Consider the following 1,153,433-nt stretch of genomic DNA (forward strand, 5'->3'; position numbering starts at 1 on the left):
AATTATAGGCACCAAATACAAATTTAGCATAGTTTATCTTTAAACTAAAATTTTCTGTTTTGAAATCTTGGATTATTTTTTTTAAGTCACCCTCCTTGGATCCCATTTATTTCTGCATTTGTAAGTTCTCAAAATAGTTCCATCTTCAGTATTTCATATCTTGATCTTCACATTTTTTGATGCATTATATACTGTATAACCAAATTTCATTAGTAGGTGTGTGCACTATGTATAACAACTTAGCAGAATTTTTCCAGTTTAAGGAAAACTTTTTAAAAAACATCACTTTATTCTTCAGTGAGAGATAACATTTTAAGCACATTAATAAACTATTCTTAGAGACCATCTTTCTTCTTCTTTCAGTGCTGAGGTACTTTACATTTCTGACTTGACAATATCAATAAACAGTTCAAAAATAAAACTAATTCTGTACACATATTTACACCAAATCAAAATGATCAAAATAGTACTAAACACTTAAAACCAACATTTTCATGCACTGATTAAAAACAATCCTAGACAAACTAATTACATGGCATAATTTGCATTTTTTTTTTAGAGTTGATGCTTTTAAGTAACATTTCCTTAAATATTTAATTTATTTTTTTAAGTTATAATTCAAATGACATAAGAATAAAGAGACATCCTATTCATATTTTAATAGGATGTTAACACAGGCTGTATAGACACAAATAGGCGCCAGTCAGTTTATCACATTATTAATATATAGCTATTTTGGTTTTGGAAAATTAGGTAGGGTTAGACTTTGTTAAAAACATTGCAGAAACAATGCAACAGAGCATTTAAAATGCAGTTGTAAAAAAAAAAAAATTCTTACTATCACATGGTACATATCACTCACATTTTAAAAAGATTGTTAATTGTTTGTAATATACATAAAATTTAACAATCTGACTTTGGCACAATTGGCCAGCAACATCACTATTAAAATATCCCGTATAAAATTCTATCCTACATGACAGCATTCATTAACAACTTCCTAACAGTAGTAAACCTGAGTGAATAACAGTTACCAGCTAAAATCTAACAACAGTTCAAAGCACCTCTCACTTCTGAATGGAACTAACGTAGCTATTTACCTCTATGAGATGCATACAATTTCTAATACACTTTCTTGTAACCTATCAAGTGTATTTGAGATTTAGAACCTAATTAATTAGTTCATATACACAATATTATATCTATCTACAATTTTCTTTTCTTCTTAAGTTATTCAGAAGTTAGTAACACTATTACTACGATTTATCTTTCCTCCAACCATCCTATTTAATTTCTGTACAGTGGAATATTGTTTTGTAGGAAGACTTTGTAAGCATAATGCACCAGCTTCTGCAAGTTGTCTAATGGGACAAAAAAAAAAAAATACATAAGTACACATTCATGCTAATGTGAAATAGTAGGATAAAAAATTTAGTTGATACTTTTATTAACTAAAATTTTACAAAAATTATAATAGGAAAGAAAAAAGTGCATATGTTAAACCAGGCATTCCCAACCCTATGCCCTTGCATGAATTGTTGCGTGCACATCACGCAACAATTCATGGCATGTTGTATGATGCACGGGTTAATGACACATGACGATTATTAAACGCATACAATGTAAAGTAGACGTGCATTCGACGTTGCATTCATTTAACAAAGAATTCAAAAAATTTGCTTGAAAAAATAGATGGTGCCCGTCGCCCTACCGGTATTTTAGAATGTGCTCTAGGAAACAAAAAGGTTGGGAACCCTGTGTTAGACAATACAATGTCTTAACACATGCACCCTTCAAATTCATTTTCAGGAGGCTTCTTCAATGTGACTCCATAAACATGAACACGCATGTGGGAACAATGTAGTTTAGTTAACTGTAACAAATATCTCAGTTGTTTCTTAAACCATCTGCATAACAAAATAGAATTAGTTCATTTTAGACAAATTATGGATATTACAACTGTATTAGAAATAATTACTTTAATTTCCTGTCCATTTCGACTTTCATATTAAGGTATATATATTAAGGTGTGTATATATCTGGAGTATACACATATATACACACAGAGACAAGCTATATTACATTTCAACCATTAGCCAAAGAGACAATGATTTGATCAACGATTATTCTACTGGCCTGACCTCTAGCAAAATAATCATTAAATTAAAAAATAAATAAATAAATAACCACATCAAAGTTATATTCTGTTAATAACAAATTAAGAGAACAATTTCATATAGATAGTTTTATTACAGCAAAAGTGGTGTCCTAATTTAATATGAGTTGTTATATTGGACTACCTCCTATTTATAATTAACTCTTAGACAGAAAGGTTATATGAGTAAAATACGTGCCTTCCATATTCTTGGAATTTTTAGACCATCATTATTGTTAAGATTAGGGTGGTCAATAAGAATTTCACAGACCTCCTTAAATAGATGTTTATACCATGTTTTGGTATGATGTAAACAACAGGTGCCTTTCCAGTCAATTCATTCTCTCTTTGGCATACTGATTGAAATGTAATATAGCTTGTCTCTGCATGTATATATGTGTGTGCGCGCTCAAGATGATGGCCTGAATTTTTTTAATATGATGGTCGAAAGTTGGGAAATAGTAATTATTTCTAACACGGCTGTAGTCTCCATAATTTGTCTGAAATGAATGCTGATCACTGTGTAACACTAAAGGGAAGGAAAATTAGATTAATTAAAATTATAATAAAGGAATTAACTCATGTAAAATATTATATTAGTAGAATTTTTGCCTGAGTATCACGGACATCTTCAGTATATGTATAAAGCTAATTAAACAATAACTGACAATTCCAAAAGGCACCACCCTAAGTAGCTAATGCAAGATAACTAAAAAAGGTCAATAAAATAAATAAATTACATATATATATATATATATATATATATATATATATATATATATATATATATATATATACACACACACACAATTAAAAAAAGCTGGGAAAGATTAGCTGATTTATAAAGTACTATCTTCCACAAAGGGGGATAGATGTAGACCATCGGATCTGTTTAAGTTAGGAGAGTGAAGTAAAGTTTCACATGTTTCTTTATAAAGCCGTTCCATGAGGAACAGACTTTTGTGAAGGACTCTTGTCTTGTTCCAATGAACTCTCTATGTCTAATGTTGATGGCATGTTCTACAAGTCCAGACTGTTCAGGTTCCAAGTATTGAATACAAGACGAGTTCTAGCCAAATAAAAGCAGATCTTCCTGTTTGTCCGAAATAAAATAACCCACAAGAGCAAGGAATCTGGTAGACACCTGGATAACTGAGATGTGAAAGCTTGTCCTTTGGGAAGAAGTGAGAAAGGTGGAGATTATTCTGATTGGTCAAAAGGCAACAAAAATATTTAGTGGTTTTAAAACTTTTGTTATGCATTCACTAATGCCTTGCACATAAGGGATAGAAATATGCATTATTTCTTCTGTATTTGAAGAGGAAGATATATCAAACTAATTTTTTTGATTAGTTTGATAATCAAACTAATTAAAAAAATAATTTGATTAGTTTGATTATCAAACTAATCAAAGCTCTTTTGATGAAAGAATTCTTATATCCATTAGATATATAAAAGAGGAAATAATATATTGCAATTCTTTCTGCAATAGATCGTCTGAAGAACAAAAGGAGTGGGCCTGGTGAACCAGTGTCTTAATAGTTCCTGCCTTTTGACTGGGATGGTGATGAGATTCAGCATGGATATAATGGCCTATGAGTCTTCTCCCTATAGACTGAGAAATGTAGGTTGCCATCTGGTTGGCAAAGAATTGAAAGATCTAAAAAGGCTAATTGCTGATTTAATTCTACTTCTAAGGTGAACTGGATGAAGTGCATTTAATTTAGAGAGAAACTGTTGTAGTTCATCAGAAGAGCCATTCCAGATAGCAAAAATGTCATCTACATATCTGAACCAATGAGTAGGTCTAGGAGAAATGTTATCAAAAATATGTTGTTCAAAGTACTCCATAAAGAAGTTGGCAATAACAGGAGAAATAGAATTGCCCATTGCTGTTCCTTCGATTTGTTGATATAACTTGTTTTTAAAGGAAAAATAACCAGAATGTATTTTACAAAATCAAATATTTTTACGATGTCTGAAGAAAATTCTTGTTGCAGTAATTCAATGCTGTCAGATAAAGGAACATTCCTTGACCATAACCAGAATGAAAAATAACCAGAACATACATTCTGGTTATTTTTCCTTTAAAAATAAAGTTATATCAACAAATCGAAGGAACAGCAATGGGCAATCCTATTTCTTCTCTTTTCCTTGAAACACTTACAAAATTGTCTGAACCTTACCCAATCAGACTGCATGCCAATCTTTACATTTTGGGAAGTTATCACTATTAATTGTTCATAAGTTTATTTTTAATCTATGCATCTTTTAACAATTGTTCCTTTGAACTCTAATAGTGTGATTTATGTTTTGAATGTAGTTGACTGTGTTTCTCTGATAATGTCCATGTAAGTTATTTAAATGTCTAGTACACAAGTTCTCTTAAAACTGTTTATAATTTCACATAATTTAACAGCAGTCAGTAATTTATTAAATGGCAAGCCACAGAATAAAAGAAGTGTTTTTCTAGACCTCAGCTTAGCCAAGGAACTTCACCTACAATCTGCAACTGAGGACCTGATTTATATGGAGCATCTCTCTCTCCCATGCACACACACACATACACACCAGATGTCAGTCCAAAAATACAAAAGGTTGCAAAACCATCATCATAAATTTCCTGATATGTAATCTCATGCATGTTCAGGTTACTATGGCACCACATGATTTACATTATTAATTTCCTATCAACAAATTTCATCCAAATCAGTCTATACTTGTGAGCACTCCAATATTGTGCTATCTAACATTTTATGCTTCTAAAGCACTTCTGACAATCAATCCACCTAGATCTTGGTCTTCCTTTTGGATCTCTTTCTGTCATCTTGGCATCAAACACCTGTTTTGCTAAACACTTCTTCACCCAATTCTACTTAAGTGATGAGACCCTCTTAGATTAGCTCTGTTGACACATTCTTGAATGCTAATGTCAAGTTCCTTTCTAATGTCTTCATGTTAAATGTGATTCTGCCATTGATTCCATCAGTTCACTCCCCTAATTTTTCTCAGAACCCTCATATCTGTTGTCTGTAGTATTTCATCAAGTGCTTTATTTCTAACCCAACTCTCAGATCCATAACATAAAACTGGCTTGAACACTGTCTTGTATACTGCTAGTTTGGTGTTTTGCTAATTTCTCTCTTATTCCATATAAATTTATTCAGCTGGCTATCCACCATACCAACTTTGCCTATTTTCAGATTTAACTTGCCATCTTCACTAAAAACTGTGCCTAAATAGCAGAAATATTTTACTTGTTTTATACTCATTCAGAATGCATCTGAAGTTTTCTATGCTCCTGCCTATTTTCATAGTTTTGGTCTTTTTATTGCCGATTTTCACAGTTACAAAACATAACTTCAAAAGAGATGGAAATTTCAGTCCTATATTTTTTACAATTTCTGTTTACTTCAATAATCCCAGATATTTTAATATAATGTACTAACAGGTTGAAAGAGCAGTTTCTATAATTATTTGTAAGCCTCTATTTCCATCTGGAAATAATGGTGAGTATCTAACTATCGATCTGTTTATTTTTGATGAATTAATATAAATGTAGTATAAGACTATCTGGCTTGGTGTATAGCATCTCCACTCTACAGTGGGATGTATGTTTCTGAACATCTAGGTACCCCAGTGCATTATTATGCTTTGCTTACCAGAAATCTGTAGTGGCTTGAATTCCGTGTTTAGTTTCATGATTATAACTCTTAGCCGACTCACACTACCTATACATTTATAACCTTTAATAACTGAGATTGATATAAAAAAAAATAGCAGAAACAAATCTATTGCTGTCATGGAAACAAAATTCAAGTCCACGAAGCAAACAAGTAAAACTTATCATATACACCCACACACTTGCTCATAATCAGAATTTGACATGATTTCAAAAAAAGTTATCACAGCAAGCTACCAATAGTGAATTATCACAAACTCACTAGCAATCAGTATGTGAGAGAGGATATGAAAGAGTTGTTGGAAGAGGTGATGTGGTGCACTTTGAGTGATTGAAGTTCGATTTTCATTTTTAGGAATCTTTGTGTGGGGCTATTTCAGAGTTGGCTAATCTCAGTATTGATTGCAGTAGCAGTTTTTTCCGTCCTGAAAGTTAAGATTTTTTCGTCTTGCATATAGACAAATTTGTCAGAGAACAAATGCAACTAACAGACAAAAGTACTATTATTTGGCAGTAGATGATTTAAGCAGTGTAGACAGTTGATTACGGTAACAGTGCTATTTCACAATGAGTCCTTTGAGGTGTAACATAATGATATCATGGAAAGAAGCAGAGAATGAGTGAAATGAGACTGCATCACAATAACATTCACGAGAGATTGGCAGGTGTTAATCTTAATTAGAAACTGAAATACTGTACAAAAGAGTTCTGATTTCTTCTTTATCCATTCCAATTCATTACTGTCATACAAGCATTCTTTTTTAACATGTAATCTTTCTCTCTTTATTTTAGCTACTTTTATGTTTAGGTAGGCAGTTTATCTGGAAAAATAGAAAATTCTATTAACACAAAGATCAGACTGGTCAGATCCTTAGACACTGAACAAGGCAATTAAGAAGATCAGTACTTTGAAATGTGGGTCTGGAGAAGGATGCTTTGAGATCCTTGGAAGAGAAAACCAGCCTGAGCATCAGAGATCAACCGAATCTTGAAATGAATCCCTGTAAGATGGTGAAGAAAAGAATCTTCAGATATTTTTGACACATCTCAAGAAGGGAAGGAGAGAACATTGAAAAACTCTCAATGCAAGACAAGATGCCAGGCGCTAGAACAAGAGGAATCTGAATTTGATCTAGACAGATCAAATTCCTGCTCTTACTGGACTAAGGTTGGAGGATGCACTTCGAATGATAGAAGATAGATGGAGAAAATGACTACATTGGGTCACAAGTCCTCAGCCATGGGGAAAATTGACTAAGTAAGATGTAAGCAGCTGCAGTTAGTGACACTTGTGTATTTATTTTTATTAGCATTTTCAAATTGGCACCCTCTCCAAAGGGAAACCAGAAAATTCACCGAATTCAATTAATCAAATAAATCATAAACCGAAAGACAGTTAATTGAATGTAACTTAATCAAACAATTAATTGAGGAAAAAAAAAATCATGCAAATTTTATTGGAATAACTTGTGATGCAGTTGAAGCTCAGCATGTTTGCCCCTTTATATGTATCTACCCTATAATATAAAATGATAAGCCTTTTTCTGTAACGTTTTTTTGTCAAGTTATTTAAAACATTTTGAAACTCAGGGCTACCTTGAGTGTTGAATCTTCACAATTTGAGTCATCAGAATTCAAGGAGAACCGGCCTCCAGAACTCGGGGGGGGGGGGGGCAGAACCCCCCTTGTGTGTGTGTGTGTAAAGGGGATATCATGTGCTGATCCCCTTTATATTCACCAAAATATATACATATATATATTAATGTGTATAGTAATTTTTTTTGAGAGAGATTCTTTTCCATCAATTGTGTATTTTAAACAATCTTGGAAAAGAATATGTAAAAGATTTTTATATCAAGATGGATACTTTATTGCATGGAATCCTTACATTTCTAATTAAAGATACCTATTACTACTAATTATTATGATTAATAGTAGGTGCATTATTATTATTGTTGCTGTATGCCCACAGATGAGAGACCCTTCAACACTCCTGTGCATGTCAGAAGAAGGAGAATCCATTCCGATATTAGGATAATCAATGCGTTTTGTGGGATGCGTGTTTATTATTATATGTTGGAAAATTAGCTTTTCATTTATGAAAATTCTAGTTCTTAAATTGGTAACAATTTTGCTTTACAACAGTGGGAGACTTTAAGTATAAAGTGTGCGTGATTTTGCGTGTTGGTGACCAATTCGTACATCCTTTATTTCTTCTCCCCTTCAGCATGAACTGACTATTCTTGGCACATTGCCAGCCTCAGTTCTATGAAGTGTGGGCATACAATAGTAGTAGTAAAAATAATGGTTATTATTCCTCCTCATCAACCTAATGGGTGGTGGGATAGCAATGCAACATTACTAGGGAATAATTATAAAACATGGTTTCTTATAATAAGAGTACCTGATAATTATTCATGTTGTCATAGACAGGATTCAAACCAAAGTCTTTCAGCTGAAGGGCTTCATTTATACTGACTGAACTATGGAGGCTTTGTTATTATTACTATTATTATTGGCAGCGTTAGTATGTGACGCGCACACACATACACACCAGTTATATGGGATGAATTTTACTCAGACTTGTTATTTGAAATTTTTACAAAAATTTGTCAAACAGTTCCACTTTAACTATATTTGGGGCAACAAAGGGAGTGTTGGAATTATATATTACAATAACTAGCTGACTTAGTGGAATTCGAAGAATCTTTTATTATAACATTTTTGTAAAGATGTTTCAAAATGATATTAGTAATTCCGCTCTGGCTGGATGAAATTAAATGAAATTTTTTGGTTAAGATCTATATTGAAGTTTGTCAGTTTTGATGTCAATATGACCATTGCTGTTGTGAAAAAATTAGGTAAAACAAAATTTGTTGTCTACATATCACTCACTATGAACACAATGAAGCAGTATGTATACTTACAGAAAATTTGTTCTAAACTACAACAAAATAATTATTACATCTCAATAACTATTTACATATGTTGTGTGTATCTTGGGTAATGTTAGATATTGTTACCGAATACTTTTAAACAACAGTTTGCAAGAAAATTAATTTTTCAAGGAATTATGAGAGAATTCACCAAAAAATTATCGGCGATTTTTTTTTTGATCAATGGTATTTGTGCCAAATTGTCATGTGATGAATTATGGTTAGACAAATTGTTTTTATTCCATAACTTACTTTTTTGCGGGGTTTGAATCCTGCCATGGGCATGGATGTTTGCGATTGTCTGTTAAAATACTAGTAATGGTGGTGGGGAGTAGATGGCATTGGTGTAGATGATGCAGTTCGTTGTAGTTGGTGGGTTGAGTGATGGAAATGGAGAGTTGTAGAGTGGGTGCCCTCCCTTGATGAGTCTTTGGACTCCCTGGAGGTGTAGCGTAATAATAATCACTTCAAGAACACACTGTACTCATTACTCTGATCCATCCAAATGGCTCCCTCCCCCTTTTTTTTTTTTAAAAAAAAAAGGAGGGGGTGGAAATTTCAGCCATGGTCCTTTTAAAGGATTAACAGGAGTTCTTTGTTCATGCAGTTTGAATTATTATAGGCAGGTTAGCCATCTACAGAAATAAGAAGGAAAGAATCATCTCCATTTCTTCAACATGGAAAAATCAAAACTTATATCATCACTTAGTTCAGGCGAAGCTAGTTTCTCTAAAGAATTGTGTGAAGAATTCTATATCATTAATTATATCTAAATAAGAATGATTCAATATCCAACTCAAGGATGCAAACAGTTGTCACCTGTAATAGGAACATGTTTTTAGCAGTAGACATTAAACTCTTAAGGAGTTAAGTTAAATAGAATTTTGCATTTTCCAGTTATGTTAATCACATTGTGTAAGTTTTGGTCTGAATGATGCTGGTTAAAATTATTAAAATATTAGCATGGTAATTAAAAGTTACCTATTTAACATCTTCAGTGTCTTAATTTGTGAAAAATACATACATCTCCAAAATGCAAGAATTAATTTTTAATGTTTCAGAGCCTATAAACTACAAAATGATCATACATACTCATGTAAGTATGTACCCACTGCAAAATTTGCACATTTCCCCAACCATCTCTTTCATTGGGCAAGTCTTGTCACAGTCTTGGAGGTAAAACATTAAAGTTTCCTATGTGAATCCTATCCATAAAAGGTTTAAAACTTATTAGTACTGTGAGTGATCTAAGAATTATATACTCAAAAAATTTACATGATGTTCTAACAAGAATTCTAGCTACATGCTGAAGTGTTAGATAATCTAGAAACCTTGCTCTAGAGACCAAATATGATATTTTTTAAACCCCTTTAGGGTACAGTTGTCTTGTACTTGGTAATGAATAGCATTTACCTAAAAGAAACCTAGTTGCATTAGTGTCAAGGGTAAATAATCTAGAAATTCTGTTCCAGAGATCAGATATGAATTTACCAAATAAAAATTTTACATTTATATATTTAATTTTGAACTAATACTACCAATTCCAATGTTCTTTTAATGTAGTAAAATGCCATATTTACTCAAATATAACTCTCACTTTTGTCCCCAGAATTAAAGCTAAAAAATCGTGGTGCGTGATATATGCGCGGATTTTTGGAAACTCAAGTTTTTAGGGAAAAAAACTGAAAATGGGCATGACTTACCAAGAATCTCCTATTTTTTGTCGCAACTTCCAGCCTCGAGAGCAGTTTCCTCATATGCATCATGAAAGTCATCTTCTTTCCCATTATTTCAAGCAAAAATTACCAGTAATTTACAAGACTTCAGATATATAATGAACAATACTTCACAAATGACTAATGAGAAGTGAAAGCAGAGCGCAAAACAGACAGCAATGGTAGGCCAGTACGGATAGAGCAGCTATGAAGACGTGCATATGATTAGTGTGGTATTAACAAAAGATCATGCAACAAAGGCAAGCTGACAACTGTTGAGTTGAAATGCAAATTCTTTTCGACCGAATTCCATAATATCTGAAACTGCCATCACAACATTCACTATATATTTTTTTAGTTTTAACACGTTCATGAGAGAGAGTGGAGTTTTGTCTGTTTATAGTTCCAACAGAACTCATTACAGTTTGTATACTGCTTCTGTGTCGTGCAGGTGGGCTCAACTCACACAAAGTTTCAACCCTTCAGTTGAATTTTAATGCTACTTGTTTGCATGCTGCTTCCGCATCAAGCTGGTGGATAGACTCACACATTGTATGGCATGTTTCAATTTGCGGTAGAATTTTATTTCAAGTTAGCCTTTGTGATCTGTCTTAATGACATCGAAAATTTCAAATGAAATCAAACAAATACTTATTTCATGTAATTGAAAAATTGGACAATAGTTTTTAGTTAGATACTGTGTTTGCCGATGCAACATATGGTTTTGCTTGCATCTATACAGCACAGTTTCTGTGGGAAGGGACATGTGATTCATTAGTCAGTGTTGTTTTTATCCCAGTTGTTGTTTCTAAGTGCACTATTTGTTGAGAAATATATCACAGACTGCAAATGTCTCTGTACCTTATTCAGTGATACACTGAAACTACTTGTTTTTCTTGCATCTGCAGTATAGTGGCTGTTGGGTGAGCGAGTTACTATTGTCCTGACGTGAACGTGTTTAAACTGTTTTTCATGTGCAAGGTATATGCGAAACCTTTTCATTTCTTTTTTCATAAAGTAAAATCAGGGGTGTAAGTTATATGCAAGGGCAAGTTACATTTGAGTAAATACAGTATCAAGTATAATGAGTTTTAATGCCTCATTTGAAGCATCAATGGTATGGAACATTCCTTACCATTCATAAATTTTTAAAGACACTCAACAGGAAGCAAGTTTCAGCACACAAAGGCTGAAACCAGTAACTACTCCTCAAGATTGGCTAAATTTTAACGAATCTTGAGGCTAAAATTTAAAAAGGAAAGATCAAAATGTCATTAAGATAAGATTTTTAATCAAACAGGTGTTAATCAAGAATATAATATTCAAATACTTACCTTGATAACAGTTCATTCTTGAATTTTTCTGCATTTAGTTCTTTTCGTAGCTGTGCCTTAGTTTTATTTGCAAAAGGAACAAGTGCACTATGCTGCACTACTGCTGCAGCAGAAGGTCTGAGTTCTGGATTGGGATGGATCATTTGCTGCATAGAAAAAAATCACTATATAACTTACTGTATGTATGTATACACACACACTGACACACTATTATTCAAAATACATTCCTAAGCTGGATTTCATTTCAAGATACAAAAGAAGTAATGTCAAAGATAAGTACACTATTATATAATTTGTAATAGTTATAGAGTAATCAGTAGTTTTTCTTTCATTATGGAAAAAAAAAGTCCCATTCTTCATGTAAATTATCCTTTAAAAGTATATAAATAAAGTCGAGTTTCCATATTTGCAAATTTATGTTGGTTATCCCAAAATCACGCATCATTATAGAATAAAACATAATACCAAAGTTAGAAAAGTAAAACATGGACCATAAAAAGGAAAGATGAAAAACTAATTCACACAGAAATGAAATTTCTCAGAAAAACAGCTGGATATACCAAGTGGGACCATAAAACAAATGAAGAAATTTTACAATCCCTGAATATAAAACTTTATATTCAGGGATTGATATAAAACTTTATATTCCCCCCCCTCACAACAATATGGGGTGATAAAAACACTATATAACAGGGCAAAATTAATCTGCTCAGATGACAAGGCCCTGACTATAGAACTAAACCACATCCTCAACACTTTCTTAGCCAATGGCTATAACCCCAAAAAAATCCAAAAAATACTAAAACCTGAAAACCACAACCCCCCTCCCCCCCTCAACAATAAAGACTACACCAAGTCTATCACTATCCCCTACATCCAGGGCACCTCTGAAAAAATAACTAATATCCTCAAGAAATATGACCTTACTTCCTGTTACAGACCATATAAAAAGTTGGCATCCCTTATCCGCTCTACCAAAGACCAACCACTTCCCCTAGACCTACCTGGTGTATACCAGGTCCCTTGCAGCTGCAAATTGTCCTACTTTGGCCAAACAGGCAGAACAACAAATATCAGGATTTCAGAACACCAAGACTACATCCGGTTTCACCAGTACAGCCGCTCTGGGCTGGCAGACCATGCCTTAGATACCCACCATAAAATTCGTTGGAAGAAGACAAAAATAATCCATCGCAGCAAGTTTAAATACGAAAGATTATTCAAAGAATCTTCAGCAGCTCTAAAAAACGTTCCTAACCTCAACAAATTTGGGTGCATGAAACTGCCCCAAATTTGGGAGACTTTCATTATGAGAACTTCAGCCCAACGGCCAAGACTACCAAATTAGCCCGCAAGAGGGCACCATTAGGACTTTAGGAACAAAATTAGTGTCTTAATTTCTGCCTCATTTGCTTTGTTAGTTCCTGTAGTGCACATACCATATCTTTATGTTCCTGAAGATGACAATGTGACATTGTCGAAATATAGAAGTGATTCATTAAAGTTATCTTTAATTAATTTACTTTATATGCGTTGTTAATTCCGTAAATTAATTACCAACTACATAAGACAGTATAAACAAAATGGATAGAACATTTAAATTGAATGGACACCAACAGACTACCGAAAATATTATACAGATATAAAATAAGTGGAAAAAGAAGAATCAGGAGACCAAGAAAGATGGCATGAGACTGAAACAGGCCACCTGGCCTAAAATCTATGTTAAGAAGACCATATATGAAATATATGAAAATAAATTTGTAATCTTATATTTTAACTAATTTTAATTTTTTTTTCAGCCAAATAGTTTTAATCCATGAATACATAACTGTATACATAGAGGGATTCCAGTTTAATACATGTACAATACTGTTTCTTTATTTTTATTCAGTTCCTTATTGCTATTCATTGTTTGTACTGATGTCTTATGATAAGTAAGACATCGGTCTTACTTATCATAAGACATAAATTTATGCAAAAATATTTGCATAAATTTATTTTTACTGTGGTGTTGTGTGTTATTACATTGTTATGGGTACTTCCTCAGGTGTTATTATACAAGGAAATCACACATTTTCAGTTTTCTGTTACTTGTGCTGTGCTTGTATGAATATCTATGTTCTAAATGAACCACGGATATTCATATTTTATTTTATTTAGAGATATTCATATCTAAACAAAGTGCATCTAGTGATGAACAAAATCCTAAAAGGGCCAAGAAAGTGTGAATTCTAGATAAATGTTGAGAAAGCCTCACATATGCTGCCATAGGAAGCGTGTTTGTTATCAACGAAAGTACGATACGTAAGAAAATAAGGAAACAGATCAGAAGCATTGCAAATTGTGAATTCTTAATGCTAAATACGTGGCTTATGTAAATGATAAAATTATGTTAAATATGGAGAATGCACTGTACATTTGAATCAGAGACTAAGATAAGAAAAACTTGTTTGTGGACATGGGAATGATTTTTGCTCAGGCCTTCGTTCTTTACGAGATAGAAGCAGCAAACACCTGTGCCAGAAGCACTACAGAAAGTGCTGGTTCTAAAAATTCAAGAGGAATTATTCACCCCTTAATGTCAAAATTATGGACAAGTCTTCTCCAGCTGATCATGAGGCTGCTAAAGCCTACCTTGTGCAATTCAATAAGCCAAAATATATACCTCATTCAGTAGAAGAGGTATATATCTGAGCAAGTTTTCAATACCGATGAGACTGCATTATTATGGAAGAAAATATCTCACAGCTGTCAAACAGAAAGCCGAACCAAAAGTCTTGCATTCAACCAGCATTGCTTCATCAGTCTTTTACTGATGAATACCTTGGTGCATGCCTTTTTCTTAACCATGTAATAAATTTTGATACAGTATTTTTTGAAACATGGGTCTCGAATGTTACCCATTATTGTAAAACACAATTAAAATCTGATTTTAAAAGAATTTCATTTGTCCTGCACACAGATTTAAATAAATCCTACTAGGTTTCTGATGTGCAGATTAAAAAACAAAATTTGTCAGAGTCACATGAATTTTCATCAAATCAAAAATGAAATTTAGACTAATTTTTGAAGACTTAACACTGAATAAGTTGCATACTAAACCCATTAAAATGCAGCTACTGGTGATTTACGAATGTGGTCTGAAACGTTCTCGGCCCTAACAATGAAAAAACGAATTTATATAAGTTCAAAATTATTTTTATTTTTCGACATAATCTCCCTTAAGACTAATACATTTATTCCGGTGTCATCATCCCCGTCCCTGTAGTTGATCTGGGGAATGGGGTGGATGTTTGTTCCAACAATTCATAGTGCAGATTCCTTAATTTTCCCATTGCCAAAACACCTTTGTGCATTGTCCTGATGAAACATGATTTTTTTTTTCTTCTGCAAACTGGGTCTTTTCTCACGAATTCTTTCTACTAGTCTTGTTAAAAGATCGGAATAATATTCCCAGATTATTGTTTTATCCTTTTCAAGATAATTAATAAACAAAATGCCTTTAGCATCCCAAAACACCGATGCCATGACCTTTCCTGCTAATGGAACCAACTTGGTCTTATCCATAAGTTCAGATTGGTTTCCCAGTGCTACTACTTTGGTATCTTGGCTCATTTTCTCTGATATATAAATTTATTCAAATGACACCAACATCACTAAATTTAATATTAGTTTTTATGCCTCTTTCCTTCATGATAGATAACATCTACTCTTACCCAAGTTTACATCAAACCATCTGTATATAGGCATTTATTATTCTCTATGATATTTATTTACAGTGTATGTATAATGTTAGTTAGTATGTTGAAGAGCTTTTCTCTTAACAACTTATCACATGCATTTTTGAGATCTATAAAAATACAGATACTTGTCATACACCCCAATGATTTTTCAACTGTTGATGTTAAGACTAAAAATAAAAAATTAGTGTGATAAAACACCGATTTGTTATGACCTAACTCTAATATGCTTGCATAAATATTATCTGGAACATTCAAATTCAGCCTTCTAACCATGTTTTCCAAATTAAGCAATATAGTCACGCTTTGTGGTCAAATATCTACTCCAATTCTCATACTTCAGATTTCTATTTCTTCTATCTCCAATACTGAAATATACTCACAACTGCATTCCTCCCAGATATTATCTACCATTATTCTGTCACTGCTTATTTCATTTAAGAAATTTTGAAAATATGTCTGAAAAACAGGGTGCATCTTATATGCCGGTACTCAGTTTTTTTATTACTTTCAATTCTGGAAATTTTCTCTGTTCTGAGTTACGTGATTGCTTCCTTGCGGTGTGTGAGAGCATTCCAGTTACATAGAGTTCAGTGGATGCGCTGTCATTGAAGATCACAGCTTGTTCCTGTTCGTTTAAACTTTCCAATTGTTGTTAACAGTGATAAATTTCTGCTGTTAAATTTTCTCTAAATTTCTTAGCAAATTATGGCTGAAAAACGTTGGCATTGCTACAATATTGCATACAAGCTACATGTGATTGCATATGCTTAAAGAACATGGAAACAGGGCTGCAGAGAGGCATTTCGGGCCAGCCCCAACTGAGAAAATGATAAGAACTTTGCAGAATCAGGAAGAGGATCTAAAAAATCTTTTTTTCCTAAAAAAAGTGAACAAAAAAGGGGGGTGCGTCTTATACACCAGCAAATATGGTAATTCCATACATTCAGAATATCTCTAGTTTTCTATTGCCTTTATTATGTCTTATTTCTTCTATTTTATACTTTTCTAGATTTTATAATAGCTTGCAGACGTTTGCTGTCTTCATGATATTTATCTTTTATATTCTTCCCAAAGTTTTCCCATTTCTTTGTTTTAATACTTGTACACATAGTTTTCTTACATTTTTTTGTGTGTTTTCTCTAAGAGCACATATTCATTTGCTTGCCAGAAATTTGTTTTTTAAGAACTATAATAATCTTGAATCTGCTATCATGTTCTATTTTTATTGCCAGATAACTTTAATGATTTTTTTCTAGCTGAATCAAGTTTTATTTGGCTATTGCCAATGCATTGCTATTTTGCTCTTGTTTTCAAAACTTACTTTTTCTCCAGTGAAAGAGTTTGAGAACTGCTCACCTCTTCATACATATTTTTCTTTTCAGTTATTACATGGCACCTCAATAGTGTCAGAGGAGGTTCCAACATAAATTTTGTCTGGTTTTTCACTTGGTTGAACTATAAATTAAAGATGCCAAGAAATGATATTCTTGGTTTCATCCTTTATTCAAGTGTAAGCAAACAAAGTTTATGCATGAAGCAACTTGCATATGTGTAAGGATTTAAAGAGTGTTTCAGGTCGTGTGAGTAATATCGTTGTCAAAAGTGAGAATCTAGATAACAGCGATGTTCGAGGTATGAATGATGATATTTGCGAGGTAGTACCTGACAGCTGTAAGAGTGGCGTTGAAAGAGAGAATGCAGTTAAGCATACAGAACGATTGAATGAATCATCGAAGAATAAAAATGATGACACTAACGCAGAGTGAAATAGCACTATTACGCGGAGCGATACATAGAGTAAATCAGCAGCTGGAGCGTTGGCAAAAATCTTTAACAAGCGTACCGACTAATAATCTGCAAAAGTATGACAAAAGAAATAAGGGTATGAAAGTGAGTGTAAACAAAATGAAAGAGCGTGTGTTGTATGGGGATTCCTTAGTAAGAGATGTGTTAGTTAAAAGTTTAACAAAATCGTACCAACCCAGCGCGAACGTAAGCGAGTCAATTAGAATGCAAAAACAGCGGGTGAAGGAATTGATAGTGGTAATGGGTACAAATGATTTGAAAGGAAACAAAAAGGCTACGTGTGAGGATGTGAAGGAATTGCTTGTGGTAGCAAAAGAAAAGAGTGAGAGAGTTAGGATGGTGAGTCTGTTGCCGCAGTATGACAGTGAAGAGTATAGAAGGAGAGCCATAATTGCCAATGACTTTATGCGTGAATTATGTTTGATGAGTGGTGTGGAATGAGTTCGATGGGCGAAAGGAGTTATATAAAATGGATGGTTTACATTTGAATGGATTTGAGAATGAAAGGATTTGAAATGGAAGAGATACCAGAGACTGGTTTATTCAGGAGTTAAGTCCAAAAGACGGCTTGTGACTAGTGGTGTGCTGCAGGGTTCTGTTCTTGGACCACTACTTTTCAAATTGTTCATTAACGATATAGGAAAGGATCTGAGAGGAAGTGTTCACTTGTTTGCTGATGATGCAAAGTTGGGTAGAGCAATTGTGAGTGTACAGGATGATTTGGATAGTTTGGAGGACTGGGATAGGGAAAATGGATGTCGATTTAATGTGGCAAAGTGTAAGATTATGCATTTTGGAGTGAAAAGATTAGCAGCAGTGTATCACATTGGTGGAACCGTACTCCAGGAGATTGATGAGGCCAGGGATTTGGGGGTGTTGGTGGATAGGGAGTTTAGGGGGGGGGAACACATTGCAAAAGTGGCTAAATCAGCTCATCAAATCACTTGGTCTCTGAAAAATACTTTAACAAGCAGAGACAAACAAGTTATTGTTCTTCTATATCGAGTCCTGATAAGGATTCGATATAGAAGAATCTGGACTACCGTGCCCAGATATGGATGCCAGGGTTTCTTCTTGATGAGGAGAGGATCCAGAGATGAGTGATCAAGATAGTGGCAGGTCTGTGGAATGAACCTTATGAGAACAGATTGAAGATTTGTGGGTTGCAAAAATTGATTGATAGGCGGAAAAGGGGTGATATGATTGAGACATTCAAATTACCGAAGGGTTTCCATAAGATTAATACAGAAGATATTTTTGAGAATAGGACTGGTGGTGGGAGGACTAGGGGCCATACATGGAAGCTGGGCAAGAATGTGGTTAACAAGGGTGTTAGAGCTAGGTTTTTTACTTGTAGAGTGGTAAATGAATGGAATAAGCTGCCCGAGTCTGTTGTGGGTGCTATGACGGTGAATGAGTTCAAGGCAAGGTATGATAAATACTGTGTGAATGTTGAATAGTTGTTCTTGACATGATGTTAGGGCCTCCCTCGATGAGTTTGTTGACTCCTTGGAGTTGCCCGAAATAATAACAACTTCATGAGTGGGCTGCTTGTATATAGAGGCTAATGACTTCTCATTTAAATTGCTTCAGCATTCCATAATGCAAGGCATATATTCTTATGGACATGTATAATACTGTGCATTATGGGAAGTCTGGGTCTGGCTCCCACTGATGAGACCTCAATAAAGGTCAAAACTGGTCTGGGTAGTGGCCCTTCCCATAATGCATAGCATTATACATGTCTGTAAGGATATGCATCTTGCATTATGGGATACTAAGGCAATTGATGTGAAGTTACTTCATGCAAACTTTGTTTGCTTACACTTAGATAAAGGATGAAAACCAAGAACATTTCTTGACATCTTTAATTTATATATTTTGTCTGTAACACTAATACATGCATTCTCTTGTTTGTTTGTTTGTTTTTAAAGATAGAGGTGGTACAAGACTGGCCAGTTGAAAAAGCCCATAAAAAATAAAAAGGACTGCAATGGTGAAGGGAAATTAATCCAGGTCTTTTCCTTTGAAGAGCATGTATCAAGGTCCATTAATCTGATTTTTGATAGATTTGCTCCAAACTATACTAAGCTAGAAATATATACAAACACAGTTCATTATTGGTTATTTTTTTAGCACCAGCCATTTTCCTTTTTTTTAAGTTTCATAGGCCACCACTCTATGATGGCCTGAAAAAGGTAAAGAGGCAGTCAAAGAAAAGAAGAAAGCATCTTGAAAGTTCCTGGCAAGTAAGTTAGCATGTGTTATGAGAAAAATGTAAGAAAGCAAAGCAATGTGTAAAATTTTCTAAACAAGGCATGGAAAGACTGACATAAAATATCAGAAGACTATTGAAAAAGCTTAGAAGTGGAGGAAAGAACAGTGAACTAATTACCTTGAAAAATTACTGAATGAAACTGGAAAGGCTAAAACTGATAGAAAATATTCAAGAGGAATGCAATTAGGAGTGCATGCAGAAAGGCAGAGAGAGTAGATAATATTCAGCCTTGAAACACAGAGTTATAAAAAGTAAAGTTAGAAAAGCCATCAAAATACTGAAATGTGAAAGGCTACTGGAATAGATGATACCTGACCAGAAATGCTGAAGCATTTCTGGTCAGGTATCATCATATAACAGTGTCAACTGCAAATTCAGAAGACACGGTCATAATGTCAAATTCTGAAAAATTTGAGAATCACAAAGAAATTTGTTCCAAGTAAACATATACATGATAAAAATTATAGTTATTAGGATTGGAATTTTCTTTTTAAGACATACAAATGAGAAATCATGTCAATGTAATAAGAAGCTGTAACACACCAATAGTTAAATGAGGCATTTTTCATACAGGATTACAATAAAAAGAAGAAATAGCTAGACATCATCATCAAATTCCTGACATGTACCCTCAAGGGGTGTACAGGATATGATAGTACTACATAAAAAATTTACATCATTACTAACCTCCTATCTACAATTTTCCTCCAAATCAGTTTGTTACTTCTCAAGACATCAACATTTTCAGATCTTATATATCTATCGTCTAAGGCACTTTGTACCGTATCAATCCACCTATATCTTGGTCTTCCTCTGAGTTGTTTTCCTGCCAACATGACAGAGAAAACTTGTTTTGTTAATCTTTCCTCGCCCATTCTGTTTAAATGACCATACCATCTGAGATTAGCTCTGCTAATGCATTCCTGGATGCTGACAATGTCAATTCTTTCCTAATATTCTCGTGTTTAATATGATATTGCCATTGATGCCATCTATTCATGCCTCTAATCTTTCTCAGGACTCTCATAACTGCAATCAAGTGTTTTACTTCTGACCAAGCTCTCAGATCCATTAGTTAAAACTGGTTTGAACACCGTCTTGTATATAGCTAATTTAGTTTTCCGACTAATTTCTCTCTTATTCCTCATGAATTTATTCAATTGATTTCCTACCATACCATCTTTGTTGATTCTGTTGTCTATTTCCATATTTAATTTACTATCTTCACTAAAAATCGTACCTAAGTAGCTGGAATGTTTTACTTGTTCCATAGGTTCTCCATTCACAACGCAGTTGACATTTTCCAACGATTTTGCCTATTTTCATTGTCTTTGTCTTTTTATTGCTGACCTTCATACCATATCTATTACAACAGTTATTCAATTTAGTCAGGGAATCTTGCAGACTTGTAGTGGATTTATTTAGAAGTATAACATCGTCTGCATAAAGCAAAGCGCTGACATTAACTTCTCCAATTTTGATATCAGGTTTAATACCACTTTCCTTCATAATGTGATCCATATAGATAATGAATAACAGAGGGGATAATGTACATCCTTGTCTCACACCAGATTTAACATTAAACTATCTTCCTATGCTTCCTTCAATTCTAACTGCTGACTTACAAATAAAGACTAAGTATTGCTTGATATAATGACTCCATATAATTGTAATCTATTGAATAGCTTCTCTCTTGGTACCTAGTCATATGCCTTTTCCAGATTGACAAAACTTAAATACAGATCTTTGTTATATTCCCATGCTTTCTCAGCTATTTGTCATAAAGTGAAGATCTGATCCTGACAGCCTCTATTTGGCCTGAATCCAGCTTGTTCTTCCACAATTCTTCTCAACCGTTTCTCAAGTATACTGGCATAAATCTTGCCCAGAACACTCAGTAGAGAAATACCTCTGTAATTCTCACATTCAGTTGTATTTCCCTTTTTATATATATATATGGGTACTATGAGAGCTCTACTCCATCATCGGGAATTCATCCCTGTTTCCAGGTCTTCTGAACTATGCAGTGCAACCACTGTAAGACTTTTATACCACCAAACTTCAGCATTTCTGGAATATCATCTACTCCTGCTGCCTTTCCACATTTCAAGCCTTTGATGGCTTTTTCTACTTCAAGTATGGATATGTATTCCTGACTGCATGCCTGGTCAGTGTTTTTGATCACTGTGCTGTCATCACTGCTTGTTTCATTTAGCAATTTTTCGAAGTAATTACTCCATACTTCAAGGATATCTTTTTCTCCCATTTTCATGTCACCTTTATCATCTCTAACTCCTTTTACAGCACTCTTTCCTCCATTTCTAAGCTTCTTCAACAAACTCCAAAATATTTTGCCACCATCTTGATATTTATTTTCTATGTTCTTGCCAAAGTACTCCCATGACTTTTGTTTAGCCAGTTTTACACAGTATTTAGCTTTCTTACATTTGTCTCTATATTCTCTAAGAGCACAAGCTGACTTATTTGCCAGCAACTTTTAATATGCTTTCTTCTTTTCCTTCACTGCCTCTTTAACTTCCTTGTGTCCACCAGGGAGTTCTGAATTTTCTATCCTTGCAGACAACTCACCACATGCCTCTCTGGCTGAATCAGTCAGGGTTTTCTTCAAGGCTTGCCACTGAATCCACAAGGTTTGGTTCTTGTTCTCAAACTCTTTCATTTTTTCTTCAATAATCTTTGTGTATTTTAGTCTACAGTTCACATCTGAGAGCTGCTCAGCTTTTATTCGCTTTAAAACTTTCTTACATGTTATTCTTTTCAATATGAAATTCAATTTTTATCCTGCTCAAGACTAAATAGTGATCACTTTCAATTTCAAATCCTCTGTACACTCTGGTGTCCTGCACCAGGGAGAAAACATCATTATCAACAATAACATAGTCAATGAGATTTTTTTTATTCTTTGCCAATTCTCTCCATGTGAATTTGTGCACATTTTTATGTTGAAACATTGTGTTAGTAATAATTAGTCCATGTCCTGTGCAGAAATCCAACAGGTAGTTGCCTTTATTATTAGCTTTGTTCTTTTCTCCAAATTTTCCCAAAATATTTTTGTATGTCTGACAATCATTTCCTACTCTGCTATTTAGATCCCTAACAAGGACTAACTTTTCCTTTTTCATTGTATCAGTTGCTTTCTCTAAAGCATCAAATAAGTCTCATTGTCCAATTCCACATTCAAGAAGATTAGCCTCATATTTTGTGTTGAATACTATGGCTACTGCTTCTTTTCCTTGATTGTCATTGCCTGAATATAACATTTTGTATTTATTGCTCAGAAAGATCTCACCATTTTTTGTCTTTTTTTTTGTTTCAGTCACCCCTATTATGTCAATCTGGTACTTATCTAATTCCTCAGCTAGCTCCATTTCTTTGCCATTCAGGCTTCTTATGTTGATAGTACCAATCTTTAACTCTGGTGATGTTGAGTTCGGGTGTGTTTTCAGATTTGTTTCAGTAGCTGACTTTTTGCTGTTCACCCTGGTTAAAACAATGGGGGCCTTGTTTAACCGGGCGATGCCCCAGCCGACATGAAATTTCGTCATGTTGTATGATCATTTTGTATTTTGGTTTAACCAATAATACAATTTGGTTGGCTAAATCCCAAATTGCCCGCCCATCCTCGTTCATTCAGTATCCAGGTAGATACCAAACGGGGTACACCACAAGAAGGTGAGGATAGGACATTAGGTCAGAAGCCCTGGTCGGTTCTCCGCATTTCTTTAAAGGCTATGTGGAGGTCTCCTCTCAGTTATACAGCTTTGACCCTTAAGCACCCCCTAGACATACATACATTAATTCTTAATGTTTAACCTAAAAAAGTAATATAATAAACTGTTATATACAAAGAAGCCATCTTCTTTGTATATAACAGATAGCTTTTCTCTATCAAGAGAAATTCTACTGAGATAATGCATACAGAAATGATCTTACTTTCATATCTCAGTAGAATTTCTATTGATACTGCATCATTACTTAATTTTCTTTTCTTGTACCTTTTGGGTGTGTGTATCTTATTGTCAAACTCTTATCTCAGTCCTCACCTGCAGCCTGCACTATAAGCACATCAGTGCTTATAGGTCCTCTGACCTCTCATATACGAGACCAATATATATATAAACATATAAATAAAAAGCTACGAACTCATTCATTAGGTTTATATAAAATTACTTGGCCATGACAGGTTACTGAGCCTACCACATTAAAGTGAAGGTGTAATGACTTGTATTTTCTATACTTTTTTTCTATGTTGCTAACACTATCAATTATAGAGCTGTCATATTGCATTATATATTACACTGCTTGGGAAGAATGCAACAGACATCCCAATGGGCAAGGTGCATTATGCTATGTAAGGAGTCACATGTTTATAGCCAGTATAAACTGAAGAAATATAATGCAAAAAGTCAGTGCCACTGTGTACAGGTAAAATGGCTGCAAGAAAAGAAGTGATTGAGTTTGAAAGAGGCATTGTGATAGGATGATATGTCGCAGGCCTATGTATTCAGCAAAATGTTGAAAATTGGGCTATCCCAGTGTCCACAGTGGATGATATACCACACTCACTGAACATAACCATAGGACGCTATGAAGAAAAATACCATCAAACATCTTTGTAGATGCCTGGTGAATGTCTTACCAGAGTGCAATAACCCTAACTATGAAATTGAGAGGTGGTGGCATGGTCCTGGTTTGACCTAGGACATTGAACTCTATATGAACATTCTGGACAGTTCAATGCTTCCTACTTTGTGGTGTTTCTATGGAACTGACATCTCTATCAGCAAGATAATTCACCACATCATAAGTCTGCTGCTGTAACTGTGGTTTGCGAACATGAATGTCGCCACACTTGAATGGCTACCGCAGAGCCCTGATTTTAATCCTATTGATTGGATGAACTGGAACAATCATGTGAGGTCATGGGACATCTGCCCCACAACAGTCCAGGATCTCATTACATACCTACAAGAAGAATGGTCCAAAATTCCCATTGATTGTTATCGTAGTTTTTGGAAAGTATTCGCCGTAGGACTGCTGCAGTCATTACGATGAAAGGAGGTCCTACATCTCATTAAGTTGAGTGCCATGGTTGTTTGTTCCTCACACTATGATGTCTTTCAAAGCAGTGTATTTGTGTGTGTGTGTGTGTGTGTGTGTGTGTAATTTTTGAACCTGTTTATTAATGTTTATTACCAAATTTAAAACAAGTTTTTCCCCCTTATTGCATTAATTAAAAAAAAAATTAATGTTCATTTTTTTATAGTATCACAAACATTAATGAATTTAAATTCTTGTCATATAAGGCAGCATTTTATTATATTTTACTTGTTTGCATTTCTCGGTGCATATACAATAATTTGATGTAAATTAAAATTATATTATAATAACTAAACCGTTAATTTACCTAGGTGATATAATCCTTTAAGAAATACTGAAATCACGTAATTTTGTTGTGCCTTATAACAGGCATGATAGATACAATAAATTTCTCACAAATGATGTCACAAAATACTGCATAGAACTATTTGCAATTTTATTAAATCTAGAAAATATTTTGTTTTCTAGTTTTAAACTTTCTTTGAAAATATAATATATATAAACTAGATACTTCCTGGTTATTCAATGTTAAAAATATTTTAGTATTGCCAGCTACAACATATTCAAAACTCTTAAATGCATGGGAGAAAGTAAATCAAGGACCAAATTAATGTGCTCCAGGGAAGGGAGTAATGACACAATTAGTTTGAGAAACAAGAAGCTATCTGTTATTAATTGGGAATCAGAATCCCCCCCCCCCCAAAAAAAATTCACTATAGGTTCACTATAGCGAGCATCTACCACATTAGCTTTCTTTTAATACATATTTATTGCTGAAACATAAAAAAAAATATCATCTCCATGAAGTAGGAAACCTCTGTGGTTAATAACTATAGAAAACAACTCCTATTCTATAAAGAACAGCAAAAGAATCATAAAATATTTCCTTTCTCTAAGTGAAGATTTTCTTTATTGCGAAAATTCACCAGTGAAATGCAGAACAATAAATATCAGCAATGATTCAGAATATCTTTCTACGATGTTTGCATATTTTTTATTGATTTCTATAATGAACGTATGATCAATTATTCTAATCCTGTATAGTAAGAATTAAACAGTAATGATATACATAGAAGAATTAATCTGAGGTACCTATATCAAAAGAAAGGTAATGTGGGATGAAATGTTCAGCTTAATGAAATCATTTAATAAAGAGTTATTTCTTTTTTGCCTAATGATCTTATAAAACAATATTAGATTATATAACCCTATAGTTAATGGTGCATATATGAAAAATATATGCTTCTCAATTTTCTCTTTACAAGATAGGTTCCAAAAGTTTTCTGTCTGACATACAAAATTCACACCAATTTTAAAACACCATCTATGGGGGACCTTAGTGTACAAGTTTCAAATCTCTACCTGCGTATTTCAGTTGGAGACACTCATTTGACTGATACATGGCTGTAATGTTAAAATTTGAGTACTGTGCTATGATCAAGTTTTTCACCAAAGAAGGGCTTTCTCTGAGTGCTATCAAACAGCGATTGGATGGTGTTTATGGGGGAAGCTTCTCCTTCATATTCCATTGTGAAGGAATGGACTAAACAGTTTTGTCTAGAGAGAGAAAGAGCATCGAAGATGATCCTCGTGGTGGTTGGCCTGTGGAAGTACTGAGGGAAACATCTCCTGTTGAGGAGGAACTGCTCAATGACAGGGTGCTGAAACTCAAATCTCAGCAAGGTTGGAGCTTTCTATAACAACCGTCATTCACAAGAAGCTTAACATGAAGGTCAGTGAAATGTGGACCCCAACTTCTCTCAATTCAGATGGAGCATCATGTGATCTGTTTCCGCAAGTTTTTAGAGCTTTACCAAGGTAACCAGAGAGAAATTCTGGAATCCATTGTCAGCAGGGGATGAAACCATGGCCCTTTATTATGATCTCTTTCGAAACGAGAATACATGGAGTGGTGCAAACTAGGCGAAGCACCACAAAGAAAAGCCAAGGTCACTCAATCCACCAAGAAGCTCAAGCTCATAGACAGTCTTTTGGGATTTGGGATCTCTTGATTGACTTCAAGGAAAGGAATACCAGTGTGAATGCAGAATATTATGCTTCACTCCTGCACAAACTGTGCAATGCCATAAAGAAGAGACGAGGAATGCTGAGTCATGGTGTTTGCCTGCTTCTTGACAATTCTCCAATCCATATGCTATTGGTGAGAAGGCTGCAGTGAAGAACTGTGGCTTCCATAAGATTGAACACCCACCCTACAGCCCAGATCTAGCACACAGTAACTAATACCTTTTCTCGAAATTGAAGAAAGACCTTCAAGGAAGAAAATTTGCAGATGACAAAGAGTACGGATTATTTTTTCAAGGGCATAGAAATGTTAATTCAAAGATGTGAAAAGTGTGTTGAAGTAAATGGAGATTATGTCGAAAAGTGACACAGACCTTCTAAAAGTTAGTCAGGCCGGAAACTTGTGGAACCACCCTTGCCTGTCCAATGCTGATCTTATTTTTATATATATACACACACACACACACACACACACACACACAGGTTATGAGCCTCCAGAAGCAATGGAACAGAACTCCATTGAATCATCTAAATACTTAAACATAAACAATGGTCCTACAACAAAACAAAATGGCTGAAATAAGTCTGTAGTTATCAAAATAGCATATATATATATATTGCCATTGAAAAACAAAAATATCATCCACATTGCTTTCCATCCAGCAGAGTAAACAATGGTTCTAAAATGTGACAAGAGTCCATGGCTATCAAAATAGCATATACAGCAATCCCTCTATTAATGGGTCTCTGATTAGTGCTTCATTTTTTTTTCTATACCCAAATGCAATTAATGCACCTCTAAAATTTATAAAAAATAAATGTCACAGATTTAAAAAATTTTCTATCGTGAAGTGAGTTTTGAGGAGATTAACAATGATAACATCCAAGAGTTAATTAAATCTCATTTTGAAGAATCGAGCAATTCCGACCTGCTAAATTTAGATGCACAACGAGAAGATCCTGAAGAACATGAAGAAAATTTAACAACTTTAATGTGTTTTTGTGTTTTTGATTAATATGTCCATTTTAAACTATGCATTAGGCACATTAATTGAAGGATTGCTGTATATCAATGCAAAAAAAAAAAAAAAAAACATTTTATATTTCAAAATACATAAAAATAACAATAGTTCTTGTGTATTTCATAGTCCTATATTTATAACTGTAGCTAGTCATCTGCACCTAAGCATTTATACAAACAAACCAGCAGAATAATATGTGGAAGTTTTTATGTATTATATAAAAACTGGCGTCTTTATATAATATATATTTTATAAACTCACCCAGAATTAAATCTCGATTTAATTCTGGGTGAGTTTATCACCATTTCATCCAGAAATTCTGGATGAAGTGGTTTTTCACCCAAAAACCAGAGTTTCTGGATGAAAAAACCCCTACTTCCGTATGAGATCGGCTAAATCATCTTTAGTCGAAAGAGATCAGATAAAGGTTCCTCACATCACTGACGGGAATCGAACCCAGGTCTTTCCAACCAAAGGGCTTTGTCTATACTGACTGAGATATGGAGGCTCATAAACAGTTATCACCTAAAGATTAAACCCTCATCCGAGCCTATGGTGGGATTCAAATATTGGCTGGGGAGCTGGTGTGTGTGTGTAATATATATATATATATATATATAGCTTCTTCCAAGCCAATTTAAACTTGCCTTCTACCTGAGGTCTGTTTCTGTAAATAGGATTTCAGCATAGTATAATTTTTTAAATAACGACTTCACATGTAAGAAAAAACTAAATAGAATTATTAATCATATATATTTTGTGTAATATGTTGTGGAATCTTCATTCAGGAAGAAGGCAGAAGAAATGGTAATAACATTCAAATTCTGAATACAAAAACGAGTCATACACCACGCTTATAAGTCGCAGCTGTACAGTATGAGGAAACACTTTTAGAGTTCCACGATGCAGATATATATGTATAATTATTTAAAAAATTAACAGCAATCACTTTCCAAAACTTAGAGATAGGCATACAGTCTGTCTGATTAAGATTAGGATGGCAAGGTAGGATTTCACACAATTCAAAAAAAGCTGTAGAGTTTCTTAAAGTGGTATATTTGTGAAACTACAACAAAGGAAACCCATCATTTTAGACTCTTGAAGATGAAGATCTTTTACAGGGTGTCCCAAAATTCACGCAAGAAGTAATTTTGATAGAAAACAGGTTTTTAATTAAAAATTGTAATTTTTTATTGATTCATAAAGTATACAGTATAGGGTTATGCATGGAATAGCATATCGGGTAAATCGCCTCCACGGCTTTGCTGGCACATACGCACTCTTTTGTTGAAATTTTCCATAAATGTGGCTGAATTTCGTTGATACAGCACTCAATTTCCTCCTTCAAGGCATGGGTGGTCGTGGGCTTGTTGGCATAAACCTTAGACTTGAAAAAAACCCAAAGAAAAAAGTCCAACGGCATTAAGTCACATGATCTGGGCGGCCAATTCTGATCACTAAAATGGGAAATTACACGACCATGAAATGAATCATGCAGAAATTGAATTGTTTCTCAGGCTGTATGGCATGTGGCACCATGTTGCTGAAACCACATGTCATCCACATCCATATCTTGCAATTTAGGCACAAAAACCTGGATTATCATGTCGCGATAGTGAGCACCATTAACTGTTATTGCCTTACCAGCCACATTTTCGAAGAAGAATGGACCGATGATGCCTCCAGTCCAAAATCCGCACCAAACAGTGACACGTTGTGGATGCATTTGTTTCTCAACAATCACTCGTGGATTTTCTAAACCCCAAATGCGACAATTTTGTCGATTAACGAAGCCATTAAGATGAAAATGAGCCTTATCGCTGAAGATGATTTTGTTCAAAAAATAAGCATCCACTTGTTGTTGTTCCATAATCCATTCAACGAACTCGCTTCGCTGTGTGTGATCAGTAGGCTTCAGTTCTTGAGACAATTGAACTTTGTAAGCATAAAGATGAAAATCTTTCGTGAGAATACGCTGTAGAGAGCTTCTCAAAATGCCCAATTCAAGACCACAGTGCCGAATTGATGTTCCTGGACTCTCAGCAACACTCTCACGAACTGCTTCGATGTTTTCTGTTGAACGACGGCCAGAGTGTATAAAGATCACTAATTGATCCAGTTTCCTTGAATTTTTAAATTAATCTTTTCACAGTTGATGAAGTTAAATCACTATTCCGACCATATTTTGTACGAAAATTGCGAACTGTAGCTGCCAAACCATCATTATTTTTAAAATATTGCTCAACAATGAAAATGCGTTGTTCTTTCATGTAGCGCTCCATTTTTAATAACCCTGAACTGTCAGCTGTCTTTTTTTTTTCTCATTGGCAACACTTTACCGCACAAATGGCGCTAAATTTAAATCTTGCGTGAATTTTGGGACACCCTGTAGAAGCTCTACAGCTTTTATAAGTAGATTCCCTGATCTAGTTATTTTACTTGCCATAATAAATTATTTCGGCAGATCAGATTTCTAACACCATTTCTATCGAACTCGCTTCTGGATACATTTGGTGGATGACATCTTCGCAATCTGAAACAGAACTACTTCAATTTCCGGCATCAAGTTCGGCATTGAATGTAAGTCTAATGACAATCTTCCCTTTTTTGAATTCTTTAATACAGGGCTGTCCAAAACATGGCCTGCAGTGCGATTTTGTATGGCCTGCCTGTTGGTTTTGATTTTCACGAGCGAAGAAATAAAATAACAATTTGAACCGAATGCGTATTAGATATTTTAATTCTATCACTAATCGCTGTTGGTTATTTTATTTGGTGTTTTTACATCACTATATACCCATGTGTTTTTCAAATATTAGATGTGTCAAAGAAGCGGTCTTATACTATTTAGTTCTAAAGCACATGCTCCAGGCACTCACAGGGAACGTGAGCGCGTGATTAGTGTTGTTAGTTTGTTCAGCTATCGAGATTGTGTCGCTGCTGCTCACTAAATGACTAGATATGCATTGGATGCGTCCTCAGATTACCTAAGGTTGGACAGCCCTGCTTTAATACATTGCGACTCTGCTGGTAATATTGAATTTTCTGTTTACAGGAAGCCATCCTTTACAGGCAGATATATACATGTGTCTTCACATCATCATCCTTCACAAAAAATAGGTATTATCAAAAACCTTGTGTATCTATTACAAGAATTAAATAAAACTTGCAATAGATTTGTAATTAAAAAAAACGTGCATCACTGTTAAATGATTTTGTGGCAGTAATGAGAAAATATTAAGATAAGGAAGAAAAATAAATTAAATGAAAATAAACGAGCAAAATAAAGTATGGAGAACCTTAAGGATAAATGATCCAAAAAATTCTATATTAAAATAATAATAGGAGTGAAAAATGCAGTCACAATAATACAATTCAGCACCGGAAAGCAACTATAGTGTGTGTGTGTGTGTGTGTGTGTGTGTGTATATATATATATATATATATATATATATATATCGAATGCATTTTAAATCGTATTTAAATATATATAGCATAAATATTGAATGCATCTTAAAAGTTAAGTTTCCCTATTTAAATTAACGAGTATTTAAAAAAATGACAAACCTTTAATAAACTATTTAAATTCTGTGAATACTGGTGTAAATATGGTAAATGTCCTTCTCTGATATCATGCCATGCATTTCCATTCTTTGGTAGTTGTCCTCCACCTCCCTATTGTAGAAAATATTTCATTCTATTAGATTCTTTTAATAAAAACAGTATTTATAATCCTTGAAAAATAAGTTTAAGATGGCTAAAAAGGCATATTTTTCCTCAGTTATCAATTTCATAATGCTGATGATAACTAACTGGTTGAAAAGACCTGGATTTAAATCCTGTCTAGCTGTGGCTTCATCTGAAAATTTTTTAAGTGTTGCTAAGAATTTTCTGACTGAAGGTGGTGAATCCATCTCTATACAGTTTTTCCAATCAGAATCTCATATTTTTTCCTTCTGCAAAAACAGACAAATAACACATGCACAAATACACTGAATGACTATAGAAACAGAATGAACTTATTACCAAAATTAGGTTGGCTATAACATGCCACCAGACAACACAAAGGAAGATGAGATGAAATAAGTACAGCATTATGAAGTTGAAATGCAAAAATATGCCACTATCATTTAAAATGCATTTTACATGGATTGAGGGGCAATGTGAGAACTCACAAGATAAGCAGAAACTGCTTTATTTTTAGCAGAATGTAAAATTCCATTGGTAAAAGCAATCCTAGTTAGTACAGGATGCCTCATAATCTAAAAAAACTTGTGAAGAAGTATTATGAACTTACTACTTCAAAAATGGTGAGTCCCAAGGCAAAAACATCAACTTTTGACAGGTGATTATAATTTTCTTGAAGAATCTCCTTTGGTAAATAACGACAGTCTCCTTCCTCTACCTGAGGGTTACTCAGTGATGTTACATGACCAAAATCCCCTGAAATGTAATATAAATGTTATACGAAATGGTAATAAGAGATTTACTACCAAAAACAATCCATTTAAATTAGTATATATCTATGATAATCTACAGGGAATGGTTAAGTTATGGTATATTATTCCGATACTTAGACTACCATAGATTACACACATCCAATTCTCCATTTACATGATAGATTGGTTCCAGAAAAAAAAAAAAAAAATGTGTAAATGAAAACCATGTAAGAAAGCATGCAGTGCATATGAAAAAATAGAAGAATGGTTCGAGATGTGAAAACCTGATATGAACAATAAGTTATTTTCAAACAAAACATATGAAAATCATTGAATAAAACTAGTTAATTTTACTGGAATATTTTTTATTTTAAATACTTAAAGTATATGCATAAACATTTTTCCTAAAGAAAATAGCATGTCACTAATAAAACAGATATTCGAAAAGGCCCAAATACACCCACACATAGTTATTTGTAAAATTTTATTCGCCGTCACTTTCTGACAATAATCACATTCTTTTGTGTGAGACTAAAATTAAATCACTAAAACTAGTGATTTAATTTTAGTCCCATGCAAAAGAATGTGGCTATTGTCAGAAATACCATGTGGTGTGTGACAACTTCACCACATGGTAATAACTTTTTTCCCCTCAGTAATTTCCTTTATTTCAACATATAATTCATCTATGAAAGCTGCTTAATTCTTAAAACTTACATTCATACTCATTTTTATTTTGTTCAAAAATAAATGGTGAATGCTTTCTATTTCAAATCCTCTATATACTCTTGTGTGTCCTTGAACAGTATGAAAATATCACCAGAACTATTAACAAAACATAATCAACACTTACATAGTGTGTTCTCTTCATATGAATTCATGCATATCCTTAAATGTTAAAAATACCAAGCAATTTTAAACCTGGTTTTACTCCATTTCCCAAGTAAGCAAACAGACAATAAGTCAAGTTTGCGCCTACAAATGATGCAAGTCTAGCTGATCCTACAGGTAGTGCAAGACCAAGGCAACTCGTGGTAAAGGTGGCATAAGATCTGATCACTAATCTTCATATTTACCCTTAATGCCAAAACACATCTCCAAGAAGGGGATGCATGATGTTTTGTATTAAAGGCAAGGGGCCACTACCCAGACCGGTTTCGACCTTTATTGAGGTCTCATCAGTGGGAGCTAGGCTAGAAATACCAAGATTTAGTAATAGAGCTTATAAGTATTTTACCAGAACAAGTTGCCATAAGGTGTTTTAACCTTATTAAATAAAAATCTCTGGAGGAGATATAAATGTAGAAAGTATTTTACCTTGGGTATAATAAATGTTAAAAATACCAAGCAATTTTAAACCTGGTTTTACTTAAACTGGGTAGTGGCCCCTTGCCTTTAATACAAAACATCATGCATCCCCTTCTTGGAGATGTGTTTTGGCATTAAGGGTAAATATTAAGATTAGTGATCAGAGCTTATGCCACCTTTACCACGAGTTGACTTGGTCTTGCACTACCTGTAGGATCAGCTAGACTTGCATCATTTGCAGGCACAAACTTGACTTATTGTCTGTTTGCTTACTTGGGAAATGGAGTAAAACCAGGTTTAAAATTGCTTGGTATTTTTAACATTTATTATACCCAAGGTAAAATACTTTCTACATGCATATCCTTATTTTGAAAGGCCATTCCTTTTTCTCCAAATTTTTTCAGAACATTCATGTTAGTGATTCATTACCTAGAAGCTTTTACTTTATTTCATGTTCAACTGCTCTCTGGTAACACAAAGAATACCTCTACATTTTCCATTACTTGTAAATTGAGACCACGGGCACCAATAAGGTGCAACTTATCATATCATCCTATCTGAATTTATCGACCATTCAACAGGTTTATTTCGAACTACTCATTCCTTTCACTGATCACTATGTTATAATTATTATTTAGCCTTCTTTACAAGACTAATGACCCTTAAGCACCCCTAAAAAAGGGGTGCTTAAGGGTCAAAGCTGTATAACTGAGAGGAGACCTCCACATAGCCTTTAAAGGAATGCGGAGAACCGACCAGGGCTTCTGACCTAATGTCCAATCCTCACCTTCTCGTGGTGCACCCTGTTGGGTATCTACTTTGATACTGAACGAACGAGGATGGGCTGGCAATTTGGGATTTAGCCGACCAAATTGTATTCTTATTGGTTAAACCAAAATAAAAAATGATGGTACAACATGACAAAATTTCATGCCGGCTGGGGCGTCGCCCGGTTAAACAAGGCCCCCGTTGTTTTCGCCAGGGAACCAGGGCGAACAGCGAAAAGTCAGCTACTGGAACAAATCTGAAAACAAACCCCAACTCAACATCACCAGAGTTAAAGATCGGTACTATCAACGTAAGAAGCCTGAATGGCAAAGAAATGGAGCTAGCTTAGGAATTAGATAAGTACCAGATCGACATAATAGGGGTGACTGAAACAAAAAAGACCAAAACTGGTCAGATCTTTCTGAGCAATAAATACAAAATGTTATATTCAGGCAATAACAATCAAGGAAAAGAAGGAGTAGCCATAGTATTCAACACAAAATACGAGGCTAATCTTCTTGACTGGCAGTCAGTCTCAAGTAGAGTAATGTGGGCAAATATGAGAATGGGGAACTGGACAATGAGACTTATTTGTGCCTATGGTCCCACAGAAGGCTCTACTAAGGTAGAAGTGGAGGAATTTTTTGAGGCTTTAGAAAAAGCAACTGACACAATGAAAAAGGAAAAGTTGGTCCTTGTTGGGGATCTAAATAGTAGAGTAGGAAATGATTGTGAGACATACAAAAATATTTTGGGAAAATTTGGAGAAAAGAGCAAAGCTAATAATAATGGCAAATATCTGTTGGATTTCTGCTCAGGACATGGACTGGTTATTACTAACACCATGTTCCAACATAAAAATGTGCACAAATTCACATGGAGAGAAGAGGCTAGGAATAAGAAAAGTCTCATTGACTATGTTATTGTTGATAGTGATGTTGTCTCCCTGGTGCAGGACACCAGAGTGTACAGAGGATTTGAAATTGGAAGTGATCACTATTTAGTCTTGAGCAGGATAAAATTGAATTTCATATTGAAAAGAATAACATGTAAGAAAGTTTTAAAGCGAATAAAAGTTGAGCAGCTCTCATATGTGAACTGTAGACTAAAATACACAAAGATTATTGAAGAAAAAATGAAAGAGTTTGAGAACAGGAATAAAACCTTTGGAGATTCAGTGGCAAACTCTGAAGAAAACATTGATTGATTCTGCCAGAGAGGCGTGTGGTGAGGTTGTCTGTAAGGATAAAATAATCAGAACTCCCTGGTGGACAAAGGAAGTTAAAGAGGCAGTGAAGGAAAAGAAGAAAGCATATCAAAAGTTCCTGCAAATAAGTTAGCTTGTGCTCATAGAGAATACAGAGACAAATGTAAGAAAGCTAAACAGTGTGTAAAACTAGCTAAACAAAAATCATGGGAGGACTTTGGCAAGAATATAGAAAATAAATATCAAGAAGGTGGCAAAATATTCTGGAGGTTGTTGAAGAAGCTTAGGAATGGAGGAAAGAGTGCTGTAAAAGGAATTAGAGATGATAAAGGTGAAATGAAAACAGGAGAAAAAGATATCCTTGAAGTATGGAGTAATTACTTTGAAAAACTGCTAAATGAAACAAGCAGTGATGACAGCACAGTGATAAAAAACACTGACCAGGCATGCAGTCAGGAATACATATCCATACTTGAAGTAGAAAAAGCCATCAAAGGCTTGAAATGTGGAAAGGCAGCAGGAGTAGATGATATTCGACCAGAAATGCTGAAGTATGGTGGTATAAGAGTCTTACAGTGGCTGCACTGCATATTTCAGAAAGCCTGGACAGAGGGACGAATTCCCGATGATTGGAGTAGAGCTCTCATAGTACCCATATATAAAAAGGGAAATAAAACTGAATGTGAGAATTACAGAGGTATTTCCCTACTGAGTGTTCCTGGCAAGATCTATGCAAGTATACTTGAGAAACGGTTGAGAAGAATTGTGGAAGAAAAGCTTGGTGAAGAACAAGCTGGATTCAGGCCAAATAGAGGCTGTCAGGATCAGATCTTCACTTTACGACAAATAGTCGAGAAAGCATGGGAATATAACAAAGATCTGTATTTAAGTTTTGTCGATTTGGAAAAGGCATATGACAAGGTGCCAAGAGAGAAGCTATTCAATACGCTGCAGTTATATGGTGTCAATGGGGCATTATATCAAGCAATACTTAGTCTTTATTTGAGTTGTGAGTCAGCAGTTAGAATTGAAGGAAGTACAGGAAGATGGTTTAATGTTAAATCTGGTGTGAGACAAGGATGTACATTATCCCCTCTGTTATTCATTATCTATATGGATCACATTATGAAGGAATGTGGTATTAAACCTGATATCAAAATTGGAGATGTTAATGTCAGCTCTTTGCTTTATGCGGACGATGTTATACTTCTAAATAAATCCGCTACAAGTCTGCAAGATTCTCTGACTAAATTGAATAGCTGTTGTAATAGATATGGTATGAAGGTCAGCAATAAAAAGACAAAGACAATGAAAATAGGCAGAATCATTGAAAATGTCAACTGTGTTGTGAATGGAGAACCTGTGGAACAAGTAAAACATTTCAGCTACTTAGGCACAATTTTTACTGAAGATGGTAAACTAAATATAGAAATAGACAACAGAATCAGCAAAGCTGGTATGGTGGGAAGTCAATTGAATAAATTCATATGGAATAAGAAAGAAATTAGTCGGAACACTAAATTAGCTGTATACAAGACTGTGTTCAAACCAATTTTAACTTATGGATCTGAGAGCTGGGTCAGAAGTAAAACACTTGACCAAAGACTAGAGACCGCAGATATGAGAGTCCTGAGAAAGATTAGAGGCGTGAACAGATGGCATCAATGGCAATATCATATTAAAAATGAGGATATTAGGAAAGAACTTGACATTGTCAGCATCCAGGAATGCGTTAGCAGAGCTAATCTCAGATGGTATGGTCACTTAAATAGAATGGGAGAGGAAAGATTAGCAAAACAAGTGTTCTCTGCCAGGTTGGCAGGAAAACGACCCAGAGGAAGACCAAGATATAGGTGGATTGATACGGTACAAAGTGCCTTAGACGATAGAAATATAAGATCTGATAATGTTGGAGTCTTGACAAGTAACAGACTGATTTGGAGGAAAATTGTAGATAGGAAGTTAGTAATGATGTAATTTTTTCATGTAGTACTGTCATATCCTGTACACCCCTTGAGGGTACATGGCAGGAATTTGATGATGATGATGATGATACAATGCTAATTATGCTGATATAGGATTTCTGTAATTCTTCTCTTAGCTCCACCCTTTTGGATTGATTCTGACTTTTCACTACTGTCTCTGTTTTTCTGATGAAAAACAGTGTGGGGGGGGGGGTACAATAAAATTATTGCAAAACCATTATTATTTAGTATACCCTGCATGACAACACAGAATACAATTTAGTTGGTGGTGGGAACAGTTCACCATGAGAAAGTGCATGGACACCAATCAGAAGTCCTGGATAGGCCACGCAATATCACCCTCCTAGTTATCTCAAGTTTATTCTTAAATAATTCATTAGATATATGAAATTTTAAAACTTAAAGATGCTATAAATTTGTCATGTTGTACCATCATTTTGTATTTTAATAATAATAGCAAATACTTGTTGGATTTCTGCTCAGGTGTGGATATGTGAAAATCACCATGCACTGGTGATTACTAAGACCATGTTCCAACATAAAAATGTGCACAAATTCACATGGATAGAAAAGGCAAGGAATAAGAAAAGTCTCATTGACTATGTTATTGTTGATAGTGATGTTTTCTCCCTGGTGCAGGACACCAGAGTGTACAGAGGATTTGAAATTGGAAGCGATCACTATTTAGTCTTGAGCAGGATAAAATTGAATTTCATATTGAAAAGAATAACATGTAAGAAAGTTTTAAAGCGAATAAAAGTTGAGCAGCTCTCAGATGTGAACTGTAGACTAAAATACACAAAGATTATTAAAGAAAAAAAAATGAAAGAGTTTGAGAACAGGTACCAAACCTTTGAGATTCAGTGGCAAGCCTTGAAGAAAACCCTGACTGATTCAGCCAGAGAGGCATGTGGTGAGGTTGTCTGCAAGGATAGAAAAATCAGAACTCCATGGTGGACACAGGAAGTTAAAGAGGCAGTGAAGGAAAAGAAAAAAGCATATTAAAAGTTCCTGGCAAATAAGTCAGCTTGTGCTCTTAGAGATTAAACACTCAACAGTATGCCTGTTGAGTGTTTTTTTTACCACTGTGCTATCACTGCTTTGTCTCTGTAAGAAAGCTAAATACTGCATAAAACTGGCTAAACAAAAGTCATGGGAGTACTTTGACAAGAACATAGAAAATAAATATCAAGAAGGTGGCAAAATATTCTGGAGGTTGTTGAAGAAGCTTAGAAATGGAGGAAAGAGTGCTGTAAAAGTACTTAGAGATGATAAATGAGACATGAAAATGGGAGAAAAAGATATCCTTGAAGTATGGAGTAATTACTTCGAAAAATTGCTAAATGAAACAAGCAGTGATAGCACAGTGGTAAAAAAACACTCAACAGGCATATAGTCAGGAATACATATCCATACTTGAAGTAGAAAAAGCCATCAAGACATGAAATGTGGAAAGGCAGCAGGAGTAGATGATATTCAACCAGAAATGCTGAAGTATGGTGGTATAAAAGTCTTAGTGCAACCACTGTAAGACTTTTAACCTCTGAACATTATGGTCTCACAAACTTCTGAACTTTGTAAGACCATAGTTCAGAAATCCTGGACAGAGGGACGAATTCCCAATGATTGGAGTATAACTCTCATAGTACCCATATATAAAAAGGGAAATACAACTGAATGTGAGAATTAAAGAGGTATTTCCCTACTGAGTATTCCTGGTAAGATTTATGCAAGTATACTTGAGAAACGGTTGAGAAGAATTGCAGAAGAAAAGTTTGGTGAAGAAACAAGCTGGATTCAGGCCAAATAGAGGCTGTCAGGGTCAGATTATCACTTTACGACAAATAGTTGAAAAATCATGGGAACAAAGATCTGTATTTGTCGATCTGGAAAAGGCATATGACAAGGTGCCAAGAGAGAAGCTATTCAATATGCTACAGTTATATGGTGTCAATGGGGCATTATATCAAGCAATACTTAGTCTTTATTTGTAAATCAGCAGTTAGAATTGAAGGAAGCACAGGAAGATAGTTTAATGTTAAATCTGACAAGGATGTACATTATCCCCTCTGTTATTCATTATCTATATGCATCACATTATGAAGGAAAGTGGTATTAAACCTGATATCAAAATTGGAGAAGTTAATGTCAGCGCTTTGCTTTATGCAGACGATGTTATAACTTCTAAATAAATCCACTACAAGTCTGCAAGATTCCCTGACTAAATTGAATAACTGTTATAATAGATGTGGTCTGAAGGTCAGCAATAAAAAGACAAAGACAATGAAAATAGGCAAAATCGTTGAAAATGTCAACTGCGTTGTGAATGGAGAACCTATGGAACAAGTAAAACATTCCAGCTACTTAGGTACGATTTTTAGTGAAGAGAGTAAATTAAATATGGAAATAGACAACAGAATCAACAAAGCTGGTATGGTAGGAAATCAATTGAATAAATTCATGTGGAATAAGAGAGAAATTAGTCGGAAAACTAAATTAGCTATATACAAGACGGTGTTCAAACCAGTTTTAACTTATGGATCTGAGAGCTTGGTCAGAAGTAAAACACTTGACCAAAGACTAGTGACCGCAGATATGAGAGTCCTGAGAAAGATTAGAGGCATGAACAGATGGCATCAATAGCAATATCATATTAAAAACGAGGATATTAGGAAAGAACTTGACATCGTCAACATCCAGGAATGCGTTAGCAGAGCTAATCTCAGATGGTATGGTCATTTAAACAGAATGGGCGAGGAAAGATTAACAAAACAAGTTTTCTCTGCCATGTTGGCAGGAAAACAACCCGAGGAAGACCAAGATATAGGTGGATTGATACGGTACAAAGTGCCTTAGACGATAGATATATAAGATCTGAAAATGTTGATGTCTTGACAAGTAACAAACTGATTTGGAGGAAAATTGTGGATAGGAAGTTAGTAATGATGTAAATTTTTCATGTAGTACTATCATATCCTGTACACCCTTGAGGGTACATGGCAGGAATTTGATGATGATGAGATGCTATTAATAAAACATTTTAACTCATATTGAAATTAAGTAACTAGCTCTTATTATACAAGTCAAATCAGCAAATATTGCTTGAGAACTAAATTTCCAAATTTAGCTCTATATATATATATATATATATATATATATACCTTAATGTTTAAATTTCCAAGAATTTTCTTCTGCATTTGGGGGTTAAAAAGGCCCAACCAAACATAACTATCTGTTATATAAACTAGTATGTTTTCATTTTCATTATATGTATTACTGAGAGCCTGCACACAGGTGATTTAAGCAAAATAAAATGTATATGAAAAATCAAAAAATATTTAATATACAAGTAAAATCCTCACCAATTTTATACACAATATCATCCTCTTCAAACTCATCCTCTTCAAATCCATCATCTGACTCACTAATACGGTGTGCAATAAGAGGTTTTGTGTTATGTGTTATAAAAATATTTCCTACAAAAATAAAAAAGAAAATATCTTGGTTTATTCTTGTAAGACTAATATTTATAAATCTTAACTCTAGCAAAGTTATTTTATTCCTGAGAAGTCTGACTCAATGTGAAAATTAACGAAAATCACCAATCAATTAACGAAAATCACCATGAGATATTACATAGTTATATCTCATGGTGATTTATACAGCATTCTAAAGAGACTAATAATGGGTTGGGAGTGTGCAACACATTGCTTCTCCCAACCAAATGTCATCCCCACCTCCACACGATACAGCCTAGAGAAACAAAACAAGGCTCTGATGACTGAGAATTGGGAACCATAACATCTGGAATGTAGGAAATGTTTCTTAGTGCCAACCATACCAACAGACTAACCTCATTTTAGTTGATGACTACCAATTCAAGAGAAACCATATTACTCAACAAATTCTCCAAAGTAATTCAATCAGCTAGTTATTTTGGATAAATACTCAAAGCTGGATAACATTAAATTTAAGATGCCAAGAAATTATATTCTTGTTTAATCTTTTATCCAAATATAAGCAAATAAAGTTTGTATATTTGTTACACTTAGATAAAGGATTAAACAAGAATATAACTTCTTGGCATCTTTAATTTAACATAAGTGAAAAAACTTTCAAGAGCTGGATAACAGTTACCAAAAACAGATAAATGGAAATAACTCAGAGCATTGTTAGTAAATTCTCAGGGGAAAATAAGTAAAAAACTGAAAATACAGAAAACAAGAAGACTACTTGAAAATAACAGTCGTCATGTTTTCATTAAAAAAAAAAATTCTTAAAATGAGAGGGAGAATTCTTTGATTACAGGAACAGAAAACTCAGGACAATGCTCTCCTTTCTCATAGGTATTTAGTGCATTCTAGTAGTAAATAGGATACAATATTTTAGACATACAAATTGGAAAAAAAAAAGTACTGATAATCCTGTTGAGATAGCACAGTAATATTGCAAAACTTATGGTATAATGCAGATACTCAGGACATCACAATCTGCATGCATGACGGTCACAGTATGCAAACAAATTCAGTCTTCACATTGCTAGATTTATTAAAGTCCTGAACATATTCTAGGCAAATGGTTGACACCATATCACATCAGAACCGAAGAAAATCCAAGAGCAACCAATTTAGACAATTCGACTTAATGTTCATTACACCAAGGCAAAATACAAATGAAATTTAATGATGAAATATGGATAATTTGTCATGAAAAAATATATAATAATCATCATCATTACCTTCGGAATATCTATTCAAGAGTTGAGAGGTTCATTCAACAGGTTAAGGTAGTTATTAAGCCCTTTGCCTGGAATTAGTCTGTCAAATGCATGTTTGCATCACTTTTTCCTGTTTTGAAAGAAGAAAATCCAGGATTGCAAAGCTGCATATTATAATTATTATCAGCAACCTCCAGGAATCAAGGGAGGCCAATCATCACATATACCAACTATCGTATCTTCTTTTTAACACATTCTTCCTAGATGCCTTCACCACTTTTAGCAGGCAAACTATTCCATTAAAGGAAAATTTAGCTCTCACTGTTTTCTTAACTACACATAAACTCAACTTCCAAAGATGTCCTTTACCCCTTCTCCATCTTCCATATAAGGAAAAATTCTGCTACCTAGTATTCTAAAGCACTCTCAAAAGTTTATAGGCTTCTATCACATCACTCTCTCTTGTTCTGATGTTGACCACTGTCTACATTCCACATACTCTCAATTTGTCCTCATAGCCTATATTCTAATTCCAATATCATCTTTGTAACTCTACTTTGCACCTCCTGACAGCTTCTTCATCTCGGATCCCAGGAAACCAAACCTACATACGGTGCAGTCATATCAAAACCTGCATTGTAAAGAACAAAATAACTTTATCCTTGTGTGTGTCAATGTTTGTTTGAACATTTATCCTGAGTTTTGTAATTTACAATTTTTGCTATGTGACCTTTAATTTCAATTTCCTATCCTCCATGATCCCTAGTACAGAACAATTTCAATTGTCATTTTTTGGATAAAACCAGGATAACAATTATGAAAACAGAAAACGCTATGTTTGATTTTTGGAAAAGGGTTGCTAAAATATTTAATTCTTATCCCATCCAATAATATGAATGTGCTATAGTTTCACAACATTTGTGGTTATGAAACTACTATGTTAATTAAAAACTTTTTATTCAAAGTAGAATGCTGTTTACATCAAAAAGAGAAGAACGCACATCAAATACATATCAAAATTTCATGTGTCAAAGATAAATTCCAAGAGAATCTTTTTGGATTTTTTTTAAATACCATGAGAGAGAATGGTAAAGAGAGGTTCTCTTTTCACTTTTTCCATCATTGCAGTAATTAAAAGAATTTGGAGAACATTTAAGAATATCTTTTTTTTTTTTTTTTTTTTGCATATGCAAACAAGAAAACATGATTTCCAACGATAATAATAAAAGCTTTACTAACCTGGTTTGATATCCATATGCACTAAGTTCTGTGAGTGGATATACTTCAAACCTTCTGCTACATGTAACAGTATCCTCTTTATCTCAGATTCATTAAAAGTAGTACTAGACTTCCTCTTCTCATCCAGAAGGTCTGCTAAACTTCCTCCTATAAAATACAAACCTAATTTAAAATATCTTTAACTATTACAAATAAATCAGACAATTATTACTGACTATTTCCAATGAATAATTAATTCATTACATATTGCCAAATTCCCCTTGCATGTTAGGATCAATTGCCTGCCACAGCCCGACATCTTAGATTTTGTATTGCATATGCATTACAAGGTTTCTGCATAAACAGGCCATCGTGCCTTTTTAGCCAGACGAAAAACCTGATTTTCCAGAGAGAAAGCCCTGCCACTTTGTTATCAAAATCTTAGGAAATAGTCAGGACATCTTAGATGTGCATCCAATAAAGTGTTTATGGACAGTATATGTTCAGGCAATTTCTAGATCAACTTATAAGTGATCCATAAGCTTTTAGCTGAACAAATAACATAAAATAAATTGCTTAATTGTTTCACTTACCATTGCAGTACTCATTCTGAATTAACATATGATCATCTTCAGCCCATGCTGAATAATATCTAACAACATGAGGATGTTTCCCTAGAACTGCATGAGCATAGACTTCATTCAGTGCTGTCCGCCTATAAACAAGTGAAAATAACCAGATCAAATATATAATAAAATAAGAACTTTAATGCTTTTATATCACTCGCACAAAATAGAGATCGCAAAATCATTAGCAAATCAATGCCAAATATGGCAGTGATCAAGAGAAAAAGTAATCTACTGATATTCTTTTGAAGAATTAAAGATTGTAGTCTTCCAGCAAATATTTCATGAGGAAAACTCTTCCAGAGAACAGTGTTACAATTTTTTGTAGTGGCTCACCACCATTGTTATGTACCGCCATGTGCGCCATTTTATGTCGTTGCTCTTCCTACAATATTTTAACGTTACATCCCCTTATGAATTCAACCTCTCTACTTTAACTACAAGACTTACAAGATTTCCCTGATTAATATCTGTATCACTTCTTACGTGTTCATTCTATAAGGAAAGCAAATTCTATATCTCTGGCCAGTTCCTAAATTTACTCACATGCATACCCTGACTGTTAAAGGTTATTCCTTGCTATAAGAAACAAATCCTCTAATTTCTGTCTGGGGCCGTCTCCTCTTCAGATATTGACAAATTTATTTTTTAATGCTGTGCCAGCCAATATCTTAGAATAGAGGGGACTCTTATTCAGGGAGACTTTTCCAGACCTTTGGTGCACATAGGAGAATAAATTTAGTGCCTATACTCATAAATCAAATGCTCTACTATGGCTAAGTAAATTCTGGTTTGCAGTCGTAATCTCTATAACAACATGTTATACCTTTCTTTCAATTCCCCCCCCACTATGGTTCGAATTAATGAATGGTAGTTTTGGTTCATATCACAGACAAAACTCAGGTATAAAAGAAAATACATATTTATTGGAATCTAAAGACATAATATACACTTTCAACTACTTCAATGACATGTTAAATCAAACTGATTAATACTCTAACATACGAACAATAATTCTTTCTCTTGAGTTAGAGATTTTACACACATAATATACACATTATACTCCTCTAATCAATTATTCTACCTACTGTGTTAATCTTGCATATTAAACTAGACACTCTCTTCTATAAGCATTCCTAGCAATTTGTCTTATGAGCATTAGCCACTGCTAAATAATCACTTAAAGTCCTTAAATACTGTCCATACTCATTTAATACACTACAACGATCTTTTCCTTTTTCTGACTGGATAGTTATACAACAAAATCTGTACATTACCATTTCTTGGGGTAGGGTCTCCAGGTCTGTCGGAACTGTCCTTCTTTGATCGAACTACCTTTCTAATCTGCCATAAGCCTGCGTCCATGTGGTGGGTCCTTATGGTCCTCGGTTTCCCTCGTCTATCCTCGATCTGTTTCGGGCCATCCTCAATTCTAGCTGCCGGTTAATAATGTACGTATGCGATAGAATTCCGTCGGTACTTTCAGTGAAGGAGCGGAGACAGATGTGCCGACATCTCACGCTTTCGTACTGGCGGAAATTCCGACATCGAAGGGAAAGGCACACCCTCCGATATCGAACGATTGCCACGAAACACCATCAGGAACCACCGGTCCACGAGAGAAGTCAAATCATCATCCAGGAAAACAGGCGAAAAAAGCCTTGAGAAAGGGGTGCAAAACCTTTTTATTCTCCATTCACTTCCCCCCTTTTGCACCCTGTTCTTGCCACGATAGCGCCCTCTTACCTTTTTTTTACTGCGATCTTTTCCTGCCTGCTACTTTCATCGACCACGGCAACTTCGGCACATCGTGAGATCATAGCAGCGTCTTCCGGGAACCGAATGTGCGTTGCTTTCCTAGATTGGCAATGCCTCAGGCCCACCCATGACCTTTGGACTATTGTTTACATCTGATTTACCCATTCATTTATACATGATGCATTTCATATAATACTAATTTATACACGAAGCTCTTTACATAGTATTACAATTCTACTAAAAGGAGGTAATTCTATTTCCATTTACAGTTAGTACTTTAGTTCTTCTGCTCCAGTACAAGTTTTTTCTCTCAGCTGATTTTTTCGACTTGTTAAATCCTGAATGAATTATTTCTTTAATAAAGTTCTTCATTCAGGATGTAACAACAGATATAGAGAATGAAAAGAGTAGCAGGTTCAGTAGCACAGAAGTGAATATGCATGTTGGGCAGCTACTGCTTGTGTTATTGTTGGTTTAAGAAAAATGGAGGAATGATGAATGAAGCACTCATGGAAATATCTAAAAAAAAAAAAAAAAAAATTCAAAACTCACCAGTAATATATTAGCTAGGGAACGACTGACAAAGTGTCCATAAATTAGCTTAACTGTCCTCTTTTGGACAGTATCAAGAAGCTTTACACAGGGTTTTGCTGCATAATCCCATTGCAAGAAGTATACCAAAATTAAGTAAATAGGGGATTTGTATAGAGTTATGGGCTGGAGAGATGAAAAATAGTGTCTTGCATCCTAAGGAACACCTGCCTTAATAGGAAATTCCAGAGAGAGAGAGAGAGAGAGAGAAAAAAAACACCTTCCACCATATATACAAGCAATTCATATTGCCAGAAGATGGCAATTTGTTGAGAAGCCTTGATGTCAGACTAATTCCTTGGAAATACTGAATAGAACAGCAGGAACTACAAAACTTACCATGACATTTATACAGAGGTGGGTATGTAGGCACAGAGATCTGCTGTAGATTTCGACTGGTAAAATCCACATTGGCAGTAAGCAATTAGTTGACAGTTCTCCAGGTGTTGAAGTTGACAACAAGCTTTTTTTTTTTTTTTGCTTCCATGCTGTGGGATGAATGCCAACTGAGTATAATATAGCGCAGAGATGAAAAAGAACACGGGTTGCTTTAAGAGCACAACGGATGGAATTTAATCAGAACCAAAAGCCTTTTTGGTATCTAGGTTTGTTCAAAATTCTTCTGATGTCTTTCTGGCAGAAAGCTACAGGAAGTATGCAATGTAATGTTCAGGGTATAGTTGGAGATCTGCCTTCATCACCTGTGCAGGAGTTGGATGAGAAAAAATTATGCCAAGTCACCTTTCCATAGGTGTTGCAACATCATCTGTGGAAGATGGGAACATAGATGGAGAGAAATGTACCCAGCAGCCCTGCAAGGTTCAATGTGTTGACTGCTAAGTTTCCTACATTTAGCTGTTTTTCTACATAATGACTTTTGCAAATTTCCTGGGCTGCAATATAGGATAAATGAGGAGTTTTGGCCTCTAGTAACTCATGATATGCAGCCCCTCCCCCTCCAACTGGCTTGGCATACATCCTGGAAAACATGGATTGGGCTGGAATTCAGAAAGTAGAGAATGAAGGCAGTCAAGATCCAGAGGATGCTGGATTTTGAATCAACTCTTTTTTGACCTTCTGTGTACTAAAATTTCTTTGTTACATTATGCATCATTCATTTACTTCTGCCGCTTTCAAATTCTGAAATTCACTCTGATCCTAGAAACTTTCATATCAAGTTTTTGAAGGATGATAGGTTGCAATAGCTGAAGGGAAGATATTTCACTACAGATGATACAGTGAATGACATTATGATGAATTATCATAAGGAGTAGTCACCTCAACAGAGTAGCTGAAAGGATACCTGGTTCAGAAAAGACCACACTGTTGGATGATGGGAAATAATTGTCAGGTAAAGATAAACAATGTGCTTTAGATCATTGCTTATAGCAAATACTTCAAGTCAATGAGGTCAGAGTAATTTTCAGAACTGGAAAACAATGGAGGCTGAAGATGAGTGATACATAATGTAGCATAGAAATTTTAAAATACAGAAGATCAGAAAGAGGATTCAAGATTCAGCATCTAGCAAGGAATATTACATCACACAAAAGCACATACACTGCTCTTGTAAGCAGAAAGAATCACACAGAATAGTTTGCATGGGCTTAACTACTTTCAAGATGAAGTGTGATTGTTGCAACAGTAACTATCTAAAACAAAAGATCAGGTTTCATTATCTGTAGGTGTTGGTGCACATCACTCATGTTGGAGTTTATAGTCAGTTGGTGAAGTGGAAGTTTTTTTTTTTTTTTAAATTTAATTTCAAGGAAGTTTATTTGTTTTTAACTGCTGTTACACTGTATCTATTTCTGTTTATCATGTTAAGCACCTCAGAGGTGAAGAGAATAAAAAACAGAGAACGAATATACTCTTAGACATGTTGCCCAAACATAGAGCATCTGCTCTCCATGCCATAATATGGCCTTGAGTGCTCCTGCATACAGGACCTCCTCTCTAGAAATGCCCAAGCAGTGTAGATGGCAGCAGAGCTATGCATCAGATGATCAGGAAGTCATCTAAACTCATTACCACTAGATTTGTTCTCATATGCAATCTACAGGCAGCCTACAGAACTACTTTATTGCTGATAGCGATTATTGAAGATAGAGAAGGCTCTGGACCTCTGCAGTATGTCTAGCATACCCTCGAAGAGGGGGGAAAGAAGCTGGAACTCTTGCTCTGGTGACCAACACAGCATCAGCACCTTCAAGCTCTTCCAATAAGCAAGGTATAGTGGTGGCTTTTGACTAGGCAATAAGGGTCATCTACTATTAGCATTTCCACCAACTAGGAAGGTATCCTTTGACAACAGGAATGCTCAGTGATAGTTCCAATCCCTTTGGTAATAATGAGCCGCTCAACTCATAGGACAGAACTGACACAAGCAAGAGAGATTGTATATTTCATTACCAACCAATTAGTGGTCTCTAGCTTTTATCTGTAGATGTTTTTAATGTAGTTAGTAGAAGACATGTTTAATTTTAAAACTGCATGTTGTAAACACGAGATTACCACCTTATTAAATTATGAATCTGAGGCTAAACCTCATCTGCAAACCTGATATTAAAAAAAAAAATTACTATGGCATTTTAGCATTAACATGAAAAAATGCCATAGTAAAAGAAATTTGTATATAAAATGATCATTTTTTGCTGCAGGGTTAACTGAGTAAAGTGTTTTAACTCCCAGTAAAAATGTGGATTCATATCCCACTATGGCACAAAAGTGTTTGCAAATGTCTTTAGATAGAAGAATTTCATGGCCAACACGAGATCACCACCTTGTTTATTGGGAGAAAATAGCTTGAAAAAAAGTCCATGTTTAGTGTTAGAAAACAATTTTAACAGATTATCTAATCCTTAGCTTATCCACAGTACCAACATGCTAGGTTTACAACTTTCCATGGGTAAAATAAACATAAAAATAGCCTTTTGATTTGATTCCAATACATGAAATACATATACATATGAAAACTTACTCATCAGATGTTCCTTTTAATGGTTTTAATGACTTTTTCAATGCATAAACACAACCATCAAGCCTATTCAGACATTTGTAAACACTTCCAAATTCTCCAGAACCTATCTGACACAACTCTAGGAATTCTTCTTTATAGCGACTTATATTACTGTCACGTAGATGAATACGCTACAAAAAAACAAAAGCATTTTGTTTCATAATATCAAAACACACTTCATAAGTTTAATTTAAATATTGTAATTTAAGTCCTTAAATTAACATCCACAATACAGAACCCAAATAAATAAAACTTTTAAAAAAATCATGAAACAAAAAAGAATGATTTTCACCTGGATTTTAGTTTCTTAAAAAAAAGTTACTTGCCAACAAGCATCTTTAACTATAAATTAATTACCATGCTAGCAGATTAATACTTTCACACCCTTGTAAATAGTTACATTTGTTGTTCCAGCAGCTTCTTCTTTAGTTATGTTTTTTCATTTGATATAAACACACTGGACAAATAAATATGGAATGCAAACTTTATTCCATAATATGGAGTTATAACATTGCCTGTTCTAATTAAAGCTTGGATTTTTTTGGCATGCTGTCAATATGACTCATTATCACATGCATATCAAGTTTATTCCACTCCATGCTTAATAGATCCCCTTAATTATTATTATTATTTCGTGACACCTTCAAGGAGTCCAAAGACTCATCGAGGGAGGGCAGCTTCCCTACAGCTCTACATCTCCACCACAACGAACCTCTACCATCATTATCATCTACATCAACTGCCCACCACTAGTTAGTATTTTTTGTCTGTAAATTGCGTGCATTCTGAAGGGCCAATTCATCTGTATGCAGGATGAAAACATCCCAGTTTCCAGGAGAAAAAACTCTGCTACTTCTGTATGAGATCAGCTAACTCATCTTCAATTGAAAAAATCCATATAAAGAATCTTCCTGTCATGGGAAGAATCGAACTTAGGCCTTTTCCAATCGAAGGGCGCAATATACTGTCCTTCTTCCAATTATGCTACAGAGGCACTTTCTGCAATAATTTGCAGAATGTTGATGTTTCTTCTTTACAGCCCTTTCTACATGTCCCACATTTTTTCAATAACATTCAAATTGGATGAACTGGCTAGCCAGTTGAGATGTGGAACATCTTTCTCATGTTCTACAAACCAATCCAGCACAATTCTAGCTGGATGATAGCACGAGAGTTATTACCTTGAAACTCAGGATCCACTATGTGTCCTTGTTCCAAAAACTGAACAAATGGCAATACTTCTTTATTTAAAAGTGTCAGATAATCCATAGATTTCATGCGATTGGACACCTCAACGAATTGGCCAACAAGTGCAAACACTTTGTGGGGAATATGTAGAATAATGAGTAAGTTATGGTCCTATCTCAATTCCTCCATTGTGATTATCACAACTCTTCAGCACACCCTTGTATAATACAAGGTCGTTTACCCATATATGCAGAGAAAGGTCAGCTTTGTCTTTTTAGATGTTGTTATGAAAATATTATCTGGACAACTGAGAAGTGACAGTACAGATGAGCAGAACTCGCAAGGAAGTTAGAAAGCACGATTGCCATTTGTATACGTAGTCATTTATTTATTTTTTACACATGGTCCTTTCAAAGTCAGATTTGGATTTTTTGATAGTTGCTTTGCATTTGTTGTGTGCTTTAGTGTAGTCTAAGAATGAGGATGGAGTTCTTGTCTCAAACCACATGGTTTTATTTTCCTTGGACTACTTTGGCACACTACATTAAACCACGATTTAAATAGTTAACAGGAATTGTGAATGAAGCTGACAACAAAGGCTTTCAATTCTAGGAAGAATAAGTTCTATAACTTAACCAGAGACAGAGCAGGAAAGTGAAAAGATGTTTTGTTAGAAATAATTTCACCACGGAGATTATGAATCAAATTAAAGATAGACATTTTTTCCCCCTAAAAATTTGTTTCAAAACCATGCGCTGAAGGTTGAAATTTCAGTTAGAATTTTGATCAGTCAAAATTTGTTATTCTATGCTTCTATTCTCACTCATTTGTCATACATGATTTCACGTTAAATATTTAAGAAATTTAAAATATAGATAACTATAATTAAAGAAGGCAATGGATATGTTCTGTATAATGAAATGGAACTTACTGCATCTGGTTTCATTTAAAATTATGTATGGCAATTCAAGTCATGTATCCAATGGTCTTTCAAGTGCAATAGAATTAGTGATATTCTAGTGTTTAAGATTATTTTTATTAGTAACCCATGGATCAAAAGCAATAGACATTGCTAGAGTATTGCTTTCAAACTTGACGTCATTGCATATGTTAAGGAAAATGGCAATAGAGCAGCAACATGGTATTTTGGACCACTGCCAACTGAAAAAATTATAAAAACTCAGAGAAAACAAGAACAGCTCTTAAAAAGAGATTAAACATATTAACCATATTATCACAAATAGGAAATATGGATGAGATACTTATTACATTTGATGTGCCTTCAAACAAAACAGCAGATGTCAAAGGTGTGCTCAACGTATGATAACATGTTATAATTATCGTATATGTTGGCATATAAGACGACTCTCAAATACTACAGAAAATCCGTCGAAATCATGGGTCGTCTTATATGGCGAGTATAAAAAGGGAAGCTTAATTTCTTGGATGAACATTTAGGTAGTTACAATACATCGTTATATAAGAAAATAGACAGTGTTTATAAACAAATCAGATTAATTTTTTGTGACATAAATTTATTTAAAATATTACAATAGATGTAAGTGTTAAAAAATAAACAATAATTATTAAGTTCAATTTTCATGTTAATTTTCTTCATCTGTTGAAAATAGTTCTTCAGATTCATTGTTTAAATGATCGTCATATGGATCCCAGTTTGAATCCGGTGAATTGATTTCATTTCACCAGATTCATTTCAATTACCCCTTATTTTAAATCGAGCTATATACTTTCTTCGTTTTGTTGCTGTTTCCATGATTTTAAATGATAACAATTTTAATAATCCTAAAATTTAAAAAAAAAAATGCAAAAGTAATAATTAATTAAAATTGGAGTTAATCACTTTTAATTAAGGTAATTCGCATAAATACTAAATCTATGCTATGCAAAAAAATAACGGATATGCATAGATATAAAAATAATGGATATAACAACAATACCTAATGTTGCATTAATACAAGAAAGAAGAAACCGGGAGATCGTCTTATACAAGTGACATAAACTTAAAACCTAAAATTTAGGTCTCGTCTTATATGCCGACATATACGGTATTTTCAAAAATGTATAATTTTTTCCCAAAAAAATGAGTGTGTCTTATACGCCAGCATATATTCAAAATAGTTTACATGTCATCTCTTATTTTATTAATAATCTGGTGAATGCCTTAGAATTACTGAAGAAAAGATTTCAGAGATCATGAAATAACGTGATTTTGAAATTAATGCTGGCCAGAAAGAATAAACATTGGGAAGGAAGTAACAGTGATGAAACTACAGCTTTCATCCTCAATCTCTGTAAAAATACATTCATTCATTCTGAATATCAGAAAAATTGCCTCATCTGTAAATCTACAAGTCTCTTGTCATCTGATTAAGAAGTTAGCCACTTTCCTGTGCTCACCAACTTTATCCACTATCCCAGCAAGATAGTAATAGTATTCTTGTTCTTAAATTCTTTCATATTATGATCAGACAGGAACACCAGTGAGCATATGTTTAGAAGAATTAGGATGAGATAAGATATACAAGGAGTCAGGCAAATCTCACCTTGTTCTTAACATTAAATTTCATTTAAAAATCAGCAGAAGAAAAGTCTTACATAAAAGCCATTTTTGTAAGATATCAAGCTATCAGCCAAAACCAAAATAATGTAACCATTGGTTTTAGTTGGAACTGAAAATAACTATGAAGCATGGTTGAAAAATAAACAAATACTTACACATGTTTTACTAGTGAAAAATGGATTTTTCTTTAATAGTTTGAATTTTTACAAAAACAATGATGGAAAATTAAAAAAAAATATTGCATTGCTTACAAAGGCATAGCTTATCTGGAGCACATAATTTCTCAATTCTCAATTCAGATTTTGGATTAAAACTTCAAATAGTGAGTGAGGATCACCATTTTAATTTCAAAATATAAACTCTCATCAACAGTAATGCATGCTGGCCTAATTGATGTTTGAGGATTTGGTGTTTGAGATTGCCTTTAGTTTGTAGATGAATTTCAGCACAAAATGCAAGGCAACCTGCTTTTTGGAAGTCTGAAATAACTTGAAAAAGTTAAATTGCTATTTTTTTCTACTTTCATCTATTCCCAATCCTTGTTGGATCAACATTTTAATTTTTGACATGCATGTCAATGTTATCCACTCTGTTCTAGTTACAGTGGCAAGTACTGTATATTATGTTTGTAGATGTGTATGTCTACAGGAGGATGTCTTCTGGAGTCAGCTTTAAAGTCCTACCTTGAGTTATAATTAAACAAAAATCAAATGCAGATTTGAAGGGAATTCCAACTGATAATTGGAGCCTCTAGATAAAATTGAAATACATGATATGAAATAAAATTCTGTACATTCAAAACAATAGTTAAACATTACCTTCGTGGGAAGAACATCTTCCTCAGCTTCTTCCTCTTCTTCCAGAAGTTCTTCTAAATTACTGTTCAGGGGCCTGTTTTAAAATAATCATCAATTTATAGTAAATGTTTGCAGTTACTTAAATATAATTCTTAATAAAACAACAGATGAAAAACTATAAAAAATAACGGTATACATTGTACTCAAAAAAAGATATGCTAAACTTTATATTTTATTGTATTTACAAAGAACGTATTCTAACTGTAATAATAATTATTGTATAGGCAAGTCCATAGAGTCCAAAGATTCATCATGGAAGATCCAAACTATCCACACAAGCTATCATCTCTCCTTGAACCATTAACAGACAAAGCACTCTCAAATGACTTGGGAAAGCCATTCCACTCATTCACAACTCTCTAAGCAAAAATCTAGCCTTCATATCCCTACTAACCACACCTTCAACCTTAGCAAGGTGTCTCTAAAGTTTAACTCTCTATCTACCACCACCACCCCTAAATCTCTAGCTTCATCTATTTCCTGGAGTACAGTTCCGTCAATGTGGTACACAGCTTGTAATTTATTTATCCCAAAATTCATAACTTGACATTTCTCCACATTAAACTGACACTCATTATCTTTTGCCCATACTGCCAGCCTATTTAAATCATCCTGCAAGCTCTCCACATCCCCTTGATAAACTATTATTTTTCCCAATTTTGCATCATCAACAAACAACTGAATATTTCCTTTCAGGCTATTTCCTATATCATTCATGTACAATTTAAACAGTAGTGGTCCTAGCACTGAACCTTGCAGCACACTACTAGTAACTTGTTTTCACCTTGATTCTGCCCCTCCATATACCACTTTCTGATATCTGCCCCCCCCCTCCACATAACTAGTATCATATCCATTCCCATTTGTTCTAATAGCATAACAGAGTTCCCTGTGGTATTTTGTCAAATGCCTTTGCAAAATACAGCAGAATCATCATATAGCCATTTCCTTTATCCAACTCAGCTGTTACTCTATTATAAAAAGTTGTTGCCCCTCATACAGTATCATATTCTTATCCACCCATTCTTTCGATTTTTCCAGTACTTTTACCACCATGCCTGATATAGTGATTGGTCTATAATTTGCTACTGCAGTCTTAGAACATCCCTTATGCAAGAGAATTGTTTTGTCCTCTTTCCACTCTCTTGAAATCCTACCCGAGACTTAAAAACCTAGTTAGTGGCATTGCCAGTTTCCTTGCACATTCTCACAAACCCCGAGCTGATACCATCTAATTCCACAGCTGTATTTACATTGAGATTCTGCAATATCCTAAGTACCTCCATTTCATGAATCTCCATTCCCACGTCAGCCTCTGTCACATATGTTATAGAATCTCATCATCCTCACTTGGATGATATATTCTTGTAAAGTGGTCAGTCAGTAACTCAACTATTTTATCTGCCTCTGTCACCTCATCACCCTTTGGCCTGCTTGGTTCTCACTTAGACACCACATGAGAAACATGCTCTTCACTTACATTTTTATTAACCAAATATTGAGTAAATGAAGAACCAGAAATGGGTTAACCTCCTTACTGGTCGATGTGGATGAAATAGTGACACCAAACTGCACTTCTTATTCCTGTTATTCAATGGGTGTTAGAGCTTCGTATCCAGATTTAGCTGAACGTCTATAGATGTCGTGGCCAGTTGGGGGGGGGGGGGGTTAATATACATCGAAATAATCCAGAGTATACTGTATCTAGAAGAGAATGTTTGTGATCGGGAGATAATATTCAATACCTAGTGTGAGACCACTTTCTTGCTTATTGGAGACCTGATGTGGGTTTGAAAAAGTTCCATCTTTGGTTTCTAGAGCAGCATTTCAGATTATGTAAAAAAATATATATATAAAATTAATAAAAACAGCAACTCCCCCCCCCATAATGCTAATGTACTATACATTCACAACCTTTCACAGGTGGAAATCACATTAAAAAAAAAACCTGCCTCTAACTCAACCAAATAATCCAGCCTTTTGTTGTAACACACCTGTGACATTTGTTGTATTTTTCTTCAATATGAAGATGACAGCCTTCAGGCCATCTTCTGAAGTCTCTGTATATCCTTATCACATTTAACCTGAAAACTCGCATTCTCAGTCACACATAATTTCCATTTATCTGCCTCAAAACTTTCACTCATTCTCACATCCTAAAAGCATTCTCAAACACCAACGCTCACATTGAATTCAAAGGCTGTTGGTGTGGTTCAATATCTTCTCAGCCATGCTAGCATGCAGTTTTTAATTAATTTTTTTCATATTTGATGCCCATAGTGCTGTATGGTCACTCCCATACCTCACCGAGTTTTTGGACATGAAGCCTTCTGGTATAAGAAGTGGTAGGGTCGCAGATGTCCTTTCGACACAGAGTTAGTACATCAATGCCCATGGTGGGATTCGAACCTACAGTCTCTTGGCTGGAGAGCAGATATGCTAACCACTCAGCAATAACTCTTTCTCCTACCTCAGATGACTTAAAATCATAGATAGCCTTGGGCCAACTATATGTGATTGACTAACGGTGGAGATGGATTGCCCATCAGAAGTTAGTTAGGGTTTAAACGGCCTTGCCTACTCCATTTGAGGAATGAATGACATTAGCAAAAACTTTTTTTAAAAAAAAATATTGTATTATAAAAAAAGTCATCCTTAAACGATGTCATATTTAAAGGGGATTAGTTATTAGCAGATAGTGTAGAATAAGCTTTTCACCATTCAACTTAAAAGTAAATAATCCTGAATGCTGTTTCACAAACATTACATAGCTAGTTTGTTTCAGCATAAGTTTTTGGATATCGGCAACGGGCCGACAATAAGCGCGTATTTTATTAAACTTGAATACAAAACGCTGGAGTTTTCTATCATTGATTTTTATTGCTCATAACCTTTTTTTTTTTAAATCTTTATCGACAACTCACATTCCATATTTAAAATTTTATATTTTCCGAGGACCGATACAGACACCACTTCGAGAAACGCTGAATCAGAGTCCCGCCCCATTTGAATATACAAATGAAAATAATTCTGGCTTATTCCATTACTAGCAGCTAACTCCGGCCAGCAATTTGAAATTAGTTCCAAATCAAATTGAATGACTTGTAGAGCATCCTTGACAGATGTTTGATACTGTTTATACTCTCTGCTCAATTCCAGTTTTACAAGCTTAAAGCCGAGGCATGTTTGCATTTCACTGCTGTTTCCCTCTTTTTATACGCACCCCTCCCATCCCCAATCGGTTATAATCCAACGGAATCCCCATCAAGAATTCCGTTGGCCGAGACAAACTTCAGACGGAAGCAGCTGCAAAATCAACAAACAGCCACGTGTTGATTCCGCACATTAACAATACGTGCCACGCGACGCAGATGGTTGGACAAAGGCGAACTGAAAAGCCTATAAAGTATACCTGCACGTGCGGATGGTCATGCGACAATAGACTTTTCTTGTATGGGGACATCTGCAACATACGTAGATGTCCTTTTCTTAAGAATCACAACGCTGGCCATATATTAAATTAAAGGCCTCGCAAGACAGTTTTTGTAATTTTTTCCCCCCAAATCACAAATTCTTATTTTTAAACAGTGACATCCTGATACACAGAAAAAAAAAAAGCGGTTATACTTTTAAAACAGCTAAATTTGTTTTAATGTGCAAAGCTCCACATAGTTGCATGTATATATTTTTAAAAAAAATTGAGATGGGAAACTCATGAGCTGCAACAATTATGTTAGGTTTTTCTGCATTTTGCTAATACAGTTATCTCTAATGGAAATCAGACTTATGGGATTCTATATTTAAATAGAGTTCAATGTTCGTTAATTATTCACGTCGTAAAACTTTATTACTTCTTGCTGATAACCTTAAGTGGTTTGCCAGCTGTCCACATAAGCGAGAGCTGTCGTTGGCAGACTGCCAAAAAGAGTCAATTCATGTTGAAGGGGAGAAAGAAATAAGGCGATGTACGAATTGGTCACAAAAAAAAAACACGCGAAATCACGTGCTTTATATAAAATTTTCCAACTGTTGTACAAGCAAAATAGTTACCACTTTAAAAACTACAATGATCATAAAAGAGAAGTTAATTTTCCGACGTGTAATAATAAACACTCATCCCACAATACGGATTGATTACCCTATCGGAATGGATTCTATTTATACAACCCACACTTTTTTTTGACGCTTGTAAAAATTTCAACTACTGACCGCCAGTAGATAAAATGATATCCTTGTTTACAATTTCTTCAATTCTTTTGGACAATTCCTGCAGACTTTTTTTTTAAAATCATTTCGCTATCGAAAAAATATTGAAGTAATAGTAAACAAAGTAACTTAAATATAAAGAGCCAATAGGCTTCATTTCGGCGATATAAACATTATTTAAATTAAGGGGATATTAAATCCCACATTGTTTTAAAACCGAATAAGAAACTCAAAGATTAGAATCAGAGAGTTTCTTGCATTAGCTCACCCTAGTAATCGCCGATACCTTTATTGTTTACTATATTCGGCATGAAACTCTCTGATTCTAATCTTTGAGTTTCTTATTCGGTTTTAAAACAATGTGGGATTTAATATCCCCTTAATTTAAATAATGTAAACAAAGTAGATCTTTAAGGATTCGGAGAAAGGGGGGGGGAGGATGTCAATGTTCAGATATATATTTATGCGAGTTTTGATAAACAGATCACAAATTATTTGAAATATCTTATTAATATAACTATCGTCTAATATACATGAACAAAATGGATCTAGAGTCTGTTGTTTTCTGAGGATGTACTTGCAAAAAAAAATCTTTGAAATGCTTTTATCGTCATTACTAAACGATAAAATTTATCCAAGCAAACCATGGTGAGATAACTGTCGTTTGCAAGATTTCAAAATAATAATAACGCCACAAATATTTATTATTTCTGCTTTAGTCTCTCGGTAATTGTTAGCACTAATTTTAATAATAACGAGAAGAAAATCATAATTAGAAGCGCTTTCTTTTCTTATCGTTTTCATAAAACTACTCAACATGCATCAGCTTGCAATACAACAAGCTTATATTATAAAGACAGGAAGTTTGCGTGTATCTAATAGTGCGTGAAGTAGTAATGAAGTTGAATTTCACTCCAGTTTTCACGCGTGACAAAAAATGCAACTGGTGCTCGACTTAAGTAAACGGTATATGCGCACGGTTTTAGTTTGGATATAGCAGCTGTGACCTATCAAGCAACTAATGTTACATATTTACTGGTTCCAAACAACAATCCTTCCTACCATCTGACTCCGGAAGCTTCCGACAGCTGAATGCTGTCGTACTGTAGCTTATTTTTGCGCAACAAAAGACATTGTGGGCCACTTCCTGGACCAGCTGTCTGAGGTCCCCCCCCCCACCTGTTTGTCCTAATAGAGAGGCCGAAACAGCTGACGTCCAGCTGCTACCAACTCCAGGAATGTAAGCAACGGCTTGGACTTCTCCAAAATAAACCAATGTAGTAAAATTCGTAAGAAAACACCTATAATTTAATTACATATAATTAGGCACTTTTGACATCGAAACGGGAGGGAGAGAAATCACAATATTTATGACCACAATCTACAAAGAAACAAGATGCTAATTATCAAAGCAACGATGAAATAAGTTTAGAGGCAATATTCAGGCATAACATTATGGAAAAAACTTGCAAAAAAACAAATCGATATTCAAGACGAATCAATTTGATTTAAAAAAAAAGGTGAAGACTAACATTCATGCTTCAACATCAATGTCATTTTAATCATATTTCTGCAGGTATATATCTTGCATACAATGATACTTCGTAATAATTATGTGCTTATCTTTGTTAAATTTCAAAGTTTTTTTTAAAAAATATTCAGATTCACAATATGCTTCAATACCTGGCATTTATAATGTCAGCAGATGTAGGAAAAAGATTTTTTTTAAAACTAAACAAAGACATTGCTTATTCTTCTGGACCAAAATTTCAGGAAAACAACAGATACTGTGCAACCACAGATTAGACCTTTCGACACTTCTACGCATGTCAGAATAAGGTGAACCCATTCCGATAACAGGGTAATAAATGCACTGTGGGATGAGTGTTTATTCTTATACGTCAGAAAATTAGATTTCTTTTATGAAATTCTAGTTTTTAAGGTGGTAACTATTTTGCTTGTACAACAGTTAGAAAATTTACGTAATGAAGTACGTGATTTTGCGTGTTGGTAACGAATTCGTACATCGCTTTATTCATTTCTTTCAACATGAATTGACTCTTCTTGGCACATTGCCAGAGAGAGAGTTTTGTATCTGTGGTCGGATAGAGTATATGTACCTATTCAGTTTAAAATTGTATACCAATTTTAAACATTTTTAGATAGCATTCTGCAATAATATTGAATGACGTCACTTTTATTTTGTTATTCTTTATAAACTTGGTAACGAATTCGTACATCGCTTTATTCCTCCCTTTCAACATGAATTGGCTTTTCTTGGCACATTTCCAGCCGAGTCTTGTATCTTTGGTCGGACAGTATATGTACTTATGCCAAACATGGTACTTTTCAGATCTCCAGTAAGCAAAATACACATTAAGTGATGAAAAGCATTTTTATTATCATATGAAGTTTGTTTTCTTAAACAAACATACTGGTTTCAATATGTTTTGGAAGCAACTGTTGCACCATATTCGCAGCTGAGTTTGAGATAGTGTTTTGCTACCAGGAGACTGTTGGTTCATATCCCACTGTGGCAAACATTTGTTGAAAGTCTTTAGGAGGCAGATGATTTTCATAGCTAGTCTGGTTGGCCGAGTGGTCTGCGTATCCGCTCTCTAGCCAAAAGGCTGCGGGTTCGAATCCACACATGGGCATGGATGTTTGTGATTGTGAAAATAATAGTGGTAGTGGTCAACAGTAGATGGTGTTGGTATAAATGATGAAGGTAGTTGCGGTTTGTTGTAATTGGTGAATTGAGTGGTGGAGACAGTTGTCGAGTAGGTACCCTCCCTCGATGAGTCTTTGGACTCCCTGGAGGTGTCATGTAATAATAAATTTTTTAAAAAAATTAAATAAACTTGTGTGTGAACCTGGATGTCTAAGACAATGTTTCATTGCAATAGTTGCAGGGAGAAAATGTTTAGTTTTTCATCTTATCCTGATCTCAGTTCAATCACCTTCTAAACCCAGTCTTCTCTTATTTATATTTACAATTAGAAAATACTTCAATATCTTCTTTTTTCTCTGATCCATTTTAATAGCATTATCAACTAATCCTGATTTTTAGAGCCTCTGTAGCTCATTCGGTATAGATGAAGTGCTTTGGTCAGAAAGACCTGGGTTCGATTCCCATCAGTGATGTGAGGAATCTCTGATTTCTTTCAACTAAAGGTGAGTTAGCTGGTCTCATACAGTGGTTCTCCCTCAGAACAGGCAAACCGGCCTCGTGAACACAGACGTCTACAGTCAAAAATACATTTCCCTCCTAGTGGCAGGCTAGGCTACAAGCCAGCTGGGGGGTTGGGCTAACAAAATAGTAGCTATGTAACATGTGGACCCTGCATCGAAAGCGAGAAAAACATGCAGAGGTAGAAGAGATCAACTAACCCTGATTTTTCCAACATCCATGAAAAATATATAGTCCTTATAGTATTCAGGATTTTCTGAAAAAAAGCACTAAAAATTTGTAAGAAATTTTTAGTGCTTTAGAAATTCTTTTCAAAAAAGGAACAAAAACTAGTAAAATATATACAGGACCAGCAACATGACGGTAGTGATGATTGTTTTGTGAGAATCATTGTCAGATGATTATTAGCACAAAACTGATGGGTTGTCGCGTGGTTTAAGATTATGTATGGTTGGTTCAAGATTAATTTATTTTTAGTTACCAAGAAGGCAACATTAAATAGAGTCTTTTTTGTGTTTATAGCATCTAGATTGGTTCTTATTGCAAGAGATTCGGTTTCATTATCTTGGAAATCAATGATAGTAACTTTATCATTTCATGGGTATGTTTAGATTATATGATGTGCAATGATATTTCAAGCAGTGTGATTTTTGTTGATATTATTATGGTGTTTTTATTTGCATTTCGTTTTTGCAGTGGAAATCAGGTATTCTGATATGGAAATATTGCATGCTTGGTAATGTTCTATTAAGCAATACTTTAAAGAATGAATAGTCGATTCAAAGTAACAGGTACTGCATCCTGATTGATATTTCAGTTTATAAACTACACTGTGCCATAGTAATACATTGGTCAGAGATATTGTGGTTTAACACTTTAGTAAATTTTGTAGTCTGCTTCTCGTAGTGAAGACAATTCTGTAATTTGAATATTTGAAGATGTTTTTGATGATATAAATATTATGGATGTATGGGAATTTTAGAATGAGGTAGAATTTGGATAAGTTGTTCTGGGAAGAAGGCATATGATTTCTGGCACATAAATAGAATAATCTATTAGTTAAGGGTCTTTCTTTTAAGGTTACATGGTGATCATCATTCATATTTATGAATTTAGGGACACAAAACACACGTGTTGAAAAGATTATTTTACTGATTATTAATTAAATAATAACTTGACGTTTCAACCCCTATATTGAGGTCATCATCAGAAGGATGCATGTATATAGGAACCATGCTGTTGCACTCTATAAAGGTAAATTAAATCTACATTATTAACCAATCTTTTTCTTAGCCTGACCTCTAGTGATAAAAAAAAATAAAAATAAATAAAAACTACAATAAATTCTGCTAAAGTCCTCACGTATTAAGATTCTTCTGGAATTGTACAGTTCATATTGTTATATTATGATTATCTTCTGGATTTGTACAGTACAGGTTACTATTGAATGTTCAGGAAAAAAAATAACCTTCACCAAGTCTTCTTGTATTGAGATTTTTCTTTGTGGTTGCTATGAAAGAAAAACACAAAGAAAAATCTCAATACAAAAAGACTTGGTGAAGGTTATTTTTTTTCCTGAACATTCAATAGTAACCTGTACTGTACAAATCCAGAAGATAATCATAATATAACAATATGAACTGTACAATTCCAGAAGAATCTTAGTACGTGAGGACTTTAGCAGAGTTTATTGTAGTTTTTATTTATAATTTTTTTTATTTTTATTTATGTAATTTTTTTTATCACTAGAAGTCAGGCTAAGAAAAAGATTAGTTAACAATGTAGATTTAATTTATCTTTATAGAGTGCAACGGCATGTAGCTTGGTTCCTATACACATGTATCCTTCTGATGATGACCTCAATACAGGGGTCGAAACGCCAAGTTATTATTTTATTAATAATCAGTAAAATAATCTTTTCAACATGTGTGTTTTATATCTAAGAGTACTTAGTGTTGTTATAGAGTTTTACAGAAATACTACAAGCAGTACACTAAGTAAGAAATCAGTAGTGTCTTAAATTAATAGCCAAAGAAACTAAGCATGCCTGTGAATATTATGTATTCTTCCAGGTAGTTTTTGTTTTTTCAGATGATAAGCCCCATGTCAGGAAAACCAGATAGCTTCAGTTCAAAAGACTTCATTACAGGTATACACTGCATCTGAAATGGAACCCAAAAGTAGGCCTTTCCAACCAAGGGCATCATTGTCACTTAGTCTTTAAAGGGGATGGCCAACTCTACCACCAGTTTATTATCAAGAATTATACCAGCTGCTTTGTTTCATACTTAAGGAAATGAGCAACAAGCTGAAATTATATTATGTTGTTCTAGCTGAAAGCTTCAATCTTGTATTTACATTTTTTTTAAATTAAATTGAATTTGTACATAACTTGCACCACTGCACATCTCATACTTGGGATCATTTTCGATATTATTGCAATTTAGAGTGCAAAACGTGTTACCATATATATCTATAAAAATATTAACCAATGAGTTTAAAAAATTGTATAAAAAAAATTATTAAGAAAAAAATTGCATGATGCATTTTTTTAAAATACATTTAAAGCAATGTCATGACATGAAATTAAGTTGCAATAAAATATTTACAGAATTGTATGTGCAAACACCTGCCTCTATCACAGTAATTTTTTTATGAGGAAACTGCTTTGCTCTAAACCATGCTTTTTTTTCTTTCAAGAATGCATCCTTGGTGGTTAAAATGGATGGAATTCAGGATTATTCATGATGAAAAGCTAAAAACTCAATGGTAGACATCCCCCTGCTCATAGCTGTATTATCTTATTTTCCCCCCCATAAGTAAAATTTTTTCCCATATGCATAATGTATCTTATACAATATATAACTCTCATAGCTCCTCTTTTTTTCCTTATTTGTCTGCATCCCTAGTCTATGCTCACACCTAACTAGCTTTGGTTGCTTGGCTCTGCAGTTCTTTAATTCTCAATGGTTTGATTAAGTCCTTACAGAAAAACTACTTGCCAATATCCACAATGTAATAAACATCTCTTGGTTTTAGTACTTTTAAAGTGTTTCATATACCGTATTTGCCGGCGTATAAGATGCACTTTTTCTTCTTGAAAATAGGTCTGAAAAACACGGTGCGTCTTATACGCAGATACTCAATTTTTTATTACTTTCATTTCTGGAAAAGCATTCCAGTTACGTAGAGTTCAGCGGATGCGAACGCTGTCATTGACGATCACAGCTGTGTTCCTGTTTCATTCAAACTTTCCAATCGTTGTCACAGCTGTTGTGAACGGTGATAAATTTCTGCTGTTAAATTTTCTCTAAATTTCTTGGCAAATTATAGCTGAAAAATGTCGACATTGCTAAAATTTTGCATACAAGCTACGTGTGACTGCGTATGCTGAGAAAATGATAAGAACTTGGCAGAATCAGGAAGAGAATCTAAAAAAACGACTCACAGTAAACATAACCTACGAAGTGGAACTCAAAATGGCCAGAACCTGAGGCAGAACTGAATGCTTGGATTTTAGACCACAGAAAAGCGGGACTTTCAGTGTCTACAAAATCAATTTTTCATCAAGCGAAAGCCACTAACAGAGGGATCGCCAACTTTACTAGATCAACATCATGATGTTCAAGATTCATGAAGAGAAACCAGCTATGTATACAGACTAAAACAAAAAATATCACAAAAGATGTCAGCTGAATATGAAGAAAAAATTATCAAATTTCATCGATTCGTCATTAATGCAAGGAAACGAGAAAATTTTGAACTTGCACAAATAGGAAACATGGACAAGGTTCTGCTGACATTTGATGTGCCCTCAAAGAAAATTGTAGATTCCAAGGGCACAAAAAAGTGTTACTCTTAAAACTTTGCGGCACGAAAAAACTCACTACATGGTTGATTTATCCTGCTGTGCTCATGGGACAAAATTACCGCCACCATTGTTTTAAAAGGAAGCTACCCAAAGAAAAACTGCTTAAAGAAGTTGAGAGTTTATTTTTCACTTGGTTAGACTATAATAAGTTTAGTTGAATCCTTTATCCAAGTGTGAACAAACAAAGTTTGTGCCTGAAAGTATCTTCAGGACCGGGGTAAGGTATTACCCCAGTCCTGAGTTTGCTCACACTTGGATAAAGGATTAAACTAAACTTATTATAATGCTTAAAGAAGTGTTTGCATGTTCATGCAAAAGGCTGGATGGATGGAGGAGGAATGAAGTTATGGATAGATAAAATTTGGTCTAAGTGCCCTGATGAAGATGCCTGTCTTGCTAGTATGGGATCAATTTCGTTCTCACAGAACAGAAGATGTTAAAAATAAACTCAAGGAATTGAAAACTCAGTTTGCTGTAATTCTAGGAGGTCTAATTAGTCAGCTTCAACCTTTAATGTCTGTAATAATAAGCTATTTAAGGGATTTATGAAGGAGAAGGTGGAACAGCTGGATGCAGTCTTCAGATTTTGAGGTTACGTCATCAGGAAGAAGCCTAGAATTTCGCAGGTTTGTGAGTGGGTCAAAGCTTCATGGGATGCTGTGAAAATTGAGACAGTGGTTAAATCATTTAGGTGTGGCATTAGTAATGCACTGGATGGTACAGAGGACAATTTGTTGTATGAGGACTCAGATTCCTATTTAGACAAGGTTTCAAGTGTCTCTTCATTTAGCTCTGGAGATGAATTTCTGGGTTTTGACGAAGAAGATTAAAATGTGGGTACTCCTTCCTAGTTAGATTAGGTATTTGTTGAAAGTAGAGCTACTTATTACTTTATATTTGAAATACTGTAAATTCATTATAATATTCAGCGATAAAGTTTTTTCCTAAAAAATGTGTACAAAAAAGGGAGCGCATCTTATATGCCAGCAAATACAGTAATTCCTATAATTTAAAGCTGTTCACCAGACTAAAAGATTCTATCCAATATTCAAATCCACAGTTCTCTTCAATCTCTTCCCCCACCTCCTAAAAACAGAGTGGACAAAATTATTACCCAAAAAGTAGCAATGTAGCTTCAAATATATCATAATTATTGAAATAACTCTTTCAATTTGGTTCACATTCAAATTTAGTATTGTTCCCATTCACTGAAGGTTTTTTTCGGAAACTGTTTTTTTTGCATACAAGCTACGTGTGATTGCGTATGCTGAGAAATTCTAGGCTTCTTCATCAGGAAGAAGCCTAGAATTTCGCAGGTTTGTGAGTGGGTCAAAGCTTCATGGGATGCTGTGAAAATTGAGACAGTGGTTAAATCATTTAAGTGTGGCATTAGTAATGCACTGAATGGTACAGAGGACAATTTGTTGTATGAGGACTCAGATTCCTATTTAGACGAGGTTTCAAGTGTCTCTTCATTTAGCTCTGGAGATGAATTTCTGGGTTTTGATGAAGAAGATTAAAATGTGGGTACTCCTTCCTAGTTAGATTAGGTATTTGTTGAAAGTAGAGCTACTTATTACTTTATATTTGAAATACTGTAAATTCATTATAATATTCAGCGATAAAGTTTTTTCCTAAAAAATGTGAACAAAAAAGGGAGCGCATCTTATATGCCAGCAAATACAGTAATTCCTATAATTTAAAGCTGTTCACCAGACTAAAAGATTCTATCCAATATTCAAATCCACAGTTCTCTTCAATCTCTTCCCCCACCTCCTAAAAACAGAGTGGACAAAATTATTACCCAAAAAGTAGCAATGTAGCTTCAAATATATCATAATTATTGAATTAACTCTTTCAATTTGGTTCACATTCAAATTTAGTATTGTTCCCATTCACTGAAGGTTTTTTTCGGAAACTGCATCCAACACAAGTTATGTCTGTATGCTGGAAAACCCCTACACGTTTTCAGAGAACACATTTAAAGAAACATTGCATCTACACTACTTAATCTTCCATCTATACATTAGATCACTATTCACCATGTACTGCCCAAATGTATTTGGGCAGTACACCCAAGTTGGTATACAAGTAAGCAAGTGAAATGGGGATGGATAATATATTAATGAGTTGCTGGATAGGATAATCTCTGTAAGGGCCAAACAGTACATTGCAAAAGGAAATTAAGTAGTCAGATGCCACAGAAATTGTTCTCAGACAACTACAGCTAAACTTATTTTTTAATAACGAGAATATTATTACTATTATGATGCAACACCTCCAAGAATTCAATCTGGGATGGCAACTACTCCACTTCACACAACTCAATCTCTCTCACTTAATCCTCCAACTACACACAAAGACACTACTACCATCAACACTATCTACCACCCACGACCGATAGTATTTTATTCTGTAAATTGCATATATTTTCTTGGCCAATATACTTATATGTGGGATGAAAAATATTAGCTTCCGGGATTAAAAACCCTGCCACCTCTATATGAGATGGGCTAATTCACCTTCAACTTAAAGAGTCCGTATAAAGATTTCTCATTAAACCAAGAATCAAAGCTTGGTCTTTTCCAAATGAAGGGCACAAGGGATTTTCTTGGGGATGAGGAAATGGGATTTCAGCCAAGGTGATAGAACTATAGATTTTCCTTATGAAACTGGACTGAAGGTTCATAGGTTATAACATTTTCTTGATAAGCAGAAAAGAGGAAATTATAAAATTATTAGATTTTATAATATTCATGCAAATAGTCTTCAAGTCTGCAAGAGTGGTTAGCAAGGGTGTGAGGGATTAGACCAGAGGTCGCCAAACTTCTTTGACCGTCGACCCCTTCATGTGTTTCTTGACTTTTTATCGACCCCCTCTATTTTACTATTACGTAATTTTAATATTACCCAATATGTATGTTGATGAATTTTAGAACATTAATGCTCACTTGTATGTTGATGCGCAAAAATGAGACTGGGTTCGAATACGTGTAAGTATAAGTAAATAAGCAACCGTGCACGTGTTGCAATGTCGCGCGGGAACCACCACATCCGTTTATTGGTAAATACGTCATTTTGGCCTACTTGATTGGCCTCCATAACTATTTTGATGACCTTGCTCCATCTTACAGGTCCTATTCTTGTCACTGTTCCCACGATTCACTCTTAATTGCATTGTCATTCAGGATGGAGGTAATCCAAGTTAACCGAATTAAATATTACCCGTACAATGATGTCTTATATTTTTCTATCGACCCCTGAGCCCGAATCGAACCCTAACAAAGTTATATCGACCACTGGATTAGACTTTTCTTGAAGTGGAAATGAGGTGAAGGGTTCACAGAGATAGCCTTACATGATTTGTCAGTGAATGAATTTAAGAAGTATGACAGTTATTGTGTTAATGGTTGGACTCTCACAATGGAGCTTTTGAACTCATTGAGGTGCCTATATAATAATAGCAATATCTAAAAATAGCCATAGATCAGATTCTTAACAAACATAACAGCAGAGAATGTCACAAAGAGCTATTATGAGAATGGACAAAACTGAAGAAAAAATTTTGCACTATCTTAGATCAAGGACTCGCTACAGGAGGCCAATCCACAAATCTACCTCGAAATACACTGAGTGCTCTCTGGCTGTTTTGTTTACTTATTTGAAATATATTATATAACTCAACTTCAAATATAATAATAAAGGTACCATGGAATTGCTCTGAAGTACTAACTAATTTTTTTCATTTAGGGGAGAGGTGAAGTTGAAAATCCTTGATGAGTAACATATTAAGAATTATCCATTAAAAAAGATATATTTTACAAGAGTAGATCTCTGTGGTCCTTCAATGTTCTTGAAGTTGAGAAAAGTTATGATTAAGTTATGGAAATAATAAAATGCTCTTTTGGAGAGTCTTTACTTTTCACATTGTGAAATACAGACATTTAATTTTTTTCCCCCCTGCAGTTTGGACCAGTATGAATGTGAAAATTAAATTCCTTGGAACTTCCGCATTTATAGTGGTGAAAATTTATATCATAACATGACATCTCCATGGAGACCCAGGACTCACTACAGGAGGCCATTCCACTAATCTACCTCACAAATACATTGTGTTCTCTGGCTATTTTGTTTACTTATTTGAAATATATTTGTAATAACATTTATATTACATTGCATACAGTATCACATTTTGATATACCACATGTAATATAAAAAAATTTTCATCCTTTATGTTCAAATAAATCTTTAATACAGATACTGATATTAAACTCCAAAGAGACACTGTTTAAATGCTAAATCTATTGCAGCATTTTATTTATCTTTAAAAACTGTCTTCAGATGAATAAAAAGTTCGAATGAAAAAAAGAAAGTCATTAACATTGCATTTAATTAACTGAGGTGACCAAGATTATAACTATAAGTTATAATCTTGGTCAAATACTGATACAGTAAGTCTTCCAAACAACATATGTAGAAGGATGGCTAAATGAAGAAAAGGAGAACTTTATGAACTATTTGTAAGTCTTACCTGTAATAGGACATAGAAGTTAATCAATTAGCAAAGGGAAGTAGAACAGTGGGGGGGGGGGAAGAGATGGTACTTTAAATACAAGTACTGTCTTGAAAAAAAAAAGATACAGTATTATTCTGTATTGCAGGATGGTGACCAATTTACAAAATTACTGGATGATAAACGGTGAAACAAGAGGAATCTGTTAAAAAGCTAGAATTCATATTTAAAAAAAAAATAACGGCTAAAGCGAACCTCAAAAATAAAAAAATAGGGGTAAAGGTGTTATAATACTATATCCTAAAAAGAAATCTTCAGTGACTATTAAAAAAAGCAATAATATGGATAAGCTGCACCATAAAATTCTGATGCAGTGTTTATTCATATATTCTAAGAGATGTGTATTATGAAAATTAGATCACATGAAAGCATTGTCAACAAGAATTAAAGGGGGCGTAATTGTGCAAATTCTTAAATATGTATCTTCAAAAATAAGTCAAGTAACAATATTACAGAAGTTTCACAATAATCGGGAAAAACGTGACATATTGTATGAATGAACAATAAAGTAATGTCACATTTCGAATTTAAACTTCGTTAAGCATTGAAATGATTATAAATAGCCAACTTACTACTAAAAGTATAGCCAGTTTATCTAAATTATTATTATTTGACACTGCCAGGGAGGCCAAAGACTCATCGAGGGAGATGTGTGCCAACAGCATCGAACGATTGGTCCCTTCCAACTACTAACCGCGCTCAAACTTACTTAACTAACCATTAGTAGCAGAGGCTCTACCAATCGACCAACCTTTGCCGGCTTACTACTACCAATTACCATTCCATTATGACATTAAAACTTTAATGAAAGTGACAGTCAATAACAATAGTGGTTGTAATTAGTTGCATTACTAAAGGTTCAACTTTTTTTTTTAAGACAATTTATCAACAAGTGAAAGGTATACGCCAATCCTGAATCATTCCGTTCTAATAAATTTTCAGAGTTGATGATAATATAACTTGCTATTGCCAGAAAAGAAAAAAATGCTAATGAAAAAAAAAAAATGAACTGAACTTACTTATTCAAACTGTAAGCAGTTTTCTTCCTTCGCCGTTTGCTTCGGTACTGCATGTGCATACTAGCAGGCGTGAAAGGATTAATGTTTGCTAATAAAACATGAGTCTTGGACTCGTCGGACGAGTGCAAACTATTTTGATCCGATTTTTGAACAGTGTCAGTGAAAAGACGAGTTCTGTTACGACGTCTTAGCTCTGCTGTTGTCTGTTCGGATACCTTTAACAAGGTTTTCGGTGTTTGGGGTGATCCAAACAACCTTAACGCTCGCACACGTCTGTAAGGTGGTGTGTCACCTGTTGAATGGCTGTCATTCTGTTTATCAGATTCAATAGTATCGTCTTTATTTGAAGGATTGTTATCTGCTTCCAGTCCGAAACCATTTTGGCCTTGATAGTACGGATCTGGAGAACTGCTACTGTTCTGTAACGTTCCTGAATCTACAGACAAATCAAACTGTTCGTCTTCGAAATCAATTGTAGAATTACCACTGACACTTAACTGGCTTTCCGGAGAGTTCATATCTTCATCATCGCTATCAAATTTCAATCGCTGCACCACTCCGTCATCATTTAAATTGTTAAGATTACCATTAATTAGAACTCTTGATTTTATCAGAGACATGACTTAAAAACAGTATTAAAAACCAACGTAAATTCAAAATACAATCAACTACTCACTACAAACACGGACACACAAACTACTTTACAGTACAACCAGCATCGAAAATGGCGCCGTACAGCGTGACGCACGTGTAAACTGACCAATTGGAAATGCCACAGATGCTAGTGACTAATACTCTATCACGTGAGCATGTTACACTCTCCCGCCAAATTTTTTAGTCAGTAAAAGCGCCGTGACCATAGTAACAGTCGCAATGTCTCATGGGAATAGCCGTACGCTGGGTTATTGTAACCTTTTAAGAAATTAACAGTTTAAAATTCATTTTCATGGCATCTTTTATATTCCTTGAACCATTTATTTATTTCCTTTATTGCAACGAAAATGAATAAAAATAGAAAGAAATAAAACTTCCCGTTATTACTGAAAGCTAATAATTTACTGCTCTTTTTAGAGGCAGCTCATCACAATGCTTACGTTAGTATTGCGTTATCCGTCAGTCTCGAGGCATATAAATTGCGCTGATGGCTGGATCTGCTTTTGAAATTTGAAGTCTGACAATGAACATTTTAACGAAATTTTTCCGCGAATTCATGGTGGCATTTGGCACAGCATATGTATGATCACAACCATTAAACCGTTTTAGCCGCCAGTCCATCTGTCTTTCTTCCATAACAGAACCGTTTTGGCTGAATTGCTTCTACAAAATTTCAATCCAAACAATGACTTAAAAAATAGTATTGGAAATAAATAGAGAGGTTTAAGTACAAATTAGAAAAGACTGACATTAAATATAAGAAATAGTGAAATGTCGTTATTTATTGTGGCTAAATAAATCAGTTTAAAAAAAAAAAAAATTGAGACCGGAATCGTTTGTGATATACATTTTTTTACAAATAACAATTCTCATTGGTCTGTTTGCCAACTCTCATCAGTAGCAACCCCTGAAATTTCAGTTAACAAAAGTAAAACCATCACTACGCTTTTTTAAATTATAATACAATTAAATATCTGAAATAAATGTTTATTTATATTATCAGCATATTAAAATTTTCTTAATAAAAAAAATGTTGAAATATAAGAAATAATTCTCTATATCTCTACATATACTAAATAATTCTCATTCGCTACCACATCATGGCTTTGGCATCGCATCTGCTGCTCCCATTGAGCCTCCCAAAGTAGCAGTGGAGAAGGAAAATTAGAATAGTTTATCCAGTATTTCAATGAAACAAAATTTGGATTAAGTCCTCCCAGAACGAAGTGGATTGGCATCAAATCTCACATCATGCAGTGAAGTGGGATTTACGTAAATTACCTATTATGTTAATTCCCTATGATATGATTTCATATCATCATCATCATCATGCGGCCTAAATCCTTGATACGCATGGTGATGATGATTATATGAAATCAAGCCACCTGGTGAGAGGCCATTGAGCCTAATACGGTAAGGGAAAGGCGATGGTAAAATGAACTCTGTAGAATTAATAGGTACCAGCAAAACAACAGATTAAGTGCAGCAAAATCTCCAAAGAATGCTCTTCTGGGGTATTTGATTTGTGTGCAGTTCTAATGACTGATTTTTGTCATTTTTGATTTTAACTTGTTTTACGGATCGTGAATAATTTTAAGATAAGTTTTTACATTTTAGCTGCAGTCGCGACATATCATCGATGTCATCATCTTCTTCCAACAAGAGATAAAAAATATGAAATCAAACTGTACCTAAATGAATGATCGCGCTGATTTGCAAAAGAAAAATGCAGTTTTATATAGCCTTTTGTGTATCCAAGAGCTTATAATTATACGACTTGTTCTATTTCCTTTCTATCTAATTCTTTTGGCATCAGTCATTGAACTGAGATTTTTTTTCTCTCTCTCTTTCTCCAAAAAACAAAAATTTGCAGTGATACTTTTAGTCTTATTTGGACAAAAAAAAACTTATAGTAGCCAGAAGAATGAACCTCGATTTCTGGTCATCCAATTTTTCATCCAGCAAAACTGGTAAACCGGCCGTCGAACACATACACTTAACAGATATACCCCAAACTTTACTTACTTTTGCTGTTATTCTAACCAACCAACGATATGTTAACTAAAATGTTTATTTTATTTATTTATTAACGAGTTTAGATTTCTTATATATGAGGTTTCCTAAGTATCAATACTGAGATATTGTTCATTTTAACTGATGCCTTCCGATTATTTAGATACATCACAAATCTACAGTAACGATTTCTTAATGGATAGTTTTCAGAATTTAAATTCTGGTCGCTCTGTAAATGTAATTTTTTACAGATTCTTGGCCCTGCTTGTAGAATTTATTGGCATAACACCAAATACAGAATTGGAAAAAATAAAACTTCATGAATCCTCGGCATTCCATTTATACAGTTCAAGTCGGCAAATGCACATAGTTGTGTCCTTTTGTCATGCAGTTTTATATAAAGCATCTCATGTTTTATCTGATCCATTTTTCTCTTTGTCGCGTAACAGAAACATATACATATGTGTGTGTAATCCCCCCCCCACACACACACGGAAATAAAAGTTCGTGTGAAATTTTTAGAAAATGTTCGCGAGGCTTGTACATTTTAATTCATATAAATTGTTACCGCTAGATATGAAGCTTATACAGTTATAAAAACAAAAGTTTGCAATTGATTTTTCCCCATACAAAGTAATTGTAATGCCCTGCAGTTGGAAAACTGACATTACAAAAAATATCACAGTGAATTCAGAAGGCCGCTAAAGAATTTAGAAGTGCTCATAATTATCAATCAATAAAAAGCAATAAATAAAGGAATTAAACTTTTTTTTATTATTGTTATACAGTACTTTAGGAATGATTGTTTATTGACTAATATCTCCAAGTAAAATTATTTTCTAAAAAAAAAAAAAAACGCTAGTTTTACGAATACTAGGTCACATCAGTTTCCGAGGCTATTTTATGTAATAAATTACTGGAAATTTCCTCGATTATTTTAGGCCTTCCGACATATCAACCTACAAAAACTTGCATTCACCTGTTTCCGCTAGTTGCATCTGGTATCTGCTAGTCAATCTCCGAGATTTCTGTTATCAGTTGAAGAAATTACTCTCGCACCCGAAACCAGCAAGTAATTTCTTCTCACTGTCATTCAATCTGAGAAAGAAAATAAACTTGGGATTCTCGCATTTTCTTAACTGAAACATTGGGAAATCGATTTAAATAAAGTACAAAGATGCTATTTGAAATTTATTTAAAAAAATTCTATATTTTTATTTTTGACAAAGTTTTGCTTTTTAAAAAAAGCACTGTTCATTAAAATGTCATAGCATCTATTTTTTCATACAGGAAGTAATCTTACGAATCTTCACTTGCTTATTCAATTCTTTCCAGAAATATGATTTATTATTATTTTAGATAAATAATATCATTATTTACAGACATCGATTTTGAATTTTTAGTGAGAGAATTTCACAAAAAAAAAAAAAAACCCTCAAAGAATGCGTATATTTCATGACAGATTTTGTTATTGATCGAATAGAATAATGACCGGAAGTGGATGAGGAAATGTTCGTCTGGCAGTTTAAGCAATACAAAAGAAATAATATTGCCATGATACACATCTGTAATAGTATAACGGCGGTTTGTATGTTAATGAGTTTCTTAGTTATATGTTTAGCACTATTATCTTTTCAGGTTTTGAGACTCGGTCTTCGAGCTTTGAGTTGCATTTGTTAATTCGATTATAATTTTATTAAGAACCAAGAATATGAATACAATATTATAATATTCTACATATTATATTTGATAATATTATATATTGCAGTATATAACTGTTAAGGGTTCATAAAAAAACTACAATTCAGTTTATTCATTTTTTTTCTCTCGACATAGTGCAATATTCCGTTAATAATAATATTGTTAGTATTATTATTGACAATATATAATAATAATATACGAATATGCAATCGCCACTGCACCAAATGAGCACTTATTTAAAAATGAAAAATTAGCTTTTAAGAAGGTATGCTCATTGTTAATAATGGCTGCTTATATCGAAAGGACATTTGTGATAATGAAGTACTAATAAAGTTGTCACTATAGTAAAGGCGAAAATTTTCAGTAGAATGAATTTGAAGATAACTGCTATCATTTAACAAAAATATTATTTAAAACTAAAATAATTTGATGTTATTTGATTTCTCAGTAAAATTAATGTAAACATTTATGACATAAATGTAAAGTGACAAAAGCCATAAATGTAAATATTTATGACTGTTTTAATATTGAGATAATATCAGAGTCCTTATCTTATTAATCAGCATTTGTGAAGAAAAAACCGAAAGAAGATAATTAATTTAATTCTATAATAAGAAATCCAACAGGTTATTTCTTTTGTGTCTTTTTAATATAAAATTAATTTTACCTTTTCTACATGAAATTTTACGGTAGTCATGACGTGTACGGATTCTTTGCTCACCTTGTGTTTTCTTATCTCCGGGCTAGACTCGTCATCAATCATCAGTCATCCGTTTCAGACGTCGGGAACTGCACTAGACGTAGCTGTGTAGGGGCTCCTGGTGAGTCATCATGCCCTTAGTCAAGTTCTCTCTACTTGCTTGGAAGTTAATAGTTATAGAAAATGTACATTACGAACATTAAAATATCGTATTCAATTCAACTATTCATTGCAACAGATTACTATAATATAGTAGCAGCAACAATTTACATACTAAAATCAGACATTTATGCAGATAAATAAAATTTAAAAAAAGATTAAAAATCCTTTGCTGTCAAAATTCTAGTAATACCTATCAGGGGTTGATGCGATCTATCGACGCTTGACCTCATCTTGGTAGGTTAAAGCAGGAGGACTAGCACTGTTTAATGATACTCTATTCACAGCCATTTTGTCATCGGAAAACCATGAAATCCCTGATAACTTAATCTTGATTTAAAAAAAAAAAATCACAATTAACAGACATAATACACTTCTAGCCTTAATTCTTTTGGCCATAATTGCAGTTTGTACCTTTGGTGAGGTTAAAAATTTTTCTTTCTTTCTTTTTATCCCTCAATTCAAACGAATATTTATAAAATAAGTGAGACTTAAAGGCAGAATTTCAAAGTAATATCGTATATCTCACTGTTACAGAATGGCACCATACCTGTTGGGGAATGAAGCATGCACTGACCTTTTCTATGTACAGAACCTACTGCTGTCATTGTAATGTTTTAATGACAACGACAAGTTCTGTATACGCGTAAAAGTCCGCACACGTTTTCAGACCACTTCACGGTCCCCAATAAAGAAGGTGGTGGTATCCTTACGACGGACATGAACATCATCTACCACCTGTAAAAAGAAAGCTCGCTAGAGTTAAAGTCCGAACGTATACAATCTGTTAGTTGAAAGCAAAGATACTGTCTATTCAACCAGACCAGCATCCATTGAAATATAGGGTTCGCTGTAGTACCTCCCTGTTACACCATCCCTCAAACATATTGAATAGTTTTATTAGCAAGTTTGCCATTATCCTTGGATAGTTTTTCGGCGTTAGCTTTCCTAGTAATGCTACAATTCAGCGCTCTGGTTGACCAAGTGGGTAGCGTTTCTGCTCTCCAACAGGCTGTGAATTTAAATCACATTCGGGTATAATCTATCTACTTAAAACACATTCACAAACATTCATGTGACATTATGTACATTGTCTCGTGTGAGACCTACAAAGTATGAAAACAGGAAAAATCTTCTCGTGTTGAAGATCAAGATGATTGTTTAATTGAAGTATTCAAATATCAAATGTAAATCAAAATTTGAAGCATTTAAATTTAGATCTACATTTGACGATATTACGTGTTCGATCTGTAATATTTTATTTCCCATCTTTTAACGAATACTTTCCCTTAATTCACGAATCCGCTAATGCATAATAGCTGCCTGGCTACAGAACTTTAGGGAAAACTGCTGCTATCATTTTTTTTTGTGTGTGTGTGGGGGGGGGGGGATGCAAAAATGATAGTAAATTCATTTTAGCGCCTGACGATAATTATGTACATTTTTCCTTTAAACAATTTAAAAATATCATTATAACTTGGATTTCAACAGATTCTCAGGATTCATTACCTGAGACCGCTTTAGAGACCGGACTATTGGCTGCGTTCTCAGACTGATGGAATACTTTGCTGAAGGAATCCAATTCTTGGAAGAATGTAGACAAGATGTATAAGATCGACCAACTTACCTCCCTTGCATAAGTGAGGTTCTACGATTGCAGTAGGAAATTATAGACCAATCAGCATCTCAAGCATGGTGGTAAAAGTACTGCAGAAATTGGTAAAAAAAAAAAGAGAGAATTTAGGAATGGGTAGATAAAAATATTATACTGTATGAGTTAACATGGCTTTGTGAAGGGTCGGTCATGCCTTACTAATTTACTAACTTTTTATAATAGAGTAACAGCTGAGTTGTATAAAGGAAATGGCTATGCGGTGATTCTGCTGGGTTTTGCAAAGGCACTTGACAGAATACCACATGGAACACTGCTACGCAAATTAGAACAAATGGTGATGGATATGACACTGGTTAAGTGGATAAAAGGGTGGCTGCTGGACAGATATCAAAAAGTGGTATATGGAGGGGCACAATCGAGGCGAAAACAGTAAGCAGCGGTGTGCCACTTGTTCAGTGCTGGGACCACTACTGTTTAAATTGTATATAAATGATATAGGAAATAACCTGAAAGGAAATATTCAGTTATTTACTGATGATGCGAAATTAGAGTAATAGTTAATCAAGGCGATGTGGCGAGCTTTTTCAGGACGATTTAAACAGGCTGTCAGTATGGCGAAAGATAATGAGTATCAGTTCAATGCGGAGAAATGTAAAGTTATGTGTTTCGTGATAAATGGATCACAAGCTGTGTAACACATTGAGGGAACTGTACTTTAGGAAAGAGATGAAGTTAGAGATTTAAGGGTGGTGGTAGTAGACAGATTGTTAAAGTTTAGAGCAGCGCTTTCCAAACTGTATGCCTCGGCCCCCCTCGGGGGCCGTAGGTTTTGTTGAGGGGCCTTGAAATAATGAAAACAAATTTAAAATCTTTTAAGACTAAGTAGATTTTTTATCTTAAAAGAAACGTATTTAATTTTTATTATTTGTTATTTATTTTTTGTTATTTTTTTATATTTTAATGAACAAAAAAATCACACAATGGTGGGGGTTGGTTCACAAATTTTGCTTCCTGGTATTTCGGCGTCTAATGAATATTAGTAAATGTATGCTTGTTCATATAAGTTTCATTTCAAAGCAGAAATCTAAGAATTGTAGTTTCAAATATTTCACCTGATATTGGTGTAGCAGTATTGAAACACATCCATCACATTAAATTGTTATTAAACTTCTCTTATGTTTTTAATTCTTTCTTTATTACTAATCGTTTTACGTTTCGTGTGCTTGTCCTGCAAATGTACAATAACAATATATCCATCTATATAAAAATATGAGATAATGTGCCATGTCAAATGTGTATGCAAGATGCTAAAAATGTAATATTTGCATTTGAGTTTTGCAATATTCGCTGTGTATGTTTTGTATTGAATATAAATACAATAAATATTATATATGTCTATATATTAAGATTTTTTTCGAGGGGGGGGCCGTGAAATATTTTAATTTTTCCAAAGGGGGCCCTGACATCCAGAAGTTTGGGAAGCACTGGTTTAGAGGACATATTGCTAACGTTGCTAAGGTCTCTCTCTCTCTCATCTCATCTGCTTGATAACGGGTTGAGTCCACTAAGAAGAAAGGTTATTAGTGGACTCAACAGTGAGTTAGGTCTTTTTCTTCCTATATATCCATTCAGAGCTAAATATGGGAGTCTATGAGGGCCATTCTCTGAATATGACCAAACCATCTCAGCTGATGCTTAAAGACTGTGTCTATTATATTATCTGGGAAGTTTAAATCTATTCTTACTTGATTATTAGTCTTGTGTTGCATCCAGTGGGTGTTATTAATTTTTCTGAGGCATTTCATTTCAAATGCTTGAAATTTCTTGATTGGTTGTTGAGTTAATCGCCAGGCTTCTGAAGCATAAGTAGCCGTTGGGATAATAATTGTTTTATATAATTTTAATTTTAGACTTGTTGGGATTTTTTTATTTTTCCATATTTTGTTTAGCCTATTCATGTTGGTCCAACCCAGGTTTAGCCTGTGTTTTACTGTTTCCATATTGTTGAGGTTACTGGATATAAGACTGCCAAGATAAACATATTTATTAACCTGTTTATTAACATATTTATTAACAAGTTAATAAATATATTGGTAAGGTATCCCATAAGATTACTTGGGTATTGAAGAACATGTTAACAAGTAGAGATAAAGAAATTGTTATTCCTCTTTATAAGGCCTTGATACGTCCACATCTGGATTACTGTGCAAAGTCTGGTTTCTTAGGGATGAGGAAGCATTAGAGAAGATTCAGAGGCTAAGTGACTAAGATGATAAGTGGAATGTTCCCTATGAGGATAGATTGAGGGTGTGTAGATTGCAGAAATTGATTGATAAGAGAAAAGAGGAGATATGATAGAAACATTTAAGTTGCTTAAGGGATTTTATAGAATAGATGCAGGGGTAATGTTTCAGCATTTGGCTAGAGGGACCAGAACAAGGGATCATCCCTGGAAGTTGAATAAAGGTGTGGTTAGTAGGGATGTGAAGCCTAGATTTTTTGCCTTGAGAGTTGTGAATGAGTTAAATGGATTACTAGAGTCAGTTGTGAGTGCTTTGTCTGTTAATGGGTTCAAGGAGAGGTATGATAGATTGTATGGATAATTTAGGGCTCCCGCTGAGTCTTTAGACTCCATGAAGGTGCCCGTATAATAATGATAACAATAATAATAATTTAGTTTAATTATTATTGTTTTAAATAGTTTACAGTTGCCAGTACAAGGTACTTCTAGTTTTAACCGAAACATGGAGAATAAACTTAACATCGAAATCAATATTGTTTACTAAACAAAAAACTGAGCATAAACAATCAAAATCATGAAAGCAGTTTCGTAATGACCGTTGCATCACTAATTCCGGAACTACATAGAAAATTGCTACCTAGTAAAGATGGATGGAATCATTCCAGTTGAAAGATTTGTTCAGTTTCAATGAATCATCTACTCGCATTGACTTGTTTAAAATACTGTAGTTCATTCTTATTTTGTCGTTCAGTGATATCAATGCGTAGCTATAGCATCATCATTTTGTTTTTATTTATATCACTACAAACTTAGACCTAAATAATGCTTATTTTAGAAGCGAGTTTATTTTATTGCTGCTAGTTCACCATATATCCAGTTGGGTTATTTACAATAATCCAACTAGTAAAATATTTGGTGAAAACAACGACAACAAATCTTTTTAAAACAGCAGTAGGTTCCTTTTCTGGCTTCGGCGAAAATTGGAACAATGCCAGCATAATAAAATAAGCATCATCAGTTTAGTCGCTCAAGCAGAACCTGTTCTTGGATCTTTATCTACAAGAAAAGCAAAATAACGACATCACACATTTAGATTATAAACAAGGTTTTCTTTTTCCACAACGTCCATCTCACAACAACAAATAAATAAACAAAAGATGATCGCTCTATTTCTATATTGTTTTAAATTCTTCTGCAGAACTGTGAATCGTATAACCATAGTTTATAGGTCTTAACTACCTCGTAAGTCGTACCTTATATACTTATTAAGCTTATTTTTAATTAAATGGCATATGGAATTGTTATTTTTGCTCATGAAGTTTATGATTAAAATTTGCATTTGTTACGAAGGTACAAAGATGTTATCTATGTACCTCAACCAAGTCTAGATTTAACATGGTATATACTGAGAGTTGTATGTTCAAATGATTCCATGTACACATTCGACGTTGAAACTTGAAAGAAAACTTTCCGGGCAATGTTTAAAAAGTTTGACGGTGTGCTGTAGAAAAATAAGTTTGTGACGTCCAAACTCGCCATGAGATCTGTTGGATTCATTTTAATGTCCTGATTAATTTTGTTAATGAAATCTTTTTTTTTTTTTTTTTTTTGTAATTTTCTAACTTAATCTAAGGATGTACGCGCCACGATCTATGAAACTAGTCCTTAGACAGATTTCTATCTGATTATGTTATTCATGGTTTCTCATGTAATAAATAACAATGGATATTTTACAACGGAAATCTCAATTCGTTAATACAGCCACCTTTTGGATTTTAAATGTATTCCAATACAAAAATATCATTTTCCCCATTTAATTCCTCCCCTTCCATTTATTATTGAAATATAATTTTTTTGTGGCTCCCACTCACCAAAGATTGTAAACCTTGCATTTGTACAGTGGGTGGGCTAAGGATTTTTTTTTCTTATTAACCTTATATTTTTTTAATACTTGATTTATTATTCGAACATCAGTTTTCTCTTCCTGATTTATTATTCAAATATAGTTTTTTTCTTATCTGATTTATTACTCAAATATCATTTCCCCATATTTCGTTTATTATTTAAGAGTACTTTTTTTTTTCTATTTGCTTTTGAAAACTATTTTTCAAATATTTTTGGAATTTTAATTTCTAGTTGATTTATGGTTTTTTTTTCCTATTTGATTTATTGTTTAATTTTTTTTTCTATTTGATTTATTTATTTTTGTTTGATTTATTAGTCAAATCTTAAACGTTGGTTTGTAATTAAACTATAGTTTTGGAATTCACGAATAAATATACATGCGTATATGGTGACGCCAACTTGACTAATATCGCAGTATTTCCTTCCCCTCCTTATGCTCCCATAATGTGTTGACTGCTTAGTCAAATCGGCAATAAAAATAAATAATGGCAATGTCTCTTTTGCTTGTGAGAATAAAGTTCTGTCCGACAATCGGAAGTGACTACTTCAAGTTTATGTACATTATCCCTGCGAATGACCTTGAGTTAGCCGTCTTGAAGCCCGTATGTTATTTGTTGCCATATTTGGGATGGCTAATTGTAAACTGCACTGAACGTCACCGATTATAAGCGGTTATTTAATCTGTACATCGGCGTTGTCGGAAAATACATGAAATGATGACGTGTAGAAGACAACTTTTATTTTTAAAACTCTTTAATTAATTTAAGTGCTTTTTGTTATCAAGAATAATTAAGAAATAACTCTGCAAGGTGTATGTTGTTAAGACATTAAAAAATATCACTCATTTACGATCTTCTCATGTTGGTTCTCTAAAGCGGAAGCGGGATTCCCTAATATTTAACCTTTAGTCCAGGGGTGTTCAACCTGTCGATCGCGGAGCGATTTTTGGTTGTTCTCTTGTGTATTTCTCCTTACTTGCAAATTTAATTAAAACTGAAAACATATTTTATTTATCATTATTTTGTATTATTTTTAATTCGCTTTAAGTGTATTGCTATTGTTTATTTATTTTTCGTTAAAATTGTCAAATCAGTAATTTTCTTATAAGTCCGGGTAAATGAATTAATTTGGATCAGTGGAAGTCAAACAGCGAGCCGAGTGAATACGATTATAAGCAAAGTGTAAAAACTCGATTGTAGCTTCAATATTAAATATTCCAAAGCACATTACATCGATTTTTTACTTAGGTTAAGTCCCATGTGAATATTGTAAAAAAATAAACTTTGTTTGTCTCGATATATAGTTTGTATTAGATGTTTTTGTAAATAACTCTTTTGAAGCTAACTGTATATACTTGCTTTAATAAGAATATGTTAGAGTGTTAAAAACAAAGGCAATGTTTTTGTCGCCGAAGCTGTACACGGCGGCATTAGAAAGATTGTTATTGAAACTTGTATGTATGAGAAAGGCTTGCTAGCTCTCCGAAGTCAGTCAAACAACTTGTTTGACTGACTTTCAAACAAGTTGTTTGAAAGAGTTCAAACAACTTTCCGATGGCCGGCAAATTACAATCAAAAAGAAAGGAGCTTCTCGGTTCGAGACGTCGCTAGAGAGAGACCACTTCTATGCCGCAGACAAGGTTTCAAATTGCCGAAAGGAAGAGTTCCAATTGCGGAGAAAAGTTTCCAGGCCAGGTTAATGTCAGACATTCACCAGTGTGTTGCGTTTTCATTACAATTTGATGAATCAAACGACTTCACTGATATTGTTCAGTTAATGGTATTTATTCGCATGGTATTTCAAGATTATTCAAGTAAAGAACTTTTGAAAATTATTGGGAAGGACTAGGAGAAGACATTTTTTCAGCATTTGATGAATTTGTGAAACAACACATACTTCCGCTTTTTAAACTTGTGTCTATTACTACTGATGGTGCTTCTGCAATGATAGATAATAAATCAGGCTTCATTTCATTATGTAAAAACGATGACAAAAATCCAGATTTTTCAACAAGTACTGTGTAGTAAAGATTAAACACAAAAGATGTTTTGGATATTACATTTAAAATTGTAAATTCTGTTCGAGGGAAAGCCCTGTAACGGCAGTTATTTAAATTACATGCAGATGGTGATAGAGAACTTCTATTGTACAATAATAAGGTTCGCTGGCTCAGCAGAAGTCAATTTTTAGAAAGATCTTGTATTAATTAACGATATAAAATTTTTTCTTGATGAAAAAGGAGATATTTATCCACAATTGAGCGATAAAAGATGGTTGTTACAATTATCATTTTTAGTAGATTTCTATACGAAATTAAGCAATTTAAATTTAGAGTTACAAGGTAGAGATAAAAATTTAATTGACATGCTAAGTTCAATAAAAACTTTCCAACAATACTTACTTTTATTAAAGAAAAATATAAATGACCGCGAATTTAGACATTTCCCATATTTATTAAAATTTTTTGAACAAAATCAAGAAATGCTTCGCTATGATTTAAAAGAATTTATTCGTGTAATAGAATTAGTTGAGGAAGAAATAAATTCAAGATTTAAAGATTTTAATAAAACTGAAATGATTGAATCTTTTATCAATAATCCATTTCAAGAAAACTTGAACATCACAGAAATTTCAAATAAAATTAGTGGGCTGTTTGATATAAACCAAGCTGAAGTAGAACTTGAGATAATAAACATTCAGAAGAGTTTACATTTAAAATCAATAAACAATGAAGTTATTTGTAAGTATGCACATAAAAAATTCCCAATATTAAATGATATGGCGCAAAAAATTCTGTCGTGTTTCGGATCGACATACTTGTCAGAATCCGCTTTTTCAAATATGACTGTCATAAAAAATCAATTAAGAAACCAAATTACAAATGATCATTTTGGATGATTGTATGCAATTGGCCACTTCTTCATATCAACTTGACTATGAAAATATTGCGAAGTCCAAACAATGTGAAATTTCACATTAACTTTTTTTTTTTTTAATCAACCAGCATTTCCTGTAACTTGTGACGTTTTTTAAATCAATCTGTTGTTTTTTCTAACTTTGGTTTTCCAAAATAGAGAAATAAATATTTTATTCCAATATATTTGTTTTTTTTTTTTGTTGTATTAAAATAAATAAAAGTGATAAATAAATTTTTAAATACACAAATAAAGTTTTTAGTTGTGTATTTTTTTTAGTTGTTTATTTGTGCCTTAATGAGATATCAGGTTGGGGGAACGTGATCTATATAAGAGAGTAGATCGCCCAATAACTTTTTATAGAAAAGTAGCTCGCGTAGTAAAAAAGGTTGAACACCACTGCTTTAGTCTATCAATGGCGCAAAATCAGGGGCGAATGCTGGTCTTGAAATTCACGCTTGCTCTTGTTGTCATTCAGGGAATGAGAGGTGTGATTGAAGTCTGATTAGCGGAATAATGAATTACTGACCATTTAAAACTGTGTACAGGTAACCCTCGTGTAACGCGGATGTTAGGTTCCGCAGAAATGCCGCGTTATATAAATCGCGTTATGCGAGTCTCAGATCACATAGAAAAAGTAGGGTTATGTTCCGAAATCATTTTTTTTAATTATATAAACAACAATGACATATCCAACAAAAAAATATTTTTATTTAATTCATGTAAGTTAAGAAAACATATAAACTATGAAACAAATACATATAAAAATTACAAATTGTACTTAAACTTCATTGCACACAATGCATAAATGTTTTAGGCAAAATAAAATAGTGCATATTTTAATCTTTCATAGCACGAGGATTTGAGGATTGGTTAATAAACACTGGTTTTGTCATGTAATCACCCGATGCATTACTACAAAACAGTAGAGTAATTCTATCTTTGGAAACTTTGAATTCAGGCGCTGATCTTTCATTTTTCGAAATATAGGTGCGTTTTTGCATTTTTTTCCAATATAACCCAGATTCATGCGCATTGAACACTTGGTCTGCACTATAAATATTTATAAACTTTGAGAGTTTTTTGTTTAATAAGATTTCCATCCATAGGAATTTTCTTCTTTTGAGGTGCAATCTTCTATCGAAATCATTAGAGATTTCTCCATTTTTCCATTAGAATATCGCGTACACGAGCAACGCGCTTTGCACTTATCGTTGACCCAGCAGTAAACCCTTTCTCGGATTTTATGTTCATTTTGTTTGATTGTTCGAATTGTTGATTCATTTAAATTCAAAGTCCCTGCAAAAACTTCTGGTTTTTCTCCATTTTTCAACCGATCCAAGATTTTAAATATTTTTCTTCGAGAGAAATTAATTTTGTTTTCAATGTTGGTTTTTCCCTTTCGTTGCAGTTTGTGGCCATTACTATAAAAATAATTTTTTACACAAAAAAGCAAGCATTACATATTGTATGTAACTCACCAGAAAATAAAGTGCTCAGCTTGAGATGAACACACTTATGATTTTAATGCACTTTCCTGGCAGAAACGAGGACAATTTTCAACAATAAACGTTTTATACGGTAAACGATTGAGGTACATGCGTGCTAAAGGGCATTTCCCCAAATATAAATTCGCTACTTATAATTCATGCGGGATACAGGCAGACACAAATTTAACGAAGATGAAATTTGATTTTTAAGTCGCACGGTGAAAAACATCTGAAAAGATAAAGGGTTACTACAATTTGTAGACCGTGTTTTTATCGGAACCGTGTTGTATAGGTACCGCGTTCAACAAGGGTTACTACAATTTTAGACCGCGTTGTATAAGTATCGCATTATACGAAAGTTTCCTGTATTTAGAAATTTATGTACATTTAATCACACAAATACAACATTTATTTTACAAATGATATTCTATCTTTTTCAATTTAGCTACTTGAATGCAAATTCTACCCTACAGTTCTTCTTTATGAACTGGTCAATAACATCGTCATAAAAAGTTGGTTGTAACTTAATTTTCCCAAGCAACACGCACACTTGTAAAGGCTAGCTAAAGCTCATTAGCTAGAGCTACATTGACTGCTTATGGTCCGTGTTTAAGCAACAGGGTGAGATGACGTGGAGGGAGCTGAGATGGCTATGCGCGCGCATGAAATCACAGTGCTGAAGCGAGGACCTGGATGCTCCCACAACCGAGCAAGCCAAGGTAGTTTGACTAGCGTCGGCCTTCGATACACAACGCAAAGCTCAATTATTGCCGCGCAAGCTTAAGACGTCTTCTGTCTACAAAAATAAAAGCCTAAATGGAATGCTTATAAATGCATGGATTTATTAACAAATAAATGTTACTTCTTTCTCAATTAATGAGCTTGCGCAACAAGCATGGAGAATTCGCCACTGCGCAGAAGTTACTAACCCTCCGCAGATAAAATGTACATAAAAAAAACAAAAAAAACCTTGTAAATCACTGCTATTGTGGTTCAACGTCATCATTATTATTGGTCTGTTAGAAGACATCTAGGGTGACATGAAGGCTATGAATTGTCCAAATTCATATTTGGACAATTCATAACTAACTGTTATTCAGTGTGTTCCAGGTCGGTTTTACGTTTGTGAGGTAAGCCCCAGCGCCTAAAAGAAATACATTATCACATTCATGGTCCGAGACATTCCTTGCTGTAGAAAATGCAGAGTCCAATTGGGATAATTTTGATGGGGCTACTAATTTAAGATAATTTGCTATACAGAATATCATGTATTAAATAATATTAAAAATTAAATAATATACTCATTGATTATACTTTTACAAAAAAAAAAAAAAAACTAATTATAACCAAATATTTCTTTCTATTTTTGTTCAACAAAATCTTCGAAAATTTTATCGAATTTTAAATTTCTTGCTTCGGGAACAAATTAGACTCATTTCGAGATCGAGTAACTCAATGGTTAACTTATGTATAGTCACTCAATGCGTATTCCTTTTGCTTCATTTTCTCGCACCATTTATTCATTTTTTTAATTAAAAAAAATTTTGCTGATGCAGTTAAGGCACATATATTGTGCCTTAACTCAATGTACATATATTGTTAACTGCGTGTGTTATACTGATGGTTTTTTTTTTTTTTCCAGAAGAAACTCAACTTTTTGGAAGGGAAACCCTGCCAAATCAGGATATATTATGTAAATATTGTATTCTGAGAGTACTTTTCCTCTTTCGCCAGATGGAAAAACCAGAATTTTTATGAATCCAACCTTTTTTTTTATTATTATTTTATTTTCAGCGACATGTTGCGTGGAGAAATCACTCAGCCATGTAGGCCTTAAATGTTTCACATCTTCAGGTATGTGTGCTATTAGAGATGGTTGAAATTATTATAAAGACAGCCAAAGCCATTGGATCAGTATATGATGTCAGTTTGTTTTATGGAAACACATCATGGGCAATTTCCGGTCCTCCCAGCACTTTTAAAACGGACCGCTCATTTACTGTTTATCGCATTGGCAGAATGAACGAAAAACAATCAAATTACGGAAATCCCCATCCGCTGTATAATAGTATTGTCAATTTCCTATAAACTATTATTTATTCACAATTATCTTTGTTATTTAAACTACATCCTTTATGCAGAGTCATCTGTTTATATGGTTCATGTACAGGGAGTTTTGAGTACAATAATTTGATATGGATTGGTATTGTACGGAAGTGCTCTAATTTTCAAGGAAACCCCAAGTGCTAGGTTCATTGCCGAAAACACTCTCCCGTTTTAGTCCCCATATCTAGGTTATTACTTTTAGTACCTATTAAATCCAAGTTTCTGTTCGTCAATTTGTCTAGTTTCTTACCTTGAACAGTCTTCCAGAATGAAGTAGTCTCTCAAACCACACACATAATTCATGGACATTTTCTGAGAATTAGATGAAATAATAATAATAATAATAATAATAATAAACGTATTTAACGCTACCAGCTTCCTAGACTGGCTTTCTTAACCCCAATTTTTAGAATTAAGTAGTTGGTTATGCCTATCTTGGCTAACACAGCTTCATTTGAAAAGCCTTACTAAAGATTCTTCTTTTCCGTCCTAGACGGGTTTCGAACGAGGATATCTCCAACCCAAGAACTTCTGCGAAATCGACTGAGTTTTAGAGGTTTGCCAACCAGTTATCCTCTTCGATAATAGTGATTGCACCCCCCACCCCCCCACACAATCAGATTTTCGATATAATAATAATATTAACTTCTACCTCCAAATGAGATCGTGACACATTCCTTTTATTTCAGATAAATAAAATGACTTTTTCCTCCTCACTCCAGAAAAGTGAAGGTTTGAGTTTTCATGACACGTTTTTAACAATACTTCTCTCAATGACTCATGCTACCAAACGTCGGATTTAAGATCTGTATTATATCCTCAAAAAGATCAAACGATCTCTTTATTTTTACGCAATATAAGGACGAAATGTAATATTGTATGTGGTACTATGAAGCCAAAACTGTCAAATTATTTCTAATAAACAGATACAGTGATTGAGTGGGGAAGAGAAAGGGATTAAGATGGATCTCCAGCTTTGACTTCTGTTTTAGTTCACATTTTATTTTCTTTGTAATAACTTGCCTAAAGTGTTCCCCCACCCCCTCTTACTTCTCTCATTACAATGTGTAATAGTGTGAAAGGTCATTAGTTGGTTTCCGAGATAACGGAACTCCAGTACATAATCAAGTGTTTTGAAGTTCATTACTAAACGATCAGCAGCGTTTGGATGATATATCCATTTATGTCCAATAGTTGAAACCCTGAGCAGGAGAAAGGGTGGAGTAAACAAACATTTTCTTCTTATTAGCATGAAGACTCGATTATATCAAAATCATCGATTGTCAAAAGATTAAATAAGCAAATAAACAGTGATAGCAGATACATGGGGCAGTGATTAGGACCCCGGTTTTGACTGTCATATATCGTCGGGCTTCGAATAAGAGAGAGAGAGAGAGGGGGGGGGTCAAGGTTTAGGCAATGAAATATTATAAATTTTTTTCTGTTAATCGTTAATTAATAGGAATGAGACATTTATTGAGTCTTATGGAAACTGCAATCACATAAATTATGAAGCTATTTGTATGCAAATATACAAATGTTCGTTTAATTTTTTTTTTTAATTTTTTAGTTTATGGAATAGTTGTGAGTCTAAACAAAACAAAAAAATGTATGCAAAATAACCTTAAAGTGTGCATTTGACACCAAACGCTATCCTGTTTTAGGCAGAAGAGCTGACAAAATGTTTAGAAGACGGTAAAAATAAATAAATTTATTTAATAATAATCCTTGGCACGTTGCCTATTTTCCTGTTATCTGTTTTCCCCTCCCCCATCTAAAAATTAAAGAATATCAACGTCGTTAGTTGGACTCAAATACAGAACACTTGGCTGCATCATACTGTACATTGCTAAAAAGCGAAACTTGGGTTGTCATGGCAACTTGCGTCGCGTCCGTTTTACAAATAAGAAATGCTGGCAATTCCGAAGTTTAGTTTTCGGGAGGACTGAATAATTCTTACTTTTGTTAATATTTTGTTTTTACATTTTGCAAAATTGCATTTTGTTTTGACGATGTAATACTAACAATAAGTTGTGCTTGCACGGGTCATGTCTACACGCTCATGGAAGATTTGCGATTTAGTCTTTGATGTACCGTCACTTTCATATTATTTTGTTATGTAAATATGCCGCCAAGAGCAAAATAAGCAATAATGTCATTTTTACAATAATCGGTAGCATTTGGTCTGGAGGGCAGCGCAAATGTATGGCGCAGGTTCAATATTGATATAATTTTCTTCGGTTTTTCATTCATATAAATACCAAGTTCAGGCTGTAAATTGTAGATATAATTTCGTTTTGAAAGTAGTGTATTGCCATTAAAAAGGGTCCCACTAAAAAGAGAAAAATTAAAAATAACTCTTATATGTACAAATTGCTGAGTTAGATTTCAACTCGCACGTGATTTTATGCAAACTGAAAATAATGTCTAATGACAAATTCTACGCGAAAGTTTCTGGCTATTTTCCAAATGTTTCTAATTTCCAGTTGAATTTCCGGTTCTTGTGAAAACTGACTCACTACCAACCGGAAATTGCTGATCTTTTCAATTTCCCATTTTGTGATGATGGAATCGTGTTATCAAGAATATTTCTTTTCCTTCTCCTAAGCGTCTCTTACTTACTTTATGAGGTCACATATATCAGCACTACGTTATACCGATTTTCAGACAAATTACAGTTTCTAAAGTCAAGCTACGTATTGGTTGGATCATGAATATTTAAAATATCACAATTTTTAGCGCTGTTTCGAAAGATGGAAATTTAAATGCTGAATTTATTTAATATTATAAATTCATTATAATAATTATATTCTATAATTTTATCATTAATTTATATATGATATGTTATTATAAATTATAAACATTTATTATTATTATTATTATTATTATTATTATTATTATTATTATTATTATTATTATTATTATAAATAAAAGTTTGTTTTATTTTGCCACGATATTTAGATAGTTATGCCAGTCTAGTTAGAAAGAATAGAGGCAACCTATTCTCGAGAGTTGCTACATTGATAAAAAGCGAAACCTTAGGTTGTCATGGCAACATGGCGTCACGTCCGTTTTATATATACAGTATACTGTATGCATATGGTGATGGTGCAAGGTGCTGCATTACAATTTTTAGGCATTCACATTTAAAAGATAGTCGAATATCCGTCGAAATTGATGTCTTTCTTTCTAGCTTTCCAGTTGCTAGAAAAGAAATGAATGGTTGAAGGATATAATTGATTGAGAAATGAGTGTCTGATTCATGCTAAATTTTTCGAGCTTCTTTGTCAGGCAGTATGGCAGAAAAGTCCGCAGTCCACATTAGATGAAGAAACGTCACCATGGCAACATTCGTGTAACATGGACATTCCTAAGATTTTTTTTTTTTTTTTTTCAAGGGAAAGGCAAATATTTTGGTGAAAAGAATGATTGAGATGATTCTCATGGATCAAATCGATTTTTTAATATAATATGATAAAAAAAATTTTCTATTTATTAAAATAAAGGAGGGTGGATAATAAATAACAGTTGTTGTTTTTTAGAACTGCAAACACATTATGTTTATGAATACAGCATAATTCATAAACTCGAGTTTACGAATTATGAGAGAGTTTTGACATTAAAACTTGAGTTTTTTCTTGGTTATTAGGCAATATTCATCAACGTACCTGTTGAAGAAGTTATCAAGATCATAGAAAATCTCTATCCACATGACACAGCTCAGCTTTTTCGCCATTGCCTCAAATCAAATTAGTTCAAAGTAAATAATACAATTTATGAACAACTTGATGGCTTAGCCATGGGCAGTCCCTTATCACCTCTCTGCGCTGATCTGTTCATGGAAAAACTAGAAGCTGACATCCTTTCCAAAGTAAATTAAAAGCCGTTGGTTTAGTGCAGATACGTAGATGATGTGTTCATTATTTGGAAAGGCACAGAAAATACCTGATTTAATTTCTTCACAAAAATAAATACCTTCCTTGAAAAAATAAAGTTCACATTAGATCTGGAAAAGAATAATCAATTGACTTTTCTAGATACACTAATAAAGAAACAAGAGAATGGACAAATCCAGCTCACAATCTATCAAATACCAACAGACACTGGACGTTACCTGCATTTCAAATCGACTCACCATATTACACAGAAATTCAGCATAATTCATATGCTTAAAAATAGAGAAACCAATATTATTCAGAAGAAAAAGATCTCCTTGATGAACTCACTCTCATATCTCAAACACTAGTAAACAACGGTTACCCAAAAAAATATAATCAAAAATATTCATAGGAACTCCACAGCAACAACCTCCTGTCACGCAATATACATCGTCCATCGTCATCTCTTATGCAGTTTCAACAAAAATTGCCAAACTCGTGAAGTCTTTCAACGTGTTGCTCTCAAACCTGTCAAAACTATATGCCATGTTTTAGACCTCTTAAGGATATTAATGGCTTTTTCAAATACGCAGGTGTATACAACATCCCATGTTCCTGTGGATTAAATTACATAGGACAAATATCAAGAAGCCTGGAAATTCGAAAAAAAAGAACATATAGGGGGACGTGAACAACAACAGAACAGATACTTCAGGATTAACCCATCATTTCTCGATCTCTAACCACACCATCGATTAGGATAACAGTTCCATGCCTTATATAGAAGATTTTCGAGGTAGAAACTTCAAAGAAGCCACAGTTGCACTCCGTTCGGGATAAAATCTAAACAGAAATCAAGGAATGATTCTGAAAGACATCTGGAAAAGCCTAATAAGTTTTTTTTTAAATTTTTCGCTAAAAACTATAGAACGCGCTCGATAAACAATGACTGAGACACCACGCTCCATGCTTATGATGTTACGCATCAGTTTTAGTTTTAATTTATTTGACTATGTTACTCTATTCTTCTTTTTTTACTAGTAAACGTTATTATACCGTCATACTTGTCCTGAAGAAGCCAGACAAAATAGCTGGTGAAACTTGTTGACAATTTGTGTATATCATTTATTAATATCTGGTCAGCTAATAAACCAAGAAAAAACTCGAGTTTTAATGTTAAGTGACCAAATACAAAACAATAATAAACAGATGAATGAATAACTGGCCTATAGAAATTATAAAAAAAATAAAATCTATGCACCCACTTACTCCTAGATTGTATGGCCTTCCAAAAATACATAAAGAAAGTATACCATTACGTCCAATAGTTGATGGAATCTATTCTCCCACTTACCAACTGTCCAAGTATCTTGCGAAGATTTTACAACAACGCATTCACGTCTCGGATACTTATATTAAAAACTCAAAACATTTTATAGATAAAATAAAAACATTCCTATTTTTGAAGAGGATATACTAGCAAGCCTGGACATTACATCTCTGTTTACTAACATTCCAGTGGTTGAAGTCATCAACATCTTAGACAACTTGTTCCCAAGAAACATCACTACTTTGTTCAATCACTGTTTAACTTCTAACTATTTTATTTGGCAAAAAACGATCTACAAACAACTCACTGGATTAGCTATGGGTAGCCCCCTCTCACCTCCTTGTACTGACTTATTCATAGAAGATCTAGAGAAAAAAATCTTAACCCAGATCATTCCAAAACCGAAAATTTGGTACAGATATGTAGATGACATCTTTATCATTTGGGATCATACGAAAGAAGAACTAATGAATTACCTCAACCAAATCAATAGTTTCCACAATACCATCAAATTCACATTAGAAATGGAAAAAGATAAAAAACTGCCTTTCCTTGACATTTTAATAAAGAAACAATTCAATAATAGTATCAACCTTTATCAATCCAATAATAGTATCAACCTTTAGCTATGGGTAGCCCCCTCTCACCTCCTTGTGCTGACTTATTCGTAGAAGATCTAGAGAAAAAAATCTTAACCCAGATCATTCCAAAACCGAAAATTTGGTACAGATATGTAAATGACATCTTTATCATTTGGGATCATACGAAAGAAGAACTAATGAATTACCTCAACCAAATCAATAGTTTCCACAATATCATCAAATTCACATTAGAAATGGAAAGAGATAAAAAACTGCCTTTCCTTGACATTTTAATAAAGAAACAATCCAATAATAGTATCAACCTATCTGTATACAGAAAACCTACAAATACTGGACGTTACCTCCATTTCAACTCAGCTCATCACATAGCTCAGAAACTTAACATTATCCATAGTCTCAAGAAAAGGGCTATACAGTATACGACAGACAAGGATGACCTACTAACGGAATTAACCACAATATCCAGAGAACTTTCTTTAAATGGTTACCCAAAAAGACTCTACAACAAGATTCTGTTACTGATATACCACATCGACAACGTGATGACGTCCAATACATCAGTACAATTACGATTCCTTTTGTCAGCAACCTTTCCAAAAAATTAGCTAACCTTTTAAAACCACATAAGATCAGAGTGGCATTCAAACCAATCAACACTATTCGGAGATTTTTAAGATCACCGAAAGATCCTCACCCATTCTACAAGTACTCTGGAGTATATAATATACCTTGCTCATGTGGTATTAGTTACGTAGGTCAGACCTCTAGAAGCTTTGAAACGAGAAAGAAAGAACACATAGGATATGTCAGAAATAACAGTCAAGACATTTCAGGCCTTTCATGCCACTTTGCCTCTACTAACCATCACATTGAGTGGGATAAGAGCCTTATGCCATACATAGAAGATAACCTACCATTCAAGAACCTTTAAAGAAGCAGCTACAGTCGCCCGTAAAACTGAAAACCTAAACAAGAATCAAGGTCTAAATTTACCAGAAATTTGGAAAACTTTTATCAGATCATTAAACATCAAAGAAATGAACTTTCATAACAATTACATCATGAGCCATAACGAATAAATCACGTTAACGAGACACGCACATTGTCACGCACAATACCAATTTTTTGTATGAATTAGAACCATCAGTTATAACCTAGTCTGTAACCTTCATTTTAGCTAGTTTGTATTCCCTGAGGATGCAATAGAAAAAGATTGGCGAAACATGTAGGAGGATAAAATAAAGCTACTTGACAAAGATTAGATAAAAAAAGTGTAATAGTCTTAATAATAAACAGATTTTTGACATATCAGCTTTACTTCATTTAAACGCGTGCTGTAAATGTCTCTGTGTAATATGAAAATTCTCCCTCCCTTCCTGTTCTATGGACGCTAAGTTAAAAGAAAATTCTACGATAAGTTTTTCACTGTAACAGCTTATTCTCATGATAACTCTTGTTTTAATTATTGCTTTTTCTTTAATTAGAGTTTCTGAATGTTTCCAAATTCTGAAATATCTGATATGCAATCTTGGAATTCCTAAGGAATGCAGGACACTTGGCTAATGTATTTCGCTGCTGGTATTAAAAAACAAAAACCGTAATGTGGAGTACTCTTGGAATTTAAGATCAAAATAAAGCCGAAGTAAACTTCTTTCAGCATATGGATTTTAATTCAGTTATACATATATAAATTTATATATAATTTTATTATTTATAAATTTTCTCTAAAAATTATAAATTCAATATTCTTTACCAGTAAGTAGAGAAGTATCAAGGCATACAAAATCCTAACATCTTTGCGAAATTTCATGTTAATTTCATGTTAACAATACTTTGAACTTTGAACTTAATTGGTTGATGGACTGAGTCCTTGACTCTTCATCCCTTCATCTGGATTTTAGTTTGTGGGTGATGGGATTATTGTGGTATCATCTCATTGTGAGCATTGAGGCTGTATCAGCTTTCTCTTGCGATGGAGGATTTCGATTTTTTATGTTTGAAACCATCTGAGGGTTTGTAGTCCGCTGCTTGTCGAATTAGCTGATCTGGATGATTATCTGTGATTGTGAAGAATTTCTCTGCAATGCCTATCATGTAGGTCTTGATTATCTGAAGGATTGGCTTCTTGGTGTAACTGGATGTTTCTGATGAACCACGGAGCATTAAATGCCATTCTTAGGCATTTATTCTGGATTTTCTCTAGTCTGTTGATGTTGCTTTCAGCTGAGTGACCCCAGATTGGAGAGGCGTAAGTTAGTTGTGGTCTGATCACTGATTTGTAGAGGAGAATTTTGTTGCTTATGCTTAGGAAACTGTTCTTATTCAAAAGTGGATATAGCTGTGCCATGGTCTGACTTGCTTTAGTGGCGACACTATCTATATATGACTTGAAATTTAGGCGTCTATCAAGATGAACTCCCAGATATTTGGTAGAATTGTCCCAAGGGATGATTTTATCAAACATTTGTATGCTTGTATTCGGTTCTGCTTTACGTCTGGTGAAAAGTACTGTAGACCTTTTTCTTGGGTGGATTGCGATACGCCATTTGGTGAACCAATCCTCCAATTCATTGACTGCTCTCTGCATCTTGATTGTGGCCAGATGTTGATGGAGGGATCTGGCTATAATGATTGTGTCATCGGTATATAGAGCGGGATAGATGGGGACAATTTGGGGAGATCTGTCATGTATATGGAGAAGAGTAGGGGAGATAGCAGAGAACCTTGAGGAACTCCAACTGTGATTCTCCTCTCTGTGGATCTGATCCCGTTGAGTTTTGTTTTAAATTTTCTGTTATTCAGATATGATTTGATAAATAGAACTAGTGGTAATGGAATTCCAACTTCGTGTAGCTTAAAAATTAGTCCGTGATGCCACACTCTATCAAATGCCTGAGTGATATCCAGGAAAACTGCGCCAGAGTGTTGGTGCCATTCATACCCTTGGGTTATATATTCGACAACCCTGTAGCCTTGTGGAGTAATATTTCCTACAGCCGAATTGCTCGTCTTGAATGACATGGTTGATATCTGCTGCCTCTTGAACCCGTGTGAGAATAGCCCGTTCGGCTATCTTACCTACGCATGAAATAAGGCTGATCGGTCTGTAATTTTCAGGAAACTGTATTTTTTCCAGGTTTGGGAATTAGGAAAACGTCAGCAAGTTTCCATCCCTCTTCGAAATAATTTAGCCGAAGGATGGCATTAATGATGGCTACCAGATGCATTAATTTTCTAGGCTGTCAGCAAATGCTTCAGCTTTTTCCTCGTCGTTGTAGACAACACTATATTCACCTCGGATTGGAGGAAGTGTGAAACGCTTTGAACGGAGTGATCTCATCATTCTCCATATTGATCGATCCTCTTTGTTTAATTGGTGAATTTTGGTATTCCACAGTTGGTTATAGGGCATACCGAACCTGGTTTGCTGCTCTATTAACTGCTTGTTTATCCGCTGGGTCCATTGTTCTCTGATATTGTCTTCTTAATCTGTTTTTCTCTTGGATAAGACGTTTTATATCCCCTGGAAGTTTATTTGATGGTGCACATTTGGTTACATTTGTTACCTGTGTTATCGCTGTCAGCAGTTATTTTTTAAGAGTTTTCACTGCTTTTTCTATATCTTCGGTGGATGTTATATGCGGTATTGGACCAAGGTCTTCCTGGAAGGCTAAGGGAAGTTGTTTCCAATTTATAAATGTAGAGGTGTTTTCTGTTAAATCTTGTATGGTGCATAGTTGTAATATGATGGGGTTGTGATCAGAACTTAAGTCGTTGATTGCTTGTATTTGATAGCTGTGCGCTATGTTTTTTAATATAGCTATATCTAGTACATCAGGACGTCCGGTAGCTCCGTAATGTGTAGGTTCAATGGGTCCTATTACTGTTATATTTCTTGAAGTGGTGTAAGAATTGAGTATTCTTCAGTTAATATTGGAGTTTCTGCTATTCCAGACTGAATGTCTGGCATTAAAATCTCCGGCTATAATCACTGCTCTACCTGTATTTAGTATCACATCTAAGTCAGATTCAAGGAGTTTTTTATTTGGGGGGTTGTAGGCTGCATATATCCTGATGCTGTTTGTGTTTTCCATATGTATTTCTATTCCTGTAGTTTCCATGTGTTCTGTTTGGGGTTCGGCTATGTTTCTTTTCACAAAGATGGCAGTGCCTCCACCTCTGGCATAGCATCTGTCTGTACGGTAAGTGCTATAACTGTTAATTCTGATCTTGTCACTTGGACAAAGATGCGTCTCATTTATGAGGATGATGTCTGCTTGAGTTTCTGCTGCAAACTCCGCAGCTCCTGTAATTTGTTAGAAAACCGTTAGCATTCCATGAAAAAATTTGTAGCGATTTCGGTTTTTCTTTTAGCCTTATCCATTAAGGATTTCCACAAGGAGTGACTATGTGCGCCTTAAGATGATATCCTTGGCTTCTTGAGTTGGGTTGGTTTGTCGGAGTTCAGCAAGCATTTCACCTATGTGACTTGTTATATTCAGTAGGATAGGTTTGTTGGTTTGCTGTGACTGATTTGGTTTTGGATCTTTTTGGAAGATTAATTTTGTAACTTCAGCATACGATCTTTCATCCGTTGTAGAGACTATGGTTTGATGGGAGGACGAGCGTTCTTGTATAGGTTTACTGGTTTGGAGTTGTATCTTTTGGTTTTGGGGAAATGCTATACAGCCCCTATAGTTTGCAGGGTGTGGGTATCCGCAAGTTGCACACTTTGCTGGATATGTGCGGGGTTTTTGGCATTCGTTTGTTGCATGTTTGCTACCACATTTCACACAACGAAATTCAGCCTTGCAAAATCGTTGTGCGTGTCCAATCTTCTAGCATCTATGACATTGGGTTGTAGTTGATTTATGTTTCAATGACAAAAGTTTTATGACAAGATCACAGATGGTTTGGAGATTGCATATATGTTTTTGTTCTTTACTTATTTCGACTAGAATTAGGGGATAGGGTGTTTTATCAGCTCTCCACATTCGGCTGATTTTAATTGGGCTAAATCCCTTAAATTGGAGGTCTGCTGTGACTTCTTCTATCTGTATTGTTTCAGTTGCTCATCTTAATACCACTTTTAGATTCTTCTCACTGTTGAGTGCAAATGTGTGGTATGGAAGGTTGTTGCTGTCTAGGAATTTGGTTATTTTTCTGAAGTCTGACGACGTTTTTGGTTGTATACGTATCCCTTCTGTGTTTGTCGCTTTCGTGAAGGTGATATCTGAAAGTTTCAGTGCGGATGCAACGGACGTCAAGCGCTCCTTGGCCCTTAGGACGACTGGAGGTACCCTTTCTTTTAGGTTCGCTATCTGGTTCTATCTCCGCTGTTTTGGGTGTATCTGCAGTACAGGAGATTTTCCTTTTCTTTTTTACTATTTGGAATTCTGTGTTGGTTTCCAAAAACTGCTGAGTGCTATCTAGGGATGCAGCATCCTCTAGATTTGTGGAGCGTCATAATTCTGGTTCAGTCAATATATATATATATATATATATATATACACTCCTTCTACTTGAGGGTATGTAGCTCAATAGAAGTGGCGTTTGCACTCTACGGCGCTTGACCGCATGAAGAAAGGATTTGGTGGTTCAAATCTAGTCTCGGACTAGAGGAAATTTTTCTAAGCATTTTTTCGACCGGTTCCCGAGTTAGTCGATCTCTGGCACAGGCTAGCGGGTTTTTTATCCCGGAAAATCGGGTTTTTCGTCCCGTAAACTCAAGAAAATCGACCGTCGAACCCACACTATTTTCAGACATTAAAAATATTGTGTTAGGGTTAGGGACCACGAGGTGGCGGCACTAGCTTGCTGCCTTCTTTACTGCGTACCAATGAATCAGTGATAGCCTTGGGCCAATTTCTCTGACTGGTTACCAGTGGAGATTGAACTGCCCACTCAGTCTCCAAAAAGTTAGATAGGGTAAACGTCCCCGCTTACTCCCTATACGGGAACAAATAGGAGTTAGCTGATTTATTTATTATTATTTTTTTTACTCCTGCTACTTGATTGCGAATTCATAGTTTTATATCTTTCGTCACTTCTTCCACTATTAACCACAATTCACGACTATTCCATCTCCATCACAATTATTATGGCCGCCGTCCGCCATTACTCTCACAGAATCTCTGTTCATGTTAACAATACTACCATTACCATTTAACGTTACTGACAGGATGGGTGAAGCACTGGTGCTTTTCATATTCCCCTTTATCTGTAATGAGAGTTGTTTGGGAAAGGGAGATTTATGAGCAATTAAGCTCGTCCTCTGGGAGAAGTTGTGTTAACTATGATCAGTTGAGAGAAGAATAGCTTTCGGTCTTTTGTGTTTGTAGTAATCACCTTCATTGTAATTGACAGCTTGTACGATCAGTGGGTTTGAATGTGAACTTGACTTCATGGGAGGAGATGTATGGAGTGCCGGTTTCTCGGTGAATCTGTGAATTTCTGATGAACCATGGTGTATCTAGGATCATCCTAAGGCATTTATTTTGGATTCTCTGCAATTTTGAAATGTTTGATCTTGAAGTGTGACTCCATGCTGGTGAGGTGTAGGTAATGACTGGACATATTACCATCCGGTAAAGTAGCAATTTATTATGTAAGTTCAATTTGCTCTTGCGGTTTATCAATAGATAGAGCTGTGCTATTACTTTGGAAGATTTGGAGCCAATGAGATTGATGTGCTTGTTAAAAGGAGTTTCTTATCCATTAATATCCCAAGATATTTGGTCTCTGATTGCCATGGGATATTATGACCAGAGAGCAGGATGTCTTCTTTAATGCAGACCTTTCTCCTAGAAAACAGCATGGCTAAGCTTTTGATGGGGGAAGAGTTCACTTGAATCCTCCAGTTGGCTAACGAGTTTGCTAGCTCATTGATACTTCCTTGGAGTCTGGTGATTGTTAAGTGAGGGCTGAGCGACCTTGCTAGAATAGCGGTGTCGTCGGCATAAAGGGCCGTAGTGGTTGTTCTTGAATTGAGAGGAATATCTGCTACGTAAGTTGTGAAAAGTATTGGGGCCAGAAGAGAACTTTGAGGTACTCTAGCCAGAATTTTGCGCCTTGATGACACAATTCCATTGAGTTTTACTTGCATGCATCTTTCACTAATATATGTGTATATGAGTTTCACTAGTTTAATCGGGATATTGTTTTCAATTAATTTGAAGATAAGGCCTTGATGCCATACCTTATCAAAGGCCTTGGCAACATCTAAAAATACAGCAGCAGTGTGAAGGTGCCAGTTAAAACCATGGGTGATATGTTCTGTTAGTCGGTGAATTTGTTGCACCGTGTTGTGAGCCTTGCGAAATCCAAATTGCTCATTTGGGATTATTTTCTGTTGGTCCACTGCTGATTGTAGTCTCGATAGGATGACTTTTCTGTTACTTTGCCGAGGCAGGAAAGAAGACTGATGGGCCCCTAGCTTTGGGGAAGTTACGGTTATTACCAGGTTTTTCAGAGGTATAATGTCAGCGATTTTCCAATCTGCGGGAAAGTACTGGAATCTTAAAATGGAGTTGGTAATATTAACTAGATGAATTATGGCTTTCCGTGGGAGTAGTTTTATTATTCTATTGGTAATGCAGTCGGGGCCGGGAGCTCTTTTGTTCTTCAGATGGGAAATAATATTGATTATTTCTGTTGGAGATGTGGCGATGATGGTTTCTGAATCCTCCTTAGGCTGTCTTAATGCTTTTCTAACTTTACGATGAACTTTGTAAATGAGATTGATATTTAAGTTTACATAAGATGGGCTGCATTGATTTTCCAGATTGTCAATTAGGGCTTCTACTTTTTCTTCATCTGAGTGTGCAATTCCAAGATTGGATTTAAAAGGGGAAGGGGTTGTCTTTTGGTATGAAGCGATTTTACAAATTTCCACATGGAGTTATCTTCTGGGTTGATTTCCATGCGTTTGGATTCTCATTTGGAATTGCTGTGTGTCTGGAGGGCTTCTCGAACCTGTCTGTTCACGTTGTTTAAGGTTGTTTTGTCCTGCGGGACTCTGGTGTTGTGATATCGCTTTCTGGCTTTGTTTTTGGCCCTATTCAGGTCCATTATCTTTTCTGGGATCCAGTTGGAAGAGTGGAAGACTGTGGTTTGAGTGGCTTATAGACCAAGCTTATAGCTTGGTCTATGTCTTTTTTTTTTTTAAGAATGACAGGGTATGGACCGATGTGGACTAGGAGAACCTTAGAAAGCTTGTCCCATGGTAAGATAGAATGACGGGGAAAGAGAGCTGATCTTGAAGTCCTAGCTTGAGCAGGATGGGATTATGATCTCAGTTAAGCTCTTCTAATGTCTCCAGCTGTTATTGATATTTGATGTTTCTGAGGATAACTATGTCTAATACATTAGGACTTCCTGATGGGCTGTAGTGAGTGGACTCAGTGGGGGTCCAGCTACTATTGATGAGTTGAGTGACGTGTAGTTGAATAAGGTACGACCTTTGGAGTTAATTGGCGAACTGAAGCAAGCCGTATGTTTGGAGTTGAGGTCTCCTACAATAATTATGGAGTCTGCAGAGCTGAGGATGGAGTCTAAGTCTGCTGTCTGTCAATAGTGGAATGCTGAGAGGATTGTACGCTGAGTAGATTTTGAGTTTGCCTGCATTAATAGTGTGCACCTCTACACCTGTCACTTCAAGGTTTAGAGTTTGGGGACTGGTCAACGCATTGTGGCTCAAATAATTTTTAATAAAAATAGCTGTGCTGCCTCCACTAGAGTTGAGTCTGTCTGTCCCATATAGAATATAACCTCTTAGTCTTGGGTTGTTTGATGGTCTGAGGTGGGATTCACTGATCAAGATGTAGAGAGCGGTTAATATGGATTGGGTTTTTAGATAAAATCTCTTTCTGGAAGATGGTGAGGTGCTTGCATTGCTGAATTCGTGCAGCATTGTTGAATGAGAAGAGGTTAGAGCTGATGTGAGTTTGGAGCTTAGCTTGTTTGCTCTTGCGATGAAGGTGTCTGAGTTCTTACCGCTTCCGCATATGATTTGGACATGGATGAAGGTCGAGTGCCTTCCTGTGGTGCCGAATGTGAGATATTATGATCTGGAGGGTGACCTGCTTGGTTGTTTGTGTCACTGCTTGGAGGAACGTGGTTCGTTCTTGTTGATCCACGGTTTTGTGGATGGAAAAGGCATCCCTCGTAATTAGCGGGATGTGGTCCTCTGCAGTTGGCACAGCAGGCAGGTGTGAATTTGGGCTTGGTGCAGGATTTGGTTTGGTGACCCTCACCACATTTTAGGCATCTATAGGCAGCTCTGCACAGTTTTAGGGCGTGCCCGAAACTTTGGCATATGTGGCATTGCCCTGCTGATGCCTTCTTCCTTAGAGGTTGGTTGTAATTTTAAGCTTACAAATGTTAGTTACTTCATGGATTCTTTTTTGTGCATTGGAGATTTCGCCCAATACCAGTGGCATTGGTCTTTTATCTGACCTCAGCATCCTACTGACTTTGATTGGGGTCAATCCTTGACTGATGAGGTCAGCTGTGATCTCATCAGTTGTGATGACCTCAGCCACCCCTCTTAGAACCACTTTTAGGTTCTCGCTTGCTAGCGCAAATGTGTGAAGGGCAATTTAGAGTTATCCAGCATTTTCATCATCTTGCGATAATTTGTGACAGTGGTAGGATGAATCTTTACACCCTCGTCAGTATTTCTTGCCCAGGAGAAATTGATATTTTGTTCCCCTAGGGATCTTGAGACTGAGGTCCATTTACCTTTATCTCGAAGGATCACTGGAAGGACCTTTTCTTTTCTATGTTGGATGACTTGATTTTCGTGAGTTGTTATATCTTCTTCCATTTCATCTTCCGATTTTTTTCTACTTCTTTTATTAGATTGTTCTTCCTGCGAACAATCGAACTGTCGGGGAGTCTTTGTAAGTGGAACAGGTGTAAACTCCCCTTCGGTGGCCACATCATCGTCTTTGGTGTCATTTACTTGAGTGAAGAGATTCAAGCAACCAGGATATTCCGTTTCAAATTTCTTTAGAATGAATTTGAGAATGTCAAGTGACATATCTTTGTTTAAATGTTAAATGGCGTCCTTAATATCTTTTACATTCTCCATCCTTGTCTACAATGAAGGAATATTCCTGTCGACCTATGTGGGTCTATTGACAAAATCCCTTAGACTCACGCAAGAGTCTACCAGCTAAGCAATGCGTAATCACAAAAATAGTCAAAGCGAACAAAGCTTACCACTGAATATCATTCGGAAGTCCCAACAATACCATACTAATCAAAAACGCGAGACTAATAATCCTTATGACGACTGGCTTAAAGGGGAGAAGCAAGAATGCTTTTCATCTTACCTGCTATCTGTAGAGGACAGTGTAGGGATAAGTGTTATTGAGCTATTAAAGCTCTGATCATGGCAGGAGGGTAACAGCAATAGCCGAGCCTCAGTTAGATCTTCACTGGCTACAGCATTGCCATCCATTACCCTCCAAGGGTACTGGATTGAATGAAACAATCACCACATCTCACGGTCGATTGATCCCTCATCCTACATGAAATTCTATATATATAAAGCTGATATATTTGAGTTTCAAATTGGTGTGTAATAAAATTAGTTATTATAATCAAAATAATTAAATTCCTAAAAAAAAATTATACATTTTTATGTTTATTGATGATAGTTTTATATATGTTAAGCATTTTATGCTTACGGGGGGAGGGGGAATGAAATTAAAAGTCACTTACTGGTTTAAAGGTTTATTTATGTGGAATTCGAAACATGCTACTTATAAAAATATTCAAAAATCATGATTGCTTTTTGACAAAAAAATAATTAATGTAAGGTTTTTTTTTTTTAAATTCATAAAAGGCAAAACAAGCATGCGAAGAGGATTATTGTGTAGTTTTAAAACATACAGTATATGCTTTCAGTGTTCAGACTTAAGTTTCTGTAGTTGTAGTTTTCCAAATCGGGTTAGAACCTCCTATGGAATGAATAGAAAGGAAAGAGCTGTCCAAGGTCTGCTGAGGCAGTAGGCTGGAAACACGAGTTATTTTTCTAGAAGAAAGCTAGAAGAAAAAGCGACTCTTTATATATTTTTAATGTAAACATAATACATACAGAAATTTTACAAATAAATACAATTTGGCATAATATTTAAAAACATAATTTAATACACAATTTTTAAATATTGGTCCATTTGTGGAGTGAGTGGACAGTGGTCCACCAATATAGTTAAATCTTTAGAATTGTAATTCGCGATGAATTACTTAAAACTCAGAGGGAAGGTGGGGTGGAGAGAAGGGGGCATTTCCTCTTCAGAATAAGTTCTATCGTCAAGTATACTTCGCAACTTCCTGACAGCTGTTTTGTTATAACCGGCAATCAAGATGTATTCACAAAATTATACATCTGCTCATCCAAAGGAAAATAACTCATTCCATCTATGATATACGAAAACAATTGTCATAAATAGGTCACCGGAGATAATGTAACATTATTAAGTAATTATTTAAGGAGTTGTAGAGGTCAAATGTAGCACGCATGCGATATCAAGCGTAACAATGGGGGGGGGGTATTTGTTAATTTACTTTATTCATTTATATATTTGGTTTAATACTTTATTCTTTTAAATATGAAATAATTCTTATATAATAAGAAAACTGTTTCCATCGTGTTTCATTCCTGAATTCGAAAATTCCAGTTATTGCGATTTTGACTTCACACAATCAGTTACGAGCTTAGTAAGCGCATTACGTATCAGCAAAATCAAATAATTTCGTAATCAAATATTTCAGTATAATCCCGAATCTAAATTAATAATTTCAAGCATAATATCGAAACGAAATAATTAGTCTCAGGATTTTAGCTAAAACATAAGTATTCCCACCCATAGCAATAAGAGGGAGGTAGAGGGAATAGAGACGGATACTAATTACTTGGACCATGGCGCAGCCCTTAAAGCACAAGTGCACATAAGTGAAAAGACGTCGCTACAGTTCGGTACAACTTTCTCTCGAAGACCCTGTTCCGCAAAATAGTTCCATGTTACGATGCAAACCCGTCATACGATTTACAGGTGTTTAGATATGAAATGGGTAGAAATATGTGTTCGTGTGTGCAGCAGTTGACCAAAGCATTTAATGAAGCATATCTCATCGAACTATGTGCAGGGTATTGAAGGGGATCAGTACTGGCAGCAGGTCACATGCGTATACAGAAACCACTGATTTCTACGAAATTTCTAATTTAGTGGCCCGTATGAGAAAAATGTCTCGGATATCAATGCGGATTTCCGAGACATTTTTCTCATCATTGAACTCACACTTCGGACAAATATGTGATTATGAATTTTCAAGCAGACTTGAATATCTTTAATTCCTAAATCGAAGTGATATTCACTGAGGTGACTGTTTTATATTTATAGAAATATAATTACCATTCCTCTGATTATTAAAAATGAGTTTTTTTTTGTTGATGATTTTATCTTCGTACATAATTGCCGATGGATTTCCTGGAGTTTCTATTGATATAAAAACTCAATGCTTCGTGTGAATATTACTAGTCTCGTCATTGAAAATATGAAAAAAAAAAGGGGGGGGGGGATCCTATACATTCTCATTGTCGAACGCCTTGGAAAAATATATTAAGTTTTCGATGAATGTCGAAAATAAAATCTACAGTACAACCATATTACAGTGTGTGTGTGAAAATATGACGATCTGTCATAGAGGCCCTTTAGGAATTATCCTTGGTGGAAGATAACTCCCAAGGATCATATACTGCTGAAAGGATGTGTGGCGAGTGCATGAATTGAATTATGTCAATGGAAATCATTCCTTCTAAAACACAGATAAAACACTTCATATTTTAGTAAACGTTTAATATACTTTGACACGTACTAATCCCACCCTCCCAATCTTCCTACGTGTAAGATAACAATATATAGTTGAAATATAAACTGAATTCGACTGGTCTTTAAATGATGCCGTTACCAGAACAATTTACCAACATCCGACATTCCTCATTTTCGTTATTCTCTCCAACTCACATCTAAACGTCAGAATCAATCATCTCGTATTCAGCCTAAACCGAATTCGAAATGCTTACTTTTACTTGACGTCACAATAAGAAATAATATTTTGATATTTTTCAGAAGAATATTACATCCAATTGTTGCGCAATACCTACACAGATGTGAAATATTTTTGCGTACACTGTTAACCAAAACAAAATGGATTGAATAATTGTCGAGGGATTTTCTGGGGTTTGGTTTCTACTGATATGAGAACTCAATGCTTCGTGTGAATATTACTATTCTCGTCATTGAAAATATGAAAAAAAAAAAGAAAAAAATCCTATATATTCTGAACAATTTCTCAATTTTGAACGCCTTGGAAAAATATATTAAATTTTCGATGAATGTCGAAAAGAAAATCTACAATACAACCATATTACCGTGTGTGTGTGAAAATATGACAATCTATCATAGAGGCCCTTTAGGAATTATCCTTGGTAGAAGATAACTACCAAGGATTATACACTGCTGAAAGGATGGAAATCATTCCTTCTGAAACACTGATCAAACACTTCATATGTTAGTAAACGTATAATACTTTGACACGTATTAATCCCATCCTCCCAATCTTCCTACGTGTAAGATAACAATTCATAGTTGAAATATAAACTGAATTCGAGTGCACGCCACACTGGTCTTTAAACGATGCTGTTGCCAGAACAATTTACCAACATCCGACATTCCTCATTTTTCGTTATTCTCTCCAACTAAGATCTAAACGTCTGAATCAATCATCTCGTATTCAGCCTAAACCGAATCCGAAATGCTACCCACACCGCACCCGCCAGTTCCATTACCTCATAAGCCTTGCATTTAACCTTTCGGTCACCTCACCACTCCACATCCTTAGCTTAGGCCCCTTCCACCGCCATATTAGTCCGTTTGTTCCTCATCATTGAAACGACATTCTAAAACGAGTCCTGAATGAATTGTTAGCATCTTTGGTAGCAAATGCTTCGTCTAAGACAAATGAAAAACAGAAAACAAGCCTTTACATACAAGTGTAGTATTGTGACGTTTACTTGACGTCACAATAAGAAATAATATTTTGATATTTTTCAGAAGAATATTACATCCAATTGTTGCGCAATACATACACAGATGTGAAATATTTTTGCGTATTTATTGCATGGGAATTAACTCATGAGTAACTTCTAATGTAGAAATATTTGCAAGATTATTAATAAAATAATAGAAGTAAATGTTAACTGAATATTAGCTTAAATTTATAACATATTAAAACTATTTTTTTGATCAAATTTTTATTTAATCTTCAATAATAAAGGGATAAACGAAGAATTCCAAAATATCCTGGATTTCAGTTCCTTAATGCAATATTTGAAAGATAGAATTGGAAACGAAATTTTCAGTTATTTCATAATATATGATCAGTTCTAGAGACAAAATTAGTTCCACTTCAAGCATTTCATACTTGACAATGAACAGCATGGGTTTACTAAAGAAAGGTGAAGGTTGAGCAACTCGCTCACATTTTATAATAATGTTACCGAGTTAGACAAGGCGAATGGATACAACATAATACGTCTATATTGTACTAGGGCTTCGCTATGACAAAATACAGAATGGAAACTGCTGCATAAATTAGGGAATATGGGATTGGATTATAAAATAAAATATTAACTTGCATAAGAGAATAATTGTCTTACAGATATCAAAAGTGGCATATTGGAGTTGTGAGTCAAAAAGATTTAAGGTGTCTAATGGTGATTAAATGGACCAAGGAGTGATACACTGGTATTCAATCTTTACATTGATGTCATTGGGAAGGACTTGACAACTGCCTTTTCATAATCTGCTTATTATGAAAAGGTAGGCAGCGTAATCAAGAATGGGGCTGATATGCAGTACTTGCAGAATCATTTGAATAAACTTGACAGATTTGCGCGCTTGTGAAAATGGCTATGAGTTCAATGCTAGTAAATCATGCAAAGGTCACTTTGGTGTGATGAGATATCCAATGTCATATTATATTACTGGGATTATGCTAGAAGAAAGTGATCTTAGAGTTTTAATAGATAGGAAGTTTAAGGGCAGTATAGCAAAGATTTCAAATACAAATCAGAGGATAATTGCAATCCTGAAATGAATCTTGACATGTGAAGATAAGGAAGTCATTTCGCTTCCTTAAAATGCCTTGATAAGACCTCTCTTGGAATAATGTTGCTCAGATCTGATATCCCAGTTTCGGCAGTGGTTCTGGTGCAGTGGAGGGAGTGCAAAGGGGAGTGTCAAAATGATATCAGGATTATGGAATACAGATTATGAAGACAGTGAGAATTGGTGAACTGCAGACAGTAGCAAAATGATGCAGCCAAGAAGCTGGTGAGAGGTATATTTTTCTCTCGGTGATGCGTGATTGGAATGGATTGCCTTTCGGGGTGAGTGCAGATACTGTCCGACCACAGATGCGAGACCCCTCAACACTTCTGCGCATGGCAGAAGAAGGCGAATCCACTCCGATAATAGGATAATCAATGATGAGTGTTATTATTATGCGTCGGAAAATTAGCTTTTCTTTTATGAAAATTCTAGTTTATAAAGTGGTATATGCTTGTATAAAAGATGGGAAAATGTACGTATAAAGCACGTGATTGTGCGTGTTGGTGACGAATTCTACATCGCCTTATTGCTTTCTCCCCATGAAGATGAATTGATTTTTCTCAGCAATGTGCCAGCCAGAGTTCCCGCATCTATGGGTGGACAGTAGCGTGAATGAAATCAAGAAAAGTTATTAGAGGTGGTGTGGGTGATAGGTGGCCTACCTCGATGAGGCTCTGATTCCCTGCAGGTGTCTGTTAATAAATAAATAAATAATATTAATAATAATAATAATATGCTGATAAAATGATTTTCTAAAAATTTTCTTAGAACTTTGAAAATATGGCTTAAAACTGACAGAAATATTGTCGTCATATAAAATATTTTAAAATAAATTCCACTTTTTTTTCAAATTCATTTGGAAAAATATTTTGAATTGATATTGAGAATATTTTCTAGTGTCATCTAACCTTTACTTGAAACCGGAACTACAGCAAACAAACCAAAAAAAAATGGGGAGGGAGGGAGGGAAGGGGCGGTAATTTCTTTAGTTGTGCAAAAAAAAAAATGAACGCTATCACTCGACAAGTAAATGATAGGAAACGAACGTTTATATATAATTGTTGCAGATTCTATCAAAGCAGGATTCAAATTAATGAAAAGAACAGCAATTGGCTGAAGTTTACTATGCGAAATTGATTATCGCAGTATTTACTTTTATCACAGTTAGATGATCATGAATTCTGAAGCAGTCTTCAGTATTTTTAATTCCTCATTTGAAGTGATGTTCACTCAGAGGACTGTTTACAGTCCTCTGAGTGAACATCACTTCATCTTTTTTTTTTCCAACGTTTTACAACAAAATAATTCTCATTTCTCGATTTTTTGAATGAGGATTTTATCTTGTTACACTGTTAACCAAAACAAAATGGATTGAATAATTGTCGAGGGATTTCCTGGGGTTTGGTTTCTACTGATATGAGAACTCAATGCTTCGTGTGAATATTACTATTCTCGTCATTGAAAATATGAAAAAAAAGAAGAAAAAAATCCTATACATTCTGAACAATTTCTCAATTTTGAACGCCTTGGAAAAATATATTAAATTTTCGATGAATGTCGAAAAGAAAATCTACAATACAACCATATTACCGTGTGTGTGTGTGTGTGTGTGTGTGTGTGTGTGTGTGTGTGTGAAAATATGACGATCTATCATAGAGGGCCTTTAGGAATTATCCTTGGTAGAAGATAACTACCAAGGATTATACACTGCTGAAGTGATGGAAATCATTCCTTCTAAAACACAGATCAAACACTTCATATTTTAGTAAACGTATAATACTTTGACACGTATTAATCCCACCCTCCCAATCTTCCTACGTGTAAAATAACAATTCATAGTTGAAATATAAACTGAATTCGAGTGCACGCCACACTGCTCTTAAACGATGCTGTTACCAGAACAGTTTACCAACATCCGACATTCCTCATTTTTCGTTATTCTCTCCAACTAAGATCTAAACGTCTGAATCAATCATCTCGTATTCAGCCTAAACCGAATCCGAAATGCTACCCACACCGCACCCGCCAGTTCCATTACCTCATAAGCCTTGCATTTGACCTTTCGGTCACCTCACCACTCCACATCCTTAGCTTAGGCCCCTTCCACCGCCATATTAGTCCGTTTGTTTCTCATCATTGAAACGACATTCTAAAACGAGTCCTGAATGAATTGTTAGCATCTTTGGTAGCAAATGCTTCGTCTAAGACAAATGAAAAACAGAAAACAAGCCTTTATATACAAGTGTAGTATTGTGACGTTTACTTGACGTCACAATAAGAAATAATATTTTGATATTTTTCAGAAGAATATTACACCCAATTGTTGCGCAATACATACACAGATGTGAAATATTTTTGCGTATTTATTGCATGGGAATTAACTCATGAGTAACTTCTAATGTAGAAATATTTGCAAGATTATTAATAAAATAATAGAAGGAAATGTTAACTGAATATCAGCTTAAATTTATAACATATTAAAACTATTTTTTTGATCAAATTTTTATTTAATCTTCAATAATAAAGGGATAAACGAAGAATTGCAAATATCCTGGATCTCAGTTCCTTAATGCAATATTTGAAAGATAGAATTGGAAACGAAATTTTCAGTTATTTCATAATATATGATTAGTTCTAGAGACAAAATTAGTTCCACTTCAAGCATTTCATACTTGACAATGAACATCATGGGTTTACTAAAGAAAGGTGAAGGTTGAGCAACTCGCTCACATTTTATAATAATGTTACCGAGTTAGACAAGGCGAATGGATACAACATGATACGTCTATATTTTACTAGGGCTTCGCTATGACAAAATACAGAATGGAAACTGCTGCATAAATTAGGGAATATGGGATTGGATTATAAAATAAAATATTAACGTGCATAAGAGAATAATTGTCTTACAGATATTGGAGTTGTGAGTCAAAAAGATTTAAGGTGACTAATGGTGATCCAATGGACTAATGAGTGATACACTGGTATTCATTCGTTACATTGATGTCATTGGGAAGGATTTGACAACTGATGATTTCGAAAAGGTAGGCAGCGTAATCAAGAATGGGGCTGATATGCAGTACTTGCAGAATGATTTGAATAAACTTGAGAGATTTGCGCGCTTGTGAAAATGGCTATGAGTTCAATGCTAGTAAATCATGCAAAGGTCACTTTGGTGTGATGAGATATCCAATGTCATATTATATTACTGGGATTATGCTAGAAGAACGGTGAGCCGGCTACGGATCTTAGAGTTTTATTCGATAGGAAGTTCAAGTACAGTATAGCAAAGATTTCAAATACAAATCAGAGGATAATTGCAATCCTGAAATGAATCTTGACATGTGAAGATAAGGAAGTCATTTTGGTTATTTAAAAGGCCTTGATAAGACCTCTGTTGGAATAGTTTTGCGCAGATTTGATATCCTGGTTTCGGTAGTGATTCTGATGCAGTGGAGGGAGTGCAAAGGGGAGTGTCAAAATGATATCAGGATTATGGAATACAGAATATGAAGACTGAGAATTGGTGAACTGCAGACAGTAGCAAAATGATGCAGTCAAGAAGTTGGTGAGAGGTATATTTTTCTCTCGGTGATGCGTGATTGGAATGGATTGCCTTTGGGGGTTAGTGCAGATACTGTCCGAATACAGATGCGAGACCCCTCAACACTTCTGCACATGGCAGAAGAAGTGACTTTCACTCAGTCTCGTCATTGACAATATGGAAAAAAAAAGATAATAAAATATGTTTTTTTTCTCAAAAAATATTATGCATTTCGAAAAAAAAAACTACAATATGTTTTATAAGGAATTCCATTGGCAGTGCGTGAAAATACGACTGTGTGTCATGGAATCCCTTCAAGATTTATCCTTGGTAGAAGATAACTCCCAAGGATCATACACTGCTGAAAGGATGTGTGGCGAGTGCATGAATTGAATTATGACAATGGAAGTCATTCCTTCTAAAACACAGATGAAACTCTTCATATTTTAGTAAACGTTTAATATACTTTGACACGTACTAATCCTACCCTCTCAATCTTCCTACTTGTTAGATAACAATTCATAGTTGAAATATAAACTGAATTCGACTGGTCTTTAAACGATGCTTTTACCAGAACAATTTACCAACATCCGACATTCCTAACGTTTCGTTATTCTGTCTAAATCACTAAACGTCTGAATAATACATCTCGCATTCAGCTAGATCGAATTCGAAATGCTACCCATATCTCGCCGCTCCGATTCAATTCCACGCCGTTCTTTGTGGAATAAATTTTTTTTTTTTTGTTTTTTTGAAACAAAAAAAATGTTAGAGTAGATATATTAAAATTAGCTTCTGCTTAATTCTAATTAATGTCTAGATGGATCGGGGAAGCATTCATGCAGAATAGATGTGAAACGGAATTCTTGCTTCTCTTTACCCCACCCTCCCCTCACACTGACGAAAATATCCGCAACGCATTGCCAAGTCGACGTGGAGAATCCGTTGCACCGTGAGTTTATACTGGATGGAAATTTTACCGAAACTTTAATATCATGGGTCATGATATTAAAGGATAATTATAGCCGTAATTCATGGGTATCATTTCAACGATCTTTATATTAAAAAAAAAAATCTAAAGCAAAATTGTGCCACTCGAGAGAGTGAATTAACGAACCGCGTTTCTCCGAAAATTGGCAAACTTTCGGAGAAACTTTAAATGCACTTGATATTGTTCTTCCATAATGTAAGGTAATTAATATAAATGCAATACGCAACAAAATTTCATTTTCAATGCAGCCGCGAAATAAGAATGAATAAAGCAATGAATTATAAATTATTAAAAATACAATCAGTAAATGCAGCCTTTATTCCAAGTTCCACAGCCATTAAAACAGCTAAGTTTCTAGCTATTGATTATGTTTTACACTAGTGCGTATTTTTTTTATTTTTTTTTAAAGTTAGGCAGAAGCTTAATTTCATCTTCAACCTAAGTGTGAGACCGTCCACTTATTGGAGGCCTGAAGTGGCTTAAAAAAGTTACATGTTTAGTCTCTAATCTACTGCAAAACATCCTTAGCCCACCTACGGTACAAAAATGTACTCTAGGTTTACAAATAACTTAATGTGTGTGGGGGAGCAACATAAAAATAATAACTCTAAGATTTATAATTTATTGCTGTTACTATTATATATACACTATTATTAACGGGGAAAAGCAGAAATACTTATTGTTTTCAGAAAATTAAAAAAAAAAAAATTCATTCGTTTATGTCTTTGAGAACGGACTTTTGTTTCGATCTATGTATACGATAGATATATTATGTCGGAATGAACATCTTACCAAGAAAGGACACCTGCGTCGACATATCCTCACAATTATTGGACGAAAGTTGTCGTTGAGAACTAGCTGAAAGAGAAATATGAAGAAACCCTGAAAAATAAGATATTTCAATTTACACAGTGTCCCAAAGAGGTAAGTGGAATTTATCTACTATACAATTTTGAAAAAGAATATAATTTTAAATAAAAATTATTTTGTTCAGAAGTGAGAGAAGAATCATTGCCAGCAATTATATATATATATATATATATATATATATATATATAAAAGGCAGGTTTATATTTAAAATAACTTGGTATCTTTAACATATATTATACCCAAGGTAAAAAAAACTTTCTACATATATATATATATATTAAGGATACCAAGTAATTTTATAAACTTTTTTTTTTTTTTTTACTCCTTCTCCAAAGTAAGCAAAACAGTTAAGTTTGCGCCTGAACGTAGTTCAAGTCTAAAAGGTAGTGCAACACCAGGGCAACTCGTTGTAAAGGTGGATAAAGTTCTGATCATTATTCTTAGTATTTGCGCCTGAACGTGGTTAAAGTCTAAAAGGTAGTGCAACACCAGGGCAACTTGTTGTAAAGGTGGATAAAGGTCTGATCACTGTTCTTAGTATTTCCCATAATGTAAAACACATCGCACTAGAAGATGTATACTGTTATACATTATGTTATGGGTGGGGTCACAACCCAGACCGGTTTCAACCTTTTTTTTTGAGGTCTCCTCAGTGAGTAGCTAGACCCTAAAACACCAAGGTTTTTAGTAATACAGAGCCTTATCAACTTTACCTATACAAGTTCTTACAAGGTGCCTTTACTTTGAATAAGAAACTCTGGATAAGATAAAGATGTGAATTTTTTTTTTTTTTTTTTACTTGGGAATAATATATATATTAAGGATACCAAGTAATTTTATAAACTTTTTTTTTTTTTTTTTTTTTTTACTCCTTCTCCCAAGTAAGCAAAACAGTTAAGTTTGCACTACCTTTTAGACCTGAATGTAGTTCAAGTCTAAAAGGTAGTGCAACATCAGGGCAACTCGTTGTAAAGGTGGGTAAAAATCTTTTTCTTTCTCAACCACTTTCTGATGAACTTTATGCTTTCAATAGTCTTTAGTTACTTCAAATCCATACTTTTTACATAAATGCCAGTGGATTATCTTAGCTACGTTATCATGCCTTTTACGGTACTCAATTTGTGCGATTTTGCTGCATCCGCTTATAATGTGGTCTACCGTTTCTTCCTTTTCTTTGCACAATCTACATTTACTGTCTTCTTGAATTTTTTGTATTTTTGCCTTCATAACGTTGGTTTTAATGGCTTGTTCTTGTGCTGCAAAAATTACCGATTCTGTTTCTTTCTTTAGTGCTCCATTTCTCAACCAATGCCAGGTCAAGTTTCTGTTAGCGCTGTCCTCTATGCTGTGAAGGTATTTTCCATGCAATGCCTTATTTTTCCATCTTTCAGTTCTCACTTTTACTTGGTTGGTTTTGTATTCCAATTTTGTATCCATGGATTTTAATAAACCCTCTTTCCTTACCTCAATTAGGAAATTTTCCGTTGTTTGCTGCAGATAATCATTTAAATTTCGTTTTTCTTCTTCAATAACTTGCTTCACTTGTAATAATCCTCTACCTCCTCTTTTGCGTGCTAGATATAGCCTATCAATGTCACTGCGAGGATTGAGGGCATGGTGCATTGTCATTAATTTTCGAGTTTTTCGGTCTAAATCTCCCATCTCTGACTGGGTCCATTCAACAATGCCTGCTGAATATCTCAGAACAGGTATGGCCCAGGTATTAATTGCTTTTATCAAATTTCCAGCCTTAAGCATTGATTTAAGGAGTTTTCTTAATCTTCTTATGTATTCTGCTCTAGTTCTTTCTTTGATCTTATTGTGCAAAATTTGTGATTTAAGGGGATTAATGACAATATAAACAATAGAGGAGATAATGAATCTCCTTGAAAGATGCCCATTTTTATGTTTACCTCTCCAATTTCTTCTCTATTTAGAACCAACGTTGTTCTCCAGTTTTTCATGCTGGATTGCAAAAAATTTCGTACGTTTTCGCAAATACCGAATAGTTCTGTGCATTTTAAAATCCAACTATGAGGCACCGAATTATAATCTATCCAAGCCATATTAAGGTTGGTTTTTCTACGTTTGCAATTTTTAAGAATCATTTTATCAATCAGCAATTGGTCTTTTGTGCCTCTTGAATTTTTGCTGTTACCTTTTTGTTCAATTGACAAAAGAGAATTTGCTTATATTTTATCAGCTATTATGCCCGTGAGTAGCTTAAAAGTTGTTGGCAGACAGGTTATTGGTTGGAAGTTTTCTGTGTTTGGACCTTTTTTCTTTATCCTTTATGATCAAAAACGTTTTCCCTGCTGTGAGCCACTCTTCTTTGCTTTTTCCTTGTAAAACATCATAAAATTGGTTAGCAAGTCTTTCGTGTAAACCTGTTAGATATTTCAACCAGTAGCCATGTAATTCATCCTTGCCGGGTGTTGACCAATTTTTTTTTTAGCTTGCTTTTGAACCATTTCAGTTGTTATTTTCAGTTGGTCCATTTTTCGTTCTTCAGATTCGTTCGTGATTTGTTCAATCCACTTTGCCTTGTTATTGTGCCTCTTAGGGTTGTCCCATTGGTTTTTCCAAAACTTTAGTGTATTTTCTTTGTCTCTGGTATTTATATTTATATTTTCTTTAAGGTTATCATTCCTGCAGCAATCAATTTTATTTTCTTGTAAAACTGGTGCTGATTTGCGCGAAACATCGAATTTTGCTTGTACTGTTCAATGCATGCACTGTATCTTCTTATTTTAGCTGCTACTGCAACTATTTTTTGCTTCACTTCCTCTAATACTTCATCAATAGGTCGTGTTCCAGTATTATATCTCTTTATGAGGTTATTTCAGATTTTTGTGTTTTTCAGCTTTTTTTCCTTAAAGTTTTTCAAATTGCTCGCGTCTGCTCTGTGCTTAAGAATTTTGTTCTTCAGTCAATGCTTCCATTTTGGTTTCTGAGCCTTACTGCTTTTGGGTTCACTAATCTTATATCCTAATTCAGATGTTACTACGTAGGCTATTGAATACATAAGTTGATTCGTTTGACCAATAGTTCCAGTAGGAATATCCCTTGCAACTTTATTGGCCTCTTGTAGGAGTTCCTTGAGTTTTTGTTGAGGTACTTGTCTCAATACTGGGAGCCTAACTCGTGCCTGGTTGCTGTTTATTTGCTCGATAATTTTTCTTGCGAGTTCTTGTTCCTTATCTGATAGCTTCCTTTCAATTATTTGTATATTTTCAAAATTTTCAGCATTCTGCACGTTGGAATCGGGTTCTGCTCCATTCATATTCTTGGTCACTTCAGTGTCAGTACGGTCTCTTTTTACAGCTTGAGGTTTCAGTGCTTCCAGCTCAAGTTCACTAAATACCTTGCGTTTGATAATGAAGCTGCGTTGCTTCATCAGCCTTTCGAATGAAATTTCAGAATTTGAGTGTCGTTCAAACCAAAGTTGGAACATTCGTTTCTGAAATCCCCTAACTGATGTTGATGGGTTTCAACTGTAGAAGCACTGCATGATTTGTCGATTTTCAGCCATGCTCCACTTTTTCCTAGTAAATACTTTCGAGTTCTGTGGATCTTGCTCCTGTAGCCCTTTTGTCACTGGCTGTCCAGGAAGCCTAACATCCAGTGCGGTCCTTGGTAACCCGCGTGACGACCGATGCGGTATAGAGTTCTGATTTGTCTTCACCATTTTTAACTGGGGGTGGGCAGTTGCATGAGATAAAAAAATAGGTAAATAAGACAGAATCACCCCTAGCCCTCGAATACTCTAATAGCATTGGGGGGAAGAAGCAAGGTAAAAAGAAATACAGAGGGAAAGAAGAATAGGGACCAGTCTACAGATAATATATCAGGTGTATGTTACATGAAGTAAGGCGTGGTCCAGCTTATATATATATATATATATATGTCGAAGAACAATGATTAGGGTTAAAGTGGAAATATTTACCTGTAATCCATTGAGTACTATAAAAACGTAAGAAAATGCAGCATTTTCTCTGGATATTTTTATCACTCCAAATCCCCATGTCACTCCTAACAAGCACATTATGGAAAAAGAGCCTTTCATCCTTCTCCTGATGAAAAAATAAAATAAAATAAATAAATAAAAACACCGGGTTCGTTTTGATAGAATGTTCTTATATCTTTTATGATAAATTGACTAGCCAGTTTATTAAAAAAAGAAAGAAAAAAAAAGCCAATAACGTGTTAGATGCTGAATTACAGTTCGAATTCGATTTGATTTTGAAAAATAATAATAATAAAAATATATATATATATATATATATATATATATATATATATATAACTATACATATAAAAACTCAGTCTCAGATTGAAATACTCGGTACTTGGAGAGTATAGATGATCATGCCTTCGACATAACATTCCATAACGTTATATGAGGGACGATACAAAAGTAATACCTCTTTCCCCTCCCCCTTGTCAAAAATATAATTTATTTAAAAATCACTTTGATATGGAGTAATCCTCCATCTCTAGCGAGCATTATGTTATTTTTTGACAGTCCCCGTCATTCTCCATGCACTTTTCCCATCGGTGAGTGAAACGCCGTATGCTAACTCCATAAAAGTCTTTACGCCGATGTTGTAGCTCTTCACAAAACAGCTGTCATTCGCAAAATGGTTTCCTCGGAGTGCATCCTCATCCTTCAGAGCACCAAACAGATAGTAATTAGAGGATTCAGATCCGGGTTATAGTGCGTAAACTGATGTCAGGTTGGACATTATTACCGAGAAAGGGGACATCATGTTTCTGATGGGCTAAACTCCACGGATGCATTTTTTTTTTTCATGGTGCCTAGTTTCAAAAAAAAGTCCTACAAGCAAGACCCCTCCTCCCCCCATCTTTGCCCCGAACATGGTTGCCAATAGTAAACCAATGTTTCATCACCTAGGACCAGTGACGGCTCGTGGCTTGAAATCGTGGGGGTGCTGCAACTTTCGAAATATACATACACATACACACTAAGTACAGTGTATATGTGTTTGGATAAAATATCAAAATTATGATAAAAAAAAAAAAAAAAAATTAAACATGAAAAATATTGTTTATTATCGAGAAAATTATACAGTTTGGTATAATTCAAAATTACTTAAAAATAAAATATATTATTCTTGTTTTGTTTCATTAAAAAATATTGTTTATTATCAATTACTAATTATATGAAGAGCCAAAGGCTTCAATTCGGCAACGTGAAATTATTTAAGTTAAGGGATATTGCATCCCATATTGTTTCATAGCCGAATAAGAAACTCAAAGAGTTTCATGCCGAATACAGAAACTATATAAAGTTCGGCGAGTCCAAGCGTAAGCAAATACCTGGATAGTCCATATTGTAGTGCAACATGGGGCAACTCATAGTAAGGGTGGAGCAAGATCCGATCACTGTTCTTGGAATTTACTCATAATGTGAAACTCAGCTTCTAGGAGCTGTATTACTGTTCTACATTATGAGAGAAGGTCACTACCCAGACCGGTTTCAACCTTTATTGAGGTCTCATCACCGAATTGATCTTCTACTGTAGACAGTACGCAACGAGTCAAAATGTCCTTGTATCCTTCGCATTTTGATTTCCGTGCAGTGTTACGAGAGGGCCAAGTCCATTCCAAGAAAAACACCCCCACACTGTAACACTTCCTCCAAAAACTTGGTATTAAGTAGGTCTACCTACTCACTGATGAGACCTCAATAAAGGTTGAAACCGGTCTGGGTAGTGACCTTCTCATAATGTAGAACAGTAATACAGCTCCTAGGAGCTGGGTTTCACATTATGAGTAAATACCATGAACAGTGATCGGAGCTTGCACCACCCTTACTATGAGTGCCCCATGTGTTGCACTACCATATGAACTATCCAGGTATTTTCTTACGCTTGGACTCGCCGAACTTTATATATTTTCTATATTCGGCATGAAACTCTTTGCGTTTCTCATTCGGCTATGAAACAATATGGGATGTAATATCCCTTAACTTAAATAAATTGTTTATTATCGATAAAATTATAGTTTGGTATAATTCAAAGTTACTTAAAAATTATTATAACAAATGTTATGTCTTTAATTGTAATGTCCAAATATTTAAAGAGACAGAGTAAACGATAAGCACTACGAACACTCTACTATCGGCAAACTGCATATAAACAACAGTGGAACAACGCGACGTACGGTGCCGCATTACGCTAATAGCTCGAATCTCACTATGACGTGCATATGCCTGAGCGGTTAGCAATATGACATTGTGGAAAGCACAGTGCCGCTAGCGTCTTTCGCCCTCCTAAGTGCTAAGATGGATTTTTATTATTTTTTATACAAAATAAGAGAATTGTATAGGATTGTTGATGATAAAATTAAATATTACAAGCAAATATAAATAAATTAATAAATATATTTATATATCCAGAAAAATTGGGGGTGCTACAGTTCCGCAGTGCTTATGCATGAGCCGCCCCTGCCTAGGACTGGAAAGCCCCCCCCCCCCCCCACTTCTGTAGCGCTAGAAGAGAAGTTCAGTGCAGATGGCGTTACTGGCTTTTTTGTGTTCGTCGCTCAGCATTTTTGGGAAGTATTGTTCCCACCGTTTGTAGGTCTCTGCTTGGCGTCTTTCCAAGAATAGTCGATTCATGCATGAAGGACGTACGAATTGGTTGCCAACACGCGAAATCACGTGCTTTATAGGTAAAATTTTCCAACTGTTATACAAGCAACATAGTTAACTACAATAATCATAAAAGAGAAGGTTAATTTTCCGACCTGTAATAATAAACAGCTCATCCCATAATACGGACTGATTACCCTATTATCGGAATGGATTCTCCTTTTTCTGACATGCGCAGAAGTGTCGAAGGATCTCTAATCGGTGGGAGAACTTTTATACCGTGTGCAAATCCTGTTGTACTCAAGGTTGTTAACAATGGTTATCTCCACTAGTTTCCTGATACCGACTGCGCTGTGCAGTTAGCGAGTCGTAATGCGACGAACCTCCTTGACTAACATGAATGCGACTCTTGTTTTCCGTCGCTATTCTGCTGTTTCAAGGCTTGTCTCTGACCTCGGATTCCACACTCTTAAAATGGCTGACAGGGGGGGGATCTAACTCTGCTCTCATATCGATAGTATCACATCTGTGAAAAATTTATACTCCAGACGAGTATAAAATTTCAATGAACTCGCATCTTTTGCAATAAGGCGTTCAATCACCACTTTACTTCGTACATGCATCTATAACAGGCATCATTTTGAACTACTTGCTTGTTGCGCTCATGTGACTGATCGTAGCGCCACTCACCTGTGGTGGAATTAGAAACTACTACTGTCCAATCAGCGATGTGTAAATCTTTCTGCTGCGCTAGAATGGGAAATTTTTTTCTATTATTATTTTCCTCAAATTATTATAAAGTTCGTAATGCGAACGGTTTGGGCATTCATATTAATGAGTGCTTAGTTAGTAATAATATTGCTAATGAAGGAATGTGTTATTTTTCGGTATTACTGTGATCATGTCGAGAATAGTCTGTAATTCGATCATCATTTAACATCCGGATTTGTTTTTCCAAATAAATTATCACATTAATAGCAATGATATGTAATGGATTCTTTTATTTACTACTTTTATGCAATTATTTCTTAGTAACAAGTTTGGCCAAGGTTATTGCTGACCTGGTTGACCGAGTAGGCAGCATTTCTACTCTTTAAACACCAGACCACTCTAATGGCATTGATGTTTGCGAACATCTTTTAGTGGTAGACCACTTTCTTCGCTCGACGTAAGACAGACCAACAACCCATTTATTATTAAAGGTCCGAGATCATTCACAGTATTAATGTCAAGTAGACTTGCAACTTTTTTTTTTTTTTTTTTGGTGGGGGGAGATTTGTATAAAAAAAAAGAGAAAGAAATGCAGGTAGCAGGAAAGGATTTGCGAGAAGAGAAAGTATTCTTGCATAGTTTAGGCAATATGTATACACAAAAAAAATGTTAAAAATGCAAATCTTAAAACGACATACATTAGCTTTTCTGTCGTGCTTAGTTTCTCCTTTATTTTCACCTTAGATGCCGAATACAAAGTTCGTACAAATATGAGCATGTTGATCTGAAAAGAGCGAGAAAAAGGTATTTCAATTAAAGATTATGATAATTTGCAATTTAATTTAATTTAATTTAATTTAAAATTTGTATTATTGATTGTATAGATCAGAGATGTGATTCCAAATTCATCTTAAGTTATTAAATTTATTCTAAAATCTTACTTTATTTAAGTGAGGTTTTTTTAAAGTGTGTTTTTCCCCTCAACCTAATGGTTGGTGGTGGGGGAGTAGATTCTATCTCATCAGATAGAATACTATTAGACAATGGAAACGGGAAACCATTTTGTTCTATTTTACGGGACGAAAATCCGAATTTCTGGAAGACAAACCCACACCCCTGTATGAGACCGACTAACTCACCCTTTGATGAGTTGCTCAGTCTGCAACTGAGCTACGGAGGCTCTGTATACAGTATACACTTCTTGATTTTAATATTCCAACTTGAATTATTCAAGTTGGAATATTACTAGATTTAAACTTTTCCATATAAGCAATGGGGAAAAGTAATTAAAATGTTCTTCAATAGCTTCAACAACTTTAAACAATACGAGCCTGCAAATTAACATTAAACTTGGATAAACTAAAAGAAAGTCAATACATGAACGCATTAAGAAGATTATTAAAACAGATTTCCTTAGTTCATGACAAAATACATCATAAATGTTTATTTATGGCGTGAAATTTATTAAGTTATCTAAGAACTATCACACTTGAATTATTTAATTTCTTTTCGGTGCTTAAATGTGCATTGCAGTCAAAGAAGCGTTACGCAATATATGACGTCACTTCCTAATAATAACCTATAAGAAGTCGTTAAGTCTGTTGTTGAATATATAACGCACAATGCTGAAAAAAAAAATGCATTAGCAGAAACTTCAAAAAACATCTGCGGTGAAAATTAGTATTTTTATCGTAAGGATGCTTTAAACACAGGCTTAGTTGTATTACTGGTCACTATTAATGTCCTTAAAAGAATCTAGGCTGCAGGAAAAAACAAGCTCAATCGAAAACCTTACCTTTAACTCATTTTGAAATATTCATTTGGCTTCACAATAACTGCATGTTTCAGTTATTCTGTTTGCCATTTATACAGCTCTATTTATTAATGTTGGTATCTAATAATCTTCCTTGGAATTTTTTTTTTTTTTTATGATTTGTTTTCTTTTATTTGCCTTTCTCCTTCCTATCGTTTGGCTGTTTGTTAAATATAAGTCGTCCAGTCCTTACGAATGCAGAACTTAAAAATGATCCAATGCATAACGTATAACGCTACTGTCAAGATGGGTGAAACATTTTTGCTTCACCCATCCTGACATCCATTGTAAGCTTTAAGCTCGCCCTCTGGGGGGAGTTGTATTAGTTATGATCAGCTGGGAGTAGAATAGCCTCCAGTCTTTTGTATTTGTAGTACTCTGTTTCATTGTAATTGACAGCTTGTACGATCAGTGGGTTTGAATGCGAACTTGAAGAATTTTCTGCGAGATCACGAAGAAGGGAGGAGATGTACGGAATGCCGGTTTCTCGATGAATCTGTGAATTTCTGATAAACCATGGGGCATCTAGAATCATCCTCAGGCATTTATTTTGGATTCTTTGTAGTTTTGAGATGTTTGATCGTGAAGTGTGACTCCATGCTGGTGAGGCGCATGTAATAACTGGTCGTATAACTATCCGGTAAAGTAGTAATTTATTTTGTAAGTTCAGTTTACTTTTCCGGTTAACCATTGGGTAGAGTTGAGCTATTACTTTGGATGCCTTAGGGCCAATGAAATTGATGTGCTTGTTAAAAAGGAGTTTCTTGTCCAGTAGTACCCCAAGATATTTGGGGTACTACTGGACAATTGCCATTGGATCTTTTGACCAGAGAGCAAGATGTCTTCTTTAATGCAGACTTTTTTCTAGAGAATAACATGGCTGAGCTTTTGAGGGGGTTTGCTTGAATCCTCCAGTTGGTGAACCATTTTTCCAGTGCGCGCTGATACTTCCTTGGAGTCTCCTGATTGCTACGCGAGGACTGACAGCCCTTGCTAGAATAGCGGTATCGTCGACATAAAGGGCCGTAATGGTTGTTCTTGAATTTAGCTGGATGTCTGATACGTAAATTGTGAACAGTAGTGTGGCCAGAAGGGAACCTTGAGGTACTCCAGCTAGAATTTTGCGCCTTGATGAAACAATTCCGCTAAGCTTTACTTGCTTGTATCTTTCGCTAAGGTATGAGTTAATAAGTTTTACTAGCTTAATTGGGATGTTGTTTTCAATAAGTTTGAAGATAAGGCCTTGATGCCAGGCCTTGGCAACGTCCAAGAACACAGCAGCAGTGTGGAGGTATGGAAACCAAATTACTCATTTGGAATTATTTTATGTTTGTCCACTGCTAATTGCAGCTTGTTAGGATGACTTTTTCTGTCCCTTTGCCGAGGCAGGAAAGAAGAGTGATGGGCCTGTAGCTTTGGGGGAGTTGTGGGTTATTACCAGGCTTTTTCAGAGGGATGATGTCAGCAGTTTTCCAAGCTGTGGGAAAGTACTGGAATATCAATATGGAATTGGTTATATTAACTAAATGAATTATGGCCTTCCTTGTGAGTAATTTTATTATTCTATTGGTGATGCCATCGGGACCAGGAGCCTTTTTATTCTTCAATTGGGATATAATGTTGATTATTTCTGTTGGAGTAGTGGGAGTGATGAGCTCTGAATTATCCTTAGGCTGTCTTAAGGCTTTTCTAACTTGACGATAAACTTCATAAATGAGATTACTATTTAAGTTTTCGTAAGATGGGCTGCATTGATTTTACAGGTTGTCAAATTAGGGGTTCTATGCTTTCTTCATCTGAGACCAAACATGTGCAATTCCATGTTTGGTCTTCATAGGGGAGAAGGATTTGTCTTTCGGTATCAAGAGTTTTTAGTAATTTCCATATGGAGTTATCTTCTGGGTTGATTTCCGTAAGTTTAGATTCCCATTCGGAATTCCTGTGTTTCTGGAGAGCTTCTCGAAGCTGTCTGTTCAAGGTGTTTAAGGTTGTTTTGTCCTGCGGTGCTCTCTTGTTGTGGTATCGCTCTCTGGCTTTGTTTTTAGCCCTAATCAGGTCCATTATCTCTTCCGGAATCCGACTGGACGAGTGGAAGACAGTGGTTTGTGTGACTGATATTATTGCTATGTTAATTTGTCTTGTTAGTTTGCTTACAGCTAAGTCTATGCCTTTTATTTTATTTTATTTTATTTTTTTTGCGAATAACAGAAGATGGGCCGATGTGATCTGGGAGAACCTTAGAGAGTTTATCCCATGCTATAAAGGAGTGTTGAGGAGAGAACTGATCCTGGGTACCTAGCTTGAGCTGGATCTAAAGTAAGCTCTTCTAATGTCTCCAGCTGATATTGATATCTGACGTTCCTGAGGATAACTATGTCTAATACATCCGAACTTCCTTATGGGCTGCAGTGGGTGGGCTCGGTAGGTCCAGCTACTATTGAAGAGTTGAGTGGCATGTAGTTAAATAAAGTACGGCCTTTGGAGGTTGATTGACGAACTGAACCAAGCTGTATTCTTGGGCTGTTGAGGTCTCCTGCTATAATTATGGAATCCGTGGAGCCGAGGATGGAGCCTAAATCCGATGTCAATAGAGGAATGCTGCGAGGATTGTACGCTGCATAGATTTTAAGTCTACCTGCGTTGTTGGTGTACACTTCCACACCTGTCACTTCAAGGTTTAAAGTTTGAGCTTTGGTTAAAACACTGTGGCTTAAATAATTTTTAATAAAAATGGCTGTGCCACCACCGCCACTAGAGTTAAGTCTGTCTGTCCTATATAATATATATGCTCTTAATCTTGGGCTGTTAGATGTCCTGAGGTGGGATTCGCTGACCAAGATTATGTCCGGATTGTATCTGTTTGCGAATTCTTGCAGCTCAAGAATTTTTTTGTCAGGCCGTTAGCATTCCATGCTATAATCATGAGGGAGTTTGGTTTGAATTTTTTTATACATTGAAGAGAGCTGTCAATATGGATTGGGTTTCTAGATAAAATCTCTTTCTGGAAGATGGTGAGGTGCTTGCTTTGCTTAATTCATGCATCATTGTGGCAAGTGAAGCAGTCAGAACTGATGTTAACTTGGAGCTCGTTTGCTCTTGAGGTGAAGGAATCTGAGTTCGTGCAGCCTCTGCGTATGTTTTAGTCATGGATGAAGGTCGTGTGCCTTCCTGTGCTGCTGAATATGAGGTATTTCGATCAGGAGGGAGACCTGCTTGGTTGCTAATGGTGTCATTGCATGGGAGGAGCAGCGTTCATTCTTGCTGACCCATGATCTTTTGGGTGGAAAAGGTGCTCCCTGTCGCTCTGCAGTTAGCACAACAGGCAGGAGTAGATCTTGCCTTGGTGCAGGTGTTGTTTTGGTGTCCCTCTCCACATTTCAGACATCTGTAGGCAGCTCTGTACAGTTTTTGAGTATGCCCAAATATCTGACATCTATGGTATTGTCCTACTGATGCCTTCTTCCTTACAGTCTCGGTTGTAATTTTGAGCCTGCAAATATCTGTCACTTCATATATCATTTTCTGTGTATTCTGATTTCGACCAACACTAACAGCATTGGCCTCTTGTCAGATCTCAGCATTCTGCTGACTTTCATTGGGGTCAGTCCTTGGCTGATGAGGTCGGCAGTGATCTCATCAGTTGTGATACCCTCAGAAACCCCTCTAAGCACCACTTTAAGATTTTTTTTCGCTTGCTAGTGCGAAGGTATGGAAGGGCAATTTGGAGTTGTCCAGCATTTTCGTCATCTTACGATAATCTGAAACAGTAGCAGGATGAATCTTTACACCCTCATCAGTATTTCTTGCCCTGGAGAAGTTGATAATTTGTTCTCCTAGGGGCCTTGAAACTGAGATCCACTTCTCTTCATCTCGGAGGATAACTGGAGGGACCTTTTCTTTTCTATCTTGGATAACTTGGGTATCATGTGTTGCTATATCCTCTTCCATATCATCTTCAGATATTCTTCGTCTTTTGTTTGATTGTTCCTCTTGCGAACAATCGATGGTAGTCAGGGAGTCTTTGGTGGCGGAACAGGTGTGTGAAGTCCCATTCAGTGTCCACATCAACTTCTTCCATGTCATTAACCTGAGTGTAGAGATTCAGACAGCCAGGATATTCTGTCTCAAATTTCTTTAAGGTAAATTTAAGAACGTCGAGTGTCAGATCTTTGTTTAAATTTTGAATGGCGTCCTTAATGTCTTTTACGTTTTTCATTATTATTCACCGTATATTTTCAAAGAATATTCTGGTGTCTATAGATAATCCTGTAGACTTTGGAGGATCCACTGCCCGTAGACCCAGCAAAACAATATATGTTAAAGTTTATAATGCCCTAATAACAGGGGAAAGGAGTGTCAAGAATTCAGTTGGTCACAGATCCAAAACCTACCTCACTAAAGTACCACACATCCACCACTGATCCTCGTCGCGGGCCTACACGGCCATCAGACCTCGTGCATTTTTCATGCAGAGATGGGACGTGTTATCTAAAATAACACGCCCCATCTCTTCAAAAGTCACCTTATCATCCCATAGATCCAATGCAAACGCCAACATGAGAATTAAATAATAAATAAAAGTACAATGTTAAAAGGTGTATGAATAGAACAGATAAAAGCTGCAAATAATTTTAATAAAATAAATCGAAAAGAAACCTATACCATATTTTAATATATTTCCCATTTATATTAATATATTTAAATAAATTTATCTTCTTATACAAATATATTTCGCTATATTTACAGTTCATATATTCATTTATATTTTTGACGTCTATATCAGTTTACGTCCACGAATAAATTACAGTCATTGTAATAATAAAAAATAATAAAAGAACTACGCTTATGGAGAACGTAGGCGAGGTTCATTCGTACAATAAATATTCAGAAAGGTCGACTGTCGCAGGTGAGATAACATAAAGTATTCCAGACGGCATAATGTAATGGCACAAATAGGTGGCTCCCAGCTTGTAGGATGACTATTATTTGTTTGAATTCAGTTAATAGCAAGAAGAATTAATAGTTTCGGGAACTACGTGATATAGATTTCGCTGATGTCTACCAGTCAGAATTTTTTTTTTTTTTTTTTTTTAATGGCTCATAAGATGAAAACAAAAACAATGTATAGAGACAGAAGCGATTGGATGAGAGTATACTTTTTATTTTCCTTTTTTCGGTATGTTTGACTTGGTCGTAATATATGTAAAGTTTTTATACATTTAAATAATTAGCTTTTTTTTGGCAGTAATATGCAAACATTGTTACTGTTAAGATACTTTTTTATAGAAATATCAAGTTATTCGGCACTTCGTTTCCTTGACGTCACAGTGACGTAAATATTTCAAACCTTGTCAGCTCTTTCCTCATAGACGTCGGTTGTTTTTACTAATTGCATCATCAATGTCAAATGACGTAAATGATGTAACTGACCGTAGATTAAAAAATGCAGTACGAATTGTTCGCGTATCTGTTAATATATTATTTTTTTAGGATCAAAACGAGTTTTCTTTCTCATTTTAAATTCATTATTTTTCTATCAAATAATTATAACTTGTATGCAATCCTTTTTATTTTAATTTATAGTTTTTACAAACATTAGATAATTATCATTTCAACCAATCAAGGTATATTGCGACTATTTTATTATATATAATAGTTTCAGTTTTAAAATTTATTTTAATCAAGAATTCAAATTTAACGTTTAATTATTTAAACTATTAAATTTATAACTAATAAAACAATTAAGCCAATTGAAATATGCTATCTTAACAACTTTCCTTTCCAATCAATAAAATTGAGTATTTTTTTTATTGGAATGAATGATAATTTGCATTTTCTTGTAACGAAAATTAATTTATTGAAAAATGGAAAAATACTTACAATAATTATAGTTAGAGCAGGACCTACGAAGCCCCATATCACTCCGTCCTCGCGCGAAAGCCAACAACTAAACAAACAAACAAAAAAAAAATGGCATTTCAGTATTTTTTAAATAAATAAATGAGCTTTTGATGTAATGAACACACACAAATAGAATTTAACAAACTCCCTAATGAAGCTACCAGATATTAAAGAAACAAAACTTGGTTTATAGTTTTCATGTTTATTACGACAATAAATCCAATTATTTATTTTAAAATATTTACTGTCATAAAGTATTTCTTAACAAGTGCTGTAATTTGATTAAATAAGCTATTAATAATATGATAATAATTATTAATAGCTTATTTATTATTATTAAATAATATATTAATAATAATATCATATCATATCGCATAATCGTACAGTGGAATAGATAAACAAACACATACAAAATCTGGCAAAATGATTTGGATCTATAAATTAATTAAAATAAAAATAACTCATTATATATACTGGAATGAAGGGATATTAGAAGGGCGATTAAAATTAAATTTAAAAAATAAATTAATTAATTAACAGTTGTTGGAGAGTATGTCCGAAGAAGGAAAATGATGACTTTTTGCAAACAGTTACAAGGAATATATGAAAAATTAAATAAAACAGATAATATAATTATAGTTGGAGATTTTAACGCTAGATAGGAATGAAAAAAAATAATAGAAATTTTGGAGAACCTATAGTAAACAAAACTGGAAAGCGACTCATTGATTATATAATATATAATATATAATAATTTACGAATAATGAATACATTCTACAAACAAAAATATACAAGATGTGCAAGAAAACAAAAATCAATAACAGACTACTTTATAGCAAATAAAACAAAAAACAGTAAACCTCTTCCAAGATGTTAAAAATCAAGAGAGAACTAAAATAGATACAGATCATTATTTAGTGCAGACGACATTAAGGCTTCCACCAAATTGGTTTTAAAAAAATACAATAAATGAATAAATAAACGAACTATAGAAACAAAATCTAATTACAAATTAAGACTTTGTAATTAGATTTTGTAATTAGACTAAATAAAAAGTTGGATTTTAAAAGATGGTTAAGCAGTAAAAAAAAAAAAAAAAAAAAAAAAAAACGATTTAAGTATAAAAAATTTATACCAACAGAAGATTGATAACTATTTAGAAAACATACAAGAAAATGCAGACATCAAGAAAGAATGGAATAATATAAAATAGATTATTACATCAGCAACATATGAAAGTCTAGAATACACAAAAATATCATATATGGGACAATGAAATAAAAACAATAATTGAAAATAAAAAGTTGGATTTTAAAAGATGGTTAAGCAGTAAAAAAAAAAAAAAGATGAATATAAAAAAAAATGAGTAATAGCCTAAAGCAGTGGCGCACCCAGAGGGGGGGCCAAGGGGACAGGGCACCCCCAAAGAAAAGGAAAAAAACACTAGAAAAATTTCCAAAAATCTTTTCCTAATTAAAATAATTTTTTTTTTTAATTTATGTTGTGTGCTACTTATGAATTAGCGATCACTGCAGATGCTCAGTTATAGGTCATATGCGATGTGTAGTGTGTATTCGCAAAACGTCTACTCAACTCGGCCCCCCCCCCCCCCCCGAAAGGTTAAATTCTGAGTGCTCGGTCCCCTCCAAGATTAAATCCTGAGTGCGCCACTGGCCTAAAGAGAAACGGGAAATTTTTGTTTCGTGCCTAGAAAATGATATATACAAAATAAGACCCAATGTCTATAAAACACTAAAGCTCTTGAATGGAGATAAAAAAAAAAAACTACAAATATAAATTGTGAAGTAGATATTTAAAATAATTTCACTAAAAACTTACAAATGTTCTAAATGATTTAATAACAATGAAAGAATTGAAGGACAACATAAATAAAATAAAAAATGGTACATGATCAGCAGGAGAAGGTGGAATGAACTCCGGACTGAGTATACATTTGCTGGGAAAAAATTCTTTATCGATTAATAAAATTTTTAAATAAAATATATAGAAATGTTTCATTCCAGTAGAATGGAATACAAGTATAGTGTATATAAAAAGGGGGGGGGGTAAAAGAAAACCTGATAATTACAGAAGTATTAGTTTATTGAATATATCTACCAAATATATAGTGAAAAATACTATTAGAATGTCAAAATGGATTTAGAAAAGGGCGCTCTACAAGAAGTGCAGCTTTTTGTTCAAACTACTTATAGAGAAAATAATATAATTTAATATAGAAACTCATCTTTTGTTTAGAGATTATGAAAAAGCATTTGACAAAGTAAAAAGATATATACTGTTTGATATATTACAAAGAATAAATATACCTAATATTTTACTAGATGCAATATTGAATATATACAAAGATAATGAAATAAAAATAAATGGGAAAAAAGTCTGAAAAGAAACTATAAACCAAAGAGTAAGACAAGGATGTCTCTGTCTCTAACACTTTTTAATATTTTTATTAATGAAATATTAATACAGTGGAGCACTTTAAATAACCCAGTTACAGAAATTTCCCAGAATAACAAAATAAATACGCTATTATTTGCAGATGATCAGGTGATAATATCAGATAAAAAAGACAATTTACAAAGAGTAATATATAATTTAAACGTTATAGTAGAACAGTCTGGAATAAAAATATCCATAGATAAACTAAAACAATGGCATTTTGTGGACAAACTCTAGTTTGAAGTAAAATAATTATTAATAATAAAATAATAGAACAGATAAATACTCTCAATTATCTTGGATGTAAACTATCATATGAAGGAGAAAAAAAACATGAAATTAAAAACTTCAAAATTTTTTACAGATTATAGGCCTGATAAATAGAACACTCAATCCAAATATTTTACAAAAGAAACATCCATGAAAATATACGAGACAACACCTTAGCAGTGCCTACATTATTATATGGCAGTGAAATTTGGGCAATAAACAAACAAGATAAACAAAGAATAAAAACAAGCGAAATGAGATTCATGAGAAGAACTGCAAAATATACATTATTAGACAAAAAAAAAAGAACAAGATGTTTTAAAAGAATTAAAAATAAAATCAATAGAAGAAAAAAAAATAAACAGTTGCAAACGAAATTGGATAGAACATGTAAACCGAATGGCCAACAGCCGATATCCAAAACAAATAATAAAATATTAGGAAGAAAATGCCGGTAGACCTCAAAAGAGGATATTAGACTGAAAATGGAACAGATCAACATGATCTATATCCGTATTTCTTCTTCTTCTTCTTCTTCTTCTTATTATTATTAATAGGGCAGCGCAGCTAGATTCCGATTTTAAGTCTAAACATATGAAAAATAAAGTTCAGAAAAAAATCATACGTGAAAATTGTGATGGAATTAAAATTAAATATTTATTAATTAATACAGCTAACAAAATCGAAACAACCAAACATCAGAATGCGAATACCTTACCTCGAGAGAGAGAGAGAGAGAGAGAGAGAGAGAGAGAGAGAGGCGAAAAACATTTCAACTCCTCCAACGACGATCAAAATAAAATACAGATTAATGCCGTTAAGATTTGCGAAATATATTTTCCATAATGAAACGGAATCAGAACTTTTTAAATTTTCTTTTAATAAAAAATTATTTTAGTAACAAGGGGAAAATACAATAAAAACCTACTTGTTTCAATTCCTGACTCCTTTTAAAGGGTTTCTGTGCTATTTTGCATGGAATTCGTGGTTTAGTGTCGCATATCAGAATATAATAACAATAGCTTTAAATCTATCTGACCATATAAACATTGCTATACGCTCTACTGAGCATGCGTTGAATCATGAAAGGAATTACGATACAATTTTGATAGCTTCTCTGGAAGCACTAAATTTCTCTCGGTCCCAGAGAATGAACTGTACTGTGCCAAGAAAACTGAATGTCTACGAGATGCTATTCCGCCCAATATTAGGGAAAATATGCTAATCAGTTTACTATGTCCTTTCAGTAGAAGCCTGTTGTCGAGAATGCAAATGAGTGTGAAACGAATATCAAAGGAGCAATGTAGTCATTTGAGGTGGTGGTCCTTTGCATTATAACTGCTTCCTTACAATTTGAGAGGGTTGTTATGGTACATGTATCACCTAAGGTGTCAGATCTATAGAACGAAGGCATTTACAGGCGCCAATGGGAGAGTTTCCGTTCAGGGTAATGTTTATTATAAATTAATAATTAATTAAGAGATGAAAGCTTAGGATATAAATGCCTTACAAAAAAAAGTAAATAAACGTCAGTACAGTAACGGATTGTAGGCAGCGGATATAGGAGAGGAGGAACGATTGCCACGCCCTCTCTAGAATTCAAAGGAAAATAATATTGTGAATTTTAAGTTTAATAAAAAAATAAGCTTATATAAATTCTTTTTAAAAAATTATAATATACAGCTAAACTTGAAATAACTGTACTAATGGGGAATAAATGAATTATATGAATAGATTTAAAAATATTAATATTTTTTATGTCCAAATATTTGTAATTTTCCAAAAACTAAACCTGGATCCACTATCGATTATAAAACTGCGTGGCTTTGTATCGGGCGAATGAGATGACCTTGAGAAAGCAAGACGGTTAAAAACGTTGCGTAGCAGTTACATGCGGGGGTGACAGTGATATGCGAAGACGACACTCCTACATACTGGAGTAAAGAAATAACGACATCCGTCAATTAAAAAAATGCAGTTTTAGGATTGTAACTGGGCCAGTAGAATTGTTTTCAGATTCTCTGTTGAACAAGGCCCTAGCGGAGGAAGTCGGAACCGTGCTTGCGTATAGCGAATTAAGCGCCCTCTGTGGGCTGGTTTTAGTATCAACTATGATGAGAGAGTGGTTCTTCCCAGAGAAATTTCGAAATTGATGTAATTTATCTAATACCATCCTGCATATTAAACAATCATTTAACTTACAATTTATCAACTCCATAACCTCCAGGCTTTATAGCAGCCGTGATGATTGTAACGATTAATGGGAAACCTGCAAATGAAAAGAATTTTTCATTTAGCATAACTAATACGTTAAAATGAATAACATCACTTTCAATTATTATAATCAGATATGAGTGTAATAATTAATAATGAAATAAACACATCAGGAGCTGATGAAGTCGCTTAAATTTGGACTCAATTTAATGTCGTAAATAAAGGTTATTAAAATCCATTATTCCTTCATTGCCAAATAATTGAAACTTCAAAGTTCAAACTGACCAGAGAGTTTATTAGAATACAACCTTCAGCATATGTGTTGCCTTGGTACTGCGCAAATGAAAAGAAGCGAAGGAACTCTATTCAAAAGCCCGTAAGTTCACCTCCTCTTTGTTTATCAATTATAAACCGTGCAGTGACGGAGAGTTCATTAATGGAAAATACAAGTTGCTAACAGTTCAAAACATTTGCCAGGTCAGTGAAGATTTGATACAATTTGATATTGTAGCCATAAAGTTGAAACTTAAAAAAAAGTTTCAAAATTTAGTGCAATACCAAGGCAACTCTAACGCTAAGAGCTACATTCTCATAAGCTTCCTGCTAAATTTTGAAACTTTTTTTTAAGTTTCAACTTTATGGCTATGAAAGAATAATGGATTGATTTTACTATAATTTATATTTATAATTTAGATCTAATTATTAATTAGACATAATTAGGACTAGGTTTAAGTCTAATGCGAAATGTATATATTTATTATATAGATTTTGTATTAGACAGATTTTATATATTTATTTTATACGTTTATTTTTAGAATATGTGCGACAATGCATTCTTTTCAATTTCCTTTCTGATAGTCTACTATTATTATCATCATAACACAATCATCATCATTATCCTAGATGAGCCTTTGACTCCATGCGGTCTTAGAGTAATAGTAATAATAACTAAATATTTTCTATATTCTTGTTTCTAGAAGAGTAACTGGAAGTCCCGGTAAACTATTTTACTCATCCTCCCTCCTTCCCAACGCATACACATCACAACCGGTGACGATCATCGAGCTTAAAGTATCGCTTTTTAGTACTCACCCTACAACTGTCATAATTTTCCATCCAAAAAAAAAAAAAAAACTTTAATTTCCTTGCAGAAAACATCCATAATAAAAAATTCTAACACTTTTTTCAAAAATTAAATTACTGGCTACAGTTCTATTTCGAAGAGTCCGTGCCAAAATAAAATGTATGCTCAGCTTATGCTGAAAATAAAAGCATATCCAACTCATAAAATATGTTTAGTTTTTTTTTTTTTTTTTGTCTTGCGTCCTGCCACAAATATGTTAGCCCTTTTCCCTTTCACCTTGCAATATGTACGCAACAAGCAACCTAAGCAACAAACGTATCAAAAACGGAACAGTGCTATTTCGATAAAGTTGTGCGTGCCATTGTTGCAATTATCATGAGAGACGATAAAAAGTTCTCTGCTGATCAATAATAACTTGACCATTATAACAAACCTCTTCAGTGCTAGATTACATGAAAAAAACTCAATCATTCCCTTATTTGCCATAGATCCTATAATCATTAAAAAGTGCAATTTTCAAACACGTGTATCGAAAATTGAAGGCCATTGATTGCTCATGTCAACCAGTTTGCAAAGAATTGAATGTAAAATACAAAAGTTGAATTGACTATGAAAATTATTTTATGTTGTCTGGTCCTCAACTTTTATCGTTAATAAAATGGGAGAATAAATAAGGTCACATCTGGAATTTATTGATGGTCGTAGGATTGGAATGGCTCTCTTTGGCCGGAGTTCCAACTGCATTCTTTGTAGCGTACAACTTCAAAGTAATAAATCTATTAACAAAAGGAAAGGTTTATGACTTCTTTCTCGCTGCTGGATGTAATCGTTTTATCGGCTGATTAACTTTATTTTCTCGGCATACTTACCGGACTAATCTGCTAATGCTTATACATTTTCACATACATGTTTACTACTGCTGAATTTTGACTTCGTTTTTAGCCATTTTTAACTTTATGGCGCTGTCGACAGGGTCATTTAAGCACTCGGAAATATTGAAAGAGACTCCACGATTTGGTCCGTGTGCGACAAACATGCTCCACATATGTCGCTGTAATAAATCTGATTCCAATGAAACTTATATTTGAATCTTTTCCTATCTTCACATGCTGCGTAAAAAATCTAACTTAAAATTAAAAGACTCTCCCAGATACAACTGCTAACAACATAAATTTTAATTGGTAATTCACCACTTGTTACGTACATGCATATTCTTAACTGCGCACGCGTCCTGAAGCAAATATTGCACGAAAACTTAACATACTGTAATTTATTGAGCATGATTGGTGCAAAATTGGGACAATCCCGAGATAGTTTACACAGAATACCGTGCTATTACTATAGCACGTTGAAATTCGCGCCAAATAGTTCTGGTGTTTGTGAACAAATTGCTGCATCACAGCAGTGTGTAAACAATCTGTGACGCAGAGTGCGTTACTCTTTTCGTCATACATGGCTGCTCATCGTGTAAGTAAGTCAACATTTCACTTCCGTTGTATTATTGTTCATTCATATCGCAACCGCAACATGTATGAGATTACGGAAAATGTTCAAAAGCACTTATTTTAACGAGAGTGCTGTCATTAAAACTTAATAAGCTTACTATATTTAGGAAGCAAAACAGAAACACCCATGAGTACCTTCTGTGTGAACCGACAGTAAATTTTAGTTCATTAACAATTAAATTTAACGAAGTTGTTTTCAATCTTTTATTTGAATAAAATATATATTTCTTTCTTCGTGTATATATTATTAAATTAAACGGATTTAGTTCTGAAAAACATAAATAAATTTTTTAAATTTAATTTTTCTAAACGATTATTTCATTATATAAGCTATTTTTAAAGATAATTAAACTTTTATTATATTTACAGTGTTAGAAAATTTTGCCTCGGTGATGTTAAAAGTTATTATTTACAGCTGTTAACTGCTGTAATATATTACAAATGCACCTTTATTTTATTTAAAAAATATAACTGTAGACAAGTTAATGATAAACCATTATCATCCTCCGTTCACATATTAGACCCAATAATCTGTCACAGCCAAATAAGTCTCCAGTCATATACCGAGATCTAAGATAGGCTAATTCAATCCTCCTTGATTTCAAATTCTATTCAGGGCAAGTTTGTGTGTGTGTGTGTGTGTGTGTGTGTGTGTGTGTGTGTGTGTGTGTGTGTGTGTGTGTGTAGTCAAACTATTCAACAAGAGATACTGTATGTCTCTATATATAATAATATTTTTATGGGCGTCCTGCCCACAAACAGCGAGACTGTGAACCCTTCCGAAAAATGCGTTCAAAAGACATCCGTACTTCATAAAGGAAACATGAAAAATAGTCTTTTTCAAGGAATTTCAGGGTTTTTTCAAGCTTCCACGGCTTAAATCAAACAATTCTTACACTTACGAGGACTGCATTGTTTAAAACTTGAATTTTTAGGGTAATATAAAAATGTCTCTCTCTAATTTGCACCCGAGAGATTTGTACTTTTTATTTTCATCAGAGAGAGAGAAAAAAAAACGTTTGTCCCAGTACGTAGGTGCTCTCAAATAATGATACAATTTTTAACTCTTCATTTATTATACAATGTATTTCTTGGGATCAAGGAGCTTATAAAAATCGAAATAAGAAGACTCTCCATTTTTGTTTTTTGACAGTGTTGAATTCTGCAGTTCTGTTATTTCAATTTCGGTTCATAATTTTCTGCATGGTGTCTTCTCCCTGGTGCATGACACCAGAGTGTACAGTGGAATTGGAAATGATCACTGTTTAGTCTTGAGTAGGATGAAATTGAATTTCATATTGAAAAAAGAACATGTAAGAAAGTTTTGAAGCGAATAAAAGTTGAGCAGCTCTCAGATGTGAACTGGAGACTAAAATACACAAAGATTATTGAAGAAAAAATGAAAGAGTTTGAGAACAGGAACCAAACCTTGGTGATTCAGAATAATTACTTTGAAGAAAACGCTGATTTATTCTGCCAGAGAGGTATGCGGTGATGTTGTCTGTAAAGATAGAAAAATCAGAACTCCATGGTGGACACAGGAAATTAAAGAGGCAGTGAAAGAAAAGAAAAAACATATTAAAAGTTTCTGGCAAATAAGTCAGCTTGTACTCTTAGAAAATACAGAGACAAATGTAAGAAAGCTAAATACTGTAAAACTAGCTAAACAAAAGTCATGGGAGGACTTTGGCAAGAACATAGAAAATTAATATCAAGAAGGCGACAAGATATTCTGGAGGATGTTGAGGTTCAGAAATGGAGGAAAGAGTGATGATGTAAAAGGAATTAGAGATGATAAAGATGACATGAAAAATGGAGAAAAAGATATCCTTGAAGTATGGAATAATTACTTTGAAAAATTGCTAAATGAAACAATTAGTGATAGCACAGTGGTAAAAACACTGACCAGGAATGCACCCAGGAATACATAACACAGGAGCCATTACATATGACAGAACTAGAGCCAGCACACTATCTAATCACTTTCTGAATTCTGCTCAACCAATGATCTGGAACAAATCAGAAAACATTTTTAGGTTCTACGATGAGCTGATTAACAGAAACTGTCATCAATCCGGTCCATCTTAATACTAACCTTAGCTGTTCACTTGCTAACTGTTCAGTGTTCAGCTATCCAACTTTGGCGTACACAAGATCATGCCCGCGTGAACGTACTCTGCGTGAACGTTCTGGATGCTGTAGTATTGTTATACCATGGCATCCAGAGAATGCAAGTTTATATATATATACAGTAGACTCTCGACTATCCGGCCTAATGTGGCGGAAGGGCAGGCCGGATAACACAAAAGCCGGATAGGCCGGAGTTCTAGGCCTACCTTCTCCAACTGTATTTTTCCCAAGTCCTACCTCCGAAGCAATAGATTTTGCTGTTACCCCAGAGTCTAGTCGCTTTATAGCGCGTAGTTTCTCCGTCATAGTCACTACAACTTTTTTTCGTTTATATATATATATATATATATATATATATATATATATATATATATATATATATATATATATACAGGGTGTTCGGGATAAATTTGACAGTTTCGTAAGGAAAAAGAAAATCTTCTTTGTATCTATTAAATTTAATGAATTGACAAAAAAACATTACAGGCAGAGTTAATTACAATACTATCAACAAGATTTACTCAAAATAACCACCATTAGCATCGATCACAGCTTCAATTCTGCTTCGGAACCTCGAACAAGCTGATGCTACAGTCTCCCTGGGAAGGGTCGCAAAAACTGTTTTAATTTTATCCATTAACTGGGCTTTTGTATTACTGGAAGTGCGATTGGTGTCTTTTTCAACTGCGCCCCATACAAAATAATCCATGGGGTTAAGGTCTGGGGAGTTTGGAGGCCAAACATTTGGACTGGTGAAGTCGTAGAAATTTTCAGACAACCATTTTTGACTTTTCCCAGAGGTGTGGCAAGGGGCCGAATCCTGCTGCCATACATACGGCCTACCATTGGCTACCCTTGTTATCCAGGGCTTGACTACAGTTAGCAACTCCACGAACAAAGCCCGAATTCCAATGCCAGGGTTCTTCAACACCTGTTCCTGCAGATTTGCGAGGAATTCTGCTGTACGAACGCAATCAGATCGTCTGCTAGGGATCTTTCTTCTTGCTACATCCTCGTAGTCACCATTGCAAGTCTCTAGTTCATGCCTGATTGTTTTTACTGTATTCAGGGAGCATTGGGCAGCAGTCGTAATATCCTTATTTTGATGGCGGGCACGAATCATCATGATACAAGTTATTCTCTTCCATGATTCAGGTGGCTTCCAGCTATCCATCCTTTCTGACATCTTGTATATGAATGAAGAAGGGTCCAAACTTTTAAATGAAGAGAAGTGTGTGTTAATACATGTAACTTACGGAAAAATATAATTAATTATAAATATGTCAAATTTATCCCGAACACCCTGTATATATATATATATATGCGTCTCACATGTTCTTTCATACGCAACTCAATGGATTTCTCAATTTGACCCAAATAGGACACCAAAGACTCATGGATTCTTTATTATTATTATTATTATTTGACACTTCCAGGGAGTGACGACCCATCGAGGGAGAGTGTGCCAACAGCATCGAACGATTGATCCTTCCTCCCAACTAGTAATCGGGCTCAAACTTGCTTAACTTTTTGCGTGAGCCATTAATAGCAGAGGCTCTACCAATCGACCAACCTTTGCTGGCAAAGGCTGTTAGGTTGTTTTGTTTCGGTTTAGGTGCACCGAATAAGCGTCGGAGTTTGAAAAGAGGAGTAAAAGATGCGTAAGAAGAACTAATCCAAAGAGGTAAGGTGGCATTTAAACAGAATGGAAGAGGAAAGGTTAAAAACAAACAAACAGGTGTTTGATGCCAAGACGGCAGGCAAAAGACCTTAAGGAAGACCAAGCAAAATCTGCATCAATCGATGCAGTTAGAAGTGCTTTAACTCCTGACAAATAGCAGATTAAATTGGAGCAAAATTATGTAGTGCTATCACAGTGGGCTCTACACTCTTTAAGGGTATATCAGGAAGCTGATGCTAACGATTATCGGTGGGTGGTGTGAAGAACTCCATGGAAAAAAGACGGGAAGCTGGCTACCATATCCATATATATTCTGAGAATTAATTTTTCTCATGCCTGCTCACAGTGCCATCTATCGGCTCTCATTGAAACTTATGCTAATATTATACTGCCAGTTGTCTCATAATTATTCTATGATAATACAAAAGATAAAGATAATAATAATAATAATAATAATAATAATAATTAAGAATACAAAATATCCATTATGAACTGTTGATTGTTTCGTACTTTCTCAAAAAGTACGAAACCATTAACATTATGGTTTTTTTTTTTTTCAAATCTGAAGAATTTTTTAAATCCTTATTTTCATCAGTGACGTATTTGTTTTCAACTTATACACAAAGGACATTTACAGCATACTTTACTTAGTCATTTAATGTAAGCATATTGATATAATAATATGCAAACATCATCATCATCATCATTGTTAACATTACACACGCATCAACTCTGCAGATATCAATCCGGATCGTTAATTATCCACAATCCCAGAATCACACATTTGTATTAAGATTGTACTAACAAACTACCAATTCTCTGGAAGATATATTGAACATCATAACAAATTTTGTATTATTGTCCGCTAAATTATTCCAAGTAAAATATGTGGTACCAATCAATACTAAAACACATCTACAGAGTAGACCATAAGTCATGAAGGGGGTTTAAACATCCAATAACTTTTTTTTATTAATTATTTCATTCACTTTTTTGTTATAATGAAATACAAAATCTGATTTTTTTAAAATTAGTTATCAAAAACCACATCATGTAAATGCCTTCCCTTTTCGACTTCACAAAGACGGGCCCTTTCTACGGCATGTTGCATGATAGTTGATAATGTTTCTGGCTGCAACGCGCTAATTTCTGCACGAATATTGGGAAGAACTATCAGAAATGAAGCCGGTGTCGCGGCTTTGCAAGAAGATGACTTGAATCAACTGGCTAAATGGACAAGTGATCGGGGTTACCAGTTTAATGTTGTAAAGTGTAAAGGTTTAAAATTTGGGAAGCAAAGATGGAATGCAGAGTATGCAATTGATGGCAATATCTTGGAAGAAGTGGTGAAGATGAGGAATCTTGGAGTAATTGTGGATAAAGACTTAAAACTTCGAAGACACATTGCTAGAATCGTGAAGACAGGACAAAGGATTATGGCAATAATGGTTGTAAAAGTAAGGATGTTATGGTTCCACTACATTAGGCCACGTATGGACTGTTGTGCACAGATTTAGTCACCTGATTTTCAAAAGAATGAAAAGATATTAGAAAAGGTCCAGAGACGATTGACTAAGATGGTTCCGATCTCTGGAATGTTGAATATGAGGACAGATTGAGGAAATGTAAATTACAAAGACTAGTGCATAGGAGGAGGAGGATGAGGGATGATATGATTGTGACATATAAGTTATTATGGAGTTATTACCGGATTAATGTGGATGATGTTTTACGTAGAATGGAGAAGAATACAAAGAAAACAAGAGGTCATTCGTTGAAGCTATATAAGGAAAATGTGAGCAAAGAGGGGGGGGGTAGATTTTTTGAATAGAGAGTGGTGGGTGACTGGAATGCTTTGCCTGAGAGTGTTGTGAATGCTGAGATGGTGAATTAAGGCACGATATGATAAACTGTGTGTCATAGTGGGACCTCCCACAATGAGTCACTTGACTCCATGAAGGTCTGTGATAATAATAATAATAATAATAATAATAATAATAATGATAATAATAATGTTCTCCTTCAGCTATTGTTTGTGTGGGGATTTTTTACATACACCTTTTCCTTCAGGTAACCCCATAGGAAAAAGTCGGGAGCCGTCAGATCTGGAGAACGTAATGGCCAATTAATTATAGATCTTACAATTGATTTGTGGCTCTAGCGGTTGTGGACAGCGAAAAATCTCCAAAAAATGACTAAATATTTAAAACACTTCGTGACTTATGGGCTACCCTATGATATCTGTGAAAAAAATGCGAAAATACGGTCTAATCGTCCACACTGACACTGTAAACAGACACCTGTTAATATTAGAGAGATTGCACAGAAGAATTCTTTCCACAGTACATCGGAGACTGAATATACGCCGATGGTTCACGAACAATTCATCGCAGACAATTCATCGTGAGAAAATTGTCGCGGGGGAAAATTCATTGCAGGAAAAATCATCGCAGAAAAAATCATCGCTGAAAGCGTTATTCGCTAGAAAATTGAAGTCAGTTTGGTTTAACACGTGTTATGTAAGGTGTGTGATATTTGATAATATATTTTAACTGAGAGATACCGCGAACTCCGATGTCAGTATAGTATTGGTTTAGTTATTTTTTTTATTTGTTTCTTTTTTTTTTTTTCAATAATTTCTAGATTGTATCTGAAAATAAATAAACCATCATGTATTATATTTGTAGTGTTTTTTTTTGTTTTTGTTTTTTTATCGCATTTCAGCACATACTAGTAATGAATGTATCTCTCGGATACATGAGACCTAAACTGCAATTTTTTCGATCGCGACTTCCCCATTGGTACCTTCTTTAACCCTGGGTTAAAGAAGGTACTTATCCATAATTGAAATACCGTACGTACTCGCATATAACTCTCACCCCTGATTTTACTTTTCGAAAAAAAAAAAATTAAAACGTTTCGGATATACCTCGCACATGAAAAAAAGCTTAAACACGTGCACGTTGGGGCAATAGTAACTGCTCCCGTGGTAATCAACACCCCTTCCCCAATAGCCACTATATTGCAGAGGCAATAAAAACAATTACTTTTATTATGCCAGTAAATAAGGTATGAGCAATCTGTGTAATATATTTCTGAACAAATAGTGTAATTAGAGACAACTTGGATAAAAACGACACTAATGAATGAATCGCATGTACTCTCATACAGAAACTATGCTGTATAGACCATATGGCAAACAAGGTATCTAACTAAAAACTATTGTTATTAATTAGATGTGTGTGAGTTCGCAAAGCAACAATGAAATTCAACCGAACGTGTTAAAATTAGTAAAAGTGTTAAAACTAAGTAATATATATGTATATATATATATATAATGAATGTTATGGCAGTTTCACATATGGAATTCGGTTGAAGAGAGTTAGCATCTCAACTCAACTGGTGGCTTGCTTTTATCTTCCGATCGCGCGATCTTTTGTTAATACCGCACGAATTATTAATTCATGTCATTGTATAACCTGTATAATTTTGTATAACCTGTATTACCGGTGCATAAAAAATTCCGGAACCGGGAGAGCCCCGGCTGAATTTAACCACTGGTTCCCGGAGTATGAAAGCTGCTGTTTCCCTACTATGTTGAAGCCGCTACTGTGAATATATTCCTGCTTAGATATTTGAAAGTGAAGTTCTGCACTGGAAATTTCGAATTAAACAGTTTTATGTCACGTGTTCTCAGAAGTCCGATCCCCGATATTTTTTTTCTTTTGATGAGTGTTTAAAAGTTCGAAATTTAAGAACCAATTTATAAATTAATTACAATTATTGCACGATGCCTCCGTAATTTATTTTAAGCGAGAAGATGAAGCGTAAATTGAGCGATAATGGTCGTTTATTTATAAAAAACAAAAGAATATGAAGAAAATATTTTTTGGAAATGTGATCGCTTTCAAAAAATGCATTGCCATGCGCGTATTCATACAACTGACGACAACGTTATCAAACGAATTAACCAGCATAATCATGCTGGTAACATGGCGCCGGTTGAAGCAGCGAAGCTACTTAATGAGATTAAAGATCGAGCCCGTACAACTAGCGATGGAACTCATCGTATTATCACGGGAGAATACACAAAAATATCTCCTGTCGTCATCGGCCAAATGCCGAGCAATGCCTTCTTTCTCCCTCACTATCCTATCCCAGTTCTGCAACAATTAATATTCCATCTACAGAGCCTGTAGTAAGAAAGAATATAATTAACTTTATACGTACATTCTTTTAAAAAAATATTTTTTCACATATATCCGCGATGAATTTTCGTGCGATTAAATTTCCAGCGATGAATTTTTCCTCGTGATAAAAAGCGTCCATGATGAATTTTCCTCCGCGATGAATAGTCTTCGAGATGAATTTTCTCCTCGATGAATGTCGGCAATCAATTTTCCCGCGATGAACTGTCCGGACACGAAACCAACTTTGGAACAACAAGACACATCACCTAAGCACAGAAGACCAGTCAATATGGAAAGTTATTAGGTCGCTTCGCTTAAAGCACAATACACTCCCTCCAATCAAAGGTGAATACAGAATAGCCTATTAAGATGAAGAAAAAGCAGAAGCCTTTGCAGATAGCTTGAAAAATCAATGCAACCCCAACTATGCCCAAGTAGACTAAAACTTCATAAGAAAATCCACACTCAAGTGCGCAAAATAACTCAGAACACCAAATCCCAGTCCAACAACAAACCCATATCGCCAGCAAAAATATACCAAATTATAATTAAAAAACCACTCAATGCCAAGAAGAATCCGGACCCGGAAGGAATCACGAACAAGGCGCTCAAGCTGCTCCCATGCAAAGGCAGTATGCATCTAGTGGCCATCACCAATGACATCCTACTGCTAAATCACTACCCAGAACCGTGGAAACTCATAGACGTCTTCCTAATTCCAAAACCAGGGAAAGACACACAATTTCCACAGAACTATCGACCCATCAGCCTACTATCATGCGTACGCAAGATAGCCGAACGAGTAATACTTGCACGGAACAGAGGCAGCAGAAAACACCAAAACTCAACACATCTACAGAATCAAGACACAATACCCAAGAATACGAATGGTACCAGCACTCTTGCGCAATCTTCCTGGGTATAGCTCAGGCATTCGACAGAATATGGACTAGTGGTATTGGGATTCCGACTTGGTGTAGCTGTAAAGTCCTAATCATCAAGTCATATCTGAACAACAAGAAATTTAGGATAAAATGAAATGAAATTAGATCCACTGAAAGAAAAATCACGGTTGGAGTCACCCAAGGCTCCCTACTTTCTCTCTTCCCTACTCTTCTCGACATACACGGCAGATCTCTCCAAGTTGTCCCTATCCATCACCTCCCTCTATGCCGATGATACGATCATCATAGTCAAATCCCCCCCCCCCCCGATGGTCTCAACTGGCTATAAACAAATTGCAGACATCAATCAACGAACTAGAGAATTGTTACACAAATGGCGCATCTCAATCAATCCAGAAAAAAAAAAAAAGCTCCGCAGTACTATTCACCAGACGTAAAGCACAACCGAACACAACTATATAAATGTTTGTGCCAAATGCCTATGTATTTGCCACAAATCAGTCAAATACTTAGGAGTTCATCTGGATAAGCGCCTAAACTTCAAGATGCACATCGATAGTGTCTCTACTAAAGCCAAGCAGACCATAGCACAGCTATATTCACTCCTGAATAGGAACAGTCTCCTAAACATAAACAACAAAATTCTCCTCTACAAATCAGTGATAAGACCTCAACTAACCTAAGCCTCACCAGCTTGAGGACACATGACTAAAAGAAACATCCAAAGACTACAAACGATCCAGAACAAATGCCTAAGAATGGCGCTAGACGTTCCCTGGTTCATCAGAAACTTCCAGCGAGGAGCTAACTTGCCAGACATCAAGACCCACATGAGAGGCATTGCAGAAAATTTCTTCACAGTCACAGATAACCACCCAAATCAGCTAATTCGACAAGCAGCTGACTACAAACCCTCAGACCTCTTCAAACATAAGACCGAAAAGCCTTCATCGCAAAAGAAAGCTGAAACAACGCTTACAAAGAGCGGGTAAAGCCTCCCCCTACCCATAGACAAGAACTCATATAAAGGGATAAGGAGTCAAGCAGTCAAAGAAGTTAACATTTAACTATAAACAGTATGGGATCATGACGCGGTTATCCGATGAAAAAAATTGCTAACGTCTTCAATCATGCAGAAGTTAGAAAAGACGTTTACAGAAAATGTAAAGGAAATACTGTAGTTGTCCATTATTATTTCTTTATTAAACTTACTTTACAGTTATTACGTGTTGTAACTGTGCACTGTCTTTAGTGTTCATCACAAACGCGAACATGCAGACACACAAACTTTATAATAATCGAAATTTTATAATAATCGAAAGCAGCCAAGAGCCAAATCCATTCAATGCACATATATTTATTTATTTATTTTTAAGAAAAATAAAGATCCTTTCTTAGATTATAGTAGTTATTGTCCCCATAAGAGTCGCTGATTGCATCAGAAAAATCACAGAAATATACAGAGTGGTTCAAAATTCCACGCACAAACTTAGAGGGGAGGTAGAAAACCAACCATATTCACATAGGAAAGCATGACCGGAAACATCACCGGAGGGTACTAACGGGGACATAAAGATACAGAAATAACACAAGGCAGTAAGTAGTGTAAAAAAACGTTATTAGGCTTATTAACGTTATTAACTGAACAGTTCAATAGTAGTTGGATGCATAATGTGGTTTCACATCAGGTGCTCAAAGTTACGACCATTAGCAGTGATGCATATCTGACACCGACAACGCATTGATTGCTGTACATTTTCGAAAATACTTGGAGTTTCCCGGATATTAGCAGCGGCGATGGCGATTCTTGCCACGAGGTCCATGTCAGAGGCAACAGGCGTTTCGTACACCATGGCTTTAAGGGTCCCCCACAGAAAGAAATCAATGTTCGACAAATCAGGTGAGCGTGGGGGCCATGCAACGGGTCCACCACGCCCAATCCACCGAGCCCCAAAGGACCTGTCTAAATACTGACGCACAGAAATGCCAAAATGGACTGGAGCCCCGTTGTGTTAGAACCACATCTGCCAAAGAACAGTCATTGGAACATTGTTCAGTAAATCGGGCAGAACTTCTTCCAGAAAGGTCCAATACTTCTGGGAGTGCAGTCGGGGTGGTAACAGGTATGGGCTGACTAAACAGTCAGGTATCTTCGCTGACTGTTTAGTCGGCCCATACGCTGTGCGATCACATGCTGCACAACAACGCTTCGTCATCAATGTATGGGCAGGCGAAGCGTTGTTGTGCAGCATGTGATCGCACAGCGTGTGGATTCTCATGGGCTCACACATGAGCATTGTGGTGATTGAAGACCCCTTCGCGGGTAAATGAAGCTTCATCCGTGAACAAAACACAAGTTGGAAAATCCGGGTCTACGGCACTTTTCTGCAGAAACCACTGCGGGAATTCCACACGTCGAGGATAATCTTCGGCCCTTAGTAACTGAACCCGTTGCAGATGAAATGGATGTAAGGACTCTGAGTACAAAACGTGCAATACACTGGATCGAGATACTCCTATAGCAGAGGCAACGGCACGTGTGCTTTTCTCTGGATTATTGTCCATGCATGCAACACCTCCTATTCCATGGCGGGATTTCGCATCGATCGTGGCCGCCCACTATCATGCCTGCGATCCCTGAATGATCCATAGTCACACAAATTCTGATTCAAATGCACAAGCATTTGGTGATGCGTTACACGTCTGTTTGGGTACCTTTTGCGATACATTCGTACAGAGGCTCGTCCATTACCGTCAGCTAACTTGTAAATGGGGTGCATGTCTGCCAGCTCAGCGTTCGTAAAACGACGCATGTTCTTCGTACGACGTCGAAAGCTTGAATGAGGAAGTCCCAGTTACTCACCTAGAGCGCTGGAGAAGAGCGCCACCTATCACTTTCGGGTGGCGTTTCCGGTCATGCTTTTCTATGTGAATATGGTTGATTTTGATATTCTTTACCTTCCCTCAAAGTTTGTACGTGGAATTTTAAACCACCCTGTATATAAATGTTAAAAACAGAAAAGGTTTTTTTTTTTTTTATTGCAATTTTTCTATTACATGACATATTTTTAGAATTCTCCTCTCGGTAAAAAGAGGGAATTATTCCCCTGTTTTTATGAAGCCTTTACCTTTATCATTTTATCCAATAATTCCTTGTCGTACTTGTAAAATGAAATGTTAGAAATGCAGGAAAATATAAATAATTATCATTTTTTAAAAATTATTTATTAAATATTTTTACAATTTATTTCAATTTTTAAAGCGTTTATTAAAGGCTTCATATGATTATTATTAAAATTCATATTGTGCCAATAATAATAATTATTAGTAGAAAAAAAATAAATTATCCATTCCTTGCCAATTAATTTACAAAGGGACAGATTTTACAGATTATAAAGGAACAAGCCTTCGATTTGTGATACCCTAATATGGTCCATACTGAAGATGGGCTTTGTAGCTTTTGATGATGGTTTTGACGAGGCCAACTTGGAGTCATATTTTGACGTGTTGATTGTTTGGTCGATTAATATTTCTTTCTCATTCGCAGTTGGTGTCGGCATCAAACTTTTATAAGTTTGATGCCGACATAAAGATAAAAATTCAAAACGAGAATAAAGCATTCTAAAATATTTAACCCATTCCTTTTGATAATCGATCCCCAATTTTCATTATCCCAAAATCGGGAATTTTTTGTAATGATAATTCAGGGGTGAGATCGATGCCAAAAAAAAAAAAAAGATTGTAGCAAATGTTTGGAATGGATTAGTTGTGGCATTTATGAACTTCGCTGTTAAATGGCTGCTGATATTCACAAATGCTACATTTCTAACGAAGAAATGTCGACACTTTGGAATCAGGTTTTATTTGATCTAGAAGGATAACTTGTCTAGTTACACCGATAAATCTCTGAATGATTCCATTGAAGCAGTCCGGAATTGATCGAAATATCCACTGGACATCTAGTTTGGTAGAAAGAATGTTATGTCATACATTAAGAGGCTTTATGTAACATAAGATGTAACAATAATAAGTTACAAGGAAACTCAGAAATAAGGGAGATTAAGAAGATCATGTTTGATCTGAGCAAACATACATTATGTTGCCTTACGTTGGTTTAAATATGTATAAAAATCATATTAATAAATTAAAAGTGTGTACTTATAAACATTATTATATCTTCAATAACAACAACTATTCATTATTTTAATAAAATATCTCAGATTATATATGACTTTCTTTTATTTTCTATATGAAATATTAATTACTATGGAAGTTTTCTAATAAAAGTTAAATTCCAGTCTACTTTTGTATATTATGGAGGCAGGTTACGTTTGTATTTCCAAGTGATGAGTCTTGAAAAATCTGAACAGAGAGGTTTCATTACAAAAATATGGGCAAAACTATTATTTTTATATAAATCTTACTCACGAAAGCGGTAAATCTATAGAATATTAGTATCGTGAGTGAACTAAGAGTTATATAATTCTGTTCTCTTACTCTAGACACACACACACACACACACACACACACACAAAAAAAACTTAGAAATTGTGACAAAAGATAAATACTCATAAAAAATATAGAAATGTTTTGAAGTCATTTCCAGCCTGTAATGTAATAAACAGTATATTGGTCTCACACGGGAAGAAGAAGAAGAAATTCATCTATCTTTAAAGACACAAACAACCATTCTGCTGTGAAATTTAAACCCACGGCCAAGTCCTTTTTGAACAATTCCTATTACTTTGAGGAAAATTGAATACAAATTATCTTCGAAAGATACAAAATTCCTATGGGACTTTTGATAAGTGATTTAACAACACACAAAAAAAGGAAAGAAATGTTAAGGATTGGGAGGGATTAGTTAATCTCAGTATAGATGAGAAGGCTGTAAATTTAGCAAAGATGTAAGAAATATCGCAGATAGAAAGAAACATATTAGAGCACAAAAAAGCGAGCTAAAAACAGATGGGAAAAAATTTCATTCTCAAGGTGAAAATTAATGAAAAACGTCAATACTGATATAAAACGAAAATAGTTAGCTAATTCCACTACTAACTGTTTGCTAATATTTACTAAATAACACTATTTAATCATTTCATATAAAAATGGAGGATAGGTCAAATTTAATGAAAAAAATTCTACATAAGCTGATAGAGTACGTAGTAAAAAAGGTTTTTTTTTTTTTTTTTTTGCTTATAATACCCAGTATATTGTACTTACCGTAACCAAAGCTGTACATGTACCATATAGGTACATACCCAAAATTACTAAACACGAGAATTATCATCTGGTACAGGTGGAAACCTTCCAGCAACATCCAAGAGAAAGTAGCTAATAGCGAGTACTGAATCACGCCAGCCATGATGGGACACAGCTCCTGCAATGGAGTAGCAATATTAGCATGTGATGCGTACGGTTTCCGCTCCCTCCTCCCTCTCTTTTAACTGGGAAAAAAAAAAAAAAAAAAAAGAGGAGGGATTTAGGATTATTAAAATATTGACACACGGGATTTAACCAAGTTACTTCCTGGAGAAAACCCTACTTCCTGCTGCGCCAGCAATCAACTCATTGTTGATCTGTTGGCTGCAATATAAAGATCCAGAAAAAGTCCTAGCCAGTTAACAGAATCTATAAGTCATTCTGCACCCTACTGCGATGAAAATTACATTATGATATTTCAGGACACAACTAATTATAAATGAAACAAACTTTTGTATAATAAGTTTATAAATTTCTTATGGACATACAAATTAATTAGTTAGATACAAATAACCTCGTCAGTTAAAATTTATTTTTAAATTATATAGAAATCAGATCAGATATGACTAATACACCAAATTGGAAAATGAATGTTTAGTTATGAATTAAGAAGACAATGATGATGAATTCAAATTGTGATTCACCCGTGTGGTGGCCGCGGTAAGAATAGCTCCACTGCAACCCATGCATGTCGTAAGAGGCGACTAAAATGGACGCAGTTTCGAGAGTTTCGCTCTCTCAGGTTTCTTCCGAAATTCTGCTACCAGTGAGGGGTGGGGGGGGGGCTTAGATTTCTGGGGTTTTTCCCTGAGATAGCATTTTGAGTCTCTGGGGAGGGTGTTCTCCTGCGTGGTCTGTGAGGGGCCTTGTTAGTGGATGCTTTTCCCTGGAATATAAGCGGTTCTGCTCATTGGGGGGGGGGGGCGTTACTGAATGGAACCAACACTGAGTTGGACGGTCTCGGTCTTTCTGCTACTCGTGGGAAGTTGTCCCGGGGATCGTCTTAATTTTTAGAGGTGGCTTTACTTAAAAATCCCAATGTAGCCCATGCATGTCGTAAGAGGCGACTAAAACGAGACGCAGAGTTTAGAGAGTTTTGTTCTCTTTGGTTTCTTTCGGAATTTTGCTCCCGGTGAGGTGGGCTTAGATTTCGGGAGAGGTTGCCCTTAGAGAGCATTTTGAGTCTCTGGGGAGAGTGTTCTCCGACGTAGCCCGTCAGGGGCCTTGTCTGTGGATGCTTTTCCCTGGAATATGAGCGGGTCTGCTCAGTGGTGGGGGGCGTCACTGAATGGAACCAACGCTGATTTGGACGATCTTTCGGCCACTCGCAGGGAGTGGTCCGGGGGATCGTCTTAATTTTTAGAGAGGACTTTACTTACATACCAGCCCCAATGTAGCCGATGCATGTCGTACGGGGCGACTAAAATTGGTACCTGGGGAGGATAACGGATAGCAATGCTGCAGCCAATGAAGCTTTAACTGAGGCTCGGCTATTGTTGTTACCCTCCTGCCAAGATCAGAGTTTATAACTCAATAATACCCTATCCATACATTATCCTCTACAGATAACGGGGAAGATGAAAAGCATTCTTGCTTCGCCCGTCTAGCCAAAAAAAAAAGAAAAAAAACGTTTCATTGAATTCAAATTGTCAATGATTAACAATTGTTGATATGCGTGTAACAGAGAAGGGCGTACTGTGTAATTGAATCATGCTGAATGCATATTTTTATACATTCAGCACGATTTCATATGAATGCATATAAATGTTACTAGATAAAGATTTATTATTAATTTAATCGTGTGTAACTAACTTTTGGACTCTAACTTTTGAACTTCTAAATCTAAACCTGCTACTAGTCTAATTTAAACCAAAATCTTCTGATTCAGAAGATTTAAATAAAATCTTTCGATCAATCATGTTTAACTTTCCCCAGAAGTGTTTCAAAAATTCCGAGATACATTTAGCATCTTATTGGAGATAAAAATAGAATAAAGGATTTGTACGTATTGTCTAGAATAAAATTTTCAGATTATATAAAATAATAAATAAAAAGATAAAAATAAAATAAAATATAAAAATTATAAAAACATTTTTATCCCGCCAAGATACTATAATTGTTTCGATCCGCTTAATATCTGAAACGTATTCAAATTTATGCTTCTGAAATCACCTATTCTGCTTGCTAAGTTTATTTAGAATGATTTTTCTCTTCACTTTAATTCAGATATAAATAAAAATTAGAAGTTTACAGTATGAACTTCTAGATCATAGATCGACAACTTTTGTGCACATGCGTATCTGGCTTCAAACGACTAATTAAAGGTGTTAGGAGGCGAAAAAAAAGTTGACAATAGAGGATTTGCAAATGTATTACTTACTAGTATTTATTCGACATTATATAAAAGTTTCTGAAATATTCAAATTCGAGATCGTGACTTTTTCAGCTTTATTTTGTGCTTAAGTTGAGAGAAAAATGAAATAATAAGGTTATATTATACATTAAAACTCCGTCAAAGATGTGATATTAATATATCTTTGCGAAGTGAAAATTTTCGTGTTTAAATCAATTTTAAGTGGTATATGTTTTCCTCTGTGGCTAAATTATTAAAATAAATTAATAAATGGAATAAAGAAGTAATACGAAAATCAATTATTGAAACGAATGATTGTTTTAATCCAAGAAAAGTAAATGGTTTGGGAAGAACGTAAAATAAACAGTTAAAATCAATTTATTTAGCGCATTCTATCTTAAATAATAAACGTTTCAGCACAGAAATATTGACATCGAAGGCGGTTGTATACTTACTGGTATTTTACTCATTAAAAATCCTTCTTTATCGAATCCTATGACCACAAATAGGTTCACTCCCAGCAAACAAGCACTTAAATTGCACGTGATTGTACTACGCCGACAGTGCAGAGCTCTGAAATGATGCATGGAGAAATATAAGATCTTATGTGATTCAATTAAAAAAAAAACTTTTAATTGAATTTGGGGAACGAGTCCAGGAACGAGTACATTATGCATTAAGTTAAATTCATTTCATTCTTAGAAACACATTGAAACCACAAAGTAAGTTCTGACATCAAAGATTTACATTGTAGTGTCATGCCATATATCTAACTGTATCATGCGTGAATCCACAAGATTCTCAAATTATATACATCTATGTAGTAGACACTTCTTAAGTAGCTCATTGGAATTTAAATGCTCAGCAGAAGAAATTCCAATGAGCACCTTAAGAAGTGTCTATTATATGGATCAGATATCGAGTATTACATGGGCCAATCAGATATCGAGTAACTAACTCATCTCTTATTTTTTCAGTGGAGTGTGTATTCAAAATTAAACGAATAAACTTTTCTTATATTGTAAAAATCAAGTGGATATTAAATCCAACATTATTTCAAAGCCGAATACAAAAACTATAAAAGTTTCGTATGAAATTTGACCAGAGAGCTTACGGGAATACACTCGCGTGTTTACGAGTTGCCCTAGACGGACCTTATAATGCTGGATTAATATTCACTTGATTTTTATAATTTTGCATTGCTGAAATGAAGTCTTTTTTGGCTCTTTATTTTAGTAAATACTTTTCTTATATTGGTTTTGAAGTGTCTATTAATTAAATATTAAATTGAAAACAAACTCCGCGAATGCCTTTTTTTTATTCTCTTCTAGAGAATAAAATAAGATGACTTTTTTATTATCTCTGTAGAAGAGAGATTTTTCTTCTTTCGATTCTCTCGAATACCTTTTTATTCTCTAGAAGATAATATAAATGCATTTATTTCTAACTTTTGGGAAATAGCAGCAGATGATTGTCAGAATCGTCATAATTCCACCATTGAGTGCATTAGTACGTCTTGTTAAGCGAAAAGTGATGTTCCTAATCCTAACTAATATCACTTTCCCGAGGAAATTCTATTTTGCACAAGCGATTGCGTAACTCCTCAACTAGAGGGAAGGGGGGGGGGTTACAAAACTTTTCATATTCTATAACTGAAATCGAACCTGCAAGTGTTTCTTCTTCTTCTTCTTCTTCTTCAGACCTAGCTTTATGGCAGTTAATATGAGATTAGGCAAGCAATTTACATATCTATCTCATTTCATCTCGTCCTTCTTTTATTTGTTAGATTCCACGGCCACTTGGCCATGACAATCCATTGATTTTAATACTACGACAGAGAGGTTAATCCTATCTGCAAATTTGTATGTCTGTTGAGTTCACTTATTTTCTTCTGACCGGTTTGTTGGTTTTGCGAGATAAGAAACCCGAGCTTCCGGGAGGAAATCCATGTTATCTCCGTGTAAGACCGGCTAACTCACCTTCAATTGAAAAGCAACTAAAACATTAAACGATTAATATTTTATTTGAATATTAATTTAATTGTTAATTAAAATACGTTATATTTCTAAAATTTCACCTAGCTTTTAATTAAGCTAGGTGGAATTTTAGAAATATAATTTATTTTTTTCTTTCTTTCTTTCTTTTTTTTTTTTTAATATCAAAGTCACACGCGAAAGGGTTCAAAATCCATAGCACATTTGTGAGGTGCGTGGAAAAGAGGTTAAAGAATCGGTCCATGTGTTTTTTGAGTTGCTAAGATTTGCAGCCATTCGGGAAGAAATTTGGTAAAATCTTAACTATTATGTAGGACTTTTAATTTTCAGTAATGAATATTAGAAAGACCGAGAGAGAGAGAGAGAGAGAGGGGGGGAGGGGGGGGGGAGAGAGAGAGAGAGAGAGAGAGAGATGAAGATTCAACTAGTACCTAGAATAGTTGACCAAAACTGAACGTGATAGAATTTATCGGTATTCGCTTGGACTGATGAGCACCGGGGTCAAAATGGGTCAAACAGTAGTTCACCAATCATGTAGACATTTCTTCGCACATAACTATACGTAATTTTGTAAAACTGTAGATCGCAATAACGACATGAAATATTTCCATTTTTTCGTGTATTTATAATAACATTTATATAATATAAATAAAGGTCGACAGCATCATACTGGCAGTTGAATTTTTCTATAAATTGTAGAAAAACAGTGTATGTTTTGGAATCAGATGAAACTATTACTTCTGTATGGAGACACGCACGCACGCACGCACGCACGCACACACACACACACACACACACACACACACACACACACACACACACACACACACACACACACACACACACACACACACACAGCAGAAAGGAAATTTAGGTCTTTAAATTAATATTTAATTAAAATGCTATATTTATTTATATATGATAACTGACGTACGTCTCTATCTCTCCCTTTCTCTCTTTCACACACACACACAAGCACAGAAATACACTTCTATATGAAAAAAAAAATATATATATATATATGTTTAAGAATGCCTGTTCTTGGTCTTACCTTATAGTAAGTAGGCAGGTAATTGTGATAATTAAAGATGCAATGGAGAACGCGCAAAATATATAAGTCAAAATACTCATGACAAAGTCATCTTTCTCAGAAAACTAAAAAAAGAAAAAAATTCTCATTAAGTCATAAAGCTGCTTTCATTGATTTTTATATTATATTTACTCTTATTTCAAACTAGAATAGAGAATACAAGAGTTTAATTGTCCTATTTTAACCTTAATATACGGATACACATTTGTGTTGGTCTGAGGAGGGACTGTGATTGAATGATGGGATCGTAGCTGTTTGGTAGAAATAACAAAAATACTCAACGTGTGGCGTAGTGTTGTTAGCAGTTCCAAGATAGTCCTGGAGCGTGCAATGCTTTCATCTCTTCGAAGACTCTAGAAATCAATTAAGGAGAAATCTTTCAAGTATTAGGTTTTAGGTAGTAAGTAAAAGAAACATTTACATTTTACCGTATTATAAGGCTTGTTTTCTGAACACAGACAACCTTATACCGATTTTTTCGACCCCTGTTGCGTTATAAAGACATTGAATAACTGGTTCTTGTTTTACGAAGGAATAAAGGAAATAAAAACTCAAACAAGACCAATGTATTATTATTATTATTATTATTATAGTAATCGCACACTTGTTAATTAAAATTCATTGCACGCTATAAATGAAGTACTTATTTTTGTGAAACTATTTTATATCCCCTTCAGGAAAAAAAATCCTGTGTGCGCGTGCGTGCTATAGCTTGAGTACATTCGAGCCATAATGAATAAATAAAATAAATATTTGATATAAAGATGTGAAAGAAAGATGTGAAAAAATAACATAAGCGAGTATATGACTCGCTTATGTTATTTTTTCACATCTTTCTCTGCAATATCAGTGCTTAATTTGATTACAAAACGGATTATGATTTGCTGATTATAAACCTAAGTTGAAATTCTAGATCCATCATCCGAAAGTTAAAAAATATTTCTAACGGTTTGGTATTAGAAAGGCAATCATTCCGTATTTTTCTTTATTAAAATTTATGGAGTCTGATAACATTAAAGAAAGAGTGAAGGTGAAAACAATGCAATTATAATTAGTCAAAAATTTCAAACATTACAGTTCTAATTAGTATAAAACTTTATCAGTCTAATAAAGCGTAATCGACACAGAAATTGTCGATTTTGATTTGAAAGGAACCACAATGTCAATCAATAGCATTTTTCTATAGTGACGTCATTCTTGATGGTAGTGACCTCTGGATTTCACTTTAAACCAAAAACGAATATACGGATGAAGAGATTAACCTTACATTTTAATCAATAATTGAGGGATATTTCTAGAAATACATATCACAACAAAAAAATAAAATAAATAAAAATAAAAATCCGTTTCATTATGATATTTGAAGTAATTTTGCATTTGCCAATAAAACTGATGCAAAAAATTTCCTTAAAAAACTATTCAAATACCTGTTACCTTATATTCTGTTAAACTTCTATTTATGAACATTTATATCAATTAAAACGAGAAAGAAACTTACTCCAGTACCCGATACATCCATAAGAATAGCAAAGTTGGTAAGATGGTTACAAGAACAAATGGTGTGAGTTGTATTGGTGGAGTTCACTTTGCAACCTTCTTCTTCCCACCTGCAGTTAAAAGTATAAAATATCGAATGTTAAAAAACTAATTAAAGGCGAATTTACAAATTAAAAAAAAAGGAGCTTTGAAATAAAATTCGCTAATATTTCGGAAAACAAGTGGTTATATTTTAAAAAGCAAAATATTTATTTTATTTATTCATTATTTATTTATTTATTATTGCTAATAATAAATAAATAATTAAATAAGTTCGTAAAATTCATTTACGAACTTACATAAATAGAATTTTTAGAGACAAAAAAAACTTCAATCACTTCATCAGATGGAAACTTATTCTAATGAATTAACAAAAAATCTGGTTCAAAACATAATTTTTCAAACCTTGAATTTTTGATATCTTCATTAAAAATACCACGCAGACGCCATCTTATAGTATACCGTCACAAAATAAAAATTAATAAACTTTCCCGGAAACAAAATAAATGCACATTTGTGACAATTTTGGTATCTATGGAAACATAGAAGCATTATATAACAAACATTAATTGTTAATACTTGCCCAACTCCTATGTAATTTTGATAATGAATAAAAGAAATTTTATAACCTCAGACAGAATTCCCAGGTTTTCAAACTAATTCCTAAAAATCCTGGAAATTATAATGTTAAAAAAGAATTTATGACAGTTACTAAAACTTCTATTAAAATTAGAGATTTACTAAAAAAATTCCGAAAATGAAAATCTTCATGCAAAGCATCTCGCATTTTTAAATTTCTCGTATTTCTTTTATAAATTCATGATGCAAGTACGGTGAAAAAAATTGACTAGTCTTAATTTCAATTTCCAGATTCACTAAATACTTCAAGACAGAAATGATTTCTTTGAGAAGATAAATTTATTTATTTAGCAAATAATTTCAGCATTTGAGTTAGTTCGAAAGAAATTTCGTACTCAATAAAGTATTCCTTTCTTGAAGAAATTATTTCTGTCTTGGAGTATTAGTGAATAGTCTGCTAATCATGTATAGTGAATAGTCTGCTAATCATGTAAGTGTCACCTGACTCTTGTAACGCATATGAATTGGCAGTCGACAGTGAACAGAACTCTTTTCTTTTCGTACTAAATAGAAATCAAATACCAGAATTCAGTACGTAGCCCCTTATATTATTTTTTGTGAATTTATGGCTTTTTCCATACAATTTAACAGACAGCTTTTTATAGCAAGTTGCTCAAAACATATTAATATTTTCTTCTTTAATTACTATTAACTCCTGAATGTCTGTTCTGTTTGCGACGATCACCAAGAACCCAGACGTTACACAGACATTCCCTTTCTAATAATTCTTTTCAAAATATATAGGCGCATTTTTATGAATTCCTAACTTGTTTTTTTTTTAAGATAAGTTCCTCATGCACAACTTTCTGAAAAGAATGTTAATGAATTCATCCTTTTGACAAAAAAGAAAAAAAAAACATTTTAAGCCATAACTTTTGCAATAATTAATACTCAAAGTTTTCAACTAGTTTCATATCTCACTACATAAGTGAAACTCTGATTTCGTTAACAATAACTTTATGAATATTTCTTTGATTCAGTGAATTTCAAGTCTAAATGGCGACATCTACATTCGATTTCTGATATTAAGATTTTTTTTTTTGTCGTTTGTTGCTTACACAATATGAAGCTGTTTTTGATTTATTGGATTTTGTTTGTATTATTTATTCTAACTTAATTTTTAAACACACATTTTAAGTTAACCATGAATACCAGAAAGATTTTAATTATATTATAGATTTTGAAAATAATTAAAATTAAAATGGTTTTATAGAGCCAAAATAGTATGACGATTGAATTATAAAATAATTATTAATTCAATTGGTAATTAATTTAATCACAATGTATTTACAAATTAAAATTGAGCCTATTCATCTCATGTTTATGGATTTAAGGATTGACTTGATGTAAGTCTCTAAAATATTCCATACGTTAAGAAAATATGGTCCAAATACTGAAAAGGAAATGGAAATATAATAGAAAAAAATATTATCGAAATATTAAAATATGTTTTAAATATTTGTAATATTTTTTATATACCGTATTAATACACCTTTTTTTCTATTAGATACTCTTAATATAATAATATTCTAAAATATAACAAAACACCCTATTCCCTAATTCTAGTGGAAATAAGCAAAGACCAAAATCATATATACAATCTCCAAACCATCTGTGATCTAGTCATAAAAGTTGAGGCATTGAAACATAAATCAACTACAACCCAGTGCCATAGATGCCAGAAGATTGGGCATGCCCAACGATGCTGCAAGGCCGAGTTTCGTTGCGTTAAATGTGGTGGCAAACATGCATCGAATGAATGCCATAAACCTCGTACACTTCCAGCAAAGTGTGCAAACTGCGGAGGACCACACCCTGCAAACTATAGGGGCTGTATAGCATTTCCTCAAAACCAAAAATTACAACTCAAAACCAGTAAACCTCTTCAAGAACAAGCGTCTTCCCATCAAACCATAGTCTCCACAACGGATGGAAGATCGTATGCTGAAGTTACAAGATCGACCTTCCAAAAAGACCCAAAACCAAAAAAGTCAAAGCAAACCAACAAACCTATCCTACTGAACATAACAAGCCACTTAGGTGAAATGCTTGCTGAACTCCAACAAACCAACCCAACTCAAGAAGCCAAAGATATCATCTTAAGGCATACACAATCACTCTTTATGGAAATTCTTAATGGATAAATCTAAAAGAAAACCGAAATCACTACAAATTGTTTCATGGAATGCAAATGGTTTATCTATCAAATTACAGGAGCTGCAGGAGTTTGCAGCAGAAACTCAAGCAGACATCATCCTCATAAATGAAACACATCTTCGTCCAAGTGAAAAAATCAGAATCAATAGTTATAGCAGTTACCGAACAGACAGATGCTTTGCAAGAGGCGGAGGCACTGCCATCTTTGTGAAAAGTAACATAAAACATAATTGCAGAACCCCAAACGGAACACATGGAAACTACAGGAATAGAAATACATATGGAAAATACAAGCAGCATTACGATATATGCAGCCTACAACCCCCCAAATAAAAAACTCCTTGAATCTGACTTAGAGGTGATACTAAATACAGGCAGAGCAGTGATTATAGCCGGAGATCTTAATGCCAAACACTCAGTCTGGAATAGCAGAAACTCAAATATTAATGGAAGAATACTCAACTCTTACACCACTTCAAGAAATATAACAGTAATAGGACCCACTGAACCCACACATTATGGAGCTACCGGTCGTCCTGGTGTACTAGATATAGCTATATTAAAAAACATAGCGCACAGCTATCAGATACAAGCAATCAACGACTTAAGTTCTGATCATAACCCCATCATATTACAACTAGGCACCATACAAGATATAACAGAAAACACCACCGCATTTATAAATTGGAAACAACTTCCCTCAGCCTTCCAGGAAAACCTTGGTCCAATACCGCATATAACATCTGCTGAAGTTGTAGAAAAAGCAGTGAAGACTCTTGAAAAACAACTGCTGACAGCTATAACGCAGGTAACAAATATAACCAAATGTACACCATCAAATAAACTTCCACAGGATGTAAAACGTCTTATCCAAGAGAAAAACAGATTAAGAAGACAATATCAGAGAACAATGGACCCAGCGGATAAACAAGCAGTCAATAGAGCAACAAACCAGGTTCGATATGCCCTAAAGGACCATCGTAACCAACTCTGGAATAATAAAATTCTCCAATTAAACACAGAGGATCAATCAATATGGAAAATGATGAAATCACTCCGTTCAAAGCGTTTTACATTTCCTCCAATCCAAGGTGAATCTAATGTTGTCTACAACGACGAGGAAAAAGCTGAAGCATTTGCTGACAGTTTAGAAAAACAATGCAGCCCCAATTATATCAATACAGATATAAATTTCATAAGTAAAATTCACACCCAAGTGCGTAAAATAACTCAAAATGCCTCATTCCAATCCAATAACAAATCCGTATCACCAACAGAAGTATATGAGATTTTAAGAAAACTAAATAACAAAAAGGCTCCAGGTCCAGATGGAATAACAAATAAGGTACTCAAGTTACTTCCTCGCAAAGGGGTTACGCATCTAGTAGCCATCATTAATGCCATCTTCCGGCTAAATTATTTCCCACAACGATGGAAAATTGCCGACGTTTTCCTAATTCCCAAACCTGGGAAAAATACACAGTTTCCTGTAAATTACAGACCAATCAGCCTTCTTTCATGCATAGGTAAGATAGCCGAACGTGCTATTCTCACACGGCTTCAAGAGGCAACATATATCAACCATACAATTCAAGATGAACAATTCGGATTTAGGAAATATCACTCCACAACGCTACAAATTTACAGAGGTATCGAACATATAACCCAAGGGTATGAATGGCACCAACACACTGGCGCAGTTTTTCTAGACATCACTCAGGCATTTGATAGAGTATGGCATCATGGACTAATTTTTAAACTACACGAAGTTGGTATTCCATTGCCACTAGTGCTACTTATCAAATCATATTTAAACAACAGAAAATTTAAAATAAAACTCAACGGTATCAGATCCACGGAGAGGAGAATCACGGCCGGAGTACCTCAAGGCTCTCTACTATCTCCCCTACTCTTCTCCATATACATGGCAGATCTCCCCAAACTGTCTCCAGCTATCACCGCTCTGTATGCCGACGATACAATCATTATAGCCAGATCCCTCCGTCCACACCTGGCCACAATCAAGCTGCAGAGAGCAGTCAATGTATTGGAGGATTGGTACACCAAGTGGCGTATCGCAATTAATCCAAACAAAAGCTCTGCAGTACTTTTCACCAGACGTAAGGCAGAACCGAATACAAGCATACAAATGTTTGGTAAAATCATCCCTTGGCGCAATTCTACCAAATATCTGGGAATTCATCTTGATAGACGTCTAAACTTCAAGTCACATATGGATAGTGTTGCCACTAAGGCAAGACAGACCATAGCACAGCTATATCCACTTTTGAACAGGAACAGCTTCCTAAGCATAAGCAACAAAATCTTACTTTTCAAATCGGTAATCAGACCGCAACTAACTTATGCCTCTCCAACCTGGGGTCACACGACTAAAAGCAACATCAACAGACTTCAAATAATACAGAATAAATGCCTAAGAATGGCATTTAATGCCCCATGGTTCATCAGAAACATCCAGTTACATCAAGAAGCCAATCTTCCAGATATTAAGACCTACATGACAAACATTGCAGAGAAATTCTTCACAATCACGGATAATCACCCAAATCAGTTAGTTCGACAGGCAGCGGACTATAAGCCCTCAGATCGTGTCAAACATAAAAAACCGAAATCCTCCATCGCAAGAGAAAGCTGATACAGCCTCAATGCTCACAATGAGCGGGTAAATTACCCACAATAATCTCATCACCCACAACCTAAAATCCAGATGAAGGGATAAAGAGTCAAGGACTCAGTCCATCAACCAATTAAGTTCAAGTTCAAGTTCAACATAACCTATTATTTGGTATATAATAGTTATTATGATTGATACATAGTCAAAACAAGATATCATATAAATAAAAATTTGACTGGTGATTCAGAACAATTCAGATTCTACCCAAGAATCTAAGAATAGTCCGTCAAGTAGCGTCTTAAAATAGGGACTGTTACAAGTAATGCTGTTTTTTGTAGGTCACTTCATTGATTTTTAATTTCTGTAAATAGTTGGACAGCTTCTTTGAAGTTGCACCAAGTGCACCGATAACTATTGGGATGACTTTGGTGTGTTTAAGCCACAGTCGGCCAACTTCGATTGCCAGATCTCGATATTTAGTAATTTTTTCCAGTTCTTTGTTGTTAATGTTGTTATCACTTCTTCTTCTTCTTCTTCTTCTTCTACAACTTCTCCCACTTAAGTGGGGTCACTGTTTGTTATGAGTCTCCTCCACACCTTCCTGTCTTGGGCTGTCACCACATCCAAGTTCTTCATCTTCAAGTCCTCTTCTATCAGCTCCCTCCATCTCTTCTTTGGCCGCCCACGCTTCCGTCTGCCTTGCACATCCATCTGCATGACCCTTCTTCCCACATATTCGTCCTCCCTCCTCATCACATGACCAAACCATCTCAACCTTGCCTCCTGTATTTTCGCTCCTAAGTTCGTAACTTTCACTGTTCCCCTGACATAGTAATTTCTCAGATGATCCTTTCTGGTCACACCGCACATCCACCTAAGCATTCTCATCTCTGCTACTTCCATCCTGCTGATGTTATTTTTCCTCAGGGCCACAGTTTCTATAGCATATGTCATAGCTGGCCTCACTACTGTCCTATAAATTTTGCCTTTCAGATTGATCGGCACCCTCTTATTGCATAACACTCCAGCCATCTCCCTCCAGTTCCTCCAACCTGCTTGTATCCTGCCTCCCACTTCCTTCTCAGCTCCTCCATCTTCTTACACTGTTGAACCTAAGTATCTAAGGTCTCTCACCTTCCTGATGACATTTCCTTCCAGCTCTAGATCTGTCTCCTGGCCACCGCCCACTGCGCAAACACATATACTCTGTCTTACTTCTGCTCAGTCTCATACCTCTCTCTTCCAGTACTTTTCTCCATCTTTCCAGTTTAGTTTCCGCTTCTTCTCTTGAATCTACACACAGCAAGATGTCATCTGCATACAACATTGTCCAAGGTGCATCTTCTCTCACCTCCTCTGTTACCACCTCCATCACAATATTAAACAGAAACGGACTTAAAGCTGACCCTTGATGCAAGCCAACTGTTACTTGAAAACTTTCTGTCTGTCCCAATCACTGGGTACCGCAATATCGATAATCCAAACCTGTCGATGTTCGATAATTGTGATGTCAGGTCTATTGTGTTCCAAATGCCGATCAGTTTGTATTCTAAAGTCCCAGAGAATTTTTGCTGTTTCGTTTTCCAATACAGTCTCTATTTTATGCTGCCACCAGTTATCAGAAGTAGAAAAGCCATATTTTTTGCATTCGTGCCAATGAACTATTTTGCCCACTTGATCATGACGGTATTTATAGTCAGTTTGAGCTATTTTGCTGCAGGCACTGAATAGATGTTCTACAGTCATCTTTCTGATCGCATAATCTGCATTTGCTGATATTATTGATGTTGAAAAATTTTGCTTTGATTGCATTAGTTTGTAATGCCTCTCCTTGAGCTGCTAGAATAAATCCTTCTGTTTCTTTTTTAATGTATCCGTGTTGAAGCCATTGCCATGTCTTTTTCACGTCAATTTTGTCCTCAGTATCTCGAAGAAATTGGCCATGCAAGGGATTATTTTTCCAGCGCACATATCGGATACTTTGCTGTTCGGATTTGTAATCGGATTTGTTTCCTGTTGCTTTTAGAAGGCCCTCTTGTGTAATTGCTTGAAGCATTTGCTCAGGAGCTATTGTCGATGTAACCTTCTAAGCTAATTTCTTCTTCTTCCACGGTCTGCCTCACTTGCAGCAGACCCCGTCCACCTATTCTCCTCGGTAGGTACAACCGGTCAACATCACTTTGTGGATATAATGCATGATGCATAATCATTAGTTTTCTAGTTTTGCGGTCTAGTTTGTCCAGGTCTTCTTTTGTCCAATTTATTATGCTAGCTGTGTATCGGATCATTAGCATAGCCCAAAAATTGATTGCTCTAATCGTGTTTAATCCATTTAGTTTTGTTTTCAGAATATTTCTAACTCTTTTAATGTATTCTAATGTGGCCTGTTGTTTAACTTTCGAGTGGAGAATATCATTGGCTCCTAATATTCCTAGGTATTTATAATGTTCGTCAGCTGAAATTGCTTTTATATATTTCTCTTTATCAAAATTAAAATTGCTAGTGTCATTAATTTTTCCTCGTTTAATAGATGAAATTGCACATTTATCTAAACCAAATTCCATTTTGATGTCCTGACTGAAAATACGAACTGTGTTCAATAAAGAATCTATTTGCTGGGCCGATTTTCCATATAACTTCAAGTCATCCATATACAACAGATGGGAAATTTTAATATTACATTTAGGAATTTCATATCCAAGTTTTGTTTTCTTCAGAATCATAGACTTGGATATGAAATTCCTAAATGTAATATTATTATTATTATTATTATTATTATTATTATTATTATTATTATTATTATTATTATTATTATTACGTGACATCTTTAGGGAGCCCAAAGACTCATCGAGGGAGGACACGCACTCTACAACTCTCTGTCTCCACTACTCAATCCACCAACTACAGCTAACTGCATCATCTACACCAACGCCATCTACCGCCCACCAACACTAGTATTTTCACAGATAATCACAAACATCCATACCCACAGTGGGATTCGAACCCGCAGCCTTTTGGCTGGAGAGCGGATACTCTGTATGTAAATATATGAGAAAGACTAGATTGTGTTCCATTTCAATTATCATTCGTTCCGGAATATGCTGAACTTATCCATCGCTGAAATGTAACAAATAAAATGACGGAAAATTTCTTCCAAATTTTCCAATAAGCATGTTCGTAAAACTTTTGTGTTTCTTCATAATACAATATTCTTTAAGAAATTATAAAAAATTAAATGCTATTCTTAAATCATTTTGCTACTACTTAGTCACTTACTTTTTCTTTTATACCCTAACTTGAAAAATTATATTTCCTTTCAAATAATTGAAATATTTGCTAGTAATTATTTACCATACTTTATACCAGCTTTAAACATTTTGTCATGCTCCTTATGTTTATTATAATATTTCTTATAAAATCATTGAAACTGAATTATTTATCTAAATTTTTAGATTAAATTTGATGGCATTTCTTATTACGTTACTGAAACAGTATAGACACTTTATTAATATAAATGAATATAATTTTTATTATTAATAAAAATCCTTGAAATGATTTTCTAAAAATAGAGTAAAAATAACTTTACCACTTATTTTTACTTTCCCACGTAACCGCATATATTCAAGATTAACGTATGTAGTCAATATTATAATAAATTTAAAAAGCTCAAATTATTTCAAATTGGCGATATAAAACTATTAAATGAAATTATGTTATGAATCCATCATTGTTTCATAGCCAAATATTTAAAATTTCGAAGCTTTGAACATTTTAGGATTAAAAATTTGATTTTTCAAATTTTCAAAAAAAAAAGAAGAAAAAAGTTAACTTCTCTTGCCCTGGAACCCGTATGCTCGCCTTTTATCAGTTATTTTGAGTAAAATTCCACTGACAGCTATTTTCAACTATTGGTTTGAGTTTCACCACAGACTTTAAGAAGTTTAAACTTTCTCTTCTCAAAATTTTTATAATATTTCATTATTATTTTGGTAATAGTTTTCAAATATTGCTAATTTATGATTTTCTACTTTTTTTTTTAACAATTAACTTATGCACCCACTAAGAATTTACTTATACGAACTATAATTTGATAACATGAGAACGTCAATATCCCGACCCTACATCTCTCCACTACTACGCTCCTTAGCAGAAAAATTCTTTATGAAGACATCTATCCATCCAAACCAACTGATACAACAAGCCGGAAACTATGACGGTAATGACTACTGGAAACATAAAAGACCGAAAGCCATCCAATGACGAATAACCACTTCTGCCCACTCAGGGCGAGCTAAAATAGCTCACAAATCTCTCCCATCACTGCTCCCGAAACAGACAACAGGGAATATGAAAAGCGTTAAGCTTCACCCTCTGCGCCATATATGTCCTGCGTCCTGCGTCAATATCCCGAGAAAATTTTGAATTTTCTCCTTTTGCTTCTCTTATCTTATAGAAGCTTGTTTTTGTGAGTGAATTGGATGAACTTAAATGTGATTGCAACAACGAAAATCCATTTCTTCAGAATCATAGACTTGGATATGAAATTCCTAAATGTAATATTATATTATTATTATTATTATTACATTTAGCCCTCCCTCGATGAGCCCAAAGACTCATCGAGGGAGGGCACGTACTCTACAACTCCCTGTCTCCACTACTCAATCCACCAACTACAGCTAACTGCATCATCTACACCAACGCCATCTACCGCCCACCAACACTAGTATTTTCACAGATAATCACAAACATCCATACCATCTCTCTCTCTCTCTCTCTCTCTCTATATATATATATATATATATATATCAGCATATACATATATATATATATATATATGCTTACCTGAGATATATTACCTGATATATATATATATATATATATATATATATATATACGCATACATATACATATACATATACAGGGTGTTCGGGATAAATTTGACAGTTTCGTAAGGAAAAAGAAAATCTTCTTTGTATCTATTAAATTTAATGAATTGACAAAAAAACATTACAGGCAGAGTTAATTACAATACTATCAACAAGATTTACTCAAAATAACCACCATTAGCATCGATCACAGCTTCAATTCTGCTTCGGAACCTCGAACAAGCTGATGCTACAGTCTCCCTGGGAAGGGCCGCAAAAACTGTTTTAATTTTATCCATTAACTGGGCTTTTGTATTACTGGAAGTGCGATTGGTGTCTTTTTCAACTGCGCCCCATACAAAATAATCCATGGGGTTAAGGTCTGGGGAGTTTGGAGGCCAAACATTTGGACTGGTGAAGTCGTAGAAATTTTCAGACAACCATTTTTGACTTTTCCCAGAGGTGTGGCAAGGGGCGAATCCTGCTGCCATACATACGGCCTACCATTGGCTACCCTTGTTATCCAGGGCTTGACTACAGTTAGCAACTCCACGAACAAAGCCCGAATTCCAATGCCAGGGTTCTTCAACACCTGTTCCTGCAGATTTGCGAGGAATTCTGCTGTACGAACGCAATCAGATCGTCTGCTAGGGATCTTTCTTCTTGCTACATCCTCGTAGTCACCATTGCAAGTGTCTAGTTCATGCCTGATTGTTTTTACTGTATTCAGGGAGCATTGGGCAGCAGTCGTAATATCCTTATTTTGATGGCGGGCACGAATCATCATGATACAAGTTATTCTCTTCCATGATTCAGGTGGGTTCCAGCTATCCATCCTTTCTGACATCTTGTATGTGAATGAAGAAGGGTCCAAACTTTTAAATGAAGAGAAGTGTGTGTTAATACATGTAACTTACGGAAAAATATAATTAATTATAAAAATATCAACTTTATCCCGAAAACCCTGTATATATATATATAGATATATGCTTACCTGAGATATCTTACCTGATAATTGGTTATTTTACTTCTAATCTCAAGTATGCAAACAGTTAAGTTTACGCCTGAACGTAGTTCAAGTCTAAAGGTGGTGCAACACTAGGGCTACTCATTGTAAAGGTGGGTAAAGCTCTGATCACTATTCTTAGTATTTTCCATAATGTAAAGCACATCTCACTAAGAGATGTATACTGCAATATATTATGAGTGGGATCACTACCCAGACGGGTTTCAACTTTTTTTGAGGTCTCCTCAGTGAGTAGCTAGACCCTAAATACCAAGATTTTAGTAATACAGAGCCTTATCAACTTTACCTATACAAGTTGCTGCAAGGTGTTTTTATTTTGAATAAGAATCTCTGGAGGAGATATAGATGTAAATAAGTTTTTTTTTTTTACCTTGGGTAATGTATATTAGTGCCCTGCTGTTGCACCACCTTTAGACTTGAACTACGTTCAGGCGTAAACTTAACTGTTAGCTTACTTGGGATTACGAGTAAAAATAACCAAGCTTATAAAATTACTAATATATATATATATATATTAGTCCCTGGATAGGAAGCTAGCGCTCGACCTCCTCAATAAACTGTTGAAGAAATTTGAGGTCGAGTGGCCAGGGTACCTAAACCTATACTCAGCGACAGAGTACTTCACAGAAGGGGACGACTCAAAACCAGGGGAAGAAGGGAAGATGAACCTGATAATCTCTGCTCCCACACCAACAGATCATACAGAAACCCGCACTCGAAAAAAAGCGTAAAACATCGGAGACTCAGACAAACGAAGGGATGGAAAAAGACGCCCCCCAACACTAACCCCCCCGTCCCCAACAACAAAAAAGTCCCGCGAATTGTACTACGGGAAAAAGAAAGATGGTCGGCCCTCAAGCCCATTATGCAAAACCAACAAATTGCCTATTCATGGGCAAAAAACGTGGACGACGGATTCAAAATTCAGCCTGCCACAGTGGGTGACTACAGCCACCTCACAAAAACCATGGACGAGTTAGACATTAAATATCATAATTACTCCCTAAAGTCAGAGAAAAACCTAAGCGTTGTACTCAACGTTTAGGTTTTTCTCTGACTTTAGGGAGTAACAGAAAACATCTGCACAGATGAAATAACTGAAGATCTTCGCCTCCACGATCTCCCGCCTGTCAAGGTCAGCAGAATGTTGCGGGCTGACAAGAGTCCAATGTCCCTAGTGCTCGTAGAGATACCTAACACACACACAAGAACATATACAATATAACAACGATCTGTGGTCTGAAAATCACAACTGAACCTTAAAGAAAAAGAGACTCGTCTGGTCAGGGGTCAGTGTCACAGATGTCAGAAATACGGAAACGCACAGAAACTGCAGAGCAGACTACAAATGTCTCAAATGTGGACAAAACCACTCTACAGCAACCTGCTCAAAATCAAGGACCTCACCAGCCAAATGCACGAACTGTGGGGCCCTCACTCGGCAAACTACAGAGGATGCAGTCACTACCCTAAGAACAAAACAGACAACAAAAGGAAACAGATCTCCTCTCAGCCCTGCCCACAGGCACCAGAGTCGACGGCTCGCCAGTTGCCTGACACTCAACAAAAGACAACAAATCAGCAGCTCTCACAAATGGAAAACACCAACAGTCTGGAAAGCCACCGTCGAAGCAGGACACATACGCCGAAGTAGCCCGGCCATCCGAAGATATTCAGCAAGACCTACCTCTTCCAAACATGACAACAGTCATCACAGCTTCATTGGCAAACATGCTTCAAGACTTCAGTATGTCAAACCCTTCACTAAACTCCTCAAAAAAGATTCCCAAAAGAAACTCAGACCATCTTATGAATGCTTGTTAATGAACAAAACTAGATTACTTTCAGACTCACTACAAATAGTCGCCATTGGAACGCCAGTGGCCTAAGAAACAAGACCCTGGAGCTTCAAGAATTCTCTCACAGATACAACCCTGACATCATCCTAATCAACCAAACTCATCTAAGACCTGCAGACAAACCAAAAATCAGAGGCTACACACTGTATACAGAAACGACCGACTGGACTACAGACGTGGCAGAACAGCCATATTCATCAGGAACTGCATCAGGCACAATGGAATACCCAACCCTCCAACCTAGAACTCACCGGTGTCGAAGTCCGCAAAAACTCAACTGGAAGACTTAAAATCTACTCCCCCGCTAAGACCCTGCTATTTTCTGACATGGATGCTGTCCTGGGCGTAAATGAATCCATCATCGTCGCTGGGGACTTAAACTCCAAACATCCCTCCTGGAACAGCAGAACCACAAATAAAAAATGGCCGTATCCTCTTCAGCTACACAGGATTAAACAACGCCGTCGTAACAGGACCCACCGAACCAATCCATCACAGCTCAACTGGCACAGCCGACATCCTAGACATCGCTATCCTACACAACATCAAATACCAGTACAGCCTTCAAGCACTGAACGAATTATCATCAGATCACAATCCAATCCTACTTTACTTAGGGAACAAAACCAGTCACCTTCCCCCCCCCCAAACCTCCATTGTCTGGGAGAAACTTAGAAAAGTGCTACCAGAACACATTGGTCTAGTTCCCCCACATAAAAGCCAAGGAAAAAATAGACACGGCAATAAAGAACCTCATTAATCAAATCAATAAAGCCATAACAGCAGCTACAGTATCCATGATTACCCACAAACAAAAACGTCTCCCGGAAGAAATCATAGACTTAATTAGAGAAAAAAATAGACAAAGGAAAAGATACCACAAGACACGTGCTCCCCTGGATAAAACAGTCCTCAACAGACTAAACAAATCTGTCCGAGAAGCTCTCCAGAAGCACAGGAATCAATATTGGGAAAACAGGCTCACCTCCATCTCCACAACAGATCATTCCATACGGAAATTCCTAAACAACCTCAGGAACAAGCGCAAATCTCTCCCCCCCCCTCTCCAAGCAGAACAGCACCTTGCGTACACAGATGCTGACAAAGCCGAAGACATAGCAAGAAACCTAGAGAAACAATGCAGTCCTGCATATGATAACCTGAACATCAGCCACGTATATAAGATCCATCGTAAAGTCAGGCTCACAGTAAATCATTCCGATGACAATCCAGGAACTATAAAGCCTACCTCACCTACCGAAATAATCGGCATCATCAACCACCTCAAGAACAAAAAAGCCCCAGGTCCTGACGGCATCACTAACAAAGTCTTCAAGGCACTACCAAACAAAACCATAGCACATCTGGCAAACATTATAAACTCCATCCTCAAATGGCAGCACTTCCCCCAATCATGGAAAATAGCCGACATCATCCCAATTCACAAACCAGGAAAAGACCCATACCTACCAGAAAATTACCGTCCCATCAGCCTGCTATCCAACTTAGGAAAAATAGCTGAGAAAATCATCCTCATCAGACTCAAGATCATGTCAACCAACTAAATATCATTCCACAAGAACAATTTGGCTTCCGTCAAAATCACAGCACCACCCAACAGACCCATAGACTGGTAGAATACATCACCACAGGATTTAATTGGAATCAGCCCACCGGAGCTGTCTTCCTAGACATCTCAAAGGCCTTTGATAAGATGTGGCACCAAGGCCTCCTCTATAAACTTATCATCGCAAACCTTCCACTAAACATGAAACATCTGATTAAATCATACCTAACAAACAGGAAGATGCAAGTAAAAATAAATGAAACATCTCAACCCAACGGAAAATCCGGGCTGGAGTTCCTCAATAATCACTTCTAGCCCCGACCTGTTAAACATCTACATGGCTGACATCCCTCAAAATCCTCTCACATCCACCATCGCCCTTTACGCAGATGACACGGCTATACTAGCCAGATCCTGCCAACCACATCTCGTAATCAAAAAACTACAAGACACCATCCTGAATCTAGAAAAATGGTTTACAAACTGGCGACTACAATTGAAACTCCAGAAAAGCACATCGACACTCTTCACAAGAAGACGAGCATCCTCCAAAGGAGACATCACCCTGTTCAACCCAAAAATTCTCTGGAAAACTGAAATTAAATACCTCGGAATACTTCTCGATAAACGATTATGCTTCAACAGCCACATCAAGAGCACATGCACCAAAGGTTCAAAGGTTATCGCCCAGCTATACCCAGCTCAAGAAACAAAATTCTACTGTACAAGACAGTGATCGGTCCCACAGTTATATACGCCTCCCCAGACTATAGCCATACCTCCAAGACAAACATCCTCAAGCTACAAAGACTACAGAACAAATGCCTGCGAATGATTCTGGACGCCCCATGGTTCATCAGGAACGCCGAGATCCACCGGGACATAAATATCCCCTACATCTCTCTACTACTACGCTCCTTAGCAGAAAAATTCTTTATAAAGACATCTATCCATCGAAACCAACTGATACAACAAGCCGGAAACAATGAAGGTAATGACTACTGGAAACATAAAAGACCGAAAGCCATCCTAACACCCAACGACGAGTAACCACTTCTGCCCACTCAGGGCGAGCTAAAATAGCTCACAAATCTCTCCCATGACTGTTCCCGAAACAGACAACAGGAAATATGAAAAGCGTCAAGCTTCACCCTCTGCGCCATATATGTCCTGCGTCCTGCGTCAATATTCCGAAGTGGAGGACCTTCGTTAACTTCGGTTCGTCGTCGTCCGGTAGCATCCTCTAGCAAGAGGGTTGCAGCAGATGAGCAGCTCTTCTCCATTTCTCTCTGTCTATCGCTTCCATCATTCTTAAACCAGTCCATATCTTCGGTTACTAAATACTAAATAACTACTAAATAGGTTCGTTATAATCAGGGCAGTAAACATTTAATCATTAGCACTGGTAAAAGAAAAGACCTCTTAAGTTACACATGAAGACAATTCATGTGGAAACTGCATTCTTATATGCTATTTCTGTACAATTGTAAAATATATTTCTGATATGTTTGGCTATGAATGACATGTGTTTCATTTAATGGACATTGTTTGCTTTTGCTGCAGTATTGTTAGTTATGAAAAAGTGGACTGGATCAGTAAATTTCATTTGGTACCACGATTGTCACTATTCACGCGATGCACGTCAGTCATTATTCATTTTAGAATGGAATCCACAATTTGAAGAAACATTAAAAATGTGGCTAGGAAAAAAATTAAAGTGAATTTAGTAATATAGATTATAAAAAAAGACAAATTTCAACCTGTCACCGATCCACAACACTCTGAAATGCAAAGACGATATGAAATACATAATCTTTTAGATTTTTGTTTTAGAAATTTGGATATTTTGAATACTATTTTCCTGAGAGAAATATTTTTGGTTTGTTTCAAAATTGTAAAAAAAAAATGCATTTTAAGTTGTTCGCATTAAATGTTGAGTCTTTTTTGTTGTCTTGTCTTGTTGTTCTTCTATATATAAGTGCTTCTGTCCACTGTTTACATTACAAGGACAGCTTTTTGACAGAAGCTCACGGAGGTTGACCGGAAGTGATTTCATATTAGTGGTTACACATAGTTGAGTTCATGGCCGTCAGTGATTTTGAAGACGTCGATACGGCAGACAATTGCAGCTATCTTGTGTTCACAAATCATTACTGGAATGTTATTATCTGAAGCAGTATGACGATGGAGTACATTTTTCTCAATTGTGGGATTAAAAAACTGACTTTCTGGGAGAAAGAATATGTTTAAAAAACTACTTGTCTGTACCAGAGTCGATTAACTAATTCGGGAAATGCTGAAAACCGTCTAGTGGACGGATAGAACTAAACTTACAAGTCTTTCTTCTGGAAGTCTAGCGTTATTAAACTGAAAATATTGGCAGATGACTATACGACCACCTCAATCCATCAGCCTTTAAATATATGTTGTACAGCGCATGTTCCAGGTGTTGAATTTTCCTGCCCATTATCTATAAATACTTATAAATTGCAACATCTATTCAATAATTAAAAAAGGTAAAGAGTTGCCAGAATTACAGGCAGCAATTAATTACAGCTTAGATTTATAATGGAGAATATTTAGTTGCTACTTACACACTATTCGGTTACTTTTTTTCGAGAAAAATAAAGAAGTATCAGATTACCTTCCAGATTTCCAGAAGACGCACTTAGTAAAGGCATTTTTTAGCAGGGATTTTGTGTGTGTAAAAGCAACTGTTACTTGCATCCCTTCTGGCAAGACGGTCTGTTTCTTGTAGCTCACGCTGAAGCTTATCACAGCAGAATTCACGATTTCATCGGAATTGCTTGAATCCCTAGGAAAGCAAATATAGTTATATTACAACTAATAGTACTGATGTGTCGTTGTTTCCTCCCCCCCCTCTCTCTCTCTCTCTCTCTCACACACACACACACAAACACACACAAAGTTTCCTGACCCCATTTCCTGCGACTTTTCCTATTCCCCAAGATGAAATTCAACCTGAAAGGACATCGTTTTGACTCGATTGAGGAGATCTAGACAGAATCGAAGTGGTGCTCAACACAGTCACATTTGAGGACTTCCAGGGATTCATTACAATCATTAGAAAAATCGCTTGGATCTCTGTATACGTGTCCAAGGGGACCACCTCGAAGGAAATGGTGGAAACTAGAAGTTAGGAGTTTGGGTAAGTACTTTTGGGCAGCACCTTGTAGAAGTGTTGGAGGAGGAGAAGTAGGAAGAGAAGGAAGAAAATTACGTCTCCACTTTGTGATCAAATCGGAAATAGATTTTTGTGACCATTTTATATGAATCCCAGTCTGAAGTTTCTATTTTATCCTGTGGATAGACTAGCAGATTCGATTAGATAACCGAATGCTGTAGGGACCAAACATGAAACATTTTTTTTTTGTTTTGTTTTGTTTTATCGAGCCATTTTAGTCCTCCAGCAAATAAGTTGGTGGTCTCACTCACTAGACAAAGTAATTCATTTATCATATGAAGTGATAGAAATGTCATAAAATCTTCTTAAACCACTAAAAGTTCAAACAATTATATCTCTATTTTCTCTTAGTATAAAATTCAAACAACAAAAAAGCTAACATTGAAAAAAAAAAGAAAAAGAAAATGTTATGTTTTTGTCTCTTTCCTCCCCTTACATATCCATAGAGAAATCCAGGATAGAGGTCACTCGTATATCTGTTCAGGCAACAGATAATAGATGGCTGAATCTCGGCTACATTCTTGTATTTATTCTACAACTCATTTTCATCACTCGATCTTCGACGACTGGATGATGATATTTACCTCACATTTAAATGCTTTCACAAATATCAGTCCTCGATCTATATAGATCGAGGATGTAGATATAAATGTACCAGACATCTTGGTAATAAAGCCTAGATACTATTATTCGCTGGGCGATTATTATTATTATTATTATTATTATTTGGATGTAGTAAGATTTTTATATTTAGTTGTTAGAACAAATCCTAACTGAAGTTAAATTATACCTACGTATTAATAACAGCGTGTTTAAATTTGGGTAATCATCTTTCCTTTTCTAACGTTGAGATGTGTAGGCAGAAGGCGATGTGTTTTTAATCCTAACTAGTATTTATTTGCATGCTTCTTGCTTGTATATTCTAAGGTTTATTTTTCTCATCTTCTGAATTAAACATCAGAATTTCTTCCTGCAGAAACTACGCCTACTGGGCTGTGACAACTACCGACCATCTCTGAAATCGGCAATAAGAAACCGCATCTTTTTATTAACTAGAATCTAACTTTAAGATCTTCTTTCTGCAGATCAGAAGTTACCACAAGATTATAGAAGAATATCATGTCGAATATGAACAATTTACATTACCTTCGTATGAACGAATTTATAGATTATGCTATCTGATCTGTGAAATATTTTTAAACTTCTTTTACGGATAGATATCTCAATATAATGGCGGAAAAACGACCTATAAACATTCAAGATGTAGTAATATTGTCTGCGATCAGTCATAACGCCCAAGAAGAAAAATGTGAGCATGTGATGACGAATCATTTCATCTACAGGTAATTTCGAAAAGTACGCCTGTACCATTTTTAGTTATCGTCTCTGTTTTGATAATCTCCTGTCTTTCTTATTTGGCAGCGTAATCTTAATACCCTTGAAATATCAAGGAGTTCGATTCAGCTACTAAATAACTGACCTTTGAGTTTTAGCTGGATTCAGATATTGTCCAATACTCGAATACTTCACTCCGACACCTGTTTTTCTATTTCCACAAGAAGCAGGAATTGTTTTAAAGAGATTTTCCGGGAGCCTAAGGATGGCCGTGCTCTTAGAAACGTCGCTACTTGGGAACTGGAAGGGCTCTTTCATGTCATCGAACTCAAAAGTCTGAAGAGCTGCAATAGAAAGGCGAAGAGTTTAAAGTAATATAGTTAAAATAATTTAATTAAGAATAAATCGTTTTAAGTAACATAATATAAATAATATAATTGGCATATAACTGTATTGCAAGGAGACATTGAGAACAATCCACACACATGCACGAGCCAAAACATTATGACCATCTACCTAATAGTTTGCTGAATCTCCTTTTACCAAAATACTCCACTAGACCGCAGAGGATATCTAAAGGTGTTTTGGACCAACTAGACAAAATAACGTCCGGGAAGTCAGCGACTGAGAGAGCTGACGTCAACCAGCAGATGCTACTCCTCATGATCCCACAAATGTTCGATGGGGTTCAAATCAGGAGAATTAGGCATTAAGGGAGAAGCACATAGAATGCTTGGATATTCTTTCCGAACCTTGCTTGAATGATACGAGTCGACATCGGCGTTGTCTTGCTGGAAGAGTCTATTGAGCCAATGTTATCATGAAGAGCAATACCTGGTTCGAAACAATTCCCAAGTAAGATAAGCGGTCAAGATTGTGTGTGTGTGTGTGTGTGTGTGTGTGTGTGTGTGTGTGTGTGTGTGTGTGTGTGTGTGTGTGTGTGTGTGTGTGTGTGTGTGTGTGTGTGTGTGTGTGTGTGCAGTTGGATCCAGTGATGTCCATGAGAACAATCCCCATAGCCGTGCATTTGGCAGAAATAGGCTGGGTGGTCCTAATGTTTTGCATTCATGAGTGAATGGTTGATTTTCGTGTTTTGTAAGATGAAAACCCGAGTTCCTAACCATTCCAAAAGAAGCGCTACTCCCTTTATATGAGGGCAGCTAATTTACATTGAATTGAAAAAGCCTAAGTAATGATTTCTTTCATGATAAGAATCGGACCCAAGTATTTTCTCATTCTTCCAACTGTGTTTCGGAGGCAGTTTAATGCTATGTAGTATAATATAATATAATATTACTCTTTGGCACACAAAATGATCGAATATTTAAGATACCAAAAAAATTCGTAGAAAATTCTTGCCTTCGAGTTGTTTGAATTCAGAATTGAAAAAGGCCAAAAAGTTAATTTTTTGAAGCAGAGAAGAGAGGTGACTTTCAGATGTTATTACAACTATAAGTTGTAATAACATCTGAATGCCAATATTAAGAAAACCAGATTCCTGCATCTGTCGATATTTTAGTAAAATCATTATGAAGCATTTACATAATGGAAAACAAATCGAGCAGGACCAAAACTTATTAATTCACTCTTTCCTTCTTGGTGCTTGAACTTCGAGGATAACAATAAACGCATACGTGGTCCACTGGGGAACTTAGATTAAGTGAACTCCCCTACAGGCCATTTGTCTTCAGTGCATCTTTTCACTTTATTTCGTACACCGGGCGTTATCAAAGTTGTGGAGAATAGGGCATGCAGTAAGGCCGATACACGGTCAAATTTGTGGTTGCTCACCTAATCAATAGGTTCATTTATCACGAACTGTCACAGTATTCTGGATAATGAGATATCTTTAGGCGAACCGCTAATTTGTTAAAAGTCACCTCTCTTTATTTACCTCGAAAACAAGCCTTTCTCAAATTTTTTTCTTTAAAAGTTCATATCGTTTACTTCATGGAACTAATCTCGTAACTGTGCACATATCACACTGAATATGGATTTTCAGTAGCATATTGTTTCTTATAAAGCCTTAAAAGTCAAGTATGTGATTTTAATGTTCATAATATATTAAGCATTAATGTATACGGATAGTTTTGCTTTATTTATTGTTCATCACTCTTGAAATTAACTCCGAAAAAGCGTTATTATGAGGAATATTTTAAGCAAGTACACCAAACTACTTAAATAGTATAGTCCTTATAAGGACTGGCTTAAAGGGGCGAAGCAAGAATGCTTTTCATCTTCCCCGTTATCTGTAAAGGACAGTGTAGGGATAAGGTGTTGTTGAGCTATTAAAGCTCTGATCATGGCAGGAGGGTAACAGCAATAGCCAAGCCTCAGTTAGAACTTCATTGACTACAGCATTGCCATCCATTACCCTCCAAGGATATCAATCACCGCATCACACGGTCGATTAACCCACTCTTCCACTCCACTCAAATAGTATAGTCCTTATAAGGACTGGCTTAAAGGGGCGAAGCAAGAATGCTTTTCATCTTCCCCGTTATCTGTAGAGGACAGTGTAGGGATAAGGTGTTATTGAGCTATTAAAGCTCTGATCATGGCAGGAGGGTAACAGCAATAGCCGAGCCTCAGTTAGAACTTCATTGGCTACAGCATTGCCATCCATTACCCTCCAAGGGTAATGAATGAATCAATCACCGCATCTCACGGTCGATTGATTCCTTCAAATAGTATAGTTAGTCCTTTCCTTATAGTCCTTATAAGGACTGGCTTAAAGGGGCGAAGCAAGAATGCTTTTCATCTTCCCCGTTATCTGTAGAGGACAGTGTAGGGATAAGGTGTTATTGAGCTATTAAAGCTCTGATCATGGCAGGAGGGTAACAGCAATAGCCGAGCCTCAGTTAGAACTTCATTAGCTACAGCATTGTCATTCATTACTCTCCAAGGGTATTGGATTGAATGAATCAATCACCGCATCTCACGGTCGATTGATTCAATCTACCAATAGTATAGTTAATATATCGAAATTCTTTATATTGTTATGATTCAAAAAATAATAAGGTTAATACAAGATATTTCGAAGACTTTATTTTTTGTTATGTTATAAAGTAATTTCATATATGCAATATATAATCTTTTATATAATATAAAATAATAATAAGATTATTTTTATTATTTAACAGATTATAATAAGAAAACATTATAATCTGCTATGCTACTTTTAATACTTCATGTTATTATTAATAATAATACACTATAATTATTAATAAATAATTTTATATTAATAATAACAATATGCTGTTATGTTAGAAAATAATTTCATATATGTAATATATAATCAATAATAATAATAATGTTATTATTCCTAATAACATAAAATGTTATACCGTTTTTAATACTTTATGTCATAATATTTTTTAAAACATTTTACAATAAAATAAGTTTATTATCATCGTCATCAACAAAGACACAGTTCAGATTAAGCACAAAATGCTAGAACAGGTATTTTATATACACGAACATAAATAATGAATAACATTTATAATGCTATATTTACAGTAGCTAAAAATTATTTTTACAATTGAAATAATTTTTATAATGCGATATCCTTTTTAATAATATTGGTTTTAGATTTTACATATTGGTTGTATTGTTTTAATATAATAGTATACACTTATAATTAATAATAAAAATTTATACTAATAATGATTTGCTTGATAATTTTTATAATGTGATGTGATGCTTACTGAACTTCAAAACATGAACTCTTATGGTAGCTCGTATAGGTATGCAAGAGTATACGTATTCCTCTTCCATAGTACGTTGTTAAGTTAATATAATGTTGTTAAGGCCATTTTTAGGATCCTGTAATCTGCACGACTTTTTTTGTTTTCAAGTAGGAGTTTGTTTAACGTATCTGGAAGAGAAGTCCCCCGTGATTGTTGTATTTATATGTTAATATGTTATTTGTTACTGCTATTGGTCTTTTTTACATGGTTACGCAATACGTGATATTCGTTAGGTGGTATCACAGTACTGTTTTATCTCCGCTGTGTAATTATTATTATTATTATTATCAATAGACCTCCATGGTCCCACTCTCACATGCACAGCTCATTGTATATCGACTTAAATGCATTCACTGTCTCTGCACTCACCACACTCTCAGGCAAAGCATTCCAAACACCTACCACTCTCCATGAAAAAAATCTACTCCTCATACCCACCTTATACAGCTACCAGGGATAGCCTCTCGTTCTCCAGATATTCTCTGACAAATTTCATCCACTCTAATCTGGAAATTATCCCTTACCAACTTATACGTCTCGATCATGTCTCCCCTCTTCTTTCTATCCACTGGGCTCAGTAATTTGCATTCTCTCAATCTGTCCTCATATTCCACATTCCAGAGACCAGAAACCAACTTAGTCAATCATCTCTGGATCCTCTCCAACATCTCATCATCCTTTTGAAAACATGGCGACTAAATGTGTACAGTAATCCATAAGCAGCCTGATCAAAGTCTTGTATACTGGAATCAAAACATCCTTATTTTTACATGTCGGTGTTCTGCGCATCATTCCCATAATCCACTGTGTTGTCCTCACAATTTTGGCAAAATGTCCACGAAATTTCAAGTCTCTATCCATCATAATCCCCAAAATTTTCATCTCCTTCACCTCCTCTAAAATATTCCCACCGATCCTATACTCTGCAACCCATCTTTGCTTCCAAAAGTTTAAAATCTTACACTTTGCAACATTAAACTGACATCCTCACACTCTTTCTCGCCCATTCACACAATCTATTTAGGTCCTCTTGCAAAGCTACAACATCTACTCTACTCTAATTCTCATAACTCTCCCCAATTGTGCGTCATCGTCAGACAACTGTATATCACTATTTATGTCATTTACATACAAATTAAACAATAATGGCCCCAAAACAGGCCCTTGGGAGGGGGCACGCCACTAATGACTTTCCTTTTCTGGAATATCACTCCCCCATACAGAACCTGCTGATACCTATCAGACAGCTAATCTCGAATTCAACGCACGATTACTATTTAAGCCCATCTGTTCCAATTTAATTAATAGTTTGTCATATGGTAATGGTATACGTGTTTGCTGTTAGTATCCTAGTCTATCATAGTATCGTTAGTATCATGGTTGAACATGTTGGCATCATCTCTTTGTTCCCAAAAGATCAACTTTATCATCTTAAACTGTACTGATATTAATCTATTTAGTTCATAGTTTGAACAGAATGCGCACTTTGTCATTGCATATCTATAATGCCTTGTACATTAGCACTTTTATGTATGCAGGAGCTAAGTACATCAAGGTAATCCACAAGTACCGTATTGTTTCAACGTAAGTGATGGTGGTAGTTCTACTGATGTATGTGCTTTGTGTGTAGGGAAACGAGTGTGGGATTGTTATGCACTTATTATCAAACTGGCTGGCGCAGTGGATTTCTGAATATAATTAATTTTGTCTTATCACATTTTAGGTGACCCAGCTGGTTGACCAGGTCGATGTCATATTTCCTGTTCGCTTGGGTAATGCTTACATCGTTATGAATGGATGCCATGGCTGTATTATCTGCGTATTCGAAGTCTTGCCTTTGAGAGGTAGCTGATTAATATCATGCATATACTCGTAAATGTTGTTGAAGAGAATATGAGAGATAGATAGATAGATAGATAGATAGATAGAGAGAGAGAGAGAGAGAGAGAGAGAGAGAGTATGGCTCACTGTGGAACTCCAGAGATCACTGGTAACTCTTTACTGAGGGCAATTCGTGTAATTTATTTCTGTTTGTAATAGCGGATATTTCAGTTAGGATTAATAGTGTATGTCAATAACGTCAAATGATCCTTTAGATAAGCATGTAACATAACCTAATATTTTCAAATAGTTTCGGATGTTTGCATGTCGAACAGAGATTCTCTCCAGTGTATTCATTTGGATTATATTTTGGGATATACTGCCATCTTCTTTTTTGATGTAGTTAGAGTCCTCTGCATTCATTACATCAGACTATTTACAGGGGCGGCTCGTGTAGGCACTGCGGAACTGCAATGCCCCCAATTTTTTTTCGATATATAAATATATTTATTTATTTATTTATATTTGCTTGTAATATTTAATTTTATCATCAACAATCTTATACAATTCTCTTATTTTGTATAAAAAAGAATAAAAATCCATCTTGTGGCACTTAGGAGGGCGAAGGACGCTAGCAGCACTGTGTTTACCACAGTGTCATGTTGCTACGCGCACAAGTATATACATGTCATAGTGAGATGCGAGCTATTAGCGTAATGCGGCACAATCCGTCGCGCAGTACCACTGTTGTTTATATGCAGTTTGCGTTAGTAGTAGAGTGTTCGTAGTGCTTATCGTGTTTACTCCGTCTCTTTAAATATTTGGACATTACAATTAAAGACATGACATTTGTTATAGTTTTTATTTTAGAAAATTATTGAGGTTATGATAATGAATTTTATTTTTAACTAATTTTGAATTATACTAAACTGTATAATTTTATCGATAAGAAACAATATTGTTTCATGTTTACTTTTTTTAAATTTTTACCATAATTTTGATATTTTATCCAAACAGGTATACGCTGTACTTGCAGTGTGTATGTATATTTCGAAATTGCAGCACCCCCACGATTTCAAGCCGCCACTGCCTATTTAAGTCTTTTGAGTTTTGTAACTTTCTCGAGAACATGTTGCATCTCTGATCCATAGAAATTAGTAGAAAAAAAAAACTCGAACAAGAAGATTGACCAATCATTTCGTGTCAGACGCTTAGCAAGTGGTTTTTCCATTTTGCTGGCTTTTATGAGATTATCACTTGTGGATTTACTTATGAGACAAACCATGATAGGAACAGGCTGTGACAAACCACCGTTTTTTTTTTTTGTTTTTTTTTGGGGGGGTGGGGGAGGAAGGTACAGCAGATTTATAAATTGAATGTTGTTTGGCTGCAGAAGCGTGTCATTAACATAGCCTAACTTGGAATCTTTCATTCATTATTATTATGTACAATTTCCTCGAGCAGCAATGATTACGAAGTTCTGTTTAGATGTGTCTATCCTATTAATCCACTGCTACTTTATCTCACTGTAAGCCAATTATATCAAGATCCTCTTTGATATTGTCAGCGAGGTTTGTGTTGGTGTCATCTCAATCGAGGCATACCTCTTTTTTCCCAACTACCTTCTTGATCACCTAACACAATCTTACTGACCAAGCGAATGTTCACAGCCTAACCATCTTAGCCTTTTTTTCCTGTTAAGGCAATAGTGCTAAGAAGTGTTGACATTCCTCCGACGAATCTCATCATTATTCACCAAGTCAAACCATCTCACTTCCAAGATACTCCCTAACACCTTAATCTGAATCATAGTCTCTGATTATTACACTTACACAATGTTCATGTCTCGGCTCCATAACGCAGAACGGAGAGAGCTATGGTAAATGTTTGGTTTACACTGCTATTCTGCTACCTTTACAAAATTTTCATACGTTTTTGAACACTCCAGAATACATTTTTATTCGTCTGCCCACTTTATTTCTTACCTTATTACACCAATATCAGTTGCACGCTTAGTAAGACAACGGAAGCGAAAGCCTTTCTCTATAGCATCCTTTAAGAAAGACAGAGGACCCATGTCTATCACCCGTTTTCATTACCTTTGTTTTCTTCATATAATGAAACGTCGTTGATTCCCAGCATCATCATTTGCAGAAATAAAGGAAATCATTTCGTCTACATTATTTGTGAATACGGCCAAATCATCATTGGTGGGTGGGGGGCCTTATATTGGCTCTAATTTTTCGGAGGAAGGGGCAGCCTCGTGCGTCTGTGCATAAGTACGGCCATGATCATTAGCATAATACAGATCAGATATTGTAAGATTCTTAGGCCACTTATTCCTTCCCCAAATCAATTACAAGACTAAACAGAAAAGACGGCAAAACATGCCCTTGTTTTACTCTAGTTGTTATTTTAAACCGTTACCGCTATATCAACACTAACACAAACCTCACTGTTATCATATAAAGCTAACAGTTTGTAATGTATTCCATAAGTTCTTATAGCTTTCCATACATTTCACCTATCAATCTAATCAAAGTCCTTCTGAAAACATTTGGTCTATGCACCTTCTTCCCCTGTGAATCCACTTTGCCCATCTCGTTCATAAGTTACTTATGAAAGAGATCATTTATCCTGTTGACTATAATAATGCAGAGGACCTTACGTGGAATAGAAATAAGCAAATTCTTATATAATTCACACACATATACAAACACACTGAAATTTCTTTCCTTAAAATGGTTGCTGTTCACCTTTGATATTAAAAAAGAAGTTCAAGATTGCAATCGTAAAACAGACCGATTAGTTTTATATACACAGGCTTCTTGAAAAAACACCACACTTTTCTACATAATGATTTTGTAAGCAAGTCTTTCTTAACATCTGAGAATCTCGCAGTATCAGTAATTAAAAGAAACACACGTATTAACCACAGTTTTTTTTTTCTTCTTCATCCTAAGTATCTTAGGACATCATCAGTACAGTAGTTTAAAACAATAATAGGAATAACATACAGTTAGGGTGCATGATTACAATAGAATCTCATTAAACGTGCGACGTGTTACAAAAAAAATTAATTAATTATTTAACACAATTTTGTATGACAATTTCCCATACTTTAGGAATAGTAAGAACGTCGTTGCGGTTTAAGTTTGGTCTGTGTAGTAGGGCTTCAGAGCTTTCTTTGCATAAACGTTCATGTTTATATAAAGATCTATGTAAAAGTTTAGACTTTTCCCAATGGATCCTATGGTTTGGATTTTCAATGCCGTATTGAGAGAGGCCAGATTTCTGCGGTTTAAAAAGACGAATGTGGTCTTGATGTTCCGAGATGCGTGTCTGAACAGACCTACCTGTCTGTCCAAAGTAAGACAATTTGCATGAGCATGAAATTTCATAAACACCAGGCAACATCAAAGGTGAGAGTTTGTCCTTAGGAGAAGGTAGCAAGTTGTAAATTTGGTTGATACGTTTGTAAGTAGTGGCAAAATTGTATTTCTTCATAATTTTAGAAAGACGTTCGGAGATGCCTTTGACGTAAGGTATGGGAATCCTATGGACTTCTTCCTGTTTGGTTTGATGTGTGGAGAAGTGACTGATGATTTTTTGAGTTTTTTTCGGATTATATCCATTTAGGATGGCTGTATTTTTGATTACTTCTAATTCCTGGTTTAAAGATTCTTCAGAGGAGCAGAATTTGTGTGCTCTGGAAACTAGTGCTTTAATGATGCCAGATTTCTGAGATGGATGATGAGCGGAAGGATTGTGAATGTAGCGACCTGAGAATGTAGGCTTGCGAAAGACAGACGTGGCGATGGAACCGTCTTCTTTTCTTTGGATGTGTAAATCCAAAAAGGAGATACCCTATGGAGATTCTTTTTCTAACGTAAAGTTGATGTGATGATGAAGAAGGTTAATTTTATCTAGAAACAGTTGTAATTCATGTTTGGGATGATCCCAGACTGCAAATACGTCGTCGACATATCTTAACCAAATTTTTGGTTTGGGTTCAAAAGTGAATATTTTTTCTTCAAGGTGTTCTAGAAACAAGTTTGCTAGGTTTGGTGATAAAGGAGATCCCATTGCTGTTCCTTCTTCTTTCTTGTAAATTTGACCTTTCCAGGTGAAATAACCTGATGCAATAACAAACTTGAACAATTCAACTATATCAGACGGAAATGTTTGTTTGGTCTAAGTTTTTGTTTGGTCTAAGTCTAAGTTAGTAATTCTATTGTTTCTTTATGGGGAATGTTTGTGAAGAGAGAGACAATGTCGAAGCTGATTAACAAGTCAGTTTTTGATAGTTGAATGTCTTTAATTTTTATGTGAAACTCAGTAGAATTTTTGATTGAAGAGACTGAGTGGCCTATGTGAGGGCGGAGAAGGTTAGATAAGAATCCTGATAACTTGTAAGTTGGACTGCTGATACAGTCTATGACGGGTCTAAGTGGAACATTAGTTTTGTGCAGCTTAGGTAAGCCATAAATTCTAGGAGGTCTTGCATGGTATGTCTTAAGTTTTTTGATTGTTTCTTCATCTAATGAGGAAGTTTCATTAAGTAGCTTATTTAATTTTCTGAGTTGACGTTTTGTAGGATCATAATCCAATATGGCATAAGTATTACGATCTCGAAGAAGTAAATTCATTTTTCGGTCATATGAGTTTGTATCGAGAACCACAGTGGTATTTCCTTTATCAGCTTTGGTAATGATTATGTTTTTATTACGTTTTAAGGAAATAATAGCTTTCAATTCTAATGGTGGGATATTTAATTCTGAAGGTTTGGCATTGTAGATCACTTTAGCTACTTCAAATCGAAGTCTGTTGGCTTCACTGGGGAGATGGTTGACGTTTCTTTCTATATTATGTATGAAGTCTAAATATGGGAAACATTTGGTGAAATCGCAAATTTATGGCCTCTTGCTAGAACATTTAATTCATCTTTTGTTAGTGGACGGTTAGATAAATTGACTACCCATTTCTCCGTTGGTAATTTGTTAATGATCTTTTTTGATCGATTTAATAGATTAAGGTATTTAATATGTAGAGCACTATTGCTTTTATCAAAAGCTTTTTTTCCCGAATTCTTTGAGACAGTTATAATTAATTGTAGCAATTCTTGATTTAACGTATTTGACAAATCTGTTTCTAGTTCTGTAATATTTAAATTGTTTGTTGCTAATTCATGCTTAGAAACTCGTAACTGATTGAGTAGTAAGGAATGACTTGCTTTTTGATAGATTTTATGGGCACCTGGAGATTTGATGGCTTCCTTCAGTTTTGCAAAGGTTGGAATAAGATTATCGCGTCTGCACTTTTTTTAAAAAAGAGATTCTAGCTCGTAGCTTACCCTGTTTTAATTGCAGTGGTAAATATTTTTGCTGTGGTTAATACGTGTGTTTCTTTTAATTATGATCGCACCACAGATTTCGTTATTTAAAAAAAAAAAAAAAAACGCAGTATCAGTGTTGCTCGATGTTTCAGTGTTAACAGTGATAGACGCAGAGTGCATTTTATAAGCCTCAGTTGCAATATGCTCTTAACAAGGACAGATCCTATCTCCGGATTTCTGTATGTCTTAGTGTTCAGCACCGAACTTGTTCATTTCCTATTAATCGGGACATAAAAAAAATCATGGTATTGTGGATGATAAGATTCCAATGTTCTTGCGAATATCTTATAAAAAGCAATTACCAATCCCATCTTCTTTATACCCTCTTTTACCTTGCGGTGTCGAGGGTTTATTAATCATCGGACTTCAAATCGTTCACAGGATAAGGTGGTCAGCCCCACGCCCCGGTGTATCCATGTCCTGTAGTGATGAGTTCTCAAGGCTTACCTGCTTTGCGGGATGAAAAACCACAGGATAAACTGGGCGAAAAACTCTACTGTCCACACCCAAGACCGGCTAACTTGGCTATCGCTGAGGAAGATCCATCAGCTCTTCACGTCACCGACGGGAATCGAAGCTAGGATACTCCTTCTCCAGTGGTCGCGAAGCGCACAGCCACTAAGCTAACCGCGCGGACTTTTTAAGGATAATTATAGGACAATCAATCCTCTGCTGAGTATGTCTTATAGTTAAAAAGAGCTTTCTCCCCATATTTGAGTTCATAGCAGGAGCATAGTAGGTAATCACATTCTTAGCGTTAATTCTCTTTAATCCCATTTTAAATTGGGCAATTAGGAGCATTTTATTAACGCTTACTGACCTTGTCTTACATCCTGAGTATATGAATCAAGTGATAACCTTCTGAGTATCCCTTTTATCGTCCTCACTTCCTGCAGGCATTAAAAAATCTTCAGTTTGTACCTGTGAAATTCTTCAGTGAATTCAAGTAAAAAGTCTTGATTCAATGTCTGTATGTTCTGGTCGCTATGGAAAAAAGAGTTTTACTAAGTCAGTGGAAGAATGCTTTTTTTTTTTCTTTGTTTGTTTCCGGGCCCCACCAAAATCAGCACTCAACTTCTGACTCATCGCAGCGTAATCCACCGCCCGTTGTCAATGACACATCAGTTGAAGTTTGCAATGTTTCTAGGAGTAAAGTTAAGGTCCCTGCAATGACCTTTGCTCCTAATTAGTCAGAAGCTAATATTAGTCATCCTATGTATCAGTCTACCTGAATCTGGCAGCCTAAGCTGACGGAGGAATACAGCGGTTAAGGATTAACATTAGCGTGACCTAACTTTTAAAATTATTATTATTATTATTAAATTACTAATCAGTAATAATAATAATAATAATATACATTACGTATTATAATTAATAACGAAATTATAACTTTATACATGCTATAATAATAAATAAATAATAATTTTTATGCTTAGTATAATTACAGGGGATATTTACAATACACTAAGGTATTAAAAAGGCATGCTGATAATAATTACCTGAAACGAAGAACAATTAAAATATTTACCCATATTTTCCCTTTGAACTGTATGTTTCTTTTGATGGCCAGTGTTGCAGGACATTATCCAACCCATGTCTTCTACACTGTCAATCACTTTTGAGATACTGACCCTCTGATTTGTCTAGAATAAAAATAAAGCAAATACATAGGGTAGAATGCATAAACTTTAATTATGATGAGCCACTTAACAGTACTAGTTATATTACCACAGCATAAACCCTTTTAGCAAATTTATGCATAAAATATGAGCTCAGTGCATTTTTTTTTATGTCAGCTACGTTTGGCATCTCAAAACTTTCAGCCCAATTACTGTAGTAATTGGGTTTTGAGATGCCAAACGTAGTGTTTTAAAGTCAATAGAGTAAACAAGGTATTGACTCACGACAGGCAATAAAAGGCGACAACAAACTTTAAGTATCCACATTGAGTGCAGCATAATATTAGCAAACTGAAGTTATGTAAGGATTCTTTTTCTCCGTATGATCACATACTTCAACCGATTTCAAAACTAACTTCATTTGAAATATGTCTAAAAATTGCAACGTGATCAGACTAAACCGAATATCTCCATAGACGGTACCGTTCTATCATTTTTCGATCAACTTCGAAATATATCTATTCCTTTGCTGCCTGAAGTTGTCTGAGAAATTATTCACGCCAGCCTGCCTTAAACGAATGGAGGATTACTGGTGGATCGCTTTCTCTTCGGACACAAGTGTAGGTAACAATTCAACCGTTTTCGACTCACTTCTGAATAGTTTATGACCGAACTAAAATGGAGGGTAGAGTTAGGACAATAAAATTCCTCAGACAACTGTACAGGTCGCATCGATTGCAACAATTTGCTTCTCGATTATTTTCTATAGAAGTGATATTTCATTAAAAGTCGCATACATAAAATACCTATCTGATCAAAAATATCCGACGCCGCTTCATAGTAGTGTCTATGTCTATATACATCATAACCGCTTCTCATACAGGAAACATAGTCTTGCAGTCTTCATAGACAAACATTAACAGCAAAATGGGCCGTACTGAAGAGCTCAGTAAGACCCATGCAAAATTTCTTGCCCTGCTGCAGCTTCTCTGAGCATCTGTAAGTGATGATATTGTCATCATCATCATCATCATGCGTATCAAGGATTTAGGCCTAACATGGCCTGTTCCGGCCTTAGAATTCATCGTTGAATCGTTTAAGAGGACGTCCTGGTTCTCTTTTTCCTAATGGCTTGTACTTTAAGGCTTGTTTTGGTAATCTTTCTGTTTTCATTCTTTGAACGTGTTCCATCCATCTATGTTTATATTTTTTAATTTTTTCAATTACTGGTTCTTGGTTTAATTCTTTCATAATTTCTTCGATTCTTTTGTGATCAAATAGGGTATACTTTGCGGTTTTTCCCATAAACTTCATTTCTGCTGTTGTTAATCTTTGTCTTTTTGTTTTACTGTCCAGATTTCGCTTCCATACATTAAGACTGGTAGGGCTAATGTATTGTATACTTTTAGCCTGGTTTGTTTTTGAACTAGGTTTGGTTTAAATATAGAGTTAATTACACCTGCTATTTTTAAATATTTTGCAATTTTTACGTTTATATCTTTTTCATTCTCATATGTGATCATACATCCTCGGTAGTTAAATGAATTCACCTGTTCTAAGATCTTGTTATCTATTACTATTTTAGTTCTTGCTGGATCTTGTCCTTTAAAGGCCATTGTTTTTGATTTTTCTGTTGATATTATGATACCATAATCTTTGGCTATCTCATTTAGATCTAAAATAGCTTTCTGTAGTTTATCTTCAGAATTTGTAATTATTATTTGGTCGTCGGAAAAAAAGGAGAGTGTTTAAGTTCACTGTAGGAGAAAGTTTAATTCCTTGATGTAAATTTTTATTCAATTTTATTATTATTTCATTTAAGTAGATATTAAAAAGAGTTGCTGAGAGGGGACATCCCTGTCGGAACCCTTGGTTTATCTATCTCGTATATGATAGCTCGTGATTTAATCTTATTTGTATTTGATTATTTTCATTTATACTTGTGATAGCTTTTAGGATATTATTTGGTATTTGTCTTTCTTTTAATATGTTACATAATATATGTTTCTTTTAAGTTTGTCAAATGCTCTTTCAAAGTCAATAAATGCAATATGTGTTTCTAAATTGTATTATCTTCTTTTCTCTATTAATAATTTTAGGCAGAAGGCTGGGTCTATACATGATCGTCCTTTTCTAAATCCATTTTGTACCTCTAAAATAAAGTTTTCGGAATATTTCATTAGTTTGTTATTTAAGATTCTGCTGTATATTTTGTAACATGAATTTAGTATACTGATACCTCTATAGTTTTTAGGGTCATCTCTATTACCTTTTTTAAAGATAGGAATCACAATTGCTTTTTTCCATTCTATTGGGAGGATACCAGTTGAATAATTTTTATTTAAAAATAATAAGAGTCTTCCTTTGAATATTGTTCCTGCGTATTTATATAGTTCTGAACCTAGCTTATCTTCTCCAGGTGATTTTCCGTTTCTTGTTTCTTTCAGGCTGATTTCTAATTCTTCTTTAGTTATTCCCTTTTCATTTTCGTTAATTGTTTGCCAGTTGTCTTTTTTAAAATATCTGTCTGTCCACAATTCTGTGTAGTAATTTAGAAATTCTTCTAATTTCAATTCGGTGTTTAATTTTATGTTTTCTTTGGTATCTGCATTTAAGTGTTTCAAAACCTTATATACATTGGGTCTTATTTTATATAAATCATGTTCTAAATTAGAAACAAATTTGTTCCATGATTCTCTATGTCTTTTTCGGACTTTTGTTTTAGCTATGGCTCTTATTCTTTTATATTCTATTTCATCTTCTAATCTTTTACTGCTTAACCATTTATGAGAGGCTTCTTTTTTTTCTTTTTGATTATTTCTTTGATTGTATCATCCCAGATCTTCAGTTTTTTTTCTTTTATTGATATTGTAAAGTGGAAAATCTTTGGAACAACAACAGCACAATCGTGACCTGGTAGGTCACATAAAATCCCAGAGTGTTGAAGAATGCAGAGTGTTGAAGCTTGTGGCCCAACAAATCGCCAGTCCGTTGAAACACTCCTTGCTGAGATCCAATAGACACAATTGTGCCAGCTGTGAAGTTTAATGGAGGAGGCCTCATTGTTCTTGCTGATCTATGGTTCCAGTGACGGAGAATCTTAACTCTCCAGCCTATGATGACATTATGAACAATTCTGTGCTTCCAACTTCACAGCAACAGCTCGGTTAAGGTCCTTTCCACTATCAGCATGACAATGCCCTGTTCACAAAGCGAGGTCTGTGCAGGAATGGTTTGACGAGATAGATATTAAAGAGCTTGACGGGCGTGCACAAAGCGCTGATCTCAACTTCATCGAATACATGTGGATTGAATTCGAATTCGAGCCAAGCTGAATCGCCAGATATCAGTGACCAACTTCTGGAAAAATAGAAGGGAATTACCACAACAACGTACCAAAAGGTACTGGAAAGCCTTCTCTGAATTTCGAAGGTTTCGTTGGCAGCAAAAGGTAGCTAGCTTTATCCCATACTATTACTGTCTTTCATAGTAGAGCGAGAGTTTGGGTGAGCTGGTGTCCGGATATTTTTGATCTGTAAGTGAGCCAAATGCTAAGAAAGCAGGAAGTTGGCTGTAGTTTAGAGCGGCTACTTGCTGATGGTATTATTTTAATTGTCTCTCATCATTGTTAGGTTCAATGGACAATCATGACGAAATAACTTGGCTTATTAGAAACATAATATTGCTTATTATGTTTCTAATAAGCAATATTATTCTTCCTAATCTTCTATGGTTGTAAATTACGTGTGTTCTTCTGGCCGATTTGGCTGTTTTGCGAGATGAAGAAACTCGAGTTTCTGGGAGGGAAAAACCCTACCACAGCAGTGAAAGATCAGCTCCTCACATTCAGTTGAGAAGCTTTAATAAATCTAAACGGGATTCGAACTCATGATTTCCAACCAATGAGTTTCTTCTATATCGACTGTGCTTCCTGTCTATAATATCTCTAATTTTGTTTTGAAATTAGAAATATTATAGTAGCTGCAAAAATAATCCCACTAATAAAAATAACAATAACGGCTGAAATTACAGCTTCCAAATTACAGTCACCTCATGCTTCCTCAGCACTTGGCTTACCTTTTTTTACACACAACACCGGTTTTTAATGTAATAGGTATTTTTATATATCATCTCCCATAGACGAAAGGTTACCTGTAATAAATTGTCATGCGTGGAGAAACCCTAATATCGATAAAAAAACAGCTTTTTAAAATTTGAAATGCTGTAAAACAGCAGAACACTAAAAGTAAAGCAATTTTACCTGATCCATATTTTCCAGAACTTTCTTTTGTGAGGAAAGCACGTTGTCCATTGTGTTCATGATATTCTCAGAGAATTCTTCAATGATTTTGTCTTTTTCTGCATCGGGGCATTTCTCTAGCGTTTTCTTGAATATATTATTCACTTCATCCATTAGGAGAACAGAAGTCATTACATCTTTTTCGGTCATGTTTTGTTTGCTGATTTTCGACAATTTGTCTGACACCTTCACCGGATCAGGAGGCACTTCAGTCTTGTTGTTGACATCAAACTACAGGAGAGAAAAAAAATAGTAAAACAATGAAGAAAGATTTTAGGCAGTGACGATTTGAGGTTTTCAGGGAATGGGAAATTTTAGTTTTTCTTTAACCATGAATTGCATGAAAAATGAAAATCATTTAATACATCCATGTGCACATCTTGCTTGTGATCAAGAGACAATTTATTTTATATTTTTTATGTGAATAATGCTAACATTTATTTCATAGATTTAATATTTTAAACAAATAAAACTTTCGAAATAAGAAATGAAACATTTTGTATTCTCATTCGAAGAAGACAATCGTCATCGTCGTTTATCCATCACCCATTGGTTAGTACCGGTTAGTTAATTTGTATTTGCTCAGTTCTCGCGAGTCGTTATTACTGTAAATATTTTTCCTTTTTACAATGAATTAATTAGAACCACTCTTTCGACTTTATGACTTCCCAGCTGGAAGTAGTGAAAATTTTATTATGGTCAATTCTTACCAGTATGTTGAAAACTGAAGAATCTCCACAGGAATTAATGGGTTCCTCAGGAACAAATTGAAGTGTCGCTGCATCACACGTCCACAGCCTTATCCCGTCTGAAAGAAATGAATACCCAATCACCAATTTTTTCCTTTATTATGGAATGCAGAACTAGCATTCAATTTGATGCATTGTTCAAAATGTCTGAATTAATAGGTCTGAACATTTTAGGCATATTAATCTAAAAACAACCGGATAATAGCATCGGTCTAAATGTATACCGCAAACCGACCTCACACAGGCCGTTACCTGCATTTCGCCTCTTCGCACCATATTTCATAAAATGATTCTTTTCTCCATCCCTCTCCCAACAGCAAACCCAAGAAACTCATTACAGGCCTTCCGTTTCCATTCCTTTTGCTGGCACAGTTTCACAAAGAATTGCCAACCTGCTAAGTCCTCACGACACCCGAGTTGCTTTGTTCGAAAAATGTTATGGTCACCAAAAGACAAGATTGATTTCTACAAACACCGTGGAGTTTACAACATCCCGTGTTCTATTGGATTGAATTACATTGGACAAACTTCTAGAAGTTTCGAAATAAGAAAAAAGGAACATATCGGAGACGTTAACAACAACATAGTAGACAATTCTGGTTTAGCTTTCCATTTTTCCAACACAAACCACAATATCGAATGAGATAAAAGTACTACGCCGTACATAGAAGATGATTACACCCCCCACTCAATAAAAGAAGTGCAAAAAGTAGCCTAAACAGAACCAAGGGATGATCCTTGGTGACATCTGGAAATCACTCATAAGATCGCTCAGCACATCAGAGTTCAACTTCGCAGCCAATTATAGGACTCACCTGCTAAATAATGACTAACCAACTGCTAACATACTCGCTCCACGCGTTCGTGTAACGGTTATATGAATTTAATATTTTTCATCCTTCGGTCATGTATTAGTTGTAATTTAAGCTTTTTTGTTCTTTAAGCTGTTTTGTATAGAGTTATCTTGCCCAGACGAAGTCACTAGTTAGGTGGCGAAACTCAGTAGCGCACCCAGAAGAGGGGCCAAGGGCCCCCCCCCCAAAGAAAAAAAAATACTAGAAAATTTCCAAAACTTTTTTCCTAATTAAAATTCATTTTTTTTATTTATGTTGTGTGGTGTTTTCTATTTCTATACTAGTTATGAATTAGCGATCATTGCAGATAAGTCGTATGCGATGCGTAGTGTGTATTCAAATCGTCTACTCAACTCTCTCTCCCCCCTCCCCAAGGCTAACAACTAGTAGGCTAACATTCTGTATCAAAATCTCCGACCTATTAAACCCAGTTTATATCATCTTATAAACCAATTGTACTCACACGTTATTTATCAGTTCGATGTTTTAATAATTATTCTGCAGCTTTAAATATCTAATTGCATAATATGTATGGATTTTGTCTAAAAGCAAGATAGAATATCACAAAATAATAATTGGCAGACTGTGCACAAGAGACTTACTTTTCGGCATATTTTCACACTTTATGAATTTTGTTTCACCTTCAAGAGTGTCAGGCCATTGCACATCTCCAACTTTTCTTCCTTTGCAGTATCGTTTTACCGGCTGTGGAGAAGTACTCGTTGAATTTGATTCGGTTGTAGTTTCCAGTGTTGATGTTACTAATAGTTCTGTTGTAATGGTAGTACTGATTGTTGACACTCCAGTAAAAGTACTCGGAAAAGTGGGATCGCAATAAAGGGTTTCTTCAGTTAATGACGTCATTAGTTCTTTACTAGTATCCCTTAAAAAAGAAAATTATAATATAAAATAATTATAAAATAAAATTATAATTATGAAATAAAAAAGAAAAGAAAAACATTATTGGGATAGCTTTTCTTCAAATTCAAAAAAATATCAAGAGCATTACATAAGAATATTTTCACAGGAAGTTAAACCAAAAAAAAAAAAACATATCCAGAGGATCTCTAATCCTCAAATTAGTCGAGGATCACAGTGCTGAAAAACTGTGAACGTTTTATGAACTAAATAAACTTTATCCAGCCATACCCAGAAGAATATAAAGAAACATAATCTACCTTAAATCATGAGAAAATAATTAACTGAATTTTACGGAAAGGAAAGTTTAGAGGTGGGGAAGTAAAGAACTACAGAAAGAAACAATGTTAAGTATTTGAGAAGTTTCATTTAATTTACCTATCAGATAGAGTCGTAGATTGATCCGTAATATTCACACCTTCACAAACGACGCCATATTCCTTCTGTCTATCCTTTTCACAAATCACTTTCCAAATTCCTCCTTTTTCTACTGACAATTTAAGAAAATAACAACCACCATCTTCCAAGGCGCAGTTCGAATTAGCTAAATCTTTCTTCTTTTGTCTTGTGATCTTAGAGCTATTATTATATGACCAGAAAAACTGATATTCAACCGATTGTAAAGAATTTCCGGGACAGATCGCACCATCTATCCAAAAATCGCCATAAATACTTCCTGTAAAAGAAAAGAAGTTGAATGAAAAATAAAAATGACTCACCATTTGATTGAAAACACTTGATAAACGTTGCTCGGGCATTTTCGATTCTCCGTACCTCATTCTAAACCAACTAAGGTGCGGAGGCTCTTGCATTAATGATATACGAGGGTGTTCTGAAAAGTTCTCGGCCTAACAATGAAAAAACGAATTCATAATTTCAAAATATTTTTATTTTTCAATATAATCTCCCATAAGACTAATACATTTATTCCAACGATGCTCCAGCGCTGTTATCCTGTCCCAGTAGTGGTTCTCAGAAAGGTCTGCAAAATACCCCTCCACAGCTGCGATCACCTCTTGATTCGAAGAAAAACGCTGACCAGCGAGGAAGAGTTTCAGTTTTGGAAAGAGATAGAATCAGAGGGAGCCAAATCTGGGGAATAGGGTGGATGATTCTAACAATTCATAGTGCAGATCCCTTAATTTTCCCATTGCCAAAACACCTTTGTGGGCAGGTACATTGTCATGATGAAAGATGATTTTTTTTCTTCTGCAAATCGGGTCTTTTTTCACAAATTTCTTCGTCTAGTCTGGTTAAAAGATCGCAATAATATTTCCCGGAACCGACTCTGTCTCCTTTGGCGCTGAACACCGGCTTCTGTCCTCTGTTTTCGATTGTGTTTGGATTCTAGTGTGTAATGGTGAATCCCAATCTCATCTATAGAAATAAATCGACGCAGAAAATCAGTTTTATTCTTGTTAAAACGCTCCAAGCACTATTCAGAGATTTTCATGCGAGTGCGTTTTTGATCTGCTATGAGCAAGCGCGGCACCCATCTTGCGCAAAGCTTTTACATTTGTAATTCTTCATGCAAAATATATCCTACACGTTCTTTTAGCAATTTCACGCACTCTGACTCGCCAGTCATCCAATGCAATATCGTATACTTGATCAATGATTTCTGGTGTTGTTACACTTTTTTTTGCACGTCCTTCAAGTGGATCACCTTCAAGGCTGGTACGGCCACGTTTATACTCGACGGCCCATTTCTTAATTGTCGAAAACGAAAGGAAGAGTGCCCATAAACGTTTATGAACTTCCAATGAATTTCTTTTGGCTTCAACCCTTCTTTTACAAAGAATTTTATAACCGCACGATACTCAATTTTATCCATTTCAAGGGATGAAGACAACACTTTTGCTTCAGACAGCTGTTTAAAACAAACTACTACTTGGTAGAATGACTTGCAATTTCACACGGATGCTTATGACAGATGTACCAACTTAGAAACAAAAACTGTGCCGATAGTGTTGCCATCTATGGCCGAGGCCGAGAACTTTTCAGACAACCCTCGTATGTAATAAAATTATTAAGAATTTGATGGCTTCTTTTTTTACTAATTTATAATTTAAGTATACGTTTTCGAAAATTATGGGAATTCGTAAACTGCTATGACCGAAAGCTATAATTCGAAACAAGAGTGAAAGTTGAGTCCTCATCGAAAGCAGACATTATTTATATTGCATTGTTGCATAATCCTAAATTTAATGCTTAGATTATCATTAAAATTGAAACAAGAAATTAAGGTAAGTGAAGAATACTTACTTTTATTCAGCTCAGATATCAAATAGCAAAGTTTTGATAAGTCCCAAGATAGCAGATTACCTTTATATGGTTTTTCAATAAATCTCATACGACAATACCCTCTAGCTGTATTCCAGTCAGTTAGACCCGGAATCAGGCAGAACACAGAATTTTTGAAATGAAGATATTCAAACGGATATACATCACAATACATAGTGAGAGGAACATCTGAAATTAAAAAAAAAATAATAATAAATAAGTTATCGTTATCGTAAGCGAAATTCTGCGGAATTTTTAATAGTCTCAAATGATTGCGACTATCAAAAGTCTCAAATGCCTAAAATGACCTCCTAATTCAAAATTATCTTAAATTTTGAAATTTGTACAACATATAAATTAAACCATCTTGCTCAAAAAATATTTGAACAGTAATTCCATACGAGATTGATAGCAAAATTAACAAGAAATAAAATAAAGAAATTAGGAGAGAATTAGATATCAAACAATTAAAAAAAAAAGAAAATACACTGAGAAATATTGGAAGTAGGGTTTCGCATCTCAAAGGAAAGAAATGATGAGATTCGATTATGTACCCATTTATTAGTTTCTGTAATCTTTTCGAATGATTCCTTGATTTGAATGAATCAATCAAAAGTGACTAAATAATCATTACATCTGACTGGGTGTCATTTGAAATTGAAAAACAAGTAAAATCATGACAAAAAATTAACGAGTTTCTTCTTTTCTTAATGAATTTGATGAAACCACAAGCATGACGTCGAATGCCCGTTTATTAATGTATTGAAAATATATTTTAATAGCAAAAGGCAAGAAGAATTTATTTTTTTCGTAAGCCTTTTTGAAACAACTACTAGAGGACGTCCTGGAACATTTGCTTATTTTAAAAGTTAACAGGAATAGACTGAACGGGGGGGAGGGGGTAAGCCATGCCTGGTTCAAAATATGGTTTCGTTTCTCGTGTTAAGGAACCGCATTTATAGATCATTGGCGTTAACTGCTTTAATCATCGTAAAAATCACTTGCTTCCGACAAAATTGGGAAGTGTAGTCAAGAAAATTATTCAACCTGTCAAGTAAGTTAAACGCCTCAGATTTTAATGCGCGACTTATTAATGATTCGACAGTCAAAGACGTCTTCTAGGAGGAGCATTGAAGAATTTTGATGCAGTTCGTTCCCTTTTACCATTTTCATCGATGATATCTTTGTAAGAGTGGCTTTTCGGCATTGGTGAGCATAGCATCGAAGTCCCATAACAGATTCATAATTGAAGATGATCGTCGCTGTTCTTTCGCAAAGATCCAACCTGAATTCGAGAAGTAATTAATTCAAAACAAACTGTATCGTATGTGAAATCAATTTTTTTTTTTTGCATATTTTTTATACTTTATCTGTAGGAAGAAAGTATTTTTGTTATTGGTTTGAAACGATTTTTAATTTAGCATGATAAAATTCACAGCTTTTTTTTTTAAATAGTGGTCCTTGTGTTACCAAAAACGATTTGTAGATGTATTAACATAAAAACTTTGGGGACTGCTAGTTTAAACTGAACAGAGGAGATAAATGGAGCGATTTTGTATACGTTTTGTTTAGAGTGTTTTCATGCTTTCAATGTTAACGTTTTTTTTTTAAGCGTTTTAACTGAAGGTGTTTTTGTCTGGTTGTTACCTTAGAGGCAGAGTTTTACAATCTAAGAAACTCTGGTTTCTAATTAAAAATAAAAAATAAAACAGTCATTGAACTCGGTATTAATATATATACATGGAAGCAAGTTGTTTTTGACAATTTTTGTTGAAAATAATGCATACACACAGACAAAAGTTTTAAAAAAGATCTAATTTTTTAATATAAGAAACACCATGACTGAACGGGCAGAGAGAAAATTGGTCACCCAGTTGCAATATTATATATAAGCTGGTAGGTTGGTAAGTAGACCTATATGTCGAATCCGGTAAATTGAAGTGGAATATCGAGGGTGATTAAGCAAATTTCTCCGTACTTTTCAATTGTAGGTGTCCAGAAATGGACAATGGAGTGACTTTTAATTGTTTTCCATTATTTTAGATAGGACTGAAGTGAAGCCAAATAGGGTCGATAGTTTAATGGTATACTTTTATTCTCTTTTTGCATGTCTAAATGGAGACTTCATTCCATGATGTGCGGCAGATGCATACATCGTTTCTACGATGCACAAAACATCATAGAAACGATATAGGAAAGTATTAACAGGTGATATTTTTACCTTAGTGATTGTCGTTACTTGATATTATTTGCCATCTGAATTTGAGGAAGATCAAGCCATAGATGGGAAGAAGTTGCTCGTAATGGCGATGGAAGGAGACCAGAAGGCACGAATACCATTTTAAAAAGACATAAGTTTTCTGTATTTCGCCTTTTCGAAACTGGATTTGGATTTGTTGATTTTTTTAGCTTATTGTGAGCTTGAATTGGATTCAAGCTGAGAATAGCGCTGTAAATTTTGTCTCAAATTTCGTCTGATAAAATTTTTTGTTTGAAATGCCTTGGCACAGATGTTACAAAACCTAAAGGTTGGATAACGGGCAGAAAAAAAATGAATGGAATGGGGAACGAACGGTTTTCACTCCAATTTCTATAACTCAAGCGGGAATATATGAAATCTCTGTTGTGGAGACCGAACATAGCAACAGCTGATTCTGTCACTAATAAGCAAAGTGATGATGATATTGCATAGGCGGCAAAACCACCGTCTTAGAACGAAAAATATTTTTGCCGCTTGTACAGTGATGAGAAGTGTTAAAAATCAAGGAAAGAAAATGATAAATACAGTGAAACTTGTTCAAAGCGGAATCTCAAGGGACCGAATATATTTTCCACATTGGCCAGGTTTCCGCATTTTACAAAATTGCAAAAAAATTTAAAATCCATTAAAATTATATTACATGGTACATACCTGTTTATGAGTGAAAATAGGCAGCGCTGGCTCTTGTAAGTAGGTGATACTTGCAGACCTATGTTATTAAAATAATAGTAATAATAATAATAACACATTATCAAAGTACTGTATTAATGCTCTATTACACTGCATATTACACGTTTCCAACATACAACTCACTGAGATTTCTTCCACAGATCCAACAAAGAAACTCGTTTCCAATTTTTTGTGATCATGTCTTTTTGAATGCAGTCCTTAACTGTATACAATAGTTCAAGAAGGCTGGAGGAGTTTGAATCAATTGAAAACTGCATTACTTCACTGATGCAATGAAGAACCTGCTCATGTGTACGAATTTTCGTTGACATATCCTGTTCTCCGGCTGCTTCTTCTCCTCCTTCTTCCTCTTCCTCCTCCTCCTCCTCTACATCCTCGTTTTGTGTATTTCTTACCGCTAGTAGAGCTGTAGCAGATTCAAAGCTGTAATGTGTGGCTAGATGGTCATCACTCCGAACAAAGTTCTCTGTATCACAGGAAAGTTCTTTTCCTCGGCAGAGATTGGATATTGCAGCAATATTTTCATTCACCTCCTCCAAATTACTGTTTCTATTTTAATTTTCTTCACTGCCAACCTGATCCAATTCACAGCATCCAGAACCGATACTGATCTTGCTAATGCGTAAGCGCTATCGGCTTACGCATTAGCAAGATTTGAATGTGTAAATAACACCCATATCCATGGGTTGTAATACACTTTCTGGGAACTAGGCGATTTTCACATTTGAAAGTGTTACCTTTGGGTAGTAGGTAGCATTGTCAAGAAAAAGGATGACATTTCTATTTTCCTTCTTTATTTATGCATTAAACATGTTTAACCACTCTTCCATTGTAGCTGCAGTCATCCAAGCTTTTTTATTATTTCTCCAAATCACTGGTAAATTCCGCATTGTAAATGTTTTTACAATGCGGAATTGTAATTCCGCATTGTAAAAACATGTAAAAACTACCTTCAAATCAATTCTAGCAGTTTTTGTTTCCACTCACTCACCACACTTTCCTCCACATCTTTAGATTCCCCACAGACTTCGTTCTACACAATATTGTGCTTCTTCTTAAAACTATCCAACCATCCTGTAGACGCCTTAAACTGATCATTCCCGAGAGATTTGGCTACTGAGAGTTTATCCATTTCTTTAGCTTCAATGACGTTGACTTTTTCGTTTAGCGACAATGCCACGTACGATTTAGCCATGATACAAAAAAAAATGAACTGATTGGTTTGTTGAAATTCAGGTTACTGAAATGTTTGGACTTACAGGAAACTGACCAACATTAATTCTCAAACGAAACAGTAAAAGCCAACATCTAATAAATAATCAAGTGCCAACATCTAATAAATATACGTGGATTATACAAGTAATTTTTTAATAAATTCTTCAAACATTGCTTTCCGTTTCCGCGTTGGGAAGATTCTGCATTATACAAAATAAATAACAATAACTGTAATGCCTATTCTTCTGGCCAGGACTATATAATTTATTCACACTGAGCAAGTTTCCGCCTTGGACAAGTTTTACTGTAGTAGGTTTCATTTCACCAGTTGGACAATATAGTTGTGATTGAATACGATTTTGTGAGGATTTAAATTCCAGTCTGTTTGAAGAATTTATAACTGATAGACACGTAAATTTTTTCTGTATATTTTCAGTTATAAATTTTGAAATTTGTTTCATAGTATTCCAACCATCTTTTAAAATGGAAACTGTTTTTTTTTAATAAATAAATAAAGTGGGTGCGCCCACCCACCCACTTTAGTTATTTGCAACCCTATAGTACATTTTTTACCGTGGTGGGCAAATCAGAGCTGCCAAAAGATTTTAATCTAACATGCATAGTTAATAAAAGAAATTCAACTGAAAGCATGGAATTAGTTTCTGTATTTTTTACAAGGAGATAGGCGATATGAATACGCATATCCTCTCGTAAACAACACGCAATTTATAAATCATACATCTGCTTATGTGGAATAGTATGACAATAAATAATATGACAGCAACACATAAAGTAGTAGTAAAACCTTATTATGTTTTAATTACATAATTTCATGATCGTTTATAATTAATCAATTTTTATAAATTATTACTTTTTCACTCATGCACAAAATTAAATTCTTTTTATTAAATTTCGTAAAAGAAACACTCCGTGCGTTTCAAAACAGTAAATTTTAGACAGGAAATAAAATGTATTGCATACTTACCGAAAATATCCCAATAGGGACATTCTTGCCATCCAAACACAGAGGTCGTTACTATAAATATCCATTTAAATAAGAACAATTTTCTCATTTTCATGTCTCTTATAACTCTTCAAAATCGATAATGCAACCACATAATGTTTTTTTTACAAAAGCCAATGCGTTTTTTTTTTTTACTTATATTACCTTATAATTTCAGCATTGCGCATGTCAGTTATGAATTATAACTGTATGTCGTCTGCTTGTTTCATATCATCGCTTGCATTTAGAAGCTTATCGCGCCGCTGTTATCTGATCACAATATTTGATCTACAAGTAAGCCTCTTAACTCATTCTGCCATCAGAATTAACAGAGAAATTAGTTGAGCAAAGGTTTAGAATGCTTAGAAACGTATTTTTTTAGGCAAAGAATTTAGTACTGTTATTATTTTAAATAAATAATATTTTTTAACAAAGAATTTATTATTATTATTATTATAAATAAAATAGTAAAGATACTAAAATAATAAACATTAATATATAAAGTTATAAATATTGAAAAAAGGCTTAAGTGCTTTATTCGAAATTATAACTACTGAACTACTTCTACACCTTTTATAAATCTGTAAATGAAATATTATAATATTAAAATCCACTTTCACAATTCACTTAGGGTCTGAGAATGGGAATCGAATGAGAGGAATGAACACCTGATTCCCTGAAAAGTCCTTTTAGGGCTTCCAGGGTAACAAACGGCAATGCTATAGCCAATGAAGTTTTAACTGAGGCTCGGCTATTGCCGTTACCCAGCCATGACTAGAGCTTTTTAGCTCAATAACACCCCACCCATACAGATTTTCTTCATTCAGATGACGGGATAAAGAGTCAAGGACTCAGTCCATCGCCCAGTTCTTTTAAGAACAATTCACTTAGCTAATCGCTCGATTTTGCTTGCAATCCTTTTCATCTGCAATATCCTCTAAATCCCGCAGGTCTCAAGACCTGCGGGATTTCTAATTGCGATCATAAGCAATTCCCAAATCACCACCTACTAGATATAACAACGATAACATTAATGATCTTCTATAGCATCTAAACAAAGATCAAGCACTAAAGCTGTTAAAATCATTGCTTAAAAAATTCGATACGGAATGGCCAGGTTTCCTAAACCTGTATACACAACCAGAAGAATCCGAAGATATAGAGGACAAAGTAGAAGAGATCAACAACGCGACCATCTCCCTACCAGAGAACCACAGTCAGACAGTCTTCACAGAAGAACAAACGAATAAAAGAAGCAGAATCGAGGATGATCATATGGAAAACGAAACACCCTCACAAACAGTGCCGGAAAAAAGGGAAAAGGTCCCCACGGTAATTCTCCGTGAAAAGGAAAAATGGACCGCAGTTGCAAGAAACCTGAGAGAACATAAAATTGGATACTCCTGGGCCAGAAACACCGACGAAGGAGTAAAAATTCAACCAACAACAGTCACAGACTACAGAGGGATAACAAAAATGATGGATAACAACAAACTACAGTACCACACCTTCGCACTAAGCAGCGAAAGAAATTCAAAGGTTGTACTTCGAAGTGTCACCGAAGGCATTACCTCTGAGGAGATCGCGGCAGACCTTACCCAGCAGGGCCTAACACCAATCAAGGTCAGCCGGATATTCAGATCCGATAAACAACCGATGTCATTAGTATTGGTTGAGATCCAGAACGCACAAAGACGAATTTATGACATAACTACGGTCTGTGGACTTAAGATAACAACAGAACCACTCAGGAAAAGAGCACTAGCAGGGCAATGCCATCGTTGCCAAAAGTTTGGCCATGCCCAAAGACTGTGTAAAGCCGAGTTCATATGCCTGAAGTGTGGTGAGAAACATCAAACCATTACATGCACAAAACCAAGAACCACAACAGCCAAATGTGCCAACTGTGGAGGTCCCCACCCAGAAAACTACAAAGGATGCAACCACCACCCCAGAAATCACGGAACTATAAGACCCGTCCAACCTCCCCCAATCTGGACCACTCAAAGCATCTCTGCTGCACAGTCATCAAACCAACAAAACCCTATCCACAAAAGTCAGGAAAGGGCTCAACCTTCCACCAAGACCTATGCAGAAGCAGCCCGCTCAAAGGACACAATGCAAAGCAATGAAATAGGCTCCAACATCACAGCAATACTGACTGCCTCGCTAGCCACTATGCTGCAGGAATTCAGCAGAACAAATCCGACTCCATCCTCCACAAAGAGATTCCTGCAAGGAACCCATTCCATACTGACAGCACTCAACTATGAATAAAACAAAAGTAAAACCCAACTCGCTTCTAATTGCAGCCTGGAATGCCAATGGCCTCACCAACAAGACACTAGAACTACAGGAATTCACACAAAGACAAAACCTGGACATAATGCTGATCAATGAGACCCACCTAAGACCTGCCAACAACCCAAAAGTGAGAGGATACACAACATACCGAACGGATAGACTCAGCACCAGAGGTGGGAGGCACTGCCATCTACATCAAACCGTACTTCCACCACAATGCCATATCCAACCCACAGACTACAAACCTGGAGACCACAGGAATACAAGTCCACACAAACAATGCTGGAAGCCTCAAGATATTTGCTGCCTACAACTCATCAAGCAACCCTCTACCGAAAGCAGACCTGGATGCAGTCCTTGGCACCACAGACCCCACCATCATAGCAGGAGACTTGAACGCCAAACACACAGCATGGTTCAGCACCACCAACAACAGAAGTGGACGCATACTACACAGCTATTCATCACTTAACTCAGTTGTGGTAGAAGGACCCACTGAGCACACGCATTACAGCCCTCATGGCAGATCAGATTGTACTTGACATAGCTATCCTCAGAAACATCAGTTATCAATACAAACTAGAGACGATCAATGAACTATCATCTGACCACAACCCAATCCTGATCAAACTTGGCACGCAAGACCAACTGGCCCACCAGCACACCTTCATATCATGGGATAGGCTAGCTAAAATCCTACCGGAATACATTGGTCCTGTACCCATCATCCACAAAAAAGAAGAAATAGATGAAGCAGTAAGCAATCTAACAAACCAAATCAAAAAAGCATTAGAAGCAGTCACCAAAACCACAACCAAACACCCAACCAGTCGGCTCCCAGAAAACATCATGGACCTCATCAGAACAAAAAACAAAGCCCGGAAAAGATACCACAACACAAGAGCCCCCACAGGACAAGAAAACACTGAACAACTTGAACAACCAAGTCAGAAAAGCACTTCAGAACCACAGGAATCAGGATTGGGACAATAAACTATCATCACTCAACCCAGAAGATCACACAATATGGAAATTTCTGAAGATCCTGCGCACCAAACACAACCCCCTACCTCCCATGTAAACTGCTCATGGAACGGCGCACAGTGATAAAGAAAAAGCAGAAGCAATAGCAGAAAACCTAGAAAAACAATGCAGCCCATCATATGAAAATATAAACATCCCCCCACATATATAAAGTCCACCAGCAGGCTAAGCGTACCTTAAGACAGACCTCAGACAAACCAGACAGCATCACCCCCATTACTCCAATTGAAATAACCAATATCATAAAACATCTAAACAACAAAAAAGCTACAGGTCCAGATGGAATTACTAACAGAATCATCAAATTACTTCCTAGAAAGGCTATTATACACCTGGTTAACATAACCAATGCAATACTGAGGATAACACTTCCCCACTGCATGGAAAACGGCCGACATCATACCAATAAAAAAAGCCAGGAAACAATCCACAATTCCCGCAAAGCTACCCTCCAATAAGCCTGCTTTCCAACCTAGGAAATATTGCTGAAAAAATTATCCTTTCAAGACTACAAGAAAAATCAGACCAATTAGGAATAATTCCAAACGAACAATTTGGCTTCCGCCGTATGCACAGCACAGTGCAACAAATACACCGACTAGTGGAGCATATCACTCAAGGATACAACTGGAACCTTCACACAGCTGCAGTTTTTCTTGATATTGCCAAGGCCTTTGATAAGGTATGGCATCAAGGATTACTCTACAAACTCATTCAGGCCAACATTCCAACAAACCTTACCCGTCTAATAAAATCATACCTCACTGACAGATCCATGCAGATAAAAATAAATGGCACCATCTCAACTAGATGCCAAATCCTGGCAGGAGTACCACAGGGATCTCTATTGGCTCCTTTACTTTTCACATTCCACAGAACCTGAGGACTACCATCACAGCCCTATATGCTGACGACACAGCCATAATGACAAGATCTCTCCGCCCACACCTGGCGATCAGTCGTCTCCAGGATACCATCACAAAGCTAGAGAAATGGTTCTCCGACTGGAGGATACAAGTAAACCCCGTCAAAAGCTCAGCTATACTACTCACCAGACGCAAAGCCTCCATCCAAGACGATATGCAACTCCTCGGAAAAAAGATACAATGGCAGACAGATACCAAATACATTGGAGTACAGCTAGACAAAAAGCTAAATTTCAACAGCCATATCAAGCTCATAGGCACAAAGACATCTAGAACCATAGCCCAACTCTATCCCCTGATCAATCGCAACAGCAAATTGGATAAACGCAACAAACTGTTACTATATCAGATGGTAATACGACCAGTAATCACATATGCATCATGGAGTCACACATCCAAATCTAACATCCGCAAACTACAGAGGAAACAAAACAAATGCCTGCGGATGATCATGGTTCGTCAGAAACACGCAGATCCACAGAGAAACCGGAACCCCTGACATCCATTCTCTCCTTCATGACCATGCGGAAAAGTTCTTCAGCAAGGCACATTCTCATCCCAACCCACTAATCAGACAAGCTTCCAGTTATAGTGAACATGACTATCACAAACATAAAAGACCCAAGGCAATCCTGCTCTCAGCAGAACAGAGCTAACTCCATAGTTCACAAAGTGCGAGCATAAGACTCACAACCCCCCCCCCCCCCCATCAAGCTTCTCGACACAGATAAAGGGGAAAATAAAAAGCATTTTGCTTCACCCAGCAAGCCAGTAACGTTGTTGTTATTGTTGAAAATTCTATTCTAGGCATTTATGATATGATGAAAGGTAATAGATTTTTTTTATTCTTTTATTTGTGAGAAGCATGTGCATATCAAATACACATACATTAAATATTAAATAAACTAAATATATGTATATTAAATACGCATACATTAAATATTAAATAAACTAAATATATTTATATATACAATTAAATATATACATGCGTATATTTAAATATACATTAAATAAACTAAATATACATGTGTATATTTAATATTTAATATACACGTGTATATTAAAAACACATGCTTCTCACAAATAAAGGAATAATAAAAACACTGTTTTCTATTACTTTTCATCATAAATACCTAGAATAGAATTTTTAAATAAATTTTAATATTATAATATTCCGTTTATAAAAGGTGTCGAAGTTTTTATTATTCTTTTATTTGTGAGAAACATCTGTATATTAAATAAACCGGAGAATACCGATTGTAGCATTTAAGTTTAATATATGAAGCTAAGAAATATGATACATAATGAGCAAAAATACATGATATATATATATATATATATATTTCGTGCAGTAATCATTTTCGTATATTGGTTTTCATTTCTACTAATAAATTTGATCTCTCTTCCTCTCTCTTTCTACGCTCAGTTTTCACATCAGAAACAAAAACAACTTAAACCTTTTTATCTGACAGATGTTATATAATAGCACGCATAAGTGAGTTCATTGAATTCTTGGAATTTTATCAGTGTGTTGTACCTTCAAATGCATTAACAGTAGAAGATAAAGCATTAATTACATAATATTTTCGATTAGAAGCATCACATAATTTTTCCTTTCTAAATGTATAATCGCTTTTATATGCTCAGTTTTGAATACTTAAAACTAAACTATAAGATAATGCTAAAAATAGCCAGTGCATTATTTTTTGCCGAGTAGTTGGCGTATCTGCTTTCAACTTAAAAGGCTGGGGTTCGAATCCCGTCTTGGGCGGGGACGTTTGGGATTGTTTTTCACATTCATCCATACAAATACATTCTCCAAGGGGTTACCATCAGAAGGAGTGCTTCACCCAGTGGGGAAGATGTAGGCTGAATGTTATGTCAAGCATATAGTTTGTGCGGAAAATATTTCCACTATTAAGCTACTTCCAGAGGTTGTGAAGATACCTTACGCTAAGCCTTTTGTTTCATTATGCTGAGTTAAAATTCAATAAAGAATCCTTCCTTCATTGAATTATTTGCAGCTTGAACTTTCGACCATTTTCTTCAGTTGCAGATATCGCATCTACCAATTTGTAGCGTAGCTGTTTATCTCAAGTACTTTTGAAAAGGACCCATTTCATACGCTATTGATCTTGCTTAATAGGTTACGGCGTGTTTTATCACAAACCATTCGGATTTATTCTTTGCATTTGTTCATCCTTCTCCATAGAATTAATGTACGATTGTTACTGAATTGATTTATCATTTTTTCTTGCGTTACGTAATTTGTAAAGCAGCTTTCGTTGCTTATTACAAATACTAAAAGTGGCTGCTAATGATGATGATGATGATGATGACGATTAATAATAATAATGACAATAATAATAAAGATCTGAATGGTACAGATCTGAATTTAATTTATATAAATACCTGTTATTATTTATTTAGTTACTTATTATTCCCCCCCCCCACTGTTTTTATCATTATTGTTCCAGATGTTTGTTCTAACGTATGAACTATGGACCATTATTTATTAAATCAACACGTATATTATCGCGATTAAATTTCTGGCCATAAATATATTTAGTTTGGGAATCGATTGTAAATTGCCATGAGACAAATAATAAGATAAATCCATGGTGAAATTTATTGCCTTATAAAATATAATAATTACTGTAACTGCTCTTTGATTCCAAGGCAAGTTTTACTTTCTTCAGATGTTCAATTGGTTATATTTCTAGAATAGGAAATACGATATTTCTTCCAATTATTGCGAACTCTCATTATAACAGACTTCCAGTGGAATTAATCCCTCTTTTTTTTTTTTACCCCTGTATTTTTGTCTTTTATCCAAGCGTGTTAGCGATGTGATTAAGCAAAGTCAATTAGCTTCCTTTTGTTCGAGCTAACGAAGCCTTGCGATCTAATCAAAGGTCAATGCGGTAAGAGTGGCGTTCTTTTAATACCATCGTTCCCAAGGCAACCTAAAAATCTCTTTTTTTGACATACCACAGCTCATATAGTAATGAGTGCACAAAGCAGCTTTTTTAACCTCAAGTGGTTGGTCAACAAAATCCATCTGGTGCAAGATTATGCACGCACTGGCTTCGCACGTGCAATTCAATGACGCCAGATAAATTAATCATACAGCATGTTATAAAAAGATACCCGACAAAGCACAGATTTGATTATACATGATCAAATGATGGTCGAACAAATAAAGTGATTTATCAAGCTTTTATATATTTCTATTAAAGTTTATTTACAATTATTTAATATTTTGAAACTTAGACGAGTACTTCCAATTTGGAAGTCAAATCTAATAGAAATTCAGACCAGATATCCAAATAGGTACTGCTAGATGGTTATCATGTTTTATTCTTTTTATTATTATTATTTTCCCTTACTCAATTGCGACTAACCTAATTATGTTAATATAATGCGAATATATTTTTTAAAATTAAATTTTTAATTTTTAAGTGGAAAAGCAAACTGTTACTGAGAAGGTATTCCAATCATTGTAACCAGTGGTTGATCATATTTATAGAAGCATTTCAGACATACCCGAAACTCATTTCAGACAGAAAAGTAAATTTCCTTCCTTCTTTTAAAAATGGACGGAACATCGACATATGATCTCCGACCTACTTAATATCATCCTGTTAGAGAACAGCTTTCTAAATACAGTGACACCAAAGAGTTTCGAACTTCAACTTCATTTGAATTATTCTGATTTATGCAATTGATTAACGTTTTCAGATTATTTTGCTGCACAGTCAATCTTAAATCTTAGAATCGAATTATATATATATATATATATATATAATCTGAAACTCATAAATGTTTGCCTCGTTTTGGATCCTTATCTCATCTTTAGTGTCGTAGAAAACACGTGATAATGTTTTTCACTTTCGTTTTAAACATTTGTAATTCTACTAACGAAGAGGATTTTATCCTAATTTTCCATTCAGCTCATTCCACAAGCATTCTGTAGGGTTGAGTTCGCTTTTGATTAGTTATTATGTTATGGCCTCGCAAAAACTATGGCCAGGGTATTATATTTGTTTATTACTTGTATTCTCCGTCCAGTTGGTGGATGAGAAATCGAGACTCGGAGGAATACACTGCCACTTCCATACGAGACTGACTAACTCACATTCAGTTGAAAATCCTTATAATTGTTCTTCGTGTTCTAGATGGGATTCAAACCAAACTCTTACAAATTAAGGATACGGTCATCACCGATTACCTGAGCAAAATGCATAATATAGATGCTGCCCTCCCTCTTTTGCAGTTTGTTAAGAATCATATTAAAACACCTTATGGAAACTATGCATCAAACAATTTTAAAGAAACTTTCCTCAAAAGAAGTCTAACTTATAATACAATGTCGGGCAGAATTATTACCAAGAAGAACATGATTTATTTCTTAATCGAACATACAGAATCACAGCGTCTCTCTAACACACTGTGTCCACATACGTCACTGTTATGCAATAAGTCATGCTACCTTTTGTGTATGGGTCAGATAAAAAAAAAAGCAGGAAATCAATAACTTTCTCAGACTTTTCCCCTCATGTGCACCACTGGATAAATATTAAGGCGGTACTCGATTTCTCGCCCCTGGGACTCTCTTCCAATTCATCCGTGTGGAAACTGCTCATTTCACTGGATCGAAATAATGTCATGGGGATCCACCGTACTGGAAGAGGTATCCAAACGAATGCACCATTTGTAGCACTTTCCAAGACGATATCCCTGAATTCTGTGAAACATAATTACCCACCAATCACTAAATCCGAACTTAGGGCACACAACGCATGTGCAATTTAGGACCTTCATGCACTTTTCATCAAAGCCTATGGATTTTCGCGTCCTCAAATTGTAAAATTGTGCCGGTCTACTTAAAGATTAATGCAAAAGGAGACTTCTTATCGGGATATATCATCATAATCTCTCCAGAATAACATTTCCAGTATGAATGCGTTACGAATATTCAAGTTGAGCTGAATTTGAATTCAATTCAATTCAACTTGAATTGAATATTCGAGTTATAAAGTTCGAGTTCCCTGGTACTCGAATTTTATCTCCACAAAAAAAAAAAAAAAAAAAAAAAAAAAAAAAAAACTGGCCAGAGAACACATGCAATCAACTGGCAAAAATTCTGTGTAGTCCAAATTGCAGGATGGGTAGAGTACATTGGCCTTGCACGATAATGAAGTCCAGGACTTGCGATGAGTCCATTATCATGTAATAAAGACCAGAAAGTCAACCCCTGCTTATCTTGCTGTGCTATGAACGGCTCCATTACGACATATCGACGCATGCGTAATTCAGTACATAGGATTCCTAAAATTGGATGAATTTCGATACCTCCAATAGAAAAAATCCATGATCGTATTAGTTTACGGAATATATCACTTTGTTAGTGGTAGTGACTGCGCCGGACATATCATGAAAGGTTACGTTACAATACAGCAGACAACTGCCGCCATCTAATGTTCTTAATCCTAACTAATGCTTATTGTATATATTCCTGTGCATTGTACCGTCGATTTTCGGAGCTAAGGAATTAAAAGCCAGAGTTTCTTCTAAGAGAAAAAAAGTTAACTTAAAAACTTAACTATGTCAAACATAGACTAACTTGGGAGCTTGCTGGGAAATAAGACCTTGAAAAATTTTTTGCCTCTGAGTAGAATCGAACTTCCAAGTTTTTTTTTTTCCTTTTTAATTACAGTTAACTATTAAGTTGCTATTGCATGACCAATTAATAGATTAACTGTCAATGGCCCACTGTTAACAGAAACTTAAGCATGTATTTGTTATGAATGGTATAAATAAAACCATTTTGTTGAGTTATAATTAGAGAATTATTCAGGTTAAAAAACGGCTAGTGCTCTTCATAGCGTAACTAGCTTCCCTTTTCAACTCTGAAGGACAAGCTTGCTTCATCAGTCTACTTCTAAAGTTCAATTATGATAACAGACGTTGCTACACAAACACAGAAAAAAAAAACACGCAGATAAATACTAAAAATAGTGACACGATGTGTTATCAGCATTTTTGTTGTTGTTGTTGTTGTTGTTGTCTAGAGCCTTGTTCTTCAACCTGTGGTCCGGTGCCGGTCCATGGAAATTTCCTGGCGGTCCGCCAAAAATTCCTCCCCCCAATCATGTAGCGGCTACATGATTCGGGCGCTACGTTGTTGCAGGACGAGCGGGACGCTGCACGCGACAATGTAGCACCCGAAGTATAGGCGAAGTACGCGGCCGTCGAATGCCAGTATTGCGTCAGCTCGACTGCCGACAAGTCGCAAAAATTCTTATTTTATCGCGCTCGTCCGTATTGTTTTCTAATATTGTGTTGTGGTATTTCGGAAAACAAGTTATTTCTTTCGTAAAATTTGAAACCCTAAAAAGTGGAGACAAAAAAGTCAAACAGCAAAACCTTTTAACCTTCTTTAGTAGAGGCAAGGACGATATTCAGGAGAAAAGTAGTGATCGTACCAAAAGTATGCCAAGTACTAGTGCTTCAAGTTTAGAAGAAACAAAGAAAAAGAAATATGTTGATACTTCGGAATGTGCAATACAAACCAAAAAAAAAAAGAAACTTTGTTAGGCCTTTCGACAAGGACTATTTAAAGCTTGGTTTCATTGTTAGCCCCTGGCAGGGTGAGGCTCGGCTATTGCCGTTACCCAGCAATGACTAGAGCTTTTAGCTCAATAACATCCCATCCACACAGATTTCATTCAGATGACGGGATAAAGAGTCAAGGACTCAGTCCATCTCCCAGTTCTTTCAAGAACTTTTAAGAACTAGCCCCTGGCAGTGAACTATCGCCCCGGCCTTTGTGTGTAGTATGTTCCGAAATTCTGTCAAATGACGCTATGAAACCTTCCAAACTTGCTCATCATTTGCATTCGAAGCACAGAGATTTTACTGATAAGCCACTGACTTTTTTTCAAAGATTACGCGACCAGATGAAAAGTCAGAAAAGTGAAATGAAAATGATGACGACTACTGACAAGTCGCTGCTTCAAGCGTCTTATTTAGTTGCTCTTCGAATAGCTAAAACGAAAAAACCGTTTACTATTAGTGAGGAGTTAGTAAAGCCTTGCATCTTCGATGTTGTACGAGAAATTTTGGGTCCTCAAACCACTAAAAAACTGGAGGCTATATCGCTTTCGGACACCACCATTCAGAGGAAAATTATTGATATGGCCACCGATATTGAAGAGCAAGTTGTAGAGGAGATAAAGAAATCGAGATGTTTCGCGATTCAACTTGATGAATCAACTGACGTGAGTAACCATGCTGTCCTACTTTGCTTCGTGAGGTATAGTGAAGATGAAGATTTAAGGGAAGAACTTCTTTGTTGTCTTGACTTACCTGGACGGACCACTAGTTCAGAGATATTTAATGCTCTTGAGGGGTATTTTCAAGCGCAGGGCTTAGACTGGAGGAAATGCGTCGGAGTGTGTACGGTGCTCCGAGCATGACTGGACGTTGCTCAGGAGTAGTTGCGAAAATAAAGGAAGTCGCGCACCCAGAAGTTTTGTCCACTCACTGTGTAATCCACCGGGAGCACCTAGCTGCAAAAAAAAGCTTTCTACTGAACAAAACACTGTGATGAATGATGCGGTGAAGATCATTAATGAAATTTGTAGTCGAGCTATGAACTCCAGGCCGTTCACGATACTGTGTGAGAGTATGGACTCACACCACCAACATCTCCTTCTCCATGCAGAAGTGAGGTGGTTATCGAGAGGAAGGGTTCTTGCACGTCTTTTCGAACTGGAGGAAGAAGTAAAGCAGTTTCTGCGAGAGCGAAAATCTGACCTAGTAGAGCCTTTGTTGAACGAGGAATGGATGGCTAAGCTTGTGTATATGGCGGACATATTTGGCCTTCATAACGAACTTAATATTTCTCCTCAGGGGTCTTGTACAAATATTTTTACACTGAGAAATAAAATGGATGTGTTCAAAAAGAAGCTGGCTCTTTCGGATAATCGCATACAGAGGAATATATAGAAATGTTTCCACTTTTGGAAAAATTTTAATTGCTGCTATCAACAAGAAAGTCATAATCAACATAATAAATCAACATTTAAGGGCGTTAGTTTAAAACGTTAATAATTATTTTCCTAAAAATGAGGATCCTCGTAAAGGTAACCTCTGGATTAATCATCCCTTCTTGGAAGATATAAAATCATGCGCACTTGATCCTCGTGAAAAAGAAAAGCTGATCGAGTTGTCTTCTGGTGTTCAGACAAAAAAAATGCAATCATTGTCTCAATTTTGGATATCACTCGAAAAAGAATATCCATCTCTGAGTTATAAAGCTATCAAATTGTTGGTCGTCTTTTCGACTTCCTATTTGTGTGAAAAGACTTTTTCAGCCATGTCAGTAATAAAAACCAAACAGAGAAATCGAATGGACGTTGAGGAGAATCGACCGTGAGATGGGGTGATTAATACCCTTGGAGGGTAATGGATGGCAATGCTGTAGCCAATGAAGTTCTAACTGAAGCTCGGCTATTGCTGTTACCCTCCTGCCATGATCAGAGCTTTAATAGCTCAATAACACCTTATCTCTACATTGTCCTCTACAGATAACGGGGAATATGAAAAGCATCCTTGCTTCGCCCCTTTAAGCTAGTCCTTATAAGGACTATAAGGAATGGATGTTATTGTAGCGCTTCTTCTCTCAGAAACAACGCTCCAGCCACGTATATCAAATTTTCTAACCTCAGCAGCAGCAGATGTCGCACTAGCTAAAAACTGTAATTTTATAACATTGAATTTAATAAATAAAATACTATCTACATTGGTTTATGCTTCTGTCTTAGCCATCAGCCGGCCTGAGAAATAGTTCTCCTATTTTCCCCGGTCCGCAGGTGTAAAAAGGTTGAAGAACGCTGGTCTAGAGGATAGTTTCCAGATTATCTAACCTTTAGAACGCCACAGTACTAATGTACGATAGTTTTACAACATTTCGTGAACGAGATTCACATAAAAATAGTGTTCAATATTATAGTGATCAAAATTCAATTTTGTATTGTCCATATTTCAGTTGTTTCTGTGGAAGCAACTATAATGTGCGATGATTTCCATGGTTAAGATAACTCTAACGAGATGTGGTTGTTTGGGGGAAAGCGTAGGAATGTATCAAACGTTATGTGTTTTAAACCTCAATCCGTTTTTGGTTTATGCATTCTAGACATCTAATCTTGCTTTGTTAAAGTTACAGACAACAAATGGTTCGACTGGAACAAAAACTAAATCTCATCAATTGAATGTGGAACAGCTTCTTTTTTTTTTTAAACAGGAGTATAATTTTATATTGTTTTAAATAATTTTGCACAGTTTTGTTGCTAAAACGGTCTGACTTAATCCAAAATCGAGATGGATTCTCAAATTTTATTTTAAGAGCCACTCCTAAATGATTATAAACTGTTCTTGGTCTTCAGTGAGTCAGAAGCGTTTCTTGCATTTATTTCCATTTTTTTAATCACGATCTCCGCTTATGAAGATATTTAATGTTAGATAATCTGAGAATCTTACTCTAGCCACCAAACAGAACTTTTTCAAGCTACTTCGGTCCTCCCGTAAGTAGGATGGTGGTCTCACACTTAGCAGTGAAAATCATCTATTACTTGAAGCCACCCACAGAATTCCTGTGCTAGATTAGGACTCGAACTTACAGTATGTAGGTTAAAAAAAAAAAGAACTGAGCTGTTAATCAACTCGGTCAACTAAGCGTTATTTTGGTAAGAATTAGTTAAACTGTAATCTTGGTGACGCTGCGAATCTATTAGGTAAAACATGTCGGCGTTTATTAAACAAAGATTTGTTTTACACAAAGGAAGATCCGATTAATTATCTTCGTGTATCGTTACTTTCAATATATAATCGTAAATTGCAACATCACGCTATTTTTGCCAACATTTCCACTGTCACGATATAAATACTTTTCTTAATTAACGCAGACAAATTATTTAATAGATGACGAATGAGCAGATTTTAACTCATATCCACTCCACGTGTCGCGTGACAGTTAATTTAGTGTTAATTGCAAGCCTTTTTAGAGTCCGATGACTCCTCGCGGGAGATGGAACACTCACAGACCACAATATTTATCACACCTTGCTTGAAGACATTCAACGCTGGAGCACTCACCGCCCACTCCGACAATGCAATCCATCTACTCACTCACTAATCGTTATGCCAAGAATGTCAATTCACCTTCTTACTCACATGACCTTTGTACAGTTTCCAGAGATAACCTCCCTTTCTCCCATCATTCGTTTCCTTGTGCAACAGTTAACCTGTAGCTGTCTGATAGGTTTTACTCACCAACTTATATGTTTCAGTCATACCACATCTTCCATTCCTATCTATCAAGCTCTGCAGATCACACTCCATGAATCATTGTCCATATTCAACATTCCAGAGTCCTTAGACAGTCTTAGTTATTCGCCTCTGAGCCATCTCTCCCTTCCCCCATGTTTCCTTATCGCAACCACATCTAGGTGACTAGATCTGTGTGTGTGTCTACAGAAATCCAAAATGGCCTGATTAGTGTCTTATACAGTGGAACTATCATCTCCTTATCTGTACTCGTCAGGTTTCAAGTTGTAAGAATTATCCAGAAAACTTTAGCGATATCTTCTGATATTCATCCGCCATGGCCCCCAGATTCCTTGCCTCCTCCACCTCTTGATGCAAAGTTTCTCCACTATGGTAAACCTTATTCCATCTCCTCCGGAAAATGTGCATAATTTTACACTTAGCATTGAAATGACATTCCTATTCTTTCAGCCCAAACCACCGACCTCTTACAATAATATCACATCAGAACTTGCTGAATGACTCTTCCTAATTTAGCATCATCAGCACACAATTGAATATCTTCTCCAGAACCTTGCAGTATATCATTCATATATAAATTAATAAGTTAAATAATAGTTGTATAAATCAGGTGGATATTAAATCTAGCATTATCTCAAAGCTGAATGTAGAAACTATGAAAGTTTCGTAAAAACGTTGACTAGAGAGCTTACGGGAATACACTCGCCGGCATTCACGAGTTGCCGTAGCATCTTTTGCCTTGAAGCCTTTTGGCTCTTTATTTTAGTAAACAATAGTTGTCACAGAACAGAAAGCTGCAGTTATTCTCACTTATTACCTTTCTTTATCGGAATACTGCACCTCCATACACAACTAGCTCCTATCAGCCCAACCATCCCTGTAACTAAGCTAACAAATAACTATACACTTTCAACAGTTGTTTATCATGCAGCACTCAAATGCTTTAGCATTTGAGTACTGCATGAAGGGCACTGCCAGCTTTTTTTTTTTTTTTTTTTTTTTGCATCCTCCAGTAATATATGCTGATACTACCATCCGATCCCACAGTCCTATGAAGATTACTTAAAATTCTCAATATTTCCCATTCTTGAATTGTTATTCGTATGTTCTCCTGCCTGTTGCTATCCCAAACTCTTTTACCCCCCCCCACACACACATGAAATATACAAACGAAATACTCATTTCCACTATATATATATATTCAGCACACGTGACTAGTGGTTCTTCTGCAGCTAATTAAGTTCATCTTCCATATTCACCCTTCCTTCCACAAGCAACATAACTAGAATTTTCTAGGCTTTTGCTACGCTGCCTCAGCCAATCTTCTTTCATATGCTAATTTCTCCTTCCCTTCTACATTCGTCACCATCCGGGTCTGCATCTCATACTGCTGAGGATGGGAGGGGGGATATCCTGTTCTTTATATCTCCTCTATGACATCCTGTTTCTCAGAAGCTCCTGCAATTCCATCTCTAGTTTACTTACCCACGAAACCTTGGGAATACAATCTGACATTGCTATAAGTTACTGATTTCGGACCAAGTCCCACGCACTGCTGATTTTCCTCCCTTTCAACTGATCAACCACTGCATATAGCCAATCCTTGATTTTAAGTAATAAAAACTAATGCGTTTAAATATGCTAAATACATATAAGCCAAACTGATGATTACAATTCTTTACAATACAAATGTATAACGCAATTATATACACTGGACAGGACCCTTTTTTTTATTATTACACACCCATATCTGCTGCTCTCAGAGATGTATTATTACATTACAGGCCGACGGCGAGTTACACAAATCATGTTATTTGACAGATATACCAAATCAATAAAATGGCTTTATTTTGTTTGCTTATAATTACGTTCGCTACGTATATTTATGCCTATTTTAAGTACTTTTTTTATTTTTTTAGTTAATTTGCATTTTTTTGCAAATCTCATTCATAGAAAGGTTGTAAGACAACCTTTCTATGAATGAGACTTGCTTACTCACCTAATGATTCTTTATATTTTATATGAATATCTAGTCCTTTCAAACCTTAGGGCAAATAACGCATCTTCCTTGCGACTGCGCTACGAAAGTATAAGTCGAACGACATTCCAATACACCACCAGCTGTTTTTGCAAAGAGCATGGAACTCACAATCTGTCGGTCGGTCACGAATGGGAGTATAATCTGACCGGTTGTTTAATGGGTAGAGTAAAAAATAAGTACCCCCCCCCCCCCAGGTACAATTAGCATAAGAACAACATATAGGCTGGACACACAAATATTCCTATTTGAACTGGTTCTATGCAGATGGACGCTGCGGATTATGCATCAGTGTATCTTTGTCATGCTAGGCGATGCTGGCGTTTCTTCTTGGAAGATGTTGAGTAACCCTGTTACTGGTGTGGGGACATTTTAATGTCCCCACACCATACGCTAATTCCTCCTCGATCATTATTGCTTACAACGTCTCTCTTCTCATACTTATCAATTTTTTTTTTCTTCTCCGTCCTCCAGGAAAACAAACCCGTCAAAGAAATGCACACAGTTTTCAGACATACTGCGGTCGGTGTGAGTTGCCTTGTCATAAAACTGACATCTTATAGATATGGATGTTCATTTTTCATGATTTCGGATACATGAGGACGACCTTACTATACTTTATTTGCCTGCTCATTCAACGGATCTCAATCCAATTGTCGATCTGTAAAATGCGGTGGAACGAGTCATTTGTAGCGGAGATCTTGAGCCATGCACTTCAAGGCAACTGCGCTTCCGAACAATTCGACATGGGCAACATTCCTATTGACGGCTTTCAGCATCTTGTGGAGTCCATGTCTCAACGAGATGAGATTGCTTTGAAAGCCAAAATGGGTGTTTATTCAATTATTAGATAGGCTAATAGCAAATAATAAATTGCTAATATTTTCCTATATTCTCCACTACAAATAGATAGTAGAAGAACAGCTAAATAAGACATCTACTTGTACAAAATACTGAATATCCTCCTCCATCAAAACGTTCCCTGAATACTTGAGGGGGGGATATCGGGGGGAAACTGCTGTTGATACGCTTACAGAATGCGCGATCAAATGAACAAACTTTTTTTTTCTCTGTTCTGAACTAACATTTGAAGTCACTAATACGAAATATATGAATAAAAAAAGCACATGCTCGATCAAACAATTGTCAGAAGAACCGAGTTTACGTATTCCACGAGTGTATTAACGATTTTTTTTTTCACATATTCCAGAACACTCAATCAAATGTACGTGTTGGCAGAAATAATTCTGTCATTTCCTCAAACATTGTTCAAACTCATATTTGTATTAGCGCAGATTACACCACACAAAATTTGTTTGAGAATGCAAATTGTTATTTTATGAAGTGTTTTTATTTTTTTTTCCGACAATGAAAGCCCATAAAGGAAAAGGATGATAACATCATCCTTTGTGCAATGTGGCAAACCCCCCCCCTCCCCTTTCCCCCTCGGAAATCTTAACGCAAGTGTCGAGCCGTAAACTTTTTTTCCTCCCCCAAGTTCTTCACTAAAGTGAACTAGCTTTTCGTTCGATGCTTTCAAATGCATGCTAATGATTAATGTCTAGCTCGCTACACGCTTATTTCTGCCTTAAGGCGTCATTAGTATAAACTTCTCATTTCCTAACGTACACATTACTGATTTGCAATGTCAATTTAATCTGCTTTCCCTCTAAGCATCCTTTACAGTAATAATTTCGAAATTCACTCGCCTCATTTCGTCTTAATATTAATTGTGAGTAGCTTTCAATCATTTCGTTCTAATGTTATGGCTTATTTTAAGCTTATAAAAAGAATTTTTTATTGATTGGTCATATTTCGTTAAAAACAAAACGTAATCTGAAATATAATCTCTATTGTCGATGTTAATTTTCATGTTTTGAATTTTTATTAGATATTAATTTATTAATCCCAATACAAAAATATATAAATCACATTAATGTCGCTTCAAATATAAATGCTTACGATATATATATATATATATATATATATATATATATATATATATATATATATATCGTATATTTATTTATTTATTTAGGATTTTTATACTTTATTTCCGAAATAAATTTTATTTCGTCGAAGAAACGTGTCATTTTCTATAGATTAATATTCATATTTGTATTGTGAATTATTTGCATAATAATTGGGATTTGGACATCAACCAGAGAAAATGAAATCTAACTTATTGTCGAACACCTCAGGAAGTATGTTATAAGGGAGGGGGGGGGGATCATCCTTAATTTTTGAACTATCCTTTTGTTTGCATAGCTTTCCTATTTACATAAAATAGAAATATTGATATAAATATATGAAATTTCGCCTTTAATCCAAATGTTTTTTATAGGAATTAAAATACATGAGAATAGTTACATAAATTAATATCTAATTCTGGTTGAATTTAATCTTTGGATTTTAATGATTTTTTTTAAACACGTTTAAGTGCTGCATTTCTAATTCGAACAGTTCAATGTTTAAGAAAATATTTTCCCACTTCTTTGATGATGTGACGTTATTCTAGATATATCTCCCCCCCCCCCCCCCCCCACTCAAATATTATATTTTACAAGATGCCATCCTAAAATGTGACATTTAAGGATAACTCCATAACACTAGCTTACACTTACATTTCTTCATGAAGGTGTTTATATACAAAGTAATGTCTGTAAAGAAAAAGTGTCGGTCAGAGTCACCATGGAAACACGAGGCATTGTAAAGCAGATGCAAAATGTGCATTCTTTATTAACAACAAACTACTTTTAGCCATATATATAAGCACTTTCTACAAGTCAAAAAAAAAAACAAAAAACGAAAATAGGCAAAACATTGTTTGAATGCAATATAAGATACATACAACCAGCTGTACAAAGTCCTTGAAACACTAAAATGAGAGCGACGTTGGGCAAACAGGCTTAAGGCATTCCACACTCTACTTTTTTGTGATGCAGGGTCCAGCCTGCCCACTGAGCAATACACAAACGAAACGGAAACTGCGCCTTCCATGTTACCACGACAACTAGAAATTACAACAGAAGGAGGATGTAGACTAAGGACCAAATATACAAACAGCGACACACTATACACCCCCTGGTCGCAGAGGGGGGAAACGATCTTCCCCCTCTGCCTTCTTCACAAACGACGGATCAGAGCTGAGCATGTGTGGCCTCTTCCTGGGGCTCCTCTCAGGATCATTAAGAAAGACAAAAGAACGTCCAATCAATGTCCAGCCAGTGTGAAATCGTCTTTTTTTTCCCTCCTAGGTCTATTAGAGAAACAGTATGAGCCTAACTTGGAGACATGCAGAGATCCCGGTATTGCGTGGATGTGCAGTGAGAGGACATGAGTAAGCAAGCCGGGTTCCGGTTCCGGTCCTCGTGCTTTAATCAGGCACTCCGGTTCTGGCGTTCACACAAGCGTCTGGAAAACCACTTGACTGAGGTTTGGCAGTGAAGTGCGGCAGGAAGAACACGTGCTCGTCATTTTAAGTACCACTTAATGGAACGCTCCATGTTCATTCGATGTCCCGCCTGCTTGACCCCTAACCCCATGAGGTCATTGTTGTCCATATTCGCCAGTTTGGCCCCAGTAATGCCGGCTTCGGCAAAACATATTTTGTACTCCGATAGAAACAGACTTTCCAGCCAATCCGAGACGTCTTTTCCCGACCAATCATGAAGTGGCTTCTGACGAAATTCCTTTTGGGGTGTTGGGATTCTCGGGACCTCCTTGGATGTCCTTAGCAGAGGGAACGACATATCTGCTTTGTTTGTACCGATCGAAGAAGGCATCCGATTGGAGACGGGAAGGGTGCTGTAGCTGTTCAGCTGGTGTGCTAATTGATGGAGGTTCGTGGCGGCTTCGTAGCTTCGTGCCATTTGAGTCTTAGACGGTGACGAGACTTTGTTAGAAGCGTGGTGCGGAGAGCCACTATCTCTAGCGGGAACTGTCGTGCGGTAAGAATAGTCTAAGTAAGTGTAATTAGAGGCGTGAACTTCGGGAGACCCGGGGCGGACAGACGAATCACCAGACGAAGACGAAAGCCGAGATACGGGAAGGGGTTGTGGTTTCATCCTCGCAAAAGCAGGAGATTCGTCGCTGAATTCTGGGGGTGGGGCCAGCGGAGCTTCTTGGGAGTTCATCCTATGGGGCTGATTCCTCCCAGCCCCTGCTGCGTGAGGTGCGAATTCTGGAGGGGGTGGCACTAGTTCGGTCAACACATCGACCTCATTGACTGCCGCAAGTCCTAAAGAATCCACCTGAAGGCGAATCATCTGCAAACTTTGATCTACTCGCTGACAGAGCCGCAAACACTCGTCGTCCCTGGATTTGTCTGCTGCAACTACGGGAGCGTGAACTCTCACGGACTTGTCCACCGGTCGAGTTACCCCCGTGTGGGAAGAACTGTCCAACTCGTTCGCATCGATCTCTTTTCCTTTAGCAGTTGTTGGTGTTGTTGTAAAGATATTGTCTTTCCTGGTATCGGCAGGAGGAAGAACCGGAGGGAAGACTGCTCTTCGTGGGACACTCTGTCGGTTGAGGGTCATCACTACAGTTGGGGGATGAGGCGCTTCCTTCTCACCGTTTTCCGTTTCTTTCAAATCAGACGATATCCTTCTTCCAAGAGTGCTCTGTTTTTGGTAACTTTCGACCCGTCTCATGATGTTCGCTTTCGGAGGAGTGTCTGGAGGCTTTTTGACGACTGTTTCGGCAGCTACAACAGGAGCAGGTGGAGGAGGAACTATTCGGTCGCTTTGTGGTTCCGTATCTGATGAGACGCCGCTTGGACTGTCAGCCGTCTCTTCTTCATTGAACGTTTTAGGACAAGACTTGGATGTCTTCATGGTTTTTGGGGCACTTTTAGGATCAATTTTCGGGTCTGCTCCTTTTGTGGTCTGCGTTCCCATGAGGGCAATCCTGATGCCGTCACTTTTCCTGCGAGGAGAAAATGTCGTGGCTTTCGCTGCCATCTCACTCCGCTTTTCGAAATTATAGATGTTTTCCTTGACTGATCGAGACACTACTTCGATCCCCGGTGAAATTTCTTTCTGGACATCCTCCGACGTATCCAAACTATTCACTGCTGTTTCCACCTTAGTTTCGACTGCAAGCAGCAGGTCGTGTTTTGGTTTAGTAGGAACTGCAGGGGCCATCTTCACTACGGGAGTGGTGACTTCTTTGGACACATGCTCCTCTATCTTTTCCTTGTTGTTCACCTCCTTTAGAGGAAAAACTTCCGCGATTAACTTCTGAGGGGTGGCCACAGCTGGCTTCTCTTTGTTGCAAACGTCTTTAGAGATTGGAATCTGCTTCGGATGTTTCTGAGGTGCTCCGTTGTTTCTTTCACCACTGATGAGCACCTCCTTCACAGGCACTGGAATACCCTCTTTAGGGATTTTTGGAACTTGTCCCTCTGCGATGATTATTTCAGCCAGACGAACAGACGATTTCGCTCCTGGACTGACATCTTCGCCATCTAGCGGCACTTCTCTGGAGATGATTTCATCCACTTTTTGATTTCTTTCCCTGTCGATAGACAGTTTTCTTTCCAACTCCTTCACTTTAATTCTGTTATTCTTTTCCCTGATCATTTCTGGTATTTGAGGTGGAGGCGGAGGAGGAGGATGAGGCACCTCAGCCACTTTGACTGAACTTCCGTTGGTGGGTATGATTTCGCAGGCGTTGTCCACTCGCTCTACCAAAGTAGGTTTCACTTCATTCGGTGGAGAGACTTCCTTTTCGCTGTCTGAAGCATTGACGGCATTTTTGTCACCGAGTTTCTGCGACTGTTTTAATTTTTCTCGTGCTTCGTGAATGGCTTTTTTGGCTTCTGTGTGAGGACTTCCCGGATGGTCTTCGAGACACGTTTCTCCGATGCCTCCATTCTGTTGAGTTTCAGCAATGGGCGTTGTTGCCATGAATGTCACCAGTTTACCTCCTCCATCCAGCGTAAGCGATCGATCACCTTCTTCTTCGCTGCTCTCATAGTCAGGCTCGGGTATGAAGGGTTCGTGCGTGTGACCAGTTAGGGTGGGGTAGTGTTTCGGACTGCCTGGTTCGGAGTTTCCAGTGTGAAATTTGGCACCATAAGCATTTGCTATGGGAGATTTTCCTTTCAGGGGTTTCAGTGTTCCTCGGTCGGATATGTGGCCGCTGTCTGAGGACATAGAATCCCTCTGTCTGTGGGTAGTACGGAACGATGGATAAGCCATTCCGGAATCTCCGCTGTTTTCAGCATCTGAGGAGGTAGCACTACGAGCACCTGGTTTACTTCCGGGCATCCTGGGTGGCAATGAATGGCTCCTGATTGTCGACCCTCGCCCAAGATGTCTCGGAAGGGTGACATCACACTTCTGGAGTTTCTCTTTCGTATAGCCAACCCCTATGATTGACTCTGGAGAGGCGTACAGTTTGGCACTGTCTCCCGGTCGGAAACTTGACATCACCGTCGTAGCTTTGGCCTGCCTAGCTACAGTCAAATTGGCGTACTCGCCTAAAGCTCGCGACACATCCACTTTCACTACTTGTCCGACGGGTGGCGGTGGTGGTGGGTAAGAGGGTGGTGGACAACTGGCGCGCGGTGGTTGAGGAGGAAGTTTCTCCGGTAAAGTCAAAGGTATGGTTTCGGCATAAATGCCGGATCCGTTCTCCTTCAACACCAGCGGCCCTTTGTTCCGTTTTAGTTTGTCGTAAATATCCTCTTCGGACTTCCATGTATCTGCTAGAGTCTGTCCACGATCCTTGGGAGACGTCCCCAGACTTCTGCTGTAGCTGTGGGGTGGACACGCCCAAGAATGTCTGCAACGTCGGCCGTGAGGTACGTCGTCCTGGCTTCTGCTTCGACGAGGGTAATGGTGGTGGTGGTGATGGTGGTGATTGTGATCGCCATTCACAAGAACCTCGTTCACTTGAACGTCCATGTTGAGGTCTGGGGTGCTGTGAAAGGCTCTGTGCAAATGTCCTTCGTCTTCAGCACCTTTCCCGCGAGAGGCTCGCGATCGTTTCATCGCCGCTACACTACCGTAAACTTTATGCATTCCGCCTCCCGCAGACTGTGGCACTGCAGGACTGAACTTCCGGTTTTGAGAATCCTGACGTTGACGGCACAGAAAGTCTTCCAGTTCGGAAACGCTGATCCGACGGGAGCTGGGCCGAGAACGAATGGAAGCAATTTTTTGGGTGTTGTTTTCGGCAGGGGTCGTGGCTTGTTTGTTAGGAATGCTTTCGATCGAGCTGCTCTTCGTGGACCTTCCCTCGGAATCGTATTCATTCAGTGTGTGGTCCAGGACTTCTGAAAGAAGACAAAAATCAATTTAAGCTTCATAAAGAAAGAAGGAAGAATTGACAGATGAGTAGAACGTACATATATTTGCTGTTGTTGTATAAGCCAATGAACTGTTTAGAATTAACATGCTTGTAATTTTATTACAGCAATGAAATCTAACGACTGCCCTATCGAATCCATTAACAGACTCGACCCCCCCCATCCATCGTTTGATCTCTAGAACAGGATCATGTAAAAAATACATTAGGCAAAATTACATAAAAAGAGAAAAAAATATCCTCACTCCACTCTGTACTATAGGCTTAACTTTCGCGAGTGTGAGTCACTAATAAAAAATAAAATTCATTCAGTACAGTATGAGGTTATTATCCGCAAAATCACAAATTAAAACAAAACGAATCATTAACAAATTTTATTTAAATATTGAAAAAATTCCCATTATGCTGCATTTGGCAGACTGTTTATATCTTATACAGAAGTAAAGTTATTAAAAATTAAAAGTACACAAGGATATTATAGACACTCCGTATTTAAAAAATGGTTACTTGATAATTAATTTTTACTAATATTTGTAATGATTTACTAGCATTAAATGCATCCCACGTAAGCAATAAAAAATATGAAAATCATTAAATCTTAAATTAACTTTTATTCTAGTTTTTTAAATTTCATTATTTATTTAAACAAATGAGTACATATTGATAACTTTTTTTGCATACCAATTTCTGCCAAACCAGCCACCATGGACCGGGCTCGAGCTCTTCCCACAGATAACGTTGTCCTGGGATCCCGTTTAGGAGGAAGTGGAGCTGAAATATAAGAGGAAAAAAAAAATTTTAATAATGTATTTTTATAGCTGTGTAGCCAGAAATGTAATCTATTATTGTGCTTACAAATCTGCATAGCAACAATTTCATTTGAGTGCGCATGCGTTATAAATAACGTATACTGTTAATACTAAAAAATCTCGACTGCTTTATAATATAATCTTCATTTGAAGTAATTTTGATGAAAACTCGATATCGTTGAATATATATAAAAAGGAAAAAGAAAACATAAATGAAACATTAATATATTCTAAGACCTTTCTTTGATTTTGCCTGAAAATTTTTATAAATTGTCCGGATTAATATCCAGCGACGCTTTTGTTTTTTTGTAGTCCAAAATGTTCGTCATTTATAAATTTAGCGAGATTGTCTAAATTGCTTCAAGTACCTTTCTTTGTGGATAGTTTCCTTGGCAACGTAGCACACTGTCGATTTATTAGAGGAGGTTTATCTGTTGGCGTGCTTCCCGGGGGTTGCTGTACCGTCACAACAGTCATGGCAACTAGATCTCCTGACTGACGGATGATGGCTACAACGTGTTCGTGAGACGCTTGAGATACGTCTTGTCCGTTAATCTGAAACAGAAAAAGATCTTCAATTTTATCAGTGACATACAAAATGGGAAGTGTTAAGAAATCTTCAGAAACATCGCTAATGCATCTAACACGTGATGCATATAAATATCTGAACTTCCTGAAAAAGTTTTTTTTTCTTTGATATTTTGTTTAATCTAACATCACTGTTAATGTTATCATTTGTAAGGATGCAATTCCCTCGTCACGATGTCATAAGACCTTCACCACATACCTGCTTTCGCAGCCCATCTGTATTATGATATAGAATTTTATAAAACACTTTAAATTATTTAAAATATTTAATAAAAGTTATATGTATAATAATAGCCTGTGTAGCTCAGTGGATGTGGCGTTTGCACACCACGGCGCTTGGCCGCACGAAGGAAGACTTGGTTTCGAGTCTAGTCGGAGACTAGAGGAAATTTTTCTAAGCCTTTTTTCGACCGGTTCCCAAGTTAGTCGATCTCTGGCACGGGAAAGCGGGTTTTTCGTCCCGCAAACTCAAGAAAATCGACCGTAGAACCCACATTATTTCAGACATTAAATATATTGTGTTAGGGTTAGGGACCATGAGATGGCGGCACATTTGAGCCGTCTCTCTTCACTGCGTACCGCTTAATTAGTGATAGCCTTGGACCATCTATCTCTGATTGGGTACCAGTGGAGATTGAACTGCCCACTCAGTCTCCAAAAGTTAGATAGGGCTAAATGGCCTCGCCTACTTCCCGTATACGAGAATAAAAAGGTGTTAGCTGATTTGTATAATAATAAGTTGTATTATTATTTAGGCGAGAAATATAATAAACAGCGAAAGCAGTATACATGACATCGCCTTCTTCCTTTCAAATAGCAACAGACTTGGCAAGCTGTCAAAATATAGATTCCTTTATCCAAAACTACGTAATTTATAGATAACTCAAATTTGATTTTTTTCCCGAATTTCAGATTTGATTAAATTCACAAGAGAAAGACATAACAAGGAGGTATAAACTTCACACGACTTCTATACGAACAACTTTAAATTTTCTAGTAATTGGTCGGTCGAGTGGTCAAAGTACTTAGATCTGAAAGTGTTGGGGATGGAAGATTCAAAAACGCCGGATTTCATGATCTACGTAATTCCATAATGTTTTACGGGCTTCAAATCCGACGAATTCGTCCGCTGTGGCAACATCTAAACGGCAATGTTATGTTTGGAGAATCATTCTCAAAGAATACCGAAATGTTGTATGGCGCATTATTCTGATGAACAACTGCTATCTGTGAAGATATTTCAGTATGAAGAGGATGTACCTGATCAGCCGCAACAGACACGTACTTTGTACCATTCAGAGTATGGTGTACACGTACCAGGAGTGTAAAAGTTTCCCAGGAAAATATTCTCCATAGAATACACGCTGCGCTTCAGCGAATGTTTGATGTCCCATATACTGTGCCACTCTCCTTGTTTTTGTGGCGATTCCTTTCGCCTTAAGCTTCCACGTGGATAGGTGTGAAGACTAGGAAAGGATTAATCTCTTTTCCAGCTATAATCCAATGACGTCTCGCTCAATGGTAACTCTAGACGTATTCATCTATGATTAAGCGTAAGTTTAGGTACCTTGATTGAGCGTTTACTTCGGAGGCCCATACGGAGGAGGGTATATTGGATTGTCGTATGGGAAAAACCATTGGTACATTCTTTTTTTAAAGGCATCTCGCTTTTTTAGTGGTTGACATAATTCTCTTCTCCATTGTGCAGTCATTCTGGGAGTTCTTTTGCAATTCTCGCAAACTCAATCTCTCCATAACGGTCTCCTTACAAATGATCTCTTTGAAGTGCAGATATAGGAAGATCCTCCTCTCCGCAGCTTTTATGCTACTCTTCTTCCTCGCATTATAATATGTCGGCCTGGTTGGCCGAGTGGTTAGCGTATCCGCTTTCCAGCCAAAAGACTGCGGGTTCGAATCCCGCCATAGGCATGGATGTCTGTGAAAATATAAATGGTGGTGGTCGGCGGTAGATGGCGTTGGTGTAGATGAAGGTAGTTGTGTGAGATGAAGAGTTGTAGAGTAGGTGCCCTCGATGAGTCTTTGAACACCCTGGAGGTGTTATGCAATAATAATAAATCCATCTCTTCCCCATATGAAGGTGTAGCACCCATATGGGGAAGAGATGGATTTATTATGAAATAGCCGATTATTAAATAACCGAGAGTGGTTATAATACTCTGATTAAACTGTGTGTGTATAAAATATAAAAAACAACTGCTGATTACAAAATTTCAGGAAATTTGTATAAGTATGCATTTACAGTTTTAATAGTGACTTGGATAGATGTTACTTTCAACAGCTATGGGGGACACATTACAGTATTTTCCGACGAGAAACACGTTAGTCACCGGTAAAACGTATTTATGTTCCATACTTCGCCAATTACACGTATTTAAATTCATTGAAGCTCATACTCTACTGCTGAAGGGTAGAATACAATAAATTCATTAGCTAACAAAACTAGTATCAAATAATTTTAATCACCTTTACTAACAAAAAACCCGATCAGTTAAGTCACTGTTCGTCGAACAAACTCCAATTACAGCAAAGGATGCAATTCCATTTTGAATTCAGATTTATTATTATAAATACTCGTTATTATTATTATTTTTTAATGTCCAGAGATGTTAGCCGCTATTGCTAACGCCAGGTTAGGGCACTACAGGCAAACGTCAGTTTATTTGTCAACATGTTTGACAAGTCGCAGTTCATTGCTTTCCGGTAGGCAGAAATATTTCTTAACATTGAAAAATATTGTACAAAGATGAAATACGGTGCCATGTTTTTAAACCCTCCGAAAAGTTTATCTAGTAGGCAGACGATACGGCTTCTTATCCATAAAAATGCAAAAGAAATTATGAAAAGTGCTCCCCCCCCACTGCTTGTTATTCTTTACACTGTCTACATTTGCCATGTTGAATTGTAGAGAAAAATACAAAGGAAACAAAAGGATAACTATTTGGATTACCAACAGAACAGATTATGCAACTTCATTTTTATCAAACTAAGAATTTCTAATAAATAACGAAAAATAAACTTACAGATTGTAGCTTAATTTCCGATTGTAAGCACCAAAGTCATACAAATCATTTTCAGTCACTATTACAGTTCAATTTTTGTACCAAACAATCATCTCTCAATAAAAAAAGTAAATGTATACTCATACATTTCAGGCAAAGGCAGATAACACACGTTTTTTAAATGAAGTAACTTCACAAACTTTCAAAACTTAGTAAATCTAAGCCTGACGAAACATCTGCGATAATTCATCAGCGCCCTCTATTTACAATATATTACTCACGATAGACAAATGGTGTTATTCAGTGTGTGATGACAATTGTTAATCTGATATGCTGTACCTGGAAAAGGTGACACATTGTGGTAATTTTTATTCTTTGAAAACTTGTGAAATATTTCTGCAAATAGCGTTAGATTACTAAAATTTTACAGGGAAATCTAGTTTGACCATATTTAGGTTTCGCAAATGTATATCGATAATCATTTTCTGGCATTTAGATCAATGTCTGATATTTATCATGCGTGGTAGGTCATCAATGATGTTATCTATTGGTTCATTTGTTCGCAATCTGTTACGGACGATTTCCTCACGTAGGAAATGTAGCATGTCGAATTGTCTTGAATTCTGGTCCCCTAGAAATATTTAGGTCAACTTCGGACAAACTTCTTTATTTCGATGTTTTTTTTTTTGGGGGGGGGGATAAGACTATGCTTATCTGGGTTGTTTATTACTGTAATTTCATATTTGAGTATGACTAAAAGAAAATATTTTATCGCAAAGCTTTTCTCTGAGTGAAACTATTATTCATATCAGGTGTTATAATTTTATTTATTTACAGTGAGTGTAGTCCCCTTCGCAAATCTTGTCAGTTCGTAAACGGTGTTTTATCGTGGACTAAAAGCACTGAAATTTTGCATAGCTGTAAAAGAAAAATTAAAGAATGTTCATTTATTATTTTAACATTTCATTTCAAACAAATTCATGTCGGTAAAGAACATCACTTAAGATACAAGATGCAGAAATTTCAAAAATAATATTATTCTATTTTTTTTTTCACCTTTTTAAATATAAAGTACTATGTAAATGAAACAGAATTTTGTTGCATTTCTATCTTTAAAATTAGAATATTTTAATATTAAACATTGCCAAGACAATTTAGTTAGGGAAACAAAAGGACTATTAAGAAACTTGGAAGTAATAAAACTTGATTAAAACACAAAAGTCGTAATTTTAATTACAGTCTTATTCATTGCATTTTACATGCACCGCTTTATATTCTGCATGCATCTTTTGAGAACAGCGTAAGTAGTTGTGTATAATATGAAAGTCGATAATGCACACAAGACAGTTCGCATGTTTATATTGCAGTGTGGCATTCTCAGAGGTTTCATAAATAACGTTACACTTAACCAGTTTTATTTATTTATTTTACTAGATCGGTGAAGCAAGAATGCTTTTCATATTCCCCGGACGTACAAGAAAAGTATGGATGGGGTATTATTGAGCTATAAGCTCTGGTCATGGCGAGGTAAATGTAATAATAGCCGAGCCTCAGTTAAAACTTCATTGACTACAGCATTGCCATCTGTTACCCTCTGGAATCCTCGACCATATATCCTGAACCTTTTTATTATTTTTTATTTATTGGCTAGATGGGTGAAGCAAGAATGTTTTTCATGTTCCCCGTTATCTGTAGAAAAAAAAAATGTATGGATGGGGTGTTATTGAGATATGAACTCTGATCATGGTGGGGTGGCGGCAATAGCCGAGCCTCAGTTGAGGCTTCATTGGCTACAGCATTGCTATCCGTTACCTTCTGTCTCTCTCTTTCTCTTCTTCCCCTTATTATTATATTTTATTTTGGCCTTTTATATTTGTAGCTTTCGCTTCATTATATTCCGAAGCTTCCTTGATCAACAGGTTTGGGTGGTTGCTAGTCTTGGTAAAGAACTTCACTGCTAGATTCTAGAAGAGGGGAAGAGATGTAAGGAATGTTGACTTCTCTATGGATCTGGGTGTTTCTGATAAACCAAGGGGAATCCAGGCACTTATTCTGCAATCTCTGTAGTTTTAGAATATTTGTATTTGCGGTGTGGCTCTATGCAGGGGACGCATAAGTGATGACCGGCCGCCATCTAGTAAATTGTTAATTTTGTTTGTGTATCCAATTTGCTTTGTCTACCTTTTTTTATATTAGTCCTTATATTAAAGGGGCAAAGCAAGAATGCTTTTCATCTTCCCCGTTATCTGTAGAGGACAGTGTAGGGATAAGGTGTTATTGAGCTATTAAAGCTCTGATCATGGCAAGAGGGTAACAGCAATAGCCGAGCCTCAGTTAGAACTAAATTGGCTACAGCATTGCCATCCATTACCCTCCAAAAGTTTTTCTTCTCCGCTACTCTATATAGTCCTTATCCTTATAAGGACTGGCTTAAAGGGGCGAAGCAAGAATGCTTTTCATAATCCCCGTTATCTGTAGAGGACAGTGTAGGGATAAGGTGTTATTGAGCAATTAAAGCTCTGATCATGGCAGGAGGGTAACAGCAATAGCCGAGCCTCAGTTAGAACTTCATTGGCTACAGCATTGCCATCCATTACCCTCCAAGGGTATTGGATTGAATGAATCAATCACCGCATCTCACGGTCGATTGTTCCATCTAACACTACTCTATATACTCCATATTTGAGTTCTTAAAGTTCTTAAAAGAACTGGGCGATGGACTGAGTCCTTGACTCTTTATCCCGTCATCTGAATGAAGTAAATCTGTGTGGATGGAGTGTTGTTGAGCTAAAAAGCTCTAGTCATGGCTGGGTAACGGCAATAGCCAAGCCTCAGTTAAAACTTCATTGGCTACAGCATTGCCATTTGTTACCCTGGAAGTCCTAAAAAGGACTTTCTTTCTCTCCATATTTGAGTTTATTATACTCATTAATAATGAGTTTAATAGATGCATTTTATTATTTGGTGTGATAATGGCGTCTCGTTTATTAATAGTTTAAAGTGGTTTGAAAAGTTTTTATTTTAGTCTTTCAAGTAAAAGTTTTGGAATATATATAAAAATAAATAAATAATAGAAAAAATGAAAATGAATAAAGAACTAGCCCAACCACGATATTAATGTACTATAGATTTTTACAACCTTTTTTTACATAAGAAAAAAAGCTCTCTTTTCTGGACAACTTTTTTTGAAATTTGATCAGAAGAATTCATCCTCCACTAATGGGTTTAATATTCTTTATAGGTGGCAGATGAATTTAATTACCGGTGAGACCAGTTCTTCCCTTATTGGAGGCCTGAAGTGGATTGAAAAACATCCAAGTTTGGTCTCTAGATCAGGGTTCGGACTATGTAAGAAATAAACAAAATAGAAAAAAATATAAAATTAATCGAAAAAATATAAAAAAAAAAAAAGACATCTCAACCATTGTGCACGTGTACTACAGGTTTATATAAAATCTTTCATGAATGGGAACCACATAAAAATTTAAACTAAATGTGGAAATAATACAAAACTATTCTTGCATCTCGCCAATATTATCTTGTTAAGGTTTCTTACCTCAAGAAGAAAATCTCCTTTCTTGAGTCCTGCCAGTTCAGCAACTCCACCCTTATCTACATCATCAAGGTACTGCAAACTTGGCCAAAATTCTGTAGGTTGCCTTTCCATTAGCGGACTGGTAGCTGTGTGAATATTTTTTTTAAAAATAAGTGTTTAATACAGTAAACCTATACGCATGCATCAGATTCAGAAATAATGTAATAGAAATTCTGAAACATCACAAAAGCTTACTGTGATTTATCGCATATTTGAAAAACGTCATCACAACGGTTATTTTTGGTTCGCTGGAATGCAGTCGAACCAGTTAATATGAGAAAAATATGATAAAAGTAAATTATACATAGAAAAGCCCAAAATAGGGTAAGGTGAGCTTATGGTAATTTTTATTCCGCTGTTTACATCTGATAGGTTGATACATAGTTTAATTCTCTGAAGTCCTTAGGCTGATTGGATAGTAATGCTTGCATTAACATGCACTGTCTAATTATAACTGCTTCCTCATTTTTATAAATAATGAGACTGTATTCAACTGTACTGCGTGATACCTCTTGTAGTTTTATCATTGCCAATTACATTATTCAATATTTTAGGACCTCTTTTTAATGCGAATCCCTCTCATGAATGGTTATAACCAAAGATACATTTTGTACTGTGTACGGTGCATTAGAGAGTCTGGAATCCCTGCTTATTTCAAATAACAGAGCTACTTTCTCATAAAATCTTAGATGTTGTATTTATGAACGTAACATTTTCTTCTTGGATGTTGAGGGAAGACAATGATATTATCCATTGATAATTTCAGGATATAACCATTGAAGAACAAATCGTGTTGGATGTTTAACCTTGATCCGTATTCTTCTAATAAATAATTTAATTGGCCTCAATTTGTTAGGTAAATGAAATATTCAATTAATATTTCTACTGGTAATCTATCCGTGACATCGATGCTGTATGTTAAATCTCTTCATAGATAGCCGGCATTTGAAATTTAATAAATACTGAAGTTTTACTTGTTAGACCACCAAATTAGATTTCCCGCCCAGAGTAGTAGAAAATAGCGGCATAGGGTGCAGTGTCCTGAGGAGTTATTAGAATCATGGAGCATTTTTAGGGGTGTCAGTTCTGATTCCCTCCCTCCCCCCGTTGATTTACCACGCTACTGCGCCGGTAGAAGACTTGTAAACTCATAATAAATTTCGGTGCAACTATATGGTAAGAATACTGTCATCAGTGTAGTAAGTCGCTAACTATTTACTCTTGGAAGTTGATCTCAACCACATATCCATGTGGTACATTTTGTGTGTGTGCTTTCCTGTTCCTCAGCAGTCGTCGATTAACATAAAAATTAGTTAGGCGATATTCATAAAACAAATCTAAATCGTTATCCATTGACTGCAACATTATTGTACTAGAAAATCATAAACTGTTGTTATTTCTGGAAAGAAACAAGAAAAGACGCTAAACAAAACAATCCCTTGTGGCTTTGTTTTTAAATTTTGGAAATTGATGAGTAGCTACTCTTCACCTTTTAGCCATCACGTCGCCATCTGTTGATCCTAACTGGTATACTGTTGTATGAAATTCTTGGGCTAAAATCCATTTCTATGAGGAAATCCCTGGTTGCATATAATCAACTCCAATTCCCTTCCACAAACTCTGGAAGGATAATTCGGAACCAGCTCAAAGAAGGCATAAGAAAAAGTTCCCTCTAGTCAGTGACTATAAGATCCTATCGAAGAAAAATGATTAAAAAAAAAACAAAAAACTTGTCTCTGGTCAGAGCGCTCTTATCTTGATAAACCTAGGAGTAAGGCTAAAGCTGTGACATATAATACGCAGTTTTTCCACTAAACGCAAATAGTTATCCGCTACCTTATCAGCATGGTTATACGTAAGAGATATAAGTGCCACATAGTATAGATATATCCTATTCTTTGCATTGCTTGCTTGAATTGTTAGACAAATAAATTTTATAATTTTTCTCATAAAAAAAATCAGAAATACTCAAGTATGCTTTTAATTGACAATTGACATTAATGTCTTTAGGGGTGAAGTAAGATGCTTTTCATATTCCCCGCTATCTGTTGCGGCTACAGTGAGGGTAGAATTTATGAGCAGTTTGCTCGCCCAGGATGGGCATGAAGATACAGGAAGTTAAAATGGCTTTTGGTCTTTTATATTTGAATATATCCGTTGGCTCGTATGCTACAACTTGCTGAACTAGATCATTGGGGTGTATGGACGTCTTTAGGAAGAACTTAGTTGCTAAAGATTGTAAGAAAGAGAAGATGTAAGGAATATTTGTCGATGAAGTTGATTGTTTCTAACATACCATGGGGCATTCAGAATCATTCTCAAGCACTTATTCTGTACTCGTTGTAGTTTGAGAATGTTGGTATTAGAGGTGTGGCTCCAGGCTGGAGAAGCGTAGGGGATTATAGGACGAATCGTCATCTGGCATAAAAGCAATTTGATTCTGTTGCTTAGCTTGCTGTTTCTGTTAATTAGTGGATAGATCTGAGCTATGGCTTTAGATGCCTTTGTGCACATAGACTTGATGTGTTGGTTAAAAGTTAGTTTTTTGTCGAGCATCACACCCAAGTATTTTGTTTCTGTCTGCCAGGGAATTTTAGTATTGAATAGTAATACGTCTCCTGCAGGAGATTTTGGCCTTTTCGTGAAGAGAATGGCTGAACGTTTTTTGGGATTTACTTCCAATCTCCATTTGGAGAACCATCCCTCCAACTTTAGAAGGTTTCTTGAAGCTTTCTTGTAATGAAGTGGGGACGGAGAGATCTGGTGTATGCTTTTAAAGTCCTTATCCTTATAAAGACTGGCTTAAAGGGGCGAAGCAAGAATGCTTTTCATATTCCCCATTATGTGTAGAGGACAGTGTAAGGATAATGTGTTATTGAGCTATAAAGCTCTGATCATGGCTGGAGGGTAACAGCAATAGCCGAGCCTCAGTTATAACTTCATTGGCTACAGCATTGCCATCCATTACGCTTCCTGGGATCTGACTACCTATGAGATGTCATCCATGCAAAAATAATTATTAGCTATTAAAATAATATAAATTATCGGAAAATTATCAAAATATTAGTGACTCTTTTGAAAAATAACATTCGCACCCTTTTTTCTGTAATATATAAGTTTAATTTGAATATGTTCCCAATAAACTGCTTTTAAAGTATATTGAGAACATATTAATATTAAACTTATATATTACAGAAAAAAGTGTGCGAATGTTATTTTTCAAAATAGTCATTAATATTTAGATAATTTTCGATAAATTATATTATTTTAATAGTTAATAAATATTTTTTTAAAATTTATTATTATAACTAAAATAATAGCCGTTTTAAGAAACCTGCTGTATAACCTAAAACTGTATGAACATTATGTGACGTTAGCGATATCTAACTTTTGATTACAGTAATAAATAAATCAATTAATTAATAAATCACTTCAGAGTTATCATGGATATAGTGTTGCAAAGTAGAAAATTACCCTCTCTTTGGTAGAACACATTCCAACAAACAGTCTGAAGAAATATTCACAAAATGCTTATTTATCACATGCCTGTACCAATAACATGTAGCGCATCAAGAAAATTCTATTGCTACAGAAAAGTTATATATTTTCACTAATATGATTTAGTATAAATGTGTTTTCATAAACGCTTACCTTTAGCTCCCCGGAGGACGAAACCAAACCCCTTCTTCCCTTTATGCAGGATAACCGTCCTTGGTTCTCCATACCTGGGAGTGGGAAAGTTATATATTAATTTAATTCATTAAAATGGTATAGTTTAGAATAATATGTTATTTTAAGAGGAAAAAAAGTCATGAAATTTCAAAAATGTTTTATAAAAATATTTAAACCAACAATCTGTTATTTGATTGAAAAAATACGTGAGGCAAGTACTCAGAAAGTACGATGTTGTGTTTACAACTCTTTTGTAATTTAATAAATATTATTACGGTGTTTTATACCCAACTGTTTAAGATGAGTACCTATCATTGACTTACATTTGTTCTATTCTGTCACAAAGACATTCTGCACTTTGCAACAAAGCCTTTATGTGGAAAGATGGCAACGCTTTGATGGATTTGTTCCATTAAGTTTGGCATTATCAAGCTATAAAACCAATACTCTTGCTCTGTCAAGCAATAAGAGTATTTTGACTTAGAAATAGAACGGAGAGCTTTTCATTATAAATACCCTGCATAATCCTTTTGAAGTTACGACCAAAGAGCTCACCTAGAAAGGTTGTATCTTTGCGTCACCAGATTTGAAAGGACACCTCTGCAAAATCACTTTTGATCTACGAAAGTACCGTAACTTTTATTCTGTTACCGATTCAGCCTTTTGATATTTTAAATTCTAAGAATCTGAGAGAACTCGCATCTTTTATTAAGTACATCTGTAAATGGTTGGGATGTTAGGCTTTAAAATATTTTTCCAGGTTTTTTTTTTTTAACTGTAAAATAAAATTATAAAATACTTAAAGGAATCAGAAATGACATGGCGAATTTCGTATTTCTAGAAAGGCATCGATAAGGGTAATTTTCGTATATCTGTGTGCGTCCGCATCTTCTCATATTCATCTTACAAACTAAAATGCCTCTTAAAATCAAATTCCGAAAAGCAAGAGAATTTAAATGAATTATTTAAATTATCTTGGAGAATTTAAATAATTCATTTTCATCGACAACTGAAATCTGATAACCGTGATGCTCACCGCACAGCGATCCATTTTGTTACATACTTCATATGCTAGTAGAAGTAAAATGAAACTTGATTTATTGACCGTATAAATATTGATTGACTACTTTAGCGTAATTAAAGTAAATACACACGTCATTTCCAAAAAAAAAAAAAAAAAAAAAATCCGTTATTATAAGAGAGATAGTCTTTAAAATATTCTTTATAAAATATTTAAATAATATAAAATATTCTTTAAGTATATAAAAAAAAATAAAAGGCAAATCGATCCTAGTACACATGCAATTTACAGAAAAAAACACCATTTGTGGCGGTAGATGGCGTTGGATGTAGTTGTGGATTGTACTATACTGTGTAGATAGTGATGACGTGTATGGATGGAAGTTTAAAGTAGTATGACGATATTTAACTTTTGATTACAGTCTAATAAGAGAATAAAAGTGTAGACGATGAGTTGTGTAGAATAGAGTGCCGTTTCGCGATGAGCCCTTGGACTCCTTGAAGGTGCCATGGAAAATTGTAATAATAATGACAATAAAAATATAAATTAATCTTCAAGCATAAAATTGTGCATGCTTAAGAGAATGTAGAGCCTCCGTAGCTCACTCGGTATAGACGAAGCCCTCTGGTTCGAAAGACGTGGGTTCGATTCCTGTCCGTGAGATGAGGAACCTTTATCTGTCTCTTTCGACGAAAGGTAATGTCTTTAGATGCGTGTGTTCACAGGTGCCGGTTTGCCTGTTCTGAGGAATGAAAAACCCGAGTTTCCAGATGAAGAACCCTCTAACTTCGGTCTCATACGGAAGTAGAGGGCTGGAAACTCGGGTTTTTCGTCTCCCAGAACAGGCAAACCGGCCCCCTTGAACACGCATCTACAGACATGGAGACACCTAAGGATTCTGTGGGATTTTCGAAAGCGAAAATCCCACGGAATGTCTGCACGATGAATTATACATCCTTTTCCTGATTTACGTGTGAGCGTAAATCAGGAAAAGGATGTATAATTGTATGCTTGAAGAAGAAACATTTTTTTCCGATATTATTTCAACTTTTAGATTTTGTCATACATTTTGGCTGTTTTACATAAAGCATTACGGAAACTATTTACGTGCAATAAAATAAATAAATAAATAAATAGAGAGAGAAATTGTTTCACAATTTTGCACATGAATTGACTTAATTTAGTGGTTGGGAGTGGATTGCGTGGAACTACGAAGTAGCTGTTAATTGGGGCCAATGTGTTATGTTTTGTCACTGCATGCTCTTCTGGTCGGTTTGTCTGTTTTATGGGATGAAAAAACTCAAGATCCAAGGATGAAAATCCTGGTACTTCTGTATGAGATCGACTAACTCACCAAAAATAAATAATTTCTTCCCTTCTTAGACAATATTCGAACCCAGATGATTTTCAACCAAATGACTTGATTGTTACTTAAGTTTCTGTAGTCGTTATGTTAACTCTAAAAATGTTGATGTTACAATAACAAAATATTAGCATAAGAAAGTTAGATTTTGTTCAATCCGCGTTTAAATTTGTACTTTATTTCAAAATTATAAATTTGTAATTTATGATTTTAGTAAATATCAAAGATCAAGACAAATTCGTTGAAAATCGGATAAAAATGAATCGAACAAGATGCTTAAACATTTTGTGCGATGTAACTAAAAGTATTGAAGAAATTTATTGAAGAAAGGCGATGCAAGAGAGTGTGAAAATTACAAAACCAAAGCTTTGATTTCCCATGCAAATAGTCTTACTTAAGATCATTCAGAAAAGACTGGAACCATTCATGAAAAGAGAAATGCCAGATGAACAGTCAGGATTTCGAAAAGGCAGAGGAACAAGAGATCAAATTGCCAATGTGAGATGGATAATAGAAAGAGCACAGGAATATCACAAGAATGGCTACCTTTGTTTCCTTGACTATAGCAAGGCTTTTGACTCTGTGGATCATGTGAAGCTGTAGAATGTGATAAGAACAATGGGAGTCTCAGAGCATTTCATTATCCTTCTGAGAAATCTTTATTATGAACAAGAAGCTACTGTCCGAACAGATTTTGGAGAAACTGAATATTTCACAATAGGTAAAGGGGTGCGACAAGGATGTATTTTATCTCCGTACCTGTTTAACTTGTACAGCGAATACATTTTAAGCATGGTGGAGTCTTCAGTTGGAATTAAAATTGGTGGAAAAAAATTAATAATTTGAGGTATGCAGATGATACCACCTTCCTAGCAGAATGCAAAGAAGATTTGAAGGAACTTATTATGAAAGTTAAAGAAGAAAGTGCTAAATATGGTCTTAAACTTAACCACAAAAAGACAAAAGTTATGGCAACATGTGAACTTGATGATTTTGAAGTAGATGGGGAGAAAATGGAACCAGTTAACAATTTTGTGCTTCTAAGATCCCGAATTGATAAAGATGGTTATTGTACTGAACAAGTTAGAAGAAGATTATTACTAGGGAAAAAAGCAATGACAAATTTAAGCAGATCTTTAAAGATAAAGATATTAGCCTCACAACAAAAAATCAGAATCGTGAAAGCAATGGTAATCCCTGTGTTGCTGCATGAATGTGAAAATTGGACCCTGAGAAAGAGTGAAAGAAGGAGGATAGATGCATTTGAATTATGAGTTTGGAGACGCTTCCTAAGAATACCATGGACTGCAAAGCAAACCAATAAATCAGTGATAGACAGAATAAAGCCAGATTTCTCCCTTGAAGCTATGATCATCAAGCAAAAATTGTCATACTCCGGACATATTATACGAGCAATTGACAGTCTGGAGAAGATGATGATGCTTGCTAAAGTTGATGGAAGTAGAAAAAGAGAAAGACCAAGAATTAGACGGGTGGATGGAGAAGAAGCAACTGGCGTGCGCTTGGAGTTTCTGAAAGACATGGTCAGGGACAGATCGGAATGGAGAGTGTATGTTCGTGGAGTCGCCAGGAGTCGGAAATGACTCAATGGATCATAACACACACACACACACAACTAAAAGTAATTAAACATTTTATGTAACATATTTAAGAAAGTGAATTACTCGGTTAAGCATTATTCTTTGCAATAAGTTGTTAGTATCGAGATTATATCTGGTGTCAGTCTGATTATTTTACAGCTTATTAAATAGCTTGAAATGTTTACCTTTCTTAATTTCTTCACAAAGCGCAAAAGAACGTTATTATTTAAAAAAAATTAAGTATCACCTATTTCATCTAAATAATCTATTAGGTAAAACCATTAAATACAATTCTAAAATAATTTAAGTAAAAATCTCTAGTTCAAGGTCCCGTTCCACACAGCGAATACTTTCTAGTTGATAATATTTTTCATACATGTTATCGAAGAAAACGTTTGAAGTAATCTATTAAAGATGCATTTAAAACACGCACGACAACACTCGGATATACTTACAGTCTCCACCTTCGCGGAACAGTGTTCATCTTCTTAGCATTAATTTCTCGGCGCCCTTCTACCCTAGGTCGTCCTCCTGCAGGTAACGTTTCCGTGGCTCGCATTTGAACCTCCTGAACACATGAAGCAGGAAAAATTCCCTCTTCTCCATCTCGCCTTCGACCCTCCAAGAAACCATTGGTTCCGATTCCCGTAACTATAAACACAGAACATAAGAATTTCACACCGTAATTAGTAAAGGTAAGTTAAATTAAATTTTTATTCATTAGATAATTCATACCTAATTAATTGAAGTATTTATGTATTTATATATAGTTTTATTGAAGAGGAAATATATATTTCTAATATTTAAGACAAAGAAATACTTCTAGAGAGTCATACTAAACTTCCATTTAATCTTTCCTTAGCGCAATTGAGCAGATTTTCTATCCGTCCATTGCATGGGACCAGACGAACATGACTTCCATTTGGACAGGAAGTGAGTGTTCTGCTAATGACATTAAAAAAAGAAAGAAAAAAATCAAAATTTGGTTTCCCAATTGGCGATATGAATTGATTGCATGCTTCAGCATAGGTTGAGCATAAAGCTGGAATTCTTATTACCAGATTGGCATGATTGCATTAATTGGGGAAGGAAACCTTAAGCTAGAAGCAACCAAAACAGAGGTTTAGCATTTTCTGGTAAGCTGTCAGATCTCACAAAGGCTTAAATGTGAAGAAAGGAATCGTGCAGAGTGTAATATGGACCGAGATAGTAGATTGTGGTTATTGTAGATGCAATTTAGTTTTCTGTGAAGAGTAGCAGGTCTGGTCTAGGAAATCCGTATGCGATGGAGTACATCATTATTTATTTTAGTATGTTGTAAAGTGTTGTGTGAAAGTGATTTTGTTGTCGTTGGAATTTTGGCGTGGTTTTGTATATATTTTTGTGTTTCGTAGCTTTTGTTAGAGTAAGATTTTGAGTTTTTTAAATCGCAATGGAACTCGCATCGAAGTATGTACAATAACAATGAAGAATACCAAAGCGTAAGTTATCATTGTCATATATTGACGAATTGAAATGACTCGAGAATTTCTCCACAAATTTAAATATTAACTTTCATCAAAATCAGTTCATCCTCTCTCGAATAATTTTACGGTGCAATACATATAATATTACAATTTATAATATTACATTACAATTCCTTAAATAAACATTTTTGACAATTGACATTTATGTCTTTAGAGGTGAAGCAAGATGCTTTTCATATTCCCCGCTATCTATCGTGGTTACAGTGAGGGTAAAATTTACGAGCAGTTTGCTCGCCCTGAATGGGCATGGAGATTATGTATCGCTATAGGAGGCTAATATAGTTTTTGGGCTTCTATATTTAAATATGTCCGTTGGCTCGTATGCTGCAGCTTGTTGAACCAAATCGTTGGGATGTGTGGACGTCTTTAGAAAAAATTTGGCAGCTAAGGATTGTAGATAAGAGAGAATATAGGGAATATTTGTGTCTCTGTGGAGTTGGCTGTTTCTAACATACCACGGGGCGTTCAAAATCATTCTCAAGTACTTGTTCTGCGCTCGCTGTATCTTAATAATGTTAGTATTAGAGGTGTGGCTCCAGGCTGGAGAGGCATAGGTGATTATAGGACGAATCGACATCTGGTATAGCTGCAATTTGATTCTGTTGCTGAGTTTGCTATTTCTATTAATTAGCGGGTAGATCTGAGCTATGGCTTTAGATGCTTTTGCACATGCAGACTTGATATGTTGGTTGAAAGATAGCTTTTTGTCGAGAATCACACCCAGGTAATTTGTTTCTTTCTGCCAGGGAATTTTAGTATTGAATAGTAACACATCTCCAGCAGGAGACATTGGCCTTTTTGAGAAGAGAACCGCTGAGCTTTTCAGGGGATTGACTTCCAATCTCCACTTGGAGAACCAACCCTCCAGCTTTAGAAGATTTTCTTGAAGCTTTCTAGTAACGAAGTGGGGTCTGAGAGATCTGGTTAGTATTGCCGTATCGTCCGCATACAGTGCTAAAATGGAAGTCATCGGATTGTGTGGGATGTCTGACATGTATACAGAAAACAGCAATGGAGCCAGTAGAGATCCCTGCGGCACTCCAGCAAAGATATGGCGCTGGGACGATGTAGAACCGTTAATTTTAACTTGCATTGATCTATTCTGAAGATATGAACGGATTAGATGAACCATTTTTAGTGAGATACCGGCTGAGATAAGTTTGTGCAGGAGTCCAAAATGCCAGATTTTGTCAAATGCTTTAGATAGGTCTAGGAATACCGCACCTGTGCACTGGCGCCAGTTGTAGCTGGTGGTGATATATTCCATATTCCACAATTCTGTGGATTTGCTGGGTAGTACTATGGTGTTGTCGAAATCCAAACTGTTCTTTAGGGAGGATGTAAATAAACATTTTTTTACGAGTTGAGAATTTTATTGTTTATTGATGTATGCATAATAAGAGTTTGTATGTTTCATTTTCAATATCAAAAGAAAAAAGTTTTAAAATAAAAAATAATATTAAAATTATTTTTAATTATTTCATACCCGATTACTTTTTTAAATTTTAATTTAAGAATTATTTATTTTTTGATATAGGCATAAACATTATAGTAATTGCATATGCATACAATAGAAACACGAGAGTACAGTATTGGTTTTCTTTTTAACTTTGTTACTGTAAATGCTTCAACTTGACAAGGTCCGTTTCGTTTTGTTACTCTGAGTAACGATATTGAATGTATTCGCGTATTTAATTTATATGCATTTTTGCAAACTGTGTTGAAAACGAAGTCTTCTATAGATGATTTCATGTGCATAAACAGTGATCAGCCGAAAGTCAGCTCCCATTTCTTCGATAATCCTCCTACAGAGAATAAGTGTGCCGCTTTTTTTTTTAAACTGTTTTCACCATTTATTTATGCAGATAGATTTTTTGGTTGTTTGTTCTTCAGTGAGCATTTTTTAGCCGAGTTTAGTTTTTCCATCCAAGTATAATGCTTAAAATATTATGAAGAACTGTAAGCCTTTTTACTGGTTTTGAATTTCAATGTGGTTTTTATAAAATTATTATAATAAATAAATACAGCATTATTTTAAAGTTATAATTTCTTTACGACAATTGTGTTAAAAATAAAAGTATCCAGTAAAAGAAGGGCCTTTTTTCTTTTAGCAAATAAAGCTGATTTACTGACGTCTGAATAATATAATCAATGCCTTTTAAATATACTTAAATATACTAATGATTGATGGTTTACAAATCAATGGTTAGTGAATGAATCAGGGTATAACAGCTTAATAGAAGATGCCTCATGAGTCGATACATTGAGAAAATTAACATCGGTTATTTGAGGCCACTGATGAAAGAAAGACATAATTAAAAATGATTTGTTAACATATATCGAGGATGGAAAGCCATCACTGGTATGTTATCCGTGATGAATTATTATATTCATATAACCAATATAATAATATCGAATCCATCGAAGAAATAAAATGTACGATTTAATAAACGAACCAAACCATGACAGTATAAAATTGCAGTATCTGAATTTATTAGAAGAGAGAATGCAATTTGTTCGGCCAATTCCCAAAATTATCACTCCATGCTTGTACATAAATAAAGTAGCTAATGAACAACAACAACGGATCATACTGGATCATGCTAGAGATGCGTTAAATATTGGATTTTCCTTTCGTCTTCAGAATATTTTTCAGATATTTGGCTTCAGCAAGATCATTAGATAGATTCAGCCGGCTGAAGCAGAAATATTTCTGTCACATATTAGAATTTAAAAAATGAATGATGGACGCCTCTCCTAATCTTGAACAATTTTATGTATGGTCTTTTATATTAGCTTACATTCATCATCACCACAAAGACTTTCCATGCCTACTGGCACATAAGGTTGCAATGCTGGTTTTCCATCTTCCCCTGTTCTTTGCAGCCGCCCTTGCGTCTGCCCAACTCGCCCATCTTGCCTCCATCATTTAGGATTCCATCATTCTCCAAGTTAATTTTCGATGATCTCTGGAGCGTCTTCCTTCTGGAACCCTACTCAGTGCTTCTTGGGGTTTTATGTTTATCCCCATGCGAAGAACATGTCCGGTCCATTTACATTTTCTTAGGCGAATCTCTTCATTTATTGACTTGGAGAAGGTTTTTTTTTTAAAGTTACTCTTCTTAAACTTTTATTTTCTTTTGGAAAATATTCAATTTATTACTTTGTGCCTTGGTAAGTTTCCAAGTTTCAGAGCCATATAGCAGTATTGGTTGCACGGTAGATTTATAGATATTAATTTTCAATTTACCTGTAATATTTGATGTTTTCCATAATTTATTTAATGACATAAAACAATTTCGTGCTTTAGCAATTCTTTGTAAAATGTGTTCGTCGGTGCCGCCTTATTTATTTATTAGTGTTCCAATTAAATTAAACTTAATTTCTTTATGTGATTTTTAATTTATTCGCATGATCTTGTTTTCTTGTGAATAAAATCACATCCAAATTGAATAACCTACACCTAAAAACTGACGGTTTCTTCAGCGAACAAAGTCATCAGTTTTTAGGTGGAGGTTATTCAATTTGGATGAGACGCATACTATGTGATCAGCAAAAATCAAGTATTAAAATTATTATTAATTATGAACGATTAAAATCTCTTTTAAAATATTGAAAATGAGTACACATTTGGCCATAAATATTAAGAAAGAAAATTTGGCAGTTGATATTTGTGAAAATTCAAAATTTGCAAAATGTAATGTAAGAAAAAAATGACATAAAACATAAATCTAGGTAACACCGTGAAAAAGGAATTAGCATCTATGACTAATCATGTAAGAATGCAAACGCAGCAATGAATTTGTAAAATAAAATGAAACTGATCTAAAATATATGAATTCTACTCTAGTTGAAAATCAGTTGCTCGGTGCTTTGTATTCTGTAATAATATTCTTTAATCCTTCTAAGATGGTCCTCAGCGAAATGCAAACAGAATTTGTTTTTATCGCAAATTTTATTTTACCGGAAATAAATTTGTATCTGTATTTTTTATTACGTACGGTCGACTGCACGATTTACCGTGTGTAAGAGATACAAGGATATTCAGAGAATAAGTTAACATTCCAATCAATCGATAGCCGAAGTTCAAAGTCATTCGCTTCCCCAGCATATCTAAAGATCGTCGGAACTTACGTAGTCTTCCATCGAGTAAAATTAATAACAGAAATCACTTGATTGCAAGGATAAATTAATTACAGTGATTATGAAATTCTAAAGTCATTTTTTATTTCTTTTCTAACTAGTGAAATACTGAAGCTTTCTTTATTCGTAATGCAGGCTCTATGAACGAGAAGCCGTTTATTACAGATAGCTCTTTTGGGTACTCAATTTAAATGCTAATCATCCCACCCACTTTCCCTTCATCGTCTTAGCTTGAAATGTGTCATGAGATACGATTATGTCTCTCTATCGGCAGCTCATTCTTCATTTCATGCATATTCTTGTTACCATTAAAACAAAAATACTGGCAACGGTTAGTATATTGCTAGACATATCAACCCATCATTACAAATGATGAACAAACACGATCCAAATTCCATCGCGTAAGCCTCCGCTCCTATCAACCCTTTTAATTCAAATGAAGATCACTTAATTCGAATTTACATCACGCAACAAGCAATTTGCCAGGACGATGATACCGAATTCTAATAAGACTTTTCTTATTGAAGTCTTATTAATGGTTGTTCTCAGACCAAATATTTCATTTGATCCAAAGGAATGTCTATTTAGACTATCCAATGTTTCCCTTATAATAGGGAACTGATTAAGGTCAGATTAGATTCTGTCACTCTTAATCAGAAAAATCGAAATGCTCACCCAATATATAGCAGAGAAATGACCTTCAAAAAATGGACAAGGAGCTACAATTGTGACGAAACAATTCCTATGGGAGTAAAAATGAACAAAATAATTCTTGTGCAATATTTAACGTATTTCATTTCATTATTGTTGATTTTAACAAAGAAGTGTCAACGTCACTGAATTGTTTTAATATTTTCGTTATATGCTTATCGTACACACAAATTAGTTGCTGGCTGCCAATGATTAGGGTAGGAAGCGATGCACACTGAAGTAGCTTTTCTCTATTATTAATGTGCTGGTATAGTGTCGTCCGTGTGTAGCAATTTCGTGTGAATATTATTAATGTCTTATTCTTTCTCTTTGCTATTCCATTAATGTTAGTTGACGTCTTTTTTGACTGCAGAAAGTAGCTACCCAGTGTGCATATGTTTGACGTATAATTGATGAGACGAAGAAGAAGAAAGAGAATTAAAATGGAATAAAAATCAAAAAGAAATGTTTGAAAAAAAGTCCTTATAAGGACTGGCTTAAAGGGGCCAAGCAAGAATGCTTTTCATATTCCCCGTTATCTGTAGAGGACAGTGTAGTGATAAGGTGTTATTGAGCAATTAAAGCTCTGATCATGGCAGGAGGGTAACAGCAATAGCCGAGCCTCAGTTAGAACTTCATTGGCTACAGCATTACCATCCAAGGGGGATTGAATGAATCAATCACCGCATCTCACTGTCGATTGTTCCCAACCCTTCCGAAAGTCTACACCTTTTGAAAAAAGTTGAAAACTCTTATTCTATTCAATGATAATTATATTTTTCTAAATAAGGTGTCAACAGAGTAGCTTGATTGTTAAACTTAAAATGAAATATATTTTTGTTTTATTTTATTTAGAAACTTTTTTAAAAAAATTGTTTATTAATTATTATAATTATTATAATAATGTTAAGAACTAAATGCACAGTTTACCTTCTACAAGATCGCCATGCTTGAGCTGCAGGTGCCCGGATGTGTTCAGAGCGTATTCTTCCACACAGACACATACAGAATCAACAACCGGCGTGGACTTTGAAAATTCTGGCTGGTCAGAGTAGTAATCATAGCTCGTTCCACTGTTACTTGTGCAAACACCCGATGATTCGCTGGACTCTGTGATGGAAAGTCAGCAAAGAAATTTATATAAAAGTTGCTAGTCATGAAAAATTAATAAAAGCTATAGAAATATATCTCACGTTGCTATGAATGCTCAGCAAACCACATGTCTCCACTAACACTAGCAAGTCCGAAGCTTGTGTAGCCAATACCTTTTTGTATTTATTTGTCTTTAATTTAAATTATTTGTTTTTCTCCACTCTGTTTCTTGAAATTCAAGTTTTAACCGATGTTTTTAGCTACGTTGGACTGATGATAAAAAAAAAAAACTTTTATATTTTTTACTTTTTTTTTAAATTTCAGTAACTTTTATTTTTTAATATATTTATTTATTTTAAATATGCATAAAATAAAAGCTGTAAAACAGATAATATGCTTAGTTCAATATTATTAAAGAATTAATTTAATTTACAAATATATATACACACCATTTAAGCAAACGTTGAAAAATAGTTCATAAGTAAATTTCCTAAAAGAGGAAACTTATCCAAATCCCTGTTTTAGGGTGAAATATTATGATATGATATTTAGGGTGAAATATGATGATATAAGATATAATATATTCCTGTCTTCATATTTAGGGTGAAATATGATGATAGGGTGAAATATGATGATATAAGATATAATATATTCCTGTCTTCATATTTAGGGTGAAATATGATGATATGATATATTCCTTGTCTTCATACCTTGCCTATAAGGATACTAAGGAAAACAGAGACAAATACTATTAGCTAAATAGATATTGTATTTTCCAGAGTCGACTACCCAGTAATATAGGGTGTATTGACAGTATACACCCTATGTACACCCTATGTTCAAATTCAAAAAAGAAACCAAACTTTTCGAAAAAAGATGAAATTAGTGGGCGCCATCTGTTGTATCATTTTGGTGTCGAAAGCGGCAAGCTTTATTAGTGTTGTATGTCATTTGTTTCATTAGAAGCCGAGTTATAGTGCCAGGAGTGACAGTGTGTTTTGATGGGCGGTTGGAAAATGTTTCAAACAGAGAGCTGCGATTGACTTTTGTGTTAAACTTGGTAAAAGTTTTACCGAAACGCATCAAATGCTTCAGAAAAGCATGCAGTGATGACGAGTTATCCTGTACTCAAGTTACGAGTGGTTTAAGCGATTTCCAAGTGGTCGTGAGACGCTTGAGGACGATGAAAAGCCGGGCCGTCGAAAAACTGAGCTGTGCGAATTAACACCCAAAATGTGCATGATTTCATAAAGAAAACTCGAAATCGTTCGTCAAATTGATTGAAGATAAATTGGGGATTCCAAAATGAACTGTGCACAACATTTTGACCGAGAGTTTGGGCCTTCGTAAATTGAATTCGCGATTTGTTCCCCACAAGTTGACCGAATGTATCGAATTGAACAATGCAAGGACCTCATTAAAACCTCTGTAAGGACTCAGACTTCCTTGAAACGATCGTTACTGGTGACGAAACGTGGTGTTTTGAGTATGAACCCGAAACAAAGCGCCAGAGTGCTGAGTGGAGACCACCAGAAGAGGGACATCCGAAAAAAAAATCGCTTGGAGAAGTCGAAAGTAAAGAAAATGCTGATTTGTTTCTACGATTCCAAGGCATTATCTACAAAAAATTCGTTCCTCTTGGCCAAACGGTCAATGGTGAGTTTTATCTCGAAGTTTTGAAGCGATTGATAGCGAGAACTCGTCGCATACGGCATGAATATCGTGACACCCGATATGATGATTCGTCAAAACACACTGTCACTTTTGGCACTATAACTCGGTTTCTAATGAAACAAACATCATAAACAGTTAGCACAACACTAATGACTTTCGACAACAAAAAGATACAACAGGTGGAGCCACTAGTTTCGAAAAGTTCGGTTTCTTTTTGGACAAAGGGTGTAGCATGTGGGAAAATTAATGGATTTCGAAGGAGCTTTCCGTTCATGATCTTTGATCACTACATCGCTAAAATCAACTGTAAGCATTATGAGTGATTGAAATATGAGTTCCACCCAGTCAAAGAATGCATAGGAAAGCTCATACCGAGCGATTAAAGATTATTGGGAGAGATAGTATGGAACTCTGGGAGGTCCGATTTGTCACAATATAGGAAGCATTGTTCAAGGGACAATGCTTCCTATATATCAAGACTTCCTATATATCAAGAGTCTTGATCTCAGCTCAGCTCAGCACCTTCGAGAAAAGTGGAACGTCGGCTGCTCACCAGTAACGGCATATGAACTGGTAGCCATGTTGAAGGAAGAATGCCCACAATGGCTGACAATGCCACAAAGTGAACGGAGATTATTCCTCGAAAGATGGAAAGTGTGATCAGGATCAAAGGAAGATTTCTCATGTTATTGAGGTGTGTGCAGTTCAGGTTTCTCTGAAACATAGTGCTATCCTAATATTCATTCCAACAAATTTAAATATATGTTCACATTCTTTTCATCATGCACTGATTTCATAAACTAAATGAAAGACGTTAAGAACAAGCTAGCGATTGCATAGCGGAAGCCAGTATCGTAACTAGGCGGGTGCACAGGGTTCAGGACGAAGGGGGGGGGGGCTGAAATGGGATATCAAAAATAATTCAGTATTATATTTTCATTTTCAAATTTAAAATTTTGCCGCCATGGGGGCCGATTTCGTAACGTTTTGGTTAAAGTTAAAAATTAACCTATCTATTTTTATCGTATTTTTTTATTTTATTTTTTCCAAAAATAGGAGGGCCAAAAAAAAAAAAAAAAGCACAGGCGGAAGCATCCAGTACAAGAATTATATCTCTGGAATATATATATTTCTCAAACATATACCTCTGGTATATATATATATATATATATATATATATATATATATATATAAAAGAATTGTGTCGCTGGGTGATATATGCAAAAATTACATTAAATTTTTAAAATAGTTTCTTTCCTTTTTTTTTATTGTAGCAAGAACAGACTTTTATCCTGTAGGGCAGTGTTTCTCAAACTTCAGATATCTGCGTATCCCTTCTTAAATTTCATTATTATCAAGTACTCCCCCTTATCAAATAATAAATAAAGTATATTTCACTGTAAATGTCTATTTTATTTGAATTTATATGTAAGCGGATACGGAGTTTGAGTTGAAAAGCTAATTCTCTTCAACCGAATTCCATAATATCTGAAACACATTCACTATATAGATATATATATTTCTTAGTTTTAACACGTTCACGACGGAGTGGTGTCAAGCAAAACCATGTTGCACCGACAACGTAAGGTTTTGCTTGAGTCTATACAGCAGTTTATGTTGGAGGGGAAAGTGATTCATTAGTTAGTGCTGTTTTTATCTCACTGGTCTCTAATTGCACTATTTGTTGAGAAATACAATGATTCCATGCGTTACTGATGCATAGCCGAAAATTGTCACGTACCACCTGAAGACCTTTCGCCGACCCACCGGGGATACGCGTACCACACTTTGAGAAACACTGCTGTAGAGGATATACACCCCCCCCCACTGAAAAATCATTCCAAGGGACAGCAGGTTGTTCTGATAAACGATGTGAATATATTCCATTGGTTCTTGGTAATATAATTTCCTGTAAAGAATTGCCTGTTTAAATACAATAAAAATGATCATGCACATTTTATGAGTGCACTAATAATGGAATAAATACCATTTCCAGATTATTATTTGTCTTAAACAATGATAAGCAGTAATCAAACGATTTCGATTTAACTCGTGGTTGCGCTATGTGACAAACTAGGTGTGTTCTCAATCATTATTGCGTCTAAATTTGAAGTTTACTCACGTAGAACTTCGAACTGGTAGTTTAATTGCTTAATGAAAGATATATAGTAAACGATATTTATTTGTAAGCAACCTTAGAAGTTGAAATTTTCCTCCCGTAGCCATACATACACGCTGACTCCTCACTTGGCCAATAGTTGGGGTAAGCAATATATCTCACGAATCCAGCTTCAGTCAGGTTAGCGAAGTTTATTGGGAATTCAAGAATGATTCCAAATCGATTTAATCGCTACGATGTTGAATACCAAACCTTTCCCAATACATTATTATCAAAGATAGTTTCATATCTTGTTGTTTCATGGTATGTATAGATGCACTAATTTTCATATGGATAAACAAAGAAATCTTAATGGTTACAGACACAATATCCATCTTCGTGGGTATATAATACCCACGGAGATGGATCTTGTAGAAAGTACGGCCCGTAGGATTGCTGCAGTTATCGCAGCAAAAGGAGATCCTACATCTCATTAATGTGGGTATCATGGCTGTTGTTTCCCTCACGGTGATGTCCATTGATTTCTTTCTAAGAAGTGTGTAAGGATTACGTAGGTAATACAGAAAACCTTTCCTAGAAAAAACGTGGAATTGTGTTTCAAGCCACTTCAGACTCTCACACCAGATGATGACAATCATCTGGATAGGCTATCCATCCCACTTCATTTTCGAGGTTGGGTTGGCTTAGGAGTATTTTACTGAACAATGTTGCTTTCTCTTGCAAAATTGCTACATAGTTTTCATTTTACAATACACTTATTACCGTTTTTTGTTTTAATGATTAACTGTTTGAATAGATGAGATGCTGTTGATGACCTGTGCAAAAATGTTAAACGTAGTAATAAAAACGTAAAATCCCCATGAAGTTAAAAAAAATTATGTTTGAATGACTCAGATATTTCTTGTGATAGTAATAAACAATGAATGTAGGAGCCAACAACCAAGCGTTACTATTACTGAGCTTCTGTTATATCATAACATTGAGGTTACTGAATGAAACGCCATTTCCCTGTAGTTATCAGAGATAGTAAAATCAAATACCCATTTTCAAATGCTGGTGAGAACAACTTCAAGCATAAGTTTTTGTGAAACACACACACACACACACACAAAATACTACTTTGACAAACAGGAAATGGAGAAAACAAAAAATACATATTTACAATAAGACATAATGGATTCCTTTCTAGAACTGAACCTAGAAACATCACATAATAATGACCATCACTTCATAACAGATTAGTGTAGTTTGACAAACTTTATAAATGAATTCCATCGAAGATCTGTCCTTGATTTATTGATTGTCATTGCAAACACTAACAGATCCCAGGGTAAACTTGGTATGCATTTTTCTCCACATTGCTCAATTATAATTTATTAAATACATAGTAGGTAACCACGCACCAGAAAATCTCTATCCAGCTTACCAAGTAATAACTCTAATGAGTGATTTCTTCCATTATCCCAAAACTCAACAAACACTTGTGATTGCAGAGAAATGGAATTATGCAATATGTAAGTCTATAAAAGAAATCAGAGGATCTGTTTGGAATGATAGTACGGTGTCATTTCGGAAAACTCTGCACAGTAGGTATATATTCCTAAGTCGTCAGTTGATATGGAACCCAACATACTTGTAAATCTAAAATAAGGATCAGTAAGCTCCAGCATTCCTTAAGAAGTCTAGATTTCTCATCTCGCCTTTGGATGCTTGCGAATAGGTGTTTGGAGATGCGAGCAAGCACACAAGTGTTGCCAGGACACGAAGGGAGCTGCATGTCATGAATTTTCAGAGAGGAGCTGCAACCCACTCGTTTGTTAATAAGACGAATACTCGTTGTCAGTTGGCATGGATCAAGGTACATTGGACTAGACTAAAGAAGAAGGAAACTAACTCTGCGCGATCCAACAACACTGTACATTTTATCTTTTCTCTTTTATTTTATTTTATTTATTTTTTTGCCGGGGTAGGATTTTGCGCAAAGACAAATTGATCAGATGCATTTCTTTACTACTATTCTCTAAATCAGTGATGGCCGGTAGAACGCAATCTACCCGTCAATCATGGCTTTAAGTTCGGTAGATCGCTAAGAAATTCATGAATGAAAATCACATAACGATGACTGCGCAAATTTCATGTATTATACAAAAGGAATATTACTCAATAATACAAATGGCGATTAAAATGATATCGTTCAATACTTGTTATCAATTTGAAATCGACTTGGATAGGAATCATTGTAGATTCCTCATTGTAAACCATTACTCGAAAACAAAATGATTACAATGCGATCTCTTCCTAACACCAAAAGATTTTTATTTTATTTTATTTTTTTTGGAAATATGTTAGTCAAGAAGCGAACAAAACATATGAAAATGTACTGAACTTAAAATTTCCTGTTTGTGTTTTGAAAACATTACAATTATTTCTCATGTTAAATTAAAAATGGTGTATCAATAAATTAACAAAATATTAAATTAATTTATGATATTTCATAAACATATTTAGAAAATTATATAATATTTAAATAAATCATATTGATTGTTAAAGAAATTTTAATAATTTTTTATAATTTTCCATATATATATATAATGTCTTTTGAAAAATAACGAAATTGATCATTTAATTATCCTAAATTACTCAAAAGAAAACGGGAAATTCCATAATTATTCTAATACATAGCGTTTGACAAGAATAAATATTTTAATTTAAATACAAATACGGAGAATACCATTGAATTATGATTATAATCCTGTATACTTGGTCGGTAATCTTAAGTTCATGTGTATATCCCTTCTCTAACCAAGAGGCTGTGAATTTCGAATCGCACCAAGGTTATGGACGTTTGTGATTGTCTTTAGGTGGGAGATGAATTTCACCACCGGCTGTGAGATCCACCGTCCTGCTTATTATAGACCCTTAGGTAATTTGAGAAATTTCCGTGTTTGGTCTCTGGAGCAGGGTTTTGGGATTAAATTATGAAGTCGTATTAACGTTAATGTTAAGAAATATGAATATACAATATTTCTTTTCCAAATTAAACTAACTAAATTAACATTTGGACTGAAATAACGCTGCAACTGAAGTTTTATTTCGATGGAACTTCAGATGTTATATTCAAATTTTATATTATTTATTTCAAATATAATATTATATTAAGATTTCTTTAAAAAAATTAAAATACTTCTATGATAGAATGCGTAATTTTGGCTAAAAAAGAACACAATTTTTTATAATATACACATAATATATATATCAAATATAACTAGCATATATAACTATATAATATATATATATATATATATATAAAATATAACTAGCACAGGAAGCTGATCATTTCGATTAGATCGGAATCGAAAATCGACTGTGAGATGCGGTGATTAATACCCTTGGAGGGTAATGGATGGCAATGCTGTAGCCAATGAAGTTCTAACTGAGGCTCGTCTATTGCTGTTACCTTCCTGCCATGATCAGAGCTTTAATAGCTCAATAACACCTCATCCCTACACTGTCCTCTACAGATAACGGGGAAGATGAAACGCATTCTTGCTTGGCCCCTTTAAGCCAGTCCTTATAATAACTAGCACACATAAAAAATAAAACGTAACTAATTAGCGAGTGGATGTGATTAATACCCTTGGAAGGTAATGGATAGCAATGCTGTAGCCAATAAAGTTCTATCTGAGGCTCGGCTGTTGCTGTTACCCTCCTGCCATGATCAGAGCTTTAATAGCTCAATAACACCATATACCTACACTGTCCTTTACAGATAACGGAGATGATAAAAAGCATTCTTGCTCGCCCCTTTAAGCCAGTCCTTATAAGGACTATATAAATAGCACATTAATCCAGTTTTAATATTAAATATATAACTAGCACATTAATCAGTAATCCAGTTTTAATATGTAAAAAGCTTTCTTGCTTCGTCCCTTTAAGCCAGTCGTTATAAGGACTATAACTATCACATTAATCCAGTAATCCACGTTATAAACGTTTAAAATTTAAGTATAATATGATATAATTGTTCAAACGTTTATCTTATGAAGTTTTTTTCTTTTCAACGTTTTACAATAAAATAATTCTCATTTCTCGATTTTTTGACTGAGGATTTTATTTTGTTACATTGTTAACCAAAACAAAATGGATTGAATAATTGTCGACGGATTTCCTGGGGTTTCTACTGATACGAGAACTCAATGCTTTGCGTGAATATTACTAGTCTCGTCATTGAAAATATGAAAAAAAGAAGGGAAGAAAAAAATCCTATACATTCTCAACGTCGAAAGCCCACACCACCTCTCATACCTTTTTTGATTTCATTCACAATACTGTCCGCCCACAGATGTGGGAACCCTGGCTGGCACATTACTGAGAAGAATCAATTGATCTTCATGGGGAGAAAGCAATAAGGCGATGTACGAATTCGTCACCAACACGCGCTTTGCAATCACGTGCTTCACGTGTTGTACAAGCAAATAGTTACCACTTTAAAAACTAGAATTTTCATAAAAGAAAAGCTAATTTTCCGACGCATAATAATAACACTCATCATTAATTATCCTATTATCGGAATGGATTTGCCTTCTTTTGCCATGCGCAGAAGTGTTGAGGGGTCTCGCATCTGTGGTCGGACAGTATCTGCACTCACCCCGAAAGGCAATCCATTCCAATCACGCATCACCGAAAGAAAAATATACCTCTCACCAGCTTCTTGGCTGCATCATTTTGCTACTGTCTGCAGTCCACAAATTCTCACTGTCTTCATAATCTGTATTCCATAATCCTGATATCATTTTAACACTCTCCTTTGTACTCCCTCCACTGCATCAGAATCACTACCGAAACCTGGATATCAGATCTGAGCAAAAATATTCCAACAGAGGTCTTATCAAGGCCTTTTAAAGAAGCGAAATGACTTACTTATCTTCACATGTCAAGATTCATTTCAGGATTGCAATTATCCTCTGATTTGTATTTGAAATCTTTGCTATACTGCTCTTGAACTTTCTATCTATTAAAACTCTAAAATCCGTAGCCGGATCACTTTCTTCTAGCATAATCCCAATAATATAATATGACATTGGATATCTGATCACACCAAAGTGACCTTTGCATGATTTACTAGCATTGAACTCGTGGCCATTTTCACAAGCGCGCAAATCTGTCAAGTTTATTCAAATCATTCTGCAAGTACTGCATATCAGCCCCATTCTTGATTACGCTGCCTACCTTTTCATAATCAGCAGACAGCTGTATGTCATCAGTTGTCAAGTCCTTCCCAATGACATCAATGTAAAGATTGAATACCAGTGTATAACCCATTGGTCCATTAGTTATCTTAAATATTTTTCACTCACAACTCCAATATGCCACTTTTTTATATTTGTAAGACAATTATTCTCTTATGCACGTTAATATTTTATACTCCAATCCCATATTCCCTAATTTATGCAGCAGTTTTATTTTGTCATAGCGAAGCCCTAGCAAAATATAGGTGTATCATGTTGTATCCATTCCCCTTGTCTAACTCGGTAATATTATTATAAAATGTGAGCAAGTTGCTGAAATTAAACCTTTCTTTAGTAAACCCATGCTGTTCATTGTCAAGTATGAGATGCTTGAAGTAGAACTAATTTTGTCTCTAGAACTAGTCGTATATTAAGAAATAAATGAAAATTTCGTTTCTAATTTTATCTTTCAAATATTACATTAAGGAACTGAAATCCAGATAATTGCAATTCTTCGTTTATCCCTTTATTATTGAAGATTAAATAAAACTTTGATCAAAAAATAGTTTTAATATGTTATAAATTTAAGCTAATATTCTGTTAACATTTCCTTCTATTATTTTATTAATAATCTTGCAAATATGTCTACATTAGAAGTTACTCATGCGTTAATTCCCATGCATAAATACGCAAAAATATTTCGCATATATTTGTGTGTATTGCGCAACAATTGGATGTAATATTCTTCTGAAAAATATCAAAATATTATTTCCTATTGTGACGTCAAGCAAACGTCACAATACTACACTTGTATGTAAAGGCTTGTTTTCTGTTTTTCATTTGTCTTAGACGAAGCATTTGCTACCAAAAATGCTAACAATTCATTCAGGACTCGTTTTAGAATGTCGTTTCAATGATGAGGAACAAACGGACTAATATGGCGGTGGAAGGGGCCTAAGCTATGGATGTGGATGTGGATGTGGTGACCAAAAGGTATAATTGCGAGGCTTATGAGGTAATGGATCTGGCGGGTGTGGTGTGGGTAGCATTTCGGATTCGGTTTAGGCTGAATACGAGATGAATGATTCAGACGTTTAGATCTGAGTTGGAGAGAATAACGAAAAATGAGGAATGTCGGACGTTAGTAAATTGTTCTGGCGACAGCATCGTTTAAAGACCAGTGTGGCGTGCACTCGATTTCAGTTTATATTTCAACTATGAAATATAAACTGAACTTACACGTAGGAAGATTGGGAGGGTGGGATTAGTACGTGTCAAAGTATATTAAACGTTTACTAAAATATGAAGTGTTTGATCTATGTTTTAGAAGGAATGATTTTCATTGGCATAATTCAATTCATACACTCAGTACACATCCTTTCAGCAGTGTAAAATCCTTGGAAGTTATCTTCGGCCAAGATCATAGAGGCCCTTTAGGATAATTCCTAAAGGGCCTCTATGATTGATTGTCATATTTTCACACACACACTGTAATATGGTTGTATTTTGGATTTTATTTTCGACATTCATCAAAAAATTTAATATTAATATATTTTTCGAAGGCGTTCAACGTTGAGAATGTATAGGATTTTTTCTTCCCTTCTTTTTTTCCCTTTTTTATATTTTCAATGACGGGACTAGTAATAATATTAATACGAAGCATTGAGTTCTCATATCACAATAGAAACCCCAGGAAGCCCATCGGCAATTATGTAGGAAGATAAAATCATCAACAAAAAAAAAAAGAAGAAAACTCTTGTTTTATAATTAGAGAAACGGGGATTATTTTCCTATAAAACAGTCATCTCAGTGAATATCACTTCGAATTAGGAATTAAAGATATTGAAGACTGCTTAATCAGGTATTTATCCGAATTGTGAGTTCAATGATGAGAAAAATGTCTCTGAAATCCACATTGATTTCCGAGACATTTTTCTCACACGGGCCACTAAATTAGAAATTTCGTAGAAATCAGTGGTTTCTGTATACGCATGTGACCTGCTGCCAGTACTGATTCCCTTCAATACCCTGCACATAGTTCGATGAGATATGCTTCATTAAATGCTTTGGTCAACTGCTGCACACACTAACACATATTTCTACCCAATTCATATCTAAACACCTGTAAATCGTATGACGGCTTGCATCGTAACATGGAACTATTTTGCGGGAACAAAGTCGTCGAGAGATGAAGTGTATTGCTACCGAAGTGTAGCGACGTCATTTCACTAATGTGCACTTGTGATTTGAGGGCTGCGCCCTGGTCCAAATAATTAGTATCCGTCTCTATCTCCTCTACCTCCCTCTTATTGGCTTATGTTTTAGCAAAAATCCTGAGACTAATTATTTTGTTTCGATATTATGCTTGAAACTATTATTTTAGATTTGGGATTTCGCTGAAATATTTGATTACGAAATTATTTGATTTTGCTGCCTTATTCACTTACTAAGCTCGTAACTGATTGTGTGAAGTCAAAATCGCAATAACTGGAATTTTCGAATTCAGGAATGAAACACGATGGAAACAGTTTTCTTATAAGAATTATGTCATATTTAAAACAAGAATAAAGTATTAAACCAAATATATAAACGAATAAAGTAAATTACCCCCCCCCCATTGTTACGCGTGATATCGCATGCGTGCTAGATTTGACCTCTACAACTCCTTAAATAATTACTTAATAATGTTACATTATCTTCGGTGACCTATTTATGACAATTATAATAAATTTAGTTTAATCCTTTATCCAAGTGTAAGCAAACAAAGTTTGCGCCTGAAAATATCTTCAGGACTGAGGTAAGGTTGTGCAACACCAGGAAACTCCGAGCAAAGGTGGACCAAGTTCTCATCACTCCTTAAACTAAATTTATTATATTATAGTCTAACGAAGTGAAAAATAAACTTCAAACAACTTTTATGACAAATGTTTTCGTATATCATAGATGGAATGAGTTATTTTCCTTTGAATGAGCAGATGTATAATTTTGTGAATACATCTTGATTGCCGGTTATAACAAAACAGCTGTCAGGAAGTTACGAAGTACTTGTCGATAGAACTTATTCTGAAGAGGAAACGACCCCCTCTCCTCATTCCACCTTCCCTCTGAGTTTTAAGTAATTCATCGCGAATTTCTTAAAGTCGTATAATTCTAAAGATTTAACTATATTGGTGGGCCACGACTCACTCCACAAATGGACCAATATTTAAAAATCGTGTATTAAATTATGTTTTTAAATATTATGCCAAATTGTATTTATTTGTAAAATTTCTGTATGTATTATGTTTACATTAAAAATATATAAAGAGTCGCTTTTTCTTCTAGCTTTCTTCTAGAAAAATAACTCGTGTTTCCAGCCTACTGCCTCAACAGACCTTGGACAGCTCTTTTCTTTCTATTCATTCCATAGGAGGTTCTAACTCGATTTGGAAAACTACAACTGCAGAAACTTAAGAGTCTGAACACTAAAAGCATATACTGTATGTTTTAAAACCACACAATAATCCTCTTCGCATGTTTGTTTTGCCTTTTACAAATTAAAAAAAAATCTTACATTAATTATTTTTTTGTAAAAAAAAAACAACCATGATTTTTGAATATTTTTATAAGTAGAATGTTTCCGATTCCACAGAAATAAATCTCTTCAACCAGTAAAAGACTTAATTTCACTTTTTTTTTTCCCAGAAGCATAAAATGCTTAAAGTATATAAAACTATCATCAATGAACATAAGAATCTATAAGGTTTTTTGTTTTTTTAGGAATTTAATTATTTGAATATAATAACTAATTATATTACACACCAATATATCGGCTTTATATAGAATTTCATGTAGTAGTATTGTTAACATGGTTTGTGATGAAATTGGTTTTGGCGCATTATTGCAATTGAAATTGGGGTATGGTGATATGATATGGAGTTTTGATCTATTCACGATGATTATGCGACGTATTTGACTGGAACGATTTTGTCGATTGGATTCGTTCAGCGCAAGTTAAGGTTCTGGCTTTAATGCAAATTTCCCAGGACCTTTCCAGTTTCCTGCACTGTGCCCGTCAGTATTCTTCCGCCTCTAGTAGGAGATTTCGACTGTCGGTCTACACTTGGTGGAAAGAAGGGACAAGGCAGGTCCTGAATCACACAGCCCCATTAAATCACGGGTTGATTTAATTTAAATCATTGCTGCTACTTCGAGCGTTTTGCCAACGCTCGATTTTGCTGGCAGTCCTTTGCGACTGCGGGATTCTCTCTGCAGGTGGACCATTAATTGTGTCTACGGGAGTTTTACGCGGACTTAAGCTTAAACAGTGCTTTTTTTCACCTTAGTTTCTCAAAACGTACGAAGTTGAAGCTGACGTACTGGTAGAGTCACTGAACAGAAGGCTGGCCATAAACAGACTTAAAAAAATACTAAAAAAATTTGAAATAAATTTTTACTCTATGTCGGGGGACGACGAAGAAGATGACGACAATGCTCCAACAAAAGAGAAGCTGGACTTGATGATCTCCGCCCCCTCAGACTTCACAGAGGTCCGAGCGCATAAGAAGCGAAAAACCCACGGCCTATGAACCACCAAAAGAGGATCGAATGGAAGAAGATGGCCCAGTTTCGGACCCCTCTGCCTCCACTACAGAGAAGGTACCTCTGATCATACTCCAATCTAAAGAGCTCTTATATCACCGCCAAAAATGTCACCGACGGCATAAAGATACAGCCCACCACAGTGATGGATTACCGAAAACTGATAGGAGAAATGAATGCCAGAAGTATTCAGTGTCACACCTTCTCGCTCGGCTCAGAGAAAAATCTGAAGGTGGTGCTCCAAGGAGTGTCTGATGATGTATCCACAGAAGAAGTGGCTGCTGATCTACGCCCATCAGGACCTGCCACCCACCAAGGTACAAAGAATGATCAAAAAAAGACAAGACCTTGATGCCAGTAGTATTAGTTGATATCCATCAAGCTTACAAACAAATTTATGACCTGACATCAATTTGTAGACTTAAAATCAGCCCAGAACCCTTAAGGAAAAGTGCTTCTACAGTTGAGTTCCACAGATGTCAAAAATTTGGCCACGCCCAGAAAACGTGTAAGGCTGAGTTTAAATGTGTAAAATGTGGGGACAGCCACCCAAACAATATCTGTACAAAGCCGAAAACCACCCCGGCTAAATGTGCCAACAGCGGTGGCTCTCATCTAGCCAACTATAAGGGATGTATTCAACACCCGAAGGACAGACGGTCGGAGACAGCCAAACAGTCTTCCTCCTCTAGTTCACGAATACCAGAGGTTCCTGCACCACAGCCAGAGACCCATCGGCAACAATCAGAGGCTTTAAAGCAGAGATATTACCAATGGCAGACAAGAACTTATGCAGATGTGGCCGTTCCAACAAGTCAACACAAGAACAGAATCAGCCAGCAGCATCTACAAACCTGACTGCTGTTATTACTGCCTCTCTAGCAAGCATGCTACAAGATTTCAACCTGTCAAACCTTCAGCAACCTCCACTAAAAGATTCCTATGTGAAACACAAGCTATCCTCACAGCACTTATAGATGAATAGAAACAAACTAATTCCAGCCTCTCTCTCTTCAGATCGTTGCATGAAATGCAAATGGCCACAGAAACAAAGTTTTAGAGCTCCAAGACTTTACTCATAGATATCACCCAGATGTTATTCTAATACGCGAGACACATCTAAGACCCTCGGACAGCCCTAAAATAAGGGGGGGGGGGTCATCTCCTATACAGAACAGATACGCTAAATTATAGGGCGGCGACAATGCCATTTTCATTAAAAATTATATCAAACACCATTCTGTAAACAACCCTCCAACCACTAACCTTGAGGTCACAGACGTGGAAGTTCGGCTGGCAGACTAAAAATCTACTTAGTTTACAACCCACAGTTAAAAACTCTACTGCATTCTGATTTAAATGCCATCTTAGGCATTAGAGAGTCCATCATTATTGCTGGAGACTTAAATTCCAAGCACCCTGACTGGAATTGTAGAACCACCAACAAGGCTGCGCTGCATCCTTTCCAACTACACAGAATCAAACTATGTTGTTGTGGCAGGCCCCACCGAACCAACTCATCTGAGTCCGTTTGGCACTGCTGACATCCTAAAAATAACTATCCTACAAAATATTGAACTTCAGTACAGTCTAAAATCATTGAACGAGTTATCATTTGATCATAACCCAATTATACTACAGCTGGGAAAACAAGAATACCTGTCTCCTCCCTCTCACTCATTTATATCGTGGGGAAAATTGTCAAAAGTATTACGGGATTATATTGGATGTTCCTCATATAAGTTCAAAAGAAGATGTTGAAACAGCAGGCATAAGCCTCACCCAAAACATTAACTCCGCTATAATGGCAGCCATCTCCTACAAATCTGTCCCCAAGCCTGGTCGTCTGCCCGAAGACATTATGAACTTGATCAGAGATCTCTGATCAAGTTCATAATCATTGATCTCTGTACTCAAAGATTACAGAGATCAATTAGGGAAGAAAAGTTAGCTTTTATCTCACCTATATCTGGGGACTACTGAGGAATATCGGAAACAAAGGCAGATCCCTTTCTCCTATACTTTCTGACCAGGGTCTTGTTCACACAGACGTACATAGAAAAGGCAGAAGCCATAGCAAAAAATTTAGAAGAGCAGTGCAAACCTTCATAGGAAAACTTAGACTTCGATCACTTGTATAAAATTCACAGACAAGTCAGACACTCATTAAAACTCCCTGATACCGGTGCTGACCATATTGCATCCACATCACCTGCTGAAATATATGATATTATAAAAAATTAAAAGAACAAAAAAGCTCCTGGTCCAGATAGCATCACAAATAAAGTGATCAAGCTGTATCCCCGAAAATCTGTAGTACACTTAACCATAATCATAAATGCAACCTTGAGGTTTCACTATTTTCCTATCACTTCGAAACTAACTGGCTGATGTAATCCCTATACATAAGCCAGGCAAGGACCCGCATCTGCCTCAAAATTATCGTTCAATCAGTCTCATCTCCAACCTGGGTAAGGTTGCAGAGAGGGTCAATCTCTTACTTCAAGCTTCAGTAAACGAACTAAACATCCTTCCTAAAGAACAATTTGGTTTTTGGCAATACCATAGTACTACCCAGCAAATCCTCAGAATAGTTGAATATATTATCACCAGCTTCAACTGGCACCAATACACTGGAGCTGTTTTTCTTGATCTATCCAAAGCAGTTGACAAAATATGGCACTTTGGATTGCTGCATAAACTTATCTCAGCCGGTATCTCACTGAAAATGGTACACCTAGTTAGATCTTATCTACAGAATAGAAGCATGCAAGTCAATATCAATGGTACCACCTCATCCCAGCGGCGAATCTTGGCCAGAGTACCGCAGGGATCCCTACTGGCATCATTGCTGTTCTCTATATAAATGTCAGACATTCCGCATAACTCAATGTCACCCATCATGGCCCTATATGCGGATAATACCACTTTATTAGCCAGATCTCTTCGGCCAGACCTCATTCCTAAAAAGCTTCAAGAAAACCTTCCAAGGTTAGAGAAATGGTTCTCCAAATGGAGACTACAAAGAAATCCCCTAAAGAATGCAACCATTCTCTTCACGAAAAGATCGATATCTCCTGCAGGAGACGTCTTACTATTCAATACTAAAATTCCCTTGCAGACAGAAACAAAATACCTTGGTGTCGTGCTCGACAAAAAATTAACTGTTAACCACCACATCAAGACTAATTAACTGTTAACCACCAGATCTATCCCTAATTAACAGGAACAGCAAGATTAACATCAGAATCGCTTTTATTGTTTTTATACCAGCTGACGCACTGCAACGTGTACAAAACAAGTGCTTGCGAATGATTCTAAACGCCCCATGGTTCGTCAGAAACAATCAACTTCATCGAGATACAACTATTCCTTATATCTTCTCTTTCCTACAGTCTTTAGCAACAAAGTATTTCCTAAAAAAACGTCCGTACACCCCAACGATCTAGTTCAGTAAGCTGTAGCGTAAGAGGCAACTGATATATTTAAACATAAAAGACCAAAAGCCATTTTAACTTCCTGTATAGCGATGAACTCCATGCCCATTCAAGGCGAGCAAACTGCTCATAAAAATTTGACCTTCACTGTAACCGTATAGGTAGCTGGGAATATGAAAAGCATCTTGCTTCACCCCTAAAGCCATTAATGTCAATTGTCAGTCAATAATATAATATATATATATATTTATATTTAGAGCCTCCGTAGCTCAGTCAGTATAGACGAAGTCCTTTGGTCGAAAATACCTAGGGTCTATTCCCGTCCATGACGCGAAGAACCTTTATCTGGTCCCTTTGGACTAAAGGTGATTTAACAGTTCTCATATGGAGGTTCAGGGTTTTTCTCCCGGTAACTCGGGTGTTTCATCCTTCAAAACAGTCAAACCGGTCCCATGAACACACACACACACACACACACACACACACACACACACACACACACACACACACACACACACACACACACACACACACACACACACACACAGAGATGAGGCCACGGGATTAGGATATATATAGATAAAATTCATTTTTATCTGGTCGCGAAGCTTTGTCCTAGAGACCAAGTAGGAAACTTTTCTAAGCCACCTGGTGATGATATTGATCTATCATCTAAAGACAATCACAAACATTCATTCCTACGGAGGGATTTGAACCTTCATCTGTTGGTCGGAGAGCTGATACGCTAACCACTCGGCCAACAAGGCCAACTAATTGCGTTAAATGCAAATTGCACGTATTCTCTGATCGGTTTGTATGTTTTAGGGATGAAACCTCAGTTTCTAGGAGGTAAAACCCTCCACACACACAAGACCAACTAACTCACCATTAGTTGAAATAAAGCCCTTATTAACAAGGACTCACTTTTGCTTGTGATAATTACATTTAATTTCAAATTAAATGTCCATGCTTAAATTCGAAACCGACGATTAGTTTCAGACTGTCTTATTATTTTCTTGTGATTAGTAATAAATGACACATGTTAGGAACTAGGTTGAAAGAAAAGAGAAAAAAAGTAAATGAAAGTTGCTTGTTAGCTGATTCTGCGGTTTTATTGAATTACAATTTAAATTAGTTTATGTTTAGTTACTCTATTAAAGACTCTGCACTAATACTAAAGGTGGATTTGCATCTAATATTTGAATTTTAATCCCACTACTTTATAATTGGAAACTGTACAGTATATTTTGGGAAACTTTTATTTCACTCTGTTGTTGTTTTTTTTCTCGCGAAAATAAACATTTTCCCAAGAGATTTGGTAACAGGTTTATCTGTAGACTAGTCCTCTACTCTTCTTTCTTTTCTTCTTTCTCCTTACCCCTCCAATGCTATTAGAGTATTCAAGGGCTAGGGATGAATCTTTCCTGCCTTGCTATGTTATTTCGTCTATTGCAGCCACCGAAGGGGGAAAGCTAGCCCCAATAGGTGCCGGTCCCAAGCCCGGATAAATGGCGAGAGTTGACGTCAGGAAGGGCATCCGGTCATAAAACCTCACTGCTAGCCTAGATATGATTGAATGAGTCGAAAAGAAAGTGATACAAGGGCTAGGGCGTACCCCTTAAGCGACGCGCAGCCACATCGCCCTACAGCTGCGAGAAGTGGACGAGGACTACCGCATCAAGGGCGGGTGAAGTTAAAGAAGCGAGCCCAGCAAGTGGAGAGAATGTTGCGAGTGGGAACGTTGAATGTTGGAAGCATGACTGGAAGGGAAAGAGAGGTGGCAGACATGATGAGGAAGAGAAAGTTGGACATTTTATGCGTGCAGGAGACAAGGTGGAAGGGGGGGGAGGCGAAAGAACTAGGAGACGGGTGTAAATTGTTCTACTCTGGAGCGAATAAAGAGGGAAGAAATGGTGTCGGAATTGTGGTGTGTGGCCGAATGAAGGGCGAAGTACTGGAAGTGGGTAGGAGGAACGATAGGATCATGCGAATGAAACTGGGTCTTGAAGAAGAGCAACTGGTTGTCTTATGTGTATACGCCCCAAGTTAGCTGTACAGCAGAAGAGAAAGATGAATTCTGGAACGTGCTAGATAAAGAAATGAGAGAACTGGAAGAAAATGAGATGGTGATTATCGGAGGAGACTTGAACGGACGCATAGGGAGACAGAATAGGGACTGTGAAAGAGTGAATGGTGACCATGGAGTGGAAATGATGAACCAGGAAGGAGAGATGATTTTGGACTTCGCAGTAGCGTTTGATCTGGCAATTGTGAACTCCTTTTTCTGTAAGAGGGAAGAGCATTTGATAACATTTAGAGGTGGCAACAATAGTTCACAGATTGACTACATTTTGACTAGAAGAAAACATCTTAAGGCAGTAACAAATTGTAAAGTAATCCCAACAGATCAAGTGGCGCAGCAACACCGGCTGCTGTGTGCATACTTTAAAATAAAGTCGAAGATAAGAATCTTTGGAAGCCATGGGAGGAAGAAAATTAAGTAGTTTCGCCTAAAAGAAGAGAGTGTGAGGAACCGTTTTAGGGAGAAGGTGTTAGAGAGGATTTCGGATGGACTAGAAAGCGTACAAGACTGGTGGAGACATAATTCAAAAGTAATTCTAAGCTGTGCAATTCAGGTGCTTGGTGAAACATCCGGAAATATTAGAGAGCAGAAGGTGGGTTGGTGGTGGAATAATAATGTACAAGAAGCTGTGATGGCTAAGAGGAAGGCAAAGCAGAAGTGGGACGAGTCAAGCGTGGAAGAGGACAGAGAGGAATACAGATAGAAAAAGCGAGAAGCCAAGAGAGTTGTTGCACAGGCGAAGGACATGGCATATCAAGACCTTTATGATCTATTAAAAACAAAGGAAGGACAGAGAAAGATTTATCGATTCGTAAAATGTAGAAATAAGGCATCAAACGAAATCGTACATGTGAGGCAGATCAAAGACTGGGGGAAGGGTATTAAGGAGGGATGTGGATATAAGAAACAAATGGAGAATATACTTTGAAGGGCTTTTGAATGAAGAAAATGCAAGGACTCACAGAGAAGATGGGGAGCCTTATAAGGGGATGGTGCAGAACATTAGTAGAGTGCAAGTGAAGGAAGCCATAAAGAGGATGAAGAATGGAAAATCGGTGGGCCCTGACAGGATCCCAGTGGAGGCATGGAAGGCACCTGGAGGAAGAAGGAATTGACCTGCTGTGGGACCTGTTAATAAAAGTTTATCAACAGGAAAACATACCCGATGAATGGAGGGAAAGTACTCTTGTCCCCATCTATAAGAGTAAAGGGGATGCACAAGACTCTAAGAATTACAGAGAATAAAGTTGATATCCCACACAATGAAAATCCTAGAGAGGGTTGTTGATGGAAGAATGAGGAAGGAGGTGGAGATTGCAAAGGAGCAATTTGGCTTCATGTCTGGTCGATCTACGACAGATGCTATCATTGAGTTACGACAGATGATGGAAAAGTTTCGAGAGAAGCAACGGGAGCTACATCTTGTATTTATTGATCTGGAGAAAGCGTATGATAGAGTGCCAAGGCAAGATGTATGGAGATGTCTGAGGGAGAAGAAGGTACCGGAAAAATATGTCAGGTTGGTCCAGGAGATGTACAGAAATGTGAAGACAAGAGTTCGAACCTGCACGGGAGAGACAGACAGTTTTCCAGTGACAGTTGGCTTGCATCAAGTCCGTTCCTGTTTAATATTGTGATGGAGGTGGTGACGGAGGAAGTGAGAGAAGACGCGCCTTGGACTACATTGTATGCAGATGACATCGTGCTGTGTGCAGAATCAAGAGAAGAAGTGGCAGCCAAACTGGACAGTTGGAGGAAAGTACTGGAAGAGAGAGGTATGAGACTGAGTAGAAGTAAGACCGAGTATATGTGTTGCAAAGTGGATGGCAGCCAGGAGACAGATCTGGAGATGGAGGGAAATGTCATCAGGAAGGTCAGTGATTTTAGATACTTAGGTTCAACAATGAAAGAGGATGGTGAGGCTGAGAAGGAAGTGGGATGCAGGATGGAGGAACTGGAAAGAGATGGCTGGAGTGCTATGTGATAAGAGGGTGCCGATCAATCTGAAAGGCAAAATCTACAGGACAGTAGCGAGACCAGCTATGACGTATGCTATGGAAACTGTGGCCCTGAGGAAAAATAACATCAGCAGGATGGAGGTAGCGGAGATGAGAATGCTTAGGTGGATGTGCGGTGTGACCAGAAAGGATCATCTAAGAAATGACTACGTAAGGGGAACGGTGAAAGTTACGAACTTAGGAGCAAAGATACAGGAGGCAAGGTTGAGATGGTTTGGTCATGTGATGAGGAGGGAGGAAGAGTATGTGGGAAGAACGGTCATGCAGATGGATGTGCAGGGAAGTGGGGGAAGCGCGGACGGGAAAAGAAGAGATGGAGGGAGATGGTGGAGGAAGACTTGAGAATGAAGAAGGATGTGGCTACAGCCCAAGAGAGGAGGTTGTGGAGGAAACTCACCACAAACAGCGACCCTACTTAAGTGGGAAAAGCTGCAGAAGAAGAAGAAGATTCGGTAACAGGTTTCTATGAAATGACTCACGTAGAGCACTTCCATTTTTACAGAATACACAGAACAGCCTTTCTCAACAGAATGTCAAAGAAACATGACCTACGTTTTCAAAAGTTTTTGAGTAGAAAATATGAATTCTTAATTGATGGATTCTTAAATAGCCCAACGATAATTTAACAAATTCTTTTAGTATGAATACTTTACTTCTGTTAATTATCGTCCTATAATAAAAAATTAATTTGTTGCACATATTAAAATAATGAAGTTAGTATTAAACTAATTAAATCAGATATGTTTTACTGAGGAGAAACCTGATTGGCTCGTGGTAACTATAATGCAAGATCTATACAAGAATGGCCTCATGTTCGTCTGGACACTGACTACAAAAGCTTTTTTAAGCATATTTTCAGTCGATTAGTTAATTTGGACTTAATCGCTCTTTGTGGTCCCTTGATGTACGAAGAAACTCAGGATCGACTGGAACATGCCACTGAAGTGTACTGAACTACGGTGATTGAAAAGTGAAGATGACTGCCGAGTTTCAACAAATTTTGGACTAAACCGGCGCATGCTCTATTTAAAGAATGAAAAAGAAATTCGAGGATCTCTTTTATTTACACGCTGTACTGAGTTTGAACACGAATTTTTAATCAGAAGCACTAATGAAAAGCGAATAAACGGACTAGATCTAAAGGCAAAGTTAAATGATTATATATATATATATATTATTTTATTTAAATAAAAACATTTTATTATAGTTTTGTCAAGAAATTTTTTATATTTTGCATAAAATAATAATGTACATTTACTTATTTTCTTAATTTTAATTAAAAATCAAAATTTTTAAAAATGATTACAGAGTTTATTTGAAATCTGATAATACACTCTTTTAATTTATATATAAACTTATAATGAATATATTAAATAACCCATCGTCTGTTAATTCATCTTGAATTCATTTTTCAGTTTCAATTCCCATTGATATATATATATATATTTTTTTAATTTTTACAATTGTTTATATATTATATTATCGTTAATATTATAATATTATATATATTTTATTTAAATATTTAAATATCAATTTCCATACACTTGAGACGTAGGGACCTATACTATAGCAATACAGGCGAGAGTTAAAAGAAGAAATTTACTAATATTTTTCTTGAAGATTTCCTATTGTAGTTGATGGGGAACGTCACGAGAAAGGCTGTTCCAGAGGAGGAGGAAGAACAGCAGAAGATTCATTGTGTTTGCAGTTGTATTGAAAACGGATGATGGGTAGCTACTACTCTTGTTTTAACAGGCCAAACAGAAAGTGCGGGAATGATGGTTGCCAGTTCAGTGGAGCAGTTACTGAAAGTACTAGAAAAGACACCAAGTCGAAGAAGTGCGATGTGAGGTAGTGAGTGAGGGAAGGATCATCTATCAGATGAATTTTTCTTCTTTGGATAGCATCAAGAATTTTTAGGAAGATTTTAGGTGCACCATCCCGAACAAGTAGTTTGTATTCTAAGCATTGGTAGATTTAGGATATAGAGTTAGCAACCAGATAAGTGAAAAGTAGATCTTCAACAGAAAAGAATGCTTAGTTGTTTAACGGCTGTGGAAAACACTGATGGAATGCGTTAATGACATGAGAGAGAGCTGGAGGTAAATGTCAGCCCATGGAAAGCGATCTGATCCAGTCTGACTATTTGTGTAATAATACTGATGATAATGTTAGGTGAGCTGAGATCTCTTTTGAAAACAGGAAGGAAAGACGAGGTTTTGATAACAACAAAAGCGATCAGATTATGCTCACAATATTGAAAGTTGATATGGAGATCAGTGTTTATAAATTGTTGCACCTCTGAGCAAATGCATGATATTTGTCGAATGCATAGGACGAATGAAGTATACACTGTTTTCAGTAATGCTGTTGATAAGATCATTAGTGAGTGAGAGTGAGCCATTTATGTATCGAAGGAAGCGGATAAGTGATAGAACCCTGAGGTTCTATCACTTATCCATATCAACTATTATGTCATGCAGTGAACAATCAGACAGTAAACTGGCTACCTAGTTACACAGGGTAGACCTAAGGATGGAAATTTATTCAGCAGGTCTTTCTGCCATACAGGATAAAATAGTCTGGAAATGCCAGGAGCAACAGTACATGTTTTTCAAAAACTTGGGATGCTGCGCTGGCTGTGGGTGACGGGGAAATAGGGGCGAGGGTTAATCGTTGATGATTTTCTCCATTATTTTGGAGAGAATTGAAGTAATGGCGATCGGGTGTAGTTTGGCGTTTCCAGTTTTGATAGCATCTTTCCAGTTGTACTCAAAACCAGTGCTTTAGAAGACTCTAACACCTGTTATATATCGTTTCTATAATCCTTTACGCACTGAGATAAGTAACAGAGGAGCGGAAAGGATTGTAAAGAAGACATAGAACAGGTGCTAATATAACTGAAGCACAGTATTCGAGTACAACTAGGGAGACGCTAACGAGACCGGAAGATTTTTTGTATCAAAGTTGTTTATCTCCAGATGTTTTTTACACCGAAAGAGTGCAGGAGCCAAATTCTGCTAAGGAGGTGTGCTATGGCCGTTGTAGCTGCAATTTGGGTTTCAGTCAAGATGTTGTAAGTGATGTGTTAACGTTTATGCCACGGAAGCTGGTAAGGTGGACGTGGAAGTGATTATATATATATATATATATATAATATTCATCAAAGATTGATTTGCTTTTTCAGTCTTATGAAAAGGCTGGTTATATTCCACTAAATCGACCCCTACCCAAGGGCCCATGAGTTGTGGAAATACTTTCTGAAAATGAAAGCTGTGCCGAACAAAGCGGCCTTTTACAGCTGCCCAATTTTTTATCCATCTAACTCGAGTGCTTCCAGATGTTTTTTCAATGTTTTAGGGATGGCCCTTAAGCACCTATTATCATGGGAACAACTTTCGTGTTATTTTACCAGATTCGTTCAACTTCGATTTGCAAATCGCTATACTTTGCAATTTTTTCATTTTCTTTGTCGTAAATCCGACTATCTTCTGGTACTGATATTTCGATAAACTTAACACCTTTTTTCACTTTTTTCAACCACTGTGATATCGGGTGTATTACCTTCCAAGCTTTGGTCTGTCTGGATTCTGAAATCCCAGAGTATTTTAGCTTTTTCATTCTCAATCACTTTCTGGTGAACTTTATGCTTCCAATAGTCTTTAGATACTTCAAACCCATCCTTTTTACATAAATGCCAGTGGATTATCTTGGCTACCTTATCATGTCTTTTATGGAACTCAATTTGTGCGATTTTGCTGCATCCACTTATAATGTGGTCTACCGTTTCTTCCTTTTCTTTGCACAATCTACATTTACTGTCTTCTTGAATTTTTTGTATTTTTGCCTTCATAACGTTGGTTTTAATGGCTTGTTCTTGTGCTGCAAAAATTACCGATTCTGTTTCTTTCTTTAGTGCTCCATTTCTCAACCAATGCCAGGTCAAGTTGCTGTTAGCGCTGTCCTCTATGCTGTGAAGGTATTTTCCATGCAATGCCTTATTTTTCCATCTTTCAGTTCTCACTTTTACTTGGTTGGTTTTGTATTCCAATTTTGTCTCCATGGGTTTAAATAAACCCTCTTTCCTTACCTCAATTAGAAAATTTTCCGTTGTTTGCTGCAGATAATCATTTAAATTTTTCTTCTTCAATAACTTGCTTCGCTTGTAATAATCCTCTACCTCCTTTTTTGCGTGATATAGAGCCTATCAATGTCACTGAGAGGATTGAGGGCATGGTGTATTGTCATTAATTTTCGAGTTTTTCGGTCTAAATCTTCCATCTCTAGCTGCGTCCATTCAACAATTCCTGCTGAATATCTCAGAACAGGTATGGCCCAGGTATTAATTGCTTTTATCAAATTTCCAGCATTAAGCATTGACTTAAGGAATTTTCTTAATCGTCTTATGTATTCTGCTCTAGTTCTTTATTTGATCTTATTGTGCAAAATTTGTGATGCTTCTAAAATTCCCAAATATTTGTAGCTGTCTTCGAATTTTATTGACTTGATTATTTCACCATTGAGCAGCTCGATTTCGTTCAGATCTTCAAACTTTTCTCTTGTTATTCCAGCAATTGCACATTTGGCTAAGCCAAAATCCATTGATATATCTTGACTGAATATGTGCACAGTGTTAAGCAATGATCCGAGTTCATTCTCTGATTTTGCATACAACTTCAGATCGTCCATGTATAAAAGGTGAGATATCTTTGCACTCTTTTGCGCAGTTTGATAACCATGAGCAGTTTTATTAAAATTCTAGTTAAGGGGATCAATGACAAGATAAACAATAGAGGCGATAATGAGTCTCCTTGAAAGATGCGAAAGATGTCCATTTTTATGTTTACCTCTCCAATTTCTTCTCTATTTAGAAACAACGCTGTTTTCCAGTTTTTCATGCTGGATTCCAAATATGTTTGTACGTTTTCGCTAATACCGACTAGTTCTGTGCATTTTAAAATCCAACTATGAGGCACCGAATCAAACGCCTTTTTATAATCTATCCAAGCCATATGAAGGTTGGTTTTTCTACGTTTGCAATTTTTAAGAATTATTTTTATCAATCAGCAATTGGTTTTTTGTGCCTCTTGAATTTTTACTGTTACCTTTTTGTTCAATTGGGAAAACAGAATTTGCTTTAAGATAGCTGTATATTTTATTAGCTAGTATGCCTGTGAGTAGCTTAAAAGTTGTTGGCAGGCAGGTTATTGGTCGGAAGTTTTCTGGGTTTAGACCTTTTTCTTTATCCTTTATGATCAAAAACGTTTTCCCTGTTGTGAGCCACTCTTCTTTGTTTTTTTTTTTACTTCTAGAACATCATAAAATTGGTTAGGAAGTCTTTCGTGTAAGCCTGTTAGATATTTCAACCAGTAGCCATGTAATTCATTCTTCCCGGGTGTTGACCAAATTTTTATCTTTTTAGCTTGCTTTTGAATCATTTCAGTTGTTATTTTCAATTGGTCCATTTTTCGTTCTTAATTTGTTCAATCCACTTTGCTTTGTTATTGTGCCTCTTAGGGTTGTCGCATAGGTTTTTCCAAAACTTAAGTGTATTTTCTTTGTCTCTGGTATTTATATTTTCTTTAAGATTATCATTTCTGCAGCAATCAATTTTCTTGTAAAACTGGTGCTGATTTGCCCGAAACATCGAATTTTGCTTGTACTGTTCAATGCGTGCACTGTATCTTATTATTTTAGCTGCTACTGCAACTATTTTTTGCTTCACTTCCTCTAATACTTCATCAATAGGTCGTGTTCCAGTATTATATCTCTTTATGAGATTATTTCGGATTTTTGTGTTTTTCAGCTTCTTTTCCTTAAAGTTTTTGAAATTGCTCACGTCTGCTCTGAGCTTAAGAATTTTATTCTCCAGTCGATACTTCCATTTTGGTTCCTGAGCCTTACTGCTTTTGGGTTCACTAATCTTATATCCTAATTCAGATGTTACGACGTAGGCTATTGAATACATAAGTTGATTGGTATGACCAATAGTTCCAGTAGAAATATCCCTTGCAGCTTTATTGGCCTCTTGTAGGAGTTCCTTCAGTTTTTGTTGAGGTACTTGTCTCAATACTGGGTGCCTAACTCGTGCCTAGTTGCTGTTCATTTGTTCGATAATTTTTCTTGCGAGTTCTTGTTCCTTATCTGATAGCTTCATATATATAAGTAATCGAATCACACTGAAACATTTCGAATTAATTAATTAATCCGATATGCATTATGTGTCGACAGTTTGAATCATGTTCTGATTTATTTAACTTATTCATGATTTGATTACATTAATTTATTTCTTAAAACATTAAAACTTCAGTTTTAACGTTTTAAGTCCCAGAAGTGCGCATTTTTTTAAAACTATCATTAAGGATAGTTTCGTATTTCAATAATTTTACCAATAACTGTTCACTTTATTTGCTTTAAAACTCATCTTCAAATGCTCAATATTTAAAGTATTCTATTTGAAATGCTCATGCATAGCTAAACTTTTTTTTTTGCATTAAATAATATCCCAGATCAAGCCAAGAAACCCAACTTGAGATTATCAGTTATCTGCAGAAAAGAGTATATGTTTTTGAATAAAATATAAAATAGAATTAATACTGTAATATATAAAAATATGAAGTAATACAAATTATTGCTCTGAATTGAAATTAAAATGATTTTTTAAAAAACACCTTAATAAAGAATATTTATTTGTGTTCTTAAAAAAGGCTTTTGTGCAGTTTAAAAGCAATGGAATACGAAGTTTCTACCAATTTTTAGGAGAGATAAAAACTGTAAAAATTTGAAATACAGTCGAACCTCGTTTAACGCAACGCTTGGTTTTCACGTCTTTTCGTTTAGCGTCGAAGCTTCCATTGGCCTATTGGCCTATATACGATCTTCATCACCTACTCCGTTTACTTTTGCGCATCGCTCACGTGAGGTTTGAATGATAACCGGCTGACGCAGGCATGGAACACCGCTGTCCAGTCAGTTTTTCAAACATGTTTAGTTGTTTATTAGTCAATTTTTATGTGTAATATATGTTAATTGATATGCATAAAAACATTTAAGACTATAAATTTACAAAGCCTTAATTAATAGCTTGGGGCAATAAATTTTTACTTCTAGGTCTCTGAAACGGATTACCTAACCCCATTGAACACGTAATTCGTTTAACGTCACTTTTCCTAGAACGAGGGTCGACTGTATTTGAAGACTGCTTAGCGCTTGTTTCACACATAACTTGGACTTGATCATTTTTATTTTCCAAGACTCCGAAAATTGTGGCCTCACAGTAATCGGGATTTCTTGTTTGAAACCGGGTTATTAGTTTAAAGTGCATTGAACCTAGTTTAAAAAGCATTAAATTTCTATTCAAATTATTTTATTCAAGCTGCAAACTATTTCACCAAAGCACAAAATCATAATAACAAAACTTAAAAACTCAAACTCAAAAACAAAAAAAAAAATTGTACTGAAAACTAAAAAGCAAGCAAAAATGTTTGCATACTGTAAATGTTGTGTCATTGCTAAAACTATTTTTATTGCCAACTGCAGACTGCTGAGATTCATAGCGGTGAGATCATAAAATCAAACACATGCAGATAACAGGTAGTTGCATGCAGTAAATTGAAAGTTGTGGTCTGAGACTACTCATCTACTCATTATATGCTAAGACCGAGTCAGATACTCTAAGAAGAAGTGGTGTCCACAAATATCTACCTGTAACAACACTGCCGGACGTCGTGTCCTCACTATCCTCTTCGCTGGGGTGTGTCCCTGTGCACGAGGACCCCGTGGACACCTCTGAGCTGGAGGAGAAGGGCGGGAGGGAGTGGTTGGAGGGACATGGAGACGGGGGCTTCCCAGAGAGCACCACTTCGAGACGTGAATCACTGTGGTTATGGCTGAGGGTGCCAATGTTGGCTGCGCTGGCTCGACGTCGGGGATTGTACCGAGGAGCCTCGCGGAATGGCACTGTAACAAAGTGGAGGTGGTGTGTGGGTGTTACAGAAGGTAGATTTGCAAGCACGCGCAACCACCACATACATATGTCTAATAACTTTAAGATGGAATGAAATTTTTGATTATCACATCTGGGTTAGATATTCATATTGGGTTACTACTCACTCTCACCAATTACAGCAAATAAATTTTAAATAAAGAAAATATTTAGCCATCTGTCTTCCTAAGATTCCTGTTTTTGCGCATGCGTATTTTTTTAATTTATAATTATATATATTGTGAGATATCGCAGAGTCTGAATGGAAAACTGCCATCAGGTGGCGCATGGACAGAGTGACATCACTGGAATATTTCACGTCATACTAGCGAGATACTTCAAATGAGATGATATACTTTTTTTTTTTTGAATAAACTAAATATTGACAATTTTTTTTTTTTTGAAAAAATTCAACAGTGATAAAAAGCAGTAATATAATCATTTTCATGGCTGCTTTTATTTGGGAATGTCACATGCATGCTTCAATCAATACGTGATTTAGAAAATGTTACGCACAATCATGTGGATTACCTAGAAACTTGTTCAAGAATAAATGAATCTCAATCTGTTCCTTTTACGTCATACTTGAATGCTTTAAAGCAACATGTTCTTATTTCACAACCTATAATGCCAATGTCTAACTCGAGAGTGGCTGGAAAGAACAGCAGTAGGACAGTGATGGCATGCAAATGAGGGTTTCATGGTAATACAACGAGTTTTTGGATTTCGCAATCTGTGCACATTGTTCTTCTAAATGCATTCTTTGTGCTCTTCATGAGGAGCTCACAAAAGTTGTATCTGCATTCTATTCATATCAATATGAATACCTGATTAGTCTTAGAATTGTGGAAGTATTTTGAGGTAAAAAAACACCGCAATATAGACTTTTCTGATCTACGATCTAGACCAACACAAAGTATATCATCCCTTTGAAGTAACTGTAGAAACGAGAGCGTTAATTGATTTTAATTAAGCAGAAAAATATCTATTTAATTGTAATATTTCTGAAAGCAGTACAGTTTTTATGTTATATTATCTTTTTTACAGTATTCTCTCAGAGGTTCTTTATTACTGATCAGAAAGAACCTGTCGATTTTTTAGCCAATTTTAAAACTAAGTTTATTTTAAAAATTAAAAAAAATAGTTAAAAAAATTTTAAAAATATTTTAAAAATTATTTTAAAAATTAAAAAAAATGTTAAAACTAAGTTTATTTTAAAAATTAAAAAAAAATAGTTCGATTTTTAAAGATATATCATACTTTATTTTTTATTTTCAAAATAAGTTTTAAGATTGCAAGCAATATTTGTAATCGTTTTCTAATGTGCAAAACACAATTTAGAACGCAACTTGTATATGATTTAATAAATAAATTTTGTTTTAATTGTTCTCATATGATTAATTAAATATTTGCATCGTTTTATTTATAATACGATAGTACATATTATTTTGTCCGCGCGGTTAGCCTAGTGGCTTTGTGCTTCGCAACCGTGCCCTCGAAAGGAGTGTCCTGCGTTCGATTCTCGTCGCTGACGTGAGGAGCTAAGGATCTTTCTCAGACATAGCCAAGTTAGCCGGTTTTCGGCGTAAACTGCAGGGTTTTTCTCCCCATTTTATCTGGGATTTTTCCTCCCTCAAAGCAGGCAAACCGGTCTTAAGAACACAACGCTTCACAGACAATTTCACGACCCCCACCTTAGGAATCAATAGTTCCTAATAATGTGTATCGTAGTGAGTTATGAAACCCAAACATGGGAGGCCAAAGGTCATTTTTTTTTAACTTGATCGTAAAAAGAACAATTTTTTTAAAAATTTTATCGTCAAGAGAACAAAAATTTAAATAGACTCGTGGGCTAACAAGTAGATCAACGATTAAGTAGTAGAGTATTATCACACTAAGTGCAGTCATGTTTTCTTCCTCTTGTAATAACTGAATTCTTAGAAAAAAACGTACCAGAATGCTCTTATCGAAATTTTTAAAACATAGACATGAACTTACTATAGAAGTAAATAATGTAATGAAAATTAAAGTATTTAATACAAACTTTTTTTTATTAAATACTTGATTTTTTATTTTATTTTATTATTTTAATTAAAATATTAAGTAATATATAAAGTATTTATTATCAAACAAAATATTCCATGGTCATTACTTTTTTATGTAATTTGCGTGTATAGAAAGTTCAATAGTTCCTAATAATGTGTATCATTACGTCATTACGCAATATTTTATCGGTAATAGGCATTTTGTAAAGGATATCCCATTCGGCATCAGATAATTGGGATAAATTAGGCCTTCATTATTCCTCCAAATTTTTTTTTTAGAAATTTGAAGCAAAATTGAGTGCTAAATTAAAATGTGTTAAACTACTCATTTACTTTATAATTAATTCTGCTTTCAGAAACAATACAGTCTAACTTATTTATTTACTTAATATAATTAATTCTGCTTTCAGAAACAATACAGTCTATCTTATTTATTTATTTAATTTTTTTTTTTTGAAAAAGACATGATCCTTTCACTGTTTTTAGCGATCTCTGAGAAATCTCACAATCCAACTTAACCAGCTTAAAGTGTATTACTATGTGAGCAATAAAGAGGTGTATAATATTTGATATTTAACAAACTTTTACATGAGGGTAAAAGTATCTTACTCTTTGATAAATTTTTAAAAAGATTTTTATTTTCTTTAAGATTTGATAAAATAATAAAGATATTTCTGTGACAGATTAGTCACACGGTTGATTAAACTACTACTTACTACTACTTAAGAAATAGGATAGGATCAATTATATCTCCATTCAATATATAATGCTCGTAGTACAGTATTTTAATTTCTGTTTCTCAACTTTCTTTTTATTTATTCATCATTTCTTCATACATTTCTTCATACTCACTTTTTCTTTATTCATACTCACTTTTTCTTTATTCATACTCACTTTTTTAGTTTATAAAATGCTTTTACCCTCTGTATATAAATTTTAAATGCTTTAAAAATAAATCATTAGTGCTGAAGATAATAGCATACTTCGTCATTCTTATTGCCTTACAGTGTTGCATCTTAGTTCAAAGGTCAGTCACCTATATTTTGTCCAGTTTACTTACTTTTAGAGTTTGATGAAAACAACAAGTAATGAACGGATGCTTGCAAATCATCATAATATAATTAAAAATTGATTATATTACGATAATCTTTATACCTTTTAGTTATACACTAAATGTCTATAAAGTTCGGTATTTAAGTGTAAACACAATTCCGTATCATTTTTCATAATTTAGGTGGAATAGAAGATGTCCGATTTAAAACTGTAAATAATTTAAAAATCGATTCAAAAATTAAAATAATTCGATAGTTCAATCGGTTCCTATTCATAAAATTCAAAAATTCTTAATTAGTTAACTATTACTAAGCTATTTTAGATAATTCGTGATTACTCAGTTTTCTTAATTGTTGAGCTACTGACTGCAAAATTTTCCTTAAGACTTCCTCCTAAAGAATACCGCAAACAACCATGCTCTGGGATTCGAACCAGCAATTCTGTTAGTTGGAATGTGGATTTACCTATCTTTCTTAATTGTTGATAAAAACTATTATATTGATGAAATGATTGTGATGGTGTTTCTTATATATTACTGAGCTTGTATTTTATTTAATAAACACCATCACAACGCCACCGTCTTGAGATTCTTAACTTAGCAAATTTATTGTTGTCTGAAATAATGTAAATTCTAAGTCGATTTTTTTTAAGTACGTGGTTAAACTCGAGTTTCCTGAAGAAAAATCCTACTTGACTATGCCAGAGTAGGCTAACTCGGGAACCATCTGAAAAAAGCTTTAGAAAAATATTTTGTCGAATTTATAATCGTCTTTCTTCTAGCTTTGGAGTAGAAATTTTCTACAAGGTTACACAGTACTTATTTTATTTAACAAATATATGAATTTTTCTTAATTATCGTTTAAACAGTTATTTTCATTAACCAATATCTATTTTTAACATATTATATTATATTTTCATTAACCAATATCTACTTTTTTAATATATTATCTACTTTTTAATATATTATAAATATTATATATTATAAATTCCATTTTTCTCGTGCATTAAAATTCAAAATCTTAAATAGTTTTTTATTACAAGAAAGATATTCCTTACCCTTAAAAAAATTGACTTCGTCATGCTCATTTTCAATATTATGATATTTAATATTTATAGGTGTATGAAAATTTTTAAAAAATATTTAAAAATAATAAATTTATCTAAATTTTTTAAAAATATTTTAAGTAAAATATAAGTTATATTATTAGTTATGAGACAAATTGAATAAATTTTATTAATAAATCTATAATCGTTATATTCATTACGGTACATCTGTTTGCAACAACAACTAAAAAAGTCTTTTAATATATCTGGAGAGAGAGAGTTTCTCAATACATAGCACAAAATCAATCTCAAAATTTAGATTTTAGCTGTAATATCAAAAACACTACTAGAAAAAGCCGATAATTTACGCGGTATGCTCATTAGCATACTAAAACATGAATATATGAATCTTTGAGAACTAGATGCAACACTGTTTCGCAGATAAGGTGTTCCTTAATAGAATACAGCTATTATTATTATTATTATTATTATTATTATTAAGAACAGTTGCTAGTCGAATATTCCATATATGTCTCTAAACAAATTTGGGAGAGCCCACAGTTAGCTAAAGTGTTTGCATATGTATGATGTGGAATATCATGCATTAAATATAAATAACAGAAAAAAAGTAACATATAAAGAAAATAATAAAAGAAAAAAATAAATAAAATGTTGAAACTTAATAAAGAAGCAATCAATAAAAACAATTTATTAAAACATTTTCATCATTCAATAATTTATATTTTATTTAACATTAATTCATTAGTACATTGAAATATTTACATAAATTTTATAAAAGCTAGTAATAATAAATTAATATTGAAAAATTAAAATAATTAAAAAAGTCATAATGATATTATCTGGAACAGTATTATACGATAAATTTTAATGAAATCATAGAGCAAAAGAATTGACAAATTGATTTCAATGAATATGAGGATTTTGAATATAGGTGGATATAATAAATATACCGATCTAAGGGAGATAGAAGTGGGTTCATTGGTGATGTCAGAATTTGGATTAGATAAAGGAATCCATGTTTGTTTCTTATATATTATTATGCTAACTTAAACACGTGCATTTGAATCATTTGGAATAATTATCGACGTATTATCTAGTCGAAAAAATAAAAGAAAATCTCGCTAAGTTCAGTTGTATATAAAATACTATGAAGAATGGAAACGGGTTTTGTCACGTGATTAGCTATCTGTAAGCAATATTCATACTAGTTAATACTTCTACTTAAATTCATACTACTTAACGAGCTGTTTAATGATTTTCAAATTCAAAAGAAAGAATAAAAAATATAAAACAGACTGAAAAATATTTACATACATTGTTTCCAAAAGTATTAGTGTTAGTATTATTATTAATAAATTCATATGGGAATATATATTTTTCATCTGGTGTAGGCTTACCTATGTACCTCTTATATTGAGATACAGTAGTTTACTTGGCACAGTTTATGATATGTTTCTGCTGAAATACTCCGCTTTTTCTTAACTTAGAATACCGTTTAAATAGACTTTGAATATGCTTTTTATTGACCATTTCTTTTTCTCTCACATCTTTCTTACTTATTCCACAATTCTGGTGACGATTCGGGCTGTGGGTTAGCCAATCCACTGGACCGTTTTCACTGTTCAAACATGCATACGTTGCCTGCTCAAGAAGTAAGTATCTAGATCGAATGTACAGTATGTGTGGACTTTAATTCTGCGCTCGTTATTAGGACAGAGCGCAACACATCTGTGTAGTTATTTTATATCTGTGTAGGTTTAGGCAAGTCAATCCACAGGTCACTTGTATAGGCGCAGCTTCAATGAAGTGTGATGAGCCAATAAGCTGAATTTATTATGTTTCCTGGAGATTTTTTCATGATTTCTGAATAAACAAAGCAGCATGTTCGTAATAAATTTAATTCATTCAAAATTAGCAAAACACGATTTAGCGAAAGTAACATACGAAGATGCTGCTATAATGTAAACACACTACAACTGCTACGGTATATGCCACCCCTGAACTCAAGAAGTTAAAAATAAAAGTAAAATTAAAAACGGTAAAAAAACAAACAAACAGATAATCTGAGGACATCGTTCTATAGACCCAACATAACACTTTTTCAAGTCACTTCAGGCTTCTGTTATTTATGTAGAATTGTGGTCTCACGCTGGGAGATGGATTACCACTAAAAGACGTTCACAGAGAGATTTGTGTTTGTGGCCACATTGAGGCGACATAGTTTGGCATAGCGGAGCCACTATTCACTTGCTACAAGGTATTTGGGTAAACCTCTTCAAGCAGAAGAGACTAGAATAAAAGTATCTTAAAGCAAAGAAATGCTTTAAAAAGAATAAAATAACATTACACTGAGAGTATAAGATTTTTTGAGGCAATTCGAGGAGCATGAGAGTTGAAAAGAGACATTTCTTCACGCTAATGCGCCAGCTCACGCTTTCAATTGGTTAAACACCTTTTGGCTTAATAACAGAGTGTCAAATATAATAGATTCGCTGTTCTCCAAATTTGGATCCTTCGTGCGACTTTCCCTTCCCCCCCTCTTATTCCCTAAGTTGGTATCCTGAAACGGATTTCGTTAAATGTCTCTGCTAACAATGACGACAAGAATGACAGGCAGATATGGATTGCAGAAACGGCTTACTTTGAAGAAGACTAAACTCTGAATTATTTAATTAGGTGTCATATTCTTTATGAAATTATATCAAGTCGGTTGTTGTTGTTGTTGTTGTTGTTAGTATTATTATTGAATGGAGCTTGTATTTATAACAGGCGGCATCGTAATGGGTTGTCGAAATCGGCCAAAAGATTTGTTCAATTGAACTTATAATTCTCCTAACGTTGTTCCAAACGTGGTTTGAATGCAATCACTGGTATATGTTCGAAGTCCCATTTATATCTCAATATCAGTAGATCCAGTAGACCTCGTTTGCGTTATTATTGTTCATGTTTGAATGTGCTCATACTTTTGGAAACAACGTATGTGCTCGTTGTTATTTATTGTATTTATGGTAAAGAAATGAATTTCTATGTGAAGATCACTGAAAGAAAACCGCTTCATAGAAAAACATAAGAATGAAATGCTTGATCTAAAGAATTTTACCAAAAAATTTTGAACGAATAACTAATTTTGAAGAATAAACAACGATGATTGTTATTTATATCACCTTATATATAATTATGCTTTTTTATTTATGGAATTGACCAACAATAGTGATGATCTATTTCAAAATATTGTACAGTGCTTCAGGTTTATTTGCTGTACCTGGTTTAGCACATTGATTAGTGAAGAACTATTGTCGCAATAAAACTTATAACTAAGTTAATGTCAGCATGTTTTTATGTCATTTGAGGCCCAGGTACATTAAGTAAGGAAAGCTCCAACAAACCATTACTTTGGATTACTAATTTACTTATATCACTTTAACTGAATAAAATTACAAAAGCTTAATTTTAATTAATAATTATCCAGTGCCACTTCGAAGGAATACAGCTGAGATGTTGCAGAGATGAAGACTGCTATCTCCGCAGCATTAATGCGGTGAAGAGTTTATTTATTTAGCAGCAGTTTTTTGAATTTTTGTTGAGATTATAATTTGAAAAATCTACAAGAATTTTCTCTCTTAAATGGTTTGGTGATGTGCATTAAAAGTTCTAATTATCAACTATCTTTAGTGTTTTACCTGATTTTGTTCATGTAATAAACAACAAACATAAATCCACTAACGCATTTTATGTCCTAAAGGGAGTAGACGAGGTCATGTATTCCAAACTAATCAAATTTTGGAAACTAGGAGATAGCCAACAACAATAACAGTAACAACAACAAACGCCATGAACTCCATCATTAGCAATCACAGATAGCGGGCCCAGAACTTTCAGTGATTTTAAACGGTATCCGAGAAGAGAGTACAGCAAACAACTACCGCTGTAACGTGGTCACTAATCCTAACACTATATATTATTGTCTGAAAGAATGAGAGTTCTATGAGTAGATTTGCTTGAGTTGTGGGAAAACCTGAGTTTCCAGAAGGAATAAACTCCCACTTGTCCGTGCCAGATATCGACTAACTCGGGAAGAGAGCTTTACAAAAAGTTCCACCAGTCGAGAATTTTTTTTTTTTAATTCACATTAATGCTGAATGATTTTATTCGATTCTCATGAAGTATATTTTTATTGTTCATTTGAGCATAATTAAAGAAGAAAATCTGAAAATGCCAGTATGTCTTTTGAAAGCTCATGAATTATTGCCTGGACATTTTGTGTTCCCCTATGTTTAAACCACTTTTATGATGACGCTATCCAACATATTGAATAATGGCATCCCACTTTGAGGTCCATAATCAATATTTAGATTATTCAAAGTAATATATTATATTTCCAAACAAATACCACTTTTCTGGTCAATTCTATAAATATAATAAAACCTTTGAAACCACGAATTTTTTCCCGTTAAACGCGTTTTGATCTATAGATGAAACTGAGTCTAGAAGACTTGACGATTATTATTTTAATCGAAAAAAAATGTGAAGTAATTTACAGTTTTATTAACAAAAGAAAATTGCTGTATTTCGTATTTTAATTAGTTTTATTAATTGTCTATATAGAAATTATTACAGTATTTTTAAGAATATAAAAGTTGCCTAAAAGTGCAACAAACTCCTTAGTGGAAATAGGAAATGAGAGGACTGTTTATTTCTTTTGATTAATATAATGTTCTGAACATGTAAAATTTGTAGATGAATTGTATTAAATAAACCACGAAGGCCTATCAAAATTTTCGTAGACACTCAACTGCCTTTCTTCTCTACAACAAATCGCCTCTCTCTCTCTCTCTCTCTCTTAATAAATCAATATACCAAAAAAAGGTCTATTGATTTATTGATATACCTTCGAGGTTTTCGGGTTCATCAGCCAATATTCAGTGAATATTATACACTAAACATTTAATTTCTGTATTAAATGAAAAAGACGTTTTCGTTTTTATTTTGCATGAAAATAACTTTAATTACTTTTTTACTTATTTTTCGCATTGTGTTTTTTTTTATAATATAATTTTACCTTATTTCAGTTTTTAATAAATGAAAATTTAATTTAATTTTAATTAACAAATAAACTTTAATATAATGTCATATTCTGAATTCAGCATATTCTGAATACCCTATTCAGAATATGCTGAATAGGGTATTCACTCATGTGTAAAAATAAACGGTGTATTCATTATATTTCTTAATAAATTTAATATTAAATTAATAATTATAAAAATTTGATAAAATTTTATAATTTTATATAATAATATAATTTTTATTATATATAACTTACAGTTATTAATTATCATTGTTTTTAAAGAATTTTAATTTTTAAAATAAACAATCTGCGATATATGAGAGATATTTTGGTGTTATACTGCCACCTGGCGTACCGTTGAAATAATGCAATCTTACGGTCAAAATTAATAGGTATTTTTGACTAGAAATTTCCGTTATTTCTAAAAAAAAAAAAAAACAGTACTTAAGCATATATAGCTAAATTAAATCAATTTACGAAATCGCTTTAAGCATTTTATATCTGAATGAAATTGGATGTTGAAAATAACTTTTAGAGCGTTTATTTAAATGTCATTTTCTTTGCCAGACTGAACTGGGAAGAATATGATAAATGCGTAGTGTTATCATTAGTCATATATGGAGAGAATTTCTTGCTTTCCTAATAACATTTTTGCGTGTTGGGGGTTCTTTATCGCTACTCTGTTAATGTCTTCTCCCCACACCTGTTCCCTACCTTACATTGGTGCAAAAACATGAAAGTAATGTCACATACCTACGTCCTCTGGCCTATGATTCTTGATTATCTCGGCCAGCCTGAGGTTTCCGGCTATTACTGCCACCTGGTGTGGGTTTTGATTGGCATAGTTCAGAGCACCTTTATCAGCGCCACGGAAGAGAAGCACTCGGGCACAACTTTCTTGATCGTTCACAGCACACACATGAAGGGGGGTATTCCCACTGGCATTACGAGCGTTCATATCAGCACCATAGAATAATAGGTGTTCTAGATGTTGGACCAACCCGTACTTACACGCCTGTAAGATCAACAAGGTGTAATTGTCATTTCTAGCAAAAAAAAAAAAAAAAAGCTTTTAACTCATTTGAATGAAATGAACAACATTTCACTAGAACAGACTTAGACTTAAAATATTTCAAATGAAAATGTTTATTTCAGGAAAAAGGAAAATTTAACTAATGTTTTTATTTGACTTGTATGAATATATACTAAAGTAATTTCATTGTATGACTGAATAACCAAGAACGAAATAGGCGACTCTCCTCAGCTCATGCGTCGAAACATTCTGCATTAAAGTCCAGTATTCAAAAAATAAAATAAATAAATAAATAATAAAAAAAATTGCTACTAGCGTTTTTAACGTACGTACTACAATACAGATACGTACTTTCAAATGTTTTGAAGTTGAGGCCCACTTCACGCAATTTTTTTTTTTTTCGAATTTTGATTCTTTAGCGACCTTTGACAGACTATTATCAAAATAAAAAAAACAGCAAAATAATAAATTGGCAATCAGATTAAAGCAGAGTTTCGTAACAATTATTATAATCATCTATTACCACAACTAGCATAATTATAATTATGCTAGTTGTGGGTGATTGAGTGGACATTTGATTGACAACTTTGAATTATTTTCATTTCATGATGATGATCCAATTGTAGAAAAATTTCAGTTAAATTCCGTTCTCAAAATTAATGTCTGAAACACTGATATCAATTTCAATGAGTTGAATTCAGGAATCTGTGTGAAAATAATCATTTATATAAAAAAAAAACAATCACATTTTACTAATACGCGGGCCCATTTCTCGCTGATGGGATGCCGTTCGGGATTATTATAATCAGATTTTTCTCTCTCACTTTCATCCTGTACCACCACCATAACTTGGAACATCTTAGCTTCCCCTGGAAGAAATTAAGAGAAGGGATTCTAAACTTCAATATCAGAATAAAGTACGTCCGTCTTAGAGAAGAGGTATCTTAGACTACAATACTATAACCTGTAATAATCAAACAATCCTGCAGTTCAAAATTATAAACTAGTTATTATGGTAGAAGAAAAATCTGTACAACTACCATAAAGAAAGGGATCAGTGATATAACGTATTCATTCAGAAATAATAAATTCCCATAAACAGACAAAATTCATGTGAAGATATAAAGCATCGGGTAGCAAAAGAGAAGGCAAAATGTGTGAATTTCATTAACCAAATGCCAGTCAAATGGAAAAGCAATATAATCTGCCTGACACATAAGAAAATAATTATAAAAGTTTGCGAAAATTATACACAGGTATTTATTTCTATGTTATGTATAACATACAAAGTTTTTACATCTAGTTTAGTAATGAGATTTTTGGTGATTACCAACGAGCATATAATGGCATTAATAGCGAAAAATTATTTGAGATTATGATACATTTTGAAACACCAAAAAAGATAATAAGACTTACAAGAATAGTAATGGGATATTCAGAACGTCAAGTTTAATTTCCCAGTTTCTAATAACTCAAGGACTGAAACAAGAAAATAATCTAGATCCAATTCTTGTTAATATCTCTCCGGAATACATTATTGAAGTATTTTCAGTAGATATTAAATGTATTAAATTGAATGTAAATTAAATCTATTAAATAAATCATTGCAGGTTGTACATGCAGATAACCTTAGCATTATGTAGAGACCGAATAGAAAGTATAGAAGAATCAACTCTAGGACACCAAACATGGTTCTTTTTTTTTTTTCTTTTTTCAAGTCGATTTTAAGAACTTAAATAAGAAGATCATGTGATACCGGGATGAAAATTGCCTACCACAAAAACGCAAACACCCTTTTGCTCAGAGGGAGTTGAATCCGCAGCTTGTTGGAGAAAATTCTATCCATTCGACCAACCAGGCTGGCAACATATTTGAAAATACAATGGCTACAGTTGCTAACGTTATTTGTTGCAAATAAAATACTCGCAACACCGCGTAAAAAGAGTTTTAGCTTTGCTCTTCAGGAACAGATATATTCGCTGTTTATATTAATATAGAATGAAATCATTCAACATTATTATTTCTTTACATGTGCGAAACAGGTGTGAAGAAATAAAACCCCGACTTGAATAAAAAAAAGATATCTACGAAGAAGAAGGATAGTTTGACGTTCGTTACAGTGCAGCAACGTGAAATTACAATTTTTTTAATATGTTTAGAACTTGCTGCTGTTAAATATAATCATAATCAATTAAGTAAAAATTCTCAGTTCTTTTAATATGATGATTCCGAAGTTCTTATATTTAATCTATACTTTCTGTTTATTTATTTGTGTGTTGCTCTGTTAATTTTCGTTCAGAAAAAAAAAGAAAACATGGATAAGTGACCTCTATCAGTTCAAGTTTGCATTAATATTGGATTCAATTGTTATGGGTAAGGACAGAAAGCACTGCAGATAAAATGGGCTGAGGAGGGGGGGGGGGATACTCGTATCTGTTCTACCTCTTAGTGTTGTAGATCCCAAGATACTGCATTTATAATTAAAGCGAATTGCTCTCACATATTAGCTGAAATATGTTATTTAAGCCCCTTCTGCTGAACCTTTATTTTACTGAAGATCTTTCCTACATTTAGGCAAATCACAAGAAAGTAACTTTAATGACCTGTACTGTCTCGTTGCCCCTGCAAAAGCATTTCCTGGGACTACACACATGCATGTATGTGAACAAGTTCCTACACGATCAAAAAAAAATATTCATTAACATAAGAAAAATAAATAAATTGAAAACTTTTTAATAGACCGTATCTTTTAAAAGACCAACCATCTTACATTCGTGTATAGTTAAATTTGAGATTTGTTGTATCTGTTATTTTTAAGATCGTATCACAGCAACTAAGACTATGATGCAAGCATATCATCTTCGATACTCGCGTGTTTTATCCTACTCTTCTGTTTTGCCGGAGGAAACACATCTTAAATAACCAGGTTACGTAATTATCAGCTGACTAAGGAATTGGGTTGCCTTTTGAATTATAATTGACGCAGCTAAGGCTATCAGACCAGTGCGTTATACAAATTGAGTTGTGTTCTTCTACTACTTGTCCTTTTCTTGTTTTGGGAGATGAAAAATTCTTACTTTTTCATTTAGTTAGTTTATTTTATTATTTTTTGTCCACTTATGGTTGGTATAACATTTATTTAATTAATATTTATACCTAGATATAAATGTAATTACTATCAAATTCAAGGTAGGTTTTACATGTGTGAGAGTAACACTGAAGCATCTCGAGGAAATCCAACTCCGAGTCGCATTCTGAGACCAACTTGGGTGAAAAAAAAAGAACATAGGGTGAAGGACCACTGTGGCCCCAAGCCGATAATGTGTAATTCTACAATCTTCGTATAAGAATACTTGAGTATATCCATTCCTCTTGACTTCTTTCTTTCACTCATTTCCTCACCTTTTTTGTTATTGTGTTCTTTTTTCCATACTATGTCAAACTACATCGTCATACATAAATGTTACATACATTTCTTTGCTATATTTTGATTACGATCTCTTCATTCAGCCAAATGTAGCAAGTCCCACTACTAGTTTTTGTATGTATGTATGTCTGGTAGTAAGAATGCATTGACATCATTTCAGAGAGTCAACTCTTTAAAATAAATATCTGGTTCTATTCTGAGAGATGTGTATGATGATAAAGCATCTTTGTCTCTTCCAGACATCTTTACTAATAAAGTTATGTCCATTTTCTTATCTACATGATAACTTAGATCCAAAGTTTCCAGAATAACTTCTTATATAATAAATTGGTTTTGTATTGTTAATATAAAGGGGATTCCCGACTAAGAGATGCCTTTCTTTTTGAAGAAATTTTTACGAAAAATGTTCATGGAGAATTATTCTGAAATTAGCCTTATCGTCAACAAGATTGACCATCTCTACTTTAGAGTCAATTTCTGTGTTTCCCTTAAGTGGAAGAATAACATTCTATTTAGTTGTTTCATAATCTATCTCGCATCCTAAAGAAAGTTGGAAGACACTTGTCTAACTTCTTGCTATCAGTATTTCCTAGCTTAGGGAATATCTTACTAGGCACTGAAAATCTCAAGACAGTTGCCATTGTAAAAGAATAGTAAAAGCAAATGTGATCTTCCCTTTTCCACACGGAAAGAACATTTTATAGATTAATGGGTTTATACGTAATATTGTATAATTAAAAAAATTCTGTAATATTTATTTATCGAACATAATTAGCATATAATTAGAGTTTGCCCCATGTTTCTGTAATATTTATTGCAGCTGGTCTTTCTGATCCTAAGGTTAAATAATTAGTCTTGTCTTTCGCATTTCTAAATGCAATTTAAACAATAGTATTAAGTATTTATTTTTATAATAATTAACATTAACAAGAAAAGCAATCTAAATATTGCATTAAGATGATCAAATATACGTAGTTAAGATGGATGAAACAGCACATTCTAAAAAGTACAACATGAAATAGCGTATTGAAATAAATCCAGGATAATTTTTCAATTTATTAATTATTTCAATATGAGCAAAGAAATGGTGTATCCAAATGCTATTTCTGTATTACTTAATATAATTTGTAAAGTAATTAATGCAAACAGTAAAATAATTGATAGAATATTACTTTTTTCAAGAAAACAGAAATTAGATAAATAATGTTCATCTTTTAACATTTTGAATTCATTAAAATTGATTAATTGTCTTTGATTTACTACTATTACAGTAAACCTCGATTTAACGGACAAAATTTCCGTTCAGTTGTCACATGTGAATATTCTTCTTCTTCAAGTGTCATCTCCTAGAAGGAGGTTGGCAACCATGTCACGGAACCTTTTTCTTTCTTTCGCTGCTCTGGAACATTTTTGGTAATTCAAGCCAGTCGAGTCCTTAATGTCTTCGAACCATATTCTCCTGGGTCTACCTCTCCCTCTTTTCCCATCCAATTTCCCATTAATTTCTGAATGCCTTCTTGTCTGGTTAGATGTCCAAAATATTTAAGTTTTCGCTCTTTAATTATTTTCATTAATATTCTTTTCATTTTTGCTTTCTTTAAAACATCTTCGTTTTTCATTTTCTCTGTCCATGGGATTTTCAGCATTCTTCTGATGGTCCACATTTCGAAAGCTTCTAATTTTTTCTCTGCTTCTTTATTTAGAGTTTCACTGTTGTAGAGAAGGCTTGACCAGACATAGCATTTTATTAATCTTTTTCTTGTGTCTATATTAATGTCTCTGGATGTTAGAACAGTTTTCATATCCGCAAAGGCTTTTCCTGCTATCTCTATTCTTCTTTTTGTTTCTTTAAAGGAATTTCCTCTGTCTGTAAACATTTGTCCCAAATATATAAAAGACTGAACCTGTTCAATTTTCTTTTTGTTAACAGTTATGTTCAGTTTCTTATTTATTGATTCTTTTGATATAATCATGCACTTTGTTTTCTTTAGGTTAATAATTAGTCCCATGTCTATGTGAATATTAACACCCTGTTAATTTTAAAATGCTTTTAACCAAGATTTGCTTATAATTAAATTAACAGGTTATCTTTTGTTATTAATTTCCTGTTGTTTTTAACAAATTTTGGCGAATAGGCCATCATATGTTGGAAAAACACTGTAGTAATTTAGCCGACATAAATGAGTCACCGCTCATAAAACATGCTCGGCGAATGATTAGCACGTGATCACACCGATCGCCCTGTAATTGGTTCTTTTGTAGCGTGCCGTGACTTTCTGCGGCAGTTTTAACGCGTGTCGGCCGATGCATTCGGAAAATCTACTTTATTATATAACGGACTTTCGGATTTAACGGACACCCCCTCGCCCGAATTAGTCCATTATATCGAGGTTTTACTATATTATTATTATTATGAATCACGCCTACTTATCACACCGAAGACAGTGATAAAAAATTCAACGAGATCTCCTAAGAAGAAACCAAATTTTGAAGTACTGAAAAGTGAACAGAGAGGACCATGGTCAACAACGAGCGAAGAACAAAGGACGTCGCCATCTTTACAATCACGTCATAGCTGCCCGAGGGAAGAAAGGCGAGTCATGTAGTGCATCAAATGCCTGGAGGATTTATCGTCCGGCGGAAATAATATAACTTGTACGAAAGGTATATAAAGTGATTTCTTCCATTCTCTTGGCCACATAGTTGTGATCCAAATTTGCTGACATAGAGCTGTTAAAATTTTAACTGCCTCTTCTCCCAGGGCTTTGAGCAGCTCAATGGGTATTCCATCTCCTCCTCATGCTTTCTTACTGGATATCTGTTGCAGTGCCCACCTCACTTCACTCTCCACTGGTACTAGTTACTGTGTATAATTCTGCTCTTCAAATTTCTCAGTAATTTTGAAGTCCTTTCTGTAAAGGTCTTCTGTATACTCTTTCCATCTTTCTTTGATGTCTGCAGCTTCTGTGAGATATCCTTTGTGTTTACTTTTCAATATTGCCACCTTGGCACTAAACTTTCCTGTTAGTTCTCTGATCTTTTTGAAAAGATCTCTTGTTTTTCCTTTCTTGTTTTGGTCTTCTATTGGTTGGCATTCCTGGTTAAAATATTTTTCCTTGACTCTTCTGGAAATCTTTCCTTGTTTCTTTCTTTAAACGTGATCAACGTTTTGACTGACTGAGTGTTTAAAAGAAACAGTACCATTTATATAAATCTAAAAGCACACGTTCACTATAAAGGCGAGTATAATCAAACATGGAAGCAAAAATCCACTACTTGCTGCATCTCCATTGCACCAAGCAGTGATGCAAATCTTTCTTTGCAGGAACCCAAAGTTTCACTGAACCCATGTATATATACTATTAGTACATGAATAAAAGACGTATTCTCTTTCTTCTTTTACTGATATACGCGTATATATTCAAATCAACTTAGGGTCTATATAAATAATAATTGTAAATGCCTATCTATGTTATTTTCGTGTTTCGTGATATTCGTTGAATAGTTTGTAATTGGTCATATTCATAGATAAATATAACTAAAATATAAAAATTCACGCTGAAATAATGACAGTCAGACTCAGTATGTGAAGTAAATACAAAAAAAGCAGTTTTTATAAACACACACACACACATACATACAGATTCAACTTACCTGATGGACCTCCTGCCAACCATGTGGGTCCGCTGATCCGACGGTGGCGTGGTCATGCAGAAGGATTTCAGCTAGTTGAGAGTCGCTGCTGTACAGCACGGAATAATAGAGGGGGGTTAGACCTCGCATGTCCTTGTAGTTCGGGGAGGCACCAAGGTCAAGCAGCGTCTAGTAAGAAAGATAAAAAAAAGCGCATAAAATTTCCAGGTTCATCACTAAATTTTGCGACGTCATGTTGGCCGTGGATAGTGGGCGGATTAAAGTGAACTGCTAATGTTCAAGGAATGGTCCCGATGGCATATTAACGAGGTTCCTGTTCCATTTACTGTTCCCTCCCCACTACGTTATCCTTGGAATGCTACCTACGTCGTCTTTTGTTACATAACAGAACGAAGAGCAAATTATTGTTTTTTTTTTATTATATCATTATTCACTTGTGTTTGTTTTTGTGACCATATTAAAAGTTAATAACAGAAGATTCTTGTTGAAAAATGATAGCTTTAGGTTTCTCGAATTGGTCGAAGTTATAACTAGAGTCATTTTAGAAATTTAACTACAACTAATTTAATCTCTTCAGAGAATTAGCTGACGAGGACATTGTGATATATTTCACGTTTTTATAAAAGTAGGAAAATGCACATAATTGTTTAATGTTCTATGCAGATAAATAATAATATGGAAATAGAACATCTTTTTTTGCAACACCAACTCAATTTAGCTTACAATAAAAGGGGAAAACAGAATTTCTACCCAAAATCATTGCACCACGTTCTTTACCCCTCCAATTACAGAGATGGACAACGAGGACATCAAAATCATCTCATTTGACCTCTGGCAATTAACATTTATGTATTTAGGAGTGAAGCAAGATGCTTTTCATATTCCCCACTATCTGTTGTGGTTACAGTGAGGTTAAAATTTATGAGCAGTTCGCTTGTCCTGAATGGGCATGGAGATTATGCATCACTAAAGGAGGTTAATATAGCTTTTGGTCTTCTATGTCCGTTGCCTTATATGCTGCAGCTTGCTGAACCAAATCGTTGGGGGTGTATGGACGTCTTTAGGAAAAACGTGGATGCTAAGGATTGTAGAAAAGAGAAAATATAGGGAATATTTGCATCTCTATACATTTGATTGTTTCTAACATACCACGGGGCGTTCAGAATCATTCTCAAGCATTTATTCTGCACTCGCTGTATTTTGATAATGTTAGCATTAGAGGTGTGGCTCCAGGCCGGAGAGGCATAGATGATTATAGGACGAATCGTCATCTGGTATAGCTGCAATTTGATTCTGTTGCTGAGCTTTCTATTTCTATTAATTAACGGATAGATCTGAACTATGGCTTTAGATACTTTTGCGCACTTTGGTTGAAAGATAGCTTTTTGTCGAGAATTACAGCCAGGTAATTTGTTTCTGTCTGCCAGGGAATTTTAGTATTGAATAGTAACACATCTCCTGCAGGAGACATTGGCCTTTTTGAGAAAAGAATGGTTGAGCTTTTTGAGGGGTTTGACTTCCAATCTCCATTTTGAGAACCAATCCTCCCGCCTTAGAAGGTTTTCTTGAAACTTTCTAGTAATGAAATGGGGTCAGCGAAATCTGGTTAGTATTGCTGTATTGTCCGCATACAGGTCAAAATGGAAGACATCGGATTGTGCTGACCTCTAGTATCCTATAGCACAACAACTTCACATGGATTGATGTAAGTAATTAAATGGTGTATATGAACACAGTAAAAATGATTTCTATTAAAAATTAGAGATAGTGGAATTATATAGTCAAATAAGGTAAATAGGGTAAAAATAAGTAAGATGCTAATTAGTTGATTAAATTTTACCTAGAAAATCTCAGGTAAATAAGATATTCTAACTATCTTGTTACGACTAATCAGTGTATTGTATTCTTATAATCTAAAATTAAGTTTATGTGCCGTTAAAAAAGGAGTGAGAGGTTTGATTTTTCGCTCACAGAGCAGTGAGAGAGTTAGTTTTTGTATGACGGATAATTCTACAAGATCAAATAGGGACAATGCAGTTAATAAAGTAACATAACGATATATCTTTCTATAAAATAAACTAACTGTATAGGATTAAGTGGAAAAACAAACCGTAGTGGCGCAATGGAGACGGCAACGCTGAGAACTAACAACCTGATGGGAAGAAAGGCGAAGTTCAGCGGGGGGGGGGGTTAGCAAACAGTAGCAAGCAGGTAAATTTATTTAGTAAGTAAACGTATGTTGTTGTTGTTGCATGAAGCAAACTGAAATGGAGTCAGAATTGCAGCAACAAGTTCAACTTAGCCGCCGAGTAGAATTATGTATCTTAAGTCGCCTGTAAGTTATATTTGAATATTTTTGTCGAAAATTTTTCATTTATGCATTACGCACATTTAGCAAAAAAAAAAAAAAAAAAAAAAAAAAAAAAAACTTAATTTTAGATTCTAGTCTGGTTTAAGATTAGCGAATGATAAAATAATTGATAATAACCTGAAAGTTCCAAAGAATACGTTCCAAACCGTGCCACTAGGGGAAGAAGTGGCGCTCTCTAAGAGAATAATTGATTACATGGCCACAACCTGCTGGTTTTGCGTACTAGGAGAGAATAACCAGACTAAAATATTTTATCATAAACTGTAAGAATTAATTAAAAACATCACCGCACTGTTCAATATGAGCAGAAATTCGAGGTTGCGTATGGATTATTTTGATAAAAAGAATTTTAAAAAAAAAAAAAAAAAAACGAGATCAATGCAGCAACTGTAACAAAAGTAAAAATATATGACACACAAACTTTCTTTTGGTAGCCACACATTGCCGATTATAAACTTATCAAACAAAATATGAATTGTGATTGGGCGGTAAGAATGTCAAGGTTTTCCCTTAAGTTTCTACGTATCTTCAAAGAACATTGTGGTCCCGTTACGTCAAAATTACCGTAGTGATAAACAAAACTTATGTCCGTACCTACTTCCCGAAGGAAGATATTAAGAAAAGGTTACATACCTTCAGGGCTTCCAGGTTATTCTTTTCCACAGCACGATGGAGTGCAGTGCATCCATCCTTAGTTCGGAAGTCTACATGAGCCCCTCCATTCACCAGCGCCATGATAACTTTGGCAGGATGCCTGAGGGTGGCTGTTAGCGTCAATGGTGTTTCTGGAAGACACCGAATAAAATGTGTTAGAGGAAAACAGTTGTTCTGTTGACTTCTAAGAGACTAGAAAATATTAAAAAAAAAGCCAGTTCCTTAAACCCTGTTTAAAGAAGCGAAACCAAATAAAAAGGACTTGACAATGAATCCGCGGTCAAAGACACATAGACGTGCTTGTGTGTGTGTGTGTGTGTGTGTGAGAGAGAGAGAGAGAGAGAGAGAGAGAGAGAGGGAGATTACCTGAGATACAGAGAATCTTTTTAGAAAGCTTTATTCTGTTACTCCCCCCCCTTTGAGTAAACATAGTTAATAACGCATTCTTACTTTTGTGAATAACTAATCTTTTGACAACACTTAAAGTGCAACTCTTAAAATCCCGTCTCTGCAACAATTGTCATCTTCTTCTTCCTTTTCCTATCATGGATTTTAGTTTTAGGCCAGTTGGCCTGTTAGGATCTAATGTCATCGCTTTCTGGGTCTTCCAATTCTTCTTTTTCCATTTATTTTATATCTGTTTAGTATTTTTGTCAGTTTGCTATTGTCCATTCGATTTAGATGTTCTAACCATTTTTGTTTATATTTACTTATGTAATATTAAATTGGTTTTATATTCAGAGATTGAAAAATTTCTTCATTTGTTTTATTGTCCCACTTGGTATATCCAGCTGCTTTTCTGAGAAATTTAATTTCTGCTGTTTGAATCTGTTTTCAATTCTTCTTTTTTATGATCCATGTTTCACTTTCATGTAATAAAGTTGGTTTAGACAGGACATTATATAGTCTGATTATGGTATATTTTTGTACTAGGGATGGTTTAAGTATATTATTTATTGTCATGTGCTTAAATAATGGATATTTCATACCTTTTTCCTTTAAAAATAAAGAAAAAAGGAAAAAAAAGAGATTTGTTATCGTGCTGAAGAGACCAATCAACATAAGTGACGTCACTATAATTTGGAAATTATTACAAAAGTAAAAGAATTAATTTATGAAAGAAAATTCAATATTTTATATAGAATATAAAATAAAATTATATATTAAATTTATTTTGAAAAATACTTTTTAGAATTAGAAAACTTAAAACGAAATAAATTTAAATAATAGATTTTATAACGATACCTTTAATTTTTAACGAAACATGTATTTAATTCCTATTTTTGGAAATAAATATTTTTTTTTCCCCAAAAATGTTTTAAATTTCTCAGCAATCAGATTGTTGTATTCACAGCACCATGATGTTAATTTAAGAAAAGCGTATTCGTTGTTTGAGAGATTTACGTGATGTAGAGTATTTAGCATACGAAAAAAAGTCTGGAGAAAGGCATAAACCAGCCATAGACCAAAAACTATTGACTGGACCATTTTAACAGAGGCCAAAAAAAGTCATGAAATGTGAAATGTGACAAAACTTGGTGAGTGGGTGAATGTACACTGAATATTCATGATATCCATGAATTATCGCATCTCATTTTTCGAAGCAACAAAGGTCGATAATTTTTATTGATGGAAGAGCTCAAGATGACTGCGAAATAAAATTAAATGCGTACAGATATCCTAATAGAAGTCATTTTATTTCGTTATTATAGATATTTGGTAAAGAATGCACTTTCTGTAATTAGCTATAATACACACACACACACACACACCGCATACACGCACGCACGCACACCGCATACACGCACGCACGCACACCGCATACACGCACGCACACACACACCGCGCACACACACACACATAGTTTGCTGTAGCGTCTTCAATGCTTCGTGATGTGAAACTAGGTCAAACCAGATAAAGTGTAGATAGCAGCAAGATGTCATAAAAAGTAAACTTATCTGTTATTGAATTAGAGTATACAAACTGCTGTATGGCTATTTATGTTCGGAAGACAACTTTTAGCTATGGGAATGTTGCTCCGGTGAACACATTTCAGAATTCTGAGAATTCTTACGATAATACTTAAATGAAGTAGAGGAAATGCGTTTCCTTGGCAACAATTTCAACTATATTTTATCTCACACACAAAATTTAAATATATATTGCAAAACACAGAGTTATTATTCTGTACTATTATTATGTACTATTCATAAGTCCTTATAAGGACTGGCTTAAAGGGGCGAAGCAAGAATGCTTTTCATCTTCCCCGTTATCTGTAGAGGACAGTGTAGGGGTGTTACTGAGCTGTAAAAGCTCTGATCATGGCAAGAGGGTAACAGCAATAGCCGAGCCTCAGTTGGAACTTCATTGGCTACAGTATTGCCATCCATTACCCTCCAAGGGTATTGATATTAATCACCGCATCTCACGGTCGACTCTTCTCCCATTAACCAACATTCACAAGTTTAAGTGAAAAGAACTTACATACCTTCACTATACGAATGCCAGAAAGGTGTGCCTATATATATTATTATAACAAGATGAAAAGCCAAACGGCTATTTTTTCTGGCGAAGTTAATTTAATTAAGTTCGCCAGAAAGTTAATTTAATGTTAATTTTAATGTAAAGTTAATTTGCTTCGAGATGCCTTGGTGTTGTACTACCAGGCGGTCACTTACACTTGGAATCGCCGATAGTTCTTCGGCATGAAACTCTTAGATCGTAGTTTTCGATCTTAGAGTTTCGCATACTGGCTGTAAAATAATAAGGGATTTTTATCCTCCCCTTAATTTAATTAACTTCGCCAGAAAAAATAGTCGTTTGGCTTTTCAAGATGGTAGACTCTCTGCAGGAAAATGGAAAGAGTACAAAAGCAAAAGTGATATAAGTTGATTAATCACATATTACAGGCTAGCTTCGAAAATCTAATATACTTCGGCCAGTTATTTGTCAACATGTGTGAAATATAGTAATTATAATTGTCAGCCTGTCTAAGAAACAGTAAAAGAAAAAAAAAAGGATAATTCAATGGAGATGGGAGAATATTTTGTAAGTTCTGTTGCATAGTTTTTTAACAGCGTTTCCTAACTACGCTAAAATTGTTTACTGTTTCTGAATGGTATATTTTATATGATTTTTCTATAAAATATAAAAATATATAAAGTGCGTCTATCTTATTCAAATCATTAGTTGTATACTATTCTCTTATTACGAGTATATGGTAAAAGTACTGGATGTTAACTCTTAACTTTTTATACAATATGGTGGCAGCTGAGTTGGATAAAGTAAATGGCTACGCATAATAAGCTGGATTTTGCAAAGGTACTTTATCAAAAGTACCACATGGAACTCTCTCAAATACTTTTGCAAAATCTGTAAACTGCAACAAATGGGGATGGATACGAAAGTGGTGATATGGATAAAAGGGTGGCGATGGACAGATACCAAAAAGTAGTATATGGAGAGTAGCAGAATCCAGGAAAAGGCAGGTGACGAGTAGTGTACAGCAGAGCTCTGTACTTGGATTACTGCTGTTTATTATAAGAAATTATTTGAAGGGCGATAATTAGTTATTTGCTGATGATGCAAAGTGGGTAGGGTGATAGTTAATCAAGATGTAGCGAGCTTGCAAGATGATTTAAATAGGCTGACAGTATGGGAAAAACATAATGGACATCAATTTAATGTGGAAAAGTGTAAAGGTATGCATTTTGTGATTCAAAGATTACAAGCTATTACAACAATGAAGGAACTATACTCCAGGAAATTAATGAAGCCAGAGATTTGGTGGTAGTAGTAGTTGACGTATAGAAAACATATTGCTAACGTAGCCAGAGTAGCACACATGCTTACTTGGTTATTGAAGAATACACTAACAAGGAGAGATAAGAGAGTTATCATTCCTCTTTATAAAGTCTTGATACGACAACATCTCGATTACTTTGCTCAAGTGTTTCTTGGGGATAATAAAATAATGGAGGTTATCCAGTGGCGAGTGATTAAGATGATGAGTGGTCTGTGAGCGTTTGTAGATTCAAAAGTTGGTTGATAGCGAAAAAAGGAGGGGGATATGATAGAAATATTTAATTTATTTAATGGATTTTATAGGATTATTACAAAGGAAATATTTTAGAGAAGGCAGATTCCTGGAAGTAAGGCAAGAGTTTAGTTAGCAAAGGCGTAAGGACTATATTTTTCGCTTGAAGAGTTGTGAATAAACGGATTGGGTTGCCTGAGTCAGTTGTGAGTGCTTTGTCTGTGAATGGTTTCAAGGAGAGGTACAATAGATGTTGTGTCGAGAGTTTGGGTCTCCCACGTGATCAGTGCCGGCAGCAAGATAGCTCAAACTGATTATAAATACAGCCATAATCAAAATAACGGACAGAAATGTATTTTCTTGCTGATTTTCTGTTATTTGGCTATCACTGAGACATCTTTGTTTTATATCCTCAAACATATTCAGGTAAAGGTTTTATGACTTATTAATTTATTCTTTATTTTAAAATACGGTATGTCAATAAATCAACTCCACCCAACAGTCTCGCAACTAGAGTGTGAATCCTGTTAGACAACACGTTTGCTTTGCAATTAACTTGTAAGGGGTACATCTGACATCCAACTAGGTGTGGAAATGCACACTCTGCTGTTCACAGATTGCATTTGAATCATTTCCTTTCATAAATGAGGTTATTGACTTTATGTAAGGGTGAAGAGCATTCCAAAAACAACAGAAGGAGTGTCTTCTTTAACGGTAGAGGAAAATCAACATCGAAGGTACTTTAAATGGCATCACGCTTTTATACACTAAGCAGTGGCTTAGTGTATAAAACTTTTTTGAACTTTTGCAGTTAATTCTAAAATACAGTCTCGAAAACTCATTCGAAAATATTCTAATACTACTGCGAATTTTCCTCACAATTGCTGTAAGTGTTGCTAGTTGTGAGTGAAGTTTTTCTGAATGAAATGAATTAAGAATTACCTATATTATTATGAAATAGACTTCGCCAATGGCATCGACGATTTTGCTAACAGAAAAGCAAAAAAAATAACATTTTAGAATATTGAAATTAAAATTTTATTTCAAAAATAAACATAGCGTTTTAATTTATTTCCCTAAACGTCGTTTTGACTTTTTGTAGCATTTTTGGTGTGTATTGAGAGTTGCAGCAAACTCAGGGACTGCCTCAGGTGGCAAAAGCTCTAGCTACACCACTGATACTAAAGCATGAAACTTAAAGAATAAGTTCACGTGGCTTAAATTATTAACTAGAGAAATTAAGTCTCAATTATGGGAATTTCTCAGTCTTGCCTACACATTGACGTTACGATATCCATGTGCATAATGATAATTACATTGTTGTCAGAGAGAGAGAGAGAGAGAGAGAGACCGAATAGGAAAGAGGAGGGAGGTGTTATTGCTTAAAGGATTTAAACTATTAAATTTACGATATATTGAATTCCAATTCAATCAGTGCTGTACATAATAAGTATGAAATACGTACAGTTTCAGGAGTGTGTTACTGTAGTGTAGTAAGTAAGAGTAATATCATACGAGTACGTGAACTACTTAAAGAGATAAGAAAAAGTAAAATATTATTAATGGGCAATTTTAATGTGGATGATACTAAGTGACTGGGAGAACAAAGCAGCTGATTATATAACAATTTGTTTGTTATTTTACTCGTTATGATGCTATATTTATATCTATACTATCTATCCTCAAGAAATATGTAAAATCATAGCCGAAGAACGAGGTCTACAAATAAATAATATGAATATCAATCACATTAAATATGTGGACGATATTATTATTATCATTATTGCAGAATATAGAGTACAATTGGAAACAGATAATCCTATCCTATTCTATTGTGGTTTACGCTCACGCGAAGACCTACATATTTTACCGTGTAGGCATTCGGAACCGAAATCCTGTGGAATAGGTTGGTTACTCCTTATTTACTCCTTATTCTGGAAGTGTCTTATGTCTGTTCATGGGGTCGGTTTGCCTGTTCTGGGGGGGGGGATAAATGCGAGTTTCCAGGTGAAAAAACCCTCTACCCCGTATGAGGCCGACTAACTCACCTTTCGTCGAAAGAGACCAGTAAATATTCTTAACGTCACTGATGGGAACCGAACCTAGGTCTTCTTTCCGACCAAAGGGCTTCATCTATACTGACTGAGCTACGGACGCTCGGAAAGACATTCATTCAAAAAATTTGCATTCTTCATTTAAAATGGAAAGACAATAAACATTTTAAATGAAGAATGTAAAATTTTTTGAATGAAATTTAAAATAATGAAAATAGGAAGAGATGAGGAAATTTTTAATAAACTTAAAAAATCATATACTTGAACAAATAACATAATTTACATATCTTGACAGGCTCATTACTTATAACCTCGACAACATAGAAATAGTAAAATACAGACTTGACATAGTACAGTCTCATGTGAATAAATTAAACAAACTACGGAAAAATCACAGCATTTTTTCGTACTTTGTTTAGCTTGGAAGTTAGTACTGTATCATTTCGAACTGTCTGATTAAAATATGCCTCTTAAACAAGAGTTGAGATGGTTCTAACACGCGGACATTTGATATCTTCCATAAATGGGAGATACCAAATGGATAGTGTCCATATTATCATATGGGGATTAGTAGTTAAGTTTAATATGAATCTTAGGTAATTATTAAAATAACCTAATCGAGATACATCCATAGGCTGTGACTTCAGATCTCACCATGGCTATGACCATTGGGAATGTCTTTAAATAGCACATGTATTTCACTGCCCGGTGTGCGACTACCAGTCTGGATATTTAAAGGTCTGAAATAGTGTGGAAAGGTTCCACTATGGTCGCTACATGGGTTTCCAGATCATCTACGCCACACCAGGTACTCAGACCTTTAAATATGCATTACTGTAATAATGAATGAATTACTACTGCGAGATTATTTCGGGTATTTCCTACACACGCGGACTAAATTGACTTAATCAAGATGTCACCCCTTTTATAAAGTTGCTGACGAAAAACAAAAGACCTTTTTTGTATTCACGTGTTAAAATGCAGCAACTGAGCTAAATTAGACCTGTTTTTACTGGTATTTTTCATGTCATAACAACAATCAGTTTAAATTATTTAAGGAAAATAACACATTAACAGAAAGCATAAGACAATTCATGGATTTAAGAAAACTAACGCCTGTTAACTTCTATGGTAGATGGAGTGAGCCCTTGGCTCTTTATCCCCTTATCTCTATTTTACTTGTGGAAGCTGGGTGGGTACTATGCCCGCTCCTGGTGAGCTTTTCTAGAGGTTTTCATTTTAAGATGTCTTTTGGTCTTCTGTGTTTGAAGTGGTCTGTTGGGCTGTAGTTTGATGCCTGTCTTAGTAATTGGTTTCTCTGTTTTTTTGTTATTGTGAAGACATTTTCTGCGACGGTTTTCATGAGTGTCTTGATGCTTGGTAGATTAGTATCGCGATGAAAACTAACGCCTTAGTCCTTATAAGGACTGGCTTAAAGGGGCGAAGCAAGAATGCTTTTCATCTTCCCCGTTATCTGTAGAGGACAGTGTAGGGATAAGGTGGTATTGAGCAATTAACGCTCTGATCATGGCAGGAGGGTAACAGCAATGGCCAAGCCTCAGTTAGAACTTCATTGGCTACAGCATTGCCATCCATTGCCCTCCAAAGGTATTGGATTGAATGAATCAATCACCGCATCTCCTTAAACTCGATGAAAACTAACGCCTGTGATTTTTTTTTAATAATTTAAATATTTCGTATACAAATAAAATTTTGATGTGTATGTGCTTGTGTTTATACATATTTAATAGTTAAAAAAACTAGAAATTTTATATCATATGCAATTATTATGTACAGAAAAATTTATTTTTTAGTAAAAAAAAAAATAATAATATGCAAAAACGACAATACCGATTACGCCAACACGAGGGGGACACAGTATAAGCATGGAATCTTACCACCCGTTTCCGAACAATGGAAGTTGGGATCTAGTCCTCTTGTGCACATTTTGGTGATCTTTTCCACGTGGCCGTTGTTCACGTGATCCAACAGCCTACGTAGGTTGGCCTACAATAAAAGAGAAAGATACGGATTAATTTTGATTTCCTACCATTTGTCATCATCGTCACAACAGAGTGAGATAAAAAATTAAATGAAATGCTAAATATGAAATTATAATTTTTATCTTTTATTATTTTTATCTTAAAATTATTGTATAAATGCAACTGATTTTTAAATAAGCCAATGAAAGGAAGAGTGGTTTGCACTGTAGCAACAGTTAAACTGTAAGAAGAGATTCTCCATATAAAATGTTGTTCTAATTCATTTTAATCAGAAAATATATTTCTAGGAAAACTTCTATCAAGCTTAATCCACATATGTGCTAAGCTTCACGAAATCAACATCTGTTTTTAGTTTTGCGCCTTGAATAAATGGTTTAATTCACGTTATATCAACTAAGAATGTTAATCAAAATTATTTTCTGTCTGATATTTTAGATTCGCTTTTATCTGCGACAGATTTAAGAACTACGGTATATATTTTTTTAGTTTTACGTATAAGATGAATCCAGTAACCTCTTCTCGAAAGTTTTATTCTGATTCTATCCACGAAATGTTGTGAGCCTATATTATACTAAGTACCGCAGTTGAACAAAATGAACAATACAGTTGGATAAATCATTGAAAAAGTGAAATATAATAAGTGGAAGCAATATCGGTTTTTAACAAGTATAATTAATTATGGAAATAACTAATAACCGAACAGATAAAAGTAAGCATCCATACAAATAAAAAAAAAGTTCAGCTGCATATAATAGGGAAAATATGATGGGAGACAAGAAACATTCAGTGACAGAACGAAAAGTTGAAAAATAATTAAAGAAATTGATACACACATAATATAAGCACAAAAAGTGGTACACATGTAATCGTTTGAAGAAATTCAGAGTAATCCACACTTTTATCATCTTACACTGATTAGGCATATCATTTTTTCCATTCCTACTAAGATTTGTAGACAATCATGAAGGAAATCTCGGGTTTTTCATCCGGAGATTTCAGTGAGGAAAACAATACTCCTACATCAGTATGATGGTGACTAACTCATCTTCTGAAAAGCCCTTATAAGTTACCTGACATACTAGATGGGATTCGAACCAGGGACTTTTCAATAGAAAGGCAAATGTTGAATCTTATTGAAGGTTTTCCTGAGTAGAAATAAATCAATTACCCAGTGTAGTAGAGTGGGCACTTTTAGCGTGTAAGGGAATTGTCGTTATTGAAAAAGACTCCTTATGTATCCTAAACGGTGGATTAACCTGAGGATTGTGAAAGAAATATAAGATTCATCCAGAGTTTCTGTTTTTGTAGTGATGTAACATGATATCATCTGTACTGCAAACATTTAATAGAAAAATCAGCTATGCCCAGTACAGCCCCTCCTTTAATTACTGTATTAGCACTACTCATTTGGGTAAGGATTTCGATAAACTAACACAAAGAGCTGAGAAACAGAGGACATCCTGGTCTCACTTGTACTTGTAGATTCCAATTCATGATAGAATAGGATTGGGGATATCACTGATACTGTAGAATGGTAAAAATCACGATGTCCTCAATCAGAAGTATTACTGTGATCCAAAAATGTACCTAAAACCGTAACTTTTCTATAGTTAATATAGTTAACTCTATTAACTATATAATTTTAATATATATGTTATATCAAACATAGTATAAATAGTAATACTGTATATCTAAAATTGCTTAAATTGGGCAAATTAGCATTTGGTACATTCGTTTAATACACACCATAAAATATTCTATATACGTCTGCTTGAAGTATTTCCTCGTAGTTATTTTTTCTTTTTGGAAAATATGCACCTGCTTATTGAGATCTGTTGTGATGCGATCAAGGTCAAGGGTGTAGAACTATGCATGCTCAGTTTGGATGCATTACGATTTAAGATATGACTGTTAGTAAAATTGAGCATTAACAGTGAAAGAGGATAACAGGTCTCTGTTTAGGAACACAAAATCATTATATTATTGTATGTTTGTTTGCATTAGTGTTCATATGTCACACTATTACTGTAACTTTGTCACTTGAGTTTCTCTCCAATATAACCTTATTATTTCTGATATGTTTGCGGTGTGAATTTAAGCACATTTTATGTTTAAACATACCCTTATTATAAGCTGCTATTTTCTCCAATTTTTTAAAACACAATTGTATGTATGCTATACATTTTCTAATTTGCTGTTTTGATTTCTAACAAGAAACAGTTAAGTTGCATTCTCTAAGAATTCCTCTATTTCTTCACTATTAGAAATTCTATTAGATAATAGACACAAACAAGTCTCACTGTCCAATATTTCCACTCTGAAATCTGCATCATTTTAATAGAGAGTGTTTGTCATTGAAGAAAATTATCTTTGTGTTTAATGTTAAATGCTATACCTTTTCCTTCCGCTTTAAATTTTATTTATATTTTTAACTAATTTATTGCAATAAGTGAAGAGCCAAAGCGAGATATCACAGTCCACCATGTTGTGATCGAAACCTTGTAAAAATTCCGAAGACTCGTAAAAATTATACACTGCTAAGAATTTGACAATTACAACCTTTGGAATATAATAGAAACAGGCTGCAGAGTAGGTAATTTGCAGAGTAGGTAACGATCTAAATAATAGGATGCAGACATTATTTATATATGTCATCGAAATACGATTTACTGGATAAATTCTTTCAAGCAGGAAAATATATGATAGAAATATGCTTGAATTCAAACAAAACGAAATTTAAAACTTGAACTTTAAAATAGAGAATTTTGCATGTAAAGGATTTTAGAAACGGTATGTCCACAGGAGCCAGTACCACTAGAGAGTGAGGTGAGCAATGCAACAGCTATCCAGTAAGAAAGCACCAAGAGGGGAGGGATATCTATTGAGCTGCTCAAAGCCCTGGGAGAAGAGGCAGTTCAAATTTTAACAGCTCTATGTCAGCGAATTTGGATCACAACTACATGGCCTAGGGAATGGAAAAAAAATTAGTTTATATACCTTTATTGAGGAAAGGCGATGCAAGAGAGTGCAAAAGTTACAGAACTATAGCACTGATTTCTCATACAAGTAAAGTGTTACTTAAGATTATTCAGAAAAGACTGGAACCATTCATGAAGAGAGAAATGCCAAATGAACAGTCAGGATTTCGAAAAGACAGAGGAACAAGAGATCAGATCGCCAATGTGAGATGGTTAATAGAAAGAGCACAGGAATATCAAAAGCATGTCTACCTTTGTTTCTTGACTATAGTAAGGCTTTTGACTCTGTAGATCATGTGAAACTGTGGAATGTGATAAGAACAATGGGAGTAGCCGGAGCATTTCATTATCCTTCTGAGGAATCTTTATTATGAACAAGAAGCTACTGTCCGAATATATCTTGGAGAAACTGAATATTTCACAATAGGTAAAGGGGTGCGACAAGAATGTATTTTATCTCCGTACCTGTTTAACTTGTACAGCGAATACCTTTTAAGCATGGCAGGGCTGGAGGAGACTTCAGTTGGAATTAAAATTGGTGGAAGAAATATTCATACTTTGAGGTATGCAGATGATACCACCTTGCTAGCAGAATGCAAAGAAGATTTGGAAGAACTTATTATGAAAGTTACAGACGAAAGTGGTAAACATGGCCTTAAACTTTACCTCAAAAAGACAAAAGTTATGGCAACATGTGAACTTGATGATTTTGAAGTAGATGAGGAAAAAATGGATGAAGTTATCAATTTTCTGCTTCTAGGATCCCGAATTGATAAAGATGGGGGTTGTACTGAAGAAGTTAGGAGACGATTATTACTCGGAAAGAAAGCAGTGACAAATTTAAGCAAGATCTTTAAATATAAAGATATTAGCCTCGCAACTCAGAATCGTGAAAGGAATGATATTCTCTGGACCCTGAGAAAGAGTGAAAAAAGGAAGATAGATGCATTTGAATTATGGGTTTGGAGACGCTTACTAAGAATATCATGGACTGCAAAGCAAACCAATAAATCAGTGATAGACAGAATAATGCCAGATAACTCCCTCGAAGCTATGATCATCAAGCAAAAATTGTCATAATTTGGACTTATTATGCGAACAAATGAGAGTCTAGAGAAGATGATGAGGCTTGCTAAAGTTGATGGAAGTAAGAGAAAAGGAAGACCAAGAATTAGATGGGTGGATGGAGTTAAGTAAGCAACTACAATGCGCCTGGAAACTCTGAAAGATATGGCTAGGGACAGATCTGAATGGACAGTGTATGTTCATAGAATCACCAATAGTCGAAAACGACTCGATGGAACATAACAACAACAACAAATGTCTACTTCCGATCGGTGATTTTTGAAGTATCAATTAACCATGTTATTAGTATGTTAGAATAGATAATAATACCATTCAGATAAATTTAAAACATGCCCAAAGAAATGCAAATTCAGTTATAAAGAAAGATTTTTATCATTTTACGTGTACTTTGTAGCAGATATAACTAATGTAGTAAATAAATCGCTTCACACTCTATTTATACTCACGGTTTGGCTGGGACTAACAAAATATGATCAACACTTACCCTGGTGTGTAACTGTTTGAGCTGCTTCTCTTCCACATTCATCACCTTGTAGATACGTCTTTTGTACCTTAGCTACAAAAGGAAATAATAATAAAATTCTTATTTTTTTGTTTGGGAATTTAATTCAATAAGGAAATATCAGAATCCAACTAACTCAACTAATACACACACAGATATATATATAATACACACACACACACACACACACACACACACATATATATATAATACACACACACACACACACACACATATATATATACATATGTATATGTGTGTGTTATTACATTATGGCAGGAGGTCACTACCCAGACCGGTTTCAGCCTTTGTTGAGGCTTCATCAGTGAGTAGCTAGACCAAATTAATACCAAAAGGTATAGCGAAAAGAACTTATATACTCTGCTATACGAGTTGTCAAACAGGTGCACCCATTAAGTTACTTAAATATAAAGAGCCAATAGGCTTCATTTCGGCCTTTGTACCTTTCATTTTCGGCCATTATATCCTTTGGTATTAATTTGGTCTATCTACTCACTGATGAAGCCTCAAAAAAGGCTGAAACCGGTCTGGGTAGTGACCTCCTGCTATAATGTAATAACAGCATACATTTCCTAGGAAATGTGTTTTTACATTATGGAAAATACCAAGTATAGCGATCAGAACTTTACCACCTTTGCTGCGAGTTGCCCGGTATTGTACTACGTACTAGGACTACTTGCATTAGCTCACGCTAGTAATCGCCGATATTTTTATAGTTTACTATATTCGGCATGAAACTCTCTGATTCCAATCTTTGAGTTTCTTATTCGGTTTTAAAACAATGTGGGATTTAATATCCCCTTAATTTAAATAATGTTTATATCGCCGAAATGAAGTCTATTGGCTCTTTTTATTTAAGTAACCTAAAAAGGACTTTTCTTCCTCCTCTACTTCCTTGCTAATATCCTCCTGAACTCAACTAATAGTCCTTATCCTTATAAGGACTTGCTTAAAGGGGCGAAGCAAGAATGCTTTGGTCTTCCCCGTTATCTGTAGAGGACAGTGTAGGGATAAGGTTTTATTGAGCTATGAAAGCTCTGATCATGGCAGGAGGGTAACAGCAATAGCCGAGCCTCAGTTAGAACTTCATTAGCTACAGCATTGCCATCCATTACCCTCCAAGGGTATTGGATTGAATGAATCAATCACCGCCTATGTAAGTAAAGGTGAAATCTCAAAAATACGGACGATCTCTAGGCCACTCCATAGTGGGCGAAAGACCGTCCTAATCTCAGCGTTGGTTCCACTCAGTGACGGGCTCCCCGACCACTGAGCAGAACCGCTCAAATTCCGAGGAAAATAATTCACCGACAAAGCCCCTCAGCGGGCCGTGCCGGAGAACACTCTCCCCGGAGACTCAAAGTGCTCCCTTAAGGCAAAATCCTTAAGAGAGCGAACTCAAAAACTCATCGCCCAAGGGGGTAACAGCAACAGCCGAACCTCAGTTAAACTTCATTGGTACAGCATTGCATTGTTGCCATCCGTTACCCCCAAGGGCATTAATGAATCAATCACCGCATCTCACAGTCGATTGATTCATCTAATCCTCGCACTTACTTCAATCTTATAGTCCTTATAAGGACTGGCTTAAAGGGGCGAAGCAAGAATGCTTTTCATATAGTCCTTATAAGGACTGGCTTAAAGGGGCGAAGCAAGAATGCTTTTCATATTCCCCGTTATCTGTAGAGAACAGTGTAGGGATAAGGTGGTATTCAGCAATTAAAGCTCTGATCATGGCAGGAGGGTAACAAGCAATAGCCGAGCCTCAGTTAGAACTTCACTGGCTACAGCATTGCCATCCATTACCCTCCAAGGGTATTGGATTGAATGAATCAATCCGCACTTACTTCAATACATAATACATGTAATATATATTAATAAAATATAACAGTCATATAATGGCGTATCTAAGTAATTTGATATTTATAGAATATGCTACTTCATTACATGTATAAGTTTACCTTTTCATATTTAAATTATTAATTTCCGTTATATATATAATTTTAGAATTTATTTTTGTCATTTATCGATATTTTCATTGCTTGAATAATATCTACAAATCATTCCATTTCTTACTACTGATTTTTCATTCATGATGGCCCTCTATATTTAAACCAAACAAATTATTATAATTCTTATTTATTTTTAACATAATATTTCATTTTTCATTTACAGATCATCTTTAATGTTTATTTGTTTAAATATTTTGGGTTTTAATTATTATAATATTGATCTCAATATTAGACCTGGACATGGAGGTTTGAGAATGTGCTTAGGGGGGAGGGATGAATTTCACCTCCCGCTGTGAGCCCACTGCCTTATTTTTAGGGCTCCGTGTTTGGTCTGTAGAACAGGTTTCTGGATTAAATCTTAAAAATTAATTTTTAAAAAATTGAAAAATTAAAAAAAATATATATTTATTTTCGTTCAAATTATTGGCAATGATCATTATGTGTGGGAAACAAACATAAAATTTATGTCATAAAAATAATCAACATCTAAACACGTTCAATGTACACCCTCCTCCAAAAAGAAATCAGACTTTTCGAAAATAAAAGAAATTAGTGGCGCCACCTGTTGTGTCTTTTTGTTGTCGAAAGCGGCAACCTTCATTAGTGTTGAGTCAACTGTTTATGACATTTGTTTCATTAGAAACCGAGTTATAGTGCCAAGAGTGACAGTGTGTTTTGACGAACGGCCGGAAAATGAGTTTCAAACAGAGAGCTGCGATTGACTTTTGTGTTCAACTTGGTAAAAGTTTTACCGAAACGCATCAGATGCTTCAAAAAGCATACGGCGATGAATGCTTATCCCGTACTCAAGTTTACGAGTGGTTTAAGCGATTTCAAAGTGGTCGTGAGACGCTTGAGGACGACGAAAAGCCGGGCCGTCCAAAAATTGGACTGAGTGAAGTTAACATCCAAAAGGTGCGTGATTTCATCAAAGAAAACCCGAAATCGTCCTTGAGATTGATTGAAGATGAATTGGGGATTCCAAAATCAACTGTGAACAACATTTTGACCGAGAGTTTGGGCCTTTGTAAATTGAATTCGCGATTTGTTCCCCGCAAGTTGATCGAATCAAAAAATGTATCGAATTGAACACTGCAAGGACTTCATTAAAACCGCTGTAAGGACTCAAACTTCCTTGAAACGATGTGATGAAACGTGGTGTTTTGAGTATCAGCCCTTAACAAAGCGCCAGAGTGCTGAGTGGAGACCACCAGAAGAGGGGCATCCGAAAAAAAGTCGCCTGGAGAAGTCAAAAGTAAAGACAATGATGATTTGTTCTTACCATTCCAAGGGCATTCTTCTTCTTCTTCTTCTTCAACTTTTGGTTGTGTTTAATGCTGGACGAAGGTCTCCCCCATGATTTTCCAGATCACTCGGGTTTCTGCCTCTCCCATCCATCTCATTCCTGCAATTTGTTCCGGTTCATCCCTCCACCATCTTCTCGGTCTTGCTCTATGTCTTACTCCATCCATTGGTCTCCACTCTGTTGTTTTTCTAGTCCATCTCCCGTCACTGCATCTGGCAATATGGCCAGCCCATCTCCACTTAGCCTGTTTAATGTATTTTACAATATCCATGACACTTGTTTCCAAGGGCATTATCCACGAAGAATTCGTTCCGCCTGACCAAACGGTCAATGGTGAGTTTTATCTCGAAGTTTTGAAGCGATTGATAGCGAGAATTCGTCGCGTACTGGCATGAATATCGTGACGATCGACCGTTCGTAAAAACACACTGTCACTCTTGGCACTATAACTCGGCTTCTAATGAAGCAAATGTCATAAATAGTTAACATTACACTAACGAAGGTTGCCGCTTTCGACAACAGAAAAGATACAACAGGTGGCGCCACTAGTTTTTTCTATTTTCGAAAAGTTCGGTTTCTTTTTGGACACAGGTGTAAGTAGAAATTCATATATTTACGTGAACTATATAACGTAGTTTGTATTTAAAATAAAAGATACAGCAAAATTATTCACGGTACTAATTGGCCCATTGAGCAGTATGGAACCAATAAATTAAATAGGAAGGCTGTGTTCTTTAATTAACTGTAATTAATTTGTTCATGCTGACAGACATTCGATCCGTATGGAATCTCATTAAAATTTGTAGGAACGCTTTGATTTTTTTAAAATAAATACGTTGAGTTAAATGAAAGAGTAAAGTTGTGCCGTTAAATGTTTAGTCTATAATTAATTATTTATTGCATCACGAGAAGGACTTCCTGTTTGAAGCATCACAAAAGTAACTCATTCATTAGTGAATCCATGCGTAAGCGAAGGTTTTAATGAAGACTGACCTACATATAACATGTGCTTCCTCTAAATAATATCGGAACTCTTCTGCAGCCTATGCTGAGTATTGCAGAAGATTAAAAGATGAAAAATTGAGAATTTTAGGATGAGAATTATAAAAAAAAAAAAAGTTAAATGCTATAATTAATTTACGTTTATTCCTTTGAGATTTAATTAAATATTTTATTTAATAATTCACTTACGTAAATTTTGATGTTTCTTCTTATTATTATTTATTTATTTTTTAATATGACTTCCATCCACAAAAACTTATAACTATAGTACATTAGTATCGTGGGTAGGATAAAATTTTTGTAATTGTAATTGAAATAAAGCAAATAAAATAAAATAAAAAATGTGGTAATTATACAGAAATTTCTATATCGAGCGTTTCAGGTAAGATTTATGTCAGCATACTTGAAAAGAATGAAGAAAATTGTGAAAGAGAAACTCTAGGAAACACAAGATGGGTTCACGCCATGATAGAGGCTGTCAGGATCCCATTTTCACTTGAAGACAAGTAGCTGAGAAATCATTAGACTAAAAGAAAGACCTGGATTTAAGTTTTTAGATTTTCAGAACGCTACATTTATATAGCATTATACAGAGCAATACATCGTGTATTCAATTAAATAAAAAAAATGAAAGAGGTACAGGAAAATGATTTGATGCCAAATCAGGTTATAAGGGCGCACATTATCTTCACCGTTATTTATCATCAACATGGACTACATTATGAATGAAAATGCAATAACATGATATAAATATCGAAGATATCCAACTCAGCAAACAGTGCTCAAACCGGTTTTAACTTATGAATCTGAGAAATGGATTAGAAACAAAACAGATCTAAGATTAGCCAAAAACGTTCTGAAAAAAAGTATCAAAAGAATCATATTGATAATGAAGATAATAGAAAGGAAGTAGACATCCTTAGCAGAGCTAATCTAAGATGGTATGGTAACTTAAAAACAGAATGGAAAGAAGGAAGGTTAGTAAAACAGTTGTTTAATACTAGGGAAAAAGTTAAACAGGAATTCCAAGATCTAGATGGATCGATACAGTCGGTAATGCCCTATCTACTAATTTGGAAGAAAACTGATAGAACGGTAGTAATGATGTAAGCCTAATCATGCAGTAAAATGATGCTGTACATTCCTTGAAGGTACATATCAGTACCTTCAAGGAATATCACTCTCACTTGACCAATAGAATGGCGTGTTTTGACAACTACAACAAATTAGGAAATGTAACATTGCAAGTGTGTTGGTGATATTGTCATTGTTTTAATTATTTTTTGTTAAAATAAAATGAACTGCTATGCAGAAAAACCAACATCAAGCATCATACTTAAAAAAATTCTAAAGACAAAAAAAGTTAATGTTTTGTCGTTTAGAATTTCTTTTTTTTGTCCTGCCATTTGTTTAGACAAAATAAGAAACAAAGAACGTGTTAATATTTGTCTGAATAAAAGATAAGATGATTAGTATGAGTTATGTTTTCGCTGAGAGAAGTTAAATTCACCGACGTTATAGACTAACTCCTTTACGCGCATTACTAGCACAGAAAAATTAGTAACATTTTCCCCTCACGATCATAAACATTAAGTTCATGGAAACTGTTCGTTGTTTCTCGAGTTGTTTCATGTAGACATAATGCCGAAGCTAATAGATACTGTTCTGCTTTCAAACGCACCTAAAATTGCGTACATCTTTGCCGACCTGGTGAGTAGAGTGAACAGCATACCCCCCCCACACACACACACTTGGCAACTAATAGACTGCGAGTCCGAATCCCGCAGTGGGCATGGATACGTCTGAATGTTTTAGGTGAGAAATGAATTTCATCGCGCTTTTTGAAACCATTTCCCTACTCTGAAACAATTATTTGGTCTCTGCATCAGTTTCTCAATTGTGTAACAAATAAATAAAATATACAACTATATAATAAATTAAAAACAAAATTAAGCCCACTAAGGATGCTAATGTACCGCAGGTTTACGAACAGTGGTGTAACTTTAGTCATTACACCCCACCTCAAATAAAACCCACATTTTGGTTTGTGAAATAGTGAGGGAGGAAGTAACCACTTCATCAAATCAAAAGGAAACTTTAATAAATTTCTTAATAAAAATATGTAATATAAAATAAAATTATATATTTAAATAGATCAAAGCATTTACTAAATATTAACTAATGTAACACAATTTAAACATAAACCTTTTTTAAAAAAATAACATAAAATTTAAAATTTGGAAATGAGTACATGATTTTAAATCCCATTTGACAAGATATGACACTTTGGATTGCTGAACAAACTTATCTCAGCATCTCATTGAAAATGGTCCACCTAATTAAATCATATTTTCAGGATAGACGCATACAAGTCAAGATAAATAGGACAATCTCAACCCAGCGCCATATCTTGGCCGGAGTTCCGCAAGGATTCTTACTGGCTCCGATAATGTTCTCTCTCTCTCTCTCTCTCTCTCTCTATATATATATATATATATATATATATATATATATATATATATATATATATATATATATATATATATATATATATATATATATATATATCAAGAGACTACGTGTGAAAAGGCATCTAAAGCCATCGCCCAGCTCTATCTCCTAATTAACAGGAACAGCAAGCTAAACATCAAAATCAAGTGCTTCTATAGTCTTGATATTCGGCACAACCCAATGTCGTCCATCATGGCCACTCTATGCAGACAATGCAGCAATATTAGCCAGATCGCTTCGGCCACACCACAAGAAAACCTCCTAAAGCTAGAGCAATGGTTTTCCAAATGGATATTACAAGTAAATCCCCAAAAGAGCACAATCATACTCTTTACTAAAAGATCGATATCTCCTGCAAGGGACGGCTTCCTGTTTAATACCAAAATTCCTTGGCAGACAGAAACAAAATACCTTGGTGTAGTGCCGGACAAAAATTAACTTTTAACCAGCACATCAGGACTATGTGTGCAAAGGCATCTAAAGCCATCGCCCAGATCTATTCCCTAATTAACAGGAACAGAAAGCTAAACATCAGAATCAAATTGCTTTTATACCAGCTGATGATTCGTCCAATAATCATCCTCCTTATGCCTCTCCAGCCTGGAGCCATACCTCCAATACTAACATTCTCAAACTGCAACGTGTGCTAAACAAATATTTAAGAATGATTATAAACGCTCCATGGTTTGTCAGAGACAATCAACTTCATCGAGACACAAATATTCCTTATATCTACTCTTTTCTACGATCTATAGCAACAAAGTTCTTCCTAAAGACGTCTACTCACCCCAATGAACTGTTTCAGCAAGTTGTAAACTATGACGAAATGGATCCATTCAAACACAAAAGACCAAAACCATATTAATTTCCTGTACTGATGCATGATCTCCATGTCCCTTCAGGGCGAGCAATTGGCTCATAAATTTTTTCCTCACTGTATCCCCTATCAGATAGCGGGAAATATAAAAGCATTAGCTTCACCCTTGGAATCAGTACCGTTATCCGTTATTATTTTATATCCGTTGCATACTCAAAAATTTGCAGTAAATTTCTCTTCTCTCTTTGCTTGATGTAAGTCTGCGTGGAGTAGCCAATTGCTCGAATCATAGGTTCTTTAGAGGATTGAACAGAGTGCAAGAGAGGACACCTCGTTGCAGAGATGTGTAGCTTAAAATTTAATGTCAACATACGTAAGTATATGTTATTTGGTATTGGTAATATCAGATTAATTGAAGGAGTAGCGTTTCAGTAAGAGTTAATGAATATGGATTTTGGTATGTTCGTTTATTATTATTATTATTATTATTAAGAGAGACCTCCAGGAAGTCAGAGATTCATCGAGGGAGGCCATACACTACACGCTCCAGCTATCATACTTATTCTTGAATTCATTCACACTGTTTGCACTCACAGCATCCAATGGCAATTCATTCCAATCACGCACGACCCCATAAGAGAAAAATCTAGCCTTCATCCCTTTTTAATGGCATTCATTCTCAGTTTCTAATGATGCCCTGTTGTCCTTTCCTCACCCTTCATAAAATGAAAAATTCCATCAAATTAAATCCTGTATGACCCTTTCAGAAGTTTGTAAGTCTCAATCAATATCACTCCTCTTTCTCCTGTTTGCTAGTCTCTGCAACGCACAAATTCTCAATCTGTCTTCATAATCAGTATTCCACAATCCTGATATCATTTTTACCACTCGCTTTTGTACTCTCTCCAATATATCAGAATCACAACGGAAACCAGGAGATCAAACCTGAGCACAGTAGTCTAAGTAAGGTCCTATTAAGACCTTGTAACGAGGAAATTTGAGGAATCATTTGAGGTTTAATTTGAGGAATCATATTAATAAGAATACTAATCAACTTAGGCTTATTGTAGGTTTAATTTTTTTTTAAGGTTCAGTTCTAATGGGGGAGAAAGAGAGAGAGAGAGAGAGAGAGAGAGAGAGAGAGATGAAGTTAGGATACAAGTTTCTGATCTGAATGCTCAATTATGGCTCAAAACCTCCTATAAAAAGGCTACTTCCTATCATATACACTGTTTGGAAAGAAGTTAACAGACAGCCATGGTGTCCAATTTGGATGTAGTTGTATAAGATGCAGGAACGCCTTTTGCTGCAATCACTGAAGCAATCCTAGGAGCATGCTTTCCACAAGGGTACGATAGCGTTCAATGGGAATTTTGAACCATTCTTCCTGTAGACATGTAATTAGGTCCTGTAGACTGTTGTGTGGCGGACGTGAGTGTTTTGCATAGAAAGCACCATCAGAATGGTTCGAGAAGTGTAGAACGGCGTGAGAAAAGTTTCTTAAATGTCTGGATTACTTTTTTAACGTAGTCACGGACTATATTATGAAAAAAAAAAGATTACAAGTGTAAGGAAGAGAATGAAATGGAATATCACGTTATAGTTCGAATATCTGGTCGACGCAGATATAGCTTTAATATTAAAATCACTAATATATAAAATTCGAAAGAATTGTATATGACAGATGAAAAGTTGGACTTAAATATGAAACAAACAAAAGGTTCTTCCATTGAAGAGCAAATTGCAGAAAGAAATATCTAAACGGACAGAGCAAAAAAACTGTCACCAATAAAATAAATAGAAACAGATGGAAATGGATTGATATGAATTGAGAACAGACGGATATTCCAAGGATAGCTTTGACATGAACTGGAGTTCAAAATGGTACAAGGAAATGCCTGATAAAGTTTAAAAGGAAAAATGAGAGTCCAGCAGTTTCCAACCGAAGGGTATTGTCGCTATCACTCGGGTTAGAAACATCTGGGTTCGAATCCCGTCTACAATGCGAAGAACCATTATCAGGATTTTCTAACTGGTGGCGAGTTAGCCAGTCATATGGAGGTTGCAGGGTTTTATCCACCTGAAAATTCTTTTGTTTTTCATCTCACTAAACAGCCACACTGGCAAGAAGAATGCGCACGCACGCACGCACGCACGCACGCGCACACACACACACACACACACGCACACACACACACACACACACACACACACACACACACACACACACACACACACACACACACACACACACACACACACACACACACACACACACACACACACCTTATAACTGAATAAACATATATACAGTAGCAAGCCCATCTTCTTCTTTTCCCTTTCGTGTTAGCCTCAAAATTCGTGCGTGCGTGTGTGTGTGTGTGTGTGTGTGAGAGAGAGAGAGAGAGAGCTATTGTTTCAGCTATATATTTTTTCATTATATACTTGTATTAGTACAAGTTTAGTATAAAGTTTACATATTGTAAAAATAAAAAAATAAATACGTCAATATATACTGTGTAACAGTTGTCAAAATAAATATATTGTATAAGTAACTAGCGTTTAGTGTATTATAATATTATAATAATATCTGGTGATTGTAGAGAGAGAGAGAGAGAGAGAGAGAGGTTCGCATCGTGATATTAATAACTATGGTGATATTACCTGGATTGTTGTAAGGTTCAAGTTTTATATTCTGTGTTATGTCTTTTTAAAAATTGCAAAAATATAGTGTCAATAAGTAACCAGTGTTTTAGTGTAAAACTGGTGATGAGAGAGAGAGAGAGAGAATTATGAATCATGATATAAGTTATAACTGCAGAATGAGTAAGGACCGGAAGATAAAGACATTCATATTCGGTTTTATGGATGGATTAAACAGAAGAAGTAGACCATACAGAGAATGGATAGACGACATAAAGGACTGGTGTGGAACGGGTTTACAGAAACTGCGACAGTATGCACTGGACAAAGAAATATGGAAGAAAATAGTGAAGGAGGCATCAGACACCAACGGACAGTGAGCCCGTGGTTCGTGATGATGATATAACTTATAGAATAAAGCTGTGCTTCAACTGAATACTCATAATAATCAATCCATACAAAGGAGCTGAAAGAAAAGTTAAGGAAAAATCAATGCTTTATAAACCTCTACTTACTTCTAAGTATCCTGAGGGATCGGAAAAGGGGTAGTCTGCTAAGGGACGTTCTTCATCTAAAAACTTTCCTGCCTTGCCATTCACAGGTGGGCAGAAGAGACCATAGTTGAAGCCTTCTTTCAGCTCCTGAAAAATCAAAATATGGTTGAGAAAAAGAGAAATGAAATATAAAGGAAACTCAATATTAGCTCTGGAGAGAATGCGAGTCAACTGCTTATATGAATTACTACTTATTAACACACTTACTAACTCATGCAGCAACATTCTGTTTATAGGGAAAACTCATAATTTTTATGACCTGTTTTAATCGGTCAAATGAAGACATCTTTATGCGTATAGAAGACCCTTGATGATTGTTGAAGTACAGGAGAAATGCAAATAAATGTTTTATGTACATACGAGATAGGATTTGTGAATTATATGCATGAGTTGATTGATGGATTACCTACCCCAACATTCCGAACCAACCCTCTGTTTGAATAAAAGTCATAAAGCATAGCAACGGGTTCCAGACATTACCGTGTTTTGTTTAATGTGCTTTTACAAATGTGTTTGGTAATTTGCCACACATTAGTAAGAGCATCAGGGGTAACTGCTTATAATTATCTAACATTACAACTAATAGGAATTCTATGCAAAAGCTTTTATTGAACAATTATAGGTTTGGTTAGCTGGCACCAACCGTAATTTTCCCTCATTCTGCTTTCAAGAGCGACTTTGAATCTGTCGCTGCATAATACGAAATTGTAATGCGGAACCTCTCCCAAGTGCAGGGAAACTCGACTAACGCAAGTTCACTAACCTCATAATTGAGGTGGTCTACGCACCTAGTCGGCGATGAAGTCCATAGCATGCACAACTGCAGAAAAAAAAACAAGAGAAGAAAAGAATGGGGTTGGTTGGAATGTAACAAAAAAAAAAGAGAACATTTCTCAACAGTCTGCTATGGATTTTGAAGTTAACGATTTTTACCGAGGACGCTTCCGGTACAGACACGTTCGTTATTGGGAGAGGAAAGAAGATTGTCTGAGTCGAGTATCAAGATAAGCACTGTTATTTGATGTCATTGCTTAGTTCACTTAACTCACTTCAAAGTAGAGGAAGTGATAAACCAATAGAATTAGGAAGTTAGTCAATTTTAGTTATAGTCTTGAAGTGTAATATAAGATAAGATATCGTAAGAACAAACAAAGCTTACTGAAGACTAGTGAATCACAAGTTTTTCCACTTTTAAAATCTCAGGAAATTGTAGTCACCTGTACAATAGATAACTTGCGAATTCCTCTGCCTTGTTACAAATGTAAACACTATAACAATGCAAAATAAGTAAGCAATGAGAGCTCTTATCAAAACTTCCTCCTGCCATGATCAGAGCTATTAAAACTCTGATCATGGCAGGAGGGTAACATCAATGCCCGAGCCTCAGTTAGAGCTTCATTGGCTACAGCATTGTCATCCATTACCCTCCCAGGGTTTACTCCATTCCATCTCAATCTCATCCTCCTATTCTTATAAGGACTGGCTTAAAGGGGCGAAGCAAGAATGCTTTTCATCGTCCCCGTTACCTGTAGAGGACAGTGTAGGGATAAGGTGTTATTGAGCTATTAAAGCTCTGATCATGGCAGGAGGGTAACAGCAATAGCCGAGCCTCAGTTAGAACTTCATTGGCTACAGCATTACCATCCATTACCCTCCAAGAGTATTAATCACCGCATATCACGGTCGATTTCTTTTTCGATTCATCCTCTTATCAAAACTAAAACTAGTCCTTATAAGGACTGGCTTAAAGGGGCGATGCAAGAATGCTTTTCATCTTCCCCGTTATCTGTAGAGGACAGTGTAGGGATAAGGTGTTATTGAGCTATTAAAGCTCTGATCATGGCAGGAGGGTAACAGCAATAGCCGAGCTTCAGTTAGAACTTCACTGGCTACAGCATTGCCATCCATTACCCTCCAAGGGTATTGGATTGAATGAATCAGTCACCGCATCTCACGGTCGATTGATTTATCATATCGTACTAAAACTAAAATATAATTTGTCACTTTATAATTTTTCTTATTAAACATTTAATGGTGTCAAAATATTTCCTAAAGAAACATTGAAATTTTTTTGATCTAAAAACTATTTTAGATATTTTGCATATTATATAACATTTGAGAAAAGCTTTTATAATATTTATTTAAAGAAGTCGCAAAATTACAATGAAATATGTATTCAATAAAATTTTAGGTTCCATGGTCAGTCTATCTCTCTGTAAGATATCCTTAACAGTGACAATGTGCTATCTGCGCATGAGGTGAATCATCGATAGTCCATCCCAAATCCAGATTGTTGTGGTCTTGACTTGTCTTGTTGGAATAGTACTCGCTTTATTTTAAGTATTGGCGGATAGGATAGTGATAATGGTGTTAACAGCATTCCTCTGGAACCAGCTCAAAGATTATATTGGTATATAATCACAATTTTTTTCAAAAATTCACGACATAATCCCGCTGTGCGTTTTGTGGGAGAGAAATGCTAGTATTTCGTATTTCCTGGAAGCAGAAAACTCTAAATTTATAAATAAATGAATAATAGGGATGGATGAATTCTTTATGTATAGATTCTAGAGTATGTTGTTTAATTCAATTACATTATTAATTAATTAACATCTTTAATTAAATATAATTTAATTACAATTTTAATTATTTAATTAATGACCTTTATACTTATTTGGTATTCATAGCTTGTGCGATTACAGTGAAGTTTATTGGTATATAACATATAAGTAATATTGGGCAAACATAAATGAAAAGTCTTCTGCTCAACTAGTTAATGACAGAAAAATACACATCTGTCTCTTCCTAAAACACAAAAAGAAGATAAATTGCATGGACAGGTGATTTGCCACTGGTTGATCCATTGATTTTGTGTTCAGATTTTTTTTAACATTAGGAAATTTTCTTTTTCGGTCTTTATTTCTTTAGTTCTCTTGCACAGTAACCTCAAAGTGGAAAAATGGACGCGTCTATCTCGTTCGGGGGGGAGGGGAGGGATATCACTTGGTGACAGTCTTAACTCACTTAATTGGCTCACTTAGCTCCCAATAGTTGATTATGCCTGTAAATTCCTTATGTCCCGCGTTAAGTTTCAGGGAGTAAACATCCTGCTATGTCCGTATAAAAACTAGCTAAATTTCAGTTGCCAAGACCTAGAGTCCTATATGGGGATTTGAACTCAAGTGTTTCTACTCAAAACGTCATTCGTAAAGTAGAGGACTTATGAGCAATTTGGCGCAATGCTCATCTGATTCTGATTTCAGTTAGTGTGTGAAACATTCTGACAGTTTCTGTCGATCTTTACAAGGGGGGGGGGGTTGAAGATGACGTCATAGGGTTTCTTTCCCACGCGTAGAGTCTTTTTTTGATAGAGGATCTAATCAACGAGAGCTGGATGACCAGATTGGCTTCGACTTGATGCAATGTTTTAAAATTGATTGGGAATAGTGCTCCAAAAAAAAAAAAAAAAGTTGGCCTTTTGGCCATCGAGAGCGATGTCGTTTGCCTTGAATTTTTTGAACCAGTCAAAGACATTTTGGAGACTGCTTCGATTACAGCATGGCCAAGAGTCCCGTGACCATATTGCGACACATAATATTTAAAACAAATACCAAAGTTACTCTTTCTTGGTGAGTGCCTTACCTTGGGGAGGGAGGCCAAGATCTGCTGCTTCACGTCCCAGATCAGCTCTTCACGGTTGAACTGCATGCATTTCTGAAAAAGAAGTAAGTACATCATATTAGGAGCACTTATAACTGTTCATTGAAATATTAGCAATGCACGCTGTACAATGGGCGTATTCTGCCTTTTGGTTGGTTTGACGATATGTCACTGGTGTTAAGTGAACTAGAAGAAACTTGTGCAGATTACATTAAGGAAAATTTCATTATATTTTTGTAAAGCAATTATAATGACATAATTTATTTTCATACGATATGTTTTTGTAGTTCGTTGGAATACCAGCAGTATTGTCTGCTCATCTGTACTCATTCAACAATCGCATCATCTGTGTTTTATTTGATATTTGCCTTTGCATTGAATTTTGTCAAGTTTATGTTTTTAATCTACCTTAAACTTTACCTTTATTACACAACAACAAAACAACGATGTCAGAAAAAAACAAACAGAAACCTGTCTCTGAAGAGAATCAGTCAGTTCGAAACAGCTGTGAGGCCAGTAAAACCTTTATCAAATGCACTAATAAAATACGGACGCCTGGATCACGATCGTGTCTTTTAAGTAAGGCAACTAAAAGGTTATTAAAATACAACCGAAAGTCGTATTTTAATAAGTTTTTTATTAAATTTTAACTTTGTATCATAAACTTGTGAATCACAAAAGGGTGTTAAGAATTTTTTTTATAAATAGTTAAAATAATTAAATCTGAGAGAGATATTGTGATTACTTTTAACTATATGATATAGAGTGTTCATATATTTTTATTAATTAATAATTATTTTTATAATTAAATAATTAAAATTTAATGTAGAATATGAAAATTACTAGAATATGAAATTGAACATAATGAGACATTTAATTTGACCGATTGTCTTGATAAATTTGGACTGTAATTAGCCCTTTAATAACCAAGAATGATTACGAACTAGTTGCTATAGTTCTGTTATATTCTGTTTATAGCGCTTACAGTCCAAATTTATCGTTTGGACTGTAAGCGCTAATATCATATCGGACAAAGTTCAAGTAAAAATGCCTATTCAATTCAATTTCACCAAATTGAAGTAATTTTCATATTTTACATTAAATTTTAATTATTTTAAATAGAAAAATAATCATTAATTAATAAACATGTATGAACACTATACATAGTTAAAAATAATCATAGTATCGTTCTAAGATTTAATTACTTTAATAATTTCTAACAAAACTTATTAACACCCTTTTGAAATTTACAAATATATATATATATATATATATATATATTTTTTTTTTTTTTTTTTTTTTTTTTTTTTTTTTTGAAATGATCAAATATATATATATATATTTTTTTTGATCATTTCAAAATACAAAATACAACATAGGCATCAATGACTGTTCTAACAGCAGCTACACTATTTTCAAACTTAACTTTATAATACAAAGTTAAATTTGAAAATAGTGTAGTTGCTGTTAGAACAGTCATTGATGCCTATGTTGTATTTTGTATTTTGAAATGATCAAAAAAAAAAAATACATATATATTTGATCATTTCAAAAAAAAAAAAAAATATATATATATATATATATATATTTGATCATTTCAAAATATAAATATATATATATATATATTTGATAATTTCAAAAAAAAAAATATATATATATATATATATATTTTTTTTTTGAAATGATCAAATATATATATATATATTTTTTTTTTTTTTTTGAAATGATCAAATATATATATATATTTTTTTTTAATTATCAAATATATACAGGGTGTTCGGGATAAATTTGACATATTTATAATTAATTATATTTTTCCGTAAGTTACATGTATTAACACACACTTCTCTTCATTTAAAAGTTTGGACCCTTCTTCATTCATATACAAGATGTCAGAAAGGATGGATAGCTGGAACCCACCTGAATCATGGAAGAGAATAACTTGTATCATGATGATTCGTGCCCGCCATCAAAATAAGGATATTACGACTGCTGCCCAATGCTCCCTGAATACAGTAAAAACAATCAGGCATGAACTAGAGACTTGCAATGGTGACTACGAGGATGTAGCAAGAAGAAAGATCCCTAGCAGACGATCTGATTGCGTTCGTACAGCAGAATTCCTCGCAAATCTGCAGGAACAGGTGTTGAAGAACCGTGGCATTGGAATTCGGGCTTTGTTCGTGGAGTTGCTAACTGTAGTCAAGCCCTGGATAACAAGGGTAGCCAATGGTAGGCCGTATGTATGGCAGCAGGATTCGGCCCCTTGCCACACCTCTGGGAAAAGTCAAAAATGGTTGTCTGAAAATTTCTACGACTTCACCAGTCCAAATGTTTGGCCTCCAAACTCCCCAGACCTTAACCCCATGGATTATTTTGTATGGGGTGCAGTTGAAAAAGACACCAATCGCACTTCCAGTAATACAAAAACCCAGTTAATGGATAAAATTAAAACAGTTTTTGCGGCCCTTCCCAGGGAGACTGTAGCATCAGCTTGTTCGAGGTTCCGAAGCAGAATTGAAGCTGTGATCGATGCTAATGGTGGTTATTTTGAGTAAATCTGGTTGATAGTATTGTAATTAACTCTGCCTGTAATGTTTTTTTGTCAATTCATTAAATTTAATAGATACAAAGAAGATTTTCTTTTTCCTTACGAAACTGTCAAATTTATCCCGAACACCCTGTATATATATATATAGTTGCTGTTAGAACAGTCATCGATGCCTATGTTGTATTTTGTATTTTGAAATGATCATATATATATATATATATATATATATATATATATATATATATATATATATATATATATATATATATATATATATATATATATATATATATATATATATATATATATATATATATATATACAGTATATATATATACAAAGAAGTTATGTCCAAGCTAGCCATGATGTCATTTTCATCAACTGTAATATCCTTCATGTATGTAACAAATTCTGTAGTGTTCTTGATAAAGGATGGTGAATTCCCTGAAAAACTTTTGAGGTATTTGGCAAGATATTTTGAAAGATTGTAAGATTCTTTGTTCACTAATGTCCCAACAGATGAAGTCCTAACATTACTCAAGGACAAGTTATCCAAAAAAATGTTAGCCTTGCTTACATATTGCATCTTTGTGTATATATATATATATATATATATATATATATATATATATATATATATATATATATATATATATATATATATATATATATATATATATATATATATATATATATATATATATATATATACAAAGAAGTTATGTCCAAGCTAGCCATGATGTCATTTTCATCAACTGTAATATCCTTCATGTATGTAACAAATTCTGTAGTGTTCTTAATAAAGGATGGTGACTTCCCTGAAAAACTTTTGAGGTATTTGGCAAGATATTTTGAAAGATTGTAAGATTCTTTGTTCACTAATGTCCCAACAGATGAAGTCCTAACATTACTCAAGGACAAGTTATCCAAAAAAATGTTAGCCTTGCTTCCATATTGCATCAGGTCCGGTTACTTCAAATTTCAAGATAATATATACAAACAAAATCATGGACTGGCTATGGGTAATCCTTTATCTCCTGTTCTTGCAAATATTTACTTAAAAGATTTTTAAACCATGGCTATCTCTTCCTTTATTTTAACACCTAAAGTTTGGAAACGTTATGTGGATGATGTCTTCATTGTTTGGAGCCATGGACATGAATCCCTTATGGTTTTCCTCGAACATCTCAATAGCCGACATCAAAGTATTAAGTTTACTGCCGAGCTTGAAACGGATAATTCCTTGCCTTTTCTTGATGTCAAACTGACTCGCTCTTCTGGTAAACTAAAAATATCGATATATAGAAATCCCACACATACCAACAGATATCTGCACAGTCAGTCCCATCATTTCCCTCCTCATAAGCTTGGAATAATTTCCACCTTGGGACATAGAGCCCGTTCTCTTCTGGATGACCCAAATGAACTGCTTACAGAAATAAACCATCTGAAAATTTCTTTCGAAGTTAATGGATATTCCAAGAAAATCATTGACAAATTCCTTCTTAATCCTCCTAGACATCACTCAGAAGAAACAAATAGATTGAAAAGCAATATATCTATTACTTACATAAGTACTGTTTCACATAAATTAGAAAAAGTTCTAAAAAAATACAATATCAGAACCTTGTTCACTCCACTTCCAAAGATCCATTCCTTAATTAGCCACCCAAAACCTTGTCATCATCAACTCAAATACCCTGGCGTATATAAAATATTATGTGACTGCGATATTCCTTATTTCGGCAGACAGACAAATCTGTCGAAATGCGTATGGAAGAACACATGAGAGACATTACTTACAAGAGACAGCGAGCAAGTGCATTATCAAGTCATATCCTTTTCTCGGCTATTCCTAATGATGATAACCAAAGTCACAAAGTCTGCTGGGAAAAATCTACTAACATCTTCCGTTGCAGTGACGAAATAGAGAGAAAAATTGTGGAATCTAGAGAAATCATCTTCAATCCTGTTCATCTAAATAACAACTTAAGCTACAACCTCACAGATAGTCATTCAGCTGTAATCATGTACTGGCGTTCACGTGATGCAGCAAGCACGCACTCTCCCAACAATGCAACAAATGAAAGACCAGCATCAAATACAACTACAACGTTTTCATGCTAATTATGTATAAAGACTGTCTATGTTGTTCATAGTCTTTTAACCCTCAATGTTTAGTGTTTTTTCTTTTATAATGTCACCTGAAGAAGGCTGTTACAGGCCGAAATTAGTAGTGTGTTTATATTAAAACCCTTTTACTTAAATCTCGGTTCTAGTCATTCAATTTTTTCATAATATATATATATAACAAGCCCTTTAACAACCGATATATATATATATATATATATATATATATTTAATAACCTATATATATATAACAAGCCCGGTTTTTATAGACGAAAATTCCCAGTTGTTTGCAGGAGAAAAAAACCTCTACTGTCATATGAGACCTGCTAACTCATCTTTAATTGAAAATGTCTTAAATAAAGGATTTTCGCGCCATAAACGGGATTCGAACCCAAGTGTTTCGAACTAAAGGGCTCTGTCAAAACCAATTGAACTATGAAGACTGGATTTTCATTGTACGAAAAAGCAGAAGAATATCGCTATCACTGTCATTACCTTATTATTCGAAAGCATTCTTTCAACAAATATTCGGTTTTTTATTATTACTATTAAATTTAGAGACTTTTCATCATTCGTTGGAACATGGAAGGTTATTACTACGTCCTTGAGATTCCAGTGATTTCCGCCTTCTATCACTACCAGATAACATTCTTTGAAATCAATGAAAAGTTGATCTGGTAGGTTTGCTTTTATTCTTTTTTTTATCTTATTCTTGACTCTGTCCGAAAATTACTTCACTGGTTTTTTGGATGAATGCCAATAAGTTTGAATTTTCTTGAAAGTAGTCGTCAGATAATGCTGGATAATTTTTTTATAGCCAGTAATAGAAAAAAAACTGTTTTTTTTAATTAAAATTGTTAAAAATTTATTTTAGTTAAAAATTTAAATTCAGTTAAAAAAATTCCGATAAAAATTTGACTTACGAAACAACAAAAAATATACTTATATTCTGCCAACAACTGAATAGCAGACGTAGAGAAATAAGAGAAATTTAACTTACGAAACTGTTCCAGTCTCGCAAGTTAAATTTCTACTTTCTCTATCGTCTGCTATTCAAAGTTTCGTAATTAAATTTCTCCTATTTCGCTATCGTCTGCTATTCAATTGTTGGCAGATGATAAGTGTATTTTTGTTATTTTTAACCAATCTGAATTATAATAACCACATAAGTTCATATATGAAAAAAATTAGTGCATAAATGTTTCTTTATGAGTGCAATGAAAACAAACAAAACCTTCTTAAGAAATTTATAATAAAATAATAACGGAAAAATGAGTTTTGCTCTTTTAAATGAATTTTATTAGCTCAAGTTCGGAATATGCTCAAATTAGCATATTCCCAACTGAGAAATACGCAATTAGGAAGTCTCTATGATATTATGTTTCATGGGTAATGTTGCTTGCTTCATTTATATCTCCATAAATACAGAAGGATTAAAAAATGGGAAAAAAGACAATGAAAAAGGGATCAAAATACAATTAAAAAGGACTTCTCACAATAAACACATCCAACTCAAACTTCCGTTATAATTCTGAAAAAAAAGATTTATTTATTTTTAACTTATAAAATTAAGAAGAATAATATCTTCTTTTATGGTTCATTAACTTGGAAAATGTATACTTCTATTGAAATAAATACCCTACTCACACTTAAATACAAAGTAACAAAAAAAGAAAAATATATACCTGCAGCACAAGCTCTGGGATATTGATCTCTAAAGACACTGGCTGTTCGTCACTTGGTTGACTGCCACTGTCATCTGTTGTTTCCATGGCAACAGACTTCATGACCAACCTCTTCCTTCCTCTACAAAAGAAACAGTGAAGAGTGGATTGAGAAACTGTGTGCAACAAATATAAGTAAAAAATAAACATTAGGAACATATAACTGCTTATTACGTTTGGTGATGACAGGTCTTTTTTTTTTTTTTTGATAATAGTGTATTTTGAACCGAATTAAGGATTGCGTGAATTCAACCAGTTTGGTTATTCTAAACTAAGTACGGAAATTGTAATGTATACTGAGAACTATTTTTGGAGAAGTAAATAGTACCATTTTTATTGCCTTAACACTTTCGGAGGAATATTACCAGTGGGTATGAATTTTTATTGCCTGTAACTGTGCTCTGGCTATTTTTAACTGTAGTCTTTCATTACAAAAATATCTTCTTTTTCTTTTTTTTTTTTTTCATATTTTCATATAACGTAAGCAGCTAAGAGGGCAAAACTGGAGTTGGACAATTCAGTTGAATTTAAAATAATCTAATAGCTTGGTAATATATTACCAAGATTATGAAAATTTATTATTATGAAAATTTTCATATAACGTAAACAGCTAAGAGATCAAAATGGAGTTGGAGTTAGAGTTGAAATTAAAATAATAACTTGGTAATTTTATTTTATTTGGGAAAACTAAAACCATTCGTACGATTCCCAAACTAACATAAGGAACCTATCCTAACCTAACTCTAAATTGTAAATGTAGCTTAATAAAAAAAAAAAAAACCGTCAATATTTGGGCTTCCATATCGATAGTAATTTGAAGTGGAATTCCCACGCCACTTTCTTAACAAATAAGTTTAGATTCTTAATTAACAGAATATATTATGTTAAAAAAATTATAAATGCAGCATTCTTAAGATGTTTATACTATTCCTGGGTAAATTCTTCACTGCAATATAGCATTACCTGTTGGGGAGGAGACTATTATAACAGTCTGCTTCCATTAATAAAAATACAAAACAGAATAATTAGAGCCATAACTACTACCGACTTTGCACATTCAATCAATGATCTGTATATCGTTCATAATATTCTACCATTTCAGAAACTATATCTCTATGGTTGTCTGTTATAGGTAAAAAGAAACACTGAAAGTTTCTTGGTATATAATGTAGACTATGGATTGCGCTGCGGTCGAAACACGCTGGAAGTACCTAAGGCTAACAAAGAAATTTTTCATAAATCTTTCGAGTAGATTGCGACGAGCAGCTATAACAAACTTCCGAATGATATTAAATCTATAACCTCAGAATATGTATTCAGAAAAAGATTGAGAAACTACCTTATGGGATTAAAGAATGTTGACAATAATTTTAAACGTATAGTATAAGAGACCATTATAACTCATATATCATAACCAATTAATATTGATTTACAAATTGGTTCATTCAATTAGGAATTAAAATATCAATATTTACATTATTATAACTGGTAAGGGAGCCCTCTTCTCCACTTGACCAACCAGGTCAGTTAATTAATCAACCAACTGGCTCTGAGTTCGAATCCCAATGTCATAGATAATTGTGAATGCTTTTAGGTGAAAGATGAATTTGATTCTTCATGCAGATATGTTTCTAGAAAATATGCAGTCGTATGCATATAGTTAGGAATGAAAGATATGTTGAGGTTTAGGAAATAGGTGCCCTGCTTCCTAACTTCCTCCTCCTCTTCCATTTAAGAGTTCTTTTTTTTTTTTAGATTTCTATTGGCACGCTTTCCTCCTTCCATTTGAACAAAAAAGTGTTCTTGAGAATCTTATTTGTTATTTATAATGTGCCACAAACCCATTATTCATTCATTCACTATTATTTATTATTAGATAGTTGGATCGCCTTCGATTGTATGATTTTTAACTTAATTCATTGGCTAATTCATAGGCTGGGTTCTTTTCCACTTAAATCACTCCAACCACCCATCCACTCCCTTTAGTAATTTACATTTTGTAATCATGTAAACAGACATTTATTTGCTTTTCAATAGATGGCGCTCGATATTTTTAATATTGCTCATTTCATTTTTTGTATTATAGAGAATTAGCAATATGTAATATTTGTTTCGGTTTCAAAACGTGATTATATATTGAATTTTACGAAAAATAAGCAATAAAATTCTTTATTGTTTTTATATAAGTTCAGATGTGTCTTATGGAGAATCCTTGGGACACTTTTAAGATATCTGTGGATTACCTAGAAATTGAGAACTACTGGTCTATAGAATCTTAAGTTTTCGATATTCTGAATGCTATATTGAAAATAGCATTGAATATGTGGATTGATTGTTCACAAGTTTACATTGATTGATAAGCAGCCATTAAAATAATTTATTGATTACATATTAAATTAACCATGGTTTTTAAAACGTGTAGACTTCTTTATTGCTTTATGACTACATCTTGATGTAAAATATTAAATACCAAAAACATTATAGCAAGAAAAATAACAAAAAAAATTATGGTAATTTTAGCTATGGCTACATCTATAAAATCCACCATCTTCATGGCATAATCATTATAGTTATTCAATGTATATATGTCAATGTAAATATAATTGCATAAATACAATATTTCGCATTTTAAAATCGGTGTATAATATTACTTGTAAGAAATAAATAAACTGATAGATATTATTATTATTATTATTATTATTATTATTATTATTATTATTATTATTATATTTTCCTAATCATAATAATTTCAATAACATGAACAAAATGTACCCTACACTCATGTAATTTCTTTGAAAGATAATAAACTGTATTAAAAATTATTATAAGCTTTTAATTCATTATATTCAAATCTAATTTGAATTTGGAGAAGCCGCCGTAAATAACTGTTATTTCGTATTGATATTCTGTTCGCGTAGCATATAACTTAATATCTTAGTTTTTAATAATAAAAATGCATGTTATTTTTATGTATTATTACGTAATTTTATATTTTATTTTAAGTTTTAGATTTTATTACCGTTTTTTTTTTCAAAAATAAACTGCAATTTAAGACACATATTCAAATACACCAAAAAAATTTAATGTAACTTAAAATATCTAATCTCCGGAATTAGCAATATGTAGCATTACTGATTGCTGTTCCGTAATAATGATGTCTTTATTGATCTTATGCACATTCATTGCATTTTGTGAAAGAAACGAAATGCGAAATGGTTTCGTTTATTTATATATTTATATTTATTTATTTATGTTTTTATGCACGTTCATTGTATTTTGTGAAAAATGTGATATGGCTTCGTTTATTTATTTATATTATTTAATTTTGCTTACGCATGATAAGAACTAAAATGAGAAGTGAAAGTAATATTTAAAAAATTATATTGTATCGTTTTATAATGCTTCACTGCTATGTATATATTCAAAGAACTAAAAAATGAGAAGTGAAAGTAAAATATATTTTGTATTTCATTCTTGTGGGAATTGTATTTAAGAAAATAATAGGATTAAATATTAAGATAACGATTCATCATTTAAGGTTGTCTAAAATTTACATTTTAGACAACAAAACAATAGCTTATTATAGGTAGTTTCGAAATTATTTAAATCCACAGAAAGGGAAAGAGGGAACTGCGAAATAACGCTAGTCATGATTTCACTTTGTATATCATGTTTTTTCTTTAAAAGCATCATAAAATATTCTTTTTTTTCCCTATGCATTGCACATAGCACAGAACATGTAGTCAGAAACATGTACCTGCAGTCGTAAACATTCACCTAGGACGCGAACAACCCTTATATGTTTTTAAAGGAAACAGATAATTTTCATCTTCCGATGTGCGACCACCATCTTGCTTAATGGAAGCCTGAAATAGCTTGGAGAAATTCCATGTTGGGTCTATATAGGACAGATTATCTAATCCTTAGCCTATTTCTCGGTACTGAAATATGATATAGATTTAAAACCTTTCATGAGTAAGATTCAAATTAAAAAACAAATAGCATTCTTACTTCCCTTAAACACAATTCTAAACTAAAGCCATTAAGAAATTCGATAGCATCCTATCCAACCATAAGTGTTATAGGAACCCTATGCAATGAGACATCAAGTATGATCTATCATCGGTTTGAGTCTTTTTTTTAGAATTTTCTTTAAAACAAAATTTATCTTAAATGGCAAAAAGAAAGGTAAATTTTATACTGCATCAAAATACTATGTAATTATTATTAATTAATTAATTATTAATTAGTATTTTTTAAAAATATTTTCAAATCATTAGAAGTAAACAGATATATTTCAATGAATCTCTTTCTTTTATCAACGCAAACAACTAGCAATTATGTTTATAGAACTGAAAATACCAATATCAAACTGTGTCCCGCAAACAACCAGAAATATCTTTGAAGAACAAAATCTGGCCTTGTTATCAGCAATTAGCCACCTTTCTGTTGACATCAATAAACCAATACATTTGTTGTTGACAAAAATACAGGCTGTCAAATAAAGGATAATGAAAATAAACTACCTAGGTAGTGAGAAGTGAAGCCAAAATGGTTTTCGTAACTTTAGAATCATAGTGAACTTCAGTTCTGTGGTGTTTGTAATATCACATACTGAACAGCATATCAAAGTAATGGATTGGGATAAAGAAACGCGATTCTGTTGATTAAGATCCTGTTGCGTAATATATGTAATGAAATCCTAATAACTGCACAGTATGACATTTAGCTGATTATTCCATTGAAAAGTCATTTATTACTTCACATGGTTTATGCATAGTAGAAATTTTTACCTAAGACAAATATTCATAATCATCTATAATTATTAAATTAAGGAAATAAATATTTAAATTAAATTAAACATAATTAACTATCCATAATTATTTTATTTATATAGCACATTTTTACTAATATGGTTAATAAAAGTTCAAGGGAATTTATACATTTTATATTCTATCTATATCAATAGTTTGCCTTCTATGTATTCTATTTATATCTATATTTTGTCTTTTATATATATCTATATTTTGTCTTCTATATATTCAATCTATATTCAATCTATATATATTCAATATCTATATATATATATTTTTTTGTCTTCTATATATTCTATCTATATCTATATTTTGTCTTCTATATATCTATATCTATATTTTATCTTCTGTATACATTTTTATATTCTATCTATATCTATATTTTGTCTTCTATATACATTTTATATTCTATCTGTATCTATATTTTATCTTCTATATACATTTCTATATTCTATCTATATATATTTTGTCTTCTATATATATTTTATCTTTGTCTTCTATATATTCTATCTATATCTTCTATATATATATACATATATATGTATATATATATATATATATATATCTAGAAGATATATATATATATTTTTTGTCTTCTATCTTCTATATATTTTGTCTTCTATATCTTCTATTTGTCTTCAATATCTACTTTATTTATTTTACAACAATAAAAATTTATATTTTCTTTAAAAAACTTAAAATTTACTAAAGAATTTTTGTTTTTAAAGTTTTTAATTATATTTGTTTACAAGCTAATTTTTATCTTTACTTAATTTTTTATTTATATTATGCGTAAAAATTCTTATAAAATAGCACAAACATATTTAAATAAGTAAATATTTTATTACATTGTAAGACTGAAAAGAGAATCAATTTTCATTAGAAAAACTGAGAACTGTTTACAAAAATGATCACAAGTAAATCTATTGTAAATTACTCACAGCTAAAATGAATAATGAGGTTTCTTTAAAAGTTTTACGGTTCATGCAGATATTTATATTAGTATTCATTTATTAAAACATTCATTAAAAGTATATGGATATATTATTCTTTTAAATAAATTAATATCCTCAAGAATTAATCCTATATGCTAATATATGCCAATTGCATTTCAAACATGATAGGGATAAAATACTTCTTCACAATAATCTACAGTTAAAAAGCGAAGTTATTTTTTTATAATTCTGAATTTGATTATGCCTTCTTATATTTTCGGTCACTTGTTTTAATCAAAGAAAAAATTAACTAATTATTCTGTTCCAAAAAAAACATCAATGAAGTCTCCTTATAGCGGATTACTAGTGCTGCCATCTAGTGGCTTATTATATTTATTTATTTTTTCATTTTTATAGCGCTAAAGTCACTGTGCTCTTTATCGATTTGCATCCAACGTACATTGTAGTGATAGTCGAGTTGTATATAGTTCGTCCCTGTTCTTAGTATTATGGGATCAATATTACAACTTCGTATAAACAAGAATAGCGTGACGTGTAATTTATTACAGTTGCAATATCAAAATTAAAAATATAATAATAAATAAAAATTCTCTGATTGGCTAAGCAAACATTTTCATAGTGTCTTAAAGTCTCGAAGGTGTTCCTAAGGATTTACTATCCGAGCTCAGCCGTTCGCATAATGTCAAACTAGAGAATTCTCTCCCCGTGGAAAGGGGTGTGAAATATGAACGCGATGTCTGAAATTACATCCATATTTCCCTCCGAAGCCGTTGCATATCGATGTAGTCTGTTGGTACTACCCATATTAGCATGCAGATGGCGTGACTGTTGGCCTCGTGTGCAGGTGACTTACTTGAATCGTTTGCGGCTAGTCAAGGTACTGCCGACTCGATGACGTTGGCATACGGGCGCGTGATGTCGTTTTTCCTGACAACAACCCCACCAGTTGTTCAGATAACATCCGGTAGAGGATCAGGCTACACTTCCGCATTGTATGTAGATGCGTTAGCAAGAGCGTGGTACTGTGAGATACGCAAGCAGCACCTGATCTATACTACTAGCGATTAAACCAAGCAGCAATTTAAACAATGCGTCAATTCTATGGAGAGCGCTACTCTACTCTTCAATTTATAGACGTGATTTATTGTTTCAGCATATTTTCAAGCTATATGACACCGTACTTTCAGTAAAGTCTTAACTTTGATGTAAAAAATGTGTCACAAATCAGAAATGTAATACGTGTATATCACAAAGTCCATTTTTTCCTCATTATTTTCGATTCAAACAGGGCATAACCAGTCTTCAATAAACAAGACACTCCAAAAAGTTATTATAGTAAGTGCTATCATATAACGTTACGTGATGTGTAATATAAGAATTTGAGAAAACTCGTATTTCATCTAAAATATGTACAGACTGGTTATACTAGACGTATAACTTGTTTTGAATTACACATTTCTATAAGCTAATATTAGACATTTGTAATTACCTGTATTTATGAAAATGAAAAACCAAAATTAACAACTATTAAGATATAAAAAAATTATACAGATTTATATAAAATTAGAAACACACCTTATTTTTATTACAATAATATAGATATTTATAATAATAATAGACCTTAACTACGACATTGCGGTTGGAGAAGAGTCATTTTTAGGACTTCCAGGGTAACGAATGGCAATGCTGTAGCCAATAATAAAGTTTTAACTGAGGCTTGGCTATTGCCGTTACCCAATCCATGACTAGAGCCTTTAGCTCAATAACACCCCATCCACACAGATATTCTTCATTCGGATGACGGGATAAAGAGTCAAGGACTCAGTCCATCACCCAGTTCTTTTAAGTTTAAGAACTACGACATTGATTGCTGATCGACCGTGAGATGCGGTGATTAATGCCTCTAAGGGTATTAATCACCGCATCTCACGGTCGATCATGCTGTAGCCAATGAAGTTCTAACTGAGATTTGGCTATTGCTGTTATCCTCCTGCCATGATCAGAGCTTTGATAGCTCAATAACACCTTATCCCTACACTGTCCTCTACAGATAACCGGGAAGATGAAAAGCATTCTTGCTTCGCTCCTTTAAGCCAATCCTTATAAGGATAAGGAACTACGACATGCATGGGCAATAGTACCACTGTAGCCCTTGCATGTCGTACGAGGCGATTAAAATGTAGCCAATGAAGTTTTAACTGAGGCTCAGCTATTGCTGTTACCCTCCTGCCATGATCACAGCTTATAGATCTATATTACCCCATCCATACATTTTCTTCTACAGATAACGGGGAATATGAAAAGCATTCTTGCTTCACCTATCTAGACAACAACAACAACAACAACAAAAGTACGAATACGTTGGAGAGTTTAGTTTAATCTTAGAAATAAATTTGAAATTAGTCAAAACACATTTTCGTTCTTTCTACCACTTCTTTGAATAGTGATGAAATAAACATATGTACAACGAAATGCATCGAAAATCCAAGTCACTTACTAAAAGAAGGGAAGTTTTTCTCCTTTCACACAGTGTTTATTATCATAAGATTTAATGTTTGTATCCTGGTATTTTGAATGTTATGATTCATAGTTTAATTTTGTTTATATACATAATAACATGTCACGTATGCATAACCTTTAGTAATTTCCAGACGAGACATTAAAGATGTCTTCTAGTCATTGAAAACGCTTTTTTGGCTTTTGTAACAGGGTCCAGAATCAGTCGGTCTTTGTGGGGGGAAAATCAGTCAGTCTTTGCACCATCTTTTTGTCTAACGCTGTAGAAATGTACTAAACTACAGCATGATGAAGGGTTAAATCATCTACCTATCAATTTCCAAAAAAAAAAAAAGTTAGGACTCAAAGAGTGCAACCAACTCCCTCAGAATTTTATTTATTTATTTCGCTTGGACTACTACAATCAACAAAGTATTTTGAACCAGCAAACATTAGGCAGTGGTAGGTCTCAGAGGATGAAGAAATCCGTTGGACTACCACTCAAAGAGGAGGCTTCCAAGTCGAGTGGTGTTTTAAACAGTGATGGATACACAGAAATACGGTTATCATAGCAATCGATGTAAAACAGTAACACTCATAATCATTAACGGTCATATAGATTGGGCTGACCACTCTGAGAAATATCATAACCAACTAAAGATTAACATAGTCCGAGCCCATGGAATTATAAAAAAAAAGTTCCCATAACCTAATAATATCTTAAGTAAAGCTCTAACATTTTATTTTAGAAGGTTTAGCACTTGCTACAAATTTTTCTACGATGATTACAACTTTGCCGGCCTGGTTGGTCGAGTGGTTAGCGAATACACTAACATGTATCCGTTCTTCAGCTAACAGGTTGCTGGTTTGAATTCCACCGTGTTTATGATTGTCTTTAGATGGGAGATGAATTTCATCCAACGGTGTTAAACCACTGATTAGTGGAGGCCTGAAGTAGCTTGAAAAACTTCCATGTTTGGTCTCCACAGTAAGATTTCTGGATTATATAAAAATAAATAAAAATACCAAAAATTAATTAAAAAATAGAAAGGAAAAATATTTAGCCCACCCAAATGTACAAATGTATTAAAAGTTTACAGAAATCTTTTGTGGGTGGGAGCCACTTAAAAAATTGGCTTTTTTATTAATAAATATTTTAGCTGGATTTGTAATATTTTGTTTACTTTGTATATCACGAGAGCTTAATCGATGTTTATTAAGAGAATAAATAAATAAATCTCATCATATTTTTTTATTTCCCAAATGGGGTAAGCACAGCTATCTGAGCATTGACATTTGGGCTGAACTGTGTATGCATATTGAAAATGAAGGAATTTAGTGGATTATCGCATCGCTCAGGAAAATGAGCGAACAAAGAAAATGGAGGAGAAAATCCTCTATTGAGTAGACTGTCTTCTTCTTCCTTCTTTGCTATAGTATAGAACATTTTAGGGAAGCTTTTGCACTATCCCTAAATGTGAGAACAATATTCTAAAACAGGTTCGGAACTGTGTAAGTGAGAACTAGCACCGCGAGCAGAGAGTCCAAGTTTTTTTTTTGGAGGCGAATGCACTACGAAAGTGATGTTTATGGTAACAACAGTTCCAGGTGTAAGTCAGTTGAAGAAGAAAATCTCATCTTGCCTAGAGATTTGAATATTAAGAACAAACCTTTGTCTTAATAGCATCAAAGTTTACTTGTCTTCAACCTGCTGGAGAATGGTAAACAGATCATTGTTAACGACATTGGGTATGGGAGATCTTGACGCTTGGAACACTTGAAAACTAAAAAGTTTTTTTAATGAAGAAAAGGAAGGAATGTATTGTCATTAGCCAAGCTATGAATAAAACGTGTAGTCAGTTGAGATAAGGTAATTGATAAATAAGAGAACATGGGTAAGCGTACAAAGCCATGGAGAACTTTGACGTTGTTGAGAAAAATCCAGTGACAGAAAACCATCTACCATTTGACACGGTGGAAACGAGTGACACAATTGCGAGGATGAAAGAAGGACCATAAGATAATAGCTTGGTAAGTAGTTCGCTATTCCATAGCACATCATTTGGATTATTACCTGAAATAATGTGAATTCTCCAGTCGACTTTTTCCTGAGTTACAGGATTAGAAATTGAATTTTCCTGGAGTAAAGAAAATTATATGTACGGTCTAAAAACTAAACTTTACAACACACTAAAGCGAACTGCGTTTTAATCTTTGTGTTTTGTTAGATTATTTGTTAGATAAATATATGTCAAATAGTATTTTGTTGACTAATTTCAGATATATAAAGAGAACCGAAGTGTGTTGACTGTGGTCATCTTATCGGATATGCTGTTCTAGTTATTGTACAATTAAGACTGAACTAGTGTTCTAACATAACTGCGTATGGCATAGATATTTTATCTCCAATGATTTATGTTCTTTCATTGCGGTCCATATAAGTGTGGTATCTTATCTTTTCTTCTATAAAATCAGTTTTTGTCATTTTGTACTGCAGTGATTGTAATCTGTTCAGTTTATGGTCTATACAGAGCACATATTTTTTTTTATAGCACATTAAGATATTTTCACATATCGCTATGTATATTAGCGTTTTTAGGTACGAGTTAAATATTTTAACCTGCATGGTCTGCTAGCAGTTGTGTGGAGATTGTTTTGTAGATAGCTTTTATGACTCTTCCAATTTAGATCAGCATCGAGTGAAGCCTGAGATATCGTGTTGTATTAATTTGTGTGGCATTTGTAATTTTACTGGAGTTGATGTCATGTGTACAGGAGGACGGGTATTGATATTATTATTATTAATCAAGAGTGATCTGTGCTCGCACCAACAAGTTGTGGGCACAGACCAGAGAATTTTATTTATTTTGCCGATTCCAGGGTTACTCGATCTTTGAAGAAGTAATTTTTTTTCTTTCCCGAAGAAATCGGAATTTTTAATTCAATAACTCAACAAAATCGACCGTAGAACTCACATGATATTAACATAGAAATAATAGTTAAACTCAGGAACACGTGATGGCTGTCGTTTTATACGTAGTTTTAAATTCAAATATATATATATATATATATATATATATATAGGTTTTGTAGGTCTTTACGTAAAAAGGAAACTATTTTATAAAAGTGTTATCAATGACGTCATCCTTAAAAGTATTTATTCGTTTCTGAAATTCACAAAAAATCTGAGTTACTCGAGGTTAGAAACACTTTATAGAACGAAGTATACAATTTACGCATTCTTTTTTTATTGCATTGTCAGCCACTAGATTTAAGTATCAATTACACTAATACTTTATCAAAAAAAAAAAAAAACGCGATGGGGAGGGGGACTAAAAAACACTTAGAATATAATGGCTCGCTAACGAATGCTATGACAACAGAGTAAACCAACTACATCATGTACTGTATATGGTGTGTGTCGACCAACAGCGAATTTAGTAGTCATGGTAACGTAAGTTTCAGTACACAGGTAGGCTGAATGCTGTTTAAAATGCTTCGACACGAAGCGTCTTCCAAAAATAGAAAACTGTACACAAGTTATTCATGGTAATCAAAAAAAAAAAAGCGTTTAAGAGAAAAGGATTAAATATTTATCTTATGAAAAACGAACAATTTGCTAAAAGCGCTTTGCAATTTAAATGATAAAAATGAATTCTCGGTAATCAAATAGATCAGCTTTATTGAAAATCCTGTCAAATGACACAAACAGACGTCAGCATTTTACGTCATTCTCTAAATACTTAACAATCTTTCCAAAGCTGAGAATCTAACTTAACGCATACTTTCCAGGAAATTTAAGATGATGATTCTGAAGGTTAAGCTGTCTAGGGAAAATGGGCGAAAGTGTACTCACTCATCCAAACAATTAGCAATAATTTCTGCTGTTGGGACGAACGTGGTCTCTTGAGGTAGTCGGATTTCCAGCTAATCTCAACTAAACGAAGACTAGTAAAAGAACCACCCTTGTTCCCTTAGAATTGATATCGGAATTATTTCCCCCAATGTTTGTTTTCATGCCTATTGAACGACAGACAAGGAAAACTTCAATGGTGAAACTGTTGAGGTTATTGTTTATGAATGATGACCGTATCAGCTGTTGTCAGTCCATGTGTATTATGCCTGTTTATTGTGTCTAATCCCGTTTGGATTTCTCCAAATATTAGGAAATCATAACAAACATAAAAAGCGACGTTTAATTAATTTGGCTGAATAAAACTTTTAGAAGTGACGTAACCATAATAAGTTCATATATTTTTGGGTTTTTGAGAGGCCCTCGCCTCATAAATTACGCATTTATTTTATGTATATATTTAGAATTTATAAACACTCATTACAAGAAGCAAAAGCATATTGCTATGAGTAAGACTTTTTTCAAAGATACGATAAAACAGGAAATATTTACATTTATATTGTTTTATTTTACTTATTATTATTATTATTATTATTATTATTATTAGAATTATATTCTCTCTCTCTCTCTCTCTCTCTCTCTCTCTGTGTGTGTATTCCGCGAAAGGTTATAAACCTATCATACATTAAGAACCATCGGGGAACTAAGGCTTTGATGATTATATATGTATAAAACATTTTATATATACAATAATTACGATATATATAATCCCTTTAACATAAATTAAAATAAATAACTATGTATGTTTTCATAATATTCATCATATGCTATATTTGAATATCATTTGCTTTCACTTTTATAATTCCAGACATTACAATGTCTGGGAATTATAGTATAGACTACCAGACTACTCTGGTAGTCTATACTATAGAATTATAGTATAGACTACTCTGGTATAGACTACCAGAGAGAAGGAAATGGCAATGCAACTACATGATATTTATTGACCTTTTCAGAATATTTAACGCTTTTCAGAATTGGTTATTACTATTTAAAAAGCAATTTGAATAATAGTTGAAAAAAAAAAGAATCAAAGCTTTGCGACTTCATTTATACTAATATTATGTTCTCCATCATTTGCTATCAGATATTGTGAGAACAAGCATCTTTACCTTTTTGGAAATTAATTGCTGCATTAAAAGATGTCAACGAAATTACTTCCATCAGATTAAATTGAACTGAAGTTAAATGGTTATTTAATGAGGCAGTGAGTAACTGACTGTGTGGTAAGCAAAAAGAGGGATAATGGTTCTCAAATCTCTTTTAAGCGTATATTTGTGCTAACTGTATGGGGGGGGGGGGAACTGAGAAGTTCTGATAAACACCTAGAAGAAAAATGATATTAAATCAACTGGTATAACCACAAGGAAGAACATATCGTGGGGAATATGTAGAATAATGTGCAAGTTACATGGTTCTACCTCCATTCCTTCATGGTGATTATCAAAACTTTTCAGCAAACCCTTGTAGATTGTTTACTGGTCCTAATAATAAATTCCTATAACCAGTAAATCAGTCTGGATTGAATTTTGTCCGAGTTCTGGAATTGATGTTTTAACCTAAGTGACTTAGTATTTACTTGAAAATGTTTTACATGTTTACAAAGAAACTCAAAAGTTTCTTCCCTTGATTTTTTTTATTTTTTTGACTAGATGGGTGAAGCAAGAATGATGGGGTGTTATTGATCTATAGACTCTGATAGACTCTGATCATGGCAGGAGGGTAACAGCAATAGCCGAGCCTCAGTGAAAACTTTATTGGCTACAGCATTGCCATCCATTACCCTCCCTGGGTGCCCATTTTAGTCACCTCGTACAAAATGCATGGGCTACAGTGTTATTATTCTCATAATATCTTATCTTATAAAAAAAAGTGTTAGGTGTTAGAAATCTTTCACATAATTTTCAACATTTTTATGAAAAATAAATAAATAAACTAAAAAATAAAACTAATATAAGGTATTCGAATGCATTACTATCGAAAAAAGAAAATTTATTTGGTAACTTCATAGATATTTTCAATGAATGTTGTTACAAAATAGAATTCAATTTTTCTTTCTAGCCTAACATATTCTTTCAGCAGGATACTATATACAAATGTAGACACTTCGCAGCTGTTATCAAGCACTGACCATGGTTAACATAAAGTTCCATCTGAACCCCGCTGCGATCTCTGTAGCAGCAAGGATCGGCTCTCGAACGAATGTGAAATAGAAAGCTGAAAAAAGAAGTAGACCACGCGGATCATGTCTGTCTGTCGGCTAGACTCACCATACGTGAGGTTAGTTTCCATGACAACGCATTTCAGGGCTACTGAGAACCGACGAAGGAAAGCAGCATGTCGTAGCAAAAGCGATTGCAAAATTTTATACGGTGATTGTGTATGTCACATCCAAGATAATAATGTAGCTAAATCTTAAATATACAAGTTATTTTTAAATTTTATTAATATTTAAATATATAATAATACTTAAAATAATAAGATAATTTATATTATAAAAATTTAATAATAGTAAAAGAAATTTATTTTTAAAAAAATAAAATTCAATTATACTCCATCTAGAAAGACAGATAGGTCATTTATATATAAACAGATAATAAGAATTTTCTGTAATCCATGCATGTCGTAAGAGGCGACTAAAATGGGATGAGCTTCGAGAGTTTCGCTCTCTTAGATTTCTTCCGAAATTTTTCTCCCGGTGATGGGGGGGGGGGCGGCTTGATCTCGTGGGAGTTACCCTGGGAGAGCATTTTGAGTCTGGGAGATGTTCTCTGGCATGGCCCGTGAGGGGCCTTGTCATATTCCAGGGATACTTTCCCCTTAATTTTTAGAGACGGCTTTACTTACATATAAGCTCCACTGCAGCCCATGCATGTCGTACGATTCGACTAAAATGGATACCCAGGGAGGGTAATGGATGGCAATGCTGTAGCCAATGAAGTTTTAACTGAGGCTCGGCTATTGCTGTTACCCTCCTGCCATGATCATAGCTAAATAACACCCTATCCTTACATTGTCCTCTACACTTACAGATAACGGAGAATATGAAAAGCATTCTTGCTTCACCCATCTACCCCCCCAAAAAAAAATTCTGCAAGAATGATTTCATTCCTGGAACATTCATATTATTATGAATTATTTTCGGAAATGTCAATTAAACCAATCACGCACCATTGACTCTACTTTAGCATGTGTTTGCAAGTTTATTCGCACATTTATTATTTTCTGTGGGTGATATTTCAAGTGGAGTCACTTTATTTCTATAACTTATTCATCAAGTGTGAATAAAAATCATAATATCAACGAAGTGTGTCTGTTTATGTATATATACATCACACACACACACACACACACACACACACACACACACACACACACACACACACACACACACACACACACACACACACACACACACACACACACACACACACCACACACACACACACACACACACAAATACCGTCTTTTAATCTTCTTCTGAGCACCAAAGATATGGAAATTGTGAAGATCGGAATTGTAAGGAGAATAGTAGATATCACTCCATTCATTTGAGGAATCATTTTCTGATGATTTTTGATACACGTTACCTTAGCATGGAGTATTTCCATATAGGACTCGTGATTGAATTTTTCGAAATTGCAATGAAGTCGTAAACCAAATAGCAATCTGTGAAGAAACATGGAATCGCTACTATGGACCAGATTCAAATATGAAGAAAATGCTGATAAAGCAGTCTTGTCGAATATACAAATTCAGGATTCAAGTAGCGATTCCACCCCACTCCTTTAAGACCAGCAAATCTCTTTTTCTTTGATGTAAGGTTTTAACAGAGTTCTGTCTGTGGATGTATGATGGAGGTCCGAGGCAGACAAATACACCCACCCACCCCCCCACACACACACACATAGAGAGAGAGAGATTCAAAAGTACTTAGGGTTCATCATTTATTTACGGAGACTAAATGGCAACTTGTTAAAATTACCCCAAAACATCTAAGGTTACGAGGAATAGTATGACGCGTGTTATTTCTGTGAGTTTTTGGCTGGTTCGTTTGTTTTACAGGAGAAAAACAAAACAAACAGGAAACAACTAACATACATCATCTTATGGGATCGGCCAGTTCATCATTTAGTTGAAAGCTCTTATAAAGGTTCCTCGCATCCTATACAGAATTCGAATATGGGCAGAAGCTATACGGTAATTAAAAAAGTGTATTTATGGTGTATAAAAGCAGACGAGTCAGTAATTTAATTTATTAGCGAACATGTCATCTTTCGTAATTGATAGGTTTAAAATCTTTGTCAAGACTCGCAACAGTCATAATAAACACAATTCCAGAACCGAAACCAAAATGTTAAATTATTGATTTAAAATAATAATTACTGTAATCTAATTATGCTGAGAAAAAAGTCTTGGTGGTGTACATTATTACACGTTATGTTTTTTCCCACTGGGAATCTATTTAGTGTAATAACGTAGGTAATTATTTGTTGAAGTTTTGCAAACATAGACAAAATTGTTACATTTCTGGTCTGCATAAACATTTTGATGGGACTTTTCTTCCTTAAAGTGCGTTTATAACGACTTTTTATTTTCTTGAGAAAATAGTAAATATTTAATGATGAGCAATAGGCGATCCCAACCGATGCAGACTTTAATGTACAGACAAGACATTTTAAGACCAGCAGTAAAATCTGAGACGTCTTTTGAGCCATTCTACGATCGATCACTGACTATAATTACCTTAGTGGGTAGGACAAGGTTCGTCCTAGCACTTCTCTCATAAAACAACACGGTTTAAATGGTAACAAGAAACCCATCGTATTGAGACGTAAAAGCACTTTCTTCAAAGAAATTTGTGGTGGAGTTGGTCCTTTCATCTGAAGATTGCAATCCAGAAGTACTCGTTGAATGCAGTTAGTTATGGAGTAGTTTCTCTACTTGTACGCGATATAAAAGCAGAGAACAGAGTTTCAGAGACTCTCATTTTGTTCTTTCTTTTCTTTATGATGAAGATCTTGGTGTTTGTGATGTATTTCACAGAGAAGTGTATTTTATTTACGTAGTCATGCCAATGTTTCCAAATGTAGCACTAATGTATAGATAATCGTTTGGATCATTAAAAGATAACATAAGAGTATTTAATAATAATAAATTCAATCCTAAAATGATTTTAAATTTCATAGAAATAAAATCTAAGTTTCATATATTTTTTGTTTTATTAAAAAAATTCTTATACACCATCTTAAGGAAATAATAATTTGTTTACATAATGAATTAGTTCAAATTGATATTTTGATTCACTGGCACGCAAAAGTTCACAGTACAATTAAATATATCACATGTACGTATGAAAAAAATGATTCTCCGTGGTATTTCCTTAAATATAAAATGGTTGTCCCGTGGTATTTCCTTAAATATAAATACAAAAATGGTTGTCCCGTGAAATTTCCTTAAAGTCTATTATATTACATGAGGAGTTGCATTATATGTCTGCAATTTGCGTTTGTTTTTCTAGTCGGTTTGACTATTTTGCCGGATGGAAAATTAGAATTGTGGGAAGGGAAAAAACCTACAATATCCATACGAGAACCTTCAGATGGATAAAATCTTATCAGCGTTTTTTTGCATCATAGCGTGGATTTGAATTCAGGTCTTTACAATAAAATAAGCAGTAATCGCTTAGTAGGAATATACCAAATAATACTCGCAATAAACACGGCGTAATTTATTTAATATAATTTAAGACTTCCTTAAAACTTCTTGATGCTGTTCAGAAAAGAGCAGTCCGGCTGATAAATGACCCTTTCTCTTATAGATAATATCCTACAGATATTTCCATGGCCACTAGTCAGCAGAACCGGCATTCATTGTGCTTCACATTTCTTCCAGATCTACAGTAACTCGAGCTACATACCGAACCTGCTACTCCCAGTCATCTTTCATTCCTTCCACCTCAATTCTATGGAACAGTCTCCCTTATGAAGCGTTTCCAAAGGACTAGTTTTCAACAGTTCAAGAAGAATATCAACAGATTATTGTATTCCTGACCCCACCCTCACAAGGCATCTGCTTGCTATAGGCTCTTCTGTATTTTGTGTGTGGAATAAATATGTCTATCTACCTTTATCTCTCCCTTCCATCTATTCAGACGGGTTGGGTTTCCTCCTAATGAGGAGTGACGGAGAAATAATGCAGCCGGCGGCCCACTCCTCTGCTGCATCCCTAATAGAGGTATTCATGGCTGTAATCCGTGTGTGTTCACGGGGCCGGTTTGCTGCTTGCGGGACGAAAAAACCCCAGCTAAACTGGGGAAAAGCCATACTGCCAGCGCCCAAGACCGGCTAACTTGGCTATGGCTGAGGAAGATCCTTAAACTCCTCACGTCTCCGACGGGACGAACCTAGGGCACTCCTTCCCCAGTTGCCAAGCGCATAGCTACTAGGCTAACCGCACGGACGGGATAAATATATACAAAATACTATACGATATATAGAGTATGCCGATTAATGAGACAAGGTGATACAGTACATTATTTCCTGTTATGATGATCAAATAAAAGTATATTTTAGGTCAAATAAGTTCAAACTGACGCTATATTTCGTATACATTTACATGGACAGTCATCTACATGATCAAAATCCATTTAGCATAGCAAATAATGAAATAGTTTAATGAAAATAACTGATAGCAGTTATACAGATATTCTACCAATATATGTGCAATTATAGCTTCTAAGCTACGAAAATAGTGTTGTGAAAAATAATGAAACAGCTTACATTATTTCAATAAAAATATTCCTATATTTAAAAGTATGACGTTAACCATACATCGAAAAAAAATGCAAAAACAAACTTCTTGAATGTGATATAACAATATTTACTGAAAATTTATTAAAATATTATAATATTGCTAATCAAAATCTTAGTAGAATACAAATATATCGATATATCTAATAATTATGAATAATTAAAAAAAATCTTGCATCTGATATACTAAAATTTATAAAAGCGTTATTAAAGATTACTTGCTAATGAAATTATTAGTAGAATACAAATAAAGTTGAATATATTTAATAATTACCAATAATTTATTTCTTTTTTTTTTTTCTTCAAAGAAAGCACTCAAATTTATTCGGCATCTAACTAATTTATTTTAAGCTGATGTTATCCGGCGAAACATGCCCATCTATGGTCGCCTTTCTTTACAGATATTTAAAACTTATTTATTAGTATTGTTATTTAATTAAAAAAAAATTTCTCCAGCTTTATATATTCCGAATTTCAGGTAAAACTGATGTCAAGGCGAAACTGCCGAACACGTGCACAGAAAATTAATAAAATCACAGCATTTGTATCAGAAATTTCTAGGTTTGCATGTTTATTCGCACATCTATTATTTTCTGTGGGTGATATTTCAAGTGGAGTCACTTTGTTTCTATAACTTATTTATCAGGTGTGAATAAAAATCAATGAAGTGTGTGTGTGTGCGTGTGTGTATGTACAAATTGTATATGTGTGTGTGTGTGTGTGTGTGTATACAATATTGTGTGTGTATGTATATATATATATATATATATATATATATATATATATATATATATATATATATATATATATATATATATATATATATATATATATATATATATATATATATATATATATATATATGTGTGTTTGTGTATGTATGTATGTATATATATATATATATATATATATATATATAAGAAAATTGACGGAGAAATATTGTATATATATATATATATATATACAATATTTCTCAGTCAATTTTTTATCGTGTTAACATTACAAAAAAATAAGTTACATGAAACCACATAAAAATCATTTCTCCCAGATATAAAAAATAAAACAAAGCATACATTTAGATATTTGTTAGTAAATATAAGAAAACAAATTGAAATTGATATAATACATGATACAAAATAATCTGTTACTTTAAAGCAAATGTATTAAAAAAGAATTTTTAAACAGAAATGCCATACTTAAATAAAGAAAAAATAGGATTATTTTACATAATCAAAATTGGAGGGTAATGAATGGCAGTGCTGTAGCCAATGAAGTTCTAACTGAGGAGCAGCTATTGCTATTACCCTCCTGCCATTATTATAGCTTTAATTGCTCAATAACACCTTATCCCTACACTGTCCTCTACAGATATTGGGGAAGATGAAAAGCATTCTTGCTTCGCCCCTTTAAGTCAGTCCTTATAAGGACTATAAGGGAACCCTTGGGGGATCGACCGTGAGATGCGGTGATTAATACCCTTGGAGGGTAATGAATGGCAGTGCTGTAGCCAATGAAGCTCTAACTGAGGCTCGGCTATTGCTGTTACCCTCCTGCCATGATCAGAGCTTTAATAGCTCAATCACACCTTATCCCTACACTGTCCTCTACAGATAACGGGGAAGATGAAAAGCAATCTTGCTTCGACCCTTTAAGCCAGTCCTTATAAGGGGAACCCTTGGAGGGTAATGAATGGCAATGCTGTAGCCAATGAAGTTCTAACTGAGGCTTGGCTATTGCTGTTACCCTCCTAACATGATCAGAGCTTTAATAGCTCAATAACACCTTATCCCTACACTGTCCTCTACAGATAACGGGGAAGATGAAAAGCATTCTTGCTTCGCCCCTTTAAGCCAGTTCTTATAAGGACTATATGGACTTGGGAAGAATGCAAAGTTAATTGATGAAACAAATGCTTAAATGGAAACATGTAACTCTCAATAAAGTCTTGTATTTTGAGGGGGAATAGAGCAAAATTGTATTACCTTTAATGAAACAGATGAAAAGCAGAATTGTGAATCAAGCTGTCTCTAATATCCATGTGATAAATGAGCTTGAATAAGCTCGTCTATTATACGAATACCTATAATAAACTTTTCAGTACAACTGAGTATTACAAAGAGTAAATGTAAATTTTTACCTATTTGCACTCTTGATTTAGAACTATTAAATCTATTACGCATATCAAGCGTAATAGATTTAATAGTTCAATTTATATGTGCACATATAAAATTAAATCTTTTTGATAAAATTATACAGAACAAAGCGAAAATTTAATTGTGATGATACTTTTACCGTTCTCAGTAAACGTGTATTGATAAATTTACATTAAGTAAATGTGAAAAGGTGCGTGATGAACTAGTCGTTTTCTTATATCTAGATTAAATTTAGTGCAGACAAAATACATTTCAGCCAATGCCACCTAGCTAAATTAAAGTTATTACTTTATAAATATAATTTATGATTGATTTGTCGAGTTTACCACTTTAAAAGTGGTACTTCAACTAGAATGGGGAAAGCTCCCTGAAATATTTCTGATAACTTTTGTTGTTGTTAGTTATATTATCATTACATTATCAAACGCCTGAGATCCGAGGTCCATTCACCCCCCACACACACACACACAGTGCATCCTCCCTTTGCAAGGATCTGTTGCCATTGTTTGGATGGTTGATGAGCTAATTCTCAATATTGGTCTACTAGCCATAAGTCCAGTAGACCAACTTTTAATGCAAAACCATTATAAACTTTTCTCAAGTTATGGATCGAAATCGCGGAATCAATAGAATATTTATTATCATGACAATTCCTTTTGGATCAAAATTTAGTTTTTTTATTTTTTCAATCAAACTTTCCCACGTGTAATTTTTTCCAACCAAAGGGAACTCAAAGACTAATAAGTTCTAAGGCTTTGTCAGTTCATTTGGAAAGACTATTGGAGACACTAATAGAACGGAATTTTATAAATTATCTCCCCCCACAAAAAAAAAATAGATTAATTGTTTTACTCGAATACAAGGAAAGTTGGCCTTTGAAATAGTTATACAAGTAGTTTTTTTTCTTTTTGAATAAACATCCTTAATAAAACCCTAAGTAAATGTTAATGAATGAAAAGCATGTATAAACGTTTGGAATATGAGGTTGATTAAAATAATTCTAGAAGCAGTAAACAGTAATTAATTAAAAAAAATTCTATGTGCAGTTGCAACAAGTACTGTAGAAGCAAAACGAGATTTTAGTGTCATAATTATTTTTATAACACCCCACCCTCCACACGAAAAGTTGAAAAACTATAACCCATCAGTGCTGTGTGCTAGCCACAGTCATTGAATCGCCAGTCGATTGGGTATACATCTCTCATCCGCAGAACAGCGACCGCATTTGGCGATTGCCTCAGATTGGACTGCGATGGATTCCTATTGCGAACACTTCGTTTCATCTCATCTTACAGCATGTTTAGTTGCGTTGAAATCTGTAGATAAACTAGGACAATGAAGTCTTTTTCATAGTCTTGGATTCCCATGATTACCAGTTGGATAAGCTGAGAGAACTTAAAGGGATGGACCGTCGGCAACAAAGCTGTGACATTCAGCATCGCTTCACTGCTATAAAGGAGGATCTAACATGGGCAATGGGCTCTACACATAACTACTTGCTTGCCCGTTGATTCATAATGCAAATCCCCATGGATCATGGTAATTGTATGTAACAAACTTATCACGAAGTAGAATTTGTAGTAAAAAATTCCTTGAGATTTCCTACTTATAAATCTAGCAACGCTGAGTCTAATGGGAAAACCTTTACATCAATGAAAGGCAGAATCATTGGACGATAAAAGATAAACAGTTGAAAAACAGAAATAAAATAAAATCATACACTTAAAAAACTTCATACTCAAGAATATGAAATAAGAATTTGATTTGGAAATTCTTATTTCATTTAATTTAAAATTGGAGGAGAGATATCCCAGAAGAGGAAAATTACTAGTTGTGTATCCCAAAGGTCTGTTTTGGGGACGTTGCTGTTCAACTTGTATGTTAATGATATTGGAGGGAGGAGGGTCTGAATGGTGATATTCAGTTGTTTGCAGATAATGCAAAGATAGGGAGAACAATCAGAAACGAAGCCGATGTCATGGCTTTGCAAGAGGACTTGAATGCGAGGGCTAAATGGGAAAGTGACTGGAGTTGGCAATTCAATGTCGCAAAGTGTAAAGTTTTAAAATTTGGGAAGCAAAAATGGGATATAGAGTATACAGTTGTCGGCAAGATCTTGGAGAAAGTGGTGGAGAGAGAGAGAGAGAGAGAGAGAGAGAGAGAGAGAGAGAGAGAGATGAAGGAGCTGGGAGTGATTGTGGATATGGATCTATAATTTCGGGGACATATTGCTAGAATCGTGAAGATTGATTGAGGAAATGTAAATTGAAGTGGGTGATTGGAATATATTGCCTGAAAGTGTTGTGTATGAGGAAACAGTAAATATATTTAAAGCACGTTATGATAAACTGTGTGTGTGTGTGTGTGTGTGTGTGTGTGTGTGTGTGTGTGTGTGTGTGTGTGTGTGTGTGTGTTGGAATATATTGCCTGAAAGTGTTGTGTATGAGGAAACAGTAAATATATTTAAAGCACGTTATGATAAACTGTGTGTGTGTGTGTGTGTGTGTGATTAGGGGACCTCCCATGATGAGTCACTTGACTCCATGGAAGTCAGATAATAATAATAATAAATCCGTTTATTAAAACCTATTTGCCATATTTATAAATAAGCCGTGATGTTTATGTTCTGAAATTTGAAAATAAAATAAATGCATAATTTGCTGGTCGAGCAATTACAAAATTCAAACGAAACTTCCTAAATGAAACTAAGATATCTGATTTCTTTTAATAAAAACATTTAAAATTTAAACACAACTAAATAAATCTGAAAAGTCTAATACATCACTTAATACGAATATCTAATACTTAGAGGCAACCAGTATGAGATGGACTTTTATTCTACTAGAGGACGCTTCAGTCGTATCTTCGAAGAAATCTAATACTGAACGCATATTGACAATTCTAGAGCAATTTTTCCTACTCTACTCTACCTACAAACTTTGCATGAAGAATCTCTCGAGAAAGCGTATTCTGTTCTCGGTGTCAGCCAATATTTCCCTGGGGTTTACACGGTAAATATGTTCCTGAAATTAAAATCCCCGCTGTGCAATAAAAGAGAGTAGAACAATGCGCTCTTATCGCTCACGTAGTATTTTGAAACAGAAGGTGAAGGAATACAAAACGTAGTTGATCATTCATTTTGTTTCTTTTCATAGTAATGAAATGCAATGTTGAGTTCTTTCAGTAAAATTCTCTCTTTCTGTTGCAATACGTTTGCCTTTATGCAGTATTTCAAATACGATTGAAAATTTAGACGCAAACAGATTGCATTAAATAAAATAGTCTCTTGCATATTTTATCTTAAATAAAAGAAATATAGTATTGTTAAACGAAAGTAAGAATGATATAAAACAATTATATTGCAGCTTAAAGATAATATGATATGATTAGATCTTAATAATTATGTTACATTTGGATGCGTTTTTTTTATTTTTGTAAAACAGAAACTATTTATTTAACTATGAAACAAAATTATTATTTTATCATTGTATTGTCTATGTTATAGGATACTAATGTAGTAAAGTTAAATAGTATTTAGCTATCAAAAAATAAATTAAGTATACAAAAAAGAAGCACACTAATTTTAAAAGAAAAAATTGCCAAGTAATTTTTAAAATTTAAGAAATTTTATAAAGTATTTTAGTAATCAGATTAAACACCAATATTTTTATTGAATAAAACTCTATTTTCAACTTCGTTGGGAAAACCTAATACAAAATGATGAATCCAATATCCTTGGAGGGTAATGGATGGCAATGCTGTAGCCAATGAAGTTCTAACTGAGGCTCGGCTATTGCTGTTATCCTCCTGCCATGATCAGAGCTTTAATAGCTCAATAACACCTTATCCCTACACTGTCCTCTACAGATAATGGGGAAGATGAAAAGCATTCCTGCTTCGCCCCTTTAAGCCAGTCCTTATAAGGATAAGGACTAATACAAAATACAAAAGAAAAGGATTTACTGGTCGGTGGGTATAAAGGTAGCGGTTGCCAAGTGCTTATATATATGATCCGTGATTCTGACATTTGATATAAAATGTGATTCAAGGAAATTAACAAGTATATTTATTGGCAGTGAATAGTCCTACTGGTAAAGTCAACCGGATTGGTTCTCAAACAAGTTCAAATAATCAACTTAGTAGGTAAGTCAACCTTTTTTTCAAAACAACGGCAATAGGCTAGGCCTACTGCCATCAGCATCGCCATTGTTTCATTGCGTCAATTACTGCATTAGAAACTGTCTATTATTACAATACTGTGGAAAAGGAAAGTCATGTCCTGTTCCACAGAACAAAACATGGGTCCAACCATAGATGTACCGTATGAGGAACTTAATTTCAAACAGCTCCTGGCAATTTTCAAGCATATAGGAAATCTGCTTCACACAAAATGGCCAGGTAAGGTAGTAGTTCACGAAATACAAGAAGTTAATACAGACGACGCTCAACTTTTAGAACTACTTCAAGACAGCGCTACTGAAAAAGCAACAACGGCTGAAGATCATTCCCTTACTGACCACACTGATTATCAGGAGGTTCGCGCACGCAAAACTGGGACCTCCGAAAACCACCAAATGTGGATGTAATGGAAGAAGATGGCTCTGTCCCAGACTCTCCTACCTCCTCAAGGGAAACGATCCCCCCGATTATTCTGCGTGAAAAGAATAAATGGATGTCACTAAGGAATACAATGAACAACTTAAAGATCTCTTACCACAATGCAAAGAATGCCACAGATGGTGTTAAAATTCACCCCAAGACTGTCATGAACTATCGTCGATTAAGATCCGAATTAAATACCAGAGGAATTCAGAATCAATCATTCTCACTTGGTTCTAAAAAAAATATCAAGGTAGTGATCAGAGGTGTATCTGAGGATGTCTCCACAGACGAAATCACTACAGATCTGCAGCTGAATGATTTACCACCAATAAAGGTCAGCAGAATGATCAGGAGGGACAAGACTCCAATGCCACTAGTGTTGATTGAGATCAGTCAAACCTATAAACACATATATGACTTGACGACCATCTGTGGATTGAAAATCTCGGTAGAACCGTTAAGGAAGAGAGCTTCAACTGGGCAATGCCATAGATGTCAAAAGTTTGGGCATGCCCAGAAAATGTGTAGGGCCGAATTTAAATGCTTGAAGTGTGGGGTCGGTCACCCAACGAACACATGCTCTAAGCCAAAATCTACTCCGGCCAACTGTGGCGGTCCTCACACTGCCAACTACAGAGGATGTTTGCATAATCCACGTAATAGAAAATCTGAAGAAGGAACATTCTCTTCTTCTATTAGCTCACCTACATCAGCGACTACTTCTCAGCCTCCTAAAGTTCAGAATAAAGACTCAGAAGCCCATCTGCTGAAAACTGAGGCCCCCCCCAAAAAACAACTCAAAAACAGCAGTCTAGGACATATGCAGATGTAACCCGCCCTAAACAGACATCCCTAGAACAGTCAGCATCACTCCCAAATTTGACAGCTATCATTACCGCTTCCTTGGCAAATATGCTATTAGATTTTAGCAGATCTAATCCTTCACAAAGTTCTACTAATAGATTTTTAAGAGACACCCAAGTCATCATTTCAGCGCTCACTAATGAAGAGTAAAAAATTAAAACCAGACTCCCTAGAGATAATAGCCTGGAATGCAAACGGCTTGAGAAATAAGATCCTAGAACTTCGAAATTTTGTCCACAGACATCAGCCAGATGTCCTTTTACTAAATGAAACGCACCTAAGACCTGCAGACAATCCCAAAATTTATGGATATCAATCGTACAGAACTGACAGATCAACCCACAGAGGTGGAGGCACGGCAATTTCCATCAAGAATTTTATCTCTCATCACTCCACAAACATCCCTCCTACCTCCAATCTTGAGGTCACTGGAATCGAGATTCTCACGAGTTCTGTCGGCAAATTAAAAATTTTTGCAGCATACCATCTCCCTCAAAAATCATTATTATTTTCGGATTTGAATGCCTTATTTGATCCGAAGAGCCTACCTTTGTGGCAGGTGATTTAAATGCCAAGTATTCTACCTGGAATAGCCATTCCACCAACAAAAATGGACAGATACTACAGAACAATGCTGATTTCAACAACCTTCATATAATAGGTCCTGCTGATCCCACCCATCACAACACTTATGGTAGGGCTGATGTATTGGACATAGCCATACTGCAGCACATCAGACTCCAATACAATTTAATGACAATCAATGATCTATCATCAGATCATAACCCAATACGGTTAAAATTAGGAAATCTTGAAAAATTATCCCCAATCCACCCTCACTCATTTATTCCTTGGGAAAGGCTCTCCAAGGTGCTTCCAAAATATATTGGTCCTGTTCCCATCATTAAATCAAAAGAGGATATTGAAACAGCTGTCAAAAATCTAACAGAACAGATTACAGCAGCCTGTGCAGCAGTTACTACCCCTGCAACTACCCACAAATCCAACCACTTGCCTGAAGATATTATGAATCTGATTAGAGAAAAAAATAAGGCTTGAAAAAGATACCACAACGCCAGGGGGACACAAGACAAGCGGATCTTAAACAGATGCAATTCTGTAGTGAGAGATGCACTCGCAGCTCATAGAACTCAACTCTGGGAAGAAAAACTGACCTCCATCTCCACTGACAATCACTCTGTATGGAATCTTATCCGAAAGATTAAAAACAGAAATAAACCTCTTTCCCCTCTTCAAACAGATTCATGTCTCATCCACACTGATGCTGATAAAGCTGAGGCAATAGCAAATCATCTTGAAAAGCAATGCAAACCCGCATACAACCATCTTGATATTAGTCATATCTAGAAGATCCACCGTAACGTCAGATATTCGCTCAATTCAGCTCTCATACATTCCACTCAAATTGCACCCACCTCACCTGCTGAAATATATGCTATTATTCAGAAATTCAAGAATAAAAAGGCTCCTGGACCCGATGGCATCTCCAACAAAGTTATAAAACGTCTACCACGTAAAGCTATTGTTCATTTAGCAAATATAATCAACTCCACCCTTCACTACAAATATTTCCCTTCCTACTGGAAATTGGCGTATATAATACCAGCTCATAAACCTGGAAAAGATCCCACTTTGCCTGAAAATTACAGACCAATCAGTCTCATCTGTAATCTCGGAAAAATTGCCGAGAAGGTAATTCTTACTAGGCTTCAAGATTCAGTACTCCTATTAAATATCCTGCCTGAGGAGCAGTTTGGCTTCCGACAGTTGCATAGCACCACACAACAAATACACAGATTGGTGGAGCATATCATCACAGGTTTTAACTGGCGTCAATACACTGGGGCAGTTTTCCTAGACTTAGCCAGTGCATTTGACAAGGTTTGGCATTATGGTTTGCTATATAAACTAATATCATCCGGTGTACCAATAGGAATCATTCAACTCATCAAGGCATACCTCTACGATAGCCGCATGCAAGTGAGATTACGTGGAGCAGTCTCTACACAGAAACAGATCTTGGCTGGAGTTCCACAAGGGTCCTTACTAGCACCAATCCTATTCTCCTTATACTTGCATGATATACCACACAACCCATTATCTTCAATTAAAGCTCTTTACGCTGATGACACAGCGATATTGACCAGATCATTAAAGCCTCACCTAGCCATCAAGAAACTGCAAGAAAACCTACTGCAAATTGAACAATATTTTGCCAAATGGCGACTCCTGGTGAATCCTCTGAAGAGCGTAGCCGTCCTCTTCTCTAGAAGATCAGTGCTTCCTAAAGAAGATATTCTCCTATTTAACACAAAAATTCAGTGGAAAACAGAGATCAAATATCTTGGTGTAGTACTGGACAGAAAACTGACTTTCAACTCCCCTATCAAGACTCTCTGTGCAAACGCATCAAAAACCATAGCTCAGCTCTACCCGTTAATTAACAGAAACAGCAAGCTGAGCACCAGAATCAAACTTCTTATATACAAACTGATAGTTCGTCCAATACTCACCTACGCCTCACCGGCCTGGAGCCATACTTCAAACTGGAATATTATCAAATTACAACGCATTCAGAACAAGTGTCTTAGAATGATCCTGGGCGCTCCATGGTTCATCCGAACTGTCCAACTGCACCGGGACACGGAGATCCCCTATATTTATACTTTCATGCAGACTATAGCAACCAAATTCTTCTCAAAAGCAACTGTGCACCCTAACAGACTGATCCAACTGGATGCTGACTATGATACAATGGACTATTCTAAGCACAAAAGACATAAAGCCATCCTCAACCCCAACACTGAGGATTAATTTCCTAGCCCACTCAGAGCGAGCAATTAGCTCATAAACTCTCTCAACTCACAGTCTCTATTAAGATAGCCGGGAATATGAAAAGCTTTTGCTTCACCCGTTAAGCCAGTAATGTTAATAGTATAGTTAATACCTAATACAAAATTCAAGGACGTAGCCCAGGGTAACGAATGGCGATGCTGTAGCCAATGAAGTTTAACTCAGGTTCGGCTGTTGCTGTTACCCCCTGGGGCGCTGAGATTCGAGATTTTTGAATTCGCTCTCTTAAAGTTTTTGCCTTAAGGGAGCAATTTCAGTCTCCGGGGAAGTGTTCTCCGGCACGGCCCGCTGAGGGGCTTTGTCGGTGAATGCTTTTCTTCTGAATTTGAGCGGTTCTGCTCGGTGGTGGCGTGTGGATGGAAGGCCATCACTGAGTGGAGCCAATGCTGAGATGGACGGTCTTTCGCCCACGATTGAGTGGCCTAGGGATCGTTCGAATTTTTAGAGACGGCTTTACCTTTAAATATGGCAATGCTGTAGGTAATGAAGTTTTAACTGAGGCTCGGCTATTGCCGTTACCCAGCCATGACTAGAGCTTTTAGCTCAATAACACCCAATCCACACAGATATTCTTCAATCAGATAAAGAGTCAAGATCTCAGTCCATCTCCCCCCCCCCCCCCCAAAAAAAAAACTAATACAATTTAGGCTTTATACAAAAGTCTACTATTTAGAAATTTTTCCACTTTTTTTATGTTACATATTTTTTTCCCTCCAAAACATTTTCCGTTTAGATTTATATGTATTTATAAATCTAAACTACCCCCCCAAATTTTCTGAACCATATGATGTCGGAACCATCATGACCATTTGGTGTTTTCATTCTGGATTTGCTTTTTTATTGTCCGTTTTACTTTAAATAGTATAATTGAAAAGTTTGTTCGATGGTTTATTTTTCAATTACAGTTTTAGTTCGTATTGGACCCGAATACCATCTATTTAGTTTTCTTTAATGACTGAATACAACTTAAGAATTTAATGCAAATGATAAACAAATCTGGTTTTTATGATTATTTTATCATCTGAAAATTTATCAGGTTTGTATATAGTATTGTATAAGCTCTTAGCATAATTTAGTAACTGTTTTTGTATATGCTATACTTTATGTCTATTGATTCAATCACCGGTTTTTTCTTTATCCATAAATAACGCCTTAAAACTTCATTTCCGACATTTTACCATTATATATGTTTATATGTTTTACTTAAACATACAATCGGTGCATCTGCTTTTTCATCAATCCTGTCTGTTCTAATAACAAAGTATCAGGAATACTGATAAATCTTTTATTTAAAATCTTTGAAGCTTGCTAAATAATTTCGTTTTTAGAAGACATTGTAGTGGACTGAACTAAATTAGTTTTGTAAAAACGAAAATCTTATTTTAGCACAAAAGTGTATAAATTGGCAAAGTTCCAATCTCTCTCTCTCTCTCTGTCTAACACACACACACACACACACACACACACATGCATTCAGAGTCCAGTTGAGTGGAAAAACTTGGCAAGAGATACCACTCCACCACCCCAGATGTAATGAGTTAAGGCTCGTAAATATCAATTAAAGAGCAAACGTGTGGAAAGTGATCGCATATAGCCTTGCCAACCTTGGCTAACAGTAAAATAAGCAGATTTAAACCTTGGTTATAAGCAATGCAATTGAAAAGAGGCGTAGACAAGAAATAAATCCAAATTAGTTGGATGATTCACAGACTGCCGAGTGAAGAAAAATTTTTCATGCTGTTGACTTCAGATACGGGGATTACCATCAGCTAATAATTTCGCGATCAAATTATGTCCTATAAGTCGCTTCTCTTTTAGTTTTAGCAAACTAAAGAAAAACAATTTTTTTATGAACGAATATAAATATGGAATTTCTGCGAACTGTCATATCGCATTCCATTCTTGATAAAGGGTATGGTTATTGCTCATCTATCAAATATTTCCGAACAAAGAATGACGCCCTCTGGGATAATGTGACAAAAAAAGAAAAAAAAAGGAAAAAAAAGAATTTGAGTGGAAGGGTGTTGTTGTTAACACCGTATATTTCAATGGGCGTGATCTAATAAATTATGATTTAAAATATTTTCGTGTTTGTTTCATTCTTCATATATAATTCATGAGACGTAAATAAAATAAATTAGAATTAACCCTTTTTTATATGGAAATATTTATCCTAATATTTCGATTGATTGACGTTGTTTTCTTAAGGACTAATACTTAAAAGGAACGGATAAATTTAAATTAGAATAATGTAATACTGATTTGTGGGAATGCCGCAGCGGAATGTATTGTTTAGTTTAGTTGGGAATATACTTACACACCCCTTTGTTTTTTGTATCTGAATCTTAAATTAATTTTTTCATTTGGGTACTCATTCACAAAATTCAAAAAATAGAATGGTGTATTACAATGACTGATTAGGTTATCTACAAAAAGTTTTCTTTTAATTTTTTTTATAAAATGACTTCAAATTTACATTTACAAATTTTATAATAAAAATAAGTTAAGCGTTTTATACACATTTTTTTTTCTTTAACTTCTAGGTATATCAACTTTTAGTACAGGAGTAGGTAACAATAATAACCAAAAATGATTCGCATGTTACTTTGGGTGAAATGTTATCATTTCACCCAAAAACAAAGTATAAAATTTTAATGAGGTATGCTATTTTATGATCCTAATACGTTGATTTATGACTACTGTTAAGGGCGTACACAAATTATAGAAATAAAAGCAAATTATCCCGCACAGTACTCGCTCATAACACATAAACCATTATATATAGTGTGTTTAATCATGCGCTGGTTTCTCTATTGATAAGTCGCTATTCTCGTATTAAAATGCATGCCTCAGCTAATTTCATTATTATTTATTGTTCCATCACTACTCTCCATTTAGCCACTCCCACCATCTCTCTCTCTCTCTCTCTCTCTCTCTGCAGGCTACAAGATGACAACGTAAAAGTGAAAACTGGAAGCTGTGGCCATAATGATCTCAATGGTTCACTGACACATGACAAGCATTTTATAAAGCCTACACAAGTCTCTATGGCCAATGTTGGTCACGATGCATATTTTGTTACAGAGCATATTGATCCAAGACGGCCTACTTCTAGAGCATGCTGGGAAGGGAGTGGCAACAGCACGTGTCGTCTAAAGATCGATTTACTCCATATGTGCCTACCCACCAAATCTGAACAGGGTCGACCATTTGGAAGAGCTAACCGGATATGGCTTTGGTATTTCGCTTCTCGGTATACGTAATGTATAAACGGCAGGTATATTCCCAGTCGATCTACCAGAATGGAAAACAGATACAAATACAGAAACTCTGACTTGAATTCCAATGCAAACAACAGTTTTTCAGTTTGAGAAAGATGCTTCAGAATAGCCATGGAAGAATAAAGTAGAGTAATTGTCTATGTTGACGATACTTTATTCTAACAATGGTTCCTATATGAATGGTTCTTAGGTTCTTATATGAATGTAATTTATTTGTTTGACTATATAAACACATTGCTTCTATACATATCTACTTCTCAAAATGTGATCTACAGATAACATAATAAGTATACTTCCTTTGCACTGTGGCATCAACATCTACGAATAACATAGCACATACGCACTGTATATAACAGAGGTTCTTAAAATCCCTCCGGGAGTAGCAGCAAACATTGATAAACGTGACTAAATTAAATAATTATTGAAATTATTATACACTACACTTAATTCTATATTTGTTCATATATATTATAGTCAAGCATAATTAGTAGTGGTCAAATTAAAAAAAAAGTTAAAAGAAAGATACAAGCATAATAATTGAAGAGAGAACCCATTACTATGTGACCAGTGATTTTCAACCTTTTCCATCATATGGCACTCCTAGACTAAATATTAAAATTCTGCGGCACACTAAAATATATTCTTTTAAATTTTTTGATGATCTTACAAAAAATAGGCATAATTTTGATTGATTTACACACACAAGAACAGGGAAGACCAGACACTAATAAATAAATGCGCAAATTACGATATTATTTCTTTTCATAAATCGCACGGTACACCTGAAGACACCAATGTGCCTTATGTGTAAGTAAAGCCGGCTCTAAAATTTAGACCACTCAATAGTGGGCGAAAGACCGTCCATTTCAGTCACCACCGAACAGAACCGCTCATATATTCCGAAGAAAAGCATTCACCGACAAAGCCGATCAACGGGCCATGCCTGAAAACACTTTCCCCGGAGACTCAAATTGTTCCCTGTAGAAAACAAGTTGAAAATCGCTGCTATATAGACCTATAAAAATTACCATTAATATTTCTGGCTAGATGGGTGAAGCAAAGTTGCTTTTCATATTCCCTTTTGTCTTGTAAAATGTGTATAAAACGTTTAACTTATTTTTATTATAAAATTTGTTAAATGCAAAATTTAAGTCATTTTATAAGAAAAAATTAAAAGAAAACTTTTTTTGTAGATAACCTAATCAATCATTATAATACACCATTCTCTAGATGATGAATGTATATTGAATATATACATACACCATTCCTTATAGTCTTATAAGGACTGGTTTAAATGGGCGAAGCAAGAATGCTTTTCATCTTCCCCGTTATCTGTAGAGGACAGTGTAGGGATAAGGTGTTATTGAGCTATTAAAGCTCTGATCATGGCAGGAGGGTAACAGCAATAGCCGAGCCTCAGTGAGAACTTCATTGGCTACAGCATTGCCATCCATTACCCTCCAAGTATTGAAGGAATCAATCACCGACTATGTAAGTAAAGGTGACATCTCAAAAAATCGGACGATCTCTAGGCCACTCCATAGTGGGCGAAAGACCGTCCATATCTCAGCGTTGGTTCCACTCAGTGACGGGCTCCCCGACCACTGAGCAGAACCGCTCAAATTCCGAGGAAAATAATTCACCGACAAAGCCCCTCAGCGGGCCGTGTCGGAGAACACTTTCCCCGGAGACTCAAAGTGCTCCCTTAAGGCAAAAACCTTAAGAGAGCGAACTCAAAAACTCATCGCCCAAGGGGGTAACAGCAACAGCCGAACCTCAGTTAAACTTCATTGGTACAGCATTGCATTGTTGCCATCCGTTACCCCCAAGGGCATTAATGAATCAATCACCGACTATGTAAGTAAAGGTGACATCTCAAAAATACGGACGATCTCTAGGCCACTCCATAGTGGGCGAAAGACCGTCCTAATCTCAGCGTTGGTTCCACTCAGTGACGGGCTCCCCGACCACTGAGCAGAACCGCTCATATTCCGAGGAAAATAATTCACCGGCAAGAACCCCTCAGCGGGCCGTGCCGGAGAACACTTTCCCCGGAGACTCAAAGTGCTCCCTTAGGGTAAAACCTAAGAGAGCGAACTCATTTACCCAGGATAACAGCAACAGCCGACCTCAGTTAAACTTCATTGGTTCAGCATTGCCATCCGTTACCCTATATGGGCATCTCATATAAAATCAATCACCGACTATGTAAGTAAAGGTGAAATCTCAAAAATACGGACGATCTCTAGGCCACTCCATAGGGGGCGAAAGACCGTCCTAATCTCAGCGTTGGTTCCACTCAGTGACGGGCTCCCCGACCACTGAGCACAACCGCTCATATTCCGAGGAAAATAATTTAATTCACCGACAAAGCCCCTCAGCGGGCCGTGCCGGAGAACACTTCCCCCGGAGACTCAAAGTGCTCCCTTAAGAGAGCGAACTCAAAAACTCGTCGCCCAAGGGGGTAACAGCAACAGCCGAACCTCAGTTAAACTTCATTGGTACAGCATTGCATTGTTGCCATCCGTTACCCCCAAGGGCATTAATGAACCAATCGACCGCATCTCACGGTCGATTGATTCCTCCCTGAATCCACATACACCATTCCTCTCTAGACGGGGAATGTATATTGAATATATACTTTACAATAATAGGTGCGTAAATATAAATTACAGTATAATATTAAAATTATTTGCTATAAAATGATACAAATAGTTTATTTTAATATAACTATTACGCAAAATTAATTTCTAGTTTTTACCTATACAAATTTTATACTAATATAAACACAGCTACGAATAAATGTGGTTTGTCAATCTCTATTTCAATATACATATAGAGCCGCATGATCACAATCTGTATTTGGATTATTTCGTAAATGTTATCCGTGTAATTTAATTTTTATGTAAATGAGACAAATCTTTAGCAAGTAACAACAAGGCAACTTTCAGGAAAACCTGCATTAGAGTTTAATTACAATTAGGTTCGATTATTAAGATTTATTATAAGGAAATTGGCTAAATAAGAAGAGAAAACGTTTCAATTATTGCACCGTATCTCTTAACATGGAAGACTGGCTTATCATAACCAAGTAAAGATAAGTAATTCTCAGACTGGAAGTTAATCTTACCGTGAAAACGTTGAAAAGCTATTCTTAAGTAGTTTTTAGAGTAGATTCTAAAAATACTTTATTCTATTCTAAAAGTATTTTAATGCTCATGTCTATTCACCGAGTGTGTTCTTAGGTTAGTTTGTTTATGTCCGGAAATATCACCTATTCGAATTCGTCTAATTAGACTTCGCTCAAAACAGCTCTGACAAAAACTAGCAAAAACTAACATAAAAGAACAAAAAAAAGTTTTAAATGATAAACAATATGAATGACGCTATCAACGTATGCCACCCAAACAGTGGTGGTTTCTTAGTTTTACAAATGTCTTCTTAACTAAACGCCACATCGACAAAAACAAACAACATTTTTATAAAGATCTGTGATCGTTTAATGTCAAAGCCTGAGTAGGCATGCACACATCAGTGACGACCACGAGAAGGGTGAAAAATGACCCGTTGACATGAACAAGACAGAATAATAAATTCTAGAATTAACCAGACGTGTAGATCAATAGAGTTGGATCCCACTTGTAAGCATTAACTGCGAGTGATGTGTGGAAAAAAGAAAGCAGACTCTTCAAATAGCAAATTAACTGTTAAGAATAGATCAAAAGACATCGAAAGATAACAACCGAGTGTGAATATCATCAAATATTTGCTATCATAAAATTCAAATGGCTCTTTTCTTTTTAACATCCTTCCCAAAATGAGAATTGATAATACACAAGAGGGACGTTATTGATCCTTTACAGATAACCGTAGACGTTGGAGAATGTTTTCATCTGAGAAGCATCCAACGATGATGTATTACCTGTAGGAGTGCGAAGTTATCTCCCTAAAGAATATTTATATTATTTATGAGTTGTAGTCCCTAATATCAAATAGAAGGATTTTATGGCGCTTTTAGGTTTCCAAATATTCAACAGAGTTTTGAAGATAAATACACGTTGCTAGGCAACTGTTATTTGAAATCTGCACGGAAATAAAATTGATAAAAAAAAATACATCATTCTTGAATTTCAATACTGAAAGGCGAAAAATATTTTTTCTATAACAAGTGTGTGAGATAGATAGATAGAGAGAGAGAGAGAGAGAGAGAGAGAGAAAGAGAGAGAGGTTTATTTTAACCGATCACATAGCAGGTGAATTTTTCTACTTCGCAACTTGCCTAAATTTATGTTCCGTATAATAATGAAGAAAATTGTTCTTTGCGTTTTATAGCAGCCTTCCAGTAAAAGCACTTTCATTACATTATTAAGCTATTCGGTAGCTCAACTTGGAACATTGCCAATATCTTTCTTTCAGTGACGTCACAATGATATTCAAAGAGCATGGGGATTTACTTGATAGCAAACAACAAGTCTGTTTATTATCCGACTCGCTGTTGTGCTGTTTTCGAACCATCACAATTTTATTCCGTTCGTTTTATTTTTTCATTCGCACGTGTAACTTGTTGAATGAATTACAAATCTGATAATGAAAACAAGAACACATTTGTTTTTGCTTTATCCTACAATTATTAAATAGCCATGTGTACAAGTCGTTTTGAATTAAAGTTAATGCCAAATAGTGTTGTAGCATTATTTATCCTGAGAAGACTGATTTAAAATATGCGTTAATTATTTCACTAGAATTTTCAATTCGCATGTAATTTTTGATTTTTAATCAAAGATGAAAATTCACCTTTGATTAAAAATTAAAACAGATGTGTAAATGAATGAAAGAAAGATATGTACATTGGGAGAGACATAAATACTTGGAATAAAATGTTACACGTTTCGTGCGTGCATATACTTTTGGCAACACAGTGTATATACGAAATTTAGAAATTTCTGAAATTACATTCAAGCAGTAGTAGAATGAGCATCACTATTTATGAGAGCTGTGATTAATACAGTGAACAACAGTGTTTTTATATCACAACTATTTAATAAAAATAAATACATTTTAATTTACTCCACTCTACAGTGGATTTGAATTCGACTACTAGAGAGTAAATTTTGTGTTGGTATTAAATTAAGTCAATGTCCGCGTGGTTAGCCTAGTGGCTTTGCGCTTCGCAATCATATGCCTGGGGAAGGAGTGTCCCAGGTTCGATTCCCGTCGATGAGGTGAGGAACTAGAGGATCAGCCACAGCCAAGTTAGCCTGGCGTTTTTTCCTCCTGTTTAACTGGCGTTTTCCATCCGGCAAACCGGCCCCGTGAACATACGCTGCTACAGTCAAAAATATATCCCCCTCCCCCCCAGCGTCAGACCAGGCGACAAGTCGGTTGGGAGTAGTACTAACAAGAAGTCGCATCTAAGTAACACGCGGACCCTGCATAGGAAGCGGGAATAACGTGTAGTGAAAGAAAAAGAATTAAATCAATAAAATCGAAACAATCTATTTTATATGCTGCATTTTTCTTTCTTATTTTATATAAATAAACTACCTGCCAACTTAAACGAACGAATAATACAACTTTAACAGATAGATTTTAAACCATCTATTTTTCATTGGTTTCCTGGTGGCATATAAAAATGCTGTAATAAAAGAAACTCAATATCATTCTAAGAATTTACGTCGAATTTGACCTTTGCATTCAACAACTTTGTTAGTTCAGGGCCAGTGTGCATGTGAGAGTAGCCACTTTCCACACAGAACTATCAAGTATCGCTATCACTTAAACCATCGATTATTTTTTATGCGTCATCTCACTTCCGGGTATGTGTGTGTGTGTATATATATGTATGTAGTCATTAGAGATTACCGGCAACAACAGTAGTTTAAGGGAAAGGTACCATTAGTCAGTTTCTGCAATGTGGACTTTTTCGAATACGCTACGAAATATATAAAGAGTTAATGCGAAAAAAAGCACCTGCATTTTGTGGCTGTAATTAATCATATTCTTCTGGAACAGTGTATGTATATAAATAGATAACTGCCAAGATAAATGGATCACATAACGTAACAGATAGATTTTCAACCATTTCGAACGATGTAAGTTATATTGTTATGCTGCATATCTTCTAGCCAACAAAAGTTACACTATAGCAGAGGAAAGTAATACTGATTTACAATTGATATATCATAATGTAATCCAGTCTACAGTATTTGATGAAACGAAGTGACACTATTTAAAATATATACAGAGTACATTAAAAAATATATACAGAGTACATTAAAAAATATAACTTAATGTACTCTGTTGACAAAAGGGTTTGGACACCTTACGTGCCATGCAAATTTCGGATCCTATTACACGCAAATCTTCAGGGAATATCTGCGTAAGGAGGTAATAAAAGGTGGGATGTGCTGCATGTTTTGCACTGTACTCGATGTCAAGATGTTACGTTCAGCTGAACTGAGAGACTTCCAACCTGTGATGGTAGTTGGGTGTTACATCAGTGGTCTTTCTATCCGTGACATTGCTGCCCGTATTAGTGTACTGAAATCCACTGTTGCTTATGATGATGCTACCACAACAGGAAAAGATCCTGGGAGGCCACCGACACGCACTGACCGAGATTGACGAGCTCCGTCTAGGAATGTTCGAGCATCCCGCACGTCATCACCAGCGGATCTCGCAGTCAACCTGGAAAATGTTGCAGAGACATCTGTCAGTACTAGAACTGTCCGCAGAGAGTTGCATGCCTTAAGACCCTGGGAGGCCACCGACACTCACTGACCGAGATTGACGAGCTCTGTCTAGGAATGTTCGAGCATCCCGCACGTCATCACCGGCGGGTCTCGCAGTCAACCTGGAAAATGTTGCAGAGACATCTGTCAGTACTAGAACTGTCCGCAGAGAGTTGCATGCCTTAAGACCCTGGGAGGCCACCGACACTCACTGACCGAGATTGACGAGCTCTGTCTAGGAATGTTCGAGCATCCCGCACGTCATCACCGGCGGGTCTCGCAGTCAACCTGGAAAATGTTGCAGAGACATCTGTCAGTATTAGAACTGTCCGCAGAGAGTTGCATGCCTTAAGTTGCGACAGCAGAGCTGCTGCTGTGAACAAGTCCCCCCCGCCCCCCCAATGCCAAACGACGTTTGGAGTCTTTCATGTCGTTCCTGGACCATAGATGATTCTGTGGAGCGACTAATCACGTTCCAAATGTTTCACTCTAATGGTGGTGTTTGGATCTGGAGATTACCAGGAGAATGGGTCCGGAAGGACTGTATCATTCCAAATGTATAGTTTAGTGGAGGCTCGGTAATGGTATGGGGGTGTTTCGGTTGGATGCACTTCACTCCCCGAAAAAAAACCATGAACATCTGATAGCTACCCAGACAACTTCACGTTTCAGAACTGTGGAAGTACTTCGGCAGTGATCCTTGCATGTTTCGGTACGACGAGGGTCCATGCCATACTGCACTGCATGTCCGAGACTGGTTTTTACAAAGCAACGTTGAAGTATTGGACTGGCCGGCTCAGAATTCAGACCTCAACCCCATCGAATATCTTTGGAACGAACTAGAACGGCGAATTCGCTCCAGACCACAGTGGCGATCAGCAGCATCAGCAATGGGGGTAATTTTGCGTGACGAATGGAAGAATATTCTTGTTGCGACGTATAAGAAATTGGTGGAAAACAGGCCCCAAAGGGTAATTGCTGTCATTAAGGCCAAAGGTGGTTCCGTTGGGAAGTAGAACTGTAATTAAAACACATTTATGTGACCTCAACTAGGTGTCCAAATACTTTTGTCAACATAGTGTAATTAAGTAATCTGAAACATGCATATTGTATGAGTTAAGTCTCTCATCATTGATTTTTTAAGTATAACAGTGGTGATGAGATTCAGCAGCGAGAGAGAGAGAGAGCAAGGTAGTAAAAGAGGAGAAAAAGAGAAGGCCTCAATTGACCCACTGTGTACTTTCGAAACGGTCGTCTGACTTTTCCCTCATTAAAGGAAAAGTCCTCAAAAGGAAAAAAGTACACCCAAAGAACCTAAAACTAATCAACAAAATAAAAATAAAGAATTGCATTAAAATACTATGAAACTAGTACAACGAAGAACAAAAATCTGTAAAACACCAATAATCAATACTAAAAACAAAGAAACAACCCTCCGCAACCATCTGAGGACCACCTCAATGTTGGCCTTTGCAGCCCTAGTGGTTCAGGTTCCCCCCCCCACACACACACACAGCACCACCTTGGAATAAAATCAAATTAGACTAAATTAAAATGACAATACTGAGATTAAAAACAAATATCAGAAAAGTAATGGTATTAGAGATAGATGGAAACTTTATTTTTTCCCTGTATTATGTTACAAATAGTTGGTGACCTACACCATTTCGTTAGAAATCTTTCTTCACCCAAGATGTATCTTTTTTTGTTTCAAACAACAAGGTAGATAGGCGTAGAAATAGTTCCTAATTCGATTCGATCATAAATTCTGTTTGCCGCAATGAGTAGATGTTTTTTTTAACGTACCCTCCAAATGTGGTATTTTAAGACGTCTATAAAAAACATCAAGAGCCTCGGTAGCTCAGTCGATATAGAGGAAGTCCTTTGATCGGAAAGACTTGGGTTTGATTCCCGTCCCTGAAGTGAGGTACTTTTATCTGGTTTCTTTCGACTACACATGAGTTAGCTGGTCTCATATAAAGGTAAGGGGGTTTTCTTCACACAGAACAGGCAAACCAGCCCAGTGAACACACGCCGATTTAAATCTCATTTAAGGCCTCATTCTCATTTTATCCGGTCCCAAGCCCGGATAAAATGGGATGTTGTGGAAAGCAATTGTCAGCTACCCTATTAAAAAATCTCACCAGATGTGCACTTTGTGACAAGCATGCTTGCCTACATTTATTTTTTTGGAGATGAACACCTTGACTCTTTATCCCTTTATCTGATTGACGAGAACGTGTGGATTGGGTGTTATTTAGCTAATAAGCTCTGGTAATGGCTTGGTAACGGCAGTAGCTGAGCCTCAGTTCAAACTGTATATATATATATATATATATATATATATATATATATATATATATATATATATATATATATATATATATATACAAAAAATCTTTATAAGAACTGGCTTAAAGGGGCGAAGCAAGAATGCTTTCATCTTCCCCGTTATCTGTAGAGGACAGTGTATGGATAAGGTGTTATTGAGCTATTGTAGCTCTGATCATGGCAGGAGGGTAACAGCAATAGCCTAGCCTCAGTTAGAACTTCATTGGCTACAGCATTGCCATCCATTACCCTCCATCTCACGGTCGATTGATCAATTGATCCATCTATACAAAAAAAAAAAAAAAAAAAGAAAGAAAGAAATTCAAAAGAAATATTTAATTTCTTTTGAATATAAAAACGGTGTATTAACAATTTTAACTAAACTCTGGGATTATAAAAGATTTGATAGATTTATTCATTTAATAATTGAAAGAGTATTATATTAAAATTAATTATTTTAATTTGTGCTATTTAATGAAATCCAAATAATTAAAATGCAGATAAATTTCTGAAATATAGAGCTAATAATGTTATAGACAATACCGAAGTCATTTCATTCTTTTGTATGGACAAAAAAATCTACTACTACGCAAGCACAAAAAAAAAAGAACCTTGTTAAAAATATTATATTATCGGAAACTATATAAAGTTTAAATAAAACTATATGAGTTGTAAAATGTATTATGCTTGCATATTTCATTGATTATGTAACTTATGACAGAATTTTTTTTATAAAAGAAATTATTGCTATAGTGTTATACACCGCAAATTATAACATATCAGATGCGCTGAAGAATTTTTCTTTTTTCAGAATAAATTAGATTCGCAAGTTGGAAGTTGAAACATCTTCCATTAGAGATGTGTTATGTTATGTTATATATATATAGAGATGTGTTATGTTATGTTATATTATGTTATATTATATTATATATATATATATATATTATGTTATATTATATATATATATATATATATATATATATTCCATTAGAGATGTGTTATAGAATAATATAGAATGTGTTATAGAATATATACAATGTTATAGAATATATACAATGTTATAGAATATATCTTTGCAAGCTGGAAGATGAAACATCTTCCATTATTTCCGCTTTGAGATGTAGTGTTATAGAATATAGAGGGCTGTTGGGGATATAATATACTGAAAGGCAGACAAATGGAAAGGTGCTAGAAAGGATCAGTAGAACTTTATGGCTCCTTAAGGATATTGACAGAAGAAAACTGAAATGCTTTGGAAACACTGACAGGTTGGAAGGAGGACTTCTCAAAGCAGTAATAGGTACAGTTCCTGGAAAAACAGGAAAGTTCGATCGTCAATGAGATGGATGGTGTGTCTAGAGTGACTGATCTTCAGAGCGTTGAAGTCTTCAGAAAAGCATACAACAAGACCACATGGCGAGGCCTGGTGTGGCACATCACCGAGTGACCATAAGACATCTCTTGATGTCCAGTGAACAAATGGATGGAGATGAATCATTTGTGATATATTTGTGACCACTCTACGAAGTGCTCAATTAGAGAAATTCCAACTGCAAATAATATCGATAATAAATTATTATAAAATATAATAAATATTGATAATAATAAAATTAAATATTATCGAAAATCCAGATGTTCCACACGTGTAAGCGTACACTGCTTGGAAGCCTACCTTATAAGATGTAGGACCTACTTTCGCTGCGATGACTGTAGCAATTCTACGGGACATACTTTCCACAAGCGTAGGATAGTTATCAATGGGAATTTCGGACCATTCTTTCTGTAGGCATGCAATGAGGTTCTGGAACGGATGTCTCAACCTCGCCCGACGATCCAGTTCATCCCGCTAATGTTCAAAGGGTTGAGATCAGGTCTCTGTGGAGGCCAGTCAAGTATGTTGACGTTCATGTACGCAAACCACGCAGTTACAACAGCAGCCTTATGATATGGCGCATTGTGTGATAGAACCACACTATCACACTGCCACCTCCGAATTTCATAGATGGGGTTACGCACTGGTAGGAGACGTTCATCGGGCATCCGTCACACCCACGCCCGTTCCTCTGCTCGGTAGGAGGGGGGTACCGTGATTTGTCGCTCCATAACACGACTTTCCAAATTTCCACGTTCCTCTGTACACGCAGTTTGCACCACCGAAGACGACGCTGCATGTTGGTTCGGGTAATGTGGGGCTTTCATATTGCATACCTACTATGGAAACCCATGTTGTGAGCCTCGGTTCTGAATGTTTTTGTGCAGATTCATGTTCCAGTCGATGCCCGAAATTCCACATTCAACGTGTCTGCGACAAATGACGGTTTTTACCCATTATTCTTCGTAGCACCCTGCGGTCACGTTCGATGAGAGTGGTGGGTCATCTACTGAGGATAGCCTTTGTAGTTGACTTCCTGTGCTTCCGTCTCGATATATATCACTGATTTTTGAGCTGGGATGGTCTAATTTGTCAACAATTTGCCGAACATGGCATCCTATCACAACGCCTTTATCAAACTCCGCTAGTTCCTTTCTCGCAACCTTTTTACCTGGACGCAGTTGCATTGACTTGGGAGCATCGTATTCCAGCAATTTATACCTACTGCAAACACGTGACTCGTTATGTGGCACGATGCTCCTTACCCATGGGAGTGTCCGATGACTTCTTCCAAGCAGTGTTTAACATACGATGTTAGCTGAAAAACTATCTATAAATTCAGGAATAAATTGTGTCTCTCAGGAGGTAGGCTGCTTTAAAGCACCAACATAACAAGCCTTAATTAATGTTCGTGTAATTCGTTGTTGTTGTTATTTTCGAGGTACAGATCCCTAGCTTCTGCTAAAAGGTTTCCATTGTAGTGTAAGGAGGTCCAGAATGAAAACATGAAAAACAGAGATTGTTCATCGTTGATTTTTATTGTTAAACGTATGAAACAGAATGGAATGAGCCGGCACTTGAGGATAATTACTTTATTTAACTATTTTCGTTTCAGTGAAATTAAAAATTTGTGCCAAGAAACATGAAGAGGTTAATGTAATCTGATTGGAGAATCGTGCAAAGTATAGATGAACATTACTTTCTTCTTTGATGGTAGAAAAATGTTTGAATATTCTAAAACATCGTTGTTTGTAAAGTGCCTTCGACATAGAAACCAAATGTAGGTAGGATTAACCCTACTATTATATCATTAATTAGGTTTATACGAAACCAGGTAACTTATTTATGGAAACGCGTTTAGCCCTAACACCTCAATGTAAAATGAGATGAGAGACAAATAGTTAAAATCGACAGTTTATTTCTTTTCTTTCTTTTTTTTAAAAGTAAATGATGTTAGAAGGGATATTTCAAAGTAAACGTAACACATATTTCATCGGCCAAAACTGAAACAAAATGTTTAAGTTATTTAAGGTCTAATAAAAATCAAATATTTAAAATTGATTTATAATTCTGTGGCGATTTTTATTTCTTATTTTTAATGTGATTTTATAAAATGCCAAAAATATACGCACTTCTAATTTAGTTATTAGAATTTTCAACATTTTATCTGCAGAATATACGAATCTTGATGTAATTATATCAAACCAATTATTTACGTAGAAAATAAATAATGAAATAAACTATCTATCTATTCATATTTATATCAGCTTTTTATAGCAAAATACGTAATGCCGTCTACAAATCGTTTGGCTGCAGTAACCTATTTGCGACAACACATTCATAAACATCAATATAGTTTTTATGTTTGTTTATGTATTTATTTATTTATTATTTTTGATAGATAAATCTGCATTTCAACAAGCGTATAAGCTATATGAAAATATACAGTACGCAGGAAATATATCCCTGGAGGAAGTGTGCTCTACGCTGTTAGTATAATGAGCATAAAAAATGTGCAAGCCAGCCAGACACATATCATAACAAAAAAAAAAGCTTCTAAGAATGGTTTCCTCCTAAGAAACTATTACCATTCAGAAACCATTCGAATATTCTTTAAAAAAGATATTTTCTTTACTGTTGATTCCTTATGAATAACAGATGAGGAGATAGAAGAATTCTTCAACACGGAAAGACTTGAAAAGCAGACGAACGACGACCAAAGAATATGAAGTTGATGTCTTGCTCAAAAAAAAAAAAGTTTCAACAACCTGTAGCAGACCTTAGATTTACAATACTGTAAAACAGCTGCATGATTATGAGTGAGTCACAGTAGCGATTATTAAAACAAAACAACGGAGGTACACAATGACAGATGAACTATGCATGCTATTCACTCCGGAAGTCCGATATTAGTCATACAAATCCCACAGAAGCCCAGTACAATTTTAAACGTCATCAGAGAAGACAGAACTAGCATTATGCCTTTTGTTTAATATAGTATATATGGACACATTTGGATTGATCTTATCTGATTTAGTCGTAGTTTTTTTTTTAATTCGTTGATATTTCAATGATTGAATTACCCCCCCCCCCCCACTCCTCTTTCCGTGATATAATTAGAATTCCTACTTTAAAACTGACTGGTCCCGCACATAATTTCACGTTCAGAAAAAATACCATATTTTCATATATTCCGGAAAATGTGAATTCTTTTGCATATTCATAGTATAGTCTTAATTAGTTAATTAATAATATAAAAGAATTTCATAGATTAAAAATTTTAACAAAGAAATTTGGAGTTATCTCTACACACCATTTTTATATATAGAAATAAAATTTATTTATAAATTGTGTTGTGGTTGCCGGGATAAGAATAGCACTAATGTAGCTAATGCATGTCGTACGAGGCGACTAAAATTGGTATCCTTGGAGGGTAATGGATGGCAATGCTGTAGCCAATGAAGTTCTAACTGAGGCTCTGTTATTGGTGTTGCCCTCTTGCCATGATCAGAGCTTTATAGCTCAATAACACCTTGTCCTTACACTGTCTTCTACAGACATTGCTGTTGCCCACTTGCCATGAGCAGAGCTTTATAGCTCAATAACAACTTATCCTCTACAGACAACGGGGAATAGAAAAGCAATATTGCTTCGCCCCTTTAAGCCAATCCTTATAAGGACTATAAGAAAAAATGGTACATGCTTGTGTCTGATCTCACTTCATTTGCAATTTGTTGAAGCTCTAAAATAAAATATAAAATATGCTTGTGTCTGATCTCATTAGCTCTAAAATATATAAAATATGTCTGATCTCATTAGCTCTAAAATATATAAAATATGCTTGTGTCTAATCTCATTTAGCTCTAAAACATATAAAATATATATATAAAATATGCTTGTGTCTGATCTCATTAGCTCTAAAATATATAAAATATAAAATATAAAATATGCTTGTGTCTGATCTCATTAGCTCTAAAATATATAAAATATGCTTGTGTCTGATTCATTAGCTCTAAAATATATAAAATATGCTTGTGTCTGATCTCATTAGCTCTAAAATATATATATAAAATATGCTTGTGTCTTAAGTTCTTAAAGTTCTTAAAAGAACTGGGCGATGGACTGAGTCCTTGACTCTTTATCCCGTCATCTGAATGAAGTAAATCTGTATGGATAGAGTGTTATTGAGCTAAAAAGCTCTGGTCATGGCTGGGTAACGGCAATAGCCGAGCCTCAGTTAAAACTTCATTGGCTATAGCATTGCCATTTGTCACCCTGGAAGTCCTAAAAAGGACTTTTCTGGGAATCAGGTCCCAACCATGCTTGTGTCTGATTAGCTCTAAAATATATAAAATATATATATAAAATATGCTTGTGTCTGATCTCATTAGCTCTAAAATATATAAAATATAAAATATAAAATATGCTTGTGTCTGATCTCATTAGCTCTAAAATATATAAAATATGCTTGTGTCTGATTCATTAGCTCTAAAATATATAAAATATGCTTGTGTCTAATCTCATTTAGCTCTAAAACATATAAAATATATATATAAAATATGCTTGTGTCTGATCTCATTAGCTCTAAAATATATAAAATATGCTTGTGTCTGATCTTATTAGTTCTAAAATATATATATATATATGCTTGTGTCTGATCTCATTAGCTCTAAAATATATAAAATATGCTTGTGTCTGATCTCATTAACTCTAAAATATATATATCATTAGCTCTAAAATATATATAAAATATGCTTGTGTCTGATCTCATTAGCTCTAAAATATATCTTTCTCATTAACTCTAAAAAATATATATATATCATTAGCTCTAAAATATATGTCTGTCTCATTAACTCTAAAAAATATATATATATCATTAGCTCTAAAATATATAAAATATGCTTGTGTCTGATCTCATTAGCTCTAAAATATATAAAATATGCTTGTGTCTGATCTCATTAGCTCTAAAATATGTCTGATCTCATTAACTCTAAATTATATATATCATTAGCTCTAATATATATATAAAATATGCTTGTGTCTGATCTCATTATAAAATATGCTTGTGTCTGATCTCATTAGCAATTTGTTGAAGCTCTAAAATATAAAATATGCTTGTGTCTGATCTCATTAGCTCTAAAATATATAAAATATGCTTCTGTCTGATCTCATTAGCTCTAAAATATAAAATATGCTTGTGTCTGATCTCATTAGCAATTTGTTGAAGCTCTAAAATCATTAGCAATTTGTTGAAGCTCTAAAATAAAATATGTCTGATCTCATTAGCAATTTGTTGAAGCTAAAATAAAATATTTCTTAGTACATGTATTTGTTTCAAATTTAATCAACTGTTTTTATTAAAAATATGCTATTATAATTTGATGTAATTCTTTCCAAGTGAAGTAATGATAAATACAGAATTATCAAATTAAAAATATGCTATTATAATTTCATGTAATTCTTTCCAAGTAAAGTAATGATAAATACAGAATTATTAAATACGTTTCTTAATGTGTGTGTATATATAAGTTTCTTAATGTGTGTGTGTATATAATATTAAAAATATGCTATAATAATTTGATGTAATTCTTTCCAAGTAAAGTAATGATAAATACAGAATTATCAAATTAAAAATATGCTATTATAATTTGATGCAATTCTTTCCAAGTAAAGTAATGATAAATACAGAATTATTAAATAAGTTTCTTAATGTGTGTGTGTATATACCCATTACTCACAATTTTTATTACGGATAATACCGCTCCTCACAAAAATGACAAGCATATTTTCCTAGATTTTTATAAATAAATTATTTAAAAAATAACAAAAACGGAAGCGATATTTTTCCATTAATATATCTAATTCTAAACATAACATATATTTCTAGTAAAAAATATGACTGAACTATTGTCTAAATTGAAATCTAGTATTGATCATTTTGCAGCTGGATGCAAGATTATTAGAAGATTTAAAGACAAATACACTACCACCAATAACAAAAAATTAATTAGTAATGAACACTAATCACACGTCGTTTGTTCTGATATCGTCAGGAGCTTAGTGGGTGTGTCTGTAATACTGCACACGTGTATTCATGTGCATGGCATCTACCTTCTTGTCGAGAGTCATACGGGAATGTGTGAATACATTGTCAAGTCTGCAATTGTGAGTAATGGGTAGCACACACACACACACACACACACTAGATAGTGTAGCATCGTTAATCGTAGGAGTTTGAAGAATTTCCCCCCCCCCCTCCTCATATGTGGGTGGAGTTACGGAGATGTGACCTATCAAGTGTACCTTCATAGTTGGAATTCCGAATGAGTAACACTAATGTTATGTTTTATTCAAGAGGACAGCATTATTCAAATTACAAGTATGTTACAAAATATCGGATATGGACATGGGACGATGTCACTGGCCACTGTTGTCCCTGTGGTACTTAATATGTGTACAGTAGTATTGGGTAGTTGATGCTCGCTATGCTAGTGAGTGGGTTTTACAACAGTTATTGTCTACTTTTGTAATTCTACACGATAGTCCTATCTTTATATCTTGTCTCTATCCTCAGTTCATTACACTGACAATTAATTTGTAGGCAACAAAGTAAATGATGAACATTTGTTATGAGCAACGCAACAGAGCAGATCTCACCAACTGGAAATTAACACTAATGCCTCATCGCTGATTCGTGATAAAAGGCATTTTTCCACTGTCTCCTCATAGCTGCAGAATAATAAAAAGACATGATGTTCTTTACAGGTTTACTATAGAAGTAGAATTCTATAGAACTCTATCAAAATACACTATTAATTTTTTATGTGATTCCAGCCCACGAAAGATTATTTTTGCAAACATATAATGGAGTGTTCGGGATTTTTTCTGTTTTTATTAATTTTATAGATTTCGTGTATTTTTATTTATTTTTTACGTAGTTCAGAAACCCTGTTTTATAAAAGTGGTTTGAAAAATACTCCATGTTTGGAACCTTTTCAAGCTCCTTCAGGACTCCAATAAGCGAGGGGGGGTCTCACACCGGGTGATGAAAATTTGAGTCCCATAGCTGGATTCAAACCAGTAGCCTAATAGTTAGAGAGTTCTGTTGATCAACCAGGTAGGCAATTAACAGTTTTCTTTTACAGTATAATAAAAGTCTAAATGTTGTTTGTTATGAAAAACACAACATTATTTAATTTTTGTTAGTCCTATTTATAAAGGCACGTAGAGCATCTGAATATTAATATGGATAATGAAAAGATTCAATAGCTCCCTACTGCCCTGAGTGCTATATATGTGTTTTATGCCATTTCAATGATGTCCATTAAATATATGGTGGTGTTGTCACATTGGACTATGAAAATCGTCTACCATCTACTCCTTTTGTCATTTTCTTGGACAAATTTAATGAATTGTCCAAGCTGTAAAGACCTTACAAATATTCAACTCAATGCTTAAGCGAAAAAGAATCACATTACAATCATACGCATCTCATGTTATTATCAAAACACAGCCTGAGTGCTCTCTTACAAAAAAAAAAAAAAAGAAAGAAAAAAAAAGTTACTTTACTCTTCACTATCATCGTTGAGATTCTCATCACCAGAAGAACTCCGAGAGATTTTTTCACCTTAAGCTGACATACATTCAAGTCATTTCCTGCAAGATCACATCATTTTCATAGGCTATTCATCCACCAGAAACGTTTTCCAACCTTATATAATTCAAGATGTTACTTTTAACTTGTACAAGGTGTATAAATTTTTATACACCTTGTACAAGTTAAATTCAAACTTGGAATGTTGTTCTCACATTTGATACAGTTCACCAAATCCTTGATGCTGTCCGGAAGAGACAAATTCAGAATTCGAAGCGAAGGAACTAGCGCATATCCTTCTTCATCTTTTCTTCAAAATCTAGAAGAATGCAAGAGAGAGCTAGTCCATTCACGTTCCAGCTGCAAAACCTACTGAACTTAAAAAACGATATGATTTCGAAGTTCAGGTAGATACAGTCTCGTCTCAACTTCACACCTAACTAAAGGAATATTACAAAATAAACACGTGAGAATATCGTTCCAATGAATTTAAAGTTTTCAAAAAGATTTACCTATTTTAAAGAAAGTTGGGATAATGTCGAGATAGGAAGAACCCAAATACGTGTCACTAAATATAATGAGATGAAACCAGGGAAAATAGCGCATGCGTACAGACTTCAAAGCATACATAAAGTATAATTATTATTGTTTAAATATTTCACGCGGTGAGCATGACACGTGATCATGTTCACCGATGAGGGTAGTAACCTATCTTCATAAGTGCATATTTTAATATATAAAATTATTATAACAGTACTCCAGAAGAACGCATGGCTAATCGCAACAGAGTGAATGAAGAACAGTGTGTGTGTGTGTGTGTGTGTGTGTGTGTGTGTGTGTGTGTGTGTGTGAGAAGATTTTCAAACTCAATTTAGCCATAAATCTGAAAATGAATGGAAGCTTTTCGTTCCTGTATGATTAGTATGCTTCTTTTGCACAAATTAATAACCGTCATATGAAATTTTCATATCACTAGAGTAGCGTAGGCAATGAAGTAAATTGTTACAGTAGTGAAAATACTTCATCTCGCTTAATTTCATATAAGTTTTGGAATATTTTAATTTTTTCTCCAACTATTAGTTTGAACAACGCATTTTAGATACTTGATTTCTAGTGCCTGATAAGAAATTATTTAGAAGCTTCAGGGTTAACATTTCTGCAGATCATATTATGTGCCCTTAAAAAGGTATTGAAGAAAATAAATAAGATTAGAGTTGGAATGAATGAGTGCTTGCCTATGTTCTAACCACTAGGTATACCGTTACAGTCATCGCCAACAAGTGCTAAATAAAAAATGAGTCAAACGATTTTGGACTTTAATTTTAAAATCTTGCTTTATATCATTAAATTTGTGCAGAAGTTATTTGTACACGAACAATCTTTGACGTGAAATTATTTCCCCCACTTTCTTATAGAGGGAAGTATAGCACGTACTAATTTCAAAAGCAAAAAAAAAAACTTTCTCCATTCTCTTGAGATCTTCAGTCACGGTGGGTTATTTATTAGATGTTTATGTAAGTATTTTCCAAGATTCTCTAGCAAATACTCCCATTTTCACTTTTAATCTAATAATTCGAACTACTTCTGAGAGATTATTAATAAATTATTTAATCACTTTCATCCACATAAATGTCAAAATGTTCAAGAATCACTTTAAAACGCATATTATTATAAAATTTATTTCATGGTGAAGCACCGCATAATCTTTCATTTGTTTTCGTCAAGGGAATGTAATCTGATTTTTAATTTACGAAAATGTAATTTAATAAATGGAGTCTTTTAAAAGGAAAAGAATCATGGAGTTAAAAGATTGATATAGAAGATTCTGATTGAAGTAAATAGCATCGTTAAGAGATAGAGAAGGGGGGGTAAAATGGAATATATTTATATAAAGTACGTAAGTAGTTTATTTTTAAGTAGATAGAAATTTAATAGATAAAAGTGTTACATGTTGCTGGCCTTATCGCACTGAATTTTGTATTTTTTTTAAAATCAAAACCACGGTTAACAAATCTCTAAAAAGTGAATATGACGTTTGAAGGATGCCTTTTATGACTGTCCTATGTCTCTCTTTATGTAGGTCATTGTATTCTAGCTTTCTGTAACATTTCATGGACAACAGGACTCTTCATGTTGCTGATTTTACATTATAATCATTGAATTCTAAGCGCATAGTGTATACAGAGAAAAGAGTGCGAACCTGACTCGATGGAAATAGTTCTCCTTGACACAATAGAGCAATGCTAAAGAGACTGGTTTTGAAGTTCTAATAAAGTCTGTCGTAGAACAGGACCAGTGCTATTGGAGGGTGATCTCTACACACACACACACACACACACATCATTGCTCTGACACTACTGGGACAGCACAGAATCTATCCCTTAAAAGGAGAAATCGATACGTTGGGAAGAGTTTTAGATGGGAGAAACAAGATTGATGGAGATATTTGGGGGGGTTGTGTTTCGTAAAGGAGACACGGCGATCGTTACCAAACAGCATCACAAGGACGAAGCCATGATTAAAATAATGTTTCAATATCAAACAGAAAAACTTTCATATATTTTGAGTACTGATTTTAGCATTCTTAACACATTTTATTTGATTTCTAAACACCGCATTATTATTATTAAAAACAGTATATTTGATCTCTAACTACTAGGTCTTTATTATTCAAATTTGATCTCTAACTACTACGTCTTTATTATTCAAAACATTATTTGAACATATGTATGATAAACACATTTTTTTTTGTATCTTGTGATAATTAAATACACTTTCTTACTTTTTTCTTTTATTAAAATTTATGTAATAATATTTAAGGTGTTTAAAATTTTAACTCCAATTTAAACTGTAATTAAAGAAAAATATAATAAATTTCATAAATGCAGTAAGCTATTTATTATATTTTATAGGCGTTTTGTAAAATAAATGATATTTCTATTTAAAGCATATGAATTATACTGAGCATATACGTAGCAAAATATATTAATGTTCTTGCAGACAACCGTTACAATATCCCCTATGCATTAGTGTAATATAGCAAACTTAATAGCAAGAAGACATTTATATTTTTCATATCTATTCCTACTAGCGCTTCCTTAAAATTCAAAAAGAATTAATTATTCCTTTACTCAACTTAATTCACTGCGTTTAGAATAACAAAATAGTTTTATCTTAGTTTACAAAATCGGATGAACAGTTCACTTAAACAAGTTCTCCCGAAGGAATAGCTGATCGCACAGAAACTTGGGAAGAAAACATATTTATTATTTATTTGTAATCGCTTTACGAAGAGAAGAAATTCGAATCTGTGTGTAGTCAAGGAATAATGCACGACGTTTATTTATTCAGGATTAGAAATGCTTTAGTCATTTATAAAAAAAAATAAACAGCTTCACTATATTGTATACGACAACGCCCTCTACATGATCGAGTTCAGTACAGCGCAAGATAAAATTTATTTTTATTTTATTTGCACAACGTTTATTTATTCAGGATTAGGAATTCTTCAGTCATTATAAAAATAAACAACACAACAATATTGTATACAGCAACGCCATCTACATTATTGAGTTCACTGCAGCGAAAGAGTTTAAATTGATTTTATTATTATTTTTTATTTATTTTTTATTTATCTAATACGTACGACTGACCAAAGGGGAAAACATGAAGACACAGCAGGTGATTTTATGTCATGCAGAGAACTGTTCTTTACAGGATGAATCAGACAAAATTTATGCTGGTCTAGAAACATTAAAGAAACTAATGTTGAGGAGTTTTAAAATACTGCAGGTTCTTATCATGTGCTATCGAACAACTTCACTAACGTTCGCAAAGGACTTATCGGACCACACTATCGTAAGGTGTCTTAAAACTAAGGACGTGAATATATCGCAGCACTTAAAACTGACAGTTGTGGTACGGGTATGTAGAGTATGCACGTGATCACAGCTCGTAAAGTCTTTTGTCGTCAGGTTTAGGCATTCCCGCACAGCAGCGGTGACAGAAGTGACATATTACGGCATAAAGGGAAGAAACATCCGTGCGAGGATTTTGTTGATCACCGGAAGCTCCATATTCTCCGGTTTTCGAAGGCTCTTTTTTGTTGAAGTTCCTCAGGAACACGATTGCAGTTTTGATAAACAAAGAAGGTAGGTCCTTACGTATACATCTCGACATCCAGCGACGCAATCGATTGATTGGCTGGTGCACTCGGAGAAATTTTCGTTACGGCATACACAGAGAAATATATATAAGAGAGAGAGAGAGAAACAGCGTCCGCCAAACAGAGGGCGCCTACCTCCTTGTCGTTTTCATACGGTCGATGACCTCCAAGCGTTTGGATTCAGTCCAGTGAGAAAAATTAAAGGACACCGTAATGGACCTTGTTGTAGCAATGTGAAGAGATGCCAAGAAGGAAAAAAAAAGATGGCGATGCAAGAATACCTTACTTACTTGTGTCTAGCAGAAGAAAAGAATTAGGTTGTGAATTTAGTGAGCACTTGAAAGCGAACCGGAGCTAATCGACCGGTAGCTCTCCCAGCTCATCTTTATTTTTGTCTTCGCGTTTTCGTATCTGGTTGAAAGCTAAGTGCAATTGATCACAGATCATATATCTTAGCTTCAAAGACAACTATCTCAAATGAAAATAATCCATGTTGGCACCATTAATATTATTGCATTTTATTGTCTAACTCTACTGTTACCCGACTTCGTTCTTTTCTTTTGCGAAAAATGACAGCCATCCATTTTCTGTATGGAAAATATTCGCTCTGTTGCAAACGCTTCAAGACAAGGCATTTTCGCATTTTTTTATGTGCACACCACCTACTAAATAACTGAACATTTTCTTGAAATTGTCCACGATAAACAGAATCAAAAGATTACATTATCATATTCTATTCATTTAAATCAAGAATTTAGACATCTACATAAAGATATGAAAAGATCTTTTATTTGCTTAAGGTGTACATTTATTTATTCAATAAACAGATAATAGATAAGGAATTGATAAACCGGAAACCCTACTCTAGAGATCGAGCCACTTCCGGCCTCCATAACAGAGCGGTGACATTTAAATCTATCATTTGAAGATATTCCCAAACATTCATGCGAAGGCCGGATTCAGACTCACATCAAGTTGGCTGGAGAGTGCATACGCTATCCTATCGGCCAGCTAGACAGGCGACGTACGTAGCTATTTAATAAATAAATATGCAACCGGACTTAAAATTAGGCAGAACTGATCCAAAATTTGCACTTCCTATACCCAAGATGGTCAATGCCACGCTTATAATAAGTAATAACTTTTTCTGCTCCATCAACAGCCAGTAGGCTAGAATATCGACTTCATCTTAATTTTCATGAATTCTTCCTAGATTTACTGAGAATTTTGTAAATGCATTATAGATGATTTTCATCACTTGATTTGCGAAATCTCACTTACTAAGAGACTAATCTCGCTTACTAAGACCAGAAGTAGAAAAAGGTTGCCATCTAGAGCAGAATTTGCGGTTAACATAATCCTTGAAATGGAGTGAAATAACTAAAAACTTCGATGTTAACTTTTTTTTCAATAAAAGTCTCTACGTGGGACAAAACTAAAATCTCCTTAAATTCATTCACTGACAAAGCATTCAACTTCCTCTATCAATCCATTCCACTCATTCACCACTCGTACGTAAAAATTCTAGTCTTCATGCTTCTGTTCACTAACTCATGCACAACTTTCAGGAATAACCGTGTCATGCATTGAAATTCGTAACATTTCAATGCAATTGGTGAAGAGGATCGGATTTTTATAAAGATTTATCTACGACGAGACAAATCTTTATAAGATCTTTCTAGTTGAAGATTGGTTAGCTGGTCACATGTAGAGGTTCAAGAGATTTTTACCCCACTAGACTGACAAATTAGCCAGAGAACAAACATACAATTGACATAATAGACTATACAGATAGGAATAACCGCCCTATCTTATTATTAATTCTGCTTCTAAGAAGACTAATTAAATACTGGCCATGTGATTTAGCCATGGAGGACGAGAGGAAGGATGAGAATACATGTATATACAGCCCTGCGAACAATTACATATACCAATAAAGTAAAAATATTAAAATACTAATAATGATCTTATAGGTAGAAAAATAAAAGTTTCTTTTTTATTATTAATTAAAGTATTTATAGTATATAAAGTATTTATAGTATACATGATATATAATATAGTATTTATAGTATACATGATATATATAGTATTTATAGTATACATGATATATAATAAATTAAATGATATCAGTCCACTTTGAATGTGCTAAGTGTTTACATTAAACACAACATTTTTACATTTTTATATAAATTTTATTCACTCTGTAGCCATGGCAATGGATAATCTAGCTTAACTTACGAAAATTCCAATCAATCATCATTGAATAATCAAAATTTCTTTGGCTGATTACAATGTTGAAAAAGTTAAGAAATATACCCTAATTTTATATTTTGTGTTTTATTTACTAGAGAGTAAATGAAGTTAAAAATAAAGGAATGAATCTTATTAAATCGTTTTTCCATTCCATTTGATCAATACATTCCTGCGTGCTTTATTCTGTATTGCCAACTTGCCTTTACTTTGAAGCCATACGAAAAGCGCATTTATGTAAAGAGATAGGGCTGATATCTTTACATGGCATCCCTCCTAACAGTATCGTGAATGCAAGTTTCGCTAGAAAGGGACTTTGTCTTGCATTGATGCTTGCATAAAACAATCTACACATCCTCCCATATCCACTTATATAACTCTAAATATAGTAGGCACAGAACGTTTTGCATATTTCGAAATCCTAATGACTTCCTCGGTGTATTTGTGCGATAAAACTATTCGTTCACGAAATCTTCAGCTTCCAGACGACGATTATATATTTGAAATTTTTACTCATTGAAGAAAACCTAGAACTAGTGGACAAAACTCAGAAGCTTTTTAGTACGTCTGGTGAATATAAAATTCCTAATTCCAGACGGTTTTAGGATCCTTTAGAGCAAAAAGAAAAATCTGGATTTTCAACAAAAACAAAAAGGTGAAAGTGAGTCGGAACAGTTTTGAAATTCATAAAGTTGCAAATACCCAAACCACGTAAAATATCTTTGTCGTTTAGAATAAATTCTTGGGTCGTATTGTTTTCCAATACGGTTTGAGGATTTACTGTATCTCCAAATATTCTAAGCAGCTTTAAGACTGCCTTTTAAAAATGCAAATATTGCAGAAGAAAGAAGGATAATAATTCGCTGATGTACCTTTATGCAACCGCTAAATGCGTATATTAGGATTGTTCTTAAATTTTGACCAGACACTAATTTAATGAAAACATAAGATTAATAAAGTACTGTCATAAAGAGGGGTGTCGAGGTAGATTGAATCCCGACGGTTCGATGACCGGATCTATGATCAGCTACTTGTTTGTAGTTCATTCCAGAGGCTTCTCCACCGTCCTGGGGGACGACCATCTGGTAGTTTCCACAAGCCATATAGGAGATCTGGAGGCAAGGTGGTGTACTGAAGGTGAAGAGACATCTTGATGAATAGGAAATACATGCTATTTCTGATTTTCTTTATATCTTTGATGACCACCTCTCCTCTTCTGAAGCATGGAGGATTGTTGCGGGGAAAAAACAGGTCACCGTGGGAGAGGAGTAGATCATAAAATACCAGAAATGGTTTTCATGGTTATGTTAAGCTGTGTGTCTACAAGAGTGGTGTGTTGACTTATGCTCCAAACTGGCGAACAATACTCTGTAACAGGGAAGACTAGAGCCAGGGTTATTGTTCTAAGAGTCGAGGCAATGCAACCTTAAGTTATGCCTCTCAGCTTGTTTATGATAGCAGATATCTTTAACTTTGTTTTTTCCAAATGTAACTTTGTTTTTTCACAGTAACAAGGATTACTTTCATGGAATAAAGTCCTATTGCAGAAGTTTATTTTTAGTTTTCTATGAGCCTCGTGGTTATTTAGGTGAAAAGCAGAAACACCAGTTTTGCTGGGATTAGAGATAGTCCCCAGAGTTCAAAGTAATTTTCTTGCGAGCTCAGAAGGTACTGCCTTGGGTGGCAACAGCTATGTCATCAGTATAGATAAACTTTCGACCAGTTGTTGGACCCCTCCAACAATTAGTTATTAGGTTTTGGACTTATTAACAGTCTCTAAGGTTATATCGCTTGTGTAGAGGTTGAATAAAGCTGGGGAGACGACAGCTACTTGTGGCAATCGATCCTGTAAGATAAATGTTCTGCTTTTACGTGAATTCAGATGAACCTTTATTTTCCTATTGGAGAGCATTTGTTCCATTAATTTGAGTGATAAGCTGCTTTATACAGTAAACTTTTCTTCCATACGGTGTCATAAGTGATTTTAGGTCTATGAAGGACCTAATCGCAGCAGCTTCTCCTAGGCCTAAACCCAGTCTTTTCACCGGCAAGATGGCTTCTATTTGTAAAAAAATTCTAGAGAGGATTAATCCTTCCAAAAAGTTTGTAAGGAGTGCAGAGTAATGCTATAGGGCGGTAGTTATTAGGTTTTGGACTTATTAGCCTATTGGTCTCCAACTACAGGCTATGAATTCGAATTCCACATGGACATCAGTGGGAAATGAATTTTATCTCTCGAGTTATGAGCACTGCTTTACTTAATAGAGGACCTGAAGTGACTTGAAATACTTCTATATTTGGTCTCTAAAGCAATGTTTCCAAATTATTAAACATTGCTTAGTTACCTCTGGAGGATATCCGTCTTTCATGGGCGGAATCCACATGTGTGTGGAAGGGGTATAAAAAAAAAAACTTTAATTTATGGTTCAAATAACTGTCAGGATTTACATTTATGCAGCTCTTTAGTTATTTAGACATTAAAAAATTCCCCATTTAAAATGATAATGACTAAGATAGCAAACGTTGTTACAATAATATGCACGTATAAAGGCAAACAGAGGCCTGCCGTCGTTTATTGCATGTTAGAATGGAATCCAGAGAGGACCTCAGTGACTTTGAAAGAGGCGTGATTGTTGGAGCGAGGCTGGCAGGTGCTTATCTGACCAGAACTGCTGAAATTGCACATGTTAGTCTAGGAACAGTCTCTAAGGTTATATCAGCATGGCAATCGACAGGACAAATATCATCAGCGAAATGCAATAGTGGACGAAAGCGCTTATTGCAAGAGAGGGACGTTAGAGCATTAGTGTGCTATACCATGAAAAATAGGCGGGCTACTGCTGAGCAATTGTGTAAAAAATCAACACCGGTAGGAACCAATTTCAACAAAAACTCTGGGCCCGGAGCTACACATAATTGGATATCACGGTCGGGTTGCCTTGTGCAAGCCTTTGATCATTCCTGTCAACGCACGTCATCGCGTTCACTGGTGCAAAGATCACAGGCAATGGACTACACAATAGTGGAGGGATGTGATATGGTCCGATGAATCCACGTTCACACTTTTTGCTGCAAACGGACGAATATGTGTGTATCGTCAACGGAAGGAAGCTTACCAGCCAGAGTGCTTACCTTCAACTATGAAAGGTTTTGGGGGTTCTGTATTGGTCTTGGGCGCAGTCTCATGGAATGGTTTGGGTCCACTTGTTATATTGCAAGGCAAAATGGATGCTGCACGTTATCTTTCAATCATCTGTGATCTTCTTCATTCCATGTTGACACACTTTTCTTCTTCACAGCCAGCCACGTTTCAACAGAATAATGCTTCCATTCATAAGTGTGGTTACCCTGTGGTTTGCAGAACATGACGCGAGGTGTCCTGTCTGCCATGGCCATCCCAACCGCCAGATATAAATCCTATAGAACATGTATGGGAAATTTTGAAGCGAGCTGTCAGGCAGCGTTTCCCACCTGCAAAAAAACAAAGGCGAATTGTTCCAGTTTCTGTCGGACGAATAGTGTAAAATTCCTCCTGTTGAGTTCCAAGCACCGACAGAGTTTCTCCCTCGAAGAATACAGGCTGCACTAGACGCTCCCGGCGGAGCAACCCACATTAATCAAAACGTGTCACTATTTCCATTTTCTGTCCATTACTTGTATATCTTCCTGATAATAGATTTGAGGAAGTCAACAACTTCGACTATTTGAGATCCATTATTAATGGGAAGAATAGCTGCTCAGAAGATATCAAAAGATTAGGTATGGCTAAAACATAATAATAGTCAGAGATCTGATTGAAACACGTGATTGAAACACATCATATATTGGCTTAATAGCCTATCTGCTTCAGCCATAGTAATATAATAAAACAAAACAGCTGCTGGAGTTCATTCTTCATTTGCACTCTCACCGCCTTCTCAAAGAATGCACTTCATGTACTCGCTACACTTCACGAAAGACAAAAAAATTATCGCTTTCTTACAGAACTAGAATAGTCCCTTGTCCCTGTCTCTTCCGTTTATTGTACTCTTTGCTATTTTTTTCCAATAAATGTTTTTCAATGACGTTTAGATTCATTCCACTTCCTTCTATCCAAGTTTGGTGAGAATATTGATCACCACATTTTATTTCGGATGGTTCAGGCTATTCTCCTCCTTACTATTCCAGATATCCTCTGGATTGTGCTCATCAGTACCTTAATGTGTCTCCTAAATTCCAATCCCCTATCCACAATCACACTTCTATGATACTGTTCCACTTACACAATCCTTTGATATCTGTAGGAAAGTAAACTCCAAGTCCATTAACCTGATATCTAACCCACACATTGGATATCATCTTACCATGCGGCTATTTTTTCAAATGATTTCGCAAAATCGAGAAAGTATATTGGTTTTATTCATTATTAAATTCTACCGATTTCCCTCTCTCATAATATAATTTTAATATGAATTAATATTTTTTATAATTAAAACTATATAATTTTATATAATATGATATATCTTTAAAAATAATTTAGTATTTTTTAAATAACTAAAGTTTTTTAAAAAAATACTAAGAAAAGAATAATAAACCAAATACTATAATATATAAATGTTTTTAAATAATAAGAGTGGAAGAAATTGTTATGTTGTGATGAATTGGAATCAATCGACCGTGAGATGCGGTGATTGATTCATTCAATCCAATACCCTTGGAGGGTAATGGATGGCAATGCTGTAGTTAATGAAGTTCTAACTGAGGCTCGGCTATTGCTGTTACCCTCCTGCCATGATCAGAGCTTTAATAGCCCAATAACACCTTATCCCTACACTGTCCGCTACAGATAACGGGGAAGATGAAAAGCATTCTTGCTTCGCCCCTTTAAGCCAGTCCTTATAAGGACTATCGTTATGTTGTATTATTAGAACATCGTCCCTTCTAAATATTTTGTTATGTTATTTGAACATCGTCTTGCATACGGTGTGAATTCATCAAAAATATTCTTTAAAACTGCTTTAGCATTTCAAAAACCCTGAAAATCTAGGCTTTAACTCGGCAAGAAAGTCAGAATGTAATTTAATTATTGCAGTTCTTACAAATAAAGTCCAAATACGAAAAAATGAGGTCTGTAATTTAGATTGATATTGGCTGATATATCACACAACGGTTATCTTTAAATAAGGTAGCATTTTAGATAATTTTGAGTTCTTTCATTCACAAAATTACATAAAAGTACAGCTGCTCACTTCTCCTTCTTCAACAAATGCATAATTTAAAACATTCTGGTAAATATATGAAGGGATAAAAATAAAAGAAAGAAACTGCCTAACACATCCACGAATAATGCATCAGAACCAAACAAGATTATTCTTACAGATGAGATTTTCACTACTAATGCAGTATTAACAGTGAAAATATAATTAAAGATTGCAAGCTTCCTGCGAACTCGGTTATCTTATTGTTTTCTAAGTGTTGATTAAATTTTTAATAAAATAAATAAGGTTTTTTATAGAAAAGTTTTTTTATAAATACTACTTTAATTTCTGAATATATTTTTAAATATGTTTATTTATAAATTATAATTATAAATTGCTCTAATATACTAGCTATACACCCACTCTAAATATCCATCAATCACCACAAACAATTGATGTTAGAAACCTATGGAATTAGGAACCAATGGATCATTTACACACACACACACACACACACACACACACACACACACACACACACACACACACACACACACACACACACACACACACACACACACACACACACACACACACACACAAGAAAAACGAAAAAAGGAAAGAAATAATAATAATCGAACCATATGAGTAATCCTATATTTTACTCATCCTGTCGAGTGATTAAATAAAATGACAGTCCTAGTGGAAATGTAATAAGCGTTCTGTGTATAACAAACATGATAACGATACATCCTTGTTGACATAGATAACTATTAGTTCCACTCGTAGTTTTTAATAATGATGAAAAAAGTGAAGTGATCCTCAGCATTATAATGAAGGGGAATATAAAAGTGCATCCTTCCTACACCCACCTAGGTAAACGTAGTTTGTCCTTGTGTATCCAGAAGTATAATCTTGGAAGCTGCCAATTTCAACATCGAGTGCGCGCACGCACACACGCACACACACACACACACACACACACACACACACACACACACACACACACACACACACACACACACACACACACACACACACACACACACACACACACACACACACACACACACACACCAGAGACATAATAAAACTCCATCCTGCTCAGAATTTAATTAAGCAACGAACCAACAACAGAGCTGAATACTAGAAAACAGAAAACCAACAAAGTAGGGGAAAGATAGAAGAAGTCGGCGTCACAAATATTCTCTGCAACAGAGTATCGAGTGATCGTTACGAAGGCCAAAAACATTAAGTAGCTTATCTCTATACCTCTACAATATGGAAGATCTAAAGTAAGCACTAAAGAATACAATATTGATATAAAGTGGATTATTTTAAAAAAAATAAAAGCTTTAAATAATCCCTTGGTCGAAAAGCGATTGCTAACTACACTTCAGAATTTGCTTGATAAGGATTTTTTTAGCGAGAACAAAGGAGAGATAATAATACTATCGATTCATTATAGTATATAAATGCATTATTTAATAAATTAAATGCACATCCTTCCTAAAGAGGGTTGATTACATAAATAAAACTGGTTGAAATTGAATTAAATCAATTTTCATATAAGGAAATCTATATTCTATTTATGCATATTTATATCTATATTTTTTATTTTGATACGGATAATATTACTAATACTAAAAGATAGAATATAAGTATTATACAGTATTATAATATATACTGATTATGTAGAACGAATAATGAAGGAAAGTTACAATAATATGTTTAATAATAAATATACTTTTTTTTTCTTCCTTAGCTTGCTGACCCTCTAAGGTTCTTTGCTGCATCAACTTCCTCCATTCCTTTCTGTCTTGAGCTCTTTCACTCCAGTCCAAGATTCCCATATCAGATAAGCCTTTTTGGAGTATCTTACCAGCGGTGACACGGTCTTTCTCTAGGTGTCGCTTTCCACCAGGTCTGATCTTTAATGCTTGTTTAGCCATTCTCTCCTCATCCATTCTTTCCAACATATCCAAGCTATTTCAATCTGCAAGCTCTGATTCCTCAGATAGAAGTGAAGATATATATGATTCATGTAGTTCTTGATTATGTCTTCTTTTCTATTGACCTGTTGTCTTATCTCTTACTGGTCCAAAGACGTTTGTGAGGAATTTATTTTCAAAGATCTGCAAAGCTTTTGTATCTTGGTGCCATTTTTAAATTTCAAGTTAACGATGATAAATTTGTCATCTTCTCCTTCATTATGGTCACTATATATGTTTAAATATTGAGTTTTATCCAGATTGATTTTTAATCTTAGGTTTTCAGCAGAAGTTTTGAATTTCCTGAATATTATTCTAATATCTTAAGCATTTTCTCCAACAAATGATAGGCATATATAATTTGCATATCCTAATACCACTGTTCTGCTTGTGTTGTCGTTTACAATTTCTCGAATATATTTTTCTCGGTTGGAAGAATGAATCGAGTCTGCTCTCCAACTAGCAAGTTGTAGATTCGAATCCTTCCGTGGTATAGAGGTGTTATGCAGATAATTTTCATCTTTCGGTGTGAAATTGCATCTTGCTTATCTGAAGATCTACCCTGACTTGAAAAAGTTCCATGCTTGGTATAGAGAGCCTTAAGGATTCCCAGATTATTTAAACCCTTCATCCACGCATGCAGCTAAATACACAGTAAGTTTAAAACCTTGGTAAGTAGAATTCGCATAATAATAATAATAATAATAAAAATAATAATAATAATAATAATAATAATAATAATGCCGAATGAAAATTGAGTATTATATCAGTGTTCATTGATAAAAAAACAAAAAAAATATAATAATAATCCGAGAAATACAATCTGCGCAGCTTGTTAAAGTCTACAACCTGCGCAGATTAGCTTTAGCAACTATAATTCATTTTAGGATAAGGTTGCTAGTTTTAAGTGTATAGCTATGTGTATATTATAGAGTTCTTTGAATGTAAGAGAAAATTATCAGGAAAAAAAATTACACCCAAATTGTATAGACATGCTCACACGGTCAAGATGCAAAGTCAGATGACACCGGGATTCAGAAAAAAGTTTACGAAGATTAGTTGAAGGATTAGAAAATTATTTAAGAGTTAATAACGCGCCTTGATACTGATAAGGTCAGTTTTACTTACAGAACGTACGATAAATACGAGGCGGTGAACGAACAGTAAATGCGGATATATTATTTTGGGATAGAAATGTATCTGGGAAAAGTAAATATATACTGTCACTCCAAGACACCCCCCAACATCCATATTAAAATCGATACATATCCGGATCCAAAGCAGGATGTGAATTATTGAAATACGTGTGATTTCCTGAATGCCAGTTTCCTGCAGCGTTCTAACGTGTAACAGGAAGCTTATCTATTTTTCCCTCAGCTGGATGAGAATCATTTGGTTTGGAGGCTTGACATTTAATACTAGCAATAATTGATGAAGTGTTGATCTAAAGCAATTATTCATTATCATGGTAAACGCTTATTAATTCTGGATAAAATTCTCAAATGAATAATTAAATGAATATTTGTTCCAATTACTGCGATATCGTGAAAATATTAATGTAGACATTCATTTAAACTGTGTCTCGCACTACTTTAAAGACCGATATATGAATCTAATTAGTAATAATAACGTTAACAAATATATCAGTAGTTTTCTGGAGAAATTTAAAATAATCTTTACTGCAATTTATTTATTTGGCACTCTACTATCGAGTAATCAGATGGATAAACTCAAAATATTTCACAAATATTTTGAGTTTTTTTCTTAACGATCTACGACCTAAAGTACTCAATACAATCGTTTATTAACATTACTAATCAACAATAAAATTTCCCTCTCTATTTATTAAATATTATTACTATTATTACGGGCAACTCCAGGGAGTCATTAGACTCATCGAGGGAGGCCCTAAATCATATTCATCACAACTATTCGACATTCATACAGTATCTATCATACCTCGCCTTAAACTCATTCACTGTCACAGCATCCACCACAGACTCAGGGAGCGCATTCCACTCATTGACTACTCTAAAAGTAAAGAACCCAGCTCTAACACCTTTACTAACCACACTTTTTCCCAGTTTCCATGGATGTCCCCTAGTCCTCCCACAACCAGCCCTGTTCTCAAAAATATCTTCTGAATTAATTTTATAGAAACCCTTCAGTAATTTGAATGTCTCAATCATATCTCCCCTCCTCCGCCTATCAACCAATTTTTGCAACCCACAAATCCTCAACCTGTATAGTTCTTATAAGAACTGAGTCCTTGACTCTTTATCCCGTCATCTGAATGAAATAAATCTGTGTGGATGGAGTGTTATTGAGCTAAATAGCTCTGGTCATGGCTGGGTAACGGCAATAGCCGAGCCTCAGTTAAAACTTCATTGGCTACAGCATTGCCATTTATTACCCTGGAAGTCCTAAAAAGGACTTCTTCCCCTCCTCAACCTGTAATTAAAGAAATTTTTGAAAATATATTAAAGATATATTTTCAAAAATGGTGTTTAAGAATAAATTATAATTAACATATTCAAATTGTAATCATTAGAATAATTACAATAAAATGAAAGATTTAAATCTATTTAAAATTAATTCAAAAAGTCAAAAAATAAAATTAGTAATTTTATTTCATCTCCAAATGTTATTCCTGCTTACTAGTCCTAAACTATTATGCCCATGTTTCCATTTAGTTTGTTTTTAGAGCACTTAACAGAACTTGACCTAAAACTAACACAGTAGCACAGAACTGTTCATTGAATTTCTGTGTTAACGTCTTTTTCCTCTTAATAAAACAATTTTTTCTCGATTCATTACTTTCTTTTTTTCTAAAAAGAAATCTAGAGAGAGACAAAGAATTTGAAGCAGTCCTTATTATATGAAGTCCACGTCCAATTGATACATAGTCACCAATCTATTTGCTAAAATATAGTTCACATTTACATCCAGTGTCTATTTTAATTTCATTTATTATTATTATTATTTGATTTATTTTATTTATAATATGTGTGTGTGTGTGTGTGTGTGTGTGTGTGTGTGTGTGTGTGTGTGTGTGTGTGTGTGTGTGTGTGTGTGTGTGTGTGTGTGTGTGTGTGTGGAAATTTTTTTACCTTGGATTTATTATACGTTAAAGATACCAAAAACATTATACCTGATTTTAATCCTTTTCCCAAGGAAACAATAACAATGTTTTGCGAGTGAAATATATTCACGTCTGAGCTACTTGTATATGGAGGCTAATGACTTCATATCACTTGTCTTAGTATGTATCCCATAACGCAAAGCACACACTCTTTCGGACATGTGTAATACAATGCATAATGGGAAGGGACACTACCCAGACAGGTTTCGAGCTTAATTAAGGTCTCCTCAGTGAGAGCCAGACCCGGAAGAGATACGAAGGTCCTTATAAGGACTGGCTTAAAGGGGCAAAGCAAGAATGCTTTTCATCTTCCCCGTTATCTGTAGAGGACAGTGTAGGGATAAGGTGTTATTGAGCTATTAAAGCTCTGATCATGAGAGGAGGGTAATAGTAATAGCCGAGCCTCAGTTAGAACTTCATTGGCTACAGCATTGCCACCCATTACCCTCCATGGATGAATCCATGGATGAATACGGGATTGAATGAATCAATCCCGTATTCATCACCAGATACCATACCAAGGTTCTTAAAGTTCTTAAAAGAACTGGGAGATGGACTGAGTCCTTGATTTTTTATCCCGTCATCTGAATGAAGAAAATCTGTGTGGATGGGGTGTTATTGAGCTAAAAGCTCTAGTCATGGCTGGGTAATAACAGCAACAACCGAGCCTCAGTTAAAACTTCACTGGCTGCAGCATTGCTATCCGTTACGCTGGAAGTCCTAAAAAGGACTCCATAGCCCCCCATACCAAGGTTCGTAAAGTTCTTAAAAGAACTGGGCGATGGATTGAGTCCTTGATTCTTTATCCCGTCACCTGAATGAAGAAAATCTGTGTGGATGGGGTGTTATTGAACTAAAAAGCTCTAGTCATGGCTGGGTAACGGCAATAGCCGAGCGTCAGTTAAAATTTCATTGGCTACAGCATTGTTATTTGTTACCCTGGAAGTCCTAAAAATGACTTATGCCGCATCCCATACCAAGGATAAAATAATGCAGACCTCATATATATCTCATATACAAGTAGACAAAAGGTGCTTGACCTTATTAATAAAAATCTTTGGATGACAGAAAGATGTAGAAAAGTTGTAGAAAAAAACAAGTATACATTTTTTTGTATCTTTAACGTATAATAAACCCAGGGTAAAAAACTTTTCTCTCATCCAGAGATCTTTATTAATAAGGTCAAGCACTTTTTGTCTACTTTTCTATGAGATATATATGATTCCTGCATTACTTTGATATCTCTCCCGGGTCTGGCTCCCACTGACGAGAACCTCAATAAAGGTCAAACCGGTTGGCAGTTTGATTCCGGAGGAGCAGAGTTTTTGTTCTCTTAAGGTTTTTTGCCATAGGGAGCTTTTGAGCATCCGGGGATTTGGCTCCGTTTGGGTACCTGTATTAGGGCTTCCTTGGCTGATGTTTTCCCTGAAATATGAGCGATTCTGCTTGGTGGTAGAAGAGCCTGTCACTCAGCAGAGCCACAGCTGAGTTAAATGATCACTCAGGTCGCTCATTGTTGGGTGATCTGAGTGATCGCAAGAGTTTTTGGAGAGATAACTCCTCATTTAAACATGGAAACCGGTCTGAGTAGTGGCTCCTCCGATTATGCATTGTATTATACACGTCCGAAAAGCATTATGGGATACATACTAAGGCAAGTGATATGAAGTCATTAGCCTCCATATTCAAATAGCTCATACGTGAATATATTTCACGCGCAAAACATTGTTTTTGCTTCCTTGGGAAAAGGATTTTCCAGAGGAATTTTCCATTGCAAAAAACTGATTATGAAGTATAAAATAAAGCACAAAATGCGGTCGATGGCCACTTTGGTGTGGGACTACTCAAATGATCTGATGCGTAGAATACGATGTCATTTGGAACTGCTCACGATAACTGATCTGTTTTTATCTTTGGTTGAAACGGTCTAGTACATTTTTCTTAAAACCTAGACGAGATTCCTCACCCTGGTTGATCCAACCAAAGCACAGATATTGTCGCCCGAAATGGATCACCGAACTGCTTCAAAGAGTGAAAAGAGGAAAATTTGACCAAATCAAAGACATGGATGGAAGCATCAAAGAGAAGTGTAATTAATCAGTTATCTAAGAAACATGGAAAGACAAGCATTTAAAATAAATAATGTGCTGACATCGTTAACAAGAGGATAATTACAGGAGGCTTTCCTAACCCCTGTGACTCATCCTCTCAACCGTTTATTTGGAATGTGAACCACACCTCCTCGAAAACAAATACGTTCAAATCGAATGCCTGCATGGAATTGAAATCCCACTGCGAGCATGAATGTTTGTGCTTGTGTTTAGGTGGAAGATGAATTTCATTTCCCTGTGTATGTTCAACGCCCACTTATTAATAGAAGGCGTAAAGTAGCTCGAATTAAAAGTTTCATCTTTGGTCTCTAAAGTAGGGTTCCCGAACAATGTAAAAATATCAAACATACAAAAATTAAATACAGTAAAATAATTTTAAAAATTCCTTAGCCCGTCCATGCTACTGATGTAAGATAGGTTTACAACCTTCGTGGGTGAAAATCACGTCAAAATCGAGAACAAAAATTAGACCTTTCTCAGAAAAAAAAAATCATATCACAGGAGGAGATATTTCTTCAGCTCAATAGGCAAACCTGCTGTTTGCCTATTGAGAATACACACAATGTTGTTTGTGAATACACACACAGCTGATCGTCATAACAGCCAACATAGATAAGTCAACCTTCCTTCAAAACTTCCTACGGAGTTTCAACATGTAGGTCTATGCCTGAAGCGTAAAATAAAAATAAAAAAACTGTAACCACTGAAAGAATGGAGCTAAAAATTGAAACAAGGTTCTCTATGCTATCAAAAATGAAACGATTCATATCAAATTTCAAAGGAATAGTTATAGTCCATCAATGGATATAGTCAAACGTAATATTCGCGAGAAGTTGTTCTGCTCTAATATTTATTTACGTATTTGAAAATCCAGGAAAAGAATTGACTCATGCATGAAATGGAAATGACAAGGTTGAATTCTCTTTGACTTCATTATATTGATAAAAATAATAGTAGACGATTATATAGAAAATAGGGATTCTTTTATACAATAGAGCCGATGGTAAAGTTTGAAGGTGGTAAGCGAATCATGACAAAACTCATTATTGTATTTATAACGATGGCAGTCGTCATTGTAATTCACAGAACTGGAAAACATTTTAAAGATTCAACTAAAGCTGGTTTTTTCAAGGATAGCTATTGCTCTCTTTAGGTTTCAGCGCTAGTTACTATATGGATCTAGAATACAAAAATGAATTCTAGTTAAATAGAATAAATACATGAATGCGGCTATAAAGTAACGAGACTGATTTTATTGAAATGGTTATTACAAGAGAACTTCAGGAGTCAGGGAGTCATCAAGGAAAGGACACATATCACTCACACCACTTGTCATACCTTCTCTTGAATTATACAGTCTACATTCATTACCTCCAAAGGTAAGCCATTCCACTCACGCACTACTCTATAAGAAAAACCTATCTCTCATTCCTTTCTTGACTAATCTGAACATCACTTTTAGTTAGAGATTGAAATACAAATTACGCAATTAATAACTCTTTGTAGTTAGAATCATATTCATCTTACATATTTGAACAGCAGCGATGGTGTCTTTTTTTTGTGTGTGTTTAAAATTTAAGTGAAACATTTTAAGAACATCTATTTAGACAAGTTTCTCTTTGAGAAACTTGTCTAAATAGATATTCTTAAAATTTCCGAGAGCACATATCTCTAATGGAAAACTCATGTTTTTAACAATCCCTGTTATCAAGGCATTAACAGTGCATTAGAGAAAACCTGTTCTAAGCACCAATGCCACTAATTTTAATCGCTAAAAACATGTCATCCATTTGCTAGTTCTTTGAATTTGATAATGACCAACTAGTTACAACTACAGCAATGCAATCGCAATAATAAATTTTTTAATGTTAATTGTTCAAAATAACCTGCAGCAAAAAAAAATAAATAAACATTTAAAACATAGTTTCATATACATTTTCACAACTGTGGTATATATGAGATTCTCATATGAAAAGAATAAATATGTATAAACATTTCCCTTTAGTAATTATTATATATATCGAATATAATAAAAAATTAATTCATAGATTATATGCTATTATTTAATTATAAATTTAAAAATTTACTTATCATTTTATTACGAATTAAATATCCTAGCGAATCTTTTCTTTGCAGAGATAAATATTTTGATAATGGAGTAATGCTAAACTTCTATTTTAAGATATTTTAGAAATTAAAATAGAAAAGTGATTACTTATCTATTGTTCTCTTAAAAAGAAGATAACACGTTTAAGTTCTTAAAAGAACTGGGCGATGGACTGAGTCCTTGACTCTTTATCCCGTCATCTGAATGAAGACAATCTGTGTGGATGGAATGTTGTTGAGCTAAAAAGCTCTAGTCATGGCTGGGTAACGGCAATAGCCGAGCCTCAGTTAAAACTTCATTAGCTACAGCATTGCTATTTGTTACCTTGAAAGTCCTAAAAAGGACCATTGATTTGACATTATAACACGTTTATTGACAATTGACAATTGACATTTATGTCTTTAAGGGTGAAGCAAGATGCTTTTCATATTCCCCGCTATCTGTCGTGGTTACAGTGAGGGTAAAATTTACGAGCAGTTTGCTCGCCCTGAATGGGCATGGAGATTATGCATCGTTATAGGAGGCTAATATAGTTTTTGGTCTTCTATATTTGAATATGTCCGTTGGCTCATATGCTGCAGCTTGTTGAATCAAATCATTGGGGTGTGTGGACGTCTTTAGAAAAAACTTGGAAGCTAAGGATTGTAGATAAGAGAGAATATATGGAATATTTGTGTCTCTATGGAGCTGGCTGTTTCTAACATACCACGGGGCGTTCAGAATCATTCTCAAGCACTTGTTCTGCACACGCTGAATCTTGATAATGTTAGCGTTAGAGGTGTGGCTCCAGGCTGGAGAGGCATAGGTGATTATGGGACGAATCGTCATCTGGTAAAGTTGCAATTTGATTCTGTTGCTGAGCTTGCTATTTCTATTAATTAGCGGGTAAATCTGAGCTATGGCTTTAGATGCTTTTGCACATGCAGACTTGATATGTTGGTTGAAAGATAGCTTTTTGTCGAGAATTACACCCAGGTAATTTGTTTCTGTCTGCCAGGGAATTTTAGTATTGAATAGTAACACATCTCCTGCAGGAGACATTGGCCTTTTTGAGAAAAGAACCGCTGAGCTTTTCAGGGGGTTGACTTCCAATCTCCACCTAGAGAACCAACCCTCCAGCTTTAGAATGTTTTCTTGAAGCTTTCTAGTAACGAAGTGGGGTCTGAGGGATCTGGTTAGTATTGCCGTATCGTCCGCATACAGCGCTAAAATGGAAGTCATCGGATTGTGAGGGATGTCTGACATGTATACAGAAAACAGCAATGGAGCCAGTAGAGATCCCTGTGGCACTCCAGCAAAGATATGGCGCTGGGACGATATAGAACCGTTAATTTTAACTTGCATTGATCTATTCTGAAGATATGAACGGATTAGATGAACCATTTTTAGTGAGATGCCGGCTGAGATAAGTTTGTGCAGGAGTCCAAAATGCCAGATTTTATCAAATGCTTTAGATAGGTCTAGGAAAACAGCTCCTGTGTACTGGCGCCAGTTGTAGCTGGTGATGATATATTCCACAATTCTATGGATTTGCTGGGTAGTACTATGGTGTTGCCGAAAACCAAACTGTTCTTTAGGGAGGATGTTTAGGTCATTTATTGAGGTTTGGAGTCGTGAGAGGATGACCTTCTCTGCAATCTTACCCAGGTTGGAGATGAGACTGATTGGACGATAATTCTGCGGTAAGTGTGGGTCTTTGCCTGGCTTATGTATAGGAATCACATCAGCCAGTTTCCAGGTGGAAGGAAAATAGTGAAGTCTTAAGATTGCATTTATTATACTGGTCAGATGCACTATAGCTTTTCGAGGCAGCAGCTTGATCACCCTGTTTGAGATGCTGTCTGGTCCAGGAGCTTTATTGTTCTTAAGTTTTTTAATAATATCATATAATTCAACAGGTGATGCGGGTGCAATATGATCAGCACTGGTATCCGGGAGGTTTAGTGCATGTCTAACCTGTCTGTGGATTTTATACAGATGATTGAAATCAATGTTGTTATAAGATGGTTTGCACTGATCCTCAAGATTTTTAAGTATGGCTTCTGCCTTATCTGCATCTGTGTGGATTAGGCCCTGGTTTGAGATTATAGGGGGGAGGGATCTGTTTTTGTTTTTGATGTTTCTCAGTAGGCCCCAGATAGAGTGATCAATAGGTGAGATAGAGGCTAACTTTTTATCCCAAACTTCGTTTCTATGCGTTTTAAGTGCATCTCTTACTGCTCCATTCAATCTATTAAGCACTGTCTTATCCTGAGGAGCGCGAGTGTTACGAAATCTCTTCCTAGCTCTGTTCTTCTCTCTGATCAGGTCCATAATGTCCTCAGGCAAACGATCAGGCTTGGGAACAGGTTTCTGGAAGGTTGCAACCATTATAGCGGACTTAATCTGTTGGGTGAGGCTAGTCACTGCAGAATCCACATCTTCTGGTGTGCATATGTGTGGGACGGGTCCTATTTGATCCCGAAGTGCTTTAGACAATCTCTCCCACGATATGCCTGAATGAGGAGGAGACAGGCATTCTTGTTCTCCCAATTGCAGTAGAATTGGGTTGTGATCCGACGACAGCTCGTTTAGTGATGTAAGGCTGTACTGTAGTTTAATGTCTTGCAGGATGGCTATATCCAAGATGTCAGCAGTGCCAGATGTACTGAGATGAGTTGGTTCGGTAGGTCCAGCCACAACAGCATGGTTTAATCCTGTGTAGCTAGAAAGGATACGACCATTTTTGTTAGTGGATTTACTGTTCCAAGCAGGATGCTTTGCATTGAGGTCTCCAGCGATGATGATCGGTCCTTTTACTCCAAGGATGGCATCCAGATCTGAGGTCAATAATGTCTTTAATGGAGGGTTGTAAGCAGAAAAAATTTTGAGGTTCCCAATTGAGTTTGTGAGAACATTGATTCCTGTGATTTCGAGGTTGGTGGTAGTAGGGTTGGTTATTGAGTGATGATTGATATAGCTTTTGATAAGAGTGGCTGTACCTCCACCTCTATACCCAAGCCTGTCGTTTCTGTAAATCTGATACCCTCTGATTTTCAGGGTGTCAGCAGGCCTCAGGTGAGTTTCATTAATTAGCAGTATATCTGGGTTGTATCTATTATTAAATTCCTGGATTTCTAATAGTTTGTTTTTTATACCGTTGGCATTCCAACCGATAATCCTAAGAGAGTTTGGGACGATTTTTTTCCTATGCATCAGAGAGTGCAGATAATATGGATTGGGTTTGCTGTAGGAATCTTTTTGTGACACTTAAGGATGGATTTGAGTTGCTGAAATCCTGGAGCATGTTTGCAAGAGAAGAGGTGATAACAGCTGATAGATTTGAGTGTGGAGTATTCCGGTTCTGGGTTTGTACTATCTGTTTGGAGCGGGCCACATCAGCATATGTTCTTACTTGATGTTGAAGATTCGTTTTCTTAAGGGGCTCAGTTAATGATGGGCGAGCACCAGTTGTCATGTTCTCACTCTTGGAGAACTGAGTAGCCTGAGCTTCAGGAACTCTCGCATTAGATGACGAGGTGGATTGATGACTGGGATCATTCCATCTGTTTTTGGGATGATGCATACACCCTCTATAATTAGCAGGGTGGGGACCCCCACAATTAGCGCACTTAGCCGGGGTGGTTTTTGGCTTGGCGCAGGTGTTTGTGGGGTGATTCTCGCCACATTTTACGCATCTGAACTGAGCTTTGCATAGCTTCTGGGCATGGCCAAATTTTTGGCACCGGTGGCACTGCCCAGAAGATGATTTCTTTCTCAATGGTTCTGTGGTGATTTTGAGTCCACAGATTGATTTTAAATTATAAATGTCTTTGTAGATGTTATGAATTTCTACTAAGACTAAAGGCATAGGTGTCTTATTTGATCTAAACATTCTAGTGACCTTTATGGGGGGTAGTTCCTGTAGGTTAAGGTCAGTAACTATTTCATCTGTGTCAATATCCTCAGAGACTCCTCGTAAGACTACTTTCAGATTTTTTTCAGAGGCAAGTGAAAATGTGTGATATTGGGTTCCTCTAGTATCCAGTTCCTTTGTAAGGTTTCTATAGTCAGCCACCGTGGTGGGCTGAATTCGTATTCCCTCGTCTGCATTTTTAGCAGACGTGTAATGAATTTGTGAATTTGCCATGATGGTTCTGAGTGTTGTCCATCTCTGCTTTTCCCTTAGGATAATCGGTGGCACCTTTTCATTGTGGGAAACAGAGGGATCTGAAATGGGAACATCCTCTTCCATACCAACAACATTTGTTGATTCAGCAGCAAGAATTTTTCTCTTCTTACGTGCGTGAGTTTCTTCTTGATCAGAAGGATTAGAGGTAGAGACAACTAGATTGAGTTTTTCCTCCACTTGTGGGGAGTCTTCATTTTCCTCAACTTCAACTTCAGGTGAGGAATACAAATTTAAGTAGCCGGGCCAATCCCGTTCAAACTTTTTGAGGAGCTTTTTAATAAAACTGAGTGCTAGCTTTTTATCGAGTGACTCAATAATAGTGTCGGGGTCAATCATGCTAGTAGGCCATGTCAACTTGAACTTCTTTTGTAGTTTATCAATGAGTTCAAGAGCTGGCTCTCTTTCGAGCAGATCAGCAAATACGTCCAGGTCAGGCACGCTCATATCGATTTAGTTGCGTATGTGCGTTAATAAAATATCCCGCAGGTCTAAAGACCTGCCAGCAGAAGTTTTTGTAAAATATCCCGCAGCCGCAAAGGACTACCAGCAATATCAAGCATAGGCGCGTCAACTAGCAACAAGATGTTAAAATACAACAACGACACTAATGGCAGTAGGCCTAGCGTATCGCCTTTGCGAAGTCAGTTGACTTACCTTGTATGGGAAATAAAATGTAAAATGCCTGTTTATTGCGGCAAGCAAATAACTGATATTACTAATGAATATAAGCATAAATCTCTGAAAACTTATCAGTCAAATACACAATTCACCATCAATAACACACGACACAAAACACTAACACGCGAGCCGCCATTTTTCCACTCAAAAACCCTAACACGTTTATAAGCTTTAATAAATATTATATATCATTTATATAATGATTTAAAGAAGGTTTATAGAAAACATATTAATATTTAATTAGAAATAAAAACATACCCAATTATTTTATTTTTTTTAAACTTAAATTATGAATTAATTATTATTTTATAAAAAATTCATTTATTTTCTTATTTAATTTTACTAAACAGAATTTTAAGGTTATTCAGTTCAAATTATAAATATAACTTTTATTATTATGATTCATCTTATAAATCCCTTAATTAAATTTCTGTTTATATTCAATGAACATTGAAATTGAACTAATATTAACATACAAAAGAGACCCTCGTTATTTTTAATAACTCAATTGAAAACGTTTCTTTTCGAAATCCTAATTATTTTGCAAGCACGAAGTCTTTGAACCCGACTGGATTTTATCAAAAGACATATTTTGCATTGTCATGTCAGTGTACACAGCAGCAGCGAAGCGTATGTTATAAAATAAAGATTAACTTGTGCATATTCTGAAATATCCACAAGTTAATCTATTTAATTATTTCTCAAAGTCTGGACTGATTTACATTAATTTGGTAAATGATTCTAAATACTTTTTTTTATATAGCTTCGTAAACCAAAGACTGTGATAGCATAATAATAAAAAGATAAATTTCAGTGCATAAATAATTCAGTTACGTTATTGGCTATAAATTAATACTGTGAACTGTGGGTTTACGGAAAATGGGCGGGTGGTATCTCTGGTTCATCTTTTATTGTGTAAATGATAACTCGACTCTGTTGCAATTTCAGAAAAGAGGAAGTGATGCATCCCATCCCTTTTTACAGGAAGTAGGAAGTCATTGACTGGAAATAAAGATAGGAAATCGCAATGGCCTCTTAATCACCTTCTGCATCCTCTTGTTTACATTGACCTTGCTATTTGGTATGGAAAACCGATATGGGTCCTCTTCAGTATCTTCAAAATGTACCGCTTGAATATATAATTCATCCCTTGAGTTCATGGAACTATGTTAACATCCTAGAAGCATTCTAGCATCTAGGAAGTGTTGTATTATCTTGACAGCACTGCGGTAGCGTTTCAGACTTCCGTCAACGTCCGGAACTACGGTAATATCATATAAGTTATTTGACACCCTATAATGAACTGCTCTCCGAAAGCTATTTTTTAAATTCTGCAATAAGTTCCTGCAGTTCTTTGCTTCCATGTTTGTTATTGTGGTGATTTGCTTAGTGACCCGAGAACGTCAAGGTGTGATGTAGCTCTTACTGCAAATATTAAAATAGAACTAAACTGAGTTGTAGATTGTAGAAATGAGTTCCAGTGTTTGTATTAGTTTTAGTGAGAACATATTTCATAATATTGAGCTGACATTGGAAGTACGATGAATTTATAATTGCAAGAGCGACTTTAGTAAATGCTTAACTATCTTTATGCTATTGTTGTCGTTTAGAATCACTGCCAAAGCAGCTAAGGCTGTGAGGCCATCGTATTGATGTATGTCAATTGCATGCATATAACACAAAATTAGCAGATAATTCCAACTAATTTGCACATTAGAAATCAGAAGCATTGTCATACCAGCGGCCTACCCATTCAGAACATAGATAAAATAATGTAAACACCTTAAGGAAACGATGTGAAAATGATTGACCGGCCTACCCAGACTACTAATTTCAACCCAATGGAACACTTAGGGATTACTAGGAACATCAACTACTCCTAGGAACGCAAGCAGAACCAGTGCGAAACAGAATGCTGCAAAATTCTGAACATTTTCCACCTCTGTATGTACAGAGAGGCAAAAATAAATAAATAAATAAATAAAAGACAACACTAATGGTGTGCGCGCGCTACTCCGTTCCTTAAATTACAACGCTATCTCAATACTTATTTCAACCTACGTACGTCCAAGAAACAGGCATACCACATAAACAAATGGAAAGGAATACGAGAGTGCTGAAAGATGGGTGTACGATCTACCTTTCCTACAGCACTAGATTCTACTAAGAAGTATGGAAGAATATTTTAGCAAGGTTATTGCCATGACACACACTCTTAGGATGTTTCTCTGATTTGTTAAGTGTTGTAGAGATAGAGTTATTATAGTCTTTTGTTGAGATTAGGCCAAAACTCAGAACTCCCGATCATTATAGTTACATTTTGGACAATTTGTATTGCATAAGTGAAAAAAAATGCAAAACGTTAGTCTAACCAGCGCATAGAATTCTACTAGAGCACATTTGGGAAGAGTTATAATTCTGTTCGAAGGCAAGATCAACGCGTAATTTTTCTCCAGGAACCAGGCTATTTTATTGAAAAGATAGGCTCAATATATCTATGTTTTTCGTCGAACGTGTTCCAAGAGTTTGGTATGTGCATTCGGGGCAAAGATGAGCCAACAGGCTTTTAAAACCCAAGTTGTTAGCATAATTTTTATAGCCTAGTCTGTAACATATTTCACACCAAATAATAAAAGTACATTTAGAGTACTTGCAAAATATTTTTGCAACTTGCAATTATTTGCTGTAAGAGCAAATATTGGAGTCTCGATGTATTTAGTGGATCCAAGAAAGGCTGTTTTGTTAGTCTATAGCAAGGGTGGCCAGAGTTTTTGCAGCAAGAGCCCTAGTTACCTACCAGAAATTGTTAAGACCCACAAATTTACTTTTTGGAACATTTTAAGGGCAACATCAAAAGCTTCCTTAATATCAACGCCACAAATACTATCTTTTAATGCTATTAAATCTAATAATTCTTCTCGCGTCACTCTGTCCTCAAGAACGAAAGGAATAAAACTTGCTAATTGTGGTTGATCTGTAATGTCAGTTGATTCTTTTGTATCTTTTAATGTATCTTTTTAAATTTTCTGACAAGGTAATATAAATATAACTACATTGCCGAACAGCAATCTAGTTAATTGAAAAATTAAATTAAAAACAATAGAAAATTAAGAAAAATTATAAATATTTTTTATTTGTTAGTTGAACCGCAATAAAACTTAAGAAGAGCCACATGCAGCTAGCGAGCAGCAGTTTGGCCACCATGAGTCTATAGTACAATAGTATTAATGGCATGGACAGATTAATGAATACAGAATTTTTATTCCAATTTTTCCTGCAACAATCCAAACTGTGGCGAACACATGCGCATGTACTAGTAGATGAATCAAATATTCAGATACCTCATGACCTTAGAGAGAGAGAGAGAGAGAGAGAGAGAGAGAGAGAGAGAGAGAGAGAGAGAGAGAAAGAGAGCATGATGGAACTTATCCAGCTGCACCTATGCATAATACTTAAACATGCAACCTAGAAAATAAAACCTTGACAATCAATGATAGCCTATACATGCATAGGCTATTATAAAACAGCCTATACATGTATATTCTATCGTTACCGAAAGAAACAAAGTATTCTTATTTATTTAAAAAAAACACGGCTAGTTTCGTCTTACTCTTGAAGACTTAATCTGGTACAAATATACAAAAAAAAAAAAAGATTCAACGAAACACGACAGAATATTAGAAATACTGTAACTTGTTGAATAATAGTCTGATTGACTGTAGCTGAGGTTACATTCAGATAGTCAGGGCTGAGTATTATTTCCGCGGGTCTTTCTTCCAATTTCATGATGATATCAGTGTAAGATCTCCGATGCGCTCGAGGTCCTGGATCTCCAGTGTGTGGTGTCGCTTACGTGCTCCTTTATATGTCGTTCGATGGATTGTTCAGTTTGTAACATTGCAATTATACCAAAAGCTGTAATCACTTGAATACTTGAGGCTGTCTTGTTTTGATTTCATTGGACGAAATAAGAATTGTAGTTAGAGAGGTGAATATAATTCGGATTTTGTACTGCTTGAGAATTTTCGCTAACTGGATTGTATTGAAACTGATATACGGGAGACAAATAGCAGTGATATCCTCTTATTTCGCTGTTATTAATTTCTAACAAAATAGCCGTTCTTTTATCGTAGCCATTCTTTTGAAATATGGCCCAGTAATTTGAAATCCTTTGGTTGATATGCCTACATTTTGGGGTCCACAAAATGTAACTCTGCCATGAATTTAATGTTTGGATGTTGGTTGCTCAGATGATCTAAGAACTCCTGAAGTGCATTCTAACTATAGTATCACATAAAGAAAACATCATCAATGCATCTTTCCCAGAGTATTGATTGTAACAAGTGCTCATGGTTCTTTCTCCGAATGTTTCATAAATATTTGCAATCATCGGAGACAAAAGGTTTTCCCCGTTGCTAGGCCACACTTTGTTTGTAGATAGTATACAAAGTAATCCAAAGTTACCAATGATTCAAGATTATGACAACTTTTCTGAAGAATTTATCTTCCAGTAGTGTTCTTCGGTAGGAACCGTTAATGAACAGAGAAATGCCATGGAAGATTGCCTTGCTCTCATCTTTTTAAGGTGAATGTCATTTGTCCAAGAAACAAAACGTTCAGTGTTTTTCATATATGAAGTATTGTTAGTCCTTTAAATAATTTAGCTAAATGTTCAGATATGTTTACATAACCTATAGATAAGTAAGTCGATACTTTCGGAAAATGATTTCACTGAAATGTTTTTTTTTTCTGCGTGTGTGTATATATAATTTTGTTTTTCTTGTAAACTTTGTTTTGTTTTGAGTAGATTATGACTACGATTTTGGAGTTTTTATGTAAGATCGATCATGAAAGTTTCGTATAATTGTCCGTATTAAGTAATTGCATTATATTATAATAATCGTCCTCTGTGTCAAGGATAGTTGCAGACTTCCAACTATCTCCTGCAAGAATTTCAATATCAGTGTTGTTTTTTAAACTTCAAAGCCTATTCGTTTTTCAGGAGTAATGTTGTCTTTTGATGGACTTGCCTAGTTAATTATGAGGGCTAATTCAAGACAATGAATTATCCTCTTGGGGAGAAAGAGAAGGAGACAGCTCTTTATATTTTGGATAATAAATGTTATTTGGCTATTTTAAGTGAACATACAGCAAAATTAAATCCTTTACTGAGCATATGTTTTTTTTTTCTGTTGTCAGATGATTCCTTGGCTATTTTTTATTACGCTTCTATCCAAGGGTAGTTGAATCCTAATGACTTGTTGATGCTCTTCTTTTAAAGCATCGAATTTTCTAATTAATTTTTTCTTGTTCACAAGTACAATCTTGCTAATCTTGGGAGTTCAGCATAGTTTTTTATACGCTGCCACAGTTTCTTGCTCTGAGGAAGTAGATAAGGATGCCTTACGGTTATTAATTGATCTAGAGTCCCTTTAGCATCGTATAAGAGTTCATTCATTTAGCTCTTCTTAGCTTTATAATAGTCTTTTCTTATTTCCATGGTAACTACTTTCAGCCCGTTGAGTTTGAAAAAACTACCACGAACGTGTTACACAATACTTTACAATGGAATATAAAATACACAGAATATTTGAATATTCCTACAGACACTTTCCAGACAGTAAGGCAAAAATAAAAAAATAAAGGCAATGATAATGTCAAACAAAATTTTAAATAAAATGTATACCTTGTAGTGTTTAGCTTGAACTAGATGCACATTTAAACAAGTCGTCTTGGAGATTTAAAAAAATTATATTAAAACGAAAGAAGTCTTTGGGTTGCTAGAGTTAATTAGGACCATTAACGTATCTAAAAGAGGTTAGCATTCTGAGAAATAAGCCAACAGAGAATGAAAGAGAGCTACGATACAATTTGCTTTTGGAGGAATGTAATCCCCAAAGTCCCTACATTTCCGATGGCTTTGGTGGGCTGTAGATGTAGATATTTTCAGGAAAGATTGTACAATTTCATCAGAACTGTGTATGTGAAGTTCCAACGCTTAAAACAGATAATAGAAAAACTTATCGCCATTTCATACTCATGTATACAATGAATACCATGATGCTGCAGTATTCACCTGATTCGCCAATTTAACTAGTAAAGAAACTCTTCTATTGAATAAAAAGTTCCTAACTGAGACGAAGAAATTCTTCAAGAGATAATCTCGACATGCTTTAGGAACTCAAGACAAAAATCTACTTGAAGTGAAACTCTTGTGAAATGGGATGCTACTAATAATTAACAAACACCTTTTGTGTTAGGAAATGGTTGGGTACTTTTTGCAGCCAGTCTTGTTGTCATGGTACGTGCAAGAATTACTTCCATTTCATTAATAACGATGAACAAACCAAGATTTAATAATGGGTTCAGGCGGGTCCAACCAAGCTTACTGAAACACATCTGTGATTTTGTATAATTCCTTGTTGCTGTCGTATTTTTAATGAGGTAAGCGTATCATTCTAATTACGTTTTTTTATTTTCGTGATAGCAGATCTTCACATACGCCTTTCTATATTTCTAATCGTACATTTTTTGCTAATTTCCACCTGCACATCATTTAAAAGATAAACAGCTTCTAAGAGGCTAGGTCATGCATTTGTTTAAATAACATATGTTTATTTTTTTTTCTTACTCTTTAACATGACCATTCGTTTAAAAGGAAAAACAAAATCAAGAAGCCGCTCACGCTTAGCCTTCATTTATAAACTACCATCCAATAACTCTTGTTTGACTTGCCATCAGACTAAAGTAGGTCGCACACACAGACATACCGAAATGCCAATCTAGTTTTCATTTTAAACTGACAACCAATTCTCCTGGGCGTTCCCAATAATACACCTTTTTTTAAAGGACAGGTAACACAAATCAGCCAGATCAGGCATGATATCGAATTCTTCGAATTATGTACCATAACGCAGCTATTCTTGTGGTAGGCGTATATCCAGATATCGTAATCTCTCACGGGAATCTACGAGATTACGTTTTTTTTTCTAGTGCGACAGATATTTAAGTGAAAGGTTTTTCACATCCATAATGATATCTTTCTCTCAATACTTTCTGAACACGTCAAAAAAGTACAAACAATAATAAAAGATTACAGTAAGACCTCAGTGAAAAAGGAAGTACTCCAAGTATTGAATTGTGTTACCTTGTTTGCTGCCAAAAGCTAACAGTGCAGACTTGCACTTTTCATCCGACAAAATTGGCCTCTTTGTTACGTTCTTTGGAGGCAGGTTTTTCTCGGCAGTCGGTAAGATAGTATCTGTAGCTTCAAACAGAGAGAGAGAGCGAGAGATCTGGAACGCTTTCTTCCTAGTTTCTTATATTTTTCGGGGTCATTGTAACTTCGAACACTGACCTTAGGGTCTAAAGCAGTAGTTGAAAGGGGTGAGAAGAGCTTTCAGCTTCTTCTATTCCTTAGCTTTTATAACCTTCAATAACTGTTTTAATAATTAAAAGCAATAAGTTAATTCTAAGGAAGAATGGCGACTGTATATACTTCCAATTTAACTGCTAGAAATCTTACTTTTTTTAAAAAATAATAATTACTACAGTGATTGGGCAAGTACGCCTTCCTTGGCCTCTTATCTTTATTCTTTTTGTTATTAATTTTCCGTTTAATTAAGAATTAATGTATAAAATTCTTTGCGTGACCTCTTCAAAAGATTTCCAGAAACTCTGCATAACTTCTATAATTATTTCACGTTTTCTTTAATTAATTCCATTTATTTGCTTAAATAGATTGAATGGATATAATCTTGGACTATATATCCGAGATTGAATGGATATAATCTCGGCTTGAAAAACACTCCAAACATGGGATATTTTTCAAGCCGCTTCAGGATTCCAATAAGAGGACGGTCTCGCACCGAACAATGAAATTCGTTTACCATCTAGTTCTTAAAAGAACTGGGAGATGGACTGAGTCCTTGACTCTTTATCCCGTCATCTGAATGAGGAAAATCTGTGTACATGAGCTAAAAGCTCTAGTCATGGCTGGGTATCGTCAATAGCCGTGCTTCAGCTAAAACTTCATTGGCTACAACATCGCCATATGTTAAGCTAAAGCCGTCTCTAAAAATTCGGACGATCCCTAGGCCACTCAATCGTGGGCGAAAGACAGTCCATCTCAGCGTTCGCTCCACTCAGTGATGGCCTTCCACCCACCATCACCACCACCGAGCAGAACCGCTCATATTCCGAAGAAAAGCATTCACCAACAAAGCCCCTCACCGGACCATGCCGGAGAACACTTTCCCCGGAGACTCAAATTGCTCCCTTAAGGCAAAAACCTTAAGAGAGCGAACTCAAACTCTCGAATCTCTGCGTCCCAGGGGGTAACAGCAACAGCCGAACCCCGAACCTCAGTTAAACTTCATTGGCTACAGCATTGCCATATTTAAAGGTAAAGCCGTCTCTAAAAATTCGGATGATCCGTAGGCGAAAGACCTTCCATCTCAGCGTTGGCTCCACTCAGTGATGGCCTTCCACCCACACGCCACCGAGCAGAACCACTCATATTCCGAAGAAAAGCATTCACCGACAAAGCCCCTCAGCGGGCCGTGCCGGAGAACACCTTCCCCGGAGACTCAAATTGCTCCCTTAAGGCAAAAACCTTAAGAGAACGTACTCATAACTCTCGAATCTCAGCGCCCCACGGAGGGGTAACAGCCCGAAACTCAGTTAAACTTCATTGGTTACAGCATTGCCATTCATTGCCCTGGAAGTCCTAAATCTACCATTTATCTACCATTTACGATTTACGATCTACCTAATTACAAAAGCAAAAATATGTTCCACATATTTTCAGTTTCAAAGGGTGTTAATATTCACAAGTATCTATTTCTCTCTTTTCTTGTCAATGTAAATGTTATATCTTTTATTTCTCTATGAAACTTATATTCCAGTTTTATTTAGTCACATTGTTTTACACTGAGCACAGAAACTTACTAATGACCAATATTTAAATCGTCAGTCGGATTAGGATCTGAAAGCATAGAATTAAAAACTTGTAAGCGATCGTCAACGGTTGATCTTGTATATATATACAGGGTGTTCGGGATAAATTTGACAGTTTCGTAAGGAAAAAGAAAATCTTCTTTGTATCTATTAAATTTAATGAATTGACAAAAAAACATTACAGGCAGAGTTAATTACAATACTATCAACAAGATTTACTCAAAATAACCACCATTAGCATCGATCACAGCTTCAATTCTGCTTCGGAACCTCGAACAAGCTGATGCTACAGTCTCCCTGGGAAGGGCCGCAAAAACTGTTTTAATTTTATCCATTAACTGGGCTTTTGTATTACTGGAAGTGCGATTGGTGTCTTTTTCAACTGCGCCCCATACAAAATAATCCATGGGGTTAAGGTCTGGGGAGTTTGGAGGCCAAACATTTGGACTGGTGAAGTCGTAGAAATTTTCAGACAACCATTTTTGACTTTTCCCAGAGGTGTGGCAAGGGGCCGAATCCTGCTGCCATACATACGGCCTACCATTGGCTACCCTTGTTATACAGGGCTTGACTACAGTTAGCAACTCCACGAACAAAGCCCGAATTTCAATGCCAGGGTTCTTCAACACCTGTTCCTGCAGATTTGCGAGGAATTCTGCTGTACGAACGCAATCAGATCGTCTGCTAGGGATCTTTCTTCTTGCTACATCCTCGTAGTCACCATTGCAAGTCTCTAGTTCATGCCTGATTGTTTTTACTGTATTCAGGGAGCATTGGGCAGCAGTCGTAATATCCTTATTTTGATGGCGGGCACGAATCATCATGATACAAGTTATTCTCTTCCATGATTCAGGTGGGTTCCAGCTATCCATCCTTTCTGACATCTTGTATATGAATGAAGAAGGGTCCAAACTTTTAAATGAAGAGAAGTGTGTGTTAATACATGTAACTTACGGAAAAATATAATTAATTATAAATATGTCAAATTTATCCCGAACACCCTGTATATATATATATATATACTCATGAGAAATTAGTAGATCTTGGTTTCTTTATATATATAGATTTAGATTCTAATGAGAAATTTAGTATCATATACTGTATATATATATATATAGAAAGTATTTTACCTTGGGTATAATAAATGTTAAAGATACCAAGCTATTTTAAACCTGGTTTAAAATAGCTTGGTATTTTAAACACAGTGGTAAACAACAATATATATATATATATATATATATATATACTAATAAAATATCTATATATATATATATATATATATATATAGACACTAATGAGAAATTAGTATCTATAAAGTTTGTCAAGATCAATTTGAACTCTAAACACTGAATAATAAAGCACTCTTCCTTTCTCATTTTTCTTTCATTAATAAAGAAATCAACCGGATATCTCTTAGATTATGGACAATAGCAGTCCTTTAAAGCAGCGCTTCCCAAACTGTGGGCTTTGTTGAGGGGGACCGTGAAATAATGAAAAGAAATTTAAAATGTTTTAAGACTAAGTAGATTTTTTTTTTTTTTTAAGAAACGTATTTAACTTTTATTATTTCTTTTTTGTTATTTTTTTATATTTTAATGGAAAAATTCACACATTGGTGTTGGTTCACAAACTTTGCTTCCTGCGTATTTCGGCGCTTAATGAATATTAGTAAATATTGCTAATTCATATGTTTCATTTCAAAGCAGTGGTTAATTGTATTTACTTCGAGTGCTCTCCAGGGAAGCTCCAAATCTTCCTGTCCCTTTCATCACGCGTTCGTAATCAGGGACTGTTGATATTGACTTTATATACATATCAAAACTCGTTTTATATTATCACTGTCATCCGAGCTAGTTTACTGTTACCAATAAAAGTTTCGCATATACTTCACACATGAAAAAAGCTTAAACAGGTTCATGTGGGGAGATAGTAACTTCCTTGCAGCGGTAAACAACACCCTCCCTAACAGCCTGCAGAGGCAATAAAAACAAGTACTTTTATTATGCCAGTGGATAAGGTATGAGGAGTCTGTGTAATATATTTCTCAAGAAATAGTGCAATTAGAGACAACTGGGATAAAAACACACTAATTAATGAATCACATTAATATATATATATAATATATATATTAAAGTAACACAATATATATATATATATATATATATATATATATATAACGAATGTTATGGCAGTTTCACATATGGAATTCGGTTGAAGAGAGTTAGCATTTCAACTCAATTGTCAGCTATGCTTTTATCTTTCGGTTGCGCGATCTTTTGTTAATACCGCACCAGTCATATGCACGTTTTAATAACCTGCCTTTGCTGCCTATTTCGTTAGGCTTAATTACCGTAAAGGGAGAAAAGTCACAAAAGAGAAAAATGTTCCTGGTCCGGGGATCCCTTATTCAGGTAATATTCACTAATTTCATGTTATCAGTCTGTGGTGTGCCGGTATCGGTAAGTGGTGATATTATTTGATCTATTCTACGTTAAAAAAAATTAATCCTGAGATGGATAAGTGGCTGATAAAAAATATAAAAATAATCCCCACGAACAATCAGAAGAAGCAGAAACAGACTCAAAAACAGGACAATATTTCATATTTTACCAGAACAGCCCGCATCGTCTTCAGAATCAAACGGTAAGAGGCAAAAAATGTAATATATGCATTTGATTTTTGCAATATTCGCTGTGTATGTTTTGTATTGAATATAAATACAATAAATATTATTATAATATATCTCTCTATTACGAATTTTTTTTCGAGGGGGGGCCGTGAAATATTTTAATTTTTGCGAAGGGGGCCCTGACATCCAGAAATTTGGGAAGCACTGCTTTAAAGGACTGCCATAAGACTCCAATAAATTATCCGTATAAGGACTGGCTTAAAGGGGCAAAGCAAGAAAGCTTTTCATCTTCCCCGTTATCTGTAGAGATAAGGTGTTATTGAGCTATTAAAGCTCTGATCATGGCAGGAGGGTAATTCAATAATTTAGCAATAGCCGAGCCTCAGTTAGAACTTCATTGGCTACAGAATTGCCATCTTACCCTCCAAGGGTATTGGATTGAATGAATCGACCACCGCATCTCACGGTCGATTAATTCATTCACACCTAGCAATTAAAATCTCCAACAAATTTTTGTTGCCCATAGATATCTGTATTAAGATTATATTAGAAATTTAAAGGTGTGAAATGTTTTTTTGGGTGAGAAAAAGAAATAATAAAAAGTTTGCTTTTATATTATATATTTTAGATTGTGCTTTCTATTGTTACAGATTTACATATCATGTTTTGATTACTTTCTTTTTATCTCCAGAGACATAGCTTATGAATGAATCCCATGAGCTTGAATCGGCTACCAATTTTAGCTTGAATTAGTAAATATAAACTTACTGCGAGAATGAGTAGCATCAGTGTAAATGTAGAAAACAAGAAAATAAAAGGTGGAGGGTTCTTCTATCATTTCAGCAGTTCTTGGATGTAAATCACGGCATTTTAATTGGTTAAAATTCGTTAAGTTTCATAAAATCATCTGTCCAGTTCACCAATATGGCATACTCCAAGTACATTGTAATCGATTTGAACACTCCAACAGGGACCTTTTGCATGTCCTCTTCAGTTGCTGGCCACAAATAGATGAATTAAATTGTATTTAAATGCATTCATATAACCTGAATTCTCCTTAAGGTCATTCAAGATTTAAAAATAATTAAATGTTATAATTACTAATGTTATTTCTTCGTATGTTAGATTTTTTCTTAAATATTGCTTAATTGGTGATTGTTTTAATGCAATGAGCAAAAGTCCGACACTCAAATGGTTTTTTGTGTGTGTCCCCCTTTTCCTGAAGTCAATTTGTTTTTATCATTTATCTTATCTGACACCCTCCCATTAATGTCATTGGATCTCTTTATGATGTCATAATATTTCTTCGTTATTGTCAAACATCTGTAAGCGATCGTCAACAAAATTCTTCGTGTACTCTGTTCTGCGTTCAGATAGCCAATCATTTCTCTTTTTAATACTATTATATTTCATTATTTTGTAGCGTTTAAAATTGTTAGCTTTTAACTATATCTAATTAGAAAAAAATCTTTCTTCTTAAGATAATACTGAAACTTCACAAAGAAAATTCGATTTTTTTTTAAATTAACTAGGTAAATAAATAGATGAAAAGTAAAAATAATTGTTTAAGTTATTTTTACAAAGCTAAAACAACCCTTCATCCTTGAATGAGGACTTAATAATATCAGCCATACATTTTACAGATGTATTATATTATATTTTATATTCTTAAGTTGAATTGAGGAAAAATCTCAACATAACGATAAAAGTGAAATCAATGATGCTTTTTTCAAAAATTATTTATTTCTGCTTAAGAATATATATTAATGGTGTTACTATATTATTCAGTTATAACAACATAAAAGAAGAAAAGGAACTAATATTAATTATTATATTATCTATAATTATTTTTCCATTAGTAAATTTAATTGATTTTAAAAACATGCATTTTACATTTGTAAAACAATTACCAATGTCTGGGTAGTGAATTATTTATAAATAAAAATCACGCAGCTATTGGAATACAAACCAGCAGATGTCATTTGAATGGATTTCTTTTTATATTACAAGATTCATTCACTTCTTCCAATTACACAAATAGCGAAGGTTCCCTGTGGCTCTTTGAGACATATACTTTTGTTAGCCACCGTTTCACAGCTTGGGGGAAGGGAAAGGGGGATAAACCAAACTTTCCTTCACCGCAAAGGATCCTCATGTTATGGAGAAAGCTACATACTTCGTGCCTTAGAGCAATCACGCGTGGAGTAGGATGGCACACAGTTCTTAACTGGGTCAGGGACAGTAGCAGGACCATACCGAAGGTCCCTGACCTGCAGCATATTCTGTCACGAACACAGCAGGTGACAATGTTACGTCATAATCAGAGACGGAATTGTGTTCAATGAGGTGTAAACTACACACACGAGTCCAAATCTATTTGCATCCTCATTTGAAATATCACTTTCTGCCAAAAGGGAGTTCTATTTACTGTGATTTCAATTACGTAACAGGGACTCATAGTGTATGAAATTAACTTGGACTTGACTCTTAACTTCTTATGCATTTGAAACTGTTTTAAAACTTATACATTTATTAAATATAGTAAATAATAATTATATAACAATAATAAAGAATAACTGTACTATATTTTTCATAGAAGATATATAATACTTCAATAAGAACAACTTTAAATAAGTAGAAATTAAATCCCTGTTTTTCCAATACATTTGACCTTCTAATATGCTAACACTGATAAGATTGTGTTGATGTTATACAAAAAATTCTTGAGCGAATGAAACACTAAACATTTTCATATTTTCCACTAGGTGGCGTCTTTCATCTTACGATTTATCAAATAAAAGTAAGTACACCTAGCATTCTGTAAATAGGAGTAATCAACTTTTAAGCAGTGATTTACTGAAATAGGAAAATGAAGTAAAATTTTTAAATTATGTTGCATAAAAATATTTCTTTTCGTTTTAAAATTAAAATAACGATCCTTATTTTATACTACTTTTATTAATTATCTTTAATTTATTTTATTAGTTTTATTTATTTGACAAATGTCCTAAACTTGCTTATTTTATTTTTTTTCTGTATTCGACTTTAATGTTAAATAAAACATTTCATTTTATTTAATATTACTTGTCGATTTGTGAACTAAGTTATTCACATCAAAATATATCATGTGTCTAATGATTGATTGAACATAAAATCACGCTTTAATTTCCAGTAACGTTAAGTCAGAATTAATGCAATAAAATAAAATTTAACTTCATTTTATTTTAAGTAATTGTTTGATATTTTAAAGTAAATAAAATTAATCTTTTAAATATTTGTAAAATACTTTAAAATATTTCAATAAATTTTATTTTATCACAAAAATTCTCGCATACCTAAATTAAAATCGCATTAATTTTTATAATTAAGTGAATAATCCGATTTTTTTTATGCGTATTCTGTTAACTTGCAGGGTTAAGAGACTTGAAAACGTCCTTTTTAGGACTTCCAGGGTAACAAATGGCAATGCTGTAGCCAATGAAGTTTTAACTGAGGCTCGGCTATTGCCGTTACCTAGCCATGACTAGAGCTTTTTAGCTCAATAACACTCCATCCACACAGATAACACTCCATCCACACAGACAGACAGATTTTCTTCATTCAGATGACTGGGATAAAGAGTCAAGGACTCAGTCCAGTTCTTTTAAGAACTTTGCAGGGTTAAAAATTCGTGTTTGTTGAAGCAAATTCCATTTTTCTATGGAAAGCTGAACTAATTTTGGAATCGGTTAGATTTTAGTCGGTGATTAGAATTAAATCATCATAAGTAACACTGCTACTTAAAATCGCTGTGGATATTATATATGAGAATTTACTCAAAGTGACTAATACGTGAAGAATCATTCGGAATTTATTATATTTATAAACAAAGAAATACCGAACAACGTATGATAATGAAGTGAATGAATAAAATCACATACTTAAGCAAAATAAAAAAAAAATGGATTTGATTTCATAACGCACTTGGTAAACTATACCGAGAATTAAAAAAAAAGTTCAGCTAGTGATATAATATTAATTTTTATATATATTGAAATCTGGAAAAAAAAATCAGTATTATGCATTACTGTTCGTTGTCGAGACCCTCTTCCTATTTACAAGCCAGGCATCAACAATAGGGAAAAACCATTATTAGCACCATTCGTGACTCTCAGGGCACACCTAGTAGTTCAAGTGAAATCCCAGGTGAGTCATGTTGTTATTTTCAGACATGTAACAATAATTACGAATTACTTCAACGAGGAATAGCAATCGCCAAAAGATGTTTCAAAATCAGTATCGTTTACTTACATTGATATAAAACAGTAAATAGTTTATTATCTTTTCTTTTAGGTGAATATTCTATCAATTTTCTAGGATTGAGCAATTTTAAAATGCTACTGATAATTTCACCTATCGATTAATGTTGAGCCTCCGTAGTTGAGTTGGTTTAGACGAGCTCTTTGGTAGGAAAGACTAGAGTTCCAATCTCTTATATGATGTGAGGAACCTTTATCACGTGTTTTCAATGAAATGATGAGTTAGCCGGTCTCATAAGAAGATCGTGGGTTTGTTCTGCATTAAGCTCGGTTTTTTCGTCCCTGAAAGCAAATTAGATATAACCGATTTTTTTTTTTATTATATCACTTTATGTTTTAATTAAGCACACAAACTAGTTACGTATAAACTGTCAAATTTCGTTCAACAATGCGACCAGTAGTGGTGGTAGTAGCATTTTACTTTCTTTCCCTCCATTCTGGTCCCATTGTGTGGAAATTGTCACAACCGTTAAACAATGTAAGAAACAAAGTCATTCTAAATTTGGTCGAAAAGGTTGAGCAATGTGACTTGTAGAGGTGTCTGTAAAAAAAAGGAACTGTCGTGAATTCTTCCCCTTTATTTTAGTCCTATTCGGCTGAATTTCTCAGAGTCCTTTCGCAACATAAGAAACAATTAGATTCAAAATTTTGTCGAAATAAGTTGAACCACGTGACCTGAAAAATTGAAGAAGATTAGGAAAAACAAGGTGTGGGAACGGTATTTTTGTCTTCTAGGGTTTGTGAAGGCTACAAATTATTGGTCCACATCTACCAATTATTTATCCGATCACATGTCACATACGTTGATAGTAACGAATCACCTTATCCTTCCTTATAAGGACTGGCTTAAACGGGCGAAGCAATGCTTTTCATCTTCTCCGTTATCTGTAGCGGACAGTGTAGGGATAAGGTGTTATTGAACTATTAAAGCTCTGATCATGGCAGGAGGGTAACAGCAATAGCAGAGCCTCAGTTAGAACTTCATTGGCTATAGCATTGCCATCCATTACCCTCCAAGGGTATTAATCATTAATCAACGCATCTCACGATCAGCTCCAAATTCCAAACGAATTAGTTCTTATAAGAACTGGGCGATGGACTGAGTCCTTGACTCTTTATCCCGTCATCTGAATGAAGAAAATCTGTGTGTGGATGGGCTGTTATTGAGCTAAAAAGCTCTACTCATGGCTGAGTAACGGCAATAGCCGAGCCTCAGTTAAAACTTCATTGGCTACCTGGAAGTCCTAAAAAGGAAACTCCAAACGAATTAGTCCTTATAAGGACTGGCTTAAAGGGGCGAAGCAAAAATCTTTTCATATTCCCCGTTATATTTGTAGAGGACAGTGTAAGGATATCTGTAGAGGACAGTGTAGGGATAAGGTGTTATTGAGCTATTAAAGCTCTGATCATGGCAGGAGGGTAGCAAAAGCCGAGCCTCAGTTGGAGCTTCATTGGCTACAGGATTACCCTCCAAGGGTATTAATCACCGCTGGCTCATCGCATATCCCCCACACGAATTACGTTTTAATTATTCAATTTAATATCTTATATATACATAAAAATAAAGGTGTTTTAAATTATTCTAATTAATTTTAAATTAATATCAAGAAAGTTGCAATGAAAGCTAATTTTAGCTATTTTAGTAATATGTTATATAATATAGTATACTCTAAATTGTATTCCTTTTATATACTACAGTAGAAAAGAGGAGAACAAAACGTGTCTAGTGGTAATTCACTTAAGTTTGACATCTCAAATGGCAATGAGTCATTTTACATATTTTTAAGATGACGAATATGCATGCCTGTGCAATGTGGTTAATAAAAAAATTAAAAAAAAAACCAGCAATGCAAGCTACAATCTCAACATTCAATGTTGCAATAATTGTCCGGATGCTTTCATGGTGAATCATAACTAATTCTTTACAAAAACACAAAGAAGCTTATGTGAAGTTCTAGTCTGTCCCTTTGTCTGCGATAAAGTATCAGGACTTACTACAAAATGGACTTCGATTAAGTCTGGTGTGAGGAATAATTATTACGATTCGTTAAAAAAATAAGTTTTTAGCTACACTCAAGCGTCTATAAGTCCATAACTAACGTCAGTGGAAATTTTTGTGGAATACATATACGCTAACAAGTATAATTTTCCCCAATTTATTTCATCATATTTCTACAATGAGAAGTCCTCGTAATTATTGCATTATCCCATCTTCCTTGTTTTTTTACAGAGATTTCTAAGAGTACAGTGCTCATAATTTTCCTTATTAGACTTTCCTCATTTTTGATCACGTCCCATAGGTGACATTTATCTGTCTGAGAATCACAATCGCTAATTCATATTCATGGCTATAGTTGACAGATATAAATGTTAATTCGTAGAGCTTTGAAAGCATTTAGAGCAGTACAGTATATTTTGTATTGTTGCAATTTGAAAATAAAATATGTATTAATATTTATTAATATAAAATTTTATTGTATTTATTAAGAAAATACATATTAAAGAATGAAAATTTTTTAAATACTATATTTCCTGTATATATTATACTCTTGATAATACACCAAAAATAAAAATAAAGAAATAAACTATTTGTACCATTGGGTACTTGAAATGTTGATCAAGGATTTTGAGAATCCAATATCCTTGGAGGGTAATTTCTCCGGAAACGCCTCTAACTCTGTGATTTCTCGGCCTTTTGGCTTAGATCAAGTGTGTAGTTCATTTTTGTGAACTTTCCCCATAAGTGATTAGCAAATTGTAGTATAGTATATGTTAGCTCAGTTATTATCGGCAAAGCGTCTCATTGAGGCACTCGATAATAAACTACAGCAGCAGATACAGAATAAACCCCAGACTGGGGCAAGAACAACACACTCGGTGGTGGGAATAGCTTAGGCCCCCCCCCCTCACCAGCATGGCTTTGCCGCGTACGCGGACCCTTGGAATCGAAGTGGAAGCTGATCTACGACCTCGATGTTTGGCCAAAGCCCTCATCGAAAGCGTCGGCGCTGAGCAGATTTTTGGGTTTACTCCCTTTGGTGGTGGCCGCTTCCAAGTAGTAGTAAGGAGTGAGCAAACAAGAGACAAACTACTTGCAGGATTCGAATGTAATGGAAAAACAATAGTTCCATTTTTGGTAGGGAGCATTACCAAACTACTTAGAATCCCCAGATTCCCTTTAGAATATATTGAAACGGATGTAAAGATCATCCACGAAATATTCGGGAAATGGGGCGTTATACACAAGGTGGAAGTCCTAAATGACGCAGAAAACCCCAAATGGAAGTCGGGTGAAGTCCACATCTCCCTCGAGATGAAAACGCCCGTTCCCAACTTCATTATTATTGGATCCGCCAGAGTAATGATAAATTACCCTGGTGTAAAAAAACAATGTTTTAAATGTGGTGCTTTCACTCATCTTGGGGCGGACTGTCCTAGAGGGAAATGTAAAAACTGCTTCAAAGCAGGCCACAACCAAGAAAACTGTGAGTCAGCTTGCCTGAAATGTGGGGTCATTGACCACAAAGTGGACACATGCCCATCCCTTGCTGAGAGAATGGGTGGTGCAATCACGCCAGCAACTCCACCAAGCAATGAAAATGACACACCACGGGAAGCGTTTCCTCCTTTCAAGGCTGCTCCTGATATAACAGAAATCCATACCTCCACATCTAAGAAAAACCGAAAGGGGAAAAAAACTTCCGCAAGCAATAAAATCCAACAAGAAGAAACAGTCGCTATTGAAACCATCAATACCAATATAGATACTAATACAGATGATATAGATAGGGAAGAAGGAAAGATGGAGGTGAACACCAACACCTCCAAACGGCCATTAAGCCCACAGGAAGAAGAGTTGGTAACGCCAAAAACAGCAAAAGTATCTGAGACCGCCCACCCAGAAGTCCCTCACGCGAAAACAGGGGAGACTCTCAGCCATCTCATCAGAGGTATCCCAGGGATGGCGGAAAAATTCAAAGAAGCGATAAAAAAAATAGGAGAACCTGAACTCCTCCTTATAGGAGAACATGGATCTGACATCGTCAGTGCAAAATGGGGTGACATTTTCGTTGATGACATCAGCAAAATCACCCCTGAGCAAGTAGAGGTAGCCCAGGATTTAGACGAGGAGGCAGCTTCGGCGTTCTTCATAGCTCTCTGCAAACTAGACATGGCCAAGGGAAGTGAGGTGGCCAAAAGAATAATAACTGCCCACAACAAAAGAAAGACACAGTAACCACCTTGTGGATTTCTGTACTCAGCTTCACTGGTTTTTAGCTCCCGCAGGTGGGGGAGGACCTGAGAACCCGAGCGGCGAAGGCTTACAGCGAGGCGCTGCAGTTCCTTGTGAGCTGCATCACTCGGGCCAGATCCTTCCTCTACCTCTGAGTTTACCTTTCAATTTTTGCTTTTCTCTGTACTTTTTTTGTTTGTTTTGTTACATGTTTCCTTTTTAGGATTTTTCCTTTTTGTAAAGTGAAAAATCAACGACCGTTTTAGAAACGCCCCTGGGGGGCAAACAGCTAAAACAGGTCAACTGAGGCCTCTTTAACCTACTCTACCACTATGCACTCTATCTTTATTTCCTCTCCTACTATCTGCTGACTCTCAGCCTATCTTACTCTACAGGCCGATGATGAAGATTTGTTGAACTCACAAATTATTAATGGATGGCAATGCTGTAGCTAATGAAGTTCTAACTGAGGCTCGGCTATTGCTGTTACTCTCCTGCCATGATCAGAGCTTTAATTGCTTAATAACACCTTATCCATACACTGTCCTCTACAGATAACGGGGAAGATGAAAAGCATTCTTGCTTCGCCCCTTTAAGCCAGTCCTTATAAGGATGTTGATCAAATTGTAAACAAGTTTTCATGACAAGCAAAGGATTTCGTGTTATATCTAGATTGTTTATGTCAAGGTTTTAGTAGATACCACAAATAGAAGAAAGTTTGCTATTCAAAACAACGAAGTATGCAGTGACCTACATCAAAACACTATCTTACGGAGAGATGTAATCTTGAATACATTTCAGTTAATTAGGAACTAACACATTGTTTTCACTTAAGGTAGCCTTCTGGATTGTGGTGAACACAGTATTAATTATCTTCCGAACCACTCAAGTCTTTGCTGTTTTCGATGGCCTTAGTATGCGGTCGTTGGATCACTTTGACCCTTCGTGATTATGATGGATTATACGAGATTGAGTTGTTTAGTAAGCTTTGTGCATGCGTGCGTACATGTTCTTATGCGTGCACGTGTTATGTGTCTGTGAACAGTACACGCAAGTCTATATATACAGGGTATTGAAATACAAAGCAATTAGTCTACATTGATGACATTTCGAGGAAGTGGAGGGAGGGGAATTTTCATTCTTTGGTATTTACTGCATTGTTAGGATAACTCTACTTTATGTGCGGTAGAAAAATTTTGCGAAGGGGAAGAGAGATATTGAAAGCTGTATGATAGGAGACACAACATTTTTCTTAATCTGAAGAATTCAAAATTTTTCAGATTAAGTAATAAAGGTCACGCCTTTGTAATTTATTCACTTTTTTAATAATAAATTAACAGCTGAGCTGGATAATAGGAATGGATACATGATGATATTGCTGGAATTCGGAAAATCATTTGACAGGATACTGTTACGTCAACTGAGATCTGAGGGGAAAGTATTCATTTCTTTACTGATGATGTAAAACTGGGTTGAGCAATAGTTAATGCAGGACGATTTATATCGAATAATAGCATGGATACAAAACAACGGCTGTCAGTTATCATGTATCGCTTGCAAAGTGTAAGTTATGCATTTTAGAATAAAAAGATTATTAGCTGTGTACTACATTGACTAATCTGATTACAAGAAATTAATGAAATCCTACAGATTTGGGAGTGCTAGTGGACTCTGAGTTAAAGTTCAGAAGACATTGCAAAAGTAGCAATAGCTCATATAATTACCTTACCTTCTTAAGAACACACTGAAAAGCAAAGATAAGGAGGTTGTTTACACTCATGCACCAAAACATTATGATCATCTGGTAGCGTATTGGATCTCTTTTGGTAGAGATAATCTCTTGTACCTGTCTTGGCATTGACTCCACTACACCCCGGAAAGTGATCTGAGACATTCTCAACCAACTAGACAGCGAGACACTAGCATCGACTAGTGCAGCGTTTCCGAAATTTTTCCTATGACGGAACACTTCAAAAATTCTGAAATTTAACGGAACACCTTAGTTAGAGTCGCAGCATTTAAAACCATTCCAGGCTCATATTAATATTAATTTTGATAATGTTTCACGGAACATAATTTGGGACACCCTGGACTAGTGGATACTGCTCTCTACGTGATTCCACAAATATTCGATGGAATTCAAATCAGGAGAATTAAGTGACCAAGGAGCACACGGAATGCTTGAATATGCTCTTCGAACCATACACCAGGCAAGCCTTGTGTATGGTTCGAAGTGGGACGTGGTTTGACGTGGTTCGAATGGTTTAACGTGGGACGTTGTCTTTCTAGCAGAGTTCAGATCCATCGGGCTACATTGTCGCCATTTATGTCAATATCTGATTCAAAACAGTCCCCAAGTGTGGTAGCAGTATCCACAGGATACTGCATTCACATCACCGAGCAGTCTGGTTGGCCGGAAACAGGCTGAGTATTCATAATGTTTGACTCGAGACTGTATCTCTTTATAAGACCTTGACAAGATCCCATCTGGACTATTGTGCACAGATCTTATGCACTATTTCTAAGAACCCTATGCCCTATTGTGCATTGGGTTATTAGAAATGAGAAAGAAGTGGGGGGGGGGTGATTTAGAGCCGAGTAACTAATACTCTATATGATACATTGCCGGTCTGTTGGTTACAGAAATTGGTTTATAGACGGAAAAGGGGAAATAGTGAAAACACAAGTTACTTAACGGATTTTATAAGATTGATACAGAGGAAATTTTTTAGTACGTGACAAGCGTGGACAGAAATAGGATCAACTCTGGAAATTAAATAAAAGTATGTAGCAAGGAAGGGTGGACAAGATTTTTTGCTTGGAGAGTGGTGAATGAATGGAATGGGTTGCCAGAATCAGTTGTGAGTGTCCTATCGGCGAATGAATTCAAAATGAAATGTACAAATGATAGTTAGATCGACAGTCGGACAACATTAAAGTATGTAATTTTTGTATGAATATTGTCCATGAAGGTTATAAACGTATTATATATTTGTATCGCTCACCACATACAAATATACAGTTACATAGTCAGCCTATTGGTTAGAGAGCAGGTAAGCTATCCACTCGGATATGTTTGACAATGCAAACTATAATTCGAGATATCTTTACAATACTTTTAACAAACAATGATTCCAAGCGATTTTAAAATAGAGATAGAAGTGGTAATATGAGTACGCGATTCCATGTGAATAGAGATGTCTTCTTTTCGAATGATAAAATGTTCGGTTTTGTTTATATTTTAAAATAAGAACTTGTATTTCTAGTCATATTTATAAAATTCTCATTTTTTTGTGTGTAAATATTATTAGGTGCGTTTCGCAATATGTAAAAGAAGCTAAGAACATATTAGCTTCGTTTTTGACTGCACATATGAATTTAACTCCACTGTTACTGAAGGAATTTAATGACAAACTTATTTAGTGGTTTATTGTAAATTTTGTAATATCGATTTTGATTTAAGTAGGGTCAATTACACAAAGGGATTCAGAAAGAGAAATAAATAAACTCATAAACAAACTGAGATAAAATACAAAGAGCAGAACGCTTTAATTGCCACGGTAAAATAAATGACTCATACATGAATGCTATTGCAAAAGTCATTTTTTAAATTATTTTCTCACATTTTCATACTTATCACTTATAAACTGTGAAAAAACAGAATGATGTTTAGATAATTAAATTAAATATTGCAATATATACCGCAAAAAAGTGTATGCAATCTATCAAATATTGCTATCTATGTGCTAACATAGATCGCAATGTTTCTCAGATATTCCACACTATTATCACAAATTTCTGAAAGAAGTTATTTATTATAAGATTTCTGAGATATTTAGTCTGTATAATTCCAACATATCTTTAAGAGATATTTTAACATCCTTAATCCTTAAAAGGACTGACTTAAAGGGGCGAAGCAAGAATGCTTTTCATATTCCCCGTTATCTGTAGAGTATACGGATAAGATGTTATTGAGCTTTGATCATGGCAGGAGGGTAACAGCAATAGCCGATCCTCAGTTAGAACTTCATTGCCTACATACATTAATATCCAAGGGTATTTATTAATCACCGCATCTCACGGTCGATTCTAAATCTTGACCTAAACTTACTCTGTCCTTATAGTCCTTATAAGGTCTGGCTTAAAGGGGCGAAGAAAGAATGGTTTTCATCTTCCCCGTTATCTGTAGAGGACAGTATAGGGATAAGGTATTATTGAGCTATTAAAGCTCTGATCATGGCAAGAGGGTAACAGCAATAGCCGAGTCTCAGTTAGAACTTCATTGGCTACAGCATTGCCATCCATTACCCTCCAAGGGTATTAATCACCGCATATCACGGTCGATGTCTTCGTTTCCATAGTGAAGCTAATCTCTTCAGATTTCCACTCTGGTTTATTGTTATCTCTCTTAATGTCTTTAACAGTTCCTCATTTCGAGATCTTATGAATAACGTCGTCACTGTTTTCAACGTATTCTAAACGAAATCTGTCTATTTTAATTGTTATAAATAGGGTTCCAATCATGACCGGAGTTATTTTGACCCCGGAGCATTTAAAACCTTGCAGCAACTTGTCTCTCGTTTCTACACTCTTGACTACCATCTGAAATCTCCCCCACCATATGGAGCTAAACCATAAAGCTTGGCATACTATTGTTTTCTCTATCTTATAGTCTATAAATATGAATATATATCTTATAGTCTCTATAAATAGTCTATATATATATATACAGGGTGTTCGGGATAAATTTGACATATTTATAATTAATTATATTTTTCCGTAAGTTACATGTATTAACACACACTTCTCTTCATTTAAAAGTTTGGACCCTTCTTCATTCATATACAAGATGTCAGAAAGGATGGATAGCTGGAACCCACCTGAATCATGGAAGAGAATAACTTGTATCATGATGATTCGTGCCCGCCATCAAAATAAGGATATTACGACTGCTGCCCAATGCTCCCTGAATACAGTAAAAACAATCAGGCATGAACTAGAGACTTGCAATGGTGACTACGAGGATTAGCAAGAAGAAAGATCCCTAGCAGACGATCTGATTGCGTTCGTACAGCAGAATTCCTCGCAAATCTGCAGGAACAGGTGTTGAAGAACCCTGGCATTGGAATTCGGGCTTTGTTCGTGGAGTTGCTAACTGTAGTCAAGCCCTGGATAACAAGGGTAGCCAATGGTAGGCCGTATGTATGGCAGCAGGATTCGGCCCCTTGCCACACCTCTGGGAAAAGTCAAAAATGGTTGTCTGAAAATTTCTACGACTTCACCAGTCCAAATGTTTGGCCTCCAAACTCCCCAGACCTTAACCCCATGGATTATTTTGTATGGGGCGCAGTTGAAAAAGACACCAATCGCACTTCCAGTAATACAAAAGCCCAGTTAATGGATAAAATTAAAACAGTTTTTGCGGCCCTTCCCAGGGAGACTGTAGCATCAGCTTGTTCGAGGTTCCGAAGCAGAATTGAAGCTGTGATCGATGCTAATGGTGGTTATTTTGAGTAAATCTTGTTGATAGTATTGTAATTAACTCTGCCTGTAATGTTTTTTTGTCAATTCATTAAATTTAATAGATACAAAGAAGATTTTCTTTTTCCTTACGAAACTGCCAAATTTATCCCGAACACCCTGTATATATATATATATATATATATATATATATATAAATGTAATAAATATAAAAATATTCTTTTCTCTATTTTACATAAAGCTTGGCATACTATTATTTTCTCTGTATATTTCTCTATATCTATATTTCTCTCTCTCTATATATATATATACTGTATGTACATGTATACTGTATATATATATATATATATATATATTTCTCTATATATCTTATATTTCTCTCTCTCTCTCTCTCTATATATATATATATGTATTTTTTATTTTAACATTTATAAGATGTCTTTCAATTGTAGTTTTCGTATGGTAAATATAAAATGGTGTATTGCCATACTAATTATGAATAGTGGACTGACGTTATATTAGAGTGACATGAAGTGAATGTATTTAAATTGTTAATGATATCTAATATCAGTTTATCATATATTATTCCTATTACAGTCAGAAAAATACCTCTGGGATTACCGTAAACCATTTTATATGATTGTATTACGACATTTTATACGTCAGTACTTTAACGAGTGTACTTTTTCTCTGTAGCTATTTGAGAACTTCAGGATGCATTTCAGAACTCTTTCTTCTTGTTTTTGTTCTAAAGTTTCATCAAATTACTTTACACGAAATCAAATCTCAGTTTCCGTGTTTGTGCATGCGTGTATGTACGATTAAAGGCTAAGAATACACATCTGGTTTTCTGCTACGTAATGGCTAAGACCTTGGCAGCGAAAAGTGACTATCTACTACGCAATATAGCACGTGACATAACACGAATTGCACGCACGCATGAAAACGTGCAAAAGCACAGAAGCGTATCCACAAGTCGTTACAAATAAGGAAAACTTCTCACTGTAATTACTAGCACTTTCAAAAGTGGTAATTTCTGATATTCATCCACCGTGCAGAGAAAAAAAAAGAAAAGAAAAGACAATATTTCAAATTTCTGAACTATTTCTTTCTTTCTTTCTTTCTTTTTTTTTTTTACATTTCATCTGCTGCCTAAAAATGAAACTTGTTCCATCACAGAAAATAATCAAATATTCTGTTTCATTCACTTTGTTTACATCGACATAGTAAAAAATTAGCGAACAATAGATTTTAATGTTTAGATTTTAATTGTGAATTGTTTCAATCGATTTTAAACAGCCTTTAATTTTAGTTTTATTTCTATAATTCATTTTTAAGTAAGTAATATATAGTCATATCTTATTTCATAAAGTTTAAACACAATAATAAAAAACTTTAAGTTATTCTAAATATTAGAAGGAAAGAAATAATACACCAAAAATTTAAAGCAATAAGTTTAATATAATAATTTAAAACAGAAACGAGTAAGATAAGATTTTTGTAGAAAGATGAATATGTGATCTGCGATATACAATGCATATTTGGTACATATATATTGGAAGCAACAAAGAGGTTTTCTACTCATAATAATAATAATTTTCTACTCATAATAATAATAATATTATTATCAGTGAGATCGAGATTTAACAAACTCGTGTATTTTTTCCCGAATTCCATTTACCAACAGAACGTAAACCAAATGTACGTTTAATACTGTGGATGGGATAAAAGTTACATAATTCGGAAATTTGCTTTGGAGACCAAATGTGAGTAATTTATCAAGCGGTGTCTCCTAAGATAGTGATAATCTCGAGCTATGCAATGAAAATAATCTTCTACTTAAAAGACATTCACAAAAATCCATGCACAATGAGATTTGAATCTAAGGTCTGTTGGTTGGAAAGTAGATGTTTGATAGAACTACATAAAGATTTCTATTTTTACAGATGTTGTGCCAATCGATTCGGACTGCTCCAAACATCTATATAATCTGTGTGAAAACACATCATTAAGTGAGGTTAACGCTCAATAGTAATAAAACCAAACTCCTAGAAATAAAAAGAAAGGCTAAATTAATTAAAACAATCTGGAAGAAGTAGAAGGCTTTCAGTGCCTTAGTTTTCATACTGATATTCCAACTTACATGATCGCAAGTGCTAAGTTTAATTTCTACAACAATTATATGTGGAAATATAGCTTCACTAAAGAATGAATATTGTGTTAACAATCATTACAATATCCATAAAGTTTCTAATCTGTTTCATATTTACATAAATATGATTAATATCCATAGTAAATTAAAGGAACGTTTTCAATAAAAAGGTGGAGAAGAGATCCTTCGAATAGTGAAAAAAAAAGGAAATAATAATTTAAAGTTATGCTATTGATAAAAAATTATCAATAGCATAACTTTAAATGGATGGCGAGGTTTACTTGTATACATCAACACTACAACGTTAGGAAGATGTTACGAAAGAGTTCCAATATAAATAAATAACAGTGGAAGAAAGGACCTAGAAAACTTTAATGTGGCAATGAAAAGATATTATATGAAAGGATATTATGTATCCATTGTTATTTCAAACCAAATATTTGAAACGTAGACTTTTATGTATTTAAAAGTCGAACTGTTTTTAAATAGTGCAAAACTGAGGCAATTCCAATATCGAAGTTTGTATTGTCATAAGTTCTCAAATCAATACTGTTGGTTTCATAATACCTTTCGTTTAGTAAGAAAATAAATTATCATAGGAAATGCGATGAATTAATCACCGATAAATCAACAATTATATACGCATGGGTTACTAGAATTGTTTCAGTCATGATGCCGCTTTTCATTTTCGTTTGTGTAATTACAGAAATATTTTTGTGATATATAGGTATTAAGAAAATGTGATGTAGGAGTAAATCGGCATTGGCTGGACATTCCATTAAGACCACTAAGGCTATGAGGACAGTGTATTATGTTTGTTAATTGCGTGTGTTCTCTGGCCGATTTGTCTGTGTTGTGGGAAGAAAATTCTGTCGTGTTTCGTATGAAAAAGACTAAGTCACCTTCAACTGGAAAGCCCTTATAATGTTTCCTTGAGTATTGCATCACATTCAAACTCACTTTTTTCCCAACTGAAGAGCACATATTGCGTTGTTGTAGAGAAATAGAAAAAGCAAACAACTCACTCTCTACCTCTATATATCGCATACATTTTTAAAATGTTAACCTTAAATATAAAAGATGATACAACACCATAAGAATGAATAATAAAAGAGTGCATTGCATAAGATTTTTACGCAGTATGAAAAATTGAAGGATTCTTTGCTCGAGTAGACGACCAAAAAGAAATTCTCTAGATTGTGACGGATGCTGAGGATGTGCACGGCTTTATTATGCAAACTTGGAGATCCAAAAACACAGCTAAAAACTTGTTTCTGTACAATACTGTGTTAGATCCTCTCACAGAATTATAACAATGGAAAATGAAAAAAAAAACATCTTTTTTTTTATACCTTACAATTTTGAAGAAACAAGCAAATATTTTAAATAACTAGGGTGATGATTAAAAATGAATATTAGTTATCTACTAATAATGAACCAATTTTTCACACCAGAGTTGAGTTAGCAATGAAGCGAGATTAACGTTGATAATATTTCAAGAATCGTTGGTAATATGGGCTTTACGAACCGAGTTATTTTTATCCCAGCTGACAACTTTACGGGGCACATAATAAGTCTTTTCAATGCTTATTACTATCTGAACTGGATAAAAACAAAACACAACGTACAATGAACTTCAAGTAGCATTAAGCTAAGCTACTAACTTTCTGTTGTCCAAGTGAAGGAAGTTTCGGTAACAAATACGAAAGTAAATCATGACTTTACGGACCGTTTGAAAATTTCATGGGTTCGTGTCAAATATCTGTCACATTCACCCTACTATGGGTGTTGTTTGAAGGGATGCTGAATTTTTATGACAGTCGAATGTCAACGTGGAGGCTTTCCCATATCATTTCATGGCCTGGTGAGAGGGAGGGAAAGAAGAGGATGGAGAACGCTTATAGCAACGCTGCCTTCTCCGTTTATGTGAACTTAAGCGTCACGTGTAAACCCTTTGTAAAGATACTCACTAGCAAAGAGCACGCAGTGTCCTTCGCAAGCGCGCTATTTAAAATCCATCTGACTTTTTCTTGTTTCTTCTTTCTCACAAACTGTACCTCCGTGTGGGGGGGGGGATGTCTAAACATAGCATAAGTGAAAGTAGAATCACCCGAGTTGTTTCAAAGAACTTCCGACGCCCTTTAAAGCCGCGAATCCTCTCGCTGGTCGTAAAGTATCGTTGTTTTAGTGAGAAGGAATATATTGACAAGATGCCAGAAAAAAAAAAAAGTAATGTAAAATGGTTATGTACACTGGCGGTAAGGCAACTTGTATTCTGTTTAGGTAGCTTCCTCTCATGACATGCTTTGAGTTTATCGTAGTAGAAGTCTCTTTTTACAGGAGAACGGTCTTTACAGGGTAAAGACTGTTTTATTGAAATTACACTTGTTTTCAGGTCTTGCTGATGCAATAGCTATATGTGTGGTAAGAAACTGGTTTTCGTTCTTGTTTAACCACCCTGACGATAGATGTTCATAACTGTCTGAAAAAAAAACCCTAAGAAACGCCCACCATTGCTGTTTTAAATTATTGCCTCAGCACTTAAAAAATGCGCTATAAAGACGCTCCAATAGAAAAAAAAAACAAAACAACTTCTTCCTAACATGGATTTTAGGCCAAGTGGCCTATTCCAGCCTCATACCATCTCTTTCTTGGTCTTCTGATTCTTCTTTTTTTACTACTATGCCACCACATTGACACATTCATGAAAAAAAAATTGTTAATCTTAAAAGAAAAGCAGACGACCATTAAAACCTATTACGGCTTAATGATCGTCTGTTTCATTGTAATAATTAAAATTTCATGGCGAATTGTGCCCTCAGGAAAGGAAATAGATAAAAACAACCGATTTCATTTCAATTATCGTTTATTTCATTATTTCGATTACCAACTTATTATTTTGTGTTTCCTTAGTACTCCTTCCTCGTTCATCTGAATCTTCTCACTTAAAAAAAATCAGGTATACAACAATAGAAATAAGAAGCCCACCTCCCAGAAAAAGGGAAGTTTGTAGTTGTTTTTTAGTTAGAATGAGAGTTAGTCGCAATGAAACAGAATTTATGTTTCATTGCGACAAAAATGGTTTACTAAGAGAAATAAAATACTCGGAGGGAAATTTATTTTAAAAATCTTATATCCAAATATCGATAGATATTTCGTGCTGGTATTTCTGGTAACGATACGTTGCTCTGTCTTTTTTTTTTTTTTTTTTTGTATGCCATCGACTGGTGACCACCTATATTCCTAATGTGATTTACGAACGTCAAGAAAACGGTAATCTCAAAACGCAATTACGTTTAATTGCCTGAAGCTATGAAGTGAGGTCGGGAAGGGACATATCGTGACCATTGAGAACCCGGAGGGGGGAAAAAGCGTTTTGTAAGGATGATCATCACTTCGTCGAAATTGAAACCCCTCATATTTCTTCGAATGCACACTTCCAGAAAACAGCAAAGCTGGTCACCCATATAAATAACAGTATTTGGGGAGAGCGAACGATCAAGAAGTGATTATTATATGCCTTTCGCAGAAACTCGCTCCCCCCCCCCCCATCCCTATCTTTCGCTGAATAAATATTCGTTCGTGATGTAATAACAGTTTGCTAACGGTCGTTTGCCGTATGGAATTTAAAGTACATCCAAACTTGTAGTAGAACCAACAACGGAGATGATAGCAGCTGAATAGGAAACCATTCAAGAAAGGATACAATTCTAATGTTCGACTGCACTTTTTATTTCTGATATCAGGTTGAAATCAATAAATAATATCGCACTGATATTTTTCAAAAGTTAAAAATAAAAATAAACTATTTAATCTGAGCATATTCACTTTTGTAATGGAAGGGAAATATTTCATTGTTATTGGAACGGTTATTATGCCTTCCCCGAAGTAAGAGATTCATCTTTTGATCCTTATTTAGAATTACATCAGGCGAAGTCAATAAAAAATATATATGCTTTTCTTATATATTAAAATATATTTTAATTTAATAAATTTCTCTTAACTTTTTCTTTTAGATTCAAAATATTTTTAAAATTGGATACCACACCATTATATGGTTTTCATATATAAGAATGATAAAACGATTATTATCAGCTTTATTTTTTTGTTCCTGGCCCGGATTGAGGAGGATAATGGATGGCAATGCTGTAGCCAATGAAGTTCTAACTGAGGCTCGGCTATTGCTGTTACCCTCCTGCCATGATCAGAGCTTTAATAGCTCAACAATACCTTATCCCTACACTGACCTCTACAGATAACGGGGAAGATGAAAAGCATTCTTGCTTCGCCCCTTTAAGCCAGTCCTTATCCTTATAAGGACTTTATTTGTTCCGGCATCGGGTGGGTTTCTAGAAAGTTATAAACTGGTGTACTGGAAAAATCTCATTTAATGTAAATTTTATTTTAACGAGAATTTTAATCTAAAAGTAAAACTATAAACTCTAAGAAACTTATGATCTGTTGGATTTTAAGTACTAGATCGGCAGAGTGCGGTGTGTGTTCATGCGCACATGTGTAGTTGCATAACCAGATACCAGTTTTCTTATCTGATATCTGATAAGGAAAAGCTCGTCACCCTAATGTCAGTTTTCACAGCGTGACGCTCTACAGTCCTTTTCAGGACTTCCAGAGTAACGGATGGCAATGCTGTAGCCAATGAAGTTTTAACTGAGGCTCGGCTATTGCTGTTACCCAGCCATAACTAGAGCTTTTAGCTCAATAACACTCCATCCACACAGACACAGATTTTCTTCATTCAGATGACGGGATAAAGAGTCAAGGACTCGGTCCATCTCCCAGTTCTTTTAAGAACTAAGAACTTTAATTGTTCCCATTTCTACATTGGGGTCGCTTCTTCTGCTTGGATTTCTTTGTAACCTGCATCTTTGTCCAGATTTTTCTCCTTCAGATCAGATCTTCCTCTACATTATTTTTCCACCTCTTATTTACATCGTCATGATATGATACTTTGTCCATCATATTTTTCATTTCGCCTCATTACATGTCCATACCATCTTAATAGTGCTTCTTGTATTTTGTTTGTAATTGCAGTCACCTTTACAGTACCTCTGATGTGTTCATTACTCACCTGATCTTTCCTTGTTACTCCACGCAGCCATCGAAGCATCCTCATTTCTGTAGTATTAATCGTGCATCGTGCTTTCATTGGACTTCTTCATAGGCAGTGTCCCCAATCCGCATAACATTGTAGGTCTCACTACCGTTCTATATATATATATATATATATGGAATTTTCTATCACACAAAATTCCTAACATTTCTTTCCAGTTCTTCCATCCTGCCTGAATTCTGTTATTGACTTCCCTTTCCACTTCATCTTTACTATCCACTACTGAATCCATATATTTGAATTTATTTACTTTCTTGATGACCTCTCCATTCAGCACTACATCTTCCTCAGTATGAACATTTTGACACTGAGGAAGATGTGGTGATTCATGATCCATCTTATCAGCTTTTGTTCCACTTCCTCTCTTGTTTCCGCGCACAGCACAACATCGTCTGCATATAGAGGTGCTCTTCAAGGTGTTCTTTCTCTATCTGGCTTGCACTATCAAAGTATCTATTAATACATTAAAGAGAAAAGGAGTTCTGATCCCTGATCTGATCCTGTTACCTCAAAATCCTGTTATTCCCAGTTTCCTTTTACGATATTAATAGTTAATTTAATATCATATACTTAAATAATAAAATTTAACTTTCATAAAATTTATTTTAATTTTATATTGATATATTAAATATTTTATTATTTATGTATTGAATAAAATTCCAAATATAAATAGGAAAATTGTTATTCTGTGCGATATATATTTTAATTAAATAAATATATCTATATTATTTTACGTCATTTATTTTTAAAATTTATTTCATATATATTTACATATTTTTATTCTGTATATGATGTCGTAAATTTTTACAAACACTGTCAGCCAATTCAACGTTATTTTAATGACTTTACTAAAGGTATAATTGTTGGTATTATAGACTATTAGTAGTATGTAGTAGGGAACATGGAGATAAATATACATTACTACCATGTTTCTAGGCTACTTATGAGTTATTTCGCATTTATATGAATTTTTCAATCCAAGAACTCTGAATTAGATGACCCTGACCTGTATCGATCAAATTTTGATTTATCGAAGGGCGGATCCCCCATTCCTCTTTCGTGTATTTTTGGGTTCTTCTTCTTCTTCCCCTAAGGCGCTACTGTGGTGTGCACAGAAAGAGAAGATATTGAAGACAATATTTTAATTTTTTCCCCTGTTTTTTGTCTACTTTTATAAACTTATCTCCTCTTGCATAACATGACCACAAAAGCGAAATGCTTTTTAGTGTCTTCCAGAATTCTTTAAGATGCTGAAATCAACATAGACCTTAATCGATCCTACAAAGGGTACCTCAACTGGATCGATATCTCATCCACAAACGCAAGAGTCTGTTTGACCGTTTTCCTGCGTCATGTCTGGAATATAAAGAAGACAACCAAGTATCCAGCACTCCAAATAGAACTAATGTAATCATATGAATACCACTTCGAGGCAAATACTTGAAGTACTACCTTTGAGAAGGCTCAGTTGTAATGAAAGCAAAAGAAAAGCTCTAAAAAGCTACATGTATATTTTAAATAAATTAAAAAAAAATAATGTTCTCTGTTTCTAGAAAGTTACAAAACTGGTTTACTGGAAACAATCTCATTTAATGTAAATTTTAATGAGAATTTTAATCTAAAAGTAAAATATAAACTCTAAGAAGCTTATGATCTGTTGGGTTTTAAGTACTAGATCGGCAGAGTGCGGTGTGTGTTCATGCGCACATGTGTAGTTGCATAACCAGATACCAGTTTTCTTATCTGATAAGGAAAAGCTCGTCACCCTAATGTCAGTTTTCACAGCGTGACGCTCTACAGTTAATTCACCAAAGTCTTCATTGTAAAATGTTCGTTCATTGTTGATGTCTATGCAGCTGTGTGTATGTCTAGGCAGCCACGTGCTTTCATACTAAAGTGGTTATACAACTAGCAAGGATGTTGAGATCAAGAACACAATGGATAAATTGCAGCCGTTATTTTATGCATCCACTTTTCTTTTTATTTTCATTGTATGATAAATAAAACAAAATATGTATGGGCATGTGAAGTAGCCTTGACCTTTTTTTAGAACTTTTAAGTATAGTGATGGGTACAGTGAAATAAAAAAAGGCACAGAATGTATATGAGAAAAGAATTTCAGTAGAGATTATTGACTTGCATATCTATCTCGAGGTTTTGGAAGAATGCAGTTAACACAAATCGACCAAAAATAATGCATAGACAATTACCTCTAAATAATTTGGAATGCAATTTACACAAGTACCCATAACGCATAAACAATTATTATTAGTCCTTATAAGGACTGGCTTAAAGTAGCGAAGCAAGAATGCTTTTCATCTTCCCCGTTATTTGTAGAGGACAGTGTAGGGATAAGGTGCTATTGAGCTATTAAATTAAAGCTCTGATCATGGCAGGAGGGTAACAGCAATAGCCAAGCCTCAGTTAGAACTTCATTGGCTACAGCATTGCCATCCATTACCCTCCAAGAGTATTGATCACCGCATCTCTGCATAAACAATTCCTTATAGTCCTTATAAGGACTGGCTTAAAGGGGCGAAGCAAGAATGCTTTTCATCTTCCCCGTTATCTGTAGAGGACAGTGTATGGATAAGGTGTTATTGAGCATTTAAAGCTCTGATCATGGCAGGAGGGTAACAGCAATAGCCGAGCCTCAGTTAGAACTTCATTAGCCACAGCATTACCATCCATTACCCTCCAAGGGTATTGGATTGAATGTATTAATCACATATCAATCATGCACCACCGCATAAACAATTGTATCTAAATAATGTTATTTATATATAAACCTATCTTATACCCAAATATATAAAAAGCTTAAACGTTTCGAAATTTACAATATCATTTATGAAAATATGAGAACTCCAAAGCCGATATTTTCATTAACTCTCTGGTGAATGTCGAAATTTTTGATGTTTCTATATTTAGCTATAAAATACGAATGAATCCATGATATCCTCCATATGAAATTTAAAATATAATAATATAATAACAATAATAATATATAAAATATAATTAGATTATTAATGTATTTAAAAAAATTGATAAGAAAAATAAAATACAGTGTTAAGAAATAAAATAATATTTTAGATATTTTAATATTAATAATATATGAGGGCAATTTATCTAATTTACATGGAAATACATGGAAAAGAAAATAATAAAATAAAAGCTAATAAGTGAGTGTAATGGGAAAAATTTTAAATCGAAAGCAAATAATGAATTAAAAGGAAAATGATATTGTGAATATAAATAATCTAAACTTACTAAATATTGCACTTATATTAATTCTAAATATTTTTAATATAAGTAAATATTAATATCAATCATCTAAAACTTGCATATTTCTAACATAAGTGTGTACTTATAAATTTATATTTGACAACGGGAGTTTAGTTACTTTATATTTTAAGTTTATCGTTGGGAGATCAATAAAGTAGGAAAAAAAAGCAAAGTCAATAGTGAATTGTGGACGTATACTTTTGTATATATTATGACATTTATTTATAAATAAAGAAATGTTTGAGTGTTTTCAGACAGGCAGAAAAGCGAACGTGTGGACAGTGTTGTTGCTTTCATAGTATTACCACGTACAATGCAGCGGTCCCGTATACTCTTGACAGGTACACGAGTATGAATGATGACATTGTAGAATGTGGAATCTATAATATGTCATTCTCAGTAAATTTTCGCTGTTAGCTCACCTGTCGCTATAGCTACAATATATTCTGCTCGTGGGAAATCTTGCAGCTGTCTCTAAGGGTAGTGTACTCTTCCTTCATGAAGAACAGTATTAATGAAGTCTCCCGAGCTTCCGTAAGGCAAATGCTGAAATTGCTCACAAATGAGTCTGCTAAATTAATGTGCAGAGAATCTAGTTGAACCACTTATTCTGGGAATTTAATTATAGGTAAGTGAGTTCATGGAGGAAGCTGAGCCATAATTCTGTAGGAGTTCACGTGACCTAAGATATTAGATTTTCTTGCAGTAAAGCAAAATTGTGGTTCAGCCTTCTGCACCCATCGTATTTGTCACAGGTTTTGTTACTTAAAAAAATAAGTAAATGTATAAAAGTAGAGGTTGGATTACACAACATAACATGATGTTAACAACGTCACCATCATCTGATACTAATTCGACTTTTTTTTTTTTTTTGAGAAATGACTGACAGAATTCACCAAGGGATGCATTTGATATCATGTATCAAAGAGTCTGGAATTCTGGTACTTCATGGGATTTTTTCAATCACAAACTTCATTGAATTCATTTCATGATAATAGTACACTATTGATTTATTAACAATATTAGATAATAAGCCTTTTTATGCTTGTAAATAGCAATATTATCCAAAGTTATAGCTAAAATAATTATACACCATTTAATTTCTATATAAAATAAATATAAATAATTATTTTCATTGTTGTATCAGGAATAATTTCTTTTTAGAGAATTACTTAAGCAGTATGCAAAATGTATTTAATGTGAATCCAACTCAAGAAAGTTTTAAATTTATCGAATTATAGTTCCTTAGATGAGTAGAATGTGAAGACAACTACGGACCTTTTTAAAGTTACTTCGGGTTTTCAGTAAGCAGGATAGTGAGCTTACACAGACCAATGATTTCATCCAGATGGAAAGATCTTTACTTGATTAGCTAATAGACTATAGTATACTCCCTAATAAATTTTATATTAGGATATAATAAACTACATTTTGAAACGTATCCTCTCTACAAGTTTGTAGTTTTGTTTTTATTCTTATACAGAATATGTGAAATTAATAACTTGTGTTTTCTTTATTAGCAAACTGAACAGCTAGTGACAAAAATCGTATTATTAGCAGGTACCGTGTTTTTGTTTGTTTTTATTATACCATTATGCGATATTTGAAGGTCTGAAGCTGCAGACAAAGTCCCATATTTGGTCTCCAGAGCAGAGTTTCGGAGAACCAAGTAAAAATGAAATCGTGGGAATAAAACAAGGATATGTACTTAAGTTTAGTATTTTTCAAAAGGCATATGGCAAATTTCCAAAGGAAAAGCTTTTCAGAACGATACAGTTATATATATGATAAATGGAACATTATACAGAGCATTATATAAACTATATCTAAGTTGTAAATATGGTGTAATGTGGAATTAAGTGAAAGCATGGGTTATACTCTCACCATCTTATTCATCATGAAAATCAGCAATAAAATGAACAAAAACTATGAAAATAAGCAGGCTCGAAGAAAAATCCAATTGCATTCTCAAAGGAAAAACCTATAGAACAAGTTAAACATTTCATAAAATTATAAAAATAAAAATAGAAAAATATCCTCGATCACACACTGTACTAGTGTGTACTGTAGGTTTACAACCTTTCCTGGGCGGGACATTAAAAAGCTGAGTAAGCACCACCGAAAGAAGAAACAAGTAATGAGAGAGAGAGAGACTCCAATGAATGGATCTCACAGCACGAAACTGTTTCACCACGGATTATTTCTTATATATCGTATTGAACTAAACATGGTGTTATAACGTTTCGATGACCTTTGTACTCATCATTTCATTATCTCCTATATAGTTTTTAGATACCCTTGGGAGGGGAATGAGGGAAGATTCATTTCGGAAGATTAATTGAGATTATAGTAATAATAACTGCCTAAATAATACATATACAATTACTCACAATCCAAATAAAATAAAACTTCCCTGAGTATATATTTCACACACGAACCATGAGGGAGATTGTTACACAAGAAGTCATTATAAATGAAAACGACGTTTATGGTACAAATGATGTCAATGATATCGTTTGGAACAATTTCGAGTTTAGATATTATTTATTTATTTATTTACTGTTTATTTTAATTTTTTGAAAATACTGTGGAGACCAGATGATAATCTGAAGTTCATTTCATAAACGAACTTTACCTAATAATAATGATAATAATTACAATATGAGACGAATTCATAATTGATACAACGAACTGAAACACTCTTCAGTGTTTCATTTCGTTGTTATGGTACAGTTTTAAGTACGACCATTTATTTCATGATGTTTTTGTACTAACGAGTGCTCAGGGAAGTTTTGTTTTCTGTAGTGGAGATGGTATCTAAGTTCTTTGAGCATATTTGGCATTTTAATTATGTTTCTTTTGAATAACGACCGAAGCTATGAGGTCAGTTGTATGCGTGTTAATGCCGTTTTCTTTTAGCTAGTTTGCCTAAAATCTGCCAACTCATTTTAATTAAAAAGCCTCTATAAAGTTCTTTTTCTTTTAAATCAAAAATGGGCATTACATATATTTTTTTTTTCAATTTTATTTATTTTTTTGTCTAGACAGAATTAGAATCCGAATCTTGTCTGCTTTACCAGATGACTGTTTCGAACGGAAATTTTCAGATACTTGGAACAATGTCTCTAATTTGGAACGAACAAATCGCTGCAAAGATTCTTAATTTTTTTTTTGAAGATTGGTAATAGTCCATTTCGCAGCATGATTCACTTAAAGTCTCAGATATTTTAGTTGTGACGTATGGCATTTTTGTGCACGAACTTTTTTTTTTTTTTTTGAGAAGGCGTGGATTAGAATTCTTAAAATCATACAAGACATTGCGCTGTTGAGAGGAATGGAACTCTAGTAGACCTACTTTGAGAGTTGATTTTATGTTGACCTATTGTTTCCTGAAGGTTACTGACCAATACATCAAGCAGTAGATCTAAAATCAAAGATGTAATATCGGTAAATGCACTGTGTGTGTGTGTGTGTGTGTGTGTGTGTGTGTGTGTGTGTGTGTGTGTGTGTGTGTGTGTGTGTGTCATTCATGTAGTAACTTAGAGCATAAAATAATCATAACATGAAGCGATTGCAGCATGTTTTAGTTCTCTCAGATTTATCCCTAAAAAATTCGCTTTTTAAAATAAATTATTCAGAAAAAAAATTAATATATTGTAAGAAATATTACGAAGGACATCTTTGAGGGTAAAATTTTTCATTCGGAATGAACAAGTTCAATGCGAGTTCTGTGTGCAACTTGGCATACGTTCAACCTGCGAAGTTTGTTTTGTCTTTTATCTTTCACGAAGCCACTTTTTGATGTATACTATTTATCCTTTACGTAATCGCCTTGCAAAACATCTAAGGGTTAACGGTCGAAGCTACGAGATAGTTAGGAAATTGGTACTTTTCAAAATGCCTATTCGGGAAGTAATCATTCAGAGTTTGCGGACATTCTGTAGACTTACGTTTCTCGACTTTGCATACTATTGATGCATCTCTCATCAATGGATCTCAAAATACTGGAATTCTTTTGTAGAAATTCTGTACATAAATACAGAAAATTTTCAAATATTTCTATAATACAATATAATGTAATTTTATTCGAATGCCACCCACGATAAAATAGTATTATATGTTACCGAATCTGTCCACCTACCGTATGTTAAGTAATTAACCTAACATACGTATGTGAACAAATTGTTAACCAGTATTATTGTTCTGGAAACCTAATATGGAACTTTTTTTTCCAAGTCATATAGCTGAAACATGTTCACATGATGCTATGTCATGTTATGTTAAAGTGGGCCCAGTCTAGCTCAGTTGATTTCGACGACCTCCCTTTGGTTGGAATGATCTGGCTTCAAATCGAGTCTAAATTGCGAAAAACTTTATTAGTTAAGTTTCATAAGGAAGCAGCAGAATTTTTTTCCCCAAGAAAACTATGCTTTCCCTCCAGAAATTGGGAGTTTTCTTCCCATAACCAACTACAAGAACATTTACACAAAAACATATATTTATTCATACACCCACATTGTCTTAAAATTATGGTTAAAAAGCTAATATGGACAGGTCATGGATCTGAAGTACCGCTCATTATAATAATAATAATATGTGAACAAATAATATTATATTATCATGGGAACAGTTTATCATCTCTAACACAAGAATTGCAGTAATAAACAAACCGACAATTAAGCAACTCATCATTAGGAAAATATATATCATTAATAACTATCAGTTCACAAGAAGAAAAATCAGCAAATGGATTAATATCCAGCAAAAAAAAAACACAAAACAAAACTTCATGCATGCTATTGAAAAGAAAGACAAGATTAACTTTCTGTCACAGAAAATGCACACGTTAAATAAAATATGATGTATAAAATGATATTAATGAAACTGAAATTAACTATCAAATGTTTATTTTACTATATTGCAATATACAATAAGGTGCAACAATTTTTCTATATATATATATATATATATATATATATATATATATATATATATATATATATATATATATATATATATAAAGAGTAATTTTATAAGCTACGTTTTTAAGCATTTACACAAGATCCAAGCCCGTCTGGGTAGTGACCATTACCTTAATGCATAGCATCATACATCTCCGCTAGGAAATGTGCTTTGCATTAGGGAAAGTTCTAAGGAAGGTGATCAGAGCTTACTCCACCTTTACAGCGAGTTGCCTAGTATTGCACTACTTGCAGCCGCAAACTTGACTTACTTGTCTGTTTGCTTACTTGGGAAAAAAAGGTTTAAAAACCTAGCTTATAAAATTGCTTGGTATCTTTAACATAATATATACCCAAAGTAAAAAACTTTCTACATATATGTGTAGAAAGTTGGTATATATAACCAAGCTTATAAAATTACTTGGTAACCCTAATATATATATATATATTTTTTTTTTTTAATATTATAAGATCTAAATACGAGTCGAACCGTGTCTTAAATCAGCGCGGTATTATACAACGTTCTATCCCTACCAACTCATGAAAACATGGTCAATGAAAAAGGAAGTAAATAAAACTGACCTATAAATGTAAAATAAACAGAAACAAAGAAAAAAACTGAAGACCAAGAAAAGAACGACAAAGGACCATAACTTACCACTCTTATAAAACTAAAGAGAGAGAAAGAGAGAGAGAGAAATAAAAAAAAATGCATTTCTAGATGTTTCTATTGAATTCTAAGGGCTTTCTTATTTACTCAAATTCAAATTTTAATACGTAAATCACTCACGACCTTCATAAATTAATAGACTAGACTAAATAGTTTCGTATAGGCAGACTAAATAAATCTGGTCTCATCGATTAAAACTACAACAATCTATTATATAGCTCTGGTTTCTTAATATATCATTTTGTTTTTATTCATATTAAATAAATAAATAATCCTAAAAGGCATGAAGCTTCCTGAATGCAAAGGACGTTATTTATTCAATCCTCCACCCCCCGAATTTCTTGTCAAAGTGTCTTTTCTATGTGGACTAGCACAGTAGCACAGATCTAATCTCCTCATACCAAGACATTGATAGAGTTAGTTGAGAATATCACATTTTCTATATGCCGTAGCGGATAATGTACTCGGGGAAACGCACAATTCATCAAGGTCGACAAAAATCGATTCGACGAGTACACACACACACACATAGGAACAGGCCGATGCACTGTGGCATCCTAGGTCACGAACGATGCGCTGGCTCTGTGTGGTGTGTATTCGGCAAAGAACTGCGTCAATCCAGGAGATGCTCGAATATTGGAGAGCGGGGGGGGGGGACGAAAGGAAGCAATTTGTTCTTTTCAGAAAGAAATTAAATCTATTCATGTTATTTGACTAAACATCTCAAGTTCGACAGTGAATTATACTATCATCAAGTACTTAATGCTAGAGTGGATGTCAGGAAATGCGAACACATTTTCAAGAACAATTTTGAGCATGTCCGGATGAAGCAACGACTACGCATGCGCAAATTGTAGGTTCTATCCCTCTTAGTTTTCCTTTCTTAAGTAGCTTAACCAATTTGAATAAGCTACTTGCACTTTCCGGTTTTGCGGTTTCAAATCGTAACTAAGAAATTATAATCTAAACGGCAGTTATCTCAAATACCGACAGTATAAATTAAGTGAGACAAGTTTATGGTTGTGCAATATTTACTGTTATTCTAGAATGATTTAATTTGGCTAATATTGTCATATATAAATGTCAAACGGGTTTATCTCGTGGTCTATTTATTAGACTTCTACTATAGAATATTTCTATGTTAAATCTTAATACGACTGCGAAGGCAAGATTTCAAACACAGAAATATTCTATAGTGAAACATGACTTAATATTAGTAATTAAAGCTACAACCTACGGCCATACTTTTTCGTTCTACATTCATATCACTTATGCCCTAGTCAGCCTATTTCGTCATCACTTTGTCCGCTTACTAATTATCTCTCTTTCGGCATAATTTTAATATACTACATCACGCACAGAGCCTACTACAGTTCATATGTACCCTAGTAATGATCTGCGAGACATGCGGGAATAGAACTTCATGACACAATACAAACTAATTTACTGCAAATGAAAATATGATCGTATTGCCAAAGATTTTATGCGTATATATGTATAAATATTCAAAATTTGACTAGCTAGTTGTATGCTGAACTCACCAGTGTCCTCCTTTTGTAAACGAGACATCTGTAGGAGATTCTCACGAATGAGCTCTCTCTCTCTCTCTCTCTCTGTGTGTGTGTGTAGAGTTAAACATCACTTTTCCAACAGCAAGATTAGTCACGCCTCACGTTTTACGCGTGATACACTGAAGGTAATAGATAATTCCCACGTAATTAGCGCTAATGACAGTTAATTTTGATAGATGCCTAATTTAAATGCTTTCAATCCTTTATAGGGGGAAACAGTGGCATGTTATGGTTCTACAGAACTATAAGATGCAACTATTCAGCTATTATAGAGGAATAGAGTTGAAGGGTTAAATATGGCGTAACACTAAAGTCACATATCAACTTCCTAGGTAAATCGGTATCCATTTATAAACCATCTTATAAACTATTTTCTTTAAATGAATCAATGATTCTAGAAGGGTTTTTTTTTTTTAGATTTATTTTAAAAGGTCTCACACCAAATGTAAATTTGTTCACTAATCCAAATTTAGTATCCAAGATTATTTGGGTACAATTAAATACGACTAACGCTCCATTCAAATCATTAATAATAAGTTCATCGAAATGAGCACTGAACAGATAGTTTCGTATTATTTACCGAAAATAATTGCTGAAAATTATTTCCCAACAGAGTCAGCCATTTATTATACACAAAATTAGTTATAAGAACGTGGCCAAGTTAGAAGTGTGATTTTAGTTTCACAAAAGCGGTTCTGCTAATTAATTAATATTTCGTGATTTAAAAAGGGAGAAACATTTTATACCATTATAAAAGACATTGAAAATGATCAGAAATATGTGCTTTTTTGCATAAATCTACATATCTATATTAGGAGTAAGTAAAATTTTCTATCAAATGTTCATACTGATAATTATTCTTAAATTCTTAAATATTAAACATTAATTGTTATAAAATAATTATGAAATGATAAAATTATATAAAGTTAAGGAAGAAAAATAAGTTTTTTTAGGTAACAAACTAAAAACAAAGAAACTTATTATTATCGTAGATACCAACTGAGAATTAAGATTGTACAATATATATATATATATATATATATATATATATATATATATATATATATATATATATATATATATATATATATATATATATATATATATATATGCTTAACAATATATATATATATATTGTCTATGCTTAACAATATATATATATTGTTAAGCATAGGTGGGAGGTGATATATACAAACACCCTGGGAGGGTAATGGATGGCAATGCTGTAGCCAATGAAGTTCTAACTGAGGCTCAGCTATTGTTGTTACCCTCCTACCATGATCAGAGCTTTATATATATATATATATATATATATATATATATATATATATATATATATATATTGCTGTTACCCTCCTGTCATGATCAGAGCTTTATATAGCTCAATAACACCTTATACTGTCCTCTACAGATAACGGGGAAGATAAAAAGCATCCTTGCTTCGCCCCTTTAAGCCAGTCCTTATAAGGACTATAAAAAATTAAAAAAAAAACATATCGTTAAGCATTTGGCTATACTTCCAAGCATCAGTAATCTCGTTTGCTATATATAATTTTCATGATTGTTTAGTAATTTCTTTAATTATACATGATTGGTTTCTTTTTTTTATTTCCTACGCTCCTTAAAGAGAACTGTATCGATTTTGATTTCTAATTTCTATATATCATCCAGCTATTTATGCACTTTAGTTTCATTTCTATAACAAGAACGTAATAAATAGCATGGATTTAATTAAATTCAGATTAACCCTTTCTGCGTGACGTACAATTAATGATTTCACATGTACGTGCTATGAATATATGTGCGTGTGTTTGTGCACTGTCAAGATTGCCTCAGTGTTTAATGTATGAACAAGGAAGTATACTGGAAATAGCATGTGAGAATAGTTTTGAATAAGGAAAGCAAGTGATCTACTTCCCTCCATGTGTTATTTCGAAAATGAAAACGATCAGGAAGTAATGAGTGACATTTGATGGGAACAAGGAAAGTGAAAAGAGAAAGTGGAACAAAAAAAACTTAAACTAATAAGATAGTAATGATGAGAGCTCATTTGTATCCTGTTATACAAAGACATCTTGAATTGTTTAAAATAATGTGTTTTGAATTCTAATTAGGTAGACATTCGAAGCGCTTCTGTATATTTTTCCTATTTATATAAACACTTTCTCTCTAAAATTATACTTTAATTTTAATTAAACATGTCGTAGATAACCTAAATTAAAGTCATTTGTACAATTTAATATCTTACTCCCTCATAAAAAGTTTACCAGTAAAAGTACCACCATCACTATAGCGTGCAGGAAATATATTTCTACCCATTATTAATGATCACGACAAAACCGAGATAAGTGAAACAGAATACAGTAATCTAATATGCACATAAATCCATTCAATAATTTCATCTGGCCCTTTAGTACTCGAAATTTTTATTGATAAATAGGAGATAGAATAATCAGTACTATAATCATATTTCCTAATGAGAAAGTGTTGCATTAGTTTTGTTTCAAAATGCGAATTCAGTGCACGGACCAAGCGAGGGATCGTTCCTTGCTAGTATAATATTACTGTCAGCACTACAAGCTGACAGAAAATCAATAGCATATGTACAGCGAGGATTATCCACCTTCTTTATCTTGATACCTAACTAACACAGTATATTTGTCGATTATCATTTTTGCACCATTGAAATACTATTTAATTCATCACTTTGTATTACTCTACTAATCATCATCCCGTAAAAAACCAGAAACACACATAAACATAAACAACAAAGTAGCTATATTCACTTTTCTTGGAAACATACTTATTATAAGCTTATTTAAATTTTTTTCAGGTTTGATCATTTAAGTCAAGAATATGAAAAGAATATTCAGAATACTTAAAGGATATTTAAAAATTTAATAATACATTATAGTTGCAATTATATTTTAGTAGATTAAACTATTCCAATATTGGCATTTCGGAAATCATGGAATAAGAATTAATGTTCGTTTAAATGGAAAAGCCATTAGTAAGGTTATAAATGCACAATAGAAGAAATATTATATCAGCAAACAGCACAGTTTCATGAGATAAATAATATCTTTATAGCAAACGATAGAATTTATTTTCTAAACAAATTGATTAGGTTTAACTATGAGAAAGTGATACACCAATTTCTCTCTCTCTCTCTCTCTCTCTCTTTCGCTCACTCGCTGTTTCTCTCGCTCTGTGAATGATGCGACGGCTTCGCAGTGTTCAGCCATCGATATATCAAACAACGACCTACCTTGAAATCAAGCTTCAGAATCCTGTAGATTCCGCGGCTACTAATACACCGTAGCTCTATGTCAAAGGTCAGGTAGGAAACTCATCCTGCCCAAAAGGGCGGGCAGCTTATGATCCCTGACACTCTTCGCAGTCTTCGTCGCCATTCATGGTTCAGCCCAGGGTACCAACACCCGCCATCTCTTGCGGCGCATTGACATCACGGCAACACCGGGGCTGAGAGCGGAGCTTTACCGGACAACACCATCCAACCTTTCGCTGTCCGGAGGGGCTGTGTCACACACACTACATCACAGCGACACCACACGACCTCCTTTTTGGAGTTTTAATTGTAAAACCACAGTAAAACGGCCTCAGTAAGAGAGGGGATCAGATCTGGGCCTGAAAATACTAATCGAACGCGTCTAGGACTTATTCAACGAGCTTTTACGGGGTGAAGGAAACGTCACGGCACGCGCCGGCGCACGCACGAGTCTCGATTTCCAGTAAGTGGGAAGAGTCCATTGAAAGAAGAGGGGAACAGGGAGACTCCATATTGGAAGAAAGCTGATCGGGTTGGTGACCCTGCATCTGGTAGGATGAAACACGTCTAGGTTGGAGTGTCCACCAAAATATGGTACGTCATAAGGGGCCGACACCTTCAGGGATGGATCAAGTGATGTAAATAGCTATTCCGGTGAAAGATCGATACCTGTTCGGTGTTTTGTGCTATTACAGAGAGAGAGAGATCATGAAAAATCCACAGCTGTTGGACTATTGATTTTCGACATTATTTATTTTTTGCGATGATTAAACGAATAAATTCATTTCAGTAGAGAAATTAAAAAAAAAAAATAAAGTAAAGCGCATAACAATGGATGCAATTAAAGAGAACTAGACAGATGAAAAAGGTTATGTTTGAATACGGATGCGATTATTTTTCGAATAATCCGGAAGAAGTGTTTCATTCTACAATCACACAAATGCCTGTGTATGCACTTCTTATTTCTCGGAAGTAGCTATGACAATTTTTCATTTTCTTCTGGATGCTTTGTGGATTATATTCTTGGACTGGTCCACTCCCGACCTTCTTGAGCATCAGTAGGAGTCGCTGACACTACAGCAAAGACAGTCTCTATGGAAACGGTAGGGCGGTGTGATAATAATGCGAAATATTATTTTTTTAAAAAAAGGAAAGACGTTTCTCTTCTAGCAAAATCTAGTCTGTGTTGCGATTATAAATATTTTAAATCGTGCATTTCCTTAGAGTGGGATGGCATACTAAGATTATAGGCACCCGTTCTAAAGAAGACATTCTGGTTTGTATTAAATAATGTTACTAGAACTCTTGTGACTAGCCGAGTGCTTTTAAAGAAACAAATTCGACAGCAAAATGGTATTGAATGATCTGTTAAGAAATGAAAAGGCAGATATAATAATACAGGATTACATGTTCATATATACCGTAGTTATGTTTTGCTTCAGATCTCTCCATAAATTCCGACATTCTATTGTACACATTGCACGTTACATAGGTACTATACCATTACAGTCCTTATAAGGGCTTAAAGGGGCGAAGCAAGAATGCTTTTCATCTTCCCTGTTATCTGTAGAGGAGGATAGTGTAGGGATAAGTTGTTATTGACTATTAAAGCTCTAATCATGGCAGGAGGGGAATAGCAATAGCCGAGCCTCAGTTAGAACTTCATTGGCTACAGCATTGCCATCCATTACCCTCCAAGGATATATTAATCACCGTATCTCCCTCTCCTATACCATTACCTTCTTAAAAGAACTGGGAGATGGACTGAGTCCTTGACTCTTTATCCCGTCATCTGAATGAAGAAAATCTGTGTGGATGGAGTGTTATTGAGCTAAAAACTCTAGTCATGGCTGGGTAACGGCAATAGCCGAGCCTCAGAAAAAACTTCATTGGTTACAGCATTGTCATTTGTTACCCTGGAATTCCTAAAAAGGACTTGATCTAATTCTCTCCCTATACCATTACAAATCCTTATAGTCCTTATAAGGACTGGCATAAAGGGGCGAAGCAAGAATGCTTCGCCCCGTTATCTGTAGAGGACAGTGTAAGGATAAGGTGTTATTGAGCTATTAAAGCTCTGATCATGGCAGGAGGGTAACAGCAATAGCCAAGCCTCAGTTAGAACTTCATTGGCTTCAGCATTGCCATCCGTTACCTCCAAGGGTATGGTGGATTTTTTTCACTCCACCTATACCATTATATACCATTACAATTGACAATTGACATTTATTCTTTAAGGGTGAAGCAAAATGCTTTTCATATTCCCCGCTATCTGTCGTGGTTACAGTGAGGGTAAAATTTACGAGCAGTTTGCTCGCCCTGAATGGGCATGGAGATTATGTATCGCTATAGGAGGCTAATATAGTTTTTGGTCTTCTATATTTAAATATGTCCGTTGGCTCGTATGCTGTAGCTTGTTAAACCAAATCGTTGGGATGTGTGGACGTCTTTAGAAAAAATTTGGAAGCTAAGGATTGTAGATAAGAGAGAATATAGGGAATATTTGTGTCTCTGTGGAGTTGGCTGTTTCTAACATACCACGGGGCGTTCAAAATCATTAAGTTCTATATATATAAAAAATCCGTGTTTATTATTTCTTTCTAATTAAACTTTATACCTAAGGTAATTTTAAATATTTATTAATGATTTAATTAAAATATTATATTTCACATTAAATATTTATATTAAATATTATATAAAAATATTTCATATTATAAATTGTTTTAAATTAAAAAGCGATCAAGAGGTGAAGTGAATACATCATGCCTGCAAAAGGCGCGTATGACCAGAATTTATTTCATCTGAGAGATAAATACTACAAGGGAAAAATCTGCCGCCATCTCCTGAAACAAGCCAAATCAACTTAACTAAGAGATGCAGATAAGAGAGTGAAGATTTAATTTCTCCACCCGTATTGCAAAAACCTGTAAATTTAATGAAACAATTAAAGAAAAAAATTACACTAGTAAAAAAATAATAATAATTAACCTTTTATCTTTGTGCTAAAGAACTTTCTCTGTAGTACTATAAATTTATTTATATCATAAACATATTAAATACCATTGAGCGTTCAGTTTTTCCATCCGGAGAATCGACCGTGAGATGCGGTGATTAAAATACCCTTGGAGGGTAATGGGTGGCAATGCTGTAGCCAATGAAGTTCTATAACTGAGGGTCGGCTATTACTGTTACCCTCCTGCCATGATTAGAGCTTTAATAGCAATAACACTTATCCCTGCTCTGTTCTCTACAGATAAAGGGGAAGATGAAAAGTATTCTTGCTTCGCCCCTTTAAGCCAGTCCTTATTTCCATCCAAGGAGACACTGAGAGTCCTAAAACTCTTTATCTTCCTTAATCGAGATTAGTCCACATACATATACATATAAGGACTAATCTCCCTTACGGAAGATAGAGTTTTAAGAATCCCAGGGTAACGAATGGCAATGCTGTAGCCAATGAAATTTTAACTGAGGCTCGGCTATTGCCGTAAACCAGCCATGACTAGAGCTTTTAGCTCAATAACACCCCATCTACACAGATTTTCTTCTCTCAGATGATGGGATAAAGAGTCAATGACTCAGTCCATCGCCCAGTTCTTTTAAGAACTTTAAGAGTTTTTCCAAGGGGAGGAGAATAAGGATTAATACCCTTGGAGGGTAATGGATGGCAATGCTGTAGCCAATGAAGTTCTAACTGAGGCTCGGCGATTACTATTACCCTCCTGCCATGATCAGAGCCTTAATAGATCAATAACACCTTATCCCTACACTGTCCTCTACAGATAACGGGGAAGATGAAAAGCATTCTTGCTTCGCTCCTTTAAGCCAGTCCTTATAAGGACTAAGTTTTTCAAAGATGGTTTCGGAAGGAATCGACCATGAGATAGTGATTAATACCTTTGGTATTAATCGCTAAGTTCTAAGTTCTAAGCCAGTCCTTTTAAGGACTTTTAAGTTTTTCCAAAGTGAACGTTCAATAGCGTTCAATTTGTCTACAACACAATATGATGACATGATGAGTGGTAGTCATGGGTGAGCGTTTATTTTTTGAAGATGGGGAAACACACACACACACACACACAAACACATATATGTGTGTGTGTGTGTGTGTTGTGTTATCTGCTTATTGATTTTCAACAAGTGTTATTAGTTTGGGAAAATCAATTAAAACAGGTTGAATTTATGAACTGAAAAGTGGTTGCTAGTACTAAAGAAGATCGCGCGCCTGTGTAACTCAGGTGCATGAACAGTCTCGTAAAGTTTGTGCAGTAAACGAGATCCAGAGTAGAAATAATCTAAGTGCAGTTGACTTTAAACGCACATGAATTAAAGAAAGAACTTGTATCTGAGAAAGGCCTGAAGTATGTACATAGGAAATGGAATCTGACATCGAAAAGTATCAGGGTTGATTTTGCTTTTTGTCTATATACACAACAGATAGTGTTGTGGACTATGCCTTGACATGTCTGGACAAGTTTGTTTTTATATAGACAAGCGTTATTGTTATTGTAATTGTACGTCATATATCGTGATGTTTGGGTATCACAAATATCCTATGGACATTTTGTGTAAAGCAACCGAAATAACACATATATATATACACACTGTATTTGGTAAATAGAGACCATGATAATGCACCTGCACACTCGCCCAAACTGCTGTGTTTCAATTTTTAGATAAACATAGAATCCCATGAATGGAATACTACATACTGGAAGATGATTGATGCCTCCTGTGAAAAGAAAAAATGGGAAAATCCCTGATATTGTTCGATATTAATGTAACAATAGATCTGCTGCCTGGATGAACTACATTAATGTCAAAATATGCAGTTCTGAATTCCAACAGACCACTGTGAATACTTTCTCAGTCAGGGTAGTGTCATCAACCTCGAACACTAACCATGAAATATCGCAACTTTTATCATGAAATCCTTGTACTGAATTCTACATATCATCTATAAAATCAATTACACCACTTTCTTCGTATTTCTAATGGTATACTTTTACACACAGACAATATTCCCAGAAATTAAATGCATGATCTATTATTACGGTATATTGATCGAAGGTGGAAGAACTGAAGACGTTATATTGAGGGGAGTGCGGAGGGGGGGAAGATTTATGAAAACTGACAGACGAGTTATTCTAGGAAATTCCAATTAATGGTGAAGACTGCTATTAGTAACACAAATTTAAATGGGCTTTGCTGTCATTATATAAGGCGGATAACCGTTATTGTAATTACAGGGTTGGCCAATGCGAGGTCGTAGCAGAAGGATTATTGCTATGGTTTATTTTTCCATAGGCTATTTTAAGCTAAATAGCCTTTGACAAAATTAGCTTTATATAACTATCGCTAGAATCTTTAATGATTCCTATCCAATAAGATCGCTGGTATATTTCTTCTTCTTCTTCTTTTTTAACTTTTAATTTTGTAATGTCAAAAATTTATATAAAAAGCAATTTTTTGAAGAGAAAAAAAAAGAAAAAAAATCGTTTAGATAAAATCATTTGTAGTTTAATAAAATAACTTTATACACCATTCAGTAATTTATATAAAAACAAATAAAATGATTTCTATTACACTTTTTGTATTTATAGTATGTCTGACTACATTGCGTAATAAATACGTTATGTTATAGAGTTTTTTCCCTCTAAAAACTTGGGTTTTACCTCTCACGAGACAGGTAAACCGGTCAAACACACGCAGTTGATAGACATCACAGACTAGAGCTTGGAAAGAGGTGTGGCAATAGCTGTAAATCTCTAGCGATAAGTCTTACAACTCCATACGATCTGAAGCTCATCTTTTCCCCTTTTATTTAGGTGTGTTTCCCCAAGTTTTGTTTTCCTCGTATCTGTACACGCGAAGAATTCAATGCGAACACCACAAAATATAATGCGCATGCTCGCTTTTTATGTTTATTATTATTATCATTATTATTGTGTAATAAAGAAAATCTGTTTTACATAGGCTGTTCTCTCTCTCTCTCTCTCTCTGTAATGAAATTCAGCATAAATATTTTCCATAAAGCATGCTAGAGAGACCAATTGTAATTAAAAGTCAAAATAATCAAATCATTTCACTATTCTTGTAAATAAAGAATAATAATTTGAAGTATCACAGATCGCACATAATCTCTTCATCTTCTTCTGTTTACATTTTAAGCCTAGTGGCCTGTTACGGAGCTGTTCTTAGCCTTTCCAAACGTACCTGTCCCGAGGATAAGGTGGGTGTCCCTATGCCTCCCGGTGTGTCTTATGTCTGCAGATGCGTGTGTTCACGGGGCGCCAGTTTGCCTGTTCTGAGGGACGAAAAACCAGTTTCCGGTGGGGAAAATCCCCTACCTCCGTATTAGACCGGCTAACTCACCTTTCGTCGAAAGAGACCAGATAAAGGTCCCTCATGTCACTGACGGGAATCGAACCCAGGTCTTTCCGACCAAAAGGCTTCATCTAAACCGACTGAGCTACGGAGGCTTAGATCGCACATCCTGTTTTCCCAAAATGATGTATGATTAAAAACATTCTGATATTCTGATGCTAATACTAGACTGTATTTTAGAGAATATATTATCTAATAAATATATAATAAAAGAAATTAAAATTAAATTTCTTCAGAATTAAAAAAATAGTTCTTAAAGATTATATTTTTCTAAATTATTAGGTTGTATATTATATAGAACATTATACACCTATTACATTTATCAATATTTATGATATATTTATACTCTTTAGGATTTCATTGTTTTCATATTTGTGTTTACGTAATATACATTTTTTAATTTTAACAACAGCTTTTATGCTCTGGAATGTACGGACGTGCTTATTATGATTATTAATTATTGATTGTTTAACATGCATTGAAACAAAGTTTCAGTTTCGATCATTTACTTCCAAGAAGCTCGTTTAATAATGCAAGACTTGGATCTTCTTTATACGAGCTAACGTCAATGAGATTCCAGGAAATGACAACACCGAAATCAGTTTCCGGTAGCGAAAGATGCATTGTAAAATTTTAAATAGATGCATTATATAAACCGAGTAGCATTGAAGTTTATTCCACATTTTCTTAAATGGCCATATAAAATGAATTACTGTAACAGATTTCGATTGCTGTTATATCATGCATAGAGAACATTAATCAGAGAGAAACAAGAAACAGAATCGGAGGGATTATCAGACGAAGAACAAGCACGTTTCAGACAAAGAAGATCAATAATTGAACAAATCTTCACTATGGAGCAAACTGCTGAAATAGCATGGGAATACAAAAGACAGCATGCTGTTGCTTTATTGATTTCGTACAAGCATTCGACTCAGCATTTTTGCTGATTTCTCAGAGGTCAGAATAGACAGTATAGCAAGAGGTAAAAAAAGAAAATCATGGTCAGGACGAGCACAGCTGACTGAATGCATAGATGAAAAAATCAGCATGGGAAAGAGCAAAAATAGAAAGAATGAATATGTACCTTCAGTTATATTTTTAACAGATGATGTTGGCAATTTGATTACAATATGGTGGTTTGCTAGTACCTGTTTGCATCTTAATTCAATAATATCTTAAGTATCCATGCCGTTCTAGATAGCTTCTTGGAACTGTGATCAAACATATCCGCTAATAAGTGTGTATTAAACTGGAAACGGTTAAAATTCAATGAAAATTACTTCCTAGGTAGTTGTAAAAAAGGTAATTGTCGTAATAAGTTATATACATTATAGAAATCACATGGAAAGGGCTGGCAACTGTAATGGATATTGCTAGCATGCAATACTTGTTTGGACAGTACGATGACACAGTTAATGACCTCCGTATTGAGTAGTATAACAACAGTGAGTGAGTTCTAAATAAACGGTAATCGGAAGATTTTTTTTTTTTTTTTTGCATTTTTCAACATACGTTTTATTCATTATAGTTCCTTTGTGAGTTTAGGTAGGAAGGATTTCTTTGAGAGCTTTAAACTATTTGAAAATAACCGCATGGATTGGAGTTACATAATAGTTTTGATCACAAAGAGTAAAATCAACTCCAAAACATCCCTCGGAATTTCAAGAAAATAAAAAAAAAATGGTCAAAGTTTCTCCTTATAGTCCTTATAAGGACTGGCTTAAAGAGGCGAAACAAGAATGCTTTTCATCTTCCCCGTTTTCTGTAAAGGACAGTGTAGGGATAAGATGTTATTGAGCTATAAAAGCTCTGATCATGGCAAGAGGGTAACAGCAATAGCCGAGCCTCAGTTAGAACTTCATTGGCTACAGCATTGCCATCCATTACCCTCCAAGCAGGGTGACCACTCAGCAAAAATATTTCGTGCCAACTTATGCCAGAAAAAGGTACTAAATCTGAAAAAAAAAGTACTAGATTTTTTATTTGCTTTCGTTACACTCTGTTTTGAGTATTTTACGATATTGCTACCTTATTATCATAAATGAGCTCAATGTGAAACCTCTAAATTAACACATGTACGACAAAAATAAAAAGATAAAAGTCAAAACTCATCACTCATAGAAAGTACTAGATCTGTTGGTCAACGTACTAGAACACTAAAAATTTATAAAAAGTACTACATCTAGTACGAAAGTACTAGATGTGGTCACCCTGCCTCCAAGGGTATTAATCACTGACTGTTTAAGTAAAGGTGATATCTCAAAAAATCGGATGATCTCTAGGCCACTCCATAGTGGGTGAAAGACCGTCCATATCTCAGCGTTGGTTCCACTCAGTGACGGGCTCCCCCACCACCGAGCAGAACCGCTCAAATTCCGAAGAAAATCGTTCACCGACAAAGCCCCTCAGCGGACCGTGCCGGAGAACACTTTCCCCAGAGACTCAAATTGCTCCCTTAAGGCAAAAACATTAAGAGAGCGAACTCAAAACTCTCGAATCTCAGCGCCCAAGGGGGTAAGAGCAACAGCCGAACCTCAGTTAAGCTTCATTGGTACAGCATTGTCATCCATTACCCTCCCAGGGTATTAATTAATCACCGCATCTCAGGGTCGATTCATCATGCTCTGTCCACCAAAGTTTCCCCATTTTCAACATATTGTTTCAGTTGTTTGTATGACCTCCGTGAAAAGGTGTGTATATAAACGCTACATTCCACACCTCCTTTTATTAACTAAATAATATTTTACGATAGTTACCAGCAGGATGGCTACTGTAATTGTTCTAACGTTGAGAAGGTATGGAATTTGCTGAGTTATCAGCGAGATCGATATGACGTAACATATGGACAGAAAACACACAGATTTTTGAAAGCCGAGGATAGGATGGATGTCGTGTGTTTGTTCCATGAAAGACTAGCGGTAAATATCAATCTAAGAAGCAATTTTGATCTTTTCTGAGGATGTAGACATCATTGCCCATAAGGAGAGGCCAAGTGAGATATTTTGCGACAAAAGACAAAATTGTGTTTTGGTATAATCGAAATTGAGTAATTTATCCTCCTCGTAGGCCAACTTCCTATGGTGTAGACTACAATACCGGCTGGATACGAAAGACTTAGAGAGAGAGAGAGAGAGAGAGAGAGAGAGAGAGGTTAAGCAGCGGATATAGTTCCGAAGACCTTCTTAAATACATACAAAATATTCAGACGACATACGTTTCAGCAGCAAGGTACTTATATCCTTACTGATATTTTTTTTTGTCTAGATGGATGAATCAAGAATGCTTTTCATATTCCCCGTTATCTGTAGAAGAAAATGTATGGATGGGGTAAAATAGTGCTAAAAGCTCTGATCATGGTAGGAGGGTAATAGCAATAGCTGAGCCTCAATTAAAACTTCATTGGCTACAGCATTGCCATCCATTACTCTCCATGGGAACCCATTTTAGTCGCCTCGTACGACATGCATGGGCTACAGTGGGGCTGGTATTTAAGTAAAGTCCTCTCTAAAAATTGAGACGATCTCCCGGACCACTCCCTACGAGTGGCCGAACGACCGTTCAGCTCAGCGTTGGTTCTACTCAGTGACAGACCCCTCCACCACTGACCAGAACCGCTCATATTCCAGGAAAAGCATCCACTGACAAGGTCCCCTCACGGATCACGCCAGAGAAAACACCCTCTCCAGAGAATCAAAATGATCACTCAGGGCAAACCCCCCGAAAATTAAGTCCCCTCACCGGGAGCAAAATTTCGGGAGAAACCTAAGAGAGCGAAATTCTCCGTCCCATTTTAGTCGCCTCTTATGACATGCATGGGCTGATATGTAAGTAAAGCCTTTCTAAAAAATAAGACGATTCCCGGCCCACTCCTCATGAGTGGCCAAAAGAACGTCCAACTGAGCGTTGGTTCCACTCAGTGACGCCCCCCCCCACAGGCCACGTGAGGGACCTTGTCGGAGAATACACCCTCCCCAGAGACTCAAAATGCTCTCTCAGGGTACCCCCCCTCACGCGAAGCAAAAGTTCCGGAAGAAACCTGAGAGAGAGAGAAACTCGGCGTCCATTTTAGTCGCCTCTTACGACATGCATGAGTTGCAGTGAGGCTATTCTTACCCCAGCCACCACAGGGGGTTTCTTTATTGATATCCTTGTAGTCCTTATAAGGACTGGCTTAAAGGGGCGAAGCAAGAATGCTTTTCATCTTCCCCGTTATCTGTAGAGGACAATGTAGGGATAAGGTGTTATTGAGCTATTAAAGCTCAATAAAAATTAAAGATCATGGTAGTAGGGTAACAGCAATAGCCGAGCCTCAGTTAGAACTTCATTAGCTACAGCACTGCCATCCATTACCCTCCAAGGGTTCTTTACTGATGCATAACGGCATAACGGTACTGACTTGATGGGTGAAGCATAAATGCTTTTCATTATTCCCCTCCATCTGAAAAGGAAAGTTCTTTGGGTGGAGAATTATTGAGCTTTAAGCTCGCCCTGAAAGGGCAGTGAGGTTAACTCTGTTCAGCTGAGCATAGAATTGACTTGGGTCTCTTGTACTTGTAGAAATCTGCTTCATTATAGTCTGAAGCTTGTTTGATCAGTGGGTTCGGTCTTATTGAAGAACTTTTTAGCTAGGTCATGTAGAAGAGATGTGATGTAGGGAATGCTGACGTCTTATGAATTTGCGAGTTTCTGATGAACCACGGAGCATCCAAAATCATTCTCAGACATTTGTTTTGTATTCTCTGCAGCTTTCGAATATTTATTTTAGAAGTATGACTCCAAGCAGGAGATGCTTAAGTTATGACTGGGCGTATTACCATCTTGTATATGAGCAGTTTGTTCTGAGTATCGAATTTACTTTTTCTGTTGATCATAGGGTAGAGCTGCGCTATTGCTTTGGATGTCTTTGAACTTATGTGTTCTATATGGTTGGTGAATTGTAGTTTTTTATCGAGAATTACTCCAAGATATTTGACTGTATTCTGCCATGGGACTTTAACACCTAGTAAATGTATATCTTTCTTGATTTGAGGCTTTTTTCTAGTGAAGAGTATGGCTGAGCTCTTCTGTGGATTGGTTTGAATTCTCCAGTCCATGAACCATCTTTCCAGCGTGTGAACGCTGCTTTGAAGTCTCTTAATAGCTAGTTTGGGACTGAGAGATCTTGCTATTAATGCAGTGTCATCAGCATATAATGCAGTGATTGTTAAGCTTGGGTTTTGAGGGATATCAGCAATATAGATAGAAAACAGCAAGGGGGCCAGGAGTGAGCCCTGCGGCACTCCCGCCAGAACTTTGCGTCTGGTTGATACAGTTTCATTTATTTTGACTTGCATGTATCTGTCTTTGAGGTACGAGTGAATTATTTTAACTAGATTAATAGGTATATAGAATGTGATGAGTTTGTAGAGAAGACCTTGATGCCACACCTTATCAAAAGCCTTTGCGGCATCTAAAAAGACTGCAGCTGTATGAAGGTTCCGGTTGAAGCCTTCGGAAATGTATTCGATCAGCCTGTGAATCTGCTGAACGGTGGAGTGGTTTTTTCTAAATCCAAATTGCTCATTTGGGATTATATCTAGTTTATCCGTTTGTAATTGAAGTCTTGTGAGGATTACTTTTTCTGCGATCTTTCAAAGGTTAGACAGAAAACTGATAGGTCTATAATTTTCAGGGAGTTGAGCATTTTTTCCCATCCTTTTGATTGGTGTGACATCTGCTATTTTCAATGTTAAAGGGAAATACTGGAGTCTGAGGATGGCATTAATTATGTTGATAAGATGTACAATTGCTTTTCTAGGGAATAGTTTAATTATTTTGTTTGTAATTCCATCTGAGCCTGGAGCTTTATTGTTGTTCAGGTGGGTTATAATGTTTATAACTTCTGTTGGAGAAGTAGGTGTGAGAGGTTCTAGGTCATCTTTTTGTTGTGTTATGGCCTGCCTAACTCGGCGGTGAATCTTGTAGATGAGATTGATGTTCACATTTTCATATGAGGGGTTGCATTGACTTTCCAAGCTGTCAGCCAGAGCCTCCGCCTTTTTCCCATCAGTGTGAGCTATACCATTCGAGGGTTGAATTGGGGGAAAAGTTGCCTTTTGGTGCGGAAGGTTCTCAGAAATTTCCATATGGAGTTGTCCTCAGGGTTTAATTTTGTTAGCTTAGATTCCCATTCTTGGTTTCGATGCTTTTGGAGGACTTCACGTACATATCTGTTTAATTGATTCAAGTTTGCTTTATCTTGAGGGGCTCTTGTGATATGATACCTCTTTCTGCCCTTGTTTTTCAGTCTAATCAAATCCATAATATCCTCGGGGATCCGTCCATTAGGGTGAAAAATTGTAGTTTGGGTAATTGACTTTATTGCATTATTGATTTGACTGGTAAGGTTGTTTGCAGCCATTTCTATCTCCTCTTTAGTGTGAATAGTAGGGACTGGGCCAATGTGATCAGGTAGGATTCTGCATAGATTGTCCCAAGATATGAAAGAGTGGGAAGGGGAAAATTGTTCTTGTGTACCAAGTGAGAAGCAGAATAGGGTTACGATCTGATGAAAGTTTATTTATTGTTTCCAGCTGATATTGTTATCTGATGTTTTTGAGGATAACTATGTCAAGTACATCTGAACTTCCAGTTGAGCTGTGATGGGTGGGCTCTCTGGTTCCGGTTACAACAATAGCATTTTGCGTTGAGTAATTATTTAGAATTCGACCTTTATCGTATTGTGGAGCTATGCCAAGCTGTATGTTTGGCATTCAAATCACCAGCCATGATGATGGAGTCAGTGAAGCCGAGAATGGAGTCCAAGTCAGATACCAGCAATGGAATGCTGGGTGGATTATATACAGCACAGATTTTAATATTGCCAGCATTGTTGGTATTAACTTCAATTCCTGTTATCTCTAGGTTCTTGATTTGGGGATTGGTCAGAACATTGTGGCTTAGGTAGTTTTTAATGTATATAGCTGTTCCTCCTCCGCTTCCGGTTAGTCTATCTGTTTTGTACATAGTATAGTTCCGTAATTTGGGATTATTAGCTGGTATGAGATGTGTTTCGCTTACCAGTATTATGTCAGGATTATGCCTGTGAGAGAACTCTTGTAGTTCTAGAGTTTTATTGCTGAGTCAGTTGGCATTCCATGCCGTGATCAAGAGAGAGTTGGGATGGAATTTTCTTCTATTCATTGTTAAGGGCTGTCAGAATTGAGTGGGTGCCTTGTAGGAATCTTTTCGTGGAGGACGGCGAAGGATTCGTCATACTGAATTCTTGTAGCATGGTAACTAGTGAGGCAGTTAGTACTGATGTTAGATTTGAGCCTATATGGTCATGAGATGGAGTAGCCTATGTTTGTGCTGCCTCTGCATAAGTTTTAGGCATTTGTTTCCTTTCTTGAGTTGTTGGGCTAGAGATAGTTTGGGCTGGGGTGTGACTGGCACGGCTGTCTTAAGCATCGTTGAATTGTGTTGGAAGGGTAGTTTTTTGTAACCCTCGGTTATTTGGGTGTGTAATGCATCCCTTGTAGTTTGCAGGGTGAGGTACTCTACAATTGGCGCATTTAGCTGGAGTGGATCTTGGTTTTGTACACATGACTGTCTGGTGGCCCTCGCCACATTTTAAACATCTGTAATTTGCCTTGCAAAGTTTTTGGGCATGGCCAAACCTTTGGCACCTATGGCACTGCCCAGCTGTTGACCTCTTCCTTAGTGGTTCAGTAGAAATTCTGAGGCCACATATCGTTGTTAATTCATAGATCTCTTTTTGTGTCTTATCAATTTCTACATGTATCAGTGGCATTGGTCGTTTATCTGCCCTAAGCACCCTGCTTACTTTCGCTGGTGTTAGGTTCCGACTCATAAGGTCAGTGGTGACTTCTTCACAGGTGACACCCTCGGTCACTCCGCGAAGCACAACGTTGAGATTTTTCTCACTGGGTAAAGCAAAAGTATGATATGGGAGACTTTTGTTATCCATTAATCTTGTCAGCTGTCTGTAGTCAGTGACTGAGACTGGTTGGATTTTGACACAAGGACAAATGTGACAGTGGTCCATTTGTCCTTGTCCCTTAGTATTACTGGTGGAACCTTTTCGGTGTTCCTTGGGACTTCTATTGTACATGTGTCTTCATCCATCTGGTCTTCAATGATTCTTCTTCTTTTGTAAGAGTGCTCCCCTTGAGAGATGTTTTGACAGGGGGATTTTGGTGACAGAGCAGCAATGAGTTCCTCTTGTGAGATCTCATTCTCCTCCTCCTCTCCATCATTAGAGTGAATGTACTCTTTAATAAATCCTGGCCAGTCAGTTTCTAATTTGCTTATTATAAGTTTGAGCACCTCTAGAGACTGCTCCTTGTTAAGGAACTGGATGTGATCTTTGATGTTGTCCATCTCAAAGTGGCGATTCCTGTCAGCAGAGATGGGTTAAAAGCAGTATAATAATCCCTCAGGGCCGGGGGCCTGCCAACAAAGTATCCTGTAGACCTAGACGGACTACTAGCAATATATGATCCCGCATGGCTTGAAGCCTGCCAGCAAATGTCCTGTAGACTGAGTTAGTCTACTAGCAAAGTCTTCTTAGAACCTACTAGTTTGGGAAAAGGAGTATCAATATCTCGCTTGGCCACAGTTAGAAACCTACCTCCCTATAAAACCTTAATACCACCACTGGTCCTCATTGCGGGTGGGGCCTGCCGGCCATTTGACCTCTTGTACTTTTCGTGCAGAGGTGGAGACGGTAGGAATCACACTGTGTTAGTACCAGTGCAATGTGAGATTACTGAAAAACCTTGTATGCAATGTAATCAGGCTTAGTCTAAAGTAACATGTCCGTTCTCATCAAAAACATTCACACACACCCCATTCACCATTCATTCTCTTTACTGATGGTTATAGTGTTCAAAATATATAATAGCATTATAGTATTTAATGATTGGTGTCAGATAATATATTTGAATAATACCTTTCAAATTTTCATTTATTATATCTTGAATTACTATCGCACATTACTATAAGCTAATATATTTTTTTTTTAAAATAAGAGTTCAAATATATTTAAGTAAATCAATTTTATGTCAAAAATAAAATCTCTCAATTTCTTTGTAATTTCAATATACTAAAGCTGGAAAGCTCTTTTGAAATGGATGGCGTTTCTTAAATGGTTTAATAAATAAAATAAAATAATTACGAAACGAAACGATACAACATACAATTCCAAAAAAAAAAAAAATCTACAGGATGCGGATCGTTTATGTAACTTAACGTGAATATTTTTACCAATTTTGTATTAAGTACTTCTAGACCATTGGATAAATTATTTATAATAATAATAATAATAATAATAATAATAATAATAATAATAATAATAATAATAATAGCGACTGCACAGAAAATTAAAAGCTTTGAAGCAAGAATAAATCAACATGTGCAAAATATGCAATTTCGACAGAACCAACGTCAATTCTTTCAGTCTCTGCATAGAAATACAAATGCAAACAATCATTCACCAGAAAAAGAGGAAACACTCAAATATTGGAAGTGAATCTGGGATAATCCTATTGAACACAATAAAGATGCCTCATGGATTAAGGAAATAGAATCAGAAATGAAACAATAACAAATGCAAAATGTCATTATTACTAAAGAAATGGTCAGTTCTCAAGCTAGAAAATTAAAAAACTGGAGTGCACCTGGCAAAGACGAACTACATGGATTTTGGTTAAAGCATCTAATCAGTCTACATGATCGAATGGCAGAACAATTTCATTATTTTTGGCAGTCAGGCTCAGTGGAAGTCTGGATTATATCTGGGAGGACGCACTTTTATTTTCATGAAAGATAAGGATAAGGGTGCAGATCCAAGTAACTATCGTCCAATAACATGCCTACCAACTATGCTTAACGGTTCACTGCAATCATAGCAAATTCCATATACTACTACTTACCATATAATCAGATTTATCCGATTGTACAAAAAGGCAATTTTCAAAAATCCAGAGGAACAAAAGACCAGATCCTTATTAATAAAATGATTCTCAGAAATTCAAAAAGACGAAAAACTAACTTAAACATGGCATGGATAGACTATAAGAAAGCATTCGATTCCCTCCCAGACTCCTGGATCTTAAAATCACTAAAACTATTTGGAATTAGCAAAAACATATGTTCGTTTCTGGCTGCTGCTGTGAAATCATGGAAAACAACTTTAATAGTGAATAATGAACAATTCGGAGATATCAGCATTAAACGTGGAATTTTTCAAGATGATTCCTTGTCACCATTGCTCTTTAACATTTCTTTTATACCTTTATCTATGATTCTGAAATAAACAAAACTTGGATATGAAATTCCTAAATGTAATAATAAAATTTCCCATCTGTTATATATGGATGACTTGAAGTTATATGGAAAATCGGCTCAGCAAATGGACTCTTTACTGAACACAGTTCGTATTTTCAGTCAGGACATCAAAATGGAATTTGGTGCAGATAAATGCGCAATTTTATCTACTAAACGAGGAAAGATCAATAACACTAGCAATTTTAATTTTGATCAAGAGAAATATATAAAAACAATTTCAGCTGACGAACACTATAAATACCTAGGAATATTAGAAGTCAGTGATATTCCCCACTCGAAAATTAAACAACAGGCAGCAGCAGAATACACCCAAAGAGTTAGAAATATTCTTAAAACAAAACTAAATGAATTAAACACAATTAAAGCAATGACTTCTTGGGCTATACCAGTGATCCGATACACAGCTGGCATAATAGATTAGACAAAAGGAAACCTGGACAAATTGGACCGCAAAACTAGAAAACTAATGACTGTGCATCATGCATCACATCCATGAAGTGATGTTAACCGGTTATACCTACCAAGGTGAATAGGTGGACGGGGTCTGCTGCAAGTGAGATAGACTGTGGAAGAAGAAGAAATTAGCTGAAAAAGTTATATCGACAATACCTCTGAGAATGCTTCAAGCAGTTACAGAAGGGGGGGGTCTTCTGAAAACAAAAGGAAACAAATGCAATTACCAAAAGGAACAGTAAAATAACCGATATGTGCGCTGGAGAATAAACCTTGGCATAATTAGAAGAAACACACGTATAAACCACAGTGAAAATTATTTAATTGTAAATATTTCATCCTAAGTATCTTAGGACATCATCAGTACAGTATTTAAACAAAAATTAGGAATAACATACAGTTAGGGCGCATGATTACAATAGAATCTCATGAAAACGTGCATAACGTGCTAAAGTAGTACAAAAAAAAACCACGTTAATTATTTAACACAGTTTTGTATGATAATTTCCCATACTTTAGGAATAGTAAGAACGTCGTCGGTTTAGGTTTGGTCTGTGTAGTAGGGCTTCATAACTTTCTTTGTATAAACGTTCATGCTTAAATAAAGATCAATGTAAAAGTTTAGCCTTTTCCCAATGGATCCTATGGTTTGGATTTTCAATTCCGTGTTGAAAACCTTCGCATAGCCAATTTGTTTGAGATACTAAGGACAAAATTGACGTGAACAAGATGTGGCAATGGCTACAATATGGATACATTAAAAAAGAAACAGAATGATTTATTCTAGCAGCTCAAGAACAGGCATTACAACTAATGCAATCAAAGTAAAATTTTGAACATCAATAATATCAGCAAATGCAGATTATGCGATCAGAAAGATGAGACTGTAGAACATATAATCAGTGCCTGCAGCAAAATAGCTAAAACTGACTATAAATACTGCCATGATCAAGTGGCCAAAATAGTTCATTGGCATGTATGCCAAAATTATGCCTTTCCTACTTCTGATAACTGGTGGCAGCATAAAATAGAGACTTATTGGAAAACGAAACAGCAAAAATTCTCTGGGACTTTCGAACACAAACTGATCGGCATTTGGAACAAAATAGACCTGACATCACAATTATCGAAGATCGACAAGTTTGGATTATCGATATTGCAGCACCCGGTGATAACAACATTAACAACAAAGAACTGGAAAAAATTACTAAATATCGAGATCTGGCAATCGAAAGTTGGCCGTCTGTGGCTTAAACAAACACCAAAGTCATCGCAATAGTTATCGGTGCACTTGGTGCAAGTTCAAAGAAGCTATCCAACTATTTACAGCAATTAAGCATCAACGAAGAATATGCCCTTCAAAAAAACAAAAAAAGCATTACTTGGAACAGTCCATATGCTACGACGCTAACTGACGGACTATTCTTAGATTCTTGGGTAGAATCTGAATTGTTCTGTATCACCAGTCAAATTGTTGTTTAAATAATGTTATTTATTTTGTTTTGACAGTGTATCAATTATGTGAATAAATAATAATAATAAATTACGTTGATTTCGATATACATTTCTGCAAAAATCAATGAAATGGTCTTGTTGTTTTCATTTATTATTTTACAAATATATAACAAAAAAACTAGGGAGGACTGCATTATTCTTTTTTTTTTTTTAAGTTTGAGTCTGATTATATTTCTATTAGGTTACATAGAAAAATGACAATTAATGCAAAATAGTTGTCTATTTATATCTCATATTAACTTATATTTAGCATGCATATTTAATTAGAACAATAAATTTACATGTCGAAGGCTGATACAGTCGGCTTACAATAACTTCATGCACAATTTTTTTGCATGAAGATTTTATTGATTATCTCACTCCTGTTTCCTAAATATTGCTCGTTTAATGAAGTGTATTTATTTCCGTTCAGATGTCATATTTAGTGATTTGGTCTATATAAAATATTTATATTTAATAAATATTTACACTTCGTACAACTTGAAATATTTATATTTCATACTAGGCATTGCGTTTACGTTATATTTATATTTCATAGTATCGTTAGGGTAGAGATAATATTAATAATAATGTCAATACTATAACTGCTGTAGTTTTTTTTTTTACTTTTATTTATTATTATTTTTTAGATAAGCAGGCTACAGTTTCGAAACTAACTGGACACAATATGTATCTAATTGAATATGGTAGACAGAGAAAAATATCTGTCACGAATTTAATAACATCGACGTATACAGAACATCAGAACCATTCAAAGCCAAATTTGTGCCTATCAACATTGCAATTCCAATTTTTATGTTGCTGCTTATGAATTACTGGTTCATAATTACTCTAAACTACTTTATTATTTCTTATATACATTAAAAGAAAAAAAAAACGTTCACGCTAATTCCTACCAAAGCACATTTTAGGTCACCGTACTCATGAAAAGTAAAAGTTTGCCTAAAGCGATCTGATGGAATAGTTTTCAGTAGTACGGTGAGGCCTGAATTCTACATTAGGGTTTCGTGCGTTGATTTGGGTCATTGACTCATACGGGGTCAAGTTGTTTAGATGGAGCGAAGTACTCATGGGAAAAAGGACACAGAAACTCAAACCCAAGCATTCGCTTTAAGTTATTCCGTTATTTTGACTCTTACACCTTTGGGAGGGTGTGGAGGAATAGATACAGTTAGAGAAACGAGGTCATTGAAAGCGATCCTCTTTTAATTTTTCCTTCCATATTTTGCTACGGCACATAATGTACAGATGACGTAGCTTATAACATATCAACTTAAATTCAGTAAGAGAGTAAGAACTGGTACGTGTTTAATTACATGGGCCATTTGGTGTATTGAATACTTATTAAATAAAGAATGTATCACATAACATTACAAATATATCAATAAATATTAAGAAACGTGTATAAATAGTGCATGAAATTTCAGTGTCTTAGAAATTATCCGGATTTTACAGGGCTAAGTAATGAGAGACAACAGATGGACAGTCAGAGTTGCAAACTGGTAGATACCAAAAGGAAACCTGAAAGACCAGCCTTAAGATGGGAAGAAAGTCGGAAGAAAATGAAGAAGAAAGGTCCAAGATAGGAACAGCTGGACTCTTTACAACCTGCAGTCATGTAGAAATCCTAACTGAAATCACAGATCCATCAAGGTAAGTATTTTCATCATCTTTTTTAATAGAATGAATAAGTTTTACTCTCTTTTTTTGCTAACCAACATTTTTATTTATTATTCTGTATTTCGGTAACTGAAACAGAGCTATCCCCTTCAGTGAATATACAAAAATATTGAGTAGGTGATAATTAAATTACAAATAAATGTTTTCGGTAAAATAACAGTACTCTATACGAAGGTTGTAAAACCATACTTATCTAAAAAAAAAGTCTAAAATAAGTATCCAAATACTTTTATGTCCTCGCATTATCAACATATCTCCTTATGTTTGTGCTTTAATTATATTGTCTAATATCTCCTAATGAAGGTGTCCAGATCTTTATGTTTACGAGGATGGTTTACAATGAAAGACAATGTCATCTGTGTAGCAACACACAAATGATTAGTTCTACAATATAAACCATTACCACATCTCAAATAAAAAAGTAAAAAAAAAAACTATACACACAAGGTTTACGATTGCCCACTCAATATGAATCAATAAATGAATCTTATAATTCATTTATTGATTCATATTGAGGTCAATCGTATTTTTATTGCCTACAATATCCATTTTCTTCCACCGATTTATCCGTTTTATGTGGGTGGAGAGCAATCTGAATTTCGGTTATAAAGTTTCCACCTACGTATATGATTGGTTAACATACCAACCATAGAAAATCCGTTTATAATGGATTTTCAACGTCCTCAGGCTGTTTTGACGTAAGGAGATTGTTGTAACTATGTCACGGGAACGCAGAAAAGTAAAAAAATACTATATATTTCTAGAAAATAAATATTTTTCGGTCATTCTGAATTTATCTAAGCATCAGTGTTGTCAGTCACTTTGTGTGTGTGTGTGTGTGTGTGTGATCGATTACCATTAAGTTGTTTGCTAACACTGAACAGCTTGGTAACATAAAACTATGCTGTGTTCTATCCCATTCTTTGTTTTATAATACTTTTGAAATAATTATTTGAAATTCATTTACATTTTACGAAATAGTTTTTACTGTTACCGAAGAAAATATATGAAATAGCCTAAACAACGGATTATCGAAGGGATGCTTTTTATGTAACTTTAAGATAGAATTAGATTCTATCGTAATCTAATCTGGAAGGGTTCAATATGTCAGTATTTTATATAGCCGCTATAAAAATCCATGGAAAAAAGTTTAAAAAATTAAAAGTTAATGGTCTACCTTCTGTGTTTATTTATTTTTATTTTTTTAAAATTCCAGCGTTGAGTTAAGCGGACTCAAATAGTGTGCCACTATTTTCCTCAGGATGCTCCGGTTTTTTCCTTACAAACATAACACCGACCTTGAACACATTTGATAGTAATAGTAGCCACATTTATATTCAAATATAAATATGAATTTGTATATTTCATGGGAATTCAATATCATAGATGGACTTTTGTCGGCTGATGAAAGATCAGAAAATAACACCAATTCAGTTGAAGATAAACTGAATTTACATTAGCTCTAAAAATATAATTAGAAATTCTATTCTATTTTCTAAAAATTGAACTTAATTGCATAATTTTCTCTTACAAAATAAACAGATTTGCTCAGTTATTACTATACTGATAAATGAACTCAAGTTTTGCTTGAGGCAGTAAAATAACTTCGCTGGTGCATATTGCAAAGAGTTCCGATATGTGGTAATCTCATGTAAGCTTTATAGTGACTCCGATTGTCCTCTGGTGACATAAGTCAGATTAGATGCGGTGAAATAATATCCCCATTTGTATGCGTAATGCGTAGTGAACTAAGAAAATAGAAGAAAGAAAAAAAAAAGAAAGATACTTGACGTTTTTGGCAAGAGAGAGAGAGAGAGAGAGAGAGAGAGAGAGAGAGAGAGAGAGAAATACAAAATGAAACGCATCATACAGAAATACGATGAGTAAATACCAACACATCTTTTATTATTTACTATTATGTTATAAACAATTAACACAAATTCAATACAATGATTTGGTGTATACAAATCTTTTTGCAGACATTCATCTCGCTGTGTACCTCACCGACTCGAGTATAGATAGAATCCCGCATCACACGAACATACTCCAGAGTTCTTCCTGGGTTCGAATCCCGTCTTAAACACGACAACCCTTTATTAGAGCTTTTCGACTAAAGGTGAGTTAGCCGATCTCACAGGTGGAAGGATTCTGGTTTTTCATCCTGTAATACAGACAAAGCCAGCCAGAAGAACACGCGCAAATGATCGCCAAAGTACACTATAGGAAAGATTATAATATATACAGTTTATTTATTTTTTATTTTTTGTAAAACAGTAGCTACCGATATGAATTCGTTGCTATCAAGAAAAGTTGAAAATTAAAATCATACTGCATCTGTATGTTACGTATCACTGTTAATAAAAGTAAACCCACCGTTGCATGACGCTCCCCAAAAAGCATCTATATATAAGTGGGAGATGAATATAATAGCCCGATATCAGATCTACTCCTATTAATGGAAGGCCTGATTCATTAGCTTGAAATAGTTCCATGTTTGGTCACTAGATAAGGTTTCTGGACTTATGTAAAAAATAAAAAAAACTCTTACTCTAACAACGGTATGAAGTTTCGTCGGGGGGGGGACCACATAAACAAAGATATAACTATATCACTATACAATTGAAATTCTAAATATAGATCACTATATTATTAACTCGATATAAGACCACATTACAGTGACATTATTTTATTTTGCATTTTTGTAATTTGTCTACAGTTAATAAGAAACTGTAGGACATATATTTCTGTGATATTTTTGTTATTGCTGTCTCTCAGTAAAGGTTCTTTGAAATAAGCATACTTTAAAAGAGAGAATTAATATATGGGATTAAATATTAATATATTCATTTTCCAAAATGTTGGAGAAATTAAATTTTCCTTTAAGAAAGTCTTCGAATCCAATTCTGTTGCGATAGGTTTAAAAATATCAGGGCTTTGAGGAATGCTTATGTAAGTTGATTACATAAACATAAACACGCCTCTTTGTTTTAAGTTTCAGTGATGCATAAAGTGCTCCTTTCGTCACACCGTACGTATTCTGTGAAAACACGGCTTAACAATCACAAAAAAGAATAACATAGAAATTCAATAAAATTCCATGTCAAACCTAAAAAATATTCTTTTTATAATTATAATATATTTATAAAATAAAGGTAAATAAAAAAATGGTAAAATAATTTATTTTATTTTTAAGATATTTAAAAATTTTTAAGAATTCTGCTTTTAGTTTATAATCACATAAATGTACTATAAAAATAATTTATTTCTAAGGAAAAAATAAGAAGAAATTAGATTTTTACTGCTTTCTTTCTAGAAGCAAATGAAACAGCGAAACAGCATACAAGCATAATGTTACTAATCTTATGCACAGGTGAAACTAAAGTGATCTGTTAGGTGATCTTACATCATTATTCACTTAGGTGTCCGTCTCACATTTTCTCCGTAAGAGGCAGGAACCGTACCTTTTCGAGGTGAATCGTAGAAACAAAAGCCTTTCCTACGACGAGTCAGTTAAAAGATAGTCATTTATAAATGTCGGCACAGGCGTCGCTAGCTCATGATGAAGTCTAACTTTTGTCTGGAGGACTTAAAGAGGATAATTATAGTAGGAGGTGATCAACTTTGTGTCTCAGCAGTTGTGGTGGGATTTACGTAACATTACGACGCCAGTGAAAATCTTCAAATGCCTTTTAGACGCATGTACACGTGTAAAAAGTATCTATCAATGACAGTGTTGGTCTTATTTCAACATGAATTTTTTTTATTTGCTTTGTTGAGGGGGGGGGGGGGATGAGTAACTGATGCCCAAAAATTGGGTGCTTAAAATGCGGGAATATTTTAAACATCTTAAGGAAATGTTTTAAAATATTATTTCTTTATTCTACATTTATCTAAATTCACAAACATAAGTTTGATTTAGTGATGAGGTCGATTTGACTTTTAAGCTATTGCCGAATTTTTTCTGGGTTTATAGGAAGATTTTGTAATATGGTAACAAAAAGGATCCTCTGTTATGGCTAAGTTTTATCATTCATCATGTTGACGGAACACAAGAGAGGAGGAGGGAAAAAAAAAAAAGAAATAGCGCCAGTATCTACGGGCAGGAATTGTGAAGGGATGTGGGGAACTAATGGAAGATGGAGACAGGAAGAGCCTGCGGCCATTCACTTTATAAGGGGGTGGTGGTAGATAGCAGGTATCGATCTATGAACGTCTTTTTTTTTTAAAAAAAAAAAAAAAAACATTTTAAACACTTATCGTTCCCACTGATCTAATATTAAAAGTATCTAGCATTAACCCGACATATCAGGATAGGGGAGAGCATTAAATGCATTTAGATTTGTGGTTAATGTACAAATAATCAACCCTCTGGCCAAAAAAAAGAATGATTCCGTACGATAGCCACTATTGTTATAGGGATAATAGATTTATGTCCTTTCAAAACTGATTTTTATTATCTCCATTAAGAATTTTTAAAAAAATTCATGTTTCCATTTATTAAAGAAGAAAAAATAAACACAAATACCCCGTCATGTGTGCTGAACTGGCGTCTGTCTCAAATCAGTAAAGAACAGCTTTCGATTTGCTGAGTAAGTAGCACGTTGTAATACCGTAAGATATGCGTGGTTGAGCATGAAAAATACAATTGACTTCTCCAATTAACCTCAATGTTCGCGAACTTGGCCGAACATTACACGTCTGACTCCTTGAACCTGACTCAAAAGCAAAAGAAGTAGCAAGGCCTGTTTGTAACGGAAAGAAAGCGACATCGCTTCTCTGAAAATTATTTGATTGCACAATCCGTTTAATGAGGGAATATGGCGTTATTGTTACCTTTATCAGAAACGAACGACCGTTTGTATACTGTTATTTAAATTTGTTACGATCAATTAGTTGTAGATCTCCCAGAGGAGGGAAGAGACCCAAAATAGTTCCAGAAGGGCATGCAGAAATATGCAATATCCAAACACTGAATTTTCAAGCCACATCAGTGCTTCAATAAGCTAGGAAGTGGTCTAACATCGGACGTTAAAAGTCATCTCCGCCTGATACATTCAAAAATATTTATGCCATTGAATTCACAGCCTCGTGCATACGCTATCCGCTAAATGCAAATGTGATATTTAATAAATTAATAATCAGTCTGCAGTAGCCCATCGTGATCCAATTTTTTTACATTTATAATATAATATAATTAAATTATTTTTCAAAATAGTTGACAGTTTATCAGTTTGAATAAGTTATGAGCAGTGCTCTACTTAAATATGGAGTACGCATAACTCATTCAAAGTTCTTAAAAGAGCTGGGCGATGGACTGAGTCCTTGACTCTTTATCCCGTTATCTGAATGAAGAAAATCTGTGTGGATGGTTTGTTATTGAACTAAAAAGCTCTAGTCATGGTAACGGCAATAGCTGAGCCTCAGTTAAAACTTCATTGGCTACAGCATTGCCATATGTTATGTTACCAGGGAAGTCCTAAAAAAGGACTCCCCCCACCGTCGGACATTACCATGAATCATTCAAACACTATTCAATTAGTCTATTATAATAAGATATCATATAAAAATAATGGTAGTCTTTAATAAACTAAGTAATCCTGTATGAAAACAATGAGAATGTATTTTTAAAGAAACTGAACATTTTTATTTTTAAAACATATTTAAAAATGTTTGTTGATAGTTTTTAAGTATATAATATGTATGCAATAATACAGGAGTGGGATAAGTAATGAACAAAGCCCTTCACCCACTACGGTCCATAATACGATGAATACGCGTGGAGTTTATAATACACTGATACCACCCACCCAATGCCCTACGTACATTTCTCTTTGTAAAATTTTTATGCCGTTACTTTCTATCCAATCTCCACATACACAGTAACAGAGTCAAGATGCCCATTTCCGTCCTCGATTATACCATACAAACTTTTAAATGCCAGCTTTTGTCCACTTCACCATACTAATACTTAGCACTAACTACCACAGCAACATTGTAACTCTTATGTGCTCATTAAAAGGATAATAAGGAGAGGTCTTTCCTGATGACCAGTTTGCACGGATTGATAGTCAAATATTTTGTAATTTCCATGCAACTGACCATGAGTTGTAGTGTTATATTCATGCAGCACGAATTTAAAAAAAAAATAAATAAACATCCTTATATAAAAGATTAGTATTATGACGTCATCATAACGTCGCAATAGCTTCCTTATTTCCCACCACTTTTTATTCCATATAATGTTTCGATTTATTCGTGGTGTGAGAATTGTGTCGCAGGTGTGCCGGAATTAACCATATGGACAAATTAAACATTAGCTTTATTGTTATTGTTGTCGCTGCTGTTGTTTTCATGCAGCTAATTCAGGCACACCTTTGGCATGAATTCAAACTATAGAAGCCTAAGAAATACATAAGAATTATGAGTTTGGTTATTCGCGCCCACGCACTCTTTATTCAACACAACACACGTTGGATTTCTTTTAAATCTATAATTTAAAAAAAATATAGGTTTCATAAAATCAAAGTTTACAGGTATTTTATTTCTCAACTGAAAATCATATAAATATTAATAAAATAATAGAACAAAATGTTAGAAGAATATTAGATTAAGCTATAACATTTTATAATAAGTTTTTTTCCTCAAATTTTTATTTAATCTTCAATAATAATGGTATAAGCGAAGTATAAGACTAATTTTGAAGAAACGGGATGGTTCCTTCAAATTTGAAGTATCCCTGTATAAGGCCTCATAGAGCCGGGTTCAAATGCTGCGAAACTTTGCAGGAATACCAAAATGCATCACCAGGGGCGTTGTAAACACCAAATTCGTGGAAGTTGCATATTATTCAACGGGGAAAATGCCAGGAAGTTTTTATAAAGATGCACAGGATTTTCCCCTTCATTTTGGTCATTAATAATGTCCACAGTGATGGCACTAATCTTGCCCTAACGTGCCTTGCTCGTGAAGCTGCGCTACCAAAATAATTGCATAGAGTATTCCGCGAATTTCATCGCCTGACAAAATGTCCTATTTTATGCTTTTCTGGAGGCTTCAGCTCCCTGAAGATCAGTCACCCCCCCCACACACCATCCATCTCATTGACGGTATTCCCCTTCCAGAAAACCATATAACAGGACCACATTGCGAGGACTGGTGTGGCACATCACCACCGAGCATCGGAGTGGAGTGACCATAGGGAATCTGTGGATGTCCAATGAACAGAAGAGAGAGAGAGAGAGAGAGAGAGAGAGAGAGAGAGAGAGAGAGTGAACAAATGTCGACAAGGTCCACTATGTCCATGTGCTCTGCGACGAATGAGTCGTTTTGAAGAATCGTGAATATTCGGAGTCAAACCTGGCAGAGGTCGCAAACCAATCAGTTCACAACAAGTGAATGAAGTTGATACAGCACGTCTTGATACAGCAACTTGCTGTATCAACTTGATACAGCAAGTCTTGATACAGCACGTGCACTGCAGAAACCAACGAATAATCGTTGGTTTCTGCAGTGCACGTGCTGTATCAAGACACATAGATGTGACTTAAACAGCTGTCTGGAAAATTCCATGGACGAGTCTGCATTTCTATCCATTCAAGATAACCCTCTGACACAGGAGTTACGTCTTCAACATTTTGAAAGTCGACTGATATTCTTTACAACATTTCGTGGAGTTGGATTGCGTTGTCATGAATGATTTTGTGGGGAGGCTCACTTTCACCTGAGCTGAGCTGTGAATTACCCATAATTGCCGGGGGTATGGGCCACGCAAAACCCGCATGCAGTCCAAACAAATTGGTTTGCAATTACTTTCTGGTGCGGATTTGCAGTTTCGTTTATCATTGGACCATTCTTCTTTGAGGACATTCTCTAGTCGGGTGCTTTGATCTTCCCAGTTACTGCCGAGTGTTATCGCGATATGATAAACAATTTTGTTGTGCCCCAGCCAAAGCAGCACCTGTGCATGGATTCATTCATTTTCATGCAGGATGGGGCCCCCTCCACACATCAGTCGATCCGTAGAAGAGGTTCTTCGAGAACATCTCACAGAAACCAGAGTGATCATCCGTGCGTTTACAACTCCATGGCCGTAGAGTTCACATGCTCTGACCCCTATAACTTCTGACTCTGGGGATTTCTCAAAGACAAAATATATCGGTTTTTGTTAACTTGCCAGCGTTGAAAGACAACATAACGCAGCACGTGCGCAACATCAGTCCCGACCAGCTGCATTCTGCAGTTGAACAAACTGTGCAAAGGATTGTGGCATACCGGGAAGGGCAGTACATTGAACAGTACAGCCCGTGAATGCATAATGGAAGTGATTACATATGTGTTATTTATGCTTGTATCACTTTTCTCCATCTTATACACACTGAAAAATGACTACATCTACATCATACATCGTCCTTTGGTAAATTTTGGAACCACTTTTTTTTCTCTCCGATATCGCTTCCCCATGACGCACAATGTATTCTTGCAAAGATTCGCAGCAGTTAGATCCCTGGGTAGCGCTCCACAAGGCCTTAAGCTGGGCTACTTCAATTTTCATTACCCAGTAATATTAACCAGATTTCAAAATGTGGTTACAGGAAAATTCACCGAAAAGCGAATTCATCGAATGAACAATTCATCGAAAGACAATTCGTCGAAAATGCAATTCATCGAAAAACAATTCACCGAAAATTTTAAATTTTCGATAATGTTATGGTAAAAGTAATCTATTTAGAACAAAAACTGAACCATGAAGATAGCTTCTTGTACTGGCAACTTCTACTAATTCCTCAAGTCAGAGAGATTTTGTAATACAGTACATAATTTGGAGACGTTATTTCTTTGTCGCCCCGAATATAGCTGAACTGAAAACTGGAACGGTTCGACATTTTCTTATAAAAATTTCAAATAGCGAATCTGAGTAAAATTCATCCCATAATAATTGCTGTATTGAAGTCGCGTATTACTACTAGCAACAATAATAATAATGGAGCCTACCTAGTTCAGTCGGTATAAACGAAGCCGTTTAGTGGAAAGACCTGGGTAGTTGGAATCCCATTTACGCATAATTTTTATCAGTCCTGTTCTGCTAAAGGTAAGTTAGCAGGCAAAATATAGATACAGCTGGGCTTTTCTTCCGGAAACAGGCAAATCAGTCCAATGAACAGACATGAAACAGTTATCGGACAAGAAAGACTATAAGAACTATATTGTTCTATAATTTTTCCCTATGAAAGTAGCATTGTAATCTCCGTATTCAAGGTTCAGGTTTTGTTCTAAATGGATCAATTTTCTCATAACATGTTCGAAAATTTTAAATTTTCGGTGAACTGTTTTTTCGATGAATTGCATTTGCGACGAATTGTCGTTCGATGAATTGTCCATTCGATGAATTGCCTTTTCGATGAATTGTCTTTCGATGAATTGCCTTTTCGATGAACTCTCCGGATACCCAAAATGTGGTATATTGGGAAGGTGTTAGACTTCAAGATTTAAGGTGAACCACAGGATCAGTAATTGGTCCATTGTTATTCAGTCTTTACATTAATGACTGGAAAGGATTTGACAATTGACATACAGCTGTTTGCTGATGATGTAAAGATTGGTAGAGTAATCAAGAATGTGGCTGATACGCAGTACTTGCAGAATCATTTGAATAGGTTGGAATTGTGGCATGGGAAAATGGATGTCAGTTCAATGTCTGTAAATGTAAAGAAGTCATTCACTTCGGTGTGATGAGATATCCAAATTCGTATTATATTGGTGGGATTATGCTAGAAGAAAGTGATTAGGCTACGAATCTTGGAATTTTAGAAGGAAAGTTCCAGTTTATGGGGCCATGTAGAAAGCAGTAGAAATAAAACTTAGAGGATAATGCTGAAACGATCCTTGAGCTGTAAAGACAAGCAAGTCATTTTGCCTCTTTACAAGGTCCTGATAAGACCTCACTTGGACTATTTTACACAGATCTGGTCTCCGGGTTTCTGCAGTGAAAATATCCAACACCGAAGAAGTGAAAATGAGAGTGTTAAAATGATATCAGGATTGTGGAATACTGATTATGAAGAGAGATTGAGAATTTGTGGAGTGCAGACACCAGAAAACAGGAGAAAAAGGGAGTGAAATAATTGAAAACGCATCCATTGAAAAGTAATCTCTGTTGTCAAAGACATTTGATGTAAGAACAAGCCAAAGGATTACAATAATCGTGTAGTTTAAGAGAAGATCAAAATGCTACTAGTATTCTATAATTTATTACCTTTAATATGAGGAAGTAATATAAAAAAAGAGAAAAATCTAAGGAAAAGGTGGCTGGAGTATCAAAATACCGGATATTTGAAGAGAGAAAGATGGTCAGTAGTTCAGAGACTCATCATTTCAGTTCTTCTCGCTGACTCACAGGTCAAACGGGTAACACGACGAAGGCTAGAGCAGATATATTGAATGGTATTTTGTTTCCAACTGGGGGAATTATTCTGTCTTATAGTTCACCCATCTGTTAATAACTTCCGGAAGAATAATGTGTCTGATTATACATAAATATTTCAGGTATATTTCAATAAGGATAACTTTAATGAGGTGAAATCAGCCGCTCATGAGAGGAATCATAGCCCACTATGAAGCAACTTCCGCATGCGATCGGATATACGTGGGTAGACCAGATCGCATTCCGATAGACCTTTTACGTAATCTTAGAACAGTCAGAACCGGGTAGCCATTAAAACAGTCTTGATTCGAGAATGGAGACCTCCGACAGCTAAAAGGCTGTTCTGCTGATCGTTAACAGGCATGTTTAAAGCCAACGTGAAAGAAATACAAAATAAATACACAGTGTATGTGTATATAAGAGAATAAATACGAAATAATAGTATTTTAATTTAAAACAAAAGCAATAATAAAAGTATGCATTTTTGTGGATAATAAAATAATAATACAATAATAAAATGAGTCCGCATTTTTTTTATTCAAAAGTTTATTCTAAGAAGTTTGAAATGAATATATTTGAAATGAAATGAAAATGAACTTGTGTTTTGACAAACAATAATTTTTGGGTGAAATTTCACACAGAAGATTATAACGTATCGTAAATGTTTATGCAGAGTTGAAAATCGGGTATTGAGGATATTGTACACATCTAAACAGGAATTTTCGCATGCGACATTTTATTTATATCATATTCAAACACGTAAAGCCGAGTTATTTAACTTGATCGTGAACAAATCATTAACCTTAACGTTTAAACTTTAAAAAATAACAATAAAACAAATAAATAAACAAAAATAAGAAACTGCAAAATACCACAAACAACCATTAATATAGAGTACATTTATTATTATTGCGTACATTTTATTACTAATTTTTCACGGATTCATTGACCCTCTTTAGTTTTAAAAAATGAATTGCACCGTCTGAAATCTAGACCTTCAGCAAATGATGGAAGCTACTAATTTAATTTAAATGAGTATCTATTTGAATGTCTATAACTAAAATATTCATTAAAATTATATTCATTTAATAAGTTTTTCAATAAATGTGTTCAACCTTGAGAATTGTCAAGGTTGAACAAATATTAGGAAACTATGCTCTATATAAACACAGTTCAAAATAACGTGTATTTTAATGTTGGATTGCATTTCACAAACCAAATAAATACGCACTTTCTACATTTGTTTAGTCCAAATATGTCCGCACAAAATCATCAACTACAGATTAGCTGGACGAATTTTAATGAAATGTGGGTATTTGTGATCGCTACTAAAATTTTTCTTTGCATATCAGTTTTAAGTCAAAGTTTTAGTCGCAAAAATTATTTCAAATTAAGCAAAAACAACTACAAGTTATAATAGTATTAAGTGTATGCCTCTAACGTTAGTTGTCATGGTAACGACAGATGTCCGTGTAGAAGAATGTATATCTGAAAATAACTTGACATAAATACAGTATCTCAAAACATTTTCTTGCTAATTTAAATTTTTGTTCTAAAATTTAATTTCTTTGGATCATGAATCTCACTTAATAGCATTGTGGAAGTATATTGTCCAATAATGCCATGACTGGTTTTGAATAAAGCTTAAATAAGTAATACATCTCTGTTCGTTAGAGTTTTTTCTTCTTTTTTTCATGCAATTGTGGTGTTTGGTAGTCCGCCAGAATTTGGGCTCATCTTAAGTAGATTCATCCATTTTTATTTTTCTAATCCATATTTTGGCATTATTAATATGAATAGCGTAGATACAATAGATATAGATGCATTTCCTGACATTTTTTCTTCTACTTATTAAAACTAGGAACTCCATTCACGTTACTGCTCGTAAACATTAATTGGACCTTCGGTTGTAATAAAAAAAATCAGCAAATTTCATTTAGTTAATATTTGTTTTATAGAAAAGAATTTTGTAAATACTTGCACTCAATAAAGTTAGTATTTTTCGTAGAATATTTTAGGATTTTATAAGGTAACATTTATTATATTTGCTACATATTACATTTTACAGACATGAAAAAATCATGACGGCAAAAATGCTTAAAACTGATATTTAATATCAAAAAATTTGTTTACTTAATTAAAATAAATTAAATAAATAAATCTTTGATGACTCCCATAATTAATTTTTGTAGAAAACTTTGTTTAAAAGTAATTAATTAATTAATTAATTATACTACAAAAATTAATTATAGAGCCATCAAAGATTTATCCTGCAGTAATTTTTTTTACATTAATTTTAACTTTTGACTTTTAATGTTTTTTTTTTATTTCATATTTTTATAATCAAATTTTTATCTCACAAGATAGGTAGATCCGCTAATATAGCGTACTCAATTAACAGATATAATATAATACACTGTCTTCATAAGTCTTACTTCATAAGTCTGATTTGTTTCTGCTGTTATTCTAAACAACAACAGTGAAAATAGAAAGTTTCGAAACTAAACCCTTAGCATATTATATTAGCACTTTATATTTTATTTAAATTTTTGACTACATAATAGAAATATCTAGCACATAATGATATTCTCAATGGTCATACTTGAAACATTGTTATGATAACTTAAAGAATCTACTTGGTCTGGGGATCACATTCATTGGGAAATATATATATGAAGTTAACTCTTGAAGAACGCAGGTTTGAACTGCGTGGATCCATTTATATTGATTGGAAATTTTTGAGAGACTTCGATAATTTGAAAAAAAAAACTTGAAGACAAACCGCGTAGTATAGAAATATCGAAAAAAATAGGTATCTCACGAATTAAGAAAAAGTTAGGTATCTCGTGAATGCATAAAATATATGTAGACACTAGTCTATTTTATCATTTACTACCATAAAATAAACAGAAATCTATTATTTAAAAAAAAATTAAAATTTATCAAAAACTTACGCACACAAACACTTACAGACCGTACTTGGCCATTTGCAGGCGAGAGAAATGTAAAAAAGCATAAGGATGCAGTAATAAATAATAACTACATAAAACAACTGTTGTTAATTAGTTAAGTTAATTAGCGTAAAAATATAACGATTTATTTATTAGTGTATAGGCTGGACTACCGCGGAGCAATCGCATTGATTGCATTAGGCGACGACAAAGCAATCATACTGATGCGTCTTCGTTATCAGTGCATGAATCGTTCTACCTGTAAATAAATATGCATTCACATTATCTTTGGATTTTTTATGACTTGTGTTAGTAATATGTAAAACATCTACAGTGTTTTGTATTATATAAGACCATATTAATATACGTAGCTATTAGTAGTTTAGTTGTTAGGTACTGAGAGACAGACGATTCATCTTGTAAACAGAGATTACGTAATCATCCGGCATCGATGAATACAGTACAGTACAGTACTGTAAATGTATTTCACTTCCTTATGATTTTCTTAATAACTAACTGTAGCTTATTTTATTGTAAGAATGCAGTATATCATACATATAACACACGAAACAGTCCGCGCGGTTAGCCTATGCACTTCGCAACCATATGCCTAAGAAAGGAGTGTCCTGGGTTCGATTCTCGTCGCGACGTCAGGAGCTTAAGGATATTTTTCAGACATTGCCAAGTTAGCTGGTCTTGGGTGTGGACAGCAGGGTTTTTCTCCCCAGTTTATCTGGGGTTTTTCCTCCCACAAGCAGGCAAACCGGACCCGTGAACATACGAGATACAGCCATAAGAAATACCGGAAGGCATAGGGCTAGTCATCTTATCCTCTGGACGGGTACACTTAGAAGAGCTGAAGTCAGCTCTGTAACAGACCAGTAAGGCCTGATACATAGTAAGAAGAAGAACATACAAATATGTGTTGATCGACTGTTTATGTTATCGGTAAGGCTTCCGGTAGACAGTAGGCTATTATTAGTTAAGTTTTTGGGGAGTCAAAAGTTATATGCAGAGGGGGAGGGGGGTGGGCCCTCCTAACCCCCGCGTTATTCAAGAATCAACTATGTGTATATATATACATATATATATAAGGTTATAGATACCAAGAAATTTTATACTTGGTTTTAATTCTCTTCCCAAGTAAGCCAAACAAAGTTTTAGCGTGAAATATATTCACTTATGAGCTACTTGTATATAGAGGCTGATGACTTCATATCACTTGCCTTAGTATGTATGTATCCCATAATGCAAAGCATACCCCTTTCAGGCGTGTAAAATACAATGCATAATGGGAAGGGACACTACCCAGACAGGTTTCGACCTTTATTAAGGTCTCTTCAGCAGGAGCCAGACCCGGGAGAAATATCAAGGTTGAAGTAATGCAGAAGTCATATATATCTCATATACAAGTAGACAAAAGGTGCTTGACCTTCTTAATAAAAATCTCTGGATGAGAGAAAGCTCAGACGTGAATATATTTCACGTACAAAACTTTGTTTTGCTTACTTAGGTAAAGGATTACAACCAAGTATAAAATTTCTTGGTATCTTTAACGCATTTTACACCCAAGGTAAAAAACTTTCTCTCTCCCTCTCTCTGCTCAATGAGTCTCCGTAGTTCAGTCGGTATAGACGAAGCCCTTTGGTCGGAAAGACCTGGGTTCGGGAACATTTATGTGGTCTCTTTCGACTAAAGGCGAGTTAGCCGGTCTCATACAGAAGTAGAGAGTTATTTGTCTCTCGGAAACTCTAAAAAGGAGTTTCCGGGAGACAAACCAGGCAAACTGGCCAGTAGAACACACGCAATTTAGAGACAAGAATACTTGGAGACATTGGGGTAACCGCCTTACCTTAGTATTACAGTTACGAAATCCAAGGTTACTTGGAAGGCTATTGGCTCTTATGTGCCTGTTAAAGGAGGAGTGATTTTCAGGGTACCGTGACAATGATCTGTAACGAAGTCAAATCTGCACTTTTTCTCCAGCCAGTCGGAAATCTGTTCTGTCGCATTTTGTACGATAATTTTCATTCTACGAATAGCTCTTTCCTTCTTCTTAAAGGATGACAGTACTGTTAAATAATGGTTCTGAGGGTGGTGTTGGGAAAGTTAAATAAAAATATTTTTGCGGATAGCTAAAAATCATCATTCCTTTGCTCTTTTGTACTATTAAGGGTTCTGCTTTTGTACTATTAAGGATTTTTTAAAAATCAATCCCGTCCTGAAAGGTTGCAAAAACTCATTTTTTTTATTAAAATTAGCAATTTAATAAAAAATGTAAAAAATAAATTAATATTGATTAAAAAAAATTAAAATGTAAATCCATCTAAATGTGCGGTTCTAGTTCAGTCTAAAAGAGAGAGAGAGAGAGAGAGAGAGAGAGAGGGAGAGAGAGAAAAGGGAATTGTTTGCAAAGACTTTTCTAACAATATTTTTCCTTTTTTCTTTTTTGGCATCATTTCTCGTGGTGTTGCTTTCTTGAATTGAAAACAATCAGTTTAGATGCAGTCTCACGTGTGAGCACAATTTATAAGCAGAGGTGGATTTGGGAATTGTACGGAATAATTACTTGTTTTCGAAGAAGCAGTGCTTGGAAGAAGAGAAAACTAACAACTATCTAGATTAGAATGCCAAGAAGGACTCGGCATCAAGTCGAGTCCTTCTTGGCATTCTGGTCTAGTAAGCGACTTAACATTAAGCCACTAGCGGGTATCCATTCAGGTCAAGGAAATCACAGTTGTGTCGAGTAAAAGTACTCATTTTGTTGTTGGAAAAAAATGAAACACAACAGGATATTTTCTTCTTTTTATTGCACAAAAAGTACCGAAATTATCTTGATGAACCATTACATTGATATTTAAGCATGAGAAGATTTGTTGCTTTTTAAAATAATATAAATAAACGTATGTTTTAAGTTGACAAACGAAATAAAACAACTCACTAGATAGGCGAAGCAAGAATGCTCTTCATATCCCTCGTTATCTGAAGACGACACTGAAGGATAGGTGTTATTGAGCTATATAAATAAAGCTCTGATCATGGCAGGAGGGTTACAGCAATAGCCGAGCTTCAGTTAGAACTTCATTGGCTACAGCATTGCCATCCATTACCCTCCAAGGGTATTAATCAACACATGTAAAGGTAAAGCCGTCTCTAAAAATTCGGACGATCTCTAGGCCACTCAGTCGTGGGCGAAAGACCGTCCATCTCAGCGTTGGCTCCACTCAGTGATGGCCTTCCACCCACACACCACCACCGAGCAGAACCGCTCATATTCCGAAGAAAAGCATTCACCGACAAAGCCCCTCAGTGGGCCGTGCCGGAGAACACTTTCCCAGAAGACTCAAATTGCTCCCTTAAGGCAGAAACCTTACGTTAGCAATAGCTGAGCCTCAGTTAGAACCTCATTCGCTACAGCCACCGCATCTCACGGTCGATACCTCTCAGTTCTTGACAAACGAAATCCTTATAGTCCTTATAAGGACTGGCTTAAAGGGGCGAAGCAAGAATGCTTTTCATCTTTCCCGTTATCTGTAGAGGACAGTGTAGGGATAAGGTGTTATTGAGCTATTAAAGCATTAAAGCTCTGATCATGGCAGGAGAGTAACAGCAATAGCCGAGCCTCAGTTAGAACTTCCTTATATATATATATATATACCCGCTCATTGTGAGCATTGAGGCTGTATCAGCTTTCTCTTGCGATGGTGGATTTCGGTTTTTTATGTTTGAAACGATCTGAGGGCTTATAGTCCGCTGCCTGTCGAACTAGCTGAGACAAACGAAATAACAACAACAACAACAACAACGTACTGACGTTACTGGCTTGCTGGGTGAAGCATAAAATGCTTTTTATTTTCCCCTTTATCTGTGTCGAGAAGCTTGATGGGGGGAGGTTGTGAGTCTTATGCTCGCACTTTGTGAACTATGGAGTTAGCTCTGTTCTGCTGAAAGCAGGATTGCCTTGGGTCTTTTGTGTTTTTGATAGTCATGTTCACTATAACTGGAAGCTTGTCTGATTAGTGGATTGGGATGAGAATTTGCCTTACTGAAGAACTTTTCAACGTGGTCATGAAGGAGAGAACAGATGTCAGGGGTTCCAGTTTTCTCTGTGGAAAATTGTATTTTGTTTTGTATCCTCTGTAGTTTCCGGATGTTAGATTTGGATGCGTGACTCCATGCCGGGGATGCATATGTGATTACTGGTCGTATTACTATCTGATATAATAACAGCTTGTTGCGTTTATCCAATTTGCTGTTGCGATTGATCAGGGGATAGAGTTGGGCTATGGTTCTGGATGTCTTTGTGCCTATGAACTTGATATGGCTGTTGAAATTTAGCTTTTTGTCTAGCTGTACTCAAAGGTATTTGGTTTCTGTCTGCCATGGTATCTTTTTACCGAGGAGTTGAATATCATCTTGGATGAAGACTTTGCGTCTGGTGAATAATATACCTGAGCTTTTGACAGGGTTTACTTGTATCCTCCAGTCGGAGAACCATTTCGCTAGCTTTGTGATGATATCCTGGAGACGACTGATCGCCAGCTGTGGGCGGAGAGATCTTATCATTATGGCTGTGTCGTCAGCATATAGGGCTGTGATGGTAGTCCTCAGGTTCTGTGGAATGTCAGCTACGTAGATTGTGAAAAGTAAAGGAGCCAACAGAGATCCCTGTGGTACTCCTGCCAGGATTTGGCGCCTAGTTGAGATGGTGCCATTTATTTTTATCTGCATGGATCTGTCAGTGAGGTATTATTTTATTAGACAGGTAAGGTTTGTTGGAATGTTCGCCTGAATGAGTTTGTAGAGTAATCCTTGATGCCATACCTTATCAAAGGCCCTCGCAATATCCAGAAAAACTGCAGCTGTGTGAAGGTTCCAGTTGTATCCTTGAGTAATATGCTCCACTAGTCGGTGTATTTGTTGCACTGTGCTGTGCATACGGCCGAAGCCAAATTGTTCGTTTGGAATTATTCCTAATTGGTCTTATTTTTTTTGTAGTCGTGAAATGATAATTTTTTCAGCAATTTTTCCTAGGTTGGAAAGCAGGCTTATTGGACGGTCAGCTTTGGACAAACGAAATCCTTATAAGGACTGGCTTAAAGGGGCGAAGCAAGAAGGCTTTACATCTTTTCCGTTATTTGTAGAAGCCAGTGTAGGGATAAGGTATTATTGAGTAATTAAAGCTTTAATCATGGCAGGAGGGTAACAGCAATAGCCGAGCCTCAGTTAGAACCTCATTAGTTACAGCATTGCAATCCATTACCCCCCAAGGGTATTGGATTGAATGAATCAATCCTGGACAAACGAAATCTTATAGTTCTTATAAGAACTGGGCGATCGACTGAGTCCTTGACTCTTTATCCCGTCATCTAAATGAAGTAAATCTGTGTGGATGGAGTGTTATTGAGCTAAAAAGCCCTAGTCATGGCTGGGTAACTGCAATAGCCGAGCCTCAGTTAAAACTTCATTGGCTACAGCATTACCATTTGTTACCCTGGAAGACCTAAAAAGGACTTTCCCGACAAACGAAATCCTTATAAGGACTGGCTTAAAGGGGCGAAGCAAGAATGCTTTTCATCTTCCCCGTTATCTGTAGAGGACACTGTAGGGATAAGGTGTTACGAGCTATTATTAAAGCTCTGATCATGGCAGGAGGATAACAACAATAGCCGAGCCTCAGTTAGAACTTCGTTTGCTACAGCATTGCCATCCATTACTCTCCAAGGTAGTATGGTGGTCATCGTCCGACAAACGAAATCCTTATAGTCCTTATAAGGACTGGCTTAAAGGGGCTAAGCAAGAATGCTTTTCATCTTCCCCGTTATCTCTAGAGAACAGTGTAAGGATAAGGTGGTATTAAGCTATCAAAGCTCTGATCATGGCAGGAGGGTAACAGCAATAGCCGAGCCTCAGTTAGAACTTCATTAGCTACAACATTGCCATCCATTACCCTCCAAAGGTATCCAAGGGTATTGGATTGAATGAATCAATCACCGCATCTCACGGTCGACATCTCCATTCGACAAACGAAATGTAAATGAGGAATGTTAGCTATTTTCCAATTATTTAAGCAAATAAATTGTTTATTCTCAATTATGATATATACTTAATTTTCATGGCAAAATCTAACTAAAATTGATATTTTACGCATAGAATTTTACAAATGTTCTAAAGTAATATATAAGTAAACATTTTTTAGAAATATTTTAGTGTGTTACTAAGAGGAATACTTTCCATCGGCTATAATAATACACTCATTAGTGAGACATAAAGTAAAATTCTCAACGTTTCCTTTTAAAAAGGCTTATATAGATAGAATTGTGGAAGCGTTGTGGAGTTTTCTCTTAATATTGCAGCCACATTGAATACCGCACTCTTAACGTCTCTTCCGGAGACAATTAATTCCTAGAGGGATTATATGATTAATCCTCTTAGATAAAGAGAAAGAATTGTTTTCATTTTTCATAGTTAAGTAATAATTACAAACAGTTCCCTTTGTGGATTCAACGTTTATTGATTTTGCATGATTATTAAAATATTTTAAATGATAAATGGGAGGCTGAAATGTAATGTCCGTTGCTTATAAAATACTTAATGCTGTACCTCAAGTTCTACAAAAGTTATTAGAAATTTCTAGAATTTCTAAAAAAATGATTTATCCAATTTTATTATATTTTTTGTAGAAGGTTTTAACAATGAAGAATCATTTCTTGTTGGTTTGCTGTAAGAGATCATATGTGATCATCTCATAATCCTCCTTATCCTCCTCATCCTCCCCATCATCAGTGATTCTAACCACACTTAAGCGTCCACGACCTTCTAAGTATCTTTGAATTTCGTGACCGTAATTTGGTACGCCTATAAGTATTCATTTGTCTGTAAATTGCGTGTGTTGTACTGACTGGTTTGCTTGGTTACGGTAAGAAACATCCGATTTCTGGGAAGAAAACCCCCTGCTACCGATGTATGTGACCTGCTAACTCACCTCCAGTAAAAAATCCCTCAAAAAGGTTCTAGATGGGACTCGATTCCTGATTTTTCAACTAAAAGGCTTCATCTATATCGACTGAGCTATGAACGCTCTAACGAACACAGATAGATATCTCCACAGTATACGTTCCTAGTTAGCGAATAAAAAGCAAAGTGTGCAGAATTTCGTCAATACGTTCCTGCTACTGCTGATATCAGTATCAGAAATGTCGTTAAAGTGATAACAAAATAAAAAGTGAAAAACTCTTCAGAGTAGCCTACGTATGTTTTTTTTTATTATTATTATTGTATGAAATTCTTCGTTTTTAGGTGCGACTTAAAAACATGGTATGAGTGCAATCTGTTGTGAATTGGTACTATATTGGATCAAAGATTGATTATCGAATCTCTGCTATAGGGACTAAACGTGAAACTTTCTATAAGTAATTACATGCCTCTCGTAATGCCATATATTCATTTACTAAACGAAATTCTTACGCATCCACACCTATAGTCGGATTCGCAGTCATACCTATTTGAGGAAAATATTGTCCACTCGATCATCACGTGAAGTTTTCGTTCCGACTCATGTCCTAGTGACTTCTTATGTATTTAGATCTCTGGAGTGTCAAATATGTACGTATTGCATTGCCAGTAACGATAAATTAAGAAAAAAAAAAATCTTGTTTTATTCAAAATCAGGCATTACCTTATTGGATAATATGCCTCTACAAGACTACTAACTGAGATTCCTGACCCAAAGAAATTAAATTTACGCCATGAATTTAAACAAGAACGAAAATGTTTTGAGATATTTACCTTGACGATGTTTTAGGATATACGCATATTCTTCTACAAAGACGTCTTTCGTTACCATGACAACTGACTTTGGAGGTCATTTGTATCACATGATATACACTTATGTTATTATAACTTGTACTATATTTTTGTTCATTTGAAATAATTTTTGCTACTAAAACGTTGAGTTCAACGAAAATTAATAGCAAAATAAAAATTAAAAAAAGATAAGGATGCACCTTCTGATTCCTCAGAAGATGCATCCTTATCTAGGGAAGATAATTTAAGTAGTGGCAGCTCTGTATGGTCCCATAGTTCCTCTTGGGATCATCGTCCTGGTTACAGAGAAGAAGAAATTGAAGGCACAGATGGAGAGAGAATGCACACCATGCATTAACTTAGACTTCTCTTATAAATAATGAACTTACCAAATACGAAGATACTGTGGGGCCCATTTCCCCAAATAAGAATTTAGTGTCAAAGCTTTGGCACAATATAATGTGTCTGAAAAATCCTTTGTGCCATTAGCCATACAACATTCTTTTGCCATCTTGTATTCAGAGGAAATGCAGATAAATCTCATTTTGGAATACAAAATACCACTGAATTTCAATCGCCATTTTATACTCAAATTTCCTCTTCCAAAATTTCATCCTTCAAGTTATACACATTAGATAAACCAGTTAGAACCTCTTATGCAAATTTTAGTCATATTGAAGTGCCTGTCTCATTATCAAAAAGGGACAGAGATAAATTAGGAGCATGAAATTATCACTTATAAAAGGTAATGAATGAATCTTCTATTCCTAATCAAAATCCAAATGCATTACTATCATCTTTATCAATTTGATCAAGTAAGGTCATGTCATACCACTTTTGATGAAGGAGCGTTAAGGAACCAGACATCTATAAAGAATAGTTGCCTAATTAATAAGTGTATATCTTCAACCCAACAGAGAATAGAGCCAATGGGAAGTCAAAACACAGATACGTTGTCAGCCACACAAGTAGACTTCACTTGCAATGGAAAATCACGAGAAATCAGAAATGTTAATGGTAAGAGATTACAAATTAGGAAGTCCAACAGTGACACTGAATTAATTAAACATATAGAGCAAACCAACAATATATTAACACAAGATTCAATTTCTTCTTCAGGAAATAATAGTAATCCAAACGAAGTAATTGAAGGTGAAGATTTATTCAGTTATGCTGAAAGATTATCCACACTGAAAGAACGAAATACAAAAAGTGTAAAACCAGACTTGACTGTAAAAAGCTCCACTTCAGAAATTCATCTAATGACAAAATTTCTGAAATTCAAACAAGAGGATTATATTTAGATGCAAATCATGATCAGATAAATACAACCAATAGTAACTCTGTAGTACGAGAACCCTGGGCTGAATTTACCTTTAGCATATCATCAGATATTAGAGAAGATATGCTAAGCACTCAACAGATTTCTTCAGATAGGCGTCATTCAAACATATCATCTTTAGTGGACCAGTCAAGTGAGAGAGCTGAATGTAGTGATGCCTACAAACTATGCTTACTTACTACTGCTGAATATATATTTAATGTGCAAGATCTAAATCACACTAGTGAGTATAAATAACAAACGAAACGAAGTAAAAATTCACCTCAAGTAATTTAAAAATGTTGTTCTTGATTCAGATATTGGTTTTGGTTAGTTATTTATGGAACATTCATCCATGAATTATTACATCGTCGACAAAAGCAAATATACTGGTATGTCATTTGGATTTAATGGCTCTGATATACGAAGGTGGTTTGAAGCGTTCTCGGCCTCGACCATAGATGGCAACACTATCGGTAAGATTTTTGTAAGTTGGTACATCTGTCATAAGCATCGATGTGCAATTGCAAGCATTCTATCAAGTAATTTGTTTTATACAGCTGTCTGAAGCAAAAGTGTTGTCTGTATCCCTTGAAATGGATACAATTGAGTATCGTCCGGTTATAAAATTCTTTGTAAAAGAAGGTTTAACGCCAAAAGAAATTCATTGGAATTTTATGGCAACTCTAGTCCTTCGTTTTCGACAATTAAGAAATGGGCTGAAGAGGGTAAACGTGGCCGTATCAGCCTTGAAGATGACCCACGTAAATGACGTCCAAAAAAGTATAACATCACCAGAAATCATTGATCAAGTGCACATATGAAAATAGATGACCGGCGAGTCAAAGTACGTGAAATTGCAAAAGAAAGAGCTTTGCATAAGATGGGTGCCTCGCTTGTTCACAGCAGATCTAAAAAGCATTTGCATGAAAATCTCTGAACAGTGCTTGGAGCATTTTAACAAGAATAAAACTGATATTGTGCGTCGATTTATTACTATGGATGAGACTTCGATTCACTATTACATACTAGAATCCAAACAGCTGTCAAAACAGTGGACAGAAGCCGGTTGTTCTGCGCCAAAGAAGAAAACAAACTCGGTTCTATCAGCAAGAAAGGTCATGGCATCGGTGTTCTGGGATATTAAAGGCATTTTATTTATTAATTATCTTGAAAAGGGTAAAACGATAACCGGGGAGTATTATTCCGATCTTTTAAACTGACAAGACGAAAAACTCCCTGAGAAAGAAGAAAATCATCTTTCATTAGGACAATGCACCTGCCCACAACGGTGTTTTGGCAATGGGAAAATTAAGGGATCTGCACTATGAATTGTTGGAACACCACCCTATTCCCCAGATTTGGCTCCCTCTGACTTCTATCTCTTCCCAAAACTAAAACTCTTCCTCTCTGTTCAGCGTTTTTATTCGAATCAAGAGGTGATTGCAGCTGTAGAGAGGTATTTTGCAGATCTTACTGAGAACCACTACAGGGACGGGATAATGGCGCTCGACCGTAGCTGGAATAAATGTATTAATCTTAAGAGAGATTATGTTAAAAAATAAAAATAAGTTCGAAATTATAAATTCGCTTTTTCATTGTTAGACCGAGAATTTTCAGCCCCCCCCTCTTCGTATATAGCAGAGCTGTTTTTATGGACTTGAATTAGTGGACAAGTGATGGTAAACTCAATGTTGACTTTTTGGAATCAAATGATACTATAAATACATTATCTAAACAGAACAGGTGTGATTAATAAATTTAAAGATATGTCTGATGATAAAATCCCTTCAAAAGATGAAGAATGTGAAATTGAAGGTTCTACAAATAGTAACTTTCACTTTATTAGACCACCATTAGTTGGATAGTGTCTGAAGAACCAGGTTTGAATTCAGTTGCAGTGAATATGAGCCTTTATGCTACAAAACAAAGAGGCCTAGATAATGAAATTAAATCTAATGATTCAGTTTTCAGTAGTAGTTCATCACCTGAAAATAGAGATTCACTGTCGTATAGAGTTGAAGCAGTTTTGGGAGAAAACGTGAATCTGCCCAAAGCATCTCTGATGTTTAAAATTAGAAATTATGATCAGAAAAAGACAACATCAAAAGAAAAATTTTAGCAGCGATCGAAAATACCTACATTTCATTAAAATTCGTCTAACTAATTTGTAGATAATGTATTTGTGCAAACATATTTGGACTGAAAAGATATACGTGCTTACTTATTTGGTTTGAGAAACACAACCCAACCCAACCTTTACACGAAGATATACAAATTATTTGGAATCGTGTTTAATATAATATATAGCACGTCGATTCCAATTCTTTGGTCAATCTTGACAATTCCCATGAGAAGAGCTTAGCTACATTTTAAATCTCATTGAAAGGTTATTAAATTGATATAATTTTGTAAGGAAGATATCAGCTGTGTACACCGAAATCAATACTCAATTAATTAAATTTAATTTAGTAGCTTCCATTCTTTCCTGAGATCAGGACTAAATTTCAGACCTTGCTATTCATATACAATAAACAAGAACGATGAATTCGAGAAACACTAGCAATAACAACTCCCGTTAAAAGTGGAGATATCACAAAAAATGCATATTCCAGTATTCTTCGAAAATTATTTATAGTGCATGAAGGCGGTTTGATGTTTGTATAAACAATCAGTAATTATTATAAATAAAACTGAATGTTAATATAGTACGAAATCTGAGTTTTGTAATTTCTGTTACCTCTCATTTGCAAATACTATAGAATAATCACAATTTCGGTAGTAAAATATAAAAATAAAAGAGAACAAAACTGCGAGCATATCTATCCCAACATCCTTTGAATCTTGGGCTTAATGATCTGTCATAGTCAAGTTAAGTAACCTGGCTGTTTAGAAAGGCGGATAATCCCATCTAACCTATGTTTTAAATTTCGTGCATTCTTTACATGTTTAGCTGGATTAAAAAAACATTTCCTGCCCCTTGTCGTTCGCGTACTATATATGGAATCGAACTTATGTCTTTCCAACCAACGAACGTTGTCTTTACCGACAGAACTACGTTTTTTCTTAGAAAATATATGCGTTTCGAGATATGTGATTATATGAACTATAACACGTGTCTGAATATTATATACACTGCTTGAAAAAAAGTCAACGAACACGATAGTGTGAGGAACAAACAGTTATGGTGGCTATCACGTTAATAAGATGTCGGACCTCCTTTCGCTGCGATACTGCAGCAATCCAACAGGGCATACTTTCCAAAAGCATACAATAGCGTTCATTGGGAATTTTGGACCATTTTCCCTGTAGGCATGTAATGAGGTCCTGAACAGTTGTAAGGCGAAGTTACCTTGACCTTACCCTATGTTCCAGATCAACCCACAGATGTTCATTAAAGTTGAGATCAGGGCTGTGTGGAGGGCAGTCAAGTGTGGTCACGTTTATGTTCACAAACCAGACAGTTACATCAACAGCCTTATTACACGATATAATAGCTTGCTGAAAGAAACGATGGCCAGTCATGTTGAAATGCCACAAACTAGGAAGTATTGCATTTCATTACATTGCATTGTCCGAAATGTTCATTTACCAGTCGGAGTTCAATGTTCATGGCGCCGCAAATAGAGATCCGAATCTTCAAGCCAGGAAAATCAGGAGCTTACCATCGCACCGCCACCTAAAACTTACATAGTTGAAGTTACGCACTAGGGTAAGAGACCTTCAACGGGCATCCTGCTAACCCATATTTGTCCATCTGCTCAGTAGAGGGTATAGCATCATTCGTCCTTGAATAACACAACTTTCCAAGCATCCACGTCCAACTGAACACGCTCTTAGTATGTCAGTTCCGATAATGTGGGTCTCGCATATTGCGGTCCTACCATGAAAACTCGTTTTAAGCTTGGGCTCATTGTACAGATTCGTGTTTCAATCGATGCAATGCACTCCGCAATTAAGGTGTCAGCCGAAGAATGGCGATAGCTGTTTTTAGATATTATCCTTCGTCACACCTCACAATCAGGTTCGATGAGTGTGATGAGTCGTCCGTTGAAGGTAGCACTTGCGATTAAATCCTCACACTTCCACCTCAGCATGGTATTTCTGATTGTTGACCCAGGAGGGCCGATCTTGTCAACAATGTGTCAAGCAGAGAGTCCTGCAACACGACATCCAATCACAAAGCCTGTTTTAAACTCCGTTTATTCCCTTTTCGCAGCCATTTCATCCTGAAACGGCTGTACTGTCTTGAGAGCAGCATATTTCTCCAGTTTATACTGGCTATACACACTAGATTTGTTTCATGGCATAATGCATCTCGAAAATGGAAGGAACCGTATATAGCGTTGTATAGCAGTGTATCCAATTTTTGACCTTCTCTTACATTATACGATTTTCGTGTTCCTTTTCGTGCTTATATCAACAATGTGTCTCCAACAACAGCTTCAGTTTTCACTGGATGAGTTTCATGCTTATAGTACTAATAAATGCAAATTACAGCTGCAAAATCTGCCTCCTAAGGATCGTCATGTTCAATTGTTTCTTGAATTGCCATAGCTATTATAATTACAAAAATTGCTAAAATGTACTGTTCATGTATATTCGATTGAAAATATCGTTATGAATTTAAGTTTACAAAAACAAATACTAAAAATAAATCAATTGTTCGATAGGATATATGTTATCCTTTTCATAATTTAAAAAAAAAACATTTTAATGTAATAACAAAGGATCGGTACATTCAAAAGCTTAAGCATTCCGTATCGTTAAACCCCATGCATGAATACGCGAAAATATTTAATATATGTGTATGTATTGCGCAACAGTTTAATACAATATTCTACCGAAAATATCAAACGTCACAATACTATATTTGTATATAAAGGCATTTATTTCTGTTTTTCATTTGTCTTAGACGAAGCATTTGCTACTAAACATGAATGGTTGTATGGAAATTGTACGAAAGTTCAAACTTTCAATCCAACCATCTAACAAATCATTCGACACTTATTTTAGAATGTGTAATTCAATGATGAGGAATGAACGGACTAATATTGGGTGGACGGGCCCCTAGCTTAGGACGTGGATGGTAGATTAGCAGGGGTTATGAGGGAATGAATTAGTGAGGAAGAGGTTGAGGGGGGTCACCATCTGGAATGAGAGATGGAATTCAGACGTTTATTCACCCAGAAAGAATAACAGAACGACAAATGAGGATTGCAGGATGTTGGTAAATTGTTCTGGTAACAGCATCGTTTAAAGACCAGTGTGCCGTGCACTCGAATTCAGTTTATATTTCAACTATGAATTGTTATCTAACACGTAGGAAGTTTGGGAGGGTGGGATTAGTACGCGTCCTTTCGTTAATTTGAATCCTGCTGGGATAAAATCTGCAACAATTATATAAACGAGAGAAATCATACATAGAATGATTAAATGTTCTTAATTTGTTAAATTAATTCATCAGCATAAAAAAAAAACATATAACAATTCATTCATTAGTGTGTATAGGCTAGATACCGCAAAGCAATTGCATCGATTACAATTGGCTACCATAAAGCAATCGTATTGCTACTGCTGCTTCGTTATCAATGCACGAATCGTTCTACCTGTAAATAAATATGAGTTTCTTTTTCACATTAGCTTTTCATTTTTGATGCCTAATGTTAGTACTACATATGACATCTGTAGCGTTTTGTACCATATAATATATTAGTGATGTAGGTGCTGACATACAAAAGAATCATCTTTTGTATGTCAGCACAGTATGGATAAATACAGTATCGATAAATACAGTACAAATGTATTTTCACTTGTGATTTTCTTTAATAACATTTTCTTTTTCTAGCTTACTTTATTATAAGAATATAGTATATATATTACTACACACATACCATACAAAATATGTATTAATAAATCAGTCCTCTGTTTGTGTTATTGGTAAAGGCTTCCGATAAACAGTAATTTTATCGGAAGCCTTATATATATATATATATATATATATATATATATATATATATATATATATATTCTAATCCCAAGTATGCAAACTTAATTGTTTGCATACTTGGGATTAGGAGCTAAAATAACCAAGCATATAAAATTGCTTGGTTATCCTAATATATATATATATATATATATATATTGGGTTTACGGTGATTCTACTGGACCTTGCCAAGGCCTTTGACAGGATTCCACATGGAATTCTAATCAGTAAATTGCAGCATATGGGAATGGACATAGGGTTGGTGAGATGGATAGGAGGGTGGTTGACGGAGAGATATCAGAGAGTGGTTTACTCGGGAGTAGAGTCCACAAGACGGCCTGTGACTAGTGGTGTGCCACAAGGATCTGTTCTTGGACCAATTCTAATCCCAAGTATGCAAACTTAATTGTTTGCATACTTGGGATTAGGAGCTAAAATAACCAAGCATATAAAATTGCTTGGTTATCCTAATATATATATATATATATATATATATTGGGTTTACGGTGATTCTACTGGACCTTGCCAAGGCCTTTGACAGGATTCCACATGGAATTCTAATCAGTAAATTGCAGCATATGGGAATGGACATAGGGTTGGTGAGATGGATAGGAGGGTGGTTGACGGAGAGATATCAGAGAGTGGTTTACTCGGGAGTAGAGTCCACAAGACGGCCTGTGACTAGTGGTGTGCCACAAGGATCTGTTCTTGGACCACTGCTGTTTAATTTGTTCATAAATGATATAGGAAATGATCTGAGAGGAACAGTTCATTTGTTTGCGGATGATGCGAAGTTGGGTAGGGCAATAGTGAATGCAGATGACGTCAAAATTTTGCAGGATGATTTGGATAGATTGGAGGTCTGGGCTAAGCAGAATGGATGTCAGTTTAATGTGGCAAAATGTAAGGTAATGCATTTTGGGGTGAAAAGATTGGCGGCAGTATATTGCATTGGTGGAACCGTGCTCCAGGAAATTGATGAGGCACGAGATTTAGGAGTGTTGGTAGATAAGGAATTGAAATTTAGGGGACACATTGCAAAAGTGGCCAAAACAGCTCATCAAATCACTTGGTTGCTAAAGAATACGTTGACAAGCAGAGACAAGCAGGTTATTGTTCCTCTCTATCGAGCCTTGATAAGACCCCCATCTAGACTACAGTGCTCAGATTTGGTCACCTAGGTTTCTTCTTGATGGCGAGGAGGTGGAGAGGATCCAGAGGCGAGTGACCAACATGATAGCAGGTCTGTGGAATGAACCGTATGAGAACAGGTTGAGGATTTGTGGGTTGCAAAAATTGGTTGATAGGCGGAGGAGGAGAGATATGATTGAGACATTCAAATTACTGAAGGGTTTCTATAAAATTAATTCAGAAGATATTTTTGAGAACAGGGCTGGTTGTGGGAGGACTAGGGGACATCCATGGAAACTGGGAAAAAGTGTGGTTAGTAAAGGTGTTAGAGCTGGGTTCTTTACTTTTAGAGTAGTGAATGAGTGGAATGCGCTCCCTGAGTCTGTGGTGGATGCTGTGACAGTGAATGAGTTTAAGGCGAGGTATGATAGATACTGTATGAATGTCAAATAGTTGTGGTGAATATGATTTGGGGCCTCCCTCGATGAGTCTAATGACTCCCTGGAGTTGCCCGTAATAATAGTAATAGTAATATATATATATATATATATATATATATATATATATATATATATATATATATATATATATATATATATATATATATATATATATATATATATATATATATATATATATATATATAATTAATTTTTTAACTTGGGGATACTGTATATTAGGGTTACCAAGTAATTTTATAAGCTTGGTTATTTAACTCCTAATCCCAAGTAAGCAAACAATTAAGTTTGCGCCTGAAACATAGTGGAAGTCTAAAGATGCTACAACACCAGGGCAACTTATTGTAAAGGTGGGTGAAGTTCTGATCACTGTTCTTACTATTTTCCCATAATGTAAAACACATCTCACTAAAAGATGTATACTGCAATACAGATGTATTGCAGTATACATGTGGTGGGCTCACTACCCAGCCCGGTTTCGACCTTTTGTTGAGGTCTCCTCAGTGAGTAGCTAGACCCTAAATACCAAGATTTTAATAATACAGAGTCTTATCAATTTTACCTATATATATGTTAAAAATAATTATATACCGACTAAATAACCGAGAAAGGAATGAAAAACTTTAATAAACACGACTAGTGTTTCATAAGTGGAGATTTCTGTGGTTTAGAAGTTAACATGGTATATTCCGCTAATTGGACCACATTTTTTAAAATGAGCTATATAAAAGACAATGAATTAATAAAGGACCCAACAAGTTTCGTAAGTCGTATACATATATATATATATATATATATATATATATATATATTCCTTTTCAGTTTTATATATATATATATATATATATATATATATATATATATATAACAGAAAGTTACCTTTTACTCCTGAAGATATAAGTCAAACGTTTTTTTTACCTCTGAAGATATAACTCAAAAAGAACAGTTCATACTATACAGTTGTAGTCGTCTGACTGTTCATAAAATTAAAAATCAGAATGCAGATTCGAAGCAGTGCTGGGTGCTGCCACGTCATAATGTCCGAGATCTGACTGCGGTATATTTTTTATTAAAGCTGACAAAACCAAGTTTGGTCAACTTTAATAAAAACTTTAATAAACTTTCCTAGTTTATTAAAGTTTATTTCTTATTTTATTTTATTTCTATTTCTTAGTTTATTTCCTAGTTTATTTCTTAGTTTATTACTTGGGATTAGGAGTTAAATAACCAACCTTATAAAATTACTTGGTAACCCTAATATACAGTATCCCCAATTACGATTAATTTTCTTGCGTTTACTGTGTGATCTGCAATTTTAGGAAAAAAGATATTTCAAAGAATCTCAGGTAGTGATAAATAGGATATGCAAGAATGGCTAGCAGCAATGCCTCTTGCAGTGTCAAACAAGATGGAGAAGGTGTATCAAATTCTCAGGAGGAGTGATTTTCAGTGTTCTTCGAAAATTATTTATCGTGCCTGGAGGAGGAGATCTGATATTAGTATAGACCAGGGGTCTTCAACGAATGGCCCGCCGGCCATTTTGTAAAAATAATTACTCAACATTAAAACGCCATTAAATAAAAAATAATTTCAATGAAGCCTGCGGGCCACTAAGCTATACTGAGGTATTTAGAATTGTAAGATGCTTTCCTGATTCACAAGGAACGCTGTGCATTTGATAATTTAGATAAAATCCAATAAAAATAAATATTAAATAGACATGCTTCTTCAGCCATCTACCAGCCAAGCGGTACTTAAGTACTAGTACTAACGTCGCAGGTAGATGGCTGAAGCAGTAGTTCGTTCGATTGCACTGTCTAGTGACTTCCAGATACATCTCGAAGGTTCTCGATACTTCGTTAGGTTCATATAAATACAAGGGGATCTCATCCACAGTCAGTCAGTCAGTCAGTCCTGAACAGTGTGATATTCATGTATAACCACACGCAGGTTCGGCGATATTGTACGAACATACGTACGAATTAAAAATCTATGGCCAGTTTAACAATAAATCTTATATCTTAAAAGTTCTTAAAAGAACTGGGCGACGGACTGAGTCCTTGACTCTTTATCCCGTCATCTGATTGAAGAAAATCCGTGTGGGTGGGGTGTTATTCAGCTAAAAGCTCTAATCCTGGCTGGGTAACGGCAATAGCCATGCCTCAGTTAAAACTTCATTGGCTACCGCATTGTCATTTGTTACCCTGGAAGTCCTAAAAAGGACTTTTCTTACTTCTCCATTTTATATCTTAATAGTCCTTATAAAGACTGGCTTAAAAGAATGCTTTTCTTATTCCCCGTTATCTGTAGAGGACAGTGTAGGGATAAGGTGTTATTGAGCTATTAAAGCTCTGATCATGACAGGAGGGTAACAGCAATAGCCGAGCCTCAGAACTTCATTGGCTACAGCATTGCCATCCATTACCCTCCAAGGGAAATTTCAACTCCTAATGCATCTTATATCTTATCCTTATAGTCCTTATAAGGACTGGCTTAAAAGGGCGAAGCAAGAATGCTTTTCATCTTCCCCCGTTATCTGTAGAGGACAGTGTAGGGATAAGGTGTTATTGAGCTATTAAAGCTCTGATCATGACAGGAGGGTAACAGCAATAGCCGAGCCTCAGTTAGAACTTCATTGGCTACGGCATTGCCATCCATTACCCTCCAAGGGAAATTTCAACTCATAACGCATCTTATATCTTTAAATGAGAAAGGTTAGATATTTCCCAATTATATAAGCAAATAAATGGTTTACTCACAATTATGATATATAGTTAATTTTTGTGGTAAAATCTAACTAAAAATTGATATTTTACGCATAGAATTTTATAGATGTCCTAAAGTAATATATAACTAAACATTTCTTAGAAATATTTTATTGCTTTTGCTAAGAGGAATGCTTTCCATCGGCATAATAATACACTGATTAGTGAGACATGAAGTAAAATTCTCAACGTTTCCTTTTAAAAAGGCTTATTGATAGAATTATGGAAGCATTGAGGATTTTTCTCTTAATATTGCAGCCACATTGAATACCGCACTGTTAACGTCTCTTTCGGAGACAATTAAATCCTAGAGGGATTAGATGATCAATCCTCTTAGATAAAGAGAAAGAATTGTTTTCATTTTTCATAGTTAAGTAATAATTACAAATAGCTCCCTTTGTGGCTTCAACATTTATTGATTTTGCATGATTATTAAAATATTTTAAATGATAAATGGGAGGTTGAAATGTAATGTCCGTTGCTTATAAAATACTTAATGCTGTACCTCAAGTTCTACAAAAGTTATTAGAAATTTCTAGAATTTCTAAAAAAAATGATTTATCCAATTTTATTATATTTTTTGTAGAAGGTTTTAACAATGAAGAATCATTTCATGTTGGTTTTTTGTAACAGATCATATGTGATCATCTCATAATCCTCCTTATCCTCCTCATCCTCCCCATCATCAGTGATTCTAACCACACTTAAGCGCCCACGACCTTCTAAGTATCTTTGAATTTCGTGACCGTAATTTGGTACGCCTATAAGTATTCGTTTGTCTGTAAATTGCATGTGTTGTACTGACTGGTATGCTTGGTTACGGTAAGAAACATCCGATTTCTGGGAAGAAAACCCCCTGCTACCGTCCTGTATGTGACCTGCTAAAATCCCTGAAAAAGGTTCTAGATGGGACTCGATTCCTGATTTTTCCAACTAAAGGGCTTCATCTATATCGACTGAGCTATGAAGGCTCTAACGAACACAGATAGATATCTCCACAGTATACGTTCCTAGTTAGCGAATAAAAAGAAAAGTGTGCAGAATTTCGTCAATACGTTCCTGTCATTGATGATATCAGTATCAAATGTCGGTAAATTGATAACAAAATTAAAGTGAAAAGCTCTTCAGAGTAGCCTACGTATGTTAATTGTTTATTATTATTGTATGAAATTCTTCGTTTTTTAGGTGCAACTTAAAACATGGTATGAGTGCAATCTGTTGTGAATTGGTACTATATTGGATCAAAGATTAGATTATCCGGAATCCCTGCTATAGCGACTAAACGTGAAACTTTCTATAAGCAAGTACATGCCTCCCGTAATGCAGATATTCATTTACTAAACGAAATTCTCAAACATCCACACCTATATTCGGATTCGCACTCATACCTATTTGAGGAAAATACTGTCCAATCGATCATCACGTCAAGTTTTCGTTCCTACTCATGTCCTAATGACTTCTTATGTATTTAGATCTCTGGAGCGTCAAATATGTACGCATTGCATTGCTATTAACGATAAATTAAGAACAAAAAAAAGCTCATCAAAATTTTTAAGTGAAAAACTCATGATTAATCACGTTTCCAACGTCTCATATGCTTCGATCCTGAATTCAAATCTAAATTTAGATTTTATTCAAATCTAAATTTAGATTTGAATAAAACCTAAATATAGTATTTAGGTTTTATTCAAAATCAGGCATTGCCTTATTGGATAGTATGACTCTACAAGACTATTAACTGAGATTCCCGGCCCAAAGAAATTAAATTTACGCCATGAATTTAAACAAGCACGAAAATGTTTTGAGATATTTACCTTGACGATGTTTTAGGATATACGCATATTCTTCTACAAAGACATCTTTCGTTATCATGATAACTGACTTTGGAGCCATTTGTATATCATGATATACACTTATGTCAATTAATTCAATTTAGTAGCTTCCATCCTTTGCTGAGATCAGGACTAAATTTCAGATCTTGCCATCCATATACAGTAAAGAAGAACGATGAATTCGAGAAACACTGGCAATAAAAACTCCCGTCAAAAGTGGAGATATCACAAAAATACATAGTCCAATATTCGTCGAAAATTATTTATAGTGCCTGAAGGCGGTTTGATATTTGTATAAATATTTAGTAATTATTATAAATAAAACTGAATGCGAATATAGTATGAAATCTGAGTTTTGTGATTTCTGTTACCTCTTGTCTGCAAATACTGTAGCATAATCAAAATTTCGGTAGTAAAATATAAAAATAAAAGAGAACAAAACTGCGAGCATATCTATCTCAACATCCTTTAAATCTTGGGCTTAATGATCTGTCATAGTCAATTTAAGTAACCTGGCTGGTTAGAAGGGCGGATAATCCCATCTAACCTATGCTTTAAATTTCGTGCATTCTTTACATGTTTATCTGGATTAAAAAACCACGTTTTCTGCCGCTTGTCGTTCGCGTACTATACGGGAATCGAAATTAAGTCTTTCCAACCAAAGAACGTTGTCTTTACCGATGGAACTACGTTTTTTCTTAGAAAATACATGCGTTTCGAGATATGTGATTATATGAACTATATCACGTGTCTGAATATTACATACACTGCTTGAAAAACGTCAACGAACACCATAGTGTGAGGAACAAACAATTATGGTGGCGCTCACGTTAATAAGATATAGGACCTCCTTTCCAAAAGCATACAATAACGTTCAGTTGGAAATTTGGACCATTCTCCCTGTAGGCATGTAACGAGGTCCTGGACTGTTGTGGGGCGGAGCTACCTTGACCTTACCCTATGTTCCAGTTCAACCCACAGATGTTCATTAGAGTTGAGATCAGTGCTCTGTGGATTCCAGTCAAGTGTGATCATGTTTATGTTCACAAAACAGACAGTTACATCAACAGCCTTATTACACGATATAATAGCTTGCTGAAAGAAACGATGGTCAGTTCCGTAGAAATGCCACAAACTAGGAAGTATTGCATTGCATTACATTGCATAGTCAGAAATGTTCATTTACCAGTCGGAGTTCAATGTTCATGACACCACAAACAGAGAATCGAATCTTCAAACCAGAAAAATCAGGATCCTACCATCGCACCGCCACCTAAAACTTACATAGTTGAAGTTACGTACTAGGGTAAGAGACCTTCAACGGGCATCCTCCGAACTCATTTTTGTCCATCTGCTCAGTAGACGGTATAGCATCATTCGTCCTTCAATAACACAACTTTCCAAGCATTCACGTCCAACTGAACACGCTCTTAGTATGTCAGTTCCGATAATGTGGGTCTCGCATATTGCGGTCCTACCATGAAAATCGATTTTAAGCTTGTGTTCTTTGTACAGTTTCGTGTTTCAATCGATGCAATGAACTCCGCAATTAATGTGTCGGCCGAAGAATTGCAATGGCTGTTTTTAGATATTATACTTCGTCACACCTCAGTCACGTTCGATGAGTGTGGTGAGTCGTCTGTTGAAGGTAGCACTTGCGGATAAATCATCACGCTTCCACCTCAGCATGGTATTACTGATTGTTGACCTAGGAGGGCCGATCTTGTCAATTTACCGAGCAGAGAGTCTTGCACCACGACATCCTATCACAAAGCCTGTTTTAAACTCCGTCTATTTCCTTTTCGCAGCCATTTCATCCTGAAACGGCTGTACTGTCTTGGGAGCAGCATATTTCTCCAGTTTATACTGGCTATACACACTAGACTTGTTTCATGCCATGATGCATCTCGAAAATGGAAGGAACCGTATATAGCGTTGTATAGCAGTGTATCGAATTTTTGACCTTCTCTTACATTATACGATTCTCGTATTCCTTGTCGTGTCTTATATCAACAATGTGTCTCCAACAACAGCTTCAGTTTTCATTGGATGAGTTGCATGCTTATAGTACTAACAAATGCAAATTACAGCTGCAAAATCTGCCTCCTAAGGATCGTCATGTTCAATTGTTTCTTGAATTGCCATAGCTATTATACTTACTAAAATTGCTAAAATATACTGTTCATGTATATTCGATTGAAAATATCATTATGAATTTAAGTTTGCAAAGACAAATAATAAAAATAAATCAATCATTCGATAAGATATATGTTATCCTTTTCATAATTTAAAAAAAAAAACATTTTAATGTAATAACAAAGGATCAGTACATTCAGAAGCTAAATCATTCCGTATCGTTAAATCCCATGCTCGAATACGCAAAAATATTTAATATATGTGTATGTATTGCGCAACAGTTTAATGCAATATTCTACTGAAAAAATCAACATGTTATTTCTTATTGTGACGTCAGGTTAACGTCACAATACTATACTTGTATATAAAGGAATTTTTTTCTGTTTTTCATTTGTCTTAGACGAAGCATTTGCTACCAAACATGAATGGTTGTATGGAAATTGTTCGAAAGTACCAATTTCCAATCAAACCATGCAAACAATTCATTCGAGACTCCTTTTAGAATGTGGATTTCAACGATGAGGAAAGAACGGACTAGTATTGTGGAGGATGGGTCCCCTAGCTAAGGATGTGGATGGAGAATCGAAAGATTAGCAGGGGTTATATGAGGCAATTGGATTTGGTGAGGAGTGGTGAGGGATGAACATTATGGAATGTGAGATGGATGATTCAGACGTTTATTGACCCAGAAAGAATAACAGATCGACAAATGAGGAATGTCGGATGTTGGTAAATTGTTCTGGTAACAGCATCGTGTAAAGGCCAGTGTGACGTGCACTCGAATTCAGTTCATATTTCAACTATGAATTGTTATCTAACACGTAGGAAGATTGGGAGGGCGGGATTAGTACGCGTCGTGTACTGTATTTCAGAAAGATTGATTTCCATTGGCAGAAATCAATTCATAAACTCACCACACTTCCTTTCAGCGGTATATAATCCTTGGTAGTTATCTTCTATCAAGGATAATTCCCAAAGGATTTTTATGATACACAGTCTATTTTCACACACTGTGATATGGTTGTATTGTAGATTTTATTTTGAAATTCATTAAATTTTTTGGGAAAAAATGACATCTTTAAAATATGAATAGGACTATTTTCTTTTCTTTTTTTTTTCATATTCACAATGAGGAGACTGACGCATTGAGTTCTCATATCAATAGAAACCATAAGGCATCACAGATGGTCAAAAATACAGAAGACTGCTTCAGAATTCATGATCATCAAACTGTGATAAAAGTAAATAGTGCGATAATCAATTTCGTATAGTAAACTTCAGCCAATTGCTGTTCATTTTGTTAATTTGAAATCTATAGTGTTTTGTACGATATACGATATTATTGATGTAGGTGCTGACAGACATAAGATTCATCTTGTAAACAGACAGCTTAAACTTAGGATATCGATAAATACAGTACAAATGTATTTTCACTTGTGATTTTCTTTAATAACATTTTCTTTTTGCTAGCTTATAAGAATATAGTATATATTACATGCACACATACAATACAAAATACAAAATATGTATTAATAAATCAGTCGTCTATTTTTGTTATCGGTAAAGGCTTCCGATAAACAGTAAGCTATTAGTAGTTAAATGTCTAGGGTGTCGAAAGTGATACGCGGATTTTAGAACAACGCTGGGGATCGTCCCCCCCCCCAATCCCCGCAGTTTTGAAGGACTAACTGTATATATATATATATATATATATATATATATATATATATACAGTTAGTATATATATATACTAACTGTATATATATAGTTTCATAAGTGGAGGTTTCTGTGGTTTAGAAGTTAACATAGTATATTCCGGTAATTGGACCACATTTTTTTTAATAAGCTATTTAATAAGCTATATAAAACACAATGAATTGATAAAAGTTTTGTAAGTCGTTTAACTTACATCTTCAGAGGTAAAAGGTAACTGAAAGTTAAAACAGCAGAAAAGAGATTAACTGTGCATACTCTACAATCGTAACCGTCTGACTATTCATAAAATTAAAAATCAGAAGAATGCAGATTCAGAGCAGTGCTGGGTTTAAACATTGCTGGATGATGCCACGTTCTGTTCTTCGCGTTCATAATGTCCGAGGTCTGACTGAGGTATATTTTTTTATTAAAGCTGATCAAACCAAGTTTTAATAAAAAATATACTGTATAGTATGAACTGTTAATCTCTTTTTTGTTGTTTTAATTTTCAGTTACCTTTTACCCCTGAAGATGTAAGTCAAATGACTTACGAAACTTGTCGGGTCTTTTATTAATTCATTGTATTTTATATAGCTTATTAAAAAAATGTGGTTCGATTACAGGAATATACCATGTGAACGACTAGTTTCTTCGGAACATCTTTGTACCATCTTTATAGTTTCAGTATTTCATAAATGCGACTTATTTGCTTACGTTTACTGTGTGATCTGCAATTTTAGGAAAAAAAGATATTTCAAAGAATCTCACGTAGTGATAAACAGGATATGCAAGAATGGCTAGCAGCAATGCCTCTTGCAGTGTCAAACACGATGGAGAAGGTGTATCAAATTCTCAGGAGAGTGATTTTCAGTGTTCTTCGAAAATTATTTATCGTTCCTGGAGGAGGAGGTCTGATATTAGTATAGACCAGGGGTCTTCAACGAATGGCCCGCCGGCCATTTTGAAAAAATAACTACTTAACATTAAAACGCGATTAAATAAAAAATAATTTCAATGAAGCACGCCGGCCCCTAAGCTATACTGAGGTATTTAGAATTGTAAGATGCTTTCCTGATTCACAAAGAACGCTGTGCATTTGATAATTTACATAAAATCGTATAAAAATAAATATTAGATAGACGTGTTTCTTCAGCCATCTACCAGCCAAGCGGTACTTAAGTACTAGTAGTAACGTCGCAGGTAGATGGCTGAAGCAGTAGTTCGCTCGAGTGCGCTGTCCATTGCCTTTCAGATACATCGCAATGGTTCTCGATACTTTGTTATTTTCATATAAATACAAGAGGATCTCCTCCACAGTCAGTCGTGAACAGTGTGATATTCGTGTATAAGCGCACGCAGGTTCGTCGTGTCAGCCATAGCCTATTGTGGTTTTATATTGCCAGACTTTTGTCATTAGTGTGAGACATATTCAGTGGATAATAACCGTTACACGGGCATTTTGGATCATTTGTTGCGTTCATCTTCCATCGCTATGATGTCTACGAGTAAAACGCGCAAATCAAGTGATTCTTGTAGGGTTTTTAATGAAAAGTGGACCAATTTGTAGTTTTTTCTGCCGATCGACGATAAGCCAGTGTGTTTAGTTTGTCGTGAGTCAGTATCAATATCAAAAGAATACAATATAAAACGATACTATGAGACAAAGCAATGCATGCTTCCAATTTCTATCACCTTCAAGGGCAGCTTCGTGTGGACAAAGTAAACCGTCTCCAAATTGATGTGTAAAGTGCCAGCAGGGTGCGTTTAAAAGGTAGAGGGAAGAGAGCGAAGCGTGCTTCAAAGTAAGTTATGTAATAGCTGAAAAAATTGCTAAAAAATAAAAAGCCTTCTTGTATGGCGAGTTTGTGAAAGAGAATCTCATCGGTGCTGGGGAAATTCTGGGCCCAAATAATAAGAAAGTGTTTAAAAAACCGACTTTATCTAGGGGTAACTGTAGCACGACGTGTCGAAGAACTTGCCAATGAAATTGAAGGAACTTTAAAAAAACGGTCGTCCGAATTTACGTTATATTCACTTGCTTTAGATGAGAGCACAGATGAGAAGGATACAGCACAACTGGCTATTTTTGTCCGTGGCGTTGATCAACAATTCACTGTGACAGAACTGCTAGCGCTCGTACCTATGAAGGATATGACGAAAAGCACTGAAATTCTTGAAGCCGCCAAGAAAACGCTGCAGAGTTTCGACCTCAGCTTAACGAACTTCGAGGGTGTGGTAACTGATGGTGCTCCTGCTATGGTGGGAAAGAACGAAGGGTTTCTTACGCTGCCGAAAAGAACTGGAACTAGAAGGAAACAATTTCGTCCATTACCACTGTTTAATCCACCAGGAGAATTTGTGCGCGAAAACTATTGGATTTGAGAATGTCAAGAAAGTTATCGTGACTGTCGTCAACATTATTAGGGCAAGAGGATTGAATCGTCCTCAATTCCAAGTGTTTTTGACCCAAGAGTGCGAAGCGGATCACGGCGATGTGCTTTATTATAGTGATGTGCATTGGTTGAGCAGAGGGAAGGTTCTTAAAAGAGGCTTTGACTTAAGGAGCGAAATACAGTAGTTCCTGCAAACCAAGTGGAAGCCGATTGCGGAATTCAACGATCCGAAGTAGATGTCAGATTTTGCCTTTGTGACCGACATCCTAAATACGCGGCTACAATCCAAAGATCAACTGGTGCACACGCTGTTTGATCACATCAAAGCGTTTTGTGGCCAAGGTCAAACTTTGGGAGGCACGACTCGTAAAAAAAAACTTAACTCACTAGGAAGCATTATGCTGTCCAAAATGTTCAGATACATTTCGTAGTTCAATATTCGTGGCAGCATAAACGGAAATCCGAGGCCGAACCAGGAAAAAACAGGACCATGAATCATTATACCTGTAATTAACTATGACTTGTTTTACATTATCTTTTCATTATTGATATCCAGTGTTGTTAGTAATACGTATAACAGGGGTGTTCAACCTGTCGATCGCGGAGCGATTTTTGATCGATCTCTTGTGTATTCCTCCTTACTTACAAATTTAATTAAAACCGAAAACATATTTTATTTATCATTATTTTGTATTATTTTTAATTCGCTTTAAGTGTATTGCTATTGTTTATTTATTTTTCGTTAAAATTGTCCAATCAGTAATTTTCTTATAAGTCCGGGTAAATGAATTAATTTGGATCAGTGGAAGTCAAACAGCGAGCCGAGTGAATACGATTATAAGCAAAGTGTAAAAACTCGATTGGAGCTTCAGTATTAAATATTCCAAAGCACATTACATCGATTTTTTACTTAAGTTAAGTCCCATGTGAATATTGTAAAAAAATAAACTTTGTTTGTCTCGATATATAGTTTGTATTAGATGTTTTTGTAAATAACTCTTTTGAAGCTAACTGTATATACTGCTTTAATAAGAATATGTTAGAGTGTTAAAAACAAAGGCAATGTTTTTGGCGCCGAAGCTGTGCACGGCGGCATTAGAAAGATTGTTATTGAAACCTGTATGTATGAGAAAGGCTTGCAGGCTTTAAGTGTAAACATCTCCGAAGTCAGTCAGAAAGAGTTCAAACAACTTTCTGATGGCCGGCAACTTACAATCAAAAGAAAGGGAAGGAAAAAAGGCGTGCCGAACTTGAAACTTAAGATGAAAGACTCATACCGATTCTTTGGGGGTTTGCCAAACTTCATGCGAGGTCTCACAGGAGGCATAATAAAAAGGGACTGAATGTATAATCCTGTAGTTATCTTATAGCAAGGATAATTCCTAAAGAGTTTCTGTGATACACAAGTCGTATTTGCATGCAATGTAATATGGTAGTATTGTAGATTAATTTTTTTTTTCGAAAATCATATTTTTTGGGGAAAAAATGATAACATATTTTCCCAACGCATGTATATGATTAATTTTCTTTTTTACCATATCGTCAATGACGATACTAGTAATATGCACACGAAGCATTGAGTTCTCGATCAATAGAAAACACAGGAAATCCATCGATAATTATTGAACCCATTTTGTTTTGGTAAACAATTTGGCAAGATAAAATCCTGCGTCAAAAAATCGAGAATTGAGAATTATTTTCTTGTAAAACGTTGAAAAAATGTAAAAGACATACGTTTGAACAATCACGCCATTATTATACTTAATTTGAAATGCACGATCATTTATTTGATTCCGTAAACAGTCATCTGAGTGAAAATCACTTCAAATAGCGAATTAAAGATATTAAAGACTGCTTCAAAATTCATGTTCATGTTATTGTGATAAAAGTAAATAGTACGATAATAAATTTTACATAGTAAACTTCAGACAACTGAAATTCATCGTTAATTTGAATCCTGCCGTGACAGAATCTGCAACAATTATATAAACGTTCGTTTCCTATCATTTACTTGTCGAGTGATTTATTATTATTATTTTTTTTTTTTGCACAATAAAAGTATCGCCCCCTTTTCTGTTTTATTTGCTGAGGTTTAATTTCAACTAAAGGTGAGATGACACCAGAAAAGTTAGTAGTTTTTGAATATCAATTAAAAATATTTTTTCCAAATGAAACTGAAAAAAATACTTATTTTAAAATTTTACATAAAGAGAATATTTCGGTCAGTTTTAAGGCATATTTTCAGAGTTCGACGAACATTTTTAGAAAATCATTTTTATCAATAATAATTATTGATAAAAATGGTAACATAAATGAAACAAATAATAATAATTATTATTATGGTTATTAATATTTATTTATTTATTAACAGACACCTCTAGGCAATCAGAGACTCATCGATTTAGGCCACCTATTAGCCACACCAACTCTCATATACGTTTTTTTTTCTATTATTTCATTCACAGTACTGTCCGCCCACAGATGCGGGAACCCTGGCTGGTACATTGCCAAGAAGAGTCGATTCATGTTGAAGGGGAGAAAGAAATAAGTCGATGTACGAATTTGTAACCAACACTCGAAATCACGAGCATTAATACTTAAAATTTTCCATCTGTTGTGCCAAATAGTTACCACTTTAAAAACTAGAATTTTCATAAAAGAAAAGCTAATTTTCTGACCTATAATAATAAACACTCATGATTGATTATCCTATTATCGGAATGGATTCGCCTTCTTCTGCCATGCGCAGAAGTGTCGAGGTGTCTTGCATCTGCAGTCAACAGTACCTGCACTCACTTCCAAAGACAACCCATCAATCAATCATCGCCGAGAGAAAAAATCTACCTCTCACCCGCTGCTTGGCTGCAAAATTTTGCTTGTATCTGCAGCCCACAAATTTTCACTGGCTTCATAATCTGTATTCCATAATCCTGATATCACTGCGCAAAAATATTACAAGAGAGGTCTTATCAAAGCCTTTTAAAGAAGCGAAATGACTTCCTTATCTTTACATGTCAAGATTCGTTTCAGGATTGCAATTATCATCTGATTTATATTTGAAATCTTTACTATACTTGCCTTTGAACTTCAACTTCCTGTCTATTAAAACTCCAAGATCCTTATTAATCTAAGATTAATAAGATGCCGGATCACTTTCTTCTAACATATTTCCCGCTAATATAATATGACATTGGATATCTCATCAGAACAAAGTGCACCCTACATTTACTAACATTGAACTCATGGACATTTTCACAAGCGCGCAAATCTGTAAAGTTTATTCAAATCATTCTGCAAGTACTGCATATCAGCCACATTCTTGATTAAGCTGCCTACATTTTCATAATCAGCAGACAATTGTCAAGTCCTTCCCAATGATATCAATGCAAAGATTGAATAACTATGGATCACTCCTTGGTCCATTGGATCAGAACTAGTCACCTTAAATCTTTTTGACTCACACCTCTAATATACCACTTTTTTGATATCTGTAAGACAATTATCCTCTTATTCACGTTAATATTTTATAATCCAATCCGATATTTCCCAATTTAGGCAACAGTTTCTGTTCTGTATTCTTTCATAGCGAAGCCCTTGCAAAATATAGACGTATCCTGTGTATCTAACTCGGTAACATTATAATAAAATGTGAACAATTATATATTACAAAATAACTGAAAATTTCGCTTCTATTGAAATTCTATTTCGCTTCTATATCTTTCATTTGAAAGATAGAAAATTCTATCTTTCAAATGTTACAGTAAGGAACTGTGATCTAGGATATTTGCAATTCTTTGTTTATCTTTATTATTGAAGATTAAATAAAAATTTGATCAAAAAGTAATTTTAATATATAAATTTAAGCTAATATTCTGTTAACATTTTCTTCTATTATTTTTTAATATTTAAAACTTTAGAAACACTTTAGAAACACCGTTAAAATTTAGATTTTATGAAACCTATAATTATTTAATTACAGATGTTTTTGCTAAATCAAAAGTAATCCAGTGTTGTGTTGTGTTGGATAAACAGCGCATGCGCACTGACAATACACAATTCTTACATATCTCTCAGGCTTCTGTAGTTGGAACTTAGGTCAGTGCGACGGAAGTAGCTATATGGGCACAATAACATCATCCACGATAATAATAATAATAATAATAATAATAATAATAATAATAATAATAATAATAATAATAATAATAATAATAATAATGTTTAATTTTTTCCTTATGATTTATTCCTCATACAAGCAAACTGCGACTTGTGACTCGTAGTACATATATAATACATATATGACTACGTAAATTGGGTGGCTAAGAATTTAAAAAAATTTTTTTATCAATTTTATATATCGTTTGTATTTTTTAAAAATTTATTTTTACATAGTCCGGCAGTCTAGTTTTTATGTTTAGTCAGACTAAACATGAAACTTTTTTTTCAAGTCACTTCAGGCCCTCAATAAGTAGGCCGTAATCTGAACACAGGGCTATTTTTTTGAACCTTAAATTTTATTGCTTCTCTACACAAGACACTGAATTTCTCCATATTCAACGTAACCCCATCTCTTCAATCCCGGATTTTTGATATCAGTTTACACTGAGCATTTTGTTGCGCATAATTCGAAATTCCATGCACGTTTCACGGACCTGCAAACACATATTTATGTCAACAATATAAAAACACCCAAAACAACTCAACTAAATTCCTTACGAACTATAAGATGTCATTTTAAACACTAACATTCCTCACGTACTTCCCTTAATAGCACTTCTCCTTAACACACAAATGTATATACATTGTAAGACTGATAAACAGATTCGAAATGTCATTCCATCCATTCCACTCCATTTGATATATACCTCAACATTCATTCTTTTATCCCATCTAAATAATCCAAGATCATGTTTATTTAATATAATCTTGGATGGTTTAGATGGGGTAAAAGAATGTCATATCCTTGCTCTTCAGTCCACAGGCGTGGGTTCAAATACCAGAGAGCATTGATATCCGTTGTTGTCTTTTACGTGCTGAATGAATTTCTCTCCCACTGGGAGCCTACTATCTTACTTTGGAAGCCTATACTAACAAAAAGTTCCATATTTGTTCTGTAGAGCAAGGTTTCCTGATTATGGCATTCATGATACTAACACTAATGTAATATAGGCTTACAATCTGTCGTGGATGAGATTCACATAATAAAAAATCAAATGGTCTGCGACAATAGTAAGACTGTTTCATAAGAGTATTACTGTATAAATAATGCCATTCATTTATCAAAACCATTAAATCTATAAACTCTTTCTGTTATGTATTATAGACGTATTATTTCTGTATAAAAATCAAAATTGAGAGACTGAATAAATTGTAGAATAGCTCAATTACCAAATTTCATTAACTTCCACCATGACGGAGAGAAATGATTCCGTTTTATCATTTAGAACCGTTTTTTTTTTTTTTTGATCAAACAGATTTTTATCAAAATTGAGATCAGCGATATTTAAGTAACGCTAACTCTAAAAATTAGGACGATCCCTAAACTACTCCATAGTGGCCGAAAGACCGTCCAAATCAGCGTTGGCTCCACTCAGTAACGGGCTCCCCACCACCGAGCAGAACCGCTCATATTCCAGGGAAAAGCATCCACCGACAAAAACCCTCACCGGGCCGTGCCAGAGGATACCTTCCCCGGAGACTCAAAATATGCACTCCCAGGCAAACCTCCCGAAATCTAAGCCCCCCCCTTCACCGGAGCGAAATTCCGGAAGAAACCTGAGAGAGCGAACTCTCGAAACTCAGCGTCCATTTTAGTCGCATTTTACGACACGCATAGATTTACGTCGACGCTATTCTTATCCCGACGATGTTTAAGTAAAGCCAACTAAAAAAATTAGTTAGGACCATCCTTAGACCATTCCATAGTGGCCGAAAGACCGTCCAACTCAGCGTTGGCTCACTTAGTGTCGAGCTTCTCCACCACCGAGCAGAACCGCTCATATTCCGAAGATAAGTATTCACCGACAAAACCTCTCAGCGGGCCGTACTGGAGAACGCTTTCCCCGGAGAGAGACTCAAATTGCTCCCTTAAGGCAAAAACCTTAAGAAAGCGAACTCAAAACTATCGAATCTCTGTGCCCCAGAGGGTAACAGCAACAGCCGAACCTCAGTTAAATTTCATTGGTGCAGCATTGCCATCTATTACACTCCATATTTAAAGGTAAAGACGTCTCTAAAAATTCGGATGATCCCTAGACCACTCAATAGTGGGCGAAAGACCGTCCATCTCAGCGTTGGCTCCACTCAGTGATGGCCTTCCACCCACTACTGAGCAGAACCGCTCATATTCCGAAGAAAAGCATTCACCGACATAGCCCCTCAGCGGGCCGTGCCGGAGAACACTTTCTAAGAGACTCAAATTGCTCCCTTAAGGCAAAATCCCTAAGAGGGCATACTCATAACTCTCGAATCTCAGCGCCCAAGGGGGGGGGGGGGTAACAGCAACAGCCGAGCCTCAGTTAAACTTCATTGGTACAGCATTGCCATCCATTACTCTCCAAGGGTATTAATCACCGCATCTCAAGGTCGATACCTAGCTTTAAGTTCTTAAAAGAACTGGGCGATGGACTGAGTCCTTGACTCTTTATCCCGTCATCTGATTGAAGAAATTCTGTGTGGATGGGGTGTTATTCAACTAAAAGCTCTAGTCATGGCTGGGTAACAGCAATAGCCAAGCATCAGTTAAAACTTCATTGGCTACAGCATTGCCATTTGGATGAATGGCAATGCTGTTGTCGTCGATATCCTGGAAGTCCTCGATACCTAGCTTTGTTTGCCATATTTTTTCAAAAAAAAAAAAAATCAACTAGCGCCTTTTATTCCTTAATAGGAGTAGGCGAGGCCTTTATACCCGATCTAGCTTTTGGAGACTGAGTGGGCAGTTCAATCTCCATCGGTAGCCAATCAGAGATATCTGGCCCATATCAATCACTAATTATAGCAGCCACCAATGAAGAGGCTGGCAGACAAGTGCTGCCCTCTCTTGGTACCTAACCCTAACAAGATATGTCACTGTCTGAAATAATGTGGGTACTATGGTCGATTTTTCTTGAGTTTACGGGACGAAAAACCCGAGTTTCCGGGAGGAAAAACCCGCTTGCCTGTGCCAGAGATCGACTAACTTGGGAACCGGACGAAGATAGGCTTAGAAAAAGTTCCTCCAGTCAGCGACTAGACTAGAACCTAGGTCTAACTTCTAGCGGCCAAGCGCAGAGGACACAAGCGCCACTTCCACTGAGCTACACATTAACATTAACATTAACATTTCTGGCTAGATGGGTGAAGCAAAATTGCTTTTCATATTCCCCTTTGTCTTGTAATAGAAGAACTTTGAATGGAGTGTTTGTGAGCTATATGCTCGCCCATTGAGGGCAGCGAAGTTAGTTGTGTTCAGCTGAACTTAAAATAGATTTTGGTCTTTTAAATTTGTAGATTTCTTCTTCATTATATTCCGAGGCTTCCTTGATTAACGGGTTTGGATGGTTACTTGTCTTAGTAAAGAATTTCTCAGCTAGATTTATGAGAAAGGAAGAGATATTAACTTCTCTATGGATTTGGGTGTTTCTTATGAACCAGGGGGCATCCAGAATCATCCTCAGGCACTTATTCTGCAATCTCTGAAGTTTTAGAATGTTAGAATTTGCGGTGTGGCTCCAAGCTGGGGATGCGTAAGTGATAACCGGTCTAATTACCATCTTGTAAATTGTTAATTTTGTTTGCATGTCCAGTTTACTTTGCCTGTTGATCATAGGGTCTACCCTATGATCAACAGACAAAGCTGTGCTAAGACGTTGGATGTCTTTGAGGAAATGTAACTAATATGTTTGCTGAATAGGAGTTTACTATCAAGAATCACTCCAAGATATTTAACTTCAGTCTGCCATGGAAGTTTTGCTCCACAATAAATAAATATCCTCATGGTATTTACTGAGCTACACAGGCCTCCATCTTTTTTCTTATATATTTAATATGTAATAAATATTTTGGTGTTTTCATAATAACATAAACATCTTAATATTTATCTAATAATAAAATGTTAATTAAAAAAAAAGGAATGATGTTATTATATGCATTCATGTTTTATAGGAAAGCTGCATCACGGGAGATATTTTATAGACGCTGAAATCTTTAAATTGTCAGTAGTCTTCGTTTGCACTGTCTCAGTTAATTTAGTGGCATTAGCGGATGATATTGGTTCACCGGTATTTCTCTTGCCTTGCATGGCTATAAGAGTTATTACACGATTAGTCCGAATAACGTCACCTTTATCTGCTTTATTGAAAATTCGCTGGGTTACTTAAAGAGTTTTTGAGCTCCAGTAACCGTCTTATAAATTAGTTTCGAATTTATAAGCTGAATTTTAAATGACAATACAATAATATAGTTCTTTTGCAATCAGTTTTCTGTCGCAATGATAAATTACTTATTGGCTTTTTATTTAGAGAGAAGATAAAATTTCAACATTTATGTAATAAATTAATCTCAAATTCTAGGGTTTCCGCGTTTGGGTTGAAGTTGATAATGATGTCATTTTATAGTTTTGTTTTGTGAATAATGTTGTCTTCTTCTTCTTCTTGCAGATCGTTTAACTACTTGGTGTGTTTTCGGACCAGTGCCAATTTGCTTTTCTCTGATAATTCATAAAACAAAGTTCGTAAGCTTCTTCGGAAGGATGTCACCTCTGTAATGTATTTTTTTGAAATTTAAATCAAATACATACAAGTCTTGGTATTACTTCGTAGCCCACGTAATACAATAACTCGTTCTCACCAAGAATGGTCGCTAGAGAAGGTGCAAAAAAGTAGGACAAAAATATTTTGCATCGTGCTTTCTAATAATAATAATAATAATAATAATAATAATAATAATAATAATAATAATAATAATAATAATAATAATACACCAAAGACTCAGAAATATTCTGAAAACAAAACTTAATGGATTAAACACAATTAGAGCAATGAACTCTTGGTCTATACCAGTGATCCGATACAAATATGGCATAATTTATTTATTCGTGAAAAAAACACTCTAGCTCCGTATGAGACAGGCTAACTCACCTTCAGTCAAAAGAGACCAGATAAAGGTACCCCACGTCATAGACGGAAATCAAATCCAGGTCTTGTATGAGCTATGCTATGGAAACTCCAGCTAGCATAATAGATTGGACAAATTGAACCGCAAAACTAGAAAATTAATGACTATGCATCATGCATTACACAGGAAGGGATGTTGACCGGTTGTACCTACCAAGGAAAATAGGTGATGGGGGTCTGCTGCAAGTGAGATAGACTGTGGAAGAAGAAAGGTTTAAAAAATTACATTGACAATAGCACTGAGCAAATACTTCAAGCCATTCCACAAGAAGGTCTTCTAAAAGCAATAGGAAACAAATCCGATTGTAAAAAGAAACAGCAAAATAACCAATATTTAAGCTGGAAATATAAATCCTTGCATTGCCAATTTCCTCGAGGCACTGTGGAAAAAATTTCACGTTACCAAGAAGTGGAAATGGCTGCAATAGAGATATATTAAAAAAGATACAGAAGGATTGATTCTTGTTTCTCAAGGACGGACGTTACAAACTAATATAATCCAAGCAAAAATTTGAACATCAATAATAACAGCAAATGCAGATTATGCGATCGGAAAGGTGAGACTGTAGAACATCTAATCAGTGCTTGCAGTAAGCTAGCTCAAATTGACTATAAATACACATCATCAAGTGGCCAAAATAATTCATTGGCATGTATGCAAAAAATACGGCTTTCCTACTTCTGATAACTGGTGGCAGCATTTAAAATAAAAACAGTATTGGAAAACGAAACAGCAAAAATTCTCTGGGGCTTTACGTACAAACTGATCGGTATTTGGAACACAATAGCCCTGACATCACAATTATTGAACATGGACAATTTTGGATTATTGGCATCGCAATACCCACCGATAACAACATCTACAACAAAGAATAGGGAAAAAAATACTAAATATCGAGCTCTGGCAATCGAAGTTGGCCCGCTGTAGCTTAAACACAACAAAGTCATCCCAATTACTATCGGAGCATTTCATGCAATTTCAAAAAAAAAAAAAAAAAGCTGTCTTTTGCAACTATTTGCAAAAATTAAACATCAACGAAGTGACCACATATATCTACAAAGAAAAGAAACAAAGTTCCAGATCTGGGGAGCAAGAAGGTTTTTGGCGATTAGATCATGGCGGTATTTATAATCAGTTTGAGCTATTTTGCTGCAGGCACTGATTAGATGTTCTACAGTCTCATCTTTCTGATCGCATAATCTGCATTTGCTGTTATTATGGCCATGCAGAGGTTTATTTTTATAGCACAGATATGGGTTATCTTGCTTTCCCTTTTTGCAATCGGATTTGTTTCCTATTGCTTTTAGAAAGTCTTCCTGTGAAATGGCTTGAAGCAACAGTGACGCGGATTTTGGCCCCGCATTTCATTTCTGCGCAAAATAAAGCAAAATGGTGGTGGATAGCTACTGTCTATTGTATCATTTCTAGAGGCAGTTTGTGCAACATATCGTTTTGTTGAAGCAGTAGAATATCTGAACTGTTATTGGATATGATTATGTGCAGTTTGATCGGTGAGAACTAATTCATAAAACGCACTCATGCAAACGCACGCAATCTCTCTCTCTCTCTCTCTCTCTCTCACACACACACACACACACACACACACACACACACACACACACACACACACACACACACACACACACACACACACACACACACACACACACACACACACACACACACACACACACACACACACACACACACACACACACACACACACACACACACACACACACACACACACACACACACACACTTCATGAACTGACTCTTATTTCTCGATCAATTCTCTCAGCACTTCTTTTTCTTTTCTGAGAGTTTGTTTTTTTAAAAACATAAATCTCAGTGATAATCTTAATTAGAAATCCAAAGAAAAAAACAAAAACAAAAACGTTTAATTCACTTAAAAAAATCCATGTATACAATCTCAAGACGATTTAGAAGGAATGCTGAAGAACCCTCTTATAAGTGCACGCCTGACATTTTATGTAATATATGCTGCGTATTTATAACTGGGTGCCCAGCTGTATACGATGATAAGTTAGCAACTTGTGCTTACTTATTTAACTAGTTTTGCATCTCAAACTCGAACTAAGGATAAGTGAAGCTATATTCGGACTAGATGTTTTTCATAACTTTAAATACTAATATACAGCTATCTTTTTTCTTTTCTTTTCTTTTCTTTTTTTTGAAATTAATAAGTTTGATAAATATAGACAAAAGGAAACATCGAAATCATTGCAACACCTGTTGTTAGCGTTATTACCTATAAAACATTCCCTTTATTAATAAGTGTTGCATTTTTGCAAACTTATTAAATCGTCTAAAAAAGGATGGGAGAACTTATGAGACAAATATTCCTTTAAAATCCTGTCTTGTGACTTCAGGGATAAAAAGCACTCAATACAAAACATCAAGACTCCTCCTTTACTGCATAATTTGTACGTTCGTGGTTTGAATGTTTTGTATGTATGTTTGTATGTTTTGTATGTCATAACAATGTTTTTTGTTTATAATAAAACCTTCAGAAGAAATATTTTAGAAGAAACTGTCAGATTTTAATTAATTAATTAATTTTTTGACAATCTCAAATACACATTATCCCATTCCAGACCATAAGCATGGTATTTTTATTTATTTATTTTTCAAGACATTTGAGAACTGCAGTATGCTTGGCAGTGGTCACAAACTAGTAAAAAATCACCTAATCCAACATTTAAAAATATAAAAAAAAAGTTAAAAAGTTACTAAATAACCCAAACACCAACGACATTTCATTAAAATCTGTCTACTCAAAATAACATCATGTATAGATAATATGTAATAGATTGTAATGTATTTTTAGCACAACTAGACCGCACATTATTAAAGCGACAAGTGTCACAAAAAAAACGATATTTAAAAAAAATAGAACAATATAATTTGTTTGCTCTGCATTTCAACAGTTAAATTACGCGTATAGGGAGGAATCTACTTCCAGACTCCATTGTTAGTTACTCAAGCAGAATAAATACTACTAATATCCTTAACACCCCGAATATTGATATCTATAATAAAATACTAAGTTAAACAGATCTTCACTTCGTAAATGGTTTGTGAGACCAAAGAATTTCAATCTGAGCTCTTTAATTTTAGAAATATCACAATACTAGCTGTCATACAAATTCTTCTACCATTTATTTTATTTATTTTTATTTCATGGAGTTCCACAAACGAAAGATTGTAACCTACATATATTAGTATAATACATATAACATTCGTCCGTCGATTGGTGGATTAAGGATTTAGATAATCCGGTCCTAAAGATTAAACATGAAACATCAAGCCATTTCGGGCTTCCGGTAAGAGTGGTGGTGATCTTCCATCGGCGATGAAAATCAATTCCCATCTGAAGCCATTTATATTATCTTCGGATTCGAACTCACAGCCTGAGGATTGAACAGCACATTATCCATATGGCCATCTACATTCAGTGAAAGGCATCATACGTTATACTTAAATTGGATTTGAATTAGAATCAATAGCTAAATGCTTTTAAAGGCGAATGATCACCAACAATGTACTAAAACAGTCTATATTTTCAAAAACACGAAAATGGATAATTTTACACACTGCTTGAAGGTATTTTGCTCAAATGTTTGTTTTCAATTATTTTTATTCATTAACCATACAGGGTTAACAGCCATTAAAATTGATCCTGGCACTTTTTTTCCCCCAAAACTCTTTTAGCTTTCTCATTATGCTAGTACCTAAATGATCTTTTTCACGTATCCGTTTGTTTATCTGATTCGTTATTTAAATACCTTACTAATAAGTCAGACGAGAAGAGCAGTCGTTCATTATATCTCCTTCCCAGGTATCACATCGTTGAGAGGAAGTCGGATAACAATACTTGATGCGAGTCTCGAGTATTTTTTTAACAGCGGTATGCACTTCCGCCTTCAAGCGATTATATAAATCTAGCTAAACAAGGTATAACTTAGCAATGTTTGCAGACTAGTTAATTAACATTGATATTTCTTTTCTTTTCGATGACAGCTGCCACCAACAGCCGTTTATAGATGGGTCTATGACAATGGGTAGATGGAAAGATCTCTTATTATAATAGGATTAACGTTCAGGCAACGCTAAACGGATGTACTCTAATTAAAAGTGAATTGTGCCTTGCGCGATAGGTATATATTGACGTGCACTATTGATAAATGTCGCTTACAGTAATGTCACATGATCCATAATGCTCTAAGTTACCATATTCTCAATTTAATGAACTCAATTGAAAACATTTAATGCCGAATCCTAATATAGTATCTCAAACTCGAGAATCTTGATCACCGACCTTTCCACAACGAGTATGTTTGGTATGTCTTCTTACAAAAAAGGATATAACAAAATGCCTTTGTATATAGATGTATCGTAACAGTTTATCGTATATTATTTTAGCCAAGTTAGCTGTGTTTACTTTCAGTTTAATATTTAATATAAAACACATTACATTAAGGCACAAATTTTTTTTTGGCTAGATGGGTGAAGCAGAATGCTTTTCACATTCCCCGTTATCTGTAAAAGAAAATGTATGGATAGCGTGTTATTGAGTTATAAGCTATGCTCATGGCGGGGTAACAGCGATAGCCGAGCCTCAGTTAAAATTTTATTCGCTACAGAATTGCTATCTGTTAACCGCTGGATTCCTTTTTTTTTTTTTTTTTTTGCCTAATTTATCCTTATCTTATAAGGACTGGCTTGAAGGGGCAAAGCAAGAATGCTTTTCAAAATCCCCTTTATCTGTAGAGGACAGTGTAGGGATAAGGTGTTATTGAGCTATTAAAGCTCTGATCATGGCAGGAGGGTAACAGCAATAGCCGAGATTCAGTTAGAACTTCATTGGCGCTACAACATTGCCATCCATTACCCTCTCCCAAAGCCGAATAATAATAATAACTTCTTAAAGTTCTTAAAAGAACTGGCAGATGGACTGAGTCCTTGACTCTTTATCTCGTCATCTGAATGAAGAAGATCTGCATGGATGGGGTATTGTTAAGCTAAAAGCTCTAGTCATGGCTGGGTAACTGGCAATAACCGAGCCTCAGTTGAAACTTCATTGGCTACAGCATTTGCCATTCGTTACCCTTTGTCTTTTCTAATAATTTTCTAATAATAACTTCTTATCCTTATAGTCCTTATAAGGACTGGCTTAAAGGGGCGAAGCAAAAATGCTTTTCATATTCCCCGTTATCTGTAGAGGACAGTGTAGGGATAAGGTGTTATTGAGCAATTAAGGCTCTGATCATGGCAGGAGGGTAACAGCAATAGCCGAGCCTCAGTTAGAACTTCATTGGCTACAGAATTGCCATCCCTTACCCTCCAAGGGTATTGGATTGAATGAATCAATCACCGCATCTCACGGTGAGCAATCTAGCTCTCACTTCGCGCTAAGGCCTTTTTTTTTTGTTATTATTCTTTTTCCTAAAGGACACCCAAGAATTATAAGAAAAATTCACTAAAGAAAAATATAATACTCGTTTTTTTTATTAAATAGCCGAATAAAGAGACCGCAATTAGTATATCTGGTCGTTCTAAGTATAGACATACCGTTGAGGAAGATGGATAGTTTTCATGTTATTCAAAAACTATTATAACTTTTAAATGTTATTTAGTTATTTGTAGACTAGATTTGTTTTCTATATAAAGCGAAGATCTAAAACATAAATATCGCAATAAAATATACATTAAAGAAACTTTGGTTTGCGTAGTAAATTTGTCGGGTATTTTATGTTGGTCCTCTCTCTTTCTTCGCACGTCGCTGAATCTTCAACGGTGCTACGTTTTAGAAGTATGATTCTGCCTACCCTTTCACAAGTTACGTATATATAGGATGGGATAAGTTTTGGACAATTTTTAAAAGTATTATCGTCAATAAAATAGTTAAAAACTTGAATTGTCATTAAAAGATCCCAGGTAAAATGTTAGATCGATGATACAGTCAGGTAGGATAAAGGACTTGTTTAGAAATATTAGAAATATCTCTATTCGACTTTAATCAAGGACGCGAGGAACTTTTCCCTCTCGGCTTTATCATCCGAGGCTTAGTTAACTAGTCTCAGTAATGATTTTTATATTACCGAGAACAGTTAAGTTAAGAAGTTAAAAGTTCTGGGATAAAATGAGAAAATAATTATATCATCGTATCTTTACGTAGGATCTAATTTTGTTTTCGTATTTTGTCTTTTTTTTTAATTGTAAACGATAATCGACAAACGAATTAATGAACGAAGTTAGTATATGCAAAAGCTATTCAGAAATTTTTCGGATGATAATTTGTTTACTGGACTCTATTCGATGATATATTTTAAACATCAGGATGGTTGCCATAAGATAATGAAACATATAACTAAATATCAAGTGATAGTTTGCAAATAAGGCTCCTTATAAATACAATTTAGGCAATAAAATTATAGTCTTCAGTGTGATTCACCCATGTCACTGCTCTTGGCTCAATTATCTAAGTGAGGTAATTAGCGAACCCCACTCAGGAACGCCACAGAAAAGAAAAACCAGTACATTTATCTCATACAATAACATAAAAAACAAAATTAAATATTGGCAGATTGCCACCATGTTCTACCGCTCAAATGACTAGGTTCGGTCGTAGATTCAACGTCAGAAATAACGTTAAAAATTATTTTAGACAGACCGCTTAGTTTTATAAAATATTGTCGTAATGCTACTTTTTTTTAACCAAACCGACATATTTTGCTATCCTTTATAAGTGGCTTTTTAACATAATAATTAACCAATGAAGAAAAACGGATGTAAAAAGGTTAAAACAAAACTAAATTCAAAAACTGTTGAGTAATAAAACGTGAAAAAGACCACCAGTTCTCGTGTGTGTTGTGTAATATCAGCTGTCTTGCGGAGGTAATCGGTGATTGTTGGAATAATTGAGGTCCTAGGTGTCATGAGATCTAATTAGTGATTTCCAAAGGTCACGCAAAATCAAGCCTTGGTTTCTATTGTGGCTATCACAGGAGTGGGTGACTCCTTTGGATTCTGCGAAACGACGTGTGCAACCAATTTTCTTGTAGAGGACGCGTTGTTGCTGTAGATAGATAGGTCCACAGAATGGTTGTCAGAAGCAACGCGGACAGTTAGACCTTTAATCTTTGTTCTGTTATAGTTAAACCTTCCGGATGTTGTCTTCATTCATTCTTATTTATTTATTTTTATTACTTAATGGCTAGATAAAATATGCAGTCAGTAGTAGTAGTAAACCATGGGGTCATTAGCAGCCATTTATTTATAGATAAATTCAAAATAAACAATATTCAAAGCCCTTCAACTTCTATGCGATGAGGATTCATCGATGACATTTATATAGCTTGGAATATAACCAAAAGATTTCGATACTTTCTTAAAACATCATCAAATGATAGATTCCAATTGATTATTGAGTTGAAAAGTAGCCAGTAATTAGATTTATTAGATGTTATGATAAGAAGGGCAGAAAATTAAAAAAAAGAAAATTTTCCATTACGATACCAATGAAAAAGTCTTCTAACATAATAATAATAATAATAATAATAATAATAATAATAATAATAATAATAATAAATTGGCTGGCATGTTGTTTTCCTGAATCCAATGACCAATCACATGATATCCTTATCAGAAACTAATGCTTGATATTGTGCGAAGTTTTAAAATCAATAATTACATTCTGTGACACGTGGAACCACAGTTATTATAACAATTACCAAGCTAACACTGCGAGACAGCTGACAGTTGTATTATAACGTGAGCTAAGTGATAATCTCTTTCACGTTTTAGTATACTACGGTTGGAAGTGCTATTGTTTTTAATTTTTTTTATATCTTACTGTACTCAGTTAATTATCAGCTATTACCTTGAAAACACTACCAGCGTAACTTAGGTAACGAAACATGTCTAGATGAACGAACAATTATATTACAACAATAAAAGCCCTATCACCTTTATCATATGTAACATGTTAAAACAATTTTCATTGTGTATAAAATACGCGACAGAATTTAAACCTTAACGATGACCTACTTCCCAGTACCGTTTGGAGATTGATCATCTACTTAAACAATGATATGGAATTCAATTAATTCAATTACACGAACTATTAAAGGACTTGACATCCTTTAATTCTTGCATATATTGTCACGTGTGTGTCTAAAATTATTAACTGACTTAAACACCGAGAAAAAATACAAGATATTTAATAAGGTTTCACTACTAGTTTCATCGGAAATGTCGACTTCGTCAAGTGAATACAGTACCATGGAGAAAATAACATCTCAAAAATATATTTTACTTTAGACAAACAGAGTTTAGAACAAAAGATAGTTGTGTTTGAAATTGAGTCCGAGCGTTAGTTCTGGCCTGAATGATATCATGAGTGCGCCAAAACTGGATTACAGCTCTATGTGAATCGGGCAGGCTGTAACTGAGATTGCTGTTTAGATAGGCAGGGTCGACAGCTATTTCTTTGGATTCGAAGATGCGTCTTTCTAATTGATCGCAACATTTATGGATGTTTGAAGTTGAGTTCCAATCTATTTGATGTTGTCGTTCTTCAACATTAGTATTAGCAGAGAATAAAACGTGATTGGATAGGACACTAGCAAGGACTCTGTTGTAAGAAATGTCACGTTGGTGTTCTTCTAGTCGGAGAGAGAGAGAGAGAGAGAGATGGACTTTTCTGTCTGGCCATAATATGGTTTGCAGCAACTGCAAACGATTTTGCATACCTCCTAGGAACTGAAGAAGGTTGTGTTTTACTTTAGGTTAACTGAGGTAAGATCGGAGTTTTGGAAAGGTGGAGAAATATGTTTTAACATTAAATTTCTTTAGGATTTTCGCTAGTTTAGGAAAAAGAGAACTTATATACGGTAAGGAGATGTAGGCTGTTGGGTTTGAGTTATTTTAATTACTATGTTGATAACGTACATTAAGACGATTATCGATATTTTTAGGAGAGTTGCCGTTTAAGAAAGTCCTTTTGAGGTAACTAAGTTCTTGTTGAAGTCCATCTTCTTCTGACAACAAGGATCTTGCCCGGTGAGCTAGTGTGGAAATAATTCCTAATTTCTGAGGGGCGGGGGATAATGGTGAGACGAAGCATGTAGATATCTATCGGTGTGTGTTGGCTTTCTAAAGATAGAAATCTTGAGACCATCCAATCATAAAACTTACTAGAACAACGGATAGTCTCAAGATTTCTATCTTTAGAAAACCAACACACACCGATAGATACCTACATGCTCGTCTCTCCACTACCCCTCTCAGAAATTAGGAATTATTTCCACACTAGCTCATGGGGCGAGATCCTTGTTGTCAGAAGAAGAAGAAGAAGAACTTCAACTTAGTTACTTCAAAAGGATTTTCTTAATTAACGGTTACTCTACAAAGAAATAGCTCTAGACCCTGCCCATCTAAACAACAATCTCAGTTACAGCCTGTCCGATTCACATAGAGCTGTAATTCAGTTTTGGCGCACTCATGATATCATTCACGCCAGAACTAACGCTCGGACTCAATTTCAAACACAACTACTACTTATTCTAAACTCGGTGTATGACTAGGAGAGCATAGTATAATACGATTAGCTGGTCATTTTTCACTGACCAGCTAATCGTATTATAGATTGGCTGCTTTCCTTCTAGTCAGTTGTTCCGCATTAACTATGGCAAAGTCGATACGACTATCAGATCGTTTGGTAAAATACAGGTTTTTATACCTTAGCAACTAATTAATAGAAGTTCAGAATAGTTTAAAAACAGGTCACCAAACACACGGTAACATGAATTGTAATTTTTACAGCTCTTAGGGAAAAAAGTTTCAAAACTACAGTTTTCAAAGTGTATGCTATAAATTTCAGAAATGTAGAGATACAAAACAGCTGGATATTTCATTATGGGATTATAAAAAAGTCTGGGGAGTGATAAATGATTCTTTTCAAGTTATGTAAAAGTATACAAAAACAGCAAATGATTATTGTGCTTTTTTCTTACAAGAATAATAATAATAATCCACGTTTGGAAAGAGCTTTATATATGCGCAGTGTGGTAGGATTTGAACACAAGAACTATTGGCAGAAAAAAGATCCGTGATTACTCTGCCATCAGAGTTATTAGTTTAAACGTTTTATTCAGTGGAGCAACATGCAAACTTTTAGTCGAATAAATTTGCTAGATACTCTAGTAAAATACAAGCGACAACAACCGGAAGCTTACAACTTTTATTGACACCTTTTGGAGTAGCTTTGAAGTGTACACGCAAACACAACTTCTGTTGCTTACTTACTTAGTTCTTGAAAACATAATAAAAAGCTTCGTTGCCATGGAAACGATGCGTCAGAACCATCTTTGATATCAAACAAATAAAACAAAAAAAGATCGTAAATAAGAAATTGCTATTGAAGCTAGCTTACGTAGTAATATTATGTAGAATTGCTAACAAGCTTAGCACAGTGGATTACTGGAGGCCTGAAGTGGCTTGAAACAATTCTAAAGTTCTTTGATTTTTACGGTTCTAAAAGATTCATACAATAAAGGGCAAGTTTTTTTTTTGTGTGTATGTGTGTGTGTGGGGGGGGGGGAGACATCAACTTGAAGAAACTTCTAGAATTTTAAGACGCGTTAACTTTTTTTTTTTTTTTTTCAGTTTAAGGACGTTTGCCGGAACAAAACATCCCTTCTTGGCGATCCCTTACGGACAAGGCATAGGATTACTGAAATTAAATACAACAACAAGAAAAAAAAAAAAATCACGATCAGTTCTGTAAGCTTTTGTCAGACATTCTTTACATGAACTTCTTTTATTTTCCATAAGATTGGATTCCGCCACCGGAAATCATATTACCGCCGTGTCTATCCCAAATAAAAATGGCGGATGGTCAAGTTGAAAGTTGTGTTTAAGTGCCGACTTATAACCAGTTATTTAACAAGCATGAGAAAAAGTTAAATTCCAGTAAACGAAGCTGGAGGAGGTCGCGGCTCGTGCTTTCTTTAGTGCTCCGCTTCGTTTAACTTCCTTTTTTTTTTACTACTTCCCCCTCTCCAACCCCTTTTCTATTGTACGAATTGACAGAGGCTTAAACTCAATCATCACCGTGGGACGTCACGAACGTGCCTGCCACTCAGATCGTATCTGGCTGACGGTGCGTCTTTGCATGCCCACAGAGGACGGCAAGTGCTGAAAGAGTGGCGTGACTGTACGAGGCAATGCGCGCACGCACACACACACACACACACACACACACACACACACACACACACACACACACACACACACACTACGTTCTGTTATTCCATGCGGTGACCCATAGAACCATGCAGAAGATAATAAGAGAGAGAGAGAACGGTACTGCTTACGGCACAGATGCATCCTTTGTATGCGTAAAAAAGTGATGACGTATCTCTACAAAGCACTACAATCAATTCCAACATCACAAACCTTTCCAGACGGATGTTGGTAGGGGGTAATGAAAGCGCGAACAAATATTTCGTCCTTTTTAAAAGTGCAAAGAACGGAGGAAGATGGGAAAATGTTCTAATCTTTATTTTTGGAGAATGACTTCGTTATAAATTGAAAATAGGAGCTCACAAAATAAAGCCAGGTATTCCAATTACTTTCTTTGTAACTTCCACTTCTGATTTCTTGAAGTAGCAAGAGAGTTACCTGGAATCTTTAAGAGGGAACGACTCGCAGTGAATAAGAGTGACATCTGAAACTTATTCGTGATATGATGGAACCATTTTGTTGAATGGGATTTTTGAAAATACTGAGATGCTTAATTGAAAAGCAAGCTGTCGTTGCTCAGTTGATAATGATCGTTCATTTCGTTAGGAGAGAAGCATTTGAATCCGGTCTAAGATATGAAAACCTTTTTAAGGACTTTTCAGTTGAAGGTGAGTTAACCAGTCTCATACGGATGAGAGGGATTTTATTTTATTTATTTATTTCACTCTAGCAGGAAGGCAAACCTGCATTAAAATGTAGAGAAGAGATTAGTTAAGAAAGATGCCTAAAAACAATTCTATATGCCTTTCCCCTCTATCCTTTTTTTTTTTGGTTTTTGTTCTACTGAGAACATTCTTTGTGATTTTTTACATAGGAATTTTTTTCTAGAAGTAATTTTCATCCAATACTTCTTAACGTAGATTAAAAAAACGCAGTTTCTCATTAAATTTTGATATAAATCTTGCGAAATTCAAGCTCGTGAAAAGTGAATATTTGCATACAGGAGCTTACCAACCAATGACTGTCAATCCATCTGTTAATAGGTAACATTATATTAGCAGAACATGCGATAAAATTTAAAACTGTAAAGGTAATTTGAATTTTTAGTTGAATCCCACACTTAATCAATATTCAACTTAACCACTAGTTTACTGTTAGTCTATAATATTTCTGAATTTTCACTCAGATATGTCGAATATAAGCAACTCCCAACAGTTGATTTTATTGATGAGTGGGTTTAGAATCCATTAGTAGCAAAGCAAGGCAACTTATACGATGAAGACTCCAGAATAAATTCATGTAAATAGATACATGTAAAGATTTAATGACCATTCTTTGATTTACATATAATATTCTTCTATGAAATGAATGAGAAAAAACTTCTGGTTGTATATTCTCATTTAGTATTTTAAATCCTTCATTTTTTTCCCAATGCCACTATTTTTTTTTATTTCTTTCTGTTGATATTTCTTTTAAATACTATTGACTTTTTTATAAGTTGTTTAGATAATGTACTTTTCCCCCTAACTATTCCGGTTGTATGAAGATTAATACTAACGTATAAAACAGAATTTATCTGTTTTCTGATCCAAGTTTGAATTTCTTTCAAATACATAGAAACTAGTGAATTATATTCAGTATAATTTTAGATACATTTTGCAAAATACCGAAACTACTATTTGATTCCTTTTGTGTGTGTTTTTACGTTCTTACTCATGTTCTATCGTGGCTCTATTCTTCTTGGATAGACCGATTTTATTGCCTTTCAATATTTGGAATGGTTATAAGTTTTTATCAAGCCACTTCAATGTTGGTTTCGTTCTGACCATTTGACAGCAGAAACGAAGTCTGGAAAATATTTTGAAATAATACTAAGTACCGATGTTTAAGTAAAGGTGAACTCAAAAAATTTGGACGATCTCTAGGCCACTCCATAGTGAGCAAAAGACCGTCTATATCTCAGCGTTGGTTCCACTCAGTGACGGGCTCACCCACCACCGAGCAGAACCGCTCTTATTCCGAAGAAAAGCATTCACCGACAAAGCTCCTCACCGGAGTCTCAAATTGTTCCCTTAAGGCAAAAACCTTAAGATAGCGAACTCAAACTCTCGAATCTCTGCGCCCGAGGGGGTAACAGCAACAGCCGAACCCGAGTTAAACTTCACTGATACAGCATTGCCATCCATTACCCTCCAAGAGTATTAATCACCGCATACCATATTTAAAGGTAAAGCCGTCTCTAAAAATTCGGACGATCCCTAGGCGAAAAACCGTCCATCTCAGCGTTGGCTCCACTCAGTGATGGCCTTCCACCCACACGCCACCACTGAGAAGAGCTGCTCAAATTCCGAAGAAAAGCATTCACAGCTCCTCAGCGGGCCGTGCCGGAGAACACTTACTCCGGAGACTCAAATTGTTGCTCCTTAGGGCAAAAACCTTAAGAGAACGTACTCATAACTCTCGAATCTCAGCTCCCCAGGGGGTAACAGCAGCAGCCGAACCTCAGTTAAACTTCATTGGTACAGCATTGCCATCCATTACCCTCCAAAAGTATTAATCACCGCATACCAAATACCGATGTGGAATTATGGAATTAAGCAATAAACTTTGCTCAGTCAAATCAAATATAAATAAACTTCGCTTCCAACATTTGCAATAAACTCTGTTTCAGGTCATTTTAATTTGTGGTGTGCTGAATTAAAAAAGAGTTTATGCATCACACAAGCAATATAGATTTCTTTATTTTTTGTTTTTGTTATGGTATTTTATTTTGTAGTTATTTTTATATTTACTTTTTAGCAGCCAGACAGTGGTATTAAGACAATACAAATAATTTTCAATATTCGGATTAAGTTCAAGAACTTCGGAACAGAACCACCTACCTCCACATGAGACCAGCTAACTAACCATTTGATGTTGATGAACGTTCATCGCGTCATAAGACGGGATTCTAACCCAATTTTTTTCCAACCAAAGGGCTCGTCTATACCAACTTAGCTACGGAGCACTCGTTATATATTTCAGAACATGCAAATCCGTACCAATGTCGAATGAATTATTTGTGAAGTTTTTACTTGGAAAAGATTCAGATTGTCTCAGCTAGTTGAACAATCTGTACGGGAAATATCTCACGGCGTGTTTGAAGGCTTTTATTCTCAAAAATAAGGATTATTTACATTTAGATTATATCTCCATTTATAGTGTTTAAAATTCTATCAATATGTATTATTGAATATTTATTGCATAAAGTTATAGCTTGTGTACTGTATTGCGTTTTGGTTTTCTCCTTCCTACCTGCTATTTTTATGACGTTCCTTTGGTAAACATGGTATAGGTCTCGCAAATGCAAAACTCCAAATATTGAAATCGCACAAAGAAGATATTGTTTTATTTCATGAATATAATTTAACATATAACATGATATTTTTGTGTTATGATACATAGTAAAAATAATATAATAATCGAGAAAGAATTTTACTTTTAAACTTTAGTTATTTTAAACACCCTTTAGAAACTACAATACCTCACCATAAAGATGTGAGATGACGAAATTCGAGTTGTTGATGAATGCCTCTGTTCTTGAACAATTCGGTTCTTGAACAAACAAAAAAAAAAAAAAAAAAAAAAACGCCCCGGTTTCCGAACAGGCAAACGGCAATCACGTGCTTAGCTGTAAAGCGGCAGTCTTCGTTCAGTGTAGACGTAGACACCTGCTCGAATTTGCAGTGAGTTTTCTTGATTTTCTTTGTTTTTTTTTTTTTTTCATAAATTATTAATTAAGTCACCATGGGGCCGCAGAAGAATAGTGATAGCAGCAAAGCGAAAAGAAAAGTTGTTAGAACCACGATAGAAATGAAAAAAGAAATCATATCCAAACATGAAAATGGCGTTCGTGTCTCGAATCTTGCTATGCAGTTCGGTATGGCTAAATCAACGAGCTGTACAATACTCAAAAATAAATAAAATAAAATATAAAAATAAATGTTTTTATGGAAGGGGACTCACCTCCTTCCATTTAAGCTATCAACTCTCCCCCGTATGTATAGTTAAAGTGAAGTTAAATTTTCGTTTTTATTTTATCTATTTATTGTGTTTATTCTTTTTATGTAAGATTTTATGCATTTTCATTATGTTTGTATACGATCTTATGCATGAAGTACTGTTGGAAAGGTTTAAATAAACAATCATCTGAGATTAGGGAACGGATTAATCCATTTTACATTAATTATTCGGGAACGAATTAAGTTCGACAACTGAGGTTCCACTGTATTGTAATAAGAAGTTATAACCTTATTATCGGTGCATTACTTAGAAGCGTCTTATTTGATTTTACAGCAAAGGGATTGGTTGGTTATTTGATTAATTTATTGGCGCACAGCAAAGGTCATCTGCGACAAATCAAAAAGTAAGGGGATGATACTTTCATACCATAGTAAATTTGTACTTTCATGAGTAAAGTGTAAATATAATTGCAAAAAAAAAAAAAAAAAACGGAGGAAGAATGTATAATATTTCCACTGTATTGTAATATCGCATATTTTTCGACACGTTAGATAGTCAAATGTTAAATTAATATACGTACAAACCGATATAATTTAAATATATAAGAATGCATGGCCAATACTCCATTATATACTTAACTAAATGAAATATGAAGATCAGGGATCAAGCTTTAGGCAATTAGCTTCAAGAGTCATTTGCTTTGAACCGAAGTAAGATACATAGACTACTTGATTGCATGAAAATATATACATATATACATGAATTTTCTGTCTAGTCTTCTTTTAAAAACATAAAAATAAGCTTCTCACTTAGAATAAGGCGCTTTTTTCTCTCCCGTTAAAGATATTCACATTATCATTTCGTATTAAAGCTAAAATTCTGTTTGAAATACAAAGTTTGCTACTTACTGATCATGAGCATTCAAAATACGCAATTGCACGAATGCGCCTTTCCAGAAAAACAGGATTAAATAACCTTACATTTTGGAGGATGAAAACTAGGAACCATATAGTAAGAAAAGGGGTCAAATCAATGTTTTAGTTCATCGGTTCTCAACTGCTTTAGATAATACAACAAGTAATTACTAGAGCTCGAAACCGATCTAATTGGAACGTGGCACGTAATTCTATATAAATCTTTCAATCTCCGATCTTTTTTTTTTTTTTTTTATACCATATGAGAGTAACGTTCATTATTTTGAAGAAGAAAAAAAAAAAGGTTCCTGAATGCGATATATAATGATATCATATAACATTAAGCTTAAAATGGTATCATATCGTATTAAGATAACGTGATTTTATTATATTATATAGTATCATATTACACTAAACTTAAAGTTCCTAAAGGATGAATAATATGATTTTAGATTTTATTATATTGGTTTATAAAAAAACTTATTATTAGTAATTTTAAATTTTAAGAGATATTTCTAAATTAATAAATAATTAAACTATAAAAGAAATTACTAAAATAATTTTCGAAATTAATAAAAAGTATTTGTTGAAAGTTCAATATCTTAATGTATTATGACTAATTTGATCATATATATTGTTATTCAGATGAATGCTATGTCTCATAGACCGGCAATTTTTATTTCTTTTCTATTTCTTTTGTTTATTTTTATTTCTTTATTTATTTTGCAGGCTACAGTTTACATCTGTCTTCACTTCAAAGGTACATTAGTAAAAATGGTGATACTACCGTAAGCTGAACGCCAGATAGTTGACAGTCCCTAAACTCTCAGTAAGAAATCAGGACGCTTCATGGTCAAGAGTTGCATAATGCTACTACCCCATTCTCTGCCTAGTCGTGCCTATAGAGGGAGTCCGAGAAGTGGTGTGTAGGAGGCACTTGTCGAAGCCACTTTATGGCAAGGAGACTAGTTGCTCTCTGCAGCGTGGTATGGGTATCATGTTCAGTCTCTCTCTCCTCTTACGGCATGTTCCTACTATGTCCTTCCATCTAACCATAAATGAACTTAAATGAATCATCCAGACATTGACAGTAACACTTCATTGAAAACAGATCTCCCTCAACCCCCCCCCCTCCAAAAAAAAAAAAGACAGACTAATCACAATCTACAAATTACGTCAGAATCAGCACAATAAAGGCACACTTCCACATCCACTTTCCTAACATCCTTGACATAAATATCACTATCTTCCACTCAAAATACTATTTTACCCTACCCATATGCTAACTCTATACAAATCTGAAATCCGCCCATCCTTATAATACTGTTCTCACATTTGAGATAATTACCGTAAAAATTACCGTAAAATTACCGTAAAAATGTTGAATACTTCTTAAAGGAGAACAATGATGATCCCTCCATAAACTTTGTGTTTATAGGTTCTTCAACCTCTTCATGTATGTGGGATTACACATACATGTATGGGAAAAAACACACACACGCGATCTAATTTATCTACAAATATGCATATTTGTGTTTTTTTGTGCATATATGCATATTTATTGGGTATTATTTAGTTGTTTAATATTAAAATAGGGAAGAATAACTACTACTTTTTAGTACTTTTATTTGCTTAAGCTAACCGAAAAAGCTTCGTGACAATTATAGAAACAAAAAATGATTTCAACTTATTGTAAGGAAACATCATAGTGAGATTTCTGCAGTTGAAAATGTCCGTGATTTTTTTTTTTTATTTATTTTTATTGTGTATAATAGGTTTAGTCTATTAAATTATATGAACGGAATAGGAATCTACCAATTAATTTTTTTTTTTTTTTTAAGAAAAACTGAAGACTCGTTGGTAGACTATGATTATAGAGTCGTACAAAAAAAATCCCTAAGACGCGTTATATGCTCAATATTTAATAATTATATTGTTATACAACATTCATTACTTACATGCTCTTAAATGCGATGCAAGTATTTGTATTCACTTGAAGTTAGCAATAAAAACAGGTCAATTGGACCTCCATAACAGATACATACACTGTTTCTTCGCATTGGCCTCTCCTCTGTTGATCCGTTCGCGCTAATGACTGGAACACAAGAATTATTTGATACTAACTTATTTAAAGGTAATGTTTTTTTTTTTTTTTTTTTTTTTTTTTGGCATGATGCCAATGCTTTCCCCATACTTCTCGGCCGATGACTTCTTTTTTTTTTTTTTTGCTTTGTTTGAATTTTGCCACAAGTGAACATACTCTGTTTAATGGCGTAGTATCGTTTTATTTATGTGTTTCATTCCTTAAATTAAAGATTAAAGAAGTAAAACGGAATATTATTGGTTTATTATATTAACATAGATGAGAAACATACAATAAATCAAATATGTCACGTGACTTATGGCATACGCTTTGGTCAAATAATTCCACCATTTTCGCCTGTAAATAAGTTCATTAGCATTTTCGAAGAAATCGTTACCTGCTGAGAAATACAATTGTTTAAAATGGGCTGGTCTCAAAATGAAGCCATTGCGCGTGGGTGTGTTGATGACTGTCAGATGTGATGGAACAGTCTATAGCTGTGTTCGGGTTCACTTTATATCTGTCTATTACCCCCCCCCCCTATCCTTTATATTTCTTGAATTGGATAATTGAAATATTTATTTTTTTTTACTTATGGCTGAACAGAGCCATCTAGTGATCGATGCGCACATTTGAATGTAAACGAGTGTTTCCATGGAAACGTAATTTAATGACTCTGAGCTATAGATCGTCTGCTCTTCAAGCACTAATCAAGGTCATGAAGCTGTCTTGAACTCGGAGTCTCGCAAAGTTAAGTGACTTCCAATTAAGATGTGAACACGTGAATGTTTGAAAATTAATTTTATCTTTCTTTACAGGGTCTAGTCGACTTCAAGGTGAGCTAGTCGAAGATTACCAATGTAGCTATAACTGTTTACAGGGAAGAAATATGAGTTTACGTATATTTTTCCCTTAATTGCATGAACACTAAATATTTTGTATATTTGAACACTAAATAAACATTGAATATTAAGGGGTTACACACTCTCAAAACACATTTCGGATGGGATAGAGCAAATATTCTAACCTCTTTACTATATCTGCTTTTAAATGCAATTAGAATAAAATGATGCAAGTTTATTTATTTACTTTTCGTTATTAAATCATAGTGACGTGTGAAGTTATGAAAATTTCGATATGAACTTATTCGATATAAATATTATATTAAATTATATTAAATAAGATAATATTGGGATTGGGAAGGTTTCCAAGTCTGACAATTTAATTATCGACAAACGTGTATGCTACAAATGTTGGCTTACTATGGAATATAAATATATTATGTAAATATTATTAAAGTGTCTCTTAGTTTTAACGATTAAAATAATAAACATTTTAAAAAAGTATAATTAAATGTAAATTAAAATATAAATTAAAAATTAATATTTTTATTATAATATTTTATTTTAAATTAATATTTTTATTATAATATTTTAAAATAGCAATTTGGCTATAAATATCGATTTTGTTGTCTTTCATATCTTACAGTCATTTATATTCATTCACTTGTCACGTATGTGAACAACCAGAAAGGTTATGAAAAACATTTTGATTATTGTGACTAATATTATAGAATCATTGCGACTGAAATATTAGTAAATAATATTAGTGCGATAAAAATATTACTAAATTTGAATTTTACTATTTATGACTGAAGTGCTTCAAGATAAATGCCACTAATTTTTTTATCTTGTATAACATCCAGATAAGTAAAGATACCAAAAGGAGAAATGAATATTGATTATTATGATTTAACAGAAATAATTCTCATAAAAGTCTCATGTATTTCAGATAGCTATTTGTATAGTAATGAAGTAGGGCTAAGCTGAAAATCATTCCAAATTTTGACCTATTTAAAAAAATGCCATATTAAAAAGTACATGTATGGTATTCTTAAAAACAGATCCACCATAATAACGACGTCCATCTTTATCAATCTATAACGAATGTCATAATTCCCTGAAATGTGTATCAGAATTGAAAATAATTTATATTTTCAAGTCAGATATACGTTTCAGTGGAATGTGTCTGAAAATTTCTCCCGGAAGTAACATCTGGTAGAGACATTGACATTAAAGGTTTAGTAGAGGCAAATGCACGGAGGGAGTGGAGAGCACAGAGGTATACCTCAATTATATGGGGACAAAAATTTCCAATCTTACTATTAAACTGTAGGATAAGGTCTTCTCTGTGCGCACGATAGCACTTTACCTTACTGCACGAAACCCAACAGGAACTTAAAACCACCAATCATTGTGTCAGCTGTCCTTCGTATTATTGGGATATCTTTGCAAAGCGAACAGTGAAATCTATTCGGCTAAATCATAATCCTCTCCCTATAGTGTTCTAATTGCGTCTAGGTGGAGAACATTTCCAGTCCCCTTTGGGGAATAACGAATTCCTTCTCCCACTTTTGCACACACCCCCCCTCGCGTTATCCGAGTCATGCATTTCTGTCTCTTGCTGAGGTTCCCTATATACCGTGCAAACCCTCTAACTGTTGTCATGGAGACTAGAACCAAGTGGAGAAAGAAAATCAGCTATTCTCTCGTTTAATGACTTTGGAATACGCATGCGCCCACTCTCCGGTTTGCACAAAGTAGACCGCGTGAGCCCGAGGTCGTTAATACGAGCAGAGAGCACGACATGCATGCAATGAAGAGGAGAGTGGTGGATGCTGGTTATTTGGACAGTCTAAAACGGAAAGCAGTTGTTGCATGACGTCAAACTGTCTATGTGCTTGATAACACGGAAATGGGCCTTGTTGGAAACTTCGTCTACACGAAAGTTGCAGCTGTTTGGACTCTGATTTATTTATTATACAGGACACAAAGTGAAAGCAATTGTTGGGATCGCAGTGGTCAAAAAGAATTTTATTAAAGAAACTTTAGAAAACTGAACATATATATATATATCAGATTTTATAATATAATGATAATTAAGAGAAAAAAAATGATATGATACTACGCTTGTGATGTGAAAAATAATCTATTGAATCTTTATATCTGGTAGTTTTAAAATTTATACTAGAACGATACCAAAATGTTTCATATTGAGTGATTGAATTTATGGTTGTTTTGTAAAAATTATTCACTTCTAGCTTTCCAAACATCTCTGAAATAACTTTACTGCATAATTAGAACCAGACTTTTTTTTCCTTTTACGAAAAAGTGGTGAAAGAAACTCAAATCTTAGTCAATTCAATTTAAAATGAAATGTAAAATGCAATTAACAAACATATCATTATATAGAAATATTATATAAGCATTATTATGGTTTGTTCATATTTGATTTTAGGTAAACATCTAAAATTCAAAAACTTAGCAAGACGATTAAATACATATAGTTAATATTTATTTAATCGGTATTTAACAGGTATATAACCTATTTATATACAAACATTATGGTTTCATTAGTTAATTAAGAGTTCTCAGCTGTGCTAATTTTACATAACTGGCTTAAAATGAATTTGATAAATATTACCTTGATCCCATCGTATTTCACTGTGAAAAACAGAGCAGCTATTTTCCTCAATAATTCGTGACTATAGTGGTTCATCTTTTAGCGATCATATAGTTGGTCGTTCTGTTTGTTATCACTGATACTATATACATATAAATGTTTATATTATGTTTATGTATACAACATGCACCATGTACGTAATCTTTATAATAGTATTACGATAAGATTATTACTACAACTGGGGATTATTTAGAATTACATCACACCAACAAATATCAGTAGAAAGAACTGATAAGTCTGTGTAAAATAAAAGAGGAATTAATCAAGATTTCTGATTTCACCTCTCTCATTGAATCATACCACTCTTTTATTTTTTATTTATTTATTTATTTATTTTTTTTTTTTTTTGGTGATACACTTGATAAAAATGCAATTCGATATTACAATTTCGCAAACTTTCGGAAGAAAATCCATCTTTGCAATTCACATTTCCATGTAATGAAGATTCGGAACTTTGAGTAAACTTCATTGCGAAAAGAGTTTTTCCTTTACCCTAAACGTTTGTGTGACTAATGGCGCTATCCTGGATTTATATGACTTTATAATTCGCATATGGTCTTAATGTTCAGCGATTCAACTCTGCATACTTGATTGCCACATAGAGAAAAGCGATTAAACTTTTCTTTACGTGCTATTTTTTTTTTTTTTTTTTTTTTTTTTTTTTTTTTTTTTGAGATGGACTGAGTCCTTGATTCTTTATCCCTTCATCTGATTGAAGAAAATGTGTGTTATTGGGATATTATTGAGCTAAAAGCTCTAGTCATGGCTGGGTAACGACAATAGCCGAGGCTTAGTTAACTCTACATTGGCAACAGCATTGCCATCCGTTACCTGAGTTTTTACCGACCAGCCAGTATCTTTACGTGCTAGGTTTTTTTTTTTTTATTTTTAGGCTAGATTGGTGAAGCAAGAATGCTTTTCATATTTCCGGTTATCTGTAGAAGAAAATGTATGAATAGAGTGTTATTGAGCTATAAGCTCTGGTCATGGCAGGAATGTAACAGCAATAGCCGAGCCTCAGTTAAAACTTCATTGACTACAGCATTGCCATCTATTACACTCCCTGGTTACCCATTTTAGTCGCCTCTTACGACATGCAGTAGCGCTATTCTTATCCTGGCCACCACACGGGGATTACGTGCTAGCAGCAGAACGCAGAACGATACTGACTTGATGGGTGAAGCATAAATGCTTTTCATATTCCATCCATCTGAAAAGGAAAGTTCTTTGGGTGGAGAATTATTGAGCTTTAAGCTCGCCCTGAAAGTGCAGTGAGATTAATTGTGTTCAGCTGAGCATAGAATTGATTTGGGTCTCTTGTATTTGTAGAAATCTGCTTCATTATAGTCTGAAGCTTGCTTGATCAGTGGGTCCGGATGATGAATTGTCTTGATGAAGAACTTTTCATCTAAGTCGTGAAGGAGAGATGTAGGGAATGTTGACTTCTCTGTGAATTTGGGAGTTTCTGATAAACCACGGGTCATCCAAACTTATTCTCAGACATTTGTTCTGTATTCTCTGCAGCTTTTGAATATTTGTGTTCGAGGTATGACTCCATGCAGGAGATGCATAAGTGATGACTGGGCGTATTACCATCTTGTATACGAGTAGTTTGTTCTGAGTATCGAATTTACTTTTTCTGTTGATCATGGGGTAGAGCTGCGCTATTACTTTGTATGTCTTTAAACTTATGTATTCTATATGATTGGTGAATTGTAGTCTTTTATCGAGAATTACGCCGAGATATTTGACTGTATTCTGCCATGGGATTTTAACTCCTAGTAAATGTATATCTTCCTTGATTTCAGGCTTTTTTCTAGTGAGTAGTATGGCTGAACTCTTCTGTGGGTTGGCTTGGATTCACCAGTCCATCAACCATTTCTCTAGTGTGTGAATACTGTTTTGGAGTCTTTTGATAGCTAGTTTGGGGCTGAGAGATCTTGCTAATAATCCGGTATCATCTGCATATAATGCAGTGATTGCTGAGCTTGGGTTTTGAGGGATATCAGCAATATAGATAGAAAACAGCAAGGGGGCCGAGGGTGAGCCCTCAGTCAGCCATCCAGACGCCAGAACCTTGCGTCTGGTTGACACAGTTTCATTTATTTTGACTTGAATATATCTGTCTCTGAGGTATAAGTGAATTATTTTAACTAGATTAGTAGGCATATTGAATGTGATGAGCTTGTAGAGAAGACCTTATCAAAAGCCTTTGCAGCATCTAAAAAGACTACAGCTGTATGAAGGTTCTGGTTGAAGCCTTTGGAGATGAATTCGATCAGCCTGTGGATCTGCTGAACGGTGGAGTGGTTTTTTCTAAATCCTAATTGCTAATATACCTAGTTTATCCGTTTGTGATTGAAGCCTAGTAAGAATTACTTTTTTTGCGATCTTTCCAAGGTTAGACAGAAGACTGATAGGTCTGTAGCTTTCAGGGAGTTGGGTGTTTTTTCCAATCTTTTTGATTGGTGTGACATCTGCTATCTTCCATGTTAAGGGGAAATACTTGAGTCTGAGGATGGCATTAATTATATTGATAAGATGTACAATGGCTTTTCTGGGGAGTAGTTTGATTATTTTGTTTGTAATTCCATCTGAACCTGGAGCTTTATTGTTGTTCAGGTGGGTTATAATATTTATAACTTCTGTTGGAGAAGTGGGTGTGAGAGGTTCTAGGGCATCTTTTTGTTGTGTTATGGCCTGCCTGACTCAGCGGTGAATCGTGTTGATGAGATTGATGTTCAAATTTTCATAAGAGGGGTTGCATTGAGTTTCCAAGCTTTAAGCCAGAGCCTCTGCCTTTTCCTTTCAGTATGGGCTATTCCTTTCGTGGTCTGAGTTGGGGGTAAAAGTTGTCTTTTAGTACGGAAGGTTTTCAGAAACTTCCAAATGGAGTTGTATTCTGGGTTTAATTTCGTTAGTTTAGATTTACATTCTTGGTTTCGGTGTTTTTGCAGAGCTTCTCGGACATGTCTGTTTAATTTATTCAAACGTGTTTTATCTTGAGGGGCTCTTGTGTTATAATACCTCTTTCTGGTTTTGTTTTTCAGTCTGATTAAATCCATGATTTCCTTGGGAATCCGACTACTAGGGTGAAAGACTGTAGTTTGGGTAATTGACTTTATTGCATTTTTGATTTGACTCGTAAGGTTGTTTGGAGCCATTTCTATCTCCTCTTTAGTGTGAATAATAGGCACTTTGCCAATGTGATCAGGTAGGATTCTGCATAGTTTGTCCCAAGATATGAAAGAGTGGGGAGGGGAGAATTGTTCTTGTGTACCGAGTTGAAGCAGAATAGGGTTGTGATCGGACGAAAGTTCATTTATTGTTTCCAGCTGATATTGGTATCTAATGTTTTTGAGGACGACTATGTCAAGTTCATCTGAACTTCCAGCTGAGCTGTGATGGGTGGGCTCCGTGGGTCCGGTTACAACAATAGAATGTTGCGTTGAGTAATGGTTTAGCGTTCGACCTTTGTCGTTGATTGTGGAGCTATGCCAGGCTGTATGTTTGGCGTTAAAGTCACCAGCCATGATGATGGAGTCTGTGAAGTCGAGAATGGTGTCCAAGTCAGATACCACTAATGGAATGCTGGGTGAATTATATACAGCATAGATTTTGATACTGCCAGCATTGCTGGTATAAACTTCAATGCCTGTTATCTCTAGGTTCTTGGTTTGTGGATTGGTCAGAACATTGTGGCTTAGGTAGTTTTTAATGTATATAGATGTTCCTCCTCCGCTGCTGGTGAGTCTATCTGTTTTGTACATAATATAGTTCCGTAATTTGGGGTTATTAGCTGGCCTGAGATGGGTTTCATTTATCAGTATTATGTCAGGATTATGCCTGTGAGAGAACTCTTGTAGTTCTAGGATTTTGATATTAAGTCCATTGGCGTTCCATGCAGTGATCATGAGAGAGTTCGGCTGGATATTCATTATTGAGGGCTGTCAGAATTGAGTGGGTACCTTGTAGGAATCTTTTCGTGGAGGACGGCAAAGGATTTCTCATACTGAATTCTTGTAACATAGTAGCTAGTAGGCAGTTAGTACTGATGTTAGATTTGAGCTTATATGATCATGAGATGGAGCAGCCTTTATTTGTGCTGCCTCTGCATAAGTTTTAGTTATTTGTTTCCTTTCTTGAGTTGTCAAGCTAGAGATAATTTGGACCCGGGTGTGACTTGCACAGCTGTCTTGAGCATCGCTGAAATGTGTTGGAAGGGTAGTTTTTGCTGACCCTCGGATATTTGTGGCGCGGTAAGGTCCTCCACAATTGGCGCATTTAGCTGGAGTGGATCTTGGTTTTGTACACATGACGGTCTGGTGGCCATCGCCACATTTTAAACACCTGTAATTTGCCTTGCAAAGTTTTTGGGCATGGCCAAACCTTTGGCACTACCCAGCTGTCGACTTTTTCCTTAGTGATTCGGTAGAAATTCTGAGGCCACAGATCGTTGTCAGTTCACATATCTCTTTCTGTGTCTTATCAATTTCTACGAGTACCAGCGGTATTGGCCGTTTATCTTCCCTGAGCATCCTGCTCACTTTCACTGGTGTTTGGCTCCGACTCATAAGGTCATCAGTGATTTCCCCTAAGGTGACACCTTCGGTTACTCCGCGAAGTACTACTTTGAGATTCTTTTCACTGGGTAAAGCAAAAGTGTGATATGGAAGACTTTTGTTATCCATTAATCTTCTCAGCTGTCTGTAGTCAGTGACTGAGGCTGGCTGGATGTTGACTCCTTCATCTTGATTTTTTAGCCCAGGAATATGAGATTTTATGTTCCCTAAGGACTGATGTGACAGTGGTCCATTTGCCCTTGTCCCTTAGTATTACTGGTAGAACCTTTTCGGTGTTCCTCGGGACATCTGATGTTGGTATGTCTTCATCCATCTGGTCTTCTATAGCTCTTCTTCTTTTGTTAGAGTGCTCCCCTTGAGAGATGTTTTGACAAGGGGATTTTGGTGACAGAGTAGCAATGAGTTCATCTTGTGAGATGAACTCATTGCTGTGTTCATCTCACAAGATGAACTCATTTTGTTTTATTGTTTTATAAATCCTGGCCAGTCAGATTCTAACTTGCCTATTATGAGTTTGAGTACCTCTAGGGACTGCTCCTTATTAAGGATCTGGATCTATTCTTTGATGTTTTCAAAGAATAGATCCAGATTATATACTGGCAGTAGAAATTGGTTAATAGCAGTATAAATAATCCCGCAGGGCTAGGGGCCTGCCAGCAAAGTATCCTGTAGACCTAGATGGACTACTAGCAGTATATAATCCCGCAGGGCTTGAAGCCTTCCAGCAAGTGTCCTGTAAACTGAGTTGGTCTACTAGTAAATTAAGTCTTGTTGCAACCTACTAATTGGGGAAAAGGAGTATCAATATCTCACTTGGCCACAGTTTAGAAACCTACCTCCTATAAAACCTTAAAGTCACCACTAGTCCATATTGCGAGTGGGGCCTGCCGGCCATTTGACCTCTTGCACATTTCATGCAGAGGGGAAGACAGTAGGAATCACACTGTGTTAGCACCAGTGCAATGTGAGATCACTGAGAAGCCTTGTATGCAATGTAATCAGGCTCAGTCTAAAATAACACGTCATTCTCATCAAAATCGCCATTCAATCACGTGCTAGCAAGACGCAAGACGCAAGACGTTGCTGACTATAAGCGTGAAGCAAAATGCTTTTATAATCCCTGCTATAATCCCTCACTATAATCCCTGCTATAATCCCTTTTATAATCCCTCACACAGCAATCTGATAAGGTTGCTGTGTGAGGAAAAGTTTATGAGCTAAGTGCTCTGCCTGAGTGGGTGCGATTTAAAGATCTTCATTTGGAAGTAGGATGGCCTTGGGTCTCCTATATTTGGAGAAGTCTATTTCATCATAATTTGCTGCTTGTTGCACTAATTCATTTGGATGTGAAGAGGATGCTGAGAAGAACTTTACTGCCGAGGACTGCAGGAAAGAGTAGATGTAGGGGATATTTGTATCCCGGTGGAGTTGGACATTTCTGACATACCATGGTGCGTTTAAGATCATGTGGAGACATTTGTTTTGCACTCAACTGATAAAGGAGCAGTTTTATTTTGGTATCGAGCTTGCTGTTCCAATTGATAAGAGGGTAAAGCTGTGCAATGACTCGATGCTTTTGTACATGAGGCTTTTATATGTGGACTGAAGGTTAGTTTTCTGTCAAGCAGTACACCCAGATATTTGGCTTCTGTTTTCCAGGGAATCTTGGTATTAAATAGGAAGATGTCATCTTTGGAAGATATTGAGTTTTTAGTGAAGAGCATGGCGATACTTTTCTGAGGGTTTACTTACAATCTCCATTCCGAGAACCAGTGCTCTAATCTCTGCAGGTTTTTTTGCAGTTTCTTGGTGACAAGGTGCGGTTTAATAGATCTGGTTAGTATAGCTGTGTTGTCTGCGTATAAGGCAATGATGGATGACATTGGATTGTGCGGAATGTCCGCCATGTAAATCCTGAAAAGTATCGGTGCCAGTAGGGACCCTTGAGGCACTCCTGCCAAGATGCGTCGCTGGGTAGATAATATATCATTTAGTTTGACTTGCATTCGTCTGTCACTAAGAAATGACTTTATAATTTGCACTAGATCTAATGCAGTGGTCACCAAAGTAGTCGATATCGACCCCCAGGGGTCGATTCGGGCTCAGGAGTCGATCGGGGTCGATAGAAAAATACAAGAAGACATCATTGTACGGGTAATGTTTAATTCGGTTAACATGGATTACCTCCATCCTGAAAGACAACGCAATTAAGAGTGAATCGTGGGAACAGTGACATGAATAAAACGTTTAAGAATGAGCAAGGTCATGAAAATAGTTATGGAGGCCAATCATGTAGGTCAAAATGACGTATTTACCAAATAAACGGATGTCGGTGGTTCCTGCGCGGTGGAAGAGAGATTGCAACACATGTGTTGTTGGTTATTTACTTATACTTACACGTATTCGATCCCAGTTCTCATTTTTGTGCATCGACATACAAGTGAGCGTTAATGTTCTAAAATTCATCAACATACATATTATAATTCAATCATTATTCATTCACGAACTAAACTTCTCTATGTTGAAGAGTTCAGCAGGGGTGGTAGTTTTGTACATCCTATATATACCTATAGGAAGATTGTATTATTGTTATTTTGTTCTCTAAATTAAATTTTATATATTATTTATCTCTCCTATCAAATATGTAATGTTAAGAAGGACGTCGAAAACAAAAAAGTATCCCTTTGACGTTAAGCCAATATAATAATATATACTGTTGGATCCTACTTCCTCTAAATCTTTACCTTGGATCCGACATAATTACTATTACGATGTTCTTAACTAATTGATAAGTTATAAATTGATTTCTAATTCAAATATGGAGAAAATTTATATTTAAAGACTGTGCCACCCTATATCTGAATTAGTTCAAGAATTGAAGAAAAATCAACCTTCAACTATTTCTCCTTAAAATTATATACTGGCCGAGTATATTTGACTTACTTAATTTACCCGCTTTGGTTCGAATATTTTATGAATGGTGCAGTAAAAGAGATTCAGGCAAAATACAACTTTAGATAAACAAAAACAAATGTTTAATTTAGAATCACAAATTTTACACTTAAATTCAAATCAGTAATTAAGATATCACAAACATTTTAACTCCTCGAGTAAATTCAATCATTCAACTCATACAATGGTAAATCTGTTATCTCTATAATACAGTCTTCTCACAGTTCCTTAAGTTCCAAATACAACAAAAATTGCAGTAATACCTCTTCACAAACAAACACTTTTAAATTTACACTTTTGCTAACTTCCTCAATAGTTATTGTTAGTATAAGAAAATTCTAGGATGAAACTTTCACACTTTTCTGCCAAGGAATATTAATGGTTGGAATAATTTTACCGATAAGTTTCTTTCTTCATAAACTTACACACAAACATTTTTATATAACTGTAAACACTTTGAGCATATACGACACTCATTAAAATAAATCTTCTAGGCAATAACTGAATTAACCATCGGTCACAATACACATAAGCAAACGTTGCTGCATAAAGTACTACTGATCACTCATGAAATAAGGCAACACACATTAATTCCTTAACTTGAGGTTTTAGATGCACAGTTGTTCACTCTTCTGGCATTCAATTAATTCCTTAGATACTACAATTCTAAACACAGCTATCGGTATATTTCAACTTTACAGCTCTACTATTCTTTAGTAACTTCGTGCTTTGCTTCAAGGTTCTGTGTGTGTCCTTGAAAGGTCGGCCCTGAAATTAAATGTCAATTCAAGTATTGAAAGTCTATTTAGTAGTCACACAGCTGTTTTCCGTAGCTATAATTGTTATTCTACAACTTATTAGCTAACCGCCTCTCGACTAGTAGACTTTATTTAGCTGCTTGAGTGACTTGCCGACTCGCTATTATCGCACTATGATTCCTGAATGCTCCGATTCCAACCTAATGCCAATCTCTCTCTTATAAATCTCTAATGCCCCTCTTTTTTCCAGCGTTCCTCGCTTTTTATATTCGTTCTTCCCCCTTAAATTGTTCACGTGATTTCTTTCTAAAACTCTTTTCAAAAACCTTCTCACGTGGTGTTCCAAAAACGTTCTCGCTCACTTACATACATTTCCATGACAACCAAACAAAATATAATAAAATTGAGGTATTGCATAACGCTAAACTTCTACAAATAGGAATAAATAAAGAATATTTATATTTCAATTAATGGGCAGTTAAATTATCAAATACAAGTTCTTATAATATTAACATAGTAATAAATAAAATAGCTTTATAATATTTAATACAGTCTTTTCATTATTAATACATATATCCTTGATTAAATAATTAAATATTAAATAAGGTTAAAGGTAGTTATATGAATATTAAATTATAAACAAGTGAATTACATTAAATAATATTTACAAGTCTAGCCTATGTGATGGAAGATCATGTTGGATTCTGAAACAAATAATAATTACTCCAATCTCTATATAATCAGAATCCAACAATACTATATTACACATACAAGAAACATTAACTATAAAATAAACAATCTAAAAACTCATATAAGCGTCTTTTCTGCATGTCCTATTATAATTACGTAATACAGGGGTCGATAAAAAGTGAAGAAACTCTTGAAGGGGTCGACGATCAAAGAAGTTTGGCGACCCCTGATCTAATGGAATGCCAGCTAAAATCAAATTGTATAGTAGTCTAAAGTGCCATAATTTATCGAACGCCTTTTCTAAGTCAAGAAAAACTGCTCCAGTGTATTGGTGCCAATTATAACTTGTGATAATGAATTCGATTAGTCTATGAATTTGTTGGGTAGTACTGTGAAACTGGCGAAAATCAAACTATTCTGAAGGAAGAATGTTTAATTTTTTTACTGAAAGTTGAATTCTGGAAAGGATAGCTTTTTCTGCTATTTTGGCCAAATTAGAAATCAGACTTATGGGACGATAACTTTGAGGCTGCTGAGGATCCTTGCCAGGCTTGTATATAGGAACTGCATCTGCCAACTTCCATGCAGAGGGAAAGTACTTAAACCTGAACATAGCATTTATTATTACTGTAAGATATACGATGGCCTTTCAGGGTAGCAGTTTAATAACTTTGTTGGATATGCCGTCAGGCCCTGGAACTTTTTTATTCTTTAAGTTCTTTATGATGTCATAAATTTCAGCTGGGGGAGTAGGTGTGAATTGGCTGGTACAGGTATCAGGCCGTTTTAACACGTGTCTGACGTGGCGGTGGATTTTTTGATAAATATATATATATATAAAACCAAAGATTCTCATATATTTGATTAACACGTTCTACCGAGAAAAAAATCCACAACCGTCATCAACGAAATGCCATGCTGATTTTGTTTGAGTACCTTGACTTGTTCAAAACTAACTTTCGTTAGACTTCCTCCGTGACCAGGGCATGACTCCGCCAAGGCAGTAGATGACATACTCATTGATAAAGTACAGTTATCAAAGTTTAAGCCTCCGCTTCCACTTCTCAAACTATACTTTATACCTTTTGTAAATTACCACTTTGAATCTATTAAATTCCCATTGGTCTGTTTTCGTCCTTGCCTGCTCTGGCCACTATATGAGTCAAATGAAATGCCATGCTGATCCCCTAATAAAATGGTGAGTTCTGCGATTATTTCACGTGATAGCAGTCCTTATAAGGACTGGCTTAAAGGGGCGAAGCAATAATGCTTTTCATATTCCCCGTTATCTGTATAGGACAGTGTAGGGATAAGCTGTTATTGAGCAATTAAAGCTCTGATCATGGCAGGAGGGTAACAGCAATAGCCGATCCTCAGTTAGAACTTCATTGGCTACAGCATTGCCATCCATTACCCTCCAAGGGTATTGGATTGAATGAATCCCAACCTCACGTGATAGCAACATAACGACATAACTTTTATTATATTCGATATAATTTTTTAAAGGTGTCTTGCTAAAAGAAAAAAATAAACACCCGATAAAATAAAAAATTCTTTAAAAAATGCAATTATGAATTTTTTCTCGATTTACTAATTTTAAATACTATTAAATTTCATTAAAATTTATTGTAACATTGATAATATATACTGTTCCCTTCTTTGGAATTTTTTTTTCCCTTTCCAGTTCTTTACTCGGCTAGCTATAACTGAGCAATCATTAAAACGTCATTTTCCCGGACAATTATGTTAGCTTATTATCAACAGCTTTAATTGCATTTCATGCAAACAAAATTTTGCGAGGTAAGAAGTGACAGAATTCTTAAAATATGCAAGTAATATTTTAATACAATTTATCCTCTTTGAAATAGGAGACTTAATTGTTCATACCATGTTATTAGAAGCTAAGTCTTAGCAAATTCCGGGAACCGTTTATTCCATTTTAATCATCGAGCACAGTTAGCATCAACAGATGTCGTTTCACACGACAAGCTGTGGTGTCGCACCTGAATTCCATTTTACAGCTGTCACAAAGCCTACTAAAAGGTTGTCTTTGAAGCAGCGGTCCGGAACCTTGTAATTTCACCAAAATGGAAGTAGGCTTAGCGAAGGAAGTGATTAATTAGAAATCTATCCAGCGATCGGTGTTTGCACACGGGTGAGAACCATCAATATTTCCCCTGATGAGGGAGAAGGTGGGGGGGGGGTAGAGACTCTAAATAAGCACTTTATTAAAGATATCCCGTTCTCATTGAAGCAGATACCTGGTAGGGCAGGCCTTTCCATTAGCTTCGCTCTAGTGATGACTGTGACTAGGGGATACCTCCCTTTTTCCCCTACGACAGTACCTTCCCCCCCCTTGTGGTTGATGAAAGGACAAACGAAAGAAGACAGTGATTCATATTGGGCTTGGGGGGGATCGATTAATTCTACTTCCTCACCTGGTACTAAAATTACTTTTTGCGCGTGCTGTACACACAGCTAAACTGGGACACGTTACGCTTGTGTAAGCTTTTAACAGCCGGATGTGTTTCATTCCTTCCAATTCAGCAACAGCATCTGTTCTTGTTGGAGGTATCATACCGAAAGCAAGATTTTTACTAAATCCTATGAAATGTCATTATTTCGAGGTCATTATGACGAGGAATTGGAAAATTGTTCTATTAAGTTCGCCTTTTATTCACAGATAAAGAATACCAATAATAAAATAGTATAGAATCCAATAAATTATTTAGAATAATTAAATCATTCTAAAAGGTCTATGTCAATTTTGTTGACATAGAAAAAATACGTAACTCAAATAAGAAGGAATTCTTACCAAGATGACTATCTCTCTATAAGGCAGGGGGATACGCTTCTTTATATATGACAATGTGAAACCCAAGACATTAAAGAAGCAAACATGCAATAACTACAAAAAAAAGGAGGAACAGATTCATTTTAATTTCGAATATAATCAGGCTTAAGAAAATACTTAAAATATCATATTATATCGTGTGGTCTCTATCGACTAAGTAAGTTGGAATTTGTGGACCTAACGTCGCCCCGCTAAACAAGCAAACCTACCAAGCGAACACACGCAATTTACAGAAATATACTGGCCTTATAGCTTTTCTTGCTTGGATCGTAATTTCAACCAAGTTGCCTAATGTATATTAAGATAAGACAGCTGCTTCTATGTTCCTATCGCTGTAGCCTGATGTCTATCAAATGTTCTCCACTGTACGTTTGTCTGTTATGAGGAAAAGTAATAACAATTGGAAACAGGAAAACATCTCCACCTCTGTATGGGAACGAATAACCCACCTTAAGTTGAAGAAATCCATCTCACGGTTCCATGCTTACCAAGATTCCAGTCACGTCTTTCGAACCAAACATTTATAAATTCTTGAATAATTCAGAGTGAACCAGATTTCATAAAAGCTCCACTCTCTTTCACTGGAATCTACAATTTGCAATTTGTTGATTTCGTCAAATCAACAAATGCTCCAAGTGTCAACCCCCCCCCCCCCACACACACACATCTCTGATGGACATCCCATTCCCAACAGTGCTTCTGTCTCTTTAGCGACTTGTTTTTTCAAATTCACCTAGTTGGGCATAAAAAGTGGAACTCGTATGATGGCCTTGTTATTATCATGATGGCTTAGAATAATGATCACATCAAGAAAGTGGGTGCAAATAATTAAACTAGATAAATTTGAACTATTAATTGCAGAATTTTAAGATAAGTGTTATGGCTATTTTCAGTGAGAAAAACAGCAATTATCAGTGTGTGAAACTGAATATGAAAGTAGCAGTCAACAAAATAAAATGAAATAACAACGATAGGTATAAGACTATTATAAGTTTGATTTTAGTTGCCGACTAAACAAAAAAAAAGTAGAACTCTCACACTTGGAAACCCCATCAGTGCTCCAGCTTAGCAAAGACTGAAGGATAGATATTGGCTGCTTTTCTTCAACCCATTTGTCCCTTACGACGGACAGAGTTCCCCGATTAGAGGTCACGACGAATTAATGCGACCGGCATCTCACTCCTCTGCTGCATCCCGTAAGGGCAAGTATTCTTTTCTCCGTAGAACAGGCAAACCGGCTGGGTTCACGGCGCTGGTTTGCCTATACTGAGGGACGAAAAACCCGAGTTTCCGGGAGAAAAAAAAGCCATCTACCTCCATATGAGACTGGCTACCACACCATTGAATAGTGTGGTGCCCAATAAAGCTTCATTAGCTCAGGGTTTTGAAGGAGCCTTCATTTGGAAAGACCTCGGTTCGAACCCTGTCTAACATGAAGAACCTCACAAATGAATAAAATGATTACTTTTTATGCACGAGGGATGAGTAAATCTAAATTTACAGACTTTGATAGTGACGGCAGTAAGTCAAAAAATTGTTATTAAATCATGTTCCTAACGCTAACTAGTGGTATTGTTTGACACTGTGAGTTATAAGTTATACAATCTATTTTTCTCAGCCTCTGATAAATCAGTTTCTGTGAAAGAAACGCTCGATTAAATCAGTAGGTGACAGAAAAAAAAAAGTCCGAATATGTTCTTCAGTCGGCCATTGAAATAGAGTGTATAACTGTTTTTCTTCTGCCAATGCTTCATGGGAGTTACCACAAGAGGACACGTAAGATAAGCACTACTCTTCCTTTCAAACACGGGTTTTCAAAATCTTAGGGGAAACCAATTCTAAAAATTCATAACAGGCTTTTGAAGTTTGTTTTTTAATATTTACCACTTTGCATATATTTGCACTTTCAAAAAATGAGTAAAATGTGTTACAAATTTGTATTTTCTGATTTCAGATAAGCTGTTGTTAAAATTTACTTTTTTTATTCCTAATTAATTTTTATCTAAAGTAGGGATTCGTACATAGCCGTCTGAAGTATGTATCTGTTTTTCAGAAATAGATCGTCTTTTATCCTTAGTAAATGAAAATCAGAATCTATAATAACGAAACTACATTAAATCAAAATTTTAAACACGTCAGAGACCCCGTATTATGAGTGGCAACTTTGAACTTTGAACTTAATTGGTTGATGGACTGAGTCCTTGACTCTTTATCCCTGCACCTAGATTTTATATTGTGGGTGATAAGATTATTGTGGGTAATTTACCCGCTCATTGTGAGCATTGAGGCTGTATCAGCTTTCTCTTGCGATGGAGGATTTCGGTTTCTTATGTTTGAAACGATCTGAGGGCTTATAGTCCGCTGCCTGTCGAACTAGCTGATAGCTGATTTGGGTGATTATCCGTGATTGTGAAGAATTTCTCCGCAATGCTTGTCGTGTAGGTCTTAATATCTGGAAGATTGGCTTCTTGATGTAACTGGATGTTTCTGACGAACCATGGGGCATTAAATGCCATTCTTAAGCATTTATTCTGTATTATCTGAAGTCTGTTGATGTTGCTTTTAGTCGTGTGACTCCAGGTTGGAGAGGCGTAAGTTAGTTGCGGTCTGATTACCGATTTGAAAAGGAGGATTTTGTTGCTTAAGCTTAGGAAGCTGTTCCTATTCAAAAATGGATATAGCTGTGCTATGGTCTGACTTGCCTTAGTGGCGACACTCCATATATGACTTGAAGTTTAGACGTCTATCAAGATGAACTCCCAGATATTTGGTAGAATTGCGCCAAGGGATGATTTTACCAAACATTTCTATGCTTGTATTCGGTTCTGCTTTACGTCTGGTGAAAAGTACTGCAGAGCTTTTGTTTGTATTAATTGCGATACGCCACTTGGTGTACCAATCCTCCAATTCATTGACTGCTCTCTGCAGCTTGATTGTGGCCAGGTGTGGACGGAGGGATCTGGCTATAATGATTGTGTCATCGGCATACAGAGCGATGAAAGCATGGGGATAGTTTGGGAAGATCTGCCATGTATATGGAGAAGAGTAGGGGAGATAGCAGAGAGCCTTGAGTTACTCCGGCCGTGATTCTCCTCTCTGTGGATCTGATACCGTTGAGTTTTATTTTAAATTTTCTGTTGTTTAGATATGATTTGATAAGTAGAACTAGTGGTAATGGAATACCAACTTCGTGTAGTTTAAAAATTAGTCGTGATGCCACACTCTATCAAATGCCTGAGTGATATCCAGGAAAACTGCGCCAGAGTATTGGTGCCCTTGGGTTATATGTTCGATAACTCTATAAATTTGTAGCGTTGTGGAGTGATATTTCCTAAAGCCGAATTGTTCATCTTGAATGACATGATTGATATCTGTTGCCTCTTGAACCCTTCGTGTGAGAATAGCACGTTCGGCTATTTTACCTATGCATGAAAGAAGGCTGATTGGTCTGTAATTTTCAGGAAACTGCGTATTTTTTCCAGGTTTGGGAATTAGGAAAACGTCGGCAATTTTCCATCGCTCTGGGAAATAATTTAGCCGGAGGATGGCATTAATGATGGCTACCAGATGCATAACTCCTTTGCGGGGAAGTACCTTGAGTACCTTGTTTGTTATTCCATCTGGACCCGGAGCCTTTTTGTTATTTAGTTTTCTTAAAATCTCATATATTTCTGTTGGTGACACTGATTTGTTATTGGATTGGAGTGAGCATTTTGAGTTATTTTACGCACTTGGGTGTGAATTTTACTTATGAAATTTATATCTGTATTGAACGAGTGGCAACTGAAGTTCTTAAAGTTCTTAAAAGAACTGGGCGATGGACTGAGTCTTTGACTCTTTATCCCGTCATCTGAATGAAGAGAATCTGTGTGGATGGAGTGTTATTGAGCTAAAAAGCTCTAGTCATGGCTGGGTAACGGTAATAGCCGAGCCTCAGTTAAAACTTCATTGGCTACATCATTGCCATTTGTTACCCTGGAAGTCCTAAAAAGGACTTTTTTTTATTTCTCTACCCACGAGTGGCAACTGATAGTGAGATGCTAACTTAGGACTAATTTTATTTAAAAAAAAATATTGGATTATAGAAAACATTTCCGTTTTTTCTTAGTTAAAAAAATATTTTAATATTAAAATCAATTATATAAAACTATATATATAATAATTACATTTATATTTTATTTAGATAAATGCAATTAGCAGGCAAATATATATTCTAAGTTTTATTACGACCAATCCATAAGTATTTTTCAGTTCACACGTATTAATAACTTATCATCGGCAGTTAGAAATTACCGGTTTCATTATTATTAATTTATTAATCTATCCAAATAAATCGTTGATGTTTGGTAGTCAATTTAGTCTTGCACATTTGGTGTATGTTCCCACTTCGCATATATCATTAGTATATTTAATACTCAATTTAGTCTAACTCCTTTTCATTTTATTTTATTTTTTATTTTTAAATTCACTCTCTGCACCGACTGGAACTCGTCTCTGTTGGTGCATGAACAATAGACCGCTTGTTGACATCGTTCACTACATAATTACACATCTTTATTAATTAATACACTGACCACATCTGTGGTGATTTTTCATATTTAGTATTGCTTCAGCGGTGATTAATTATGCACTCATTTACTAGAAGCTATAATTTAGAGATATCCATCTTTCCCTAGACAATGAAACAACAAATATGCGAATAAGTAGAAAGAGACGACCTCATTCTCTTTGTAACAGCATAAATGAATTCTCTATAAAACATCATTTCAGAAATAATTTTGACTGAATTAGAACATTAAAGTTTTGCATTTTAATTTTCTGCTTCAGATTAGAAATGAAATTCCTCTATAAATTATTTTATTTCTTATTTTGGAATTATCTTCAGATCGGAAGTCATTTCATAAGAATGACTTCAGATGTTAAAGTTGGCTCTGCGATGTCAAAATGATTTATTTTTTAATTACATTTACACCTCCTTTCATAAACAGCATACAGAATAAAAACATGGGAACACATTTGAGAAAGAAATTAAGTTCGTGACAGAGACAAATGATTGGTATCCAAATACTCATACAATACACATTATTATTATTATTATATTATTATTATTAGTAGTAGTATGTGACACCTGGAAGGAGACCAGCTCCCTTAAGTACACCATGAAATCCACTGTCTGCACACAACGCCATCTACCGGCCATTAAAAGTATTTTTGTTTATTAACTGCGTATATTCTCTAGCCGATTTGTCTGTATCCTGGATGAAAACCTCGAGGTTTCAGGAGAGGAAAAAAATCCTCCGACCTACGTATGAGATAAAGATTTCTCTGGTCGTGACAAGAATCGACTGTGTTACAAAGGCCCTTGATTTTTTTGGTAGCAGGTAAACAAATCTTTTAATTCAAAACAAATATAAAATTTTGTAAGCAATTGGTGAAAGAAAATACAAATTATAATAACAAGTTCTGATTAATACAAAGTCTTTTTGAGAACTGATACGGAAATGATAGGTCATTATTAATACAAGCTTTTGAGTACTTAGTTCATTGAAATAAATACAACAACCTGTTTGAAACACTAGTCAATAATTTTTTTTACTTATATATCTCTATAAAAATAAGGAATATTTATTTCTTTTCAGGTTTTATTTATAGATTTATTCTTGCTTTCTTATTTTTTTTAAAAAAAGAATTTCTTAAAACATCAATTTTATCTTTAATCTGTATGTAGTTAAGAGTAGCCATGAGATTATTAACTGTATATCTGATATAATATAATATAATATATTATATTATAATATAATATAATGTCACGTGTACACCTATTTCGCAGGATACGTACTTTTATTAAGTTTCAAAGCATATACGGAAAGCTGAATTTTAATAAGGCTATCTAGAAAATCGAGATTTACGTAATCATACATTTTATTTTAAAATCAAAGAGAAATTAGTTTTTTCAACAATCAAGTACGTTTAATATAAAGATTACTTTAAAATATCTTAGTTAATATACACGTGCATAAAAAAAGTAATAAATTTTAGAGAAAGTGGCGTGTTAACTTGTAATGTTCGCACAGCGATTGTTCTTCCTGCTGACACATCACTTCAGTATTCATAATTCAAATTTGTTTAGGAGAGAAAAATAACTTTTTTTTTCCTTTCGAGAACTAAATGCCTCATAAAAGAGTAGCAAATCATGTTTGGAACGGATAACCAAATTACAAACAAAAGCGGACAGCATTTCCTATAAATTTTGTTAAAAAATGTATATAATGCGCTAATATTTTAAATAATATTACGAAGGGGGGCTGGAAAGTTCTGATAAACACCTAGAACAAAAATTATATGAAAGCAACTGATATAACCACAAGAAAAAACTTACTAGTAGCAGAGTTATGAATGTAACTTAGGTTCTTATATATTCGTATGTTCTTTCTTGTGGTTACGTCAGTTGCTTTAATATCATTTTTGTTCTAAGTGTTTATCAGAACTTTCCAGTTCCTCAAGAAGGTCTGAACTAATCAGTATAAAATTAAAATGAAAAGGCAAGAATGTCGCATTTTTAAAATAAAGTTCATAAAAATAAAATCAATTATCTAACGCCTCTTTATTATATTTCTCAAAGGGGGATAGAAAACGTTTTAGTTATAACCTAATTGTAATCCGAACTAGTATTAAGGTCTGAAATAGGGTGAATTCTACAACCAGTTTTTCTGAGTTTCGAGGCTTAAAATTAGAATTAAAAAAAAATATATATATATATATATATATATATATGTGTGTGTGTGTGTGTGTGTGTGTGTGTGTGTGTGTGTGTGTGTGTGTGTGTGTGTGTGTGTGTGAACTCGAAAACCGGCTGAATAAGTGTTTTAAAAGTTTCTCTAGTCAGTGACTAGAATCGAGTTTACACTGATTCGATTCCTTCTTCCATCAATGTAGAGTTACGAAAATTCTTACAAAATCACACAGACAACATCCATAAAGCAAAAGTATATTTTAATTAATTATACTTTTCTGGTACATAAATTTTGAGTTTTGCTATTTATATAATTTCAATGAGAAATATACACTTTATTGAAATAAGTATTGATAATCTCTGTTTTAGAAAAATTTTCGAAATGTATATTCCTGTCGTTACATGTGGCCTACAGTGCTATATAAGGTGAAGAGATATACTTCAAGTTCAATATACGTGAAGGAAAACTCACGGATACTGGAAGCGATGTTATCATAGAATACACATCGGTGTCCTGTATACGTGACTGGTCAAAGACCGCACAACTCTAAATTAACTGCACGTGAATTATCAGACAATGGATAATGTCAGGATGCCACTTGTTGCTAGCGTATCGAAGTATCCAGGAAGCCAGTATTTGGATCCGAGATGAGGTATTGGTCAGAAGTTACTACTTCCTACCAAAACAGCATCTACAGACATAAAAATGTTTTATGTCTGTAGATCTGTGTGTTCACGGGGAAGGTTTGCTTGTTTCTGAGGGATGAAATACCTGAGTTTCAAGGAGACAAACCCTCCACCTCCGCATGAGACTGACTAACTCATCTTTAGTCGAAAACATCTGATAGAGGTTGCTCACGTCATAGATGGAATCGAACCCAAGACTTTCCGACCAAAGAGCTTCATCTATACCGACTGAGCTACAGAGGCTCCAGGTACTGAAGGTAAGAAATGACATACTGGAAGATGCCTACAAGAAGATACAAAAATGCTCGCATCTGGAGATCAAAGAGTCAGTAGGGATTCAGGTTTATACTAGGGACACTGCACAACGTGCTTTACAGTTTTCGTGATGAGGTCGTAGAGTATGGAAGCGTGTGATATACAACAACAAGCCATGCTACACCTTTTCACAATTCGATGGATGAGTACAGATGTGGAGCATGCATGGAGAAACGCCTTAGGTACGATCATTTGAGACCTATAGCTCATTCGGTAACGCCAATGTTTTTAATCGAAAAAGCCCGTATTAGAATTCCATCTAGGACGCGAAGAACTTTATAAGGACTTTTCAACTGAAAGTGGGTTAGCCGGTTGTTCCTCTAGGAAATTCACCTTTTCAACTCAAAAACTAGACAAACTGACCAGAAGAACAACGCAATTTACAGAAATAATACATATTACAATCTCCACACCTTTAGTTGCTTGGACTGTTATCTCAAAATCCAATCCGAGTGTAATTCTAGCAACGAAATTCGATGGTGGAAGTGTAATAATCTGGAATTAAAATGTGGAAATGCCAGTCAAATATTGACTTTTAACTTACAGTGCTTAGAAAAATGAACATTGGCGAATATGCACCAGTTCCGAATAATATAATCGTGGCTGTTTTTTTGAGGAACAGATCCCCCCCCCCCCCTTTATCTTTTACAACAACAATACATGCCAACTGCTGATCAAGACTATTTTATAACTAGTCTTTGACGCACAGGGTATTAAAAGTACGAATTATTACATTTGTCTTTTCGCGAAACAGCAGTGGATAAACAAATGCACTTGACAGGCTATGGGCGAAAGAATTGGGTTATTTGGAAATACGACTAAACTAAGGCAATAAAGCCACAACTAGGAGACAATACGGTGTCTGTCAACTGGAGCTAAAAAGCCAGTATACGTTCTTTGCATCCTAAAAGATTCAAATATACCGCCCAAAGATCAGTCGTTACCGAGAGAGAGACTTTAAAATTTACAGAATTATGCAACAATCTGCGAAATTCTAACTGGGCTAGCGCAACAAATAATACTAGAAAGAAAGTCGATTAAAAGTTGCTGTCATGAAATTTAGGAAACTTATTCTGCTATTATCCGAGAGACCTGTTCATAGTTGAAGGTCAAGACTGTTCGAAGCTGTGGAAATTTACTTATGCATGTCGAGCAGGTACTTGAAATTATCTTTGGTGCAAGGTTTCGCTAAATGACTGAAACATGTACAGCAGATACCATCACTGCTTGGGAAAGGGGGAATAGAACAAACAAAACTAGCCATTAAAGTTGTAAAGACCAAGGTTATCCAGCACGTGGGTTTTACATTCACCCTTTAGCTACATACGAATGAATTCCAGAAAGAGAAGGAGGAAAGTTAACGAAAGAAAGAATATTTGCAATTATGGTTTATCAACTGGTACTATCGTAATCTTTCGTTAAGTTCACGAAGTTTGAAAGGTACAAAGTATCGCAAATAAATATAAATAATGTGAAAATAACAAAATCTGACCTTCGTTTTAAACCTATTGTTAATTCAAATCAGCGTTACCACATCAATTCACACTAGAGAGGAAATGGCGATAGGACACAAACCAATAACACGTTCCTTCATTTTCGCACTATTTTATATATATTTCAAGCTTCATTTATTTTAAAAGGTGTATGGAATATTATAGAAACATTTATTATTGACTTTTACAAATATTCCTTTATAAAACATTTTTTTAATTGAATTATAAAGAAATATTTATGTTTTAATTTCTAAACTTATTTTCGTTTAAAATATAAAAAAAAAAAAAAAAAAAATATATATATATATATATATATATATATATATATATATATATATATATATATATATATATATATATATATATATATATATATATATATATATATATATATATATATATATATATATATATATATATATATTTCATAATAGTATTGAACGTTTCGCAAAAATTACAGATATTCGATCTTGCGAGTAATATTAGTTTAACTCAGGAACTAATATCCAAATCTTTTATATCTCGAATTAGTTACAGAAAAGTTTCCTCTCAATAATACGCATCATACAGTACCCACTTTTATTAAATTGAAATAAAGAACTGACAATATAAACACCACTTCTAGGTTTACATGAGACATATGATATAGATTTTTGAAACAAGCATTACGGAATCGAACTTAACATATAGCAATCATAATAATATCCAAACATCCAAACAGCTTTCCTCAATAACTGATTCTTTATCAGATAACAAATTTTAATGTGTATGTATGTTTATATATTTGAATTGGGAAAGATCTTTTAATACTATTGTAATGACGCTAACTGCGAATTGTTGGAACAAAGAATGTATTCAGTGAAACAAACTACGAAGTCGTAAAATAATACAATATAGTTCTAATTTAGCAGATGTAGCAATTTTGTTTTAGAAAATTAGTGTCATTTAATTACTCTGCTGTTAACGGTAATTTATGATTCTTTTATTTATATAAGCTTGTCAGAAGACCAAATATTTGCATTCTGTAATAATGACAAGAGAAAAGAGGCATAAAAGAACAGAATGAACAGAGGAACATCATCAGCTTTTTTTTTTTTCATCCTGACTATTGAAATTATTGGAATACGATATTTTGAATTTCAATTTTATGCCTGTGTGTGTGTGTGTGTGTGTTATTCATGTCTTTTAAGATGTTTTGTAAGAATAATTAATTATTATAATGTATCATATTTTAATAGTAAAACATTTGCAGATTAAACGTTCATTTTAAAAGTAACTGATGACGCACTAATATACGGGTTCTTGCGTAGGACTTGTAAGTTTTAAGTGCAAACCAAGGCAACTTCCAGGCCGAAGATCATATTATTGTAAACTGTCTGGTAAATTTCGTAATTTTTTAAGTCTTTTTCTATATTTGGCTATAAAATATGGATGGATCTATAATATCCTCCATTTATAATCTTAAGTTATGCTAAATTTAAGGGAACTTTGATAACTGATTATGATTAATTATTCTTATGCATATTCAAAATTTTGCCAGTCACAGGTTCATTTTAAAAGTAACTGGCTTTAAGAATAAAAGTTTGCATTAAAAATGCAATAGCTGGATCCGTTATAGATAGAACTGATGGATAAGACGCTCGCAGTAAAGTCAACCCATGAAAATGCTTGGCATACCATTAGAGATGTTAGTGAAAGCTGTATTCTTGAAAGACCCATACGGCAATGTTTCCCCTTCAACTCCAGCGCCACCATGGGACTGATTAGTTCATTCACCTGGATAATTAGGGTCCCGGACACACAGTTCCGGCTAGCGTTCATAAATACAATGAAAGTCGTGCACTGCTTTATAGGACAACAGCATTTGATGTTGCTTCCGTTTTTTTATGCTTTATTTTTACTGGTTTTGTCACGAACTGGTGTTCATCATTTCACTGGCCTACTGTACTTTAAATAGCAGAGAATGCGGTTCTAGAAAGCGTGTAGCAGCATCCTAGTGGATGTTGGCACAAAGGAACCCCACAATCTTAGATGTAAGACGCCTGACATCGATTTGTTAATTAAAATATTCATATTGATCTTTTCTCTTAGTTTTTGTAGTAGTACTGACAACATAAATAAATAATATCATCTCTTTTGTAAAAGAATCGCTATCTTACTTCCTATCAGAATGAATTTATCCATTTATTTTCTGATATAGACGTGAAATGTTATGTATTCGACTCTGGCGCCATCTACTTGACAATAATTAGTTTCTTTCTCATAAACGAGGTTTATGATTTCTTCTCGGCTATTTTAAACTCAACGCCATATTCCCGTTTTGGTAGCAATACATTTTTTGATTATTCTCTCCATTCTCCGGCTGTCTGTTTTGGGATTGATGTAATAGGTGTACTGTTTATCTTTAACTTATTATAGGATCAAATAAGAATTCCTTACATGAAAATCACCGACTCATTAAGTAACACCATCCAATGATTCTGATATTGCAACTGCTAGCACTGAATGTAACTTCAACAGAATTCGTTCACTTGGTCATCCTGTCGCCAACCATTTCGTCGTTGATCTTTATGCTCTCCGCCTTCCTGTCGTCATGTCGTCGGGTTGTCGCACGCCGTACTTGCATTAAGGGGAAAAGATTCGATGGACCAAAGAGTGCAGAATATCTGTAGAACTGTGGGGAAGAAGATTAATGTCTCAGCACCAAGGGGGAGTTATCACGTTAGAGCAATCAGTTAGATCACGCACACACACTCACAGAATTCTTTTTCTGTGCTGTGTTGCGTGCGACTGACTGCTTGGTTATCAAACGAATTTCATACTTGATTGACGGTAGTCGTGTTTTTGTCTTGAGATGAGCTTGAACATAAGTTCTCAAGAACATGTCTTATTATACAATGAAGATTTCAATTATCTTTCCCCACCTCATTTTTTTCCCTTTTTTTTTTTTTAAATATTTCAGGTGCAGTGGTTTGTGCATCTCATATATTCATATTAAACAGTTTGTTATCCTCGCAACCAAGAATCTTTCCATCATAAATAATATTAGCAAATAGGAGATGTTGCATGCAGATCATATTTACGTTGCGGTGCCTGAAATTCATATAAATTCGTTTTCAATAAAAAGAATGAAAGCTCATCCTTTCATAATTGTGGAATGGTTTTTCCAGTGCGTTGTTTTCGATATATCTAATAATAAATTGCTACATTATGTAGAGAAAGTAGCACAAAGGTGTATTAATATTAAACATACGATATTTACTTAATTTGGCTCCAAGATATAATAATTTGTATATAATCAGTTAGCCAACTTCCGTTAGAGTAATCAGAGAGTTCCATCCATCGTTATTTTCCCGCATTGTGAAGTGGAAAAATATCTTGAAAAAAATTCTTTCTACTTGTGAGTTAATATTGTTTTCATGTTTCTACTTGTGAGTTAATGTTGAACAAATATTGTCTTCAGTCGACAATGATGATTTGGTGGAAATAATCTTGGGTATGAATTCTGTCTAGGAAGCGAAGAATCTTTGTCAGGGCTTTTCATTTGAGAGGGAGTTAGTCTGTGTCATATGGAGTTGGAGTTTTCCTTCTTTTAACTCGGGATTTTCGTTTCGTGAAACAGGAGAACTGGCCACAAAAACATACGCAATTCAACACGCAATACAGTGGCTTCGTAGCCAAGGTTGCTACGGCCATAATTCTAACAACAACATCTAGGCGCCTTCTCCAGATATTTACCTCTGACAAATGACAAAGTTGTCAATGTAGTCATACTGTGCTGAAATAAGTATTAGATGAGCAATGTATTTCAGAAAAAGCCATTTGTGTATGCGAATTCTCCTGTGGTCCTGAACCACCTTCCACATTTTCGGACACAACCTACATCAGTTTACAATGATGAGTCAGGTAATTTGGATCATTTTCCCTTTCAACTGACCACAAATTAGTTTTGAGATCGGTTCTTAAAACGACCGCACTGGCCCTCACCTGCTATTACAGTCTATCTTGAAGGCGTTTTATTGGGAATGTGCACAGATCTGTGAAGTTTTTTTCACATCAATTATCTCAAAACATGTAACAATAGCATATGCAATATCACAAAGTCCATTGCCTTATTTGGAAATGTCAAGGTTAGGATCCGTACTTGGAGAAATAGATCTACACATTTACACCGCCACCTTTAAAATTCACAGCTGTGATTATATACTGTACAAGACATTCAGTGTTAGATCACCGCTCCGTTAATTGGAGACCTGAAGTAGTTTCTAAAAGTTTCATGTTTGGCCTATAGACACAGCTTTTCTGATAGTGAAAAAAAAAAAAAAGGGGGAGATCATGTCAGCCCAATGTAGTATAAGTTTACAACCTTTCGTGGTTCAGAAAAACGTTAAAAGAGAGAGAGAGAGAGAGAAATTTTACAAGCGATTTTACAGCAACAGAACGAATATGTTCGAACATGAATAAATAATTTAGGTGTATAAGTTAGTCAAACTTATTAAGCGAGAAATAGTGATGAAAAGGTCAAAAGGTATGGGACATGTTATATCACAGGTTTTGATCTTTCACATAAAGATTAGAAAAAAAAAATCAAGAAAAAACGTTTCCTTTTGAATTAAAAATTAGGTATCATTTTTTCTCTTTCACCAGATTTTGAGGGTTTTTGGCTTGCAATAGATAAGTGCTTTGCAATCGCAGGTTAAGATTAAAAATATATTACTGAGGCCTCCTTCTCTATTTGCTATACTATACTATACTATACTGTACTATACTATACTATACTGTACTATACTATACTATACTATACTTACTTTACTTTACTATCAATGTCAACGTCATGCTTGTCAAGGACTTAGGCACTTAGAGTGGCCTGTTCCGGCCTTAGAAGTCATCGTTGAATCCGTTAAGAGGAAATCCTGTTTTTTTTTTTTTTTTTTTTTTCCTGATGGTTTGTAATTTAAGGCTTGTTTTGGTAGTCTTTTTGTTTTCATTCTTTCAACGTGTTTCATCCATTTAGGTTCATATTTTTTAATTTTTTTCTATTACTGATTCCTGGTTTAATTCTTTCGTAATTTCTTCATTTCTTTTTTGATCGATTAGTGTATATTACTTTACTATACTATATTATATTATATTTGCATTGCTATATTTTCAACTTCTATTTCTTCTATTTTTAATTATTAATATTCACTTTGGATGCATTTGGCAGGTAATTAAAATAGTTCTTTTGAGCTAATTAAGAGTTCGGTAAACATTTTTATGAAGAAATTACCAATAATATATGCTTCTAGATTCCATCAGCTATTTTATTATTGTTTTTATTATTATTTTTAATTTATGAACTGTTTAATCATTAAAGTTCTTGTTTTGGTCAAACGAATATTATCATATATGCATATATGATATTTATGCATATATGAATTTTTAATTAATGATTTTTTGAAAAATGTATATTATTACTTTGATGAAAGTCAGAATGACTCACAGGTGTACCTTTTGCGTACTCCCACAAAAAACTCACAGTTATGCGCACCTATATTAAAAAAACTGATGCAGTATTATTTATCTTTTATTCAAGATTCAGATACGAATGTATGACCTCCTTTTAGTTTTCCTAGGTGCGAACTAGGCTTAATCAAAAGTATTTATTTTTATCTTTTTATCATCCGAGTTTGTAAACGCAGTGGAATTTTCCAGTAGGGGGAGATTTGCGTCGCTAGGTGTTGAGTGAAAACAGTTACTAAATAAAAAACACGAGATCCATTATGTTTTTTATTCAACCAAACAGATCTTGCAAAAGTTGTAAGACGTCATTAATGACGACACAGATTGCAACAAACGGAAATGTATATGAATAAAATCTAACAGAATCTTATGTTTATCATTTTATGGAAGTAAAAAACAACAATTTTATTTTTCTCCTTGTAAGATAAAAATATGAATATGAATGTCTTGAAATATTAATATTATTATTAATATTAATATTCTTTTAATTTAATCTTTTAATTTTTTTAATGAAATATTAATATTCTTTTAATTTAGAACACACTCATCTCATGTGACATTAAGAGAATTTGCCATTTCTTGATGATTTATTTATCTCACCAGAGGGAGATAGTGTCAGTTGAATACCGGTAGCAAATCGGCTGAATTAAAAAATAAAAAAAATAAATAAAAAAAATATAAAATAAAAACTGTCATTTTTTTCCTGTGTAAATTCTCACGAATAGTAATTAATCAATAGAATAATAATTAAAAGAACAAGCGACTGCTTCGTTGTAATAAACCTGAATAAAAGGTACAGATTAGAAGAATTCTTCCAAAAGTGCCTTTCAAATTTCAATCCCCTACAGTCGAGTTGCCTTTTCCCCAACAAGTGGTAGACCAGCAAAAGGGAATTGTTTATGCACAATGTTTTCATGATAAATAATAATTGCTATTGTATTTCCTTTCTATAATAATTAATCTCTAAAATACTATTTTATATAAAATGTTATAGGAAAAAAAAAGTTACTATATAGTATTATTTTAATTTAAACTATTTATGCAGATGTTATCCTTCGTACACCTAATTAATTTTAGTAAAATAATATCTAAGTATCATATCAGCTATGGAAATTTCTGTTTTGCAAAGGTCACATGCAAAGTCATTCTTTGAATTAACACTCGTAATTTTAAATAGTTTCATGTGCCTCTTATTCAAAATACTAGCAGTATACTTTATGATAAAAAGTGAATGAATAAAGAGAAAAAGATAAATATTTTATTACATCTTGGAGGTATTAATCCTCACAATGTAAACACTGAGGATAAGAAACCAGGAAATAGTTCAAGTTAAAAAAAAACACGTGGATTCCATTAGTTAAACAATAACATGTGACTTGCTTAACCAGTCCTTGCAAGTTTTTTCTTTATTATTATTTTTTATGAACTACAAGGTGACTGAGGATTTAAGGATTAGGAAGACAGGTTTTGCTCGCAGTACTTTGCTCTTATTTGTGTCCATGAGGATACAAAATATGGCCTCATCTGCTAGACAAGCAAATGGTTTGTAATTATAGTGTGAGACGGTTGTTTAAATTATATTTAACTATTTGTTTACACCTCTTTCATCACATGATTAGCTATTGTATCCGCAGCGTGGTCTGTTCCCAGACAGAAGTCAATAATCGTACTGTTCAAAGTGACATATGCGAAGAGGTGTGTGTGTGTGTGTGTGTTGGCTTTAATTACACAGAGCAAGCAGTATTCCCTTTCGTCTATAATTGTTGTGGTTACTGTGTTGCAATTTTCTTTCGTAAAGTTCATTGAGGGTGGAGTATCGTATAGGAAATATCCGTAAAAATACTCTAAATGAGAACACCAGCGGCGGATTTCCTAACATATAGAACATTTTCTAATTAGAGGTCTCAAAGCAATTTTGAAGTTTAAAAGAGCTTCCTGGTTCACAGTGCAAAGATAGTTACGAAACTTGTGCAGTCTGTCTGACCAAAAGAATTAAAAAACAAAACAAAACAAAAAAAGTGACCATTCCACTTTTTTTTTTTTTTTTTTTTGGAACCACAAATCATTTCATTTCAAATCCGGAACAAATATAGTATAAATGACTATCAAAATAATTTTTTTTGGGGGGGGGGGGGATAATTATTGCGTTTTTTTTTTCGCGACGAACCAAAAACATAATGGTGCACTAGCGCCCCCTTATGGGAAAGGATCATTTTTAAAAGGTTTTTGAACCTTTTAACCATCTTCTTCATGTTAGATATATCACAATTAAAACAACAGTAAAAAATTATGTGAATGCATATTTTTCCCATAATTCAGCCTTTAATACTCCACACAAATTATTATTATTATTATTATTATTAGTAGTAGTAGTAGTAGTAGTAGTAGTAGTAGTATAGGTTTCTGTAGAACCTAACCCGTTCTTTGAAAATTATTTTAATAATTTTCAAAGAACGGGTTATTACTGCCATATCTGAAAATATAAAAGAAGTCGCAAGTGACAGTGTGGATGTAGTTGTATCAAAACTTGTGTTATGTTCTATAGTGAATGCATATTTTTGTGGTAATAACTATTTACGGTAATAACGATGTAAAAGAGACTTTGGATAAAATCAAAAAGTTCTAGGTCCCGTAAGTAGTAAATTATCCATTAACTGCATTTATTATTATTTTTTATTTGCGTCACAATTTTCAGTATTATTAGTAAACTGCATAAAATTAATCATAATAACATGGAGTTCGGTACTGACTTTTTCAGCATGCTCTTTTTAAAATACATTATTTTAAAGTAAAGGTTTTCCAATATCTGAAATTAAAGTTTTTGAATAATGTATTAAGGACCTGCTTCCTTGTGGCAACTTTCATGAAAAAAAGACTGTAAACATGTTACATATTCGTGATTTACCGGATATTCTTATTATGTTTTGTTTTTTACATTATTATGTATTGAGTATGGATTTCATAAATAGGATTTAAGTGTTTGGCACATGATAATAATTTTTTTAAAGCGTATGTATCGCATTGCTTAATACACTTGTACACTTAGTATCACCTCAGTGTGAATAAGAGATGTGAGGGCGTGAAAAAAAATAATAATAAAATATTTAAATAGCCAACTTGCTTAACTTGATATTGTAATATTTAGGGAGTTGAAAAGTCATATTGTGCATGTATAATATTTTATGTTTTATTATAGCATTTACCCCCCCCCCCCGCCAAAATCATTGTTATGTGGAATCGTTATTAAAAAGTAGCCATGTTGTCACTGAAGTTTAAGTGTCACCGTAATGCACTTGGAAGAACGAAGGGAGATTGCACTTTTCGATTGAAAAAAAAAAAAAAAAAAAAAAAACCTTAGTTCGATTCTTATCTTGATCAGGAATATTTACATAAGCTTTTCAAACAAAGAGTGGATTAGCCAAGCTCATGTGGCAGTTTATTTTCTCTCTCTCTCTCTCTCTCTCTCTCGGGATCTCGATTTTTCATCCCGAATACAGGAAAATTGACCAGAAAACACACAATTTACAGGTTAAAAATACTATCAGTGGGAGGTTTATGGGTAGTGTTTAAATGGTGAATAGTGGCGTCTTGTGTAAGATGAAGGTTTAAATGCTGTAGACGTTGAGTTCTGAGAAGTGGAATTATTATTATTGTTATTAATAAAGTTACGTTTTGAATCTCGCTAACAGGCATGCGTGATAATGTGAGTTTGGGAACAGCTCCTGGATTCGAGAAACTGCCAAGTTTAATTCTGTGATTTCTTAATATTGAAGGACATGATGTGTCAAGCATTCATATATCCCCCTGAGAATACTATTGTATTCTCAGGGGGATATATGAATGCTTGTAATGTAACTGGAGGCAAGAATGTAATTCTTGCCTCCAGTTACATTACAAGCATTACATGAATGTAATGAATTACATGAATGTAACTGGAGGCAAGAAGGAGCGAAATTAAATTATTTCCTCCTATTGGAAAATAATTAGATACTCAACTAAATGTTGCATTTCTTTGTCAGAGCGATTATCTTCAAGTCTATTTTAGGAATTTAAAGAAAGATGTCCTTCTTCAAACTTGCTTGCTAGAAAAAGATATATGCATGCACAATAGTAAAATGGGTTCTTCGACTTCTTTTATTGGAAATTAAGAAATTTGAAAGGTAAGAAATGAATGAGTAGGGAAAAAAGGAAGATAAAGTGGCCAGTAATTGAGATAATAATTGCAAAATAAGTTACGTTCCTCATATAGTGAAAATGAAACTATAGTACTTGATGTTATCCCTCAGAAACAAATTTGTGAGAAGACATTAATGTGCGAGTGCCACTCCTTCATTTTGGCAATAAAAATATTTATTATTATTATTATTATTATTATTATTATTATTATTATTATTATTATTATTATTATTATTATCACTCTCTCCCCATGAAACAATAAAAACCTAAACCACTATTGTGGTGGTTCCTTAACTTTGATGATCTGCTGAGTTTTAAGTGGTTGGTCTCACGAGTGTTGTAGTGAAAGTTCCTCCTTTACATCAACATGAGTAGAAATCGTCTGCTTGGCGAGGCTAATAATCTAATCTGTAATCATCTACTATTACTGCTACTACTACTATTATCACATAAATCATCTACACAATAAACTCCGAACAATAAGTGGCAAGCTCTACAGGTTAAAAGACATAGTTCCCACACGCCTAAAAACACTAATATACAAAGCACTATGCCAAAATATACTAAGATACGCTATAACAACGTATGCTTTCTGTGCACCCTACAAATTAAAAATAGATTAATGTCGCTACAGTACAAAATGATAAAACTGATCTTTTGGGAACAAAGAGAAAATAACGACCTTATATACATTGCAATGTCAGAACACAAAATACTGACTGCAAAATATTTATGTCACTATGCAGCTTTGCTAAAACATTATTTCGATGCCAACTACAGGACAGTCAGAAATACATACCGTATAACAAGACCTCGGACTACTAATTATATCACATATAAATACAATAATCACTACGGAAAGGCCACACGAAACTTCTACATCCCAGACATGATAAACATGAATATAAAAAACCTTACAAACTACAATATCCTGAAAAGAGATCTAAGGACATACTATGAACAAGAAACACGCACCCAAAATACCATACAAACTTAATGAAACACAATATATTCGCTCAGGCTTCCAGTTCAGTGACGCATCAAGACATTCCAAGTTATCGTGTGTGTGTGTGTGTGTGTGTGTGTGTGTGTGTGTGCGTGCGTGCGTGCGTGGGTGTGTGCGTGCGTGCGTGCGTGCGTGCGTGCGTGCGTGCGCGCGCGCGCGAATTTCTCGATCATAGATTTCGTAGCTTCCCAACACAGCAAACAAACCAATAACCAACTGGTGTCATCCTCAGATAACCTTAAAAATAAGCTTCGAGGATGAAAGCTGATAAATTACATCTCATCCAAGACAAAATAAATAAATTAATTAATTAACTAAAAAAAAAAGTATGTATCATAAGTAACCAAATGCATGTAAAGTACGCATCACATGAAAACCAATGTATGTAAAGTAAGTATCATATGTAATCAAATGTATGTAATGTACAGTAGTAACCGTAACAAATGTATGCAATGTAATAAAAAAAATTATTATTATTATTATTTTATTACTATCTTGCTCTGTTGATATTTTCTGGAAAGAAGACTGAATGCATAGGTATACTAGTTTACATTATTCTATAATAAACAAACTCAGAGGTACGATTTCCAAGGCAACTGTTGATATATAAGCTACTCCTTAAGAGGTAATGCAAAGACGATACGCTTGGGAAAGGCCTAAAGGCCAACGAGTCGTCTAATTGTGTCAGTAAAACGGTTAACAAATGCAATGGCAGACAGTTCACGTATATAAACTTCATACATTACTAAAAATACTAATTTTGTTTGATGTTCGTTTGCTATGATTTCTGCACATGCGTACAAATTTTATTCTTAGTTTTCGAAACAGATAAAAAGATAAACAAAATGAATTAAACTAATAAAATGTTTTTGAAGCTCTTTAAAGTAAAAGCAAACAGAAACACTTACTTGGTTGATAAAATAAATATTCCTGTATAACTGAGTTGATGCATGATTGTAATTCCTTAAAGAAACACCAAAACAGGAAATCTTATAGTAGCTATGTCTACTAGTCTCAGCGGCTGGTTAAGTGAACAACTACATAGCAAACTCATTAGATAATTGCGTAGTAGCTTACGCCAGCGATAGCACATGTACATACACTCCTTTCGGGTCATCCAAATGTATTCATCAAAGCACTTATGGAAGTGTTGTTAAGCGATGATAGATTTCCGAGATCAAAGTTCGCCAGTCAACCACAGTGATGGACGTTCCTTAAACGCGTGTACGTCGTATTCACGGTATCTAGCCATGCTTGGCCGCGCCCATTCACCTTGAATAGTTGGACATTTTCAGTTAACTGGACAACCTTGCGACTTTCTTCTTTCACGAACGTAGGTGCCGAATGTAGGACAAACGTCAATGGACGGAAGCGGGGGTTGGAGAAAAATAACCCATCTGAGTGTTATCTCATCACTAGATGAAAAGAAAGATGGAGAAAAAAAAATAATGGATGCGCTTGAAAGGAGAGGGAAAATGAGCTAAAAAAGGAACCAGTCGTGCTGATCTCGTTAGCCAATTGAAAATGGTTTTCGCCTTTCGTTTCCTTATCAAAGTCTTATCAAGTACTGTGTTAGTTATACATACAGTACTATTACTGATTAAATAGAACTGAATAGTATAACTGATAGCATCAACTACTTCCCAATCACTGGTTATCTTTCGATTATCTTATAGATATTCATTCTAGCAGATTCTTGTGTAAATTATTTATATATTCGACTACATCCAAAGTATTTTTGTCTATTCGTATTAATGACAAAACATTTTTCACGTAAAATTCTGTGTGGGATGTTTACCTATTAGTGTCTGCATAGCTCAGTCGGTATTGATGAAGCCCTTTAGTTGGAAAGACCTGGGTTATTCCCCTGTAGGAAGCCCACCATTATCTAGGCTTTTATCTAGACCAGATAACTCACCATCAATTGATGGTGAGTTATCTAGCCTCAGATAGATGGTATTTGTGGTGCCTAACACTTTGACTACTGTTGCTTGACTATGACTCTATGACTACTGATGCTTGATTTCAGGATATACCATAAATACTGCACCACTCTAATATGGTTAGATTGAATGTAATAAAATTTTGATGAGATTTAGGATACAAGTTACGCAAGAAGATACTTATAACTCGTTATAGGAAATCAAAATTAAAGAATTAAAAAATCTTTCCAGTTGTTCCCTGGTTTTCGATAAGATAGAATGGGAGTTCATATCTTTCATCACAGGCCTGTGGAGTCTAAACGTTGTGCTGAGGGTCAGCAGAGAGCGAGAGAGGAAGAATGGATAGTAGTAGGTAATAAAGAGGCCTCAGTCAACCTGCTTGGGCACACATAACCTATTAACAGGTCTGTGGCCAAGCAGCTCTCCGACATCATCTCCCTACATCCGTTCTTACAGCTTTCGATGGTCAGCCATCTCTTCAGATGTTAGACCGCCGAAAGAAGCAAAACAAATGAAAGAGAACACAAAAATAAACTAAGGACAGTAAAGAAAAGACAGGTGATTTTCAAATTCGGAACTAAAAAGAAAGGGAGGGAGAGCTTGGCCCGAGTGATGCACCGCCTCGCTGTAAGCCTTCGCCGTTCGGGTTCACAGGTCCACTCCATCCTGTGGGAAGTAAAAACCAATGAAACTATGCACAGGAACCCATGAGGTGGTTAGTGTGCCTTCCGATTGCTGTGGACTGCCAAGACTTCTTCAGCCAACTTACTTCGCCGGGACATATATATGGAACAAAGAGTTCTAAAAAAACCTATTTCCGCCTCTTTTTCTACCTCCAAAACTCCCATTACTTGCTCCGGTAGTGATCTCGCTTATATCCTCTATAAATAGGTTACCCCATTGCGCACTCACTACTTTGGGAGTATTTTTGCCCGTGAAGAGGAGTATTTCTTCTATTGCTTTTTTTGAATTTTTCCAATATCACGGGACTTTCCTTTAGGAGATAACTTAAGGTTTTATCTGCATTCGCATGGGGGGGGGGGGGTGTCTTGGTAGGTGATCTCTGTTTCTTCTGGTGTAGCTGTTTTTGGCTTTTTTGTTTCCTCGTCCACTGGGCTTATTGGTCTTTTTGATGTGTTGGTTGTCTCCATTTGTTCTGTTTCATCTTCTTGCTCTTCTTTATTTTCGACAGTAGCTTTGTCATTGTGGTTTTCCCTTTTCGTTTTTTGTAGTTTCTTTTGTGACTGCTTGATTTTTGGCTGTTTCTTCTACTTCTTTGTTCTACTTCTTTACGCCTAGCTAGGTGACCCTATTACAACAAAGTTTGCCACTTCTGTTTTCGTTTCTATTACTAGAGTGACCTCACCAGATTTCCACTCTGGAATATCTGGATCAGTGGCCACTTTGACTACTCCCCATTTGGATAAAATTGTCTTAATAATGTCGTTTCCCTCCTCTAGATATTCCAGAGGGAATCTATCTATCTTTAAGGTCTTTACAATGCTTCCTACTACAAATGGAAAAACTTTCGTTCCTTGGCATTCCACCCCTAGTAGTAGTTTCTCTCTTGTGGCGGCGTCTTTTACTACCACTTGGTATCTTCCTGACCCATAGGGGGTAAAGCCAAATATTTTGTATCTTGTCTGGGCGTACCGCGTCAATCAGAGTTTCACAAACGTCCGTTTCGGGATGCTGGCGTCTGCTACTATACCGAGAGTCCTGGTACGTGGCAAAGCAGGGGACATGATCGGGTGTGTGTGTGTGTGTAGGGGGGGGGGGAATTCCCTCCACTATTCCCACCACCGAGTTTTTGTTCTTACCCCAGTCCGGGGTTTAATAATATCTGTAGTTGACTGGTTGAATATCTCGAGCCCCGATAGGACCCATTCCGATATTAACGGTAAAGAACAGATACTACAATTTGCTCTTTGTCAAAGCACAAATACTACACTTTAATCTTAGCCAAAAGATTTTCGATAAGATAGGATATTATATTATATGATAAAATCCCAGTATTGTCCTTATAGTGACTGGCTTAAAGGGGCGAAGCAGAAATGCTTTTCATCTTCCCCGTTATCTGTAGAGGACAGTGTAGGTATAAGGTGTTATTGAGCTATTAGAGCTCTGATCATGGCAGGGGTAACAGCAATAGCCGAGCCTCAGTTAGAACTTCATTGGGTACAGCATTGCCATCCATTACTCTCTAAGGGTATTCATCAGTTCTTTATTCTCCCAATCCATTGTCCTTATAGTGACTGGCTTAAAGGGGCGAAGCAGGAATGCTTTTCATCTTCCCCGTTATCTGTAGAGGAAAGTGTAAGGATAAGTTGTTATTGAGCTATTAAAGCTCTGATCATGGCAGGAGGCCTCAGTTATAACTTAATTGGCTACAGCATTGCTATCCATTACCCTCCAAGGGTATTAATCACCCTTGACTCTCCTTCGAATATATTAATCACCCTTGACTCTCCTTGTAAACAAACATCTTTCATTTTCTATAGTTATAATATAAAAACGAATTTAGTGTATTTCTAAATAAATAAATTTTTGGAGTGATTTTTTTCATGAATATAAAAATTATTATTTTATTTTCATATTAAAAAGTTTACATAATTTATTTAAAAATAAAATTAATTTTTCCTGAATAACAAAATTGCAATAATTAATTATAGAATTATTTATGATTTCACAATAAATCTGAAATAGTACAGTAAATTCAGTTTTCTTAAAGAAACATTACTAATTTACTTTTATCCTTATTCGATATAGGAGTAATAAAGTACATATTAAATGACAGCTATAGCATAAATATAATGATTTTTTTGTTATCCTGTAACATTTAGCTCAGCAAGTGTGGCGCAGTTTGGCAAATATCACTTTTTAATAATCTTTCCGACAGCTCACTAAGTGACTTCTACATTTCTCATAAATAGAATTATGAATGGTTTATTTTTATATTTTGTTTGTTACCCCTAGAATAATAAACTAAAATTTTCAAAAAAAACATTAAAAATTAAATGTTAATTACCCAGTTGACGTGCAGGACTTATCTTCCGAAATAATCCATTGTTATCAAATCGTATGTAGTTAAATAACTTTGGACCTGAATTTAAATTTTATCTTAAATATGTATAACAAAAAGATAGATTTTTAATATAATATAATTATATATAGTAATAAAATAAATAAAATAAAATAAAAATTATTTTCTTTCTTTCTAATTTCTAGAGATTATTTACAACGTAGGAATACGCCTTTTATTATTTCATATATGAACTAAAGTATTGACGTTAGTTAAATTAAAGCAATGTTAAAGGTCAGATGCGGTGATTCCCTTGGAGGGTAATGGATGGCGAGAGAATGGTTGATATCCAGGGAGGGTAATGGATGGCAATGCAGTACCCATTGAAGTATAACTGAGGCTCGGCTGTTGCTGTTACCCCCTGGGGCGCAGAGATTCGAGAGTTTGAGTTCGCTCTCTTAAGGTTTTTGCCTTAAGGGAGCAATTTGAGTCTCCGGGGAAAGTGTTCTCCGGTGAGGGGCTTTGTCGGTGAATGCTTTTCTTCAGGATTTCTTCGGGATATGAGCGGTTCTGCTCAGTGGTGATGGTAGGTGGAGGGCATCACTGAGTGGAGCCAACGCCGAGATGGACGGTCTTTCGCCCACGATTGAGCGTCCTAGGGATCGTCCGAATTTTTAGAGACGGCTTTACCTTAACATATGGTAATGGATGGCAATGCTGTAGCCAATGAAGTTCTAACTGAGGCTCGGCTACTGCTGTTACCCTCCTGCCATGATCAGAGCTTTAATAGCTCAATAAATACCTTATCCCTACTGTCCTCTACAGATAACGGGGAAGTTAAAAAGCATTCTTGCTTCGCCCTTTAAGCCAGTCCTTATAAGGACTATAAAAGCAATGTTGTTTTTGTTTTCTACTTCTAGGAAAGTTGATTATAAAAGCCGTTGGATAAAAAAAAATTATTTTTGCAGTTGCTTACTAATTTTTCTATTCTATACCAATATCAAAAGAGATGTTTTGTTTTTCTTTTTTATAGTACATATTTGGTTTTATTTTTCTGTTTGTGTTAAAATAGGTACCTTCGTTTACTTTTTACTTTTCTTTTTGTAGAGCAGAAGAATAACAAAAAACAAATGGTGTATCATTACGTCAGATGGTGGATGGATATTCTTGAGAAAATAACAGAAAAAAAATTATAATTTACTGACATACTTAGTATACCTACTTTACATTTATAGAAATTTTACGCTTGTTGAGCTATTGTAATGCTATTTTTGATTTTTAATAATTTTGTGTATCTAAATGCTTCATAAATGTTTAAGTAAATTATTTAGTACATATTTATTCCATCGGTTTAGTACGCATTCTCCTTGTGAAAAAAAAAAAAAACTTTCTAGAATATCAGAGCAACATTGAATATGGTCACTACTTTATGTAAATTTTATTTTTATATTTTTAACATTGAAAAACATGTACTTAGTGGACAGTATTAATACTTGCTTAATTAGTTATTATCTCTCACCACTGATACCACACTGGGACACTGATGGTTTCCTTTCATTACGATTATAATTAGTAACGAAATTAGTCTACGTAAAAAAAAATAAAGATAAAAAAAACAAAAAAAAACAGGATGCATTGACTGAATCATTTACAACAACATTTGGAAGTCAGGCAATGGGATGTAGCATTAAAAAAAAAAAATCCTCACAACCTTACTTTGCACGCTCTACGGACCGTATTGCATTTATTGGTTTTAATAGTTGGGGGTCGCTGAAGATTGCCATTGCCATCTCCCGACATGTATTCCAATGACGGTAATTAATGTGTTCTGCACGAGTAAAGAGGAAGGGCCGAGAGAGAAACGTGAACACAAGAATGGTTTGAAGGCACGTGATCTGAGGTTCGTCTTTCGCTGTTATGTGTAGTTATAGGAACGTTGTGGAATCATCAACTTTTTTGTTCCCCTACAGGTAATCTGGCACTTTACATGTGGCTGATTATAATACAGACGTTATTAACCTGTAATTGTTCGTAGGGAGAATAACCTGATGGCCAAGATACTAAATATTTTATCAATCATTTACCTCATTTATTCTCATTATATCTGTCACCCTGGATTGGGCCCTCTAGCGGTCTCTTACCTTCTCCAATATGCCAAACATCTATTATATATTTATATACGATATATAAGAAATTTACCTTTCCGTGACTCTCCATCGGGATTTCTTATTACACGCATTCCTATAGTAATATGGCCGTGATCAATAGTGGACTGTTTTGCTTCTGACCTTGCTACTTGACACATATACAAGAGTGATTAAGTGTCAGAAATCGGATGTGTTTTCTGACCTTAAAGTTCCCGGTACAAAGTGGTTCTATGCAATCACTGTAGTAGAGTAGAAACCAGAGGGCGTAACCTGTACAAAATAAAACACAATAATAAAGATTTACCTTGAGATTTTTGGGAAAATGACATATCGTTATGTGTGATGGATTTTTTTTTTTTGGTTAGTTTTCACTTAGGAATTAGTGTGAAATTTTGAATACATTTCAATTAAAACTATTTAACAAATGATAAAAGAAATAGATAAATAAGTAAATGTATCGTTAAAGAACTTAATAAATAACAATATATATATATATCCTTCGCATTTGTATTTCTCTAAATTACATTTTGCAGCAATTAAGGAAACATCTATCTCCACCTACCCGTGCTACTGTAGGTTATTAATCCATTTCCAAATAAATACGTATACAATATATTATACAGCCAGGATGCTTGTATCATGTTTGACCAGAGACCAAACACGTACTTTCTAATCCACTTCAGACCTCCAATAATTAGGTTGTGGTCCCACATCCCTTCGTAGCTCAGTCACTGTAGACGAAGCCCATTGGTTGGAAAGACCTGGGTTCGATTCCCGTCTGTGACGTGAGGAACCTTGATCTGGTCTCTTTCGACTAAAGGTGAGTTAGCCGGTCTCGTACGGGGGGTAAGTTTTTTTTTTCGCCCCCAGAAGGAAGACGAAAAGGTCCCGTGAACACACATGGATTACAGTCATGAATATTTCCCGGCCATATGCCGGTCCCGCACCCGGATAAAATTGGGGGATTTTGGGAAAGCAATGGTGAACTACCCTGTAAAAATTTCACCTTGAATATTTTGTGGGCAATGCCTACGGTCGGATGTTCTATAATGTTCCTATTACAGACGGATATTCTTGGTCAATTTTTGCATACGTGTTGCAACCATTTCCAACTAGGCTAAAAAACAAGTTAGCCAATGATTCAGAAGAATTATTACAACAATTCGTTGCCTAGAAGATCACCTTTCTCTTTGATCGTTGTAATTTTCTATCTCCGTTTGTTTGTCCGTGTGCGTTGTTAAGTGTTCGCAGAACATGGGATCACCGACGGCACACGTTTCTGCAGTTGGGAAGTTTCAGGCGTGTGTTAAGGCATTAGCGGTTGCTTTCATGTTCTTATTCTTCTTATCGTAGATATTTGGTCCGGCAAACGAATAGAATCTAGTACTACCTCATACTTTGGCAATTGTCCAAACAGCTAACACATGTTTAGGAAGCAACGCCGGAAAAAAAAAAAAAAAAAACATGAAATAACAACAAAAAAAAAGTAACCTATGCTTTTGTTTTGGAGTGAATTAGACTGACTTTCATTTTTGGAATCTTATTTAAACGTTTCTGCGTGACTTAAAAACAGAACAAAAAATCGTTCCTTTTGATGGATTATTTGTTTGCTAGAAGCATTCATAGAAGCGCTTACAAAGTACTTATGTTTACAAAGTACTGAGACCACTGTTTGAGCTATGAATTGCGGAGAGGTCAAAGAGAGGCTGTTTGGATATTCCAAGAGACGCAAAGAATGAGTGAAGATTAACGAAAGCGTTCCACTATGGTTAATGAACTGAGACGTACGCTGTGTATATTTATACAGAAACAAGGTTAACAGCAGTTTCATATTTTAGCAGTCAGCTGAAGCAAAGAGGAAAGTTAATGTTAAGGTACCTCCTTCGTAAATATCAGTCACCCCTTCTAATATTTGTTAATCGCTTCTCCAAAGTTAAAGGATAGCTTAGCATTAGTTACAGAGAGAGGGAGAGAAACACACGTTTTCCTTCGCACTCTACAAATCTTCCAGAAACTTAAAAGCGCTCTACTGCAAGAGCGATGTTCTCGTTGCCTACTGACCTAATCAATTCGCTTACTGGCAGTGTGCCACGACGCTCTGAACTTACGTAATAGTTATGAATGATAACGCCCTTTTACTAAGCACGATGAACTTATTAGTATGCTTTTTTTGTTAAATTTTGTTTACATCCACTATTAAAATATTAATTTTAACCATGCTTTTATTTCTCTTATTGTAACGTAACCAATATGGGGAAAGGAAGTCTCCTAACTTTAGTTATAATTATCTATCAAAAATTCTGATTAGGGTTGTGATTTCATATCTAATAAACGTGTGTGACATCATCTTTCTGGTATCAAGAATTACACTTTTATGATCATAACATGTTCAGCATATATTTGCCATGACGTCACAAGCTATTAAGCAGTCACTTTCATCAGTACTTTGCTCCCAGGATTACACATGGGCGCTCAATGATTAGCCTTTTTTTTTTATGATGAGCCCGTTAAAAACTAATTAGCATTCCTTCCTTCCTTACTAATTAACCATCATATGTACTTCCGCCAAATAACAAATTAACATCCTGGTAAACATATCTGGAACAGACTATAGTTAGCTTAAATAATATAAACGCTTATGTATCGAAGGTTTTTTCCCTTCCTTGGGAACTCGGATTTTTACATCCTTTAAAACAGGTCAACCGGTCAGAAGAACACACGCCATTTACACGCATAATACAGTAGCCTCCTGACCTTAATTTCAAAACAACAACCCCTCATGATATCTATAAAGTATTTAATATTAAAGCTGACTGATACAAACAGACATTCTTCTTGCTATATAATAAAAAGCTAAATCGCTATGGACAAAAAAATCGAAATACCAACCCCATCTATGCGAAATGCGATCAACTATCATTTATATATAAACTTTAACTTTTTTTTTATCATTCTCTAAAAGGGCGAGAATTTTTTAGCCTTAACTTTTAGAAATCGGTAGCTTGAAGGATTTCACTTTTCGCTATTATGCATCCGAGTGAATACGATATCCTTACATTGAAAGATAACGAGAATATGTCAGCTCTGACCAACTCGTGATTCTAATACTAACCCGTTATTATTATATTAATAATGTAATTTCTATGGAGAGAGAGTTACTTTTTTTCATGTCTGGTGAGCAAAGTTGCTATGGGATCTTCCACACCATAATAAAAAAAAATTATCAGTGATAATGTGTTATTGTGATCCCTGTTATGTTGTAGATAAAAGTTCAATCTAATTAGTCCTATTATAGATAGAGTTGATTAGGTAGAACATCTTTCAACAGAGAGAAATGTTTGATTAATAACCCTCAAAAATACAGGGTTATATTTTTTGAGGGTCAAAAAAACAAGGTTTATGTCCTAGACGGTATTCGAACCCATATTTCCAATCAATGAACATCGTTGATAGCGACTAAGTTACGCTTGAATGGGGAGGGGGGAGGACTTGTCTCATACGGAGGTAGCAGGTTTTTTCCATCCTAAAACTCGTATTTTTTCGTCCCACAACCCAGTAAACCGGCCTACAGAACACACGCAATTTACATACAAAAATATATAGTACTATAGGTCGCGGACAGGCTCATCGGGAAAATATAAATGACACTTCCTAAGTAAAGAATTTAGCTGTTACGAATACCTTTAGAAAATTATTTGCGTAAATATGCCATTGAAGCGAGAATTAACGATAGTCTATTATGCTCAACAGCTTAGCTAATCATTTCATCCAGTGATTAAAATAAGGAGTACGCACGTTCAAAACAGCATTTTAAATTAATTAGATACATTAATTAGCACTTATTTTTAGGAAGAAATAACAATGTTTCTTGACTTCCTATACGTAGTAAACGTTTCGGTCAATATATGGTAATCTTTAAATTTCCTTTTAGGAGCTTTTGGCAAACATTGAATTAGAATATTGATCAGAGACTGTTAGTTGACGCACAAAATTTGCCGCAGGTTTATGATGATATTAATTTCCAAGTACTTGGAGATTTACTACATTCTTAAGCAATAATAGTCTTAGGGTGTTCGAAGGTAAATCAAAAAAGTAAATGTAATTTGTGCATTAAAATGTAATAGTATGTTATGAATTCTGAAGATAATCATACGAGGGATCTGGAAAGTTCTGATAAACACCTAGAACAAAATTGTTTTTTCATATAATTTTTTTTTTCATATAAAAATGATTTTTTGGAAATTTTTTTTCCAGAAAATATATTTTCTTTGAGGATATATAAGAAGACATAAAATGAATTAATTTTTATACTTGGTGTTTATCAGAACTTTCCAGACCCCCGTCGTACTTGCTAGGAAGTTAAATAAGCCTAAATATGTCTTCCCAGTTGCCAGTGTTCATTGCAACTCGCAGTCCGAACTTTGTTTCAAGTAATTATCACCTGATTCGTCCTCTAAAACATAAGCATGGATGTGATTTTCGATTACAAAATTAAAGACGTGATTCATCTATCATAGGAATAATCAATGGTAATCTTCTCAGATGGTATTAAGAAGTTTGTAAATCCAATTTAACATCTGGAATTGCAAGAAAACTACGTGGACAAAAAAGTTACTTTTTTTTTATTTATTTCTGATTATTTTTTAAAGTTTTAAATAGTAAATTCGGTTTATTGGAACTTATTTGATATCCATTGGACAATGAAATTCTTTTTTGTTACTTTACTTCGTTCGATCAATAAACTGCTCGTTTTGCTTATTAGTTCTATAACCACAAGTTCTCGGATGGCCGTTTATATGCAGTGATTATCAACTTTTTAAATACAAGAAATAAAAATAAATAAATCAGATGAACCAAAGGTTATAATGCAGTTATATGAAATTAACTTAATCCTTTAATGTACGCAAATGGCTTGTTAAGCCTAATATGATTGATCTTATATAACGAGGTCAAAATGTCTGAAGTGTCAAAGAGTCAGCGTCCTGATGAATTACTTCATTGTTTTCTTTAGATGATAATGGCTTTGCAGGAATTTGTTTAGTATTATTTCTTGAGAACGAAAAACAGTGCATGCGCAATAACTAGGATATTTTTGCTATTATGCTCATCTAATGAAGTTCTGATTGTTGTTTTGACTTGAAATGATAATTGCACATCTGGTGACTGTTTGAGTAGGCATGACGTTAAAATATTCCTTTTCTGGTTGAAAATACACCCACGCGAGAATTGTAAATTTTTCGAGACAAGGTGCCCCGCGAATTATAGAAAAGTTGATAAAATTCTAGGGGCAAACGTGGAATTTTGTGAGGACTAGGTTGGGCATAGAAATTCCCCACTTTACATGGATAGGTAACTGGAATGATAGATGCAAAAAAAAAAAAAAAAAAAAAAAAACTAGTAAAAGGGCTATAAATTTCTCCTTCAATCCTCTTTATGCTACACTCTTTCAGCAATTTCTTAAGTATTACGACTTGCCTTAGTTACCGAGCATACTTGACATTCCTCGCTATCTGTTAAAGCAAACACGTACTTTTAAAGGATCACGTTTCTTCTGAGCTGGGTCATTCTTAATACCAGTTTTGACAATTATTTCTTCGTAAGGGTGGAATTTTGCTAGCTACAGTGCTGGCACAACTGCCCATTTCAAGTTGACCTCTCCCATTCTTTCTTCACCTGGAAGTACGAGAGTTTTTTTTTTACGTTCTCCGAACAATACGAGAAGTAGTTCACCATTATCGTTTTTACGAACTTTACTCAGCGTAATTACTTCATTTCAATTATCTGCACACGTTGCAGATCTAGTTTCGTTCTAATAAATGCAGCCTAAAGCACACTTAATTAAGTAATACAATAGAATGGTTCTTTAAATGTCATTTCTTGCCGTTGTAGAGGTATATTTAGAGCTCTTAAATTAAAAGGAATAATGTGGGTTTTTTTTCCCAGTTTGTACTTTGTAGCTGTACTTGAGCTTTTTGGTGCACCTTCAGAAAAATAATTATTGGTCCAGCTGACCCTTTTCACGGGGTACTGAAGAGAGAATAGACTTAGCGGAACTACTTGGCAATACATTCACGTTGCATTTATCTGACCTTGCCTTTGATCTCAAGAACCTCCCCAAACACTGCCAAAGTACACTCCATTGTTGAAACAGCAACATCTGCACTCTGCGTGCACAAACTTGTTTGCATTTGAAGCAATTTTTTAACCTTTTATATGTATGCTAGCCAACTTTTTTTATAGCAGCAAGGCCAGTAAAAGAAAACCATTAAGAGATAAATTAATTTTATTTAAAGTTGAACAACTATAATTAAAATAATTTTATTGTTTTAGCTACAATTAAATTCAAAGAATTGTTAAAGAACAAAACTATTTTATTTAAACTTCAATTAATAGACTACATCTTTTCGTTCTTAAGATAAGATAATAAATATAAAGCAAAATCCTTATCCTTATAAAGACTGGCTTAAAGGGGCGAAGCAAGAATGCTTTTCATTTTCCCCGTTATCTGTAGAGGACAGTGTAGGGATAAGGTGTTATTGAGCTATTAAAGCTCTGATCATGGCAGGAGGGTAACAGCAATAGCCGAGCCTCAGTTAGAACTTCATTGGCTACAGCATTGCCATCCATTACCCTCCAAGGGTATTGGATTGAATGAATCAATCACCGACTGTTTATTTAAGTAAAGTAAAGGTTATATCTCAAAAATATCGGACGATCTCTATCTCTAGGCCACTCATTCGTGGGCGAAAGACCGTCCAAATCTCCGCGTTGGTTCTACTCAGTGAAACTCGACCACCGAGCAGAACCGCTCATTCCGAAGAAAATAATTCACCGGCAAGTACCCCTCAGCGGGCCGTGCCGGAGAACACTTTCCCCGGAGACTCAATTGTTCCCTTAGGGCAAAACCTAAGAGAGCGAACTCATTAACCCAGGATAACAGCAACAGCCAAACCTCAGTTAAACTTCATTCATTGGTTCAGCATTGTCATCCGTTACCCTATATGTGGGCATCTCATATAAAATAAAATCAATCACCGCATCTAACGGTCGATTGTTCATTATCATAAAGCAAAATCCTTATCCTTATAAGGATAATAAGGACTGGCTTAAAGGGGCGAAGCAAGAATGCTTTTCATCTTCCCCGTTATCTGTAGAGGATAGTGTAGGAATAAGGTGTTATTGAGCTATTAAAGCTCTGATCATGGCAAGAGGGTAACAGCAATAGCTGAGCCTCAGTTAGAACTTCATCGGCTACAGCATTGCCATCCATTACCCTCCAGGGTTATTGGATTGAATGAATCAGTCACCGCAACTCACGGTCGATTGATTCCCTAAAGCAAAATCATTTAAAGTGCCTTTCTTTTCAATAATGATAATAATTTCTTTTTGATGGATTTTATTTCTTTAGTTGCTTTGAAAAATCAGAGATTATCCTCAAAAAGAATATGTTGGATTTAAAAATAGAGAATGTTATGGATGCAGCTATATTTTATAGTCAGAAATAGAAAAAATTTCAAAATGCTTTCGAAAATGTATCGGAAAACTTATAATAATTTAACCTTCGGAGTTTCTTTAGTTAGCACTGTAAGATACAACTCTATCCAGGAATCCACGTTTGCCATTTAATTGTTTTCAACTTTTAAATTTTCAAAATTAAATTTTTTCTATATTTGGCTATAAAATATAATTGGATCCATAATATAATCCATTCTAATATATACCAAATTAAAGCATATCCATCTGAAAGTACCAAAATAAGCAATTTAGTCCTGAGTCGAAATCTAGATTAATCTCCTTTTCAAACAAAATGTAGAAATGCTATCAGAACTTTGCGAATTATAAAATAATAAATAAAATATTAATAATCATTCCCTGATTACTAACAGTCTTTCTCATTTTGAACCCTTTGTTATTTCTTCTAAACAGCGAATGCATTAGAAATCCAGAGGAGACTGACATTATTGCCTTCTAACCCCCATTATGACCCTCTGATTTAACCTGTAAGTTTCACTCGACTGCCCTTCCCGACATCTTCTCAGAACGAAGAGGTGCGTCCATGTTTGAAGCGCCCAGCTAGTTAAAAATTCCATAGTGCAGTCTGCTATGTGGGAGTGATTGCTGCTCTTACCTGCAATCATCTCCCACACACGAGAAGAATAAACAATTCTCGTTGAGAGTGCAATTTTGAAGTTTCTTCTTGCCCTCAACCTTTGGAATGTAACCAACGAAGTGGCTTACCCTTTGAGAAAGTCAACTAGAGTAAAACCTTGCTTTCAGTTAGTGCTAATTTTGTTTAAATTTAGTTTGTAAATAAAACAGAAGGTCTATTTTATTTCTGTAACAATAAAATCAGTTATATTCTTTCTGTTAGTTCCGTCGATAGCAACTTTCATAAGATTATAACCTTGTTATAGCAAGTAACACCATTCCAAGAATCTTAAAGAAATAAAAAAAAACCTATTTACACAAAAATGTTCCGAGCTTTGCCCATTCAAGGCGAGCAAACAAAAACTTCTCCTGTTGCGAATTTTGTTCAGAAAAAGCAAAAAAAAAAAAAAAAAAGACAGAACTTTTAATGACATTTTATTGCACATTTAAAATTTTATTTATGTTTATGGTTTTATTAATTTATTTAATTCCCCAATATCAAATAACTGTGACAGATAAACTCACGAAACATCTATATACGTCCCTCTAAAAACAATTCGAAAATTTAGTGTAAACTAAAACAAAATATTCGATTTTGTTTAGATCTCATTAAGCAAACTTACCAAAACCTGATAATATAATATAATACTATAATAATACAATTTTTAATAAATTATAATATACGTTTTATTTTTATTTAAAATGTCTTAATGTATTTTACTTATAAGATAAACTGAAAATTAACATTACACCATTCTATTTTTAAAATCTTTTTTTTTTTAATTTAAATAAACTATAGGTAAGCAAAAGTAAGTTATTCAGTTCATCAGTTTTAGATTTATCCTGCAAAAGAGTACAAATACAATATAGAATAAGGGAGGATTACGTATCATAAACGGATTCTTTTATTTAAAGAAATTTTGTTTAAAATATCGAAATCAAAAATGGATTTAGTTGTTAATTTTTGGTTGTGATCGTTATATCAAATTATTATAAAAATCTGAAAATCAACACTGGAGTGATAGGAGTAGTAATATTTAAATTTAAATTAGCAAATGTATTACAAAAAAAAAGCATTTTTACTTTCAGAAGTTTGAATTATAAATAAATTCCTCACATTAAACCTTACTTCTATGAGGTGACTTAGGAATTCGTTATTACGAAAGTTAAAAAAAAAATTGAAATAGTAGTTCAATATTTTACTGAATTTGGTGGAGGTCAGCTAGCGGCATGTTAAACCTCACCTCAGAGGAGAATACTTTTTTTTCCAGTGGTTGAAGCATGAAGTCGCAATCTACTTTTTCTATTCATTTTTCAGTTTAAAATATTTTCTATGTTCATCTCTTGTTTTTGTGCATTCCAGTGTATGCCATATGAATCCTAGTCGTTTCTTCCAGGTGTTTTTATTATGCAAATAAACAATTCATCCTACTGAACAGAGAACTAATCTTTTATGTCTATCAGTCCATACCGATCTCCAGTCGCCTCTAAAACTGGGTAACAAACCTCATTCCGCTTCGAACTCGCGTATGTAATTACGAAAAAGCAATAAATTCACAGACACCACATAAAATGGGAAGTTAATTATTCACGAACACTTTTGGAACCGAAGATAAGGTTGCGTGAGGATAGCATAAAATATGGTGTTCATATTAACCAGTTTTCAACATCTCATTGCCATCTCAGGACCCAGTGAGTAATTTATAACTTGGATAATTAGGGAAGGAGCGAACACGCAGGTGGACACTCAACAGAATAGAAAGAAAGTAAGGTGGTTTGCTGACCACTTATGACATTAGAATTCTGGACAAATTTATACTTTTACACCTTCTAAATACGTTTAAAAAACGAGTAAATTCTACCTGGAAAACTTCATGTTGATAGGTCGCTTATTTACCTACAGGGAAAACATTTCACGTTATTAGCAAGAAAAAAAAAAAACACCATCTTTATCTAGAATATTCATTTACGAGGAATAAGATCACGTGAGCACATTACAACCCATTTTTCCCTGTAATCATTTGACAAAAGTACCTATGTCTGTTATTCTAGCAACAGCATAGCCGGTTTCGTGCATTCGGAGGTACTTTCCTAGTCACGTTGCTTTGTTATGAGAAGTCAGTGAGTAAATGTATGGGATTTAAATTTTCATGTATACTGTGTTGAATAGGATATCAAACGCACGAGGATCATAAACAATTTGCCACATGATCTAATGATAATCATATCTTGTCATTTATCTTGTAAATTACGAAAATTTTACATTCCAATTTTCTGTTATTTAAAAATATTGCTCTCTAAGTTTGGAAGTGACCCGTGGATATCTGTTGCACGGAAATTAACAGATTTAGACGAGAGCTGAAGCTGAATTATCAATGCCAATTCTGATGAACCATACAAATTGTACAAACTTAACGTCTGTGTGAAAAAAAAAGAGTGTGGAGTGAATTAATGAGAGATAGTTTATTTATCAACTTTACTATTATCGTCTGTGCTGAGTCAAGCATTTTAGGAAATTCTTAGTGGTACTGTCCCAAATGGGCGAATGGCATTCGGATTGATGGACCGATTTATGCGAAGATAATAGCTGTTCAGAGACACAGTTACACCTTAAGGGAAAGGAGACAAATCCAGTTTATTGAAAAAAGTTTCGTGTTTCTACAATAATCTATCCTTTAACACAAGCTTTCAAATGAACGTTAACCATACATCATCCACTTCTTCTACGCGTTAATGGAAAATATTCATTTGTGACACTACGACTACAATACATTGTACATCGACAAAAATACATGGCCTAGAAGCCAATATAATTCCTTATTTCTGGCATGGACACAACAGAAAAAAAAAAAGAAAGAAAGTACAATAACCGCAAACATCACTGGTCGTATGGTAAATAAAGCAACAATTTTCACACAACGTCGAGCAAGGGTAGGTATACATCTCCGATCCATTTTGGTCTTCAATAGTATTGGTTACTCCTATATGAGTGACGGTCTCAAATGTTAGTTTTCTTTCTTTCTTTTTTTTTTGCCATTTTTGTCCTCCGTCATCAAACGGGAGTTCACAGAGACCTCGTTGCATTTCCGTCCATTACGCTGATGCTTCAGAAGAGTCTCGCCTACAGGTATGATAGAGTGAGGAAAACAATCACGGTTGAAACAACTTTACCCGGTAACGTGATCGATCCAACTTGCCGCCGGCGGAATCCGAGAGACGTTGTGTATATATATATATATATATATATATGTGTGTGTGTGTGTGTGTGTGTGTGTGTGTGTGCACTAGAAACCGCTTTTCTAGTTTTCTTCGTCTCTTATACCTTCGTGGGCCTTAAAATACTGCCTACTGCGCCCTCTAGTAACTTCAATGGATAATCATGAAAAATCCATCCTGTTGCTAAGAGACCACAAACAATGGAATTTTTAATTTCATTTTGCATTATGTTTAGTAGCAGAATAATAAATTCTTTAGTAGTAGAATGTTGTCATTTTCTCAAGCCTCTCACCTCTAAAAGACAAAATAAATTACACCTGAGCGGATAGCAAAACCTAATTCAAAGTTCAGTTTCGAAGAACTAAAAAAATGGGGAGAAAAGGCTAAAAAACATATTTATAATCTTTCTAGGTACAGAATACTATAACAGGAGCCGGGAATAAAATTCCACCACAACGACTTCATATTGCTATTGACATTACCTCACGATATGCGGTTTTCATAAAACAAAGGTAGGAATTATTTGGATGACAGGCCAATCCTGGTAAACCTCAGTTTACCTACATTGGTTAAGTTCGGTTAAGGAAGTAATTATATCAAGTTACTGAAAAAGCTCAAATCTATGTTTGTATACACAAAGCATTAGCGTATTATTATTATTTACAAATACACAGTAATGTGTATCTTGTATTAGGTAAACTTACAGCTCATGCTATTGCCACTCTGGATAACAACCACGATAATAATAATAATAATAATAATAATAATAATAATAATAATTATTATTATTATTATTATTATTATTATTATTTTTTTTTTTTTTTTTATATATATTTTTTATTGTTCTTTCAAATATTTACATATGTACAATGATCATCTATTCAGTATATTATTTTACAAGGTTCAGCACTTTGTGCTACATATAATGAGATTTAAATACTAATGATGATAACAGTTTTTTTTTAATAATAATCATAGTAATAATTTACAATTATATTGTTCAGAGTTACATAAGTTGTATAATATTACATGTTGTAGTTTACTTTTTTTTTTCAAGTTTGAAAAGGTGTGATTATACAACAGTATTTACACATATGCAATCAAAATATTATATTTCCTAATTCTCACAAACATACAGTGTAAACTCATGATTTACATTTTTTATTTTATTTTATTTTTTTATTACATTGCATACATTTGTTACAGTTATTACATACATTATATACATTTGATTACACATGATACATTTCTTACATTTGTTTAGATGTGATACTTACATTACGTACATTTGTTTACATATAATACATACATTACATGCATTTGGTTACATATGATACATCTTGGATGAGAAGTAATTTCTCTGCTTTCATCCTCGAAGCTTATATGTAAGGTTATCTAAGGATGACACCAGTTGGTTATTATTTATTGGTTTGTTTGCTGTGTTGGGGAGCTACGAAATCTATGATTGAGAAATTCGCACACGCGCGCGCACGCACGCACGCACACACACACACGCACGCACACGCACGCACGCACGCACGCACGCACGCACGCACGCACACACACACACACACACACACACACACACACACACACACACACACACACACACACACACACACACACACACACACACACACACACACACACACACACACACACACACACACACACACACACACACACACAGTAACTTGGAATGTATTGATGCGTCGCTGAACTGAAAGCCTGAACGAATATATTGTGTTTCATTAAGTTTGTATGGTATTTTGGGTGCGTGTTTCTTGTTCATAGTATGTCCTTAGAGCTCTTTTCAGGCTATTGTAGTTTGTAAGGTGTAAGGTTTCTCTATTCAAAAGGTAATTTGTTCATCATGTCTGGGATGTAGAGGATTCGTGTGGCTTTTCCGTAGTGATTATTGTATTTATATGTGATATAATTAGTTGTCTGAGATCTTGTTATGCGATATGTGTTTCTAACTGTACTATAGTTGGCATCGAAATAATGTTTTAGCAAAGCTGCATACTGACATAAATGTTTTGCTGTCAGTATTTTGTGTTCTGACATTGCAGTGTATATAAAGTCGTTATTGTCTCTTTTTTCCCAAAATATCAGTTTTATGATTTTGTACTGTAACGAGATTAATCTATTCAGTTTGTAGGGTGCACAGAGAACAGAAAGCATACGTTGTTATAGCGTATCTTAGCATATTTTGGCATAGTGCTTTGTATATTAGTGTTTTTAGGCGTGTGGGGACTATGTCTTTTAACCTGTAGAGTTTGCCACTTATTGTTCGGAGTTTGTTGTGTAGATGGTTTATGTGGCTCTTCCATTCATATCTGCATCGAAGTAAATTCCAAGATATCGTATTGTTTCAATCTGAGTGATTATATTGGTTTCCCTGTTCTGTGTGTTTTTTATGTTGAAGAGTGGATGTTGGATGGTTATATATTTATTATCAACTGGTCGAGTCAGTGGGTTTCTGAATATCATTAATTTTATCTTATCTTGAGTTTAGGTGTATGGAGCTTTTTGTGAGCCAGTCTGTGATTAGATTTATGTCATGTTGCATATTTGCTTGGGCTATGTTTGTGTTGTTATGGATGGATATTATTGCTGTATCGTCTGCGTATTGGAATATCTTACTTTTGAGAGGTAGCTGATTAATATCGTGCGTGTAAATGTTGAATAGAGTTTGGGAGAGTACAGCTTCCTGTGGCACTCCACAGGTTACTGGTAGCTCTCTTCTTCGGTTTGACCCGATACGTGTGATATGCTTTCTATTTTGGAGGTAGTTTGTAAACCACCTGTGAAGAGGCCCGTCTATTCCAACATGCCTCAGCTTTTCTAACAATGTTTGATGTGTAAGTATATCAAATGCTTTAGTTAGATTAATAAAGACTACCATGGCAATTTTGTTTTTGTCTAAGGCGGTATTAATTACGTATGAAAAGTCTTCCAAGAGAGATGCTGTTCCCTTATTTTTCTGAAAACCATATTGTGTTCTGGGGATAATATGAAAGGTCTCTGTATATGCTGTGAGTTTCTTCAGTACGATCCGCTCCATAATTTGATTGATAATTGGTAAAGTTGCTACCGGTCTGTAATTGCTGATTAAATTTCTTTTTTCATGTTTGTATATGGGTGTGAATGGGTGTGATTATGGCGGTCTTTAGCATACTTGGTATCTGTCCTGTTTTAGATATTTTGTTTATTAATTTTAGTAGGATAGGACTTAAACTAGTTGCATGTTGCTTTATATCTTTAGGTTTGATACCATCAATTCCTGGGCCTTTGTTTGGTTTGATTTGATGTATTGCAGAGAGAAGTTCTGCTTCTTTTATCGTTGGGAACCATAATGTCTGTTTTGATTGTGGTCCAAGTGGAGGATCATATTTTGTAATTGGGGGAATATTATTGTGCAGTTCTTGGATGGAGTCTGCAAAGTATTGGTTAAAGTCATTTGCTAGTTATTGGATAGGTTTTGCGTCTTTCATGAAGCTGTGTTTTATGGTTTCGGAGGCAGTGGTGTTGGGAACAGAATCTAGCATCTCATTAATCAGATGCCAGGTTTGTTTCATGTTGTTTCGTGCGGAGGTTAGTCTGTAGTAGCTTCTTTTTGCATTTCTGATTTGTGTTGTAAGGCGATTCCTTGTTATCTTATATTCAGTTTTTAAAGCTGGGTTATTTGGATATCGCTTTAATTCTTTCCATAGAGCGTCCTTTCTGCGTATTTCTAGGATTAAGTTTTGTGTTATCCAAGGATTTTGGGTTGTTTTTGAGCGAATTCTGACTTTCTTTGCAGCTTTCTTATATATTTCCTCCAGTGTGAGTTTAATGTTGTTGTATAAGATATCTGCGGAATCTGATGCCATGTATTACCAGTTGGTTTTTCTTATTTCGAGATTGACTACTTCTTCGTCTATTATTGTTTTGTGTTGCTTTTCTTCTGTGGAGCGTTGCATGGATATTGTCTTAGTGTGCAGGTTTAGAGCGGTGAAGTAATGATCTGCTACTTTGCATTTCATGACTGATGTAGTGTAACTGTTTGGTGGTGCTCAGATGTTTATATGATCTAGGCAAGAAGCAGTAATAGTATTTCCGAATATTTCTTCTCTAGTGCATGATGTTATTGTTGGTATTAGATTATACATGGATAACGTGTCTAGGTATTGTACAGTGTTGTTCTGGTTTTCGTTTGCAATATTTATGTTTATGTAGCCGATTATCATTAGGTATTCGGTTGAGCATATTTCTTGGCGTGAAAGCCAGCAATTGAGTTCGTGCAAGAATTTTATCATGTTTAGGTTTGGTGGACTGTAAATAGCATTTAGTATTATGGGATGCTGTCTATTTGTTGTATTAGTGATTTCGAGGCAAAGGGTTTCAGCATGCTCAAACTGATAGGCCGTTTCTTTTGCTATTAATTTTTGTTTGATAAATATTAATATTCCACCCCCTCTTTTTGTTTGGCGGCATGATCTATGTTGTTGGAAGCCTGGAATTTGGAAAGCAGTCGCTTCATCATTGGTTATGGATACTTCTGTTAGGACCAATATATCAATAATACAGGTGTAATTCCTCAGATAAGCCTGTAACAATAACCAATGTTTTACGATGCTTCTGATGTTAGTATGCAAAATTGAGAGTCCTCTAGCTTGTACTGTGTGTTGTTTCCATGCATCAAGCGAGTCGAAAGTACAACTGCTGTTGTATTCTGGTGTGATTATATCTATCTGATGGTTCACATTCATTTTTGTTGTGCTGAGGTCTTCTTTTTGAACTAAATTAGAGTCTTTTGTTTCACTCTGGCAACCTGTCTATATCTTCCGAGCTTTTTATTTGTATAGACTTTGAAGTCTGTGACTTTCTCAGGAATATTTTGCCGTCTTTAATCCATAAAAATTGATACTTTTTTCTGTTTTTTCTTTTCTTGCTTGGTACAAAAGATTCTGATTGAAAGGTGTTAAATACTCAGATAGAAAGATTGGCCTATTGTCTTGCGATCCATTTAAATCGTTGACTATTGGTTTTTTCAATCTGCTGGCTTTTATGAGATTGTCTTTTGTAGCCTTGCTTGTCAGACGAGCTATGACTGGTGCGGGTCGTGGCGAGCCTTGTTTTTTGTTCTTCCTGGGAATCCGATTTATGGTCTGAATATCATTATGCTGTAGGGGGATGTCAATTGCATGGCCTAACTTTATAACTACGTCTCTGAGATTTTCTGTGGATTCACTTTCTGGAAGACCGTTTATGACAAGGTCTTCTTTATGTTATTGTTGATTTAAAAGTCCGTATTGTAGTTTTAGGGAATTAAATTCTTGACGGAGTTCGGATGTGTCTTTTATCGATTTGTGTTGCCTGTCAGTTAGTACGTTAATGCTGGTTTTAATATCTTTTACCGTTTGTAAGACTTCTTCAACTGTTGTGTTATTAAACTTAACAGACTTCATATTCGTTAATTTTTTTTTGTTATTTTTTATTCTGTTTATCAAATAATTCTTGGACAAGATCTGCTAAGCTGGCTTTTATATTTTCTAAACCTTTTTCTAGTAATAAATTTACGGAATTCAAATTATAAGACCCACCGGTATTTTTTTGTCTGTTCAGTTCATCGTTCGATTCTGCTCCGGCGTAATCAGTTGTGCCATGGGTGGCGGCGTTTCTTGTTCTCTCTGCAGTATATGCATTTCCATTCCTCTCGCTTGGCATTGGATTTGCGTTGCCAAGTTGTTTCTGAAAGTCCGGAACATGTAAAGTGAAGATTCCTAAGGCATTTCCTACAGGTTATATGACTTCCGTCTGACGATAATTCCTTCAGGCACTTGTTGCACTTCGTGGCTCACCTTTCTTCCCTTGGACAACTGTAAAGATGGCGACGTCCTTTGTTCTATGCTCGTTAGTGACCACAGTGAACTGTGTTCAATTTTCAGCACACTCAGATTTTGGATTCCACTTGGCCGATTTCGATGAATTGTGTAGCACTGTCGTCAGCGAAAGCCAATTTGGTCCGTCATATAATAATAATAATAATAATAATTTTCCAAGTCGTTTTGTATGAACAAACTTACTTCAGGGATTAGTCATATGTTTTCAATAGTTGAGCCTCAATTAAAACTTCATTGGCTACAGCATTGACATCTGTTACTCTCTGGATCTTCTCCACCACTTTTCATTTGTAACATTTGTAATTCCATAATGATAGTATTTTATTTTATACGAAGGAGATGGAAATAAATAAAAGGTTTACGAATCAAATTACAATTTATACATAAAATCAATGGATTATATTACATTAAAACAGAAAAAGTTAATTTAATGCAGAATAATCTAATATATTGTTTTAACATTATTACTATATTTATATCATATGTTTAAAAATAACCATAAACTAGTTAAATAGGTTTACATCATCAAGTGATTAAGTATTATACACTGTATTCGTCTTGGAGCAAGTGTGCTCCATATTTCCATAAATATCATTTTTAACAGAATGAATACAGCATCTAGTTTCACTTTACATAATAAATTTTAATCTCTTTGAATTTAATAGCGAATATTTTATTTAATGCACACAATAACCAAATTAACGTGATTATGACTAACTGATGATTTCATCTTTTTAGTCCATTGTATATCCTTTATTACTGATCGTGAATAAAAAAAAAAAAAAGTTCCAAAACCAATTTATTACTAAACTAATCTCCCAGTTATGGTTTCGCTGTCACCATTTGGGATTGCATAGAGCCATGAGAAACATTATCTTCCTGGTGTAATGGACCACAGGAGTGGCGACATTGATCCTACGGAGAGTTTGGAAGAAAGTCCGGTTTCCATAGTAACGTACAGAAGTTAGGAGTGAATGTACTTCTCTGTCTAATGTCATTGCCACACACAAGGAAGCTATTGAGAGATACAAAACTAAATCTTGTAAACCGTTCCATTAATATTAAATGTAGAGAATTCGCAGTTTAAAAATAGATGATATAACTTTTCATTTTTTTTTATTTTTTTATTTTTGGTTCTCATATATATATATATATATATATTATGGAATAATATATTAGTTAATAAGTCCGCTGGAGGTAATTATAAATTACGTCTATCAAACACAGCGCCTCAGATGATTCTAAATCTTGCATTGACGCTGTCCGGAAGTCAATAAAAAATTTCAGAATGGGCGTCCTCTTTGAACAGTTAGTTAAAAGTGATTTAAATGCATTACTGAATGTTTCATGTTAGCTCCAGGAACTGTTCAAGACATATGGCTAATGGTTTTGATCCCCCCCCCCCACCGAGGTGACACATGATTGCGTTTGGAATTATATTAATGGTTCCAATGCATCGCAGCCAGTATTTGCACTCACATGTTATTTTTTTTGTATTTAAAATATCCTTCCTAATCGGTAGTAAAGATATCGTTCTTAATTTATACCATAACCTGAAGTGTTAAACAATATACAATAAGTTGATGCAATTGCCATGTGATAATATTATCGTGATTCAAACCATAACCATTTAAACAGGTGAATTTTTTTGAATTGGAAAATTGATTAATAATTATTAAAAACGAATTAAAAATTAATTATTGATTACATAATTATTAAAATAAGAAATGCACACAGTGTATCATGCGAGTTTCGACAGAACATAATCCTTTTAGTGCATATTTAGCCATTTTAGTACGTCCATAAGTAGATTCTTCTATGGTCATTAGTTTTTGAAATTTATGGGCATTTACTCATGGGGCAACACCCATGATTGGGTCGAATTTAGGAAAATAGTACTTAAATAGTATAAATAGTAGTATAAATAATATAAATAAATAGTATGAAAATAGCCTTCGATCTTGTTATTATGGGGAGAATCGTCACCTACACGAAGAAACTGCAGTTAAAAATTCTAGGAATTAATAGATAATTTCAAGAGTTTTCTTTTTTTAAATAAATTTAAAAGAATAATTTCGATTTTTTTTAAAAAAATTAAGTTATCTTTAATATAAATAAGTTTTAAGAGAAATTTCAATAGGTAACTGGTAAAAAAAAATATTTTATTTTAAAATTAAAAATACACGAAAATTAATATTGAGGAAAAATATTATAAATAAATGGTTTTTTTTTTAAGATATGTAGGGAATTGAAAAAAAGTCCTTTTTAGGACTTCCAGGGTAACAAATGGTAATGCTGTAGCCAATGAAGTTTTAACTGAGGCTCGGCTATTGCCGTTACCCAGCCATGACTAGAGCTTTTTAGTTCGATAACACCCCATACACACAGATTTTCTTCATTCAGATGAAGGGATAAAGAGTCAAGGACTCAGTCCATCGCCCAGTTCTTATAAGAACTATAAGAAGATATGTGGTTCGTGGGTGTGTTGGGATTAATACCCTCCAGGGGTATTAATCCCAACACACCCACGAACTTCGCCTCTTTAAACCAGTCCTTATAAGGACTATATGTGGTTCGTTAAAAAAGAACTGCTTATTGAAAAAAAGCCTTAATTAATTAATCTTAATTAATTAATTCGTGGGTGTGTTGGGATTAATACCCCTGGAGGGTAATGGATGGAAATGCTGTAGCCAATGAAGTTCTAATTGAGGCTCGGCTGTTGCTGTTACCCTCCTGCCATGATCAGAGCTTTAATAGCTCAATAACACCTTATCCCTACACTGTCTTCTACAGATAACGGGGAAGATGAAAAGCATTCTTGCTTCGCCTCTTTAAACCAGTCCTTATAAGGACTATATGTGGTTCGTTAAAAAAGAACTGCTTATTGAAAAAAAGCCTTCAACATTGTTCCGGTGTTTCAGTTTAAATAAGTTCAATCTTTTTGAGGGCTATTTAATTTAACCAGCCTAGAAAATACTTTATAAAAGGGAAAGGAAGTTAAATAGAATACAGCTCACATAAGATTTAATTATGATCGTTTTTATATTGACTACATACAACGGGTAACAAGACAATACTACAATGACGCCGCGCGCGCGCGCGTGTGTGTGTGTTAGAGAGAGAGAGAGAGAGAGAGAGAGGAGTCACCTATTAGTTAGACGGATTACTTTCTTATGTATACAGTGAAGAATTCTTAGGGATGTTTTGTCTACATCATCCCAAAAAAGTAAGGACAACATTCCAAGGTCAGCCTGACATGGATTTCATAAAGTGTTAGGAGTTGATGAGGAGAACGGTAGTACAACGAAAAAGAATATCAAGTTTTCTGGATGCTGTAGATATAATATGTTTATGCAAGGATAAGCTGGATGTGAGAGTCAACCTAAGAAGGAATCATTAATCTTAATGAAAAATCGAAACATCACCAAAAGGAAAAAGGAGTGAAACAGGATCTTTTTTAAGAGAGGGCTGGGTTTTCATAGCTATGAATACACTAATTTATTCCACCCTCCACTAGAGGATGGCGAATGCCCAAGATACTAGTGAAGGATCGCAAATCTTCAATCATTTGATAACTACAAAGTTTCTCGAATGAAGACAGAAATGAAGAATACCGTCATCAGCAAACTATGAATAGGCTTTGAAGTAAGAAAAAGAAGACCATTGTAAGCAGGAAGAGTGTGGGATACAGAACGCCGGTACTTCATTGTAATGAAATCTGATGAGAAGAAGCAGTCCATTACGGCTTCTAGTGAAAGACCAGAAGAGAGGAAATGGCAATCCAGTCATAAATTTGATCCCGACACAATCAGATGCCCTGGAAATATCAAAAAAGTCTAATTAGTTTTTCAAATATTTCCATTGCTTGTATCCTAAAGGTTGATAATGTTGGAGAGATCTGCTGTAGAACGAGAATGGCGTAAATCCACACCGGCGATCAACAATTAACCCATGGATCACCAAGTAGTGAAGAAGCTGGTTGCTGATGTCTCTCCATCACCCCCGGAAATAGGACGACAATTTGACTGACTGACTTTTTCTCCCTTTTTAGGGAAATGCTGGATGAAGGTTTGCTTCCACGATGTTAGATAGATGCCATCTGAATATGACAACACACAGACGACACAGGATGGGCTCCAACTCTGGAGTACAACCGGAAGGACATCATCCAAATCAGGAGACTCATTAGTATCGAGATTATTGTGGTATTTTCCGATTTCCCTGAAGATAGATCAAAGAAGGATACGTTTGTAGTATTGGAGGTCATGGTCGTCTACCCATGAGATGAAAGAAAAGAATGCTGCCAAGTGGTCTTCCTCATCTTTCGGTTATGTTGCCATGGTACCATCAAGATGTGAGAGCGGTGTAAACAAGGAAGGACAAAAGTTACTCCCTACAGCCTTACGAAGGTCTAGAATACTCGACTACATGTTGAGCATGAGGCAAGTTTATTGCATTTCGCCCTACGAAGTCTTTCCCCAGATTTGGTAATAATTTTTACCCTTATTTCGACTGTAACATAGGCCTGGTGAGAACCTGGAATACCAGAGCCGAGTCATTAAATATATGCTGTATTTTTATTGTGGACTTCAAAGGCATATTTTTAGATAACTAGAACCTAGATAGAGATTGGGACATTCAATGGAGTGAGGAATGAAGACAGTCATTCCAGTACGGATTATTTCAGTTATATAATCAAAGATGAAAGATTTAGACCAGCAGAGCGAAAACAGTAATCAGACCATGAGAAAGAGGCATAAAAATCTCAGAGGTCATTCCACTGGTCGCGTTGTAGTGCCATATGATTAGCTGGAATGAAAAATTGACGTGGATAAGAGTATGGTCGCAGTTGATAAGAAGAAAGCAGATATCAACCACCTATTTTCAAGGATAATTAGAATGTCTAGTTAGTAGTTAAATATTTGTGTTAGATCATGACTGAGAACAGATGCTTCTGCTTTCCTTCTGATTTGTTCAGAAGGAGAGCCAGATTGTGTTATAAACGTCTAGAAAGACGTTTATAACACAATCTGGGTAATTAGACCGTATACGATATCAACTTTTAGAAATAAGTAGTCAAAGACGTCAGCATAACTGTTCAAATCTGAAGAGCTGCATGGCCAACCAATGAAAGCCACAAAGTGAAGCAAGCAAATTTCAAGCTAGAGTAGGTCGTAAAGCAGGATCTCAGGAGTGATAGCAAGGAATGTGTGATTTGACCAAACGCGCACATTCTTCCCATTTTACGGACAGCATCATGCAAGATGTAAGTTAGGAAGGCCGAAATGGGCTACTATTGTATAGGAAGCCAATTGGGCTTCAGCTAGGAATAGCAGAAATGCGCGGTGCTGCAAGTGGTGGTATGTAAGTTATCAATGCTTATATTGATTACTTGGATGTTGTCTAAATACATGTGGAAATTTTTTATTGCTTTAAATTCTAGGGTTAGGTTTTGCTGGGTAAATTTCTGTTATTTTCTGCAAGTTCTAGTTGAATTCTTTAATTTATTTAATTAGTCTCCACATTAAATATATTATAATACAGTTTAATATCTAATTTAACTTATTTACAGTACAAAATTAATACATCATTATTATTAGACACCATAAGCAAATTCAGATAGCAATTCTAAAATAGAGTTTCTGATAAGACCCAATACCCTTGGAGGGTAATGGATAGCAATGCTGTAGCCAATGAAGTTCTAACTGAGGCTCGGCTATTGCTGTTAACCTCCTGACATGATCAGAGCTTTAATAGCTCAATAACACCCTATCCCTACACTGTCCTCTACAGATACAGATAACGGGGAAGATTAATAGCATTTTGCTTTGCCCCTTTAAGCCAGTCCTTATAAGGACTATATTATTGTGCCTGAGGATGATTCTGGATGCCCCTTGGTTCATAAGAAACAACCAGATCCATAGAGAAGTTAATATCCCTTATATCTCTTCCTTTCTCATAAATCTAGCTGAGAAGTTCTTTACTAAGACAAGTAACCATCCAAACCCGTTAATCAAGGAAGCCTCGGAATATAATGAAGAAGAAATCAACAAATATAAAAGACCAAAATCTATTTTAAGTTCAGCTGAACACAACTAACTTCACTGCCCTCAATGGGCGAGCATATAGCTCACAAACACTCCATTCAAAGTTCTTCCATTACAAGACAAAGGGGAATATGAAAAGCAATTTTGCTTCACCCATCTAGCCAGAAATGTTAATGTTAAGGTTAATATATTATTGTGAAAATAATAACTATTTTATTAAATAATGCTTATAAAATAATAATTTTATTTATATAATAACAAATTATACCTGTTACTTAATTTTAGAGAAAAAAAAACTAAAATACCTTTAAAATAAATAAATAAAAATATATAAATTAAAGATGAGGAGAAAAATAGCAAGGAAATATTATCCTCCAGTGTAGTGGCCGGGATAAGAATAGCGCCAATGCAACCTATGCGTGTCGTAAAAGGTGACTAAAATAGACGCTGAGTTTCGCTCTCTCAGGTTTCTTCCAGAATCCCCCCCCCCCGGTGAGGGGAGACTTTCCCTAGGAGAGCATTTTGAGCCTCTGGGAGGGTGTTCTCCGGCGTGGCCCGTGAGGGGCCTCGTCGGTGGATGCTTTTCCCTGGAATATGAGCGATTCTGCTCGGTGGTGGTAGGGCCCGTCACCGAGTTGGGCGATCTTTCGGCCACTAAGGAGTGGTCTAGGGATCGTTCTAATTTTTATACAGGGCTTTACTTAAGAATTGCCCCACTATAGCCCATGCATGTCGTAAGAGGCGACTAAAATGGACGCAGAGTTTCGCTCTCTTAGGTTTCTTCCGGAATTTTGCTCCCGGTGTGTGTGTGGGGGGGGGGGAGCTTAGATTTCGGGGTTTTTTCCCTGATAGAGCATTTTGAGTCTCTGGGGAGGATGTTCTTCGGCGTGACCCGTTAGGGGTTTTTGTCGGTGGATGCTTTTCCCCAGGAATATGAGCTGTTCTGCTCGGTGGTGTGGGGGAAGGCCTATCACTGAGGGAAATCAACGCTCAGTTGGACGGTCTCTTTCTTCTACTCGTAGGGAGTGGTCCGGGGGATCGTCTTAATTTTTAGAGGTGGCTTTACTTAAAAATCGCCACTGTAGCCCATGCATGTCGTTCGAGGCGACTGAAATGGGTACCCTGGGAGGGTAATGGATGGCAATGCTGTAGCCAATGAAGTTCTAACTGAGGCTCGGCTATTGCTGTTATCCTCCTGCCATGATCAGAGCTCATTGCTCAATAACACCCTATCCTTACATTGTTCTCTACAGATAACGGGGAATATGAAAAGCATTCTTGCTTCGCCCATCTAGCCAAAAAAAAAAAAAAAGTATTATCATATTATTAAAAGACTTATTGTGAATGATTGTAACACACAATTACCATATCTTTGCTTCTTATACAAAAATGGTTCACTTACGAATATAGCAAGAAATTAATTGGGATCATTGAAGTGTGAATATTAAATAAAGTTAAAACAGAATTAATAAATATATTATGCGAAATGATACTCTTTAGTTGTTTCTGTCAAACACGAATATATCTATCTATCTATCTATCTATCTATATATATATATATATATATTATTTCATACTACATTACCAGATGTTTCAAGTACTACATAAATTTAATCACTCAGCACATCACAATTATAGGTCAACGACAGACTTCTGTTCCTTTAATTATGAACAGCTCCGTTGTAATAAGCAGATGTTTCATGTTAACAAAGTGAAGGCGAAGGAGAGAAATGTGAACTAAGCAGTGACGGGCAACAAATGACTCCCATTAAGAAAACCAAACCAATTAACCGAACAGACAAATTAACTGCTGGTTAATTTAGCTGTCCTAAAAACTTAGATTGGATTGTCATCAGTGTGAGAAAGTACAGTGTATCTATAATTAAAGTTCGCCTACTCAAAAAGAACCGATAAAAATAACTAATGGCGACTAAGCATTCCACTATGATATGTACACTACTGTGCAGAGGAGCAGAATTGAAAATGAAACAATATGGAGTATCAAAAGACATTGTTAGGGGCGCTAGTGAAGATCGCACCCATTTTACTTCTGTCTTGGTACCAGAAATTAACATACCGTGTAAATTCCATAACATGCGAATGAAATTCTTTAACTTATATAATTTGTCCCAGATCTTTCTATCTAAAAGAAACACCACTATTTTAGTGCTGCGGAGGAACCATTAAAAAAATAAATAAATAAAATAAAATAAAATAAAAAACATTTATATGGCATATTTCGAAATTCATTAAAAATAAATCTAAATCCTATTATTGATTTGCTACATTGTTTTATAATATGATTGTGTGGATATTGAAGGTAAAAAAACATTCGAATTAAAATTTCAAAAATAAAATCGAAGTTATTACAGACGTTGCACAGTTGAAATTGACGTTAAAAAACTAAAAGGAAATTTTTAAAATGAAAATTTATTAATTTCATAATATCTCTCTTTCTCTTATCCAAAGATTATGATTTTTTTTTGTAAACAATATTAACAATAAAAATATGCACTACATTATTTCTTCAGTACATATCGACATCTTTTTATATTGTAGGGCAAATTTGAGCTAGTAGATGGCGACACTTTATGTTGATATCAAATCGCATGTGAAATAAGTTAATATAAATTATTTCAACAGGACATGCACAAATATGTAAGAATTTCTCATTTATTTTATACTACACTGCACTACTCGATTTAATTGTTTATTAAATATACATTTATATAAACAATTAAATCATGATTTAATTGTTTTCTTTACTTAAATTTTATTCTAAGTCAAATGTTTAATCCGTAAGATTTCGAATACACCAAATAATTTAAAATAAATTTTATTAATATAAACGAACCATGAACTATCCACCACTGAGATTATGGTTCTGCTCAGTGGTGGAGAGAGCCAATGCTGAGTTTTTTCAATTAAATTATTACAAAGATGTTATAATTACTGTATTTTGTTAAGGTATGTATGGTGTTATTTTTTCAATCGGCCGTGAGATGCGGTGATTAATACCTTTGGAGGGTAATGGATGACAATGCTGTAGCCAATGAAGTTTAACTGAGGCTCAACTGTTGCCGTTACCCCCCTAGGATGCAGAGATTCGAGAGTTTGAGTTCGCTCTCTTAAGGTTTTTGCCTTGAGGGAGCAATTTGAGTCTCCGGGAAAAGTGTTTTCCGGCACGGCACGGCCCGGTGAGGGGCTTTGTCGGTGAATGCTTTTCTTCAGGATATGAGCGGTTCTGCTGGGTGGGGGGGGGGGGATCACTGAGTGGAACCAACGCTGAGTGAAACGGTCTTTCGACCACTATGGAGTGGCCTAGAGATCGTCCGAATTTTTAGAGTTCGCCTTTACTTAAACATCGGTGTTATTTTTTCTGTTTTCATACGATTTTTTACTTTAATTGCATAAAACTTTTCTCATATAAAGATGTCTAATTGGTATCTTTCGGCTCTTGTTACTGTTCAGTTTATTTTTATTTTTTAAGAATACTGTGACTCATCAGTAGTTGGAAATACTGTTAGAAATACACTTCAGATAAACCATATGGAATGGCCTAAATTTCCGATATTCTTATTAATATAATTAACGGCTATTTTAGACTGTTTTTGTTTACTATTCTTATGTATTTATAAAGAAAAACAAGGTTTTACAATGCTTTTGTATGTATTTTTTATGTTAATCACATGCACGAAACCTATAGTATATTTGGTATCGTGGATATAAGGATTTTTTTTTATATATTTTTATCAGTTTTATATACCGTATATAGACTAAATTTTTTCAAACTCACTTGAGCCTCCAATAAACGGGGCGAATTGTCTCGCACCGGGCAATGAAATTCATCTCCCACTTAACCGGTAAAAAAAAAAAAAAAAAAACAGAAATGCATGATAGAAAAAAAAAATATTTCACTTAAAACTATCCATCGTGGAATGCTGTGCCTGATGTTGAGAACTCAACAGTTGGTATTACTAATAAACACAATCTGCACTAAGCCTTCAGGTTCCCGGATCATAATTATTATAGATGCTTTGCCTCCTGTCAATTATAACTAGGAACCAGAGAAATATACTAGAATATTCCTTATGTTCCTGATCGGCTCGCAGTGATCTGAAATATAGTTTTATGAATGTTGATGTGTTTTTTTTTTTCCTCACTCACTACTTGACGGAGAATAAATGACAGAAAAAAAAAAAAACGATTGATGACGAAATACCCCATCATCCAGTTTGAATTAGTGCATTGAAAAGCTAAAGAATACTCAACCATCGATATATCCATGCACTCGCTAATTTTATTGTCAAAAATAAGTCTTATCTTCATTGCATTTACACTACAATAAGATCAGAATGTTTCGTGGGGGATAATTTTTTTTAGAAAGGATTGTAATTATACAGGAATTCACAGATGGTGATTGTTAGGTTGTCATTTCAATAGATAACACACGCTTCAATAGCTATCAATAGAATATTCCAAGCAGGAAGAAAAAGTAAGCAGCAATTACACGAAGAACAAGTCACTAGAAGCTTTCTAGTCAGCTGAGAGAGAGAGAGAGAGAGAGAGAGAGAATGCACTTCTTTAACATGAGCGCATTTTCTTTGTTCATTTAAGATGCTGTCTTGAAGTTTGTAAATCCCCCCCCCACCCCTTCTTTTTTATTTCATGGAAGGAATGTTGTGTGAAACCAAAGGTAACGTAGTGTGTTGAGAAAGTCACGCTTTGTAAACTAAGATCAAAGGCCTTCATTGTGTTTTAAAGCCACTGTTGAACTTTCGGGGTGAGAAATATGATACCTGAAGAGGCATTTTATCTTAAGTGTAATAGCATAATATCAATTACCTTCCCGGATAGCCGGACCTCACGCCCTGTAATGCGATGTCGAAGGGAAAGATGTGCGATCCCTCGACAGCTAATCTATTTTAATCTTTCTATGATCCCTTTTTCTAGTCTACAATTCATCATTCTCTTGTCACGGAGGGAACACCTTCATTCTGAGACTACGGAATACAGAGGAAGAGATAGAGAGATAAATAGGCGAAATATTAGTGACTAACTATAAGGGGAGAGACAGAGAGAGAGAGAGAGAGAGAGAGAGAGATGCCTTCGTATTGTATACATACTATGCATACCGAGCAAATTATCTATCAAACGTAATGAAATATAAGCACAAAATAAAGGATACCGAGTGGGGATAGGGAATCATGTTTCGGGGTTTAAATCATGCATATCATGATCATTTTCATAAGATAATTAATTCAAAAATGGACATGAGTCGGCGATACATCTGATATCAAATTTCAGTCCTTGACTTATTCGAATTGATGGATCCCAAGGTAAATTCATGCTTTTGTAGTAGCTAACAATTTACTTATACTTTTATATTTCTTACTTACACATAGAGTAAGAAATATTGTTTTAACTTGATAAAATTTTTTTGAAAGTGTTGATTTTGTGAGTGCATTCCATATCTTCTACAACAAATTATTTAATGTTGCAGTTTTTCAGCGAATATTGTGAATGATAATCGAACACTCTAATCTTGTCTCTCCATTTTTCTAGAATTAAATAACTTTTTCTTAGAATTATTCTTGGCTGAAGTCAGCATTATCAATTGAATTTACATATATCACAACAAATATATCCCCATAGGACAGTTTAATCAATGAAATTGTTCTTTTTTTTTCTTTTTTTCATAAACTGGGGAGAAAAAGCCTGCAGTCCACGCCCAAGAGCGGCTAACTTCGCTATATCTGAGAAAGATGCTAAGCTACTCAGGTCAACACTGGAATCGAACCAAGGACACTCATTTCCGAGGCATATGTTGCGAAGCGCATAGCCACTCGGCTAACCGTGTGGATAATGAAATGTCAAAATTTCATTACATATTTTAATGAAGTGTTAAATGAAGCTAATCTGAGCATCTCATACCATTTACTTACACGAAATCTTATATCCTTTTGGTGAATAGTTTGTAGCAAAAAATCAGTTTGTGAGTACTATTTTTTTTTGGGGGGGGGGAGAAGATAGACCCAGTAATTGACTCTTTATCCCTTCATCTGATTTTAGCTGTACGAGAGGATTATTGTGGGTAAATTACCCGCTCATTGTGAGCATTGTAAGTTGTATTAGCTTTATCTTGCGATGGAGGATTTTGGTTTTTTTATGTTTGAAATGATCTGAGGGTTTGTAGTCTGTTGCCTTTGTTTCTGTAGTCTGTCGATGCCTTAGGTTGAATGCTTCTTCCGTGTTTGTTGCTTTTGTGAAGGTGATTCCTGTTGTTTTCAGAGCGGTGGCGATCGATGTCCAGTGTTCCTTGGCCCTTAGGATAACTGGGGGTATTCTTTCATTTGTTCCTTTGTCTGTTTCTGTTTCTCTTGTTTCGGGTATTTCTCTCGTGCTAGATATTTTTCTTTTCTTTTGTACTTTCTGGAAGTCTGCGTGCGATTCTGCTGTTTGGTAGGCGTTGTTATGTGTTGCTTGTTCTTCAGATTGTGGCAAGAGTCTTGTTGAGGGGTGTGTCGTCTTCGTTGTTTTGGTCGTCCATGATGTCGTCTATGACTGCTGCGGGGGGGGGGTGTCGTACAGTTTTACCTTCCTTGGCCAGTTATCGTTTAAGAGTTTTCCTAATCTTAGGACCTCTCAATACACTTCTTCGAACGTTAGGGGCTTTTCCATGGTATTGCTAAGTTATATAGAGAATTGGCTGCTACTTATCTTAGTAGGTTTTTCTGAGTTCTGGCACTCAGAAACGCTCCTGTAGTCCTTTTTGTGATAAGATTCCAATACATTGAGAATAATCCGTCACTAAAACTACTGTCTCCTCACTTCACTATCTTGCTAACATCACTAACCCGAGTCCTAATCGATGGTAATCATCACTGTAATAAAACTCACTCTGTCCTTATAAGGACTGGCTTTAAAGGGGCGAAGCAAGAATGCTTTTCATCTTCCTCGTTATCTGTAGAAAACAGTGTAGGGATAAGGTGTTATTGAGCTATTAAAGCTCTGATCATGGCAGGAGGGTAACAGCAACAGCACAGCCTCAGTTAGAACTTCATTGGCTACAGCATTGCCATCTATTACCCTCCAAGGGTATTAATCACCGCATCTCACGGTCGTTGTCTTCGTTTCCATAGTGAAGCTAATCTCTCCAGATTTCCACTCTGGTTTATCGTTATCTCTCTTAATGTCTTTAACAGTTCCTCATTTCGAGATCTTATGAATAACGTCGTCACTGTTTTCAACGTATTCTAAAGGAAATCTGTCTATTTTAATTGTTATAAGTAGGCTTCCAATCATGACCGAAGTTATTTTGACCCCGGAGCATTTAAAACCTTGCAGCAACTTGTCTCTCGTTTCTACACTCTTGACAATCTGAAATCTTCCCCACCATATAGAGTGAAACCATAAAGTTTGGCATACTATTCTTTTCTCTATCTTATAGTCTATAAATATATAAATATAAATATTGCTAGATCCTATTGCCTCAATTAAAGCTTGGCATACTATTCTTTTCTCTAACTTATCTTATATAAATATAATAAATATAAAAATATTATTTTCTCTATCTTACATATTGCTAGAGCCTATTGCCTCGCATAAAGCTTGGCATACTATTCTTTTCTCTATCTTATATAAATATAAAAATAAATCTTTTCTCTATCTTACATAAAGCTTGGCATCTATCTTATCTATCTATCTTATATCTTACATAAAGCTTGGCATACTATTCTTTTCTCTATATCTTACATAAAGCTTGGCATATAAGAACGGTGACCAAGGTGTTGCACGTGCGTTCACACCCCTCCTGCCTTCCCCCCACCTTTTATACGTTTATCCGCAAGGAAGGACTTAATTTTTTATATAGGTATATTCTCGAAGCCGAGAGCTATCTACTCATACTAGTCGTGTACGCGTAAGTGTAGTGATAAGTGATTTATGACAGTTTTCTTCTCCTGGTGTACGAGTTCTATATATCTTCAATTTCGACGCCATAATTCCTTCTCCGACACCTGCACCCCTCCTGAGGCTATAGCCGGCGAAGGATTACCCGCCATGGCAGCTGCACATTCCCAGTACTACCAAGGAATTAGCAATTCAAAGACCCCCCTACGACTTCGGACCCGGAAGGAAGAGCAAAGTTCACCGAAGCTATGTACATGGAAAACAGGTCAGTCAATTCAAAATCTTACGCTAATGTTGTATCTAATGGAAATATCCTATCGTCTCCCAAAACACTGATCTCACACACTAATGCCACATCAGGCAGAAGTAAACCGATTAACGCAAAAATAACTACCACTGTTACCAACGTCATTTCCCGAGAAAATGGAATTGTTATTTTCACCACCAAAGAAAACATCCCATTAGAAGATTATCTGACGGCGATCGCCAAAATTGTACCCTCAAAAAATATTACTGCCGCTTCCCGCATAGCTGGAACTGTGCAGGTATATTTTAGCCATATCTCATGGGTACAAACGGTACTGTTGGCGATTATCACTTCGAAGCAGCCCCAATAGTACTGGCCCCGACAAAAGTAACAGTATCAAATGTTCCTCTTGAAATTCCTCATCAACTCATCAGATCCATGTTATCAAGATACGGTTCTGTCACAGGAAAAATACGCGCATTGTCAGCAGCCACGAAGAAGCCCGAATTTGCCCATGTCAAAAGCTTTCGAAGGCAGGCATTAATGCACTTTCCAAACAACGACGCATCCCAAAATTAATCAACACGGACATAAATGGAATAACCTACACTTTCTACTTATCTTCCTCACCACAGTGCTTCTTCTGTCATGAAGATGGTCACATTAGGAAACAATGTCCCTATATTACCAACAGTTCATCAACAAACATCCCAGCCCAGAATAGCAAACCAGTTGATCAGAATAACATCGTACATGAAGAAACTGAAAGCATAGGAAAAAGTAAACCAAAAATTCTCTCCCCATCACGAACTTCAGAGGAAAGAAAATCCCGAACTCGAAAAGATAGCGCTCATGAACGCCTGTCAAGTAATGAGATCCAAGACTCTGATAACGAAGTCTCACAACACGAAAACACGGATCCTCCCAACAGAGATGACAAGGACGAACTAATTAAAAGCAATCCTCAGACCCAGCAACCAGAATCACCAACCCAGCCTCCCACTAATTCAAAACCTCACCGTATAGAAGAAACTACTCAAAATGGCCTTTCATCACCTGCAGCAAGCCAAAGAGAAACAGAGTTCTCAGACGATGAGGAAACTGTATTTCCACATGATGACCTAGAAGAAGAGGAAGCTGAGGACGAACTTCCCCACACTGAGGGTCCCCCTAACCATGAAGCAGCTGTCATCCTTCATACAGAAAGTGCGAGGCTCTTCTCACAAACTAACTATAGCCCTTAAATACACCACAAGAATCCCGGAACTAATATCTCAACTTCAGGACCTACACTCGAAACTGAAATGTAAAAAGAACAGAGAAGAAGTTAACAGGAGTAAGCGAATCTACTACCTAATTAATGAGCTACAAACACAGTACCAGGATCAATATTAGATTAAACTTACAATCAAACTTTCATAACTCATAATGTCTATAAGCCTTTTCTCTCTCAATGCAAGAGGATGTGCCTCTGCTCTACGCAACAGAATAGTCCTTGACCAGGTACAAAAATATCATATAGACCTAATACTTCTGCAAGAAACAAACATCAACTCCTCATCCAATTTATCCAGAAGATGGGCAGAGTGGCATCATGACTTACAGCACTCTGCAACAAAACAACATCATGGAGCAGGAGTTAGCTTAGGTGTACATCATAGATCTCCCTACAAACTAAAAGTGATTGCTGATATACCAGGATATGCCTTGTATGCTCACATAATAGCACCTAACCATAATACCCTGCATGTGCTCAACATCTATATACCACAGCAGGATGCTCAGGCATCACAAATACTGGATTTCGTTCAAAACGATCTTACTAGTATAGACCAAGAAAAAGACAGACTTCAGTGTGCTGAACATCGTAGCCAATTAATAAACAAACTTGAAACACTGGTAAACGATAATGAACTCATCGACGTCTTTCGGCATCAACATCCTAATAAGAAATCCTACACATGGAGGTCAGCAATCACAGCGACAGATAGGCCACTCTACCAAGCACGACTTGACAGATACTACATTTCCAAACACACGTTGCCTCTAGTTAGAAACATCTCACACATCCCTTCCTACATTTCAGATCACTGCTTCGTTAAGCTGCAACTTTCATTATCTTTGGAAGCATACAAATCAGGAAGTGCCTATTGGATCGTAAACAATACTCCCCTGAAAGATACAGCTTATATAATAAACACTCAGGCTTTAATAACCAATCTAACTCACTCGAAAGTGGATACAGAACCCACGAAAATATGGTGGTCCCACTTAAAATCACGAATAAAATCCTTTACGCAGATCTACAGTCACCAGAAAAATCAACAGAGGAACATTAGAATCAGACAACTTGAAGAACAGCTCAAGTATCTCCCAGAAGAAAGTCCTGAACATCATTCTGCCTTCCAAGCCATGCAAAGACAGGCAGAATTATCGGCAAAAGGTGCCCTACTTAGATCGCGGCATACACAAATAAATCTTTCAGATGCACCCACAAAATATTTTTTCTCTTTGGAAAAAAAATGCCAGGCAGCAAATTTCATCTCTGCTATCAGACTTCAAGATGACAGCATCACAGAAGATCCAAGTAAAATCACCTCTGAAATCTTGCAATACTACAAGAATGCATACAGCGCTGCAGGAACATTCCATCATGTCATTCACAAAATACTGAAAGAAACAAAAAAAAAATCTCTGCAACAGATCGGAATCAATTAGAAAACAAAATCACGCTAGATGAACTGAAAACCGCATGCACATCTTTGCCAAAGAACAACTATCCTGGCCTTGATGGTCTCACGTCAGAGTTTTTCCAAGTCTTCTGGAATCAATTCAGACCACTTCTCCTCAAAACACTGCAAGAAGCCTACATCAATGGCCTCCCACAATCCGTCACGACCTCAGTAGCACGATCGAAACCAAAGAAGGGGGACCACACGGATATCCGAAACTGGCGTCCAATCTCCCTAATTAATATCGATTGCAAAATCATTTCCAAAGTGATAGCAAACCGAATAAAGCCAACACTGCCTGAAGTTATTGGCCAACATCAAACGTACTCTGTCCCAGGAAGATCAATACATGATAACCATTATTTAATAAGAAATCTCATCCACATCGCAAACAGCCAACATGAAAACCTAGCACTCGTCAGCCTTGATCAGGAGAAGGCTTTTGACAGGGTAGAGCACGGGTACCTTTATGAAGTTCTAAAGGCATTTGGCTATGGTCCTCTCATCATTGAAACAGTGCAATTGCTTTACAGAGATGCACAGTTCTGTTTAAAAATCAACAACAAGCTCACTCGCACTTTGTCATACTCTCGAGGGATCAAGCAAGGATGTCTCCTCTCCGGTCAATTATACACACTGGCCATAGAACCCTTCTTAAAAAGAATACACGACACCATCATCTCCAAACGAACCAGCATAATAGAGCCACATAAAAAAAAATTACCTTATCAGCATATGCCGATGATGTCACTGTAATAGTACGAAATGAAGAAGAAATGACAGTAACCGAAGAAGCACACAGACTATATGCACAAGCCTCAGGGGCCAAATTAAATTCTGCCAAAACCACGGGCTTGTTGTCAGGCAGATGGAAGTCTAGAAATGACTCTCCGATCGAATGTACCTGGTCAAGCGAAGGACAAAGATACTTAGGTGTACACCTTGGCAACACCAAAATATATAACACACTGAACTGGACACAGCTGCACAATCGTTTTAAACAGGTGCTAGGTAAATGGAACAGCGTTCGTTCCATGTCTTCACTTAGAGGAAGAGTACTAATAGTTAACCAGATGGCTGCGAGTATCTTATGGCATACCCTCAAAGTACTCACACCTCCTGAAGAATTTCTCCACCACATTCAAAAGGAAATCAAACGTTTCTTCTGGAACAAAATTCACTGGACAACATACCCTCAACTCTGCAAGCCACTCAGCAAGGGAGGTTAAGGCCTGATTTCCCTTGAAAACAAGATTAGATCTTTCATGATAATCCTCCTCCTAAAAACACTTCAATGCAATCACACTTATGTTACCACCTTCGATTACATCACGAAATCATCCATCAGAGGACTTACACTTTACACAATCCTCCGAATGGCCAGTCCTGCACCACCTCCTCCTAAGTTACCCGTTTTTACAAAGACGCTCTACAGCAATGGAAAAACACAGGATTTCATCACACACTTATAGGATCAACAGAGTCAGCAGTACTTATAGAACCACTATTTTCGAACAGAAAAATAACAAGTCCCACAACTGATCAGCCTTTTCTTTTCCCTACATGGAACTGGGCAGGAATAAGAGTCATAGGAGACCTCCTAACCCACACCCTAAAGTGGAAAGCATTCACAAGCCTACCAATGAAGAACCCAAAAACTGAAAAGCAATATCAACAGCTACAAGTCTCCATTATAAAAGCCTATCCAGATATCGCTACACCTCAGGAAATCCGTATTCCTTCTAGAAACTGCTCGGGGCCAATATTTCATCTTGTACAATCTGAAGCCTCACTTCCAATTCTTCCCTCCAACTACAAGAAAATATACCACTTCCTCATGTCAGTGTCCCCATCCTCGCCCTTCTTATACTCAGCCCTAATACTCTCACTCATCTACAAGGCTGCATATACCACACAGTTTTCAGTGGGATCTGCCATATAAATCAAAATGTGCCAAACCAGATTCCGATATACAGTGGAGACTATGGCATAACATCTTGCCAACTCCTTCAAAGCGCTACAAATTTCAGCTAAGAGAAACGGATCTGTGTCTATTCTGTGACGTTTCAGGTACCTTGGAACACGCATATCTGACCTGTCCCGCAAACAAAGTGATAATCACATATGCCCTGAATACTGCCTCGAGCACCTGTAACTACGCACACAGCCAAGAAGACTACTGGAATTTAGTCCACACAGAAGAAAACAGACACAGAACATGCAATTTCCTCTTCATCTGCGCTAAGGCCGTCATCTACAGCTTCTACCTAAAACAGACAAGAAATAACCAACACCCACCCATCACTGAAACTGCACAAACCTCATGTACATCCTCCGTCGAAACTAAAAAGCAGGCTTCTATTGGAACTTGAGCACTTCAAAGAAACAAGAACTGTCGCGAAATTCATAGAGGAGTGGAATCCAACTGATACCCTCTTCTGGATTGACGACGACAATACGCTTCATCTGAAAGATAACTAAGACTGAAACTGAACTGTAAATTTTGAATTCATTTATTGCATTCTCTATTGTACACCCGAAAGGAAAATGTTTCTTTCTCTGTAATATATATACTTATAATATGTAAATAGTCCTTGTTACCTATCATGAATGTTTATTTTAACAAGTTAAATAATAAAAAAAAAAATATCTATCTATCTTATAGTCCGTTATATATATATATATATATATATACAGGGTGTTCGGGATAAATTTGATATATTTATAATTAATTATATTTTTCCGTAAGTTACATGTATTAACACACACTTCTCTTCATTTAAAAGTTTGGACCCTTCTTCATTCATATACAAGATGTCAGAAAGGATGGATAGCTGGAACCCACCTGAATCATGGAAGAGAATAACTTGTATCATGATGATTCGTGCCCGCCATCAAAATAAGGATATTACGACTGCTGCCCAATGCTCCCTGAATACAGTAAAAACAATCAGGCATGAACTAGAGACTTGCAATGGTGACTACGAGGATGTAGCAAGAAGAAAGATCCCTAGCAGATGATCTGATTGCGTTCGTACAGCAGAATTCCTCGCAAATCTGCAGGAACAGGTGTTGAAGAACCCTGGCATTGGAATTCGGGCTTTGTTCGTGGAGTTGCTAACTGTAGTCAAGCCCTGGATAACAAGGGTAGCCAATGGTAGGCCGTATGTATGGCAGCAGGATTCGGCCCCTTGCCACACCTCTGGGAAAAGTCAAAAATGGTTGTCTGAAAATTTCTACGACTTCACCAGTCCAAAGTTTGGCCTCCAAACTCCCCAGACCTTAACCCCATGGATTATTTTGTATGGGGCGCAGTTGAAAAAGACACCAATCGCACTTCCAGTAATACAAAAGCCCAGTTAATGGATAAAATTAAAACAGTTTTTGCGGCCCTTCCCAGGGAGACTGTAGCATCAGCTTGTTCGAGGTTCCGAAGCAGAATTGAAGCTGTGATCGATGCTAATGGTGGTTATTTTGAGTAAATCTTGTTGATAGTATTGTAATTAACTCTGCCTGTAATGTTTTTTTGTCAATTCATTAAATTTAATAGATACAAAGAAGATTTTCTTTTTCCTTACGAAACTGTCAAATTTATCCCGAACACCCTGTATATACTATATCTATCTTATATATATTATATCTATCTTATAGTCCGTTATATATCTTATATATATATATATATATATATATATATATATATATATATATATATATATATATATATATATATATATATATATATATATATATATATATATATATATATATATATATATATATATATATATATATATATATATATATATAATCATCTTTAGATGATTGAAGATGATTTCTCAAAAAGAGAAATCATCTTCACTCCTGTTCATCTAAATAACAACTTAAGCTACAACCTCCCAGATAGTCATTCAGCTGTAATCATGTACTGGCGTTCACGTAATGCAGCAAGCACGCACTCTCCCAACAATGCAACAAACGAAAGAACAGCTTCAAATACAACTACAACGTTTTCATGCTAATTATGTATAAAGACTGTCTATGTTGTTCATAGTCTTTTAACCCTCAATGTTTAGTGTTTTTTCTTTTATAATGTCACCTGAAGAAGGCTGTTACAGGCCGAAACTAGTAGTGTGTTTATATTAAAACCTTTTTAATTAAATCTCGGTTCTAGTCATTCAATTTTTTTCATAAAAAAAATATATATATATATATATTGTGAGTTCAACAAACTTCATCATTGACCTGTAGAGTAAGATAGGCTGAGAGTCAGCAGATAGTAGGAGAGGAAATAAAGATAGAGTGCATAGTGGTAGAGTAGGTAAAAGAGGCATCAGCTAACCTGTTTTAGCTGTTTGCTCCCCAGGGGCGCTTCGAAAACGGTCGTTGATTTTTCACTTTAAAAAAAAGGAAAAATCCTAAAAAGGAAACATGTAACAAAACAAACAGAGAATAAATCTGGAGAAGGAATGGGAAGGTAAACTTAGAGGTGGAGGAAGGATCTGGCCCGAGTGATGCAGCTCACAAGGAACTGCACCGCCTCGCTGTAAGCCTTCGCCGCTCGGGTTCTCAGGTCCTCCCCCACCTGTGGGAGCTAAAAACCAGTGAAGCTGAGTACAGAAATCCACAAGGTGGTTACTGTTCCTTTCTTTTGTTGTGGGCTGTTATGATTCTTTTGGCCACCTCACTTCCCTTGGCCATGTCTAGTTTGCAGAGAGCTATGAAGAACGCCGAAGCTGCCTCCTCGTCTATATCCAGGGCTACCTCTACTTGCTCAGGGGTGATTTTGCTGATGTCATCAACGAAGAGGTCACGCCATTTTGCACTGACGATGTCGGGTCCATATTTCCCAGTGAGGAGGAGTTCAGGTTCTCCTACTTTATCTATTGCCTCTTTAAACTTTTCTGCCACCCCGGGCCTCTAAGGAGATATTTTAGAATCTCCCTGCTTTTTCATGAGGGACGTCTGGGTGTTCGGTTTCAGATACTTTTGCTGTTTTGAGATTTGTCAGCTCATCTTCCTGCGGACTTAATGGCCGTTTGGTGTTCGTCTCCATCTCTACTTCAGCTTCTTCTACTGTATCTGAATTGGCGATGTCTATATTGGCAGTGGTAGCTTCGCTTCCGTCCGTGGGAGTTACCATGATGGTTTCTGCATTGTCAGTCTCTTCTGTTGGGATCGTATTGCTGGTCTCTGCAATTCTGGTAGGTTTCCCTCCCTTACGGAACCTTTTCGTTGTCTTAGACATAGCGACATGATCAGGAGTGGCCTCAAGAGGCGGAAACTCTTCCTGTGTTGTGACCTTTTCATTACTTGGTTTTGTTGCTGATGTGATTGCACCACCCATCCTCTCTGCGAGGGTTCTGGATGGGCAGGTGTCGACTTTGTGGTCAGTGACCCCACATTTCAAACAAGCTGCCTCACATTTTTCTTGGTTGTGGCCAATTTTTAGGCAGTTCTTGCATTTTATGCGAGGGCAGTCTGCCCCAAGATGATTGAAGGCACCACATCTAAAGCATTGCTTTTTGACGCCTGGGTAATTTACCATTACCCGGGCAGATCCTATGAGGACAAAGTTAGGAACTTCGGTCCTCATTTCAAGAGAGATAGTTACCTCCCCTGACTTCCACTCAGGATTGTCGGCGTCACTGTGAACCTGGATTTCCAGTACAACTCCCCACTTAGAGAATACGCTGTGAATTATATCGTTGTTCTCTGCATATTCTAGAGGAAATCGTGGTATCTTAAGGGTTCTCAGGATGCTCCCAACCATGAAGGGAGATACTTTTATTTTAACACAGTCAAACCCTTGGAGAAGCTTTTCTCTGGTCTCCATATTTTCGGTCACTACCTGGTATCTTCCTCCTCCATAAGGGGTAAATCCAAAAATATTCTCTGCGCCAACGCAGTCTATGATAGCTTTCGCCATTGCCCTTGCCGGTATTGTGGCGTCAACCTCAATTCTGAGGGTACGCACACGCGGCAGAATGGAGGGCATGATCAGATGGGGGAAGCCTAACTATTCCCACCACAAAGTGTTTGATATTTCCCCAGTCCGGGGTTTAGGAAGTTCTGTAAATTTCCGGTTAAATATCGTGAAACCCGATGGGACTCGTACCGATATTAACGGTTAAGAACAGAAACTATACACTTGATCTTAGCCAAATGGCAGAGAAACGATTATGGTAGCTGCGGTTCTTCTGAACTGTACCAAGAGGGAACAGCTAACAATCTAAATGAGAGATTATGGATTATTAGAATAAACCATACAACGGCTAACATGTTACCCTGGAAGTCCTAAAAAGGACTTTTGATCGATTTTCCTTATAAGGACTGGCTCAAAGGGGCGAAGCAATAATGCTTTTCATCTTCCCCGTTATCTGTAGAGGACAGTGTAGGGATAAGGTGTTATTAAGCTATTAAGGCTCTGATCGTGGCAGGAGGGTAACAGCAATAGCCGAGTCTCAGTTAGAACTTCATTGGCTACAGCATTGCCATCCATTACCCTCCAAGGGTTTTTTTGAACTTCATACCTCTCCCCAGCCCTGATCGATTTTCCGTTATCTCTCTATCTTATATTAGCAAAGTTTTGCGTAAATTTTAGAGGTGTATTTACATTTTCAACAAAAAAAGAAAAATATTTAAATAAATAGTTATATATAAATTAAATTTTAACTTCAAATTCTTTTTATTGAATTTTTCTTATGTGTAATTATTTTTAAGAGATATAATTTATTTTTAAATAATATTACCTTCCTCTGCATGTGTGATCAGCCTATATTCAATATTATTATAATTTTGACGAACTGTTAATAAAATTGAAAGTTTTTTTCACACTTGTCTTGCAATCTTCTCATTTGAGCTCTGATTGAATTAATATATTCATCTGACCTTAAGTAGTCTGAGAAACCACTAGATTCGAGAGATTTTACAGAAATCAACATAATTTATGAAGAGAGGCTGGAATTGTCAGCGAACATTACAAGGTAAAAACGCTCTACTCCAAATTTCACAGAACTCGGTTAAATACACATGGAATATAGTCATTTATTACCAGAGAAGTGTTTGCATAAAAGAAAACCCCACTCAAAAACTTTCTCCATTTCAGTTTGACAGTGCTTCTATTTCTCTAGGGAACTTAAGCAATGTAAAAACACGATTCAATTTAAATCGAGGTTAGTCGAAATGAGGTCAAACGAAGCGATTTTCAGAAGTCTCTGAGGAGGAAAGAATTTCTTTTATACATCTCTCTCTCTCTCTCTCTCTCTCTCTCTCTCTCTCTCTCTCTCTCTCTCTCTCTCTCTCTCTCTATCTATCTATCTATTCTATCTCTCCTGCCCAATTGTGCCAAAGTTGAGTATTTCGGAGACCTTAAAAAATTATATTTGAAATTTTGGTCGAAATCGATTTCAGGATGCGACTTTCTAAGGAAGAGAATGAAAAAGAGGATTAGCACGTTTCAATAGCATCTTTTGTAATCAAATGTAACCAAATACTTCAGAGCACAAATGCTGCTTTTGCTATTTTATACTACGGTAGTATTTGAGATTATATAGTATTTAAAGTATTTAAATACTATAAGTATATATAGTATTTAAAGTATATATAGTATTTAAAATTTAGTAAGCTGTACTATCTATAGGAACCCAGAACTAAATTTAAAACAGAAAAATGTTAGACTTTTCAACGAATCACTCAACACTGGAGTGTGGAAATTTTAGGAAAAATTGATCTGATCTAAGAGCAGATTCCCATTCACGTTCAAAAAGGTTGTAGTAGTAAACAACTGCAATATATTCCTATCCTATCCTATCCTAATTTACGCCCACGCCCAGACCTACACATTTTACGGTGTGGGCATTCAGAACCGAAATCCTACGAAACAGGTTGGTTACTCCTTATTCCTGGATGTGTCCTATGTTTGTAGAAGCGTGTGTTCAGGGGACCGGTTTGCCAGTTCTTGGGGACGAAAAACCCGAGTTTTTTTCTTATGAAAAACCCTACCTCCGTACTAGATCGGCTAACTCACCTTTCGTTGAAAGAGACCAGATAAAGGTTCCTCATATCACTGACGGGAATCGAATCCAGGTCTTTCTGTCCAAAGGGCTTCGTCTACCGACTGAGCTGCGGAAGCTCTGCAGTATATTACCATATATAGAAAAAAAAATCGCCAAAATCCGTTAATTTCAATTACAAAACGAAATATATATATGTATATGTATGCAAATAATATATGTATATGTATGCAAATAATAAATAATATATATGCAAATAATATATATATGTATATGTATGCAAATAATAAATAATATATATGCAAATAATATATATATGTATATGTATGCCAATAATAAATAATATAATATATATATATGTATATGTATGCAAATAATAAATAATATATGTCGATGTGTAAATGTATCTTCACATTTGCATGTGAGAACAGAACGTTCATTTTATAGTCCTTATAAGGACTGGCTTAAAGGGGCGAAGCAAGAATGCTTTTCATCTTCCCCGTTATCTGTAGAGGACAGTGTAGGAATAATAAGGTGTTATTGAGCAATTAAAGCTCTGATCATGGCAGGAGGTTAACAGCAATAGCCGAGCCTCAGTTAGAACTTCACTGGCTACAGCATTGCCATCCATTACCCTCCAAGGGTATTGGATTGAATGAATCAATCACCGCATCTCACGGTTGATTGATTATCTATCCACGTTCATTTTTGCTTTGTTCAGAAGATAATCATGTTTATATATTATTTCTTTTGTTTGGTGTATCTTAGGTCTTTCAATTTTTTCAATAATTTCAAAAGTAATAGCTTCTTAATAGCAAATTTCCAATAGATCATTTTAATATTTTCATATTTATTTATAGTTAAACTTTGAGCTAGCTACATTGCACTAGTGGATTCGGTATTCTGAGATAGAATCTGCTTCTGTAACTTAGAATTCTCCATTGCTTGAATCCATTGCAAAGGCGTAGTATTTTGATATTTTGAATTAATTCAACAACATAATAAAAATATTTCAAAATAATATATTAAATCATAAAAAATAATATAATAAAATGTATTAAAGTATATACTATGGATATAGTAAATTATATTCATAATCTGTAGTTTGATACCAATGATTTATTATTATTATTATTATTATTACGAATGCTCCTAGGACAGAGCCACGTGCAACGCTACGTGGAACGTGTTTTTCGAGTACCCTTCGAAAGAGAGGTCTGATTATGCATAAACAATAACGTTTGATCTTTTAACGTACAACTGGCTTCTTTGAAAATAAATAATCACCCACTAAAAAGTGTAAATACCCAATATTTTGTACAAAAATGTACAACTTTCATAAAACATTAAAAATACCTTACAGTGACTGACCGAAAACACAATGATTTAAATTCGATTGGTTAAATGGTAAATTTGCCTGTAAACTGGGCAAACAGAAGTCTACACTACGGACGTGAAGTGGTTATTGATAACCTATGCCATAACGTACATCTGATTTCTGGTGATAATTCAAATTCAAAAAAATCTGAAATAGAAAACCCTTTAGAACGTTAACAACATAAGCCTAAGCTGCACAAAAACAAAACAATAGGCTAAAGTAATTTTGCATTTTTATATTCATTCCTTTTTATTCATTCGGTTTATATTCCTTCTGTTTACACTTTTGTCAATTACGTCATAGACTTTGTTTAAGCTAAGAACACACCTTCTATTTATAATCATAGCTTTTTATAAATCACGTCACCGGAGGGAGTATGAAAGAATTCAATAGGCGCCTCTAGGTGTTGAAAGGCATGTGAATTTGTGCGGTGTCAACATTCTCACAGGATGTAATGACTCATATCGTAAAGTCATAAACTGGATGCCACACTGACAGCTATGACTTCGCACTGCATAATACAAATTTACCTTGAGGAAACTTTAACAGTAACTAGTAAGCTTTATAGCTTCTGTAAACATAATCCTTAGCTGAATTAAGATAAATGCTTATTAGGGTATAAAGACAGAAATCTACGTTCTTTAAAAAAAGTATAATCATAGTCGAATACGATTAAATCAATCAGAAAGTTTTCTGATTGATTTAATCAGAATTTGATCTCTTTGTGAAGAAAATAATGCCCTAATTTTAATTAAGAGGAAAACTAATCGCAAATGCATTATGTATTATATTATATTATAATCGCAAATGTATTATATTATATTATATTATATTATATTATATTATATTATGAGCTATTTAGCAAACCACTTTTAAACCTTCAAGGATTCTATTCTCTTCCTTATTAGTCCGAAGCAAGAATGCTTTTCATCTTCCCCGTTATCTGTAGAGGACAGTGTAGGGATATTAGTCCTTATAAGGACTTGCTTAAAGGGGCGAAGCAAGAATGCTTTTCATCTTCTCCGTTATCTGTAGAGGACAGTGTAGGGATAAGGTGTTATTGAGCAATTAAGCTCTGATCATGGCAGGAATGTAACAGAAATAGCCGAGCCTCAGTTAGAACTTCTTTGGCTACAGCATTGCCATCCATTACCCTCCAAGGGTATTAATCACCGCACCTCACGGTCGATTTCATATTTTTTTTTTCAAATCCCAATTCTCTTCCTTATCCTTATAAGGACTGGCTTAAAGGGGCAAAGCAAGAATGCTTTTCATATTCCCTGTTATCTGTAGAGGACAGTGTAGGGATAAGGAGTTATTGAGCTATTAAATTAAAGCTCTGATCATGGCAGGAGTGTAACAGCAATTTTCATATTCCCTGTTATCTGTAGAGGACAGTGTAGGGATAAGGTGTTATTGAGCTATTAAATTAAAGCTCTGATCATGGCAGGAGTGTAACAGCAATATATAGCCCATAGCCCAACCTCAGTTAGAAACTTCACTGGCTACAGTATTGCCATCCAATACCCCCCCCCCCAAGGGTATTGGATTGAATGAATCAATCGCCGCATCTCACGGTCGATTAATTCAATCCTTCAACTCTCTTCCCGCCATACAAATTTTAAATATTATTTTATCATACAAATGAAAATATGGTGTACGAATTTAGTTACATAAAAACTAAATTTTACTTATATTTTCTTCCCAAATTAACAAAACTATTATATAAATTTAAAGTAAACACTTCATTTTAGGATATTATTTTCTATTCTTGATATTTTGAATCATATACAAACCATAAGAAAATACGCATAGGCAATTGTAAATATTTTAAACTTCTGTTGATTGATTGTCACTTACCCTGAGAGCTAGATTATACTCTAGCTCTGGGTAAATAACATGCTAGCCTAAAAGTAGACTGTTATTTGATATGCTTTTGTCGTTGGCTGTTTCACTTAACTGATGTGTGTGTGTGTCCTTTAAAATGTAATTATGATATCAAATATGCTAGTGTTTCCCACTCTTGTTTTCTATCGTTAGGCAATGCGCATCATTTATTAGAACTGAATTTCAAATTAGACAAAGCAGGTAATTTCGAAGTGTGCTCACGTACACAGTGGTAAATTGATTTGAAATTTGAAACTGAAAATGATTGAAAGAACTTAATATTTTTTGCGAATGTGCTCAGGACTGAATTTGCTTACATAAATTACTTTATTCAGCGAAACTCTCTCTCTCCAGAATTTCAAGAGACACACACACACAGAGAGATTGTTGCTTAGAGAGAGAGAGAGAGAGAGAGAGAGAGAGAGAGAGAGAGAGAGAGAGAGAGAGAGAGAGAGAGAGAGAAACTGTGCTCTCAGAACTAAAATATAATTAATTGAAATGATTCATTTTTTTCTTTAAATGTTAAATATGTTTAACAGTCGGAAAAGTTATTGAAATGGAAAAAAAATACTCTGGATATGAATTCCTTTTATATAAAGCAGTGTTTTTCAATTACTTTTACTTTTCTAATCGCTCTATAATTTTTATATTAATATATTATTTTCATAAGAGTTTTATTTTACTGTGCTTTATTGCATGTTTCTATTATGAATCTAGAAAATCACAACATTGAAAAGCTAGCCTAACTTCTCGTTCGTATTGGATGACGTATATTCTAGGAATATATTGCCTATGATTCATACACAGCATGCCTTAAAGGAATATTGTATCATTTATTCACAATTTTAAACATTAACCGTGTTTCTTCATTTCTTATATGTGTGTCCATTACGTCTGGCAGCGTTACATTGAAACTCGGTAATTCTCAAATATTTTTTTTTGCACCAAAAACTAATTTTCGCTCCCCATTGAGATATAAAGTGACGTTAACTTGGCTTGATAGATACAGAATTGTTTAAGCCGGAGTATCTTTCGGCTTTGGATATACTATACAAAAAAACATATACTTTAATCCGCTATCTAGTCTGCATAGATTTGAGCTTTGCCATTCTGTTGTTGCAGAAGTAAATACTGCTTTTTAATACCATGTTTCATATACGTCATCCAAACCCTCCTGTTGATTCTATGGTTTCTGGAACTACTTTCTTACAAGTTTCTATCTGAGTAGCATTATTAAGTTCAGTAGTTATCAATGGATTAGGAACGTTTGATTTCATGTAGTTTCTGAGACGTGACAGATTTTTTTTTTTAATTTCATCATAACTGAGTCCTGTATCAAAGGAATTTTTTAACATTGCGAGAAAAAAAAAAGTAATTAAAAGATTAATGGAAGAATACTGCATTAATTACTTAGTATCCTAGGACTTCTCGAGTTCTAAACCCAGCAAAAATAAATAAAACATAGACAGAAAAACAAGTCATCCATTCGATATTAGGTTAGGTTAGGTTATTATAAATTTTTCATCATAATCCAGAATTTCATCTCGATCAAGCGAAATTGTAGAACGTCCTAAAACAAGACTTAACTTCTAGCATTATGACGAGTATGTGTATGGAATTACCGCGTGGCAGCTCGGAGTAATAGTTACTTACCGAGTGCCGCAATGATCAGATAATAATAATTATTATTACATTAACTCTCCTGGAGTGAAAAACTCATCGAGAGGGGGGGGAGGTTTATACCATTAACAATTACATACATTATATAAGAATTATACATCATATTACATTATGATATGAGATAAGCATATATATATTACTAAAGTCCACATACTTAAGGAAAATCCTCCTGCCTGTAATATATTTATCAAAAAATAACCGCTTTTTTTTTCTCAATCTTAAACCTAATCTTAAATTAATAAACGGAATAAAAGGTACAAGTTACATCAAAATAGCACTGAAAAATTTCATGAAAATCAAAGAATGAATTGAGAATTAATTAAAAGAATTGCAAAATGAGACTATAATAAAGTAGCTCAACACTTAGGCGTTCTCCATTTACTAAACCACACTATCCGTCCACTTCTTTTCTAACAATTAAAATCATCACACAATTGTTACATTTGGAAAGTTAAGTTCAAGATGGTGGATGAGTAATGTAGAGTAAAACTATTTATGTGATATGTGTTTATCTTCAAAACTTAATGTATTTAATCAATTATTTTAATAATGATTTATTAACACTCTGATAAAGTTATCATTTGATCTTTTAGCACAAGAAGTTAGTGATATTTTCCTGGTGGTCGATCACTCATAAACCCCAATTATAATATATATAATATATAATCCTATGGAGAAACTCCACGAACCTCTGTAATTCAATCGGTTTTGATGAAGCCATTTGAGTGGAAGGACTCTCGATTCGATTCTGTCTATGACTGGAAGAATCTTTATCAGTGAAACTGTCCGTTTCAAAAAGGAGAAAAAAATACCTCTGAAGAAGTTTTCAAGTATCCATACAGCACTACAACACCTTCCTGATTGGGGAAATGGCACCCAGACTCATCAAGTACGAGATGCCCTTCATCGGCCCTCGAAATACCACTGTTTTGCTTGTTGCAGGTCTGAAGTGGTAATATCCCCCCGTTTTTATGCAATGAGAGCAATACCATTCAAGAGCATGACCCTACCCCCCCCCCCTTTCTGACAGCAGTAAAGCAGTTCTATTCATTTCAGGTGGGAGAGCAATTCAAGAGGTAGTATGTCGAGGAAGACACTCTCAAGGCTACGTTATGGAGGAGATTTCGATGCTCTCCGTATGGATACGTCCATAAGAAAAGCGCCCGTCATTATAATGGACAATGGAAAACTAAGAATCGTAGTATTACAGGGTTTACGCCGAAAAAATTAAAAAAAAATTAATTTTTTCGGCGTAAACCCTGTAAAATAAAAATATATAATAAATATGAAGAAAAAATCCACAAGACTCATTCAAAATTATTCCCGCATCCACTTCACCAAGATTCGCGGCCTAAACACATATACAAATGATTACTTATTTTTGACAAAATCTCAAATATTACCGTAGTAGATACTGACTGTTCAAACACGCTGCGTGATTCCTTCCTCCTCAAGGACTTGTATAAGATGCGCGATCTTTTGTCATGCTTTAGAATGTCAAATCTAGAATCCCCTAATTTCAACCTTTTCTAGCTTAAAGTTTCCTTCCCCTAATTCTCGTGTGGGGCAGAATAATGATCAACGGTCCCACTCCTCTTCATATTTTTATATAGGGATACAGTAACTGCACAGAGTTACTGAGAACAGATTATCGAACCCTATGTGCGACTTTGTAGGAATGGAGTCAACCCAGATTTTCTTTTTGTGCATGAAATTTTCGCTGCTTAAGCTCAAGTGGTGGAGAAGTATTTTGAAGATATCCAATAGCTGCCATGGCTAGCACGATCAGTCCGACATCAATTGGATCGAACATGTGTGGGACGCCTTGGACGTCGCACTGTTCATGGACAGCCAATGCCTATGTAACTTGGTGAGATCAAGTCTGCTTTGGCGGAAGAATGGGATCATACGATGTACCGACGTTATGTGACCATACTTTCAATAATATTATGTCGACTTGTGTAATGTGATCATTTTGGTAATATGATTAATAGATTACATACACATCCTATGTAATCTCTCTTATTTTTTTTCTTAAAAAAACAAGCCTTATAAATTTAAGGAGCTATACATCTAGAGCAGACTTTTACAAACATCCATGCCCACGGTGGAATCCGAACCCACAGCATGTTGATCAGAGAGCGAGTATGCTGTTCACTAGACCAAATAGGCTGGAGTTATATCTGAGAGATAATACGTTCCTCGCTGAATCCTAATTTCATTGTAATTTTCTTGTACACTACATGTTTTCCAACTTCTACTTCTCAATTTACCCAGTTACACCCATTTTCTAAGTATTTGTTAATTTTTTCGTGCAGTGTAATTTTCTTTCAAGTATACTCTAGGGATTACCTTTATTCTTGGGAATCAAACTATAATCTTGGACAGGTTTTCTCTCCCATAAAATTTTTTCAGTCACTAGGAACTTCCTGCCCTTTGACAATACAACGGCCTCCAGTGGGACAACTTCCGGGACTTCTTCCTTTTGTTGGCCAGATTACTACTTCCACTCCCTCCATCTAAACACATGTTCGAGAGAAGTACATAAACAACTGATATACGAACGTTTTTGTTTTACATTCTGCAAGTGTCTTGAGACAATTTCGGATTCATTCTCGGCCTACATTGAGGTATGCATAAAATTCAAAACAGTCATCAGTAAATCAAAATCTTCTTTGAAAGGGTTTAATTCAAAAAAACAAATTCCTGTAGAAATGGTAGTCGTAGATTGTGGTTCTTTGCAAAGGCCACTGGACACATCTGCTGCTCATTTTTATTTCTCTCTCTCTATTTCTCACCTATTTTTATATGTTGTTACACTGTAACAACATATAAAAATAAGGCTGCCCTAGCACCATTCTACTCTTCCAATGCACTCATGTATGACCAAAGCAAATCACTTTGCATCATACTAGAAAAGTGCACTACATGTCTCCTGTAATCTTACACCACAGAAACAACAACACCAGAATCCGTAACTCATACTGCTTCTGTTGCTGGTAATATCTTCTCAGTTGTACTTACAAAATGTATGCCTCAGAACTAATACTCATTGTAAATTGTCTCTACACGTTTTATATTTAGTTTGCATCTACTTTACAGCATGAAAAGAAAAAAATGAAGATAAAATGCTGCCGTTAAATTACCGTCCCATTCTCTACAGGTCAGTCCTTTCTGAAATGATGAAGAAAGTCATCAACAATCATTCTCTTCTTACCTTGGAAATCCATCAGTTAATCAACGTCACTATGGGATCTGCCACTACGATCCACTGCACATAGATCTCCTAGCCTAGATTACGTTCCTCTGAACGCGCAGAAGGGAATGTTTGGAGAAACATACATGAACTAAGGAAATGTGCAGAACAGTTGTTCTGCAGTTTCACCCAAGTGGGAAAGGTGTTCTCAACTCGTTGAGCTGCATCAAGTTTTCGGACTGTGAATTCTATTTGGAATAATTATGCATCATTGCACAGTTTCTTTACACATGCAGCTCATGATGGAAATCGAGATAGTAAGAGAAAGAAAGAGCAACATTTCAAGGGCTAGCCGGTGAACTTGAAGAAACGTACTTCATAAACAATTTAGGAATAATGATGGATGGATTATCTGAGCTTTCTAGTCGCTCAGAATCTTTGCAAAAACAAACTGTGACGTAAACCAACTCTGCACAGAACAAGAGAAATATTTATAGGTGACGAAGAGAGAGAGGAGGTATATACTGGAGGGAAGTTCAGAAAGCTATAGAAGCAAATCAATTCAAAGGAGTTCCCTAGAAAATATTTGGGATAGGAACAACACAATGGAAATAAATAAAGGACAATTTTATAAGAGTATAATCACAAATTTAACAAGTCAGTGCATGACTAATAAAGACACAAAGTATTCAAAAATAATGAAAGTAGTTTTACCTGAGTATTGGCGGGATGGTATTGTCATGGACTATGGTGAACAAGAATTGAAAGATCTGTGTGATTTGTTTTCTCTGTGTGATCGTGAGGTCATTCAAACTTATAGGGATTTTAAGCACAGTGGAGATAAGCATGTGTCAGACGCCATGAAGGAACTACTGAAGTGTGTTGAAACAATACCCAGTGAGCAATGCAAATTGCGAGCGTGGAATCAGCATTATGGACAATACTGGGACACCAACAAGACATACGCTCATGTTTGAAAATGTCTCATCTTTGCTGACAGTAAATAGTAGTGTCCCACCTATTTCCCAGTGGGATCCTCTTCCATATGTTAAACCTTGTGGAAACTATTGTAGACCTCCTGCAACTGTTAACTACGAGTAAGCCCCGATATGTTTTATACACTTTCCAGTACATGTCACTAGTTATATTTCAAATTTAATTTAATTTATCAAATTTAATTAATTGATATGAGTAAACGCACGTGTTTATCTATCTTAAATTGAACTATCTTTTAATACGTTAGAAGTATTGTAATAATTTGTAATTTTGTATTTGTAGCTGTATTTGTATTTGAATTTGTATTTAATGTTTCTGGTGGTGTGGAAGAGAAGGCCTGAGGGCTTTAACTCCACCAGAATAGATAAATAAATACAATTAAAAATGTTCCAACAGTCTAGCAATAGCCTCACATTTATGATCCTTACTTTAAGGGCCCCGGAGCTTATTCGTTTAGAATTTAATCACTGCCTAGCCTGGATTATCCTCCTCTGAATACGCACAATTGGACAAGTTTGGAGAAACTTTGGACTTCTTCAGTACCATAAGGTCTGTTCTATCGCTTACCTTTTTTCTGCTATACATACAATTTTTATATTAATCAAATACATGAACGTTCTAAGGACCTTTAAACACATTAGTGCCGTGTGTGAGAATGCAGAAGAAGAAGAAGAGTATTTTATTGACTTTTTTTTTTTTTGAAGAGTTACAGGTGATGATGGTTTGGGAATATTTCTTGTAGAAGGCTGTTCGGGAAGACGGAAATAGATGGAATAAAAAAGAAGAGGCACGTTCGGTGTGTTTGCAGTTGCACGGAGTAATAGGCGGGTGCTGCTCTTGTATTAATAGGTGCAACAGAAAGTGGAAGAATGATGGTTGCCAGTTCAGTGGAGCAATGACTAGTGAAGTATCTGTAGAAAAGTGCCAAAAAACTGCATCTGTGAGATAGAGGTTGAAGTTAATGTGTGCACGTTACAGCTCATCTATTAGTAATTGCTGTCATCTGGACAGAATAAATTTTAAGGTGTACGTCTCCAAATGTGAGTAAGAAGAATGAATCTGGAATTTGTATAAAGTTAAGCTAGTTGAGTGTAAAACAGCTTCTTGAACGAAAGAGCAAGCCTGTTTCGGTTCAGCTGTTAGTATTTTTGGTGTTAAGCATGCTATTGATGTGATGCGTTTATGTCAGGAGACTGGAGGAGCCACCCTTATGATAAGTAGTGAACGACTAGAGAGGAAGCTCGCAACTACCCAGTTACAGCGGGTGACAGATGGTAAATTGTTTAAAAGGCCTCGAATGCTGGCTTGATCAAAAGGTCTGGAAATTGCAAGGGCGACAGCGCAAGTTTCTCAGAACCTTTTCATGGCACGTGTCCAGTGGTGCATGATGTAAATTAGGAGGATTTTTAAAGGTGAAATTCATACTGGTGGTAGTTGATTACTTCACAGGTCTCTTTTAATGGTGTAGAAGTTGGCTATTGATGATTTTGCCATTATTTTGGAGAGCAGTGAGGTGATCCCGATCGGTTGATAGTTTGATGGTAGACATCTTCACCCTCTTTTGGAAAATAGCCTGGTTTTACGCATTGGGAAAATTATCGGTTACTTATATTGGATTGTAGAGAGAGAGAGAGTACAGGCCAGCAGTTAGCTCTGGGGCACAATGTTTCAGAACAGTTGGAGAAATGCCCCCAGGACCAGGAGATTTTTCACAGTCTAAATTATTGGTAATTTTCTGATGTCTTTTTTTGTCAAAAAAAAAAAAAATAAGGGAGACATCCTATCATATTTCTTTTGTTGATGCTATTCATCTAGCCTCTATGGTATTGAGACCAGTTAGCTCAAAAGTGAGCTAGCTGGTCTGGTACGGAGATATGCAGGGACTTTCGTCCTTGAAACTCGAGTTTTTCATCCTCGAAACAGGCACAATTTGGAAGCATTCTATCACGTAGCCGTTAATATATCTCTTAATTGCCACAACTTCTTTTGTTTGTGCTATACAAATATTATTCAAGGAATTATACTACCAAACTTTTACTAACATCCATATCATAAGTGAGATTAAATTTCAGTCCCTGTGGTATAAAAACAGCATCTTTTATGAACTGAGGCTGAGCTAACGAGACATACATTTTGCAATTTCTTTTTCTTTTAGTTTATACTTCTTCTTCTTATTATTATTTTACTTATTATTAGCACTACTAGTAGTAATATTAGTAGTCGTCTCATATATCGTATATAAATATTCATTTACCACGGTATTTGTTAATCTCTACTCAGGTACGAAGTCTACACAAACACATCAAACATCCATCTAGCCAAATTAGAAACCGGAAAATTATTTCAACAGTGATTTGGAAGCCTCACATACAACATCCAATAAACCGACTCCTTTATACAAAATCCTGAGCATGAAAAATCTGAAACACTACATTATGTTACTAAGGAATTACTTAAACAACATCTATCTTAACAACAGAGACACGTATCGCATAACACGACCCACCACAACTCTTTACAGCCCTAGATCCTTCAACAACTTATACGGTTCTGCAGTGAGATCGCATCTGATACCCACGCTACTCAATAACCTACCAAGAAATTTAAAACACATAAAAAATTACAGAACATTAAAATACGAAATATGGAAGCTATAGCAACATAACTAATATAGCAATAACACCATATACTCGTGCATTTCACAAATCACAAAACTCTCAAATCACAAAAGTACCAAACAACTTAAATAGTGTATGCTAATCCCACTCTTTTCATAAAAGCTAGCCCTAGCTTAGAAGTAAGTGGGATTAGCACAGCTTAAGTAATCCTAATAATCACCTTTATCATAGTTATCATTAATATCACTATTATTTCACTAACACTGAACACTAAACTGAACTCTTCGAACAGATCGCAATGTATTAACCACATAACAGTAAATATCCTGAATTGATACATCTACGATTCTTGCTGTTTTGTTTACTGCAGCTCCTGCAAGCCACACTCCAATGATCATACCTTTCTTGAGGTCACTGAGGTCTGATATTTTGCCCACTAACTGCACAACAGCTAATTCAAATGGACTATGGCACTGCTGTGTGATAACCGATATCATACTGCACCATATCATACTGCACCCATATCATACTGCAACGTCATCCACATCGTGGATGACGTTGTCTCTGTGATTATTGTGCAGTTAGGTGTATCACGAGCTGTGGTATCGAAGATTATGACAACATATGAAAACGGACAAGGCGTTGTCCCCAATCCAAGGTTCGATCACATTTTCTGCCTGCAACATCACTGTCACAGTTGGGACATTTTTGCAGGAAGAATGCTCCCAAATTCCATTATCTTATGTACATAATTTGTATCAGTCTATTCCACGTCGAATGCATGGTTCTAACAGCCCTAAATGGACCAACAGCTTATTAATAAAAAATTCTCCAAAAATCTATAGGTGTTTCCATTATTTTGATAACCCCTGTATGCACAACGCATAAATTGTAATTGTACGTATGCATCACGAATATTGAATAATTATTTTTTTTAAAAAACTATTATTAATACTATTTATAATAATTACATGTATGAATTCTACTTACTGTAACAAAAACGAAGTACTTAGCAATGAAATCATGGTGTTAAAAAAAAGAATAACTATTCTCGAAGACAAATAAGATTATTATTGTTATTAAAAACTTGTTTAAACAAGCTATTATATTACCGATTTTTAAAAAATACATCGTGAAAAAGTGAAATTAACGTATTCAGCATTCCCTACTGCTAACAAAAAAGGAGCTCCAAATGTAAATTTTGAATTAAAATAAACAGCAAATTGAAATGGAAATGGTAAAATACGGAAATAACTGTTTTAATGTAAAACTCTAACTGTAATTGTTCTTGTTATGACTTCTATTAATTTTAACATTAATTATAATATTATATTGTCCTAATTATAATAATTGTAATAATATGCAACACTACAGTCACGTAATTTCTTTGAAAGATAATAAAATCTTGTTGAAAAAACGTAGTAGTAGTAGTATTAACCGGGCATCTCCCGGAGTTCAAGATTCATCTCGGGAGACCCACACTAACCAATTAACTATTGATGATGATGATCTCTTGTTCTTTCCCCTCTTTCAATATACTGAATAAATTTCCTGTATCTATTCCCTAAAACCGCTTTTGCAACTTATACATTGTTATCATCTCCTATCTTCCTGTCGACCAATTTTTGTAACTCGCAAATAAATCGTAAATCTTCCTCATTCGCCACATTCCACCTATTTGTCATCATCTTCGTAATCGATTCTTAATCCTCTCGACCACTTTTGTACATACAGCAAACCTAGTAGCCGAAATCTAAACACAGAAGTACAAATATAGAATATCAAAGTCTTATAAAGAAGGATGATAACGTCCTTGTTCCTATGAGTTGGTGTGTTTTTAGCGTCCAAGTGATCCCTTGTGTGCTGCTTTGCCACTTTTTGCAATATGCCTTCGGAACTTCAACTCCAACCAAACTCCAAATAACTAGTATAATCAATTTCTAGTGATGCAGCCAGCATCAATATGAATCAAAGATTTGAATCTTTTAAATTCAAAATGCAGAGCTTTACACTTTGCCACATTGAAAGAATAACCTCCACCCTTTCCCCACCATGTAAGTTTATTCTTTATGGAAGTTATTCTGCAAGATTCCTACACCAATTTTATTCAGTATTGCCCACCTCAACGTATCGTCATCAGCAAACAAATGAATATAACTCATCAAATCAAATAAGTAGATTAAACAGGTGGACCAAGTATAATGTCCAGCAGCACACCACTGGTAACTTTTCTATTCTTTGATTATACTCCATTATGCACTAATAGCTCGTTGATGTCTCTCAACTATCCCGTTATCTATTTCAAAAACTCTCCTTTTCCACCCCCCCCCCCCCTTTTTCATACTTTTATTAACATATTGCCACGCAGTATCGTGTCATTTTTTTTTTTTTTTTGCGAAGTCCAACAATAGTGTACGGGTTGCCTTCAGAAATAAAGCAAACTGCTATGGCAGAACATTCCTTTAACAAAGTTGTGCCGTTCTCCTACTCATTCATGAATTCTGGCTGTTAACAACTTTTCCCCAAACCTTAATGATTGCTCTTGAGATAGTGAAGATCTACAACTTGAGACCTCTACTTTGTATCTAGCATTATATAAGGAAACTATCTTGCCCTCCTTCCACACTCTTTGGACCATGTCAATGCTGAGACTTAAATTTAACAGATTGGTTAAAGGTTAAAAAAATTCTTTGCACATTCACGCATCACACGTACCTGCCACATTTAATCCTGATGAAGTATTCACATTGAGATTTTGCAATAATCTAAGCATCTCTAAATCATCTACCTCAAATCCCACATCGAAACAGATCGTATCGATCCTCCATTTTGATGATTTATATTCTCATATAGTCACTCAGTAATTCAACTATTGCTTCAGATTCTGTTACCTTCATACTATCATATTTCAATCTACCCTATAATATAAAATGATAAGCCCTTTTATGTAACGTTTATGTGTCACGTTTTTTGTCAAGTTATTTGAAACGTTATGAAACTCAGGGGCTATCCTGAGTGTCGAGTCATCAGAATTCAGGGAGAACCGACCTACCAGTCCGGAACTGGGGGGGGGGGGCGTCAAGGAGGCGGAGCCACCCTAGTAAGGATATCTTTTCATAATACTCACTAGTAATCAAAGAATTCTATGACCTTTGGCTTGCCCGTCTCATTTCCTCACATGATTTGATTTTGCGTCCTGTACCATGTAGGTATCACTATTCTTGCACGTGCTTTGTACCACTCATGAGTTTGCAATTTTTATTTTATCTTATATTCTCTCAAACAATCCTTTTTTTTTTTTCATTCGCAGTTCATACTTAATAATGCTGTTGATCGATTTATGTCTCACCTGATTTATTCTCCATGTCCCAGGAATGCATTATTTCAATGCTGCTTCTCTCAAATACGTTTTGATCGCTTTCATGCATTGCTAACATCATTATTTTGTGATTTTTTTAAGCCATGGCACTGTTTTCCTTCTACGCTTGACGTAATCACCAGTTGTGTGTAATTCCATATTTAATCTTTCTTATTTGAAAATTCAACCAGCTCAACCACCTTCGAGAACAATTCTGACACTTCACTCTCTTCATTTGTTATTATTATTATTATTATTATTATTATTATTATTATTATTATTAATTTTTAATTAATATATTTTATGCGCCACAAAAAATATTCATTCAACATTGGAGGAAATTTTCTTCCACCAGATGGCAGTTCTACGATTGCAGTCACTCCAGCCTTTAAATGTAATTGAGATAAATTAATGACAGATTAAATTCTCTCCTTCCGGCAAATTGGATCTCGCTCAACGTCAAGTTGCTAAAATACAACTTTGTACTGCATACTTTCCTGTAATAAAGAAGACAGGGGATTCCTAGCTTGATCGTGTAAGTACGGAGTTCCTTCTAGCTTGCACATTATTTCACGAATATATAGTCAGAAATTTCGTTCTGGGGGTGATTTATACGATTCACTTATTAACTGCGTTATTTTATCTACAACGAAGATCATATTTGATAAACTACGAAGCAATGATCGGTTGCCTTCGTTCTGATAAGGGATTTTCAAATCAAGGGACGACGAAACCTGACATTTTCAGACGTTGTAAGTGGGCGATTGTTAGACAGAAGTGCTCTTCACATACAACTACAATCAATCAAATGCAAGAAAGATTTCTTCGAGACTTCCTTTGACTTTTATTAGCTAATTCACACGATATTTACTTCACACACGTACAAGATTACGTATACATTTTATTATAAATATGTTAATATCGATTTAAAATCATTCTCGAACTTTTAATAAAAAATTGAATATTTTTATTCTAAATCTAACTTAAAATTATTCTAACACTTTAAAAAAAAAAAGAAATCCTATTCAATGTTTTTCATTTTCGTTTAATTTGAATTTTATATTAATAATGCCGTTGATATTGAGACGAAAATTCTATAAATAGAAAACTCTTGTAAGTCTTTAACTAAGTTTCCTACATTAGGGATTAAGTTGAGATCGGAGATCTGCGTAGAGGAAGAAACTTTTTACACATAAATTTTCTTGAAACCGTACTGCAAAAGACCCTGCATATGACGTGGTGCACTATCTTGTTACAAAGAGAAAAGGGTGCATTCCATAAAATTGTAACAGTGTAGAAAGCATTGTCATATCTAAAAATGTTGAATATCCTCGGACTTCACAGTCCGAGTCAATACCAGGAGAAACATTTCTAGGCTACGTTTTCGCCATCATGGTTGGAATGATGCGCTCAAGCTTAAGACTCTCTCTCTCTCTCTCTCTCTCTCTCTCTCTCTCTCTCAAGGTATCCGCTACGTCCATCCTCTTCCATCAGATTGAAAAAATGTGTAGAGTTATTCGTCACTCCATATCTCTGACTTCTGTTGCTCTGAAGACTATTCAGAAAGCTCTTTATGTCACTATGATTTTTGCTGCTAATCGCTACGGATAATGATGTTTACCTTATATGTAAACTGTCCTTCAGTAGAAAACCGAAAATGAGCAATTTTTTATGTAATATTCTGCTAGTAATCGGATCCCCCCCCGTAGACTTTTTAATTGGCTGTAATTGGCTATTGGGTTTCCATAGTCAAAGGACAAATGGTCAAAATTTTGAAAAGGGTAATTTATCTTTTAAAAAACTGCCCTTTCAGTACGTCTTTTATTCTCTTGACTTTCCTGTGGCTTGCCTCAGGTTGCATTCTCACATTTCTCTGATTTTGCATGACGCAGTCTTTTACCAATATCACGACAGGATAAGTCGTTGATACCGCATCCTATAATTCTACCTCTTTCGAAAGTGTCAGTTGTTAGTAATACACTAATATGATCGAATCTGAGGGTAATACCTGTTTATTAAATAGCAGAATATATACACTGCTTGGAAACAAGTCAATGAACACCATGGTCTGAGAATCAATCAGCCATGGCGCTCAACTTAATAAGATGCAGCAATCCTACAGGGTACGATAATGATCAATGGAAATTTTGGGCCATTCTTCCTATAGGAATGTAATGTGGTCCTGGACTGTTGTATGGTGGACGTCCCTTGACCTCACCGAACGCTCCAGTTCATCCCGCAGATGTTCAATAAGGTTGAAATCAGGAATCTGTGGAGTCCAGTCAAGTGTCATGTTCTCAAACCACGCAGATACAGCAGCAACCTTATGACTCGGTGCATTGTCTTGCTGAAAGAGACGATAGTGAATTCCGTAGAAATGCCACAAAATAGGAGGCGTTGCATTGTCAAGAATTTCAGATACCTCTCGTCGGTTCAATGTAGATGGCACAACAAACAGAGATTCGAGGCTCAACCAAGAAAAACAGGACTATGGAATCACACAACCACGTTCGAATTTTATAGTTGGAGTTACGCACTCTGGTAAGAGAAGTTCACCGGGCATCCGTCACACCCACATCCGTTCATCTGTTCGGTCGTGGATGTAGCGTAATTCGTCGCTCCACAACGGAACTTTCCAAGCTTCCACATCCCACCGAAGACGTCACTGCATGTTCGTTTGGGTAATGTGGAGCTTGCATATTGCAGTTCTGCCATGGAAACCCATTTTGTGAAGCTTGGTTATGAATGATTTTGTGCAGATTCGTGTTCCAATCTATGCCCAGACCTCCGCATTCAACGTGTCGGCTGATGAATGGCGGTTTTAACACATAATCTTTCGTAGTACCCTATGGTCACGTTCGGTAAGAATGGTAGATCATCCACTGTGAGTAGCAGTTTCAGTTGACTCCCTGCGCTTCATCTCAGTATGATGTCACTGATAGCTGACCTGGGAGGGCCCATTTTCTCAAACATTTCCCGAACAGATAGGCCTACAACATGACATCCTATCACAACGCCTGTGTTAAACTCCGTCAGTTCTCTTCTCGCAACCATTTCACTCGGACACAGTTGCACTGACTTGGGAGCATCACATTCCTACAATTTATACCGGATACAAACACTTGACTGGTTACATGTCACGGTGCACCTTGCCCATAGGAGGTGTCCGTTGACTTCTTTCCAAGCAGTGTACAACATATTCTGTCATCACAGAATATATATTTGTGATAGTAGAATACTTCATTCTAAAACAGGGGATTTTCATATATATTTGATATGTTTGTGCGTATATTTTTAAAAAATGGAATCAAATGTTATTTATTAAAATTATATATATTTATATATATATATATTATCTAAATTTAATTAAAAAATATTTGTGTGTATACACAAGTGTTTCCACTTTAATATATACATCATTTATAAATTTTACTCCTAATATTTTAGTAAATATTTATAATTGGAATATTTTTCACTCATCTGAAGATACTACTGTACTATACGACATATAGTTGCATTAGAAAATGTCGACTTGACAGTAGCTGCTGTTTTCTTGGAGAAGTGTCCGATCCATTTCGATTTCTGTCCTGTCTTCTTGTGATCTGTTTATCGCATTGCTAATCATCTTTCAGTTTTGGCTCGTTTTCCTCATTTTTACTTTTATTTCCCTTTTCATCTAGGGTATTCGCTATCATCAGATACATTTCATCAAAGAAAGTTATCCGCGCGGTTGGCTTTGCGCTTCGCAACCCTATGCCTGGGGAAGGAGTGTCCTAGGTTCGATTCCCGTCAACGACGTGAGGAGCTTAAGGATCTTCCTCAGCCATAGCCAAGTTAGCCGGTCTTGGGCGTGGACAGCAGGGTTTTTGCCGCCAGTTTATCTGGTGTTTTTCATCCCGCAAGCAGGCAAACCGGTCTGAGGACACACGGATTACAGTCAGGAATACTGACTCAACCATAGGTCTGATTCGTCAGCCTATGCCGGTTCCGGAGCCAGAATAAAATTGGGGGGGGGGGGACTAGGTGGTACCGTGAACTCCCGAAAAAAGGGGGAACGCTGTATAATCACACGGAATTTATTTATCAAAGACATTTTAGCTCTGAAAATCACCTTTAATTCGCCGGAGTCGTAATAATGTGGCGTTCGATTTTATATCACGATCTCTATTCAGAATTTCATCACGTGGCAGCTGTTTGTATCCCTTTTTTTTAGGATAAATAGCCTCTTGTTTCAAAAAATCGCTTTACTCCTTTTCACAGACATTAACTCTATCTTGCTTCTAAAAGACCTAAAATTTTTAATGTATCACGAGATTGGAACCTGGTTGTTTTTGACTAAGATATGTGTGTTTTTGATTAAGTGTGTCAGTAGTGGGTTTATCTGAAGCTCTCTTTGCAAAATTATTCTAAAGACAAAAATGATAAAACAAGAAAACTCTATCACATCTATCATTGAAACTACGAGGAGACATCAAAGCAGGTATACGAACTGAAGGCGAGTTAGTAATATTATAAGGGAGTGCAAGGTTTTTTACTTCAGAAAAAACAGTAAGAAAACATACACACTAAACATACGCAGTATAATGACTTCGTTGTCTTTGTTGCTTCTTCCGTAATTCCAACTAAATCGAGTCAATTCGTCTACATCAAGGATCATTTTCGTATTCTTAACTCGTTTTGTTCCTCTAGTTACGCTCTTCGTTGGTTGAACCGTACAAAACACACACACACACACACACACACACACAATTTAACAGAAGAGTATGACGTCATGACCTTATTTGTTTCTTTTTTTTTGGTCCACTTGAGATCACAGAAATGTGAGCTCAAGAACAGATCACTGTGGTTTTGCGGCAAGGCGGTTACGCAACTATCATTTTTATACAAAAAGATTGTGATTTTCAAGTTTTCTAGTATCATAAACGAGAAATCTAATTTAAATCCGACTTATTTTCAGATCCTGTTAAGGCAATGAGTCTCATTTTGTTATTTTTGGTAAAAATAAATAAATAAAATAAAATAAAATATTATTATTATTATCATTAGTATTATTATTTCAGAAGATTGCAAAATTTACAGTTAATTTGGATATTATTATAATACTAATGAAACTGTCTAAAATATTGGAATGTATTAACATAAAAGTAAAATGGATCATGTAGTTTAGTTCCATTAACTGGTATCACATATCCCTGGATAGTTTACTAACAGGATAATAATAATAATAAAAGTTAATAATAACCGTCGGTAGGAGTACCCTAGCATGGCATAGACCCATTGCCGAGTACTGGCGCAGCTCCGTATAAATTGTCCGTTTTTGGAGTGATCGCTAATTACTGACCGACCTGCATTTAAAGGAAAATGATGGTTCGTTTTTCCATGGTAGCATTTAAGATCATCGTTTGCGGTAACAATTTATATTATCGTTTCCATGGTAACCATAATTAATTTCCTTCCAGTTTTTTACTTAGAAGGCCCAGAGCTGAGTAGGTAAACATAGCAGAGCACTGCGTTTTTTATTGGCTTCTCATCTTAATCCGGTAGAGGATTACGAAGAGATTATCCTTCTATCTAGTACTACAACGCACTTAAAGAAGGCTACTGTTCTTGTTTGTCACTGTGGGATTCTTTTTATGTGGTGAAGACGTCACTTTGAACCCCCAAATGTTTTTTTTTTTCCTCCCACATTCTCAAACATACCTGTGTTCGCTTTTTTGATCCCTTATTCTTCTCCCCCCCTCTCTAATTGCCCCGTCACGCTGCAAACTGTTCTGCCCTTGGCACCCCGACACTGTGTCAACGACTTTCTCGGTCAATGTTACGCGGCAGCGTGCGTTAACCGCAAACGGCGCGAGTGAACGTGACTAGCATGTATGATTTGTACGGCAGCGTGGCATCCCCAGTCCGAACTGAAGTTGGCCCGAGCCACGGCTGGTTCGTCTGATTAGGAAGCGAATTAACCAAAGAGAACGATAATTGATGGCGCTAGGAGAAATATATCGCAAGCTGAGAACTGCGATTAAAAGGTCGAGTGGGAGGTTAAATTGTTCGGAATGAGGCAGTTCTTTAAATTACTTTTTACCTGTCAACAACACATCACATCCGTGATGTCAATTGATAATGGAAACAAGCCAATTTTGGTACTTTCTTTTTTTAACACTAGATGTCGCCACTGTAAGTTCTCTTTTCTTGAATGATAATTAGCTAATGCGTATATTTCTGCGGACTTTCACCTTTCGTTATATATAAAAAAAAGTCGATAAATAGTAGCGCCATCATGTTGTTTACGCGAAACATTCTAGCAGATAAAACTAATTTCTCTCTCCCTCTCTCTCACTTATTATCTTGCTGATTCAATCTCTCCGCCAATATTTTTCATCTAGTTCAGACTCTTCCTACTTTTGACACCTGCTTAGCATGTTTTCGGACTACTTAAAGTCGAAACCAGTTTAGTTTCTTTACGAAGCAAACCTCATTAGCATCCTCATCTGTTTTTGTGTTATTCAAAAAGCGTCCCGTGGTCCATTGCTTTATGTTGCTTGGCCTTCAACCTAACTAATGCGTATTCTAAGAGGAACACATGGAGTTACCGTCTTTGTAGGTCTTATTAACATGCGAATCGTTGCTTCACAAATCTTGTCATTCCAGGAAGTTACATTTAACAAAGAAACGTGCACTTCCAAATATTACGATGTGCTGAACATTGCACTTTTTATTGTTATTTTTGGAAGAACACAGTACCTCTTTTCAAGTCAAAAGTATTGAATGACCTCTGTCGGCTAACATTTCAGTAAGACAGAAAGAGAATTGCGCTGATTTAACATTATACTTACTAGCATTAGCATCTGCTGGTTTGATTACCATTTAATAAGCAAAGTGCTAATATAATGTATATATATAATATAATAATGTATATAATGTATATAATAATGTATAATGCATTTAATGTATTGCGAAATACATTAAATGTATATTTAATTGCGAAATACTTTCAGAAGTTTTTCTTTTACAGAATTTTATTTATAGTTAGAGATTTAAATTAAATCATACTGTTTTTATATACTATTCTAAAATTTAGATAAAGAACTATATAATTATAAAATAGATAAAAAAATAAGATATTCTTTTAAGTTCCTTAATAATTATTAAAATAAAATTCTATTTCTTTGTATTTTTCTTAATTTTATAAATAAAAGTGAGAGAAATATACAGCTGTGATATTTACAATAGTTCAACTAATAAAGAGCCTTTGTTAGTTGAACTATTCAAAATATGGAATAATTTCAATTTGATGGACATGCGCGATGCTGATTTACTATATTAATGCTGAATATTTTTTAATTTACTATTTCAAAGATTTTATAAGAAAATGAAGAAAATATTTAAATACTTTCAATTTTAATCAGAACTGCTTTTTTTTAAAGCTGAAATATTTAAAATTAAAAAAAAATATTACATATCTCCAGTATTTTATTTTATAAATAAACTTTAAATAAAAAATGAAAGTGAAGAATAGAATATTATAAACATAAGATAATTTTTTATAGAAATATATTTTGATGACAAAACACAGCTGTAAGCTATTTTCGCATTTTTATTCATAAAAATAAGATGTAATGTAATATTAAATTCATGTAACATTCATGTAATATTAAAATTCTCCAAGCATGCTTCCATTCATATCTGAACTACAGGCTCTGTAGTTCAGACTAAAATTTATTTAAATCTTAATTTCTTTGGGTGATAAAAATAATCAATAATGGTGTTTTTTTTTGTTCGTTTTTTTCGTTTGTCATTCAGTTTCTGCTTAATGCCATTATAATAGAACACGTGTAAAAAGCATAATATATATTTATTTCTAAATGACAAAATTCCTTTATAAACTCATTTCGGAATGTACAACTTAAAAAAAATAAAGAATTTAACCGAAATTGAAAAACTAAGATAAACTAACTGCTGAAACTATGTATGTGTAAAATTGAAATGTATATAAGAACCAGATATTTCCATTGCAACAATAGAGAAATTGAAAAAAATAAAAAATAAAAATTCTCTCAGTACATTAAGATTTAGTTGGCCTTTTGCATTATATTATATCTGTAACATAATTATCTTTTATTATTAAATGTGAGAGCTTTCCAGAGAATGAATTAAATACACGTGGGCTAGATGTGAAAACACATTTTGTCGTCGCTAATGATAACATCTACTACCTCTTCTGAATGTGACACCTATTCGATGACCACCAATCTCAGGGATCCAACGCACTCTTTTATACTGTTCCATGGGAATGGAAGAACAATTTTTCATTACCAAAAACGATTGCGCATTCTTTCTTTTGTTTAATGCATTCCTTTGTTTGCGACTATACTGCACGATCTGTCGACTAACTACTCAGGCTAGGGGCTCTCCGTGTATTGCACCCCCTACAAGCAGCTCTTTAACTGCTCCGTGAACTCTACTCGAATCGCAAGTGTACCGATCACACCGTACATTTCTTATACGTTACGAATGTTAATTGCTGTATCTATGTCATGACTACGCTGGGGGTATGACGGGCATCTTGACCTACCGCCGACTCTCTCGATCGAGGGAGCCTACCCGGTTTTTGATGTCATTACGAACGTGACGGTAGAGGGCAGTGTGTCGGTAGAACCAGTTTGGTCAGCCCTAACATACCTTTGCTTCAAATAACAGCTATGGGGGTTAGTGGTTTGTGAGGTCGATACATCAAGGAGGGAATGGTCGGACAATAAAAAAAAAAAAAAAAAAAAAAAAAAATTCCTAAGTTTTTATTGTCATCATGTGAATCTTACAACACTGAGAACCTGTAAGGAGAAGAAATAATAAATAACAGTCGTTTATTTCCCACAAAACAAGGAAAATTCTTGTTGGTCGTAATGAAGATTCCATTCGACTCCCTTTTTTAATGGTAGAACAACCAATGGCATTAATATTTATTTTCTTAGACTTAGAAATCACATTCGGAGATGGACTGATATTCGTTTATTAGTATAAACCTTTAGATGAGGTGTAAAGATAACTGTAAGAATTACTGAGTATGGAGACTCATAAAAGAGTTTTGTAGCTTTGCATAATTAATCCTATGATAGCTAATCTAATACTTTATAATTGCAAAACTGAACTTTCGCCTTTAAAGAATGCTTCTCTGCATAACAACTTACTGAAAATACTACCTGTGTTGCGCAATAATGCACTTTTTTTTTTATTTTAAATAGCTTTATCCATAGTTGTAAGGTTATTTGTACGATTTCTTGATTAACTGAGCAATCACAGATTTGCCGATTACGGTATCTAATTAAATGTTCACATCAGATTAAAATAAATCACCTGCAGTCAATGTAGCAAATGATTGTCTACCTGGCTAGGATTTCATATACAGAAAACACGAAATTTTAAACAATATTTTCTTTTTTAATATTTTAGTTTATCTTTAGAACTTTTAAATACTTTCTTATTTTTTATTTTTAAAGTTTTAATTGAAATTTTATTATTAGATTTTGTTAATGATATTCCCACACCAAAATTATTATATTAAATTTTCTTTATAAAAAGGCCGCCAGCGAGCTGTTAAAATTTTCATTGAAGAGGTGAGAGAGTGCTTTCCGAATCGGCCGTGAGATGGTGATTAATACCCTTGGAGGGTAATGGATGGCAATGCTGTAGCCAATGAAGTTTTAACTGGGGCTCGGCTCTTGCTATTACCCTCCTGCCATGATCAGAGCTTTAATAGCTCAATAACACCTTATCCCTACACTGTCCTCTACAGATAACGGGGAAGATGAAAGGCATTCTTGCTTTGCTCCTTTAAGCCAGTCTTTATAAGGACTATAAGGAAAATTTTCGATATTTCTTTGTAATAAGTATTTAACATTGAATATATTTAACATTGAATACGTGTACTTTAAACAATACAGGCTTACTAAGAGATGACTAATCTCCTTTGTCATAGAGTAGCATCACACGCTGTCAAAAACATCGTAATATCGGCATATTTTAACTTTAATATTTTAACTGAGGATCTTAAACCTTTAATTTTCTTTCTTTTTTTTTTAAGCCATAGCTCAAATGACTCTAGAGTAGTATACTGTAGCTTGCTAGGTTCCCACTGTTCTTGAAATCTTAGATCCTTTCACAACCCGATACAGTTAGAGGTCAAGGGCAAGACGCTCTTACTCCCTACTAGCAATAACTTGCCAAGGGTCACACAGACGTTACCCCTGAAGAGCACACTTTCTCCCTACCGCCACGAAAACCAGATTTATCTCTTTAACACGATTTTTTTTAGCAGCAAATTTCCTTCTGGCCTTATATCAATCAGAAGAGGGCCTCACAGTAGGCGGGTGAATCTACTTCACCTCCCCCGCTCCCTCTACGTTATTGTACCTCAGAGAAAAGAAAAAGAGAGAGACCCGAGACAAGTTTTTGACTTGCAAGCAACAGGAAACGCCCTGTTTATGAATCGTCAGTTTAATGTTCTCTCGATGGGAGCCACGAAGTTGAAGAACTGCGCGATACTTGAATAAATGTCTCTACAACAGGTGGGAGGAAGACAAAATGAGTCTGTTGTTATCAGGCAATGTGTCTTGTTCATAATTCAATAGGTACGCAAAAAGATAATTATATTTCCCCTTCCACAATTCTTGTAATCCATCTTTGTTCACAAAATAAATATTTCATTTTTTTGAAAACTTAAGAAAATATTTCCCTTTTTGACTTAAGAAAATGAATTCTTATTTTATCGCGTGTGAAACAACATAGATTAAGCTGATTTATATCTAGTGTTATGAGAAGATATACCTTACTTTTTTTAACCTACACGTTTCTCTGGTTTCGAGAGTACACTTGAAATATGACACACATCACTTGGATTATGTATTTTGTATTATGTTTTATGACACACTGTTTCCAAGGCCCACACACATTGTTAAAGTCTACGGTCAACAATGTACGCCAAAGATTAGAAATAGTTAGAGAGATTATGTTGTTTCGGGTAAAGATAACACGTAGAGTTATGAATGTGTGACATTTTACGAGATAGTAATATATCTGTAAGTCTAAATGGGTCAAGTGAATTGCGCATGTGCAGTTCACCAAATAAGAAAACACTGATTTACAGCATTGGTATGAACAGTAGGCAGGGCCAGCGGAAGCGGGCTTTCAGAGCATGCGATGCATGCTGGCGCCACCGCCGGACACGGTTCATAAGTTCATTTTTTAGAAACAACATTTTTATCATAAAAACAAAAAAATCTTAGAATGATCAATATTAAAATAAATAAGGCTGGATACACCGAATAAAAATTAAAAAAAATTGTATATTGCCGCCTCTTTGATCAGCCGGCTATTTACAATTTTGCAGCGAGAGCAGGCTAAATGCCTGCAGAATGTTGTGTCTACTGCAGTCAATCTAAAGTGAAACGGTGAACGGTTTTTATGCGCAGAAACGTTCGTACAAAATTTTCGTACAAAACATTTGTTGTTAGGTAACCAGTCATATATACACATGTCAGTAGGCTACTGACAATAGCGCAGTACGGACTATTATTTCGTCTCTGTGTCGTGTTTGGGTAATAATTTCTTGTGGATATAAAATAGAAATGGAATCAAAATTTTTTTTAAAAAAAGTTATCCGGTGCACAAAATCGTAAGCGTCATGCTGCGCAAGAACCAGATATTAAGAAACAAACTGGGGCTCTTAATAAATTTTTTAAAATATTAAAATATTCTGATGTAGATTGTAACCAACTCGATATATCAGAAATCAGAGTTGCGAACCGTGCACATCATCCAGTTTGCATGAAAGTACTATTGCAACTATTGAACCAGATAACAAGACGCATGATTTAAGTGAAAAACAGCTAGGAGAATATTTAGTTGTAGTTGACCACGAAACTAACACATTGTTACTCTCTGTAAATTTAGAAGATCCAGGTGAGTGGGGAAATATTGATGAAAAATTACGAGATGTTTTAATTGAAATGGGGCCTGTTCAAAAGAAAAAAATAATATATTCCAGAGATACATATGGTCGTAAATTTGGCGACACGTATTATAATAGAAAAATGGAAAACGGGAAGCTCTTGCCAAGAACATGGCTCATTTATTCCGAAACTTTAAATTCTGTTTTTTTGCTTTTGTTGCAAACATTTCAGACCTACTGAATCAAATAGTCTTCTATAAGGTAATAACGATTGGAGAATTGTAAGTACAACTTTGCATACACATGAGACTAGTTTAACTCACATGAAAAATTTCTTAAAATGGAAGGAACTTGATAAAAATTTAAAAAACAAAACTGCTATTGATTGCGAGACTCAAAGCATCTATGAAATGAAAAAGAAACATTGGACGAGTGTTTCAGAACGCTTAATTGGAATTATAAAATTCCTTGGTAGCCAAAATTTAGCTTTTCGCGGATTATCTGATAAAATATATGAAAGGAATAACGGCAATTTTTTAAAATTAGTCGAACTGTTTGCGAATGTTGAAAGGGCCCTACAACGAAACAATAGAGTACACTATTTGAGTAAAGACAGTCAAAATGAAATATTGGAAACTTTAAGTAACGCAATCAGGGATATAATTTTATTATCGATTCGAAAATCTAAATATTATTCCATAATTTTAGACTGCACACCTGATGCAAATAAAACAGAACAAAGGACCATTATTATTCGCTTTGTTTCCTGTGACAATGGAATTGTCAAGATCAGGGAAAACGTTTTAGGTTTTGCAGATATATCAGATGCTACAGGACGTGGTTTATGTGCAACAATAATGGAACAACTGGAAAAATGGAACATTTCTATTGTAGACATGCGCGGTCAAGGGTAGGACAATGGGCCAAATATGAAAGGGAAAAAATATGGGCTCCAAAAGTTGCTTTTGAACAAAAATCCTCGAGCTTTTTACGTACCATGTGCTGCTCATACTCTAAATTTAATCATTAACGATGCAGCCAAAGTGAATGCAGATACAATTAGTTTCTTTGCAATTATTCAAGAAATAAACAATTGCTTTTCATTCTTTAATTATTTGAAATTTCTTAAATAAATTTTGACAGAACAGCCACACGTTGGTTCGCTAAATGTAACAAAGTGTTGACTAGGCAGGATAATCTTTAAAAACCCAAATATTCAAAAAATTCTCAAAAGTTAAAGCAAATTTTAATAAAGCCACTTAACTTTAATCGTTGAATATAACGATGCAGGAATTATATAGCCTTCTCACCGACCTTCGCACTTTTCAAACGTAAAAGAAGTTTTAATGTTCGTAAAAATATTAATATCGAAACAGCCATCAGAAACGCGATGGGAAAGTAAAATTAATGCAATCCGCCATTTACGATATCAGTTAGGAGAAATTTACGATGCATGTTTTGAAATTTTAAATAATGAACATTTTAATAAAGAACCTCAGCATGAAGCACAAACATTATGTGCTGAAATAAAGGACTACTAATTTATTTGCTCTCTTATAACTGGGCCTGATTTACTTAACAGGATAAACCCTGTGAGTAAAATGCTTCAAGACAAAAATATGAACATTACACTTGCTTTAGAATCTATCGAAAACTTAAAAATATTCTTACAAGAGTATCGATCAGATACAAATTTTAAAGACGTTCTAAAAACAGCAAAAGAGCTGAATGAAAAGGTGGATGGAGAACAAGAATTTAAAACTGGTACAGAAGTTCGACGACAAAGGAAGACACGACAATTTGACTTCGAGCATCATGTCGAAACGCCACAATCGCCAGAAGGTAAATTTAGAGTGAATGTGTTTTATACACTTCTAGACGTTGCAATGTGTTCGTTAATAGAACGTTTTGAACAACTAAAAACATATTATGATAATTTCAATTTCTTGTATAGATTACTACAAATTAATAAACGAAGATTTACGAAAAAATTGTGGCGATTTAGAGATTCTCTTGAAGGAAGGCGACAATAAAGAAGTAAATGCAATAGAACTATATGACGAGTTATGTGCTTTCCGGGATATTTTTCGGAAGGATAATTTAAATATTCAAAACCCTTTCGATATTCTTAATTTTATTGTGTCCAATAATTTATCTTTCCCTAACTTTTCAATTGTTTTAAGAATACTATTAACCTTACCTGTTACTGTAGCGAGCGGTGAACGTTCCTTTTCCAAGTTGAAATTGATTAAAACCTACTTAAGAACAAGTATGTCACAAAAAAAGGCTTGTTAGTTTGGCGTTAATAGCTACTGAAAATGATATATGTGCGGAATTAGACGTTAAGACCATTATTTCTAATTTTATGAACATGAAATCAAGAACCCTAAAATTTTAATTTAAAAAATTTCAAGTATATTTATGTAATTTAATTTATTTTCTGTTATTCTATAAAGATTGTATTTTTTGAATACTTATATTAAACGTTCTAATTATTTCTGAATTCTTTGCTTATTTTCTCATCTATCTTGAGTTTCTTTCATTTTTCCTAAAAGATAATTTCACTTATAAAAGTTATTAAAATTTTTTTTTACAAGTTACTAAGAATTTAGTAACTTGTAAAATGCAAGAATATTTTAAACTTTAGTTCAAATAAATTTTAACTTTAATTAAAATTCATTTTAATTTTGTTAGCGATTCCAATCGGTGAGAAGGCTATAATCCCTGCATCATTATATTTAACGATTAAAGTGAAGCGGCTTTATTAAAATTTGCTTTAACTTTTGAGAATTTTTTGAATATTCGTGTTTTTAAAGATTATCCTGCCTAGTCAACACTTCGTTACATTTAGCGAACCAACGTGTGGCTGTTCTGTCAAAATTTATTGAAAAAATTTCAAATAATTAACATTTTTATTATCGTAAAAGAACCACACACGCCCGGATCGTTACAGGGGCGCGTAAATAGAAATTGCATGCGAGCTGCAAAGACCCTAGCGCCGGCACTGACAGTAGGAGTAAGATTTTAATCGCGTTCATTCACGGTTTATCTGGGAAAGAACGCGATTATTCAAGCCACGTGGAGAAAAACGTGTATTTTATTAATTATCACAAATAATCAGATATATTGTTACTTGTTTTTTTTTCTGTCTAACAATAATGACTGGAAAACAAAGGGCTTAAAGTGATTTATCAATACAATAAAGTAGATTTTTTTTCCATACGTTACGACACAAAATATTTTGAGTCATAGCTATTCCACTCATTCAAAATTGTCTTTTCAATCAGTGCAGTCTGTTCATTACGGAAACTTAAAAACAACATAAAATCACCCCTGAGTTAACTTATCTTACCTTTTTTATCGTTCAATATAATCACGAAATCAAATATTTGGTTTGGATATTACTGTCTCTTATCACCTTACACTGAAGAATTTCGTAGTAAAATAGTTAGGACACTGCTTGTGGTTATAGGATATATTTATTATTATCAAATGTATCTTAACATGTAGATCAGAGATTTTCACTCTACTGTTAATGTTTCGCTGACAGGTCAACCTAATTTAAAATATCACGAGATCACATCCAAAAATCAAAAATTTTGTTCAGGATTTTTTAAAGCACAATTCTATCTAAATCTAAACTACATTAAATAAATAAATCGCCTGAAATTAAAGAAGAAAAGAAATGAATTTTTATTAATTGTTAATTAATTATTATTCATATCTTTACGTTTGTGATTTAAAAGTACATAAATTTAAAAAAAAAAAAGGAAAGAAAGAAAGGTCAAGAAACTTCGGTACAGTAAGTATTATCTGTGTTCTCTGAATATGTACTATTTTTTTTTTTTTTTGAGTAATAATTTCTATAAAACAATGTCTTTATTTTATCTGTAATGACAAAACATCTCATAATAACTCTCTTCATTGAAGCCAATTAAATTTCTACATCATTCATATTCCTCAAATTATTCTAATTATTATTTTCAGTGGTCTCAATTATACCTTGGCCTTAAGTTTTGTCATTTGGTTTGGGCTTCCTTCCAGTTGACCATGAGTGAGTCAAGATAACAGTGCATACAACATTATACCCATCCCACACCCTGCTCCCTACGCAATTTCACTCCCCTATTGTATTTATTCTTGTCATCCCACACATTACGTAGCTCCGGTAACAGTTTTACGTCATTTAGTCACACCTGTGATTATTCCAGTAAAAATAACATACACTATGGCAGGTAAAAGTTACCAAAAATATTCTGGAATTGGTTGAACTATCAATTAAATCTCATAAAACATTTCTTAATAATAATAATTAAAATAATTAGATTATCAGCACTGAATTTTATGTGTACCAGTTTTGAAACCTGAAGTGGCCAACTGATGTTTATGTTTCAAAACAAAGGGCAGTCTCACGGACCGACGCTACCATTGTCCTGCGATTGGCAACAACGTGGGTTAGGATCCTGTCAAGGATCTTAACCCAGGTTCTTGCCAACTCATTGTTCGATATATTTCCTCGAACCGCAAACTCGTAGTAATTTTATTTCTCCATATTTGAAGTTCCTCTCAAGTGCGAAAAAAATAAGCTAAGTTAAGCAGAAAAAAAGAAATATGCCAAACTTCGTATCTTCTTGAATAGATACGAAGTTTTTTTTAATTTTTTTTTGTAATAATAATATTTATATTAAATATATATAGCAGATATTTAAAATTTATTGAATATTAAAGTAGAACTTTCGTATTTGCAATCCGCTAATAGGAATTCTGTAATAACAAAACCTACTGATATAAAGTGAATCAAACTTTGTAATGTATTCAATAAATAAGACTTTTATCCACATAAATTAAAATGAAAATGACATGGACCTACACAGATTACTCTGCCACCTGGTAGACTTAAGAAGAAACTATAATTGCCATGGAAACAAAGAAGTATATCCAAGAGTCACAACACTCTTTAAGTAAAAAGTTTGTTATAATAAAGAGATTATTATTTGATCATTTGATATGAATTTAATTATGAATATAATAATTCTTTGTTAATTTTTAATATTCATAGTTTTGCATTCCCTTTTCAGACTCTGCTAATATCAGTTGAGATACAAAAATATTTCTGTTGTCATTAATGATTTAACATTACATCTAAATTACAGTTGCGCATGTAACTCATGCGCCACCAGTGGCAGTTTCTTTCTTCTTTTTTTTTTTTTTTTTTGTCATTTCTCTTGCAGTTTGATTTTTAGAAATGTTTTAGCTTACTAATGATAACAATGACTTACGTAACAACCTCAAGCAATCTGATCTTTAAAATCTGTTAAACAATGGTCAAAGGATCAGATAATAACCGATCCGTTAAGATTAAATTTGAACTACAAAATTTAAAATAAAAAAAATAATAAAAACAACAGTAAGAGACTCGATAGAGCAACAGTGGTGACTAGTTAAGACCGCGCATGCGTACACTCAGTAATCTTTTACAATTGTGCCCTTTAAGATTAGTTTATGTTCTAATATTTAGATGCTTGGGACAAAAAGAAAGTATCTCTGAATAAAAAATATTTTTCTCATAACTGGACATATTACATCTGAAAAGATAAAAGAAATATGTCCAGTTATGTAAAAAATATGTTTTATTCAGAGACACTTTTTTGTACGCTGACCAAAACAGTAACTGATATGGTGTATTCCAAATAAACTGATAACGTGATAATAGAACCGATAAAGGAATCGCTATTAATGTTTTCATCACATAGATCCATCGTTACGCCTATGACCTTCCCAAAAGTAATGACCCACATACGAGTGACGCTATCTGCCTATCTAAGCAGGAAGACTACAGGTAGGCATTACTTTAAAAATGCATGTTTAAATATAGGCGTGGCCTAATGAAATGAAGCTAAATTAAAGTTTGAGTTAGGAAACTTTTAAAAAAAAGCGAAATGTATGTTTTAGAAAGCAATAAAAGTTACTGAAGACAGCAGCGGATAAAAAAAAAAAAAAAAGCACTTCGACTTTTTCTTCTTCAGTATTTTTTTTTTTTTTTTTTTTGTAATGATGAGATAGTGTTTCGTAGATACATTCCACTGTGAGTTAGTTTCCGGTATGTAGCAAGGAAGAAGTGTTTACATATGCAGTTTTTTGTTATCCTAATTTCTAGACTCATTACCAACACAAATATTGAAACGTTTTAGCTTACAGTTGTGTTAGGACAAAAGAGAAAGAAAAAAATTGATCCTTTATTACAGTAATCCTCAATGGGCAGCAATAAAATATTACAATTTTTACAGGACATTTCTCACGTGATAGGACTGTCAATTTACAGTACATGCAATATCGCAAACACCAAGAAAGACGTTGGACATAATTGTTTGATGAGGTGAGAAACATGTATGATATTTGCGATGTTAAAAAAAAAATAATAAATAAATAAAAGATTAAATTACAGTTAAAAAAAAGTAAGAAAAAAAATTGCTGAGATTGCAGTTATAAAAATACAGCGAAACTTGAGATTGAAAATAAAATATTTACCGTAGTCTACCAATTCAAAGACACCTGTTACGTCAGCAGACGTGCGAAACAGTTACGGAACAATTTTGATATTAAAAGATATTTATAAAAAGAGCTGATAATTCGTAAAAAGCGCATTTTTAGGTATTTTTGTGTTTTAGTTATGTAGGTGTCTCATACAGTATTGTTGCTATCTTTAACTAGGCTTTACTTTTACAATTCTCTGACGCTTACTTTATATTATTCTGTAATTTTTTAATGTACCTAACGATCTATCTGAGGAAAATGTATATAATGGATTAGCAACTCATATAATGATGTTATTATAATTTATGATTATTATTATTTGTCCAGGGTAGAGCGAATCACATTCCTGTATGAATTTAATATAATAAATAGGAAAATATATAATAGTTTATTGTTTCGCCAATAGATGGTGCTGAAATTTCCCCCTTAATAATTTTGTTTTTGTATTATAGAAAGAACATTCAAGAGAGTTTATGATTAGAGATATATCCTGAGAAGAACTAAGAAACAAATATAAATATAATAAATAAACATTTTAATTGTTTCTCATTTCAGTTTGCAATTTTGTCATTTTCTTCAAAAACTACTAAAGTAGGAACACAAAACGATCTGTTACAAACTCAAGAACATATATAATATATGGTACATATGGGTTATTAATTATATGGTATAGATAGAACTTGATGAATCAATCGGTGGAAAGCTTAAGAAATTATGAGCTAATAATGCTATTAGTATTATATTATTGCTACATTCAGGAAAACTATAGTAGGAAATCCCTTAATAAGAACTTTCAGGAATTACGTCACTGTAAATCAAACTGGTTACAGTTGCATTTATAAATCTCATAAATTTAAATTAATTATATTATATAAATCTCATAAATTTAAATTAATTATATTATGTTATGGTTTATTGAAGTATATGCACACATACTTAAATAAACGGGAAAATTACGGTTATTATAATATAATAACCGTAAAGACCCAAAATTCTTGAAATACATCTCTAACATTCATGATGTATGAAACCCATAAGTCGTCAAAACCCCTTCATGATTTATTTATATTTATACTTATACTAATGTTTTATAAAAAAGGTATATTATAAAATAAAAAATTTTGACAGCATTTAAAAAAAAATTTTTAATCATATTTTTCTTCTCTATTTTATTAAATTCCAATATAATTTTAAATAAAACTAATAAAAATAACGTTAATATAATATTTTTTATCAATTTTAATGGCACCGTTATATCAACAGCGTATTTAGCATTCATAACTAAAAAAATATTCTGCAAACTTCCTCGATTCCATAGAGACATGTATAATGTCACGATAAAAATTGCCATTATTATTAAACACTGGCATCCTGGGCTGGATCATGTTAAGCTTACCTGTTCAGTTTCAGCTCCCGGAAATTCTACAGTAATCTCAAAGCAATAAGGAAGGCTCAACTTTCACCACCTGTTGCATAAAGTAGCAAGGACACAACATCAATTAGAATCGGTCAGAGCACACGTGCATGCAGAACGCCGGCATCTCATGGTCTTAAGACATCGAGTTCACCAGATGTGCTACCCGACTAATGTTAATATCCACGTGCATGAACAGAGCCCACGACCGGTAAAGAAGGCCCAACACTTTCACTAGTATAAACCAGAATGCCGACAGGGAGATGCTAAAGTATTAGCGGCCGGCGGCCTATTCGAAAGTATTTTGCGCATGCGTTAAAACGGGTGGCAGTTTGGTTACTTTTTTTTTTCTTTCTTAAATCGCAGTTCATTTGAGATACGTGACAGTTTTCATTTCTACCGGTTCGCTTGTCACTCTCGCGCGTCTGGCTGCACGAGAAGTGATGACACGTGGTGATTAGAATTTCATAGCTATGCTAGTAATAATAGTAATGATAATGATCGTTTTATATCTCTGAATTAATGACATTCTGATAAATAATTGTTGTTTCGATAAAATGACCTTTCTTTCGGAAACAAATGATATCGATTATCAAATTCTGGAAGTATTTTCAAAGATAATTTACAATTATAGAATTCAGTATAAGGTGTCACTATACAAATATAAATTTTTTATTTTTCATATATTCTTATATATTATTTCTTAAAGTAATAATATTTCTAATTTTAGTATCGTATTTTAAATAAACTTAATTCTTTATTCACTTATTGAAATGATTGGCAGTATTATTTTAATACACAATCAAAACTTTATCTTTATGTGAATTATTCTCTTGTATTTTTCAATGTATCGGATATGTTGCACTACTTATTATCTAGTAGTCTTTCCTGTCTGTGTTAGAGAGTATGTGTTACAAATCGTCATAGTTTCTTATTTCTCTATTACTAAATATGTAATAAGCATATTTCTAGTTCCCATAATACTACCAACGGTAAGTGTTTAATTTTATGCGAATATAAAAAAACTGTGTTAAATTGTGAATGAATTCATAATTGTATCAGTGTACCAGAATTAATTTTTATGGCGAAAAAATTATAACAATAAAATTTTAAACAAGAGCTCGCATATCGTCTTTGAATAAGTTATCTAAAGCTGTTATAGGCACACATTATTTGAGCAAACTTACTTCCATTGACCTGTCTATGTTCCCACCTCTACCTTGAGCCTTTAAAACATGTGCTCCTCAAATAGCAATTTTGTTATTAGTAGTATATTCCAAGAATATACAGATACAATTTGTAACCGCTTACATGTTTGTATGGCGTCTCTCTCTAGACCAAACTGTACTGTTGACTTTATAGTGTGTAAGTTCATTATCTAGACAGACAAACTAAACGTTTTATAAGTTAGTCCTGACATCTGTAGTCTAATTATAAGGCTGAGGTTACAAAAACGTTCAGTCACCTTGTTCACTAAATGACAGCCTTATGCTAGGTTCGTTACTATAGCATTTCTTAAAAGAGTACCCTTGTGACAGCTCAAGTCTTGTAGGCGGGGTATATCTATTCTTTCGTGTTATTTTTCTTTAAACATTGAAAATAAAGTGTTAATCTCTGAAGAAATTTTGTATATTCACATATACAATATACGTTAAAGTTCTAATTCTAATAGTTCTAATAAGAACTGGGCGATGGACTGAGTCCTTGACTCTTTATCCCGTCATCTGATTAATGAAGAATATCTGTGTGGATGGGGTGTTATTGAGCTAAAAGCTCTAGTCATGGCTGGGTAACGGCAATAGCCGAGCCTCAGTTAAAGCTTCATTGGCTACAGCATTGCTATCCGCTACCTTGGAAGTCCTAAAAAGGACTCTTCTCCTTCTATATATATACGTTAAAAAAAAGTCCTTATAAGGACTGGCTTAAAGGGGCGAAGCAAGAATGCTTTTCATATTCCCCGTTATCTGTAGAGGACAGTGTATGGATAAGGTGTTAATGAGCTATTAAAGCTCTGATCATGGCAGGAGGGTAACAGCAATAGCCGAGCCTCAGTTAGAACTTCATTAGCTACAGCATTGCCATCCATTACCCTCCAAGGGTATTGGATTGAATGAATCAATCACCGACTATGTAAGTAAAGGTGAAATCTCAAAAATACGGACGATCTCTAGGCCACTCCATAGTGGGCGAAAGACCGTCCTAATCTCAGCGTTGGTTCCACTCAGTGACGGGCTCCCCGACCACTGAGCAGAACCGCTCAAATTCCGAGGAAAATAATTCACCGACAAAGCCCCTCAGCGGGCCGTGCCGGAGAACACCCTCCCCGGAGACTCAAAGTGCTCCCTTAAGGTAAAAACCTTAAGAGAGCGAACTCAAAAACTCATCGCCCAAGTGGGTAAGAGCAACAGCCGAACCTCAGTTAAACTTCATTGGTACAGCTTTGCGTTGCTATCCATCACCCCCAAGGGCATTAATGAATCAATCACCGCATCTCACGGTCGATTGATCCCTAATCAACCCATATATACGTTAAAAAGAATTTATATTTATATATATATAACAAATATACAAATAACTAAAAAGTATTATAACTTATTAATAAAAATATATAGATAAGAGAAAGATAATTAAATGTTTTAAAACAAATCTATTACATATTAAAGATACCAAGAAATTATATATTTGGTTTTAATTTTTTCTCCAAAAAATCAAAATAGGTAAAGAAATTTAATCAGAAAGTATAAACCTATAATTACACTACGAATTATAAACAAAATTATGAAGTGGATCGTTTATAACCAAGTCGCAACATATGCAGAAATATTTCATATCCTTCCAAACCAGCAATACGGTTTCAGGAAGAATAATAAAGCGAAATCCCTCTTGGAAGGTTTTATAGATGGGAAATTATTAGGAAGGTAAAACATGTTAGAATAGGTGGGCCTCTGCACGGTGGTTGAAGATTACCTTTTGTCAGTAATTTTTGGTATAATTTATTCCAGATAGGATACACATTTTAAGTTTCTACTTATAATACACCGATTATGTTATCATTCCTGTTATAAGTATATTTTAATGACATTTTATAGCTCTTTTAAGACACATTGAATAATTAATAGCAAAAGTATGAATATCACATAATCAGTTAACCTCATCTTTAATGAAAGGGAAGAGCCGAAGCCACTTTTAACATCCACCTATGAAATTACTTTGAAACAATGATAGCAACCAACTTTTGTTGTAATATTATACCTTTGAGTGGCTTATCGGGTTTTCAAATTAATCGCAGCGAACTGAAATTTTACAATGTGTTTATTTATTAGTGTAGTTTTGAACATAAAGTAATGAAATCTTAGTTTCATTATTCGGCCCTTTAAAGCATTCTGTCATTGTGTTCCATGTTATATAATTATTTGCTATTGAGAATATAATATTGAAACTAGAGAAAGTTGTGTTGATAATTTAAGAACCCCCCCCCCCACACACACACATTTTTGTTTTTTCTCCACAAATGGGTTTCGTAATAACTAATTGCGAGATTACTTCGGTATTTCCACGAGGTTAAATTATTTATTTAAACTCAATTCATTTAATAAAATTATCAGAACTCTTAAGCAGTTTCAGAAAAGACTATATGCTGATAATTTTTCTCTAAATGTAAACTTTAGAGAAAAATTATCCAGAGCAGCAAGTCGGATGTGAATTCTAATGTTGTTAATCTCTGTACAGTACTGGAGTTAAGATTTACTGTCGTAACTATTCTCAAGACCTAGGAAATTATGTGATCTTAATAAGATCACACAATAAGAATTGGTGTGATCATACAACGTAGAGGATCTGAGACTATTTTTACGTGAATTTCACCCATCAAAAGTTAAATTCGGTGTTAAATAACACAGAAACCTAGACTAGATTTCTGTGTTGACCTTTACAATGGAAATGGAAGAAATAATTCATTATCCTACATAGGCTACATGTTGATTTAACTGTAGAAAACAGTTAATGAAAAGAACATTGAAGTATTGGGCAAAAAAAGACCTTCCTTTCTAGCAATGTAATACAAAGAAACCTTTTACTCACGTACCAACTTACTTCATCGAAATGATAAGAATACACAGTCAAAGATAGTTATTCAACGAACATAGGGTTGAGCTAGTTGGAATCACAGTAGAGACAAATAAGATCACAAGTTAGCACACCGAATCTGTTAATAGTGTCTGTCCTCAGTCTGGTATATCTACTTTGCGGGAATGAAAACTACTACACCTTCACATAAGACTGATTAACTTACCCTCATTTGAGCAGTCTTTGTATATTTTTACATCGGGCGTACATCGAATCCGAATCTTTTAGACCTAAGAGCAAAAATCGCTCATCCACCCTTATACATTATAAGAATCTTTATTATTTATCTAAAGGCAAAGCGAGAAGGGTGGTTAAGTATTGAAATGAACAAAGTTATAAGAAATTTATGATTTAAGATAGTCTGTATAAACATTCCCAAATAAAACGATTGAGAAAATAAATAAGCAGAAGTGGAACTCTGAAGTTGTCAATGGTGATTGACAAGAAAATTCTCCTATGAGAAGAACAACTCGTGTCAGCAATGATTTTATGTATTCCAATTAAGGGGATATTAAATCCCACATTGTTTTAAAACCGAATAAGAAACTCAAAGATTGGAATCAGAGAGTTTCATGCCGAATATAGTATAATAAACTATAAAAGTATCGGAGGTTACTAGCGTGAGCTAATGCAAGTAGTCCTAGTACGTAGTACAATCTCAGGCAACTCGATGCAAAGGTGGGGAAAGTTCCAATCGCTAATCTTGGTATTTTCCATAATATAAAAACACATTTCCTAGGAAATGTATGCTGTTATTACATTATGGTGGAGGTCACTACCCAGACCGGTTTCAGCCTTTTTTGAGGCTTCATCAGTGACCAAATTTCTTATTCGATTTTAAAACAATGTGGGATTTAATATCTCTTTAATTTAAATAATGTTTATATCGCCGAAATGAAGCCTATTGGCTCTTTATATTTAAGTAAATTAATGGTTGCACCTGTTTGACAACTCGTATAGTAGAGTATATAAGTTCTTTTCGCTATACCCTTTGGTATCTGAAGGAAGGAAGCGGAAGATTGAATCAATCGACCGTGAGATGCGGTCGTATTGGTTCATTAATGCCCTTGGGGGTAACGGATGGCAACAATGCAATGAAGTTTAACTGAGGTTCGGCTGTTGCTGTTACCCTCTTGGGCGATGAGTTTTTGAGTTCGCTCTCTTATGGTTTTTGCCTTAAGGGAGCACTTTGAGTCTCCGGGGAAGGTGTTCTCCGGCACGGCCCGCTGAGGGGCTTTGTCGGTGAATTATTTTCCTCGGAATTTGAGCGGTTCTGCTCAGTGGTCGGGGAGCCCGTCACTGAGTGGAACCAACGCTGAGATTAGGACGGTCTTTCGCCCACTATGGAGTGGCCTAGAGATCGTCCGTATCCGTATTTTTGAGATTTCACCTTTACTTACATAGTCGGTGATTGATTTTATATGAGATGCCCCATATATAGGGTAACGGATGGCAATACTGAACCAATGAAGTTTAACTGAGGTTCGGCTGTTGCTGTTATCCTGGGTAAATGAGTTCGCTCTCTTAGGTTTTGCCCTAAGGGAGCACTTTGAGTCTCCGGGGAAAGTGTTCTCCGGCACGGCCCGCTGAGGGGTACTTGCCGGTGAATTATTTTTCTCGGAATATGAGCGGTTCTGCTCGGTACTCGAGTTTCACTGAGTAGAACCAACGCTGAGATTTGGACGGTCTTTCGCCCACGAATGAGTGGCCTAGAGATCGTCCGATATTTTTGAGATTTTTGAGATATCACCTTTACTTACACATACGGTGATTGATTTTATTTATATGAGATGCCCATATAGGGTAACGGATGGCAATGCTGAACCAATGAAGTTTAACTGAGGTTCGGCTGTTGCTGTTATCCTGGGTAAATGAGTTCGCTCTCTTAGGTTTTGACCTAAGGGAGCACTTTGAGTTACCGGGGAAAGTGTTCTCCGGCACGGCCCGCTGAGGGGTACGTGCCGGTGAATTATTTTCTTCGGAATGAGCGGTTCTGCTCGGTACTCGAGGTTCACTGAGTAGAACCAACGCTGAGATTTGGACGGTCTTTCTCCCACGAATGAGTGGCCTAGAGATCGTCCGATATTTTTGAGATATCACCTTTACTTACACATACGGTGATTGATTTTATATAAGATGCCCATATAGGGTAACGGATGGCAATGCTGAACCAATGAAGTTTAACTGAGGTTTGGCTGTTGCTGTTATCCTGGGTAAATGAGTTCGCTCTCTTAGGTTTTGCCCTAAGGGAGCACTTTGAGTCTCAGGGGAAAGTGTTCTCCTGCACGGCCCGCTGAGGGGTTCTTGCCGGTGAATTATTTTCCTCGGAATATGAGCGGTTCTGCTCGGTAGTCGAGTTTCACTGAGTAGAACCAACGCTGAGATTTGGACGGTCTTTCGCCCACGAATGAGTGGCCTAGAGATCGTCCGATATTTTTGAGATATCACCTTTACTTACACATACGGTGATTGGTTCATTAATGCCCTTGGGGGTAACGGATGGCAACAATGCAATGCTGTACCAATGAAGTTTAACTGAGGTTCGGCTGTTGCTGTTATCCCCTTGGGCGACGAGTTTTTGAGTTCGCTCTCTTAAGGTTTTTGTCTTAAGGGAGCACTTTGAGTCTCCGGGTAAGGTGTTCTCCAGCACGGCCCGCTGAGGGGCTTTGTCAGTGAATTATTTTCCTCGGAATTTGAGCGGTTCTGCTCAGTGGTCGGGGAGCGCGTCACTGAGTGGAACCAACGCTGAGATTAGGACGGTCTTTCGCCCACTATGGAGTGGCCTAGAGATCGTCCGTATTTTTGAGATTTCACCCTTACTTACATAGTCGGTGATTGATTCATTCAATCCAATACCCTTGGAGGGTAATGGATGGCAATGTTGTAGCCAATGAAGTTCTAACTGAGGCTCGGCTATTGCTGTTACCCTCCTGCCATGATCAGAGCTTTAATAGCTCAATAACACCTTATACCTACACTGTCCTCTACAGATAACGGGGAAGATAAAAAGCATTATTGCTTCGCCCCTTTAAGCCAGTCCTTATAAGGCCTTTGGTATCTAGGAAGAGGTTGTGAGGACTGATTCATTCAATCCAATATCCTTGGAGGGTAAGGGATGGTAATGCTGTTCTAACTGAGGCTAGGCTATAGCTGTTACCCTCCTGCCATGATTAGAGCATGATTAGAGCTTTAATAGCTCAGTAACACCTTATCCCTGCACAGTCCTCTATCTGTAGAGGACTGTGAGCGGGGAGGATGAAAAGTATTCTTGCATTACCCCTTTAAGCCAGTCCTTATAAGGATAAGGACCTTTGGTATCTCTCTATTTGGTCTAGCTACTCACTGATGAAGCCTCAAAAAAGGCTGAAACCGGTGAGATGCTAATAATATGAGTTCGTTCTCTTAAGGTTTTTGCCTTAAGGGAGCAATTTGAGTCTCCGGGGAAAGTGTTTTCCGGCACGGCCCGCTGAGCGGCATTGTCGGTGAATGCTTTTTTTCGTGATATGAGCGGTTCTTCTCGGTGGGTGGAAGGCCAACGCTGAGATGGACGGTCTTTCGCCCACAATTGAGTGGCCTAGGGATCGTCCGAATTTTTTGAGACGGCTTTACTTATTCATAAGGCTGAAACCGATCTGGGTAGTGACCTCCCACCATAATGTAATAACAGCATACATTTCCTAGGAAATGTGTTTTTACATTATGGAAAATAACAAGATTAGCGACCGGAACCTTCCCCACCTTTGCAACGAGTTGCCTGAGATTGTACTACGTACTAGGACTACTTGCATTAGCTCACGCTAGTAACCGCCGATACTTTTATAGTTTACTATATTCGGCATGAAACTCTCTGATTCCAATCTTTGAGTTTCTTATTCGGTTGTAAAACAATGTGGGATTTAATATCCCCTTAATTTGAATAATGTTTATATCGCCGAAATGAAGCCTATTGGCTCTTTATATTTAAGTTAAATGATTTTATGTAATTTATTTTAGCGAAGCTTTTCATGACACTTACACATCACAGTTTATCTATTAAAATGAATCCCTTGGAATAAATAATTATGCGTCGAAGTTGATGATAAGAAAACCTGTTGACCGTTTTTTTTTTTCATCTGTATATCAGTGGAGGCCAAGTGCGACTCTATGTTAATTAACATCTCTGCTATGTATGGTGTATATTAATGATGTAGGGCAGTTATAAAATAAATATATAGCTACAGGATATGAGAAATGATAAAGATTTTTTATTTTTATTTATTGGTTAGTTATTATCTAAAAAGTGTAAAACAAGGTTAAATGGACAGATCACAAATCTTGAAGATTCAGACGAACCTCCGAGTTCCTAACAGCTCAAAATTCAGCAATGACAGGCGAACATTTCTCATAACATAAACAGAATTATATTCTGAAAAAAGCAACTGCTAATGCTAAAAAAACCCAAATAATCTGGAAATCCTGGCAAAAATATTTTTATTTATTTTTTTGGGGGGGGGAATGGACTGAGTCCTTGACTCTTTACCCCTTCATCTGATTGAAGAAAATGTGTGTTATTGGGATATTATTGAGCTAAAAGCTCTAGTCATGGCTGGGTAACAGCAATAGCCGAGCCGTAGTTTTAAAAATTCATTGGTTACAGTAGGGCTGTCCAAAGCAATGCGATTTCGTGCGGCCAGCCTGTGGGTTTTGATTTTCACAAGCGAAAATATAAAATAACAACTTGAATCGAATGCGTATTAATTTCAATTCTATCACTAATCGATAATCTCAATGTTGATCATTTTATTTGGTGTTTTTACATCACTATATACCCACGTGTTTTTCAAATATTAGATGTGTCAAAGAAAAGTTCTTACACTGTTTTGTTCTAACGCGCGTGCTCCGGGCGCTCACGGGGACCGTGAGCGCGCGATTAGTGTGCAATTAGTGTTGTTCGTTTGTTCAACTATCGAGGTTGTATCGCTGCTGCTCACCAAATTACTAGGTGTAGTTTTGGTCTTGAGTCAGTGATTTTTTGGATTCTGAAAGAAATAGTAAAAAGTCATTGCACTAATCGGAATTGAACCCTTGTGCATATAAAAGAAACACTCTGAAATGAGAAATAATAGTTATAAAGAATATCTCATAACAAATGAGGATTGATAATAATTAAATTAATAAATAATCCCCTCTCTTTATAACAAATGGTAATGGAGATCAACTCTCTTTATAACAAAATGGCGTTTATAACAAAATCTCTTTATAACAGGAGGTCATAACTTTGTCATTTCACCTAAATGCTTTCCATATATAGATTTATACACAACGTTGAAAGAAACATCGGCCATATTTCCAGTATTGAAGCCAACAGACTTCGTTTCGAAATAGCCAAAGTAATCTATGATGCCAAACCTTCGGACTTAAATATCCCACCATCAGAATTGAAAGCTCTTACCTCCTTAAAACGTAATAAAAACATAATCATCACCAGAGCCGACAAGGGAAATACCACTCTTGTTCTAGATACCAATTCATATGACTGAAAAATGAATTTACTACTCCGAGATCGAAATACTTACGCCAAACTTGATTATGATCCTACAAAAAGACAGCTCAAGAAACTGAACAAGTTGCTTGATGAAACCACTTCCTTAGATGAAGAAACAATAAAAAAAAAACTCAGGACATAATATGCTAGGCCTCCTAGAATATATGGTTTACCTAAGCTTCATAAGAATAACGTTCCACTCAGACCCGTCGTGGATTCTATGAACAGCCCGACTTACAAGCTATCAAGATTTTTATCTAATCTTCTCCGTCCTCACATAGGCCAATCAGTCTCTTCTATTAAAAATTCCACAGAATTTCACGGAAAAATAAAAGACATTCAACTGATGGAAACTGGCATGCTAATTAGCTTCGACATTGTCTCCCTCTTCACTAATATTCCCCATAAGGAAACGGTAGACTTGTTAACTCAAAAATTTCCATCTGATATCGTTGAATTATTCAAATTTGTTATTACTTCCAATTTCTTCACTTGGAAAGAAAAACTTTACAAGCAAGAGGAAGGAACAGCAATGGGGTCTCTCTTATCACCTAACTTAGCAAACTTGTTTCTAGAATACCTTGAAGAAAACATTTTCATGTTTAAACCCAAACCAAAAATCTGGCTACGATATGTCGATGACGTCTTTGCAGTCTGGGGTCATTCTGAACAAGAACTACACCTGTTTCTAGATAAAATAACCTTTCTTCATCCTCGCATCAAATTTACGCTAGAAAAAGAATTTCCACAGGGTATCTCCTTTCTGGATTTACACATCCAAAGAAAAGAAGATGGTTCCATCTCCACTTCTGCCTATCGCAAGCCGACATTTTCAGGTCGCTATATCCACAACTCTTCTGCTCATCATCCATCTCAAAAATTTGGCATCGTTAAATCATTAGTAACCAGAGCACACAGATTCTGCTCCTCTGAAGAATCTCTAAATCAAGAATTGGAAATAATCACAAATATAGCCATACTAAATGGATACAATCTTAAAACAACTCAAAAAATCATCAGTTCACTTCCCCACACATCAACCTAGACAAGAACAAGCCCATAGGATTCACATACCTTATGTCAAAGACATCATTCAAAAATTATGAAGAAATACAAACTTGCTACTACCCACAAACCAATCAACCAGATCTATAACTTATTACCTTCTCCTAAAGACAAACTCTCACCTCTGATGCTACCTGGCGTGTACCATGCTCCTGTAAATTGTCTTACTATGTATAGACAGGTAGATCTGTTCATAAACGCATTTCGGAACATCAAGACCATATCCGTCTTATCAAACCGCAGAAATCTGGCCTCGCACAACACGGAGTTGAAAACCCAAACTATAGGATCCATTGGGAAAAGTCCAAACTTCTACATAGATCTTTATATAAACATGAACGTTTATATAAAAAAAGTGCTGAAGCCGTACTTAACAGACCAAATCTAAACTGTAATGATGTTCTTGCTGTTCCTAAAATATGGGAAATTGTCATACAAAATTGTGTCAAATAATTTTTATATATGTTATCTTATTTTAATGTAATCTTTTCCCCCTCCAGATATATTTCAATTTAATTCTATAACACGCTACTGCACGTATATTGGGATTCCATTTTAATCATTCGCCGTACTGTATGTTATTCCTAGTATTGTTTGAATTAATGTACTAACGATGTCCTAAGTTTTAATAAGTAAATATTTCATCCTAAGGATGAAATATTTACTTATTAAAATTGTAACTTATTACTGTGGTTATTATGTGTTTCTTTAGTCAACATTTTCTTTTGAACTTATACGAGGAACAGGTCCAATGTAATCCCGGAGTACTTTTGACAATTTTCCCCATGATATAAATGAGTGAGAGGGAGGAGACTTCTCTAGGGAGGAGTGTTCTTGTTTTCCCAGCTGTAGTAGAATTGGATTATGATCACATGACAATTCGTTCAGTGATTTTAGGCTGTACTGAAGTTTAATATCTTGCAGGATAGCTATATCCAGGATGTCAGCAGTGCCAGACCTACTGAGGTGAGTTGCTTCGGAGGGGCCTGTCAGACAGCAGAGTTTGATCCTATGTAATTGGAAAAGATGCAGCCATTCTTGTTGGTGGTTCTACAATTCCAGGCAGGGTGCCTGGAGTTTAAATCTCCGACAATGATGATGGACTCTCTAATGCCTAAGATGGCATTTAGATCAGAATGCAGTAGAGTTTTTAAGGGAGGGTTTTAAGTTGAGTAGATTTTCAATCTGCCAGCCGAGCCTAGTGAATACTTCCACACCTTTGACCTCAAGGTTAGTGGTTGGAGGGTTTTTTACAGAATGGTGTTTGGTATAATTTTTAATGAAAATGGCAGTGCCGCCGCCTTTATAGTTTAGCCTGTAGGTTCTGTATAGGAGATAACCCCTTATTTTAGGGCTGTCCGAGGGCCTTAGATGTGTCTCGCTCACCAGAACAACATCTGGCAGATATCTATGAGTAAAGTCCTGGAGCTCTAAAATGTTGTTTCTGTGGCCATTTGCATTCCATGAAACGATCTGAAGAGAGGCTAGAATTAGTTTGTTTCTATTCATCTATAAGTGCTGTGAGGATGGCTGGTGTTTCATGTAGGAATCTTTTAGTGGAGGTTGTTGAAGGGTTTGACAGGCTGAAGTCTTGTAACATATTTGCTAGAGAGGCAGAAATAACAGCGGTCAGGTTTTTAGGTGCTGTTGGCTGATTCTGTTCTGGTGTTGATTTGTTTGAACGGGCCATATCTGCATAACGTTTTGTTTGCCTTTGATATTCTCTATTTTTGAAGGCCTCTGATTGTGGCCGCTGAGCCCCCGGCTGTGGTGCGTGGGCCTTTGGTAATCGTCTATGGAGGAGGAAGACTGTTTAGCTGTCTCCAATCGTCTGTTCTTCGGGTGTTGAATACATCCCTTATAGTTGGCTGGATGAGTGCCACCACATTTGGCACATTTAGCGGAGGTGGTTTCTGGCTTTGTACAGATATTGGTTGGGTTGCTATCCTCACATTTCAGACATTTAAACTCAGCTTTACACAGTTTCTGGATGTGGCCAAACTTTTGTCACCTGTGGAATTGCCCAGAAGATGCCCTTTTCCGCAGTGGCTCTGGTGTGATGGTGAGCTTGCATATTGATTTTAAGTTGTAAATATTTTTGTGTATGTTGTGGATCTCTACAAGGACTAACGGCATGGGAGTCTTGTCAGATCTATACATTCTATTGACCTTTATAGGAGGCATATCTTGTAAGTTAAGGTCAGCATCTATCTCTTCTGGATTAATGTCTTCAGAGATACCACGGAGGGCCACTTTTATTTATTTATTTTTTCTGAACTGAGTGAGAAAGTATGATACTGAATACCTCTGACGTCTATTTTCTTTATAAAATTTTCTATAATCTGTCACCATGACGGGTTGTATCTTGATACTCTCGTTTACATTTTTGGTCTTTGTGTAATCAATTTGTAAACTGGACATGGTAGATCTTAGAGCCGACCAGGTGTTTTTTCTCAGTATGATCGGAGGCACCTTTTCTTTAGGAGAAGCAGTGGAGTCCGAAACTGAACCGTCTTGTTTCATTTCTTTATTGTTGGGTGGTTCTATGGTTGTTTTGCTCTTCTTGCGTGCGCGAACCTTTTCAAATTCTGAGGGAGTGCAGATCACCGATTCCAACTGTTCCTCCATTTTAGCGGCGTCATCGCCTGTGATGCTTGCGAGGGGAAACGTATCATAAAGTTTCATCTTTCCCGGCCAGTTGTTATTGAGCAGCTCACCTAGTCTGATGATTTCGCGATATACTTCCTCAAATATCGTCTCATCTATTTGTTTTTCTATGTCTATCAATGTGAAGTGTCAGAAGCTGGGAAAAAAAAAAACGCTTACTGTGATTTGTAGTTTGACCGGTACCTTTGCAAAACTCTGAATTTTTAAAGGATAAGAGCACCAATATAAAATGGTGAGATCTTCAGAACTCATCTGCTACAAGTATTGCTTACAAAAGTCCCAATTCAACTACCGACTCGTTTTCCACTACAGGCAAAATATTTATTGACGAACGATACAGAATTATTCATATTAACTTTTCTTATAAGGACTGGCTTAAAGGGGCGAAGCAAGAATGCTTTTCATCTTCCCCGTTATCTGTAGAGGATGTTATTGAGCTAAAAAACTCTGATCATGGCAGGAGGGTAACAGCAATAGCCGAGCCTCAGTTAGAACTTCATTGGCTACAGCATTGCCATCCATTACCATCCCAGGGTACCCATTTTAGTCGCCTCGTACGAACATGCATGAGCTACATTGCCATATATGTTAAGGTAAAGCCGTTTCTAAAAATTCGGACGACCCCTAGGCAACTCAATCGTGGGCGAAAGACCGTCCATCTCAGTGATGGCCTTCCACCTGGATCATGGACTTTAACAGAGATACCTATCGTGCTCTCACAAATATTAAAATATCCTCAAATAGGATGTACAGTCACACCTTGGCTATACCAGATCGTGTAGGATGTGCCCTCCAGAACAGTCGTAACTGTAATCCTTTATATCTAAGGACTACAGTTCAAACTGTGGTAACAAAATATTTTCTTTCCTTTAATTTAGAAGAATATCTGCAGTTTATTCTGGACTTGAACAAAATGTTTCGAAATAGTAGCGTAGATTTCATAAATTCCAAAGAGCAAAAGATACTTCTCTGTTACATTATTAACAAGTTCTACTGACAATAATTAACATTAAGTTTTGGTTCTTCTATTTGATGAAATAATTATTAAATAAAATAATAAAAATAATAAAATTATTGCAATCAAAATATGAGGAAAGATTTGTTATAATAGAGAGCCGTATTATATTACCAACTGGATCTTTGAAGTGTGATAAACATCAATATTGTTGTGTGTGTGTGTGTGTGTGTGTGTGTGTGTGTGTGCGTGCGTGCGCGAGCATCATCATTACATCAATTTACAAAATGAAAAGTAACACAGGAATACATTTTCAATGAAGCACCTCAATAACATATTCCCTTATGAGATGGAATATGTTATTGAGGTGCTTCGTTCCTTTTAGCTGAAAGAGGGATTGGATTGTCTCATACTTAGAAGAAAGGGTATCCTACAAATCAGAAAAATTGGCTAGAATAACATGCAATCGATTGACATAAACTGTTAGCCTTATGGCCTAAGTTCTTTGTTCGGAATTCTAAACTACCAATTTCAGCCCATTTTGAACGTATAGTGCAAAAGATTATAAATTATTTGAATTTGTAAAAATAGGGGTAAACACACACCCGAATTCTCCATGCTTGCTGCGCAAGCTCATTAATGGAGAAAGAAGTAATATTTATTTGTTAATAAATGCATGCATTATAAGCATTCCATTTAGGCTTTTGTTTTTGTAGATAGAAGACGTCTTAAGGCAATAATTGAGCTTTGCGTTGTGTATCGAAGGCCGATGCTCAGTTGTAGGAGCTTCCAGGTCCTCGCAGCAGCATGTGATTTCATGCGCACGCATGGCCATTTCACATCGTCTCACTCTGTTGCTTAAACACAAGGCCACACGCAGTCAAAGTAGCTTTAGCCAGTGAGCTTCAGCCAGCCTTTATAAGTGTGTGTGTTTCTTGGGAAAATTAAGTTAAAACCAACTTTTTATGACGATGTTATTGACCAGTTCATAAAGAAGAACCATAGGGTAGAATTTGTATTCAAGTAGCTAAATTGAAAAAAATAGAATATCATTTGTAAAATGAATGTTGTATTTGTATGATTAAATGTACATAAATTTCTAAATATATAGTTTTAAATGGTCAGTAATTCATTATTCCGCTAATTAGACTTTAATCACACCTCTAACTCCCTGAATGGTAACAAGAGCAAGCGTGAATTTCAAGATCAGCATTCGCCCCTGATACACACCCTTTAATTAAATAGGGAAAACAAAACAACAAACCGTAGAAATTTTATATTTCTACGGTTTTTGTTATACATATAGCTATTTTATATGTATTTTAAGCATTATTCTGTTGTTTTAATATTTTGTTATTTATAATATAATTTGAATAAAATTATATAATATTAAATCTACTATCTATAATTTATTTTAAATTAATATCACACGGTATTCAATTTATGAATTCATCTACACATGAACACTACAAATATTCGCTTGATGGGATCTTGGTAACTTTATGCATTAGTCCTGCGAGTGAAGAAAAAAGTTTCTATCATTCGGAATTGTATTCTAAATTTAGAAGAGATGGTTTTTTTTTTTGTTGTTGTTGTCACTTACGTCTTGGCACATAAACAAGGTGCCATATCATATTAGAAGGCGAACCTCAACTGTCACTTGAAAATTTTCGCAAATAATTCTGCTATGGAGAAAGGAAGATGTCCCCCATGTGTGCTATATGTTTATAAACCTTTTGTGGGCAGGATTTAAAAAAAAAAAAGGTGTTTTTTTCATGATCTTCTTTTTTGCTGTGCTTAACGAGAGATTTCGCCACTGATTTCAAAATATCAAAATGCGTAAATAACTAAAATCGAAAGAAATATTGTTTTGGTGGCGATTTACATGACACTAGAATCACCAGAAGAAAGACTTGGAGATTCTATTGCAGTAAGAACTTGTTTACAGATTATTATATATAAATGAGTCTATGTTTGGTTCAGGTAAGTTTTTTTTTTTTTTTTGAATAAACTGGAATTTGTATCTTGCATCTCGGATATCGAGGATATCCGAGATGATCGAGGATAATCGAGCTAATCGAGGATAAGCTAACCACTCCGGCCTGTTGGCCGAGTGGTTAGCTTATCCTCGCTTCAGCCAAAAGGCTGCTGGTTCGAATTCCGCCGTGGGCATGGATGTTTGTGATTGTCTGTGAAAATACTGGCGGTGGTGATGGGCGGCAGGTGGCGTTGGTGTAGATGATGATGGTAGTTGTGGTTCGTTGTAGTTGGTGGATGGAGTAGTGGAGATAGAGAGTTGTAGAATAGGTGTCCTCCCTCGATGAGTCTTTGGACTCCCTGGAGGTGTGACGTAATAATAATCTCAGCAAAATCAATCTTAGAGAACACACGGATACATACAAATAACTAGTGCTTAGGATTAAAAATATCGCGCTTCGACTATATGCAGAAATGCATCCAGTGGCGATGATGACAGATGCAAACCAGCTGCTTACCAATTTCCGAAAAAAACAGTCGGAGGAAAAAAGGGAACGCCTTTGGGAGAATGTAAAGACCTTAAAAGATTTATTCAAGTAAAAAAATTAAGTGGTTTTTAGTAACAAACTTGTAACATCTTGGATAAGCTTTCTTATAAATTGCCAACGGTGTTTACTAACATTTCTAGTATCTAGTTTTTTATTTTACTAACCACCTCCCCTTTCCCTCAATTAGGAACCAGACTGTGGACGTTTCATTGTCATTCTGAGACCACCAGTTTGGAAAAATATGTCTGCAATGGTTAACACGCATAACGATAATCATTGGACTGATTGCTGGGAAATGACTCTCTTAGCCAATGAATGTGTTTTTAGACGCTCATAAAGAAGTGAACTTCTCACCAACCATCTTCTTGTAACTCGATACACCCTGCGCGTGACGGAACGTATAAGTTCTTTATTACAATCGTTGACCTTTCTTATATACACCCATTGTAGGTACACGTGTATATTTATAAAAGGGCCAAGTCGAAAGACGAGTTTTTATTAAGAAGCGGGGCTGTGTTAGCTTTTCTAAAATCTGAGTAAATCATTCTGTCAGGCTAGGAAACAGCATGTCAGAATTACGTGGTGTTATTCTCTGTTCTGACGCTTGGGGGCGCGGCTACGTAGCCATAGGCGATCATCCATCTCTGTCATATAATAGAAGTAGTTGAAAAATAATCAGTTTTTCGTATTCAAAGAACCAAAGCTATAGGGTGTTTACTGTATACTCTAGAAAAGGCTTGTCTGGGAAGGTTATTACGTAACTGCTTGTTTATTTGTTTGTCGGTAAGGAAATTCGCGTGATAAAATGCGTGCGGATGTATGTGGACAGGTCACAGAGATATTTGATAGAAAAGAACTTGAGAATTATTATTATTTCCATTGCAATCACGAAACCAAAGTGTTTGGTTGGTGAGAGAGAATTACACTGTATTTATGTGCTGTCACCGAAGTAAGATGGATTTGAATATTTGAATTCGTGTGACTGCACAGAATTATATTTAATGATCCAGGGTGTGGTGTTCATGAGAGATCAGCCTTTGAATGTGGAGAAAAATGATGACCGTTTGAATCCTTTAAATGCGTTGTTTTTTATCATGCAATTTACTGTGTATGTGCTTGAGTCACTTTAATATTATGTTTCTCAATATTCTCAAGAGCGTCAGTAACTCAGTCAGTATAGACGAAGCCCTTTGGTCGGAAAGATCTGAGTTCGATTACCGTCAGTGACTTCAGAAACCTTTATGTGGTCTCTTTCGTCTAAAGGTGTGAGTTAGCCGGTCTCATACGGAGGTAGGGTTTTTTTTAACCCGGAAACTCGCGTTTTTCGTCCCCCAGAACAGGCAAACCGGCCCCTTAAACACATATGAATTATAGTCATGAATATACGTCCCAGTCATATGCCGGTCTTGAGCCTGGATAAAAATTCGAGGGAAGCAATGGTGAACTACCCTGTAAAAATCTCACCAGGAATACTTTGTGGGCAATGCCTACAGAGTCACCTACGGTCGGAAACCACTGAAAGGGAAAATAAAATGAGATATTCTCAAAAGAATCAATTTCGTATTTATTACAGTGCTTGCCAAATCAATTGTTTACTCATAAAATTCCTTCCATTAGAGGCTTCATCTCTGGACGCAATAAAGAACATATATTCTCTGAAAAACTACAATTTATCCATCTTATTAATCACACGAGTCCTTACTGTTCCTTCTAGGTATTCTTAGCTTCTGTAAATACTTAATTTCAACTTTGTATTTCTCCTCGACTTATGGTTGGTGGGGGACAGTAATGCTCCTTTGCAAGGGAATTATTTATAGAAAGGCGGTTTCTCATTGCCTTCCTTGTTTAATAGTATTCTACGTCTATAGATATCTGCATTCAGGGGACCGGTTGGTCTGTTTTGATGGACGAAAATCAGATTTTCCGAGAGGAAAATCCTTAGACGGAATTCAAAGCAAAATCTTTCCAACCAAAGGACTCCGTTGAAACCAGCGGAGCTATAAGAGGCTCCAATTTTAACTATATACAGCATTTACATTTGAGAGTGTGTTTTCCTAACTGATTTGTAGGAAGAAAAAACGATACCACCTCTTTATGAGACGGGCTAAATTCAACTTCAGTTGAAAGAGCCCTTATAAAGTTCTTCACGTTCCACACAGTATTAGAACTAAGGTGTTTCCGACCACAGGATATCGTATATATTATCTAAGCTAAAAAAGCTCTGCAATTATCTGTAGACAGAATAAAATGACATAAGATCGGTAAATTCCCAGGATGTTATAATCATCCGTAGAGAAAATAAAGTGAATTAGATCGAAATTTCAAAATGCTGCAACTTACATACGTCGTGATCATCTCGAGAGAAGGAGAGAGAGAGAGAGAGAGAGAGAGAGAGAGAATGAAGAGAAACAGAAACAGACCTTTATTCCTATGTGGGGAATAGACAACAGTCAAGCCAGTGTAATATAAAATAACGTCGGGTTAGTGCTAACAAACAGACCTCCGCTGCTGATTCATTCAGAATATCTAGTATGATTAACCAGGGCATCTTAACTGATGACGTGCTGTCGTATTCACGTTCTGCCAATATGACTGATTGATCATCTGTGAAGGACAACAAGTGATCGCTCCACAGAGTATGCTGATGCAAGATCGGTGAGTTGTGTGATTTCCTGCACTTGCCACGCAACAAAGTGCTTTATTTTCTACCTCTCGTCAGCAACGTTCATGGCGCATGGAAGCGAGGAATTTGTCATAGTAACTAAACAGTCTGAAATCTCACGCAGAGAGAGAGAGAGAGAGAGAGAGAGAGAGAGAGAGAGAGAGAGAGAGAGAGAGAGAGAGAGAGAGAGAGAGAGAGAGAGAGAGAGGCTTCCTCTGGAACGAGCTGAATTGATGGCTCTTTTATGTGTGACGTTTCAAGTGACGCATGACACCAGTTATTTAAATCAGCAACGCTTTCGGTAGAAAAATCTCTTTGATTATAGAGAAATTGCATGATCAAAATAGTGGCCGACACTGCCATCGATGGGTGGTCAAGAATGCTGTCCATTAGTCTCTAATTCAGTCATTAATTTGGGATGATTGACCAACTCATTCCAGATTATTGGATGTATTTTAATAATAAGAATGATAATGATATTTATATTCATATTAAAATGAAGAAAATTAAATAATAATGAAAAAAATTATAAGATTTACTTGTTATGAGATTCGAAAATCGCTTACTAGGTTAGGAAAAGTCATCCTTAATAAAGTTGTGAGACACGGCTGATTATCTGTATCTGTAGAGCTGCTTTGTTGTTTACGCAACACTGAAGAAGGCCATACAGTTGACAAGAGCAAAAGAGATGGCCTATTGACCATCCATTTCCATTAAAGCTATTAAAGCTATAGAAAACTGCAGAAATTAGAGATTTTTAAAATGATCAGACATACGTTTTTAGAATTGGTGTATTATTTGTTTATTCTTTATCTGATCTTATTTACTTTATTTGATTGATTTTGATTTATGTAATACAGTTTTTAATTAATAGTATAATATAATATAACATAATTACTATAATCTAATATAATAAGAGAATATAATATAATATAAGAAACTGTATAAGAAATTAATTACATAATAAATTTGGGATTAAAATAAAGCTTTCATAATTTCTGGCTAATTGTGCTATAATAAAATTTTTGTAGAATTAAATTTATGCATTAACTAATTAATTCTAATTCAATGAAACTACTAATTAAACGTAATTAGTAGTTTGTGCAGTTCAGAGAAAGCTGAACTGCACAAAGTATTTATAAAATAAGTAAATAATAAATAAAATTATTTATTTTAACTTAGTGTACAATGGCACTGATCCTGTGATACATAAAACGTGCAGTACAGAATTAATTAATAATGAAAAAAACTAATCTTTTTTTTTCTTCCATATGTTGATACCCAGGAAAGCAGGCTCCAATTGCTCCCTAGTCGATTTCTGAATTTCCCGCTCTGCCACTTCTAATAATTTGGGGACTAACGACAAGAAAAATATCAAAAATAGATATCCCAACTCTTATAATGTTTGAAAAAGAACGAATGTATTCTTTACAGTTCAAATACGACCTCGAAAAATTTGGTTTTGGTTTGACTTATGGTAATAGCAGATAAGGCTATGACCCAAGTGTATTTTTGTTTTAAAATTCCGTCTTCTCCTGCTGATTTGTTTCCTTCGCTTAAATATAAACCGGGCCATGTCCGTATGAGACGGGTTAAATCATCTTCCACTATAAAGTACTTATCAAAGTCCCCTGAATCGAAGATTTACTTCAAACTCAGGCTCTTTTAACTAAAAAACGCGGTAAAACCCTTTTAAATAAAACAAATTCTGATCTAAATGAGAATCATTAATATGACCAAACTTTATAGGACATGAAAGCAGGTACCTAAAGCTACCCCTGCTTTCTATTCTGAGCCAATTGTGAAATTGTATTAAAATTACAAAAATGGAGCTCAGAGTTTACTGCTGAACCAACCGATAAAATTAAAAGATATATAGTTAAATATATATAAAAGATATATAGTTAAACGTATATAAAATATATATAGTTAGCATATATAAATTATCATTAAGTTACGCTATCTTAATCACTCAAGAATCTTTTATTAATTAAAATTAAGCAATTCACTAAATTTTGATTTCATTGCACTTACACCTTATTGAAATCTAGATCACTATTTTGTTATAAAATGTTTGCCATTTTAGGAAATGAATTTGGCGGTGATTGATTCATTCAATCCAATACCCTTGGAGGGTAATGGATAGCAATGCTGTAGCTAAACTGAGGCTCGGCTATTGCTGTTACCCTCCTGCCATGATCAGAGCTTTAATTGCTCAATAACACCTTATCCCTACACTGTCCTCTACAGATAACGGGGAATATGAAAAGCATTATTGCTTCGCCCCTTTAAGCCAGTCCTTATAAGGACTATTAAAAAAAGAAATGAATTTGAATGGCTAATTACATGTAAGCACTGGTTGCTGATGACATTTTGCATTCATTCCAGTATGTAGGAAGGAAACCTCACGTGAAAGACAAGGAATATATCCAACGGCAACGTACTTACTTTTTTTCTTGATGTTGTAGTTTTATGTGTGCATGTGGGCGGTCTTATTACCGGGCAAGCTAAATCGTCATAATATGCGAACATTTAGATAGAGAGAGAAGGGTCATCGACCAAGGACGTTAGAGTAGTCAGACAAGCAATAGCTGCTAAGAGTCATGAATAAAGCGTTTAGTAGTTTATTCAGTTCGATTTTTTATACTTGTATATTTATATATATTTCACTTTTCATATATATATATATATATATATATATATATGAAAGGTAAAATGAAAAAATTTCGTGATTTCAAATGTGTGCATAAGCACACCATAAATTTAATTGAATAAATTTCTCTGATATTAAATATCCAAAATGATTAACTAAGATATCATTAATTGAACAATCTAGTCAGACATCTGTACCGATCTAGAAAATCCAAAAAAGTAAGCAAAATAACGACAAATTAAAATGATTGAATATTAAGGTTCTATTGTGTAAACTTATTTTTACACAAGTGGAAAAATAAGTTATTTTTCCACAAAAGTAGTTATTAGAAAAATAACTACTTTTCTATATATATTTTCTATATATATATATATATATTTTTTTTTCCTATATATATATATAGAAAAAAAAATATATAGAAAAGTAGCATGTGTTGTAAATCAATTTTCGTCTATACTGCAAGGAAGTAATGACTACAACACGTGTTTAATATCCGGTTCCCAGAACGGTGCATGTTTACATCCATATGGCACGTAAAACATGATACACAGACTCAATCTGAGAACTTGATGTTTCTTCAGATTTCTTTTTTTATTACATATGAGATTTGTCCCGCGAGCATACACAAAACAAAATCAAGAACAGAAGATTTGCACCGATGACCCAGTGAAGAAGCTTATTTTATCATTTTAGTACTTGATTATGAATTTAAATGGATTTTTAATGGTGTCTACAGTCAACCAGATTAGCAAAATGTGTAATAACTTTCGTAATTATTCAAATAATTAATTACGAAAATTACGGTTAATAATTCAAAACTGAATAACTACATAGTCTGCTTTACATTCTTATTAGATTCATCCATTTTGTTTCTTTTTATAAAAACTATTTAAACAGAGTGTTAAAACAAGAAAACACATAATCTATTTGCTTACATGGATTTCGGTACAATACTTTGTTTAGAAAAATAATCTTGGATAATAAAAAGTAATACTGCATTACGTAATGGTTTTAAAACGGATCAGTAGATATCCTCGTTTCAAAGGGAAATGTAATAATTTTATTTAGATATACAGTATTCTTATTAGATTATTAGATTTTTAATTTAAAATTATTATACTTTAAAAAATATTATTTTAGTTTTTGTTGTTCTTTTTCATTTATGAGCAATAAGGCCTAGCATTCTTATAAAAAATACTGGCTTTTAAACCTAATTTGAAAAACCTAAAACTTTCATCTACAACCCTTTTATGTAATTTCGCTTGGATATTTCAAATATTTCAACGTACGTTTCTTACTGAAAGTTTTATTTAAATAGTGTTTATTCAAAAGATATTTAAAAATTAAAGCTCTGTAATTACACCTAAGATCGATTACCTCAACAAGACTTGATATTAATAACTTCATGGGATGATAAAAAGTAATACTGCATTACGTAATGCAGTATTACGTATTTAAACACATTAGTTGATATTTTCCTCGCTTCCACTTATTATTCTTGAAATATAAAGGGTTTTGTCTCAATACTGGTATGGAAAAAGACCTAACAAGAATATCATTACGAGAAAATATATTATAACTATTGCTTTGAAACAGTTCGGTAGAAGAGTGACAGTTGCGCGGCTATACGCACCGACACACGGTAAAAATGCTCCTCAAATGATACTCTGAGAGGAGCATCATCATCAGGCCAGTGTATTAAGTGTACTATTGTGGTGCTCCTCTTCTCATATTCCTGCTTTCTATGGGACGAAAAATCCAAGTTTCCTGGAGGAGGAAAAACCGTTCGTCGTCATATGAGATTGGTTAACTCATCTTCAAACAATAATACAAAATAATAACAATAAATTTATGAAGAACTCTTCGCATCTAAACCCAGATCTTTTCAGCAATTGACATCATTTATCTTTAATAATTTTGTCATTATATGTAAAGGAACGCAGGGAAGTTTCGATTATTATTTGGTTAAAGCAAATGTATCAGAGAGGGAACGGTAGAAAGAATTACATGCATAGGACAACTGATTTAGCATAAATAAGTATGGTAGATTGCTAAGTATTATCTAAATTCCATAGAAAAGTATGAATATATCACAAAAAAAAAAACAAACGAAGTCCTTTATTTAGTAGAAAATTTAAGAACATAGGAGACGCACAACTAGATGAAGAGATAAAACATCTTACATAGTAAATGGAGAAAAAATATGCATGCAACAGATGGCTTAGCTCAAAAAATTAGGAGCGTAGCCTAATATAAAATAAAAAAGAAGGAAGTTAAGAAAAAATAATAACTGTTAAAATGAGGCCTGGGAAAGGATATATGCTGTCATTCACAGTATGTTAAGAGATCAGTTGTATCAGAGGATGTACTAAATGATCTATCATATTAAGAAACACATAAAGGAAACATAAACATGATAAATTGGCTGAACTCTATAAAAGACTTTAGCTAACGTTCGTTCTTCGTAAAATAGAGTGAAATATTTAAAAATATATATACTAATGCTTTCTTCCAAAAATTACTGGATTGAAGGAAGATTGAGAGAGAGAGAGAGAGAGAGAGAGAGAGAGAGAGAGAGAGAGAGAGAGAGAGAGAAGAAGAAGAATATGTGATCAGTTTCCGGATGTGAATATGGAATTTTAAAGTATTTGCTGAAACAAAAGGAAGATTTTAATTATAAAATTTATAAATGAAATATTGAAAGGAGGACAGATTTCGCATTAAATGAAACTTGGTTGTATAACATCAATTTGTATCACATTGTTAAAAATGTGATGCATAACGACTACTAAAATATAAGGAGCTTTGTATTAGAAATTCAATAACTAAGTTGAAAAGTTGGTAAAGCGATGCTTAAAGATGGAACTTAGAGTCAGGGGAACATTATGGATTTGAAGCACATAGACCACATTTATTTTAAAGCATATTTGGAAAAATGCAGCAAAACAGATAAGAATTCAGGAATGCTGTTGATTGAAATAGAAAACAAAATATGTAGAGGAGCATAAAAATGATTATTATGGAAAGATATAGAAGATCTTGGTGCCAGTTAACTACGAATTATAATAATTCAGTCCATCCGTAAAGATAATAATAGATGTAAATCTGGCTAGAAGACAGTACATCCCTTCATGGTGATTGCCTTCCCGGATAATGCACAGAGCGAAGTTGCGGATATCGCTCCAGAATTGTTCATCGAATACCACAGGAATTACCAGAGCCTTCGAATCCCACAGAACATATCTGGGATTACATAACTCGAGAGATCCTGTATTTGAATCCTCCATCCAAACACTCGAACATCTACGGAAAGCGTTCCTGTCGAGGGATAAGTTAAAGAATCCTCAAAACCATTTTAGGATTCTTCTGCAGTAAAAAAATTCATGAAAATCATCAACAATAAGACAGTCTATGAAGATAGGGAGGAGGAATATCGAAAAGATCAATTATGTGCCCAATAAAGAATCAATAAAATAAGTAAAATATTTCATCTATTAATCACAATTATGCTGGCATGGAGAGGAGCTAAATAAACAAATGAACTAGAGGAAATAATATCGAATAATAGAGGAAATTAGCCAAAATACTAAACTAACAGTGTAAAAGAATTTTTGAACCAATTTTGATTTATGGATTTGAGAGAGCTGAGTAGTATGGGTGTCACTAGTGACAAGTACAAGATAAGATAAGGAATCACGACATGATTAGTTGTTCAGATGATGACGTCATTGTGCGTGTGACATCATGTGATTGGAATTTTTCTGGGGAACATATGTGGCAGTGACGTCACATTTTTAGTTTGGTTCGCGTATGGAATTGTGGGTGATGGTTCGAGATATTCGTGTTGTGATTGGAGAGACTCTATACACCAAATAGGGGTAGGGTGAATGGGGGAAGCAAAGTCAGTGTCATGGATGTGTGTTGTTATCTTATGTTGTTAACAGATAAAGATAAGTGAAGTAATTTGTTAGTTGTAAATAAGTGACGTTATTGTTTTGAATAGAAAAGAAAGATATATTAGTGGATAAGGATTTGTGCTGTGATTGGTGGGACACTTTTAACCAAACAGGGATAGAGTGAATGGGGGAAGCAACATCAGTGTCGTGGATGTGTGTTGTTATGAGTTATAGATAATTAAATGGTTTGCATATGGCATGATGGATAATGGAGAGTGATAAGATAGAGTTTGAAATGTTTGGATTTTGGCTCAGGGGCCAAAATCTGTCAGAGACATCACGTGGTGTGTTTGGGTCACGTAGGGTTGTGGGTGATGTTTAGAGATAAGGAATCGTGACATTATGGATATTTCTGCAGAACATATGTCTCTGTGACATCACATGGTGTTTTGGTTTGCCTATGGAATTGTGGGCGATGTTTTGAGATAAGATATCTTGGAATTTCCCAGGGTGACACACACATCTGTCATTGTCATTAAGTTTTGTCTTTGGTTGTCCATCGGGGGCAGCACGACTTTCCCAATAAGCGTGGTATTTCTTTCCTGTTAAAAGACTATGGGAATTCTTAGATTAGAGTCGTGATGGCAGCAGCCTTTAGACCTTTTCTGAATAATTAATTATATGCTGGTGTCCCCATCAATCACACACACATTTTTTCTTGTTAATTGCTGAGTATGGAAACTTTTAGTTTATAGTCGAGATGTCAGTAACATTTAGATGTTTCTGAATAATTAATTATATGCTGGTGTCCCCTTCAACACACATTAGACATGAAAGTTGCTAATGTATCCATGGTGATACTCTAATATGTACCCTATGATTATTCTTATGGGAAAAAACTATTCAGTATTAGAATTGCGTTTACCAAAACACACAAGCAGTGGTTATTGAAATTACAAATATCACTTGTTATGTTTAAGTTTAAAAAAAGAGATTAACTTAAATTTCTTTCCAGAATGGGACATTTTGGAACTATTGAGGTTTTCTGAATATTTCAAGTTGTTGATTTTAAACACATATTCACAACACAAAATACACAAACACAAGATCTGAAATGTAGTTGACTATTTTTTCATTATAGGTTACTGGGGTGGCGTTTCGTTTTTCCTTCACTCATGGCTGTGTTTTTTTTTTTGTTTTTTTTTTCACGCTTCTGGAGTTTCTTTGCTTACTGACATCTTGGAAGGAAAGTAAACTCAGCGCTTGCCTTTCTGTTAATTTTACAATATTCGTGACTTTGATTTCATTTCATTTATTCTTTCTTCTATGACTCATTTATTTCTGGTCTTAGTTTTCGGTTCTCTTTCAGTCTATGGGAACTTTAGTTTAGTCATTTTGTAAATAACTTATCGCATCCTGTATTAGATGACTTGCAGTATTGTTCAAAAGGTATTATTTCCCATGGTTGCTTGTTCCCACACACTTACGCATGTGACTAAGTGATTTAGCATTAACATGATTATGAAGACACATATCCTAATCTTATTGATTATGGATTAAGGATTTTATACACTTATTGTTTTCAAGTCGATGGCATATTTGTTTACATTTTGTGTAGCTAGGAAACTGGAATTTGACCTCATGTGAACGATGAGTTCTTTGGTTATAGGAAGTCACATGTTCTCATTGTCAGATTTCCATTCCTTATGATTTTTTATAAATACACAATAATGGGGTTTGGAATTTCCTGTTGTCTTTTTCAAGTATTTGGAACATCTATATTCAGTCAGAAGTTCGTGGTTCCAAGATGAGTTATTCTGGAGAAAATGTAAGTTAATATTTTTAGCATGGCAATGTCGTTTGAAAATATTAACATTAGTTGAGGTTTTTTTAGTGACTACACTAGCGAATTTTGTCTTTGTTTTTAATATATAAGGTTATAAGGTGGTTTTGCGATGGAAATTAAAAACATGTTCATGAAAATATTTCAAACTGTTTTTGTGTTAAGTGAAATGCCCAATAGTTATTATATATTATATTTTAGCTTGTTAGTGATGGGAAAGATATTGAGGACTGATGCTTAGTAAAATTTTGCTAGTGAAACCATCATGTTGTGTCTAAATTGCAAAGTCACTTTATGATGATTATCATTTATTTATTTGTAAAAGATATTTCTGAAATCTAGAAAGTAATTTTTTTAAATAGCGATCATCTTTAATTCGTTTTGTTGATGGTGAATGGAAATATTTTTAATCATCACCCCATTTTTATAGAGGTTGATTTGATAGATTCATCTGTAAGTGAAAATGAAGAAGACAGAGGTCATGGGGTTAGTCCTCATGTTACTCTCGCTGGTGTGGCTGGAGGAAGACATGACCCCCCTCAAGTTTTACATTCAGATTCTGTATCTGAAACTACACTCTCTACTTCAACTTCTACTACTACTGACCCCTCACTCTACAGGGATTTTTATACTGTTTTGGTGGGCTGATCACTTAACCTCTATCAAATATCAAACTTGTCAAATGGAGTACCAAAGTAGATTTCGTGACCTCAACTCCACCCACCAGATTCGTTGTTTGGAATGTTTTGAGATATGCTTAATGAGATCATTCAGCGTTTATCGAGTTTAGGAACTTTTTCTCATGTTCGGTTGGGCGTTAGTGCATCCGGTTAAGAAAGTAATATTAATTTGCCATTCATGTTGCTTTCTGAATTAACTATTCAAGGGATAGTTGATGCATTTTATGCTGTTGCCCATTCAAAACATGAGTTTCTTTTGGCAAATGATCTTGTTATCGACGTCGTACTTATCAATATAAGTAACAATGGTGGTGGAAGAACAAATATAAAAAGACGAACGCTGCTTAGCAAGGGTGAATTTTGAAAATCAAAAGAGCTATTGCAGAAATTAACAACAAAGAAAATCTTTGCATGGTCCAAGCACTTGTTCTGGATGTTTCTGCACACACTGATGATGTCCAAACATACAGACAAGTGTGGTTAGATCATAGAAAGTTACAAACAAAGAGGGCTTTAACTCTCCACAAAATTGCAGGGTTTCCACTCATTTCTTGTGGTATAGAAGCAGGTCTCTTTCAAAAGCATTTGACTCTGGAATACCAAATCGCAATTTTTTTGGCAGCTACTGATTTTTCTGTGGTGTTTCAGGGACAAAATGCAAATAAACAGATCTGTCTTTTGTACCGTAACTGTCATTATTATGTGCGTAGTGTGCCAGCTCTGTTTGGGAATAACTATTATTGTCCCAGTTGCATAAAAATATTCAAAAAACCAATCGAATTGCAAATACATAGATGTACAAATGTGTGCATTTGCTGCAGCACAAACGCGAATCATAGTGTGCAGAACAGTCTTTTGTGTGTCATGCAATAGATTTTTCTATGGCAACGAATGCATGAATTTGCACATACAAAATAATATTTGTCCAAAAATCTGTCGTTGTGGGCAATGTTTGGTTACTTTATCTACAGATAAAAGCCACGTCTGTCCACCTGAAAATTATTGCCAGCGCTGCAAATCAGAACACCCAAAACAGATGGTTTTGTTCAAAAATCAGAGGTCTCAAATAAGCAGGTCTCTATGATCTATTTTGACACGGACACTATTGCTAAAAATAATCGTCATGTTCCAGTATTATGTATAGCTGATTTCATAGTCATGAACACGTGTTCTGGGGTGAAAACTATGTGGGTCAGTTTCTAGACGAGTTGTTTTCTGTCAAGAATATCATGAAACGGGATCGAGATGGTAGGACCCTTTGGACTGTCAAACCAAAATACGAAAATGTTCATGTGATTGCACACAATTTTTGTGGTTTTGATGGGTACTTTATTTTGGAATATCTTTTTGCTAAAAATTTCCAACCCCGTGTAGTGTTTGACGGATCGAAAATACTTGCTATCTATTATGACCCATTAAACATCATTTTTCTTGACAGTTTTTCCTACATTAGTGTCGCTCTTAGGAAACTTCCAGCCATGTTCGATCCCAGAAGTTAGTAAGGGTTTCTTTCCTCATAAGTATCACACATCCAATTCTCTGGATTATCACAGTCATCCCTGTAAAATCATATTTCCAGCCGGAATTTATGAACAAAGAAACTCGTACAGAGTTCAAGAGTTGGTACGAAAATCGGCTAGACACTGAATACTGTCTGAATGTGGAACTACTGGCTTATACGAAAGATGATGTGCGTGTTTTTCATGACAGTTGCAATGCTTTTCACACTCTCTTCATACAGCTCACCCAGAATTGATCCCTTTCTCCATGACATTACAATTGCAGGAGTATGTTTGAGAGTATTTCTCCAAAACTTTTTAAACCTAACACTTTGGCCATATTTCCTGCTCGAGGGTTACATAAGGGCCAATGTGCAAAGTCGAGAGGCTTTGGCTTGGCTCAAATGGCAAGAACAACAGAATATAACCATACAACATGCACGTTCTGTGGGGAGGGAAAGTCCACATCGGACCTTATTTTGTTGATGTGGAAGCTATTTATATGAATTCTACAGCTGCTTCCATCATAGTTCTCAAAAATGTTACAGACCAAGTACATTCCAACCATACAGAAACACAGACATGATTTCCTTTTTTGAGCAAACGAAGGATTGCAAAAACTATTTTCCTAGCAAAGGATTCAACATGATCTCAATTTGGTAATGCCAAGTTAATACAAAAATTTCAGAAAACACAGCTATGAAAAACTTTATTGCTGCTCTTAAAATTCCAGATCCCATTTTACCTTGTAGTGCTCTGCATGGTGATCGAACTGACTGCTACAAAATGTATCACAAAATTCAGTCCGAAGGAGAAGTTATTCGCTATTTGGATTTCAATAAACTTTATCCATGGGTGATGAAATACCAGGTATTTCCAATGGGGCATCACGAAGTTATTCTGGATAATTTCGACTATTCTCCTGGGGTATACTTTGGTATTTGCCATGCAAAAGTGGAAGCACCTGCCAAACTCTTTTTACCGGTTTTGCCCATCACAATGAATGAAAAATTAATCTTCCCCTTGTGTGGGATGTGTGGCTTCCGAAATGGCCCCATTGTGCTCTCATATGGACCGATATTTTACAGGATTTTGGTGCACTCCAGAATTAGATTTAGCACATGCTCACAGCTATTATGTTGTAGAATTTTACGAAGTGTGGCATTTTTCTAAAAAATTTAACTTCGAGGCATACACTTTCTCTTCTTAACAGGCTGACATGGGTGACAATGGCATTTTGATCTGGCAATCAGTCAAAATCATAGAGAACGTTTCCCTTTACGTATTCCTCACAAGAAGTGTCATTACCACAGTTTCTGTTCCATTTGCCTAGCAATGTGAACAGTGACATGTAACATCTGCTGTAATGCCTTTCTTTGAAGTTTGGAGTCAAAGGTTGTGAGGGATACTGAATACCATCTGCTGTCACCACAAGAAAATTCAGATTGAAATGATGAAAATAAAATGGATTTCTGTTGAAAGTGCCATTAAATCCATCACTAGCGACCAGTCCAATAATTAATCCAGATAGTATTTCACCTAGATACATATTGTCTCATGTGGCATCTGACATACCCTTGGCAATCGAAAAATAAGATACTTGCACTCGATTGATGGGATATACCATGTTTGACTTGTCTAACACAGACAGGTGATCCAGCTGAATCTTTGGGTTTATATTGACTTTGCAGACAAAAAGTGTAGCCTCTTCAGTTTGGCCACTTTAGCCTTAACATCAGCATTTGCAGTCAGTAAACAAAATTCGGGAGAACTGCCAACCATACGAACACGAACAGTAACGTTGTTGATCAAGTACCGGTCTTTATGCATGATGTCATCGTGTATTCGCCCAAGCATCTCGACACTTTTCGATTGGTTAATTCGAGCTTGTCGTCTACGGATCGCACATTCACTTTTGGTAAACATATCACTAACATTTGCCACATTATCTTTAACAAATAGTTCATTTGTCAGCTGACTGTTTTTAGCATCTCTGTCATAATTTAGCAGGTTTTCAATATAAGCGCTATAAGGATAAATGTCTGATGCCACATTCATAGTTTATCTTGGAGAAAAAATTCGATTTGACTGAACAGGGACTGGAAAAAATTGTTCACAATACCAACTGAAGAATCTTCAATAGGTTTACCATTATTGTTAGTGATGTGCACATGAATGCATAGGTATGATTTTTCCAAATCCAAGTATTCTTCAGATGTACCCGGTATGCAAAATTCCAGAGGGTCTCCACTGTCAGTACTGGATATTGGTTGGTATGTTATATAAGAACTTCTTTCCACATGTATGTTGACACGAGGATGGGAAAAAAGATCTAACTCTAACATCATATCCTCAGCAAAAGATGTCATCTCTTTTGTGCTTTAGTATTCGTTTTCTTCTTCTTGCTTCCTTGATCTCTCTGAAGTAATTGACTCTGAGCCTTTTCAGAAATGGTTTTCCCAGCTTCTGATGCTCTGTTTATAATGGCTCGACATACAGGTACTCCTTCCAATACATCTTCTATCATATGCTGACCTGCTTTTAAGGCTTGACGACTGACAAATTAAGCTGCAGGTTTTAAAAGTGGACTTAGAAAGGAGAAGGCACTTCTGAAAATGCTACCTAATCTGTACCCATGTTGTATTGGGGTCCCGTAAGTACATGGGCCCCCACCTGCTTGCAGTGTGTAATATCTGAGATAATCAGTCATCTTTCACTTGTCGGAAGTGTAATTTAACTATTGTCTTGCTGCCGCGAAAGTGAAATAATTTCTCACTATCAGAACGATTTTCAATGCTGATTGACTGAAATGTTTGTTTTCGTAACGGATAATCAGGGAGAGCAAAAACGAAGGAACACTTGGCTCTGCACTGAACAACTCTTAACAATGGTGCACATATATCACGAACTATCTGTTCTTGGATTAAATCAGTATATACAAAATATGCGGCTACATCCCTGTTTATATCAACTGGATATTTCCCAGTGATTGTGCCTTTCAATTTAATACCAATCTGATTAAAATCTAGTAGAAGATTTAATCCAGGGGCATCCTTGGGAAACAACAGGTCATATTCTTTTGGGACTCTCAGAGAAATGGTGTTGTTTGGATTCTTTTTTCCAGTAATCACAGAACTCACATCAAATACTGCTTGAAGAAGTTCAGAGAGTGAATTGTAACTGCCATGGGGAATCTTGTACACTTTGCAAAATCCTTCTTTAGACTTTTCGAAAACCTTATTTCCTGTAATGTTGTTGTTGTCAATAGTGTTGATTCCTCCTTCAACTCCACGTATCATATGAAACTCATATTAACCGGAATCGATGTTATTAAATTCTCCCGGAAGATGAATTTCGGCAAGAGCAACTTCCCATTTACCTTTAAGTCTGATCTCATATGGTAATTCCACTTGAAATTTCGTTTGCGTGTTAGTAGGAAACATTTTCACACTGGCGTTACTGGGAACGGTTAAGTAAAACATCTTCGCTAAGAACCAAAAAATTATACGATGAGGGATAACCGAGCCACTTAACAAAATACTGAAGCTTTCCTTTCTGCTTGTGCTGTTTAAGTACTTGTTCGATTCTTCCTGAAGCTCACTGGGTTATATCAGCCTTGTGCAGTTGAGGTTCATAGAAAGTTCCCTCCACTATTTCTCCGTCCCGACCGCGAACTCTATATACTACAGGGTTTCTTAATAACCTGGGCAATAGTGAAGTTCTAGTGTCCAGTTACCCCCAAACCCTTTTCTAAATTTGTGGGTATCATCACTTAAAACCACGCTATCACCTACTTGAAGTTTTGGTTTGTTAGCCTCCTCTTGGGTTCCGTACAAATATTTCCAAACACGATCCTCGTTGTGAAGGTTAACTTCCGAAGGAGCCAATCCGATAGCGCGGTGTGGTATGAGGTTATAAGTATGTAACAAGGGTCGGCAAAACTTTCGTATAACTTTTACTTTTAGTATACGTCATCCATTTGTAGATCTTTGTTTGCAATGTTCTGATAAATCTTTCTGCAATGGGTGCTTTCATTTCGCTCCTGGTCGTGTAGAAATGAATATTATGGTTCTTAAACAATGCACGAACTTTTTTGTTGCAAAACTCTTTTCCTTGATCAGTGTTTATGTAACATGGCACTTCCTCTTTAAAAATAGACTCGAAAGCATTAACAACAGCGTCTGCTGATTTGTTCTTCAGTGTTCGAACCCACGCAAATCGGGAAAAACAATCATTGCATACAAGAAGGAAACACACACCCCCATTCTCTTTTGCATGGGATGACATAAATGCGAAATCACATTGAAAAGTGTGTAAAAGTGTCGGGACTTTGATTTGATTGCTTTTAAACTTTCTCCTAAGTTTTATGAACTAAACATAAACATAGACATAAACTAAATTCTAATTTAGTTTATGTCCCACATGTGTTTCTAACCAACTTTTCACGGTTTCATGTGGCAAATTTGTATGTTTCTGTAAAGCTTTGATACTTCCAAAACTAACTACTGTATTAAGATTATAGTAATCTGTTAACTTTTCCATCACTAACAATAAATTTTTTTTCTTTGCAGGTGAAAATCAAGAATCATCGCGAAAACGTCAACTGTTGGATTTTATACTAGTGCTATTTTTGTTAATGACATGTGAAATTTATATACTAGTATGGGAAGCAGTATCAATATCAGTCAATCGCACATGTCTCATCAGAGAAATGTTACGACAAGAAAAACACCACAGACAGTGGTGATGTCTGTAAATTCCTATTTCTGCATATTACATTGTAAATAACATCTGTGTGAACAAATGGTGTCGTTGATGTGTTATGCTTGTTTACGTAAGATCACTTTTGAAATCACAGTGAATTCGCACACAATTTATTCGTTTATTGAACTTTAAGATCTTAAATTGCAGACAAATCAAAATATTCGGATGAGTTATGAATAAAATATGAATTAGAATATGAATATGAATAATAAGATATGGATGAGTTATGAAACAAAACTGTGTGTTTGAGGGGACCAGCATATAATTAATTATTCAGAAAAGGTCTAAAGGCTGCCGCCATCTCTCCTCGACTCTAAGAATTCCCATAGTCTTTTAATAGCAAAGAAATATCACACTTATTGGTAAAGTCGTGCCGCCACCGATAGATAGACGACCAAAGACAAAACTTAACGACAATGACGGGTGTGTGTCACCCTGGGAAATTCCAAGCTATCTTATCTCAAAACATCGCCCACAATTCCTTTGGCAAACCAAAACACCACGTGATGTCACAGAGACATATGTTCCCTAGAAATTTCCAAACATATAACGTCACGATTCCTTATCTCTAAACATCACCTACAATGCTATACGCAAACCAAACATACCACGTGATGTCCCTGACAGAAGAGGGGGGCCCAGCGAAATTCGAAACATTCCAAACTCCATCTTATCACTATCCATCACTCATAATTGCATATGCAAACCATTTAATTATCTATAACTCATAACAACACACATCCACGACACTGATGTCACTTTCCCCATTCTCCCTACCCCTGTTTGGTTTAAAGTGTCCCACTAATCACGACACGAATCCTTATCCAGTAACATATCTTCCTTTTCCATTCAAAACAATAATGTCACTTATTTACAACTAACAAAAGACGTCACTTATCTACATCTGATAACATCACACTTCCACGACACGGACGTCGCTTTCCCCATTCACCCTACCCCTATTTGGTTTAAACTGCCCCACCAATCACGACACGAATCCTTATCTCTAACCAACTCCCACAATTTCATACTCGAACCAAACAAACAACGTGACGTCACACACACAGATGTTCCCCCAAAAATTTCAAACATTCCAAACTCATGACGTCACACACAATGACATCACAATCTGAACAACCAATCACGTCACGATTCCTTGTCTTATCTTGATCTGGTCACTAGTGGCTGGTCTACTGAGCTGGGTTAGAAATAATTGAACAAAGGCTGGATAACACAGACGTTAGATTATTACTTAATTAAACAGATGACATCATAGCAAAATCATGAAAAAGCGAAAATAGGAAGAAATTTAACATTTGTGAATGCCTGATAACGTTTATCTAAACGATTGTTTAACACATTGATAGACCAAGGACTCCGGGGAAGCAAAACGTATTCTCCTAGACACCAAGTGATCCTTATCCTTATAAGGACTGGCTTAAAGGGGGAGAAGCAAGAATTCTTTTCATCTTCCCCGTTGTCTGTAGAGGACAGTGCAAGGATAAGGTGTTATTGAGCTATAAAGCTCTGGTCATGGCAAGAGAGTAACAGCAATAGCCGAGCCTCAGTTAGAACTTCATTGGCTATACCGTTGCCATCCATTACCCTCCAAGGGTATTAATCACCGCATCTCACGGTCGATTCCCCTGATTAACATGTCCTTATAAGGACTGGTTTAAAGGGGCGAAGCAAAAATGCTTTTCATCTTCCCCGTTATCTGTAGAGGACAGTGAAGGGATAAGGTGTTATTGAGCAATTAAAGCTCTGATCATGGCAGGAGGGTAACAGCAATAGCCGAGCCTCAGTTAGAATTTCATTGGCTACAGCATTGCCACCTATTACCCTCCAAGGTATTGGATTGAATGAATCAATCACCGCATCTTACGGTCGATTGATGGAGCTCCAAGCTTCCTGATTAACATTTTGATTAACATGATTAATAACAATTTTCTTTATATGTCCGTTACATTCATATATGTTTTAAAAAATAAAAAGGTGGTTGAACTAAATATTTTTTAAATTAAAAGGATTTTTATAAAATTAAATAATATTAGTGAAATTTAGATAATTTTAATAATTACATAATATATCATAAAATATATTAAATTTTTTTAAAAACATTTAAGAAGGAATACATTTGAACATTTAAGAAGAAATTTTCAACTGCTGAGTCTTTGGCATACTTATTTCTTTTAGATAATTGGAATACATTACAATTATAACAGTGTTTTCTTCTAAATTATATTTTTAATTCACATTCTTCTGCTTCTATAAGGGAGCGTAGTTTTTAATCGAAATATTCTTGCTAAAAGATTCAAAAATAGCTCTTTTATTTTTTTGAGAACTTTCATTTATTTTAGAAGGTCGTTTTTTTTTTTTTTTTTTTGATGACACTATACGTCTGAGCGTAATTACATTAGTTCAAAAACAACAATGCCATCCGAAACAGCTACAACACAATAGTAAAATATGACAGTAAACTTTAGCCTCTTTTAGTCTTTAAATTATTTTAGTTTCAATTTTTGCGAGCTCTTTTGTTTCCCGCCAATATCATGTTTCTATTTTTGAGCCATAATATATTCAGAAAATGTTCAAATAAAAGGAGAAAATTAGCGAACGAACATAGTTAAATTATCTGATTAAAATAGCAACTCTTCTGAAATTCAAGCTCCGACTACTCACCTAGGCTGTATTCATCCGCTCTCTCTTAACCAGCGTCCTCTTGGTTTGTTGTTGTTGTGTAAACAAACAGTTCAATTACAGTAGCACACAGGGACTAATATACGTCGTTTTTTGAGCTTTGTGGACTTTTTATTTGCTAAAATAGAGCCAGAGAACATGGGTGTGTCCTGTGAAAAGTTCCTAATACTACAATATAAACAATTAAAGGCCTTAGGGAGAGAGAAATTGTGAATTAATTGAATCTTAAAGTCATCTATATCACAATTAAATTTAAAAAGGAGAAAGACGTAAAATATTAACACATTTATATATTAAATGTTTGTCTGCAGTATTACATTACTAAATTATGTTACTTAGATTAAAAACGCCATCTTAAAATATGGAATATTAAGATTAAAAAAAAAGCATTATTTCAATTAACAAATAAAATACCGTATATTCCGGCATATAAGTCGACTTTTCAGCATTGAAAAAAAAAGTACTAAATTTTTTAGGTCGATTTTATACGCCGGGTCAAAAATTGATTGCTTTCCAAGAAAAAACTAGTACGTACCATACTTGTTACATTTATTAGCAGTATACAAAAAAGGGTAAATATTTCAACTTATATCAAATTTATTTACAGAAAAAATTATTTACATGTTATATTTACTTACAAAAGAAAACAGGTAGGTAACTACATAATTGAAATTTAATTTTCACAGTCTGAATGTATGAAAAGTTCATTGTACTCTGGTTCTGTAATTTCTTCCGGTATATCGTCATATAAATTGTATTCGTTTTCTCCATCAGATTTAGCATCAATTTCGTCATCATTGTAAACAAAATCATCTTCCGAGCCATCTAATTTTTTAGGTATAGCACATTTTTTAAAAGATTTATTACAATATCTGGTTTTATTTCATCCCATGCTTTCGCTATCCATTCACACACAGTTACCAAAGACGCATGTCGCATTTCTTGCAATAATGTTGCAACTCAATCCACATTATTTTCCAGAATAGGCCACTTATAAATTCCTTTCCGTAATACGCACTTATTTTTTGGCATTTTCATTATTAAAGTTTCATTTTTTCTCCAATCGCGAACTAGTTTTTCGTTCACTCCGAACTGACGTGCAGCAACACAGTATTTTCTTTTGCAAATGTAATCACTTTGCACTTAAAACTCGCGTCATATTTCATCCTTTTAAAAGGAGCCATTGCACTTAAGTTCACTATTGGTCAGCTGGACAATACGAAAAAGAAATTTTTCGAGTCACTTATACGACGAATATACTATAAAAACTCAAATAAACTCAAAAAATTCCAATATCGACTTATATGCCAGGTCGACTTGTATGCCGGAATATACAGTAGATGCTATAATTTTTAATACAAACGTTTGAAAATATTAACACTTCCTGAGTGCATTTTTGCCGTAGTGGGCGTAGAGCTACGAGAATATTATCGTCATTTTATGTTATTTATCATAACTAGTATTATTAACTTATGCAATGAGTGGTTGGTTTTTTGAGTTGCGGGGTTAAAACTCTTGTTTCTTCCTGGAAGAAACCTTGATAACTTGCATCAAAGAATGGATAACAAACCTATATCAAAGGACTAACTCACGTATATATCTTATATGTTTATCTAATATTGGTATGGTTATCACGAAGATAAAATAAATTAACTAGATATCATTAAAGAAATACACCATCTACTAATAATTGTCCGGACACTTTAGAAATTTACAATTAATACCAGCAGGCGAGTCGTAATATCGGGTAAGTCCACCTTTGGCTTTGATCACTTCCTGCACCCTTTGATGGAGACTTTCCACCAACATGGGGCAGACAGCAGGTGGAATTTGTTTCCACTCCTCCATTAAAGCAGCACTGAGTTCAGGCGGCAGATCGAATAAGTACTGCTCTGGACCTCAATCACCACTCCGATTCGTCCCACAGGTGTTCGATGGGGTTGAGGTCAGGACTCTGTGCAGGCCAGGGCAGTCGTTTAACACTCATCTCTTCATACTATTCCATAACAGCTGCAGCATTGTCATCTTCATTGTAACAAGGATGAATTTATCTACGTTTTGTCTATGTTGCGCCACTTTAAAACAGTCGTCGTCGAGGTCGACTGTTTTAAAAGTATACATGTAGTTCAAAGTTGCAAAATGAATTAAGAAAACCGACAAAACACGCTGATAATATATCACCAAAGAATTTAAAACTTCAAAGGAAAGGAAAATCGATCTCTGATTTGTACAGTACCACCAAATGATTTCAGAATAGCTTATTATGGACTAAAGAACTTAGTTCACTTTGAATGTTGTGCTGAAATAAAAGAGAACAATTAGCATTCTCTTTTATTTCAGCCAAATTTTGAAAAGTTATCTAAAATATTCAACCTTAGTCGGGTCATAATATATTAAATTTCATTCAGAAAATGTTACTTTGTATAACTTAATAAAAACTTTCCTTTATTTTCAATTTAAGATGTATTATTATCAGGGGCATAGGTACTGAGGAACTGAAGCACCCCCGATTTTCTCGATATATAAATATATTTATTAATTTATTTATATTTGCATGTAATATTTAATTTTATCATCAACAATCCTATAAATTTCTCTTATTTTGTATAAAAAATAATAAAAATCCATCTTGTAGCACTTAGGAGGGCGAAGCACTGTGTTTACCAGTGTCATATTGCTACGCGCGCATGCATATGCACATCATAGCGAGATGAGAGCTATTATCGTAATGTGGCACTGTCCATCGCGCAGTTCACTGTTGTTTATATGCAGTTTGCAGTTTACAATTAAAGGATTTAATTGTAATGTCCAAAACTTCTAAATCCATTATTTTAATTACAATTAAATGAATAGATTTTATTTTCAAGTAATTCTGAATTATATTAAACTGTATAATTTTATCGATAATAAACAATATTTTTTCAAGAAACAAAACAAGAAGAGTATATTTTGATTCAAAATAAATAACGGAAAAATTATTTTGTATCGATATGTCTACTCACGGTATACCTCTTTTAAAACTTAAGAGTATATTTTATTTTTAACTAATTTTGAATTACACCAAACTGTATAATTTTATCGATAATAAACAATATATTTTTTTTAAATTTTTACCATAAATTTGACATTTTATACGTATACACTGTACTTACAGTGTGTATGTATATTTCGAAAGTTGCAACACCCCCACGATTTCAAACCACGAGCCGCCACTGATTATTATATTTATTTATTCACCTTAAAATCATTGATCCTTATCAGTTTGTAAATTTTCTAAAGTGGCACCACCTAAAAGCAAAAATAAAGTATTAAGAAAAAAGTAAGTCAGATTTTTGTTATTTTAATAGAAAATATAAACATTCTTTTATATGTAACAAGCTATGTAAAATAGAACATTAATTTTCTAGAATCCTTAAGCAAAACAAATATAAATTTGAACGCTCCAGAACAAGAAAAGGTTGGACATCAATGCCATATAGCATTGACGTCATAGAATCCTCATGAACATGCCTTTGGCGCCCTCATACAATCATTAATAATAAAATAATAAAAATAAACCTCTACTAATGTATCTATTTAAATAAAAAACTTTCTTAAGAAAAAATATTTTATCTTAATGCCGTTTATAAGAAATATCAGCTATTAATAAAATGAACACCATTCAAAATCTTATATATGATTTTCCTTAATTCGTTTAAAGGAGGTACTAGTATGATATAGTATGGTATACCCGGTGGCCGGGATAAGAATAGCCCCAATGTAGCTTATGCATGTCGTACGAAGCGACTAAAATGGGTACCCAGGAGAGTAAGGGAGGGCAATGCTGTAGCCAATGAAGTTCTAACTGAGGCTCGGCTATTGCTGTTACCCTCCTGCCATGATCAGAGCTTTAATAGCTCAATAACACCTTATCCTTACACAGATAACGGAGAAGATAAAAAGCATTCTTGCTTCTCCCCTTTAATTCAATCCTTATAAGGACTAGTATGAAAGCTTTTGCGTTTTGATTTTTTTTTTCTTTCCATGTATTATTTCTTTTAGATTAAGAGCATGTTCCTTTGTACTCAGTTATGAAAGATGTTATTAATATAATATGATATAAATGAATATTATATTAATTAATGTAATATAAATTAATGAAAGTATTCCAGTAGCTGCCTTTCAGTTTTAGGCATTCTTCACTTGTGAAGCTGTGTAATATGGGATGATAACTATAACTCTACTCAGCTGTTTTTCTTTCTGCTTGAAAACAGCGTTTCTCTTCGAATGTATCAAGTAATACATCATGCGTGTCGCCTTTGTTTTTCTTCTAATAATCGTTCCACCGATCAATCAATCTTTGTGAAAATTTGACATCATGCTGACACGATATCAAATTTGTATCATCACCATCATCTTCCATCAGAAGCAAATTCATTAGTGTATTTTGCATTGCCTTCAATTCAAAACTTCACATTGTTGTTGGGCAAAATGGGACATAATCTCGTAAACACAAACGCAGTGTTATACAAATTTATATAACGAGAGAGGAAACAATTGGCACATCAAACATACGAGAGTTGTTTGAAAAGTTCTAGGCCTCGATCATAGATGGCAACACTATCGATAAGATTTTTTTTTTCTAAGTTGGTACATTTGTCATAACCATCCATGTGAAATTGCAGGTCATTCTATCAAGTAGTTTGTTTTATACAGCTGTCGGAAGCAAAAGTGTTGTCTGTATCCCTTGAAATGGATAAAATTGAGTATCGTTACAATGAATTTTACAAATTCTTTGTAAAAGAAGGCTTAACGCCAAAAGAAATTCATTCGAAGTTCATAAAAGTTTATGGGCACTCTTCTTCGTTTTCGACAATTAAGAAATGCGCTGCCGAGTTTAAACGTGACCGTACCTGCTTTGAAGGTGATCCACATGAAGGACGTCCATAAAGTGCAACAACACCAGAAATCATTGATCAATTGCACGGTATGGTATTGGATGACTGGCGAGTCAAAACGCGTGAAATTGCTGAGACTACAGGCATTTCCAAAGAATGTGTAGGGCATATTTTGCACGAAGAATTGCAAATGAAAAAGCTTCGTGCACAATGGGTGCCGCACTTGCTCACAGCAGATCAAAAACGCACTCGAATGAAAATCTCTGAACAGTACTTGGAGCGTTTTAACAAGAATAAAACTGATTATGTGCTTCGATTTATTACTGTTGATGAGAGTTGGATTCACCATTACACACCAGATCCAAACAGCAGTGAAAACAGTGGACAGAATGCGGTTGTTCAGCACCAAAGAAGACAAAGTCGGTTCCATCAGCAGGAAAGGTCATGGCAATGGTGTTTTGGGATGTTAAAGGCATTTTATTTATTAATTATCTTAAGGATTAAACAATACCTGGAAATATTATTCTGATCTTTTAACCAGACGACACGAAAAAATTAGTGAGAAAAGACCCGGTTTGCAGAAGAAAAAAAAATCATCTTTCATCAGGACAATGCACCTGCCCACAAAGGTTTTGGCAATGGGAAAATTAATGGATCTGCACTATGAATTATATATAGACCAAATAGTTTATCTCAGAGTTACTCATGTAGGCATTACAGCCGAAATTTCATTTATTTTGTAATCACAGACTTCTAAAGGGTAGCTAGGTTCGGTCCAAATAGGAAATGTCAGGATTCGATTTTTACTTTAACACAAAGAAATAGAAATCATGTGAATATAACAAGGATCTCCATTTATGTTTAGTGCACCTAGAAAAGGTTACTAAGTACCAAGAGAAAAGCAGTTCAAAATTACAGTCATATATGCAAACGGTGACTACGTATTGCTCTTTATGGGCAACACACAGTCAAGTGTAAGATAAGGGTGCACTCTATCGCCAATGTTATTCTTTATCTATATGGATCACATTATGATGTAAAGTGGAATTAAACCTGATACCAAATCAAAATTGAAGGTATCCAACTTAGCTCTTAATTTAATGCAGGTGATATGATATAATATAATGCTACCGAGCCAATCCACTACGAAGTCTTCTCTATTCTTCAACCTGACAAGAACATGTGTGATGCTTACTCAAAACTGATTAGCTAATCTCATTTCAATTTTCAACAAAATTATTATAAATTATTTTGAAAAATAAATGGTGTATGAACTAAATATTTGAAATTTGAAAATTTCATTGAAATTAAACAATTACTATTATAATTATATATAATTAAATATTATAGTTAAATAATATAATAATACAATATATTAATATACTTTATTAAAATATTTTAAAGTTAGGCATGTTTAAAATTTTTGTACTTATTTTTTAGATAATTGGAAAATCCACCCTTAATTTTAAAATTAGGTTGTAGCACTAACTTCACATAATACGTAAGACAAGAAATGAAAAATATAAGAAACTAGCAAGGTTGGAACATTTATTATTCATCGTAAAATGTTTTAAGAAAAGCTGGCGAATATAAAAATAATAATATACTTAATAAATCTTTGACGCTTTTTATTCTCAAAGGCAGTAAGCAACACATCGTCAGTCCTAATTTTTGGAAATCAGTAGGCAGCTAGTCTTCATCAATCTTACAGACGACAGCATGAGTGTGAAGTGCGCGATGAACAGCGAGTTTTCTTATTCTGGCCATTTAGTTGCATAAGCTCCCAGGTGTTCAACGGGCGATTCTGCTGAAATGTGACAATAAAACTTGGGAGTTTTTTATTTTTTTATAAACTTAGGTTTAAAGAACTTTGGGGAAGCTGCTAAAATGTGTTGAAAAAAATTCTTCTAGCTGACCTAATACTTTTTCTATTTCTGGACAATATTAATGGACATTAACACAATACTATGCAATCCCCCCCCTTCAAGATGAATTTACGATAAGTGATATTTAAATATCAATGTGAAGATTATGTTATAAATGAATTGAAAGCTGATTTACTAATACAGGAATGATGAAGAAAGAGTACTCATTGGAGGTGTCGCGTAATAATAATAATAATAATAATAATAATAATAATAATAATAATAATAATAATAATAATAATTATTATTATTATTATTATTATTATTATTATTATTATATAATCAATCAATTATTAATATTACGCGACAATATTAATAATAAACTTATGTAAGTTTATCGTATAGTCTCCATATCTTAGTCTTTACTAGCGATGTTCTTTGCTTGGAAAGAACTGAGTTTGAATTTCAACTAGGATATGAACAACTTTATAAGGGCGTTTGAAATGAAACTGTGTAAGTCTCATGCAGGTGGGAGGCAGCGTTTCTTCAAATTTACTCTGCTATCCCACAAAACAAACGGACAAAGAACACGTGCAATTTTAGACACATAGATTTTCAACAGAATGAGTTTTCCTATCATACTATTAATCAGGTTCCTATGAATGGTTCCTATAGGTAGGCTCAATGACTGGGACAAAAAGCTGAGCCTAACGCGTTGAAAATTATGAGTTGAGAGAAGAAGCATATCGCGAGATGGTATTTCATTTAGAGCCTCAGTCTGTAACCGATAGGAAGTAATGTGGTTTCGAGTCCTTTTTTTTAAGTGGAAGCAAATGATTGATTAGATTTCCGTATTAGTCAAAGTTTGATGCAGCAAGATTTTTATGCCTGCCTACTAAGAAAAAGCGGGGATATTTCATAATTATTTCACATAAAAATACTTATGGTTTAGGATCAAGAGATAGAGGTAGCTGACTGGTTGCCTTACTCTCTCCCCTTGACATCTTAAACTCATCGGCATCCGCGAATTCGACTATCGGTGATGAATAAGTGTGGAGCCCAGCTGCCCACTTATTTCCACTTTGTTATGCCTGAAAAAGTTCTGCTTACTTTGTTCGTGAAAAATATGTCTTTTATTTTTTAAACGTAATAAGTTTATAAGTAAACATATTGTATTTTTATCTTATAATCCTTAATAATTAGTAGTCTTCCTGCACTTATGAAGGTAAACGGAATCAGCAACACAAGACTGATAATCATTTCACGGATTTAGAGAATGCACTTGGAAGAATTATTAAACCATTTTACGTCTAAATAATCTGTATTTTCTTAAAACTTAAAAAATATAACAATGTGATTATAAATGCTTACAAATGTTACTGCCCGTTTTATGAAACCAGTCAGAAGCAGCGAAAGCTTATCACTATATGTCTTTTGTAAGTATGTTCAGAAGTGTAACATTCTTATGGCGATACTTTTTTTAATTACTGTAAAACAGAATATGTTTTAATATTAAGCACATCTGTTGGTGTGGTTGGCCGAATGGATAGCGCACTACCCAAATTTATAAGAAATATACGGTAGATTCGAATGCTTTTCGCTGTGAATGAAGTGGGGAAAATCAATTCACGCCTTTTATTCTCCTATAGGGAGTAGGAGAGTCTGTTTTTGCTGCTATCTAACTTTTGGAGAGAGAGTAAAGTTCAATCTCCACCGGTAACCAATCAGAGATAGCTTGCCCTTGACTATCACTAATTATACATGGCATCTGGTGAAGAAAAGTGGCGCCATCTCGTACTCCCTAATCCTACCACTATGTTTACTGTCCGAAAATAGTGTGGGTTGATTTTATTGAGTTTCCGAAAAACCTGAGTTACGAAAAACCTGAGTTTCCCTTAGAAAAAATATTCGCTAGCTCGTGCCAGAGATCGACTAATTCGAGAGGTCGAAAAAAAGGTTTTTGGTAAAGATTTTTTTTAGTCGGCAACTAGAATTGAACTTACGGCCGATAGACTTTCTCTACTGTACGACAGGTATGCACGTTTTTGGTTGTATTCACATTATACAGGGTTCGATAAAACATCTCAATAAGTTCATAGGACTACCATAAACTGATCAGCATGTATGTTTCGATGTTAAAAAGGTTTTGTTTAGAAAGTTATTTTTATCAAAAAAAGTAATAATTCAAATTAATAATTAATGTGAGATATCAAATAAATATTAAATAAAATAGAAGGGCAACTACTATATATACGAGTACATCATATATACGCTTACTCGATAAATAATAGTTTAATTATCATTTCATTGTCACAATACATTAATGATCATTTATATATGTTACTAGTGTAACTGTCTAGAAATAGTGTTAAGATCCCTTGCGCTAGGCCACTTCAAGAAAGGCAGTTCTAATTCAATTAAAAGTTAGGTAATCTCTGGCAAAGACAGTAGGGTTGTTTCTCCTGGAAATTCGTGTCTTTAATCCTGCAACTCAATGAAATCGATCGTAGAACACACGCTATTTCATGCAGTAATATATAGTGTTAAGTGAAAGGATATGGCGGCAGTCATCTTGGATGTCTATTAAATTATTAATGGTTTGGGCCATCTATCTCAGATTTCTCAAGAGTGAAGTTGTTTATCCACCAGTCATCAAACGTAAGTTAGGCCTAAGTAGTATACCGGGCACTTCTGACAAGATCAAGATAAGATAAGGAATCGAGACGTGATTGGTTGTCGAGATGATAGCGTCATTGTGTGTATGACGTCATTAGGCTGGAATGTTAGGAATTTTTCTGGGGACTATCTGTGTGTGACGTTACGTTGTTTGTTTTGTTCGTGTATGGAATTATGGGTGATGATTAGTGATAAGATTCGTGTTGTGATTGGTGAGACACTTTGAACAAGAGCAAGATCAAGATAAGATAAGGAATCGTGGCGTGAATGTTTGTTATTATCAGATGTTGATAAGCGACGTAATTTGTTTGTTGTAAATAAGTGACGTTATTGTTTTGAATGGAAAAGGGAGATATATTAGTGGATAAGGATTCGTGTTGTGATTGGTGGGACACTTCTGACAAGACCAAGATCAAGATAAGATAAGGAATCGTGACGTGTATGTGTGTTGTTTTCAGATGAAGATAAGTGACATAATTTGTTAGTTGTAAATAAGTGACGTAATTGTTATTTGTGAATAAGTGACGTTATTGTTTTGAAAGGAAAAGAAAGATATTAGTGGATAAGGATTCGTGTCGTGATTGGTGGGATACTATGAACAATGATGGACCCATAATACCATATGGTATTATGGGTGATGGATAGTGATAAGATAAATTTTGGAATGTTTAGAATTTCGCTGGGGGCCCCCTTCTGTCAGGGACATCACGTGCTGTGTTGGGTTCGTGTATAGCACTGTGGGTGTATTTAGAGATAAGCAATCGCGAGATTATGTGTTTGGAAATTTCTGGGGAACATATGTCTCTCTGTGATATCACATGGTCCTTTGGTTTGCCTATGAAATTGTGGGCGATGGTTTTGAGATAAGATATCTTGGAATTTTCCCAGGATGACACATACACACACACACATCCGTCATTGTCGTCATGTTTTGTCTTTGGTTGTCTACAGATGGCTGTACTAATTTTCCAATACATTTTGGGGTATTTTTTTTTCTGTTAAAGGGTGGGAATTCTTAAAGTAGAGTCGTGATGGCGGCAGTGCTTAGGCTTTTCTGAATAATTTAGTTATATGCTGGTGTCCCTCAAACACACACTTTTTTTTTTGCTCCGAAGTTTTCACTATCAGGTGGAGGTGACATCACCACCATTAAAAGATTATTGGCAAATGACAACCTCTTTTTTCGAATTTATGTTATCTTGTTTACAAATGTTTGGGTATTGGTGATTTTTTTAGTTTTGCCATGAAGAGAAAAAACCAAAGGGTAAGATATCTTGGAATTTTCCCAGGGTGACAAACATCCGTCATTGTCGTCAAGTTTTGAGTTTGGTTGTCTACAGATGGCTGTACTAATTTTCCAATACAGTTTGGGGTATTTCTTTCCTGTTAAAGTGTGGGAATTCTTAGAGTAGTCTAGTGGCGGCAGCGTTTAGGCTTTTCTGAATAATTTAATTATATGCTGGTGTCCCTCAATCACAAACATTAAACATGAAAAGTCACTAATGTATCTCATGGTAATACTCTAATGTATGTACCCTATGATAATTCTTATGAAAAAATAACTACTCAGTATTTGAATTGCGCTTACCAAACATACGATCACTGGCCATTGAAATTACAAATATTACATGGTATGTTTAAGTTAAACAAAAAAGATTTTTTGTTTAACTTACAGTCTTTCCAGAACGACTCTTCTTAATGCAAATAGATATTCCAAAATAGTTGAATTCCAAAATGGTTGAATTTTTATCCACAGTATAACACACATAAAAAACACAAGCTTGAAAGAACGAAATTTTTGTAATAACCTGAAAAGCTATTTGACTTTTGTTCCCTTAGATTTTCTGTTTTGGTACACTTGTTGGTACACTCGTTGCAAAAGCATGTGGTTAAAACAAAATTTTAAATATGATTATATCTCATTTAAAATCCCAAATCTAATTTTGGGTTAAATGATTTTGTATGTCGTTGGCTTCGGTTACTAATTTGGTAATATTTAATATTGTGCATGTGCTAAACGTTTTTCATATTATATTAATGTGCGCAACACCTGTTCCTTTATAACGATTAACCTCTAACGTGCGAAACGTTGGAGATTTCGTAATATTCATTTGAATAAATCTATTTACAGAATAGGCTCCAGTTTCTTAAGGTGATCTCGCAATGCCGATGTAATTCCTGTTTATAAGTTCAGAACATAAGAAAACGAGGTCAGTTGCAGTTATGCCCAAGAAACAGTGCAAAATGAATTATTTATTTAAAGTGTCTCGTCTAGCTGAGATAAACTGACAAATTAACCTCAACCAGACGAGACACTTTAAATATAAACTTACATTAATTGGTAAATTACAATTATTGAAACAAACGAACTGAAACAACTTCAAACCATTCGACCAATATTCAATGAATTAATAAATTTGACTACCCAGCTATTCATGCAAGGTGCATTAAAAGATCCTGTTTCGCCTTAATCCCTCGGCTTCGAAATCATGGGAAGTATAGAAAGAAAACACGTGAGAATTACATACACATAAAACCAACAAATTCAGATTTGAAGCTGCTTACATTGTATACAAATCAAACCCACCCATGAATGTTAAAATAATTGCCATACCCTGCCTTAAAGGAATATCAAACTAAAGAACACGGATTCTTCACAAATTTAATATGCGCGCCATCTATAAACTATTCCAGAAACTGTCTTCTTCTCTGCCTCCGACCAAGGCTTGATGTTTATCAAGTATCTTGTTCCTGTCGATAGGCGGGCGATTCTGCTGAATTTACAATCGAAGAATATAAAGAATATATCAAATTTCTGGAATCTTATTAGACTGACCTTATTTACCACGTGTCTCTGACGCGTCTGTTCCTTGAAATAGAGCCTATAACACCGTCCGTATTGTAGCTGATTCCTTTGCATGACTATTTTCAAAGTCAGGAAAATAATCATGATTTACTACTCGAAGATTTTTTTACATAATTTATGCAATCCTTGTACGGAATTCCCACAACTGTCATTGTTTTCATTTCAACTGTAACAGTGTGCAGTGTAGGGCTTAAAACGTGATTTTTAGATAACAATTCCTAGTTGCCCTTGCCAGAAATTAACTAAGTACGGAATGGGCTGTAAACATGCAGAAATTCTTTCACTTCGGTGACTAGAAGAATTGTATTATGATGTGCCGTCTTAGGTCTAATATTAAAGTACAGAACAAAAAATGTTGCGCGATTACCTTGCATTAATTAATATTTTATATTTCCCTTAATTAATTTCAAATTTTTATATTTTCTCTTCAAAAAATAATAAAATAATTACGAAAAAGTAAATAAGAAATTAACATAAGATAACTTTAAAAATTCTAAATTAATTATTAAAAATCGACAGCACACCTATAATTATTAAATATAATGGATTTAGTTAATGGATGCTGTCGATTTGAATATTATGTGGTACTCCGGTATGGGTGAATCAATCGACCGTGGTAACGGATGGCAATGCTGAACCAATGAAGTTTAACTGAGGTTCGGCTGTTGCTGTTATCCTGGGTAAATGAGTTCGCTCTCTTAGGTTTTGCCCTAAGGGAGCACTTTGAGTCTCCGGGGAAAGTGTTCTCTGGCACGGCCCGCTGAGGGGTATTTGCCGGTGAATTATTTTCCTCGGAATCGGAATATGAGCGGTTCTGCTCAGTGGTCGGGGAGCCCGTCACTGAGTGGAACCAACGCCGAGATTAGGACAGTCTTTCGCCCACAATGGAGTGGCCTAGAGATCGTCCATATTTTTGAGATATCACCTTTACTTACACATTCGGTGATTGATGATTGATTCATTCAATCCAATACCCTTGGAGGGTAATGGATGGCAATGCTGTAGCCAATGAAGTTTTAACTGAGGCTCGGCTATTGCTGTTACCCTCCTGCCATGATCAGAGCTTTAATAGCTCAATAACACCTTATCCCTACACTGTCCTCTACAGATAACGGGGAAGATGAAAAGCATTCTTGCTTCGCCCCTTTAAGCCAGTCCTTATAAGGATAAGGAATGTTATGTGTATTTATGTATGTCACGAAAAGGATCGACCGTGAGATGCGGTGAGTAAATACCCTTGGAGGGTAATGGATGGCAATGCTGTAGCCAATGAAGTTCTAACCGAGGCTTGGCTATTGCTGTTACCCTCCTGCCATGATCAGAGCTTTAATAAAAGATCAATAACACCTTATCCCTACACTGTCCTCTACAGATAACGGGGAAGATGAAAAGCATTCTTGCTTCGCCCCTTTAAGCCAGTCCTTATAAGGAATGTTATGTATCTTGTCTATGTCTATATCTTCTTTAATCACGTTACCAAAATATCCTAAGTCTGCGTGAAGCCAATATCTCTTGATTATTATTTACTATCCTTCCCACTTTAATTATATCTACAAAGCTAAACATTAAATTAACTATCCTTCCCACTTTAATTTTATCTACAAAGTTAGACATTAAACTTGTCATTTTATTATAAGTAAAATCGCTAAAATTTAGAACAATAATGGACACAATACTGACAGCTGTGCAACCCAACTAGTTATGAGAATCCCATCGAAGGCATACTCATTCAGTACCGTTTTCTACCTATCCTCTTTAGCTATCCTTCTAGCCACTTCAATGTCGCTCTCCCCACCCCTTAATGCTGCATTTCTTCAATTTATAAATAAAAACGTGTGAGGTGCAATATCAAATTTTTAGATTACAAAAAGCTGCATCACTTGATCATAGGTTAAATAGACTCAATCATTAATTTAACGTAACTATTTTATTATCCAGCCTGAACTTGTGAATAAATTAGACATTAGGGTATTAGGTAATAAATACTAGGAGTATGTTGTTTATTTTTCGCTGAATTTACTATAAAGTTTCTACAATACACCAATGAACTGAATGTATAAATTATGCAAAATGAATTTTTCTTGCTTTTCCGGTATGATAATGTAATGAAGAGTAAAAATGGTTTTCCAGTAGTCTTTCAAAGTGTTGAACTTTGGTTATAGAAATTAACTTAAAAAATTCTTCAGTAATTTAAATTATTCGTGGGTTTAATTGCATTCTTTTGTTCATAATGCCTGCTTATTGTTTTTACGAATTTTTTTAGTGGTCAGTAATATTAAATCATAACGAGTTGGAAATCGTAAAGTGGCGCCATCTCTTATTAACATTAGTAAGCATTTTAAAAGTATATCTATTATCTTTTCACATAGTTTTTAACATAACGAATTGATTTAAGAACTCCAATAGATGAAATTAAAAAAATATCTATTGCACATATTTACTATTAACATAATATAACTTTAAATTTCTTAAAATGTTAAAAGTTTTGAAATTAAACTATTTTTGAAAAATCAGAAAATGCTTTTTTATGCACCAGCAATATTGCACATATTTTTTGTAACATAAAAATTAATGTGAAGTGGTTATGATTAGCTTGCTATCATTTAAGATTTATATACCCATTTACGATAGGGATTTCCAACTCTCCCGTAATGACTGGGAGATCCCCTAGAAACGAATGACTTTCCCTGACCTGTGCTGGACAGTCATGGCCATCTCGAAATCAACTGGTCAGTACCATATGAATAAAAAAAATAATAAATAAAAAATAAAATTTTAAAAATGAACGACATTCTTGGAGTTTGAACATTTTCCAAGAACAAGCGCTATTGAATTTAAGTTTTGTGAATGACTTCAAAGTTTTATTCCAATCTTTCTGATTATTCTGTATAAAACAATTGAAAAAATTTTTAATTTTTAAAATTTAATAAATTTAAAAATAATTTCAAAATTTTTAAAAATAAAAAAATTAATAATTACATCAAAATAATTATTTCATATTTAATTAAGTATATTGTCACCGTTTCAGTATTTTGGAATTCATATGAAATGCTAGTGTTTGGATGATAATCTATCTATTTGGTTAACAAAGCTCCAATTCAAGTATGGCTTTGGCCTTTCTGATTTCTCTGATTATTCTTTTTGATTATTCTGTATAAAATACGATTGAAAACTTTTTTAATTTTTTAAATTTTAATAAATTTAGAAAATAATTTTGAAATTTTAAAAATATAAAAAATTCATAATTACACCAAAATAATTATTTCATATTTAATTAAGTATAGTGTCACCGTTTCAATAGCTTTGAGTCATCTCTCGTCAGTAATGATTATGGGTAGAATGATGAGACTTTCGCTGTGATCGGACGTATTTCTTTAGACTATGTCTAGTTGAATTTTATATAAGGTTTTTCGGGAAGCTCGCACTGCACTGGAACTAATACTGTTCGAGACCTACTATCTTCCCCTCTGTATGAAATATGCAGAGGTCTGATGGCCAGCAGGCCCCACCCGCAATGAGGACCAGTGGTGGATGAATGGTATTTTAGGGAGGTGGGTCTCTGCACCGTGTCCAAGCTCGAAACTCCTTTTCCTTCGTTTTTAAGATAGTCACCTATAATGAACTAACTTTTTGCTGGTAGACGCTTACTCTAAGCTGTCTACGAGATTAGCTATTGGACTCTCAAAGTCTACAGGATCACTTACAAACTACTCGGGAAACCCGAGCAACCGCTGTTTTCTCTTGGGTCAAGTTATGGACTCTCCATATGATGAGCTCGACTTCAAGCAGCTATTGGAAATCCTCAAACATGTAGGAGGCCTGCTGCAAAGGAAATGGCCAGGAAAGGTAGCAATCCACCAAATAGAAGAGGTTGAATCAGAGGACTGTCAAACCCCTGACCCTCTCCCCAGCACTTCTCAAGATAACACCAGAGAGATTATGTTGCCGGTTAACGACCAGCCGCTAGTGGACTCAGATAACTCTACAGACTATCAGGTTGTCAGCAGAAAGAAGTGCACGAAGGGGTCGCCAGCTGCAGATCCTGAAATAATACCTCAACCCTTGGAAAGAATAACTCCAATGGACTTAACAGCACAACCTGATGAAAGAATAGAGACTGACTCCAGGGAACAACCCAAAGAGAGGATTCCACCAGTAATTTTAAGAACAAAAGAAAAATGGTTTTTAATTACAGAGATGATGAAGAACGCAAACATCAAATTTACATCAGCCAAGAGATGAAGATGAATACAGATGAAGGAATCCGGATTCAACCAGAAGGAACTTCGGACTACCGCCAGCTGACCAGACTTATGGATGAACTGAAAGTCCCATATCACACGTTTCAGCTTAAAAGTGAAAAAAATCTAAAGGTGGTCATCAGAGGTCTGGCTGAGACCATACCAGCTGAAGAAATAGCTACTGACCTCAGATCACAAGGCCTGGAGCCGATTAAGATATCGTGCATGTACCGAGCAGACAGGCGCCCCATGCCTCTGGTCTTAGTCGAGATCAGTAAAGACCATAGAGAAATTTATGACCTTAAGATAGTCTGCAGCTTAGTCATCAAGACCGAACCTCTCGGAAGAAAAGCTTCAGCTGGTCAATATCATCGCTACCAAAAGTATGGGCATGCACAAAAGCTATGTAAAGCGGGTTACAAGTGCGTCAAGTGAGGTGACAACCAATCCTCGCACACTTGTGTCAAACCGCGAACCATGCCTGCTGTGTGCAAACTGTGGCAGCCCACACCCAGCCAACTACAAGGGATGTTCACTCCACCCATCCATCCTGCAGAAGACTAGAGAGGCACTACCCCCAACCACTCAGAAGCGAACTACACCAGAAATCAGAACGCGGACTGTTACTCCCGAAAAATCATACGCATCTGCCGTCTCTACAAGTAACAAACCGACAGCTTGCAACCAAACCTCCGCAGCAATCCTAGCTGCTACTCTATGGTTAACGAGCAAAACAAATCCCAATCAGGCCGACAAAAACAAGTTCCTCAAAAACACACGTCATCTTCTCCATGATTAATGGATAACACGGTTACCACAGCTAACTCAATACAGATTGCATATTGGAATGCTAACGGACTAAACAACAATCTCCTAGAACTAAAAGAATTTGCTGAAAAATATAAGATAGACATCCTTAATTCAACGAGACGCATCTTCGGCCTTGCGACAACCCCAAAATAAGGTATTACACACTACTTAGGACAGAACTCAATGCCAGAGGGGGCAGAACGGCTATATTTGTTAAAAAAAGCATAAGATACAATGAGATCAAGAAAACAACAACAACAAACCTGGAAGAAACTGGAATTGAAATACATACCAACAACACAGGTAGTCTAAAACTATACTCAGTCTAGAACCCCCCAGGCAAACCACTCCTAGCCTCAGACCTCTCCCAGCTCCTTGACACAAACGAAGCAATAATAGTGGCTGAGACCTAAACACAAAACATTCTGCGTGGAACAGTAGAAACACTAATAATAATGGGAAAAGCTTACACAAATTCGCTATGACAAGAAACATCACCATATCAGGTCCTGTTGAACCAACACACTACGGACCACTGGGTAAACCTGATGTGCTGGATATAGCCATTTTCAGGAACACCCCACACCAGTTACAGTTACAGGTTATTAATGATCTTAGCTCCGACTACAATGCAGTTCTGCTTAGCCTACTATCCTCGGACAATCCTACACAAATCTCAAGAAGCTCAACGCAACTCTCTGCAACATCACTGACCCTGTCCCAACCATCTCTTCTCCCAAATAAGTAGACACAGCGATCAATAAACTGGAAAGCACAATCCAAACTGGCCTTGCAACAGTCGCCACCGTTACCACACCAGCTCAAAGTAACCTGCTCCCAGAAGTGATTCTAAAGCTTATCCGCAACAAAAACAAGATCAGACGTCGATATCATACAACACTATCACCCCAGGATAAACAAGAGCTAAACAGGTCAACAAACCTAGTCCAATATGCAATTAAAGACCATACGAATCAACTATGGGAGAGAAAACTAAGCATCTTAAACACTGTAGATAACTCACTATGGCAAATGACTAAAGCCCTTCGCAGCGATCACCCCAACATACAACCAATCCATGGAGAAAGAGGCATAGTCTACCGAGACGATGAAAAAGCAGAAGCCTTTGCAGACACCCTGGAGCTGGAATTTCAACCAAACTACACTCTTGTGGACTTGCGCTTCATTGAAAAAATCCACAGGCAAGTACGCTAAGCACTTCATCATACCACCAGCCGTGACAACACAAGCTATACTACACCAAATGAAATATACCAAATCATCAAGAACCTCAATAACAGAAAAGCACCAGGTCCTGATCAGATTTCAAACAAAATTATAAAAGCACTCCCTCACAAAACAATAATGCATCTAGTGGCTATCATCAATGCGATGCTAAGACTCCACTACTTCCCCACTCGCTGGAAGCAGGCAGATATAATCCTCATCCACAAACCGGGGAAAGCACCTCAGTTCCCCCCAAGAATTACAGACCTATCAGCCTCTTGTCAGGCCTTGGGAAAATCGCTGAAAAAGTAATACTAAAACGCCTAAAAACGAAATGGACAGTCTAGACCTAATCCCAAAAGAACAATTTGGTTTTCGAACTGGTCACTGCACAACTCAAGAAATCCACAGACTTATAGAATACATAATTATCGGATTTAATTGGAAACAACATACAGGTGCAATCCTCCTGGATGTGGCGAAGGCCTTCGATAAAGTGTGGCACTAAGGCTTCATCCACAAATTAATAACTGCAAAATACTCACTAAACCTCATCCAAATCATAGACTCTTACCTGAAAGACCGAAAATTTCAAGTGAAATTCCTTGAGCTCAAATCCACTACAAGAAGGAAGTATCACAGCAGGTGTCCCGCAAGGCTCCCTATTATCGCCGATGCTCTTCAACATGTTTATCTCAGACGTCCCAAGCACAGCATCAACCACCATGGCTTTCTATGCAGATGACATGGCGATACTGACCAGATCGCTCAGACCATACCTAGCTACACAACGACTACAAAACGCAGCAACGGATCTTGAAAAATGGTTTCGGAAATGGAGAATTGATGTCAATGCAGACAAAAGCACGGCCATACTATTTACAAGGAAGAAAGATGGAGCAGTCACGATGTTCAATACTGATATCCCATGGCAAAATGAAGTAAAATACCTGGGAATCAAACTAGATAATCATCTCAGCTTCAACTCCCATATCGCTCATGCTTGCAACAAAGCTAACTCAGCAATAGCTCAACTGTACCCTCTACTCAACCGTAGAAGCAAAGGCAGTCCAGAAAACAAACTAAGAATATACAAAGCAATCATCAGACCCATACTAACTTACGGTTCACCAGCGTGGAGCCCCCCCCCCTAGCAACATCAAAAGATTACAAATAATCCAAACCAAATGCCCCCGAATGATCTTCGATGCCCCGTGGTTTGAAAGGAACACTCTCCTCCACCAAGATGGAAACCTACCAGACATACCTACGTTTCTCCTTCAGATAGCAACCAAGTACTTTGCTCAGGCATCCCTCCATCCCAACCTACTCATTCGTGAGTCATCAGATTACGATGAAAAAGACAGATGGAAACATAAACGCCCAAGGGCGGCCCTGATCACAGATTGAAATATTTCAACACAGCCCTAATTAGGGTGAGCCAAGTGCTCGAAACTGTCTTTCTTTAAACAATTAAAAAATACCGATTACGGGATACAAATCCAAGGGATTGATGTCCATCCAGCCATAGAAGCTAACAGTTAACAGTTAACTTTTGTTATTCATATGAAATGCTAGTGTTTGTCTCATAACTTGGTTAACAAAGCTCCAATTCAAGTATGGTTTTGCCATTCATATGGCTCCTATAACTTTTTGCTATTGTAAACGGAAGGAGATTCTCAATATTTTTTGAAGCTTCCTACACTACAATTATGATCAACTAGTACGTACTATAATTCTGTTCAACGGCAGACAATTTTAAAAAGGAAACTAATCTTAAAAACAAACCAAGTCGCTGAGAATTTTTTAATTAATCCTTTTTAGAGTGGATTACATAGTTCTCCCGGAGGACAGTAATACTTTGGATTTGGAAAATCATACGTTCCTTAATATGGTTAAAAACATTTTAAGTTACAGAGCTAATGTCTTTCGAATTGACATTTTAAAGAGTAATAATCCATTTCATTTTAGGTTCTTCCGGAACAAATAAGATTCTTATTTTCAATCTCTCTCTTTCTATAAGCGAAGCAATACCCTCAGATCATAGGCGGTCCTAGCCGTAGCAAATGTGGGATCTAATTGAGATACATTTTGGTGGGGTTCCTAATTCAAGATAATTAGATATTGTTAATATAAACTATTAAATTAAAAATTCAATAATATTTTATTAATTATGCTTTAACATGAAAAAAAAAAAGCAAGAAACGAATTCTACTGAAATTTTTCTTGGTTTTTGTTCAGCAAAATGTTTCAAGATGTTATCAAAGTTTAAATAATTGAAGATATTTCATATTAAAATCTAAGCTATGTAATTCCTCACATAAGATATCAATGGCTGGCTTTATAATAAAAACAAATATGCAAATCAAAAGTTTTAACTACATTTTTAAGGTATTATAGTAGAATACCTACTGTCTAAACCTGCAACTCAATTAGGAATCACACAGTAAAAGAATGAGATTGATGCAATAACATTATACACATTTCATTCTAGTTTTTTTTTAACTTAAAATAGTTTAAAAGTTTGTTAACTTAAAAAAAAAACAAGTATGATATTCAAGTATTCCAGGCTTCACTTACCCTGTACATTTTATTCCACGCTCAAAAACATCTATTTGAAGGAGATATGATTTCAGTTTCAATCTAGTAGGTGCAACGAACACTGGATATGAAAAATCCTCTCCACCGTGTCAGAATCAGTTTTACATTATTTTTTGCAGTTACACGCCTGCGACCGCATAGGAAACACATCGGTCTGTGATGTTATAACAATTCTCCGATTGAATGAATAAATGAGATTTTTGAGCCATGTAACTATTCTTAGATCTGAGGGATGGAAGACCCATATGCAATATCATGATTTACACCTCTTTTTTTATTTTTGTTATTGTAGTTGTCTCGCATTACGCAACCAATTTGTGCATACACTTTTTTTTTTTTTTGCAAAGAATATTTTACTTTCTATTTTGGCACTAGGAAAATCTTTAGTTAACATTATTCATCTTGTCATAGATTAACAACGTTAATCTCAAGCAGTAGGTCACGTCTTTTAATTGGCACGTTTTCTATTTTCTCTTATTTGAAAGGCATGCTCTATTTAGAGCGTCTCCTAAAGACACTAGGAAAAAATTCTATGTTAAATAAGTCTTACGTAAATAATAAATACGTAGTCATTGTTATTTATTTAATCTAAATGTGTATTCAACAGCTACTTTACTGTGTGACTATATTATCATATTTTCTGACCAAAAATCGGTTTGTTCATGAGTTATTTCAATTTTTTGTCGTAACTATACCTTATATAACATCGTGCATTGATACATTTCGAAAGATTGTAAAAAACTATTATAACACCTAATTTTATAAAAAAAAATAATAATTTTTATATAAAACATAAAATAAAGTTATATTATAAGTAAAATATTGGAAAATATTTTTCAATATTTGAGGTATTTTACATAATTTATAATTTTTATTAATACATCTGTTTTTAAATATAATATTTATACTATAGTTGTATTTCATTTTAACGTAGCACGAAGTTGGTAATTGCATTTTCCATTACGTTTTCCATTAAAGGTGAACTCAAAAAATCTAATCTATCTAATCTAAAAGTGTGGGTGGTTAGTGAATATTTTATTTTAGAAGATTGTGCAACATAATAATATAAAATAATATAATGTAATATAATAACATGTAATAGAAGATTGTGCAACATAATATAATAACATGAATATGATGTACGAACGCATATAATGTAGTGTACTCTTCAGTGAGTAATTGAGATGTTTAATTGGCCGGTAATTTTTTTTTAATTTTAATATTTATTGAATTCCTTTATTCAGTTATAAATGATAAATGAAACTCGGAACGGATAAATACAATAATTCAATATAAACACATAGATCAGAAATTCCGTTATTTCTACAGACTACTTCGCAAATGAGATATCCTGTTTGAAAGGAAACCTCTCTATCATTAAGGTCCTTCATTTTAATGAACAAATGCAAACTCACAGAGAGTTACATCAATGGAAATAATATTAATATTATCAGAATACTGTTGTTCGAATTTCTGAAACTCATATTTTTTACTTAATTTTTATAAATGTATTTTCCACTATGATTCATTAAACAGAAAAGTACATAGACATTGGAATGCAAATAAATAATTTAGGGACTAAAAGTAATTATTTATAAGCCGACGTTTCGTTAGGTTAAGCTAGCATTATCAGAGGCACTTTAACAATATACAATCAGTGAAGACATAAAACAAAATGATCTGGATAACAAGGAGAGTCACGTGCATGGACGGCTACAGTGGCTTTCTGGGTGATTCCTGCTGTTAATGATGACTGGTATATCATGTATGCTCACAAATCTATGCATGATCATAAGTAGGTTCTATTGCAGTTACACGGTTTCTATAGAACTTGTGCTGCTTCCAGAAACAATCTTCCCGATCCAATTCAAACTAAGATATGTGAAGTAGCATATAGTTAAATTAATTTTTAATTTTATTATAGGTTCAAGTCTAGTTTTTAAAATAATTTTTTTTGTTCTTATTTTGGTTATACGAGGTGGTCAAGAAAAGTTCTAGGCCTAACAACGAAGAAACGAATTTATAATTTCAAAATTATTTTTATTTTTCAACATAATCTGCCTTAAGACTAATACATTTATTCCAGCGATGCTGCAGCGCCATTATCCCGTACCCTGTAATGGTTCTCAGTAAGATCTACAAAATACCCCTCTATAGCTACAATCACCTCTTGATTCGTAGAAAAACGCTGACCAGCGACGAAGAGTTTTAGTTTTGGAAAGAGATAGAAGTCAGAGGGAGCCAGATCTGGGATAAGCTGGATGTCCCAACAATTCAGAGTGCAGATCCCTTAATTTTCCCATTGCCAAAACACCTTTGTGGACTGGTGCATTGTCCTGATAAAAGATGATTTTTTTTTCTTCTTCAAACCGGTCTTTTCTCACGAATTTTTTCGTCTAGTCTGGTTAAAAGATCGGAATAGTATTCCCCGGTTCGTTATTGTTTTACCCTTTTCAAGATAATTAATAAACAAAATGCCTTTAGCATCCTAAAACACCAATGCCATGACCTTTCATGCTGATGGAACCGACTTTGTCTTCTTTAGCGCTGATCAACCGCCTTCTGTCCACTGTTTTCACTGCTGTTTGGATTCTGGTGTGTAATGGTGAATCCAACTCTCATCCATAGCAATAAATCGACGCACAAAATCAGTTTTATTCTTGTTAAAACGCTCCAAGCACTGTTCAGAGATTTTCATGCAAGTGCGTTTTTGATCTGCTGTGAGAAAATGCTTTTTCATTTGCAATTCTTCGTGCAAAATATGCCCTACACATTCTTTTGAAATGCCTATAGTCTCAGCAATTTCACACACTTCGACTCGCCGGTCATCCAATATTATATCGTGCAACTGGTCAATGATTTCTGGTGTTGTTACACTTTTTGGACATCCTTCACGTGAATCATCTTCAAGGCTAGTATGGCCACGTTTAAACTCCGCAGCCCATCTCGTAATTGTCGAAAACGAAGGAGAAGAGTGTCCATAAACTTTTATGAACTTCGAATGAATTTCTTTTGGCGTTAAACCTTCTTTTAGTTTTAGAAAGAATTTTATAACCGCACGATACTCAATTTTATCCATTTCAAGGGATACAGACAACACTTTTGCTTCAGACAGCTGTATAAAACAAACTGCTTGATAGAATGACTTGCAATTTCACATGCATGCTTATGACAGATGTACCAACTTGGGAAAAAAAGATTTTGTCGATAGTGTTACCATCTATGATCGAGGCCGAGAACCTTTCAGACTACCATCGTAATTTATTTAATTGCTTAAAGGATTTGAATTAATAATTTTTTTCTGCTTTCATGCTATAACTGGAACTTATATTTATTATTATAAATAATATTTATTAGCAAAACGGTCTGAAAGGTTAATAACATCATTATTTCGAATTATAGCTGGATGGAATCTAATGAAATTTGATATTTAGGATCACTGTTGAATATTGTTTATATTATTATTATAGATTGGGGTACCATAAAACCAAATTAACGAAACAAGAGAGCGAGATTGTTCTTATGTATGTCAATGACGGTGGCACACAAGGTTCAATCGCTTACAAGTTTAATTCCAAGCATTCTGAATGGTCTCCAGTTGATCAGAGAACTTTTGATAAATTAATTTTTTCCTTTTGATATATTTATTACATTGCAAGAATGTAATAAAATATTCTCTATAAAATGACTTTGAAACCAAACCATAACTTAATACGATAATTTTTATCATTTTTTATTTATAAATGAAGAATTCCGTTGTAGGAATCATTTTGAATGCATCCTTGTAACTGTGACTAGTATGAGAGCACAAATGTTTGTAATCATCATTTTCATGTAAGCTAATATTCAGCATTTTGTTTTTCACAGATAATTTTTCGTTTTTCTTTCAAACTTAATCGCTTATTTTAAACTTCGTTTTCTTTATCCAAGCATGAATGAACAAGTTACTAAATCAATTTGCCAATTCCAATTAATTTCTTAAAGTTCTTAAAAGAACTGGGCGATGGAGTGAGTCCTTGACTCTTTATCCCGTCATCTGAATGAAGAAAATCTGTATGGATGGAGTGATATTGAGCTAAAAAGCTCTAGTCATGGCTGGGTAACGGCAATAGCCGGGCCTCAGTTAAAACTTCATTGGCTACAGCATTGCCATTTGTTACCCTGATTAGTAAGTAAAGGGTAAAATCTCAAAAAATCGGACGATCTCTAGGCCACTTCCATAGTGGGCGAAAGACCGTCCATATCTCAGCGTTGGTTCCACTCAGTGACGGGCTCCCCGACCACTGAGCAGAACCGCTCAAATTCCGAGGAAAATAATTCACCGACAAGAACCCCTCAGCTGACCGTGCCGGAGAACACGGAGACTCAAAGTGCTCCCTTAAGGCAAAAACCCTAAGGGAGCGAACTCAAAAACTTATTATCCAGGATAACAGCAACAGCCGAACCTCAGTTAACTTCCTCGGTTCAGCATTGCCATTTGTTACCCTGGTTAGTAAGTAAAGGGTAAAATCTCAAAAAATCGGACGATCTCTAGGCCACTCCATAGTGGGCGAAAGACCGTCCATATCTCAGCGTTGGTTCCACTCAGTGACGGGCTCCCCGACCACTGAGCAGAACCGCTCAAATTCCGAGGAAAATAATTCACCGGCAAGAACCCCTCAGCGGGCCGTGCCGGAGAACACCTTCCCCGGAGACTCAAAGTGCTCCCTTAAGGCAAAAACCTTAAGGGAGCGAACTCAAAAACTCACACCCAGGATAACAGCAACAGCCGAACCTCAGTTTACTTCCTCGGTTCAGCATTGCTATTTGTTACCCTGATTAGTAAGTAAAGGGTAAAATCTCAAAAAATCGGACGATCTCTAGGCCACCTCTTAGTGGGCGAAAGACCGTCCATATCTCAGCGTTGGTTCCACTCAGTGACGGGCTCCCCGACCACTGAGCAGAACCGCTCAAATTCCGAGGGAAATAATTCACCGACAAGAACCCCTCAGCGGGCCCTGCCGGAGAACACCTTCCCCGGAGACTCAAGGTGCTCCCTTAAGGCAAAACCCTAAGGGAGCGAACTCAAAAACTCAGGATAACAGCAACAGCCGAACCTCAGTTTACTTCCTCGGTTCAGCATTGCTAATTGTTACCCTGTAAGTCCTAAAAAGGACTTAAATGAATCCCATCTTCCAATTAATTTGGCCAATTCCGACAAAATGTATAATTTATATACAAACTTAAATTCGGTGTCTAGTTAAAACAACATAAAAAATGTCTAAAGAACAAGAAAGAAGATGAAAAGTTATGACTCTATCAAAATAATATTTTTTTATTTGGTATTCTTAAGGAAATGATTAAATATAATTCGAGATCAAGAGGGTTTCTGCAATATCTGAAAACATCAAATAATGATACATTTGTTTCCTAAGTGCATGGTCAAATCTCTCTGGAGAAAAGATATTTTTTTTCTTAAAAAGTTCAAGATGCAAGTGTGGTAATCGATAAAGTTTCTAAAACAGAGAAAAACTTCAAGATTTCTTTTACTCATTGGGGAACAAGTCTCGTGATGCTACTATCTTGAAAATATGATTTCATTTATTGCTGCATGAAACATCAGATGTTATCGTGGGAATTTCGTAGATTGAAAGAGGCTTAAAAATATGACAACATTTGCTGCTCAGAGCCAAGTTTACGAAGAAATATGGAGGAAACATGCCAATCTTTAACCGTGGCAAAAATTCTTTGATGGTGTATAGTAACTGAAGGAAGAAGTTGCAAGTTCCTCAAGGAATAAGAGTGATATTTTTCTTATATAACTGGAACATCTTTTAAATTATAAGTAACCTTTACCAACATTATATTTTTGATTTATTTGAACAACACTGCTACTCACAGATTTAAACTTAAAATAGCTAATTTTATTTTGAGTTCTTTTTAAAAATCATCGGTAACTGAGTCATCAGTATAGCATCTTTCATACGCGGTGATTAAATGTAATTTTTTCCCTTTTTCTGTCATTAAAGTCTGTGGAATATGAATCCCATTGAAGTATGGATGATCATGAAAGTCTTTAGATTATTATCGCTTTGTATGAGATTATCCTTTTACTTATTAGAGGCCTGAGGTGACCGAAAATACAATTTTAATTACTAGAACAACGTTGACCCTCTCCTTCTAATCTGTGTCCATCTGTAGCATGAATGTGCTGATCATTACTAAAAAAAAAAAACTGTTAAGATAGCAGGGTTTTTTCTTCCGGAAACTCCGGTTTTTCATCCCGTATTAAGACAAATCGGCCTTGAGAACATACATTCACAGACAAAAAAATACTAGTTGTGGCGGTGGGCAGTAGATGGCGTTGGTGTATATGATGATGGTAGTGGAGGTTCTGTATGGTTTAATCGTGGAGACAGAATTGTGGAAGTAGATGCCCTCCCTCGATGAGTCTTTGCACTCCTTGGAGGTGTCCCGTAATAATAATAATAATAATAATAATAATAATAATAATAATAATAATATAATCCATTGTCTCTTTCGTCTTATCAGAGTATAAAAATGATATACTGATAGGCTATAGAAAGAATTTATCTGTAGTGTGCAGTATTCGAAAGACGCAGTATCCAGTTTAGATTCGACTGAGATACCTGGGCGGAGACTTAATGGAATTAGAAGATTGGAAGCTGACTTCCTAGGATGTCTGTGCTGCAGAATACCTCTAATTTCCTAATTATGTAAGTGCTGGAAAATTGATTGTAATTTAGTAAAAGAAAAAATTAAGATAGCGAGAGCATGATTTTACGTTGCTTTTTAAAGCTAATTGTATTTAGGATTACAGGCGATTATAATAAACCTACTTTTTTATGAAGTTAAAGTAGACTGTTAAATTATATTTGTAAATTATTTTAATGAGAATAATAGTTTAAGATGTATCACAAAATCATCTGTATTTAATACTGTGTTACGTAAAGTGTGAATGTGTGCGTGCGTGGGTTTATACTGTACAAATGAAACTTGCACTTAAACAAAAGTAAGTAATTTTAGATAATTATATATTCTGAATACAAAATTGACCTCTTATTGTTCAATTACCTACATTTTGTTAAAGAAAACCCCTTTGGTTCAGAGGATAGAGCAGCACTAGGTTGTTATTTTGAATCATTTTATGTTTTTGTAATTCATGTCCAGTGTATGCAGTTTTTATCATTGTCCAATGGGACAGCTTCGATATGCTGTGTATACTATGAAGAGCGAAAGTAGGCAGTATATGGCCACCACTGTGATCACGGATGGCCTTGTAATGGTGAATTACAAGGGTTTTACTACCCTTAATTAAAAGAAACACACGTATTAACCACAGTGAAAATTATTTAATTGTAAATATTTCATCTTAAGAATCTTAGGACATCATCAGTACAGTAGTTTTAAACAATAATAGGAATAACATACAGTTAGGGCGCATGATTACAATAGAATCTCATAAAACGTGCATAACGTGCTACAGAAAAAAAAAATATTTAACACAATTTTGTATGACAATTTTCCATACTTTAGGAATAGTAAGAACGTCGTTGCGGTTTAAGTTTGGTCTGTGTAGTAGGGCTTCAGAACTTTCTTTGTATAAACGTTCATGTTTATATAAAGATCTATGTAAAAGTTTCGACTTTTCCCAATGGATCCTATGGCTTGGATTTTCAATACCGTATTGAGAGAGGCCAGATTTCTGCGGTTTAAAAATAAATGTGGTCTTGATGTTCCGAGATGCGTTTCTGAACAGACCTACCTGTCTGTCCAAAGTAAGACAATTTGCATGAGCATGGAATCTCATAAACGCCAGGCAACATCAAAGGTGAGAGTTTGTCCTTAGGAGAAGGTAGCAAGTTGTAAATTTGGTTGATAGGTTTGTAAGTAGTGGCAAAATTGTATTTCTTCATAATTTTAGAAAGACGTTCGGAGATGCCATTGACGTAAGGTATGGGAATCCTATGGATGTCTGGTTTGATGTGTGGAGAAGTGACTGATGATTTTTTGAGTTGTTTTAGGATTATATCCATTTAGGATGGCTGTAATGGATATAATCCTAAATGGATATAATCCTAAAACAACTCAAAAATTCATCAGTCACTTCTCCACACATCAAACCAGACAGGAAGAGAAGTCCATAGGATTCCCATAGCTTACGTTAAAGGCATCTCCGAACGTCTTTCTAAAATTATGAAGAAATACAATTTTGTCACTACTTACAAACGTATCAACCAAATTTGCAACTTGCTACCTTCTCCTAAGGACAAACTCTCACCTTTGATGTTGCCTGGTGTTTATGAAATTTCATGCTCATGCAAATTGTCTTACTTTGGACAGACAGGTAGGTCTGTTCAGAAACGCATCTCGGAACATCAAGACCACATTCGTCTTTTTAAACCGCAGAAATCTGGCCTCTCCCAACACGGTATTGAAAATCCAAACCATAGGATCCATTGGGAAAAGTCTAAACTTTTACCTAGATCTTTATATAAACATGAAACGTTTATACAAAGAAAGTTCTGAAGCCCTACTGCACAGACCAAACTTAAACCTCAACGACGTTCTTACTATTCCTAAAGTATGGGAAATTGTCACACAAAATTGTGTTAAATATTTTTTTTTCTGTAGTACGTTATGCAGGTTTTATGAGATTCTATTGTAATCATGCGCCCTAACTGTATGTTATTCCTATTATTGTTTAAAAGTAATGTACTGATGATGTCCTAAGATACTTAGGATTAAATATTTACAAGTAAATAATTTTCACTGTGGTTAATACGTGTGTCTCTTTTAATTATGATCGCACCACAGGTTTTGTTATTTAAAAAAGTTTTACTACCCTTGTAATTCCCTATTTACTTTCTCTCAACTGATATTGTACATTTAAAATGACTGTTTGTGTGTGTATTTCGATGTCGTTGCACAAAGGGTGGATTGCGCGATTTTGATAGCCAACTGAAGTTGCAATTACACAATGCCTCATAAGTGTATGCAGAACAAACTCATTTTGAGGTGAGTATGTAGTAATGTGATATTAAATATGAGAAACAAGCATATCCAAATTACAACTGCCAGAAACCAACAGTTGTAATTTGGATATAAAAATTAGAGTCCGGTCTGAAGCTGTACATTGTCAGTGCCATTTGTTATAACAATAGTCTGGAGAAGTCGAGTCAAATACCGCTAAATCCTAAGGAGTGTACTAATAAGTTATTATTAAAAAGGACAAAAACTCCACATTTGTTATCATATATTCATTATAGTAAGTTCAAACAAAACTGTCTTCTCAAAAGCTATTATCTTCGATACTAAGAAATGTTGCAGCCAATTAACGATAGCAAATATGGATTCTAACATTCTCTACCTATCTATTTGCAGGGGATAAATTACACGGATATTTGTCCATGAAAAGATTCTGGAGAACACAAATGATAGCTCTTGACATTTCCAAGATATTAGGTTGGTCTAGCTTAGAGGACGTTTCAATTCTATTAACTTTTGTAATGGGGGGTCGTCATCTCCTCACTGGTTAGCTCCGAAAATTCCAGTTCTTCATTCGCAAGAGAAGCAAACTGTGTCGAAAAACCCGTACACAATTAACAGACATTATCGTCATGAGGCCTCATAGCCTTAGTTTTTTTTCATTACTAATTCAAAAAAGACCCAACTTTTTTACTGGATACTCACTTTTTCTCATGGCGATGAAAGGAAGTCATCCACCATGACAAGTGCCATCGCAAATACTACATTTGTATCTCAGAGTCGTTTTCATTCATTTTTTTCTCTGTGTCTGTTGTCTTGTGCATCAACAACATTTTTCTTACCGACTTCAAACCAAACCCATTTTGCCCGCAACAGTGCGTTTTAATAATACTTGACCATATCTAGTAGAAAAGAAATGAGCTAAATGAGAGAATTTTTCTCACCAACTCACTTCCTTGTTTTTGTCCAATAGACAGTCGATTTTTACCATGTCTTTTTCTATAGGTATATCTTTATGGTCATTTTAACGGACCTGCATACCAAATAAAATTCCATTTTCATCAGATTATCTTCCATCCTACCTAAAATCTTTCGAGTAAGCCTCCTCTTTCAGTTATCTACCGAGGCATTAACTTCTTTCTCATCCGTCAAGTGAAAAGGTGAGTCCACCATGAACAAATCGTCAGCATCTGCTTGTCTCTAGTCATTTCTCTACTCTCTCAAGCTGAATAATTGTGACATTTTCTTCAACGCCTATACTTATATTATTTTTGTCTTCCCCTTTATCGTCTTCCTCCACATATATATATATATATATATTACGAAGCAATCAGAATTTATATATATATATATATATATATATATTTCGATAAACTTAACACCCTTGTTTTCACTTTTTTCAACCACTATGATATCGGGTGTATTACATTCCAAGCTTTTGTCAGTCTGGATTTTATATACAGGGTGTTCGGGATAAATTTGACATATTTATAATTAATTATATTTTTCCGTAAGTTACATGTATTAACACACACTTCTCTTCATTTAAAAGTTTGGACCCTTCTTCATTCACATACAAGATGTCAGAAAGGATGGATAGCTGGAACCCACCTGAATCATGGAAGAGAATAACTTGTGTCATGATGATTCGTGCCCGCCATCAAAATAAGGATATTACGACTGCTGCCCAATGCTCCCTGAATACTTTAAAAACAATCAGGCATGAACTAGAGACTTGCAATGGTGACTACGAGGATGTAGCAAGAAGAAAGATCCCTAGCAGACGATCTGATTGCGTTCGTACAGCAGAATTCCTCGCAAATCTGCAGGAACAGGTGTTGAAGAACCCTGGCATTGGAATTCGGGCTTTGTTCGTGGTGTTGCTAACTGTAGTCAAGCCCTGGATAACAAGGGTAGCCAATGGTAGGCCGTATGTATGGCAGCAGGATTCGGCCCCTTGCCACACCTCTGGGAAAAGTCAAAAATGGTTGTCTGAAAATTTCTACGACTTCACCAGTCCAAATGTTTGGCCTCCAAACTCCCCAGACCTTAACCCCATGGATTATTTTGTATGGGGCGCAGTTGAAAAAGACACCAATCGCACTTCCAGTAATACAAAAGCCCAGTTAATGGATAAAATTAAAACAGTTTTTGCGGCCCTTCCCAGGGAGACTGTAGCATCAGCTTGTTCGAGGTTCCGAAGCAGAATTGAAGCTGTGATCGATGCTAATGGTGGTCATTTTGAGTAAATCTTGTTGATAGTATTGTAATTAACTCTGCCTGTAATGTTTTTTTGTCAATTCATTAAATTTAATAGATACAAAGAAGATTTTCTTTTTCCTTACGAAACTGTCAAATTTATCCCGAACACCCTGTATATATATATATATATATATATATATATATATATATATATATATATATATATATATATATATATATATATATATATATATATATATATATATATATATATATACACCAAGCAATTTTAAACCTGGTTTTACTCCATTTGCATATATATATATATATGTCACATCTTATTATTAAAATTCTCTGGATTAGAGATGAGTTGATGGAAGTTTTTTCACTTGGCTATGCTACCAATTATATATTTGGTTTAATCCTTTAGCCAAGTGTAAACAAACAAAATTTGCACCTGAAGTAATGCCTCGTCCCTTAATGCATAGCATGATACATGTCCGCAAGAATATGTGCTTTGCATTATGGGATACTAAGGCAAGTGATGAGAACTTATACCACCTTTGCCACAAGTTTCCCCCAGTCCTGAAAATACTTTCGGTGCAAACTTTGTTTGCTTACACTTGGATAGAGGATTAAACCAAATATATAATTGGTAGCATAGCCAAGTGAAAAATCTTCCATCAGTCGTCTAGTTTTTCCTCCATCAGCCACAGATTTTAAGCTGTGCACATGAAATAAGCTAGAAGACAAAGGTTTTGTTGTTTAGAATTGTGTTAATGTTTCTTCATCCGTTAAATTCGTTTCCTAAAATATCTCCTTCTCCAAGGAGTTCACGAATTTACACGCGATGTATGTGAGTTATGTACGAGATGAGAATTTTATAGTTATTTTTATTTTAATTACTTTTAATGCAAAAATTTCAATATTTTCATAACTCTAGTCTTCCAGAAGGAAGGCTGTTATAGTTTTGATTCTAAAAGCAACTTAAGACTTTTTTCTGTAAGCTTCTTTTTTTTTTTTTTTTTTTCAGTTGGTTCCCGAGTTGGTCGATCATTGGAAGAAAGGAGTCCCACAAACTCACGTTTTAATCCATCAACTTAAAAATGACCATGAAACACATTATTTCAAATAATAATCTTCCCTAGAGTTTAGGAACACCATATAGAGGCAGTTACTGTTTGTTGTCTATTTTTATCATTATATACGACTACCAATATGATTAAGGACCATATTCACACTGCAGTTGTTGATTATATCTAGGTAATTCAACATGAACCACCATGAATGGTCAAATATTCCTAATTTATATTAATTGATATTAATCTGTGTACTAGGAAAGTTGAAAAGTGTGATCAGAGACGAAAAGATGGGCCCAAGCACTATTCAGGTGTAGGCAACTTAAGCTTTTCTGAATATTCGTAATATATTGTCTAAATATTTATTGATGTACATTGCATAAAATATATTTATTTTTTGCAATTAAAATTCGATAAATTGTTACACATTAATTACAGATGAATCATTAGCACTTTATTTTTAGCTGACTTTCAGCACTTTTTTTTATCCCGTTACTCTTTTATCTGCTTCATGTTTTGGCTTTGGTTGACTTTTCTTTCGATTCGCGCATGGCAGAAAGCTTCACCCGTCAAGGGAGAGCAGTAATCTTCAGTTCCAACACACTGTAAATGGTGCTGTGATCTCTCTCATGAACTCAACACAAAAGAAGTTCAAAATGGCGGCTGTTATGGATGTACCGTAGGTCTTTGTATCGAAGCAGTTCAAAATACTTTTCTTCAAACTTCTTAAATAAGCTAATCTGGGAAGGAAAGAAAGTAAAACTCATCGTTGCACCCTTGGAATGTCCCTTTGACACACGAAATAGTTTGAGTTCCTGGTAAAGTTAAGCAACCGTAAGCCGTCGAGAGGAAATTAAGATCAAACGTTTCTTTGAGTTATATATATATATATGTTGTTATATATATATGTTGTTATATATATGTTGTTGTATATATATGTGTGTGTGTGAACAAAACACACACACACACACACACACACACATATATATATATATATATATATATATATATATATATATATATATATATATATATATATATATATATATATATATGTGTGTTGTTCTTCTGCAAAACGTCCACTACACAACCAGCAATATGTGGTCTTGCATTATCGTGGTGCAATAAGAAGCCATTCTTCAGCAATTGACGCTTCCTTTTGACGTGCTTGATGATAATCGCTGCTGTGTTGATCATTGTCTCTGTGATGGACGTTGAAGGTCTTCCCTCACGTTCAAGATCTTCCACATTTTGCCTTCTTTCCTTAAAAGTTTTATGCCAGCGAAAAACACTTGCCCTCGACATTGGTTCATCGTGGAAAGCTTCGCGTATCATGTTAAAAGTGTCCGATGCCGATTTTTGGAAACGCACACAAAATTTAATCGCATAACGCTGTTCCAAGGACGCTTCCATTTCGAAGACTGGTCGCGCCTCGTAGGCGCGCCGATGAGCACTTTCGTTTAGTCACGTGACACTCTGGCACATCAGCCCGTATACGCCATCTATCAATCTCTTTTGTTAATACAGACAGCAACATTTCTTTATTCTACAGAAATTAATATTGTGATGATTGGTTTCGCCACAGTAAAATTAGTCTGATTACGTATTGAACAGTCCACGTATATATATATATATACGAGCGTGGTCTGAAAAGTTCTCGGCCTAGACCATACATGGCAACAATATCAGCAAGGTTTTTTTCCTAAGTCGGTACATCTGTCATAAGCATCCACGTGAAATTGCAAGTCATTGTATCAGGTAGTTTGTTTTATACAGCTGTCTGAAACAAAAGTGTTTTCTGTATCACATTGAAATGGATAAAATCGAGTAACGTGCGGTTCTAAAATTCTTTGTAAAAGAAGGTTTAACGCCAAAAGAAACTCATTCGAAGTTCATAAAAGTTTATGGGCACTCTTCTCCTTCGTTTCCGACAATTAAGAAATGGACTTTCGAGTTTACACATGACTGTGTCAGCCTTGAAGATGATCTACGTGAAGGACGTGCAAAAAAGTGTAACAACACCAGAAATCATTGATCAAGTGCACGATATGGTATTGGATGACCGGCTAGTCAAAGTGCGTGAAATTGCTGAGACTATAGGTATTTCAAACGAATGTGTCGGGTATATTTTGCTTGAAGAATTGCAAATGAAAAAGCTTTGCGCAAGATGGATGCCGCGCTTGCTCACAGCAGATCAAAAACGCACTCGCATGAAAATCTCTAAACAGTGCTTGGAGCGTTTTAACAATAATAAAACTGATTTAGTGCGTCGATTTATTTCTATGGGTGAGACTTGGATTCACTATTACACACCAGAATCCAGCCGGTTGTTCAGCGCCAAAGAAGACAAAGTCGGATCCATCAGCAGGAATGTCATGCAGTTTGTGTTTTGGGATGCTAAAGGCATTTTGTTTATTAATTATCTTGACAAGGGTAAAACAGTAACCAGAGAATATTATTCCGATCTTTTAACCAGACTAGACGAAAAATTCGTGAGAAAAGACCCGGTTTGCAGAAGAAAAAAATCATCTTTTATCAGGACGATGCACCTGCCCACAAAGGTATTTTGGCAATGGGAAAATTAAAAAATCTGCACTATGAATTGTTGGAACATCAACCATAAATCCCATATTTGACTCCCTCTGACTTCTGTCTTTTCCCAAAACTAAAACTCTTCCTTGCTGGTCAGTGTTTTTCTTCGAATCAAGAGGTGATTGCAGCTGTAGAGGGGTATTTTGCAGTTCTTACTGAGAACCGCTACAGGAAAGGGATAATGGCGCTGGAGCTCGCTGGAATGAATGTATTAGTCTTAAGGGAGATTGTAAGGGAGATTATGTTGAAAAATAAAAATAATTTTGAAATTATAAATTCGTTTTTTCATTGTTAGGCCCAGAACTTTTCAGACTACCCTCGTATATAATTCACGTAAGGCGTTGGCTCCCATTGAGTCTATAGCCTCGACTCAGGGCACTAATGGCATTTACTTTTTAGGGTAGTAGCAGAAAAGTTCACTTTGGTGTGTTCGCGTAGGCGTTGAGACTTGTTAGTAGCGCTTTTTAAGGACTGAGAAAATTTTCGAATGGGCCTGGTGTTTATTTCTCGAAATTTTTCGTAGCCGATGTTTTGAAGAGGAAATTTTTCGTAGCCTCTAATATAATCGTTTGATGTCAGCGCAGCATCGACGAGCTTCTTTTCTAGCACGTACAGATAAATTCAGTGTCGGCGAGTAAAGCATGAGTAGCGCCAATATGCTATCGTAAACCAACGGAGCTTGTAAATGAAGAGTGGCTTGTGTGAATGGATGGGTGTTTCGATTTTACACATGCAGGAAGGACGTTGCTATCCCTGCAGTGTTTTGAAAAGCCTAGCCTTATGAGTTGTCAGGCTTCGGATAACTTCAGTTTAAACTCTTATTATTTGATTAGCAAATCTTATCCTTCAAGCGGAATTTTGTTTTCTAACTGACCGCTGTGTTCATATACATTTTCTAAATATTTATTAAATTCTTCTGTAATTACTGGTGGATCATCTAAAATTGTTCCAGACGATCATTCATAATTCGTTTGTATCATCTTTGCCCTTTTTATATACCTATAAATGCTTTTCGTTTTAATCTTAGTATTGCTGGTTAGTTTTAATTCAAATTTTTGCTTTACAATCTTTAATTAACAGTGTTTTAGTTAATACTAGGTGCTGCATATATATATCGTACATATAAGCATTGAAATCCAGATCTTTCCATCAAAATAGCATCGTCAAAAACTACTAATTAATTGTTTCGAATTCTGTCTAGGGTGTGAAGAACGTTTATCTTGGATTTTCAATTGAAGGTGAGTTAGCCAGTCTCATACGTTGGGTGCCTGGAAAGTGGGGGGTTTTCGTTCCTTAATCAGACAAACCAGTTAGGTGAATATACGTATTTGACAGATACAAAAAGACATTAGAATCAATAATTTCATATTGGTTTCATAAGATGGTGCCGCATCTGCTAGTACGGGCCTCACCACTTTAAACCATCAACTAAATAACTAACTAATCAGATGAATAATTTTCCCGTAGCTGGTTCTTATAATATATTCTTTCAAAACTTGAGTATTTCTTCAGTTGACCCCAGTTTTTTCGAAAATTTACTCTTAGTAATAAACTTAAATATTATATTATGCAAGATGTTTCTCGCGCAATGCATTTTGATTTCGTGTCTTCTAAGTAAATAATGTTTCAGGAAAAGAATTAAATTCTCTTAATTTAATTCTTTTCCTAGTTTCCTTACAAATTTATTACCAGTCAATATCTCCCATGCTAAAATCTCCCATCAATAATACTTCATTATGCACCACCTGTCTTGAAATTCCTGAGCGGAAGAGGCATTCAATGTATCCTCGATGTGATCTTCTCTGACAATTCGGCTTCTTCTGACAACATTTTAATTGCGTAATATAAATAAAATGATTTATAACTTATTTGTTTAAATTTATTCATTTAATTTAATATTTAAATAAATTTATTTATTTTGAAATGATATAATTTAATATTTATTTATTTATATATTTAATAGTCATATTTTGACTTTCGTATACCAAATTCCGTTGATATGCTAAACCTCTGCTTCTACAATATGTACTTCTTTTAAACCAACTTTCGTTTTTCTCTTGCAGATCCCAAGGCTTAACAAGTACAGGTTAAACGTGCATCGAGATCCGCTTGACTTATTTTCCTTAGATTGTTCCTCTGAGCTTCCAATAAAAAAATGCAGTAATTTTTCATATGATTCTATGCAAATCTAATCCATTTGTTGTCTAAATGAATTAGAGTCCATAGAAGCAGGTATAAAACACTTCGCCGCTGGCACACTTGGTTCAATCATAAAAACTAGTCCTATATCACCATTGTATACATTCATGGGCCAAACATTATGGCCACCTACCTAGTAGCGTGTTGTGTTGGGGGGGGGGGGTCCTTTGGCCGAGATAACCGCTTACACCACCTTAAAGGGTGTACCATGTCACCATGTAGGATAATGCGTGGTCCGAAACAATCCCCAGATCACAATTAGCCGTCAAATTATGTTCAGTGGGAACGAAAAGACCTAGCGATGTCCATGAAACAAATTCCCATTCCGGAAACAGACTGGTGTACCGCAACCACCAGTCTGTTTCCGGTCAACCCTGCAGTCCGGTTGGTCTGAAACGGTTGTCATAATTCGGTTTATGAGTGTATACGTTTCTATCATAATAAAATCGTCATCAGCAGTATAAATTTGTGGATGATGTTTAGAACAAAAGATCGCTCAGTTTAGTGTGAACATTCAATGAAATAAAATAATAAATAGAAAGTGGAAATATTTTCTGTAATTGAAGAAAAAAATGGATACGTTTCTGAAGAAGTTTTGTTAACACTGATAGCGTACATAGAAGGCAAAAAAAAAAAAAAAAAAAAAAAAAAAAAAATTTGCCATGCATGAAAAAAGTCGAAGATACCCTGTGTTTGGAAAGTCTGGTTCGAATCCCGTCTAGAACAAGAAGAACCTTCATTATGACTTTTCAATGGGTGCGAACGAATACCCCATCTCAGGGTTATTCGTGTCGCAATGGAGGCAAACGGTCCAGAAAAACATACGCAATTCATAAATATAATTAGTGGCCCCATTGCCGCAAATGCCTCTTACAACAACTATCCATTGTTCATATTATTATTACACATTAAAAATATAATAAAATTATAAGATTCAAATTTTACATTGAAAGAAATAAAAAACTGTAAAATTCTCATTTTTTGGTAGAGAGCTAAGGGGATTTCCTGGAAACGTTGAGGACCCAACAGTCCCCCAATGACAATTTGAGAACGACATACAGAGAAACTTGTATGTTGTTTCATAAGTGCTCTATGAAAATTTCTGAAAATTAATTTATTGCATTGGATGCTATTTAATTTACTTTTTTATTTTATATTATTCATCTATTTTATCTATGGCCTGTGGTGAATTAATGATAGAAGATGCACCAGTAATGTTTTGATCCTTTAAATGCTTCATGTGGTCTGTCCAATTTTCTTTTTGCCTGGAAACAATTGGGAAGCACAACCATTCTCATTGCTGTCCCTCCTGATTCAAATGCAGAACAACTTCTTAAATTTAATTTATATTTATATATTTATAAGTTTATTATTAAGTGACTATCTTACGTTAATGCGTCCAAACACAAGAAATCCTCATTGAATCATTTTTATGTTTTTATTAATAAGCAAAATAAATTTTGAGAGCGTTCATGAAATTATCATTAATTTAAACCATTGCAATAAGAAATTTATTAAATTACTACTACTGTTATATATGTATTCGGTTACCTCATAAAAGTTTGGATAGCTATCCTACGTCATGCGCAGAATAGTCAGTTTTATAAACGAAAGATTCATCTACTATCGCTGTCCTGTTTATTTCGAGGAAATATAAAAATGGCCGATATAATGTCATCAGAATACAAAATATATTTATTAATTAAAGAGATGCAAGTATTTAAATTGCATACTGTTTAAAGCAGAAATATTTTTGAATCTAAGAATAGGACTTGGGTGATATCATTATTGATAAACAAGCTATAAATTTCATTATAAGCGGAAAACAAGTTGCCAATAATGGGTATATCGACAGAAGTTATTAGAAATAGTGACACTTTTCGGGAGATTTTTTATTTCACTCTGATACTGTATATATCGCGTTATATCAAATGAAAAATTTTATGAAACAATTTAAAATTTCTATCTTTAAACTTTAATAATTAATCACACTAAACACACCATTTTTTTTTTTTAAATCATAATGGTAGATTATTCATTGATTTCTATTTGTATGGTTATGGGGAATCAATCGACCGTGAGATGCGGTGATTGATTCATTCAATCCAATACCATTGGAGAGTAATGGATGGCAATGCTGTAGCCAATGAGGTTCTTACTGAGGCACGGCTATTGCTGTTACCCTACTGCCATGATCAGAGCTTTAATAGCTCAATAATACCTTACCATACACTGTCCTCTACAGATAGCGGGGAAGATGAAAAGCATTCTTGCTTCGCCCCTTTAAGCCAGTCCTTATAAGGACTTGTATGGTTATGAGGGTTGCAGAGTCCTTTTTAGGATTTCCAGGGTAACGAATGGCAATGCTGAACCAAGGAAGTTAACTGAGGTTCGGCTGTTGCTGTTATCCTGGGGGATGAGTTTTTGAGTTCGCTCTCTTAAGGTTTTTGCCTTAAGGGAGCACTTTGAGTCTCCGGGGAAGGTGTTCTCCGGCACGGCCCGCTGAGGGATTCTTACCGGTGAATTATGAATTATTTTCCTCGGAATTTGAGCGGTTCTGCTCAGTGGTCGGGGAGCCCGTCACTGAGTGGAACCAACGCTGAGATATGGACGGTCTTTCGCCCACTATGGAGTGGCCTAGAGATCGTCCGATTTTTTTGAGATTTTACCCTTTACTTACTAACCAGGGTAACGAATAGCAATGCTGTAGCCAATGAAGTTTTAACTGAAGCTCGGCTATTGCCGTTACCCAGCCATGACTAGAGCTTTTAGCTCAATAACTCCATCCACACAGATTTTCTTCATTCAGATGACGGGATAAAGAGTCAAGGACTCAGTCCATCTCCCAGTTCTTTTAAGAACTGTATGGTTATGGATGCGAAGTGTTAATCCATAATTGTCTGTTACTGCTTTCGGTTATGGATGCGAAGTGTTAATCTATATCTCTCTGTGACTGCTTATAAAGGCGAGTCTGAGAGTTTAAGCCATTAGGGTCTGGTACAAAATACAGTGGTGCCTTGGTTAACGACGGCCTCAGATAATGACATACTTGGTTAACGACGAGTGACTGTAAGAAAAAAAACTCTTGGTTAATGACTCTCGATTATGAAAACCTCTATCCGATCTAAAAAATCGGAATTTTCCGATCGCACTCATTTATAGACAATAAATCGGCGGGTGTGTGTGTGTATCAGTTCGCCATCAAAAGGCAATCAAATCTCATCTGTATAATAATCGTTGTATCTATAAGCTGCTAATCAGTGTATGTTACCGTAAGTGCTGAATCTAATATCGTCACCTTAGAAGCAAACAATATGCACTAAGTCAAAAACTGCAGGTTTCGAATTTAACTATTAACTTTCATTTCAAAAAGTTTTTTTTTTTTGAACTTTTACTTTTATTTTCACGTGACGATATGTTCTTTGTATCCCTTGTCTTGGTGTTGTACAATTTGTAATAATACCGTATTTTGCGTATCTTTTTTTTTTTTATAGAGTGAATTTTTTTTTACCTTGTGACAAAATGGGCCCGAAAAGAGCCCAATTGTCCTTTTGGTGAAGATTGGTAATTAAAAACTATTTTCATGAACAATTCGTTTAATTAATGTTAATTTTTTGTAGCAAATACATATACAATACTGTACTGTATAATAAATAAATGTTATTTACCATATTTTTATGACATTTTAAATGAGTTTTATTTGCATTTTTAATATGTACTATGGTTGTAGGGAGGAGCCGGAACATTAAACGATTTCAATAAATCTTATGGGGAATCGCGCCTTGGATAACGACGGATTTGGTTAACGTGGGTAATCCTGGAACGGATTACCGTCGTTAACCAAGGCACCACTGTATTGATTTGAAAGGAATCCGTGATAGAGAAAATATGGAAACTACTGGGTGTTATTTTTTATTATTATTTATTTATATTAACAGTTATATTTCTTTTCTTTGTTCTATTTCTTTCGTTTTCTTTATTGGCACACTAAACCGTTCCTTTTGAACATAGTAATTAATATTGTATGAAATTTATATGATCTATTTATTGTGTTGTTTCTTGTAGATAACGTAGAATTTACAATATTTATTTTCTTTATCATTTTACCATTTACATTGATTTATATTTTATGTGCCCATGGTATTCCAGATCTCACTTGCCTGGGGAAGGAACTTGGGTCCAAATATAGGCGATGACGTCAAGACTTAGGCGGCTTGATCAGTCTTATATAGAGACGGTTTTAATTACTGTGGTAATTAAATAACCATTTTCATAAATAATATAAATTTCCCTATTATGGAGACTGATTTGAAAAAAAAAAAAAACACCAAATCAGCTAACGCCTTTTTGTTCCCATATAGGGAGTAGGCGAGGCCGTTTTTCAGCCCTATCTAACTTTTGGAGACTGAGTGGGCAGTTCAATCTCCACTGGTAGCCAATCAGAGATAGCTGGTCGAAGGATATCACTAATTAATCGGCACGCAGTGAAGAAGCGGTTACTAAGTGCCGCCATCTGGTGTTCCCTAATCCTAACACAATATATTTAATGTCTGAAAATAGTGTGGATTCGACGGCCGATTTTATTGGGTTTACGGGACGAAAAACCCGCTAGCCCGTGCCAGAGATCGACTAACTCTGGACCGGTCGAGAAAAGGCTTAGAAAAAGTTCCTCTAGTCGGCGACCAGATTCGAACGCCTTTCGTCGTTCGGTCAAGCGCTGTAGAGTGCAAACGTCACTTCTACTGAGCTAAAACGACTGATTTGAATGTCAAGTAAAATAATCTTTGGTACAGCATTTATGCATTAAGTCATTCTAAGTACTGTACTTCAAAATATACTGCTATCAAAAGACTCATCAAGAAGTCCAAACACCAAATTCTATTTAACTAATTTAAAATAACATGATTTTTAGTATAACTCAAGAGTTACTTACTAAGCTAATTATTTTCAAAAACCTTTGCTTCGAAATTGTTCAATCATCCTTAAAGTCCTTAAAAGGACTGGCTTAAAGAGGCGAAGCAAGAATGCTTTTCATATTCCCCGTTATCTGTAAAGGACAGTGTAGGGATAAGGTGTTATTGGGCTATGAGCTCTGATCATGGCAGGAGGGTAACAGAAATAACCGAGCCTCAGTTAAAACTTCATTGGCTACAGAATTGCCATCCACTATCCTCCCATTGTTCAATCACTTGTAACTTGTAACTTCTGTGGCTTGATGGACTTCAATCCCATGGATTATTAGACCTTCATCGCTAGGAAATAGATTTGTGTTAAAGATTAACGAGCACTTGGCTCACCCTATTCAGGGAAGTGCGGAAGCGCCTGAACCGAAAAGCAGAGAAGCTTTCGGACGCTTAGAAAACTCCTGAATGAGTTACTTGGGATAAGTGTTACGGAGCATCGAGGAAATATCTGGGATATCAGCAACGATATGCAAGAGAGCATGTCACTTGTTGATCATGGAGAAGATGACTTGGGTATTCCTGAGGAATTTGTTGGTTTCGGCTTTGATGGGGTTCATTTTGCTAAAGGCTGTTAGCATCTCCCCTAGTGAGGCAGCAAGAATCAGTGCAGAGTTTTGGCTATAAGCTGCCGAAGGCTCCCGTTAAATTCGCGGAGAAACCGTAGAAGCGAAATTTTTATCGGCTGTAACAACCCGCGCTGTGAAATCTGGCGCAGGTTTCATGGCTTGATTCTGAGTGGGCGGGGCTAACGCCGCTCTTGTCTTCTGTAGGTTAGAAGGGTGAATTGAGCAGCCATTATAGTTGGCTGGATGTGGGCGGCCACAATTCGCACATTTAGCAGGTGTAAACCGCGGTTTTGTGCAAGTGTGCGAGGGATGGCTTCACCGCACTTTACATAACTTTTCTGCATGCCCAAATTTTTGGTAGTGATGACATTGACCGGCTGATGCTTTTCTTCTGAGTGGTTCGGTCTTGATGACTAAGCCGCAGACTATCTTAAGGTCGTAAATTTCTCTGTGGTCTTTACTGATCTCCACTAAGTCCAGAGGCATGGGGCGCTTGTCTGCACGAGATCTTAATTGGTTCAAGGCCTTGTGATCTGAGGTTAGTAGCTATTTCATCAGATGTAGTGGTTTCTGCCAGACCTTTGATGACTACTTTTAGGTTTTTTTTCACTCTTGAGTTGAAATGTGTGATATGGGACATTCAGTTCGTCCATAAGTCTGGTGATCCGGGGGTAGTCCAACGCCTCTCCTGGTTTAATTCGGATTCCGTCATCTGTATTCTTAGCTTGTCAATCATTTACTATCATTAAATAATTTAAACAAAATGATTTAAAATAATTTTTGGTGTACCGTATATATGATGTATTTAATTAAAATAATTTTTAAAAGTATAACTTTTTAATAAAAATTGGCAAAAGAATTTAACATTTCTTCTTATTTTAGAATAAATTTAATTATTCTTTTATATTTCTGTTTTAGACATATAGATCATTAGCAATACAGCGTATATCCGTATATCTTGGAATACAATTTGGAATATATAATCAGTATCGAAAATGTATCTGTTTTGTTAATAATAATGTTAGAATTAATAACTTCGATGTAAGGTATCTCTTCGGAAACTTTGAATATGTATTTATGTTTATAAAATTATATTATTACTTTATAGTTTTATTTATGCCTATTTATTTAAAATAATACACCTTTGATTTTAGACGAAGAAAAAATTGAATACACAAGTTTTACAGAGGTGAATATTCCATTTTTATTCCATAAACACACAGCTGGACAAATGGAAGGCTCTATGCAAATTACTATACAAGATGTTCATTCAACAATTTTTAAGTAGTGAAGAAAGTCAGAATCAGTACGATTGTCTTAACCCGACAGTGAGTGAAATAGTTCTAAAGAGGGTGGGGGGGATAAAACGGTGTCACTTGTCTGGAATGGGAAGTGGACGAGAATTGGCGACATGGAGTCGTGTTGATATGGAATCATCATGAAAAGACTGTATGAAGGGACTTCATGGAAGGTACTGTCTGTCTTCTGGAAGTAGAACATCGTTGACGGACGTAAACAGACGCTTACTCTGTCGGATGGAACACACGCACGACGTATCCACCGCCACCCAGTGGGGACGCCAAGGCTCTCCTGCAGTTCTTCCGTAAACTTGAACCCAAGACTTCTTTGGCCGACAAACAGACATCACTTCTTCTGAGAGAAAGAGAGTTGCGTAAAAGGAGAACCACATAAGAAGACAAATGCAGGCATTGAAAAATCTTAATTAAAATATTCATCAAATTAAAAAAATGGTGTAATAAATTACTATCAAAATTTTCAGAAATATTTAATAATTAACTAACATTTAAAGTAATTTTAAATGTATTATTAAAATATTATTAAATTATTAATAACTGTTTAATTAACAATATTATTAAAAGTATTAAAGCATAATATGCAATGAGAATTTTGCGTGTAAAGTTCGATTGGACAAGATGAAAAAGATTCTCTTTATAATATCGTTCTATGGTGACACAATGCATTATCTCAACAACCGAACCATGAGTTCATATTGATTATAGACATAATTTTGTTTTGCGACCACGTAGGCCATAGTGGCCCCTTACGTTCGTATTAGGCATGGCTTATTGCGATTCGAAACCGCGACTGCCTCGAGGATAAGGTGGTTAGCTCTATGCCTCCCTTACCACTAAAATAGTTATTAATCGAAATGTCTAGAAGTCGAAATGTTTGAAAAACTATTTCTGAATGACTAAAAAAACTTTTTTTATTTCGTCGTTAATATATAAAGATTTAAAATAAACCAACTGGTTTCACCACAAAATACGTGTGGATTTTCAAGATGAAAAAATATATAAATATGTGACTAACAAATGTAAAATAAAGGTTAACCAGCGTTTCGCTTGTTAACTTTTGGATGTCTGAAGTGACTTAAAAAAGTTCCATGTTTGGTTTCTGGAGGTGGTTTCCGAACTATGCAAAAAAAAAATAAATAAATAAATATATGAAATTACTAAAAACTAGAAACAAATTCTTAGCTCAGCCACCGTACAAATGTACTGTAAGTTTACAAAAAAAATGACTCTTTCTAAAATGCTACTTAAACTATTGCTCAAGGTCTAAATATAACCCTTGTAGCAAAACTTGTCTGTTTGAGTTATTTATTTTTGAAATCAATTTTTTTTAGTGGTGCTATCTTTTAAAGAATGTTTAATACACGACATTATTTTTAAATGAACTTTTTATTTCTAGATGACATCGGCCCTTCCCTCTTTTCTTGGTCGTAGTCCTAATAGCTTCGATTCTTCTCTTTCCAGTGCCTGCGTAGCATAATGCTCTTCGATTGGAGCTATTTAGCTAGGCTAGAATCCCTTCTAGAATACAAAGAACCTTCCGAATGCCAATAAAGGTAAGCTAATTGGTTTACATTGGAGATGGCAGGGTATTCTTCCTGTGTTTTCAACCCACAAAACAAACAAGATACTGGCATCATAGTCTTCGGTTGATTTGCCTTAAGACTACATGTTCTTTCTTTTCTAATTCTTATTATAATCAATATAAATATTATTAATCGTTAATTGCTAATTACATTAGCAATTATCCGAACGTCAGTTAATACTATTTAACTTCCCATTCACAATTATGAAGGGCATTCTTCTTGTCTTATAACCGAATAGTAACAACGCCTTTGTTTATTAGACCTAGCTCTCTTCTTCACTATCTTTTCATTATGCTGTCTAGTAGAGCCTGCGTCTACCTGGAAGAGTGAACAAAACTCATGCTCGGCCAAGTGAGCAGACACCTATCCTATATACGCGCTGAACCAACTTGCAAATATCTATTAAGTTTCCACTCTTTCTCCTTTTAGATAAAATAATCAGATTACAGTTTACCAACTGTTGCTTATGAATATCATGATACAACCCTTTGTACACTAGTGAATTTTCAATGGATACCTTCGATTCTCCAAATATCCATTAAGTATTGATCCGTAATCTAAAATCGATTTGGTTTAACGTTCTTCCGACCCCCCCCTCTCTCTCTCTTACAAGTGAAGGCTTCTTGATATTAACTGCAGCATCCTAAACTTTACTAATGTCTTACGTGATTCCTGACCTTAAATTACTATTAACCGAAAATCCAAATCCTTGAGTTAATTAACTCTATGTAATATTACCCGGTTATTGTTTTACCGTTTTCAAGATAATTAATAAACAAAAATGCCTTTAGCATCCCAAAACACCGATGCCATGACATTTTCTTCTTTGATGCTGAACAACTGTTTTGACTGCTATTTCGATTCTGGTTGTACTGGTGAATCCAAGTCTCATCCGTAGTAATTAATCGATGCACAAAATCAGTTTTATTCTTGTTAAAATGCTCCAATCACTGTTCAGAGATTTTCATGCGAATGCATTTTTGATCTGCTCTGAGCAAGCGTGACACCCATCTTGCGCAAAGCGTTTTCATTTGCAATTCTTTATGCAAAATATATCCTACACGTACTTTTGAAATGCCTATAATCTCATCAAATTCACGCACTTTGACTCGTCGGTCATCCAATACCATACCGTGCACTTGATCAATAATTTCTGATGTTGTTACTCTTTTTGGACGTCCTTCATGTGGATCACTTTCAAGGCAGGTCACGTTTAAACTCGGCAGCGCATTTCTTAATTGTCGAAAACGAAGAAGAAGAGTGTCCATAAACTTTTATGAACTTGGAATGTATTTCTTTTGGTGTTAAACCTTCTTTTACAAAGAATTTTATAACCGCACAATACTCAATTTTATCCATTTCAAGGGATACAGACAAAAAGTTTGCTTCGGACAGCTGTATAAAACAAACTCCTTGATAGAAAGACTTGTAATTTCACGTGGATGCTTATGACAGATGTACCAACTTAGAGAAAAAATCTTGCCGATAGTGTTTCCATTTATGGTCGAAGCCGAGAACGTTTCAGACCACCCACGTACTTGCATTTACGGACATTAAATTTTAAAGTGAACTTTCTTATTCACTTATTCAATATTTTAAGATCATTCTATGCAAAACTTACGTTAGCTGAATAATCGATGTCCCATCGTCAGCAAACTGAGAAATTTTACTGTTAATTTTTGCATCTAAATATTGATGAATATATTAAATAATAAGCTATCTCTAACTATAGTTTAGTATACTAAAAGCTTTCCCCTTCAAATATTTTTTGTTCTATTGTAAACTAGGTTTTTCTCTCACTGAGTAATCATGAATACTCATCATCATCATCAAATTCCTGCCATGTACCCTCACGGGGTGTACAGGATATGATAGTACTACATTAAAAGAAATTACATCATTATTATTTTCCTATCTACAATTTTCCTCCAAATCAGTCTGTTACTTGTCAACACTCCAACATTATCTTATATTTCTATTGTCTAAAGCACTTTGTACTGTATCAATCGACCTATATCTTGGTCTTCCTCTGGGTCGTTTTCCTGCCAACCTGGCAGAGAACACTTGTTTTGCTAATCTTTCCTTGCCCATTCTGTTTAAGTGACCATACCACCTGAGATTAGCTCTGCTAACGCATTCCTGGATGCTGACAATGTCAAGTTCTTTCCTAATATCCTCGTTTTTAATATGATACTGCCATTGATGCCATCTGTTCACGCCTATAATATTTCTCAGGACTCTCATATCTGTGGTCTCTAGTCTTTGGTCAAGTGTTTTACTTCTGACCCAGCTCTCAGACCCATAAGTTAAAACTGGTTTGAACACTGTCTTGTATACAGCTAATTTAGTGTTCCGACTTATTTCTCTCTTATTCCATATGAACTTATTCAATTGACTTCCTACCATACCAGCTTTGCTGATTCTGTTGTCTATTTCTATATTTAATTTACCATCTTCACTAAAAATCGTGCCTAAATAGCTGAAATGTTTTACTTGTTCCACAGGTTCTCCATTCACAACACAGTTGACATTTTCAATGATTCTGCCTATTTTCATTGTCTTTGTCTTTTTATTGCTGACCTTCATACCATATCTATTACAACAGCTATTCAATTTAGTCAGAGAATCTTGCAGACTTGTAACAGATTTATTTAGAAGTATAACATCATCCGCATAAAGCAAAGAGCTGACATTAACATCTCCAATTTTGACATCATGTTTAATACCACTTTCCTTCATAATGTGATCCATATAGATAATGAATAACAGAGGGGATAATGTACATCCTTGTCTCACACCAGATTTAACATTAAACCATCTTCCTGTACTTCCTTCAATTCTAACTGCTGACTTACAACTCAAATAAAGACTAACTATTGCTTGATATAATGCCCCATTGACACCATATAACTGCAGCGTATTGAATAGCTTCTCTCTTGGCACCTTGTCATATGCCTTTTCCAAATCGACAAAACTTAAATACAGATCTTATATTCCCATGATTTCTCAACTATTTGTCGTAAAGCGAAGATCTGATCCTGACAGCCTCTATTTGGCCTGAATCCAGCTTGTTCTTCACCAAGCTTTCCTTCCACAATTCTTCTCAACCGTTTCTCAAGTATACTTGTATAGATCTTGCCAGGAACACTCAGTAGGGAAATACCTCTGTAATTCTCACATTCAGTTTTATTTCCCTTTTTATATATGGGTACTATGAGAGCTCTACTCCAATCATCGTGAATTCGTCCCTCTGTCCAGGCTTTCTGAACTATGCAGTGCAGCCACTGTAAGACTCTTATACCACCATACTTCAGCATTTCTGGTCGAATATCATCTACTCCTGCTGCCCTTCCACATTTCAAGCCTTTGATGGCTTTTTCTACTTCAAGTATGGATATGTATTCCTGACTGCATGCCTGGTCAGTGTTTTTTACCACTGTGCTGTCATCACTGCTTGTTTCATTTAGCAGTTTTCCAAAGTAATTACTCCATACTTCAAGGATATCTTTTTCTCCCTTTTTCATGTCACCTTTATCATCTCTAATTCCTTTTATAGCACTCTTTCCTCCATTCTTAAGCTTCTCCAACAACCTCCAAAATATTTTGCCACCTTCTTGATATTTATTTTCTATATTCTTGCCAAAGTCCTCCCATGACTTTTGTTTAGCTAATTTTACACAGTGTTTAGCATTCTTGCATTTGTCTCTATATTCTCTAAGAGCACAAGCTGACTTATTTGAGAGGAACTTTTGGTGCTTTCTTCTTTTCCTTCACTGCCTCTTTAACTTCCTGTGTCCACCAGGGAGTTCTGATTTTTTTTATTCTTACAGACAACCTCACCGCATGCCTCTCTGGCAGAATCAATCAAAGTTTTCTTCAGAGTTTGCCACTGAATCTCCAAGGTTCGAGTCCTGTTCTCAAACTCTTTCATTTTTTCTTCAATAATCTTTGTGTATTTTAGTCTACAGCTCACATCTGAGAGCTGCTCAACTTTTATTCGCTTTAAAACTTTCTTACATGTTATTCTTTTCAATATGAAATTCAATTTTATCCTGCTCAAGACTAAATAGTGATCACTTCCAATTTCAAATCCTCTGTACACTCTGGTGTCCTGCACCAGGGAGAAAACATCACTATCAACAATAACATAGTCAATGAGACTTTTCTTATTCCTTGCCTCTTCTCTCCATGTGAATTTGTGCACATTTTTATGTTGGAACATGGTGTTAGTAATAACCAGTCCATGTCCTGAGCAGAAATCCTTCGGGTATTTGCCATTATTATTAGCTTTTCTCTTTTCTCCAAATTTTCCCAAAATATTTTTGTATGTCTCACAATCATTTCCTACTCTGCTATTTAGATCCCCAACAAGGACCAACTTTTCCTTTTTCATTGTGTCAGTTGCTTTTTCTAAAGCCTCAAAACATTCCTCCACTTCTACCTTAGTAGAACCTTCTGTGGGACCATAGGCACAAATAAGTCTCATTGTCCAGTTCCCCATTCTCATATTTGCCCACATTACTCTACTTGAGACTGACTGCCATTCAAGAAGATTAGCCTCGTATTTTGTGTTGAATACTATGGCTACTCCTTCTTTTCCTTGATTGTCATTGCCTGAATATAACATTTTGTATTTATTGCTCAGAAAGATCTCACCAGTTTTGGTCTTTTTTGTTTCAGTCACCCCTATTATGTCGATCTAGTACTTATCTAATTCCTCAGCTAGCTCCATTTCTTTGCCATTCAGGCTTCTTACGTTGATAGTACCGATCTTTAACTCTGGTGATGTTGAGTTGGGGTTTATTTTCAGATTTGTTCCAGTAGCTGACTTTTCGCTGTTTGCCCTGGTTCCCTGGCGAAAACAACGGGGGCCTTGTTTAACTGGGCGACGCCCCAGCTGGCATGAAATTTTGTCATGTTGTACCATCATTCTATATTTTGGTTTAACCAATAAGAATACAATTTGGTCGGCTAAATCCCAAATTGCCAGCCCATCCTCGTCCGTTCAGTATCCAAGTAGATACCCAACAGGGTGCACCACGAGAAGGTGACGATTGGACATTAGGTCAGAAGCCCTGGTCGGTTCTCCGCATTCCTTTAAAGGCTATGTGGAGGTCACCTCTCAGTTATACAGCTTTGACCCTTAAGCACCCCGAATACTCATGAATACTCAATAGAGAAAAACTCAATAAGTTTTTGTTTTTAAGATTTTGAATATTTATTATTATTTTTCCTGAAAATTCTCGTACCTGAACGTTTCAAAATAGTTGTACTGTTCACTTGGAATTAAATAGGAACGTTAAGCGTAGCAGCCGAAGCATCTAAGGCTAGATTAAGTCCAGTACATGCGTACGTCTTCTTCTTCTTCTTCCGGATTTTGTAGTTTTGCGAGATGGAAACATCCATTCAGGTTTTTCAAATAAATACAGAAGAGTATTAACTTAGTCGTGAAAAAAAGAGGGAGAATTGTGCGTATATACTCTAAAAGCCATGTTAGTCTTGAGTCCAAATCTTGTACAGGCTCTGAGCTATAGTTCAGATCACGTGATACAAATAGCTATTCCATAGAACGCACAAAATCAATGGCTGACATCATTTTTGCCGATCTTATCTTCTTCTTCATTTCCAAGGTTTATTAGTTACAAGTGTAGTTGTTTATAATTGAACGGTTAAAAACAAACAAAAGATGAGAAGTGGCAAGTACAATATGAAACCCTTTATGTTGTTAGTCCAATTACTAGTTTATTCCTCATCATCTGTAGTTGAAATAACAATCTTTATTTAACTTATCGAGAAGAGGATCCAAATTTATTACTAAGTTCCCTTAGAAGCTGTGATATGTTAAGGCTACTTTCCTCCATTATACTAGATCAGCGTTTCTCAACCTTTCTAAGCCCATGGGCCAGTAAAATGCCTAAAACAATTCTGCGGACCACTAAGTTACAGAGTCGTAGCTGGGGGACGAGTGGGGCGATACGCCCCGGGCGGCCCTTTTTTGGCGTTTAAGAAATCTTGCCATACTGTCTATAAAACAGCAACTGAGTGATGAAATAGACTTCTACAATGTCATCGACGATTTTGCGAACAGAAAAGCAAGAAAATTACATTTTAGAATGTTCGAATTAAAGTTTCACTTCAAAAATAAACATAGTGTTTTAAATTTATTTCCCTATACGTCGTTTTGACTTTTTGTAATTTTTTTAAAAACCTATGTAGGAATTACTAACATTTCGGAAAAACTGTGACATCTATAACATAACAAATCTAAAAGCATGTTTTGAATACATATGAAAACTTAAATAATTAAATTGGAAGTAAACGATTAAAAGTGTATCATCATTGAACAAAGTTTTAATTTTTATTAAACAAATAAATAATATGATATAATTATGTTACTACTTACTTTTAATGAGATGGTTTAGCTTCTAGGCCCTCGCAGAGTTGCCGAATATCTGGCCTAATATTTTGGTCGACTTCAGTCGAAGATCGAACACACACACACACACACACACACACACACACACACACACACACACACACACACACACACACACACACACACACACACACACACACACACACACACACACACACACACACACACACACACACACACACACTAAGACGATTTCTGTGGAGTTTCGCAGGTTTCATGGAATCGTTCGACAACACTTCATAACACAAAACACATTGAGGGTTCCCCCCCCCCCTTTGAACTGCTTGTTTCTTCTACTTTAATAGTATTTGATTTACTCGCCGTTACAACACGTGTATCACAATTACGGTTAGCATTACCTGTTTCATTTGCTCTTCTTTTTCAAGTCCTAGTCTAAGCCACTTTTCCATTATTAAAAAGCGTTTCCGAAAATATATATAAATAAATAAATATAGTTCGCCCACCATTTCTAGATCCCTTCTTGGCTTGATGCCAAGAATAGTCGATTCATGTTGAAGGGGAGAAAGAAATGAAGGATGTACGAATTGGTCGCCAACATGCGAAATCACGTGCTTTCTTGTCTGTCGCTGTACTAGTACTAGCTTGATTTTTGTTGTTCTCTTTTTGCATTATTTTTTTATTATTAATTTGTATGATGGATCCAGTACAGTCAACAAGTTCTATTGTTACACGTTTCAGTAGTTCTTGCAAAAGAATATTGAATAATGTGCTGACATTCTGCGAAAAAGAATCGTCAGAAGACCGTCTTCTTCCCCTTTCTCAAGTCATAAAACGTGCAAGTGCAATTGCGGGCGTATCGGGGTCGACTGTTAAAACAATTCGTAGGGAATCAAAAGGTGAAGGTAAGTCAAAATTTAAATCTCCTAAAAAAAGCGCCAGAGAAAGAAAACCATCGAAACCGTAGCTTTGAATGATTTTGATGTAGACGTTATAAGAAAAGCTATTCACGAATTTTACGTGGTCGAGAAAAGAGTGCCAACTGTTCCGAAATTGATTCCTGTGCTTAAAGAAAAAATTAAATTTCCTTGGAAAAGAGAAACTTTAAGGAAAATACTTCATGAAATCGGATTTTGTTTCAAAAAGTCCCAGAATAAAAGGAAACTTATCATCATGGAGCGAAGTGACATTGTTTTATGTAGAACGCAGTATTTGCACGCATTAACACTCTACGTACATTTTCCCAACTGTTATACAAGCAAAATAGTTACACTTTAAAAACAGCAAGGTTCGTAAAAGAAAAGCTAAATTTTCCGACCTGTAATAATAAACAAACTCAGTTTGTTTATTATTACATCCCAGAAGACAGACTGATTACCCTATTATCGGAATGGATTCTCCTTTTTCTGACATGCGCAGAAGTATCGAGGGACCTCAAATCGGTGGGCGAACTATACAGAGGTTAACTCACGACACATTTTGTCCAAGTATCACTTAGCACTTCTCAAGATATACTGAGCCTTGGTTGAAGGAGAGATAGTTTTATTGCTTCCACCTTTGAACATTCTGACGCTATTTGTTGGTTTTTTTAAAGTCTCCATTTGATTTCAATAATTTTTACTTAATTATTCAATTTTTAATTTGTTTTGTTTCGATAATTAAAAAATATATATTTATTTAATTAATTTAAGTCTGCCTTCGGACCAGCTCTCCCATCGTTGCGGACCATTCTAGATATCTAGTACAGGTCACTGTACTAGATAAATGTAATATAACTTATTATGTATTTTTTTAGATTAAAAAGAGCATTAACAGTAGCCAGCCTATGATGGGTTATTTCAATTTCGTTTAAATTTTAAGGCATTAAAATAAATATGAAGTTGTATAATTAAAACGTTAATGGTTTAAAATAAATATAAATGAAGCTAAACAAAGTTGTTTCTGAGCTTTCAAAAAAAAAAAAAAACATGCACATCAGCACTGGCCCAGATGCATGCAGAATCCATTTACCGTATTTTTCCGTGTATAAGACGCCCCATGTATAAGACGAACCCTACTTTTTCGAATCCAAAATTAAATCAATATTTTAAACATCTCTACTGTCAGTGAGAGGAGGTCCAAACTGTCTCTCTGAAGCTTTATTTCCATGTTCTTTTGCGTAGTCGATGGCTTTTAATTTAAATTCGAAGAATATGACAATCGTTTTTTATTTTTGGACATTTTTATGGACTAGTGCTAAAAATATTGTTAATGTATTAACTTATCCAGGAAACAAGTTGCAGACGTATAAATGCTTTCAGAGTTCTGATTGATTTATTCAGAATCAGAATAAATCAATCGTCAGTCGTTAATGACGTCAATCAACAGAGTTAACAAAGGCTAGTGATTGGAAGAAACCTGTTCACGGAGACAAGGTACCGGCAGTTTCGTCATGGCAACCGCGGGTCTCCCAACCGGTTACCCCCCCCCCCCGTGTATAACACGACCCCCAATTTTCGGTCTAAAAATTTTAGAAAAAAGTATCATCTTATACGGAAAAATACAGATAATTTGGGTGTGAGATGATATGAATAAAAGAACTGCAGTAATAAGAATTCCAACTTCTATAAGAAAAAATTGTATAATAATAAATATTGATTATTATTTTTAAAACACTCTCCAAACTATAAGAAAAATTCTAGATATTTTAAAAATATACATGGCGTCCCAAAATTCACGCAAGATTTAAATTTAGCGCCATTTGTGCGGTAAAGTGTTGCCAACGAGAAAAAAAAGACAGCGTGACAGCTGACAGTTCAGGGTTATTAAAAATGACCACACACACACACACACACACACACACACACACACACACACACACACACACACACACACACACACACACACACACACACACACACACACACACACACACACACACAGCGAAGAGAGTTCGTTGAATGGATTATGGAACAACAAGGGAATGCTTATTTTTCGGACAAAATCATCTTCCGCGATGAGGCTCATTTTCATCTTGATGGCTTCGTTAATCGACAAAATTGTCGCATTTGGGGTTCAGAAAAATCCACGAGTGATTGTTGAGAAACAAATGCATCCACAACGTGTCACAGTTTGGTGCGGATTTAGGGCTGGAGGCATCATCGGTCCATTCTTCTTCGAAAATGCGGCTGGTAAGGCAATAACAGTTAATGGGGCTCGCTATCGCGACATGATAATCCAGTTTTTTGTGCCTGAATTGCAAGATGTGGATGTGGACGACATGTGGTTTCAACAAGACGGTGCCACATGCCATACAGCCCGAGAAACAATTCAATTACTGCATGAGTCATTTCCTGGTCGTGTAATTTTCCGTTTTGGTGATCAGAATTGGCCGCCCAGATCATGTGACTTAATGCCGTTGGACTTTTTTCTTTGGGGTTTTTTGAAGTCTAAGGTTTATGCCAACAAGCCCACGACCACCCACGCCTTGAAGGAGGAAATTGAGCGCTGTATCAACGAAATTCAGCCATATTTATGCAAAACGGTCATGGAAAATTTCGACAAAAGAGTGCGTATGTGCCAGCAAAGCCGTGGAGGCCATTTACCAGATATGCTATTCCATGCATAACCCTATACTGTATACTTTATAAATCAATAAGAAATTACAATTTTTAATTAAAAACCTGTGTTTTCTATCAAAATTACTTCTTGCGTGAATTTTGGGACACCCTGTATTTATTCAACCTTTTAAGAAAATATTAAGCTATTGTTGTACTTACCAGCAAAACCTCTGCATGGTTTACCAGGAGAGCGACATCTCGTGGCAAAAACCCAAGTTTCTGGATGTATTTCGACCATTTGCAGATCGGCATTCATACCAATTTCGATCTGTTCAAAACTTTGATTGGAACTACAAACCTCTATCATGCTGACGTCATCTAGTAAGGAACGCTTTAGGGGAACGACGGGGAGGAATGCTGTAATCTACGCGTAGAAAAAGAGAGAGATGTTGAGAAAATAAATATTCGTCAGTTGTCATTCTTAGTGTAGACATAAATATCTTCATCTATAAGATGTTATTATGTGTATTACCAACAGAGTGCTGCCCACGCTTAACGCTCTCAATGAAGCAGTGGAAACTTGTCTGTTAATTGTGTGTTCTTCGGTCGGTTTGTCTGTTTTGAGGGATGTAAAAATCCTTATGAGAGGGTCTAGCTTCATCTCCCGTTGATATGTTCTTAAAAATGCTATTACTCCTTGATAGGATTCCAATCCTCCTCATAGTTGGTGGATTATTCATTCTGGATAATCTGCATGTAACACATGAGCACTTAGTTTAAGCGGTAAGTAACAGTTTTGGATAAAAATTTTGAACATACAACACAAATTTTGAATATAGTAGAATAGGAAAGCAAAATTACTGCTCTCTTGTCAAATTCCTACGCCTACTGAGAAACGACAGCGATTCTACTCGTTCCACTCATAACAAGAAAAATAATTTTAACAATGCGCTTGGATGATCTGAGAAGTCAGTTCTTACACAAAAGGGTTAGTTTCCACCAGATAAAAACAGAACGTTCTCTGCACTTTCTTTTATAACATTACTTCATTGCCTGGTTGGCCGAATGATTAGCGTATCCGCTCTCCAACCAAGAGGCTGCTGGTTCGAATCCCGCCAGGGCATGAATGTTTGTGATTGTCCTACTAACTTGGTTTGGAAAGGGCACATCTGCAACCCTACCACTTCTTCCAGCAGAAAGCATCACTCCCAAAACCCAGTGAGGTACGGCAGTGACCATACGGCGTTTACGGACGTCTTATCCACTTAACCAAAAATAAAGATTTTGGTTAAGTGGATAAGTGACTAGTGGTGTGCCACAAGGTTCATGGGACCATTGCTGTTTAATCTGTACATAAATGATATAGGAAACAACCCGAAAGGAAATATGCAGTTGTTTGCTGATGATGCGAAATTAGGTAGAGTAATACTTAGGATAGAGTGAAGGTGTGTGGATTGCAGAAGTTGGTTGATAGGAGAAAAATAGGGGATATGATAGAAACACTTAAGTTGCATAAAAGATTTTATAGGATAGATGCATGGGAAATATTTCAGCACTTGGCTACAGGGACCAGAATAAGGGATCATCCATGGAAGTTGAATAAAAGTGTGGTCAGTAGGGAGTGTGAGGACTAGATTTTTTGCTTGGAGAGTGGCGAATGAGTGTAATGGGTTACAAGAGTCAGTTGTGAGTGCTGCTAATTCTGTTAATGGGTTCAAGAAGTGGTATGATAAACTGCGTGGATAGACTGGGACTTCTTCGAACTTCATGGAGGTTCTCATATAATAATAATAATAATAATAATAATAATAATAATAATAATAATAATAATAATAATAATAATAAATTCTATAGAAGTTCACTTATACTAGCCGATATTATTCATGTCAACTGGCTCCACTACCTCTGTAACGAGGTCCTCATCCTAGAAGATGACGTTCATAAAAACCGTTTTAAAGGGCCTAAGACAAAGAGAATTAGAGGTGACTCAAAGGGTAGCCATGATCTCCTTAGCGTATAACTAATAGATTTCTACGAAAATCCTGTTTACTCTGATTGTGGTAGTCTTTTCATAGACATTTTTATAGTCGAAAATATGATCGTTAACCGACAGATTAGTGAGAAGAGATCGATTGTTTGGAACTTCATAAAACCCAAGTGCTGGTAGGATATTTGGATATCAGCTTCATACGGGAACAAAGAACGTTTACAAATATCTTGGAGTCAATGAAGCGAAAAGAATATCCAAATGTTCCAACTCTACTTTCAGAAATCAGAAAATAATTAAAATGAAATAGCAGTAACAAACAGAAATGCATTAGCGCAAACCGACATGTAATAACACACCCGATCCGAACAATAACTGACAGAAGATTGACACCGGCGGCTTAAAAAGGGTAAAAGGTAGGTTAATAAAAGCATAGTGCAGAGGTATTTTGGGATTGAGAACAATAGGGACGGAAGAACAGGGAAGTTCTCGGAATGTCATTATATTATTATTTTTATTAAACTGTTATTGTTTTCATTCTTATCGGTCTTTTGTGAAAAATATAAGCTTCTGAAATTCACTTCAATGATTTGTTTCATTCATTTTTTTTTCTCTCTCTCTCTCTCTCGCTGCTTTTCAACTCTGTCCCAAACTCTAGCGGCAAACAGGTTGAAAATCGCTGGTCTAATTTAATTTAACAGCACGAAAACTATAATAAAAAGAAATTATAACTATCATAACAGATATACATGATAGATATACGTTTTTTTATATCCTGTTTTCATTTGTTGTTGATTTAGGCTTGAAATTTTCACTGTACTTACTAATAATTGTTGGAAAACATGATGGCTTGGGAAAATATTCTGGTTGCAAAAGAAACATATCTTTTCTTGACTCAAGAACCTATCCGAGTGTATTTAAGACTCCTTCAAAGGAAAAAAAAATCTTTTTTAAATGTTTCTAGTGTCCAATGAGAGTATGCAGAATTCTGTAACATTTTGTGACCTGTACGTTTTAATTTTGTAAAATGGACATTTGCTTTCTTGTTTCAATTATATTTTTTTATTTTTGATTTATTTATTAATATCTCTTTCTTTCTTTTTTTTATGATACTTTAAATGGGTGTAAAGTAATTATTTTTAAATATTTCCATTTATTTATTTATTTATTATTATTTGTAAGTGCTTATATTGGTATATACAATTTAAAATTTTCGGTCACGTGTTTAAGTCAGCCAATCAGTGAACACGTCTTTCTTCATGTTACAGACTGAAATTCCATTATGGGTGTTATGATCGAGAACTTTTTCAAAACAACAACAAAAACAATAATAATAAATATTTATGCACAATCTACGGATTAACATTTACGAAAATGCATTTAGGAAAAAGTCTCGATGGCTAACTAATAAACATTGACATTTTTACTAACCTAGCAAAATTATGGAACACCAATTTTTTAATGTGTTTTCCAATGATGAGATTCTTCGATTTCTAGATGGGAATCGTCTAAGATGCTAAATAAGGTGTCGTCCAGGAAGGTTTTCCAACCTTGATCTTTTCAACCAAAGAACATCATCGTTAATTTGAGCTACACAGGCTCCGCATTAGCATTGTGATAACGCTCCTGCTTTTGTAATGTTAGACAGCCAGACAAAAGGCCGTTATGGATTTGATTCTAGTTGCCGACTAGAGTAACTTTTCTGTGTCATATATGAATATGAGGAATACCAACAAATGATTTACATTTAAGGCCCACTGTGCCGTTGGGAACTCAAACAGGGAAAAACAACCAATTCAAGATTACTGGTTTTTATTATCGCCACGAAGCGATGTAACTCTGAGTTTTGGTTCCCTTTGGCCACAAAACAAACTTTGATGTGCATTATAAAAACTTTTTTTTAAATTTTATTTATTATTTTATTATTTTTATTTATTTTATTATTTTTATTTATTTTATTATTTTTATTTATTATTTCTATTATTTTATTTATTTCATTTTTAATTATTTGTTACTTTTATTATTTTATTTTCCATATTTATTTATTTATTTATTATTTTATTTCCATATTTATTTATTTATTTATCTATTATTTTCATTATTTAATTTATTTTTTTAATATTTTGTTTTTTAATTGTTTATTATTTCTATTATTTCATTTCTTTCATTTTTAATTATTTGTTACTTTTATCATTTTATTTTTCCAGTTTTATTTATTATTTTATTTTATTTTTATCGTTTGGCCTCAGAACCTTCTTTGAACCCATCTTGGATCTGAGCAGTAGTTCACAATAATAATTCACAATAATGCATATGTAGGTTTGTAAGCAACCTACATATGCAATTAGTTTTGTATCATCGCTCTAATAATATAGTGGAAAGTACACGAGTGATAATTTTTTCGAGCTGCATGTGGCTCTTCAGAGATCAAATGGATTTTTTAACGAAAACCTTGAAGAATAACTTATAAAGTTAAAATATTAATAAATTTAAATTTAATAAAATTTAATTCAAATTAAATCACAAATGTATTAAAATGTATCAGAAGAGTACTTCGAAACTCCTGTTATAAGCCCGAACACACACGAAACATGTATGCAGTATAATTGAATAATGACAATTCATAGTTGAACAATAACTATAAAATATATAAAACACTGTTTAATTCCTTTCATTTCATAATAATTTCATTAAAAAGCCTAGTTTTATAATAATAATAATATATACCTGTTGTCGTTGATCTGTCTGCGACGGATGCCTCCTGTGTGATTCTCTGATGTGTGAAGCTGAAAACGTCATAAGACTGCGTTAATGATTTCATTTACAAAGCATGCTAATAATAAAATACATATATTTAATGAAATTTAGTATATTTAATATACTAATCCATCCGGATTAGTAATCCTAACGCATCCGGATTTTGGGAATTTGTGAGACAAGATGGCCAGGATCTGGAAAGTGTCAACAAGATAATACAACAATGTATTACTCTGGGAATGATGAGAACAAACATCGACATGGTGTAGCTGTAATAGTAGATGAAGAAATCAATAAATCAGTACTAAATTGGATTCCATTTTCTGAAAGGATAATGCTGTTACAACTTAAGGGAAACCCCGTTAACATAAATATCATCCAAGCTTATGCACCCACAGTTGACAAAAGTGAAGAAGATGTTGAAGAGTTTTATGAACACCTAAAAGAGATTAAAAACCTAACAAAGAAACATGATATAAACATAGTGATGGGTGACTTCAATGCAAAAGTAGGAAGAGGGGGTGATGGAGAAATTGTTGGCGAACATGGCTTAGGCACCAGAAATGACAGAGAAGATCGCCTAGTCCAGTTCTGTCAGGAAGAAGATCTAACAATAGCAAATACCTGGTTTAAACTTCCACCCAGAAGACTGTACACTTGGAAATCGCCTCAAGATAACCAACATAACATTGTCCGAAATCAAATTGATTATGTACTGATAAATAAAAGATTCCACAGTAGTATAAAGAGTGCAAAGACTTATCCTGGAGCAGATATCTCATCAGACCACAATCCCATAGTTGCAGAAGTACGTCTTAGATTAAAATCAGCTAAAAAAAATCATAAAAGCAGAAAAAGAAAATTGATGTAGAAAAACTGAAAGACCCGAACATAAATAAAAGTGCCAAGACACAGCTTAACCTGCGATTACAACAGATTAACTTAGAAGAAAATAAAAGTGTGGAATCTCTATGGAATAGCTTAAAGAATGCCATCGTAACAACAAGTATTGAAGAAGTAGGTTATGTGAATAATATAAAACAACAGGAATGGATGACAGATGAGATTCTTTCTCTTATTGATACAAGAAGAATGTACAAAAACAAAGACCTAGCCAGGTATACAGAAACACATAACATCATCAAGAAAAAATAAAAGAAGCCAAGGAAATTTGGATGAAAAATTTATGTACTGAAATTGAACTGCTTCAGAAGAAACATGATAATTTCAATCTGTATAAGAAAATCAAAGAAATTTCCAGAAAACAGGAAAAAGCAAATAGTGTCTCTAAGAGACGAAAATGGAAAAATAGTTCTAGAAGAGAATAAAGCACAGATTTGGATAAAATATGTAACAGAACTTTCAATGATACTAGACAGAAGCCTATAAATATAAAAGATAACATTCAAGGACCAGCAATCATGAAATGCGAAATAGAGAATGCTATACGAACAAGTAAAACAGGAAAAGCCAGTGGACCAGATGGTGTGCAAACAGAATTTTTAAAATTAATAGAACCAGATAACATCAAACTTCTTGAAAAACTATTTAATGAAATATATGAAAGTGATGAATTTCCATCAGATTGGCTCAAATCTACATTTATCACTATCCCAAAGAAACCCAATGCGAATTCCTGTGGTGACTTCCGACTTATTAGTCTAATTAGCCAAACATTAAAAATATTTTTGAAAGTAATTCAGAATCGCATTTATAGAAAAAGTGAAGAAACTCTAAGTGAAACACAATTCGGCTTTCGAAATGGTTTTGGTACTAGAGAGGCCCTTTTCTGTACCCAAATATTGATACAAAAATGCATAGAAAAACAGAAATCTGTCTTTATGTGTTTCATAGATTTTGAAAAAGCATTCGACAAAGTCAGACACACCAACTTAATAGAAATCCTTCAACAAATAAGGCTAGACGAACAAGACATAAGACTAATAACAAATCTGTATTGGAATCAGTCAGCTACCGTTCAATTAGACAACATTACCACCAGCGATATTAACATCAAAAGAGGAGTGAGACAAGGATGTGTGCTCTCACCACTCCTGTTCAACATATACGCAGAGGTAATCTTTTAAAAAGCATTGGAAGAATGTCCAGAGGGAATCACAATAAATGGAAAGATTGTTAACAACCTAAGATATGCAGATGACACCGTGCTAATTGCAGATAACATTATGGATCTCCAAAAACTCATTGACAGAGTATACATAGAAAGCCAAAGAATGGGAATAAATATAAACATCAACAAGACAAAATACATGATCATCAGCAAACATCCAGCCTCATCAATGAAACTGACACTCAATGGGAAAAATATTGATCAAGTGTCAAGATATAAATATCTTGGTTGTTGGCGTAATGAACGGTGGGATCCAGAAATAGATATAAAGACAAGGATTGAAGTTGCACGGCAGTCCTTCATGAAAATGAGAACACTATTCTGCAATAAAGACCTAAACATGGAAGTCAGATGCCGAATGCTGAAATGTTACGTGTGGTCTATTCTGCTCTATGGAGTTGAAACATGGACATTGAAGGTGACAACCATCAAGAAAATCGAAGCCTTTGAGATGTGGCTATACAGAAGAATGCTAAAGATATCATGGACAGAAAAAATTACCAATGAAGAGGTCTTAAAATCCATTGGCAAAGCTAAACATTTTGTACAAATAATCAAGAAACGAAAAACATCATATCTTGGCCACATCATGAGAAACAGCAAATACCAACTTCTACAAACTATTTTGGTAGGAAGAATTGATGGCAAAGGAACTAGAGGAAGAAAAAGAATATCATGGTTTGACAACATCAAGACGTGGACAGGAAAGAGCAGTGCACAACTGCTCAGATTAGCACAAGACCGCAGTTTGTTCGCCAAGATGGTCGCTGACCTTCGATAGAAGATAGCACAATAAGAAGAAGTATATTAAAATATTAAATTCATTTTTAATTCAATAAAATATTCTTTTTATTGTTGTTTTATTATCTAAAACAAACGACACCTTTCCGAAATTAATATATATTTTATATAAAATGATTTTGAACTTGTTATCTTCACTGGCTATCTTCACTTGTTATCTTCACTGGCTACAGCATTGCCATCCATTACCCTTGGAGGGTAATGGATGGCAATGCTGTAGCCAGTGAAGCTCCAACTGAGGCTCGGCTATTGCTGTTACCCTCCTGCCATGATCAGAGCTTTAATTGCTCAATAACACCTTATCCCTACACTGTCCTCTACAGATAACGGGGAAGATGAAAAGCATTCTTGCTTCGCCCCTCTAAGCCAGTCCTTATAAGGATAAGGATATATATATATTACGAGATAAAAAGTCCTTTTTAGGATTTCCAGGGTAACAAATGGCAATGATGTAGTCAATGAAGCTTTAACTGAGGCTCGGCTATTGCCGTTACCCAGTCATGACTGGGGCTTTTTAGCTCAATAACACTCCATCCACACAGATTTTCTTCATTCAGATGACGGGATAAAGAGTCAAGGACTCAGTCCGTCGCCCAGTTCTTATAAGAACTATAAGAATATATATATTACCCTATGATCAACAGACAAAGTAAACTGGACATGCAAACAAAATTAACAATTTACAAGATGGTAATTAGACCGGTTATCACTTACGCATCCCCAGCTTGGAGCCATACCGCAAATTCTAACATTCTAAAACTTCAGAGATTACAGAATAAGTGCCTGATGATGATTCTGGATGCCCTCTGGTTCATAAGAAACACCCAGATCCATAGAGAAGTTAATATCCCTTATATCTCTTCCTTTCTCATAAATCTAGCTGAGAAGTTCTTTACCAAGACAAGTAACCATCCAAACCCGTTAGACAAGTAACCATCCTTCATTAGCTACTTGCTGTAGCTAATGAAGTTCTAACTAAGGCTCGGCTATTGCTGTTACCCTCCTGCCATGATCAGAGCTTTAATAGCTCAATAACACCTTATCCCTACACTGTCCTCTACAGATAACGGGGAAGATGAAAAGCATTCTTGCTTCGCCCCTTTAAGCCAGTCCTTATAAGGACTAAGGATATATATTTATGTCCAATCAGTCTCATCTCCAATCTGGGTAAGGTTGCCGAGAAGGTCATCCTCTCACGACTCCAAACCTCAGTAAACGACCTAAACATCCTCCCTAAAGAATAGTTTGGTTTTCGACAACACTATAGTACTACCCAGCAAATCCACAGAATTGTGGAATATATCACCACCAGCTACAACTGGCGCCAGTGCACAGGAGCTGTATTCCTAGACCTATCCAAAGCATTTGACAAAATCTGGCATTTTGGACTCCTGCAAGTTAAAATAATTAATAAAATTAATCCCTGGAGTGCTGCAGGGATCTCTACTGGCTCCATTGCTGTTTTCTGTATACATGTCAGACATCCCACACAATCCGATGACTTCCATTTTAGCTCTGTATGCGGACGATACGGCAATACTAACCAGATCTCTCAGACCCCACGTCGTTACCAGAAAGGTTCAAGAAAACCTTCTAAAGCTGGAGGGTTAGTTCTCCAAGTGGAGATTGGATGTCAACCCCCTGAAAAGCTCAGCGGTTCTTTTCTCAAAAAGGCCAATGTCTCCTGCAGGAGATGTGTTACTATTCAATACTAAAATTCCCTGGCAGAAAGAAACAAATTACCTGGTGCGTGATTCTCGACAAAAAGCTATCTTTCAACCAACATATCAAGTCTGCATGCGCAAAAGCATCTAAAGCCATAGCTGAGATCTACCCGCTAATTAATAGAAATAGCAAACTCAGCAACAGATTCAAATTGCAACTATACCAGATGACAATTCGTTCTATAATCACCTATGCCTCTCCGACCTGGAGCCACACCTCTAATACTAACATTATCAAAATACAGCAAGTGCAGAACAAGTGCTTGAGAATGATTCTGAACGCCCCGTGGTATGTTAGAAACAGCCAACTCCACAGAGACACAAATATTCCCTATATTCTCTCTTATCTACAATCCTTAGCTTCCAAGTTTTTTCTAAAGACGTCCACACATCCCAACGATTTGGTACAACAAGCTGCAGCATACGAGCCAACGGACATATTCAAATATAGAAGCCCAAAAACTATATTAGCCTCCTATAACGATGCATAATCTCCATGCCCATTCAGAGCGAACAAACTGCTCGTAAATTTTACCCTCACTGTAACCACAACAGATAGTGGGGAATATGAAAAGCATTTTGCTTCACCCTTAAAGAATAAATGTCAATTGTCAATATATATTTATATATTTATATACAAATAATATAGGACGGATGAAACCCTGGGAGGGTAATGGATGGCAATGCTGTAGCCAATGAAGTTCTAACTGAGGCTCGGCTATTGTTGTTACCTCCTGCCATGATCAGAGCTTTAATAGCTCAATAATACCTTACCCCTGCACTGTCTTCTATAGATAACGGGGAAGATGAAAGCATTCTTGCTTATCCCCTTTTAGCCAGTCCTTATAAGGATATAAATAATATAATATGGCTTAGCGCATGAGGCGCTAAGGCATCATCTAATGCTATGACCTTCCCCTCTAATAAACAGGAACAGCAAGCTAAATACCAGAATCAAAGTATTCATCTACCAGCTGACGATCCGCCCCATTGTTACATATGCATCTCCAGCCTGGAGCCACACATCCAACACCAGCATCCTCAAGCTAAAGAGAGTGCAAAACAAGTGTTTTGCGCATGATCCGAGAAGCACCATGGTTTGCAAGAAACGTCCAAATGCATAGGGATACAAATATCCCTCCTTCCTGCAAACTACAGCGGCAAGATTCTTCTTGAAGATCTCTACAGCCCTCCCCGAACGAACTAGTTAAACATGCTGCAAGCTATAACAAAGCTGACCTCTTCAAATACAAGAGGCCAAAAGCCATTCTAAATACTAGCAACGACAAGTAATCTCCGTGCACCCCCCCCCCCCTCCCCAGAGCGAGCTTACAGCTCATATAAATTTTCCTCTTATTCTTCCCTATCAGACAACGGGGAATAAATAAATAAAAAAAAGCATTTTGCTTCACCCTTCTGGCCAATGATGTTATGGTTACAAATTTTACATCAATTTGACCGTATGCATGGGTGTGGGGGGGGGAAGCTTGGAGACAAATAATTAGATCAATAAATTTTTATATTATTGATTTAATTAAATTATTACATCAATAAACGTCTTTTAGCATTATTGATGTAATTATTTGTCTATGTAAACTATAAATACATTATTTTCATTTTACATCGATTTTGATGATCTTTAATTCTTGGTTTTTAGCACAATTTCATTTATAAAAAAATTGACCGGCATATTTTATTAAAAATCAACTAATTAATTAGTCATAAATTAAATTATTTCAGTTTAAAAGCAAAAAAATCATAAAACTAACAACTAAAAAATATTAAAAATATTTTATTAAAAATCAACTAATTAATTAGTCATAAATTAAATTATTTCAGTTTAAAAGCAAAAAAAAATCATAAAACTAACAACTAAAAAAATATTAAATTACATACACTTACCTTTTAAAACTGTATTTTTCTGTTTAAATTTGTTTCACTATAAAATTACAATTCACACTTCACTCAGTGACTTACTAGACACAGAGGGAAAACGAATCGGTCGCTGTTCATAACAGTAATGAACATTTTTTTCACAAATCAAAAAAAGATGAACCAAAAACAGGAACACGTGTTTTATTGCAGCAATAAAACACGTTCTATGGCTACCCCGCTGTGGGCCGAAACAGGCCAACCCATAATAAAATTTTAAGACAGACAAAGCATCCCAAGGTAGAGGGTGTAAGATTACATATCGCAATCCCTTTTACGATTATAATTTTTGGAATTTTTTACTTTATCCCTGGGGAAGTACACTGTCCCCCCTGTGGAAGCCCATGACCTGTGCGATTGCATTTTTATCGATGTATGAAAGTTTTGAGAGGGCATAGCACGTCACCGCTCATCTTAATTGGTCCAATGCAATTAATTGCAGAAAAACTTTGAATGCTTCTGCATAGAGTGGGGGAACAATCGGTTTGTTTGAGAATTTATTAGAAAACAACAATGAAGGTGAATGCTATATTTGAAATACTCAAAGATGAAAATATGTGAACCATCATTTATATGACATGTAAGAATAGGAAAGAATAAGTGTGAGTAGAAACACTTTCATTAATGGTAAACGAATTATTAATAATTATCATTTTTGATATGTGTGTCCTATAAGTTGTTGGGTAGAGTGAATAGCACGTTCCTATAAAGTCTAAACAAATAAGTGAATTTATGATGGCATAATTTAAAAAAAATATGAAGAGAGTATATCAGCAATAAATATGGTTTGATAGAGCAGCAAATCATCTCGTAAAATTTGGTGCATATGTTATGTGTATTTTTCTGGTTTGTATATATTTCGCTCCATTTTCCAAGAATTTTCTTTCCTTTATTAAGACTCAGTGTACATAACATCCGATCATTATCGGAATTATCCACACTTTCGGGAATCCTAAATTCATTAGTTTTTTTTTATTATTATTTATTTTTATTTTATTTTTTTAGTATCAGCGGTTCTTCTGTCTTATCAATCTCATATATGCTGGTATTTTGTTGTAGATCAACAACGTCTTATAATACCCAGAATATTTATTTTTATTCAGGAATAGATATTTTTTACTGTCTGTTGTTTCCAAAGACTAGAATACAAATGTCTCTATACTGTTAAAAACCTTTGCAACCTCAACGGATGCTATACTGCACAAACAAAAGAAAAAACAATTAGCATTTTTCTCCTAATATCCACTTTCAAATTTTCAGTTCCAGAAAACATGTATAACAACTGTTTATAATACAGCCATCCGATACAGAAAGCGCTCAACTCATGACAAGTGGCAACATTCAATTGGATTGGTTGACACAATAACTAATCACAGCAGCTAGGTGAGCTCAAAATGTTAGCTCACCCAGCCTCGCTTTCTCAGCGGTTTAAAATACTAAAACACTAAGAATTTGAACCGCTGCACTCTCTTTACATCTTTTCGAAGGGCCCAAAGGTGTATGCATTTTGAAAGCACACCCGGGCTATTAACGCGAATGTGACGCAATGTTTACGCATTGAAAAGTGCCCTCTTTATGAAGCACTCATGCTGCTGTTATCCTCGTGAAGAGGACAATGAAGCATTAGTATATTGTGTTCAATTTTAGGAATCGCACGAAGTCTGCAAATAATTGGGGGTGTCTTTAACGAGAATAAATGCAAAAATATAATATCGGTGATACTGATATTTCGTGAATGAGCACCGCACACCTAGCACACCCGGAATATTCGCCCCTGATATATATATATATATATTTGAATTGAACCCAGGGTAACTGATGGCAATGCTGTAGCCAATGAACTTTTAACTGAGATTCAGCTATTGCCGTTACCCAGCCATGACTAGAGCTTTTAGCTCAATCTGATTCTTCAATCAGATGAAGGGATAAGAGTCAATGATTCAGTCCATCTCCACCCAAAAAATAATAAATAAATAATTTTTCAGGCATGTTTTAGAGCAATCAAATATTAATTTCATGTTCTAAAATAATTTGTTTTAAGATGTTTTGTTACTTTTGGTATGCCCAGACGAAGCCAACAGTCAAATCGGCGATACTAGTGGGCTATATATTATCTCTGTAAAAAATCTCCGAGCAATTAAAACCGAGTTTTATATGTTTTATTGTATTAATTCATGTAATTAATCTTAGGCTCAAAATATTTTGAGCATAAGAATTTCGTGATCAATACAAACATAATCTTTGCATTATGTATTTCCAAAATTACCATGCTACATTACAATATGCCGCTACATTGACATTCTTTTCATTTTTAAATTAATTTCTTTTAATATCAGTAGTGTAAAATTCGAAGCAAGGAAACAAAACGTGGTAGATATCAGAATAAACAGAATCCTAAAGAGCAACATGCCCTCATTGGTCCGATACAAAACATTAACAAATATTATGCCAGAGTAATAAGAATAGCCTTTTACGATAAAATGCTGTTTTTAAGTAAATAAATAAATATATATAATATTATATTATATATTATATTATAATTATATACAACATATAATATATATATATATTTATATAATTTTATATATTATATAAATACTTTTTGGAAGTAACAGTCATTTTACAAAGAAACTGTTAATATAGATCATCATCATCATCATCGTCATCGTCATCGTGCGAATCAAGGATTTAGGCCTAGCATGGCCTGTTCCGGCCGCCTTAGAAGTCATCGTTGAATCGTTTAAGAGGACGTCCTGGTTTTCTTTTTCCTAATGGCTTGTATTTCAAGGCTTGTTTTGGTAATCTTTCTGTTTTCATTCTTTGAACGTGTTCCATCCATTTATGTTTATATTTTTTAATTTTTTCTATTACTGGTTCTTGGTTTAATTCTTTCATAATATCTTCGTTTCTTTTGTGATCAAATAGGGTATACTTTGCAGTTTTTCTCATAAACTTCATTTCTGCTGTTATTAATCTTTGTTTGTCTTTTTGTTTTATTGTCCAGATTTCGCTTCCATACATTAAGACCGGTAGGGCTAATGTATTGTATACTTTTAGCCTGGTTTGTTTTTGAACTAGGTTTGGTTTAAATATAGAGTTAATTACACCTTTATTTTTTTCAATTTTTTCAATTTTTACGTTTTTATCTTTTTCATTTTCATATGTGATCATATATCCTAGGTAGTTAAATGAATTCACCTGTTCTAAGATCTTGTTATCTAATACTATTTTAGTTCTTGTTGGTTCTTGTCCATAGTTTTTGATTTTTCTGTTGATATTATCTTACCATAATCTTTGGCTATCTCATTTAGATCTAAAATGGCTTTCTGTAAGTTATTTTCAGAATTTGTAATTATTATTTGGTCGTCGGCAAAATGGAGGGTGTTTCAGTTCACTGTAGGAGAAAGTTTAATTCCTTGATGTAAATGTTTATTCCATTTTATTATTATTTCATTTAAGTAGATATTAAAAAGAGTTGCTGAGAGGGGACATCCCTGTCGGACCTCTTGGTTTATCTCTCTCGTATATGATAGCTCGTGATTTAATCTTATTTGTATTTGATTATTTTCATATATATTGTGATAGCTTTTAGAATATTATTTGGTATTTGTCTTTCTTTTAATTTGTTAAATAATATGTTTCTTTTAACTTTGTCAAATGCTTTTTCAAAATCAATAAATGCAATATGTGTTTCTAAATTATATTCTCTTCTTTTCTCTATTATTAATTTTAGGCAAAAGGCTGGGTCTATACATGATCGTCCTTTTCTTAATCCATTCTGTACTTCTAAAATAAAGGTTTCGGAATATTTCTTTAGTTTTCTATTTAAGATTCTTCTATATATTTTGTAACAGGAATTTAGTATACGGATACCTCTATAGTTTTTAGGGTCATCTCTATTAGCATTTTTAAGGATAGGAATCACAATTGCTTTTTTCCATTCTATTGGGGGGATACCAATTGAGTAAATTTTATTTTAAAATAATAAGAGTCTTTCTTTGAATCTTGTTCCTACGTATTTATATAGTTCTGAACCTAGCTTATCTTCTCCAGGTGATTTTCCGTTTCTTGTTTCTTTCAGGCTGATTTCTAATTCTTCTTTAGTTATTCCCTTTTCATTTTCGTTAATTGTTTGCCAGTTGTCTTTTTTAAAATATCTGTCTGTCCACAATTCTGTGTAGTAATTTAGAAATTCTTCTAATTTCAATTCGGTGTTTAATTTTATGTTTTCTTTGGTATCTGCATTTAAGTGTTTCAAAATCTTATATACATTGGGTCTTATTTTATATAAATCATGTTCTAAATTAGATACATATTTGTTCCATGGTTCTCTATGTCTTTTTCTGACTCCTCTTTTAGCTATGGCTCTTATTCTTTTATATTCTATTTCATCTTCTAATCTTTTACTGCTTAACCATTTGTGATAGGCTTCTTTTTTCTTTTTGATTATTTATTTGATTGTATCATCCCAGATCTTCAGTTTTTTCTTTTTATTGAATTTTTTGGTCTTTCCTAAACTTTCATTTGCTGTTGCATTTAGTTATTATAGATAATATAATTTAATACATTTATGAATTTTTACATTTAACATACATTAATACATTTAGTTAATATAGATAACACTGTGAAAGTCGCTTGCAGTAATGTATTATATAAGAATGGTTGTTGAAGTCGATTGGAAGATTGGACAGATTTAATAAAATTCTACCGTAAAAATCAGATGCTGTATTATCTAAGAAGATATTTTTGAAAAGTCCTTCACAAAGGGACAAATGATATCCATTAAGATATCAGATATATCCATGGCAGGACAGCTATACTGAACACAGAGCAAATAGGTGTGGAATGTAAAAAAAAATAAAATAAATAAAATAATAATAATAACTTCTGTTTTAAATAGCTACTAAAAATAAAATTAGAAATTTAGAATTAACAATTTAATATAACATTTAGTTACATTTTTCCTTTTCAGTACGCCTTCCTTTTCACGCATTCAATTTATAGGTTTGGAATTCAGTTATCAAGGAACACTGTTCAAAAATGTAATTCATGAATCAGTATTTGCCAAGTGGCGAATTTTTTGATATTCGCTGAATTTTAAAGAGTGTTAATGCTTTAAATCAGTACAAATATAGTACGTGTTGTGTTTTTGTTTGTTTGTTCGTTCGTTGAACTGATATTCCAATTTTTGTTTAGTTTCCTATCACACGTGTTTAGACATAATATTATCCTACTAATTGTTTGTTTATAAAGCTGTCGATCGCATAGAGATCTAAAACATTGCTTTGTAAATTAGTAATAAATTATCAACGATGAAACGAAAAAAAAAAACTCATATATTCATAACACATTTAGTTTTTAAAGGAAAAAATAAAGATACAGATTCGATTATTGCGCATGCGTAGATTCAGTTAATAGACGGCTCAAGAGGAGGCACTTAGATCTTCCTGTTGTTGCGCACTATCAAAAATAGAGATTACTTATCATACATCGCATTTTAATGTATGAATGAGCAATCATTTCAATCGTTCAAACTAATCTCAGATATAACACGCGTTTCTGAAAAAATAATCATGAACATGTGATAATGTGATATATAAAATGAAGTGTCTATGACTAACCAGATTTTTAACTGGTTACAACAAATTCATTACTAATAGTTGATATATTCAGTTATTTATATAAAATTATAATTGATTATTAATATTATATTAAAATCATTTTGAACAAACCAACACCTTAATAAATGATATAATTAGTAATATAAATACACCCTTTATTATTTTTACGGCTATTTTGCCCAATAAACCCTTTTCCTTCCTCTAAAACACAGTTTCTAATTTCGGCCCCTTTCCCACCCTACAAAAAAGAGCTCCGCCCACACTTAAAATAATATATGTATATATTATACAAAAAACCCGGGTTTTTTCAAATTAATTTTCTCATACTGCCAACTCCCCCAATCCCCTTTCAACAAAATAACAGCAGAAGTAAGAAAGAAGACAGGCAACAACATCCAAGAAAAGGTATGTGCGAATTTTCTTCTATTATGCTACACATATAATTGTCTCTAAACTACATCTGCAATGCCCTAAGAATTCTTGAGTAAAAAAGCCAATGACATTAGAAAAGGGGCACTCCTAAATAAAAGCAGGCAAAATAGCCGTAAAAATAATTATTTAAAATAAAGAGCCAATGGGCTTCATTTTGGCGGTGTAACCATTATTTAAATTAAGGGGATATTAAATTAAGGGTAAAAATAATAGTTTTTAAGAGGAGTAACATGGGAGTTTTCCCAGAAAAAATACCTATAAATACACCTTTTTATTTTAAAATAAGATTAATTAATGTATTACCCCGTGTGGTGACCGGGATAAGAATAACGCCACTGAAGCCCATGCATGTCGTAAGAGGCGACTAAAATGAGACGCAGGTTTCGAGAGTTTCGCTCTCTTAGGTTTCTTCCGGAATTTTGCTCCCGGCATGACCCATGTAGGGTCCTGTCGGTGGACGCCTTTCCGTGTAATATAAGCTGGGTTTCCACCCTACCACCGAGTAAGCCTGTCAGTGAGTGGGCCAACTCTGAGTTGGACGATCTTTCGGCTACTATGGAGTGGTCTAGGGATCGTTCTAATTTTTAGAGGACTTTACTTAAAAATCGCCTCACTATAGCGCATGCATGTCGTACGAGGAGACTAAAATGGGTACCCAAGGAGGGTAATGGATGGCAATGCTGTAGCCAATGAAGTTTTAATGGAGGCTCGACTATTGCTGTTACCCTCCTGCCATGATCAGAGCTTATAGACCTATGTTATCCCATCCATACATTTATTTTCTTCTACAGATAACGGAGAATTTAAAAAGTACTTTTGCTTCACTCATCTAGCCAAAAAAAAAAAAAAAAGATTTAAAGGAACATATTGCTGTTCCCAATTGCTTCTTACTTCATATTAAATGAAGTAAAGATTTAAAATTTAAAATAAAATATAGCAGTTTTTTTACCAACCTCAGATGGATGAACTCTCGTGGTAAAGCATACGGTTCGAGCAGGCGTTCGCACAGTTCAAAAGTTTTATGAATTCTTGGAGGCTTAGAAGGTTCTCTGAACTTTTAAAAGAGCGAGTTCGAGAGATCAACGCCTACTCAAACGTCGTCAACAAACCACAGTTCCAGAATTTATACGCTCAAACTGACTCAGAATTTACCTAAGAAGCAGCTGAAGAACACGAGTGGTTCCGCGAAATCAGCAGGAAAAACAAAATGACGTAAGGAACCAATATGCAACACTGAAACTGCAACGCCATGGAAACCAACCACTAGAAGAAAGGAGTTCGTCCTGTTACCCTGCGAGCTAGAAGCAATGATTGGTAATGGTCACAGCATTCAAAAGTCGTAAGATCACGTTTAAACAAGCTAGAAATACCAACTATTGAACACGGGCATCAGCGGCAAATGCTTACCCAACAACATCCAAGTTCGGGATCGTTCCCCAACAATAACCCAAACCGAGAAATCACGTGCCTCATGCGCGAAAGTGAAATCGTCAAAATAGAAAACCAAAAACCAAAAAACATCCAGCCAAATTCAGCAAAGCTGTAAACATAGCTGCCACTTTGGACGAGATGTTAATCGAGTTCAGTAAAGTAAACCTGTCTCCGTAAACGATCTTGTGAGACACAGAATCCTTATTGCATTCATCGAACGCCTGACTCCTTGCAGATTTTGCTCTGGAACGCCAACAGTCTGGAAAACAATATATGTGAACCAAGAATTTCTGACACTCTTGCTGAGATAATTCTTGTAGACGAAACGAACTTCCGATCAGCCAACACCCAAGTAACTATGTTAGGCAATGAGAGGCCCAGCCCCAGAGGGTGTCGTTATAGCCATCTTTGTCAAACACATTGTAAATCAGAAGTGAAATTGTAAGTCGCGCCACGATTAATATAGAGACCACGGTGGTTGGGTGGTGGTGGTGGTGTTACAAATATCAAATTCAGATCCTGGAAATATACTCCGCATATAACTCTCCAAATCCACAGTTACTGAAACAGACCTGACAGAAATTCTAGATACAAATCAAGCAGCACAGGGGTAGCAGGAGAGATTTGAATGCCAAGCATATAAACCGAAACTATAGAAATCTCAACGACTTGCTGCTACCAGGAACACAGTGATAATTGGACCTCTAGAACGCACCACTACAGTGTCATAGTATTTCCTGATGTCCTAGACGTCGCGATACTACAAAATATCGCGCATCAGTACGAAATAAGATCCAAGAACGACCTTTGCACTTATTTGTGACCGATACCCAGTTTATACCAACTAGACTTACAACACGAAAATATCACAGATTGCCTTCCATTCGTCAACTAGGCAAAACTAACGATCTCTGTACACGAATTCATTGGAACCGGTTCCAGTCATCGACTCAAAGGAAAATACGAGTCAGTTTAAAGCCTAAAAGCAGATAGCAACTGTATTAAAAGCTACCACTGAGGTGCCAAGCTCAAACTACTACTGATTCCTGGACTAGATTAAAAACTTTATCCGGTAAAAGAACAGAGGCAAGCTCCAATACTATAGAACACTGACCCCCAGAGCACCAATAAGTGCTCAACAGAGCTATGAACGAAGTTCCATACACGCATAAAAACTATCGAAATTAACAATTTGAGAAAAACCTGAAGTCCTTAAACACAGAACAGCAGTTGTGAAAAATTTGCAAAACTTATCGCACAGACAGTATCTCACACCAATTCATAGTGTACGTTGTCTGATTTACCACTACACAAATAAAACCGAAGCTTTTGTTGACATCCTATAGAAGCAGCGTAGTCTTCACTATACCTACAGATCTAGACTTTATTTGTAAAATAAATATCACCCATGTTCTTCGCCATTTATGTGACTGACATCCCACTCAGTTACTCAGTTCAATAACGGTACGTTTCCTCCGATGTAGATTATCAACTGCAAAACGCAGTTTCGGAATTGTAGAACAATGGTTCATAAAATGGCGAATCGCAGAGAATGGCAGTGCTAGTCACAAGAAAGACAAGCATTTCCAGAGAGTGAAGTAGTAGTCATGTTTAGCACTCCACTCCAGGGTTACTGTAGTCAAATACCTAGGATACAATTAGATAACATACTTTGCTTCAGAAATCATGTAGATCATGTTTGCTCAAAAGTAAATAGTGCAACTACACTGGTATCCACAACCTAAGTACAAACACTATTTCTGAAGATTAAAACCGTAAATTCAGACGAATCAGTTTGCGGTAATTTGTATAACTGACGATTTCGAGTAGAAAGCGGCTACACATTCAAATTTTCGAATCGCGTGCAAAGGGCTCAAGTGGATAACTCAACAGGATTAAAGGTAAAAGGCTGCAGTAAGCTAATTGTGTTTGAACGAAACGCTTTTCGTGAAGTAATAAAGTTGCAAACTTGGATGTCTTGTGATGTTTCAAAGACATCATTTAGATTCTAGATGATTTCATGCGGGGAAGAATTATTGGAAAGCTTGAAGAAGGTTGAAGAATTGCTGACTTTGCCAGAGAGTTTGGAATCTCAAACAGAGTTGTATCCGGGCTCTGAGCAGGGTTTCGAACTAATGGAATGCGTTCCAGACGTTTGCTAAGAGGTCGCCATCGCTCTACCACGGAGCATGAAAACAGATATTTGGTCATAACAGCAAAACGTAATCAACGCACCACGGTACGTTAGCTTGCAATCGGCTTCAGATATCTAGACAAATTGTGGAAAGACGTCTGAACAAATAAACCTGTATGTTCGAAGGCCTGTAGTTAGCGTCCTTTTATCCACAGCTAATTGTAGAGCACGTTTTCCCTAGTGTTGTATCCTTTAAAATTGTACAAGACATTAATGGGCTAATGTACTCTTTACAGATGAGAGTCATTTTAGGCTTTCCTACGATTCTAGATGACACTTGATCTGGCTTACAAATAGTATCGTGGCGTCACGGTGCAAGGAGAGATTATATTCAATGGACGGACCGAGCTATAAGTGCTGGAAAAAGGGCTATAACTAGCGAACAATATTACAACGAAGTTCTTCAACGTCATGTTCGACTGTGGGCGAAAAATTATTTTTATGGATGACAATGCCATACCATATCGTACACGAACAGTGGAGATACTTCTGGAGACTGAGGATATTAACCGTATCGAGCGGTCAGCACACTCCAAAACGTATTCAGTCCCATACACTACGTTTGGGACGCAATAGGGAGTTGCATTGCTACTCGAAATTCCTCTTCAGAAAACAATCCTTATCCTTGCTCTGAAGGAGGAGTGGGCCAGTTTGCCTCAAGAACTCTGAATCACTTGGTGCTGAGCACGGTACGACGTTGTGAGAGCTACATCACAGTTTGTCGTAGACATATTCCATATTGAAATGCCTCTCCGCATAGTTTTCTGTAAACACTGGACATTAATTCCTTAACTAGGTCCTTAGAAAATTTGTAACTTTTGCCAAAAACGTATTACAATTTAATTTGTATAAAATTTATAACACCCCCTTTTTGTGTAATATAGTTAACTAGTATGCTGGCAATAAATTTATGTCGACATTAGCTCTAGTCATGAAAATTTATTCATATACAGGTAAAAATGTATATACAGGCTGCGAGTTCGCATGGCACCATGGGCATGGATTTTTGTGATTGCCTTTAGGTGAGAGCTGAATTTTATCTCCTGGTGTTCCTCTCGCTTATCGAAGACTCGAAATGACTTTTCCATGGTTGATCTCTAGAGCAGGACTTTCGAACGATATAAAAATACAGGAATATATAAAATTAATGATAATTAGAAAAAAAAATTCCTTAACTCATCGATAGTTGTACTAGGTTAACAGAAAAACCTTTCCTGTGTGGAAGCAACATTAAAAAATTTCTTGTTTTAATGTTATGTAACTGTTTAGGTATTTTATGTGACAGGTTATTAAGGGGTGTGGGGAGGTGATAAAAATACAACATGAATATTTAAACTGAGAACATCAGTAATAATAGTAAATGCAGATTTGTGATTAGTGCAGATTAAACTGTAGAGCATCTGATCAAAATGATTATAAGTACTGCCATGCTCAGGTGGTATAGTATTTTATAGTATATAGTATTTTACACATGGCATGTGTAAAATAAATATGGTTTTTCTAATTAGAATAACTGGTGGCAGCACCAGTTATTCTAATTAGAAAAACGACACCGAAAAAAATTCTGGACTTTAGAAAACAAACTGATAGGTCTTTTGACCACAATAGACCTGACATTACAATTATTGAACATCGAAAAGTTTGATTATTGATATTGCAGTACCCAGAGATAACAATATTACAATAAAGAATTGGGGGAAGGGCTGGGGGAATACTAAATCTTTAAGGTATGAATTTATTTTGGTACAAGTGAGTATAGCAAGTTTGTTGAAATGGTTTCACATCAGTTATTATGTTAGAGCAACGAGAAAACGAGAATATTCAAGGTTATTTGATTTTGTAGTTATGAGATTATTAAATTATGGTCATTTTATCAATTATATGAACTGTTAAAAGAGTCTATTTGAGGAAGAATATATAACTTCCGGTTTCATTTTTACGGACTTAGCAAAAACAGTTGATAAAAGCACTGTGGATCCCGAGTTATAAAAATGAGGGGGGGGGGGTTTGCTTTTCTGAACTAAAGATGGCACCTTCGATCGATCTGAGAACGAGTTTCGCAGTCTGACTAAAACCAAGTTGTCTGCAAATTGGTAGCAATTTTGAAAATCTTTTAAGAGTTAACAAAACGAAAATATTTTCTACAGAGGTGCTACAATAGTCTGGTGAACAATAGTTCGATTTTTAGCGAATAGCATTACTGCTATTTGGGCACTGTACGGAGTGCTATAAGAAAGACGAAAGCTATAAGAAAAAACTTATGTCTGATGCGCGATTTTATTTATTTTTTTAGATGATGCTGATTTATTACGAAATTTGGAAAGGAATTCGAGAAAGAAATTAAGAAAGATGGGTAATAATAAATAGAGAGATAGAGATGGAGTGAAAAGAAGTAAAGTGGGAAGGAGACTGTAATAAGATGTTTGTTAAAAGGGTGTAACAAGAAAATCAACCTCCTTTTCGCTCTGTAGTGTTATCAGAAAGGACGAATGGTAAAGAATTTATCATTGTTGTTGTTATTATCATTAAACTTTTTTTAAAAGGTTAAAAATGTATAAATAAAATCGGAATCCACAGTCAACTTCAAAATATTTAAAGGACTGTCTAAAATGAAAATAAACGAACAACCAATTATTATTTTTTTCCGTAATGCAGTAAAATTCTTGGAAAACATCAATAAAACTTTCCCAGAATTCGAAGAATTAAAACTAAGTCATCTGAGATTATCGGAAACCAGTTTTGATCTCCTACTGTGTTGGTACATCATGAGAGAAACTGTGGGCAGTTAAAATCTCCGAAATAATAAATGATTATTACTGTGTGGTCCTCCATTGGGAGAAATTGTGGGCGGTTAGAATATATATAACTAACAGTAATAAATGATTATTACTATTAGTTCTTAAGTAATAACCTACACTCGAAGTAAAATACTCCATAATGGCAAAGAATCAAGAATAAATAGGAAATTGATTTTTGGAACTGACATCTTATAGCATTTGTGTTTTTGAGTGCTTGATAAACGCCTTATAACGTCAAGTATTGATGCGGGTTGGTTGCATGAAGGTTAGTAATTTGAAAATAGACTTTTCTCTTTTTGATTGTTAGAATCTGTCTTCATCTGGAAACGCCTTACATGTCCCCAAGGCACCAAAATGATTAATTCTCTACACTTTTCCCCTTTTGCTACATCAGTAAATTGTAGTTTTCCACATTATGACTTTGACATTGTAACTGAAAAATAGGCAACTGTTCCATTGACTTATGTCATTAATCTTTACTTTTAATGAAGTGTTTTTAGAATGATAAAAGTAATTAAGAAGTCTTGCTCCAAACCAAGTTATTAGTAACTATGGGTAGTAGCGATATTGAGAACTGATAGACGATTTAGTAAAGGGATATTCATTATTCTCCTGAGTGCAACAAACAAATGAAAGATAATAAGGGGACCTTTCATTTGGTTAACCTGTTTTAATGCCCTGAAGAATACATCGTGACACATTAAGATTCTGATTGCTCATAAAATGAACGGACTTCTCCCTCCCACTCTCAAAAACCAAAGCTAGAAACTAAATAAATCAATCATACGTACTTAATGATTACAAACTTTTGCAATTAGCAAAGAAGTATCACTTGTGTCTGTGTTTGTTGTGCGTTTTCGAAATTAACAAAGTGGTTTGGGACTTCATTAGATATTGATCAGTGTTATAAATAGAAAGGATATGACACTACTAGTTGATAAAATCATGAAATGTATCTTTGCTCTCTATCCATATTACACCACTGATAAATATTGCGATTAATTACTGGAAAAAAATTGAACATGTGAGTTGCATTCCGTTTCTTTCAAGGAAAATGTATTCTCTATGAAATTAATCACACTGGGGAATTGTTTGTAATGAAAGATCCTGCAACACAAATAAATACAACATGAGCTACGACCTTACAATTTTTGTATGACATACAACTCAATGCGAACTTTCCCTGAAAACGAAGTGTAGAAATAAAATAGACGAATAAAAACACAAATACGGCATTAATTCCATATATATATCCTGCAAAGCAGGCCGGTTTGCCTGCTTTGCAGGATGAAAAACCCCAGCATATGATTTTCACTGTGCGACTTGAAAATCAAATTTTATCTTCGTTAAATTTGCTTCTGCCCGTATCGCGCATGTATCACGCATTTATATTAGGGGAAATATCCTTTAGCACGCATGTACGTCAATTGTTTACCGTATAAAGCGTTTATTGTTGAAAATTGTTTTCGTTTACTGCCAGGAAAAGGCATTAAAAATCATAACTATGTTATATACAATATGTAATGCTTTTTTTTATGTAAAAAGAATTATTTTTATAGTAATGGCCACAAACTGCAACGAAAGGGAAAAACCAACATTGAAAAGAAAATTCATTTCTCTCGAAGAAAAAATTAAAATCATGGATCGGCTGAAAAATGGATTAAAAACAGAAGTTGTTGCAAGGACTTTGAATTTAAATGAATCAAAAATTCGAACAATCAAACAAAATGAACATAAAATCCGAGAAAGTGTTTATTGCTAGGTCAACGATAATTTCAAAAGCTCGATGCTCGTGTACGCGATATTCTAATTGGAAAAAAATGGAGAAATCTCTAATGATTTGGATAGAAAATTGCACTCAAAAGAAAATTCCTTTGAATGGAAATCTTATTAAACAAAAAGCTCTCAAAGTTTATAAACATTTATAGTGCAGACTAGGTGTTCAATGCGGATAAATCCGGGTTATATATTTGAAAAAAAAATGCAAAAACGCACATATATTTCGAAAAATGAAAGTCAGCTTGTGAATTCAAGTTTCTAAAAATAGAATTACTCTACTGTTTTGTAGTACTGCATCAGGTGATTACATGAAAAAACCAATGCTTATTAACTGATCCTCAAATTCTCGTGCTATGAAAGATTAAAATATGCACTTTATTTTATTTTGCCTAAAACATTTATGCATTATGTGCAATGAAGTTTACGTACTTAATAATTTTTATAATTTTATACTATGTATGTTTCATAGTTTATGTGTTTTCTTAACTTACATGAATTACCTGAATTAAATAAAAATATATTTTTGTTGGATATGTCACTGTTGTTAATATAATAAAAAAACAAATTTGGGAACATAACCGTACTTTTTCTATGTGATCTGAGTCTCGCATAACGCGATTTATATAACGCGGCATTTCTGCGGAACCTAACATCCGCGTTATACGAGGGTTACCTGTATATAAAGTGTACAAAGAATACGTTCATTTTTCTCTGACATCTCAATGGATTTTAAGTATGTCAATCTACGCATGACATCAGCGCCACGGTTTGATCTCACGAATTTCAAAAGTGTGTGACTAAATTTCGCATTTCTTTTTAAATAACGCGTAAAGTTATGAATTATCGCAGCAATTAGTTATATTCTGTTTGTTTATTAGCTATCACTTTTCAAGAGCAATAATTTCTGCCTCTATTTTTGCAATCGTGTTTCTGCTGTGGGTGTTGACATTGCACGGGCTTTGTATATTGAGTACTATAAATATTCTGCTGTGTCTGCTTCCGTTGTCACAATTTGTGGTAGTTATAATCGGAAATTTTTCTAAGCCTTTTTTCGACCGGTTCCCGAGTTAGTCGATCTCGGGCACGGGCAAGTGGGTTTTTCCTCCCGGAAATTAGGGTTTTTCTTCCTGTAAACTCAAGAAAATCGATAATGTAGAACCTACATTATTTCAGACATTAAATATATTGTGTTAGGGTTAGGGACCACGAGATGGCGGCACATTTGAGCCGTCTCTCTTCACTGCGTACCGCTTAATTAGTGATAGCCTTGGGCCATCTGTCTCTGATTGGTACCAGTGGAGATTGAACTGCCCACTCAGTCTCCAAAAGTTAGATAGGGCTAAATGGCCTCGCCTACTCCCGTATATACGGGAATAAAAAGGCGTTAGCTGATTTTTTTTAAGGTCGCATTGCCGTCTATGAGACGGCATGACATCATATGCCACTCCCGAACTTCATAGGGTCGTGAGAGTGAAATCTCTGCTAGAAAAAATGGGAGGGTCGCAACTCTTTTTTTTTCACACCGAATTAGTAAAACAGTCACAAATATCCATGCTCAGGGTCTTAAACTCCTAACCAGCAGTTTAAGATAAGATAAGACCTACTGCTGGTTAGGAGCTTGTATGTTAACCTCTCGGTTAGTTAGACCTACATAATAATAAACATATCCTGTTCTACATAAAACAGCATAATTCTGTAAATATCAGACCACTCATAAAATAAATTATAATTTTACTGACTCTTCTTGCAAGATGAAAGTATAAACTAGTTATTAATGATTTTTAAGCCAAGATAAAGCGATAAAGATAATAGGCGACAGTTAGCAGAAATTATATCGTTCTGATTTCACGTGTTTTTCTACGTGAGGCAATTTACTGATTTGTTTCACAGCTTGGTATTTACATGAATATTTGGACTGAATCATTTCAATACTATTCCACAAAAGAAGAACAAGCAATTTATAGTATGAAAGACTACTTTTTCATCTTTTGTTTTCACTGAACATATATTCAGATGTGATAACTCCCACATTTCCGTGGTTTATAAACATATTCTTTGAATGAAGTACATAGTTTCCTTTTTCTCTACAATATTTTGCCACTTTCCACATTTACCTTTCATCTTTTATTCAAAGGATGCGGATATATTTTCAACTGATCGGAATCTTTAATTTGGGTTGGGTTGCTGGTAGTAAATTTCAATTTCAATTTCAATTTTTTTTTACCTGATGAATATTGCCGTTTTCTCTTGTGGTCTGCACCAATATCCACGGCTGACTGGCAGGCCCAAAGTGCTTTTCCGATCTCTAAAATTCGACCATAACACACTGTCAAGAACAATTTCATCGTAAAAATGAAATCACGAAAAAAGACAGAACTTTTTTTCTCGTGGCATATATTGTATGCATAGTTCATCTTTGGAAGAGAGTTCTACACAGAAATATGTCCTTATCGTGTCCAAAGTATCCTAATTTGTGAGTCCCTATACACAAATATGGCCTAAAACTATCGCAAATATCAAACGAAACATTTTTTAAAACGAAAATTAGGCGTTCCTGATGCATTTTCATTATTTTTATTTGAAACCGTCAAACTAAATAGCGTAGGAATATTGCCTAATTTTTTTTTACTTATCCTTATAAGGACTGGCTTAAAGGGGAAGCAAGAATGCTTTTAATCTTCCTCGTTATCTGTAGAGGACAGTGTAGGGATAAGGTGTTATTGAGCTATTAAAGCTCTGATCATGGCAGGCGGGTAACAGCAATAGCCGAGCCTCAGTTAGGACTTCATTAGCTACAGCATTGCCATCCATTACCCTCCAAGGGTTGATAGCGATCCAAAAATTTTTTTTTTTTTTTTTACTTTCAACTATATATACAGGGTGTTCGGGATAAATTTGACATATTTATAATTAATTATATTTTTCCGTAAGTTACATGTATTAACACACACTTCTCTTCATTTAAAAGTTTGGACCCTTCTTCATTCATATACAAGATGTCAGAAAGGATGGATAGCTGGAACCCACCTGAATCATGGAAGAGAATAACTTGTATCATGATGATTCGTGCCCGCCATCAAAATAAGGATATTACGACTGCTGCCCAATGCTCCCTGAATACAGTAAAAACAATCAGGCATGAACTAGAGACTTGCAATGGTGACTACGAGGATGTAGCAAGAAGAAAGATCCCTAGCAGACGATCTGATTGCGTTCGTACAGCAGAATTCCTCGCAAATCTGCAGGAACAGGTGTTGAAGAACCCTGGCATTGGAATTCGGGCTTTGTTCGTGGAGTTGCTAACTGTAGTCAAGCCCTGGATAACAAGGGTAGCCAATGGTAGGCCGTATGTATGGCAGCAGGATTCGGCCCCTTGCCACACCTCTGGGAAAAGTCAAAAATGGTTGTCTGAAAATTTCTACGACTTCACCAGTCCAAATGTTTGGCCTCCAAACTCCCCAGACCTTAACCCCATGGATTATTTTGTATGGGGCGCAGTTGAAAAAGACACCAATCGCACTTCCAGTAATACAAAAGCCCAGTTAATGGATAAAATTAAAATTAAAACAGTTTTTGCGGCCCTTCCCAGGGAGACTGTAGCATCAGCTTGTTCGAGGTTCCGAAGCAGAATTGAAGCTGTGATCGATGCTAATGGTGGTTATTTTGAGTATAATGGTGGTTATTTTGAGTAAATCTTGTTGATAGTATATATATATATATATATATATATATATATATATATATATATATATATATATATATATATATATATATATATATATATATATATATATATATATATATATATATATATAGTCCTTATAAGGACTGGCTTAAAGGGGCGAAGCAAGAATGCTTTTCATATTCCCCGTTATCTGTAGAGGACAGTGTATGGATAAGGTGTTAATGAGCTATTAAATTATTAAAGCTCTGATCATGGCAGGAGGGTAACAGCAATAGCCGAGCCTCAGTTAGAACTTCATTAGCTACAGCATTGCCATCCATTACCCTCCAAGGGTATTGGATTGAATGAATCAATCACCGCATCTCACGGTCGATTGATCCCCCCCTTCCATATATATATATATATATATATATATATTCTATTTATATTAATTAAATATAAATAGAATATAGGTGTTTTAAGAATAATAAAAATTTACTTTAAAATAACAAAATTTTAATAAAATAAGAGAAAATGTAATTGAAACATTATTCTTGACAAATATTTATATAATGAAATGTATTTTTTTTTAAAAACTATATAGTGATAATAATTTCCAATTGAATATAAAAATATGATATAATTTTAAATGATTTTAAAAGATATTTGACTTTTTAATATATATATATATATATATATATATATATATATATATATATATATATATATATATATATATATATATATATATATATATATATATATATATATATATTATACATGAAAAGAATGTATAAAATATATATTTTATACATGAAAAGAATACATATAATTCACATGCTAGTAAACGAATAAAGTCTCTCACCTGTTATTCCACTCAGAAAAACTATCATTATAGCTAGCCCTAGGATGGTCTTTTTTCCTGATAAAAACCCTGTCTTGATGCTGCTACACTCCATCTGTATTCCTTTAGAGAAGGGGAAAATATCATGAAAGTAGTGATAAAACACGATTTCTACGATTTGTCGCATTTGATAATAATAATTAATAATGATATATGTGACAAAACATTGTCATATTCTATCCTGATTTACGCTGTGAAGTGTGATGTGTTCACCGTGCAGGTGTTCTAAACTGATATGCTACGGAATAGGTTTGCTGAAAAAATTGCTAAAAAATCAAAAACCTTCTTGGACGGCGAGTTTGTGAAAGAGTGTCAATTCGCTGCTGCGGATATTCTGTGCCCAAATAATAAGGAAGTGTTTTAAAAAAAAACGATTTTGTCTGGGAAACTATAGCACGACGTGTCGAAGAATTTGCCAATGACATTCAAGGAACTTTAAAAAAACGGTCGTCCGAATTTACGTTATATTCACTTGCTTTAGATGAGAGCACAGATGAGAAGGATACATCACAACTGGCTATCTTTGTCCGTGGCATTGATCAACAATTCAACGTGACAGAAAAACTGCTTGCTCTCGTATTTATGAGGAGAACGACGAAAGGCACTGATATTCTTGAAGCCACCAAAAAAACGCTCTAGCGTTTCGACCTCAGCTTAACCAACCTCGAGGGTGTGGTAACTGATGGTGCCCCTGCTATGATGGGAAAGAACAAAGGGTTTGTTGCGCTGCTACGGAAAGAACCGGAACTAGAAGGAAACGATTTCGTCCATTACCACTGTTTAATCCACCAGGAGAATTTGAGCGCGAAAACTATTGGATTTGAGAATGTCAGGAAAATTATTGTGACTGTCGTCAACATTATTAGGGCAAGAGGATTGAATCATCGTCATTTCCAAGAGTTTTTGACCCAAGAGTGCGAAGCGGATCACGGCGATGTGCTTTATTATAGTGATGTGCATTGGTTGAGCAGAGAGAAGGTTCTTAAAAGAGGCTTTGACTTAAGGAGCGAAATACAGAAGTTCATGCAAGCCAAGGGGAATCCCATTGCGGAATTTAACGATCCGAAGTGGATGACAGACATTGTCTTTGTGACCGACATCTCGTTGCATGTGAATGACCTAAATACGCGGCTATAATCCAAAGATCAACTCGTGCACACTCTGTTTGATCACATCAAAGCTTTCGTGGCCAAGCTCAAACTTTGGGAGGCACAACTCGCAAAAAACGATTTAACTCATTTTCAGCTTCTGGCTGTGTCCAGCTGTCCGTCTCTTGATGAATACACTACAAAATTAGCCGTGTTGCGAAGTGAGTTCGAAGAGAGATTTAGTGATTTTCGTAACCAACAGCCTTCTTTAGAATTATATTTTTCAAGGCCATTCAGTGTCAATGCTGCCGAAATGCCAGGCTCAATACAAATGGAGCTGCTTGAACTCCAAAACAACTCTTCATCGAGATAAAAATTATTCAATATGCCCTTGCTTGCATTTTACAAAGACTACATTTCTGAGGATACATTCCCTAATCTTGCCGGCATACTGTGAATATGTGCGTTTTGTTAGGAAGCACATACTAATGTGAGCAGTTCTCCAGAATGAAGCATGTGAAGTCCAAGACAAGAACTCAGATTACGGACCAACATCTCGAGAATACTCTGCGCATAGCGACTTCCAACATTGATGCCAACATCGACAAGCTGGCCAAGGAAAAACATTGCCAAGTTTCCCATTGACATTGTAAAAAATGAATGTCTTATTCATTAAATTAATTTTTTTCAAGTATTGATTGTAATTACTTATCATGAACCCGACTCCTACCTACTCTCTTAAAGCTGAGTTTGTTTATTTTTATAGGATTTTATGTAAAGTATCAAATGTAAAGTAAAGATTTTATGTAAAGTAACAGCGTTCCTTGTGAATCTGGAAAGCATCTTACAATTCTAAATACCGTAGTATAGCTTAGTGGCCCGCGAGCTTCATTGAAATTTTTAATGCGGCCCGCACTGTCTGAAAGGTTAAAAGACTCCTGTCATACAGTAACTGATGGATAAATTATAATTATTCCTATTGTTTATTGTATTCGCTTAATGCGATTTCTCTTAGCGCTCATTAATTGATGGATTAATTAATTGCGTTAAACGAGTTTCCTGTCCAGCACTAATCACTTTACAGGAATTCCATAGTGTGGTTAGTGATGCCGTGTCGTTGTTTAAAGAATATTTTCATTGTTATATTGTTATACTTGTAATTAATAAAAATTAATTGTAAGTATAATAATAATCTGATATATTGGCAAAGCTTTAATGTTTTACCAATTATTTTTAAAAAATCTAAAAACACCGTTCAGTATCCAATATAGTTATCTTATAATAAATCTTCAAATTCTATTTTCGTCGTGGGAAAAAGGCGCCAAATTTGATCCTTCCTCAGTTTCTATTCTTCTCGGCCTTTTGGCTAAGATCAAAGTGTAGTATCTGTTCTTGTCCAGATTGTAGTATAGTATAATATAATATAGTATCTGTTCTGAAGGAGGTTCCAGAGTTACAGTCCCAGAGTACCCGTTTCCAGTATCCCGGATCCAGGTTTCCAGTGGAAGGGCAACAGCCCAGAAGCTGATTTTGTCGTGGCCCAGCCACAAAGTGAGATAAGGACGTAGTCTCAGGGTAAGTTTTTTATTCAACTCTATTTTGGTGGGAACACAGCACCATACAGGAACACCCCCCCCCCAGGCTTCAAACATATTACACAATGACATCATATGCACGAACACTAGCCAAGGGTATACACAACCCTCCTGACCGCAGGAACCCTTCACCTTTACTTGTTTCCTCAAGTATTAAAGGGGTACCCTTCAACTTTGATCGTCCTAATACGATCCAGTTTCAAATCCAGACAGAAGAAGAAATTTGCCCTAGAGAGGTATTGAAAGAAATCTTCTCAATCCTCCAAAAAAATGATGAAATTACTTGGATCACTTCGTTCCCCGGGAACAGATACCAACTCACTTTAAAATCGGAAAAATCTAAGAACACCCTTCTTGAAGGATTCAGTATAAAAGGGCATTACATAGATCCCAAAGCAGTTGGTACCCAAAGGAAAACGATTAGGGTCCAGCGAGTTCCTATCGAGATGAAAGATGAGTGGATAGGGAATGTATTATTTTATTATGGAAGAGAAATTAAAATAACCAGACACGTGTACAAAGACCTCCCCTCGGTCCAGTCGGGAAATATAACCATAAATATGATAATGGATAAGGCAGTCCCAAACATTGTCATAATAGCCGGTTGGAAGTTTGTGATGAACTACCCCGGCGTGCAACAACAATGCACCAGATGCCACTCCATTCACCACAAGAGTTGGGAATGCAACAAGGATAACAGAACAACTACAACAAAACCCATAACAGAGAATGTGGAAACAAACGAGGACAAAGAAACAGATTTCCCCATCCTCAGCACACCTGAAATTCAGGAAACAACTGGGACCACTGCAAGTCCAAACGAAACTGCAGAAGAACCCCAGGAACCAAAAGAGGTGGTCAGCTTTGACGAAACCGTCCTGACTAACATCGAAGAAACCACCGGGATAGAGGAAGCAAATCCCACCATAGAACCTGAGGAAACAACAATCGATACAGAAGCTATCGAGATCCAGGAAAAAGCAACTATAGAAGAAGCAATACCCCCCCCCCCCAAAAAAAAATCCTTAAGGTCAAAATCCCAATAAACACGAGGGGCAAAGCCACAAACAAAATTATGTACACACTTGAACACAAATGCTTCAATGAAGCAAAAGAGAGGATCACAGAACCCACCTTTATAACTTTAACCCAAGGGCATTATAAAGGAGGAGCAAAGGCCCAATTTGAATGGGACACACACAAAATAGACATAGACCCCGACTTCGACACCAATCTTGACTCAGCATGCCGTAAGTGGGGCATCAAAAAACACCCAGAAATGGCTAAAGCCATACTTATGGGTGAAAAAATGGCAAGAACAGATTGGAAACCCATCAAAAAATGAGGGCACACATAAACATCGCTACCCTCAACACACAGGGGTTTAGAAACCCCAGAAAACAAGAAACCGTACTAACAGTCATGCAACAGAGCAACATACAAGTCCTACTCATACAAGAAACGCACATAAACACCTTAAAAGAAATCAAAAACATTGAACAAAGATACCACGTCCAAAGCTTCTGGAGCTTTGGCACAGATAGGGCAAGAGGAGTAGGCATCATAGTTAAAACCCCCATGACAGGAAACATAACGAACATACGCAGAGACATCGAAGGAAGAGTCATCACAATTGACTGGACCCTCGACAACATAACATACAAAATAGTCAACATATACGCACCGAATCGAGAAGCTGAACGACGCACTTTCTTATCACGACTTCATACCTACCTCGCAGGACACGATTACCTCATAATCGGAGGAGATTGGAACTGCGTAGAGGTACTTGATAGGGACAAACAGGGAAGATACAATCTTACAGGGAACTCGGGAGTGGCTGAAATAGTCAGAATATGCCATGAAAGTGGAATACTTTCTCCGCAACCTGGAGCAATACAAGCAAAGACATATACACAAGAATAGACAGAATCTACACTACAACATCCCTAGCAACACGTGACGGCAGCATAAAACATATTAACATGAACGTCGCCGAGCACGTGTCAGATCACAAGATGGTGGAAACCAAAATACCTTTGGTAGTAGGCATGGAAACAGGACCAGGTTACTGGAAACTGAACACCAGCCTCCTCCAGGATTTGGATACAAAAACAGAGTATGAACAACTATGGAACGAAACCCACACAGAACAGGAAGAAATCCAAAATTGGTGGACCAGAATAAAAAACCTCACAGCGATCTTCTTCCAAAACACAGCAAAACGAAAAAGGGCAGAACAAAAAGAAAAACGGGGACAACTATACCGAGAACTAACCTTATTCTCGCGTCACAAACCACCGGGGTCACTGAACCACCACGTAGTCAAGAAAATACAAGAAGGGGCACTAGACATACAAGAAACACGTAAATTCAAATGGAGAATTAGAGCCCAGTGGCTCCTCCAAGAGACAGACAATGCGGCCTTTTATGAAAGATTAAACAAACAGCATTGCACAAACTTAATCAGAAAAATAAAATACGAAAACAACAAGATTGCAAACACTACTCCGGAAATAGCCCAGGCTTTTCACCAACACTACACAGACTTATTTACACAAAAAACAGCAGAAACTCAGGGAACAACCAAATGGGAAAACACGAACTTACCGTCAAGCCTACCAAGAGAAAGAAATAACACTAAAACGAAGTGACTGAAGCTATTAAATCCTTCAGTAACAAAAAAACACCCAGGCATTGATGGCATACCCATAGAATATTATAAGACGTTTATTCACATTGTAGGGCCTAAATTAACAGATTTATTCAACACATTCCTAAATACGAACCAAATATACGTGGATTTTAAAAGAGGCCTAACCATCTTCATTCCAAAAACAAGCGACAACACAAACGAAATCACAAATTGGCGACCAATTACACTAACGAACGCCGACTACAAAATTTTCACAAAAATCATAGACAATAGAATTAAAATGACAATGACATACTTAATAAAATCAAATCAAGCAAGCGGCATACCCAATCGAAGTATACATTTAAACTTAAATCTAATCGCGATATTATCAATTATGCAAACCAGAAAGAATCAAATCTTTATCTGATAAACCTAAATTTAGCGAAAGCCTTCGATTCCGTCAAACACGAATATATGTTCGACACACTAAAAAAATTCGGGATTAGCCCGAAACTAATACAATGTATACAGAAAATCTACCAAGACAGCACAACACAATTACAAATAAATGGCCAAATTACGGATCCTATTACAATACAGAGAGGGGTGAGACAGGGCTGCCCACTTATCCCAACCCTCTTCACGTTATGTATGGAACCGTTATTGCAAGCCATACAGACTAACAAAAGTATCGCCGGGATGAGTTTGCCTGGCAGAGCGCATGAAGAATGCAAAGCGATCTGCCACGCAGACGACATCACGGCAATCATAACACAAAAGGAATCATTACATGCACTCATAAAAATTACAGAACTATTTAGTTACATATCGGGACTAAAGTTAAATCAAAGGAAAACCGCCTTGAAACACATAAACAACACGAACGAAACGTCGCCACATGGATGGAACATTGTCACGGGACCCCTCAAAATTCTAGGAGTCCCATTCACACACGAAGAAAGAAAACTCTCGGCAAACGACATAACGCAAACAATACAAACAAAAATGCAAAATTGGCGTCCGGGCATGTTTTCGCTACAAGCGCGAGCTCGGATAATCAATACGATATTCTTACCGTCAATATTATACACTGCACAAATACAACCAATCACAACAAAAACAATTAAAAAATGGCAGTCGATGGCAATCCGTTATTTTTGGAATTATCAAGCGGAAGAGGTAGCCAGAGACGAGATGTATAGCCCAAAAACACAGGGAGGATACGACTTCCCACATTTTAAATCGAAAATATTAGCGGCATCAATAAAATCAATTCAAAAAGTACTTCAACACGAACAACACCAAGCTAAATGGTTCGCCAGATATTGGCTTGGGATAAAAATCCCACTATTCGGCGAAACCAAAACACCGGGACCCATAACATTAAACACAACGCGATTCTACACAGAAATAATACACGAGCTACAAAACCTGAAAAACAAAGGGGAAGAAATTAACCTATCGTCAGATAGCCTTCTCAAAATCACAAACAAAATAACACCGTACAAATTACAACAACACTCGCGACAAACCACGGAAAAAACGTGGGAAAACATACACAAACACTGTGACACCTATCCATCAAGAAGTGCTCTTGGTGGAGAATGGCCCATGCCTTCTTCCCAACGCGGCACGAACTACACAGAAGAGGAAAAGCTCCACATGAAACATGCGTCTTTTGCACCGGGGAAGAGACAGTCGAACATGTACTGTACGATTGCCCGGTTGCGTAAGGAGTGTGGAATTATGTGGGAAACAAATTCAACATCCCTCTTCCCTCAAAGGAGGCCATAGTATACTTAAACATGGACACGAAACCAATCAAGAACTTACTCATCCTCTTCACAATCAAAGAACTACGATATCACATATGGAAAATTAGGAAAGCCAGAGCACACTCGATCCACCAACTTGGTCTGGTAGACATCCTGGCTTCGGCGAGGTGCTCAATCAGAAATTACTTTCACACAAATCTCACGCTAATGGGAGAGTATAATTTCACCAAAAAATGGCGTACTCCTCCCATTTTAGCGAACATACACGAGGGACAAATGCGATGTTATTTTTAATACAATAAAATACTTTTTTTTACACTGGAACTAACGGAACTTGACCAGCTTTTCTTGCAGGGACTTTAGAGTATGGAAGATTTTAGGACCCTACATCGCAGCAGGAATGGCGAACTCCGGATAGCCGCTGGGATGGAAGAACTACAAAGCTGCCAAGTGCTCTAAAGGTATGAGTTTGGATTCTTTACTAACCCTACTAACCTTACTTATTAGCTTTTTATAGAATACGTGCATCAAAAAAAACAAAAAAAAAAAACATTTTGTTATATATATGCATATGTGTGGGTACATACAGTATATCTATATATGTGTACGTATGTGTATATATGTATATGATAGAATATAAAAACTAACAAAAAAGTATAAAATAAAAAATGTACAAAAAAAATTGTATTCGTACCTTACCCAGAAGTAACTGCGGAATAACGTTTAATGTATAATTTATATTTTAACATAATGATTAATCAAAAGCTAATAAGTGAGTATATATATATATTGACTAACATTAGAATTAATAAGTACAGTGTTAATTTTTGTAACTCCTGGTCACTGGACACTCTGCGGGCAAACCCACGCAAGTGGGGTAGATTGCACGGTGAACAGAAACTAGATAAGGGACTGGCACCTTAGCTAGTTAGATCCCCGACCCAATTGTTTTAATTGTAACCCACCACTCCCACCCACTTCAAGACCAGTTTTTTCTTCACTTTCCTTTCTGTCTCTTACCTTCAAGACCATAAGTTTCATCAGGACTCCCAGGCCTGCAAAGTCTAAAAACCCCTCTGACTCATACAATGGCCAGAGCGGGGGGACGAAAGCGGACCAATGGGAGTTTTATAGATCCAAGATGGTAATTTACAAAAGGTATAAAGTATAGTTTGAGAAGTGGAGGCGGAAGCCGAAAACTTCGACTAGCTGCGCTTTATCAATGAGTATGTCCTCCAAACTGCCTTGGCTAAGCAGTGCCCTGGTCATGGAGGACGTCTAACGATGGGTTAGGTTTTGAACAAATCAAGGTACTCAAACAAAATCTATTATTATCTCAAATTCAATTGCTTTTAAGCCTAAACGACCTACCAGATGACATAATGAACTTAATCAGGGGAAAAAAATAAAGCAAGAAAAAGATACCACAACATCACAGCACCCCAAGACAAAAAATATCTCAACAAAATGAACAGTTCAGTCAGAGACGCACTTAAACACAGAAACAAACTATGGGAAAACAAATTAGCCTCCATATCATCTGGTTTTTAAACCATTTGGACGTTCCTGAGAAACATCAAAAACAAAAACAAATCTCTTCCCCATTCTCAACTCTGACCTGACCTTTACACAGATGCAGAAAAAGCCGAAACTATAGCTAATAATTTAGAAAAACAGTGTAGCCCTTCATACGATAACCTAAACTTCAATCATATTTATAAAATTCCCCGCCACGTCAGACATGTGTTAAAACGGCCTGATACCCGTACCAGCCAACTGACACCTACTTATCCAGCTGAAATTTATGACATTATAAAGAACTTAAAGAATAAAAAAGCTCCAGGGCCTGACAGCATATCCAACAAAGTTATTAAACTGCTACCCCGAAAGGCCATCGTACATCTCACAACAATCATAAATGTTATGTTCAGGTTTAAGTACTTTCCCTCTGCATGGAAGTTGGTAGACGTAGTTCCTATATACAAGCCTGGTAAGGATCCTCAGCAACCTCAAAGTAATCGTCCCATAAGTCTGATTTCTAATTTGGGTAAAATAGCAGAGAAAGCTATCCTTTCCAGAATTCAACTTTCAGTAAAAAAATTAAACATCCTTCCTTCAGAACAGTTTGGTTTTCGCCATTTCACAGTACCACCCAACAAATTCATAGACTAATCGAATACATTACCACAAGTTACAATTGGCACCAATACACTGGAGCAGTCTTTCCTGACTTAGAAAAGGCGGTCGACAAATTATTGCACTTTGGACTACTATACAAGTTCATTTTAGCTGGCATTGCATTAGATCGATTCCAAATTATAAAGTTATTTTTAGTAGCAGACGAATGCAAGTCACACTAAATGATATATTATCTACCCAGCGACGAATCTTGGTAGGAGTGCCTCAAGGGGTTCCTGCTGGCACCGATACTTTTCACGATTTACATGACGGACATTCCCCACAATCAATCCAATGTCATCTATCATTGCCTGCCCTATACGCAGACGACATAGCTATACTAACCAGATCTGTTAAACCGCACTGTTATATCTGCTGCCGCCACGTCGTGGTATGGCTCACTGGCATTGTTATGTATCGCCGTATGCGCCGTAAATACTTTATTTCCTTCATTCTTTTAACCTCCCTACTTTAACTACATGACTTACAAAATTTCCTTCACTCTAACATCTGTATTACTTCTTACGTGTTCATTCTATAAGGAAAGCAAATTCTATATCTCTGGCCGATTCCTAAATTTACTCACGTGCATACCCCGACTGTTTAAGGTTATTCCTTGCTATAAGAAACGAGTCCTCTAATTTCTGTCTGGGGCCGTCTCCTCTTCAGATATTGACAAATTTATTTTTTAATGCTGCGCCAGCCAATATCTTAGAATAGAAGGGACTCTTATTCAGGGAGACTTTTCCAGACCTTTGGTGCATATAGGAGAATAAATTTAGTGCTTATACTCATAAATCAAATGCTCTACTATGGCTAAGTAAATTCTGGTCTGCAGTCGTAGCCTCTATAACAACATGTTATACCTTTCTTTCAATTCCCCCCCCCTCCCACTATGGTTCGAATTAATGAGTGGTAGTTTTGATTCATATCACAGGCGAAACTCAGGTATAAAAGAAAAAAACATATTTATTGGAATCTAAAGACATAATATACACTTAGATCAATCTTACTTTCAATTAGTTCAATGACATGATAAATCAAACTATATCAAACTTATTAATATTCAAATGCATAAACAATAAACCCTTCTTTCAAGTTAGAGAATTAACACACATAATGTACACTTCTAAAACATTCTACCTACTATGTTAGTCTTGCATATTAAACTAGTCACAACCAAACTGTATCAAACTGATTGATACCCTAATACATGAGCATCAAACCCTTCTTTCAAGTTAGAGAATTAACACACATAATATACACATTAATCTTTCCTAATCAATATTCTACCTACTGTGTTAATCTACCATACTAAACTAGACACAATCATCTATAATCATTCCTAACAATTTGTCTTATGGACATTGGCCACTGCTAAATAATCAATTCAAGTCCTTGAATACTGTCCATACTCGATTGATACACTACAAGCACACATAATATACACATTATACTCTTCTAATCAATATTCTACCTACTGTGTTAATCTTGCATATTAAACTAGTCACAATCATCTATAATCATTCCTAGCAATTTGTCTTATGGACATTAACACTGCTAAATATTCACTTAAAGTCCTTAAGTACTGACTACACTCGATTAATACACTGCAATAATTCTTCCCTTTTACCGATTGGGTAATTATACAACAAAATTTGTACTTTACCATTTCTTGGGGCAGGGTTTCCAGGTCCGTCTGAACTGTCCTTCTTTGTTCGAACTCTCTTTCGATACCTCCATAAGCCTACATCCACGTGGTGGGTCACTATGGTCATCGTCTATTCTCGATCTGTTTCGGGCCATCCTCAACTCTAGCTGCTAGTTATAATGTACGTCCGCGATAGTATTCCGTGGGTACTTTCAGCAAAGGCTGTATCTACCGACATCTCACGCTGTAGTACTTGCAGAAGTTCAGACATCGAAGGGAAAAGCGCACCCCCCGATATCGAACTGCCGCCACGAACACCATCAGGAACCACCGACCCACGAGAGAAGTCAATTCATCATCCAGGGAAACAGGCGAAAAAAGGCCCTGAGAAGGGGGTGCAAACCCTTTTTATTCTTCCTTCACTTCCCCTCCTTTTCAGCACCCTGTTCTTACCACGATAGCGCCCTCTTACCTTTTTTTTGCGATCTTTTCCCGCCCGCTACTTTCATCGACAACGGCAACTTCGGTACATCGCGAGATCATAGTAGCTTCTTCCGGGAACCGAATGTGCGTCACGTTCCGAGATTTAAATTTGCCTCAGGCCCACCCGTGACCTTTGGACTATTGCTTGCATCTAATTTACGCATTCATATGATACTACTTTATACACGAAGTTCTTTACATGGTCTTACAATTCTGATAAAATAAAGTAATTCTATTTCCATTTACAGTTAATACTTTAATTCTTCTGCTTGAGTACAAGTTTTTCTCTCAGCTGATTTTTCTGATTTGTTAAATCCTGAATGACATATTTCTTTAATAAAGTTCTTCATTCAGGATGTAACAGCACCTTGTCACCAAGAAACTGCAAGAGAACCTGCAGAGATTAGAGCACTGGTTCTCGGAATGCAGATTGCAAGTAAACCCTCAGAAGAGTATCGCCATGCTCTTCACTAAAAACTCAATATCTCCCAAAGATAGCACTTCCTATTTATTATCAAGATTCCCTGGAAAGCAGAAGCCAAATATCTGGGTGTACTGCTGGACAGAAAACTAACCTTCAATCCACATATAAAAGCCTCATGTACGAAAGCATCAAGAGTCATTGCACAGCTTTACCCTCTTATCAATAGGAATAGCAAGCTGGATACCAAAATAAAACTGCTCCTTTATCAGTTGATGATTCGACCCATTATTACTTATGCGTCCCCAGCCTGGAGCCACACCTCAAGTACAAATATCCTCAAACTACAGAGAGTGCAAAACAAATGTCCAAAACAAATGTATATCAGAAATGCCCAACTCCACTGGAATACAAATATCTCCTACATCTACTCTTTCCTGCAGTCTTCAGCAATAAAGTTCTTCTCAGAATCGTCTTCACATTCAAATGAATTAGTGCAACAAGTAGCAAACCCAAGGCCATCCTACTTCCAAATGAAGATCTTCAAATCGCACCCACTCAGGCAGAGCACTTAGCTCATAAACTTTTCCCTACACAGCAACCTTATCAGATAGCAGGGATTATAAAAGCATTTTGCTTCACCCTTATAGTTAGCAACGTCTTGCGTCTTGCGTTTTCGTCGTGCTGTAGCTCCTTCCAATTTCCGCGGATAGTAGCGAACCCTATTGACAAAGTTTGATTCATAAATTACGCACAGTAAGAGATTAACAACAATAACTAATAATAAAACAGAACAATTATAACAACATATTGTAATAAAGTTATCTGGATGTGAATGGAATCTTAGCAACCTCAGATTTTTGTGTAGCTTTCTCCACCTTTGCAACGAGTTGCCCTGGTGTTGGACAATCTCTGCGATCAGTCGAACTGTCTATTACTAAAAGAAAGAGCCATATAGCTTCATTTCGGCCAAGTAAAATTACATTGGCAAAGTGGATATTAGATCCAACATTATTTCAAAGCCGAATGTTTGTAGAGACTATGAAAGTTTCGTAAGTTGACCTTTCGTATGTTAATATCTTTTGACCGGGGTTGACCGCGGATAAGGGGGAGGGATTACTGTATTTATTTTAAATTGGTTTATGGTACGAAGGCCGCAGACTCTAGGCTGCAAAAATTGCTTTTTTATTTGAAAGATCTCAACTAGTTTCGCTTCTTTTGTGGGATATTTTCTGGAGAATTACAATAAATTGATTTGAATGAAAAAAAAAAGGTTATGCTACATATAGACAAACGGTGAAAGAAGCAACGATCACATAGTATAACAATTAAAAGGGTAGTAAAATCGTACTCGAGGTAATGTTATGTTTGCAAGTATAGCGTATATCATATCTGAGATCTGGTTCTCGAGATTTTTGATCAATGAGGCCCAGACTTGTAAGATTTTTTTTTGGGGGGGATTAGTTTTTGGCACTTTTTTGAATTTCTTAAGAAAATTGTTGTTATCAGTACAGCTCATTCGTGTTTGTTGCCATATCACTTGATGATTTTCATTGGCTATATGAAGATTAATCTAGATTTGTATTCTCTTTTCTAATTAACATCTTCTTGTATTCTGATATAAGAATCTATCCAGATCGGCCTATTTGTCCTACGCAGTATAAGCCACATAAATAAATTTTGTAGATGCACGGTTTTTTTTTTTTTTTTTTTTTTTAAAGAAGAGAATTGAGAGATGCGGACGACATAAATATCTTGAGATATTGCACAGAGTGGTGAAAGCTACGTGGATTTGAGTACATTTGATATTTTGTCTGTTCCCTTTTGGGTATAAGGAAGAGTTACTATTCCTCTATAGTTCCGGTTCGTCTTATCATTGAAGGTTTCCTTAGGTGAACTGTTGTAAGATATTCTTTATCATTTTTATTTATATATGTTTAAAAGTAGGGTAAGACCAGGAGGATTAAGTTTCTGGTTATTCTTCTCAGTGCTACTAGAGAGGCTATCTCTTTGTCTCGAATGTTTTGATCACCCCTATTATTTATATGAATAGTGCTGGGATGTGGCATTAAGGTGTTTTCCTTATAAGTTGGACTTATTTTCTATGCACCGAATAAGTGAATTTATTTTACTCGGAGAGCTCCAACAGGGTATTCAAATGATAGGGGTCTTTATTTTACAAACCTAGTTAGACATTTATCCACGATTCACTGGTAATATTTTTATTGAATTGGAAAAACGTATGGCTTAGGCAATATTTGAATAATGAGATTATGTCGAGTGGGAATAGTTCTTTGGGAAAGCAATAGGCCTAAGGTTTCTTCTCTGAGAAAAGAAGGAAGGTTTAGTTATGGGGTTTCATTACTGCTAGCATAGTCATTCTTGACTAAAGGACAGCATAACGGTTATCAAAATACAAATAATTTTTTTCTGAAAAAGAGAAATAATTGCTATATATATGTATATAAGCAACAGGCTAAAATAGTCACAACTGTTGTACGAAAAGAAAAGTTCTGAGTATGAAAACAAACTGGCTCTGCGTGCTAAAGACAACCCACAAGAATTCTATTTATATGCTGCAAGTAAAAGAAAAAATGAATATGAAAGACTAATTCTTCTAAATGGAGGTGGCGTGAGGGTTACAGATGTAGAAGGCGTTGTTCAACTAATGAGTGCCCATTCTATTAAAAGCTATCAACCTGGTGTACGCGACATTGAGCTCACTGCTACCTCTTCACTGGATGAAGAATCTCAGGCGTATGAGGACGAGGTATTAGAGCTGTTGAACAAACTAAATAAGAATTCAGCAAGAGAGACTGATGGAATATCAGCATGTGTGCTAAAGGAGTGTTCAGCTGAACTAGCTATTCCTTTGACGGCAGTTTAATATGAGTCTCAGAACAGGAAAGATTCCGCAGAAATAGAAAGAATGTATGGTAATTCCATTGCAGAAGGGTGGTGCAAAGACCGATATATCCCAGCTATCGACCAATTAGTATCTCAGGAGTGGTGATGAAGTTTTGGAAAAATTGGTTAGGGCTAGCATTCAGAAATGGGCTGACAGAGAATCTCTACTTTGCAATGAACAGCATGGGTTTATTAAGGGAAGGTCATGCTTTAGCACTTGCTCACATTTTATAACAATGTTACCATTGAACTAGACAAAGGGAAAGGAAGCTGCAAGTACTGCTGATATGCAGTACTTGCAGCTTCATTTGAATAGGCTGGAATTGTGGGCATAGGAAAATGAATGTTAGTTCAATGTCAGTAAATATAAAGTCATTCACTTCGGCGTGATTAGATTTCCAGTGTCGTATTATATTGGAGGGATTATGCCAGAAGAAACTGGTGAGGCTAGGGATCTTAGCGCGTTCCTAGATAGGAAGTTGAAGTTCAGGAGCCATATAGAAAAGATTGCAAATACAACTCAAAAAATAATTGCAATGCTGAAAAAAAAAAAAAACGAACGTTCACGTGTAAAGATAACGGTGTCATTTTACCTTTTCACAAGTCCTTGATGTGACCTCACTTGGACTATTGTGCGCAGGTCTGGCCTCCTGGTTTCCGTTGTGATTCTGATATAGTGGAGATAGTGCAAAGAAAAGTGTCAAAAATGATACCGGGATTGTGGAATACTGATTATGAAAACAGATTCAGAATTTGTAGACACTAGCAAACACGAGAAAGAGGGGGTGAAATGATTAAGACTTACAAATTTCTGAAAAGATCATAAACGAAATTTTTCATTTTATGGAGGGTGGGGAAAGGACAAGAAGGCATCCTTGGTAGCTGAGAATGAATGCCGCTAAGAAGGGGGTGAGGGCTAGAATTTTCTCTCAGAGAGTGGTACGTGATTGGAATGGATTGTCAAAGGGATGTTGGGAGTGCAAACAGTGTGAATGAATTCAAAAATAAGTATCATAGCTGGTGCGGGTAGTATGTTGCCTCCCTCGATGAGTCCCTGACTCCCTGGAAGTCTCTCTTATAATAATAATAATAATATTTTACAGAATAAAAGGAAATTATTCTTTTTTTTTAAAGAAAAATAGTATATGTTATAAACAAATGTTAAAATGCAGTTAATTGATACTTGATTTAAATGACAAAATAACAATAAATATTTCATATCCATTATTTTCTAATCGATGTGTATAAAGGTCGTCTGTCAAGTGTGTGTGTGTGTGTGTGTGTTTGTGTGTGTGTATTGTGCTTATACAAAACAGCCAATATAGCCAAACAGATGATCAATAATGTATGAGGATTAATATAAAACCATTAATATTTAGTTGTCTTTCTGACTCTATGATGTACACGTTTAAGAAGAAAATATTTCGTCGCTTCCTTCACTTAGAATCCATAACTCTACAACTATATCACCTTCCATTTGTCACTGTGAAATGTTTGAGGAAAATGTTATCCGCCGAGAGTTTTAAATCGACAAAGTAAAGGAACGTTTATTATTCAAGTTCCGGATATTCAATACGGATATGGGCTATTACTTCACAGAAGCATTTTTCTTCATGTCATAAAAAATAGCTACAATTTCTTCCTCGAGGGGCCACTTAGATGTATGAATGTATAAGTGCGCGCTCTTACAGATTATGGTTATGGAAATTCACTTCATTATGTTCGAGTAAGAATATCACGGAACGTTGCTTGACTGCTCCCTGGGTGATTTTTAGCCCAGAAATAGATTGTATGTTTAGGGTAAAGACTCGTGCACGGGAAATGATAATTATTTTGGGGAGAATTAAAACTTGCCACGCCACATTTCAATTGGTCAGTGAAATATGGAAATAGCTTTCTACTTAGAGCAAGCTAAGAATAAAATGAAATAAACTAGTACAGAAACAGGCATAAAAATGCTGTTATTAATGATGTTTAGCAAAGTATAATCTTAGTAGTAAATATCAGTAATAAACTCAGTTGTGGATTTATTTTATTTTAATTATTTTTATATTATTTCATTCCTTCTACACACAAAGTTTGTAAGCCTGTAGTACACTAGGACAAGAGCAATCAAAGGACTTTTTTTATTCATTTTTAGTATTTTATTTATTTTTATTCAATTTTTATTAATTTTTCGATAATCTGAAAGTTTTATATTAGTAACTAAACATTGAGTTTTTATTCGGCATGCAATCTTCAATAATAGAGGTGATACTCTTACACCAAACAATTAAATTCATCTCTCGCCTAAAGAAAATCACTAACATCCAATCAGGTTGGAAACAAACCAATAGGATTCCAACCTGATTTTTCTAGAGAGCGTCGTCGCTCTTGGCTAGCAACAGAATGTTTTTTTATTTATTTAGTTGAAACAAATTGAATGCAGAAAAATTAGAAAGAAGTCAATGGAAAGGCTAATCTTGCAGTTGTATTTCTGTATTTTATGAATTTTAAAGATTAAGAAAATATTGGATATAATATGGCCGGGAAAGTAACAGGATGTCTTCTCCAAACTCAGGTTTTTCATCCCGAGAATCTGCCAATGAGTATACGCAATTAACAGACAAAAGTACTACTAGTGGGTAGTAGAGATGGGTGGATGAACTAGCGTAGATAGTGGGGTGTTGGATGTAGATTTCTCCTCCTCCGATGAGTCTCTGAATTCCATGGACGCATCATGTAATAATAATAACAATAATAATAATAATCCAAATCCCTCATGAAACAAATCCAGAGTTAAGATAAGTACGAATAATCCCGAATATTTCGTATGGAAGTTGTTGAGTGGTGATCGTTGATGAGCCCATTGACCACCAGCATGCTATGACATCTTCTTGTCCTACAAATGAAATCTTATCTCAACGATCTAAAATGAAATCATTGATGGAGGTCAAGATATGTAAGACACACATGCTGTTCATGAGGTCTCAAAAATCATTTATTTAAATAAATTTCAGTCAACGAACTATTATTTAGGTATTTGTTTATTTACTTTTACCCTGAAAAGCAGGTTGATATCAGTTGCTTCTCTGATAGACAATTAAATAAGCCTTATATTAATTGAAAAACAGCAGGATAGACTAATTGGGAAAAATTCGATTGGTTGATAGAACGCGTGTCTAAGATTCAATCTAGGATAGAAATTCATTAAGCATTTTACCAGGCAGTTGGAATTAGGAGGAGGAGGAGGAGGAGGAGGGAATGTCGAAAAGAAACGGAGACATCGCAGGAGATAACCATTGCCAACTGAGATTCACATTATTCCATTGCATTACTAGGAACGCAGTAATAATAATAATAATTACACCCTTGGATTACAAAATAACCTGGTTTTTAATTCCATCTGGGATGCGAAAAACGATTATAAAGAATCTCCAGAGTAAAGGGAGGAGGTTAGCCGCTGCCATATGAAGGTGACAAAAGTTTCTTGTGAGAAACAGTTTTTATAACAACAAAACGGTTATGTATTTAAAATTTTTCAAATTTGCAGTGTGATCTAAATTCGGCTTGTCCAACCCGCGGCCTAGGACGGCTATGAATGCGGCCCAACAAAAAATCGTAAACTTACAAACTTTATGAGATTGCGACTAAAAATACCATTAATAATATTACAAATACAATTTTAACATGCTGTTAATTTATAAGCGATGACATTTTGAATTTAACACGTTCTTTAGCAATGAGAGATTCATAAAATCATTCTCAAATAATTGCATTTATTCAAAATTGCCGCCCATGCCAGTAGTTACTTATCGACATAATAAATGGGTGCGCAAGCGCTATTGCTTTCTACTTTTACCACGCAATAGATGTCGCTCTATGTGCGCCATGGGCACGCTGATTTGACGAGTAATTCTTTAGTAGTAAAAATTTGGCGATTTGGTGATTATTAAACCTTGGTTTTTAATTTTCAATCTATTTTTTTTTTTTTATTTCAGCATGGCTTCCACAGCGTCTCCAAAGAAAACCGAACCAAAAAAAAAAAAAAAATTATAGAAGAAGGAAGATTGTTCAACGAAAAGTGGACAGATGACTACTTTTTTTGTCGAGGCAAATACTAAGGCAATCTGCTTAATTTGTAGGGAATTTGTGCCAGTTTTCAAAGAGTACAATTGGAAAATGCATTACACGCAAAAACATGCTGCGAAATTTAATGCGTGTCAAGGAATGTGTCGTAAAGACAAAATAGCGGAAATGAATAAAACTCTATCATCCCAACAAAGTTTTTTTTAAAACATAACAACTGAAATGGATTCTATTGTAAAAGCTAGTTATTTGGTTGCAAACCTGATAGCAAAAAAATCAAAACCGTATTAAGCAATGTATGGAAAGCATGGCGGATATAATTTGCCCTGATAAAAAAGGGGATTTTTCTAGAATCAATTTGTCTCACCAGACTATAGCCAGGCGAATCGATGAAATAGGAAAATCTATCGAAAAAGATTTGGAAAGTAGAGCTGCTAATTTTAAATTTTATGCTTTGGCGATAGACGAAAGTACTGATGTCACTAACACAGCTCAATTGGCAATTTTTATTAGAGGTATTGAGGAAGAATATAATATCACTGAAGAAATGGCTTCTTTAGTGCCATTAAAAGACACGACTAAATCAAGAGATTTATGCGAAGCAGCGATAAATACGTTAAAGCGATTTTCTTTGTCCATTGCGAACATATCTGGTATAGCTACTGATGGTGCCCCCTCGATGATAGGTAAAAGAGATGGACTTGTAAAATTAATAGAAGACGATGCAATTGCCTCCCAAAATTTACGTATGATGAAATATCACTGCATAGGACACCAAGAAAATTCATGCGCAAAAGCTTTAAAGATGGATAATGTCATGCAGATTGTCCTCAAGGCTGTAAATTTCATAAGCGCCAAGGGATTGAATCATCGCCAATTCCAGGAATTCCTTAAATTTATGGTTGCTGACTATGAGGACATCATTTACTTTTCGGAAGTAAGATGGTTAAGTCGAGGTAAAAGGTTAAAAAGATTTTATGATTTGCGAAATGAAATCAAGTCGTTTATGGAATCAAAAACACAATTTGCGCCAGAACTTGACGATGAAAACTGGCTCACAGATTTGGCATTTTTAGTAGACTTGACTGCTCATTTAAATGAGTTAAACATGCGTCTTCAAGGTGAAAACCAACTGATCAATACAGTGTTTCAAACTATAGTCAAACAGTTTCATGTATTTCGACACGTTGGCCAAACATAGTCCTGTAAAAAACGAAAAATATGCAGCCTTGCTTTTCGATTTGATACAGGAATTTCAGAACAGGTTTCAAGATTTCCGGAAAAATCATCAATCTTTTGGGATATTTGCAACTCCATTTTCAGTCGACATGAACATCTTACCTGCCAATTTTCAAATGGAATGCATAGAGCTACAATCTGACATTCAACTTAAAGAAAAATTTGATCATGTCGCTTTACTGGACTTCTATCAGATATATCTTCCCAGAGAAAAATATCCCTCGCTTCACAATCATGCCTTATTCATGTCATCGCTATATGCAAGCACCTACATTTGTGAGCAGCTATTTTCAGGGATGAAGCACACGAAGAATAAAACTAGAACCAAAATATCTGATGAGCACCTTGAGAACTCACTGAGAATTGCAACTACTTTCATCGAACCAAATATCGAAGCATTTGTGTCTAAATAAACAATGTCAAACACCTCACTAATTTCATGTTGCTGTCTTGTCTTTTACTTTTATAATAAAAATTCATGAATTAATGAAGTTTAAATTACTTAACTATGTTAACTATATATTCTACGTTATTTTGCTCATCAGCTATCGTTAGTGTATTTTATGTGTGGCAAAACAACTCGTCTTCTTCCAGTGTGGCCCAGGGAAGCTATAAGGTTGGACACCCCTGATCTAAATATATTAGCAGAACATAATAATAAAGAAATCAGTACTGATATATGACCAATTAGATTGGCAGAACTAAAATAAGCAATAAAGGTACCAAAAATATAAAATTAACTATATTAAATGACATAAATATAGTGCTTTGGAGCATGGTGGAGAATATTTACACCAAAGATTCTTAAAGTTAACCAATAACTTTCGAAGGAAACGTATAGTTCTATCAGGTTGATCGCAAGCTAAGATTATATCTGTATTTAAGAAAGAAAGCAGTGGTGACTGTGGAAGTTTTAGTTCATTAAATATAGCTTATGAGATACATAGTAAAATTTTGAATAAAAGACTTAGATATATTACAAAATCTACTCCCAGAACAAAATGGTTTTATACATGGATGATCATGTATAGATAATATCTGTTTTCAAATAAATTATTGAAAACAGACGATACTTTAATATGGAGACGCATTTAGCCATTTATAGGGTCAGGTCACCTGGGATGCTTTTCCGGTATGCTGAGGCGCGAAAAGCTGCTAATGAGGCAGTAAAGACAACAAAGCAGAAGACTTGGGAATCCTTTGGAGAAAGATTAGACTCATCCCATGCAAATGCAAACAAAGTACCCTCCGCCGCGTTCGAGGGAGGAAATCATGCACACAAGGGCAATGGTGCACTTTTAACAACTGAGAAGGATATCCTCCACCGATCGAGGGAATACTTTGAGAGCATTCTTAACCAAAGTGGACCAGCAGTTGTGGATATCCAAGAGGTGTAGATCGGAGCGATGACTAGTCTCACAGCAGAAGAGGTCATCGCTAAAATCGGGCAAGGCTGCCGATGATGAGGAAATTCGGCACGAAATGCTATAAGTCTTAAATCGAGACGGTGTTTTCTGGCTGACTCAAGTGTGTCAGGCTGCTTGGATATCTGGACGAGCACTAAAGCAATGGCAGACAGGCATAATAATACCAGTCTTCAAGAAAGGAGACCAGAGAGATTGCAGCAACTATCGTGGCATCTCTCTGCTCAGCCTGCCTGGGAAAGTATGTGCTAGGTGCTTGGAAATAAGGTGCAAGAGCACATTTGAGTCAAAGTTCCAGGAAGAACAATGTTGCTTTCGTCCTTTTAGAAGCACAACTGACCAAATCTGCACTTTAAGACAAGTCTTTGAAAAATCTTGGGAATATGTCAAGAATGTCTACATACATGTTTTGTAGACTTGGAGAAGGTATATGACCGAGTTCCTCGGAATAAGCTTTGGCAAGTAGTACAGAGGGTATGGAGTGGATGGCCAACTATTAGCTGCCATCAAGTCCTTGTATGAATTCCCAGAGTTTTGTGTCAGGGTAAACAGCACAAAGTCTGAACCTTTCACATTCTCTGTTGACCTCCGGAAGGGTGTGTTTTGTCACCCTCCTTTTCATAATATTTATGGACTGGATTGATAGGCACAGCCGAGATACCGAGTGTGTCAGAATTGGAACATGTATCATTGGACGTCTGCTTTTTGCAGATGACCTAGTTCTGCTTAGCTCTTCCACAGATGACCTCCAGCAGGCCCTGGATAGGTTTGTAGCTATTTGTGCAGACGCCGGAATGAAGAACAGTATGGCTAAAACTGAAACATTTGTGGTCTCAAGACAACCATCTACATGTGAGTGGAGTCCCACTGAGGCAGGTGGAGAAGTTTAAGTACCTTGGGTCCATATTCACGAGTGATAGAAACTGGGACGTAGAGTTAGATACTCGACTTGACTCAGCAAGCGCAATATTTCGGGAACTTGGCCGTTCGGTAGTATTGAAGCGGGAGTTAAGCCAGAAGGCAAAGCTGGTTTTCAATACAGTCTATGTCCCCATCCTTACCTATGGTCATGAGAGTTGGGTAATGACCGAAAGAATGCGGACACGAATCCAAGCAGCTGAAATGAGTTTTCTTCAAGGGGTTGCGGGGCTGACAAGACTCGACAGAGTCAGAAGCTCTGCAATTCGGGAAACCCTCAATACTCAACCGCTACTTCTCCGTGTTGATAGATCACAGTTACGTTGGTCCAGGCACCTGGTCAGAATGCCACAAGAGAGGCTCCCTCAACAGGCCCTCTTTACCAAGCCAGAAGGATGGGAGGCCACGTGGAAGGTCAAGGACTCGCTGGATAGATTATATCCAAAACCTTAGGTGGACATGTTTGGGAATCCCACCAGAACACCTGATCTTGGTGGCGGAGGATCGTGACCGTTGGAAGTTCCTCTTGCAGCTGCTGTCCCCACAACCCAATTAAGAAAGGTGGACTTTGAAGATGTACGTATGTATTTAACCAATTATAAATTATAAGAAAACTTTTGATAAAATAAATAGGGAAAACTGTCGGGTATTAACGAAAAAACAAGGATATCTATTACATTTAATACAAGCTATGTAAAGTATATATAAAGACATAAAAGTAAAGTAACAATTAGGTAATAAATTAACCAAAGAGATTGTAATCGGCAGATAATATTCATCTTCCTCATTGCCTTACGTGTATAGGCGAATGTTAAAGCACAACAACAGCGATTTATTGCACGAAATAAAGAATCGAAGCGTGATGAAATGAAATTCATAAGCGGTATCTAAGCTGATCGCTGCTTACAGCGATCAGCTTACATACTCTGTAGAAGGAGGATCGATTATGTGTTAAGCAGCTTGCTTATGAGTAAGTGCAGCAGAAGCAGCCAAAACTGACGAATTGAAACCTACTCTATGGCCGATTAGGTTCAACAAAATTTAATAATTTACTGCAGTTCTCTCTTTTCTTCTTCTCACCACCATCACTCCAGGATATGGAAAATTAAGAAGTTGAAGAGGTTATTCCAGACATCAAACTAGAGCAATTCCCCGCAAATGAATCCTTAAAATATTCAAGACTTCATCCTCCCTTTGGGATGTACTACTTCTTCGCTCTCGTTATTAAAAGCGTAAGCAGATTAATTGCATATTCTTGTAATAATTAGCTCACGGTGAAAATGCCCTTTTCTTTTGATTATAATTAAAAAGTAATCGTTGACGATGATTTTCCTTAAGAGCTTTCACTAACCTCTTAATAACGGTATGAACTACTTTCTGCGCGCTTCGGCAGTTCACTGGTAAAGGTGCGACATTTTATCCTTCGGTTGGGAAACGCCAATGTTCCATGTCGGTCAATGACGTGAGTAACCTTTATAGGAGCTTTCCAACGAAGATGAACACACGCAGTCTGTAATAGGATGAAGTCGAGTGCTAACACGTGATCCCCTTGACTGAAAAGACAGATACCATCTTTTCTACTACCAGAACAAAACAAAACCAGTTTCAACATTTCCAATAACACAACCTTCTGTAATTTAAGAGTTATATTAAATATATTTTTTAAAAAAAAATATTACTGAAGAATGTAACCAACTGTTGGATGGCTCCGCATAACGCATAACGTCGCTGGTTCCAAAAGTGAAGCCAGAAACTGCAGTTTTGTGGTAATTTGTAGCTTGTTGCACCAGTTCGTTGGGGTTTGTAGACATTCTTTAAGAAGAACTTTGCTGCTAGAGATTGCAGGAAAGAGTAGATATAAAGGATATCTGTGTGCCGATGAAGTTTAACATCCCGAACAAACCATGGAGCATTTAGAATCATATTTAGGCATTTGTTTTATGCTGGTTGCAATTTGAGAATATTAGTATTGGCAGTATGACTCCAAGCTGGAGAAGCATATGTGATTATCGGACGAATCATCAACTGGTAGAGAAGCAATTTGATTCCAGTGTTTAATTTATTGTTCCTATTAATTAGGGGGTTGAGCTGGGCGATGGCGTTCGATGTCTTTGCAGATACGACTTTGATGTGGTGGTCTTCTGTCCAGTAGTACACCAAAGTATTTTGGCTTCTGTTTTCCAGGGAATTTTGGTAATAAACAGGAAGAAATGGCCCCTTTAGGAGATACCGTTCTTCTAGTGAAGAGCATAGCTATGCTTTTCTGAGGGTTTACTTGTAATCTCCATTTGGAGAACCATTGCTCTAGTATTAGTAGGTTTTGTTGGAGTATTTTGGTGACAAGATATGGTTGAAGAGATCTGGTTAGTATCGCTGTATCATATACGTATAGGGCTATGATGGACGACATTGTGTTGTGCGGAATGTCCGCCATATATATATTGAGAACAGAATTGGGACCAGTAAGGATCCTTGTGGAACTCCTGCCAGGTTACGACGCTGGGTGGATATCGTTCCATTTATCTTGACCTGCATCCATCTGTTACAGGGGTATGATTCAATCAACTGTGCTATGTCCAGTGGTATATAATTCAATCAACTGTACTATGTCCAGTGGTATATGATTCAATCAAATGTACTATGTCCAGTGGTATATTTGAACAGCGATAAATAAAGTAATTCTTATAAGAACTGGGCGATGGACTGAGTCCTTGACTCTTTATCCCGTCATCTGAATGAAGAAAATCTGTGTAGATGGGGTGTCATTGAGCTAAAAAGCTCCAGTCATGACTGGGTAACGGCAATAGCTGAGCCTCAGTTAAAGCTTCATTGACTACAGCATTGCCATTTGTTACCCTAGAAATCCTAAAAAGGACTTTTCACCGATAAATAAAGTAGTTCTAAAAAGAACTGGGCGATGGACTGAGTCCTTGACTCTTTATCCAGTCATCTGAATGAAGAAAATCTGTGTGGATAGGGTGTTATGTTATTTTATTGAGCTAAAAAGCTCTAATCATGGCTGGGTAACGGCAATAGCCGAGCCTCAGTTAAAACTTCATTGGTTACAGCATTGCCATTTGTTACCCTGGAAGTCCTATAAAGGACTTTTTCCCTCGCCATAAATAAAGTATTTTGATTTGTTAAATTGAAATATTCTTCATATCCAAAATACTTATTGGTGTATTTGGATATTAGCATGTACTATCAGAATATTTAAGTCCATGAATTAAAATTTTTAGTCTAATTTATAAAGTAAATTTCCTTTTTGTTTATAAGAGATTTATTAATATAACATATTATTGTTTATTGAAGAGCATATAAACATGGTTACACAAAAATCAAATTACTTTCAGTTAATAAAAGAGGACTTAATTGAAGGATGTATTTCGTTTTGTAACAGTCATTTTAATAGGATATTTTAATAATATGAGGTTCAAAAATTTCAGTATTTTAATAGATGGAAATAAATACATCCATATAATATGACGTAACGTTTAATAATAAACAGGTGCTAGTTGCTCAAATAATACAAATAAGTATATTCATATCAGGGGAAAATTTCATTAGTCGTTAATTACAATAAAATAATACAATCGACTAGTTTTGCAGTGCCTATAATGTGATGGTTTCTTCAGGGCTTTTAATAGAAAAAATGAAGAAAGCAGCTATCCAACGCAAATCACTACAATAACGCGTGCCACGTGTTAGCTATTTCTTTGTCCAGTGTGATTCGGATGTGCCACGACATATCATTAGCGATTTCTAGACATCACTTAGGATTAACCCCTGGTTTCTGTTGAGGGAGCCACGTGTTTAAATGACTCATGGATTCCTTAATATGTGGGGAAAAAAAAGAGTTCTCTTATAATAGGATTTGGTGAAGGTGTCCAAGTCAACAGCGTGAGCCTCTCCGAACATCCTCAAGGCTAACAAGGAAGATGTGACAGTTATTATGACTACCTATTACAATACTAAAATTTCTCTCTTATGCTTACAGATTCCACCATCTACTTTCATTTCTTTCTTTTTCAAGATAGAAATTTTTGAACGTGGTTTACAACTTTTCCAGTAGGAAGAAAAATATTTTCGTTGGATTTCAAGTTATATAAATATTAATTTTTTTCCCTTTAGCCAGCTCTCAGGAAAGACAACGACGGCGGAAAGAACGGTAAATCATGTTATTTATGTAGCTCCATAGTTGTATAAGTCAACATATAATAAATTGCATAAGTTACTCCTCTTGGTCATCTGTCTATCAAGATTGTTACCCTGCTCAGGTATCACAACATTCGATTAACTTTCAAGAATCTCCAAAATATTCGTAGCCTTCTCCTCAAGGGCAGTATTGTCTTCTACAATCGTCCAGGTGTGTATAACATACAATGTGTTGTGGTCTAGCCTACACAGGTCAGGCAAGCCAAATTTTTGAACTGAGAAAGAAAAAACATGCCAGGGTGTATATAACAAAGGAGAAGAAATATCTGGCCTATTTCACCAAACTTTTTATGTGTCATTTAATTTTGTGTTTAACTTTTTTCAATTCGATTTTTATTCTAACGATTTATTGATGTCATCTGCTCTTTTTTTCTTTTATCGTCTGAAATTCCGAGAAAAAAACTATAAGGAAGATCTTCAAGAAGAAGATTTTTGTATCTCAATTATATCTGACCTCTACTTAAAATTATCATTAAAACTGGTATAAAATAAAAAAGGTGTTCTTAAATAACTAAATATAATTTAGTTATTTATAATATAATATTATTATAATAATAATATTATTATTATATTATTATTATTATTATATAATATATTATATCATATTATAATAATATATTTATAAATGTATCGTCTGAAATTCCTAGAAAAAAACTATAAGGAAGATCTTCGAGAAGAAGATTTTTGTATCTCAATTATATCTTTATAGTCCTTATAAGGACTGGCTTAAAGGGGCAAAGCAAGAATGCTTTTCATCTTCCCCATTTTCTGTAGAGGACAGTGTAGGGATAAGGTGTTTTGAGCAATTAAAGCTCTGATCATGGCAGGAGGGTAACAGCAATAGCCGAGCCTCAGTTAAAATTTCATTGGCTACAGCATTGCCAACCATTACCCTCCAAGGGTATGGATTGAATGAATCATCAATCACCGCAACTCACGGTCGATTGATCCCTTCCATCTCAATTATGTACATATAATTATATATATATAATTATATATATATATATATATATATATATATATATATATATATATATATATATATATATAGATATATATATATATATATATATATATATATATAGATATATATATATAGAGAGAGAGCGAGAGAGAGAGGTTATATATATATATATATAACCTCTACTCAATTGCTACTCAATCATACTATTATTTATACTATCATTATTATGCTATATCAATAGAATATCAATAGAATAACAGATAAATAAATATATTTATTTTTATTATTATTACGAGTTGTAATACTTCCAAATATATTTTGTATATTTAATATATTTCATATATATATATTTAATATATTTAAAATTATCATTAAAACTGGTATAAAAATAAAAAAGGTGTTTTTAAATAACTAAATATAATATATTTTTATATTTAGTTAAAGGCATTTATTAATTATTAATTTAATTATATTACTACTTCAATTTTTATTTTATAAATAAAACTAATTAACACTTAGTATAAAAATAGAAAGAATTCAGTAAACAATTTCATGTAGACCTCACTAATAGAGTTCTTGAAAGTTGAGGAGAGTCACTGGTATTAAAAATCATACTATAATTATAGTGTAATATTATAACCTGAATGTTGAACAATTGTATTTGCTACTCAATCATACTATTATTTATACTATTATTTATACTATCATTATTATGCTATCAATACAATAACAGATAAAGAAATATATTTATTTTTATTATTATGAGTTGTGAAACTTCAAAATATATTTTGTATATTTATGGATTCAAAAAACAAAAATATAAATATGTGAACATTAAACAATTCATTGCATAATTCCATAATTTTATGAATTAAATAAATAGTAGTAAAATACAGTAATAATAATATTTCATTAAATGTATCTAAATTATAATGCAATTCATTATTTTATTATATGTTGAATCAGAAAATGAAAAAAATCTACGGAGAAAATACTCCTATTGGTAGAACTTTAATTCAGCACTAGTGTAGTTATGACCTTCGCAAAAAAGATACTTCTTTGAGTGTGTAGAGCATTCGCGCGCGCGCGCGAGAGAGAGAGAGAGAGAGAGACTTTTTTAGAGAAGTGAAAAATTGCAAGGATGTCATTAAATAAAGAAAAAATGGGACCAGATCCTATTGGGCGTAGAGAAGTTAACGAGAAACTGATGGGAAAACATTCCTTCATCTGTGTTGAGATATATTCAGCTAGTGTAAAATATTTGAATTCTCTTGTAGTGATAGAAGAGGCCAATGTAAAGACGGAGTGATTTGGCAATAGAAATTGTAAAAGAGAAAAATTATATTGTCGAAATCGCAGTCGTCATCTCAGGATGACGCAAATACATATCATTTCCAAGCAATATCTAGAAGTTTATAGGTGTGAGCCAAGTAAAGATGAAAAGATTAGAATAAACTAAAAGTGAATTTTCTGGATAAAATTCGGTTGTTAAATAGCCTATAAAATCAAACTATATGAGAAATCAAATTTCTAAAACTTTTTTTTCTTTGAAATATTTACTGTTTAAAAGAAACCCATCAAAATGACAAGAAGACAGACAGAGCTATTAATAAAGAATTAGGGAAATTAAATTACTTCTCAGCAAAGAAAATGATCCAAATTATTACCTTTTCCTTTATGGAGAATCTTAAGTCATTTTGTAAAACCAAATAAAATAGAATAGTAATGTTGAAAGAGTAATTAGCTACATACTCTGTAATATGATATAAATAAAAAAAGAAACTCTCAATATGGAAAACCATATTGCGAGAATAATCTTATAATATATATATATATACCGGGTGATTATAAAATAACGTCAAGTGTTCAGTGCCCTCTAGCGAGTGATGTATTGGACAAAACACACCAATATTCGATAGACGTACACAGTGGAACATGGGGATTCGATTTAACGAAAAAAAAAAAAAGTACCAAAAGTCGCCAACAGGGGAAATTTTGGCGCTGTTTATTCTCGTAAAATGCATTAATTTGCATTATCGCGTTTCTTGTGAGCGATCATGCAATAAAAGGAAAACCTGTGAGATTTCTTATCATTCATAGACGAACTGTTTCGATGCCTCTTACCTTACGTGAGCGTGCTTTGTTAGTCAAACTCTATTATCAGCGGAACAACAATGCCAGGGCTTGTCTTCGTGATTTTCAGCGTATGAAAAATTTACGAAAAGGGCCGATTAGCGTACAAACTTACGAAAACTGATTCCGCGATTTGAAACTACTGGAACTCTAGTAGTGTAGGTAGGCAGGGGACGCAAACCAATCAATCACCAACAAGTTGAACAAGTTGCAACTGCTATTGTGGAACAGGAGATGACGAATGTGCAGGGTACCAGTAGTGCACGAGCAATATCCCGGCAAACGGATATCGCATACACAACGGTGTGGAAAATCCTACATCAGATATTGAAGTTTTACCCTATAAAATCAGTTATGTTCAAGAATTGCTCCCTGGTGATGCGACCACACGAATCAACTTATCTTTGAGATTCTTAGCGCGCATGGAAGTGGATGATGCATGGCCGTGGCAGATTTTATGGAGTGACGAAGCGCACTTTTATTTGAACGGGATATTAACACACGCAACTGTCGCATTTGAGCTGCAACTAATCCGTGTATTTCCCACGCTGTCTGCAGATGCCTATCCATTTGCCCAAATTCATGGTGTGGTGCGGATTTACGGCATCTTTTATCATCGGTCCATACTTTTATGAGGAAAATCGCCAAAATGTACCAGCGACGCGTTTCGTCAATGCTAACAGGTATGCCAATATGCTATAGAACTTTGTGGTCCAAAACTGCTGTAAAGAGGATGTCTCGATTCGACCATCTTCATGCAGGATGGTGTACCACCCCACATCGGACTTCAGGTACAGCGTGTTTTGCGACAACATTTCTCTGACAGACGAATCATTAGTCATGTATTTCCCACGCCATGGCAACGAGGATCGCCTGATCTCAATCCTTGTGACTTTTGGCTGTGGGGATTTCTTAAAAGCATTGTGTATCAAGGAGATGTACCCGATATTCCAACTTTGAAAGATCGAATAACATTACACGAGAGACAAATCAATTCCGATATGTTGCGAGCCATTGTGGAAAATGTCGTGCACCGTATGTAGTTCCTGAATAAATGTCCACATCAGAATGGTGGTCATATTGAACCTCATTTGTAATTAACAATAAACGTCATGAAATGTATGTGTGCTGTCTCTCATTTGCCATTTAGTCATTCATTAGTCACATCTACTAAAATTAATTTGGCAGGGACAAAATCTCCCCTATTGGCGACTTTTGGTATACTATTTTTTTTTTTTTTCGTTAAATCGAATCCTCATGTGTACGTCTACCGAATATTGGTGTGTTTCGTCCAATATATTACTCGCCTAGAGGGCTCTGAACACTTGACGTTATTTTATAATCACCCGTTATATATAATAAAAATAAAAAGTACTTATAAAATAATAATGAAATATATCTTTTAATAAAAGATTTTAATTTTTATTCAAAACTTAATTATATTACCTAGATAAATGTTTATTACATAAATACACCTATTCCTAAAATAAAAAATTTAGTCCTTTAATGAAATTGCTGAGATACAGTATATACAGTATACAGTATATATATGAATATCCAAGAACCTCAAGTCCTTTTCAGGATTTCCAGGATAACAAATGGCAATGCTGTAGCCAATGAAGTTTTAATTGAGGCTTGGCTATTGCAGTTACCCAGCCATGATTAGAGCTTTAGCTCAATAACACCCATCCACACAGATTTTCTTCATTCAGATGACGGGATAAAGAGTCAAGGACTCAGTCCATCGCCCAGTTCTTTTAAGAACAGTATATATATATATATATATATTTTTATGAAAAATATTGAATGACTAGAACCGAGATTTAATTAAAAAGGTTTTAATATAAACATACTACTAGTTTCGGCCTGTAACAGCCTTCTTCAGGTGACATTATAAAAGAAAAAACACTAAACATTGAGGGTTAAAAGACTATGAACATCATAGACAGTCTTTATACATAATTAGCATATTATGTATAGCATTACGTTTTAATGCTAATTATGTATAAAGACTGTCTATGATGTTCATAGTCTTTTAACCTTCAATGTTTAGTGTTTTTTCTTTTATAATGTCACCTGAAGAAGGCTGTTACAGGCCGAAACTAGTAGTATGTTTATATTAAAACCTTTTTAATTAAATCTCGGTTCTAGTCATTCAATATTTTTCATAAAACTATGTATGTTAACCGAGTCAATGATCATTCTGTCATATATATATATATATATATATATATATATATATATATATATATATATATATATATATATATATATATATATATATATATATATATATATATATATATATATATATATATATATATATATATATATATATATATATATATATGAGGGAGATGCGGTGATTAATACCCTTGGAGGGTAATGGGTGGCAATGCTGTAGCCAATGAAGTGTTCTAACTGAGGCTCGGTTATTGCTGTTACCCTCCTGCCATGATCAGAGTTTTAATAGCTCAATAGCATCTTATCCCAGCACTGTCCTCTACATCAGAGCTTTAATAGCTCAATAACACATTATCCCTACACTGTCCTCTACAGATATCAGAGCTTTAATAGCCTAATAACATCTTATCCCTACACTGTCCCCTACAGATAACGGGGAAGATGAAAAGCATTCTTGCTTCGCCCATTTAAGCCAGTCCTTATAAGGACAGTATGTGGACGGATCGACCGTGAGATGCGGTGATTAATACCCTTGGAGGGTAATGGATGGCAATGCTGTAGCCAATGAAGTTCTAACTGAGGCTCGGCCATTATTGTTATCCTCTTGCCATGATCAGAGCTCAATAACACCTTATCCCTACACTGTCCTCTACAGATAACGGGGAAGATGAAAAGCATCCTTGCTTCGCCCCTTTAAGCCAGTCCTTATAAGGACAGTATGTTGTCCTTATAAGGACTAGCTTAAAGTGGCAATCATAAACACACATGCTTAGAGTAGGATTCGAACCCGCAGCCTGTTGTTTGAAAGCAGATATGCAAACTACTACTACATGCGCAGTTGCTATCAGCATCCACATACATTTTAAACATCTCGTCCTTCTGTTTCATCCCATTACATTTGTTCTACGGAACAGCCCTCTTCATATTGTTTCACCTTAAGGACTACTATTGCCAGCTATTCAAGAAACATCGGAATTGTTTTCCTGAACCACTTCTCCATACACATAATAACTGATGTGCTTTTTGAAACTTATGTATGATCCTTTTCAGGAACCAGATATAGTTACAGTGATTGAAACAAAACCTAGACAGACATATTTAATGAGAAGCTCTTTATCATTCTCTTTTACAGAAGAATAAACGCCGATAGAAAGAATATGAGAGTTATTCAATTAAATGATATATAAAAGTAATATAGCTACATCTCAGGAAGAAATTAAGAAAGTCATAATCATTATGCTAGTTTACTTTTAGTAGAAATTGAAAAAGGGGGAAATATTTGCAAAAAGACACACCAAAAGTTTCTGAGATTAATAAACCAACAGGATATTACAATACAAGTTTCACTAGAGATACTATACTGTACTGGTGTCCAAAACCTAAAGATGACTATTTCTGAATATTACAACCGCGAATTCAGACGAATCAGTTTGTGGCAATTTGTGTAACTGACGATTTCAAGTAGAAAGCGGGTATACATTCAAATTTTCAAATCGCGCGCAAAGGGGTTACGTGGTAGCACTCAACAGTATGAAAGGCAAAAGGCTGCTCTAAGCGAATTGTGTTTGAAGGAAGCTCTTTTCGTGAAGGAATAAAGTTGTAAATTTGGATGCCTTGTAATGTCTCAAAGGCATCGTCTATATATTTCTCACAGGGAAGAATTATTGGAACGCTTGAAGAAGGCCGCTAAATTACTGATATTGCCAGAGAGTTTGAAATCTCACAATAGCTTTGTATCCAGGCTCAGGGCAGCGTTTCAAACCAATGGTATGTGCTCGAGACGTTTGAGAAGAGGTCGCTCTTGCCCTTCTACGGGGCATAAAGACAGATTTTTGATTATAACAGCAAACCGTAATCGACGCACCCCAGCAGGTCAGCTTGCAAGTCGGTTCCATTCGAGCACAGGTACGGGGATATCTCGAGAAATGTGGCAAGACGTCCGCAAAACGTAGGCCTATACACAAGGCCTGTAGTCTCCGTTTCTGTAACCACAGCTCATTGTAGAGCATATTCGCATGATGGTGTTGTATCCATAAAAATCGGACAAGAAACCAGTGGGGCTGATGTGCTCTTTACAGTCGAAAGTCGTTTTTAGTCTTTCCTCCGATTCTAGACGACACTTCATCTGGCGTGAAAGTGATGCTGCTTACCAAGGGATAAATACGGCGGTGCTGAGGCCGTGGTGTGGGGAGACATTATGCTTAATGGACACACCGAGTTACAAGTGCTAGAAAAAGGGACTATGATTGGTGAACGATATTGCAACGAAGTTCTTCAACGTCACGTTCGATTGTTCTTTGATGCTGTACGCGAAGACTTCATTTTAATGGCTGACAACACCACATCTTACACGAGCAGTGGTGATGCTTGTGAAGACTGGGAATATCAACTAAATCGAATGGCTAACATGCTTCCCGGATCTCATCCCCATAGAAAACAATTGGGAGGATAAGGAGACGCATTGCTGCTCGATAGTCTCCTCCAAAAAAACTAACACGGCCTTATCCTTGCTCTGAAGGAGTAGTGGGCGAGTTTGCCTCAAGAACGTCTGAATTACTTGGTGCTAGGAATAGTACGACATTGTGCGAGCTGCATCGAAGTTTGGGGTGAATATATTCCATTATGAAATGTCTCTTTGCATAGTTTTCTGTAAACACTGGACATTAATTCCTTAACTTCGTCCTTTGGAAATGTGTAACGTTTTCCAAAATCGCATTGCAGTTATAAATTTTATAACTGGAATGCATTTTAGAAATGCATTGCAGTTATAACACGTAGAAATTTATAATGCGTTATAAATTTCTACGAAATTTCTAACGCATTGTTATCTAATATAATTTAATAGCATGAGGGCAATACCAGGTATTGTTCACTTGAGTATAGATAGGATTCTTTAATATATATCGGAACATTGCAGCTTGTGCAGAGGACGTATATTATTAGTTTTATTAGAATAATATTATGTATTAATTTTACAGGCTCACAGAATAAAAGATATTATTACGCCTTCCTGAACTAACCATTGACTTAAGTTTTAGTAAGTAGTTGGAGATTGATTCTTACAACAGGCTTCAAGATTAAAAACAAAATACTAAACACGTCACTAAACAAGTACTTACAGAAAATCATATATAACAACAGGCAAAGCCGTACAGTACCCAACAGAGAAATGTGCAATATTAATTTTCATATGATAAATTGCTAATTAATATCCGAAACTTAAGATGGAGACACCGTAGCTTGTGGATTTTCAAAAAATTGAATTTAATAAGGTATTCGAGTTATGAAAATAATCATCTCTCAGAATAACAAGAGGTAATTCTTTGGTTCTAAGATATGACTTTCACAAAATGATTTGACACCTAAGAAAAGATATTATATAAGATATTCTTATTATCAGATCATTTAGACATACAAATAGAGACTTGGTTTGGTTTTCCGACACAAGGCTTGGAAAGCCAAAAGTCCTTTTTAGGACTTCCAGGGTAACAAATGGCAATGCTATAGCCAATGAAGTTTTAACTGAGGCTCGGCTATTGCCGTTACCCAGCCATGACTAGAGCTTTTTAGCTCAATAACACCCCATCCACACAGATTATCTTCATTCAGATGACGGGATAAAGAGTCAAGGATTCAGTCCATCGCCCAGTTCTTTTAAGAACTTTAAGAACATACAAATAGAATCACTCCAGAAGAACAATTCGGCTTCCGTCAAAATCACAGTACCACCCATCAAATCCATAGACTGGTAGAATACATCACCACAGGATTCAATTGGAATCAACACACTGGAGCTGTCTTCCTAGACATCTCAAAGGCCTTCGATAAGATCTGGCACCAAGGCCTCCTCTACAAACTTATCATCGCTAACCTTCCACTAAACATGATACGCCTGATCAAATCATACCTCTCCAACAGGAGGATGCAAGTCAAAATCAATGAAACAGTCTCAACCCAACGGAAAATCCTCGCTGGAGTTCCTCAAGGATCACTGCTAGCCCCGATCCTGTTCAACATCTATATGGCAGACATCCCTCAAAATCCTCTCACACCCACCATCGCCCTTTATACTGATGACACGGCTATTCTAGCCAGATCTCGTCAACCACTTCTCGTCACCAAAAAACTACAAGACACCATCCTGAATCTAGAAAAATGGTTTAAAGACTGGCGACTACAATTAAACCACCAGAAAAGTACAACGATACTCTTCACAAGAAAACGAGCATCCCCCAAAGGAGACATCACCCTGTTCAACTCCAAAATTCCTTGGAGAACTGAAGCAAAATACCTAGGAATACTTCTCGATAAGCGATTATGCTTCAACAGCCACATCAAGAGCATATGCACCAAAGCTTCAAACGTTATCGCCCAGCTATACCCCTTGATCAACAGACACAGCAAACTAAGCTCAACAAATAAAATACTACTGTACAAGACAGTGATCCGTCCCACAGTCATATACGCCTCCCCAGACTGGAGCCATATCTCCAAGACAAACATCCTCAAGCTACAAAGACTACAGAACAAATGCCTGCGAATGATTCTGGACGCCCCGTGGTTCATCAGGAACGCCCAGATCCACCGGGACATAAATATCCCCTACATCTCTCCACTACTACGCTCCCTAGCAGAAAAATTCTTTATGAAGACATCTATCCATCCAAACCAACTGATACAACAAGCCGGAAACTATGACGGTAATGACTACTGGAAACATAAAAGACCGAAATCCATCCTAACACCCAACGACGAATAACCACTTCTGCCCACTCTGGGCGAGCTAAAATAGCTCACAAATCTCTCCCATCACTGCTCCCGAAATTGACAACAGGGAATATGAAAAGCGTCGAGCTTCACCCTCTGCGCCATATATGTACTGCGTCCTGCGTCCTACATACAAATAGAGATCAAAATGAGGAAAGGAACATCCCAGTTCTTCTTAGGACTTCCAGGGTAGCGGATGGCAATACTGTAGCCAATGAAGGTTTAACTGAGGCTCAGCTAATGCCGTTACTCAGCCATGACTAGAGATATTAGCTCAATAACATCCCATTCACACAGATTTTCTTCATTCAGATGACGGGATAAAGAGTCAAGGACTCAGTCCATCGCCCAGTTCTTTTTAGAACTTTTAGAACATATAAATAGAACCTCTCCAACAGGAGGATGCAAGTAAAAATCAATGAAACAGTCTCAACCCAACGGAAAATCCTCGTTGGAGTTCCTCAAGGATTACTGCTAGCCCCGATCCTCTTCAACATCTATATGGCAGACATCCCTCAAAATCCTCTCACATCCACCATCGCCCTTCATGCAGATGACACGGCTATTCTAGCCAGATCCCGCCAAACACATCTCGTTACCAAAAAACTACAAGACACCATCCTGAATCTAGAAAAATGGTTTAAAGACTGGCGACTACAATTAAATCCCCAGAAAAGCAAAACGATACTCTTCACAAGAAGACGAGCATCCCCCAAAGGAGACATCACCCTGTTCAACTCTAAAATTCCCTGGAAAACTGAAGCAAAATACCTCGGAATACTTCTCGATAAGCGATTTTGCTTCAACAGCCACAGCAAGAGCACAAGCACCAAAGCTTCAAAAGTTATCGCCTCATGATCAACAGATACAACAAACTAAGCTCAAGAAACAAAATTCTACTGTACAAGACAGTGATCCGTCCCACAGTTATATACGCCTCCCCAGACTGGAGCCATACCTCCAAGACAAATATCCTCAAGCTACAAAGACTACAGAACAAGTGCCTGTTAATGATACTGGACGCTCCGTGGTTCATCAGGAACGCCCAGATCCACCGGGACATAAATATCCCCTACATCTCTCCACTATTACGCTCACTAGCAGAAAAATTCTTTATGAAGATATCTACGCATCCAAACCAACTAATACAGCAAGCCGGAAACTATGACGGTAATGACCACTGGAAACATAAAAGACCGAAATCCATCCTAACACTCAATGACGAATAACCACTTCTACCCACTCAGGGCGAGCTAAAATAGCTCACAAATCTCTCCCATCACTGCTACCGAAACAGACAACAGGGAATATGAAAATCGTCAAGCTTCACCCTCTGCGCCATATATGTCCTGCGTCCTGCGTCCTACATACAAATAGGAGAACACAAATTATGGGAGATCGACCGTGAGATGCGGTGATTACCCTTGGAGGGTAATGGATGGCAATGCTGTAGCTAATGAAATTCTAACTGAGGCTCGGCTATTGCTGTTACCCTCCTGCCATGATCAGAGCTTTAATTGCTCAGTAACACCTTATCCCTACACGGTCCTCTACAGATAACGGGGGGATGAAAAGCATTCTTGCTTCGCCCCTTTAAGCTAGTCCTTATAAGGACTATAAGGACATATAAATAAGCAAAATCATAATTATGTTAGTACTATTCTGATTTAACATTAGCACCTTTCGTGATTTTTCCCACTAAAAAAAATTACCCTTTTATAAGATTTTGATTTTTTTTATGAAATATTTTTACAAATCAATACTTTTATTTCATTTACAAGAGCTAAGTTACTAGTATGCAAATTTGCATGAAAATTGGTCGATTATATTTTACTAAAGTTAAAAAATAAAGCATAAAGGAAAACGAGACATGTATTTTTTTTATTCTGTCAGGAGCGCTAAAAATACATCAAATTATATATTTTTGATTCCTTGAAATTCGACAGTTTATGCCCCATCAAAGAATACTTACTTCTAATATTTCGAGTTATATGAGAATCTTATGAAATAGAAAACTTCGGAGAGATTTGCCATTTGGATTGATTTGTAACGTGAGACAACTGACTGACAGAAAAATTGCTCTTAAAATGACTTACCAGATACACTTGCATTGTTCGGGAAGCTAAAACCACACGGACACTGAAACCCATTAAGATAATTTTTAATAGCAAAAGCGCTCTTTGTTGGAAGTAAAATTTAAAAAAAAAAAGTTGAATATGATTCACAGCTATTTATTATGATCATATCGTGTAGCAATTGACGCAACTCACCTAACGAGTCTTAATGTTTGAACATGTTTCCCCTTTCAAAGTACGTACTTGAGTAGGAAATAAAAGAAACATTTCTCCTTATTGGGTGAGTGACACTTCATTTCAGTTATAACTAACACTTTCTTGAAGCTTATAATGCATCTCTACGGAATTTTGTTTTATGGAATGATACTTAAACTCTATCTTTTTCAATGTTGACTACAAATCTTTCTTAGGCAGAATAGGATGGGAAGAGTTTCAGTGAGACAGACAGACGGAAACGTTTCATGAAAGCTTTTGTGCGAAAGACATCAAAATCACGACTTAACGAGAATTTTCCGTAAAAATATATTTAACAAAGAATTATTAGAATAAAAACTAAAAAAAAGTAGAAAATATTTGCGAATGCGATTACATATAGCGTTAGTTTTAAACACGTTACAGAGCTAAATGGCTTGAAATGAATAAATATGTTGTTAATCAGTAGAACATTAATAGAACCCTAGAATAATATTAGAATCATAAGATTAAGATCTCATAATCATAAGCATCCATATTATAGTTCTTATAAGGACTGGCTTAAAGGGATGAAGCAAGAATGCTTTTCATCTTCCTCGTTAGCTGTAGAGGACAATGTAGGGATGAGGTGTTATTGAGCAATTAAAGCTCTGATCATGGCAGGAGAGTAACAGCAATAGCCGAGCCTCAGTTAGAATTTCATTAGCTACAGCATTGCCATCCATTACCCTCCAAGGGTATTGGATTGAATGAATCAATCACCGCATCTCACGGTCGATTGATTCATCTATTGAAACCATTTCCTCATCATAAGCATTTCTTAAAAGAACTGGGTGATGGACTGAGTCCTTGATTCTTTATCCCGTCATCTGAATGAAGAAAATCTGTGTGGATGGAGCGTTATTGAGCTAAAAGGCTCTAGTCATGACTGGGTAACGGCAATAGCCGAGCCTCAGTTAAAACTTCCATGGCTACAGCATTGCCATTTGTTACCCTGGAAGTCCTAAAAAGAACTTTTTTTATCGTCCGCATCATCATAAACATACTACAGCATTGGTTTGTTACCCTGGAAGTCCTAAAAAGGACTCTGAACCATAAACATACCTTATCCTTAAAAGGACTGGCTTAAAGGGGCGAAGCAAGAATGCTTTTCATATTCCCCGTTATCTGTAGATGACAGTGTAGGGATAAGGTGTTATTGAGCAATTAAAGCTCTGATCATGGCAGGGGGTAACAGCAATAGCCGAGCCTCAGTTAGAACTTCATTGGCTACAGCATTGCCATCCATTACTCTCCAAGGGTATTGGATTGAATGAATCAATCACCGCATCTCTCCATCCCCACCATAAACATACTAGTTCTTAAAAGAACTGGACGATGGACTGAGTCCTTGACTCTTTATCCCGTCATCTGAATGAAGTAAATCTGTGTGGATAGAGTGTTATTGAGCTAAAAAGCTCTAGTCATAGCTGGGTAACGGCAATAGCCGAGCCTCAGTTAAAACTTCATTGGCTACAGCATTGCCATTTGTTACCCTGGAAGTCCTAAAAAGGACTCGTTCCTTTTCAACCTGATTCACCTCATAAACATACTAGTCCTTATAAGGACTGGCTTAAAGGGGCGAAGCAAGAATGCTTTTCATCTTTCCCGTTATCTGTAGAGGACAGTGTAGGGATAAGGTGTTATTGAGCTATTAAAGCTCTGATCATGGCAGGAGGGTAACAGCAATAGCCGAGCCTCAGTTAGAACTTCATTGGCTACAACATTGCCATCCACTACCCTCCAAGAGTATTGGATTTTGGATTGAATGAATCAATCACCGCATCTCACGGTCGATGGATCCACCCAATCAATAAACATACTAGTAATTAACTTTACTAGTATACTATATATATATATATGATTTTAATTAAGGTGTATTTATATAATTATATATAAATATATAGTTAAAGATAATGATACTTAGAATATATACATAATTCTTTATTTATTTGTAAGTTATATATGTATATATATATATATATTATAAATATTTGTAATTAAAAGATAAAAATAATAAAGTATATTGGCCATGATTATTGGAGAAAGTATATTGAAAACTTTTACGTTTGATCTGTACAATCGTATTTCTGGATTATTTAATTTTAGCCTCCTAAGATATTAAATATCGTTTAACTTGACAACCTTTTGTGATTAAATTAACATAAAAATTAATTAAAAATAAATAAATAAATACAAAGTCCTATGAAATTTATGAATTCTGTTTAGTATAATTCAATTACGCTAATAATGAAAAGGCAAATTGCTTATCCAGTTATGTGCCAGGTTCTTTAAAAAATTAAGAATCTGCACATGCGCATTGTTTCCTGCCATCGCCCTATAGTTCACTTTGTCCATTTTGTGTACCTGCTATCTTTTTGATATATATATATATACAGTGTTGTCTTTATTTGTAAATAACTTCTGCGCCCTTTCAGCAAGAAAAAAAGAAAGTAAACTAAGAGTGAAAAGAAGAATATGAATAAAGACCGAGTGAGGGAAAATGCCAAGGAAATTCCATTTTTTAGACGTAGAATTAGAAGTTCTGAATCGATTTGATAGAATTGAACGTAGCATTGACATTGAAAGGGCCACGGGACTAAATGAATCTACAGTGAGAGCCATTCGTGATAATGTTGATACAATGGAAACTACTAATGTCGCATTCCATAAAAAAGACTAAGGAATTGTAATTTAATTTATAAAAGAACAAGATTTGCTTCTTTCCCTAGAAAAATAAGGGATTCTAGATAAATGCTTTCAAGATCTAAGAAATGGATATTTTCTTCGACACATCAGCACAGCCAAATTTGCCATAACAAGTTACTTAGATGTATATCCCATTCTGATTCAAAGCAGAGGCTTGTGAAACAGGCCTGAGATTATTAATTTCCACAACATTGTTTATTAAAACAAAGCTCCAAAGATTGCATTTGTATCTTCGTTCCTATTGCCTTTCTCTATTGAAGCTACATTGTCGATCTGTCTGCGTCGATATCCAATTATATATTCATCACATGACTATTAATGAACTAAGGCTAACTTTTCGAGATGTGGTGTTAAAGAGGTAAAGATAATTATTAATGGTAATATCGTTAAGCATCAGTAACAATATTAGAATAATATGCTTTGACTTATACATGCTACTATCTAATATTATTCCATTAGATTACCTGCACTGAAATACCGTACAGCGCTACCATCTGGTGGATATTTCGGGAACTAGTGAATAGGAGGATATATAATGCATCCCTTAGCTTTTCTATATAATATTTTCTTTTATTTCACTCAATGCGATGTGAGTTAAGTATTCTGAATCTTCAATCACAGATCCATATACCGTTGCATAGTCTGTGTGGGTATCCGGAGAGTTCACCGAAAAACAATTAATCGAAAAGTCAATTCGCCGAATAAACAATTCATCGAAAATCATTTCATCGAACAACAGTTGATCGAAAAAGCAATTCATCGAAGGGAAATTCCTCGAAAAAGCAATTCACCGATCAGCAGTTAATCGAAAACACAATTGATCGAAAAACAACAATTCATCGAAAAATCACAATTCGTCGAAAATACAGTTCACCGAAAAATGAATTAAATGCATGTGGAGTGAAAATGTGCGTACATGTTTTTTTTTTTTTAATTGTTTTGAGAGATTTTTTCGGGGCGATATACACGATCGTTAACTAACTAACTGGTTGCATTGAATGATATCCACTGAGACAGATGTAGTAGAGATGCCAAATGAATAAGGTATTTGATCCTCGTGAAAATAACATCCCGCAGAACTTGAGGTCAGTGGAGAGGCAGAAGGAACACTGATGGTGAGTGAGAGACATACACGAGAAATTGAACAAACTCGATATCAATCAGCATCTAGGACGTGTTGATATATCACCAAGTGATATATCACTTCGATGTGTCTTGTGGTATCCCCATTGATGAACGCTATGGGTTTACTAAAGGAAAATCGTGTTTTAGCAATATAGTAATTTATTATAATAGCCAGACAGGTAAATTCTGAAAACGAGATGCATACACTGTGGTATATTTAGATTTTGCTAAATCCTATGATAGATTGAAACCTGGCATTTAAAGTCGAACAGATGGGATTGGATAATACATTAGTGCACTCGACCGGAGACTGATTGCCTGACACATATTTGCAAGTTGGGTATGGGGACGCGATATCCCAGAAGAGTAAGTTACTAGTGGTGTAGCCCAAGGATCAGTTGAACATAACAAGCTGTACGAGGGGGGAGGGGAACTGAAGAGTTCTGATAAACACCTAGAACAAAAATTATATTAAAGCAACTGATATAAACCAAAAGGAGGTACATATATTAAAACCCTTTAACGCCGATGTTTCCTTAATTCCTAATAATTTATTCTTTTTTCATTTAGGATATGTAAGAAGACATGTTAAAGATTTTGAAGAAATTCGAAGACACACACATATGTGGGCCATCACATTTTTCGTGCTGCAAGAAAGTCCTGAATGAGATTCACCGAACTTTCTGTGAGACTTTAGGGAACTGTGCCCCCACTATAACCAACAATTGCTAGATTGGTAGCCAAGTTGAATGCTGGGCATCCTGAGACATAGATGCTCCCAGGTCAGAGAGACCTTCCACATAGATCACACCTGAAAACATCGATGCAGTGCATGCCATGATCCTCGACAAAAAAATAGCAGCCAAAAACACCGCAAAGACTCTGGAGATATTCAAGGAACGAGTTATTGTCTTTCGTGTCCGATAATTTGATGTCCGTATTATTTTGTGTTCATGGAACTTAGAGGAAAAGTTCAGCCATCTCCATATTAGGCCTGCTAACTCACCGTCAGTTGAAGAGGATTAATAAAAATTATGCTCGTCGTATATGGGATTCTAACCCAGGTTTTTCTAATTAAAGGGCTTCGTTTATACCGACTGAACTACGCAAGCCCTATTCTGAGCTACAAAGAAACCACGTGCCGAAATATTGCAAGAACTCTCTGACATAGCGTAATTCGCAGAAGTCGCCACTACAAGAAGCTGCAAAGAAGTTTCGAAATGATATGAGTAATTCTGCTCTGGCTGGATGAAATTTAATGAAATTTTACAGTTAAGATATATATATATATATATATATATATATATATATGTAAGTTTTAATTTCAGTCTAACTAGTGTTATTATGACAAAATTTGGTAGAACGAAATTTGTTCCGTATAGATAAATCGCTCTCTGCACACTGAAGCAGTATGTACACTTACAATAAATGTTATAAAATGCACAAAAATAATTATTACGTTTCATTGACCACTTCCATATGTGGTCAATGAAATTTATTTTGAGTAACGTTAGGTATTGTTACCGAACAGTTTAAACAGCAGTTTGCAAGAAAAATGACTTTTCGATGAATTATGAAAGAATTCATCGAAAATTTTTCGGTGAATTATTTCTTCGATGAATTTCAACTTCGACGAATTGTCGTTCTATGATTTGTCGTTCGATAAATTGTTCATTCGAAGAATTGCCTTTTCGACGAATTGCCATTCATTAAATTATCGTTCGATGATTGCTTATTTGGTTAATTGCTTTTTCGATAAATTGTCTTTCGATGAATTGTTTTTCGGTGAACTTTTCTGTAACCGTCTGTGTGCATAGCCCCCAAAGTGTTCTGTTGGTTTGAGATTGGAGATTGTGTGCAGCTCAATTAAGTTTGTTCACATTATTTTACTCACACCATGTCGCAATATTGACTTGTTAAATTGTCGTTCTGAGAGACATTACTCTTCTTACATAAAACTTCCACAGTGCAAGATACATTGCATTACCCGGAAGTAACTGTATATTGGTTGGCATTCAATATTAAGAACTATAACCAAGTCTTCGATTTTGAATCAGGAGAAACATCCTCAAGCTACGAAACTTGACAAGATGAACATTTAAATATATTGTCGAAGTAATCAGTCACACCTTCGCCTATCCGATGGAAAAGAGTGTAGTGATATTTTTCGCTCTGAACAATGGACTACCAATGCTTTACGAACTAGACAGGATGATTTTATACCTGTAGTCCGCAATGGCGATTTACAGAGATGATGTTTGACGTTTATATAGATGTAAGCAGCGTCCTACTATTATGAACCTGAATCCTATGACTCTTTCAACATCTGATTGATGATTTCCACATGGGAATGCTGAGATGTTCATACCATTCTCCAGAGCACCATTTATTCTTTTGATGTTATCGTTCCTGGTTGTTCCTGTACATTTCCAGATGATGGAACAACCTCACATTTTCATTGTCTGCTAATGTTGCTGACAGTTGATTTTTGATAATGATTTTTGAGTGGTCTATCAGTCCACGAAAGGATGCGTCACAGATATAGCATCCTATGATAACATCTCTTTTGACGAATTTACTGCATGTTATATGGATACGATACGCATACGATGAGCATACGACAGAGTGGCCAGGCAGGAGGAATGGAGGTGTATGAGGAAGAAGGGGGTGTCGGAGAAGTACGTGAGGTTGGAGAAGGAGATGTAACGACACTAGACCTGACCTGAGGGAAAAGAAACTCAGGTCAGGTCTAGTGTCGACATAACAGAAAGGTTCCCCATTGTCGTAGAGCTATACCAAGGGTCAGTTCTGAGCCCCTACCTCTTTGACCTGTTCATGGATGTACTAGTGGAGGATGTCAAGAAGGAGAACAATGGAGCATGCTGTTTGCCGACGACATTGTTCTATGCGAATCCGAGAGAAGCTTGAAAATACCCTGGAAGAGTGGAGAAAGGTATTGGAAGAGAGAGGCATGAAAATTAACTGGGAGAAGACTGGATATATGTCAACAGGGAGTGACGAGGATATGATCATACGACTTCAGGGTGAAAGGCTAATTTCAGGGAAGAAATTCAAGTACCTTGGGTCGGTCGTCGAGAAGAATGGTGACCTGGATGAGGAAATATAGCACCGAATAATATGCGGCTGGATGAACTGGAGGAAGTTCATCCAGTGAACTGGAGCAAGTTCATCCGTCAAATGAGCGGGGGCCTGTGCGACAAGAGAGTGAGTTGTAAGAGGAAAGGAAAGCTGTATAAAATGGTGGTGAGGCCGGTGATGCTTCATGGCGCGGAGACGTGGCCTATAACAAAGGCACAGGAGAGGAAGATGTAAGCGGAGATGCGGATGCTGAGATGGATGAGTGGTGTGACAAAGAAGGACAGAATAAGGAATGACTACATCAGAGGAACGGTTAAGGTGGGACCAATTGGCAAGAAGATACAAGAAAGTAGGCTGAGGTGGTTCGGACATGTAGAGAGGAAGGGTGAGGAGTATGTTGGTAAACGAGTGGAGTATATGGAGTTGGAGGGAAGAAGGAAAAGAGGCAAGCCTAAGCTCAGGTGGAGGGATAAGGTGACAGAGGATCTTAGGGAGAAAGGATGGAGTCCGAAGGACGCCCTGGACCGGAGAACTTGGAAGAGGAGGATTAAAGATCAGTGCGCCGACCCCGTTTAACATGCGATAAGGCATAGTGAAAGAAAGAAAGACTGCATGTTATATGGAGTTGATTCCAGAGGTATAATGTTTGTCTTAGATTGCAGCATACACATTACGACAGCAACATACATTTGAATATGTTTTACTCAACCGGTAGTATTCCAATATTTCAACATGCATTGCCTGTCAAAATACTGTATTATGACTATTGTCTTAATAGCCCGTAAAATCTCTCTCCTGTTGCACCAAACCTGCCGATACGTGGCTTAACATAGATCTATAAGCTATTTAAAGGTTGCAGGAAGCACCATATAACATCTCCTTATGATTGCTTATTGTAAATATTGATGCTCAAAGGTGGAATATTCAAACGCCGGATCTCTCCATCCACGTAATCCCAAAAATGTTCTATGAGATTCATCTGATGAATTCGGCGGCCATGGTAACACCTGGAAGTCGATGTCATGCACGACGAACAGGACCCAAACGCTAGTATGGTACAGCATGTAATCCTGTTGAACGAAAACACACACCTGTACCTTTTGGAAGATAGAAAAGATGTACCGGATAAGCGAGAATGGATAGGTACTTTTGTAGCATTCATAGCGCGATGTACGGATATCAAGGTTCCAAGAGATTCCCAGGAAAGCAATCCATAATCTATAACAATGCTTCCTTCTATCTGTTTCTTCTAGACCATAACACTGGGATGATTCCTTTCCTTAGGTTTTCTCCAGAAATTTAACCAGGAGACAACATTAGCAACAACAGCTAAAGTGCTGTTTAGCCCAGTATCCTTTCACTCTTGGAACACTTTAACTACAGAAGTTCACGAATAGCTGACAACGTACGATCCTTAATCATTGAACCCTTCAACTAACATCCTACAATCATGCCTTTTTTTCGAAGTCCTTCATATAATCCTTGACCCATGTTGATTAGCAACCGTCGAATGAATAGTACGTCGCACACCTCTAGTATCCCATATCATGTATACTGGATTTCCTCGTGATACGAGTACTATCTTACTGGCCAATTGGCCAGTAATGAAACAGTGAAATCATAGGGAAGTCATAATATTTCGGCTTCATGGTCTAATTTATTGTTTTGTTTATTCCCGAATGAATGCAAACATCTCGGATGCCTACGTTAGAAAAAAATGAAAATGCTTCTTTTCTATTTAGAAATTATATGATCTGTACAAAACATCGTAACGTGATTAACAACGATATATTACCACGGTGGTCAAACTGCGGCTCGCGAGCCGCATGTGGCTCTTCTTAAGTTTTATTGCGGCTCAACTAACAAATAAAAAATATTTATAATTTTTCTTAATTTTCTAGCAGACATGGGACAATCACCTAATAAAGTTTTTCTGAATGATGATCGGCAATGTAGTTATATTTATATTACCTTGTCAGAAAATTTAAAAAGATACATTACTGAATTTCGTACTTCTTATATTAATAAAAAGGCAATAATTTAAATACCAAATGATTTCAATATTAATATTTTATTTTTATTCTTCAGTTAATAACCAAATTAACTTCATGACAAAATTTACTGAAGAATCTAAAACTGTAATGGAGGCTAGTTTTAAAATATCATGGAGCATCGCACGTGCAAAACGGCCTTATAACAAAGGGGAATTTATTAGATATAGACCTTTGGGATGTGGCTCTTCACAATTTCTGGTAGGTAACTATGGCTCTTGCAGCAAAAACTCTGGCCACCCCTGATATATTACATCTGTTAACTGTGTGTGTGTGTGTGTGTGTGTGTGTGTGTGTGTGTGTGTGTGTGTGTGTGTGTGTGTGTGTGTGTGTGTGTGTGTGTGTGTGTGTGTGTGTGTGTGTGTGACCACTCAGCATGTTTTGCGGGAGAAAACGTTGCCCCAAAGTAGGCAAAGAAGGGGAAGAAACCTTTAAAATGAAAAAAAGGTTTCCTCCGTCTCTTATTGGTTTTATTTTGTTGGTTCCTGGTCCTAGATGGGATCTTAACCCAGGTCTTTCCAACTAAAGAAGAGCCGCGTTCGTCTCTGATCCTCAGTTCAGAAATATTTTTGTATTTTTAGTATGATAAGTTTATATCAAAATGTATTTTTTTATTTTTCATTTTATATTAAAAAAAAAGTATTTTCAGCTAAATGTTGTATTTCTTGTAAGAATTCTAAGTGCTTGTTTGTCAGTAGTTTTGAAATCCAGACAATTGGTTTCATCTTGTTCTGAAACTGTAGTTTCACAGGAATATAGTACCATTAGTCATACACACTATGTTAACAAAAGCATTTGGACACCTAGTTATGATCAAAAAATGCGCTTTAATTACATTCTTAGTATCGACTGGGACACCACTTATGGCCTGAACGACAGCAGCTACCCTTCTGAGCATGCTTTCAACCAATTTCTGATACGTCGCAACAGGAATATTCTTCCATTTCTCCCGCAGAGCTATCCCCCATTGCCGCTGTGGAGGGAACTCGGCGTTCTAATTCGTACCAAAGATGTTCGATGGGGTTGAAATCTGGACTCTGAGCCGACCAGTCCAGCACATCAACCTTTTTTTTTTTTTTTTTTTTTTTTTTTTTTTTGAGATTAGTCTCGAACGCATTGACGTACTAAAACATGCAAGGGGCACTGCCGAATACTTTCACGGCGTCGGAAGCATGAAGTTATTCAAGATGACCAGGGAGCCATCAGATATCAAACGTCGTGGTTTAGAGCAGCACGTTCACCAATGGACCAAGCCACATCTAACTGAAACACTGCCATACCATTAGTGGCGGCACCACCAAATTTAACAGTTTAGTGATACATTTTTGCTGGAATCGTTCCTCGGGTAATCTTCAGATTCAAACGACCATCAGAGGGTAACATCTGGAAACTTGATTCGTCGCTCCACAGAATCATCTTCCAATCATCTGCGGTCCAGAAACAGTGTGAAAGACACCAGTCCTAACACAGTGTGAAAGACGGCAGTCCTGTGTTTAAGGCCTCGTGGATCGCCATCCAGTGGTTCAAATGCAGGCTGCGAAACTTTGCAGATATATATTGTGCATCATAAGGAAACGAGGAAACGATATCTCAGAAAGAAAAGTATTTCCTAAATTCATCACCAGGGGCGTGTAAATAAAATATATGGAATTTGCATATCACATAACTCGGCGGGTGCCAGGAGTTTTTAGAAAGATGGAAACGGGTTTCTTCCGTTCATTCAGGTTGTTAATACCGTCTACAGGCACGAACCTTGCCCGAATGTGCTTCGCTCGTGAAACTGTACTATCCAAACAATTGCAAGGCTGTTGCTGCAACTGCGCCAATTACGTCTCCTGAACAAATGTCCACGAGGTTCAACATAACCATATGCTCTGCGACGAATGATGAGTCGTTTTGAAAAAACGGGATCGTTGGGAGTTAGACCTGGTAGAGGTCGCAAATCAATCGATTCACAATAAGTGAATGAAGTTACTACTACTGCCATGTTTAGCCGGTCATGAATAACAGCGCTGGTTCCTGCAGTGCACGTGCTATATCAAGACACTTGGATGTACCTTACGCAACTATCTGGAAAATTCTACGGAAGATGCTACATATCTGCTAATCCAAGATAACTGTGATACAAGAGTTGTGCCGGTATGGCTTTACTTTGAAAGTCGACTGACATTCGCTTTAATATTCCTTGATCAAGTGGAGTTGTAAGCTGCGTGGCCGTGGATTTTTTGTTGGGGGAGATGAGGCACACTTTCACCTGAACGAGTTGTGAATATCCACAATTTTCGGATATGGGCTTCGCAGAACCCGCATCCAATCCAACAAATTCCTTTGCATTCACCCAAAGTTACTGTCTGGTGTGGGTTTACAGCTTCGTTTATCATTGGACCATTCTTCTTTGAGGACATTCGCCAGTTGGGTCCTGTGACCTGCTCAGTTGCTGTCGAAAGGTATTGCGATATGATTAACAATTTTATTGTGCCACATCTACAGCAGCGCCTGTGTATGGATTTAGTCATTTTCATATAGGACGGGGCCCCTCCACACATCAGTCGATCCGTACAGGAAATGGAAATGTTCTGCGAGAACATTTCACAGAAATCAGAGTGATCAGCCGAGTGATCAGCGATTTCCCACGGCACTACCGCTTCGTTCACCTGATCTGATCCCCTGTGACGTTTGGCTCAGGGGATTTCTATATATATATATATATATTTCAAACATAAGCTGATAAAGAAGTATAAATCTTAAGAGAAAATCTGCACTATATCTGTAAAATTATTCATATAGTCTCATTTTTATTTCAAATAGTACGCATCAATCATGAATCAGATGTATAATAATAAACATCGAGAGAATGAATTTTCAGTGATTATATTTGTGTATGGTGATGAAAATGGGAAATGGTTGGAGTTAACCTACTATCTGAAACTCTTATAAAGATTGCTATATAGAAAAATATTGATAAGTTTCATATTTCTTCCGCTATGCATCTGTAAATACTTTTAATCGGGAGTTTAGATAATCCGTAGTTTCGTGTTCGTATTTTTTATTTTTATTTATTTTCCCCCCTACAGATGTGGAGATTTATGCCAAAACTTGGCATAATGAATTCCACAGTTCTCGTTTTCCCAAAGGACTCTTCTGAAAAATCCAATTTCTCTCAACAATGCCTGAGGTTGAATGGTGCAGACTTAACTTGCTGTGATTTGGCAGTTGACGTTTGCAACGTATTTTTGGTGTGGAGGAACGTATCCTAATATGTACTCTTAAAATTAAATGGATGTATTTGGATTTTTTACTAAAATAAAGAATCAAAAGGCTTCATTTCGACGATGCAAAATTATATAAATCATGTGGATATTAAATCCAACATTATTTCAAAGACGAATATAGAAACTGTAAAAGTTTCGTACGAAATTTGACCAGAGAGCTTACGGGAATTCACTCGCCGGTATTTACGAGTTGCCCTAGCCGGACCTTATGGGAGACATATATGGACGCCTTGCCCAAGCGTTCATATATTCGTCTCCTATTTGGGTGTTGGCTGCCAGGAGGGCGTTATTTACCAGACCGAATCGTCCTAATTGGGTAGTGCTATAATGTCGCTAATCATCCCATTAGCATGGTAGTGTTATAATGTGTAGATACAACGTCTCCCGGTTGGGTGTAGTGCACCTGGTTCATTTTCTTTTCTCTCTCTTCTTTCTTTCCTTCTTTTTTTTCTAAGATTAGATGGGATATCCCTGAAGGATTTTGAAACTTACGAAGCACACTTGGGACGAGTGTTAAAAAATCAGTTCACACCCACCCACCCACCCACACCCACACACACACACACACACACACACACACACATAGGAGGAGCTAACTCAATATTTAGAGCAAAAACTCTCCAGAAAATTCATCTGCAATAGCACACAAACGTCAGTCAACTGTGTATTAAATTTCGTAAAAAGGGAGTGAACCGTGTACAATGAATTTTCCTATCCCATTTTCCTTTACGTACGGAAACCTACATACTGTACGTATGATGGATGGAGGGGGGCGGTAATCAGTTACTGATCTCATACTGAGGTAGCAGAGTTTTCATCTTTTCACCTTCAATTCAAAAGACAAATAAAGGCTCTTCGCGTCATAGACAGGATCCTCACCCAGGTCTATCCAACTCAAGGACATCTATACGCATACATAAATCATGCCTACTGGGTTTAACGACGTTTCTAGAGGAAAAATCTTACAATTCTCTTCTAAGACTGGCCCTTCAGGTGACGGATTCCAAAGCAGATTTTTCAAACCAAAGGATAAGAGTCGAAATGTCCTTACCACTGAGCTATTAATGGAGATATTAAATAATGCTTTATTTAATATCTAAGAAAAATTACCATTACGCTAAATACACGATTCTTTATAGAAATAGATGTATTTTAAATGCATCATTATTCCAGAGTGAAACAATTGATTTGAAACTCGAAAAGTTTCCAAATTGATCAAATCTTCTTTAGCTATTATGATCTTCTATTAAACAATGATGGATCAAAATGTTTCAAAACAAAAAAAATGATATCGAAATATTAATTTATGAACATAGATTGTTATATTACAATGGCCCTGCCAAAACGCTTTATAAATAAGATTTCTACAAGGGAAATGGGTGGGGTGAATAAATGGTTATCTTTGCTACTTAATCTATTGTAGTAGAGTATGGTCTGTAATAAACAGAAAGATATTATATATATATGGTTCCATGTTAGTCAATCAATGGCACGGGCAAGAGTGTTTTCCTTCAAGAAACTCTAGTGTTTTATCCTCACTCAAGAAAATCGACAGTAGGACACACAGTATTTCAGATAATAATATATAGTGTTAGGGTTAGGGATAAGTTAGGATTAGGTTAAAAATAGTTGGCAGCTAGACTCTACCACTAGCCAATCACATAATAGCTGGTCTAAAAGATACATCAAAGTATACCGCTAGTCGGTGACAGGAATCAAATTTAGAGAGGTGTTTCTTCTGGCAGCCTAGCGCTAACGTCATTTCCATAGAGTAAAATTTTTCGAACAAAATATGATTTTATCATTCCAAAGCTAGAAACTCTAGAAATATCTAGAACCGCTGTAGATCACTGGGTAATAACAACTGTGTTTGTTGGTAAGACTTCGGTTTATTGATAAGATTTGAGAACTTTTAAAAGGACTTTTCGCCAGTGGGATTGTCAGCAGAGAAAACAGGCAGACCAAGGAGAACATAGTTTGAATTACGAGTTAGATGAGTGTCGTTCTCGGAGGAACGCTATAATACTGGGATAAAAGTGATTTTTTTGTTTTGTTAAAGAATATTTTGGTTATTTTAAGGTTTATTTTATTTATTTACCGTATATATAGACTTCTTAAAATCGTTATGTTGTTGGGTTATAGCCTTTCGGCTATTTAGGGCAGTTATATACATGCCACAATCTAGGGAAATGACTCATAGTCGTTTCCCTAGGTTTGCCGTTGCTTTCTTTGCCGTACAGGTTACAGCCATATCCTATGGCTGTAACCTGTGTGTTCACGCGGCCAGTTTGTCTGTTTGCGGGATGAAAAACTCCAGATAAACTGGCGGAAAAAACCCCGCTGTCCCTCCTAAGACCGGCTAACTTGGCTATGGCTGAGGAAGAACCTTATGCCCTTCAGGTCGTAGACGGGAATCAAACCTACTGTAGGACATTCCTTCCAAAGTCGACGGGAATCGAAACTAGAACATTCCTTCTCCAGGAATGTGGTTGCGAAGCGCTAACTAGGCTAACGGCGCGGACAGAATCGTTTACTGTATTTGAATATAAAATTAAAATATGAAAATAAAAAATTTCAACTTTCTGTACTTCAGCTGCGTATCGAAGTAGTTACCTGAAGTTCATTTTCGGCTCTTTGTAAATGTTATTATTATCTCCCGCTGTAAAAGTGACATAACAGGTTTTCATTTAGCACGAGTTGAAAAATTAGCACTTTTTATTTCATTAATATGAAGCCAGATATTATTAGTATTGAAGAGAAAGTAATCATGTAATTTCACTTTGAAAGAGAAATATTTAAAAAAAAGAGAGAACGAAGAATTAAATTAATACTTAAGTATTAATTAACCATTTTAAATAAACATAAACGTTTAATTTAGCAAGAATATCTTGTGAAACGTAGGTGTCCTTAACATCATTACTGGATATAGAATTGAAACGACAGATGTCGTTGTCATCAAGGGAATTAAAAATGAATATAGTTCTTATAAGGACTGGCTTAAAGGGGCGAAGCAAGAATGCTTTTCATCTTCCCCGTTATCTGTAGAGGACAGTGTAGGATAAGGTGTTATTGAGCTATTAAAGCTCTGATCATGGCAAGAGGGTGACAGCAATAGCTGAGCCTCAGTTAGAACTTCATTGGCTACAGCATTGCCATCCATTACCCTCCAAGGGTATTAATCACCGCATCTCACGGTCGAGCCAACCAAAATTGAATATTTATCACCGCATCTCACTGTCGATCCAACCAAAAATGAATATTATTATAAATTATAAGAACTGGGCGATTGACTGAGTCCTTGACTCTTTATCCCGTCATCTGAATGAAGTAAATCTGTGTGGATGGGGTGTTATTGAGCTAAAAAGCTCTAGTCATGGCTGGGTAACGGCAATAGCCGAGCCTCAGTTAAAACTTCATTGGCTACAGCATTGCCATTTGTTACCCTGGAAGTCCTAAAAAGGACTTTGAAGAATCACATGAATATGAATATAAAGAAAAACACCTACCGTTAATTAATAAACAATATCTAAAAATTTAAAAGGCGTTTCATAAATTTTTAGATTCTTGCAAAATATTGTGAATCTTCTAAAAATTCATTGAAATATCTAAGTAAAATTAATAATTATTTACAATTTTATAATACTTTATTATAAAATTTTGATTAATTTCATAACATTTGCTTTTATATTATTTATAAATATTGTGGTTAATTTCGATTTTATAAATTTCCATATAAAGATAATTTTGGATACGCAAAGATTTGTTTCGGCAAATTGCTGCTTCCCATTTTATGGCAAAGGAGTATCGTTTACAAAAAAAATTAATTAGCTCTGCCGACCAGACACAATGAGTATTATTAATATTCTTCGATAAAGATATAATCTGCTGCATTACGAACGCAACACGCACAAGAGTTTTGGACCAGTGATTAATTATTAATGCCATTAAGTGAGGCCGATAAAAAAAAAGAAGGAAGCCAATTGAGGATACGTGATAATGCTCCATTGTTAAATGGGTTATCAGTCGTCACGATTTATTTGGGTTAAAATACCATTTCCACGCAGGCAGCTAGTTCATTCATATTATTACGTCACTGAAAGTTTTAATCATGTGGCCGTGCTAAATTTATGCTCCCCGTGCGCGCAAACACACACACACACACACACACACACACACACACACACACACACACACACACACACACACACACACACACACACACACACACAAAATTTATCGAACTTCATAACAGCTCGATAAACTGTTGAATACCAAGTGACAGTGCCAACTCTTCTCTCTATTTACCTATACGATGCATTACACCACTACAAACAATCTACTCTCCATGCTCTTTTAACAATTTCCTTTCTAGAGATCGTCTATTTATCCTCTTTCTGTATACACTTTAATCGCTATAGATTAGGAAAGGCACAGAATCGCAACCTGTGTTCAGTCGGTGTGAGTATTTCAATGGAAAAGAAAGTAATTCTATATATAATAATATAAATTACTGCCACACATTGCCTATCGTGTACAGAATTTTTCTTTAAAATTGGGCAGTTATTACTATAATTGAAATAAATTATTAAAATTTATTTCAATTAAATTCTTAACGATTATTCATGTTCATTAAAGTACAACTTGACGTCTCACTACAGCATAGATGTTGTAAGACACCACTTTGGTGGTCTCTGAAGCAATTTTTGAAATCATTTTATTTTATTTTTTGGCTAGATGGGCGAAGCAAGAATGCTTTTCATCTTCCCCGTTATCTGTAAAGGACAACGTAAGGATAGAGTGTTATTGGGCTATGAGCTCTGATCATGGCAGGAGGGTAACAGCAAGAAACGAGCCTCAGTTAGAACTTCATTGGCTACAGCATTGTCATTCATTACTCTCCCTGGATACCCATTTTAGTCGCCTCGTACGACATGCATGAGCTGCATTGGGGCTGTTCTTATCCTGGGCACCACACGGGATATATTATTAATATGACAAATGGCATTAATGACTTTAGAGGTGAAGCAATAAACCTTTCGTATTCCCCGCTATCTGTTACGGCTACAGTGAGAGTAAAGTTTTATGAGCAGTTTGCTCGCCCTGGATGGGCATGGAGATTATGCATCGCTACAGGAAATTAAAATGGCTTTTGGCAACAGATAGATTTGAATATATCTGTTGCCTCGTATGCCACAGCTTGCCGAGCCAGATCGTTAGGGTGTATGGATGTCTTTAGGAAGAACTTTGCTGCTAAAGACTGTAGGAAAGAGAAAATATAAGGAACATTTGTATCTCGATGAAGTTGATTATTTCTTGCGAACCATGGGGAGTTTAGAATCATTCGCAAGCACTTATTTTGCACACGTTAAAGTTTGATAATATTTGTAGTGGAGGTGTGACTCCAGGCTAGAGAAGAGTAAGTGAGTACAGGACGAATCATCGGCTGGTATATAAAAGCAATTTGATTCTGATATTTAGCTTACGGTTCCTGTTAATTAAAGGGTAGATCTGTGGAGATGGCTAAAATTTTGTTAATGGCATCAAACCATACGGAAGATTGACATAACCATAGAGATTCGTGAGCGGCAGCAATCAGCTGCCTCCAACAGAACAAATATTTGTTTTCATTATTCATTGTTGCTTTATTTTTACTCTATATATATTAAAAAAAGAAAAGTGTATATAATTTAAATCTGTTATTTATTGAAACTTAAAAAAAATTAAAATTAGAAGAAAATATTAAGAGTATTTTTTAATTTGTAATAGTTTTTATAAAATTATTTTAATAAATAATCTTAATGTAGAATGAAAATTAAAATAATACAATCACATCCTTCTATTCTTTCAGTTATATTAATTTCAAAAATCGCTGCCTTAGGATATTCAGTCGTCATATCTAGTTGCCAAACATCGTGTAACGAATTCTACGCAGAAAAGGTTGTAAATTTAGAAAACGCAAGTACTGTGGATGGATTAATAAATTCGAGAATTCTGTTCTATTGAACGAAAATTTTCTTTTTGGGACACTTCAGGCCTCTAGTAAGCAAAATGGTCGTCTTACACCGACCCACTCTCTGACTTCAATCAGAGCAGTTTTAAGGACACAAATAATCAAACCTTTCGAAATAATATTAAAGACATTGGTCAATTGAAATTGAATGAAATGCAATATTTAGAATCAATTACTGTTAAGATACATTTCAGTTTCGCTTTCAATAACATTATTTGTTCCTGTTGCAAAATTAGGCATAGCGAAATTATATGCCTAGAGTACATAAGCCAAGGGATTTTCCTCCCTGAAACTTTCTTTAATCTCGCAAACAGGCAACCCATGCCAGAAGAACTCAAGTAATATACATACATGTGATCAAAGATATCTGGACACCTCTTCGCAGTAGTGGATATGACTATATACATCATAACCATTGCTTATACAGGTAGGCATACGGTCTCGCAATCTTCTTAGACAAACATTAACGGTAAATAGACTGTACTGAAGAGCTCAGTGACCATCAACGTGTCACTATCATAGGATGCCACCTTTCAACAATTTACTTCGGGAAATTTTTGCCCTTCTGTAGCTTCTCCGATCAGCTGTAAGTCATGTTAGCATGAAGCGGGCAACGTCCAGGAACAACAACAGCACAGTCGGGACATGGGAGAGTGGAACCATCGGGTTGTGAAGCGTTTGGCGCAAAAATAATAGTCGTTTTCGGTGTTTCAACCGAGAGGCAATCAGCAAGGCCAACGCGAAGCCTCCGATGGAGTGATGTAAAAACTGTTCACACCATTTTCATTCTCCCACTCGCCATCACTGCTTTTGGCATCGAGAACAGTTTATGTGCATCGTCAAAGTCATCTTCTTTCCCACTATTCCAAATAGCGTCATCTTCTTTCCCACTATTTCAAGCAAAAAGTACCAGTAATTTACAAGACTTGAGATACGTAGAGCAGCGAAGAACTGCATATGATTGGTGCGGTATTAACAAAAGATCGCGCGAGCCAAAGACAAATTAGCATTTCAACAGTTGAGTTGAAATGCTAATTCCCTTCAGCCGAATTCCATAATATCGGAAACACATTCACTATATATTTCTTAGTTTTAACACGTTAACGATGCGGGTGGTGTCAAGCAAAACCATACGTTCCACCGGCGACATATGGTTTTGCTTGGTCTATGCAACCGTTTCTGTTGGAGAGGGGATGTGATTCATTAGCTAGTGCCTTTTTATCCCGGTTGTCTCTAATTGTACTGTTTGTTGAAATATATAATGACTCCTTTAATTATGCATAGTCGAAAATTGCCATTTACACCCTAACGACCTTTCGCGTACCCCCGGGGGGTACGCGTGTACCACACTTTGAGAAACACTGCCCTAGAGTGATGAATCACACTTTACCATCTGGAGATCCTATGGACGAGGCGAATGCGATAAGAACGTTAGCTGCCCAATTGTCTTGTGTCAACTATGAAGTTAGGTGGAGGAGGAATCATGGTCTTCGCTATTTTTCGTGCTTTGGGAGTTGGGAATTCTAGTTCCAGTGATGGTAAATCTTAACGAGGATGCCTTTGATGATATTCTACACAATTCTGTCTTCCAACTTTATGCCAACAGTTTAGTTAAGGCACATTCCTGTGTCAACACCACAATACCATGTGCAAAAAATATGGTGTGTGTGTGTGTGTGTGTGTGTGTGTGTGTGTGTGTGTGTGTGTGTGTGTGTGTGTGTGTGTGTGTGTGTGTGTGTGTGTGTAGGAATACGTTGATGAGATTGGTGTTGAAGAACGTTTTTCTTCAACTGAATAGAGCCCTGTTCTTAACCCAATTAAACACTCTATGAGATGAATTAGAACGCCGATTGAGAGCTAGACTGCATCGCCCAACATCAGTGACCGACCTCGCCAATGTCTTTTAGAAGAATAAAAGAGAATTGGACAGTCCTGGTGTAGCAATCCGGGTTATGTTGCTCAGATTTTGTTCTCTCTAATTTTATCGCTATTTAAAGTGATTTTTAAACAATTTTACGACCCAAATGACAGTGCAACAATTGGTTTAATCGAACTGAAAAAACTTTAAACTAGTTATGAGTACTCTGAGCTTTTCAACAAATGATTTTTTCTACTTTATTATTGGCCGAAGACAGCGCATATACAAAACGTATAGAAATGCCTGCGGCAGGATTGGAATCAAAGATGGCGGCTACAAAACCGGGCGCCGAAAGCGCTACGACTCTTGCTAATTCTGACAGGCCTGCTAAAGTTCAGAAGCAAGTTGGAGATTACAAAAAAAAAAAAAAGTATCAGTCGAGGCACGCTAATTACTCAAAAAAGATTGACGAATATGCGATAAAACTTCTGACTAACCCCATCTAGCCATACGTTTGTCCTTCTCCGTTAAACAGTTTGTTTCTAAATCACGAAAAGCGCATGGGCAGCTTAGAACATAGCTTTATGACACTTGCTCGCGTAAAATCGAGTCATTAGAAGAAAAAAAAAGTCGAAGCGATTCACAATCAACGCATTGATGTTAATGTGCCTACCGCCCAAAACGCTATTGAGCTTCGCATCCTCATCGCCATGCAAAGAATAAAAAAAAAATAGAATGCCATTGTAGTGAACGTTCATTCAGAAATAGACGCGATTCTAAATGACCATATCTGTAAAGTCTCGAAATAATGCAATTTTAAAGTAGTAAAATCATCAGATATCATCGCTTTGGGACCACAAGCAAACAGCGTTCATATGTTCATCTTTGCCATGTTCCTTTCCTCCACGTTTTATCTTCTACCGAAGCCTTGGTTCTACGAACCACAGGTGTGCCAAAGTTGTAAAAGAGAAGAAGCGAGCATACCATTACTGGCTTCCATCCCAAACTCCATCCACTTATACCTCTTATTCCAAAGCCTGGAATAGCTGCGCAAAAATATCAGCACGTTTTTAAAACTGATTTTTATAGAGCTAAAAGCAAGAAGGTTGCATCCTGTCCAAATGGCAACGTATTCTGATCTCTAGCCAAAACTCGCGACTTTTGCCCAGCACTGCTTCCACCACTATTGAATCCTGATGGCTCTGTTGCATCGTCACCTAGAAAAAGCTCACTTCTTGCTCCTTATTTCTCCTCTAATTATTATAATGATAGATGTCTTCCAACCGTCCCACATACTCTATACTCAATGCCCAGTATGTCTTTTCGTCAGAAAGAGGTCACGAAAATTTGGTTCAAATTGGATACCAAAAACGTCTCCTGGCATTCCTCCAATTATCCTAAAGTCTGTGCTCCAGAAATGACTCCCATTATGTATCGTCTTTTTACATTATATTATTTCGCTGGCATCTACCCTGCAAGTTGGAAAATAGCCCACATTTAACCTATCCCCTAAAAAGGGCGACAAATCCATATTCTCAAACTACCGTCCAATTTCTCTTACTCTACTTCTTTCGAAAGCAATGGAAAGAACTATTAGCACTCAACCGCTACGTCTATCTATCTATTCCAATGGCTTTAACAGGCCTTTAAGGCCTACAACCTTCCAAGCATGCTTGGATTTCGTAACCGAAATACGAGGATAAAATGGTCACTCCTGTGCCTCAAGGTATTCTTGGCTGTATCCCGTGTGTTCACGGTGCCGGTTTGCCTGCTTGCGGGATGAAAAACACCAGATAAACTGGCGGAAAAAAACCTACTGCCCGCGCCCAAGACCGGCTAACTTGGCTATAACTCAAACGCTACGCTGTCTTGAAAATTCTCAGCTATTTAAATGACCGCTATACTGGTGATCATTTAGATAGCTGTCGATCAACAGGTGATCTACTCTGTTATATCGCCAAAATCTGGACAAATATTATGGAAACGTTTAGCGAGTCTGAAATATGTTAGTCGTGATATCTGCAAAGCATTTGACCGGTATTGTACAAAGGTGTTTCAAGTAAACTTCCATCATTTGATGTTTCTCCTGACTTCTGCAGTTGAACTGCCAGCTTTCTGACTGGACGTTTACATCAGGTGATGGTGGATAGTTTTTTGGTTTCTAAGCATACAACCAATCCAGGGGTACCAAAAGGTTCTGTTCACACCCACCCAAGTGCTTCTATACATAAATGATCTACTCCATCAGAATACCAAACCAATACATAATTTTGCTGATGACAGTACATTGCATTCGTCTTTTCATCAGACAAATCAGGAAAGGCACAAATCACCACAATCTCCAGAGACATAACCAGCATCACCTTAAATACACATCTCCAAAACATTCATCAGTGGATTTTAGGTAATCTGGTCGATTTCAATGAAAGCAAAACCCAATTCTTTCTTATATCACACGAAAAAAAACCCTTCGCTTCTAGCCTTACTTTTGACAACACCCAAATCCCGATGTACGATGAGATCTATCCTCTTGGGATAACACTAACTTCAAATCTCTATTGGCGCAAACATATTAATAAAAAAGTAATATGTCTGATCTTCTTTTGCCTCCAAAAAATTAGGTTTTCCTTTTTGCTCGAGTAGTCGCTTCAACTTCAAACAACTTCTAACTTTATAGAAATCGCAACACTGAGAGCAATATTCGACGGTTTGTGTTGTAATATTCGGAGTAAATACTCTAAGAGCTCTCTAAAGATGCTGAACTCTGTACAGAAAAAAAAAAGGGGGGGCATATTGATTAATGATCTTTCACTCACTTTCACACAGGCACTGAGTTGCCACAGACTGCATCTTCTACAAATACTTCTATGAGAACTATTCTTCAGAACTGGAAATAATGATCTCCCGCACTCTCTGTTACATCCGTTCAAACGCGTGCAGCAACCATTCAACACTCCCTCAAGTGCATCTTCGTTCATCCCTTCCTCTAATACCTTCTGAAAAAAATCTGTAGTTTTATGTGTTTCTCAGGGAAAACAATCCACAGTTCTTCAAGATAAATGTGAACAAGTTCATTCTTGTCTATCTAGGATACCAGTGCTATGTAGCTTCGCCAACCTCTTTTGTACGAGTTCCACATAAATAATAATGATAATAATAATACAGCACCCACCGACATTTACGGGAAAACCTTCCCAGAAGATTAAAAGCTGTGGAAGCAGCAAAGGTGTACAACAACTAAATATTAATACCTTTCATCTTGTGTTAGAGTGAAACTACGAATCAGCAGTCGCCGAGATATTTTTGATCAAATCGTGCAAAAGGCTATTGCAATAAGGATTAATCACCTTGCTTCGTAGCGTTGAAGGAAGGCTAAGCCAAGGTTTGATCTTCATGTATATTTAGCATAATGTTCTAAGTCGCAGGACAGTAACTTTTATGGCTTAAGTAGTCTTAGATGATAAAACATTCTTTTTCATTCCGTTATAATTCCAAAAGTCCAATAATTACAATTATAGTTTTATTGTAATTATTATAATAATTTGATATAAAAATAACTATCTTTTTATTAGTAATAGTTCGTTTTTTTTTCACTACAATTGAATGTACAGTATTTTTTCTAATTTTAAAACTACTTGAAATAAATCTAATTAATACCCTTGGAGGGTAATGGATGGCAATGCTGTAGCCAATGAAGTTCTAACTGAGGCTCGGCTATTGCTGTTACCCTCCTGCCATGATCAGAGCTTTAATAGCTCAATAACACCTTATCCCTACACATCTACAGATACAGATAACGGGGAAGATGAAAAGCATTCTTGCTTCGCCCCTTTAAGCCGGTCCTTATAAGGATTATTATTAACCCTGGAATCGAAAATCGACCGTGAGATGCGGTGATTAATACCCTTGGAGGGTAATGGATGGCAATGCTGTAGCCAATGAAGTCCGAACTGAGGCTCGGCTATTGCTGTTACTCTCCTGTCATGATCAGAGCTTTAATAGCTCAATAACACCTTATCCCTACGCTGTCCTCTACAGATAACGGGGAAGATGAAAAGCATTCTTGCTTCGCCCCTTTAAACCAGTCCTTATAAGGACTATTATTAAACCTATTCTAGGTTTAAGATCGCTGGTTATTTCTCTTCTATGAATTCTGATTTTGTGGAAAAACAATACAGTTTTTTAGTTAATATCACCAACAAAATGCTTGTTAGCGTGCAGTACATTAATATTAGTGCATGCAATGGATAGGTTAAAGGTTTGATAATCTCTAGAGACCAAACATTAAATTAAAACAATTAGGCCTTCAGAAGGGTTCTTCTTCTGAGAGATATAGAGAGAGAATAGACGAAGCGTTATATACAAAAATGTTTCGAATGGAAAAGAACAACCAGTAATTTGTATTGATATAAATCCTTGGGATATGTAAGTCGTATGATTTTTCCTTACTACTAGAAATTACATATACGAACATTGCGCATGCTTGAGATGATGAGAAAAGGTATAATACAGATTATGGATTGTTTTTTCTGATAAACATTATTTATTCGTCACAAAATAATAATTATTTAATTATAGTTCTGGTATATTTATAATTGTACGTTTATCTCAATTCCCCCGAACGAAAGACTTCATCATGTAACCTTGAAAACTAAAAGGAATCTTTATAGGATGGTTTTATCTTCCGTCTTTCTTTTATTCACTTATTTACTCAAAGCATTAGCTTGTTCTCATTGAAACTCTTATAACATTCATCACAATCCACAGGGATTTCCTTTCTGTTTAATTTAATCACTGGGCAAAACGTCCTCATAACCAATGAGGCGAATAACCTAAGAAAATATCCTCTTTCTTGTAGAGGGTCGTGTCGAACGTCTGAAAGAAATGAGAACGAAAATACCCATTCGTAAGAAAATGTCCCCATTTTCTTACGAATGGGTAAGATCCTCTTTAATGATAAATGATACAAACAACCACTCAGAGATGTTTACTTACTCGCTCTCCAAATACATCTTTGTGCACATCACCGTATTTTTTTTCTCTCTAAGGAACAGATGCTTCATTCACTCAGAAAGATTTGAAGACGAAAATGAAAACGTTTACAGTCATTTATCATCTAATTTCTTCTTCGTTTCTTCTGCTGTTATGCCTCCGTAGTTCACATAGTTACGACAGTACCTTTTGACGTGAAGGTGAGGTAGTCGGACTCATACGGAGGTGGTAGGTTTAATACTGAAAACTTCAGTTTTCTTCATTCCGTAAAACAGGTGAATATGTGCAGTTAACAGACATACTGACTTGACAGCTTTGATGACGTCACACTTAATTCTGAACCAATCAAACTCTTATGTATTTTCATGACAGCATTTCGCTTGCCTATTAAAATTTTTGGTTTGTTTTAAAAACTATTCTGTTTAGAACTTAAAGCCTCAAGGTAGAATAATTAAAAATTAATCTATTGCATTTGAAAAGACCCATCTCTGCAAACATACATTTTGTTTTGAATAAATGTAGATTTGGAGAATTCATAAAATATTTGTAATCCTCAATAAAAATTGTCTTGTTATTGCAATACTTAAAGGAATAGGGTGACAGTATATAATGAGCATAAGGATAATATTTTGGGTACAACGTTGGCACATAATACTATTTAATAAGTCAAATATTTCCTTAAAATCAAGACAAAAATAGAAAGAATCATTTGTCATATACAGTATTAATACTTTAATAATAATAATAATAATAATAGTAATAATAATAATAATAATAATAATAATAATAATAATAATAATAATAATAATAATACCGTCATGATCAAGTGGCCAAAATAGTTCATTGGCATGTATGCAAAAAATATGGCTTTCCTACTTCTGATAACTGGTGGCAGCATAAAATAGAGACTGTATTGGAAAACGAAACAGCAAAAATTCTCTGGGACTTTTGAATACAAACCTAATCGGCATTTAGAACACAATAGACCTGACATCACAATTATCGAACATCGACAGGTTTGGATTATCGATATTGCAGTACCCAGTGATAACAATATTAACAACAAAGAACTGGAAAAAATTACTAAATATCGAGATCTGGCAATCGAAGTTGGCCGACTGTGTCTTAAACACACCAAAGTCATCCCAATAGTTATCGGTGCACTTGGTGCAACTTCAAAGAAGCTATCCGACTATTTACAGCAATTAAACATCGATGAAATGACCCCATATGACCTCAAAAAACAGCATTACTTGGAACAGTCCATATTTTACGACGGACTATTCTTAGATTTTTGGGTAGAATCTGAATTATTCTGATTCACCAGTCAAATTTTTATTTATATGATATCTCGTTTTGACTGTGTATCAATTATGTGGATAAAATAATAATAATAATAAACCGTGGCGCTTACTGGCCCTTAAGATCCACGACCTGCCAAGTATCCTTTGATTGTAAAGCCATGGGTTCGGATCCCGTATAGGATACAAAGAACCTTTATCAGGGCTTTTCAACTGGAGGAAGTGGCAAGGCTTTTCCTCTTGGAAACGCGAGATTTTTTCCGCAACCAAATAAATCGGCTAGCAGAACACAAGCAATTTACAGACAAAAAGAATACTTATAGGCATAGGGGTAACCACCTTATTCCCGAATTCCGGTTACGAAATCTCAAGATACTTGGAAGGTCATGGGCGATTAAGCCGATTGGAACTACTGATGATGGGCAGTGTTATACCTAAATATTACCTAAAGGTATATTTAGCGTGTGAATTACGTATGGTCTTTTGGCCAATTTGCCTGTTGCGATAAGAAAAACAAGCGTTTCTGGTTTGTACAATTCCTCCATCTCCGTATGAGACCGTCATTCACCTTCTCATCTTAGACAGAAATAGAACCACCTTAATATTACTTTTAATAATCAAGATCATAAAAATATATAATGACCACCGAACCTTATTATGAATGTGAAATGATTTGAGGTCCAATGAACAAAGGAGGTTCGGTAATAGAAGAAAAAGTTATTTGAAGAATCTATGGAACTATTTTTTATTAAAATTAAAATCGATAATTTTAATTTTCTTATTATTTAAAATAAAAACTTATAATTGAAAATAATTTATAACTTGCAATATATATTTGCAAATTCTAATAAATAGTTAAGTAAACCATTAGTACACTTATTTATTTATTTACTTAGATATTTCATAAGCACATTCATATCCTTTGATTGAAAAGACATCAATTTGAATCACTCTTCAACAGGTTTTGTTAATGAATTTTTTTTGTTTACTTTTTAATCCTCTCAAAACCAACACATTAAAAATAAGGTATAAAACTCACAAAGATAAAACATAATAACAAAGAGTGATTATTCCCAGCACTTCAGAACTCTGTAGGATTTCTACGTCTTAAGTACTGCAAAGAGTTGAATTTATCAGACTAGTAGTTACTTATACAAGCAGGGTCATACATTTTTGGAGTGTTCGTGGAGAAGGAAGTGAGTGGGTGAAGAGGTGTGTCCCTACGGTATTCTCAGATATTGCTTTATGCAATTCAGTTTGGAGAAAACTTTATAGCCAAACCAAGTGATCGATTCGTACGTTTAAAAGCTACCCATCACCCACTTAAGATTTGTAAGGAAGAGCATTAGCGACAATAAAAAAGGGGAAAAAATTCTCGAAGTTTAACTGCATCAAATAGAACACTCATATTGCTGTTCTTAAAAGTAGGCAGGATATAAAGGCTTTCCTTTCTGTATCGAGATTATGGCAATATTCAATTTAATCTTCAATTTATATTCAATGTAATTGAATATAAATCAAAATAATAAAATATTTCGATTTATATTCAATTATATTCGTTGATTTTTACATCCCTACATTGTGTCATCTTACAGGCCACACTGTGCCGTTGATGTAGTTAAACACTAGTAATGTTTAACGAAAAATCCGCTGATATTTCTGTAATAAGATGTTTCTAATATTCATTAATTTTCCAATTAATAAGCAAAAGGTGTGAATGAAAAGCAATAACGACTTTGTTGTGTGAAAGTACTAGTGACATTTTATAATATAGTCGCTGTTTACGCCATTATATACTTAATTTCTTTCTTGGAAATTTAAATTTTCAAATCAATCAGTGCTGTGTAGTTTATTAATAAAACAATAATGTGAATAATAGTTAGTTATACCCATATATATCTTATGATATAACAAGCAAGAGATTCGTAAGAAAAGGACGATGTGGAAGGAATACCGTTTGCATAAGGATGACATCCGTTATGAATGTTATAAGCAGCAGGCTAGAATAGTCACAACTGTTGTATGGAAAGCAAAATCTGATTATGAAAAGAAACTGGCTCTGCGTGCTAAAGACAACCCGCAAGAATTCTATCGATATGCTGTAAGTAAAAGAAAGAATGAATATGAAAGAATAACTCTTCTAAATCCAGATGGAGTAAGGGTTACTGATGCAGAAGACGTTGTTCAGTTAATGAGTTCCCATTTCGTTAAAAGCTATCAACCTAGAGAACGCAACATTGAGCTCACTGTCACTAGATGAAGAAACGCAGGTGTGTGAGGCCGAGGTATTAGAGCTGTTGCACAAACTGAATAAGAATTCATCAATAGGGGCTGATGGAATATCAGCACGCGTGCTAAAAGAGTGTTCAGCTGAATTGGCCATTTCTTTGACCAGGATGTTTAATATGAGTCTCAGAACAGGGACGATTCCGTCCCTATTCTGAGAATGGAAGGAATGTATGGGTAATTCCATTGCATAAGGGTGGTACAAAGACCGATGTATCCAACTATCGACCAGTTAGTATCTCAGAAGTGGCGGTGAAGATTTTGGAAAAATTGGTCAGGGTCTGCATTCAGAAATGGGTTGACAGTGAATATCCACTTTGAAATGAACAACAATGGTTTACTAAGGGAAGGTTATGTTTTACCAACTTGCTCACATTCTATAACAATATTATTACCATTGAACTAGACAAGGAGAATGGATACACCATGACACTTTTGGATTTTGCTAAGGCTTTTGATAGAATACAGCATGGTAGACTGCTGCATAAATTGGAGAAAAAGAGTTTGGGTTATACAATAGTAGCATAGATAAGAGGATGGCTGACTGACAGATATCAAAAATTGATATACGGGGGACCTGAGTCTGCAAGTAAGGTAACAAGCGGTGTACCACAGGGATCAGTGCTTGGTCTATTGTTATTCAATCTGTAGATTAATGATATTGGGAAGGATTTGACAATTGACATACAGTTATTTGCTGATGATGATGCAAAGATAGGTAGGATAATCAGGAATGCTGCTGATAAGCAGTACTTGCAAAATGATTTGAATAGGCTGGAACTGTGGGCATGGGAAAATGGGTGTCAGTTCAATGTCAGGAAATATAAAGTCATTCACTTCGGCATGATTAGATATCCAAAGTCGTATTATATTGGTGGGATTAGGCTAGAAGAAACTGATGAGGCTAGGGATCTTGGAGTGTTAATAGATAGGAAGTTGAAGTTCAGGTGCCATATGGCAACGATTGCAAATACAACTCAAAAGATAATTGCAATGCTGAAACGAACGTTCACATGTAAATATAAGGATGTTATTTTGCCTCTTTACAAGGCCTTGATAAGACCTCACTTGGACTATTGCGCGCAGGTCTGGTTTCCGTTGTGATTCTGATATATTGGAGAGAGTACAAAGGAGAGTGTTAAAAATTATATCAGGACTGTGGAATATTGAGTAGACAGATTGAGAATTTGTAGAATGCAGACACTAGCAGACAGGTGAAAGAGGGCAGATATGATTGAGACTTACAAACTTCTGAAAGGGTCATAGAGGATTTCAATTCGTGAAATTTTTCAATTTATGGAGGGTGGGGAAAGGACGAGAGAGCATCCTTGGAAGCTGAGAATGAAGGCTGTCAAGAAGGGTGTGAGGCTTAGATTTTTTTTTCTCAGAGGGTGGCACGTGATTTGAATGGATTGCCATTGGATGTTGTGAGTGCAAGCACTGTGAATGAATTCAAGAATAAGTATGATAGCTGGTGTGTGTAGTATGTGGTCTCCCTCGATGAGTCTCTGACTCCCTGGAGGTTTCTCTTAATAATAATAATAATAATAATAATAATAATAATAATAATAATAATAATAATAATCTATCTTCATGACTTTACACGAAGGTGTAAGAAATCATAATATGCAATTATTAAATTTATGTGATTTTTTTTTTCTTTTGGCTAGATGGGTGAAGCAAGAATGCTTCTCATATTCCCCATTTTCTGTAGAAGAAAATGTATGGATGGGGTAATATAGAGCTATAAGCTCTGATCATGGCAGGGAGGGATACCAACAATATCCGAGCCTCAGTTAAAACTTCATTGGCTACAGCATTGCCATCCATTTCCCTCCCTATGTGTCCATTTGTTTCGCCTCGTACGACATGCATGGGCTACAGTGGGGCTGGTATGTAAATAAAGCCCTGTTTAAAAATTAAGCCAATCTTCCGGACCACTCCCTACGAGTGGCCGAAAGACCATCGTAGTCTTGGTTCCACTCAGTAACGTCCCCCACACCACCGCTGAGCAGAACCGCTCATATTCCAGGGAAAGGCATCCACTAACAAGGTGCCTCATGGGCCACTCCGGAGAACACCCTCCCTCAGATATTCAAAATGCTCTCTTAGGGCAAACCCCTCGAAATCTACCTCCCCCCTCACCGGGAGCAAAATTCCGGAAGAAATCTAAGAGAGCGAAACTCTGCATCCCATTTTAGTCGCCTCTTACGACATGCATAGGTGACAGTGGCGCTATTCTTAGCCCGGCCACCACACGGGGTACCGAAACCTAAATTTATGTGAAAAAAATTATTTTCCTTTAGTAGTAGATTACTTTCTAATAAAACCAAGTGTATTGAAATTCCAACAGTTATTTTAGAATATGTAGAAAAAAAATTAAAGAATCATTATGGAAGATGAATAAATATAATTTATACCATGAAAAAGCAGATAAATATATTGAATATACGAGTATTTAACATTTTTAGAAAAAAAATATTTATTTGCTTTGCGCTGCGATTGTTCTTCAAGTGAGGAAATATGAATAAAAAGAACAGTAGTGTTTATGGTGGAAATCAATATAAATAGAAAGAAGTCGTGATCTGATCGGTGTTTTAAAAAGTTTATTTATGTCACTAAAGAAGTGACAAACTAAAATTTCAGAAAATTCCAATTTTTCAGTTTCCATTATCGAGGAACTCTACGCAGAATTAAACAGAAATTAAACAAATAAATATAATGATAACAGGAATGAACCATATTCCATTTAACTAAACCTTTAAATAAGCATAAGCTCTGTGTGTAATGAGAATGATTTTTTTTTTTTCGATAACCTAATCCAACCCTTTCAGGAACTAAAAAAAATGTAGATTTTTCTGCTATACTAGTAGAATTTTTACTATGGAAATTAACTTTAAGCACTTTTAATCACTGTATTTAACTATTTAGTGTGTTGAAATTGATATCGCACGGAAATTTCAAATCTCTAATACAGAAGTTCGGCAACGCAGTGCTCGCGGGCGCCATGGCCCGCAGTGAATTTTTAGTGCGCCCTCAGATAAATTATTGTGAACTGCTTTGGAGCTCGCAGTGGTAAATTTGCAGCGTAGATCACAGTATATCTGAGAGATACATTCATTTACTAGTATGTGCTAAAATACAAGAAAACGTAAAGAAAAAACACTGCAAATATAATGCATGATGGTACAAATTAAGTGAATATTAAGTCCAACATTATTTCATATCCGAATATAGAAACTACAAGAGTTTCGTGCCGAATATATCGAAACTAAAAGTTTTGGCGGATGCAAGCATAAGTAGTGCCTATGGGCAGCTCGTAGTAAAGGTGCAGCAAGCTCCAGACCTCTTTCCTTAGTAGTTTCCATAAATGTAAAGCACATCTTGCAGAGGGCAGCAAGCTCCAGACCTCTTTTCTTAGTATTTTCCATAAATGTAAAGCACATCTTGCAGAGGGCAGCAACCTTTTTAATATGAAGAGCGCAATATAAAATTCGAAAATTACGGAGGGCTCATGACACAGGCATTTTTTTCTCTCATTTCAGGCTTACAAATTCTATGATTAGTTGTTTTTTAAGAATCTAACAACGTTTAGAAATGGTATGAAGGGTAGTGAGAACGGTCGCATTGATAACTAGATGACACTACTTATGATCAGAGGTCTCTCGTCCACTCGCGCCATCGAGCATGTCATGGTGCCCGCAGAATTGCGACCTTCATATCAAAAAGGTTGCCGACCACTGCTCTACATTGCAAGGTAATCAGTTTCCCTGTAAACTGCATTACATTTTCATTTAATTAAATTTTAAGCGACAGGCACTGTAATATTTCTATCATTCTTAGCTTACTAAAACTCGTTTATCAATTTTAAGTCTACAATCTTATAGAAAAATATAGAAATAACTTTTAAAAATAAATAGCTATATATAAGAAGAGTAAAAGGATTTTTTTATAAAATAGCTAACTTTTTAGATATACACCATTTTATTTTTTATAATTATTGGAAAGTACAGTGAGAACTGAAAATTTTTTAATTTCTGTTTTTTCATTGCGATTATTATTATTATATTACTTTATACATTAGAGTAATAGTCTATTTAGTGAGTATATTATATTATATATTATTTTATACATTAGAGTAATAGTCTATTTAGTAAATATATTATATACCGCTCTGTTATAAGAACTTCCTGTTTCATTATAATATTCAGTATATTATTACGTTATGTGTTATACATCAGGGCAGCTCTGATATAATAAATATCACTGCCTTACGTTAGTTTCTGGTGTTTTCGTGTGTTTCTGGCGATCCTATGTGAAACTAGTGCCATTCACAAACCCACAGTGAGTGGGTTTGTGAATTATGTGAATTACGTGGTGAATTATGGTCCACACTCTAAGATGAATCGGAGAAAAATAAAATGGCTCTCGTGTCCCGGAGGACGAATTGTTACTACGTATGGTAACAGGTAGTTAAACTTGAAATCAGAGGGTGCTGTGAATCCCTTAGTAATAAGATCAAGCTGCCATTGGAAACTAGACCTTGGAACTTTAAACTGTAGGTCTCTAAGCAGTAAAGGATTAGGGACTATAATCAACAATAAAAAAATGAACAAAACAAATGGATGATCATATTCAAGTTGTTAATATGGACTATTGAACGTTGTAATGACTATGTAAGGCACTTCAAAATCAACCATTGGAGAAGCCATATGTAAGACACATCAGATCAACATATACCAATTCAACATATGACAAAGTGATACAATTCCGGAAAACTCTTCATAGAAGGGGTTTAAAAAATATTCAGACTTCTTGACTGGGAAGAAAAAGAGCTGAAGATAAACTGGAGATATTTAAGCTACTTACCCTTACAATATGACATAGTTATCTTTATTTCAAGTGTCGGCATCAGTTACAGACTCGTATCTGTGAACTTATTTATTTATTATTACGTTTTTATTCGAAATTTATTCGTTTATACATAGCTGCGTGCTAAGAAATTGTTTTTATTTTATAATTGTAACATTATAATATGGGAATTATATAGCAGTGCATTTTTGAAAACTTGTAGAAGTTAAAATATTTATCTAAATTTAAAATATAAATTTTAAGAAGATATTATTATGTTGCAATTGCGATATAATATGGAAGTTTTATAGGTGTGAGTTTTTAGTTTTTTTTTAAAAAGTAAAAAATAATTTAAAACTACCAAACCAACTTGTCGCCCTCGTTGGTCGAGTAGACAGTGTCGTAGCTCTACATGTATAAACAAATGACTTTTGTCCCCAGTGGTCGTGAAAATTTCTGTTTAGAATTTTATGCCTTAACTTACACAAACGACATAGATATTTATGAAGTTCTTTATGTGGTACGCAAATTTTGTCTCCTAGACGCCGCTCTGTTTATTAGGAGCCTGAAACGAACAGGTGAAAGACATTTTCCTCAATAATACTCACTGTACCATTAATTACATCCATCTACATACTTAATAAATCTCATGAGAATTCAGTTATGATTGAAGTAGACAGTTAATATCAGAAGTTATGTTCAATTGATCAAAATAAAAACGAATTCACTGCACAAGTCAAGGACTCAAGCTTGCATTAGTTCGCGAAATTCTCGTCCGCGTATTATAATGCTTACTGCCAAAAAAAAAAGAAGGCAACATTATACGAATGATTAGAGAAAAATGACAACATTATACAGCTAATTAGAGGAATAAAGAAGTATTATAAGAATTACTAAAATAAAGTCATGTTTAGTTTGCTTTCATACAATGATGAAATGTGCTATTTCAGTGACTATGGCAACCGTGCTGCAACATCACAAAGTATAAATACAAAGAAATATCCACTTTTCCATAAGATGATGAGAAACATATATTGGATATCAAACAATATTTATTTATTTGGCGTACGATGATATAACGGCCGTGAGGCTTCTTTAACAGGGAAGTACAGCACCATCTCAATCCCCCAAATTTTATCCGGTCTCAGAACCGGCAGAGTTGACGAATCATACCTATGGCTGGGGTTCAAGTATTCCGGACTGTAATCCGTGTGTGTTCACAGGGCACGTTTATGGAAATTATATTCACGTCGGCGACGAGAATCGAACCCAGCACACTCCTTTGACGGGCATATGGTTGCGAAGCGCACAACCACTAGTCTAACCGCACGGACCAAACAATATTAATTCTGTTTATATAAAAAATCAATCATTTAGTATGATATTTTCTTGCTGTATTTATTTCTATTTGTTTATCATCACTTTTTGAAAATAATGAGAAAAAAATCATGGCTACTAGTAGGATAACAAGTTGAATGCAAGTACAGCCACGAAAAAAAACGCACTATTAAAGTATAGGAATGGAGATGCAAGTACATATAGTTAGCAAACTCAATAAAAACCAATAATAATAATAATAATAATCTGCTATTTTAATGCTTTTCGATAGTTGTTACAATACACGATAGCTCATCAAGGAGTTACTCAATCAAATTTAATTAACTTTTGAGCGGTTCGATGAAAAACTCGCACCTTGAACCACTCAAAAGTTCATTAAATATTGTGTAAATTAACGGTAACCAAACTGTAATCTATCTGAGGGGTTCATTAAGTCTTAAGATCGCTTGAAGATGATCTTTCTATGACTAGCGTCATACTAAGTTACGGTAACAGAAAACTTGCGGTACTCACCTCGGATGTCTGCAAACTTGGATGATGACAAGCTAACTACGTCACCACTGCACACTCCGCTCTTATATAGTGACAGCAGTCGAAGGCCGCTGGCGAGAGAGTGTGACGGGACTCTTGTCTGGTCACTCTCTACGGCGGTACGCCTACGGCACTCCACCTGCCGCGGTTGCGAGCAAGCTTCATCCGCCTACACACTTTACAGCTTTTGGAAAAGACCGCACATATAAACATTCCGCGTTGGGAGCAGAACCTGGCGTCACGATACGCGACTGGTCGAAAGTATGCAAACGTCATTGGAGCAAGTGGGGAGAGAAAAATCGATGAGAAATACCTTTTAAAAAAAAGCAAATAGTTCGGCTGATGCTTGCCAAGATAAGGGAGTTGATAACAAAAAAAAAAAAAAAAAAAGATCAAGCGAAACCTATTTCAAAGAGTCCTATCACTTCTAATTAAAATTAGTTTTGCCATCATAATATGTCGAATAACAATTGGAATCTATTCTAAACATTAAAAAAAAAAACTTGCGATGCCATCAGTCACATTTTTAACTGTAATTAAAATCAGTTAATTTAATAAAATATTTTGGAATTTTATGTAAACTTTATTAATTTAAAGTGTTTTTGTGTATATTCTAAATAAAAACAAAACAAAATAGAAATTAAGAACACCATAAATGATAATAACATTAACTATTATAATAAAACATTACTGTGTGTGTGCTATACGGATGAATCAGTCAGAAAGATGGCGGCACTTGAGTGTTCACTGTGTTTCTACTTTTAGCGTTAGATTAGCGAACGAGTGTTGACTACTGTAATGCAAGTATAATGTGAAACTCTGGTTTTGTAGTGTAGCTGCTAGATTAACTAGCAGAGACGCGATTATAGTTTTTAAATTATATACAAGAACGGCAAGTTGACATTACAGGTAAGTGGACTTTAATTGGACGATTCGATAGGCCTAACAGCCATTGGAATCGCCATTGTTGATTACTTACTAAAAGCAACTGAATCGTAGGCTCACTGCCCCACGTTGTTGAGGGTTTTTTTCGTAGCCCTTACATAACTCCAGGAGACTCCCGATTGAAGATATCAAGGAACAGATGAAGACTCTAAACAAGGAGGAGTCATTAGAAGTTTTAAAACTTATCATGGCAAAGTTTGAGGCTGACTGGCCGGGTTATTTAAACCTGTACACCCGAACAAATGATCCAGAAGTAGAGGATGAAGAAACCCAAGGGGAATTCATAACTGTTCCACCATCTAAAAAACCCCCGTCATAACAATTCACAAGAAGAGCATTCCAACAAACGGAGAAGAACAGCAGACGATCTTATGGAGGATGACTCACCCACACAGGATATGCCGAAAAACTCGGAGAAAGTTCCTCCAGTTATTCTTCAGGACAAGTAGAAATGGATTTCTGTCATATCAGCTCTCAGGGAGCAAAACATCAGATACTCCTGGGCGTAAAACTCAGATGAGGGAGTCAAAATTCAGCTAACCACCGTCACTGACTACAGGCAGATGACAAGGCTACTGGACACCAAAAATCTTCCTTACCATACATTCGCTTTATCGAGTGAAAAGACCTTAAAGGTGGTAATACGTGGAGTCACAGAAGGAATCACTCCAGAAGAAATCTCAGCTGATTTAAGCAACCAGAGCCTGACCCCAATCAAAGTAAGTAGGATGCTCGGGTCTGATAAAAGGCCAATGCCTTTAGTACTCGTGGAGATTGATAACACCCAGAAGAAAATATATGAGCTGACTGCTGTCTGCGGCCTCAGAATTACTACGGAACCTCTAAGAAAGAGAGCGTCAGCAGGAAAGTGCTACAGATGTCAGCAGTTTGGGCACGCCCCAAAGCTATGCCAGCCCAATTTAAGGTGCTTAAAATGTGGTGAAGGCCACCAGACCATCATATGCACCAAGCCAAGATCTACACCAGCTAAGTGCGCAAACTGCGGAGGTCTTCACCCCACCATAAAGGATGTATAGCACACCCAAAGAACTGCGGGTCTCCCAAAACCGCTCATCCATCACCCAGCAGTGACATTCTAGGCAACTGTGCAGATCGCCATTCAGTTCAAATAACCTCCACCTTGAAGCTCAGAAAGGAAATCAACCTGAAACCAGGACCAAAACATATGCCGAGGCTACACGATTCAAGAATACTTCCTCCAACGAATTTACAAACTCCAACCTTACATCAGTACTAACTGCCTCACTAGCTACCATGCTTCAGGAATTCAGCAAAACAAATCCTACACCATCCTCCACGAAGAAATTCCTTCAAGGTACCCATTCCATTCTGGCAGCACTCAATCATGAGCAATAAGAAGTATAAACCTAACTCGCTTACCATAATGGCATGGAATGCAAATGGATTGAACAACAAAATCCTTGAACTACAAGAGTTCACTCACAGATATACTCCTGATATAATTATGGTAAATGAAACACATCTCAGACCAGCTAATAACCCTAAATTACGGAACTACGCAATGTACAAAACAGACAGACTTACTAGTGGAGGAGGCACAGCCATATTCATTAAAAACTACATAATCCACAATGTACTGACCAATCCACAAACCAAGAGGCATTGAAGTCCATACAAACAATTCTGGAAGTATCAAAATCTATGCAGTATACAACCCACCCAGCATTCCATCACTGGTATCCGACTTTGACTCCATTCTCGGCTCCACAGACTCCATTATCATGGCTGGAAATTTCAATGCCAAGCATACAGCTTGGTATAGCTCCACAATCAATGACCAAGGCCGTACTCTAAACCATTACTGAACGCAAAATTCTATTGTTATAGCCCGACCCACAGAGCCCACTCATCACAGTCCAAATGGAAGATCACACGTACTGGACATCGCAGTCCTTAGAAACATCAGATACCAATACCAACTGGAAACGCTAAACGAATTATCATCTGATCACAACCCCATTCTGCTCAAGCTTGGTACACAAGAACTATTCCTTTATATCATGGGAAAAGCTCTCCAAAACTCTCTCAGACTACATTAGCCCAACACTCATTATCCATAACAAAGAGGAGATAGATATAGCTGTCAACAACCTTACTTACCAAATTAAAAAAGCACTAGCTTCAGTCACACAAACCACAGTTTTTCATTCCAGTGGTCGGATCCCTGATGAAATTATGAACTTGATGAGGCTGAAAAACAGAGCCAGAAAGCGGTACCATAACACAAAAGCCCCAGAAGATAAAACAACTTTGAATAATTTAAATAGACAAGTCCGGGAAGCTCTACAAAAACATCGAAATCAAGATTGGGAAACTAAACTGAACAATCTGAACCCAGAGGATAACTCCATCTGGAAATTCTTGAGAACCCTCCGCACTGAAAGGCAACTCATACCCCCAATTCAGACCAAGAAAGGAACAGCTCACACTGACCAAAAAGCAGAAGCTTTGGTTGACAATTTGGAAACTCAATGTAACCCCTTTTACGAGAATTTAAACATCAGTCTAATCTACAAAATTCACGGCAGAGTCGGGCAGGTTATAACAGAACAAAAAGAGAAGGCAGAACTCATCACACCCACTTGAATAACAACAAGGCTCCAGGCTCAGACGGAATCACAAACAGAACAATCAAATTACTCCTTAGAAAAGCCATTGTGCACCTAGTCAATATTATCAATGCAATAATCAGATTCAAATATTTTCCCTTAGCATAGAAAACAGCTGACATCACACCAATCAAAAAGGTTGGAAATAACCCTCAGCTCCCCGAAAGCTACAGACCTATCAGCTTACTGTCCAGCCTAGGTAAGGTTGCAGAAAAAGTCATCCTTACAAGGCTTCAATCAGCAACAGGTAAACTAGGTATTATCCCTAATGAGCAGTTCGGATTCAGAAAAAACCATAGCACCACACATCAGATACACCGACTGGTTGTATTTGTCACCACAGGTTTTAACTGGAACCTCCACACTGCTGCGGTCTTTTTAGACGCTGCGAAGGCTTTTGACAAAGTGTGGCACCAGGGTCTTCTCTATAAACTCATCAAATTTAACATGCCAACTAATCTAATAAAAATCATAGATAGTTACCTTAAAGACAGATCCATGCAAGTAAAAATAAATGAAACCGTATCAACCAGACGCAAGATCCTGGCAGGTGTGCCGAAGGGTTTTCTTCTGGCTCCCCTGCTGTTTTCTATCTACATAGCTAATATTCCACACAATCCAAGTTCAACAATCACAACATTATATGCGGATGATACTGCTTTATTAGCAAGATCTCTCAGTCCCAAACTATCTATCAAAAGACTCCAGAATAGTATTCACACATTGGAAAAATGGCTGATGGACTGGAGAATCCAAAGAAACCCACTGAAGAGTTCAGCAATCCTTTTCACCAAAAAAAAGGTTTCAGATCAAGGAAGACATACACCTGCTAGGTGTCAAGATGCCATGGCAGAATAAAGTCAAATACTTCGGCGTCATGGACAAAAAACTCCAATTCACCGACCATATAAAATATATAAGCTCAAAGACATCCAAAGCAATCGCCCAGCTCTACTCCATGATCAACAGAAGAAGTAAACTGGATATCCGGAACAAACTACTCATATACAAGATGGTAATACGCCCAGTCATCACTTTCGCATCTCCTACATGGAGCCTCACCTCGAACACAAATATTCAAAAACTGCAGGGGATATAGACCAAATGTCTGAGAATGATTCTGGATGCCCCATGGTTTATCAGAAACTCCCAGATTCACCGAGAAGTCAACACTCCCTACATCGCATCCCTCCTCCATGATCTAGCAGCAAAGTTCTTCACCAAGACAAACAATCATCCAAACACGTTGATCAAGCAAGCTTCAGACTACAATGAAACAGAATTCTATAAATATAAAAGACCCAAGTCAATTCTATGCTCAGCTAAACACAGCTAATCTCACTGTCATTCTTGGGCGAGCTTAACGCTCAATAACTCTCCACTCAAAGAACTCCCCTTCAGACAAAGGGGAATATGAAAAGCATTTATGCTTCACCCATCAAGTCAGCAACGTTCTATGTTCTGTTCTATATGCTATAGGGATATGTAAGTATAAGTATTTCTCATTCATATGTATATCATTCGAACATGCGTCAACATATGCAAATAGGAGTCGGTTTTATTATTGTTTATATTGTGTGCTATTTATTTATATTGTGTGTTATATACACGGGACAATTTGTCTTGTTTTCTAAAAGTACCTACTTAAATGGCTTAATTTGTTGATTGCTTATTGTGTTGTGTGTGTGAATGACTGCAAATGAGCAAAAATGAGTGACTGCAAATATACAACAGTTTCCATTGAGTTAACATCCGTAGATCTGCTGCAGAGACCCTTGAAATTCTACAAACGGCCATATCAGAAAAGAACAATCACGACATCCAAACAAAGCCAGGAAGTTTAGTCAAATATCATGACGGTTATGATTATTTTCTTTCTGTGCAAAAGCTGGGATTCAGAAATTTCTTCCTTGTCAACCAACAATAATACTTAGGTGTACAATCATCACATGATTGTAATCTCGATCTCACACTCCTCCATTCTCTATAGAAGAGATTCTCTATAATTTCTTTTTGTTCACGAAGTTTTACTTGCAGCTCGATAGACAGAAGGCTGAAGATATTTTAGGGATCCAGATCGAAGCCAGGAAGTGCTAAATGCTAATTCAAAGCAGCCATTCTTTTAGCAAGTTCAGGAACTTTTCAAGAGTACTTCTTAATTTGAAAAACGCTCTTAGTTTATATGAATCGCACCCGGGAAAGACAATTACTCTAGAGTACATTAGAGCTCAGGTGAACTAAGGATCTAAGGATTAGTTCGTCAGATTGCGACTAAAACCCTTTACTACACTTTATAGAAGCGGTTGGTGGTTTCATACAGGATAACGAAAGTTATCTCTTTCCTCCACACAAACGAAAGACATCACTAGACGTCTACCATGCACACAGTAGGATTTAAAAAAAAAAAAAAAAAGCCTGTTTGAGAGCAGTTATGCTAACCACCTGATCAACCTGGCGGTGTTGTGTAGTTAGGAATATCAGTGGATTAGAGAAAGCTGAGTGTGTGAATAATTTATCTAACAAGTAACTGCAACAAGAATCATATTATATATAAGAATAATAATGTTCTGGTTTTTTTTTTTTTTTTTGCTTTATTAGTTGACCAGAGATTTTTGTAAAATATATATACAAGAATTGTCTACAACTAGCTGTTCTGTCTGTCTTCTTCAGGACATGTGTAACGGTACAAGGAACTAATGTTTGCGAGTAAACAAGAAAAAAAAAAGAAGAATGGAGTAGCGCAGTCAAATAAATTAAACCGACGGGTAAACATCATAAGCATGGAATGTGGTGTATCAGTCATTGTTTATTGAGCGCGTTATATAGTTTTAGCGGAATTAAATTTTGGTACGCTGAGCGAACTTAGGCTTTTCCAGATGTGACCAAATAAAACACAGAAATGTTCTGGGTTTTTTTAATTTAAATTCATTTGCGATTTCACCTGAAATGAATATTCAAGTGTGAACGAACATTGACACAAGGATGGATTCGATAGTATATATCGTAAACAGTAAAGATATATCAGATGAAATGCAATTTAAAAAAAAATAATCTATTGCATTTCTTAGACGAAGCCTTTGATTGGAAAGACTGTGGGTTGAATTTCGTCTATTACGTAAGAAACCTTTATCAAAATTTCAATTAAATGGTGAGTTAGCCGCTCTTCCATTGAATACGCACACATCTACAGACATAACATTAAATGCGAGATGGAATAGATTCGAGCCTCACCATCTTGTCTACTAATCTTATTTACTATCTTTCAACTAATAGTCAATCTCCTGGATGGAGATGGGCAGGACAAGACTGCCTTTCATTTCACAAAGGGCGTAAGCAAAACTCTTGTAACACAAACTAACTTATCCAGGAGATTGACTATCATACCAATAGTATAGTATAGCATTCATAACTATTGATGATTTTGGAGACTTCGGTGCAGGAAAATGACAAACAACAAACAACTGCCACCATCTGGTGGAAGTTGTTTGTTGTTTGTGTTTGTGTCAAACTAGAATAATCAACTGGATTATTCTAGTTTGAAATAATGTGAGTTATATGATCTTAAGTTCTGAGTTATCGGGTTATAATCTTGAATTACGTAAGAAAAAACTCCTGTGTTACCCGCGCTAAAGATCGATTAACCTGAAGAACAGGCTAAGAAAAGCCTAGAAAATTTTAATCAAAAGTGAATTCACCAATGAATCTTTTTTTTTTTTTTTTTTTTGAGGCTATAGCATTATGGAACCAGAAACCTTGATACATAGCTACTCAGACAAAATGAAATGCAAATCATTAACCTTGATATATTTCGGTTTAAATGCTTCATGATTTTAGAGATATAAACTGCAGATTTTAAATACTAAAAAGTGGAATACGTAGGAATCATCTGCAGTTTCTTCCAATCATATACATGCTTTCAGCTAATGAAAGATATGAGGTATAGATAGATAAAGCAGCGATACATTTATATGAAGAGCATCTTTGTAATATCATGTAACTCAGTTGAATAGTAATTGTAATTATGATGATGAGCAAGTATTGATCATTTCCATCATAAACATAATACTTTCTGCTAATTTGTTTGCTTGTGATACTCTGTTAATACCAGCTGTATTAGTCGCCTCTTTAATAGAAATTCATAATGATTTTTAGATATTTTAAGTAATTTGTAACAGTGAAACTTATAAGGGTGTTTTTGTAAGTCTGTAATTTTGTGGGGTAATATTCTTTAATAGCTAAGTAATGAATTAATTAAGTAAATAAGCATTGAAATGAAATTAGATATTAATGCTTTGCAGATAAGCAAAATGTTATGAAATTTTAACAGGCATAATTTATAACAATGTCATCTTTCTGTTGTTTACGTAAAAAAATACAAATTCTTAATTTTTGAACAATTTCTTTTAATACTGGAAAATATCTCTATCAGTTTTATTAATCAATTAAAGATAATTTAGTCATACTTATTAAAAATGCCAAAAATTTATGAATTACTGAAATTTCTCTATAAACATGCAATAATTAGGAACATATTGAAACACACCATTTATTATTTTGAATATTATTAGTATATATTAAATTGCATTAAATTACACACAGAATTTTTGTTGCTACCCACAATAACTTCATCATCCCTTTTGTCATGATAAGAGCTATATTTATATATATTTATCTTTATACTGAAAACGTTTTATCATTCACTGCATTTTAAGGAATTTATGTACTGTCCTAGATGAAAGTGGTTCTCCAAATTTTCGTTTTTACAATAATGTAACTAGTGATCGCTGCTAATTAACTGGAGTGGATCAGAACCTACTTATTACATAATTTCCTGAAATATAGCGAACTTGATTAATGGGATCTGTTTTTTTTTTAACTCTAATACTGTACCGCTAGGGTCTTTGCCGCCCGTATGCAATTTCTGTCTAAGTGCCCCTGTAATGATCCGGGCGTGAGCGGTTCTTTTATGGTAATAAAAATTTAAATTATTTGAAATTTCTTAAATAATTTTTGACAGAATATCCACACGTTGGTTCGCTAAATGTAACGAACTGGGGGTATTGACTAGGCAGGATAATCGTTAAAAACCCGAATATTCAAAACATTCTCAAAAGTTAAAGCAAATTTTGATAAAGCCACTTCACTTTAATCGTTGAATATAATGATACAGGGATTATAGCCTTTTCACCAACCTGAATCGCTAACAAAATTAAAAAGAATTTTAATTAAAGTTAAAATTTATTTGAACTAAAGTTTAAAAAATTCTTGCATTTTACAAGTTACTAAATTCTTAGTAACTTGTAAAAAAATTTTAATAATTTTTATATGTGGAACTATCTTTTAGGAAAATAAAAGAAACTCAAGATAGATGAGAAAATAAGAAAAGAATTCAGAAATAAGTAGAACATTTAATATAAGTAGTCAAAAAATAACATCTTTACAGAATAACAGAAAATAAATTAAATTACATAAATATACTTGGAATTTTTTAAATTAAAATTTTAGGGTTTTTGATTTCATATTCATATAATTAGAAAGATGTCCTGAAGATACTTTCAGGCGCAAACTTTGTTTGCTCACACTTGGATAAAGGATTAAACTAAATTTATTATAGTCTAACCAAGTGAAAAATAAACTTTTTACATCTTTCTCTAAATCCAGAGTAATTTAATAAAAAGGTGGCACACCGCTTGGCAACTCCTATAGGTGGAGATGACCTTGCTAATGCTTCTGCTTGGTATCTCCACTTGGGTCTGGCTCCCACTGAAGAGACCTCAATAAAGGTCGAAACTAGTCTTTGTAGTGGCCCTTCCCTTAATGCATAACATTATACATATCCGCAAGGAGATGTGTTTTGCATTATGGGAGATACTGAGATAGGAGTGTTGGTAGCTTGCTCCACCTTTGCAATAAGTTTCCCGGTGTTGTACTACCTTACCCCAGTCCTGAAGATACTTTCAGGCGCAAACTTTGTTTGCTCACACTTGGATAAAGGATTAAACTAAATTTATTATAGTCTAACCAAGTGAAAAATAAACTTTTAAAGACTTTCTCTATTGTACGGAAATGAATTATGAACCATGAAAACTGCAGAAGAAAAAATAATAGAAATCGGAGAAATTAAATTCCTTCGTAGGACAGCAGGCTATACTCTCTTGGACAAAAGAACCATAGAAATACGCAAATAACTAAAAATAGACTGATCATTGGACAAAGTATATGAATACCAGATGAAGTGGATTGAATATGTCGAAAGAATGAACAGTTCATGACCCAAAAAATATTCTGATACCGCCCAGTTGGAGGGTAATAGAAATCAGGGACGACCAAGGAAAAGATGGAATCAGACCGAAACAAGCCATTTTACTTAAATCGATGAAAGGATGATGATGATGATTGTTTTATTCAATAATCATCCATATCGGAAGTAAGCGATATGGATGATTAGCGATAATTACATGGGGGCCAGGTCTGGACTGTATTCTGGGTTAAGGAGAAGCTTATTTATTTATTTATTTGGTCTGAATACCAGTTACTCCTAACCTTTCCATTATGGGTCAAGAGGTAAGCGATATGAGCTAAGAGATCTGCTTCGAATTAAAAGTAGTGAATTCGTACTGATGGTTGCTAATTAATTGGTGAGCCTTCAGACAATGGATTAATGATCAAATGTCGACATTAATGCGATACCAAGTTCCTCTCATTTCTTCTGTTTACCTTGCCAAGCGGGTAAAATGACATCGCACATCACTTTATGTGGCAATGAATTTGGCTGAGTATTTACAAGTGCCTTACCGTAAGACCATGTCCGAATGCTAGGTGAAGTATTTTGGGATCGGATGAGATCATGAACAGGTTTGGCGGCTTTCATAGTGTCATCACCATCCTTGAACTTTTTGGCTAGTTCAGTTGGATGTCCAAAGTGGTATTACTAAAGTAAAATTCTTAGACTAAACGATTTTGGCCACTAGATCTAAATAATAAAATAGAGTAGAGTGAAAAATGGGTTGCAGGGAGAGCAGTACATCATATCTATTAATTTCGTGTTCATGTTTTCTAGCGGGTTTCGAATGTTTTTATTGGATGAAAACACTATTTACTAGGAGTGAATTAAAACATATGCCAACTTGTTCATGAGAGTGGATAACTAAACTTCAGTTCAAACTTTCTTATAATTGTTGCTCATATTCCAGCGTAGATTCGAACCATGTTTTTTTCCAGCCAAATGTCGTGATTTTCTTCGCCATTATGCTATGGAAGTGGGATAGGTAGGTAGGAGGAACAGAAGAATGCAAAATGAGATTATAGCACGAAGTTCAAGAAGCGGTAAGAAAAAGATGAGGAAGGATTTCGGTAAAGTGGAAGAGCAAACTTCTATTCCATCAGGGTAACGTCATGTCTAGAGACAAGTGAAAAGGGTTAGGTCACGTGATCCCTTAAGTACGAAAATCTTAGGATTTTTAACAAGCATAGGAGGACGCTTGTTAAAAATATTAATAAGTTTGAAAATGGTCTCATCATTGTTACATATTGTAACCAGGATATGGAAGCTCTCATAATAATAGGCTACTGTTATTTTTTATTGCTATGGAATGTTTAGATTTTACTGGTTATCTGGTATCTTTGTAAGGTGAGCGAGTCTTATTTTGTACTGTTGTGTAATTTCTAATTAGTATACATTTTGAACTGCTTGAGTATCCTTGTTTGGAAATGGCGTTTGCTTTCATATCGATAGACCGCTCGAAGAAAATCCTTACAGTTTTCTAGTTGCCGATTAGAGGAACGTTTTTTTACTAGACTTTTCTTGGCGTTTTAGCATTTAATCCACTTTGGTACAAGAAAGGAGAAATTTTTCTCCGGAAAAATCGGATATTTAATCACTCAACTCAAAAAAAAAAAAAGAAAAGAAAATCGAACGTACTATTCCCCACATTTCAAACATATATATATATATATATGTGTGTGTGTGTAGAAAGTATTTTACCTTGGGTATAATAAATATTAAAGCTACCAAGCTATTTTAAACCTGGTTTTACTCCATTTCCCAAGTAAGCAAACAGACAAACAAGTCAATTTTGCGCCTGCAAGTGTTGCAAGTCTAGCTGATCCTACAGGTAGTGCAAGACCAAGGTAACTCATGGTAAAAGTAGTATAAGCTCTGATCACTAATCTTAATATTTACCCTTAATGCAAAGCACATCTCCTAAAGGAGATGTATGATGTTTTGTATTAAGGGCAAGGGGGGGCCACTACCCAGACCGCTTTCGACCTTTATTGAGGTGTATTTAAGTAAAGACCTCTCTAAAAATTAGGACGATCCCTAGATCACTCCATAGTGGCCGAAGGACCGTCCAACTCAAGATTTTAGTAATACAGGGCTTATAAGTATTTTACCAGTTACCATAAGGTGTTTTAACCTTATTAAATAAAAATCTCAGGAAGAGATATAAATGTAGAAAGTATTTTACCTTGGGTATAATAAATATATATATATAAATCTTAATTTCACTATTAAATCTTTATTAAAATTGTACTTTTTAAAGTATTTTTAATTACTTACTTACTGATTCTTACTCCTGTAAATATATTGTTACAGTAAATGAAATTCATCTTATAGATTTTTTTTAATATTTCACTATCAGAGATTCTAATTATACTGTACATTATGTCGAAAAGCATGAAATTCGAAATATAACTAACAACTTTCAGCATTTTATTCAAGGAAACATTACATGCGTACATTATGTTAAAATAAATATTGGGACATTCCCTGTTCAATGAAACAGACTGGTATGTATATTCCTATCGTCAGACATACATTGTGATGTAAGGCAAACAGATATACCCCGACGTCAATTGTAGATTATGAACTTTCAATGGTTCGTGGAGAAGAATGGACTTCGACAGAGGTCTTATCACGGGATGTCACATAAGCCTATCCATTCGTGATATTGATAAACGACTGATTACGTAAAATCAAGAAAAACATATACATTCGTGAGCCAAATATTATGATCACCTATCTAGAATGTCGGGCTTTTTTGGCCGAGATAACCGCTTACACCAATCTTTTTGCATTAACTCTACTAGCTAGAACCACGGCATGCGACGAGTTATTCTAGACCAACTAGACAAAATACACCTCGAGGTCGACAGCTGAGAGAAGCACTGTCGTCGACTAGCGACAGTGCTTCTTTTTTCCCCACATGATCCCACCCACAAATACTCAAATGAAATTCAAATCTTGAGATTTAGCCAGCCATGTGAAAACACAGAATGTTTGGATATAATCTTCGAATCGTGTTTGCACAACACAAGCCTTGTAACAGGGTCCTGCTGGAAGTTCAGATCCCAGATCAATTAGGTCGTATTGTCATCATATAGGACAACACCTGGTCTGAAATAATCGCCAAGCAAGCATTAGTGGTAAAATTGTATTCAATCGATCCATACGAACAATCCCCATCCCAGGATACCACCACCACCACCACCGGCTTGTTTCTGACCAACCTTACAGTCTGGTTGACCATTGCTGTAAAATGAAACAGTTGGCATGTGCTCCATTTTTTTTGTATTATATATTTTACTAATGGCATAAGAATTGCATAAAAACGATAGAAACGTAATGGTAAAATTTCATTGAAGAAACTCGTCCTTGCATACTTAGTGGGTATGTTTATTAGGTAAGACTGCTTCGTCATGAATACATATGATTTCGTATAGGGTAAAGTTGAACAATTGCTTTGGATACTTTCGTACAGATGATTGGAGTGACTAGTGAATCATAGTCCTTTATCTCACTGTATACCTAAGCATTTTGTTTCTGTTTGCCATTGGATTTTAGTATTAAACAAGAGTATGGCTGAACTTTTTTGTGGGTTTGCTTGATGTCTCCAATCGGAGAACCATTTTTCCAAAGTGAAGATGCTAACTTGAAGTTTTTTAGTTACCAGGCAAGGACGAAGAGATCTTGTTAGTATTGCAGTGTCATCGGCATATAAAGCTGAGATGGTCGTGATATGATTTTGTGGGATATCTACCATGTAGATTGAGAATAAAAACGGAGCCAATAATGAGCCTTATGGAACTCTAGCTGATATTTTGAGCTGGAAAAAAATTATGCTAATAATCTTTTTTTTACTTGCATTTTATCTCTCGCTGAGATATGATTTAATTAAACGATTCATGTTTATTGGGATATTTGTTCTAATAAGTTTATACAGAAGATCTTTGCCAAATTTTGCCAAAAGCCTTTGCAACGTCGAGGAATACAGCGACTGTGTTCTATCCAGTTGTATCTTGTCTATGTATTTTCTGAAGTCTTCTGTGGTTGCGTCGGAAACCGAATTGTTCATTTGGTATGATGTTTAATTTATCTCTTGTTTCTTGCAATCTGGATAGGATAAATTGGTTTCTGCAATTTTCCCTAAATTGGACAGTAAACTGATGGGTTGGTAATGCTGAGGAAATCATCAATCTTTTCTTGGCTTATGTATCCCAATAACATCTGTAATTTTCCATGTTGGAGGAAAATACTGTAATCTTAGCATTGCGTGTATGATATTAACAAGGTGCATTACAACTTTGCGTGGGAGCAGTTTGTGATTACTTTGTTTGTGACACCATCCAGACCTGGTGCCTTTTTTGTTGTTAAGATGTTTGATGATACGTCTTATTTTTGTTGGAGAAGTAGGACTAATCGCTTCCAAGTCGTTTGTGGGTTGTTTTAAGGTGCGTCTGACATATTGATGAACCTTGTAAACAAGGTTGATATTTATGTTTTCATATACTGCATGTCACTGCTTTTCAAGATTGCTGACAAGCGCATCAGCTTTATGTGCATCTGTAAATACAGTGCCTTCTTCGGCGAATGGAGAATGGCGTCTGTCATTAGTAGAGTTTTCTAGGTGAATTGTAGCATAGATTTTAAGTTTTCTGGCATGATAAACATCAATTTTTGTGATTTCCAAGTTTTTTGTTTGGGAGCTTGCTTCAGCAATATGTTTGAGGTAGATTTTAATATAAATGGGCAGGGCCACAATGTTCGGAACCAAGTCTATGGTTTCTGTATGTGATATAACCTCTTAATTTTTGATTCTTTGCTGGCTGAAAATGTATTTGACTAATTAATGTTATTTCTGGATTATATGGTGGTGAATTCATGCAGTTCAAGAATTTTCTTGGTGAGGTCATTGGCATTCCAAGTGGCGATCACAAGTGAGTTTGGTAGGATTTTGTTTCAATGCATTGCTGAGTGCAGTTAGAATGGAGTGGGTCCCTTTGAGAAATATTTTTGTAGAAACCAGAATTGGGCTGGATTTACTGAAGTCCTGTAACATAATAGACAATAAACAGGTTATCACTGCAGTTAAGTTATGATTAGTTTATTCAAGGCGTGATGTTTTTGTTGAAAGCACGATATCTGCATAAGTTTTATTGGGTTATAGGTTTTTTCCTGTTTATTAGGATTTACTTAAGTGGATGTATGATCAGGTTGTTTAACGAAAATGGAAGTTTGGGAGAGAATCTGTGTATTTCTCCGAGTAGATCGGTTATTTGGATAAAAACTGCATCCTCTGTAATTGGATGAGGCCTCCTGCAATTGGCTAGTTTTAGATTACTATATTCGGAATTAAACTCTTTGATTTCGATCTTTGAGTTTCTTATTCGGTTTTGAAACAATGTGGGATTTAATATTCCCTTAATTTAAATATAGTTTTAGATTTTGCGCAAGAGACAGTTAGATGATTTTCACCACATTTCACGCATCTTTAGTAAGCCCTATACAGTTTCTGAGAATGACCAAATTTTTGGCATCTGTGGCACTGCCCAGATGATGTTCTCTTTATTGAGGGATTCAGGGATAATTTTGAGTCCACAGACTTTTACTTTTTGTCAGATCGGTACATCTGACTCACTTTTATAGGAGTTAACCCATGGTTAATAAGAACTGTTGTGATCTCGTCTGTGGTAAATACTGTGGTCAGAGGAGTCACTAAGGGTATCCTCAGTGACTCCGCTGTGTTTATTGACCAGGATTAAGTGATATTTTGTTCCTTGATAATCGGGGTGATCGAAGTCCACCTGTCCTTGTCGCACACTGCAGGAACTTTCTCATTATTAGTGTCTGGAATATCTTTTTCCGGAGTTTCATCGTCCACGTAAACATAATCGGTCTTGCGTTTTTTCTTACATCCGTTTAAATAATACTATATCAACCATAAAAATCGTACCACCACTTCCTTTCACTCTATCCAATATCAGGAATGATTAATTTATTCAAATCGCATAGTCTTTATCCTTATAAGGACTGCTTAAAGGGGCGAAGCAAGAATGCTTTTCATATTCCCCGTTGTCTGTAGAGGACAGTGTAAGGATAAGGTGTTATTGAGCTATAAAGCTCTGACCATGGCAAGAGGGTAACAGCAATAGCCGAGCCTCAGTTAGAACTTCATCGGCTACAGCACTGCCATCCTTTTCTCTCCCTGGGTACCAATTTTAGTCGCCTCGTACGACATGCATGAGCTACATTGGTGATGTTTAAGTAAAGCCAACTCTAAATAGGACGATCCCTAGACCACTCCATAGTGGCCGAAAGACCGTCCAACTCAGTGTTGTCTCCACTCAGTGACTGGCTCCCCCACCACCGAGCAGAACCGTTCATATTCCAGGGAAAGGTGTCCACCGACAAAGCCCCTCACTGGGCCGTGCCGGAGAACACCCCCCCCCAAAGACTCAAATTGCTCCATCAAGGCCAAAACCTTAAGAGAGCGAAACTCAGCGTCCATTTAGTCGCCTCTTACGACATGCTTGGATTTGCATTGGCGATGTTTAAGTAAAGTCAACTCTAAAAATTAGGATGATCCCTAGACCACTCTATAGTGGCCGAAAGACCGTCCATCTCATCTCAGCGTTGGTTCCACTCAGTGACGGACTCCCTCACCACCGAGCAGAACCGCTCATATTCCAGGGAAAAGCATCCACCGACAAAGCCCTTCACCGGGCCATGCCGGAGAACATCCTCCCCGGAGACTCAAAATGCTCTCTCAGGCAACCCCCCCCCTCAAAACCGGGAGCAAACCTAAGAGAGTGAAACTCAGCGTCCGGGGGGGGGATAACAGCAAAAGCCGAGCCTCAGTTAGAACTTCATTGGCTACAGCATTGACATCCATTACCCTCCCAGAGTCGCTATTCTTATCCCGGCAACTACACCGGGAATTCAGAGCGCAAACGTATAGTCCTTATATTACTGGCTTAAAGGGGCAAAGCAGGAATAGTTTTCATCTTCCCCGTTATCTGTAGAGGACAGTGTAGGAATAAGGTGTTATTGAGCTATTAAAGCTCTGATCATGGCAAGAGGGTAACAGCAATAGCCGCATGTAGAAATTAGTGATTCATATAGAGGTTAGTTATTTTTTAAATAATAGTGGCGTTATTTTAAAGCCTTTTCATAAAGATTGTGTTTGAAATTTTATGAAGTATTTATTCTAAACTATTACACTTATTACTTGTAACATTTTTATATTAGAAATGAAATAAGTAATAAAAACTAATAATGTATTCATATTTCATTTGGATTTGTATTAGTCATGCAACTTGTAATACGGACTGACGTGTTAATATAATGTGCACTGTCTATCCTGTCCTGGTTTACGCTCACGCTTAGACCCACATTTCATCGTGTAGGCGTTCCAAATAGAAATCTTAAGGAATAGGTTTGATTAATCCTTCACAACTAATATGATTATCGTTAATTCGAAGAATTATATTCAAATAACACCCGCGTGTCTATACCCTTTGTTTACTTTAATAATCCAATTAATGCATTTATCATGTCTTTAGTATTTCAACATAGATCAAAATACGTAACAAGATCAAGCATCAGATCCTTGAAATTCGATGGAACTAATCCACAGCACATAAAGTATCAAACATCGTTTAATGGCTATATATTTATCAAAGAAACATCCTAGGTGATACGGTATAAATCTAGAAGGCATACACCAGCATCACAAAAACAAACAAAAATTGCAATGATTTACATTTAAAGTGTTAGGAAGAGTGTCATCCATCTATAAGTGCTAGTAATCTTTACTGTTGCTAGGCAAGAGAAGGTGAAATTATTTTGTGAGGCTCACGCTCTATATTTATTTAAATTAGGTTAGTTTTTAAGAGTAGTCGATTCCAAAAAATTAGCGTCATATTCTTACTTTGTTGTGATGCAGCATAGTAGATTTTTATGATTTGATTCTGTGGGTATTGTCCATGGCATAATCTGCTAGACATGACGTCCCATAGTTGAGGAGGGGGGGGGGGCATATCATGTTTCAAGTCCTTCAAAACAGATATTGCAGATCTTCTGTCAGTTTATAATAGGCCAAACTCTACGTGCAAAGAACTTTGTATGCACCTAGAACTGTGAGAAGAAAGAACTCATGTTAAAGATATGAAGTGTGAAAGCCATGTACAGATTGTATTTTTTTTATGAGATAGAAATATTAAACACTCATTGAATAATGTAATCTGTACCTTATTCTTTCCAAAAGATCAATTTTAACCCCCCCCCTTCGTTTCCAGATATATATAAAGTTCTTTGTCACCGAGACGACCGACTATGGATAGATTGCAAAACTAGATAAACCTATCTTGAAATGGATAAAAATGCACAATCTCTGCCACAAATATTGATGTTAGGACCCTATTCAAGCAGCAGATCAGTCTTCTGGTCCCTCACTTCTGAATCTCTCTCTCTCTCTCACACACACACACACACACACACACACACACACACACACACACACACACACACACACACACACACACACACACACACACACACACACACACACACAAATACACACACAAATCTTAATAGTGCTATCTCTTAACATTAGTCAAACATAAGTAGATCTCTTGGTGTCAGCCTTCTCTTCCAACTCTTTTACAGACAATCTGGTAAAATCATTGTGCCAATAACAGCTTCGATTTTGTTCAGAAAGATATCAAAAGACTTCTCAATAGCTTGTATACTAACAAGTCGTTTGGCATTACAACAGTTATGCTCGAAGTTTTTATTCCAGAATATTAGTACTCATCCTATATCTTGAAACTTTTATCACTATTTTTCTGTCATCTATCCAGCATGGATAGGCTGCATTCAGCCTATCATCAATTTGCCAACTCCTTCAATACAGAAAGTCGCCGTTTAATTAGTGATCACCTGTTGGATCCCACAGCAGATTTCTTAACCAGTCTTTGGACACAAACTATAAAAAGGTTTCATGAAAATCTAAGCTTCAAAAATCTGCCATAACTAATTATCTTAAACCGTGATCTCCTTGCTTAAATAGTTGGCTAAGGAGAACCTGCTAAACTTCTGTGCTACCAAAACACACTTCTGTCTTAATTTTGGTAAGAAAGATCACGTCACTTCCCTTTACCTTTATAAACGTCCCTTGCGTTTTTAAAGGTAAAAAATGCGGCTTTCATAGCTTAGTTGGTAATGGCATGACCAATGGAATGTTTTTTTTTTCTTCCAGAAACTCATTGCTTTTTTTTCATCCCAAAAAGGCCAGTTAGCCAGAAGCCCCCATTCAATGAACAGCAACTCAGTTGCGCCTGCAATAATTCCGAACAATGCAATCTTTAATAATACTCGGATCTCAATTGAAGGTCATGTTTCTCGTCTCGAGATAACTTACCCACCGTTAGCCTTTCAAATACAAACACATTGCATCTATAGCCTCATGCCCTTCAAAACACATTCATGTCCTAATCAATCCCAGACACTACTTTTCGCTATATAACTCCTACCACTAGATAAATCCAAAATTCCTCCGATCTTGGAATACTATTCACACATTTGGGACAGCACACATAAAAGTTCTTAAAATAATCGATGTTATACAGAATGGACGCAATCCGTTTAATATTAATATATTATACTTATTTTCCCATAGACTATCTCTAATCACTTTCTTATAGATAGTGAGTAGAGACAGCCGGTGAGAAGAGAAATATAATGAATCATCCTATGCCTGTAAGATGATTCTGATTCTAGATGATTCTAGAACGAAAAACCCAAAGTCCTCGGTCTAGATCGCAAACGAAAGAATGGAAACTAATCAGTTTCAGGACACTTACCTTACCTTGAATGGCTTGGCAATTTGCAAATCTTCAAGACAAATCCATGCCATCTTTTCTTGTCCACAACAGAAGTTTTGGGGTTTGATTCTTTGCTGGTTAATATCATTTGCTTTTTTTTTCGATCCAACATCTCATTTTCCTCTTTCATTCGCTCTCTCTCTCTCCCCCCCCCCCCCTTCGGAACAGTCTTCCTCGCACTATTTTCTTCAAGAACTACAATCCCCAGCTATTCAATAAACACATCTATACGTTCCACCAGTTCCAGTTTCAGCTACTGTGTTATAAGAAATCGATAGTCTCATATGAAGAAAATATCTTAACTGGCCAGGCTTTAATAGCTTTTCTTTTATTCATTCACTCATCACGCATGCATAATAAAAACGAAATGAAGAAAACTTAATTGCAAATTACAAGATTTTTTAAACAGCATATAATCAGTGTTGCAATTGAAACCATAAATAGAAAACGGCAATTCTTTTTCACTCTCTTGTTTTCTTTGTTTTAACATGAAACCAGTTTGATATAAATATCTTACAAAGCAATTAATTTCATTCCTAAGTCTCGATGGTCTGTGTGTTATCATACATGTTTATTCTCAATTACAAAGTGTTAATTAACTCGACTGTGAAATTAGTGTACATTACTAAAGCAAACTTTATTCTCTTAAAGATTCGTTATTTTTGGTATGCTATGTCAATAAAGTGGTTAGGAAAATATTTCGTTTTCGATCTCGGTAAACAGATGGCCTATTTCCACTTGATTTCACGCTTCGTGACCATACAAGCTCCTTACTTCGAATAATTGCACTTCTACTTCAGTAATACCAAAATAACATGAAAGGAAAAATACTATTTTTAACGTACAGTGAGATATCGGATACCACACTGAAACATGGGATGGTAAACATCACTGAAACGTCTATGAATAATAACAATAAACAGTCTTTTAATAGGTTGTGTTTGCTTTTATCTGTAGAAATTGAATTAAGCGACCGTATTCTAACATATACATGTTTTTTTTTCCATTAAACTACAGTAGCTACATCACTCTAACCAAGAGTGTTTTTTATAAATTTCTAATTTAGTAAACTTAAAACGAAGACGTTAAAACTTGCTGAGATAGAAAGACTCTGAAATGAATGAATGTTTATATTTTTGTTTCGATTTTCTACTGTTTGTGGCGATCAGACATCACACATCCAGCTATGTATGTATGCGCATCTTTCGAAAATAGACCAGTCGTGAGCTATTTCATTTATCCTAGCAACAGGAATCTAACAAGGATCTTTTTTTCACATTCGAACGTAAATAATTAACCATTCGAAGCTTTTTGATAAGAAGATAAGGAAAGAGGATTATTTAGATTATCTACCAAAAAAAAAAAAAAAACAGAACGGAAAAACGTTAAGTATTAAATACTTACATGAATATATAAAAAGACAGGATGACGTGCTGATTCCTGCTGGTAGAAAATCCATGCTAATCCGAGATTATTATTCCATTAAGTTTTATTTTTACTATTCCATTAAGTGTATTTTTTATATTCTTATTCATCTTTTATGCGTAATGCTTCTGCTTTCTTATTTCAGGTAGTTAAATTAAATTAAATTTAAATTAAATAATCCCTTTTTGATGTCTTTGGAATTAGATATCTGTAAGAAATAATGTAATTCAACCATCAGTAATATCGTAATTCGAATTAAATCTGGGACCATCATTGGATGTTCCATTTCTTAACTTAATCAATCTATTCGTGATTTTTTGTTATTTATAAACTTTTAATGATTCTCACAGAGTTTTACAACATCGATCAAATTAATAAGATTAAGATGCAGAAAATCATTACAGTGTTTTTCTGCAGCTTTTTTTTCATTTGTGCCTGAAGGAAAAGCTGACCAATTACATGGCACATGGAAAAACATTATACAGATTATGAGCTTTCATGTCCAGAGAGAATGTCATTGGAAGCGCTGATCAGACCAATCCTGATGCATGGCAACAGTTTAAGCTCCGTGCTTAGCCAGCTACGATGATTCAGTAACGGGTATAGCATGGTCGATGTAAAGCGAGTGTCAAACATGACAACTTCGTCCTCCGGGGGTTACTTGTTTTCTTCTGAATAGCACTGAAGTACTCTTGTCTGCATTAATATCAATTCGCCATTTTTTGAAATACTGTTCTTGTACTAAATTTGTCGATTGACAATCTAGGCTGCAAGGAGCGGACTATTATTGCAGTATCATCTGCGTATAGGGCCATTGTGGTGGCAACTTTTTTATATATATCTAACCAACACACGAAAAGCCATAAGCCCTATAACAAATTAGTACTATGCGTGGATGTTTAGCAACATAGATAGCAAAGAGCTCAGGTGATAGCAGGGAACCCTGGTGGAATGCCTGCATTGATGTTGCGTTCAGATGATCTATCACTTGGAGTTTGCGATTGCTGCGTTACGATTTAGTAAGCATGACCAGTCCTAGTAGATATTTGGCCTGAAGGAGTTTGAAAAGAAGTCGATGTGACATATTTCGTCGAATGTTTGGGCAATGTCCAAGAAGATCGTCCCTGTGGGCTGCTTCCAATTGACCCCTACGTTGATGTCCTTCACGACTCTGAGAACTTGTTGTTCTGTTGAGTGGCTCTCACGGAATCCAAATTGCTTATCAAGAATAAGATTTAATTTTTTAGTGGCTTTTTCCACTCTTATTAGTATTACCCTCTCAGCTATTTTTCCTAGTCAAGAAAGCCGGCTGATTGGTCGATAGTTTGGGGGGGGGGGGGGGAAAGCGAGCTGCTTTTCCTGGTTTTGGAATTAAGATTACAAGAATGCTACTTTCCATTGTGCAAGAAAGTAGTGATATCATAATATTACATTAATAATAGCAACATTGAGCATTACGGCTTTACGTGGCAGGCATTTGATTATTGGGTTAGAATTCCATCTGAGCCTAGTGCTTTCCTGTTCTTAAGTTTTGTGATGATTTCACATGCCTGACCAAGTGATGTCATTTGGATGGGGTTTATGTACTCCATAAAATAGACCACGTTCACCATGGATTGGTAGGAGAGATTTATTGTCTGTGCATAGAGCTGTGTTCATTTTCCAAAACGTCTACTACTTTGTGTTTAAGGACTTCCGTTTTGTCTCCCAATGTTCATTTTGAAGCTGTACGGCTATGGAATCCCATGATTCCATAGCTGTGCAGCGGCACACAAGATTACCATTATAAAAGGCGACACCAAGCACCGGTTGAATGGTGTAAAGCTCGCGGCCATTGGATTTTGGAGCAATAGAAACGGGTTCTTTGGAATGATAAACGCTTCACCTTCTGACAGTCCGATGGACTAGTCTTGGTTTGGTGGATGAAAGAATACTACCTGTCCGAATATGCGTGCCAACTGTGAAGTTTAGTAGAGGAGGCTTTTATAGGGACTATTTTTAATGGTTCGGCCTGGGGATTCCCTGGTTTCATTTTCGAGAGATCTTAAAACTGCGGCCTATAATGACATTCTAGACAATTCTGTGCTTCTAATTTTATGACATCAGTGACAAGACCTCACTAGAATGAAAGGGAATTACCTCAGCAACGTACCAACATCTATTACAAAGCCTTCCCAGAAGGGTGGATTGAAGAGTGGACCAACTCCATATTAATGCCTTTAATATTGGAGTGAGAATTGAGATGAGCAAGTGTTCGGATATTTTTTTATCAAATAGTCTATTCCGGTATGCATCTGAAAAGATAGCTAGATTAGTAACTAACTATGTTTATTTACGGAATTGGAGAAGATTTGTGATCTGTAATTTTTTCAGACATAAGTGTTCATTTACTGCTAATTTGTGTGATTTATGTAAACTACCTAAATCCTCCTGTCTCATCTGTTTAGAATATTTTAGAATATATTCTAGAATATATATATAATCAAGAAAAAAGAAATTATTATTGATGTAAAATCTTAATTTTAAATCAGTTGAAATATTAATACATTATTTTCAGATCTATGTTTAAATGTTGTTTGTAGATTTCAGTATTTTTTAGAGTATTTTCAGTATTTTCTTACACTGTTACAAATCTTTAATTCATCAACCTGATGAATTAAAGATTCATTATTCAATCATTCATAAAGCGCATCCGCCAACTTCTCACATAATGATTCAAGAAGTTAACACTGGTGGCAGCACACATTCTGCAAAGAGATTATTGAATTGAGCGCCACCAAAAAAATATCGAAGAATATTGCAATTCACATCAACAAGTCTGTTTCAATTGCCCACGTATAATTCATATTATTATATCTTGAAAATCAAATGAATGTTAAAACAGGTAAACTATTTTTTTCTATAGGTTCTCCACTGAGAATGCATATGATGTTTTCATGTTTCTATTTCTTTTTATAGATATTCTTTTTTTTTATTGCTGATTTTTGTACCGTAATTGTTGCCACAGTTATTTATTTTAATAGAGTCCCGACGAGGCCTTGTTTTTAATTCATCTCTTTATTTTATAAATAAAGAAGTGAGTTAAATATATCTGAATTTGATATCTGCATAATTCAGACGGCTTGGTCATTCAGATTCTTTAGTTTTATGTTGTCTTTATCATCTCTGATTCCTCTTTCCTCTACTTCGTAGCTTTATCATTTGCCTTCAGAACATTTCTTACCCTCCGGAGATTTATTTTCTATATCCTACCCTAAGTCTTTCGTTAGTTTTGTTTGGGTGCTTTTACACACAGCTTAGCTTTAATACTTTTTTCTGTATTTCTCTGGGGTGCATGCTGATTTACTTGCAGTGTGCTTTCAACAGGCTTTCTTTTTTTCCAAGACAACCTCTTTAACCTTTCGGATCTTGTATGGAGTTCGGAGTTTTCTGTTCTCAAACAACTTTATCACATGCTGTCTTCGTAGAATCAATCGATTATTTCTTAAGATTTGGACACTAAGTTTTAAGGTTTGGCTATTTTTTCAAACTCTTTTTACTTTTTCGCCAATAATATTAAATTTTATATTAAATTATAATATAATATTATAATATAAGTCTGCACGGTTAGTCTAGTGGCTGTGCGCTTCGTAACCATATGCCTGGGGAAGTGGTGTCCTAGGTTCGATTCCAGTCGGTGACGTGAGGAGCTGAAGGATCTTCCTCAGCCATAGCCAAGTTAGCCGGTCTTGAGCGTGGACAGTGGGGTTTTCCCCAAGTTTATCCTGGGGTTTTTCATCCCGCAAAGCAGGCAAACCAGCCTTGAGAACTCAACACTAGGGGCATAGGGCTGACCACCTTATCCTGTGAACGGCTTGAGGTCCGATGATTAATAAACCCTCGACACCGCAAGGTAAAAGAGGGTAAAAGGAAATGAGATGGGAGATAATATAAATATAATATTAATATTATTTAAAATATAAATAAATATTATTAAATAATAATATTTCGCCAATAATATAATGCCAGCCTGGCTGGCCGAGTGGTTAGCGTGTTATCCGTTCTCCTGCCAAAAGACTGCGGGTTTGAATCCCGCAGTGAGCATGGATGTTTGTGATTGTTTGTGAAATACTAGTGGTGGTGGTGGTAGTGGGCGGTAAATGGCGTTGGTGTAGTTAGTGGATTGTGAGTGGTGAAGAGAGAGCAGGTCGAAGAGTAGGTGCTCTCCCTCGATGAGCCCTTGGACTCCCTGGAGGTGTCAAGTAACAATAATATTTATATATTTAAGTCTATAGTTCACTTCTATAAAGCTTTTCAACTCTAATTTTTTTAAAAGTTTCATATACATTGTTTTCTACTCGAAACAAAACGGTGATCACTTCCTATTTTTTCAATGTTCTGTATACTGTTATACATTATGAACATTATGAAGATATCATTAGGAACAATATTCAATGAGGTTTTGCTTATGAGTTTTCTTCTGGGGAATTTATCCATATCTCTATTGTGATACATGGCGTTAGTTCAGTATAAATTCAGAAAGTACTTACCATTATTATTGTGTGTGTGTGTGTGTGTGTGTGTGTGTGTGAGAGAGAGAGAGAGAGAGAGAGAGAGAGAGAGAGAGAGAGAGAGAGAGAGAGAGAGAATTCCCTTTTCTTTATGTCAGCCCAGGCTTCGTTATGTGAATACTACGGTTGACCATGGAACTTTTCATGGTCAAGCTCTTGAGGGTGGTGGTGGTGGTGCTGGTGATGGTTATGTTGTGAGTCCCATCTTGCTTATTAGAGACCTGAAATCGTTGGTTGGAGAGTGGATACTTACTGATTTACTATCTACTTAGTAGGTAGTAAATCAGTGGATACCAGCCACTATTTACTATCTACTTAGTAATTCATGTTGAAGGTTTAATGGAATATTAAACAAGAATTGTTATTGGAATTAAGTGTAAATAATTACTAACTTTTTTATCACTACACTCCTAACTCTTAAATAGTTTTTAATAATGATAACAAGTTGAATATTTTCACATAATTCTACTGTAAAATTGTTTTGCAAATGTTCATAAGTAAAAGGAATTTAAAAAAATACTATGTTTACCTTTATTTTCTCTGCTAAGAGGTGAACCTTTTTATGCCTCTCCTACATGAAAATTAATATTCCATTAAACCTCCAACATGAATTCTTCACGGCACTTAAGCCTCAACACAGGAATCTACTTAGTAAATCAGGCTGGCAAACATTTGAAACATTTGAAAGCTGCTTTTCAAGAAGCTTATGTGTAATGCTGAATATTTAGTATCATATCCTATATCATATTTATTTATTATTTATTATGTGTTTTTCATCTCGAGTACATCAAGAATGTCGACACGATATTTCCATAATTCTTTGTTACCTAGCTCTCTTGCACTGAAGGTGCCTATTTCTTTTCAATTCTTTTGAATTTGAGGTAGTTCGCGCAAATAGAAAATGTTTGGTGGGGTAAGTCCCAAATTGCTAACCCCTCCTCGTTCGTTCGCTATCTAAAATTAAAACCTGAAATTGTGGTTCGTCACAAGAAAGTGAAGACTTGACATTAGGTCAAAAGCCATGTTTGTTCCTCTTTATTCCTTATACGTTATGTGGAATTTCCACTCGGTTATGTTAGCTTTAACTGTATCGTACAAATGTTCAATATATGTCATCGTTCGAAAAAAAAATAGTTCAAGTAAAAAAATGGTCGACTTCCTGTAACATTTTCATACCAACTTACCAAATCGATCTGGTCATTATCGAACAAAGATAGTGAGATCAGCTAGAGTCTTACTTTATAACTGTGTGATATACAATGACATATTTGTACCTCTTGATAAATTTAAGTAGCACTGAGACTTTCACAATGTCGATATTTTCACATATTTTTACAACACACTTCCAGAATAGTACATTCTTCACAGACGAATAGTTTACTAATTTAGACAACACAAAATTCCACTTTCTTTGTATATTTATTATTTCACATATTTTTACAACACACTTCCAGAATAGCACATTCGTCCCAGCTGAATAGTTTACTAAATTAGACATAAAATGGCAGTTTCTTCGTGTATTTAACGAGTAGTTCGTTTCACACCTAAAACGAATAATCAAATAATCAATTTTTATATTCACTTTTATTTTAAAAACTAAAAGGTGTATTAATGAATTCAAAATATACTAAGAAATTAATTGTCAAATTTGATTTTTTTTAATAATTACTCTATATTTTAAGATATAAAAAATTATAATTTGATATTTGGATTTAAAAAATAGCTCAAAATGGCTTAACATTTTAAATCATGATGATAATATTATTACTATAATAATAATAATAATAATAGAACATTAAACATCTTGCGAAAACTTCAGATAAACAAGAATTGTTATTGGAATTAAATGTAAATAATTACTAACTTTTTTTTATCTCTGTACTCTTAACTCTTAAATAGTTTTTAATATTGATAACAAGTTGAATACTTTTCACATAATTCTACTGTAAAATTGTGTTGCAAAAAGTTCATATATAAAAGGAATTAAAAAAAATACTATGTTTACCTTTATTTCCTTTGCTAATCTTTTTATGTCTCTCCGTGAAAATTTGTGTAGTCATATAACAAACAAACAATCTTAATATTTTCATTACAAAATTAAGAGCGCAGTGGGATATATCGTGAATTTATACCAAAACAGTGACACTCGTAAAGTATTTGTTTATTCGATTTCAAAAAGTGCAAAATATATTAGATATCTGAAATACAGAGTGAAAAGGCGGTGAGATATTAAAATGAGGAATATTATGACTACAGCCATATTTTATGGCCAAATATAAAATCAACTTACCAGTTTCTCATAATCAAGTTATGCATCGGAGTTACCATGATTTGCACTACTTAATTACTTAAAAAAATAATTTCACATTATTATATATATATATATATATATAACGATCAGCATTGCATTCAGTTTTGACACTTGCTCATCTTGCTTTTTTCATTCTCGGTGACGTGGGAGTTTTCCAGTGCATCGATTGTCTCTTTGTTTGTGGATCAAGTTCGGAATTTGAGATTAATGCGCTGCTCGAGTTTAACTTTTCACATTATTCCGGAAAAGCGACTTCACACGTGTTTCTTTTATAATTGCCTACAGACTAACTACGAACGACAGCGAACAATGCTTATCTCAACTGCTTCTAGAACCTTCTATGTCATTCACAGCGCAAGCGCATCCCACTGCTACGAGTGCACGATTCACAGCGCACCTTGTCTCGTTATTTAATAGCCACACCTCTTATACTGCCAAAATGGTTCAATTTGGTTAAGTAAGATATTAGCATGTAGGACAGCTAATGATCCTCAAGGAATTACATAGCATTGATCAAATGAATAAAATTAAGATGTTGAAAATAATTAGAATATTTTCTGCTTTCTTAATTTGTGAAATTCCTTTTTTCCGATGGAGTAAGCCAAATACAAAGTGTATTGGTATGAAAAAGCAATCGACTGGTAATACAATAGTTTTAATCTAGCTATTGTACTGCAAAAAAAGTCGATGTTACACAAAGAACAATCTTACATGGTTTTTGATGCCACATTGTTAATTATGAGTTTTTATGTCCATAAAAATTATCATTGCAAGCGCTAGTATATACATTTCGAGTCTTATTTGGTTATTCATAAAGATAAGGAATATAATCCAACAAAATATGGTATTTATTTTATCTTTATATTATGAATGTTTCCATGAATTTACATGTGTAATATGTTAATAAATAAAATAATTATTTACAATCTTAATTTTTAAATTATTATTTATAATAATGATCTTAATTATGCAACTAATTATTTTATTATTAAAGTTTTTAAATTGAACTAAGAAACGTATATTTAATTTATATTAAACTATAAATATTACATTAAACGAAATAAAATAATATAGAAAATAAAAAACTAAATAAAAGTATTTATTTTATGGTTAATAATCTTATCCGTCCATATTAAATTTTGTATTTGTAACAAAAAAAAAAAACTAAAGATAATTTTTGATACTTAAAATTCTAAAAAATCATGATTCTCATTTAACAAAAAAAAAATCAAAGTTATCCTTATATCCTTATAAGGACTGGCTTAAAGGGGCGAAGCAAAAATGCTTTTCATATTCCCCGTTATCTGTAGAGGACAGTGTAGGGATAAGGTGTTATTGAGCTATTAAAGCTCTGATCATGGCAGGAGGGTAACAGCAATAGCCGAGCCTCAGTTAGAACCTCATTAGCTACAGCATTGCCATCCATTACCCTCCAAGGGTATTGGATATTCTCAATCCTATTCACATTATAAGTTATATAGTCCTTATAATAAGGACTGGCTTAAAGGGGCGAAGCAAGAATGCTTTTTATCTTCCCCGTTATCTGTAGCGGACAGTGTATGGATAAGGTGTTATTGAGCTATTAAAGCTCTGATCATGGCAGGAAGGTAACAGCAATAGCCGAGCCTCAGTTAGAACTTCATTGGCTACATCATTGCCATCCATTACCCTCCAAGGGTATTGGATTCTTGATCCCATTTCATCCTCCACATTATAAGTTAGTTCTTATAGTTCTTATAAGAACTGGGCGATGGACTGAGTCCTTGACTCTTTATCCCGTCATCTGAATGAAGAAAATCTGTGTGGATGGAGTGTTATTGAGCTAAAAAGCTCTAGTCATGGCTGGGTAACGGCAATAGCCGAGCCTCAGTTAAAACTTCATTGGCTACAGCATTACCATTTGTTACCCGGGAAGTCCTAAAAAGGACTTTTGGTATCATCACCTACCTCTAACAACATTTCCACATTATAAGTTAATTTAAGTGTGCTCATTTTTGTATAATTATTATACAAATAAATTTATGGATTTAATATTCAAACTTAATATTAAAAAAGATTTTATCAAAAATTTTCTAATACTATTTGAAAATTCAAATTGTTTTATTGTTACCGAACTATTTTATTTATGATATTTATTTTTATTTAATTTTTATTATTAATTTAAGTTTTCCAATATTTCACCTATTACAACAATTTTCATGAAATACGCGGAACAGTTCCTGTATAACTCACATCGGAACACCGAAACCAGAGTAATAAAATGGATATCTCAATATTCCAATAATGTCGGAATACGATGTTCATTCAGTCTGAAAATTACTTTATTAGAAGACCTACAAATTTGAATATATGTGGCTATTCCCTTCTCTTATTCTCCTTCTAAAAATACATTTGGGTGGTTGCATGGAACGCAAAAATAGTTTTAAAAGTTTATTCTTTTCATAAATAAAAAAATTTAATAATTTTATTATTTTGAATTTTTAAATAGTTTTTATATTCAAAAAACAACTCAGCTATCTTCACCAAACTTTTTTAGCTTATGATACATCCCTATACAATAAATAAAAGATTACATATCCTTTCTCCTTCTATAAACATCTGTAAACATATAAGACCAAAGCAACGCTATTCTTATCTCATATATTCTGAGACACATCTGAAAAGACAGCTAAAGTACTAAATAAATATAACGTTTACGCTACGTTTAAACGACACTTCGAACTAGCAACGTTGATTCTCTCGCCGAAGGATAAACTACATCGTCTGTCACATCCTAGAATATTTGAAATATTCTGTGAATGTGACTTGACCTATTCGGAACAGAATGGCAACATTAGTTTGTACTCTGGAGATGCCAGTTTAAAATCTAGCGACACATTAGCCAGTTAATAAATATCTTATTGATTATTTATTATCACAGTGTTTGCTAAAACATTAATTCGCACATGATTTTATCATCACTGTCAATTGATCTGTCATATTTGCCCAAATTGTTAACTATAGGTGATTTGGGTTCTGTAATTTTACAGATCCCAAACGAATCGAATGCATAATATTGTGACGCAAGTTCTAGTTCAAGATCCGGTTCAAATCCAGCTTTGAACTAGATTTTTGTAAACACACAGTGTGCTTCTTATTGACCATCCTATTTAGATGCAAAATATATATTTTAATATATAATTAAAAATAATGATCTTTTAAATCAGTGAAATTTACTAATTTTAGATCATATTAAAACGTTACATGTGCATTTCAATATTGTCTACATATTTTCTCGTTCTATTACAATTCTACTCGATACTTGTTTTTCCAAATATAAAAAAGTACTCTTTTGAATCCTAGTAATAGAAGCTCGAAGATCTCTGTGTTGCATTGTAGCTTCAGCAAGTTCTGTTATTCCGCATGTGGTTTGCCAATTAAGAGAGAATTGAGAAAACATTTCTGTTACTATGGCAACACGTGCACCAGTAATCCGTGTCTCTGCGTATTCTGAATAGACATCACAAATAAGCCTTCGAGTTCTGAATACTAACTTTTGATTTCTCCATTTACGAAGTATGATTAAAGAGGAGAAAATTAAAGCCATCCCCAGTTAATCCTATTGTACGCATCTAGTCTGGTAGATTAGACTCTCTCCCACCTTCACACGTACACGTACTCAAAGTGATGAAAAATAATCTCAGAAACCATAAAAATATGCATTTAGTAAAATCAGTTTTGTATTAGTGATCACAAAAATCGAACCAACAGTTGTTTTTAGCTATGTTTATCTACAGTTATGCTGACAGGCTGACAGACAGACAGACAAGAAATTGATAGTTTGCAGACAGTTTATTTATTGTTCATTTGTAGTATATTTTGTATCGTTTAGAATTTCGCTTTTGTCCTTTATCAGCTTAAAATCTTTAACTTTTAACCAAAATTGAAACGACTAGAAAAATTCAAGTGATGATACCAATAATTAATAATACCAATACTTAATATCGATAACATATACACGTACAATTTTCGCGAACATTCAATGTGAATGTGAATTCAATCCATTCAATTCATACCAATACTTAATACACGCATGTTATCCAATTTTCACAATGCAAACAACAGATGTCCAGAAATACTGTATTTTAATTTTTCGAGAATGTGAAGGAGTAAGTGATGCTTTTGTTTCATGTTAACATCAAAATTCTTATGTTTTCTTTTTTGCAAAATCTGTGAGCACATTAGAAACTTTCTATTCTTCCGTAAAAGTTACTTCTGATTTTGACACTCTAGCTAGACTGTTTTTATTGAAATTTGGTTTTTGGAATCCTTATAAAACATTGTCCAGTGGACTCAATTTTTATATCCATCGGACTGTTGATAGGGGGGGGAGCTAATTTCAAAAATAATTGCAATAACTCAATCCGACTGGATGAAATAAAATAAAGTGCTGAGACAATTTTTCCTTTTTTTTTCTTCTTCTTTTTGAAAATAATTGAATTGTTAGCATCTGAATTTTAATTAAATATTAAAATTCGTTTTAAAAACATTTTTAATGTTTTGGAAAGAGTGGTTTGATTTTGGATATACTTACATAACCTATTTAGAATTAATCGTTTCAACTTTGGGATATCTTTTAATATTGTCTTTCCTCATAAGATTAAAAATGTTTAAAATTATCTGATTAGGGTATTAATATTGAAAATGGAGATATGAAAAAGTGAAAATAAATATGCAACATTATATGCACCCTTTTTTTAACCATTCTTTATGAACACATTACGCACATTCTCTTCTATAATTAACCTTAGAAAAATAAAAGTTCGAAGATCGGAAACAAAGCTAATACGTTATGAATTTTAAATTTTAAATGTAATGAATCGAAATATAGCGATTGTAAAGTGATGTTTTGTATGAAAGTGAAATAAATAACCCACGTTTCCACCAAATTTTGACTTGTGATTAAGTTGCTTTATTAAATAGTCAGTATAAAATAACAACATTTTAGAACATGAAAAGATAAATTGAATTCTGATTTAATATCTCAGTTTTTCTATTGATTACTAATTAAATTCACTTATTAATATTTACACCATTTTTTAAATAAAATGAGATAGATTTATTAAAGTATTACTTTAACTCAATTTCAGCACTTCGCGATTAAACATTTCAAAATTACAAAGAATCCAAAATAAGTGCTTAAGGATGATTCTAGACGCCCCATGGTTTATAAGAAATTCACAGATTCATTGAGAAACCGGCATTCCATACATCACCTCCTTTCTTCATGATCTGGTAGAAAAATTCTTCGTCAAGTCAAGTTCACATTCAAACCTGCTGATCGTACAAGCTGTCAATTACAATGAAACAGAGCACTACAAATACAAAAGACCGAAGGCTGTTCTACTCCCAGCTGATCATAACTAATACAACTGCCCCCAGATGGCAAGCTTAAAGCATACAAAACTCATTATTGCAAATAACTTCCTTTACAGAAAAAGGGGAATATGAAAAGCATTTATGCTTCACCCATCCTGACAGGAGCGTTATACGTTATATTCTATTTAAGATGTTATAAAATAATTTCTTTTATTTATATATTATACTTTAACTGTATTTAAAACGTTTTAAAAGATTTTCTTTTATTTATATTTTTTTATTATTACATGGAAAAATTGTGATGAAACCTTGAGGAACTAGCTGAAAAGATTCTAATATCACTGTATGGGTGAGAAAAACTGTCTCAACACTTCTTAATAGTTGAACTAGCAGATGTTGCAAATATTTCGAGGTTATATAACAGCACCTTACTGGGATTTTGGGTAGCTCATATTCGAGTATTTTACTGGTAAAAAATACGCCTCTCTGGCAAATCAAGAGGTTTCACAGGACTATTAGATGATCATCAGCATCTTTACTGAAGCTCTGATTTATATGAATCTTACGCAAAAACTTTTTCAGACTTTTGTTAGGATTCTGTTAGTATGGTTACGATATAACCATTTGTTGATAAAGATTACCACGGATTTAGAACTTCTCATAATAACTTCATTAATTAACACGCGCACGTTTATTCCCTATTCCCACAAGCGATAGTTTTTTATGACATCAGCTCCAGTACCTATTTTCAAACACCTTGACAATTTTGTTGACAAGTTTATTGCAAATCTATTTTATGTTTCTGCTGATGATTTGTACTATAGTCTACGATCAATAGAATAACCATTTTTCAATATACAAATAGTTTTGAAGCGCGTGTTCTGTTTTGTCTCATAATGATTCAAGAAGTTACCACTGGTAACTTCTTGAATCATTACTTACTACCGAGATTATTAAAGTAAGCAACACCAAAATATATCGAAAAGCATAAGCAATTTACATTAACGTAATTTTTTTAATTGTCCATGTATAATCCATATTATCATATATTGAAAACTACGCAGAACGTTGCTGGTTTGTTGGGTGAAGCATCAATGCTTTTCATATTCCCCTTTGTCTGAGGGGGTGTTCTTTGAGTGGTGAGTTATTGAGCGTTAAGCTCGACCAGGAAGGGCAGTGAGATTAGCTGTGGTCAGCTGAGCATAAAATTGACTTTGGTCTTTTGTATTTGTAGAATTCTGTTTCATTGTAGTCTGAAGCTTGCTTGATCAGCGGATTTGGATGATTGTTTGGATGATTGTTTGTCTTGGTGAAGAATATTGAAAAACTAGTCCTCATAAGAACTGGCTTAAAGTGGCGAAGCAAGAATGCTTTTCATCTTCCCCGTTATCTGTAGAGGACAGTGTAGGGATAAGGTGGTATTGAGCAATTAAAGCTCTGATCATGGCAGGAGGGTAACACTTCACTGGCTACAGCATTACCCTCCAAGGGTATTGGATTGAATGAATCCCCACAACCAAATTGAAAACTAACGAGTGTTGAAAAAGTTTTAAATCGCGGATATACAGATCTATATGTGGTGAATGATTTCAAGAGTCTCATAACAGTTATATCATTTACCAGTTTTAATTGGTCGGTGCGGAAGTAAATAATTATGTCGCTTCCGTAATCGTTTTTCTAATTGTAAATGGTTTTGTGTTTTCTAGGATTAACAAAGCCTCTTAAGTATGTTTGCTGCAGTAAAGTTTGTAGTTTTCTATCCTTGTACACAAATTCATCACATGCTTTCCTGGTTGACTGGATCAGGTGCTTCTTCAGATTTTGACACACTACGTTCTAAGGTTTTTTGAAACTCTTTTTGCTTTTTTCTCCAATAATATTTGTATGTTTTAGTATAACGTTCACCTCTAAAAGCTTTTCGACTTCGATTTTTTTAATGTTAGTGCATTGTTTTCTTTTCAATGTAATAGACTCATTTCTATTTAATCCTGCTCAATAAAAAATGGTGATCACTTTCCTGTTTTTCAATCTCTTTCTATACTCTCATATCCAGAATTGTCTGAGGATGCTGCTATCAAAAATAACATAGTCAATGAGACTTTCTTATTTCTTGTGAGGTCTCTTCTCGTGAATTTACGCACATATCTAGGGTGGTACAAGAAAAAAAAAGAAAAAAAAAAGGGAAAACCAGGCCACGTATTAGCTTAGATATGTTTTGTGTTAGCCCATGTCTCGAACAGATATTCAAATGGTACTTACCATTATTATTTACTTCGCTGGTTTCTCCCCAAACATGTCTAAGTAAGATTCATTTTTTATTATGTTGTTTAGGTCTTCAATAAGAACTTTTTCCGTTAAATGTCAGCTGCGTACACTCATAAATCTCAGTAATTCGTTATCAGAATATTTTGTGGAATATAAGTACAAATCGGTCTCATTGTCAAAATCTTATTTTGAAATATTCCGACACCATTCTACTTTTTTATGTGAATGAAAGGTTACAGACCGAAGATGGAACTTTTTATATCTCGAAAAACTTGTATTTTATTCTTGAAAAACAGAAACGCAATTGACACACCCAACCTATTGATACTTTATGATCTTAGTTGCCTGGATATTTTTTCAGTGAAAAATACCGATGTTTTTCTAAAATTAGTGATGTAAAAACAATAATAGAACATTGAATTCGCCATATTTTAAGCACATCCTGTTACCATTGAGGTTTGAAATCTGGAAGGCGAATAAAACCCGTTGATTTACTTCACCATTCTCTTTATTTATTTATTTGTTCATATGGAGTTTCCTCCCTTTTTCTCCCTTGTCCCTATTGGGGCGAGTTGCTTCCCCCCCCTCATGGGGGAGTTAAGTATTTATGGTTGTAGATCCGTGTGTGTTCACGAGGCCGGTTTGCCTGCTTGTGGGATGAAAAACGCCAGATAAACTGCTGAAAAAAACCCTACTGTCCGCGCCCAAGACCGGCTAACTTGGCTATGGCTGAGGAAGATCCTCAAATTCCTCACGTCTTCGACGAGAATCGAACCTGGGACACTCCTTCCCCAGTCATATGGTTGCAAAGCGCACGGCCACTAGGCTAACCGCGCAGACTCCCCATTCTCTAAAAGCAATATAGGAAGCACTGAGAATTTAAGCACTTCCGTTTAGAATCGAATTCTCAAAAATAAATTGACATGGAAGGCTGTATTCAACTCAAAATTTTGAGCCTCTTCCAATTCATATCTAAACTTTGGTGTTCAAAAATATATATAACATTCATGTAAAATTATAATTACTTTAATCTATAATAATTAGAAAAATTACAATAAGGGTAATTTCAAAGATACTTTGAAGGCTTTAAATACACCATTTCAATAACCGTATCTCTTATGGTTACATAAATTGCCCAAGAGAGAAACACGAGCAGGAAGTGAATCAATCGACCGTGAGATGCAGTGATTGATTCATTCAATCCAATACCCTTGGAGGGTAATGGATAGCAATGCTGTAGCTAATGAAGCTCTAACTGAGGCTCGGCTATTGCTGTTACCCTCCTGCCATGATTAGAGCTTTAATAATAGCTCAATAACCTTATTTAATAATAGCTCAATAACCTTATCCCTACACTGTCCGCTACAGATAACGGGGAATATGAAAAGCATTCTTGCTTCGCCCCTTTAAGCCAGTCCTTATAAGGACTATATAAACACGAGCAGGCGGTTGCGATTTGTTGAGAGACGGGAAAAATAAATATGTCCTTTTTAGGACTTCCAGAGTAACAAATGACAATGCTGTAGCCAATGAAGTTTTAACTGAGGCTCGGCTATTGCCGTTACCCAGCCATGACTAGAGCTTTTAACACCCCATCCACACAGATTTTCTTCATTCAGATGATGGGATAAAGAATCAAGGACTCAATCCATCTTCCAGTTCTTTTAAGAACTTAAGAAAACCTGAGCACTACGTACTCAGATTTTTACTATACTATTTTCACACACGCATTAAATAAGATTAGTTAATTACACTTTAAAAGTACGTAATGCTCAAATTTTTTCTCTTGAAGGGTTGTAAGTGTGATTTCTTAGCGCTATTACTCTTACTGCAACAAAGAGAACCAGCGCTTCTTTTTTATACAGTCAAAAGCTAAAAAAAAACTCATACAATACTATTGCGAAAGTGAATCTCCTACCTACACTATTCAACAATCTGCTCACACAACCTAAAGCCCCTAACAGTAGACTAAATCATGAACTGTATAAGTTGTACTAACATGATTAGTGCATCAGAAGCTGAATACATCTACACGTTACAAGGCATAGAAACCACAATGTGTATATATACAGTTAATATACTATTTGCACACACACACACACACACACACACACACACACACACACACACACACACACACACACACACACACACACACACACACACACACACACACACACACACACACACACACACACACACACACACACACACACACACACACACACACACACACACTAAATAACATTAGTTAATTACACTTTTCTAAAGATTATTGTAGTTTCCAAGTCAGTAGAATTATAGCACCTCCAATTTCTTTTATTATCTATCACTAAAATTGCTGAAGGTACTCAGAACAATTTGTAATATTTCAAAATATAATATTCGAAAAACCTGTGTGTTACTCTTAAACTCAAATACTTGTAAGATATCAAAATCATAAAATTATTAGTAGTAATAATAATAGTTGCTACCATCAGTGCTTTGTTGCAAATAGAATGAAAATAATAAAATGATAAAAAATAAAAATTTCCGAAAAGATAGTTAATATTTTTATTAATATTAATTAGTGCATATATATATATATATATATATATATATATATATATATATATATATATATATATATATATATATATATATATATATATATATATATATATATATATATATATATATATATATATATATATATATATATATATATATATATATACGAAGTTGAACGAATCTGGTAAAAGAAAACGAAAGTTGTTCCCATAATAATAGGTACTTTAGGCGCCATCCCTGAAACATTGAAAAAAACATCAAAACATCTAGGTATGTTTTTTAATCCACTAGTTAGATAGATTAAAAATTGGGCAGCTGCAAAAGGCTGCTTTTTTCGGCACAGCTTTCATTTTAAGAAAGTATTTTCACAACTCATATATATATATATATATATATATATATATAATATTTCATTATAAAACCGATATTATATATCAATTTATTTATTATATAATATTTATTATATTATATAGTAATATAATATTTTGTTCTAAAAAGGATGTTATATATCCATTTATTTATATAGCCATATTCAAATTCACCAGAGAGCTTATGAGAATATAATCGGCAATGAAATTACCCTTGGTTTGCACTACTTAATACTACACATTCGCCTATGCTCTATGGTAAATTTCAATCTGGCTATAAATAAATAAGGTGAATATATAATTTTAATAGCTTAACTATGCCGGAATAAAACCATTAGGTTCTTTATTATAGTATAATATTTCATAATTTTTTCACATTAATGAAAATATGGAAAATGGAAAACAGCTATTCAATTTTCCCAATTATTCATTTGGAAGAAATTATATTGCATTGTTTAAAGAAGCATGAATTAGTAATATTACTTTAATATTTAAAATCTAATTAAAATTTCTTATCTTTACATAAAGTCATGAATAAATATTCTTTTAACAACAATAAAAATTTCTTATAATTTAATGAATAAGTAAGAAAATAAATAGAGTAACTCATACACCATATTTATCTTTAGATTATTCTATAGCATTATAACAATTGAACACAATATCTGATCTGAGAAAAACATTTCACTGTAAATAGAAATATACTGAATAGTGTTTTCTTTCTAACTACACGTCGGTGCTCTTCTATATGATGCAATGTTGTTTCCGATAACTGACAAGCGTAACAGTAGTGATCCTTTTTATATTAAAAAAAAAAATATTGTTAGCGCACTATCCAGTAAACACCATTCAATGCTGCTTTTCTGAGAAATTCTATTTTCAGTAACGCTACGGCTATTCGAAGAATGTTTTCAACTTCAAATGCTGCTTAGACTAAACTGCAGCATATGTTAGAAAGAAGCGCATGAAAATAATCATTCAGATAGTTAATGATTAAAATTTTTGCATGTTTGATGCAACTTAGTTATTTAAGAATATGCATTAATTATATTAGTTACAAGTAAAAAAAAAAAAGCATGCATTATTTCAGACTCAAGATGGAAACGAATCTGAAATCTTTTGGCTGGGGAACTTCTCACCCCATCTTAAGTGTGGCTCCATGCATAGTCGGGATATTATCGAATACAGAGTATTAAAAGCCTTTCTTTCATGAATCTTTGTGTTTCGTCCTACAAAACATGAAAATTATCCATAGAAAATATACGCAAACACTGATACTAATATTGGATATTTACTTCTATTTGTTTTTCTGCTTTCGAAGAGCAACAGGAACCTGGAGAAGAATAGATTTTGGATAGTTTTCGACAATTGAACTTTAATCACTTGATTACGCTTCTGGCTGCTGTTTACGTACTCTTTAAATTTTGATACAACGTTATTTGGGAAACTAGATGCTTTTATTTTAATCTGACTTTCACATCCTTTAGCCTACTCATAAAACTCGACTAAGGACTTTTGTTTAATTGTTTTAGATAGTTCGGAAACTCTGAAACAGCGGAAAATTGTTAATTGTTAAAGATAGAAGAACATATTTAGGCATTAGAGGTAAATCATTTTCGTTTACAATTCTAGAAGGAATTATGCATCGCTTGTATACACATCATAATTAGTAAATGCTACAGATTTATTCATAAATAACAATTATATGCACGCAATAATAATTGATATAAATATATTTATTACATTTTATACTCTACTAATTATTATTTATCATATATATAATAACACTGTTCATAAGTCAATATATTCACCTTTGAAGTGCAATTATAATTTTTGTTTATGAGCCTCAGACGTGTTTAAAATCATATATTATATATTATAAACATCAAAACAGTCTAGACTGAGCGCCCCAAAGTCTTTAATGAAAACACGTTGTTACATAGAAAAGAACATGGCCTTTATATTGCTGTCTGCAACATTATATTCTAGAGAGTTGCGGTGGTTTTTTCTTGCATATCTCAATGACATTTCATATAAATATTTTATAGTTCCACATTTGTATCGCAAATAAATAATACTAAACACACATTTATACTAAAAGTACATTTTAGTATAAATTCTTCTGTCTTCTGCGATAAATCATACAATGCCAATATTGCTGAGCAGACACTTAACATAAAAATTATGTGTTCTTATAGAAATTTAATAATTACAGTACAACATGCTTTAAAAGATTAAAGCAACGTTCTGATTATTTTAAATTTATTCTATCAATTCTATTTCCAGCGAATGATTGAAAACATATGTAAGAAATGAGATATATATATTTGATATCTCATAATACTTTATTAAAATATGTTTGCATTTATATTAAAACATGATTGTATTCAATAAAATATGCTTTATTAAAAATATGTTTCTTAAATATTCGGTTTATCAAAATATGCTGTTTATTAAATTATGCAAATTTATTAAAATGTACTTTAAAATGAATCCTCCTAATAAAGGTTTTTTAAACTAATCGTAAATATAATTTGTTAAATTAAAAAGTACAGAGGCAGTTGCAAAAATGATTTCAGAACTACAATATAGCTACGTGGATCGGTTGACTGTATGCAGTCTGTAATGTTTTGTTGATAGAAGATGAAGGGAATGATATGATTGCCATGTTTACATTATTGGGAGTCAGTAAAGAGCTATAAAATGGATATAGGAAATATTTTTTTAAACGTTAGAACTGGGAGAAGGGATAAGGAATAGGAGCTGCACAGGAGAGTGGTGAATAACAAAATTAGTTTTTTTTTTCTTCTTTACTTGAAGGGTGGTGAATGGAATTCATCGTCTGAATGTGTTCTGAACGCTAGAAGTGTGATTGAATTTAAGAATCAGTTGATAGACAGGTTGCAGGTAAGGTAAACCTTCCCAACTGTGAACTCAAGAAATCTGTTGTAATTACAAAGATTGCGATAATCAATACTGATTATCGCAATAGTAATAATCAGTAGTAGAGAACTATTATCCTGAAGTCATTAATTCCGAGGAAATCGTAATAGTAATAATGCAGGAAATCAGAAACATCTGCTCATTATTTTAGGAAAAATCTTCTCATTACGTTTCTTCATTTGTTCCTCACGTTAATAATATTAACTTAATAACCATTGATCTAATTCTTGATCATCGTCAATTGATTGCTTTGTAACGTTCTTAAAAGAACTGGGAGATGTACTGAGTCCTTGACTCTTTATCCCGTTATCTGAATTCTGAATGAAGAAAATCTGTGTGGATGGAGTGTTATTGAGCTAAAAGCTCTGGTCATGGCTCGGTAACAGCAATAGCCGAGCCTCAGTTAAAACTTCATTGGCTACAGCATTGCCATTCGTTACACTGGAAATTCTGAAAAGGACTCTCTGCAACTCTGATTTCCCCACCTACCCGCTTTGTAACGTTCTTAAAAGAACTGGGCGATGGACTGAGTCCTTGACTCTTTATCTCGTCATCTGAATGAAGAAAATCTGTGTGGATGGGGTGTTATTGAGCTAAAGGCTCTAGTCATGGCTGGGTAACCTCAGTTAAAACTTCTTTGGTTATTGGCTACAGCATTGCCATTTGTTACCCTGGAAGTCCTGAAAAGGACTTTAGGTTCCTAATCCCCCCCGCTTTGTAACGCTATAATTTTGTATTTTAATATAAATAAAAGATCTCAAAAATAAAAGAGTGTACTCTATGTATATGCTAACATATACATAACATAAAGTTAACCTAACATATCATATAATTTTTATTAAATTTTCAATTACTTTTAATTTCTCTTAAAATTTTATATGAAATAATCTATTTTTAATTATATTTTCATGTTAGTTAAAATTCCAGATTCATTCATATATTAGTTATCTCATTTCAGAATACATTAATGTTATTTTAATTTTAACCATTTTCAATTCATTTCTGAAATGTTTTCTTTTTAATGTTATTTTTTCCCCTTCTTAAATTGGATTCTCTCTTTTTTCCCCCTAATGTTAATACCAACGTCTTTCTAATTGACCTGAATCTTCATCACTTCACAGCCAGTTGGCATGAGAATGGGAAACTATGCATATGATTACTCAGTCAACAGTTGGTGTTTTATGTCTACAAAAAGCAATATTTAGCATAAGTAATAGCATTTTGCAACATAAAAATGTTGAAAATCTAATTATACTAAATAATACAAAAGTATAACGCCTGAAAGGCTTTAACATAATGAAGATATCAAAGATCCAAGTTTATTTTATAGCCAAAAAATTGAAAATTTTCAATTTTTTTTTCTTGGAGAGTTTATAAGAATATAACCTTGGAAATATAATGAGTATTTTAAGTAGGTTCAAGCCAAGGCAACTTAAGCTAATTTTATTCTCACAAACACTCTGGTAAAATTCAGAACTTTTTAAGTATCAGTTTATTTGGCTATAAAAATAATGAATCATTAATATCATCATTATGTTATACTAAATAGAGTTGCACATTAAAATGGTAATCGCAAATATTGAAATTAATTATCGAACCTTATACTAAATATGTGAGACAGCTTTACTTTCCATTTATTATTTGTTTATTTCTATCAGCTTTTCGTTTGAGGAAGGGTTATTCCACTTATATATATCTACATGATTTCGGATTGCAATAGAAACCTTTTTTAATTTTGTAAAATAAAAGGAATTTTTTTCTCTTATTTAGTATATTTAAGAATCCTCCAGGCCATTTCATTTCCCACTGTCGATAATTTACAATTCATAATTCAATAAATTATTATTGAATTAATCTGGAATATATACACCATTCGCTTATAACGATATTAATCCAATAAGATGTTTTCTTCTAAAATTGATTTTCTATATTCAATATAAGGATTTACTTTATATATCTTTATGTCCTTGTGTAGGTCATTCCATTCTATATTCTATAAACATTCCTACAAAATGTTTTTAAATTAAGGGGATATTAAATCCCACATTGTTTTAAAACCGAATAAGGAACTCTAAGATTGGAATCAGAGAACTCTGATTCCAATCTTCGAGTTTCTTATTCGGTTTTAAAACAATGTGGGATTTAATATCCCCTTAATTTAAATAATGTTTATATCGCCGAAATGAAGCCTATTGGCTCTTTATACTTAAGTAATTCGTACAAAAGTTTACAACACGATGAATACGACATAATGTAAAAATAAGACAACTTCACATTGCAGTGTTACTCTACATTCTTGTCTCATCTCATCTTCCCCGTTCGTGTTACGTTCGATGGGCTTTCAAAGCTAATTTATACAAAATGATCTATAGATGGAAAATTATCATTGTAGTTTGCTGTTTAATGTTATTATTATCATGAAAAAACGATAGGATAAACAACTTCTTCTACTAGTCTGGGAATCATTATGGGACCGTCGCTAATATTTTTACCTTTTTTTAGAAAAACAACTTTTCTGAAATAAGAGTCTCAAAGGTTTCTGTCAATGACGTCAAACAGTTTTACCTTACTACTACCTTATCAGAGTTTGAGAGGAATATAAAATAAATTATGAAACGGCAATAATAATAACTTGTTTATTAGGCAGTATCATCCATGAACTTGAATATATTTATTAAATGATAGTAATTTTCTGTGCGTATCATGAGATCGAATAGGGAGAATATATACATATAATTTGCGCAGGCTTATATATGACATACAGGTAATTAATGTCTGTATACCTTGAGGTATACAGAAATAAATTGGCATTATTACACTCTCGGAGATATGAAGAAATAATATAAACGAGAATTCTGTTTATTGTGATAATGTTTCCCTGACAACCGCTGTCATCTTCTTCCAATCAATACTCCTGTAGTCATGAGGTTAACATTTAAGTGTTTGTAACATGTTTGTCTGCGTAATCCGAAATACGCATTTATAAGGATTTACTTAATGTCATGAGATATACATTAAGGTAGCTATTATGTAAGCATAGTTACCGTAAAAGTTTACAACACGGTTAATATGACATGATGTAAGAATAAGACAACTTCATATTGTAGTGTTACTCTGCGTTCCTATCTCATCTCATCTTCTCCATGCTTGCAAAGAAGTCAACGGACACCATAATGTGAGGAACAGTTATAGCACCCACCTTAATAAGATGTTGTCATCAGATTGCTGCAGTCATCAGCGCGATGACTGCAATGATCCTACGGGACATGCTTTCTATTTTGCACAAACGTACGATAGCGATCAATGGAAATTTTGGATCATTCTTCCTTTACGTCTATAATGAAGTCCTGAACTCTTTGTGAGGAGCATCTCGCTTGACCTCAACCCGATCTCCAGTTCATCCCGCTAATGTTTAAAGAGTTGAGATCAGGGCTCTGTGAACGTCACCAGTCAAGTGTGGTGACATTCATGTCCACAAACCACGCAGTTACAGCAGCGGCCTTATGACATAGTAGGTTGAACTGGAGAGCAGAGTAGGATCAAGGGAGGTGCTCCTCACAACAGTCCAGGACTTCATTACAAGCCTACAGGAAGAATGGTCTAAAATTCTCATTGATCGCTATCGTGCGTTTGTAGGATAGCTCTTCTCACCTGAAAAAGTCTGTCAGGTAACACCAGCATCGAAGTTTGTTAGAGCTACGATGTTAGAAAGTTAGAGCATTGATCATAATATATAGCACGTGCGCGTACGTAGCCTTTTTTGCACTTTTAATTTCTTTTCTAGTTTCATAATATGAGACCGTCAGAAGAAATACCTTTATATAACTAAAGGAATTTGCTCTAGACATTTTAGCTGTTTCACCATTTAGTCAGTCATTCGTGCAGGCAAATAGGTTTTTTAAATCCCGATAGCCAAGCTGTTAACTCTGAATCATAGAAAAACTCTACCCTACAATTCTATTACAGACAATAATACCAATTTGTTTACGGTTCAGAAACACAAGATTGCAGCTGCCACCCTCTCTCTCTCTCTCTCTCTCTCTCTCTCTCTCCTGATGTCTTTAAAATCATCTCAACTATAGTTGACGTGTAAAGATGGAGACTTGTAATTGGCTACTAATTTCCAAACGTTAGTTGAGACTAAAGAGTTTCTGCATACTCCATACGGGGAACAAAAGGTGTGATGTGATTTAATTATAATTTATCAGTTCAGTAAGGTTAACAGTAATATATGTAGGTCTGAATTATCAATGATGTCATCCAAAAACGTTTAATATTTTTAAATTTTTATATCTTCACATTAATCTTGTATTTACCAGAATACGAACTAACATATTTTAAACAATTGTTTGAATAATTTTAAACTTGTACTAATACACTAGTCTGTTATATTTATATCGTTGTTAGTGAAGTATCATTATAAGTGTGACACTAAATAAGAGGTGTATATACCCTGCTGCTCCCAAAAGTGTTTAGACAACTAGCTAAAATAAAAATAATAATACCTATCCAGTATTTTAAGCCAGTATTATAATGACCATCTTCCTCACCTGAAAATTCAGTAATTCTAAGTGAGATAGGCTCCCTATTGCTATGGAGAGTAAAAGATACAACTAGTTTTTCATATTTTTTAGAATTGTACCATATTGATTGTCATCATCTGTTCGGTTGGCATTCCTGTTATTAATTTATATCCACCCTATATTAAGAACTGAATTTATATAACTCTATTTACACCTATATTATAGATAGAAGTAACTAACTAGTCTTGCTATTTTATGTTATTATTATTATTATTATTATTATTATTATTATTATTATTATTATTATTATTATTATTATTATTATTATTATTATTATTATTATTATTATTATTATTATAAATCTACCTCTGAATTGCGACGGTTATTGAAGCAGACCACCGCCATCTCTTATCTTCCTCAGATAAACTTTGCAGAAGCTTCGAGGAAGAAAGCAGAAATGTTACCCAAACATACAAACAAACGAGTTTATCAAAAAGACCGTACTCAGTCACTTGCATACTGAATTTTTGTAGAGAAGTACTAAATATAGAATATATAAAAACACAAAAGACAAAATGCATAATAATCATTCCATTATTATTATTATTATTGAATTGTGTTGTATTACTGCATTGTACAGTGAATTGTATGCACAATGCAATAATACAACACAATGCAGTAATACATCGTATTTACATATGGAGTGGCACATTCATGCCACTCCATATGTAAATACGATGAATAAATATTTAGTTAGTTTAAAAAAATATATATTTGCATTTATAAAGAATTAAGTACTCTGCATTTTGTACTGAATATTTGTACTGTACAGAAAATATGTTTCAATGTATATATATGAAAGTGAAGTGCAGTTGAATAAAATTGGATTTTATTCAATTGCAACTGCAAATTACAATTACAGTTAAATATTAGTTATTCATTATATAAAAGCTCTGTGTAATATTCATTGTTAATAATAGAACAAAAACGCCTTCTTGGTAAATACATAATATATGAGTAAATATATTATTAAAATTTCTATTGAAATGTAATGTACAGAATTAAGTATATATGCAGCACTGAGTGCTGAAGTTTGTAAAGCAAATATGTTGAATGTCACTCAAAATGATGACTGTATATATGTAAATATTTTAGATCAATAAAAAGATTATTATTATTTCTGATTATAAGATGAACAATCTTTTCATAAGGTATTACGTATTCTATTAAGAAAAAGATTTCTCAAGTAGAAAATGGATCGTGTCCGACGTACACATCGCATTGCAGTTAATCGGCAATAGGTACGCCCAATGGGATCTGGAAATATTTTAGCACATCTTTTGATCTCTCTTTTGATTAACAACCATTAGTGAATGTTTTAGCTTAAAAAAAAAACGTCCAGTTATCTCAATCGGTTTCGACGTTGCCCTTTGATTAGAATGACCTAAGAAGTAGCTGAAGGTCATATACTTAGCCAGGCTCATACTGAAATGGGAGTTTTTCTACCCGGAAGTTCAGATTTTTCGTGCTGCAACCAGGCAAACAAACCATGAGAACACAAGCCATCGACAAACAAAAATATATTTTAACTAATAGCTCTGTATTGGTTCCATAAGATGGTGCCGTACCAGCCCGTATGAGCGTTACGGCTGTTATATCATCATCCGGCAACTAACTTGAAAAAAAAGCAGGTAATAAGCTTATTTAATTAAATCGATCTTTAATTTAATTTAAAAAGCAGAGTAAAAATTAATTATCTTTGGAAAAAAAATGAAACTATTTCCCATTCTAAACGTTTATCTTATATCTTGGTTAAGAGTCCATGCGGGCTCTGTAAAACATTAGAAAGCTGTTCAAATCTTAAGATACGTTTGTTTATTCCATTGAAAACACAAGCGATGTAGTTCCCCCCCCCACACACACACATAATGCCTAGAAATATTTCGTTACCGAGTTCTGCAGCTGCAGTCTTAAATAATAAAACAAACATGAGCACTGGTGAAAGTACATCATTAGGCTCTTTCCCTTCCGGTCTGAAGACCACTTTATTCCCGATCTTCCATAGCGGAAATCGCATAGCTTAATAAGAGTAGGTAACAAACGATAATAATTTATTTGATTTGTTGGTAAGACAGAAAACATCTGATACTCAATCTCTAGAATGCTACGATGCGCTGAAGATTCTCCCACCCACCCACTCACAGGGAGACTATAAACGAGTCAAGAAATTCTCGGAGAATCTATAACAATTGCATTTGTAATAATGAGATGGAATAACTCCTTGCGTCCCTGAAAAACTTCCTCCAATAAAGTACTTCGTATGAAGCTAGAATTTTGCAAGAATATTATTATAGTCTTAAGCACCTTAGAAATAGATACTGTTCATCAACATTTCAATATACGTGGTTTGTTAAGACCACCTTCTTCAAACACTCTCTTTCGTTGTTCTGAATGAATGTTCAAAACTATCTTTTCATATTTAGAAGAATATCTGTGCTTCCAACTTCGTCTTATCTAGTAGAAAAGGGAGATTGAGATAGACTGCTGTTTGTATCATCATTTGTTTTCTTCTTATCTGTTTTCCTTCCTTCCTGCCTAAGAGGGTGGTCTGAAAAGTTCTCGGCCTCGACCATAGATGGTAACACTATCGGCAAGATTTTTTCTAAGTTGGAACATCTATTATAAGCATCGATGTGAAATTGCAAGTCATTCTATTAAGTAGTTTGTTTTATACAGCTGTCTGAAACAAAAGTGTTGTCTGTATCCCTCGAAATAGATAAAATTGAGTATCGTGCGGTTATAAAATTCTTTGTAAAAGAAGGTTTAGACGCCAAAAGAATTTCATTCGAAGTTCATAAAAGTTTATGGGCACTCTTCTCCTTCGTTTCCGACAATTAAGAAATGGGCTGCCGAATTTAAACGTGGCTGTACCAGTCTTGAAGATGATCCAAGTGAAGGACATCCAAAATCAAGGGATCTGCACTATGAATTGTTGGAACATCCACCCTATTTCCCATATTTGACTCCCTCTGACTTCTATCTCTTCCCAAAACTAAAACACTTACTCACTGGTAAGGTTTTTCTTCGAATCAAGAGGTGATTGCAGTTGTAGAGGGGTATTTTGCAGTTCTTACTGAGAACCACAAACAGGGACGGGATAATAGCGCTCGAGCTTCGCTGGAATAAATGTATTAGTCTTAAAGGGAGATTATCTTGAAAAATAAATATAATTTTGAAATTATAAATTCGTTTTTTCATTGTTAGGCCGAGAACGTTTGAGACCACCCTCGTAAATCTGTAGTCAGAAGCTGCCAGTGCAAGATAAATAACTTAAAATATAGTCAAAAAATCGGAGTGGTTTTTTTTTTTCGTTTATGCAAGAGGCTACAGTTAATGGGTAAAATGGCCAGTAGTGATATCATTTGTGTATAACAAAAAAAAATTGGTTGCGCCTAGCATAACCACTCCTTTCTAATTAGCATAGCTGCTGTATAATTAACAACTGGAGCCATTTAAGGATAATTGTTTAGTGTCAACAGAGTATTTTATCCATAATGTGGCTATAACAATTACAGTTTTAAATCATATTTTTAATAATTTTCCTTATCGTAAATCTCCCTAGTTCTCTGATTAATAAACACGACGCCGTTGACTCCATTATGCCTCAGTGAAATGATTTGTATGAAAACAGCGTTTCGTTCGGATATGAACAGCATATGGTTAATAATGGCTTATTTCTGGTGTCATTATTTTTTTTTTTTAATTTGCGACAATCTCATGTACAAAACATTGGAAACACATAGCAAATGTAGCAGTTGGCGGGCTATGGGTTACATTAATCCGGATATACCAGTGGTAATATTTGCATTCTATGTCATTTTCTTTCTTCACGATGACGCTCTCGAAACCCTAACAACAATTGAAGGCTCCAATAGTTGATTTTTTTTACTCTTATTTCAAACACGGATATCATCACTGTCCAATAATGTTAATCCATGATTTAACACTGGTGTATAGAGGAATAATTAAAATGAATCACTTAATTTTTCTTTTAGGTATAAAAGGAAAATTAAGTAAATCTTGTAAAATGCATCGATTAGATTTATTTTCTCATTAAATATGCATAATATTTTTGCTTAATAGTAAAATTAAGCAAAAATATTTTACATCTACAGTACGTAAGTCAAGAAGCTCACTGCGCTCAATTATTGTGATAACGTGCGATGGAGCTATTGAAAACGCATATTTTTAATGATTGTCTAGGACCATTTCATTGCCTTTTTTTATACTTAAGTCACTGCAGTACCATGTATATTTTATATTAATCCTAGCGTGAATAAGCTGAAAGTAACGTCAACTATAAAAAACAACAAAATTTTAATTTGTAAACATTCCTGTTATAATAAGCTGCACTTGGGGAACAGTTAACACAATACTTCGAAGAATCTCTTTGATTGGAAAGACATGGGTTCGAATTCCATCTAGGAATCGAAGATCTGTATAAATATTTTAACTGAAAATGAGTTAACCGGCGTACACAGTATTGGCAGGATTTTGCCTCCTGGAAACAGGGCAAACGGGACTGAAAAAAAAACACGTAAGTCACATACAAGAATTACATATTTAGGCACAAAACTAACCACGTTATTCTAAATTTATGGTCACGAAATCCAAGGATACTTGAAAAATTCTGTTTTCAAGTATCCTTGGATTGAAAGATTGAAAGAGCAAGAAAGGCTCTTTATAATATAGAACAACACTTATTACAGATAAAGAATTTAGAAAATATCTAGAAAATATCAAAATTTTATAATATTGTCTTTACTGAAAACATCGGAACCCTGTCTTGCTGGTAACAATTTAGTCTACAATGGACCCCCCCCCTAAAAAAAAAAACATTTTATTGTGTCTGACCATTCCATGTGTCTGAAATGATAGAGTAGTACTATAATGCCACTGTCAACCTCTATTCTTCAGTTCATCAAAAAGATCCAAAGATTAGCGCGCATACTCTACTAGAATATACTAAAAAATAAATGAAAAATATTGAGCAAAAATGCAATCCCTAACAGTGAAATCAACTGTTAGGGGTTGCATTAAACCAACAATAGCAATACTGTTTTAGATTTCAGATAGAGAAGGATCGTTTAGTAATTTCCAAGACGGAGAAACATCTATCCAACCAAATAACTCTTGCCCTTTATGCTATTTTTAATTAACTCAATATCTATTCCAATTTTACATTTTTAATTGCATCTTACGAGTTTCTTTCGATCACAATACTGCGTAGAATCAAGCACACGAGATAATAATTGTGCATAATATTTAATTTAGTTTAAGGTATTTTTTTCCCATAATTTTCTAAACATAATTTTGTTTACAATGATCAATCGCATAAACGATTCTCACAATTTAAAGTGCCTTAGTTCTGTAAGTTCTAAATCCTATTAGCTCACGGGGTATATTATAAGTCTAATACAATGTGTCCGCTAATTAATACTTTTTTATGTGAATCTAGTCACGAAAGCTTGTAAGGAAGGCGTTATGTTACATTTTAACATTATGGGTTTGCCCATGATGTTAAATATTCTAAAAAAAGAACTTTTACTTTTTTACTTAGGCCTGAAGTTACTGGAACTTTTTCAAGTAACTTCAGGCCTCTAATATTGGAAGGTAGTTTCATACTTGGCGACATAATTTTCATTTGCCACTTAAAAACATTCACAACTCATCCATTCCCCCGTTGGATTCTAGCCTACAGCCTGTGGGTTACAGAAAAGATACGTTTTCCACTCGGCCAATTAGGCTGGCCTACTGTTAAACAGGGAATTATTTATTTTGTGGATTAGTGGAGATGTAACCACAGGATTTTCATTCACCGATGGAAAAACACATTATATTTAAGTCGTTTTCAGTAAAACAAATGTGCACCAGTGGCAGTTTAAGAAATATCTATATAGTATTCCATCTCTCGCCAAGTATTCGTATCATGTCCGATATGCCGAAATTTGAAGAGTGGACAGTTCCTATTTTATGTACCCTTCTTCTTTAGCAAAAGAAACTACAGGAGTCAAATCAAACGATCTAAGAAGAGAGGCCATGCGAAACTACTCACTCAGAAAGGTTTTCATACTATTAGTATAATGTAATTGGTGTCCTTGAAGATATTGAGGAGCGATTGTGAGAGAGTATAAGAGTGAGCGTGCTCTCTCTCTCTCTCTCTCTCTCTCTCTCTCTCTCTCTCTCTCTCTCTCTCTCTCTCTCTCTCTCTCACACACACACACACACATTACATGTTAAAGATTTTATTAAGTATTGGACAAGAATGGTAAATGTTCTTAGTGTGTACGCTACAAATTTCCAACTCTATTAGACGCCAGATTTAAAATAGTTATTATTGTTAAAAATATTTAGTCCTTCATATTTATTTATATCAATATTTATTTAATCCTCTATATAATTAATCCTTAAAATTACTTTTGTCCTTTATCCAAGTGTAAGCAAACAAAGTTTGCGCGTGAAGTGATTTCACGACTGGGTTACTTGTATGTATAGGCTAATGAATAAATCAATGGCCTTAGTATCCCATAATATCCCATAATGCAATGGGCACTCTCTTTAGGAAGTGTATAACATTTTGTAGTATGGGAAGTGCCACTACCAGACTGTTTTTGATCTTTATTGAGGTCTCATCAGTGGCAGCCAGACCCAGAGGAGATACCAAGGTCGAAGTAATGCAGAAGTCATCTATTTCCATTATTGTATGTCAGATATAAGAAAATTAACTTGCTATATACTGATATGAAAGAACAATATCACAACCGAAAATAACATACACTAGTTATAAAAATGCAACAGCAAACTTTCTTTGGAATAACACAGATTGCGATATAAAAAGCATAGTTAAAATATGCTAGTTAAAATTTGAAAAAAAAAAAAAATCAGATTGAAAGAATTTACCAGGACATAAAAGAAAGAAACTATCAGGAATGGAATGTCATAAAGATGGCAGATTATTACTTCTTTTAAAGAAGTGAATTGTTATGCATACCATAAGAAAAAAGACCCACAAAACAATCATTTCAAGACGAATGTATAAAAAATTTCTTTAGAGAGAAAAGAAGAAGAACTGGAAACTTTCTTAGTTTCAAATAACTTAAGATCGTTTCCCATTCACCTTAATTTATAGGTGAATGAATACGATTCTGAATACGATTTTACAACAATCAAGCTAAAGTGGAGAAATACTGTTGACTCTCTGTCTTCCTCTTCGTTGTTTCGATGCCTGCAAATTGACTGGTAAATTGCTAAAAAAGAAAAAAGCGAATTTTTCTTTTAGTGATGTGTGGAAGAACCTGAATAGTGAAGGAACTTTCACTGTTTTTCACGATAGTAGAAAATATCATATTGATTCTGATTGGAAAAAAGGATCGAAATAGTAGATTGTCCCCCGTTTACCAAGCTCCAGGAATAATGACGTCACTAGATTACTGCAGGCACCCGCATGACGATCTTCGATCTAAAATTGAAAACATAGGGTATAACGTATAAGAAACCATGAAGTTAATTATCAATAATTGTATTTATATTTTTTTGTTTATTTTTTAAAAAACATCAAAACCTACAGTGAACCTAAGCTAAGTACTATAGCGAGTCACCAACTACTCCTGTTTCAAGAAACAGAGCCAAACTGTAATAGTCAAATACAAAATACGCCTCAAGTTTAGTCTATCTCCTGCCTTTTCCATTTTGCTGAAAAATCATAGGAACACGACAAGGATCTGTATTTAATTTGTATAGATCTGGAAAAGACATTAAGGTAGCCAGAGAAAAGCTATTGAAACGCTGTAAATTATATAGGAAAACCAGACGTAATATACCAATATACAGGCTATACTTAAACTGCAAGTCAGTAATTAGAACTGAAGGAACCACATCAAAATGTAAATAAGACAAGGGCGCACACTAACTTGAGTGTTATTGATCATTTGTCGATCATATTCTGAAGAACTATTTAGTTAAGAATCAAATTCGATGTATATAATTTCTATATGTTCACTGGGCATCTACAGATGCCGTATGGGCACTCCGATGGTTGGTGATGTAGTCCTGTTTGCTTTTCTGGGGGTCTCAACTCCCTGAAGATCAGTCACTCCACACACACACACACACACACACACACACACACACACACACACACACACACACACACACACACACACACACACACACACACGCGCGCGCGCGCGCGCGCGCGCGCACACCATCTCATTGATGATCTACCCCTTCCTCTTTTCCCTCTTTCATCCTTTCAATGTGTCCAAAATATTTTAACTTTCTTCTGTCAATATCCTTAAGGTGCCTTAAAGTTCTACTGATCTTTTCTAACACCCATTCACTTGTACGCATTTCAGTATATGATATACTCAACAGACTTCTGGAACACCGCATCTTAAAAAGCAGATATCCGTTTCTTATCTAACTTCTTTAGGTTCCAAGTCTCATATCCGTAAGTCGCTGTTGGAAAAACAACTGCATCTAAAATCCTCAACTTTGTTCCCATGGAGATAGATCCATCCTTCCAGATTTTAGAAAGGTCTCTGACTGTTGTTTTAGCCATTCCTAATCTTCTTCTAAACAGCAATTCTTCACATTAATAATGGATCCCAGGCACTCAAACTTGCTGACTTCCTCGATTCTTTCTTCATTAAGGTACACTTGTTTCTCTAGAGCTTCTCTGTTTGTATATCCTTTGAGAACCATAATCTTTGTCTTGCTAGGATTGAGTTGAAGTCCTCTGTTATTACTGATCCTGTTAACTTTGTCAAGAATTAGTCCTAGTTCTTCCATGTCATTACAAAGGCGTACTGTATCATCAACATAATCAGAAACACATTACTGATCAGCCTACCTTCTATCCTAATTCGTGTCTTTAGCTAATCCAATGCTTCACGCATGATGTCCTCCGCATATATACAAGTGAGGAGAAAGTAAACATCCTTGCCTAACTCCTTTGCCAACTTGAAACAAGTCAGTCAATCCAACACCTGTTCTTACCGTAGCTTCTTGCTCCCTGTACAAGTTATTAACAACCTGATAGTGTGTTGAGGAAAACCCATTCTTTTCATTACTTTCCACAGTTTCACATACTCACCACAGTCAAAAACTTTAGAGTAGTATAAGAAACACATTACCAGAGGGAGTCTGAATTCTTTATATTTTTATATTTATATTTATATTCTTTATATAAGACAGTGTTAAATCCCATAAATTTGGGAGTTAGATTACAACAAAACAGTTGAATAAAGACTAGGCAAAGATATGAGAGTTCTGACAAAAATCAGAATGACAGGCATGGTAGGATCGTATAATAAATTGAGATATTAGAAAGGAATATGATATTGTTAGCATTCATGAATGTGTGAGCAGAGCTAATCTAAGATAGTATAAAACAGAGTGGGAGATGAAGATCTTGCAAAATACTTAGTAAATACCTTTATAATTATTCGTGTTTGAGTGAAATATTAGAGCGTTTCGCAAATTGTCTTTTGCTTGATGCCAGGAGTAAACTACAAAAACCAAGAGGAAGAACAAGATTCAGGTCGATTGATGCATTCAGACTTTTCTTAGAAGACCGAAATGTAAGACAACAGTATCGAAGTATCCACTAATAGCAGACTAATTTAGAGGAAACGTGTTGATAAAAAACACTATTAATAAAACTGACTTGATTATGCAGTTCTGTCATAGCGTCTTGTATACCTCCTTGCATAATCTAGGAAATTTAAAGTACAACATTTAAATGAAATTTGCTAACAGTGCCTTATAAAAGTAAAGTGATTATCATATCATAGAGTAAATCACATCACATACAAAATACTTATCCTTATAAGAACTGTCTTAAAGGGGCGAAGCAAGAATGCTTTTCATATTCTCCATTATCTGTAATCTGAAAAGGAAAGTGTAGGGATAAGGTGTTATTGAGCTATTAAAGCTCTGATCATGGCAAGAGGGTAACAGCAATAGCCGAGCCTCAGTTAGAACCTCATCGGCTACAGCATTGCCATCCATTACCCTCCAAGGGTATTGGATGGCAATGAATCCATTATTCTTTCCATTCCCTCAGATCATAGTCCTTATCCTTATAAGGACTGACTTAAAGGGGCAAAGCAAGAATGCTTTTCATATTCCCCGTTATCTGTAGAGGACAGTGTAGGGAGAAGGTGTTATTGAGCTATTAAAGCTCTGATCATGGCAGGAGGGTAACAGCAATAGCCGAGCCTCAGTTAGAACTTCACTGGCTACAGCATTGTCATCCATTACTGTCCAAGGGTATTGGATTGAATGAATCCAATACCCTTGGAGAGTCCTTTCCTTATAAAGACTGGCTTAAAGGGGCGAAGCAAGAATGCTTTTCATCTTCCCCGTTATCTGTAGAGGACAGTGTAGGGATATCTGTAGATGACAGTGTAGGGATAAGGTGTTATTGAGCAATTAATGCTCTGATCATGGCAGGAGGGTAACAGCAATAGCCGAGCCTCAGTTAGAACTTCATTGGCTACAGCATTGCCATCCATTACCCTCCAAGGGTATTGGATTGAATGAATCCATTATTCTTTCCATTCCCTCAGATCATAGTCCTTATCCTTATAAGGACTGACTTAAAGGGGAAAAGCAAGAATGCTTTTCATATTCCCCGTTATCTGTAGAAAACAGTGTAGGGAGAAGGTGTTATTGAGCTATTAAAGCTCTGATCATGGCAGGAGGGTAACAGCAATAGCCGAGCCTCAGTTAGAACTTCACTGGCTACAGCATTGTCATCCATTACTCTCTAAGGGTATTGGATTGAATGAATCCAATACCCTTGGAGAGTCCTTTCCTTATAAGGACTGGCTTAAAGGGGCGAAGCAAGAATGCTTTTCATATTCCCCGTTATCTGTAGAAAACAGTGTAGGGAGAAGGTGTTATTGAGCTATTAAAGCTCTGATCATGGCAGGAGGGTAACAGCAATAGCCGAGCCTCAGTTAGAACTTCATTAGCTACAGCATTGCCATCCGTTACCCTCCAAGAGTATTGGATTGAATGAATCAATCACCGCACCTCACGGTCGATTGATTCTATAACCATCCCGGTTTCCACTCCCTGGAGAGTCCTAATAGTCCTAATAAGGACTGGCTTAAAGGGGCGAAGCAAGAATGCTTTTCATCTTCCCCGTTATCTGTAGAGGACAGTGTAAGGATAAGGTGTTATTTAGATATTAAAGCTCTGATCATGGCAGGAGGGTAACAGCAATAGCCGAGCCTCAGTTAGAACTTCATTGGCTACAGCATTGCCATCCATTACCCTCCAAGGGTACCAATTTAGTCGCCTCGTACGACATGCATTAGCTACATTGGTGCTATTCTTAACTCGGCAACCACACGGAGACCCTGGAGAGTCCTTATCCTTATAAGGACTGGCTTAAAGGGGCGAAGCAAGAATGCTTTTCATCTTCCCCGTTATCTGTAGAGGACAGTGTAGGGATAAGGTGTTATTGAGCAATTAAAGCTCTGATCATGGCAGGAGGGTAACAGCAATAGCCGAGCCTCAGTTAGAACTTCATTGGCTACAGCATTGCCATCCATTACCCTCCAAGGGTATTGGATTGAATGAATCAATCACCGCATCTCACGGTCGATTGTTCCTCTTCATATCCAAACCACCCTGGAGAGTAATCCTGGGAGAGAATATTTCTAGTTAATCTATTTAAGAAACAAAAGGGTAAATTAATATATTCTAAAAATTATGAATTTTATTTTTAAGGTATAATTATTATACAATAAAATTTTCAATATAATTTAATTTACATTATAATTCATTAGACAATATTTTCTAAAATGTGGTGTGTGTAACCGTTTAACTCAAATACCTTCTTTTTAGGTGAGATATAGGGGTACTCTTTTTAAAATGTTGATTCCCCTTTTTTTTTACTTTTGTATTTATGTAACCTTGCTGTCCCAGATAAGTGCACATCTGGTTTATAATTAATTTTCAATAACTAAAAAATCTAAAAGAATTTTAAAATAAAATGCGTCTCTTGGTAACCAATGGCTTCCGTTAGGGCCGCGTTTGGTTGATGGCACGATCGTGTTCCAGATGCGTGCTTTACTGGATTCGTAGAACTAAAAATGTATTGAATAATTTAAAAAAAAATGTTCATGTTATAGTTTATTATAACTGAAATGTTAAAAACTAAATACCATTATAATGACTCGTCTTTGAGTGAAATATTAGTAGAGCCTTTCGCAAACTGCCTTTTTCAGAGAGCGTATTAATAAAAGTTTAAAAAAGGTACTGAAAGTATAGGAAGCACTTCATTAGACAGTGTATTCTTATTATCTGAATCAAAATTAATAAAACACCCATGGGTAGTAACTGATTTAATCGAAAAATAATACTAATTCAGAAAATAAAGAGTTATTTCGCAAATTTTAGTTGACTTTTATCTACTTGCCAGAAGCAAGTCATTTTTGATAATTATGACCGTAAAAATGTAGCTAATTTGTAAAAACTTGGAAATTGAGCAAAAAGGTTAAAATAGCTGAGTTAGGGAAAGACGTAACTGTAATAGTGTGACGTCATTCATTTATCCAACCAATTGTAGGCTTTATGATATGAAACATCCATATGTATAGATAATTATTTTTTTTGATTAATGCTATGAAACACCACATCCATGTGTATTTTTATTATTTTTTTAATTTAAGTATTTTAACTAATTTAACTGATGCAAATTTATTAATATTGTAAATTATTATTGTAATTTATTAATATTGTTAGTGACATTAATAATAATAATAATAATAATAATAATAATAATAATAATAATAATAATAATAGTGCCTTTAGAATTAATGTTTAAAAAAAGATACAAGAAGAAAATTAGAGTAAGAAACGTATTGTTAAATGATTCCTTCAAACTCTTTTCATGCTTATCTCAAGTTCTAGTTCGGAATTACTTGCTTGTAAGTTTAATGAGTTAGTTCCATAGGTTTGTAGTTATAACTTTTTTTCTATTTATTATTTTCTGTGTGTGGGAAGGAAGTTGTCCTAACGTTTAATGAAACCTGAAACTAAAGTAAGGATTTCTTCGTGTAAACAACAAAGACAGACCTAAAAATCCAGAAATATCTGAAGACCGGAAATATCACTGTGCTGAAACTGTCTACACAAAACGAAAAGAGAAGTCCAGAGTCTTCAAAAAGTGTTCCAATTAATCCAAGCAGATTTTAATGATGTGTATTATAAGATTTCTTCTATTAGTAAACGAAAACTAAATATAGTAAATAGAATTTTCCTATTTTAATAATCTTCACGCAACCATTTCTTTCCTAGGTATCAAAATAAATTACCACCTATCCTATACTTCTCTTCATCGATATTATAATACAACTCCTGTAAAGATTACAACCAGAGTACACAATCACTTTGAGTAAAAGTACCTTAGACAAACCTAGTTTCGACGCTTAACCTATTCTTGCTATTAAAGTGGTATAGATTTGAGTTTTGTATGAAAATCGCATTTTCAGTAATCACTGAAACTGATTTGTGTCGTACAAGGTAATGTTGTGTTATATATTTATAGAAAGATCCATCAAAAATCCATCTTTTCGACTATGTTTTCCAAATTAAATAATAAACTAATAATGTTTCCTGTTAGCTTAACATGTTACGAAACATTTTATGAAAAATCCCCTATAATCAGGCACTTTTTTGCGTTTTTCTCCTTATAACATTTTGTATTACCATTCCCAATAGTAGATGTTTGCACGCAACTAGCATATAGTTACTGCAACCTATCTTTTCAACATACTCAGCGTTTTAAAGAAAGGGAAAAATTACACACACGACACAAATAAGAAATAAAGACCAGCTAATTTGAGGAATTTCATATTAACATATTACATAGATGGCGAATCTATGGCACGCATGCCAGAGGTGGCACATCCGAGAATTTTGCTGGCACGTCAACGATTTACAGGTGATATCCTTTTATACGCTTATGAATTATTCAACCTTTTTTTAATTGTTACAATACGTACAATTCAATTTTGTTTTGCACCAGAAAGTAGCTATGAAGATGTGCGTATGATTGGTGCGGTATTAACAAAAGATCGCGCTACCCTAAGACAAAGGCAACCTACAATTGTTGAGTTGAAATGCTAATTCTCTTCAACCGAATTCCATAACATCTGAAACTGTCCTAACAACATTCACTATATATTTCTTAGTTTTAACACATTCACGATGGGGTGTCGTTCATCGTTCTGACGGACTTCTCATTACTGGCGGGCTCAACTCACAAAGTTTCAACCCTTGGTTGAATTTTATTGCTGCTTGTTTGTGTTTGAGCTGGCAGGGGAACTCACACATGCATTATATGGCGTATTTCAATTCGTGGTAGAATTTTATTTGAAGTTAGCCTTCGTGATCTGTCATAAAGAAATTGATAATTTCAAATCCAATAAAACAAACACTTATTTCATGTAATTGAAAAATTGGACAACAGTTTTTAGTTAGCTACTGTATTTACGGTACAACATATGGTTTTGCTTGAGTCTATGCAGCATAGTTTCTGTGAGAAGGGACATGTAATTCATTAGTTAGCACTGTTTTTATTCTAATTGCACTATTTGTAGAAATATATTACACAGACTGCAAAAGCCTCTGTTACCTTCTTCAGGAATACAATAAAACTAGTTATATTTCTTGCATCTGCAGTTTAATGGCTTATGGAGAGGGAGTGTTGTTAACCCCGGGGAGCGAGTTACCATCACCTCGCCATGAACATGTTAAAACATGTTTCGTGTGCGAGGCATATGCAACAATTTTCAATGTCTTTTTTCGTAAAGTAAAATCACGGGTGTCAGTTATACGCGAGGGCAAGTTATTTTCGACTAAATATGGTAAGCATTTCGTCGACAAGTTGTCATCCTTCTGCTGCTTCACCTGCTCAGCTAACTTCTATGATGAGTTACAACTCATAAATATATTTCTCACTACCGTTTTTTTTTTTTTTCAAACCATCATTAAAATCAATTTAATGATACAATAATCAGTTTTACACTGAATAATATTATAAATGTATGTATATAGATAAATATTATAAATAACATAAAATATTACTGTATTTATAAAATTATAAATATTTATTTATAAAATATCATAAATGAATATATATATTATAAATAAATAAATTAACTACTTAAGTTAGATTAATTTTTTGCCTACTAAAAACTGCCCAGTACGCCAGCAACTCGATTTGTACATTTTTCGCACGCACACATAAAAAGGTTCGCCAACAATAATATAACATCCTTATAAGGACTGGCTTAAAGGGGCCAAGCAAGTATGCTTTTCATCTTCCCCGTTATCTGTAGAGGACAGTGTAGGGATTAGGTGTTATGAGCTATTAAAGCTCTGATCATGGCAAGAGGATAACAGCAATAGCCGAGCCTCGGTTAGAACTTTATTGGCTACAGCATTGCCCTCCAAGGGTATTAATCACCGCATCTCACGGTCGATCTTCCGAAACCGTCAACAATATAGCAGTTCTAAAAAGAACTGGGATGTTCAGTCCTTGACTCTTTATCCCGTCATCTGAATGAAGAAAATCTGTGTGGATGGAGTGTTATTGAGCTAAAAAGCTCTAGTCATGGCTGGGTAACGGCAATAGCCGAGCCTCAGTTAAAGCTTTATTGGCTACAGCATTGCTATCCGCTACCCTGGAAGTCCTGATTAGTAAGTAAAGGGTAAAATCTCAAAAAATCGGACGATCTCTAGGCCACTCCATAGTGGGCGAAAGACCGTCCATATCTCAGCGTTGGTTCCACTCAGTGACAGGCTCCCCGACCACTGAGCAGAACCGCTCAAATTCCGAGGAAAATAATTCACCGACAAAGCCCCTCAGCGGGCAGTGCCGGAGAACACCTTCCCCGGAGACTCAAAGTGCTCCCTTAAGGCAAAAACCTTAAGAAAGCGAACTCAAAAACTCATCACCCAGGATAACAGCAACAGCCGAACCTCAGTTAACTTCCTTGGTTCAGCATTGCCATTCGTTACCCTGGAAGTCCTGGTTAGTAAGTAAATGGTAAAATCTCAAAAAATCGGACGATCTCTAGGCCACTCCATAGTGGGCGAAAGACCGTCCATATCTCAACGTTGGTTCCACTCAGTGTCGGCCGCCCCGTCCTAGCACCCCGACTACTGAGCAGAACCGCCAAATTCCGAGGAAAATAATTCACCGACAAGAACCCCTCAGCGGGCCGTGCCGGGAACACCTTCCCCGGAGACTCAAAGTGCTCCCTTAACGCAAAAACCCTAAGGGAGCGAACTCAAAAACTCATCACCCAGGATAACAGCAACAGACCCTTAATTGTTACCCTGGAAGTCCTAAAAAGGACTGGGATGTTCAGTCCTCCCCCAACAATATGACAATCCTCGTCAGACAGTTGATATATATATCTGATACAAATCACTTAATGGTGTATGAAATTAAATTATTTCCAGAAGATAAAATTTAAATATTATCTAATGATACATATTTTTATAATTTACTTATTTAGCAAGAAGAGGGAAAAACGCGATGCTTTCAAATATCCACATTTGTTTCATACATGTATATTGGTTTTTGTTCTAGACAACGATTCCAATGTCTATTTTTTAAAAGCGACAACCATTTTGTAAGCGTCCACGTTATGTAAAGTGATGTTTGTTTTATTTTCGGTGATGGAGTATGTGATATCTCGAAACAAAGATGAAACATTTTCCTTGAACTTTCTTTTGCAATTTCAAACACATGTCCGAAAAGTAGTATTCCGACTTCAACCATGAAAAGAGTCTTTCGAAGAAAGGACAACCTCCCCAAAAAATAATAGACAAATAGGCTTTAGAACATGCAGTTTACTAATATAATACACTGATGGATAGGCGAGACATTTTTGCGTGGTAATTTTGGAAAAATCAGAAGTAGATAAATCTTACTTAGAAAGTACCATAAATATCACAAATATTAAAGAGTATTTAATCATTGAACTAATTAAGCACTTCTTAATGTTAATGGTACTTTCTGCGTAATGTTCTATATAGTCCTCCTGACGACGACGAAAGAATAATAAGAAAAATACTCCAAGATACGTAGAAGAATATTCAATGTTTTATTTTATATATTTTTTATTTGAGCTTTTCTCTCACAATTTTATACTGATGTAATACTCTATCAGCTCGATAAATGTAATAAACAGTTCTGTTTACCTCAATACATAATCCGATGTTAAATATTGTATTAAATCAGAGCCTCTGTAGCGCATTTGGAAGAATGATACGATATTGCGTTCTTCAACTGGGGAATACGCATTCGGTTCTTGACGAGAGAAATCTTGATTTGGGGATTTTTCAATTGAAGATAAGTTAGTTAGTTCCAGAATGACACTAAAAAGGAGATCCAGTATGCTACTAAGTAGAGGATCATAATATTTTGGCTCGCGAGTGTACCATTTATGCAAAAAAATGCGACTTAAATACGATTGAGTTGATTTCTTTATTTCTTCATTTCTGCAGCTTTGAAGTGTCATTTATTTTTATTTATTGCAGAAGTGTGGTGATTCAAGCCCTCGTTTTATTTGATGATCTTTTATTTATTAAGCTGATTTTAATGAGAGTGTTTAACCTTTGTCAGGGGCGGGACAAGAAACCTTTGAGAAAAGCATGTCATAATGTATTTTTTCTGAGATATGCGATATATACTTGGGTGTAGTAGTCTGTGATCAAAATAATAATTAAAAAAAGATATATTAAGCACATAAAAATGAAAAGCATCATAAGTGATCATGGAAAGAGAAAAGGTAGGCATTTTTTATTGGAATCATGTAGATCGATGAAGCTAGGAGAAGAGAACTGGAATCATGTATTGGGAAACAAACATGTGATATGCTTGTTTCCCAAAGTGAAAAAAAAGAAGAAGAAAAATATTTGAGGAACGATTAAGGTCGCTCATAAAGTATGGAATGCAACTTGAGCCAACACCAATCATGATATGGAAGTCGAATGAGTTCTCTGATAGTTGACACTAACTTGTTTGTTGAAATCTGAACAACTTCTCTCTGTGATTGCAAAAGTTTGTGTCGTTTTTCATTTGAAAAGTATAATCTTAATCACATTAACTAGAACTGTAAAATCACTAAATCCGTAAGTTATTTCAAAATAAATTCATTTTAATAGATTCTGAAGCCATAAAATGATTCATGAATATTCATTTTTATCTGTTATAAGAATATTCAAAGATACATGAAACGTGAGCATAAGCATTTTGTTTTATACAAAGAAATTTTCATCTTCTAAACTCATTAATATTATTGTAGACACATTTGGTACAAACGCAATGTATTTAACTGGATAACAAAAGAAACAAATACAATAAAATGACTAATTTAGTTCCTGAAGATGATTTATAATTTTTTGTATATAGTGCACTTACAGTTCATTTATATCTTCCTATTCTTTGAAATAACGCACGTACGATTTCATTTCTATGAATGCACGTTAACTAAATGAAATGTTTCTAAATAAAGAAATTCTTCTATTCCTTTAAGTTTCCCAAAGGAGAAAGGCTACACTATTATTATTATTATTATTATTATTATTATTATTATTATTATTATTATTATTATTATTATTATTATTATTAGACACCTCCAGGGATCACAACGACTCATCGAGGGAGGGCACCTGCTCTACAACTCTCCGTCTCCATCACTCCACTAACAGTAACTACCTTAATCATCTACACCAGCGCCATCTACTGCCGACCACCACCACTTTTTATTTATTTATTTTTGAAAATCGGTTGGCAGCCTGTCTCACTTTCGTCATTGCTGCAATTCAGTACATTTCTGAAGGTGGCTTGTTGGAAGACAACATTCCATCCTAAACTTTATTTATATACTCGGATGTGTTCGTGATTGATTTTGTTAAGTTGGGAAGTTAGAAAACATCTTAATTATCTGCAACAAAGATCCACTAGCTATGCACTCGATTGATAAAATTTCCTCTAGTAGATGATTAGAATTAGACCTACAATATTCTTTCTTCTGCAATCATTTAATGACTCGACTAAGAGAACAGCACTTGGTTTAATAGGGCTCACTGAATAGTATATTAAAGGTATTTATATAATTTTAATAAGCATTTGCATTTAGAAAGAACAAACAATGTTTATCTAGAATTTCTATCATAATAATGATTTATTTCAATAGATAATGATATTTAGAGTTGCCTGAAGACACGTTTTTTTTTTTAAATACTAATTTATGCGATACTGGTAAGCAATTGTTGAGTGATAATATGTAAACAAAAAATAACACTTCAATATCGATGTTATGAGATTAACGTCCGAGAATAGTGATTTACTGTATTGATAACTATTCGTTTTGTGAATATATATATATATCAAAATATAAGGATTAAAATTTTTATTTTATCGGATACCGGTAAACTAATTAAATATACATCGTATCGTAAAGTAATATGGCACATTTAGTTCATTTTAGTAAAATAATTCATTTACTTAACTTTGATATCTGAGAGGCAACTTTAAAAATCAGTTTTGCGAGCGAAAGTACTTTAGCTAGAAAAAGCTACTCTCATAGGGGTTATATATATAACCCGAGTTTGAGGAAGACCCTGCTACTTCCCGTACTATATCCCTTATAATATTCAAATCATTCGTGGGGAGATGTTATAGTAACTAATCATCAGGCATTGTCCATAGGCATACTTTCATAAAACCATTATGTGAAACTTTAAGTATCATTGCTGTAATTTCGTCATTCAAAGCAAAAAAGTTCTCGCACTGCTATAATCAGTAACCGTTAGTGGAAAGATCAAAAGATTTATTTAAGTTTAATAAGAAAATGAATCAATTATAGTTCCTCTAAGAAGGAACACGAATCGTTTTCGTCCTTGTTATGCGAAATTTAGAACCAAATAGTTATTAGTGAAAGTGCCGAGGGAAAAACAAAACACCTCTTTGAAGCAAACATCTTCAAAATATTGCTTCGTAAAGAAGTTTCAATGTAGGCAGCGCCCTCCTTTCTGTTCCTACTAATGCTACGATCGCCAACATATTTAGATTAAACAAGATTCGTAGCCTTTCTTCTCGATCGATAATAGTAGCACATAAATAAGATCACACACGTGTAATTCACAACTCCCTCTCCGTAAAACTAGCACGTATATTGTAATATACGTGTAATAGCTGATGTAAACCTATCCATAGTATCCTATACTATGGATAGGTTTACATCAGTCAGAGAAGAATATGATGAAAAGAACTGCAATTCAGCCAACTACGATCTCACTGGTATCGTCAAATTTTGGAAGACAGTCATACCCCTTCGTGAATGACTGCCAATAATGATATATCTGTGTGTGTGTGTGTGTGTGTGTGTGTGTGTGTGTGTGTGTGTGTGTGTTAACTTCGGTTTAGTTTTTATAATTTATCTACTGTTTCAATAACACTACGCAGTAGTTAATATATTTCTCGCTATAGCTCTTTATCCTAATTTTCAAAGAAATATAAAATATAATTTACCTCGAAATACCAGCAACTACTGTGCTGTGATTCATTTTTTTATATTATAAAAAACAATATTAACTTTGTGTGTGAAAAAATTAAAAACTATACCAATGTTTAAGTAAAGGCAACTCTAAAAATTCGGACAATCTCTAGACCATTCCACAGTAGCCAAAAGACCGTCCAACTCAGCGTTGGCTCATTCAGTGACAGGCTTCCTCACCACCGAGCAGAACCGCTCATATTCCAGTGAAACGTATCCACCGACAAATCTTCTCACTGGGCCGTGCCAGAGAACACCCTTCCCGGAGATTCAAATTTGCTCTCTCAAGGCAAAAACCTTAAGAGAGCGAAACTTAAAATCTTGACTCAGCGTCCCAGGAGGTAACAGCAACAGCCGAGCCTCAGTTAGAACTTCATTGGCTACAGCATTGCCATCCATTACCCTCCCAGGATATTAATCACCGCATCTCACGGTCGAGAAAAAATTAAAAACTATACTTAGTAGTTCTCTGCCTATATATATACTTAGTAGTTTTCTCCCTATATATATATACTTAGTAGTTTTCTCCCTATATATATACACTTAGTAGTTCTCTGCCTTATAGTCCTTATAAGGACTATAAGGACTATATAGACTAGCTTAAAGGGGAGAAGTAAGAATGTTTTCATCTTCCCCGTTATCTGTAGGGGACAGTGTAGGGATAAGGTGTTATTGAGCTATTAAAGCTCTGATCATGGCAGGAGGGTAACAGCAATAGCCGAGCCTCAGTTAGAACTTCATTGGCTAGAGCATTGCCAACCATTACCCTCCAAGAATATTAATCATTAATCACCGCATCTCACGGTCGATTCTTCATTTCCAATGATCTAGTTCTCTGCCTTAAATTCTTAAAAGAACTGGACGATGGACTGAGTCCTTGACTCTTTATCCCGTCATCTGAATGAAGAAAATCTTCATTCCGATGATGAATGAAGTGTGGATGGGGTGTTATTGAGCTAAAAGGCTCTAGTCATGGCCGGGTAAAGGCAATAGCCGAGACTCAGTTAAAACTTCATTGGCTACAGCATTGCCATTTGTTACCCTGGAAGTCCTAAAAAGGACTTTCTCCACTCTCTCTCTCGTCCTCCCAAACCTAGTTCTCTGCCTAATATCGAATAGTATTTTTTCCGTAATAATTATATAATAAATTATTTTGTGTATTGACAAAAATAGCAACATTTCAAAAAATTTAAAATAAAACATAAAAATTTATTAATTTTAATATAGTTTTGTACACGATATATTTTAAATGAAAACTAGAATATGAATAAATCATTTACGTCCCTAAATAACAACAAAGTTACAACTCACATTTTTGCCTGGCAACAAAATATAATGTTTCTGTTATTTCAGAAATAAGAAATATCAAGATATATCTTGATTAAGATTATCGACTTGAATTCACAATTATTAGTTAATCTCTCCTGCACATGTCATGTTAAATTAATAATACCATCTGCGCTTCGAACGTACGATTACATGGCACACATATTTGAAACATTCACTTTTTTGTATTTCAAGAGATCACTAGGTGTCACATCCATCAATCACTTCCGGTATTGATTTTGTAATAATTAGCATGTAGTTTCTGCTTAATGATACAAAAGGACATTATTGAAGTTCCTGATGTCGTAGATCATTTGATTAACTTTTATCGGTTGAAGTTTTCGTGTTCACTTTTCTTTTCTAGCAAGCGTCTTTCAGTTTTTTTCATGTCATAAATCAATGATTGCAGGATTTATTTCTTGAAACACTGCCTGTATATCTCATGGTCATTTGTTGTCGAAGTTCAGATACATTACTTTTGTTTAAAATCTAACATCGAAAATAATTTTTTTCTCTCCTGAACTTTGTAACGAAACTGGGATGTTGCCTTCCAAATCATTACGTATTTGTTCGTGCTCAAGGGTTTGAGTATTTAATCTCGAAGGTGATTTCTACATACTTTTATTTAACTCTGCCATATTTTAAGTATATATTACTGATGAATGATTCGTTATATAAGTATGAAGTACTACGATGTAAAGTATTGGATACGTACACTCCATGTAATCTTGTGTCCACCAGATCCTGTTTATTTTTCCATATGGTTGATTTCTTTACTTGTTTAAATACAGTCCAAACACCTCCAAGATGTATTTTTTCCCAAAAAGTTTGAATTGTCTAATTTTGTGGGAGATGAATGGATGAATGAGCCTCCGTAGCTCAATCGTTATAGACCAAGCCCTTTTGTCGGAAAGACCTGGGGTTCGATTCCCGTCCATGACGCGAAGAACATTTATCTGGTCTCTTTCGACGAAAGGTGAGTTAGCTGAACTCATACGGAGGTAGGGTTTTTTTTTCACCCGGAAACGCGGGTGTTTCGTCCCCTAGAACAGGCAAACCGGCCCCGGGAACACACACACACACACGGCTATAGTCATAAATACTTATGGCAAGGAAGGCAACGGGAAACCACCTTGCGTCATATCTCTCTAGTAATTAGCTGCAACCCTGTCAAAGAGAGAAGACCACAGGATTAGGATTAGGAATTGATGAATACTTATTACAGTAATCTCAAAACTGCAGATCATATGCTATCGAGCAAAGCACTTAATATAGATTCAGGTTTTGGATTTTATTTATTTATTATCTTTTTTTTTTATTTAATTTTCCTGCTGCTTGACTACTATGGATATATCTTATGAATGCTTTTTAGAGAATTGTGGATTATAAGAATAAATTTGAACTGGCTATAATTCCTCATTATCTTCATCAGTAACACACACGCAGAGAGAGAGAGAGAGAGAGAGAGAGAGAGAGAGAGAGAGAAGAGCTAATTGAATGACTAATTTTGGAATGTAATCTCACCCCCTTGTTTGACAAATTATCAAAAAATCTCCAATGGAAAACCTGCATGAGTTAACTTATTCTCCACTCATTCTATGTCTTAAATCTGTCAACATCTCCCTTCCGCATATCAGACGCTTGTTTAGTCCATTCCGGATAATATGGTACTGGGTAAGGCACGAGTCACGGATGAAAAACTGTAGATTGCTTCATCTCCCTTTTCAGTGTTTCTTTCCATACCATCTAGGATGCAGATGGTCATCTCTTCTAAACGTATAGTGTGATGTTTAAGCAAACTTTCTTCATGCTCTTATTACAGTTTTCTTGTATTCCTTAGCTTCTTTTGACTGTGAGAGTTTGCTGACTTGTCCAAAACATTCGGTTTTTCTGTTCTTTTATCTTTCCTCTTTTTTTCTTATTTCAGACATCAGTCCACTGACTATCTTGTTTCCTAAGTATTTTTGGAAACGACTTCTGGAAATAGGAGGAATGCCAGTCGTACATCTTTTCACACGTGGCTTCCCTTTTTGACTTTTACCATTTACTAAATCCATGTCGCTACCATTTGTACTGTTCTTAGATTACGAGATAGATCTATTTTTTTTTTCTGAAATGGGTGTCACTAAGTACCTCAGAAAAGGGGTTCAAAATGAGTAGTTTGGGCCCAAGTAGTTTTATGAATATATCATCTAATGAGTTAATTTCAATACATAAATGGATATGATTCTCTTTTTCTCAGCCTTTTGGCTTGCAAGGTGTTCTTTGTATTTTGCTGGATTGGGGCAGTCGCAGTTTGAGCATTTGGAAATTTTTGTCATCAGTTATAATACATTACTATGGCGATACTTTCTCCTGTAGAGGAGTTTAGGTTTAATAACCAGTTTGCAAATAATCTTGAAGTCGTATATTTTCCGTTTCTGTCTGTGGATTTCTACTAGGCACTTGTTTTATCACGTGCTACTTACTTTTACTGGATAACCCGCAACTTAGTAGATAGTGCATTATTTGTTCATTGTCTGATCCTGTGACACCACTCGCTTCCACCAACATATTCTTTTCGCATTTGCGTGCGAAAGTAGAAATTACATTGACGTCGTTTAGTATTGTTAGATTATGGTAGTTCATTGCTGTTTCACGTTGGATATGGACCCTTCGTCGGTGGTAGCCTTGGAAATGTTGATCCTTTGGCTTTTAATGGCTATCGCCACTGGGATAATAATAATAATAATAATAATAATAATAATAATTATTATTATTATTATTATTATTATTAACATTATTAATAAATTATTATTATTATTATTATTATTATTAAGTTCGTCAAATCGAATAATAATAATAATAATAATAATAATAATAATAATAATAATAATTATTATTATTATTATTATTATTATTATTATTATTATTATTATTATTATTATTATTATTATTATTATTATTATTATTATTCGATTTGATGAACTTATTTCACTCGGGGTCCAATTTGTCTCCAGTAGTTCGCCCAGTCTTCTAAATAAGGTCGGTGCGTGGTCAAATTCGAGAATGTCAAAGAACGTTTCCCCATATTGTAGGTATGAGTGTTGAAATCGGGGAGTAGGGCTGTTACACACGATCTGTAATACAATCACTCTGCTTCAAAGAAATTACTCTATTTTCAGCTGCTCTGCTCAAAGTTCGATCTTTAATACGATGGAGTACCAGCCAAACACGACCTGAATACCTCAAAATTTAAACCCAAAATGAAAGACAATGTTACATGACGCTACACTACATTAAAGAACACAAAGTATGTGTAACATCGATTACAAGTGATCACGATGATATAGTCCTTATAAGGACTGGCTTAAAAGGGCGAAGCAAGAATGCTTTTCATCTTTCCCGTTATCTGCAGAGGACAGTGTAGGGATAAGGTGTTATTGAGCTATTAAGCTGTTATCATGGCAGGAGGATAACAGCAATAGCCCAGCCTCAGTTAGAACTTCATTGGCTACAGCATTGCCATCGATATTAAGTTCTTAAAAGAACTGGGCGATGGACTGAGTCCTTGACTCTTTATCCCATCATCTGAATGAAGAAAATCTGTGTGCATGGGGTTTTATTGAGCTAAAAAGCTCTATTCATGGCTGGGTAACGGCAATAGCCGAGCCTCAGTTAAAACTTCATTGGCTACAGCATTGCCATATGTTACCCTGGAAGTCCTAAAAAGGACTTTCTTCCTTCTCCTCTTCCTCCTTGCCATCGATATTCAGCTATTAAAGCTCTGATCATGGTAGGAGAGTAACAGCAATAGCCAAGCCTCAGTTAGAAGTTCATTGGCTACAGCTTTGCCATCCATTACCCTCCAAGGGTATTAATCACCGCATCAGTCCAGAGCCATCGATATAGTCCTTATAAGGACTGGCTTAAAGGGGCGAAGCAAGAATGCTTTTCATCTTCCCCGTTATCTGCAGAGGACAGTGTAGGGATAAGGTGTTATTGAGCTATTAAAGCTCCGATAATGGCAGGAGGGTAGCAACAATAGCCGAGCCTCAGTTAGAACTTCTTTGGCTACAGCATTGCCATCCAATACCCTCCAAGGGTATTCCTTCCACCGCAAATCAGCCATCGATATATAGTAACTAGTAACATTACTGCTTACCGGGTGAAGCTAAAGCTTTTCATATTCCCGGCTATCTTAATAGAAACTGTGAGTTGAGAGAGTTTATGAGCCAATTGCTCGCCCTGAGTGGGCTAGGAGATTAATTCTCAGTGTTGGGATTGAGGATGGCTTTAGGTCTTTTGTGCTTAGAATAGTCCATTGCATCATAGTCAGCAGCCAGTTGGATCAGTCTGTTAGGGTGCACAGTTGCTTTTGAGAAGAATTTGGTTGCTATAGTCTGCATGAAAGTATAAATATAGGGGATCTCCGTGTCCCGGTGCAGTTGGACAGTTAGGATGAACCATGGGGCGCCCAGGATCATTCTAAGACACTTGTTCTGAATGCGTTGTAATTTGATAATATTCGAGTTTGAAGTATGGCTCCAGGCCGGTGAAGCATAGGTGAGTATTGGACGAATCATCAGTTTGTATATGAGAAGTTTGATTCTGGTGCTCAGTTTACTGTTTCTGTTAATTAACGGATAAAGCTGGGCTATGGTTTTTGACGTGTTTGCACAGAGAGTCTTGATAGGGGAGTTGAAAGTCAGTTTTCTGTCCAGTACTACACCAAGATATTTGATATCTGTTTTCCACTGAATTTTTGTGTTAAATAGGAGAATATCTTCTTTAGGATGCACTGATCTTCTAGAGAATAGGACGGCTACGCTCTTCAGAGGATTCACCAGGAGTCGCCATTTGACAAAATATTGTTCAATTTGCAGTAGGTTTTCTTGCAGTTTCTTGATGGCTAGGTGAGGCTTTAATGATCTGGCCAATATCGCTGTGTTATCAGCGTAAAGAGCTTTAATTGAAGATAATGGGTTGTGTGGTATATCATGCAAGTATAAGGAGAAAAGGATTGGTGCTAGTAAGGACCCTTGTGGAACTCCAGCCAAGATGTGTTTTTGTGTAGAGACTACTCCACTTAATCTCACTTGCATGCGCCTATCGTAGAGGTATGCCTTGATGAGTTGAATGATTCCGATTGGTACACCAGATGATATTAGTTTATATAGTAAACCATAATGCCAAACCTTGTCGAATGCACTGGCTAAGTCTAGGAAAACAGCCCCAGTGCATTGACGCCAGTTAAAACCTGTGATGATATGCTCCACCAATCTGTGTATTTGTTGTGTGGTGCTATGCAACTGTCGGAAGCCAAACTGCTCCTCAGGCAGGATATTTAATCGGAGTACAGAATCTTGAAGTCAGTAAGAATTACCTTTTCGGCAATTTTTCCGAGATTAGAGATGAGACTGATTGGTCTGTAATTTTGAGGCAAAGTGGGATCTTTTCCAGGTTTATGAATTGGTATTATGTACGCCAATTTCCAGTAGGAAGAAAAATATTTGTAGTGAAGAATGGAATTAATTATATTTTTCAGATGGACAATAGCTTTACGAGGTAGAAGTTTTATAACTTTGTTGGAGATACTATCGGGTCCGGGAGCCTTTTTATTCTTGAATTTCTGAATAATAGCATATATTTCAGCAGGTGAGGTGGGTGCAATTTCAGTGGAATGTGTGAGAGCTGAATTGTGCGAATATCTGACGTTACGGTGGATCTTGTAGATATGAATAATATCAAGGTGGTCGTATGCGGGTTTGCATTGTTTTTCAAGATGATTTGCTATTGCCTCAGCTTTATCAGCATCAGTGTGGATGAGACCTGAATCTGTTTGAAGAGGGGGAAGAGGTTTATTTCTGTTTTTAATCTTTCGGATAAGATTCCATACAGAGTGATTGTCAGTGGAGATGGAGGTCAGTTTTTCTTCCCAGAGTTGAGTTCTATGAGCTGCGAGTGCGTCTCTCACTGCAGAATTGAATCTGATTAAGATCCACTTGTCTCGTGGCGCCCTGGTGTTGTGGTATCTTTTTCTAGCCTTATTTTTTTCCCTAATCAGATTCATAATATCTTCAGGTAAGTGATTGGATTTGTGGGTAGTTGTAGGGGTAGTAACTGCTGCACAGGCTGCTGTAATCTGCTCTGTTAGATTTTTGACAGCTGTTTCAATTTCCTCTTTTGATTTAATGATGGGAACAGGACCAATATATTTTGGAAGCACCTTGGAGAGCCTTTCCCAAGGAATAAATGAGTGAGGAGGGGGGGGGGATAATTTTTCAAGATTTCCTCATTTTAACCGTATTGGGTTATGATCTGATGATAAATCATTGATTGTCATTAAATTGTATTGGAGTCTGATGTGCTGCAGTATGGCTATGTCCAATACATCAGCCCTACCATAAGAATTGTGATGTGTGGGTTCAGCAGGACCTATTACATGAAGGTTGTTGAAATCAGCATAGTTCTGTAGTATCTGTCCATTTTTGTTGGTGGAAGGGCTATTCCAGGTAGAATGCTTGGCATTTAAATCACCTGCCACAAAGGTAGGCTCTTCAGTATCAAATAAGGCATTCAAATCCGAAAATAATAATGATTTTTGTGGGGGATGGTATGCTGCAAAAAGTTTTAATTTGCCTACTGAACTCGTGAGAATCTCAATGCCAGTGACCTCAAGATTGGAGGTAGGAGGGATGTTTGTGGAGTGATGAGAGATAAAATTCTTGATGAAAATTGCCGTGCCTCCATCTCTGTGGGTTGATCTGTCAGTTCTGTACGATTGATATCCATAAATTTTGGGATTGTCTACCGGTTCTTAGGTGCCTTTCATTTAGTAAAAGGACATCTGGCTGATGTCTGTGGACAAAATTTTGAAGTTCTAGGATCTTATTTCTCAAGCCGTTTGCATTCCAGGCTATTATCTCTAGGGATTCTGGTTTTGATTTTTTACCGTTCATTAGTGAGCGCTGAAATGATGACTTGGGTGTCTTTTAGAAATCTGTTAGTAGAACTTTGTGAAGGAGTAGATCTGCTAAAATCTAATAGCATATTATCCAGGGACGCGGTAACGATAGCTGTCAAATTTGGACGTGATGCTGACTGTTTTAGGGATGTCTGTTTAGGGTGGGTTACATCCGCATATGTCCTACACTGCTGTTTCTGAGTTGTTTTTTGGGGAGCCTCCGTTTTCAGCAGATGGGCTTCTGAGTCTTTATTCTGAACTTTAGGAGGCTATGAAGTAGCCGCTGATGTAGGTGAGCTAATTGAAGAGGAGAATGTTCCTTCTTCAGATTTCCTATTATGTGGATTATGCAAGCATCCTCTGTAGTTGGCAGTGTGAGGACCGCCACAGTTGGCACATTTGGCTGGGGTAGATTTTGGTTTAGAGCATGTGTTGGTTGGGTGACCGACCGCACACTTCAAGCATTTGAATTCGGCGCTCTACACATTTTCTGGGCATGCCCAAACTTTTGACATCTATGGCATTGCCCAGTAGAAGCTCTCTTCCTTAACGGTTCTACCGAGATTTTCAATCCACAGATGGTCGTCAAGTCATATATGTGTTTGTAGGTTTGACTGATCTCAATCAACACTAGTGGCATTGGAGTCTTGTCCCTCCTGGTCATTCTGCTGACCTTTATTGGTGGTAAATCATTCAGGTGCAGATCTGTAGTGATTTCGTCTGTGGATACATCCTCAGGTACACCTCTGATCACTACCTTGAGGTTTTTTTCAGAACCAAGTGAGAATGTATGATACTGAATTCCTCTGGTATTTAATTCAGATGTTAACCGACGATAGTCCATAACAGTCTTGGGGTGAATTTTAACACCATCTGTGACATTCTTTGCATTGTGGTAAGAGATCTTTAAGTTGTTCATTGTATTCCTTAGTGACATCCATTTATTCTTTTCACGCAGAATAATCGGGGGGATCGTTTCCCTTGAGGAGGTAGGAGAGTCTGGGACAGAGCCATCTTCTTCCATTACATCCACATTTGGTGGTTCGGAGGTCGCAGTTTTGCGCTTTTTGCGTGCGCGAACCTCCTGATAATCAGTGTGGTCAGTAAGGGAATGATCTTCAGTTGTTGTTGCTTTTTCAGTAGCGCTGTCTTGAAGTAGTTCTAAAAGTTGAGCGTCGTCTGTATCAACTTTTTGTATTTCATGAACTACTACCTTACCTGGCCATTTTGTGTGAAGCAGATTTCCAATATACTTGAAAATTGCCAGGAGCTGTTTAAAGTTAAGTTCCTCATACGGAGCATCTATGGTTGGACCCACGTTTTGTTCTGTGGAACAGGACATGACTTTCCTTTTCCACAGTATTGTAATAATAGACAGTTTCTAATGCAGTAGCTGACGCAATGAAACAATGGCGATGCTGATGGCAGTAGGCCTAGCTTATCGCCGTTGTTTTGAAAAAAGGTTGACTTACCTACTAAGTTGATTTTTTGAACTTGTTGAATGCCCTATCAACAACTGAGCATTAGCTATATATACATATATTAATGCAATCCCTCCCGACTGGTTATAGTAGATCGCTTAACGCTTACCTCTATAAATATCATTCAAAACTATCGCACTGATCAAAACGCGTCACTAATACGCGAGCCGCCATTTGCATTTACTCGATATATAGTTCTAATAAGAACTGGGCGATGGACTGAGTCCTTGACTCTTTATCCCGTCATCTGAATGAAGATAATCTGTGTGGATGGAGTGTTATTGAGCTAAAAAGCTCGAGTCATGGCTGGGTAACGGCAATAGCCGAGCCTCAGTTAAAACTTCATTGGCTACAGCATTGCCATTTGTTACCCGGGAAGTCCTAAAAAGGACATGATCACCCCCCCCCCCTCGATATCGATATATAGTTGTTGCATCTTATATTATTTATATATTAAGTATTTAAAAATAATATTAGTGTAATAAATGTTTATCAAAAATTTTAAAATATCTTTAAAATAACTAAATATAGATAGTATCTAAGAATTAATAAATAATTTCAAAATTTCTCTATAATCAAATTATTTATTTATTTTAATTTTCAATTTGACAAATGTCATGGATCGAGAATTAGTGAAAATCAAATTAATTATAAGTTCAAGCTTTGCAGAGGGGAAAATAAAATTGAAACTGAAAAACTTCAGAAATACTTAAGAACTATTAAATGACATGAAGAGATAATTTGTTGTCAGTTCTGTGAAAGAGTACCTGGCTGGTCAATTTCAATTGACCAGCTATTTTAGATCTAAACTTAGTTCGGAATTTAAAGAACTCTTCGGCCGAATCATCAGGCAATCTAGATCAAAGTAACTGCGAATAGCAGTTACACCTGCTGAATGAATCAAACGACTTCTAGAAAAATATCAAAAGAATTTTGGATTACATACTGTTCTATAAACTTAGAAAAGAATTTGTAATCAGTACTATAATTTACGTTATCTTCTGAGCCTTTTTTTTTGTTTGTTTGTTTATGACATTTACATACACCATGCGTTTTATTTTATTTATTTATTTATTTTATTTTATACGTCCTTATCTTTATAAGGACTGGCTTAAAGGGGCGAAGCAAGAATGCTTTTTATCTTCCCCGTTATCTGTAGAGGACAGTGTATGGATAAGGTGTTATTGAGCTATTAAAGCTCTGATCATGGCAGGAAGGTAACAGCAATAGCCGAGCCTCAGTTAGAACTTCATTGGCTACATCATTGCCATCCATTACCCTCCAAGGGTATTGGATTCTTGATCCCATTTCATCCTCCACATTATAAGTTAGTTCTTATAGTTCTTATAAGAACTGGGCGATGGACTGAGTCCTTGACTCTTTATCCCGTCATCTGAATGAAGTAAATCTGTGTGGATGGAGTGTTATTGAGCTAAAAAGCTCGAGTCATGGCTGGGTAACGGCAATAGCCGAGCCTCAGTTAAAACTTCATTGGCTACAGCATTGCCATTTGTTACCCGGGAAGTCCTAAAAAGGACATGATCACCCCCCCCCTCGATATCGATATATAGTTGTTGCATCTTATATTATTTATATATTAAGTATTTAAAAATAATATTAGTGTAATAAATGTTTATCAAAAATTTTAAAATATCTTTAAAATAACTAAATATAGATAGTATCTAAGAATTAATAAATAATTTCAAAATTTCTCTATAATCAAATTATTTATTTATTTTAATTTTCAATTTGACAAATGTCATGGATCGAGAATTAGTGAAAATCAAATTAATTATAAGTTCAAGCTTTGCAGAGGGGAAAATAAAATTGAAACTGAAAAACTTCAGAAATACTTAAGAACTATTAAATGACATGAAGAGATAATTTGTTGTCAGTTCTGTGAAAGAGTACCTGGCTGGTCAATTTCAATTGACCAGCTATTTTAGATCTAAACTTAGTTCGGAATTTAAAGAACTCTTCGGCCGAATCATCAGGCAATCTAGATCAAAGTAACTGCGAATAGCAGTTACACCTGCTGAATGAATCAAACGACTTCTAGAAAAATATCAAAAGAATTTTGGATTACATACTGTTCTATAAACTTAGAAAAGAATTTGTAATCAGTACTATAATTTACGTTATCTTCTGAGCCTTTTTTTTTGTTTGTTTGTTTATGACATTTACATACACCATGCGTTTTATTTTATTTATTTATTTATTTTATTTTATACGTCCTTATCTTTATAAGGACTGGCTTAAAGGGGCGAAGCAAGAATGCTTTTCATCTTCCCCGTTATCTGTAGAGAACAGTGTATGGATAAGGTGTTATTGAGCAATTAAAGCTCTAATCATGGCAGGAGGGTAACAGCAATTGCCGAGCCTCAGTTCGAACTTCATTGGCTACAGCATTACCCAAGGGTATTGGATTTTGGATTCAATGAACCAATCCACATTTTTCTACCGGCCCGATAATACGTCCTTATAGTCCTTATAAGGACTGGCTTAAAGGGGCGAAGCAAGAATGCTTTTCATCTTCCCCGTTATCTGTAGAGGACAGTGTAGGGATAAGGTGTTATTGAGCTATTAAAGCTCTGATCATGGCAGGAGGGTAACAGCAATAGCCAAGCCTCAGTTAGAACTTCATTGGCTACAGCATTGCCTCCGTTACCCTCCAAGGGTATTGGATTGAATGAATCAATCACCGCATCTCTATTGATATTCCCGATAATACGTCCATTGAATTTTAATATATTTAGTAAAAATTCCATTGAATTTTAATATATTTAGTAAAATTTTATAAAAGTATAAAAAGGGTATATAAGACACATTAAGTTTTATTAGGTATATTTTAATTTTTCTGCAGGTAATTTATTTATTTTATTTAATATTTGAATATTTCTATTATTTTACATACTTTAATATACTCAATTCTATAACAAGGTCTCTTTACGATATGATTTCGGTTTTTTTTTTTTTTTAATTCATGACAGTTTCAAGATAATGCACCTAACAGAGTTATATTTTCTGTTCACGAATAAAAGTGATAAAGGGAAAGAACGTATAAAAATATCCTTAGCTGCAAGGCATATTCAGCTATGAAATCATATCGTAAAGAAACTTTGTTATAAAATTTATTTAGATATTCTCGTAAGCAGGGAGCATGAAATAAGAAGCTATAGACCATATCAAAACCATGCTTTTACTTTTTTTTTTATTATTTGAAGAACACGACCAATTATTTTGAAGCCGATAGCTTCCTTACATCTAGGTTCTGAATATGTAGCGTAGGCATGTCGGGAAAATAATGAGATGTGTGCGATATTTTAAGAGACAGAAGTAGCTCTAAATAAATAATTCGAACTTTCTCGGGTTTTTCCATTTTTATTTAATTTTTTCCCGTCAGTTTTCTACACAAAATAATAAACATTCATAAATAATAACTCATTGCTGTAATTCTAATGACAAAAACTAAAAAATAAAATAATTGACGAGCGTTCTTGCTTAGTCCTCTTTCTCGAAATCAGTCTTTGCGTCCAACGACACTAAGGGATTAACTATTCCCAGAAAGTGTTTTTTTTTTATTATTATTCATGAAGAGACCCATAAAGTGCAGACCTGAATATTTCTCATAGCTGCTTATCTCCGAGGAGTGCTTGTGACTTACATTAATGGCATAGTACCTGAGATGCAATTTATATAATCAACTTTCGGTTGTTTATCATTAAATCTCCTTTGGTATTTCCATTACTATCTTTTCTTTCTCTCACTAGAAAAATCCCGTGTTGTCCATTCTGTGTTTTGTCGGCTATCGCATTAACCAATGAATCACTTTGCTCTTGTCCAATCGATCAATTAATTTAGATTGCACTTCCATTATTGGAAATGTTATGTAGGCCTAGGACAACGGCTGTACTTTCTGAAGACAAACAAAGCGCTATGATTGTTTTTGTGTAATATCAAGATAACGCAATGTGAGGAACCATCGAAAGATTAATCGAGTAAAATTTGTAAATTTTAATTATAAAGAATGGAAATGTTTCAAGCAAATTTTCAGATTGTAACAAATATATGAAAGATTTCATTTTAAAGTTTTGATGATTCATAAAATGGTTTCAGCTTAGAATATAAAGAATAGAAGGAGGTTTCAATATGAAAATTATATTTTTGAATATAATATAATATAATATAGTAGATGAAATAATTTCAAATAGTAAATAAAATATATTTTCGAATATAGCTTATAACATACAATAATATTTATTACTGATATTATAATTTTAATATAAGTAGCATAATTAGAAAAAACAATACACTGTCTAATTATATACTTATTCACATTCACATAAGCCTTACAACTAGGAACAAATAACAGATACACTGCTTGGAAAGAAGTTAATGCACCTTCATTGGCAAGATGCATCGTGCCATGTAACGAGTCACGTAGTTGTCGTCAGTATAAATTGGAGGAATACGATGCTCCCAAGTCAGTGCAACTATATCCGGATGAAATGGCAGCGACAAAGGAACTGACGGAATTTGAAAGAGGCGTTGTTAGATGGTTTCCATGTTTCAGGCCCATCTGTTTGGGAAATAGTCGACGAACTGGACCATTCCAGGTCAATAATCAGCGACACCATACTGAGATGGAAGCGCAGGTAGTCAACTGCAAGTGCTACCCACCTTGGACGACTTACCACATTCACCGAACGTGAACGCAGTGTGTTACGTAGAATAATATGTAAAAACCCCCATTCGTTGGCCGACACGTTGAATGTGGAATTCCGAGTCGACTGGAACACAATCTGTACAAAACAAATTCAAACTCACCATATGGGTTTCCATGGTAGGACAGCAACATGCAAACCCTACTTTACCCGAAACAACATGCAGCGTCGTCTTCAGTGGTGGAAAAAGAGTGTACAGCGAGATGTGGAAGCTTGGAAAGCTGTATTATGGAGCGATGAATCCTCTACCGAGTAGATGGATTGGTGTGGGGTGTGAGATGTTGCTAGATCCATCCGGTAAACATCTCTTACTAGAGTGCGTAACCCAAACTATGAAATTCGGAGTGACGGTGTGATGGTTTGGCCTGGGTCCGCTGTCGTACCACTAACATTGAATTCCGAGAAGTATCTGAACATTCTGGACAAAACAACACTTTCCACTTTGTGGTGTTTCTATGGAACTGACCATTGTCTCTTTCAGTAAGACAATGCACCATGTTATAAGGCTGCTGCTGCTGTAACTGTATGGTTTGTGGACATGAAGGTCGCCACACACTTGATTGGCCTTCAAAGAGCCTTGATCGCAACTCTATTTAACATCTGTGGGATGAACTAGAGCGTTGGGTGAGGTCAAGGGCCGTTCTCCTCACGACACTACAGAACCTCATTACCTACACGAAGATTGGTCAAAATTTTCTATTGATCGCTATCGTATGGTAGTGGAAAGTAGTTTCAGTAGGATTGCTGCAGTCATCGCAGCGAAAGGTGATCCTAAATCTTATTAAGGTGAGCGCCATGGCTGTTTGTTCTTCACACTTTGGTTTCCGTTGGCTTCTTTCCAAGCAGTGTATACTACACATATATTGTACACACTATTAATGTTAATATAATTACGTATATTTAAAATAAATGACCTCAGCATTATGTAATAAATGTATCAGAAATGTAATAATTATAATAGCTTAATTGTACATCTTTCAGAACTCTGTTCGCATGATAACAATAATTAATAATAGTATTAAACATAGAAACTAAAGTGTATATATTATGAAACTATTAATAGTCTAATTGTATACTGTAATTGCACCTAAAGATCTTCATAAAAGCAAAACATTGGCTTCAAAAGATGTGAAAAAAGTGTTAAATGTACTGTTATAAATAATTATGGTGCATACTACATGTGTGTACACGCACACACAAAGATTGTAGACTTTCTTTCATTAGCTGTGCTTAACGTTCCACGATTGGCAAGTATTCTGTTGAATACTTCTTCGAAATAAAAGCAAGAGATCAACAATATTCGAATTAGAACCAGACTGCCAACATGTTGAATTTGAGACAATTTGGGAATTTTAGATTTAGAATCACTTACACGATAATCAGCACTGGCAAATCAGTAAATAATTGAAGTTAGTAATATTTTAATAGGTTCGACTGGTGGCTTTTATCTGTGATAATTTTTTTTTGAAAACTTGTTTTTTCAAACAAAACAGCAAATTTTTGAAATTCAATAATTTTTAATAAAAATGAAATAAGTACAAATGAAATATTTTAAAATTTCGTTTGTGCTTTAAAATATTTTTTTAAAAAATCTTTGGAAGGAAGTAGGAGTCGAATGTAGATCAACAGGAAACGTGAAATGAGAAAGATTAATAACTACTTATGTAATATGAAGGTGAGATGAAAATATGTCTGTATGAGGATGACGCACGGACGTACTCACTCACACCCACCATCCCACCTACACGCGCACACACACACACACACACACACAAGAATGGAATACTTCTAAAGAATGCTAATTCAATGAATAAAATGAATGTTTTCAGATAATTTGGAATCTGTTCGTCGTCAAAGATGATGGGCACTTGATATTTAATGGAGAGAAAAAGAGAGAGAGAATACTTAATACTGCTGAAAATGTTTGCGTGGTGTATTTTGGGTTCATAGAATGGACGTGTTCGTGCACCAGCATGAAATTCTCTTAATTTTTCTAATAAATGCAGTTTTTTTTCCTATCGATGATTGTAAAGAAGACGACAGACTAAAGATTTTAGTTCGTACCGAAACAGATAAATGATCAAAAATAGCCAAGCCGCTGCGATTTTTTCTTTTCAATGTTCTATTCATGTTCCTGGAATTTATTACAAGTCACGATCAGCCTTTTTTAAATATCCTAACTTAGAATTTGGTAACCTCCAAGAATCCAAATTCAAAAATATAAAATGAATGAAAACAATTGATAAAAAGAAAGAAGGAGAAAAAAACTGATGGATCTATGGAAAATATTGCTATAGATATTAACATTTCAGTGACATTTAAATACATTGAAACTATGATTATATCAGAATATGCAAATAAAAGCAGAATCCTTGCAAACGTTTCCTTGGCACTCTTCTAGAATATGAGTTACAACCTATGAAGTCATCCTTCGTATAATGTAAACATCCGGTGATGTTAAATTCAGTAAGAAATGAGAGCGGTCGACTGCGGATTAGACTTTTTTTTTCAATATCGTCAGTACATAGTTGAAATCACAACCCACCTTTTTATCACCCTTAGTAATAAACTGCATTAATTGAACGACCTGCTTGGAATCATCAATTTATATGTACTGTCTTTTCTTTTCTTTTAAATTTTTAATACTGTTTCACTTTTATTTTACTCATATTTTGGCCAATTTTTATGTGATTCAATTTACGTTAAGTTTTAATCTTTTATTTGTAATTTCCCCTCATTTTACTCTATTATAGTTTATTTATTTTTATATCAGTGAGTGCCTTCCTCCTACGCTTTCATTTGTTTAATTGTTTCGTATATTTCTCTTAATTATATAATTTTAATTACAGCTATTTCCTGTAATTATATAATACAACTCGTTTAATTATAGTATACAATTATTTAACTAGTAAAACTTCTTTCAATTTACCATATATAATTATTTTTATAAAAAGACTATTATAATATAAGTGATATTAATAGTGGCCGATGTAGCTGTAGTCCTGTGGGAATGAACGTTTGTTTCCATAGCGCTAGACCGAACGAAGAAAATATCTGTAGATAGCTCCGCCAGACTAGAAGAAAACACTCGTACCAAATTCTAACATCGCGACTGTTAGAAGTTGGCTATTTTACAGAGAGACAGTAAATATTTTAACCTATCTCGTTACTAAAACTCTTAAAAAGTTTGGTATAGAAATAAAAAAGGTATCGTACTGTGTGCAGATAGCACAAATACAAATTTTGGGGAGTACGAAAACAGGATAAAGAAGAAATAGACAGAAAAAAAGCATTTATGCTGCTTTCCAAAATAAAGAGAAGGTACTAGAGTAATTATTAGGACAATAGATCAAGTGCTAACTAATAAATATTTATTAAATCTACTAGTTTCACCAAACCATAGCTGTTGGAATCTTTAGGGTACAAGCACTTAGGTTAAAAAACATTACACAAATATGAATAATTGTAAAATTCTAACGATTATAGTTACAAACTGAAAAAGCATTGAACATGAGTGATACACGTATCACGTGTACATGATTAACTAGTTGTTGCTAAGGGACGTTCTGTAGTTTGCATTGAAGTTCATTTCCTGTGTGTTAAGAGATCTAATTAGGGTTTTCCATATCTCTGGGAGTATTAAACCCTGGTTCCTATTAAGGTTATCTACAGAGCGAGTGACTGTAATTGCTTCTTTAAACATTCGGGAGTGGTAGTTTTCTTCTTTTTATCTTTTATCTTCTGTGGCTTGATGGATGTCAGTCCCGTGGACTTTACTCCCTACATCGCTCTGAAATTCTCTGTTTAATGGAGAAATTTTTGAGCACTTGGCTCGCACTTATTAGGGCTGTGTTGAAAGGTTTCAATCTGTGATCAGGGCCGCCTTTGGGCGTTTATGTTTCCATCTGTCATTTTCATCATAATTGGATGACTCACGAATGAGTAGGTTGGGATGGAGTGATGCTTGAGTAAAGTACTTGGTTGCTATCTGGAGGAGAAATATAGGTATGTCTTGCAGGTTTCCATCTTGATGGAGAATTGTGTTTCTTACAAACCATGGGGCATCAAAGATCATTCGGAGGCGTTTGGATTAATTGCAGTCGTTTGATGTTGCTAGGAGAGGTGTGACTCCACGCCGAGGAACCGTAAGACAGTATAGGTCTGATGATTGTTTTGTATATTCTTAATTTGTTTTCTGGACTGACTTTGCTTCTGCGGTTGAGTAGAGGGTAGAGCTGAGCTATTGTTCAATTTGCTTTATTGAAAGCATGAGAGATGTGGGAGTTGAAACTGAGACGGTTATCTAGTATGATTCCCAGGTATTTTACTTCTGTTTGCCATGGGATAACCGTGTTGAACATCGTGATTGCTCCATGATGGTCTGCTTTCTTCCTTGTAAATAGTATGGCGGTACTTTTATCTGCATTAACATCTATTTTCCATAATCGAAACCATTTTTCAAGATTTTTAGCTGCAGTCTGTAATCTTTGGGTGGCCAGGTATGGTTTGAGCGATCTGGTGAGTATTGCCATGTCGTCCGCATAAAATGCCATGATGGTTGATGTCATACTTGGGACATCAGAGATAAAAATGTTAAAGAATAGTGGTGATAATAGGGAGCCTTGTGGGACACCTGCTGTGATTCTTCTTGTAGTTGATCTGAGTCCACGAAGTTTCACTTGAAATTTTCGGTCTTTTAGGTAAGAGTCTATGATTTGAATGAGGTTTAGTGAGTATTTTGCAGTAATTAGTTTGTGGATGAGGCCTTTGTGCCACACTTTATCGAAGGCCTTTGCCACATCTAGGAAGATTACACCTGTATGCTGTCTCCAGTTGTATCCAATAGTGATGTATTCTATGAGTCTGTGGATTTGTTGGGTTGTACTATGTCCAGTTTTAAATCCAAATTGTTCTTTTGGGATTACACCTAGATTCTCTGTTTCAGTTTGGAGGCGTTTAAGAATTACTTTTTCTGCTATTTTCCCCAGGCTCGACAGGAGGCTGATAGGTCTGTAATTCTGGGGGAACTGGGGCGCCTTCCCTGGTTTGTGTATAATGATTACATCTGCTTGCTTCCATCGAGTGGGAAAATAATTGAGTCTTAGCATAACATTAATGATTGCCACAAGATGCATTACTGTTTTATGAGGAAGTACTTTAATAATTTTGTTTGAAATCTGATCAGGACCTGGTGCTTTTCTGTTATTGAGGTTCTTGATAATTTGGTGTATTTCATTTGGTGTAGTGTAGTTTGAGTTGTCACGGGTGGCGGGACGACGAAGTGCATAGCATACTTGCTTGTGGATTTTTTCAATGAAGCGCAAGTCCGCATGAGTATAGTTTGGTTGAAACTGCAGCTCCAATGAGTCTGCAAAAGCTTCAGCTTTTTCATCGTCTCGGTAGACTATACCTTTTTCTCCATGTATTGGTTTTATGTTGAGGTGATCGCTGCGCAGGGCTTTAGTCATCTTCCATAGCGAGTTATCTTCGATGCTTAAGGAGCTTAGTTTTCTCTCCCATTGCTGATTTTTATGGTCTTTGATTGCTTATCGGACTAGGTTTATTGCTCTGTTAAGCTCTTTTTTATCCTGGGGTGATAGTGTTTAATGGTACAGTCGCCTAATTTTGTTTTTGCTTCGGATAAGTTTTAGGATCTCTTCAGGGAGCAGGTTAGTTTGGGTTGGAACGGTGACGGTGGAGGCTGTTGTAAGGCCAGATTGGATTGTTCTTTCTAGTTTATTGATCGCTATGTCTACTTCTTTGGGTGAGGAGATAGTTGGAACAGGGCCTGTGGTGTTACTGAGAATTAAGTTGAGCTTCTTGAGGTTTATGTAGGATTGTTCGGGGATGGTTACTGCTTCTCCGCCAAGGCTAAGCAGAACTGGATTGTGGTCGGAGCTAAGATCATTAATAACTTGCAACTTGAAATGATATGGGGTGTTTCTGAAAATGGCGATATCTAGCACATCAGGCCTGCCCATTGGTCCATAGTGAGTTGGTTCGACAGGACCTGCTATGGTGATGTTTCTTGACATAGCAAATTTATGTAGGCTCTTCCCGTTGTTGTTGGTGTTTCTACTATTCCATGCAGGGTGTTTTGCGTTTAGATCTCCTGCCACTATTGTTGCTTCGTTTGTGTCAAGGAGTTGGGAGAGGTCTGAGGCTAGAAGTGATTTGCCTGGAGGGTTGTAGACTGAATATAGTTTTAAACTGCCTGTGTTTTTTGTTTGTATTTCAATTCCTGTTTCTTCCAGGTTTATGGTTGCTGATTTCTTGATCTCATTGTATCTAATGCTATTTTTAACAAATATAGCAGTTCCGCCCCCTCTGGTATTAAGTCTATCTGATCTTAGTAGTGTGTAGTACTTTATTTTGGGGTTGTCACAAGGTCTAAGGTGCGTCTCATTGACCAGACGGATGTCTATCTTGTATCTTTCAGTAAATTCTTTTAGTTCTAGGAGGTTGTTTTTTAGCCCGTTAGCATTCCAATAAGCAATCTGTAGTGAATTATTTAAATTGACCATGTTATCCATTAATCATAGAGAAGATGACTTGTGTGCTTTGAGGAATTTATTGGTGTCAGCCTTACTGGGATTTGTTTTGCTAAAGGTTGTCAACATCTCTCCTAGTGTGGCAGCTAGGATTGTTGCAGTGGCTTGGTTGCAAGATGCCGGTTTATTATTAGTATAGATGGCAGAAGCATATGACTTTTCAGGAGTAACAACCCGCGTTTTGCTTTCTGATGTAATTCTCTTCTGATTGGGCATGGGTAGAACCTCTCTAGTTTTCTGCAGGTTGAGTGGATAAATTGAGCATCCCTTGTAATTTGCTGGGTGTGGGCCGCCACAGTTTGCACACTTAGCAGGTGTGGTTCGTGGCTTGACGCAAGTGTGCGAAGGGTGGTTGTTGCCGCATTTGACACATTTGAATTCTGCTTTGCATAGCTTTTGTGCATGTCCATACTTTTGGCAGCGATGGCATTGACCAGCTGAAGCCTTTCTTCTGAGAGGCTCAATCTTGATGACCAAACTGCAAACTACTTTAAGATCGTAAATCTCTTTATGCTCTTTACTGATCTCAACCAGGACTAAACTCAACCAGCCCTAGAGGCATAGGGCGCTTGTCCGATCGGTACATCCGTGAAATTTTAATCGGCTCTAGGCCTTGTGATTTCAGATCAGTAGCTATTTCTTCAGCTGGAATGGTCTCAGCCAGCCCTCTAATTACTACTTTTAAGTTCTTTTCGCTTTTAAGCTGAAATGTGTGATAAGGAGCATTGAGATCATCCAGCAATCTGGTGAGTTGGCGGTAGTCCGAAATACCTTCAGGTTGAATTCGGATTCCTTCATCTGTGCTCTTTGCTGATGTAAATTTGATGTTTACGTTCTTCATCTTGGTTGTTATTAATGACCATTTTTCTTTGGTTCTCAAGATTATAGGTGGGATCCTCTCTTTAGGTTGTGTCCTGGATTCGGTCTCTATTCTTACGTCAGGTTGTGCTGTTAACTCCATTGGAGTTGTTTTTTCCAGGGATTGAAGGACTATTTCAGGCTCTGTTGCTGGCGAATCTTTCTTACGTTTTTTCCTGCTGACAACCTGATAATCTAATGAGTTATCTGAGTCCACTAGGGTCTGATCATTAATCGGTGACATGATCTCTCTAATGTTATCTTGAGAAGTGCAGGGGAGAGGGTCAGGGGATTGGCAATCCTCTGTTTCTACCTCCTCAACCTGGTGGATTGCCACCTTACCTGGCCATTTCCTTTGTAGCAGGCCTCCTACATGTTTAAAGATAGCCAATAGCTGTTTAAAGTCAAGCTCGTCATATGGAGACTCCCTAGTTGAGAGAAACTAACAGTTTCCCAGGTAATCCTGTAGACTGAGAGTCTACTAGCAAATCCCGTAGACACACTAAGGCGTCTACCAGCAATAAGATGTGGCGATATAAAATACAACAATGGCGATACTAGCGGCAGTAGGCCTAGCGTATCGCCCTTGTAAATTCAATAGACTTACCTCGGTAAACCAGTGTTGAAAATAAAGTACCTGTTTATGGCAGCAAGTAATTAACAGATATTATTAATGTATATGAGCATAAATCTCTAAAAAACATATCAGTCAAATTCACAATTCACCATCAAAAATACACAGCACGAAACAGTAACACGCGAGACGCCATCTTTTTTTAGTTTTCTTCTATGTAAGGGGAACAGCTTTTATCCCACTCAATGACATGGTGTTGTGTTGTCCTATCTAGCTGACAGATCCATTTACATTGGTTAGTTGAACTTATCCTTACTTCTTTAAATTCCGTTTGTTATTTGTCAGATGTTGACTGATACTAATTCGAATATAAAGAAATTTATATTATCCTGTGCCACCTTATATTCAGATTAGCCTATATAATATAGAGGAATCAACCATCAACTAACGTTTGCAATCTCACTTTTCTACAGGTTAATATTTCATTTAAGGCTTCTGCAAGGTCCGATAAATTTTTATGAGCGGTGCAATGAAAGGAAATCAGGCAAACATCAAATTGAATTCAATAAAACAAAACATTTAATGCAGGGTTATATAACATGTACATTTAAGTATAACTTTCTAAACAAGATAGTGCAATTGAAAAAATTCAAAATATCTCTGAGATACAGGTAGCTATTCAGTTAGGTTTCAAGACTAAAGCCAAAATTCTTATTTTAACCCATCTCGTTACTAAAACTCTTAAAAAGTTTGGTATAGAAAAAAAAAAGGTATCGTAAATATTAGATCTTATTATTCAAGACAAGCATTTCTATCACAACTTGTCTCTATTCTGTGAGACAAATCATATCATCTACACATGGATTTAGTTCTAGTGCTCTGAATAGATACAATGTATTAGGTAACAAACATTCAACTCTCAGTTCTCTATATTCTGCCGATTAATAGAAAATTGTTCTCACAATTCAAAGTTCCAGAATACACAATAAATATTTTTATAGTTGTGGTTCTGTAATTTACTTCTAGTCTATAAACACTCAATTGAATTACAAGGCAATTATCAATTAAATGGGGAAATACTTCAGTGCTTCATTCCTTCGACTATTTATAGTTAAACAACTGCTAAGGTATAGATATATTAGGCGGAATTAACTTTCATCTACTTTACACTGCATATAAAATAGGATAAGTCTTACTGGGTTACAACTTCTGCACACTGAATTCACTTAGGCACATATTCAAAATTCCTGTTAACTAATTATTGTGAGGAAACACAATTCAAAGAAATCTTCACTATGTTAACGGAAATATTAAACACAGAGCTACATAAGTCTTGACACATTAGATTTACGTCATGTACTAATTCCTTATCTTCCACTATGTATTGACTTCAGCTCTGCAGCTTTCTTCCCTCTAATAATTAGGAATCTATCGTAATATCAGAATTTCATAGAGGTAGTTTTTAATACTTATTTATTCCCAGTCCTCTCCTTGTCGATTTTTCCGCATATCTCAACCCGCCTTTCGTTACACACGACCAGTCTTTTCGCTGTCCCCAAGCTTTTTTTTTGTTTACTTTCGTTTTCACATTAACTGCCTTTTTTCTTCCCGCCAAAATCCGGTTCTAGCCAGTTCAGCTTACATCTACAGGCTTCTCTCCATATCATAGCCGTTCACGTTCTAAGCACGTGCTAACTAAAAACAACTCCGTTTCTCCTTTACTGGCCAATCAAATTCAATCAAAAGAATTACATAAAATCATATCAGCAGAATTCCACATATTTACATTCTCTTTCAGAAATAACAAATAAGGTAATAATCCGTAGTTTACATAAAATACATTTAAATATGATAAATACAAATTCTTATAATATATATATATATATATATATATATATATATATATATATATATATATATATATATATATATATATATGCAGCTTCTTACAATATTAATATAGGAATAAATAAAATAAATTGAATGACATTTTGATACAGAGTCTTTTCATTACCAATACAAATCTCAAAATTATAAAATTAAACAAATAAATAATTAATTAAACAAATAAACAAACAAATAAATAAATAAAAATAAATAAATAAATAAACTGAAAGTAATTATATGAATAATAATTTATAAGCAAGAGACTAATAACAAATGATATTTCTTATTAGTATTTCTTATACTTCTCTGAAAGAAGTATAAACAATTTTCATTTCTCTTCATTCAGAATCCAACAATGGTTAGTTATAGAAAAATGAGATGTCAGGCCTAATATGTCTTGTCTGTTGTTTTTGACGTAACCAATGTGCTCCTTCTGTCTAATTTCGAGGCTTCTTGATGTTTGCTCGATGTAACTTGAACCACATGAGCATGGAATATTGTAAACTCCAGCATATTCATAGAAAGGATGGTTATCTTTTGGAGATCTTAGTAGTTTACGAATTGTTTCTATAGGTTTGAATGTCACTCTTATTTTGTGTGGTTTGAGGAGACTAGCGAGCTTGTTGGCGATGCCATTCACATACGGAATTACGATAGTTTTGATATATTGAATATCTTCTCGCTCTCTTTGTGGTGGTTCAGAGAAAAGGATTTTGTTGACGAGTCTTCGTGGGTAGCCGTTCAAGTACAGATTATTAAATATCAAAGTCCTTGTTATCTGTTATGATGCGGACAACTCTTTTCTTTAACAAGTGTACTATGCTGAGTTTGTGAGAAATATGGTGAGAGGAGCTGAAATGTAGATAGCGACCTGTATTCGTAGGTTTCCTGTAAACTGATAGGTTTATATGGTCATTAATTTGCTTCTTAATTAAGATGTCCAAGAACGGCAGTTGCTTGTCTCTTTCAAGTTCCAGAGTGAATTTAATAGAATGATGAAAGGTGTTGATCTTATTGACGAAGTCAAGTAGGTCATCCTCGTTGTGGTTCCATACAATGAAGATGTCATCCACATATCTCCACCCACCAAATTATTGGTTTGGGAATTATTTGAGATAGGATTTTATTTTCGAGGTGTTCCATAAATAGGTCAGCACAAGAAGGTGAAAGTGGATTGCCCATTGCCAAGCCAGTTAATTGTTGGTAAATTGTATTCTTAATTTTTTAGACCACATCTTAAAGAAATCTGAAATCGCTTTCTTGAGAATATTTCTTGAAATATTCTCAAGAAAGGTTTCAACGATGCCATAACTCCTCAACAGATACCTAAAGTGGAATTCATCTGCAGTTTAGAGAAAGCAATCCATTATTACCACTACACATAGCAAATGATCTCAGACTAAAAAGTTGCAATAATACTCTCCTCTCTTAGAACCACAAAACAAAACTTCACCTCTCCAGAGAGAAGAACTATTCATAATCTAAAAAGGAAAAAAGTCATCATAATACTTAAGGCGGATAAAGGCAACAGTACTCTGATACTGAACACCCAGGACTACGAGGATAAAGTAAAAAATCTACTATCGGACTGATCTGTTTACCATATTTTAACGAAAGATCCTACATTAAAAAAACCACCATGATACAAACGAATTACTACGCAATACATCCAACGGATCTGATTAAAAAACTAAACTCCATGCACACTTTAACTCCAAGACTCTGTGGCGTTCCAAAAGTACACAAAGATGGTATTCCTTTACGCCCTATTGTAGATGGAATCAACTCACCCACCTACTTATTGTCCAAACATCTCTCCAAACTCCTACATCAGCATATTCGTAACTCAGAGAGTTACATCAGAAACTCACAACATTTTGTGAAAAAAATTAAAAAACATTACCATATCAGAAAATGATCTTCTAGCTAGCCTAGATGTTACCTCTCCTTTTACAAACGTTCCCGTGGTGGAGGTCATCATCATCCTAGTTACCTTGTTCCCACAAGATATAACCTCACAGTACAATCATTGCCTAAATTCAAACTATTTTTCTTGGAAGAATACGATTTACCAACAATTAACTGCTTTGGCAATGGGCAGTCCACTTTCACCTTCTTGTGCTGACCTATTTATGGAACACCTCGAAAATAAAATCCTATCTCAAATAATTCCCAAACCGACAATTTGGTTGAGATATGTGGATGACATCATCATTGTATGGAACCACAACGAGGATGATCTACTTGACTTCGTCAATAAGATCAACTCCTTTCATCATTCTATTAAATTCACTCTGGAACTTGAAAGAGACAAGCAACTGCCGTTCTTAGACATCTTAATTAAAAAGCAAATTAATGACCATATAAACCTATCAGTTTACAGAAACCTACGAATGCAGGTCGCTATCTACATTTCAGCTCCTCTCACATAGTACACATGTTAAAGAAAAGAGTTGTCTGCATCATAACAGATAACAAGGACTTTGATATCTAATAATCTGTACTTGAACGGCTACCCACGAAGACTCGTCAACAAAATCCTTTTCTCTGAACCACCACAAAGAGAGCGAGAAGATATTCAATATATCAAAACTATCGTAATTCCGTATGTGAGTGGCATCGCCAACAAGCTCGCTAGTCTCCTCAAACCACACAAAATAAGAGTGACATTCAAACCTATAGAAACAATTCGTAAACTACTAAGATCTCCAAAAGATAACCATCCTTTCTATGAATATGCTGGAGTTTACAATATTCCATGCTCATGTGGTTCAAGTTACATCGGGCAGACATCAAGAAGCCTCGAAATTAGACAGAAGGAACACATTGGTTATGTAAAAAACAACACACAAGACATATCAGGCCTGACATCTCATTTTTCTATAATTAGCCATGTCATTGAGTGGGATAAAACTGTTCCCCCTTACATAGAAGAAGACTACCTCTCCCGAATGTTTAAAGAAGCAGCTACAGTCGGTCGCTCTGTTGATAACCTTAGCAGGAACCAGGGTTTAATACTCCCAGAGATATGATAAACTCTAATGAGATCTCTTAACACACAGGAAATGAACTTCAATGCAAACTACAGAACATCCCTTAGCAACAACTAGTTAATCATGTACACGCGATACGTGTATCACTCACGTTCAATGCTATTTTAGTTTGTAACCATAATCGTTAAAATTTTACAGTTATTCATATTTGTGTAATGTTTTTTAACCTAAGTGCTTGTACCCCGAAGATGCCTACAGCTAAAGTTTGGTGAAAGTATTAGGATTAATAAATATTTATTAGTTAACACTTGATCTATTGTCCAAATAGTTACTCTAGTTAGATAATCAAGAAAATAAACATTCATTATAAAGAGACGGTGCATTTTCTTATCTTTTCACACATCTGTACATGATAAAAGTTTAAAATCAAGTGACTGCGAGTCGAAACTTATTTCACAACTTTACCACCCATACTACTATTTTAGTGTAGGGAAATTAAAAACAGAGGTCATAGCAAAAAACATAATTGTAGTTTTGAATAAAGTACAAATGAACTGAAAAGTGACAATTTTGTTACTATATCTGTAGATAGTTCCACTAGACTAGAAGAAAACACTTGTACCAAATTCTAACAGCACGACTGTTAGAATTTGGTTATTTTACAGAGCGACAGCTGATATTTTAACTCATCACGTTACTAAAACTTCTCAACTCCCCAAATACAATTTTTTTTTGTTGGAGGGGGGGGGGGATACAGGACAAATGAATGTTCGAAGCAAGGTAAAAAAAGCAAAAATAGGCAGAAAACGTTTATGCTGCTTTCAAAAATAAATAGAAGGTAAATTTTTCTTTTCTTTACACACAACTGTACATGATAAAAGTTAAAATCAAGTGACTTGGGTGCGAGTCGAAACTTATTTCACAACTTTACCACCCATACATTCTAGTGTTGTGGGAATTAAAAACAGAGACCAAAGAAAATAACGGAATTGTAGTTTTGTGAATAAAGTACAAATGAACTGAAAAGTGATAATTTTGTTACTACATCTGTAGATACCTTCACCAAGAGACTAGAAAAAAACAGTCGCACCAAATTCTAACAATACGAGTGGCGGCCCGAACATAAGCACTGCGACACTGCAGCAACCCCAAGAAAAAAATGAAAAATTTAAATTTTTTTGTGTTTATATATAATGACAATGCTTACGACATTATATAAATGCAATACAAAATGTTAAAGGTTACAGCTTATGTTTTGACATTGACTGAATAGTTAACGCCGATATGCGTTTGCGCTTGTCATTGCTGTTAAGTCATTAAGACACTTCCCAAAAGGCAGTGTAATTTTAGTATCCATATGCACGTTATTTCTGTGAGATATGAAACGTTTATTATTGGTGTGTGTGTGTGTGTGTGTGCGTGCGTGCGTGCGTGCGTGCGCAGTGAACTATGATTTGTCAATATTATTTTATTTTGTTAAAATAACATAATTATTTATTTATTATAGATACAAGGCTGAATTATGACGAGTGTCACTGTTGAAAATCTGAAAAGAATAATATTTTTTCAATTATCGTTACACGAAACAAATGCACTGCGATCTAACGCCGATATTCGTATGCGCTTGTCATTGCTATTGATACGAAATTTTATTATTGGTGTTTGTTCGTGGTGAGAATGAAATATTTTTAATAAAGCAATTTTTAATATGTAAATTTATTTATTGATAAAATCGTTACTGATTAGGAAAAAATAATTTTTTTTTGCAGCGCCCCCACTTAAATTTTACGGAGAGACAGCAGATATTTTAGCCCATCACGTTACTAAAACTCTTAAAACGTTTGCTATAGAAAATAAAAAGGTATCGTAGTGCGCAGATAACAAGTGAATCAACATGCAAATATCAAATATTGCTCGCCATAGGAAGAGAAAAATCAAAAACATTAACATACTTAATAGTCAGACCTGTTCTTGATTTAAATTATACCTAATGATGAAAACAGTACGTGCATGAATTTCAAAACTTTGAAAAGATGATGAATTTCTTGCTTGCTGTGATCATAAATATTTATTTGAAGGTAAACATTTTATTTTATTTTTCTTTCTTTCTTTCTTTATTTTTTATTTTATTTTATTTTATTTTTTTGATGATTGACATTGTTACATATTGTTTTCAATAAATATGTAACCCTACTTACAGACATTTGTTAAGTTTAATGTCTTAATTTCTGTTTAGTTAGGAATACGAAAAAACCTTGTTTGTATCATTTCTTTCTGTTACTTTAACTTACTAATGCTAATGAAAGAAAAAATAAATAAATTTCAGTTACATAAGTAAGTTAAGAGCACAAGGATTCGAAGGTAAAATTAATAGTCAGAGAAGGACAAACAGTTATTTATTTATTTCTGTTTTGTACAGTTATTCTGATTAGAATTATATGTATTGGTTTAAAAAATAATAATAATGTAAAAACTAATTGTGTTAATATATCATCATCATCATCATCATCATCAAATTCCTGCCATGTACCCTCAAGGGGTGTACAGGATATGATAGTACTACATGAAAAAAAAAATTACATCATTATTAATTCCCTATCTACAATTTTCCTCCAAATCAGCCTGTTACTTGTCATCACTCCAACATTATCAGATCTTATATTTCTATCGTCTAAGGCACTTTGTACCGTATCAATCCACCTATATCTTGGTCTTCCTCTGGGTCGTTTTGCTGCCAACCTGGCAGAGAACACTTGTTTTGCTAATCTTTCCTCGCCCATTCTGTTTAAGTAACCATACCACCTGAGATTAGCTCTGCTAACGCATTCCTGGATGCTGACAATGCCAAGTTCTTTCCTAATATCCTCGTTTTTAATATGATACTGCCATCGATGCCATCTGTTCACGCCTATAATCTTTCTCAGGACTCTCATATCTGTGGTCTCTAGTCTTTAGTCAAGTGTTTTACTTCTGACCCAGCTCTCGGATCCATAAGTTAAAACTTGTTTGAACACTGTCTTGTATACAGCTAATTTACTGTTCCGACTAATTTCTCTCTTATTCCATATGAATTTATTCAATTGACTTCCCACCATACCAGCTTTGCTGATTCTGTTGTCTATTTCTATATTTAATTTACCATCTTCAGTAAAAATCGTGCCTAAATAGCTGAAATGTTTTACTTGTTCCACAGGTTCTCCATTCACAACACAGTTGACATTTTCAATGATTCTGCCTATTTTCATTGTCTTTGTCTTTTTATTGATGATCTTCATACCATATCTATTACAACAGCTGTTCAATTTAGTCAGAGAATCTTGCAGACTTTTAGCGGATTTATTTAGAAGTATAACATCATCTGCATAAAGCAAAGAGCTGACATTAACATCTCCAATTTTGATATCATGTTTAATACCACTGTCCTTCATAATGTGGTCCATATAGATAATGAATAACAGAGGGGATAATGTACATCCTTGTCTCACACCAGATTTAACATTAAACCATCTTCCTGTACTTCCTTCAATTCTAACTGCTGACTTACAACTCAAATAAAGACTAAGTATTGCTTGATATAATGCCCCATTGACACCATATAACTGCAGCGTATTGAATAGCTTCTCTCTTGGCACCTTGTCATATGCCTTTTCCAGATCGACAAAACTTAAATACAGATCTTTGTTATATTCCCATGCTTTCTCGACTATTTGTCGTAAAGTGAAGATCTGATCCTGACAGCCTCTATTTGGCCTGAATCCAGCTTGTTCTTCACCAAGCTTTTCTTCCACAATTCTTCTCAACCGTTTCTCAAGTATACTTGCATAGATCTTGCCAGGAACACTCAGTAGGGAAATACCTCTGTAATTCTCACATTCAGTTTTATTTCCCTTTTTATATATGGGTACTATGAGAGCTCTACTCCAATCATCAGGAATTCGTCCCTCTGTCCAGGCTTTCTGAACTATGCAGTGCAGCCACTGTAAGACTCATACCACCATACTTCAGCATTTCTGGTCGAATATCATCTACTCCTGCTGCCTTTCCACATTTCAAGCCTTTGATGGCTTTTTCTACTTCAAGTATGGATATGTATTCCTGACTGCATGCCTGGTCAATGTCTTTTACCACTGTGCTGACATCACTGCTTGTTTCATTTAGCAGTTTTTCAAAGTGTAATTACTCCATACTTCAAGGATATCTTTTTCTCCCGTTTTCATGTCACCTTTATCATCTCTAATTCCTTTTATAGCACTCTTTCCTCCATTCTTAAGCTTCTTCAACAACCTCCAGAATATTTTGCCACCTTCTTGATATTTATTTTCTATATTCATGCCAAAGTCCTCCCATGACTTTTGTTTAGCTAGTTTTACACAGTGTTTAGCATGCTAGCATTTGTCTCTATATTCTCTAAGAGCACAAGCTGACTTATTTGACAGGAACTTTTGGTATGCTTTCTTATTTTCCTTCACTGCCTCTTTAACTTCCTGTGTCCACCAGGGAGTTCTGATTTTTTTATCCTTACAGACAACTTCACCACATGCCTCTCTGGCTGAATCAATTAATGTTTTCTTCAGAGTTTGCCACTGAATCTCCAAGGTTTGATTCCTGTTCTCAAACTCTTTCATTTATATATATATATATATATATATATATATATATATATATATATATATATATATATATATATATATATATATATATATATATATATATATATATATATATATATCCCTACAGTGAAATAAATGTCTGGCTAAGAGGACAACAAGCAATAGGGACTTACGGAAATGAGTCAAAAAAGAAGTAGATGGTAAATTGTTGCCTCTCCTGTAAAAACCATAGTTCAACTTGTTTTGAAATGTCACAGGACATTTCAAGTGTGCAGGACACCAGAGTGTACAGAGGATTTGAAATTGGAACTGATCACTATTTAGTCTTGAGCAGGATAAAATTGAATTTCATATTGAAAAGAATAACATGTAAGAAAGTTTTAAAGCGAATAAAAGTTGAGCAGCTCTCAGATGTGAACTGTAGACTAAAATACACAAACATGATTGAAGAAAAAATGAAAGAGTTTGAGAACAGGAACAAAACTTTGGAGATTCAGTGGCAAACTCTGAAAATTGATTGATTCTGCCAGAGAGGTATGTGGTGAGGTTGTCTGCAAGGATAAAAAAATCAGAACTCCCTGGTGGACACAGGAAGTTAAAGAGGCAGTGAAGGAAAAGAAGAAAGCATATCAAAAGGTCCTGGCAAATAAGTCAGCTTGTACTCTTAGAGAATACAGAGACAAATGCAAGAATGCTAAACACTGTGTAAAACTAGCTAAACAAAAGTCATGGGAGGACTTTGAGAAGAACATAGAAAATAAATATCAAGAAGGTGGCAAAATATTCTGGAGGTTGTTGGAGAAGCTTAGGAATGGAGGAAAAAGTGCTGTAAAAGGAGTTAGAGATGATAAAGGTGACATGAAAACGGGAGAAAAAGATATCCTTGAAGTATGAAGTAATTACTTTGAAAAACTGCTAAATGAAAGAAGCAATGATGACAGCACAGTGGTAAAAAACACTGCCCAGGCATGCAGTCAGGAATACATATCCATACTTGAAGTAGAAAAAGCCATCAAAGGCTTAAAATGTGGAAAGGCAGCAGGAGTGGATGATATTCGACCAGAAATGCTGAAGTATGGTGGTATAAAAGTCTTACAGTGGCTGCACTGCATAGTTCAGAAAGCCTGGACAGAGGGACGAATTCCCGATGATTGGAGTACAGCTCTCATAGTACCCATATAAAAAAGGGAAATAAAACTGAATGTGAGAATTACAGAGATATTTCTCTACTAAGTGTTCCTGGCAAGATCTATGGAAGCATACTTGAGAAACGATTGAGAAGAATTGTGTAAGAAAATCTTGGTGAAGAACTAGCTGGATTCAGGTCAAATAGAGGCTGTCAGGATCAGATTTTCACTTTACGACAAATAGTCGAGAAAGCATGGGAATATAACAAAGATCTGTATTTAAGTTTTGTCGATTTGGAAAAGGCATATAACAAGGTGCCAAGAGAGAAGCTATTCAGTACGTTACAGTAATATGGTGTCAATGGGGCATTATATCAAGCAATACTTAGTCTTTATTTGAGTTGTAAGTCAGCAGTTAGAATTGAAGGAAGTATAGGAAGTTGTTTTAATGTTAAATCTGGTGTGAGACAAGGATGTACATTATCTCCTCTGTTATTCATTATTTATATGGATCACATTATGAAGGAAAGTGGTATTAAACATGATATCAAAATTGGAGATGTCAATGTCAGCTCTTTGCTTTATGCGCATGATGTTATACTTCTAAATAAATCCGCCAAAAGTCTGCAAGATTCTCTGACTAAATTGAATAACTGTTGTAATAGATATGGTATGAAGGTCAGCAATAAAAAGACAAAGACAATGAAAATAGGCAGAATCATTGAAAATGTCAACCGTGTTGAGAATGGAGAACCTGTGGAACAAGTAAAACATTTCAGCTACTTAGGCACGATGTTTAGTGAAGATAGTAAATTGAATATATAAATAGACAACAGAATCAGTAAAGCTGGTATGGTGGGAAGTCAATTGAATAAAGTCATATGGAATAAGAGAGAAATTAGTCGGAACAGTAAATTAGCTGTATACAAGACAGTGTTCAAACAAGTTTTAACTTATGGATCTGAGAGCTGGATCAGAAGTAAAACACTTGATCAAAGACTAGAGACAGCAGATATGAGAATCCTGAGAAAGATTAGAGGCGTGAACAGATGGCATCAATGGCAATATCATATTAAAAACGAGGATATTAGGAAAGAACTTGACATTGTCAGCATCCAGGAATGCGTTAGCAGAGCTAATCTTAGGTGGTATGGTCACTTAAATAGAATGGGAGAGAAAAGATCAGCAAAAGAAGTGTTCTCTGCCAGGGTGGCAGGAAAACGACCCAGAGGAAGACCAAGGTATAGGTGGATTGATACAGTACAAAGTGCCTTAGACGATAGAAATATAAGATCTGATAATGTTGGAGTCTTCACAAGTAACAGACTGATTTGGAGGAAAATTGTAGATAGGAAGTTAGTAATGATGTAATTTTTTCATGTAGTACTATCATGTCCTGTACACCCCTTGAGGATACATGGCAGGAATTTGATGATGATGATGATGATGATGAAATGTCACATGGAGAAAAATCACATAAATTACAATCACGTGATTTAAGCACCGGTGGCAAACCATACACTATGAACATCAGGGCAAAAAGAAAGAGGACCGAAATGAGCGGATATGAGTAAGTCATCTTCAAGATGAGACACCTTTGAAGAACACCGCGATACATCTATGATAGTCTCAACTATATAATGTCATTTTGGACAGAAACTGTGTGAAAACATAGCATGAAGCAAAATGCGAATGAAATTAATCCTTAGTAACAAATGGACATAAATCTAAAGGAAGAAATAGTTAGTCTATTTCAGACTAACTATTTCAAACTAGATATCAGGTTACAGTGTTTACAGAAATTTGGTTTTTCAAACCATGTGTTTTGCATGTTTTATGTGCTGTGAATATATGTTAAAATCAACAATTTGGAATATTGTTTTCAGAACCTAGCAAGTTCCAAGATGCCCCATTCTGAAAAGTAAATTAAGCTTTTTTGTTTAACTTAAACATAGCATGTAAACGCAATTCTAATACTGAATAGTTTTTTTTCCCCATAAGAATAATCATAGGGTACATATATTAGAGTATCACCATGGATACATCAGCGACTTTTCATGTCTAATGAAGTGGTTGAGGGGGGGGGACACCATCATATAATTAATTATTCAGAAAAGTCTAAATGTTGCCGCCATCTTGACTCTAAACTAAAACTTCCATACTCAACTAGTGACAAGAAAAATTTGTGTGTGTGTGTGTGTGTGTGTGTGTGTGTGTGTGTGTGTGTGTGTGTGTGTGTGTGTGTGTGTGTGTGTGTGTGTGTGTGTGTGTGTGTGTGTGTGTGTGTGTGTGTAATGGGGACACCAGCATATAATTAGTTATTCAGAAAAGGTCTGACGGCTGCCTCCATCTCAACTCTATTCTAGGAATTCCCATAGTCTTTTAACAGGAAAGAATATCACACTTATTGGAAAAGTCGTGCTGCCACCGATAGACAACCAAAGACAAAACTTGGTGGATGTATGTCAACGATGGATGTGTGTCAATGATGAATGTGTGTCACCCTGGGAAATTCCACTCACAATGCCAGACACGAACCAAACACACCGCGTGATGTCCCTGACAGATTTGGGGCCGATGAGCGAAATTCCGAACATTTCAAACTCTATCTTATCACTATCCATCATCCATAATGCCATATGCAAACCATTTACTTATCTACATCTGTTAACAACAAACATCCACGACACTGACGTCGCTTCCCTATTCACCCTACCCCTATTTGGTTTAAAGTGCGCCACTAATCACGACACGAATACTTATCCACTAATATATCTTCCTTTTCCATTCAAGACAATAACGTCACTTATTTACAACTAACAAATTACGTCACTTATCTACATCTGATAACAACACACATCCATGACACGGATGTCGCTTCCCCATTCACCCTACCCCAATTTGGTTTAAACTGCCCCACCAATCACAACACGAGTCTTATCGCTAAACATCACCCACAATTCCGTACGCGAACCAAAACACAAGACCTGACATCACTGACACATATTCCCACAGGTAAATTCCAAACATTCCAATCTCATGACGTCACACACAATGACGTCATCATCTGAACAACCAATCACGTCACGATTCCTTATCTTATCTTGATCTTGATCTGGTCACTAGTGGCCACCCTACTATTGAGCTTGTTTTCCCATTGTTGATTCCTGTGGTTCTCGAGAGCTTCTCGGACAGATTTGTTTAGTCTGTTGAGAACTGTTTTGTCCAGGGATGCACTTGTGGTTTGGTATCTTTTCCTTTGTCTATTTTTTCTCTTATTAAGTCCATGATTTCTTCCGGGAGACGATTTCGTTTGTGGGTAATCATAGTTACTGTGGCTGCTGTTATGGCTTTATTGATTTGATTGGTGAGGTTCTTTATTGCCGTGTCTATTTCTTCCTTGGATTTTATGTGGGGAAATGGACCAATATGTTCTGGTAGCACTTTCCTAAGCTTTTCCCAGATTATGGAGGATTGGGATATGGGGGGAAGGTGGCTGGTCTTTGTTCCCTAAGTAAAGTAGCATTGGGTTGTGATCTGATGATAATTCGTTCAGTGCTTGAAGGCTGCACTGGTATATTTGATGTTGTGTAGGATAGCGATGTCTAGAATGTCGACTGCGCCAGTTGGGCTGTGGCAGGTTGGTTCGGTGGGTCCTGTTACGGCGGCGCTGTTTAGTCCTGTGTAGCTGAAGAGGTTGCGGCCATTTTTGTTTGTGTTTCTGCTGTTTCAGGAGGGATGTTTGGAGTTTAAGTCCCCAGGACGATGATAGATTTATTTACGTCAAGTACAGCATCCAAGTCGAAAAATAGCAGAGTCTTTGCGGGTGAGTTGCAAGTGACATAGATTTTAAATCTTCCTGATGAGTTTGTGTGGACTTCTACGCCGGTGAGCTCTAGGTTGGAGGTTAGGGTTGGGTAGTCCATTGTGCCTGATGTAGTTTTTGATGAATATGGCTGTACCGCCACCTCTGTAATCCAGTCGGTCATTTCTATACCGTGTGTAGCCTCTGAGTTTTCGTTTGTTTACAGGTCTTAGATGAGTTTCGTTGATTAGTATGATGTCGGGGTTGTGTCTGTGAGAGAATTCTTCAAGCTCCAGTTTTTTAGTCTTGTTTTTTAGGCCTTGGCGTTCCAAGCGACGATCTGTAGTGAGTCTGGAAGTAATCTAGTTTTGTTCATTAATAAGCATTGATAGGATGGTCTGAGTTTCTTGTAGGAATATTTTTGTGGAGTTTGGTGAAGGGTTTGAATTACTGAAGTCTTGAAGCATGTTTGCCAATGAAGCTGCGATGACTGTTGTCATGTTTGGATGAGATTGGTCCTGTTGGATATCTTTGGATGGGCGGGCTACTTCGGCGTATGTCCTGCTTCGACAGCGACTTTCCAGACTGCTGGTGATTTCAATTTCTGAAAGCTGGTGTTTTCTTGTCTTTTGTTGGATGTCAGGCAATTTGGGAGCAGTCGACTCTGATGCCTGTGAGCAGGGCTGAGAGATCTGTTTCCTTTTGTTGTCTGTTTTGTTCTTAGGGTAATGACTGCATCCTCTGTAGTTTGCCGGGTGAGAACCCCCACAGTTTGCGAATTTGGCCAGTGAGGACCTTGGTTTTGAGCAGGTTACTGTGGGATGGTTTTGTCCACATTTGAGGCATTTATAATCTGCTCTGCAGAGTTTCTGTGCGTGTCTGTATTTCTGACATCTGTGGCACTGGACCGACTAGGCTCTTTTCCTTAACGGTTTAGTTGTGATTTCCAGACCACAGATTGTTATGTTGTGCATATTCTTGTGTGTGTTAGGTATCTCTGCGAGCACTAGGGACATTGGACTCTTGTCAGCCCGCAACATTCTGCTGACCTTGACAGGCGCGATATCGTGGAGGCGGAGAGCTTCGGTTATTTCATCTGTGCAGATGTTTTCTGTTACTCCCTTGAGTACGACGTTTAGGTTTTTCTCTGACTTCAGTGAGTAAGTATGATATTTAATGTCTAACTCGTCCATGGTTTATGTGAGGTGTCTGTAGTCGCCCACTGTGGCAGACTGAATTTTGACTCCGTCGTCCACGTTTTTTGCCCGTGAATAGGCAATTTGCTGGTTTTGCATAATGGGCCTAAGGGCCTAATTTTCTTTTTCTCGTAGTACAATTGGTGGGACTTTTTCGTTGTTCGGTGCGGGGGCGGTCAATGTTGGGGGGTCTTCTTCCATCCCTTCATTCAAATCACATCGCATATCCAAAATTGAATCGACAAACTCGTGATAAAAATTGATTCTGCAAATCAATTTAACAAGTTCTTAAAAGAACTGGGCGATGGACTGAGTCCTTGACTCTTTATTCCGTCATCTGAATGAAGAAAATCTGTGTGGATGGGGTGTTATTGAGCTAAAAGATCTAGTCATGGCTGAGTAACGGCAATAGCCGAGCCTCAGTTAAAATTTCATTGGCTACAGCATTGCCATTCGTTACCCTGGAAGTCCTAAAAAGGGCTTTTTTTTCGGCATTTAATCTCCTAATATAATATATATATATATATATATATATATATAATATCAATTTAAGAAGTTCTTATAAGGACTGGCTTAAAGGGGCGAAGCAAGAATGCTTTTCATCTTCCCCGTTATCTGTAGAGGACATTGTAGGGATAAGGTGTTATTGAGCTATTAAAGCTCTGATCATGGCAGGAGGGTAACAGCAATAGCCGAGCCTCAATTAGAACTTCATTAGCTACAGCGTTGTCATCCATCACCCTCCAAGGGTATTGGATTGAATGAATCAATCACCGCATCTCACGGTCGATTGATTCACTCGTAGTCTTTAAGAAGTGACAATTGACATTTATATCTTTAAGGGTGAAGCAAAATGCTTTTCATATTCCCCGCTATCTGTTGTGGTTACAGTGTGGGTAAACTTTACGAGCAGTGTGCTCGCCCTGAATGGGCATGGAGATTATGCATCACTAAAGGAGGCTAATATAGCTTTTGGTCTTCTATATTTGAATATGTCCATTGGATCGTATGCTGCAGCTTGCTGAACCAAATCGTTGGGATGTGTGGACGTCTTTAGGAAAAACTTGGATGCTAAGGATTGTAGAAAAGAGAAAATATAGGGAATATTTGTGTCTCTGTGGAGTTGGTTGTTTCTAACATACCACGGGGCGTTCAGAATCATTCTCAAGCACTTTTTCTGCACTCGCTATATTTTGATAATTTTAGCATTAGAGGTGTGGCTCCAGGCCGGAGAGGCATAGGTGATTATAGGACGAATCATCATCAGGTATAGTTGCAATTTGATTCCTGTTGCTGAGCTTGCTATTTCTATTAATTAGCGGATAGATCTGAGGTATGGCTTTAGATGCTTTTGCGCACGCAGACTTGATGTGTTGGTTGAAAGATAGCTTTTTGTTAAGAGTCACACCCAGGTAATTTGTTTCTGTCTGCCAGGGAATATTAGTATTGAATAGTAACACATCTCCTGCAGGAAACATTGGCCTTTTTGAGAAAATAACGGCTGAGCTTTTAAGGGAGGTTGACTTCCAATCTCAACTTGGAGAACCAACCTTCCAGCTTTAGAAAGTTTTCTTGAAGCTTTCTGGTAACGAAGTGGGGTCTGAGAGATCTGATTAGTATTGCCGTATCGTCCACATACAGGGCCAAAATGGAAGTCATCGGATTGTGTGGGATGTCTGACATGTATACAGAAAACAACAATGGAGCCAGTAGAGATCCCTGCGGCACTCCAGCAAAGATATGGAGCTGGGACGAAGTAGACCCGTTGATTTTAACTTGCATTGATATTCTGAAGATATGAGTGGATTAGATGAACCATTTTTAGTGGATTAGATGAACCATTTATACCGGCTGAGATAAGTTTGTGCAGGAGTCCAAAATGCCAGATTTTGTCAAATGCTTTGGATAGGTCTAGGAAAACAGCTCCTGTGCACTGGCGCCAGTTGTAGCTGGTGGTGATGTTTTCGACAATTCTGTGGATTTGCTGGGTAGTACTATGGTGTTGTCGAAAACCAAACTGTTCTTTAGGGATGATGTTTAGGTCATTTACTGATGTTTGGAGTCGTGAGAGGATGACCTTCTCTGCAACCTTACCCAGATTGGAAATGAGACTGATAGGACGATAATTCTGCGGTAAGTGTGGTTTTTTGCCTGGCTTACGTATAGGAACTACATCAGCCAATTTCCAGGTGGAAGGAAAATAGTGAAGTCTTAAGATTGCATGTATTATACCGGTCAGGTGTCTTTAAGATGTATTATACTGGTCAAGTGTCGTTACGAAATGGGGAATGACTTAAATAAGTCATTCCCCAGTCAATGGGGAATGACTTATTTAAGTCATTTTATTATAAGTTTTATTATAAGTTTTATTATAAGTTTTATCATAAGTTTTATTATAAAAGTTTTAGTAAAACTTTTATAATAAAACTCAATAATTATAAAATTATTTTTTTCTTTACTTGATTAAAATATTGATATTTGAAGAACTGGATGTATATGTCATGAATTCTGACTTATATTAATCATGGAAAGTTTTCTAATTACACTAACGATAAGAATCTTTGCTCTTACATTGATTACAAAAGTTTAATCCTATAGTTATTTGAATGTGAACACAGATGTGTTTTTTTCTTAAGAAAAGCATACATTATAACTTGTATAATGTATAATTAGTTTAACTTCTATGAAATTTCGTTTCGTATACTATTAATGCATTCTGAAAGCAAACAAGCTCATTTCAGTCGACTTTGAAGTCAACTCTATAAGACAGACTTTTCTCTTCGAAAATCACCGATTCTCTTTGAAAATAAGCCACTTCTATCTGGAAATAATAAATGATTCATGCAATTATCAGTAATGGCTTCGTTTCTTGTTATGTTGTGTCCCATCAACCGCAACAAACCGAAGCTTTGAAACAGTGTCCCATTAAAACAAATTAACTGATAGTTGCTGAAATTTCCAATCTTTCGTTGATAATTTATTTAAAGTATCCGCTGATAGAGAAATGAAAATATAATATTATATAATGTAAGATTGTATGTAATAATATATTACAGATAAATTAAAATCTCCTTTATAATTAATGATTAGTCAAATATAAGACATACACCACTGAGCTTAATCAATCAAAATATTTTATAATTAACTACTGCACACATGATCCGAGAAAATGCACCAAGGAATAAAAGGATGGGAAGATTTAGTCAAAAATAATTTCAGCAGAACCAAATTTCTGGTTGTAATGTGTGTGTGTGTGTGTGTGTGTGTGTGTGTGTGTGTGTGTGTGTGTGTGTGTGTGTGTGTGTGTGTGTGTGTGTGTGTGTGTGTGTGTGTGTGTGTGTGTGTGTGTTATGGTACTTGCAGACACTTAGAGTTTACGACTGACAATTAGAAACGTTGTTTATTTTATCGACCTAGCCCAATACTATTGTTGCATAAGCTATTCAAATTATCGATTCTAAGAGATTCTTATTATCGGGTGTTTCTTTTAGTGTTGGGAGAAAATGGCTCTCGAGATCTTCAAACATAGGATAGAAACCAATGTCTGTTTTCTGACCTGTGCCATTAGCCAGATATACAAAACATGAGTTTTTTTTTACTTTAGCACTATTATGCTTAAATAAAAATTATTAATATTTATATAAAATAGTTGCAACTTTAATTAAAATATATAATTTAAGCATGAATTTTTTTAAAAGGAGAATAAGATGAATTATTTTGTTACAAATATTAAACAACATACAATTTAATATCTATTACTACTTATGAAAATATTCGGTGACATTCATTTTTATTTAAATGGAATGGAATTAATCGACCGTCAAATGCGGTGATTGATTCATTCAATCAAATACCCTTGGAGCTAATGGATAGCAATGCTGTAGCCAATGAAGTTCTAACTGAGGCTTGGCTATCCTCCTGCCATGATCAGAGCTTTAATATCTCAATAACACCTTATCCCTACACTGTCCTCTACAGATAACGGGGAAGATGAAAAGCATTCTTGCTTCGCCCCTTTAAGCCAGTATAAGGATTTTTATTTAAAATTATTTAATTTTGAAATTCGCCTGCACTTTTTGGGATATGCGGAAGATATGAAATCTATCTCCATCTTGGGAGGGTAATGGATGGCAATGCTGTAGCCAATGAAGTTTTAACTGAGGTTCGGCTATTGCTGTTACCCTCTTTCTATGATCAGAGCTTTAATAGCTCAATAACACTTTATCCCTACACTGTCCTCTACAGATAACGGGGAAGATGAAAAGCATTCTTGCTTCGCCCCTTTAAGCCAGTCCTTATAAGGACTATAAGTCTGCACTTTTTTGAATTGGATAATAATTTATGCTGTTTGAATTCTGTGTGTGTATCTGTGGATGAAAATAATTACTGTACAATATTGGGATACAAAAATAACTCCAAGGTAATATAAAAATGGAACAAAAATCGCATGAGTGAATGGAAAGAAAAGATATCATTGCTAACTCAGCTGATCTGAGTGCGGCAATTGCCTATGCAAAGAATCATATCACTAATACTAGAGTTACAGATGAAACCGGAAGTGTAACGGGGAATGTCGTAATTACAGATATTACAAGAAATATAATAATCCCATTGAGGAATTTGATAAACCGTATCAGCCACACTCGGTAGTTTATGCGGTTAATTCATTGTTTCTTGAGTGAAAGGAAAATTGGGCTTTGTAAATAATTATAGAAAATTGTATTCCATAGTGCAAGTTTTAATGAATTCAAGATAATTCTGGTAACCAATAGACTGGAAATCTTTCGCAGAATTAGAACAGTAATATAGTCATCCCATCTCCCTTTCATCACGATATGTATAGGATATGTTTACAAAGAAGCTAAAATGATCATTTAATTACCTTATTTCGGTGTTTCATCGCTTTATTGTAAAATGAAGCTGGGAGATTTGCAAGCAAATATCGCCCTGTCAATATAGTAATGTTCTGTACGAATATTCTCGGTATGGAGGAAGATATTCATGTATAGTTAATATCTGGGAGTTCTATTCCAGCTTTCACAATTATTAAAGAAAAATAGTTGGGTTGAGTTTGTTGGAATTACACCAGGACGCAAAAGATCGCAAAGCCAGCCTATCTTTTAACTATGTGTATTCTCCAGCTGGTTTGTCGATATTTGAGAGGCGGAAAGAAGAATATTTCGATTAAAAAAGAGAGGCTATTCCCACTCTTGTGAGACCGACTAGATCACTTTCTGTTGATCCTTACAAAGATTGTTTGCCCCCCAATCGCGATTCGAACACAGATCTTTCTCACCAAATGATAATCATTTATGACTGCACTGCGGTGATGCAGAGAGAAAGAATATCTCAATTCCAATAAAACTGCTTGAAATAAAACTCGTATGTATGAAAATATAACGTGAAAAAATGTGTGAAAGATTTTTAAAAATTTTTACAAGGATCATTTTTTATATTTCAGGTTTTTGTTTTAGTAACCACTTCTAAAAAAGTTGCGAATCACGAGCACTCAGGGGGAAGGTTGCGCCACTGGATAACTGCATAAAAGTAAAATCCAAAAGAAAAAGGAAAAAAAAAAAAAAACACTAGAAAATTTTCCAAAAATCTTTTCCTAATTAAAATTAATTTTATTATTTATGTTGTGTTGTGTCTTCTATTTCTATACTACTTATGAATTAGCGGTCGGGAATCACGGCCGCAGTGAATGCAAGGCGAACGAAGTAGTGCTCGGGCGGACCGAGCACTACTTCGTTTGCCCGAGCCGATCACGTTTATCATGTATTGGCGATCACTGCAGATGCTCAGTCATAGGTCGTATGCAATGCGTAGTGTATTCTGAAATCGTCTACTCAACTCGGCGCCGTCCCCCAAGATTAAATCCTGAGTGCGCCACTGCAGTTATCTAATACTACAATCTTTGATTTAAAAACTTGCGTCCTTGGACATATTCAAGACAAAAGATACTGTCGTCAAAATCAAAATAGGATCATGACTACAGGCCCAAACATATCAGATCCAAAGTTGGATTTACTGTAGCATTTGACCGAATCGATATCTGACATAGGTGGCATTTCAATCATTTTTGAAATACACTAAACTGATATAAATTAATACTTAATTTATGCATTAATATTAAATTCCTATACAAATCAAACGTAAAAAAAATATTAATTTAAATTATTTAAATAATTTTAAGAAATAATATTTAAAGAAAATATTTTAAGAAATAATGAATTTAAAGAAAATATTTTAAGAAAAATAATACACCTTTTAATTATGAATATAATATTTCTATTCAATTACCAAAAATAATGTAATACTAAGCAAAAAAAAAAATTTTTTTGCAATTGTTTAAATAAACTTGTTTGTGATAGGGTGGAAAATTTTGATCTGATCACATTAAAGAAATAAAAATACAAACAAAAATAAATAAACAAGATAAATAAATAAGGTATATAAAAATAAAAACAAAAACAAAAATAAATAAATAAGATATACAGTACTGCAATTAAGATAGTTATGTTAAACCTTAACAAACTATGTTGCGTGCTACTTATGTGTAGAAAGAATCAAACAATCTGAAAGAGAAATTCTTTAATTTAAGATTGTTAGATACAAATATTTTTATTTTATAGCCAGATTAAAAATATTCTGAGAGCTTATACGGTTATATGAGAATATAACTTCCGGTACGGCAGTTGTCAGTTGAACCAAACGGTTCGAAACGGATGTTAGGCCAATTAAAAAATAAACGCACTAATAAAATGCGAATATATGGACTCAAGGGCGATTGAGTTCGCATCATTTAAATAGTGTAACCAAGGTAACCTCCCAGGAAATTTTAACCTGGTTATAAAATTTAAATAAATATATAACATCCTTTACGTAACTTACTTTTGCCAGAATGATGTCTTTTAGGCTTTGTATTAATAAATTAATTGACGAAACTACTTTGCTTCCCATACTCAACTATATTATACACGGATAATTAATAAAACTTAGTACTTTGTACAAAATCATTAGAACTATATTTGACAAAGCAAAAACTAACATTTAAAAGTAATAATCCTAGTTTCCACTGCCATGGAAACAAGGATTTACTCTGTTATCTTTTTTTATGTTTTCCTTGAGATTTAGAGGAAATATCCGATGTAGATTTTCCTCTGCTTCTGTAATTCGCGATGCATACATAACTGGAGACTCTTTTCCCATTCTCAGCGCACGTGGGAACAAATAGCGGTAGCATCTTCAGCTACTTCTTAGTATCTGAAGATGACTCCAATACTTCGCTCCATTTCGGTAGTACATTCACTTCGTCGTAATCTTGTCTTATTAATTTCTATTTTCTGTTTTATTTTATGACACTTGGAGCAACCCTATAGTAGCAAGTAAAGTAATCAATCTTTCTGTTTAATTATTTTTAACCGAGTTTCAGTCATTAAAGCTTTTCCATATATATATATATATATATATATATATATATATATATATATATATATATGTTAAAGATGCCAAGCTATTTAAACCTGGTTTTACTCCATTTCCCAAGTAAGCACACGGACAAATAAGTCAAGTTTGCGCCTTCACGTATTGTAAGTCTAGGTGACCCGCAAAGTAGTGCAAGTCTAGGCAACTCGTGGTAAAGGTGGAATAAGCTCTGATCACTATTCTTAATATTTACCCTTAATGCCAAGCCTATCTCATTGGGGAGATGTATGAAGATATGCATTAAAGGCAAGGGGACGCTACCCAGCCTTGGTATTTCTAAGCCTGGCTCCCACTGATGAGATCTCAATAAAGGTCGAAACCAGTCTGGATAGTGGCCCCTTGCCTTTAATGCATAGCATCATATATCTCCTCAAGGAGATGTATGATGGGCTTTGCATTAAGGGTAAATATTAAGAATAGTGATCAGAGCTTACACCACCTTTACCACGAGTTGCCTAGACTTGCACTACTTTGCTGGTCACCTAGACTTGCAATGCTCCCCGACCACTGAGCAGAACCGCTCAAATTCCGAAGAGAATAATTCACCGACAAAGCCCCTCACCGGGGCTTTGTCGGCGAGCAAACTCTCGAAACTCATTATCCAAGGGGGTAACAGCAACAGCGGAACCTCAGTTAAACTTCATTGGTTCAGCATTACCATCCGTTACCCTCCAAGGATATCTCATCACCCAAGGGGGTAACAGCAACAGCCGAATCTCAGTTAAACTTCATTGGTTCAGCATTGCCATCCATTACCTCCAAGGGTATAAAATCAATCACCGCATCTCACGGTCCATTGCTGCCGGCATTTACATAATAACATAACATCATTGGCCAGAAGGGTGAAGCAAGATGCTTTTATTCCCCGTTGTCTGATTTACGACTGGCTCTGAAGCGCTGTATTTTTCGCAAGCATACTCTCTGTTGGTGTGTGAAAGTATTTACTAAAATAAAGAGTCAAAAGGCTTTAATTTGGCGATACAAAATTATATCAATAAAGTGAACATTAGATCCAGCATTATTTCAAAACTGAATGTAGAAACTATGAAAGTTTCGTAAAAATAAGTTGAACAGAGAGCTTACGGAAAACGTCTGCCGGGATTTATCCTTATAAGGACTGGCTTAAAGGGGCGAAGCAAGAATGCTTTTCATATTCCCCGTTATCTGTAGAGGACAGTGTAGGGATAAGGTGTTACTGTGCAATTAAAGCTCTGATCATGGCAGGAGGGTACAGCAATAGCCGAGCCTCAGTTAGAACTTCACTGTACAGCATTGCCATCCATTACCCTCCAAGGGTATTAATGACCGCATATCACCGTCGATTATTCTCCTCATCCAACATTTACTGAGTTTATATCCTTTGAAAAGGATATAAACTCTCTCTGTTGGGGTGTGAAAGTATTTACTAAAATAAAGAGTCAAAAGGCTTTAATTTGGCAATACAAAATTATATTAATAAAATGAATATTAGATCCAGCATTATTTCAAAGCCGAATGTAGAAATCATGAAAGTTTCGTAAAAATAAGTTAACTAGAGAGCCTACGAGAATACTCACGCCAGCATTTATAGGTAGCCTTAAAAAAAAAAAAAAAAAAAAAAAAAAAAAAAAAAAAAAACGGACCAAATTAGAAAACGAATATATGGACGCCTGGGGAGCATGCATTTTTTTCTGAGGCGCTAGGGCGATTCGTAAATGCCGGCGAGTGTATTCCCGTAAGCTCTCTGGTCAACTTATTTCAGGAAACTTTCTTGTTTCTGATCGGCTTTGAAATAATGCTGAATCTAATATCCACTTGATTTTTATAATACTAATAACATTTAATATATTTCCCTTTCCATAGTTTTAAATATAGTACTTAGCTTGATATATAACTATATTCTTGTACACATATGCCACTGAATCAGAAAATTTTATTTAATACAGTGGTTTTCGGATGTGACTGCCAATAGCGATCCTTCATTAAATGCACGCAGGAAATTCTGTTTGTTATAAGCCTTCTCAGACGGCAGCGATCTCGTTCCTGATAGACTGTTTTAGGATTATAGTTAGCTTCTTAGACAAGGAACGTGGGTTATTTTTCCACTGATTAAACAATCGGGATATCTCACCTTTCAAGAAACCGATCAGTTCCAAATCGTGACTATAGACACTCACAATAAGCCCTTTATGAAATTACGAAAGATCCTTTGTTTTTCCCATTGTGATCAACACTATTGACGATTATTGACCATAAGCATTCACAAATAATTGCCTAGAACAAGTAGTGACGCACGTGACCGAGAATTCTGCATATACCCCGTGCCGTTTACGTATATCTGAATAAAGGTTTCTAATTCGGTGGCCGATATGCCCACTTGTTCTCTTATATCTTTATACATCCTTATTCCAACTCCTTTGATTTTTCTCTAATATTTTTCTTCTTTGCTATAGATTAAATGCCAATTGTTTTTATACCTTTGCATTTTTTCTTTATCTGCATAGACTTTAATGCTGTGATTTTCAAGTTCTTCAATTAAGTTCTGTCGGTTTTCCTCTTTCAGTTTCGCTTCACTTTATTCCACTCGTGGGTAGTTATGATATATCCGTCTGTTCTTTCGTGGTTTCTTTGAGGAATAGGGATTTGGTTTAACATATTCTTGGGAGAGAGAACAAGAGAACGCCTCCGATGTTTTGTCGGTTATATTCATGTAATCTTTATACCTAATATAAAGGTATAAGCCTTCATGAAGTATGCATTTCCAGTATACTTCGCCTAAATCACGTTCACACCACGATGAAGTACAGGGTATGATTCATTGAGGAATCTTCTGTCTTTTTTTATGAATATTCTTTATTCAGATTAATTTAATCATCATTTTCTTTTTCCATGGATGTGTAATAAGAATATTCTGCTTAGAAGTTGAGCTTTCCATTGTCGCCTGAGTTTCACTTTCTTGCAGAATAGAACTGCAGTTAGTAATCATCCCTTCCACATTTTTCGGTGCGATCTTCTTTTCCCGGTAAATAAGTAGTAGTTATATCGTGTGAGTTCAAGTCTCCCATCATTGGCCTTTTGAGTATAAAAGTGACACTGAGATTCAGCAGAGAGAGAGAGAGAGAGTGAAATAATGTTAGAGGAGAAAAAGAGGCTTCAGTTGACCCAGTTTTAGCTGTTGACCCACCAGGTACCTCTAAAACGGTCGTTTGACTTTTCACTCATTAAAGGAAAAGTCCCAAAAAGGAAAAAAAATACATTTAAAAAAATCTAACAAGAGTAAGCAGTTAAGAGAATATTAAAAATACTACAAAACCATTAGACGAAGTGTAAAAGCCTGTAGAACTTAATAAACGGATGAAAACAATAAAAAATGTTAACAAATTGGGGAGACTGGCCTGAGAGATCCCGCCCTTAAACGTCTCAGGATCGCCTCGATGTTGACAGCCGGGTTTCTTCAGGCCAACCTCTACTACACTGGAATAAAAGGAGATTAAGCTAAAATAACAAAACTGATAAAATCTGAGTTCAAAGGTCATAAAAAAGCAATGATGTTACAAATATATGCACACTCATTCTCCCCTGTGTAAGCTGACATATGGTTGGTGGCCTACACCATCTCCTTAGGAACCGTTCTTCGCCCAAGAGGTATCTTTCCTGCTCCAGGAATCGAGGGAGATAGGCGGAGAAGCAATTCCTAATTCGATGTTACATTCTGTTTTCCTCAGTTAGGAGATTTTTTTATGTGATATTTTATAACATTGATGAGAAAAATCAGGTTTTTTTTTTCTCACCGTTTGGGGAAACTTCAATAGTACCATCGCAGAGAAAGTGGGCAACGAGATCCTAAACATTTCGTCCAGCCTTCTCCAAATGCACTGCACTGGAGGATACTGATAGAAGATGTGCCTTACAGTTTCAATTACATGGCATACTTCACAAAAGGGGGAGCGTCACAACTTCTAGGGACTATGACCCTAGCTGTTTCTCATATTCGTCAGGAGCACCTCTTCATTTGTACCCAGATCTGGCATCTCAAAGACAAAGAAATCGAAACCTTTCGAATGTAACTGTTTTTGGCTAGGCTGAAGCACCCGAATCCCATCCATAACAAATCTTTTTAATGGTTTACATATTGTATAGTACCATTCTGGCATGGTCCAGCATGGCCACTGGTCCAAACTCAGGGTTGGAAATATCCAATAAAGTATTTAATTAGATTACCAGATGGGTGATTAATGCCTTCTGCATGGTTCGAACAGTGTTAGTGAAATATGAATATTTCAAGATCGGCATGGCAAATCTTCCTTGCGTGTGTGTGTGGGGGGGGGGGGGGGGAATGGAGAAAAGTACTGCATACCTGGTGTTTCATATATCTCCAGAAGATGTTGATTTGCTGTCTGTAAATAACTTTATTTTGTGTATCTGATGTTTGTTAAGGTAATTGTGTATAGCAGCACTGGAATGATGATGGGTTTTTTTTTATTGTTGCTTTACCGTTGAGAGGTAGATAATTTGATTTAAAAGGTGTGAGTTTATCACAAGAAGACTCGTAAGGAAGGGAATTCATAATACTGTTAATTGTCAGGTTAATGGTATCAAACAATACGGAAGGTTGACAGGGCAGAATTTTCCAAAAAAAAAAACTGATTTCGTTTTGTCTGGGTTTGTGCGAAAAAAACTGAGCACGCTAAACTGTCTCAATATGCTGAAAAAAATGTAAATAGAATCGGAATCCCGAAGGGTTCCAACAATATCATCAGCATACACGACAATCTGACAGACAATTCTTCCATTTCTTACTCTGTTTGGAGCTTATGGATATTCATAAGCTCCAACCAGATTATGCATATTGATATTCCTCTCGCTGCGTGAGAATCGTCAATTTTATTTAAAAAAGGTTCCAGTACTAAAGAGAAAAGAAGGGGACTCAGTGGGCAACCTTGCCAAACCCCATCTGCTTACGGGAATGAGTTCAGAGAGAAAACCCATTTATGGCGATAGATGTTGTTCTATTGTAGATGCTTTTGATTATTTCCCTTACGCAAGAAGCCACACCCACTTTTTCTAAGAGATGTCATGCAAGAAGTTGTGCTTTGCACTGTTGGCCCTTTATCCAATTCCACTGAAATGAGTGCGACAAGGAGTTCTTTGATCGTCACGAGGCGAATGAGATCTCTTATCAGAAATAGGTTGAGTCCCATCAGTCTATTAGGAAGTCCGTACACTGGAGTGTTAATAAGCACGTTTCCCGTGCCCAGTTTCAAACGATTACACATCACTATTGTGAAGAATAGCTTGTAATTAGTATTGGTCAAGGAATGAGCCTCCAGCTACCCACGCTATTCTGGTCTCTTTCCACTCTTTGGGAATAAAAATCGTGTACCCACTAACAAAGTTAGCAGACACGTGTCAGGTAGATAAACACGTATTAAAAATCAAGACCAGAATAGGCAAGAAGAAGATCCACATAGATCGATAAAATTCAACACCTTGTAGTCCATCTAGGCTGGGGATTTTCCTGAGCTTTACTTCTTTGTAAGCCCGAGTAACCTCTACCGATGTTATCAGTCTATCTTGAAGTGCACATAGGTGGTCAAGCATACTTGTTATGTTCCATGCGTTAAAATTGCCTGTCATCCCGGCGTCACTGGAATAGGCTCGTTAATAATGATGAACCGGTTAACTTAGATTTGCCGAATTGTTTTCGCGTCATATTCTGCTACGCACTGCTGATTGTAAAACGCGGCCGAAGGTGTATCTGCATAACGGAGGAACAATCTTGCGCGGAAATCGAGCTCGGCGAATATTTTCGTCGATATGCCGCTCAATTTCGGCATATTTATTTAGGGAATCACTGGGACCCGTTTCTCTGGTTCACACAGTGGTGCCACTCGTTTTTAAAGGTGGCCCTCACTACCAGTCCAAGTGAGTGTTCTTTCCTTATAGTCCTTATAAGGACTAGCTTAAAGGGGCGAAGCAAGAATGCTTTTCATCTTCCCCGTTATCTGTAGAGGACAGTGTATGGATTAGGTGTTATTAAGCAATTAAAGCTCTGATCATGGTAGGAGAGTAACAGCAATAGCCGAGCCTCAGTTAGAACTTCATTAGCTACAGCATTGCCATCCATTACCCTCCAAGGATATTGGATTGAATGAATCAATCCGACCTTTTTCGGCTTCGAGTGTTCTTTCATTTCTTGCATAGCAGTTGTAAATCTGTTATACATTTTTTCGGGAAGTTTGAAAAAAAAAAAAAAAAAAAGTTTCCAAGGTCCTAAGGATGTGCAAATTAGAATATCAGAATAATAAGCTTCAGTAAAATTATATATTAAAAATGATATTTAATTTTAAAAGGTGTCCTTATTAATCTTTAATGTTTCATAATAATATATTTTATAGTTTTATATATATATATATACATATATATATATATATATACGCACACAAAAATTCGCATACGAATTCGCAAATACGAAATACGAAATTTCTTCTGAATTTTTCTAATATATATTGAAGTGTACGAAATAAAGCCTGGGCATGTTTTTAATCATTGTTGGAATATTACAATGATACAAATATTTATTTTTCCAAATTTGTCCCTCAAAACCATATCGAAGCACTTATTCGTATTATATCTGCAAATTAAAATGTACAGAATATATTTAGAGTATATAGTCACTTCGACTTCAGGATGTCCCGATGTCAAGATTAAAATAGATCATCAAAACTAATTTTAAGATGTCTGACTGGTTCTTTGATAATACATAATTCCACATTTATATTAATTCGTGCATAAAAGAATTATCGACAATTGTTCGAACTAAGATTCCATCTTCGGCGTTCAATTCTAGATACAATCTCAGTTAATTTTCTTGTTTTACAAACATTTAAAATTCACGAATAATAACTGCGCTGGTGCTTCCTCATTTTTACATTTCTTCAAGTATTTTCAAATTTCCTTTTACATTATAATTACCGCAGTATAAAAGGCGAACCGTATACCGTAGTACAGCGCTTCCCAAACTGTGGGGCGCGGCCCCCTTGGGGGCCATAGGTTTTGTTGAGGGGGGGTGAAATAATGAAAATTGAAAATGTTTTAAGATTAAGTAGATTTTTTATCTTAAAAAAAACGTATTTAATTTTTATTATTTATTTTTTGTTATTTTTTATATTTTAATGGGAAAAAATCACACATTGGTGCCGGGTTCACAAATTTTGCTTCCTGCGTATTTCGGAGCTTAATGAATATTAGTAAATATAAGCTTATTCATATAAGTTTCATTTCAAAGCAGAAATCTAAGAATTGCAGTTTCAAATATTTCACCTGATATTGACTTTTTGTGTAGCAGTATTGAATACATAAATCACATTAAATTGTTATTAAACTTCTTTTAAGTTTTTAATTCTTTCTTTATGACTAATCGTTTCACGTTTCATGTGCTTGTCCTGCAAATGCAAATGTACAATAAGTTCTTAAGTTCTTAAAAGAACTGGGCGATGGACTGAGTCCTTGACTCTTTATCCCGTCATCTGAATGAAGAAAATCTGTGTGGATGGAGTGTTGTTGAGCTAAAAAGCTCTAGTCATGGCTGGGTATCGGCAATAGCCGAGCCTCAGTTAAAACTTCATTGGCTACAGCATTGCCATTTGTTACCCTGGAAGTCTTAAAAAGGACTTTCAGAGACCTAGATCTATCTCAACGTATGCAAATGTACAATAACAATATCTATCTATATAAAAATATGAGATAATGTGCCATGTCAAGTGTGTATGCAAGATGCTAAAAATGTAATATTTGCATTTAATTTTTGCAATATTCGCTGTGTATGTTTTGTATTGAATATAAACACAATAAACATTATAATAATATATGTCTATATTACGATTTTTTTTCGAGGGGGGGGGCGTGAAATATTTTAATGTTTCCGAAGGTGGCCCCTGACATCCAGAAGTTTGGGAAGCACTGCCGTAGTATACGGGTTACTGGGCAGTACTCATGTTTTAAGTACAAACCCAAGCAACTCCTCTACCGAAAGTTATATCCTCAAAAGTTCTCTGGTATCGAAACATCTTAGGGTTTTTTCTATATTTAATTATAAAATATAGATGGATCTATAATATGCTCCATTTATGATTAATAAATAATAAAATTAAAGAAAAGTAAAATTATAAAATAATTTTTATTTTATCAACACTTTATTAAATGTGAGCCGATTTATTTAAAATGAAACGAAATAATGATTACAACGGTGCGCTCGTGTAAAATTGATGATTTTCTGAAGAATTGTTTTTTTTTAATGTAGGTAAACGTATATTAAAACTAAACACACGCTCAGGTAAGTGAACTGTATTTATAAGAGTGCATTTCTCTAGGCCTAACCGCCATCGCTGGCTTACTGTACTAAATTCTTCACAATGTGTGAAGAAGAAGAAAATGATGCTTATATTAAATCGCTCAGCACCAAAGGTTGTCTGATTAACACTCTCAAAAAGATACTGAAAAAAGTTGAAAATTATTGGCCCAGCAGTCTTAATTTCTACTCCTTGCCTGCTGAAATCGAAGAGTGTGAAGACACTCCCCAGACTGAGGAGAAACTCGATTTGGTGATTTCACCTTCTACATACTATGCTGAAACTCGTGCTCACAAGAAACGTAAAACCTCTGGCATTGAACCTCTCATGGATTTAGATATGGAAGAGGACACTCCCAATCTTGATCTTACAGTCACCCCCCAAAGAAGGTACCTCCGATTGTCCTCCGGGAAAAAAGGAAATGGACACATTTGAGGTCCATCATGTCAAATCTACAGATACAGTATGTCTCGGCTAAAAATACAAATGATGGCGTTAGTATTCAGCCTGCTACCGTAACAGACTTTAGAAAACTTACAAAAGAACTGGATTCAAATAATATCCGCCTCCAGGACCTACCTCCCATCAAGGTTAGCAGGATGACTAGAGCTAACAAAACATCCATGCCTCTAGTTTTACTAGAGATACATCAAGTCTATAAAAACATCTATGACCTCAAATCAGTATGTGATCTCCAAATCACCCTAGAGCCTGTGAGAAAGAAGGCTTCAACTGAGCAATGCCATAGATGCCAAAGATTCGGTCATGCTCGGAGACTCTGCAAGGCAGAGTTCAAATGCACAAAACCAAAAACTACTCCGGCAAAATGCGCCAATTTCGGTGGTTCTCATACTACCAATTATAGAGGTTGTATCCAAAACCCAAAAAACAAACAGTCGGAAAGTGGCAGACTCTCTTCCTCCTCCAGCAGACCTATCCCAGAGACCACAACCTCACAGTCCCCCACGGACAACCAAAAACGCTCAGAAATCCATCCTCTGCAACCAGAGATCTCTAAAAGATCATCTCAACAGAATCAGTCAAAGACATATGCAGACGCAGTTCGTACAAAAAAGTCAATCCAGGAAAAGATTCAACCAGCGACACTATCTAATTTGACTGCTATCATCACTGCCTCTCTAGCAAATATGCTGCTGGACTTTAGTAGATCCAACCCCTCACTTTCTCCACCAAAAGGTTCCTAAAGGATACACAAACTATCATCTCAGCACCCACTAATGAACAGTAATAAATTAAAACCAGACTCTCTAGAGATCATCGCGTGGAATGCGAAGGGAATGAGGAGTAAGAACTTAGAACTCCAGACATCCGGCAGATGTCTTTGGGCGAAGTCCTGGAGCTAAGACAATCGCAAAATTAGGGGATATCAACTGTACAGAGCAGACAGATTGTTCCCACAGAGGAGGTGGCACTGCTATTTTCATTAAAAATTACATCGATCATCATTCTATAAACATCCCTCCTACCACTAACCTCGAGGTCACCGGCATTGAGATTCTCACGAGTACTGCTGGCAAACTAAAAATATTCGCAGCACATAATCCTCCACAAAAAATATTACTGTCCTCTCATTTGAACGCCATATTGGATACCAGGCAGCCTACCATACTGGCCGGAGACTTAAACGCCAAGCATCCAGTCTGGAATAGCCGTTCCACCAACAAAAACGGACACATACTAGAAAAACTATGCTGGATTCAACAACCTGCTTGTGGTAGGTCCCGCCGACCTCACCCATCATAACACTTATGGTCGGGCTGATGTCTTGGACATAGCCATACTACAGTATATCAGACTCCAATACACTATAATGACGACTGATGATCTATCATCAGATCACAATCCAATACTGTTAAAATTGGGAAAAACTTAGAACTATCTCTTCCCCCTCACTCGTTCATTCCTTAGGAAAGGCTCTCCAAAGTACTCCCGAAATATATTGGTTCTGTACCCATCATAAAATAATCCAAAGAAAAATCTAAACAGCTGTAAAAGATCTAACTGAACAGATTAATGCAGCCTGTGGAGCAGTTACTATCTCTGCAACTACCCGCAGATCCAACCACTTGCCAGAAGATATTATGAATCTTATCAGGGAAAAGAACAAAGCAAGAAAAAGATACCACAGCACTAGGGCGCCACAAGACAAACGGATTTTAAATAGATTCAACTCCGCAGTGAGAGATGCCCTCACAGCCCATAGAAGTCAACTTTGGGAAGAAAAATTGACCTCCATCTCTCCTGATAACCACTCCATATGGAATCTTATCAGAAAGATTAAAAACAGAAATAAACCTCTCCCCCCCCCTCCAAACAGATTCAGGTCTTATCCACACCGATGCAAATAAAGCTGAAACAATAGCAAAACATTTAGAAAAGCAATGATGATCGTAGGAAATCTTCCTACGATCATCTGGATTTCAATCACATATACCAGATCCACCGTCACGTCAGATGTTCATTCAAATCTTCTGTCACATATTCCACTCAAATTGCACCCACATCACCTGCTGAAGTATATGATATAATCAAGAAGTTTAAGAACAAAAAGGCTCCCGGTCCTGACGGTATCTCCAACAAGGTGATAAAGCTACTACATCGCAGAGCTATTGTGAATCTGACAAACATAATTAACTCCATTCTTCACTACAAATATTTCCCTTCCTACTGGAAACCTGGAGGACATAATACCAATCCATAAACCTGGAAAAGACCCTCGATTGTCTCAAAGTTACAAACCAATCAGCCTCATCTCAAACCTCAGAAAAATTGCCCAGAAGGTAATTCTTACCAGACCCCAAGAATCAGTACAACAACTAAATATCCTTCCAGAGGAGCATTTTGGCTTCCGCAAATTTCATAGCACCACGCAACAAATATACAGATTAGTAGCATATACAGGGTGTTCGGGATAAATTTGATATATTTATAATTAATTATATTTTTCCGTAAGTTACATGTATTAACACACACTTCTCTTCATTTAAAAGTTTGGACCCTTCTTCATTCATATACAAGATGTCAGAAAGGATGGATAGCTGGAACCCACCTGAATCATGGAAGAGAATAACTTGTATCATGATGATTCGTGCCCGCCATCCAAATAAGGATATTACGACTGCTGCCCAATGCTCCCTGAATACAGTAAAAACAATCAGGCATGAACTAGAGACTTGCAATGGTGACTACGAGGATGTAGCAAGAAGAAAGATCCCTAGCAGACGATCTGATTGCGTTCGTACAGCAGAATTCCTCGCAAATCTGCAGGAACAGGTGTTGAAGAACCCTGGCATTGGAATTCGGGCTTTGTTCGTGGAGTTGCTAACTGTAGTCAAGCCCTGGATAACAAGGGTAGCCAATGGTAGGCCGTATGTATGGCAGCAGGATTCGGCCCCTTGCCACACCTCTGGGAAAAGTCAAAAATGGTTGCCTGAAAATTTCTACGACTTCACCAGTCCAAATGTTTGGCCTCCAAACTCCCCAGACCTTAACCCCATGGATTATTTTGTATGGGGCGCAGTTGAAAAAGACACCAATCGCACTTCCAGTAATACAAAAGCCCAGTTAATGGATAAAATTAAAACAGTTTTTGCGGCCCTTCCCAGGGAGACTGTAGCATCAGCTTGTTCGAGGTTCCGAAGCAGAATTGAAGCTGTGATCGATGCTAATGGTGGTTATTTTGAGTAAATCTTGTTGATAGTATTGTAATTAACTCTGCCTGTAATGTTTTTTTGTCAATTCATTAAATTTAATAGATACAAAGAAGATTTTCTTTTTCCTTACGAAACTGTCAAATTTATCCCGAACCACAGGCTTTAACTACCGTCAATGCACTGGGGCTGTTTTCCTTGACATAGCCAGTGCATTCGATAAGGTTTGGCATTATGGTCTGTTATACAAACTGATATCAATTGCTATACCAATGGGAATCATTCATCTAATCAAGGCATACCTCCGCGATAGGAGCATGCAAGTTAGGATGTGTGGGGTAGTTTCGCCACAAAAAACGCATTTTGGCTGGAGTTCCACAAGGATCCTTATTAGCACCGATTCTATTTTCCATATACTTGTATGATATCCCGCACAATCCATTGTCATCAATCAAAGCCCTATATGCTGATGATACAGCGATATTGGCCAGATCTTTAAAGCCGCACCTAGCCGTCAAGAAATTGCAAGAAAACCTATTGCTAATCGAACAATATTTCACCAAATGGCGATTCCAAGTGAATCCCCTGAAGAGCGTAGCCGTCCTATTCTCTAGAAGATCAATGCTTCCTAAAGAAGATATCTTCCTATTCAACACTAAAATCCCATGGCTAACTGAGATCAAATATCTTGACGTACTGTTAGACAGAAGATTGACTTTCAGCTCCCATATCAAGATTCTCTGTGCAAATACATCAAAAACCATAGCCCAGCTCTACCCGCTAATTAACAGGAACAGTAAGCTGAGCACCAGAATCAAATTACTCATATATAAACTGATGGTTTGTCCAATACTCATCTACGCTTCTCCGGCCTGGAGTCATACCGCATACTAATATTCTTAAGTTGCAACGTGTGCAAAACAAATGTCTCAGAATGATTCTGAACGCCCCATGGTTCGTACGTACTGTGCAACTTCATCGCGACACAAATGTCCCCTATATTTACACTTTCATGCAGACTATAACAGCCAAATTCTTCTCAAAAGCATCTGTGCACCCTAACAAACTGATCGAACTGGCTGCAGATTATGACGCAATGGATTACTTCAAACATAAAAGACCATAAGCCATCCTAAACTACAACACTGAGGACTAATCTCCAAGCCCACTCAGGGCGAGCAATTAGCTCATAAAACTATTTCCACTCACAGTTTCTCTTAAGATAGCGGGTGATATGAAAAGCATTTTGCTTCGCCCCTTAGGTCAGTAATGTTGTAAGTTGTAAATGACTGCAACATACAATCAGCATAAAAATTGGTTGGCTGATAGATAGTTGCAGAAAAGTGTAACAAAAATGTCTGTTTATGTTTATGTGTGGCTGTTTTGTCGCACTCAATATTTAAAGGAAACATAAATCGATGTGAAAGATAGCAAACAACATTCCAATCATTGATCCTTAATCCGTGATAAAATTTTAATCACCTTCTATGATCTATATAGTACTCGTTTTGCTAAATTAAAAATTATAATAAATTAGATTCTTTTCTGTTTCTGATTTGTAAATTTTTCCGGGGACTCGAGACAGAAAATTTCGAAAGATTAGAACATTTCACCAGAATTTTCCGCACACAAACCCTAATAAGAACATTTTTATGTGAATCCAATCCGCAAAAGGTTGCAAATAATTAGCTCACTGACGTTAGTTCCATCGGTAAGCTATGAGTTATATAATTCCGAAACCCTGCTATAAGATATGGACATGGAGATTCTAATAGCCACTAGAGGCATCCAATAATCAGAATAGTGGTGTCACATCGGGTAATTAAATTCATCTGCCACCAAAAAAAAACTCCTATAGGTCTTAATATATCTATGCCTGCAGTGGAATTATAACCTACTGGTTGAAACGCACATCTGTTCTCTGGAGAACAGAAGTAGCGTGTGGTCTCTCTGCATGGTCTGCTGAAAAATACTGAGCAAGCATTTACTAGAAAATTATAATAAAATGCTTGTGATTCGACTTGTTCTCCAACGTCAAAGTCGTTGCAAGAACATTTCCTATATTTGAAAATTATAACAGACTAATTTGTTATAATTTTAAAGTTTTTTAAAATTATTATTGCACTTTAAAATAAACTTTTAGTGATGCAAATTGTTTTCTTTATCCATTTCTCTTATCCAAACACATTTACGCTTCTGGTATATTCCATCCTCCCTCTCTCTCTCTCTTTTAAAGATCTGATTTTAATTTGTAGCCAATTTAAAATAAGTCTAAATTGGCCAGTCTCAATTTCAAAACTAACGTCCCATTCCTAGAAAAATCGAAGAAAGCATGTTGATTTATAAGCTGCATGCATTCTATTTATGTTTCATTTATAACCAAACGTGTATAATCTCCATCCTAGTTACTGTTATAAATGCTTCACATAATAGAAACGTTTATCACGTGAACACGTGGACGGACTAATCACGATTGTCTATTGTAAGTAATATGGAATTACTTTCTTTCTTTGAAAAAAAAAAATCGTCTGTCATCTTGGTGCTCTTTTTAAAACTCCAGTTCAGGATCAATATAAAAACGATTAACAAGTTACACGTAAATAAAAAATAAAATAAAATAAAGCTGTAATGAAAGCTGTTTGTAACATATTTTTACTAATAATGCAGACCTTGATCCACCTATGCCACGAATTGTCTCGAAACGTACCCGGATGGAAAACAACTACAGGCAAATGTTAACTTTTGACAAAACTAGTGAATACGTAAACCATATTCCTGACTCCCCAGCTGATATTACAGTTAGATTTTTGCAACATGAAAAGCAAGATACAATTTATTTATTCGTTTGAATTCAACTCTTTCGTACTCGTATTTTTTTTCTCTCTCTTTTTTTCTGTTTATTCGTAGGACGGATTCCACAGGTGCAATATATTTTGTACACCGCGAAGTTTTTTTTTTTATTCTAGGATAAAGGGATTTCAGGGATTGCATAACAGATGCAGTTTTGTTGACAGGCCACAATTCCGTTTTATTTTCGTTTTGCGTCAATATTGAGCCAGTTCTATTCATGGCATTCCTTACATAAAATTTCACTACACAGCGGATCCAGACGAGCATAATTTGCACTCGTATCTCGGTGACGAAGTCTTATCCATTCAAAATATAATCTCATTCACGAGATACTGATTTTTTTTTTCCTACTTGGATTCTTAATTATGTGGTTTGCAATCTTCGTTAAAGTCATCCATATGAATTTCTTTTGGGAGGAATGGTAATAAGAATGTAGATAGCCTCGTGCGTGCGTGTGTGTTTTCCAATATACACTTCAAGTTAACTTTTACTTTTCGATAAGCTTCTACAGTAAAGATATATTTTCTTATTCTATCTCTTCTAGGTCGATGTTATTGAAATAATGGCGAAAGCTAGTCGTTAGATTGGATTGGTTAGCATACTGCGATTCGATGGCATGTACGTGTGCACCCCCAACACATACACACACACACACAAACACACACGAGTTCGAATTCCGTCTAGAACGCAAAGAACTTTATACGGATTTTTCAAAGCTGTGTTAAGATACATGGACATGTTTATTGCCTACCAATTACCATGATTGACTTTCGTAACAAACGCGGTAAGTCGAAGATAATTTAATGTACTCGTACTCCAGATCTTTTTCATGTTCCTCCTAATGTATTTTTTCTACACGGTCCAGTTACAGTCTAATTCCGCATGAGCAACAGATCTTATATTCTTCAGACTTCTTCATTACAGAGAGTGTGGCAGTTTCGGCGATCATAGTAAAGAAGCAATGTTATTAAATGGGCGTAAAGGTTAGGTGGATATCGTAACTTAAATATTGACCCAATCTTGTTCTCCGTGGTGTTCGTAATATATGCTCGACAGTAACATTGTAAGGTCACACAAAAAACAAAAAGGTCAGCATCCGGTAAACCTTATACTTTAATAATTATCATCTCAAATTAACAGAAAAAAGTTCTGCACTAGAACCCCAAAAAAAAAAAAAAAAAAAAGCTCTCGATTGTACAACGGCCGTGTTGCATTATACTAAGAAGATCACGAACGAGGCTGAGCTGACATTTAAGGCTCGGTAACATCATATTAGATTTACGTCATAAGATTACTTTTGTACTAGTACCATCTCCAAAATAGCAAGAAAACTTAAAATAAAAAACACTAATTAATACTCGTCTAGAATGAACTGGATGACTGTGAACAATGCAGCATCGAAAAGATGAAAAAGGTCAGAAATGTAAAAAAAAGTACGCAAGTTTGGTTAGCTGAGTTAATAGAGCAAAACATAGATGATGTAGCAAACAACACAATCTCCCGACATATCTAATAAAAATTATAAAATAGGGTTTAAATATTATAAAAAAAGGAAACCTTTAATTATTAATATAAAACAAACCTACCTAAACCTTCGGATTAACTTCACAAATACACCGATTTGAAAAAAAGTCAACGGGACACCATACAGTGAGGAAACAGCAGCCATGGCGCCCGTCTCAATAAGATGTAGGACTTCTTTTTACTGCGATGACTGCAGCAATCCTACGTGGGCATACTTTCCACAACCACAAGCATACAATAGCAATCAATGGAAATTTTGGGCTTTTTTCTGTAGGCATGTAATGAGGTCCTGAGAGTCCAAGACCCTTTTTGTGGACGGACGTCCCTTGACCTCACCGGACGCTCCCGTTCATCATACAGATGTTCAGTAGGGTTAAGAGTAAGGCTTTGTAGAGGCCAGTCAAGCGTGTTGGTGTTTATGTCCATAAGCCAAGCAGTTATTATAGCAGTAGCCTTATGACCCGATGCATTGTATCGCTGAAAGAGTTCATCACCCGATGTTCAGTGTTCGTTGCACCACAAACAGAGATGCGAGGCCAAACCACGAAAAACAGTACCATACTATCACACCGCCACTTTCGAATTATATAGTTGGGGTTACGCAGTATGGTAAGAGACGTTCACCCGGCATCCAACACATCCACGCCCTCCCATGTGTGCTCTGTAGAGGGAGTAGCATGATTCGTCGCTCCATAACGCGGCTTTCTTTCCCAGTTTTCACGTTTCACTGTACACACGTCTGAATACGATGCCGCATGTTGGTACGGGTAATGTGGAGATTGCATATTTAGATCCTATCATCATGGAAACCCATGTTGTGAGCCTCGTTTCTCAATGTTCTTATATATATTTGTGTTCCAGTTGATACCCAGAACCTCGCATTCAACGTGTCTGTCCACGAATGGTGGTTTTTACGTATTATCCTTCGTAGCACCCCTATGGACATGTTCGGGTTCGGTAAGTGTGGTGTGTCTTCCACTGTGGGTAGTACTTGCAGTTGATTCCCTGCGCTTCCATCTTCCATATTTTCATTACTCACCTAATGACATTAACGATTCTGAACTGTCTGATCAATGTTGATTTCCTCCAGTAACACTTGCCTAATAGTAAGATCATCTTCCTTGTAGATTTTAATGTGCGCAATCTCAGCTAACTCTACGCTTCTAGTAAATGATTCACCAGGTAGAATAAAAGTCACGAAGATCATCTCATGTCGCTATTCTGATTCTAAGACACTGAATATATGATTGAATTAATACTTATTGATTTGAAAACATCGATTTCCAATTTTCACTTAAAGTTATTCTTTTATCTGAGTCTTGGGTCTCCAAGAAGCTGTGTCAAAGCTAGTCATCAAGAGAGTCAAGCCTATTATAACTGGCTTTCATTAAACTCTTCGACTTCCTTTTCTACTTACATGAAGTAAAACACAGTTGAAAACAAATTTTCCATACCTTCCACTGCGTTTTTGAAAGAGTTTTCTCTCATGTATTTTCTAAAAGGTACACGCAGGCGTTCAAATGCAATGTTAACACATTTCTTCTTCTTTCTCTCTATTTCTGCCTGTCACGGTACAAATGTACTCAAAAGATTGAACAACCTCTAGTATGTGAAATAACTTAAAATAACTATAATAATAAAATGACAAATAGTCTTCCGCAGACTATTGAAGCAGTAATTACAGTCAAAGGCATGAAAACACATTATAATGACATGTTTATATCTGCACATATATGTAATCCGTGATTGGGATTTTTGGTAAGGCGGTGTACAGTAGCGAACAAATTAATCCTAACACACATTTTAAATTGTGAGTGTATAAAATTATGGCTTGTATCCCAATTTAATTTTCCAAGTCTCATTTTCATTATGACCCACAATTTTTCGATTGGATTATATATTCAGTGGACAGATAAATCTCAGGAGAGTTATCTGTCCACTGAAGCAATTGGATGTTGTGATTTTGATGAACTCTTTCACTTTTTTGAAGTGTTGCATGGATCGAGGTTCTGTTGGAAGATGAGTTATTAATCTTTCTGGAACTGTGGGACCATTCTTTTCTCCAATAGTTTTATGTATTGCTCACTTTTCATCATCTCGGCAACAGGCACAAGTGATCCTGGACCATCATGTGTAAAACAACCCGAGAACATTTTTTTAGCTGAGTGTTTAGGAGATTGTTGGAAGTGGACAGGATGTCTTCTCAGTCGCTTATTTGCATGATCATTTCTTTGACCTTCTTCCACTTCTCAACAGTGCAATTTTTGTACACGTTTGTCCACTGGACCCTCTTTTTCTGCATAGCCTTTGTCAACGGTTGTTTCTATCTGTATTCCATCCTGCCTGCTTCCAATAATCTTCGACGGACTGTCATGTCAGAAACAGAAACATTAATCTCACTAGCTGCCAAGCCTCTATTTAAGTCTACGTAGACAATCTTGGATTCATTTCGCTTATCCTAACTAATAAACTATCCCGAGTAAGTGCAGTTTTTCTGTTTCGCTCATATTAACCTTTTCTGTCAGGATAAAAGGTACGTGTTTGCCCTAAATCTCTTTAAAATCGCATTAACAGCACCCAAACCAACACCACCCTCATTGGCAATTTGTATTTGAAGCATGGATGTGTGGTGAGAAAGAGTACATACGTTTGAACGCTTTCTTAGAGTTGTATCTATTTTATAGCTATACAAAATGAATAAAACACTACAAATGGCAACTTGTTTACACTTTTAGAAACGCAAAACATGCAGCACTCAACCAAAATAGTGAAACTAAAATCAAAGTTTAAACTTGTGCTCCCGAATTGTATCGTAATTGCAAGTATTTTTGTGCAAACTAACCAGTAAACGGAAAACTAACAGAGGGTACTAAGGAGCCAATTACTTCCACACAAATCGTAAGTACCCATAATCCTTCATATCAGTTATTTTTTCAATTAAAAAAAAACAGCCACGTGAAAGCGCCCGCTATGCCTACCGTGCGAAATAAAGATGGCGGCAACAAAGCCAACAAACGAAAGATTACTTCGAGTCCCGTCAGCGTAGTTCAGCCAATAGCCAACAAACCGATACGAAGTGCCGCAACTACGAATCCGAAGTTACCGAAATCAAAAAAGGGTAAATTGTGCTATTTCTGTTGCAACTGGCTACATACTTCCTGCGCGAAAATAGATGAATCGGCGCCCAAGCGTTTTATCGAAAACCTGCCTTTCTTCTGTTCGATGTGCCTTCCTTCCGTTAAACAGCTGCTGAATCGATGCAATCGAGTTGAAAATCTCGAACAACACCTTAATACTACGATCGATGCTTTCTCTTCCAAAATCCGAAAGTTGGAAACTAAGCTCGAGATACTCGACGACCAGCGGCCGATCACAAGTGTATCCGTACCCACTAATGAACTCCGCAATCTAATCGCATCAACGGTACACGCGTCGCTCGAGACCGAAAACAGGAGATTCAACTCCGTTATTCTGAAGTTTCCGGAGGAAAAACGGCAAATCATTAAAAGAAGACGTCAGTAAACTAGCAGGTCAATGCAACTTCGATCTCCGAAATATTGTCAAACCATCGTTTCGGACCCATAAACAAATGAAAGGAAGGAAGGAACGAACTTTTCAAGTCTTGTTAAAATGATCTGTGATACACCCACAAACACATCCAAATTAATAACGACGATAAATAGCAAGCTAAAGGGTAGGTTTCTCAATCGCGTGTACTTGCTCGCCCTGACTTAACCTTTGCACAAAGGGAACAAAGACACCAACTCCGAAGACTGCTAAACAAAACGCCAAAATGGAGACAATAGCTGGACCATAGACTACAAAGAAACCAAACTAGTGCAAATACCAAGTGACGCCACTAGTAGCCACCAAAAGAAAACCAGTATGCAGGCACTGCACAAGAAACGCGCAAGACCCTTGCCGTCAAAGCCAGGCCTCACAGAACCTTGCATATCCACTACGCCAACATCCGTGGTCTTAACTCCAACCTTAACAGCATCCACTACCATCTGCAGTCCATCAAACCCCACCTACTCTTTTTAACAGAAACTCAAATATCACATACCCCTGGCACCATCCATCTCAACCATCCAGACTACATACTATTTAACTCCTTTCGACCCAAGGGTGGTGTCTGCACATATATCTGCTCTGACATACCCTGCCAGAAAGCACCTAACCTAGAATCGCCCAACTTTGACTTTCTTTGATTAAAAATATCCCTCCTCCACTTAGTCAAATTCATCTTCTGTCTCTATCGCTCTCCTAATACCACCAACCACTTCGAGCTCTTTAATTTCCACTCCTTAAAAGTTGGTTTTCTCCAGTCCCACTCCCCTAATAGTGATTTTAATGTCCATAACACCAACTAGCTTTCCTCTTCCAGTTGTATAGGTCCTGCAGGCAGAGACACTGAAATATTTGCCATCACCAACTTTACACAAATTGTTTGCAAGCCGACAGAATACCAGATAACCCAAATCACTCCCCAAATACCCTAGATCTCTTCTTTATCAATGACCCTTCCAAATATACAGTGAATGTAGTGACCCCCCCCCCTGGGTAATTCTGACTATAACCTAGTGCTCATCTCCTACCCCATGCAACAACGCTTGCACAGTCACACCCACACAAAAGTAGTTTGGTATTATAACAGTGCCAAATGGGACAGCCTCCGAGACTACCATGCTTCATTCCCATGGTTGGACTATTGTTTGCAGCCTGTCCTAGCGGCAGCCATTCCTTTTGGTCTCTTGCCAAAGCAATAGGTCACTACTTTCGCCCTACACTACTTCCACCCATATCATACCCAGATGGCTCAATTGCAACATCACCCAAAGAAAAAGCTAATCTCCTGACTTCACACTTTGCCTCCAATGCACGCATAACTGACAATGGCAAATGTACCCCCCCTCCCAATCATTCCAACTGTTCAATATACAATGCCCCTGTATCCTTTTGCCAGAAAGAGATCATAAACCTGTTGTCAAAATTAGACACACACAAGAAAAAGCTCCTGGCCCTGATGGCATTCTTCTAATTGTCCTGAAGGTATGTGAAGCAGAACTGACTCCTATCCTATGCCGTCTGTACATACTCTCTTAGTCCACTGGTATATATATATATATATATATATATATATCATATATATCCCAAAGCCTGGAAATTGGTCTATATTTAACCTCCTAAAAAAGGGTGGCAAATCATTGCCATCTAACTACCGCCCTATCTCACTCACCTCAATCCTATCTAAAGTTATGGAAAAAAAACATAATTCTCAACTCCTACTCTACCTTGAAGGTACCCAGCTATTAAACGATCACCAGTACGGATTCCATCGATGCCGATCAATAGGTGACCTGCTCTCATATATCACCCATCTCTGGACATATGTCATGGAAAACTTTGGCGAATCCTACTTGATATTTCTAAAACCTTTGACTGGGTCTGGCACAAGGGCTTACGAAGCAAACTTCCATCATTCGGACTGTCTCAGGACTTCTGCAGATTGATTGCCAGCTTTCTGTCTGGACGCACACTATGCGTGATGGTTGATGGCTCCCTATCCTCCCACCATCCAACTAATGTTGGGGTCCCACAAGGCTCAGTTCTCTCGCCGACCCTTTTCCATCTATATACCAATGACCTACTTCAGTTGACCTCCAACCCAATACACAGTTTTGCAGATGACAGTGAATTCCACTCCTCCCTTTCATTCGATAAACCTTACCCTACACATCTCACTTCAACCCACAGAACATCAACCACAACTTCCCTTAATTCGAACCTCCAAGCCGTTCTTCAATGGGGCTCAGATAACCTTGCCAATTTAAACGCTATTCAAACCCAGTTCTGTCTTATTTTCCACAAAAAAGAACCATTTTCTCCAAGTATTATTTTTGATAATACTCAAATTCCGAGACAAAATGAAATTCTCTTCTCGGAATTACCTTGACATTGGACCCTCCTGGCATAAACATATCACAACCATTTCATCCTCGGTTTCCAAAAAACTAGGCTTTATCTTTTTCTCAAGACGTTACGTCACTTCAAAACAACTGTTAACCTTATACAAATTACAAATCTGCCCAGCTATCGAATACTGTTCTCATATTTGGAGTGGGGCTCCTAAAAGCTCCCTCTAAATGCTTCACTCAATACAGAGGAGCGCAATTAGATTGATAAATGATCCATCTCTTACCAACTCACTCCCCACACTTTCACATAGACGTTTAGTCTCTGCAATTTGTATATTCTATAAATATTTCCATGGGAAATGTTCATCTGAAACCGCATCAATAATTCCCCCACAATGCACTAAGTCCATTGGAACACGGACAGCTGAGGCCCAACATCCTTTCACAGTACACCTTGAAACCCACAGAACAAGTTTCTTTTCCTCTTCCTTCATCCCTGCTACTGCTGTACTGTGGAACAGTCTTTCTTCCCCCCCCCCTCCCTGATGTATTTCCCAAGGAATACAATATACAGGCTTTTAAATCGAATGTCAACAAGTTTCTCCTTTCCCATCACACTACCCATATACTGTGCTAAAGTACTATAGGTTGACCAGCCAACCTCTCCTATGTGGACCAACTTAAATAATATAAACGAAAATAGTAAAACCGAAACCCAAACTAAAATTATTGTGAACTAAAACCAAAATCTTGACGAAATTTCGGCTTGTTCGGATTAATTTGTTCGCTTCTGTGTATGTATATAAAAATTTGCATTAAATTTTATTCATGAATACATCTGAATAACATTTGTCTATTAACACAAACATTTTAAAACGGTCACGTTCCCTTGCAGAAGAATAAATCGTGCAACTTGATTTTGCACGCGTGGAGTTAAACTTTAAATCATTATCCTTATAAGGACTGGCTTAAAGGGGTGAAGCAAGAATGCTTTTCATCTTCCCCGTTATCTGTAGAAGACAGTGTAAGGATAAGGTGTTATTGAGTTATTAAAGCTCTGATCATGGCAAGAGGGTAACAGCAATAGCCACAGTTAGAACTTCATTGCTAAAATTGCCAATTGACATTTATGACTTAAGGGGTGAAGGCGAAAAGCTTTTCATATTCCCCGTTGTCTGTTACGGTCACAGTGAGGGAAAATATTATGAGCAGTTTGCATGCCCAGAATGGGCATGGAGATTATACATCACTGAGAAGGAAGTTAAAATGGCTTTTGGTCTTTTGTGTTTGAATGTAGCCGTAGGCTCATAGGCTACAGCTTGCTGAACTAGATCACTGGGATGAGTGGACGTCTTTAGGAAGAACTTTACAGCTAAAGTTTGTAGGAAGGAGAGGATATAAGGCACATTTGTATCTCGGTGAAGTTGATTTCTGACGAACCATAGGGCGTTTAGGATCATTCTCAAGCATTTGTTCTGAACCCGTTGCAATTTGATAATATTTGTAGTGGAGGTGTGGCTCCAGGCTGGAGAAGCATAAGTAACTATACGACGAATCGTCAGCTGGTATAAAGGCAGTTTGATTCTGATGTTTAGCTTGCTGCTTCTGTTTTTATTAGGGGTAGATCTGAGCGATGGCTTTAGATGCCTTTGTACATGTAGCCTTGATGTATTGATTAAAAGTTAATTTTTGGTCGATGACGCCACCTAAGTAATTTGTTTCCGTCTGCCAGGGAATTTTGGTGTTGAATAATAAGATGTCTCCTACAGGAGATATCGACCTTTTTGTGAAGAGAATAGCTGAACTTTTTAGGGTATTTACTTGCAGTATCCATTTGGAGAACCATCTTTCTAATTTTAGAAGGTTTTCTTGAAGTTTTCTAGTAACGAAATGTGATCGGAGAGATCTGATTAATAATGTTGTGTCATCTGCATACAGGGCCATGGTGGATGACATTGGGTTGTGCAGGATATCAGACATGTATACAGAACAGCAATGGAGCCAGTAGTGATCCTTGTGGCACTCCGGCCAAGATAGGTCGCTGAGATGAGCTAGTGCCGTTAATCTTGACTTGCATGGTCCTGTTTTGCAGATATGAACAAACTAAATGTGTCAATTTCATTGAGATACCAGCTGAGATAAATTTATGTAGCAATCCAAAGTGCCATATTTTATCAAATGCTTTGGATAGGTCAAGGAAAACAGCTCCCGTGTATTTACGCCAGTTGTAGCTGGTAGTAATGTATTCCACAATTCTGTGGATTTGGTGAGTAGTACTGTGGTATTGCCAAAAGCCGAACTGCTCTTTAGGAAGGATGTCTAGTTCATTTATTGAGGCTTGAAGACTTGCGAGGATGACCTTTTCCGCAATCTTGCCTAGGTTGGAGATGAGACTGTTTGGACGATAATTTTGAGGCAGGTGAGGATCCTTACCTGGCATATATATAGGAATTACATCGGCCAGTTTCCAAGTGGAAGGAAAATAGTGAAGACTTAGGATTGCATTTATAATTATGGTCAGGTGATCAACTTTAGGGTGATCAAACTTCAAAAGCAGAAGTTTGATCACACTAATCGGGTGATCAAACTTCTGCTTTTCTGGGCAGAAGTTTGATCACCCGATTAGTAATGCCGTCTGGCCAAGGAACTTTTTTGTTCTTTATTTTTTAATAAAGTCATATATCTCAGCAGGTGATGCTGGTGCAATATGGTCAGTCCTGGTGTCAGGAAGTTTGAGTGAGTGTCTGACCTTGCTGTGAATCTTATATATGTGGTCAAAATCAAGGTTTCCATACGAAGGCCTGCATTGCTCCTCCAAATTATTTGCTATAATTTCTGCTTTGTCTACATCTGTGTGAGCAAGGCCCTGGTTATAGAATATTTGGGAAGGGATCTGTCTTTGTTTCTGATATTTTTCAGTAGTCCCCAGATGGAATGATTAGTAGGTGAAATGGAGGCTAACTTTTCTTCCCAAACTTAGTCTCTATGAGCTTTGAGTGCATCTCTTACTGTCCCATTTAATCTGTTTAGAGCTGTTTTATCTTGTGGTGCACACGTGTTATGGAATCTTTTCCTAGCTCTGTTTTTGTCTCAGATCAAGTTCATGATATCTTCAGGCAAACGATCTAGCTTGCGGCCAGATTTGTAGGAGGTAACTACCGTTACAGCAGAATTAATTTGTTGTGTGAGATTTATAACTGCAGTTTCTATTTCTTCTTTTGTGCGTATGTGAGGAACAGGTCCAATGTAATCCTTAAAAATCTTTCAATCCCCTTGACAGTCTTTCCCATGCTATGTAGAAGTGAGTGGCTAATTTTAAGTCCTTATATAAGGACTGGCTTGAAGGGGCGAAGCAAGAATGCTTTTCATCTTCCCCGTTATCTGTAGAGGACAGTGTAGGGATAAGGTGTTATTGAGCTATTAAAGCTCTGATCATGGCAGGAGGGTAATAGCAATAGCCCAGCCTCAGTTCGGACTTCATTGGCTACAGCATTGCCATCCATTACCCTCCAAGGGTGTTAATCACCGCATCTCTCGCTAACTCTAAGTCCTTATAAGGACTGGCTTAAAGGGGCGAAGCAAGAATGCTTTTCATATTCCCCGTTATCTGTAGAGGACAGTGTAGGGATAATGTGTTTTTGAGCAATTAAAGCTCTGATCATGGCAGGAGGGTAACTGCCTCAGTTAGAACTTCATTGGCTACAGCAATGAAGTTCTAATCAGTGAAACTCGAGTACCGAGCAGAACCGCTCACATTCCGAGGAAAATAATTCACCGGCAAGTACCCCTCAGTGGGCCGTGCGGGAGAACACTTTCCCCGGAGACTCAAAGTGCTCCCTTAGGGCAAAACCTAAGAGAGCGAACTCATTAACCCAGGATAACAGCAACAGCCGAACCTCAGTTAAACTTCATTGGTTCAGCATTGCCATCCGTTACCCTATATGTATGGGCATCTCATATAAAATCAATCACCGACTATGTAAGTAAAGGTGAAATCTCAAAAATATACGGATACGGACGATCTCTAGGCCACTCCATAGTGGGCGAAAGACCGTCCTAATCTCAGCGTTGGTTCCACTCAGTGACGGGCTCCCCGACCACTGAGCAGAACCGCTCATATTCCGAGGAAAATAATTCACCGGCAAGTACCCCTCAGCGGGCCGTGCCGGAGAACACTTACCCCGGAGACTCAAAGTGCTCCCTTAGGGCAAAACCTAAGAGAGCGAACTCATTTACCCAGGATAACAGCAACAGCCGACCTCAGTTAAACTTCATTGGTTCAGCATTGCCATCCGTTACCCTATATGGGCATCTCATATAAAATCAATCACCGTATGTGAAAGTAAAGGTGATAATCTCAAAAATATATCGGACGATCTCTAGGCTACTCATTCGTGGGCGAAAGACCGTCCAAATCTCAGCATTGGTTCTACTCAGTGAAACTCGAGTACCGAGCAGAACCGCTCACATTCCGAGGAAAATAATTCACCGGCAAGTACCCCTCAGCGGGCCGTGCCGGAGAACACTTTCCCCGGAGACTCAAAGTGCTCCCTTAGAGCAAAACCTAAGAGAGCGAACTCATTAACCCAGGATAACAGCAACAGCCGAACCTCAGTTAAACTTCATTGGTTCAGCATTGCCATCCGTTACCCTATATGGGCATCTCATATAAAATCAATCACCGTATGTGTAAGTAAAGGTGATATCTCAAAAATATCGGACGATCTCTAGGCCACTCATTCGTGGGCGAAAGACCGTCCAAATCTCAGCGTTGGTTCTACTCAGTGAAACTCGAGTACCGAGCAGAACCGCTCATATTCCGAGGAAAATAATTCACCGGCAAGTACCCCTCAGCGGGCCGTGCCGGAGAACACTTTCCCCGGAGACTCAAAGTGCTCCCTTAGGGCAAAACCTAAGAGAGCGAACTCATTTACCCAGGATAACAGCAACAGCCGAACCTCAGTTAAACTTCATTGGTTCAGCATTGCCATCCGTTACCCTATATGGGCATCTCATATAAAATCAATCACCGACTATGTAAGTAAAGGTGAAATCTCAAAAATACGGACGATCTCTAGGCCACTCCATAGTGGGCGAAAGACCGTCCTAATCTCAGCGTTGGTTCCACTCAGTGACGGGCTCCCCGACCACTGAGCAGAACCGCTCAAATTCCGAGGAAAATAATTCACCGACAAAGCCCCTCAGCGGGCCGTGCCGGAGAACACTAACCCCGGAGACTCAAAGTGCTCCCTTAAGGCAAAAACCTTAAGAGAGCGAACTCAAAAACTCATCGCCCAAGGGGGTAACAGCAACAGCTGAACCTCAGTTAAACTTCATTGGTACAGCATTGCATTGTTGCCATCCGTTACCCCCAAGGGCATTAATGAATCAGTCCACCTCACGGTCGATTGATTCATCCTATCCGCCTCGCTAACTCTAAGTAAACTTCGTATATTACTTATACATTCTATATTTAATACAAATATTGGTGTACGAAACTAGTATAATTTGTTAAAATTAACAAAACATTTTAATTTTTTCAAATTTTTAAAATCTCTTTATAAATATCATCAAACAAGTATTGAAATTATAATTGGCTTTAAAGATTTCAATAGATTTAATTATTATTTATGCAAAGAAATGAGAAATTGGCCATCGAATAATCATCCGAGGGTCTAGAATATTGTTCATGTTTTTTCTAGAGTATTGTTTATGTCACTTCTTTCACTAATTCCAATGTTTATTAAATATTCACCGGGATCATCTTTGCATTTAAGGATAAAATTAGCCATTTCGGCTAACATCCGTGAAAAGAAAAGAAAGAATATCAATTGCTTTTTATTTTTATGAAATAAAATTAAATATTCCATTTCAAATGGAAAGTCCATACATATGTATATTTTGGCTTTCAATGATATTTTCAGGAATTGAATGAAACATCATATTAGCATATTTTCAGCATTTGTTTTTATCATTTCACAAAAACAGTGTTCTAACATAGGCATGAACTGGCGCCATCTGTGTTCCATTTAATGTATTAAATCAGGAAAGTTTCTAACATTTATTTCGTGTAGTCTTGTTAGTAGATAAATTATACATAGATAAAAATCCGGATTTATGCTCTCGCTCAGTGGTGCAGTTGCACTAGTTATTGCAATGTTCTGCTTCATTTTTTTTATTGTTATATAAAATTACATAATAAAATTTAACTTTTTCTTCTCCGCAACGAATTTTATTTTTGTATTTCATTGATACAAATGAGATATTTAGATAAAACAATAGTTATTAATCACATTAATAGTGTGTCAATACAGAAACTGTTCTGGTCATATAAATTCACGAGAAGCATTGTGATATGCATTCCGATTATTACTAAGCATTAAATGCTTTGTTAGAAAAAAATCCCTTGAGTTGTTCGTCAAAACAATTGCACTTCATCTGCATTTAATCACTCTTACTTAAAATGCCATTATCTCAGTATCTGCTTCAGATGATAAAAATAGCAAAGTCATACTGGAGAGATTGAGACTGTATGAAGGGAATTTCAATTGATTGCATATTTTTTTTTCTTTCTGCAAAATTTGCTCATATATGTGTGTACTGCTATGGAGAAGTATCTGTTTGGTGAGCTTTCATGGATATTTGTTTTTGATTGTCGTATGAGGACACTTAGGAGTTCCTATGTATCACATCGCATTAGTAGTAAAAGTTACTCAAAATCCACTAATAATAAGCTTTGAATGGTAATTAATTCGTAATTGTGAAGCTCTTTAGAAGTACTTTGGTGGTAAAGTATATTTAGTTCCATGTAGTGCTTAAAATTAACAATTTTAAATAATATTTTGAGATTTACCTAATATTTCATTTTTCTCTTGCATGTTCAGAACTTTCACAGAATGGACTGCATGTTTCTCCATGACAGTTTCTAGGAAAAAATTCATCAAATACCCCCCCCCCCTCTCTCAATACTTTGCGTTCTACTCATATCACACAAGAAGCAGTGTGAAAATTCACTTGTATTTCATTCGACCTGCTAATTTTTTAGATATACTTTTCTTTTCCATATTAGCGATATTCGAACCCAGGAGTTACCAAAGCAAACACTAATAAGCTTTCGTCTACATAGCAGAATATGTTTTGTTTTAATTTTTTTTAATCCTAAAAATGCTGTATTTTTGAAATGTGCTATATAATAAAATGCTATATTTATCCTTGACAAAAATGTAAATAAAAGAATTATTAAAGAAAATTGAATAAAAATTCACGGAATTCATAAAATTAAATGTAAATTTTATTAAAAAATAAAGTATAAATTAAATTTCAAATTTAATATGAATAATCACTTAACCACCATAAATTTTCTTATATCAATGAAATACTATTATCAATGAATTACTGGTTGGGGATCCCGTCACTGAGTGGAACCAACGTTGAGATATGGACGGTCTTTCGCCTACTATGGAGTGGCCTAGAGATCGTCCGTTTTTTTGAGATTTTACCCTTTACTTACTAATCCGGGTAACAAATGGCAATGCTGAACCAAGGAAGTTAACTGAGGTTCGGCTGTTGCTGTTATCCTGGGTGATGAGTTTTTGAGTTCGCTCTCTTAAAGTTTTTGCCTTAAGGGAGCACTTTGAGTCTCCGGGGAAGGTGTTCTCCAGCACGGCCCGCTGAGGGGTTCTTGCCGGTGAATTATTTTTCTCGGAACTTGAGCGGTTCTGCTCAGTGGTCGGGGAGCCCGTCACTGAGTGGAACCAACGCTGAGATATGGACGGTCTTTCGCCCACTATGGAGGGGCCTAGAGATCGTCCGATTTTTTGAGATTTTACCCTTTACTTACCAATCAGGGTAACAAATGTCAATTCTGTAGCCAATGAAGTTTTAACTGAGGCTCGGCAATTGCCGTTACTAGAGCTTTTTAGCTTAATAACACCCCATCCACACAGATTTTCTTCATTTAGATGACGGGATAAAGAGTCAAGGACTCAGTCCATCGCCCAGTTCTTTTAAGAGCTAAGCGATGCAAAGTTTTCTTGTCGTGATACCTAATCTCCATGCCATTCAGGGCGAGCAAACTACTCACAAAATTTTTCCATCACTGTACCCGTAAGAGATATAGTACGCCCATAGATTCGAGACCCTTCGATACTTCTGTGCATGTGAAAAGAAGGAGAATCTACTCTCGTTATAGGATAATCAATCCGTCTTGGGGGATGGGTTGTTTATTACTATATGTCGGAAAATTAACTTCTGTTTTATGATCATTGTAGTTTTTAAAGTGATAACTATTTTGTCCGCGCGGTTAGCCTAGTGGCTTTGCGCTTTGCAACCATATACCTGGGGAAGGAGTGTCCCAGGTTCGATTCCCATCGAATACGTGAGGATCTTCCTCAGGCATAGCCAAGTTAGCCGGTTTTGGGAGCGGGCACTAGGGTTTTTTCTGCCAGTTTATCTGGCGTTTTTCATCCCGCAAACCGGCCCAGTGAACATACGCTTCTACAACCAAAAATATATCCCCCCCAGTGGCAGACTAGGCGACAGGTCGGTTGGGTTACTTAGATGCGACTAACAAGTAGTCGCATCTAAGTAACCCATCTAAGTAGCCCATGCATGTTGTAAGAGGCGACTAAAATGGGATGAGTTTCGTTCTCTCTCTCAGGTTTCTTCCGGAAGTTTGCTCCCGGTGTGTGCGTGTGTGTTGGGGGGGGTTAACCTGAGAGAGCATTTTAAGTCTCCGGTGAGGGTGTTCTCCGGAATAGCCCGTGAGGTGGATGCTATTCCCTGGAATATGAGCAGTTCTTCTCGGTGGTAGGGGGGGTGGGGGGGGGCGTCACTGAGTGGAACCAACACTGAATTGAACGGTCTTTCGGCAACTCGTAGGGAGTGGTCCGGGGGATCATCTTAATTTTTAGAGACGGCTTTACTTTCATATAAGTCCATTCAGGGAGAGCAAACTGCTCACAAAATTTTTCCATCACTGTAGCCGTAACAGATAGCGGGGAATATGAAAAGCATTCTTGCTTCACCAATCTAGACAAAAAAAAAAAAAAAAAAAAAAAAAAACCATACAAAAGAATAATTGTATGAGTCATTGTAATATTAGAATTGTGGATTTGGTGAATTGATATTATAATGGCGGTCATTGTATAAGAGTTAGCATAATGATAGTTTTTGCACGATTAAATTGTGAATCGCATTATAAGTGCAGCTATGGCAAACGCAGTTGAGGAAAACGTTTTAGCCTTAACAAGTAGACATGGAAAAACTAATAAATGAAACGAAATTCGAAGACGGATATCGGAAGTACATCATCTTAGAGAAAGTACTTAATAATAACTGGCCATGAAAAATAAAGCTCTATGAGACCCCCCCCCCCCCAATTCTCACAGAAGACAGTCTGGAAGACCGAAACCACGAAAATGTGACAGCATTAAACAACAGACAACAGGATTAGACCAGTCACCAAATTCTGAGGAGGCGACAAAACTCCAAACCAATGCCCATCTTATGTCGAATTCAGCTGACAAGCAGGAGGAATTCCAAATAGTTAAAAAAAGGAAAATCTCCGTTACTAGAGACACACCCAAACCAGTGGAAAAGACAGTGAAAAACGAAACACCGCACCCCTATTACTGGTAGAAATCAGCACAGACCAGAAACGCATCTACGATCTCCAAACTATCTCTGCTTTAATCAAAAGACTGAATCATTAAAACACAAGTCAATAGCGACGCAATGTCATCGCTACCAAAATTTTGGCGATGCACAACGCTGTTGCAAAGAAGGTTACCAATGCGTTAAATGTGGTGGAAAACATGCAAAGACTGAATGCCCAAAACCGCCCACACAACCAACAAAGTATGCAAAGTGCGGAGGCCCACACCCTGCAAACTACAGGGCCTGTACGACATTTCCACAAAACCAGAAGACTCAACTCCAAATCAGTAAACCTCCACAAGAACACAGAACTACTACACAAGCCACGACTTCCACAACAAGCAGAAAATCTTACGCAGAAGCAGCTGCGCCAAGATCAACCCCAAGACCCCATACCACGTTCAAACTATCCTCAAAATTCAAGTAAACCTGACCTGTCAAATTTAACAAGCTGCATCGGAACAATGCTATCAGAACTTCGACACCTCCCCACCTTCAAGAAGTCAAGGACATCATCCTTAGGCATACTCAGTTACTATTCTCAGCAATGCTCAATGAATAAACACAATAGAAAACCTACCTCACTACAGATTGTCAGCTGGAACGCTAATGGAATAACAAACAAGATCCCAGAACTACAGGAATTCGCAGCAGAGACCCAAGCTGATATTATCCTCATTAACTAAAAACATCTGCACCCAAATAACAAACCAAAAATCAACAACTATATCACCTACCGTACGGACAGATCTTACGCAAGAGAGGAGGCACAGCCATCTTCATCAAAAACCACAGGAATCGAAATCCAGAATGGAAAACACAAACAGTCTCAAGATATTTGCAGTCTACAGTCCTGCCCCCAAAACCCTCCTAGAATTAGACCTGGAAAAACTAGTGAACAGAGGTAGAACAGTGATCATAGCCGGAGATCGTAATGCCAAAAACCCAACTTGCAACAGTAGAAATTCAAATATCAATTGTAGAACACTCAACCATATGCTACTACAAGAAACATGACAGTAATAGGATCCACAGAGCCCACATACTAATGGAGCCACGGCCGTCCAGACTTACTTGATATAGCAATACTAAAAAACATAGTACACGGCTATCAAATACAAGCGATCAACGACATGAGTTCGGACCACAATCCCATCATATTGCAATTAGGCACCATACATGATCTAACTGAAACAACATCACCTTTATTGATCGGAAACAACTCCTCTCAGCCTTCCAGGAAAACCTAAGTCCAGTACCACACATAACATCTCCTAAAGAAATAGAAAAGGCAGTGGCAACCCTTGAAAAACAAATATTGGCAGCAATATCCTATGTAAGAAACACAATCACACATGCACCGCCAAACGAACTCCCAGGGGAAATAAAACAACTCATCCGAGAAAAGAACAGGCTACGAAGACAGTATCATAGAACATTGGATCCCACAGATAAACAGACAGTTAATAGAGCAATGAACCAGGTTCGGCATGCATTAAAAGACCACCGAAACCAACTTCGGAACAACAAGATACATCACCTAAACACAGAAGACCAGTCAATATGGAAAGCTATGAGGTCTCTTTGCTCAAAGCACAGCACACTCCCTCCAATTCAAGATGAATATGGAATAGTCTTTAAAGATGAAGAAAAAGCGGAAGCATTTGCAGATAGCTTGGAAAGACGTGTAACTCCAATTATGCTTCAACTTTATAAGAAAAATTCACACCCAAGTGCGGAAAATAACTCACAACGCCAAGTCCAAATCCAACAACAAATCCATATCACCATCAGAAATATACCAAATCACAAGAAAATTCAATAGCAAGAAGACCCCGTGACTGGACGGAATCACGAACAAGGCGCTCAAGCTGATCCCACGCAAAGGCATCATGCATCTAGTGGCCACCACCAATGCCATCCTACGGCTAAATCGCTATCCAGAACGGTGCAAACTTACAGAGGTCTTCCTAATTCCAAAACCAGGAAAAAATACACAATTTTCACAGAACTATCGACCCATGAGCCTACTATCATGCTTAGGCGATATAGCCAAACGCGTTATACCTGCACGGAATCAAGAGGCAGCAGAAAACAACCAGTTGCTGCTCGTCATATCAGACGAGCAACACTTGGCTTTAGAAAACAGCACTCCATAACTCAACAAATCTACAGAGTCACTGAATACATTACCCAAGGGTATGAATGGCACCAGCACTCTGGTGCAATCTTCCTGGACATAGCTCAGGCATCTGGCAGAATTTAGAATTATGAATTAATTTTCAAGCTACACCCAGTAGGAATCCCATTGCTACTAGTTTTACTCATCAAGTAATATCTGAACAACAGAACATTTAGGATAAAAATAAATGGAATTAGATCCACTCAAAGAAAAATCACGGCTGGAGTCCACAAAGGCTCTCTACTGTCATCCTTTACTCTTCTCCACATACATGACAGATCTCCCCAAGTTTTCCCCATCCATCACCGCCCGCTATGCCGATAACACGAACATCATAGCCAGGTTCTTCCGACCACAACCGGTCATAAACAAACTACAGATAGCAATCAATGAACTAGATAATTGGTACAGCAAATGGCGCATCTCAATCAACGCAGAAAAAAAAGCTTCGCAGTACTCTTCACCAGACGAAAAGCAGAAGCGAATACAAGCATAAAAATATTCGAAAAATCATCCCTTGGCACAAATCAGCCAAATATCTAGGAGTTTAGCTTGATAAAATATTAAACACACATAAATGCCTTTAGTGTCTCCATTAAAGCCATCCAGACCATATCTATATCCACTCTATTCAGGAGTGGATATAGACACAGCTATATCCACTCCTGAATGGGAACAGCCTCCTAAGCATAAAGAACAAAATTCTCCTCTACAAATCATTGGTAAGTTTTCAACTAATCTATGTCTCACCAGCCTGGGGACACACGACTGAAAGAAACATACAAAGACTACAAACAATCCAGAACTAAACGCTCCCTGGTTCATCAGAAACCTTCAGTTACACCGAGAAGCTAACCTGCTAGATATTAAGACCCACATGGTAGGCATTGTAGAAAAATTATTCACGGTCACAGACAACACCCAAATCAACTGATTCGACAGGCAGCTGACTACAAGCCATCAGACCGCTTCAAACATAGAAGACCGAAAGCCTTCATCGTAAAAGAAAGCTGAAACTACACAAAATGCTCACAAAGAGCGGGTAAAATACCCACACTAAACCCTCATCCACAATCAAGATAAAGGGATAAAGATTCATGGACTCAGTCCATCACCCAAAGAAGTTCACAGTTCACAACGATACAAAAGACAAGGTCCAAATGGACTGCTGTTGTTATATTTTAACTATCACCAAAAGTGTTTTATGAAATATTTGTGGAACAGTTCAGAATAATAAAAAAATGTACTTAAAGATGGCACCAGGATTGGCTTTTTATTGTTTTGAATTATTGTTGTAGCAACTCGACTATAAAGAAAATGTACAGATGCTTGTTAAATACGTGTTTTCTTTTCTTATTTTATTAAATGAAAATTCCGAGTTCTTCCGCCTTCTTACGTGAGTGTCTTATAAAGATTCCTCAAGTTGTAGACGGGATTTGAATATAGGTTCGAATCAAAATGCAAATATCGCGACGTCTTTGGGATAGCACTATGGTGAGAAGGATACATATTTATATTAACTATATTTTACAAAGTCGAAGCAGTTTCTTAGAAAATCTAGAATTTTTCAGGCTATAGCAGCTTAACATATTTTTAAAATAGCTTAAAATCTCTAAGAAGAAAATTTATGAATTCAGTTAGCATTTTTTAACTACACTTCTGACTACAATTTTTGATAGCGTGTGTCTATATATTATTTACAAAACATTTCTCGGATAAAATCGGGTATATATTTATATATATATACTTAATTTAACTACCCTACCATCATTATCTTTTTAAGGACATATATAAAAGTTTGTTCCTATTTCATTCATGTATTTTCCCCTCCGGAATGATTTACAGTTTGAACTTCATTCATATAATGATATAGGAGAATGTATGATAGTTCACTGCTTCATATATTCATATATTTTTCTAGGTGTAGAAAAATATATGAATGTATAATTTTATCTATATATTCATTCTACTCTCAACTTCCTATTAATTCTTCTGCAGTAATAGACTGTTTCATGCCTTTATGGTGCTTGATAGACTTATGCGTGTATTTTATGCACTATATTCTGTTTTCTGAAAATTATAAACTTTTATTATATAAAACATAGTTGGATTATAAATATGTTTGATTATTTAATGCAAATTTTGGAGATTTTTGAGAATAATTGAAAAAAAAAAGGTATAAATAAAACAAACCAATTTATTAAATGCATCTTTATTTACTTATAATACATTGAAAATATCATACTTAAGCAAAAAGCTGTGTGCTTTTCGTTTTCTTCGATGATCATACATACATACATATACAGTATTTTCGTTTTGCTTGTTGAAAATGAGCGAAAAGATTGCTTAGTTTTAGTAGTTGATAATTATTCTAATCTAATATAATATATACAGTAGTTTCGTTTTGCTTGTTGAAAACGAACGAAAAGATTGCTTATGCTTATATAGTTTTAGTATTTGATATGTGATAATTATTCTTATATATACAGTATTTTCGTTTTGCTTGTTAAAAATGAGTGAAAATACTTATATACAGTATTTTCGTTTTGCTCGTTGAAAATGAGCGAAAATGCTTATATATATATATATACATATATGAAATATATATATATATATATATATATATATTCGTTTTGCTTGTTGAAAATGAGCGAAAAGATTGCTTATGCTTATAGTTTTAGTAGTTGATATTTGATAATTATTCTTATATATACAGTATTTTCGTTTTTCTTGTTGAAAATGAGCGAAAATACTTATAGTATTAGTAGTTGATATTTGATAATTATTCTTAAATATATATACAGTATTTTCGTTTAGCTTGTTGAAATGAGCGAAAAGATTGCTTAGGCTTATAGTTTTAGTAGTTGATAATTATTCTAATCTAATATATACAGTAGTTTCGTTTTCCTTGTTGAAAATGAACTAAAAGATTGCTTATGCTTATAATTTTAGTATTTGATATTTGATAATTATTCTTATATATACAGTATTTTCGTTTTGCTTGTTGAAAATGAGCGAAAATGCTTATATATATATATACATATATACATATATGATATATATATATATATATATATATATATATATATATGACAGAATGATCATTGACTCGGTTAACATACAAGGAATATCGCAGTCACATAATATTTTATATACGCCAGGGTATTTGAGTTGATGATGACAAGGTTTTGGGTGGCTAATTAAGGAACGGATCTTTGGAAGTGGAGTGAACAAGGTTCTGATATTGTATTTTTTTAGAACTTTTGCTAATTTATGTGAAACAGTACTTATGTAAGGAATAGATATATTGCTTTTGAATCTATTTGTTTCTTCTGAGTGATGTCTAGGAGGATTAAGAAGGAATTTGTTAATGATTTTCTTGGAATATCCATTAACTTCGAAAGAAGTTTTCAGATGGCTTATTTCTGTAAGCAGTTCATTTGGATCATCAAGAAGAGAACGGGCTCTATGTCTATACAATGAGCGAAAAGCTTGCTTATGCTTATAGTTTTAGTAGTTGATATTTGATAATTATTCTTATATTAGAGCTGGAGTCTTCAACACATAGCCCGCGGAGCCCTTTGCCTTGGACCGCCGGCCATTTTTAAAAAATAACTATTTAACATTAAAACGCGATTAAATAAAAAATAATTTCATTGAAGCCCGCAGGCCACTAAGCTATAGTGCGGTATTTAGAATTGTAAGATGCTTTCCAGATTCACAAGGAACGCTGTGCATTTGACACTTTACATAAAATCCTATAAAAATAAGTATTAAATAGACATGCTTCTTCAGCCAGAGCCAAGCGGTACTTAAGTACTAGTACTAACGTCGCAGGTAGATGGCTGAAACAGTAGTTTGTTCGAGTGCGCTGTCTAGTGCCTTCCAGATACATCTCGAAAGTTCTCGATACTTCGTTATTTTCATATAAATACAAAAAATCTCATCCACAGTCAGTCGTGAACAGTGTGATATTCGTGTATAAACACACGCAGGTTCGTCGTGTCAGCCATAGCCTATTGTGGTTTTATATTGCCAGACTTTTTTCATTAGTGTGAGACATGTTCAGTGGATAATATTGAATATCACCTTCCATCACTATAGCGTCTAAGTAAAAAGCGTAAATCAAGGGATTCTTGTGTTTTTAATGAAAAGTGGACCAATTTGTACTTTTTTGTGCCGATCGACGATAAGCCAATGTGTTTAATTTGTCGTGCGTCAGTATCAAAAGAAAGAATACAATATAAAACGACACTATGAGACAGATGCAAGCATACGTCCAATTTCGATCAGCTTCAAGGGCGGCTTGGTGTGGACAAAGTGAACTGTCTCCAAATTGGTTTAAAATGCCATCAGGGTACGTTTAAAAAGTAGAGGGAAGAAAGTGAAGCGTGTGTCGAAGTAAGTTATGCAATAGTTGAAAAAAATTGCTAAAAAATCAAAAGCCTTCTTGGACGGAGGGGTTTGTGAAAGAGTGTCTCATCGCTGCTGGGGATTTTCTGTGCCCAAATAATAAAGAAGTGTTTAAAAACCCGAGTTTGTCTGAGGTAACTGTAGCACGACGTGTCGAAGAATTTGCCAAGGACGTTGAAGGAACTTGAAAAAAAACTGTCGTCCGAATTTACATCATATTCACTCGCTTTAGATGAGAGCGCAGATGTGAAGGATGTAGCAGAACTGGCTATATTTGTCCGTGACATTGATCAACAATTCAGTGTGACAGAAGAACTGCTAGAGCTCGTGTCTATGAAGGGAACGACGAAAGGCACTGATATTCTTGAAGCTGCCAAGAAAACGCTCCACCCTTTCGACCTCAGCTTAACCAACCTCGAGGGTGTGGTAACTGATGGTGCCCCTGCTATGGTGGGAAAGAACGAAGGGTTTGTTGCGCTGCTACGGAAAGAACCGGAACTAGAAGGAAACGATTTCGTCCATTACCACTGTTTAATCCACCAGGAGAATTTGTGCGCGAAAACTATCGGATTTGAGAATGTTACGAAAGTTATTGTGACTGTCGTCAACATTATTAGGGCAAGAGGATTGAATCATCTTCAATTCCAAGATTTTTTGACCCAAGAGCGCGAAGCGGATCATCGAAGCGAATCGGCGATGTGGTTTATTATAGTGATTTACGTTGGTTGAGCAGAGGGAAGGTTCTTAAAAGAGTCTTTGACTTAAGGAGCGAAATACAGAAGTTCATGCAAGCCAAGGGGAATCCCATTGCGGAATTTAACGATCCGAAGTGGATGACAGACATTGTCTTTGTGACCAACATCTCCTTGCACATGAATGACCTAAATACGCGGCTACAGTCCAATGATCAACTAGTGCACACTCTGTTTGATCACATCAAAGCTTTTGTGGCCAAGTTCAAACTTTCGGAGGCACAACTCGCAAAAAAAGCCAACTCGTTTTTTCAGCTTCTCGCTGAGTCCAACTGTTCGTCTCCTGATGAATGATGAATACGCTGCAAAATTATCCGTGTTGCGAAGTGAGTTCGAATAGGGATTTAATGATTTTCGTAACCAACGGTAACCAACTTTCGATTTATTTTCAATGCCATTCAGTGTCAATGCTGCCGATATGCCAGGCTCAGTACAAATGGAGCTGCTTGAACTCCAAAACAACTCTTCTTTGAGAGAAAAATTATTCAATGTGTCCTTGCTTATATTTTACAAAGACTACATTTCTGAGGACGCATTGCCTAATCTTCGCTGGCATGCTTTGAAATGTGCGCTTTGTTAGAACCCACATACTTATGTGAGCAGTTCTTCTCCAGAATGAAACATGTGAAGTCCAAAACAAGAACGATTACGGACCAACATCTCGAGAATACTCTACGCATAGCGACTTCCAACATTGATGCCAACATCGACAAGCTGGTCAAGGAAAAGCATTACCAAGTTGCCGATTGACATTGTAAAAAAAAAATGTTTCTTCTTTAAATTATATTTTTTCCAAGTATTGATTGTATTTACTTATCATAAACCCGACTACTACCTACTGAGTTTGTTTATTTTTATAGGATTTTATATAAAGTATCAAATGCACAGCGTTCCTTGTGAATCTGGAAAGCATCTTACAATTCTAAATACCGCAATATAGCTTAGTGGCCCGCGGGCTTCATTGAAATTTTTAATGCGTCCCGCACTGTCTGAAAGGTTGATGACCCCTGTATTAGAGAGAGAGAGAGAGATCTAAGATAAGCCTTCATCATTCCAGACATCATCTGAAAAATGAGAGAGAGAGAGAGAGAGAATCTTGTGAATTACGTGTATATATATATATATAACCATCATTTAGCTGCAATAGAAGAAAAATGTGTTATATGACGAAGTATTCTTGACAAAAGAATGCTACCATACGTTTCATTATCCTGTATAGATTGAACTCAATTCAGTTAAATAAACCTTAAAACTCACTTAAGGAAAAGCACGCGCTACTATATCAACAGCAATCATACTCACGGAGGCTCAAACAGCTGAACGAAAGGAGAAGCACGTAGTGTGCGAAATGCGATAGTTCTCCGTGAATTTCACTATCGGCCAAGATATTTCATGAGTTTTCCCATTAATGAACACAAATAAACATAAAACTGGTCCCGGTTAGTATCCCGCCACCTCCCCGTGAGAGTTTCTCTAGTAAAACGACAGTTAAATACTTCGTCAAGGGGCTGTGAAAGCTCGAGTTGCGAAGAATCGGACGAAATGATTTGTTGAAAAGCTTTTCCTTCTCGGCTGTCGTCAGCCGGACGCTGTTTGACGCTCACGGAAAAAGCACGGAAACAGCAGCGCGGTTCAAGTTTCCGCGACCTCAGTGTACGGCAGGCTTATTGACAGTTATGTTCATTTTCGGTGTCTGCTTCGCTACTGAACTTCCGGTCTGTAGTGGAGGAAGGATGGAACGTAGAACAATTTGAAACGAAAAAAAGAGCAGAATGTTAATGAGATTTTTATGAAAAGAGTGCTCTGATTATCTTGAAGGTGGATTATCAGTTGTATTTGATTTATTAAGGCCATTAACCTCAACGAACACTCATATTCATCTTATAAATAATTTAATACTGAAATCGAAATTGAACCAATTTGAAATAATCTAAAGTATGCATCCTAAATTCCAAATTCTGCTCTTAGTTAGTATGATACCGAATTATTCTACTCAAAACAGTCTGATTGAAATCAAAAGTTATACCGCTATTACAATCCTTAAAACCAGAGCCAAGAGATAAAATGTCTAATCGGTTGCAAAATACTTACAAATTATGTTTTTCCCAATTTGGAGGAAGTAACTTTCTGGGCTATGAAAACTAACTGCAAATAGCTTGCTCATGTCGTTCTAAATTCAAAAATTAAGTATAATACACATTTTTACCGTATAAAATTATTTTGAATGTTGTTTTTCTAAGTTTGTACATGTGCGTCGATATTGTAGATCCAAAATTCGATAATTTAATCAATATAAATAAATCAGTTTGCACCGCAGAGTAATATTTTCAAATTTTGATTTTAAAAGTGTTCATAATTCTACTACCAAAGACTACAGTAGGCTTCCAATTGAGGTGGACTTCCTCTGCTAGATCTACGATGTGCATATTAAGTCCTTATAATGACTGGCTTAAAGGGGTGAAGCAAGAGTGCTTTTCATCTTCCCCGTTATCCGTAGAGGACAGTGTAAGGATAGGGTGTTATTGAGCTATTAAAGCTCTGATCATGGCAGGAGAGTAACAGCAAGAGCCGAGCCTCAGTTAGAACTTCATTAGCTACAGCATTGCCATCCAACTAGTTAGTTCATGTGCATATGCACATTGAAAAAATTAACATGCACATCGAACAAATTAGCTTAGTCCTTATAAGGACTGGCTTAAAGGGGCGAAGCAAGAATGCTTTTCATATTCCTCGTTATCTGTAGAGGACAGTGTAGGGATAAGGTGTTATTTAGCTATTAAAGCTCTGATCATGGCAGGAGGGTAACAGCAATAGCCGAGCCTCAGTTAGAACTTCATTGGCTACTGCATTGCATTCCATTACCCTCCAAGGATATTGGATTGAATGAATCAATCACCGCATCTCACGGTCGATTGATTCATCGAACAAATTAGTCCTTATAGTCCTTATAAGGACTGGCTTAAAGGGGCGAAGCAATAATGCTTTTCATATTCCCCGTTATCTGTAGAGGACAGTGTAGGGATAAGATGTTATTGAGCAATTAAAGCTCTGATCATGGCAGGAGGGTAACAGCAATAGTTAGAGCTTCTTTAGCTACAGTTAGAGCTTCTTTAGCTACAGCATTGCTATCCATTACCCTCCAAGGGTATTGGTTGAATCTTCCGATCAGCTCGAACAAATTAGCATCACAAAGATGATCATAATAAAATATATTATGTAATAATTTATATGGTGTCTAACGTCATTAACAGTAAATTTCTTTAAAACTAAAAAAAAAAAGTCCTTGCAATATCTTTATAAAAATATTTATAAAGAATAACTTAAAATGTTATTAAATCAAACGATTTAGTTTGGTTTTCATCAAGTATTAATAATTATTTATTATTAAATAATCATGAAATCCATGAAATGAATACAAAAAAAAATGTGCGAATAATTGTTTTAAATGCAATTGTGAAATGAAAACTATTGCACGAATCAAACTGACTGAAATCAAACTACATCTATCGTTCACTGTTTCTCTAGTGTTCTCAGCATCAAAAGTATAATAAATCTAAAAAGCCTGTTTTGAATAAGTACGAAAATTGTAGATTATATATTGGAACAGAAGCAATGTATTAACTTATCGAATTAAAATAATTCTCTGTTATTATGAATATTATGAATCTGTTATTATTTATATATATATATATATATATATATTAAAAAAAGTTTTTTTTTTTAATTTTATAATTCTAAAATTTTAGTATTCATTTTTTATGTGCAATTAGACCTTCTGAAAAAGAACAATCTTGGATTAATATTAACAAATCGTTCCTCTCAGTTAATATTATTTATGGTTCAGCATATCACGGTACTTCATGGAACATCGTGGTATATTGTGGTTTCGGTACATCACCTTTAGGGCTTCACTTTATCCGAAATGTTACAACTAGCTTTCTAGAAATTTAAATTTTATAATATATCCTTACACGGAATATATTTTCCATGTCACTTGGTGCTAAAAATTCAACGAAACTACTCGATAATGTTCGGAAAACATCGGTGAAAATCATAAAATTGCCCAATTTACGTTAATTTAATTTAATCCTATCCATAATTCTAATATATCATACATGCAGTATAGTACGCCCACACTGTAGAGCTTCGCTTGGCTTGGTGCCAAGAATAGTCGATTCATGCTGAAGGGGAGAAAGAAATGAAGGGCGTATGAATTGGTGGCCAACATGCAAAATCACGTTCTTTATAGATAAAAGTTTCCACTTTTATACAAGCAAAATAGTTATCACTTTAAAAAACTACAGTGATCATAAAAGAGAAGTTAATTTTCCGACGTGAATAAACAACTCATCCCAGAAGACGGATTAATTACTCTATTATCGGAATGGGTTCTCCTTTTTGTACATGCGCAAAAGTGTTTAAGGGTCTCGAATCTGTGGGCGCACTTTTTATAGTCTCCTGTTATCTGCGGGGGATACGTTCCAAGACATCCCGTGGATAGTACCGAACCTTATATATACGATGTTTTTCCCTATACATACATACCTATGATAAAGTTTTATTAATGAATTAGGCACAGTAAGAGATTAACAACAATAACTAGTAATAATAAAATGTAACAATAAACAGTAATAAAGAATTGTAACAATAAACTGTAATAAAAGTTATCTCAATGTGAATTAAATCTTAGCAACCTCAGCATACGAGGTTGTTGTTTTTTTTTAATGAAAAAAAAATGCCTCAGCATACGAGGTTGCCCCTATGCTTGCCGGTGTGTCCTATCTCTCTCTAGACGTATGTGTGTTCACGGGACCAGTTGGTCCCGTGAACACACATACGTCAAAAGGCAAATTGGCAATTAAAGGCGTAATACACTAAGGCCAAACAACTAAGTCTTCATGGCCTTGGCTGCTTCCATCGTAATAATTGAAAATCACAAATCTCACAGGTGGTTTGGAATATTCAGAAATACAGTTGTACAGGGAGACTCTCTTGCTTGGTAAACGTATAGGAAATAATTATCCGGATGACAAGTGATTACATTATGAAGTGTACAAAAAAATATTCTGCCAAATACTGTTAGTACTTTATCAAAATTAGTAATAAATATCCAAATGATTAAAGACAAAATACAACAATGCATTTCCAATAATATTCCTGTGTAGAGATTTCATTTATTAATCACACATCACCTGCAATCTAGAGCCTTTCTATCTTAGCCAGTATCAGCCGTGCCCTTTCACTGAAAAGATCTCAGTTGGAATTCCATCTCTGCCGCGAAAAACTTTAAAATTCCTTTTCAAATAAAAGTGAGTTAGCCGATTTTATACCGTAATTGCAGGATTTTCACTCCGGGATATTCACTTGAGTTTTGCATCCAGCAAAAAAAAATAACTCGAGTGCGTTTCCTGAAATTGCGAGAACTCTCGCAATTAACAGAACATAATAATACATTGACATCAAATCCTTTGATGCATTACCTGTAATTCACAACAACAACAACAACAACAACAGCCAGGTCGTTGCGAACCCATTAAAGAACTAAGGCAATACCTAGGAGGTACAAGTTTGGAAGGTGGCAAATCCGGCAAAATTGTGTCTCAACCATAAAAATGTCATTTTTTTCCAATTTTACATATTTTGAATTTATATGCTACAAAACAGCTTGCCTAGGGACGGAATGTACTCTACCAATGGTCCAGACAACAGCATATTACATAAAACCATTTATGGTACTCTTTGGTGTGTATGGACTCATCAACCCTTCGGATTTGATTTTGTTTCTGAAGCTATTTCTCAATTGTGGGTGCAAAGATTTTACTTCAATTTTGCGAGTCTTCATCTACTTTTTATGGTCCCTTCCATGCCTTTAAAGTGCGTAATCTTCCAAGTATCCATGGTTTCCGTAATTTAGTTTCCCAAGATAGTTGGTCTTATGACCATTAGAAAACATATTTTGTCCATTAATTGCGTCTGTTTGTCTGGCCAGTTTACCACCTTTGCAAGGATGAAAAATACGGAAGGACAATACTCATCTCCTTATAGGACTGGCTAACCCACTTTCAGGTGAAAAAAAAATCCTTATAAAGGTTTTTCATGTCCTCGAAACCAAATCTCTTCAACCAGAAGGCATCGTCTATAGACATTGACCTAAGGAGACTCCATCAAATTAAGTACTTAATAAAACAGATACAAATGACAATATTTTTATTTCTAAATTATAAACAAGAATAGTTGCATTATTGTGTTTACATTACGGAGCATATTGCTTTCTGATTACATTAGACGATATGATACCTGCCTGGTTGGCCGAGTGGTTAGCGTATCCGCTCTCCAGACAAAAGGCTGCGGGTTCGAATCCAGCCGTGGGCATGAATGATTCTGTGAAAATACTAGTGGAGTGGTGGGCGGTAAATGGCGTTTGTGTAGAAGATGGTAGTTGCGATTCGTTGTAGTTGGTGGATTGAATGGTGAAGACGGAGAGTTGTAGAGTGGGTGTCTGATGAGTCTTTGAACTCCCTGGAGGTGTCACTTAACAATAATTAGCATTAGTAATGCCATATAATTTTAGCATAACTCTGCTACTAGTATGTTCTTATGTTCTTTCTTGTGATTATATCAGTTGCTTTAATATCATTTTTGTTCTTGGTGTTTATCAGAACTTTCCAGACCTCCTTCGTATATCATAAATTATAAATAATTAACTTTATCATATCGTTATCATTTCCTAATATACGTCTTCAAGGCGTGTACAAGATACTACAGTATGTTAGTGCTATTTATTTAAGTTTACATTATTACTAACTTCTTATCACTAATCATCTTTCAAATTAATCTGCAATCAGGACTTCCATATTGTTAGATGTTACATTTTGGCCCTCTAGAGTACTACTGCCTAAACTAGTCTATCTAGACGTAGCTCCCTTTGAATCATTTTCCTGCCACCTTAGCACCTGTTTTGCTAATCTTTCCTCGCCTCAACTGTTTTATTTCCATTGAAAGTCTCAGACACATAAGATGAAATTGGTTTGAACTCGGTCTTGTACACAGCTAGTTTAGTTTTTTGGATAATTTCTCTCTTACTTATAACTAATTTCATCTTTCAATGCATCTTTCGATTCTTTCCATTATTTTTTTTTTCATTTGTACTTCTAATGTTGTTCCTGCTTACCTTTGCTTTCATTGAGTTTAAGCCTATTTCATTAGCAGACTGTTCACTTTCTCATTCATTGATGAAGAAGGCGGTGACCTTGTTTATTCAGACGAATTTCCAGTAGGCATGCCATTTTAAAGTCTAAGTTGCATGATACAACTTTTTGAGACAATAAAGAATATTTTTGTTTTCGCTTTAAGTCCCAAATTGCCAGTCAATTCTCTTTAGTAGATATCTAAGCAGATATCTACTAACAGGATATTGCATGAGAAGGTGTGCAACGGTCAAAATTTGAGTTTAAATTTAATTTAAAAATTTAATTTAAAAATTAAATTTTTCTGTTGAGTTTTCCGAGTGGTTAGATTATCTGCTCTTCAACCAATAGGCTGTGTTCGAATCCCACTTTGAGCAGAGATGTATGTGTGATTGTCTTCAGGTGGGTGATGAAGTTTATCGTTTGGTAGAAGACCACCGCAATCTTATTGGAGAGCTGAAATGGCTTCAAAACGTTCCATGTTTTCTAGTCTCTAGAGTGGGGTTTCCTGATTATGTTAAAATAAATAAAATGCAAGAAATTATGTAAAATTAATAATAAAATAGTTCTTATTCTGCCGATGGTAATGTATTATATAGGTTCACAACCTCTCGTGAGTAGGAGTAACATAAAAATGCAAATGATGTTTCATTGAGATCTCTACTTCATTAAAATCTTTACTTTGGATAAGCTAAATAAGACATTAAATCATTTAGTAATTCAAATAATAAATATAATTTTAAAAAACAACGATGTAATTAAAATAATCCTGTAACATATAATATATCTTCTCTTTTATTACAAAGTATTCTCTAAAACTCCACAATTTACATCCAAATTATTTCAACACCATTTTATAATTTATAAAATTGAAAGATATTAGTTCATCCGACAGAATTCATCAGTAATTTGGGATGATATATTTGAGGACTTCCGGGGTAACGAATGGCAATGCTGTAGCCAATGAAGTTTTAACTGAGGCTCGGCTATTGCCCGTTACCCAGCCATCACTGGAGCTTTTAGCTCGATAACACTCCAATCCATACAGATTCTCTTCATTCAGATGACGGGATAAAGATTCAAGGACTCAGTCCATCGCCCAGTTCTTTTAAGAACACTTTAAGAACATCAGTAATTTGGGAGGGTAATGGATGGCAATGCTGTAGCCAATAAAGTTCTAACTGAGGCTCGGCTATTGCTGTTACCCTCCTGCATTGATCAGAGCTTAATTGCTCATCAGTAATTTTTAAATATAATTTCCAATTTGTCATAAGCTTCTGCATTCTACATCAGTTTGAGAAGACTAGATGCTAATCCTTCAAAGACAAAATTGCTATCAAAAAATGGGACGTCAGCGGCCTACCTACGAGACTAATTCCACGAGAAGACTCCATTGATATCTTGGGAATACCCTTTCAGGATATGCTACACCCATCGTCAGCTGGTGTCATACAAAAATCGAAAACGTCCTTAAAATAATGGAGCATAGGACAACTCTCGTTCACTGCAAGAATGACAATGTTAAGGTCGTAGTGTTACTTGCAATATTACACGTAATTCAGATTACTGGTATACAGAAATTAGCGAAAAAGCATCATATAGGTCATTGTTATCCTTCTGGAACTATACAAATCAAGAAATGGACCTACAGCACTCTACCATCCAGTAAATAAAGAAGATGAAAGGTTACCAGTATTACAATATCGCTAAATGACAATTGCTATCAGAATTATAACAGTCTTATCCTCTGATCACCCAAGCAAATGCGTATGCAATATATGTTAAGTTTTCGCTCTCTCTTTTTTGGGTCTCACAACCATAAAGGGCCACGCACAGAAAACGTGCCAGACTATTACCAGAAAATCTGTACAGTGATCAAACAAATCTCAGAAAGATGTATCAGCATAATGACGGCCAAAGAAGAAGACAGATACTGGATAATTATTTTACCACGAAGATTATCAACAGTCCGCGCGGTTAGCCTAGTGGCTATTCGCTTCGCAACCATATGCCTGGGGAAGGAGTGTCCTAGGTTCGATTCCCGTCGGTGACGTGAGGAGCTGAAGGATCATCCTCAGCCATAGCCAAGTTAGCCAGTCTTGGGCGTGGACAGCAGGGTTTTTTCCTCAGTTTATTCTGGGGTTTTTCATCCCGCAAAACAGGCAAACTGGCCTTGAGAACTTAACACTACAGACCATAGGATATACCGGGGCATAGGGCTGACCACCTTATCCTGTAAACGGATTGAGGTCCGATGATCAATGGACCCTCGACACCGCAAGGTAAAAGAGGGTATAAAGAAGATGAGATGAGATTATCAACCATTGACCTAGGGGCTAACGCAGATCTTTTCTTCGAAAATCTGGCTAGAGTGTGTTGTTATCCGTCTAGAAAGGGGGGGGGGAGGAGCTCTCCCACGCGCCGAATTTTCCACACACTCTTTCTGTTTGTATTTGTGTGTGCTGTGTCTGAGACATAAAATTAAGTTATAAATAACTCATGATTTAAAACCAGCTACTAAGATCTGGCATAAAAGATCAGCGATGTATTTGTACATGCTGTGTTAGTTACATAGCTGATTTTCATATAACCACTTTCTAATATTTTTTTTTCTGATTTACATCTCAATTGTTTCAAAATCATTTTGTAATTAATAAAACTTGAAAAGATTATTTCATGTTAACGCGTTTTAAGAGCATTTTGTATTCGGTAGAGTGGCGTATGGAAATTTTAATAGAAATACTAGTGAAATTCGTCAGTTAAATAAAAATATCATTAAATCCAATGGAACAGGAAAAGATATCGTACAATAGGATTGTTGTAATGTAATGAAACATTGAAATACTAAAAAGTCAAGCGTCATAAATAACAAAGTAACAGAAACAATAAAGATATTTGAAACTAAAAAAAAATATTGCAGAATAGAATAATAGAAATCAGTTTCAGTATATTGTCATTTAATATAACAGAGATTTTAAATAATAAAAATTTAAAAAAAAGTATAGGATATTTGTATAATTATTGATTTCAATTTGATTTATCGATATTTGTCTCACTTCAAGTTTCTAATTTCCTTCTATTTACATATCGTTAATTACTTGTTTATTAATATTAATATTTATTTATTTAATATTATAATTATTTAACATACTTAATCTAATGTTTAATACTGTATACTTAATTTACAAATCGTTAATTACTTGTTTATTAATATTAATATTTATTTATTTAATATTATAATTATTTAACATACTTAATCTAATGTTTAATACTGTATACTTAATCTGAGATATGAAATTACACAACAAAATGAAACCAATCTTAATTGGAATTACTTATTACAAATAATTTAAACTGAGATTCAGTTGCTAATATTTATTCCAACATGAAAATTTGTGTTTTCTCTTCCTTTAGTATATGTAATTTATCTTTTCTCGCTACAATATTTATGCATTTGAATGCTGAATATGATATCCATGATATTTTAATTGTTATCAAAACTTGATTTTACCAATCAAATCAATATTTTTTGCTGTATATAAGGAAATATCATTTATTTTTATATCGTAATGTGTTCTTTGACGTATAGGACACTGCAATAAAATGCAGTACTTGTATTACTGAAGTTTTAAATGTTTATAAATGAATTTACGTTTTTTACATTAAATCTAGGAAGTCATTATGTCCTTTTCAGATTATTAATATTTTGATTTTCATATAAAGAAAATAAGTAACTGAAATAAGAAAGGAAATGCAAAGATCAAAGTTTTTATAGAAAAATAAACACGAAATATTTTAACTACAAATAATATACACCTTATAATAATCACGAATTGTAATTAAATAACAATGGGATATTTGAAAAATCAGAAAAGCTAAGAATTTGTGTCGGTTAAAAAATATCAACTTACTAGCTAATGATTATTAGCTGCGAAACAACAACAAAGAAAAAAAAAAAAACTCACGCTATTAAATTACTAACAATTAACAGCATATAAATAATTTTGTAACTTAAACTATTTATGAATTCTTATTGAAGATATCAACATGTTAAAGATTGGAGATGCGCCACCTAGTGGTATATTCGTGTACTCATGAAAACGTTAATATGCAATTGTATTAAAAAATAGCGGTAATAAATAAAGAATGGCAACCTTTTTTGAGTAAACTATTGCACATATGTTACGCTATTTATACAATTCTAAGTTTCTGTATTCTTGAATTCATTATAGAAGTACTTGCTCTCAAGTATTTCTAAGAAACTCCCCCAGTTATCTGCATATTTAGTTCCTACTGGAAGAGTTTCACGGTCGGCTGTATTCGGGGGTCAAGAAACTATCACAAAACCTAAAAGTAACAATCTTTCTTCATCCCTCGTTCCCATTTTTCTTTCTTTCCCAGCCGTGATGTCATTGGTGTAGGTAATTAGCCACATGTGTAAGTACCAACAGCCTCATTTGCTACATGGGACAGACGGATGTTAGGAATAAAAACACCTAGAGGGCTCCTCAGACCTGAAACTCTATCCCCTTAATATCCCGCGGATTCACAGCTTCTTCTGCGCATGGTCGTTGAGACAGGAAGAGAAGACAGAGATCTGCAGGAGGGATCTCTAAAGCTAGGGGTTGCTTTCCTCCTCCAACCAAGGATACGAGAATCAGGAATGCATGACCGTCCTACCACCGTCTCAAAGAGGACGGCGACGAACATGCGGCATCTCCGAAAGCACTGGCGGTGACATCGGGGAGAACTAGTGAGCTCGTATTTTTTCTTGAAGTTTGTGTGTAGGACAAAGAAGTGTTTTGTTTATGTTCGGTCGTTCGTCCGCTCATCCATTTCATTTACGGAAACAGCAGGATGTAAAGATAACTTCCCCCTACAAACTGTCCGCTTCAGTTAGAATAAGGTGAAGCATTCGCTAAAGGTCATCCGAAAATCTCATCCGGAATGACCATCAAGTAGTGGACAAAACTGAATAAAGACACCAAACAAATCGGTGAGTACATTAAATCTACCTAATGCTCACATCCGGATCCAAATCATTTATATCTCATGGAAACAACTTTAGATTGACTATACAACTGACTTTATACCAGAGGAAAAAGATGGCAAAAATAAAAAAAATTCTTTAATATATCATTAAATTATATCCAGTTATTTATTCACTTTATTAATAATTATATCTTATTACTTGACTATCGCTATCGTTCATCAGTTAGAAACCGAAACAGATTATTGATATATTAGTTTGACTACTTTTTTCAAAGAAACCTCATTGGTCTCTTGCTGATTACAGAAAAGAAGAAAAAAAAAGAAGCACAGTGCACATAATTATTTATGCCGCTCTCAGTTCAAAGTAGAAAACAGTCGAAACATTATAACAATCGGTCATGAATTGTTATGATTACTATTGGTAAACTCTTCAAGTAACAGCGCAAGTTACACAAATCTACATCCTTGCAAAATTGTACAACTTTCTATATTATAAACTGACTATATTATACTATATATTAAATAAGATAAAAAATTATAATTGCCTATAAATCTAAATAACGTTATACAAATTATATAAAAATATACGCATATTCAGCAGCATTCAAGGACCATGTTATCATAAGTACAGAGTTCTAAATATTTTAATAAAATAAATTATATTAAATTAAATCACAAATGAAATTAGTAAATCAATGATTTTTCATACATATAAGGAACTTACAAGTATGCTTACATAATTTAGGATGCGTATAGAGAAAAGAGAGAGAGAGAGCGAGCTGATCCGGATGATGGAATGCATTATATATAATATAATATAATATAATATAATATAATATAATATAATATAATATAATATAATATAATATAATATAATATATAATAGGTAATACATAATATAATATGATATAATAACATAACAAAACTGCAAAAATAGTAACATAAAAACTGCAGAAATCAGAAATAATATATTCTTCGATATATTCTTCAATAAAGGAGTTCATGAATTTGATAGGACTATGTTATTATATATAATGTATTTAAAAAGGTGTTAAATTTACTTCTTAAATAACTAACCAAACTTATTAAATTTATTAACTTAATAGCCATAATCAATAATAAGTATTTAATTTGTATTCTATTTTTTAATAAAATAATGATATTTTTTATAATTTAGAATTTTTTTTAAAAAAATGTTGTCGTTATAGTTAATCCACGCCTACCCTGTTTCCTCAATTTTTAATGTTCGTGTATCAATACCATGAAAACGTATCAAGGCATTTTCACTAACCATTTGCCATCATCCGTAATAAAGGAAAGTAATATGGCATTTAAAAGCAATGAAATATTAAACATTTTTAAATATATTGAAGGATTTAAAATTTTAAATGTAATTAAAACATATAAACAAAATTCAGTATTATTTTTAATGCAGCCTCAGTACATATTTTTCAATCTATATTTTTAATTCTGTAGTGCAGTAGTATTACCTCAGATATGATAGATTAATATATTTTAGACAATATAGAACTTAGCCATTCGAAATGAGGAGGTTATTCTTCGTTTTCAGGGTAAATGTAGACAGTTTTCATATTCAATTCAAGACAAGAACTGATCGGAACAAATTTTCCTACATCAGCTTTATTTATTGTTTTAATCCAATGTATATTAATCGAGAATTGCAATGATTGCCACACTTTTTTAAAGGATTTTTAATTGCGCCTTTTTCTTCGTTAAACTTTTTTTAAACATGTAGACAAGTATTGTATTTATATAAAGTGTATTTATTATATTGTTATATTTTCTATTTAAGAATTAAATATACCAAGAAGATTAATGCGTACAGTATTATATATTTCCGATAATATTAATTATACTTTAATTAATACTAAAATGACATTAATTATATTTTAAGTAATAATAAAATAATATTAATTATATTTTAAATAATACTAAAATTTAATAGTGATATTAAATTTTGATTTTTTTTTTCAGAACAAAGTTCCTCGTATTGCAGTGTTATCAATTTATAAATATTCGTCACAACAATGATGAGATATGAATATTACATTAACACCTGATTTTAATAGTTCTAATAAGAACTGGGCGATGGACTGAGTCCTTGACTCTTTATCCCGTCATCTGAATGAAGAAAATCTGTGTGGATGGAGTGTTATGAGCTAAAAGCTCTAGTCATGGCTGGGAAACGGCAATAGCCGAGCCTCAGTTAAAGCTTCATTGGCTACAGCATTGCTATCCGCTACCCTGGAAGTCCTAAAAAGGACTCATAAGTCCTCCAATAATCCACCTGATTTTAAGTTCCATATGGGAATTATTTAAATTTCTAGATAAATTTCGTTATAAGGTGTGGGAATATTTCCTCAATATCATCAGAGGCTTAGGAGAGCTTAAAGGTCTTTTTTCTTTTATTTCTGAAGCAAAATTTTTAGATTATATATAAAAATATAGAAATATATATATATACAAATTTTGTAATAATAAAATAGAAAAAAATCCATAGCCACTTACAATTGTAATAGAATATATGTTTATAACCTGCTTAAGTTAAGGGATATTACATCGCATATTGTTTCTTAGCCGAATAAGAAACACAAAGAGCCTCATCTTGCACTACCTTAAGGGTCAGTTGCTGCAGTATCCAGGTATTTGCTTACGCTTGGAATCGCCGAACTTTATGTAGTTTCTGCTATATTCGGCATGAAACTCTTTGTGTTTCTTATTCGGCTAAGAAACAATATGGGATGTAATATCCCTTAACTTAAACAAGTCATATGTTGCCAAATTGATCCTTTGGCTCTTCATATATCTAATAGGTTTATAACCTTTCGTGAGCGTACAACAACAACAATAAAAAAAGCTTACAATTTAGGAAATAGACATTTGCTATAATTTTGTAAAATAACAAAATTATGTGTTAATAACTCATACAATAATACATAATGTGTAATACATAATACATAATACAATAATATGTTAATAACTCAAAATATGTAACATTTAATTTATATACTTATAGTTTGAGAATTAATGTTTTCGATTTCTGTTTCTATCTAATTTGCTAAAGGAAAATTATGTTTGATTTGAATAGCATTCATAAATACCTGTCAGAGAGATGCCGCAAATAATGTAGTAATGTCTATTGTGTTGGAGAAACAATCTGTGTAGTATTTCACCTCCTCAAATTTAGAATAATTCGCAATAATTTGGAAAACATTGCAGCTAACTCTTGTTCACATTCTGTCATCGAGCTGAGTTCTTTATTTTGATTACAGGAAAGGAAATTAACGTGACATGTTATTAAGTTATACAAATACGTGTTTTTGTTTTACTGGAGAATGTTTTATTAGATAAATTGCATTATAAGAACACACAGTTATCGATATAGAGTATCTAAAGTGGTTTTTGAACAGCATAAATTATCGTTTTGGAGAACCCAGTCTTCTTGGTCCTTAACCTATTGTAACGAATTTTTATTGACATGTTCCATATGTATTGTCGCTCCTGAAAGTGTAATAATTTGACGATTGCTTTAAACTAAAAATGTGAAATATTCTCCCCTAGAAAATACCAGAATATTTCAACTATTCAAGGTTTCTAAATTTATAATGGTGTCACTAACCCCTAAGATTGTAGGATTTGTGTGGTCTTAAGAATTTTGCTTGTTAAAGTTCGACGGCTCACACTATTTTCCTTTCTTTTGTCTTTATTTCCATTTTCCAATTAGCAGCTATGTTCAAATCCCATCCTTTTCTTTGATACTGACAAGTATCAAGGAACAGGATGGAATATACAAGATTGACTGACCTATTTTCAATTGAAACAGTTGGACGACACTTTGTACAAAATTCAAAATATCGTCCAGCCCTTCTTACCTACTTCAGTTTCTTTTCCTATGGTCGCTATCATTAAAAGCGTATTTTCAAAACCTTCGCCTACAACATTAATAGCAAGATTAGCAATGCATCTCCAACACAACCAGATTAATTTTCTGTGCGTCATTTGTTTTATTTTTTAAAACATTATATATGCCTAGAAGGCCAAAGCACCATGAGAGTATAATTTTTTTTTTTTAAGAAAAAGGCAATAGAAACATTTACAAGGCTGTTTCAATTGAAGGTAGGTCATTCATTACAATAAAAATAAAATCGTTTATACTACCAGGAAACTCGCGTTTTTCATACGCAAAATTGGCAAATTATCTACTTGTTGTTGTTTGTAATTGCGGAAGTAACTAAGGATATAAAGTAATGCACTATATATGTTAACTATGTTCTCTGGCTGATTTTTTGCCTGTTTTGTTGGGTGGAAAAAACTGAATTTTCCCGGGAAAGGAATCCTGACATCTCATTATGAAACTGGCTAATCCACCTTCATTTGGAAATGAAGTTTCAATCTAATCTAAACGAAATTTCAAATTTGAAATTTTGAAATTTCTTTTAGATTGTGTTCTTTATAACTGTTCATCGAGATCTAGATTGGTGGAATAAAACACGCAGTTACCAGGCCATGTATTGGCTTCAAAGTTTAAGTGTTTGGTCGTAATCCTTTCTACCAAACCAATCCAAGTTCTCTGATTTCAAAACTGATATTTCTTCATCAATGTTCGAATATATTACTGTTTTCCTATTTCGGAGCTGGATTGTCGCAAGACACTAAATATCTTTTGCAAGATCCGACAGAAACACCTCGGGTGAAGCCAGTGAATTTCTGTGTATAATATTTTTGAAATTTTGCTCTAAGAAAGTTATTAGGACAGATTTTTTACAATGTTCTTAAAGCTTTTAAAAGTATTTGTGATGAACTTAGTTGGACAGGTTCTCACCTGGCTGTTTATTATTTCTTTCAGATTGTCTTCCAGTTTTCGAGTAAGCTCTCATGATGGTGATGGAGATGAGAAGTTGCAGATTTCAGAATAGTTCCCCCCACTCTCAAATGGCATGTCCATCAGTGGCTCCCCCTAGTGACGTTTCTCATCGTTTGGTACACTTGCCTACAATCAACAACGAACATTTCTGGTCGAAACCAGATATTCCGAAGTCTCCGTCAACGAACTTTACCAGTGTCGGAGCATTTTCCTTCCATGGACGAACTCAGCGTTTGGAAGTGTCCGCTCCTAATTCTCAAGAGCGATTTACGGGCTACGGTGGGTGTCCAGCGTTCAGAAATTTGGGAAGTGCCTACGAACAAAGTGATTCGATGTCTTCGCAAGGGGAGAAGGAAATGCACACCTCGCCGACGGTGGAACGCGCCGAAGACACGACGAACGGAGAAGGAATTCGCACGTCAAAATACGGGGTGTCCAAAGAAAGCGCTCATACGCATACGACCGAATCCATCCCACGAGTTCGAGGATCGGTCGGTCACCAGGAAGCGGGAAGGTCAATCGATAACGTCCACCGGAACGCTGTCTGCGAAGGAGAAACCGAAGAGCACGTGCCTCACGTATTGGCTCCTCCTTTTCACGGCCACGCGCAGCGTCGGTGTTTACTGTGGGCATGCAAAGCGTGCAAACGAAAAGCCGTCACCATAGACAGACGAAAGGCGGCAACCTTGAGAGAAAGGAGGAGATTAAGAAAAGTCAACGAGGCATTCGAAACTTTAAAACAACGAACTTGTCCTAACCCTAATCAGAGACTTCCCAAAGTAGAAATACTCCGCAACGCTATCGAATACATCGAAAATTTAGAAGAATTATTACAGGGAACACAAGGGTTGCACCGCGGCGGTAGAATAGCTCTGGATGCGAACAGGACCGGAAGATGTCGAGAGTTCAGGGTAAGGAGTATGACGCACGTCTCATTCATTAATTTATTGTGCTAATTACAAGTTTAAAGCTTTTATTTGCAACAATTGATTTTATGCGATAATTAAAATAATTAAGTGTTCATATTCAATGTGATTCAACGGTGGTGCTCATTTGTAATTAACAGTTAAGGTCATTTATCCGTCGCAAGTCACCTTTGAGAATGTCTTTATTTCGAAATGTATTCTCTGAAAGAGGCTCTCGAGGATAAATTTACTAATAATGTAAGGATATTAAATAAGATGGGAATAGTCCGTGATGAGTATCGATTAAGGGAAACCTAGTGTAGATGATGAATTGTATTATAATCCGATTCCAGAGATGTAAACAGAGGAAAAGTTGCATCAACTACAGGAGCCTTCCTGAGATCTCCACAAAAAAATCGTCATTATAATTTCTGTTTACTGGGCAGGACAATCACAGTAAACTCATATAATTTAAGCTTTCTACATATTAGATTCAAGTTTTGCAGAAGTTCGTTTAATAATTTTATTAATGCAGGCATTAGGATTCCAGAATTTTTTTTTTCTCAAGATGAATCATAGTTACTTAGAGGTTAACGGAGATGTCTTACTGTATTATGAGTTCTTTGGTTGGAAAAGACTTGGATTTGATTCATAACAAATGCAAAAGCTTTTTTTCAATTACAGATGTGAGTTAAATGGTCTCATGCAAGGATTGCATGGTTTTTACTCATGAAATTCATCCCGCATACACTAGTCTTCATAACAATTGAAATTCATTCAAGTATTCCTTTATGTACAAATGTACTCGTATGATGCTTGAGTGCCTGGTATTGATTGAAGGGTAAATCAGTACTGATTTACTGAACTAATCAGTAATAATTTACTGATGAAATACTGATCTAAGAAATCGAGAGACATGGAAGTAGGGAACTAAGTAAGATATGGATTTGGAGGCTGAGAAAATATCAGGAATATCATCCAGGTTAATAATATAGCGAATCTGTATTTAGGGAGTGCAAAATATCGTAAATTGAGTGAAAAAAAAACTAGTGGCCCCAACACGGAGGGTTGACCAACTTGATTGTGGCCTATTTGCTTCAAATATGTCAACTTATTTTATAATCTTTTCCTGCATTTTTAAAGAGCAATGCTTATTTTGCTAGGAAATTCTTCTAGTTTTTTTTTTATTATTATTTATCTCTTTAATTTAATTTCGTTTTCGTCTCTTTGAAAGTAACGGGCAATAAAAATTAATAATAGCTACTGAATTATTTCAATTCTAATTTCATGGGCAATTACGTCTATCTATTTAATGTACGCATTATATAGTCATTTTGTTACACATTTATAAATATTTTCTTATGTCCTAGTTTCGTTACTCTTATTAAAATAACTTTTTTTAAATCTCATCAAATATATCCCATTTTAACTCTCTTTTCAAAATGTAACCATGGATCGATTATAAACTTTACGCTTCTTCAAAACGTTTCTAGTATTTATATTTATTAAGGCGCTTTTTTGTCTTGCAAATGTATTAAATAATGTACACATACCGACCATGTGAGTGCCAATACCGATCCTCTTCAATTCCCTGCACATAGTTCGGTGAGATACGGGGTCGGGATCAGCCTTTAGTAAATGCTTCGGTCAACTGCTGCGCATAAGATGTTCTGTTTGTCCGTACAAGCCTTCTCAGACGATCTCGATCCTGACAGACAGTCTTACGACCACAGTTGCGCCTCTTATACAAGCAGGAGTGGGTTATTTTTCCGCTGAATAAACGGGATCCAGCCAGACGGACATCCGCAATAAGCCCTTTATCGAACTCCGAAAGATCCTTTGTTTTTCCGACTGTGATCAACACTATTGACCGGAAGTATTCTCAAATAATTGCCTAGAACAAGTAGTGACTCACGTGATCGAGTATTCTGCATGAAGATTTCTAATTCAGTGGCCGTTATGTGTAGTTTCGGCCATTTGGATCAGAGTTCTTTAATTGTTGATGGCATTCTAAGACAGCAGTAGCAATTATAGGCCAATCAGTCTCTCAGGCGTGGTGGTAAAACTACTAGAAAAATTGGTAATAAACAGAATTCAAGAATGGATAAATAAAAATATGATACACTATGAGGGTCAACATGGCTTTATGATGGGTAGGTCATGCCTTAGTAATTTACTAACTTTTTATAATAGAGTAAGCTGAGTTGGATAAAGGAAATGGCTACACGATGATTTTGCTGATTTTGCAAAGGCATTTGACAGAATACCACATGAAACATTGCTACGCAAATTAGAACAAATGGGGAATGGAGATGACACTGGTTAAGTGGATCAAAGGGTGGCTGCTGGACAGATATCAAAAAGTGATATATGGAGGGGTAGAATCGAGGCGAAAACAGGTGACTAGTGGTGTGCCGCAAGGTTCACTGCTGGGACCATTGCTGATAAATTTGTACATAAATGATATAGGAAATAACCTGAAATGAAATATTCAGTTGTTTGGTGATGATGCGAAATTAGATACAGTTAATCAAGGCGATGTGGCGAGCTTGCCTGTCAGTTATAGGCCAAAGTTAATGGCTGTCAGTTTAATAGATTATTGGGATAAATAGATTACAAAGCGTGTATCACATTGATAGCACCGTACTCCAGGAAATAGATGAAGCTAGAGATTTAGGGGTAGTGATGGTAGATAGAGTAAACTTTAGAGGACATATTGCTAATGTAGCACATAAGATTACTTGGCTATTGAAAAACACATTAACAAATAGAGATAAGAAAGTTATTTCTCTTTATAAGGCCTTTATACGCCCACATCTGGATTACTGTGCGCATTATATAGTCATTTTGTTATACATTTATAAATATTTTCTAAATATATTGTCTGGTCCCCTGGGGATGTGGAAGCGGTGGAGAGGATTCAGAGGCGAGTGACAAAGATGATGAGTGGCCTGTGAAATGTTTCCCGATGAGGATAGATTTAAGGTGTGTGGATTGCAGAAGTTAGTTGATAGGAGAAAAAGTTGGAATATAAATAAACATTTAAGTTGCTTAAAGGGTTTTATAGGATAGATGCAGGGAAAATGTTTCAGCATCTGACTGGAGGAACAGAACAAGGGATCATTCCTGAAAGTTGAATAAAGGTGTGGTTAGTAGGGGTGTGAGGACTAGATTTTTTGCTTGGAAAGTTGTGAATGAGTGGAATGGATTGCCAGAGTCAGTTGTGAGTGCTTTGTCTGTTAATGGTTTCAATGAGAGGTATGATAGATTGGGTCTCCCGCAATGAGTCTTTGGACTCCATGAAGGTACCCGTATAATAATAATAATAATAATCCTTTTGTTTCTTTTTATGATTTCTGTCACTTTTAAACTTATGAATAACGATTGCTTTTGCTATGGTGTTCAATGTAATGTAACTCCGTAATATAGTTGAAAAGGAAACTGTATATTTCCATACAGTTTCCTTTTCAATTTTTTTTTTCAATATTAACCACCAAAAAGTCAATTCATGTTGAAGGGGGGGGGGGAAGAAATAAGCTGATGTACGTATTGGTCACCAATACGCGAAATTAGGTGCTTTATACGTAAAAATTTCCAACTGTTATACAAGCAATAGTTACCACTTTAAAAACTTCAATGTTCATAAAAGAAAAGTTAATTTTCCGACTTTCAATCCGTCTTGTAATGAGTTGTTTATTATTACAAGACGGATTGATTACCCTATTTATTCAGAATTATTTCTCCTTCTTCTGACATGCGCAGAAGTGTCGAAGGGTCTCGTATCTGTGGGCGTACAGTAGGTTCTATTTTGTTGTTGTTGTGTCAAAATATCTATGCTCGGGCAAAATATTTAAATTCAAAGAACTAAATCTAAAGAATTAAATTTTAGACCTTCCATATTTTTAGAAATGCAAATGCAAATAATAGAAGTATAATTCAGATTGTAAATGGTGTATAAATATAATAAGAAATTTTATATTAAATCTTCAAACAATAATATTTTATATTTCTTTTTTTTTTGGCTACTGATTATTAAAAGATCATTTTTAGAATGAACTTAAAAATCAGTGTTTATTTAAAACCACTCATAATAATATCCTAGTACTTTTTGGCATCCAATAAAAGCATTTTAGCATTAATATTTTAATAAAAGATGTAGAAATTTGTGGAATAACGAAAATTACTCAAAAGTGAAACAAAATCATAACCTGGCATTTGTTAGCATTGGTTATGAGAACCAGGGCCGGCTCAGACGTCGGTTTTTCGGACTTCAAACCGAGGCTCCCGCTCAGAGGATATCCCCGCACTTTCAAATTTCTAAGAAAATTTGATAATAGAATTTTTGATGTTTCAGAGATGAATTGGTATGGGAAATATTTTAGTACATAAATATATGTATTTAATGTTCGTAAATTATGTTTAATAAAATTATATGATTTTTCGATTAAAAAAAAAATTTTTTTTTGTAAATATTTTGGAATTCCACTAATAACTTTTCCCGAGGCCCCGTAAGCAACTGCCATATTGCTTACAAGATACTTGTGATTTGAACTGGGTTGGCAGCATAGTTATGTTATACAGTAGTATAGTCAGCAAAACCTCCAGCCGTCCCTGATCAGAGCGAGTCGTATAATTTGAATTTTTAAGGCTTTCATTTGCTTAAAATTTTACTCCTGAAATTATATTCTTTCATATTTCATATTTCATATGAAATATGATACATAAGAGAATATAAAATAAAAGAATATGAAAAATGCATTTCAAATTTTTTCATAAAAACCTAAATTTTAATAATTCTGTTAACCTTAGATGAATTAGTGAAGCACCAAATTTTATTTCAGTTATTGTATATATGAATTGTTGCGTACTCAGTACTCAATCAATGGGAGGGTAATGGATGGCAATGCTGTAGCCAATGAAGTTCTAACTGAGGCTCGACTATTGCTGTTACCCTCCTGCCATGATCAGAGCTTTAACAGCTCAATAACACCTTATCCCTACACTGTCCTTTACAGATAACGGGGAAAATGAAAAGCATTTTTGCTTCGCCCCTTTAAGCCAGTCTTATAAGGACTCAATCAATAGCTTCCCGTGTGGTGGTCGGGATAAGAATAGCGCCAATGTAGCTCATGCATGTCGTTCGAGGCGACTAAAATGGGTACCCAGGGATGGTTAATGGATGGCAGTGTGTAGCCAATGAAGTTCAAAGTGAGGCTCGGCTATTGCTGTTACCCTTCTGCCATGATCAGAGCTTTATATTTATATAGTTCAACAACACCCTATCCTTACATTGTCCTGTACAGATAACGGGGAATATGTAAAGCAATCTTGCTTCGCCCATCTAGCCAGTCCTTATAAGGAAGAAATAGTAATGGGAGGCTGAGGAGTTAATCGACCGTGAGATGTTTTAGCTGAGGCTCGGCTATTGCTGTTACCCAGCCATGACCAGAACTTATAGCTCAATAATACCCCATCCAGGCATTTTTTTTCAATCAGATGAAGGGATAAAGAGTCAAGGACTCAGTCCATCCTCCCCTCCCCCCCCGAAAAAATAGCATTTGTTAGGGAGAGAGAGAGAGAGAGAGATACAGAGGGTAACAGATGACAATGCTGTAGCCAGTGAAGTTTTAACTGAGGCTCGGCTATTGCTGTTACCCCGCTATGACGAGAACTCATAGCTCAATGACATCCTATCCATACATCTTCTTCTACAGATAACGGGGAATATGAAAAGCATTCTTGCTTCACCCATCTAGCCAAAAAAAAAAAAAAAAGCATTTGTTTATGATGAAAATATCATATTTAAGCATATTTAAATGAGATACACATATATCATCGCTTTAAAATGTAGCCTAATACACCAACATTGCTAGCTTTACTAAAACTGAAAGCACTATTTTAATTTTACTTTAAATTGAACAAGTTTTAATATCCAAATTATGTAATCACACGAAACTATACGCTGTAGTATCGAAATATCAGTGTCACTTTCCGCAACTTATTTATACAGCACCAAGAATTTTAATGCACTACTTTTATCAATTCAATTACTTTGACCTAGAAAAAATTGAGACTCTGATTTCGGGCGCTCTTTGCAATTTTGAATGTTTCCTATCATAATGATATCTACAGAGAGAAAAAGAATCTAACATACTTCAGTTAAACTTTTCCCTGGTTATCCAAGAAATAAACAATGATAAATGATTTGCAGCAAGTACATTGACTTTCTGGAGTTCCGTTAGTGATATAAATTAACAGCCTAAAAAAGCCTTTCTTAAGTGCTTTAGTTGTTTATACCTGAAGGAAATTACGTAATACAACCAGCTTCGTGAGAGAAGGATGCAGATTTTGCTCCCATTAATTAGAAACAACTTATCAGAAGGCAAATAGCCTGTCACCGCCGCCATCTCTCTCTCTCTCTCTCTCTCTCTCTCTCTCTCTCTTTCTCTTTCTCTCTCTCTTTGCCGTCTTACTAATCATACTTGTGTAACCGGCTGACTTAAACATGCTCCGACATCGTATTTCCGCTTGATCTTAAGACATGTAATGTATACTGACTAATGTGCGAAATGATGCTTACTAAAATGGATAGGTGAGAAGTTCCATCCCGAAGTGTGAAAACTGAAGAGGGTGAAAATCTGTTTCATTGTATTCTTTTCTAAAGAGGTTGTTTCTGTGTATAAACTGAACAAATGCCACTTTTAAATCTGAACATTTAAACTGATTTATTTATTTATGCTTTTCGTTTTCCGGTTAACAGCACATCTATGAAAATGGACTCACTTCAAAATAGCTTTTAGGAATTAGTTTTTTAACTTTAAATCCATGCAGTGCACATTTTTAAATTCATTGTTCAAGACTGATACAATTAAATGAAAGTCATTTACGCTAATCATCGGACCCCTTCTTCCCTTTAGGAATTACGAAAGAGGGACAAATTTCTTACGTATTATTCCGTAATCGCAAGATTAAATTAGGAAACTGTCTGTTTCCTTTGGCTATTTTCTCTATCTAAGGAAATAGGGGTCATTTTAAAGATTCATCATTGTATAGATTACTATTAAGCAGGAGCATCATTAGATTTTGATGTGGTTTCGAAAGTTTGCAGTTCAATGTGATATCTTAAATCCGCTTGAAAATTCGCTATGGGACAAAAGCCTTGCGAGTATGCAACCAGATAAGTGACTACAACTGTCTAGCCTACAAGATTTTAGAAGGTATAGTTTGAAGTCTATTATTGTCCATCCTAACATCCATTATGTTAAACCAGATTTATGTAAAGATGTGTGAGACACAATTCAAGTTTATTAGTAGTAGCACGATCAGGACTTCTTTATCCCACGATCTATCATCTCAAGTGAGACACTATTACTTATTATGAGAAAATAATGATCCAAAGACGAGCTCTCCTACTCTTAGCCATTGGTTACCTTACTTTAATTTGATCGAGGATATCACATAGCTTGCACGGATGTTCTTAACCTCTCGAAAAAAGAACTTCAATATTTGGCTGATTATATTTCCCATAACACACACACACACACACACACACACACACACACACACACACACACACACACACACACACACACACACGCACACACACACACACTCTCTCTCTCTCTCTCTCTCTCTCTCTCTCTCTCTCTCTCTCTCTCTCTCTCTCTCTCTCTCTTAAGGTTTAGTATGCTAGAGTGTATGATTAATATCATAATCATATATTAAACTTTTATATAATAATAAACTGAATGAAATCTATACACAAATGATATAAATAATAATAGTCCTTTGATGAGAAATTAGCAGGTGAGCAGATGTCTAGTATTCCACATCTCTCCAAGATCTTCAATTCTGACGTATTGAATTCCGAAGACAATGACTCAAGACAAACATCATATTATTCAGAGTAGTTTAAAATATCCCCAGACTCACCAGGATCAGTAAAAGACTGCATTTTTCTGGTCTCCTAAATACACTGGTGTCTAAAAGCTAAAGATGAACTATATTTTTACCTGTATATGAAAACATTTTCATGACTACAGCCAAATGTGGACATAAATTTATTGACAGCATATTAATCAATTATATTACATAACAATGTGTCATAACGTTCGTACAAATTAAATTGCAATACGTTTTTGGCAAAAGTTACTAATTTCCTAACGACTTAATTAAGGATTTAATGTACAGTCCTTATAGAAAAAAAAACAATGCCGAGAGACATTTCAGTATGGAATGTGTCCACCCCCCACCCCCCCAGAACTGCGATGCAGCTCTCACAACGTCATACCATTTACGGCCTTGTTTGTTTCTGGAGGGGAATTTCGAGCAGCAATGCGAATCCCTATTGTGTCATAAATGTTTTCTATGGCGTTGAGATCTGGGGGGGGGGGGATACTGGCCACTGTATTCGATTAATATCCTCAGTCTCCAGAAGCATCTCCACTGCTCGTGTAAGATGTGGTGTGGCATTGGCATTGTCATACATAAAAATGAATTATTCTCCTACAGCACCACGAAGCAATCGAACATGACGTTGAAGAACATCGTTGCAATATCGTTCATCAGTCATAGTCCCTTTTTTTCCAGCACTTTTATTTGGGTGCGTCCGTTAAGCATAATGCCTTCTCACACCATCGCTCCCCAGCACCGCCGTATCTATCCCTTTCTAGAACATTCTCGAGATGATAAACAGTACCACTTGCACGCCGTATCAAGTGTCGTCTAGAATCGGTGGAAAGACTAAAACGACTCTCATCTGTAAAGAGTACATTAGTCTATTGGTGTCTTGTCCAATTTTCATGGATAGAACACCCCTGAAAATGTACTCTACTTTGAGCTGGGGATAAAGAGATACAAACGGCAGGTCTTCGGGCGTATAAGCCTACTTGTCGTGACGTCTTGCCAGTCTGTCGAAATATCCGCGTACCTGTCGCTTGAATGGAGCCGACTTGCAAGCTGACCTGTCATAGTACGTAGATTACATTTTGCTGTTATAACCACAACTCTGTCTTCATGTTCCGTGAAAGAGTGAGGGCAACCTCTTAGCAAACGTTTCGAACACATTCCATTGGTTTGAAACGCTGCTCAGAGCCAGGATACAACGCTATATGAGTTCCGAACTCTCTAGCGATATTCGTAATTCTGCGGCCTTCTTCAAGCGTTCCAATAATTCTTCCCCGCATGAAATCATCTATAGATGATGTCTTTGAGACATCCAAGCTTGCAACTTTATCCTTCACGAAAAGAGCTTACGTCAAATCGAAGCTTAACTAATATAATTCGCTTAGCGCAACCTTTTGCCCTATTGAGTGCTACCACGTGATCCCTTTGCGCGCGATTCGAAAATTTCAATGTGTACCGCTTTATACTAGAAATTATCAATTCTACAAATTAGTACAAGCTGATTCGTCTGAAACTGTGGTTGCAAAACTTCAAAAATAGTGTTCATCGTTAGGTTTTAGACATCAGTGTATATTCGTCAACTTTCAAACACACCACAGGAACCTTGGAATGATTCTGGAGCGTAATATTTATGCTCTTTCTCCGACTTCAAACCTGTGAATTATTTGGAGAGTTTTCCTTATTTTTTTCATGCTGTGTTTGGCTTCGCATATATATATATATATATATATATATATATATGTTAACTCCATACATTACATGTTTCAAAATCTCGCATGGTATTGCAACCTCTTAGAGATTACAATATCGTGTTTATTAGCAATCATAGTTTTTTGAAAAGCTGGAGGTTAAAGGAATTTTTTGCTTTTCTCATCTTTTGAGACGTTTACTGAATTCTCCATTGCTTCCGAAGTTCTGATACTGGTCAAGACTTAGTAATCTGGTTACTTTTATAAGTTGCTGCTCCATGCGCGGCCCTCAGGTCAGCGTCAGTTTCATGTTTATTTGTGAAGCACCTTCCTATATCAAGATTCCTAGATCAGGTTTCTTACATTAGTCCCTAGAACAGGTTCACGATAATGTTTCATTCTTCAATCTCTAGGTTCTATCTTAAACAGCCATCTATATCTCAGGTTTCCGATTGCTTTGAAACAGATCTCTTTTTAACCGCTACTCTCAAGCCACTTGTGGATCCTTTGTATATCCCAATGCTCCTGATTGAAATTCTCTGTATATTGTCAAGCCGATTTATGTGTTTCAAGAATAAAAAAGGAGTTTTGCAATACGAAAAACTGATTTATTATGGTATGAAATTGAGTAATTCATTTAAAAAAAAAACCCAAAAAGTACACACGTTTATTTAAAGAGAAATATTCCTGGCATCAGTACTAGTGAACCACTTGGATCGTTTATGATGAAAGTTTATTTTTCACTTTTTCCAAGTGAAAAATAAACTTTCAACATCTTTCTCTAAATCCAGACTAATTTAATAAAAAGGAGGCACATCGTTTGGCAACTCCTATAGGTAGAGGTGACCTTGCTAATGCTTCTGCCTGGTATCTCCACTTGGGTCTGGCTCCCACTGAAGAGACCTCAATAAAGGTCGAAACTAGTCTGGGTAGTGGCCCTTCCCTATAATGTTAATGCATAACATTATACATATCCGCAAGGAGATGTGTTGTGCATTATGGGAGATACTGAGATAGGAGTGATGGTATCTTACTCCACCTTTGCAACGAGCTTCCCGGTGTTGTACTACCTTACCCCAGTCCTGAAGATACTTTCAGGCACAAACTTTATTCGCTCACACTTGGATAAAGGATTAAACTAAAGTTATTATACTTGGATCGTTTGTTCAACTCTTTTGCTTCTACCACATCCTTTTCTTGTTTGCTTATCTGAGCATTCTTATTCTTTTGAGGAAAAAATTCTTCAGGCCGCTGTACGTCTTCTCGAGAAGTTAATACTTCTGAATATTCTGGATCAGGAAACAAATAATGGACTTTAGCACACATTCTGATTTTTTTCTTATATCCATATAAGTTATTGATATATTTATCCTGATGTTAATGATTTCGGCTTTTATGAGTAGCGCGCGGACACACACACACACACACACAGAGAGAGAGAGAGAGGGGGAGAATATATATATAAAAAAAATAAAACACCTTTCATACCATTTATTTCATTAACACCTGTATATTCTGGAGTTCATTGCATTCAGTATATTGACGAGAACTGTTTTCACTTTGAGGCAAATCTTAGTAAGGCGGTTGTACCCAAAGATGCCGTCGTTGCAGTCCCTACTTTAATGAAGTCTATGATGAATTTCTTGTTCACATATGTCCCTTAATAATGATACTTCTCCAGACAAAGAACTTGTTGTGTTACAGTATAGCTGACTGTCTTGAAACACAAGACTTCTGATATTTGACATAAACAACTTTGACTAGCTCACCACGCTTATCTATGGAAGCACACGTTGGTAGTTACGAGCGCATATGAGTTGCCCATATGTCTTTATCCCCCCCCCATGTACTTAATCCCTTTAACAACTTTCCAACACATTTTATTTGGATTTTATTTATTTATCTACTTGTCCGGTTTATCTATAAATTTATCTATTTATCCGGTTGTGGAGATCCACAACCTGACCAACAACCTACTGAAAACCACCTCTGAACTACCTAGAAACATACGCCTTTCTCTGCATTCTCTCCATCCGCTTATTCCACGATTATTATTAATCATCGTGGAATAATCATCCCCTTTCATTAGAAACTCAGCAGATTTTGTTTCATGTATAAAAGATATTATTATTAAGGAAGATGAAATAATGACTAGTTTTGATATAGTCTCCTTATTTACCAATGTTCTTGCGGACAAAGTTCTTGTACTACTTAAAGATAAATTATCTAAAAAGATCATGGCCTTACTTATTCATTGCATCCAATCAGGATACTTTAAGTTTCAGGACACCATCTATAAACAAACATTTGGCTTTGCAATTGGTAATCTGTTGTCACCTGTACTTGCAAACGTCTATTTAGAAGATCTGGAAGTTAAAGCCATCCCTTCTTATCCTTTAAAACCAAGAATTTGGAAAAGATATATTGATGACATTTTCCTGATTTGGAGCCATGGCCGTGAATCTCCCCTGAACTTCCTAGAATATCTAAATAATCAACATCCGAACATAAAATTTACGGCTGAGTTTGAAGCTAACAGTTCTCTCTTTTTTTTTTGGATATCAAACTGACCCGTTCCTCATAGAAATTAAAAATCTTGATTTGCAGAAAAGCTACCTACACCAACAAATATCTCCACGGTCACTCCCATCATTATCCTCCTCAAAAGTTTGGAATCATTTCTACACTAGGACATCGTGCTCGCTCTCTTCTTGATGATGAGATAGAACTTAATAAAGAACTCAGTTTTACTTTTCAACTAAATGGTTATTCACAAAAACCAATTGACAAATTCCTATTAAATCCACCCCCTCTCAATGAATAATGAAGAGACCAATAGGGTGAAATGTAATATTTCTATACCCTACATAAGCTCTGTCTCACCCAAATTGGCCAAGGTTCTTAGGAAATACAACATAAGAACTTTATTTATTTACTCCTCTTCCAAAAATCCGCTTCTTAGTGAGCCGTCCGAAACCTGGACATCAACCTTAAATATCCCGGTTGGTGCAGCTCTGATATATATATATATATACATATACACCACACCTTAGGCAAACAAAGAAATCGGTCGAGTTAGAGACGTCAATTACAGAATATCAAGGATAAAATCTAATATAACGTGGGCTTTTAAATATATATATATATATATATATATATATATATATATATATATATATATATATATATATATATATATATATATATATATATATATATATATATATATATATATATATAGACTTAAATAAAAAAATAGTAAATATAGTAAATATATATACCTTATACCACACTTTGGCCAAACAGAGAAATCGATCGAGTTAGGAACGTCAATTACACTCAGAAACCAAGAATATCAAAGATATCAAATCAAAGATAAAATCTAAAATAACTTGGACTTTAAATATAGACTTAAATAAAAAATAGTAAATAAATAATAAATGGTGTCTGATACTTTCTTAATTATTTTAAAAATTACTAAAAATATTAAGTATTAACCTTAAATTTTCTAAATATAATTATAATTGCACAAATATTGTTTGTTTATCTTTAATTACAAAGATAATTAGAAAAATATGAATTTTAACAATAGAAGAAGATAAAATCAAGTTAGAGAATTAATGTTCACTAAGAAATTAGACTACATTATGACGCATTTATTTATATTTGATAAATTTTATTTATACAATTATGGAAATATTTAATTTTACAATTATCTTGCATACAAAAATAGTTAAATAAATGTGATATTCTAAAAATTATATTAAGAAAAAATAAAGATTTTTTATTTATAACTAAGCCGTAGAAAATTCATAATACACTATATTTAGAAAAGCATATAACTGTTTGAAAAGCTTGCTGTATTGGAAAATAGTAATATAATATAATATAATGTAGTAATAGAATTTTGAATCGACCGTAAGATGCGGTGATTAAAGCCCTTGGAGGATAATGGATGGCAATGCTGTAGCCAATGAAGTTTTAAGTGAAGCTCTGCTATTGCTGTTACCCTCTTGCCATGATCAGAGCTTTAATAGCTCAATAACACCTTATCTCTACACTGTCCTCTACAAATAACGGGGAATATGAAAAGCATTCTTGCTTCGCCCCTTTAAGCCAGTCCTTTTAAGGACTAAGGAATAGTAAGCACACTTCGTGCATCTTGCACATATGATACTCGTGTTAGGTTGTGAATAGAGGGAAATCCACTATTTAAATTCAGGGGATATTAAATCCCACATTGTTTCAAAACCTAATAAGAAACTCAAAGATCGGAATCAAAGAGTTTCATGCCGAAATATAATGATTCCGATCTTTGAGTTTTGAATGGATTTAATATCCCCTTAATTTAAATAATGTGTACATCGTCGAAATGAAGCTTATTGGCTCTTTATTTTAAATAATTTAATGTATCCATTTATATTCGAAGATGAATATTTAAAATCGAAGTAGTATATATATATATATATATATATATATATATATATATATACATACAGTAGTATCTCGCTAATCCGAACCTCTTTAGTCCGAACCCTCCAGTACTCCGAACTGTGGTTTGAAAGGGAAAAAAAAAACTATTTATTACGTATTTTGTGTACAATTCTTTTTATGTAATAATCATTATTTTAACTATTATTATTTATTTTATTATTATTATAGTACAGTATTTTTTTTTTCATATTGTCGATTGTACGGTCATACTGTAGGCCTATTTTTTCATGACGCTCGACAGCGGTGTACTTTGTACCTTGAAGTGGCCTTGTAGAATTTATGAAGATAACTACGGTGATACACAAAAAGCGAAAATTCAAAACGTGCATAATTTGGTTAGAATTATAAATCCAAATGTTGAAATTTCACAAAGAGATGTTACGGAATGGATCAGAGGTAGAACCGAAAGTGAATTCGAAATCAAATCAGATGCTGAAATTATAAATATGACACTACAAAATGAATTAGTAGACGATGATGACGATAAAGAATTCGAAGAAAAAAAATTAAAACATGAAGAAGCAGTTGACATTTTTAATATGTGTATAGTAAGAAGAATGATACACCATTCCACAAAATTTTATTGCTAATGCAGCTCCGAGAAGAAGCATTCGAAAAAAGTTGAGCTTCCAAGAAGCAAAAGAAAATCAGTAACTTTTTTTACAAAGAAATTAAAAAAAATTTTTTGTGTTATTTTGTGAAACATTTGTGTGTGTGTGTGTGTGTGTGTGTGTGTGTGTGTGTGTGTGTGTGTGTGTGTGTGTTGTTTACAAGAAAGTGATATTTTTTACGCAAATTAAGTTATGTACTGAACTATGCAATTTTATTAAATCAGAATCCTCAACAATCCAGGTACATACAAACTAATTTTTTTATTAAAATAAACTTGTGTACTGTATTATTTTTTAAGTTTCATATTACAGGACAGTAGCATTTTTTCTATCAGTTAATTCATTTATTTACAGAATTAAATTGATGTATCATTAGAATCTGATTATTTTTGTCTTAAACGCTAGTTATTGTTGCCTCTTGGGGGGAAATTCGCTAATCCGAACGAACTCGGTTTTTATTAGTTCGTATTAGCGAGATACCACTGTATATATATATTAGGGTTACCAAGTAATTTCATAAGCTTGGTTATTTAACTCCTAATCCCAAGTAAGCAAACAATTAAATTTGCGCCTGAAACATAGTTCAAGTCTAAAGATGGTACAACACCAGGGCGACTCGTTGTAAAGGTGGATAAAGATCTGATCACTATTCTTAGTATTTTCCCTGGTGTTGTACCATCTTTAGACTTGAACTATGTTTCAGGCGCAAACTTAGTTGTTTGCTTACTTGGGATTAGGAGTTAAATAACCAAGCTTATAAAATTACTTAGTAACACTAATATACAGTAACCCCAAGTTAAAAAATTAATTATATATATATATATTTAAAATCGAAGTAGTATATATATATATTTCCCCATCAAATCCAAAATAAGCATTGTTAGCATGAAATTTATCAGGTCACCATGCTGCGGTGTATCTGCGACCTCATTTCTCGTCTAATACCTTTAAATCTGGAAACGATGTTCATGAATTGTTTTACTAATATCAAATCAAATCCTTCCTTTTAGTCATTGAATTCGGTACAAAAATGAAACAGTTACGTATGGTATTGTTAGTATGCAAAAAGATCATTGGAATCTGTTGGTTAGATGAATTATTAAATGATACATAGTGAAATTATAAATTAAGGAGGATGACCCATTACTTCAGTAATTCCTTTGTACTTTGAAAGTTAAGAAGTTGCCAAAAATTACTTGAAAAAAAAAAAAGAAAAAGGAAAAAAAGACATAACCGACTGGCTATCTGGCATCTTTAAACTAAGGAAATGGATATTCTCTTTAGAGACGATACCATCAAGAGCTGAATTAAGCAACACATCAGCTTTCACTACAACAGTTTTGCACTAGTTCAAAAGAATTCCGTGGCGTAACTGTGGGAGCTAAAATAGCCCCCTTCATCGTTATCAGTTGGCCATAGCGCTGGTGCAGCAATGGAGAAAGGCATCGCGATCCAAGTCTGATAAAATAAAGAATTTTTATTAGCTATTAAGCAATGCAAATAAATGAGCGGGGGGGGTTACCCCTGCTAACCGTGGGACAGCTCATGTCCACCGCATGTGGTTTCTATTAAGCAAATTGGAGAAGGTCAGAGGTGAACCTTGTCTACAAATAAGAAACGCGCTAATCCCCTTACACTGTTAACATGTCGGACGGCGACACAAGAAAATCTTTGACGGAGCAGAAATAGGATAGTTTTAGATGTTATCGGTAGCTAATTATCTCTGCTAAGTATCGCTACATAAGCAGCAGAAACAATCAACCTTACGTCCCGAAAACGACTCAGTTACATACGGCACACTAACGGTATACGGATACGAATGACCTCTAGACTTTAGTGAGTCACGATGACTACTAATCACCAATTAAGAGGACAGCAGCAGCATCCGAGATTGAACATGAATTGGAAATGGCTTTAAATGCCAACACAAAGCTTCACAGTATTCCAAAAAGAACGTTTTGATGGCAAATGAGCAATCCGAGTATAACATCGAATCTACAAGATCCAGTGTTCTAAATTTCAAGTATCAGTAAATTTGTGATTACGTTATCAATTTACAAATGCTCCAATACAATTTAGAATATGCTTGATTGTTTGGTTGTGATAACTACTATAAACTTGAATATTGTTTATGTAATGTATTATGATCCTGTATTGTGATATTAACTCAATACTGCAGGAATTAATACTTTAAAATGTATTTTATTTCTAAAATTTATTAAATTATTTTTATTGAAATTTATTGTAACCTTATAATATATTTAAAAATATAAGTTAAGGGGATAAAAATCCCTTATTGTTTTTCAGCCAGTAAGCGAAACTAAGATCGAAAACTACGATCTGTAACGTTTCATGCCGACGAACTGTCAGCGTATCCAAGCGTAAGTGACCACTTGGTAGTGCCACACCACGGCAACTCGTTGCAAATGTGGAGCAAGCTCCCTCACTGTTCTTGATATTTTCTCATAATGTAAAACACACAGCTCTTAAGAGATGTAGTACTGTTTTACATTATGAGGAGAGGTCACTACCCAGACCGGTTTCGACCTTTTTTGAGGTCTCATCAGTGAGTAGCTAGACCTAGAATATCAGAGTTTAATCAACGCATCTCACCGTCGATCCATCCACCCTTCAAGTCCTTATAAGGACTGGCTTAAAGTGGAAAAGCAAGAATGCTTTTCATCTTCCCCGTAATCTGTAGAGGACAGTGTAGGGATAAGGTGTTATTGAGCTATCAAAGCTCTGATCATGGCAGGAGGGTTAACAGCAATAACCGAGCCTCAGTTAGGACTTCATTGGCTACAGTACAACATTGCCATCCATTACCCTCCTAGGATATTAATCACCGCATCTCACAGTCGACCAAATCATCCCATCCCTCTTCAAGTCCATATTTATATTAGTAGATCTTTATAATTCCTTTCTAATATAATTTTAATAGTATTTCTATTATTTAAAAGAAATTTAACTAAATTTCTAAAATATTAAATTATTTTAATTATTTTTAAATAAGATGAAAAGCCAAACGGCTATTTTTTTCTGGCGAGGTTGATATAAGTTAATGGGATAAAAATCCCTTATTGTTTTTCAGCCAGTAAGCGAAACTAAGATCGAAAACTACGATCTGTAAAACTACGATCCACTACCCTTGGAGGGTAGTGGATGGCAATGCTGTAGCCAATGAAGTTCTGAGACTCGGCTATTGCTATTATCCTCTTGCCAGCCATGATCAGAGCTTTAATAGCTCAATAACACCTTATCCCTATACTGTCCTCTACAGATAACGGTGAAGATGAAAAGCATTCTTGCTTTTCATCTTCACCAGTCCTTATAAGGATAAGGATGGACTTGAAGGTACAGTCTTCATTGCCTTTCTTTTCATTGTTTTTTATTCTCTTTTGGTGATAGATATTTCTAAACGCTTAGAGTAAAGTGAAAGATATTTCATTTAGAAATAAAAATAAAAATGTGTAAAAATCAAAGTTTATTTAAATTGATTGCAACCTTATCATCATATTTGATCGTTATAAACTAAATATAATTATTATCAAATTACAAACTTCTCATTAAAACTAAAAACTTAGATTGCAAAGCTACGATTACAACTAAATTAGAAAAGTTGTGTAAAAATCTGGAAGCATATTTCATTTGTTTGGATTTGTAAAAATAATTTATCTTTGTGCAAATATATTTCCTCTAATTGGTTTGTAAAATTGAATGATAGAGTTTAGGGAATGGAATAATATAAATTATTAATAATTTATATTAATAATTTCTACTGATGTGAACGGGCTCACGTTGACAATTACTGTATTCACACATTGTCATACTTTCTCCTTAACTTTCACTCTTCTTCCAGCAATCTATTCCACTCGTTCACTTTCTACAAGAAAAAAAATCTCGCTTTTCCAATGGTAATTTCCTTGTTCTTTGCTTTCCTATCATGTATTGCAAAATTTCTCCTGCATCAAATGCTGAGTGCCATTTCAAACCTCTTTCTTCCGTTAACCAATCTTTTTAAACCACAAACCTTCAGTCTATTCTCATACGCAAAAATATCCCATTCTCTTTAGCACTTCCTCTTTGCAAGAAGTCGATACCTTATAAAGTTGGAACGAGAGAGATAGAGAGAAATAATAACTTCCCTCTGTTTATTTATAAGTCTGTTTTTCGACAGTGAAGTCATTTGTATGGCTCTTTTCCCACTTTTGCAACATTTACTAAAAAATTTATTAAAAATAAAAACACCTTGTTGCAACTTCTATAGGTAAAGGTGATAACGCTCCGTATTACTAAAACCTTGGTATTGGTATATATAGATATATATACAGGGTGTTCGGGATAAATTTGACATATTTATAATTAATTATATTTTTCCGTAAGTTACATGTATTAACACACACTTCTCTTCATTTAAAAGTTTGGACCCTTCTTCATTCATATACAAGATGTCAGAAAGGATGGATAGCTGGAACCCACCTGAATCATGGAAGAGAATAACTTGTATCATGATGATTCGTGCCCGCCATCAAAATAAGGATATTACGACTGCTGCCCAATGCTCCCTGAATACAGTAAAAACAATCAGGCATGAACTAGAGACTTGCAATGGTGACTACGAGGATGTAGCAAGAAGAAAGATCCCTAGCAGACGATCTGATTGCGTTCGTACAGCAGAATTCCTCGCATATCTGCAGGAACAGGTGTTGAAGAACCCTGGCATTGGAATTCGGGCTTTGTTCGTGGAGTTGCTAACTGTAGTCAAGCCCTGGATAACAAGGGTAGCCAATGGTAGGCCGTATGTATGGCAGCAGGATTCGGCCCCTTGCCACACCTCTGGGAAAAGTCAAAAATGGTTGTCTGAAAATTTCTACGACTTCACCAGTCCAAATGTTTGGCCTCCAAACTCCCCAGACCTTAACCCCATGGATTATTTTGTATGGGGCGCAGTTGAAAAAGACACCAATCGCACTTCCAGTAATACAAAAGCCCAGTTAATGGATAAAATTAAAACAGTTTTTGCGGCCCTTCCCAGGGAGACTGTAGCATCAGCTTGTTCGAGGTTCCGAAGCAGAATTGAAGCTGTGATCGATGCTAATGGTGGTTATTTTGAGTAAATCTTGTTGATAGTATTGTAATTAACTCTGCCTGTAATGTTTTTTTGTCAATTCATTAAATTTAATAGATACAAAGAAGATTTTCTTTTTCCTTACGAAACTGTCAAATTTATCCCGAACACCCTGTATATATCTATATATACCATATATTTTAAATAAAATATATTTAACATATATTTTATTTAAAATTGATTGATCGATTGATTCCACCTTCTTATAGTCCTTATAAGGACTGGCTTAAAGGGGCGAAGCAAGAATGCTTTTCATATTCCCCGTTATCTGTAGAGGACAGTGTAGGGATAAGGTGTTATTGAGCTATTAAATTAAAGCTCTGATCATGGCAGGAGGGTAACAGCAATAGCCGAGCCTCAGTTAGAACTTCATTGGCTACAGCATTGCCATCCATTACCCTCCAAGGGTATTGGATTGAATGAATCAATCACCGCATCTCACGGTCAATTGAAATTTCGTCCATCTTCTTATAGTCCTTATAAGGACTGGCTTAAAGGGGCGAAGCAAGAATGCTTTTCATATTCCCCGTTATCTGTAGAGGACAGTGTAGGATAAGGTGTTATTGAGCTATTAAAGCTCTGATCATGACAGGAGGGTAACAGCAATAGCCAAGCCTCAGTTAGAACTTCATTGGTTACAGCATTGCCATCCATTACCCTCCAAGGGTATTAGATTGAATGAATCAATCACCGCATCTTACGGCCGATTCAATTCCATCCGACCTCCATCTTCTTTGAGCAATTAAAGCTCTGATCATGGCAGGAGGGTAACAGCAATAACTGAGCCTCAGTTAGAACTTCATTGGTTACAGCATTGCCATCCATTACCCTCCAAGGGTATTGGATTGAATGAATCAATCACCGCATCTCACGGTCGATTGATTCAATTCCACATTGAATTCCTCCATCTTCTTCAATACCTACGGAGCCTTATCACCTTTACCTATAGAAGTTGCAACAAGGTGTTTTTATTTTTAATAAAAGTCTCTGGAGGAGATTTAGATATAATAAATTTTTTAACTTAGAAATATTGCATATTAGAATAACCAAGTAATTTTATAAATTTGGTTATTTTAACTCCTAATTCCAAGTATGCAAACAATTAAGTTTGTGTCTGAAACAAAGTTCAAGTCTAAAGATGATATATATATATATATATATATATATATATATATATATATTTATTTATTTATTTATAAAGAATTGAATGACTCTAACCGAGATTTAAGTAAAAAAGGTTTTAATATAAAAACACGGCTAGTTTCGGCTTACAGCTTTCATCAGGTGAGATTATAAAAGAAAGAAAAAAGAAAAAACATTAAAACACTGAAGCTTAAATAAACTATGAACATCATAGCGTCTCTATACATAATTGACACTAAATCGTTGCGGTTGTATTTAAAGCTGTTCTTTCGTTAGTTGTATTGTTGGGAAAGTGCGTGCTAGTAGCATCTCGTGAACGCCAGTGAATGATTACAGCTGTATGACAATCTAGGAGGTTGTAGCTCAAGTTATTATTTAGATGAACAGGATTGAAGATAATTTCTCTAGATTCCACGATTTTTCTCTCTAGTTCATCATTGCAACGGAAGATGTTAGTAGATTTTTACCAGCAGACTTTGTGACTTTGGGTTTCATCATTAGGATTAGCCGAGAAACGGATATGACTTGATAATGCACTGGCTCGCTGTCTCTTGTAAGTAATGTCCCTCATGTGTTCTTCCATACGCAATTCGTCAGATTTGTCTGTCTGCCCGAAATAAGGAATATCGCAGTCACACAATATTTTATATACACCAGGGTATTTGAGTTGATGATGACAAGGCTTTGAGTGGCTTATTAAGAAACGGATCTTTGGAAGTGGAGTGAACAAGGTTCTGATATTGTGTTTTCTTAGAACTTTTGCTAATTTGTGTGAAACTGTACTTATGTAAGGAACAGATATATTGCCTTTGAATCTATTTGTTTCTTCTGAGTGATGTCTAGGAGGATTAAGAAGGAATTTTTCAATGATTCTCTTGGAATATCCATTAACTTCGAAAGAAGTTTTCAGATGGTTTATTTCTGTAAGAAGTTCATTTGGGTCATCCAGAAGAGAACGGGCTCTATGTCCCTAGGTGGAAATTATTCCAAGCTTATGGGGAAGGAAGTGATGGGACTGACTGTGCAGATATCTGTTGGTATGTGTGGGCTTTCTATATATCGATATTTTGAGTTTACCAGAAGAGCGAGTCAGTTTGACATCAAGAAAAGGCAAGGAATTATCCGTTTCAAGCTCGGCAGTAAACTTAATACTTTGATGTCGGCTATTGAGATGTTCGAGGAAAACCATAAGGGAATCATGTCCATGGCTCCAAACAATGAAGACATCATCTACATAGCGTTTCCAAACTTTAGGTGTTAAAATAAAGGAAGAGATAGCTTTGGTTTCAAAATCCTCTAAGTAAATATTTGCGAGTACATGGGATAAAGGATTACTCATAGCCAGTCCATGATTTTGTTTGTATATATTATCTTGAAATTTGAAGTAACTGGTCCTAATGCAATGTGTAAGCAAGGCTAACATTTTTTTGGATAACTTGTCCTTGAGTAATGTTAGGACTTCATCTGTTGGGACATTAGTGAACAAAGAAGTTATGTCCAAGCTAGCCATGATGTCATCTTCATTAACTGTAATATCCTTGATGTATGTAACAATTTCTGTAGTGTTCTTGATAAAGGATGGTGACTTCCCTTAAAAACGTTTTCGGTATTTGGCAAGATATTTTGAAAGGTTGTACGTCGGAGAATTGATACCTTCTACAATTGGGCGTAATGGGGTGTTCTCTTTATGGATTATAGGAACACCATATATGCGAGGAATTAACGGATGGAGAGAGCGTAGAGATAATAGAACGTTTAGGGATAATTCAGTTGTTGTTTTCAATAAGTTGTTTGTACGATTTTGAAGTTCACGAGTTGGATCTCTCTGGAGTATTGAGTAGGTATCATTATGTAGTAATTCGAGCATTTTATTCTGGTAATCTTCAGAGTTGAGGATGACTGTTGCATTGCCTTTATCCGCAGGAAGGATTATTATATCTCTGTTGTTTTTTAAACTTTTAATAGCTTTGCGTTCTGTTGAAGTAATGTTATCTGTAGGTGGTTTTGCGTTATTGATAATAAAGATTGATTCAATACGTAGAAATTTTGCATCATGTGGAGGGATTAAAGAAGTAGCTTTTTCTATTTTTGTAAGTAGTGTCTCCTTTGGTATTAATTTTGGGGAAGGAATAAAGTTTAGACCTTTACTAAGGATACTTTTTTCTACATCTGAAAGTATATAAGAAGATTTGTTGATAACGACTTTGTGAATATTGATGTGTGGTTTTGAGAAGTTCCTATTATTTTGCATTCTTTATAATGTTTCAAATTTACTTATAAGATTTACTTTATTATTATATTGTATTGTGGCTGCTTGAGATTCACAGTATGTATTAAAGGTATGCCAACTTTCATTATATAGAGATTCTTCCAGTTTCTCCGCTATAGTTCTTTTTTATTGAAAAGAAAAGCGGGAGTTCGTTTAGTATCTGAGATTCTTTCAGACAGTAGGTCTAATTTAGCTTTATGATAGATTCTTCTCGCACGTTCAGTTGTTATGTTTTCTTTAAAGCACGTGAAATTTGCAACGTTTCAAGAAGACCAACCTGTTGATGCTTAGACCAATCCTCTTCAGTGTCTTGTTGAAGTTTCTTTTATTATTAATAATAGAAGACTCGTCATGAAGGTTATAGATGAAAGAATGATCATTAACTCAGTTAGCATACATATTTTTTATAAAGAATTGAATGACTAGAACCGAGATTTAAGTAAAAAGGTTTAAATATAAAACCACGACTAGTTTCGGTTTAACAGCCTTCATCAGGTGACATTATAAAAGAAAGAAAAAAGAAAAAACACTAAAACACTGAAGCTTAAATAAACTATGAACTTCATAGAGAGTCTCTATACATAATTGACACTAAATCTTTCAAAATAAATTATTAAAGGGTTTAAGAGTTAGAGTTTTTACTACGAATGTGACGATAAACTTTTTATTTTCGTGCACAGACGCAGAAATTAAATATTAAATATTTTATTTTATGCATAAAAAGATCTATGAATAAAACTAAATTTGATTCGAACTAAACACCGAATTTCAATAATTTTTTACAGACAAGAATTTCTGTATGTAGAGAATTCAATGAGTATTTGTTTGCAATCAGAACGAGTTTTGAATTGAATTGATTGATTGCACTATTTTCAACATCAAAATGGACAGAAATGTATCTTTATTGCGAAGGAGTGGTCTTGAAAATTCTGATAAACATCTAGAACAAAAATTATATTAAAGCAACTGATATAATCACAAGAAAGAAACATGCTAGTAGCAGAGTTATGAAGGTAATTTGTGTTCTTATATCCTCGTATGTTCTTTCTTGTGGTTACATCCGTTGGTTTAATATCATTTTGTTCTAAGTGTTTATCAGAACTTTCCACTCCCCCCTCGTATATCAACGCTCCCTCGACAACGCTAAAAATATCGCAAAACTAAGAGAGAAATTGCCACCATCTGGCTATCCTTACACGGAAAATTCATAAAAGTTTTGCTTCTAATTTTCTGTGAAATAATCAACTAAATGTAAAGGCATATGTACCATATAAACCTTCGTTTAAATAGCTGAAGAAAATGTGATATCATAGTATGTATTTTTTTTTCTTTCTTCACATATTTGCTTGTTTGGAAAACGTCGAGTGGACCGTTATATGCCACAAGAAAAAAGTGATTCAAAACCGGACAATGATTTGAAATAACTCGTATATCAAATACACCATTGCTATTAAATAATTTTATTTATTTAAAAAAAATAATAAATTTGCATATCACCCGATTAACTTCTTATTAGCACATAATGCTAGAGGTTTAATCAATTTTTTACAACACTCAGAAAGGATTAAAAAGAATTTAATACTTCCTATATTTCGTCCTAGTCACTAGGACATCTACGGGGATTACAAAAATAACTAATGTAACATAACACAAATATCATACAATACTAAGCCCAACCACGTGGGTGACACTAAAGTCCTATCTAGGTGGAGCGCCCTAGAGGGCGCTCCACCTAGATAGGACTTTATGTCGTTAGAGGGCGCTGAAATAACTAATGTTGAATTTTTTATTCATTTGCATTAACTTCTTTTTGTTAAATTTTATTTCTGGTGAATGAATTAATTTTTTATTCATTCACCAGATTAACTTCTTATTAGCACAGGTTGATAGTTTTTTTGTTGCTGGCTTGCATCAGAGAAGTGATTTCAAAACTCATTCAAATTTTCTCATTATTTTTAGATAAATATGCAAAATAATTTTAATAATATTGCATCAAATATAATTATTATTAGTTTTGAGTATTATTTAAAATTCATAATTTTTGAAATAGTTAACTTTAATTAAATTTTCGCACCTTTTAATTTTTTCCATCAATTTTACTTATGGAAGTTTCAGTAGTATAAAAAGTGATAGATTAGTGAGTGAAATAATCCCTCGGAGGGTAATGGATGGCAGTGCTGTAGCCAATGAAGTTCTAACTGAGGCGCGGCTATTGCTGTTACTCTCCTGCCATGATCAGAGCTTTAATAGCTCAATAACACCTTATCCCTACATTGTCCTCTACAGATAACGGGGAAGATAAAAAGCATTCTTGCTTCGCCCCTTTAAGCCAGTCCTTATAAGGACTATAAGGAAAAAGTGATAATTTAGTATTAATTATTTTTAATTAATACTAAATAATTTTAGCGCATTCATTGTGCTAAAATTAATATATATATATACTAATGTACATTCATTGTGCTAAAATTAATATATATATACTAATGTACATTCATCGTGCTAAAATTAATTAGCGAAATTATCACTTTATATATATTGTACTTTATATATATATATATTATTTGGCGATTGTTTTGGTTGTTTAACGTGCACTCTTGCTAATTATAAGACAAATTTTCAATGGTCTCGCTGGTAGCTCCTTCTGACTTTGTGAGTGTGCCATACTGACTCACAAGAACGAACAGATGCAAATGATCAAGAATTCTGTACTAAGTAGGTTTGAAGCACAGAAAACGGTCTACAAATCCATAGACTGTGTTACAAATCAGGGTGAAGCAGTGAACTACTCAACAAAAAAATTTGAATTCTGTGCTTTCTCTCAAGATACTTGAGCATAAAATCATCCTAAAAATTGGTGCGCTAGTTTTAGAAGCGGTGATATTGATCTACCGTCAAAACAGCGAGTCCATTTTCATCTCTCGCATCCCTCCTATTCTGAACAACAATGTATTTGAATTTAAATATCTCCAGTTTCGAGTCAACATATGTTTCGCAATTTTATAAAGAAAGCAGTAAAACGTTTTTTGATTATGTAATAACTGTAATTATTTTACTTATCTTATTTTATTTATGAAAACTTTGAAAAAATCATCTTACACCTGTATTTTTTCTTCATAATTACAAGGGACTATTCTTAGTCCTAAATATACCTTGCTATAACATTCAGCAGTGGAAACAACAATAAACATAATCATGTGATTTTCATTCTAGGATAGGATATCGTTCTTTTGTAACTTTGCAGATGTAATAGGATATAATTTTTTTATACTTACTTTCCTTGAAAACAATATACGTATGGTTATTTAGCAAAGTAAATTTTAATATATTTATATTCATTGTAGATTGTTTTGGCATTGTTGACAAAAGTGTAACAGTTCGTAGTAAAGTCATAATTTAAATAATCTAGGTTCAATTTTTAATCGATTTTTATGAGAATTTTTAAAAAAATGAATGAGATTTAAAAAATAATAAAAAACGTTATTTCTCTGGTAACTTAAAATTTACCAGAGATTAAAATTTACGCACTGTCTCAGAATAAAAATGTTTCGCTTTTTATAAAAATCAAGTGGATATTAAATCCAGCATTATTTCAAATTTTAGTAAAATATGTTTCAAAATGTATTTTAGTAAAAAACGTTTCACTTTATTTATAGCTACATAACATCCTGAAATTAACTGAACATCTCTTATCCTCTATAAATTTCCTATCATTCTCATTTGCAGAAAACTGTTCACAGTTGCATAGCTATCATGCCGAGACACTTTAAATGTATAAGGAGAGTGCTTAGCAGGCTCAATAAAAGTTTTAAAAGAGGTCCTGATCTTAAACTTTTAAGAAGCCCAATGAAAGTTTATTTCAAGGGGAACATAAAAATTCTAGTTACGCTGTTCCCTCATTTAGAGCTGATAAGCAATACCCGCACAGATTAATACTCTCTCCTACCTTAACATAATCATCTTAAGACTCACTTCAGTCCCTATTGCACACACGGTTTCTGCTGATTGAATTTTATTTAGATATCCCAATGGGTATTTAACATTCTTAAGTTTTGCTTTTGGTTACTGGCATTCATATTGGCAATCTATGGAAGGAAATACTTTTTTTTTAATGTTTTTACCCTCTCCTCATGTATTATTATTTTAAATGTTTAGCTGTGTTCAGAAACACTGCAAAGCCGACTAATAAACCTTCCGAGGAAATCAAGAAAAGAATTTAATGAGGAAAAAATAAATATAAATAAAACTAAGTATAATATAAAGACAAAAATACAACAACTCAGAAGGGTTGGTTTTTTTAAAAAGCGTGATTAGTAATAATATTAGAACAACAGTATTGTGGAAATCATACAGTTAAATCGGCAAGAGAATATGCACAATTTATAGACAACAATTACATTATAACCATTGGCTTTATATTAGTTGCATAAAATAATGTCTATATGGTCCTCACTGTCGGTGTATCAACGCTAAATAAATAAACAAATAGGAATAAATAGAACTAATATCAATGAATTATAATTGCATTAGTCTTAGATAGTTATTCACCTGTCTCTAAATCTCCACAACATTAGAAGAAGTCAAGTGTCCTTAAGGTTTTCATCGCGTCTTCGGTGTCTCCTTCGAACACTTTTGACATCTGTTGTCAAAGTGATAAATGGCAGTTGACCTCTACAGTAGCGGAGATAAGGAACCTTTCGAAAAGCTTGACTTTGTTATGACGGCATTAAAGTGCTTTGAAATGATTAGAAATTACACGAGGAAGGCTTTTATGCTATTGCGAATCATTCACTGGAAACTCAAAAGTTCGTTTTTCAACTGTCACTAAAATAGGGGCAAAAGAATTAGGTTTTTTTTTTTTTCTTTGTAATTAATCGGTCAACATTGACGCACTCAGTCTGTCAAGGAAGTTCGGTACAGTCCGTTATGTGTCTATTATTGGTTCATCAAGATTAGAGCGTTCGCACAGGAAGGAAATTCTCATTCTCGTGCGTAAAGCCATGGCGTCTCTATCACCGCCTAACAACGAGCTGTTGACAATTGGAAGGAGAGAACATTTCACGAATTTCGCGTGCCTTTAGCTTGAAATGCGCAGCACGTAACACGAGTGTAAGTTGTAGAGTCGAAAGAGGTTGATCATCACATTTGCTTTCTTAGGTTACGGTATTTGCCAAGAATTGTTTTTTATATTTTAGTTTATTTGTAAGATCCTTCAATTTTTATAAAACCGCTAGATTTTTTATTAAATAAAATAAATACAAAAAACTAATGGTTATATAAAATAAATATAGATACAAAAAAATCTAACGGTTATAAATATAAATAAATAAATTTAAATGAAAATCAATCTTTAAAAATGATTTTAATACAATGGCAATGTATTAATAATTTATTGTCCTTATAAGGACTGGCTTAAAGAGGCGAAACAAGAATGCTTTTCATCTTCCCTGTTATCTGTAGAGGACAGTGTAGAGATAAGGTTTTATTGAGCTATTAAAGCTCTGATCATGGCAGGAGGGTAACAGCAATAGCCGAGCCTCAGTTAGAACTTCATTGGCTACAGCATTGCCATCCATTACCTCCAAAGTATTAATCACCGCATCACACGGTCGATTCCAACCAACCATTCCCAATAATTTATTGACAATTGACATTTATGACTTTAGGGGTGAAGCAAGATGCTTTTCATATTCCCCGCTATCTGTTGTGGTTACAGTGAAGGCAAATTTTATGAGCAGATTGCTCGCCCTGAAAGGGCATGGAGATTATGCATCACTAAAGGAGGCTAATATAGCTTTTGGTCTTCTATATTTGAATATGTCCGTTGGATCGTATGCTGCAGCTTGCTGAACCAAATCGTTGGGATGTGTGGACGTCTTTAGGAAAAACTTGGATGCTAAGGATTGTAGAAAAGAGAAAATATAGAGAATATTTGTGTCTCTGTGGAGTTGATTGTTTCTAACATACCACGGGGCGTTCAGAATCATTCTCAAGCACTTGTTCTGCACACGCTGTATTTTGATAATGTTAGTATTAGAGGTGTGGCTCCAGGCCGGAGAGGCATAGGTGATTATAGGAGGAATCATCATCTGGTATAGTTGCAATTGGATTCTATTGCTGAGCTTGCTATTTCTATTAATTAGCGGATAGATCTGAGCTATATAATTTATTGATTTCGCTTATAATTGAATTGTAAGAATATAATATGAAAAATCTAAAGGTTTATGAATTATAAATAATGTTCTAAATTTTATTTTAAAATATTTAAAATATTACAAATTATCCTAAAAATAAATATAAGTTGCACTATTATTTCTAAAAACATTTTTGAAAATTATATACAGTTTTCTAGACAAAGATTTATTCTACATCTTAATGTGAGAAGCGCGATGACAATCAGGAATACGTACGTTGATTTCATAGAAACGTAATTAATGTTGTAACAGAAAGATTAATTGCATTTCCATAGTCTACTAGGTCTGATGCAATTGTATATATTTTCTGTCTGGTTTTTTTTGTCTATTAGGAGAAGAAAAATTCTGGTTTCAGTGAGGAAAAGCCCTGCTTTGAGATTGGCTAGCTGAGTTTCAACTGTAAAGACATGTAGAAAACAAAGGTTTTTTTTTTTGTTTTCTAGATGGGATTTGAATTCAGGTCATTTCAGCGAATAAACAATTCGTTGTTAAACGACTGTAGCTACGAAGTCTGTCAAGATATTTAAATACTGATTGATTCTATCCTTTCTTTGACAGACATATTTTTCCAAAATAGTTTTGAAGTCGAAGGCACAAGTATGAAGCTCCGTATCACTAGACATAATCAATGACTTGTGCTCAAGCATTGCGATGCTACAAAAAGTTAATTAGGCAACACTTCAAGGACACACTACAAATACTTTATAAAGAAAAGCGTAAAATAAAATAAAAAATCACGAAATAACATCATGGTACGCAACACTCGCCTGAAATGTATATAACCTTATCAACGCCATTTTAATTATTCTTTTGAATGAGACAAAGGAAGTTACTTTTGAAAATTAGCATTATTATTGCAACTTCCATTCATGTGATCATATTTCATAAAAGATTGTGTGCTTCTTGATCACACAATTATAATAATATACACGAATTATAAATTTCATCTCTGACTATCTAGAGGGAATGTTTGGAATGATAACGAAGGACGTTAAGAGAAAAGGCCTAATCTTTATGGACAAACAGCCGACCCCTTGAGTTATCCGTAAAGCCACAAAGTAAATGTTTAACATTGCTGATTGATTTTTTTAGCATTTAAAAATAATATTGACTGCAGAAAAAAGTATCTGAATAATGATGAACGGGAAGATAATTACCATATCTGGCACACATTTTAAGATGTTTAATAGCCATAGTTTTAATTTGCAATTTGGTAATTTAAGCCAATAAGAATTACAATTTGGTCGGCTAAATCCCAAATTGCCAGCCCATCCTCGTTCGTTCAGTATCCAGGTAGATACCCAACAGGGTGCACCACGAGAAGGTGAGGATTGGACATTAGGTCAGAAGCCCAGGTCGGTTCTCCGCATTCCTTTATAGGCTATGTGGGGGTCTCCTCTCAGTTAAACAGCTTTGACGCTTAAGCACCTCAGAGTTTTCTAGATCTGGAAAAGGCATATGACAAGGTGCCAAGAGAGAAGTTATTCAATACGTTACAGTTATATGGGGTCAATGGGGCATTATATCAAGCAATACTTAGTCTTTAGTTGAGTTGTAAGTCAGCAGTTAAAATTGAAGGAAGTACAGGAAGATGGTTTAATTTTAAATCTGGTCTGAGACAAGGATGTACATTATCCCCTCTGTTATTCATTATCTATATGGATCACATTATGAAGGAAAGTGGTATTAAACATGATATCAAAATTGGAGATGTTAATGTCAGCTGTTTGCTTTATGCGGGCGATGTTATACTTATCAATAAATCCACTACGAGTCTGCAAGATTCCTTGACTAAATTGAATCTGTTGTAATAGATATGGTATGAAAGTGAGCATTAAAAAGACAAAGACAATGAAAATAGGCAGAATCGTTGAAAGTGTTGTCAACTGCATTATGAACGGAGAACCTGTGGATCAAGTAAAACATTTCAGCTACTTAGGCACGATTTTTAGTGAAGATGGTAAATTAAATATGGAAATAGACAACAGAATCAACAAAGCTGGTATGGTAGGAAGTCAACTGAATAAATTCATATGGAATAAGAGAGAAATTAGTCGGAACACTAAATTAGCTATATACAAGACAGTGTTCAAACCAGTTTTAACTTATGGATCTGAGAGTTGGGTCAGAAGTAAAACACTTTACCAAAGACTAGAGACCACAGATATGAGAATCCTGAGAAAGATTAGAGGGATGAACAGATGGCATCAATGGCAATATCATATTAAAAACGAGGATATTAGGAAAGAACTTGACATTATCAGCATCCAGGAATGCGTTAGCAGAACTAATCTTAGGTGGTATGGTCACTTAAACAGAATGGGCGAGGAAAGATTGGCAAAACATGTGTTCTCTGCCAGGTTAGCAGGAAAACAACCCAGAGGAAGACCAAGATACAGGTGGATTGGTACGGTACAAAGTGCCTTAGACGACAGAAATATAAGATCTGGTAATATTGGAGTCTTGAAAAGTAACAGACTGATCTGGAGAAAAATTGTAGATAGGAAGTTAGTAACGATGTAAATTTTTCATGTAGTACTATCATATCCTGTACACCTCTTGAGGGTACATGGCAGGAATTGGATGATGATGAATTTTAATTTTATTTATTTATTATCGAACTCAGTAATGAGGCCGAAACAGTATTAGATTGAAACGAGGAAGGAGCGAGCCAAAAGCTGTTTACGGAAAATAAACGATGAGCAGGTATCAGCTTTCATAATCTGATGATCATTTTTTTATTCGAAACGGCAAGTACATCTTATTGCTTTCCATGTATAGTATAAGTTTTCTAAGTTTCTTTTTTGGTTTAACGTATTATATATTGTTGCTTTTTTTTCATATTTCCATATACATCTACTGGTTCTTAACGTTCTCCGTTTTCGATCTAATACCTATCTCGGCCTCATTATTGAGTTCCGTAAATCTGTCAAGTAAGCAACTGAAAAATGGCAAAAAATATGATTATCTTTCAATTGAAAATTCATTTCAGTTCAATATTCAAGTACATTATTAATAACAAAATTTAATCAGTAATGTTAAACATTTAATTTGTAACCTCGCGTGTAGGCCAAGGACTTTTTCTTTTATTTGGAGCTACACGGCAATAATTTCCAAAAATCCAAAATCATAAAAACGAGAGGCTTTATTTAGTGCAGTATTGCTCATTTTGATATGTTAGTTACTTCTATAAGTTAAAGCACATTATGTAATTAAGAATTACTAATCGTAGAATGTCACACTTTGATTTTGTTATTAAATTCACAACACAAAATATTTATAATACAAAAATATACAGCCTACAAGACTGCTTCAGTTTTTTTTTCATATTAATATTAGATAGTATATATAAACTGTTGGTTCTCATCAAGAGGACAAAAACTTTCTATTCAATATTTACTGTCTTAGCAAATTGAAGCCTTCTACGTTCTTTATTTTTGTATTATACTCATACATTTACCGAGAGTTCATTTATGAAGAATATAACTTTCTGACATGGGATTGCTGTGGTAATGAACAGAGGGTTTTCGTCCTTTCAGATTTTTGCGGATCTCTGATGAGAACCAACAATTTGAAACAGCTTCCAATGAAACCTAATAATGCATTAACGTAAGTAGTTCAAGCCAAGGCAATTTCTATTTCTATACCGAATATTTATTCTCATAAACTCTCTGGTTACATTCCAAACTTTTGTCTTTCATCTACTTGGTGTAACTGAAATGACGGATGTCAAATATCGGCATTAATAAAGATTTATTTTTTTATTTCTTCCTTTTGTATTGTGAATATAATTCATAGATTATTTTACTCCAATGATTTCATTTCACATCAGTGATTTCAGTGATTTTATTTCTTTCACTTTGAAGAATACTTAATGAATAATAACTCCATCATATTGACACGCTTTATCACGCCTGTCAAACACACATATCGTAATGACAATTGACAATTGACATTTATGTCTTTAAGGGTGAAGCAAGATGCTTTTCATATTCCCCGCTATCTGTCGTGGTTACAGTGAGGGTAAAATTTACGAGCAGTTTGCTCGCCCTGAATGGGCATGGAGATTATGCATCGTTATAGGAGGCTAATATAGTTTTTGGTCTTCTATATTTGAATATGTCCGTTGGCTCATATGCTGCACTTTTGACAGGCTTTTAAATATATATCTATTCTGTTATTAATAAAGAGGTTTGTAAAGAAAATTTCAGAAAAATATATTTTATAGAAAGAATAATTCAAAAGAAAAAAAGAAAAAGACTATTCTTTAAAGTTTAATATTTATATTATTAAAATTTTCAAAAATTTTAAAAATAAGAAACGCCGTAACAAACAAATAGTATAACATTAATAGTATAATATCCAAACATGGTTCATACAAACCGTAGTGAATATGATACGATTCTATACGTATGATACGATAATAATAAAATAAAATTATATCTAAGATATAATTTTATTTTTTTATTATTACCATTTATATTATACCATGAAATTATTTTGTTTTCATTATTTATTATAAAACGAGACTAAGCGACAAGCTAATAGCTGGTCGCTTAGTCTCGTTATGAAACCGGATACGAAAGAGCTCCGCAGTTAACACTTTTTTTTTATTTATTGATCTCAAATATTTACATATATATATACAATGATCATCTTGAGTAACATTCAGTATATTATTTTACAAGGTTCAGCACTAAGTGTTACATATAAGGAAATTTCAATAATAATGATGATAACATAAGTTTTTTGCGTTCTTTTAAAATAACAATCACAGTAATAATTTGCAATTATATAGTTCAGAGTTACATAAGTTATATAATATTACACGTTGTAGTTTATGTTGTTGTTGTTTTTTTCAAAATTTAGAAAGTGTGACTATACAACAGTATTTACACATATGCAATTAAAATATTATATTTCCTAATTCTCACAAACAAACAATGTAAACTCATTATTTACATAATTTTTAATTATGTAAATAATGAGATTTATTATTTACATAATTATTTAAGAATAATTTATTAGATTATTTTTTCATGTTACATAGTAATATTATATTAATGATATTATCACATAATAATCAGTATCTTCGGTATCTTCTTTATTGTTATATATTTTACTGACGGTCTTGTTACATAATCTGCATTCTTTGATTTTAAGGGTTACGTGGTGATTTGTGATGTGTATATTAGTGTTAATGGTGTATTAACTTTGTTGGTATATTTTCCAGAGTTCGTGTTTTAATGTTCTGTAGTTGTCTACGTGTTTTAACTTTCTTGGTAGGTTGTTGAGTTGCGTGGGTATCTGATGTGATCTCACAAATGAACCGTATGGGTGTTGAAGGGTGTAGGGATGTAGAGAGTTGTTGTAGGTCGTGTTATACGATATGTGTTTCTGTTGTTTCGATAGGTGATGTTGAAGTTGAAGGTGATGTTGTTGAGTTGCGTGGGTATCTGATGTGATCTCACAAATGAACCGTATGGGTGTTGAAGGGTGTAGGGATGTAGAGAGTTGTTGTAGGTCGTGTTATTTCTGTTGTTTCGATAGGTGATGTTGAAGTAATTCCTTAGTAGTAGTATGTAGTGTTTCAGATTTTTAATGCTCAGGATTCTGTGTGTCGCCATGTGCTGGTCGGATATTGGTTGTTGCGTGTAAGGTGTCCAAATCACTGTTGACACAAGTTTTCTGTGTAATGTTTCTAATTTTGTTAGGTGGCTGTTTGATGTGTTTGCATAGACTGTTATACCGTATCTGAGTAGGGATTCGCAGATACCATGATATAGGAATTTTTTTTATGTTGGATGGAATAATGTCTTTTACTTGGAAGAGTTTTGCTGCGATGATCCGGAGTTTGATATGTAGGTATTCTATATGTTTTGTCTATTTCAGGTGGCAATCAATATAGAGACCAAGGTATTTTGCATGTGTTACAGGTTTGATTTCTGGACATTGGCAGGTATTTTTGTTGTTAATGCAGCGGTATGTGTGACAGTGTATCGATAATGGTGCGGGGGCGCATAATTCTTGGGTTGTGTATTATCAACATCTGTGTTTTGATGCCGTTGATTAGAATTGCGTTTTGGTAGACGTATGTTGTGATTTCATTTAGTGTTGTTGTTGTAGAAGTATGGTAGAAGTATGTTGTGATTTCATTGTTGCGCTTTGCAGAGAGCCATGTTGATGTCTATGTGGATTGCTAGTAGTGCGGTGTCATCTGCGTATTGAAATATTTGACTTCTTATGGCCATGTTATGAACATCACATCGTTCATGTATATGTTTAATAGAGTGGGTGATAATATGGCACCTTGAGGAACACCGTGTTTTATTTGTATACTCCCAGCTGTGGCATGTACCTATTTTTGTTACTTGTGTTCTGTTTGAGAGGTAGTTCCTGAACCATGTATGCAGTGTTCCTCTTATACCTATTGAGTATAGTTTGGTGAGTAGTATGTCATGTTCAAGTGTATCAAATGCTTTGGTTAAGCAGAATAAGAACGGCGTACTTGTTTTTGTCGAGAGCTTTGTTTATTGTGTCGGCGATGTCTTCTAATAAAGCGATGGTGCTTTTTGTTTTCTGAAAGCCGTATTGGTTTTGTGAGATGATGTTGCACTTCTGTAAATAGTTCTGTAGTCTGGTGTGTGTTATTTTTTTCTAGATTTTTTTGAGATGACTGGTAGGGGTACCTATTGGCCTGTAGTTCTGGATATCGTTTCTCTTACCGTGTTTGTATATTGGCGTAATTATTGCAGTTTTTAGTTGTTGTGGAATAATGCCTGTGGCGAATATTATGTTCACGAGTCTCAAAAGTTTTGGATTTATTTGTTCAAAGTGTATTATGAGGTCTGTGAGTCTTATTTTGTCTATTCCTGGAGTGGTATTTGGTTTTAGTTGTAAGAGTGCTTCTTTCAGTTCCTGTTTTGTTATGGGTGGAAAATACAGCGTTTGTTGTTGACTTTGTGTGGGTAGTTTTTTGTTGATCGTTGGTAGTTTGTCTTTTTTGAGTTGTGTGATATTGTTTGTGAATCATGGTTGAATGAGTTTGCTAGTTCCTCTTGGTTTGTCCTGACCGAATCTTGGTTTATCCTGACCGAAGCTTTTTTGCAATAAAATCTTGTGCTGAAGTTTTCTTTTTTCGAGTTTCTAATTCGTTGATTGTAGCCCTTGTTTGCTTCATGTTGTCGTTATATTCCATGGATTTTTGGAAATAGTAGTGTCTTTTTGTCCTACAAATTTTTGTTATTAGTTTATTTCTTGTGTTTTTGTATAAGGTTTGTAAATGTGTGTTACTGGGTGACTTTTTAAGTTTTTTCCATAGATTTTCCTTTTCAGTAATAGTATTTAGTATGTCGTCATTTATCCATGGATTGTTCTCTGTTTGTCGCCTCGTTTGTGTAGACTTTATTGCTTTTTTGTATATTTCTGTGAACTTTAGTTGAAAATTCTCGTATAATGTTACAGGATCATTTGTTTTAAGTAGGCGATTCCAGTCTGTATTTTTTACATGGTTATCGACAATGCTCTTTAGTATGATCGAGTTTTGTAGACTTTTGTGGTGGTGGGAGGGGGGGGGGTAGGTAACGTAATAAAACGAAGTTGAGACAAAGTAGTGATTGGCAATTTTGAAGTTAATTACTGATGATGTATATATATATATGGATGGGAGCCCGTATGTTGATATGATCAATGCATGATTGTGTTAGTGAAATGTTGAGTATTCCTTCTCTTGTTGGGGAGCTAATGGTAGGGTTTATGTTGTACTGGCTTAGTATATCAAGATATGTGTTAATGGTTGAAGAGCGTGGTCAAGAGTATTTATGTTAATGTCTCCTATTAGGATGAGTCTGTGTGTTGTACGGGGTTCGATGCCGCTTAGCCATGCTTCTAACTCATGAAGAAAGCTGAGTGGATTATTATCTGGGGGGTCTGTATGTTGTGTTTATTGTTTATTTGATACTATGGTGGCTATTTGTGATTTCTAAAATTAGTATTTCCGCATGTTCGAAATGAGTTTGTTTTTCAGTCACATTGTATTTTTCTTTGATAAATGCCACGATGTCACTTCCTCTTTTGCTTGGTCTACATAAGTTGTAGGTTTGATATTTATTTATGTTGTATGCGTAAATTTCTGTGTCTTTTATTGCAACTTCGGTTAGTATTAGCGCATCTATGTTTATCATGGTGTAGTTGAGCTGTGTTATCAATGTAAGCCAGTGTTTTTTTTATATTTCTTATGTTTGTGTGTACGATAGTGAAGTTGGTATTGGTGGAAATGAGTCTGACCATTTCTTCAAAGAGCTCAAAGACATTGAAGTTTATATTTTCTAACTGGATATGTTCGCCTATGTTTGAGATTTCCATTATATACTTTTAAGTGATTTCTAATGTTGTTCTTAAGGATGTGAAGTGTTAGTGTTTTATATTGGTAGGCTATGTAAGTCGATTCACTTGTAATTATATAAACTCGAGTGTTTTCATTTTTTCCCATAAATATCTGTGAATCCTCCAAACGAGATTGTAGTTTTTCTCTGTCTTTGTCTTCCTTTCTTGGTATAAAAGATTTTTGAAGTATGGAGTCCAGTGTTCAGTTATATAGATTGGTGTTGGGAGTTTCTTGTCAGTTAGGATCGTTGTTTTCGGCCATTACTATCAATAACAGATTTTATTTTCCAGATTAATTAAATAATTTATAATAAAGAAGTTATTTTTCATTCTTCTTGATTATATATTTAGATTACATAATAATAATAATAATAATAATAATAATAATAATAATAATAATAATAATAATAATAATAATAATAATAATAAACAAAAATAGTAAAAAAATAACATCTGATCAGTGCTTGCAGCAAGATAGCTCAAATTGATTATAAATATCGTCATGATCAAGTGGCCAAAATAATTCATTGGCATATATGCAAAAAATATGACTTTCCTTCTTCTGGTAACTGATGGCAACATAAAATAGAGACAGTGTTGGAAAACGAAACGACAAAAATTCTCTGGGACTTGAGAATACAAACTGATCGGCATTTAGAGCACAATAGACCTGATATCACAATTATCAAACATCGACAGGTTTGGATTATTGATATCGCAATACCCAGTGATAACAACATTAACAACAAAGAACTGTAAAAAAGTTCTAAATATTGAGATCAGGTAATCGAAGTTGGCAGGCTGTGGCTTAAACACACTAAAGTTATCCCAATAGTTATCGGTGCACTTGGTGCAATTTCAAAGAAGCTGTCCAACTATTTACAGCAATTAAATATCAACGAAGTGATCCCATATGACCTACAAAAAACAGCATTACTTGAACAGTCCATATTTTACGACGCTATTCTTAGATTCTTGGGTGGAATCTGAATTGTTCTGTATCATCTGTCAAATTGTTGTTTAAATGATATCTTGTTTTGACTGTGTATCAATTATGTGCATAATAATAACAATAACAATAATAATATAAATAATAATTATAATAATAACTACTTTCGATACCCTGCTACACAACATATTGACATATCTTTTAACTAATCTAAATCAGACAGAAGAACATTTAATATTAACTTATTCATGCAAATGATTTATCATGATAATCATTAATAATTACCATGAGCCCTAAAAGTTCGAAATAGGTCGCAAGGATGCTTACTCGTGGGAAAGGTGACGCAATCCGAATGCCATTAGTATTACTATCATTAACAGATTTTATTTTTCAGATTAATTAAACAATTTATGCTAAAGAAGTTATTTTTCATTCTTCTTGATTATATATTTAGATTACAATTTTTAATACTATATTCTTTTTAGTTACAGGTTGGTACTACTTCGCATTCGGCAGATGAACGATTGCGACATTACGAAGGTTCCCGTACGTTTGCTCCACTCACCGGTAAGAAACTGTTTAAAATATTGATAAATACTGGAGTGTTTTAAAAGTATCCTATTTTTTTCCCTTTTGTAGCGGTTCTTTGTAACTTTCCCCTTGAAACTTGCTGAATAGCTTTGTTTGATAAATAAGATTGTTTCTGGATTTCTAGAAGACAAGGAAACAAATTTGAAAACTGATTTTAAAACATTCAAAATAAGATCAAGTTAAAGATTATTATTTTTTTTTACGATTAATAAGAATATTTCAATTGTTTTTAATTTTAAATCAAATAAATTCATCTAGTTTTGATTTTTATATATTAATTTGCTTATCTAATACTTAAACACTTAAAAGAAAGTAATGGAAAAATCTATTAAATGAAAAAAAAAATGCATCTAATCCTGAACCCCGTGTGGTGGCCGGGATAAAAATAGCCCCAGTGTAGCCCATGCATGTCGTAGGAGGTGACTAAAATGGGCATCCAGAGAGGGTAATGGATGGCAATGCTGTAGCCAATGAAGTTTTAACTCAGGCTCGACTATTGCTGTTATCCTCCTGCCATGATCAGAGCTTATAGAGCTATATTACCCTATCCATATATTTTTTAACAGATACCGGGGAGAATATGAAAAGCATTTTTGCTTCGCCCATCTAGCCAAAAAAAAAAAAAAAAATCTAATCATGATATAATCCTGATAGATAATTTATATCACGGATATTCATGTAGTGAGTCTGAAATCTTCCCAGCTATGTCTGTCCTATGTGAATCTTTTATAATAACAAATTTATTTTAAAATCATAAATAATACATAAAATAAAAAAAAATGAATGCATGTCACTCCGTATTTTCATTGATTAAGTTGATTTCGTATTGATTCTCCTGTTTTTTTTTTTTATATCCTGTTGATGTTATTTTTCTTCGAATCGTCGACTGAACTTGCACAACTATTCCACTACTCCCCTTTCAGTGTTTTACCATTCAAAGCATCATTCAATAGTTTCCTCTTATTTTCATTTTATGTTCTGTTTTTGCTCTTTTTGGTACCTAATGTCTTGTTTAATCTATGAGTCAGATGAGATATATACCATTTTACCTTAAGATCAATGGCCTATTATGGCTAGCTGATTTTCATAATAACAATGCTATGATATGATCCGTAGCTTTCAATTTGCTTATATTCTCAGACGGATTTGCCTGTTTTGTAGGAGAAAAAACTGGATTTTCGGAAAGGAAACGCACAATCTAACTACCGAGTCCATAATAAACATAATCCATTGAAATTGAAATTTAACGCGATTGGAGACAAACGACTGGATGATCACAAGAACATCAAATATAAAATAAGTAATCATGATAAAAACCGTGATCATTTCACAAGTTGTAAATATAAGTAAATGAACACTTGACAATAAAATTGAAGCATTCATATACATGGCGAAGAAATATAGCCAAGAAATGTATTAAAAAAAGATTATTGGTCTCTGGACATTTATCTCTTCAAGGAACAAAAAAAATTAAAAAAATAAAATAATAGATATAGCTGAAAAGATGAGCTTCATATATGTCGCGAATAAAAAATGAAAAAGATCCTCAAAAAAAAACCCTATTAAAAGAATAAAAGATACAATTGATGGTGATAATTATTTACAATATGGATATTTTTGAAGTTATTCTCAATAAATATCTAGCACTGACGACCTAATTAGATTAAAAGAATTGTTTGGCTTCCAATAACACTCCAGCTCTAAATGTATTATATCTAAACATGAGAAATATAAAGATCAAATGTAACTTAGACCTAATCTTACACAATTTAGCCATAAATGTGAATATCTTAATAATGCTATTCACAGAAAATTAATAATTGAAGAAGTCAGAAGCTGACTTCGGTGCTGATAGGATCTTCACTTTCCAACAAACATGCTATACACTAGAATCTAACTTTAGCATAGTAAAACTTCGTAGGTGATGGATGGTTTTCATCCTTTGATGAGAGGACGGGAATAAAATCCGCTAACGTCTTTTATTCCCATATAGGAAATAGGCGAGGCTGTCATAGGCCTATCTAATGTTTGGAGACTGAGAAGGGGGGAGTTCAGTCTCCACCGATAGCCAATCAGAAAGAGCTGTCTCAAGTCTATAACTACTCATACACAGTATCCGATAAAGAGAGGCGAGACCGCTGACAAGGGCTCTGCCATCTAGTGGTCTCTAATCCTAACATTTATTTATTATCTGAGATAGGGTGGGTTCAACGGTCGATTTTTTTGAATTTACGGGAGGACGAAAAATCCGAGGTTTAGAGAGAAAAAAAGCCCGCTTCACTGCCAGAGATTTACTAACTCGGGAATAGGTCGAAGAAAGACTTAGAAAAAGTTCTTCTAGTCGGAGACTAGATTCGAACTTAGGTCTTTCTTCAGGTGGCCTAGTGCTGTAGATGTACACGTCACATCGGCTGTGTTCTACAGGCTTCTAAGGCCAAACATTTTTGTTATATTTAATTTGATAATGAAAAAAGGAAAAAATTACAGAATTTTCCCACATTATTTCGTTTTTTTAAATGTACATAACCTGAGGAAATTGGAAAAAAATTCTTATATGATCATTACATATAAATTCATATCATTTTTATAATCAACGTAGCACAGCTTAGGCATAACACGTTATATAAATGTAAATCCCATTCCAGATGTTTCGATTTGCAGACTTCTGAAATCTAGCAAAATTATCCAACAAGCATTAGCGATAGATTAGAGATAGCGACGGTACTTATACAGATTTAAATGGCGAAAAACTTTGGCATAGTCGATGAAAATTCTGTAAATAAATTATCTTTAATTGATTACCTATAAAATGAGGTATAAATAAACAAATATTTTTTCATTATTTTTTCATTGCTGACATCTCATTAGTAAATTATGCTAAAAGAATTGAACATGCCGTATATTATACTTCCCATTGTAAAATGGAAGTATAATATATGGAAAATTCATTTTACAATGAAGAAAATTCATTGTAAAATGAATTTCAAAATACGAAACGCAATTTATAGTTTTCCGACTATGGCCACGATGGTATAAATGTCAGCAATATTCGAAAGCGTAAAATATATTTTTCGTTACTTAAGTTTACACTTGCCTTATTTAGATGAATAATGAATTCAGATCTGAAATTAATGATGTCTACGCTAATAAACATAATAGTTTAAAATCTAATAAACATGATATTCAAAATAGAAAATTTCCAACTATTTATTTTTTAAATATTTTAAATATTTCGGATTATCTAAGATATATTTTTAAAATATTATATTTTGCATGGATAAAAAGTGTTTTACAATGCGATATTCTAAATTGGGATCACACTAAAACCTCTAATTTCTCTATAAAATCTAATTAACAGTTAAGTAGAGAGATATATGGACACTGCAATGAACTATAGGTACGAACGCATAAATATTTATATAAATGGACTATTACTCTTAAAAAATTTATAAAAAAATTGTGATCTATAAAAATGAAACTTAAAACTTACTTCAAAACCACAGATGTCATAAAATATGTAATCTACACATAAAGAAATAATTTATAAACATTTTACCATAAAATATCTTTAATAGATTATCTATAAAAGAGGGTATAAATAAACAAATTTTTTTTCATAATTTTTTTTATTAATCTAATTTAAATGAGATTAATGTAATTGTTGCTCTTGGGAAGACGTTAGTTTGGTGAAATAGAATTGTTAATTTTTGCCGTAGAATGGCTCCACTTAAAGACAAATTGTGAACACGAATCAACAGATAATAGATCCGCGCACGGGTTGTGAAACCATCGCTACTATATAAGATTCAAAGGATTCAGAAATTTAATGGAAAGTTCCGGCCGCATGGTTCAAACTGTTTGAAATCAACCTCTTAATACAAACACCTGGAACCATGCGGATGGAATGCAATCGTGCCGTCAACCTTATGTGGCCCTAACAGAGATTTTTTTCGTTTTATTTTTGTTACAGGTATTCTAAGGAACATTTGAAAAATTTTATAGCGGTGTGGCAACTGCCCACACTGCTAGTTCTCCGTGGCCCCTTTTCATTATTTGGGGGCCATTAAATTAGTCCTAATTTTTCGGTACCCCCAGCTAGAGTTTCGTACGCCTATCCATAAGTACAAACCTGCTGTCATGGAACATGCCGCAGAAAGGTCGGTCTTTTAATTAATTGTGAAGCCGTAAATGGAAGACATTTACGTTATGTGGTTTTTCATAACCAATAAAAAAAATCTGCAGGTTCTGTATTTCATTTAAAGAGTAAAAAATAAAGAACAAAAATAATTAATAAATAAAAAAGTTAGTAAATGTTTAAACTCCATGGTGACTTATGGGCCACTCTGTATATTGTGGTGAACTGGTGACTTTTATCTCGTGTTTATCGATATTGTTTTTCCTAAAACAAGATTACTGTTTCCACACCGCATCTAATACATGCTGTATCGCGGATGTGCTATGCTCTTGTCTTATGCATAGTCTGATATACTTTTTATATATTTTGAATATGATCACGAAATCTTCCTCTCCAGTATCAGCTTTTTTTTCTTGGCAATTTCTTCACAATTTAGGGTATCATTTATAAATTCTCGCCAATATTGGCTTTCGATGTCTCCCATACAAATCCAAAACAACTGCGTATGTAGGTGGATAAATTGTACAATATACTATAATGAAAGATACCAGGACCCCCCCCCGTCCTCCGTCGACAATATTATTATTGTTGTTGTTGTTACGGGCAACTCCAGGGAGTCCTTAGACTCATCAAGGGAGGCCCCAAATCATGTTCATCACAACTATTCGACATTCACACAATATCTATGATACCTTGCCTTAAACTCATTCACTGTCACAGCACCCACCACAGACTCTGGCAGCCCATTCCACTCATTTACCACTCTAAAAGTAAAGAACCTAAAAAAGTAAGAACTAAAAGTAAGGGAGTCCTTAGACTCATCTAGGGACGCCCCAAATCATGTTCATCACAACTATTCGACATTCATACAGTATCTATCATACCTCGCCTTAAACTCATTCACTGTCACAGCACCCACCACAGACTCAGGCAGCCCATTCCACTCATTTACCACTCTAAAAGTAAAGAACCCAGCTCTAACACCCTTACTAACCAAACTCTTGCCCAGCTTCCACGGATGTCCCCTAGTCCTCCCACAACCAGACCTGTTCTCAAAAATATTTTCTGAATTAATTTTATAGAAACCCTTCAGTAATTTGAATGTCTCAATCATATCTCCCCTCCTCCGCCTATCAACCAATTTTTGCAACCCACAAATCCTCAACCTGTTCTCATAAGGTTCATTCTACAGACCTGCTATCATCTTGGTCACTCGCCTCTGGATCCTCTCAACCTCCCTCCTCCCCATCAACAAGAACCTAGGTGACCAAATCTGGGCACAGTAGTCGAGATGGGGTCTTATCAAGGCTCGATACAGAGGAACAATAACATGCTTGTCTCTGCTTGTCGACATATTCTTCAGCAACCAAGTGATTTGATGAGCTGATTTGGCCACTTTCGCAATGTGCCCCCTAAACTTCAACTCCTTATCCACCAACACTCCCAAATCTCGTGCCTCACAATTTCCTGTAGTACAGTTCCACCAATGTAGTAAACTGCTGCTAATCTTTTCACCCCAAAATGCATAACCTTACATTTTGCCACATTAAATTGACATCCATTCTCCTTATCCCAGACCTTCAATCTATCCAAATCATCCTGCAAAATTTTGACATCATCTGCATTCACTATTGCCCTACCCAACTTTGCATCATCCGCAAACAAATGAACTGTTCCTCTCAGATCCTTTCCTATATCATTAATGAACAAATTAAACAGCAGTGGCCCAAGAACAGATCCTTGTGGCACACCAGTAGTCGCAGGCCGTCTTGTGGACTCTACTCCTGAATAAACCACTCTCTGATATCTCTCCGTCAACCACCCTCCTATCCATCTCACCAAACCTATATCCATCCCCATATGCTGCATTTTACTGATTAGAATTCCATGTGGTATCCTCTCAAAGGCCTTTGCAAGGTCCAGTAGAATTACTGTAAACCCATTACCCTTATCCAGTTCAGCCGTCACTGTGTTATAATACGTGAGCAAGTTACTGAGGCATGACCTACCCTTCACAAAACCATGCTGTCCCCGATACAGTATCCCATTTTCATCTGTCCAATCTTGTATTTTCCTCTTGACTATTTTCTCCAAGACCTTGATAACGATTCCTGTTATGCTGATTGGCAAGTAATTTTCAACAGCAGCCTTGGAACCACCTTTATGCAGCGGAACAATTTTCCCCTCTTTCCACCCCCTTGGGACTGACCCAGACCCGAGGCTCAAATTAAACAAAATGATCAAGGGCACTGACAATTCTTTGGCCGCTTCTCGTACGACACGAGCTGGTATACCATCCAATCCCACAGATGTATTGACATTGAGGTTCTGTAATAGACTATTTATCTCTACTTCATTCATCACAATTCCAGTATAAGCTGTTGGTTCTTCTATTCCTGCAATGTCACCACCTGGATGATATACTCTTGCAAAGTGTTCGCTCAGTAATTCCACTATATCGACTGATTCGGTTACTTCCCTACCCTCAGCATTTTTTAAAATCATTCTGCTATGAACATTTTTCCTTTTACTTGTAATATATTGAAAAACCTGTTTGGGATTCTCTTTAGCCTGCATGGCCAATTTTCTTTCATAATCCGCTTTTGCTTTTCTTACCACCCTTGTTACCTTTCTGGCCTGAACTTTATACTGTTCCTGCACCTGCTGGTCACCTTTCTCCTTAAATTCCCTCCACAATTGTTTCTTTTTTTGCAGCTCAAGCTTAATAGTGTTATTCATCCATTTAACCCCTACTTGATTTATTATTCGGACTCTTTGTATACAGTCAACCATTGCCTCCTGCAAACACTTCTTAACCACCTCCCATGCACTATCAACATCCAGCCTTTGCAGTTTTGCATGCTATGGCACTGCGCCAAGCACACTCCTAAGCTTTTCATACTTACCAGCCCGGTAATTCCATATGTACCCTGTCTTAATTGTAAATTCCACTCCTTTAGCCACCTCCCATAAAGAGTGATCATAAAGTCATGACTTTATGATCACTCTCACCAATTGGTGGCAACATGGTCATGTTCGTTACAGCCACATTCTCAGATGCGATTACTAAGGTCAAGCACTCTCTGCTCCCCTAGTATTTTCCACTACATGCTGTCGCAGATAGTTGTCCCTTAATAACCGCATAAAATCCAATTCCTTCCTCCCATGTGCCCTCTCCTCCTTCCAGTCAATGTTACCATAATGGAAATCACCCATAATAATTACCCCCCTTCTACTCATTTCTTCTGTTTGCCTATGTATACTATCCCCACCATCTATTCCATCACCTGGTCTATAGCAGCACCCAATTGTATGCTTTGTTCTGCTAGCCTATATCTCACACCAAATAGCCTTAAATTTGCTCTTTTCTCTATCCTCCAGTTCAATTTCTATACTCCTTGGCTGCAACTCATCAGCTATCATCATTAACACTCCTTCCCCCCCCCCTTTTTATTATTCTCCCTGTCACTCCTAAACACGCTATACCCGTCGCATTCAATCCCACTAGCTTTATCATCTTCTGTCAGCCATGTTTCACTAATACCAACAACCTGTGCATGGAAGTGCCAACCAAGGCCAAAAACTCCTTCTTCTTGTTCCTAATACTCCTAGCATTAGTGTACATGAATTGCAGAAGCCCGTTAGTCCCATCCCTACTTTGATGCCTTATACTAACTGTCCCCGTCTGATTTGTTGTCCGTACTCGCTCGGGCATATTATACTCATTCATACACTCAACTGCCTCCCTAAAGTCTGCATATCTACTCCCCCCCCCCTTAATAAATCTATTTTTACTGAGTCTGTACATCCACTTCTACTTCATTCATCACCACTTTTTCAAGCCTCCGTACACCAACTCCATTCAAATGCAACCCATCCATCTTATATATATCCTTTTGCACATCGAACTCACTCCACACATCCACAAATTCCACACCACTCTCCATGCATAACCCACGCATAAAGTCATTGGCAATTATGGCCCTCCTTTAAACACTTCACTATCATACCGCGGTAAAATACTCACCATCCTAACTCTCTCACTCTTCTCTTTTGCTACCTCAAGCAATTCTCTCACATCCTCTATCATTTCCATTTTGTCTTCTTTCAAATCATTTGTTCTTCCTACCATGACTATCATTTCTTTCCCCCTCTGTTTTTGCACTGGAAATAGACTTGCTGACGTCCTTTATGTTCCCACCCGGTTGGTACGATTTCGTCAAACTCTCAACTATCACACCTCTTAATAACGAATCTCCGTACAGCACTCGCTCCTTCCTTTTATTGACGTTTACGAACATTCTCTTATTTTTCGTATCAGATTTTCATACTACAATGAAAGATAGTACGAGGATCCCATCGGAAATAACGGTGTTCCATTATAGTAGTATTTACCTCCGTCTTCTTATGTTAAAGGTAAAAGTCGCTCACTACTGAAAACATAAAAATGATTTTCAAAATAAACGATCTTTAGTTGCATTGATAATAAATGTAGATATTGTAACTGACTAACATCTATTCCCATCATCATTTTTTCCTCCCTTCTACTTCTCCCAAGTCTCTTTTTCAACTCCTTTTCTTTTATCTTTCTTACCAGTTCTTGTTCCTTGCCCCCCCCCCTCCTACTCCTTCTCCCCTATCTTCCCGTTTTCCTAGATCAAATCTATTCTACCAGCAGCCATAGCAAACACATAAGTTACCCCAACGCTCTGTTCTTTCTTTATAAAATTTAAGTACTACATAACAGCATCCAGGTTTGCACTCTGAGAATATTGTTCGCTAATTTATAACACTTACATACATTTATCTGCTTATATCATAAAAGTGCAGTTTTTTCTCTGAAAAAGAAGAGAAAAAATCACCTGACATCGACAGAATGGGGGACAAAATCGAAAGATAAGCCTTCATTTGTTGACTAAGTTTTAAACTAGATTATTATATCAGTCCTGTAATAACTTAGCAATACTGACTTAACTATAATAACTGACAGAATTCGAATACGGAAAAACAGATAAACAGAAAAAGTATATAAAAACTATTACATAAGAGGGTAAACCATTTTAGAGATGTTACATATCTTGAAAAGTGCTATCTTAAAATATAAAAAAAAAAAAACAGATTTACCGATGTCAATTAACCAGCTACGTTCTAGTGATTATTCCCTGATCAACAACAGGATATCAAGCTTACGAAATACGTCAGTAGCTTATAATCACAAGTATGAGCAAAAATTAGTTATGACCTACGATTTCTCGTAGGTCATAACTAACTTTAAATAATTTGAATATAATGATTATAATAATAAATAAAAAATAAAAAATAAATATGAAATATAATAATAAATTTGGATATAACTGTATTATGTCTGTTAATCAAGTGCGTTCTCCGCCTGTTTTGTAGACTTGATAAACCCTACTTTCAAAGATGGGAGGGGAGAACCGTATCACTCCCATATGAGCCCGGCTAATTAGTCTGATCCATTACGGTCTTATTCGCCATCCATTGAAAAAAAAAACCTTTACAAAGATTCCTTCCTCCCATTCCAGGTGTTAGAATCTAGGTTTTTTTTTCCAAACCGAAGAATAAATGTCGCTTCGTCTTCGCGACTGTATTACGGAGGCGCTATCCGTACGCGTGCAAAGTCAGCGGTGATCTATTCATTCTCCAAACGTGAATGCAAAATAAACTGAGAAATCGTAGGTCATAACTAACTTTAAATAATTTGAATATAATGAACAATGAACATAATATAAAAATTGTTCGCTTTATCACCTCATCGGCCATTATGGATCAAATACGGATACGCATACGCTTCGTATCCATCACATATTTCAATGTAATATCAATGGTATTAAAATTTTAATATGCACTTCGCATCCATGATAAACTTGACGTCTATAGACGTCTTGGCCGGTAGGGTGGTTAATAATAGTATTCGTTATTGTTTCCATTAAAATATAGAAAAAAAACTCATGTAATTATATGTTCTTTTGTAATATAGGTTCGATTGGCCTTATTCGTTGAACTACTCGTATGGCAATAAGCGACGTGATGGATAAGTGCACTCTGTTGAATATATAGCCATATTTATGGGAAAATATCAATTTAATTTAATGGCTTTTGATTTTGCATTGGAAAGTCGTTAATTTTATTTCACAACAAAGTATATTGCAGGGAGAAATCATATATAGAGCTGTAATATAAAACAGAGCATAGTACCAAAGACGATGGCATCTTCTTGTCTTGGTCATAGGCACTATTTATCTTGTTATGGAAGAATTAAAAATGAGAAATAAAAGGATTTTCTCAAAAAAAAAAAATCTCTTGGATATATGTTTGGTATATCTCTTCCTCCGTCTTCAAAACTGAAAACAAAACTTATTCAGTTAGAAAATCTGACTAGTTTAAATTTAAATTTCAGTTGTTCTTTTGATAGCTTTCAGTTGGATGGAATCTTTCGATAGAAGGATCAGAATGGAAGGGCGAAGAGGATCTTTCATCTGATTAAATTGAATGAATATGTTTATCAATTTTAATAACTCATCTACCACAGCTTAGTTGTTAAAGGCAATGCGAAGAACTATTACTAGTTGTTTTCAACTGAAGATGAGTTAGCCAGTCTTATGCAGAATCCCGAAGGATTTTTCCGGAAGTCCAGAAAAATACTTCAAGTTTTTCATCACCAAAAAAATTGACAGACTGGTCAGAGAATACACGAAATTCACAGACTATATGCATAGAATATATATAGGATTAAGTGCCCTATCGTACTATTAATTAGTTTTCTATAAAACTAAATTAGTTATTCTCGACAGCCTATCAGACCTAACAAGCTGAACAACATAACTCATTGCTCAACCCTTATTATGTTTAATTAGGATTTTGCAGTCAAGCATTCTTGACTAGTCGTATGTCTTAATAAGACTCGAAAGAACCAAAGAAACGGAAGGATAAAATTTATATAATGTCCGTTATAGTATAAACTTTATATGATATTAATATCTGCATTGTGAAACCTCGTACAACTTTTCTTAGTTTCATCTTATCATGATTGATAAGATGAAATCTAAATTATGAAGGATAGTAAATTATTGAGTCCAGTAGAGTCTTTAATTATGAGGATTACGTGTGGATGGGATTAATTAGATTAATGATATTAATTAATTAAACTTTTCTTAGTTTCATCTTATCATGGTTGATAAGATGAAATTTAATGATGAAAATTAAAGAAACAAGAAGTATTGATTAATTTAGTAAGTGAATTTATTAAATATTGCATAGATTATAAAAATAAATATATTTGAATAAAAATTTCAAATCATTATATTTTAGGTTTTATCTCTGATATCATTTTTATTTTTGAGTTTTGGTAAATTTGAAGGAATTTGACATTTTTGTTTGCATTTGAACATATACGTTACGGCAAAAATGTAATAGTTTCCGGTGTTACGAAGGTCTGGGGCCCCCGATAGGAATATTATGCAATGGTTTTAAACTTTCTAACATCAATAACAATAATAATTATTTGCCGGTCTGGTTGGCCGAGTGATTAGCGTATCTGCTCCCGCCGTGGGGAGGGATGTTTGTGATTGTCTGTGAAAGCACTAGTAGTGTTAGATGATGAAGGTTGGTGGAGTAGAGTTGATACCCTCCCACGATGAGTCTTTGGACCCTCTGGAGGAGTGATATAATAATAATAATTTTTATTGATTTCTGAAATATTAAAATAATCGTCTTTAGTGACATTCCAACTTGTAATTCTTACAAAATTCAGCACTAAGTGCTGCATATGTGATTCGTTTTCTACACATTGCATTCCAATCATAATTTTGATAATAATACTTTTTGCATATATATTTACAACACGTGTTCTTCTAATATTAACAATGAAGATTACATCGAATTTTTGAATAATGGATAATAATAATAATAATATAATAATGTCTCAGATAAATTATATACATACATATGATTATTATAGACATTTTTTGCATGTTTACACGCTATGTATAAATTGATGCTCTCTACATTATGTACGCAGTTTAAGGCACATTATTTCTTTTCAATGTTTTTCCCTTTGGATACAAATTCATATACCTTTTTTATATTTCTATCTTCATTATTATTATACACTGTACTGACTGTTTTGTTACATAATTTGTAGTCTTTAATTATGAGGATTACGTGTGGGTGAGTGAGGCGATTTAATCCCACCTACTTCGAAGCTAGGGTTAGCTTTTATGAAGAGAGTGGGATTAGCCTTCACTATTTATGTTGTTGCTACTGTTTACGGATGGGATGTAGGCATTGGATGCTAGTGATTTGTGATGTGTATATTAGTATTAATGGTATATTGACTTTGTTGGTATATTTTCCAGAGTTCGTGTTTTAATGTTCTGTAATTGTCTATGTGTTTTAAATTTCTTGGTAGGTTGTTGAGTAGCGTGGGTATCTGATGTGATCTCACCAAAGAACCATATTAGTTGTTGAAGCGTGTAGGGATGTAGAGGGTTGTTGTAGTTCGTGTTATACGATATGCGTTTCTGTTGTTTCGATAGGTGATGTTGAAGTAATTCCTTAGTAGTAGTAGTAGTATGTAGTATTTCAGATTTTTAATGCTCAGGATTCTGTGTATCTCCATGTACTGGTCGGATATTGGCTGTTGTGTATAAGGTGTGCAAATCACTGTTGACACAATTTTCCTATGTAATATTTCTAATTTTGTTAGGTTGCTGTTTGATGTGTTTGCATAGACTGTTATACCGTATCTGAATAGGGATTTGCAGATACCATGATATAGGAGTTTTTTTATGTTAGATGGAATAATGTATTTTACTTGGAAGAGTTTCGCTGCGATGATGCGAAGTTTGGTATGTAAATAATAATAATAACAAACGTTCCCAAACTATGATCTATCTGATGGCTGGAATTCAGTTGTCTCAAGTCACTCTAAGGTTCAGCTAACGCCTTTTTTTTTTTTTATTCCCGTATATACGGGAGTAGGCGAGGCCATTTAGCCCTATCTAACTTTTGGAGACTGAGTGGGCAGTTCAATCTCCACTGGTACCAATCAGAGACAGATGGCCCAAGGCTATCACTAATTAAGCGGTACGCAGTGAAGAGAGACGGCTCAAATGTGCCGCCATCTCGTGGTCTCTAACCCTAACACAATATATTTAATGTCTGAAATAATGTGAGTTCTACGGTCGATTTTCTTGAGTTTACAGGACGAAAAACCCGAGTTTCCGGGAGGAAAAACCTGCTTGCCCGTGCCAGAGATCGACTAACTCGGGAACCTGTCGAAAAAAGGCTTAGAAAAATTTCCTCTAGTCGCCGACTAGACTCGAAACCAAGACTTTCTTAGTGCGGCCTAGCGCGATGGTGTGCAAACGCCACATCCACTGAGCTACACAGGCTCTAAGGTTTCCTGAGGCTATTCTAGTTTAGTGAATTTTCGGATATTTTACAAAAATAGAATTCCATAAAGCTACCTCGGTTTTATTTAATATTATTAAATATGATCTAAATAAATGCAAAGAAATCCTGTTACAGTTTGACTGCCATTAACTACAGCAAAGATTGAAATGATGACGGCGATTACTAAAGATCCTTGAGTCCAGTATATTCTCCCCACCCCCCTCTCTCTCTCTCTCTCTCTCTCTCTCTCTCTCTCTCTCTCTCTATGTGTGTGTGTGTGTGCGTGTGTGTGTGTGTGTGTGTGTGTGTGTGTGTGTGTGTGTGTGTGTGTGTGTGTGTGTGTGTGTGTGTGTGTGTGTGTGTGTGTGTGTGTGTGTGTGTGTGTGTGTGTGTGTGTGTGTGTGTGTTTCCCTCAACCCAATTATCCTATATGTGTAGATAATGGATGTGCGCTTGGTCAGTTTGCTCTTTTGAGAGGAGAAAACCCCCACATTCCGGGAGAAAATCCTCCAACTCCGTGTGAAACCGGCTAATTCACCAATGATTGAAAAGCCTTGATAAAGGTCGAGTCATAGACGGGATCGAACCCAGATCTTTCCATCCTAACGACTCTGCTGAAACTAATTGAGCTACGGAGGCTGTCATATACAAAGCATTCGTGATATATTCAATAATAAAAGTAAATAATGCCATATCACATTGCCGGCAATTGTATCTGTTTTCCCGTCAAAAGGCTAAGAGGTCGATCCCACTTTGGGCATGAATGTTTTTGATGCCTTTCTCACACTCAAACCGATTCATACTTACAAATATGCGCTCTCCCATCCCCCATCCTCAATTAGCAGACAGTGACTTTTCTCGGCAATGAGGATTATAGAAGTTGATCATCATAATGTGTATTATTTGTATATTCTTATGTTATACAGAAAGAATATAAACTATTTAAATTAAGGGATATTACATCCCATATTGTTTCATAACCGAATAAGAAACTCAGAGTTTTATATTCGGCTATGAACAATATGGGATGTAATATCCCTTAATTTAAATAATTTTACGTCGCCGAATTGAAGCTTTTGGCTCTTCATATATTTATTAGTAGAATATAAACTATTATTATGGTGTACCTGAAAAAATAATGTTATAAGAAATTTATTTTATAATGCAATTAATGTGAAAAATTTTATTTCAATAAGAAAAAAATGAATGCTAATTTAAACTAACATTAATTAATTAAAATTAATTTGAATGAAACAGAGGGGAGAGAGAGAGAGAGAGGAAGAGATGCTACATCACACATAACGTTGTCAACAATTCAGATTCTGCACACACAAAAAAAGCTCTCATTATCTCATCTTAACTAAGCAAAAATGTCTTTGAAGACATGCGCAGTGAAAATGGTAATTATGTAGCGAATATTTGTCATTATTTGGTAACGAAACAGGACCTATAATCGTCTGTGTAGGCATTTTCAGAGGAAAGTGTTTTCGGGTCTAAAATAGTCTGCATATTTTTCTCTCTTTTTACGCAACAGAGCACAGTTCCTTTTTGCAAATTCGGTCGCCATCAAATCAAATTCTACTTAAAAGACGCCACCGCAACCAAAAAGAAAGAACTCACTAAAGCTGAGTTAGTTTCTTGTAATGATGCAGCAGCTAGCTTGTCTTTGTTGCTAGGGGTATTACATCAGACGTGACCCTTATATACCGTGAACTTAGAAGCGTTTCGGTGTTCCAAATGACGCCGGAAATGTGAACAAGGCTTCCTTGTCCATCACACCGATGTGTCTTATCTATGACTTCTCACGTGAAGAAACGTTTGACAAAAACCTCCGCCAGTTAGTTATCTGTTTGTATAGCCACCGACAGTTTGCAGCCAAAACAGGCTACAAAATAGCATCATTTGAACCCCTAGTGTGACTCAGTGAGAATGTGATGTATAATAACGATAAAGACGTAACTTTGCCAACATTGCGATGTTCTGCATGATTACAAGAGCTAAGTTGATGATTTGATAACTTGGGATGTTCATAACATCCATGCGCGCAAGCCATAAACAGGGCTTTGATCGATAGAGCGATTAACTGCATAGTTTTGCATTAGTTTTCAAAGTACATTTTCCTTCGCGTTTATTTAAGGACCTTCTAGAAATATAACACGAAGTATCGTAAACCAGGCATGTGAAAAATTTGGTCCTGGACATAGTTTGGTGTAGCCCTCTATACATGTCAAACTGCGACCCACTGATGTCAAATGTCATCAATGGGTCGCAGTGTTTTTAATGAAGACGTCGCTTTTCTAGTTTGTGGGATATGGAATCGTTTGTCTTTGATAAATCATCTGCAGAGAAAATAAGTAAATAAATAATTTATTTAATTATTAGTTGCATTTTAAAAGTATTAAGCATTTTTTCTCTTAGTGTTTTCATTAAGGGTATTATTGTTACTGTTTCACTCATAGAGCTCAAATTTCTGAAGGGAATTCGCATTCTCAACAATGAAAATAATAATGTTAGTCGCTTCTACTGCAACCATCCGTCTGCTTTCTGAATAACTCACTCAGTTTTCACATAGAAATATTTTTAGGTGACATAATGTTTTAGGACACCCTTTTGTGGAAGATGCGACACGATATTTTTATTGATTTGTGTTTTTTTTTAATTTATTTCTTACATAATTCGAAAATCCTCTTCTAGAGACTAAACATGGAAATGTTTAAGTCACTTCAGGTCTCCAATAAGTGGGGCGGTGGTCTCACACCGAACGATGAAATTATTCGAACCGTATTCGAACTTACAACCAGAGAGCGAACACGCTGCTGAATCGGCCAGCCGATTCAGCAGCGTGCTGAAATTCTAAGGAAACCCTTAAGCAATTTGTTCCACGTGATCCAACTTGTTCAAATATAAGCTGAGGAATAAGAAAGAAGACATAGATAAATAAGAAAAATTTTATTGCTTTTTTGTCATTTTAAAATATCCTTATGCTTCCATCAATTGAATATGAAGCTTTCTGGCATTTAATTTTTTTTGTTCATTTATTTTTCAATCTGAGTCTTGCTGAATATTTATCTGTGGTGCATACAAATAGTAGATTAACAATATTTTATATGATTTATAGGGACATTAATTATTCTTGCATATCAACAGTATTTTACTTAGAATCCTGCTAACTTTTGATTTAGTAAGGAGATTATAAATCGTCTTGCACTTGGAAGCTTGACGTTACGATAAATGCATTCATTGTTACTGGATGCACTACATCTTTCCAGTTTATGATCATTATCCAGTGTTGGTATATTCGAAATTCGGATTGTAACAACTTTGGTTTTTTTTTTTTTTTTAAATACATATACATAAAGTCATCTTTATTCTTGAATTAATTTCAGTTTTAGCCGCTTGCTAACATTTTGTTATTATTATTATATATATATATATATATATATATATATATATATATATATATATATATATATATATATATATATATATATATATATATATATATATATATATATATATATAATTGTTCAAATATAAGCTGAGGGATAGGAAAGAAGACATAGATAATTTTGTTTTTGTTGGGTGTATTAGAGTAACATAAAGATTTATAAAAAAAATTATAATTTATATTTATAATTTATAACAACTGGATTTTAATAATATCATTTTAACCTAGATTTTTATTACAATATGTAACTATAAAAATAAAGTTTAGAAAAAAAAAAAAAAGTTAATAAGACAATAAAAATGTACGATCTTATCTGGTTTTGCAGAAATGCGTTAATTGGAATTTTAATATCGATCTAATTGGGAATGGTAATTGTCGAAAATTTTCTCAAAATAATAATAATACATTTTTTAATTAAATATAGTAATTATTTAAACTAATAAGTAAAGAAGTTTTAGGATAGCTTTTAAACTTAAACTACGGAATCGGATAAGACAGCAAATTATATTTCAGATAATAAATATATATATTGGAGTCAGCAATAAGATTAGTTACAGGGGGAGGAATAGGATTTTTTTTGATTCAATCCACCCTTGGAGGGTAATGGATGGCAATGCTGTAGCCAGTGAAGTTCTAACTGAGGCTCGGCTAATGCTGTTACCCTCCTGCCATGATCAGAGCTTTAATAGTAGCTCAATTAGTTACAGCATATAATACCTTAAAATGCTGTAATTGGAAATTGGATAATACATAACATAACAGTGGTGTTCAACCTTTTTTACTATGCGAGCTACTTTTCTATAATAAATTATGCGGTGATCTACTCTCTTATGTAGATCACGTTCCCCAACCTGATATCTGAATACGCACAAATAAACAACTAAAAAAAAATACATACACAACTAAAAACTTTATTTGTATATTTAAAAATTTATTTATCACTTTTAATTATTTTAATACAACAAATAATTTAATACAAAAAACATAAATATATTGGAATAAAATACTTATTTCTTTATTTTGGAAAACAAAAGTTAGAAAAAAACAACAGATTGATTACAAACTCACAAATTACAGGAAATGCTGGTTAATTAAAAAAAAGTTAATGCGAAATTTGGCATTGTTTGGACCTCGCAATATTTTCATAGTCAAGTTGATATGAAGAAGTGGCCAATCGCAGACAATCATCCAAATGATAATTTGTAATTTGGTTTCTTAATTGATTTTTTATGACGGTCATATTTGAAAAAGCGGATTCAGACAAGTATGTCGATCAGAAACAAGACAGAATTTTTCGCCCAATATTAGTTAATATTGGGAATTTTTCATGTGCATAATTCCAAATGACTTCATTGTTTATTGATTTTAAATGTAAACTCTTCTGAATGTTTATTATCTCAAGTTCTACTTCAGCTTGGTTTATATCAAACAGCCCACTAATTTTGTTTGAAATTTCTGTGATGTTCAAGTTATCTTGAAATGGATTATTGATAAAAGATACAATCATTTCAGTTTTATTAAAATCTTTAAATCTTGAATTTATTTCTTCCTCAACTAATTCTATTTCACGAATAAATTCTTTTAAATCATAGCGAAGCATTTCTTGATTTTGTTCAAAAATATTTAATAAATATGGGAGATGTCTAAATTCGCGGTCATTTATATTTTTCTTTAATAAAAGTAAGTATTGTTGGAAAGTTTTTATTGACCTTAGCATGTCAATTAAATTTTTATCTCTACCTTGTAACTCTAAATTTAAAATGCTTAATTTCATACAGAAATCTACTAAAAATGATAAGTGTACCAACCATCTTTTATCACTCAAATATCTCCTATTTCATCAAGAAAAAATTTTATATCGTTAATTAATACAAGAAATCTTTCTAAAAATTGACTTCTACTGAGCCAGCGAACATTATTGTACAACAGAAGTTCCCTATCATCATCTGCCTGTAATTTAAATAACCGCTATTGCAGGACTTTTCCTCGAACAGAATTTACAATTTTAAATGTAATATCCAAAACATCTTTTGTGTTTAATCTTCTACTACACAGTACTTGTTGGTGAATAATACAGTGATACGTTAAAAAATCTGGATGTTTGTCATCGTTTTTACATAATGAAATGAAGCCTGATTTATTACCTATCATTGCAGGAGCACCATCAGTAGTAATAGACACAAGTTTAAAAAGCGGAAGTTTGTGTTGTTTCACAAAATCATCAAATGCCGAAAAAATGTCTTCTCCCCTAGTCCTTCCCAATAATGGTATAATTTTCAAAAGTTCTTTACTTGAATAATCATGAAATACCATGCGAATAAATACCATTAACTGAGCAATATCAGTGAAGTCGTTTTATTCATCAAATTGTAATGAAAACGCAACACACTGGTGAATGTCTGACATTAACCTGGCCTGGAAATTTTTCTCTGGCAATTGGAACTCTTCCTTTCGGCAATTTGAAACCTTGTCTGCGGCCTAGAAGTAGTCTCTCTCTAGCGACGTCTCGAACCGAGAAGCTCCTTTCTAGAAGCGGGAAACTCCTCTCTCAAGCAACATGGATCCGGGCAGCCTCTCTGACGGCGACTCTGGACCGGGCGGCCTCCTCTCTGACAGCAATTCTGGAACCTGGACCCCTTCTGCTTGCTTCAGTCCCTTTTTATTAGGGACTGAAGGCCGCCTCTGAGACCTCGCATGAAGTTTGGCAACCCCCAAAGAATCGGTATGAGTCTTTCATCTTAAGTTGCAAGTTCCGCACGCCTTTTGTTCTCTTCCGCTTTCTTTTGATTGTAAGTTGACGGCCATCGGAAAGTTGTTTGAACTCTTTCTGACTGACTTTGGAGATGTTTACACTTAGCGCCTGCAAGCCATTCTCATACATACAAGTTTCAATAACAATCTTTCTAATGCCGCCATGTACAGCTTCGGCGACAAAAACATTGCCTTTGTTTTTAACACTCTGACATATTCTTATTAAAGCAAGTATATACAGTTAGCTTCAAAAGATTTATTTACAAAGACATCTAATACAAACTATACCGAGACAAACAAAGTTTATTTTTTTATTCACATGGGACTTAACCTAAGTAAAAAATCGATGTAATGTGCTTTGGAATATTTAATATTTAAGCTACAATCGAGTTTTTACACTTTGCTTATAATCGTATTCACTCGGCTCGCTGTTTGACTTCCACTGATCCAAATTAATTCATTTACCCGGACTTATAAGAAAATTACTGATTTGACAATTTTAACGAAAAATAAATAAACAATAGCAATACACTTAAAGCGGATTAAAAATAATACAAAATAATGATAATTAAAATATTATGTTTTTAGTTTTAATTAAATTTGTAAGTAAGGAGGAATACACAAGAGATCGACCAAAAATCGCTCAGCGATCGACGGGTTGAACACCCCTGACACATAACATATGTAATAGGATAACATATAACATATGTAATGGGATAACATATAACATAACATGTATGTGATTCTAAATTTCATTTCAATTATTGAAATAAAAATAAAATAAAAAGTTTTTTTATTTATCCTGACAAGCCCGTCAGGATGAAAAGAAAGCCTACGCCTATTGAGAAGTAAAAGATATTAGAATATTTATATATTTATTTTATTCATGGAAAAAAAAGTATGTAGCAAATTTAAAGTAATTCTTTCTGTAATACTGGTCTTACGTATAGAGGATCTTTGGTAAGAAATTTCTATTACAATTTCTAACTGTCAGTCTATCAGTTATAACGCATTTTATTGAATTATCAGGATAAAAAATAAAAAATAAAAAACGATTTTAAAAATTTTTAAAAAGTTTTTATTCGCTTTACAGCTTTAATTTCTTTGGACTACCACTACACTTGACTCTGAAGAACATAATTCGGATGTATTTTGGCGCTGTTTTACCTATTATCAATGGAGTTAACACTTTCAGAGTATAAATCTATGGTCAATTACAAAACATTTAATAAACATTCTACGAATCACTGACTATAACTAATATATTCAGTCATCTATGATCAATAATAGCAATTACTGCCTATTATATTTTTTTTACGTAGCTTCCACCAGCGAAAGGTTTTCTGTAAACACAAAATGTATTCATCTCGTGAGTAGGTTAATAATTTTATCTATTTTTAATTGAACTTTTTTATGAAACTTTTTCAAGTCGCTTCATGCCTCCAATAAGTGGAGACGATAATCTCACATAGGATGACGAAATTCTTATCCCACCTAAAGATCATCATAACCATCTCAGAAGTTTGAAAGGTTCTTGGCAAGCAATGAAAAAACGAATTTATAATTTCAAAATTATTTTTATTTTTCAACATAATCTCCCTTAAGCTAATACATTTATTCCAGCGATGCTTCCTTTATCCCGTCCTTGTAGAGGTTCTCAGTAAGAGCTGCAAAATGCCCCTTTACAGCTGTAATCACCTCTTGATTTCAAGAAAAGCGCTGACCAGCGAGGAAAATATTTAATTTTGGGATGAGACAGAAGTCAGAGGGAGCTAAATCTGAGGAACAGAGTGGATTTTCCGACAATTCATAGTGCTGGTCCCTTAATTTTCCCATTGCCAAAGCACCTTTGTGGGCAAGTGCATTGTCCTGATGAAAGATGATTTTTTTCTTCTGCAAACCAGGTCTTTTCTCACGGATTTTTTCGTCTAGTCTGGTTAAAGATCGGAATAATATTCCCCGGTTATTGTTTTACCCTTTTCAAGATAATTAATAAACAAAATGCGCTTTAGCATCCCAAAACACCGATGCCATGACCTTTCCTTCTGATGGAACCGACTTTGGCGCTGAACAACCTGCTTCTTTGCACTGTTTTGACTGTTGTTTGGATTCTGGTGTGTAATGGTGAATCCAAGTCTCATCCATAGTAATAAATCAACGCACAAAATCAGTTTTATTCTTGTTAAAACGCTCCATTCACTGTTCACAGATTTTCACGCGAGTGCGTTTTTGATCTGCTGTGAGCAAGCGCGGCGCCCATCTTGAGCAAAGGTTTTTCATTTGTAATTCTGCATGAAAATATATCCTACACGTTCTTTTGAAATGCCTATAGTCTCAGCAATTTCACGCACTTTGACTCGTCGGTCATCCAATACCATATCGTGCACTTGATCAATCATTTCATGATTTCTGTTGTTGTTACACTTTTTGGACGTCCTTCGCGTGGATCATCTTCAAGGCTGGTACGGCCAAGTTTAAGCTCGGCAGCCCATTTCTTAATTGTCGTAAACGAAGGAGAAGAGTGCCCATAAACTTTTATGAACATCGAATCAATTTCTTTAGGCGTTAAATCTTCTTTTGCGAAGAATTTTATAACCACACGATACTCGATTTTATCCATTTCAAGAGATACAGACTTTAGCTTCAGACAGCTGTTTAAGACAAACTACCTGATAGAATGACTTGCAATGTTGCATGGATGTTTATGACAGATCTACCAACATAGAAAAAAAATCTTTCCGATAGTGTTGCCATCTATACTCGAAGCCGAGAACTTTTTAGACCACCCTTGTATGTCAAAGCGGGATTTGAACCTGCAGCCTGTTGGTTGGAAAGCGGATATGCCAGCCAGTCGGCTAATCAACAGGCTGGCTAATTACAAAAGAAATTCTGAATGCTTTTAAGATTGAACTGATAGTACTATGGCACGTTGTTATGATGAAAAATTAGACATTAATCTGTTTTCTGTTGAAACATATCTGTAAAGGGTACTTTCAGTTCATGTTGACGAAGTTGCTTATTTTAGCAATACGGTATTGAGGATAAAATATTCCATTGAATATTTGTTATCGGCCAAAATATTCTTTAATCTCAGACTGTTGATTAAACCGGAAAATGATGCTATCAGCCTATGATCTCTTTATTATATGCAAACAATAACTTATGCTTGATTAAGCTGCAAATCATTTCTATTTCTTGCAGGCGTAGACTTCTGTGGCTAATTGGTTCAAAAGATATATTTGGGTGATTACACCACATTTTTTTATTATTCAGTTATACAAAACACTAAAATAATAGTTCCCGACAAGTTTCGTAAATCGTAGGATTTATATCTTCAGGGGGTAAATAGTATAACTTAAAGTTTAAACAAGAGAATTAATAAATACAAATCATAACCGTCTGGCTATTCATAAACTCAAATAACAGAATGCCGTAAATCCTACGATTTTACGAAACTTGTCGGGAACTATTATTTCAGTATTTTGTATAACTGAATAATAAAAAATGTGGTGTAATCACCGAAATATATCTTTTGAATTTCTATTTCTATTAAATCCAAACAAGTTATTGTTTGGATAAAGCTGCAAATTAACTTCTTAAAAGGACGATGGACTGAGTCCTTGACTCTTTATCCCGTCATCTGAATGAAGAAAATCTGTGTATATGGGATGTTATTGAGGTAAAAGCTCTAGTCATGGCTGGGTAACGGCAATAGCCGAGCCTCAGTTAAAACTTCATTGGCTACAGCATTGCCATTTGTTACCCTGGAAGTCCTAAAAAGGACTTTTTCCAGCTGCAAATTATAGTCCTTATAAGGACTGGCTTAAAGGGGAGAAGCAAGAATGCTTTTCATCTTCCCCGTTATCCGTAGAGGACAGTGTAAGGATAAGATGTTATTGAGCTATTAAAGCTCTGATCATGGCAGGAGGGTAACAGCAATAGCCGAGCCTCAGTTAGAACTTCACTGGCTACATCATTGCCATCCATTACCCTCCAAGGGTGTTGGAACTCCCTACAGCTGCTAATTATTCTTATAAGGACTGGCTTAAAGGGGCGAAGCAAGAATGCTTTTCATCTTCCCCGTTATCTATAGAGGACAGTGTATGGATAAGGTGTTATTGCGCAATTAATGCTCTGATCATGGCAGGAGGGTAAAAGCAATAGCCGAGCCTCAGTTAGAACTTCATTGGCTACAGCATTGCATTCCATTACTCTCCAAGGGTATTCATCAGTTGCCTTTCTTTTGGGCTTATTAACTGCAGTTTTAATTATCGGATAAGGTGAAAAGGATAAGGTGTTTAATAAGTTTTGCTGGGGGTCTTTATTATTTAATAATTAAATAATAAAGCATTTAATAATTTGAATAATTTTTCCGAAATACGATATTAAGATATTTATGGTTATATAATTAAATAACGTGAGTAAATAAAATAGAGTAGAATATATTCCTTAGGGTAATATAGGCAGAATAATTCATTTTAAGCCATGCTTTTAGCAAACACATATTGGACACTGAGAGACAGACCATTCTCAACTATTTTCGTAATACAGTATACTGGATTCATATACCATTTTCGTCTGTTTGTATGGCATCTCCGTTATTGATAATGTCAGCTATCCTGGTAAGTCACAAACTGTCACACTTTTGTGTCAAATGGTTGGTTATGCATAATATTCTTTTCTTTCTCTTCTTTTGTGTCCCCAAACTTGGTTATTATCAAATGTTCAGGTAAGAATACATTACTGTATTTATGTGTGTGTGTGTGGGGGGGGGGGTGATTCATTTGACTACACGATGTTATTATTATCAATTAAATAGAGTTATTTTCTTTATTTTATTTTTTTAAATAACGGTATTATTATTATTTTTATTATTATTATTATTATTATTATTATTATTATTATTATTATTATTATTATTCGTGACACCTCCAAGGAGTCCGAACACTTATTGCGCATTCAAAGACTTCCTAAAAGTCTCTCAAGTAAGATATGGATTCTGTCTGATACATGTTGGCGTGGCAATTAATTTGCAAGGGAAAGTCCATGATGGCATTAATCTACCCTATTTATATAAAATAAGCCTTTTTGTGTAACATTTTTCTGTCACGTTTTTTTCAATTATTTGAAACGTTTTGAAACTCAGGGTAGAACCGGCCTACCAGTCCGGAACTCGGGGGATGAGTGCCGGAGGGGTGGAACCCACCTTTCGAGTCTTCGAAATTCGATTCATCAGAATTCAAGGAGAATCAACCTACCGGTCCGGAACTCGGGGGGGATGGGAGCCGTAGGAGGCGGCTCCCTTTCGAGTTTTCAAAATTCGAGTCATCAGAATTCAAGGAGAACCGGCCTACCAGTCCGGAACTCGGGGAGTTGGGCGCCATAGGTGCCAGGGGGAGGGGGGAAATCCCCTTTAGAGTCTTCGAAATTCCAGTCATCATAATTCAAGGAGACCGGCCTACCGGTCCGTAACTGTGGGGATTGGGCGCCATAGGTGCCAGGGAGGGAGGAACCCCCTTTCGAGTTTTCAAAATTCGAGTTATCAGAATTCAAGGAGAACAAGAAAAACCAGTCCGGAACTCGGGAGGTTGGACGCCGTAGGTGCGGGGGGAGGAATCCCCTTTCGAGTCTTCGAAATTCGAGTCATCAGAATTCAAGGAGAACCGGCCTACTGGTTCGGAACTCTGGGGGTTGGGCGCCGTAGGTACCAGAGGGGGAGGAACCCCCTTTCGAGTTTTCAAAATTCGAGTCATCAGAATTCAAGAACTGGCCTACTAGTCCCGAACTCGGGGGGTTGGGCGCCGTAGGTGAGGGGGGAGGAACCCCCTTTCGAGTCTTCGAAATTCGAATCATCAGAATTCAAGGAGAACCGGCCTACCAGTCCGGAACACTGGGGACGCCGTAGGCGCCAGGGGGAGGAGCCCCCTAGTGTGTATATATATATATATATATATATATATATGTGTGTGGACATCTATTCTTTCGCTTCTTATTAGTCATAAATGTAATCTATCAATTTTCCCAAAGGGTTACATTTATTTAATTTATCGGAATATTTGGAGTTGCAATATTGAGCTATTAAAATGGTCTTTTTTTTAATTTGCTTTTGTGTCGTGACTGATTGTACTACATGACGCTAAATAGCAGTCCGGGTTACTGTTATTTCACCATGGGATGGTTGTGCTTTGTTTTGCCAAGGAAGCTAGAATCGGAAGCGCATTTTGTCTGCGTGTGAACTATTAGTATCTTTCTGTGTGCTTTGTAAAAGATAGAATCTCGAGTTTCTGGGATAAAAAGATAAAAGCCAATGATGCGAGAGAATTTATCTCGCTTGAGCTGATTTTGTCGCAAAGCAAGTTGTCTTTTTTTGTGTTTCTATTCTGAAAAAAATATGCATTGGTGTTGCTTATGTAATCTATCCGGTGTAAGTAATTTTATTTTAATTACTATATTTTGTTAATTATATAAAAATTTGAACATTCATATAACTTCGTAATGTATGAAAGAGAAATAAGTACATTTTTGATTTATTAATAACTTATCTACAGCTACCAGTTGATTATTTAATGAAGCCAGTATAAAAGAAAAAAAAATCTTAAAAGAAAGAATAATGAAAACCAGTTTATTCTAGATGTATATTATGGTGCCAACTTGCTCTAAGTACTGCAATTTCCTACCCAGGCGATGAAAAACTCAAAAATATCTGATTTTTTATTTGTTTACTCGTTTTAAGTTTTTAGGGTATTTTTTCCTTTTTGGAACTTTTTCTTTAATGAGTGAAAAGTCAAACGACCGTTTCAGAAGTACCTTGTGGGTCAACAGCTAAAATTAGTCAACTTTTACCCTCTTTTACTATCTCGCTCTATCTGTTTCTCTTCCTCTTCTTTCTTTGCTGAATCTCAATGCCACTTTTATATTCAAAAGCCCAATGATGAGAGACTTGAATTCACACCATATATATATATATATATATATATATATATATATATATATATATATATATATATATATATATATATATATATATATATATATTATGGTAAGCGCCGAAAGACACTAAAATGGGGTTTGTGCTAATCCACAGTATGAAGTTCTATCTAGCTCATTGTTCGTGAGAAAAATCACAGCGAGAAATATTTATTGCTGATTTTATTTCTGAATAGCAAGGGAATTATCATGAGTAAGAACAGCTTAGAAGAGAATATTCTGTTCTTGTATTTTTATATTACACAAAATAAAGTGGAGTGTCACAGGCTTCTACGCTTCACCGTTTTATTTGGAATTGGTTACATTTTTTACACCCCTTCTATTCCTATAAATCTATGGCAGTTATCTCAGACAAAAGAATAACGAATCATTTAACAGTAAGGTGTAAAAAAAAAAGGGGAAATAGTTTCCAGTTTTAGGACATATTCAATGAATGCATCGTTTTTTTTTTTTTTTTTTTTTTTTTTTTTTTTTACTTTCCTGGATGCGAGTGTTATGACAACTCTTTCTTCAGAGATGTAATTTCTAAAATACAGTCCTTTTTTTTTTATCCCTAGTTTTTATGGAAATACTTAGGCAACCGGTTAATCTGTGTGCAGCCGATTGCGCTAAACCGGGATGAAAAACCGAGTTTAGTCTGGGTGAAAAAAAAAAAAAAACTACGCGGGAATATCAGCCTGATTTTGGAAAACATTTAGAAAAAAGTTCCTCTAGTCGTATTCATGAGTACGACTGGACTGTTCGTCAATCAACCCTGATTTTTTTTTTCAATCCTCATTGTAGTTACTATAGGTCACATAGGCGGATGAAACCTTTGTTGATGTAAAAACAAAATATTCCGATTAATGTTTCGATAACGGTAACCCTAACGTAACTACTATTTTTGAGTGTCGCACGTTTTGTTGGATCTCTTAATCCCTTAATTTTCATTGTCCTTTTTGAGATAATCAAGTCAACTTATGAAATGTAGCACATCCTGAGTGGTTCCACGATACAGTAATTTAGTAATTGCGCTACTAAATACGCATGTGCAAATATTAAGGAGTATATTTATGATGCAAAAACTTTATTCACATAAGTGACCTTTATATTGTTTATCGCAGTTAGAGAATTCACAGGCAGAGTAATGAGATCGGAATAAAGCTATGTATTCTTTAACTAAAATATTTTATGTTACTTCATATACCTTCAAAATAAAGCACTATTTTAATAAAACTAAATAATTGTTGTTTTAATATTTTTATAAATATTAAAAGATAATTATTTAAGAAAATATGTATTTTTCATAATATTATTATTATATAATGCTAAGTGTAGTGTACTTACGTTTCTGGTTATCTTAAAAAGCCTTTTTTAGGACTTCCAGGATAAGACTTCCAGGATAACAAATGGCAATGCTGTAGCCAATGAAGTTTTAACTGAAGCTCGGCTATTGCTGTTACCCAGCCATGACTAGAGCTTTTTAGCTCAACAACATTCCATCCACACAGATTTTCTTCATTCAGATGACGGGATAAAGAGTCAAGGACTCAGTCCATCGCCCAGTTCTTTTAAGAACTTACGTTTATACACATATATAATAATAATAATGAATGCTAAGTGTACGTTACTTGAATAATATTGTATGACTTATCAAAATTTACAATTTGTAAATAAAATATTCTTTGAAAAATGTGCCCAACGTACATTTTATCGTTGGATTTTAGTCCTATGAGGGGAAAATAAAATATGTGGAGGGAAAATGTATGAGATCCCAGTTGATATATTTTAGGCGAAGCAAAAACAAAGCTTCTAAAGAATTTCATAAATTCTTTAGAGCAAAAAAAAAAAATACTATAGGACGAGAATGTTATAGCCCTTCATAAAAACGAAGATGTCATTCGGGATCGTTCCAAATGGAAAGACGAAGTTAATGAGCCACACTATGAAAGTCGCGCCGGGAAGTGGTGGGTTGGGGAGGGGGGGGGATCATAAATAAAAGACAGAAATGAAACAGCAATCGGAGAGATCTGTAATGAATGCAGTTTTTACTCATGAGGAACACAAAGAGTAAAGGAAAGATTTATACATGTATATAAGATTATTATAGGAACGGAAAAAATTATACAATAGAACCAAGGAAAAAAATACAGGTACGAGAAGTATCTGTAGAGGAAAGCAAACGTGTTTTAATGCTGACTTAAAACAAGAGTTTGCACTTAACGCATTTCTTTCTTTCTTTTTTTTTTTTTTTTTTTTTGCATTAATTATGGATGAATCGACAATGACTGAATTTAAACAAATGACTATGTAATTTCGGTGAGAGGATACAAAGAAAATATAGAAGACGTCAAAATAGAACTGCAAATGATCTCTCTGTTGTAAGCAGACAACTTTAAATGTTTGGGAACAGCAAGATGAGGAAATATATTTCCACCTAATGGAATAAATAATATATAACGTCTTACTTTTACTTATTCCAAATTCATTCAACTTTTATTAGTTCATTGCAGTCTTTCAATATTCTGACTGCGATATTTTATTAAATTTCGCCATGATACTGCTTCTAGATTATTACAGTAAAATTTAAACATATATTATATTATTATTACAGTAAAATTGAAAAATATAAACAGTCCAGTAATAGGACAGAAATTAAATAAAGTTTTAATAGTCCTTATAAGGACTATTAAAAGGGGCGAAGCAAGAATTTTTTTCATATTCCCCGTTGTTTGTAGAGGATAGTGCAAGGATAAGGTGTTATTGAGCTATAAAGCTCTCATCATGGCAAGAGCGTAACAGCAATAGCCGAGCCTCAGTTAGAACTTCATTGTCATCCATTACCCTCCAAGGGTATTAATCCATTCCATATCGCCGTTTCCTCTGTAAGCACTGTTCTTAAAAGAACTGAGCGATGGACTGAGTCCTTGACTCTTTATCCCGTCATCTCAATGAAGAAAATCTGTGTGGATGGGGTGCTATTGAGCTAAAAGCTCTAGTCATGGCTGGGTAACGGCAATAGCCGAGCCTCAGTTAGAACTTCATTGGCTACAGCATTGCCATCCATTACCCTCCAAGGGAATTAATCATCGCCCGTATGCACTGTCCTTATCCTTGTAAGGACTGGCTTAACGGGGCGAAGCAAGAATGCTTTTCATCTTCCCCTTATCTGTAGAGGACAGTGTAGGCATAAGGTGTTATTGAGCTATTAAAGCTCTGCTCATGGCAGGAGGGTAACAGCAATATCCGAGCCTCAGTTAAAACTTCATTGGCTAAGCATTGCCATCCATTACTCTGCAAGGATATATCGTGTTTCAGATCAACCCCCGTAAGCACTGTATCTTAAAGTTCTTAAAAGAACTGGGCGATGGACTGAGTCCTTGACTCTTTATCCCGTCATCTGAATGAAGAAAATCTGTGTGGATGGAGTGTTATTGAGCTAAAAAGCTCTAGTCATGGCTTGGTAACGGCGATAGCCGAACCTCAGTTAAAACTTCATTGGCTACAGCATTGCCATTTGTTACGCTGGAAGTCCTAAAAAGGAATTTTTCTACCATGTCGAAATTTGAAATTTCGTGAGCACTGTATCCTTATAGTCTCCTTATAAGGACTGGCTTAAAGGGGCGAAGCAAGAATGCTTTTCATATTCCCCGTTATCTGTAGAGGACAGTGTAGGGATAAGGTGTTATTGAGCTATTAAATCTCTGATCATGGCAGGAGGGTAACAGCAATAGCCGAGCCTCAGTTAGAACTTCATTGGCTACAGCATTGCCATCCATTACCCTCCAAGAGTAGCACTGTATGTTATTAATTCTAAATAAAAATATGTATCATATATTTACATTATATAGGTGTGTAAAATTACTGCGTTTAATAAAAGCTCTAATCTAATTATTTTGCACTATAATCTCAAACGTTATTACTTATTTTATTATATATCTTTCTGTTTAAATAAATATGTAACAAAAACCAATTAATATACTACAACACAGAAAGTTAATTGATTGCTGATGATTAGTAGAGGAAACAGGAAAAAATAAATAATTCAATGCGAAGATATAATTTTAAATGATTTGAAAAAAAAAAAAAAAAAAAAAGGTGGATATATTCCATACTGAAATGTCTCTCCGCATATTTTTCTGTGTAAGCACTGTATATTAATTCCTTGACTACGTCTTTGGGAATTTGTAACTTTTGCCGAAAACATTTTGCAATTTAATTTGTACGAAGTTTATGACATATGTTTGTGTAATATAATTTATTACTATGGTGGAAGTAAATTTATGTCAACTTTTGGCTATAGTCATTGGCTGTAGGACTTTTTTTCTCATGGAATCTCGGGTGTTAAACTTACTCAAATTCAAACAATATGACAAGTTCCGGTTACGAACATACCTGCTTCTTGATAATTTAAATAAACCCAAGTTTCTATTATCTATAATAACTCAGTTTAGATTTCAGATGTGGAAAATCACAATTAAAATGGTTTTCGAAAATGAATAAAAAAAATTCCATGACGTACTGAACATGGCTCTCGCTTCTTTATTTTATTATCCAAAGATTACAACTTACGAGATTTAGAAGTGAATTTCAAACACAAAATGATGTCAACCGCAGTTAATGTGACGTTTATAAGAGAGCTGAACAAAAGTTCCATAATGCTAATGAAGAAAAAGAAAAAAAAAAGAAAGAAAAAAGAAAAAAATAATAATTATAATTTCGTCATTTTGTATCTCTAATTTGTATCGGCAAAAATAAATACATAAATAAATAATACTACACAGATCTTTTGAAAGATTTTCGACATGCAGCTGTTTTATTTTAATTGCCTTTGTTAGTCAGGTAAATCCTAAAAATTGTAAACATATTTTCCATAAATTATTTAAAAAATACTGGAACTACTTTTTTCCTCTTTAGTTGTAGCGAACCTCATCTCGTTAAACTGTTCAGAAAAACAGCAGAGAGAGATCGTAGCAATTATCACATAACAGTTATTATTATTTTTTGTTATGCAACTCTCACTCAAAAGGTTAAAGGTTAAGCAGAGACGATGTAAACAGGGTCGGCGGAAGCGGGCATGCGGGCGCCGCCGCCCGGGCACGGTTCATAAGTTCATTTTTAAGAAACAAACTTTTTATTATAAAAACAAAAAATTCTTAGACCGATCAATATTAAAATAAATAAGGCCAGATACATCGAATAAAAATTTTAAAAAAAAATTGTTTATTGCTGCCTCTTTGATCAGCCGGCTGTTTACAATTTTGCAGCGAGAGCAGGATAAATGCTTGCCTGCAGAATGTTGTGTCTACTGCAGTCTATCTAACGTGAAACGGTGAACGGTTTTTATGCGCAGAAACGAATTTTCGTGCAAAACATTTGTTGCTAGTTAACCAGTCATATGGTATGCATCTCAGTAGGCTACTGACAGTAGCGCAGTGCGGACTATTATTTCGTCTCTGTGTCGTGTTGTGTAATAATTTCTTGTGGATATAAAATAGAAATGGAATCAAAAATTAAAAAAAAAAAAGTTATCCGGTGCACAAAATCGTAAGCGTCATGCTGCGAAAGAAGCAGATATTAAGAAACAAACTGGGGCTCTTAATAAATTTGTTAAAATATTAAAATATGCTGATGCAGATTGTAACCAACATCAGAAATCAGAGATAAAGAACCGTGTACATCATCCAGTTTTTAAGAAAGTACTATTGCAACTATTGAACAAGATAACAAGACGCATGATTTCAGTGAAAAACAGTTAGGAGAAGATTTAGTTGTAGTTGACCATGAAACTAACACATTGTTAGTCTCTGTGAATTTAGAAGATTCCGGTCAATGGGGAAATATTGATGAAAAAATACGAGATGTTTTAATTGAATTGGGGTCTGTTCAAAAGAAAAATATAATATATCCCAGAGATACATATGGTCGTAAATTTGGTGACACGTATTATAATAGAAAAATGGAAAACGGGAGCTCGCTCGTGCCGAGAACATGGCTCATTTATTCCGAAATTTTAAAGTCTATTTTTTGATTCTGTTGCAAACTTTTCGCACCTACTGAATCAAGTAGTTTGTAGAAGGTTATAACATTAGGAGAAGTGTAAGTGCAAATTTGCATAGACATGAGACTAGTTTAACTCGCATGAAAAATTTCTTAAAATGGAAGGAACTTGATAAAAATTTAAAAAACAAAACTGATATTGATTGCCAGACTCAAAGCAGGTATGAAATGAAAACGAAACATTTGAAAAGTGTTTCAGAACGCTTGATTGAAATTATAAAATTCCTTGGTAGCCAAATTAGCTTTTCGTGGATCATCTGATAAATTATATGAAAGGAATAACGGCAATTTTTTAAAATTAGTCGAACTGTTTGCGAAGTTTGATCCCGTTATGGAATATCATGTTGAAAGAGCCCTACAACGAAACAATAGAGTACACTATTTGAGTAAAGACAGTCAAAATGAAATATTGGAAACTTTAAGTAACGCAATCAGGGAGACAATTTTATTATCAATTCGAAAATCTAAATATTATTCCATAATTTTTGACTACACAACTGATGCAAGTAAAACAGAACAAATGACCATTATTATTCGCTTTGTTTCCTGTGACAATGGAATTGTCAAGATCAGGGAAAACGTTTTGGGTTTTACAGATATATCAGATTCCACAGGGCGTGGTTTATGTGTAACAATAATGGAACAACTGGAAAAATGGAACATTCCCATTGAAGACATGCGAGGTCAAGGGTATGACAATGGGGCAAATATGAAAGGGAAAGAATATGGGTTCCAAAATTTGCTTTCGAACAAAAATCTTCGAGCTTTTTACGTGCCATGTGCTGCTCATACTCTAAATTTAATCATCAACGATGCAGCCAAAGTGAATGTAGATACAATTAGTTTCTTTGCAATTATCCAAGAAATATACAATTTCTTTTCATTCTCTTACAAAAGTTGGGTAATCCTTTTAAAGTTCGTAAAAAATTTAGCATTGAAACAGCCATCAGAAACGCGATGGGAAAGTAAAATTAATGCAATCCGCTCTCTACGATATCAGATAGAAGAAATTTACGATGCACGTTTTTGAAGTTTTAAATAATGAAAATTTTAATTAAAAAAAACTCAGCATGAAGCACAAACATTATTTGCTAAAATAAAGGACTACAAATTTATTTGCTCTCTTATAACTTGGCATGATTTACTTAACAGAATAAAACCTGAGTAAAATGCTTCAAGACAAAAATATGAACATTACACTTGCTTTAGAATCTATCGAACACTTAAAAATATTCTTACAAGAGTATCGATCAGATACAAATTTTAAAGAAGTTCTAAATACGGCAAAAGAACTGAGTGATGAGGTTGATGGAGAACAAGAATTTAAAACTGGTACGGAAGTTCGAAGACGAAAGAAGACCCGACAATTTGACTACGAGCTTCATGACGAAACGCCACAATCGCCAGAAGATGAATTTATAGTGAATGTGTTTTATACACTTCTAGACGTTGCAATCTGTTCGTTAATAGAACGTTTTGAACAACTAAAAACATATTATGATCATTTCAATTTCTTGTATAGATTACTACAAATTAATAACGAAGGTTTACGAAAACATTGTGACGATTTAGAGATTCTCATGAAGGACGGCGACAATAAAGACGTAAATGCAATAGAACTATATGACAAGTTATGTGCTTTCCTGGATATTTTTCGGAAGGGTAATTTAAATATTCGAAACCCTTTTGATATTCTTAATTTTATTGTGTCCAATAATTTATCTTTCCCTAACTTTTCAATTGCTTTAAGAATACTATTAACCTTGCCTGTTAGTGTGGCGAGCGGTGAACGTTCCTTTTCCAAGTTGAAATTGATTAAAACCTACTTAAGAACAAGTACGTCACAAAAAAGGTTGTTAGTTTGGCGTTAATAGCTATTGAAAATGATATATATGCGGAATTAGACGTTAAGGCTATTATTTCTAATTTTGTAAATATGAAATCAAAAACCCTAAAATTTTAATAGAAAAAAATTTCAAGTATATTTATGTCATTTAATTTATTTTCTCTATTCTGTAAAGATGTTATTTTTTGAATACTTATATTAAATGTTCAAATTATTTCTGAATTATTTTCTTATTTTCTCATCTATCTTGAGTTTCTTCTATTTTCCTAAAAGATAGTTCCACTTATAAAAATTATTAAAAAATTCTTACAAGTTACTAAGAATTTAGTAACTTGATACAAAATTAATAACGGAAAAAACTCACGTACAAAGATTATTTAATAGTATAATTTTCGCCTGTGTGTCACAGGCATCTTCAGTACATTAAGCTCAAATTAAACAATAACTGACAATTCCAAAAAGCGCCACCTAAGTAGCTGGTGTAAGATAACTAAAAAGGTCAATAAATTTCCTACAAAAAAAAATAATAAATAATAAAATAATAATAATAATAAATAAAAATTAAAAAAATTCAATACAATAAAAAGTTAGGAAATATTAGCTGATTTGTAAAGTACTATTTCCCATAAAGGGGATAGACGTAAGCCGTCGGATCTGTTTAAGTTAGGAGAATGAAGTAGTTTCACATGTTTCTTTATAAAGGCGTTCCATGAGAAACTGACTTTTGTGAAGAACTCTTGTCTTTCTCCAATGAACTCTGTGTCTAGTGAAGATGGCATGTTCTGCAAGTCCAGACTTTTCAGGTTTAAAGTATTCAATATAAGATTGGTGTTCTTCTAGCCGAATAGAGGCAGAACTTCCTGTTTGTCCGAAATAAGATAATCCACAAGAGCACGGAATCTGGTAGACACCTGGATGATTAAGATGTGGAAGCTTGTCCTTAGGAGAAGTGAGAAATGTGGAGATTTTTCTAAACGGTCGAAAGGCAACAAAAATATTCAGTGGTTTTAAAACTTTTGCTATAAGTTCACTGATGCCTTGTACATAATGGATATTAATGCGCATTATTTCTTCAGTATTTGAAGAGGAAGACAGACGATCTTTTACAGAAAGAACCATAATATATAACTTCTTCTTTTCTATCTAATGGTTATAAGAATTACTTCATTAAAAGAATTACTTCATTAAAAGAACTTTGAGTAGTTTTAATATGTCTTCCTCTTCAAACACAGAAAAAATAACGCGCATTACTATCCCTTATGTACAAGGCATCAGTGAACGTATAGCAAAAGTTTTAAAACTATTGAATATTTTTGTTGCCTTTCGACCGTTTAGAAAAATCTCCACCTTTCTCACTTCTCCTAAGGACAAGTTTCCACATCTTAATCATCCAGGTGTCTACCAGATTCCGTGCTCTTCTGAATTATCTTATTTCGGACAAACAGGAAGATCTGCCTTTATTTGGCTAGAAGAACACCAATCTCATATTGAATATTTTGAACCTGAAAAGTCTGGACTTGCAGAACATGCCATCTTCACCAGACACAGAGTTCATTGGAGAAAGACAAGCGTTCTTCACAAAAGTCAGTTCTCATGGAACGCCTTTATAAAGAAACATGTGAAACTCTACTTCATTCTCCTAACTTAAACAGATCCGACGGCTTACGTCTATCCACTTTATGGGAGATAGTACTTTACAAATCAGCTAATCTTTCCTAACTTTTTATTGTATTGATTTTTTTTATTTATTATTTTTTTTTTTTTTTAGGAAATGTATTGACCTTTTTAGTTATCTTACACCAGCTACTTAGGTGGCGCTTTTTGGAATTGTCAGTTATTGTTTAATTTGAGCTTAATGTACTGAAGATGCCTGTGACACACAGGCGAAAATTATACTATTAAATAATCTTTGTACGTGAGTTTTTTCCGTTATTAATTTTGTATCGATATGTCTACTCACGGTATACCTTTTTTAAAACTTAATTTAGTAACTTGTAAAATGCAAGAATTTTTTTAAACTTTAGGTTAAAATAAATTTTAACTTTAATTAAAATTCATTTTAATTTTGTTAGCGATTCGGGTATGTGAGAAGGCTATAATCCCTGTATCATTATATTCAACGATTAAAGTGAAGTGGCTTTATCAAAATTTGCTTTAAGTTTTGAGACTTTTTTGAATATTCGGGTTTTTAATTCTGCCTAGTCAACATCCCCGGTTTTTTATTTTTTTGAAATCATTTGAAATTTATTTAAGAAATTTCAAATAATTTAAATTTTTATTATCGTAAAAGAACTACACACGCCCGGATCGTTACAGGGGCGCTTAGATAGAAATTGCATGCGGGCGGCAAAGACCCTAGCGCCGGTTCTGGATGTAAACATTAGAATTATCTCTTAACCAAGCAAAGAGAGAGAGAGAGAGAGAGAGAGAGAGAAAGAGAGAGAGAAATCTAGATTTCGGGATTTTTTAAAGGTTTATTATATCTAGCATTTTAATGTTAAAAGCGAATTTCTTTATCGAAATTCTTTTATTCACAAGCAAAATTGCAATCTCTGAATTTCTTTTCTAATTCTAAATCAATTAAGTATCAAAAATCAATTTGAATTGTAAAAAAACTAAATGGCAGCACTTAATATATTCAAATACGTTCAAGATAGACAATGTGCAAAATCTGCTGCTTAAATACAATTCTTAGCTTGCCGTTTCTCTTCGTCGTCTGCTATGCTTGTCATATGACGCTTCGTATTGTGGGAAACTTATTACCTGCCAGATGTCGCTGTAGGATATCGGTGATTCTGTAGAGTTCTCATTACCATTCGTGAATTTGTCTTGTAACAATATTCCATTTACTATTTAACCTTTGACCTCCAGTTTCTCGTCAGAAAGCTATGAATTTTAGTTCCTTTGTGACTTGCTACACGTCCTCGACAGCTGTCGTACCGATGTTTGGTTATATAGATTCAAGTGGACGGAAATGTATAAATGGCCGGTCGAAAATAGCTCGGGTCTGATAATCCTTTCCGTACGAAATTTTAAATAGTCCTTTCACGATCGCATTTAATTCTGTTTGCCACCTTAGCGATGGCGACGTCATAGCGACACTCTGAACCCTTCTAATGATTAATGACTTATCATTATCTCGAAGTGAATTTAATTAAATGTAATCCGTACAGATTTGTGTATACCGACCTGGTTATTTTAAATGCGATGTTTATGATAACAGATTAGTAAACAATTTATAAAAGGACTGATGATGAGATTTAAGAGAAATGAATCGATCATCATATGGAAACAGATTCGCTTGACAACGCCACCACTATGCATCCGATAAGCCGTTTCGAAAACAGTATTATTTCGGGTCCCGTGTTGGATTAAGGTATATGTATACAGGTAATAGACAGCTATATGTTCATGAATAACGTATTCATTCAGTGACGTAATGTTCAGTTGAATAATTCAAAAGTGTGGGACTCCATCTTGGCACTTGAATAACACCGATCTATTATTTTATTGTGATCTTTATTACCAAATAAATAATATTGTGAAATATATAATAAACAATTGAGTAACTATAATGAAGTATACGAATAATCAATATAAATTAGGAATACTTAGTAAAACAATAAAATGTCGTGTAGTAAATTGTAACTTAAGGATTAAATACACCAATATAAGCTTTTCATGTTTCTCATTGAATAAAAATAAGGTGAATATTATTTTCAGACTGAAAAAGAATTGTCTACTTTCAGTAGAAGCTTTAGAATTAGCTAGTGGACTATCAAAGTCTACAGGATCATTCGCAAACTACTTGGGAAACCAGAGCAACCGCTATTTTCCCTTAGGCCAAATTATGGACTTTCACATGATGAGTTCGACTTCAAGCAGCTATTGGCAATCTTCAAACATGTAGGAGGCCCGCTGCAAAGGAAATGGCCAGGAAAGGTAGCAATCCACCAAATAGAAGAGGTTGAATCAGAGGACTACCAATCCCCTGACCCTCTTCCTAATACCTCACAAAATTCGCGCAAGGAAAATACCACATCAGCTGATATTCACACACTAGAGGATAATGACGACTTTCAAGTAGTCAGTAGGAAGAAGCGAAAGAAGGAGTCTCTAGCTGCAGAACCTGAAATACTGCTTCAGAGAGAGCAGAACCAATGGACACTACAGCACAAACTGAAAGAGTAATAGAGACGGATACAGTAACACAGCCTAAAGAGAGAATTCCACCAGTGATCTTATGATCCAAAGAAAAATGGTCATCAATCACTGAGTTGATGAAAACAGAAAACAACAATATCAAATTCAATTCAGCAAACAACACCGATGAAGGAGTCCGGATTCAGCCTGAAGGTGCGTCGGACTACCGTCTGCTCACCAGACATTTAGATGAATTGAAAGTCCCATATCACACTTTTCATCTTAAAAGCGAAAAAACCTCAAACTGGTCATCAGAGATTTGGTAGAAACCATACCATCTGAAGAAATAGCCACTGATCTCAAATCGCAAGGATTAATACCAATAAAAATATCACGCATCTACAGAGCTGATAAGTGGCCCATGCCTCTGGTCTTGGTGGAGATCGGTAAAGACCAACGAGAGATTTATGACCTGAAGTCTGTCTGTAACTCGATTATCAGGACTGAACCCCCTCAGAAGAAGGACATCCTCTGGACAATGCCACCACTGTCAAAGGTATGGTCATGCGCAGAAGCTTTTGTAGGGAGGAATACAAATGTGTAAAGTGGAAATAATCATCCCTCGCATACATGTGCCAAGTCAAGAACCACTCCTGCTAAGTGTGCCAACTGTAGCGGCCAACATCCAGTTAACTACAAGGGCTGTTCATTCCACCCATCTAACCTGACAAGGACTAGGGAGGCAGTAGCCCCGTACACTCAGAAGAGAGTCACACAACCTGAATCGAAAATTAAAGTGCGGACATTACACCTGAAAAATCGTATGCCTCTGTAGTTTCCTCACGCAACAAATCGGCAGAAACCATACCAAGCAGCCAAAACTCTTCTGCGATGCTTTGGCCACTTTGGGAGAAATGCTATCAGCCTTCAGCAAATCAAATCCAGACCAGGTTGACACCAACAGATTTCTTAAAAATACCCAAGTCATATTCTCGTTGATTAATGGATAATCCGGCCATCACAATAAATTGCATACAGGTAGCATTCTGGAATACTAATGAACTCAGCAACAACATTCTAGAACTCCAAGAATTTGTTGCTCACTACAAAATTGATATCCTGTTAGTTAATAAGACCCATCTGCGGCCCTTTGATAATCCCAAGCTAAGAAATTACTCTTTAATTAGAAACGATAGACCTAATGCGCGAGGTTGAGGTACTGCAATCTTTATCAAGAAAAACATCCGTTACAATGAGATAAAAAAGATTCCTACTAACTGTTTATAACCCTCCAGCCTATCCTCTGATCTTTTTCAGCTGCTTGACACTACGGAAGCAACAACAATAGCAGAAGATCTAAACTCAAAGCATCCCTTATGGAATAGCAGGAGTGCCAATTACAACGGGAAAATCCTTCACAATTTTGCTAAGCTGAGAAATATTATCATCGCAGGTCAGGTCCGATTGAACCAACACAATATGGAACGCACGGAAGGCCCGATGTATTAGAAATAGCCATATTCAAAAATTCATCTCATCAATTCCAGCTGCAAGTAGTTAACGACCTCAGTTCGGACCACAACCCAGTATTTCTAAAATTGGGAGAGTAACCGGAACTAATTTCCAATCAGTCATTTACTAATTTCACAAAATTCAAGGCTACAATCGACACCATCATAGATTCACTGCCGAATGTCTCCTCCCGTGAAGAAACTGACGCTGCAGTTAACAACCTGGAAAGCAAATTTCAAACTGGCTTAACCGCAGTCTCTTCTATTTACACTCCAGCTCAAGTAAACCTACTTCCAGAAGAAATCCTTGCTCTAATCAGAAACAAAAATAAAATCAGACGTCGCTTTCATAACACGCTATCTCCACAAGACCGCCAAGAGCTGAACAGAGCATCAAACTTACTTCGCTATGGACTAAAAGATCACAGAAATCAACAATGGGAAAGAAAACTTTGTTCCCTGAAAACTGAAGATAACTCTTTATAGAAATTGGCAAAACCTCTCCGTACAGACCGTTCCAATATCCAGTCCATTCACGGAGAAAGAGGTATAGTTTATAGGGACGATGAAAAGGCAGAAGCCTAATTATGCGCATGCGGATTTGGTCTTCATAGAGAAAATTCACCGTCAAGTCCGTACTGCGCTCCACAGCCTAGCAGCTGCGAAAATATCTGTCCCACATCGCCTAAAGAGTCTACTCAATCATTAGGAAGCTTAACAACAAAAAAGCCCCTGGCCCAGATGAAATTAACAACAAAACAATCAAGGCCCTTCATGCATTTGCTAGCAATTATAAATGCCATACTCAGACTAAATAATTTTCCAACCGGATGGAAACAAGCAGATATAATCCTCATCCATAAGCCGGGAAAAGCGTCTCAGTTACCGCAAAGTTACAGACTCATCAGTCTCCTTTCATGCTTGAGAAAAATTGCAGAAAAAATCATCCTCAATCGACTTCAAGATGTGGTGAACAAAAACAACACAATACCGAAAGAGCAATTTGGGTTTCGAACCTGGCACAGTACTACACAACAAGTTCCCAGACTGGTCGAATTCATCACTACTGGATTCAATTGGCGACAACATACAGGAGCTGTTTTTCGGGATGTAGCAAAAGCCTTTGATAAGGTTTGGCACAAAGGCCTCATCTATAAATTATTTATGGCCAACGTTCCGCTCTACCTTACCAAACTTATCGATTCCTTTCTAAAAAAACGGAAATTTCAGGTCAAGTTGAGAGAATTCAAATCCTCTTTGAAAAGAATCACTGTAGGGGTTCCTCAAGGCTCGTTGCGCTCTCTGCTGCTTTTTAACATCTTCGTTGGCGACGTCGCTAACACGACATCAACCACCACAGCTTGCTATGCGGATGACATTGCAATTTTGAGTAGATCTCTCAGGCCGAGATTAACTCACTAAAGGGTTAAAGGTAGTAATTCATAATTTTTTTAAGTAAATCCTCCAAACCCAAATTTATAGAATTTTGTTCTTTATTAGTCATTATAAATAAGAAATCATGAATATTATTTTCTTAAAATAATAAAGATTCTAAATTAAACTACTGTATTCTTTATTATAGTAAATTAAATTTAAAACTTGACAAATATCAGCGGTCTTTAGTGTTATTTTTCAATGATACGATTTACTTTGCATTTCCAAATGAAATACATTTAATTTCAGAAACAAGCCAAAAATTAAAGCTATTTTCTTTGAACAAAAACGTATTTAAAACTGAATCGAAACATTTATAAAAAAAATAATTGTACATTAATTCATTAAATTCTGGGTCTTAACCTAAACTTTATCTTATTATAATGTGCAATTAATTTTATATAAATGCTTTGATGCAGCTTATTTAAATATTAAGTATAAGTCAAGTAACTGAAATAATTACGGGATGTTTTGCATCCAAAAGACGGTTTAATAAATGAGATATTTTTCGCTGATACTGTAAAAGGTTAATTTGACGGGTAACGGTTATTTAGATAGTTCTAACACCTCCTCTTAGTCATTTATTATAATTAATGATAAAAATGTGAGCTTCGGATATATCGGAAGCTTAAGTGTAAAGCGAAAAAAAAACTCATGTAGTAAACTGAATTATCGAAGTATTTTTAGTAGCAAACAGAAACACTATTATTAGCAGCAGGAGATGTACTCTGCTTTTCTGTTGTTCATCTATTATGATCGGAGAGCATTCCTATATTTAGACGACTAATCCAGAGATGTCATATGCAGGAAGTAATTTTTCATCTACAGGAGAAGCAATCATTTGGGAAACTGATAAATCCTTCCACAAGACTAATTTACTGTGAAATGATATACCTAACTAATTTTGGAAAAACAGAAGACTTCGCGTGCTTGTGCATCTTTCGCATCACCCATACTTTCCGATATCCATTTATTGAAGTTTATGAATACCCAGTATCTATTTAATTTTATATTTTTACTTAATTTAATATAATGTAATGCATATTAAATAACCATCACATGTGATTCAGCTAATAATTCGTTTTAATAATTTAACTTATTCTTATAAATAAGAATAAGTTAAATTATTAAAACGAATAAGACTGTGTATAAACAAAGCATGTAATTAGTACTGTATTTAATTTAATAAAAATCGCATTAATTAATTTTAATACGTAATTAAAATTAATTAATGCGATTTTTATTAAATTAAATACATGCTTTGTTTATACACAGTCTGAAAATAACCTTTAACCTTTAACCTTTGTGGCTGGATGGATCTCAATCCCTTGGATTATAATCCCTTCATCTCTAAGAAAAATGGCTTAAATTAATGAGAATTTATCGAGCATCTGGCTCACCCATTTTAGGGCAGTGTGGGAGCATCTGTACTGATGAGCAGAGCCGCTTTCGGAAGCTTGTGTTTTCATCGTAGTTAGATGACTCTCGAATGAGTTGATTGGGATGATAAGCTGCTTTGGTGAAATATGTAATGTCAGTATCACGGAGAAACATGTGAATATCAGCGTCTTGGTGGAGGAGAGTATTCTTGACAAACCACGGAGCATTGAATATCATACGGAGACATTTGTTCTGGATGACCTGTAGCTTTTTGATGTTGCCAGGGGAGGTGTGAACACAAGTCGGTGATCCATAAGTCAATGTGGGTCTAATGATTGCTTTATAGATTCGTAGTTTGTTTTCAGTGCTGACACGGCTTCTTCGGTTGAGAAGAGAGTCAAGTTGCATAATTGCGGAGTTTGCCTTGTTGCAGGCATAGTCGATGTCAGAGTTAAAGGTGAGGCGGTTGTCCAGTTGAATACCTAAATAATTGGTGCTGGATTTCCCTGGAATAGCTGTGTTGAAAAGTTTGACTTCTCCGTAGTCGGATGCCTTCCGTCTTGTGAAGAGAATGGCAGTACGTTTGTCGGCATTCACAGCTATTCTCCATTTCCAGAGCCATTTTTCTAGGTTTGCTACTGCGGTTTGTAAGCGCTGCGTAGCTAAGTTCGGCGTGAGAGATCTACTCAAAATTGCAATGTCATCCGCATAGCAAGCTGTGGTGGTTGATGTCGTGTTAGGGACATCAGCAACGAAGATGTTAAAAAGCAGCAGAGAGAGCAACGAGCTTTGAGGAACACCTGTAGTGATTTTTTTCAAAGAGGATTTGAGTCCTCTCAACTTGACCTGAAATTTCCGATTTTTTTAGAAAGGAGTCGATAAGTTTGGTAAATTATTTATGGCCAGCGGAACGCTGGCCATAAATAATTTATAGATGAGGCCTTTGTGCCAAACCTTATCATAGGCTTTTGTTACATTCAGAAAAATGGCTCCTGGTGTTGCCACCAATTGAATCCAGTTGTGATGAATTCGACCAGTCTGGGAACTTGTTGTGTAGTACTGAGCCCGGTTCGAAACCCAAACTGCTCTTTCGGTATTGCGTTCTTTTTGTTCACCATATCATGAAGTCGATTGAGGATGATTTTTTCTGCAATTTTCCCCAAGCATGAAAGGAGACTGATGGGTCTGTAACTTTGCGGTAACTGAGACGCTTTTCCCGGCTTATGGATGAGGATTATGTCTGCGTGTTTCCATCGGGTTGGAAAATTATTTAGTCTGAGTATTGCATTTATAATGGCTACCAAATGCATGACAGCTTTGTGCGGAAGGGCCTTGGTTGTATTGTTGTTAATTTCATCTAGGACAGGGGCTTTTTTTTTGTTGTTGAGCTTCCTAATGATTGAGTAGACCTCTTTAGGCGAGGTGAGACAGATATTTTCATGGCTGCTAGGCTGCCAGAGCGCAGTACGGACTCGACGGTGAATTTTCTTTATGAAGACCAAATCCGCATGCGCATAATTAGGACTGCACTGAAGTTGAAGAGCTTCAGCGAGAGCTTCTGCCTTTTCATCGTCCCTATAAGCTATACCTCTTTCTCCGTGAATGGACTGGATATTGGAACGGTCTGTACGGAGAGTTTTTGCCAATTTCCATAAAGAGTTATCTTCAGTTTTTAGAGAACAAAGTTTTCTTTCCCATTGTTGATTTCTGTGATCTTTTAGTGCATAGCGAAATAAGTTTTATGCTCTGCTCAACTCTTGGCGGTTTTGAGGAGATAATCAGATGTAGCTTATGAAAGCGACGTCTGATTTTATTTTTGTTTCTGATTAGAGCAAGGATTTCTTCTGAAAGTAGGTTTACTTGAGCTGGAGTGGAAATAGAAGAGGCTGCGGCTAAGCCAGTATGAATTTTGCTTTCCAGGTTGTTGACTGCCGCGTCAATTTCTTCACGAGAGGAGATATGCGGCACTGAATCCACGATAGTGTCGATTGTAGCCTTGAATTTTGTGAAATTAGTGACTGATTGAGAATAAGTTCCCGATCCTCTCCCAATTTTTGAAGTACCGGGTTGTGGTCCGAACTGAGGTCGTTAACTACTTGCAGCTGGAATTGATGATATGTGTTTTTGAACATGGCTATTTCTAATACATCGGGCCTTCCGTGTGTTCCATAGTGTGTTGGTTCAATCGGACCTGCGATGATAATATTTCTCAGCTTAGCAAAATTGTGAAGGATTTTCCGTTGTAATTGGCACACCTGCTATTCCATAAGGGATGCTTTGAGTTTAGATTTCCTGCTACTATTATTTCTATCCTCTGATATCTTTCTCAGTGTCAAGCAGCTGAGAAAGATCAGAGGTTAGCAGAGTTCTGCCTGGAGGGTTATAAACGGAATATATTTTTAAGATGCCTGCATTAATGGTGTAAATTAATGTGCCAGTTTTTTCCAGATTAGTTGTAGGAATCTTTTTTATCTCATTGTAACGTATGTTTTTCTTGATAAAGATTGCAGTACCTCCACCTCTGGCATTAGGTCTATCATTTCTAATTAGAGTAATTTGACAGCTTGGGATTATCACAGGGCAGCAGATGGGTCTCGTTAACTAACAGGATATCAATTTTGTAGTGAGCAGCAAATTCTTGGAGTTCTAAAATGTTGTTGCTGAGTCCATTAGCATTCCAGAATGCGATCTATATGGAATTTATTGTGATGGCCGGATTATTCATTGAATGACTACCTTATATAGTCCTTATAAGGACCGCCTTAAAGGGGAGAAGCAAGAATTCTTTTCATATTCCTCGTTATCTATAGAGGACAGTGCAGGGATAAGGTGTTATTGAGCTATTAAAGCTCTGATTATGGCAAGAGGGTAACAGCAATAGCTGAGCCTCAGTTAGAACTTCATTGGCTACAGCACTGCCATCCATTACCCTCCAAGGGTATTAATCATCGCATCTCACGGTCTCAAATTACTACCTCTTAGTCCTTTTGAGGACTGGTTTAAAGGGACAAAGCAAGAATGCTTTTCATCTTCCCCGTTATCTGTAGAGGACAGTGTCGGGATAAGGTGTTATTGAGCTATTAAAGCTCTGATCATGGCAGGAGGGTAACAGCAATAACTGAGCCTCAGCGAGAACTTCATTGGCTACAGCATTGCCATCCATTAACCTCCAAAGGTATTAAACACCGCATTTCACGGTGGATTTTGACCGAATTACTACCTGAAAATAATTTGTTTCTTATCAATAAAGATATAACATTAAAAAAGTAAGTGACTTTTTTTTTTCATTTTAAATGCTTAGAAAAATCATATATAATAATGTATATTCACAAACACACCATAATTTATTTATGATAAATATGTAATATATAGTATGGCCCAGAAACCAAGGAGAGTTTAAACATTTAATAACTTTTTTATTTATTAATTATTTTTATTCTTTTGTTTTTGTTATAATGAAATAAATACAGAACTTTGTATATTCTTTTGTTTTTGCTATAATGAAATACAGAAACTTGTATAACTATAATGTTATAGTTAAATTATATAATTATATCAGTGCATTACATATATGAATAAAACACGCCGATGAAAATCCGAAGATGTTTGTGGATAATGCATTAAGCCAAGCTTGTCCATCATGGGATACTTTTAACGATATAAATTTACGTCGTTACTCTGTGTCCTGCTGGCAAGATGCTTGGCATGTTAAAAAATGAAAGTCTCCGCTACTGGCGGCAACTAAATCACATGTAGACAAAACAGAACTAGAAGTTTAGGAGTCTGACGAAGAACTTTGACAGCGGACCCTTAATATAGCAGCGTAACACTTCTTCGACCCGCCCACCGACGGTAGCAGCAATTTGTCAAGGAGCCCGTGCTAAATACCTCGTCGACAAGCCGGCCATTCTAAACTAATATGGAAACATCGAGGCATTCAGGTTGGTAAAGTTTGTCGGCGCTAGTAGTTTGTTGCGTCCATCAAATTAGAGAAAATCAGGCTATTCCGACTAGTTGTCGCGCGAGTTACAAATGTGAAGCTATGAAGATCGTGTAGTCGGTTAAGCGAGACGAAGAGTAATGTATAGGAAGTTAATTAAGCAGGTTAGATACTTGACAATTGCTGCAGTGATTTATTGATGAGTATTTTAATTGCCTTGATGAGTAGGATACAGCAAACTAATAGCATTTTATAACGCTCCTAATAAAATTTTTCCAATCATTATTATTTTTTTTTTTTAATTTACGCATTACTAACATCGTGTTAAAAAAAAAAAATAAAAAAAAAAACTAATCGCTAGATGATAAATTCGCAATGCAACATTAAGAAGCAGTTATTCGGTAGATCTCTGAAATCCAAAAATAGACGGACTTAACAAAACAACCATCAGTTTTCCCCCCTTTAGAAATAACGTATTTGACTGCACCGTATTTATGTTTGGATTGCCTCATTTGTCTTTTAAGCATTTGCTAACATCGTGACAAAAGAAATGTTTGGAGAGAATAATTTAAGTGTTTTTCACTCGCAGAATGCCTTGTCGTCCCTGTTTTTGTTTGAAATTAAAATTAACTTTCACTTATTTTTAGTAAAGACATGCTTAATATAATATATTTAATGTTCCATAAGACTAGTACTGTTCTGTTTTCATCCCCCCCCTTGCTCTTGCTTTATTGGCCATTTTTTACCCGGATTTACAAGAAATGGAACAAGTGTAAAACACGCTTTCTAAGGCCCCGTGGCTTAGTTGGTTAAAGCTCGTATCTAATAAATAGAAGATCGTGGGTTTGAATCCCATCGGTGCCTGGTTTGCATTTATATTTTTAATATAACGTTAGTAATATACTAAATTACTCAAGTTATATTAAATTACTAATTATACAGAGTGGTTGGTTTGGCTATAATTAAGGGGCCAGAGCAACTAAAGCTATGAAATCAGTAATATTATTTCAAATAACTGTGTTCTGGTCTCTTACCGGTTTGTCCTATTCAATGGAAAACATCCTTTCAACTATAACAACCTCCAACTGAACCGACCTTCAGCTGAAAAGTTCTTATTAAAGATTCCTTGAATTCTAGAGTGGATTCGAACTCAGATCTTTCCAAAGGGCAAAAGACACGTCGTTTGAGAGATGCGCAGTACAGCGACTGGACTGGGAGAATTCGAGTTTTAGTTTTTGATATTTGGCTGTTGAGTAAAAGTGTGGTTAGCAAGAGCGTGAGGTCAAGATTTTTTTTTTTTTTTTTTTTTTTGCTTGGACAGTGGTGAATGAATAGAATAGATGTCCAGAGTAAATTGTGTATGCTTCATCGGTGAATGATTTCAAGGCAAAATAGAGCAGATAAATTATTGAATACAATTGAGGATAACAATTCCCAAACTTTTGGCATAGTGAGACAGTCATTTCGATTAAGTTAGATCTATGAAGTAAGGCGTCAGCACTTTCTTTATATAAACGTTCATGTTTATATATGGGTCTATGTGATAGCTTAGCGTTTTGCCAAGCTAAACGATCCTGTGGTTAGTATTTTCGATTCCATGTTTGCAAGGCCAGATTTATGAGGTTTGATAAGGCGGATGAGGTTTTGGTGTTCAGAGATACGTTTATTTATAGATCTTCTTGTTTGTCCATAGTAAGACAAGTTACACGAACTACTTCGTATACGGCAGGTGGCATCATTGGTGAGAGCTTGTCTTTTGGAAAAGGTAGTAAGTTCTGAATTTGGTTGATGGGTTTGTAGGTAGTAGCAGTGAGGTGATATTTTCTCATATTTTTGCCACACCTTCAGAGATGCCTTTAATATGTGGTGTAGGAGTCCTGTGAGGCTTTTTCTTGTCCGTATTGATTTGTAGGAGACAGGTTAATTATATTTTGGGTTGTTATTGGATTATATCCATTTAGTAAGGCTGTTTCTTTGATAATTTCCAGTTGTTGTTTTAGGGATTATTATTATTATTCAGAAGAAAAAACTGATTAATCATGATTTGTATATTAGACATCTAAATGTTTACAAATCTATGCAGGTTCAAATGAAAGGATTGAATAATCTCTGATGAAAACTGTCAGAATAGCTTATTATTTTATTATAATGGTTCACAAAATTTATTATTACCAACCAACACTGAGAAGATTTGCAATTAAACCTAATGTAATCTATTTGTTCCATCTCTAAGTTGATAATTTAAATGTATTTTTTCTTTCAGATAATGGGTTAGATTTATTGGGATGAATTTTAATCATATTTAAAAATAGCTTTCGAGTGTAAATTAATAAATTATTATTATTATTATTAAAGAGACCCCCATCCTACCCACATCAGCTGTCATACTTGTTCTTGAATTTATTCACACTACTTGCACACACAACACCCAATGACAATCTATTATAATCACCCATTTTTCTCTCATAGATTAGTTTATGAGAGAAAAATCTAACTCCCCCTTCTTAGAAGCATTCATTCTCAGCTTTCAAGGATGCCCTCTTGTCCTTTCCCCACTCCTCCATAAATTGAAAAATCCCATCAACTGAAATCCTGTATGACCCTTTCAGAAGTTCAGAAGTCTTAATCATATCATCCCTCTTCCTCCTGTTTGCTCGTGTCTGCAGTCTACAAATTCTCAATCTGTCTTCATAATCAGTATTCCACAATCCTGATATCATTTTTAACATTCTCCTTTGCACTCTCTACAATATATCAGAATCACAACGAAAACTAGGAGACCAGACCTGCGCACAATAATCCAAGTGAGATATTATTAAGGCCTTGTAAAAAAAACAAAATGACTCACTTATCTTTACATGCCAAAGTTTCTTTAGGTATTACAATTATCCTCGGAGTTATCTTTGCTATCTGACCCCCTTGAATTTCAACTTCCTGCCTACTAATATTCCAAGATCCCTATTTGATATATTATCACACCAAAGTGCATGACTTTACATTTATTAACAGTGAACTGACAGCAATTTTCATATGCCCACAATTCCAGCCTATTCAAATCATTCTGCAAGTGCCGCATGCCAGTCACATTCGTGATTACCCTGCCTATCATTGCATCATCAGCAAGTAGCTGTCTGTTGCCTATTAAATTCTATTCGATGTCATTAATGTGCAGATTGAATAATAATGGACCATGCATCGATATCTGTCAATCCATCTCAATCCGTTTTGATATCTGTCAGTCAGCCATCCTCTTATCCATGCTAATATTCTATAACTCAAACCGATATTCTCCAATTTATGCAACAGTCTACCATGCTGTATTCTGTCAAAAGCCTTAGCAAAATCCAAAAGTGTCATGGTGTATCCATTCCTCTTGTCTAGTTCAATGGTAACATTATTATAGAATGTGAGCAAGTTTCTCAAACATGACTTTCTCCTTAGTAAATCCGTGATGTGCATTGTCAAGTAGAGGTTCTCTGTCAACTCATTTCTTAATGCGAGCACTAAAGTTTTAGTTTGGTTTTGATTTGTATCTTTTGGTTTTGGGGAAATGCTATACCGCCCCTATAGTTTGCAGGGTGTGGACCTCCGCAGTTTGCACACTTTGCTGGAAGTGTACGTGGTTTATGGCATTCATTTGATGCATGTTTGCCACCACATTTCACGCAACGAAATTCAGCCTTGCAGCATCGTTGTGCATGCCCAATCTTCTGGCATCTATGGCACTGGGTTGTAGTTGATTTATGTTTTAATGCCTCAACTTTTATGACTAGATCACAGATGGTTTGGAGATTGTATATATGTTTTTGGTCTTTACTTATTTCCACCAGAATTGGGGGACAGGGTGTTTTATCAGCTCTCCGCATTCGGCTGACTTTAATTGGGCTAAATCCCTTAAGTTGGAGGTCTGCAGTGAGGTCTTCTATTTGTAATGTTTCAGTTACTCCCCTTAATGCTACTTTTAAATTTTTCTCACTGTTGAGTGCAAAAGTGTGGTATGGCAAATTGTTGTTGTCTAGAAGTTTGGTTATTTTTCTGTAGTCTGATGGTGTTTTAGGTTGTATGCGAATCCCTTCTTCTGTGTTTGTGGCTTTAATGAAGGTGATATCTGAAGATTTCAGTGTGGATACAACGGACGTCCAGTGCTCCTTGGCCCTTAGGACGACTGGGAGTATCCTTTCTTTAATTACATTATCTGGTTCTATCTCCGCTGTTGTGCAGTAGAGAAGATTTTCCTTTTCTTTTTGATCGTTTGGAATTCTGTGTTGGTTTCCAAAAACTGCGGAGTATTATCCAGAGATGCAGCATCCTCTATATTCGTATTTCGTGACTTAATTCTGATTCAATCAACATACTTCCATCATTAAAATCATCCGTCCTATCTTCTGTGACTGCTGTAGAGGGGGGGGGTATCTATCAGCTTTACTTTCCCTGACCAGTTGTCGCTCAATAGTTTTCCTAATCTTAGGAATTCTCTGTAAACTTCTTCGAATATGCTTTCATTGAGAGGTTTTGTCATGATAGAAGGCAACAACAACTCTATTAGAATAAAGTTTGAGAAATGGATCCTAGATCTCAATATACATATCCTGTAGATCAAATCGATTTACTCTGGTAGATCGGTAGCAAATATTTCACAAAATGAAGAACGCTTACCTACGTTATTTCTCTTATGCATGTACTCCGTGTGGTTGCCGGGATAAGAATAGCGCCAATGCAAATCCAAGCATGTCGTAAGAGGCGACTAATTGGACGCTGAGATCCGAGAGTTTGAGTTCGTTCTCTTAAGGTTTTTGCCAAATAAGGGAGCAATTTGAGTCTCCGGGGAAAGTGTTTTCCGGCACACGGCCCGGTGAGGGGCTTTGTCGGTGATTGCTTTTCTTCGGAATTTGAGCGGTTTTGCTCGGTGGTGGTGGTGGGTGGAAGGCCATCACTGAGTGGAGTCAACGCTGAGATGGACTGTCTTTCGGCCACTATTGAGTGGTCTAGGGATCGTCTTAATTTTTAGAGATTGGCTTTACTTACGTATCACCAATGCAAATCTAAGCATGTCGTAAGAGGCGACTAAATGGGTGCAGAGTTTCGAGAGTTTTACTCTCTCAGGTTTCTTCCGGAATTTCGCTCCCGATGATGGGGGCTTAATTTCGGGAGGTTTTGCCTGGAGAGCATATATTTTGAGTCTCCGGGGAGGGTGTCCTCCGGCACGGCCCGCTGAGGGGCTTTGTCGGTGGATGCTTTTCCCTGCAATATGAGCAGTTCTGCTCGTTGATGGGGGTGCCCCATCACCGAGTGAGGCCAACGCTGAGCTGGACGGTCTTTTGGCCACTATGGAGTGGTCTAGAGATCGTCCTTATTTTTAGAGTCGGCTTTACCTAAAATAAGTGCCATGAAGCCCATGCATGTCGTAAGAGGCGACTAAAATGAGACGCAGAGTGTTCAATTTCTCCCGGTGCGGGGGGGGTTAGATTTCGGGAGGGTTTGCCCTGAGAGAGCATCTTGAGTCTCTAGTGAGGGTATTCTCCAGCGTGGCCCTTAAGGGGCCTTGTCAGTGGATGCCTTTCGCTGGAATATGAGCGGTTCTGCTCAGTGGTGGATTGGCCAGTCACTGAGGGGATCGAACACTGAATTGGACGGTCTTTCGGCCACTCGTAGGGAGTGGTCCGGGGATCGTCTTAATTTTTAGAAAGGGCTTGACTTAAAAATCTCCACTGTAGCCCATGCATATCGTACGAGGTGACTGAAATGGGTACCCAGGGAGGGTAATGGATGGCAGTGCTGTAGCCAGTGAAGTTTTAACCGAGGCTCGGCTATTGCTGTTACCCTCCTGCCATGATCAGAACTTATACTCTATGTTACCTCATGTATGGATGAGGTACATAGAGCATTTTCTTCTACAGATTACGGAGAATATGAATTTCATTCTTGCTTCACCCATCTAGCAAAAAAATAATAAAAAATGTATGCATATGTGTCGAGTTTTTAAGAATGCTCATTCGAGTGTGAATTACATCTGTTTGAATTTATTGTTTGTTCCGTTTGGGAAAAAAAAATAGAACAAGTGGGTTGAATTTTTTTTTCTTTGTTCCTCTAGAGCATAATTTCCATCAGATACACGTCCACCTATGACAGCAACAGGATGCGACTACTGTGATATGCAGTTAGTAAAAAGTCTCTTTATTCAGTTGAATTTATTAATGTTGATAATAGAAGCACCTATAAACGTTGTTAGTTAACTTTTACTTCAAAAAAAAAAAAAAATTATCTCACCTTAAAAGTTAACGTAGTCTAAAGGAAAACGCACTGATATTGGATTCGAACCTAGTGGGGGGTTCAAATCCCATAAATGTTCCTCCTGAACATTTTCTACTGAATAGCCAATTTTGTCACTCCCAGACGAAGGAGAAAGGGTTTCTATACCCGATTTTTTTTTTCTTTTGATTAGTTTTTAGCAAAACATACAAAACTGTCAGAGAAAAAAATTAAGATCTGTATTATTTAATTACAGCGAATTCTGCATCCATGGTAACACCTGAAATTCGTTGTCGTGTTAGGCGAACTACTCTCAAACAATACCAGAAATGCAGCATGGCACATTATCCTGCTAAAAAAAAAAAAAAAACTGTGCCATCTGGAAAAAAATCACTGTGAAGTAATGTACCTCATCTGCACAATGAATAGGATTGACAATGCGGTCTACAGGCATCAATTTATAAAATATTCCCAGGAAAACATCCAATACCCTAACGCTGCCTGTTTCTGCTGAATATCGGGCTGATTCTACTTCCCAATTCAGCCTAACTTTCCACCTACCCACCACATGGCATAGCTGAAAATGATATTGATATATAAAAAAGACAACTTTTTTTCTTAGTCATCAATGGCCTATCTCTTATATGCAAAAAAAAAAAAAAAAAAAAAAAAAATAGTAGTCATTGAAGTATCTAGTGGACGCCTGCTGAAGTCCATGCTGAGTAAGGTAGGTAGGATTATAATATGGCCTGGGAAACGCAGTGATTGTCCCCTAGGTAAATTGCATGATTTTTGTTTATGGGCTTGCAATCTACATTCGCCACAAGAATCGATGAGACACACGGGTGCCCATCGTTGATCAGGTGACTGTTCTTCCCATTTTTTCACTTTTGGGATAGTTCAACTATAGCACTGCCAAACGTGCTGACAATTCCCTGTGTAATGTCATCCTTCAGTCGATATCCTACTCGTACATTCATGCCTTTATCGAAGTCAGTCAGATTACGCCGCTTGCCAATCTCCATCAGGAAATTCCAATGAATAATATGTTACACACTCCATTATCAGGTATACTTGCTTTTCCCGTGAGTGCCCCCTGGTGGGGGTAATAGTAGATCTGAAATAACTGGTCAGTCTGACTGGACTATATATATATATATATATCGTTTTATAATCTATAAATATATTAAAATTACCAAAACGATAACTAATTGAAGTAATTAGATTAATAAACTGAAGGAAGCATCATGTTTGACCTCATTTAAAAAATAAAAATAAAAAGAACTTTTCTGTTTGATGTCTCCTCAACTTCATTTTAGTGCGAATTAAAATTAAGCAAACAATAGCAGGAAACATTGAAGGCACCGGTGGGATTCGAACCCACGATTTCCTGTTTACTAGACAGGCGCTTTAACCAACTAAGCCACTTTTTTTTTTTTTTTTTTTTTTTTTTTTTTTTTTTTTTTTTTTTTTTAAACAACTTTATTATAAACTTTTGCAATTATTTACATCATAATGAATTCTATATACAATATATACATTTGTTATACCATTACTTCAATAGAAGTTTCATTTTATATTATATCATCATGTTATAATGTAGTTGTTACATTACTGTTCTCTTAAAATGCCTTAACTTCATTTACTTATAAACAGGGAATCTCATCTTTTAGTTACAGACACATTATTTTCTCTATTACATCAATTGAGGTATAATTCAGCTTTTTTTTTTTTTTTTTTTTAAATATACAGTTAATTCTATTTACATACCATATATAATTATATATCACACTTATTATATATTTACCAATCTATATATTCTACAAGATAAATCATATATACATCTGTACAGCGAAATAACATTTGCATGCAATGAAGTAGGAGAGCACTTTTTTTTCCCTGCGGTAGGAGATCTGTTCCAAGTGTCTGTTCCAAGTGACTCAGGTGCTGTTTCCTCTGGTGGAAGTGGAGAGTTAGTATCCTTCCGAATTTACTTCCAATTTGCCCCATTTCCACTAGGAGTGATGAAGGTGTCGTTCTGTTGTTGGTTGGAGGGTTCATCTGATGTAAGGTTGGAGGTTAAGTGTGTCCATTCTTCTGTAGTCATTCTTCTGGACTGGACCGAATTGGTGATCTCCTCCTGGATGTAGTGATGTAATTTCGATATTGTTCCGGGACTGTCTTCCCTTCCATACGCTTGGTCGCATCTGTGAGCCCAAATTGCGTACATCGTTAGGATTAGAACAATTGTTTGCACCCTGTTTATATGTTTTCCTTTTAGCCAGAATAACATTTCTTCATTGATTACTTTGATTTCTGGAAGCCATCTTTTAACGGCTTTCCAAGTTACTTCTGCTTCCTTGCAATATAACATTAGGTGGTATAGTGTCTCCGGTTCCTGGCAAAACTGACATGTTGCATGCCCTTCAAGGGGTATACCTTTAGCCACTATCCACATCTTGGTTGGTAGGCAGGCATGGTGTACTTTAAAGAAGAAGGTTTTATACTTTGGATGTATTGGGAGCTTGAAGATATTGTTTAATACCGGACTGAGTGTGATTTGTCCTCTTCTTAATTCTCTATGTTGTGGTATGGGAATGGTTGTTCTGCTTAGTTTGTAGTATGTTGCTTTTGTTTTTTGACTTATTAAGGTTTCAGTGTTGATGCGATCTGTTACAAATACGTATCCCTCCGCCATCTCTGTAAACATTCTGGGAACTCTTCCGTGAATCTCTGGCATTGTGCTGATTATTCTGTGTGGAAGGCATTTCTGTAGAAATGCTATTGCATATCCGTGGTATGACTTGGTGTTTGCTGTTTCTGCCGTCTTCGCTCTGTTGATAACTGTTTTTAAGTGGATATTAATTAGACCTAGACCTCCTGCTTCTAATTCGTGAAAGAGCGTTGTTCTCCTCATCGGTTCGTACCGAGAGCCCCAGATGTAGGTGGCGCACAGCCTGTGGATCTTGTCTGCCCATTGCCCATGGTACGGGATGTTGTTCACTTTGTACCAGATGCGAGAGGATAAATATATATTACATATTCGCGCTTTTCCTCTTACAGATAGTTGTCTTGGGCGCATAGTATTTATTTTCCACGCAACAGCTGCGTGGAGTTCTTTCCACTGTTTTTCATACGTTTCTGGGCCGCCTATTTTAACTCCCAGAACCGGTAAGTATTCCTGAGTTCTTATGCCTTGAGGAATCTCAGGGTTCTTTTCCCATTTTCCTATTAGCATGCAATGAGATTTATTCAGGTTTACTTTCAGGGCAGAAGCTCTTGCAAAGGCGTCTAGTAATTTCATTGACTCTTCAATGGATGTTTCCGTCTCTAGGGTTAATGTGATGTCGTCAGCATATGCCAATATTTTTGCTTGGCTCTCCCCGTGAATGTTTGTTCCCTTGATTTCTTTGTTGGAGTTGATCGCTCTGATGACTGGTTCTAGTGCAAGGACAAAGAGGGCCATAGATAGGGGGTCTCCCTGTCTCACTGAGCATTTCATTTTAAAAGATGCGGATAGCTTCCTGTTCACGATTACTTGACTTTCTGCATTCTCGTAGAAAGTTTGCAGCCAGTTCCTAAATTTTGGGCCAAATCCCATTTCCTCTACAACTTTGAATATATATACGTGGCTTATGGTGTCAAACGCCTTTTCTATATCCAAGCCTAGTAGGACACAGGGTTTGTCAGTCAGACTGTAGTACTCGTATACTGATCTTAAATGAGTAATTGTGTCTGCTATATTTCTGCCCTTAATTGCACAAGTCTGTGCGGGAGATATTAATTTCTGTAGGTACTTCTGGATTCTATTGGATAGGATTTTTGAGATGATCTTGTAATCGGTGTTTAAAAGTGTTATCCCTCTCCATTGCTTTATGTCTTTTAATTTTTCTGTGTCTGAAGTTTTCGGGATAAGTGTGATGTACCCTGTGCTGAATCTGTCTGGTTTTATTTGTGTTTGGTATATTTCTTGGGTCATTCTCATAAATAAATGCTCGAATTTTTGGAAGTAGTGCTTGTAGAATTCGTTTGTAAGACCGTCTTCTCCTGGGGATTTCTTGTCTGGTAAATGCCTTACTGTTTGCCTGAATTCTGCTGCTGTTATCGGGATGTCAAATTCTTCCGCCTCTTTCTGGGATATCTTAGGTATGAATGGGAGGAATTTGTTTCTGTCCCGTTCCTCGCTTTGTTTTTCCGAAAACAGTGTTGCGAAGTATTCGTGAATAGCATGCAGTAGTTCCGCATCTTCTTGAATGATTTTCCCATCGTAGTGTAAACATTCTATTCTCTTTCTTTCATAATTCCTTTTTTCGAAAATCCAAGCTGTGGATGTTTTGCCCTCATCATTTTCTATGGTTCTTAACCGGGAGCGGAGCCATGCTCCTTCTATTTCCTGAAGTTGTTGCGCCTTAATTTTTTCTCTAATTAGATTTATTTCTTGTTTAACTTCTGGTTTGGTCCGATCCATGTAGTACAGGCTGGATAGTTTCTTTAGATCTGTCTCTCTTTCTTGGTTTTGCTGGTGTTTTCTTTTAGTGCTAATTTTTATGGCTGCGTTTTTAATTTTTCTTTTGAAAGTTTCCCAGGCTATTATTGGATTGACTATTTTTTCTACGTCTGATATTATATTTTGTACTTCTTTGTTGAATTCTTCATCTTTCGTTAAGTTCTGATTAAATTTATACAGTGGGAAATTTCTGTTGACGAATTTTGTTCTTTTTTCCTTGTGAGGGGGTTGAAATTCTGCTATTACCATGTAGTGGTCGCTGAAAGTTACAGGGATATGTTCAACACTGCTCGCAGTGAAGCCTCTGTATTGGGACACGTAAACCCTGTCGATTCTTGAGGCGTTCCCAGGAGCGAAATGTGTGTACTCCTTTTTTCTTGGATGCAAGAATCTGAAGGCATCTGTTAGCCCGCAATCTACAAAGGTCTTGATGTGTCCTTTCTGTGGCGCTTGGGACACTTTCTCCTGATCAATGTAGGGCTGTTCCACGAAGTTCATGTCACCTGCAATTACTGTTATGTTCTTCTGTTGCAGATTTTCTTTGATTATCTGCCAAAATGTTGTTTTTTCTTCACGTTTTGTTGGACCGTACACATTCATTAAGGTTATTATTTGATTGTCGAGATGTATGTCAACTTCTAGGGTCCTGTGCCTGACAGAGACTTCGTGGGACAGCAGTTGCATGTGTGGTGCCTTTTTGATAAGGACAGCTACTCCACCGCTAGAACTACTGCTGGCAGGTTCATTGATTAGGATGTAGTGATGGGCTAGTCTTTTTTCTAGTCGTATTATTGGCTCTGGCGAGTGAATTCTTGTTTCCTGCAGCATTACGATGTCTGGCAATTTTTTGTGAATTTCATTGATCAGCAGGTTTTGGCATTCTTTGGTATTTATCCCGTTACAATTTAGGCTCATTAACTTCATTTTGGTTCTGATTTGTTCTGTTACAATTATTCGGATAGTTTTATGTTTTGCTTCTGGCTCTGGTGGTATTTGGCGTGACCTTAATTTTTGTTCTTCGCTGTGTTTTAGGAGCTACGTTTTGTGTTGCTGGCGACTTGCTACTTGTTTGCCCTTGGGATTTCGGATTACAGGTTATTTGTGACTCATTTGCGATTTCCTGCTTGTCACCTGTACAGTTCTTTCCACTAATCTCTTCCCTCGGTAATGGCTCAGGGCGACTTTCTGGAATTTCACTTTCTCTGCCTTCCCCCCTCTTATCGTCTGATATAGACATTTCTGGAACAGTGGTTTTGTTGTCTTTTTGTAACGTGAAGTTTTTTTTCCCTTCATTGTCAGTTGATGAGTTGTTGCTTCCTTTGTTATTCTCCCTATTTTCTTCTTTACCTTTGTTATGCCCATCTGTGTCTTGCACATCCTCTTCTCCGCCTTCTATGTCTGGGGACTCTTCGTTTTGCCTCAATATGGAAGCGTACGTGCTACCCTTGCATTGATCTGCTGTATGACCTATGCGGTTGCACTTTTCACATTTCGGCTCATTGCAGTGTCTGCGTAGATGTCCGATTTTTTTACAGCGGAAGCAGGATGGCGGTCTTCCTGGGACCACTACTATTCCCATAACCTTTTTCACTCTTATAGTATATGGGATGTCGTCAATTTTTGCACCTTCGTTGAGTTCTATGACTAATTTTTTTTTGTTGCTTAGGACATGAGACCAGTCATCATTCTTAATTGTTGATATATTTTCCAAAAATTCTATTTTTCCGAATCTTTCAAAGTGGAGAGCAACCAAGTGATTTGGTATGTGGGGTGGCATCCAGTGTATTAAAATTTCTAATTTTCTACATGCATTTATATTAATAATTTCACTGGTGCCATTCCTCACTTGGATGTTCCCCATGCTGGCAAATCGTTCTTTAACGGTCAGTTGTTTGAACGACAATAGAAAAGCATAATTGTATTTTAAATGACCTAAATGCCACACATCACTTCCTTTAACTTTGTTTTCCGTAAGGCTTTTAATTATGTCCTCCTCGGTGTAAGGACCGCATTTTGCGTCACATTTAAGAATAACAGTTTTAGACCAGTCTATTTCGGGTGGTAAGTTTAAGGATTTTAATAGGTCCTGCGAGTTAAGACCTTCAGACCGATTTTCTTGTTCACTATCTACTTTAGGTTCAAAATTGTTATTTCTATTCATTATGCTATTCATATCACGAAATGGTTGAAACCAAGAGGTACTTACAGTTCCTTCTAACCTTCGCATTAGCCTGCGAAGCTACGGTTGATCTTCGGTCTTCCTCTGCGGCCTGCAGCTTGGGGGTCGGGGCAAGGGTCGCGCGGATTACTAACAATAGGGAGCACTAGAAAACACGTCTGCACTCTATGAAAGCTAGAGGCACTCTCTCTAACCAACTAAGCCACGACGCCTTCTGAAGAATTATTTTTACACTGGTTTATATCTTTTAAATACTGAAGTTAGTAATTATTGTCTTGTTTGGATTTTCTGTAATATAATTATGATATCTATGACATATATTTAATCTCTAGATGCTTAAATATCATATAAAATGGACATGCATCATACGCTACATTACAGATGTTTCCAGTGATATAAAAGCAAAGCTAATTTTGCGATTAATTTGTTCATTTGCGTTTAATTATCAGTGAAATAGAATAACGTTGATGGAAATGGACTGGCCTCTAATAATATTTTCTCTACAGTCTGAGAAAACAAACACCTTGTAGCATAAGCGTTCTCCAAAGATTCCTTTTCTACTAAATCTCACTTACTTTGAATTGTCCGATCGTGTAACGCAGTCCGTATCTGGCCATGAACTCCATTCAGAGTACCTTCCCTTGTTCATTAAACTGAATGGCTGCATGCCCACGATGAGTGACATGAATGATTTCTCTCTTATAACGTCCTTCGGTTGTAAAAAAAACTTGGGTTCGAATCTCATCTAAAATCCTCAAATATACTTTGAAATGGAGTTAGGTTTTTATAGGGATGAGGATTAGGAAGGGATTTTACTAATCATTGGAGAATACACATTCGCTTCACAGGTCTAATTCATTGGCTGGGGGGGGGGGGGGTATAAAGATACGGTGAGAAAAATCGGGTGAGAAACCTGAAAACTCGGGTTTTCAGAAGGAGGAATCCCGCTGATGGGGTTCCTCCGTTGTGCGTTAAGGAATCAAAATGCTTTATTTAATGCTGTTGGTGTTATTTCAGAATTACTGCCTAAGCAACCAAGGCTAAAAGGCTGTCGTATTATGTGTGTTAACTGGATAGGTTCTTTTAGTGGATCTGTCGAAAAATTTGACTTCTGGAATGAGCCTAATATCTTTGTCACGATGTTTTTGTGTCGTAGAACTTAAGCAGCGGGAATAAAAGTATTGACAATGGAAATTCCATTGAAAATAGATATGTTAGTATTACATCTTAATGATATGCTATCATTTTATTAACAAAATAATGTCATTTCAATTTTTTCCACAGTTCTTTAACTGTGGGTTTTTAATAAGCATTCTTAAGTTTAGGAGCTTTAATAATTTTGTAGTTTCCTTAAACTATTTTTTGTCTTTTGTACTTATCGTTCGATCTCTTGAGCTCATAATAATATCTATTCTTTTCTGGTACAAACACATGACATCCGAAATCTTTTTAAGTTCCCAAATATCTAGGGTTCCTTTTTAGCTGAAGACCTCACTACATATCACCTATACCACTGCTCACCTTATACAAATCCCAAGTTCTCCATACCTTACAGTACTGTTCTAACATTTGAGATGGTTATTAAAAACTTCCCTAAAAATTTGTGCTATCCAGAGGAGAACAATTTAGCTAATCAATGATCTCTCTTTTATCCAACTGATGGTCGCTTTTCTGCTTATCTCTTTCCTGTAAGTACTTCCACTGTTCTACCGAACTGCATTCTTCATCCCATCCTCCTATCCCAAGCAATAACTTCAAATCGTCGATTCACAGTCCATTTGTAAACCCATCAAATCAACTCCTTCTCTGTCATTTCATCAACATTCATTCTCTTCTTTAATTCGATTTATTCTTCGTTCACTCAGCCTTCTTTCCCAAGTAGTCTTCAAGAACTACAACCTCCAGCTGTTTAAAAAGAATATCATTTGTTTCTTCTCTCTTAATCCCTTACCACATTATTATAGGTTCTGCAACTTCTCTGTGGTAGAATACGAAAATTATATATCTTTTTTTTTTCTATTTTTCTCTCTTAACTGTAAGTTTTTACTGCTTTAAAGTTAGCACTAATTTGTTTCAAATTTAATCTTCATTTGAAACTTCTGACGGTAGATCGTTGCCAAAATTATCAGTTTGTTATAATTATTGACTTAAGAAAGATTGACGATATTTCAATATAAGATATTGCATTGTTTTCAGAATTGTGTATTGAAAGTATTCCATGATTTGTATTCCATTTATACATAAGTACTGCATCATTTGTTGAAAGTTTTATTATTTAAATGCATTTGTGGAATTTAAAATTTACTCATGATGAAAAAACAATAAAAGCGAAAAAAATAATGAATACAATTTAGTATAATAGACCTTGTTTTAAAACTGTTAAACAATCAGCCATTATTCTATTTCATAAAAAAAAAATATAGCACATGCTTTGACCGGTAGTAAATAAAACATTACACTACTAACGCCACCTTTTGACTAATTGATAAACTATCAATTAAACTGTTTGCTTATTAGTCTGCAATCCACACATAATGGATATAAAAACTGCATTAGCCATCCTTAAGTCAAACAGGTTATTTATCATTTATTTTTATTTTTCCAGTAAGTGAAGGTAGATTGACAAATAAAAACATGAGAGATAGCGAGCATCATTGGAAGAAAATTGAATATTATGAAGAGAAGAGTATGCTTTCTAATAAGAGGAAAGATATCTCCAGCAGTTAAAACATTTGTATGACTTGACATCTACTGATTTCTAAATAATGTTTCAATGGGCCTCATTAGGCGAACTTTTTTTTTTTTTGATGAGGATTGGAGAAAAACTTAAACAAGAAACAAACTGAGCACGAAGAAAACGAACCTTAGGAGCGGAGGGGAAGAAAAAGTAACTACAAAAATAGAAGTTGAGGAGCTCATGAAGATCAGAAATAAAGGCAAATCTTAACGAAAACTTTTCATTTCCTGAAAAGTTTTCGAAAAATGTCGAAAAAATATTTTCTATCTCTGGAAAACCTTGGGAATGTATATCTTCCATTACGGAGCCATGACAGCTTAATGCCAATAAGAATCTCAAGAATCGAAACTGATACGAAAGAAAAAATAGTTCCATTATGCTCAATTATCTTTATAAGAACCTTTGACATTGTTATTTAAAGCTTAATACTACCGTCTAAAACTGGAAATTTCAGAATGCCGTATTGAGATTACTGTAGCCGTTTTTCGTTGAAATTCGATGACAGGAGCCTTTTTTCTGGACGATTTTTTTGTTTCACTGACATTTTTTTTTCTACTGGATGTTTTCCTTATCTATGAATTGTCCATTTGAAGCATTTGCACTGTTTGGCTCGATGTGTTCTTCCCGGTTTTCTGTATATTATTGCCCTGTCATCAACGAACAAATTCTTCAGCTTTTTATAAAATGCAGTTTAAAATTTTGTCACAGACAATGCTAATTCAGCATTGGCCATTCACATCATATAATCCCAAAATTTACTCACAAAGGCTCATAAATTTTAGGACTAAACTTCCCTAGTTAGTTACCAGAATGCCGTTAGATGGAAATCTCTGGAAATCGAATCCTGTCCAGGACGAGAACTATTATCTTTTAAGCTGATGGTGAATTTGCTGATCTTATGCGAATGTATCAGGGTTTTTCACGCAGCTGACTATTTTTGGGGTTGAACGATGTAAGGTTAATGAACTCACCATCAGGTGAAAAAGTCCTAATAAAGGTGGGCGTCCTAGACTGGATTGGAACTCAGAGCTTTCCATCTAAGGGCATCCTGGTTACCAAACTGAGCTAAGGAGGCTTGGTCCTGAAATTCGTGAGTCCTCATGAGGAAGTTTTGAGATTTGCTGTGAATCACCGAGAAGAATTATCATCTTACTTGTATCATAATTTCGAACTGCATCTTATAAAGAGTTGAAACCCGAAGACTTTGTTTGATGGTGGCATTGAAGACCATCCAGTTAAAATTAACAACATTAATTAATTTTTATGAACTAAATACGTAGGCGTGGGCAGCTTTATTTCTAGTCAAATCAATTTTAATGCCAATCTGGAAGATTTACGAACTGTTATAATTCTTTCTTCTTCTTCATAGACTCATCGCTAATGATAATGTTAATTGTTTTTCACAATATGAATTGTGTCTTTTTTTTTTAAATAGATAATGCCATAAGAAGATATCGGCCTATGACCAATGTATCTGTTTTCTATACAATATATGTCACTCTTTTGTTTATGTTTTCTCAGTAACTTAGGAAGCATATTAACGACTGTAACAGTTTTGTTTTCCTCGTATTCCAATGAAGCAAATGGTGAAATAGATATTATCCAAATATCTATCCCTAGTTGTTCATTCAGTTCTAGCCATACCACGAAGATATTATACATTTCTAAACTGAGGCTTCGGTTGGATATGCTGCTGTAAACATCTACTTCTGAACTGCTATCGAGTCCTTTCAGTAATGAATGTGATTTCCGAAACTAGGTTTACTGAACACTACCCACCCATAACAAAATCTCACCATCGCTGCAATTTCCCAAACTACTACTGTCTTATCTATATATATTTTGTGAGTTCAACATATCGCATCATCGGCCTATAGAGTAGGATAGGTGCTGAGATTCAGCAGACAGTAGGAGAGGAAGATAAAGATAGCTTGTATAATGGTAGAGTAGAGAAAATAGGCCTCAGATGACCTGTTTAAGCTGTTGACCCCCCCCCAGGGGTGTTTCTAAAACGGTCGTTGATTTTTCACTTTTAAAAAAGGAAAAATCCTGAAAAGGAAACATGTAGGAAACTAGAGGAACTTGACACGAAATAAAGGCAAAGGAAAAAAAAAAAGAAAACCATTAATTTGACTAAACCTGCAGAAAATCTTGAAGGAGAATTTAGATAGCTGTTGAATGAGACAAGTGAATTTAGAAGTGGGGGGAAGGACCTGGCCTGAGTGATGCAGCCCACAAGGAACTGCACCGCCTCGCTGTAAGCCTTCGCTGCTCGGGTTTGTTCAGGCCAACTCCCTCCTATGTGAACAAAACATTAAAGTTAGAAAGGAGACACAGAAGGATTATTATTTCTCCGACTTAGCAATCCTCTTTGAGATCTGAGTCTGTTAGCACATTTAAGATGCTGCATAGCTGTGCTAGCTCATCCTCATTTAGGTCTATTTGTCCCTTTATGTCGTCCGGCACAACAGTGTTTATGCCGCGGACGAATAAGGTAACCCAGTGCATACATGTACATTTACTTTCAGACAGCTTGATAAATTCTGGTTGTCCTGCTTTGCTCATTATTCTAAATAGTTTTTCTGCAGTTTTCACCGATCCTCTGAAACTTCTTAATATTGCGCTTCCATTGCTAGCTCTAAAAATTATAGGTCTTTTGGGGGGTGTTGGCATGTCAACTCTGGGTTTCTTTGCGTCTCTTAAAATAACGTTTCCAGGCTCTTCAGTATTTCCCTCCTCTGGGCTTCCTGGACGTTTTTGTGAGACTACTTTACTGATTACCATTTCTTTTTCCTCTCCTGTGTCTCCAGTGTTAGTTTCGTTTTCTTCTTTCTATCTGCTAAGGTTTCTGTGGTGGTGGTGGTTTTATCCTTGGCTGTTTCTTCTTCCTCTGTTGTATCTTTTGCTGGTTATTTCTGCAGTTATGGCAGATTCTTTCATTTTATGGATTTTCTTGTTTCCTTTTGAAGTTTCGGAGTTGGCGTCATAGCTTTCTGATGCTGTTGTATTAAGTGCGGCCTTCAGGGTTGGGAATTCTTCCCGTTCTGTGCCATTTGCCTTTTCTGCTGGTGTGACCGCACCTCCCATCCTTTCTGCATGTGTTCTGGATGGGCAGGTGTCTACTTTATGGTCGTTGTTTCCATATTTCAAGCAAGCTGCTTGACATTGGTTTAGTGCATGGCCAGTGTTCAGGCAATTTTTACATTTGATTTTCGGGCAGTCGGCCCCAAAGTGGGAAAGGCGCCATACCTGAAACACTGCTTTCTTACACCAGGGTAATTTACCATTACCCTGGCAGATGCTATGAGGATGAAGTTTGGGACAGCAGTTTTCATCTCAAGAGAGATGATTACTTCGTCTGGCTTCCACTGAGGGTTGTCGACGTTGCTTAAAATTTGAACTTCCCGTAGGACGCCCCATTTGGAGAACACGCTACAGATGATATCTTCATTTTCTGCGTATTCTAAAGGTAATCTAGGGATTTTTAGCATTCTTAGAATGCTCCCTACCATGAAGGGAGATTCTTTTTTCCCCACATTCAAATCCTTCCAGTAGCTTGTTTCTACACTGCATGGTTTTTACAACCACTTGGTATCTTCCATCCCCATAAGGGGTAAAACCAAATATATTCTCTGCACCTACTCAGTCCATAAGAGATTTTGCTAACGTCCTCGCCGGTATGGTAGCATCTACCTAGATGCCGAGGGTCCGGACGCGCGGTAGAACAGATGTCATAGTTGGAAGATTGACTACGGGGGACAGGGTTCCTTAGATATCCCTACCATCACCGAGTGTTTATTCTTGCCCAGTTCGGGGTTCGTACTCTATCTGGCTGATTATCCAGAGCCTCGATGAGACCCGTGTTCGATAATAACCGAAAAGAACAGATACTACGTCTTGCTCTTAGCTGATAAGAACCAATACTACACTTTGATCTTAACCAAAAGGCCGAGACACGATAGTAACATTTACATCTACAACAGTCACTCCTCTTGTAGTGAAAGTCTTACCTTCTTTAGCCTATTTAAAGAAACATATATATTTTTCTAAATGGCGTATAAATAAATATTAAAATTTTCTTTAATTTTTTAAATTTAATATAATATAAAATATCTTAAAAAATAGTATTAAGGTTACAAAAATGTTCATTAATAATTACTTAAAATATTTAAACATTTTACAGTAACTGCTATTTGAACTGGGATGCTACTTCTTCTTCTTATTGTGCTATCTTCTATCGATGGTCAGCGACCATCTTGGCGAACAAACTGCGATCTTGTGTTAATCTGAGCAATTGTGCACTGCTCTTTCCTGTCCACGTCTTGATGTTGTCAAACCATGATATTCTTTTTCTTCCTCTAGTTCCTTTGCCATCAATTCTTCCTACCATTTGTAGAAGTTGGTATTTGCTGTTTCTCATGATGTGTCCAAGATATGATGTTTTTCGTTTCTTGATTATTTGTACAAGATGTTTAGCTTTGCCAATGGATTTTAAGACATCTTCATTTGTAATTTTTCTGTCCATGATATCTTTAGCATTCTTCTGTATAGCCACATCTCAAAGGCTTCGATTTTCTTGATGGTTGTCGCCTTCAATGTCCATGTTTCAACTCCATAGAGCAGAATAGACCACACGTAGCATTTCAGCATTCGGCATCTGACTTCCATGTTTAGGTCTTTATTGCAGAATAGTGTTCTCATTTTCATGAAGGACTGCCGTGCAACTTCAATCCTTGTCTTTATATCTATTTCTGGATCCCACCGTTCATTAAGCCAGCAACCAAGATATTTATATCTTGACACTTGATCAATAGTTTTCCCATTGAGTGTCAGTTTCATTGATGAGGCTGGATGTTTGCTGATGATCATGTATTTTGTCTTGTTGATGTTTATATTTATTCCCATTCTTTGGCTTTCTATGTATACTCTGTCAACGAGTTTTTGGAGATCCATAATGTTATCTGCAATTAGCACGGTGTCATCTGCATATCGTAGGTTGTTAACAATCTTTCCATTTATTGTGATTCCCTCTGGACATTCTTCCAATGCTTTTTTAAAGATTACCTCTGCATATATGTTGAACAGGAGTGGTGAGAGCACACATCCTTGTCTCACTCCTCTTTTGATGTTAATATCACTGGTGGTAATGTTGTCTAATTGAACGGTAGCTGACTGATTCCAATACAGATTTGTTATTAGTCTTATGTCTTGTTCGTCTAGCCTTATTTGTTGAAGGATTTCTATTAAGTTGGTGTGTCTGACTTTGTCGAATGCTTTTTCAAAATCTATGAAACACATAAAGACAGATTTCTGTTTTTCTATGCATTTTTGTATCAATATTTGGGTACAGAAAAGGGCCTCTCTAGTACCAAAACCATTTCGAAAGCCGAATTGTGTTTCACTTAGAGTTTCTTCACTTTTTCTATAAATGCGATTCTGAATTACTTTCAAAAATATTTTTAATGTTTGGCTCATTAGACTAATAAGTCTGAAGTCACCACAGGAATTCGCTTTGGGTTTCTTTGGGACAGTGATAAATGTAGATTTGAGCCAATCTGATGGAAATTCATCACTTTCATATATTTTATTAAATAGTTTTTCAAGAAGTTTGATGTTATCTGGTTTGATTAATTTTAAAAATTCTGTTTGCACACCATCTGGTCCATTGGCTTTTCCTGTTTTACTTGTTTGTATAGCATTCTCTATTTCGCATTTCATGATTGCTGGTCCTTGAATGTTATCTTTTATGTTTATAGGCTTCTGTCTAGTATCATTGAAAAGTTCTGTTACATATTTTATCCAAATCTGTGCTTTATTCTCTTCTTCTAGAACTATTTTTCCATTTTCGTCTCTTAGAGACACTATTTGCTTTTTCCTCAGTTTTCCGGAAATTTCGTTGATTTTCTTATACAGATTGAAATTATCATGTTGTTTCTAAAGCAGTTCAATTTCAGTACATAAATTTTTCATCCAATTTTCCTTGGCTTCTTTTATTTTTTTCTTGATGATGTTATGTGTTTCTGTATACCTGGCTAGGTCTTTGTTTTTATACATTCTTCTTGTATCAATAAGAGAAAGAATCTCATCTGTCATCCATTCCTGTTGTTTTATATTATTCACATAACCTACTTCTTCAATACTTGTTGTTACGATGGCATTCTTTAAGCAATTCCAAAGAGATTCCACACTTTTATTTTCTTCTATGTTAATCTGTTGTAATCGCAGGTTAAGCTGTGTCTTGGCATTTTTATTTATGTTCGGGTCTTTCAGTTTTTCTACATCAATTTTCTTTTTCTTCTTTTGTGATTTTTTAGCTGATTTTAATCTAAGACGTATTTCTGCAACTATGGGATTGTGGTCTGATGAGATATCTGCTCCAGGATAAGTCTTTGCACTCTTTATACTACTGTGGAATCTTTTATTTATCAGTATATAATCAATTTGATTTCTGACAATATTATGTTGGTTATCTTGAGGCGATTTCCAAGTGTACAGTCTTCTGGGTGGAAGTTTAAACCAGGTATTTGCTATTGTTAGATCTTCTTCCTGACAGAATTGGACTAGGCGATCTCCTCTGTCATTTCTGGTGCCTAAGCCATATTCGCCAACAATTTCTCCATCACCCCCTCTTCCCACTTTTGCATTGAAGTCACCCATCACTATGTTTATATCATGTTTCTTTGTTAGGTTTTTAATCTCTTTTAGGTGTTCATAAAACTCTTCAACATCTTCTTCACTTTTGTCAGCTGTGGGTGCATAAGCTTGGATGATATTTATGTTAACGGGGTTTCCCTTAAGTTGTAACAGCATTATCCTTTCAGAAAATGGAATCCAATTTATTACTGATTTATTGATTTCTTCATCTACTATTACAGCTACACCATGTCGATGTTTGTTCTCATCATTCCCAGAGTAATACATTGTCATATTATCTTGTTGACACTTTCCAGATCCTGGCATCTTGTCTCGCAAATTCCCAAAATCCGGATGCCCAGCCTCTTCATTTCTCTTGTGGCATTTCTTAATTTGCCAGCTTCATACAGAGTTCTGACATTCCAAGTTACAATTTTAAAAGTGGACACCATTTTGAGCCCGGAGATTCTTCGCACCCCTGTCCCATTTAAGGGACGCCGGGAACTTGGGGCCAATTGTAAGGGTTTGCTCGCCATGGTGGTTGTTCTGGAGATAAGGTAGAGCAGTAGTTTCTCCATTTGCTTTCTGCTCCGCAGTATTACAGACGTACACAATATAATCATATTGCCATCTGCAAATCTCTGATCACAAGCTTTTCCGTCATCATTTGGCTTCAACCTTGTGTCAGTACTGACAATGCTGCTTCCCAATGTCAGGGGCGGTGACCCCAGTGGATGCTACAGTGGAGATGTTTTAATCATCATCATTTAGTTGCATGATTAGTATTCCAGAACGGCATTTTGCTTTGATTGTAAAACTATAATGTGTTAATGGATCCAAATTAAGACCTCCTCGTAGGTCGATACTTGAGATAATATAATCTGAAGTCTAGGTTGACGACAAGCAACATAAGTGACGCTCTCTACTTATCAAATGGGGTCTAGCTATTCGCAAGCAGTTATTTTTTTCAAGACTGTAGTTGGAAACACAGATAAATTATACACTGAAAAATACTGTAACCTAAGTAGAAGGTGATGATCACTAAATCTGTAGTAAATTCCAATCATTTTATTGGTCAGTAAAGAAAAACAACAATAAAAAATTAAAAACTAAAATTTAAAAAATAGGCGTAATAATGTGCTTTATAATTAATTCTCAATAATTAAAAAGTGAAGTAAGTTTATATAAATTTTACCAAGTTGTTATTTCTGCTAATGGGATACACAACAACTTTCATTGCACCTCTTAAGGGATTCGGTTCTTGGAACATCAGACCGATTAATCGTAAGCTTGGTAAACTTTCACGGACAGGCTGTTTGATTTGCATTCAAATCTCATTGGTAACGAGAGTAATTTTCTTTCTCCCATTTTCTTTTTAATGGAACTTGAAAATCGCGCGCACACACACACAAATGCCACATATTACAAACTATACGCAGGCATAAATAAATAAATATATCGAGTCAAAACCGAATGAAATCCACCTGGTGGTAGTAAGTTTATATAAATTTTACCAAGTTGTTATTTCTGCTAATGGGATACACAACAACTTTCATTGCACCTCTTAAGGGATTCGGTTCTTGGAACATCAGACCGATTAATCGTAAGCTTGGTAAACTTTCACGGACAGGCTGTTTGATTTGCATTCAAATCTCATTGGTAACGAGAGTAATTTTCTTTCTCCCATTTTCTTTTTAATGGAACTTGAAAATCGCGCGCACACACACACAAATGCCACATATTACAAACTATACGCAGGCATAAATAAATAAATATATCGAGTCAAAACCGAATGAAATCCACCTGGTGGATTAAAATATCCTAAGCATTAAGAAGTACCATAGAGGATGATAGAAAAAGAAATAAAGGAAAAAAAACAAAAAGATGGTAAACTAAGAGCACATTTTGGGAATATTGGAATCACTATATAATTTGGTTTTTTTTCTATAATTTAGTAATTCGTTATAATTTGGTAGTTATGGGCTGATCTTAGTTATAACTTTTTCCAGTTATAAAATGACATTAACTTGCCTTTTATGTATTGTAAATTAAGATTAGTTTTAGAAAGAAACACAAACTCCTCGAAATTTTTCATTAAGCAAAATTTTGGTCTCTTTCATAAACATGGACCTGATGCTTTCACATCGCTCACCATTAAATAATATCCATAAGAATAACACAGTTTCTGCATATTTTAACGTACATAATAATATGAATAGTTTATTTATTTTTTGGTGTTGCATTAGGGTCTGCTGTCCAAGAGAGAATAAGAAAAAATTTTAGTTAATTACAGACATACAGACATATTTCTGCCAAGTACTATTTTCTTTGCTGCAAAATACAATAAGCGATCGTGTACACAAATTGTATTGATACTGAAACTGCAGTTTAAAGTCTATGTGGAATTTCTTATACCTACGCTGCAGAAAATAATTTCTATAGAGTTTTGTCTAATGCTTCTAAAAATATATATCGAGGGTGCAGCGTTATAGTTTATTATTATTATTATTATTATTATTATTATTATTATTTAAAACTTCCAGGGATCCCATAATTTACTGTGGGAAGCCACCGCACATTACACGATCCAGAATCCGCATCCATTGTTTAGTATGATTGAATATTGTAAAATATAATTCATATTCCAAGAAAGGGATGGGATATTGCAATATAAACTTCGCCTAACAAATATTCGTTTATTTTGCAAAAGGTTAAGTAAAACATTTCATTTAATTTATAAAAATATATAATCTTATGAAAGCTTAGTTTTTATTATTAATATTCTGCAAAAATTAAAAAAAGTTATTAATAACTTTGGATTTAATATAACACCATTATTAAACAATAATACTAGCTTATTTAAATCTTTCATTTAGGATGTTGAATCCACCGTGAGATGCGGTGATTAATACCCTTGGAGGATAATGGATGGCAATGCTGTAGCCAATGAAGTTCTCACTGAGGCTCTTGCTATTGCTGTTATCCTCCTGGCATGATCAGAGCTTTAATAGCTCAATAACACCTTATCCCTACATTGTCCTCTACAGATAACGGGGGTAAGATGAAAAGCATTCTTGCTTCGCCCGTTTAAGCCAGTCCTTATAAGGATAAGGTGTATACATGTACATTTAGATATATGATTCAATCCACTGACCCTTGGAGGGTAATGGATGGCAATGCTGTAGCCAATGAAGTTCTCACTGAGGCTATTGCTGTTACCCTCCTGCCATGATCAGAGCTTTAATAGCTCAATAACACCTTATCCCTACACTGTCCTCTACAGATAACGGGGAAGATAAAAAGCATTCTTGCTTCGCCCCTTTAAGCCAGTCCTTATAAGGACTATAAGTGTATACATTTAGGTAGGTGGGACTGAAGGTGAAGATGAAGAATGGATGGCAATGCTGCAGCCGATGAAGTTCTAACTGAGGGTCGGCTATTGCTGTTACCCTTCTGGCATGATCAGAGCTTTAATAGCTCAATAACACCCTATCCTTACACTGTCCTCTACAGATAACGGGAGAAGATGAAAAGCATTCTTGCTTCGTCCCTTTAAGCCAATCCTTATAAGGACTGTATACATTTATTTTAGAGAAATCGTAGTTGATTTCTTTTATTTTATATTTTTGTATATCATATCAGAAGTGCATAAATGCAAAATGACTATTGAAATAATATCTGTGGCCTATTTGTTATGTATAGTCATTGAAATAGAATATTTCGAATTGGTATACGCATTTTGGGGAAATATTAATCGATTTCTTTCTGATAATTGCTTAGAATTTGTGCTATATATGTAATATAATATTTATTTATTTACAGGTCTTGAACAGCAAACCACATCTGTATCCAGTCTGGACTGTCTATCGCTAATTGTAGAAAGCATTAGTCCTACTATCAGCAGTACAGTTTCGACAGCTTCTAGCGACAGACCCCTCTAGTCAATGTTTCGTTAGAAAAATGGACGAACGTTTGTAAATACGAAGAGGTGACTATCAACAGCCTTGTGATTACCTGAAATGCCATTAGGAACTATTCTATTTTTCTAAAGTTTCTGTTGACAATGTTAGTTGTGCCAATAAAACAACAGAACGCGCATCTGTGCCAGTGTCTTAATATAGCAACTATAAATCTTTTACATCTGTGCATTACGTTATATTGATATTAATAAATAATAACTAGTAGTAGTAGTAATTAAATATATAAATAAATGTCAAAAGACATACCTAACTTTTCAATAATTAGAAATAATAATACAGTATACTGACCTACCAAAAGTTATGGAATATGCCCATATTCCATAACTTTTGTATCCTTGATTATGTATTTTCTTACTTTTGACCCTAAGAACTATTTCAGTGCATCATGAAAGCTTAAAGGCGTGGAATCTCTACCACCTTCTAATTTTGAGTTCCAGTTATCTCAGATACGTTCAGTCAAGTTCGGGTCAGTACTCTATTCTGGTCCCTGAAATCTTACGCGCTTATTTTCTTTCAGCTTTTTACAGTAATTGTTTACCAATGTCCTGACAACCTCGTAAACCACAGCATTGGGATAGCAATGTTACGCTGGACTCGTTGGCCGAGCGTACAGCGTAGCCGCTCTCCAACCAGTAGACCGCGGGTTTGAATTCACCGTGGCATGAATGTGGAAGGAATATTAGATGGGAGGTGAATTTCAGGCTGAAAATGTTCATGTAAAAGTTCCATAGAAAATCACTCAAGGTACAAATGTTTGTACTATAGGCTTATTAGAAATCTTTCGTAGGCGGGACCAAAAAGAAAAAATAAATAAAATTGCGAATTTTAATTACATGTAGTTTAAGTGCTACATAACATCTGCCTTTCCTGGAGTGTCTCTTGAGTTTCGGCGAATGTTTCTCACTACTCTTTAGCCTTGCTACTGGCATATGTCAAATACGTTTTGAACTAATTCTTCACCATCTCCCCCATCCACAAATAAGCTTCAGAACTCGTATCTGGAGGTGAAGGAGATTTATTTCAGTTTTTACTGGAATCAAATATCTCTACAGTATAAATTAAAGGAACACAATAGTTTATGTTAGCCACTAGGTCAGTATATTATGTCTGTGTAACCGCGTGTGTTCTCTGGCCAGTTTGCCTGCTTTGCAAGTTGAAAAACTTTGCTGCTGCCATAGAGTTGGACTTACCTTCAGCTCTTATAAAGGTTCTTCACTTTCTAGACGAGATTCGAACCTAGGCCTTATCGACGATTGATTGTAGTCGCTGCTACTCAAAAGGAGTTTCTCTTCCGATTTAAGAGAGCTTAATATGTTAAAGGCGGTTCGAGAAACTGGAAGTTTTCATTATTACAAGTAGTTTTTCCTTCTTTGTGTGGTATGAAGGCTAATATATAATGAATACTTATTATTAAGACAAAAGTAAATTTTCATTCAAGTTGTCCTTCCTCTGATTGAGAATAGTGAGATGACTAGCACTTAATCGCCATTTATTTTTTTTTTTATTTTCGTAATATTTCTGAATGAGAAGGAACAATACAAACTATTAAGACTAAGTCACGAATGGAGTATGCTTTTATTATATATATTTAAACCTGTATGTGTATATATATATATATATATACACATATATATTATATATATATATATATTATATATATATATATATATATATATATATATATATATATATATATATATATATATATATATATATATATATATATATATATATATATAAAATATAATTATATATATTAGGATAACCAAGTAATTTTATAAACTTGGTTATTTTTACTCCTAATCCCAAGTATGCAAAAAATTAAGTTTGCGCCAGAAACAAAGTTCGTCTCAAGATGGTACAACACCAGGGCAACTAATTGTAAAGGTGGGTAAAGTTCTGATCACTATTCTGATCATGGCAAGAGGCTAACAGGCATAGCCGAGCCTCAGTTAGAACTTCATTGGCTACAGCATTGCCATCCATTACCCTCCAAGGGTTTATTCTCACCTTATTAGTCCTTATAAGGACTGGTTTAAAGGGGCTAAGCAAGAATGCTTTTCATCTTCCCCGCTATCTGTAGAGGACAGCGTATGGATAAGGTGTGAATCAGCTATCAAAGCTCTGATCATGGCAAGAGGGTAACAGCAATAGTCGAGCCTCAGTTAGAACTTCATTGACTACTGCATTGCCATCCAATTACCCTCCAAGGGTATTAATCATCACATTTCACGGTCTCAGTGTCCTGATACCTACCTTATTCTCACCATCTACCACGGTCACTTATCAACTTTACCTGCTCCAGTGCCATTATTACGTAGTGGTTCTCAGTAAGTAAGAACCATGTAGTGGTTCTCAGTAAGATCTCCAAAATACCCCTCTACAGCTGCAATCATCTCTTGATTCGAAGAAAAACGCTGACCAGCGAGTAAGATTTTAGTTTCGGGAAGAGATAGAAGTCAGAGGGAACCAAATCTGGAGAATAGGGTGGATGTTCCAACAATTCATAGTGCAGATCCCTTCATTTTTACATTGCCAAAACACCTTTGTGGGCAGGTGCATTGTCCTGTTGAAAGATGATTTTTTTCTTCTGTAAACCGGGTCTTTTCTCACGAATTTTTTCGTCTAGTCTGGTTAAAAGATCGGAATAATATTCACGGGTTATCGTTTTACCCTTTTCAAGATAATTAATAAAAAAAATGCTTTTAGCATCCCCAAACACCGATGCCATGACATTTCCTGCTGATGGAAACAGACTTTGTGTCCTTTGGCGCTGAACAACCGACTTCTCTCCACTGTTTTGACTACTGTTTGGATTCTGGTGTGTAATGCTGAATCCAAGTCTCATCCCTAGTAATAAATCGACCACAAAATCAGATTGATCTGCTGTGAGCAAGCGGGGCACCCATCTTATGCAAAGCTTTTTTCCTTTGCAATTCTTCATGCAAAATATATTCTACGCGTTCTTTTGAAATGCCTCTAGTATCAGCAATTTCACGGACTTTGACTCGCAGGTCATCCAATACCATATCGTGCACTTCATCAATCATTTCTGGTGTTGTTACACTTTTTGGCCGTCCTTCACGTGGATCATTTTCATGGCTGGTACGGCCACGTTTAAACTCGGCAGCCCATTTCTTAATTGTTTAAACGAAGGAGATGAGTGCCCATAAACTTTTATGAAGTTCGAATGAATTTCTTTTGGCGTTAAACCTTCTTTTACAAAGAATTTTATAACCGCATGATACTCAATTTTATCCATTTCAAGGGATACAGACAACATTTTTGCTTTAGACAGCTGTTTAAAACAAACTACTTGATAGAATGACTTGCAATGTTGCATAGATGCTTATGACAGATGTACCAACTTAGAAACAAAATCTTGCAGATAGTGTTGCCATCTATAGTCGAAGCCGAAAACTTTTTAGACCATCCTCGCATATATATATTTATAAAGATCTCAATATAGACGATCCGACATTGCTCGAAATGTAAAGTTATCCTTATTCGCATGTAACTAGACATGAAACTGATGTGAATAATTATTCTCTGTGTGTGTGTGTGTGTGTGTGTGTGTGTGTGTGTGTGTGTGTGTGTGTGTGTGTGTGTGTGTGTGTGTGTGTGTGTGTGTGTGTGTGTGTGTGTGTGTGTGTGTGTGTGTGTGTGTGTGTGTGTGTGTGTGTGTGTGCGTGCGTGCGTGCGTGCGTGCGTTAAAATGAGTGAGATTTCTTCGAACTTTACTTGGATATATGCAAAAAAAATTGCATATTATTAAATGTCGATAATATCTTCTTCTTCTTCTTCGATCCATCCGTCCTTTAGGACGGTTTGAGTCCCCTGATTAGAGATCATGACAAATGAATGCAGCCGCAAAATGCTCTCTGCTACATCCCGTAAGGACAGGTATTTATGTCTGTAGCTCTATTTGTTCGCTGGACTGGTTGATATGTTTTCAGGAAAGACTCTTCACCTTCGTATGTATGTATATACAGGGTGTTCGGGATAAATTTGACAGTTTCGTAAGGAAAAAGAAAATCTTCTTTGTATCTATTAAATTTAATGAATTGACAAAAAAACATTACAGGCAGAGTTAATTACAATACTATCAACAAGATTTACTCAAAATAACCACCATTAGCATCGATCACAGCTTCAATTCTGCTTCGGAACCTCGAACAAGCTGATGCTACAGTCTCCCTGGGAAGGGCCGCAAAAACTGTTTTAATTTTATCCATTAACTGGGCTTTTGTATTACTGGAAGTGCGATTGGTGTCTTTTTCAACTGCGCCCCATACAAAATAATCCATGGGGTTAAGGTCTGGGGAGTTTGGAGGCCAAACATTTGGACTGGTGAAGTCGTAGAAATTTTCAGACAACCATTTTTGACTTTTCCCAGAGGTGTGGCAAGGGGCCGAATCCTGCTGCCATACATACGGCCTACCATTGGCTACCCTTGTTATCCAGGGCTTGACTACAGTTAGCAACTCCACGAACAAAGCCCGAATTCGAATGCCAGGGTTCTTCAACACCTGTTCCTGCAGATTTGCGAGGAATTCTGCTGTACGAACGCAATCAGATCGTCTGCTAGGGATCTTTCTTCTTGCTACATCCTCGTAGTCACCATTGCAAGTCTCTAGTTCATGCCTGATTGTTTTTACTGTATTCAGGGAGCATTGGGCAGCAGTCGTAATATCCTTATTTTGATGGCGGGCACGAATCATCATGATACAAGTTATTCTCTTCCATGATTCAGGTGGGTTCCAGCTATCCATCCTTTCTGACATCTTGTATATGAATGAAGAAGGGTCCAAACTTTTAAATGAAGAGAAATGTGTGTTAATACATGTAACTTACGGGAAAATATAATTAATTATAAATATGTCAAATTTATCCCGAACACCCTGTATATATATATATATATATACACGGAGATATAGAAAGTTTTTTTTTTTTTTTACCTTGGGTGCAAAATACGTTAAAGATACCAAGAAAACTTTATGCATTATGGGATACATACTAAGCCAAGTGATATGAGGTCATTAGCCTCTATATATCAGACTTGAATATATTTCACTCGCAAAACTTTGTTTTGCTTACTTGGAAAAAGGATTAAACCAAGTATAAACTGTCTTGCTATCTTTAATATTTCTTATATATATATATATATATTGATGATATTTTCCTCATCTGGGAAGATGGTCAACAACCTCAATTTATTTTTAGACCACCTTAACAAGTGTCATGACAAAATCTCTTTTACCTTCGAACTGGAATTCGATGACTGACTTCCCTTTTTAGACCTGAAACTTATCAGATATGCTGAAAGTATTAAAATCTCGATTTTTAGAAAGCCTACTCATACTGATAGATATCTTTATGATTCCTCCCATCACTATCCCCCACAAAAATTTGGTATTATTTCCACCTTAGCTCACCGAGCCAAATCTTTACTTACAGAAGAAACAGAAATTGAAAATGAACTCCTTTTTCTTAAAAAAACTTTTATTAATAATGGTTTCTCTCCTAAGAAAATTGACGAATTTCTTTCCCCCAGTCACTGAACTACTTCTGAAGATCCCTCTTACCCCAGATCCTTCATCTCTTTGCCTTACATCAGCTCTCTTTCACCAAAACTGGCAAAAATTCTCAAAAAGTTTAACTTCAAAACTTGCTTCACTACGCTCTCAAAACTTTGTTCAATACTTAGTAAACCTAAAGAAAAACATCTTCCAACTCAGTTTCCAGGAGTGGACAAGATTTTTTGTGATTGCGGAAAGCCATACTATGGCCAGACTGCTAAATCCATCCTTCTACGTTTGGAAGAACACCGTAGAGATATCTCCTATAACAGGACTAGAGCCAGCGCTCTCTCTAGCCACGTTCTCCTTTCAGTTAACTCAGACAAAGACCGCCAACACATTGTGAACTGGACTTAAACTTCTAACATCCATGTGTGCTATGATGAACTCGAGAGAAAGATTGTCGAATCTAGAGAAATTTCTCTAGATTTCTCTCATATCAACAACAGCCTAAGTTTCAATCTCTCTGACGCACACGTTACCTCTGTTCAGTATTGGCGCACTCGCGACAGCGCGTAGTCTACGTTTGTTTGGAACTCAAGCTCGCATTTTGTTTTCA

The 1,153,433-nt window shown here is 35.3% G+C and overlaps 7 protein-coding genes and 2 pseudogenes across 14 annotated transcripts; 4 read left to right on the plus strand and 5 right to left on the minus strand.

Moving 5' to 3' along the window:
- Positions 1-356: 356 nt before the first annotated feature.
- On the minus strand, positions 357-71,622 carry Wee1 (Wee1 kinase). Of its 3 annotated transcripts, none has more exons than XM_090395430.1 (10): positions 70,942-71,622; positions 54,044-54,116; positions 49,418-49,587; positions 44,056-44,177; positions 43,484-43,630; positions 40,890-41,003; positions 32,118-32,263; positions 31,388-31,495; positions 11,823-11,968; positions 357-1,361 (listed from the first exon to the last, which is right to left on the minus strand). In XM_090395430.1, the coding sequence occupies exons 1-10, from the start codon at positions 71,559-71,561 to the stop codon at positions 1,235-1,237; spliced, it is 1,773 nt and encodes a 590-aa protein (XP_090251556.1). In that variant the 5' UTR covers positions 71,562-71,622; the 3' UTR covers positions 357-1,234. The 3 variants fall into 3 exon arrangements, with proteins under 3 accessions (XP_090251556.1, XP_090251558.1, XP_090251557.1); XM_090395432.1 differs by lacking the exon at positions 70,942-71,622 and adding an exon at positions 59,972-60,116; XM_090395431.1 differs by lacking the exon at positions 357-1,361 and having other exon boundaries at positions 11,841-11,986.
- A 33,369-nt stretch (positions 71,623-104,991) lies between these two features.
- LOC150104925 (adhesion G protein-coupled receptor L4-like) lies at positions 104,992-204,769 on the minus strand. Its single transcript, XM_090395088.1, has 19 exons — positions 204,676-204,769; positions 199,508-199,714; positions 197,621-197,918; positions 197,027-197,207; positions 194,683-194,952; positions 190,331-190,445; positions 177,983-178,181; positions 175,942-176,112; positions 158,511-158,619; positions 157,198-157,365; positions 156,974-157,077; positions 154,384-154,501; positions 151,537-151,693; positions 134,807-134,873; positions 129,856-129,922; positions 122,861-122,946; positions 118,782-118,908; positions 114,758-114,847; positions 104,992-105,303 (listed from the first exon to the last, which is right to left on the minus strand). Exons 1-19 carry the CDS (start codon positions 204,767-204,769, stop codon positions 105,175-105,177), a joined length of 2,757 nt encoding a protein of 918 aa, XP_090251214.1. The 3' UTR covers positions 104,992-105,174.
- Positions 204,770-215,836: 11,067 nt separating this feature from the next.
- On the plus strand, positions 215,837-216,448 carry LOC150104926 (zinc finger MYM-type protein 6-like). The gene has a single exon (XM_090395089.1). It carries the CDS (start codon positions 215,837-215,839, stop codon positions 216,446-216,448), a length of 612 nt encoding a protein of 203 aa, XP_090251215.1.
- A 7,629-nt stretch (positions 216,449-224,077) lies between these two features.
- LOC150104927 (uncharacterized) lies at positions 224,078-583,407 on the minus strand. Of its 4 annotated transcripts, none has more exons than XM_090395423.1 (17): positions 583,002-583,407; positions 334,838-334,958; positions 328,454-328,525; positions 324,773-324,898; positions 313,928-313,999; positions 309,275-309,383; positions 301,266-301,417; positions 298,262-298,429; positions 290,901-291,162; positions 280,640-280,894; positions 251,634-251,813; positions 244,800-244,995; positions 240,339-240,412; positions 236,649-236,773; positions 229,853-230,039; positions 229,357-229,446; positions 224,078-228,640 (listed from the first exon to the last, which is right to left on the minus strand). In XM_090395423.1, the coding sequence occupies exons 1-17, from the start codon at positions 583,043-583,045 to the stop codon at positions 224,832-224,834; spliced, it is 6,042 nt and encodes a 2,013-aa protein (XP_090251549.1). In that variant the 5' UTR covers positions 583,046-583,407; the 3' UTR covers positions 224,078-224,831. The 4 variants fall into 4 exon arrangements, with proteins under 4 accessions (XP_090251549.1, XP_090251548.1, XP_090251550.1 ...); XM_090395422.1 differs by having other exon boundaries at positions 224,078-228,643; XM_090395424.1 differs by lacking the exon at positions 583,002-583,407 and adding an exon at positions 458,097-458,489 and having other exon boundaries at positions 224,078-228,643.
- Positions 583,408-629,455: 46,048 nt separating this feature from the next.
- Positions 629,456-629,572, minus strand: LOC150104928 (U2 spliceosomal RNA; annotated as a pseudogene).
- Positions 629,573-749,011: 119,439 nt separating this feature from the next.
- On the minus strand, positions 749,012-790,729 carry LOC150104929 (uncharacterized). 2 transcript variants are annotated; one of them, XM_090396212.1, is made up of 4 exons: positions 790,671-790,729; positions 765,269-765,327; positions 760,774-760,978; positions 749,012-749,372 (listed from the first exon to the last, which is right to left on the minus strand). In XM_090396212.1, exons 1-4 carry the CDS (start codon positions 790,696-790,698, stop codon positions 749,185-749,187), a joined length of 480 nt encoding a protein of 159 aa, XP_090252338.1. In that variant the 5' UTR covers positions 790,699-790,729; the 3' UTR covers positions 749,012-749,184. The 2 variants fall into 2 exon arrangements, with proteins under 2 accessions (XP_090252338.1, XP_090252337.1); XM_090396211.1 differs by having other exon boundaries at positions 749,012-749,375.
- Positions 790,730-793,143: 2,414 nt separating this feature from the next.
- Positions 793,144-793,272, plus strand: LOC150104930 (U2 spliceosomal RNA; annotated as a pseudogene).
- A 16,548-nt stretch (positions 793,273-809,820) lies between these two features.
- LOC150104931 (general transcription factor II-I repeat domain-containing protein 2-like) lies at positions 809,821-834,165 on the plus strand. The gene is made up of 2 exons (XM_090395090.1): positions 809,821-810,199; positions 834,068-834,165. Exons 1-2 carry the CDS (start codon positions 809,821-809,823, stop codon positions 834,163-834,165), a joined length of 477 nt encoding a protein of 158 aa, XP_090251216.1.
- Positions 834,166-1,028,433: 194,268 nt separating this feature from the next.
- On the plus strand, positions 1,028,434-1,147,411 carry LOC150104932 (myogenic factor 5-like). Of its 2 annotated transcripts, none has more exons than XM_090396055.1 (4): positions 1,028,434-1,028,839; positions 1,033,703-1,034,631; positions 1,073,874-1,073,955; positions 1,147,138-1,147,411. In XM_090396055.1, exons 2-4 carry the CDS (start codon positions 1,033,732-1,033,734, stop codon positions 1,147,254-1,147,256), a joined length of 1,101 nt encoding a protein of 366 aa, XP_090252181.1. In that variant the 5' UTR covers positions 1,028,434-1,028,839; positions 1,033,703-1,033,731; the 3' UTR covers positions 1,147,257-1,147,411. The 2 variants fall into 2 exon arrangements, with proteins under 2 accessions (XP_090252181.1, XP_090252182.1); XM_090396056.1 differs by having other exon boundaries at positions 1,073,880-1,073,955.
- The last annotated feature ends 6,022 nt before the right edge of the window (positions 1,147,412-1,153,433 follow it).

Source organism: Typopeltis vanoorti, chromosome 7 (genome assembly GCF_054136105.1).
Source record: "Typopeltis vanoorti isolate ZY-2024b chromosome 7, IOZ_Tvanoo_1.0, whole genome shotgun sequence".
In the NCBI taxonomy this organism is placed as follows: Eukaryota; Metazoa; Arthropoda; class Arachnida; order Uropygi; family Thelyphonidae; genus Typopeltis; species Typopeltis vanoorti.

Bases quoted from the DNA above. Each gene is read 5' to 3' on its own strand.
- LOC150104931 (XM_090395090.1), top strand. From the start codon at position 809,821: ATGGCGGATATAATTTGCCCTGATAAAAAAGGGGATTTTTCTAGAATC. The intron at 810,200-834,067 runs GTAAAAGAGATG...TTTTTCATTTAG, and splicing joins TGGTGCCCCCTCGATGATAG to GATATGTAAGAAGACATGTT.
- LOC150104926 (XM_090395089.1), top strand. From the start codon at position 215,837: ATGAAACCTTCCAAACTTGCTCATCATTTGCATTCGAAGCACAGAGAT.
- LOC150104932 (XM_090396055.1), top strand. From the start codon at position 1,033,732: ATGATGGTGATGGAGATGAGAAGTTGCAGATTTCAGAATAGTTCCCCC. The intron at 1,034,632-1,073,873 runs GTAAGGAGTATG...TATTCTTTTTAG, and splicing joins GAAGATGTCGAGAGTTCAGG to TTACAGGTTGGTACTACTTC. The intron at 1,073,956-1,147,137 runs GTAAGAAACTGT...ATTTATTTACAG, and splicing joins TACGTTTGCTCCACTCACCG to GTCTTGAACAGCAAACCACA.
- LOC150104925 (XM_090395088.1), bottom strand. From the start codon at position 204,769: ATGAAAATGAGAAAATTGTTCTTATTTAAATGGATATTTATAGTAACG. The intron at 194,953-197,026 runs GTAAAACGATAC...TCTCTCCTGTAG, and splicing joins CGAGTACTTCTCCACAGCCG to TTTGATGTCAACAACAAGAC. The intron at 129,923-134,806 runs GTAAGTTAAATG...TTGTTTGTTTAG, and splicing joins GGTTATGGAGTTGATAAATT to TTGTTGGCTTTCGCGCGAGG.
- LOC150104929 (XM_090396211.1), bottom strand. From the start codon at position 790,698: ATGATAGTTTTTCTGAGTGGAATAACAG. The intron at 765,328-790,670 runs GTGAGAGACTTT...TGACGTTTTCAG, and splicing joins TTTTCTGAGTGGAATAACAG to CTTCACACATCAGAGAATCA. The intron at 749,376-760,773 runs GTAAGTACAACA...TCTTTCTCTCAG, and splicing joins ACCATGCAGAGGTTTTGCTG to AAGAAGTGATGTCTGTTTGT.
- Wee1 (XM_090395430.1), bottom strand. From the start codon at position 71,561: ATGTCTCTGATAAAATCAAGAGTTCTAATTAATGGTAATCTTAACAAT. The intron at 49,588-54,043 runs GTAATGTTTAAC...GTTTTTTTGTAG, and splicing joins AAGATGTTCTTCCCACGAAG to CGTATTCATCTACGTGACAG. The intron at 44,178-49,417 runs GTAAGTTTTCAT...ACTTGTTTATAG, and splicing joins TTAAAAGGAACATCTGATGA to GCGGACAGCACTGAATGAAG.
- LOC150104927 (XM_090395422.1), bottom strand. From the start codon at position 583,045: ATGCATCAACTCAGTTATACAGGAATATTTATTTTATCAACCAA. The intron at 301,418-309,274 runs GTAAGATTCCAT...GGTGTCTTCCAG, and splicing joins CCATTGTTCGGAAACGGGTG to AAACACCATTGACGCTAACA. The intron at 244,996-251,633 runs GTAAACTGTGCA...CTGTGTTTATAG, and splicing joins GCATGGCGATCTTGTAGAAG to TTACGGGAATCGGAACCAAT.